We start from the raw sequence: 1153433 nt of genomic DNA on the forward strand, positions 1-1153433 counted from the left end.
AACCCCCTCTTCTTTCCCAGCCCCCCCTTCCCCCGGGGGATACACACTTAGCCTCCCTCCAGTTCTCCCCACCCCGACCGGCTCACCCCTCCGCCTCCTCTTCCCTTAACACGTGCTCTCCGGAACACTCACTCCGGAGATATCCCACCCCCAGGGGGCTGGGCTCGGGATCAGAACGGACCAATCCGCACGCGCCTTACAGCGTCGTGGCCCGACAACGTTGAGCCGCCCAATCGAAAGGGCCTTACCGCCCGTTTCCCGGAGCCCCGCCCCCTCGCAGCCGTGCCCCCGCCCGCCGGTCTCCTCCCTCCTCCTCCTCCTCCCGTTCGCCCCTCCCCCGCGGCTCGGGAGCGGAGCCTGCGAGACGGAGAAACTGGGGCAGAAGTGAAGATGGCGGCGGCGGTGCTGGCGGCGGCGGCGGCGGCTTCTTGCCAGTGACGCGCGGTGCGGGCTCATCTCCCTCCCCACCTCCTTATTCCGGACCCCGTCCGCCGCCGGGACCACACCAGCCCCGCAGCCCGCAGCCCGCCTCGCTCCTCCCTCCCCAGTCGGCCCTTCTCCCGACGCCCGGCTGCCGCTGGCGGCGGCGCGCCCCGGGTCCCGGCCTCGCACTCTTGCGCGCTGTCGCCGGGGGAGCCGGTGGCGTGTTGATCCGCCCTCCTGCCCGGACCGCCGCGCCGCGGACACACGCTCGGCAGGGAGGCGGCAGCGGCCCCTGCGCATTTGCTTCTCTCCTTTTGGGGACTGGGAGGTGGCGGCGGCGGCGGCTGTGGGTTTTGGGGAGGGGAAGGGATCCGGGGGGTGCATAGCGGGAGGGGGCAGTCCTCCGGAGGAGGACGAGAAGGAAGCACCATGACGTCCATCCATTTCGTGGTTCACCCGCTGCCGGGCACCGAGGACCAGCTCAATGACAGGTAATAGGGCCAGCGGGCGGGCGGGCGGGCGGGGGGAGGGGCGCCTCCCCGCCCTCCCCTCCCCCACGGGGCCGCGCCGGGGCGGGCGCCGGTGTTTACGCGCCGACCGGCCGGCGGGGGAACGGGGGTCCTCACTGCCCCCGGCTAGGCCCCTCCGGGGTAAACTTCTGGTCCTGGGGCCCCGGGGCCGCGGGGGCGGTGGGGAGCGTGGTGTGGACGGGAAAGCGCACTGCACCCTCCTTCCTACACCCCCGCCCCCCCCTCCACGGAGGAGCCGCGTTGAACTCGGTGGAGATGGGAGGGGGGGGTCCGGCTCCCGGTGTGTGTGTGTGTGGGGGGGGGGGGCATGTAATTACCGCCCGGCCCAGGCCCGAGGAATCCATATTAGTCAAAGTTGAATTGAGACAGACAATGCGGATGGGGGATGGTGGAGGTAAAAAGAGAGGGAAGAGGAGAAGCCGGGCGTGGGGCCCCGGGGTAGGCTGGGCTCGCCCGGGCCCCGGGGAGCCGTGTCCGGTGGGGTGTTCTGGACCATCCGGGCCTGGAGATCCCGGGGGAGGGGGGTGGGTGGGGAGAAGCTGATTCCCGGCAGATCGCGGTTGGGGGGAGGGAGGAAGCGCCATGATTATTGTTATTATTATTAAATTTGAGTCCCTGCAGTGAGGTTTGCCTGTCCCGGGAGGGGATAAATTTAGGCGGAGGTGGGGAAGTGGATTGGGTTCCCTTTGCTCTGCTTCTCCCGAAATGATGCTGGCAGCTCCTGCTCCCGGCCCCTATGTTGCGAGCTTTTTTGTTTCCTTTTTTATTCTAATGATAGTGTTTTCCTGAGTTGTAATTTGACAGCTGAAAACCGTGCGTAGAGTCAAAGGAAAACTCTTGCGTTTGCAGTTCGCACTGCTGCTTTTCTTAACATGCTGTAAATTTCTGGGATGGGTTTTGCTCTGGGCGGAGGAGGATTTATGATTTTTTTTTTTTTTTTTTTTTTGTCTTTCATAAGAAGGCTGTTTTGGCCCTGGATTCCTCCCCTTCCCTCCTCCACCGTTCAGTGCCAGTTTAGGATATTGAATTGCAGGGCCGCATGCTCTCAGGGAACTGAGATAAAGCAGGAAAAGTTCCTTCACTGTTGCAAAACAGCCTCCGAGGAGGTTGAGGGAAGACTCCATTAAAGCCAGTCTTAGAATCCAGGACTCAGATCTAATGATGGGCTAAGTATTTACAGGGTTAGAGAGTGGGACATTTTAAGCCTCCTTCTCTCCCAACACTTTCGCTGCTCTCTATTCCTTTTGAGTTTAGAAGGCCATCTCGGCTCAAGTTTAGAAGTTAGATATTTTTGTTAAGTGACCGGTGACATAAATTGCATGACGCCCTGTTTGTCATGCGCTTCCCGGAGGGAGGAAGAGGCCTAACTTGCTGCTAAGATATTGGCCTCGGTCTGGGAGTGGGGCGAACAGCTTTTCGATCCGAGAAGCTGGAGGCTTCTGGCATTGGGTTCGGATTTGTCTAATCTTTGCTGTAGCCATATTGTATTTAACATGTTTGTGAAACTTTTGGAATACTTTCTGAAAATATTAACCATTTGGAGTTGTCACGTAGTTCCTTTAAATACTGGGATGAGTTCTAAGTCATTTATTTTAAGATTTTGTAATTCAGTCCTTACTCCAGTTTTATTTCATTACGGATCTTTTGTTAAGACTTTCTCATAAGTTTTTTTTTTTTTTTTTTGTAAATTTTAGAACCAGGCTTGTAGTCAGGATAGCTGTACTGTCATTCATAGAACCAAGTTGATAGTGCTTGTGGTGCACCTTGTCTTGTACCTCAGAAAATTTGAACCAAGAGAGAAGTAGGGCATGTTTTCTATATTAGTTCTAACTTTATATACCAGGAATCCTGACTAGCTTACTCAATTGACTATGCATGCCTAAACGTATTTTGCAGTTGTGTTGGGCACTTTGAATAATTTTTGAGCACTCCTTTTGTTTCAGCTAGTCTCAGAAATTAACATGTATCTTTTTAAAGCTACCTTATCTTTTTTTTAAATTTCTGGTGTAAACAATCAGCTTTGTTTTTGATTTCCTGTAGGGTCAATATTCGATATTAAGCATATTTGGGTTGTCTTCAGTTTTCATTTAATGAAGTTAAGAAAAGACAGATGGATTTGATGAGATCATGGCATCAGAGGTGGCAGATATTTGAAAAAATAGGAAAGAAAATCTTAGGAACCTATAATTGTATCTAGAAGCAGTAAAAATGTCTGGTCTGTTGAGATTTATGAAGGCAGCATTTGAGATAGTCATGCTCCCTCAGTTTGAAAGTGGTTGACTTGATGGAGCTGTTCTGTGTCTCCCCTTCAAAAGAAAAATCGAGTTTGCATATCTAGTTGCAGAGTAATAAGATCAACCTATTGCTGCATTGCTTTGAGTGAAATCTCTTTCCAGAAGAGCTTGGTTTTCTGGAACCTTTTAACTTACTAGAATAAACCCAGAATATTTTTGTCTTCATATAAAAATCTACCAAGTGTTAGTAAGTTTTGATAATAGGAAAGAGTGCATATTTCTATGGCTTGATTTTTTTTTTTAATCTGCAAAATGTATCTATGATAGTCACAAATGAAATGATAAATGATTGTTTTGGATGAAAAAGGCTATAATTAGGTAGACTTTAGTCTTCACTGGAAAAGCAGTAAGATTGGACAGGCAACATGGTAATGCAATAAATTGCTCAGTTGAAGAAAACTTTAGGGGACTCAAAACAAATTTGTGTATTTTCTTTTACAAATACATTTTCTTTTTAAAACAGCCACATCCTGTTAAAAGTCATGTTTTGTTTAGTGTAATACTGCGATATCTTAAACTTCTAAAATGGACTCAGCATTAAAAAAAAACCCAGTTATATCTGATTTTTTTTTTCTGTTTTTATACTTGCTGTTTTTGTGATAGTCTTTGTGTATTAGGTTAAAATTTTAAATTATTGGCCCTGGGAGATGAAATAATTTGGTAGGTGAATATAGGTGTAAATGGCTAGGGCAGAGGAAGGGAATTCAGAGAGCATGGGATGTTGGTTGTGGCTTTCCAGAGTGATTACAGGGTCCCTGGTCCAGAGTGCGGGCCCTCTTGGCAAATTTTGTGGAGTTGAAACCTTTTAGTGCTCTGATATTCTTGAGACATTTTGATTTCTTTCTGGTGAATTTCTTGAGTTAGTATTGTGTTTTTGCTTAAAACACTGTCTCAGAGAAATAGCAAAAGCCATACCAAGCACATGGTTCTGCATGTTGAGATTGAGAGGAGAGCTGGGAGTGCCAGCTCACCGAGCCCTGGAAAGTGCCAAAGAAGTCACATAGACCAGTCTTTTCATTAACGTGCTGGAGAAGCAGGCCAAGTTTGGGAGTTTATGCAGGGTACTGACAGATGGGTCTTCTCATTTTTAAAGCTCGGGGCCCTTTCCACTCTTCCATATCCACATGACCTGCCTTCCAGGATATTTCTGCTTTCTGAGGCATCCTAACCTTAGAGCAGCCACTTGTCTGAGAGTTTTCAACTTCCCCTTCCTCTCAACTCCTTCCTCCTTCCTGGGCTCCTTCTTGATTTAGGGGGGTGGACCCTCTTAACCCTTTTGTTGGGAGTGAACCCTCTTACCCCTTCCTAGTGTCTAGGTTAGGAGAGGCTTTTTAAGGTGATGCGAGTATGTCCCTTTGACTTTTCCCTGTCCCGAATCAATCCTGGGGATGCAGGTTGGCTGCAGTTCTCATTGCTGGTCTAGATGTGGAATTTTCCTTTGAGCTTTGCTTTTTTGCATGTGTGATCGTAAACAGTCTTGGCTGGGATTATCACATCAAAAGGGTCTTTCTCTAAGGAGCTCCCCCTTTAGGTGCCCAGTAAGTAAGGCTACCTAGTAGGATAGTTTAGACAGGAGTTTGAAATTTGGAATTCCTAAACCTGAGTTTGTCTTAGCCATACTTTTTAACTCTGTTATGGCAGGCCAGTCATTTAACCACTTAGAACCTTATTCCCGTCTCTACTACTCCCTACCCCCTACACACCTCAGTATCTAAGTCAGGCATAGTAACCACCTTGTGGTTGGGGAAGAACTGTTAAGCTAGTGGGTGGGAGAACACAGTATTGTAATATAGGTTCTGTGATAGAAGAGAGTGTAAAGAGGTGGTTACTTTTTCTGCTCTATGTGTTGTCTGGTTTCCAAAGAGAAAAGTAGGAAGTCAAAGAAATTGCCCTAGAATATCCTTAGCATTGAGTGCAGAATCCACACACTCTTTCGATCAGTGGTTCTCAACCGTGTGCAATTTTTGCCCCCACAGGGGCTATTTGGCTGTGTTTGGAGACACTTTTTTTTTTTTCTTTTTTTTTTAATCGTCTCAGTTGGGGCATTGCTACTGGCCTCCAGTGAGTAGGTAGAGGCCAGAGATCCTACTAAACATTCTACAGTGCACAGGAGATCCTTCCACAATAAACTGAACCTGTCCGAAATGTCAGTTGTGCTGAGATTGAGAAACTCTATCCTTGATTATCTTGAATGTATATAGATGTAAAAGTGAATGAAAATTTATGAAGAAAAATTCAAGCAGTATAAGTTAGTCTTTTGTTTGCTTCTTGCTTTTTAGGGCCGAACCCTCGGCATATGGAGGTTCCCAGGATAGGGGTCTAAACGGAGCTATAGCTGCTGGCCTATGCCACAGCCACAGTAATGCAGGATCCTTACCCCACTGAGCGAGGCCAGGGATCGAACCCTCAACCTCATGGTTCCTAGTTGGATTCGTTAACCACTGCGCCACGCATGACGGGAACTCCTCAGACAGTATAAGTTAGTCTTAAAACATGACTTATTTAAATTGAAATTAATTAAAATGAAATAAAATTAACAAGTCAGTTCCATTTAACAGTAGCCCTGTTTCAAGTGCTCTCTGCCCACGTGTAGCTAGTGGACAGTGCAGACGCAGAAAAGACCATGGTCGCTGGGAATTCTCTTGGACTTTGCTGGCATGGAACCTGCTTTTTTGCACAAGGCATGGCATTTAGTAAGTGCTCCGTATTTTTATTAGGAACTGTTGGGTTTTAAAGACTCAGGCATAGCCTCACTTTTTCAGTAGGAGCCAGAAAAAATGCCAGGGATTAGAGCTGAACAAAGGTTGTGATGGGTAGAGGTTGTGATAGTTGAATGCTGCCTAAAATGTCATTGTGCTACACCCAAAACACAAGTGTTAGGGTGGGACAGAGCATCACATCACCAACCCAGTGAGACATCTATTTGATTATTGAGATTGTTACCTAGAAACAATAATGCTAGAGTGACTTTGCTGGGGAAATACAGGCAAGCTTCACGGAAATGATTAAGTGAAGTTGATTAAGGAAATAAGATTATAGGCAGGATATGAAGTAGCCAAACAAAAATTTGAAAATCAGAATGAACAAGGGCAGGTCAGTTTTAAAAATTAAGAAATCAGTGACTAAATTGTAGGTTGAGGAGTACACAGGAGTACAAACTAGGAATAATGGGATGACCTTTAGAAAGGTCAGGATTTTTTCCCTAACAATTAGGTTATTTAGGAAAGAGTCTCTAAAGGAAAGTTTAATCACTTAAGACCATCAGATTACCCTTAAATAGATCAGGTGTATCGAGGGGAGTAATTTTATGTTATGGGAGAATGTACTCCTGTCTTTTTGCCCCGTTTTTATTGTACATTCACTTGGTCTTTGGTAACCATGGGTCTCACCTCCACAGATACTGAGTGCCAACTATCATTGTGCTAATTATTTTACTAAGGGATTTAAGACCTTGGACTTAGGTCTCCTTGCGGGGGCGGGGCGACGACACACACTCCTGGAATCAATGTCCCACTGAGACAGATAGAGGGATGACTATACTTCTGGTTAAGAAAACAAACTCCATTTATAGTCTGTGTTTTTGTCATTTTGATACCTTGGAATTCTGAGCAAATGACAAAGGCCTGCCCCCTGGCTCACTGTAATTATGGACTCTTGATTTGTTTTTATAATTGATTTTTAAGTTTTACTTTGAAGATTATTTTAAAGCTTTGTATTATGGAGAATTTCAAGCGTATACAAAAGTAGAGAGGATAGTGTAATGAATATCTATATACAATAGTCATTTATTCATGGCCAGTCTGATTTCAAGCCTCTTCCTTATTTATTCCTTTTCCTCAGATTATTTAATTGATTATTATGTATCTCAGTGATGAAAATGTTTAAAAAGTCGCCTTAATCTCAAAAGTTTAATCTGTTCAGATGTTCCTGTCTTGGAAATGCTTATTTTTGATGATTGACAGTTTTGGAATTTTACATAATAAAACTGATTGAGTGTTAACATGTTACAAAATTTGACATTCTTAAGAATAAGAGAAATTTTCTTTGGATGATAGTCTTAGAAGGACAGGCAGTACCACACTGGAAATCTTCAGGTTCTTTCCAGGTCGACCAATACTGTCACTTCTTAACATCTAGTGTGATGGCTTTTTATTAGTAAGTTACTTGTACGAGTTATTAATGATAGTAGGATGGGATTCTTGAAATTAAGTGACTGTCTGTGGGGCACATTGAGAAATAAGTCATGTCAAAATTCCTTCTAAGTTAATATATAGAAGTAAGACTGCTAGTAAAATGAATTTGGCTATTAGAAATTATTCACATTTTATATTATTTTCTTATTTTTCTTAATAGATCTTTTAGATTTTTTTCTTAATATATCATTTTCTTAATATTTTTTTCTTAATACATCACTGTAGTGACAATACACCCCTTCAAAATGAGAAATATGGTAAATTCTTAGGTAACTGCTTTGTGACATTCTCAGTTTTATCAGGATATTGAGTAAAACATTAAAAATTAATGTTATTAAAAAATTAATGTTATTAAATTAATGTTATTTCACATGTAAATAAAGATAAAATTTGCTTTACCTAAATGGCAAAAGTAATGTTATTTGTTCAGTTTCCACTGGTACCATTCATTTTTAAAATGTTTTCAACTTTATTTTTTTTTATTTTTTTTTAATGTGGATTCAAGTTGCCACAGGTTTATTTATTTATTTATTTTTTGTCTTTTTAGCTATTTCTTGGGCCGCTCCCGCAGCATATGGAGGTTTCCAGGCTAGGGGTTGAATCGGAGCTGTAGCCACCAGCCTATGCCAGAGCCACAGCAACGCGGGATCCGAGCCACGTCTGCAACCTACACCACAGCTCACGGCAACGCCGGATCGTTAACCCCCTGTGCAAGGGCAGGGACCGAACCCGCAACCTCATGGTTCCTAGTCGGATTCGTTAACCACTGCGCCACGACGGGAACTCCTCAACTTTATTCTGTAACGTTGGAATACTACTCAGCCATAAAAAAGAATGAAATAATGCTATTTGCAGCAACATGGATGCAACTAGAGATTCTCATACTAAGTGAAGTAAGTCAGAAAGAGAAAGACAAATACCATATGATATCACTTATATGTGGAATCTAAAATAGGGCACAAATGAACCTATTGCAGAAAAGAAAAACTCAATGACATGGAGAACAGATTTGTGATTGCCAAGGGGAAGGATGTAGAATGGACTGGGAGTTTGGAGTTGGGTGGTGCAAACTGTTACACTTAGAATGAATAAACAACAAGGTCCTACCGTGTAGCATAGGAAACTATACCCAATCTCCTGGGATAGGTCATGATGGAAAATAATATAAGAAAGGGAACATATATGTATATATGACTGGGTCACTTTGCAGTACAGTGGAAATTGGCACAGCATTGTAAATCAATTATACTTTAATAAAAAATAAAATTATTAGTAACAGTATAATTTACATATAATAAAATATATGTAAATATAATAAAATGTACCCTTTTTTTTTTCTTTCTTTTTTTTGTCTTTTCTAGGGTCGCTCCCTCGGTACATGGAGGTTCCCAGGCTAGGAGTCTAATCAGAGCTGTAGCCACCCGCCTATGCCAGAGCCACAGCAACACGGGATCCGAGCCGCATCTGCAAACTACACCATAGCTCATGGCAACGCCGGATCCTCAACCCACTGAACAAGGCCAGGGACCGAACCTGCAACTTCATGGTTCCTAGTCGGATTTGTTAACCACTGTGCCAAGATAGGAACTCCACTGCCCATTTTTTAAAAGTGTATAGTTTGATGAATTTTCACAGATGTATACAGTTGTGCAGCTACCACTGCAATCAAGATAAGAACATTTTGGAGTTCCCGTCGTGGTCCCCCCCACCCCCCGTTTCCCTGGTCCCCTTTGCATTCTCAGTCCCTACCCCTACCACCCATTTCTGAAAACAACCATTCTTTCTCTCGCTGTAATTTTTCCTTGGAATTTCATGGAAGTGGAATGATCTATCAGGTATCTTTTCCTTAGCACAAGTAGCAGTTTTTCTTCTTTTGTATTTGTGGTGGTAGTATTTCATGGTTTGGTTATTCCAGTTTTTTAATCTGTTTTCTAGCTGATGGAAGTTTGGGTTGTTTTCAGCTTCTGGCCTTTCCTTGTCTTTATTTTTTAAAAAAATTCCTTGTTCTAAAAAACAATCTTAGAGAAGATTTGGAAAACAAAGAAGATCAATTTAAAAAGTTGAGGGCTTAGTAGATGCAAACTATGGCATTTGGAGTGCATAAGCCGTGAGATTCTGCTTTACAGCACAGGGAACTCTTTCTAACCACTTGTGATGGAGGATAATGTGGAAAAAAAAATATATATATATGTGTAACTGGGTTACTTTGTTGTATGCCAGAAGTTGACAAAACGTTGTAAATCAACTATAATAAAAATTTTTTAAAAAGTCTAGGTAGGAAGAGTACTGTCACTGGTAATATTTTGGTGACTTTCTGGTCCTTTTTTTTCCTGTCCGTGGATTAAAAGAAAATACAGTTGTGATCGTGCTGGGTATAATTTTATGTATTTGAAATTTTTCTTGATTCTAACATGTTGCATTATTTTTCATAGGGAATAAGCTACCCCAAATTTAAAAAATTTATGTTTTTCTTTTTCTTTTATTTATTTATTTAAATAATTTTTAAAATTTTCCCACTGTACAGCAAGGGGGTCAGGTTATCCTTACATGTATACATTACAATTACATTTTTTCCCCCCACCCTTTGTTCTGTTGCATCATGAGTATCTAGACAAAGTTCTCAATGCTATTCAGCAGGATCTCCTTGTAAATCTATTCTAAGTCGTGTCTGATAAGCCCAAGAAAGACAAAGACAAATACCATATGATATCACTCTTTTTTTTTTAATTTAAACTTTTCTTTCATTTTATTTTATTGGCCACACTTGCAGCAGGTGGAAGTCCCCCAGCTAGTGTCAAGCCTGAACCATAGCAGGGACTCAAGCTGCTGCAGTGACAATGCTGGATCCGTAATCCTCTGCGCCACGGGAAAGCCTTCATTTTTCTTGATGGCAAATTTTTGTATTGATTTAAATATTGATATATATATATGGTTTTATTTTGGAGTTTCTTTAACAATAGTGGTATTCTAGATTGTTGGTTATAAAGATTATCACAGTGTCCAGTCTAGGAAGCACTGTGAATTGAATGAATCAACAGATTTTTATTTTCTTTCTCATCAAGTGGGCCCCATTTTTGTAGCACAGAAGAGAAAGTGGTAAGAACCTACCATTTCAAGTAATTGGCTCTGCTCCAGCATAAATCTGCTGTTCCAGAATTCAGATGGCAAGGTGTTAGAGCTCTTTCTGTGAACTCAAATACCAGCTTTTCCTCACAGACAATCTGAAACCCCAGAGATGGCCTTTGCCTGAGTGGCTACAGGGACCCTCTTGCTTAGGGGCCTGGGGGAGGCTCACCTGAGTGTTTTCCTCTGACAGATGGCTGCTATGATGTGAAAAGTGGAGGAGCATGGGTTTTGTAAGCTTTAAGAAAAAGCCACATTTGAGATTGAGAAGTTAACTTTTTTTTCTTATTGCTCAATGAATTTATCACATCTGTAGTTGTATAATGATCATCACAATCCAGTTTCACAGGATTTCCATCCCACAATCCAAAGGATTGAGAAGTTAATTGGATGAAAGTCAAAAAACGGAGACAATATGTTAGGGTTATTTTGACGTCTAAATGATGGAAACAGTTTCATACGAAAAGCTTTGAGGGGAGGGCAGTTTGTGCTGTTCAACATCTGTTTCCTTATGTTGTGGGAGTGACTTGTGATTCTTGTCCAAAGGGAATTTGAACAGTTGCTCTCTCATTTGCATAGGGAGACTATCTTTAAAGGGAGCCCCCAGTCAGGCGATTTAACGTCTAGTTTACACATTCATTCTCTTAGTTTGCTGATATGTCTAGTGGTATCTAAGCTTGTCTTCATCTCCTAGAAGATCCTTGGAATTTTACTTAAGTGATTGCTTTTTTTCCAGCTTATCAGGTGTTCTGATTATTATCAGAGAGAGGGAGGAGTCCTTAGATGCTGTGGTTTCTTTCTGTGGTTGTTCTTTGGGGAAGTATAGGAACTACGTTTTTTTCTTTGCTTCCTGCATTTGCCAGCAGGGATGAATACAAATTACTGCCACATGTTCCTACTGACTGCCTCTTAGGTTTCTGTCTCTGCTGAGGGGTTGCAGAACCAGGAACGGGTGTCTTCTGTAGGGGACCTTGGCAGCCCACGGGCTGCAGGTCAGAGATGACGTGGAGGCTGATTTTGTTGGCAGTTGCTCATCTTTCTGCCCCTTCCCTTCTGAGAGCCGAGGGATACTGAAAAATAAATGCTACACTGGCATCCAGAGATAGGAATCAGTCTGTGGTTAGTAGCCACCCCATACCATCCAGAATGTTTTTGGTTTCACAAAACTGTCAAGTGGTGGGGACTCTAGGACAGTTGGTTTTTTGCTTTTATTTTCTGGGGCCTCGTGACTCCTCAGGAGAGTGTTTGGAAATTCTTCAGTTGACATTATAAGATTCAGTCTTTTTTTTTTTTTTTTTTTCTTTTTAGGGCTGCACCCATTGCATATGGAGGTTCCCAGGCTAGGGGTTGAATCGGAGCCACAGCTGCTGGCCCACGCCACAGCCACGGCAACACAGGATCCTTAACCCACTGAGTGAGGCCAGGGATTGAACCCACAACCTCATGATTCCTAGTCAAATTCATTTCCGCTGCGCTGAGATGGGAACTCTGAAGATGCAGTCTTTAATTTGATAAATTCTAGGACATTCTTGGAGGTAATAGCATTTTTTTTTTAACGTGATGTATTTAAAGTTTTGTTGTTGTTTTTTTTTCCCCATGGAAATTTTTTCTGGCAGTAGTGTTGAAGTTTTGTAACAGTGAAATAACCTAAAGGAATTGTAGTCAATTCGTGGTTTTTTTTCTGATTAAGAAGTTCTTTGATTTAAAGTAGTGCTTCTCATAGTGTCTAAAGGGACCACCACCATCAAGAACGAAAGGTGCGAGGACCCTTGTATAAAAGGCTCTCCCCGACATTTCTTTATTTTAGAAGAAGTTGATGACAGCGAATAGGCCCAAGCTCACCAGTTCCTCACTGCCTCCCGCTGTCCTTTCCCCCTTAGACTAAGTTCTGTGGTTGTCTGAGAATGGTGTATTTTCCTGCCCTTCGAGGCTACAATAATTTTTGTTTGCTTTTCACTTTTTACAAATGAAATTTAAAAAATTTGAGTCAAGGTGTGTAAGTATTACATCCATCCTCTCCAGAACTATAAGACACTTGAGAGAATGGCATTTTTTGTTTGTTTGTTTCTTTTTAGGGCCGTACCCCCGGCACATGGAAGTTCCCAGGCTAGGGGTCGAATTGGAGCTGCAGCTGCTGTGCACAGCCACAGCAACCCCACATCTGAGACATATCTGTGAACTATACCATAGTTTGTGGCAAACACCAGATGCTTGACCCTCAGAGCTAGGCCAGGGATTGAACTCACAGCCTCGTGGTTCCTTGTCGGGACCACGATGGGAACTCCAGGATAGCTTTTTAAAAGCAGATGTCAGTGCTCCTAGGATAACAGTTTAGTCCGGGGGAGTGATGGCAGACCTGTAGCACACTATGAAAGACCAGTGAAAGAGGTAGTTGAGTTTGACCTGTGTAAACATTTGCCCTGTGTTGCCCGCACAGACACAGTTTAACAGGGTTAAGATTAGTTTCCTTATTCAGTAAATGTCTGTGTGTTTCTCAAACATTGTGCTAGGCCTTGGGTGGCTGCACTGACCCTTCCTGGAACTTGGGTTGAGAAGTATTAGAACCTTTTCTGGTTCACTGGGAAAGTTGAAAAAGAGCGAAGTGATGGACTAGCAAGCCCAGGGAGCGGCATCAGGTGGGTGGGCCATTTTCTTTTTTTTTTAAAGCTTTTACTTTGAAGTAATTATAGACTCACAAGTAGTTGCAAAAATAATGTAGAGAGGTCCCTTGTATTCATAACCCAGCTTCCCCCAATGGTAACATCTTGATTGTGCCAAATATCTTCCACCTCCTTGTCAAAGTACTAGAGATGGTGTCTACTGAAAAAAATGCACAATCTTAAAAGTAGAGAGTTATGTTTTATTTGGAGGACACTCTTAGGTCTTCAAGCCCATGAGGCAGCATCTCAAATAACCCTGCGAAAACTGCTACCAGGAAGCCAAGGGGGAAGGCGGGCTACATCAGAGTTTTGCAAAAAGGGGCAGGTAGTAGGAACAAAAGATTACTGATAAAGAGTTCTCTGACGGCCTAGTGGTTAAAGGATCCGGCGTTGTCACTGCTGTGGTTCAGGTTCAGTCCCTGGCCTGGGAACTTGCCATGATGTGGGCACAGCCACAAAAAGAAATTAAAGAGATTACTGTTAATAAAACTAGGTATTTCAAAGTTAAGGAATTTAGTGCTTTTCTGTGTATGGGAAGATGGCAAGCGTCTGGGCTCACTGAAAGCATTACTTTGGTACATACTTCAGCCGTGTGGCGTCGGGTTTTTTACGTTCTGAGTTTCCTCAAGCTCTGCACCTTTGCTGGTGGCTGTGCTAGATGGCAGGTATTCTGTGTTTGCTTCCTGACTTCCCTCAGGGCCCGTCACTGGGGGAGTGGCTGCAGTCACTGATGGCTGCAACATCCTTTGTTTACGGATATGGCAGGCAAGCATTTTATTTTTCAATGGAAAGGAGCTTTTTCCCCAAACGCATTTTTAAAAATTTCTCTGCTAAGGTAACATAGATTAGAGGACACAGATTTTAAGAAAACTTGGTATTCTTAGATGGTTTTGAATTGATGGGATATATAGTTGGCAGTGACAAGTTTTCAGTCTTTGATATGATGGTACTGGAACATAAATTGAAGGGAAACAGTCGTTGGGGAGTTGTTTTTTGTGCATCTGAAACCAACTGGCCATGTGACCATGAATAAAGGATGTAACTCATTTGTAAAATAAGAGAATTGGACCAGGTTGTTTAGGTTTTTTCCCTGCTCCAATTTCTGTGCTCTTAGAATTGGTAGTAGGGAAAAGGTTTCTGTGTTGTAGAATGGCTCAGAGGAAGAAAGAACTGTGAGTCTGTCCTTGTCCATGGTTTCTTTTACTTAAATTTTGTCGATGCGGAGTTTCTGGTTGTGGCTTAGCAGGTTGAACCATGATGATGTGGGTTCGATCCCTGGCCTCCAGTCGGTGGGTTAAGGATCCAGCATTGCTGCAAGCCGTCACGGATGTGGCTCGGATCTGGCGTTGTTGTGGCTGTGCTGTTGGCTGCAGCTGCACCTTTGATTCCACCCCTGGCTGGGAACTTCCGTAATGCCATAGGTGTGGCCGTAAAAAGGAAAAAAATTTTTTTTTGTTGATGAATGGAAAAAATGAACAAAGTGGGAAAATAAATTTCAGTCTTTTGTTTTATTTGGGGAATAGTTTTCCAACTCAGTTAATACACATTGGGATGCAAAGATGATGGCCTCTGCCTTTATGGAGCTTTCAGTTTAATGGGGAGACAGACATGTAAATAAAGAAATAAGTGCTAATAGAAAATGTAAATGAGAGGGAAGAAGGATGTGATGATTAAAACTGGTGCTTACCAAGGGCTTTGAAGAAGGTTTCAGGGTGTGGGGACTGGTTCTTCCTCTTCACTTCCATTCTCTTGAGTCTAATGAATTTTCATTTATAGCCATTGAAGGTTGTGTCAGCAACCAGGGGTTCATCATAGATGTCTGTATTTGATATTGATAATTAGAGTTTTAATAATAGCCCAGAACTCTTGCATTGTTTAAGGACAGTTTATATAGAGACAGTGGGGTTTTCTTGTTCCTTGGTTTTGTGTTTGCGAAAGATCTGCCTACGGATAAGAACCCAAGAAGATAATGGCCTGTCAGTGTAGGAAAACAAGTTGCTTTATCCTAATGCTTTGACTTAGTGCTAGAAGAGAGGGTATTGGGAGTTGGCAAGGAGGGTCGAGGGGGTACTTGAAGAGAGTATTTGGGGAATCTGCTCCTTTCTATTCCCTTCTGCACAGACTGGGATTGACTGCATAGTTCCTTGAATGCTGCCAGGAGAGCGGTCTTGTAGCACAGAGACACTTAAAAATGAGACCGCATGTTCTCTCTTTCATTGTTATTGTCTTTGTTTAAAATGAAGATTTCATGTAGTGCACTGCCAATAAATATTTGAAGATTATTTATAGTTCTAAATATTCATGTGATCTGTTTTAATGAATGCAGATTTAAGACACCAAGGAGAGAGGAAATACTCAAGAATAAGTTTCTGAACTTAGATGTATCTACTTAGTCCCTTTTTTTTTTTTTTTTTATGTCTTTTAGGGCCACACCCGCAGCATACGGAGAGACCCAGGCTACAGGTCTAATCGGAGCTGCAGCTGCTGGCCTACACCACAGCCACAGCAATGCAGGATCCGAGCTGTGTCTGCAACCTATACCACAGATCGTGGCAATGCCGGATCCTTAACCCACTGAGCGAGGCCAGGGATGAAACCCACAGCCTCATGGTTACTAGTTTGGATTCGTTTATGCTGCGCCACGGTGGGAACTCCTGCTTAGTCTGTTTAGTTAGTCCCTTTTTAAGTTAATACATTTTTATCTGTCTTTTAGACGGTTTGTTTTGTAATTTTCTGTGTTACCTGAAAGAATTTGTACCTTATGGGGAGAGAGCTCTGAGAATTGGAAAGATACTGGATTTGGAGTCAGGAGACTTGGTTCTTCTACCCATCAGGTCATGTAATCTTGGGCAAGTCATTTCCTTGCACTGAATCTTAGTTTACTCATTTCTTTCTTTTTCTTTCTTTCTTTCCTTTTTTTTTTTTTTTTTTTTTTTTTTTTTTGGTCTTTTGGTCTTTTCTAGGGCCACACCTGTGGCACATGGAGGTTCCCAGGCTAGGGGTCTAATCAGAGCTGTAGCTGCTGCTCTACACCAGAGCCACAGCAACACGGAATCTGAGCCGTGTCTGCGACCTACACCACAGCTCATGGCAGTGCCGGATCCTTAACCCACTGAGCAAGGCCAGGGATCTAACCCGCAACCTCATGGTTCCTAGTTGGATTTGTTAACCACTGAGCCACGACGGGAACTCCAGTTTACTCATTTGTAAGATAAGGGGGTGTTAGGTGATATCTGCAAGTTCATTTCAGCCTTGAATCTTGTGACTCTAGGCCTATAGATACTATTTTATGGGTTGTATTTAACATAAGGTGGTCACCTTTGCCATTCTAAGATTTGACTTTTATTTCCTGCTCTTCTACCCTTTTGTAGTTATTCTGATGGGTATTTAGGAGCAGTGGACATTCTAAACTCTGAACACTTTAGCTGGAGGAGAGCTCTTTAAAGCCAGCCCAACTCTTCTGTATTTTTTAAAATTTTTGACTGCTAGAACTCATGTATTTAACTTGACATGAAAGAATTTAGTACAATTATCTTTGCATTGTACTTCCCATATAAGTTGAATTGGAGAAGGTTCTGGGTAGCCAAAGCTTATTTGAAATAATGTGTGGTGAAGCAAAGTCATATAGACAGCTTATCATTATCTCCTGGGCTTGGGAGTATTTGCTCACCTTTGATTTGTGTGGGTTAAGACTGTTGCCTTTTGGAAGGCTGTTTAGGCAGTCCTGCTACTGTCAGGTGCCCCATGGGAGTTTATCTTCTGTTTCCCAGGATACCTGTTATTGTTCTGTGTGATAGGCTGTAATGATTGTATTACCCTCAACTATAGTAAACGGAAGGTCTGCTTGACTGTGCTGAGTAGAAAGTCAATTTTTGAGATGTTTAAAATTTTACATTGAGGAGGATTTTAGGGTTTTCAGATTTTACAGCTGAGGAAATTGAGGGCTAGGATGATTAGTGAATTGGCAAAGATAGACTCTGCATTAACTCAGCTTTTTTGCTTTTTCTTTTCTTTTTGGAATGGGGAATAACTTTTTTTTTCTGATACATACTTGGTGTGTGTGTGTGTATAATTAAATGTTAATATGTGCACACACAATGTGTGTGCGTGCACCATTGAAGAGTATTTCATCCTTTAATTGAGCAAATTTTGTGGATTTTCTGCTGCTGCATGTTGGTTCTAGTCTTGGGTGTATGGTCACAGAGCTCAGTCTGTGGGAAAAAGGCCATCACAGGGCGGTGTGATGAATACAGAAAAGAGGAAGTAAAGGACTCTTCACCAGAGGCACATAGCCCAGCCTTTTGAAGACGGAACCCTTCCTGGAAGGAGAAGTGTTTAAAAGGAGGACCAGTATTCTAAAGAGAGAGGTAGGCTGAGGAGCTGGTGGGAGAGATGTGTGATATAAGGCCCGGAGGACTGGAAGAGATTTCTGGGTAGAAGGAACAGCATGTGTGAAGGAGAGAATGCTCAGAGTAATAACTACATGGAGTTTCAAATCAGTGGAATAGTTTTCTTGTAGGAAGGAATGCTTGTTTATCTTCAATATGAGCTTGGTATTATCATGATAAAATAAAGCTGTTGTGCTATGTCATATATGGGCTATAACTTTAATTTAGCAGCTTAGACTTAGAGTAACAAGCAGGGCAGTAAAGGGTGTGAATTCCATCCTAGTTTAGTCCAGTCACTTGATTCCATGGCTGCAAATCGCTTTCTTAAATCTCTGTGCAGCCACATTGTTGGTGTTAATGTTAATAAGGACAGACAAACTTGGATGGATGGTTCAGTTCACATGCCTTTTTGATGCTGGGAAAAGACTTCAAGTCTTGTAAAGGGACCAGTAATATCACTGCAATAAAGACTGCATTTCTCAGGGTTCCCACGCTGGTGCAGTGGGTTGAGAATCCAACTGCAGTGGCTCAGGCCATTGTGGAGGTGTGGGTTTGATCTCTGGCCTGGTGCAGTGGCTTAAGGATCAGTGGTGTGCTGTGGTCTGTGGCATTAGATTTCAATCCCTGACTCAGGAACTTCCTCATGCTGCACCCCCCCCCCCCCAAAAAAAAGGACTGCATTTTTCTTTCCTTTTCCTTTTCCTTTCCTTTCCTTTCCTTTTCTTTCTGTCTTTTTTTTGGCTATGCCTGTGGCATTTGGAAGTTCCTGGGGCCAGGGATTGAACATATGCCACAGCAACAACCCAAGGCAATGCAGTAACAATGCCGGATCCTTAATCTGCTGCACCACAAGACAACTTCCTGCATTTTTCTGTCTAAAACAATTCATGGTCTTAACCATATTAAAGGTAAAAGTTTAGTAAGAAGTAATGAAAGAAAATAACAGTGTACTTGTCTCTGGGTTTTGGATAGTTTGCTTTTGGTGTCTCCATAAATTTTAGTATTTTACATATTTCTATGTGAGTATTTACCATCATCATCATCATCATCATTATTATTATTATTATTCTTAGGGCTGCACCTGCAGCATATGGGAGTTGCCAGGTCCAGTTGGAGCTGCGGCTGCTGGCTTAGGCCACAGCCACAGCAACGCAGAATCCAAGCCACATCTGTAACCTGTGCTACAGCTTGCAACAAACGCTGGGTCCTTAACCCCCTGAGTGAGGTATAATTTCTGACTTGAGCTTACAGAATATTTTTTCACAACCATGTCTAAAGGAATGGTGTGTGATGAAAGCTTTTTTACATTTTGGACAGAAATGTATCATTTCCACTTCGTATTTAGAGTTCACTAAGGGAGATAGGCTTGTAAAAACCATTGTGATAAGGTTTAAGCACTTGTTTTCTTCCTCATAAACAGACGGGAATTTTTACCATAACTTAAATATCAATGAACATTAAAAAAATTCAACTTCAGGCTTCTTTCTTTCTTTCATTCTTTCTCTCTCACTTTCTCTTTCATTAATATAATTATTAGTCAAATATTTATTGAGGGCTTGTTTGGGGCCAGATACTTGGGCTGTATCAGTGAACGTAGAGGCAAAAATTCATGCCCTGAGCTTACATTCCAGTGACATGCTTTTTGTGTGTTAGTAGTTATGAAACACTTCTTTTGTAACAGGTGGTGTCTAATTTCCACATGTTATAAATCTTTTCGGAATGTATTCTTATAAAAATACGAGTTAGGAGTTCTCCTGTGGCGCAACAGGTTAAGGATCCAGCATTGTCCCTGCAGTGGCTTGGGTTGCTGCTGTGGCACGGGTTTGATTCCTGGCCTGAAGCCTTTCGTATGCTGGGGCCATAGCCAGAAAAATGTAATCAGTTAGAAATGATGGACAGGAAAGCCTACTGAATGAACTGTTCTTTATAATATCCTTGAATGGTTTCTTAAACATTCTCATTGTCCTGCAGGGCTACCCTTTAAACTGTCCTTCCTTCAGTTTGAGTCTGTAGGGGACATCCGGGGAGCTGATAGGTGAGCCTCTTTGAAGGCAGACTCATTGTGGTCTTTGCATTTCTTGTACTTGATATATATTAGTACCTTTTTTTTGTTGTTGTTTTTTTTTAGGGCTGCACTCATGGCCTCTGGAAGTTCCCAGGCTAGTGGTCAAATCAGAGCTGTAGCTGCTGGCCTATGCCACAGCCACAGCAACACCAGATATGAGCCGTGTCTGTGACCTACACCACAGCTTATAGCAACTGAGGAAGGCTAGGGATCGAACCCACATCCTCATGGATACTAGTCACATTCATTACCTGAGCTACTATGGGCCTGTAAATACATATTTTTATTCAATTAATTTGAACTTCAAAAGTAAGCAAAACAAAGGATTTTAATAAAAATTAGTTTTTAGGACTATATTCCTACAATAATGAATGAATTAAGTTGTATGGATTTTTTTTTCAAATGTACTATTCCAGTAACATTATTGAAAGATGTCACCGTTTAATAACTTCACTTGATCTTTTTTCCTTCTCCCTCTGTGTTTCATGTAGGAGATGTTCCTTAATTGGTGATGTTTGACTGTGTGTTTGTGTGTGTGTGTATTTTTGATGAGGTTGATTCCCTACCCCGATCCCCCAATCCAACATTCTATTGTGAAGGTTTTCAGAAAAATTGAGAGAATAAACAATGAGTTATTTGGTTTCCACTTTCTTCTTGATTCAGTAATTACTATTTTTGTTTTTTGTTTTGGCTGCACCCATTGCATGCAGAAATTTCCGGGTCCAGGGATGAACCTGCACAGTGACCCAAGCTTCTGCAGAGACAATGCCAGGTCCTTAACCTAGTGTACAACAAGGGAACTGTAGTAATTGTCAATTTGGCTAATTGTTTTCCCAGTTTGCAAAATATTCATGTATATGTGAGTGATTTTTAAGCTATTTAGAAGTTGTAGTTATCATGATCCTTTTTTATCTTTAAATACATGGGCTTGCATCTCCTAAGAATATGGACCTTCTTTTGTACAACCACTGTCACCTTAGAAAATTAAGAGTTCCTTAATATTATCAGTTTTCTCAAAAAGCTGTTTTTTTTTCAAACCGGAATTCAGTCAAGGCCTACAGATTTTTATCTGGCCTCCTTTTATTTTTGTCCTGTAGTCATTTTTACAGAAATGTTTGTAGTTGTTCTGAGGACCACACTACACATTTATTGAAATGTTAAAATCATTGTTTCAGAGCACAGTTGTAGCATTGTTTTCATTTTTTATGAACTTTTAATTGATCTTTGTATATAATTTTCATTTGTCAGTGGTGTGTGTATGTTTTGATTAATTTCTTAGTGTTACTTTTCCTAGACCTCATGGAATCTTGCATTTTTGCAAGATTTGCAGTTTTACTTTGCACATATTTTGCATTGAATTACATTTTGTTGTTGGCCAGGTTTTGCACTTATTTAACTTGCAGGGATTTTTGGAGACCATTTTAATAAGAGATCAGTGAAGGTTTTGGCTTTGTCAGCTATTGTTTTCTTATGTGGTCTCTTGACTACAGGGATGAGGAAATATTCTATCAATATATGTTACCTGGGTGATTGACAGGAGAGCTGGCCTATCAGTGTTGTATTAGTTACTAAGAACGCATGCATTTTCTGTCGATGTTGCATAAAAGACTTTTATTTTGAACAAAGATTTACTATTCAGATGAGTCTAAGGTTAAATAGACTTGTAAATAAGGTATGTGAAACATTTAAGGAAGTTCACAAGTGTAGGTAATAGAAAGTTTAGATTTTTAAGCTTGGCACAGTTAAAAGAAACTGGTAAGGAAGGTATCAGAGATGAATCATAAATGACGCTTTATTCATATACTAGTGGAATTAGGACCAAAGAAAATGCTGAGGTTTCCTTTGATCATCATTCTGGGTTTTTGATTTGTTTTGTTGTGTTTTTTCCTTTTTTGGTCACCCTAAGGCATATGGAGTTTCCTGGCCAGGGATCAGATCTGAGTTGCAGTTGTGACCTATCCTGCAGCTGTGGCAACGCCAGATCCTTTAACCCACTGTGCGTTGCTGGAGGTCAAACCTGCGTCCTGGGTACTGCAAAGATGCTGCTGATCCCTTTTTGACTCGTATTCTGGTCGTATTGCTGTGTAATAAATCCCTCCACACTTAACGGTGTAAAACAACAATTGTTTATTATTATTTCTGGGGATTGAAAGTACTCAGTCTTACCTAGATTTCTTATGCAGTTGTGGTCAGATGGTCGCTGGAGTCCTCTGGAAAACTCAAACAGCTGGGATCTGGAACAGGTTTCTCAGGCGGCTCTACTACCTCTGTGTGGTCTCTGTAGATGGAGGCTTCCAGGTAGCTCAGAGCTTAAAAGGCATTTGTACCAAGAAACAGAGAGCTAGACTGGAATGCCTTTTCCTGACACAGCCTTAGAAATCATACATAGGGAGTTCTCGTCGTGGTGCAGCAGAAAAAAATCCAACTAGGAACTCTGAGGATGTGGGTTCGATCCCTGGCCTCTCTCAGTGGGTTAGCTTGGATCCTGCATTGCTGTGGCTGTGGCTGTGGCTGTGGCGTAGGCCGGCAGCTGTAGCTCTGATGAGACACTTAGCCTGGGAACCTCCATATGCCAAAGGTGTGGCCCTAAAAAGACACACATACACACAAAAAAGAAATTATACATAGTTTCTTCAGCCTCTTTCTTTTCTCAAGACGTGAACCATAAGGCTCATATTCAAGGGAGGGGAATTAATTAGACTCTACCTTTTTTGGGGGTGGCACATCTGTGGCATGTGGAAGTTCCTGGACCAGGGATCAAATTTGCGCCACAGCTGCGGCAACTCAGAGGCATCACAAGGGAACTTCTGACCCTCTGTTAATTTTGTACATACAGTGCCTTTTGTCTATTTTGTCTGTTTCTGATCAAAAGAGACCTTATTGTTACTGTCTTTCATAAAACGAAGGTGTGGGACTGGACAGTTTCTAAAAGCCTTCCCAGGACTAAGAGTCAAAGCAAGGGGGAGAGTGGGTAGAAGTTCTGGATGGTAAAGATGGTAGGAAGTTTCAGTGAAATGTCAGTTTAAGTTGAATCATATTTTTGGGCTTTACGGAAGCCAAGACTAAAAGCAGTGGCTGAAAAATTAACCGCTGATCATGCTATATCAGAGAAACTTTTTCTTACTCATACTCTGAGATAAATTTTTAGTACATCTTTTACATTTAGGGCTATTAAAAAGCCTAATGGACAGTGAGTTTTATAATTAACGCAGAAGTTTTCTTTATGTGACTGTATTGGACACTGGTAAAAGCTGAAGTTATAGTAATTAAGGCCTTGTTTTCTGGAGGCCCATCTTTGGAAGTTGAGGATTGTAACTTACTGGGTTAGAATTATGTAATGTTTAGAGGCTAATCTGGAAAACCATGAGATTTGCTCATTTTAAACATTTTTAGCAGTTACTCCTTACTATGTATGAAGCACTCTATTTTCAAACGTAGTCTCATTTAGCACCCTGGCAGCAGCAGAGGCAATATGAGTTGAAGGCGATAGAGTGTGGTGCCCAGGCTGCACAGCTGGGGAGTGGTAGGTCTCTAAGCACAGGCCCTTATTTATTTATTTATTTTTAGGCAAGAAGTAGATTTACTAAGATAGGACACTTTTGAGAGGTACAAGTAGGCAGGCATGGAAGCTCTGCAGGCCCTTAGTTATTAAGGTCCATTAATTAAGTAGCAGAGTCTTATGCTGAGGCTCATGGTTTACTTTTATGTGAACTGAAGTTTTAAACATTTGTTGATAAAAACAAGATGTCATAGTAAAGAACTGTGCTCCAGCCTTTGAAAAGCAGTGCATTAACTCTTTATCTTGTGCCTACATGAATATGTCTTTTTTTAGTTGCTTTAAAATTTTGATCTGTTTGTAGAGGACAGGATCATCATCACGTGTCTTTTTCTTCCCTCTTGCCTGGGGTGGTGGAGGAATGAGGGCTCTAAAGTGACAGTCTCCAAGCTCAGTGGAGTGTTGAAACTAGGACCTGAAGCCAGTGTGCCGGTACCTGTTGATGAAACTCTTGCTAGGGGCTGGGGACACATGGGAATCATTACCGTAGTGACACAACATTGTTTATATTCTTTGTGTGTTGAGTTGAGAAGGTTGTGAATAGTCTCTGTTTTTGTTGAACATTAAAGTATCTTTAATTTATGAAGTACCTGCAGTGTTCTAAATACCCAGATGTACAAAACATTGAGTCACAGATTATGTCCTTAAGGAGCTTACTATGTAGTTAAGAGAATAAAATAGAAATGTAGGTGTTCCCATTGTGGTGCAGTGGAAACGAATCCAACTAGAAACTGTGAGGTTGAAGGTTTGATCCCTGGCCTCCATCAGTGGGTTGGGGATCCAGTGCTGCCGTGAGCTGTGGTGTAGGTTGCAGACGAGGCCTGGATCCCAAGTTGCTGGGGCTGTGGCCTAGGCTGGCGGCTACAGTTCTGATTAGACCCCTAGTCTGGGAGCCTCCATATGCTGCGAGGGTAGCCCTAAAAAGACAAAAAGACAAAAAAAAAAAAAAAAAAAAAGTAGTAAGATAGCAGTATTAGAAATGCAGCAGTGAATGATTAATTGCAAAATCGATGAGAAGTTCTGGAGGAAATCAAAAGAGAAGGTGCCCAATGGACCATAGTATCTTTTTTTTTTAATTTTGCTTTTTATGGCCGAACTCTGTGGCATGTGGAGGTTCCCAGGCTGGGAGTCTAATTGGAGCTACAGCTGCCGGCCTACACCACAGCTCACGGCAACACCAGATCCTTAACCCATTGAGCAAGGCTAGGGATTGAACCCGAGTCCTCATGGCTACTAGTTGGATTCTTACCTCTGAGCCATAATGGGAACTCCACTTTTTGCTTCTTTATCCAGAGTGGTACTGCCTGTCAGTAAGTAATAGCAGTTCTGGTTTCCCGTATTCGTTTTTCTCCAGTTCCCACTTAGCAGCTCCTTTTCCTTCATTCATTCAGAAGTAATAGGAACTGCAGCTGTTTTGTACCAGGCTCCTTTTTTTTTTTTTTGTCTTTTTGCCATTTTCTTGGGCGGCTCCTGCGGCATATGGAGGTTCCCAGGCAAGGATCTAATCGGAGCTGTAGCCACTGGCCTACTCCAAAGCCACGGCAACGTGGGATCCAAGCTTCGTCTGCGACCTACACCACAGCTCACGGGCAACGCCGGATCCTTAACCCAGTGAGTGAGGCCAGGGATCGAACCCGCAACCTCATGGTTCCTAGTTGGATTCGTTAACCACTGAGCCACGACGGGAACTCCTTGTACCAGGCTCTTTTATAGTATCATGTGCTATAGTACCCTTTTGGTTCAATGTGTAAGTAAACTTTGCCGTCATAGAAGTGAATTTATGGTTTAATTGGATGCGTTGAGGGACTCAATCCTTTCTTGGTATTTCAGATCAAAAACCTTGGTTTAGTTTAAAGGTCAGGCTTTTAAGTTCTGATTGTTGTGGTTGGGGTTTTTCTGGCTTGTCTACTTTATAGACTGTGGGCAAGCCGATATTAAGAGTTTGAAGGAGTAGGTAGGGTCAAGTCCCTTTATTTATTTATTTATTTATTGTCCCTTTTTTGGGGGGGGTGGCTGCACCCTTGGCATATGGAAGTTCCCAGGCTGGGGTGGAATCGAAGCTGTAGCTGCTGGCCTGTGCCACACCCACAGTAATGCTAGATCCTCAACCCACTGATCAAGGCCAGGGATAAAACTTGCCTCCTCATAGATACGAGTCGGATTTTTAACCCACTGAGCCACAATGGGAAGTCTCCTTTTTTTCTGTTTTTAGTGTGCCATTTTGTTACTTTATTTAGTTGAAAGCAAATTTAATTTTTGTCCCTTATATTATTATTTCCTAGGTATAAAATTTCTAGTTGGGAATACTTTTCTCTCAAAATTCTGAAGATATCGCATCATTGTCATATAGCTTCCAGTATTTCTTTTGAGGAGTCAGTGCCATTTGGACTCCTGATCCTTTTTACTTGACTGACTTACTCCCCCCACCTCCATCAAAAAAAACCCCCAAAAGCTTTTGAGGTCTTCCCTCTGGTGTTGAGAAATTTCATGTTGATGTGCCTTTATGTAGTTGGTCCTTTTCTCATTCATTGTATTATGGGCCCCCAAACACTCGGTGTAGGTACCCCTTATTCTGAAAGCTCAGATCATTCAGTTCCAGGCAGTTTTGTTACACTTTTTTCTCTTATCCCTTTTCTCATTTTTCTTTTTCTGGAATTCCCCTAATAGTTGGATTTTGTTACCAGTCTGATTTACTTTTCTCCCATTGTCTCTTGCTTGGACTTTTTTTATATTATGCTGAAGATTGTTTTTCTCCTGTGGGGCTAGTTTTTTGGGAAGGAAATCCTGGAAGTTAAGGAATGTGGCAGCAAGCATTCTGGGCTAGGGGCTGGCTGGCTCCTCATTTCTGCAGAGAGTTTTCATGGCTATTAGTGTCCCATACCTGCCAAGCCAGGTATCCCCAAGCTGCTATTCTGGTTGAATTTCTGTCTTTTAGGGAACAGTTCTGTCAGAGTCTGGGAGGGGCAGCCTCCTGCCTATAGGGTGGGGACCTTAACTGCTCCTTAGGCAAACTTCCTGTTTGGGGTTACCCCCAGACTTCTGAGATACTTGGTGCCTATAGTTCCTAAGAATTGGTCTCTTCCTTTTTGGCTTCCCTCCTCTAGATTTTAGGTTTCAGTTTTTTTCTTGTCTGCTCTCATTTGCCACGTTTCTATTTGCTCTCCAGCTTCCAGAAATTTTGTTGGCATCTCTTGCTTGAGTGCTCTAGCTCTCTCTCTCTGTTAGTCTTTGTAACTTTCAAATTCATTTTCTGTTTTAGTGGGGTTGTAGGGGGCATGGGGGGCAAACACATGTTTAACTACAAGTCCTATACAAAAAAAAAATATTTGTTTATTCTGAATACACTAGATTTCCATACCCACTGTCTTAGTCTGTCCGGGGTGTTCTAACAGAATACCATAAACTGATACATTATTTTTCACAATTTTGGAGGCTGGAAGTCCAAGATAGGGTACCGTAGTGGTGGGGTTCTGGTGAAGGCCTGCTTCTTAGCTTTAGATGATCATTTTCTTGTATTCTCACATGGCGGTGAGCAGAGAGAGGAAGCAAGCTCTTGTCCTGTCTCGCCTTTTTAAAATTTTTATTGATGTATAATTGATTTACAATGTTATGTTTCTGGTGTACAGCAAAGTGATTCAGTTATACATATTTTTAAAGTTCTTTTTCGTTATGAACTATTACAGGATATCGAATATTGTTCCCTGTGCTATATAGTAGATCCTTGTTTTTCTATTTTATATATAGTAGTTTGCAACTGCTAATCCAAACTCCTAATTAACCGCCCCCTCCGTTTCCCCTTTGGTATCCGTAAGTTTGTTTGCTATGTGAGTCTGTTTCTCTTCTATAAATAAGTTCATTTTTATCATATTTTATTTATTTTACAAACTGTACTGTTTTATTTTTATTTATTTATTGTTTATTTTCTTTTTTGGCTGCCCCATTGAGGCTTATGGAGTTCCCAGGGCAGGGATCAGATCTGAGCCGCAGTTACGACCTATACTGCAGCTGTGGCAATGCCAGATCCTTTAACCCACGGTGCTGGGCTGGGGATCCTACTTGGTGCTGCAGAGACTCTGCCAATCCCATTACGCCACAACGGGATCATAACATATTTTAGGTTCTACATGTAATTAACATCATATGATATTTGTCTTTCTCGTTCTGTGTCCTCTCTCTCCCTTTATGGGCACCAGTCCCTTCATGAGGGCGCCACTCTCAGGCTGGGGATTGGGGTTTTAGCCTATGAACTGGGGGGGAGGGTGACACAAGCCTTCAGTCCATAGTATCAAGTGATTTTTATGTGACTCTCTTTAGCTTGCACACTGTTCCTGTAATCTTTGCTCATGTATCTGTGGTTTTTGGCTGTGAACCTCTTAGCTCTGGGGGGAGGCTTGAAGCTTGCTGTTGGCTTTGCGGTAGTCCTACATTTTCCTCCTGAAAATGCGTATCCCAGGATGTGCAGGTTTAATAACTTCTCAGAATGTACTCAAGCCTGGCTCAGAATTTAATTTCGGGAGCCTCCATTGGTCTTCAGGCATGAAGAGAGTTCTTTAAGACTTGTTGTAATTAGGGCTTGTGTTTTCCTTTATTACTGCTTTTGAAATGTTTTCTCCCTCATGTTCTTCTCTGCCTGGTGAGGGGCAGGAAGAGAGGTACTCTTTTACTAGGTTTTGCCATTTGAGAGTCTCTTTAGGGCACTCAGGTTCTTCTGTGCAGCCTTCATTTTGTATGATTTCCTGTCCACAGCGTGAAAGCGAAGTGGACAGAGTGTGTGATCTGGTATTCTCTGTCCATCCAGGTCGTGAGATCTGCGTTTGTGAAGTATGTCACCTCCTGAAATGGTCTTGTTTGTATATTTATTCACGCTTACTTGGAAGGGAGATTTCAGTTCTAAAAAGAACAATTATTTTTATCTCAGGAAGGTGGTATATAATTTTTTTTTTTTTTCTTTTTAGGGCCGCACTCTTGGCATATGGAGGGTCCCAGGCTAGGGGTCGAAACACAGCTGTAGCTGCTGGCCTGCCCCACAGCCCCTTGGGATTAAAGCTGTATCTGCGACCTACCCCACAGCTCACAGCAGCGCCAGATCCTTAACCCACTGAGCGAGGCCAGGGATCGAACCCACATCCTCGTGGATCCTAGTCAGGTTCATTAACTGCTGAGCCACGAACTATATGGTGGTATATCGTTTGTTACTTTTGCAGTATTTTGACTAGCAGAGTGCTCAAGCTCTATCAACTATTTAGATAAATAAGAAAAAAATTCAAATCTTCTTGGCTTCTTGATGTATTCTGGAGAACTTTTTTTAGTTGTATAAGAGCCATTTATTTTGGTTAATAGATAAAATACATTAAAAAAATTTTTTTTTAATTTATTTCTGTGCCTTCATCCACAGCATACAGAAACCCTGGCCCTCACACTCTCTAGCCCGAAAGAATTCTGCCTTCTCTTGGTAATTTTTGGTTCTAGTACAAATCTTGGGACTTAGTTTAGTATTTTAGTTTTTATTTGTTTCCATATGTGTTTCTTTTGTTCTTACAAGTAGATTGTGCACTGCTTGAGAGGTGTGGATTGGATCAGTGGTTCTCAACTTCCCTTTTTTTCTCAGGCTTCCTGAGGGGTAGATGACACTGTTTTCAGCAGCTGTGGCTCAGGCTTAGGGGCCATGCTCCCAAGTATGTAGGAACCCCCTCAGAGGGTGCCACTGTCTTCCCACCCTCCCTGGTGTATTTTATAGTGCAGCTGATTTCCTGTAATACTCACTAACAGCAGGCCTGTACTCTGGGCATTCAGGAAGTATTTGTCGATTGAATTGGACCCGTGGCAGGTGTGATGTGATGGCAAGAATAGAGGCTTGAAGAGGTTTTATACCCCCTACCCCCAACCTCTTCATTGAGTAATTCAGGTAAATCAGACTCATAAAGTCTTTTCTTTTTTTCCTGTTTATTTTTAATTACTCAATGAATTTTATTACATTTATAGTTGTACAATGATCATCACAACCCAATTTTATAGCATTTCCATTCCAAACCCACAGCACATCCCTCCACCCCCCAACATGTCTCATTTGGAAATCATAAGTTTTTCAGCGTCTGTGAGTCAATATCTGTTCTGCAAAGAAGTTCATTGTTTCCTTTTTTAGATTCCACCTGTAAGTGATAGCATTTGATGTTGGTGTCTCACTGTCTGACTGACTTCACTTAGCATGATAATTTCTAGGTCCATTCATGTTGCTGCAAATGCCATTATTTCTTTCCTTTTATTTTTATTTTTTTGCTCTTTTTTTTTTTGTATTTTCTTGAGTCGTACCTGCGGCATGTGGAGGTTCCCAGCCTAGGGGTCCAGTCGGTGCTGTAGCCACCGGACTATGCCAGAGCCACAGCAACTCAGGATCTGAGCCATGTCTGCCTACACCACAGCTCATGGCAATGCCGGATCCTTAACCCACTGATTGAGGCCAGGAATCCAACCCAAAACCTCATGGTTCTTTGTCGGATTCATTAACCACTGAGCCACGACAGGATCTCCTCTTTCTTTCTTTTTAATGGCTGAGTAATATTCCATTGTATATATGTACCACATCTATAATATGGATGTTGGTGCATTTAACGTCCCAGCGTTCTCTTAGACTGTCTTTAGATCTTTTCAATCTTTTTTCTCTTTTCTGTTCCACATCAATGATTTCCACTAATCTGTCCTCCACCTCACTTATTTGTTCTTCTGCCCCCTGTATTCTGTTGGTTGCTTTTTCTTTTCTTTTTTTTTTTGTCTTTTGTCTTTTTTTTAGGGTTGCACCTGCAGCACATGCCAGTTTCCAGGCTAGGGGTCGAATCAGAGCTGCAGCTGCAGGAGTACATCACAGCTGCAGCAACACGGGATCCAAGCTGCATCTGGGACCTACAGCTCATGGCAATACCAGATCCTTAACCCACTGAACGAGGCCAGGGATCGAATCCGTGTCCTTATGGATACTAGTCTGGATTTGTTAACCACTGAGCCAGGACAGAAACTCTCCTGCTGTTGGTTGGTTCTAATGAATTTTTTATTTCAGTTATTGCATCTTTCATCTCTCCTTGCTTAAGTTTTAAATCTTATATTTCTTTGCTCAGTGTTTGCTGTAAATTATCACTCTTTGCCTCCAATTTATTTCCAGTGTCTTGCATCATCTTCAGCATCATCAGTCTAGAGTCTTTTTCTTGGAGGCTGATGATCTCCAGATCACTTAGTTTTTTTTCTGGGGTTTTTTCTTTCTCCCTTATCTGAGTTTTAGTTCTCTGCCTTTTCATTTTTGTAGGTTTTTGGAGTGGTCTCCTTTTTGCAGACAGTAAAGTTGTAGCCTCTCTGACTTCTGCTGTCTGCCGCCCTTGTGGTGGAAGTTGGTAGGGAGGCTTGCTGTAGGCTTCCTGATGGGAGGGACTGGTGCCTGCCCACTGGTAGGTGAGGCTGATTCCTTCCTCTGGTGTGTGGGGCTTTGTCTCTGGGTGAGATTAGAGGCCTGTGTGCCTTGGGGGGGGGGGTCTTTAGACAGCCTGTTTACTGATGGGTGGGGCTGTGATCCCACCTGGATTATTGTTTGCCCTGGGGCTTCTCAGCACTGGTGGGTGGGGCCAGATTTTCCCAAAATGGCCACCTCTAGAGGAACATATGCTGATGATTATTCCAGAGAAGTTTGCCTCCATGGTCCCCCCACAGAATGAGGCACAGTTTCCCCCTATTTTCCCAGGAGATCCTCCAAGAACTGCAGTCAGGTCTGACCCAGATTCCTAAGGAGTCTCTACTTTGCCCTGGGACCCAGTGCCCATGAAAGCCTGTGTGTGCCTTTCAAGAATGGGGTCTCTCTTTCTCTGAGTCCCAAGGTGCTCCTGCACACAAGCCCCACTGGCCTTCAATGCCAGATGTTGCTTGGGCTCTTTCTCCCAATACCAGATCCCCAGATGTGGGGGCCTGATGTGGGGCTCAGAATTCTCACTCCCATAGGTGAGTCTTTGTGATACAGTTAACTTTCCAGTCTGTGGGCTGCCCACCCAGCAGGTATGGGTTTGCTTATGTCGTGTAATCACCCCTCCTACCATCTTGATATGGCCTCTTCTTTGTCTTCTGGAGTAGAGTATCTTTTTTGAAAGTTTCCAGTCCATTTGGTTGAAGGTTGTTCAGCATTTGGTTGTACTTCTGCTGTTTTTGGGAGAGAGGGTGAACTCCATTCCTTCTGTTCCACCGTCTTAATCCCGTCTCCTCCTGAGTCTTTTGTTTTCTCATGGAAAACTTATCAAATACTCACTATTAAATGAAAAAAATCTGTGTATTTGTTTCCCTGAGATCTGGTAAAAGTTAAGAAATATCAAATTAAGTGTACAGTAGTGTACAATTTTGTGCTGATTCTGTTTCTAAGAAAGTTTTTACAACCCAAGGGTTAAGGAGAAATTTTTTTTTTATTTAGATTTGTCTTTCCTACTTTAAAAACGTTGTCTTAGAGTTCCCATCACGGCCCAGCGGAAGCGAACTGACTAGTAACCCATGAGGTTGCAGGTTCGATCCCTGACCTCACTCACTGGGTTAAGGATCCTGTGTCTCCATGAGCTGTGGTGTAGGTCGCAGACATGGCTCATATCCCACATTGCTGTGGCTGTGGTGTAGGCTGGCAGCTGCAGCTCTGATTCAACCCCTATCCTGGGAAGCTCCATATGCCAAGGGTGTGGCCCTAATAAGCAAGAAATAAAAATAAAAAATAAAAAAATTTTAGAAAAGAAAAATTATGTCTTTTTTTAGGGCCACACCTGCAGCATATGGGAGTTCCCAGGCTAGGGGGTCTAATTGGAGCTGCAGGTCTCAGTCTATGCCACAGCTACAGTGGCGCAGGCAATGCCAGATCCTGAACCCGCTGAGTGAGGCCAGGGGTTGAACCTTCATCCTCATGGATACGAGTCAGATTCATCTCTGCTGAGCCACGATGGGAACTCCTCAGTCAATATTTGCTGGATGACACATGTACATCTTATTCCTTCAGCTTGTTTTAGTTTTACTCACGTTTTTTTCAGCTTTAGATGGAAAGTGAAGGAAACAGGCCCACCCAAACCTGTGTAAGACCTTTTCACTGACTCGCCACATCAAACTCAGTGTTAGGAGAAGAAAGGAGGGGTGGGGATGTTAGTCTGGGACAGAGCAACTTCAGAGTCTCGCTGTGAATTTATAATGTTTATTAGTAGTAATCTTACTGTAGGCAGGTTCCATGTTGTTGGGCTTGTTGATTGTTTTGCTCAGTAAATAGCTACCGATGCCAGTCATTTTTGTGAGGACCAGGACTATGTCGTAGCTGTGATGAGTTTTCGAGCGTTCCTGTTCTGGGCTGGTGTTTGCTAGGACAGTCTGAGGTGGTGGCGATTCTAAGAGGGCTGGGCTGGAGATCAGGTTAGTGCTGGGACCCATCTCACTCACCACTTCACCATCTTCCTCTTTTAGGAGATTGAAGTGCCTGATGCTGCAATCTTGAGAATAGAGTGTCTGTGCCTGGGAAGTGATTTTTCAGGCTTGGAAAAAAAAAAACAAACAAACAAACCATGGTGGGGAAAACCCAGCAGTCTGGGCATGAATATTAGGCATTGACAGTAGGCTGATTGCCTTCATAATCATTTCCAGAGTTAGCTTTCTGACCAACATTATCCACATACTGTTTAAAAGCACCACGGTTTTTTGGATTTGTTTTGTTTGTATTTTTGTTTTTTTCTTTATGTTTTTTTGGTAGTTTGTTTTTTAAGTGGTTGGCACGTAAAGAGGTGGGGGCTGACATAAGAGCTCTCTCTATCTGTAATGTCAGTCTGCCAATTAGAGACTGTCTGTTGAGTCAGCGTATACTGGATTGAGTATTTTTTGTAAGGTGAAGAATTGGGAACACTTATTAGGGGAACCCTGAAGGTCACAACCAGGAGCCAGCTCTTTGCTATGGTTGCTCTGTTGCCAGAGAGGAGAAATTTGTGTCCATTTGTGTTCCATAGTGACCAAACAAAAAGGATCTAGTAGAGCCCTTATATTTTGACATTTGTTTGTTACCTTTGGATTAGACCTCTGAATTATACCTGAAGGAGGGCTTTCTGGATTAGAGACCCAATGTTAAGAACCATAGTAGGTGCAGATTTCAGAGAAGTGTACCCGCTCTGGGTACACTGATTTCAGTGTACCCGCTCTGGGTACACTGCTACTGCTCATGCTCCAGGTAATAAGGGGGTTGGCAGTTTGATTGTAAAGTTCACTTGGTCAGTCTGGCTTTATGGGACTAAAGATGCCTAACAAGGTCTGCTTGTACTGTAGATGGGAAGTACTAAAATCTATTGCTGTCTTCTAAAAGAAGATGATTTTGAATCATAGTTAAAGATCTTTCATTTTTCCACTTAAAGGAATACAAATGTTGTTGCCATGTTGTTTAGATTTAACAAATGACTTGCTGGAGTTCCCTTTGTGGCACAATGAGTTAGGAATCTGGCATGGTCAGTGCAGCAGCCTCTGGTTGCTGCTGTGTGGCCGGTTCAGTCCCTGGCCCAGGAACTTCCACATACTGTGAGTGTGGCCAAAAAAAAATCTGCTGTAGATATAGATAGAGATATAGATATATTTCCCCCCCCCCTTTTTTTTTTTTTTTTTGGCTTTTTGCCATTTCTTGGGCTGTTTCCTTGGCATATGGAGGTTCCCAGGCTAGGGGTTGAATTGGAGCTGCAGCCGCTGGCCTAGGCCACAGCCACAGCAGCGCAGGATCCGAGCCGCATCTGCAACCTGCACCACAGCTCATGGCAACACCGGATCCTTAACCCACTGAGCAAGGCCAGGGATCAAACCCACAGTGTCATGGTTCCTAGTCAGATCCATTTCCACTGCACCACAATGGAAACTCCTGCTGTAGATATATATTAACAATATAATTTTAGAGTAGGATTGTTTGTTTATGTTGTTTATCTTTTCAGTCCTTGAAGTTGATTAAACAGTAAGGAAATTGGGAAATCATTTTTGTTTATATAGAGAAAAAACAGGAAAGGCAGTTTGTCGCTGTTGACCTCTGCCTTTTGGAGGGAGAGGTTTTTCTCTGTGCTAGGTACTCTCCAGGGTTGGGTGTAGAGATGAATAAGGCAGGGTTTCTACCTCTGGGAGCTTTATTGGGAAGAATGGCCTGTTTGTGTCCCATGCTTGGTGTTTTCCAGTGTTCACTTTAGTTTGGAAAACATGGGATTAAGCATAGTTTTTTCTTTTTCTTTTTCTTCTAGGTGTATGCCTGTGGCATATAGAAGGTCCCTGGCTAGGGGTCAAATCAGAGCTGCAGCTGCTGCCCTACGCCACAGCCACAGCAACACAAGATCCAAGCTTTGTCGGCTCACAGCAACGCTGGATCCTTAACCCACTGAGTGAGGCCAGCGTTTGAACCCGCATCCTCATGGATACTAGTCAGGTTCTTAACCTGCTGAGCCACAGTGGGAACTCCCAGATTAAGCATAGTTTAACGGGTTTCTTTTTTTGAGGATCTGTCAAGTCTAATAGAGGTATGTGATTGTGAATTTCTAAGAGGGAGCTATCCTAAGCAACATTTTTAAAACTTGAAATAGCAGGGTGATTCCTGTCTCCCTAAATGGACTACTAATCTTGTGACTACTTAAACAATCCTTACATATATTTGTGGTATTTCCAAATAGTGATTTCCAGACTTGGTAGATCATCAGAATCACTTTGGGTTGCTTAGAAATTTAAAACAATTTTTTTGAGTTGGTAATATGTTTATGTGGTTTAAAATTCAGAACGTGTACATTGGTACTCAGTGAAAAGCTTCCTCCCTGCTCTGTTTCCTGGGTTCCTACTTCCTTTCCTCAGAGGTGACATGTTATTCCTTCCAGTGGTATTTTATGAATGTACCTTACTTATTTAGCCAGAGCATAAATTCCTGGGTAGGCGTTCCCATCATGACTCAGTGGTTAACAAATCCGACTAGGAACCATGAGGTTGCGGGCGGGTTCAATCCCTGGCCTTGCTCAGTGGGTTAAGGATCCGGCGTTACCGTGAGTTGTGGTGTAGGTCGCAGATGTGGCTCGGATCCCATGTTGCTGTGGCTGTGGTATAGACTGGCAGCTACAGCTCCGATTACACCCCTAGCCTGGGAACCTCCATATGCTGCAGGAGCGGCCCTAGAAAAGACAAAAAAAAAAAAAAATAATAAATAAATAAATAAATTCTTGGGTATTTGGAGATTTCTGATTTAGTAGATTTCGGTGGGGGTCTGGTACTACGTCTTTTAGATTGGATGATTAGCCAGGTCTAGACACTGTTATTTTAGGTGCTACACATTACTCTTACATGTGACACATCCAGTTCTTAAAACACCTCCATGGAGCAGATATGCTAAACACCATTTTGGGCAGAGGTGGAAACATGAGCACAGGAGATGTTAAATGACCTACTCAAGGTCATGCTCTTCTTTTTATGGTGGGGCTGAGACTCAAAACCCAAGTTTTTTTTTTTTTTTTTTTTCCAGTTTCCAAGTTATTTTATTCAGAATTTTGTGTTTGTTTTCCTGAATCAATAAATACTGTACTAAAGCAATGTAAAGGTGGCTACCATTTTCTCTCCCCTGCTCCCCCCCCCACCTGGGGACCGTGCCCTGGGCCCCTTAACTCGGGCTCTCCCTCCAGATTTGGTCCAGCAAATGAGGTGGGGTGGCATTATAGCCTCCACTGAATTATTTGAAAACCCAGTGCTATTTTGGGTATCAAGGTAGGATTTGGCCGGCACTGGTTTTGTGTTCCTTGGCTATAATGCTGATGATTGGCTCAGCAACCAAAAAAAAAACCCCTCAAACAAATCCAAAAGTAATATGGGTATTTATATCATTCTTTCTATTTTGGTACAGCGTTAAATGCTAGACTCTTTTATTGCATTTCTTGCCAGTAGGTATCAGTCATTAGACTTTTCTAGTTTGCATTTTAAGGTGCTTAGCCAGTTAGACTCATGTTGACCAGTTTCAGGCACTTTAAGCGGGTGGCTGTGCACGGGCTTTTAGCTGTAATTTTGCTTCCTGACGAGCTCTTCTTTTCTCTTCCCTTGGCTTCCAGCTTCCTTTTGGCCCTTTCAGCACATTTCCTTAACACCAACCCAGATTAAGCCTCAGAGGAGGGAGACATGGAGGGAGAAGAAGATTGTCCTTTGAGTGGAGGGATGGGAGAATATCCCCGGCTGCAAAGCACTGAGTGATTTTCCTGTCTAGTAAATTCTTTCTGGGGATGATTCTCAAAGAGTTAAAAAATTTCCTCACAGTGTGGCAAGACCATTCAAATTAGAGTAGAGCCTCCACGGGATTATTTATTTTGTAGGACAGTATTCCTTTGGTGTGTTTTAAAAAAACCTAGTGTCATAATATTGGTCTTAGGACTTAGAGTAGGGACATGAATGTCCCTTCATCTGTTGAGCCACCCATCCACTGGCACCCAGGTAGAAAGGATTCATTGGGCGTCAGGTGCTGGGGGTTTAGAAATTCATAAAACATGGGTCTTCCCTTCATAAAGTTTGTCAGGCTGTGAAAGGGACAAATATTTCATCCAACAAGTAGCTACAGAGTAAGAGCTGTGAGGAAGTACGCCTCAGGGGACTCCGAGAAATGCCTAGATGAGCCTGGAGTGGAAGCGAGTGAAGGTTTCCCACCGGTTCTTCAGCCTGCCCTTGAGGAAGGCAGTGGGCTGCAGTTTATTCTAGGCTAAAGGAATAGGTGTCTACAAAACAATAAAAAAATAAGAGTAGTTTGTAAATATAATCTAATTAAGGACTTGTGAGAGTATAGGGATGTTTGTAGTATGGAGCGTTCTGGAAGAGTGAGAGATTGGAGGTGGTAGAGGCAAGGAGAGAAGGACTCTCTTCCCTAAAACCCATGCGCAAGATACAAAGAGTTAGCTGTCGTATGTCTGCAGATTTCTGGTTCCAAGAATTCCCCAGACTTAGCTGTCCTCCCCTGGTTCCTCAGGTTCCTACCAGAGCTCAGGATTCAGATTGGGCCCTATTTAGTTTGGCAGCTGGTTCAAGCCAGAACTTGGCAGATTTGAAGTAGCAATACACAGAGCAAGCTATCCAAGGGTGAAGGATATAGCTCGGTAATAATGACAATGGCTGCCATTTATTGAGCATTTAAGTGCTTGGCTCTTACCAAGGTACATTGCAAAATTGCCTTTAATCCTTAGAGCAGCACTGCCGGACAAGTGGTTTTATCTCCATGTAACAGACCAAGAAACCGTCCAAGCTCTGGGAGGTTAGAGTAAGCTTGCCCAAGGTTTCAGAGCCAGTTCATGGTAAGGATGGAGTTGAATTTGGGTTTGTTTGTGTGACCGCGCAGCCCGTTCTTTGCCCACCCCACCCACCATACTGCCCCTCACCAGACTGTGGAGTATCTCCTGGGACAGAGGGCATGGCAGGCAGCTCAGGAATGTAGAATGACCTTTTCAGAGGCAGTAAAAGTGCTGTTTCATCTTTGATGTTAAAAGGGGAACAAGAAGCCATCCCAGAAGTTAGAGTTTAAAGAAGCTTTCCTGAATCTAATGGCATCAAGGTCCTTGGTCAGGAACATAACCTTCTAATTGTCTTGTTTTATGGAAAAATAAGATTTCATTACAGGTATTCATTTCAGTTTACAGTTCAAGCTCAAGGACTGAATGACTTGCCAAATGGTAGTGTTTATATTACAAAGAGCATCAGGTATCTCATGAGACATTTGATTTGTGTGGAGAGTTAAAGTTGGGTTTATAACGATTTGGATACATTATTCACATTTGGCAGATTCTTCAATGAATGATGTTGCAGAAATTTAGAATATGGATATGGCCTAAGGGCAAAGGAAAAAAACCAAGACTTTTCTCTTGATGTTTTGGCTGGATGCTATGCTTTTTGGACAGGAGCACTAAAGAAACCTTTCCACCCTGTTAGAACACATTAACACAAATTTGACTCTTGTATGTATGTATAGTCTTACTGTCAAGACATTGAAATTAAATGAGACAGAAAGAAAATTATCAAGAAGAATTAATGGGAGTTCCCGTCCTGGCGCAGTGGTTAACGAATCTGACTGGGAACCATGAGGTTGCGGGTTTGGTCCCTGCCCTTGCTCAGTGGGTTAAGGATCTAGCGTTGCCGTGAGCTGTGGTGTAGGTTGCAGACGCGGCTCGGATCCCGAGTTGCTGTGGCTCTGGCGTAGGCCGGTGGCTACGGCTTCAATTGGACCCCTAGCCTGGGAACCTCCATATGCCGTGGGAGCGGCCCAAAGAAATAGCAAAAAGACAAAAAAAAAAAAAAATAAAGAATTAATGTATAAAGACCGTGTCTTTTATCTTTTCCTAACAAATTTCTTGTCCATTTGGTATGTGTATTTCCCTTTTCCTGTTTTGAATGCAGCTGAAAATAACATGGTTGGTTCTGCTTTAAAGGAAAATGACTCATTTTCTTGTGTTCAGCATTTAGTTTCTGAGATGTGTTTATCTTTCAAATGGCACAATAGTTTGGGATTTTGGTCTTCTTTTCATTTTGTTATGAAAAATGTTTGTTTATGGCACTATGTAGGAATTTCTAATCAGAACATTTTCTATGTTAAGGGAAGAAATTACAAATTTGTAAGTATAATGTCATTTTTTTCTGTGATGGTTTGCAGAGTGTTTCTGTAACATAAATTTTTTCATCTTCGTTTTATGGAAATCTTTGAGCAGTTTCAACTGTAAACCATTTTAGGAGGAAGAATTAAAAGGATTTCCCATTTAAATTGGTATCATGAATTTCCAATATTTGTTTAGAAACTTTTCATTTTGGTCTGACTGTGAAACTGAATGACCTATATCATTTATTTAGGGTAAAATGAACACATCATATAAACTGCCATCGGTCAGCTCCATCAGCACAAAGTATGTTTAAGTCCTGCCTGCCAGGAAGCTGATAGATGGATTTTCTCTCTAAAAAAGCAACCATTTGTGTAATTTGAGGTCTTTTAAAAGTAAAATCAGATGTATGCTGCTTAGCCCAGTTTTCTCTGGGTAGGCAAAAAGTGATTGCTTTTTTTTTAGAAATTGTCAAGTCAAGTTTAAAGAAATAAAATGTAGTTAAGACTTATATCTTGTAAAGGCATATTAGGGATCAATGTACAAGCTGAGATTTGTATAATAAAATAGAACAGGCATTCCCATTGTGGCTCAGTGGTTAACGAACCTGACTAGTATCCATGAGGATGCAGTTCCATCCCTGCCCTTGCTTGCTCAGTGGGTTAAGGATCTGGTGTTGCCATGAGCTATGGTGTATGTTGCAGACATGGCTCCGATCTGGCATTGCTCTGTCTGTGATCTAGGCTGGCAGCTATAGCTCCGATTCTACCTCTAGCCTGGGAACTTCCATATACTGCAGGTGTGGCCCTAAAAAGAAAAAGACCAAAAAAAAAAAGAACAGATTATACTTCTTCTTTTCCTTTTTTTTTTTTTTTTTTTTTTGCTTTTTTAGGGCTGCACGGGCAGCATATGGAGGTTCCCAGGAATCGGAGATACAGCTGCCAGTCTACACCACAGCCACAGCAATGCCAGATCCAAGCCACATCTGCGACCTATATGCCACAGCTCACAGCAGCACCAGATCCCGATCCACTGAGCCAGGCCAGAGATCAGGCCCACATCCTCACAGATACTAGTCAGACTCATTTCTGCTGCGCCACTACGGGATCTCCGATTATTCTTCACTAAGGAAATATCCTTTATCAGAGAGTGGGAAGAATAATCCTTCTGTAGCAGTGATCTCAAACCCATATGTCTCCAGGCGCTAGGCAGGTAAGGGCACCTCTAGTCACACTGGGCTGTCTAAGCTTGGTTGCTAGATCTCGTTTTTTAAGAGAAGCTAGAAGTCTGGAAATCTGTGTGAGGTTTTCAAATCTCCATGTTGGCAAATAGTCTTTTAAAAGTGATTCAGTATCATGTATACATCTGCAAGGTGGCAGTTTGTGACTTTTCCTTAGGACTCCCTTCTAGTAACTGACTGTAGCTTTTGCATATCAGTCTTAGAGGTTCTTTAGTATCCTTGCCTGTACTGCCTCCCCTTCCCTATTCAGATGATAAATAGTTAGTGCCTCATGGGAAGTTTAATATTATCAGGGAGGCAGGATTAAAAATTTTTAATATGCTTTATGTCACATATGCCACATTGCTGTACAGTTGTATATCTAAAGAGAATCATGTATGGGTAAATGATAGAGTACAAGATAGGCTGGTGGATTTTATTTTATTTTTTTGTCTTTTTGCCTTTTCTAGGGCCACTCCCACGGCATTTGGAGGTTCCCTGGCTAGGGGTCTAATAATCAGAGCTGTAGACGCCGGCCTACGCCACAGCAACGCCAGATCCTTAACCCACTGAACAAGGTCAGAGATCGAACCTACAACCTCATGGTTCCTAGTCGGATTCATTAACCACTGCGCCAGGACGGGAACTCCCAGACTGGTGGATTTTAGTATTGGCTTCGAGTGTTAAGAGTTCATTGATAGGGTTTCTGATTCTACGTTGTAACCAACCTTTTAGAAACCATCACTTGTTGAGTTTTGGTGTAGTGATTTTTTTCATTCTTCACTGTGTGTTTTGTATAAATGGTTCTATTGCTTCTCTTACTATCCACCCTCTCCCATTCCCCATTCCTGAGACATCCTGAAGTTGAGAACCCATGATCAGGCTTAAATGCATATAGAAGCAGTACAAAGTGGATTTTACAAAATGTACCTGAAAATCAAATGTCCTGAAGTCAAATTGCAGACCTACAATGAGAGCCCTCCAGGCTCTTCCCAGCCATTCTCAGACCCATGGATCAAGGTGGCTCCTTCTATTTTAAGTCACAGCGCAGAGTGGGTAGGTGGGCGGAAAGACTCTATTTCCTTCACACATAAGCAAATCCAGAGTCCAACACGAGAAGACTCAGTTGACACCTTATGTTTTACGTCCGAGACCCCCTTAAGGGGCTCCTCTCAGCACACCTTAACAAGGCTTGTTTGAGGATTATGTGAAAAGGGATTTGGGGTTGGGATGCCCTCTCTACTGGATTGAATAAGCTAGCTCCAGGCTTTCAGTTGGCTAATGGGGATGGGAATGTGGCTATTTGATGCTATGCCCTCTACAGCTTTGCCCAAGTACATCCTTTTATGTCAGGTACAGTGGCTGCCAAGCAGGAGCACCATGTGATAGCTTGAATTTATTGTTATTGTTGATACTGTGGACAGTTGGCATGCAAAGAAGCACTTCACAGGTGGCAGGCGGTGTATACAGTATGGTGCAATAGTTGTATAAAAGAACAGTGTTGGGGACTGACAACCTATATTTAGGAAAGTGCATGATGATACAGTGGAAGGGCCATGTCTCTTTCTCTACTGTCTGTCTAGCAACGTAGTCGTTGCTCTGTGCTCTGTGTACTTTCATTGCTTCTGAGTTTTAAAGCTTTAAGGTTTGGAGAGTTGCTTTTAGAGAAATGCCAGAGGTATTCCTATAGTATTTCTTCTTTTATAAGAAGATAATCTGGGTGCATTTGTGTTTTGGCAATACCTGCCTTCTCTGACATGGATGGCAAGAGGAGATCTTTAAGACATTTTCTGCAAGAGTCTTGATTTGGATGTTGTAGGGACCTTTACTGACTGTTGGCTGTTGTTTCTGTGTGTGGATTATTAAGTCCTTTACTCAAGTAAAATTACATGGATATGCAAAAGTTTTATTCTGTGCATGGATACTTAGAGATTGGAGTGAGGTCACTTGAAGGCAGTTTGCTCATAGTTTTGGATAAGTGCTAAGTGATTAAATGTTTTTGCTATGTTGACTATTCTGCTGTAAGAGTTTTATGGGAACTATCCTAAAAGAAATCTGTATATTTACACTCTTCTTGCTTGTTCTAAGACACAGGGAATAGTTTTGTTGAATTTAAAGGATCAGGCATCTTTTCTGCCTCTGAAAATGGATTGTATATAACAAGTATTACTGTACACTGGTCATTGCTGGAAATGTATCTAAAGAAGTGAAGGAGGGAGGAAATAACTTGGGGAGTTTTATCTCTTTGCTTCAAGTCTCAAGTCACTTCAACTAGAAACACAAATGACTAGAAAAAAAAGTAGGCAGTAAAGGTCCTGTTTGAGGGTGAAGCTGTAGATTTGTGTGGGGAGAAAATTAAGAGCTACCAGAGGAGTTCATGGAGGAGGGAGCATGTGAGCTGGGCCTGAAGTAAATGAGACTGGCAGAAATGTACGGATGGCGGCTTATGCCCCTTTCCACCGATAAGGTGATGACCGACACACATGAACTGCAGGTGGGTACGTACACCTGGTCTACCTACACCTGGTCCACCTACCGATTCCAGGTGTATGAAAAGCACCATCTTGTAGGAGGGGGAATTTCAGGAATACCTTTATGGAGAATTGAAGGCTTTTAGGGATCCAGACATACCTACCTTTTGGACAGTAGAAGTTTAGCTAGAAATCTAGCAATTTCATTCATTTTAGGGTGTGTGTGTGTGTGTGTGTGTGTGTGTGTGTGTGTGTGTTTATCTGAACGGGTGGCATGGGAATTAGGGGTAGGGCAGAGAATTATAAAACTGAAGAACCTGCTTTAAGTGCTCCTGCCAATTGAGGACCAGTGAGAAGGTGACTAAAATTATTATGTTAAATTTGGGGGAACTGAGATGGAAATTATAGGGAATTTGAAGGGCAGCTATAAATACGTTAGTTTTTAGCAAGTACTGTTTTACTGATTTCTCCGTTAACATCAGTTTGCTGTTACCTTGGTGCTTAAGAAATTTTAGCCTCTGGATCTGTAAAATGTCTATAAATTTGAAGGAATAAAATAGGTTATTGAATTGGAATGTAGAATAAATCTTTGGTGTAGAAGTACTAAGGATTGTCAGAAGCACATTGCTAACCTATCCATTGTGTGTTCTGGCCACCTTACAAAGGCTTTCCTGCCTGCCTCTGAATGAGATTATATGCTGAGTTATGAGGTTATTTTGTGATGTTATGCCGTGCTCTTAAAATTGTTTTCCGTCACAATCGCATGTAAAGATTTATTCTGAAATGGAAGTTGGTGAGCTCTAGGGGTGGTTTTCCTTTTATTTTAAAAACAGGGAAAACTTTCATTAATATTGCTATGAGAGGAAATACAGTTAATAACTTTAAGCACTGTAAGCTTTGGAGGAAGATCCTTTACAGTAGTAGATGAGTGCCACATAATTATGTAGAGATGTTCAGTAATTGAGTAAATTGAAACGAATGTGATTATTGGTCTGCAGTAATTCTGGGATTTGCGTGTCTGCTGAGGACTCTATAATGTAAAGGGGAGCTAAGGACTCCTTATTTTGCAGTTAGTCCCCCCCGCCACACCACCCCCCCCCCGAAGTTTTCTTTGTTACTGTTTCTGGGATCCATGTAAGCTAATGTGTGTATGGAGCAAATAATTTAGTCATGATAACTGCTATCATGAGATTTGGAAAAATACATTTTCTGTAAATTTTCAGGATTGAATTTAAGAAATTAAGCAAATTTGATATTTGGGGAAACCTAAGTGTCCGTGTAAAATTAATTTGTGTATGAAAGTTTCAGATGGGTAAGATGAAATTGCATATGATGGTGAGTGGTTAGGAAGTGCTCTTTCCATATAAACATTACAGAAATACCTTCCACTGATAAATATTGGCTTTTCATACATACATGACAATTTTAGGACTGGAAAGAGCCCAGAGAGGACTGTTAGTCTTTCTTCACTTAGAGGAGACCAGAGACTTAATGGGCTTAAATGAAGCCAGAAGTGGTAGATGAGCTGAGAGTAACCCTGGATTTCTTGCTACCCAGGGGATATGGTTTCCAGGACAAGTGCATGTACATTTCAGATATGGAGTCCACCATGATTTTTTTTTTTTTTTTTTTTTTTGTCTTTTTGCCATTTTCTTGGGCCGCTGTCACGGCATATGGAGGTTCCCAGGCTAGGGGTTGAATCGGAGCTTCAGAGCCACAGCAACGCTGGATCCGAGCCGCGTCTGCAACCTACACCACAGCTCAGGGCAATGCCGGATCGTTAACCCACCGAGCAAGGGCAGGAATCGAACCCGCAACCTCATGGTTCCTAGTCGGGTTCGTTAACCACTGCGCCACGACAGGAACTCCCACCATGATTTTTAAGATGAGAAAATTCGATGGCAGTAACTGTTTTCTCTATCCCTTTCCTAACCTGAAATTTGCTTTTGAATTCTTTTTGCTTTTTTAGAGCCGCACTCATGGCATATGGAGGTTCCCAGGCTAGGGGTTGAATCAGAGCTGTAGCTGCCGGCCTGCACCACAACCACAGCAATGTCAGATCCAAGCCGTGTCTGCGACCCACACCACAGCTCTCGGCAACGCTGGATCCTTAACCCACTGAGCAAGGCCAGGGATGGAACCTGCGTCTTCATGGATGCTAGTCAGATTCGTTTCTGCTGAGCCACGGCAGATCTCCGTGCTTTTGAATTCTTGAGTCGTTATTCTCTGGCATTTTGATATCCTCAAACCTTACTCGAGGTTTTAATATCTATAAAGCTTCCATTTTATAGATAGTATCTACCTGGAATACCATTTGGAGCCATGAAAGCAACATTTAATTCTTAATCTCAATTATTGTCCATCTTTGAAAACACTTTGACAGATTTTATCTCTACCCTCCCACCCATGTGTTCTTGGGAAAAAAGCTCTAGAGAAAAAAGAAAAAATGAATGGGTATGCTGCTGAACAAGTATCTTTAAAAAAATTGTTGCTACGATGGCTTTTGGGAAATAAAGCCTTTCTTAACCTTTCCTCACAGTCTGGCTGCAGTCTGTAGTCTGGTGAAGAGTTTTATAAATTACTCATAGTAAATGTGGGCTGAAGAGAGGAAGAGCTCCTGCTTCTGCTCTGGGTCTTCTCCAGGCTGTTGTTATTGCCCAGAATGGAGTCTCCCGGTTTATTTTCTGACCATTTTCTAGTCAGCCTTCTCTCAAAGCTCACAAGTTCCATAGTGCATCACTCTAATGATGGTGTTTGAGCTTGTGTCACAGTACAGACGTGTGCCTTATAAATAAGCAAGCTGGGATTAAGTCAAAACACTTGGCTTTTTACGGGATTGATAAAAACACATTTTGGTTGATGAAAGTGAATGAATTCTGATAATGTATTTTATTGGGGGCCAAGTCACACATGATCATGCTGTTCTTTGGGAGTGAGATAGTCACTAGTGAGTATCTACTTCTTAGTAGACATATTAAATGTGACATAATTTGAAAGTTATTACTGCTTAGGAATACAATTTGGTATTAGATGTTTGCTTTTGTATATTTTAGTGTTTGGAAGATACTTCTTATTGGATAGAGGATAGAACTTTATTGGATAAAGTTGAAGGACAACTGGATCCTCCTAGACTCTTATTGAAATAATTATGGTTATTTGTTCAAGTGTTATATGATTTGTAGCAGCTTTTAAATCCTAAACTGGCTTTAAGGTGTGATTAATTTTGAGTGTGTATATCACTTTTATCTCCTTAGTATGAATGATTAAAATCAGATTTCATGTATTTTTGCCACTCTTTAGAAAACAAAACTCATGGAATTTCCTATTAATTTAGAAAACAAAACTCATGGAATTTCCTATTAATTTACTGTTTTAATTTTCCCCCATTGTTTTAGAAAAATTTCAGTTTATTTTGAGGAGAATTACTTCTTTTTTCTTTTTTTTTTTTTTGTCTTTCTGTCTTTTTGGGGCCGCACCTGCAGCATATGGAGGTTCCCAGGCTAGGGGTCTAATTGGAGCTGTAGCCACTGGCCTACACCACAGCCACAGCAACACAGGATCCGAGCCTCGTTTGCGACCTACACCACAGCTCGCAGCAACGCAGGATTCTTAACCCACTGAGCAAGGCCAGGGATTGAACCCACAACCTCATGGTTCCTAGTCACATTCGTTAACCACTGCGCCACGACGGGAACTCCTCAACACTCTTTTAAAAATGAGAGGTGCTATCCTTGTTTTATAGATATGGGCACTGAGGCTTTAAGTTGTACAATTGTGTGTCATAAGGCTCTTCAGGAACTTGAGATTACCTTCACCTTAGGTCACGTTAGCTTTTGGATTGTTTCTGCCCCATTACATTAAATTCTTAATAGATATGTGCTTCCCAGATATTTTCATTTCATGATGTAGGTGTATTTTCAAGCCTCTTTGGACACGTATAGTGCAGTGTTTAAAAATTGTCTTTCCCTTGGGCTGTGGGTTCGAGTACCAGCTCTACTGCTGCTTTACGTTATATAAACTCTAGAAGTCTCCGTGTCTCATTTGCGAAGTAAGATGATAATGATTGAATTTGCGAATGAGGTGGTGAGGAAAGGGAATTGGTACGGTTGACTTGTGATCTTTTTTACGATAAAAATCAAAGATAATATGAAAAACATTAGTAAACTTTTTGGTATGCTACTGTTAGAAATCACCACATCAGAACTATTTTGGTTACAAAGGAACTGTACTTGTGATTTATTGATGTTTTGTTTTTTCTTTTTTAAAGGTTACGGGAAGTTTCAGAGAAATTGAACAAATATAATTTAAACAGGTGAGAGTTTTAAGAGATTTTAAATTTCCTGAAAAGAATTATTGTTTTTTTAAACTAGGAAAAAGCACTCATAATTAGGCAGTAGCTATAGAGAATATTATAATCTAAGTATCAACTTTTTATGAGTTGGGTTCATTTGAATTATAGTTTGTATTCACACTGATTGTAAAAAACTGGTATATCAAGGAGCTATGATGACTCTAGATGACCTAATTATTTTTCAGTTGTTGGTTTAAAATATATTAGTTTTTAAAAATAGGTTTTGCCCGAAATTTTTAAAATTGGATTGCAGAAGCTCCGAAGATGTATTTGCTATTTAAAAAGTAATTTTATTTGCTTGCTTTTCTTTATTCCTCAGCCATCCCCCTTTGAATGTATTGGAACAGGCGACTATAAAACAATGTGTGGTGGGACCAAATCATGCTGCCTTTCTTCTTGAGGTAAGTTGTTTAAAGTAGAGAAATGAAAATGAATGTTAAAATATAACTGTGTCTCATTGTGTGTCTTCCTTTTTAACCATGGAAGACAGCAGTTTCTTACAAGAGTTATTTCAGACATCAGCCAGTTCCATTTCCTCATTGTATAAATTTTATGGCCCAGAGAAAGCTTAAATTGAAACTAGTTAGTAAGAGAATAGAGAGGTTCCTGATATCCAGTCATTTCATTACTCTGAATTCTGTTAGATTGAGATATTTTAAGTTGTTTTTATTGGTTTCTTGATAATGTATATGAGACATATTTCCCCAGCTCAGGAGTGACTGCCTTCTGGAAGGGAGCTTGTTTGTTGTCTTCTGAATTGACAGTAATAAGTACATAATTTGCGTGTTGAATAAATTCAAGTTTTAATACCCGTTTTTACTTTGGAAATTTCTTCTGTTTTCTTTGCATCTAGGATGGTAGAGTTTGTAGGATCGGTTTTTCAGTACAGCCAGACCGATTGGAATTGGGGAAACCTGACAATAATGATGGGTAAGACATTCTTTCCTTTTTTATTTAGTAAATATTTAGCTTTTGAATGTGTAACATTGACTTTGTGTTTTGTTTTGAGAACCCTGAAGTTACTTATTTTTTAAAAAATAACTTGATGGCAGTTCCTATCATGGTACAGCGAAAACGAATCCGACTGGGAACCATGAGCTTGCAGGTTCGATCCCTGGCCTTGCTCAGTGGGTTAAGGATCTGGCATTGCTGTGAGCTGTGGTGTAGGTCGGCAGCTGTAGCTCTGATGGCAGCTGTAGCTCTGATTGGACTCCTAGCCTGGGAGCTTCCATATGCCGCGGGTATGGCCCTAAAAAACAAAAATAAATAAATAAATAAAATAACTTGATGGTTACTTTGTAGTTTGATTTGAATTTTTATGCAAGAAATGATTTCCAACTGAAATATTCACATTACAAGTAGCAGAGGCATCAGTTATCACTTAACAGAAGTCGGTTGCCAGAAGACTGATAGGTATTTGGTAGGTCCCACAGCAGATCTGCTTTTTGAGTCAACTGACTTTTCAGATCATGTTTTTTCCCTTTTAATATTCCCAAATCAAGGAACTCAATTTGAAAACGACAGAGTCTTTAACATTTTGGTTTTTGTAAATGATGACGTGTAAAAAAGGTTGCCAGGTAACACATGATGACTTTGAATTGACTGCAGCTAAGGAAAGTGTGCTTACTTTTACAAATCTCAGAAGTAATTTATTTACAGTTAAATTGTGATAAAAGTTTCAAATAAGAACTGGATTGTTGTGAAGCTCCAAGTCGTTAGGTTTGCTCTTTGATTTGAAGTAAAAATTTCGGTAGGAGTAATTGGAGAATTGTTAGAGTGATGTTTTACCACATCTTTGAGTAGTGGGGCCTGGAATTTGAGGCTTGTTTCTAGGCATTTGGGGACTCCTCTGTGATATTCCTACCTCTTGTTTTTCCAAGGTCTAAGTTGAATAGCAACTCCGGGGCAGGGAGGACATCGAGACCTGGTAGGACGAGTGACTCCCCGTGGTTTCTCTCAGGTTCTGAGACTCTGGGCCGGCTGGCAGGCAACACCCTGGGGTAAGTTGTGGCTAGAAGGTGGCATCCACTGGTCTGGCTTGTGGCGCTGTGAACGCTCTCTGCTGTGAGTAATCGCCTTAGTATTATCTAGCGATGGAATGCGGAAACTCTTGAGCTCTGGGCTGGAGTTCCTGTTGCCCATGGTGAGCCACCATGATAACTCTTGTAGGCCAGTTACAGGTACCTAGATTTTTTACATTTTAAAAATGTATAATGGTTACATGCATTGGTCATGTCATTTATGTTATTTAAAAATTTTCAGTGGTACTATCTCTGGTCTTATTTGTGACTAATTAATTCTTGGGTGAAAAACCCTAACATTTATTCCTTTCTAGTATCCAAATCTGGTAGTTTTTCAGTGCGGCTTGAAACTATTATGTAACTAAATTTTACAGTCTTTACAGTGAAGTTATTTTTAGTTAAAAAAATTATCGCGGTATGCTTGACAATTATATATTAGTTTCAAGTGTACAACAACAATTTGATGTTTGTAGGTACATTTGACTCTTGAACAACTTGGGGTTTGGGGTATTGACCCCCTGCAGTCCATTTATAACTTTTAATTCCCTCAAAACTTAACTACTAATAACCTCCTGTTGACTGGAAGCTTGACTGTTACTGTAAACAATTGATTATTACATATTTTGTGTTATATGTGTATATACATGTATATATTGTATTCGTATAATAAGCTAGAGAAAACAAAATGTTATTAAGAAAATCATGGAGAGAAAGCACTTACACAGCACTGTGGTGTTTATTGATGCCAGTATATAAGTTTACATTGACTCTTTACAAGATGAATTGTCTGCCATTACTTACATCAGTATCGTCCTATATGATACAAAACTGTAGGTATTATATGTGTTGCTAACTCTCAACATGAAAAATGAAAAGATGACATTAAAAAGAAATTCACATTTATTTACAGGTATAGCGGTGCATGCATTGATAGTGAAGAAACAGCAGTGTGATTACTTCATGGCAGCCTAACCTATACACTAATGAATGAACTGTGATTTTATGGCATATAGTATTATAGTCTTATTCATGATACAGTGTTAGAAACATTGTTACATTAAAAAAATAAAGATGATAGGCTGATACCCAGTTTCTCCAATTAGGAGGGAAGCACACTGTATGGTAGTTAATTCTATGAAAGCACAATTGTAAAACAGTAAGAAAACTAACACCTTATTCGTTTTATATTAAATATCACTCACTTTATGCCTATGTAAGCATAAGCTAATAACTATAAATTTTTTTTTTTTTTTTTTTTTTTTTTTTTTTTGCTATTTCTTGGGCCGCTCCTGCGGCATATGGGAGGTTCCCAGGCTAGGGGTTGAATCCGAGCTGCAGCCACCGGCCTACGTCAGAGCCACAGCAATGCGGGGATCCGAGCCGCGTCTGCAACTTACACCACAGCTCACGGCAATGCTGGATCGTTAACCCACTGAGCAAGGCCAGGGACCGAACCCGCAACCTCATGGTTCCTAGTCGGATTCGTTAACCACTGCGCCACGACGGGAACTCCATAAATATTTTATGCATTCATAATATACTTTTTTTTTGATATTTGTAGGCTTACGTAGTTCGTTTGTAAGTTTTTGTTTTTCTGTTTTTTCTTTTTTTTTTTTTAGGGCTGCACCAGAGGCATATGGAGGTTCCCAGGCTAGGGGTTTAATTGGAGCTACAGCTGCCGGCCTGCACCACAGCCACAGCAATTTGGAATCCAAGCCACATCTGCGACCCACACCACAGCTCATAGCAATGCCAGGTCCTTAACCCCCTGAGCAGAGCTAGGGATCAAACCTGCAACCTAGTCAGATTCATTTCGCTGCACCATGACGGGAACTCCCATTTGTAAATTTTTAAAAATGACTGCAGATCTCCAAAATTTTCCAATGTATTTATTGAAAAATATCCTCACATAAAGTGGATCTACATAGTTCGAGTCTGCTGTGTTGTGAAATGATCACCACAGTACACATAGTTAACATCCATAACCAGCACACTGTACAGTTTTTTTTCTTGTGATGAGGACTTTGAGGATCTCTTTTTTTTTCTTTCTTTTTTTTTTTTTTTTTTTTTTTTTTTTTTTGTCTTTTTGCCATTTCTTGGGCCGCTCTCGCAGCATATGGAGGGTTCCAGGCTAGGGGTCCAATCAGAGCTGTAGCCACCAGCCTACGCCAGAGCCACAGCAACGCGGGATCCAAGCCGCGTCTGCAGCCTACACCACAGCTCACGGCAGCGCTGGATCCTTTACGCACTGAGCAAGGCCAGGGATCAAACCCACAACCGCATGGTTCCTAGTTGTATTCGTTAACCCCTGAGCCACAACAGGAACTCCTAGGATCTCTCTTATCAACTTTCAAATATGCATCACACTTCTATTAACTTGTCACCATGACGTCACCATTATATCTTCATGACTTATTTTATAACTGGAAGTTTGTACCTTATTTTTACTTTTAAATTATTTGTAAAATTTTTGCTCAGCACTTTCATTTTATCGCAAATGAATCATATTCAAATTCCAAAGAAATCATATACTAAAGGAATTATATTCAAATTCCAAAGGAATTCAAATTCTAAAGGAATCATATAAAAATTCCAAGCCAGATGATTTTATTCATTTTATTGTTTTTTTCTGTGGCCACTCTTAACGGCATTATGAAAGTTTGTTCCCGGGGCCAGTGATCGAATCTGAGCTAAAGCTGCCACTTGTGCCACAGCTGCAGCAGTGCTAGATCCTTAACCTACTGTACCACAGCAGGAATTCGTTTTTTTCATTTTATACCTTGATTTTTGAATAGGCAGATTTTCTGACATTATTTAATAAATATGGTTAGGTAGTAACAAATCAGTCAGGTCAGCATATGTGTTCAAAGGCCGATCAGAGAATTACTATTGGAAGTGATTTAAATGGTTTCAGAATATAATTAAGGAGAATAGGATGATTTTAAACATTTTATTCCGACTCTGAATTGCTGGGTACAGTTACATCAAGAAATTGAGACCCCAAGGTGCTTACTTTGTCTGCTCTTTGGTTTTTATGCTGCACTGTTTATTTTTTTAAATCTATTTTTCTTTTTTTATTTTCACACTAAGTATAATTTGAGATCAAAGGGAGATCATTTAGTTGAGTGTATCCTTTAGCTCATTCTATGCTGGAACTGTTAAGAGAAAACATAGCTCTGATCTTTATTAAAATGTTACGTGTCTCCTTTTAATGGTTCTGTGTACACAACTAGCATAACAACAGCAGTGTATGATAAAGAATTCATGGTATGTACTAACAAATGAAATTTTCATTTTGTTTGATTAACTTGCAAAAAGTAGGATTATATTAAGAAAGAATAATTATTATGCCATACTATGTTAAATTTCACCTTTTTAGGGATTGAAAATTCTTTTAGTTGAGGGGTTGGCAAATTTCCGCCTGAAGGCTGAATCTGGTGCCTCCGGTTTTTATTGAGACACAGCCATGCTTGATATTTTACTTACTGTCTATGGTTGCTTTTGTGCTAAGGTGAAAGAGATCATTTGTCATGACCAGTTAGCCTTTAAAGCCTAAATAAGTAATTTACTGTTCTACTTTTTATAGAAAAAGGCTTCTGATCCCTATATTAGTGTATCCATTTACTTAGTGGCCTTTGTTCCTAATCCCGTACTCTTTATTAATTTTAAAATTTAAAAAATTGTTTTGGCCTCACCCACAGCATGTGAAAGTTCTTTTTTTTTTTTTTTTTTTTTTTGCCATTTCTTGGGCTGCTCCCACAGCATATGGAGGTTCCCAGGCTAGGGGTTGAATCGGAGCTGTAGCCACAGGCCTACGTCACAGCCACAGCAACGCGGGATCCGAGCCGCGTCTGCGACCTACACCACAGCTCACAGCAATGCTGGATCCTTAACCCACTGAGCAAGGCCAGGGATCGAACCTGAAACCTCATGTTTCCTAGTTGGATTCGTTAACCACTGAGCCACGACGGGAACTCCAGCATGTGAAAGTTCTTGGGCAGGGATCGAAACCTGTGCCACAGCAGCAGCCTGAGCTGCTGCAGTGACAGTGCCAGATCTTTAACCTGCCATGCCTCTTTACTTTTAAATGTAACTTTTCAGTTTGTAATTTGACTTTTAAAAAGTTGTGAAGTTTCACCTGGCTTCCTCCAGATGTGAATATTTTACGTAGCCATACTACAGTTATCCAAACTAGGAAAAAACACCGAATCAGTGCTTAATCTGCAGAGTGTATTCTGACTCCACTTCCTGTCCCACGAATACCGTTTCTCTGGTCCAGGCTTCAATCCAGGATCCCATGTTGCATTTGCTGTTATGCTTCTGTAGTTTCCTTTAATCTGGGGCCATTTTTCAGTCTGTCTTTATCTTTCTAGACGGGATGAGTTTGAAAACTGACTGGTTACTTTGTAGAATGTTTGAATTTGTCTTTTATTTCCTCATGGTTAAATCCAGATGTTGCATTTTTTTTTTTGAAGGTTTTTTTTTTTTTTTTTTTTTTTTTTTTTTAAGAGCTGTTTTCAGGTTCATAGCAAAAATGAGAAGAAGGTATAGGGATTTGCCGTATACTCACTGTTCCCACACACATGTATTGCCTCCCTTGTTATCAGTAACCCCCCCCAACCCCAGAGTGGTCCATTTGTTACAGTTGATGAAAATACATTAATACTTTATCACCTACAGTCCATGGTTGACGTTATAGTTCACTCTAGATGTTGTACCTTCTGTGGGTTTGGGTACGATTATAATGACATGCATCTTCCATTGTAGTACCATGTAAAGTAGTTTCACTCTCCTAAAACTCCTCCGTGCTCTGCCTATACATCACTCCCTTCCCCCTAACCCCTGGCAACCACTGATCGTTTACCATCTCCATAGTTTTGTCTTTTCCAGAATATCCTATAGTTGAAGTCATACAATATGTGGCCTTTCCAGTCTGGCTTCTTCTTTTTTTTTTTAAAGGGGCACGTGCTTGCCATACAGAAGTTCCCAGGTACGCCACAGCCACAGCAACACCACATCGAAGCCATGTCTGTGACCTACACCACAGCTCATGACAATGCTGGTATTTAACCCACTGAGCAAGTCAGGGATTGAACCCTCGTCCTTCCTCATGGATACTAGTCAGGTTCGCTACCTCTGAGCCTTGACGGGAACTCTGAGATTGGCTTCTTCAACTTAGGAGTATGCATTTAAGGCCCCTCCATGTCTTTTCATGGCTTGCCAACTCAGTGTCTTTTTAGTACTGAATAGTATTCTGTTATGTAGATATACCACAATTTATTTACCCATGCACTTACTCAAGGACATCTTGGTGGCTTCCAAGTTTTGGCAATTGTGAATAAAGCTACTATAAACATCTTTGTGCTTTTTTTTTTTTTTTTTTTGTGGATGTGACATTTTCAACTCCTTTGGATTAAATACCAAGGAGCTGGATCATATGGTAAGAATATGTTTGCCGAACTTTTTCCCAAGGTGGCTGTACCATTTTGCATTCCTACGGCAGTGAGTGAGAGTTTTTGTTGCCCCCTATCCTCACCAGCATTTGGTGTTGTGGTTGTTCTGGATTTTGGCCATTCTGACAGGTATGTAGTGGTTTCCCATTTTAATTTGCATTTGCCTGATGACGTATGATGTGAAACATCTTTTCATGTGCTTATTTGTCATCTGAGGATCTTTTTTGGTGAGTTTGTTTTTTTTTTTCTTTTTTAAGGTCTTTGACCCATTTTTCCATCAGGTTGTTTATTTTGGGTAGCTCTCCTTTTTGAGATATTTCTTCTGCTCATATTTTCTCTGTCTGTGGCTTATCTTTTTATTATCTTGACATTGCCTTTTATAGAGCTGAAGTTTTTTAATTTTAATGAAGTCCAACTTATCAGTTTTATTTCTTCCATTGTGCCTTTGGTTTAATATCTCAAAAGTCATTGCCAAACCCAGAGTCACCTATATTTTCTCTGTGTTATCTTCTAGGAGTTTTATGGTTTTGCGTTTTACATTAGGTCTGTGATACATTTTCAGTTAATTTTTTGTTTGTTTGTTTGTTTTGTCTTTTTGCCATTTCTTGGGCCATTCCTGCAGCATATGGAACTTCCCAGGCCAGGGGTCAAATCGGAGCTGTAGCTGCCGGCCTATGCCACAGCCGCAGCAATGCCAGATCTGAGCTGCGTCTGTGACCTACACCACAGGTCACGGCAACGCCAGATCCTTAACCCACTGAGCAAGGGCAGGGACCGAACCCGCAACCGCATGGTTCCTAGTCAGATTCGTTAACCACTGAGCCACGACAGGAACTCCCATTTTCAGTTAATTTTTGTGAAGAGTATAATGTCTGTGCCTATTTGGATGTACAGTTGTTTCAGCACCATCTGTTGAGTCGGCCACCTTTGCTTTTTTGTCAGAGATCAATTGACTATTTGGCGGCTATTTATGGGCTCTTTCTGTTGCATTGATCTATTTATCTATTTGTTCTCCTGATCGTGCAATGTCTTGATTACTGTTACTTTATAGTCACTTTATCGTAAGTTTTGAAGTTGGGGAGTGTCAGTCAGAAGAACTTTGTTCTTCTTCTTCAATGTTGTGTTGGCTGTTCTAGGTCTTTTGCCTCTCCCTATAAATTTTAGAATCACTTTGTTGATATCCACAAAATCTTGCTGGGATTTTAATTGGCATGGCAGGTGATGCATTTTTTGGCAAGAATACCACAGAAGTGATGATGTGCCCTTCTCAGCGCATCATATGGGGAGGCTCATGATATTGACATGTCTTGTTATTGGTGATCTTTACCTCTGATCACTTAGTTAAGGTAGTGCTTGCCAGGCTTCTCAACCATGAAGTTGCTATTTTCCCCTTTGTAATAAATAATATAATAATATTTTGTGGGCAGATACATCATGACTATGTGTATCTCCTATTTTTTTTTTTAATGGGAGAAATGTGTTTTATTTTATTTTTTATTTTAATTAAAAAAATTTTTTTGTGAGCATAGTTGTTTTACAGTGTGGTACCAATTTCTGTCCTACAGCAAAGTGATTCAGTTATCCATAGATTTACATTCTTTTTATATTTTTTTCCATCATGGTCTATTCCAGGAGATTGGCTCTAGTTCCTAGTATTGTACAGTAGGACGTTGTTTATCCTTTCTAAATGTAATAGTTTGCATCTACTAGTCCTCCCCACTCCCCCGCCTTTCCCCCTTGGCAGCCACAAGTCTGTTCTCTATGTCCATGAGGCTGTTTCTGTTTTGTAGATAGGTTCATTTGTGCCATATTTTAGATGCCACATATAAGTGGTATCATATGGTATTTGTCTTTCTCTTTCTGGTTTCACTTAGTGTGAGAATCTCTAGTTGCATCTGTGTTGCAGTGAATGTTATTCTTTATTTTATGGTTTAAAATCCATTACTGTCTGTGTTGCTCAAATTGTCCTAGATTTAAGTCCTCTTCTCTTCATAAGTAAAACTTGGATATAAATAATTGTTATAGACTGTGTGAAAAAAGGACTGAAAGAAAGGAATGGAATTGTAATGACTCTGCTAATAAAATGTGCAGCAAATATAATAATAAAGCATGTTTGAGCTTAAGTCAAACCTCTGTAGAAGATTAGGGCTAATTTAAGACTTTCAAATGCAGAGAGAATCATTAGTTTGGGGGTTCCCCTTACTCATCCTTGCTTGTACTCCTTATCGAATCATGTTTTTCTGTCCCCCCCCCCCCACCTTCCCACCTCAGAACAGACTCTGTAAGCTGTTTTAGCATTGGGTTCCTGAATTGCAGTTTTGAAAAATGTCACGGTGCCCTCTGGCTAAGCCATATGTTTACCTTTATTTGGTCTTGCAGGTGTCCACAAAGTATATACTTACCCATTGTTTCTCTTGGTCTCTATGAAAAATTTTGTTTGTGATGGTGAAATTGTGATTGGTTATTCTGTGAATTAAGAAATTCGAGTCAAAAATGTATCCTTTCTAATAAATTTTTTTCCCTTGAGTTGTATGGTTCCCCCCCTTTCTGTGTTATTAAGGTAAGCTTTAAAGAAAATTTCAATTTATTACATGTAATAGAAAATCTAGGACAGACAGATCTTGAGTCTCTTATTATCTGCAGATTTACCAAATGCAGTCATACATGGAGACGATCCCCACAGACCTTCGACCCAGCCCCTTCCTTCAGAGTCCTGACTTGCTCCCTTTAGGTTCAGAGAGCTGTTAGGAATCAGGGAGTGAGGCGTCTCTGTATTTGAGAGCTGAATTTGGAAAATTGTGGGGTAGTTGGTACTGTTTTTCTTTTCCATCAGCATGGATATTTGGGAATTGGTTATTTTGACTGATCATTCCTAGAAATGCATAGCAGCCCAAATTTCTGGGACTTGTAGTATTTTTCCCATTAGTGTTTTCACTAATTGGCAAGTTTATGTTCTAAAGATTTCTAGCTGCCACTGTTTTTTTTTTTTTTTTTTCTTTTCTTTTCTTTTCTTCCGTTTCATAATTCCTCACATTTATCCTAGGAGAAACTTCAATAATCTGGATGTTTTTGTTAAAACTCCTTTCCGACCAGGTTAAGGGAAGAACACCAACCTTAGAAGAGAGAAAGTTTGTGTTTAATAGGATGTTTAACATGGAAATGTTAGTATCTAAAGTCTCTTTATTCTGTTGTTTTCTTATCACTGGCTTTCATAGATGATAGGTTTAGGTGGCTTTTCGTTATTTTGAGCTCCTGTGTTTCCTTTGGAGTTTAATTTGAGCTAATAGTACAGGATTTGAAATGGAAAAGCCAAGCAGGTCATTGTAATTGTAAACAGCTGAAGCTGGCCCCAGTCAGAAAAGGTGGGTAAGGCGGTAGGTAGGTCACAGGGCTCTGACCAACTAAGTGGATGCCCTGTTTTTAGAGGAGGCAGCTAATCAGTTGATGTTACTTACCGTAGAAAAATACAGGGCCATTGTTGCCCCCTTTTATCTTAGAAGCTCCAAATCTGGTTTTCCTGTGAAATCTCCTGGTTTTGATGTTAGAACTAATTAATGTTTCCATGGAAAGAAATACACACATATACATAGGCACACACATACCAGCCTAATGTGTAAGTATGTTTGTATGCATGTGTCCATGTATATATTCCTTTAAATAAACTTTGTATTTATTTATTTTTTTTTCGTATTTTTAGGGCTGCACCCACGGCATATGGAGGTTCCCAGGCTAGGGGTCTAATCAGAGCTGTAGCTGCCAGCCTATACCACAGCCACAGCAATGCCAGATCCGAGCCTCGTCTGCGACCTACACCACAGCTCATGGCAATGCTGGATCCTTAATCCCCTGAGCGAGGCCAGGGATCGAACCCGCAACCTCAAGGTTCCTAGTTGGATTCATTTCCGCTGCGCTGTAATGGGAACTCCAAAACTTTGTATTTTAGAGCAATTTTTTTTTCTTTTTTTTTTTTTTTTTTGGTCACACCTGTGGCACATGGAAGTTCCCAGGCCAGGGATAAATCTGAGCTGCAGCTGCAACCTGTGCAGCTGTGGCAACACCAGGGCCTCAACCTACTGTGCTGGAGCCGGGGCTTGAACCCACATCTCTACAGAGACCTGAGATGCTGCAGTCAGGTCCTAAACACATGGTACCACAGTGGGAACTCCCTAGAACAGTTTTAGATAACAAAAGAATTACAAAGATAGTACTGAGAACTCCTATATACTTCATACCTAGTTTTTCACTATTTGCATGTAACATTAGCATGGTGCATTTTTAAAATTAATGCATATTGATAAATTATTATCAGCTGAAGGTCAAGGCTGTTCATATTCCCTTATTTTTTTAAGATCCTTATACTGCAGTACATATAGTCATCATTCCTTCTTATGCATCTCTTGACTGACAGTTTCTCAGATTTTTCTTGTTTTTGATGCTGTTTTTTTTTTTTTTTTTTTTAACAAACCAACCAACAAACAAGGTGTATGGACAAGACTTGACCCATGGGCTTTAAGGTTGCAAGGTCTGGATTAATTCCATACTGGGTGTGATTTTTCTCAGTTGATCTGGGTAACTTTTGTGTACCTTGAGTATTTATAATGTGGTCAAATTTTAGGAGTAATTTGATGAGCAAGGTATAGATAATAGAAACTGGTTTTGACATTATTTTTGAGCTTAATATTGAAAATTATATACCTCACCATAATTATAAATAAAAAGGGGATTCCAGTACTGCCTTTTGTGTTTATGACCACTGACGAGCCTCTGTTGGTGTGTACTTAGTCTAGGTAGCAAGGTAGCAAGCTGGTTAGAGGACTGTTAGAGCAGTTGAGGTAGGGACGCTGGTAGGTTGTTTAGATTCTGACACCTGCCCTGCAGGTGTGAGAGAGAAAAACAGGGTAGTCTCCATGGTAGCAGTCAGGTTAATGGGCAAGCCTGAGATATTTTGATCTCTGTCTTTCAGTTAACCTCAGTGGAGGGTTTGTGTAGCAGAGATGGCAAATTGGCACCAGTTGGTGTTTTGATGGATTAATCTAGCAGCTCTTAAAAGAAATGAATGTTTTAGATATTCTTCACTCTTCCTTGTTATCTTGATTTATAAATAAGTAACCTGTCTACTCCTCATGGAGTTTTGAGTTTGTGATACCTGTAAGGTCTGTCAAGAATTGATGTGCATTAGAATAGTATATCTGATCAGGTTCCTAGCATTATTTGCATGGGGGAGGGAGAAATGGTATGCATTTCCTGGTGGAAATATCAAGTATTACTTATATTTATGTTGGTCATATAATTTATTATCCAAACTGGGACATTGTGGAGTGAAATTAATGATTAGTCTCAGACGGTAGGCTGCTTATACTGGAATTATCTTGGGCAAGCTGGGATGTCTAGTCACCCTAATTATATCTTTTTAAAACTCTTTAGTGTACTTCCTCCTGTTTTCAAGTTGAAATAATATATTTAGCTTTTGACCATTCGAAACTTCCACAAAGATAAAGTTCCACTTGACTTAAGTCATTTTGACAATTTATAAGAAATCATGAGCTACAAGTAAGTGTTGATTTAATTTTTGATTTGAATACATATTTATTTTTCACTGATCCTGTATTATTTTCCATTACATAATTGTCACAGTGCAATAACTTGAAAAGAAAAGTCTATTTTCTGGACTATTGCTTTTTGATAACCCATGACTTTTTTTAGTCATGATAAAAAACAAAACACAAAATTTACCTGCTTAACCATTTAAACTGCACATTTCAGTAATACTAAGTATGTTCATGTTGTTGTGAAAGAGATCTCTTTAACTTTTTCACCTTGTAAACCTGAAACGTTAATAAACAGCTCCCTTTACCCTTCTCCCTAGCCCCTGGCAAACCACTGTTTTACTTTCTGTTTCTGGGGGTTTGACTGCTTTAGGTCATTGTGTGTTGGTACATTGTGTATTTGTGCATTGTATATTTGGAGTCCTGCAGTATTTGTCTTTTTGTCATGGCTCATTTCACTTAGCATATTCAGGGTTCATCTGTGTTTGAAGCATGTGTCAGGATTTCCATCCTTTTTAAGGTTGAATAATATTACAATATATGTATATACCCATTTTGTGTGTTCATTCATTCATTCTTTGATGGATATTCAGGTTGCTTCCTCCTCTTGGCTATTGTGAATAATGCTGCTGTGAACATGAGTATGCAAATATCTCTTTGGGACTCTGCTTTCAGTTCCTTTGGATAGATACCCAGAAGTATGATTGCTGAGTCATATATGGTGGTTCTGTTTTTAATTTTTGAGGAAACTTCATACTGTTTTTCATAGCACTGCACTATTTTACAATGTAAAGAACAGTTCATATGAATTCCAATTTCTGTTCATCCTTGTCAACACTTGTAATTTTTCTTTTTTTTTTTTTCGTTGATGGTAGCCATTCTGTTGGGTGTGAGGTGATATATTATTGCAGTTTTGATTTGCATTTCTCTCAAGATAAGTGATCTTTATTTGGTCACTTGTGTATTAACTTTGGAGAAATGTCTGTTCATATTTTTTGCCTCCTTTTAAATCAGGTTATTTGATGTTATTGAGTGTAGGAGCTCTTTATATATTTTGAATAGTAACCTCTTATTAGATATATAATCTGCAAATGTTTTCTTCTGTTCTGTAGATTGCCTCCTCTTTGATTGTGTCCTTTGAGGAACAAAATCCATTAGGATTTTGATAGGGATTGTGATGAATCTGTGGATTGCTTTGAGCAGTGTGGACATCTTAACAATATTAAGTCTTCTGATCCGTGAACATGGGTGTCTTTCCATTTATTTGTTGTGTCTTTACATGTCTGAATTTTACTTTTTTTGTTACAGAAAAGTAGTTATGTGGTAGTTATGTGGGATAGGTTTTTCATGCAAAGGTGAGATGAGTTCTGTAACTCATTTTAGGCTTGTGAGTAGAAATGCTTGGTATGTGGTTCTTTTAAAAATTATTTTAGGATTTCCTGTTGTGGCTCAGTGTTAACCAACCTGACTAGTATCTATGAGGATGCGGGTTCGATCCCTGGCATCACTCAGTGGCTTACAGACTTGGCATTGCTGTGACTGTGGTGTAGGGCCTGCAGCTGCAGCTATAGCTCTGGTTCGACCCGGAGCCTGGGAACCTCTGTATGTCGTGGATATGGCCCTAAAAAGACAAAAAAGAGAAAAGTAAATAAGTAAAATAAAAATTATTTTAAAAGGTGAAAATGTGTGACATTTATCTTTCTACAAAGTGAGTTTATACTGAAGCACTTAAAAAAAAATTGGAAGTGTTACCATAAAGCTCAGTTCCATTTTCTTATTCTATCAAGATGCTACTATAACATATTATGTCAATTAGAAACAATAGCTTTATCATATCTTCGCTTAAGAGGATGAAAATGAGACCCAAAGTGATCTTTCAGAATGACTGTCTAAAATGCTCATTCTGTAAACTCTGTCTTTAGAAGCCGCTGGAGTTCTGGAGTGGGGGGAAGTGGAGGAGGATCCTCTGGTCGATCGTCAGCTGGAGCTCGAGATTCCCGCCGGCAGACTCGAGTAATTCGAACTGGACGGGATCGAGGGTCTGGACTTTTGGGCAGCCAACCCCAGCCAGTTATTCCAGCATCTGTGATTCCAGAGGAGCTGATTTCACAGGTATGGATCTTGTAGAACACTTGACATGCAGCAGCAGGACAGGCTGAGGTTTGGCTGAATATAGTGGGCTGAAGTCATGACTTCTGTCGTGAATTGTGAAATATTGCTCTTCCGTTTGGACCCTAGAAAGCTGATTTTGATAGAGAAGTTATGGAAAAGAAAATTAGCATAGCATTCCTCTTTATTTTTGATTTCAGGCCCAAGTCGTTTTACAAGGCAAATCCAGAAGTGTCATTATTCGAGAACTTCAGCGAACAAATCTCGATGTAAACCTTGCTGTAAATAATTTACTTAGCCGGGACGATGAAGATGGAGATGATGGGGATGATACAGCCAGTGAATCTTACTTGCCTGGAGGTTGGTGGATCGCTGTCATGGTTTTCTCATCTCTGAAGGGAGAGAGTTTTTTGACTGCGAAATGGAGTTAAATTTAAAGTGCTTTGGATTTTCTGATTGTTCTTTCCATGGTGGTAGATTTTCTCATTGTAGCGTTTGATTCGATTGCAAAATTCCTTTAAAGGGAAAATGGGGAAATGTTTTTGCTCAGTGGACCTGTGGTGTGTTGGGTCCCAGTAAAGACGTGGATGTATGTGCATGGCTTTGTCATTGGCTGACAGATGTCTCTGGAATGGATTGTTGTATTTTTTGACGCCCTTATTACTAAATATGTAATAACTGAACTGCATTTGTATTTTGACTGTATTATTTTTCTGATGCCACAAGAATCTTAGTGATCCTTTTTTCTTATGATTATTTCTTAGGTTGCCCAAGCAACAGTCATGCAATAGATGTTTCTTAAAATCTTTAGCTTTATTTCCTAGGTGGTTACTGCTTTTCTTCTCAGGTTACGTCAGCCCCTGATTTTAACGTTTTAATTTTCAGGGGTTTTTCAGTGGTCTATAGATTCTTTCTCTACTTCTGCATCATTTATATTTGTTTCTGTTTATAGAGGACCTTATGTCTCTTCTTGATGCTGACATTCATTCTGCCCACCCAAGTGTCATTATTGATGCAGATGCCATGTTTTCTGAAGACATTAGCTATTTTGGTTACCCTTCTTTTCGTCGTTCGTCACTTTCCAGGCTAGGCTCATCTCGAGGTAATTTTGCATTTATTTTTTTGTGATTATTGGCTGACTATATGAAGAGGCAGTGGTAGAATTCATTGTATTTGAACTTTTAATATTACAGTAGACAAACTGTAAGTAATATATGAGTGTTTTTGGATGCTTTGGCATGAAAATAGTTATTTCTGATTTTGAGGTGCCATAGTAGAACTTTAGAGATGATCTTATATATATTGTGGAATATATATATGAAGGATTATGACTTATCTAAGTCTAATTTTTTTTTTTTTTTGCTTTTTAGGGCTGCACCCGTGGCATATGGAAGTTCCCAGGCTAAGGGGCAAATCGAAGCTACAGCTGCTGGCCTACATCACAGCCACAACAATGTGGGATCCAAGCCATGCCTGCAAGCTACACCACAGCTCACGGCAACGCAGGATCCTTAACCCATTGAGCAAGGCCAAGGGTCGAACCTGTATCCTCATGGATATGAGTTGGATTCATTTCCACTGCACCACAGTGGGAACTCCCTAAGTGTATTTTTAAAATAGTAATATGGATTCTGAACTAAAAGCAGAATTTCTACTTTACAGTGACATGCAGCATTCAGAAAACAAGTCTTTTTAGTTTGATTAAAATGATTATTTTGTTTATTTTAAATCTTGGTTAGATGGGAGAGTAAAATATGAAGAAACATAGAAAGAGCTTGATCAGTGATATACAGAAATGCTTATTAACTTATTAAAATGATATTATCAAAAGTTTGACGTCTTTAAAAGGTATGTAGTGTGTAGTAGGGAAAGAAGATTTTGAAATCATACAAGTATAAGCCTTTCACTGTAGATGTTGATGTAGATTTAGCTTGCATTTTAACTTTTTAAGTCAGCATTTTTACTTTGCAGAATGTAAAACTGCTGTATTCAAATAATGAGCAAGAATCACCTGTATTATTTACTTGCCATTAGTAAATGCGAAAAGATGCCATGTTATATATAGACCTTACTACAAATACCTAGTACTTGAAAGTAATTTTAAAATAACAGACCTATGCTGACCTTTTAATATACTGAACCTTTTATGTAATAGCTTAAAAAATTAAGCGCATATTTTACTGCTTTAAATGCATCAAGTATTACATTTCAAATATTTAATATTTAACACAAATAACTCCTTTTAAATTTCATCACTTTTAGTTTGACCCATATGAAGTTGCTGGTACTTGACCATGTTTGACTTGCATGGATGGCATTCTTTATGTGGCTCAATTGTGGTTTTTAATCTGTACTATTTGAGTCTTGGAAAGTTTATTGTGATTACCTATATTAAAAAGTAATGTGTGAGTAAACTGAAGAAAAAAAAGAAACCTGGGTTTAGAAGTTTGTAGGCCAGTTCTAGGGGGAGATTTTTTTTTTTTTTTTTTTCTTTTTTTAGGGCCACACTTGTAGCATATGGAGGTTCCCAGGCTAGGGGTCCAGTCAGAGCTTCAGCTGCTGGCCCACACCACAGCCATAGCCACCCAGGGTCTGAGCCACGTCTGCGACCTACACCACAGCTTATGGCAACGCCAGATCCATAACCCACTGAGTGACACCGGGGATTGAACCCAAAACCTCATGGTTCATAGTCGGATTCGTTTCTGTTGTGCCATGATGGGAACTCCGGGGAAACATTTTTAAAAATAATCTTTCTATAAGGAGTCTTAAAAGAAAAAAAAATTCTAGTTCCTCAAAAAATCTTAAATGAGACGTAACTGTAAAAATCCAGCCTATAAAATTACTCTAAGCAAAGGCTTGTTTTATCAACAGTTTTGTAGTTAATGTTAGTGGATTTATATTTTATCCTTTTCAGGCTTTTTTTCTTATATGTGTACACTTTCCAACAAATAATCATTTTTTTGGTATCTATATATATCTAATGTTTTGAAATTTTAATTTATGCATATTTTCTAATAGGTAAAAAATGTTATGGTGAGTGTTTTTAATGAGAGCCAAAAATTTAAAACTCCAAATCCCAAATCCAGTTTAAAATAAAGCGGTTCTGCTCTAAAAGCATGTTGTTGGAGTTCAGAAGAGTCTGCCTCTACTTGGTGCTTAAAAATACCAGTTTATAATTTTCATACATTCACTTGGAAGAGTTAATGTTTTGGATGTTGCATGTCAGGCTTACTAGATACACATTTACATTAAATTCTTGTGAGTGGATAAACTGCTGTTAGTTGCATCCTGAAGGGTCTTTACTAGAGAGTGGCTTACTTTTATCCCACTGGTGTGACCCAATTGCATACCAGTTCTCCTTCTTCCCTTAGAGAGAGACTCTGAGCTGTTGCGTGAACGTGAATCCGTTTTACGTTTACGTGAACGAAGGTGGCTTGATGGAGCCTCATTTGATAATGAGAGGGGCTCTACCAGCAAGGAAGGAGAGCCAAACTTGGATAAGAAGAATACACCTGTTCAAAGTCCAGTATCTCTAGGAGAAGATTTACAGTGGTGGCCTGATAAGGTATTTGAAAAAAAAAACAAAAAAAAAAAACCCAGCATTTTCGTTTTAAATGGATTCCTGGTGCAGCCCCTCCTGCAAAAAAAAAAAAAAAAAAAAAAAAGGTTTCTGTACTATCATTTAAAATGCAGAGATAAACTGATATTTTTATTTTGTTTTAAAATAAAAGTAGATCATCTTTATATGACAGTAAAGGAGTCATTTTAAAGTGTTCAGTGGTGCTGTTTCTTTTTCTGTTCGATGAAGTATATCAGAGAAATCCACATAGTAGTTCCAGGTAACACATCGCCATTCCATTTCAGGATTTCTTTTCTGTTGATAATTGCTCTGGTAACTGATGGTATATTATTGATAGAAAATTTGTTTTATAATGTCAAGCGGACCCCAGTTTCTGCAGGGCAAATTTCTGATCATTGCTATAAGCATGCATGTCAGGGCAAGATTAGGAATCTGTGTTTCTTTGATTGGTTAGCTTTCCCGTTTGATGGCATTGAATTCTGACAGGGCCTTTGCTCTAAAAGCCATGGGAGACAAAGCAGGCTCAAGAGGAATGGACTAGGGAGTTACGCTTTGCATCCTGAGGAGTAGCACAATGACTGGCTTCTAGAAAGCATCCAGGATTTAAGTTGATTTGAATCTTTAAAAATCCATCGCTGCTGCAAGTGAAACAGAGTTGATCATCCTTTTGATGGTGGTAGGTTTCATTGTCTTAAGTGACTGGTAATTCATGTTCAAAGACTCCTATAGGAAGCCATGTTTTTCACCTGTTTCTGAAATACTTGTTTCTTATTTCCAGAGCTAGCTAGATAGGAAATTTTCTTAAGTAGAAGTGAAAGAAGATAAGCACTTGAAGGTTATCTTTAGCAGATAAGGAGATTTTGATGTGGATTTCTTGTCTGTCTTTGATGTTGAATTTGGGGTATTAAAGGAAAAGTATTATTTAACTTTCTGAATTTGTTTATTTTTCATAGTTATTGTGAATCTTGATGTAGTTCATTTATTTTCCTTTGCATTCAGCTCATGTGGAAAGCTTGAATGCAAGAAGGAACATGAATTTTAATCAGTCTCTTTGTAAGCAAAAGGTTATTCTGTTTTCTTTGGCAGCTGACAAACTTTCCCTGAATTGCATTCTCTTACTTATTTCCATAAAACTAGAAGTGTTCCAGTTTCTGCTTTTACTTCATATGGTAGAAGGTAATTTAAACCATTGGGCTTTTTTCTCCCCCCCCCCCCCCCCATACATTGTTCTTTGTTTCCTGTTTCTCGTGCCTGGATCATTTTAGGTCTGTGTCTACTTCATATTGGCAGGAAGTAATAGAGGACTCATGAATCTTGTTTCATCGTATCAGCACATATGTATTAGACTAGGCTTCTTTATCATGTGTTGGAAAGTGTTTTGAACAGGATGAGTTTAGCAAGTTTTTCCCTGGCTAGGGTACCCCTGTTAGAGTTAGCCAGTCTTTCTTGGTTTTTACTGATAGGCATGTTTTTAGGTACAGCTTGTTTTGTTTTCAGAGACAGTTACTAAGTGCTTCATAAAATCTTGACACTGTACAGGCCTTATTTCACGTGTTATTTTCTTGGGTTGTTTAGACATTGAACGAAGGAGAAATAGCATTGTGTTCAACCAAGTATGTCCTATCTATACCTTTTATCCTGTTAAGATGTTGTCATTGAAAAATAAACACTTTGTATTAGCTTATGATTGAAAGGTAGACATCAAAGTTTTCAATTCTGGAAGAGAAAGTAGCATAAGCCTAATTAAGCTGTTAAGCATTCTCTTAGTTATCTGCAAACCATTGGGTGATTGCAAGGCTGAATGCTATAATCAGAAGATGCAGAGAGTTATTAAAGGACTTGAATGATGGAACGAATGTTCTCTTTAAGCCTTTACAATGTAATCTTAAACCAAAAATATTTGAGGTAACCTTAAACTTTTGTTATTCCACAAATTATTCTTTGAGTTAAATGTCAAAACTGGTGTAAGAGCATAATTGTGAACTCTTGTGCGCTGTTGGTGGGAATTTAAATTGGTGTAGCCACTATGGAAAGCACTATAGGGTTTCTTCAAAAAATTAGAAGTATATGGTCTAGCAGTCCCACTTCTGGGTGTTTTCTGAACCAAGGGAAGACACTATACCCCCATGTCCACTGTGGCATTGTTTACAATAGCCAAGATATGGAAGCAACCTAAGTATTCATCAAATGGACGGACGGACAGATGGACACACACGCGCGCGTGCGCGCACACACACACACACACACACACACACACACACACGACGAATATTCTTAGGCATAAAAAAAAGAATGAAATCTTGACGTTTTTGACAACGTGGATGGACCCTAAGGGCATTATACTAGGTGAAATAAGTCAGAGAAATACAAATAGTGTATGTACTCACTGAAATGTGGGATCTTTATTTAAAAAAAAAAAACCAACAAAAACCCACAAAGCCAACAACCTCCAAAACCAAAATCTAGCTCATAGATACTGAAAATAGATTGGCGGATTGGTAGTTGCCAGAGGTGGGGAGGGAGTGAAGGGGGTCAAGATGTTAAAAGAAAGGAAAACAAGACAAAGTTTTTCTCCTCATTAACTTTTCAGCTTTTTTTTTTTTTTTTTTAAAGCATAATTGATAATTTATAGAGATGTTGAAAGCTCCTCAGAGACAGAGGTGAGGGTCTTCTAATCAGGAATTGAGTAGCTTTGATTAAAGGCATAGCGTGTGTTAGGCCTTTTGTTCAGGTGTTAGGGTGAGAGGTTTTTTTTGTAGGAAGGAAGAACAATGATGTTTCTACTTGGGTGTAATTAGATACAGGCGGCTTTAGGGGGAATCATAGGAGGCCAGAGTGATTGCTAAGAGGACAGACTCTGGAGCCAGACTTCTGGAGCTCATATCAGGCCCGAGGGATAACTTCTCTAGGTCTTAGTTTTCTAATCCATAAAATGGGGCTAATAATGCCTTTTTCCTTATCGCCTTGTCAGGAGAATGAAATGAGCTGGTGCATATGAGATGTAGAGAGCAAGGGGAAGCAGGGTCCTGTTCTGCAAAGACAGCAGGCAGTTTTCTGCAGGTCGTGGGAGGGTGAGAGAGCCCGGTGGGTTTGGGTTCTCTGTAGATCTGTGTGGCAGTAGTGTTTTGGGTGCCAGGTTCTCTGTTAGTAGAGAATTTGGCATAGGGTGAAAGAGATACAGACCATGCACCTTGTCTGACTGGACTAGAATGCAAATAATGAAAACATTTCATTACAGTAGCAATGGAGCATAACAGGCAGTTAACAGGTAATCTGTACCAAAGTGAGAGTGCCTAAGTCCAGGTCCCCAGTGTTCACACTTGAACTAGCCAAGTTTATTCTGCTTTCGGAGTAATTTTACCCTGCAATTCTAACTTTGTTACCTTGCTCCACCCCCTCCCCCATTTAGCTCCCCCCCCAGAGAAACACCTCTTCTCGCTCCACCATTCTTGTCCCTCCCCCCTTTGCTTATTGTGCTTTGTATTTCTGGAAATAGCTTTGACAATTCAGGTGCTTTGATGAGAAGGTGCCATCTTTGCGGTAGGCGATTACCTAACATGGCTCCATGTTCACGTCTCCGTCCTTTTTGGAATTCGCTTTTCTCAGATTCGAAACTTGGTTCTATGTTGCTGAATATCTACGTTTAACTTGTAACTGTCTATCTAGAAAATACATAAATAAATATACATATTGTATTTATACCAACCTTCTTCTAACAAGAATCTTTAGTGACTTACAAAGGGGAAAAAAAGTGCACCTGCAGTAGTAACAAAGACTGTTAAAAGTAAGACTGCACGGGTAAGAGGGACTTGGTCCTAAGTGTTGAAGGGAAAGGAGGGAGAAAACTTGTCTGGAAATCTGTGCCAAGTCAGTCTGCCGAAGCCGAACGTAAAATCTGCCGCTTTGTGCCCTGTAACAAAACAAATGAGTTCAATTTAAGACGCACATCCTTATTTTCAGGTAGCTCTCAGAGGAGAACTTGATGAAAGTTGTATGGTGGGTGATGAAGAAACAAAACTGATTCAACAAGTCAGCACTGTTAATTTATAGTCATAACTTTTACTGTTCTGGATCTCTTTTCATATATTTTAGGAGAAATACGAAAACTTATCCCCCACCAGCCTTTTGAATTGTAGAATTTCATGTTGCTTTCAAGTTTCTTTGAGTGGTGTTGAGAGGAAATAGTCCCGTGACATTTGGCTCCTGAAATTCTTTGGAGCAGCTTTATAGCTGGGACCAGCTGATCAAACTTTTTGGTCATACTGCTTCTCACCGGCAAGGTTCTAGAAGTGGAAGTTGAGGGGGGGGGGTCTTTTTTTTTTTTTTTTAATTGACATGTAGTAGCTTCCAGGAAGTTTCTGTTAGAAGTTAGTTAGATGTATCACAAATGTAATTTAATGATGAAGTAAGAGCAAAAAGAGAAATGGTCCTAAGAAGGAAAAGGAGCCGGGTGTCAGGAGAACATGGAAAGCTGGCGAAGGGGAGTGGGAATGAGGGCAGCTGACAGCTTGTCCCAGGCAGCCCGTGATTGTAGAACGTCCATTCCAACCATGACACCTTCCTGTCGGAGCTGGTACTTCATGGGAAAACTAGGGTTTGCTGGTGGGAAAAATTTTAAAAAAGAAATAAAACCAAGTTTTGTGGGGATAATTTAGGAATGATATGACCAACTTTTTCAACATATAGGTCACTAACTATAGGACGGTTACTAGGATTTGATGTGGCTCTGGCCAGGTAACTTAACATTTTCCATCTCCCTTTAAGGAGGGATTTCCTATTTGGTTGATGGCGTGTTGTTTTCAGGCAGTTGCAGGTTTATCTAAATGATTCAAATTTGTTAAAAAATAGAACTATAAACCACTGATCTTTAAGGAAACATGCATATCTACTTTTTCCACTTGGGTTGAAGCAGGCCCCATCTTGCTCAGAAGCAGCCTTTAGTATTTCATGAAAACAATAAAAGCATTGTTTTCTGTGACATGAAATGTGTGAGCTAAAATACAATCCCTTTGTATGTATGCAATTGTTTTGTATTTCTCTCAGTACTAGTCTAGATCAATCAAGAAGCAGTAGGTGATTTCTGCATCATCTTCCTTTGGTTGATGGTTGTACCATCCATCCACATTTGTCCATAGTGGATTTTGGGGGCCTTTAGGGTTCACTTTGCTCATGCAGCCCATCTTTGAAGAATATAGGCAAGTCGGTTGTGACGGGGCCGCACACACCATGCTCTTGCTAGAGGGATGCTTTGTTCAGGATTATGTGCTCTGGCAGGACTTTTACTCAGTTTGGGTTAAGATGTATTTGTTTATCCTGTTATCAGTGTGCTCCTGCTATGTGCCAAGCACCAAGCTGGCCTGTGGGGATGTAGAGGTGAATACATTACGGACCTTCACATGGGGAACTTACTGGGGAAGATGAACACTGACATAAAAACGAAATGTGTTTGCAGTGTGACCAGTGCTAGACTGAAGGTGCGAGTATGGTGCTTAGGGGCTCAGCATGGGGAATGACTGATACCACCTGAGATTTGGCAAAGACTTCACAGAGGAGATGACATTTAAGTATTTTTAAGGTTAAGTAGGTGTTAACCAAGATGCAAAGGCATTCTAAACGTAGCAGGTACACACCTAGAGTCCTGAAGGGTCAGGGTGTGTTCAGAACTGCTGCTGTGTGAGAACACACCCTGAGAACAATGAGAAATTCGGAACTGCTGCTGTGTGGTAGGAAGTAGCAGAAGTGCAAGATGGAGCAAGATAAAGGGCCCTAGACTACTTGCTGAGGAGTCAGGATGCTGTTCTCCCAACAGAGTTCTTAGAGGACTGACACGGTAAGATTGGTGGGGTTTTGTTTTGTGTGTTTTTAAGGAGACAAGCACTGTTGGCATTGTGCGAAAATGATAAGAATAGGAAACATCTAGTCATTTAAGAGACGGGTAGAATTGTTACAGAAAGGAATTGTGAGGATCTCAGCCAAAGCAATGACAGCGAGGACTGAGGAATGGAAGAGTCTGAGAAGAATTTGAAAGTACAGCATTAGTTTGCTGGTCACCGTGTGGTTGAGAGAAAAGGAGGAGGAGTTGAGGAGAGCGCCCAGGTTCCCGGGTCCCTGCCCTGTTACAGGCTGGGTGGTGGGTGTCAGTCATGGAGATGGGGACTGTGCGTTTGGAGGAGATGATGCATTCATTTTGTAGATGTTATGGTGCTTTGAGGACATATAGGTAGTTAGTCCGCAGGTTAGAATGGAGATAGGAGATTTACATGTTTAAAAGCAGGTACCCTAGTGGGCACTTAGGCTGAAGGTGGAGCACACATGCCTTGCGTAAAAGGACACAGACAGAATCTGGGTCGGGGAGTACATGGTGGGACAAGGGAGATGGTGGTCATGAGGGTAGGAGGAAGACCCATATAGAGAGCAGCAACCTATGAACAAGGGAGGAGAGGTTCTAGAACTGGTAATGAACAGAACTGGTAGTGGTTCAAAGAGTTTAGAGAGACGATGGATTGATTAAATGCATGGGGCTTTGTTGTGGCTGTTGGAAGAACCGTTACAGCTGTTAGTGAAAGCTGATGAGGTGAGATATAGGCCAAGTCAGAATTCACTTCACTGTGAGTACAATTGAAGGAAAAGATGAGTTTGACTGTTGTTGGGGTAATGAGAGGAGGTTGCATCCATTGTGTGTTTGTGAGTTACTCTTAAGTAGTGGAGAGGGACACTTTTTGAGATGGGGAGAAGGAGGAGAGAGTGATGTTTTCTCATTCCGGAAATCTTCAGGGATGTTGAAGAAGCTTGGTGCTTTTTGGGGGAGTAGGAGTTGAAGTCAGGGACGCAGAGTAATCACAATTGAATTTGATCACTTATTTGTGCCAGGTACTTTCATATATGTACTTTTTTTGTTTCTGTTTCCTCTCTCCCCAGCGTCTTATCATTCTGCCCGTTTTGGAGGTGAGGAAATGGGTCCAGAGAAATAATCATCTGAAGTTACCTAGTTGCTAAGTGTTGGGTCCAGGTTTTGGACTCACTTGGTCTTACTCCCTCATCTCTTTACCCAGGGGTTGAGAAGGAGGTGTGAGGTAGAGATGTTAAGATTCGATGCAGCAGCCCTGGAGAGAAAGTCATGTTTTTCAGATGCCGTTGGAAGAGAAGAATTGCTAAATCAGAAAATTTCAAATTAGGTCTCTTTCTCATCGCTCCATAGATGTGCCTTGAAAATAAGATTGACTGGCACTGGTAAAATAGAAGATTAAAATTAGTGTTCTTTATGTAACAGCTCTGTTGTTATAAGTCTTGGTAGACTTCACAGAGTTTAGTTGAGCACCATAACTCGTCTGACCAAATGAGATTGGGATTTGACAGAAAGAAGATGCCATTGGTTTAGCGTACTTTGGAGCCAGAATTTCAAAGAGAGCAGAGAAGTTTTGCTGTAGCAAAGATACAGCCTAAAGTCTGTTATTGGCAAGTTTTGCTGTGAGATTTCTGGATAGCTTTATAACTCTGATCATATTGGTCTTATGTTTAAAAAATTATCATTTTATCCCTGAAACTTTTTGTTTATATTTGTTATCTAAGCATCTTATAATTAATTGCATTCTAGTTCATCGCATGTGCATTGCTTTAAAACTAAGTGAACGTTTCCTTTAAAAAACAACATAGACACTTGTTTCAGCAGCTTGGAATAGCCTACAAGGAAGGAATCTTCTGTTTTGGTATTCACCTTTTCCTGCTTCAATTCCTTAGTCTGTCTTGTCTTCATTTATTCAACACATTTATTAAGCATCTACTGTGTGCACTGTTTTAAGAGCGGGGGATAACAGCGGTGAACAAGACAGAACTTCTCTTTGAGTGAAATAAACTTTAAATGAGTAACTATAAGACATCAAGCTGTGGACTCTTTGAACTAACAAGAAAGCAGAGTGAGAGATGGGCTGTTGGGGTGCTGAGTTAGTAGAGTGTGTGCTCAGGGAAGGTCTCACTGGCGCAGTCTTGATTGAAGGGAGGGAGGGAGTCACCTGAGAAATAAGGCAGGAGCAGGAAGAAGGCCAATGTGACTTGAGGAGAGTGAGTTCTGGGGAGGGGACAGGCCCAGGCCACATTAAGGGGGCCCTGCATGCTTTGCTGGAGACTTTGCCAAAGTGGTTTATGTGTTCACCCAGTTAATCCAGATTTGATGTAACTGATGTGATACGTCCGAATCCTTAGGTTTGGCAATTGTTATATTTATACCATTGTGTTATTTTTACTTTATAGGATGGAACAAAGTTCATCTGTATTGGGGCTCTGTATTCGGAGCTTTTGGCTGTCAGTAGTAAAGGAGAACTCTACCAGTGGAAGTGGAGTGAGTCTGAGCCTTACAGAAATGCACAGGTATTTCATTACATTAGTCTCGCATTAAATAGCTCTCCAAATCAGCAGACAAAATGGTAATCACTTTTTTTATGCTTTCAAAGAATCCTTCCTTACATCATCCACGAGCAACGTTTTTGGGGCTAACCAATGAAAAGATAGTTCTCCTGTCTGCAAATAGCATAAGAGCAACGGTAGCTACAGAAAATAACAAGGTATGATAGATACACTGTGTTTGACTGATAAACGTTTCTTAAATTCTTGATTTTCTTCTTCTCCCTGCCCCCTTTCCATCTTTCATTTCTGTCTTTCTAACTAGATCCACAGAGTGTCTCAAGCCTTGGGAGAGTAATCCAATGTATGGTCTTTCTGTTGCTGTCTTTATTTTATAATCCAGTTTCAGAGATAACTTTCTACTTGAAGGGAAGAAAAAAAATATTCAAGCAAAATGCTGACAGAAGAGATAGTGAAAAGCTATTATAGATGAGATTGAAGAAGTATGGGTATTGTACCCCAGATTATCAGTTTGACTTTAGAGTCACTAAATTCTTTTAAAAATTGTTCGAGCAGATGTTCGCTGTGATCAGTGCCTTAGAGATGGCATTAGACGTTTATTTCAGTAACTGTTATTTTGATTGACTTGTGTGAAGAAAATATTTCCGTTTCTAGTCTCATTAAGAATCTTTTCTGAATTACTTGTTTCTCTAGCCTTTAGGTTAAAACTTTTTAGAGTTCCCTTCTACGTTGTAGGTATTCCTTGCCCTTGTTTTGACCACAGTCCTTTTGAAAAGATTGCTTGTCTTATTTGAACCTTCAATGTTTTGTTCTTTAGGTTGCTACATGGGTGGATGAAACTTTAAGTTCTGTGGCTTCTAAATTAGAGCATACTGCACAGACCTACTCAGAACTTCAAGGTGAACGGATTGTTTCTTTACATTGCTGTGCCCTCTACACCTGTGCACAGCTAGAGAACAATTTATATTGGTGGTGAGTATCACAGAAGGGGTATTTCTTATCAGTGAATGCTTTTATGTACATAGATAGGTGCTTTGAGTAGTAGAATACCAGTTGAGAAGATCAGTCAAAAGGCAATGCTTTAGACTCACAGACACAGAAAACAAACATGGTTACCAGAGGGGAAAGTGGGGGGGGGGGGGCTTGGGAGTAGGGAATAAATTAGGGGTTTGGAATTAGCACATACAAAATGCTGTATTAAGAAATAGATAAAATCAAAGTCCTTCTCTATAGGGCAGAGAACTGGAATATGATATCTAAATCACTTTGCTATACCCCGGAAACTAACACAGTATTGTAAATCAACTTTACCTCAATTTTTTAAGAAAAGTGCTTTATAAAGAGGGAAATTTCACTTTGGAGCATAGTGACATTGGGGGAAAAAAAAACCTTAAAGAATAAGAAAAGCTTATAATAATACATACTTAGTGACTATAATTATGACATTTTTAACAAGTATAAAGTAGAAACAAAAATCACCTATAATCCTGCAACCCAAATATAACTACTGTTAATATTTGGGGGTATTTTATTAGCCTTTTTCCCAACACATAAACATGTACTTTGCTTTTACTTATTGGAAGTTTAGAGTATTTTCGTGCTTTTTTCATTTAATGGTTACTTAAAGTATAATTTTAAAAGTTATTAAAGTATTTCATTGTGTGAATATTCTGTGCCTCATTTAATTAGTCCATTAATATTGGAAAGGGACTTTAGGAATTATCCATAACTGCATTGGCAGAAATAATATCAAGGGGAATTGACTTATAAAACAGAATTATTTGGAAGAAAATATCAAATGATGAATTTCTTGTGAATTTCCATCCTTAATTTTTGATAAAATTGGAGCTACTTATGTACTAAATCTGTGATCAAGTTATGATCATTAAGAAGTTAAACATGTGGAGTTGCCGTCATAGCTCAGTGGAAAGGAATCTGACTAGGATCCATGAGGACACAAGTTTGATCCCTGGCCTCAGTGGGTTAAGGATTGTTCAGTGGGTTAAGCTCAGTGGGTTGCTGTGAGCTGTGGTGTAGGTCACAGATGCAGCTTGGATGCCACGTTGCTGTGGCTGTGGCGTAGGCCTGCAGCTACAGCTCTCATTCAACCTCTAGCTTGGGAACCTCCATATGCCATGAATGCGGCCCTAAAACCAAAACAAAACAAAAACAAAAAAACCCTGCAAAAAGCAAGTCATACATGTTAATGTTATACTGAGACAAAAATATTGGAGAAGGAACACAACAGAAATCCTTAAATATATGCAATGTCATATGTAATTAATGGGCTTCTTTGCTACTTATTTGTCCAATTTTTGCTTTTCCTTTTCAGGGGTGTAGTCCCTTTCAGTCAAAGGAAAAAAATGTTAGAGAAAGCTAGAGCAAAAAACAAAAAGCCCAAATCTAGTGCTGGTATTTCTTCAATGCCAAACATCACTGTTGGTACCCAGGTAAGTGATTAGAATCAAATCTGTCCTAAGGGACATCATTATTCTTCAAAATCACTTTCTTCCCCTGTGATTCCCCATGGGCAGTTTTATAAATGAATGTCATTCGAAGGACTAGGTTCCAGTAGTACATATGCAGCACACCACTCTTACTCGGTTGTTGAATAATATACAGATTCTGCCTTGATGTCAGTTGGTCTTCCAGTGGGGCAGGCATCCTAGATCTGCCTGGTTTTAAGAATTACTTGGGGCACAAACCATCTCTTTTACTTTTTTAGTTTTTTTTTTTTTTGTCTTTTTGCCTCTTCTAAGGCCGCTCCCGCGGCATATGGAAGTTCCCAGGCGAGGGGTTGAATGGGAGCTATAGCCACTGGCCTACGCCAGAGCCACAGCAACACGGGATCCGAGCCGTGTCTTCAACCTACACCACAGCTCGCAGCAATGCCGGATCCGTAACCCACTGAGCAAGGCCAGGGATCGAACCTGCAACCTCATGGTTCCTAGTCAGATTCGTTAACCCCTGCGCCATGACGGGAACTCCACAAACCATCTCTTTTAATAAAAAGCTTTGCTTGCTGCCTGCTACCCCCCACCCCACCCCATGCCAAAGAATCATTTGGTACATAGAGTTTTAGGAGCCCCCTGTGTGAAACATTCCTGTAGTTGGTTGGTGGTAGGGCCCAGGCTTCACTGTATTTAACGAACATCTCAGTTGATTCTTAACAACCAAGCAGTTTGAAAGCTCCTGCTCTCTGGGGGTATTTTCTTCATGGGGCAGGAGGCTTTGTCACATCTCCGTGTTTTTTACTAGTTTTTGACTCTGAGATAGTTTTAGGCTCCTGTATAAATGTCTTAACGTAAGGTGATTTTTCTGATAACCCCACTGGTTCTCAGAGTGTGGTCTAAGGACTCCTATTGGTTTCTCAATCCTTTTCAGGGGAAAGTTGCATATCTGTAGGGCTTCTTATCCTTTTGGTTAAAGTAACATATCATAGCAGATTGAATGGAGAAGCATACATGGGAGTCCAGTTGTCTTCCATTAAATTAGTAAGAGATTTGCAAAATGGTGAACAGTGCTACTTAAGATTTTTAAAAACATGTCACTTTACTAACTAGTTTATATAAACTTGGGGTTTATTATTGTTAAATAAATGTTTAAAATTTTCAGTTTTAATTGCTAATACATCAAATACCAACCAGATGTGACCCACATAAACAAAAGATTTTGGGGCCCTTAGTAATACTTAATAGGGAAAGAGGATCCTGAGGCTAGAAGAATTTGAGAACTACTGTTATACTTCTCATTCATTAGATTCTTGTGGAAATTTATCTTCAGGATTAAAAATGGATGTGTTTATTTATTACAGTAAGTGCTGCAATGAGTGTTGAAGGACTTTATTATAATCCCTAACACTTAGACAAATGGTGGTTTTTGTTATATAACATGGTACTGATACCTTTATTAGCACTTTTTTTGATTTCACTTTTTTCTCATCATTACAAGGTGGTATCACTTATATTACCTCTGTCTTTAAAAGTAGTCACTACTTTAGCTGTTACTTTTCTCCAAAGCCCAGCTTAAATGTACTTGTTATTTTTGTGCCTTTTGTCCTATTCATGGTGGTCTTGTTCTGACCCCTTTCTTGACCTTCCAACTAGGACGTTTTCAGCGACCTCCCACTATTTTGAATATTGTGGTTTAGCCCTCATTGTTGATGTCAGCTGCTTTGTACAGGTCTCTCTCTTGTAGGAGCTCCCCTTTTCTTCCTCAGTTCACCTGCTGATTTCTGGTGTTCTCACAGTTCCTTATTCACTAATAATAATTAATAATAAATAATCCTACACATAATAGCAGGATATCCTAGCAGATGACTTATTAGCATGTAGGATGACATTACCATAGATGGGGAGGGCAGAAAAAGTACTTTACTTTAGTGCCTCACCATTTTGCTTAAGTATAGACAATACTTTGGTGTAGAACTAAGGTTTTGTTTTAAGGTGTAGAAAACTGGAGGTTTAAGATAAGTCACAGCCACAGAAGAGGGAAAGTGTTCATGTGTTCACATCAGAAAGAATTGTTGATCAGCTTTCAACAACTCTTGCACTCACAGATCGTGGTTGTTGAGAGTAACAGATTTAACAAATATTCATTGCATGTGTGGTTATATGCTGTATGCTGGGCATATACCTCCTGGTCTTTAAGGTGTATTTATTTTTATAAGAAGGATAAATACCTTTGTAAATAAAATAACTTCTAATGTCTTGTGCATTTCTCTTTCAGTTATAACCTTTCTTATTGATCCTCTTCCATGATTAAGCTTTCACTAGTCGTTTCTGAAAATTAATGGATGAAACCTCTCTTTAAGTCAAGCTAAGCAGGACATAGCTCTTTCAAGAAGTTGCCTCTTAAAAACTATTACGTCTAGGTCACAGAATTATGTTTAGTGACACACAGCTAGACTTGATAGAACTACTATTCTATATCAGCCAGTATTTCCAGTTCCTGTACTTCTCAAGTGTACCACCTCTTCCTGTGTCTTATATTTAATTATAAACCACTAAAAAATGTGGTCTTCATATATGCCACTGTCAAGTGTATCATATTTATCAGTTATTAGATGACTGAACAGAATGTCAATAAGATTGGACTATTGGAGAAATCAAAGGAGATTTCTAGAAATAGTGTTTTTATTTCATTGGGAGCTCTTGTTGGCATGTTAGACAGTGCCACCTTACAGGTTCTTGGTTTTAGAGTATGACCTGGGGGTGCCGCCTGGCAGTGAGTTTTATAGGTTATTCACTTCTGAACACAGTTAACTTCTAACACTAATGTCTACATGTTCTGTGTGTTTTTTTTCTTTTTTAGCCGTGCCCGGGGCATATGGAAGTTCCGGGGCCAGGGATCGAGTCTGAGCCAGAGCTGTGGCCACACCGGCTCCTTTAACCCACTGTGCTGGGCCGGGGGTCGAACTGGAGCCTCCAACAGAGACAAGTCAGATCATAAACCCACTGTGCTACAGCAGGAACTCATTCTCTGTTTAAGAGAAAACATATATTTGGTGAAAATTCTGGCCTATAGAAAACAACAGTCTTCTGAGGGAAACAAATATCTGTAAAGTTATGGAGCCTCTGTATAGCATCATGAATTAAGAAAGAAAATAATTTCAAATGATAAGAAACAGACAAAAATTATAATTGTTCACATTTCACTTTTTTTTTTTTTGTCTTTTTGCCATTTCTGGGGCCGTTCCCACGGCATATGGAGGTTCCCAAGCGAGGGGTCTAATTGGAGCTGTAGCCACCGGCCTACGCCAGAGCCACAGCAACGCAGGATCCGAGCCGCGTCTGCAACCTACACCACAGCTCACGGCAACGCCGGATCCTTAACCGACTGATCAAGGCCAGAGATCAAACCCACAACCTCATGGTTCCTAGTTGGATTTGTTAACCACTGCACCACGACGGGAACTCCCACATTTCACTTTTTAAATGACAACCTTTTTAGTTTCTCCTCTGCTGTTTCTCTCCTGTGTCCTTGTAGCCGAATAATCAGGGTATTTATTGCATGAAATTTTGAAATTAATTTTTAGCAGCTATGATAAAATTATTCCTGTTCCTTAATTTTGGGAATACATTTCTTGCTGGAGACTTTTGAGTGCTTTGTTAATTTTATTGATTATATAAGCTTGCATTTGGAAAATCTAGGAAGCAAACCTTTTATATGTTGTATTTTCATACATTTGAATTAATTCTGGTTTGTTTTCAAGTTATGTCATCTTGATGGTGGTTTTTCTTTTATTTGCTAGGTATGCTTAAGAAATAATCCTCTCTATCATGCTGGAGCGGTTGCATTTTCAATTAGTGCTGGGATTCCTAAAGTTGGTGTCTTAATGGAATCAGTTTGGAATATGAATGATAGCTGTAGATTTCAACTGCGATCTCCTGAGAGCTTGAAAAGCATGGACAAAGCTAGCAAAACCACCGAAGCTAAGTAAGTACTGTGCCCTGACTAATCTTGAGTTGACACTAGTTTCTAGTTTGCTCTGTGTATGAAGGGGGTAATTGGGAGACTGAGAGGTATACAGTAACATAGATAAACATTAGCAAGAGGGAGTCTTGATAAGATCCCCACACATTTTGAAAGGTATTGGTAAAATTTCCTGTTTGCAACATGGGTAATATTTGTATATTATACTTATTCTTATATGGCAGCGTAGAGTTCTCCTTTGATGTCATTTATCATTAGAATGTGTCCTATGGAGGTGTTGTGTAGCAGTGATAATGTGCTCAGCCTTACCGTACTAGGCAGACTTTTCTCTCTTCTTTCCATGTGTAATCATCTTAATTTCGACTTAACATATTTCCTTTATCGTGATCATTGGAAGCGTTTTAAAGGCTAATGTGCTAGGGAGGGAAATTCTATAAAAGGTTTGTAAACTTTTAGATTGAAGGGGTATGTGAACAGAAATTCCACTAAATTGTGTACACCCCACATTCTCAGGCTGCCTTACTGTTTGGGAACCAGATACACAGATCTTAATGGCTACACTTTTAGAAGCATCTACTCATCTTTAAAAATATTTGTCTTGTAATTTTGTTGTTTGCTACATGAACTTCAAAACTTGAATATAGTTTCAAAATAACTTTTTCTTAATCTTATAAAATTACGTGACCATTATAGAAACATGGAAGAGTAATATAACAGCACATTCCAGAAATCATGTTTTAAGTATTCTGATGTACTACTTTCTTTTTTCCAGAATGTATACAAGCATTGAAAAAAATGACTGGGACTACACTATACATATAGATTTTTAAAGTTCTGAAATTTTTTAGTTTGCTCAAATGAATGGAGTGATCGTACAAGGGTTACTTTTAAACCCTTGTATTTTTAAATAAGTTAAAAAATGCTTTAATAGACCATAATATTGTAATTATGCCTAATTAAGGTTTTTGTGCTTTGTTTTGTGCTTTGTTCTCTGTCTTGTTTTTAAAAATAAATTTATATATTTTCTCTCTACTTACATTGATTTTTATCTTAAAAATAAAAGTAGTGAAATCATTGTTTGTGAAACTCTGAAAAGCATTTGGAATCTTTTTCGTGTGCACAAATAGAAGAGATTAAAATAGAATATGGTATTTATATCCTGTGATTTATTAAATTTTTCATAGTCTTCCTTGAAATTTGCCGTCTATACTAATGAGCTTAGTACAATATCAAAATGAAATTAAATGTTAAGAAGATAATCATTTTCATGTCATTAGACTCTTCTAGTCATGGAAATGTGTTGACTTTATAAGAGCGTGCTGGTGATGAGTCAGTACTGGCCTGCCTCCATGGTCACAAGGTTTGCAGAGCAGCCATGAGAATTCATGTGTGCTCGTACTGAGCTCTTTGCTGAGATGCTGATGAAAATACCACTGTTTTCTATGGACTATTTCTAAACCCATGTGAGATCCCTGGTGGGAATAATAGCAGATGAGGGGTTAAGACAATGGCCTTGATTACATTATATAACCAGAGTGATCTATATATAATAAATTTCTGAGTAATACATGACTTGTCTGTCTAAAAATTGATTTCTGCCCTTTAGTGAATAAAATATATTTTATTTTTACTATCTGCGGAATATAGATGTAGTTATCTTTTCAAGTATGACAATAACAGAGTATCTCAAGAAAGAGGGATAGTTTATTAATATACTATAATTTTCATTTCATTTATAGCAAGTGATTATTCTTGAACCTCTGGTGGTAAACAAAGTTTTGTAAACCATTGTGAGTAGAGTTCCTCCTTTGAACCCTAGGAAATTAATGATCTGGTGGGCTTTTTTAAAATTGCTTTTGCTATCTTTTCAGTTAAATTGCTATGTCCAAGTCATTGTTCACTAAAACATTAAACTTGTTTGCTCAAGAGGCTTTGGATAAAGCTGTTGATAAAACTGAGTGTAGCTTTTGTTATTATTCCTAGATAAGGCTTATCTGAACCATTGTTCCAAGTTGTTGATCTCTTCACATGATAATTTCCCTTTCCTATTTTAAAACATTATTAGAAATTTGAAGTATGTACTGTGTATCTTTTTCAGTACCTTGTATCCTAAAGAATAATACCATTTTGTACAAGCTTCTACTGTTTCATTCTCTTACGAAAATAAACTTGAGTCTTAAAAATAAGCCATTTGACAGGTTCCTGATATTTCTTTTTCCTAATGATAAAGAGTGTCTCATTTATAATTGCAGGCCTGAAAGTAAGCAGGAACCAGTGAAAACGGAAATGGGTCCTCCGCCCTCTCCAGCCTCCACGTGCAGTGATGCGTCCTCAATTGCCAGCAGTGCATCGATGCCATACAGTAAGTTTTATGTGTAGTACCCGTTGGTCACAGCAAGGTCCTGGGCAGACCCCTGGGTTCAGTTGGTTTCTGATTTGAGGCAACTCAGACCATTTTTAAATGTCTTTTAATATAAATTGTGTTCCTACTAGTTTGATTTTTTTTTTTTTAACGAGCAACTTTAAGTGGAAAAACAGTATTTGCAGAGTTGTTTCTGAGAGCTGTAACTTTCGCCAGAAGTAAAATGCATCGTAGTAATAGAAGGAAGTAACTGCCACTCTCTAGAATATCTGCCCGCCTTTGTTGAAATTGTTATTATTATAAATTGGTTATGGTCAGAACTTTTGCTCAGAATTGTAGAATTTATAAACCTAGATTTATTGCTGCACCTTGAATTTGAAGAGTTTTGTTTTTTTTTTAAGCATTCCAATTTTTTTTTCCTTTTTTTTTGCATTCCAAAATTTTATAGCTGCAGTTGCTTTGTACCCACGGAAATTGAAAGTTCGTTTTTAATAGTCATGTGATAGTTTGAAGAACAGGCCACCAGATCTTCCTTTTTAAACCTTGGTCAGACAGCCGTAATTTTGAGGGTCAAAAAGAAGTATTTAATTTCTTCTTTGCCATTGTTTATAGTAGTGTAATTATTCGTGTATTTATTAATATTGTCAGGCATTAACAGATGAGGATATTTTTCACTGTGAATTCATTTGAAGTGGAAGTTAATCGTGAAGCCTAAGTCTGTAAAGCAGTAGTAGTTCAGGAAATTTTTGTTTATGTATCTTAAGTATGTATCCCTTTACAAATGATCTTTTTTCATATATTTAGATGAAATCTATAAAGTCTCTTTCACATTTTCTTTTTGGTACTTACCATTTTGTTGTTGTCTAAGAACGACGACGGTCTACCCCTGCCCCCAAAGAGGAGGAAAAGGTGAACGAAGAGCAGTGGTCTCTTCGGGAAGTCGTTTTTGTGGAAGATGTTAAGAATGTTCCTGTTGGCAAGGTTTGTTCAGAATATCTAAGAATCAGTCACTAACTGAGCGGTAGTGGTATTGGGTATGGAAGAGTTTTTGGTTGGTGAGTGCTCATCAGCCCTTCCTCGAGGCGGCTTTGCTTCTCACCTCTAATGACCTCTTGAGTCCCATGCTTTAACCTGATGCACGTATCTCCTTTGTCCCTAACCGATGAAGTGATGATTATTATGCCTCTCCTTGAGCATTTTATGGTGATAATGCTGCTTTTTTAAAAAACAGAAAAGTTGCAAAGAGATAACATTACTTTTTGATACAGTCCATTCTTGGGGACTATTAGACAGTTTTAATGGAGATGATATTCTGTAACATTTAAAAATCTTATTACTATCTTTAAGCTTCCACTTTCTCTTCCCTTCTTCCTGGAGAGGGGCTTGCCTTCTAAGAAACCAAGTGAGTAGAGTCCATCAGCTGGAATGCCATTAATTTCACCTTTCTCTTCACACATCGTAAAAACAAAATGGGTCTATAGCTATAGCATATCTGCCAAGTAAAGGTTTTCCTGATTGCTCTTTAGTTTCTGAAATGTGATGGTCTTTCATGTGTGCTTAAAAGACAGAGTAGATCCATCATGTCCTGCAGTTTAGAAAAGCCTTTCTATGTATTATCGCATTGGATTTTCAAACAAAGTAGTTTATGGGCAGCTGTTTTTTTTTTTTTTCCAAAGAAGATCTCACTGGCTTAAAATCAAAAGCAGTAAGTAGCAGAGTTGGAACTCAAGCATTCTGGTTTCAAGTCCTGTGCTCGGCTTTCTGTGCATTGCTGACTGTATCTGTGTTGTCCAGTATGGTAGCCACTGGCCATATATGTAGCCAGTTAAATTTATTAATATTAATAACTTTGGCAAGTCAGTTGCTTGGTCATAGTAGCTTCGTTTCAAGTGCCCGGTAGCCAGTTATGGCTAACAGCTGGCATATTGGACCATGCAGATACAAAGTGTTTCCATCATTGCAAAAGTTCTTTGGCAGAGTGGGGCTCTAAACTACTGAAGAGGAAGGGTAGGAGGATTTCATGGATTATACTTAATTTTTTTAGTTGATTGCTAAACATCCACACACTAATCACTGTCCGTGTGGGTCAGTTGTTCCATAGAAAATAAGTCTCGGATGTAGACATCAACCACATGGCTTTGCTGAATATTTTCAGGTTAATTTTTTAACTCGATAATCATTGAAGAAGCATACTCATAAGGAATTAAATGCCTTCATTGTTAATTTGTTCAATGAATATAATTTGCATGTTGATTTCATCTGCGTTGGTGTTAACATTTAGCATATCTACCTGTATTCTAGGTGCTGAAAGTGGATGGTGCCTATGTTGCTGTAAAATTTCCGGGAACATCCAGTAATACAAACTGTCAGAGCAACTCCGGTTCAGACGCTGACCCTTCCTCTCTCCTGCAGGATTGTCGGTTACTTAGAATAGATGAACTGCAGGTAAGTGGAGTGGGACTCTTCAGCAGGTGGATGTTGGGACCTCGAGTATGTTACAGATTTGAGAGCAGAATTCCTTCTGTGTCATACAGGTTGTCAAAACTGGTGGAACACCAAAAGTTCCTGACTGTTTCCAGAGGACTCCTAAAAAGCTTTGTATACCTGAAAAAACAGAAATACTAGCAGTGAATGTGGATTCCAAAGGTAAAGATTTTGTAATTTTTCGGTGGGACGTGCTCTATATCCTGTGAATACCTGTGCAGCAAATGGGGATACAACAAAGAAGTTCCCATTGTGGCTCAGTGGCAACAAACCCGACTGGTATCTTTGAGGACACAGGTTCGATCCCTGGCCTCCTTCAGTGGGTTAAGGATCTGGTGTTGCCATGAGCTGTGGTGTAGGCCGGCGGCTACAGCACCAATTTGACCCCTAGCCTGGGAACTTCCGTATTGCTGGGGGTGCAGCCCCAAATTAAAAAGACCCAAAGAAAAAAAAAACAAAACTGATGAAAAATAATAATAATAAAAAAGTATTTTCAGGTGCTTGATAGTTTTTTTTCCCCCATATGTAATATTATGGAATGAAATGTGTCTACATTTCAAATGTGGCTAGAGATATAAAATTTGGTACGTGCTTCCTAGAGTTTACTGAAGAGGTATAACTTTTTTTTTTTTTTTAAACATGTCTTTCTGAAGGCGTGCATGCTGTTTTGAAGACTGGAAATTGGGTACGGTACTGTATCTTTGATCTCGCTACAGGAAAAGCAGAACAGGAAAATAATTTCCCTACGAGTAGCATCGCTTTCCTTGGTCAGAACGAGAGGAATGTAGCCATTTTCACTGCTGGACAGGTATAGAGGCTTATTTTTGTTTTTGAAAAGTTTTAAGACAACATCGGCATTTTTGTGAAGCTTAGGGTTTTGGCTCCAGCTTGCTCGTAATTGAACTGTTGAAGCGTTGAGAACATTCAGCACATTTTAACACTAAGTTTCTTACTTGGTTACTGTTACAAACGTGGATGTATATAAAATCTAATTTGAAAAAAACACACATATATATATATATATATATATATATATATATACCTGTTGAAAAAATCAGGCATGTGTTTTTGATTGGAAAGCAGCCTTTACTATTTTCCCCTCTGTTATAGGAATCTCCTATTATTCTTCGAGATGGAAATGGTACTATCTACCCAATGGCCAAAGACTGCATGGGAGGAATAAGGGATCCCGACTGGCTTGATCTTCCACCTATTAGTAGTCTTGGAATGGGTGTACATTCTTTAATAAATCTTCCTGCCAATTCAACAATCAAAAAGAAAGCTGCTATTATCATCATGGCTGTAGAGGTAATCTGACTTTTGAAACTGCTTGGCATTTCAGTTCCCAAGACGCTATTAGAGTCTAGGGAAACAGTCTCGACTAGATCATTCATTACCGCTTCCCTGCAGGACCTAATAGTCTATTAGGACAAGAGAGATGAGTGTACCATTGATGACAGTGTGGCTCAAGTGTTTTAGTAAGGCATGCACAGTGTTGTAGAACACAGGAGGGAGGGTTATAAATTCAGCTGTGACCGTAGAGGCTTCTCTGAGGAGGTGATACCTGGACATCATTTTAAATAAACAGATAGGGGTCTCCTAGACCGAAGATGCAGGTGGGAGGTGTTATCTTAGGCACGCACGCAGAGCAGCCTTTGTGAATCTCAGTAATATGGTGGGAGAACATGTACATGCTTTCAAAAGAACTGAAAGTTAGGGTTCATGTGGAGCAATGAAAGGCAATGGATAAGGTGGGAGAAAGGCTTTGGGGTCGGGTGCCTTGTGTGTTAACCTCTAGGGGGCTTAAGAATTCCCCTGAGAGCTAGGAGAGAAGGATTTTAAGTTATTTGGGGGGTTCTTGTTTGGTTTTTTAAGTTATTTGGGGGGTTGGTTGTTTAAGGACCGCACTCAAAGCCACAGCCACAGCAGCAAGGGATCCGAGCCTTGCCTGCGACCTCCGCCTTGGCTCACAGCAATGCTAAATCCTTACCCCACTGAGGGCAACCAGGGATGGAACCTACAACCTTGCGGATACCAGTCGGGTTCTTAACTTGCTGAATCACAACAGGAACTCCCTGTGTTTGCTTGTTTTTTAATGAAGATGAGCAGTTGATTAGAGAACAGAAATTTAGAGACCAGGTAAAAAAGCTAATGTAATTTTCCATGTTAGAAACAGAGGAAGCCTTAACTCTTGGCAATAAGAAGAAGGGATGGATTTAAATGATCTTAAGGAAGTAGTAGCTCTAAAGCTTGGTGACAGGGTGTCAGCAGTAAGTGAAAGGAAGGCGTGGTTGATGGGAAAATGAAAAATAGGAGGAGAGACAAGTGAGATAGGGAAGAGGATGAGTTTAGTTTTCGAACGTATTGTGGTTGAGGTATTTATTTGTATTTGTCAAATGTGGAGGCAACACCACTGAACGTTATTGGAGTAATTTGAGCAGATCTGATTTGACTTCGATTTTTAAAAAGTCGCTACTGATACACTGAGAATACGAGGGCATAGGTTGGAAGTCAGGAGACCAGTTAGGGGGCTAATAAAAGGATTTAGGTGGAAGGCGATATTGGCTTGGCCCAGGAGTGATTAATGAGTGCTTAAATTCTAGATAATACTGCAGTATGTTTTAAAGGAGAGCAAACAGGATCTGCACATGGCTAAATACAGGGTGTCAAACAGTCGAAGCAAGAGGGCAAAACGTTTTGAAGAATGAAATGGCCATTTATCAAGATGAAGACTGCAGGCATGAAGCGGGTTCAGGAGGATGACAGCACGAGTTGTTACGTTTAGGTTCTTATCAGATCCAAGAGGAGATGGTGAATAGAGAGAGTTGGATGTGGACGTTGGAAGGATGAGGAGAGAGAGGAGCAAACTGGAGAAACATACTTAGAGGAGTTGTCCGTCTCTCTGTGATATTTAGAGGCATTATTCTCACTGGGATTACTGAAGTCTTGGAGGAAAAAGAAACAAGCCCTAAGGACTTAGCCATGAGAATGGTCTCAGTGTTTAAATGCCAGGAGACGAAGAGGAACTTGCACAAGAGACTGAGAAGGAGTTGGAGGAAAACTAGAATGACTGTTGTCTCAGAAGCTAAGTGAAGAGTGCGCGTCAAGCAGAGTGTGTTGTTCAGCTGTAGCACGTGATGCTGTTGGCCAGTAAGGCCTGCCCTGAATACTCACTTTTGTGTGTGGCTCCTTCTAGGTCATCAAGGGTGGGGAGGAAAGCCTGATTGGAGTGAGCTCAGGAGAAAATGTGAGCTCAGGAGAAAATGGGAGTTGAGGAACTGGAGGTAAATATAGACAACTCTCGAGGAGTTTTTCTGTAAAAGGTGGAAATGGAGCTTAGAATGGGAACTTAGGGAGTTCCTGTCGTGGCTCAGTGGAAATGAATCTGACCAGCATCCCTGAGGACGCATGTTCAATCCCTGGCCTGGCTCAGTGGGTTAAGGATCTGGTGTTGCCCTGAGCTGTGGTGTAGGTCGAAGACATGGCTCGGATCTGGCGTTGCTGTGGCTGTGGCGTAGGCCGGCGGTACAGCTCCTGATTTGACCCCTAGCTTGGGAGCCTCTATATGCCATGTGTGTGGCCCTAAAAAGAAAAAAAAAAAAAAGAAGAATGAGAGCTTACTTATCCTCCAGTAGGTTGGAGGTGATAAGCAAGCTTATTAGAATTGTATCTAAAATAATCTGAACCTATGTGCCCCTGAGAACTACCTATTAGTTTTTGTTTAGAGGCACATATTCTTGGTTTAGCTTTAATTGTCACCTACCAGACTCATGGTTCCAAACTGGTACAGGTGTGGGGTTAAAGAAGGGGGCTGTGGCCAGAACTTGGCCCCTAAAAATAGCCTTCACATCATTTAAAAATTCTTGATTGGTCGTCGACATTCAGAAATCACAGGATTTATATTTATAACCCAGCTTTTCAGTTGCTCTTAAAAAATTAGAAGATCCGGTAACGTGGGCCTTCATTAAAACATTAATCTGCTCCTTTTAGAGGCTATACGTAGTCTCTCCAATTCATTGCAATTTCATTACTTAAAATTAGCTGCTCTGAGTCTACATGCTAGTTGCCATATATTAGACGGTTCGTGCTGTCTTCTTCATACGTACGTAGCCTCCTTCACTCATTCATGCTATTCGAGATGCTTCTGTAGGCATTTGCTGCTCTTTGTCAGCATCGCAAGGGTAGGGCTAAAGTGTGTCATTGTCTTTGTACCTCATTTGTTAAAGCTTGGAGCACAGTCGATGTGCAGAAATTTTTCCTGAACTCTGCCTTTTGTTATGTGAATCAGGGACAGCATGGCATGATGTGGAATAAGCTTTTAAGCCATGACATAGTGAGTGTAGTATTGATGCGTTGCCGTGAGACCCCCTATGCTGACCAGCAAGTTGGGGATGAGAGCTGCTTCCAACCAGATGATGGGCTGATTTCTTGAAAACATTCTGTGTCACAGCAGCGTGCAGCAAAATAGATTGATTTTTAAAAGTACTATGCTTCTTATTCTCTGGAGAGACCTTGACATATTCTCTCAATGTATTGATTAATGCATGTATGTTGCTAGACTTTGGCAAATTTAGTCTTGTGTGGCCCCCCTTCTTACTCTTGAACTAGAGCGTGCAGTTTATGGGGCCACTTCAGAACCCTAGTTAGTTCCACACTCCGGTGTCAGGTACTGAAAACAGTTTTGCAGTTGTATTTTCTTGTGTTCTCCTTCCCCGGTTGTTACTTCCTCTTCTCTCCATAAGGTTGGGGGAAAGGATAGGTTACTTAGTTTGTGGAGAGGTGGCATGTTCAAAAGCATCTTTTTCCTTTCCTTTGTATTCCCACACATTCACTCCCATCTGCTTTCTTCTAGTCCCTAATTCTAGTTAAAGTGAACAGATTTACTTGTTTTCTATAACTAATGCTTTACGTGCAGTCCATTAAATAATCTCACAACTATGTTTGTTACCATTCCGAAAAAAGTACATTTGAACTCTTAGGTATGTTCATGCTGTGTCTTAGTCTGTTTAAGCCAGTACAGACAGAGTGGCTTATAGACAGCCGAAATTTACTTCTCACAGTTAAGGAAGGTGGGAAACTTAAGATCAGGGTGGGCAGATTCAGTGTCTGGCGAGGGCCCTTTCACTGGTTCAGAGATGGCCATGTGTCCTCACGCAGCAGCAGGAAAGAACTCTGGTCTCTCCAGCTCCTTTTAAGGGCACTGATCACATTCCTGAAGGATCCACCCTCATGACCTCGTCACTGGCCAAAGGCTCTGCCTCCAAATACCATCACATTGGGGATGAGGCTTCATCATGAATTTGGGGGGAGAGGGAAGCAGATATTCAGTCCTTAGCATGCTGTTTCTCAGGTAGGTATTTTATCAGTACTACTGTGTCCTTGACTGTGATGGACACTAGTTGTCACCTTTGGTGTATTGCATCTGTCGTGATTTCTGAGGGGAGTTGAAGATTTTGGGTTTTACGTACATACCATAGTGTGATGTAACCTTAAAGAGTGCAAGAGGATGAGAATAAGCTTGGAGTAAAATGTATACCCTCTACTTCCCTGGTGAGCAGTACCAATAGGATTCTAGTTAGTTACATATGATGTAAATAAAGGTTCCGTAGCTACAATCTGTAGGTTCATTCCAGCCACTTGCATTCCTTCATGGGTTGTATATGGCTGCTTTCCTGCTCTGGTCACAGCGTTGAGGTAGGTGCAAAAGCTGAAACTACTGGTCCTTTACAGAAAGTTGACCGACTCTCTTGTTCCTCTCAGTCGTGTTCTCTGCTTCCGAGTTCCATTAAGTTCAGCTGCTTTTGCCAGGCCACCTTAAATTGTCTTTGCATATCTGCCAAAGCTGATTATATTATTGTGTTGGCCATGAGAAATGTTTGACCTGTGTAATGTGCTATCCAAACTCATTAAAATTTTTTTGCTGTTTTATCCGAGCACAGAAACAAACCTTAATGCAGCACATCCTACGCTGTGACTATGAGGCCTGTCGACAATACCTTATGAATCTTGAGCAAGCAGTTGTTTTAGAACAAAATCTACAGATGCTGCAGACATTCATCAGCCACAGATGTGATGGAAATAGAAATATTTTGCATGCTTGTGTATCAGTTTGCTTTCCGACCAGCAATAAGGAAACTAAAGAAGAAGAGGGTAAGATTAAGGAGTATAACATGATCTTTAAAAGGAATTTTAGGGAGTTCCTGTCATGGCGCAGTGGACACGAATCTGACTAGGAACCATGAGGTTTCAAGTTCGAACCTTGGACGCTCAGTGGGTCAAGGATCCGATGTTGCTGTGAGCTGTAGTGTGGGTGGCAGACGTGGCTCGGATCCCGCGTTGCTGTGGCTGTGGTGTAGGCCGGCAGCTGTAGCTCTGATTCGACCCCTGGCCTGGGAACCTCCGTATGCCACAGTTCGGCCCTAAAAAGCTTTTTGGTCAGTTTCGAAAGTTTTAAAAGGAATTTTGGTCAGTTTTGAAAATATAAAAATTATTAAAAGAAAGAAAAGAAAATCACTATAAAGAATTCATATGTACTTTTACTTTGTTTTGTAAAGTCTAGGAGCTTTGACATTCTCAGAAGGTAAAAAATGCCTGTTCTTTTATGAGGATGAATATGTAACATGAATAAGAAATTTTCTTATCAATGTGTTTCTGTTGTCTTAAATTCTGTTTTGTTATATACGAACTGTATGTTGTTATAAACAAACTGTATATATAGTACTTAAGAGTTTACTGATTTTGTAATTATAGGTGACTTTTATAACCATGAGAATTATTTTGCTATCCCAATTTTCAGAATATATAGAGAAAAATAACCTAGTGTTCGATGTTTTGGAAAAGTAAATAAGTTTTTTTTGTTTGTTTGTTTTTATCATTTTTTTTGCCCTAAAGTTTTTAATTGGCTAAGTGAACAGGGAAACTGAAAAAGTGCAACTGTGTGATTCATAATGATTTTCCTTTTTTTGAATTCTGTCGATGACATTCTGGCAGTTTTTGAATAAGTGTTTTTCAAGTTTCTGACCTTTATCGTGTTAACCACTGACTCACTAAAGGCATATAAGATGAGACTAAGGTACTGCTATATGAGTCTTTTCTTCCTTGTTAGTGAAAACTAAATTTCAGCCTGCTTGTGAATAACCCTGTTTTTTATTTTGGGGGGTTGAAAAGTAAGACAGAATAAGGAAATAATTCTAAGTAAAAATAAAGCTTTTATCACTAGTATGTGAATTAGAGCACAGAATACCTAGCGATACTTGTTACTTTTGAAATTTAAACTGATCCTAATTTTTTCTCTCATGTTTCAGAAGCAGAGCGCTCTGAAAGAAATACATTTGCGGAAAGGCTTTCTGCTGTGGAGGCCATTGCAAATGCAATATCCGTCGTTTCAAGTAATGGCCCAGGTAATCGGGCTGGATCATCAAGTAGTCGAAGGTAATGTGATTTTTACCAGGAAAGTTTAATTGGCGGAAACGTAATCCAAGTACAGAAAGAAATGTATCTCTTCCCTATCATATGCATGAATTGGTAGGTCCTTTTGTTTTGTTTTTGTTCCTCCCAATATCACCCTGGGAACAATATCTGACAATATCTAATTGGAGGTTAAGAGTAGAACAATAATAGGATCCTTCAAAAATTTGAGGTAACTTAGATGCGTAGTTTGAACTTGATTCTTTGAATGTGTTTTAAATTTATCATTCTTACTTCCTAGGAAGTTCTTTTCTTTAGTTGGAGAACAAGTAACATAATAATTGAAAGAACTTAGATCTTTTATTTTCAGATTGCTTATTTAGCTCAATTTCTCAGATGTCCCAATGATCTGGGAAGAAGTGAAAGGCTGGTATCTATTATGAATGTTTGATATTTAGAATTTTCAGGTTTTCTGAGTTGTGGGATGGACAAAACTTTGTAATACATTAAAAATTACTAGATGTTCGAATAGATGAAGAATATAAAGAATTCAGGATATAGGTGTTTTGGGTTTTGTTTTTTGTTTTTTTCCTGAAGAAAAAAAAGCACGTTTATATTAGACATGAGAGCCAGAATTCTTGGATGCTTGACAGATCACTAACGGAAGCACTGCTCACTGTGCTAATATGTGATAGGTTGTAAAGTCTACTTAAAACGAAGACTCTCTTTACCTGTTTCTTGTTTTATATTCATCTGTCCCTTTAAAAATGATTCTTCTACAATTCATTCCAACCTGATAGTTTCCCACGTTCAAAAACATTCTGAAGGGAGGTTCATCAAAAGTGATTTATGGGTGACCAAATTTTAATTTAAAACCAGTGCAAAAACATTATGTAGACTATGCAAAATGGAAATTATCATCAGCTTATTTTGTGTAGGACTACACTAGGCAGACAAAGCGTTTGGTCTAAAGTGGAAAGCAACTTAAATTCTTCGTGAAGAAATTAGTGTCTGAATTATTTCAGGTATTTCATTTCCTCAGGGAAAATACAGATGCAAATCAAGTTGGACTCTTGATATGGTTGGTCCAATGCCAGTGCTGCCATCTTTTTTCATGTAAGGATTATTTTGAAGGCAAAGACTAAAAGGAGCTTCAAGAGTGGGTGATGTGTTGCTCACAGAAATAATTTGCAGAGTAAGCTCCTTTGAGGCATTTGCCGAAGATTTCACTGCAGTGCTCTTAACCAGTTCAAACTCAGGGCTGCCGGTTGAACAGATGAAAGCACAGGAGTCTTATTATCCACGCCGGGCAGTAGGAAGTCCACAGACTCTGCTTCATTGAAGTGAAACCCTCCTCTAGACTACAATGGATTTTCTAGGCGATGCCCCTTGATGAGTATGCAGGCTGGGATTCATGAGCTGTAAAGCCCAAAACTGATGAAATTTCAATATTGAATGGAGTACTGTTAAATGCCTTCAGATGATGATTTGACTCAGAAGTTTTGTTATGTGACTCAATAGTGCCTGAGTACAAAGGGCAGATTTAGTGGAAAGCTTGATTGATGCATCTGATTGCAGGTGTATGTACTCTAGAGATTGTTAATCTGGAAGACACATGACCTTCGCTTTTTTGTCACAGTGGTATGTTTGAACATGACTGGATTCTAAGGCTTCTGTAGCATGGATATAACGTGCTTACAAAGAGGAAATTACATCATCCTTGAATTCTTCCATATTGTCAGAAAATACGATGACTCCAGGCAAGCCTATACGAAGAAATGTCAAAACTCTGAATCTTAGCAGCCAAGGTGGTATCTCCTCAGTATTGTCCTCAGCCACTGAGGATACAGGTGAATCTTCATGAATTGTGTACAACATCTTGAAGAATAATTTTCTTTTTTTTGTTTTTTGTTTTTTATTTTTAAAGAATCTGTATGAGGAGCTGGGCATTGTACTTAAAAATGTTCCCAAGACCTAATGAAGAAAAGAGGTTAAGGACAATTTTTTTAAATGACAAGGAATGACCCCCTCATTTAATATTGAATTGACTACATCACAACAACAGAGTTGGGAGTTTGCAAGTTCAAGATGAGACTACGGTCTCAGTTTATCTTCATTTATTCTTAATCTGCTCTAAGCTAGAGGTCGGAGAATAAATAGCCCACCTATGTTTCGTTTGGCCTATGCAATGTTAAAATTTTTCTTCTTTAAAATTCGAATGCCTTTAGATGAGCATGTATGCCTCTGGTTTGCATTACTCCCTACTTCTTACACCTGACTGCCCTTTCCTCAATTTATTTTACCTTCCAGGCCCAGTAGGCATTGTGCTTGTGACCCTGGTGTCAGCATTCTTCTTAATAAGCCCAAAACATGTGTTTATTTTCAGGTTATTTGCAGTGCCTCCCAATTATTGCTGATTTTTTTTTTTTTCCTCTGTGTGTTTCGAGTAAGACACATTAGGATACCAAGTGTCTGTGTTGGGCTTAATTAAAATTGTGTAGGAGCATCACAGTGTGAAGAGTCACCCTGGTGTGTGCTGTTACTGGTAAGGAGCCTGCCGTGCTCTGTGGTGATAGCTTTGAACAGGAAGTGACCTTGACCGAAATAATCACTGTGCCCTGCTCCCCTCTCTGTTATAAAAACTCTTGAACTCAGATTTCCAAATTGGGAGAAGAAGACCCTGATATAGTGTATACTATAATAACTAGTATATTTTTGAGACATTAAAATTTACTTTGCAGAATCTTCCAAAAAAAGGTTTCTCTTCCCAAAGGTGCCTCATCATACACAAGCCTCATAAAATAGATGTGTTCCTGAAAGCAAAAATTTTTGTAAATGCCTTTAAAAAAAAAAAAAGTTTCCTTATAAAAGTGAAAATGTATTGGTATGGAAAAACACATTTACCCTCGGATTAAATAATTATTAGAATTAGGATTCAAACATTAATACAGATCTTTCTGAATTACTTATTTGCAGACATATAACGCCTACCTGGTAAATCTGAATGAAGGGATTTGCCTTATGTGCTCTTTCTTAGTTGCTGTTAGTTCTTAATGTGTTCATTTTGTAGCCATTGTAAGTTTTTATTCAGAGGTATAGCTCTTTATACAGGTAGTATACTAGTTCCCCTAACGAGGTCTGTGTTTGTGATTATTCCTTTATCTTTTTAGTGATGTGCACACCTGTGCAGATTTTTTTTTTTTTTTTTTTTTTGTATAGCAGCACAAAAAAATTCATGCCCAGACATTAATCTAACAACACCTTTTATAAGCTCCAGTTCCATTCATTAATTTCCTTGGGATGAAGTTGTACTGTTAAAAAAAAACCTTTTTGTATAAAAATAAATCTAAATTGGTCTTTGTTTTAAAATTACTTACTGTGTGGATATTATTTCAATTGCTTTTAAGATCATAAAAAAGGGATTTAGTGGGCTAACAATAATGGTTTTGTGCTAATCAGTATGTTTTGCTAATGTCTACTATTAAACTTAATTCTTACTGATGATAAACAGGGGACAGATTTTTTTTTTTTGTTTTAATGTTCAGCTGTTCATTTATCTTAACTGTATGAAAGATTATTTTCTAATCTTACTTCACTGCAACTTTTGTTCCCTGTGCTTAAGTTTGTGTGGGAGCTTAATATAGTGGTTCTAGTGCTGAACTGGGTACTACGAGCCCCCAGTGGCATTTCTATCCCTTGCTGACTTATTCTGTGATTCCAGAATTGGCATTTGTACTTCACTTTCCTGCCTGGAGTATTTGCTTGTAGAACAAGCTTTGATCTCAGATGAGACGTTCTGTGCACCTTATCATTACAGTCAGACGTGGTAGTGAGCTCTGATTTTGTCCATGTTCTTCTAGTTTGAGATTACGGGAAATGATGCGGCGTTCCTTGAGAGCGGCTGGTTTGGGTAGACATGAAGCTGGAGCTTCATCCAGTGACCACCAAGATCCAGTCTCACCCCCCATTGCTCCTCCTAGTTGGGTTCCTGACCCTCCTGCAATGGATCCTGGTAAGATCTGTTACTTTATTTAGCGTTTAACAAAAAGATAAGGTCATGAAAGAAAAGAAACATTTCAGTGGGCTATTTAGAAATCTGAAATAATTAACTTTGGCATGAGTATGATAACTAGTTTATGGAGATTTAAGGGATTTGTCCCTTTAAAATTCTCCAAAGTCTTGTGAGATGTCCCTCTTCTACCAAAATACGTATTTCTGAATTGGTAAGGAGCTAGCTAGTAATACATCAAGATTTATAGTCAGTAATTTGTCTAGTGGGTTCCTTCCCTTATGTGTAGTTTGGAAAAGAAGTTTCAACTCAACACCTCTGTCCGCTGTGACCTTGGCTTGCAGAGAAAAGCCTTAAGGCCAGTTAAAAGCACATGTTAGGGGTATGTTGCCTATAATGATGTACATCCTGCTGTTCTGTTTACTGAAAGATGGTGACATTGATTTTATCCTGGCCCCTGCTGTGGGATCTCTTACCACAGCAGCGACTGGCACCGGTCAAGGACCAAGCACCTCCACCATTCCAGGTGAGAATCTCTCCTGTTTTATTCTGCTAGGCTTTTGGAAGATAGACGTGTACACTTTGCATATAGTTTTGTACAGATCTGCAGTTTGTCTCAAGGAGACTTTTCTTGGCTTAGAAACATCTGTTGAATTCTCGTCTTTATACCAGTGAGGTTGTGGTCTGTACATACATTTAATCAGTTGAGATTTGTAAAATGGGTTACTCTTTAAAGTCTCTGTAATTAAGTTACTAATGTGTTGCTAATACTAGAATATTTTTCTGGTGGTCTGTCTGATAGATGATTGGTATAATAGTTCAGATTAGTCTTTCACTCTGTTTTGTATACTCTTGTTTTGTTACCAAATGGATCCGCTTAAATTACAGGTCCTTCCACAGAGCCATCTGTAGTAGAATCTAAGGATCGAAAGGCTAACGCTCATTTTATATTAAAATTGCTATGTGACAGTGTTGTTCTGCAGCCCTATCTACGAGAACTCCTCTCTGCCAAGTAAGAAATTTTATATACTTTTGATATGAAGGTTTAGCTTAGCTCCTTGTACTAAGTTGATCTTGCAATGTATGAACAACAGTTACCTTAATTAAATTTAAAATAATTTATCAGAGTCTAGCATTGTATTTTCTGTGTCCATGAGTTCTCTTTAGTGAAAGAGCCCTCCTTTTTTTTTTTTTTTTTTTTTTTGGCTTTTTAGGGCCACACCCACAGCATACGAAAGTTCCCAGGCTAAGGGTGGAATCAAAGCTACAGCTGCCAGCCTACTCCAGAGCCACAACAGCGAGGGATCTAAGCCACATCTGCCACCTACACCACAGCTCATGGCAACGCTGGATCCTCAACCCACTGAGCAAGGCCAGGGATCAAACCTGCGTCCTCATGGATACTAGTCAGATTTGTTTCCGCCGAGTCATGATGGGAACTCCAAAAGAGCCCTTCTTAATGTAATACAATGTACACTAAATAAATGCAGTCTGATTTTATGTTAGCTTGATCAGAGTAGGTATGTTAAAAAGATCACATATAGCTATTCTCAAATGTTGAAGGCATGAATTAGTTGTATCACTGTCACTTGGAGAACTTTAAAAATTACACAGACAGATTCTTATCCAAGTTCTACACTAGACGTATGACTCATCAGGTCTGGAATGGGGCCTGGAAGCTGTATTTTGAAACCCCAAGGATGATTCTGAGGGATTCTTTGGAAATCTTACCTTGCAGAGCCATCATGCAATCCTACAGATTTTCATAAGAATTCTGTTGTAAATGCTCGTTAACCATTAATCGATTACATCTCGACTTTCAGCATGATTGTCTATCTTCCTTTACAAACTCTCAATCATGAGCATTTTTATCATAGTTATTAATCTGTGCCAAACTATACTTGTATTAAACACTCTTATTTAGATATAACTGTCTGAATTAAGTGATATTATCCCCACTGGGCTTAGAGGTTAATTAATTTGCCCAGGATCACAACACTAGTGAGTGATAGAGCTGGAATTTCAGCCCTGATCTGTCTCTTGATTACAGAACTGTAACTTCCAGGCATGACCCTTATGTCATCTTCCCATATTTAAGTATAAGAAGGTGGTTTGAGTTTTTAATTTTTGAAAGCAAGGCAGTTTCATGTTTAAGCCTTAACTGCCCTTTGAATGAAAATGACCAAATTTATGAAATTATGATTACTATAATGAAGGCTGCTCCAATAGTAAAATAAGTCATTGGATTGTAAATAGAGTTATTACTATAGAAGCATCTTACTAATTTATTAGTGGTTTGAGGCATAGGTAAAAAGGTGTATATACAGATAGATACAGTATATCTTTTTGTTTTCTCAGTTGTCCCTTTTTTGTATTTGTGGTACTTTAAAACATTTATCTTTGTATGATTTCCTCAAAATCATGTGGTATTGTCTGAAAAGTTATTTTATGTTCTTAGTTTGCTTTCTCTTTGTTGTTAGTCCACTCTGTATTTCTACAGTTAATGTCTTTTTCACTAGTACTTTATTTTAGTATCCTCACAATGATTGACTTTTGTCTTCATCTAGGGAAATATATTAAATACCTGGAAAATACTCAATATGCCACAGTATTAATAAGCTGGTGTTATCAGGAGAGATAGTCCCTTTGCCTGACTTTAGGTGATAAACGTAGGAATTACCAAACTGGCCGTTTTTCCTTTTTTATGTTAGAATATAGGAGAATTTCCTAGAGTTGCTAATAAAATTTCCTAAGTGGTGTATCTGGAAATTATTTACCATGGAGAATGACTTAGTTAGAAAAGTGTCTTTTCTTTTTAAATTGAAGTAAAATCAACTTGCAGTATTATATACTAGTTTCAGGTGTACAACATACTGGTTTTATTTATTTATTTTTTACATTACAGAAAGATCATCACGATAAGTGTAGTTACCGTCCGTCACCATACCAAGTTGTTACAGTATTGTCGATTATGTTCCCTTCGTTGTATATTACATCCCCATGACTAATTTTTTTTTTTTTTTTTTTTTTTTTTTTCTAGCTGGAAGTTTATACCTCTTCATCTCCCTCACCTATTTCACTCATTCCCCGAGCCCTCTCCCCTCTGGCAGCCTCCAGTTTGTTCTCTGCATCTCTGATTCTGTCTCTGTATGAGACTTCTCTTTTCTGCACATCCTCAGCAGCTTTGTTATTTGTTATCTTTTTGGTGATAGCCATTCTGAGGGGAGTCAGGTGGTATCTTATTATGGTTTTGATTTGCATTTCCCTGATGACTAGTAATGTTGAACATCTTTTCCTGCATCTGTTGACCATCTGTATGTCTTCTTTAGAAAAATGTCTATTCAGGTCTCTTGCCCAATTTTAATCAGATTGGGGTTTTTCCATGTTGAGTTGCATGAGTTCTTTGTGTATTTTTAGGTATTAACCCCTTGTCAGATGCATCATGTCAGATATATCAGATATCTTCTCCCTTTGGTTGGCCGCCCTTTCATTTTGTTGATGGTTTCCTTCAGTATTCACAAGGGTGCTGTAGGCCCATTTTTTTGATTTTTGCTTTTGTTTCCCTTGCCTGAAGATCCAAAACAGCAAAACTAAGAGCATTTTCAGAGAACATACTGCCTTTGTTTGCTTTTAAGAGTTTTATGGTTTCGGGTCATAATTTAAATCTTTATTAATCCATTTTGAGTTTTTTATATGGTGTGAGAAAGCAGTCCAGTTTGATTCTTTGGCATATAACTATCCAGTTTTTCCGACACTATTTATCCTTTTCCCCATTGTACATTCTTGCCTCTTTTGCCGTGGATTAACTGACCATGTAAGTGTGGGTTCCCTTCTGGGCTCTCTCTTTTGTTCCATTGATTGATATATCTGTTTCTGAACCATTATCATACCATTTGATTACTGTAGCTTTGTAGAGCAGTTTGAAATCAGGGAACAGGATGCCTCCAGCTTTGCTTCCCCCCCCCCCCCAAGATTACGCTTGGCTGTTTGGGGTCTTTTGTGGTTTCATGTAAATTTTAGGATTATTCTAATACTGTGAAAAATGAATGTCATGTATTTTAATAGGGATTGCATTAAATTTGTAGATTGCTTTGGGTGGTAAGGTCATTTTAGTAGTAGTAATTCTGCTAGTTCATGAGTAAGGGATATTTTTCCATTTGTGTTGTCTTCAATTTCTTTCATCAGTGTATTAAAGTATTCTGATTATAGGTCTTTTACCTCCTTGATTAGATATATTCCTAGGTAGTTTATTATTATTGTTTTTATTATTTTGTCTTTTTGCCTTTTTTTTTTTAATTAATTAATTTATTTTTTTTTGTCTTTTTGCTATTTCTTTGGGCCGCTTCTGCGGCATATGGAGGTTCCCAGGCTAGGGGTCTACGCCAGAGCCACAGCAACACAGGATCCGAGCCACTTCTGCGACCTACACCACAGCTCATGGCAACGCTGGATCTTTAACCCACTGAGCAAGGGCAGGGATCGAACCCACAACCTCATGGTTCCTAGTCGGATTCGTTAACCACTGCACCACAACAGGAACTCCAGTTTATTAGTTTTGATGCAGTTGTAAATGGAATTATTTTCCTACTTTCTCTTTGTGTTAGTTTGTTGTCAGTGTAAACAAATGCAACAGATTTCTGTATGTTAATTTTGTTTCCTGCAATTTTACTTAATTCATTTATTAGTTCTAAAAGCTTTTTGGTGGCATCTTTAGGATTCCTTTTTATTATTATTATTATTATTATTTTTTGTCTTTTTAGGGCCGCACTTGTGGCATGTTGAAGTTCTCAGGCTAGGGGTTGAATCAGAGCTGCAGCTGCCAGCTTGCATCGTAGCCACAGCAATGCCAGATCTGAGCTGTATCTGCGACCTACACCAAAGTTCAAGGCAATGCTGGGTCCTTAATCCACTGAGTGAGACCAGGAATCAAACCCACAACCTTATCGATACTAGTAGGGTTCCTTACCACTGAGCCACAGTGAGAACTCCCTTTAAAGTTTTTTATATATGGTATCATGTCATCTACAAACAGTGATAATTTTATTTCCAATTTTTTTTTTTTCTGTCTAATTACTATGGTTAGGACTTAATACTTTACTGAATAAAAGTGGTGAGAGTGGGCATCTTTGTCTTGTTCTTGATTTTAGAGGAAATGCTTTCATTTTTCACCTTTTATTTATTTTGATGTTAGCTGTGAGCCTGTCATAAATGGTCTTTATTGTGTCGAGGTATGTTCCCTCTATACCCACTTTCTGGAGAGGTTTTTTTTTGTTTATTTTGGGTGTTTTTTTTTTAATCATAAATGGATGTTGAGTTTTGTCAGACTCCTTCTCTGCTTATACTGAGATGCTCATATGATTTTAGTTTTCAGTTTGTTAATGTGGTATGTCATGTTGATTGATTTGTGAATATTGAACTATACTTGCATCCTGGAATAAATCCCCCACTTGATTTTGGTATATGATCCTTTTAATGTATTGCAGAGTTTGGTTTGCTGATATTTTGTTTAGGATTTTTGCATTTATGTTCATCAGTGATATTGGCCTGTAATTAATCAATTAATTAGTTAAATTTTTTGTAATATCTTTTGGGTTTTTTTTTTTTTTTTTTTTTTTTTTTTGTCTTTTTACCTTTTCTAGGGCTACACCCGTGGCATATGGAGGTTCCTAGCGTAGGGGTCTAATCAGAGCTGTAGCCACCACAGCCACAGCAATGGGGGATCCAAGCCACATCTGCGACCTACACCACAGCTCACAGCAACGCCGGATCCTTAACCCACTGAGCAAGGCCAGGGATTAAACCCTAGTTGGATTCGTTAACCACTGAGCCACGACAGGAACTCCATCTTTGGTTTTTTTTTATTAAGGTGGTGCTGTAGAATGATTTTGGAAGCATTTCTTCTTCCTTTATGGAATAGCTTGAGAAGGTTAGGTGTAACTCTTAAATGTTTGCTAGAATTTCTCCATGAGGCCATCTGGTCCTGAGTCTTTGTTGGGAGTTTTAAAATTACTGATTTAATGTCATTACTAGTCATTGGTCTATTCATTTTTTCTATTTCTTTCTGATTCAGTCTTGGGAGAGTGTACATCTCTAGGAGTTTATCTGTTCCTTATAAGTTGTCTTTTTTCTTAGTATATAATTGTTTGTAGAAACCTCTAATGATCCTTTGTATTTGGTGTTAGCTGTATCTTCTCTTTCACTTCTGGTTTTGAGTTGTTTTTTCTTGGATGAGTCTGGCTAATGGTTTATCAATTTTGTTTGTCTTTTCTGAGAACCAGCTCTTTGTTTCTTTCTTTCTTTCTTTTTTCTTTTGCTTTTTAGGGCTGCACCTGTGTCATATGGACATTCCCAGCCTTCCTGGACCAGAGCAATGCTGGATCTGAGCTATGTCTGCGACCTACCCCACAGTTCATGGCAACGCCAGATCCTTAACTTACTGTGCAAGGCCAGGGATCAAACCTACATCCTCTTGGATACTATTTGGATTTGTTACTGCTAAGCCACGACAGGAACTCCTGTTGTTTTTAAAAGTCTCTGTAATTATTTATCTGTATCTGCTCTGATCTATATTTCTTTCCTTTACTAACTTTGGGTTTTAATTCTTTGTCTTCTAGTTTCTTTAAATGTAAGATTAGATTATTTGAGGTTTTTTTCTTGTTTTTTTGAGGAGACTTATATTACTATGAACTTTCCTCTTAGAAATACTTTTGCTGGAGTTTCTGCTGTGGTGTAATGGGATTGGCAGTGACTCTGGAGCACTGTGATGCAGGTTTGATCCCTGGCCTGGCACAGTAGGTTAAAGATCCGGTGTTGCTGCAGCTGTGGCATAGTTTCCAACTGTGGCTTGGATCTGACCCCTTGTCTGGGAATTCCACATTCTGCAGGGTTCCCAACAAAAGGAAAAAAAGAAGTGCTTTTGCTTCGTCTCATAGATTTGGGATTGTTGTGTTTCTGTTTTCATCTGTCTCCAGATTTTTTTTTTTTTTTGGTCTTTTTAGGGCCGCACCTGCAGCATATGGAGGTTCCCAGGCTAGGGATTCAGTCGGAGCTGTAGCTGCCGGCCTACACCAGATCTGGGCCTTGTCTTCAACCTACACCACAGCTCATGGCAATTACTGATCCTTGACCCACTGAGCAAGGCCAGGGATTAAACCTGCATCCTCATGGTTCCCAGTTGGATTCCTTTCTGCTGCACCACGATGGGAACTCCTGTCTCCGATATTTTTTAATTTCCTCTTTGATTTCTTCAGTGACCCATTCATTGTTTAGTAGCCTTCATGTGTTTGTGGTTTTGGTAGTTTTTTCCTTATAGTTGATTTCTGCTTCTCATACTGCTACGGTTAGAAAAGACAATTAATATGTTTTCAATCTTCTTAAATTTATTGAGGCCTAGAATGGAATTCTGGGGAATGTTTTACGTGCACTTGAAAGGAATGTGTATTCTGCTGCTTTTGGATAGAATGTTCTCCACATATCTATTAATGTATTTTTTAAGGCCAGTGTTTCCTTATTGATTTTCTGTCTGGGTGATCTGTCTACTGATGAATGTGGGTGTTAATGTCCCCCACTACTATTGTGCTACTGTCATTTTCTCTCTTTATGTTTGTTAATATTTGTTTTATATATTTAGGTGATCCTATGTTGCGTGCAGAAATATTTACAATTGTTATATCTTCCTTTAGAATCAATTTGTTTATCAGTATGTGTTGTTCTTTTTTTTTTTTAGTCTTTTTTTTTTAAGTCTATTTTGTCTGATAGAAGAATTGCTACCCTAACCCTTTTTATTTCTGTGTGCAGGGAATACCTATTCCCATCCTCTCATACTTTTTTAGTCTATGTGAGTATCTTTAGATCTGAAGTGAGTCTCTTGTAGGCAGCATATTATGTGAGTCTTATTTTTTTAATTTGTTCAACCACTCTTTTTGCGGGGGTCGCGGGAGGGGGGCGCTGTAATTGCAGCATATGGAGGTTCCCAGGCTGGGAGTCAGATTGGAGCTATAGCCACTGGCCTACACCATAGTCACAGCAACGCCAGAGCTGAGCTGCATTTGTGAGCTACACCACAGCTCACAGCAACGCCAGATCCTTAACCCACTGAGTGAGGCCGGGGATTTAACCAGTAGTCAGATTCATTTCTGCTGCACCATGATGGGAACTCCCCAACCTCTGTGTCTTTTGGTTGGTCCATTTAGTCCATTTACATTTAAAGTGATTATTGATAGATATGTTGTACTCATTGACATTTTGTTAATTGTTTCTAGTTGTACTTTAGACTGTTTTTTCTTTCCTTTTTTTTTTTGCTCTTTTGTGATTTAATTGTTGTTTTTAGTATTATGTTTGGAATTGGTCTCTCTTTTTTTTTTATGTTCATATCTATTGTAGGTTTTTGGTTTGTGGTTACCTTTAAGTTCATATATAACAATCTGTATATGTGTGCTTATTTCAAGTTGCTGATCTCTTAAGTTAGAGCACACTCTACATTTTTAAATCCCCCCAACACATATTAATGTGTTTGACATGATATATCTCTGTGTGTGTGTGTGTCCCTAAACTGCTTATTTTGGATATAGGTGATTAACAGCTTGGGTATTTTAGCTTTCCTTCTTGCTTTATAAGTGGTTGACTTAATACCTTTACAGTGTCTTTGACTTTACTAATGAGTTTTGAGGGATTTTTTTCCCTGTAATTTTTATGTTTTTAGTGGTCTTTTCTTTTCCTCTTAGAGAAATTCCTTTAGTATTTCTTGTAAAGGCAACTGAGGTGCTGAACTCTTCTAGATGTTGCTTTTTTTGGTTTTTTTTTTTAATTGACAAACATTGCATTGTAGAATAATCTTTACCTCTGCATCTAGTAGCCCATAATCAAATTGAGATATTAGACATTTGTAACATGTATGTTAGTTTGGGATAGGAAGGACACATAAGTATATTTTGGAATAAACAGAAGGGAGAAATGTGATTATTCTACGTAGGCAGCTTCATGAAGGTGAAATTTGAATATAACCATGAGAAGTAGGGAGAAGAGGGAACAGTAACTAGAAATGGAGAAGTATGAATATTTTAAGAAAGAGTAACTCTTCTTATTCAAAGTGGAGGATTAGAAGAGAACAACAGTGGGTCTGAAAAAAATAGGTTAGAACCACCACTTTGGTCTCTATTCTTTGGGCTTGAATCATCTGGCTTTGTTAGATTGCAGTAGTATCAAAGTGGGATTATAGGAATAGTAATGAGATGGTGGTATAGAAAGGGATTACAATGGGCAAGAGTAGAGATGAGAGTATGCTTTATATGTCTCTGCTAGCCTTTACTATGCGTGTTGTTATAAACTGAATGAGTTGTTAAATGGAAAAGAAAGTTTAGATGCAAAAGTACAAAAGTTAGTTTAGAAGAAAGACTTCATGAAGAATCCATATTTTTTTGTCTTAAGTTAACTGGGACAGTGATACAGTTGGGTAACATAGAGAAGTCAGGTAGAGGGTGGGTTTGCGCAGAAAGATGATTTGAGTTTTAGACATGCTGAATGTAAGGTATCACTTGGAAATCCCAAGTAGACTTACCTAGTAAACAGGTGTAAATGTTGGAACTGTGTTATTGTTAGAGAAGCCGTAGTTGCTGTGATGGAAGAGAAAGGGAGTCACAAGGGAGTTGCCGTTGTGGTGCAGTGGTTAACGAATCTGGCTAGGAACCATGAGGTTGTGGGTTCGATCCCTGGCCTTGCTCAGTGGGCTAAGGATCCCACGTTGCCATGAGCTGTGGTGTAGGTCGCAGAGTCAGCTCGGATCCCATGTTGCTGTGGCTCTGGTGTGGGCCGGTGGCTATAGCTCCGATTGAACCCCTAGCCTGGCAACCTCCATATGCCGTGGGAGTGGCCCAAGAAAAGGCAAAAAGACAAAAAAAAAAAAAAGGAGTCACAAATATTTTGGGAAATGCAGGGGATCGAGGAGGGAATAGAAATTCCGTGAAGACTATTTAAGGCACATTTTAAAAAGGAAATTCTTCATAATAATAAGAGCTAACATTTACTAAATACATGTTTTTTTTGCTAGACATTGTACTGACAGCTTTGTAAGTCATAATTGATTTAATCTTCCTCACACTTTTATGAGATAGGGCCTGTTACTGTGCCCACATTTAGAAAGTATTAGTTTACTTCAGTACCCTTGCTGGTCTGTTCTTTAGTGTCCCTAAAGCCAAGAAAGGAGAGCATGGTGTAGAGAGACAGAGATTCCACAAAAGTGGCTTTCTTAAATGAGATAAGAGACCAGAAAATACCACCAGTGATCTTATTTGAATGGCAAGACAGTATTTAATGGAACTATTTTTCGTTTCACCATGAGTATATGTATATTTCTTTAATAATCAGGAGGGAAAATAATTGATCAGATTTTTTTATGTACAATTTTTCTCATTTTAGGGATGCAAGAGGTATGACTCCATTTATGTCAGCTGTAAGTGGCCGAGCTTATCCTGCTGCAATTACCATCTTAGAAACAGCCCAGAAAATTGCAAAAGGTAATTTAAGTCCTAAATGAGTTGCTTATTTTTTAATTTGAATAGATTCTCTTCTGTAATTATTCAAATTGAATTTCTATATATAGAGAGTATATAGTTGATTAGGCACTATCAAGATAATTCTTTTGTTCATGTGTATAAAATTCATATGTTCATGCCTTTTTTCAAGTACACTGAAAAAAGCATCTACCATCAAAAAGCAGCTGCTATGAATTTCCTTAAATTAAAAGAAAAAATTCTGTAGTGGATTGTTTAATGATTAATCTTTTGAAAGTAAAGATAGATTACTGAAAGAACGTGTCCGTGGTTAATTGGTGTTAGTGATAAAATTTTATGAACAGACTGGGCTAGGTGTCTTACTGTTTTTTTCTGACTTGGATTTACTGCTTAACAGAAAGCATTAAGGCGTATCAGTTTCCGCCATCCAGCCTTTAAAAGATGTAGTAGTTATCTTTTAAAAAGTACTGGCTATGAATAATTTATGTGATTATCTATAATTTGTTAAATAGAGCTGGAACTTGAATCTTAACTGCGTAACGTAGAGCTAAGGACCTAGGTGGCTGATATGTGGTGTATTTGCATTGTTCTCATATGTGGCTGTGATGTAATTACACTTTGCTTTATTTTGTACCAGAATTGACTGGATGTCCTTGCCGTGGTCACTTTTTCTATCAGTTTGTTTTATTAATATATAATAATTTCTGATTTATTCTGTGTAAATGGTAGAGGTTTTCCATTTGAGGAAAGTAGTAGCAGATGGCTGTGATTAAGTCCTTTCTTGATATGTGAACCTCTATGCTTTTAATCTTTTTAGCTGAAGTATCCTCAAGTGAAAAAGAGGAAGATGTATTTATGGGAATGGTTTGCCCATCAGGTACCAACCCTGATGACTCTCCTTTGTATGTCTTATGTTGTAATGATACCTGCAGTTTTACTTGGACTGGAGCAGAGCACATTAACCAGGTCAGTTATTTTATATTTCCCTATAGTTTTGCTGTCTTCAGGGGTTTTTCCCCGCCTTTGACTATCACTAGAGTTATATAGTTCTAGCTTTGAAATTGCAAGTCGGATGTTTTCCTTTTATTCTGTGTTCCTTTGGGTTAAATTACCCAAAGAAAATTAATTTGTATTTAATCCCTAAATAAATGAGGCAGAGGAGTTGATTGTTAAATTAGTTATGGTCCATCATAAAAATTAGAAATCTTCACTCAGTAGTATAATGTGATTCACAGCTCTTGATGTAGATTTTATAACTGTAACACCTTTTTGGAGATGATAATAAATTATTTTTGCCTTTCCGGTAGTATTTGATTCCCATTTGTGTACCCATCTGTGACTATTTCCAGAGGACATTAATTTTTCTCTGCTGTCGTTGTGATTAAATTGTTTTAGAAAATACCAGAAATAATTATTTTGGTGAGATAATACATATCATTCTTCTAAATTTCAGGATATTTTTGAGTGTCGAACTTGTGGCTTGCTGGAGTCGCTCTGTTGTTGTACAGAATGTGCCAGGGTTTGTCATAAAGGTCATGATTGCAAGTAAGTGCCATTCTCCTTTTCTTTAATATTGTAAACTATTTAGAGTCAGATTCTCATGTTAAAATAGCCTGTACCAAGTCGGGCTTTGTTTCGTAACTCAGAAAGCATAAGCTTTTCTCAAGTTTTACTTTAAGGCAATTTATGTATTAAAATGTGGTTCTTGCTTGAAAGTGTACTTTGAAATATTTGCCAGTCCTGAGTAGTGCTCTTTGAATGAAAGTAGCCTAATAATGCAAGAAATATGTTATCATATATTGTGACCAGGATCAGACTAGTCTTTTAAGAAACATGTCTGCAGAATGTTTTTGTCTGTATTCTTCAGCCATATTCTCAGGTCCCCTGTAATAGGGTCCATTAGCAGGAAATTGATGAAGGCATTAAGAGGCATTGGCTTCTTGTTTACTTAAGCTAAATGTAATAACTTTGGTCAGACAAGAGTTGCTATGGCTAGTTTGTTAGTTTGCACAGCCGTAGGAAGCAGTAAAGTACCCCAGCACTAACATTTGCAGTGCCTTAGAGTGTCAGTAGGGACGATAGCCGTAGCTGTGCTGCAGATGTGTAGATGTTGTCTATTGTACTTTAAAATAAATTATTTGTAGGACAAGTGGAACATTTTTATAGATACTGTGCTCATAATTTTTATTAAAACAACTTTGGCTAATATGTCTATCTTTAAACATCTAAAAATGATGATCTACTTATTGATTGATTGCTTACTAAGTACCTTCACTGTGCTAGATGCTAGGGTGGTGATGCTGCTTCTCTGTGTTGCTTTAGAATGACTTCCTACCGCTAACGTTATCCTTCTTGTTATAGTTAACGTTCCTGTTGAGTTCCAATGAGTTATGCCTCTGTGATTTCAATATAGACCTTTGCATTTTTTTTTTTAATTCAGTTTTTGTACTTGTATTCTTTTTAGACTCAAACGGACATCACCAACAGCCTATTGTGATTGTTGGGAGAAATGTAAATGTAAAACTCTAATTGCTGGACAGAAATCTGCTCGTCTTGATCTACTTTATCGCCTGCTTACCGCTACTAATTTGGTCACGCTGCCAAACAGCAGGCAAGTTGTGGGACTTTGAGGATATAAATTGCAAAAGCACCTTCCCTCTTCTCCTAACAGTGCTGTCCTTTGCAGGGGGGAGCACCTCTTACTCTTTTTAGTGCAGACGGTTGCGAGGCAGACCGTCGAGCATTGCCAGTACAGACCTCCTCGGATCCGGGAGGATCGTAACCGAAAGACAGCCAATCCTGAAGGTGAGTTGATTTGACAGTTTTGGCACCTAGGAAAAGCGGTGTGCTACTTTCTGTTTTTACACGCTGTTTCTTTTTGTTTTCAGATTCAGATATGCCTGATCATGACTTAGAGCCCCCAAGATTTGCCCAGCTTGCCTTGGAGCGTGTTCTCCAGGACTGGAATGCTTTGAAATCTATGATTATGTTTGGGTCACAGGAGAATAAAGACCCGTATGTATTCATTATAATTTTTTTAGATTTATTTATTTCCCATGTTAGTGTAGGCAATTACAGTGCATTCTGTCTTTCTTTCCCTCTCAAGACTCAGTGCCAGCAGCAGGATAGGCCATCTTTTACCAGAAGAGCAAGTATACCTCAATCAGCAAAGTGGCACCATTCGGTTGGACTGTTTCACTCATTGCCTTATAGTCAAATGTACAGCAGATATTTTGGTAAGTCCTTCGAATGGTTACTTACAAGCACTTGAGGGGGATTTTTTTTTACATAGCTTCCTGTAATTTTACTAATCCAAGCTTCCAAGTACTGGTAAGCTCTAATTGAAGGGTGCATTAAGGGGAATGGACTTGGGGAGGTGGCGATTTATATTTCTCTTTCTTTTTTTTTCTCTTTTTAGGGCCACATCCATGGCATATAGAAGTTCCCAGGCTGGGGGCCAAATCAGAGTTGTACGCCACAGCCACAGCAGTGCAGGATCCAAGCCACATCTGCAGTCTACACCACAGCTATGGCGACACTGGATCCTTAAGCTGCTGAGTGAGACCAGAGATCAAACCCAAGTCCTCATGGATACTAGTTGGGTTCATTACCACTGAGCCACAGCTGGAACTCCCTATGTTTCTCATTTTAGATTAATCAGTGATAGCTCCTTTCATTCTATATAAAAATCCGAGGGTGTAGTAAAAATATAATAGTATAAAAATATAAGAAGCAGAGTTCCTGTCGTGGCTCAGTGATTAACAAATCCGATTAGGAACCAGGAGGTTGTGGGTTCAGTCCCTAGCCTTGCTCAGTGGGTTAATGATCTGGTGTTGCTGTGAGCTGTGGTGTGAGTCGAAGACGCAGCTCGGATCCCATGTTACTGGGGCTCTGGCGTAGGCTGGTGGCTACAGCTTGGATTAGACCCCTAGCCTGGGAAATGCCATATGCCGTAGGAGTGGCTCAAGAAATGGCAAAAAGACCAAAAAAAAAAAAAAAAAAAAAAAAAAAAACCCAAACAGAAGAAGCACTATTCAAAATTAATAGTAACTTAGTGAAAAAATTTTTTTAAATATCATTTTTCACTGTGAAATTAGAAAAGAGTATAAAACATAAAACACAGTGTTGAAGAGGTTATGGCCAGGCACACCTGGACATTGATGAGGTGGCATGCATTTGATACTACTCTTTTGGAAAACAACTTAGCAATGTCAAGAGCCATAAAACTATCATTGCCCTTCAAAATTGTCATAAATAAGTAATTTACAATATGAGGAAGAAAAATACTGTGTCACTGAATAATGTAAAAAAACTGAAATTCTTAGAGTTCCCCTCATGGTTGATTGGTTAACAAACCAAGACTAGTATTCATGAGGATGCGGGTTCAATCCCTGGCACCACTCAGTAGGTTAAGGATCCAGCGTTGCCGTGAGCTGTGGTGTAGGTTGCAGATGCAGCTGGGATCTGGCATTGCTATTGCTGTGGTGTAGGCTGGCAGCTACAGCTCTGATTCTACCCCTGGCCTGGGAACCTCCATATGCTGTGGCTGTGGCCCTAAAAAGACAGAAGACCAAAATAAATAAATAAATAAAAATAAATTCTTTATGGATCCATTAATAGAGGACTATTGAATCAAATTTCAGCCCGAACACTGAAGTGTAATGCAATAATTTAAAAACAAAGGTTATTTTAAGTAACATATAAAAGACAACAGGGAGAATAGCTCATGAAATTGAGTATTCTCTGCAGTTAATAACTTTTATGATATAGACCGTGCATAGAAATGAGACTAGAAAGTAGTAATAATGGTTAAGTGAGAGGGATGGACTTATGAATTGATTAATATAAATATTTGAGTCTATTTTGCAGTTTTGTTAAGTACCCTTTAGTGAGAGACATATTCTTCCTCTCTTGTGATATATTAAGCATTGTTCTTAATCGATATACACAGGATGGTGAAACTAAAAATAAGAAGTCATGGAGTTCCCCATGGCTAAGCAGTAATGAACCTGAATTAACCATGAGGATGCAGGTTCGATCCCTGGCCTCGCTCAGTAGGTTAAAGATCCAGCGTTGCTACAAGCTGTGGGTTAGGCCAGCAGCTACAGACAGCTCTGATTTGATGCCTAGCCTGAGAACCTCCATAGGCTGCGGGTGTGGCCCTAAAAGACCAAAAAAAAAAAGTCAGACATTTGAGACCTAGTGTAGGTCAAGCATAAGGGTGGCATGTGGCATAAATTAATCACCAACATTGTAAATGTTTTGCTATTTTTATTATGAAATTTTAATATTGAAAAAGTGTTAAAACTTTTTGCTTTATGAATGTCTAAACATCTTGGGGATTGTCTCAACATTAATAGAGTTACTGTTCTTAAAGCTTTTAGATACTCTACTAGGAACACTAGTGAAAGAACTCCAAAACAAATACACCCCGGGACGTAGAGAAGAAGCTATTGCTGTGACAATGAGGTTTTTGCGATCAGTTGCACGAGTTTTTGTCATTCTCAGTGTGGAAATGGCTTCATCTAAAAAGAAAAAGTAAGGCATTTTTTTGATTTTGGCTTTCATATCAGTTTGTACACATTTTTTGTGATAATGATAAAATTCTGTATTTGAAAGGTTTCAAAAGATTCTCATATTTCCTTTTTTACTCCAGCAACTTTATTCCACAGCCAATTGGAAAATGCAAGCGTGTATTCCAAGCACTGCTACCTTATGCAGTAGAAGAATTGTGCAATGTAGCCGAATCACTGATTGTTCCTGTCAGAATGGGGATCGCGCGCCCAACCGCACCCTTTACTCTGGCAAGTACCAGCATAGATGCCATGCAAGGCAGCGAGGAATTATTTTCGGTGGAACCACTGCCACCGCGACCATCATCTGATCAGTCTAGCAGGTAACTTTCTACCAAATAACAGATTCTGATTAATTCTTTGCATGGAGCTGTCATGATTGGCTCACTAAAACCTTTTGCACAAGCACTCCAGTGGTGTAAATACATGATCGTTTGGAACATGTGAGAGCGCTTGAAAAATTATGTGTGTCTGTATATTTAAAGTAATAGACATATAGTTGTGGGCATATTCATTGTAATATAGTACAATCCTTCCTTCTCCCAGTGAGGTATTTTGACCAGTGTTCCAAGAATGTATTAAATATAAAGTACAAACTTGACCAGGTTGGGTTTTCCCATATCTTAGATGGTAGATGGCGTGTAACACTCTACCGAGTGTGAAGTCTTGAAATTAGTAGCTTTTTTTTTTTTTTTTGTCTTTTTTTGTCTTTTTTTGCTATTTCTTTGGGCCGCTCTCACGGCATATGGAGGTTCCCAGGCTAGGGGTCAAATCGGAGCTGTAGCCACCGGCCTATGCCAGAGCCACAGCAACGTGGGATCCAAGCCGTGTCTGCAACCTACACCACAGCTCACGGCAACGCCGGATCGTTAACCCACTGAGCAAGGGCAGGGACCGAACCCGCAACCTCATGGTTCCTAGTCAGATTCGTTAACCACTGCGCCACGACGGGAACTCCAAAGTTTGTAGCTTTGCTCTTTATGTTACTTCCTTCCACCTCTTTGAAACGTTCTTCCCTTTTTTTTTTCCTTTTTTTTTTTTGGTCTTTTTAGGGCCGCACCCAGGGCACATGGAGGTTCCCAGGCTAGGGGTCGAACTGGAGAGGCAGCCGCCGGCCTACACCACAGCCACAGCAACACAGGATCTGAGCCACATCTGCAACCTACACCACAACTCACGGCAACGTTGGATCCTTAACCCACTGAGTGAGGCCAGGAATCAAACCTTCATCCTCATGGTTCCTAGTTGGATTCGTTTCTGCTGCTTCACGATGGGAATTCCTTCTTCCCTTATTAATTAATTAATTAATCAATCTGTTTTTATTTGGTATAAACACTTCATAAGAGAATGAGAACCATATCATATAAGACTAACTTAGTGAAATTTTAGTATGAATTCTAGGAACTTTCTTAAGCATCACAGATACGTCTAATATAAAGCCTATTGTAATATTTCCAGTAACTCATACATACCCACTATCAGTCTAACTTTAAACATGAGAAAAATGAGGTTCAGAGTAGGTAGGTAACTTGTTCAGGGTCACACAGCTATTAGAGTTTAGAGATATTTAGAGAAAATTCTAGATGGGTATTTTCCTTTTTCCTGTGTTTCTATATATTTAATGGTAGGGAAGAGAGAGATTTTGCCTGGTGCTTACTGATAGTGTTACAGTGTTGACGCATTGAATTAACCAGCACTGAAGCCCGCTCTACCTCACAGTGCAAATTGCAGCTCTCAACTCTGTGGGTGTAGGCTTGTAATTAGAAGTTCTCTGAAGAGACTTTTTTCCTGTCCCCGTCTAGCCGTGGCTAGTATAGATGGGTAAGGCTCTTGAGACATGTTACTGTTTCATGATTTATGTTTGGCTTTATGTATATGACAGGGGACAGAAGAGGGGATTTCTATGGTGTAACTTCTGTTTCGCTCAGACCCTAAACTTTCTCCTATGGCTTCTTGACACTCTAGTCTAAGAGACATCAGCAGATACCTCTGGTGTATATGGGGGCGCTGTTGTTCTCAAGTTTATTCAGTATGATTATTTTCCTTTATCACTAGGATAGTTTTGCTTTGTTTTTGTTTGAATATTTTATTTAGTATTTTTAGGTGTTGCATATCAAGAGGGATTTCTCTGCATAATCTGGCAAACTGCTGAAAATAGAAGTCCCCCAAACTTAGAAGTATTTTAACTTCTATGAGACCGGATTTTAGGATTGGTGCTTCATTATGCCAGGAAGTCTTGTGGGGAAAAATTGAATCATTGTGTGAAGAAAACTGAAGCTCATTGCTAAATGGGGAGTAATAATATGTTTTGTGTATTGGCAGTATCATAAATAACCAAGTATGTAACTTCTTAAAGTAACTTCTTAAAGAGTGTACTAGTGCTCCTGTGGATGTTTTTCCAGGATTTTTTGTTTTTTAAGAAATACTCATTAATGGGAGTTCCCATCGTGGCTCAGGAGAAACGCATCTGACTAGTATCCAGTGAGGATGTGGGTTTGATCCCTGGCCTCGCTCAGTGGGTCAGAGATCCAGCGTTGCAGGGAGCTGTGGTGTAGGCCAGCAGCTGTGTTCCAGTTTGACCCCTAGCCTGGGAACTTGGATATGCTGAGGGTGCAGCCCTAAGAAAAAAAAGGAAAAAAAAGACATACTCATTAATTTTGGCTTAACATAATGTTGACCTACTATATTTTAATATTGAAATCTTAGTTTTGGAAATAACCTGAACTCTTTCATGTTTTCCTTTTTAAAAAGTTGAGTCGTAGTTAACATATTAGTTTCAGCTGTACAACACAGTACTTTGATATATCTATCCATTATAAAATTGTCCCCGAAATAAGACCAGTTACCACGTATTATCTCTTCATATTTTTTAGCCTCTTAACATGCTTTGTAATTCACTGTCTCTGTAAAATTACCAGTTACTTACATTTCTAATATTAAACAGCAGTTGAGACTAATACTCTATTAATTTGAAAACAGAGTGGCTAAGTTGACTTTTTACGTGTAACTAGTTTAATTCTGATTTTTCAGAGCAGCCGAGGTGAGGCAAGAACACTGTCAGTGTCAACTCTTAAAGATCCTTTAACGTCTTTTGGTCTGTTTCTTAATTTGTAAACAAAGAATAAGAGGTCACAGGGTTGTTTTACAACCATCTTCTGATCTCTGACCTTCATTTTAAACTGCGTTCTCTGGTTCTTCCTTTTGTTTTATATTGGAGGAATCTGTCCTTTCTTGGCTGTTCCCGAGTCCAATTTTTAGGGGAGTACAACAATTTAGGCACCCCATCTTTTGTTACGATTCTATTTTAAAATCATACTTTTGAACTTCTTTTCTTCCCCACACCCATCAGCAAGTCAGTGGTTAATAAGCCGGTGCAAAGTAGGTCATGGTAGTCAGGTCTGTTAAAGGTAGGAAGCACACTTTCTCATTAGTGGATAAATGCTGCTCTTGGAGCCTTCAAAAGTTGAAGACTACTGGTGTTAAATGCAATAGAAAAGAAAAAAATCTTCCCTGAAGAAATATTGTAGTGGAAAGGACTCAGAAAAGTATGTGCACTAACGCAAATCGGAAGTGACTTCCTAAAGAGTAAAAATAATTCTGAGTTTTATCAGTTAAAAAATCTCTGTGGTCAAATAATTTCTCTGGGATTCATATTTTCGGATAGACCGTAGATTAATTATTGCCGGTTTGCAAGAAGTTTCAAAATAGCATCCTAGCCAGTGAATCACACTGAGTAACACTGGGAAGCGTCAAGGTCTAGCTGTGTGTGGCAGCAGGATGCTCATGACCTGATTCCTTACAGCTCCAGCCCGTCTCAGTCGTCCTACATCATCCGGAATCCACAGCAGAGGCGCATCAGCCAGTCACAGCCTGTTCGGGGCAGAGATGAAGAACAGGATGATATTGTTTCAGCAGATGTGGAAGAGGTGGTTTCATTGTTTTGATTGTGGTAGATGAGGCTTTTATTTGGGAAGGAAGGGGAGAGTAGTCACTAGAAGTGTTATTACGAGGAGCTTACGGCTGCTACGTGTTTATGCTTCCACCTTTTAGACTTTTATTATATGTTCTTATATGTGATTATGCATCTTTAAATTTTTTAATAATCCTTGATTTATTGGATAATAAGTTAGAAAGGTAAACTTGTTCTACTTGAGGGTTCACAGAAAAGCTATTCTCAGTGGTAAAAGATTTTAGTACTTTTGTGCAAAGTATTTGATGGTGGAGAGGAATCTGCATGTTTATTATGTAAATTTTGTAATTGCAAAAGTTTAAAAACGCATACCCTCCCCCACACAGTTGTACTTTTAATTTTAAGGTTCTGTGTATGGACCGTAATCATAAACTGGGACATGCTACCATAATATTTGAGAGCAGATTGTCGCCAGCAAATGAAAATTTTCAGAACTGCTTACAAATTGCCTGTAGTTAGGCATCTTTGAATTTTAGTTTACTAAATGCTCTGGAGGACTACTGGTAGAGATGTGGGTTTATTATGTACTTTGATTGTCTACAAATAAGATCTGGATTTAGGTTGAGGTGGTGGAGGGTGTGGCTGGCGAAGAGGATCATCATGACGAACAGGAAGAACACGGGGAAGAAAATGCGGAGGCAGAGGGACAGCACGATGAGCATGATGAAGACGGTATGCAGGTTATTTGAGAAATTCCTCAGTATGAGAGGTCAGGTACCCTTAAGAAGTCTTAGTACAGAGAAGAGCTGTAGTTGATGTATAATGAAATGTTCAATGTATTTTCTGCCAGGGGATTCTGTAGTATCTGTCGGAATTTTAGAAGGTAGCTGTATACATACGTGCATGTAAATCTATTTGCTTTTATATATTTACATGTACAAAATAATTTATCCCATTTTCCCTTTGCCTTTTGGTTTACACTTTCTATTTTCTTAAAAGGCTTTCAGAAACTAAAATAATCATAACCACATAGTATTTGAAGATTAGAGAAAAGGAAAACTTATGACCCACAATCCCACCCACATGCTAACACATTGTGTCATTACTTTCAGTCCTCCCTGTATTGCCCCCATTCCCACTCACATCTCCTAGATACAGGGTGTATAAATTCTGTTACGATTATCATTTTGGCCTTTTTGCTATGCAGTCATCATAACCATTCTTACTAGTAGCCGTAGGACAGACTTTTCGGGATCAGTTTTATGGAGGTGGAATTGACATACCAACATGTATGGAATAAACTACACATGTTGGGAAAATTTATAATTTTATCTGTTTTGACGTGTGTATACTGTGAAATACAAAGGATACATATTTTAAACCCCCTTCTGCTCTTGGAATCCCAGTATGTAAAACAAATGAAAATGGAGGGGCGGGCCTAACCCAGAGCTCCGCCCACTGGCTGAAGTCCCCTTGCCTAACATTGCATAAGGCTGTACAAGCCAGACTTTGAATCTGTGTCCACTGAGTACCATAGTTTACGTAATCATTATTCTTCTGCTACTCAGGTACTTATCACTTCTCTTGGATACCCCCCGCCATCCCCTCACCGAGCCACTAGTTCCCAACCTTATAATATTCTGGCTTATCAAACCCTGTCTTGATCCGCAATGAGTTGTACCATTTTTTTCCTTATTATTTAACTATATTTGCTAGGGAGTGACATGGAGCTGGACTTGTTAGCAGCAGCTGAAACAGAAAGTGACAGTGAAAGTAACCATAGCAATCAAGATAATGCTAGTGGGCGTAGAAGTGTTGTCACTGCAGCAACTGCCGGCTCAGAAGCAGGTAGGTCCTTATCCTAGCAACTTTCGTGCTTACACTGAGGCTATGGTGTAGAATTGGTTAGACTGTGCTCAGTATGATATGCACGAGGGTGGCTAACCCTTTTAATAACTTCATCCCTTTGTTGATATTAGTGAAGGTTAATATTATTTCAATGATTCTTTCTCTTTTGCTTTTCTGGTTTTTAAATAATAATATTTTTAAGTTTCATTCAAAACAGTTCTAGTTCAACTATTTTAATGACGGGTTTTGTGGACTCTTGGATGCAGTCTTGCCATTCTATTTAATACGTGTATTTTCCTGAATGAGGGGGTACACTGTAATTTTAAATGTCAAATTCACAACAGTTTTGGTTTTAAAAATAAAAAAAATTTAGGTGCGAGCAGTGTTCCTGCCTTCTTTTCCGAAGACGATTCGCAATCAAATGACTCAAGTGATTCCGATAGCAGCAGTAGTCAGAGTGACGACATAGAACAAGAGACTTTTATGCTTGATGAGCCACTAGAGCGAACCACCAATAGCTCCCATGCCAACGGTGCCGCCCAGGCCCCCCGTTCCATGCAGTGGGCTGTCCGAAACACCCAGCATCAGCGGGCAGCTAGCACAGCCCCTTCCAGCACATCCACGCCTGCAGGCAAGTCTGAAAACTTGGTATTTCTAAGAGTGCTTAAATAGGTTTTAAAATAATGCATGTTCCTGTAGAGAACAAAGTAGTTTCGTGATAGTTGTTTTGCTGAGTTCAAATACAAAAATTATTTACATATGCTTACAGCAGGGTTTCTCATTCTCTGCACCATTGCTACCTTGGGCTGAGTAAATTACTTGCGATGATGCATTGTAGGTTGTTCAGCAGCATCCTTGACTTTGACCTGCTGGATATCAATAGCACCTCCCACGTTTTTGTAACAACCAAAAAGCGTCTGCAGACATTGTCAGTGTTCCCCCGTGGGAGAGCAGTGGCAAAATTGCCCCTGGTTGAGAACGTTACAGCAATTCTTATCCCCTTCATCATTCCCCTCCCTAAATTAGCATGGTTTAAGAAAATGCTCATTTGCCATATTTGCTAATGTAATTGATGTTTCTGTTCATTTAAATACATACTGTGTTAGAGAAACACAATTAGCACGTAACATTAGCTCATTATGGCTGTCCTTCTTTCCTTTATATAGCAAGTTCAGCAGGTTTGATTTATATCGATCCTTCAAACTTACGTCGGAGTGGTACCATCAGCACGAGTGCCGCAGCTGCAGCAGCTGCTTTGGAAGCTAGCAATGCCAGCAGCTACTTAACGTCTGCAAGCAGTTTAGCCAGGGCTTATAGCATCGTCATCAGACAGATCTCGGACTTGATGGGCCTTATTCCTAAGTATAATCACCTAGTATACTCTCAGATCCCAGCAGCTGTGAAATTGACCTACCAGGATGCCGTGAACTTACAGGTATGAAGCCATTGGAAAGTTACTCATTCAGACGTATTTTTTGCTGTCTGTTACAAGAATTCCAGTATACTGAGAATTAATGTTATGAGTACTTAAATGTTTATATCGTACTACTCTATCGAATTTAACTTTATCTGGATAGTTTTAACTGTTTTAGTTTGGTCTTTGTAGAACTATGTAGAAGAAAAGCTTATTCCCACCTGGAACTGGATGGTCAGTATTATGGATTCTACTGAAGCTCAGTTGCGTTACGGTTCAGCATTAGCATCTGCTGGTGATCCGGGACACCCAAACCATCCTCTCCATGCTTCTCAGAATTCAGCTCGAAGGGAAAGGATGACTGCCCGAGAAGAGGCTAGTTTACGAACCCTCGAAGGCAGACGGTATTAAGTTCTTTGCACATGCTTGTATGTTTAAACGGAACCCTTATGGCCTAGAAATTTACAGCTTTTTGATTGCTGTTACATAAGACCTCACTATTGTAAAGGAGGACATATGTGCCTTGCATTGCTTTCTTTTAAATTGTTATGTAGTTGAAGCAAAATAAGTTAGAGTCCAAGTTATCTTTTAAAATGTTTTGGGAATCCGATACTAAACACTTCATTTTTGAAGTAGGTGGTCTATAGACTTGTGTCACCCCCCAGAGTCGCCCTGCTTGAAAGGCATATATTCAAGGAAATATATTGACTATGAATATCCTTGACAGTTTGTTAGGGGAAAGCCTGTGTAATTACTGAAGCTACTCCTTGGTTTATCAAATCAAATTTCTTTTTCTACCTACCCCAGCCTGTTGAATCATAATGAAAGTATGTTTCTCTATGTATTTGTTGTGTTCTTTCTGTTCACTTATAAATGACCATTTTTAGGTCTAGAAATTAGCTGAAACATTGAACACTGGTGGCAGTGCTATATAGTGAAAGTGTCCTATACCTGAAGTCTCAGTCCTGGATTTGGTTCTAGCTGCGGCTCAAGCTAAGCAACCTTGCTGCTTTGGGTGGACGGTAAATGGAGTAAAGACAGGGATCTAGGAGACTGCTTAGGAAATTTATCAAGACTGTGGTTGAGTCTACAAGAGAAGTAACAGTTACTAATGTTGAAGTCATGTAAACAGTATTTAGGGCCTTGTTGGGAGAAGGAGCAGGAGGACTCAGAATTTACATTTAGACTTCGATTCTGAATAACTAATAAGAAAATTAAGAGAAAAATCTAACAGAATGGAAATGGACATATTTGCTATTGAACATGTTGAGAACTGGGAGAGAATTTGGTGGGAATTGTAGTATGCAAAATTGAGTGTTTGCCAGAGAGACCAGGATTAGAGATAAAGATTGAGAGGCAGCAGCTTTCTGTCCTAGGAAGCTGCTCCACCAGTAGGCACAGCCCTGTCCTCATCAGGCTGGTTACTAACCCAGACAACACAGATTTCTGATAAAAGATTTTTATTGGTGATGTGGTTCCCTTTTCTCTCTTGCTCTCACTCTAATATAATAGCTTAATGAGATGTAGTTCATATGTCATACATTCACCCATTTAAACTGTACAGTTTCAGGAGTTGCCTGGTGGCCTAGTGGTTAAGGATTCGGCGTTGTCATTGTAGCAGCTTGTTGTCACTGCTGTGGCGTGGCTTTGATCCCTGCTCTGAGAATTTCTGTATACCACAGGTGTAGCCAGAAAAAAAGTAAAGTGTACAGTTTCATAGTTTTTAGTATATTCACAGCTGTGAAACCATCATCATAGTTAATATTGGAATATTTTATTCTTTTCCATAAGAAACTTCATACCTATTAGCAGTTACCTCCCATTTCCCTCCCACTTTCTAATTCTTTTTTTTTTTTTTTTTTTGTCTTTTTGCCATTTCTTGGGCCGCTCCTGCGGCATATGGAGGTTCCCGGGCTAGAGGTTGAATCGGAGCTGTAGCTGCCAGCCTACGCCAGAGCCACAGCAACGCAGGATCCGAGCCGCGTCTGTGACCTACACCACAGCTCACGGCAACGCCGGAACCTTGACCCACTGAGCAAGGGCAGGGATCGAACCCGCAACCTCATGGTTCCTAGTCGGATTCGTTAACCACTGCGCCACGACGGGAACTCCCCACTTTCTAATTCTTAAGCAACCACTGATTTACTCTCTCTCTCTCTATAGATTTGCCTATTCTGGATGTTTCATATCGATGGAATCATACAGTATATGGTGTTTTTTGCCTGGTTTCTTTACTTAGCAAAGTAGTTTTAAGGTTCATCCGTGTTTAGCATACATCAGGACTAGCAATATTCCATGCCTCGTTTTGTTTTTCCATCCATAAGTTGATGGGTATTTGTTTTGGCTACAGTAATAACCTTTTGGTTATTATGAATAATGCTGCTATGAACATTTTTTGTATAGACATGTATTTTTGATTATCTTGGGTATGTAGCTAGTTGTGGAATTGCTAGATCATATGGTAACTCTCTTTAACCTTTGGAGGGACTGCCAGACTCTTTTCCAGAGCGGGTGCACCAGTTTACATTCCCAGTAGTGGTGTATAAGGGTTCCACCTTGTCCACCTCCTTGCTGAATGAAGCTTTCGCTTATCTGTCTTTTGGGTTATGGCCATCCTCTTGGGTATGAAGTGGTTTTGATTTACGTTTCTCTAGTGGCTGATGATGTTGAGCATCTTTGCATGTGCTTATTGGCCATTTGCATATCTTCTTTGGAGAAACATCTGTTTAGATGCTTTGTCCATTTTTAATTGGCTTTTGTTTTTATTATGGAATTGTAGGAATTCGTTATATATTCTGGATACAAGTTCCTTATCGGATTCATGATTTGCGGAGATTATGTCCCATTCTGTGGGTTGTCTTTTCACTTTCTTGAAAGTGTTCTTTGAGGAACATACGTGTTTTGAGTAAAGCCCAGTGCCCTCTTTGTTTTCTTTTGTTGCTTGTGCTTTTGGTGTCATTTTAGGAAGTGGAAAGCGTGATTCTCAGAAAGCAGCATCACGATGACCTAAGAGCCCGTTAGAAATATAAATTTTGGGCCCTACCCTATTTTTACTGAAACTATAGGGGTGGGGCCAACTAACCTGTTTTAACAAGCCCTCCAGGTGACTTCGATGGACACTGAAGTTTGAGAACCATTGTTTTAGGGAAGGAGTACCTTCTGCCATTCCAAGGGACACTGGGATTCCTTTCCTTTATAAATGTACAGTACTGTAATAAAACACAATGGTTATATTTCTTTTTTTTTTTTTTTTTTTTTTTTTTTGGTCTTTTCTAGGGCCACACTTGAGGCATATGGAGGTTCCCAGGCTAGGGGTTGAATCGGAGCTGTAGCCGCCGGCCTATACCATAGCCATAGCAACACCAGATCCAAGCTGCATCTGTGACCTACGACACAGCTGACAGCAACGCCAGATCCTTAACCCACTGAGCAAGGCCAGGGATCGAACCTGCAACCTCATGGTTCCTAGTCGGATTCATTAACCACTGTACCACGACGGGAACTCCCAGCGGTTATATTTCTAAAGCAGAGCCTAGGCTTGATGGTTTTTTATTTATGGGTATTCTCGGTTCCTAATTTTGCCTATTTATAATAGTGGTAAATTTCACACTTACATTCTTTTTATAGATATTTTTCTTTTTATTCCTATAGACGTGCCACGTTGCTTAGTGCCCGTCAAGGAATGATGTCAGCTCGAGGGGACTTCCTAAATTATGCTCTGTCATTGATGCGGTCCCATAACGATGAGCATTCTGATGTTCTTCCAGTTTTGGATGTTTGCTCATTGAAGCATGTGGCATATGTTTTTCAAGCCCTTATATATTGGATTAAAGCAATGAATCAGCAGACAACATTGGATACACCTCAGCTGGAACGCAAAAGGTATCCATACTTGCCGTGAGTTTGATATGAGAAATAGCTGTTTGGTGTGGTCTCCATTAGTACATCATCGGATTTTTGGAATAAGGAGAACATTGCAAAAGAGAAATAAATAGCACAGGAATATTTCATGTGGAAAGATGGGCTCGAGCCTGTTCCGCCTTTCTCCATAGCTACTCCTCACCTAAAATATGAAACCTAAGAATCCAGTTAAGCTTTCTGCTTTTGAAATAGGAGTTTGTCCTGCTTGTTTATCATGTTTTTGATTAGAGTTTGTGTAAGCACGCACTGTTTGATGGTATGATGAGCCTTTTACCTTTATTGAGCCTGTTTAGTCAGTGTAGTACATTTGGCCAAACATCTGCCATTCCCAGAATCTGAAGTTTATCACAGCACAGTGCTTGAAATTGGTTAGATACTAAACTCACCTTTTCAGTATTTTTTGCTTATATAGTTCTTATCGCCTTTGCTCCTGTTCATACAGCACGAATACTTCATGTAAAATGACTCACTTGTCTTTTTAAAGGACACGAGAACTCTTGGAACTGGGTATTGATAATGAAGATTCAGAACATGAAAATGATGATGACACCAATCAAAGTTAGTGTACAGAAAATCTGCTAATCTACTTCAAGAAATGGCTGCCTCAGTATTTCCCCTTCAAGCTTTTTAACTTCATTATTTTCTGTCTGGGTGGGAATTTCTCTTTTCTTCTCTATGTCCCGTTTCTTGCATTTTCTGTCCATTTTTCCTTATATATCCTTGCATTAATTACTTCATAAATAAGGATGAAGTTAAAAATATTAGGAACTTTTCAACAATTGATATTTTTTCTATTTTGATTTCATATCTCTCCTTTGCATTTCTCTTAGTTTTATATTGACCTTTAGTCTTGGAGTGTGTAGGTAATGCATACATTTAAATAAAGTCTTAGCAGAACCTTTGATAATACTGATGCAAAATAGATTGAGTCCAGGAAATGGAAAATACCATTGATAGCTCCCAAATTTTATCAAAATGCAACAATTAATGCAATAAGGAAAGAGAAAAATATTCTTTTTTTTTAATTTTTTTATTACTCGAATTTATCACATCTGTAGTTGTATAATGATCATGACAATCTGATTTCACAGGAAGAGAAAATATTCTAAACTCAAGAAATTCTGGGGTCTTTTACACTCTTTTATAGTTTTCAAGTGTTATTTCAGGTAGAATGAAAATGTTTTTATATTGGGATCAAATAGTCCACTTACTTATTTCTTATTATCGGCTAGTATTTTTATTCAGCCCTGGGAAGGACAGCTTACCTAACAGCTATCTTTTTGAGAATCCAGCCATAGCTTATCACTATTTTCATGGCATACTATAAGCAAGCACTGCTAAAGGTTTTGTTCCACTCACGGGAGTTGGTGTTGGTGTGCTGATTTCCTTTTGGGATGCATGAGCTGTCCAGATATTTCTCTGTTTATCTTCTTCTTTTTTTTTTTTTGTCTTTTTGCCTTTTCTAGGGCTGCTCACGGCACATGGAGGTTCCCAGGCTAGGAGTCTAATGGAAGCTATAGCCGCCAGAGCCGTAGCAACGTGGGGTCTGAGCCACTTCTGCGACCTACACCACAGCTCACGGCAACACCGGGTCCTTAACCCACTGAGCAAGGCCAGGGATCGAACCTGCAACCTCATGGTTCCTAGTCAGATTCGTTAACCACTGCACCACAACGGAAACTCCTCTGCTGTCTTCTTATAATGTTAGCAGAACTTAGAAGTAAGCAAAGGCTCAAATTTTAGCTCCTTACCATCTCTTCCTTTTGGAGTCATCAGTGAGCCAGGCCCCACCTACGCTCAGAAAACTAGCTGTAGTCAGGTCTGAATCTCTACAGAGATAGAGGCGGATATGGATAGTGTCTTTCCAATGCAAAATGGAACAGTATTTGTTACTGCGTGATATTTTTTTGCAAATATCTTATGTTAAACTACACATAAATAAAAATTTGTCACTATAACAATTCTAAGCTAATATTTTGAATTATCACTTTAAAATATTTGGACTATTAACATGTGTTTGATTGGCACTTAAATTTTATAAAGAGATGACAGGAATTCTGGACTGAGCAGATGAAGATTCTTTTACCCTTCCCCAATAATTAATTTTTCTAAAAAAACATTTTATCTCTCTGTGTTTAGGTGCTACTTTGAATGATAAGGATGATGACTCTCTTCCTGCAGAAACTGGCCAAAACCATCCATTTTTCCGACGCTCAGACTCCATGACGTTCCTTGGGTGTATACCCCCAAATCCATTTGAGGTGCCTCTGGCTGAGGCCATCCCCTTGGCTGATCAGCCACATCTGTTGCAGGTGATTTAAATAAACTAGCCTTAAGGTTTCTTTTTATTGACTTAATTTTTTTTAAGTATTCAATGTAACTATAATATTTTTGGTTACAATTCCAGCCAAATGCTAGAAAGGAGGATCTTTTTGGCCGCCCAAGTCAGGGACTTTATTCTTCATCTGCCAGTAGTGGGAAATGCTTAATGGAGGTCACAGTGGATAGAAACTGCCTTGAGGTAAGGTAGTCAAAATCTTTGCAATATGATGTTTTTGAGTTGAACACTTAGCATCCAAATTTTTGGAAATTCATTAATTCAGAATATTGTATTTACTCAGACAAAAGAAGTATCTGAAATTCTTGCCTTGGGACATAATTAAAGGAATTCCAGTAGTGTTGTTAGGCCTGCTTTGGAACTAACATGCTGTATGTCAGGTTATTTCACCTGTATGGTGGCAGTTTTATTATGTGCTTTGCCTGTTTCAGAGTTGATTGTTGTAATGCTGCTGAAAATTTTAATTTTTGTATGTATGAACATATATTGGTGTGTAACTTTTCTATTTAAATCTAGCATATGAATAAGTAAAGTAATATTAATAATGATACCTAACATTTGTTGAATAATTCTATCTCCTGGGCACTGTCTCAATAAATTTTTATAACCACGTTGGGTGAAGACATTATTATCCTGATTTTATGAGTAAGGCTTGGAGAAATTACGTAAATTTCATGTGGGACTGTCTGTTGTTATACAGCTAGTTAAGTGACAGATCTAGTTTTAGATAAAAGTCTGATTTGATAGTCTAAAATTATACATGCTGATTTTCCAATGAAGACATAGTAACACGTTTAAGAACAGGCATATAGAAGACATGTAGTTGAATAGAATTTTTTTATTATCTAAGTGATAAAGGGGAAGACACTTAAATATATTATAAAAATACACTACAGATATTATAAAGATACCTTTAAATGTTCTCTGAGGCTGCTGTGGTAAATGCACTGAAATTTGTGCTCAGCCAAGGGATAGAAAAGAAATAGGTTTCACCTTTGTATTTGAAGCACCAGAAAGGAATTATTTAACACCCATGTGATTTCTGTGGAGTTCTAGTGAGTTGAAAAGGAAATCTAGTCAGTTTTTAATATCTAACATTTAAATGTAAAAATTCACAGGTCCTTCCAACTAAAATGTCTTACGCTGCCAATTTGAAAAATGTAATGAACATGCAAAATCGGCAAAAAAAGGAAGGGGAAGAACAGAATGTGGTGCCAGAAGAAGCTGAGAGTTCAAAACCAGGGCCATCTGCTCATGATCTTGCTGCACAATTGAAAAGCAGTTTACTAGCAGAAATAGGACTGACTGAAAGTGAAGGGCCACCTCTTACGTCTTTCAGGTATTTGCTAAATGAAGATAGTGTTTCAATTCCATTATTTATGCTGTTAAGATTTTTGTAAGAATTTTTATTTAGAAAATTTATAATTTTCTTTGTATTGCATTTGTAGATAAATAATAGGGTGAAAAGGTACTTTTCCCCCCTAGTTTATAATTGGATATTTTAATATTAAATTAGAGTCTTCTCTGGATTTTTGGCTTTTTGGTATTTTGGCATTGATTGGCATTCTGATTTTTCTTCTCGTTTCATTTTTCTGACTCTTTTTTAGTGTTCAGTACTGAGTTAAGGTATATATCCATGTCACATTGCCGGTTGTATACTTGTTGGCAAGAGCTTAGCTATGGGAAACGAGCATGTGAAAAAAAGAACTTTCTAGATTTGTGACTTTCACACTTGCTAGGTCTCACTCCTTTGCCAGTTTCACATTTAGTAAGTCTCTTACAAGAAGTAGGTTCTTGGCTTTCCCCTCAAAATTTACCAGTACATACTGTGGTTCAGTATGGCTAATCACCTAATGATTTGATGAGTATCTGCCTTATGCTCTATCCATTTTGGTTGTGTAATGTCAGATAATTTTTTTTTTTTTTTGCAATTAAGTTAGTTTAGGAAACTATATGCACCTTATGTACACAGTGTGACACCCATAAAAGATAAGGAAAAATTGTGGACTAGGATGGTCCAAGCTTCCTAGAGACAATATGGTGCCGAGACGGTTAGAATGTGTAGAAGCAGATGGATTGAAGGAAAGAAGAATTAGAGGTAGAGAGACAAGCTGTTATTCGTTCTGGCTGGTGCTTTAAAAAAGTTTTAAAAAGGAGGCTGAAGTAGAATGTTGCCTTCGAGGATGAAAGAAAACCATAAAGGACTTGATCACTTTAGAGGAGCCAAAGGAAGAATAAATTAAAAACTTTCAAGTCCATGCAATAGGAAAATAGGTGGTACTACTGAAAGACATCAGCAGGCAGCGTCGTTATAGTGAAGAGGCCATACTCAGTTTCACCGTATTGCGTTTGAGTAGAGTATGATTGAAATTGGGTGCATTTCACACAGTGAAATTCTTGTCCATTATGAAAGTTTGAACTAAAGAGAGATCTGGGAATCACCTGGTGGAGACGAACCCTGGACTTTAAGGAGGTGAAATTAAAGATGAAGATAGGAGGCAACCTGGAGATGTATCCTTATTACATAAAGGACAGAAGGAACAAGAGAGTAAAAATGAGTTCTTCAAAGAATGACTAGCTATAGAAAAGTTCTCTAGTAAAGAGTGTGGTTTTGAATTACTTAAGATCTCAGAATATTAAAGGACCAAGTAAATGACTGTTTTTGACAAAACCCAGGAAATTTCTAGAGTTAGCTAAATTGTTCCCCTTCTCCCTTTAAACTTCTTACAGGCCACAGTGTAGCTTCATGGGAATGGTCATTTCCCACGATATGCTGCTAGGACGTTGGCGCCTTTCTTTAGAACTATTCGGCAGGGTATTCATGGAAGATGTTGGAGCAGAACCTGGATCAGTATGTATTTCGAGCACTTCACATTCTGTTCTGCCTGATAAGAACATATTTCAGAGAATGATTTTGTCATGCATTTGGGTTTTTGTTTGTTTGTTTTTTAAGATCCTAACTGAATTGGGTGGTTTCGAAGTAAAAGAATCAAAATTCCGTAGAGAAATGGAAAAACTAAGAAATCAACAGTCAAGAGATTTATCACTTGAGGTAAAGGTATTTAGATTTTGTCATACTCTACATATAATATGCCATTTATATAAAGTTTAAAAATAAAAAAATAATCTTGCTTAGGGATATAGTCTATGTAATTAAAAATTTAAAGAAAACAAATGATAATCACCACATTTAGAATAGTTGACTGTCTGGTAGTTGGTTTGATGTCTGGTAGTTGGTTTGCTATGTCATCAACACATGGATTTAAACTTTTTTGATGTGCTTCATCCATTGATGCTCAGATTATCTTTTCTTTGCCTAATGGAAGTCCTGGGTCTTTTTTGGTTCGTGAGTCCTTTTGACACGACTCCAGTAATCTTTGTTAAATAACTTCCTTACTTTTTGGTATGTTCCATTTTGTCTTATTTTCTATCAGAGAGCTAAATATGCTTCAGGAGATGGTTCCTTTTAGCAGGAAATTTTATTTTGAGATCATAATCTGGGTTCTAGGTTGCTCACTGCCTATCAAGTTAGCATTGTTTCTAGGAGTTTTAGTGGGTAGAACTAGGAAATGCTCCTTCAAAAAATGAAAAAAATTGTATCGAGTTCATACTGATATTCCCAGTTCAAAGTCAAGATTTAGGACCACAGCATTGTTTTATTTTCACCTTTTATTCTTTACTTCCTTTCTTCTGAATAGACTAATATCTAGCTTCCCAGCAACACTAAGGTACTCATTTGCCTTTATCCTACAGCACTTATACAACAGTCTTAGAATCACAACATCAACTACCACCATCAAAACAGTTACTAAAAATAGATTAAAATTTATTTGCTGTTTTTGTTTTTAGAGCATATCCCTTTGGGGATGTAAAGGCAAATTATATTGTTTTCTTGTTTATTCTTCTTAATGTTTCTTTTGGCTATACCCTCAGCATCTGGAAATTCTCTGGCCAGGGATCAAACCTGTGCCACAATAGTGACAATGCCAGATCCTTAACCTCAAGGCTAGACGGGAACTCCAAATTACAGTATTTTAAAGTTACTGGAAAAATTCCTTAGTGTGATTTTGCTGCCTCCCCTCTCATCTCCACACAATTAGGGCCTTTTGTTTCATTTTGCTTCCATTTTTTAGGGATTGTTCTCTCCTCCCCCCCCTTTTTTTTTCATTTGTACCTGAAGCTTATGGAAGTTCCCAGGCCTAGGGGTCAAATCGGAGCTGCAGCTGCAGGCCTGTGCCACAGCCACAGCCACAGCCACACTAGATCCAAGCCATATCTGCAGCATATGGCACAGCTTGTGGCTATGCCAAATCCTTAGCCCACTGAGAGAGGCCAAGAATTGAGCCCATGTCCTCACCAAGACAACATTGGGTTCTTAACCCGCTGAGCCGCAATGGGAACTTCTCTCCTCTTTTTGATTTTGTTAGTTCATAATCAATGTAACATATCTACAGTTGTACTCTCTCTCTATAGAAGAAGGGTGTATTCAGAAATCTAGTTTCCATTCTGTCTCTTTTACTGTGTGCTCCTATTATCCCTTTCAAGATGTTTTGTTTTAGCTTATTTCCCACCCCCCTTTCAAAAAAAAAAAAACACATGTGTATTCGTTACTCATCCCTCTCTCCAACTCCCCACCCCAAGCATGCTCTGACCTGTTCTCCCCCTTGCTTTTTACAGTTAATAGTATACCCCAGAGAGAAGGTGTTCCGCCTTCTCTTTCTGACCACCTAGTGCTAGTACTGATTTTATGGTTGTATCACTTTTTTTCAACCAGTTTCCTAATGATAGACATTTGGACTTGTTTCCAGTCTTTCACTGTTACAAATAGTGGTGTGATGATTAGCATCTTGTGTGTTTCTCTCTTTGGTTAGTATGTCCTCAAGATAGAGTCCTAGACAAGGGTTTAAGGGCATGTGTATATTAATTTTGCCAAATAATGGCAAATTCTTCTACGTAATGTTTGTATGTTTTCGCACTTTCAACATCAACCCGAGAAGGCCTAATTCTCCAAAGTCTTGCCAGCAGTTTATTGTTACATTTTTTTAGATTTTTGCCAATCTGATAGGAAAAAAAATGGCATCTCTGTGTAATTTTAATTTGGATTTCTTTTACTATGAGCAAAGTTAAAAAGCACTGTTTCATATATTACGGCTTTTTTTTTTTTTTTTTCCTGGAAACTGTTTGTTGGTATTTCTTGCCCATTGTCCCTATTGAATTGTTTTTTTTCCTCAGTTTTTTTAGAATAGTCAAGATGATATTCATGAATTTATACTATTCAGTACAATTTTTGTCAGTGATAGAAGGTGAAAGCATTTTCCCCAATCTGTCATTTTTCTTTTACTTTGTTATAGTATTGTCACCAAAGGAATATCCTATGATTTCTTCTAGGATTTACTTTTTTTTTTTTAACATTTACATTTTGATCTACTTGCAATTTATCCTGCTATATTCCCCAACCAGATAAACTGCTGTTTTCTAGTAGACCTTTTAAGAAAATGTTAGAATTGAGCTAAATTTCATTATCCTGATTTAATGTAAGATATTCTTGTATGATTTAGAGTATTATTTGAACTACGTAAGCTTTTGAGAAGCCAAATACTTCACAGCTACTTCAACTCTCAAGGAAAGGCTAAAATTAGATTTTCAGATTTTACGTAGAAAAATTTCAAAGTGGTTTCCAACACTGAATTTACTGCTTTTTGGTGTGTTTTAATAGGTTGATCGAGATCGAGATCTTCTTATTCAGCAGACCATGAGGCAACTTAACAATCACTTTGGTCGAAGATGTGCAACTACACCTATGGCTGTACACAGAGTAAAAGTTACATTTAAGGATGAACCAGGAGAGGGCAGTGGTGTGGCACGAAGTTTTTATACAGCCATTGCACAGGCTTTTTTGTCAAATGAAAAACTGCCAAATCTAGATTGTATCCAAAATGCGAACAAAGGCACTCATACAAGTAAGTGCTATAGAGCCAACGAGCACATAAAAATCTTTCCTGTTCGATCAAAATAATGTGTTTAGAGTGGGAGAGCTTTAATGTATATTTACATTTTTATACTGTTTTATTCTAGATTAATAATTTCATGTTGTTTAAACTACTCTAGGAGTTCCCTGCTCAGTGGGTTAACGATCCAGCATCGTCACTGCTATGGCACGGGTTTGATCCCTGGCCTGGGAACTTCTGCATGCCTCAGGCATGGCCAAAAGAAAAAACAACCAAAAAAACCTGTTCTATTCGACAATTTAGCAGTTTCCTCTTTGCTGCCACATTAATTTTGTGATTATACTGTTGAATTTTGTATCTCAATTATAATGTTTGGGAAATGGGAGGTTTACGACCTATGGTATTATAAAAATTCAAAGAGTAGGCTGCAGGATTTCTCCAATCTATGTATTTAATTAGTACAGATACTGAGAAGAAAATATTATTCAGAGCAGTGCTTTTCAAAGTATGATTTGCAGAGTTGTCCTTAGTCCCCAGTGAGATGGAGCTTGTAACCAAATTAAATTGGCTGTGTCACTAACCTCACTGTTTAATTTAGCAAGACTTTGTTTTTTCGTAATAAGGTTTCCTATATTAACATCATGGTGCAAGCTCTCCCTCCTTGAGGATCAGCACTTTTGGGATTAGAATTCTTACCTAATTTTCAAGATTATAATTAACATGTTAAAAACCTGTGAAAACTACAAAAGCCTTAAGGAGGTGACACTGGGGATTCACGTAAGGTAGGGGCAGAAGATTGTCAGTCTTGTAGATGAACGGGTATGGTATTTGGGGGGGGGGTTTACGAGCAGAATCTTGTGTTTTACCTAGGCTGCAGGTGTATCTTATTGGGGTTCTATAAACTGCTACCATAAAAGCTGAATGAGCTCTGGAAAGAATTGAAGATGAAAAGATGGGGAGTACCCCAGCCTTTGATCGTTAGTTTTACCATTTGACTTTATAGTCCTGTAATAAAAAGAAAGTGTTAGTTGTGATGAATGAGGAAATCTGGGAAGTCATGACATTTCAGAAATAGCTTTTCTGCACACCTTTTAGGAAATCGTACCCTGTTTTTTTTTTTTTTTTTTTTTTTTTTTTTTCTTTTGTCTTTTTGCTATTTCGTGGGCCGCTCCCACGGCATATGGAGGTTCCCAGGCTAGGGGTCGAATAAGAGCTGCAGCCACCGGCCTACAGCAGAGCCACAGCAACGCGGGATCCGAAGCCGCGTCTGCAACCTACACCACAGCTCACGGCAACGCCGGATCGTTAACCCACTGAGCAAGGGCAGGGACCGAACCCGCAACCTCATGGTTCCTAGTCGGATTCATTAACCACTGCGCCACAACAGGAACTCCGCATACCCTGGTTTAAAAAAGAATAATAGCTGGGTGGCTATAATGCTTAATCCCCAAAACTAAGAATAGAGAAGATATTCAAATATGACCCTAATCATGTAAGAAATCTCAGCATTATATATGGTAAAACTAACATATCCCCAGTTGCTACATAGTACTTCACAGCTTTGACGTGACAAGGTGATAAATTCATTAATACTGAATGAACGTCTTTTACCTACCAGGTGATTCTGCAGAATCACCCCCCAACCCTCCAGGAAACCATATGGAGAATGACAGAAAGGCACTAACACAGATGCTTATTAGGAAGATGATCTTCTGTTGTCATGTTCTCATTATGTTTGTCTCATGTCCTCACATTAAGTTTAGCATTTAGAGAAGTTGCATTTACATTCATCTAAACAAAGTGTATTTCATATTTTTTTTTTTTTTCCAGGTTTAATGCAGAGATTAAGGAACAGAGGCGAGAGGGATCGGGAAAGGGAGAGAGAAAGGGAAATGAGGAGGAGTAGTGGCTTGCGGGCAGGTTCTCGGAGAGATCGGGATAGGTGAGATGATTTTGTATCTTTTATTGAATACCATCTTTTTGGGTGAATTGGAAGTAGGCCTGTAAATAAGAGTCTCAATCACTGACTTTTAGAACATGAAAGTTTTAATAATTGGATATAGGTATTTTAACTGAAATAGTCTATTATTAAAATATTCTGCTTTAAAAACCCAGGGGCAGTTGAAATTATATTGGCTTTTTATTTATCCCACTCAAGTTCCTAATTTTTTGAAATTTTTATTAACTTCCTATCATGCTTTCCCAAATTTGTTAGAGAATTTTAATTGTGGCAATTGTGTTATTTAAACCTGTTAGGATAGGTGGCATTTTACTTTTGACTAAAATGTCCACGAGTTCCAGTATTTTAAGGTCCTTTTCCCTTAGAATCAAATTAATCTAAGCATTGCAGATTTATAGATTTTCAAGTGACAAAATCTAGATAATCTTTCATTCCCATCCATTATTCTTTTGGCTTCTTTCACCCTGGTACCACAGTTGGAGCTAACTATATGCTTTGGTTTTCCAACTTCGTTACTTGTCGTGCCAGTATTTTCATTTTGCAGACAAGGGAGATGAAGTCATAAGGGCTTTTATTCATCTTTCAGGGACTTTCGAAGACAGCTTTCCATCGACACTAGGCCCTTCAGACCAGCCTCGGAAGGAAATCCTAGTGATGATCCTGATCCTCTGCCAGCACATCGTCAGGCACTCGGAGAGAGGCTTTATCCCCGTGTACAAGCGATGCAACCAGTATGTACGGTGTACTCAGCCACCTCTTAACTGGCCATGCCATTTTTGTGTTTGAATGAAGGCGGCTATTTTAAAAAGTTGTCAGCTGCTGGAAAGCCATGTGGTTGAGGACTGCAGTAAAAAGGAAGCTTAAGAGGGAAAGAAGCAACATGCGGTTTAATTTTGTGTTTATTTTCTACCTATGCCAGGTTTGCATTCTGCTTAGTAAGTTCAGTTGTGTGCTAAGGAATTATCTGTATATTATATTTATTTGCACAAATTATTGTTACTTTTTAAGTCTAACTTTATTATCAAGTTGTAGCTAGAACACATTGCAGAGTAAACTTTACTGTTGATAAGTATTGCAGGAAGATGTTATTTTGAATTTTCTGTTAGAGGTTTCTTTCATATAATACGAAACATAACCTAGTTGTGGTTTTTGTTTGTCTTTATACATAACTATATGTACGTGTTAATAAGCAAAAGAATAAGAAAACAGAGAAAACCAATTATTAGCCTTAAATATAGGCGTCTTTTTCTTTCTCCTCCCTGCTTCACTTCTTCCCTCCTTTTTTTTCCTACCCTAAATGAAACAATGTTTCTAGCTCTCAGATGAGGAAGGGAAAAAAAGGGAAATTGAATTTTTTTTTGTTTACTCATGGATATCATACGTTTACCCATGGATGTCAAAAACCATTTAAAAAGGCTTGTCAACAAATATTAAGCTAGCTTTAACAAAACCCCTAGTGCATAAAATATTAATGCCCTACCAGAGTTCTCCATAATTATGCTTCCAATTTAATAAAATACTTTCAGAAGTTTTTGTTTGTCATCCAGGTTTCTTACATTTTCTTCTGATAAAAGATTGCTGATTAGACAAGAGGTTTCAGAGTAGAGGCAAGTAACATTTGTTTGTCACTTATAGGCGTTTGCAAGTAAAATCACTGGCATGCTGTTGGAATTATCCCCAGCTCAGCTGCTGCTGCTTCTAGCAAGTGAAGATTCTCTGAGAGCAAGAGTGGATGAAGCCATGGAACTCATTATTGCACATGGACGGTAATGTATACAATTGGGGAGACATTTTAAACATAAAAACCATGCTTAGAATGTGGGTGTCATCATATCATAAACTTTATACTAAATAGTACAAGACTAAGTGATTTTTTAAGCAGTGGCTTAAAATCCATGAGTGAGACAGCCAAGTTTCCCATGTGTTCGAAGGGTAGAATTTTAGCAATGTCATTTTAGGTTCTGAAGTTTCTTTAAAAATGAACCTTCTAACTTATAAGAAATACATTTCCGTTCTCCACCCGAATACCCCTAATGATAAAGGCCAAATACGTCAGGGAATTGGGTATAATTCATGAGTTCTTAAAATGAACATGAAATTTCTTTTAGGCCACCCAATTTTAAAAATAATGCAAGTTCTTGCTTTCTATTTTGTAATGTATTTGTTTTAATATAACACTTATCTAATAGTTAAATTACTTATCCTTCTTTTCCCCAGGTGAAAGTTAAAGGAAGATATGCCATACTTATCCTATGCCCTTGTATCCTGGGGCTACTCTTAACATCCAGTATGAGACTTTGGAACATTATTTTAGATGAAAATGTCTGGATTTTTTTTTTCTCCTACTCATGATGTTGAATGAGGAACTTAGATTAGATAATAGTCCTAGAGATGGTTCAGGCTAAGCCCTGAAACTAAATAGCCACTCATCTGTGTCAACTGTTTACCTGTCTCAGAGCCTTTGAATGGTCCGAACCAAAGATGATTGCTTGAAGTTTATTTTCTTTGCTGTTACTAATTTTCATCTCAGGACTATTATGTGCTTACTGTGTCTTTATTCCTTTTCCCTGTTTCTGGAAGTATCAGCACACTGATATAGCTTAACTCATTATAGAAGAAGTTGTGAATAATGTGCATTTTTGATTAAAAAAAAGATTTTTATAAATATATGTAAGGGTTGCTAATTTAGTAGTATTTTCCGTTGACTGGCCTTATGGAATGAATTCTATATTACTTAAATATACTAGAAGAGAATTTGATTCCTATTGCGGTTGCTTTCTGAACATTTTTTGTGTTCTTTTACAATGCTCCCCCTGAGCTTAAGTTTCAGTACCCCTGTGAAGACTACACTTCTTTTGTCTTAGATTGGGTAGCCTTTAGTTCATTGGCTTGGATTAGACATACAGCATCTAGGGTTCTTGTGTATATTATGACATTTCTGCTCCTAGAACTGCATTAAGTTTTCTGAGTGTCCTAGATAATGATTTTACTTCAAAAATTTAATGTATTTATGAGTTCTTATACATGCATATGCTTTTCTTTACACTAAATTCTAGAAATTTCAGTTATCTGGAATGTGAAAGGTTTTTTTGTTTGTTTTTAGGGAAAATGGAGCTGATAGTATCCTGGATCTTGGATTATTAGACTCCTCAGAAAAGGTACAGGTAAGGGATGTTTTGTTCATGTGCTAATAATAATCACTTGGAATTTAAATTACAGAAGGGGGAATGAAAGCCATATTTATGAAGAAACTATGTGTTTATAAAAGAAGAATGCTTGATTACAGCAGAGGAAAAAATAAAGATAGGTATAAAGGTGTCATATACAGAATCAAGTAATAAGATTGCTTTAGTTAGGGCTTAGTGTAACCCCACTCACTGGCTGCCTCCAGTTGAGCACAGCCTTTAATTTAGAGATGTCTTGAATTAACAGCAGACAAGGAGAGAGGCACTGTGGATTCCTGGGGCTTGTTCCTCTGGGAAGCAGTGAGTACCAAAGATCCGGAGAAAATGTGACATATGATATAGCAGTAAGGAAGTCTTTATTTAAGTGCATGATGTATTTAATTTGTCAACTACCTGAGAATGTCAGTGCCAGCCAAGATACAATTTTACCTTTCACTGATTAAAACTAAAAACTCTGGACAAAATACAAAAAGAAACTGCTTGAGGATTCTGGAAAGTAAACAATAGCACACAGATTGGAGGGAAGTCAAAATTTAAAAAAACAACTGGTATGGCAGGAGAATAAGGCTGACCCCCTGTTACTCCATCTTAGCTAGAAGATAGCAAGTGCTTTAAGAAATAAACTAAGGGGAGTTCCCATCGTGGCGCAGCGGAAACAATCTGACTAGGAACCATGGGGTTTCGGGTTCGATCCCTGGCCTTCCTCAGTGGGTTAAGGGTCCAGCGTTGCCATGAGCTGTGGTGTAGGTCACAGATGCAGCTTAGATCCTGTATTGCTGTGGCTGTGGCATAAGCCGGCAACTGTAGCTGTGATTGGACCCCTAGCCTGGGAACCTCCATATGCCTCAGGTGAGGCCTAAAAAGCAAAAAAAAAAAAAAAAAAAAAAAAAAGATGATAATAACAATAAATAAAAATAAAAAAGAAATAAACTGGGAGTTCCCGTCGTAGTGCAGTGGTTGACGAATCCGACTAGGAACCATGAGGTTGCCGGTTCGGTCCCTGCCCTTGCTCAGTGGGTTAACGATCCGGCGTTGCCATGAGCTGTGGTGTAGGTTGCAGACGCGGCTCGGATTTCGCGTTACTGGGCTCTGGCGTAGGCCGGGGGCTACAGCTCCAATTGGACCCTTAGCCTGGGAACCTCCATATGACGTGAGAGCGGCCCAAGAAATGGCAAAAAGACAAAAAAAAAAAAAAAAAAAAAAAAAAATAAACTAAGGTATACATCACTGTCCAAGTCCCAGACTGTCCCAGTAGTGTATATGCAGGGCAGACCCAATAGTATAATTTAAAGGCTTTGGAAACAGTGGAACCACTACACACAGAAGATGACACTTCCAATCTGAACCTAGCCAGGTTGATTGCCTACCAAAGCCAGAAAACTTTCTCCATGTCGTTTTAGCAAGACTGAATTTTACAACTTAGTATTTATTCAAAATGTCCAGGATACACTCCAGAATTATTCATCATACAAAGAACCAGCAGAGACTCTCCAGTTCTCTTGGGGAAAGAATCAATAGATGCTAACCTTGAGATGACCTACTTGTTATAATTATCAAATACTTTATCTCATGTTCTATGATTTAAAGGTAAACACATTAATGAATGGGAAAGAAAGATAGAGGTTCACAACAGAGAAGCAGAAACTTTAAAAGTGAGCCTAGAAGGGAGTTCCCTTTGTGGCTCAGCAGAAACCAATCTGACTAGTATCCATGAGGATGTGGGTTCGATCCTCGGCCTCACTCAGTGCAATGTCTGAACAAAAAAAATTCACTGGATAGGTCAGTAGCAGAATGAAGGTGACAAAAGTATCAGTCAATTTGAATGTAGGTAGAAATCACCCCTTCTGAAGAGCAGAAAGCAAAGATGATAAACAACAGTTTCAGAGACCTGTTGGACCCTATCAAAAGAGCAAACATTTCATGTCATTGCTACAGGAAAATATTTGAAGAATAGCTGAAAACTTACCTACTATGGTATAAGACACAGATTTATAGATTCAAGGAGGTCAGTGAACCCTAAACAGGATAAACTGAAAGGAAACTATGTCTAGATACATAAATAAATAAGGAAGCAAAGAATAGTGCCTTACATATGGGAAAACAATGATTTGAAAGGCAGTGGATTTCTCAGGCCAGAACATTTAAAGTGCTTTTAGAATCATCAATCCAGAATTGTTTATCCAAGGAAAATGTATTTAAGGAATTAAGGTGAAAGAGTCTACCAGAGTTTCATTAAGGATTTTTTTTATTTAAAGGGACAGAGAAGTTAACAGGCACAAGCTTTGCATATCACAGTTCTGAAATGGTGAATTAAAGTTTACTTATATTTAAATGTGAATGTTGCTTTACCTATCAAATCACGTTTTTAATGATTTTAGAGAACCTGTTCACATGTTTTGTGGTTAAAAATCAATCTTGGGGAGTTCTCTTGTTGCTCAGCGAGTTTAGGATCCAGTGTTTTCACTGCAATGGCTTGCTTGGGTTGCTGCTGTGGCATAGGCTCAGTCTCTGACCTGGGAACTCCTGCATGCCATGGGTGTGGGGAAAAAAGAGTATCAGTCTTGGAACTTAATCTCTGATATCCTTTTATTAGGAAAACCGGAAACGTCATGGTTCTAGTCGAAGCGTAGTAGATATGGATTTAGATGATACAGATGATGGTGATGACAATGCCCCCTTGTTTTACCAACCGGGAAAAAGAGGATTTTACACTCCAAGGCCTGGCAAAAACACAGAAGCAAGGTTGAATTGCTTCAGAAATATTGGCAGGTAAAATAACTCTAATCTTGTATTTGAATTTTTAAAAAATTTCACTTTATGAGACTTTCTAAACCATACTAGTTTATAAAATATGCATATGCTCAACTTCATACTGATTAGAAATGAGGCTATAAAAAAATTTCTCAACATTATTGTATGTATATTATGTATGTGTGGGGCTATATGTTCTAGAATTATTTTTGAATTTAAATACTATTTCCTTGATTTTATTTTTAGGATTCTTGGACTATGTCTGTTACAGAATGAGCTATGTCCTATCACATTGAATAGACATGTGATTAAAGTGTTGCTTGGTAGGAAAGTAAGTGATTTTAATGAACCTAAGTGCTTTTATAATTGCAAAATTTTTTTAAATAAAATAACTATATATACTAGCATACTGTTTATGGCATTAACTTAATATTATAAAACATTATAATAGCCATTATAAATCATTTTTAAACATTTATCTAATGATATGGGGGAAATCTGGATACATGGAGGAGAGAGCACAGCAGAATGGGTGACACAGGTGGGTTTGGAGGGTTTGACAGACCTGGATCCTGTTGCAGACAAATCCCCTTGACATTTATGGCTTATTTCCCCATTTTATAAAATGGTAAAGAAATCACTGTAGTGCCTGGCACATAGTAAGTGCCCAGTAGACTTTAATCATTATTATTAGTTGTGGCAGGTAGCAGTGGCAAGGAAGTAGTAGTGTATTGAAAAGAACATTCCTGGTTTCAAAAATATATGTAGGATGTACATGGGGGTGTTCATGGGTAGAAGGGCCAAAGAATGGAAGAAAATACGGCACAGCATGCTTGATAATTATCTCTGGGTGACAGGATTAGCTTATTTTCTTTATGTGATTTGATAGTTGGACAGCTTGGACATTCCTTTATGATTGGGGGGAAGGAAAGCCAATTAATGCATGCACCTGCAGCATGTGGAAGTTTCCAGGCCAGGCACTGACCCATGCCCCAGCAGCAACCTGAACTGCTGCAGTGAGAACACTGGGTCCTTAACCAGTGGACCCAGTGGTCACAAGGGAACTCCAACTGCTACATTATTTCTAGTGATGCACTTCACTTCTCATACATTAAAGCTGTGGTCTGTTAATAATTTTCTTCACTCAAACCTAGTGGTGAATATTGTTTTCTGTTATTATAGCATATCATGATATATATTTTTTCCTCCTCTTTTTTTTAAAATTCTGACTTGATTGACTTCTTAAAGTGTTCCAACTCCACTCTTCTTGCGCAGAAAAAGAAGAACTGGCCTTAAAGCCCAGCAAAATAGAAATGTTGAGCTTTTAACAAGGTTTATGGGAAAGAACATGGAATCATATAGACCCAAAGTTAAATGTATTATCAGAGCCAAAGATTTATTAAAATTTTACCTCTTTAAATCAGTTATATTTAGTGGAAGATTATTATAAATATATCTTCAAATTAGATAAAATTATTTTATCTAAGGTTTTAAGATTTTAAGGTAAGATGTTTCTTTGATAATTGATTTTCATATGATAACTTTCTTAGGTCAATTGGCATGATTTTGCTTTTTTTGACCCTGTGATGTATGAGAGTTTGCGGCAACTTATACTTGCTTCTCAGAGTTCAGATGCCGATGCTGTTTTCTCAGCGATGGATTTGGCATTTGCAATTGACCTGTGTAAAGAAGAGGGTGGAGGACAGGTAAAGCAAATGTGTGATTTTGTGATTCTGGCAAGAGAATTTGGTTAGTCTGCTGTGCTTGTCACATAGAAAAACGATTTGGACAGGAACCAGGAAAGAGAAGTGCGTGCATGTGTGTGTGCGCGCACACACACACACACACACACAGAAAAGGAGATGGAGAGAAAGAGATGAAAGGAGTTAGTGAGACAGACTGAGAGCTGGAAGAGTTTATAGTTACTTAGGCCTAGAATTGTTTCTCTTAGATGCTTGTCAGATAGAGATTTGTCTTTAGATTTTAAAATTTAGGAAATTGTTTTGTGAACTGTTAACTTATAACTGCTTTGACAAAACTGCTTGTAAATGGCACTCCTAAATTTTTCATAGGTTGAACTTATCCCTAATGGTGTAAATATACCAGTCACTCCTCAGAATGTGTATGAATATGTGCGGAAATATGCTGAACACAGAATGTTGGTGGTTGCAGAACAGCCATTACATGTAAGTATTTTTCTAGAAGTTGTTACTTAATCTGAAGAGGCTGTTTGTGTCTTCTCTGGTTTAAACTAGCTCACAGCGTATTCAAATTGCTTATAAAAAGTCAAAAATTTTAAACCAAAATGAATTTATAAATTACACCTGGATCCAGACCAACTCCTTTATTTTGGGTAAAACTACTTTGAAACACCATGTAATTGTCAGAAAGTAGATTTGGTGAGTGAAAGTGGAAAGGATGCTTGTTAGACTGAAATGACTACTGTTCTGGGATCCTGCAACCATTTATATCTCTTATGACCCATTAGAAGGACTCTTAGGACTCAGAGGCAGTTGTACTCATAAGTATGGTTTATTATATAGCAAAAGGACTCTCCGAGGTGAAAAAATACATCAGATGAGAGTCTGGGGGAATTCCCGTCGTGGCACATTGGTTAACGAATCCGACTAGGAACCATGAGGTTGCCGGTTCGGTCCCTGCCCTTGCTCAGTGGGTTAACGATCCGGCGTTGCCATGAGCTGTGGTGTAGGTTGCAGACGTGGCTCGGATCCCGCGTTGCTGTGGCTCTGGCGTAGGCCAGTGGCTACAGCTCCGATTCGACCCCTAGCCTGGGAACCTCCATATGCTGCGCGAGCGGCCCAAAGAAATAGCAAAAAGACAAAAAAAAAAAAAAAAAAAAAAAAAAAGAGTCTGGAGGAATCCAGGTGCAGTCCTCTCTCTCTGGGGGCACGGTTTGTCACAAAGAACATACTTCCTCCAGCAGTGAATTACAGCAGCGTGTGTGCCGTGTTTGTGCTTTGAGAAGTGTGCTTAAGTGTCAGAGCCCAGGTTTTTTATTGGAGATCAGTCCTATAAGCAGTTCACACTCCTAGAGGAAAATCAAACGTGTTCATCATAAATCACCTTCTCTGCACAAGCAGTGTAGGCAGGAGGGTACAGCCGGATTTATCACCCTAAGCACTTAAAATCAGTTAGTAAGGTGGGAAACATTCCAAAAACCAAGTTTCCAGATGCCAGCCAAGGACCATTCCTCCTGTCAGGCTCTTCTAGAGAACAACATCAAGCCTGCTACGTTAAACCCTTTCTCCTCCTGTTGAAAAATGTTTATCGAGTGTTTCTGAGCCCTGAGCTTGGAATAATTGTGCAGCCTCTGATCATACTGTCAGGGTTCAAATCACGGCTGCAGTCCCTTTTAGGTATATGACAGTAGCAAACTCCTTTAAGTACTTTGACCTTGGTTCCCTCCTCTGCAAAATGAGGATAAGATTAAATGGATTAATATATTTAAGATGTTTAGAATAGTTCTTGGCACATGATAATACAAGATTTGGGGTTTATTTTAGGACTATTTTTTTTGTCATTATCATACCCTTCCTGGTATGTTACCAGGAAAGCAGATTTGACAGACTGAAGCTATTCTTACTTAATGACCAGCCTGTCTGTTATTAACATAATTTAAAAAAATGATAAAATCCTGATATATAACAATACAACTTCACTTTTGAACCTCTATAGCCTTTTTTCCCCTCTGCCTCTTTTTTAAATCTGTTAAAAAGAAACTCAAAACACAGAACTGTAATTTTTAGTAGTGTTTAGAATTTTTTAGTATTCTTAGGCTGCCAAAATTAGACACTGAGTTTTAGCAGTAATGCTATGTGGAAAATAAAGTACCGATAGTAATAAATAAGTAATTTTTGAAATCTTCCAGGCAATGAGAAAAGGTCTATTGGATGTGCTTCCAAAAAATTCATTAGAAGATTTAACAGCAGAAGATTTTAGGCTTTTGGTAAATGGCTGTGGTGAAGTTAATGTGCAGATGCTGATCAGTTTCACCTCTTTCAATGATGAATCAGGTATGAAATTTTGTAAATGTTTCCTTAAGGAATAAACTATACAGACAGTTTGGTCCGTTTTCTGAGTTTTGGGTTCTTAGACGTATTTACAGGGGCTTAGAAAATGCTGTATGACTCAAGTATTTTCATATATCTGTTTTAAGAGATGGTTGAACGATGACAGCTTAGCATTTGGTTCTTAATTCTTTCATTGCTAATTTTTCTAGGTTTTAAAGAATGTACAGTTTAATATGAATACAATTAAAAATTCTTTGTGGTGAGACACTGTAAAAAGGATTTTTATATATGAATTAAGAAAAAAATAAATCCCCGTGACAATTCTATTGACCTTTCCCAATTCATGGTTCTTAAACTCTAATTAATGAATTTGGCTGCCTGATGTTTACTCTGTAGAGCTGGAACCCAATCACACTTAGACATAAGGGCACACAAACACAAGAAGATGCTAGAAAGAATAATCCTAGAATAGCATTTACCATTGGTGCTTTATTTGTTGCAACTCTTTCGTTCCAAAGTCCCATGTTCTAGGAATAGACTTTTTAAGCTGTGACCATACAATAAAATATTGGAAGCTCCAGGAAATTCATCAGAGGACTATATACCTCTAGTCCAAGATTATTGTATACATGAAGGTTCTAGTTTTTTCCCCTTTATTTTTCTTGTTTTGCAAACAGCTTCAGCCAAATTATAGTAAATTAAATTTGGATAAATTCACTTGCTTTACCTTCATGCTTGGCAACATATAGAACATTGTGTAATAGTTATTGTTCTACTTTTAAACATAGTTTTCAGTTAAAACTTGTGAGGTAAGAATTTGGCTTATTTACAATCCTAAAACCTAGAAGGGGAAACACATATATCTAATGTAGATATTCCAAGTAGGATCCTCAGATCAGCATCAGCATCATCTGGAAGCTTCTCAGAAATGCAGAATCTCTGGCTTCTTTCCCCTTTCTTCCCCCAGACCTAGTGACTGAGAATCTGCATTTTAAAAAGATTCCCCCAAGTGGCTTGTAAACTCATTAAACTTTGAGAAGCACTAGTTTAAGGGCAGGAGAAGAATCTTGATTTACAGATGAGATTAAAGTCAGTGATTGTTGAGGCTGGTGGTTCATTTTCCTTGTCTTAATCATTAGGATAGACTAATGAACTATAGAGATTTCACATTATACACGTTCCTAATTTCCCATATTAAGGTTAGCTCCCCATCACGTTTTAATTTTATATCTGCTTTTATAAGAAGCAATATTAATAAAAATATAACTGATATATAGTGTGTATTTATTGAATTTGTATTCATTTGTAGGAGAAAATGCTGAGAAGCTCTTGCAGTTCAAACGCTGGTTCTGGTCAATTGTGGAAAAGATGAGCATGACAGAACGACAAGATCTTGTAAGTTTAAAGTTGAACAAAATTTGTAAAAACAAAAAAAAGTGAAAACCTTAAATACTGTGTATGGCCGCCTTTTAAGTTTGTTACTGTTGGTCATTTTAACTTTGGCTAAGGAAATTACTGAAGGTCAGAAATAAAAGGCAGTTTTGGTTTTCTGTTCTAGAACAGAACATCTGAAGTATTAGTAAAACTACAAACAGAGTGAAATACATCTTAGCTATTAATAGTACCCTTGGTCCCAAAAGATAATACCAGCTTATTATTCAGACACGTTTTCCCCCCATAGTGCTTACCTATGCTAACTGCTTCTTATCTACATCCTTAATCTTTTGGCTAGCAGCAAGCCTTTGCAGAATTCTTGAATAGTATCATAATTGCCATCTGTATACTGGGAATAGCATAGCTTAATTATGGGTACTAAGTCTATGATTTTAATCTTCTTACTTTTATTGTTAACTTAGATTCCATGACTTTTTAGTATGATAAAAGTTTATATTATCTAATTTATGATTCTATGTCCAGCCTTGAATTTGTCCAAATCAACCTGTCCATTAATCTTGAAAGGCAATCTCCTCTAGACTTTCTTGCAGAAATTTGAGGGACATTCCTTAGCTAGAAAATCAGAGATTCTCTGTATTCATATTCTTCGTAGCTCCCTGTGACATTTCCCTGTTGAATATCCTTAATTCTAGACGATTTATGGACTGTATGAAAATGATCCAATTTTTAGATATATCCCCCACAATTTCATTTGAGAAAAGGGAAATGGTTACTTGTGTGAGAAAGCACGAAACTTGAGTTTCCTATTTACCTTTAATGTTAGGGTTCCTGTCGTCAGTCTTTGGATTCAGTCTTTCCCTTAAGAAAGGGCCCCTATCAATTCTGGAAGACCTACCAAAAACAAAAATAGAAATGATTGAGTATCTAGTATGATTTCTAAGGTTACCTACGTTTATCTATTCCCGTAGTTTTCCTTTAGTGCCATTTCTAAACCAGTGCATCCTCCTCAGTCCAGTAAGTCAAGTTAAATCTCAGCATTTCTGCCTTCTACTGGAAGGGAAATTTGCTGATTATTCAGTCTTGAGAGAGAGAAAGAGGGGTGGGTGGGGGGAGTGAGGGAGACTATTTCTCTGTAACTCCTTCGTGCTTAGCAGTATATCAAAGTGTCTTTTACCCTATCTTTTTCCCTTTCCTCTTTTGGAAGGTTATGCTTCACATACTATTAAGTTTTTTCCTGATGTAGGTAAAAATATAACAGGGTTTCCTAAATAGTTCTCCCTTGAATTATTATTCCTAGGGTTATGGGGTGAGACTCCATAGTTCATTTCCCTCTTAGAGAGTCACAGTTCACAAGTAAAAGTTCTGAGAAGTCCTGTAGTATTTCTTCTCTTCTTCCAGCTTCTTGAAGGTCCAGTGATGTCATCGTCTACTCTGGTTAACCACTTTCATCTTTGGAGAAACACTTTCCAGTTGTTTTTCACGTGTAAAATGAGTAGAACGAGCCAACTTTACCTCTAGAGTAGCTTCCACCAGCCCGTTTACAGTTCTTTGAAGATTTTGTAGACCCTGACACTTAGCAGTTTTTTTCCTGCCCCCTTCTGTAGAATTCTAGATGAGATTTCTCACAAAACTATGCTTCAGGTAATAGGTCTCCTAGTCACTTGGGATATTGGATATATTTGTTTAGTTGTGCACTCAAAAATGCAAGATTGTTTTACTGTCAATGAGGAATGGTATGTAGTAATAAAAATATTTCAGAGAAGTAGGGAGTTCTGTTGTGGCGCAGCGGAAACGAATCTGACTAGGAACCACGAGGTTGCGGGTTCGGTCCCTGGCCTTGCTCAGTGGGTTAAGGATCCGGCATTGCCGTGAGCTGTGGTGTAGGTCGCAGATGTGGCTCAGATCCCGAGTTGCTGTGGCTCTGGCGTAGGCTGGTGGCTGCAGCTCTGATTAGACCCCTAGCACAGGAACCTCCATATGCCATGGGAGCGGCCCTAGAAAAGGCAAAAAGACCAAAAAACCAGAAACAAAAAAAAAAAAAGCCACCAAAAAGCCCCACACACAAAAAAAAAACTGGGTTGTTTTGCTAGTAGATAAAATGCAAAATAACTCTTTGATAACCTCTGAATTTTGAACCTGTTTTGGAGACCTTCTGCTTTATTCCCACTAAGAGATACTCTGGAATTTAGTAACTGGAAAGGCCCTTAGATAGCATTTGGCCCAACAGCCTGATGTTGCAAGATGAGAAACTGAGGCATTAAAACAGTCACTTTTCTGCATAGGTGACACCTTTTTTTCTCTTTTGACCCAGAACCTTTTCCTTTTAGTACAAGAAATAAATTTAAAACCCAGTTCAAAATAACACCCCTTCTTAGGTTTTTCTAACACAGGAATAGTGCTCTATTTAGATACTGCCAGAATTAAGGATTGAATATAAATCTGTTAAAAGCCAAACTTGTAATGATTATACTCCTATTTAGGTTTACTTTTGGACATCAAGCCCATCATTACCAGCCAGTGAAGAAGGATTTCAGCCTATGCCCTCAATCACAATAAGACCACCAGATGACCAACATCTTCCTACCGCAAACACTTGCATTTCTCGACTTTACGTCCCACTCTATTCCTCTAAACAGATTCTCAAACAGAAATTGCTACTCGCCATTAAGACCAAGAATTTTGGTTTTGTGTAGAGTATAAAAAGTGTGTATTGCTGTGTAATATTACTAGCTAATTTTGTAGATTTTTTTCCATTTGTCTATAAAAGTTTATGAAAGTTAATGCTGTCACACCCCCTGGTGGTACCTTAAAGAAATTAAATGCAAACATTCCTTGCTGAGTTTGTAGCTTAAAGGCCTAAGGAGCACTAGCGACACTTGACTATAATAGTTTGCTAGTCAACAACTTCTGGGTCTAACCCCAGCCAAAGATGACAGCAGAACAACATAATTTACACTGTGATTTATCTTTTTGCTGAGGGGAAAAACTGTAAAATGTTTGAAAATTCACTGCTGCCTTTGTGGAAAGTGTTTCAGCAAAGGTTCTTGTATAGAAGGAATAGGGAATTTCAAAATAAAAAATTAAGTATGTTCTGTGTTTTCATTTTAACTTTTTTTATGGTGTTTAATTTGTGGTTGGCTGCAATTGTGTATCATGTATATGGAACTTGTAAAAAAAAAAAGTTCTGGACATTCAGATCTTAGAGATGAAATCACTTTTACCTATAAAAACCACTTTTATTGCGGTTTGACTGCATTGAGCTCTAGGATATTAAATGATATCACTAATATTTTGCATGTAATTTGTTCATTTGAGTGAGGGCACTTTTTTGTACATATGATGGGGCCAATGCACAATACTTTATTATCACAATCAACTTTTTTTTCTTTGTAAATCCCTATTTCAGTGAGCAGTCAGTCAGGAGTACTGCACTTCAGTTCTAACCAGACATTTGTACTAAGGCATTTCAGTTATGTAAACTCAGCCTGGGCACTTTCTGATAACTGTAAAATGTTTTATAAGATCATGATTATTGAAGATACATTTTGGAAAATTTTAAATGTTCGTGAGCAGCTTAACTACTTTTGTATCTAGCCTTTTTTAAGTATCTTGTTACATTTACTTTTTTAAATAAAGAAATTACAGAAGAAATGTCAAGTAATATTGAAGAAACAATAGTTTTTATTTATGTAGTTGTACATTTTTAAACTAAGGGCAATACACTGACACGGTTATGTGCATTAAAATTTTTGATTTAAAGAACTGAACATACACATGGACTATAAGAAACAGAAGAAAGCAGTCCGCATTTTACAGTTAGCAGAGAATCCTGAATGGCACTGGCCAGGCCACCCTTTCTTTTTACATATGGGGAAGTAAAGTGTGACCCTTACTTTGGCATAGGAAGTTAACTCAATATTTAAAAACGAAGTGACAGGTTCTTTTTTGATGATCCATTAATTATGTAGCTTCGGATCAACATTTCTAAATTCTTGTGGTTTTAGTAGCTTTATTCAATGGCATAATAAGGAACACTATTTTCTTCTTCACTGTGTCTTCAGGAAAGTGACTTAAACCAGTCACTTTACATATTGAAAATGAGAAATTCTCTGGAATCTTTCCTACCTTTCAGTTCCTTTATAGGACTCCTGGCCTTTGGGATGTTTTTCATGTTCAAAGGCACTATGCTTTATTTTATATATATACACACATATAAAGTCCTTCAGAAGACTGAACCATGTGATACTCTCAGCCCTGCTGACAGTAAATACTAAAAACAAAAATGACAGTAGTGAAATTCATTGTATTACTTAAAACTTTCACAACATATGATGTATTAGATGTGTAAATTAACCAAAGATTATTTTACAAAGTGAGACATTGGTTTTTATGCCTAAATGCTATTTCTGAATAAATGAAGTAGTAATTAGATTCAGAGTTGATTTTCATCAATGTGTCTGAAAGATAAAAACTTCTATATGCACATGATGGAATTGATAAAATATTAAATGAGAACAAACTAGATATGATTAGGACATTTGAAACCCTAATTGTGAACTTATTTTTAATAGTTATTGAAAGATGAAAATATTTAAAATAATGCACAATGTCTTAAGTCTTCCTAAATCAAGATTTTGGTTAAAGTGCTTTTAGGAATATTAAAAGCAGATGAGTTTTTTTTGTTTTGCTTTGTTTTTTTAAAGTAAAGCATAAAATGGTTCTAAATGTAAAATAAAGTCATGTAAAATAAAGTTCTCTTTTGGTCTTGTTTAGTGATTAAATCTATGAAATTGAAAACAAATTTAGGAAGAGAAGACCAAGAATGAACTTTAACTAAAGGTTTTCAGACCAAGAATGAACTTTAACTAAAGGTTTTCAAAGTTTTGCTACTTTTTATTTTTTTCCTGTTAATTATCTGAGTATCAAGACTATCCATGATAAATGGCTTCCTCGGGTAAACGTGAGGATTTTAATTTTTATCTTTTGGCTGTGCCTGCAGCATGCAGAAGTTCCTGGGCCAGGGATCAAACCTGCACCATGGCAGCAACCCGAGCTGCTATAATGACAATTCCAGATCCTTAACTGGCTGTGCCACAAGGGACTCCTTGAGGATTTTTAAATAGCATAATTTCACTACTTAGTACTTGACCCTTAAGATTTCTCTCCTAAAGATAGTATTTTTGTGTATTTAGAGGTAGCCAGCAATACCTAGGTCTAAGATCTTCCCTTAAGGCAGTATTTCTTTTTTTTTTTTTTGGTCTTTTTGCTATTTCTTGGGCCGCTCCCACGGCATATGGAAGTTCCCAGGCTAGGGGTCGAATCGGAGCTGTAGCTGCCAGTCTACACCAGAGCCACAGCAACGCGGGATCCAAGCCACGTCTGCAACCTACACCACAGCTCACGGCAACGCCGGATCCTTAACCCACTGAGCAAGGGCAGGGACCGAACCGGCAACCTCATGGTTCCTAGTCGGATCCGTTAACCACTGCGCCACAACGGGAACTCCATATTTCTTAATTCTTCTATATGCATGACTTGGGGAGCTTGTTAATACAGATACCTAAGCTTTGCTCAGCCTTTCAGTCACATTCTGATTCAGTAACTCCCAAGTGGCGGACAGAAATTATTTTTAACAGCATCTCAGATGATTCTGAAATACTGCCCAAAGAGCATTCCTTTTTATTTGTGAATATAAATCCTCCTGTTGGTAAACTCCCCAGAGCTAAGTCGCTCCTACTTATAACCTATGGAAAGTACTTCTTTTAATTACCTATTCCTGGGTTAGTTCTTCCTTTTGTGCCTGGGTAGTGATTAAAAATATTTTCAGTGTTTACATTAACCCAAGTGAGTAGGCAGGGAGATTAATTCCTCTCTAAACATCATTTCATTAATGTAGAAATGTATTTAAAATGTTAATTGTTTATTCATGTCAAAACCCTTGGATTAAATACAAGCAAAGAATCTTCTGTTATATCATAAAAGTTCAAAAAAGTCACTGGATTGTTATCACTGCAAACATGAAGTTTCTCTTAATGACTAACTTTTACTGAGTACTCACCATGTGCTTTACCTGCATTATCTCACTGTATCCTTTGAGACAGGCACTGTTACCATCCTCACAGAGAGGAAATTAGACACAGATTAAACAAATTGCTTAAAGTTAGACAGCTGGTAAGTGCTGAAGCAGGCTGTCTCCAGGCACTCGAGCTTCCATTCCTGACCAGTGGGCTCACTATTTTGTGGAAGGTATGATTATAAGCAATGAGTTGGTCACCAGAGGTCCTGATCATCCAGTTCCAATGTGTGGGTGTGGTGGGAGGGGTTCCCCCATTCCACCAAGCCACGCACTGACACTATCTGGCTGTCCTACAATTCAGCTCAATTCTGACACTCAACTGAGGTAGCAGCAGATTCCATGGGTAAAGGGCTCAGCTCTGAAACACCCACCGTCCACTTGAGAAGCCAACTGCAAACCTGGGTTGTTGCCTGTAATACTTTTTTTTTTTTTTTTGGTCACACCCAGAGCATCTGGAAGGCCTAGGATCAAACCCACACCCACACCACAGCAGCCACCAAAGCCACTGCAGTGGCAATGCTGGATCATTAACCTGCTGTGCCACAAGGGAACTCCTGTTGTCTGAACTTCCGATTGGCTATAAAGGAGAGGTCTCTATGACTCCTCCTTGGGTTTGAGTAATTTGCTGAAGCAGCTCAGAGAACTCAAACATTTTACTAGATCACTGGTTTATTACAAGAAGATACAACTCAGGAACAGCCAGATGGAAGATAAACACTGGACAAAGCATGGGGAAAGGATGCAGAGCTTCCATGCCCTCTCCCCACATCTCCGTCCTGAAACTGTCTGTAAGCAAGAGAACCATTAGTGGTCCTGTTCAGCCATGGGTCAGCACTGCAGTGGACACTTCCCCCAAGCAAGCATCTGTGAGTGAGTCACTTGGCCCTGCCTCCTCCCCTTCCTCTGTATAAAAGGCGGCTGAATTTGAACTGAGAGAAGGTAGGTGTTTTTGAGACACTAGTCTACCATCTTCTGGGTCTGCCAGCTTTCTTATTAAAGTTGTTATTCCTTGCCCCAACAACTCACCTCTAGATTCACTGGCCTGTCATGCAATGAGCAGAGAGAACTTGGGTTCGACATCAATTCCTGGCAAGCCAGCCAGGAGCTCGCTGCTTTTGGCCAGCGCGCCCCGGCCCCAGTTGGGGAGTTTTGGGGTAAGGTCCTAGCAGATGCCAGGACCACCTGTGCTGAGGATCTTCCCATTGAAATTCCCTGAAGTATCACCAGCTGGCCCAGTGCTTGGCAGCTGGAGCAAGGAATCAACATTTGGGAGCCAAGAGGCTCCATACAATCAGTGAGTTGCTCTGGTGTATACAACCAGGAAAATTCTTCCACCTCACTTAAGGCTTTAACGTTAAGGGAAAAGCCAATGGGTTTTGCATTTGATTGGGGGTATCCTGTTGGATAGGGGAATTGTTGGACTCTGTTTGATTTTGAACTGGTTCATTTGCTTTTGTTTTGCATTCATCCATGATGGAATCTGCTTTTTCTATTGGTATTGGAATTTTTTTGTGCTGTGTTGTTCTTGAACTTATAACTATGGGAAATACTCCATCTGTCCCTAAGGAAAGCCCCTTGGGACATAATAAATGGGCAAAATACAGCTGTGGGTGTATGACTAAGAAAGAGATGATACTCTATTGCAGTAGTGTGTGGTTTCAATACATATGTGTTAGGATCAGGAGAGAAATGGCCCTTGAATGGCTCACTTAATAATATCAGCCAATCTTAAAATTATAATTGTTTTGTGAAAGAGAAGGTGAAAATGATGAGATTCTATATATACAAGCATTTTTTTTTTCCTATTGCCTCAGGAGGAAAATAAGTCAGACAGCTGCCACCTTATGGTACAGCAATCTGAAAGGAAGACCAAGGGAAAACCTGTTTACAAGAAGGAGAGGGAGGGCATGAGAGTGGTGTTCCTACCGCCACATACCACCAGCATATATACTATCTCTGATTCCCCCCCTTATGGGGATCAGTTAGAAGTTTCTATGTTAAGCCCTAGGGCACAGGGGCCTAGTTTCATGTCACCCTCAGACCCCACAGGGCACCCAATTTGGACAGGGTGCAACTTTTTTTTTTTCGCATTTTTGGGCTGCACTTGCAGCATATGGAGATTCGCAGGCTAGGGGTTAAATCGGAAGTATGGCTGCCAGCCTACACCACAACCACAGCAATGAGGGATCCGAGCCTCGTCTGCAACCTACACCACAGCTCACAGCAATGCTGGATCCTTAACCCACTGAGCGAAGCCAGGGATTGGGATTGAACCCACCACCTCGTGGTTACTAATCCGTTTCATTTCCCACTGCACCACAACGGGAACACCGGGTGCTACTTCTGAAGCAGGGAAGTTTCCCTTATGCTAATACCCTGTAGGAGGCCTTAAGGCAGATGGCCAACCAGCTGGGTTTCCATGGATGCAAAAGCCATTCTCACCTTCAGATTTGTTTAACTGGAAAAAGCTTAACTGTTTACTGAGAGGACCCCCTCCGTATGACTGAACTTTTCACTTTTATCTTTGCCACTCAGCAGACAGTCACACTCTTATGAACATGATGCTTACTGGGGATGAAAGGAGGATGGTCACTGACAAGGCTAGAGAGGGAGCAAACCAGCTTCATCTAGCAGATCCAGACGGAACCCCAGAAGCAAATCTGGCAGTTCCCACTGCTGAGCCTGACTAGGATCCTGATAATGGAGATATGCTGCACCTAGAGCACTACAGGAAGTGTATCTTAGTGGGTCGTTGCAAGGGGGTACCCAGGCAAAAGAGCTTAAACAAAATTCAGGAGATATACCAAAAACCCAATGAGGATCCATCAGAGTTTCTAAAAGAATTTATCCAGCCTATAAGTGCTACACTGAGGCCCACGGAAATATGAGAATGGTAACTATGACTTTCATTGGGCAAAGTGCCCCAGATATAAGAAGGAAATGGCAAAAAGTTAGATGGTGCATGTGGAATGAACCCTTCTCAGTTGGCAGAGTTTTTAAAGTGTTCAACAGCAGAGAATAATGACAAGCAAGAGGATGCAAAACAGAACGCTACTTTTCTGGCAGCGCCATTGCATTCCCAGAAGGCAAGTAACATGGAGAGAGGTAAGTCGTCGCTGGGGAGGGAACAATGCACTTAAGGTAAGAAGGAAGGGCATTGGAAAAAAGAGGCTAAAGAATAAGACAACAGAAGTTCAGGAGCCTTTTTTATGGTAGAAAGAGGATGAAAAGGCCCAAGAGCTCCCTTGGTAACCCTTAAAAATGTTGAAGCAAAAGCCCTGGGGGAGCCTACGCCAGAGCCACAGCAATGCCAGATCCGAGCCACATCTGTGACCTACACCACAGTTCACCGCAACATCGGATCCTTAACCCACTGAGCAAGGCCAGGGATCGAACCTGCCACCTCATGATTCCTAGTCGGATTCATTTCTGCTGCGCCAAGATGGGAACTCTGGCTATTAAATACTTATCCAACAATTCCAGAACCATGGTGCAGATGGACTTCAGTTCGGACTCTACTTTCTCCCCATAGTCCTTAATCAGCTGCAACTTCTTGGAGGTGTCAGTCTTCTGCTCAATTCTTGAGATGACCCTCCAGGCGGACCTGCAGCCCCCTACCACGTTTTTACAGGCCACCAAGAGCAGGTTGCCTCCTCAATGGACAGCTCGGCGCCTTGCTCTGTCACAGCCTTCATGCAAGTGGTCATGTCATCGTAGCGCTCGGCCTCCTTGGCCAGCTTCGCCTTCTGGATCGGTTCCATCTTCTCCATGGGGCCGGGGACAGGGCAGCGAGGGCGAGCACAGACCCGGACAGCAAGCAGGCATGCAGAGGGCCTTCCCGCTGGAGCAGTCCCTGAGGAGAGTGGCGTTGAGGTCAGCAGGCCCGGCCAGACCCGAGGAGGGCTGGGGGCAACCCTGGCGCTCACCTTCACATCTCCCTGTTTATACTTTCGAAATGTAGTATTTTGCATCTACTAAAGCCAAACTCCCAGTCCATCCTTCTCCCTCCCCCTTCCTCCTTGGCAATCACAAGTCTGTTCTCTGACTGACTCACAATTTTGATTTGTAGATAGGTTTATTTGTAACATATTTTAGGCTCCACATATAAGTTAACTCTAGGTCCATACAAGTTGCTGCAAATAGCATTATTTCATTCATTTTAATGGCTGAGTAACAGTCCATTCTCTCTCTATATATATATATGTATACACACACACACACACACACACACACACCACATTATTTTCTTTTTGGCCACACCTGTGGCACATGGACGTTCCTGGGCCAGGGACTGAACTTGTGCTGCAGCTGCAACCTGGGACACAGCTGTGGCAATGCCAGATCCTTAACCTGCAATGCCACAAAGAAATTTCCTATACCATATCTTCTTTATCCATTCACCTGTCAATGGTCCTTCAGGTTGTTTCCATGTCTTGCCTATTGTGAATAATGCTGCTAAGAACATAGCGGTGCATGTATCTTTTTGAATTATAGTTTTGTCCAGATATATTCCCAGGAGTGGCATTGCTGGATCATACAGTAATTCTATATTTACTTTTCCAAGGAACCTCCATATTGTTTTCATTAGTGGTTGCACCAACCTACATTTCCATTAACAGTGTAGGAGGGTTCCCTTTTCACCACAGCCTCTCCAGCATTTATTTGCAGACTTTTTTTTTGGCCTCACCCATGGCATGTGGAAGTTCACAGGCCAGGGATCAAACCCACACCACAGCAGAAACCCAAGCTACTGCACGGACAACACTGGATCCTTACCCCACTGCACTACAAGAGATAATGATGGCCATTCTGACCAGCGTAAAATAGCAGTACCTCACTGTAGTTTTGATTTGCATTTATCTAGTAATTAGTGATGTGAACATATCTTTATGTGCCACCTCACCATCTTATGTCTTCTTTGAGAAAATGTCTATTTAGGTCTTCTGCCCTTTTTTTTTTTTAAGTTTTATTGAAGTATAGTTGATTTACAAGTTTGTGATTCTTCTGCCCATTTTTCAATTGGTTTGTTTTGTTGTTGTTGAGTTGTATGTGTATTTTGGTGATTAATCCCTTGTCAATTGCATCATTTGCAAATATTCTCTTCTGTAGGTTGTCCTTTTTTTATGGTTCCTTTTTCTAGGCATAAGCTTAAAATTTTGATTAGGCCTAATTTGTTTATTTTTGTTTTTATCTCTATTGCCTTGGGAGACTGACTGACCTAAGAAAACAATGTACAATTTACATCAGAAAATGTTCTGCCTATGTTCTCTCCTAGGAGTTTTATGGTGTCATGCCCTATGTTTAAGTCTTTAAGCCATTTTTAGGGTTTTTTTTTTCTTTTTTCTTTTTTGGCTGCCCCACAGCATAAGGACTGTAGCAGATTGGATTAAAAAATAAGAACCTATAATATGCTGCCTGCAAGAGACATACCTTAGAGCAAAGGACATGCATAAATTGAAAGTGAGTGGATGGAAAAAGATATTTCATACAAACTGAAATGACAAGAAAGCAGGGGGTCACAATACTCTTATCAGACAAAACAGACTTTAAAATAAAGTCCATAAAGAAAAAGGACACTAAATAATAATAAAAGGATCAATATAAGAAGAGGATTTTACATTCATCAACATATATGTGCCCAATATAGGAGCACCCCAGTACATAAAACAAATACTAACAGACATAAAGGGAGAAATTGATGGGAATACAATAATAGTAGGAGATTTTTAACTTCCCACTCACATCAATGGACAGATCTTCTAGACAGAAAAACAGTAAGGCAAAAGAGATCCTAAATTATTCAGTAAATTAGACTGAATTGATATTTTCAACACATTACATACCCCCAAAAGCAAAATGCACATTCTCTTCAAGTGTACATGGACCATTCTCTAGGACTGACCACATACTAGGGCACAAAACAAGCCTCAAAAAATTTAAGGGTATAGAAATTATTTTAAGCATCTTTTCTGACCACAACAGCATGAAATTAGAAATCAACCACAGAAAAAGCAATAAGAAAAAAACAATCACAAGGAGACTAAGCAACATACTACTAAAAAAAACCAGTGGGTCAACGATGAAATTGAAGAAGAAATTAAAAAATATCTTGAGGCAAATGACAATGAAAACAGCCATACATACAAAATCAACTGGATGCAGCAAAAGCCGTTTTTAAGAGGGAAGTTCATAGTGATACAGGCCTTCTTTAAAAACAAGAAAATTTTCAAACAACCTAATCTACCATCTAAAAGAATCAGAAAAAGAAGAATGAACAAGACCTAGAGTTAGCAGAAGGAGAGAAATCAAAGATCAGAAAGGAAAGCAATAAAATAGAGATTTAAAAAAAAAACAGTAGAAAAAAAATCAATAAAACCAAGAGCTGTTTTTTCGAAAGGGTAAACAAAATTAACAAACCTCTGGCCAGGCTCACCAAGAAGACAAGAGAGGAAATCAAAATAAAGAAAATAAGAAATGAAATAGGAGAAATCTCAACTGATATTGCAGAAATACAAAAAAACCTTAAGAGAATATAATGAACAATCATATGCCAACAAATCTGACCAGTGCAAAGAAATGGACAACTTTCTAGAAACATACAGCCCACCAAAAGTGAATTAGGAATAAATACATAATTTGAACAGACCAATCACTAGAAGTGAAATGGAATCTATAATAAACTTCCTACAAACAAAAATCCAGAGCCAGATGGCTTCACAGGTGAATTCTAGCAAATATATTAAGAATTTCTACAAATCCTTCTCAAACTCTTCCAAAAGACTGAAGAGGAGGGAACACTCCCAAAGACATTTATGAAGCCACCATCATCCTAATAACAAAACTAGACAAGACACTACCAAAAAAAAAAGAAAAAAGAAAATTATATACCAATATCTATGATGAATACAGATACCAAAATTCTCAATGAAATATTAGCAAATCAAATCCAACAAAACATGAAAACTACCATACAGTACAACCAAGCTGGATTCATCCCAGGGTTACAAGGATGGTTAAACATATGCTAAAAACCTGAAAGCCTTCCTGCTAAAATCTGGATCAAGACACAGATGCCCAATCTCACCACTTTTCTTCAACACAGTCTTGGAAATCCTAGCCACACCAATCAGATAAGAAAAAAAAAAAAAAAAGAAAGACATCCAAGTTGGTAGAGAGAAGGAAAACTGTCATATGCAGATGAGATGATACTATATATAGAAAATCTTAAAACACCACCCAAAAACTACTAGAAATGATAAATAAATTCAGCAAGATATCAGGATATAAGATTAACACACAGCAATTGGTTGCATTTCTTTACAATAACAGTGAAGTATCAGAAAGGAGTGTAAACAATCCCTGTAATAACCACATAAAAAAAACTAGTAATAAGCCACACCAAGGAGGTCCAAAACTTACATGCTGAGAACTGGAAAATATTAATAAAGGAAACTGAAGATGATTCAAAGAAATGAAAATATACCCCATGCTCTTGGATTAGAAGAATTAATTGTTAAAATGACCATACTATCCAAAGCAATCTACAGATTTAATGCAATCCTTATCAAATTACCCATCATATTTTTTCAGAGAACTAGAATAAACAATCCAAAAAGTTATATGAAACCATAAAAGACCTAGAATTGCCAAAAAGAATCCTGAGGAAACAGAACAAAGCAGTATGCATAATCCTACCAGCTTTCAGACAATACTAAAAAGCTACAGTTGGAGTTCCCATCGTGGCACAGTGGTTAACGAATCCGACTAGGAACCATGAGGTTGCGGGTTCGGTCCCTGCCCTTGCTCAGTGGGTTAACGATCCGGCGTTGCCGTGAGCTGTGGTGTAGGTTGCAGACGCGGCTCGGATCCCGCGTTGCTGTGGCTCTGGTGTAGGCCGGTGGCTACAGCTCCGATTGGACCCCTAGCCTGGGAACCTCCATATGCCGTGGGAGCAGCCCAAGAAATAGCAACAACAACAACAACAATAAAAAGCTACAGTAATATAGCATGATATTGAGAGTCCATTGTGGCACAGTGGGCTAAGGATATGGTGTTGTCACTGAAGCAGCTCAGGTTGCTGCTATGGTGTAGGTTTGATCCTTGGCTCAGGAATTTCCACATGTCACAGCATACCCAAAAGACCTCAGAATAGTATCGATATAAAAGCAGACATATGGATCAATGAAATAGAATAGAGAGCCCAGAAATAAACACACACACCTATGGACAATTAATCTTTAATAAAAGAGTCAAGACCCCAGAAAGGTATTGATGTAAAAGCAGACATACAGATCAATGAAATAGAATAGAGAGCCCAGAAATAAACTCGCACACCTATGGACAATTAGTCTTTAATAAAAGAGTCAAGAATGAGGAAAAGAGAGTTTCTTCAGCAAGTGATGCTAGAAAAGTTAGACAGCCACATATAAATCAATGAAGTTATAACACACCCTCATACCATACACAAAAATAAACTCAAAATGGCTTAAAGACATAAATACAAGATATGACAACATTAAACTGCAAGAAGTGAACATAGGCAAAACATTCTTTGACATAAATTGTACAATTGTTTTCTTAGGCTCCCAGAGCAGTAGAGATAAAAGCAAAAATAAACAAAATGGGACCTAATCAGACTTATAAGCTTTTGCACAGCAAAGAAAACCATAAACAAAATGAAAAGGCAATCTACAGACTAGGAGGAAATATTTGCAATAATGCAACTGATAAGGACTTAATTTCCAAAATATACAAGTCAATAAGAAAAAAAACAATGGAAAAATGGGCAGAAGACCTAAATGAACATTTCTCGAAAGAAGACATACAGATGGCTGATAGGCACATGAAAGGATGCTCATCAGTGCTAATTATTAGAGATACAAATCAAAACTACAATGAGGTACCACTTCACACTGGTCAAAGGGCCATCATTAAAAAGACTAGAAGTAATAAATGCTGGAGAGAGTGTGGAGAAAAGGGAACCTTTTTACACTGATGGTAGGGATGTAAACTGATACAGCCACTTGGAAAACATCATGGAGGTACCTCAAAAAACTAAAAATTAAGTTGCCATATGATTCAGCAATCCTACTCCTCAGCATTTATCCAGGCAACACTATAATTCAAAAAGACAGATGCACCTCAATGTTCATTACAGCACTACTCACCGTATCCAAGACATGGAAACAACCTAAATGTCCATCAACAGATGAATGGTTACAGAAGATGTGGCACATATATACAATGGAATATTACTCAGCCATTAAAAAGAACAAAATAATGCCATCTGCAGCAAAATGGATGGACCTAGTGTTTATCACACTAACAAAGTAAATCAGACAGAGAAAGACAAATACCATATGATATCACTTATAGGTGGGATCTAAAATACAACACAGGAGTTCCCATTGTGGCACAGCTGAAACAAAACCAACCAGGAACCATGAGGTTGCAGGTTTGATCCCTGGCCTCGCTCAGTGGGTTAAGGATCCAGTGTTGCTGTGAGCTGTGGTGTAGGCTGTAGATGCGACTTGGATCCTGTGTTGCTGTGGTTGTGGCATAGGCTGGCAACTGTAGCTCCAATTCGACCCCTAGCCTGGGAACCTCCACATGCCGTGAGTTCAGTCCTAAAAAGCAAAAAAATAAAATACCACACAAAAAAAATCTATCTACAAAACAGAAACAGACTCACAGACAGAGAGAAAAGACTTGTGGTTGTGGGGAGGGGGGGAAGAGATGGGAAGGAAGGGAGTTTGGGATTAGCAGATGCAAACTAAAATATAAAGGATGGATAAACCATAAGGTTCTACTGTATAGCACAGGGAACAATATTCAATATCCTATGATAAATCATAATGGAAAAGAATATACAGAACTGAGTCACTTTGATGTACATCAGAAATTAACACAACATTGTAAATCAACTACACTTCAATAGTTTTTTTTTTTTTTTTAAAGCCCACAGTGAGCTATCAACTCATACCTGTTAAAATGGCTATCATTGAAAAGACAGATAACAAAGGCTGGCAAGGATTTAGAGAAAAGAGAACTCTTGTACACTGTTAACACAACTGTAAATTGATCAAGCCACTATGGAAAACAGTATGGGGGTTCCTCAAAAAAAATTTTAAAAAGATCTACCATATAATTGAGCAACTCTGAAATCAAGCAGGACCCTGGAAGGCCTTCACAGAGATAGAGCCCCCCATGTCCTCTTAGCTCTTGTTTGTAGAAAAGTTTTAGCCTCCTGGGCCTTCCCTGAGTCCAAAGAGCAAATTTAATCAGAGAAGTGAAAAAAATGCATAAACAGAGAAAAGCAGACAAGCAGGACAAAATAATAATAATTTGGCTCTAGGAGTTCCTGTCATGGTGCAGTGGTTAACCAATCCAACTAGGAACCATGAGGTTACCAGTTCGATCCTTAGCCTTGCTCAGTGGGTTAAGGATCCAGCGTTGCCATGAGCTCTGGTGTAGGTTGCAGATGTGGCTTGGATCCCGTGTTGCTGTGGCTCTGGTGTAGGCCGGTGGCTACAGCTCTGATTAGACGCCTAGCCTGGGAACCTTCATATGCTGCGGCAGCAGCCCTAGAAAAGGCAAAAAGACAAAAAAAAAAAAAAAAAAAAAAAGTAAAAATAAAAAAATAATAATTTGGCTCTAAAACAAAGTCAAGATCCTTTAATTTATTCTCAAGGGCTATAGAGTCATATCCTTTAATTGTTCTGCAGATAGAAAAATTCTCACTAGGTTGAGGAAGTTAACTACATGCTGACCACCAACACTAGACCCCAGACTGGCTGGAGCCAGAAAACTGATAATTGAGATCCTCAAAATGCCAACTTGTTACCTCACCACCAACCAACTGTGCATGTGCTGATCGTGAACCACTTGACCCTCTCCCTCACACTGCCTTTAAAATCCTTTCCTTAAATCTATCGAGGAATTTGGGTCTTTGAGCATGAGATGCCCATTGTCTTTGTTTGGTGCCTTGAAATAAATTTTGTACTTTCCTTTACTACAACCTCGTGTCAGGAGATTGGCTTTGCTGAGCAACAGGTGAGTGGACCCAAGTTTAGCTAAGTAACAATTTCACTTCTGGGAATATATGCGAAGGAAAGTGTTATGTTGAAGAAGTATCTGCACCCCATTTTCATAGCAGCATTATTTACAATAGCCAAAACGTGCGAACAACCTAAGTGACCATTACCAAATGAATGGATAAAGAAGTTGTGGCACATAACTATTCGGCTATAAAAAAAAAAAAAAAAAAGGATATCCTACTTTTTGCAATAACAAGGATGGAACTAGAAGGCATTATGCTAAGTGAAATAAGTTACACTGAGTAAGACAAACACTGTATGATCTCACTTATATGTAGAATTTTAAAAAAAGACAAAGAAAACAACAACCCCCCCTCCCCCGCAAGCCCAACACCACCAAACTCACAGAACAAGAGATCAGATATGTTGTTACCCAAGGCAGGGGAGTGTGGGAAGCGGGAACTGAATGAGGATGGTCAAAATCTATCTTCTGGTTAGAAGAAAGATAAATACTGGGAATGTAAAGTACAACATGATGACTACAGTTAACAGTACTGTGTGATATATATGAAAACTGAGAGTAAATCTTATGAGTTGTCATGACAAAGAAAAATTTTTTTCTTTTTCATTTTTTGCTGTCTATGCGAGATCACAATGTTAATTAAACTTGAGGCAATCATTTCACTATATAAGTCAAATTACTTCATTGTACACCTTAAACTTATATTGTATGTTTATTATATCTCAATAAAACTGGAGGACAGCTCACATTTAAGGGAGGTATTTTAGTCTATCACAGTAGCTACAGCAAATTATCACATACTGGGTAGCTTATAAAGAATAAACATTTATTTCTCACAGTTCTAAAGGCTGGAAATCTGAGCATGATCAAGTGAAGGCCCCCTTCTGGGTCACAGACTTATTACTGCATCCTTATGTGGCAGAAAGGGTGAGAAAATTCTTTGGAGCCTTTTATGAGGGAACTAATCAGAAGAGAGTGGCTAAATGGATAAAAAAAATTAGACCCATATACAAGCAGCCAACAAAAGTCTCACTTCAGATGTAAGGACACACACAGATGAAAATGAAGGGATGGAAAAAGATATTCCAAGTGCATGGAAACCAAAAGAAAGCTGGGGTAGCTAAAATTATACTAGACAAAAAAGATTTTAAAACAAAGATTGTAATAAAACACAAAGGACATTACATAATGATAAAAGGGCAAATCCAATAAGAAGATATAAGATTTGGGAGCAGGATCAAGATGGTGGAGGAGTAAGACCATCCTCCCTCAACTTCTCCAACAAACACATTAAAAAAAGTTTACATGTAGAACAAGTGTCACAAAACATCTATTGAACACTGGAAGAAGAACTTAAATCTCCAAAAAGGGCATATGGAGGGTTCCCTGGCTAGGGGTTGAATCAGAGCTGTAGCTGCCAGCCTACACCAGAGCCACAGCAACGTGGGATCTGAGCCACGCCTGCAACCTACACCACAGCTCACAACAACACAGAATCTTTAACCCACTGAGCAAGGCCAGGGATCAAACCCGCAACCTCATGGTTCCTAGTCGGATTCATTAACCACTGCGTCACAACAGGAACTCCCAAGACAAAACAGACTTTAAAACAAAGGCTATATAAGAAAGGCAAAGGACATTATTTAATGATAAAAGGGTCAATTCAAGAAAAGGATATTACACTTGTCAATATATATGCCCCTAATATAAGAGCACCCAAGTACATGTAATACTAACAGACATAAAAGGAGAAACTGATAGGAATACAGTAATAGTAGGAGATTTTAACACTCACATAAATGGACAGGTCCTCTGTACAGAAAATCAATAAGGCAACAGAGAGCTTAAATGACACAATTATACTTAATTGGTATTTTCAGGACATTACATCAAAAAAAACCCAGAATATAGGTTTGGGACAGTCTCTAGGATTGACCAGATAATGGGCACAAAACTAACCTCAACAAATATAAGAGTACAGAAAGTATTTCAAGCATCTTCTCTGACCACAATGACAAGAACTAGAAATCAACTACAGGAAAAGAAATGAGAAAAAAAACTGACTACATGGAGACTAAAGAACATGCTACTAAAACAACAACAACCAAAAAACCCCAATGGGTCAAAGAGGAAATCAAAAAGGAAATTAAAAAATACCTCAAGACAAATGACAATGAAAACCCAAACACACAAAATCTATGGGATGTTACAAAAGCAGTTCTTAGAGGGAAGTCCATAGTGATACAGGCCTTCCTCAAAAAAGAAAAATCTAAAATCAACTACCTAACCTACTACCTAAAATAATCAGAAAAAAAGAACAAACAAAACCTAAAGTCAGTAGAAAGTAGGAAGTCATAAAGATCAGAGAGGACTTCTGTAAAATAGAGATTCAAAAAACAATAGAAAAAAATCAATAAAGCCAAGAGATGGTTCTTCAAAAGGATAAAAAAAATTGATGAACCTCTGGCCAGACTCACCAAGAAGAGAGAGAGAACCCAAATAAAATAAGAAATGAAAAAGGAGACATCTCAATGGATACTGCAGAAATACTAGAAAACCATAAGAGAATACTATGAACAACTATATGCCAACAATTTGACAACTTAGAAGAAATGCAAAACTTTCTGGAGACATACAGCTCTCCAAAACTGAATCAAACAGAAATAGATCATTTGAACAGACCCATCACTAGAAATGAAATAGAATATGTACTAAAAACACTCCCTACAAACAAAAGTCCAGGACCAAATGGCTTTACAGGCGAATTTTACCAGACATATAAAGAAAAACTTATACCCATCCTTCTTAAACTTTAGCCACCATCACACTAATAACAAAAAAAGAAAATTATAGGCCAATATCTTTGATGAATAGAAATGCAAGGTTTCTCAACAAAACTTTAGCCAACCAAATCCAGCAAGATATGAAGAAGATCATATACCACAACCAAGCAGGATTTACACCATTTCACAAAGATGGTTCAACATACACAGATCAGTCAATGTCATACACCACATTAACAAAAGAAAAATAAAAAACCACATGATGATCTCAATAGATGCAGAAAAAGCACGTGACAAAATCCAACATCCATTCATGATCAAAACACTTACCAAAGTAGGTATAGAGGGAACATATCTTAACATAATAAAAGCCATTTATGACAAACCCACAGCCAATATAATACTCAATGGAGAAAAGCTGAAAGCCTTCCCACTAAAATCTGGAATAAGACAAGTATGCCTACTACTACCACTTTTATTCAACATAGTATTAGAAATCCTAGCCACAGAAATCAGACAAACAAAATAAATAAAAGGTATCCAAATTGGAGCAGAGGTAAAATTCTCACTCTATGCAGCAGACATGATACGATATTGAAAACCCTAAGGACTCTACAAAAACTACTCAAACTGATTAATGAATTCAGCAAAATAGCAGAATACAAGATTAACAATCAGAAACTGGTTCCATTTCTGTACACTAACAATTAAATATTTAAAAAGGAATATAAAAATATGATAACTTTTAAAATTGCACTCCAAAAATGAAATACCAAGGAATACATCTGACCAAGGAGGTGAAAGGCTAATATGCTGAGAGCTATAAAACATTAATCAAGGAAATTAAAGAGGATTCAAAGAAATGGAAAGATATTCTATGCTTCTGGATTGGAAGAATTAATATTGTTAAAATAGCCATACTACCCAAAGCAATCTACAGATACAATGCAATCCCTACCAGATTACCCAAGGCATTTTTCACAGAACTAGAACAAACAATCCAAAAATTTATATGGAACCATAAAAGACCAAGAATTGCTAAAGCCATCCTGAGGAGCAAAAACCAAGCAGGAGGCATAACTCTCCCAGACTTCAGACAATATTACAAAGCTATAGTAATCAAGACAGTGTGGTCCCAGTACAAAAACAGACATACAGACCAAAGTATCAGACTAGAGATCCCAGAAATAAACCCAGACACCTATGGTCAATTAATCTTTGACAAAGGATCCAAGAATATAAAACATTAAACAAGGAAATTAAAGAGAATTCAAAGTAGACAGTTATCACATGCTCTTGGATTGGAGGAATTAATATCATTAAAATAGCCATACTACCCAAAGCCATCTACAGATCTGATGCAATCCCTATCAAATTATCCATGATATTTTTCACAGAACTAGAACAAACAATCCATAAATTCATATGGAACCACAAAAGACCCAGAATTGCCAAAGCAATCCTGAGGAGAGGGAGTGGGGAAACAAGCAGGAGACATAACTCTTCCAGACTTCAGAAATGTTATAAAGTTGCAGTAATCAAACAGTGTGGTACTGGTGCAGAAACAGACATATAGACCAACAGAACAGAACAGAAACCCCAGAAATAAATCCAGAGAACTATGGTCAACTAATCTTTGACAGAAGAGGCAAGAATATAAAATGGGAAAAATAAAGTCTCTAAAGCAAGTGGTGCTGGGAAAACTGGTCAGCTGCATGTAAATCAGTGAAACTAGAGCACACCCTCACACCATGCACAAAAATAAAACTCAAAATGGCTTAAGGACTTAAACATAAGGCAAGACACCATAAAACTCCTAGAAGGGAACATAAGCAACACATTTTATGACATCAACTATACAAATATTTTCTTAGGTCAGTCTCCCAAGTCAATAGAAATAAAAACAAAAATAAACCAATGAGAACTAATCAAACTTACGAGCTTTTGCACAGCAAAGGAAACCATTAAAAAAAAAAAAAAGATAACCTATGGAATGGGAGAAAATAGTTTCAAATGAAGCAACTGCTAAGGGCTTAATTTCCAAAATATACAAACAACTCATACAATTCAACAGCAAAAAAATGACCAACCCAACTGAAAAATGAGCAGAAGACCTAAATAGATATTTCTCCAAAGAAGACATACAGATGGCCAACAGGCACATGAAAAAATGCTCAACATCACTAATTATTAGAAAAATTCAAATCAAAACTACAATGAGATACCACCTCACACCAGTCAGAATGGCTATCATTAGTAAGTCTACAAATAACAAATACTGGAGGGGGTGTGGGGAAAAGTGAACCCTCCTCTTCTGTTGATGGGAATGTAAACTGGTACAACCACTGTGGAAAACAGAATGGAGCTTCCTCAGAAAACTAAATATAGAACTATCATAGGAACCAGCACTCCCACTCATGTGCATATATCCTGACAAAACTTTCATTCAAAAAGAGACATGCACTCCTATTTGCAATAGCCAAGACATAGAAACAACCTAAACGTATGAATGGACTAAGATGTGGTACGTATACACAATGCAGTACTAGTGATGTATGAATGGACTAAGATGTGGTACGTATACACAATGCAGTATGAATGGACTAAGATGTGGTACGTATACACAATGCAGTACTATTCATCCATAAAAGAGAACAAAATAATGCCATTTGCAGCAACATGGATGGAACTAGAGATTCTCATACTAAGTGAAGTAAGTCAGAAAAGACAAATACCATATGATATCACTTATATTTGGAATCTAAAATATGGCACAGATGAACCTATCTACAGAACAGAACCAGACTCACAGATATGGAGAGTAGACTTGGAGCAGGAGTGAGAGGAAGTGGGATGTACTGGAAGTTTGGAGTTAGTATATACATACTATCACATTTAGAATGGATAAGCAATGAGGTCCTGCTAAATAGCACAGGAAGCTATATCCAATCACTTGTGACAGAACATGATAGACGATAATATGAGAAAAAGAATGTGTATATGTATGTATAACTGGATCACTTTGCTGTACAGCAGAAATTGACAGAACATTGTAAATCAACTATAATAAAAAATTTAAAGGATATAACATTTGTAAAGTTTTATGTACACAACATAGGAGCACCTAAATACCTAAGAGAAATATTAACAGACTTAAAGGGAGAAATAGAAATAAATAATAGTAGGGGATTTTAATATCCTACTTACATCAATACATAGATCATCCAGTCAGAAAAATCATTAAGGGAAACACCAGCTTTAAGTGACATGATAGATCATACGGATGGATGGATACACATACATACACACACACACACAATGTAAAAGATTCCAACCAAAAGTAGCAGAAAACACATTCTCAAGTGCCCATGGAACATTCTCCAGGATCAATCATATGTTAGGCCACAAAACTAGTCTTAACACATTTAAGAAGACTGAAATCAATTATAAGCAGAAAACTGCAAAATTCACAAATATGCATAGATTAAACAATATTTATTGAACAACCAATGGGTCAAAAAAGAAATCAAGAGAGAAATTGAAAAAAAAATATGCCTTTAGACAAATTCAAATGGAAATAACAAAACTTATGGGACGCAGCAAAATTAGTTCTAAGAGAAAAGAAGTCCACAGCAATAAATGCCTACATCAAGGCACAAGAAAAAAATCTCAACTTCATACCTCAAGGAACTAGAAAAAGTGGAACAAAATAAAGCCCAAAATTAGTTGAAGGAAATAACAAAGATCAGAGTGCAATAAGTGAAACAAAGAGTAAAAAGACATGAGAAAAATCAATGGACCTAACAGCTGGTGTTTTGAAAAGATAAACAAAATTGGCGAACCTTTAGCTAGGCTCACCGAAAAAAAAAAAGAGAGAGAGAGAGAGAGAGAGAGAAGAGGATTCAAACTCAGAAATGAAAGAGAAGACATTACAACTGATACCAGAGAAATACAAAGGATCATAAGAGACTGCTATGAACAGCTATATGCCAACAAACTTGACACTCTAGAAGAAATGTATAAATTCTTAGAAACACACAACTTACCAAGATTGAATCATGAAGAAATAGAAAACCTACCTCCAATTATTGGTAAGGAGATAGATTGATCAGTAATCAGAAAGCTCTCAACAAACACAGGTCCAGTACCAGAAAGCTCTCAACAAACACAGGTCCGGTACCAGAAAGCTTTCCTAACAGTCAAAGAAGAATTAATAGCAACCCCTCTGAAACTTTTCCAAAAAATAGAAGAGGAGGGAACATTTCCAAAATCATGTTATAAGGCCAGCATTACCGCAAAACCAGGCAAGTATGCCATAAGAAAATTACAGGCCAATAGCACTAATGAACATAAATGCAAAAATCCTCAACAAAATGTAAGCAAACCATGTCGTAAGCAAACAATATTCAACAATATATTAAAAGGATCATACACCATGATAAAGTGGGATCAATTCACAGAATACAAGAATGGCTCAATATCTGCAAATCAATGTGATTACACCACATTAACAAAATGAAGTGTAAAAATCACATGATTATCTCAATAGATGCAGGAAGAGCATTCAACAAAATTCAACACCATTCATGATAAAAACTCAAAAAAATGGATATAGAAGGAATTTACCTCAACATAATAAAGGCCATTATATGATAAGCCTGGCTAATATCATACTCAACAGTGAAAAGCCAAAAGCTTTTTATCTAAGATTAGGAACAAGGCAAGGATGCCCACTCTCACCACTTTTATTAAACACAGTATTGAGGGAGTTCCCATCGTGGCATAGCGGAAACAAATCTGACTAGGAACTATGATGTTGCAGGTTCAATCCCTGGCCTCGCTCAGTGGGTTAAGGGTGTGGCATTGCCATGAGCTGTGGTGTAGGTCGCAGATGCAGCTCGGATCTGGCCTTGCTGTGTCTGTGGCAAAGGCCAGCAGCTATAGCTGATTCGACTCCTAGCCTGGGAATCTCCATATGCCACAGGAGTGGCCCTAAAAAGACAAAAAACAAAAAATGACAACAACAAAAACAACACAGTATTGAAATTCCTAGCAAGAGGAATTAGACGATAAAAAAAAATAAAAGACATTCAAATTGGAAAGGAAGAAGTAACCAAAACTCATTATCTGCAGACAACATAATATAGAAATCTCAAAAGACTCCACCAAAAAATTGTTAGAATACACAAGTTTGGTAAAGCTGCAGAATACAAAGTCAGTATACAAATATCTATTGTGTTTATATAGACTAACAATAAACTACCAGAAAGAGAAATTAAGAAAACAACCACATTTAAATTCAAAAAGAAAAAACACCTAGGAATAAATTTAACTAAGGAGGTAAAATACCTGTACACTAAAAGCTATAAGGCACTAGTGAAAGAAATTGAAGAGGACACAAATAAATGGAAAGCTATTCCATGCTCAAGGACTGGAAAAATTAACATTGTTAAAATGTCCATACTACCCAAAGCAACCTACAGATTCAGTGCAATTCCTATTAAAATTCCAATGGCATTTTTCACAGAATAAACAATCCTAAATTTGTATGAAACCACAAAATATCCCAAATAGCAAAGAACACTTGAGAAAGAACAACAAAGCTGGAGGCATCATGCTTCCTGATTTCAAACTATATTACAAAACTTTAATAATCAAAGCATTGTAATATGGTACAAAAACAGACACAAAGATCAATAAAACAGAATAAAAAGCCCAGAAATACACCCAAACATATTTTGTCAATTAATGTGTGAAAAGAGAGTGAAGAATATTTAATGGAGAAAGAACAGCTCCTTCAATAAATGATGCTGGGAAAACTAGACAACCACGTGCAAAAGAATGAAATGACCATTATCTTAAGTCATACACAAAAATTAACTCAAAATGTATTGGAGACTTCAAACCATAAAAAACAGAGGCAGTAAGCTCTTTAATATTGGTCTTGACAATGATTTTTTAGATTTCACTCCAAAAGCAAAACAACAACAGCAAAAATAAACAAGTGGAACTACAACAAACTAAAAAGTTTCTGCGCGGCAAAAACATTAATCAACAAAATGAAAAGGCAACTTAATGACTAGAAAAATCATCTGCAAATCATATATCTGATAAAGAGTTAATATCCAAAATATATAAAGAACCCACACATACTCAATCCTAAAAAAAGAAACAACCCAATATAAGGGCACTAATCTTGTTCATGAAGGCTACCCTGTCAGGACCTAATCACCTTTCAAAGGCCTTACCTTCTAAATATCACCACAGTCACTAGCTTTGCAACATAAGAATGTGAGGGGACACAAACCACAGCAGAAGGGGAATAAGACTCCACCTTTTGATGGGAGGAGCATCAAGGATCTGGAACAGCATGGGAGACTAGAAATATTATTTCCAAATATAGTAGGAAAATAGATTAACACAGTATGTTCATAAAAGGGGAAATGAGACAGGATTAAGATGGTGGAGTAGGACTGGAGCTCACCTTCTCTCATAAAAACAGTAAAATTACAACCAACTGCTGAACAAATTTCAACAAAATGGACTGGAAACTATCAAAAAAGTTATCCTACTCCAGAAGACAAAGAAGAGGCCACATTGAGATGATATAAGGGGTGATTACTGATATAAGCAACTCCATATCCATCATGTGGGCAACCCACAGACTGTAAAGTAACTATACCCCAGAGGTTCACCCATGGGAGTGAGAGTTCTGAGGCTCACATCAGGTTCCCACGCCTGGGGATCTGGCATTGAGTGGAGGAGGAGCCCTCGGAGCATGTGGCAAGAAGGGCCAGTAGGGCTTGTGCACAGGAACTCCACAGGGCTGGGGGAAATGGAAACTCCACTCTTGAAAGGCACACACAGGCTTTCATGTGCACTGGGCCCCAGGGTAAAGCAGAGACTCCACAGGAATCTGGGTCAGACCTGCCTGCAGTTCTTGGAGAATCTCCTAGGAAAACAGGGGGTGACTGTGGGTTGTTGTGGGGGAAGGGAATTGGAGGCAAAGGTCTAGGGAATAATCATCAGTGTGAACTCCTCTAGGGGGTGGCCATTTTAGAAAAATCTGACACCATCCATGAGGGCTGAGAAGCCCCAGGCCAAACAACAAACTGGGTGGGAACACAGCCCCACCCATCAGCAAACAGCCTGCCTAAAGACCTCTCAGGCACACAGCCGACTCTAATCTTACTCAGAGACAAAGCCCCATCTGACCGAAAAGTAAGAATCAGCTGCTCCTACCAGTGGGCAGCCACCAGTCCCTCCCATCAGGAAGACTGCAGCAAGCCCCCATACCAATTGCAGCCACAAGGAGGCAGACATCAGAAGCAAGAGAGGCTACAACTCTAATGTCTGCAAAAAGGAGACCACGCCAAAAATCTAAACAAAATGAAAAGGCAGAGAATTACGACTCAGCTAAAGTAACAAGAAGAAAACCCAGAAAAACAGCTAAGTGATCTGGAGATTACCAACCTCCATGAAAAAGACTTTAGACTAATGACAGTAAAGACATTCAAGATCTTGGAAATAAACTGGAGGCAAAGACTGATGAATTATAAGAAACACTGAACAAAGAAAAAAAAGATTTAAAGATCAAGCAAGCAGAGATGCAAAATACAATAACTGAAATAAAAAACTCACTAGATGGAACAAAGAGCAGATTACAGGAGGCAGAAGAACAAATAAATGAGGTGGAGGACAGACTGGTGGAAATCACTGATTCTGAACAGAAGAGAAAAAAAGATTGAAAAGAAATGTCAGTCTAAGAGAACTCTGGGACAATGTTAAATGCACCAACATCTGTATTACAGGGGTTCCAGAAGAAGAAGAGAGAGAGAAAGGACCAGAGAAAATACTTGCCAAGATAATAGCCAAAAACTTGCCTAACATGGGAAAGGAATAACTCAAATCTGGGAAGCACAGGAAGTACCCAAGGATGGGTAAATCCAAGGATGAACACCCTGAGACACATATTAATTAAACTGACCAAAATTAAAGACAAAGAGAAAATACTGAAAGCAACTAGGGAAAAGAAACAATAACACACAAGGGAACCCCAGTAAGGTTATCAGTTGATTTTTAGCAGAAACTCTGCAGGCCATAAGGGAGTGGCACAATATACTTAAAGCAATGAAAGGAAAAAAACCTTCAACCAAGATTACGCTATCCAGCAAGGCTCTCATTCAGATTTGAAGGAGCAATTAAAAGCTTCACAGACAAGCAAAAGCTAAGAGAATTCAGCACCACTTAACCAGCTTTACAACAAATACTAAAGCAACTTCTCTGGGTGGAAAAGAAAAGGCCACAACTAGAAACAAAACTATTACAAATGACAAGGCTCACTGGTAAAGGCACACACATCGTTAGGGTAGGAAATCATCCACACACAAATATGCTACCAAAATCAGAAATCGTGAGAAGAGGAGGGTACAAAAATGCAGGATACTAGAGATGTACTTGCAATTAAAAGACCAACAATTTAAAATAATCTTATATATATATATAGGCTCCTATATTAAAACTTCATGGTAACTGTAAGCCAAAAATCTATAATAGATACAGACAAATAAGAAAAAGCCATCCAAACACAACATTAAGGATAGTCATCAAACCACAAGAGACGATAACAAGAAGGGAAGAAAAAAGACCAACTAAAACAAGTCCAAAACAATAAAATGGCAATAATAACATACATATCAATATTTTACCCTAAATGTAAATGGGCTAAATGCCCCAACCAAAAGACCCAGACTTGCTGAATGAATACAAATATAAGACCCATATATATGCTGTCTTCAAGAAACCCACTTCAGTTCCAGGGACGCATACAGATTCAAAGAGAGAGGATGGACAAAAATATTCCATGCACATGGAAATCAAAAGAAAGGCAATAGAAAAGAAATGGAAATCAAATAAAAAAAAACTCATCACACAAAATAGATCTTTAAGAATATTATAAGAGGCAAAAAGGGACATTACATAATGACCAAAGTTTCAACCCAAGAAGAAGATATAACAATTATAAATATATATGCACCCAACAGAGGATCACCTCAATATATGAAGCAACTGCTAACAACCTCAAAAGGAGGAATTTACAATAACACAACGATAGCAGGGGACTTTTAACATCCCACTTACAGCAATGAACAGATCATCCAAACAGAAAATCAACAAGGAAACACAGGCCTTAAATGATGCATTAGATCAGATGGACTTAATAGATATTTATAGAGCACTCTACTTAAAAGCAGCAGAATACACATTCTTCTCAAGTGCACATGGAACATCCTCTAGGATAGATCACATTCTGGGGCACAAATCAAGCCTTGGTATATTTAAGAAAACTGAAATCATATCAAACATCTTTTCTGACCAAAACACTATATGACTAGAAATCAACAATAAGAAAAACTGAAAATATAGTAAGCTGCAGAGTTTATGAATATATAGAATCCTCCTACCCCCAAAGGTCTTTCAGTTAAACATTTAATTTTTTTTCTTTTTAGGGCCACACCTGAGGCACATGGAAGTTCCCAGGCTAGGGGTTGAATTGAGTTGCTGCTGCCAGCCTACACCATAGCCATGCCAGATCTGAGTCATATCTGTGAACTACACTGCAGCTTGTGGCAATGCCAGATCCTTAACCCACTGATCAAGGTCAGGGACTGAACATGCATCCTCATGGACACTAGTTGGGGTCGTAACCCGCTGAGCCACAACAGGAACTCCTACATGTTTAATTTTTCACCTTTGCTGTTCCTGTTAACTTTAAACCTCTTGAGGTAAACTAATACATACTGCCTACTCTGCACCAGGCACTATAATAGGTGCTGAAATGTTTGTTTCTGATCTTTTATTTATTTATTTTTGTCTTTTTAGCTATTTCTTGGGCCACTCCTGCGGCATATGGAGGTTCCCAGGCTAGGGGTCGAATTGGAGCTGTAGCCGCTGGCCTACACCAGAGCCACAGCAACGTGGGATCCGAGCCGCCTCTGCGACCTACACCACAGCTCACAGCAACACCAGATCGTTAACCCACCGAGCAAGGGCAGGGACCGAACCCGCAACCTCATGGTTCGTAGTCGGATTCGTTAACCACTGCGCCACGACGGGAACTCCTGATCTATTATTTTTTTGATTATTTAAGATTATTCAATTCTGATACAAAACTAAATATGGAAGCAAATAGCTTGTGACACAAGGAGGTTCAAAAGACCTGCTAAGTGTAAACAGTAAATGTTATTAATCTGTGAGGCATGTTGAAGATAGAATAAATGGAACACAAATGTGTTGAACATGGATAAAAATAATGGAATAAATGAGTGTGTTGCAGATAGAAAGGGCTGGAAGGACCAAGTAATTCTTAAGTATTCATAAGGTAGGGATCATGTTACTTCCAGATTGACAACTATGTTATCTCTAAATCAGCCACCAATTGCTGACATCCATTCTGGCCCCACATGTGCTCTTCTTCCCAAGAAACATAGATAAAACTCATAGCTGCTCAGAAAGCTAATTTGTGGCAAGTTACAGCTGCTCCTGCACCCCTCTAAAAGAGCAAGTGCATGTTGGCTCCGCTGCTGAGACCCCTGTGCCCATCCTCAACACTGGTGTTTCTAACTATACCACCAGCCAGGAAGGCTGATGCAGCAAAGTCAGGATACAGGAATACTATCATTAACATTTGAATAGTATGGTTTTTCCACTCCCTTCCCTCCCGCATCCTATCTTAAATAGGTTAGACACCCCAACTCTTTCCCCTTGCTCTGTGTTTTCAATGAATCTAAGAAACGTGATTTAAGCAACTCAGTTGAGCCCTTCCATTCCACGACCTCTAGGATGGCCTGTTTAGGAGCGCCATGGGGGAAACCAGGTGAAGGTTTGATGGGACCCCTCTGTATAATTTCTCATTTTTTGGTCTTTTTAGGGCTGTATCCATGGCATATGGAGGTTCCCAGGCCAGGGGTCGAATCAGAGCTGTAGCTGCCAGCCCACGCCACAGTCACACCAATGCGGGATCCAAGCCGCATCTGCAACCTACACCACAGCTCACGGCAACACTGGATCCTTATCCCACTGAGCAAGGCCAGGGATCGAACCTGTGTCCTCATAGACACTAGTCAGATTCGTTTCCGCTGAGCCACGATGGGAACTCCCTACAGTTGTAATTTTCCACCTCATTTAGTGCTTTACGACTAATAAATTCACAAGTAGTAAATCCACTACTTGTTGTGTGGAACTTGTAGGAACTTTACAAGTAGTAAATCCACACAACAATCCTTCAAGGAAGGAATTTTTCTTATCCTACAGATGAAGAAACTGAGTCTCAAAAAGGCTAAGTAACTTGTCCAAGGTAGCACATGCCCACAATGATATGATTCTAGGATTCATGTTCTTTTTCACTAGGCTCATTCACTTTTGTATCTTTAATTCTGAATATCACACCTTGACAAACAGTAGATATATTATTTGATAACTTTAATTAAATAGTAGAATCCTTGCCCTTTATTTGTCACGTGGCCTGTGATAAATTATCCAACTTCTTTAAGACTCATTTTCCTCACAAAACTTATCTTTTTTTTTTTTTTTTTTTTCCAGCTGCAACCCTCACCCCTCCCCACACATGGGCGTTCCTAGGCCAAAGACTGAATCCCAGCTGCAGGTGTGACCTAGGCCACAGGTGCTCCAATGCCAGATCCTTAACTCACTGTGCCACAGCAGGAACTCCCTTAACAATTATTCAAAATTAACATATGTAAACTTTTTTACTCAGCACTTGGCCCCTAGTAGTTGCCTCTGATGTAGGGCAGGTTTGAGAACGAGCTTTCATCATTTTCGAACCTTAATTTTCTACCCTGTTTTTACCATTCTTCACCCAGCGATCCACAAAGCAGGTGCCTGTTGTTCAAGGCCTGACAAGCTTCCCTCGGTATGTCAGCCTCAAACTACTAAAGCAAATCCTTCTCTCACCTCCTTTCTTGTTTAAGACCCAATTATTTTTTTCTTTCCGTGGCAGTCATCTTGAGACAGTTCCCCCCAGAGAGGGGACGAGCAGCAGCCAGTACGCTCGGCCAGCCCACGGGGGTCTGTCCTCCCTCCACCACTGCCTTTTGGCCTTGAGAAGAGCGTTTCGCAGGGAGCGGGGCAACCTCCTACTTTCTGGCGCTGGAAAACCTCGGTCGTTAATCCCAAGCCCGAGTTTCTGGTCTGTAAACGGAGGGACATCCTGAGCCTCCGCGGCCCGGCTGACAGCGCGGCACAGCGCCTGGCTCTTGCTAAGAGCTCGGCAGGTGTCACCACAAGCTTAGGGTGTGGAAGCCGCCTTCAAACTCTGTCCCTGCCTTCCGTCACTCTCAAGCCCCACCGAGCCGTCCCCACACTTTCCCTCAGCCTCTCCTTTTCGGCTAAGGACAAAGCCCGGCAGCCTTTCCTCCTCACTGAGGGTGTAGCGGGGCGGCTCTGTTTTCACCAAGAGCGTGGCTTCCCGCACCGCCACCACTCCACACGCCCAGAGCGCTCTCTCCTCCGTAGCCCCTTCGGTGTGTGGTCCGACAGGCACCTGGGAGTCTCTCAGGACCGGCCGAGTTAGCGCGACATACCGTGTTCCGGAGGCACGGCGAGAGCTAGCTGGGGAGTCTCGAGCTGGAGAGGTGACCTGGCATGTCCCGGCAACCTCTCGCACTGGGCGCCTAGAGCCGGGCGACGCAGGCTGGGCCGAAAGCCCAAGGCGGAGAGCCCCATGCTGCTAGGCTGGGAGGCGAGGCTGGGCAGCGGGGCAGGGCAGGCTCTGCTGAGGAGGCGGGGCCCGGAGCTGCGGCGAGCTCCTTCGGAGAGCGGGCGGGAGGCGGGGCCAGCGGGGAGGGGTCTGAAGAGGAGGCGGGGCCTGAGGGGCGGGGTCTGAGGAGGAGGAGGGGCCCGGAGGCACGGGAGGCGGGGCTGGCAGGCTCAGAGGGGCTTCTCTGGGCTGGTGGGAGGCGGGGCCGGGGCAGTGGAGCTGTGAGAAGTTGGCGGAAACCTAGAGAGTTACTCCGGCCTTGGCAGGAGGTGGGGCCTGCACAGAGGATTGAGGCGATGCCGGCCGAAGTAGGCGGATCCCTGAGGCAGGGGAGGCGGGGCCAGGTTACAGCTAGGATAGTCACGCAATGGGCCGGCGAGAAAACCGGGTAGCACAGTGGAGCGGGGCGGGCAGACAGAAGTAGGAGGGTCTCTGCGTCTGGGGGCGGGGCCTACCCAGAGGACCCGCTGGCCACTTGGTTCTGTCCTAGTTCGAGGTGGCTTGAGGCTCTGGGTTCCCTCTGCTCCGGTAGCTCTGGCGGAGTCTGCGCGATGGGAGACGCGGAAAGGCCGGAAGCGGCAGGGTCTGAACAGGAGGAGGTAAACCTTGCTGTCGCTTCCTCTCCCGCCCCGCAGTCACGCCTGGCCTCTAGAGTGCGGGTTGCTGCTGGGTCCTGCACCTTGCGCAATTTCACTATGGGAAATTCTACTCACTGTCGTCAGAAACCTGGTGTAGGCCCGGCCTCCAGCCTTCGCCGCAGCCTGGTTTCATCTTTTCTAGCGCTAGGGAGGCCGTCCCCAGGGAGGGGTCAGGAGGTAGCTGGGTTTCTGCTCCACTGATCTGCCCCGAGGCTACCCAAGGGCAACGCTCTGAGACTTCAGACCCGAGCGAGGCTCACCCCTTTTTTCCCTTTCCATCCTTCCCTGTTCTGGAGCCCTGGCTGGGGAAATTGAGGCAAATGCCGAGGACTCATGGCATTTACTGGAGAAATGCATGCCATCTCTGGGCTGGTTAAAAGGACTTGGGCTGAGGCTGTGGAAATTGACACAGGTGGATGGGGTGACGATAATAGGCAGAAAGGCGTCGAGAAATCCTCCTAACAATGGAAATGATCAGTTGGGCGGCCAGTTTTGCGCAGACCTGGCTAAAGTAGCTATGAATCTTTGGGGTATCACTTTTTTTCATGTATTCAATGGAAGTGATGCTTTCCCTCACAGAGGGTTAAGCAAAAAAAAGCTTTATGCAAAGTGCCACGGAAGTTGGGGGTACATAATAAAACCATGAGCCATGTTAATCTGCTCTACTTCTATATTAGTAGAGGTACATAACAGTAAGCTGGGATTCGGTAGACTGTAGGGTTGTAGGGTAGTTCAAATTGTGCTGTAATTTTCATACCGTGATATTTTGTAAATACTTTTAAACCTGTTGCTGTGTGTAGTATCTTTGATTGAACAGAGTTTCAGTTCTCAGTGACTCTTGCTTAGCTCTAAACTTCTTCAGAAAATTGTAGATTCAAGATTTGGGATTTGATTTTGTAGACATTTAGTAACTATATATATTGTAAATATCCCTCAAACTCTTTATTTCCCTTTTGAAATAAATAATTTAGTACCACTCCCCTTAGACTAATGGGGCAACTCAACTATTTTGTTTGTGCTAGTAACACCAAAAGAAGCTAGTCTTAGGTTATTCAGACCTAAGACCTGGAAGTTAAATTTTACTTATTATGTCTGTCTGGATACAGACCCACAAAGACAAAGGCATAACTTTAGATCTAGAATGAATTTGAATGAGCGCCTGTTTTAAACTTGAGATTCAAGGATGCCTTAAGTATTTTTGTTTCTCTAGATATATTGGTGCAGCATGGGCCACCTGCATCAGAATCACCTGGAACTCGTTGTTAAAAAATGTAAATTACTGGGCCTATACCCCAAATTAGTAAATCAAAAATCTCTTGGGGTGGGTCTGGGACTGGAGTTTTAACGAGCACATCAGGTGATCCTGGTACACATTTTAAGAACACTGTCTTAAAGAGTTTATAGATGGGCTTGAAAGGAATTTATAAATCTCCTGAAATTTGTAGACTTTATATGTGTAGATGTGTATCTCCTAAGAAAGGGAGGTGTCCATAGCTTTCATCTGCTTCTCAAAATTAACTCAATCTAATTGATAGTCCCTATTTTTAAGACAGTTTAGGCAAGATTAAGTGATAGGCCCAGAACCACACAACTCAGTAGTAGAGCTGCTGTGTAAATCCAATTTCTCACTCCTGGGCCAATATTCTATCTGTTTTGCCAGATTTGATGGGGATAGGAGAATGAAAATGAAAACACCCACAAATAGTGTATGATTCCGACAAGCATCCAAATAGTCTCCTTTACCCGAGGAGTAGGAGAGAGGTGAAGGCAAGCAAATGAAAGTGGTGAAACTGGAGGTGAACGGAAGGGATGGGTCATGTAGAATGCCAGCCTAGATCAGTGCATGGTGAGTGCTATCTGGGGAATATTGACCTAGATGAGTGCCCCAGCATGTCCGGGCATCTCTCAGGACCAGATGACCAGAACCAGGAAGCACTATTCTGGAAAAGACATGGAATGTTGCCAAGGAAGGCTTATAAGAAATTATTTCATGTTCTCCTCACTGCACATTCACACAGCTACAACAAATAAGTTGTCTTTCTGCCGTCTTCCATGCTCTCCAATCCTGTTTACCACTGCCAAATTAATCCACCATTAACTCGTGCCTCCATGTCACTCACAAATAAATATTCACCATGGTGTCTCAATCCCCACCAACAATCTCCAGCTTCTCAAATCTGGCAAAATCCCATTTAAGTAGCTTTTTCATACTAACTGCCACATCTTAATTCAGGCTGGCATTTCCACCTCTGCAATGGACAGTATAGTTGCTACCAAAATCTAGTTTTTTTTTTTGTTTTTGTCTTTTTAGGGCTGCACCTGCAGCATATGGAAGTTCCCAGGCTAGGGGTCCATTTGGAGCTGCAACTGCTGGCCTATGCCACAGCAGCAGCCACACCAGATCCTTGACCTACACCATAGCTCACGGCAACACTGGATCCTTAACCCACTGAGCGAGGCTAGGGATTGAACCCGTGTCCTCATGGATAGGAATCAGGTTCCTTACCGTTGAACCACAACTGGAACTCCTAGGGCTTTATTTTCTAATTCAACTTGCACGTAATATCCAATTTATCTTTCTCATGGCACCCCTATTCATGTTAATTCCTACTCAGAAACTCTCCATGACTATCCATAGGAATTATTTTAAACTGTGCCCCATGGTGAATGCCAGCACCTGGGGATGGGGGCCAAGTGGGGACAGTTGATGTCTGAATCTCCTAGCCCCAGGGGTGTTTGAAAATCTTTTGCCCAGGAAATTCCTAACTTCTTAGCGCAATGGGTCTCCATGGTGTGGATCCTTTATGGAATTCCACTCTGTCTCCTCTGTTGATCGTATGCTTTAGGCAAATCAGATCACTTTTGCCTTTGCTTTAGATCCACTTCAGTCAGTTGTAATCCCAGCTGACTCCTCTTTCTGGGAAGAGAAATGACGGCATTCTCTAGTCTGCATCTTGGGCAGCTGTGTCGCTGCTCTTTGTGTTCTCCCGGGATAATCACATCCATGGAGGGAAGATAGTGCCTCTGCCTACCTGAGTGTTACATTTCCAGCTGTCTATTGGCTATCTTGACACGAACCCATTATCTTTTTTTTTTTTTTTTTTTTGTCCAAATTGATTTTCAAAAGGCTTGTGTTTGTAGCTTTCAATGATTGGTATGGCTCGGGTAGGTGGGCGGGGTTAATGCAAATTAAGCTTTTGTTAAACATCTAATGTGGGAAACAGGAGTTTTTGTCTGATTTATTCTGCTATTCTCCAGATGCTGAGCACTTTCTGAGTCTCTTATTTCTTGAGTTGATTATCCAGTTACTGAAGCTGGAAACCTCAAGGGCATCTTCAACTCTTCCTTATCCCCAGATGCAAATTTTAACAAGAATTACCAAATCTTTTGAATGTCTCTTACATCAGTCTTTTGTGTTTCGATTGATATCCTAGTTCAGGCAAGAGATGAATAGTGCAATAATCTTTTAATTGTGATCTCCACCCCCAATTTCTCTTCTAATCTAGTCACATTTCTACAAAAGTAGCCTTAAAAGACAAATCTGATGATGTTTCCCACCTTATTAAACACCTTCATTTAGCAAAACAAAACAACAAAACCAACAAAAAAAGGAATTCCTGTCGTGGTGCAGCATAAATTAATCTGACTAGGAACCACGAAGTTGCAGGTTCGATCCCTGGCCTCGCTCAGTGGGTTAAGGATCTGGTGTTGCTGTGAGCTTCGGTGTAGGTTGAAGATGCAGCTTGGATCCCACATTGGCTCCCAATACCCTGCATAAGGCCAGATGCCCAAATGTTATAGATCCACTTTGACCTGCTCCAACATTTTCAAAAAAATTGACATCTTTATATCCTTTTAATACTCAAAAAATAGATACATCACACTTAACCTCAGATGAGGCTTGGGGATGGAGTACATATTTTGAAAAGTGAAAAGTTTTTTTGTTTATTTTCATCAAAATGATGAGTTGGAGCTTAGAGCCCTTGTTGCTGTGGCTGTAGTGTAGGCTGGCAGCGGCAGCTCCAATTCAACCCCTAACCTCCCGGGAACTTCTATATGCTGAGGGTGAGGCCCTAAAAAGCGGGGGGAAAAAAAAATTGAGGAGGAATTCCCTAGTGGCTCAGTGGGTTAAAGACCCAGCAGTTCATTGCTGTGTCTTGGGTTGCTCCTGTGAGGAAAGGTTCAGTCCCTGGCCTGGGAACTTCCACAGTGCCCCTCCCCCCCAAAAAAAAAGGATTGAGGAGAATTATGAAAGAGATAAGGATTCTGCACTCAGATTGTCCTACCTTAAGCATGCTGAAGCTAGAAAGTGTAGGTGATGCATTATGGTGTGTTTATGTCACAAAGATTTGGGACTTCAATCAGTGAGCCAACAACATTTTGGCTTTATAGCCAAAGATTAGCAAGTAAATGTAAATGTTTATGTTTTAAGTTAAATAGTTTAAGGCATATATCATTTTCTTGTGATTCCTTAATTTAACCAACATTCAATTAACAGTTTAGATCAGTTCACATGAGAGCTTCTATTATACTATTGTTACTATTAGCATTATTGTTTTTTTCCTTTTTGTTTGGTTTTGAAAAAAATAATCTCAGGTCACTCCTGAAAAGTAGAGACAAATGGTTACAGGGTTTTTTTGGTTTTGTCTATCTTGTTGCTTTTTAATTTCCTGTCTTTTCATCTCATGATCTCTTCAGTTAAGCAGAGATAGCTAGAGAAACTTTCATTTGAGTTCATCCAAAAAAAAAGGAAGAAAAAAAAATGACAAACTGGAAACACAAGTTCATGCATTAGTAGCCACCTTTCTGTATAGTATAAACACCAACATTTTCTTCTATTGCTTTTATTACTATTTTAAAAGATTAAAAACTTTTTTTTTTTTTCTTAACCTGCAGCATCGGGAAGTTCCTGGGCCATGGGTGGAATCTGAGCCGCAGCTGCAACCTATGCCACAGCTGTGGCAATGCCAGATCCTTAGCCCCCTGTACTGGGCAGGGGACTAAATCCATACCTCAGCAGCTGCAGAAACAACACCAGATCCTTAATCTGATGTGCTACAGCAGGAACTCCTAAAAACACATTTATTTTATTTTTTTAATTGAAGTACAGTTAATTTACAATGTTGTTACTTTCAGGTGTATAACAAAGTATTTCAGTTACACATATGTGTGTGTGTGTGTATATATATGTATATAGTTTTTCAGATTTTTTTCCATTAAGTTATTACAAGATATCCAGTATAGTTCCCTATGCTATACAGGTCTTTGTTGTAAAAACACATTTAAAATTGAAATTTTAAATCCAGTGTTTGTGACCTTAGACCACATGGTTCTTCATAGCACATTTGGAAAAAGTCATTGTGAAGTGTTTTCTGCTTTCTTTCTGATTTTATCTTCTTCTGCTGTCCCCCACATATCATAAAGTCCAGATTTAGAAACTTAGGCCAGTTCTAAAAAGTGTCACATGCCATCATGCCTTTTTCCATATTGTCTTTTCTTCTAAAATATGGATTCTTAGTTCACATCCACAGAGGATACCCTGGAAACCCTAGAACTTTGGGTTGTATGACCCTCCTGACTTTGTTTTAAAATGTGTGTGGATTTTTCTAAGCACCAGGAAAATAAGCAACACATCAACCCTAGCCCAGTTCAAAGGTCTATGTTAGTTAAAGTTCCTCTCTTCAGATGGTAGAATCTTTCATAATTTGTTTCATAATACCTGATTCAGCTCTTGTCTTAACAATCCACACATTATCAGGATGGAACAGGAAGAATGTGTCTCCAAATGTGACTTTTATTCTAATTTAAAGGTAGTCATCTTCAGCAGTTTTCATAGATTTTGGTGTTGATCAAAAAAAGTTTTGTTTTTTTTTTTTGGTCTTTTGGGGCCATACCCGTAGTTTATGAGATCCCCAGATTCCCAGGGTCGAATCAGAGCTGTAGCTGCTGGCCTGCACCACAGCCACAGCTGTGCTGATCTGAGCTGCATCTTTGACCTACACCACAGCTCATGGCAATGCTGGATCCTTAACCCACTGAGCGAGGCCAGGGGTCAAACCCATGTCCTCATGGATACTCGTCAGGTTCATTAACTGCTGAGCCTTGACGGGAACTCCCAATCAATTATTTATCAGCATTTAAAAACTCCATTCAGGGAGCTCCCGTCGTGGCTCAGCAGAAATGAATCTGACTAGTATCCATGAGGACACAGGTTCGATCCCTGGCCTCACTCAGTGGGTTAAGGATCTGGCATTGCTGTGACTGTGGTGTAGGCCAGTGGCTACAGCTCAGATTTGACTCCTAGCCTGGGAATTTCCATATGCCAAGGGTACAGCCCTAAAAAAAAAGACAAAACAATAAAATTAAAATAAAAACTCCATTCAGAGCAAGAGTGCTTAGTGCCACAGAGTTACTGCTTGTGATATCTTTCCCAACTCAGTATGGCCCACATAGCAAATAGAATGAAAGCAAAGAATTCCAACTCTGAATACATACCTGTGCCCCAGGGACAAAATATATAGTTCAAAGAAAATGCAGAATCAGACCAGAATCCCATCTAGTGACAATAAAAGCAAACACAATGTGGAAGAACTAAAAGAAGATCGATGTGGGCCAAGACAAGTTTGAAATATTTGTTGACTGCAGTTCTCAGCCTTTTAAATAGAGATTTTAAATTTGAATATCTCATTTTTAAGCCTTTCCCACAGTTTTCTAATTATTTCATGAATAAAAGTTCCCTGACGGCAGTCATGGAAGGTATTGATTGACCAAATAATTAACCACTGTAATCATTCTTTTATCAGTTCTTTGATTTATAGGGACAACCTTTCTAAGGCCAACTAGAAACATCCTAACAGTCAATAATAGAACAATAATAATTTAAAAAGTTCTAGCCCTTGAGAATGTGCAAAGTACTTTTATTTGTGTTAGCTCCTGTGATCTTTATAACATTCCTTTTACCTATTTTTAAAATTTTTAATTTTTTTTTTTTTTTTTTTGGGCTGCCCCTGTGGCATATGAAAGTTCCCAGGCTATGGGTCTAGTTGGAGCTTCAGCTGCTGGCCTGTGCTACAGCTCATGGCAACGCAGGATCCTTAACCCACTGAGTGAGGCCAGGGATTGAACCTGCATCTTCACGGATACTGGTTAGTTCGTAACCCACTGAGCCACAATGGGAACTCCCTATAACGTTCCTTTTAAATATGGTAACTGTTAGTCTTTAATTTACAGGTGATGATAATCAGATTAAATGACATCCCTGAAAACATGAACACTATGTGCTTATTGTATCTGAACACCTTTTTATACTACAGTGAACAGTCGGAGTAAAACATAATAATTTGGTTCACATCACGTTGTGCTGTGGGGGTGGCAATTTCCGAAATGTTGATTTTCAGTTTTATTTTTACTGTCTGATCATTCACCTGTGAAACACATCCTCCTCAACTACACGCTTCATGATCTCATTATAGACACTGGTTTTAATCTGGTAAAGGGGAAGGTTAATGCATTTTCAGAAAGTTTTACTCTGAGATTTTGAAACTTGCACGAGTTAAAAATCACTGCTGTAAGACTTATCAGTTTGGCAGGTGTCTACCAGCTTCAAATCACTTTGGTTCTTTCAACTTCATTTATAAGGAGATCATTTTTAACTTTCTTACTTTTTCCTAGAATCAAATTGGGTGATTTCCTCCCCCATCATTTCACTCGTTATATCAGTACCATTTGTTAAATTAATTTTGCTTAGCAGGAGATAGTACAGTTGACCCTTGCACAACCTGGGGGTTAGAGGCACTGACCCTTAGTGCAGTTGAAAACCTCATATAACTTTTCAGTTGGCACTCAGTGTTCATGGTTCTGCATCCACTGATTCAACCAACAGTGAGTGGTGTAGTACTATAGTTTTTTTTGGAAAAAATTTGCATATCAATGGACCTGTACAGTTCAAGCCTGTGTTGTTCAAAGGTCGCTTGTAGTGGATGCTCTTTTTAGCTTTAGTTCATCTCACTGTTGTGAATTTTGGTTTTTAGATGTAGGCTGGCCCTCCTCTGGCTGCCATCTACACATACAGAGATGTAGTTTTTTTGTTTTGTTTTGTTTTGTTTTTGTCTTTTTGCCTTTTCTAGGGCCGCTCTCCGCGGCATACGGAGGTTCCCAGGCTAGGGGTCCAATCGGAGCTGTAGCCGCCGACCTACACCAGAGCCACAGCAACTCCAGATCCAAGCCGCATCTGTGACCTACAACCACAGCTCACAGCAACGCCGGATCCTTAACCATCTGAGCAAGACCAGGGATTGAACCTGCAACCTCATGTTTCCTAGTCAGATTCGTTAACCACTGCACCACCACAGGAACTCCCAGAAATGTAGTTTTAAGGTAAAGCTTTGAGTTCAGACATATCTCAGTTCTAACTTTATTTCTGCCACTTAGTAGGTGTGGAATCATGGGAATGTTATTTACATCCTTCCCATCTGTAAAATGAGAATACTGTTACTATTTGAGCAAGTTGCTGTACAGATTAAGCAGAATGATGTATATAAAGCATCTGATGGTAACAATTTCAAAGCAGCCTCAATGCCAGACCCAGAGGACAGGCTCTTATATGTATCTCCTGTCCTAGAGCCTGGAACTGCACCTTCTCAGGATCCTATGGCTCTTTTGCGATTGCAAAGCCCTCCATAGCAACACAAACAAAAAAACGTGACAACTTCTGTTTTAAAACTTTGCTTGAATATTTGCAGAATGCATATTGACTAAGTGCCAGGCACTGTGCTAGGCCCCAGGGATCCCACAAGTGTAAAGTTGTTTTTCACTGTTAACAAGCGTAGTCTGCAGAAGATTGTACACAAATAAGAGGAAATTAAATTGCAATGAGCTGTGTGCTCTGCTAGGGACCTAATCTGGCCTTTGGTGTGGTGGGGGAAGCAGGAGCTATGAGGCCACACAGAGAAGGCTTGGTTTGAGTGGTTATTAGGTTATTTCACTGATGAATAATTGTCTTAGGTTAAATTATTTTTAAAAATATAATGGTATCCAGTAATCTGAGCACAAGATAAAGCAAAATTAACATCCATTCATTTACTTAGCTAATGTTGATTGATGTTACACTTGCCACAGTACTCTGGGAACACCACAGGATATAAAACTAGGCTCTGCTCTCTGGATCTCAAGTACTCTATTTGGAGAGGCTCAGGCCTTCAAATAATCAGTTATAAAATAATAGTCTGGGAGTTTCCATCGTGGCACAGTAAAAACGAATCTGACTAGGAACCATGAGGTTTCGGGTTCGATCCCTGGCCTCTCTCAGTGGGTTTAGGACCCAGCGTTGCTGTGAGCTGTGGTATATGTTGCAGGCATGGCTTGGATTTGGCGTTTCTATGGCTCTGGCATAGGCTGGCAGCTATAGCTCTGACCAGACCCCCTAGCATGGGAAGCGCCATATGCTTCAGGTGCGATTCTAAAATACAGAAGACCGAAAAATAAAATAAAAGTCTGTTCTTTAATGGCAGTATGTGTGAAGGTGCCAGCCCTACCCGGATTTGCATAGCCTCATGCTCGGATTTGGGGCTTTTTCTCTTCTCTTGCCTTTCCTTCGCCTCATCTGAGTTAGCACATTTGATTCAGAGAGGGATGAAGACTAGTACAGACGATGGTAATGATGAAAGAATAGGATGGATGGGCCTGGCACAGGAGAGACAATTTTTTTTTTATTACTCAATGAATTTATTACACCTATAGTTGTGCAATGATCATTACAATCCAGCGTTATAGGATTTCCATCCCACAACCCCAGTGCATCTCCCCACCCCCCGAACAGGACAAAGACCATTTGATTTAGAAATCCAGAATTTAATTGTATCCCAATAATTTTATTTTATTTATTTATTTATTTTTTTTGTCTTTTTGTCTTTAGTTGTTGTTGTTCTTGTTGCTATTTCTTGGGCCGCTCCCGCGGCATATGGAGGTTCCCAGGCTAGGGGTCGAATCGGAGCTGTAGCCACCGGCCTACGCCAGAGGCACAGCAACGCAGGATCCGAGCCGCGTCTGCAACCTACACCACAGCTCACGGCAACGCCGGATCGTTAACCCACTGAGCAAGGGCAGGGACCGAACCCGCAACCTCATGGTTCCTAGTCGGATTCGTTAACCACTGCGCCACGACGGGAACTCCCCAATAATTTTAATTTATACCATTTTTGCCTATCTGTATAAACTTTGTATATACTTCTTCTCATGCACACACAACTGTTCTGATACTCTTGCTGACAATTTTAAAAAGTATATGGGTGGCACTGTCCCTTTTAGAGTGCCACCCTGTTGTCAGCAGTATGTATTGAGGTGTGTGTTTCTCACCTTAGCTCCCAGAGCTTGGAGACAGCCCACAGTGAGACCATACGCAGTAAAGGAATGTTAACATGAAATAGCAAAAACCAAGTGGTATATGGGAAAGTTCAGACAAACAAAGGCTGCTAAGTTGTGGTAAGGAGTTTTCAGATAGGTATTATAATATTTCAGTTAAGATTAGGAGAGAAAATATTAAAATTAAAAAGCTTATAACAGGAGTTCCCGTTGTGGCTCAGTGGTTAGGAACCTGGGTAGTATCCATGAGGATGTGGGTTTGATCCCAGGCCTCACTCAGTGGGTTAAGGATCTGGTGTTGCCATGAGCTGTGGTCTAGGTCTCAGATGTGGCTCGGATCTGGTGTTGCTATGGCTGTGGTATAGACCGGTGGCTAAAGCTCTGATTCTACAGCTGGCCTGGGAACTTCCATAAGCTGCAGGTGTGGCCTTAAAAAGCAAAAAAATCAAGAAAAATAAAAAGTAGCTTATAACAGTAGCCTGTTCATGCCAGCATCCTGTCTCTGAGAGAGGCACTGAGGGGATATTTTGTCCACAGCTTTAGAAATTTGCCCACCATGGGGAGTTCCTGTTGTGGCTCAGTGGTAACAAACCTGACTAGTATCCGTGAGGATGTGGATGTGATCCCTGGCCTCACTCGTTGGGTTAAGGATCCCAGATCCCGGCATTGCTATGAGCTGTATGGTATAGGTCCCAGATTCAGCGCAGATCCCTCGCATTGCCGTGGCTGTGGCTATGGCTGGCAGCTATAGCTCTGATTCGACCACCAGCCTGGGAACTTCCATATGCTGTGAGTGCGGCCCTAAAAAGCCAAAAAAAAAAAAAAAACCAAAACAAACAAACAAACAAAAAAACCCTAATTTAAAAGGAATAAAAAAAATTTTTTTTCTTTTTTGGCCATTTTCACAGCATGTAGAAATTCCTGGGCCAAGGATCGAACCTGCACCATAGCAGAGACCCAAGGTACGGCAGTGACAATGCCCGATCCTTAACCCCCTGAGCCACAAGAGAACTCCAATAATAATTATTTTGAGAGCTTATTATGCACCAGGCCCTGTGTAAAGCACTTTTACTCATCAAAATTAACCTCTAAGTTAGGTATTATTTTACTGATGAGGAATCAAGACTCAGAGAAGTTAGGAGCTCCCTACAGCCACGCGTCTAAGCAAACACCACTAACAAACTGTCAGATAATGGTAAGGATGCAAGCTGGGGAGCCTGGCTCCCAAAACTCTGCTATCTTCCTAACCTTCCCAGATGTGTATTTAGATGTGAATAAAGAGGAAATATTTACATAAAATGAATGTTTTACTTTATTTGTCCAAAGAGATTATCTTCAGATACCAGTGAAAACGAAGCAAAGTCAAGTGAAGAGCCACTCTTAAGAAAGAGTTCTCGCCGATTTGTCATCTTTCCGATACAGTACCCCGACATTTGGAAAATGTATAAACAGGCACAGGCATCCTTCTGGACAGCGGAAGAGGTAAGTGACATCACCTTCATTAGCAAACAAGGTCCCTCCTACAGTGTTCACATCTTCTCTTACAGGACATTTAAAAACTTAGCTTACATTGAGTAAGATCCCTTGTACATGATAACGTCTGAATTTTCTGAGACTAAATACGGGGTTCACCAGTGTTTTTTGTTTAGACTACTGGCTATAGACATGTTTCCCGCTGCAAAAATGACATTTCCGTCTGTTGGGTTTTTACCTCCAATATCTTTTAGAACATTTTCCCTTTTCTTTTGTTTTGTTTCGACTTTTTTTTTTTTTTTTTCTTTTTGCCTTTTCTAGGGCCACTCCTGAAGCATATGGAGGTTCCCAGGCTAGGGGTCGAATCGGAGCTGTAGCCGCCGGCCTATACCATAGCCATAGCAACACCAGATCCAAGCTGCATCTGTGACCTACGACACAGCTGACAGCAACGCCAGATCCTTAACCCACTGAGCAAGGCCAGGGATTGAACCCGCAACCTCATGGTTCCTAGTTGGATTCGTTAACCACTGAGCCACGACAGGAACTCCTGTTTTGACTTTTTAGGACTAAACCTGTGGCATATGGAAGTTCCCAGGCTAGGGGTCGAATCAGACCTGCAGCTGCTGGCCTGCAGCACAGCCACACAGGATCCAAGCCATGTCTGTGACCTATACCACAGCTCAGGGCAAAGCCAAATCTTTAAACCTCTGAGAGAGGCCAGGGATCGAATCTGCATCCTCTTGAATACTAGGCAGGTTCATTACCACTGAGTCTTGACGGGAAATCCGAACATTTTTCATTTTTAAACTGACTTTTGATTTGCTATGACCAAATAAGACTAATCTTAACTTATGGTCAGCGAAATAAATCAAATTGCAGCTATAGCTAAAACAGGAGAGAGCGAAAGCCTTAGGTGCCCCGCTTTCAGTGGCGAGGCTTATCTATGCAGAAGGAGCTATCACACAAGGAGTTTGCTGGAACAGGGCATTCACTTCTGAGGTGCTGGCCTGATTTCACAGTGTGCCTTGCAGTCTGGCCCTGCCCTCAGCCACATCAGACCTGGCCCGGCTGCCCCGACAGATAGGACAGCTGTGGAATGCGTCCTCTTAGTGTGGCACTTTCCAGCTAGGAAATGAGTTGAACACAGCTTACTAACTTGGTTTGATAAGGACAGTAGGCATGCAAGCGGTTGTTCTCCAGTCTAAATTGAACCCACAAATAGCCATTGTCTTCATCTTTGAGTACGATGGATGGTACTTGTATAGCACTCTCACCCTCTCTGGGTGCATATTTATCTATATAGTGAGATATATCTATTTGTATAGACCTATTTAGATCTATCAATCTATTTATTTAACTATTTTTTTTGAAAAATCGATTATTTACATATGCTGTTGAGAATGCAGACCCTAGAGTTCCCTTTGTGGCTCAGTGGGTTAAGGACCTGATGTTGTTTCTGTGAGGATACAGGTTTGATCACTGGCCTCACTGAGTGGATTAAGGATCCAGTGTTGCCATATGTTGTGGTATAGATCATGGCTTAGATCAGGTGTTGCCTTGGCTGTGGCGTAGGCTGGCAGCTGCAGCTCTGATTTGACCCTAGCCCAGGAACTTCCATACGCTGGAGGTGTGGTCACAAAAAGAAAAAAAGACTGCAGACTCTGGAGTCTGGATGCCTAGGTACAAATCATGACTCCATCTTACTAGCTGGGCACCTAGGAAAGTTGCTCTGAAACCTCTCTGTGTATTTTTACCAGTGAACTGGGCTAATAGTACCTGGTTCATTGGGTGATTGTGAGAATCAGTTAGATGCGGAGAGTGTACCTTGGCGCTTAGCACAAAATAAAGGTAAGCTCTTATTTTACACAGAATGAGGAGAGTTATACTAGAAATCAGAAGTCATTAATTTTTGAAGCTTCTATTCACACAGATTTTACCCACCTACCCATCTTTGTTATTTTGTATTGTTACATTATTAACATCTTTGTTATATTGCAGTTAACATTTAGAGCAAAAAACCAAACCAAACCCCCAAATTTTCAAATTAGGCCATAGTGCCAGGCACACCTGAATTTCCCTAATTGTGATTTTTAGAAAGTTTTTGTTAGGTATGATTATGAGAACAAATGGAAGATATAGGTGGCTTTTTCATTTATCATTTTAAAAAAGGTACTTGTTACACTTGGGTTTTTGAAATTCATTGAAAAGTTTCTTGCATCCTTTAGGAAATGCAGTATGTGTTGTACTATGACTTAAAAAACTAATTTTTAAAAATAAAAATAGACAGGTTGGTACATATTTTGTAGGCAGCTTATAGGAAGACTCAAATACATAATTTGAGGGAAGCAAAGACATTTTAGTTCCACATAGTTTTCATTTAAACATATCATGTAACTTACAATTTGATCAACTTTAGATTTCTTTGTTGTAGGAGTGCTTTAGCTTTATTTCTAAATATGGCTGATCATCAAAACCTTGATCTGGAAGACAAGGTTTGGGTGTTTAGGTTTTTTCCAAAGCTATCCAGGCAGTTTTGTTGTTTTTATGGACAGACCTGTGGCATATGGAACTTCCCAAGCCAGGGACGATTCTGAGCCGCAGATGCAGCCTATGCTGCAGTTGCAGCAATGCTGGATCCTTAGATCCACTGCACTAGGCCAGGGACTGAATGTGCACCTCCGCAGCGAACTGAGCCGCTGCAGACAGATTCTTAACCCACTGCACCGCAGTGGGAACTCCCAGGCAGTTCTGTTAACTAGTAATTTGTAACCAATATTTAGATCACGAAATTGAGAATTTATTCAAATGAGATGAAGCTGGGCAAAAGGGTTTACCTTTTAAGAATGGAAAAATGACTAATATAGTATAAATAAAATTTCCAAGGGCTTTTGAATCTTAGTGTTCAAAGAGATCAATTTAATATTTAAGAGTGAGCAAATATTAAAATTTAATATGAGGAGTATAACATACAGGAAAAACCAGGAAGATGTTGGTTCACCCTGAGTGAAATCTTAATAGAATAGGACCTGATTTTTAGCTTTCATATTTTAAAACATGGATACAAATATTTCCTCCTCTGCTCCATTGTATCCCCAACATGTAGCACAGTGTCTGGTGTGTAGTAGGTGTTGAGTAAACATTTAAAAAATAATGATAAAAAGGATTTTAGAAAATAACACCAAGTGATCAACAGAATGCAACTTTAGTCTGTTTTGGAATGGTCAAAGAGATTAGGGCTTTGTTAGAATAAATAAAAGAAGGACAAAGGACAGTTACATATTTCAAATGTTTATGAGGTAATTATAAAACATGCTTAAGAGATTTTCCTCATTCAAAATGATATCTACAAGGTAATTTAAAGATTATTTTTACATTTTTTATTTTTTATTTTATTTTTTCATTTTAGGGCAGCAACCACGGCACATGGAAGTTCCCAGGCTAGGGGTTGAATTGGAGCTACAGCCACCAGCCTATGTTGCAGCCACAGCAACCAGCTGGATCTGGGACCTATGCTGTGGCTTGTGGCAATGCTGGATCCTTAACCCACTGAGTGAGGCCAGGGATCAAACCCATATTCTCATGGATGCTAGTCAGATTCTTAACCTGCTGGGCCACAATCAAACTCCTTAAGACTATTATTATTATTATTTTGCTTTTTAGGGCCCCACCTGTGGTATGTGGAAGCTCCCAGGCTAGGGGCTGAATTTAGAGTCGCAGGTGGCGGCCCACACCACAGCCACAGCAACACCAGATTTGAACCATGTCTGAAACCTATACCACAGCTCTCGGCAACACCGGATCCTTAACCCACAGATTGAGGCCAGGGACCAAACACATCCTAATAGATGCTAGTCAAGTTCATAACCCACTGAACCACAACAGGAACTCCCTAAAGACTATTTTTTTTTTTTTTTTTTTTTGTCTTTTTGCTATTTCTTGGGCCGCTCATGCAGCATATGGAGGTTCCCGGGCTAGGGGTCCAGTCGGAGCTGTAGCCACTGGCCTACGCCTGAGCAACAGCAACACGGGATCGGAGCCGCCTCTGCAACCTACACCAACAGCTCATGGCAACTCCGGATCCTTAACCCACTGAGCAAGGTCAGGGACTGAACCCGCAACCTCATGGTTCCTAGTCGGATTCATTAACCACTGCACCACGACGGGAACTCCTAAAGACTATTTTGTAAAAAATTACTCAATGAATTTATTACATTTATAGTTGTACAGTGATCATCACAATCCAATTTTATAGGATTTCCATCCCACAACCACAGCACATCCCCCCATCCCCTGAACTGTCTCCTTTGGAAACCATAAGTTTTTCAAAGTCTGTGAGTCAGTATCTGTTCTGCAAAGAAGTTCAATCTGTCCTGTATATAGATTCCACATGTCAGTGAAAGCATTTAATGTTGGTGTCTCATTGTATGGCTGACTTCACTTAGCATGATAATTTCTAGGTCCATCCATGTTGCTAAAAATGCTGGTATTTCGTTCCTTTTAAAGGCTGAGTAATATTCCATTGTGTGTATGTACCACATCTTCTTGATTCACTCCTCTGTCGAAGGACATTTAGGTTGTAGAGTCCACCAAACTCTAGAGTGCAGTTCTATTAATTCCAAGGACTAGTTTTTTTTTTTTTTTTTTTGTCTTTTTGTTGTTGTTGTTGTTGTTGCTGTTTCTTGGGCCGCTCCCGCGGCATATGGAGATTCCCAGGCTAGGGGTCAAATCGGAGCTGTAGCCACCGGCCTACGCCAGAGCCACAGCAACGCGGGATCCGAGCCGCGTCTGCAACCTACACCACAGCTCACGGCAACGCCGGATCGTTAACCCACTGAGCAAGGGCAGGGACCGAACCCGCAACCTCATGGTTCCTAGTCGGATTCGTTAACCACTGCGCCACGACGGGAACTCCCCAAGGACTAGTTTTAATAAATATTTTCGAAAAGATTTATATTCCCAGAAGCCATGCATATAAATTGTTTTAAAACCCAGGCTGTTACCTGCCTGACATTACTTCTGAGTATGACAGTAGATTAGCCAGCAGTAAAGTAGCAGTTACAGTTGCTTAACAGGTGCCCAGTTATCGAACACAAGGTAAGTACTGGATAAAATATCAAAGCAATGGCTGCTGAAAGTCGTTAGTTTATTCACTTCAGTTCCTTCTTGATCAGTTTCTACTCTCTTTCCCCATTTTGCACCTTATTTCATTTCTTCTAGATTTTGGCTTTCCTCCCAGATTTATTGATATAATTAACATATAACATTGTGTAAGTATAAAGTGTACACTTAGGTATCACAAAATCCTTACCACCGTAGCATTAGCTAACATTATACCTGTATCCCATCACATAATTACCATTTCTATTTCATGGAGAGAGTAGATTAGGATAATTTTAATATTTCGAAAGGACATCCTGGCCAGATTCTCAATTAGTTCGAAGATAGATTTCTTCATAATGTTTTAATTTTCTTGTGTTCCTTTATAATTGCCTTAGTTTGAGCTGCTATAATAATATCATAGCATGGATGGCTTATGAACAAAAGAAATTTATTTCTCACAGTTCTGGAGCCTGGGCATTCTAAAATCAAGGTGCCCACAGACTTGATATTTGGTGAGGGCTTACTTCCTGCTTCTTAGAAGGCTGTCCTCTTGCATCTCACATGGCAGAAGGGGCAAAGGAGCTCACTGAGGTCTCTCTCTCTTTTTTATCTCTAGTTTAATTTTTTGTTTGCACCCACAGCATATGTAAGTTCTCGGGCCGGGGATCAAATCTGAGCTGCAGCTGTGGGTAGGTCACAGCTGCAGCAATGCTGGGTCCTTAAGCCACTGTGCCACAGAGGGAACTCCCTGAGGTCTCTTATAACAGCACTAATCCCATTCATGAGGGTGACCTAATCACTTTCTAAAGGCTCCGCCTCTAAATATCATAACATTAAGGATTAGGTTTCAACTGGATTTGAGGGGAGCACAGTCTATAGCAATGATGATGACATTTTTTCCTTTTTCACATTTTACTTAATGAGCTTTTGCTCCTTAACTTTGAGATGAAAGTCTCTTTTCCGTACTTTGAGAAGAATATGTTAACATTTTTGAAAATCTTTTTATTTCAGGTTGACTTATCAAAGGATCTCCCTCACTGGAACAGGCTTAAATCAGATGAGAAGTATTTTATCTCTCACATCTTAGCCTTTTTTGCAGCCAGTGATGGAATTGTGAATGAAAACTTGGTAAGATATTTTGTTTGTATTTTTGTTCTCCTTCAGCAGTTAAATAATGACAATGGCAATGAGATAATTAGACTGAGCCTGAAAAATGATGCCTAAGAAATGAACTAGAAGAAGCTTAACTCTTGAAAATGTTTTTCTGATGAAGTGTCAGAGGAAAGGATACATTTCTGTACCAACCCAAACTACTTATGTTTATGAGGCATAAACATGAGTTTGATTTTTACCCTTAGTTATTTATCCTGATAGTGAACCTGTACCTTAATAACCCTTCCAGAGCTCTGTTACAGAGCGCTGAGTCTGGATTCCCTATTTTAAACTTGTATTATGGTTGATTAGAGGACATGCTTGTTTGCTTGCTTGCTTGCTTGCTTTTTTCTTTTTCTTTTTAGGGCTTTGCCCATGGCACATGGAAGTCCCCAGGCTAGGGGTCAAATCGGAACTGCAGCTGCCAGTCTATACCACAGACCCGAGCTATGTCTGCAACCTACACCACATCTCACGGCAATGCCGGATCCTTAACCCACTGAGAAAGGCCAGGGATCGAACCCGCAACCTCGTGGTTCCTAGTCAGATTCGGTAACCACTGTGCCACGACGGGAACTCCTGACTGGTGATTTTTAAGTGACAATTCTGAGGTCCAGATTCTGATTTGCAATGTTTAATGAATCCCCATAGAACTGGATATGTTTTTCCCCTTCTTTTCCTAGGTGGAGCGCTTTAGTCAGGAGGTGCAGGTTCCAGAGGCACGCTGTTTCTACGGCTTTCAAATTCTCATCGAGAATGTTCACTCAGAGATGTACAGTTTGCTAATAGACACTTACATCAGAGATCCCAAGCAAAGGTATTGACACTGGGATTTTATTTACAGAGGTTTATCCTATTGCTTGATTATGTTAATACTACGGAACTAAATATTAGGGAAAGATGATTGAAATATGGAAACTCAGGACTACAGTTTTTTTTTTTTTTTATTGCAGTGTGTTGGGTTAAAAAAAAAAAAAAGCTTGTATAGGAGGACCAGTAAATCTTCGGATATTATATCTTTAAAAATTGGTTGTGAGCACATTCTGTTTAGAAATGAGATTATAGTTTAGTCATTTTTATATTAGACCAGATGCAAACCACTAATTTGAGTTTTCTTTCAGTTCTATATTTTATTCTATTTATTTTATTATTATTGTTATTTTTGTCTTTTTGCGTTTTCTAGGGCTGCTCCTGTGGCATATGGAGGTTCCCAGGCTAGGGGTTGAATGAGAGCTGTAGCCACCAGCCTATGACAGAGCCACAGCCACGCAGGATCCGAGCCACGTCTGCAACCTACCCCACAGCTCACAGCAACGCCGGATCCTTAACCCATGGAGAAAGGCCAGGGACCGAACCGGCAACCTCATGGTTCCTAGTCGGATTCGTTAACCACTGTACCACAACGGGAACTCCAGTTCTGTGTTTTATGGACATGCAAAAAAAGCAGAAAAATTACAGGTCTGTTGCATACCATAGAACTGCGTAGAATCAAGCATATAGTCAAATTAAAAATAAGTGAATAATTTTGCCATTAATTCTTTTGTTTTTACAGGGAATTTTTATTTAATGCAATTGAGACAATGCCATATGTTAAGAAAAAAGCAGATTGGGCCTTGAGATGGATAGCAGATAGAAAAGCTACTTTTGGTACGTTGCTTTAATTTATGTATGATCAAATTTCCTCAGTACTATTTTATATGGTGTAAAATCACTATTTTTTTTTTTTTCTTTTGTAAGGGCTGCACCCATGGCATATGGAAGTTCCCAGGTTAGGGGTCCAATCAGAGCTGTAGCTGCCAGCCTATACCACAGCCATAGCAACGCAGGATCTGGGCTGCATCTGTGACCTACACCTCAGCTCACAGCAACACTGGATCCTTAACCCACTGAGCAAGGCCAGGGATTGAACTTGAGTCTTCATGGATACTTGTTGGGTTCATTACCACTGAGCCACAATGGGAACTCGAAAAATTACTATTCTTAATAATTAATTAGAAATGGTGAAAAAAAATCTAAAGCTGTTACCTATTCTGTTGATTAAATTGAAAGTTGAAAGGTTAAAAATGTCAGTGCTCAATTACAGGTAAATAAGAGTCAGTCACATAGACTCGGACAAGAATATCGGAGCAAGCGTATATGCTTTCAGGAATGTTTCTTTTCTCTAAAATAAAGCATGTCAAAGTTTTGACATTTTTCAGGGAAGAAATAATGTAGATTATTAGTGCACCCAGCTAAGGCAAGAAACAGTTTGTGATAACAGGTTTATTTTTCACAGAGAAGTTAAATGCAAACACCCTTTTGGATGCGTTGAAATCCAGTAAATTTTTTTTTTTTTCTTTTCAGTGCTGCACTTGAACATATAGAAGTTCCCAGGCCAGGGGTGGAATCAGAGCTGCAGCTGCCAGCCTACACCATAGCCACAGCAACACAGCATCTGAGCTGTGTCTGCAACCTACACCTCAGCTCATAGCAACACTGGATCCAAACCCACTGAGCAAGGCCAGGGATCAGACCTTCATCCTCATGAATACTAGTCAGGTTTGTAACCTGCTGAACCGCAGCAGGAACTTCTTTTTTTTTTTTTGGCTGCACGTACAGCATAAGGAAGTTCCTGGTCCAGGAATCAAATCCAAGCCACACTTGCAACGTATGCCACAGCTTTGGCAATGCCAGATCCTTAACCCACTGTGCCAGGCTGGAGATCGAACCCATGCTGCTGCAGAGATAACACCAGATTCTTAACCCATGGTGACATAGCAGGAACTCCTCAATAACATTTTTTTAAGGAAGTGATTAATGTCTCATATGTAGTAGTTGCTCAATAAATATTTATCACATTTAATTAAAATATTCAGATATTAAATTTGAATGACTCAATATTTTACCTATTATTTATTTTACAATTGGTTGTCTTTATTTTCTGATTTTTATTCTTTTTTTTTTTTTTTTTTTTGTCTTTTTGCTATTTCTTGGGCCACTCCTGCGGCATATGGAGGTTCCCAGGCTAGGGGTTGAATCGGAGCTGTAGCCACCGGCCTACGCCAGGGCCACAGCAACGCGGGATCCGAGCCGCGTCTGCAACCTACACCACAGCTCACGGCAACGCCAGATCGTTAACCCACTGAGCAAGGGCAGGGACCGAACCCACAACCTCATGGTTCCTAGTCGGATTCGTTAACCACTGCGCCACGACGGGAACTCCTATTTTACCTATTATTTATTTTACAATTGGTTGTCTTTATTTTCTGATTTTTATTCATTATAAGCAGGAATAGGTCTCAAAGTATTTGGTCTCAGTACTCCTTTGCAGTCTTAAAAATTATTGAGGACACCAAAAGTCCTTTTATTTATGTGGTTATATCCACTGATATTTCCATGTTAGAAATTAAAACTAAGAAACTTTAAAGACATTTACTTATTGATGCATTTTAAATTAATAGTGATAACCCATTACATTTTTAAATAAATAACATATTTATGAAATGAAACACTGTCTTTTCAAAAAAAAAATTAGTGAGAACGGCATAGTTTTTTATTTTTGCTAATCTCTTTAATATCTACCTTAATAGAAAATAGCTGGCTTATATCTGCCTCTGTGCTGAATTTGTTGCAGAACGTTGTTTTTGTTGAAGTTTATAAAAAAATCCAGCCTCTTTTAGATACATGGTTAGAAAAGGGAAGAGTATTTACAAGGTTTTTCAGATTGTTGTGAACATGTCATGTATCCTCTGGTAAACATCACTGTATATTCATGAGAGAACGATAGTAAAAAAAGATAAAACAGTGCCTTAGGTTTACTATGAAAATAGGTTTTTTTTGTTTTTTTTTTTTTTGTCCTTTTAGGGCCGTACCTGCGGCATAGGGAGGTTCCCAGGCTAGGGGTTGAATTGGAGCTGCAGCTGCAGGCCTACACCACAGCCACAGCAATGCCAGATCTGAGCCGTGTCTGTGACCTACACCATGGCTCATGGCAACGCAAGATCCCCAACCGACTGAGGAAGGCCAGGGATCGAACACGCATCCTTGGATCCCAGTTGGGTTTGTTAACCACTGAGCCACGAAGGGAACTCCAATTCGCATACATATTCTTGAAAATTTATAAAATTTATTCCTATAGTCCTTCAATCCTCTCCAGAAGAATAGCCTTCTATAACTATTTCTGTTATGATTTTCACTCTTTAGCATTCACGTGAATGCTCAGATTAGTTAAAATAACCATGTTCCTCTCACTCACAGTTTGTATAAGATTATAATCTTTCAGATAAATGTTCACATCACCTTTATATAGTTGCAAATGTATCCATTATAACTATCCATTATCTTACAGTAAGATGAAACTATAACTTGTGTTAAATTAATGATAAATCTCCAGCCTAAAAAAAAACCTCACTAGTCTAAAGAGCCATTTTTCTTTTCAAAAGAGTCAACAGAGCATATTGCAGTAACGTATGTACACCCTGCATTCACATACATGTACCTGCAGTCACAGGCATGTGTGATGCACAGATAAATTACCTCTTTTTTTGAGTGTGGAAGGCTCTCCTTTGCCAATTCCAAGACAGGAGTCCAATGTCAGACACAGGTCCTAAAGTAGACATAGCTTTCTGCTCTAGTAGGTAGAGCTGGCAAATTTCCTCCTCTGAAGACTCTCAGCCATAACACTAACTTAGTGATTTTTTTCATTGGCTGCACCTGTGGTATGTGGAGGTTCCTGGGCCAGGGATCAAACCTGCATTACAGTTGCGACTTGCGCCAGAGCTGTGGCAACCCCAGATCCTTAACCCACTGCACCACAAGGGAACTTCCTAGCTTGTTGATTTTGTTTTTTAGCCAAACAGTTGTGGTATTGTTATTTTTTAAAAATATATATGTAAAAATATATAGTATACATATATAAGCTTGAAAATGTCTGCAGTATATGTTATTTCAGAAAGTGAACCTATTTTGGAGTTCCCGTGATGGCTCAGTGGTTAACGAATCTGACTAGGAACCATGAGGTTTCGGGTTTGATCCCTGGCCTTGCTCAGTGGGTTAAGGACCTGGCGATGACGTGAGCTGTGGTATAGTTTGCAAATGCGGCTCGGATCCCGCGTTGCTGTGGCTCTGGCGTAGGCCGGTGGCTACAGCTCTGATTCGACCCCTAGCCCGGGAACCTCCATATGCCGCAGGAGTGGCCCTAGTACATTTTGAAAAATAAAACTTTATTAAATAATAAAAAAAAAAGAAAGTGAACCTATTTTATATCTCCCAGGGGAAAGGGTGGTGGCCTTTGCTGCTGTAGAAGGAATTTTCTTCTCGGGATCTTTTGCTGCTATATTCTGGTTAAAGAAAAGAGGTCTTATGCCTGGACTCACGTTTTCCAATGAACTCATCAGCAGAGATGAGGTAAGGAATGACATTTCTTGCAGCTGTATTTGTATTCAGGTTTGGTGTCCCAGAGTTCAAATTTGGATGACTGGATAGAAGGTAGTGCCACTCAAAGAGGTAGCGAAAACCGAAGGAAGAACATGTTTCGGGAGAAAGATGATGAGTTTGGTTTTTGAAACATGAGGTTTGAGATATCTGTGGGGCCTTCCAGGAGAAAACCTCTAACATGCACTTGAGTTTGATGGGTCTGGAGCTCAGGAAAAAATTAAGTTTTAGTTGTTATGAGCAGGTAGGTGGTAGCTGGTTCCATGGAAATAATAAGATCAGCCAAGAAGTCATGTATAGGGGAGGAGAGAGGCCAAGGTGGGAACCTACAAGTACATTGATATACAAGGATGGGCAGAGATTGAGGAGCAACAGAAGGAGAAGCAGCAGAGTCTTAAAATCTGAGGAAGAAATGACTTCCTATTTTATTTTAATTTTTTTTTTGATTACCAGGATATTTGCATCACTATAAGGATTTTCAGGGAAAAGAAAAATAAATGAACACCACATAGCAAGTGTTGTGTTTTTGAAATCTCTGCGTTTCACTTCTTCTTTAAATACTTGACCGTTTTTCAATCATTTCTTAATTTTTTAGAGACATGAAAAATGAATGAATTTCATTTTGGTTCTTTGTTTTCCTTTCTCAAATGCTTTTGGTTGTAGATTTGTTGTCATTCATTAATTCTTTTCTCTTGTTCATGCACTGCTGGCATTGAAAATCTTTCATTATAGGTTGTTATAATTGGCATTTTAATAAGATTTGAAGAAAAGAAGTTCCTGGCCCTCTTCATCCTTCTTCTATCTTCCAGAAGTTCAGTGGTGCATTCCCGAACTTACTTTCTGTAATGCCTGGCACATCACTGTGTGAAGATAGCTGAATAAATGTCCTTTGACTGTGTTATTTTTCTTCTATTTTAGGGGCTTCACTGTGACTTTGCTTGCCTCATGTTTCAGTACCTGGTAAATAAGCCTTCAGAAGCAAGAGTTAGGGAGATCATTGTTAATGCTGTTGAAATTGAGCAGGTAAGCAGGGAAGCTTATATCATTAGTACGCCTCTCTTTCTTTGATGTTTGTACCATTACTGCATGAGGTTAATGCTGAAATTTCCATTTTGTAGGTCAAAAGAGCTATTAGCAATATTATATGATCAATTTGACAGTACCAGTAGATGATGTATTGTGGTTATTATGTGAACCTATAATTTGGTTTATAAGCCAGTTTTTATTAGGTATATGTATACTAAAATTCGTTTTAGGACTATTATCTCATCAATCTGTCTGTCAAATTTCATGCCGTAACTAATAATTTTAATTATCTTTAGATAATTAAAGATCTTTGAGAATTTTATGATGGTGTCTTTGTTTTGTGTCCTCAAAAAACTTGCAGAATATCTAGCTTGAAACGTGCATCAAATGTTCATAGAATGAATCAATAAATGAATTAGTGAATAGCAAAATATTTGTATGGCATATAAAGATCTCTGACTAGAAAGACCTGGATGCTTTGCTTAGAATGTGAAGAACTCGTTTTATTTGAAACTAGTTCTCATTTAAAAGAACTAATTTAAAAGTAAAGGAAATTTCAAAAGAAATTTAAATAGTGCATACTTTAGCAGCCATAGTTTTCGTATTAGGAAGGGGAAAAGCATGAAATGCACTTTGGTATCTTGAATTATGCTAAGAACTAAATCCAAATGGTCAGGATGTTTTTATTTTTTTGTCTGTTAACACTTTACCACTGTCTTTCAGTGTAACTGGAGTTCAGAGTATCTTCCAACCCCCAGATCTCTTTCTGTTTCTTTCGTATCTTCTCTGTTAATTTCATTTTCTCTCTCTTTCCCAACTCCCTTTCATAGTGGTGTTTGCCACAAATCATCCTTAGGTGAATCTTTTTCTGGATGTTTCAGGGCGAAGTATATTTTGCCTGTTGAGAAGGTTTATAAATTCAGGTCCTAGAAATGCTGCTTTAAAAAATACCGGTAATTTTGGAGTTTCCATTGTGGCTCAGAGGAAATGAATCTGACTCGCATCATTGAGGGTTCAGGTTCCATCCCTGGCCTCGCTCAGTGGGTTAAGGACCCCACGTTGCCATGAGCTGTGGCGTAGGTCGCAGATGTGGGTCGGATCTGGTGTGACTGTAGCGTAGGCCAGCAGCTACAGCTCAGATTCAACTCCTAGCCTGGGAACCTCCATATGCTGCGGGTGCAGCCCTAAAATAAATAAATAAATAAAATAAAAGAATACCAATAATTTAATAGTTTCAATTTATTTAGGCTATTCGAGAATGTGAAATAATGTACATAGTCATACCCCAAACGTTTTTAAACAAATGGGCATTGTTTGCCATGTTGAAAGAATTTACTCTAGTGTACTTTCCTTGAATCTTATCAGTGACTTGGAAGATTAATAAAACTCTTTTTATTTGGAAAATACATACTTATTTATTGTTCTTTCTACTTTATTCTGTTTTTGTTTATATATCTCAGGAGTTTTTAACAGAAGCCTTGCCAGTTGGCCTCATTGGAATGAATTGTGTTTTGATGAAACAGTATATTGAGTTTGTAGCTGACAGATTGCTTACAGAACTTGGATTCTCAAAGGTAAGGTGTTTAAAAACAGATTACTACTGACTTAAATGTTAGAGTCAGGTAAAGCCTTTAAAACACGTGCTGCATTTCACTAAAAACTTTTGTAACACAGTAGTCTATTTTTACCTTTTTTATTTTTTCTTTTTATGGCTACACCGGCAACATGTGGAAGTTTCTGGGCTAGGGGCTGAATCAGAGCTGCAGCTGGAGCCTATGCCACAGCCACAGTAACGCTGGTCCAAGCCACATCTATGACCTACACCGCAGCTTGCAGCAATGCTAGATCCCTAACCTACCGAGTGAGGTCAGGTATCAAACCCGCATCCTCATGGACACTATGTCAGATTCTTAACCCAATGAGCCGCAGTGGGAACTCCCAGATCAATCTGTTTTTAGATTGTCCATGACAGAGGCTTGTTTTGCGTAACAAATTGGCTTTGCAAAATCCTTAAATGAAACTTAAAATGAACTTCATAACGGAAGTAGGAAGCTGATAAATCTTGGAACTAATAAGATCAATAAATTACTTTGTAATAATTGTAGGTCTCTATTTAATAGGACTCTCTTTAAGTAATGGGATTTAATATGCAAATATATGTTTACCCTCAGATAAATCTCCCTGTGCATATGTTGTAATTTTAGGGTTCATAGTTTTTTCTTTTTTTCTTTTTTTGGTTTTTAGAGCCACACCTGCGGCATTTGGAAGTTCCGAGGCTAGGGATCAAATCAGAGCTGCACCTGCTGGGCTACACCACAGCCGCTGACCTACACCACAGCCACAGCAATGCCACATCCGAGCCACGTCTGTGACCTACACCACAGGTCACAGCTATGCCAGATCCTTAACTCACTGAGCGAGACCAGAGATTGAACCCATGTCCCCAAGGATATTAGTCTGGTTCGTTACTGCTGAGCCGTGGTAGGAATCCCTGGGTCCATAGTTTTAAATAGAAAATCATTATTAGGAAGATCTTAACTGTCATAATATGACTCTTTGAACTCAGTTGCCTTTAAGTTATTTCTTTTATTTTGTTTATCAGAGACAATGTACCTGAATTTCATAAAAAGGTGTGCTTTTCACATAACTTAAGAAATGGAGGCTGCAGCAAGGCTCTCTGGGTTTGAATCCTGGTTCCACCACTTCCTAGCAAAGTGACCTTAAGCAAGTTGCTTAAACCTCTGTCTCAGTTTCCTTATCTATAAAATGAAGATAATAATACTAATACTTATCACAAATTATTGTTGATGAGTTGGTATACTTAAAACACTTAAATTCTGTCAGACATATAAATGAACACTAAATGGTCACACTGTATTCATCATAAGTGAAACATTCACAGACATATACTATGTACTATACTATGTTAATTAGAAATTAGAGATTTTGACTTAGCATGGAAATGGAAGTTTCAATTAATGGAAAGCGTTATGAAATTCATGATGCTGGGGAGTTCCCGTCATGGCTCAGTGGTTAACGAATCCGACTAGGAACCATGAGGTTATGGGTTCGAGCCCTGGCCTTGCTCAGTGGGTTAAGGATCCGGCATTGCTATGAGTATGGTGTAGGTCACAGATGAGGCTCAGATCCCGAATTGCTGTGGCTCTGGTGTAGGCTGGCGGCTACAGCTCCAATTAGACCCCTAGCCTGGGAACCTCCATATGCTACGGGAGCGGCCCAAGAAACGGCAAAAAGACACACACACACACACACACACAAAATTCATGATGCTGGGATAATTATTACCTGCCTTGGTAATGCATTTATTTCCTGGTACTAACAGAAATACTGTGATGAAAGAATCAGATGGGGAAAAGGTTTTTATGTAACTATATATTATAAAATCTAAATTTTGGGGAGTTCCCATCAGTTCAGTGGAAATGAATCTGACTGGTAACCATGAGGACATGTAGGTTCAATCCCTGGCCTCACTCAGTGGGTTAAGGATCCAGCATTGCCGTGAGCTGTGGTATAGGTCACAGACACGGCTGGGATCTGGCATTGCTATGTCTGTGGCGTAGGCCAGCGGCTACAGCTCTAATTGGACCTCTAGTCTGGAACCCTCCATATGCCGCATGTGCCGCCCTAAAAAGAAACAAAAAATTATTTTTTTATTGTCTTAGTTGCAAGATCCTCTCTTTTTACTGATTATTCATGACAGAAATAAAGATCATATTATGATCTCTAAAATTTATAAACTATATATTAAAATAAATTGTCTTTGTTCCTAAGTTGTACAGTATGTTTGTTATAGGATAATTAATTTGCTTACTTATGGATTAAAGTGAACTCACTATCCTTTAACCTACTGTACATGATAACTCACATCTTAACTCCCTCTTAACACTATTTTCAACAATTTCACAGAATTCCACCACTCAACCACACCCGGCAAATGAACTTTTTTTTTTTTTTTTTCAGAAAAAGTAGATTTATTAAGATATAAATCACAGAGCACGCAGTTTACCTATTAATAAATGTACCATTCAGTGGTTTTTAGTATAGTTTCAGAGTTGTGCAACTCTGACAACAAATCTACATGAGAACATTTTTATCACCCCACAAAGAAACTCTGCATCCACTAGCAGTCAGTACTTCCCTTTCTTTCCTCCATCCCCTAGGCATTACCAATCCAATTTTTTTTTTTTTTGGTCTTATTTTGTCTTTTCTAGGGCCACACCCACGGCATATGGAGGTTCCCAGGCTAGGGGTCCAATCAGAGCTGTAGCTGCCAGCCTACACCAGAGCCACAGCAATGCAGGATTCGAGCCGTGTCTGTGACCTACACCACAGCTCGCAGCAATGCCAGATCCTTAACCCACTGAGCAAGGCCAGGGATCAAACCCGCAACCTCATGGTTCCTAGTTGGATTCGTTAACCACTGAGCTACAATGGGAACTCCACTAATCTAATTTTTATCTCTTTAGATCAGCCTGTTCAATATGTCTCATTTCCTATAAATGGAACCATCCAATATATGGTATATACTATATATGGGTCTATGGTATACACAAAGCCAGTATAATGTTTTCAAGTTTCATTCATATTCACATATATTAGTACTTTATTCCATATTATGGCTACATAATACCTCATTATATGGTTATACCAAACTTCATTCATTTATTGGCTTCATTCATTTATGGACATTTGGGAGGTTTGCGTATTTTGGCTCATCAATAATGCTGCAGTGTACATTCATGTAGAAGTTTTGGGGTAGACGTGTTTTCTCTCGGGTCTATAACTACAAGTGAAATTGCTGGGTCATATAGCAAGTCTATTTCTTTCTTTTTTTTTGGCTGTGCCCATGGCATGTGAAAGTTCCTGGGTCAGTGATAGACCTGCGCCATAGCAGTGACCTGAGCCACTGCAGTGACAAATGCCAGCTCCTGCTGCGCAATGAGGGAACTCCAGGAACTCTATTTCTAATCATTAGAGGAATGATCAAGACTGTTTTCCAGAGCCTCTGCACCATTTTATTATATTTTATTGTTCTGTCTTTTTGTCATTTTCTAGGGCCGCTCCCGTGGCATATGGAGGTTCCCAGGCTAGGGGTCAAATCAGAGCTGTACCCACCGGCCTGCCAGAGCCACAGCCACTTGGGATCTAAACCGTGTCTGCGACCTACACCACAGCTCAGGGCAACGCCGGATCCTTAACCCACTGAGCAAGGGCAGGGATCAAACCCGCAACCTCCTGGTTCCTAGTCGGATTCGTTAACCACTGTGCCACAATGGGAACTCCTCTGCACCATTTTACATTCACACCATCGATATATGAGCGTTCCGTTTTCTCCACAAACTCACTAACACTAGTTCTCTCTCTCTCTCTCTTTTTTTATTACAGCCATCCCAGTAGGTGTGAAAGCGTATCTCTGTGGTCTTGATTTGCATTTCCCTAATGCATAATGATGTGAAGCATCTTTTCATGTGCTTTTTGGTCTTTTGTGTATCTTTCCTAAAAAATGCTTATGTATCCATTCGGATCCTTTGCCCATTTTTAATTGGGTTCTTTGAATATATTTTCATCTGTGGTATTCACAATTCTTGCTGGAATAGCCCTAATTTTAAAAAACCTCTTTTATGGTTCCTCATGAGTCATTGAAATGTCTCAGTTTCCATCAAGCTCTATCTCCGAGTCTACTTCTTGAATTCAGAGCAGTAAAAAGGCGTTGTCAACGTACATCCCACTTTTTGTTTGGGATTCTTCTGGATAGCATGATCATGGTCCCTTAACTTCCATTTGATGCTCATAGGGCCTCTTAGGAACTAAGAGACATATTTAGGCCAACAGTACATTGTTGGTAATTTAATATTTTGGAGTATCATGTAGATGTGACTACTTAATGGTAATATCTATGAAAACTGCTTATCTATGATATTTTATTTTATTTATTTATTTATTTATTTATTTAATTTTATTTTCCCACTGTATAGCAAGGGGGTCAGGTTATCCTTACATGTATACATTACAATTACAGTTTTTCCCCCACCATTTCTTCTGTTGCAACATGAGTATCTAGACATAGTTCTCAATGCTATTCAGCGGGATCTCCTTGTAAATCTATTCTAGGTTGTGTCTGATAAGCCCAAGCTCCCGATCCCTCTCACTCCCTCCCCCTCCCATCAGGCAACCACAAGTCTCTTCTCCAAGTCCATGATTTTCTTTTCTGAGGAGATGTTCATTTGTGCTGGATATTAGATTCCAGTTATAAGTGATATCATATGGTATTTGTCTTTGTCTTTCTGGCTCATTTCACTCAGTATGAGATTCTCTAATTCCATCCATGTTGCTGCAAATGGCATGATGTCATCCTTTTTTATGGCTGAGTAGTATTCCATCGTGTATATATACCACATCTTCCGAATCCAATCCTCTGTCGATGGACATTTGGATTGTTTCCATGTCCTGGCTATTGTGAATAGTGCTGCAATGAACATGCGGGTGCATGTGTCTCTTTTAAGTAGAGCTTTGTCCGGATAGATGCCCAAGAGTGGGATTGCAGGGTCATATTATCTATGATATTTTAGATTTCTCAAGCTGTGAAAACATTTAAGTCTGGTATTAAATCTTTTATTTCCTGGAATAATCTTTTTTTTTTTTCTTCTTTCATTCTACTTCTTAGAATTCCAGAAATGCTAGTATCATTTCTTTAGGAGGTTAGTAGGTGACCTTAGTCATCTTTTTTTTTTTTTTTAAACAGGATTAAAAGTATTTTTCATTGTCTGTATCTCTTTCCAGGTCTACATACATTCGTAATTACTATAAGATCATAATCATAGGATAGATAAAATTTTTGCTCCCTGGTTTTTATTGCAAATATTTGTATTTTGCTCCATCATCTTTATAGCAGTCATTCTAATAGTTGTAAAATGTTCCCATAAGTTGGTGTTCCATAATTTACTGAGATTGTCTTCTCTCGATCTCAGGTTTTTTTCATTTATAATGATTTTTATTTTTTCCATTGTAGCCGGTTTTACAGTGTTCTGTCAATTTTCTACTGTACAGCAAGGTGATCCAGTTACACATACATGTATAGATTCTTTTTTCTCACATTATCGGTCTCCATCACAAGTGACCAGACATAGTTCCCAGTGCTATACAGCAGGATCTCATTGCTTATCCATTCCAAAGGCAAGGACTTCCCATGTGGCTCGTAGCATAACTACTTGGTATTTCCTCTTAGTCATCCTAAAATGTATCCGTCTTGAGTGCATCCAGGACCCTAGGGATAGTGTGATCTTGCAGGTGACTAGACAGGTTGGGAAACCTGAGCTTTCTTTAGCTACCTGTTGCTCTTGTGGGGTATGATTTGGCTTCTTCCGAATGTCTAACAATATTTCTTTTCTTTTCAGGTTTTTCAGGCAGAAAATCCCTTTGATTTTATGGAAAACATTTCTTTAGAGGGGAAAACAAATTTCTTTGAGAAACGAGTTTCAGAGTATCAGCGTTTTGCAGTGATGGCAGAAACTACAGATAATGTCTTCACCTTAGATGCAGATTTTTAAAATCCTCCTCATATCTAAAGTTATCATTGGTAAAGAGCAATCTATTTTTCTCTGCTTAAAAAACAAAACCAAAACCAAAAAAAAAAAAACCACCTTAAAAGATCTCCTTAAGGGCATAGGAGTTGGCTCAAAAGGAAATCCAAAACCAAGTGACCGTCAAGTTGGATTTATATGAATATGCTTTAATTTTTCTGTTTAACAGCCAGAGTATGACCTACAATGCTTTTGTTTCATGACTAAGATATAAGATGGCATTATGTAGTTGTTAAGAGCATGGGGTGAGGGGTCAGACATGACTTTGAGATTCTGTCCTACTTTGTGTGACCCTAGGTATGTCCGTTAATCTTCCTAAATCTCAGTGTATTTTAAAGATTTTAAAATGACTGTAATAGTAGGTCCTAAATTCATAGAGTGTGTATGAGGACTAAGACATAAAATATGCTCTTAGCCAAAACAGCTGTTGCAGCCTCCTCCCCCTCCTCTACTCTCCCTGCTATTATTATCATTAGTAATAGTATTAACTGGAGTGGTGTGATAAAGTCCTCCTCCTCCTTGTGATTCTAGGTCCTTAAGTTCTGGAATTAGATCTTTATATTTTTAATATTGGAGGAAAACATAAAGATTTGTTTTAAAAGGATTATAATTTTCACTAACATGAGAATAACATCTTTGAATTTCTCCATGTGTAGTTAAGGAAATTTAGTTCTTAGTTGCTTTGGGCAGGATACTTATGGAGGGGGATCCAGGAGGTTATTCTGGAAGCTGATCTTAGAAGCAAAACAATTCTGCTCCTTCAGAAACTAAAAGGGTAATTTTCACCAGACGTAGCCCTGGAACGTTCGAAACCAGGGTGAACTAGCTAGAATAGCATTTCCCAAAGAGTATTATAAGAGTGGTTAGTCCCTCTAGATATTTTGTGGGAGGTGGAGATTCTATGGCCAGATGAATTTGGGAACTGCTGTATACTCCATTGCTCTTTAGGATTTAGAGTCAGTACATCAAAGACTGAGAAATTCTGTAGTACATAAACTTATTTCCCCCGGCATATTGCAAACTTACTTAACAAAGATCTATTTTTGACCTGGTAACATCTCACCTAACTAATATTCCTCAGAACATCATTTGGAGAAAGCTGGCCTAGGACCATTTTATACGTAGAGGAAGCAAGGGGAAACGTGGTAGGGATTATTGAACCCGTTTCAACTTTGTGAAATACACCAAGCTGAGCGTTGTACTTGTGATTAACCTCAGCTATGTTTCTTATGCTCCTAAAACTCTTCTGTGCTGTTAGGAGATTTAATTCTTTCGTGGAACTATGCATGCTGCCTGATAGCAGATGGTGAGGGAGACAGAGGAAAGGCCAGCAGCCAGGGTCCCTGGGAAGTCTACCCCCTCCATTGTAGGAAATGTCAAGAGGTAGTCTGAGGCTCCCACAAGCAGTGGGGGGTCCTCACTCACAGCAAACTACTTTATATAATTCTGGACTAAGTTTTAGAGATTTCCTCTTTGCATACACGTTTGCTCCATTCATTCCACAACGATCTAATTGATTAAAACTGGGAACTTTCAAGTGGATGCAAAATGAATTGCTTATAACCTTATCTATTAGAAGATCAGAAAATTGAGCTATTTTGGCCAATGATAATACCATTTAGTTGTTCAAGGCATCAGTAGTTTGCCAAGTGTTTTTATATCACCTCATTTGATCTCACAACAGCCTTATGAGCTTGACAGAGCAGGTAGTATTGGAATTTACAGATGGAGAAAGGGAGGCTCAGAGAAGTTTAGTGACTTGGCCAAGATCTGCTCATAGTCATTGTCCCTACAAGATTTATTTTTTCTTAGAAGTTGTCATATTTCTGGTATTGAGTCCTTTGCCATCCATCTTCACTTGATTTTGCCTAATTTGCCATGAAGATGCCCTGTACATTAAAGTACCATGGTATCATAATCATTTAAACTATATTCAGGTCATATGTTCAAAGGTACTTATCTATTGCCATACAAAAACCTTACATTTAAAATTACTACTGATAAAATATTAGTAGTGACATCACAGTTAAAGAAAAAAAGTGGTTTATATTGCATATTCCCTTTGTTTTGAATCCAAATCTTTCTCATAGGTAATGACAGGTGCCTTTCTATGAAGCTTATTTATAGCAGCAATAAACCTGTGTTGAGATGAAGTTTTAATACTGAAATACTGGATTTTTAATACACTGGTTTATTATAGTCAGTATTCTAGACCCTTTCCTGGCTTCCAGGTTTCATATTTATTTATTATGTTTAATATTTTGGTTCTTAGTTCTTAGGGAAATCAAGAAGTTGTGGAACCTCTTTTTAATATCTCACAGAGAAAAAAATTCAGAGTATGTTTATAACTTTTTTGTTTTAACAGCCTGTGTATTTAAATCATTGCTAGAGTTAGTTGATTATTTAAGAATGTAAAAACTAGTTGCTCTATGGCAGATTGCATTTATTAAAAACGTTTCATTGTAGCATGCAGAGTCATGGCTTGGACTCAGGAAGACTGATCCAGTACTTTCAGATTGGGGTGTTTTGCTGTCCAATTGCATACAATAATAAACAATTATTCTTATAATATAAGCTTACCTCAGTCATGTCTTTATGTATGAAATTGTTCCAGTTCTCTCATTTTGGAGCATCCAAATTTTTCAGCTTTTTTTGCCCTTTTGTTTTTTATTTGTTCACAGAAACGGTGATTAGTGAGAAGACATAGCAGCTTATATACTTAAAAAATATGATTTAATATTCAGAATTTTGCATTTTACAATTAAATATGCTAACATCATCATGTCCTAAATTGCATTCGTGCAGATTAAGCTAAGGCCTGAATGTCACTGATTGATTTTTGGTGGTAAAGAAATCTGACGAACTGCATGAATGCCAGTTTAGGTCTATAACTAGCTATGATGTTTTTGAGCTAAGTTGAATGAACTGGCAGCCAACTCAGGAATTCTTTCACAGCAGAATCTGCATGAAGGGCACAGAGATAGATCTGTATAGTTTTGTTTTTCCCACTCTTTGAATGGCCTACTTCTTTTTAGATAGGTACAGGTTTGAAGGAAAATCTGCTATTCCTGAGGCATTTGGACAAAAGAATTTAAGCCTTCAAATTTGAGGCTTAATTCTGTGAAAGAAAATATAGGTGAAATGAAAGGCTGAAGGATAATTTTTTTTGGATACAGGTTAAAATATAACGATTCAATCTTTTTCTAAGTTTACAACAATCTTAACTTAGGCATTTGACTTTTACAACTGTTTTGATTTTTCTAAATGTCTGGTCATATAGCAAATTCAGTATTTATACATGGAAAGCTTTTTTAAGGGTGGTGTGTACTTAAATGTTTTTTGCTAAAATATGTAATGGTCAATCAAGCCAACCCTGAATATATAGAATTTTTTTTCCAAAAAAAAAATGAGTCGTTTTGTTATTTTTTGGTTTAGTATGTTGAAATAAACTGTATCATAGCTATATCATTTTGTGTATGTCCCTTTTTGAGTAAGAATATTCCTTCCTTTCTTTACTTTTCTTTCTTTCTTGTCTTTTTTTTTTTTTTTTAAGGGCTACACCTGCAGTATATGGAGGTTCCCAGGCTAGGGGGTCTAATCAGAGCTGTAGCTGCCGGCCTACGCCACAGCAACACCAGATCCTAGCCACGTCTGCAGCCTACACCACAGGGCTTACGGCAACGATGGATCCTTAACCCACTGAGCAAGGCCAGGGATTGAACCTGCAACCTCATGGTTCGTAGTCGGATTCATTTTCCGCTGGACCACGATGGGAACTCCTTGAGTAAGAATATTTCTTTACAAATTCGGGGGCTGCCCTAATAGTGTATATATTTTCTATTTGTGTATACAGATAAATGCATGTTTTATTTCTTTGTTCAACTACTGCCCCCACCACTCTTCTTTGACCTAAGTGGGACTCCCTCTCCCCCAGTTCTCTCTCATCTGCTTACTCCTTATCTTTCTTCATGTCTCTGTATCCAGCCGAGTCTACAACCTATCATATAACTAGTCACATTCCTTATCAATGCCCTGAACTCAGCTCTTCATCTGCATGTCTACCTTACATAGAAAATTCCAAAAATTCCTCCAACGTGTATGAAACAACCATCCAGTTTTTCCACGTTTGAACCCGTGCAGCAAAATACTCCTAAAGAAAGAAATCATGCAAGACAAATGGGATCTACTGTACATTCTTGATTACCTACTGTCTCAGTCCATTTGTGCTGTGATAAAAACTACCGTCGACTGGGTGGCTTAAACAAGACTTTGATTTCACACGGTTCTCAGGGCCGGAAAGTCCAAGATCAAGGTGCTGACAGTTGTCTGGTGAGCCTTGCTTCCTAGTTGATACCCACCTGTGTCCTGGCTTTGTCCTCACATGGAGGGAGGAATAAGGAATAATAAGGAATAAGCCCTCTCCGAGGGCTTTTGTTCAAGGGCACTAATCCCATTCATGAGGGCTCTGCCCTTATGACCCAATCACCCCCCAAAGGCCCCCACCCCCAAATACTATCATATTGGGGATTAGGTTTCAACATGGCTTTTGGTGGGACACAAGCCTTCACTTTAGCGCCTACCTCAGCACTGTCTGACGATCATACTACAATTTCCTGGCAAACTTGTTCTCCACTCTCCATAACTGCTTTTCATGCTTTTCCCACTCTCTGCTCCTACCCTTACTCCCTAAAGAGGTACCTTTATCATCTTTTTCTTTTTGGACCGTGGGCACACAAGAGATAGTGTCAGAAAGATTTGACAATATAGGGGTTCTAAATCTAGAACTGAAGAAGCTTGCAGTTGCGTCCAAGATACGCATTTCTTTCTCTCTCTCTCTCTTTTTTTTTTTTTTTGTCTCTTTAGGGCCGCACCTGCACCATGTGGAGGTTCCCAGGCTAGGGGTCAAATCAGAGCTCTAGCTGTCAGCCTACACCACAGCCACAGCAATGCCAGATCCGAGCCACCTCTGCGACCTACACCATAGCTCACAACAACACCAGATCCTTAACCCACTGAGTAAGGCCAGGGATCGAACCTGCATCCTTATGGATGCTAGTCAGATTCATTTCTGCTGAGCCACGATGGGAACTCCCAAGATATATGTTTCTATGTGTTCTTTCTGTTTGGTGTAATTACTACAGTCAGAGAGTGATTAAGGAGAATTACCTGTTTTTCCTTCCCTTCTGAGAATAACAGCCACTTTATTCTGGGAGCTCTTGCTCCCTCTCCCACCGTGTGGTTTTCGCAGGGCTGCCAGCACTCCCTCCTCTGCACAATGCCTACTGCATCAGGGTTAGGCATGCGATCCAGGTGGGGCAAGGTCCACACCTAAGGCTTTCCTAATTGAAGCAAAACGGAAAGGATCACTTTTATTCTAATGACAAAGCTAGAGAAAGCATCCTAGTTCTAACTCCCCTGAGGCCCAACATTTTCCCAATTCTTAGCAACCTTTCACTGCCAAGGTAATAAATGCCTATCTTTTGCCTAAGATAGTTCCAATTTCTTTTTTTTTTTTTTCATTCTTTTTAGGGCCACACCTGCGGCATATGGAAGTTCTCAGGCTAGGGATTGGACAGGAGCTGCAGCTGCCGGCCTATACCACAGCCACAGCAATGCAAAGTCTGAGCTGTATCTGTGACCTACGCTGCAGCTTGCACCAACACTGGATCCTTAACCCGCTGAGCGAGGCCAGGGATCAAACCCGCATCCTCATGGAAACTGTGTTGGGTTCTTATCCCACTGAGCAATTACAGGAACTCCTAAGTTTAGTTTCTTGATTTGCAACCCAAAGGACCCCAGTTAAAACAGAAGTTGGTTCCTGGAAACAAAAAGTGATTAGAAAGTACCAAGTGTCCATGTGTGTATCTGTCCAGGAGCTGAGAGACTGGAGTTTGTACATTGGCTGGACTCTGAGAGCTGAGTGTCTGAGTCTTCAGTGAAAGTAAAGTACTGTCTGGAGGACAAGGTGAAGAATAAGGGAGGGAGGCACAGCTGAGAGACGAGTCTGGAAGAGCAGGGTTGTTTCAAAAGGATGTGACGTCCGCAGTTCCCATGGTCATCCCGTGATGAAAAAGCAGCTGTCCTTTTTTTAAATTTTTTGTATTACTCTATGAATCTATTACATTTATGGTTGTAAAATGATCATCACAATCCAGTTTTATAGGATTTCCATCCCACAACCCCAGCGCATTCCCCCCACTCCCCGAACTCTCTCCTTTGGAAACCATAAGTTTTTCAAAGTCTGTGAGTCAGCATCTGTTCTGCAAAGAAGTTCATTGTGTCCTTTTTTCAGATTCCACATGTCATGGTGTCTCATTGTATGGCTGACTTCACTTAGCATGATAATTTCTAGGTCCCTCCATGTCGCTAAAAATGCTGGTATTTCGCTCCTTTTAATGGCTGAGTAGTATTCCAATTGTGTGTATGTACCACCTCTTCTTGATCCACTCCTCTGTCCATGGACATTTAGGTTGTTTCCATGTCTTGGCTACTGCAAATAGGAAAAAGCAACTGTCCTTGTTTCACATGATATTTCTAGGTGTCCCTGGGTTGCCACTTCTCACAACCACATCTGCTTTCTGTTCATTTCTCCAGGTTGGTGTGTTTACACATCACAGGAAACAAGAGTATCTCCAGTTTGTCTGAGCAATGTTCCAGGAGAATACTCTTGATGTTGCCCCATCAGTAACAATAGTGTCCAAGTTCTAAGAGGAAAATTGTGTGCTTTGTTGTATCTTGTATGTTTAATTCTCAATAAAATTATATTTGTACATTTGCTAATATTTATAAGGTGATTTTTGCAATCTATTATTCCAATCATTTTATTGGTTCCCTAATTTTATATATATATATATTTTAGGGCCACACCTGTGGCATATGGAGGTTCCCAGGCTAGGGTTGAATTGGAGCTGAAGCTGTCAGCCCACACCACAGCCACAGCAACGTGGATCCTTAACCCACTGAGTGAGGCCAGGGATCGAACCTACATCCTCATGGATCCTAGTTGGGCTCTCAACCCCTTGATCCATGGCAGGAACTCAGTTCCCTCGTTTTATGAGGAAATTCTATGACCCAGTGGCAGTTGGTAAGGGACCTGAGGCTCAAATGAATTATGTTACTTATTTGCCCAAGGCCTCACAACTAGTAAAAGTTAGAGGCAGGACTCCAACTCAGCTGTCATGGCTTTAAACGCCATCATTTTTTCACCGAGTGCACGCAAATTTCTGTTCCTATGACTGCTGGAAGCCTTGGCTTCCAGAAGATGGGTGGTACCTGCTCAGGAAGATCCTGGAAATGTTTTGCCAAGGTCTTACTTCCTGGCTTCCTCACGGTGGAGCCCTTGAGCCACGGGTGTCTCAGCTCAGCGGCTGCTCCATCCTCGTGGAGATGAGGAGTTTAAGGGGACTTTAAAGAAGGATGATTCTGTTTCCAGTCCTGCTTGTGGGTTGCTCGGCCCGAGGGAGGCCTCCGAAAACAGAGAAGAGATTCACACTCAGCGCTGGCCCTCCAGAAAGGCAAACTCCCAACCCTTGGGAATGTGGCGGCCGGCTGGAAAGAGATGAAAGTAGAAGGGACTGTGCTAAGAGGGAAAGCCTTGCATCTTGGTACCAACTGAAAGAGGAAAAACCTCTTTCCATAAAAGGATGTCAGGCATGAAACAGCTGACAAACCACACACCCTCGTGAGGCATCAGGAGCCCCATACTAGTCGTCACCTGTGAGTTTGGGGGTCGCTTATCCATCAGTTGTAGAGAGCAGATCAGAAGTGGCACTTCCCTTCTGGCCCATTCGGGGAGCATCTGGGGATGGAGGGAACGTACTAGTCTGTTGTACCTGATTGGGTCAAGTGAGTTCCTTGGCTCTAGATACGTGAAGGGCTCCTCCACCTCCGTCTGAGGAAGGTAATACTTAGGGATGGAGCAGGATAGGGGATACTTTCACAATTGAAGGATGAGAGCAGGTTTCCTGGGAGCTAGGAATGGAACCCATGCTGCAGCCGTGACCAGAGCCGCAGCGGTGACAACGCCAGATTTTAACAGGCCACTAAGGAGCTCCAACAATTCCTTTATTTTTTGAGGCTTAAGGCCTATTGCTTAGGAGTGAATCTGTGTCCAATCCTGTATTATTATTCCCTGTGAAGAGCAGTGTCTCATCTGCAATGCTTTACACCTGCTGCAAGGTTATCGGCTTGTCAAAACACAGTGCTGGGTCTCAGAGTGTTTGATTTGCTGGTATGGATGAGCTCAAAAATTTAAACTTGGAAATCCCACTTCCAGGCATATATCTGCTGGCCTTGGAGAGTCTCCCAGAGAGGCGGAAGGTGCCTGCAGCTCACCCTGGGGACACAGATACTGGTGGCAGCCAAGCCTGGGAGTCTCCCACCCCTATGTGGACACCGGCACTGGCAGGTACCATTGTGGAATCCTCCCTCTAGCCTAAATCTATCTTGACCCAGCTAACTCACTTGCAGCCCACAGAAAGCACCTCAGAATGTGGGGCATTACCGTTGTGAGGTGTGAACGAGTACAGGCTCTCGAGCCAAACTACTGTTTCAAATCCTGGCTCTACCATTTCCTGGCTGGACTTTGGCAAGTGATTACCTGTAAAACCAGGAAGAAAAACAGTGTGGACTTCTTGAGTTGTTGTAAAATATGCAAAACGCTTAAACTAGCACCCAGCTCAGAGTCAGCCCTCAGTAACTGACGCTATTATCACAAAGCTTTTGTCTAGCACTACAGTTCTAACTCTATGCCTACAACATTCCCATAAGCTTAGAGAGATCTTAAAATCAATAGTTCCTGTAAGGCTGATCTATGGGCCTCTGGCTATGTTACCTTTAACAATTTCATCTTTGTATAAGTTTCATTTTTGTCTTTCCGAGTGTTCAATTTTTTAGCATAAATTTCTGTATGGTCTTAGTATCTAGCCTCTTAATGGTCTTTGAAATATATGCGTGTGTTTCCTTAACAAATAAATGGTTTTACTCCACCTGCAACCTTAGGAGCAGGTGAAGTTCAGTTCACCTTAGTTAACGATATAGGCTTAACACCCCTTGTTGCTGTTTTCATGAACATTCCCTTTTAGGGCTAAAGAACCCATCACAAGCCTTCATAATGAATGATTTCAATTTCGTTCTACAAGTAACAAAGTCAAGTAGCTTTAGTGCCACCGTATATCACTGCTCTCAGGATAATCCTTAGCCCAAATGGATCTCATCCTGCCATTTCCTCAATTGGATTGAGAGCTTGAGGGTCCAGATTTGCCACTCTTCTGCCCCTCTTTGCACCAGGTGAGATTCAGACTGGTTTTTCACTTGCAGTAGGGACCTTAGTTTGAACCTGGGTCCCAGCACTGGGGTTCCGGCATGGCTGGGCGCGTTGAGAGAACTGGGGTGGTGGCTCAACTGTGGTTTCTTTGCATGGGGTCTCCTGGGAAAGAATCAACCCTGGGGCAAGGAGGAGGCAGCTCTGATGGGTTTGATCCAAGTGATGGGATGCAGCAGAGATTCTGAATGCAGCAAGGAGGCCATTATGCAAACACTCCCCCAGGTAGGAGCTTGAAAGAGTGGCTTCCCAGCGCCTTGCTCATGCTGGGATACAAACCACACCGAGGAGAGGGGACAGGGCCAGTCCTCTTTCCAGGTCAACTTGTAATTGACTTTGGGGCTTGACAGAGCAGAGGGTGCTTGGTTGTTTCAACTTCTCGCTGCTGCGTTTATCTATATTTATACATGTCCATTTACAAGTTTATGCCTATCCATGATTCCCCCTGGAATATATTGGGTCAGAAGAATGTGGAATTCTGAAGCTGTCCTACTTAAAAAAATTGTATGGAAATAAAATGTACTTACATAGACAGGTTGGTCTTTTTTTTTTTTTCTTTCTTTAAAATAATAGAGATATTTATATACAAAACTTTCTTTTTGCTAAAACTGTAGATGTATTCTAAAATCTTTTCCTTGGCCTTGGAAGAGGAATTTTGGTTTTTCTTTTTCTTTTGACCACATTTCTATTTATTCCCATGGCAGATACTCTTAGCTGTCTACTCCAAAGCCATTTCCAACCCTTGCCCATTTCCAACCCTTGCCCATTTCCGATGACTGAAGTTGGGAAAGCCATGTATTTGCTTTTCTAGGCTCCTCTGTAGCTAGAAGTGGCTAAGTGGCTCAGTTTGGGTAAGAAAACATGAAGGAAAACCTCTCGGGGTCTTATGGAGAAATAGTTTTTCCTTTCTGCTGAGAGTGAGGCTCATGAAAAGAAAATCTCGGAGTTCCTGTTGTGGCTCAGTTGTTAACGAATCTGACTAAGAACCATGAGGTTGTGGGTTCGATCTCTGGCCTTGCTCAGTGGCTTAAGGATCCGGCGTTGCCCTGAGCTGTGGTGTAGGTCACAGATGTGGCTCAGATCCTGCGTTGCTGTGGCTGTGGTGTAGGCTGGTGGCTACAGCTCCAATTAGACCCCTAGCCTGGGAACCTCCATATGCTGCGGGAAGTGGTGCTAGAAAAAGGCAAAAAAAAAAAAAAAAAAAAAAAAAAAAGAAAGAAAAGAAAAAAGAAAATCTCTGCCAAAAGTACTCCTTTGTTCTCTGCTTTCAAAGAATTGTGTGAGGATATACTCCTTGGAATTGTGGCAGCTGTCTTGTGACCACGAGGCAACAAGCATGAGGAAGAACAAAAAAGGCAAGAAACTGATGATGGGAGAGCGAGTGACAAAAGATGCCTGGATTTTGATGATACTGTTACATGGCTGGACCAGCCTTGGGTACTGCTACCTTCTATTCTCTGTTCTATGAGACAAAAAGTATAAAGATGAACTGGGCTATTCTTACTCATGACTTCTATTACTTATAATGCATCTTAATTGAAACAAGCACCCCTTTGTAAATCAATTCAAATGAGATCGCTATCTCTCTCTTCTCATCCTGCATCCCTCATGCATAAGGTGGTTTCGATTCTCCCACTCTACATTCTTAACAAAACATTTAAATGTCTTAAGACACCCAGATCCCATTTCTCAGCAATTCTGGCATCCTTCACAATGTTCATTCTCACCTAGCCCTGGTTCATCCTGGCTTTTCCACATTCAGGCAGAGGACACAAGGTGGCTCTGGGCAATCAGCTGCCTATCTTGTGGCTTCACCTTGCTGTCCACCCGAATCCCCCACTCTCCCCAGCAGCAAGGTCAGAGAAGGTGTCTAGGGCACTGCTGGGTTCTGCTATGGGGCTTCCCTGCCTGCTTCTCATTTCAGGACTGAACCCCCAGCACCTTTCCTTCCTGAGAACAGGTCAGAGTGGATGGGAACTCTGTGCTCTTGCCTTTTAACTGAGACCACAATTAGACATGCTTGATGTTTAAGCCAGAACTTTTGTTCTGAAAATAGTACACGAGGTGCTCGTGCCTGGAATACAAAGAACGCAGGCATTCATTCAGATTCAAAGACAGCTAGAGTCGGTTTCCCTTCCGCAGGTATGTTTGGACTGAGTGAAATGTTTGATTGTATTACCCCTGAATGGCTGGTTTCCTATTGTGATTTAGCTAACGTTCAAGTTTCCTGTGACAGGAATAAATTACAGGGCTTATTCGATCCCCTAGCCCACACTTTCACAAACAGCCTGGTGGGAGACTATGGAAGGGCGTGCACATGCCCAGTGGCTGGAGTGGGAAGAGGAGGATGGGTAAGGCATGCTCCCTCCCCAGCTGAGGGATCCAAACCTTACAAGAGAGTGGGAGGAGGGGCAGAGGCTCAGGTGGAGGTGTTGCAGGTGCGCTTAACAGAGACCAAGCTTCCCAGTGCTCGGTGCAGTGAAAACAGTACTGGTTTGGGAGTCACAGAAAGCAGTAAAGTGGAAAGATAAAATACTTTGGTCAGACAGATGAGAAATCTTGGCTCTACCATTTATTAGTCACGTGACCTTGGGTGAGTGGCTTAAATCCCTCTGAACTTCCTTTTTCCTATCTGTAAAATGGAGATGCCTTTTGATTTGAGGTTTAAAGGACTTGCACAGAGTTCCCGTCGTGGCGCAGTGGTTAACGAATCCGACTAGGAACCATGAGGTTGCAGGTTTTGTCCCTGCCCTTGCTCAGTGGGTTAAGGATCCGGCGTTGCCGTGAGCTGTGGTGTAGATTGCAGACGCGGCTCGGATCCCGTGTTGCTGTGGCTCTGGCATAGGCTGGTGGCTGCAGCTCCGATTTGACCCCTAGCCTGGGAACTCCATATGCCGTGGGAGTGGCCCAAGAAATAGCAAAAAGACCAAAAAAAAAAAAAAAAAAAAAAAAGAAAAAGAAAAAAAAAAAAAGAAAAAGAAAAAGAAATAAAGGACTTGCAGTATGGGGTGAGCAGTTCCCTGTCAAAAATAAGGAACCAGGACCTGACCTAGGTGTAGAAACAGAAGAGCACTGGGTGAGGGGGAGGAAGGGGTTGGGCCTCAGTTTGTGCCTGAGATGGTCCTGGTGGGTTGTAATTGTTAAATCGTTTAAACTTGTAGTTGACTCTGCTGTGGTCAGGCCAGACCCTCCTTAAAGCTATGTAACTCTCAGGATAACCTAGGGCCACTTGCAGCTTTATTTTATAGAGAAGGAGACTAAGCTTCAGAAGAACTGTGCCTAAGATTCCACAGCTGTTACAAGTTAGAGCAATAGTAACTAGCACGGGACTTAGGCAATCAGTTTTAACTTTAAAGCTTGCTTGATGACTTCAGCCTCAGGCCATCCCCACGTTTGGTGCTCTTTCACCTCCCTTCCCTTCTCGGCAATGAATTTTCCCACAGGCAACCTCACACCCAATAGAAATCCTCCCCCCAATCTTAGGAACACAATCATAGATGTCCACTCTCACCACTGCTGTTCATGTGGTACTGGAAGTTCTGGCCTGAGTGATTCGACAGGAAAAAGAAATAAAATGCATCCAAGTTAGAAAGGAAGACGGAAACTATCTTTTGCAACGGACACCCTTACATGTCGTTATGAATTTTTAAACTTGTTGAGGATAAAGTGTAAAAGACTGAGACCCTTTAAATATCTTCTCTCAGAAGCGTTTACTTTCAAATCAGTGCAGTAAATTCATTTCATCAATCAGCTGGTACACATTTTGTTTTATTAACATTTCCATGGCCATGAAAATCACAGTATTCATGGAGTAAACTGCCCTACACACACTGTCACATATTGCCTCTTCCCAGGCGCCTTCTTCCTTCCTTTTTCCTTCCTCTCTCCCTTCCTTCCTGCCCCCCCCCTTCCTTCCTCCTCCTCCCTCCCTTCCTTCCTTTCTTCATTTGCCTCCAATCCTCCTTTGTCACCTGTCTCAGGGCAGGATGGGCTCTATCAGTGCTTCTTAACGAGTGGTTGCTGGATGAGCAGCCTCAGCATCCCCTGGCAACTTGTGAGAACACAAATGACTGAGTCAGAAAACCTGGGTGGGGGTCCACAGATCTGTGGCTTGACAAGCCCTCCAGGTGCTCTGAGGCACACACACCCACGTCTGAGAACCACTAGATAATGGAATGGAGTGAGACAGACAATATTGGAATATTAGCTAAAGAACGGCAGGAAGTAAGTCTGTGGCAGTAAGTCAGACACACTGCACACAGAATGCCAATGCCGGCTTAGCCTAGCCTTTTGGCAGGGCTGCCCGCTGGGCTTTTGCCTGGTCCCTGTCCTGCCTCCAGTGTTCCCAGGCTTCTGCCTGGCTCGTTCTTCATCCCTGCTTCCTTTTCCTGACCCTTCATGCACTGTGGCTCTTCCCGAAGCTCTGGCAGATACCAGTCCTCACAGTTTGGGGGCACTCTTTTCTCGATAGCCTTCTATTTTGGTTCTGGATCTCTGAAATCTTGGTGGCTCAGCATCTTGAACATTTAGTTCTCTCTTACAAGCTCCTGGAAAACGACTGCATGAAAGTTCCCATCCCTGGAGATTGTCTCTGTCATTGGGCAACTTGCAGTTTCTTCATCCAACCCTCAGAGCCAAGAAAGGGCGCCCTGCTTATCCATCTACTTCATTTGTTCAAGGATCCTTTCACTACTGATCTCATTCTAATCAAAATGCAACTTGATGGGGAGTTGCTGAGGGCCTCAGGTGAGAAGCTGCTGCTGCTTAAAAAGGCCAGCTCTTGCCCTGGGGGTTAGATGGAATTTAAGCTCCCAGCAGCAAGATTGTTTTCCAAGCTTATTCCTGCTACCAAAGGTAAATTGTGTGAGGGGAGGGACCTGATAGGGAACCTTGGCAGTCAAGCTATGCAGATTATTTTCGGGTGGAAGTTAAACTATCCCAGTTTTTGGATATCTGTGCTATACTGGTTGGCGTTTTACTGTAAGCTGGTGTCTGGCAAAGCTTGGGCCTTTGTTCACTGGCTTGGGAACTACCTGAGGGACTTGCTAAAAGATTCTTGGCCCCACCATCAATCTCTTCAATTAGACATTGGGGGAGGGGATCCAGAATTCACCCCCATAGAGAGAATCTGGAAATGATTCATAAGCACCCCAACGTGGTAGATTTATTTGCAGTCAGGATTTGCCCAGGAATAAGCCTTCGTTTATGTAATATGAGTCATGTTGTAACCAGACTCAACTGTTATTGTAAAGTCCCCCATTTTGTAAGCACTTTTTCTTGGATCTCAGGAAATCAAGGCTGAACCATTTTGTGGGCACAAATGAAGCCCTACGAAAACTGGTCTTGCAAATTTCCTGTTTCTGCCCTTATATTTGCTCTGAAATCCCCCAGCCCCTGGTATTTGGAGAGACTGGCAAAGGTTGCCACTCCCGGCTCATGATCCACGCACAGCTACTACAGGGGTCTGCTGCCATATCCTCTCTGTCCCTGGCTCCGCCTGACACTGCCCCTATTCACCGAGAGAGGCCAGTGGCTCCCAGAGTGAGAACACCAGTGTCTGTGTCAAGGTGTCATCTCCTGGCTTGGCACTTATTCATCTCCAGGCTCCCAAAGCAGTATTCTGTGTGCGCAGTGTCTTATAAATTCCCTCATGAAAACAGCTGTTCCAGCATCTGCCTCAAATTCTTCAGAGGGGGAGTTCCTGTCGTGGCGCAGGGGTTAACGAGTCTGACTAGGAACCATGAGGTTGCAGGTTCGATCCCTGGCCTTGCTCAGTGGGTTAAGGATCCGGAGTTGCTATGAGCTGTGGTGTAGGTGACAGACACAGCTTGGATCCCATGTTGCTGTGGCTGTGGCGTAGGCTGGCAGCTACAACTCCAATTAGACCCCTAGCCTGGGAACCTCCATATGCTGCAGGAGCGGCCCTAGAAAAGACAAAAGACAAAAAAAAAAAAAATTATTCACAGGGGTTGAGAAATAGTCCAGGGGATTGGGTGGCCACACACACACACACACACATGCCCCATAGATCTCCCAATCTGTGCAGATCAACCTCAAAGAGTGTCTAGCCTGTGAGTTCTTTGAGGATCCAGACTTCAGATTCCAGTCTGGACTGAAATAGGATGTCCGGATATTTAAGTACATGCTGGACATTAAGTTTATTAGAACCTTCAGGGCAGAAACACAAAGACCTTGACTTGGAGATTTCCCAGTCCACGGCCCAGTGGTATAGCCAGAACTCCCATAGCACAGAGATGTCCCTCTTTCTTAGCCATCTTCCTTGCAAGTGAGAACAGCTGGTAATTTGGTTCTGCAAACTCAGTTCCACCAGAGAAGGTTGATCATGGGGCTTTGAGCATAGATGGCACGTCTGGGGCCCTTTGATGCTGAAGTTTGGACCCCCAGAGAAGAAATACTTCTGAGAGATAGTTCTCTGGCTAGCAGGGAGAGACAGTGGAATTTTTTTTAAAGTGTGAAATAAGAATGTAATTATTAGAATTCACTTTCGTCTCATAGCTAAATGCCTTGAAGTATGTGTCTTTCACTTAGAGGGTATTTCGTTCTTCCTTCCTCCCTCCCTTTTTTCCTTCCTTCTTTCCTTCCACTTGGTGCATTTACACTTTGTTCTTTGGCCCTGGAACAATTATACCAACTTGACAGAATCCCATTATCACAGACTGGACCAGAAGACAGCCTATCTTTCATGGACCTGGTGTCTGAGAGAATCCTAAGCTGACCTTCAGCTTGGCTGTCCCAGTGGTCCTGTAGGGACCTGGACAAAGTCCATTACCCAGTGAATTCTGCTGTTTTCTTTCCTATTGAATCATGATTTTCCCTGAAAGTTTAGTCTCAATGCTTAACACTAGGAAGGGAAGAGAGGAGTGACTCTAAAATGGATGTAACTGGAGTTCCCGTCGTGGTGCAGTGGTTAAAGAATCCGACTAGGAACCATGGGGTTTCTGGTTCGATCCCTGGCCTTGCCCAGTCGGTTGGGGATCCGGCATTGCCCTGAGCTGTGGTGTGGGTCACAGATGAGGCTTGGATCCCTCGTTGCTGTGGCTCTGGCGTTGGCCGGTGGCTACGCCTCCGCTTGGACCCCTACCCTGGGAAACTCCATATGCCAAGGGAGGGGCCCTAGAAAAGGCAAATAAATAAAATAAAATAAAATGGATGTAACTGGAGCTTAATTTCAAAAGGTCTCAATACAGTAGCCATCAGGTGCCAAAATGAATGTTAGACCAATCCCCCATGTGCTGCACTGACACAGGAAATTGTGCAGAACTGATGCATGATATTTGGACCCTTTAGTCAGATTAAGGCCATAAATAGGGTCAGAGTGGAATGAGGAGGCAGCATGGGTGAATTCCTTTGGAGTGAGGCGCTATTCTGTGGTAAGCCCCAGAGAGGTGAAGGTATTTCCACTTCAAGTCTGGAGAGGGCACTTCCACAGGACTCCCTGGTGAGCTTGACCTGGTCTCATTGCACCCAGGAAACACAGGGGAGAGGATCTGTGTTTAATAAGCTAGAGGACTCAAGTGCTGCAGCCCAGAACTGAGGGGGTTTTGCTGGGGTGAACTTGCAGGAATTCCCATGGACCAGAAAAGAGCTGGCTTGGACCCGTCTGGGTCCTACCCAAGATGGCTTTTGCCCAAGGAAGGGCATTCAGATAGGGAAGGAATGTGATGGGGGTGGGTCCCCAGGAAAGCATATGCGGAGGGGGACGGAAAGCCTGATAGAGGAAAGCCGCAGTGCCGACCTTGTGGGATTGCAACTGGAGGGGTTCACTGGGGACTTCTCCCCAAGTCTTCAGAAGACCAATCCCCCCCTCCAAGGAAAGAGACAAAGAGTGAGAGTTAAATAGCTGCTAATCTAGCAGAGGGAGGACCCGTGTCAGGAAGCAATTTACTGTTCAGTACACCTCCTTCTTCCAGTTCTGACCATGGTGGAGGCAGGGGGCGGGGGGAAGAGCTAGTGCCTCCTCCCCCAACAGCTTCTTTCTGAAAATTAGGGGAAAGTCTATGAATATGAGTGGTGGTCCTCCCCCTGGCCTCGTTTAACGCCCAGTTTGCACAATTCGTAAGTGCTGATCCTGAGATAAAACCAACCACATCGCTTTTTGCCACCTTAAGAAAATAGATTTGAACTGGAGCAGGTGGGAGGAAGTGTATTTGGTGTATTTAAGGCTAAATCAAGTTGAAGCGTTAATTCATATCTTGGACTGGATATTCAAATCACTCAGTTGATGTGTATTTGTACTTTATGGACTCGAGGAGAGTCTCTAAGCCAAGAAGGAACAGAAACGTTTTCATTCAGGGGCAGGGAAAGAGTTTGCTCATGGAATTAATTTTAAAAGCTCATTAGGTGACAAAAGAAAGTTGCGTTTTGATTGCAACTCAGTTTGTGCCTATTTAACATATGGAGGAGGAAGAAAGGCGAGCCCAAAATGTCAAGTGGATTAAATGGAATGAATTTACCTTACAGGTTTGAACAGTTGTCTGTATGGGAAACAACAGCCAACAGGTTTAATTCATGAGCTGGGACTTCTTTAAGTTGAAGAGTTACAAGTAATCAAGAAGGATTCCAGGTAAGGCAATGACAGAAGATAAACTTGAACCCGTGGAAAGAACCCAGGGGATGTTGCTGGGAGCGTGAAGATGAGGTTCTCTGACAAAGATAGATCATGACTCAAGGCCACCACCTTCCATGTGGAAGCTGGAGGGTCCCACACTGAAAGCTCCTGTTGGGTAGAGGACTTTGGGGAAAGGTCTGAAAGGAGACTGTAACTGCTGGAACTTAGTTTCTTTGTCAGACACCAAGATCCCTGTAGGAGTTCCTGTCATGGCTCAGCAGTTAAAGAACCCGACTAGCAGCCATGAGGATGTGGGTTCGATCCCTGGCCTTGCTCAGTGGGTTAACGATCTGGCATTGCCATGAGCTGTGGTGTACGTGGCAGATGAGGCTTGGATCCCGAGTTGCTGTGGCTCTGGCCTAGGCTGGCAGCTACAGCTCCAACTGACCCCTAACCTGGGAACCTCCATATGTCGAGACTGCCCCCCGCCTCCCCAAAAAGATACCTTGTAAATACTGTGTTTGGGGCTAACCTAGTTAGGGGGAATCCTTACATAAGACACCAAGATTAAGACCAGATGCTTGGCTGCATCTCCCCAGAGTTCACTACCCAGGACTGGATTACAATATCTGAAGGCCTTTTTTAACGTTTCCATCTTTGGAAGCAACAAAAGGAATTAGCTGACAATAAAAACATAGCTGTGGATCAGTGATACACAGTCTGTTGAAAATAGAGCACTCATATGCATGTCATTAATAAATATGATATATACTATATATATTTTTGCTTAAATTTAATTCTTCTCAAGATTTTGGCACACTCTTTTAGCCATGAGTGGCTAATCTCAAAACTGATTCTAGCCTACTTTTTCCAGACTTTATCCTTCTCATCCCTGCCTATGTTCACTGCTAGAATTTCACATTGACCTTTACCTCTTAAAGCACCGGGCTACGTCACATTCTTTTTTTTTTTTTTTTTCCAAAATTCCAATTTTTTAAAAAAATTACTTCCCCAATACAAATTTTTTTTTCCCTACTGTACAGCATGGTGACCCAGTTACACATACATATATACATTCTATTTTCTCACATTATCATGCTCCGTCATAAGTGACTAGACAACATTCTTTTTTTTGTTTGCTTTTGTTTTTGTTTTTTTCTTAGGGCCGCACCACAGCATATGGAGGTGCCCAGGCTAGGGGTCTAATCAGAGCCGTTGCTGCCAGCCTACGTCAGAGCCACAGCAACACCAGATCTGAGCTGAGTCTATGACCTACACTGCAGCTCACAGCAACACCAGATCCTTAACCCACTGAGCGAGGCCAGGGATCGAACCCGCAACCTCATGATTCCTAGTCAGATTTGTTTCCACTGTGCCACAATGGGGACTCCTACATCACATTCTCATGCAGCTTCTGTGGCCTTGTCTTTCATTGGCCTCAGGCTTTCCCATGCTGGGCTTGCTTTTGTTCACATTTTCTTCCACATTTTGCCCTCTGCATGGCCTTTGAAGGCTTTTTCTTAGACACCTGCTCATGAAAGCCCAATCTTCAGCCTTCAGACCTTTAAAGAAGTGTTTCCCAACCTTTTGCCAATCATGGAACACCAGGAAAATGATATTCTTGTTTCCCATATGACAAACTGGCATGATGATATGGAGCCCCAGGGGAGGCTGCAGGGGGTGGGGGTGACTTGTAGCCACTGGAAGATGGAGAGGTCATTGTCTCGGGATAAACTTGCAGGGATCATCTGTTCTAGTAGAGTCTGCCTTGGTTATGGGACTATGAGCTTAGTCATCTGTACTGGTTTCCTAGCTCTTTCTGGTCCTGCATTCTGGATTGCCCTGGGTTCTGCTATCCCACCCAGTTCAGCCCAGCCTCTCAGCCAGCTCTGGCCTCACACCACCTATACCCTTGCTACTCTGAGTGTGGTCCTTGGACCACCATTGTAGATGTGGCCTGGTAGCTTGTTAGCCATGCAGAATCTCAGGTCACTCTCAGACCTACTGACTGGGAATCTATATTCGTATTCCTACCCTTCTGGTCGTATACCTACAGTTTATCCTAATTGCCTTTCCCCACCTGTCGACTGGTATGGTTATTTTCTCTGGAAACAGAGTAATACCAGTTCTGTCTTTGAGAAAGAAAAACAGAAAACAGGAATGTGAGTCTTCCTTTAAGATGGGAATCAGTTTTAGTAGGAAAATTCTGAGGAAAACAAACTATTTATTGCAGCACCACTTGTAAATTGCTTTCTTTTCTATTTGCTGATGCAAAGGGCCAAAGAATACAGTATGTTTTTGACCTTCAGGAGCTAAATATTTACTCATTAATCAGATGGGGACAAAGTCTTGAATAAACTTGGTTTTCCTATTCTAGATGCCATTTGGTGTAAAGGAGAATCAGGATTCTCTTGATGGCAAATATTTACCCATCTGATGTGTAAACTTACCATGTATTTGTGCCTCCCAAGAACCATGAAGTATGTTTTAGGTAATTATGAGAAGTCACAAAACATGACTGGGGTAGGAGGTAATAATGGGTAACTATATTTGTGAGTCAATTCGGGTGTAACTGAACTTAAAATAAACCTTTCTCCGAGTTTTCACTTCTGTTCCTGCCAAAAGCTAAGTTCCCTGTTCTAATGCTCTGAAAACCATGCTCTAATTTATGGTATGTGAAATACCAGTTCTCTGTCTCCCCTTGTGCGGTGGTTAAAATAAAATCGAAACACAAGACAAAGCTCTGTTTATTCTTTAGTCCCACACTCCCAGCACACCGATCCTATCATCTTTGGCAGGAAAAGATCTCTCTGAAACAGAGCATTATTAAGAAGACTGTCCCTCTTGCCACCAAACAAACCCTCCATTTATTATATGTTACTGTTTCCCTCGATAAACTTTCTCCTCTGTTTGGAGCAGGAGTTTTAGTCAAATACTGTTAGTTCTGATAGAAATTATGTTTGTGGCTAAAGAAACAATATATCTGTTTTTAAAAAGCCTATGAATAATCTCATCCTCCTAGGTTACTTGTACTTCTCTGAAAGGGGAATTCTGTAGCTTTGTACCAGAATGCGGTTGAATGAGGAAACATGGCCTTAGGGCTAGTATGGCCATTTAGAAGGAAACCAAATGTGAAGCTAGATCTCAGCGGGACCCCCTCAGTGCACATGAGTGACTTATATTTCATGGAAAGTCAGTGCTGCAAACCCTTCATCTGGAACCTTGGTCAGTCACCATACAAAAAAATTGGGACCTCTATTGCTCTATTGCTAAGGTTTTAGACTTCCACTGTGATTGAGGGTTGAGTGGTTATGCATGCAGCATTCTTTTTTCATCCCTACTTTGTAAGTAATACAGTATAGTGGGAAGGAGAAGTTCAGGCCAAACATCTGGCTTGAGATCTTAGCTCTACCACTTATACAATGTGACACTGGGGCTATTATTTAATCTTTGTGCCTCATTTGTTAAATGGGATAAAATAAAGACTGCTGTGAGGATTAAATAAGATAATACATTTAAAGTACTGAGAATAACACCTGGCATTGCTGAGATCTCAGTTAGTGTTGGTTTTTCCTCTCTCTTTCATTTGTCTCTCCTCCTGTTTCTTGTCACATGGATATATATATAAAATTGAACTACAATTGATTTATAATGTATTAGTTTCAAGAATAGAGCATAATGATTCAGTGTTTTTATAGATTATATTTCATTTATAGTTATAAAATATTGGCTGTATTCCCTGTGCTGTATAATATATCCTCATAGCTTATCTATTTTATATGTAGTAAATTGTACTTAATCCTCTACCCCTATCATATTCCTCCTTTCTTGCCCCTCCCCATTGGTAACCACTAGTTTGGTCTCTATATTTGTGAGTCTGTTTCTGTTTTGTTATATTCATTCATTTGTTTTATGTTTTAGATTCCACATATACATGGTATCAGACAGTATTTGTCTTTCTCTGTCAAATTTCTCTGATTTATTTTACTAAGCATGATACCTTCCAGGTCCATCCACAGATATGGATATTTTAAGAAAATGGATGAAAACAGAGACCAGCACAACTCTCCCTCTTTGTATTTTCTTTTTTCTTTTTGTCTTTTGTCTTTTTAGGGCCATGCCCATGTCATATGGAGGTTTCCAGGCTAGGAGTCGAATTGGAGCTACAGCTGTTGGCCTACACCATAGCCACAACAACAAAGGATCCAAACCATGTGTGCAACCTACACCACAGCTCAGGGCAGCGCTGGAACCTTAACCCACTGAGCGAGGCCAGAGATGGAACCTCAAACCTCATGGTTACTAGTTGGGTTCTTTAACCACTGAGCCAAGATGGGAAATCCTGCCTCTTTATGTTTTCTAATATCAGTGTTCTCCAGTGCCATCTTTGGACCACCTTCTTTTTCTTCCCATCCCTTTTATTACTCATATTCTTGCAGAGTGATTTCATTTATTTCCATGGCATGGACTACTAGTCGTATGTTGGTGACTCTCAGATCCTCTTCCTCTCTCCAGATATACATTTCCACTACTCATTAGACACCTTTCACACCCAGATGTCATTCAAATGGAACTCATTATCTTTCCTGTCACTTACAACATTGTATTGAAATTCTTTTTATCAGTATATTTTTCTGATTAGGCTCCATGATATTTTGAGGGCAAGGATGTTTTTGTTAATCAATTTTGAGTCCTTGACAATGGGAGGAAAAATTATGTATACATGTATGTGTAACTTGGTCCCCATGCTGTACAGTGGAAAAAATAGATAAGTAAAATTAAAAAAAATGTGAATCCTTTATGTTCAGAATGGATTTTATCTAAAAAAAGTCTTTACTTCTATTATTGAAAGATAGTTTTGCTGGGTGTAAAATTCTGGGTTGAGAGGCTTTTCTTCAGTGCTTTAAAGATACCTCTCCATTGTCTTTTGGCTTGCCTAGTTTCTTTAATTATTACCTTTGTTTCTCTGCATGAAGCATATTCATTTTCTCTGGCTACCTTTAAGATTTTCTCTTTCTGTTTTGTTTATGATATGGTTCAATATAATGCAAGTATGTACTTTGGGGAAGCATCTATCTTACCTGGTGTTTCTCTGAGATTTTTGGATCTCTGATTTCATTATTTTTGGAAAATTCTTAGCCATTCTTTTTTCAAATAGTTCTTCTACCCCATTCATTTCCTTGTCTCTTTCTGGATTTTTAATTATGCATTTATTAGATCGTTGATACTGTCCCATGCCTCTTAGATACTCTGTTTTGTTTGTTTAATTCTTTTCCTTATGCATGTTTATTATCAGGCTCTGTGTGGTGGACAGACCCTAAGATGACATCCATAATCCTAGTATTTATGGTTTTGTGTGTGAGCAGGATCCATGACTTACTTCTAACCAATAGAATATGACAAAGGTTGTGGGATATGGTTATGTCATAGTATATAAAACTCAGTCTTGTTAGCAGACTCATTCTGGAGACTTTATTCCTGGCATATTCAAGAACCAACAAGAGACTCTTCCCCAGTTGAGACTCTGGATGAGAATCCTACATGGACTGACACCTCGATTAAAATATTATGAAGGACCCAGATAAACCATGCCTAGACTCTCAACCCACAGAAACTGAAATTAAAAAAATATATATTGTTTTAAGCTGCACAGATTGTGGCAATTTGTTAATCAACAATAGAAAATACTTTGATTCTCACAAAAGCCTTAAGAAATTTATGATATTATTACATTGTTTATAAATGAGGATTATCAGGTTCAGAGAAGTTGAGAAACTTGCCCAGAGTTACAGAGCAAGTATAGGAGTAGGAATTTGAAGACAGGCTTCCAACTCTAGATCCCTTGGTTTTAACCTGCCTTTGATAAGATTTCCAGATTCTTGGTTTTGGAGATACTGTACTGACCTATTAAAAATTTTATATCAGTTTACAGTTTTATGAATAGTGGATAAGGGTACTTATTTGTTAACATCCTTGACAGTATTGGTTATTTCTCTTAAAAATGACAAATTTACAAGCAAGTAAAATCATAATTTCTAAAATTTGCTTTTCTTTGAATACGTCCTCAGATTTAAAAATAATTTCTAGCTGTATTTTCTTTCATGAGCAGTCCATTTATAGATAATATTCTCTAGGAGTATTAAGAGAGAAAAGCTAATGAGAAAAGCATCTCCAGTTCTTTTCAAGTAAGAAAATAAATTTTATTTATTTATTCATGTTTGGCCACATCTGTGGCATTTGGAAGTTCCTTGGCCAGGGATCAAACTTGTACCACAGCTGCAACTCATACCACAGCTAGAGCAGCACTGGATTCTTAACCTGCTGAGCCACAAGGGAACTTGCTTTTTTATTTTATTTTTTTTTAAAGAAAATAAGTTTTAAATTAAACTCTTAGTGAAATGGCCACACGGAGAACCGACATAGATTGGCATTTGAAACGTAAACACCCTGTCCATTTATGGATGATATCCCAATTATGTAGCCCCTGGCTATCAAAGCACCTAAGAAAAACCCATTCCTATCTCAAAAAGGAAAATGTGCATACTCCTATGGATTCTAGTTAGTCACTTATTAATGTATATTTTCTGTGCACTTGGGTGAATGAACTCTGGAGCTCTGGATTAATTTTTCTCCACTGTGCCTTTCTGAAACACACCATCCCATGAATTGCGCTTCACCCAGTAACTGTTTGAGTATGCAAATAAAATAGTGTAATAGCAATTAAATTTAGAATGCAATACTTTTTGATAAACTTGTCTCTTCCCTTGAGGGGACCCTACAAAGTTATGAAGTTTTGCAAATTTATCCAAGGAGGAAATGCAAATGCCTGGTTTCTGTGGCAGTTTTTTCCCATGGCATTATTATTAGTGAGCAGATGCTTTCTCTTTCTGAATGAGGACAAAGAAACCATTTCAGTTCATGAAATCACAGATTTCAGACACTTTTTAATGAGAAAGGAAATAGTAGGATGACAAAGGCACTCATTTTGTGGTGTGGTGGTTGATGCTAAATTGAATGGGAAAAGCAATTAAGATAAAAAAAACATAGGTTTTTCTAAACTCTTTTAAACCACTTAATTAATGAGGTTTATCACAATTTTAAAAATTGAAGTGTAGTTGATTTACAGTGTTGTGCTAGCTTCTGGAGTACAGCAAAGTGATTCAGTTATACATGCATATGTGTATTCTTTTTCAGATTCTTTCCCGTTAAACTTTATTGCAAGATATTGAATATAGTTCTTTGTACTGAACAGTAGGACCTTGTTGTTTATCTGTTTTATGTTACTTATATATAGTACTTTGTATTTGCTAATCCCAGATTCCTGGTTCATCCCTTCCCCTTCTTTCCCTATGTTAACCATAAATTTGTTTTCTACATCTGTGAGTCTATTTCTATTTTGTAAATAAGCTCATTCGTATCACTTCAAAAAAGATTCTACATGTAAGTGTTATCATACAGTGTCTTCCTCTGTCTGACTTTGCTTAGTATGATAATCTCTAGGTTCATCCATGTTGTTGCAAATATCATTATTTCATTCTTTTTTATGGCTGAGCAGTATTCCATTATATATATTTAATGGATATATATATATATATTTTCTTTATCCACATCTTCTTTATTCCATTTATCTGTCAATGGACACTTGGTATCATAATGTTTTTGAAATCAGAAATCTAGTTTTTTTAAAGGAAATCTAGTATTTGTAATTATAGTATGAATGTATTTGTGAAAGCAAACACTACCTCCCCAATCTGTGGAATATTTTATGATTGAGCTACCTTTGTACCTCTCTAATTCTTTCTATGAATTGGCTCATCATCATGATGAAGATGAAGAAGAAGCTGATGATGATGATTCATGTTGATAACTGTATCTTATTAAGGTTTTACTATTTACCAGGAATACTAGCTCATTTAATCTTCACCCAACCCTCTGAATAAAAGTTATTATGATCCTCATTTTACAGAAGAGGATTCCAAGACTCAGAGATGTCAGCTTGTTCAAGGTCACATGGCTAATGAATGGTAGAGACAGGATTCAGACCCAAGGATGCTTGACCCCAAAGACTTTGCTAGACCAAGTCACACCTGTATTTGTTTTTGAAACATCTATAGGGCTGAACATCACATCGTGATTCTAGCGACATAGTCAAGGCAGGATCACTGACAAAGACCTTTTTTCCCCTTTGCCTTGTCAAGATCACCTTTTAAACCATTTTTCTGACACCTGAAGATACAGAGGTATCTGTAACAATGCCAAAATCCTTATGCCTGGAGATACCCTGTTTTTATCCCAAGTATATTTGCATTATTAGATACTGCAGGTGACTTTTCATAACTTGAATGGTCCTCTTACTTGGAAAGATGATAAACTTAGTTGTGAGGTGAATGAGATAACCATTGTAGAAACCTACAAAGCTAGTTGTAAATCTAGTAAACCTGCTTGGAAAGGTGATATACTTAGCTTACCCTAGAACTCCACATCTCCCAACATATATATATATATATATATATATATATATATATATATTTTGCTTTTATAGGGCTGTACCTGCAGCATATGGAAGTTCTCAGTCTAGGGGTTGAATCGGAGCTGCAGCTGCTAGCCTACGCCACTGCCACAGCAATGCTGGATCCTTAACTCACCAAGCGAGGCCAGGGATCAAACTCGCATCCTCATGGTTCCTAGTTGTGTTTGTTACTGCTGAGCCATAATAGGAACTCCTCAACTGTTTGAAGTATGGTTGCTTTCTCTGCAGCAGAAGCCTGCCCTGGGAACTGTCCATGGTGGTTCTTTTCAAGCTCCCAAGCCATACTGGAACTTGCCAGTGTTAGACATGGTGCTGACTTTCTAGCCAGGCCTCTCTCTCTTTCTCTCTCTTTTTTCCTCCTTCCCTCCTTTTCTCTCTTTTCCTCCCTACCCTTGTGTATTTATGAATTAGATAGATGTTACAGGAAAAAATATGTATCTGGTTAACTTGTCCCTTACATTTTGAATTTTGAGGTTCTAATTTTCTGAGGACTAGAAGTAGAAATATGGGAGTTCCCACTGAGGCTCAGTGGTTAATGAATCTGGCTATCATCCATGAGGATGCAGGTTCGATTCCTGGCCTTGTTCAGTGGGTTAAGGATCCGGCATTGCCATGAGCTATGATGTAGGTTGAATCGGATGTGATGTTGCTGTGGCTGTGGCGTAGGCCTGCAGCTACCACTCTGATTCGACGCCTAGTCTGGGAACCTATGTATGCCATGGGTATGACCCTAAAAAAGCCCCCCCCCCCAAAAAAAAAATACAAATACGTTTCTCACGTGCTAAGACAATAAAAGAGAATGCTGTTTTAGGAGAAAGATTATAGGATATCTACCACAGATCTAAAACCTTTGGTGTCTTTAGCTTAAATGTCTGTATCCTTAATCTTTAAATCCCAGGAATACAGAGCATTATAGTTGCAGGCTAACTTTGGTTGGATTTGTGCATGTATGGACCACTTTAGGGAGCAAAAGAAGCCACCTTACTGTGGTAGACTATGTTACTGTTTACTCATAATTTTGCTGCTTCTCTGTGGGGTGTCTTTGCCTATGAGAAGATAACATATCTCTGCCCTGTTAAGATCAGAAGTGGTCATGTCACTTGCTTTGGCTAATCTAATGTGGGCCACTTCTTTTTTTAAAATTTAATTTAATTTAATTTTTCCCGCTGTACAGCATGGGGATCAAGTTACTCTTACATGTATACATTTTTTTCCCCACCCTTTGTTCTGTTGCAACATGAGTATCTAGACATAGTCCTCAATGCTACTCAGCAGGATCTCCTTGTAAATCTATTCTAAGTTGTGTCTGATACCCCCAAGCTCCCGATCCCTCCCACTCCCTCCCTCTCCCCCCGGGCTGCCACAAGTCTATTCTCCAAGTCCATGATTTTCTTTTCTGAGGAGATGTTCATTTGTGCTGGATATTAGATTCCAGTTATAAGTGATATCATATGATATTTGTCTTTGTCTTTCTGGCTCATTTCACTCAGTATGAGAGTCTCTAGTTCCATCCATGTTGCTGCAAATGGCATTATGTCATTCTTTTTTATGGATGAGTAGTATTCCATTGTGTATATTTACCACATCTTCTGAATCCAATCATCTGTTGATGGACATTTGGGTTGTTTCCATGTCCTGGCTATTGTGAATAGTGCTGCAATGAACATGCGGGTGCATGTCTCTCTCTCTCTCTCTCTCTCTCTCTTTTTTTTTTTGTCTTTTCTAGGGCTGCTTCCCATGGCATATGGAGGTTCCCAGGCTATGGGTCTCATTGGAGCTGTAGCCACCGGCCTGTGCCAGAGCCACAGCAATGCAGGATCCGAGCCGTGTCTGTGACCTACATCACAGCTCACTGCAACGCCGGATCCTTAACCCACTTAGTAAGGCCAGGGATTGAACCCGCCACCTCGTGGTTCCTAGTCAGATTCGTTAACCTCTGTGCCACGATGGGAACTCCTGCATGTGTCTCTTTTAAGTAGAGTTTTGTCTGGATATATGCCCAAGAGTGGGATTGCAGGGTCATTTGGAAGTTCTATGTATAGTTTTCTAAGGTATCTCCAAACTGTTCTCCATAGTGGCTGTACCAGTTTACATTCCCACCAACAGTGCAGGAGGGTTCCCTTTTCTCCACAACCCCTCCAACATTTGTTATTTATGGACTTATTAATGATGGCCATTCTGACTGGTGTGAGGTGGTATCTCATGGTAGTTTTGATTTGCATTTCTCTTATAATCAGCAAGGTTGGGCATTTTTTCATGTGTTTGCTGGCCATCTGTATATCTTCCTTGGAGAATAGTCTATTCAGGTCTTTTGCCCATTTTCCATTGATTGATTGGCTTTTTTGCTGTTGAGTTGTATAAGTTGCTTATATATTCTAGAGATTAAGCCCTTGTCCGTTGCATCATTTGAAACTATTTTCTCCCATTCTGTAAGTTGTCTTTTTGTTTTCTTTTGGGTTTCCTTTGCTGTGCAAAAGCTTTTCAGTTTGATGAGGTCCCATGGGTTTATTTTTGCTCTTATTTCTATTGCTTTGGGAGACTGACCTGAGAAAATATTCATGATGTTGATGTCAGAGAGTGTTTTGCCTATGTTCTCTTCTAGGAGTTTGATGGTGTCCTGTCATATATTTAAGTCTTTCAGCCATTTGGAGTTTATTTTTGTGCATGGTGTGAGGGTGTGTTCTAGTTTCATTGCTTTGCATGCAGCTGTCCAGGTTTCCCAGCGGGCCACTTCTAAGCAGAGGCTGTGAGAGTTAGCTTGTGTGGTTCCCAGGGCCACAATGAGACTTCTCCATTGGAGTGAGTGCCAAAATAAAATTAATTGAGTCAAAACAGTAGTGGACCCTCAGTGGACAAGTAGAATAAGGGAGAAACAAACCTTGGTTGTTGCAAAGATTTACTGCCACAGTATAATCTCACCTGTCATGACTGATTCTCATTTACTCCCATTTGGCACCACAACACTCTCTAGGGAAGAGGCAGCCACAAAGTAAATTTCTAGTAGTGATAAGCAGTAAACTTTACATTTTTTATAATAAGCCTGTATGGATTATAAACTCTCAACCTTCTTTTCTCTTCTGCTGGCTAGAACCATGCCCTCTCTTCCATGCTGGAATATTTCTGATAGTCTTGCAGACGAGTTTCTGGGCTACTTATATTTCTTTGCGTAGGCTGCCATAACAAAATACCATCATTCGGGTGGCTTGAACAATGTTTATGGGTACCTAACATGCCAAGGAAGAGTTGGTGGAGGTGGCCTTGAAAATTCTAGTCCCTGTGCACAATGTTTCCCTTTACAAAACAGCAAAAGTTGCCTAAATTCAAAATGCAAGTTTAGTTGCTCCTAGTACTAACCTAAAATTAAAATAATTCCTTGTTTTCTTTTCCATTGTGTTTACTTTGTTAGAATGAATGGAAGTTTCAGCTCTTATACTGGGTTCCCTTGGGAACAGATTTGGAGATAGAGGGCTATATGTTGAAGGATTTGAGGTGGGGCGTGGTCTGTTGGGACATATGCTTGTAAGCCTGCGAGGAAGGCAGAATTGTATAGAGTGAGAAGGTAACCAGCAAGGTGGTTGCCGCTGAGGCTTCAGATCATCCTTTGAGGAGCCCTGGAGGTGGGAAAGTGCTTCGTAATTGTCTTGCATGGAGGCAAAGAGTCCGGCCTTCATAACCCTCCATCAACAAGTCATGGCTGTGGGCTGCTTTCTGGGCAGGGGCATGGTCTTGAGCGAGGCATAGCCCTGTGCCTGAGGACAGTATTCAGCGAGGGACACAACTGTGAGTTGCCAGAGGCTGATATTAGCAGATAGGGAATAAGTGCATTAGGTGCTTGGGGGAATGACCCCCCAGAGGAGACCTGGGTGGAGGAGTGTAGAATCCATTGTGGCCCTTGCGCAATTCATACTGACTTGCTTCTTACAGTAAGTTTATCCCACTTGAGAAAAGCTTTTATAGGATTCTGGTTGGTCTTGTGTTCTGGGGAGTGAGGATGAGGAGGGCTACTCCTGCTTCCATCTCTTGTATTCTACCCATGTATTCCACCATGTCTTCTCCCAATAGGGACATATCTTCTTATAAGGGCGTGAATCCCATCATGGGACCCCTACCTTCGTGGTGATCTCATCTAAATCTGATTAATTCTTAGAGGCCTTCTCTCTCAATGCCATCCCTTGGGGGATGGGGCTTCTGTATATGAATTTGGAGGGTGCACAATTCAATCCATAGCACAAGCCAGCCCTTCCATGAACCAAGATCAACCTGTTTCCCTTCTTTTTCAGCTGGTAATAAGCTTCCGCTCTTCCTCCATGTAGCCATCGACATGAACTGAAGTAGAGGAATTCTGGGCCTTCTGGTTCTACCACTTACTTGTACCCCCTGCTCTGCTTTGCCTGGTCCACATCCCTTAGGGTGGATGGCTCGCCTTTGACAGAACATATTTCATGATGAGCCGCTCTGGCTGCATGGTCACTTGCTGTTCCATGTTTTACCTCTATGGAAATGAGCGACTCTGTTCCTGCTAAGGCCTAGTAGCATGCAAGCAGCTGCTTTTGAATTGTGCATAGTGTATTACCTGTAAGGATGGCAAATGTCTTTTTAAAAATGCAATGTAATGATTCAGAAAATAGCTTCCCACTACCTTACAATACAATCTCCATTCACTCTGTACAGAGAATCCAAGGCCCTCAGAGACCCAGTTCCTGCCAACTTTCTGTCCTCCTCACTCTCCCCACGTGCAGATGTAAATGCTGTGTTCTGGCCCTGCAGTTTCCATATAATCCACACACTGATCAGTCAGGGTGCTGGCAGGAAACGGATGATACGCACAAAGGGGGCAATTGAAGAGTTTCCTAGACTACTTACAGAGGTGTGGACAGGGTAAAGGGAAATAAGAATGGAAGGTCATTAGCCTTCCAGGCCTGAAGGGCCAAGGCAAAGAGCAGTTTCCAGGACCTCGAAAGAGATGGACATCCCAGGGAGCTGGAGCTGTGGCCTCCCCGCTGCAGTGCAGGGAGAGAGCTGGGGGGCTCTATGTGGGAACTCTATCCCCCACCTCCCTCCATTCTGCACCTGGGGCACCCTATTTGGCTGAACTCAATTAGACACCAGAAGACAAGGGAGCTCTAAAGATGCCTTCTGCAGAGGCCAGTCCCAGGGCACAGAGCAGGGCAGTCAGGGGTGGAGAGTGGCTCTGGAGAGGCAAACAATATGAGCATCTTTACTGAGCTTCATCAGCCTCTGCACTTGCTTTTCCTTCTGTCTGAAAGGCTCACCTAGGCCCACCCCCTTTCCTGTCCCTTATTCACGTAATAAACTCATCCTCAGCCATCAAGACTCATGTTGTCTTTCAATTCCAGCAGCAACCTGTGCAGATTTCAATTATCACATGGAACACATTGCATTGTAATTGTTTATTTACCCATCTGTTTCCCTGACCAACATGGGTGTTCAGCCAGAACTGCAGCTGGGCCTTTTGTATCTTTCTTTTCTTAGAGACCAGCACTGTGACTGTACCCAGTCCATGCTAAATAGTTATATCTTTTTTTTAAATTACTCAGTGAATTTTATTACATTTATAGTTGTACAGGGATCATCACAACCCAGTTTTATAGCATTTCCATCCCAAACACCCAGTGCATCCCCTCACCCCTCAACCTGTGTCATTTGGAAACCATAGGTTTTTTAAAGTCTGTGAGTATCTGTTCTGCAAAGAAGTTCATTGTGTCCTTCTTTTAGATTCCACATGTAAGTGATAGCATCTGATGTTGGTGTCTTACTGTCTGACTGACTTCACTTAGCATGATAATTCTAGGTCCCTCCGTGTTGCTGCAAATGCCACTATTTCTTTCTTTTTAGTGGCTGAGTAATATTCCATTGTGTATATGTATCACATCTTCTTTATCCACTCCTTTGTAGATGGACATTTAGGTTGTTTCCATGTCCTGGCTATTGCAAATAGTGCTGCAGTGAACATTGGAGTACATGTATCTTTTTGAGTCATGGTTTTCTCTGGATAGATGCCCAGGAGTAGGATTGCTGGCTCAAAAGGTAATTCTATTTTTAGTTTTCTGAGGAATCTCCATATTGCTTTATGCAGTGCTTGCACCAATTTACATTCCCACCAACAGTGCAAGAGGGTTCCCTTTTCTCCATATCCTCTCCAGCACTTATTGTTTGTAGACTTTTTGATGATGGCCATTCCGGTTGGTGTACGGTGGTACCTCATAGTGGTTTTGATTTGCATTTCCCTAATAAATAGTGATGTTGAACATCTTTTCATGTGTTTTTTGGCTATCTGCATGTCTTCTTTGGAGAATTGTCTGATTAGCTCTTTTGCCCATTTTTTGATGGGGTTGTTTGTTTTTTTGGTATTGAGCTGCAGAAGGTGTTTATAAATTTTGGAGATTAATCCCTTGTCAGTCAATTCATTTGCAAAGATTTTCTCCCATTCTGTGGGTTGTCTTTTCATTTTGTTTAGGGTTTCCTTTGCTGTGCAGAAACTTTTAAGTTTGATTAAGTCCCATTTGTTTATTTTTGTTTCAATAGTTATATCTTAATGAGTATCTTTATATTTCTGCAAGTGGAAAGTCCTTGTGTTTTGTGGTTATTTTAAATGGAAACTTGAAAACCTTAGTTACTTAAGAGGAATGATATTCCTTTGATTTCCTGTGGGCATATGGAGGTTCCCAGGCTAGGGTTTAAAACAGAGCTGCAGCTGCAGCCTATGCCACAGCTTACATCAACACCAGATCCAAGCCAAATCTGCAAACTATGCTGCAGTTTGTGGCAATGCTAGATCCTTAACCTGCTGAGCGAGGCTAGGGATTGAACCCACATCTCACAGAGACTACGCTGAGTCCCTAACCTACTGAGCCTCAAGAAATTCCAAAGTTTTAAAAGCCCTTTCCTAGTTAGGAAACAAAGCCACTTTCCCCGTATCACATCACTAGTGATGGCTGAGAAGTGGGTAGAACATAGGTCTTCTGCCTCCCCATTCATTGCTCTTCACTTTCGCCACTAGCTGTCCTCAAATGAAAGTGCATGCATCTCGTGGCCCTGTGAGACAGCTCACCCAATTGTGTCAGGTGGCAATCTCAGAGGGAAGATTTGAAATGAAGTTAAATGCCGGTTAAAGAAAATAACCCTTTAAAATATGTTTACTTTTAGAACTTTGATGGACCATTAAGAATTGAACTAAAAAAACAAAAACAAAAACATAAAAGGGAATATTCAGTTAGATGGGCCACTTTTTTCTCTCTTCTTTTCTTTCGAAGTTGAAACATGTTTGTTGACTAGATTGTAACCTGCTTGAGGTCAGGGGCCAGGTCTCCTTGTCATTTGTCTTGCAGAGGAACGGCATGTCATGTAAAAGAGCCACACAAGGTCAGTCTAGCAAGGCTTTGTGAGATTGCTGAGATGCTTGCTTTGGTACTGGCTGGTAGGAGTGGAGTAGAGTTGAATGGGATGCAGGGGCCACTGGTGGTTTGATGCCAGTATCCATCTCTCCTTCTGACAAAAGCATCCTGAGTTTCCTTGGGGAAATTACCTCTCCTGTTCCCACTTTGTGGTTTGGATGGAATTGACCTCAAAGCCTGGGTCTAGAGGTAGGCCCTGATTGGCTCTTTAGCGTATCGCATTCTCTTGATCACAGCAATAAATTCAGAAACCAGTCAATGACGTGAAATGATACAGTCACTAAGAATCCTGGGAACGAGATTCTTGCTCCCTACTTGCTGGAGGTGAGAGAAAAAGGATAGGATTTCTGGAACTGCTGCAGCCATCGGTCACCACCTGGGCTCACAGGTTGGAACTAGGACTAAGGAAGTAGAGACAGAAATCAAGGGAGTGGGACCCACGTCTTGGTGACATCATTTGAATCCTAGATCAAGTGGCTTCTGAGCCACACACCAAAGTGAGCTACTGCATTCCCTAGTCTTTCTTTAAGCCAGTGTGGGTTATGCTCATTGTGATAAATGGCATATTATAGGCGGCATTTGAGGGTGAGAAGGAAAGGAGAGCTTTCTGTGGCTTTGGGTGTTAACCCAGGGAACTGGCTGGGTCATAGATGAGGTCATAAAGCAGAATAACTCAGGTGGCTTTGCAAACCATTCTGGCTCTCATTCTGTACCAGGACCCACTCTAGAATCACTTGGGGAGAGACAGGGAGAAAGAGCGTGTGTGTGTGTGTGTGTGTGTGTGTGTGCACGCGCGTGCGCACGCGCATGTGTGTCTGTGTCTGTGTGATAGAACCCTTTGGCCTAAGAGTAGCGCTGACTCTGATGCCTGTATCCCTACCCTGAACATAAGGCCTTGTTACTTCTCAGGGATCAGCGTGTGACTGAGGCCCCAACAAAAGCCCTCCTTGCTAACTTTAGTCGGATATTGAATACTCAGCCCTCTCCTAGGCCTTTCCTGGTGTCAAGTGGGTCCAGCTTTCCTTTCCTTGGAGAGAACCACCCTCTTGCCTCGCTTCCTTTTCATCCTCATCTCTCCTCTTAGGACCTTATTCAGGATGATCTTTCAGGTTCTATGAACTCATCCAGCCACAGTCCTAGGAATGAAAGGTGTGAATTCACAATACAGTTCCTCCTGACAAGAACTGATTACAAGGATGCGAAACACAAAAGAGTTGATATTTAAAGCAATGAGTGGGAAGCAAATACTAGGAAGTAGGGCTCTGAAGCCTGGAGGTTTGGCCCCTTTCCGCCTCCTCCCCCAGTGTTGCCGCATCGCTTCATCTTTTCTTTCTCTCTCTCCACATAATTCTTGGTTAGGATTTTGTAATGTAGTTTCTCATGATGCAAAGCCCTTTAATTCTTCCTGCCCTTAGCTGATCCATCAGAACCGAAACACTGTTTCAACGGATGGAGAAGGGATCGTTCTTGTACCCCATTTTCGTACCACAAAAGTGAAAGTGGGATGAATCAGAAATCATGAGCAAAGCATCCTCTGCTGAACATGCACAGTTAAGTAATTCATCAGGTTCTCCATGGAGAATGGTTTCCAGGCTGCCTCTTGCATGGCTGATGTGATGGTGGCTGCTGGGAGCCTTCTTGCTGGCTCGCTGGCTGCAGACAGTGAGGGGAGGGCACTGGGAGAGAGGAAAGTGATTGCAGGTGATCACTTCTCAGCTCTTCTGGAGAGAGTCTCTGAAGCTCCAGATCATCCCATTTTGATCTTAGAGAAAGATTTCACAGTCGTCTCGAAGGTGACCCCGCAAAATGTTGGACTTGACCTCACCCATGAAAGGTGTCATTAGATTTCTTAGACAGTGGTAGCTACTCCACAGACTTTGCTAATGTGTCTTCAAGCTGAAGAGCTCCTGATGCTCCACAAATACCTAGGAAGGTGGAGAAGGTCCTGTCAAGCTTCACCCTTTGTTTTTTGAGCTTCCCCCAGAGCATGGGTAGTAGCAGCAAACACAAGCCATGGCAACTGCTGAACATTGTGTATTGAGGGACAAAAATGACAAAAGGCAAAAATGCCTTCGAAAAGTCCTCCAACTAGAGTTAGATTCACCAGTATTTCTTGGCCCAGTCTTTTCTGCCAGAGCACCTACAGCTGAGCAACCACTCCAAGAGCCAACCTAAGGCATAGCCATTGCCAGAGGGTGGAGTGGCTTTTCTTCCTGAAACAGGCATCTTCCCATTAATTATAATGGATGGTTGGGGGAACGAGGAAGCTAGCAGACAGTGTATCCTATCTGCACACATCTGGGGAAAGAATATCCGGAAATACTTAGTCCCTGAAGTATACAGGTCATAGCTTTAATAGTACTTTTATATCAGATTGCATTTAGCTTGTATATTAAGCTAGAGAGGACCAAAATATAAGTCCTTTGAAAATTGAAATTATATCTTTTTCTCCCATTCCTTTGTTGTGATTTTTGAGTGATTTCATTTTCTTCTTTGTGTTGTTTGTACTTTCTAATTTTCTAAAATAAACCTGTATTGAATACATCTTTCTTTGGAAAGAAGTAAAGACGTTGTAAATTATTTCTTTGTTTTACTGAATATCCTAAACTCCATATGATAAAATTCACCCTTTTGAAGTGCACAATTTAGGGATTTTTACAGGTAGTTTTGCAACCATCTCCACTATCTAATTCTAGAAATATTTTTGCCATCCCTCAAAAGAAACCCTGTACCCATTGGCAGGCCTTCCACAGCTCCTCCTTTTACCCAGCCTATGGCAACTACTAATCTGCTACATGGGACCCTAAGATCAGCTAATCAAAGCTATATGTCTCTTGAGTCAGACTGTTCTGATTACTGATTGGACTCTGTTGTAACTATGGTAACTATCCACCTTCCCTTTGGCGGCTAAGTACTACCATTTTGCTGCCAACATCCACCATCCTGAGGCAGAATGGCTTTCCAATTGCAGTACCAGGTACGTGGCCACACCTTGCAGGGCTAGGAAATGACCTCTAGGTTTCTGTCTGCGTTCTAAATCAGTGTGCATTCTACGAAGCTATGTTTCTCACAGGCGAGGCTCATGAGTCTATCAAAGGGTAGAAATGTGAGTGGTTGGTAATCTACTAGCAATTTTCTTCTTCTCCTCCCTGTGGCTATAGGCTTTTCTGGTCTAGAGATGTAAATTCCAAAGGGAGGAATAGCTTTGCAAGAGACACAATGATGTTTCCATTGAACTGGAAGTTGACACTATCACCTGGTCCCTTTGGGGTCCTCATGTTGCTAAATCAGTAGATAGAGAAGAATGTTTGATCCTAATTATCAAGGAGAAATTGGGCATCCATAACACAATGCAGGTAAGGAAGAGGATGCCTGGAATACAGGCGATCCCTTAAGGCTATCTCTGTACTGCTATGCTCTATGATTAGAGTCAGTGGAAAATTACAACCCAGTTCAGGCTGAACTGCTAAGGCCCCAGGCCCTTGAGGAAAGAAGACCTGGGTTACCCTACTGGGTCAGAACCAGGGCTGGTTGAGGTGATTGCTGAAGGCAAAGAGAACATGGAATGGGAAGTAGACAAATGTAATTATAAATATTATGACCAGGTGACCAGTTGCAGGAATGAGGACTAATTGTTGTAAGTATTTTTATGAATATGTTTGTATATATGTTAAGCAAATATTTTTTTCTTTCCTCTTATCCCCTATCATCAAACATAAGATATGTCAGTAAAAGGTAAATTTCTATCACAGTGTTTAAGTTAGAGAACAGCCAAGAAGAATGAAAACCCTCTAAGGACTTTGCATCCTCTTCTAGAGAATGGGTTAGTGTGATTTGGTGGCACACATGCTAGCTGTATCTTGCTAAGCAGAAGTATGACTTGTTATTATCTTTACTTAGAGATTTACTGTGGTTCAGGGAGGCGTGTGTGCCAAGTTGGACAAGAGGTGGATTGTGATGGTCTTTTTGGCGTCAACTATGTTAACGAGGCTACATTTTTTAGTTATTCAATAAAATAATTCAGCTGATCTAGGTGTTGCTGTGAAGATATTTTTTAGATATGATTGGAGTCCATGATCAGTTGGCTTTAAGTTAGGGATTATTTTACTTTTCCCCTAGGTAATCTGGGTGGGCCGGGTTCAGCTGAAAGAACTTGAAGAGCAAAACTGAGGTTTCCCTGAGGAAGGAGAAATTCTGCCTGTGTACAGTTGTTCAGCCTGTGTCCTAGAGTTCTATCCTGTCCTTCCTGATGGCCTGTGCTATGGATTTCAGGCTTGTCTATTTAGGCCCCACAATTATGTAAACAACTTCCTTGCAATAAATCTGTGAATATATATATACCTCCTACTTTTTTTAATTTTTAATTTTTATTTATTTATTTATTTATTTGGCTGCCTGATGGCATATAGAGCTTCCAGGCCAGGGATCAGCTGAGCGGAGCTGGGAACTAAGCCGCAGCTGTAGCAAAGCCGGATCCTTAACCCACTGTGCCAGGCTGGGGATCAAACCCCCATCCAAGTGCTCCCAAGTTGCTGCTGGGAGCTCTGTTGTGCCACAGTGGGAGCTGCAAAAGAACATTTTAAAATAAAGATAATGGTTAAAAATCAACCTTTTCCAATAAAAATAGTAGTTAAAAATAGACAATTTCATAAAATTACCCAAAGCCTAATTCCATTTACAAAATACAGAACAAAACCTACGAAGGTTTTTTATAAAACTTAGTGTTTCTAAAAACACAATTTTAAAAATATGGGAGTTCCCATCGTGGCGCAGTGGTTAACGAATCCGACTAGGAACCATGAGGTTGCGGGTTCGGTCCCTGCCCTTGCTCAGTGGGTTAGGGATCCGGCGTTGCCGTGAGCTGTGGTGTAGGTTGCAGACGCGGCTCGGATCCGGCGTTGCTGTGGCTCTGGCGAAGGCCGGTGGCTGCAGCTCCGATTCAACCCCTAGCCTGGGAACCTCCATATGCCGCGGGAGCGGCCCAAGAAATAGCAACAACAACAAAAAAAGACAAAAGACAAAAAAAAAAAAAAAAAACAAAAACAAATAAAAATATGCTTTGCCTTTGGTCTTTTCCACAGAACTAAACAGCAACAAAAATATTCATCTATACTATCATCTCTCCTATTTTTTTTTCCCCCTTGAATGCTTTGAACCCAGAGATTAAATCTCACTTTTCCTTTGTTCTATTGCTGTGTGTCATGAAGGGCTGAGCATAATGTAGGTCCCTGACAGCGTTTCTTAATCAACAAAACATACCCCATACACATAAATATATATGACTTAAATTCCCTTTTTTTCTAGTAATAAGCAAAAAATCCTCTTCATTTCAAACTAGGACATCAAGTATTTTGAATTTTACAAACATACTAAACATTAAACTGTTACATGCACATTTTCTTTATTTTAGGAAAAATGTATAGGCAGTACTGATTTTTAGGGAGTTAAAATAGCTTTGCACTTAAACCATTTTGAACTTTGCTCTTGATTAATAATATTTCAGGCCCACATAACCTTGAGTTAACACAATCCATAAACTTGTCTTTTTAATGATTATAGAGCCGTCCGTCATGTAAATATGCCGCAGTTTGCTCATCCATATTTCTATTTTTGGACATTTGGGCTGTTTCCAGTTTCTTTCTATTATAAATAATGTGACTGTGAAGGTTTGTTTAGACCCATGGCTTTTAAAATTATCTTTTTGGGGTCATTTCCTTAGGTCAATATTCCAAAAGATGAATTATTTAGAAAAGAGACAAGAAAATTATTGCCTATTGCCAGACTGCTTTTTAAAAAGATTGCAGCAGTTTTACAGCATTATCAGCAGGATGTTTCCTTGAAGCCACACCCACACTGGATTGTTAACATTATTATTTATTTTTGCTAGTTTACTAGATATGTAATGGCATCAAAGATGCTATGGAATAGCAGCCTTAATATGCTTAGCAGCTCTTTTGTTGGGGGTCTACAGGTCATGCCCTTAAGATTTTCAGAAGTGTTTTTGTCTGGCCTAAAGGTCTCTCAGCGCAACTTAAATATTTCCAAGGTCTTTGCAGAAGATCTTGGAGCTTCACCTTTGGTCTGAATTTTGCACTGAGGCTATGTTTTATTGGCAGCACCCTAGATGTGGTCTTTGCCTTATAGCCATTTTTTTTTGCTTTGAGGACTTTTTGCTTCCTAGAGGATTTCCTGGACCATCTATATTTCCTTTAAATTCTGCTCCAGTGGTTCTTTATTTAGAGCATTCCTTTCTTCTTGTATTTATCATAGCCTAGGAAGCTGAAAGAAGCCAGTTGACACGTTCAGCCTTTTGCCTGGAAATCTCCTTAGCCTGAGCCATAAGTTCATGGGGCACCCTTTCTATTTGTGGTGTTACCACAGGCAACAGGTTCAATAAAATTCCTTTTGGTACATAAATTGCATCCACCTTGCTTTAGCAATCTAGAGCAATTTCCTCACTGCTCTGCTGCCTTCACTAACAGTCTTTTTGAAAGTCTTCAGGTCTCTATTGATTTTTTGCTCCTGAAACTAATCCTACACGTTTTAGGTTTTTCTTACAGTAGGATTGCATTACCAGGTGCTAGTTTCTGTTTCATTTCTCTCTCACTGTGTAACAAATGAACAAATCCCCCCCTACACACACACATATACACACCCAACTTAGTGGTTTAAGACAACCACCATTGTATTATTTTTTTGCGAATTTGGGGGTTGATTGGTATTAGCTGGGTTGTGGCTTCCTTCCATGGGGTGTTTAGGGGCTGCGGAGCCTAGATTGGCCCGGGGTGTCAATGTGGTTCCTTCGTGACAGGGAGTTGGTGCTGTCAGCTGAGAGCTCAGCGGTAGCTGTCAAACAGAGGACCCGGTTCTCCTCTCTACCGCCTTTCCAGGTGGCTTATTAGTACATTATGGCAACTGAGTTCCAAGAGGAAGGAGCTAGAAAATTCTAGCTTCTCGTCTGAGCTGAGCGGTCCCAGAATGTGTGTCTGCTGCATTCTGTTGATCAGAGCCGTCCTAGAGTGTTCTTAGATTTGAAAGAAGGAAAAATAAACTCCACTTTTTGATGGAAGAAAGGCACAGAGAGGTGAGATGGTAACGGTTATCATTTTTGGAGTCTTTCTACCATGCCAGGGTGATGGGGTCATTTATCAGCTTTTTCCGGAGTGCAATGGAAGTTTAAGACATCCATGACTCACTCATTTATTCATTTACTCATTCATTATCAGCTTTTTATTGAGCATCCACACTTTGCTGGGCTCTGTTCCAGCCTTTGTGGATATAATGGTGAATAAGACAAAGTCCCTGCTCTTGCAGAGCTCACACTCTAGTTGGAGGAGAAATGTTTAAATATATGTATTTAAATAAATAAGAAAATAGTAGATAATTAGTTATTGTGGGTTGAACTGCCTCCCTCCAAAAACGTGTTTGTATGTATCTTTCCCAATAAATAGAGAGTGCTTCCCAAGATATTCAGCTTCAGTCTTATAGAGGTCTCTGATTCATGGCCTCACCAGTGTCAAATATCCCATTATGACTTCACTTCTTTTCTTATCCAGGTCAGATACCAAAGTCCATCATTTCTTTTCTTTTTTCTTTTTGTCTTTTCTAGGGCCACACCTATGGCATATGGAAGTTCCCAGGCTAGGTCTCTAATTGGAGCTGTAGCTGCCAGCCTACACCACAGCCACAGCAATGCCACGTCTGTGACCTACACCACAGCTCACAGCAACGCCAGATCCTAGACCCACTGAGCAAGGCCAGGGATTGAACCCACAACCTCATGGTTCCTAGTCGGATTCGTTAACCACTGAGCCACGACGGAAGCTCCCAAAGTCCGTCATTTCAAACCCTCCTCCCTTAGAGTCTTCCTCCATCACAATCTCCTGGCATATTCCAAACCTAATGACTTTCAGCATGTGCCTGGATCCAGGCATGTAGCTTGCTTTTGTCAATGAAAGTGATTGGAATTATTTCTGAATAAAACCTTTAAAAATCAATGCAAATTTATCACTCTTTCTTTTATATCCCCTACCCTAGTTCCTGAAAACACTTCACCTGAGGGTTGCGCTATAAGCCTGCATATTGGAGTAAGGAGAAATCAGACTAGTTCTTCTCAGCATGTGATGTCACTTTAGTTTTATGTTACTGAGAGTTTATTGCTTGTTTTTATAGCATAACCTAAGCCATACCAATTGGTTCATGTGAGTACCAGTCTGCCAGTTGGAGGAGACAGGTGAGTGTCTCAGGCAGAAAGAGCATTAGTAAAAAGGCACAGAGAAGTCCGGTGACACCACAGTGGGGATGCAGCATAGGTTGAACAGAGTGAAGTTGCAAGAATGAGCCCGAAAACGCAGGTTAGGACTCATTCAGGTCGGACATTCACATGATGAGAGGATACTGAGCTTAGCTTTCATCATGGAAGTGATTTGTAATCAGTGGTAATTTTCAAAGTAGAGGATTTTCCCTGTCCAATTGTCTTTTGGGGATTTTACTTGAATTTTAGTATGGAGACAGAATTGGGGAGGGGGAGGTCATCAAGACTTCAGATATGGAGAAAGTTTGGAAAGAGGTTTTTCTTAAAATATAGTAAAGAGAAGATGAGGATATGATCTTTGGTGACATCGCTGTTTCAACACTAAGGTTTTTTTTTTTTGTTTTTTTTTTGTTTTTTTTTTGTCTTTTTTGCCATTTCTTGGGCCATTCCCACAGCATATGGAGGTTCCCAGGCTAGGGGTTGAATCGGAGCTGTAGCCACCTGCCTACACCAGAGCCACAGCAATGAGGGATCCGAGCCACATCTGCGACCCACACCACAGCTTACGGCAAAGGCGGATCCTTAATCCACTGAGCAAGGCCAGGGATCAAACCCACAACCTCATGGTTCCTAGCTGGATTCGTTAACCACTGAGCCACAACGGGAACTCCAACACTAAGTTTTTAGTAGAGAAAATATGAGATTGTGGTTAAGAACTTGGCTCTGGAATTATATACAAAGTCCAGTTTTTTCTCTACCTTCTTTTGTTAGCTGTGCAAATGTTCCTCAACCTCTTGGCCTCAAATTCCTTTTTGAAAATTAAAGTAATAATGGTGTCTCCTTTTTAGGTCTTTGTGGGGCTTCCATAGGATAATGCACGTAAAGCCCTTAGCTCCAGCCCAGCACAAACCAAGAGCTCCACAGACAGCAGGTACAGTGATGATGATGGCACTAATATAATAAATGATGTGAGCATAGATTCAAGTTAACTCTCCTCTATGTTATTATTGTTGTTATTATTATTTTTCTTTTCAGGGCCTCACCCATGGCATATGGAGGTTCCCAGGCTAGGGGTCGAATAGGAGCTACAGCTGCCGGCCTACACCACAGCCACAGCGACCTGGGATCCAAGCCGTGTCTGTGACCTGCACCACAACTCATGGCAATGCCAGATCCGTAACCCACAGAGTGAGGCCAGGGATCGAACTTGTGTCCTCATGGATATTAGTTTCTGCTGAGCCACGACAGGAACTCCCTCCTCTATCATATTAAATGGTGTAGTGGAAATAGCTTGGGATTTGGAAACAGAAGGGTCTGAGTTTCAATAGCTTCCTTGCTGGAAGTGTCATTACAGAAAACACAGCTGTTTTTTTTTTTGTTTTTTTGTTTTTTTTTAAACTCAATTAAAAAAAAAAAGACTTAAACTGGAAGAGGATAAATGGCCCTGGTGAGTCAAAAAGGGAAACACTGGGAATCCAGAGACTGGGTCCCACAGCTGATTTTGAATTTGTTTAAAACTGTGTGGTCTTGCTCCTGTATAGCACAGGGTAATCTACTCAGTACTGTGTAATAACCTATATAGTAAAAGAATCTGAACAAGAACAAATATATTTACATGTATAACTGATTTACTTGGCTGTACGTACACCTGAAACAAACACAACTTTCTGAGTCAACTATGCGCCAATCAGATTTATTAAAAAAAAAAAAAAAACAACAGACAGTTTTTTTAGAGTAGCTCTAGGTTCACAGCAAATCTAAGTGGAAAGTATCGATACACTCCCCCCCACCCCACTCCATCCCCTATCTCACCCCTTTATCGACACCCCCCCACCAGAATGGTACAGTTATTACCATTGATGAACCTATATTGACACATTATAATCATCCAAAGTTTAGAGTTTACATTAGGATTCTCTTTGGGGTTTGTACATTCTATGGGCTTGGAGAAATGTATAATATAATATATCCGTCATTATAGTATTATACGGAGTATTTTCACTGCCCTAAAAATCCTCTGGGTTCTGCTTATTCCTCCACCCACCGGATCCCCTGGCAACACTGATGTTATTTTGTTCCTATTTTCATAGTTTTGCCTTTTTCAGAATGTCATATAATTGAAATCACACAGCATGTAGCCCTTTCAGGTTGGCTTCTTTCAGTTAGTAGCATGCACTTAAGATTCCTTCAAGTCTTTCCATGGGTTTAGTGGCTTTTTTTTTTTTTTTTCTTTTTAAGTGCTGAGTAACAGTTCATTGTTTGTCTGAATGTACCACCACTTACAGAAACCATTCAATCGCTGAAGGACAGCTCATTGCTTCCAAATTTTGGCCATTGTGAATAAAACTATTCTAAATGTCTGGGTGCAGGTTTTGGTGTACCCACAAGTTTTTCCCTCCCTTGGGACCGTACCGAGGAGACCATTGCTATAGCAAGTGATTAGAGTGTGTTTAATTTTGTAAGAAACCGCCAAACTGTTTTCCAAAGCATTGAAAATGAATGAGAGTTCCTGTTGCTCCACACTCTTACCAGCATTTGATATCAGTGTTGTGAATTTTGGCCAAGTGTAACTGGTGTGTAGTGGTATCTTGTTTTAATTTATATTTCTCTGATAACATATGATGTGGGGTTCTTTTCCTGTGCTTATGTCCCTTGTATCCTCTTTGGTGAAGTGTCTGTTAAGGTCTTTGGCTTATTTTTTAATCAGGAGGGCAACCAACATTTATGAGCCCCTGTTTCTTTGACTACAAAATGGGGGCTTGGAGGTTGGCACTTTCTCCATCACAGGGTTCTTGGGAGGTTCAAGGTGGGATAAGATCTGTGAAAACTTTATGTCATTGATGAGGCTCTCGTTACACAGGCAGTATCATTAATCTGCTTGTTCCTTTCACTGTTACTCAATGTGATTTGCTTCCTTGTTGTGTTACTCCTAGTATGTCATTTAAGTTCTAAGGCTATCCGATTGGAAATTAAAAACCAAAAGAGACAAATTTTACAGCCAAAGAAAGTGACACTCAACAAGTTCTGAGTTCTTCACACTGTCTGTGGCTCCTGTGATGTCCTGGCACATCTCCAGGCCTATAGGGATACAGTCCTGTTCTCACCCCGATGAGAACAGGGGGATGTGGTTGCCTTGGAGAACCAGGCAGAGAACAGAATGAGTAGAGATTCTGCTCCCTCATGTGCCCGGAGCTGGTGTCTAACTCCATACTAAGGGGAGGGAGGGAGAGTTTTAAAAGAATGGGCTTGTGTGGTGTCTGTTCCCTAAATGTCAATGAAAGCAGTGCTGGTTGAGAGAAATGCTGTATCACATTCACACGGTGATACTTGGGAATCTACCTCATATTAGCTGCCAGGCTGTACACCAGGCTGGGTGCATAAGATTCACTTGAGGGAAGCTAATAAATAATTTTATTCATTTGAATGTATTTACTATGTCTCTAACGTGTACTCTAGACATGGGGGTGCAGCAGTGAACAAGACAAAGTTTAGCTCATGTGGAGGTTACATTGAGTGTGATAAACACTTAAGATAATATGTCAGAGAGTCATAAGTGCTATGAAGAAAACCAGAACCTAGGGAGGGTCATAGAGGGGATGGGATGTTATTGTAGACAAGTGGTCTGAGAAGACCTCTCTGATAAGGCGATACATGAGCAAAAGCCTGAAGGAAATGAGAGAAGGAGGCATGTGGACATCTGGGGGGATATCTGGACTGAGAGCCATTATGCAGAAGGACTGGCACATGCAAAGGTCCTGAGGTAGGAGAATATTTATTTTGTTTTACTTCTTCAAAAACCAACAATCTGAGGCCAGTGAGTGAAGATGAGCAAGTTAGGGTAGAGAGAGACTTAGGAAATGAAGCAGGGAGCTGGAGACTGGGTGAAGATTAGGAGAGACCTTTAGGCCATTGAAAGGATTTAGGGTTTTTACTGAGTACGATAGGAAGGCACTGGAAGTTTAGAGCAGATGAGAGATAAGATCTGACTTTGGCTTTTGAAAGGTCACTCTGGTTGTCCTTTGGAAGAGCATAGAGCATGAGAGAGGGCAAGGGGAGGCCAGAGACTAACAGGGGCCGTCCATATTTCTGGCAGGAGATGACGGCTAGTGGTAGAGATCGTATAAATATCTATATTTTTACTGCCTCTCTCACCCTTCCACTTCCAATTCAGAAGATTAAGAATGGGAACTAGGAATCTGTATTTTTATTTATTTATTTAATTTTTGGGCCACACCCATGAAATTCCTGGGCCAGGGAACCACAGCAGCGACCAATGCCAGATCCAATGCCACAGCGGTAACAATGCCACATCCTTAACCCATGGAGCCACTAGGGAACTCCAGAATTTGTATTTTTGAACAAGTTCTATGTGGAGTTCCCTGGTGGTGCAGTGGGTTAAGGATCCAGCATTGTCACTCCAGCGACTTGGGTCACTGCTGTGGCTGTGGCCCAGTTTCCATCCTGGCCTGAGAACTTCTACATGCCACTAGCACGGCCCAAAAAAAGTTCTTTCTAGGTGAACCGGAGGCATGGCCAAGTTTCAAAACCAGTCACTTGGGATGAGAAAGCACAACCTCGTTTCCTCTGAGGTCCTCCCCTCGGATGCTTCTGCCTGCCTCTGTTCTTCCCTCCTCCTCTAGCTCAGGGTCTCTGTCTCAGACTGCTTCTGCCAACTTCTGCTGCCCTCGTGGTTTCCCTTATCTGTCCTCTCTGGTTATTTTCTGCCCTTCTCAACCTGCCCCACCCAGGCACTTGCCCCTCCACACCCTGGAAGTTACACCCATGCTGCGGCTAGATTTATCTTCTCCCAATGCCTCTTCGCTCCTCTTGTCATTTCACTGCCAGAATCTTTCTCATGATTCTTCTCTGCCTCCCAGATAAAGTTTAATCCAGCAGACCTCTTACAGTCTGATCCCGACCAATCATTCCACCTGAAGGATCATCCCACTGTGCCCGCCCAAAATCATCCTCAGGGGTACTACGTGGTTTATTGCCTTGCCTCAGAAACAACATGTACAATCTGGTTTTCCCAGTGACCACCAGGGGGCTGGATGACACAACCGGTGCCTGCAGGAGAATTAGCTCTTCAAGGGGTAGACCTTAACGAAAAGGAGATGGGAAATGGGAGTGAGCTGGGCAGATAAACCCCACTTCCTTTCTTCTCTTTATAGAATTTTCTGAGATGCAATTCCTCTTTGCAGCCCTTCTGGAAAAGTCCCAAAGCACTAGCAAATGAACCTGTTGAATGATCTGCTACATCTTTTTGTGATGTGCTGCTGTAAAGGACTAGTCAGCCTAGGAATGAATCACAGAGCATTGCTTTATATCTTTCTTTGTCTCAGTTCCACTTTTCATCAGTCTCACCTCTTCCTGGGCTTGCACCTCTCAAAGAAAGCATCCATACCTCAATTCTTGCTTCAGGCTCAGCTTCCTAGAGAGCCTGGGCTGAGAGATGGCACTCATAATTTATCTTTGCATTTAGTGTCCATCTCAAGGAACAGTTTCTGAGGACTATAGCATAACAAAGAGAACCATGACTCACCTTTGATAATTCACGTAGCCATTGCTCCAGACTGTCTCAGGTTGTGTTCTGACAGGTTTTGCACATCCTCTCTCAGTTTCTCAAACTGTTTTCAAGGTAAGGGATGTTAAATTTGAGTGACTAAGGAAAGAATCAATTTGAAGGAAATGACTAAATACGGAGTTGGCAGTTTGCTCTGTTTGTTATTCACATTAACTAGCTGGAGGGAGCCAAAATACTTTTTAAAAATGGACAATTTTCACACTTACTAAGTGAAATTCTGCTGTGGTCCAGGAAAAGCTTTTGCCTGCATCCCATCTCACCATCCTGCCAAGGGGATTTGCAATTTGCGCCATCTCTCTTCAGTCCACTGAAAAGATCAAGGAATTTGCTGAAAGGGCAACACACAGACAAAGAAAGGCACAGACCCCTTCTTTCTCTGATCAGATCTGATTTTCAGCAGCACACCAGGTAGAAGTAAAAACTCAAAAATGGGGCAGGGTTTCTCTGGTTGTTGGGTTTTTTTTTTTTCTTTTTTCTTTTTTTTCCCCTTAATGGGAGCCTAGAAGAAAATAATTGCTTGTACATGCCTGTTTGCTTCCACAATACTGTGTGCCGTCAGATGAAAGCGGTTCTTCCTAAGCTTCTAACTTCATGTAAATTAGGTGCAATTTATTTTCCCTTTAGCCTCAAAGCTGGATAAGTGTAGCCAGCCCCCAAAAAGCTGTTAATAAAAGCAGACGCTAGACATTAAGACAAAGTAAGTCTCTTCTAATGCTTTTCCTGAGTTCAGAGCAGCAAATTGCAGACTCTTTCATTAGCATACACAGAATTGAAGAGAGGGTGTCTGAGAGAGTAGTGGTTACCTAGTTTCTTCTCAACTCTCATGTGCCTGCATTTACTGTGCTTCCCTATGGTTTTAATGGAGCTCACCCCAGTCAGTAGGTGCCCTCGTGGTTCTGGCGATCAAGTGGCCACATGGTGGTTAAAAGGGCTCTGATCCCCGTATGCAGGAAGCATAGGGGACATCAAAGAGGGCCCTCATTTAGCTTAGGCGCGGTATAGGGTTGAGAAAAAATTAAGGGGACATCCTTCCAGAGTTTAACACCCTTCCAGGGTTTAACACCCTTGAACTAGTTTTGAAGGTTAAGTGGGAGCTAGCCATATAAATAAATGAGCAATGATAGAGTTGTAGGAATTAAAAAAGTGTTCTCAAAAGAGTTTTGCCTTTCCTAAGTAGACCATGGCACATAATTATTCTTTGGATGTTGAGCTCTTACTTTGCCTCAGAGACACTAGATGGTGATAGGGATGTACATATAACAGAAAGAAAATTTAAGACAATATTGTATTACCCTGGCTAAATAAATAAAGGTGTGTTTTTCTTTTATGTTATTATCTCTGAAGTAATTTTCTTCTCTGTCAGCCTTCTTTTAACCTATAGGCATGTTCAAGTCATTCCTTTCCAGAGAGAGGAAACTTTATTTATTTATTTATTTTTTGCCATTTCTTGGGCTGCTCCCGAGGCATATGGAGGGGTCTAACCAGAGCTGTAGCCACCGGCCTACACCACAGCCACAACAATGCAGGATCTGAGTCCTGTCTGCAACCTACACCACAGCTCACAGCAATGCCGGATTCTTAACGCACTGAGCAAGGCCAGGGATCGAACCTGCAACCTCATGGTTCCTAGTCGGATTCATTAACCACTAAGCCACGATGGGAACTCTGAGAGGAACCTTCTTAGGTCAGTTGGGACTCTTTCGGGTTGAAATTGAGGTTGAATAGGGAACTCAGTCACCTCTAATTGACTTACCTACAAAGAGGATTTATGGAGATTGTTGAAGATCTAGGGTTAGTCCAGCCACAGGGACAGCCAGATTCAGTGGCTCAGATAATGTCACCAGGGCCTGGTTTCTCTCCCTCTCTAGCTCTGATTTGTGTTCTGTTGGTTTTAGTCTCTGTGAGGCTTTCCCTGAATGGGCATCAGATGGTTGAATAACTCCTGCTTCTAGGTTCTAAACCCAAACATATCTGTAATCACATTCAAGGTACTGGCTTAAGCACTCTAATCAAAAGGCAGCAATTATCAGATTGGATAAAAGGCAAAACCCAATTATATCTTGCTTACAAGAAACCAACTTTAAATATAAAGATATAGGTCATTAAAAGAATGAAAAAATTATGCCCTGCTATTACTAATCAAAGAAAATGGGCGTGATGACATTAATATCAAAGTAGATTTCAGAGCAAAGAGTATTACGAGAGATCCTGAGAATCATTTCATCATGGTAAACCAGTCAATTAGGAGGACATAAACATCCTATGTTGATGCACCTAATGACTGAGCTTCAAAATACACGCAGCAAAAAACACTGAAAGAACGCTAAGAACAAACAAACAAATCCACAATTATAGTTAGAGCTAGTACCACTCCCCTCTCAAAATATTTCTAACTTCCCTTGAAACTTCCTCTTTAACCAATATCTAATATAGAAATATTATTTAATTTCCAAATAGGTGGGGATTTAATTCCTAAATACCCAGGGATCTTTTAGGTGTCTTTCTGCTATTGATTTCTAGTTTATTTTCTGTTATGACCAGAGAACACCATTTGTAAGATTTCAATTCCTTTAAAATTGCTGATGTTTGTTTTATGATAAAAAGTATGGTCTATCATGGTTAATGTTCCATATATACTTGAAAATTGTGTATTCTGCTGTTGTGGGGGTGTTGTGTTCTTTGTCAGAAGGTCAAGTTAATAGTATTATTTTTAGGACATCCATATTCTTGATAAATTTCTGCCTGCTATTTTGTTCTACTGATTACTGAGAGAGGAGTGTTGTAGTCCCAAGCAGTAGAGAGAGTGGGTTGAATTGAGAGATAATAGCTTAATAACTGTCACAGTTCATCTCTTTGGCTATTCAACATTTATAACCTCTTATCTATACATGTTCAAACTTCTGTACAGTAACAAGACACTTCTTTCTGCGTTCACGTAACTAAATGCAACTATGTTTTGTACAACCCAAAATGTTCCTCACTCTTTCCCCGAATGAAGTAATAAAAACTTCCAAAAGTCATTGCATTAATGTTTTAGAATAATTTTTTTCCCAAAAATTCCCTTGTGGCACAGTGGGTTAAGGATCTGACATTGCTGCAGCTGTGATGTGGGTTCAATCCCAGGCCTGGGAACTTCCACATGCCTCAGGTGCAACCAGAAAAAATACATTTTTTTAAATTGAGGTGTGGTTGAAGTACAATATTATATAAGTTGCAGGTGCACAACATAGTGATTTGCAATTTTTTTTTTTTTGTCTTTTGTTGTTGTTGCTATTTCTTGGGCCGCTCCCGCGGCATATGGAGGTTTCCAGGCTAGGGGTTGAATCGGAGCTGTAGCCACCGGCCTACGCCAGAGCCACAGCAACGCGGGATCCGAGCCACTTCTGCAACCTACACCACAGCTCACGGCAACGCCGGATCCTTAACCCACTGAGCAAGGGCAGGGACCGAACCCGCAACCTCATGGTTCCTAGTCGGATTCGTTAACCACTGCGCCACAACGGGAACTCCTGATTTGCAATTTTTAAAGGTTATACTCTTTTCATTTATAGTTATTGTAAAATATTGGTCATATCCCCATGCTGTACAATACATCTTTGTAGCTTATTTATTTTTTACAGTAGCTTTTACCTCCTAATCCAGTATCCCTGTCTGGCCCCCCCTTTCCTCATCCACTAGTAACCACTAGATTGTTTTCTTTATCTGTGAGTCTGCTGCTTTTTTGTTAAATTCACTAGTTTATTCAATTTTTTAGATTCCACATATGTGATATCGCACAGTATTTGTCTTTCTCTGTCTGACATTTCATTGAGCATAATACCCTCCAAGTCCATTTATACTGTGGCAAATGGCAAGATTTCATTCTATGCTGTCGGGGCCTATTTTGCTTATAAAGGAAACATCACTTTATTTTGGTTGGTAAAGCATAACTGCATCTTGTCTTACTCTTCAGTTTTTTTTTTTTTTTTTTTTTTTTTTTTTTGTCTTTTTGCCACTTCTTGGGCCGCTCCCACGGCATAGGGAGGTTCCCAGGCTAGGGGTCTAATTGGAGCTGCAGCTGCTGGCCTACACCAGAGCCACAGCAACTTGGGATCCGAGCTGCGTCTGCAACCTACACCACAGCTCATGGCAATGGTGGATCCTTAACCCACTGAGCAAGGCCAGGGATCGAACCTGCAACCTCGTGGTTCCTAGTCGGATTCATTAACCACTGAGCCACGATGGGAACACCTTACTCTTCAGAGTTTTATCTTCCAACTGAAGCTACAGTTGAGTCTACAGCAGGCCGTCCCATCATTCTATTAAGCCAGCTGCCCTTGGGTGGTGGTATGTATGGATTTCATTGGCATGAATCCACTGGTACACTTCTTAATGCTCTAGAACTAGGAACGAAAGCATTCTAATATGAATATCGGCACCACAGGAGAGAGCATGATGAGACAAGAGAACAAGGAAATCTCCTGATCTTTCATCCAAATTTTGTATCTCTGTGCAGACTATCATTTTTATTTGCATACTTTTCACCAAGATATTAAAAATATTAGAGTTCCTGCTGTGGTACACCAGGATCAATGGTGTTTCTGGAGCACTGAGACACAGGTTCCATCCCCAGCCTGGCACAGTGCTTAAGGATCTCCTGTGGCATATGTTCAGCTCAGATGTGATCCCTGGCCTGTGAGGCGGCAAAAAAAAAAAAAAAAAAAAAAAAATTTCACATATATACGTAATATGTATGTTACATATATATACATACACACACACACCACAAATCTCATTGTAACTGAATTTCAAATTATTTTATTAGAATTTCTTGAAATAAATGGGCTTCTAGATGGATGAGACTTATCATCATACAATTTTAATTACCCTGGAACTTACTGTAGCAGGGATTCAACCTGTAAGACTGTGTAAGGAGTAATCTGTAGGAGTATTTCTGAATCTTTTGGGTGTAAAAGTTCTTAATACCAGTCAAGATAAAATGACATGTTTTTTGATCAGGCCATGGCAGACAAAGGTTTGAGTAGAGGTGCTTTTTAAATGGAAATAAATGTGATCTGTGAAGAAATTGGTATTTGTAAGATGGGGAGGCATCGATTCTCCTTTTGACTTGAAATAAATTACTAGAAGACCCAAACGTGTCAGAGGCAGAATGTAACATAAAAGTGTCAGAGCTGATAAGTGTACTTTGAATTTTAATAATTATCTCTTTGAATGCAGTTCAAAATACTTCAAAGCTACTCCATTTAGCACACTGTCCCAGTACCCGGAAGGCATTTTTTTCTGCCTAGATATTTAAATATATTTTCTTCATTTCCATTTCTTTAAACATGTCCATATACAGTCCTGTCTTTCAACATAGACATAGACATAATTTATAAATATATCTATGGGTGGCTCATAGGATCTATAGAAAAGAAAAAAGACTCTGTTTTTCAAAAGTGCTATCTTCTTAAAAGACTAAATCTTTACTCTGCAAAATTTATATATGGTAAAAGATCTAAGTGTCTGAAAAAAAAATGTTATTTAAGAAGGAAGAAAAGAGTAGTTCCCTGGCTGCCTAGTGGCTAAGCATCCAGCATTGTCACTGCTGGGGTGCAGGTTCAGTCCCAGGCCCAAGAACTTCTCCATGCCAAGGGTGTGGAGGGGGGAAAAAGGAAAAAAAGAGAAATGTATGTTTTCCCATGAAAACAAAAACGGAAGATACACAAAGAAATATTTTCCGAGTTCCCATAGTGGCTTAGCGGAAACAAATCTGACTGGTATCCATGAGGACGCAGGTTCTATCCCTGGCCTTACTCAGTGGGTTAAGGATCTGGTGTTGCCATGAGCTGTGGTGTAGGTTGCAGACAAGGCTTGGATCTGCATAGGCTGGCAGCTGCAGCTCTCATTTGACCCCTGGCCTGGGAACTTTCATATGCTGCAGGTGTGGCCCTGAAAAAAAAGAAAGAAATATTTTCACTGTATAGGAAAGATAAAGAAAGGTGGGATCTTTTCCGCAAATCAAACCATCTAAAACGTAGACAGATACAGTAGGTTAAAGCAGAGTTGCCTGGTTGACAGAAGGTGGGGGTGGGGGTGGGGTGAGGAAGGTAAGTCACCCCCAGCCAAGTTGTGTGGGAAAAGGATTCTGTAGAGCTCAGTGTTGAAATCACTGTCTTAAGAAAAATAAAGAAAAATTAGGAGTTCCCGTCATGGCTCAGTGGTTAACGAATCCGATTAGGAACCATGAGATTGCGGGTTCGGTCCCTGGCCTTGCTCAGTGGGTTAAGGATCCGGTGTTGCTGTGAGCTGTGGTGTGGGTTGCAGACGTGGCTCGGATCGAGCATTGCTGTGACTCTGGCTCAGGCCGGTGGCTACAGCTCTGATTCGACCCCTAGCCTGGGAATCTCCATATGCCGTGGGAGCGGCCCTAGAAATGGCAAAGAGACAAAAAAAAAAAAAAAAAAAAAAAAAAAAAACAAAAAACCAAACAAAAAAATATAAAATGTTTCTTTTTCCAGGATCATGGGTTTTGAATTCATGGTTGAACGGATGACTAGGGCTTGAACGGATGACTAGGGCTAGCTGTCCAATCTTTTTTGGAGCAATCTTCTCTCTCCCTCTGCTGGTTTCCTGCTCTGTTTACTTCTGCACATTGTTACTCAGTGTGTACCCTCTGTCTCCCAGGTCCTGCCCATCCTTCAAGGAGCAGCTCAAAACCTTCATATTCTATCAAGTCTTTACAGTTGGGTGTAACCACATCCTCCTGTGAGGTTCAACCATTGCACTTCATTTATATTTGTATTAACTAATTAAATGTTTATTGTTGAGTGCATGGGTGTGGCCATAGGTAGTACATGGTGGTAAGGAATGGGACAGGTAAGATCCCCGATGTTTAGAGAACTTACCTAGGGGCAGGTGGTGGTAGAACAGACAATAAAAAAATAAACATGTCAATGACCTAAGTACCGATTATGATAACTGGTGCCAGAGACAGAAATTGAGGATGTGATAAAGATTGCCTGTGCCTCTGGGCGCCTCTCTGTATGGGGTGAATGTGTTAGGGTGTGGCGAGGGGCTGGCACATGAGCTGAGAGCCATGGAAGGCTTTGGACAATGAGATAGGAAGTCCAAAAATCTGAGAAGCAGAAAACAGAAGCCAAGGAACAGGTCAAATTAGGGTGCTAAGGAGCAGAAAAACAGAAGATGAGGGAGCAGCAGGGATGAAGGAATAGTCTTGGCATAGATCCTGAATGACAGCCCTGATGTCCCCAGAGCCCTTCTTGGAGGTCCCTCAAAGTCACACGCTTTCCTGGGAGAAGAGTCACATGCAGATTCACTTTTGTGCCCTACAGAAGCCACGAGAAGTGCAATGTAATTAATGGCAAAACAAGGAATAAAGCTCCAACTAATGCCTTCTCCGATTTTAATCAAATATCCTCAATTTCCCCTGAATCCCAGTGATAGGTTCTGCCCTACCAGTGTGACATTCTAGGTTTTTATCTTAATTCTGTTATACGTATTTGGTACTTGAACTTTTACTCTCTTAGAGATTTAAAGAATTACTAAAGAGCAGTGCTTGCTGTGTGGAAGCTGTATTTTTTCTTGGTGACTGACTGACCTTGTTTTCTGTCTACAAGCTGAATGGCAGTCTCATCTGCCCAAATTGATTTCAAAAGCAAGTAAATAGACACAATGTTTCAAAATGCATACAGCCCGTTATGGCTCAGTGGTGTCCTCATAAACCAGCTTTGCGGGCAGGAGTCTGGAGGGAGAGAAATCCTGATTTGTAGTCTTTTGTCAATTCTGTTGTGTAAATACCTCCACTGGCTTGCAAAATTCCTGTTTAACCATCAGTTTCTCATAACTCCAGTGCTTAGCTATCATCTCAAGGTTGGTGCCATCACCTTTGGCTGCCTGGAAGAAGGATCTCCTTGGTGAGCTGCACATCATCCTGGTTGCCACTTGACCAGAGACCCAGGGAACGTGTTGAAGGCTGTAGATGAACCGCAAAAATGATGAAATGATCTGAGGCTGGTGCCAGAGGAAGCAGGTGGGCGAGGGCCTCCATTCAGCTTGCTCTCTTGGTCTTGGCAGCTCTGCAGCCAGCAGGGGACCAGAAAACATGGCCTCCTGTCCCCTGAGCTGCAGTCTCCTCTGCACTCATTCTTGATGAATTGCAGGCAAAGCAACAGGCTGGACTTGCAGGAAGGGAAATTATTTTCTTTCTCTTGCTCCTTCTCTCCTTCCTTCCCTCCCTCCCTTCCTTCTTTTCTCTCTCTCTCTTCCTCTCTCTCTTTTTTTCTCTCTTTCTTTTTCTTTTTTTGCTTTTTAGGGCCACGCCCATGGCATATGGAAGTTCCCAGGCTGGGAGTGAAACCTGAGCTGCAGCTGTCAGCCTCCGCCACAGCCACAGCAACGCCAGATCCAAGCCACGTTGGAAACTTACAGTGTAGCTCATGGCAACGCTGGATCCTTAACCTACTGAGCAGGGCCAGGATTGAACCCGCCTCCTCATGGATACTAGTAGGATTTGTTACCACTGAGCCAATGGAGACTCTCAGGAAGCTATTTTTTTTCTTTGGAATACTTGCCTTGAACACAAACAAGTATGTTTTGAGGCCTAAATGAATGCAGCAAACCTCTGCCTGTGGTCAAGGTGACTTGGTATTACTCAGGCTTTCCTCCACCTTATACAAAACTTGCAGAACATGATGTGGTGGGCGCAGCAGGGATGGTCTGGCTGATAGGAGTTGTCAAGGTGTTTGATGGAAACATTACCCCCTCTGATCATGGCTCAGTTTGTATGGTTTTTCTTTGGCGTTTTGGGTGATGTTCTAGGAGAAAATCTGTACGCGATGAATCCTTCTATCTTGCAGATGAATCGAAGCTATTCGGAGAAGTGCCAAGAGGATAGAAAGAAAGTATTTTATGTTACTTATTTTTTGTCTTTTTAGGGCTGCACCTGGAGCATATGGAAGTTCCTAGGCTAGGGGTTGAGTCGGAGCTGTACGTGCCAGCCTATGCTACAGCCACAACAACGCCAGATCCGAGCCACATCTGTGACCTATGCCACAGCTCACAGCGACGCCAGATCCTTAACCCACTGAGCAAGGCCAGGGATCGAACCTGCATTCTCATGGATGCTAGTCAGACTCATTGCGCTGAGCCATGACGGGAACTCTGGGGGTAGAGAGGAAGCATAAGGAGGCTCTCAGGTGAATGAATGAGGGTTGGAAGGCTGGTGCTGCCTTGCACAGTGGGTAAGAATGAGGCAAGGAATTTAGGGCCAAATACTCAAGCCACACAGGCAAAAATATTGTCTTACATTCTAAGTTAAAACTCAGGAAGATGGTTCTGGAGTCAAAGCCCTGAGCTCTCAAATGAGAAAGACCTGGGCCTGTGTATTAGTTCCCTATTGCTGCTGTAACAAATTACCACAAACTTGGTAGCTTACAACAACACAAATATATTATCTTAAAGTTCTGGAGTTCAGAAGTCTGGACTGGGACTCACTGGGCCAACATCAGGGTGTTGGTGTGGTTGTCTGCCTTTCTGAAGACCCAAGGGAAAAATCTGTTTCCTTGTCTTTTCCTGTTTTTAGAGGCCACCCACATTCCTCTGCTCTGGGACCCCTTCCTCTATCTTCACAGCCAGCAGCGCTGCATCTCTGTCTGACTGGTTTCTGTTGCTCATCTCTCTCTCTACCTCTTCTTCTGCTCCCTTTCTTCTACTTTTAAGGTCTCTTGTGGATATACTGGCCCACCTAGTCATCTAGGATGATCTCCCTATTTAAGGCCAATGGATTAGTAATCCTAATTCTGTCTGAATCTTTAATTCCCCTTTGCCCTGTGTTATTTATAGGTCCTGAGGATTCAGAGATGGACATCGTTGAAGGGCTGTTATTGTGCTTAATGACCTATTTCTTGATTCCAATCCAGTATCTTTAGAGTGATATAGCCTTGGGCAAGTCACTAAACTTTTTAAGTCTCATTAGATAGTGGGGTGATAGCAGTACCTTCCTCATGGGCTTTTGGTGAAGATTAGATGTGCTTAAAAGGATGCCTGGACCATACCAAACACTCAGTGAATGTTAGCTGGTTTTGTTTTAGACCTCAATTATGTTTGCTCACCTTGGCTCTGGGTTAGAGACCCCTCTTTTTTTTTTTTTTGGCTTTTCTAGGGCCACTTCCTGCAGCATATGGAGGTTCCCAGGCTAGGGGTCTAATTGGAGCTGTAGCCACCGGCCTATGCCAGAGCCACAGCAATGCGGGATCTGAGCTGCATCTGTGACCTACATCACAGCTCATGGCAATGCTGGATCCTTAACCCACTGAGCAAGGCCAGGGATCGAACCCACAACCTCATGGTTCCTAGTCAGATTCGTTAACCACTGCGCTATAACAGGAACTCCAGGAGACCCCTCTTTTGAATTTCCACGGAGGCCTGTCCTTCAGCAACCATAGCTCATGCTACATTTCATTGTCACCATCTGTTCATGTGTCTCTTTTCTCTGTTAAACAGAGTTCCCTGACAGTGGGGGGACTAGCTTATATATCTTTGTGACTCCTTCATGCCTGGCACAGAAGAGGCTTCCCCGGTAAAAGATTGGGTTGAAGTGTGTCACCATTAAGAGTGAAGAATGAGGAGTTTCTGTTGTGGCTTAGTGGATTAAGAACCATAGTGTCCATGAGGATGTGGGTTCAATCTCTGGCCTTGCTCAGTGGGGTAGGGGTCTGGCGTCGCCACAAGCTTTCATATGCCACAGGTGTGGCCGTAAAAAAGGGAAAACAAACAAACAACAACAACAAACAAGAGTGGAGAATGTGTCTTTTTCTGATCGCAAAAAGCCCCGCAAAATTCATGGATAAAGTTTTCTCAGCTGCTTAATTTTCTCCCATAACATTTTCCTCAAACTTTTGGAACATCTTGCTTTTGTCTTCTATGGAGCACTTGCAGATTAAACAAAAACGTTATTACAAAGTATATTAATTGATGAGAATATTTATTTTAGAAGGTCATTATTAATTTAGACAACGTTTAGAAAATAAACAGGGAGTTCCTGCTGTGGCACAGTGGGTTAACGAGCCAGACTGCCTCTGTGGATGTGCCGGTTGGATCCCCAGCAAAACACAGTGGGTTAAAGGATCTGGCGTTGCTATAGCTATGGCATAGGTTGCAGCTCTGGCTGAGATTCGATTCCTGGCCCAGGAACTTCCATATGCTGTGAGTATGGCCAAAAAGAAAGAGAAAGAAAGAAAGGAAGAAAGAAAAAATAATTGATGATTCAGCTACCTCTGTCAAAACGGTATTGGTCTACTTTTTCACCTGTGTGTTTTGGAGACTCGGAGTGGGATTGAAGTAATACTGGTTAGCACCAGTGAATAATCCATTTTAATAAAAACCTTTCTATTCTCCCTCCCTGCCCCCCAGTGATATTGTGATTTTGGTGGGATATGTCCGCACATTCTTAGCCAGTGGGCATGAGCTATAATTAAATGAAACTATGTTATTAAATACACATGTAGGAGGTTAAAAACATCACAATCTAGATGAAGGGGTATGAAGATAGGATCACCCCTGATGGGAGATGAAGGAAGAGACACTTACATGAGATCCTTTTATAGAACTGGTTGAAGAGGAAATAGGAGATAGGAGAAATTCAAAACTCCTATGGAAGATGACAGGCTCAAAGTATCTCAAAGGGAGCCCACAAGTTCTGAGGCTTCATAACCAAGAGGAAGACTCCTCTGTGGGCAAAATCTGGAAAAGACTGGCTTTGGGGTGGCTATGAGGAATATAGCTTTTTTCTTTTTTGGGGGGCTGCCCCATGGCATATGGAGTTCCCAAGCCAGGGATCCGATCCAAGCTGCAGTTGGATCCTTTAACCCACTGTGCAGGGCCAGGGATGGCACCTGCCTCCTAGTGCTGCAGAGATGTGCCGATGCCATTGTGCCACAGCGGGAACTCCGAGGAATATGGCTTTGATGTAATGCTCAGTGTCTTCAGTTAGATCTCAGTAGGCAGGTGTTCTCTCCTTCGAGGATCTAGGGAAGTGAGTGGGTAGAGCAAGTGCGTTCCTGCATCAGAACATCAACATTGCCTTGCACCACGGGCTGCTGTGTGAGCCCTCCCTGCTAGACCCTAGGTGGTGAGGGTGCATGCTGAGCCTTCATTTCTGTATATAGAGAGAAGATTCTACCCAGCACATCGAAAACACTGAATAAATATTTGTTGTTGAATAAAAGAGCTTGTCTTGTAGAATTTAAGAACCAGAAGGGAGCAAAGAGCCTAGTCGTTTCCACATCTATCTAGACATCAGAATTGCCTGTGGGGGTTCCCGTCGTGGCTCAGTGGTTAACGAATCCGACTAGGAACTATGAGGTTGCGGGTTCGGTCCCTGCCCTTGCTCAGTGGGTTAACGATCCGGCGTTGCCGTGAGCTGTGGTGTAGGTCGCAGACGCGGCTCAGATCCCGCGTTGCTGTGGCTCTGGCGTTGGCTGGTGGCTACAGCTCCGATTCGACCCCTAGCCTGGGAACCTCCATATGCCACGGGAGCAGCCCAAGAAATAGCAAAAAGACAAAAAAAAAAAAAAAAGAATTGCCTGTGGAGTGTGTGGGGGTTCTTTTTAGAAATCCTGGTTCTAGAATACACAGAGGATACACCACTTGTTCCCTCCACGGGACACAACCCAAAGTACCCCCCTCATCAGACTGAATTCTTTTCTCTGACAATCAGTAGCAAGGCAAGGATGTCTGCTCTCACTACTGTCATTCAACATAAAACTAGAAGTTCTAGCAAGTACTATAAGGTAAGAAAAAGAGAGAGAAGCCATAGAGATTAGAAAAGAGGAAAGAAAACTCTCCCTATTCCCCAATGCCATGATTGTCCTCATAGGAAATCCCAAGGATTCTACAAAGAAGTTCCTAGAACTATAAAGTGGGTTTATCAAGGTCACAGGATACAAAGCCGGTCTACAAAAACCAATCATATTTTCTATACATAAGCCATAAACCACTGAAGATGGAAATTTACATGTTCAATAGTACACAGCAAAAGAAATACAGTGATAAGACTAAAGATATGCAGGATCTTTATGTTCAAAACTAAAAAACAAGAAGTCAAAGATGTAAATGGATATTTATCATGTTCATGGATTATAAAACTGAACATTTTTAAGATGTTAATTCTCCCCAAATTGATCTATAGATTTAATGCAATCACAATAAAAATGTCAGGGGTCTTATAGATACTGACATGGTGATTCTTAAGTGTATGTGAAAAGGCAAAAGAGATAAGAACGCTAAGACAGTTTTGAAAAAGAACAAAGTTGGAGGATTTGTACCACTTGATGTCAAGACTCATTAAAAACCACGGTAGGAGTTCCCGTTGCGGCTCAGTGGTTAACGAATCCGACTAGGAACCATGAGGTTGCGGGTTCGGTCCCTGGCCTTGCTCAGTGGGTGAAGGATCCGGCGTTGCCGTGAGCTGTGGTGTAGGTCACAGATGCGGCTCGGATCTGGCGTGGCCGTGGCTGTGGTGTAGGCTGGCAGCTACAGCTTTGATTAGACCCCTAGCCTGGGAACCTCCATATGCCGAGGGAGTGGCCCTAGAAACGTCAAAAAGACAAAAAAACAAAAACAAACAAACAAACAAACAAAAAAACCCCACAGTAAGGAAGACAGTGTGGTACTGACAAAAGCACGGACACATAGATCCATGTGTGAGTCAGAAATAAATCCACACAAATAGGGTTAAATGGTTTTTGACAAAGGTGCAAGGTGATTAAATGGAGGAAAAAAATAGTCTTTTCAATAAATAGTGTTGAAACTATTGGATATCCATAAGCAAAAAAAAAAAAAAATAGTTCCTGTTGTGGTTCATCAGAAACGAATCTGACTAGTAACCATGAGGATCCAGATTTGATCCCTGGTCTCACTAGGTTAGGGATCTGGCATTGCTGTGAGTTGTAATGTAGGTCACAGATGTGGATTGAATCTGGCGTTGCTGTGGCTCTGGCGTGGGCCAGCCCCTAGCCTGGGACCTTCCATATGCTGCAGGAATGGCCCTAAAAAAGACAGGGAAAAAAACAAACAAACCCCAAACCTTGACCTCATGCTTTGTACAAAAATGAACTGAAAAATGGATCATAGAGCTGAATATAAAATCTAAAACTGTAAAACTTTTAGGAGAAAATCTTTGTGACCTGGGATTAGGCAAAGAGTTACTAGATACGATACCATAAATCTGATGCATAAAGGAAAAAGTTGATCAATTAGACAGGAAAAAATTGATCAATTAGACTTCATCAAAATGAAATCTTTTGCTCTGTAAAGGATCATGGTAAGAGAATGCCCACTGGGAGAAAAATATTTTCAAATCACCTAACTAACAAAGAATTTGTATCCAGTATCTAACTCTTCAATAAGCAAGCAAATCAATTAAGACACAGAACATTTTTGGAAAAGGTATTTTAGTGGAATGCAATAGGTGTCAAATAAGCAAAAACTACTACACACCATTTAAAATGGTTTAAAATAAAACAAAACAAAAACCTTTGCATATCAAATCCTGGAATGAATGCAGAACAACCAAACACTCATATATTGCTCTTGGGAATGTAATTTCAAAAGTGGTTTGGCTGTTTCTTATATAAGTAAACATATACTCACTGTGGGAGCCAGAAAACCCAGTCCTGTGTATTTACCCAAGTGAATTGATAATTTCTATTCACACAAAAGCCTGTAGGCCAATATTTACAGTTGTTTTATTCATAGTTTCCCTAAACTGGAAATAACCTAAACTTCCTTCAACTGTGAGTGGATAAATAACTTGTACTCAACAACACAGATGAATCTCACATGCATTGTACTCAGTGAAAGAAGCTGGTTTTGAAAGACTACATCTTTCTTTTTTTTTCTTTTTAGGGTGGAACCTGCAGCACATGGAAGTTGCCGGGCTAGGGGTTGAGTTGGAGCTACAGCTGCTGGCCTACACCACAGCCACAGCAATGCCAGATCCGAGCCACATCTGTGACCTATGCCACAGCTTGAAGTGACACTGGATCCTTAACTCACTGAGAGAGGCCATGGATTGAAACTGCATCCTCATGAGTTCTTAACCTGCTGAGCCACAAAGGGAATTCTGAAAAGCTACATCTTGCATGATTTCACTGATAGGACATTTTTTTTTTTCTCTTTGTCTGAGCCCCTGGCATGTAGAAGTTTCTGGGCCAGGGATTGAACCTGTACCACAGCAGTGACTCAAGCCAGAGCAGTCAAAACCCTGGATCCTTAATCCACTAAGCCATCAGGGAACTCCATGATATGACATTCTTGAATGGACAACATGTAGAAGAAAAAAAAAAAAATCAGTGTTTTCCAGGGTTAGAGCAGGGGGAGTGCCTGACTACAAGAGGCAGCAACATTTTCAGAGTGATGGTGCCATTTTGAATCTTGATGGTGGTGAAGGATTTATCAAAATTTGCCAAACTGTTCCTTTAAAAAGTGAATTTTACTGTATATAAATTAAAAAAAAATTTTTAAAGGGCCTTCATTGGTTTTGTATTATTCTTAGAATAAATTCCAAGCTAAGTTCTGTATTCTTTATCCTGACTTGCAAAGCAGTGCATGACCTGGCCCTGCCCCTCTGACCACATTGTCTTTCACACTCCCCCTTTGAGCCCATTGTACTGTCCTCATTTGATGCCCCAGGTCCACTGATGATAAGGCACCAACCTGCTCGAGTAAATCGAGCCATGGTAATAGAGCCAGGTTGCTGCTACTTCTGTCACTACCTCGGATGGAATCTCTCCATTTGGTCTTGAGTACAGCCCAACAATGCCTCACCTCTCACCATATGCCTTTGGCCTTCTGCCTTGGGACTTCCCTCCTCCTGGCCGGACCCCTGCGTGGTGACCACTGACATGCAGTTGGAGTGCGGATCCCCAGTTAAGACTGACCCATGGGAGAAAGGAGCCTGCAAACACATCTTCTCTCTTCCTAACACACCGGTACTCTTTCCCTGACCCCGGATAGATGTTTGAAGCTTCAGAAGCACTATGTTGCTTCTCCGTAGACCAGAAATCAACATGGTCCTCTTGAATTCTTCTTCAGCCTGTCCACTGATGCCTCCATGCTCCCTCCTACGTGGTTCCTACGTGCTTCCTGCAGGCTTGAGCACAACCATCAGCTGTGTAACATACTTCCTCGCAGCTGCACTCCCTCTCTTCCGGACTCACTCCTCTTCTCTTTCAGTCCTTTCCTGCGATTTCACTTTCCTATGGTCCTATCACCTAACCTTTTGCTTGGACTCGACTTTCTAGGGAGTCCAGCCAAAGACACCCACTAAGCTTCAGTCACATGATTTGTGTTCTCCGAAAAAGCTATGTGTTTTCCCCTCAAATTGGAGCTTTTCCCATGTTTTCTCTGCCTAGCTCTTTCCCTGGTTCTTCCAGTGTATAACTCTATGTGAATTCTTGACATAGGACTTATTCGATGTGAATCTTATGTGTTCTATCTATCATCTATCACCTATCTATTTACTGTCTCTGGAACATGAATCTTGCCTGCTTTGTTTAGTGCTATGTCCTGAGGACCTAGAATATTTCAAAGCACATAGGAGGCCCTTAGGAAATATTTGCGGGAGTAGATGCATGAATGCATGGCACTGTTGACTTAGCTAGCCCCAAATTCACACACTTGGTTACTTCCTTGAGAAAAGCTTGCAATTCAGTGCCCAGAGTTGACCAAATGCCAGAGGTCTGTCTCAGCACATTAGACCACTGGAAGTGGGACACTCTTAGCATGGACTCAAGGCTAGTTGTTTCAAGTGCCTGTATCACACAGCTAAAGAGCATTTTAGAAAGTAGGGCCAACATTTAGGTATAAATTTTTGTGCCTTTGAGTTAGACAAAGTCATTTAGATACAGCACCAAAAGTACAAGCAACAAAGGAAAACAGATAATTTATACTTCATCAAAATTTAAAAAAAACCCAACTTTTTTTGCTTCAAAGGATACCACCAAAATAATGAAAAGACAGAATGAGGGGAAATATTTTCAAATTACCTATTTGACAAAGGACTTATAACTAGAATAGACAAAGAACACATTACCTGAATAATACATAAAAAAGACAAATAGCTAAGTTAAAAAGCGTAATGGATCTGAATATTTCTCCAAAGAAGATAACCATATGGAAGGATGATCAACATCATTAGCTGTGAAAAATGCAAATCAGAACCATGAGATACCACTTCACATGCACTAAGATGATGTATACTTAAAAACTGGCAAATAACAAGTGCTGGCAAGCGTGTCGAGAAACTGGACCATTCAAACACTGCTGATGAAAATGTAAAATGGTGCAGCTGCTTTGGAAACCAGTGTGGAAGTTCCTTAAAATGTTAAACATAGAGTTACCATGTGACTCAGCAATTCTACTCCTAGATATAAACCCAAGAAAAACAAAAAACAGGAGTTCCCATCGAGGCGCGGTGGAAACGAATCCAACTAGGAATCATGAAGTTTCGGGTTTGATCCCTGGCCTTGGTCCGTGGGTTAAGGATCCAGCATTGCCTTGAGCTGTGGTGTAGGTCGAAGATGAGGCTCGGATCCCGCGTTGCCGTGGCCCTGGCATAGGCCTTCGGCTACAGCTCTGATTAGACCCTTAGCCTGGAAACCTCCATATGCTGTGGGTGCAGCCCTAAAAAGACAAAAGACAAAAAAAAAGAAAAGAAAAACAAAAACATACATCCACACAAAAACCTATACATGAATATTCATAGCAGCCTTATTTATAATAGCCCCAAAGTAGAAACAAACCAAATATTCAACTGAAGAATAAACAAAATATATATCTATACTATGGAATATCACTTGTTCATAAAAAGGAATGAAGTATTGATGACATGGATGGACCTTGAAAATATCATGCTAAATGAAAGAAAGCAGTCACAAAAGATTTCATATGGTAGGAAGACCTTAATTTATATGAGCTTTCTATAATAGGCAAATCTATAGAGCAAAAAAAGTAGATTAATGGTTGCAAGGGGCTAGCAGTTGGGAAAAAAAAGGATATGAATGCTAATAAACACGGCATTTCTTTGTGAGGTGATCAAAATCTGTTCTAAAATTGATTGCAGTGGTAATTGTACCCCTCTGAATATACTAAAAACATCAAATTGTAAATTTTTTATTTTTTAAATTAAATTTTTTTGGCTATGCCTGAGGGTATGTGGAAGTTCCTGGGCCAGGGATTGAAGACAAACCGCAGTAGGGACCTGAGCCACCCACTGCAATAAAAATGCTGGATCCTTAACCCATTACACCACAAGGGAACTCCCAAATTGTATACTTTAAATGGGTGAATTGTATGCTACATGTGTTATATTTTAACAAAGGTTTTTTTTGTTTGTTTGTTTTTTTAAAGCAGAGGTCATTAAAGCAAAATTAAAAAATAGAGAAAGTGGGTTTTAAAATCGTTCTCCCTCAGACACACCCTGACCCCAAGCACGGCCACTTTCTCACCACTGCCTTCTACTCACTGAAGTTCTGCCTGCAGTCTGTAGGCAATGACCAGGCCTAAACTGCCCAGACCACAGGTTACGAAATGATAATCTAGGGACCCCTTGTGGCCTACAGATTTTTTTTTTTTTTAAAGCCTATGGAGCATTTAAAGTATTTTTAAAATTAGTTACCAACACTTTAAAATTAGAAGAGTTCACATTACATGTGGGTTCTTGGCTTCTCTGGAGGCAGAGAGACAAAACAAAATCCAAATGAAAATAAGCCCAACTTAACAGCCGGCCTGGACCTGCATTTCCCACGCGGAAAAATGAGACTGTCCTTTTTAGGGCTTGATGTCCTTCCCAGTTTGCCCCTGTACAACCAGCCAAAGTCACTTCTTTGTTACTTGTTTTTAATCCCTTAGGGACATTTGAGTTTGCAATACCTGCTCAGACCTTTCCCTGCATCAAAACTTCCTTGTTTGTCATCCCATTGCCTTTGGCTGTGTTTGGTGATTGGCTCATCCCTGGGTTTCCAACCCTGGCTGCACATCAGAATCTCCTGGGGCCCTTGTAAAAACCCCAGGCAAGGCTGCACCCCCAGCAGTTAAATCAGAATCTGTGCGGGTGGAGCCCAGGCCTGCCAGTAAAAACACACACACACAAAATCCAATTCCCTAAGTGATTCCAAAGTGCATCCAGGAAGGCAATCCCCCCAGACTAATCCGCTAGAATTCAAGAACAAATTTTAGCATCCAATAATGCTTCAATGTCCTCTCAGATCACTTTTGTTTCTTTAAGCTTTGCCTGAAGGAGTAAATGATGTGGAAATGGAAAGCAGAACCAAGAGGATGGTTTTGGTCAGCTGAACCTTGTGCTTGATTTTCAAATCAAAGTTGGCGGATGTTTGGACCTAAATGTAACTGTCATTTCTATAACTGTTAGTCACATTAAAAGATTTTTGTCATCATTTTAACAAGCATGGACAAGTCAGGGGCCTTTACGGCTTTACACAGTGCCTTTTGGTTATTTGTAACCAGCAAGTGTTTGAATCCATGGATTTGACTTGCTACTGAGATCTTCGGTGGGTTCTGGAAATATTGCTGGGGTTGACAAGCACTGGAAATGATGGTGGTTTTTTGAGAGGTCATGAGCGGCCAGCACAGCAGTACAGGAACATGTACTGGCAGTAACTTGATAAATATTGCTTGAATAAATTGACAAGACATTTGCTTCTCATCATCTCCAGGGGAGATGGAAAATTTGGTGACATTCTGCCATTGGGCGACAGGAGGCGGGGTGGGGGGGGACGTAGGGGGTGGTGGTAAGAGAGCCCTTAGGTGGCCTTCTTTCCAGCTTTTTGTTAAGCTCTGGGCGGAGAACACACTGATGGGGCAAAGCAGCTCACCCCACCTGGTGGGTCTGTCCTTCCAAGTTTCCCTTGAACTTCACAGCTGCGTAGCGGGGACCCTAGGGTCTCCCAACGGAAGGAAGCCTAGAAGGTGATGCTCTATGTTGAATCTGGCCTTCCCACGCCCGTAACACGCAAACGGATGGGGACCCCTTGGAAAGTGCCAGTGTAGCCTAGCTGAAAGCCTGGGAGTGGGCTGGGACTAGGGGTACAATGGCGATGATAAGCTCGTGGCGGCCCCGGGGCCACATGGGGTGTTCACTGCACCTGCAAACGCCGCGCCCCAGCTTGGCCCCCTGCACCCCAGCGGCCCGCCCACCTTGGGGAGGCTGCCTTCGGAGTCGCACTGGGGAGGGGGGGTTGGCGGCCGCCACGCGGGAGGCTGCGAGCGAGGCTGGGGAGGGGGGCGCGGCAGGCGGCGGTGCTGTCCAGGGGGAGGCGGGCGGAGGGAAGGCGCTGCCGCCGCCACTGCCGCCGCCTCACCCGCGGCGACACAGACACCGGGAGCGGCAGAGGCGGTGAGTCGCAGCGCCTTCCCTCGGCTTCTCCGAAGCCAGAGTGGACTCGGAGTCGCAGCCGGGGCGGGTGTGCGGGGGCGGTGGCGCCGTGAGCGGCTGCTGAGGGGACCCGCGCGCTCCGGGCGCGGCGGGCGCCGGGGTGGGCGCGAGGAGCGCGAAGTCCTGGGGACCCGGTCCCCGCAGCCCCGCCCGGGCGCAGCTCATCTTGTCAGTTCCCCTGTCCTTCCCTCAATGCCTTTGAGGGAACATAAAACAAAACCACAGACCTTGAGGATGGTGGCGAAAAAGAAGAGAGCAACTTTGCAGAGGGACGCGCAGAGGCGTGCAGGGCAGGCAGGATTAGGGGCGCGCTGCATCGGAAGGGGGCGTTCGTGCGCCTGGTGGCCCGGACCCCAGAAGCATCCCTCCCGGGGTTGGGGGGAAGGGAGGGAGGAGGCTGGGGTCGTGGGCACCCGCCGGCTCCAGGCCTTCGAGTTGGCCCGGAGCCGCGGCAGTAGGCATTTGCGAGTTGTGGGCGCCTGGGGAGGGGGCTTTGGGAACCACCAAAAGGCGCCAGTTGAACCTAGAGGAGGAAGTGGTTTGCATTTTGGACTCAGGACCTGAAAGATTTGTGTCTCTTGCCCTCGAGGAGTCGGGAAGGGGTGTGCTGGGGAGATGTGTTTGAGTGTTTTTCAGTGCATACCGATTTATTTTTAGCTCCCAGAGAAGCAGGATGTGCAAAGTGGGTTGTATCAGCCCGGGAGGGGCAGGAGGTCTCCCTGTCCGCAGGAAATACACAAGTTTTTTGCTGCAGATGCTTGCTTTAACTTTCATACTTGGAGAAAAAGCCAGTTGGCTCTCTGAAGGTCTCCCCGCCAGGGCCACTTTCTTTCTGCGGGTCTGTGTGGGGCTGCAGACCAGGCCAGCATGCTTCTGTTGTTAAGCCCTGGCCCCCAGTCGCGGTACATGTTCCACTCCTTAGGGCAACTGGTGTGAAACACCGAAGAAGGACTGCCGAGGTCTCACTCGCTGAGAAGGAAACCACATGGGCTTGCTTAAGTTTTCCCACTTCTGACTGATCTGAAAATAACAGACCTGAGCCTCTGTATTACCAACAGGAGGCTTTGCTCTCAGGGTTTCTTAGACGTCATTGGCAATGCTTGTGAGTTTTTCACTCCAACGGGGAGATGCCTGTGTTTTAGGGTCAAATGCAGAATGACAGGACTGCAGAGGAGAAAGGGGTGGTGGGTGATGGAAAGAGTGTGAGGACCTGAGAGGTGCTGGTTGAGGGCTAAATACAGATTTGGGGTTGGGGCTTCCTTCAGAAGGGGAGGCGTAAGCAGCTTGAAATCCAAATGTTCAGGTACCTAAGCCAGACCCTTGGCATTTGCCCCAGAGTCTCCTTCCTTTCAGCATATCCGAGTCCATACTAAATACCCACTGTCTGTACGTGTGCTTAGCAGAGTGGGCTGTGAGGAGCAGCCAGACTGCTGGATTTGAATTCTAGTTGGGACATGAATGGTTCTTAGACTTTCGGCTCCTTGCCTCCCCCCCCCTTTGGCCACATCTGCAGCCTGTGGAAGTTCCCCGGCCAGGGATCAAACATGCGCCATAGCAGTGACCAGAGCTACAGCAGTGACAATGCTGGATCCTTAATGTGCTTAGCCACAAGGGAACCCCTTGGGCTCCTTAACCTCTGTGTTTCCTAATCTTCGGCTTGCAGCTGATAATAGGTACCAAACCTAGTTCAGGAGATAAAGTGAATGAATGCAAAGAAAGCACTTCACAGTGTCTTGTCATCTGCAAGTGCTGCATAAATGGAGCTCTTATTATTTTTTTGTTGTTGTTGATGTCTGCCTCCTTCTCTCAGTTCCTCTTGTCACTGATTTAGTTTATAACCTCATCTCTTCTTCCCTGAGTGTTCCAATAGTCTTCACAAGCTGGCTCCTTGCTTCAAATCAGGACATTCTTGCTTCAGTCAATTCTGCAAACCGAAACTAGAATGCTGGTTTCGAGACAAAAATCTAAGCCAGTTATTCGGCTTAATTTCCTTCAGAGGTTTTCTGTGGCTTTCGGGATAGAGTTTGAACTCCAAGACTTTCACGAGCCTGCCAACCTTATCTCCTAAGCCTCCCCATGTGTAGCCTTGGCTCAAGCCACTGAGTCTCAGGACCTGTCGTCTTCCCACCCTTCCTTGTCTGGTCAACTCCTAGGCATTCTTCCTTCCTCAGCTGCAGGGATGCTGCCTCCCGGCAGACCTCTTGGGACTTTGTCCCTGCTAGCTGACTGAGCTGCCATTGCTTCTTGCTGGAATATTCCCAAGCACACACCTCTCTCATCACTCTGCATCAGCATCTACATAGGTCTTCCTTAGCAGTAAATGCCTTGAGAGGTGCCCTGTGATTGTCCATAGTTGTTTGTTAGATGAACAAGTGAACATCAGTCATACTACTCTGCAATAAAAAACTTTCAGGAATACTGAAGAATCAAGTGTTGGTTAAAAGAAATATGACAAAACTATCTTGGAATAATTTCAGAGATTTTTTTTTCTTAATTTAAGGGATCAGACTAACGATGGAGAAATGTAGTGATCTGAGCTATTTCCTTACTTTCCTCATAACAATGTTGGACATCTCCGACTGGCCGTGGGGAGTGGTGGGTCGGCTCTCCGAGGGATTGTGCAGTGAGTTTGGTTCTGGAGGCAGAGGTGAAGGTTACCACATGCATGGGCTTTGTAGCTCTTCCTTGGATTTTTGCTCCCTCAGAGTGTGGGTTTCAGTGTGTCCTAGGATTGATGAGAACAGGAAGTCTCCTGTCATCTAAGTTCCTTAGTACATTTCAGGCAATTCAGTGCATTCTGTGGATGCACTTCCGACTGAGGTGGCATTTCCAAGGGCTCGGTGACTGAGCGCCCAAGAGCCCTGCAGAGGAATATAAGATAGCGCCTGGATCTCTGGGACAGCTCCAGAATCTGATTTCAAGACTCCAGACCAGGGGGCTTTTATGAAATGAAACATTTAAAAACAAAAAGCCTTTTGCATTTCAAAGGGTGGTAAACAAAACAAGTCAAAACACAAAAAAGACGATGTAGTAGAGACCATACCTAAAATACTACCCAGTTCTTTATAGAAAACCTGCCAACTGCTGTTCTGGAGCAGAGACAACTGGTTTCATTTTGCCTGTCATCTTTGATTGATTGGTAGTGGCTTCCTGAAGTGCCGAGTCCAAAGAGGAAGCCAAGGCTGGGTCCAGGCTCTCAGTAGGAAAGAGTGCTGCAGTCAATTAGTGATGTCTGTCAGGGTGTGGGATTAGGCAGTAGGGACAGCCAGGCTTGGTCCTCACTAGACCTCTGTCTCTATCCTTATGATAGAATATCACTGGAGAACAATGAAGGCAGAAATTAAGAACAGAGCGCATGAGTTAGAAGTGATCCCCGGAAGAAACCGGAACCTTCCACCACAGCAATGAACTATGGCTGCTGTTGACATTAATAGCTTCCGTTTATTGAGTGTGTGCTCTCCATATATGTATTTCATCTTTGTAATAATTTTTTCAGGAGATACTTAATTAGGATTCAATTCTGTTGCAAGGATCAGGAACCCCAAAGCTCAGACTATTTTGAGTGAAAAAAAAGAACATTATTTTGGTTCTGATAACTCCTCAGTCCAGAGGAAGAAACTTCAAGTCTGGCTCGATTTAGGGCTCAAGCATAATTATCAGCACCTGAATTCCATCTTCACATTTCTTGGTTTGCTTTCTTTGAGTTAGCACCATTTTTAGGCCCCTTTTCACTGCAGAATGGATGGAAGAGCTCTAGAGTTTATAGAGCTTATGTAGTCTGGGATTTAAGTCCATCTGGAAGGTGGGAGCCTCTATCCCAGCTTTGTTGGCAATGATAGGCTCTGGTCATTGGCTTTGATTGGGTCCCATGCCTGTTCCCGTGGCCCGAGTTCCACACTAGTCTAGGGCTTGGTCTTGGTTACAGGTTTTATCCCTGAACCATAGACTAAGAATTAGGAGCAAGGGTGTTTCTCCAGCAGAATATTGTTATACTGTCACCAGGAGATTGGCCAACAGATTTGGATAGAAAAGCAAAAGCTGTTCAGTACAGTAGTGTCAGCCTTGTCACTTAACAGATAAAGAAAACAGGCTTAGGGCTACTCAGTAACTTGCCCAAGGACACATGGCTAGCAGACAAAGGCGTTCTGATTTGAAACACCACAATTCATGCACTTAATAGAATTATTTGTGAACAGAATAATTTAAAGTGAGTTTAGCATGAAGCTCTGTTCTTTTCATTTTGAAAATGTTGGTAACTAACTTTAAGAAGTATTGGAGTTCCCATCATGGCGCAGTGGTTAACGAATCCGACTAGGAACCATGAGGTTGCGGGTTCGATCACTAGCCTCGCTCAGTGGGTTAAGTATCTGGTGTTGCCGTGAGTTGTGGTGTAGGTCGCAGATGTGGCTCGGATCCCACGTTGCTGTGGCTGTGGTGTAGACTGGCAGCTACAGCTCCGATTCGACCCCTAGGCTGGGAACCCCCATATGCTGTGGGAGCCGCCCAAGAAATGGCAAAAAGACCCAAAAAAAAAAAAAAAAAGAAGTATTAAGTACTGACTGATTAGAAGACATGAGAAAAGAAAACAGACTTCTTGGGCTAGATTTTTCTTCATGATTCAACTGTTTCAACTATATATGTATAGTCTGGGAACTTCCATGTGCTGCAGGTGTGGCCCTAAAAAGACTATATATATTTATAGGCCTATCTAGGCCTTTTTTAGGACTGTATTTACAGTCTTTATATATATATATAAAATATATAAATATAACGTATTTATATTTATATAGTCTTTTTAAGGCCACACCTGCAGCACATGGAAGTTCCCAGGCTAGGGGTCAAAGTTCTGGGTAGAAATTTCTCAGCCTGCGCCACAGCCACAGCAATGTGGGTCCCAGCTGCATCTGTCACCTACACCACAGCTCATGGCCATGCCAGATGCTTAACCCACTGAGCGAGGCCAGGGATCAAAGCCGTATCCGCATGGAAACTAGTCAGGTTCATTACCGTCGAGCTCTGACAGGAACTCCTCAACTGTTATTTTTGAGGCGTTTCTTTTTTTTTAAATTATTATTATTATTATTATTTTTGTCTTTTTTTGCTATTTCTTTGGGCCGCTCCCGTGGCATATGGAGGTTCCCAGGCTAGGGGTCTAATCGGAGCTGTAGCCACTGGCCTACGCCAGAGCCACAGCAACGCGGGATCCAAGCCGTGTCTGCAACCTACACCACAGCTCACGGCGACGCCGGATCGTTAACCAACTGAGCAAGGGCGGGGATCGAACCCACAACCTCATGGTTCCTAGTCGGATTCATTAACCACTGCGTCACGACGGGAACTCCATTTGAGGCGTTTCTATGTGCTTGACATTTTGTTAAGTTCTAGGGATTTGGATGAATATGATCTAGTCCCCTGTCTCGAAGGAATTTGTATTCCAGCATGAAAGTGCCAGACATAGTTAGGAAATGGTTCAGTGGAAACGCAGGGTATATGGGGGCGAGTGCAGGAGATGATCCCCCTTGATGGGCGTAGTATCCTTCCAGTTTGTTTTTCCCCAGTGCAATGTTTGGTGCAATAAGTGAGCAATAAATATTTCTTAAATACATTTAAAAATTGTGGCTAAATATACATAACATAAAATTTACATTTAACCTTTTTTTTTTTCTTTGGTTGTTCTTGTGGCATATAGAAGTTCCCGGGTCAGGGACTGAATCTGCACCATAGCAGTGATCAGAGGCACTGTAATGATAACACGGGATCCTTAACCCATTCCATCTGTGAAATTTGGAAGCAAGAAAAAGACATGCATGTTAGTTTTGAGGTCGTACCTCAAACTGAAAGTTATGGCCCAAGTACAGGATTAATGTTTAGTGAAGATGGAAAAGGCATTAAATATGTGCAGTGAAATATTTTGAGAGAGGGAGACCACATTCACATGACTTCTATTACAGTATATTGTTACAACTTTGATTTTCTTACAGGTATTGTTGTTAGTCTCTTACTGTGCTTAACTTACAAATTAAGCTTTACCACAGGTACGTATGTACAGGAACCATCATAGTATATATGGGGTTCAGTACTATCTGTTGTGTCAGACATCCATTGGGAGTCTTGGAACGTATCCTGCACAGGTAAGTGGGGGACCACTGTATTCAAAAAGATGTGGACAAGGTTAAGGGAAGTCACCCAGACTGGCTGGCAAAGTGTGAAACCTTTACCTCCCAGCCCTGGAAGGGTGACCTGAGAGAGTGGTTTCTGGAATTGCACTTCAGTAAAAGAATACAGCTCCTGTCAAGCTGTGGTCTGGCCAGGCAGCACCAGGTCCCCAACCACTCTTTTCCCTAGAATCTTCGACGGGTGCCTTCCGATTGGCCCAATCAGCCAGAGGCCAGAGGGCAAGAAATGCAGGGACTGCCTTGTACATAGAAATCAGCCTCCTGGGTCTGAGAGCTGAGTGGAGCAGGGAGAGGGCCGCATCTAGAGGGACAAAGCAGAGCTCAGTCAGCCCAAGGGAGCCTGCCCGTTCTCCTTTACAGGTGAGGGAACAAGAGGTTGAGTGACCTACTCTAGGTCAGTAGCTAGTAAGTTGTGGAGCTGGAATTTCAACCCAGGAACATTTCTTCAGCACATCCAGTTGGATCTGGAATGTGAGGTTTTCCTGAAACCTGTGTGTGTTGATTCTTTGATAATAATCTATACAAATCTAGCTCGGCTGTCAAAATGTAGAGGAAGGGACTGCTCGGAAGGCCTGCCCCCCTTTTTTTCTAAATCACAATGTGTATTTTGTAGATATGTTTCGTAGTTGATTGGTTATATGTATACTTTTTCATTTTTATTTTTGTCTTTTTTGCCATTTCTAGGGCTGATTCTGTGGCATATGGAGGTTGCCAGGCTAGAGGTGTAATTGGAGCTGTAGCCACCGGCCTACACCACAGCCACAGCAACACAGGATCCGAGCTGCGTCTGCACAGCTCACGGCAACGCCAGATCCTTAACCCACTGAGCAAGGCCAGGGATCAAACCCACAACCTCATGGTTCCTAGTCGGATTCCTTGACCACTGAGCCACAAGGGGAACTCCCTGATTGATTATATTTTGATACAAAGTGTCTTCTATGTAATCTATGGGGTGACAGTATGTCCTTGAAACACACATAAAAAGACATATTTGTTTTGTTTTGCTTTTAGTGGAAGGTTCCAAAAGAGTTGACAGTATAACCGGGCTGCTTAAACATTGGAAGGAGAAGAGTGTTGAGGCCAAGGGAGATGGTGGTTTCCTTGGTGCTGTCCTGCTGGATTGGACACAGAAGGCCTTGTCTAGTGTGGTGGGGAGGAGAGGATAGGGGTGGGGGATGGAGGAGTGGGGGGGAGGGGTGGGGGGTAGAACCCATCTCCCCAGGGGCATGACTTGAGGGGCTCTCTAGCCGGAAAAAGCCCTGTGGGAGCCTGGGAATTATGATCTTCAAGTACGTGAAGTACTGCACCGGAAAGAGACTTATTCTGGGGCTAGAACGAGGCCTACTGTAGAAACAGAACGGGCTGCTTCGGAAGGCCTCATATTTTCCATTCCCAGAGTCTGTAAAGCTGAAGCCACAGGTGAGAGATGTGGCTGAGGGCTTGTATGAGTTTCCTGTGGCCTCTGTAACAAATTACCGCAAACTGGATGGCTTAAAATAATAGAAATTTAGTTTCTCACCGTTTTGGAGGCCAGAAATCTGAAATCAAGTCATCAGAAGGGCCAAGCTTTTCCCAGAGGCCCTGGAGGACAATTCTGTGCTTGCTTCTCCTAGTTTCTGGGCTGGAGGCTGCATCACTCCCACCTCTGCCTCCGGGGTCATGTGGCTTCCTTCTCTCCTCTGTGTGTCCCTTCTAAGGACATGTGTCCCTGGATTTAGGGCTCACCTGGATAATGATTTGGGATGATTTTCTTTTTCTACCAGTTTTACTGAGAAACGCTGACATCCATCACTCTCAGTTTAAGGTGTACAGCCTGATGGTTGAATGTACATGTCGTGTGAAATGATTGCACTAAGGCTCAGTGAACATCCATCACCTCATGTTGATACAATACGAAGAACAGAAAGAAGAAAAGAAAGAAAAGGTTCTTTTATGATGTCAACTCTCAGGATGTATCCTTTTAACCTCTTTCCCATCCATCACACAGCCGTGTTCCCAGAGTCATCCCATTGTACATTCTGTTCCTACCACTTACTCCTCTGACAACTTCAAGTTTGTACCTTTTGACCGTCTTCTTTCAGTCCCTTCCTCCCCCATCCTCTACATCTGGTAACCACAAGTCTGGTCTCTTTTTCTGTGAGTTTGGTGGGTTTTAACATTCTTTTGTTTTTAGATGCCACTTATAAGTGATATCATGTAATATTTGTCTCTGTCTGACTTACTAGCACCAATGCCTTTATGGTCCATCCATGTTGTTGCATATGGTGGGATTTTCTCATTTTTAATGGCTGAATAATGTTCCCATGTGTATATATACCACAACTTCTTTATACATTCATAATCAGTGGACACTTGGTTTGTTTCTGTGTCTTGGCTATTGTAAATAATGCTGTTATGAATATGGGGTTGCAGATAGTTTTCTGAGTTAGTGTTTTGCATATCCTTTAGATATCCTCTCAGAAATGGAGTTGCTGGGTCATAGGGTAGTTCTAATTTTAATTTTTTGAGGTCTTCCATACTGTTTTTCATAGAGGACACACCAATTTACAATCCCACCAACAGGGCACAAGGGTCTCCTTTTCTTCACATCCACACCAGCATTTGTGATCTCTTGTATTTTTAATGATGACCATTCTAACAGGGGTGAGGTGCTCTCTCATGGTTTTAGTTTTCATTTTATAGGATAATCTTATGTCAATATCTTCAACTTAATTATATCTGCAAAGACCTTTTTAACAAATAAGATCACATTCATCTGTTCCTGGGGTTAGGATTGGGCATATCTTTTGGGGGGCCACCATTCAACCCACAACAGTCTTCATGAGTATGCATTGCCACCCTTGATCTTCTGATTCTGTCATTATGCCCATAGATTTTATTTACTGCCTAGACTATAGGTTCCTTGATACAGGAGAGGTCTTGTAAATGCTTTTGAACTGGTCTGTTGACATTTCATTTTAACTTTAAGTGACAGAACAAACAAAATTCTTAGAATCTGCCATTCCTTATTTCTGAAATGAAGAGACGAGTGAAAGAAGCTCACAAAAACCAGTTTGATCTCTACCTTGGCTAGAAGTTTTCTGTGCTTTGCTTTGTCCAGTGGCTTTGGAGAAAATGAATAGATGAAGGGCACCTGCTGGCCCTATTCTGGTGCTCACGTGGGGTTGCTAGATGCTTTTATTTCTTATTTCTTATTTTTTTGCTTTCTAGGGTCATACCCGCAGCATATGAGGTTCCCAGGCTAAGGGTCGAATCAGAGCTGTAGCTGCTAGCCTATGCCATAGCCACAGCAATGCCAGGTCTGAGCCATGTCTGTAACCTACACCATAGCTCACGGCAATGCCGGATCCTTAACCCACTGAGCAGGGCCAGGAGGTGAACCCGCATCCTCATTCATTTCTGCTGAACCACAATGGGAACTCTGCTAGATGCTTTTGAAACTGTAAATACTCAGAGGAATCTTAGGGATGTTGGAGTGTTTTAGGAAAATGAAGCAGAAGCAATAAAGGCTCAAGTTTCTTGTCTTTCAGAAAACCCTGGCTTAGAAATATGGTTTGTAAATGTCTTCAGCCCCTCAACTAGCCTTTTATGCATGTATTTTCAATACTGAATCCCAAAGTGGGGCCTGTGCACATAAGCGGGACCTAGGCACATATGACAAGGTCAAGGGTAGCTTTGGCAATTACCTGGCTAATTCGATGGCTATAACTCATCAGGTGGAATATATCAAGAGAGTCCATCCCAGGGTGTAAATTATGCTATTTGTTTGTCTGTATTGATCACATTAACTGGTAAGAGCCAAAATCCATTTCCTTTGTGCTTTGGAGAGGCAGTTGTCATTAAGGCCATTTCTCTCCAGGGGGCAGCTAATTTTGGTTTCTCCGTCACTTTGCAGTGTGACTTCATAACAGAAAGAGGAAAGAAAAAAAAAAAAAGGTAAAATATCCCTTCACTTTATTATGTTATATATTCTGCTGTAACATTGTTGCTCTGGTTGATATTAACTTTGGATCTGTTTGCTTTGAGGAGTATACTTGGAATACTGTGATGCTTAGAAAATTTAATCTCACCAACTGAAGAAAATGGTTTGCCTTCCACAAGACTGGCTACATAATTTATGAGGCCCAGGGCAAAATGAAAATGTGAGGCCCTTGTTAAAAAGTTATTGAGAATTTCACGATGGTGTCAGCAGAGTATTAGACCAAGTAGGGGGCCCTTTTGAGCACAGTACGTTGTGGGACTGCACCTGTCACTTGCCCATGAAGCTGGCCCTGGTGTCACAGAGATGCTGAGCATGGCATCTTCTGGCTTATAAGCACCTTCTTGACCCCCAAAGAGCGCCCAGGCCAGTTTACTCCACTTTAGTTGAAGCATACTCTTCTATAGGGACAAGGACAGTGAGCAGCCTGGCCATCTTTTGTCACCTCCTCTTGTGTCCTCTCTCCTCCCTTATCTGCCTGGCTCTGTGCCCTGAGAGGTTGATCTCTACCATCAGCATCAGTGTCCGTCTTTGTCTTCTGATTTCTTTGTTTCTTTTTCTGCTTTTTAGGGCCGCACCCGTGGCATGTGGAGGTTCCCAGGCTAGGGGTCAAATCAGAGCTGCAGCTGCCAGCCTATGCCAGAGCCACAGCATCGCCGAATCCAAACCACCTATACCACAGCTCCTGGCAACACCAGATCCTTAACCCACTGAGCGAGGCCAGGAAATGAACCTGCATCCTCATGGATGCTGGTTGGGTTTGTTACTGCTGAGCCACAGCGGGAACTCCCTATCTTCTGATTGCTAGTACAGTGCAGACAGTGGTGGGTCTCGCTCACTGTTGGGAGTTGGGGTGGGGGAGTGTGAGTGGGGGAGGGAGGAGAGTGAGGGTATTTTTCTCCTTTGTCCCTCTTGCTGGGTTGCAGGCTTTGGGTTGGCTTTTCTGTGGCCAAAACCCACAGCTCCTTCGAGGCGTCCTCCCCCTCCAGCCATTCTCTCTGTGTCCTTTAGCCGCTCCCCCCCAACCCCTTGGGCACTTGGGCCTGGGATGGTAATGCTTCTAGCTGTTGTGAGCCTTCCCTGCTTTCCTGAACCCTCAGGCTGTCTCCTCTCTAGCCTCCTCCGAAGGATCTCAGAGTCCTCTGGGGCTGGCCTGGGCCCTGATGGATGCAGCCACCCACTGCCAGCTCTTGTCCGCAGCTTGAGCCCAAAGAAGGGCTGATGGCTCTGATACCAGGTGACTGCTGCCTCACCTCCTGGAGAAACCAGGCTTCAGGAAGCAGTGTGTCCACACTGCAGGGGTGGGGAATGTATGCTCGGGGAGTCGGGCATTTGAATTCTCTGGTGTGACTTCGGGTGAGTCATCTCATTTGCAAAATGAGCATAATGCTAATGCTTCGCATCTAGGGTTGTTTAGGGCGTGAAGTGACGTCACAGGGCATGCTTGGCACAGTGCCAGGTATGCAGTATGTGCTCATGAAGCCTGATGGCTTTTACCATTGCGTTTCTGGAGGGTCCCAGTTGAGTGGATACACTCTCTACTTTGTCTCTGATGTGGACCAAGGCATGTACAGCCTAGATCACACCAATAATTGTCACGTTTTCACTATTTCACAATTGTTTCAGGTGTTATTTCTATCTCTTCTGCCAGATTGTAGTGTTCTGGAGGTCAGGGATTCTGTCTCCAAAATCATTTTGGTATTCGTCTAAGTTCCCAACCTAGGTGCTAGTACATCATTAAGTGGTCAAGAAATACATCTTGGCTAAATGTAAAGTGACTATATAATTTACTGTTCACACTAGGACACTTTTGAGTGGGAAGCAGGGGAGCCTTTTTTTTTTTTTTTCTTTTGGTAGCCACACCTGCGGCATGTGGACGTTCCCAGGCTAGGGGTCAAATTGGAGCTGCAGCCGCTGGCCTACACCACAGCCACAGCAATACAGGATCTGAGCTGCATCTGTGATCCCTGCCGCTGAGTCCTTAAACCACTGAGGGCTCCCAGGGATCGAACCTGCATCCTTGCAGACACTATGTTGGGTTCTTAACCCACTGAGGCACAACAGGAACTCCATGGGTTGTCATGTGTGTGGGAGGGTGCTTTTTAATTAATACAACAAAACAGCAGACACAAACAAGGATGTCCTAGGCAATTCAGGCAAATGGGGACATATGTTACCCTAGTTAAGTGGGACTTGAGAGTTTTCCAAATGTGTTTTAAAGTTTGCCAGGCTACCCTCTTTTCTGTTAATCTGCCTTTGGTTTATGAGATAAAAACATGAGATTTCAACAACATAGAAAAAATATGTTTAACACTCTTAATAGATACATCTGAGATATTAGGTCCAGGCTTCTTGTACAAATAGAGACTTATTTTTATACCTTATTATCCAACTTTATACTGGGCACCTGCTTACAAACTTTCTTCTGTGCCTACCTTTCCCCCCCTTTTTAGTCTCCTAATTTTTGTCCTTGCAATAATGTTCATTTACGTTCAAAAGATGGCAAAAATAGATTCACATACATACATTTTTCTGAACGTCTCTGTCTTTGTATTTCTGGTTGCCTAGGTGACATTTCCAAGAGAATGTGTGCTAATCTGCTATTATTGAAGCAGAGATAACATGACAACTATTTTTAGGCCCTCAATACCTTTCTTTTCCCCACCAGACCATGTAATTGGTTTATTTTTTCTGTTTCCAGTATTGGAAGGGCCATATATAGTTTCCTTCCTCTAGTTCTAATTTGAGCACTGATTAACTCTTTGAAAATGGACACAGTGGAGAGCCCGTGGTGGCTCAGCGGTAACCAACCTGACTAGGATCCATGAGTATGTGGGTTCGATCCCTGGCCTCGCTTAGTGGGTTAAAGATCTGGTGTTGCTGTGAGCTGTGGTGTAGGTCGCAGACATGGCTCTGATCCTGTGTTGCTGTGGCTGTGGCTTAGGCCAGCGATTACAGCTCTGATTCGACCCCTAGCCTGGGAACCTGCATATGCCACAGTTTGGCCCTAAAAAGACAAAAAAAAAAAGAAAGAGAAAAGAAAAAGAAAATCGACATAATCCTTCAGCACCTTCATCATTCAGCATTATCAAATCTATATTGATAGTGTCTTTGGTTTGTTGGTACCAGTTGTTTTTCCCACAGGTTGTCCAAGCTAAGCTTGGGCAAGGCTATTTTTGGTGGAAGCCAAAAGGGACGCAGAGGCAGTTTGTAGATCCATAGTGGAAAGAGCACCTCTTCTCTGGAGCTGGATCAACCTGGCTTCAGTCTTAGTGCGGCCACTTTTTGCTGGGCTACCTCCTGCAGCTTGCGTCTTCCGGTGACAACCAGGCAATACCTTGGACCCGTTTCGTTGCTGCTGTGAAGGTTGAGAAGGCTGGATGGGCAACACCTGTAGGCATGAGGTGCAGCGTCTCACACAGAGAACCCCTGCTGCCACCGGGGTGGCTCAGCCACGGCACAGGCGCGCCACTTTCCAGCCATCATGTTCTGCAAGATGCTGCATATACTTGAATTTACTAAAGAGAGAAATTAGAGGGATCCCTATTTTCTTTACCAAAATGTGTTTTGTGTTTTATTATTTCAGAGAATTTCTGTCAATGGTGAACTCACCATTGGGTGTACTTTTAATAGGGAAAACACTCTAATTTACCCCCATGCTTTTAGGTGCTTTTAGGAACATAGCTGTCATTTAATTAGTTAATTGATTAATTTGTTTGTTTGTCTTTTTAGGGCTGTACCCACAACATATGGAAGTTCCCAGGCTAGGGATCAGATCAGAACTACAGCTGCTGGCCTACACCACAGCCACAGCAACGCCAGATCTGAGCCACATCTGTGACCTACACCACTGCGCACAGCCATGAGGAATCCTTAACCCACTGAGGCCAGGGATTGAACCCACATCCTTGTTGATACTAGTTAGTTTTGTCACTGCTGAGCCAACAGAAACTCCCATAACCTTAGTATATTACCCGCAATTCATAGGCAGCTGGTGTTCATATTTGGGATATTTTCTTTCATTATTTTAAAGTAGTAGAATATGTGATATATATCTCTATAGTGCTATGTAAGGGATTTTGAGTATTTATCAGATTGTTGTATGAACTTGGAGGGGAAATAGGTAGCCTAACTCAATATTAGGGCCCGGAATACTGCTGATAGGGGTCTGAGATTATTAATTTGTATTTTTTTGGCATTTGAGAGGCAGGATGGACTTGAATCTCTTGTTATTTAAAATTGTTTCATATCGGATTATTATCCTGACTAGAGTTCCTTTGGTTCTCACTTTTTGGCATTGATCTTCTGTTTTGATTAATAGACCTATCATTTATCATTCAGATTTATCAGAGTTGACACAGGCAGATCGCTGCATTGTTGCCCTGGAGTTTGTCTTGCTGGCCTTGAAGATAGAGGGAAAGGGCAGGAAGCAGATGTACAGACAGAAAGACACACACACACACTCACTCCTCTTTAGACATGTGACCTAATATTTCTAATAGGATATTTAAAGTAAGAGCCCTTTGATGGGATTTTGCTCTGTGACTCGTGGAAGGGGAGGACCAGGATGTGGGAAGTCTGGGATGCTGAGTTCCCACCACCTCATCCTTTGGAGGACATGACGGGCTGTTTCCACGTGAGACCAGAAGGCAAGCAGTGAGAATCAGAAGTTAGCCCCGGCCTCTGAAGTGTCTTGGGAAAGCAACAGGAAGGCTGCGTTTTGTGTTTTTCTAATCCAGACACTTAAAGAATATGCTCCCCGGAGCTTGGGTGCTGTTTCCTTCATACCCTCCTCCCTATCATTATAAAAGTAGGGCATTATCATGAAGTAAAATCTGCACAATGTAGAAAAATATAAGAAAAATATAATAATACAGATATTCAAAGGCAAATAGGGTTAATATTTGGACCATTTCATTATTTTTATAGAGAGATTTTTCTTAGTTATATAGTCACATTCATATATAATTAAAAAAAATGTGGGGGAGAGTTCTCATCGTGGTGCAGCGGAAATGAGTCTGACTAGGAATCAGGAGGTTATGAGCTCGATCCCTGGCCTCACTCAGTGGGTTAAGGATCCCGCGTTGCCGTGAGCTGTGGTGTAGGTCGCAGATGCAGCTAGGATCTGGTGTTGCTGGGGCTGTGGTGTAGGCTGGCGGCTATAGCTCCGATTAGTCCCCTAGCCTGGGAACCTCCGTGTGACTTGGGTGAGGCCCTAGAAGAGATAAAAAGACAAAAAAGAATTTTTTTTTTTTTTTTTAGTTTAACTATATACCCTAAGCTGTGTCCTTGGTTGCTGGCACAGAGCTCCTGAAACCCTTGGAGTTTTTGAGTGTTATTCATAAAATGCCCCTTTCAACCACATCTGAATTTATGTTCATGAAATCTCTTGGTGGATAGAGGGTTGGGACTCTTAGCCTCTTCTTTCCTGCCACCCCCTACCCCCCAACCTCCAGGGAGGGAAGAGAAGCTGGAGACTGAATTCAGTCACCAATGACTAATGATTTAATCAACCATGCCATGGGATGGAACCTCCCTAAAAATCCTGAGTAATGAGGTCTGGAGACCTTCTAGGTTGCAAAACACAGCAAAGTGCTGGAAGGGTGGCCTACTGGGAGAGAGCATGGAAACCCCACGCCCCTTCCCCCATACCTTGTTGTGTGTATCTCTTCCATCTGGAAGTTCTTGAGTTGTATCCTTTTATAACAAATTGGTACTCTAGTAAGTAAACTCTTTTCTTGAGTTCTGCCAACTATTGTAGTGAATTATTACACCTGGGGGGTGGTGTCTTAGGAACCTCTGATCTATAGCTAATTGGTCAGAAGTACAGGTGACAACCTGGGATTGTAGCTGGTATCTGGAGTCGGGAACAGTCTTGGACTGAGCCCTTAAGCTGAGGGTTTTTTGCATTAACTCCAGGTAGTGAGTTGTAAGAACTGAGTTATAGGCCACCCACTTGGTACTCAGAATGACAGAACTGGTTAGTGTGGAAAACGCCTCACACATTAGTGTCAGAAGTGAAGTACTGAGAGTAAAAGAAATAGAAGTTTTTACTTTTCTTAAGGAATTTTACATTTTCTTTTATATTCCTTGTAGATAATATGTAATTGAGCATATAATATTCCATTGAATGGATATACCTCAGGTTACTTAGCCATTCCATTATTGATCACTTGATAACAAATAACTTTTTTTGCTGTTATCATTTTTGTACAGTAACTTTTACTTTATGTACGATTATATGCTAGGATACATTTCCAGTAGATTTAGCAGATTGAAGTTTTGAACATTTAAAAAGGTAAAAGATATCCTAGTATTCTTCACTGAATGGCGTTTTTTAATTTTTTTTACTTTCCATAAGGCAAGTGTCTTTTCTTATTTCTGCATTTTTTTCAACTTTAAATAGTGTTATTATAGTCAGAAGGGTCTGTTCTAAGGGACCCTGGTAGTTACATTGAGAATCACTTGGTCCCCGAGGTTCCAGATCTTTGTCTTGTATCTTGACCATCACAACACTGCTCTATGTGAAGCCTGAGCAGCTCTCCCTCTAAGGATTTCTCATCCATCTCTGCTGCATTGCCTTGAGGTGATAGGGCCACAGATAGCTCCTCTTATGGGTGAAGAAGCCAGAGAGATCTCAAAAACTCACTCCGGGTTATTTCTGCTTTCCAATCCCAGAGTTCATTCTTTTGTATTGTTCTCTTGTTCTGCTCTTCCTTCTAATTCTTTTTTTTTTTTCTCATCTTTTTAGGGCCACACTCATGGTATATAGAGGTTCCCAGGCTAGGGGTCCAATGGAGCTGGAGCTGCACCTGCTGGCCTACATCATAGCAATGTGGGATCTGAGCAGCATCTGTGACCTACACCACCACTTATGGCAATGCCATATCCTTAACCCAATGAGCAAGGCCAGGGATGGAACCCACATCCTGATGGATGCTAGTTGGGTTCGTTAACCATTGAGCCATGATGGGAACTCCCTGATTCCTTTTTAAAGTGATACATTTATCTTTGAAAGTTCAGGCCCATTTGGATTGTTTGATCACCATGTTAGGGAATCTCAGAGGTACCGTTATTATTATTATTATTGTTAATATTATTTTTTCCACAAACATTTATTGCCTGTCTGCTCTAAGGCACTATGCCAAGTGTCGTAAGAAATACAAGGTGAATAAAACACTTTTCATTTCCTCAATGGATTTACACTCATTTCTTTAGTATTGTTTTAGTTACCTTTATTTATTTATTTTGTTTTCAGGGCCCCACCTGAGGCATATGGAGGTTCCGAGGCTAGGAGTCCAATTGGAGCTGTAGCCGCCGGCCTGCACCACAGCCACAGCAACGCAGGATCTGAGCCGTGTCTGTGACCTACACCACAGCTCATGGCAACCCACTTGCGATGCTTAACCCACTGAGTGAGCCCAGGGATTGAACCCGCGTCCTCATGGATACTAGTCGGGTTCCTTAACTGCTGAGCCATGACGGGAACGCCTGGTTACCCTTATTAAATTACATTCTCTACGAAAGGATATCAATATTTTGTGTTGCGCCCCATTCCACGGTCTTGCACCTGCAGGGGGATGATGTTTTCTGTTGAGCGAGTCTTGTGGGCAGAGGGCATTGGATGTTGTGTCCTTGTCAGAGCACTACAATGAGGTACTTTAAACACCTGAAGGCTTGACTGATGCATATTTTATAAGCTAAGATGGACCCGGAGATCTGCAGTATCTGTGTTACACGTTTTGGCCCCAGCTTCTCTTCCTTTGGGCATTTAGGTTACTCATCTGGTCAACCAGAATCTAAAAATAAACCTAGAAACTTTGAGAGTTCTTTTTTTTTTTCTTGGCTGATTGATGTGTGTTTTCGTGTCTCCCAAACTGCTCTGAGTTGCTATTTACTTTTGCATTATGTATAGCACTTAGCAACCAACAGTGGAAATGAAAGTTAAGAGCACAGGCAGCCCTGGCTGAGCTGGAGGAACCGGCCAGCCAAAGCCTCAGAGGATTCTCCCTCCCTCCCCCAACCTGTGCTCTGTGGCCACAGGAACTGCCTGGCAGTCTTCAGGTTCTGCCTTGGCCAAGTGGGAACCAGGAGAGGCAGGAAGGACCCCCCCACACACAATACCCCCTGCCACCCCTCCCCTTAACCCTCCCGGTTCCCTTATCTGGTCAGCATTGGTGGGGTGGGTCCCTTCCCCCGGGGGGCAGGCCCTGGCCACCATGGGCATCTCGGCACTGGTGACAGCGCTGTAGGGTCAGAAGCACCGAAACACCATGTCTTGACTTGGAGCTCAGAGTGCATTTCTGTAAAGGAAGGTATGAGTTGTGTCTGGACCGTGCAGGGCCCACAGGATGAAACGGATTCTTCGGGACGTCTGAGGTTAGGACAGCTCTTTCAGGGTGACCCGAATCAATGCTTAGAACCTTGTTCTTGGGGGAAAAGTCTTTCTAGATTCTAGGAGCAGTTTAGATTAGGAGGAAACTTAGAACACGATCAGTCTGTAAGTTGAGGGTCTGGCTTTAAAGTCAAAAAGTGGTTTATTCCCGCATGGGAGTGGCCCCTTGTCTGAACCACTGGGTGTGCCAGACAGGTTAGCCCTTCTGCCCCCGCTGGCCTCCCTGTAGCTGTCAGAGTACAATAGGCCTCTGATTTTTAGAGCAGCAGTTGTACTAAAAAACCTCACGTCCTAATTCTACCAAAAGAAGACAGAGAGAAAGATCTTGGGAATATACATGGAAATCCTTGATTTTTTGCCTTTTAGCAAAGAATACAAAATCAAATACACGGGGGCCTTTAGGGGAGGCCCTTATTTATTTATTTATTTTGCTTTAGAAATAAAACTTCTCTTCCTTTCTCAGGACTCCTACATGTCTCTCATTCTTCCTGTATTTTGGGGAAGAGATTTGAAGAATATGCCTGTGATTTTTTTTTTCCCCTTAGGGAAATAGAGAATTTTTTTCCCCCTAAATAAAGAGGTTCTTCGAAAGGTGATTTATATTTTTAAAGGCTGGAAAGCCTAGATCAGAGGTTCAGAATGACTGAACAATACTTATTTGGAAAGGAACTAAGTCTGTACAGTTGCTTGTGTAATTTTCCCAGAAGGGACAAAACAGTTAAAGAGTAAACCTCCCCCCAGCCTCTAGGTGAATTTTTTTCCAACCTCAGAAGGGGTGGGCCCCCTCGGAACAGGAAGTAATCAGAGGCCAGCGGTTTGAGCAATGAGAGAAGGCTCTGGATTTGGCTTAGCTGTTTTCTTCACACTGAAAGCCGGGGCGGTCCAGCTGTGGACTGCAATGGAATTGAGGCTAAACTCTGAGCAGGTACAACAGGAGGAGAATCTTGGATGGTGGCATATCTGCCCTGGCACACAGAGGGAACTAGTCCCGATGGGTTGGGTGAGGGAGCCAAGAGGAACAGGGCACAATACAGGATGGGGATGGGGACGAGGCGTGGCCCCTTGCACGAGCTACCCGTGGCTCAAGTTCTTCCCCGTTAAAGAGGATTTTCTCTGTCATTCTATCCGTACGCTGACCGTTCTATATATATTGGATAAACGTATATTTCTATTTAAGTTAATCACTTAAGAAATTGTTGCTTTAGTTTGGGCCTTCTCAGTGGTCAAGGACTAGGATGTCATTCAAAAGAGTCAAAAGCGTCTCAGTACAAGGGGCTCATTGTAACGAGTAATGATGCTACTGCTGTCATTGCATTGTTCTGAGTATATTATCCCACGGACACGTCTCCCCTCCCCGGGGAGGCAGAGTGTTATTGTCCCCATTCTACTGAAGAGGACATGCTTAGAGAATGTTCCCTAAGCATGTAGGTGGTCAGCCCGAATCCAGACTCACATGCAAGTGGCCGCTGGGGTACCTTTGCCTCTAACTGCTGTATTGCTCTGCCCCCTTGAAAGGATCCTGAGCCTGTGAAGCAAAAGTATGGCTGGGTCTTATGGGGACCAATAGAAAGAACTGGAAAATTGGGAATGGAGTCATTCCCTTTCTCAGAGGTCATGTGGTCTCTGCTCAGGGAGCCCCTCCCTTTTTCTCTTTGCTGCTTCTTCAATATGGCCCCTGAATGGCCAACCCATAAGGCCACAGCCTAGGACCTTCGTGTCTTCTGGCTCAGATTCACAAGTGAGGGTTTCCTATTGATCCAGCTCATGGACCAGGGCCACACAGCCTTTGGCGCCTGGCCAGGAAAATGGGTTGGCTGTTCCTCTCAGGTCCATTGGTGGCTGCCTCGTGTACAAACTTCTGCAGCACCATTTCCCCAAGCAGGAGATTATGGCTAAGGCATGGCAAGTTGTTCAGAGCAGGACGTTAACATCTGAAATAAGTTCATTTTATATACTTTAATATTTTTAAATACTTTAACGCACTTGCCATCTTTATAAAGTCTCAAGTTCAAAGAATCTGTATCTGTTAAGACTCTTCAGGTTGCACATGATAGGAACTTAATTCCAAGAGGCTTAGAAGAACATCAGGTTTAATTGGTTCTTCTAACCATGTAGGCAAAGTCTTGGCTGGATCTAGGTCTCAAACAATAACATTAGAAGTCTCTCTCTTGCTGTCGTTTGGCTCTGCATTCATCTGAATTGGTTTCATCCTCAGGCCCTCTCTTCATGATATCAAGACACCACTGGAAGCTCCAGGTTCATCTGTTAGCTGAGCCACTCAGTGGAGAGCTTCTCTTTATAGTGCCGGCAAAATCCCCAGGTTTGATTCTTCATTGCTCTGAACTGGTTACATGCCAATCCCTCAACCAAACATGGCAGCCAGCCTGATTGGTCACGCTTGGGTCCCTGTCAACTCTTGGAGGGAGGTTAAACCACCCCTTTATTAAAAGACATGGACTGGATATGGGGTAGTATAGTCTTCAGAGACAAACGGGATGTTGGTGCCCCCCCAGAAATGGGAATGGATGCTGTCCAGACAAAAACAACCCATGACTACTTCAGAACATTTGCAGGTGTGTCATAAATAACTGGACATCCAGTATCAAGATTTTGGGGCTTCAAGGAAAGCCGTCTGCGTCACTGACTTTATCTTGTTTGTATGTGACAAATCCAGAGATCTAGGAAATTCAAAGTATTTGGCTAGGCCTTCATCTCCTTTGTTTTTTCAGTCATGAATCCTGAAAGATGATGCTTTTAAACCAAACAAAGTTGTTATTAAGTCTTGCATCTTTTTGAGAAAGTCAATCATAGGATGGTTTTATCTTCATTTTTGATTGAGTAGGAGGTTAAGGCATGAAGGGCTCTTGTTAGCTGCCCTCTATTTAAAGTCTAAGCTGTTCTGGCATTGAAATGACTTTGGTGAATTACATAAAGGCTTTGCATAAACCTTTAGCAATGCCTGAATTTAAGACCCAGTTTAACTAGATAATGATTAAACTGTCCTGTTTATATATCCATGATCTTAGTACCCACTGGGAAATAATTGCTTGGCTTTTAACTATCTCATAAACCATGAACTTTAAGGCCAGGGGAGGTTAAACTAGCAAGTCCCCATGCTTCCAGATATGGGTTGAATCTATGTAACCATGAGTCTTTAGTAGTAATTTGTGTGTGTGTGTGTGTGTGTGTAGATACAACTTTGTGTTGATAGAATTGCCATATCTCTTTGATTACTGTTTCTACTGCAATGGTCCCAGATGTCCATTGGAACAAACAATCAGCCTCTTCTTCTTCTTCTATTTTTTTTTTTTAGTCTTTTTAGGGCAGCACCATCAGCATATGGAAATTCCCAGGCTAGGGGTCAAATTGGAGCTGTAGCTGTTGGCCTGTGCTACAGCCACAGCAAGGCAGGATCCGAGCCATGTATGTGACCTACACCACAGCTCATGGCAACTCCGGATCATTAACACACTGAGAGAGGCCAGGGATCAAACCTGCATCCTTATGGGTAATAGTTGGGGTGCGTCACCACTGAGCCACGACAGGATCTTTGCGATCAGCTTCTTTTGACTATTGAAGTTTTGCCATCAGTTGCCTTCATTTCTTTTATTGATGTAAGATTTTATATTTTAATGGAATTGAAACAGTTCCCTCATTTGCCAAAATGTGTTCCTTTTCTCTTGACTTTCAGTTAGTGGTGCAACTATTGTTTGGTTTCGTATTGGTTTGAAGTTCTCAATTGCAGACAACAGGGCCCACTCTGGCTAGTTTACACAGAAAGAGATCTTTTAAAAGGAGAATGAGAGCTCCCAGAATTTCTGGGAGGACCGGAGTCAGACTGGGAGGCTATGCAGCTAGGAACACTGCACAAATTACACCCTTGGGGGTCCAGTGGAGACCCTGGTGTGGCTGTCACAGAGCAGAGGTGTCTCTCCTCGTACCACCAAGTGAGTCCTTCTGATGGGACCCTGTCGCTGTTGCCTCTGTGAGCTGGGCAGCTCTCTGCCGTGCCCCACCCATTTCCACCACAGTGAATCCCATCTGGTGCCTTCTTCTGTATCCGTATTCTCTGAGAAGAATTGTTGCATGCATGCTGCCGATCAGTGGCCCTCAGGTCACATGCAAAGTGGGCCAGGGATGCAAATTCCTGACTTTCATCTTGGGAGAGAGTAGACTCAGAAGGTAGGAAGTTTCTCAAATGTGGGAGGAGTATTAGAAAAAAAGGCTGTTTAGCCACAAAATATGACAAATTACTACACATACTTCTGTATACCTTATTGTTCTAAAATTGTGACTGCCATCTAAGAGTAGGGGCTGTCCCCTACTGAGAACAAATCGAATGAATCCAAGAAGGACCCCCCCGGCCCCATGCCATATGGGAGGTTCATTATTTTATTGAGCCTAAACCCAGTCACCTCCCACTACCCACCTTTTTACTGCTCTTGATTGCCTCATCAGTATCTGCTAAATCCATCTCCATCACTTCCCTGCAGGAAGACAGGAGACTGGTCTAAAAACCAAACATGAGTCATCTCAGGTGCTCAGAGAGGGTAACCCACCTGCTCAAAATCACACAGCCTGTCAGTGATTAAAACCCAAGTCTCTTCCAGAGCCCACTTTGCTAACAACTCTGCAGTCCTGCCTTGCACTCTGACTTGAGGGTTTTCCTCGTCAGTAGTGTGTGATAAAGAGACTGCTGGACCTCTGCTGAACCTGCAGTGCTGTCTCTCTTCCCCCTTCAAATATGACTTGTGCAGTGCTGGTGATGGAAGTGATGTTTACCTGTGTCTCTGTCACAGCTAAGCCCCAGATGTAACCAGGAAATGAATATTATTAGTTGCAAATGGAAGCTTTAAAGATATGCACTGGAACTTCTAATACCATGGCTTCTTTACAATATAATTCATTATTAGATGAATTGTGTCCTTCTCTCCAAATTTGTATATTGAAGTCCTTATCCCCAATGTGACTGTATTTGGATAGGTCCTTTAAGGAGGTAGTTAAGGTTAAATGAGGTTACAAATAAGGGTAGCGTTCGAAGCTGAGAGGACTGATGTCCTTATAAGAAAAAGAAGAGGAGTTCCTGCCGTGGTGCAGGAGGGGTAAGGATCTGACTGTGGTGGGTCTCTGTGGAGGTGCAGGTTCGATCCCCAGCCCAATGTTGTGGGTTAGAAGGATCTAGCATTACTGCAGCTGTGGCATAGGTTGCATGTGTGGCTCAGATTCAATCCCTGGCCTGGGAACTTCCATAGGCTGTGTGTGTGGCTATGAAACAAAGAAAAGAAAAAGAAGAGACACCAGATCTCTCCATCCCTCCATCTCTCTCTCTCTCATCTCCATCTCTCTGTGTGTGCACAGAGAAAAGGCCATGTGAGAACATAGTGAGAAGGTGACCATTTGTAATCCAGGAAGAATACCTCAGCAAAACCCAATCCTGCCGGCACCTTGATCTTGAACTTCCAGCCTCCAGAACTGTGAGACAACAAATACCCACTGTGGAAGTCACCAGCCTCTGGTATTCTGTTACAGCAGCCTGAGCAGAGGAATATGGATCCATTTGCCTTAAATTCCAAATAGGAAGGTGGGGATGGTAGTTACACGTGCAGCAAAAGCTGGGGGAGCAATGGGGCCTGGAGGAAGGAGAGAACACATCTCATGTCAGGTGATCCTTAGAGGCTTCAGCAGAGGCAGGACCATGTGAAGTGGGCATTGGGTGAGCTGGAATGTCTTTTACAGGCAGGGTAGCTGAATGGTTAGAAGTATGGGCTCTGGGCTCTGACTTCCTGCGCTTGATTCCTTGTGCTGGCTTGCTGGCTTGCTGGCTATGTGACTATGGGCATGTTACTTAACTCTTCTGAGTCTTCTTTTTTTTAAAAAGAGAATAATGGCACTACCTATCACGCAATGTTGGAGAGATTAAATGAGACAACACACATGAAACTATTAGAGCTGTGCTTAGACTGGAGTCAGCATTCAGTAAGTTATTACCATTGGTTATTAATATTACTTTTTTTTTTGGTCTTTTTGTCTTTTTAGGGCTGGACCTGTGCCATATGCAAGTTCCCAGGCTAGGGGTCGAATTGGAGCTGTAGCTACTGGTCTGCACCGCAGCCACAGCCACAGCCATGCTAGATCCGAGCCGCATCTGTGACCGACACCACAGCTCATGGCAACGCTGACTCCTTAACCCTCTGAGCGAAGCCAGGGATCGGACCTGCATCCTCATGGATGCTAGTCAGATGCACTTCCGCTGAGCCATGATGAGAACTCCTCATGTTACTTTAACCAGCAGAGGATGGGGTGGGGTGTGTTTGCGAAAGAGGTGGTGACCGCAGGCTGAAGCAGTGTGTGAACAGTGGGGGGAGGACAGGCACCCACTTCGTTAACAGCGATGTGGTCTGTCTGGAGCCCAGGTCACCCGGGGTCCCTTCTTCTAAGTCTGTATTTTCCAAGGAGCCTTTTCTTGAAAGAGGTTTCCCCCAAAGGGAAAAGGAACCTCTTTCAAGAAAAGGAACCTCTTTCAGGAAGCATATCCTGGCCTGCCTAACCATGTTTCCTGAGCAGATTGGCCTTCTGGTTTATCAATCAGGGTCTTGAGCATTTGGTTGGCATGAGTCAGTCCCCCAGAGTCTCATCACCCCTGAGGGAGCTGATAAAATCAAATTCCTGAATGTGCAGAGCTGAAGAACAGATCTTGGACCTGCAGTGACCCCTTGGAGGTGCAGGCACTGTGAGGCCCAGCTACAAACAGGGGACTGGCCCACCTCTGTCTCTCCTTACTCTAACTTTTAGACCATGTGGCAAGCTGAACCCCAAATATGCGGTGGGACTGGGCAGAGCACAGCATGCGGAAGGATGATGCCCATTAAATGCTTCCTGAACTTTGCTGATGGTGATGCAGCAGGCAGTGGACTAGGGCAGAGGTGTCATGCCCAGGAAGCAGGGCTCTGGGGTCTGGTCCCTTCTCCTACTTAACTGTGTGCCTTCAAACAAATCCTTTACCCAATCCTCACATGCCTTATCTGTGCAATGAAGATAAAATCTTTCCCTGCTGAAGGCAGACCATGGCTGAATGCCCTCTTGATTTCTCTTCTGGGTCCAACACTTATGCCCTAACAAGATGACTCCAGCAAGGACTGAGGATATTATGGCTCAGCATATTTCCACCGTGTGGAAACCAAGGTGACGTTCAGGGGGATTCTACCTTCTCCTGCCATCTGGTTGTTTCGCATTTGCTTTCCTTGTTGGTCCATATGACGCGAAGCGAGGTTGTGTGGGTGGGGTGTTCATGGTGGGGAAAGTGGATGGATCCAATTCTCATGTATGGTCAACTATGCCCATCACATCATGGAGCATATTAAAGGGGCTCGATAAACACTTGTTAAATTGAATTGAATATTACTGCCTAACAACCAATTAATTCAAATTGCATTCTTATGCTAAAGACATTACTTGCCTCATCTACAGAGGGGCATTATGAAGATGAAAACAAATGAAAAGTGAAACTCGTTATTCTGAAGAGCAGAGGATGCTTTATGAGGGCTATTAGCTCTGTTCCAGAGTTGTATTTACCTAATCATGACTCATGTTAGTTTATTCTGGGATGTTTTATCATTTTGAAATGATCACCCCCTGCCTCCCCAACTTCAGGAGATAGAAAATTAGAACATTAATTTTGTTTTAAAATCCAGCCTCCCACAGTCTTATGGGCAAGAATTAGGGGTGTTAATACTGCAGAGTTGTCCTTCATGTCATTTGGATAAATGCTGCTCACATCTTTATTCTGTCTTTTGTCAATAAAGGATCCATGTTTTTTTGTCTGAGACTAACATGGGAATCTATTAAACTGGCCAGCAAGTGGACAGTCCATTCTCACATATGCAAGAATTCTACAGGCTCTCACGTTAGACACACCAAAGCAAAACTAAAGACACATTAAAAACATCCCCTTTTCAGAGTTCCTGTCGTAGCTCAGTGGTTAACAAATCCGACTAGGAACCATGAGGTTTCGGGTTCGATCCCTGGCCTTGCTCAGTGGGTTGAGGACCCGGTGTTGCCATGAGCTGTGGTGTAGGTAGCAGGTGCAGCTCGGATCTGGCGGGGCTGTGGCTGTGGTGTAGGCCGGCAGCTGTAGCTCCAATTAGACCCCTAGCCTGGGAACCTCCATATACCACGGGTGTGGCCCTAAAAAAAGACAAGACCAAAAAAAAAAAAAAATCCCCTTTCCACTTGTTCGTAGCTTCCTAGAAAAGCGTATGATTGTGATACACTCATATGCTTTCCTTCCTGAATGCACAGGCTGGCAGCACAGGCTGGAAATAATTGCTCTGCTCAAGCTGATGTGGTTCAGAACTTGGCTTGCTCCCCTGAATCAAGTATGGCCTTTGGATATAAAGAGAAGGCTATCGACTCTCTAAATTAAAAGATGTATGCTAGAGGCCTGCAGACATGCTTTATTTGACCCGTCATGCTTTTAAAACTTAAAATTTGTTGCTGACTTAAAAAAGAAAACAGAACATGTCTCATTAAAAATGTGGATTTCATGCTTCTTTTGAAAACTCATAATATCTGCCACTAAATGACACACGGCTGCAATCAGCGAGCTGAGCAGAGCCTGCTCTCTTTAGAGACGACTCATGTGCGCTCACTGATCAGAATCTCCACTCTTCCCACCATCACAAACCTTGTCTGCTCTGCTCACTCACAGGCTGGCCTGCCCCAATAGCATTTTTTTTTTTTTTAAATTTTGTGGCTGCACCCATGGCATATGGAAGTTCCTGGGCCAGGGAATGAATCCGAGCCATAGCTGCGATCTTTTTAACTCACTGGATTGGGCTGGGGATTGAACCCGCACCTCTGCAGCGAGCTAACTGCTACACTCGGATTCTTAGCCCATTGAGCCACAGCGGGAACGCCAGCATTTGTATTTTTATGGTACAATATACATAATATAAAATTTACCGTTTAAGCTGTTGTTAAGTGCACAGTTCAATGGTATTAAGTACATGGACATTTGTGTGCAGCCATCACCACCATCCACCTCCTAAACATTTTCGTTTTTCCTGCTGAAACTCTGTTATTCATTCAACAGACTTTTCCTGTCCCCCTCCCCTCAGCTCCTGACACACATCATTCTGCTTTCTGCTCTATGAAATTGACTACTGTCAGTACTTCATATAAATAGAATCATACCATATTTCTCCTTCTGTGGCTGACTTATTCCACTTAGTGTCTTCAGGGTTCATCCATGTTGTAGCAGGTGTCAGAATTTCCTTCGTTTGTAAGGCTGAATAATATTCCATCATAAGTACACCATTGTTTATCCATTCATCTGTCGGTAGACCCTTGGGTTGCTTCCACGTTTTGGTGGAATAATGCTGATTTCAACATGGGTGACCAAATATCTGAGTGCCTTAAGCATTTGCATCTTGGGGACAATTTTCTTGACCATTTCCCCACTATGTTCTTTTAGCTCCAGCTTTCCTCAGTTTTCCTAGTCTCTCAGAGGCAAGGAACTGACTTTAGTTTAATGTATTAACTTCCTGAGAAGCATTGAGAAATCTTCAAGATGTCTCAGGAAAATAACTTAGATTCTTTAAAATGATAAAAAGTAATTTCGGTGGGATTTCCAAAATGTCATGTCACATTAAAAAGATCTAGAGCTAACATTTTGTGATCTATTCAATCTTGAGTTTAGCTATGGAATCTACGTGGGGAAGAAATCTGCAGTGTATTTGGTTTTCTTGATCTGAATGAGGCATTTTCATCTTGCTTTGATGAGCTATGTATGCTAATGAGACCTTTTTCTTGTAGGTGCTGATAAGGGAGAAACAAAAATAATTGAGCTTTTATTTCTGAATTTTCAGGTTGCGTTATGCTAGCTAGGCAAAATGTAATTTTTTTTCACTGAGTGCTAAATGGAAAGGTCAAGATAAGTTTTTCCTCTTTCTGAGAGAGCACTGTTTCTGATCTGTTCTTTGTTAATGACAACATCAGCCTACATGTCATTATCTGATATAGGCATATGGCAATTCCATTTTATTATTATGTGAACAAAATCTTGATATCAACTTGGAATTTTGGTTATTTAGGTAGGCACTGGGCCAGAATTTGCCTGGCTGATACTTATTTGGCGTCTGGGACTAATGCAGTTATGGACATGACTTTTTGAAGTCAAGAGTACAACTGATGTTGCACAGAGAACATTAAACCCTTTAAGAAAACAAATTGTTTTCAAGTTCTTGCAGAAAATGAAAAGAGTGGATTTCTTTTTTTTTTTATTTCCCCAATATATTATTTTTTTTTCTACTGTACATCATGGTGACCCAGTTACACATACATGTATACATTCTTTTTTCTCACATTATCATGCTCCATCATAAGTGACTAGACATAGTTCCCGGTGCTATACAGCAGGATCTCATTGCTAATCCCTTCCAAAGGTAAGAGACTGCATCTATTAACCCCAAGCTCCCAATCTATCCCACTCCCTCCCCCTTCCCCCTTGGCAACCACAAGTCTATTCTGCAAGTCCATTATTTTCTTTTCTGTGGAAGGCTTCATTTGTGCCATATATTATATTGCAGATATTCAATTATTAGAGAAATGCAAATCAAAACTACCATGAGATACCACCTCACACCAGTCAGAATGGCCATCATTAGTAAGTCCACAAACAACAAATGCTGGAGGAGGTGTGGAGAAAAGGGAACCCTCCTGCACTGTTGCTGGGAATGTAAGCTGGTATAACCACTATGGAGAACAGTATGGAGGTACCTTAGAAATCTATACATAGAACTACCATATGACCCAGCAATCCCACTCTTGGGCATATATCTGGACAAAACTTTCCTTGAAAAAGACACATGCACCCGCATGTTCATTGCAGCACCATTCACAATAGCCAAGACATGGAAACAACCCAAATGTCCATCACAGATGATTGGATTAGGAGAAGTGTGAATTTACAAACAATCTGACATGCAAATCCCAGATTCTTCTCTTCATTAAAGCTAGACCCCCTCATAGCTCCCTTGCTATTACATAAGATTTGTTTTAGAGCCTGGCTCCTCTTAGTGTTTTCTTGAAAGCTTTATGATTACATTTCCTTAAAAGTGTTTTATAACCTAGACTTTGAAACTAGTGTAGCAAATCTTCATCCAAATTACTGAATTTTTGCTGTAATTATTTTTTATTATTTTGAATGTGCTTGCAATTTTAAGAAAACATGCCAGTCTTAATGTGTGTGGGCACATTTTAAATTTCAAGTTGGCTTAATCATTAAATCACATTTCAAGGACCAATTTTGTATCTTACTATAGACCTGTTGTCTCTCTCTCTCTTTTTTAACCTATTGACCCAGTACATTTTAAATTAATTAATTAATTAATTAATTATTAGAGTATAGTTGATTTACAATGTTGCATCAATTTCTGGGTACAGCATAGTGACCCAGCATATATATATATGTTTGTGTGTGTGTATATATATATATATATATGTAGAGAGAGAAAGAGCATATATACAGCATATACATAGCATATATGTATGTGTGTGTATATATATGTATACACACACATAGATATATACACACACATAACTTTTCTCATACCATCTTCCATCACGCTCTACCCCAAGAGACTGGACATAGTTCTCTGTTTTGTGTAGTAGGACGCCATTCCTTATCCATTCCAAATGTAATAGTTTGTATCTACCAACCTCAAACTCCCCATCCGTCCCACTTCCTTCCCACTCCTCTGTGGCAACCATAAGTCTGCTTTCCCTGTCTGCCATCCGTTTCTGTTTTGTAGATAGGATCATTTGTGCCAGATTTTAGATTCCACATATAAGTGATAGTGTATGGTATTTGTGTGTCTCTTCCTGACTTCATTTAGTATGAGAATCTCTAGTTGCATTTATGTTGCTGCCACATGGCATTGTTTCATTCTTTTTTATGGCTGAATGGTATTCCATTCCACATATCTTCTTAATCCACTCATCTGTTGATGGACATTTAAGTTGTTTCCATGTCTTGGCTATTGTGAATAGTGCTGCAATGAATGTAGGAGTGCATGTATATTTTTGAATGAAAGTTTTGTCTGGATATACACCCAGGAGTGGGATTTCTGGATCATATGGTAGCTCTATTTTTGGTTTTCTGAGGAACCTCCATACTGTTTTCCATAGTGGTTGTGCCAATTTACATTCCCACCAACAGTGAAGGAAGTTTCCCTATTGCCTTTCGATGAGGACCTATCTCTTCCTGTTTACCTATTTTAAAACTAATACATTTAGGAGTTCCCATCGCAGCACAGCACATCGGAAGAGAATCTGACTAGGAACCATGAGGTTGCAGGTTCGATCCCTGGCCTTGCTCATAAGTATCTGGCATTGTTGTGAGCTGTGGTGTAGATCGCAGACATGGCTCAGATCCTGCGTTGCTGTGGCTCTGGTGTAGGCCAGCAGCTGTAGCTCTGATTAGACCCCTAGCCTAATATGCTGCGGGTGTGGCCCTAAAAAGCAAAAAAACCCCCAACCAAACAAAAAACTAATACATTTAAATTTTAAGTCATGTAGGAGAAATCCCTTAAAAGTTAAGGTCCAAGATTCTTGTCTCATCTAAGTGTTTTTTGGTTTGGCATGTTCTTTCCATCTGCCCCGACTTCATTACCCAAAGATATCCTTTGTAATGGTTCTAGGGAATTGACTTTCCTGTAATAAGGCTTGGGTACCTTGGATAGTTATAATTAGTGACATGCATGCATCAATGGAGGCCGTTTTCACTACTCCCACTGTTTTATTTGCATGTGACAGATACTTAACTCAAATTGAGGCAAAATAGCTCAAATAACTGAATATTCTGGGTATAGAATTGAGATCCACTTATGATGTTCAAAGAATGTGAGGAATTTTTCTTTCTTATACTTTCTACCTCTCATCTCTGCTTTCATCTGGGTTGATCTAATTCTCAACAGACTCTCTCCACATGGAAGCCCAGATGGCCACTAGCAGCTCCAGGTATACTTTGCCCTCACAGTTAGAAGTCCTAGGAAAAAGAGAAAACATCTACAGAAGCTCTGACAAAGTTATAAGAGAGGGATGAAGTCAGTCTGGGTCACATGCTCATCCCCTGAGGTGGGGGAGTAATGAGTGATTGGCCAGACCTAGGTCACATGGCCATCCCTGAGCCAATCACTGTGGTGGGGAGATGGATACCATGATTGGCCCGTCTGAGTCATGTGACCACCACTGTATCAGGGGCTGGGGAGTGATTGGTTAAGTTCCAAGTGTTTGAGATGGATTCCTCATTGGAAGAACAGGGTCTGGTGTTAGAAGAAGAAAGATGCCCAGGACACCATTTAGGTGTCCTGTAAACTCTCTGTGGCAAAGGACCAATTTTGTTTATGTTTGTTTCTTTTAGATGACACAAGCCTTAACACAGTTGCTCAATTAATGATTGGTGAAAGTTTAAGGAATTATTTATAAGATGTCAACAAGATTAGAAAGAAAACCATGGAAGAATGGCAAGGTACCTCAGGGCCAGAGACTCCTGGAAGCTGTTAGAATCCTCAGCCCTAGAGGAATAATGGGAGAAATAGCTTCTGGAATCAGAGCGCAGTAGCGGTGGGAGCCACGGCTTTGGATAGAGAACACACTGCTGTCAAACCATGTCCTGTTAGGGAAGAAATGGAGGAGGATAAATTCGCCAACTCTCTCTCTTGTCCTGACCTCCAGTCTTCTGCTGTGCTTCCCATTGCTCAAACCCCTCGAGGAGCCAGAGGGCAGGAGAGTCCAGTTAATTTAGTGCAGGAAGATCAGTCTCTAGCACCTGGAAGGGCAAGTAGAGTTCCTCCTGGTTTTTCTTTTTCTTTTCTCTCTCAGTCTTCTTCAGACCTTACCTTTTTTTTTTTTTTAAGGCCACACCCACAGCATGTGGAAGTTCCCAGGCTAGGGGTTGAATTTGAGCTACAGCTCCTGGCCTACGCCATGGCCACAGCAATGCAGGATTGGAGCCATGTCTGTGACCTGCACCATGGCTCAGGGCAGTGTTGAATCCTTAGCCCACCGAGGAAGGCCAGGGATTGAACCTGCATCCTCATGGATCCGAGTCAGGTTTGCTACTGCTGAGCTACAACTGGAGCTCCCTTCAGACCTTATCTTAATGGAGATTTTCTTAGATGTATTCATGCCCCTCTGACAATTCATACCCCAAGTGCAGACTATACTTATTTTCCTGTCTTACACCACATGCCTTTGCCAGGGGTAGAGCAGAGGTCTGTGTGGGAAGCACCACTTACACTGTGGGAGTGGCATCCTCTGAAATGGTGCAGGGCATGGCCTGATCTGTGGCCCTGCCTTCACACTGCATTTGGAATTGTGTTGTCTGGGGCTGGGGGTGTGGCCCAAGGAAAGAAGAGAGACAAGATAGCACCAAGCCTTATGATGCTACAATTTCAAATTTGAAAATAATGACCTATGTACCTGTCAGGGTGGCAGATTTTGTCTTTTTCAGGTTACCGGACTGATGCTGTTGGGGCAGGGAGCAGGAAGAGTAAGGTTTCAGTAGTAAAAATAGTAGGATAAGTGGATGAGAGTCTGGAATAAGGAGCTTCTTTGAAAAGAGGTTATTGACTATTGCCAGAGAATGGGTACCTACCCACAAGCTGTATCCAGCCTCATTCAAAACTTCTAGCCTTGGCTTTCATGACTGGGCCGACTTCTGTTGAAATGCCATGTCTGTGTGTCCGTCTTATCAGGAGTAAGGGATCTGGACTAAACAGCTGGTGATATTGTGCAAGACAGGGCACAAATATAACAACAAGAGATAATAAAATCACCTTGCACTTAGTCATCCTTGGGTTGGAACTGGTTTGGGGCCCCCTTGTTATGAGTAAGCGCCTTGGCTTACAGGCTTGTTATGCAGGTGAGCAGGTGAGTGAAATAATAGGTGGAAAATATGGACTGTCAAGTGTGGTATGAATATTAGATGCTGTGAATCGACCCATTTTTTTTTTTTTTTGGCCTTTCCCCATTTTTGTTCCTCTGCTACTTCTGTTTTGGTTAGTAATTCTTAGTCTTACCTTTTTGTAATGTCTTAGACTCTGGAACTTAGGTAAGCTGTGACTTAGGTAAACTAAGACTACGGAGCCCAGGTAAGCTAAGTGGGAACTGCCAGCCTTCTCAAATCCCTACACATCCGCGTTTTCTGGCTGTGCCTGTGTTTTCAGGTCTGTGATTATGTTTCTCAGAAGGCGCCAGAGAACCAGCCCATTGTGTCTGGTATGTCTTCTTCCTGAATCACACTGGCGAAAAGGTGGCACCCTGCCTTGCACATGTGATTAATTGCTTCGATATAAATAGCAGCTATTTACCAAGCACCTACTCTGTGCCATCCATTCTTCTAGGCACTAGGATTATGGGGGTGTCAGAGACTGGAAGGCATTTTACCCTCAAGAAAATAGAATTAAAGTAGAATTGAAGAGAATTAGGAGTAGAAATCTTCTTCCACCGGACTGAAGCTGTTGGGGCAGGGAGCAGGAAGAGTAAGGTTTCAGTAGTAAAAATAGTAGGATAAGTGGATGAGAGTCTGGAATAAGGAGGTTCAGCCATATGGAATATGGAATTTCCATATACCCACGGAAGATGGAAGTTCCTGGGCCAGGGATTGAATCTGAGCTGTAGCTGAGACCTATTACACTGCAGGTGTGGCAATGGTGGATCCTTTAGCACCAGGCTGGGCATTGAACCCGTGCCTCCCACAGCTGTCTCATCAACTGCAGTTGGATTCTTTACCTGCTGTGCCACAGTGAGAACTCTATAGAATTCTAATTAAAGTAGAATTATATCACCACTCATATAGAGAAGAATGATGGTGGCACCACATTTTGCTGGGTGGTCTGGGAAAACCTCTTTGAGGACACAGGACTTAAACTTAATTATAAATAAGAAGAAGGAGCACATCTTAAGACTAGCAGGGGAAAGAGCATTTCAGGGTGATGGAACAGCCAGTGCAAAAGCTTGGAGATGGAAATGAACTTGATGTGTGGAAGGAACAGAGAGGCCTAGAGGGCAAAGGAGACATGCTTAAGCTCATGTGGTGTAGGTCACAGATGCAGGTTGGCTGTGGTATGGGCCAGCAGGTACAGCTATGATTCGACCCCTAGCCTGGGAACCTCCATATGCTGCAGGTGTGGCTCTAAAAAGCCGGAAAAAAAAAGGAAAAAAGGAAAAAGAAATGCCCAAGCTCAGGTTGCCCAGGTGCACAGGGGCTTGGTGGCTAGGGCAGTGGGCTTGGATTTTCTTCTAAAGGCGATGGGAAGCTATTGATGAGCTGTATGTAGGGAAATGGCATATTCTCTTTGACATTTTAAAAAGGGTTGCTTTTGAGAAGATCCTAGAGAGTAGGAGCTGAAGCAGGGAGACTCATTAGGTTGTGTTGTAACCCAAGGCAGGATGGTGGTGTGGAAAGAGCAGTGGTAGTGATGGAGGTGGAGAAAAGGCAGAGATAATGGGATGTACTGAGGTACTGTGGGGATTGGGGAAGGGGGGGGGGGACTCAGGAATGATTCCTGTTTTTTGATGGATGGTGAGTCTTTTATTCTCAGCCGGAGAAACCCAGGTATGTCTTGAGGAGGTATCATGGGGGTGGGTTTGGTGGATCAGGGTTCTGCGTTCCGTGCTGAATTGTGTTCTCACAGAATTCATCTGTGGATGTCCTCCCCTCTAGGACTGCAGAAAATAACTATGTTTGGAGACAGGGTTTTTTAAAGTAATTAAGTTCAAATGAGGTCATTAGCATGGGCTCTAATCCAATATTGGTGTCCTCATAAAGAGGAGAGGACACAGACACATGCTGAGGGAAGAGCCATAAAGACTTAGGCTCTCTGCAAGCCAAGGAGAGAGGGCTGAAGAAAAGAACCCCACCTATGTCTTGATCGTGGATATCTAGCCTCCAGAATTGCGAGAAAATCAATATCTGTGGTTCAAGCCACATGGTCTGTGGTACTTTGTTCTGGTAGCCTTGGCAAACTCATATATATCAAGTTAAATGCCGGTTGGACCCCATGTGGGGATAGGTCACCAGCTGGATTATAGACCTGGGGAGATGGGAACGCTAGAGAGTGGTCTGGGAGTTGTCAGCATGCAGGTGTTTTTAAAGTTCTGGTCTGGATCAGCCCACCTGGGAGGGAGCATAGATGGCAAAAGAGGGCCTGCGGCTGAGCCCTGGAGGCTCGAGGGGTGAGCACAGGGAGTGGTCACTGAGAGACCGGTGGGTAGCGTGTGCATGTACTTGAAAAGTGACCTTTGATCTTCAGCCCGTTGGCCTGGGTTCAGACTCAGGCCTTGCACCTCTTTGCCTCGTGAGAGTCTTCTTTGACTCTACAGTTCAGATCTTTGCATCTGCCCCGAGGCGTTTGCTCACGTGGCCGTCACTCTTGTTCATTAGAGGTGGGTGACAAATTTGTGCCCGTTGGCCCAGGACTGAGGGTTACCCAGGGCTGTGAGACCCCCAGTGCTAAAACCAGGACAGGCCCAGGTAAAGTGGGATGGCTAGGTCACCCTAGCAAGAGGGACACTTTTGCCAGATGTATTTACTTCATCTCACTGGCTTCATGGAAAGGTGACTGGCCTAAGAGAATGTCCTAACTATTGTTAGTATTATCATCTTAGAAATGTTCATTTTTTTTCTAGAAACAATCTGGAAATGGACGCTTCCACTGTGAAACAAGCCTAATAATAAAGAGCAAGTTTGAAATACGTTCCTTCCAGTTCCATTATCTCCTATTAGTTCCATTTTAAACAAGATTTTCTTGGCATGGGGTTTGTAGTATTAAAAATTTTGTCCATTTCAAGGTGTATTTTTTTTTTTTTTGTCTTTTTAGGGCCACACCTGCGGCATATGGAGGTTCCCAGGCCAGGGGTCGAATCAGAGCTGTAGCTGCCGGCCTACACCACAGCCACAGCAACACGGGATCTGAGCCGTGTCAGCAACCTACACCACAGCTCACGGCAACGCTGGATCCTTAACCCACTGAGCAAGGCCAGGGATGGAACCTGTACCCTCATGGTTCCTAGTTGGATTCATTTCTGCTGCGCCATGACAGGAACTCCCAGGGTGTACATTTTGAGTCATTATCTCTCCAACGATCTTAAGCATTTGCTTCAGCTGATTGAACCCTTTAATGAATCCACCAGCAGTATTGTTGGCATTGCATAAAGTCCAGAGTTGGAGCCAGCTGTTGCTCAGTGGGTCTTAGCTGGTTCAAACTCAACAGATGGTTCAAATCTAAAGAGAGGACGAAATTGGTTTACCTATCCTGGCTCCATTCTGGATGTGTGGACAAAATGAGGCCTTCAGGTCTCTGGCTGCAGTAATGATGAGAGCTCCTATTACCATGCGGAACACGTGCTGTTTGTTCAGGTCTCACTGGCCCAGCTCCGTTCTTAAGCCCAAGCTGCCTACCACACCCGGTTCTGCCTCCCTCGCTCCATCTGCCACCGCCGTCTCTCCTGTCCTTCTCAGTGCCTTCCTGGACTGGGCAGGAGGAAGTATTGGACACATTCAGCTCCATCTGACCAGTGCCCAGCCCCTCAGTCATGGGCATAACTTCACACTCAACCAGGCTTGTTACAGCCAGGGGTCAGGGTTAATTTAGATTAGTTTCCCAAGGCTGCCCTAAACAGTCACCATGAACAAGGTGGCTTAAAACAACAGGATTTTGGAGTTCCTGTCGTGGCTCAGTGGTTAATGAACCTGAATAGTATCCATGAAGATGAGGGTTTGATCCCAGGCCTTGCTCAGTGGGTTAAGCATCTGGCATTGCCGTGAGCTGTGGTGTAGGTCGCAGACATGGCTCAGATCCTGTGTTGCTGCGGCTATAGCTCCGATTCGACCCATAGCCTGGGAACCTCCATGTGTCGCAGTGCAGCCCTAAAAAGACAAAACAAACAACCAACCAAAACCCCAGGATTTTATTTTCTTACAGTTCTGAAGGTTAGAAGCCTGAGGTCAAAGTGTTGGCAGGACCATGCTCCCTCTGAAGGCTCGGGCTGGGGGGGTGGGAGGGGGGAACCCTTCCTTGCCTCTTCCCAGCTTCTGCTTCTGTGGGGATCCTGGCATGCCTGGTTGGCCATCCTTTGCATTCTTGGCTTTTGGGCACATCACTCCAATCTGGGTCTCTGTCTTTATATGGTGTTCTCCTCTCTGTGTGTCTCTGTGCCCAGATTTCCATCTCCTGAGGACACCCGTCATTGAATCAGGGCCCTCGCTTCTTCAGTATGACCTGATTTTAACTTGATTACATCTGCAAAGACTCTATTTCCAAATAAGGTCACATTCACAGGTCCTGGGGTTAGGACTTTATATCTTCCTATCTTTTGATGTGTGTTTGTGTATGGGGAGGACACAGTTCAACCCACAAAACTTCTTGCTAATAAATCCTGTAAAGAAGAGCATCAGCCTATTAACAGGACACCGTGAAGTCAACCCCTCACTCGGAGTCATCGCACCTACTGGCTTTGAAGCTCCAATTCTGATGTTGACTCCAATGTGTGTTTTTTTTCCCCACGCTGCCAAGCGGTTAACTCAACTGTAATACTGTTTACCTGGAGATGTGACTCACCCCACAGGTTAAGGACTTAGTTCTACAAGAGTCCCCTCCCTCCAGGTGGCATGTTCAGGTTATCGCTTGTGTTTCTGACCAGCCAGCTCTAGAGCCGAGGTTTCCATGATCTCCTCCTCCTTGGGGTCAGTTAATTTGCTGGAGAGGCTCACAGAACACAGAGAAAGTTTTTACTTAACTTGATTCCTTTTTCCTCACTAGTTTATGTTGAAAGGGAATGACTCAGGCACAACTAGATGGAAGATCTGCGTAGGGCAAGGTACTCAGAGCTGCTATGCTTTCAGGATGCCACTCTCTGTGCATCTCCAAATGGTCACCAGCCCAGGGGCTCTCTGAACCCTATCCTTTTAGTTTAAAATTTTTTTTTTCTTTTTAGGGCCACACTCGTGGCATATGGGAGTTCCCAGGCTAGGGGTTGAATTGGAGCTGCAGCTGCCTACACCATAGCCACAGCAATTGAGCCTTGTCTGTGACCTATACCACAGCTCATGGCAACGCAGAATGTTTAACCCGCTGAGCAAGGCCAGGGATCGAACCCTCGTCCTCATGGATCCTAGTCGCATTCGTAATCCCTGAGCCACATATCCCTGAGCCACCAAATCTTTTTAGGTTTTTATGGAGGCTTCATCACATAGGAATGATTGAGTAAATCATTGGATATTGGTGATTAAACTCAATCTCCAGCCCATTTTCTCTCCCTGGAGATCTGGAGTGGAACTGAATGTTCCAACCCAGAAATCACAGGGTTGGTTCATCTAGTGAACAGCCCCATCCTTAGGTGGCCCAGGGGCTTTCCAACAGCCACCTCATTAACATAACAAAAGACGCCTCTTTGCCGGCATCACTTAGGAAATTCCAAGGGTTTTACCACCTCTGTGCAGGGGGGAACTAGGACGTAGCCCAAATATTTATCTCTTATTATAAATGACAATATCACAAGGTAGAATGGCTTCGTGAAAACAGTACAGGATATAGAGACAGATGTCGTCAAATCCAAGCCCCACCACTTGTTTGTGAGACGCCTTGGGTAAGTGACTCACATTTTCTGATGTAGACTTTCCTTATTTATAAAATGAGCATAATCTCTATCAGACTGAGCTGTTGCGAGGTTCACCTATGATGGCTCACACAAAGCACAGTGCATGGTGCCGCAGACTGAGTGTTCAGTTAATGGTCTCTCTCACTTCCTTTTTAAACCAAGTTGACTTGATGCAAGTGAATTTGCAGATGTATTTGAGCTCTTTGTGGAATCCAGAAGTATAGTTGACCCTTGAACAATGCTGAGGTTAGGGGTGTCAACCTTCCAAAAGTTATATAACTTAGAGTTGGCCCTCTCTAAAGGTGGTTCTTCCAGTTTTGAGGTGCTACAGCCACATGTGCAAGGAGTCACAGATCGTATAGTTCTGTAGTATTTGCTACTGAAAAAATTCACATATAAGTGGACCTGCGTAGTTCAAAGCCTACATATTGTTCAAGGGTCAACTGTAATAACTATATTGCTGATGTGGAGATGATTAGCCAATCTAAGCATCACTCTAGTTTTGTATTTTAAGTGACTCTTTCCGAGTGTGATTGATAATTTTGGAAATGCAGTAGGAAGTGCCTTTTCATCATGAAGATGTTGGCGGAATGTCCATCACTGGTAACTATACGGGTAATCAAATACATTGGCCTACCTAGAAACAGTTGCCTCAGAGACTGGGTTGCAGTTGATTAATATGATGAGGTTTGTGGCTCTGGGCCCATCTTTCATATCCCCAGGAATTTGTAAGGTGCTTAGGGGCAGAATTTATTTCTTTTTATTAACCATCACATTGGTTAAGAATTGTGTTTGGCTGCTGGGAACAAAGCTGACTTCAGTAACTCAGAAGCATAAGGATTTATTATTTTTTCTTATAAAAAATATCTGGAGGTAGTTGATCCAGAGAAAATGGTTACGTTAAATGTATTGGTAACCCAGAGCTGGCAGCATCTGGGTCCTTGGAACTCAGGACTCTTCTGGTTTTCTGTTCCATCTTTAGTGCACACTATTTTCTCAGCTTTTATGGCAGAAAGTATCTACAAGTTATATATTTGATAAGAGGTTGATATCCAAAATATACAAGGAACTCTCATAACTCAATAGCAAAAAACCAATTTAAAAATGGGCAATTGACCTGAATAGACAGTTTTTCAAAGATATATAATTGACCAATAAGTGCATGAAAAGATGCTCAACGTCACGAGGAAAAAAATCAAAAACACAATGAGAGAACACCTCCCACCTTTTAGAATGGCTCTCATCAAAAAGACAAAAGGTAGATAAGCATTGGTGAGGGTGTGGAGAAAAGGAAACTTTCATATACTGTTGATGGGAATATAAGTTGGTGCAGCCAGTATGGGAAACAGTATGGAGGTTCCTCAAAAAATTAAAATTAGAACTGTCCTATGGTACTGCAATCCTATTTCTGGGTATATATCCGAAGGGAATAAACATCACTATTTTGAGGATGTATCTGCACTCCCCTGTGTAGTGCAGCATTATTTACAGTAGCCAAGACATGAAAACAACCTAAAAGTCAGCAGATGAATAAAGAAAATGTCACACACACACACACACACACAAACACAAACACATACACAGGAATTATTGAGCCATAAAAAAGAAAATCCAAAATCCTACCATTTGTGACAACAGGGATATGCCTTGAGGGTATTATGCTAAGTGAAATAAATCAGAAAAAGGCAAATACTGTATGATCTCACATATTTAGAATCCAAGAAAACTAAACCCTTAGAAACCAAGAGTAGATTGTTTGTTGCTGGGAAGGGGGCAGGCACAGGATGGATAAATGTTGTCAAAGACTATAAACTTCCAGTTTTAAGATGAATATAAGTTCTGAGGATCTTATGTACAACATAGTGACTCTCGTTAACAATATTGTATACTTGAAAATTGCCAAGAGAGCAGATCGTAAAGGTTCTCATGATAACACCCTAAAAAGAGTAAACATATGAGGTGATGGATGGGTCACAGTATATATGAATATCAAATCATCACTTTGTATACCTTAAACTTACAGAGTGTTATATGTCTCAATAAAGCTGGAAGGAGAAAAAAAAAAGATAATCTTCTAGTCCAAGATGTCTCCTGGAGCTGGAGCCATCACATCCATCCTTAGGTAGAAAGGTGGAGGAAAGAAGGAAAAGGCAGATTCCTGTTGTGGCTCAGCAGGTTATGAACCCGACTACTGTCCATGAAGATGCCAGGGTTATCCCTGGCCTTGCTCAGTGGCTTAAGGATCTGGCATTGCCATGAGCTGCGGCATAGGCTGCAGATGTGGCTCCGTCCAGCATTGCTGTGGCTGTGGCTGACACCTGCAGCTCCGATCAACTCCTAGCTCAGGAACTTCCATATGCCACAAGAGGGCCATTAAAAAAAAAAAAAAAAAAAAAAAAAGCAAGTGGTCAAAGCTTTACCTTCTGTTTTGTTTTTTGAAATATTACTAACTACACTTATCTGTAAGGGAGGCTAGAGAAATGCAAATATTTTTAGTTGAGCACTTTCTTATCCAGTGATATGGATAAGAGAGAATTGATGTTGGCCTCTAGCAATCTCTGATTCTGATCCCTCAACTCGTTTGGTTACCCCTTCATGATGAAAATGCATTTCCTACTATCGAACCAAAATGATCCATCACAACAAAAAGAATCACTCAAAAAACTAAAGAGTAGTTCTTTCTAGAGCACCTAGGACAGTTCTTCAGCTCATTAAAGAATTAGTGAAGTTGTTCATTTATTCAACAGGTAGTAAGTTTGTGTGTTTCCTAAATGTCTGACAAGTTGTGAAGCCCGAGGATAGAGCAATGAGTCAATATAGGTGCCAACCCTTCTCTCTTAGTTAAAATTCAGTGCAGGAGTAGAGATAACATGAATCAGAGAGTCACATAAAGATGAGAAGAATTCCTACTGGGATGACAAAGAGTGCTGTGCCTTATGTATGAAAAGAAAAATCCTCTTGGTCATAGAGTTGGGGAAGGCTTCTGGCTACATAAATGAGCTGAAATTTGATGGATGAGTAGGAAATACCTACTTGCAGGGGATGTGTGGGTAAATAGCATTCCATGAATTCCAGACATTCTGGAAAAGGAGGAATAGTACAGGTGAAGGCCAGTGGTGAGAAGACTATGGGAAAAAGGTAGGTAGTGTGGCTGGAAGAAGCAAGAGGAAGCTTGTTAGAAGGGAGATGAGAGAGCTGGACAAGGAAGAGCCATGTGGGGATGTATTGGCCATGTTAAGGATTTCAGTCTTCCTCCCAAGAGCAATGGAAGCCATTGAGTTTTAAGGTAGGTGTAGGGGTTGGGGGCATGTGACATAATCATATTTGCTGTTTGAAAAGATTACTCTGACAGAGAATGGACTGGACTGGATTGAGTGGTGGCAGACAGCCCAGACAGGAGCCTGGGATAAGAGAAAATGGTGGCTTGATCCAGAAGGATGGCGGTACATCTCCCTCTGGATTGTAGAGAATACAATCCAGAATTGTAGGTTGGCAAGAAGTAGATGGATCCAGTAGTTCTTAGAGCCAGTTTGAGGGCTGATAATGATCCAGGGGTGTCTTTCTAAAATGCATGCTTCAGGTAGAAAGCATTAATATGCAAGAGAAAATGGTTACGTTAAATGTATTGGTAATAACAGAATTCTATTTTAGAGGTTTGTTTAAACTCAAAATAGGTTTCACTAGACATGAGTTGAGGTGAGATTTGGTCCTGGTTTGGTTTTGGTAAAATATTTGTGATTTCACATATTTTTCTAATCCTAAATTCTGGTATTTTGATAAAATGTTCATCAAAGACCTATAGGTTCATGTACACTGAGATGAGAGATGCTGAGGTGATGTTTCCTTGCCTTTATGACATTTGCGACTTTTTTCATATATCAGAATTTGAGACTTAATAAAGAATCGAGAGGTTTTGGGTTAAACATGGTGCCCAAATGCAATGTATATTGTTGACTCACCCTCATCCTTGGCATCACCAAATGTCAGAGAAAGGATTAAGCAGCATTAACCCATGGGGCCAAAGAGACTAGGGAAGAAGATGACTGGATGCAAAAGATGGTAACAGAATTTCAAGGTGTGGAAAGCAGATGGATAAATGATAACTGGTTTAGGTTTTAGTTTTTCTGCTCAAAGCCTATAGCCAACCATAAGCAAACTGATTTGTGCCACGAGACCCCAGACAGGCTCAGATATTAGTGACTAGATACTTCTGAGGGTGGACGATAGGAGGATTAGTTTAAAAAGGAGCCCCTCCCTCCGGTAGGGATCCTAGGCCAGGATCCTTCCTCTGCTCTGCACAGATCGGAGTTTACTGCCTAGAGAGCATGAACTGGGGAGCTCCCAGACTGTGGGACAAGCCAATAGCTCCTTGACAATTCTTGGAGACATTTTGTTGTTGTTGTCACAACTTGGCAGGAGCTAAGTACTGGCATCTTAGTGGGTAGATTCTGCTAAATGTTCCATCATACATAGGGCAGCGCCCACCACAAAGAACTATCTGGCCCCAAATGTCAGTTGTGTTGAACTTGACAAATTCTGAATTAAGTGCAGATCTAAGGTGAGACTCCCTGCCTCCCAGCCGACACAGACATGTGCATGCACAAGCGCTTCAGGAGATGGGCGAGTACTTCCATCAGGAAGATGACCAGCGAAGAAATACTGACATCTCTAAATCTTTCAACAGCATTCCCGTTCCCTGTCAGTCACCCACTGGAGTTCCACCCGCTCTCCAAGAACTTTCATTCATTTTTTGAGACTGTTTTAAAGATGAACAGGGAGGCGTAACTCACCAGATAGTTGAGGAGAGTCTCAGAAGGAAAAATGGAGAGAAAAATGAAGAGAAAAAAGGAATTTAGAAGGAAAAAAAAAAAAAAGAATGCAATAAGCAGAAGAAAACAAAAATAACTTGCATATAGTACTTCCAAAGAGATGAGATGCTATTGCACTAGGATAGTATGCTATTCACAAGAAAGGGATAATGAGAAAACCAAAGAAGTTATTGGAAAAATATGAAAGTGGAAATAAAAATGAAGTATTGGAAAGTATAGTTGATGAAAGCTTAGAAGGTAGAACAGAAAGACCAAGAGATATGCGGAAAACGTAGCCGTGGAGAAAAATCCAAAAGGTCAGCATCTAGCTGATAGGGATTCTAAAAGGAACATGGAAGGAAGGAAATCAGAAGAGAAAAAACACAAGAAAATTTCCCCAAGGGATTTGAGTTTTCAGAATCAAGGACCCGCTGGGTGCCCAGTACCAGAGAGGCATATCATTAGGAAATTTTATACCAGCAGTAATGGAAAATCTTACGAGCTATCAGAAGGAAAAAAAAATCAGTTATCAGAGTAGTGCTAGACTTTTTAACAGACACACTGGAAATTAGAAGATGATGGAGCCTTGCCCTCAGTTTTTTTTTTTTTTTTTTTGTCTTTTTAGGGCCGCACCCATGGCATAGGGAGGTTCCCAGCTAGGGGTCCAATCGAAGCTGTAGCCACTGGCCTACACCACAGCCTCAGCAATGTGGGATCCAAGCCGTGTCTGCAACCTATATCACAGATCACAGCAACGCCGGATCCTGAACCCACTGAGCAAGGCCAGGGATCGAACCTGCAGCCTCATGGATACTAGTCAGATTCATTTCCACTGAGCCACGATGGGGAACTCCGCCCTCAATATTTTGAGAGACAATTATCTCCACACGGAATTCCATATTTTGCAAAACTTCAGGCAAATTTAAGGGGAGAATAAAGACATTTTCAAAGTTACATGACTGAAGGAATTTACCTCCTATATACTTTATCTTAGGAATATGCTGGGGGATGGGCTCCATCCAAAAGGAATACACATTGAGAGAGAGAAGGGCCTGGACATGGCAGCATGGGACTCACACAGTAAGAGGAGATGGGAAGGATTGATTTTAGGTGTGCGTCAGGCCCACAGAGTTTGTGCAGATTGTAACAGGCGGATGGAACACTCCAAGAGAGATGGGATGACAAACTGCTCTCTTTTCCTCTTAGTCTGCTTTTATTTTTTTATTATTTTTTATTTTATTATTATTTATTTTGCTTTTTGGGGCTGCACCTGCCATATACGGAGGTTCCCAGGCTAGGGGTCGAATCAGAGCTGTTGCTGCTGGCCTTTGCCACAGCCACAGCCACGCCAGATCCGAGCCGTGTCTGCGACCTACACCACAGCTCACGGCCACCCGGGATCCTTAGCCCACTGAGCGAAGCCAGGGATTGAACCTGCATCCTCATGGATTATAGTCGGGGTCATTAACCGCTGAGCCATGAAGGGAACTCCTGATCTGCTTTTAAAATAATATGGAGTTTCCATTGACTAGTATCCATGAGGATGCGGGTTCAATCCCTGGTCTCACTCAGTGGGTTAAGGATCCCATGTTGCTGTGAGCTGTGGTGTAGGTTGCAGATGAGGCTTGGATCTGGGCATTGCTGTGCCTGTGGTGTAGGCTGGCAGCTACAGCTCCAATTTGACCCCTAGCCTGGGAACTTCCATATGCCACAAGTATGGCCCTAAAAAGCAAAAACAAACAAACAAACAAAAAAAGAAGTTAAATAAAGATAAAAAGAATGAAGGAATATTTTAGCCTTAAGTTGGGTCACCTGGTTGGACTCTAAGCTGCTGCACAGGAAAGGGTCACCGTCCTCACCCAGAGAGGCACTGCACCTTTCTTTTATGCTCATGACTGCAGCCATCACACTGTGACTGGTCATGGGAAGGCTTCTAAACGGTTCCAGAATGGTTTGTTTATTGCCAAAAATCAGCCCAAATCATGCTGAGTCAATTTGAAATACTGGTCTGCTACTCATGGGTTATTTCAATTAAAGCAAAGTGTCTTCCTGGCTTGGTGTGTAGATGTAATTAGACAACCCAGTGTTAAAGTCGTGGGGCTGGTTGAGTCATTTTAGGGTTGAGTCAGACTTCATGAACTCATCGGTGGGGGAGACACTCAGGTGGCGTTTCTCTTTTATGAGTGTTGCCTTCTGCAGGTATTCTTTTGGTTCCTTATTTGCCAAAAGAGTCATTGTTCATAAACACAAGCAGTGAAATGCAGTGGCTTTTCTTTAGCCCTTTTGGCAGGAGGGAAGGAGATATTCACATCTGAGTAGTAATTCTCAGGTTTTTTTTTTTTAACAAGCTCTCTGTTGCATTCTTCTCCCAGGGACTGGAGAATGATTTGAATCGGAGCCATAGTAGGAACGGCCTCCATCAGGAATTGAGAGGCAGGCCAAATGCTCTCAGGAATTTGCAGCTCCATTACAGATTCACCCTGCTGGGAGGCAGTGCTCACTTTCTTATTGCCAGGAAGTCTTCTTCAGGCTTCTGGTCAACCATATGTTGTCTCCAAGTCTCCTATCTCTCTCTTTTTTTTAAAAGCTGGCGATTTCTTTCCTGATGTCTCCAGCCTAAAGAAAAAAAATGATCCCTGCAGGGAGTGAGGAAATCATTACGTTCAAATACTACACAAAACATTGGGATGAGTGTTCTCTGTGGGGGCACTTCTGGAGGTTGTGTAGTCAGGTCCTTTGCAAAGGAGGAGGGGAGGGCTATGGATGCCCCTTATGTATCTTGGAGAGGGATTTGGGGAGAAGCTGCAATTTGAAGAGGGCTTTTAATTTGTAGCAATTGCTAGTAGGGACAGAGAGCTCATGTGTTGGTCATATCTCCAAAGAGAGCTTTACTTCTCAAATAATTGCTCACCTAAAGGGCTATTATTTGAAAACAATAACCACCAAGAGAAGGTGTCTTAGGACAAATGATTACAAGTAATCACAGATAATTTATCTTATACACACCATCATCATCCTTGTCATTCTCATCATCTTCATGCTTTCAAAGCATTTGATGATTCATTGGCAGTATTTTGTGATGACATCATGTTAGTGGTGATAAGAAAGTTTTTGGGAGTTCCCGTCGTGGCGCTGGAAACAAATCCAACTAGGAACCATGAGGTTGCAGGTTCAATCACTGGCCTTGCTCAATGGGTTAAGGATCCAGCGTTGCCTTGAGCTGTGGTGTAGATTGCAGACTGCAGCTCGGATCTGGCGTTGCTGTGACTTTGGCGTAGACCAGCAGCAACACTCCAATTAGACCCTTAGCCTGGGAACCTCCACATGCTGTGGGTGTGGCCCTAAAAAAAAAACACCAAAAAAAAAAAAAAGAATGTTCTTGGAGGCAACTAATGTTGGATTAATTAGAGCATTCTGAACTGCTGATGTTGCAGGAGTTGAAGCTTTTATAGCTGGGGATTGTGAAGTGGCCCTCTTATGCTGTGATGCCTTTTTATTCCCTTACCCTTAGAGGTAAAAAGCCAGCAGCCAGCTTGGCCAGGGCAGCATTAGTGATATTCTCAAAGAGCAGGAGGGGGTGTTGGGTTATGAAGTTGCAATTAGGAAGGCAATTTAAATACAACACTTACTCAGTGACCACTAGCCACTACTAGATCTCATTCCCACCCACAGACCAAATTGGTGCCTCCAGGATTGGTCCAGCAGCTGGTCGTTTCCATTAGACTTGGTGCTGGCGAAAGCCCCGGCCATGCCCCGCTGAGTGTTTCTCCAGTGCTTTGAAAATGACTTACAGGTGATCATTTAAATTTTCTAAGTTGTTCGGTTTACTAAACGATTTCTGTGTCTGTTAGCTGGGGCTGCTATTACAAAGTGCCATAGGCTGAGTGACTTAAGCAACAGATATTTACTTCTCATAATCTTGGAGGCTGAGAAGTCCAAGATCAAAGTGCTGGCAGATTCCGTATCTGGGGAAGGCCCCTTCTGGCTTGCAGTCGGCTGTCATCTTGCTGTGTGCCCATGTGGCCTTTTCTCTGTGGATGCCTAGTGCATGCACATGGAGAGAGAAGTCTCTCCCTTGCTCTTCTAATAGGGCCTTAAATTCCATCATAGGGGGTTCCACCCTCAAGACCTGGTCTAAATCTAGTTACCTCCCAAAGGCCCTGCCTCCGAAGTAGCATCACATGGAGGGTTAGGGCTTCAACATACGCATTTTGGGGAGTCATAGCAGTCAGCCCATAACAGTGTTCTAGCTGTTTTTCTTCTAATAATGAAAAGGGAAGCATCTTCAAATATCAGCATGATCTGGCTTAAAGTATGAGCACAGAACTTTCGTTGGCTGGCTGACTGAACCAGTGGGGGAAAGCAGAGAAAAGGAGTGTGGATTTGGAAGAGGAGAGAGTGTGCCTGTGCAGAAAACCAATGGGCTTTTACCTTCCCATTATCTGCAAGCTCCTCAACATTACATCAATAATAGGCATAAATGGCCTAAGCTACTATTCAGCCCAGGGGCTGTTTGTGCCACCAGATAGTCCTCTTTTCACCAGTGTGCTACCAACAATATTAAAGAGCAGTTTTCTGTTTGAAAGGGGCTTTGCTGGGACAGTGAAAACCAAATGACTCATTAGAGATTTAACCTTGAAAATAATGTGCTAATGCATTTGAATTCTAAGCAGACCTGGTTTAGGCCGACTCTATTGTATTTGTGTGATTCATTGACATGGTTGTAAACAATACGTTTTCTCACATTATTAAATCAATGTTTTGAATTCCCGGGTGACTCAGCAGGTGAAGGATCCTGTGTTGTCACTGCTGTAGCTTGGGTTGCTGCCATGGTGCAGGTTCAATCCCTGGCCTGGGAACTTTTGCATGCCATGGGCATGGTGAAAAACAAACAAACAACCCCCCAAGCCCCCACATTTTGTTCTACCTTTTTTTTTTTTTTGACAATAAGGGATGAACCACCAAGAGAAGGGTCATAAAAGAGCTTTTTTATTGCTTGTGTTCTTAAGAGAGCAGTTCTCAAACTTGGGGATTCTGCATAGGATGCAGATACCAGCCCCCCCCCGATTCCAATAGTTAGATTTAGAACACAAGGAGAGGGGCCCCCCCGAACCTGAATATTTAACATATACCACAGGCAATTGTGATGCAGGTAGTCTGAACATCCAAACATCTCTAACATTAAATCTTGTCCTGCATCTCAAACCTTTAAACATTTGCATGCTCTGAGAAGCTTTGCCTTACTGCCTAGTGAGTGGGCTGAAGATTAATCTCAGCCAGCGTCCCTCATGCCCCACCCCCACCCAGTACTTAATTTGAGAACCATCCATTAGTCTGATGATCACCAGTGCATCTCCTTGTGATTCTGTGGGAGCTTCATGCCCTTCATGCCCACCGTGATGAATGGTCACAGACTGTCTGTGTCCCCCCCAGGCTTGCTGGAGGCCATGATTTTATTTGAGAGCTCCCTTCCAAGTAAAATGAAACACCTAAGACATTCTCTATGATTAGTGGGAACACCTGCTAAATTCCCCGCCCTGTTGAACCCCTGACAAGAAAACTCAAATGCGTTTGGGTTGCGGTGACCTGAAGTTCCATGACCAGCTCCGACAGGAACAGAACAATGATATACTCTGAACCCAACCCTTAAAAATCCTCAGGGAAGTATTTGGCCCACCTCCCCCTGAGTTTGTGCTCTCTGAATGATTGCTGTTTGACATGGCAGATTGTTTTTGGAGAATTCTGTGGGCTGATCTGGAAATGAATGCTTATAGGAAGCTGTCAAGATGAACCTGGTATTAGGCTATAAAGGTCGGTTGGGGGTCGTTTAAATAAAGGTATTTGCCTGGGATTGTTCAGAATAATGGAACTCTTAAGTGAGAAGTCAAAATAGCAAACAATGCTGGCTGCCGAAGCACACCGTGCCATTAACCTTTCATGTGAAGTCACTGGAAAAGAGATGAATTATGTTTCCTGGGTGGATTTTTTTTTTTTTTTAAAGGAAGGTGGGTGGCAGCAGGGATCTATTTTTATGAAAAAGGTTTGAGAAGTGCAATGAAAGGGCTATGTATTTGCAATCAGGTCTTTCCTGTTATTTGACAAGGCATGAATTATTGGAGGCAGACGACATCGTGGTCCTGCCTCCTTGCTGTGGCACTTTGCTGGATGTGCTTTATAATATTTGGGCAAGTTTGCCATGATCCTTGTGTCTTAATTTCTCACTTCCTTAAGTTTGATTTAACGCTTCGTGGCATGATGGGATCTCCTTAATTGTTGGCAGATTGCTTTGTATGTTCAGATGTGCAAAGGGAGAGTAATCCAATTTATTAATTATGCATTGCAGTTAATATTCATTTAAAGCTGTCAAGGGATTAGCCCTAGGAGGTGCGTGAGAAAAGGACTGTTAAAACGGCAGCACTTGTTGCTTTAGATAGGGCTCTTTGCTGTGACGCCCATGATCTTTTAAAGAAATGCACAATTTTAACTTTAAAACCTTATTTAATGCGAATGGCATTCCAGTTAGCAGAATTATGGGTCCCCCTGTTTTTTTTTGGAAAGTAAAGGCTATCGTGCTGTGATTGTATTCAAAGAGTGGGTTCCATGTCCTGGGTATAGAGCTCATGTTTCATGAGAGGAAGTGTTAATCCTTCCTATCGTCAAATTCTAACTTTGCCAGGGACTAGCGGGCTGTCCCGAGAAAGACACGTGCATTTCTGGGTCTCAGTTTCTTTCCCTGTAAAATGGAGAAATACTGTGGTTGTGCAGAGTATCCTTCTTGTCCAGCTCATGTCATGAGGAGGATTTAGCTGTGTGAGGGTTACAAACAGGCAGCTGGCAGCTTTGTAGTCTCTGCTCTGATCGGGTATTTGGTGCTGTTTGTGTGCATGAAACAGATGCCCGCAGAGGCTAGTTGCAGGAAAGGATAGAACAGATGAATTCCTAGACAGAGATTCTGGAAGCAGCCAGGTACATGGCAGCTGCAGCAGGAAGATGACTAGACACTGAAGCTGGGATCTCTAGCCCTGAAGGCTTGTCTGGCTTCTTTCACCTTTGCCTCTGTCTTCTGTCAAACAGCTTCCTCTGCTAGGTTCAGTCTCACTCCCAACCTCGAGGGTTTTATGACTTCTGAGGTCAAACTCACTACTGACTGTCTATGGATTCTAAGATCTGTGCAGTCCTTTAACAAGTGTTGATGAGTAGCTACTGCGCTCCAGTCCCCCCTTTTTTTAAAGTCCTGCCCTCTAGAGGAAGGGTCTGACAAGAATCAGATAAACAAGCAAACAAATGTGTGAACAAAATACTTGCAGATATAGATGAGTGAACAAAAATATAAAGTAAGATGATGAGATAGAGATGGGGAATATTGTGCCACTTTAAAGGCAAGGGGAAAGTAGGATTTGAAGAGACATCAGTGATGAGCAGAGCCATCAATGTGGAAATCTAGGAAAGGCAGTTCCAGGCAAAGGGATCAGCATGTGTGAAGGCCCTGAGTCAGGAATGAAAGCGATCGATTGAAGGAAGAGCTAGAAGGCATAGTGACAGGAGTATAAATGAATGAGGGGGCAAATGCTGGGATGTGAGGTCTGCAACGTGACAACAGGGCAATTTACAGAGGGTCTTATAGTATAGTTAGGAGTTTGCACTTTTTCTTTTTTTTTTCTTTTTTCTCTTTCTTTCTTTTTCTTTCTCTCCCACTCTCTCTCTTTCTCTCTTTCCTTCCTTCCTTCCTCCCTTCCTCTCTCTCTCTCTCTTTCTTTCTTTTGCTTTTTAGGGCTGCTCCTTCAGCATATGGAGGTTCCCAGGCTAGAGGTTGAATTGGAGCTGTGGCTCTGACTGTGGCCTATACCACAGCTCACTACAGTGCCAGATCCTGAACCCACTGAGCAAGGCCAGGGATCAAACCCACATTCTCAAGGATACTGGTCAGTTTCCTTACTGATGACCCACAATAGGAACTCTGAGTTTGGACTTTTTCTAAGTGAAAAGGAAAGCCACTGGAAGGATCTTAAGTTGGAGAGTTACGTGATCTAATTCATCTTGCAAAAAGATCACTCTGGTGGCTCTGGGAAAATAGAATGTAAAGGGGCCAGAGCAAGACACAAGGAGAAGAGGTAGGAGAATATTGCAGTCTTCCTTGAGAGTGATGGTGGTGGGTAGGGGACCAGGTTGGGGGCGGAGGAGCTGGTGAGAAGGGGCCATTGAAGGGTACTGCAGAATGTGCAGGTGAGTTGGATGTACAGTGTTGAGAAAGAGATAAATCAAAGTTGACGACTAAGTTTTTTTTTTCCAGAGGAGGGAGCCTCAGTGGAGTGAGTGGACATTGGCGCACGTGGCAAGACTGGGAAAGGAATGGGACTTAGGGGAGAAATGAAATGTATGTTTTGGACGTGTTGGCTTGCTTGCCTACCAGACATCCAGATTGGAGATGTCGAGCAGCTACTTGGATTGTTAAATCTGAAGCTGGGGAGAGCTCAGGAATTGGGGAGCTAATTCTAACCAGGGCTCTAGCGAGGATCCCCGGGAGACACTGTGTTTTTAGGGCAGAGAAGGAGATCCAGGACTAATCCCAAAACGTCCAGAGGTGGGGAAGAGGAGGGCGCCAACAAAGAAGACTGAAAAGGAAGTCAGATTCCAGAAGCAGTGAATTCAATTGAAAACTCATCCACCAAGGCGCAGGTCCCCTTTGGAGATTGCCGGTACCCCTGGCCCAGTCAGCAGTGGCCGAGGTGAATGGGGTATGGGGCCTGCTGAGGTTCACTGAGTTCTGTGGGCAGGATCAGATTTCTTCCAAAGGAGGAAGGACAGGTTGGAGCTTCTAACATCTGCCTAAAATATAATTGAAATTTTGTTGACAAACTCTTAAGGATATTACTCCCCCCACCCTCCCATCACAGCTTGGGTGTAATTTATCTCACTTTTCCAGACGACTCACCAGTTCTCTCTTATCCTTTACTTTCCAAAGGATCCTAGAGGCTCTTGGTACCACCAGTCTCCAGATTTCTTCTTACCTTTTTGTCTTCTTTCCTTTCTTAGTCCAGCCTTAGCATTCCCTTCTGCGTCCACATCCATGGACACAACCCAGTGTCCACGGCCCCAGGCATCTGGTACCTGGGGAGGAGCCATAGGATGGGGCTGCCATCCTATGTCAGCACTTCTCCAGGCAGAGGTGAAATGAGCCTTCAGCCTCATACAGGTTCTGTCCGAATCAGTCTCTCCCCCCAATAGCACTAAGGCCTTCCAAGCTCCCCCCAGAAGAGAGATGGGGGAGGAAGAGAAAGCATGACTTAAGCTGGGGGATGCTGTGAGCCGATGTTGATTAAGAGGCTGGACTTGATTTTAGAGCGGTCCCCTAAGGGAAGGGGGTGTTTGGGGGAGCTGGCTTAGCATGACAGCCTTCCCTTCCCCGAATCCTCCGTCCTGGCCAGCAGGTTGCTGTGCAGACATTGAGTCGTGCATGGACCACAGGCACAGCGGGGTGGAAAGTGTGTGTGATTGTGCACATCCACTGTCACCATTAAGAAAACAGCTTACAGGAGTTCCCGTCGTGGCGCAGTGGTTAACGAATCCGACTAGGAACCATGAGGCTGCGGGTTCGGTCCCTGCCCTTGCTCAGTGGGTTGACATCCGGAGTTGCCGTGAGCTGTGGTGTAGGTTGCAGAAGCGGCTCGGATCCCGCGTTGCTGTGGCTCTGGTGTAGGCCGGTGGCTACAGCTCCGATTGGACCCCTAGCCTGGAAACCTCCATATGCAGCGGGAGCAGCCCAAGAAATAGCTAAAAAGACAAAAAAAAAAAAAAAAAAAGAGACAACAGCTTACAGCGTGTGTCCTTGAAAAAGGAAGGCAAACCATCCATTGTTTCGCGTTACAGTTACCTGTGCAGCAGCATGTGCGGGCTGTGCGTAGAGATACAGTCAGAGATACTCATTCCATCCAGAACCTCTTCGATGAATTCAGGTATTACCTGTGTTAATTCTGCAAATCTCTGTGCTGTGCGAGGAGGTGTTCTTCTTGGCAAGTCATTTTGAGCTTCTATGCCTACCTATCAACTGTAATAGTGGAGTTGACCTTTCTCATGGTTGAGTTTAATGCCATTGCTGTGTGGCAAAGGCTGCATGGCTGCGAAAATCTTATTCATTTTCTCTGCTTTTACCCGCTTTGGTCTCATTTTTAGTGAGGCGTTCTGTGAGAATCAGCAAAGCCATGATCTGGAAGGCAGGGGGTTCTGCACCTTCCTGGGTGACCCTGATTTCCCTCATCTGCAGACCGCTGGGATCAGCCCAGCGGGGTTCCTAACCATGACCCACCGGTGTTCTCTTAGCAGAATGTGGTAGAAAGATTATGACTTTTCAGAAGTTGAGAAGGAGGAGCTCCCATCATGGCTCAGTGGAAACGAATCCAACTCGTATCCATGAGGATGTGGGTTTGATCCCTGGCCTCGCTCAGTGGGTTAAGGATCTGGTGTTGCTGTGCCCTGTGGTGTAGGTTGCAGACGTGGCTCAGATCCTGCATTGCTGTGGCTGTGGTGTAGGCCAGTGGCTACAGCTCCGATTCGACCCCTAGCCTGGAAACCTCCATATGTGGCGGGTGTGGCCCTAAAAAGCCAAATAAAAAAAAAATTGAGAAGGAGAGGAAATCTCAGATCTTTCCTAATAAACACAACCTTTTTTTTTTCTTTCCTTCTTTCTTTTTGGTCTTTCTACTATTTACATGTATTTTTAGTGTTTTAATTAGAGTATACACAAAACTAGCATATATAATTTTAAGAATAAGTTAATGGTTTTATTTTCTTGTGTACTGTTCCACAGATTCGAATGACCAGAGTTTATTTACTGTTCTTGAGCACCTTTGCTTATGTTTTCTGTTTGTCACTATTCTGTCACTGCAGGGCTCTTTCCCTTCCTTTTGCGTTCTCATTCTTTCCTTAGGATCAATTCCCCAGGGGGCAGTACTATGGGTAGGGTTGTCACATCCAACACTGGATGCCCAGTTAAATTTGAATTTCAAATAGACTCTGAGTAGGAATTCCTGTTGTGGCTCAGTTGGTTAAGCGCTTGACATAGTGTCTCTGAGGATGTGGATTCAATCCCTGGCCTCTCTCTGTGGGTTAAGGATCTGGCATTGCTGTGAGCTGTGCTGTAGGTTGCAGATGCGGCTCAGATCCCATCTTGCTGTGGCTCTAGTGTAGGCCAGCACCTGCAGCTCCAATAGACCCCTAGCCTGGGAACTTCCATATGCTTCAGGGGCAGCCCTAAAAAGAAAGATAGACTATGAGTAGTTTTTTAGTATAAGTATGTTCCATGTAATAATCAATACATACTTATACTAAAAAAAAAATGTTCATTTTTACTTAAAATTCAAATTTAACTGGGTAGCCAGTGTTTTTGTTTGCTAAATCTGGTAACCCTAATTATGAATCAAATTACGGGAACATTTTCTTTTTCTTTTTTGGTCTTTTTGGGCTGCACCCACAGTATACGGAAATTCCCAGGCTAGGGGTCTAATTGGAGCTGCAGCTGCCGGCCTACACCAGAGCTGCCGCAACACTAGATCCGAGCCGCATCTGTGACCTACACCACAGTTCACGGCAACACCAGATCCTTAACCCACCGAGTGAGGCTAGGGATCAAACCTGCGTCTTCATGGAAACCAGTAGGGTTCATTACCCCTGAGCCACAATGGGAACTCCTGAACATTTTCTTGAGTCTCGATACATGTTGTCAAACTTCTCAAGTTTGTCATTAAGATTCTCTTATTGATTTAAGTTAAGGAGGAACAATTTTCAGAAGGTAGATATATAAAGGAGAAAAGGGGAACTCTTAAGCTGTTCCATAGATACTTATCTAGATTATTGACTTTTAATTTTTAGCAGATTTACATATAATATTATATAAATATTTGTTGACACATAAGGACAAGTTTCTTAGACCATATAGACTTTGGTAACACCTACATAGTTTGTACTTTCCCTGGTGTGGCACTTGCTGTTAGTTGCCTACTTGCTCTGTGTCCCCTTCCTTTCTTACTAATAGCAATTTTGTTAGTACTGACTAATAGGAGTACTTACCAACAGTACTAACAGTATTTAGTAATAGTAATTTTGTTCAGAGCAGCAATGGACCCTGTTAAAACCTCAATTCCTTACGTCTAAAGTTGGCTATAGCATGCAGTTCTGAGCAAAAAGAGGTCAAAGCAGAAGCCTGTGATGCTGTTTTCCTTTTCCTCTTTCTTTTTGCCTGGGATGCAGCTGTGATGTAGAGAGATATAGCAGCCATCTTATGACCTGTGGAAGAAAGTCCTACATAAGGAATGTGGAGCAGCAGTAAACTAAAATTCACAGCTGAATGTAACTCTAACTGAAATGCCTGTACTTGATTTAAAGATTTTGGTTCATGTATGTATTTCACAGCTTCTTCAAGACTTTCATAGAAAGAGACAGGTATACATCTCTATACACATAAATCATAAATATTTTATGGAAGTCTGTATGCCCACAGCAAGAGGTTGAGAATTTCCTGTGAGCTGACATGACAGTTGCTGATACAAGTTGAATCAGGGTTGAAAGACTGTGAAGCCTAATTCCTGAGACCCAGAAGCCAGTGAGGACGGATACCTGCAGGTCACCCGTCTGGCTTTGGGGCACAAAGATTAAGATCTCAAAGGAAGGAAATGAGACAAAGAGGAAGTTAGGTCAGACTCTTAGGGGTTCAGAGTGTGTTGTTATACCAAGGGCAGGAGCTTCTGAGGTAAAAGGCAGGGAGAAATTCCCAGATTAGAAAAGGAATTTGTCCAGATCTGTGGACTAACCTTAGAGAAGCAACCCATGGACACTAAGCTGTGCTTCTAGTACCACTTCCTCAATCTAAATCTGTCACCAGCTTACTTTCTGCCTCAGTACCTCCATAGTCCCATCCTGAAAAATGGCACTAGATGTCAATGAGAGCTGAAGCTTCCAATACACCTCTGGTGACTGGAAGGTTTTCTCCCCATCGACTAGCTTCTGGTTCTGTATGTTTCAAAACTTGTTTGTCCTCCAACCCACATACTTTCAGAGCTTGGCCCCCGCCGAGGTGCCTAAGATCCTAAGACATGTTCGTCTTCTAGCCTTGCACCTTCGTTAAATGAGCCTGGGTGGGTCAGCACAGGGGGTGGTAGGAATATTCCTGAAGGCCTAGCTACCCTGGGACAGCCAGCAAGAACTTAACTCTACTTGGAAATGATCAGGAACCTTCCTAATAGGTCCTGTGACACTCCAAACTAACTATACCCCCAACTCAACTTCCTTTTATCCAGACCCAAGAATGCCCAGGGCAATTCTGATGCCACCGAAAGTGAGGCAAAGTGTGATAGAGGAGAAATTGAGGTGGAGACAACAGTTTTAACCAATTGCTGTTGAAATAGCTTATTTATGTAAAATTAAGCAAACATATGACCATGTAGGAACACTCTTAGGACCCCTCCTACTGTATTAGGAAGGCCTGTGTGCCTTAGAAAGAGTCCTAAAGCCTAAGTTTCTTTTGCTTTATGGTTAACCTATCTGTGTGCATTTTTTAAAGAGATGTGCCTGTGGCATGTATGAACCCCCTTTGGACTATTTTGTATGCTGCCTGACGATTTGAGGGAAATAGTTTTTTTTTTTTTCTCCTAATAAATAATGTTTCATTTGTTTTAAAATTGGATAATCCATGCTCTTATTAAAAACAGAAAAAGGAAATGGAAAGTTAAATAAAATGTTACTGTAATCCTAGTGTGTGTGTGTATTTTGGTATATTTTCTTTCAGATGGTCTTTTAATTGTGTGTGTGTATTTTCTGATCTGCAAAAAGGGGTCAATTTCAAAATATTATTTTGAGGATTATATAAATATATAGTGAGTTTTCCCCTACGGTATTAAATATTCTTATAAAAGTAGGGCTTTAAAAAATAACAGAATGTCATTCTAAAGGCCCCTGTTATTTGTCATTTAGATTATTTTAATATGCTTTATATTATAAATAAGCTTGTAGTAAATATCTTCCTACATATATCTGTACATGCAGTTTCTACTGTGTACATAGTAAGTTACTAGAAGTGAAATTACTGAATCACAAGATGTGAAAAATTTATTTTATACATACAGATAAATTGCTCTCTAGAAAGCCTGTATGAATTTATATTTTTTGAAAGAAATGTGTAAGAATGTTTTCTTAAACTCTTGCCAGAAACATGTACTATTATTTAAAAAAAATCTTTGGAATGGTATCCCCTGGTTTTAATACTTATTTTTCTGATTATTTGATAGTGAATACTTCTTATATACATTTTGACTTTGTGTTATTTTCTGTACATTGTCCATCAGTGTCCTTAGGCAAGCGCTTTTAATTAAGGTAATGTATTTTCCCAAGTGAAGAGTGCTTATTATTATTATTGTTATTTTGCCTTTCCCCCAATCGGTTCTTTCTCTGGCTTTTTTTCCTCTTTCTAAATAAGGGAGTGCTCCTAAGACCTGCTTTTGACCCTTTTTTTTTCTTTATCCATTAGACTGAGTCATATGAAATGGCAATTTTATTCTTATTCATTCTGGTTGAAAAATGGTCAAATATCAACAATTTTATATGGTTAAACCTGATGTATTTCTTTTGATAATCAGACTCAGTCTGCTTCTGTCTATCCATTCTTCCATCTTTCCATCCATCCAGCCAACAAATATTTATTAACCAATTGTACCTCTCACCTGGCTAAGAATGACTCACTCCCTAACCATCTTCAGCTCTGATCTTTCTCCTGAGCTCCAGTTTCTGCATTTTATGAGTTGGCAAATCAGATACACTCTGGCTCTGTAATTTCTTCACATCTTTTACAACTACCATCATAGACTAGTTTTCATGTCCTTGAACTTCACATAAATGACATCATACAATATGTACTCTTTTGTGTCTGATTACTTCTGCTCAACAAAAGTAAAAAAAAAAAAAAGATTGAATTTTACCCATGCTATTGTGTCCATCAATTGTTTGTTCCTCTTTTAATTTTAATTAATTATTTTTTTATGGCCTCACCCACAGCATTTCATAGTTCCTGTGTCAGGGGTCGAATTAGAGGTCGGAGCCCGTGGCGAAGGTCACAGCTGTAGCAACACTGGATCCTCAACCCAGGGATCAAACCCACACCTCTGTAGCAACCCAAGCTGCTGCAGTTGGATTCTTAATCCACTGCCCCATAGTGGGAAGTCCTAGTTCTTTTTATTTTTTAAATTTTTTATTTTATTTTTGCTTTTTAGGGCCATACCTGTGGCATATGGAAGTTCCTGGGCTAGGGGTTGAATCGGAGCTACTGCTGCTGGCCTACACCACAGCCACAGCAACACAGGATCTGAGCCACATCTCTGTCTGCACCACAGCTCACAGTAATGCTCCCTTGAACGAGGCCAGGGATAGAATCCACATCCTCATGGATCCTAGCTGGATTCGTTTCCACTGCACTGCAGTGGGAACTCCCTCCTGTTCCTTTTTAAATTGCTATATAGAATTCCACTGTGTAAAGTTTGTTTACACATTCCCCTGTTGGTGAACTTGTGTTGTTTCCAGTTTTTCACAATAATGAATAAAGATACAATAAATAGTTTTGAACACATCCTTCTTTCTCATGCGCATTTACCTAGGAATGGATTGCTGCATCATAGGGTAGGTGTATGTTTAACATTACAAGAAACCACCAGTGTTCCAAAGCGGTGATTTGATTTTACATTTTTACAAAAAATCTGAGAGTTGATCTTCATCCTCACCATCATTGGATGGTGTACATCTTTTTCATTCTATTGTGTGTGTAGTGGCATCTCATGATTTTACTGACACATATGGTTTTAATTCCGTAATGAGTAATGATGGTTAGTACACTTTCATATGCTTATTTTCTACTGGGATATCAACTCCTGTAAAGTACGCCTGTTCAAGTTTTTGACTGTTGTCTTAATTACTGTATTTTTATAGTGTATCTTTTTTTTTTTTTTTAAATCTTTTTAGGGCTGTACTCTCAGCACATGGAAATTCCCAGGCTAGGGGTCCAATCAGAGCTGTAGCTGCCAGCCTACACCACAGCCACAGCAATGGCAGATCTGAGCTGCATCTGCACCTACACCACAGCTGATGGCAACGCTGGATCCTTAACCCACTGAGTGAGACCAGGGATCGAACATGCGTCTTCATGGATACTAGTCAGATTTATTTCTGCTGAGACAAGTAAAGAACTCCTTTATAAAACTCTTAAAATCTGGAAGTTGAAGCCCTCCAACTTCATTTTTGTTTTGTGAAATTGTCTTGGCTATTTTGAATCCTTTGAATTCCCATATAAATTTCAGAATCAGCTTGTCAATTTCTGAAAAAAATGCCTTCAGGGATTTTGATTGGGACTTTCTTGAACCTATAGGTCAATTTGGGAGAATCGATGTCTTAACAACCCATGTACTTGGTCTTCTTCCATTATCTCATCAGTGTTTTCACACATCTTTTGTTAAATTTATTCCTACATCTCTGATTCTTCACGCCATTGTGTATGTATTACTTTTTTTTTTTTTTCCGTCTTTTTGCCATTTCTTGGGCCGCTCTGGCGGTATGTGGAGGTTTCCAGGCTAGGGGTCCAATAGGAGCTGTAGCCGCTGGCCTATGCCAGAGCCACAGCAACGCCAGATCCGAGCCGCATCTTCGACCTATACCACAGCTCACAGCAACGCCAGATCCTTAACCCAATGAGCGAGGCCAGGGATCGAACCTGCAACCTCATGGTTCCTAGTTGGATCCGTTAACCACTGGGCCATGACAGGAATTCCTGGTATTACTTTTTAAATTGTATTTTCTGATGGGTGATTTCTGGTACATAGATATGCAACTGGCCTTTGTATACTAACTTGGTATCTTGTTTCCCTCCTTAATTCACACAGGAGTTGTTATAGTTGTTTGTAGGTACAGTCCCTTGGATTTTCTAAATGTATAATTATGTCATCTGCTAATAAATATGTTTTACTTCTTCCTTTCTAATATTTATGCCTTTTATTTAAAATTTTTCTTGCTGTATCGCACAGTATCTGTACATTTCTTTCTTCCCCCATCAGACCATAAGCTACTTGAGGGGAGATCCTTTGGGACAAATCCCATGGTACTTTAAACATGGGAGATATTAAAGAGAATTTTGGTTGACTCTTTAAATCATCATGGGGAAAAATGAAATTAAAGCTATAATTTACTATTCTATATGATCAGTGAACCACCATCAAGAAAAAGGATGCTGGCTAAAACCCACTTCGGTGAGTTGGTACATCTCGATTTGCAGGGGTTACTACAGGTGCTTCGAAGATTCTCCAGGTCATTTTGCCTGGGTTTTTGGTTCCCAATTTCAGAAGGCTTCTCTAATGTTATGTTCTATATGATTCTTGCTAAGCATTTTGAAACTTCCAAAATAGCAGTGACTGCTTCTCCCCAGGATATCATGGAGCAGCAGATGGATCCCTGGACCTCATAGCTTCAGTCCCAATTCCCCAAGCTTCTGTTGGTGTAGGGGGAAAAACGTGCATTTTCAATATTACTGGAGTGAAGCCTGGGAAATATTCTGTTTTGAGCCTTTAAATTCCAGGAGCAATGTTATTTTTAGATTTCTAGAGTGCACTTGGAGTTTGTGAGTGAGATCGTGTTAAGGACGGAAGACGAGGGCTCTTGGGAGGGGGTGGTGGTCTTTTCCCTGTATGCAGCTGCTCATGGCCATTCTGAAGCTTCATGGGACCATGAGGTGGCAGCCTGTGAGCTGAGATGACTCTGAGGGCAGGAGGAAAAGCACTGATAGGACTTTGATAGGCATTTTTGCATTTTGGTTGCAACAGTCATTTCTCTTTCGTAGATGCTATTGTCTGTGTGGCTGGAAAAGGATATTTCTTCCATTGCACGCTGTTTGTTTCTAAGGAGGTAATTCCATTGTGTTTTTGTTCCTTGGTAAGCATCAGGGATGCTTAGCAGTTTAAGCAGTAGGTTGGTAAAATATTTAAGGCAGTTTTCAGTTGAGGCCATAGGGACTGCTCTCTGGTCTTCTTCTCCATATTGGTTGACATTTTACTATCAGATTAGGCTCACACATAGATAAAGAGCTAGCATAGAAATGAGCTAATTATGTTTTTGCTGTTGAATAAATATGGATCACTTTGGAAAGAATGAGAGTGACAGAAATAAAAAGAAAAATAAAAGAATGCATACCCTTGTATATTTGGATTAAATAATATAAACGTAGGTGATTATTTTTTCAAATACTTTAATTTTTAAACATTTTAAATATTTGGTTCTCTTAAGCATTTACTTACTGACATTAAAACAGGGTTCTGTAAGTATTTTTGTGAATTTATTTATTTAACTGAAATATAGTTAGTTTCACTCTACTATATAGTGTTTTGACACTTGCATAAATTATGAAATGACCACCACAATAATTCTAGTAACCATCTGTCACCATACAAAATTATTATAATATTATCATACTCCTTATGCTGAATATTACATCCCCATGGCTTATTCATTTTACAACTGGAGGTTTGTACCTCTTAATCCCCTTCACCTATTTTGCACCCTTTCACACACTCTGCTCTGGCAAATACCCATTTATTCTCTGTATCTATGAGTCTGTTTTCATTTTGCTTTGTTTGTTTGCTTGTTCTATATTTTAGATTCTACATGTAAATAAGATCATACGGTATTTGTCTTGGCTGATTTATTTCGCCTGGCACAATACCCTCGAGGTGCATCCATGTTGTTACAGAGGCAAGATTTCATTCTTTTTTACGGCTGAGTAATGTTCCATGGTGTGTATATACACACATTTTTTTATCTATTCATCTATGGATAGACACCTAAGTTGCTTACATATCTTGGCTACTGTAAATAATGTTGCATTGAACATTGTGATGCATATAGTTTTTTGAATTAGTTTTTTTTTTAATTGGGTAAATACCCAGAAGAGAAATTGCTGAATCATATGACAGTACTATTTTTAATATTGGAGGAACCTTCATACTGTTCTCCATAGTGGCTACACCAATTTACAGTCCCACCAGAGTGTGTGAGGGTTCCCTTTTCTCCTCATCTTCACCAGTCTTTTTGTTTGTTTGTTTGCTTATGTATGCATGGAGTACCTTTTTCCATCCCCTCACTTTCAGTCTGTATATGTTTTTAGATCTAAAGTGTGTTTCTTGTAGGCAGTATATATGTGGGTCTTTTTTTTTTTTTTTTTTCCAGGGCTGCATCCAAGGCATATGGAAGTTCCAAGGCTAGGGGTCGAATTAGAGCTGTAGCTGCCAGCCTACCCCACAGCCACAGCAATGCGGGATCTGAGCCACATTGCGTCCTACACCATAGCTCACAGCAATGTAGGATCCCTGACCCATTGAGTGAGGCCAGGGATCAAATCCACATCCTCCTGGATACTAGTCAGATTTGTTTCCACTGAGCCACAACAGGAACTCCTATGTGTGGGTTTTTTTATTTTTACTTTTTAAATTCATTCAGCCACTCTGAGTGTTTTGGTCAGAGCATTTAATCTGTTACACTTAAAGAAATTATTGATATGTACATACCTACTGCCATTTTTAATATTGTTTTCTGGTTATTTTTGTCGTTCTTTTTTGTTCCTTTCCTCTCCTTTTGCCCTCTTCTCTTGTGACTTGATGACTACCTTTAGTATTATATTTGGATTCCTTTCTCTTTTGCATGTTTGTGAGTATCTATTTTAGGTTTTTGGTTTGTGGTTATCATGAGGTTGATATACAGTCATCTATACATAAGTAATTATTTTAAGCTAATGCTCTCTTAAGTTTGAATGCATTTTACCAACTCTACATTTTACTCTCCTAGGCCCACGTTTAATGCGTTGGCATCATGTTTTGCATCTTTTTGCTTGGTGTATCCCTTTACTACTTATTGCACATATAGATCATTTTACTGCTTTTGTCTTTTAACCTTCCTACTAGCTTCATTAGTGACTGATCTATTACTTATATTGTATATTTGCCTTTACCAGTGAGATTTTCCTTCCATATATATTGTGACCTTTTATTTTCCACTTCAAGAAGTCCCTTTAACATTTCTCGTAAAGCCAGTTCAGTGATACTGAACTCTTTTAGCATTGCTTGTCTCTAAAACTCTTTCTCTTCTGCAAATCTGAATCATAATCTTACTAGTAAAGTATTCTTGGTTATAGTTTTTTTCCTTTCATTATTTGAATATGTCATACACTCTCTTCTGGCCTGCAAATTTCCTGCCAAAAAGTCAGCTGATAGTCTTATGAGGTTCCCTTGTCTAAGTAATTGGTTTTCTCCTGCTGCTTTTAAGAGTCTTTCTCTTTAATTTTTGACATTTTAATTGTAATGTGTTTTGGTGTGGACCTCTTTGAACTCATCTTGTCTGGGATGGTCTGTCCTTCTTGGACCTGGATGCCTGTTTCATTCCTGGGTTAGAGAAGCACTCAGCTATTACTTCTTCAAGCAAGTTTTCTGCCCCTTTCTCTCTCTTCCTTCTGGGAGCCTCTATAATGTGAATTTTAATGTGTGTGGTATTATCCTAGAGGTCTCTTAAATTATCCTCATTTTTAAACATTCTTTTTGCTTTTCTCTGTTCAGCTTGAGGGATTTCAACTACTCTGTCTTCCAGATCACTGATCTGTTTCTCTCTATCATCTAACCTACTGTTGATTTCCTCTACTGTATTTTAAAATTTCAGTTATCGTATTCTTAAACTGTTTGATTCTTCTTTATATTTTCTAATTTTTTATTGAAATTCTTGCTGTGTTCATCCATTCTTTTCCCAAGTTCAGTGAATATCTTTAAAATCGTTACCTTGAACTCTTTCCTAGGTAAATTGCTTATTTCCACTTTGTTTAGTTCTTTTTCTGAGCTTTTATCTTGTTTCATTATTTGGAACATATTTCTCTGTTTCCTGATTTTGTCCAATTCTCTCTTTATGTCTATGAGTTAGGTAGGTCAATGACATTTCCCAATCTTGGAGAAGTGGCCTTTTGTTGGAGACGTATACTTGTATAAAAATCTTGTAGGAAGATGAGCAAACTGCCATTTTGTCCAATCACCTTCATTCTTACCACCCAGAAATAATTACTCTTCATACTTACTTGTTATGAAATAATGACAATTAATTTTCCAAACATTTTTAAACCTGCTATTTGGAAACATGCTTGTGTCATCTAATGTTCTATGATATGGGTGTGTTTCCGGGATTTCTTGTGTGTGTATTTGGGTATGAGTATGTAAAATAACAAATCAATTATTTGTTGAATATTTTTGTTAAACATTTTTCTTTACCATTAAAAGCAACATTGCAGTGGACATACTTGTATAAAAATCTTGAGCATTTATCTGATTAGTTCTTTCCAAGTTTATAATTCTAGCTGTGGAATTCTAGGACTCAAGCTGTGTATGTTTTATCTTTAGATTCATTTGCCAAACTTCCCTGCAGAAAATTTGAGTTATTTTTTATTCTCATCAGAATCAGATTGGGAGTGTTTACCTGTACCATGGCCAGCATTATTTATTGTGACTCTCAACCTGCTTATAGTTTTGAATTTTTGTATATTCGTCTCTTCATGGGGGTTGTAAGTGAAATCAGTCAGGATCCAGTCAGCAAACCCCAAACCACTCTTAAATATTTCAAATCAGCAGAGAGTTCATACAGGCAATTGGTTCCACACATGTTGGAAATCTGAAAGTGCAAAAAGGAACTGCTAAAGTCACCCAGAGGTAGTAACTGCAAGAAGCAGCAGGGAAGAGTGTATTTGTATACTTGTATAAAAATCTTGTAGGAAGATGAACTCTGGGGAGGGCTCTGGCGGGGGTGGACTGGACCTCAGGTGGCTGCAGCCTGGCTGGTAAGGTCACGCAGCAGCTGGCATTTTGACTTCCAGGAGAGTGTGGCCAGTTGCCAACACTTCCAGGGAGGCCTGGGGTGGCTGGTGTTGGGATTATAGAGAAAGTGGGGACTGAGGCCAGCCTTGTACTTTTGGTGTGATGCTGACAGAAATTGGAAACCGGAAGGAAGTCCCTTCTTTCTCCTTTTACCTTTCTCTCTCTCTCTAGTGCCTTATATTGGCAAAAACTTCCAGGAAGCCAGTTGACCAGGGAGCTAGTAAAATCTGTTTTGCGGGGTCTCATCCTCAATATCACAGAGCAGGAAAGAGAATGCCGGATTGGAGCTAAGAGGCAACAAGTAAGCAACCAGTTGTGTTAGTTTGCTGGGACTACCATACCTGTGACCAGGAACTGAGTGGCTTTGAACAACAGAAATTTTTTTTATTATTTTTATTTTTATTTTTTTTTAGGGCCGCACCCGTGGCGTATGGAAGTTCCCAGGCTGGGGGTCCAATTGGAGCTGTAGCTGCCAGCCTACACCATAGCCACAGCTACGCGGGATCCGAGCCGCGTCTACGACCTACACCACAGCTCACCGCAATGCCAGATCCTTAACCCACTGAACGAGGCCAGAGGTTGAACCTGGGTCCTCATGGATGCTAGTCAGGTTCGTTAACCGCTGAGCCACGACAGGAACTCCAAACAACAGAAATTTATTGTTTCATGCTTCTGAAGCCTAGAAATTAGAGATTTAAGGTATTTCTTACCAGTCTTGTTGGATTAGTACAGTGGGTGAGGTCCACTGAACTCCAGTTTGACCTCATCTTAATTTAACAAATTACATCTGCAATGACTTAGTTCCAAATAAGGTCACATTCTGAGGCACTGGGCATTTTGACTTCAACATATGAAATTTTGGAGCACACAATTCAATCCCAAACACCAGTATATAAACTTCTTTAGATTCGGACCCATTCAGCCTTAAAATGCTATATTAATTTCTTTGCATTCTTCTAGTCCCGGGTACAAAGAATGTGATTCGTAATTGCTAGTAAGTGAATAAATGCTAAATTAAAGGAAGCACACTAATCTTTAGGCTCTGAAATTTATAAAGTCATTATACATTTTAAATTGAAATTTTAAAAATCCTTCAGATTTTATTTATTTATTTATTTTTTTGGCTACTAAGGAGAGCTGCAGTTTATTTTTATTTATTTTTATTTTTTATTTATTTATTTATTTATTTATTTATTTTCCCACTGTACAGCAAGGGGGTCAGGTTATCCTTAGATGTATACATTGCAGTTACAGTTTTTTCCCCCACCCTTTCTTCTGTTGCGACATGAGTATCTAGACATAGTTTTAAAATGTTAGATGTCCTTAAATTTTATGAATAGTTAAATATCAAAGGCATGCAAAGTGTCCTGATGGTTATAAAACTGGTTCCTAAATTTAACACATAAGTGTAAGTCTGAGTTATTTCTTTTTCTTTTTTTTTGGGCCGAACTGGCAGCACATGGAGGTTCCCAGGCTAGGGGTTGAATTGGCACCGCCGCTGCTGACCTATACCACAGCCACAGCAACACAGGATCCGAGTTGTGACTGTGACCTACACCACAGCTCACAGCAACACCGGATCCTTAACCCACTGAACGAGGCCAGGGATCGAACCTGCGCCCTCATGGGTGCTAGTCAGATTCATTTCCACTGAGCCACGACAGGAACTCTGAGTTATTTCATTTCTATCTTTAATTCTAAACTTTCCTATTGTTGGAAAATCACTTATCCTATAAGCAAAAAAAGAAATTTTGCAGCTCAGATGAACTGAGCTTATCCTCTTAAGTGGGTGGAAGCTGCTTGATCAACAACTGAAGGCTATAACATAGTCGCTTATTCGTTAGGATTTGAGTCTGGGACAGAAGGGCCCATCTCTTTTTTAGGGTTCCCTCTCAGGATGCAGGCAAATGGGATGTAGTATGCTCTGACCAGCTGCTGGCTTCTGCTGCATTCAGAAAGCTTTGTTAGACACGCACAGAATGGATGTGGTGGATGATTTGCTAGGAGATTTTTCACGGCAGTGAATCTCAAGCTAGGCTTCCTTAGAATGTTGGTTTCATGAATTGGACTTTGTTTCCCACCCTGACTCAAAGAATGATGTATTCCAGATGTTAAAGAAAGAAAACTTAACTAATAGAATTAAGTGTAGTGACTGCTATGGCACATTTTGCCAGCAAGTACAAGCAGATGACAAAATGAATGGACAAGAAATTGCAGCATTTTTTAAACCTTAATATGCAGAAGCAGCTGATCTGGCTTAGTTGGACGGCTGATTTTTGTGGCCTTGAATGCTTCCTGATATAATTTCATATCACATGGACACATATTATGCTACTAACTTGTTCCTAATGTGTTGATTAGAATTTCATAGAACACTGTATAGCCTGAGTGAACGAGATAAACTGTGGTTCCAGCCATCAGATCAGAGATGACTCCTCTCCTCTGGAATCTTACCAAGGAGTGGAGAGTTAGGACAAACTCTAGTTTAAAATGCCTGGGCACAAAGTCAAACCTGTCATGAGAAAATGAGTGGTCAGTGTCCTGGACTCTGTGGTTTGATGTGAAACCATAGGACTTACTTTGTTATTCTTCCTCCTTCACTTCTTACCTTTTGTGATGCGCCATCTGAACTTGGAATGAGGCAGGACAGAGTTGAGTAAGTCACTACCCTGGAAACCTTGTCAGTTTAGTGATGAAAATAATTATTTATACTCAGTCTGTGCTGGAGCAGGAATTAGATAAGCACTGGGGGAAACCACAGGCTCTGGGTACCCTGGGATCTTACTGTCTTTGTTTCCTTGAGTATTAGCCCAGGGCCTGGTACCCAGTCAGTCTTGAAGGGGGCAACACAGTTAGTCCTGGAGGTGTTCAGAAGAGAAGTTACACTTGAACTTGGTGTTGAAGGACAAGGAGAAGACAGTGATATAGGGAAGGAATTCTCTTTACCCACATCTTCTATCCTAACTCCCCTTCTTTAGATACTTCTAAAGTTTGAGTTACAGTGATGGGTCTGACCGTCGCCTGCCTCTGTAGGGTGTTTCTAGGGTACACTTCCTTCCCCAGGGCCTCAGCATAAGGCTGACTCAACCAGTTGTTGGAGCCCTGGGTAGGGAGTCTAGGAAACTGGACTCCAGCCCCAGCTTCATCCCTAACTTTGAGATCTTCTTAAGCCATTTAACTGCTTTGCTAAGTGTCTTTGTAGATAATAAGCTACATGGTGTGGGTGATGCGTTCAAATGGATTTAATACTGTAGTTATCAGGCATCATCATGCATTCGGAGGTTCATCCTCCCTCAACACTGACTTTGTGAACGTGGATTACATGCATATTATCTTCCAGGAGATAGACGTCCACATGAAGGGGCAGACAAGTGATCTAGGATTATATAGATCTGGTGAGTGATTCCCGGTTAATTTAGTAAGGATTCGTGAAGGATTTGTTTAAGTTTATTACTAATGGACAACTGCGAATGGACTGCTACCATCATAGGGGTCAGGCTGAGCTGAGACCCGAAGGTAAGAGGAGAGAGGATTTTACAGAGTGTGAGCGATAATGAGGTTGTATGTCCATTCATTCTCCAGGTACCTGTCAAGGTCCTACCGTGTGTCAAACAAATCAAGACAGACACACTCTTTTCCTTTTTGAAATGTGCTGTCTTGCAAGGAAATGAGGCACTACACAAATCATCATCAACTGATTAATAATGTTTATTATAATAAATGCCAGGAAGGAAAGGCGCAGTGTGCAATGTAGTATCGGAACCTCATCTGATGTGTGTTGAGAACTCAGGGAGCTGAGAAGTGAGCGTGAGGAGGAGTTGAGGGGATGATCAAGGGAGAAATCAGTGCAGCAGGAGCCTCCTATGGCAAAGGAAACTGGGTACCTCCCAGGAACTAGAAGAAGGCCGGGACCAGAACATCATGAAGGCTAGAGAAAGGGCAGCAGAAGCTTAGAGAAATGATTTGGGGAGTTGTGCTGGGAACATGGGGGTCTTGGGGTGTGGTTAAGGATTTGCAGTTTTGACTTCTGTCAGATAAGTGTCGGCAGTGGAGACGAGGAAAAGCAGACAAATGTTAAAGGCGTTTCGGAGGAAAAATTGTTTCAGTGGAGGATTGATTTTATACAAGTGGGAATGGAAGGAGGGGTGTGTGAAGATTGACTCCAGGTTTCTGGGTGGACGATGCGTTGACAAGAAACGACCGAAGAACGTCCAGGCTTGGTGGGGGAATGTAGTGGCCTTAGTTTTGGTTACTATAAATAGGTATTCTTGTAAGACCTTCAAGTGGAGATGCAAAGTCAACCTCCCAAATAGGTCTCAGAATGGGAGTCTGGTTGGATTGTGGCATCAGGGGTCTTTCCTACACAATAGGTTGTCATCGTAACCACCTGAGTGAATGAGCCTGGGAATAAAAGAGAGAGTAGAGGAAAGGGATCTGTCTGATGGGGGTAGAAATAAAGTCAGGTGGGCAGGACAACAAAAGGTGTTTATTTCAAATCTCACACCTGGAGCAGATTAATTCTTCCTTAATCACATTCTTCCTTTGGGGGTTGCAGTGTTCTTCTATCAGACTTAAATTTCCCTTCTTTCCTGGGGAGTGGTCTCCTGTGGAGATGATCCATGACATCGGACTTACTGAAAAGGGTGGTTTACTTTTTATTTAATTGAAGTGTAATCAATTTACATTATTGTATTAATTTCTGCTGTATAGCAAGGTGGTTCATATACATATGAATATATGTGTATAAAACTCCAGATTCTTTCCCATTATAGGTTGTTACAAGATATTGAATATAGTTCCCTGTGCTGTGTAGTAGGTCCTTGTTCTTTATCTATTTTATATATGGTAGTGTGTATCTGTCAATCTCACTCTCCTAATTTATCCCTCTCCCTCCCTTTCCCCTTTGGTAACCATAGTTTGTATTTATGTCTATGAATCTATTTCTGTTTTATAAATAAGTTCATTTTTTCAGGAGTAGCTTTGTTAAGATGCCGCATAAAGGGATATCATATAGTATTTGTCTTTTTCTGCCTGACTTACTTAGTACGATCATCTCTAGGTACATCTATGTTGCTACAAATGACATGATTCCATTCTTTTTTATGACTAAGTAATATTCCATTATGTATATATACCACACGTTCTTTATATAGTTATCTGTTGATGGACATTTAGGTTGCTTGCATATCTTGGCTATTGTAAATAGAGCTGCTATGAACATTGGGGCAAGTGTATTGCTTCAAATTAAGAGTTTTCATCTTTTTTTTTTTTTTTAGATATATGCCCAGGAGTAAGATTGCTGCATCATATGGTAACTCTATTTTTAGATTTTAAAGGATGCTCCACACTGTTCTTCATAGTGGCTGCAACAATTTGCATTCCCACCTACACTGTAGGAGGGTTCTCTTTTCTCCACACGGGTTTGTTTTTTTCCCTTGAATTTTTGTGTAGTTGTAGAGTCTTTGTATTTAATGTTCTTAATGGAAGCTGAAATCTCAGAATTGGATTTCTTTCTTTTTTTTTTTTTTTTTTTGTCTTTCTGCTATTTCTTTGGGCCGCTTCCGCGGCATATGGAGGTTCCCAGGCTAGGGGTCTAATCGGAGCTGTAGCTGCCGGCCTATGCCACAGCCACAGCAACGCAGGATCCGAGCCGTGTCTGCAACCTTCACCACAGCTCACGGCAACGCCGGATCATTAACCCATTGAGCAAGGGCAGGGATCGAACCCTCAACCTCATGGTTCCTAGTCAGATTCGTTAACCACTGTGCCACGACGGGAACTCCTCAGAATTGGATTTCTTAACCGATTTTTTATAACAAAAATTTTCTTTTGGTTGCTTTTTTCCCCATCAAAATTGCTCTTAGAATGTGCTTTCCTTTATATATATATTTTTTGTCTTTACCTAACAACAGCAACAATGTATATTCTCTAGGTCCAGTTTTCTTAGTTTTTACTTCTTTCTAAGGGTCCTGTTTGGCTTGTATTTGTCCATTTAATCAAAAATAGTACATTTCATTTGGCAAATGGAACTTTTATTTAACAATTAGAAGATAATATCATTTCTTTTTTTTATTTTTTATTATTTTTTTATTTTATTTATTTATTTATTTTTTTTATTTTCCCACTGTACAGCAAGGGGGTCAGGTTATCCTTACATGTATACATTACAATTACATTTTTTCCCCCACCCTTTGTTCTGTTGCAACATGAGTATCTAGACATAGTTCTCAATGCTATTCAGCAGGATCTCCTTGTAAATCTATTCTAAGTTGTGTCTGATAAGCCCAAGCTCCCGATCCCTCCCACCCCCTCCCCCTCCCATCAGGCAGCCACAAGTCTCTTCTCCAAGTCCATGATTTTCTTTTCTGAGGAGATGTTCATTTGTGCTGGATATTAGATTCCAGTTATAAGTGATATCATATGGTATTTGTCTTTGTCTTTCTGGCTCATTTCACTCAGTATGAGAGTCTCTAGTTCCATCCATGTTGCTGCAAATGGCATTATGTCATTCTTTTTTTATGGCTGAGTAGTATTCCATTGTGTATATATACCACCTCTTCTGAATCCAATCATCTGTCGATGGACATTTGGATTGTTTCCATGTCCTGGCTATTGTGAATAGTGCTGCAATGAACATGCGGGTGCAAATGTCTCTTTTAAGTAGAGCTTTGTCCGGATAGATGCCCAAGAGTGGGATTGCAGGGTCATATGGAAGTTCTATGTATAGATTTCTAAGGTATCTCCAAACTGTTCTCCATAGTGGCTGTACCAGTTTACATTCCCACCAACAGTGCAGGAGGGTTCCCTTTTCTCCACACCCCCTCCAGCACTTGTTATTTGTGGATTTATTAATGATGGCCATTCTGACTGGTGTGAGGTGGTATCTCATGGTAGTTTTGATTTGCATTTCTCTTATAATCAGCGATGTTGAGCATTTTTTCAAGATAATATCATTTCTTAGGTAATGTTACAAAGTCACTACTGATATAACAAAGTCTTATCAGTTCTGTAGATCAACTCAGTTTATTATAAAACAATATGCAATATTGTACTCATACAGTAGTAAATGTATATATTTAATGTATACATACATTTACTATTGTATGAGTTTAAGCTCCATAGGGGAGGCATTTTTGTTAGCTTTGCACACTGAAGTATAGCAAGCCTGTAGAAAAGTGTCTGGTATATAGTAGGTGCTCAATAAATACTTGTTAATAATAATGCAACTGTATTAACCCTCTAAGCAGTCAAAATCCACATATAACTACACTTGGCTCTCTGAATCCATGTTTGCACATCCGCAGATTCAACCAACTTCAGATCATGTCTTCATGGTATATACAGTATAAATATATACTATGGTATATATTTAGTGAAAAAAAAAATCCACATGTAAGTAGACCCACACAGTTTAAACCTATGTTGTTCAAGGGAGCACTGTAATTGAATAGTGTGTGTCAGAAATACAGAGGCGTCTAAAAGACAGTATCATCCTTTCTCTATCCATTCTTCCAAGTTGATGAGCATCTTATCCCTACACCGAAGCTGATGATAATGCCGGATCCTTTAACCCACTGTGCCAGGTAGGGATCGAACCTGTGTCCTGGTGCTGCAGAGACACGGCTGCTCACATTTCGCCACAGCAGGAACTCCAAAGAGCATCTTTATGCCCATCACTTTGAACGCTCAGTCAGCACCTAGATCAGCACCTGATTGGCAGCCAGCTACTCAGGCAACAGCTTTCAAAGTGGAAAATATATACAGTCCTGTGGGACCAGCAGCGTAAGCCCTGTTGGCCACCGGGCCAGGCGATTTGGAGGTGTCCCTCCGGGGTGACAATCACAAGAATCAGTATCTAGAGGAGATGGTTACCTGCTTTCTGGGAGATTCCAGTGACCTATACTGAGTCAGACGGAGAGCGAAAAAGTGGTGTCCCCCCCAAACTACAGTCCCTGAGAGCCACTCCATAGCCTCCAGGTATGTACCGCCCTAAAACCCACCTTTCAGGCAGAAACTCTAGGACAAGTACTCAGGCCACTTTCACAGAGGGGCCGGGTGTGTTTCAGTCTGCTCTCTGTGCGGTGCCCTGGGCCGGTAGCTGTCAAGACCTGTCTGTCCTAGTGCTCTAGTCCTAGGGGACCCAGAAAGGAAAGCCCTCCTGGGCACTCGAGTCAGGTGTTTCAGGGATGTCCCCTGGGTGTCAGCTGCAAAAACCAGGACACTAGATGTAAAAACTGGGACACTTAAAACCCAGACATGAAAACTGGGCACCAGGTGTGTATAAAGCTCCCCTCTGGGAGACACTGGTGCTGAGGACTGTGGCAGAGGGAGCAGGCAAGGAAGACACCCTCTAAGGACCAAGAAAGAAAAATGGCAGCTGCTGGCTTTAGCGAGGCAGAGGGAGCGTGCTGGAAGGGTGCCCACCGGTGCCTCCATCCAGAATCTGTCAGACCCCAACCCCTCAGGCCCATGCCTTAAGCTTTGCAAATGAGTTCTTTGGCAGAAAATCTGGATGCTTTTCCAACAGCCGCTTCTGTGCTGGCCCCTGGCCACTGAGTCCGTGCCCTTGCAGGGGTGCTGCTCAGTTTGCTGCAGCCTTTGGGTCTTTCTCGTGGGTGTGGCCCTGCTGGTTTTCGAAGTCAGATGTTTTGGAGGCTCATCTCTCAGCGGTTGGTCTTAAATGCTGGAGTGCTGATGTGGGGTATGAACCTCTCTGTCCTCAGGGGGAGGCCCCAGGTTTGTGTGTTCCCTCTGATTGGGGGTCACGGCCTTGGGGAGGCATCGTGGCTTAGCGTGTCCTGCCTGCCTCCATGTGGCTCTTTCCTTGTTTGTAGAGAAGAAGGAGCTGCACAGCTAGTTTTCAGGTCTTTTTCGGAGGAAATTGTTCCGTACGTAGCTGTAGGTTCAGGCTGTCAGGGGAGGAGCTGAATTCAGGATCTTCCTCCGTCTCTACCTTGGATGACCTCCCCTGACACACTTGCTCCAATCAGGAAATTCTCGCTGCTGTGGTTGGGGGATTAGTGATGAGCTGAGTTTCATTAATTTTATACTTCTTTTTGTTGTTGTTGTTCAGAGTGCTTTGTTTGTTTTTTGCTTTCTGATCTTTGTGACTGTGGGATTGCTACTCTCTATTGATTTAATTACTCAATGAGTGTAGCAAATAGAAATTTCAGTTTGAGGGAGTTCCCGTTGTGGCTCAGCAGGTTGCGAACACGACTAGTATCCATGAGGACATGGGTTCGATCCCTAGCCTCGTTCAGTGCATTAAGGATCTGGCCTTGCCATGAGCTGTGGTGTAGGTCGCAGACGCACCTCAGAGCCCGAGTTGCTGTGGCTGTGGTATAGGCTGGCGGCTTTGGCTCCCATTTGACCCCTAGCCTGGGAACCTCCATATGCCACAGGATTGGCTGTAAAAAACAAAAAACAAAAAAAAGAAAAGAAATTACACTATGAAAATTTAGATGTGTAAGGAATATTAACATGTTTATTTTATTTATTTTATTTTTTTTATTTTTTTTATTTTTTTTATTTTCCCACTGTACAGCAAGGGGGTCAGGTTATCCTTACATGTATACATTGCAATTACAGTTTTTCCCCCACCCTTTCTTCTGTTGCAACATGAGTATCTAGACATAGTTCTCAATGCTATTCAGCAGGATCTCCTTGTAAATCTATTCTAGGTTGTGTCTGATAAACCCAAGCTCCCGATCCCTCCCACTCCCTCCCCCTCCCATCAGGTAGCCGCAAGTCTCTTCTCCAGGTCCATGATTTTCTTTTCTGAGGAGATGTTCATTTGTGCTGGATATTAGATTCCAGTTATAAGTGATATCTTATGGTATTTGCCTTTGTCTTTCTGGCTCATTTCACTCAGTATGAGATTCTCTAGTTCCATCCATGTTGCTACAAATGGCATTATGTCATCCTTTTTTATGGCTGGGTAGTATTCCATTGTGTATATATACCACATCTTCCGAATCCAATCATCTGTCGATGGACATTTGGGTTGTTTCCATGTCCTGGCTATTGTGAATAGTGCTGCAATGAACATGCGGGTGCAAGTGTCTCTTTTAAGTAGAGCTTTGTCCGGATAGATGCCCAAGAGTGGGATTGCGGGGTCATATGGAAGTTCTATGTATAGATTTCTAAGGTATCTCCAAACTGTTCTCCATAGTGGCTGTACCAGTTTACATTCCCACCAACAGTGCAGGAGGGTTCCCTTTTCTCCACACCCCCTCCAGCACTTGTTATTTGTGGATTTATTAATGATGGCCATTCTGACTGGTGTGAGGTGGTATCTCATGGTAGTTTTGATTTGCATTTCTCTTATAATCAGCGATGTTGAGCATTTTTTCATGTGTTTGTTGGCCATCTGTATATCTTCTTTGGAGAAATGTCTATTCAGGTCTTTTGCCCATTTTTCCATTGATTGATTGGTTTTTTTGCTGAGCAATGAAACTAGAACACACCCTCACACCATGCACAAAAATAAACTCCAAATGGCTGAAAGACTTAAATATACAACAGGACACCATCAAACTCCTAGAAGAAAACATAGGCAAAACACTCTCTGACATCAACATCATGAATATTTTCTCAGGTCAGTCTCCCAAAGCAATAGAAATAAGAGCAAAAATAAACCCATGGGACCTCATCAAACTGAAAAGCTTTTGCACAGCAAAGGAAACCAAAAAGAAAACAAAAAGACAACTTACAGAATGGGAGAAAATAGTTTCAAATGATGCAACTGACAAGGGCTTAATCTCTAGAATATATAAGCAGCTTATACAACTCAACATGTTTATTTTAATTTAAATTTGATTAGTGGGTTAAGAACCCAACATTGTCTCTGTGAGTATATTGGTTTGATCCCTGGCCTTACTCAGTGGGTTAAGGATCTAGCGTTGCTGCAAGCTGCAGCCAGGGTAAGTCACAGATGCTGCTCAGATCTGGCGTTGCTGTGACTGTGGCATAGGCTCCTGTTGACCCGTGGCCTAGGAACTTCCATATGCCAAGGGTGTGGCCATTGAAAAAAAATGAGTTGGAGATCTCATCTGCTAGACTGCTGAGAGTAGAATCTCAGCCACTCTTGAGGCCCCCCCCCCCCTTTTTTAATCAGGGTTGCATCAGGATTGAAGGGGCTTATGGTTAAAGGGCTTGGAATACAGACAAAAACCCTCTCATTACAATGGGACCTGGGCCTGGGTGCAGAGTCCAGATTTCCTGGCTGTACCACGCGTACACTCAGCATATCCTCAGGGCATTATCACCAGGGGATGGTCAGGTCCTCCTTTTTTTTGTGTCTCCCGACCTGCCTGGCTTGTGCTAACCATGGTGAATAACTCTTGAAGCAACCAACCAATGGACCTCAGTGCTAAACATAAGACATATTTATTTTTCCCTTGGCACTGAGTCAGGGACCCAAGCTATTTCCAGCTTAAGAAGTGACCATCTCCCTGGGCTGTGGAAAGAGAAAAAGAAGAATATGCAGGATGAAGCCTTTGGCCAGGTGGGGAAAATTAGTCGCATGGCCTCATATGGGTGCCAGGCGTGCTGGATAGGTGGTCCCTGGTGAAGCAGCTGCTCAACTGCAGAAGGGGACTGTGAATCCTTGGTGGTTGGTCAGCTGTCTACCCCACCCCATCTCTTTTTTGCCAACATCAGTTAAGTTTTCCCCCATGCCCCTCTGTTGTCTCTAAGGGAACTTAGCTAACACCACCAGTGAACTCATCATGCTTTAGGGGAAAATGTTAGGAAGGAAATATCTTGCTAACAAGTTCACTTGGCACTTGGAAAAGCAAGATTTTTTCCAAGAGATGTCGACTTGGCTACTTTCACGGAACAAGGGAGAGAGATACAAAGACAAGAAACTCAAGTTAATTTCTTAATTATTTTGTTATGCAGTGTTTATGAGCAAAAGCCCTGGGTAGGGTATGGTTTTGTTTATAAAGCGAGTAGCAGGGAGGCCAGAGAGACTTAACCATGGAGGGAGGAATGGTGCATGATGGGGAGTGAGGCTAGAAACGGAGGTAAAGGCAGGTTGCCCAAGGCCTTGTGGATCCTGCAAGGCATGGAATGTTCTGGATGCAGTGGGCAGCCTCAGGAGGGTTAAAGCTGGGGCAAGAGAGCTCTCTGATCACTCTTGGTCTGGCACCTGGGTGGATGCCTGGCCTCTTGGTGGTCTTGCCATGCCTCTGCACGGTGCATACCTGGCATGGGGTTGCGGGAAGAGTCATCTCTCCTTTAAACATTTAGGGCTTTGGATCATGGTAGACCACAAAATGAATTCTCACCTGGGTCTGTGGGGGACACACTGGAAGATAAAGTCAACTGTGTAGATCAAGAGTGATAAAACTGGAGGACTGGAACTGTACCTGTGATTCAACAGCACAGAGCAAGTGTGGGGCATGTGATGAAAAGAACGCTGGCACTGGGAAGCCAGGTGGAAAGTAACATTATTAGGCTGGGAAAGATGGGAGCCTGGGACAATCAGGCGCTGGTGTAATATGAAAGGGGAAGTCTGTTTGCTGGCTCTGATTCGGTTTAGTTCTCCATTCTGTTTTTTGTTTGTTTGTTTGTTTTTTAATATTTAGGGCCGCACCCATGGCATATGGAGGTCCCCAGGCGAGGGGTCGAATCAGAGTTGTAACTGCTGGCATACATTGGAGCCACAGCAACATGGGACCTGAGCCATGTCTTCGATCTACACCACAGCTCACGGCAACGCCCGATCCTTAACCCACTGAGCAAGGCCAGGGGTCGAACCCTCGGCCTCATGGGTGCCAGTTGGGTTTGTTAACCACTGAGCCATGATGGGAACTCCTAGTTCTCTATTCTATATGTCTTCTCTCTCTTTCATTGGTTTCTGCTTCTTCCTGCAGGGTTGTGAGTTGTGTTAATGCAACAATATCTGGAATGAGGCCTTGAGCTACCCATTCCTTTAGGAGAAAAAGGCACAAATGATACTGCTCAGGCAGCCTACATTGTTTAGCTTTTGGAGTCTGGTGTATATTATTTCACAATTCAAAAATACCAGGATTCTATGGTTGTGGTGGTTCGGAAAGATAACTCCTACTGGTACTTTACTAGATTCTCTTCCTGGAAAGTCCTTGTTAAAAGGAAATTATGTCAAGGTCATATGAGGACAATTGGTGTCTGTGTGTGCATGTGTTACGTGTGTGTGTTTGTGTTTGGAACAAGACTGATTCTGTATCACTTAAAAGCACACAGTTGAAGGATGAGAAAAAAGCAACAGCAGAGTTAAATATTTGCATTGCATTTTTCTTTTCTTCAGTGATATCTGATCTGAATTTGATAGCCTGACACAGGCTGCAGATTTAGGTTCAGTTTTTGTTTTAAATATGGCTCTAGGAGTTCCCATCATGGCTCAGTGGTTAACAAATCTGACTAGCATCCATGAGGTTGTGGGTTCAATCCCTGGCCTCGATCAGTGGGTTAAGGATCTGGCATTGCTGTGAGCTGTGGTGTAGGCCAGCGGCTACAGCTCTGATTCACCTCCTAGCCTGGGAACCTCCATATGCCACAGTTGTGACCCTAAAAAGCAAAAATAAAAAATAAAAAAAAAGATAAAAAAATAAAAATGACTTCATGTGTTTCCCTGTCATTTTAGCTGTTCCAGAAGCCAGGTTGTTGACAACAATCAAAAATAGAAATAAGGGAATGGTCCAGGGTTTGAACAATGGGGGAAAGAACTCATGGGTGGACCCATTTCTTGAGGTGGATCAGGATCGAGGAGGGGTTAGTTTGGGGGAGGTTTGATGGGTGAAGCAGACAATATCATTCTATCATTGTAATTTCTAGGAGCGGAAAGGCTTCTTTCAGTGTTCAGGAATCCTCCTTTAAAAGGCAGATAATTCAGAGCCAGACCACAATCCCCTGATACTGGGTTGTCAGTAACAACATGTTATGTTAATATTTCTGCTGGAATTAGTAGTCATGAGCTTGAGGGCAGGTGTCCGGGGGCAGATGGAGAGGGGTGAAGCCTGGAGCCGGTGAGAGCAGGACAGAACCAGGCACTGATGGGAGCTGGAGAAGGACATCAAAGACAAGCATCAGGCCAAATGCCTCCTTCATAGTTTGACTTTCTTTGTTAAATGTTGTGCTTTGGTTGAAGGCTTCCTCCAAACTTGTAATTGAACATGAATTTGTGCATGTCTCACTGATGACTTGGGGTGCAAAATTCATGCTGCTGTCTCAGGGTACAGGAAAGAATTAGGTGGAAGATTCCTTTTCAGACATGCCTCATGGTCAGACATGAACCTCTGGGCACATGCCTGCCTCACTGCTGAATTTCCCTCTCCCCCCATCCTCATGTCTTGAAAGGAATTTTGTTTTTTGATTTTTTTTTTTTAGGGATGCACTCATGGCATATGAACGAATGTTCCCAGGCTAGGGGTCGAATCTGAGCTGCAGCTGCCGGCCTACATAACAGCTCACGGCAACCCTGGATCCTTAACCCACTGAGCAAGACTGGAGATTAAACCTGCATCCTCATGGATACTAGGCGGGTTTGTTAACTGCTGAGCCACAGTGGGAACTCCTTGAAAGGAAATTATTTTCACTAGTGTTCTTTTAAAACTATTTCACGCTAGTAATTCAATGGCTGTTTATGTAATTCATGGCTGCCTCCCAGGCTATGCCCTAAGCCCCACAAGGGCAGAACTCTCTCTTGTTTGTGGTGCATCCTTCAGACCCAGCACCTCCTCCCCCACAGACTAGGGGCTCAATAAAGATTCTGGAACGGCTGAGCAAAGCTCTAATTAACTGCAAGGTGACACTAGAGATACAAACCTCTTATTTGGGGCAAAAAGCTTCAGTTGATCTTCATGGCAAATGAATAAGGTCCTGGAGAACCAGAACCTGATACATAAAATACATTTTAGGGAGAGTGAGTGGGAAGGGAGCCGTTCTTCTTGGGGCTAGAAGTATTTCCGGTTCAACATCCTCAAGATGATTCTAGAACAAATGACCTGCTACCTTTCTTTGCAGACATCTCTGGGCTGCCTGCATTTTCATCATTTCCATATTTATTGGCCTCATTGTCAGGGAAGATGGAGTGTGAAGAAAAATGACTGATTTTACTACTTGGTAGTAGCTGTATGTTGGGTCCAGGAAGGTGAAACGTATAGCTCAAAAATCCTGGTGGATTTTCTAAAGACTTGTCTTCCTTTGAGGAACTGAGAGCATAAAAATGTATCTAGTTATAAAATGATTCAAAACTGCCAAGAAAAACCCCACAACCCTCTCTATTTGGAAGTGTGGTGGGGTGGCATGTGCTAGATTTTTTTTTGGGGGGGGGCGAATGGGCGGTGGCAGTATTTATAACGTTATTGCTCTGATACCTAATTCCTATAGCTCAGAAGGAGTTTAAAATCGGAGATGAGGCCAGGAAGGGAGGATGCCGATGATGGGAGTAAAAAGCTGAATTCCAAAGGCTCACTGCTCCTGCTCTTGGTATCTCCCCTTCGATGACAGGAAATCCCTCCGCTTTACATGTATGCCTTTGAAAACAGAGGAAAAACCTCCCAAAGGTTTGATGTGACCCTTCCTTGGGGATCTGCCAGTAGCTTGGACAGGGCTTTGAGTGGTTCCTGGAACTGTTCACATCCCCACCCCACCCACTGTCACTGTGTCCCTGCACCCTCATGTCCTGGAGGAAACAGGCAGCCTGCAGATGGGTTTCCCTGGAAGGTGGTGCCTGTGTATGGGGCAGTGGACATACAGGGACGGATATGAAAAAAAAATGCCTCACTGATTCACATCGGGACAAAGTAATGTGACTTTCCAGATGAGCAGATTGAAATCTGTTGCCGCAGCTCAGCAATTCTATTTTGGGTCTGGAGAGCATCTCTCCAATTATTTCTTCTTTTTTCCACTCCCTCTTCAGGGTTCAAAGCCCCTTCTGCTTTTTAACTTTTTCATTTTTCCAGTGCTGTGGAGCCCCTTGCCTAGAGTTTGTTCATTCCTTCTTTTGTTCATTCATTCCTTCCTTCCTCCTTTTCTTTCTTTTCCTTTTTTAAAAATTTTATGGCCACCCCAGCAGCATATGTAAGTTCCCAAGCCAGGAATTGAATCTGAGCCACAGCTGTGACCTATGCCGCAGTTGCAGCAATGCCAGGTCCTTAATCCACTGTGCTGGGCTAGGGATCAAACTCTTGCCTCTGCAGAGACCTGAACCACTGCAGTTGGATTCTTAACCCACTGTGCCATAGCGGGAACTCCCTGGGGTTTCTTGATTACCTGGAGTGAGAAGGATTGTTGGCTCTGATATTTTATCATAGGCTGCAATTCACTAGAGGAATCTCAAATCGAAGCAGGCCCAGGTTCTCTGTGGATGCTGATTGAATGAGTGAGTGCATGAGCAGGTGAGGTACACACATACAGAAGTACAAAGCCCCAAAGAATAAAGCATGAAATTCTACGAAGAGACTTAGCTGACACCACTTAACTTTGTCCACTGGCTCAAATAGCCATGACAGAAAGTTTCCTGTGCAGTCTGTAATTTTTGTGCATTTCCTATCATCAGTACAACAGCAGCTCAGTTTAGTTGCTATAGACAGTGATTATCTAGATCAGATATATATTCCCTCCTGCCCCCTGTGCCTCTGCTGGCTGGAGCAGCTATGCCAGTGTTTACCCATTTACTAGGATGGAACAACTGAGAGAAATAAAACTCAAAAGTTGTTGAATTGCATTTTATGGCTCTTTCTAGTACTTCAAGCAAAGCATAAAGAAATGGGATGTTGGGAATTTGTTTTTAATTTTGATATTTTATTTCTAAGGAGCAATGAAATTTCGAAAACTCCTTTTCGTTTCCTTTTCTTTGTCTTTCCTTTTGCTCTTATGGGACACTTTTGTTAACTTTGCTGAGTTAAAATACCCTAGGGTTCATCTCTATTAACTTGTACTGAGTGCTTTTTGATTTAACTTTTCCTTTAATTGGTTAGAGTATTAATGACAGTAAGCGACGTTGAAGTTTCTGTTTCAGTTCCCACCTTCAAGCCACAATGAATGAAAAGCCTTTTTTTTCTTTAAAAGTATCCTCATCTCCTAGGAAGGTGTTTCTATATTCTCCCTTTTATCTATTTTTGGACATCGAATTGAAAGTGGTAAATATTCTCATGTCATCCACAAATAAGAGAGTAACTTCAGCTTTGGCTTAGTGTGTATTACATTTTATTGCCTCTCAATGACCGATTCTTAGAACAGTACCTGGCATAGAAGAATTGCTATATTAGTGTTTGCTATGATGATGAGGGTAGCGATGCTGTTCCAGGAAGTGCCTGGTGTGTCCTAGGATTGATGGAATAATTGGTTCAGTCATCTGGCTCCAGGAACAGGTTCTTTGGACAGGCATGACATGTAGGCACTGTGCTTGACCCTGAAGTTGCAGAGGTCATTAGGATTTAGTCTCTATTCCTAAGGGGCTCTCTGTCTGTGGAATGCTGTTTGTTTTTGACTTGCAACAATTGTAGAAATAGAAAGGGCCCTATAGATGTGCAGGAGGGGATGGAACCATGTTCCTACAAAGAGTAGAAGAATCTCAAGTGATTCAGCTGGTATTCCTTGTATCTGGAAGCCTTGAACCCAGTTGTGCCCTGGAGATGTGGGGAGCCATCCACATCTTGCAAGCCCTCCTTGCCCTGGTAGCACATGTTTGAGGGTCCTGGGGCTGGGTTAGAGGGACATACACCTGCCTCAAACGAGCCCTGAGCCCTGGCAGTGTCCGGGAGTGACCTTCATCAGTGTTCTCCCCTCTTGGGTGGGAGATTCTCAGAGAGCTGGGGCTGGAGGTTGGAAGAGGAAGTGTTAATCTTGGGGTTGCAGCAGCTGAATATGCGGCATAAACAGCATTTGGGGATGAGATCACTTCTGTTTTGGGAACCCAAAGGCAAACACAAGTTGCATTTGTCTGGGTAATCATGGCCTTGTTTGAGATTGTTTATGTTTAGAAATTCATGTTGGAATATTTATCAGCTGGGGTACGGAAACCAACTCTGGCTGCTGAAGCCAAAAAGGATTCCTCTGGAAGGCTCTTGGGCAGCTCCCAGAATTTGAAGGAAAAGAATGACTTGTACATGACCTGGGCTCAGAAAGGAAGTTGGACAGTTCTGAGGTTCTAAATATTGGGGAACTAAAAGATAATCTTTTCAGGACTCACATTGGGATGAATCAGCAAGGATCACTTTCTATCCTGACATTCATTCCTTAGAGATTCAAATTCCTGGAAGAGTGAGTTGCCTGGGTCTGCCCATCTCCTACCAGAAGGCCAAGGCTATAAGAGCTGAGGAGGGTCGTCCCAGTGGATGCTGGGAAGCCAGACATTGACAGAGGTCCACCCTGACCACGAAATGATGGTGTATTTCCCAGCCCCTTTCTTGCTAATCTTTCTGGCCTATTTAGTTCTAGGTTAGTCCATCAAGAGTACTTTTGAATTTTCAGTGCCTGGCTTGGGGTTGTAGTGGACATGTTGGTGACTCTGAATGAGCAACAGGGGCTGAGAAGGGGAGCTCTGGACCCCAGAATGAGAGGCTGCACCCAGAGTGGCTTCCTGGTTAGGAAGCTGTAGAGTGGAGAAGGTGGGCTGGCTCAGTGTTTCTCTGACTGAGGTTTCTCTGGGGTTTCTCAGTGTGAAGTTCATGAAGATTCATTTAAATCATGATCTTACGAAAGGGCCCATTTATCTCCTTATTCAGGATCATCTGGTGATACTTAACACCACAAGCACCGAGCCCTCTCTTCATTCGTTTTGGTGCATTGAGTTTTCTGAAGCATTGATTCTGAATAGAAATTCATTAACTGTCATGGTCTAATGAGAAAAAAATAGCAGCAGGCTTAATATAAAAATAATGTTTGCGTCAGTTGCAGACCAAATGATACCACAGAGTGCTGTTTTTAGCAGAGAGGGAAATGTTTGGGAAATGGAGTTTTCGTATGGCATATTGCAGCACAGGCATGATGAATGCAAGGGAAATTGGGCCGTAGCAGTTGGCACCATGTTCAAATTGAAAGCAGCAATTTAGTTTCAACAAAACAACATAATCTTTTACATGCACTAATGGTATTTTGAGTTTTATTGGTTTTGCAGTTCTGTCTGAGTTTAATTTGTACATTTATTTTTATAGTGGTATGAAACTACCAGCACACACACACACACACACACACACATAGTGTATATATATATAAAATTTTATGTTGATTTATGTTTAAGCAAATTATAATACAAACAAAAATAACTCTGGTCAACCCTGAAGGTCCTTGAGGAATTATTTTTTCCTTTGAGGGGAAAGTCTCTCTTGCTCTTTTTTTTTTTTTTTTTTTTTGCTTTTTGGGGCCCCACCCATGGCATATGGAGCTTCCCAGGCTAGGGGTCGAATTGGAGCTACAGCTGCTGGCCTTTGCCACAGCCATAGCAATGCAGGATCCAAGCTGCGTCTGCGACCTACACCACAGCTCATGGCAACCCAGGATCCTTAACCCACTGAGCAAGACCAGGGATCGAACCTGAAACCTCATGGTTCCTAGCTGGATTTGTTTCCACTGCACCACAATGGGAACTCCAAGAGGAAAGTCTCTTATTCAAGTGTGGGAAATCCTGGTCTGTGCAAAACACTTATCCTCCTGCCCATCCCACCTCCACGGGAGGAGTACATTTCCCCACCCAGGGATGATGGGTGTGGCCATGTAACTTGCTTTGGCCAGTGGGATATCAGTAGACACGAAAACAGAGGCTCGAAAGAAGATTATGCTTTGCTTGGCCTCTTATATTCCTCCCCTTCTCTGGGAGAAGATAATGGCTCAGGTGCTGTTGGTCCAAAGAGAATGGCAGAACCCAACTGAGCCCAACCTAGGTCAGCTAAACTCTAGCCAATCAGCAGATATGAGAGCAAAAGGAAACGCTTCTTGTTGTATGCTATTGAGGTTCTGTGGTGGTTTGCCGCACAGCATTATTGTAGCAATAACTGACTTTTAAGGTCTGGCACATTTATTTGTTAGCCACACATCAGAGTGTATAAGCTTGGATTTTAATGAATATTAACTATATATCAATTATTGCTGTAGGTTCCGAGATTACAACAGTCAACAAGACAGATCCAGTCTCAGCCCTGGAGTGTACATTTTAGTGGATGTTCAATAATTTTTGCTCAACTATTTATGTGTCTGATGAATGTTTTGTTTCTCCTTTTCCCAAGAAGGCAAACTAACTTTGCGCTGACGTCTTTGGAAAGTGACAGTTATCTGGGTAGATGTGATCTTGTCTATACATGTGATCTTATCTACATGTCATATGTTGACCAAAAAAGTCAAGGAATAACTTGACTACTCACGTTGCCACCATTATCATCAAACTGCCTCGCTTAGGGCCTTGACCCCTCTTGACTCATGTCCAGAAATGTCTAGAAAAGAATTTAAAAATAGATGAAAAAAAAAAAAAAAAAAAAAGAACCTAACCATTTTTTCTACCACTTTTGCTCTTGCTTGATTTTGCTTTATGCAAAGTTTTGACTGGGTTCCATAACTAAAAATAATCTCCCTGTGTACGTGAAATTTCACCAGAGTAAATGGCTGTGTGTGTGCTTATATTTATGCACGTCTGAAAATTCTGCCGACTGTGGAGGTCTGCGGTGGCTGGTCTGGAATGAAAACATCATCCTGGGAAGAGAATTTGAATGTAATGTTGAATACATTTAAAAATATTATTCAAATGACGGAGAAGTTCAGTTTTATGACTTTGGGGACTATTGGGAATCAGCAGCAAAAGAATTCATATTTCTTGTTTCATGGAGAGCAGGACAGAAATGCAGCTGTAGGGTATTCAGTTCTCAGAGGCCTTAAAGCTGCAGGGCCCAATTCAGGTTGAACTCTAAGGATGTAAGGCTTACTTATCCAGGTTGGTACTAGACGAGATAGATAATAACGAAGAGCAGGGAGTTTGAAAAAAATGATTTACTGCCCTTTGGAAATGCGGTGAAATTTGGTATTTTTTGCTTTGATGTCCAATTCCCTTTTGTCTAGTTCCCGTAGGTCTTTGAATGTCAATGGTTGAGGGTCGAGGCTGGGGGGTAACCCTGTGGACAGGCATGAAGTACTTTGGTGTCCATCAGCGCCATGAAGAGTCTTTCTCCATCCATCCTGGGGATCCATTGGTAGGTGGAAGCTGCCTCCCCCACCTCCCCATTCTATAGATGGTCCTGCTCTTGGCCAGAGGTGACTGACCATAATCTTTGGGATATTTTCCTTGTTCTTTCTTAGCACCTCTGCTTTGTCCAAGTATTATTTTGGGGGGAAGTGAGGAGGGAATGATTTGTAAGCATGTGGGGTGTGTTGTTTCGACCATTTAGAAACAATGTTTTATTTCCAGGTTAAGATGTTTGTGGTTTCTTTCTGATGGAGTTAAGGGCACAGTACTCAGGACAGATGCTGACAGTAATGTGATCTCCTAGGATCTGCTCTCAGGGTTGTTGACTCTCCTGTGCTCTCCTGCAGCCCACTGCTTCCCAGGACCTGGATGCTTTGGCTGGTCTGTTTTTGTGATCAAGCCCTGGGCTTCATCAGGGTGTTGCAATGACAGCCAGGAAGGATTAAGCGCTGGAGAAACTGAAGCTGAATTGAGGGTCTGGTTCCATGAGAAAGATCTCCATGTGCTTGGGGAAGGGGAGGGAGGAAATAATTATTTACCTCATCGCTCCTCCAGCAAGGGCCTGGGCCCAGTGATTCTGGCCAGTGCCTGAACTTGGACGTGGGGTCTCCTTAGACTGATTATCCGGAGAGGTGGTCAGAACCGGAGGCCTGGGGTGAGCTTTGCCTTAGAGCAGTGGTTCTCAAAGTGTGTTCTCTGAGCAGCATCTTCTGTATTGCTGGGAACTTATTTAGAAATACAATTCCTCGGCCCCACTCCAGACCCACTGAGTCAGACGCCCTGAGTATGGCGCTCCAGACAGGTTGTTCTAACAAGCTCTCCCGGCATCCTAAGTTGAAGAATCATAGCCTTAAAAAGAGTATCGGGGATCCCAGATCTGTCACCCAGGACTGGAAGGTGGTTCTCCAGGGCTCATCGTGAACAACTTTTTCCAGTTTAGCAGAAATGGTCACTTTTAAGAGATCACTAAATGCTCATTCATGTATTCCCCCTGAATGATGCACTAGTATGGCACATTGCAAACTTAAAAAAATGTGTTTTTAGGTCATATTTCAATGTTTTACTAAAAGTTGTACAATTTTTTATAATAGTTTTACATTTTTATAACCTGATTTCATTCATGTTTGCCCTGACTGCTTTTGGAACTCAAACCTGTGACCTCGGTGTTTAAAACACTTGTTCATTCATGCATCTGTTCATTCGGATACCAAGGAGCACCTGTTATACACTAGACCTTGTGCTTTACTGAAAAAACAAGGGCTCTGCTGTGAAAGACAGGTAGGTAGGGTGGGGAGATGATGGGGTTCTGTTTATGGCAATAATCACAAGGTGCCGGCTTGCAGTGAACACAGAGATGTGGGAGCAAAGAGGACAGAGTGACCACAGGACCTGAAAGGAGGATGGCTTTCAGGAGGTTTTCATGGAGAAGGCAGTATCAGAACAAAGAGCAAAAGGAACAAAACACTTACCAGTTACTCCATTTAGAGAAGAATGTTCTAGGTGGAGAGAATACATATGGGACTGTATTTTTTTTTTTTTTTTTTTTTTGTCTTTTTGCCATTTCTTGGGCTGCTCCCTCAGCATATGGCGGTTCCCAGGGTAGGGATTTAATCAGAGCTGTAGCCACTGGCCTATGTCACAGCCACAGCAACACAGGATCCGAGCTGCATCTGCGACCTACACCACAGCTCACGGCAACGCCGGATCCTTAACCCTCTGAGCAAGGGCAGGGATTGAACACGCAACCTCATGGTTCCTAGTCGAATTCGTTAACCACTGAGCCACGATGGGAACTCCTGTATTTGCTGTAAGAAATGACCACACAACTGGTGGCTTAAATGACACAAAATTATTTGTTATTTGATAGGTCAGAAGTCTGACATGGGAGTTCCCATTGTGGCTCAGTGGTAATGAACCTGACGAGTATCCATGAGGATGCGGGTTTGATCCCTGGCCTCGCTCAGTGGGTTAAGGATCCGGCGTTGGCATGAGCTGTGGTGTAGGTTGAAGATGTGGCTTGGAACCTGTATTGCTGTGGCTGCGGCATAGGTTGGTGGTGGCTATAGCTCCGATTTGAGCCCTAGTCTGGGAACTTCCCTGTGCCACAGGCGTGGCCCTAAAAAGAAAAGAAGAAGTCTGACATGGGTGAAAATCAAGGTGTTGGTGGAGTCTATCTCTCTCTGGTGGCTCTAGGGAACAAGGTGTTTCCATACTGTTTCCAGCTAAAAGAGGCTGCCTGCTTTCTTTGATGTGTGGCATCCTTACTCCGTCTTCAAAGCCGCTGGTGGGGGATGGTATCCTCACATTGCCTCCTATCTGGTTGTCATGACTCATATATGATTAGATTGGACTTTCCTGAAAAATCTAGCATAATCTACCCATCTCAAGGTCATTAACCTTATTACACCTGCAAAATCCCTTTGCCGTGTCAAGAGCACTGTTACCTGTTCTGAGGTTTAGAGCATCTTCAGGAGCCATTATCCTGCCTACCACAGGGACAGCATAAGGATGCTTGAGTGTGGAGACTGAGAAAGAATAAAAAAGCCCAGTGTGGTTGTGCTATGGCCAGGAGTGAGGGAGAAAATGCTGCTGAGAAACGGAATGTGTACACAGCAAGATGGAACAGAGATGTTTTTAGCAGAGGCCCAGGTTTAAAATATTTGAGTGATTAATTCAGTGGACTACTACTTTAGAAAAATAATTCCTGTCTTTGAAGGGGGGGGAAGGATATTGGCCAGAGGGATCAATAGAGATAGGTAGAGAAATTCCATTTATTCTTTTAATTTTTTTTTCTTTTTTGCTTTTTAGGGCCACACCTGCAGCATATGGAGGTTCCCAGGCTAGGGGTCAAATTGGAGCTACAGCTGACTGCCTACCCCACAGCCGTAGCAATAGCAGCTCAGGATCTGAGCTGTGTCTGTGACGTACATCACAGCTCACGGCAACACCGGATCCTTAACCCACTGATGGAGGCCAGGGATTGAATCCGCATCCTCATGGATACTAGTTGGATTGGCCTCCATTGTGCCACAATGGGAACTCCCCATTTCCTCTTTTTTGTAATTTTTCTTGTTTTACTTATGTGTCTCACCCACCAGAAATATATTGGCTAAGCCACTGGTAATCAAAGGAGTTTTGGTATAATAAACTTACTCTTCAATAAAAATGAACATTGCATTGCTAACTAGAGTAAAAAATAAAATAAACAAACAAACAAAAAGCAAACCCTTAATAGAGTTTTTCACCTGGTGGGAACATGCACCCAGAATGACGCACGAACAGGAGGTTCCTCTGCAGTGAAATACCTTCCTTTCTAACCACATTTGACGTGTGTCCTAATTCTTTGAGCTTCTTTCCCAGGTAAGGATGGCCTATCATAAAAGGAGACCCTGGGAGTTCCCGTCATGGCACAGTGGAAACGAATCTGACTAGGACCCATGAGGTTGCGTGTTCGATCCCTGGCCTTGCTCAGCGGGTTAAGGATCCAGCGTTGCCATGAGCTCTGGTGTATGTTGCAGACTCGGCTCGGATCCCATGTTGCTGTGGCTCTGGTGTAGGCTGGTGGCTACAGCTCTGATTCGACCCCTAGCCTGGGAACCTCCATATGCTGTGGGTGTGGCCCCCAAAAGACAAAAAAAAGACCCCCCCCAAAAAAAGGGAGACCCTGACTGTATTAAAGACCCTAACACTCAAGTCCCTTAGCTGGGGAATCATCTTCCTTACTGTGCTCTAGAGGGCATTTTCAAAGAGTCATCAATCAATATTTATTGAATACTTAGGTGCAATAATGGACTTTAGGTTGGCCATAACCTACACACCCTCTTCCAATCCGGTCTCCACCAAGCGTTTTCTTGTCTTAAAGCTTAAACTTTAAAAGCTTGGTCTTCAAGTGCTTTGTGATGCCAAACTATCCTGAATGAAAGTAACTTAGCATCATGAAAGACATATTCTTCCCTGAATATGTCACCACTGGGAAGAGATGCATTGAGAAGAAGATCAGACAGTGCATGTTAGATGGATCTGGGAAATAATCAAAGATGGTGTAGAGTCAGAAGTCATTTTCACCCAAACTGAGATGACTGGTAGGTCAGGGTAGGGAGAAGCTCATTAATAGGAGAGTGTTGGCTTGGAGGACACACTGACCTGCATTTAAATCCTGGGTCGTTGAGACAAGTGGACATGTAAAGTACAATAGATTTTTTCTTTTTTTTATCATTTTTTTTTATTATTCAATGAGCTTATCACATCTGTAGTTGTATAAGGATCATCACAGTCCAATGTCACAGGATTTCCATCCTACAACCCAAACACATCCCCCCACCCCCAAACAGTTGATTTTTTTTTTTTTTTTGCAACTGTTTGAAAATTGTAACCATACCTGTTTCTAACAGGAAAACTATAACAGGTAGTCAAACTTACACAGAGATAACTTCTATTAAATCTCTACTGGTACTTTCTTCTGAACCTTCCTCAGTACGCTCACAGATGCTGAGGTCCGAAATTTGAGGAATTCTATAAATTTCATTCTTCTTTCCTGCCTGAGTTTGGAGCTAATTAAGAAAGAGACACAGAAGGCAGAGAGACAGAAAAAAATTAGCCTCATATCTAAACCCACTTAGCCTCAAGTTTAAAGCCCAATTCTTCAATCCAGTTTTTATCAGGCTTTAAACATGAGGCAAGATGGGTTTGTGGATTCCTTGCCCTGAATCTGTCACAGCCGTGCGAGGATGAGAATGTGCCCACCTCAAAGGCAAAGAGAAGTGGACTGGGGAACGCATTCTGTGCCCGTAGGCACATCCTCAGAGAGGAGAGAGCAGAGGCTGCTGGCCACTGCTGCCCAGCTGTCAATCAGCAAGGAATAACCTCTCCTGCTCCTGTCCCAAGACAGTCCCTTGTCTTGCCTCAGGCCATCCATTAAGCTAGACTTGGCACTTCCTTGCATTCCCTCCATAGAACCCATTTAGATTTTTTTTTTTTTTTTTTGGTCTTTTGTCTTTTGAGGACCGCACCCACGACATACGGAGGTTCCCAGGCTAGAGGTCTAATCAGAGCAGTAGCCGCCAGCCTACGCCAGAGCCACAGCAACGCCAGATCCGAGCCAAGTCTGGACCTACACCAGAGCTCACGGCAACGCCGGATTCTGAACCCACTGAGTGAGGCCAGAGATCGAACCTGCAACCTCAGGATTCGTTTCTGCTGTGCCAGAACTCCTAGATTTTTTTTTTTGGTCTTTTTAGGAGCATATCTGCAGCATATGGAGGTTCCCAGGGCGGGGGTCAAGTATAGCTGCCATAAGCCACAGTAAGGGAGGATCTGATGAGTCTGTAACCTACACCACAGCTCACGGCAACACTGGATCCTCAACCCACTGAGCAAGGCCAGGTTTTGAACACTCGTCCTCATGGTTACTAGGCAGGTTTGTTACTGATGCACCACCACTTAGGTTTTTATTGAAGATTTCATGATGGAGTTGGAAAACGAGATGAGAAGTTACATCACATACTCTATAGGTTTTTTCCTACTCAAAAAAAAAAAAAAAAATTCCCCATTAGGCATTTCACCTCCATCTCTGATTTTAGCTCATCAGTAACTGAATCACTTTGCATCCCTTCCACCATTCTTTCCTCCCCTCTAGATCTTTCCATCTCTCAGTCTTTCCCTTTTCTCTGCAAAGTAGGTTTACTCAATCCAACCTTCTTTAAACTCACATCCTTCACACTACTCAGCAGATTAGGAACCCGTCGAGGGTCAAGACTCATTGAACGCCCTTTAAATCTATTAGGGATTTATAAACAACGAATAATTTTTTCATATATATGATTGTGGGATATTAAATTTTAATGGGAAAAAACATAAAATTAAGGCTTCTAAGCTTACTCTTCATCTTAACTGTGGTTGAGATAAAATTGGCAAAGTGGTCACCAAGTTCTATAAACTGTTGAGTTGCCCAGCATCATTTTATTTTATTTTATTTTATTTTTATTTTTGCCCAGCATCTTTTAAAAAATAGTCCTTGAAGTGGTCTTGACCGAATGGCAGACACTCATGGATCTTAGAATGGCTCAAAAACTGCCCAGGCTATGCCTCATGTCCTAGATAATCCTTACTGGCTTCTTATTTTAGGTGTAAACAGGTGGGATGACTTACGTATAATGAGTTTTGGAAAAAGAAATTAATATGCCAGGACTGTCATGTACCAGGCAAGCTTGATTTGCTTTTCTACCCTGTGTATTTTTTTTAGTTGAATTTTTGGTATTAGAGTCGATTTATAATATTATGCCAATTTCTTCTCTAAAGCAATATGACCCAGTTATGTGTATATATACATTCCCTTTCTTACAATAGCTTCTTATTTATTTATTTACTTATTTATTTGTCTTTTTGCCATTTTCTAGGGCTGCACCTGTGGCATATGGAGGTTCCCAGGCTAGGGGTCGAATCAGAGCTGTGGCTGCCAGCCTACACCAGAGCCACAGCAACACGGGATGCGAGCTGCCTCTGCAACCTACACCACAGCTCATGGCAACACTGGATCCATGACCCACTGAGCAAGGCCAGGGACCGAACCCGCAACCTTATGGTTCCTAGTCAGATTTGTTAACAACTGAGCCATGATGGGAACTCCAACAACATTGTCCATCATGGTCTATCCCAAGAGACTGGACTGGCTATAGTTCCCTTTGCTATATAGTAGGACCTCATTGCTTATCCATTCTAAATGTAAATAGTTTGCATCTACTAACCCCAACCTTCCCATCCATTCCACTCCTTCCTCCCTCCCCCTTGGCAACCATAAGTCTGTTCTCTATGTCTCCCCCCCCCCTTTTTTCTTTTCTTTCTTTCTCTTTCTTTCTTCTTTCTTCCTTCCTTCCTTCCTTCTTTCTTTCTTTCGCTTTTTTCTTTTTAGGGCCACACCCATGGCATATGGAAGTTCCCAGGCTAGGGGTTGAATCGCAGCTGCAGTTGCCAGCCTACATCACAGCCATAGCAATGCCAGATCTGAGCTGCATCTGCAACCTACACCACAGCTCACAGCAACTCTGGATCCTTAATCCACTGAGCGAGGCCAGGGATAGAACCTGCATCCTCACAGATACTCACTGGGTTCGTCACCACTGAGCTACAATAGGAACTCCTATCCTGTGTGTTTTAAACCATGTTCTTTCTCCCCTTTTGAATCTGAGGGGATTCCTATGAACTCCTGAGGTGTCAGAGCTCTTGCATGCTGTGTCTTTTTTCTTACTTGCAGCAGGTCACTGTGCACTCATTTAAAAAGTACTTCACTTCTGTTGCTACTTACGGGGCGCTGACCCTATTCAGGATGCTCTGCAAGGCATTGGGGGTCCAATGTGAACAAACTCCTCTCACTTCTCAGCTGCCTCTTGCAGCTTCCTCCTAACCATCCACCAGCTTTCAGGCTGCCCCCTGCATTGCCACCAGAGTGACTGCTGTTGTTGTTGGTTTTTTTTGTCTTTTGTCCTTTTAGGGCGGCACCCACGGCATATGGAGGTTCCCAGGCTAGGGGTCTAATCGTAGCTGTTGCTGTCGGCCTACACCACAGCCACAGCAATGCCAGATCCGAGCCAAGTCTGCAACCTACACCAGAGCTCATGGCAGCACGTGATCCTTCACCCACTGAGCGAGGCCAGGGATCGAACCCACAACCTCATGGTTCCTAGTCGGATTCGTTTCCACTGCGCCACTATGGGAACTCCCCAGAGTGACTGTTTTAAGCCACACGGATCATCTTGTTACCCCATAGTCCCACCCCTTGGCCATTGGTCCCAGGGCTTTTCGGGGCAAGTTAGCTTCCTGAACACGGTCTGCAGGGGACAATCTGTGTTCAGCCCATGCACTTCTTCCTGTCTCTTCTTCCTCCAGACTCCTCGCCCTGGGCTTTTGCGCTGCCTCCCACTGGCCTCATTTTGGTTTGCCCAACACAGCTCTCTCCCCTCCATCTCCAGAACTTGGGGTATGTGCTTTCCTCTGCTGGGGGTTCCTGCTTCTCCCTTTCCTCTGGGTAACAACTGCAGCTCCCGCTTCAGCCTCAGTTGAAATGACCACCTCTCAGGAGATCGCCGTGGCTCTTCCCGACCAGGTCAGATGCTCTGTGTAGCACTTGGCAGGTGTAGCTTTACATTATTTGAGAGATGTTTGTCTCCTCTCCCGGACTGTAAGCTGTCCAAGAGTGGCCTTTTGACTGTGTTTGTCATTGTATTTTTAGTGTAGGCTCTCAATAAACATTTGTCAACTGGCTGAATGAATATAGACAGGTTCTTGCCCCCCAGGAATTTACAGTCCAGGGGAAGAAAGAGTGACTCAAACAGAAAATTAAAATACGATGTGGTGAGTGCCCTCTGTGACAGAGGAAATAGGGAGTGCTCTGGGAACTTGTAGGCAGGGCTACAATCCCAGACTTAGCGATAGTGAGGAGGATGTGGAAGACGTGTACAGTATATTTGGAAAGCATTGGATCTGAGCTCAGTTGCAGTGGTGTTCAAATCCTGGTTTTATCCCTTCTTACTTGGGTAGCCTTTAGGAAGGTCATTTAACCTCATTGTCACTCAGTGTCATTATCTGTAAAACGAGTCCAATAATAATACCTACTGAAGCCTGAAGACGTGTTCTGCTTGGAATAGTGTGTTATTTATTGCTATATAACAAATTATCCCAAAAGTTAGAACAAAATTACTCCAAGTCACAGCAAATAATGCACACAATTTCTGAGGGTCAGGAGTCCAGAGGTGGCTTAGCTGGATGGTTCTGGCTCAGGGTCTCTCGTGAGGTGGCAGTTACACTGTTGGGTGGGGCTGAAGTTGTGAGTAGGATAGGAGGATCCACTTCCAAACTCACATGACTCTTGTCAAGAGGTTCCAGTCCCTTCCCTGATGAGCCTTTTCATAGGGCGGCTCATGAGCCGGCTTCCTCCAGAATGAGTGATCCAAGGAAAGACAGCCCCAGATAGAAGCTGCAGTCCTTCATAATCTAATCTCAGAAGGGATGTACCGTCATTTCTGCTACATTCTAGTGGTCACAGAGACAAATGGTGACCAGCCCTGGTTTCCTGTGGGAGCGAATTACACAGAGGTGTGACTATGAGGAGATGGGGTCCATCTTACTGACTGGTCACCTGGATGGCGAGGTCTCATGGGCACCCGGGATTGGTCTTTGATTGGACCTGACGAGGTTGCCCTCAAATATGATTGGTCAGGTTCAAGCTCACTGTGAATATTTTCAAGACAAGTTACACTTATACTCTGACCGGGTTGGTTTAGAGTTTGTGACAATTCTCACTATTCCCTGCTGATCTGTTCTTCTCATCACCAGCAACCAGCCCCACAGAGAGTCTCAAGGATGCTTTGTTCACATTTTTGCTCACTCATCCATTCCTTTTTTCAAAAGGACACTTCCTCCATCTAATGATAGTGAAATGTAGGTGTTGCAAGGGTTTTAAATGAACTTTCTCTCTCTGGAATTATTCAAAATCCTTTGTCAGGGATGTGTGTATTATCCCCACTTCACAGATCTCAGAGCTGGCACTCAAGAAGCCAGGTCCTTGCACAAGGCCATGCAACTATTAAGGGGGCAGCTTCTGAGTTCTGACTCAGGATTGTTTCATCACAAAACTCATGGTCTAAGAACAAACACAAAGAAGCATAAGCTCCATTGTTCTTCCAAGGGAAGCAACACAAATTCTTGGTAAACTTTTTAGAAAATAAATAATGCAGTTACATCTTTCCACATATTTTATGATGTTATCTTTCCCTTTGGATAATTTTTCCTTTTGGATACTTGCTTAGTTAAAAAGTGTACAGAATGTTAAGGCTTTAAAAATGTGTCTGGCATACTGACCTCCTGGAACAGTACAGAGTTACCTCCCCCAAATGTGTGTTCTTCATACAAACCTGTATCCAAAATGTAGCTGAGGATGTAATGGAACTTACTTTTGAGTGTTTGTTCTGTGCTCATTGTGCTCAATGGCTCGGTTTTATCTACGACAACAGGAGGTGGGAGAAACTAAGTTCTCATAATGGTTTGGTTTACCAGGATCCACTGGGAAATAAGAATAGATCGACAAGGAAGCTGAAAGAGAAATTAGATTTCAGTTCATTTTGTTCTATCAACTGTTCGTTGTGAGATATTGGACAGTAGCAATGTGTCGTGTATTTAAGAGTAAGATGGGGAGTTCCCATTGTGGCTCAGTAGGTTATGAACCTGACATAGTGTCCATGAGGATATGGGTTTTATTCCTGGCCTCGCTCAGTGGGTTAGGGATCCAGCGTTGCAGTGAGCTGTGGTGTAGTTCATAGATGCAGCTTGGATCCAGTGTTGCCATGGGTGTAGGCTTAGGATAGCAGCTGCAGCTCCCATTCGACCCCTAGCCCAGGAACTTCCATATGCCGCAGGTACAGCCTTAGAAAGGGGGGGAAAAAGAGTAAGATGGTAGTTCACATCAACTGAGTAACTGATGATTAATCATTTCCCACTCTTTGTTAATTTGGTGAAAAAAGAATCAATCCAGCCACATCTGAGTCAACTGTTTACCAGAAAGGAGTGATTTTGTCAAAAGTATTCATTTGGTACCACCTTATAGAGCAGAAGTGCCAGGGAAAAGGCAGGCATTTTATTTAGCAAGTCGCTTAAAAGGAGAAGAATGAAGTATGTATTTTTATATTCTTAATCATAGCTAATGTTAAGCACTTATTAAACACAGACACTGCTCTAGGGCCTTCTGTTTTGTCATTAATGTCATCTTCTCATTTTGGAGTGTGGGAGCAGCCAGCCATTTGTAGGTGGCTGGTAAGCACAAGAAGCTGCTGTGACTGTCTGGGGATGGAGGTGGCAGCAGGGTCCAAAAATGTTGGACATCGTTCCATTGGCTTTTTCTAGCTTATTGTGAATGAACATGACTCTCTCTTGAGTGATTTGAGACAGTTTTGAAACTATCGCATTCAGTACAGTTTTTCTTTAGAAACTTGGCGATTATTTTTGGCAATTCAGTAACGATTCCCAGGGGGTCTGGCCATGCAGTGCTATGTGGTGGCTCTTCTGGGGCTGGGTCATAGGATGAGGGTGCCTTTATCTTTGCTAAATATCAGTGGATTGCACCCCACCATGATTGTACAGTTTCTATTCCTACTAGCAGCATGGGAGGGCTCCTTTTGTCCATAGATCATTAACTCTTGGTGAACTTAAGGTTTTTTTCCCCTAATTTGATACACATGATATATAAATGTTTATGCTATAGATAGCTAGATACAGATACATATATATGTATATCTAGCTATCAGCCTGTCTATCTATCTATCTATCCATTGAAATTGATTTGAGGAACAGGCTCATGTATTTGTGGAGCTGGCAAGTCTGAAATTTGCATGGCAGGCTGGCAGGCTAGAGACCCCCAGAAGAGGTCATGTTGTAGCTGGAGTCCAAAGGCAGTCTGGAGGCAGAATTCCCTTTTTCTTGGAGGACCTTGATTTTTTTTTCTCTTAAGGACTTCAGCTGATTGGATGAGGCCCACCTACATTACAGAGGGTAATCTGCTTTACTTAAAGTCTACCATTGAAATGTTAATCTCATCTAAAAAATACCTTCACAGTGACATCTAGACTGAGGATATATATATATATTTTTTTTTTCTTAAATTTTTTGCTGTTTTAGGGCCATGCCTGAGGCACATGGAGGTTCCCAGGTTAGGGGTCTAATCGGAGTTGTAGCTGCTGGCCCATGCCACAGCCACAGCAACGTGGGATCTAAGCCATGTCTGTGACCTACACCACAGCTCATGGCAGTGCCAGATCCTTAACCCACTGAGCAAGGCCAGGGATTGAACCTGTGTCCTCATGGTTCCTATTTGGATTTGTTTCTGCTGTGCCATGGCTGGAACTTTTTTTTTTTTAAGTTCATTACAGGATATTTTTAAACATGCCTGCCCTGGGGCTGTGCCTTGCACGTAGTAAGCAAGCATGTTCAGTGCCAGTGTTTTGGAATGAATGTGGGAATGAATGATTGGAAGAAAGACATGACTCCGCCCGGGTGTTAGTTCCTTACCTGTAAGAGATGTCATGAAGATAGGTGAGAAAAAGGGCAGTTAACATGTTCTAAAGTCTTAGAAAACAAGATGTTAAAGACTCTCAATGTGTGTAAGAATTGCATACTGATAGAACTGGAAAGGATACAATTTGTGTGTGAATGAAGAGTGAAACTTTTGTGAATGGCTGGGTGAGGTCTTTATGTGTATTTATATATGTACACGTACTGTATATGTATTCATTTATTGATGAATTCAAAACTTTCAGATGGAAGGTCCTTTAAAAAAACAGGCATTCATGTATCAGTAAAAGTAAAATAAATAAGGGGATGAGAGGACACTTTAACCCTAAAAGGTTACTAAGTCAAAGAAAAATGACATCTAACCAACCTGACACATGTTGGTATCGCCAGGTAATTAACGATGCCAGCTTTGGGGCTGGACTGCCTGGGTTTGGATCCTGGCTCCACTATTTATTAATTTTGTGCCTCAGTTTTCTCCACTGTAATATGGGGATAACAGCGATCAGCCTCTAGAATTGCTGTGAGGATTAAATGAATTGCATGTGGAAGATACTTAATCCAGTATCTAGTGTAGAATAAGTGGTCAAGCAATGTTACCCATTAGCAGTCTCCTCATATTTAACTTTAAAAAAATTTTTTTTTTAAATTATTTTATTTTTTTATCTTTTTGTCTTTTTAGGGTGGCACCTGCGACATATGGAGGTTCGCAGGCTAGGGGTCCAATAGGAGCTACAGCTGCCAAGCCTACATCACAGCCACAGCAACACCAGATCTGAGCTGCCAGCAACCTACACGACAGCTCACAGCAACACCGGATCCTTAACCCATTGAACAAGGCCAGGGATGGAACTTACGTCCTCATGGATACAGTCAGATTCATTTCAGCTGAGCCATGACAGGAACTCTCCATATTTAAATTTTTTTTTTTTTTTTTTTTGGTCTCTTTAGGGCCGCACCTGAGGCATGTGGAGGTTCCTAGGCTAGGGGTCTAATCGGAGCTGTAGCCACTGGCCTACGCCACAGCCACAGCAACGCAGAATCCGAGCCGTGTCTGCGACCTACACCACAGCTCACAGCAATGCCAAATCCTTAACCCACTGAGCAAGGCCAAGGATCGAACCCTCAACCTCATGGTTCCTAGTTGGATTCGTTTCTGCTGCGCCACGATGGGAACTCCCCCCATATTTAACTTTTAATATGCTGCTTTTAATAGCTAGTTAAGAGTAGAAATAATGTGTTTAAATATCTCAATTTTAAGCACTTAGTATTTAAATCAATATTAAAATGTTAAATTCATATTTAATGTTAATATTTAGGGCAATGTTTTTAATGGGTTTTTGAGAGGATATATTAAATTAGATTTTAAAGAAATCACGATTTCTTCATTGGGTTTGAATTTCACAGCACATATGAAATGAGAATATACATCTATGGTGACTTTTTAAATATACATACCCAAAGTTGGGGGGGGCATACTGTTCTTTATATTTATAGATTGGAATCTTGTCCCCCTATAGGATTCCACAGATTGTTCTTATAGAAAGGTCTGGCTCCTACTGTATATTATGACCATCAAATGTTTTGAGATTTCTTCCAAGGCAGACTATGACTTGTGGGCTAAATCTGGCCTGATGCTTTTTTGTATGGCCCTTGATCTAAGAATGATTTTTACACTTTTAAATGGTTAAAAAAAATCAAAAGAAGGATAATATTTCATGACATATGGGAATTAGACGAAATTCAAATTTCAGTGTCCCTAAGTAGAATTTTGTTGGAACACACCCATACTGATTCCTTCAGGTCATGTCCGTGGCTGCTTTTGTGTTAGGGCTGCAGAGCTGAGTCATTGCCACAGGGACTGTGTGGCCCGCAAAGCCCAAAATATTAACTCCTTGACCCTTTATGGGAAAGGTTTGCCAGCACCTGCCCAGTTCCAAATGTGGTAAAAGAAAGTGGTCGGATTCCTCTTTGTCTGTTTTGAAAGCTGTTAGCTCGTGAGGTCAGAGACAGAAGCTTTTAGGTAAAATAAACTTCCTGGATTATGTGTGGATTTAACTAGTTTAAGTCGTTCTTACCTTCTGGGATAGTGCAAGTAAGAACATTTAGAGACAGTGGAGCCCCAGATGAGAGAAAGGTAAATGCCTTTAGAGTTGCTGTCAAAAGGTTGTCATGGCAGGTGGGCCTGCTGCCTTGGCATCAAGAGGGAGCCTGTGAACAGAGGTCTGTAATCTCTCAGTTTTTTTAGGCCCAAATGCATTAGATAAAAAGGGCACAGCCCAGTGGGAGTGTTTTTCCTTTTCTTTACAGATATTCTTAGGCTGTAATCTTCTCAACTGCTTCATCAGAGTTTATCTGCTGTAATTACTGAGATCTGTGGTACATGTTATCAACACATCAAAAGAACTAAGAAACCTTTTCCTTAAAAATAAAAAAAAAATCTTAAGCTGCCAACCCTGAAATGCTTCAAACTTATTTCTTTTATAACTTCATAAAAGTGCTTCTGAGAGATTCTTCCTGTTTATTTTGCTGCTGATTGAGATCCAAAGAACATGAAATTCAGTTTCTTTCTCAATGGTTCTGGTGGATATAATTCTCTATGGCAAGTTGCTGTTTAGAAAGTTCGTTCTTTTGCCCATTTGAAGACCTGCTTATTTAACTTTGTGTTGAAATCTGTCTTTTGATATAGCTCCTCATTATTCTTTGGAATGAACACTCTAGAGAAATGATACCTTCAGGAAGTCTTATGTTTTAAAAATACTGAAATGATGGGGCATTATGTTAACCAGACACACATGGATTCTGCATGGTGCACTGTGGTTTTTGGCTTCTGTGTTCTGATGTCTTGGTCATGGGCTGAGGCTGTTCCAGGCTTTGTTGCGATGGTTGCCTTATTTCTTCCATTTGTCTTATCCCTATAGCCCTTTGGAGCAAGGGGTGTGGAATAAGAGTGTTAATGCAGATGTCGATGTAGAGCTCAGTGACGTTGGAAAAGCAGCACTTGAGTTGCAGTATATAGTTGACAAAAGCAAGAAGAAAATTATGGAGCAGAAAGGAAGGCTTTATGTTTTAATGACAGTGAAAAAAATGTAAGTTCTTAAAATGCAACAGTAAGAAAACTAACAAAAAGTGGACAAAAGAGCTCATAGACACTAAACCAAAAAAAATATACAGATGGCAAATAAGCTTATGAAAGTATGTTCAGCAAAATATGCCATTATGGATTATAAGTTAAAACAACAATGAAATACCACTACACCCAAAAATCTAAGGCACTGACAGCATCAAATGTTGGCAAGGATGTGGAGCAACAGGAATTCTCATTCATTGCTCTTGGGAACGCAAAATGGTACAGCTACTTCGTAAGACAGTTTGGTGGGTTCTTACAAAACTCTAACTACTCTTGTCATGAGATCCAACAATAACTTTCTTTGGTATTTACCCAAATGAATTGAAAGTATATAACGCACCCAAACCTGCAGATGAATGTTTATAGTTGCTTTATTTGTAACTGACCAAACTCAAAAGCAACCAGATGTTCTTCAGCAGAAAAACTGTGATAAACTGTGGTCCATCCATACAATGGAATATTATTCAATGATAAAAAGAAGTGAGTTATCAGCCCACAGAGAAACACAGAGGAGCCTTAAATGTATATGCTAAATGAAAGAGGCCAATCTGAAAGAGCTATATACTATATGATTCCAACAATATTATATTCTGGAAAAAAACAAACTATGGGAAATGGTAAAAAGACCAGTGATTTCTAGAGTTAGGGGAGAGGGGGGATGAACAGGTGGAGCACACATAATTTTCAAGGCAGTGAAACCATTCTCTATGATACCATAGTAGTGGATATATGTCATTATACATTTGTCAAGACCCATAGAATGGATAACACAAAAAGTAAACTTTAATGTAAACAATGAGCTGTGGTTAAAAATAATATATCAATATTGACATCAGTTGTAAGTGTACCACACCAATGTTGGATGTTAGTGGTAGGAGAAACTTATTGTGTATGGATGGGGGGCAGGAGAGGAGGTGTATATGGGAATTAGTACTTACTGTTCAGTTTTTCAGGAAACCCAAAACTGCTCTAAAAAATGGAGTCTATTAGTTAAAAGCAAACAGTGTATAATAGTATCTAGGTCTGAATTTATTTTTCTTCTTGTTAACATTCAGTGATTTTTGAAACTCTGAACTGTGTTTATAAAAAAACAGTGGTTCAGCCACTCATATATAACCAAGAGATATAATTTTTAGAATGTGTATTTCCACTGTTGGCAAATATTTGTTGAGTTGAATGCCTAAGAATGAGATAGAAGAATGAATGGAATAGATTGACAGATCCCCTTTCCTTAGAATAAAGAAGACTCTTGAAGATTTGTAAAGTGTTCTGTGGGAAGAAATGATGTTTTAGCAATAATTGGAAATTTTTTTTGAATTTCTATTCCTTTCAGTTTCCAACGTAGAGCACAGTTGTGGTATAACCAAAAAGAAGCAGGGGGAAAGAGCAGTCACCTTGTCAGTCAGCCAATATTTGCTGAATGCTACTATGTTCTGGGCCCACAACACAGGTATTCAATATAGACAAGGTCCCTCTGTCAAGGACCAGTAGTTTAGTGACTTTGATCATGACATTTGGGAGGGACAGTCTTGGTTTTGATTGTAGCTCTGACACCTATGGGCTATGAAATCTTGGTTGATTTACCTTAGTGATTTTCATCTTTAAATTGTCCATAAGGATCATACCTACCATTGACAGACATGTAAGGATTGCATTTTGGCGTATCAAGCACTTCACGCATAATATGTATGCAAATTAAAGATACATTTTTCCTTTTATCTCCCTGTGGAATCGGAAGTACAGTAAGGCTGCTAAAGGCTTGGCATTCCTTTATCCTCTTTAACCTAAGCCTCCCTCCCAGCTCAAGGAGCATCGTTAGGAAAAAATGGGTTAGAAGCAGCTATGAATGGAAGGGTCGGAGGCAACCAAGTCCTTTAACTGTCTCATCTGATAAAGACAAAGCAGCACTCCTTAGAAAATCCCCACAGAAGCTATTGTTTCAATGTAGAAAGTGTATATGTGTATGTTTATTGTGATTATTTCACTTCTCCAAATAAGGAGAAGAAAGTACCTACGGAGACAAAACCCCAAACCAAATGCAAAACACTTAATGAAAGCTTTCACACACACACACACACACACACACACACACACACACACACACACACACACACTCAGCTCAACAAATAAATGACAATAGGCACTTCTTTGCTTGTAAAGATTTCCCACGTCCACATGAAAGAGCATACTTGGAGTTCCTGTTGTGGCTCAGTGGGTTAAGAACCGGTGATAATTTCCATGAGGATGCGGGTTTGATCCTTGGCATTGCTCAGTGGACTAAGGATCTGGTCTGGCCACAAGCTGTGGTGTAGGTCACAGATGCAGCTAGGATCTGGTGTTGCCGTGGCCGTGGCATAGGCCTGAAGCTGCAGCTCTGGTTCGACCCCTAGCCAGGGAATTTCCATATTGCCACAGGTGTGGCTGTGAAAAAAAAAAAAGAAAAAAGAAGAGCATACTTGTAGAGAGCCAAGTGGCCACTTATCTTAACTAGTCTCCTCCTTTCTGGTGGTAGAGGGGCCCACTCACCCCCAGTCCAATTTCTGAGTGGTCAGCAGCAACAACGGACAGAAGAGCCATTCAGAGAAGACCAGGCAGGGAAGTTGCTTCTGAATTAATGCTGAAGGGGCAGGAGGACACTTACATGCTCTTGAAAAACCAGCTCCTGGGCTGTGTGGCTTCTCCCCTCAGAGAACTACCTTTACTGAGTTATATTTTCTTGCAACATTGTCTGCTTCTGTGGAGGAAAAGAGATGAGAATTGCATGAGCAGCCCCTGTCTTTAGTGAAAACTGCACACTGATCCGATTGATTTCATTGTCCAGGAAAAAAACGGAGAACAACAGATTCTCTATTATTATTATCATTATTTTGCCTTAGCTGGTAAGCTTTAGTCAGTCCTCTGTCTTAGAAATTGGATGCTTAGAAATCTTTAGTCCATTAATATTTTTCGAGTGAACTATGCTCTTTGTGATCCTTAAATATCTGAATGTATAAGCCCCCTCAAATCCTCTCAGAAGCAGGCAAGAAAAAAATCTTTAGTAATTGTAAAAATAGTGTCATTTCCTCAAGTGGGCAGAGACTCTCCAAACCATAATTATGATTTGATTTCTCATTCACCTCTTGATCTCAAACCTTTTATTTAAATCACAGAGACTTTTTTTTTCTTCCAGAACAGGAAGAGTGCTCACTCATAGCATTTTCCTTTCTTTAGAGGCCAGTCTAGGGCACTAAGTAGAGGAAGGTTTAAAAGGACAGAGACAAAGTCATTCATTCCTAAGTCTTTCTTACAGCTTTCTCCAACTGAAATTAAAAACAGACATACACACACGGCCAGTAGATATTGTTGTGGGAAAAAAATATAGTTCTTCTCTGTGCTCTGGGGCCAGACCTAGGTTTATGACATACTGGCTGGGATCTCAGTGTCTTCAACTGAAAACTGGGAAGAATGATATCACTTATTCATTGGTGAAGAATTGGTGTGAGGAATAAATTACGTAGTGCATATAAAAAGGACTTAGGGTAATGTTTGGCCCTTGAGGAATGTGCAATAAATGGCACCTTTTAATATTTTCTTTATCATCATTACTATGTACTGTTCTAGATATGTGCGAATATAGTAGCTACTATCCATATGCAGCTCTTTAAATTAATCAAACTAAAATAAAAGTAAAAATTCAGTTCCTCAGTTGCAGTAGGCACATTTCTTTTTTTTTTTTTTCTTTCTTTCTTTCTTTTTTTTGTCCTTTTGCCATTTCTACAGTCTGCTCCCATAGCATATGGAGGTTCCCAGGTTAGGGGTCGAATGGGAGCTGTAGCCACCAGCCTACGCCAGAGCCACAGCAACGAGGGATTCGAGCCGCATCTGCAACCTACACCACAGCTCATGGCAATGCCAGATCCTTAACCCACTGAGCAAGGGCAGGGATCAAACCTGCAACCTCATGGTTCCTAGTCAGATTCGCTAACCACTAAGCCACCACGAGAACTCCGTATTAGGCCCATTTCAGGGCTCATTACTACACATGGCCAGTGGCTGCCATATTGGATAACACAGACATAGAGCATTTTCATCATCGAGGGTAGTTCTGTTGGACATTGCTGCTCTGGAGTATACCCAGTGGCAATATAAACTCATAAGCCACATATCATCTTTCAAATACCAGCTAATTAAAGATTTAACCCCATGTCAGATATGACCTCACTGTAAGATGGATTAGAATAAAGCTATAATAATAATAACAATAATAATGTGGCCAGGTAAAACATATTGGTCAGTAGAGTGCATTGCAGTCACTCTCTAGTTTGTAAATGTTGTGTAAGGACATGTAAGGGAAGTACTTGTGAGTATACCATTCTCACAGAGAAGCTTAAACAGAGATGGGGAGTTCAGATACTGTAAAGACCAATAGCATCTCGTAGCAGGCTGAGTTTGTGTCTTTTTGGGGGGTCCTTGAAGGTTCTGGGAGGATTTATCACTCACTGTTTTCAGTTGGTCAAGTGGAGTTTATAGATACTTGATACAACATGAGGGAACATCAACGCAACATTGAATTATTTTAATGTATTTGGCACACAGGTTCCAAAGTAAACAATCATCTGTAAAAGCAAAATTAATAGCAGCACTGCTTATTTATGAAATATCGGGCATATTTTTTCTTTTCTTTTTCTTTCTTTCTTTTCTTTTTTTTTTTTTTTTTTTTGCCATACCCATGGCATGTGGAGTTTCCCGGGCCAGGGATCGAACTCCCGTCATAGCACTGACACTGGATCCTTAACCACTAGGCCTCCCCGGAATTCTGAATCAAGAATAATTTTTATCACATAGGCTAAATTATTTTGGGAGTGGGTTATATAATTTGAAAGTAATTGAAACTTAGCACATGATAGGCTCAATGAATATGGGTGAACTTAACCAAATGTCTTTGAGCTCCTAGAAATGATGGACAGAGACGGTGCAATGCAGCATTATTTAAGCTGTGTGTGGTGACCAATTTGTGATCATAGAATCAGCTTAGTGGGTCATGAACAGAATTTAAGAAATGAAATGGGGGAGTTCCTGTTGTGGCTCATTGAAAACGAATCTGACTAGCATCCACGAGGACACAGGTTTGATCTTTGGCCTCGATAGTAGATTAGGGATCTGGCATTGCTGTGAGCTGTGGTGTAGGTGGCAGACTCCGCTTGGATCCTGATGCGGATTGCTGTAGCTGTGGTGTAGGCCAGCGGCTACAGCTCTGATTCGGATTCGACCCCTAGCCTGGGAATCTCCATATGCCGCAGGCATGGCCCTAAAAAGACAAAAGATGCCCACAAAAAAGAAATGGAATGAAATGGAATGGGAAATACCAGAGTATGTGGTATGTATTAAGGGCAAAGCATTGAGCTATAATATTTGCTTCCCATATGTATATAAGCATACGGAGTCACAATGAATTTTTTTTCTAATAAGGGCTGTGGTGAGGAATATTTAAAAGCCAGTTGTTTAGAGGAAATTCAACTATCAGTTGGATAGCTGAATCCTGTTGTTGTTGATGATGACAACAGCTAAAATTGGAATGGTTACCATGTACCAGTGCTTTTATTTTTTTTACACACATCACATTTTATTTGGAAAACACATATAATGTAGCTACATAACAAAGAATAAAATGTAAGGATTTCCTACCATTGTTCTCACAAATACCCACCAAGATGGGCACATAATACTAATGGTCTCTGTTTCAGAGAGGTTGATGTGCCTTCCCAGGGTCATGGAGCTGCCGCAGAAGTGGAGCTGCGATGTGAACAAAGATGATCTGTCTCCAGGGTCAGTGGACTAGAATCACCATGTTTTCATTTAAGACACCTTGAACTAAGCAGTTCTCAACCTTTTGATCATTGCAGAGTGGCTCTGCCCTCGGAGGACAGCCCACAGAAGCAAAAGATGAAGCTAGCCTTGATCCCATCTAGTTCTGGCCCTTTGGTTTCATGGCAGCCATGCATTATGGTAGGAAGCCCTGGCTTTAGAATAGAGGCTTGAATTGACTGTGATATCAAACAGTTGCTAACCTTTGTGAGTCTTGGCTTCCTCCTCTATTTTCTTCATCCTTTTCCATAGAGCTGTTGTCCCCTGAATATATGTGCTTATTTATTTATTTTGGCCACATCCATGGCGTGGAAGTTCCCGGCACAGGCGTTGAACCCAGGCCACAGCAGTGACAATGCCAGACCCTTTAATTGCTAGGCAACCAGGGCACTCTTGAACCCATGCTCTTCAAAGCACCTACTCCGTGCCAGTTGCTGTTCTAAGCATTTCTCCTGTTCGGGTGCAGTGAAGTCTCACAGAACCCTACGTGGTAGATCCTGTTAGCATCCCTCTTTTACTAGGGTCAAAACTGAAGGCTTAAAAGGACCAGGAACTTGCCCAGACTCACGTAGCTATTAAGGGACATTGCTGTGAGTTCAGCCCATGTAGACCTTCTCCAGAGCAGTGGTTTTAACCATGACGCTAAAGATCCTCCACAAATGCTAAAGAAATCCTTCTTAAGTTTTCCCCATTCAACTCTTTGGACATCTTTCTGAGTCCTTTTTGATTGGTCTGAAAGTTCCTTCTAGCTAATAGAAACATCCGTTCAGTAGTGTCAGCCATCAGCCTTCTCCCCTCTAACTCCATTTGTGGGATGAAGGATGGGCTTTCCCCTCCTAGGCCTGTAAAGGTTATGCCAGCTTTCTCCTGAGCTCAGAGGAGCAGTTTCTCCAAAGTTCCTCTCTTCCTGAACCCATTTCTTCAAGTCCTCAGGCTTCCTGGCAAGAATTAACTTTTTTGTTAGTTTATTCATTATTTGAAGTTGCAAATATTAACTCTACAGCCTCTCCAACCATCGGCTCCATTTCCTCTCTCTTGTCTCTTCCACTATTTTATGCAACTTAAATTCGACTTAAATTCTTTAAAAAGGACTGTTTTTAAATGACTCATGTAGTAATTTTCCATATGCTCTTTTAACACATCATGTTTAAAATGAAGACCGTAACAGGCTGCAAGTAACTGAAAGTGTATTGAAACATATTTCTGAGTGTTGACATTCAGAGAGTCTGGCAATTTTTTTTTTTAATAGTCACACCTGCAGCCTATGGAAGTTCCTAGGCTAGGGGTTGAATCGTTGCTACAGCTGCCAGCCTATGCCACAGCCACAGCAGTGCCAGATCCGAGCTGCATCTGTGACCTGCACCGTAGCTTGCAGCAACGTTGGAATCTTAACCCACTGACGAAGGCCAGGGATCAAACCTGCCTCCTCACAGAGACAATGTTGGGTTCTTTCCCCACTGAGTCACAGTGGGAATGCCATCGTCTGGTAATATTTTCCTATCAGTCATTTGAGGAAAACTGGGGGCTTTGAACCAATGTTGGAATTATTTTTCCTCCCAGTAGAGATGCAAGCTGAGTCCTAGAGCTTAGGAGTAGCCTCCAGATGTCTTCTTTCTGGCTTGGCCTTTCAGATAGAGACAAGGAAGCAAAGAAAATGAGCAGTTACAAAATGTTTCCCTTCTAACCCCTCCAGCCTGATTTAGTACAGAATAGGTAGCCTTATTTTTTATTATAACAAATTATCTGTAATAGCAATGGAGAACAGCTGCTTGCTAACCTCCTCCCATATTGCTTTTTATACTTTAATTCCAATTTTAGGTCACTTCTTCCTAAGGTCAAATCCTTTGAGTTTCCCTTGGCCAAGCTCTCAATTCTCAGCTTTTATTTGTCTTTACAGCATTTTGCCCACATCCAGATTTTCAACCTGTTACAGCCTATTAATGTTTAATCCACAGTACAGATACTGCTGCTGGATTAAGGATAAGATAGCTGTCACCTCTATGGGAATGATTATAGAAAGCAACAGGAAGAACATGAAAAAGAAAAAAAACTAAACAAAGCCAAAAAAAAAAAAAAAAAACTGAAAAAAGAAAACCCTCAACGCCTCAATGCTTTCTTGTTAAAGAATTTCCAAAGCTTAAACTTCAGCAAAATATTATCCTTAAATGGAAATGAATAAAGGACTCACATGGGGCACATCCTACTTGAAGAATCTAGTTAAACATCCATAGTTATGTAACAGCAAGTTAAAATAAGAATAAGCAGGTGTGGGATTCCCCTTGTGGCTCATTAGGTTAAGAACCAAACATAGTGTCTGTGAGGATGTGGGTTCGATTCCTGGCCTCACTCAGTGGGTTAAGGATCTGGTGTTGCCACAAGCTGTGATATAGGTTGCAGATGTGGCTCAGGCCCCGCGTTGCTGTGGCTGTGGCGTGGGCTGGCAGCTGCAGCTCCTATTTGACCCCAGTCTGGGAACGCCCATATGCCGCAGGTGCAGCTCTTTAAAAAAAAAGAAGAAGCAGGTGTGACCAAAATGACTTCCTTGTGTGAGAGGTGAGTTTATACTTTTCTTTTAATACCTTGATGACAGCAAATCTGAGATAAGTCTTAGGAGATTTTTTTTTGTTGGAGTGGCATTTGTTAGCAGAGGTGCGCTGCCAGCCCACACAGAGAAGGGTGTGTCTGGCTCCTTCACTTATGTTCCCTTTTGCCTCCCATCCCAGGGACCCATTGACTGTCCAGGTCTCATGTTGGGATGGAGAGATAAAGGGAGCTGGAAAGTCTGACTTGATGGCACTGCTATTAGATGGCTTTACACTCTCTGGGCCTGCCAGGTGTTTACAGCTAACTTTTTTTCTCCTGTGTGTTTTTATGGATTTTTTCAGAGGCTTCCCATTTCCTTACCCCAACTTGCTGCCCTCATTGTTGGGGCTCTTTCACCTGTAGCTCTCTCTCTCATTTTTTTTTTCTTTTTTAGGGCTGCACCCACGGTATATGAAAGTTCCTAGACTAGGGGCCAAATTGGAGCTGCAGCTGCTGGCCTACACCATAGCCACAGCCACGCAAGATCCAAGCCACATCTGCAACCTACACCACAGCTCCTGGCAATGCCAGATCTTTAACCCACTGAGTGAGGCCAGGGATGGATCTCGTGTCCTCATGGATCCTGGTCGGGTTCATTACTGCTGAGCCACAATGGGAACTCCCACCTGTAGCTCTCTTGATGTTAATCACACACATTCTTTCTTTTTCTTTTCATTTACTCCTTTTTCATCCAAAGGAATCTAGACCCACCTCCAGCTTCCCTCAAGTGTCTAGGAGACCCTACAGGACTGGGTCTCATGTGCCCTCACAGCAGCTCTCTTGTGAGTGGCCATCTCCCCATCATCACAGGAAACAGGAGGTCCCCAATGAGCTCTGGGCATGCAGGCCCATCCGGATTCCAACACAGTCACATCCTTGAGCTATGTTTGCCACCCGAGTCTTCCTCTGCCCTGCAGATTTCCAGTCCACGGTGACTTCCGTGATGCAGACGTCACACGTGAAGCTCCCTGAGAGGGCCACCAAATGGCCCTTCAACCAGGTTTGAAGTGAGAATAGACACCCCTTTCCTCTTCCTGGCAGTTAAAGGACAGCTCTCTGTAAATAAATCTTCCTCACAAATTGTTGTCTCGCTGGCTTTTCTCTCATCTCTGACTTTAGTATTCTTGTTGTACGCGAGGCGACTGCATCCTCCAACTACTTCTTGGATACTTTAAAATTCTGCCTGGGGTTTGTTCTCTCGCTACCGAGAGAAGAATGTTCCATTTTGACCTCCTGTTACACATGCAATAAACAGACCAAACTCACTGAGGACTGTACGTACTATGAGGCCTTGACTGAGCTCTGCTGGGGCCAAATGTGCTCTCAAGGGAATTTAGCAGGGGATTCCTCTTGAGAAAAAGACCTTCCTCTGTGGGTGATGCCCTGATGAGTGAGCTGCTGCTACATGGCTTGAAACCCACCCCACCATAGTAGGTGATGGGATTTTTTTTTTTTGATTAGAAAGAAGAAACATTTTCCTCTGATCAAAATCTCAAGGGTTACTGGGTGCCAGCCACTGAGGCATTTCCTCTTGATTGCAGCCTTCTGTGTTTGGACTGGTCTTACTGCGGCCTTCCTCGGACTTGTAGGCCAGGCAAAGCGGAGAATTCTGAGCTGACAGATCTGCTTGGGTAGCAATTTTCAGAGAGCAGTTCAATTTGCTTTGATTTTCCCTTTGAGCTCCTCATGCCTTGGCCTGGGGGTCTGCATATCAGATACCAAACTGGCTTTTGAAAGAACCTCCTACTTGCTAGGTCAGGGGTCATTACACATTGTGGCCCCAGGCCATAGATGGCCCACGGGTGAGATTTTTGTTTGGCTGTTTTGTGAGGTCTGCACAGTGTTTTAAAAGGCAGGTTGGGGTTCCTGTCATGGCTCAGCGGTTAATGAATCTGACTAGCATCCATGAGGATGCAGGTTCAATCCCTGGCCTCGCTCAGTGGGTTAAGAATCCGGCATTGCTGTGAGCTGTGGTGTAGGTTGCAGACATGGCTTGGATCCTGAGTTGCTGTGGCTATGGTGGTGGCCGGCAGCTATAGCTTCAATCCGATTTGATCCCTATCCTGGGAACTTCCATATGTTGTGAGTGTGGCCCTAAAAAGCAAAAAAAAAAAAAAAAAAAAGGCATGTTCTCTGGGTTTCTTCATTTCAACCTAGATTTCATAGTTCCTGTATGCTAACTGCGCATGCCTGCAGGCATTCAAGCTTTCCTATCTCTTTTTGGATCTTTTAGGGCATCTTCTAGTGCGAATTAAGGGGAAACTCTCTGAAACAAACGAGTATGCCTTTGAATAATTGGCAGATAAGGTAAAGCTCTGTCTGCTGTACTTTCCATTTCCTTTATCATAGATTGATTTGTCTTGGGGGAAGAGAAGTGATGGGAAACTTCCGAACAGATAGACAGGAGACATTAGACACCTACCTCTCTCTATGGGGCGTGAAGGATGCACAGGTAAGGGCTGGAGACAAAAGAGATGCATTTATTTCACCCTCCCCCCCCTAAAAAAAGATATGCTCACATCCCCGCCCCCACCAATGAGTTCTTTAAAACTTAAATTCGAAGCCCTATGGTGGCTCAGCAGGTTAAGAACCCAATGTCTCTTTGAGGATATGGGTTCGATCCATGGTCATGCTCAGTGGGTTAAGAATCTGGTGTTGCCACAAGCTGGGGCATGGATCACAGATGTGGCTTGGATCCTGTGTTGCTGTGGCCATGGTGTGGACCTCAGCTGCAGCTTCCATTCAGCCCCTAGCTGGGGAACTTCCATATGTCGCATGTGCAGCCGTAAAAAGAAAAAAACAAACCCCAAATTTAAATTGAGAATTTAGTAAAACAGACAAGGGATAATAAGTAGGCCTTTGGTCAATGATTATTTTTGTTAAAGGGACAAAAAGCACATGGAGAAAATACGCCTTTAACTCCTCCTTAAACTAAAACGGCGTTTAGGCGTTCCTGTTGTGGCATCCATGAGGACTCAGCTTTGATCCCCGGCCTTGCTCAATGAGGAGGTTAACGATCTGACATTGCCATGAGCTGTGGTGTAGGTCGCAGACGTGGCTTGGATCCCGAGTTGCAGTGGCTGTGGTGTAGGCTGGCAGCTGCAGCTCTGATTCGACCCCTAGCCTGGGAACTTCCGTATGCCTTGGGTGCGCCCTAAAAGAACAAAAAACAACACACAAAACCCAACTTTTACAATGTATAACTAGAGCAGTGGCCAAGAACCAAAACACCACCATGTCCACAGCCACCTTGACCTATGGGACAGCTTGGCAGGGTGCTCTTTAAACTGAAGACTGTCCTTTTATGAGCCTGTCTGTGTCACGAAGGTGGGTACTCCAGCAGTGCTCTTTGATTGGCAGTCTCAGTGACAAAACCACTATTGTCTTTGTCATGTATGGTCTGGAAGCACTTCAGGAGGCATTGCCAACCTTCCCTGCCCACCCCAACTGACTTTTAATGGTTTTATTACCAAGGTCACGGGGAAGGAATGTCTGCTGGAACTAGTCATCATGGCAGCCCGTCCATGTTCCAGAATGTGTGTGATGTGGGCTGTGCCAGTCTCATTAGAGCAGCAGGAACTCACTTGTGTCTGTGTTTTCACCTCAAATCCAGAATAGTGTTGAGCTCAGGGTTTGATTTACCTGGCTGCAGAAGGAAGCCGTCCACTCCTGCTTGCCTCTGGATGTGTGGTCCTTTCTAGCAGAAAGCTCATTTTCTTTCTTGCCTATGTTCCCCCCATTCTACTCAGGACAAAAGCTAAAGGGTGAGGACCCATTCTTTCCCTGCTATGGGTTACTTTCTCCAGAGTCACACACAAGCACCATTCTCGCCAGCTGGGAATTTTGTTTGTGAAATTAAAGACCTGCACACTGATAAGCTCAGGTGACTTAGGGGTGACGGTGGGACATAGAGAGACTTTATTTGGACATGTGTTGAGTGCTTTGAAGCTTCAGGTATTGAAATAATAATATTATTTCATTGATCTAAGATATTTTATATACCAAGCACTGTCAGTTCAGGTCAAGATCCTTTATTCTTTAGTTTTCATGAAGATTTAAAAACAACTGTATCTCTTAGTCAAGAAGGGAGCAAACTAATGTGAAGCAGTTTAGTTTGCCCAAATAATCATGCTAAGAGGTGGGTCTCTTCCAGTTCTAGGCTGAAGGCAGTGGCCTATCAGGAATATTTAAGTGATGGTACTGAGAGCATTGTTTTACTTTTAAAATTATGAATGTAATGCAGTCATTCCTTGGTATTGTGGGAGATCGGTTCCAGGTGCAGATGCTAAAATCTATGGATGTTCAAGTCCCTTATAGAAAATTGCCTAGTACAGTGGCCTCTCTGTATCTGCGAATCCCACATCTGTGGATCTGTGGCTGGTTGAATCCATGGATGAGGAACCCATGGATAGAGAAGGCCAACTATCTATGCTAATTGTAGCCCAGGGAGGCAGAGGTCTCCATAGCCAAGGGAAAGGCAGCAAAATTCAGGATCAAGTATTGAGTTTGAATACTAGCTTAGTGCTATTTATTTTGGTGGCCTTGGGTAAGTTACTTAACTTCTTTCCCTTGGCTTTCTCTGTAAAATGGGGCAATAATAATACTTACATTTTAGGATTATAGTAAAGATTAAATGAGTTAATGTATTTACAAATTGCTTAAGATATAGACTGCTGCATGAAAGGTGCTATGTAATGTTTGCTTTTGTTAATGGTTGCATAGAATTCCCATCTTCTGAGACGTAATGTAGTTTTCATCCACTGCTTGCTTTTTGAATGCTTTGGATTTTTGATTATTACAAATTATGAAACCCTCATATACACATTTTATAGTGTCCATTTTTTTCATTGTTTCTTTAGCCTGTATTTCAGGAAATAAAGTTTCTGGACCAAAATATATTAATACCTTTAAGGTTTCTATTATATATGGGCAAATTTTGAAGTTCCCGTTGTGGCTCAGCGGTAATGAACCTGACTAGTATCCATGAGGATGATCCCTGGCCTTGCTCAGTGGGTCAGGGGTCTGGCATTGCCATGAGCTGTGGTGAGAGCGCAGGTGTGGCTTGGATCCTGCAGAGTAGGCCGGCAGCTGCAGCTTCAATTGGACCCCTAGCCTGGGAACATCCATATGCCTCAGGTTTAATCTCTGTCCTCCTTCAGTGGGTTAAGGATCTGGCATTGCCGTGAGCTGTGGTGTAGGTTGCAGACATAGCTTGGATCCCACGTTGCTGTGGCTGTGGTGTAGGCTGGCAGCTGCAGCTCTGATTCAACCCCTAGCCTGGGAACTTCCATATGCCACAGGTGCGGACCTAAAAAGACAAATATATATGTGTGTGTGTGTGTGTATGTATGTAGGAATATATATATATTCCTCTCTAGTATAATTATTTGATAGTTAAGAGCTGGATTCTGGAATTGATCAGGAGGAAAGGAGAATTGATATTTAATGGATATAGAGATTTGCAAGATGAAGGGTTCTGGAGGTATCTTTCACACGAAGTAAACACACTTAACACAACCAAACTGTACATCTAAAAATGGCCAAGATGGTAAAATTTATGGTTTAAAAATTTTTTTTTTTTTTTACCGCAATAAAAACAAAACCACCCTGTGCCTACGAGTTTAGCTCTAGACCAGGCACTGTAGGGAGCCCATAAATATATGAGAGTCTCTGCTTTCAGTTGGCTGACAGTCCACCTCTCCTGTGAGAAGCCAGGTGCCTGAGCAGGAGCCCAGGGCCCTCACTAGCCAGCTGTGATGACGTCACTGCCGCTGCACCTGCAGGTGCTACCAGACATCCGAAGAAACAATGCGTCTTCCTTGTGCTCGCTTCTACTCTCCTGCTAGTGCTTCAGTTGATAGAATGCAGTAGGAAGCCCACTGGTGAATTAGTGTGAAAAACTTGATGTGCTTTCAGGGGTAGGTATGTAGAGGAGAGAGTGAGGGATTGAGCCAGGAAGGCACCATTAGACACCTTTGTCTCCTCCGTATCCACACACGGCTGTCTACCCACATAGAAACCTAATAGAACAACAACAGCAGCATTGCAATGTTTTTGCTGATGTGACTACCCCTTTCACAAATGAAGGCATGCTTGCCCTTTCCCAGATAAGGGAGACACAAAGTTTCATCATCTGTGCATCCATATTTGCATGATGTTACTTCCTCTCACTAAATGTTGATTCAGTCAAAATCCCATCTTATAGGAGTTCCCCTCATGGCGCAGTGGTTAACGAATCCGACTAGGAACCGTGAGGTTGCGGGTTTGATCCCTGGCCTTGCTCAGTGGGTTAAAGATCCAGCGTTGCCGTGAGCTGTGGTGTAGGTCGCAGACGCGGCTCAGATCCTGGGTTGCTGTGGCCCTGGCGTAGGCTGGCGGCTACGGCTCTAATTGGACCCCTAGCCTGGGAACCTCCATATGCCGTGGGAGTGGCCCAAGAAATAGCAAAAAAAGACAAAAAAAAAAAAAAAATCCCATCTTATAACCTGCAAGACTAAATTATAAAGTAAACTGTCAATCAACCCTCCTTATTGGACATGTCAGGGGAAAGGAAAAAGGAGAAAATGATTTCTGTATACAGACAGGTACATAAAAAACAGGGAAGAAAATTCACATAGTTGCTGCAGTTCTCACTTCTGTATCTGGTCACAGGGCCATAATTGATATCGAGCTAAAGATAGATAGGTATAGATACAGGATTGACATGAGGATCCATAATCAATAGCTATTTATTTTACTTCTTCCCTTAATTCACTTTCATGTTTTTTTTTTTTTTTCTGGCTGTTCCAACAGCATGTGGAATTTCCCAGAGCAGGGGTCGAACCCATGCCACAGCAGCAACCGGAGCTGCTGCAGTGACAGCTCCAGATCCTTAACCCACTGTGCCACAGGCAAACTCCCCGTTTCATTTCTTCTAATGAGCCCTTTGATTTAAGAGGCTTCTTTTTCTGGTGGGTTGACTTTTCATTCCTGTGTCCTCATTGGGCTGGTGAAATCTTCAGTCAGTTTTACTCTTGAACATGGAACTAATAAATGGAAGCCTACAGAATCCTCTGAACTATAGACACCCCTTGTTCAGCAGCAGTCCTGTTTCATCTTTACACTTGGGACCACCCACCTCAATATGTGCAGTAAAACCTTTCTTTCTCCACCAGTTCAATGACAGGAAGTGTCTAAAATGACCAAGGGGAAGTCTCAGATTTGAGACTTTTTGTGCCCACAGTGGGAATATTTTTCCTTGGGAACTAATCACTCTAAACCAGCAGAGCCCCAAATCTCAGGGACAGGAAACAAAATTTTGTAATGAATTATTAAGTGTAATAATAAAAAATAATAAAAGCAGACCCTCCAACTTGAATCCTTTATTTCCAGATTCATGTCTTCTAGTTATGGAAGAAATAACACCCTATATGGGTTGTTGATTCAAAGCGTGTACTGGGTCCTGTAAGGCAGCGCCATCAACTTTCTAAGTGTTACCTCCCAGTTGCTTACATAGCTGAGCCTTCTGGTGGTGATTCTGACATTCCGGCAGGCCAGCTGCTTCTGGATGATGGAGAATGTGGCAAGACCAGAGAGGCTCATGGTCATGAACCAGTTGCTGTATTTCTTTTGCTGGGAAATTAGTGCCTTGGTCAGAAGAAGCTTTGTGAAGGGTTCTGTGTTGGTACATAAGTATGTGGATGGTGGTGCTTGCAAAAGGCAAGTCTGTATATAGAATATGTTTATTCCAGTGAGGACAAATCTTTGCCCCCTTCTTGCTAGAAGGGGATCTGGGCTCTCCACCCTCATGAGGGGGCCAGCTGTTCCACTGGGGCTTACGGTTGGTCCTACTGTTGGGAGCTTGGACACTCAGGAATGTGGTAGCAAGATTTGCCCTGATGCTTCTGTTCCCCGCCTGCTTGATTGTTGCCATCGAAACGCTGAAGATGAGTCCTTGGAGAAAGCCCTGGAGTTGCCGGGGAAAAGAAGGCTGACTGTCTTCTGACATCCTCAGAATGTGTTATCTGGTCCACCTGTTCACTGAGAGCCTCTGCAGTGGCTGGTCTTTTGTGGGTATTCACATAGGATACAAAGATTTCATTCCCTTGACCATTCTGGAAGGTCATCCATTTGTCTCTTCCCCAGTCCTCCTTTTTAACCAATTTTCCAATTCTGTCCTTTCTAGTTCTCTGACCACCTGGCTAAATCATTAACTACTCCTTATGAGTTAGTATAGATTTGTACTTCTGGCCACCTTTTCTTCTAAACAAAGTGAATATCCAGATGTACTGTGAAATTCTACCAACCGGAAGGATTTTCTGCTCCATTATTTTTCAGGGCCACCCCTGAGTGAATATGAAAGTCTGTTTCCAGGTAGTGTGTTGGTATATAATGAAGAATTAGTTATAAAACATACCAGAGTCTTCTTTCCACTATCAGCTGGTTATAAGAAATCCTCAGGAGGTCATAGGTGTGAGTCGAGAGGGAGAAAGCAATGTAGCATGTGTGGGTGGCCATAGGAATCTGAGTCACCTGATCATGCAACTTACTTTATCTTCTGGACCTGCTCCAGACCCATCTTATGCATCACTTCCACTCGGTGGCAGAGTGGGACTGCACTTAACTGATTTTCTGGCTTGGTGGATCACATGACGTGGTTGGTTTATGGTGGGCAGCTCAGGTCATGGGGTCATCCAGTGGCCAAGGCCAGGAGGCCTGTTTCCACAAGAGCCTAGGAACAGGTTTTCAAGAGGAAAGGTCAACAGCTGTTTCTCAGAGGGAGAAAATTACTGGAAGAGGTGGGTTTCGTTCCAAAACATTAGTCTTCTAAGTTGTGAATTTTACACAGGACTTGCCCCAAGATTGTTAAACCATCCCCTCGAGTACATGGCAGCTGAGCTCTAACGCTTGGGAATGGAGGCCATGGGGTTGTACGTATCAAGCAACAGCTTTCCTTTCAAGGTTTCTTAGTTATATTATTTCTTCCTAGCTGATTTTTTTCTAGTACTGATTATAGATATGTATCGAATATATTTTAACTCAACTTCCCCAAATATGAATCATCATTGCCTTATTTACCTGTCATACTTCCCCCAAATTTGGAAGATGTCTGATGTTTCTTTAGATCCTTTTTCATGCTTCTAGGAATTTTGCTGGAAATATCTATTTTTTCCCTTCTTTTCATTATTTATTTATTTATTTTGCTTTTTAGGACCACATATGAGGCATATGGAAATTTCCAGGCTAGGGGTTGAATTGGAGCTGCCGCTGCCAGCCTACACCACAGCCACAGCAACATGGGATTCCAGCCGTGTCTGTGACCTACACCACAGCTCACAGCAATGCCAGATCCTTAACCCACTGAGCCTGAGGCCAGGGACTGAACCCGTGTCCTCCTGGATACGAGTCAGATTCGTTGCCACTGTGCCATAATGGGAACTCCTTTTTCCTCCTTTTAAAATCAAGCTACTTTCTTGTAAAACAAAACACAGGTAGAACCCTCCTCCTAAATCAAATATATAGCTTAGCAAATTCCCATAAGGGAAAAGCATTTGTAACTGCCACCCAGGTCAGGAAATAGAAATTTGCCACCCACTCTACAGGCCTGTTCCACATGCCCTGTCTCAAACATAATCCCCTACTTCCCTTCATAAGTAACCATTATCCATGCTTTAATAGTTATCACCCAAATGTGCATCCTTAGATCCTACAGCTTAGCAATTTTTAAAAATGACTTTGATCATTAAAACAGTTGATACACCATTCTGTAATCTATAGATTCCTGCTCCATTCCTTTCTTCTCTTTATTGGTTGTTTGTGGATGAACTCAACCTTCTGACCTGTAGAATTTCTCATCATCGTGGTGCATTTCACTGGGTTCCTCTGTCTTCTGTCCTCTTCCAGTGTGGACTAGAGGCTTGATCAGACTTAGATGCAATTCCTTCGGCAACACTGAAGAATGGTCTTCCATCAGGAAGCATGTGGTATTGATGGGTATTGTCCCTCTTTTTGTAATGTTACCTATGATTAATACGCGATGCTTAGGTTCATTTATTTATTGGGGCTGGTGAAACAGAGATATTCTAATTTAGACTTTTCATTTATCAGATGAAATACTTTTATAAAGAATTACTTTCCCCCATCGACTCTTTGATCACCCAGTGGTACAGTTCACATAGGAGGGACAAGATATTTGATTCTTTTCCTTTATTTACCAGGTTCAAAATCATGAATCTGGTTCCCTTTCATCCTCCAAAGGGGTGTGTGTGTGTGTGTGTGTGTGTGTGTGTGTGTGTGTGTGTGTACATGACCTTGTGGACTTAGGCGTATTGATGGGCTCTATTTAATTGCAATTATCTTTTTGAAAGCTCAAAGCCCAGAGGAAGCCTCTGAAAGTTGGCTCCTGTGTATTTTTCCTGGATTTCCTTTGTAGATATAAAACTCCCTGGACTGAAAACTCAAGAGACTGCTTTTCTAGTTCAGGCTTTTCTCCATTCACATATGGCCTTAACTGACCAGGGAATATGTTTGAAGTGCAGGACACACCCTCTATAGAAAGGGAATATTTGCTTTCTGTTTACAAATATTCCTGGCTTTGTCTTTAGAGACCAGAGCACGGCTTCCTGTTGGACTGCTCTCCTCTGAAAAAGGAGATTGCTTTGCCAGTGTTGTCCACCTTTTCCGGAAAGATTTGATATTAATAGTTTTCTCTAGAATGACTTAATTCTTCTCTGAGGCCTCGTCAAAGATCTGGAATAAAATTAAAAACAGCTGAACCACCGTCTCTTACTCCCTTCCTCCCTGCAATTCTCTAATCCAATACATATCTATAAATTAACCTTTGAGGAAAATAAATTAAATCTTATTAAACGTGAGATTGCCTCAGGCTTCTTCGTGTGGGCTAGGAGGACTTGCATTGAAAATGAGATGTGCCTTGAAAATGTAATTTCCTGTCCTCAAAGGAAATGTATCGCCTCCCTGCCCTCTTGGTAACTTGCTTTGCCTTTAGCTCAAATGCTGTCTTTTCTGTTTCCATCTTCTTGAGCTTGCACAATTCTGAACACATTAACTCTCTCAGTACTGTTTCTGTGATAGCAGCTTTCTGCAGTAGGGCTCCTGTGAGAAGATTATGATTAAAAATTGATGGGAGAAGGAATATTTGAGCCAGCATATAAAACAGAACCTTCCAGGAGCACCCATTGTGGCCAGTGGTAGTGAACTTGACTAGTATGCATGAGGACATGGGTTCGATCCCTGGCTTCTCTCAGTGGGTTAAGGATGTGGCATTGCATTGCCATGGGCTGTGGTGTCAGATGCAAATGTGGCTCAGATCTGGCATTGCTGTGGCTGTGGCGTAGGCCAGTGGCTGTGGTTCTGATTTGACCCCTAGCCTGGGAGCTTCCATATGCCACACATGCAGCCCTAAAGAGCAAAACCAACCAACCAACCAAACAACAACAAACCCCAAACAGGTGTTCTTGCTGTGGCACATCAGTAACAAACCTAACAAATATCCATGAGGATGCTGGTTCAATCCCTGGCCTTGCTCAATGGGTTAAGCATCCAGAGTTGCCGAGAGCTGTGGTGGGGGTTGCAGATGTGGCTCAGATCCTGCGTTGCTGTGGCTCTGATGTAGGCCAGCAGCTGTAGCTCTGATTCAACCCCAAGCCTGGGAACTTCCATATGAAAGGAAAAAAAAAAAAAAAAAAAAAAAAAAGAAAAAAGAACAGAACCTCCCACAATAGAAAATGAAGGTGGTTTTGAGAGGCTTATGGCCGCCTTGTCTGAGACAGTTTTCTTCTGGTTTATATCATTTGTGTTTTCAGGCTTGGGGAGTATGGATTTATACTTAGGGACGTTCTTACTGTAGGTGACTCTTCTGGAACAGGTCTGATTCCCTGGCCTTAAGTCCCTAGCCAGATAGTCAAGCCCCTCCACAGCCTTGTTAAATCCTTCCCCCCGAAACTCTCCGTGACTCCCTGTTGCCTGTTGGACTGAGAGTGCACTTTTCCTGTGGTTCCAGTTTACATTCTGGGCTCATCTCCTTGGCTGTCCTGTGGATGCCTCTTTAGATCAGCTATCCTAGATTGCTTCCGTTCCCTGGGTACATCCCGTGCTTGCCTACTTTGGCTTTGGCTGACATAATTCCTCCTGCTTGGAATGACCTTGCCTCCCATCTCCATCTGCAGACATCCTATGGTTATTTTATTAAAAATTTTTGTTATAGTTGATTTACAATGTTCATAATTTCTGCTATACAGCAAAGTGATCTGGTTTTATATATATACACATACGCATTCTTTTTTTCCCACATTATCTTCCGTCATGGTCCATCACAAGTGATTGGATATAGTCCCTGTAGTCCCCAGTGCTGTACAGCAGGACCTCATTGCTCATCCACTCCAAATGCAATAGTTTGCATCAACTAACCCCAACTCCCAGTCCATACCCCTGTTGTTATTTTAGCACCAATTTGAAATTCCTCCTCCCCCAAGAATTTCTTCCTGGTTTCTCCAAAGTAATCACTTCATTCCTCCTTTGAACTTCCTGGCCATTTGTTTACGCAGTTGCTTTGTCATATTTTGTTATATGGCTAACGATTGCTGTCGCTGTCATTTATGCATTTGTCTGATACACTTGCTCGTGGTGTAGGATGAATGGATATCCAGGCTTTCTTGAGACGGTTCCCACTTTCCTGGGACAGTCTCAGTATATGCGCTGTCCCAGCACGCGGTTGTTTAGCACCCCCTTGCATTCTCAAAAGTATCTTGATTTGAATAATAAATTATGTGATCACCCTTGGAATAAGTAACTGGGGGGTTGAGGCTGCCTCATACTTGTGCTTGAGTCACTGGCCATTTATCTGAAGGGGGGGTGGAACCCACATGTGCGGGCAAAGGAGTTCACAAAAAGGAGCCTGCCTTGTGCCGGGGCAGGGACCACATTGCAGAGGCCATCAAGAAAAGAAATGATGAAGCGATTAATCGTGACTCTTGGAGTTCCCAGTCGTGGCACAGTGGTTAACGAATTCGACTAGGAACCATGAGGTTGCGGTTTCAATCCGTGGCCTTGCTCAGTGGGTTAAGGATCCGGCGCTGCCGTGAGCTGTGGTGTAGGTTGCAGACTTGGGTCGGATTCCGAGTTGCTGTGGCTCTGGCATAGGCCGGCGGCTATAGCTCTGATTAGATCCCTAGCCTGGGAGTGGAGGGAGCGGTCCTAGAAATGGCAAAAAGACAGAAAAAAAAAAAAAAATCGTGACTCTTCCCAGAGCTGGTCTTCCTAATGGTACTGCCTGGAGCTATGACTTTCTCATCAGAAAGTTAGATTCCCTCAGGGTTTAACGAACAATCTCTCCCAACATGAAGGGCTGCGGGCATTGCTTCCTCCTTAGATAAGTGCAGTTAGAGCTTCAAAGGAGAACACTTGGGCATCGTGTGGAATATTTAGTACACATGTGAAAGGGATTTGATTTATTTACTAATTTTTTATTTTCCATTCCTTTTTCTTTTTAAAATTCACCTACAGAAAAGTGGACAGAATAGTACAAAGTCATAGTGCCTTCATTTTGCTTCATGTGCTTTTCCTCTCTCATTGGCCACACACACACACACACACACACACACACACACACACACACAGAGGAATAAGTTTGTGTTTAAGTGAGATTTATGGGTAAGGGTTCACATTCTCTTTCTGAACCACTTGCATTTTGCTTTGAGGCCATCATGATACTTCACCCCCTAAATACTTCCCCACGCTTCCAAGAATAGGGACACCCTTCTACGTAACCACAGTGTCATCATTACCCAAGACAATGAACAGTAGTCCCACAGAATCATCTCACATGCAGTCCGTATTCAAATATCCTTAAACAGTTTTGGATCCCAAATCCATTTGATCCATTATGTCTCTTTTATCTCTTTTAATCTTGCACAGTCTCTTTGTGTGTGTGTGTGTGTGTGTGTGTGTGTATGCAACCTATCATTGACATGCAGTGTTTGCAATTCTTCCCCCTCTCACGCCTTAAAGAGTTTTGCCTTTACCCACTTAGAGTCTTCCTCCTCCTCTGTCTTCTAAAGAAGGTCCCGTCATTGCTGGATCTGCTCTCTGTGTGTTAGAATTCAGTCATGAAGAATCTGGAGGTGGGTTAAAGGCTTGGAGTGAGGAAGAGGTGGGAGGAGAGGTAAGCGCCTTGGAAGTTGGTCCTGAGGCTTTAAAAAAGCCAAGCTTTGGAGTTCCCATCATGGCTCAGTGGAAATGAATCTGACTAGTGTCCATGAAGATGCAGCTTCAACCCCTGGCCTCACTCAGTGGGTTAAGGATCCGGCATTGCTGTGAGCTGTAGTGTAGGTTGCAGATGTGGTTTGGACCCGGTGTTGCTCTGGCTGTGGTGTAGGCCAGCGGCTATAGCTCCAATTCAGCCACTATTCTGGGAACTTCCATATGCCAAAGGTGCAGCTCTAAAAAAAGAAAAATACCAAAAAGCTAAGGTACCTCTCCTGTGCTCCCTCCCCGACCCTATAGGTCTAAGACGTGGGGGCTGGGAGAGGAGTGGAAGGAACTTATTAGAAGTACTGCTTTGAGTTATGTGTTGGATTCTCGTAACTCTTCCTCCAGCACTAGTAAAGAACTATGCCTACTTGCTAGTTACTTTTGGACTATTTCTCCCTGAATGGGACACTCCCCCAAGATGAGGCTTCATGGGAAACCAGTATTTATTCTGCTCATATATGGTCTTTCCTCCTCAAAGGAGATAGATTAATGCCCATAGAGAGAGAGCTTTCATAAGGCTATGATCTTAAGCCTTAGGATATCTTAAGAAGATTTTAGAAGATCACAGCGATTTATCATTCAAATTGGGATGCATTAGAGAGTGAACTATTTATAGTGCATATGAAATAATTATTGATAGTGAAATAATTATTTCAGGGCCATAGACTTAAGCTAGAATTATGTCAGGCCAACCAAAACATATGGATCCCCTGGTTATAGATGCCTGTTGTTTGCACCACAATTTACTTTGTCCAAATGGATAAAAGTAATAAGAAAACATGATGAGAAAAATGAATGCATGTACATTAGTGCATCTAAGTATTAGATTCAACCATATGAAACTGCTTTACACAAGTAGCAGTCTCATGAGGTGTCTATAATGATTTCAGAATTTTGGTTGATGGCTATTTATTTCTTTAAGTAGTAAAGCCTTTGAGAATAAAAATTGTTTTTCATTCTATTATTTATATTTTGTTCATTTATTCATCAAACATTTATTGCCCACCTACAATGTGCAGATGCTATGCCAGACACTGGGCATGGATTAGTTGCACAGAGTGGGTATCTGGTACTCAAGAGCAATATACTGTATTTGTGCCCTTTTCCCTCTTCCAGCTAGAACTCAGCAGAAATAAAGCATAGTAGGTTCATGTTTGTTATTTATGTTGGAAAAAACCTAAAATGCAAATTGAAATACGAAATTATCTTGTGCCATTCTTGTGGCACCATCGCAAATTGATATCTGAGAACATGTATCCACCTCTCTAATCTTTTTACTATTGGAGTTCCCATTGTGGCTCAGTGGAAATCAATCTGACTAGCATTCACAAGGACACAGGTTCTATCCCTGGCCTTGCTCAGTGGGTTAGGGATCTGATGTTGCCTTGAGCTGTGGTGTAGGTCGCAGACATGGCTCAGATCCCAGGTTGCTATGGCTTTCGCGTAGGCCAGTGGCTACAGCTCTGATTTGACCCCTAGCCTGGGAACCTCCATATGCCCCGGGTATGGCCCTAAAAAAATATATTTTTATTATGCTTTAAGGATGCAGAAGCCTCAGAGACACGGCATGACTTTTGCACACAAGGAGCTTATAGTTGAGTAAAAGAAGAGCAACAGGTCAGTGCATTATGCATCATGCATGCCCCTTTATAAGTCTGTTCAGGGCTCCATCTGAGCTGCAAGGGAGGAAGTAGTCTTTACCTGTGTCATGGGAGTGAGTGGAAAATTATTCACAGAAGCGGTGAGGCTGGAAATACAACACATTGGCTTAAATTTTTTTACTGAGTGGCAGGCCTCTGGGAATTAACTTTAGACCTAAACTATCCCCACTGCACAGAGGTACGTATCCATTGAGGATGGTGGGCTTTGAACTAATAACCACAACAATAAACATCCAGCTATCAGCTGTGATACATGCAATAAGGGGAAAGAATAGCAGACTGCAGAGTACGTAGAAGAGAGACCACATTTTCTTTTGGGGTTCTGGGAAGTTCTCTCTGAGAGAATCACCTTGAACTTGAGACCCAAAGGAGGAGGGCAGCAGACCCTGCAGAGGGCTGATGCAGTTGGAGCTGAGCAGTGGAAGAGGAGAGTAGTGACATATGAGGATAAGACATTTTCTTCTTGAATGAAGTTGAATGGTTAGATGGACTCTTTTGGAGGTGGGACAGGAAGGGGTTCATTGGTTAAGACACAGAGACCTGCATGTCATGGTGGAAATGAGTCAGTGGAAAAGTAAGCCGTTTGACAAGGCTGGAGTGTGGGATGTGAAAGAGGATGCCGCCTCGCATTTTGCGTTCCCGTGAGTAGCAGGGAGCCATTGAAGAGTAGATATGAACTAGGGAATGAGATATCACATGTGTATTTGAGAAGGAGAAATCTCAAGGATGAATGAATTGACTGAAGACATTGAGGGCCGGAAGACCGTGCAATTGTCCAACAAATAGGGGTTGAAGCTTTGATCTAAGGCTCTGGCAAGAGAGAGAGAAAAGGAGACACCGATGCCCAGTAAACACGGTCTGTAGAATTGGGTTATTGATGAGAGGAGGAGGTGGAGGGTGAAACGCTGTTCAGGTTCCTGATTTGGGTGATACGTGGAAAGGAATAGTAGGAGAGGGACCAGTGTGGGCCATAGATGATGAGTTAGTTTGGTCCCTGATATGTGCCAAGTGCTTGTGGGAGATCTAGTCTGATGTTACCTAAATATCTGATCAGTTAATGTTTTCTGAAGTTGATGAGATGCTCTCTGAATATTTTTGATAGGTTCACAGGGTGTTTGCTGAAAGAGTTGAAAGCATTCAAACTACTTATAAAAGAGTTCTTGGGTTTTACAACTGGCAGATTGCTTTATTCTGAATTACGCATTACAGACTTTTTGCGTGTGTGTGTGTTGGAGAGACATTAGACTTTGTCACAGTTCTGAAAATATGTTATTTCTGGTATGTTTAGATGGTGAGTTTTCAAAAACAGTGAAATATTACCACCAGGCTTGCTGCGCTGTGTATTTTTCCCCATTCAGTTTCCCATTAAATATACAAGCCTAACATCTGGCACTCTTCTTTTTAAGGACTCTGGAAAAAAAGAACAGCAAGGATTAGACTTAGCACTTGACAAATCATCCAGTTGTAATATTTTCGTCTAGAGCTGAGTTCGACGCCGACTGAAATGTCCGCACTGGGAGCAGCCCTGTGTAATGTTAGGGAGGAGCCACTTAGGAGAATTCCTAATATGGTCAGGGCATTCTCGAGATGCATGGAATAGCCTGTTGGTGCAGCATCCTCCGAGACGGGAATGCAGCCCTAACCTATCAAGGCCAGGGTGACAGACTCCGAAGAGCACTTCTTTTCTGTTATTTGTCAGGCTGCAGCCCTGTTGGCTGATGATGGCAATTCTTCTTCCTTTGCTTCATTTTTCAATGGCAACTCCTTGGACTCTGAGCTGGAAAGTCCCTGTCCCAGTTTGAAAGTCACACATGCTTAGCGTTGGAAGGGACCTCGATAAAGATCTCAAGCCAAACCCCGAGCGTTTTTGCAGATGAGAAAAACAAGACCCAGAGAGGTGAAGCGAGTTGGCCCCCGGCCATCCCACTAATCATGGAACCCCCAGCCCAGCTTGACTCCCCCTTCAGGAGTTGCAGGCTGGCAACCTCCCTCCTCCTTTTCGTTTGTTATTTGTCAGGACGTAAGAGGCTTCCCTTCCCTTTATAAAACCTCTTGGAAATGGTTTTAACTCCATTGAGAGAAAGGACATGCTTTACTCAGAAAACTTATTTTTGTTTTCTTTCCAAATGGGTTTTGGTTCTAAGGCAGCGTGAGTGAGTCCCCTCTGTTCAGAGAGCGCTTTCACTGCACAGCGCGACATCTCTCTAATGGACAGTCAGACAGCTGCTCACATTACAGCAAATCCCCTCTGCCTTTCGGAGTGTGGTGGTGCCTTTAAACTCAGGAAAGGACAGATGCTAAAATTTGGTCAGCACGGTCACCTGGGTCTTTAGGGCCGGCGATACTAAGACGTTCCTTAGACGGAACCATTTATCAGACTTTCAAACGGATCCTCGATTCTGTGAAATTAAAAATCTCATGGAGTTCCCATTGTGGCTCAGCGGTAATGAACCTGACTAGTATCCATGAGGACGTAGGTTCCATCCCTGGTCCCGCTCAGTGGGTTAAGGATCTGATGTTGCTGTGAGCTGTGGTATAGTTTGCAGATGCTGCTGGGATCTGGCGTTTCTGTCGCTGTGTGTAGGCCGGCAGCTGCAGCTCCAATTCAACCTCTAGCCTGGGAACTTCCATATGCCACAAGTGCGACCAGATCTGAAGATGGTTATGAGAGGGGAGAAGAAAAGAGCTTATGGGGTACCGACCATCTACTGTCTCAGCATAGACAGGGGAAAGGGATTCAGGGGTCCTTTTCTCAGGAACCTCAGTGTCTGCTGAGCCCCAGCTTTCTCTCTGTACTTTCTGGCCCGGGCACGGGGTGGCGGGTAGGAGCAGGTGGTAAGCATTGCCATGGCTCCTCACGTTGTCTGTGCTCTGAGCTGCCAGATGCTTGGGTTTGGAAAGCCAGGAGTCTCTACACAACAGACACTCGTGACTGCTCGTGGATGTGTATTTTAATAAAATAATTCTGTCAAAAAAAAAAAAAGCCAAGAGCTTTTATTCTGCTCCTGCTGGAATGTCTCTTCTGTGAGGCAGTGGACACTTTAGGATCCTCCTGCAGGAAAAAAGGGAAGGATCTCAGCAGATAAGACGAGGAGGGAGAAACATCAATTACTAGCTCCAAACAGAATCCCAGTACATTTGTAAGAGCTCAGCTAGAGAAAAACAGGGACTGTTGAGTGTGATGTTCTCAACCTGGGCTGTTTCTAAAAGCAGCAGATGAGTGCTGCTGTCTGAACTAAGCACAGAATGATGAGAAAATGCATCCTGGTGGATTTTCCTCAGATCTTTAGAGTAAATAGAATTTTTCGTGCTGTAGCAAACTGAATTCTGTACCAAAATGGTCATAGAGTATTGCAAAGCTCTGTGGGAACTTAGAGCTGATCTGAGATGGATATGCTTTGTCCTTCCAGACCCTTCTCCCACCTTCCCCACACTCTTCTGGGTCCTGGGAGTCTAGTGTCCACGGACCAGTCACTTATTTGCCCTCTGGCTTCTGTTTGGATCTGGCCAGTGGGAGGTCCCGTTTTATCATCCCTTGATGGCTTCTTTTTTTTGGGGGGGGGGGAGTCTTTTTTTTAGGGCCAGTGGGTGTGGCATATGGAGGTTCACAGGCTAAGAGTTGAATCGGAGCTGTAGCCCCTGGCCAACACCACAGCAACGCCAGATCCGAGCTGCGTCTGTGACATGCACCACAGCTCACAGCAACGCCGGATCCTTAACCCACTGAGCGAAGCCAGAGATCGATTGAACATGCGTCCTCATGGATGCTAGTCAGATTCATTTCTGCTGAGCCATGACGGGAACTCTGCTGACAGTTTCTTAAATCCTGTCTACACCTTGTAAATAATCCCCTTCATAAAAGCTCTTATTTGAGTGAGATCTGTTTTTTTTTTTTTCTGGGACCCTGAAATGATACATCATTTAATCTGTATGACCATTTTACAGATGAGGAAACTGAGACACAGAAACCCACTGGCTTTTCCAGCGGCATCCTTTCCTTCCTCCTTTTCCCAGCCATGGTTGAGTATTCACAGGTTGAGACCCTGAGGCCCTGGAATGCTAGGGATGAGAAAACCTCTGGCCCTGGAATCTGCTCTTCTCTAATGTGATGACACATTTCTAAGAAACTTGCATTTCCTTAAAAACTGTGTCCTTAAAAATGTTATTTCCTGTAGTGTATACAGACAATGGAATATTATTCAGCCTTAAAAAGAATACAACCCTGTTGTATTCGCCAACATGGGTGAACCTTAAGGATGTTTTGCTAAGTGAAATTGGCCAGTGTTGCATGATTCTGTCCACATGAAGCATCTAAATAGTCAAATCTGGAGTTCCGTCGTGGCGCATTGGAAACGAATCTGACTAGGAACCATGAGGTTGCGGGTTCAATCCCTGGCCTCGTTCAGTGGGTTAAGGATCTGGCATTGCCATGAGCTGTGGTGTAGGTTGCAGCCGCAGTTCAGATCTGGCATTGCTGTGGCTGTGGCGTAGCTCGGCAGCAACAGCTCCGATTAGACCCCTAGCCTGGGAACCTCCATATGCCTCGGGTGGGGCCCTAAAAAGACAATCAATCAATCAATAAATAAATAGTGAAATCCATAGAAGCAGAAAGCAGAGTGATGGTTGCCAGGGGCTGGGAGGAGCGGAAATGGGGGCGTTGTGCAGTGGGTATGAAGTTTCAGTTTTGCAAGATGAATAAACCCTAGAGATGCTCTGTAACATTGTGCCAGTGGTTAACAAGACTTTGTTATACAGTTAAAATTTTAAGAAGGTAGATCTCATGTTCTTCTTCTTTTTAACCACACACAAAAAAAGAAGCAAAAAAGAAGTATTTTAATAGATCAAAAAGTAGTTAGAGAAAGCAGTCTCCTCTGGGCCGGCGGCAGGGTGGTGGTGGGGTGGCACTGTTCACAGGGGCATGGCTGGGCCACTGGAAAGGCAGGAAATGCCTTCTTCCTTCGGGGTGGAAGCACCTCGTACAGGGCTTGGCTAGAGGGGTGCGGGCTGGATGTATCTCCACCCCTCTCTCAGCTATGCCTTGTGTTCCCATCTCCCCACCCCAGCATGTGGGGAGTCAGAATTGCTGACCATGCCTCTGACCACTCGTGAGTGATTGAGAGTGTGTGTGTGTGTGTGAGAGAGAGAGAGACTGAATTTGCATTCTTCCTTTTATTAACCTCCCCTCTTGAAGCATCTTTTTTGACTCCTCGTCTTTCACTGATTCTAAGACATGTTTTGTTTTCCTCCTACTTGAATACTCTGCTACCAGATGTGTCTTATAACTGAAAGCATCTTTTATTATTTTTTTATTTTTTATTTTCCCACTGTACAGCAAGGGAATCAAGTTATCCTTACATGTATACATTACAATTACATTTTTTTCCCCCACCCTTTGTTCTGTTGCAACATGAGTATCTAGACATAGTTCTCAATGCTACTCAGCAGGATCTCCTTGTAAATCTGTTCTAAGTTGTGTCTGATAAGCCCAAGCCCCTGATCCCTCCAACTCCCTCCCCCTCCCATCAGGCAGCCACAAGTCTTTTCTCCAAGTCCATGATTTTCTTTTCTGAGGAGATGTTCATTTGTGCTGGATATTAGATTCCAGTTATAAGTGATATCATATGGTATTTGTCTTTGTCTTTCTGGCTCATTTCACTCAGGATGAGATTCTCTAGTTCCATCCATGTTGCTGCAAATGGCATTATGTCATTCTTTTTTTATGGCTGAGTAGTATTCCATTGTGTATATATACCACCTCTTCTGAATCCAATCCTCTGTCGATGGACATTTGGGTTGTTTCCATGTCCTGGCTATTGTGAATAGTGCTGCAATGAACATGCGGGTGCACGTGTCTCTTTTAAGTAGAGTTTTGTCTGGATAGATGCCCAAGAGTGGTATTGCTGGGTCATATGGAAGTTCTATGTATAGATTTCTAAGGTATCTCCAAACTGTTCTCCATAGTTGGCTGTACCAGTTTACATTCCCACCAACAGTGCAGGAGAGTTCCCTTGAAAGCATCTTTTATTGCAGTTGGTCAGGTGGTGGCTGTGCTGCAGCTTCCTTGCCTGTGTGTGTGTGAACTTGATAGTTCTGGTTGCATGACAAGATGAGTGAAACCTCTTACTGTCTCAGTCAGCCATCCATTCCACGACCATCTGAGGAAGGAATGTGGCCCTAGGTGTCGACAGAAATCTGCTAACCTCTATTAGTAAGATTTTCTTGCCAGTATCAGTACTGTGGGAAGGCATCAGAAGCTTAGAAGAAAATCCGCAATGCGATACTTGAACACTCCTCTAAGAAATGCGGCATCGGAGCGCCCGTCGCACCTCAGTGGTTAACGAATCTGACTAGGAATCATGAGGTTGTGGGTTCAGTCTCTGGCCTTGCTCACTGGGTTAAGGATCCAGCATTTCTGTGAGCTGTGGTGTAGGCCGGTGGCAACAGCTCTGATTAGACCCCTAGCCTGGGACTCCATATGCTGCTGGTGCGGCCCTAGAAAAGACAAAAGAATGCTTCATCGCTGAAGCTCTTGGTGATACAGGGGACAGTATTGTGTGGAAAAACACAGTGGTTGGACCCTGTGGCAAAAAGTGATTCGAAAGAGTGGGTTTTGAATGGGATACCTGAGTCAAATTAAATTGGAAAAACTAAACAATTTATTTCATGAATATCTTCATATTTTCCCTTTTTATGAATATAGTAAAAACTGATGCCTAAGTAGGTCTGATAGAGCTCTTTTAATAAGTACAGGATAAAAATTCTTGATCCTAATATTTGTACCACCGTTTAATTTGCAACCATTTTTCTTTCCCACTGTTATGTAACATAGCATTTATCTCTTACAACCAGTGAATCTTCATCAGTGAAGTATGGTAATGAAGTTGGAAGCCTATCAAATTATCAGTATGAATCAAAAGATGAGTGGGAAAGCTAAGAGCTGAGGAATGAGTTTAATAATTCTTTTGCGCAATAAATACTCATGAAACGTCCACTGTGAGACCAGTGCTGGGATAGACATGAGGATATAGCTGTGAACAAAGCAGATAGGCCCCCAGGCTCACAGGGAAGACAAGATTTTATATATATATATATATATATATATATATATATATATATATTGGCTTTTTGCCATTTTCTTGGGCCACTCCTGAGGCATATGGAGATTCCCAGGCTAGGGGTCGAATCGGAGCTATAGCCACCAGCCTATGCCAGAGCCACAGCAATGCAGGATCCGAGCCGCGTCTGCAACCTACACCACAGCTCTCAGCAACACCAGATCCTTAACCCACTGAGCAAGGGCAGGGATTGAACCCACAACCTCGTGGTTCCTAGTCGGATTCGTTAACCACTGAGCCCAGACGGGAACTCCAAGACAAGGTATATTGAATAAGTAGTTGCATGGATGATATTACAAAAGAAGACTCGCAGGCTCCTTTGGAAGGGTAGAGGAGCTTAAGATGGTCAAGGGAAGCAGACGGCCCGAGTGGGGAAGGGAGCCTTACATGGAGAATAGAAGGACAAGTAGGAGGTGGTCAGGTGGAGATGAGTGGGGTGGTCCTAGCAGAGGGACGGGTGGGTGCAAGAGCTGGAGTGTGGTAAGGAGTGAGGGGCCGAAGGAAGTGCAGGGTAGCTGGGGCCCAGATAGTGATACGGTGATGAGAGACCAGGCTGGAGAAGTAGGTAGGCACTGGATGACCAAGGCACTTCTAAGTCATGCCAAGGAGCTTGGTCTTTATCCCCTAGATACGAGGAGGTTTGGAAAGGGTTTCAGGAGGGGTGTGGTGTGCCAGGCTCAAATGTTAGAATGGTCACTCTGGCCACTGTGCAGAAATGGAGGGCTGTTGGAGTTCCCATCGTGGCGCAGTGGTTAACGAATCCGACTAGGAACCATGAGGTTGCGGGTTTGATCCCTGGCCTTGCTCAGTGGGTTAAGGATCTGGCATTGCCGTGAGCTGTGGTGTAGGTTGCAGACGTGGCTTGGATCCCTCGTTGCTGTGGCTGTGGTGTAGACCGGCGGCTACAGCTCTGATTGGACCCCTAGCCTGGGAACCTCCATATGCCGCGGGAGTGGGCCTAGAAAAGGCAAAAACAAAAACAAAAACAAAAACAAAAACAAAAAAAACCCAAAAACCTAGAGGGTTGTCGATCAAGGTCAGAGGAAGGGAGCATGCGTTTGTCATCTTCATTTGATTAGAGACATGGTAGCTGCAATGGGCGGAAGCTATCAAGTAATGCGAAAGAGGAGTTCCCTTCGTGGTTCAGCAGAAATGAATCTGACTAGGATCCATGAGGACGCAGGTTCGATCCCTGGCCTTGCTCAGTGGGTTAAGGATCTGGTGTTGTCGTGAGCTGTGGTGTGGGCGAAGACACAGCTCAGATCCTGTGTTGCTGTGGCTGTGGCGTAGGAATTGACCCCTAGCCTGGGAACCTCCACATGCGGTGGGTATGGCCCTAAAAGAAGGCAAAACATAAAAATAATGCGAGGGAATCCTGCAGTGAGCAATAGTCCCCATCATTAATTGGCTTTCTTGGATATTTTATCCTTAGTTCTGATAACCTAAGACAATAACTTTCTTTATTTTTGACAGAGTGACTTCTGACTTGAACCTGCGGTGTGCTTTGAGAGATCCTCCACCAGGTAAACACAGGACAAATTTCCTCAGATTCATAGACCATGTTTTTCTGCCCAGACATCCTAAGACCCAAATCCAACATCTTATTTAATCCTTGCAACATCCTATAAGTTAGGTGTATTTTATTATTTTATTTCCATCCTTTTTTTTTTTCTTTTTTTTGGCCACCCTGTGGCATGGAGTTCCCAGACCAGGGATCAGATCCCAGCCATAGCTGCACCCTAAGCTGCAACTGTGGCAGCACCAGATCCTTAACCCACTGTGCTGGGCAGGGGATCAAACCTGCATCCCAGCACCCTCAAGACAACACGGCTCCTATTGTGTCACAGCAGGAACTCCTTATTTCCGTCTTACACATGAGGAAATTGAGAACAGAAAAGTTAGGCAACTTGATCAACATGTGCAAAGATGTTCATTGCAGAATAAATTATAATTGCCAAATAAAACAAAACAAAGAGGAGAGGATCTAAATATCTAATAGTAGGCACATTTTGTTAAATCAAGATTAAGAAGTTTCTCTTTGGGAGTTCCTGTTGTGGCATGGTGGAAACAAGTCTAGTATCCATGAGGACTCGGGTTTGATCCCTGGCCTTGCTCAGAGGGTCAGTGATCCGGTGTTGCAATGAGCTGTGGCGCAAGTTGCAGACTCATGAATCTGGCAGCATTGCTGTGGCTGGGGTGTAGGCTGGCAGCTGCAGCTCCGATTTGACCCCTAGCCTGGGAACTTACATACGCCACGTATGCAGCCCTAAAAAAAAAAGTTTCTCTTCTATTCCTAGTTTGCTAAAAGTAAGTTAGCCTGGATGGTGAATTTTACGGAATTTTCTAATCTACTGAGATGATGAAATAATTTTTATTCTTCATCTTTTCCTGGTAACTTATATTAATTGATTTTCTAATGTTAAATTATCTTGCATTGCTGTGATAAAAACCAACTTGACCATGAAGCATTAGCCTTTCTGTATATAGCTAAGATTTAGTTTTAGACCTGAGATTGGATAAAATATTCCTCTCTGCTATTTTCCTCGTCAAGAATGATGTTCAAAATATTGGAATTACTTGCTCCTTGAATGTATGGTGGAATAGGAAAAAAAAACAGTTGACATCTGTTGTTTTCTTCGAGGGAAGAACTCTTACCTGCTGATTTAATTTCTGATTTAGTTAGGTTTTCTAATTTCTTCTTGAGTCAGTTTTGGAAAGTTTTATTTTTGCTTTTATATATAAACATACATTTCTGTTGGATATGTATACAGCAAGGGAATTTTTGGGTCATGGGGTAGGTATATGTTCCGCTTTAAGAGATACTAGCAAATTTTTTTCTCCCTGTATTAATTTAAAAATGTACATGCCAACCAGGAGTGTATGAGAGTTCTGATCTCTCTGTATCCTTTCCAATACAAAGTATTTTCTGTTTTGTCTGTTCTTTTGATTTTTCATTGAGACTCTACTGGTGGGTGTGAAGTAGTATCACTGAAGTTTTAATTTCTATTTCCCAGCAGACTAAAGAAATTGGGTACTTTTTCATATGCTAATTGACCATTTGAATATCTTTGTGAAAAGCCCTTGCAAGTTTTTAACAACCACAAAAAACAAGTGAAATGCTTATTCAGGTCTTTTGGAAAAAAAATTGGGTTGTCTTATTGAATGGTCTTTCTTATTGAATTATAGACATTTTTAATAATATGTATTCTGGATTTGAGGCCTTGGTAGAACGTATATATTGTAAATATCTACTGTTTTTCCTATGGTTTACCTTTTCACTCTTTTTATGAAGAGAAATTCCTTTAAATGATCCATTCTTTTTCCTTTGTGCTTGGGCGCTATTTAAGAAATCTTGGCCTGGTTTCAAGATCACAAAAACGTTTGATGTTTGATATTTTCTTTTGAAAGCTGTATCATTTTTCGTTTCCATTTTGGGCTGTGATACATCTGGCATTGGTTTTAGTGTGCATGATGTGAGGGAGAGGGTCAAGGTTAATTTTTTTCATGTTCTTGATCAACAGCCATTCTTTTGTTATAGCACGACTTATCTATTTACTTATTTTGGTTAGGTTTACTGAAGTATAAGGGACACACAGTAAGATTCACTCTCTGGTGAATTCATGGTTTGATAAACTTCAGCAAAAAAATTAGGTACGGTTAGTCAGGTAACCACTACTACAATCGGGAGGCAGGACATACCCAACGCCTGAAAGAATGCTCCTTTGTAGTAAACAACCACTGATCTGATTTCTGTCCCTAGGTTTTTCAGAATAAATAAATGGAGTCATATAATATTTAGCCTTTTGTTACAAATTTCATTTTAAAAAAATCTCAAAAATTCATCTGTGTTGTTGCCAGTACTAGTCATTTGTTCTTTTTTATTGCTGTGTAGAATTCCATTGTATGGATATATCACCATTTGCTTATCCATTCACCAATTGATAAACATTTGGGTTATTTATAATTTTTGGCTCTTTGACTAAAGCTACTATGATTGCTTGTTAATTGATCTTCCTTTGGATACATGTTTTCATTTCTATTGGGTAAATTAGTAGGAGGAGAATTATTGTGTCATATGGTAAGTGTAGCAAGTATATGATTAATGTTTTATATATATAAAAATCCCTCCAGCTATTCCCATAGTGACTGTGCCATTTTGCATTCCATTCAGCAGTATGTGAAATTTTGCTTGTTCCACAATCTCTCCAGCATTTGGTATAATCAGTCTCTGTTAACTTGAGCAATTTGAATTCATGTATAGTGTTATCTTGTTGTAACTTTAATTCTCATTTCCTTCTTTGCTCTCTGTATATCTCCTTTGGTGAAGTGTCTGTTCAAATCAGTCATCCATTTTAAAAATTAAGTTATCTGACTTTAAATTATTGAGCTAGAATAGAATATATTCTGGATACAAACCTTTTCATCAAATGTGTGCTTCGCAAATAACTTTTCCCAATCCATGGCTTGTTTTTCATACTCTTAAAATCATCACTCAGAGTAGAAGTCTTTAATTTTCATGCAGTTTAATTTATCAATTTTTTTCCTTTGGTGGATCACAGTTTTCCGTCCTATGAAATCTTCACTAAAACCAAGAATACAAAGATGTTCTTAATTTTTTCTAGAAATTTTATAGTTTTTACTTTTGCATGTAGTCATATGAGTTATATGACACATTTCAAGGTGATTTTTGTATCTGGTGTGAGATAAGGGTAAAGGTTAAATGTTTTATGTGGATGTCTGCATTTTCCATCGCCATATGTAGAATTTCCCCCTTTTAAATACCTGGTGCCTTTCTCTCTCTCTCTCTCTCTCTCTCCTCCTGGTACTCTGATTACATGCATATTAAATTGTATGATATTATTCTACAGCTCTTGGATACTTTTAAAAGTTACCATTTCTCTTTGGATAATATTTACTGAAATGCTCAGGTTACTGACTCTTTAATGTCCTGTTTCATCAGCCAATCAAAGGAATTCTTCATTTCTGATACGGCATTTTTATTTCTAGAATTTCTTTAAAATTCTTTCCTATAGTTTCTATGTCTCTGCTGCAATTCTCCATCTTTTCATGGATTGTATCCTTCTCTTCCATGTGAGCCTTTTACATATTATCATAGCTATTTTATTTTATTTATATATTTTTTTGGTCTTTTTAGGGCCACATCCATGGCATATGGAAATTCCCAGGCTAGGGGTCAAATCAGGGCAATAGCCGCTGGCCTACACCACAGCCACAGCAATGTGGGATCTGAGCCGTGTCTGTGACCTACACCACAGCTCACGGCAATCTTCAACCCACTGAGCAAGGCCAGGGATGGAACTTGCCTCCTCGCGGATACTGGTTGGGTTCGTTAACCGCTGAGCCACAAGGGGAACTCCAATCATAGCTATTTTAAATTCTCTGTATGATTGTTCCAATATCTGGGCCATCTCTCTGTCTAGTTCTGTTTGTTGGTTGCTTTATCTTGTTAATGGGTTGTTTTTCCTTGGATTTTAAATGTCTCATAATTTTGATTGGATGTTGGACCTTGTTGGTGGAAGGGCAGTAGATAATAAAGCTAATAATATGGCCACCCAGAAATCGGCCCACTTCTTTTGTGAGGTTGTTGGTGTAAGAAAGATTTAGTCCATCTTGTTAGCAGTTAGTAAGATTAGTTGCTAGTGGAGTTCCCGTCGTGGCGCAGTGGTTAACGAATCCGACTAGGAACCATGAGGTTGCAGGTTCGGTCCCTGCCCTTGCTCAGTGGGTTAACGATCCGGCCTTGCCGTGAGCTGTGGTGTAGATTGCAGACGCGGCTCGGATCCCGCATTGCTGTGGCTCTGGCGTAGGCCGGTGGCTACAGCTCCGATTCAACCCCTAGCCTGGGAACCTCCACATGCCGCGGGAGCGGCCCAAGAAATAGCAACAATAACAACAACAACAACAACAACAAAAAGACAAAAAAGACAAAAAAAAAAAAAAGATTAGTTGCTAGTGAGGAGTTAGGGTGGTGTTGGGTTCCTAATTGCCGTAGTTACCCTCTACCTGCCAGACTCCCAAGTTTTCCTGTGGTGAACTATAGTTACCTCATGCCTAGTATGTGATCTGTTGTGCCAGAGGGTATTTCTCACTCTCTAAACGCCATCCTCAGCTTTCACAGACCCTCCACAGCAGTTCTGCTGAGGAGATCTCTCTCCATGATGTTCTCCACGTGTTCCTCTCCTAGCTGTACACTGCTCTCAGGGTTCAGTGCAAAGCTGGGGCTGGGATGGGGGTCTCAGTTCTTCTGGTCCAGCCTTAGTCTTGGGCAGGACTTGAGTGTCTTGGCCTTGGGACTGTCACTTTGTCCACATTCTTGCTCCTCCTCATGGCATCTGATTTCTGCCTTGTGTTTTTGTAGGTGGCTTGGGTGGAAGAGAGTTTCCTCTTCCTCCCTCTTCTTTGTGTCCTGGGCTGAAGAGTCCCTTGTACTTCCATCAGGGTAGGACCAGCGGCATCAGCATCACCTGAGAGCTTGTGCAGAATCACAGGTCCTACCTTTAGACCGGATGAATCAGAATCTGCATTTTTTAAAAATTTTTTTTAATTTTCCCACTGTACAGCAAGGGGGTCAGGTTATCCTTACATGTATACATTACAATTACAGTTTTTTCCCCCACCCTTTCTTCTGTTGCAACATGAGTATCTAGACATAGTTCTCAATGCTATTCAGCAGGATCTCCTTGTAAATCTATTCTAGGTTGTGTCTGATAAGCCCAAGCTCCCGATCCCTCCCACTCCCTCCCCCTCCCATCAGGCAACCACAAGTCTCTTCTCTAAGTCCATGATTTTCTTTTCTGAGGAGATGTTCATTTGTGCTGGATATTAGATTCCAGTTATAAGTGATATCATATGGTATTTGCCTTTGTCTTTCTGGCTCATTTCACTCAGTATGAGATTCTCTAGTTCCATCCATGTTGCTGCAAATGGCATTATGTCATTCTTTTTTATGGCTGAGTAGTATTCCATTGTGTATATATACCACCTCTTCCGAATCCAATCATCTGTCGATGGACATTTGGATTGTTTCCATGTCCTGGCTATTGTGAATAGTGCTGCAATGAACATGCGGGTGCATGTGTCTCTTTTAAGTAGAGCTTTGTCCGGATAGATGCCCAAGAGTGGGATTGCGGGGTCATATGGAAGTTCTATGTATAGATTTCTAAGGTATCTCCAAACTGTTCTCCATAGTGGCTGTACCAGTTTACATTCCCACCAGCAGTGCAGGAGGGTTCCCTTTTCTCCACACCCCCTCCAGCACTTGTTATTTGTCGATTTATTAATGATGGCCATTCTGACTGGTGTGAGGTGATATCTCATGGTAGTTTTGATTTGCATTTCTCTTATAATCAGCGATGTTGAGCATTTTTTCATGTGTTTGCTGGCCATCTGTATATCTTCTTTGGAGAAATGTCTATTCAGGTCTTTTGCCCATTTTTCCATTGATTGATTGGTTTTTTTGCTGTTGAGTTGTATAAGTTGCTTATATATTCTAGAGATTAAGCCCTTGTTCATTGCATCATTTGAAACTATTTTCTCCCATTCTGAAAGTTGTCTTTTTGTTTTCTTTTTGGTTTCCTTTGCTGTGCAAAAGCTTTTCAGTTTGATGAGGTCCCATGGGTTTATTTTTGCTCTAATTTCTATTGCTTTGGGAGACTGACCTGAGAAAATATTCATGATGTTGATGTCAGAGAGTGTTCTGCTTATGTTCTCTTTTAGGAGTTTGATGGTGTCCTGTCGTATATTTAAGTCTTTCAGCCATTTGGAGTTTATTTTTGTGCATGGTGTGAGGGTGTGTTCTAGTTTCATTGCTTTGCATGCAGCTGTCCAGGTTTCCCAGCAATGCTTGCTGAATAGACTTTGCTTTTCCCATTTTATGTTCTTGCCTCCCTTGTCAAAGATTAATTGACCATAGGTGTCAGGGTTTATTTCCGGGTTCTCTATTCTGTTCCATTGGTCTGTCTGTCTGTTTTGATACCAGTACCACACTGTTTTGATGACTGTGGCTTTGTAGTATTTCTTGAAGTCTGGGAGAGGTATGCCTCCTGCTTGGTTTTTGTTTCTCAGGATTGCTTTGGCGATTCTGGGTCTTTTGTGGTTCCATATAAATGTTTGGATTGTTTGTTCTAGTTCTGTGAAAAATGTCATGGGTAATTTGATAGGGATTGCGTTGAATCTGTAGATTGCTTTGGGTAGTATGGCCATTTTCACAATATTGATTTTTCCAATCCAGGAACATGGAATACCTTTCCATTTCTTTACATCTTCTTTGATTTCTTTGATTAAAGTTTTATAGTTCTCAGCATATAGGTCCTTTACCTCCTTGGTCAGGTGTATTCCGAGGTATTTGATTTTGTGAGGTACAATTTTAAAAGGTATCATTTTTTTGTATTCCTTTTCTAATGTTTCATTGCTGGTATACAGAAATGCGACTGACTTCTGAATGTTAATCTTATATCCTGCCACTTTGCTGAATTTATTAATCAGTTCAAGTAGTTTTGGGGTTGAGTCCTTAGGATTTTCTATGTATAGTATCATGTCATCTGCATATAGTGACAGTTTTATCTCTTCTCTTCCTATATGGATGCCTTTTATTTCTTTTGTTTGTCTAATTGCTGTGGCCAGGACTTCCAAAACTATGTTGAAGAGCAGTGGTGAGAGTGGGCATCCCTGTCTTGTTCCAGATTTGAGTGAGAAGGCTTTTAGTTTTTCCCCATGGAGTATTATATTTGCTGTGGGTTTATCATAAATGTCTTTGATTATATTCAGGAATGTTCCCTCTATACCCACTTTGGCGAGGGTCTTGATCATGAATGGATGTTGAACTTTGTCAAATGCTTTTTCTGCGTCTATTGAGATGATCATATGATTTCTGACTTTTTTTTTGTTAATGTGGTGTATGATGCTAATTGATTTGCGTATGTTGAACCATCCTTGTGAACCTGGGATGAACCCAACCTGGTCATGGTGTATAATTTTTTTGGTGTGTTGTTGGATTCAGTTGGCTAAGATTTTGTTGAGAATTTTTGCATCTATATTCATCAATGATATTGGGCGATAGTTTTCTTTTTTGGTGGTATCTCTGTCTGGTTTTGGAATGAGGGTGATGGTGGCATCATAGAATGTCTTTGGGAGTATTCCTTCTTCTTCAACCTTTTGAAAGAGTTTAAGGAGGATGGGCACCAATTCCTCTTTATATGTTTGATAAAATTCACCTATGAAGCCATCTGGTCCTGGACTTTTATTTGTAGGGAGTGATTTTATGACCTCTTCAATTTCATTTCTAGTGATCGGTCTGTTCAGTTGGTCTGTTTCTGCTTGATTCAGTTTTGGCAGGCTGTAAGATTCTAGAAAATTGTCCATTTCTTCCAGATTGTCAAACTTGTTGCCATACAGTTGTTCATAGTATTCTCTTATGGTTTTTTGTATTTCTGCTGTATCCGTTGTGATTTCTCCTTTTTCATTGATAATTTTGGTTATTTGGGTTCTTTCTCTCCTCTTTTTAGTGAGTCTGGCCAGGGGTTTGTCAATTTTGTTCACCTTTTCAAAGAACCAGCTCTTGGTTTTATTAATTTTCTCTATTGTTTTTTGAGTCTCTATTTTATTGATTTCTTCTTTGATCTTTATAATTTCCTTCCTTCTGCTGACTTTAGGACTTTTTTGTTCTTCTTTTTCTAATTCGTTTAGGTGGAGGGTTAAGTTGTCAATTTGGGATCTTTCTTCTTTTTTGAGAAAGGCCTGGATTGCTATAAATTTCCCTCTGAGCACTGCTTTCGCAGCATCCCATAGATTTTGAGAGGTTGTGTCTTCATTATCATTTGTTTCAAGGTAGTTTTTAATTTCCTTCTTGATTTCCTCATTGACCCATTGGTTTTTTAGTAGCATGTTGTTTAGTCTCCATGGAGTAGGTTTTTTCTCTTTGCTTTTCCCATGGTTGATTTCTAATTTCATGGCATTGTGGTCAGAGAAGATACTTGAGATAATTTCTACGCTCCTAAATTTATTGAGATTCACTTTGTGTCCCAATATGTGGTCGATTCTTGAGAATGTTCCATGAGCATTTGAGAAGAATGTGTATTCTGCTTTTTTTGGATGTAGTGTCCTGAAGATATCAATGAAGTCTAACTTTTCTATTGTTTCCTTTAGGATCTCTGTTGCTTTATTGGTTTTCTGTCTAGAGGATCTGTCCATTGATGTGAGGGGGGTATTTAGGTCTCCTACTATGATTGTATTCTCATCAATATCTCCCTTTATGCCTGTTAATATTTGTTGAATGTATCTGGGTGCTCATTTTGACAAGATCTTTGAGGGATTCTTGTGCACTTTGAGCTCTGATCTTTTATACAATCATTGTTTTTTCTTTTCTTCCCTTCCCTTCCTTCCCTTCACTTCCCTTCTCTTTTTCCTTCCTTGCTTCCTTCCTTCCTTCCTCTCACTCATTTCTTCTTATTTTTGGCCAAATGTGCTTTTAATAATGAAATTAAAATCTTTCAAGTCAAAATATTTTGAAGAATACTTTAAGAATAAACCAGATTGTAGTACACCAAAATAAGGTATTAAAATGCATTTTCTAGTTAAATTATTGAATTTAATTGAACAATTATCATTGATATGCATATTTAAAGCTTCTTAGTTTCAAAGTCTTTGAGCTTTGTGTTCTTAGCACTCTAAAACTTTGACTTTTTCTTGTAGCAGAGGTTTTTCTGTGGCTTCCTCTTATGAAAGGATTTCTTAGACCTTTGAAGCTTGCCTCCTAGGGGCGGTTCTGTCTTCTTCTTCACCTTGGGTTCAGCTCAAGCAACAGGTTCCTGCATGAAATTTCAATTGATGCTTCAAAATCTGGCCTAAAGGATTCTAGCAAGGACTCATCCCTTTGTTAAGGTTCTTGCCAACAGACCCTAAGCTTTTGAATCTTCCTAACTTTGAGTATCTTGTGATGCAATGATGGTTGGGACTGTGCTGCCCAAATTCTAGTTTTCTCTATTTTTTTTCCCTACCTTTCAACAAAGATTCGTTTTGCATTTATCTCAATTCCTCTTTCCTTTGATTTCATAAAAAATGCTGGTCCAGATTGCTGGATTATCGTGTCTGCTTTCCTTTTGTGTTTCCTTTTGCCTTTGTACCCAGATATTTTGAAGACTCCCTGCTCTACTCAACACCCGCCCCCCTCCGCCTCTGCACCTTATTGAGAGATGTAAAGTCAAAGAGTTCTGCCAATATCATTAAATTTCTTTCGCATGTCTTGTCCAACTTGGGGCCATCATGTATATGTTCCAAGCAGGTAGACAGAAAAGGGCATAAGGTCATGCCGCTTAGTTGACTCAGCCCAGGTCAAGAGTCGTCCTGATTTCCCAGGGCCAGAGACTTCTGCTTTAATCTCAGGGGTCAATATTAGCTCTAAGGGAGGCCAGGACATGTATATCTGAGTTGGGTGTATGATTGCTGCAAAAGAAATCAGAGCTGGGTTTGCTATGGATAGGGAATTAAACACAGACATCAGACAGACAGGGAGCTAAACATCAGCTTTATTCCCAACAATCCTGGATTGGAGCCTGAGCTTAAATTATGGACAGGACCAGCTAGAAGCAGGCATCCTATTACTTTTATTGCTGACGTCTTCTTTCATGGAAAAGAAAAATACATGCTGCTGAGGCCAGAAGTAGAGAGAAGGGGGGGCGGTGTCCAGACCTCCACGCACTGTCCCTCACTGAGTCTGAGCGAGCCAAGGAGTCACTCCCTTGAGGAGGAGTGAGGGCTTCTAGTGAAGGGTAGAAGTCATCTTCCATTCGTTTTAAGAAGACAAACAGTTTTAAGTGCCCAGGCAGGGATGCTGGGAGGGAGATAATGATGCTCCTCCTAGTAATTGTTTTATGGACATGTGTGTCACACATACAATGTCTTGTTATGAGTAATGACATTTTGTGACAGTTATGTTATATGTATTTATATATTTTCCCCAACTCCTACTCTTAGTGACCTTGTAATATAGATGGCAGTCTCTCATGGGAGTGTAGAAGAGGGAGAATTCACAGGTGTTGAAGTTGTAAAACCCTCACAAAGGAGATTGTGATGAACTGCTACTAGATTTATAGATTTGTAGAATTGTTTCAGGTTGAGAAGAAGGGTGCTTCAGGGCAAATAAACACCATGGGCTGCAGACAGTAGACTTTCAGCTGTTTCAGAAGCTCGCTGCAGGACTCTTTGTAACATTCCTCTACACTGCTGGACAGAAACCAACCCACCCACTAAACCACCCACCAACCCACCAACCCACCCACCCACAAACCAACCAACCAACCAACTGCTGCCTCTCCCTTCACTCGAGGGTTTTGTTGCAGACCCCCTCGGTGTGCAGTACCCTCCGGCCCTTCTTCTCGCTTGGACATCCTTGACTTCTGCTGTCATGCTGTTCGAAAACCCCTAACAACCAGCCCTGCTCCCTGCACAAGGCTCAGCTCTGAGTAGCCAGCTAATTGTTGCCGCTGATTGCTTTGCTGACAGTGCTTTGTGGCTATTTCAGTTTTTCTCCAGCATTCCGTAATTGGAGGAAATGACATCGTGTGCTGTCCAATCAGCCTCTTGTCAGATATTATTACATTTGTAGGATAATCAGGTGACATTCAGGTTTGTTCCTGCCACGTTGGTATGAGGATTGCGGCCTATGGCAGTTAACTTGGCAGATCAGCGGACCCCACCTGGCTCTGAAACAGGGTTGCCCCTGGTGTGGGGGAGGAGCATTCTGCATTCCCAGTGTGGGCTCAGAATACCCGAGCATCCACTTGGGTCCCCTGTCCAGGCAGCAACATCTCACTGAAATTCTGCACCTCACAGTGGCATGACCCTGAAAGGATGCTGGCTTTCTTCTCTTTGAAACGTGATGTTTCAGGATTCTTTTGATAGTTGCCTTTCTGATTAACACAGAAAGACCCTTTCATGTTTCCCTGGTGGAAATATGGATATGACCTGAGGCTGACTTCTGTTTGGTGAAGCTTTAGCAGTGGTTTGCCATGCAGCGTAGTGAGATCTCACTACATTGCTTTGATTACCAGGAAGAACCATCTTAAATTATAAAACTCCTGAATTGAACCTATCTACAAAACAGAAGCAGACTCACAGACATGGAGAACAGACTTGTGGTTGCCACAGCGGAGGGAGGAGGGAGTGGGGTGGACAGGGAATTTGGGGTTAGCAGATGCAAACTATTACATCTAGAAAGGAAAAGCAGTGAGGTCCTACTGTATAGCACAGGGCACTGTATCCAGTCTCTTGGGATAGACAATGATGGTAAAGAATATAAAAAAATAATTTATGTATATATACATATGACTGTGTCACTTTGCTGTATAGCAGAAATTGGCACAACATTGTAAATCAATGATATTTTAATAAAATTAAAAATGGTTTCTGTCTCTTTGATAAGAAAAATAAAAACCAAAACAAAAAAACCTTCTGAGTTATAAAATAGGTTTGAAGATATTTACAACTCTGAAATTCACAGAATAACTTTTACCAGCCTTTTTTTTTAAGACTCTTTTATTGAATGCATTATTTTGGAATAACTCTTTATTTGCATATAAACTATGTGTGAAAGTTTAAAAAATCAGCCTATTTGTCCAATGAGTATAGATCCTTCTTTTCTTATTTTTTGTTTTTGGTATTAACTCATTGCAAAGAGGAATCATCATAACTCCTGCTAGAGTGCCCTTGGGCTTAACAAGTCATTGAGACGCAGTCCCTGCCATCAAGGCACTTACATTCTAGTTAGGAAATTGACATTCTCCAGTGGTCCTTTCTTCGTGATTTTGTTGAAGACATCTTCAGTGTTCCATATTTTTTCTCCAAGAGTGTTCAGTGTTAGAGCAGAGAACACAGAATATGGGATTCTTCAGGGTTGGGAAGAAAAGCGAGCGAAGGTATTGATGGTTCCATACTCATCTCATTTTGAGCAGAGAAAGAAAGGAGGCCAAGGTGTGTGTCGGGGGTCAGATGGGGGGTATTGTGAAGATGCAGAAAGTGGGTGACAGACATGGTGGGTGGACAGAGGCCAAGGACAGAACTCCACTAGGTCAGCGAAGAAACAGAGTGCAAGTAAGAGAGGAGAAATGGAGCAAAATGCTACCTGACCTGTTTTGTCTTCTCCATCAAAGGGTAAAAAAAGGGCCAAGTATGAAGTTTCTTTTCTTTCCCCTTCAGCTCCTGGTGCAGCATGGTGGTTAGAGCATGAGCTTCCCAAATATCTCCTGAAGAAATTCGCCTCACTCCTGGGCTTTGTAAGGACCATTAGGAATCATAGATCATTTCATGTATATAGAAATTATTGAGGTGGTCCCTGGTTCATGTACACGGTGAGCTCCAAAGTGATTCCTCCTATAATCTGACAGTGGTGTAAATATGCACATATGTATTAACCACAATGAAGAGGGGAGTCTGTCACCTATTTGTTCAGTGTTTCCAGAGGAAGGAAAATTATGTTCTTTTTTTTCAAATTTAGAGAATACTTATTAGATTCTGTAATCAAACCCATGTAGATAAGACCTGACATATGTAATACAGTGTGTTACTGCTGTACCAATGAAAAAAATTGTTTAACTTTTCTAGACCACTATGGCTGTTAATTTCTGTGCAGTGCCAACCTAACACGACAACTGAGATGGGAAAGTATCTTCCTCAGGGAGACAGTCTGAGGAGACATCTGAGAGTTCCAGGTGCTGGGGGTGAGATTCTGCATTAAGCCAAGAAGGCACTTCCTTTCCATAGCCTGTAGTTCTCCCTTCACTCTTCAGGGGAAGTGCATCCAAGGACCCAATGAACAACTGAAACTTTTTTCTGATCCCAGCCTCATTCCCATGCTCAACATTCAGCCTTTTTTTACATCTGTATTTAGCTGAAGTAATCTTTGTGAGAGACTTCCACACTTGAAGTCACAGAACAAACTAGAGAGTAAAATTTAGATTTTGGAAGAAGAGCTAAAACTTGATGACATCACTGCTCTGTATTCTTGGGGCTCCCTGAATACCATACCCACTGTGAGTTCTCTGCCATGGTGTCTTACGTTCCCTTGGTTACCTTGGTGCTGGCTCCGTGCTGGGATGCAGTCAAGGCTCACAAGTGTACGTGCCCCTGAAGAGAACGTGTCCTGCGTCCAGGTCAAGCCCGCCAGCAGGACTCTCACGCATGTTTTCTCAGGTAGCATTGTCAAGTTCCATAAGCTGTACCCCAGTCACAGCAGACGTGACCAGAGTTACCATGGCATCCAGAGAGAGCCCTTAGAAGCGCATCGATTTCTCTGGACAGAGCAAGATGGTAAACTGCTCTGATAGGACATTTTCTCCCTTAGAAGCTGAGCGTAGACACTAGATTGATCTGAAGCAGCAAATCTGATTTCAAAACATCTCTCAAGCACACTCTTTTATAGGACATTGGTTGAAAACTGCTCTCAGGTTTATGTGCTCTAGCACTGCCTTGGAGAAGGTTTTTTCTTTCATCTTCTTGATCTGGAAGTGTCTTTCGGAAGAAGGTAGAAAGGCTGAATGGCTCTGGCTAAGAAATCCCTTTCAATTTCAGACAAGAGGTGAAGTAACTGAGCCCTGTTTATTCAAGGAGAGTGAAGCCAGAAAGGGTCGGCTGTGAATAAATGGCAGGCCTGCTCTCTTCACGGGCAGCATCTCCCCTCTGACCCAGTTCTTTGTTGTTAATCTAATTCTCATTAATTGCTGACTCCAAAGCAACAGAGCCTTGATCTTGGGAAGGGTTGCTTTTGATAAATTCTTATTATCTGAAATTTCTGCGTAAGGGGAGGCCCACCGAACCCTTACGTTTTTGCTTTAGAGTTAGTAGGCAAGGATGGTTTAAATCATTTCGATGGCTTGACATTTGTATAACACTTTGTAATGTTCAATGCACTTTCACATCCATTGTTATTTGAGCTTTGTAACAAAACCTTGAAGGCAGAAAGATTTTTTAATCGCTCCGTTTTTATTGGAATGAGAACATCGGGGGTCCCTTCAAACCAATTCTTTTTTTCTTTTTCTTTCTTTCTTTTTAGGGCTGCACTTGTGGCTTATGCAAGTTCCCAGGGTCAGGGGTCAAATGGGAGCTGCAGCTAAGGCCTACGCCACAGCCACAGCAACACTGGATCTGAGCCGCATCTATGACTTATACTGCACCTCTCAGCAATGCCAGATCCTTAACCCACTGAATGAGGCCAGGGATCAAACCCCATCCTCACAGAGACATCAGGTCCCTCAAACATGAGCCACAGTGGGAACTCCTAAAACAAATCCTTAGCAGAGGTGGACCAGGAACTAGAATCTACCCTCCCCATACCTAATTTTGTTTCAAGTTGCCCTGTCATGATGAGCAAGGTGTGAGGATGGATGGTAAGGGAGGACCTATAGCTTGTTTGGTAATTATCTTTGGAAACTTCTGTCTCTTTGATTTGACTTGAAGCTCCTAAAGTGAAGATTATTTTATTCACTATGAAGTCCCTAGTGCCTACAACAGTGCCTGGCATGTGGTAGGTTCTCAATTAACACTTTTGTTGATAGATGAGTAATAGCAATGCCAACATGTCCACCTCTACCCATCCTCTTCTTGTATCTCCCATTGGCATAATAAGAAGTATATCTAAAATGACTAGGCAAAGATATGAGCATGGCAGGGACGTGCAGGTTGTCAGTCCCTCGAAGGAGTGGGTGAGGAACACTCAACTGAGCTGCAGAAAAACGCAGAAGAAACTGAACATAGAGCTCCTGCCTCTACGGAGTTTAAGGCAACTTAGAGACCCAGGACAACTCACCGCAAGGAAGATCCAGCAGTCTGGTTGGTTGTCTCTGCTTTCTTGGAAGCTCAAAGTTGGGGGAAAGAAAAAGGACACACATGGCAAAAATAAATAAATAAATAAATAAATAAATAAATAAACACACCCAAAACACCTTTATTTCAGAGGGAGGAGGGAGTGGAAGAACTTGACTGTCACTTTCTTTGTTTTGTTCTGTAATTACCTGTACCTTTGCAAGTATTTTCACACAGGAAGCTAAAGATGGAGATGGGTTGGGAAGGATAAATCATTCTAATTAACTGGAAAAGAAGGTGAACTTTGATGATGCTTCGATTGGTTCTTTTCTTTAAATAGTCAAGTAATTACACTGCAATTTGGAATCTGTAAACAAGTGCTTCCCTCCTTATCTCAATGTAAGATATTAGTTCCTTGTCTTTCAGGGGTGGTGCTTTTCAGAGTTGAGTCCTCAAACCACCTACTTAGGTATCCAGTGCTGAAGTGCCTGGGGGACCTGTCCTTGCCTGAGGGGCACTTGTGCTTTTCATCCCAAGTTGTGCTCACATCTGTCAGTGATGGAGCCAGAAATGGAAGGCACACTCTGGAGGAGTCTAGAGAGAATCCAGCAAAAGCACTATTTACAGAGTTGTAGACAGGATGAAAGAAACCAATAAGGGATATTAAGGCAACCTGGAATTTTCTGCAGAAAAGGGATATGTAGCTAGAGAACCAGCCATCGCCAGAAGTGCAGGACTCCAACATGCGGAGGGCATGGATGCTTTTCTCCTTTGCCCTGAGCCTCCCACTGGCGAGACTTAACAAGAAGCCAGGGGGTGGGGAATGGACAATACAGTTGCTGGGCACAGAGGAAGAAGAGAAGGGTGGAAAACGGATCTGGAGAATGGATTTAGAGAGAGGTTGTGGTGAGAATAACTAGCTCTGTGTTAAAGCAAAATGCAGCAGAGATAGTCTGATTAGTTCATTGTGCCTGGGTTAAAACATGTCCTCTGTTTATTGGCTACTATGTTAGTAGGGGCCCACAGCTTAATAATAATAATAAAAAAAGACAAAAAAATTACATTGAGCTTGGAAGCTGTACAATTTATCAACTCATTGCAAATTCAACAAATACCCTTTTGGTGTGTTAATGATCCTAAAAGAACTGTAGGAGTTCCCGTCGTGGCACAGTGGTTACCGAATCCGACTAGGAAGCATGAGGTTGCAGGTTCCGTTCCTGGCCTCGCTCAGTGGGTTAAGGATCTGGTGTTGCTGTGAGCTGCGGTGTAGGTTGCAGATGCGGCTCGGATCCTGAGTTGCTGTGGCTGTGGCGCAGGCTGGTGGCTATGGTTCCGATTGGACCCCTAGCCTGGGAACCTCCATATGCAGTGGGAGCGGCCTAAGAAATGGCAAAAAGATAAAACAAAACAAAGCAAAATAAAACTGTAGCCTTCAGCTAATAAACATTCAGACTGAAGAAAAAGGACTTCCATTTGAAATGCAGTCTTAAAATTGATAACAGACTTTGAGCATCACATACCACCTTATGCAGTTTGGATACAAGAGTGCTTTTATATCTTTTTCCTCTATTTTATTACTTGGCTCTAGTTTTTGAAAGGCAGTATTGTCACCCATTCTGGGTATAATGAATGAAATTCTGGGCATCAAAGAAAAAAGACTCAGAAAATGTTCCTCTTCTTCCTGTAGTTGCAAAAGGATAAGAATTGAGGAAAAAAACCTCCTCTTTCTTAAGCATCCATGGGACTTAGAGAGAATCACCAGTTTTTAGAACTAGGCTTTCTGGAGGTTCATCCAATAGAATTTATTTGTTTGGTTGGTTGGTTTTGGATGGTGGAGTGAATGGGTGATATTTTTTCCCCTTCATTTCTAAAAAGAAGTAGAAGTTAGCAAGGAGGAATATTAATTATATTTTGCTGTTTTTGACATTAAGTGTGATAGTACATAGATCGAGTTTGCCAAAACAGAAAGCTTGGTGGAGGTTTGTGTTGCTCATGCGTGCTGTTCATAGATGCAGGCCTGTCTTCTTTGCCAACCATCCTCAGTGAGGAGACAAGCACTGCTCTATTTATTTTGCAAGGTGGTTGCCCTGGGATCTTGGCAGGATCGAGAATTTATGTTGGAGGGTTTGCATGAAGCGTGTGTAATGAAGGAACCATTGCAAACCTGTGGGTTGGGTTATGAGAACAAACAAAGGTGGCCCAATACCCAGGAACAGGCAGTAATGGGAGGCCCTTGTCCCCAGGCTAAGGGACAAGAGGGGCAAATTGTGTAGTTCACTGAGCATTGTAATCATGGAGGAAGGGGCCACTCGACAGGAGTCACAGCTGGAAAGGGGCATAACTGTTGTCAGCCACTGAAGTGACACAAGGAGAGAAGAGGGAAAACAATCCCCTGTCGCTATCCTCCCAGCCTTCCCAGCTTTGTCTGGTGTCCCCTTCGTCAAACCCAACAGGAAGCCAACAGTAGAGATGACATGGGCCAGAGAGGTGAGGTCGGGCCGTGGGGGTTCTAGAGGGCAGATGGGGAATAACTAACAAGATGGTTTGCTGCTCTTTGAACCTCCAATAGAATTACTTGTGACACTAGGTTTGGAGGAACTACAAAGTAATTCATTAAATGAATGAGTAAATCCATTTTCTATGGAGTCCATTTTCTTGTTTTAAAAAGCTATGACTCCCTTAGCCTATTCTGAAGATTTTTAGGGCATGGACTCCGATGTCTCCCATTTTCTTAGCCTCCCTGTGTGGTGAGGAAGATATTGACCTTTAACAGGATGTGAAGCCTGACTTTGACCTTCAGGGGACCCAAGGGAGGAAAGGGACCTGCATAGCTTTCATCGTTGGTTACCCCAAGGGGCATTTTTAGAGTTAAAAAAAAAAGGCCACCATAAAGTGTAATTCTTATGGTCTTAATGGGTTGTTTCTGTTGGAGCTCCATGTAATTACTAAATAATCATTTCCAGTTGTTCATTGATTATTTGTACATGATTACTTAATGAAAATGGACCCAGATGACCAAGAGGCAGAGAGGCCCACTACTGGGAAAGCAGTCACTCCAGCCCAGGACCCCCAGTTGCAGATGATTCGAAAAGGAAAGCAAAGCAACCACACAATCTTAAATGCTTCTGGCAACTTTAACCAAACCTGGCCCCAGGATCATTTATGAAATTCTGCTGTGAGCCTCAGAGAAAATAGAGCTGAAAATAGATCGGATGCAGCAATTTCAGCAGAGGGACATGAAAATGTTTTCTTTAGCTGAGGGTTTTTAGTGAGTGACAAATTGATGGTACCCAGAAGATTGCATTCTTGGGAAAAGAAATTTATATTTGATGTTCCTTTTCCTGGTGGATTGTCTCTCTGAAATATTTTACATCCAATCTTTAAATATGATGCAATGGAAGCTTATCAGTCGCCCATGTGCTGTGATATTTTTGTCCTATTTTAACCCTGCTTTTCCTATCGGTATATGTGATGGATTCTTGGGCAAAGCTACCTTCATCTGAAAGGCTCCAGAGAAAAATAAAATAAATTAATGCTCTTCAAAGGTATTATTTCTGTATTTATGTCCATGCATTTTCTCTGTCTTAGTCTCAACTGCATTTCCTTTTTCCCTAGCTTGAAAAAAATGTCTGGCCTGGCTTTGTCTTCAGTCATATTGAGGGGCTCTCTTTATATTAAGTAAAAAGATTAAAAAAAAAAAAGATCCTAAGCTATTCATTCTAGTGGTTGATTGGTTTAAATTCAAGAGTCTTTGACTCTCAGAGCTTAAATGAGTTTAACTGCAATTTTGAGCAAGGTTAAAAACCAAGAAAAAAAAAAAGCTGTCAATCATGCTGTATGAAGGAATGCCTGCTGTGACTCTGAGTAGCTGGGATCAATAAGCTGCTTAGAGCTAGTGGCTCTTAAGTGGTTACAAAAACCTTTTCACCCTTATGGATCTGACCTGTACACAGTGTTAGGGCAGGTAGGCAGTGGTTAATGGAACGCCATGCTGGCTTGCTTTAACCTAAATTAAGTCCCAATCCCACAATTATAGGCATTAGCACTGATGAAAAGATCATCTCTGTCCTTGGCAGCGCTCCCTGTCTGTGTCAGGATCATTCTGCACATGGCTGTGCTGGTAATCACAGACGCATCTTTAACTCTGGTGTCCTTCACATTCCCTCAAGTTCAGTTAGTCACCGTGGTCATCCATTCCAGCTCTGCAGCATAGGTTTGTTCCCTTTCCCATCGTTACCTCCATAGGCAAGGACCTTCCCAATGGTCTGGTTATTGAGCTAAGCCCCCACAAGTCTTCCTGCTCATAGAATTTCCTTGCTCTTGCTACTGAGCTTCCTGGACTATCATCTTTATCAGGATCTGCCTCTGCCCAGAAACTCTCATCCACTTCTTACCGACAGAGCAAAATCCCTTTTAGTAACTAACAAATACATGTCTGTGAGCAACTGCTATAGGAGCACAGATTATGTCCACTTGCTGGTTTATCTCATGTCCTTGATTAGTTTTATCTTTCTGGAATTATGCTTGATATGTTTATGTGCACAACAACAAGACTGTTTTTTTTTTTTTTTAATTTCTTTTTCTTTTTTTTTTAAGGCCACACCTGCGACATATGGAAGTTCCCAGGCTCCAGGTTAAATCTAAACTGCAGCTGCAGCCTACACCACAGCCATTGCCACGGCAACACTGGATCCAAGCCAGTGGATCTTCAACCTACACTGGATCCAAAGCAGTGGATCTTCAACCTACGCTGCAACTCGTGGCAATGCTGGATCTTTAACCCACTGAGGGAGGCCAGAAATCGAACTCACATCCTCCCAGACACTATGTTGGCTTCCTGACCTGCTGAACCACAACAGGAATCCCAAGACTGGTTTTTTATTTTATTTTTAAAATTTTTATTATTACTATTTTTTTTTTTTTTTGTCTTTTTGCCATTTCTAGGGCTGCTTCCATGGCACATGGAGGTTCCCAGGCTAGGGGTCGAATCGGAGCTGTAGCCACCGGCCTACTCCAGAGCCACAGCAATGCAGGATCCGAGCCACGTCTGCAACCTACACCACAGCTCACGGCAACGCCAGATCCTTAACCCACTGAGCAAGGGCAGGGATCAAACCTGCAACCTCATGGTTCCTAGTCGGATTCGTTAACCACTGAGCCACGACAGCAACTCCCAAGACTGGTTTTTTAATCAGTGTTCCTCATTACATACTTTCAGCTGAGAATAGCTCTTTAAGGTATACAGCTTGGAGAATTGCATGCATAGTCTCCTCAAGGCTGCTTGGTGTGGCTCTTAATATTTCTGAAACCCTCTCTTTAGAATGATCTTCAGAACTCATATGTTAGGAAGGCAAAAGCGTCTCATTACTCCGTTTAAGACACAACTTACTGAATGTCTGCTTAGTACCAGGTGCTGTGCCAAGTCTTTGGCACACTAGCCTGTGTTAAACCCACCAAACAAAGATGACCAGGGACATACTACCATCAAACAGGCTTAGGCTTCTTAGCTCGCTGCGGCAAGGGGGAGCACACATCATGGAGAGCTGGGGGTCATTTCAACTGGTGGACGTTAGGAAGGAACATCTATAAAGTTTGCAGGACTGGAGTCAGTCATAGGCTCATAGAGATGAGCCAGAATTTGTAATGTAGGAAGTCTTTGAAACAGCCTGTGGCCTTATCTTTGGGACTCATAACCTTGCGTGGACTTCTTGTCAGGTTAGTTTGCCTGTGGTCTTGTTTAGAATACCGTGCATCTGAATGAGTCTGTGTTGAGTCTGAGCTTAGTTTGTCTTGTCATAGTTTGGTACAGTTTTTCTACTTGTGAGTCATAGTACAGTTTTACAAGTTGTGGTTTCCATCCCAATTTTCAGTTTCCCTCTAACATCCTAGTTATCAGTTGAATGGGTTTTCCCTTTATCAGAAGAATAATGACATAGTTTCTGTCCTCAAGGACTTTCCAGTCTAGGTTATTATAGTTGGATCTGTGCTATAACAGGCATACAAATAAGGTGTTCTGGTGTCCAGAAGAAATAACTAACTTTATTTTTTATCCACATTCATCTTTATTATTTTCAAATGTGCATGTGTTTTGCTATAGTAACAAAATGGAAATTTATTATTGCTTTTTTGCCCAATATTTTTTTACATTGCATTTTTTTTTTTTTTTTTTTTTTTTTTTTTTTTTTTTGTTGTTGTCTTTTGAGGGCCGCACCAGCAGCACATGGAGGTTCCTGGGCTAGGGGTCTAATTGGAGCTATAGCCGCTGGCCTACACCACAGCCACAGCAACACCAGATCTGAGCCGCATCTGTGACCTACACCACAGCTCATGGCAATGCTGGATCCTTAACCCACTGAGTGAGGCCAGGGATTGAACCCACAACCTCTTGGTTCCTAGTTGGATTTGTTTTCACTTCGCCACGTCGGGAACTCCTACATTGCATTTAAAAAAAAATTTTATGGAGTATAATCAACTTACAATGTTGTATTAGATTCACATATACAGTGAAGTGAATCCGTCATACATATAAATATATCCATTCTTTTTTCCCATATAGGTTATTACAGACTATTGAGTAGATTTTCCTGTGTTATAGAGTAGGTTCTCACTAATCATCTAGTTTAGAAAGTAATGTGTATATATTATTCCCACCCTCTCAATTCTTTCCTCTCTTTAGTGGTTTCACCTATGGTAACCTTAAGATTGGTTTTAAAATCTGTGAGTTTGTTTCTGTTTTATGGGTAAATTCTTTTGTATCATTTTTATTAGATTTCACATAAAATGATATCATATGGTATTTGTCTTTCTCTGACTTACTTCACTCAGTGTGATAATCTGTAGATCCATCTATGTTGCTGCAAATGGTATTATTTCATTCTTTTTTATGGCAGAATAATATTCCACTGTATATCTGTACCACATCTTTTTTATCCATTCTTCTGTTGATGGACATTTATGTTGCTTCCATGTCTTGCCTATTGTAAATATTGCTGCAGTGCACATTGGGGTGCATGTATCTTTTAGAATTATGGTTTTCTCTGGAGTGGGATTGCTAGATCATATGGTAGTTCTATATTTAGTTTTCTGAGGAACCCTGTACTGTTCTCCATAGTAGTTGTACCAATTTACATTCCTACCAACAGTGTAGGAGGCTTCTCTTTTCACCAGATACAACTAACTTAAAAAAGAACAACTCTGGAGTTCCTGTCATAGCACAGTGGTTAACAAATCTGACTAGGAACCATGAGGTTGCAGGTTTGATCCCTCGCCTTGCTCAGTGGGTTAAGGATCCCACGTTGCTGTGGCTGTGGTGTAGGCCGGTGGCTACAGCTCCGATTAGACCCCTAGCCTGGGAACCTTCGTGTGCCACGGGAACGGCCCAAGAAATGGCAAAAAGACGAACAAACAAAAAACTCTGTTTCATTGAAATCTTACCATATACAAGGCTCTACATACATTGTGTACTAGGCAAATTACATGCATGTGTTATTTCATTTAATTCTCAACGATCATACAAAGTAGGAGCTATTTTTCTTATCCTTATTTTATTTTATTTTTATTTTTGTCTTTTTAGGACAGAATGCAGCATATGGAAGTTCCCAGGCTAGGGGTCGAATCTGAGCTGCAGCTGCTGGCCTATGCCACAGCCACAGCAACGCAGGATCTGAGCTATGTCTGTGACCTACACCATAGCTCATGGCAATGCTGGATCCTTAACCCACTGAAGGAGGCCAGGGATCAAATCTGCATCCTCATAGATACTAGTCAGGTTCATTACTGCTGAACCACAGCAGAAACTCCCATCTTATCCTTCTTTTAAAGTTAAGAAATTGGAGTTCCCTTCGTGGCTCAGCAGAAACAAATCTGACTAGGAACCATGATGTTGCGGGTTCAGTCCCTGGCCTCCCTCAGTGGGTTAAGGACCTGGCATTGACATGAACTGTGGTATAGGTTGCAGAAGTGACTTGGATCCCTTGTTGCTGTGGCTGTGGTGTAGGCCAGCAGTTGCAGCTCTAATTCGACCCCTAGCCTGGGAACCTCCATATGCCATGTGTGTGGCTCTAAAAAGCAAAATAAATAAAGAAATGAAGTTAAAAAATTGAGATGCAGACAGGTTAAATAACCCACCAAAAGTCACCTAGCTAGGAGATGATAGATTTAGGACCTTATTCAACCAATATTTCTGGGGTACTGTTCTTTGTGCTTTGTGTAGTCTCCAAAACAGACCTTTGAAATAATACTATTCTTTCTTTCTTTTTCTTTTTTTCTTTTGGGCTGCACCCACTGCATATGAAAGTTCCCCAGCTAGGAGTTGAATTGGAGCTGCAGCTGCCGGCCTACGCCACAGCCATAGCCACATCAACATGGCATCCTTAACCCACAGAGCGAGGCCGGGGATCGAACCTGTGTCCTCATGGATACTAGTCGGGCTCATTACTGCTGAGCCACCATGGGAACTCACTGAAGTAGTACTATTCTACTATTTCACTGTTGAGGCAATTGAGACACGAGGAAGTGAAATAACCCATCTAAGATCATAGAGCTCATGGCCATGCTGTAGAGGGAGGCGCTGACCCGGAGCTCCTGGTTCCCCGGTCCATGCATGTCACCACCTGGGCTGCTGCTTCTCCCGGGCCCTGCTGTTGGACTCTTGTATCTGTGTTCTTACCCTCTGTGCTTTAGCTTTACGGAAGGGTTGAACGTGGGCTGGGACATGGTGGGAAAGCAGGATATTTCTAGACAGATCAGGGAGAGAAGGCTCTGCCAACGCCACTCAGGGGGAATAGGCAGCGCTGAGTCCTGAGAGCAGGAGGGGCTCTGCTCGGTCAGCAGCTCGTGATCCCTGGACTGGAGAACTCTAATGTATCGAGTAGGAAGCAGTGGCGGCTGAAAGAATTAGACCCATGTATTGGGACCGGACTGGGACCTCACGATTGCCCCTCACATTTGATCGGAAGGATGCTCCTCTCCTGACACTGTGCTTAGTTAACTCTGAATGATCATTCTGGTCCTAATGTCTCCCCAAAGGAAAGGGATCCATCATCACCTAAGATACTCTTGCTGAAGGCATTTCCAAAGAAGTTCCAGAAATATGTCAAGCAAAGGAAGCTTTAGGGGAAAAACACTGCCTTGAGATATTCTTAAGGTGATTGCTTTTGTTTGCATGCCTATGTCCTTGTAAATTAAAGAAAATGTCACTACTTTCAATTAATCCAGAGTCTTTTTTTTTTTTTTTTAATTTTATGGCCGCACCCATGGCATATGGAAGTTTCTGGGCCAGGGATTGAATTTGAGCCACAGCTGTAGCAATGCCGGATACTTTAACCCCCTGTGCCAGGCTGGGGATCGAACCCTCATCTCTGCAGAGACCCAAGCTGCTGAAGTCAGATTCTTAACCCATTGCACCACAGTGGGAACTTCCCAATCCAGAGTTTTTTTTGTTTTGTTTTTTTTTTTTAAGGGCCGCACCTGCAGCATATGGAGGTTCCAGGCTAGGGGTCGAATCACAGCTACAGCCGCAGGCCTATGGTACAGCCACAACAATGTGGGATCCAAGCCACATCGGTGACCTACCACGTAGCTCATGGCAATGCTGGATCCTTCACCCTCTGAGTGAGCCCAGGGATCGAACCCACAAACTCATGGTTCCTAATCAGATTCATTTCCACTGCACCACAACAGGAACAACCCCTCAATCCAGAGTCTTGAATAGCAGCTTTTATTTATGGAGTTCTGGGAGCTGACATGCATTTAATCTTCACATCTATCCCATTAGATGCCTACTGTTTATGTCCCAAATGTACAGATAAGGAAACTGAGGCTCAGAGGACTCATGGGATTTTGGCAATTCACACAGTGGAAAGGGGTAGAGCCAGGATTTCAGTTCAGAGCCTGAAATCAGCCATTGGCCTGATGGCAGAGCCCATTCGTCCTATCATACATCCTCAAGAAGTCTTTCCTTTTAGCCGAATGCCCCCAATACAAGAGGCAGCCAAATGCCATGGAGAGCTTGTAGTCAGGAGATGGAAGGACCGTGGTGAGACCCAGAGGAGGGGACTTGCTGGGGTTCATCCACCCCTCCCCCATCGCATGCCAGCCCTGCCTCCCTTTGCATGCAATCATTGGAATTTATGGGTTGAAAATAACACCCTCACCCAGTGTCACTTCTTGGACAAAGAGAGGGTCCAGAAAGCTAAGGCCTGAAATTGCGCTTTTCCTTGGGCAGTGACTTCGCCTCAGGTTTGCTGGGACACAGACTTGTCAGATGATTAACAGATATATTTGTGTTGACCCTTCTGTTATCGACCTAGTGGTTTGCTTATTTAACGAACGGCAGGTGCCCTTGTTAGGAGCTGTGGGCACAAAAAGATCTTTGTTGACTCTTGACAAGTACCGATCTCTGTTAATTTGGTGTGACAATTCACAGCATCCGGGAAAGGTGGTGGCAGTAGCTCGTGATCCCTGGACTGCACGTTCTGGAGATGAAGGGAGTGATGCAGCATTTTTTCCCCCTCTGGCGTATGCTTGTGGATTAACTGCATAAACTCGCTGATTTAATCTAAGAATGAGCTGGTCCCTTCCCTGCCAAGCCAGAGAGCCTGAATCCTGATTCCCTGGATTATATCAAGCAAGTTCCTTAACCTTTCTCAGTTTTTTTTTATTTCTAAAATGGGACTATTCAGAGTACCTACCTCATGGGGTTATTTTGAAGATTAAACAAGAAAAATCCTTGAAAATTGCTTGGCATGTTACTCGGTACATAGCAAAGACCCAGTATGTGGAAGAGGAGCAAATACTGAAGGAACACTTGTTCTATGCCAGGCCTGGGCACAGGCTGTGCGTTTCACGGCTCCCGGGGGGCACCTTCCTTGTACACTTCCCTGGGAATGTCACCCGGAAGTCATGCAAGGCAGTGGCCACATGCCAGGAATTGCTCTGAGCGCTTTGTGTGTTTTGATTCTTTAATCCTCACAATGGTCCATTATTAGTCCTGCTTACAACCTAGACCCAGCTCCGAGTTGCTTCGCCCAAGTTTAGCCAGCTGGTGTGTGGCAAAGCTGGGATGTTGGCCAATTGTGTTGTTATGGAATTGAGTCTTTCCTGTCGATCACAAAATGGAAAGGCATCTCCTGATCTCCTAAATAGTTCAATGTTCCTTTTTTAGGGGGATGGGGGACGGGGTTAGGGCTGTGTTTGCGGCACATGGAAGTTCCCAGGCTAGGGGTTGGATCAGATCTGTAGCTGCTGGCAGCACAGCCACAGCAACGAGGGATCTATACCACTGCTCGTGGTGATGCCAGATCCTTAACCCATTGAGCAAGACCAGGGATCGAACCTGCATCCTCACGGATACTAGTTGGGTTTATTACCACTGAGCCACAGTGGGAACTCCCAAACAGTGGATTTTTTTTTTTTTTTGGTCTTTTTTTTAAGGCTGCACCCAAGGCATATGGAAGTTCCCGGGCTAAGGGTCAAATGGAAGCTACAGCTGCCAGCTTATAGCGCAGCCACAGCAACGTGGCATCCAAGCCATGTCTGTGACCTATACTGCAGCTCAGGGCAGAGCTGGATCCTTTAACCCATTGAGCGAGGTCAGGGATAAATCTGCATCCTCATGGATCCTAGTTGGATTCTTAACCTGTCCAACCATCATGGGAACTGCAGTTCGATGTTCTTTATCAACCCATTATACATTCATTGTTCTTATATATTTTACTATTTTTTTGCAGTGGTTTATATTCCCAGGCTTTACAGATTATATATATATATATATATATATATATATATATTAACTTAATAATGGAAATTCGTGAAGTCACTTGACCTTGGGGGAAGGTCAGGCACCTTTCTTTATCATAATTCACTTCTTTGTGATCAGAGTTGAGGGAGAGAAGGAGGAAGTGGGGGAGAGAGAACAAGCCCACTAAACATTTGAATGACTCCAGCACTTCTTTCTGCCTTTCCATGGAGGGCGGGTGGGGGCGTCAGCCCGTGTTCTTTGCTCAGGTGGCTTTACCTCTCACATGACTTACGTGGTGTGAACATCTTGCTGTGTGCAGCTTTAGCAATGTGCCCATCCAAGGTGGCCCATAAATGAAGCCAGCTTGTTCAGCAGGTGCTCAACCGAAGATGCCCTCCAGTATCAGAACCCAAACTAGCTGTGCTGGAATTTTTGACAAGGGGCATGGCAAGGGCCCCCGTGAGACCTTCTTGCAGGATTTTCAAGGGGAATGGCTCTTGAAGAGATCTTTTGTGCCCTGCTTGGCGGGCTATGAGCAGTCAGGAGGAGGAGCATAGCAAGGGTTTTAATTATGTTGCCTGTCCCTCTGAGATGGTTCTGGGTCCCCCTTTGCTCCTGTCTTGTCCACAGAGTCCCTATAAATAGCACCTCCAGGTTTTTCCATTCTCCTCTGTTTTCTCCTATTTTCCACCTGCACCCCCCGCACCCCCAGCCGAGTTCCTTTGCACTTGATGGTCGGCTGGACTCTTTCTTTCTCTGTCTCCTCGGCCCTACCCTCCTCTCTCTCGCTCTCTCTGTTGACACAATATCTCTGCCCTCCTTGGCCTTTCCCAAACTCTCTTGGCAAGAGAACTCCGGCATATGAAGTAGTACTATTTATGTCAAGCAGATAACTTTTGCAAACTTCTGCATGTTTCAAAATTATTTTTTTCTGCTGAAATATTAGTGGAGAACCCAAAATAAGATTTCCAGGTTGGGGTTTTTGTATCAGTGGGTTTACTGTGGAGATGGATCCGTGTTGATTCCCTTTCTTCTTGAATCTTCATCCTATGTGAAGCTGTAAGGGTCTCAAGCTCACGGGAGTAGCAGACCTGGTGGTTTTACCAGGAGAAGGAGAGGATCCTGATTATTGACAGTGGTTATGACAAGCCCATGTCAGTGTGTGGCTTCTCTGACCTGTCAAACTGAGGCTACTTCGGACACCATCAGAATTAGAGAAGATGAGTCTTTTCTTTCTTTCTTTCTTTTTTTTTTTTTTTTGCTTTTTAGGGCCGCACTTGCTGCATATGGAGGTTCCCAGGCTAGGGGTCCAATCGGAGCTATAGCTGCCAGCCTGCACCACAGCCACAGCCACACCAGATCTGAGCCGCTTCTGCAACCTATACCACAGCTCATGGCAATGCCGGATCCTTAACCCACTGAGCGAGGCCGGGGATCTGCAACCTCATGGTTCCTAGTTGGATTCATTTCCGAGGAGCCGCGACGGGAACTCCAAGAGAAGATGAGTCTTTTCTGTAAAAATAGCATGTTGTCTATACGATGCCAGGCAAAAGAAGATGATTCAGACTGCCCTTTGCCACCCTTAAGAAAATAACAAAATATGTCTTCCTTTCTACTTCAAACCAAAATAAACTACTTCCTACTTCTGTCATTCACAGAGCTAAATTAAAACCGTACCAGGATGGAGAGAGAGAATATTTTCATCTAGGACAGAGAAAATCAAAGTGGCAGGATTGGCAGTTGGTTTGAGGGCCTGGCATCCAGGGGGGCGGCTGGAGAATGTTGGCTCCTCTGCTGTTTGCTGAGGGTACTTTGTGTCTCTGATGACGTTGCTGGAGTCTGCTGCTGAAAAGATAGTTGGAGGCGGTGTTGAGGAGAAAGTTACTTGCTTTAAAGACCACAGTCTGAGAGAATATGGCTCCGAAACCAGAACGTAGAGTCGAAATTGGGACTATTTCTTCTTCTTCTTCTTCTTTTTTTTTTTTTTCTACATGACTGGCTTGAAATCTTTAGGGCTGATTAAAAGGAGAGTGTTAGTCCCTCTTCCCCCACTAACTGGAAGCTGGGTTAGTCATGCCTTCTTCGTCTCCACACCCTCCTCTGTCAGGCACTCATCACATTCTACCTTTTATTTACCAGTTCTGTGCATCTTTGGCACGTTGGGATTGTGACGTCATCTGGGCCTTAAAGAGTGTCTGCTACAGAGGGGGTGATCGGAATGAGTGAATGAATGAGTGGTGGTCGAGTTCATGTTGCTTTCCTTGTCTGCAAGTCCTTTAAATAAAAACCTGGATCTGATGCTACAGATGATGCATCCAGAGATGGCACAGGTTTTCAGCATGAGCCTTGTTCCCAGGACTCTGCTCCAGAGTTATGTGCAGAAATGTCTTCTGAAAGGCTTGATGAAGCTTCTGAATCCACTCATCAGAGAATGTGAAATTTAAAAAGATTTAATACCCAAAGAATAAATGCAAAAGCTTGTACTTCTTATTTTTGTTCTAGAACTAAGGAGAATAAGAGGGGGCAGGCCCAGATCTCTTTATACCAGTGTCGGCGTTGGGGGGGTTGGGTAGTTGTGGATACTAGGTTAGTTGGGTGAGGGCTAATCTCATAGTCATTTCATCTGAGGAAAATAAAGGAGTTTGAAAGCCTAGGTTAGCCAGAAAGCTGTAGCAAACAGGGCTGTAGCCCATAATCCTAAGGGCAGAGGTATTTTCTATGTCCTTTAAGCTGGATCTATGTCCTTTAAGCTCTGGGATCAGCATCAGTATTCTGGGTTTTTAAAAAATGTTCTCAAGTTTCAACCTTATCATTATAAGCAAAGACATATCATTCTGTTAAATCAACACATTCTGTTTTGGTTAGTTGATTGGTTATTTCTATTTTTTTTTTTCCTGTTATATAAGTAATGTTGCCATGAGCATCTTGGGTCCAGTTTCTTTTTTTTTTCTTCTTCCCTTTAGGATGAATTAGTACTGTACCAAGGGAGATAAATGTTTTTTATGGCTCTGGATGCCTATTGCCAAACTATTTTTTAAAGGGCTGTAGTGAATACATCTAGGGGATGTTTGGGCTTCTTTTGAAAGCTCTGTGCTCTGCTCAGTGGTGCTTGCCACTTGGTGGTAATCTGTTCTTGTGACTCAGACGCCATGTACTGCAAATTGCTCTTTCTCCCTAACATGTTCTGCACCCACAGAAAAATGAGGTTCCCCTGAGGCTGTCTTAGGGCAGCCTCACCTTCAAGGGAGCAATGTCCACCAATGCAGTTACAAAAAATTAATTCCTGGAGTTCCCGTCATGGGTCAGTGATAACGAATCTGACTAGCATCCATGAGGATGCGAGTTCGATCCCCGATCTCGTTCAGTGGGTTAAGGATCCCGTCGTTGCTGTGAGCTGTGGTGTAAGTCGCAGACATGGATTGGATGTGGCGTTGCTGTGGGTGTGGAGTAGGCCAGCAGCTACAGCTCTAATTCAGCCCCTAGCCTGGGAACCTCCATATGCTGCAGGTGTGGCCCTAAAATAATAATAATAAAAAAATTAATTGTTATCTTTATTACCCCTCTCAAGGAACATGAAATCGAAACTCTTAAATCTACCTTTTCTTTTCAGTTCTGTTTCATGCTGTAATTGCTGGAAGCTTTCCCTCTCTTCATGTCGCCTTCTCATTTCTAAATGGCTTCTCCGTTCCTTTTCTGCTGACACTTGCTGTCTAGGTGCATTTGGCCATCTTCCCCAAAGCCCACACACCCTACTCATGACCCTTTTTCCTACAAAGAACCTCCCCCGGGAAATAGAGTCTTCATGTTCTCTGGTGAACTTTCTCAGACTCAAACTTCGTGCAACAAGAGAAAACCCTGGAGCTGACCTGATGAGCAGGAGCGGGTGGGGGAAGCTGTGGATAGTCACATATGAATAATTTTGTCCCTGTTTTGGATAATAATAACAGCTAACATTTATAAGTGTTTATTAGGCACTGCTCTAAGTATCTTACATGTCTTGTCATGGATTCTTCATAATAACCTTATGCATTAACTAGTAATATTAATTCCCAGTTTTAGATGAAGACACTGAACTGGAAAATGTTTTAATGTAACTTTCACACACAGTGCAGGACACAGCTGGGATTTGGACTTGGTGGTTGGCTTTAGAGGATAGGTTCTTACCTGTGGACCTATTAAATTTCTCTTTTAACATAGCCATTGACAAATGTGTATATCTTGGATGTAGTTTTATAGCTATAGACATGTAACTTTTCCTTAATCGAAATAGAGAGTCAGAACTTGAAAACAAAGGGAAATACTCACTTCTCATGTTACGTTTTTAAATTAAAATTACTTGGGGACTTTGTGCTGTTGCCTGTGAAAGTCTGCCTGTCTAATCTTATTGATCTAGGCCATGGAGCTGCTTTTATTACTTGTTAGGAAAAAGGCCTCTTTTGACAAGGTCAGTGGAACGAATTAATCCATCTTAGACTTGGAAGATAAATCTAGTAAGAAAGGATTTGCCAGTGTACTAATGGGGAGTGATGGCTGAGCCTCTTAAAGAGTTTGTAATTTAAGTTGCTTTTTATCAATTTCTCAAGTATATGCACACATCCTCCCTATGTTCTGGGTTTATTTTTAATGCATCGGCTTTCACCTTTGATATTTTTCTTTTGGATATGCCAATTACTTGGTCTGGTTCACTGTTTGCAGCCCAGAGACAGTGTATGATGCCATAACTCAGATAAGAATCCCCTTTTCTTTTGGAAAAAAATGGCTTGCAAGTTAGATACATGAATGCTTTTCTCAGTCAGTGGGAAAAAAAAAGTTATTTTTTTTTTTTCTTGAGAAGAAAATGTCTAGCAATGTAGGTCACTCTTCACAGTCAGAATGGACTTTAAAAAGACCATTTGAATATTTGGTTGGAAACACTGCCTCTAATCTGCTCTTCCGAGAGGAGAGCTTATTGAGAAGGCAACCAATCCTGCAGTTTTCTATAGTGGAAGAGAGGCTGAACAGGAGTCAGGAGACCTGAGATCAAGGCCATTTCTGCTGATGACCAGCTGCTTTGGGACTTACGACTGATCCTCTCTGAGTCTTACTGCCTTCGTCTGTAAAATGAAGGTTTACACTGCCTAATGTCCATACCCTTCTTCATATGGAATAAACACGAGATGAATTTCCCTGGGCAGTTCTAACACAGGCAGCCACCTCCCCACTTGAGTGGCTTCCTTTTCTCCTCAGCTGCCTGGTTCAGGCTCAAATAGCACCATTAAAGATTCACGCCTTAAGATTAGGCACTGGTTAAAATACACATATTACCAGATGGAACTTTGGAAGCTATTTGCCGTACTATTTAGATCGTTTAATCCAAGAAGCAGTGATTTAGCCCATGTGATATTCAGGGCAGTGAGCGGGGCTTCAGGTGTGTTTGGGGTGATGGGGGGAAGGTGAGGAGGAATAACTTGTGGTCCTGCTCATGGAGGACCTCTGGGGGGGGGGAATGGGCAGGGAATGGTTTTAAAAAATTGAGATCAGTCTTTTTTTTTTTTTTTTTTTTTGCTTTTGAGGGCTGCACTTGTGGCATATGGAAATTCCCAGACTAGGGGTCTAAGCTGAGCTATAGCTGCTGGCCTGCGCCAGAGCCACAGCAACGCAGGATCCAAGCCGTGTCTGCGACCTACTCCACAGCTCATGGTAACGCCGGATCTTTAACTACTGAGCGAGACCAGGGATCGAACCTGCATCCGCATGGATCCTAGTTGGGTTCCTTAACTGCTGAGCCATGAAGGGAACTCCAAAACCTGAGATCCATCTTGAATATGGCTTTGAAAGACAATCGATCATTCAAATAGACACAGGTAAAGGGCTCTGGCTTGGTTAGAGGTGGGACTAACCCAGGCCGATTGGCAAGTACTGTTCAATATACAAGGTGAAGCTGTATAAGATGGACAAAGAGAATTACATTTAATACAATAAGTAAAAGACAGTGATCGTTTGTTCTTGCATGAGGGAATGACACACTGATGGGTGGATTTCAGGAACTTCATGTGACAGAGTGTGTAGAAGAGTCTTCAGGAAATAACAGCCCCTAAGACTTCAGAGCTTCAGCCCTCACCCCTTGAATGTTATTGAATGAATATTTTTGGAATGTGATCTGATGTCCTTCTAGGAAGAAGGGTTGACTATAAATAATCTTGCCAGCAAAAATAAGCAGCTTGGGAAGGAAAAGGAGGTCTCTAAGGGATCTTAAAGTGAAGGGACAGAGATCGGCACATACATTCAGATCTGGCTCTCCAGTCCCAGCATCATCGGCATTCATCCCCTTTCCTCTTCCGGTTTTTCTAGCCCTTAAAAGTGAGCACAATTTCAAACTGTGAAAGGCCACAGGTGCTTTTCTGGGGTTTTATTTAGGTTCTCATGATTTTAAAAAATAGAAAAACTATGGAATCTGCCTCCTTCCTCGTTTCTCTGTCCTCTCACTGGATGAAGATATGTTGAACAGGTTCCATATTGGAAACACCAGTAAAAGTTTCTGAGTCCAAGCATCTGTTCTGGGATTGCTGCATATAACAAATCACCCTCAAATCCAAGGGCATATCAATCATTTATATGCCATACAAATTTCTAATCTGAGCTGGGCTGGGTGGGAAGGCTCATCTCTGCTCCACATGGCATCAGCTGGGACAGGTCAACTGGAGGATCCACTGTCACGGTGGCTGGTTGGTTCTGTTTTTGACTGGGGGCTTGAGGTGAGGGGCTTGCCAGAGGGCTGGGATGGGGAATCTTAGTCCCTCTTCACATGGGCCTTTTCATGGCTGTTTGGCTTCTACGTGGCTTGGTGGCTGAGTTCCAAAAGTGAAAATCTTCAGTGAGGAAAAGAGAGAGGGAGAGAGCCAGCCAGAAGCTCCTATTGCCTTTTTGATCTAAATGTGCAAGGTACCAGCACAAGGTGAGTTTCCACCACATTTTATTTGGCAGATGCAAGTAGACCTTCCCAAATTCAAGAGGAGGGGAATTCGACTCTACCTCTAGAGAGGAGAAATATCACAGAATTGCCAACAAGTTTTAAAACCACTGCTGCATCCATGGGATTCTCTGCTCCTACCCCGCCACCCCCGCCAGTTTATATTTCCTTCTCTGTTTTTTTTTAAGGGCCACAGGGGTAGCATATGGAGGTTCCCAGGCTGGGGAGCAAATTGGAGCTACAGCTGCCATCCTATGCCGCAGCCACAGCCACACGGGATCCGAGCCATGTCTGCGACCTTCACCACAGCCCATGGCAACTCCAGATCCTTAACCCACTGAGCGGGGCCAGGGATTGAACCCGCAGCCTCATGGTTCCTAGTCGGATTTGTTTCTGCTGCACCATGACGGGAACTCCTTGACTCTCTTTTTAAGGCAGGACAGCAGATAATATAATCCATAAAGGTCAGAGGTGGAAACATGCTTTAATTAATTAATTAAGTTTATTTTAGGGCTGCTCCCATGGCATATGGAGGTTCCCAGGCTAGGGTCGAATCAGAGCTGTTGCCGCCAGCCTACACCACAGCCACAGCAACATCGGATCCTTAATGCACTGAGCGAGGCCAGGGATCGAATGCACATCCTCATGGATACTAGTTAGGTTCCTAACCTGCTGAGCCACAATGGGAACTCTGGAAACATACTTTTAGCGGGTCTCCTTCATCCTTGAAGCCGGGGTTTAAATAAGAATTCTCAGTGAGGGGCAGAACGCTAGATTCAAGGGAGCATAGAACTGACCTGTGTAGGTATTTTCTGCTCTTACAGAGTAGGTAATCTTTGCATAGGCCCTTCTGCTGCATAGTTCCATAAAATCCATGTCTGGTGTCTGCTGTCACAGGTTGCTTAGAAACCTGGTGTCTCTTTGAGGTTTTCCAGCCCCAAGGTGTGTGGGATGCCCGAGCTCTCAGCAGAGGTGAGAAGCTGAGCTGCAAAGACGTGATCTGCGTTGCGGGTGGAAACTCTCTGGGTAGAGCTGTCTCAGAGAGCCGCAGCGTCCGTGGTAGAGCGCCGTTCTCTGTGAGTTGAAAGTCAAGTGGTGGTTTTTCGGCACGCCTTTAACCTTGCTCTTAAAAAACACTGAGAACGTTACATATTCTCGTTTCTTCAGATGGGTTCTGCCTGGCTCAAGTGACACGTGATAGCGTCTGGCCTTCCTTTAATTTCAAATATGGGCAAGAGAGGATGTAATTTGCAGAGTTCTTTAAGCCTTTTCCACCGATGGAAAGGACACGCTTCAGTGCGTGTTGATCTCCTCTGTGTCCGAGAGTCGTGACTGAGTCATTTAGACATAGCGGAACACTTGTGGTGTTAAATTGCAAACTCCTTTCCCTTAAGAAGGCTAACAGTTTTTAGCCAGCTGTCCTATAGAGCAGGTCTTGACTCTTATTCTGTCAGGCTTAGCCCATTTCTTCTGTAAATAATACTATCTGACGTTATCATGATATATGTTGTTATACTGATATTTATTAAAACTATTTATGTCATGAAACCATATGCTGGAAGAAGGCTACGTCTGAAACACTGGTTTTAGAAGCTTGTTTTGTTGGATGCAGAGCCTGGAGTGGTGGAATATGATACTTTAATTAAGCAGAGATTTTTGTTTCTTTTCATTTTTATGGGGGGTGGGGTTGTTTTTAGGGCTGCAACCTCAGCATATGAAGGTTCCGAGGCTAGGGGTCGAATTGGAGATGTAGCTGCCAGCCGATGCCACAGCCACAGCAATGCCAGAGCCAAGCCGCTCTGTGACCTACACCACAGCTCAAGGATTCTTAACCCACTGAGTGAGGCCGGGGATTGAACCTGTTTCCTCATGGATGTTAGGCAGATTCGTTTTGGCTGAGCATGACAGGAACTCTTTCTTTTAAAGAGGTTTTTTTTCTTTTTTCTTTTTTGCATTAAAACCTTTAGAAAGGTAAAGACGTAGAAACAGGCGTTCCCATCATGGCGCAGTTGAAGCGAATACGACTAGGAACCATGAGGTTGCGGGTTCGATCCCTGGTCTCGCTCAGTGGGTTGAGGATCCGGTGTTGCCATGAGCTGCGGTGTAGGTTGCAGACGCGGCTTGGATCTGGTGTTGCTGTGGCTCAGTGTAGGCTACAGCTCCGATTAGACCCCTAGCCTGGGAACCTCCACATGCCGCAGGAGCGGCCCTAAGAAGACAAAAAAAAAAAAAAAAAAAAAAAAGACTTAGAAGCAGAAAACGGCCCAAGGAATAAGTTGTTCTTTATAAACAATATGTAACCCGTTGGTTTCTTTCCTCTCACTGGATTCTGTAGGAGCTCATGGTTTGTAGAAAACTCAGGACGAGGCATGTCTGGAGACTGAGTCCAGGCACGACACACTCAAGCAGGTGGTTCATGAGAGTGTAAGGAAAGACCTATTGATAAAAGCACAGGCGTGGCTGCGGTAAACTGGGAAAGGACAATGAAAGCACCCGGGGCGGTGGGGGGCATCACCATCCCTAGGCCAGGGTGGGGTGTGTGGGGGGAACTGAACTTAACGTGGGAAGAGGCCACTGGATGGGGCTGCGCTTGAGGCAGAGGAACAGCACCTGCCAGCGAGAAGTGAGAAGGTTGAAGAGTCAACCCTCGAGCCTCTCTTCCTCCTGCTTCTTCTGCTTACCTCCGAGGCTTTCTGTTGGCAAATCAAAACCCAAACCCAAGGAGACAGCAGGAAGCCCAGGGCTGCAGCCCATAACATGTAACCTTCCAGGGTTCCGAGCAGAGAGAAGTACAGAGAGCGGCTTTGAAGGGGCCAATGGAAAGTAGCCATCATAGCGAATAAACACAGCCCTATAATAGTTTGGGTTTGTCAGTTGCTGCTGTTTCTTTCTTTTTTTTTTTTTTTTTTTTTGCTTCACAAAAAACAAGCCCAGTGGGGGCAGGGGGCAGGGGGCAGGCCAGTTGCGTAATGAATTTAATACTCATTTCCCTCTAAGAGGATAAAGGTGAAAGTTCAAATTACATAAACCCTTCCCTCCCCCTGCCACATTTCATGAGTGTGAAGACCAAGGGAATTGGAGGCTTCCTGTGTCTGGTTTTCTTCAGGTCACCATGTGTAGGGTAGTGAGCAGAGGTGGGCTAAGGTATTTGAAACTAACGTTTCCTGTAGAAAAGGAGATCCTGGTTCTGTCCCAGGAAATAAACCCTTGGCAGAGCCCCCGAGAGGGCCAGGGATAGCCATGAAGGGAAAGCGTGCCCCTAAATTAGATTTGCAAGCCCTCTGCTGCCTGGTGGCAGAGGGACAGGGCTTCAGGGGTCAGTGGTAGGTGAACTTTTGTGGTAAATGTGCTCGAAAATGAGAGCAATTTCCAAGAAGTGTTGTGCTTCTGTCTCAGAAGTATATTTATATGGTAGCATCTGGCCACTTTGGGGTTTAGAACTGTTCGCACCGTGGTTTATTTCTCCTTTAAAAATAGAATTAATCTAACCCTGCATGCCCAGTGGGGTCTTGCCTTTTAGTGTGGAAGCAGCCTGAAATAGAAGTTTTCCAGTTTCTAACATATGCTAATTTATGGGATGGCAGGAAAACAGTATGAGCAATTTTTTTATGTCTAAGAAATCTTAGGGATTTTCAAGGCTATAACCTTTTATAAGAAGCCTTTTATATGAAGCCTGACTGTGCGCTGTGGCTCTCAGCATTTAAAGTGGGTCTGTGGCGTTTCTCATTCAATCTGCCCCAATCTTAAAGTCTAAGAAGGACTTGGCCTATGGCAGGCTCATGGTGCTTGCTCAAAAGTAGCATCTTAGGGCAATTCCAGCTTCTCAGCTTTGGAATGAAGCTGGATCCTCCTCCAAAAAAATATGGTTGTGAACTGCCCTCTGATACTAGAAATATATATACATTGAAAAAAGGAATGGTTGCATAAATAGGTTATGGAAGGAGCCATGTAAAGACCCAAAGAGGGGGAAGTTCCCTTCATGGCTCAGCGGTTATGGAATTGACTAGGATCCATAAGGATGCAGGTTTGATCCCTGGCCTCGCTCAGTGGGTTAAGGATCTGGTGTTGCCATGAGCTGTGGTGCAGGTTGCAGACGTGGCTTGGACCCAGTGTTGCTGTGGCTGTGGTGTAGGCCAGCGTCTGCAGCTCCATTTAGACCCCTAGCCTGGGAACCTCCATATGCTGCAGGTACGGCCCTAAAAAGACAAAAAAAAAAAAAAAAAAAAAAAAAAAAGCGCAAAAGACCCAAAGGGAATGAAAAGTTCCTTAGAGTCATTCACTTTGAAAGTCACCTTAATTTGTTGTGGGTATTGAATTCAAATATTCACAAAGGTAACCTCTGTGAGAATAAATCAGGAGTGTTCATTGCACTTGTTTAATTCAACCATGAGAAAAATGAATCCTTTCATAAGTGGCTGGTTTTCTGGACTACATTTCTGTGGCAGAACCCTTCCTTTCATCTTGTGATGGAAAGAAAGGTTTAAAATGGTTTCAATTAAAAGTTTTTGTCTTTTTTTCCCTTTCTCTAAAAATATGCTAGAAGACTACTGTTTTAATTGGAAGAAATACTTAGCTCAATAAAACTAAAATATAACTGAGTATCATCAGGAAATGAAATAATCAGGATCAGACATCTGAGAGAACCCACAAGGTTTCTTCTATGGATGCACACAAGAAATTTATCCTAAGACTTGCAGTTTCACAGGATTGGCACTGAGGCGTCTTGGACATAAAGCAGCAGGCTGGGCATTCGCTACGTGCAAGGCACAGGGCTTGTTCTAGAAATAGAAGATGAGCGCTTGTCTAATTACAGAAATAAAACCCACAGAAAGGAACATAACTGTTCAATCAAAACAATGCTGCAGAGCTGTACAAGCTTATCTCCCAGATAAATGGGGCAGGTAATGAGTGTCTTATTCAGAAAAGGGAGAGATGATGATGGAAAGGCCCGGAGTGACTTGAAGCTGGAACTTGAGTTGGGTTTTTCAGGGCAGGAACGAATTGATAGGCTTGGAAAGGCCTTGGGCATTAAAGGAAGAAATCATGACATAATAGAGCTTCAAAAGGATAGGGATTTCATGGTCACGCAATCTGGACTGTACTTGAACACCGCCCGTGAGTAACCTGCTCTATTTTTGCTTAACATTAGTCCATCAGATAGTTCTGTTTGGGGCGTTCCCGTTGTGGTGCAGTGGTTAACGAATCCGACTAGGAACCATGAGGTTACGGGTTTGGTCCCTGCCCTTGCTCAGTGGGTTAAGGATCTGGCGTTGCCGTGAGCTGTGGTGTAGGTTGCAGACGCGGCTAGGATCCCGCGTTGCTGTGGCTCTGGTGTAGGCCGGTGGCTACAGCTCCGATTCGACCCCTAGCCTGGGAACCTCCATATGCCGCGGGAGCGGCCCAAGAAATGGCAAAAAGACCAAAAAAAAAAAAAAAAGAAAAGAAAAAAAGAAAGTTCTGTTTGGCCTCCAGGTAAGATCTATATCCCCTCCCCATTCCGACTCTTTAACTTCCATTTGAGTTACTGCAGAGAACTCGGAATCCCTCTTGCATATGATATCCTCTAACTGTTAAAGGGGACTCTTTCATGTCACCTAAGTTCCTTTGGCTCTTTCTCATTTTTCATTGTTCCCAGATATTTTGCCATCCTGGTCACTTTTCTGTGGGTCTCTTGAGACCCTTTCTTTGCCAATACACTTTTCTCCTGTAGAGCACAGATCTGATCACTCCACTATTGAAAACCTGCAGTGGCTTTTTAGGTCCCACAGAATGAATACAGGCTTCGGGTTGACCCAGAAGTTGTGACCTTAGTTCCCCACCAGGAACCCAAAACATTTGCACCTATTCCCCCTTCTGTAAAATGCCACCTTAACCAGATGCATAACTATGATGCAGCGCCTGATGTGTCCCCACCTCCGCTTCTCCTGGGAGTGGATTTGGCTAAGTTTGGTCTAGGTTCCTGGTTGGGGAAGGGGAAGGAGGGAGTGGGTCTTGTCACTGTGGTATTTTCTCTTTGGTGAAGGAGCAAGGCCATTGCCTGTGAGTTGTTAAGTACTGCATTTTGTTGTCCTGGCCATTACATCATGGCTTCCAGGGGTGCCAAGGCTGAGGTGGAATCACCAGGGCTTCCTTCTGCTCTGGCCTCACGCCAATTCTGTGTCTTGCTCCTCAGAGCTGCCAATCCTTGGTCCAAGGCCATCACTGCCCCCGTCCTGAGCATTGAGCTCGTGGAGGTCCTCAGATGCTAATGTAATACAAAGGCTATGCTTGACCGAGTTTCTGACTTTCACTGCCCCATAAAGCAAAAAGGGTATTTTGTGGCATTTAAACTGGCGGGGAAAGTAGGTTTGTTCCCAGAAAGAAAGCTGACCGTGGCCTGTGAAATCCATTCCTCACACTCTGTAGGTTGAGTTTCATTTACTTCTTTCTGTTTGATGATATCACTCTGTCTTGTAATGATTTGAGCTGTTATAGTCCAACTCAGTATGCTTATTGCAGCATTCTGAAAGGAAAAGTCTACCTATAAATTCAGAGCAGAAGAGTAGAAGGTAGATTTTGGCTTTATTGCAAAAACTCAGAGTGACTTCTTATTTTTCTTCTGTGTCATTTTGAAGTTAATAACTTTGTTTCTCTGCAGAGCCTTTATCCCACACTGATACTTCTCATATTCAGTTGTCGGTTTGCTATAAGCTCCACAACAGCCTCCAGCACCTCATTTTATTGCCTGGTTTTCTACTGTACAGCAAAGTGACCCAGTCATACATATATATATATATACATATATATATGTATATATATATATATGTATATATATAGTCCCTTTCTTATATTATCTTCCAGCATGGTCTGTCCTAAGAGATTAGATATAGTTCCCTGTGCTAAGGAGTAGGACCTCATTGCTTATCCATTCTAAATGTAATAGTTTAGACGTTCCTGTCATGGCACAGCAGAAACGAATCCAACTAGGAACGATGAGGTTGCGGGTTCCATCCCTTGGCCTTGCTCAGTGGGCTAAGGATCTGGCATTGCTGTGGCCGTGGCGTAGGCCAGCAGCTGTAGCTCTGATTAGACCCCTAGCCTGGAAACCTCTGTCTGCAATAGGTACGGCCCTAAAAAGCAAAAAAAAAAAAAAAAAAAAGTAGTTAAATAGAATAGTTTGCATCTACTAACCCCCAAACTCCCAGTCCATCCCACTCTCTCCTCGCCTCCCCCTTGGCAAGCACAAGTCTGTTCTCTTTGTCTGTGAGTGAGCACCCCATTTTAATTGTTTGCATAGCGCTTATCACTTCCTAGTACTTCTCACATTAACTTGCTGGTTTGTTGTGAGCTGCACGAGAGTATAAACTCTGTCTTTGTTCATTACTCTGTCCATGTCCAGCACATGGATGTGCAATGAATATTTGTGGAATGAATATTCTATTGTTCATGGTATGAAATGCATTCTTCTCCATACTTTAGAGTTGGGGGTGGTCTTATGAGCCTCGTCAGGTTTTAGCAAAGAGAGAAACATTTCTAGAATGAGTGCTACCTGAAAGAGACCCTCCTGGTTACTTACTAGTCCCTATGGTTGCTCCCAATGTCCCATCGCCAGTGGTCACCTGCCTACCCCCAGTTGACTCTGCAGGAATGAAAAACAACCCACTGCATTATACTTTCCTAGGATTTTGCTCTCTGAGTATTTTTTTCCCATTTATGTGTGGTGTAAACAGATCGATCCGAGTACACTATTTACCATATGACAGATATTTTGCTGTCAGTCTTGTTCATTACTCCTTTATCACTCTGATCAAATGGAAAACCACCTCCTTATGTCTTAAGGGGCCACAACATTGAGACCCAGGAGCTGAGCAACAGACCATTGTCCATGTCAATCTACTTCACCAAGCAGACTGCTTCCTTTGAGCTTCAACCTTCCTCCCTCCCTTCTTTTCTTCCTTCCTTCCTCGCTCCCTCCCTCCCTCCCTTCCATCCATCCCTCCTCCCATCCCTTCTCCCCTTCTCTCTCTTTTTTTCAACAGGCTTTGGTTGAAGACCTACTATGTGTTGAACCCCTCCACTGTGCTGAGTCTTGTGCTAAGATCTGGGATACCATGGGAAAAATAGACAAGCAGGATTCCTGCCCTCTCAGAGCCTACAGTCATGAGGCTTATTAGACATTACCATAAAATAATACTCCCCTCACCCCCTCTGCCCCCCCACCCCAACACACACGTAATACATGCTTAAACTGAAGGTTAAGTTCCAGTTTAACAAGCCTCATTATGGTGTAGGGACTGGCTCTGGAATCAGATAGGCCTGGGCTCATACCCCAGGTCTTCCATTCATGACCTGGGTGATCTTACCCATGTAACTTGATCTCTTTTCAGCGTTTTCATTGGTAAAATGGGGAGAATACTACTATTCACTAGTATTCGCTTTATAGCATTCATGGGAAGTTAATGAAATACAATGGATTTAAAGCACTTAGGGCAGAACCTGCGTCTTAATAAACGATGGTAATGAAAATGAAGATGGTGATAGTACCTGGGAGCCTCGGTGGAGCATTTGGAAATAGTTCGACCTTGGTTATGATACTGTCGACTTAAAAAATATGCACAACTTAAAAGGTGAGAATTCAGTTTTGTTTGGGGCAAAATGAGGACTATAGCCTGGGAGGCAGCATTTCAGAGCGCTCCGAAATACTTCAAAGAGGTAGGGGAGAAGGTCAGTCTATGTGTGATTTTGGCAAAGGGGGAGGTACATGCAACCAAGCACATATCTTATAGAAAGTTGCTGCTGGTCTCGGGAGGTAGACGAGTAGGCGACCAGTCACAAGGAGGAGACAGCACCATGAAGAATTTTAGTGCTTTTCCAGATACGAGGAGATGTAAGAGGTGAGCTCATAAAATCTTCTCCTGAAAATGTCTCTCCGAAGATGCTCTGCCAGTTTTCCCAGAGCACAGAGGGCCTCACTCCTGATCTCCACCCTGAGCTCCTTTTGGGGGGTGTGGACGGTCAGCACCTGCAGTGGCTCATGATTCAATTCTTGTGGAAGCAGATGGCAGTGCCAGCCTCCAGTTCACAGTACACGTGCTCTTAACCTCTGCTCCTTTTCTTTCTCTCTTTCTTTCTTTCCTTCCTTTCTCTTTCTTTCCTTTTCTGCCTTTCTTTCTTTCCTTCCTTCTTCTTTTCTTTTCTTTCTTTCTCTCTCTCTTTCTTTTCTTTCTCTCTCTCTCTTTCTTTTCTTTCTTTCTTTCTCTCTCTCTCTCTTTCTTTTCTTTCTTTCTTTCTTTCTTTCTTTCTTTGTTTCTTTATCTCTCTCTCTTTTGTCTCTTTAGAGCCACGCCCGCAGCATAAGGAGGTTCCCAGGCTAGGGGTTGAATTGGAGCTGTAGCCACTGGCCTACACCACAGCCACAGCAACTCGGGATCTGAGCCGCGTCTGTGACCTACACCACAGCTCATGACAACACCGGATCCTTAACCACTGAGTGAGGCCAGGGATCGAACATGCATCCTCATGGATGCTAGTCATTCGTTTCCATTGAGCCACGATGGGAACTCCTCTAGTTTCATGACCAAGATAATAGGACCTGTTAACTTAAAGGAAATAAAAAGGAAAAAGAGGTAAACATAATTGGGAGAGTGAGAGCAATCACATTTTCTGAACTCAAAAAATCAGCCCATGTCGTCTGCCAAGCATGCATATGCACTTCTCTGGGGAGGGGGCAGAATATTTGTATCTGGGCCACTAGTCACTGTGTACATGGCTGCACGTGTCCTGTAATGAAAAAGCTACTGAGAAAAGCCAAGGGGCGTGTTGGGGAGCAGGTACAGAGTGGGGAAAGAAGAACAAGAGGACAGAGCCTGTGGGCTTTCTCATCTCCTGCTCCATTTACCATAACTCACCTGCAGCTTTTATAGCCTCGTCTTTAAATTGAAGACCATCTGAAGTACCAGAACCTTCCATAAGTTACACAAAATGAGTAATAGGCCCTCTTGCCCTGTGCTGAACTAGGGTGGAAACTCTTATGATTCACACTCTGAGGGGACTGCTGTGGGTGATAAAGAGGGAATTGATTGCTGAAAAGGGAGGGCAGGTACCTGTGCACAGGGGCCTGAGAGGAGACCCCAGAGTGACTGCTCCTGAAGGTGCAGGTGGGCAGTTTTCTATGAGGGGTCACCTCTGCGCCTTTTTTTTTTTTTTTTTTTTTTTTTTTGCTTTTTAGGGCCACACCTGCAGCACATGGAGTTTCCCAGACTAGGGGTCAAATCGGAGCTGTAGCCGCTGGCCTACACCACAGCCACACAGCCACACAGCCACGCCGGATCTGAGCCGCGTCTGCGACCTACACCACAGCTCACAGCAAGACTGGATCCTTAACCCACTGAGTGAGGCCAGGGATTGAATCCTCATCCTTATGGATCCCAGTCGGGATTGTTAACCACTGAGCCATGAAGGGAACTTCCACCTGGGTGGCTTTTAATAGGATTTCTGTTTGAAGTTCCTTACATGTCTAAGGGGCCACATTGAAGTCCCCTTATTACACCAAGTTTGTTGCTTGAAAAATTCAGCTTATGTGAAAATACATTCATTATTTTTCAGTGCCTTTTAGCATTTTGAGCACTTAGAATGACTCTGGGAAACTTAACAACAATCCCAACAAAAATGTTCTAAAGGAAAGAAAAAAAGCCTCTTGGTTGTCTTAGAATACTTGTTTTTTTGAATACTTGTTCAGAGGTATCTAAACATAGTAGAGTGTGAATACTGAATAAATATAGTTTAGGACAAAAATAGAAAATAGAGACTCGTTCTCCTGGTGTGCGAACATGTGTAACAATCACAATATTTTTCTTTTTTCCACCTTACCCATCATGCTGGGCAAACAGTGGTTTCTCCTTCTCTCCATCTTCTAATTCCCTCCCTCAGCTTTTCAAAGGACTTACATTTCTGAGTGTCTTTGTTCTTGAAATGTAAATTTCCACTAGGAGAAGCTTCAGAAAAGACAATAGTGAGATGAAGTGAGTCCCTGCAAACCTGCTCTTTCCTGGGCTTGGTCAGGCTCCCCTCCCCCAACACCCCACCCCTCCTCTCCCCCACGCCCCCCTCCCCCATCCTGCCCCTTTGCCTTGTGTATTCACAGCATTGGTGTTTCTTCTGCATAGCACCTATTATGGCAATAATCTAAAAATAAAACTTGTGATTCATTAAAAAAATATCTCCTTTTTTTGCTAGACTGGAATCTCCATGAGGGTAAAAGAGGAGGTGGTTCTGTTCACTTCGGAATAGACTCCGCCAGGCCCAGTGCCTGGCACGTTGTAGAAGCTCAGTTTATATTCCGAGTAATAGGTAACGTTTATTGAATAACAGGCATCCTGTTAATGAAAAAATCAGCTTTCAAAATACTTGCAAACCTTCAACTGCCAAGTCTGAAAAATCCACGAGACATATTTTGGTATATTGCTTTGAATTTTAAACCAGGCTATATATCCAATGAGACAACCACGTTGGAAATGAACAGTTGAGTTTCTGAAAAGTGTGCATTGATTTCAAATAAATTATTGTATTTTCTTGTCCCTGTGTGAGATGGAGATGAGGTAGGTAGTTATTCTAAATAAATGAGAATGAGCATCAGGAAAGTAAGTCACGGGTGAGGGTGAGGGTGGGTCCGCAGCCCCCCCAGCCTTTCATGAGAGCAGTTAAAGAAACATCCTTATACCCCGGTTCAGGGCCCCTCAGGAAGTGAAGCACCCTTGAACTGGCAATTCAAGCAGAATTTAATGAAATGAAAATGAGGCTGGTGTTTATAGAAACTATTAAGAGATAGTGCAGAACCCCCGGGCTAGCTACAGCTGGGAGCCTTTACTCCCATTAGTCCTGAAAGTTCAGGGGGTGGAGTGTGACTGGAACCTGCAGAGGGTGGCTGAAAGGAAAGGGCCACGGATGCAAGCAGTGCCCTTTAGTAGGAGCACTGCCAGTCCATGGCATCTTGGCAGGGAGGGAGCTGGGGCCATGCAAAGTGCACCCTCCCTCTTCTCCTCCCTCCTAACCTACTGCCAGTGCCTTTTCTGAATTCAGTTTCAGCAGAAGTCAGGGATTAAGGGAAGCCATGAGTTTAGTCCTTAAGTGCCAGCTGTGCAGAGCCCAGAGCAGGGTGGGACCAGTTGGGGCGTGAATGTGAGGTGCAAAGAGAAGATAAAAGGTAAAGGAGAGCGAAGACACAGCCACAGTCTCTTCCCTGAAACCCACTGGAGGACACAGAAAGCCCAGAAAGGATGAAAATCCCATTATGGAATGAGATGATTTATGTGAGGTCCTTGGAGAGTCAATCTAGGCACTGTTGAAATGACAAGTGTTGTATCCAATGTCACGTTGCTACTCAGTGAAACAGCTGACCTTATATCCTAGAGGTCTCACTAAATGGTCATTTGTTCAGCAAGCATTTGCAAGCACCTTGCTCCATGGGGCACAAGAGTTTGTAAGGCAGGTTTTTGGTGCTCTCGTTTTGCAGTTGTGCAAGGCTCTATCTGTAGGCTGTCCTTTAGTGCAAGGACTTAAAGTGAGGTTCCTGGACCATCAGGAACAGAAGTAGCAGCAGCACCTTGGAGCTGGTTAAAAATGCAAATCCATGACCACAGATTCTGACCTTCAGAATCAGCATCTCTGGATTGGGGTTCAGAAAACTGTGTTTTAACATCTCTGTGGGTGATTCCTATGCAGGCCTAAGCTTGGGAAGCTTTGGCAGATGTCATAAACTTTTGGAGCTTGGAAAAAAAAAGCTCAGGACTGTGAGTAATACACACCCACCTACACACACACACACACACACACGCACTATCGCAGCTCACACAGTTTTATCTTAATCTTGGCATATTTTCCAAAAGTCCTATAGAATAAGGAAATTGGATTAAAGAAGTTGTTTCCACACATTTATCTGATTCCCCTTCAGCGTCAAGGGAATCACTGGGCCAATCTACTCAACTAATATGATACAATTATTTTTTTAACATTTCATTTGAACACAAGGTTCTAAGGCTTAGGCATTGAAAAATCCCCACTTGAGATGATCTAAGATTCTCTCTTGTTCAAATGTTCTATAGCGCTGTATCTATGTGTCAAGTGCATTGATTCAATATGTATGAAATCTGTATATATAGCTTACATAGATGCATACTGTATTTTATTTCCGAGTATTAGCACTGACTTATGGCCAGAGGTGCTATTTTTCCATTTCCTGCCCTTTGTGGTGCAGCTGAACGGGTGTGCCCATGAGCCTTTCTACCCTGAGTGCATGTGTGACTTCCAGAATGGCAGTTACTTCTGGGCCACATGTCCTGAGTTGTTGTTTTGAACACAGAGTTTGCAGAAAGTGTCATTACATTTCTGCTTGCATCAACTGGTATGTCTGAACTGTCCATGTAAGCATTAGGCTATTAAATATTTAAAAATGGAAAACGGTATGGTTCAGCAGGTAGGCTTGGAGTTATTCTAATCCTGGTTCTGTATTTGGCTTACAAATCCAAAAGCTTGGACAGTCACCCATCATTTCTGTGCTTGCATCTTCTTATGTGTTAAATAGCCATAATAATTCACTAGATGCCTATATTACATGTGGTGGCTCCAGGATTTCCACATAGAACAATATGGAGGCAGAAACCTTATTGTTGGAGATGGAGTGGAATAGGGACTTACTTGTCTTGTGGGTAAATTTGTAAAGCAAGCATGCACTGTTTTTCTTAGTTTGTATATCAACACTTAAAAATAAAAAAATTCTCCCTAAATGCTTTTATTTACACTATATGGGAAATTAATAAATTGACAATCAATTGTGTCAATACTCTTTTAAAAACTTAGATTGGCTTTTTGGAAAGAAATTATTGGAGCAGAAGGAGTAAAGTTCTTGCTGCTAGCCATTTTTTAAAATTTTATGGAGTTCATGTCCAATATTAGTTTCAGGTGTACAATGTAGTGATTTGGCATTTAAATACATTATAAAATGATTGCCATGATGAGTCTAATAGCCACCTGTCTCTATACAAAGTTATTGCAGTATTATTGACCATAATTTCTTATGCTGTATATTACATCCCATGACTGAACAACTTAATTATTTTATAACCAGTAGTTTGTATCTCTTCATCCTCTTCACCTATTTCATCCGAGCCCTGCACCCTCTCCCCTCTGGCAACCACCTCACTTCTCTGTATCTATGAGCCTGTTTTTATTTTGTTTGTTCATTGGCTTTATTTTCTTAGATTCCATGTATAAGTGAGATCATACAAGTTTGGGTTTTCTCATCTGATATTTTTCATTTAGCATGATATTCTCTAGATCTCTCCATGCTGTCACAAATAGCAAAATTTCATTTTTTATGGTTGAGTAATGTTCTATTGCATATGTATATCACATCTTTATACATTCATCTATTGGTGGGCACTTGGGTTGCTTCCATATCTTGGCTGTTGTAAATAATGCTTCATTGGACAAAGGGGTGCATATATCTTTTCCAGTAAGTGTTGTTTTCTTTGGATAAATACCCAGAGGTGAAACTATTGGATCATAGCATAGTTCTATTTTTAACTTTTTGAGGAAATTTATACTGTGTCCCATAGTGGCTGTACCAATTAATAATACCACCAACAGTATACTAGGGTTCCCTTTGCCCACATCTTCACCAATGCTTGTTATTAGTTGTTTTTTTGATAATAGCCATTCTTACAGATGTGAGATAGTTTCTCATTGTGGTTTTGATATGCACTTCCCTGATGCTTAGTGATGTTGGGCAACTTTTCTTGTGTGTGTTGTCCATCTTTATGTCTTTGAAAAAATGTCTATTCAAGTCCTCTGTCCATTTTTTAATTGGATTGTTGTTTTTTTTGATATTGAGTTATATGAGTCTCATATATTTGAGGTATTAACCCTTTATTGGATATATTGTTTGCAAATTTCTTCTTCCATTCAGGATGCTATCTTTTTGTTTTGTTAATGATTTCCTTCATTGTGCGAAAGGTTTTTGGTTTGATGTGGTCCTATTCGTTTATTTCTGCTTTTGTTTGTTTTGCCTGAGGGGACCGATCTAAAAAAAAATACTGCTAAACTGATGTCAAAGAGCATACTGCCTAGGTCTTTTTTTGGAGGTTGTATAGTTTCAGGTTTTACACTTGCATTTTTTTTTAATCCATTTTGAGTTTATTTTTGTATATGGTGTGAGAAAGTGGTTCATTTTCATCCTTTTGCAGGTAGCTGTCCAGTTTTCACAACACCATTTATTGAAGAGGCTGTCTTTTCCCCATTGTGTGTTGTTGGCCACTTTGTCGTTTATTAATTGACCATATAAGCATGGGTTTATTTCTGGGCTCTATTCTGTTCCATTGATCTTTGTGTCTGTTATTTGTACTGGTGCGATTCTGTTTTGATTACCATAGCTTTGTAATATTGTTTGAAATCAGGGAGCCTGGTAACTCTTATATTCTGTCTTAAGATTGCTTTGGAAATTGGGGTCTTTTGTGGTCTCATACAAATTTTAGGTTTTTTTGCTCTAGTTCTGTAGAAAATGACATTGGTATTTTGATAGATATTGCACTGAACCTGTAGATTGCCCTGGGTAGTATAATCATTTCAACAATATTAATTCTTCCAACCCATGAGCATGGTATATCTTTCCATTTGTGTCATCCTCACTTTCTTTCCTCAGTAACTCATAGTTTTCAGAGTACAGGTTTTTTTACCTCCTGGGTTCCTAGGTATGTTATTCTTTTCGATGCAATTGTAAATGGGATTGTTTTCTTAATGTCTCTTCTTGATAATACACAATTTCAGTGTGTAGAAATGCCACAGATTTCTGTTTGTTTGTATGCTGCAACTTTACTGAATTAATTTATTGGTTATAATAGATTTTTGGTGGAGTCTTTAGGGTTTCTACATATAATATCATGTCATATGTAGACAGATGTAAAACAGAAGTTTTACTTCTGCCTTTCCAGTTTGGAATCCATTTATTTTTGTCTGTCTATTGGTCTGTCTGATTGTTGTGGCCATCACTATTGGCCAGGGCTTCCAATACTATGCTGAATTAAAGTCATGAGATTGGGCATTCTTGTCTTGTTCTGGATCATAGAAGAAATGTTTTCAGCTTTTCACCATAGAATGTGATGTTGGCTGTACATTTGCCATATATGGCTTTTATTATGTTGAAGTATGTTCCCTCTATACCCACTTTGTTGAGAGTGTTTTTAAATTATAAATGGATGTTGAATTTTGTCGAAAGTTTTTCTGCATCTATTGAGATGGTCATCTGATTTTTATTCTTCTATTTGTTAATGTTATGTATCACATTGATTGAGTTGTGGAAATTGAATCTTACTTGCATCCCTGGGATAAATCCCACCTGATCATTGTGTATGTATTGTTGAATTTGGTTTGTTGATATTTTGTTGGCAATTTTTACATCTATATTCATTAGTGATATTGGCTTATAATTTTATTTACTTCCTTCCTTCCTCCCTCTCTTCCTTCCTTCTTTCTTTCTTTCCCCTTATCTTTGTCTGTGAAACTGTTTACCTCTTTAAATCTTAATGATAATCTTGTGATGTAGAGAATTCTTGGTTGTAGTTTTTTCCCTTTCATTACCTTGAATATATTGTGCACTCTCTTCTGGCCTACAAAGTTTGTGCTGAAAAGTTGTCTGATGGCCCAATGGGAATTACCTTGTATGTCAGTAGTTTCTTTTCTCTTGCTGACTTTATATTCTCTTTTTATCTTTAATTTTTGACATTTTAATTGTAGTGTGTCTTGGCATGGACCTCTTTGGGTTCCTCTTGCTTAGGACTTGCTGTGCTTCCTGAACCTGGATGTTTGTTTCCTCTTCAGCTTAGGGAAGTTTTTAGTGACTTTTCTTCAAAGAAATTTTCTGCTCCTTTCTCTCTTTCTTCTTCTTCTGAGACCCTTACAAGACAAATAGTATGTTTGATGTTCTCTCAAAAATCTCTTAAACTATCCTCATTTTTAAAATTCTTTTTTTTCCTGTTCCATTTGTGTGATTTCCACCACTCTGTCTTCCAGATTAACAATCCATTCCTTTGTATCATCCAATCTACTGTTGATTTCTTCTAGTGTATTTTATGCTTCATCTGCTTCAAAATGATTTCTTTTTATTTTCTAACTTTTGGTTGAAATTCCCACTGCGTTTATCCATTCTTCTACTGAGTTCGATAAGCATCTTTATAATCACTCTCTTGAACTCTTCATTGAGTAGATTGCTTATTCCTGTTTTGTTTAGTTATTTTTCCAAGGTTTTATATTATTCTTTTGCTTGGCACATATTCTTCTGTTTCCTACTTCCCTAAATCTCTGTGTTTATTTCTGTGTATTAGGTATGTCTGTTACATCTCCCAGTCTTGGGGAAGTGGCGTTATTTAGGAGATGTTCTAAAGGGCCTGGCAGCATACACCCCCAGAGCTATATGTTCTAGGTATGTCCCTTGTAAGGATCTCATCATTCTTCTGTTGTAGCGCTGACTGCTGTGTGTGTGCTGGTAAGCATGGATGGCCTCCAGGCTTGGGTATCTGCCAGGCTCTGTCTTGTGTGGTTGCTGTGGGTGAATGGGAAAGGCCTCCAGTGTGGCTTCTTGTGATGCCTGGTGATGTGCTACTGCTGTTGGCCCACTGGTGGGTGGGGCAAGCACCCAGTGCTAATAGACTAGAGTAAGGATTCCAGAATGGTGCTTGCTAGCACCATTGTCAGCATGGTAGAACAAGATCTCCCAAATGGCTTCCACCAGTATCTCTGCCCCAGAGGGAGTCTTAACTGCCTCCTGCCTCTCTGAAGCATTCTCCAAAATTAGCCTGTAGGTCTGATCTGGGTGCTTTTTAGATTACTGCTTCTAAACTGGGACTCAGAGCATGTGCAGTTTTGCACATGACCTTTAGAGTGGGGTCTCTGTTTCCTATAACCCTTTGGCTCTCTTGAAACTGATTTTCAAAGCAGTTATTCTGTAGCCGTATCTTCCCAGTGGAGGACCCCTGGGCTGAGGAGCCCAATGTGGATCTGGGACCCTTCACTCCTCAGGGAGGGCTGCTGGAATTATGAAAATGCCCCTGTTTGTGAGTTGTGGGTGTAGGTCCTAAATAGACTATGTCTTTGCCCCTCCTGCTTGTCTCAGTGAGACTCTTTCTTTATAACTTTAGTTGTGGAAAATCTTTTCTGCTAGTCTTTAGGCTGTTCTCATAGATAAGTAGTTGTAATTTTAGTGTGCCCCTGGGAGTTGATGAGTTCAGGATCTTCCTATTCCACCATCTCAATCTCTCTCTCTCTCACCTACTTCATGACATAGCTGCTAGTTGACCCTGGGGTATTGTGAAGGTAATAGACCAGTGAAAGAACTGAGCAAGTATAAGAATGAAAGGATTATTAGGTTGGTAGCATCTAGATAGCCTTAAGTTTCTTAGAGAAGAAGCAGTGTTCAATTCATCTTTGTGCCTTTCCTTAGCTCCTCTGCCCCCAGTGCAGTGTCTGTCTTTTAGTAGCTATTAAATAAATATGTAAAGTGCAGATAGATGTGTAACTCAGAGGTTACCTAGGTCTTTGTTCTTTGAAATATACATAAAATGGACTTGAACTCCATCCAAGGCTCTCTGAAATCCTGGTGGCTTCTGGTCTCAGGTCCTTCCTTGGTCTGATTTCTGGTTCCTCTTGAGGTCTTGGTCACATGTGTGGCTCATCTGTGGCTATTTTCCCCTCTCTGCCCCTTATGGACCCATAGGCAGTTACCAGTTCCTTTCATTTGTTTCCCGTAAATAATTCTCAGGCCTGGCATTTGTGTGCACTAGACTACTCCCAATTATTCAGAGATACTGGCTGGAGGATAGCAGCCAGAGATGATTTAGTGTTGTTCTAAAATATTCTCCTGGGGAGCATAGCTTCTCATTTCTTAACTGCACGTTGTGACTTCTTCTCAAGAGGACAGTATAAAAAAAAAGGTGGGGAGTGAATAACTTTGCAGTGAAGAAACCTGACAAATACTCCTTCAGCCAGGTGGTCAAGGTCAACATCAATAGCCTTAAAATATTAATAGTATGAACTTTTCATATGATGCGATACATTTTTATCCCTCTGATCAGCCTCTACAAACCTCATAACCCCATGAGAAAAACATCATACAAATCCAGCAGAGGGCCTTTCTGTAATATACCTGATCAGTTCTTCTCAAAACTCTCGAGGTCATCAAAAACAAGGAAAGTCTGTAACATCTATCATAGCCAGGAAGAGCCTAAGGAAATGTCACAACTAAGTGTAATGTGGTACCTGGGACATAAAAAGGAAATTAGTAAAACTAAGGGAATCTGAATAAACTATGGACTGTGGTTAATAACAATGTATCAATAATGGTTTATGAATTTTAACAAAGATACCATATTAATATAAGATATTAATAACCTGAAACTACATGGTGAGGGGGATGTGATATATAGAACTCTCTTTACCATCTGCTCAATTTTTCCATACACCTAAAATTGTTCTAAAAAATAAAATCTGTTCATTAAAAGCAAGGTACCCTGGTTCTATACCTGGAACAGAAAATTTCTCTCTGCCAATTTTCGTCCTTGCATTCCCTGTCAAGGTGCTGCCCCCAGCATCCTGACCTTCTCTTCTCTTCCTCAGGCCTCTCTCACTTTGGGGCAACTCTAAATTCACCTCCCCCATGAATCCCCATTCATTTTTTTCACAGAGCACTTCAGGGGTTCTTTAGCTCACCTAGATGCTCTTGAAGTTATAATTATTGTTTCTTCCCACTGCAAATGGACAAACTGACTCCATTTGTTGAGACCTGTTTGCCAGCCCAGATCCCTTTCACACAGGTCTTGGGAATTCTGGCATCATGATCTGTCAGCGTGACCCAGCTCAGGGCAGCGAACTTGTACCAAAGAGAGCAGGGCTCATTGTGGAGAGAAGAGATTGCTCTTCTTTTAAGACTACCTCTGTAATAATTACATGATTTCCCCCCTTTCTCCCCCACAAAGTTCATATTGAAATATTTCTAAACTACATAAGAAGTACTTTTCAATGCAGTGTCAGACACTGAGGACATTTAAAAAGTGTGCCTGGTGACAAGCTCTCTGGAGATAAGTTGCGTTCACCCAATAGGAGGTTTCACACCAGTGTCCAAACCCCAAAATAGAGTTAGGAGGCCAGATTGGTCCTTCTGGGGTCTTTGTCTTTTATGAAGCCATTTCAGTAAACAACAGGGGCAAGAATGATTGAGGTCTCCTGTGGGTCCAGCACCACTTTGGACCATCAGCTAACCTCTGCACTCTGAGAGAAGGGGTGATGTTTCAAGGACAGTGGAAGTCATGTTGAAAGACCATGATGGACACGGAAGTCTTATCCTTTGTATCTTCAGAAATCTTCAGGAAAATGATCTCAGCAGGGGGAAGAAATGTAAACAATATCGTAACAGGCACAGTTGATTCAACTTAGTGCATTTATAGGTTTCTTCTGAGTCATTAAAAAAAAAATCAAGCCTGTAGTTCTCTGGTAGCCTAGCGGTTAGGGATCTGGTGTCGTCACTGCTGTGGCTTGGGGTCACTGTGATGGTGTAAGTTTGATCCCTGGCCTGGGAATTTCCACAGGCAATGGCCAAAAAACAAAAAAATCAAGCCTTATACAGCACTGGTAGAAGAAGAAATCTTTCATATGTTTTCTGAAGACCTGCCTAATTTTTGTTAAACTACCTGTCAAGTTTGAGCTCAGAAATGTAACAAGTATATAGAGGAACGTGCTGCTAGAATATGGTTATTTTACACAGTCTGTAAAACTGTTTTTCTTTTCTTTTCTTTCTTTTTTTTTTTTTTTTTTGGCGTCTTTTTGTTTTTATTTGGGCCTCACCCATGGCACATGGAGGTTCCCAGGCTAGGGGTCGAATTGGAGCTGTAGCTGCCAACCTACGCCACGGCCACAACAATGCCAGAATCGAGCCACATCTGCGACCTACACCACAGCTCATGGCAACGTTGGATCCTTGACCCACTGAGCGAGGCCAGGGATCAAACCCACAACCTCATGGTCCTAGTCGGATTTGTTTCTGCTGCGCCACAATGGAAATGTCTTTCTTTTTTGAGCAGATAGCGCTTCACTGGTTGCAGCCACAAAAATTTTTACAAAATGTCAAGACTCTTTGAGTGGTAGAAATCTGGTAGAAATCTGCCCTCCAGAATCTGGCAGTAACAGCTATGGGAAATTAGCATGGAATGATTTTGTTATTACAATACTATTACAATGCAATGCATGATGCCATTAAAGTATCCATGTGGGAGGTTGGAAGGAAAAGTAGAAATCAGAGAGTGCAGTTTAAATAATTAAATACACCTCCATACTTTCCTTGCTAAGAATAAAGAATAAAAGGCATACATGGGATTGTTATTACATGCTATCTGAGTATCTGGAGGTGGGCTTAGACATGGTTTGTGTGAGGTAAATGCCTACAGAGATAATCCATTGATTAGAAAAATGAGGTTCATAAGAGTCAAGTTTGAGGCAAGGTACTTAATTTTATAATTCTTATTTTTTTGTTTATTTATTTATTTATATTCTGAGAGCACTTTGGGAATTGTACCTAAATGGCTAAGCCAAATGACTTAGGCTTTATTGTCTATGAATACACACATGGAATTAGATTTATTCCTGCTGTTTACATTTCCTAGACCTGAAATAAACCCAAGAGCTCAGACCTATTTATTCTACAAAAGGTTGAAAGTTGTCAAGTATTACGTCAAACCATATGAAACTGTTTTTGTAAGTCAAAACCAGCCAACTTGGCAATTTCATGTGATTCAAGCTCACATGTGGAAGGGCTTGGTAAAGTCTACGTGTCACAAAGTGTAATGAAATACTACCCATTATCTGGTGGTGGTTACCAATGATGACGCTTCATATTAGAAGAGATTTAAAAGTCCTCCTGAGATTTATCTTGAAATATCTTTTTTTTTTTTTTTTTTTTTCCTGGCAGAAGCCAACCTAGGAGTTAAGCAAACCTGGGCTTTACTTATGTCTTTGTTAAAAGAGATGATAATGAATGTATAATACCTTCCCCAACCTCTGTCTTGTTCAGGATTTCTTTTATGGTCAAATGAAGGAAGTACGGAAGGGCTTTGAGAGGTTGAACGATGGATAGCGCGGTATCATTATCATCACGGCCAAGCATGAGGGAATCTGACTGAGGCTGTTCAGAGACAGGAGAACATAATCTTGAGTAAGACAAACTGCCCAGGCTTCTCTAATCCTTCTGGGTGGTACAGCCATCAGCTAAGGCAGCCCAGAGATTTCTCCTGTGAATGTGAGAACGGGTCAGAAGAGCTCAGTTTAGATAAAAATGGAGACATCATTTGGATGGCACTTTATTACTTTTTTAAATTAAAAATATCTTTGGCTATGTGTTGAGAACAGAAGGGAACAAATGGTTCTGTATGTCACCAGACCTAACTAGACAGGTGGTGTGTTCAGCTTCGCCCTGGGTGCTTTTCTCTCGTGCAGAGGAAGCCTCTGTTGCCAGATTCCAAGGTGGTTTAAATGACTGAGGGAATGAAAACTCCAACCTGCTTGCCCTCCTGGGAACACAGCAGAATCCAATCACATTTCACCTGGGACTGTATTCCAAAGCAACCTGGGGACCCAGAGATGCTTTGGTTACATTTTCTTCTTGAGCCTTTTTCATCATGGAGCGTCAAGCAAACTGCTTCAGGAACACACCCATTAGTACTCTCTGATTACATTGTGGGGTTTTGCTGAGATTTTATTTGGAGGGGAAAATCACTGATAAACTTGGAGGAGCACAGTGTAGAAAGCGCATGCCATCTGGACCAGCATTTTTGGGTGTTTTTGGCTGTTTTTTGTTTGTTTTACGTGAAGGAATGTGGAGGGTTTGGGGGTGAGTCTTCACAGCATCCTGTGACACAGGGAGCATTATGACTCATCTCACAGATGAAAAGACTGAGCTTCAGCAGCACAGCTCTCTAGGTGGTGCCTTGGTCTCAACCACTGACCTCAAAGAGATGACCTTCGTTTGCCATGACTTAGTCCTAGATGGTTAAAACTCCAACATGGAAAAATCTATGTGTCACAGAGATGGTGTATTGATTTCCTTGTTGCAGCCAGAAAAGTTGCTCTAAGCTACAGGGGGCCTGGTGAAGGGGGAACTTGATTCTTTTTCTTTTAAGCAAGATACACTCTCCTCTACAATTGTTGGCCATTTCTGTTTCCAGTTTTTGTGATTTCCTCACCTGGAAAGAAAACTAGATTCTGAGAAGACCCATTTGAATAGCCCCCTTTAATTATGTAGATGGAAAGAAAACACCAATCCACTGTTTTGAGACTTTAACAGGAGAGTTTGGGGCTTGGAGAAAACTGTTGATGAATAGCAGTGGCCAGAGATCCTCTAATTCTCATTATGCAGGTTCCTGGGTGGAGTGATGGGTAGATTTGCATAATGCCACTTAAAAGGCCACCCTCTACATTCTATTTCCCTTTAAGGATCTAACTTTTTTTCCTGACTAGCGACCTGGATTCCATACTACTCCAGAGCTGTCCGCTGTCAGAGGGGAGGTTCTGATGTTAGAACCTGAAAATGGTCCTCTGTGTGAGAGAGAGAGAGAGAGAGAGAGTGTGTGTGTGTGTGTCTGTGTGTCTGTGCGCATGTGTGTAAATTGCAAGAGCTGTATCAATAAGCTCCTCTAATGCTGGGAAATCAGGACCGCTTTGGAGCAGAGTGTCCAAGAAAGTGAGCTGGGAGAGAGTCTTCATCCTTGGCTATCTTACTGGGCCTCAGTTCCCTAGATTCTTACTAGCATGGATAAGCCTGCAGGCCCTTGAGGTCTGGGCTACCTGCCAGTTGACAGGCCCTAGCAAGAGTACTGGACTCTGTTTCAGCAGTGTCACTGGGGGTTGTCTACAGTGATGGAGATGGGTCATTTCAACCAAGGGATCCAACCTTCTACTCCCGCCTTTGCAAAAAGACAGCAACCACATCTGACGGCTTGGGTTGAATAGGGACCCTGGGATTCTTGTCCCGTCCAGACAGGGGTTCTCCAGGAAGAAAGACCTCCTCACCAAAATAGGCAGGTGGAGTAATTTTGTTTTCACAACAAAATGTGATGAAGAAACGTCCAGGTTTCCCTAATCAATATCTCTGAATTCTTTGATTCTGTTTGCTTCCCTCCTCCCGGAAAAGGGGAATTGAGCACATATCCTTAGCAGCTTCTGTTGTGGTTTATAACAGTGTTCCAGAACCAATGGTAAAATTTTAAGATTTTAAGGTCCTTGTAGGCACTATGTTATCACTAACAGGTGGGGAACAAGTGGAAATAATTAAAATTTAGTTTGTTTCAGAAAATGTCAGCAATTATTTTGAAAGCTCTAGTTCTTTCTCTTCATCAAGCATTCCAACTACTTGTTATAAAGATGTGCTGTCATATACTACTGAACATATATATATGCTCTAGGAAATTAGGGCCATGCAATATATATTACTTTGTTTCGTAATTTGTTTTATCCACATAATGTTTTTTAAATATTTTTCAAAAGTATAACTTTCACAGACTGCATAATATTCTCTTGTATAGATGCACCATCATTTATTTCAGTAACTTTTAGACACATAGGAATTTCCATTTTTCACTGTTAATGCTGTGGAAGTTCCCCTGTGGTGCAGCGGGCTAAGAATCTAGCATTGCTGCAGTTATGGCACAGGTTGCAACTGCAGCTTGGGTTTGATCCGTGGTCTGCGGGCAAAAAAAAAAAAAAAAAAAAAAAAAAAAAAAAAAAATGCTATGATAAACATCCTAACAGAGAAGGTTTTGTACTTTTCTCTGATTATCCCTGAATGTGGACTCCCAGATAGAAACTTTGTGGATCAGAAAACAATTTTAAGCCTTTTCATGCCTAAATGGAATAGTTCTAAGTGAGAATGCAACGTTTACCACATTCTTATTGATACAGATACTAATCTTTAAAATAAGTTTTACCAACTTGACCAGTTAAAAATGGGTAATTTTTTTCCTTTTTTTTTGTTTTGATTGATATTGTGTCAAATATCTTATTACATTGATAATTTATGTTTTGTAAATTGTCTAATCATGTTTTTATTTGTCGAAAATAAATACATTGAAGTATTCATCTTCCATTTTTCATTATTTGCAAGAGTTCTTTATATTTTAAGAATTTTATCTTTTTGTCATAATTGTTGCAAATATTTTCCTAATTTTTATGCTGTTTATTGATATACAAACGCTTTAATTTTTACATAGTCCAATATATCCATTTACTCTACAAGATCTTCTGCTTCAGGAGTTCCCATCGTGGCACAGTGGTTAAAGTATCCGACTAAGAACCATGAGGTTGCGGGTTCGATCCCTGGCCTTGTTCAGTGGGTTAAGGATCCAGTGTTGCCGTGAGCTGTGGTGTAGATCGCAGACTCAGCTGGCCTTGCTCAGTGGCTTGGATCCTGCATTGCTGTGGCTCTGGCGTAGGCCGGCAGCAACAGCTCCGATTAGACCCCCAGCCTGGGAACCTCCATATGCCTCGGGAATGGCCCTAGAAAAGGCAAAAAGACAAGAAAAAAAAAAAAAAGATCTTCTGCTTCATATTGTTAAATAATGAACAAACATGAATAATGTGAAAATAACATGACACAGCATTGCCGTTCCTTTTAAATAATTCAAACAACAGAAAATATTTTCTAAAAATAAGTATGTTGACTTTTGACTTACTATTACTTTTTTATTATGTTTTGAAGGAAAGGAGTTTTCCTAATACACTCTTTAGGAAACCTTTTGGAAGTTTTTTTTTTTTTTTTTTAGGTGTTTTCCATTCCATGCTAAAACATTGTCTATTTTTATGAAATACATAAAATGTGCTGTCAAAACTATTTTCCTGTGGGTCTCCAATTTTTGCCTTTCGAAATTAGGCAAGTCTTTGTCCTTAGGAATAACTTGGATTTCTGTAAATATTGAGACATTTAGCCAGATATTTTCTTATGGTCTTTGTGGCAGAAATTGACGGGCTATTCACCCAGCTTGTATTTTCTTCCTCCTGGTCACACAACTAATATGTTTCCCAGGCATGTGTTTTTAGTCACTTGTGGCATCTCACTGGGTCATGGCCAATGCGATGTGAGTGGACGTGATGTGTGCCATTCCAGGCTTGGCCCATAACCACACCTTTAAAAAATTTTTTTTAATTTTTATTTTTAAATTTTTATTATAGCATAGTTGGTTTACAGTGCTGTGCCAGTTTCTGCTGTGCAGGAAAGTGACCCAGTCATACACATATATACATTCCCTTCTTTATATTATCTTAATCATACCTTTTATTGGATCCTCTTAGCTCTTTTGTTTCTGGCAGCTTTGGAAGCCAGGGTTGAAGTTGATGAAGCCACAAAGTAGAAAGATCCTGAGATCATGAACCATCAGTCAGGACTCTATGCTTTTGAATCTTTGTGAAGGAGAAATAAACTTTTATTGGATTAAGCTACTGAAATCTGGTTACAGCAACTGTATTGCCTTGACTAATACTGTATTCTCACAGTCAAGTTAGAGAAAATTTAGATTTGTAGCAGACTGAAATATTGTGTGCAAAGAAAGTAGATTACTGTGGGCTGATTTCAGTGGTTAGGATCGGTCTAGAGGCATGCCATTGTACCCTGTCTTTTTATCCATGGATGAGAGGTGGTCGAGAGGTCTGGAGAGTGGGGAATAGGGAACTTAGAAGGGATAAGCCAAGATCAATGTTTTTCCTGTATCTCAAGGGTTTTTTTATATGTGATTCAAGAGAAGAGTATTATGACTAGTGACTAGAAATTACAGGAAGGTATATTTTAGTGTGTCACACAAAACTTAATAAGTAAAATAAATAATACGACAGAATGCCCTACCTGGGAAGAATATGAATTCCCATTCATTGTAAGAGGCTGATCATTACTTGTCATGGATGCCTTTGGTGGGAAGTAAAATTAAGACCATTAAGATCCTTTTCATATCTAAGATTTAGTGAGATTATGAACTACTGTAACACATGGTTGTCATGATCAACTCCTTACTGGTATTTTTTCAGATAGTTTCTCTTTTCCTTGGATTACAGGGCTGGGAGGGATCATTGCGGGCTGTGTTGGTGACAGCCTCATTTGGGTTCACAGTCACATGGCTTGTTATTCCACCCATGAACTTTCTCTCTCAGCCCACTGTTAGGTTTGCTTTCAGTTGCAGGTGTAAAAATCTAGAAATTTGTTGGCTCGATGTTAACAGAAAGCCCATGAGAAGGGTGAGGTCAGAGAAAATTGAGTCAGCCCCTCAAAGAAGTTATCAACTCTCAGATTCTTTCTGTTCCTCCACCCGCGGTTTGCTCGGCCAATCCTATTCTGAGCAGTCCTGTTCCTTGTTGGAAGTTAGCTGCACAGCAACTGGAGGAGAGTGCTTCCTCAGTCATACCTCAAGAACGGATGAGTTGCAGGAAGGAGAAGTGGGGAACATGGAGCATGTTAAGGGGAATCAGAAAATGAGGTGGAATGAAGGGGGTATGAGGAATGAGGGGGAGTTTTTGAAAAACAGGAAAAGGAGGTTAGATACGTGCACTCAATGATGAACAGGGAAGCTTCTTAAGTTCTGGAGCAGAGGATGAATGATGTAATGAAAAGGATGTTTAGGAAGTCTAGCCTGGTGTCACTCTTAGGTTTGGGCCAGGAATGGCCATGACTTGGAAGGCAATTTCCTTTTTTTTTTTTTTTTCGTCTTTTTGCCATTTCTTGGGCCGCTCCCGCGGCATATGGAGGTTCCCTGGCTAGGGGTCGAATCGGAGCTGCAGCCACCAGCCTACGCCAGAGCCACAGCAACGCTGGATCTGAGCCGCATCTGCAACCTACACCAGAGCTCACGGCAACGCCGGATTGTTAACCCACTGAGCAAGGGCAGGGACCGAACCCGCAACCTCATGGTTCCTAGTCGGATTCGTTAACCACTGCGCCACGACGGGAACTCCCGATTTCCTTTTTGAGAGTCTTTCAGTAGTGTCGGAGTTGTTCATAACAGTTTGTGAAAGCCAGTTATGACATTTTCTGGAATGTTGCATGCAGTTTTAAAATCATTGATAGCTTTAAATGAACATGAATAAGCATTTACACCATGGAAAATGATGAATGGTTCAAATCAGAGCGTTTCTCTTCAGAAAACCAATTTACTAGACACCATTGGATATTGCTTAATACATCTGGTTTTCTCACCCTGCTCCAGCATTATGAGAAATCCTATTATATAAAAAGAGAAAATAAAATTTAAGACCAAACTAACATTACAATAAGTCCCGTAGGGGTTAATTATCAGTTACTGCTCTAAGACAAACAAGCCTAATAATCTATTCTCTTTCTTCCCAAATGAATAGGAACTGAATGGGAATAAGTTTATTTCATTTGAAATAAATACCTCGAAGGCATTATTCTAACTTAATTCTTCTCAGACTTTAATGTGCATGTCAATTACCTGGGGATCCTGTAAGTGCAAATTCTAATCCAGTAAATTCTAATCAGTAGGTCTAGAGAAGTGTCTTAGATTTCAAGTTCCTAGCAAGCTCAAAGGCTTTGCTGTTGCTGCTTGTCTGGGGACATTGGGTAACAAGTCTTCAACCCTTAATTTTTGTCACATGTTGTGGGAGAAAAGGGTGACTGCTGTTATACAAGAGTGTTAAATCAGAGGGATTCTTTCTCCTGGTGACATTTTGCAGCAATGACAGGGAACCATGCTTTTCAAGTCTGGCCCTGCTGGGGAAACTGACTTTGTTAAGTCAATTAAATGGAAGGAGATTTTCCAGGTACTAACCAGGGATGCAGACTGCTGGAAGCACTAAAAGTGATTTGATTGAAACCAGTTACCAAACAGAACAGCAGCCAAATTGGCTTGATTGGCATAAGCAATCAAAAAATGAGAGCAAGCCGAATGGGAAGAGATGTTTATCCTTTTTCTTTTGTGTTTATTTTCTGCAGATAGATCATATGTTCTGCTGGACTATTAAGGTAAAAGATGAATGTAGGCTCCCCACTTGAGCTTGGCAGACTCTGCCACGATACAGCTTTGTCTGTGAGACATATTACTTTGTTTTTAACCTGTTGCCCAGGAATCATTTCTCAAGGGTGCCAGGAATCATTTCTCAATCATCATAAAGCAGGATGATTTAGTGAGATCAGAGTCACTGAGGAGATCGTCATGGGCTTTTGAGTGGGTAGTGTAGGCTAATACATTTTTCTTGGAAATAACAACATGAATGAGTCACAGTTTGGTTCTCTTCTTTAATAATGTTTCTAGGTGCTCTCTCTTTGGAGATCAACTGATGTCTCTAGAATTGTAAATTTCTATCCAGGGTCCAGACATTCCACTAGAAATATCTGAGTGAAGTACCAACCTTTATTGCTCTTTCTGAAATTTTCCCAAGGTCTGTTCTGATAAGTCTTTCATTATGGTCCAGGTCAGATGACTGTTAAACTGTTTTGCACCTGGAAATTAAGGGAAAGAGTTGCGGTGCAGTGGAAAATGTAGGAACTCTACAGAGTTGCTTAGAAACCCCTAGTAAACTTGCACTAAAAGTATAATTAGCAAATGGAAACTGTAATACTCAGGCAACACCACAATTGGCCTTCTGGAGTTGCCACTAAGGCAACAGTAGTTCAGTTACCGTTGAGCAAGACTGGACACTTTGACCACTAGATATGCAAAACTATGGAATTTTAATCCTGGAAGAGACTTTAGAGATGTTCTAACCCCTCCCACAGATTTAAGATGAGAAACTAAATCTCAGAGAATTTATAATTTGCCCCAAATCATCCTTCTGGTTGAAGAAAGAGCCAATACTAGGACTTGGGTCTCCTGATATTTTAATTATCCACAAATTGTTGATTTACTATGTATCAGATTCTATGATAAATATTTTATTTTATTATCTCATTTACTACTCATAAAGCCATATAAAAAGCTACTGTTCATTTGTTATGCCATTCATACTTATTATATGCCTACTATGTATCAACTACTGTCCCAGATGCTGGGAATACAACCAGAATAACTGCATTTATATTCTTATATTATACCAATAGACAATGACGAAATACACCAGCAAATATGATCATCAGACAGTGATGAGTGCTATGATGAAAATAAAATAGACTAGTATAATGGAGGCTGCCTGGGGTGGAAGAGGATGGTTTTAAAATGAGGAGGTGACATGTGGGCTGAGGGCTGAGTGATAAAAAGTATGTTTCAGGCAGAGGAAACAGCAGGTGCAAAGCCCCAAGGAGAGAAGGAGCTTGGTATATTCAAAGAATTGGAATCAAGTCAGGGTGGTCAGACCATTTTAGTGAGGGTGAAAGTGAAAGAAGATAAGAACCATGAAGTGTCCTCAAGGTCAAGGGAAGGAGTTTGGAAAAGTGAAAGCCTTTGGCAGCTGTGTGTGTGTGTGTGTGTGTGTTAAAAAGCAGGGAAGTAGAATGATCCAGTTTATGATTATTACTGTTCCTTTTCTATCGCTTCCTCATTTTACAAATGAGATACTAAGGTACACAGAGGTCCTGTGACTTGCCCAAGGTCATTTAGTTATTTAGTGGCATAGCTGGTATCAGTTCTGAATTGAAAAACTCCAGATCCCATGCTGTAATGTTCTCTTTTTTTCTGTATTCATGCCATTCCTACATTTAAAACAGTTCAGTGTTTTACTAGTACATTAAATGACTTTTTAAAATTTTAAATGCTTAATCTAATGTTTTTCCCCTGAAAAATGGGCCAGGGGCCATGTGCTTCACTGAATTTTGTTTGTAAAAGAATGAAAGAACTATGACTTTCATGATTAAAAGTCTTCCAGCAGCTACTTCAATAAATTTTGTTCTGTCTAGTGGTACCATTATTTTTGGACTCTGACTAAGGCAATAGAACAGTATGGTGGGGAGTTCCCATTGTAGCTCAGCGGTAATGAATCCAACTAGGATCCATGAGGCTTTGGGTTCAATCCCTGGCCTTGCTTCGTGGGTTAAGGATCCAGTGTTGCCGTGAGCTGTGGTGTAAGTCACAGACACGGCTCGGATCTGGCATTGCTGTGGCTGTGGTGTAGGCCAGCAGGTATAGCTCCGATTTGATTCCTAGCCTGGGAACCTCCATAATTTCCATGTGCCAAGTGTGTGGCCCTAAAAACCAAAAAAAAAAAAAAAAAAAAAAAAAAAGAACAATGTGATGGGCACTGGTGCATCTCAATGGAAGTGTACAGAAAATGGAAGTTAATAGTCTAGGAGCTCTTTTGGTATTTCTACCAGAAAGAATGAGCAAATCTGATGATGTAAAGGCAGGCTCATTCCTCCTTCCCTGTCCTTCTGAACAATCCAGTCCAAAGGCCATTAGATAGGAGAGGAAGGTGGGCATTGAGTAAACAGAGGAGGAGTGCTGAGGTGGCTCAGGCAGGATGTTGGAGCCCAAGTTGGGTGAAGAGATTATCTGCACAGTCATAGGTATTGAAGCCAGAGAGGGGTGAAGAGGATGTCTACACGGGGGGCAGGGAGGACAGTAAAAGCAATGAGCAGTTATTATGAGCCCACTGAGTGCCCTTGTGTTGTTTTCTAAATACCACGTTTCACCAGAAAAAACCAGGGCTCCTTGGAGAAGTGGCTGCTTCCAGAGCTAGTGCAGGGAAAGTACAAGATGAACCTGGAACATAATATTGTGCCCCAAAGTAAGAAGGTACTCAAAGAATGATGGAATATGTCAAAAGAGCATGGATGTTGGCTTAAAGGTTGCCCACTGGCCAAATCAAGGATATTTTGAGCTAAAAAAAGTAACAGGTTGTAACCTCATGAATAAAACAGGAATCTGTGAGTCTATATTCAAACAAATAACTGGAATTTTTCTTGAGCAATGTGATAGTTACATGGTCTCATAGTGCCTTCTTATGAAATAATTTACCCCAAAAGAGTAATTTACATGGGTGGGTCTGCCAGGTTTCTCCAGTGACCGGTAATGGAACACATCAAAATTATGTGCTATCTTGTAAGAGCAGTGAGAAGAACACAGCATCACTTCTGTGATATTCCTGCCAAAAAAGTGCAACCCAAATCTAATCAGGAGTCTGCATCTGAAAACCTGAAATCAAAGGGCCATTCTTTTTTTTTTTTTTTTTTTCTATCTTTTTGCCATTTCTTGGGCCGCTCCCGCGGCATATGGAGGTTCCCTGGCTAGGGGTCTAATCGGAGCTGTAGCCGCCAGCCTACGCCAGAGCCACAGCAAAGCAGGATCTGAGCCACATCTGCAACCTACACCAGAGCTCACGGCAACGCCGGATTGTTAACCCACTGAGCAAGGGCAGGGACCGAACCTGCAACCTCATGGTTCCTAGTTGGATTCGTTAACAACTGCGCTACAACGAGAACTCCAAAGGGCCATTCTTGAAAATAACTAACCTGTAGGAGCTCCCATTGTGGTGCAGTGGAAACGAATCCAACTGGGAACCATGGGGTTGCAGGTTCGATCCCTGGCCTTGCTCAGTGGGTTAAGGATCCTGCGTTGCCATGAGCTGTGGTGTAGGTTGCAGACATGGTTGGATCTGGTATTGCTGTGTCTGAGGCTGTGGCTGGCAGCTATAGCTCCAATTCGACCTTACCCTGGGAACCTCCATCTGTCACAGGTGTGGCCCTAAAAAAAAAAAAAAAAAAGGAAAAACAAAACAAAAACAAAAAAACCAAAAAAAACAACTAAGCTATAATCTTAAAAAAAATTGCCAAGGTTGTAAAAGTGAAGGATGATTTAGAAGTGGTTGCACATTGAAGGAGACTAAAGAGCCATGACAATTAATGCAACCTGTGGTTCTGAACTGGTTCCTTTTGCTAGAAAACACATGACTGGAACAAATGGGTAAACCTCCATGGGTCGGAGGCTGAGATGACAGCAGTGTTTCAATGCTAATTATCAGATTTTGATGGTTGTATGGTGGTTATAGAATAAATACACTGAAGCACTCATTGAGCTGATGAGGCAGAATGTCAGCAACTTAACTTCAAGTGGTTCAAATGTATTGTTTCCACAACTTTTCCATATGCTTGTGAATGTTTTAAAAATTACATAGGGAGTTCCTGCTGGGGTGCTGTGGGTTAAGTATCCAGCATTGCTGCAGTTGTGGCATAGGTTGCAGCTGTGACTCAGATTCAATCCCTGCTCATGAACTTGCATATGCCATGGGCACAGCAGAAAATGAAAAAAAAAATTAGATAAAAGCTGACTAGAAAGTCAAGAGACTAATATCCCTCATATGCTATACAGTTGTATTTAAAACAAAACCTTGTTTGAAGCATGATGGCTCTGAAACCAGAGTGCCTGGGCTCAAATTCTAGCTCTGGGCCTCCGTGGGTAAATTATTTATCCTCTTTGGACTCTTTTTTTTTTTTCTTTTTAGGGTTGCACCTGCCACACATGGAGGTTTCCAGGCTAGGGGCTGAATCGGAGCTGCAGCTGCCGGCTTACACCACAGCCACAGCAATGCTGGATCCCTGCCACGTCTTCAGTCTACACTGCAGCTCATGGCAACACTCGATCCTTAACCCACTGAGCGAGGCCAGTGATTGAACCCATGTCCTCATGGATACTAGTCAGGTCATTACTTCCGAGCTACAATGGGAACTCTGCTCTCTAGGCCTATCTTTGTCATCTCTTTGAGCTCCTGGGGGATGACCATCCATTTTACAGGGTTGAGAGGAGAAATTAGTGAGATAATCAGGCAACAACCCTAGAATAGGTCCTGGCATATGGTAAATGGTCAATACCTATTAACTACTCTTCTCATTCTTTAAGCTGGTAAAAACATCTATGTAATTTATCCTTCTCAGTCCTTTAATGACACAGCTCCTTTGAATGAGTTCCAAGAAAGTCCCTTCTTGCACTGAACTGCTCCCTATGTTCAGTGGTGTCGTTAACTAAGCTCCAGTTTATTTGACCAATTATGCTCTAAAAGTAAATATCCACAAGCATCCTGAGATTATGGTGACAGGGTTATAGACTTTCTTAGAGCTGTTGGGGAGGCCATGGGCCCATCTTTGGCCAACTAGACATAATCGTGAGATTTGGCCAGATGTACATGTGTTGATTGCTAGCACCAATGGCCGAGACTGTAGAAGGCCCAGAATTAGTTTCTCTGGGTTTGGAATCCAGAATTTCTCATTGTAATTTCCATTTTTAGAACTTCACAGGCCTTTGGAGATCACTAGGCCCAACCCTCTCATTTTATAGCTGAGGTGACTGCAGTCCAGGGAGGTAAAATTTGCCCCATGTAGGATCATGCTAGAATTTGAAGATAGTCTGACACAGAGGTAAAATAGTCTGGGCAAAGCTGGGTCCCATGACGGAAGGAGAAAAATGTTTCTGGTGGACAAATGCACATCTTTCAGGTGGTAGTGGAGGAATTTTCCAGTTTCTAAGTGGGGACTTCTGCTGGGGGATGCCTTGACCCACCAGATTTCAGCCTGGGGGATCCATTCTGACAGCCTCGTAAGGTCTCAGCTCTGGAATGTCCCACTTTTTCTCAGTGCATCTGTATAATGTGCCTTGCAGACTGCAAAGTGCTGTCTAATCTTTTGATTGCATCACTGTGTTCCAGCAGGTTCCTCTATGGCCAGACAAGGTGTCAGGCCGTTGGCCTTGAGCCCCTGACTGATCTTCCTGATTAAGTGGTTGAGTCAGATTCCTCAAGTGCTCTGATCACTTTATGTCCATTCCACGGTTTAAGAGATTCCAACTATTTCTGGTAGGAAAACAAATATCCTCCAGGCTGCTGGTGAGTTTGCCAAGACACATCCGGATTCATCATACAACCATCAAGATACAAAGCCCTAAAAATAGGGAGCTTGCTTTAATATTTCACTTGGCATCAGGATACTAGGTTCATTTTAACTGCATTCAGTATTTTACATTGATTTCACTTGATTTCCTGTAGGCTGCTCCTTGGCTGTGGAGGGCAACTTCTTATTTATTTTCATCTCTGCTTGGCTTCAGATTAAGGCCTTGTGTGTTAAAAAATACCAACTTTTCTTTTCACCACCCATCTGTTTAATAATTATTTTCTCTTCTCTTCTTTTAACTCCCTGGTTATGCTAACATTACTGTGTCTAAATAGAATGTCTACATTTGATTGCATTGTTCATTTTAAAAATTTCCCCCTTGTTTGTTTAATTAGAATTTAGAGTATACTAGCACTATATCCCTTTCAATAATTCAGGAATCAAAATGGATTTCATCAGTCTTGGTGGGTTAACAATAGTGTCTGTGTTTATTGCTGAGATTCATTAAGAAAGAAAACTTCCCTGTTTTCATTTCTTTCTTGGGGGAAAAAAACATGACATTTTTATTTAAATACAGCTTGTTCAGAATTTAGCTTTCCCCCAGTTAGTGTTTCTATAGTTTATTAAGCTGCACAATGAACTCTGGGTAAAATGTGAGAATAAAGAAGTGAGAATAAAGCGTAATGTCACATGTGACATGATCATATCTTTCCTGCTGGGGCTTGATGGTGTGGGTTAGGTGAAAGGGTTTTCTGCCTTCTAAGGAATATTCTTTCCATCATTTTTCTTGCTCAGTCCTATGCTAAGTAGGGGAATACACAGTTGAACTGTTGGTCCATATTCTTTCTTGTCTGACATTCAAGTAAACATGGTTTTATAATCCATAGTAGATGTTTTTCTCTCTCCCTCCTTCCCTTCCTTCCTTCCTTTCTTTTTTTTTTTTTTTTCTTTTTAGGGCTGTAACTGTGGCATATGGAAGTTCTCAGGCTAGGGGTGAAATCAGAGCTGCAACTGCTGGCCTACACCACAGCCACAGCAATGTGGTATCCGAGCCACACCTGCAATCTACACCACAGCTCATGGCAATACCGGGTCCCCGATTCACTGACGAGGCCAAGGATGGAGCCCACATCCTCATGGATACTAGTCAGATTCATTTCTGCTGCACCACAATGGGAACTCCTTCTCTCTCCTTCCTTTCTTTCCCTCCTGCCCACAACATATATATATACAAAGTATACCTATACATACTTATATTGCTGTAAGTTTCAAAGACATTGCCTTTGATATATGTTTGCTACAGCAGCTTAGCCTAAGGATGATTGGGGGTTAATGATTTTTATGACTTGGACCCTCCCACTCTGATTAAGGTGTCTCTCTCTACCAGCTGTGTTTAGATAAACTCTCCAAAAAACTGGTTTGTGTTGGCTCATTTAAACATGGTCATTTGACTCACATTCTAAAACATGTTACCTTCCCATGCTTGGCATGCAACCAGCCTGAGATTTTCCTGTGTTTTTGTTGCAGAAGATGAGAAAAATCATGACTTGGGGGCAGCAGCAGTCAGGAGGAGCCTCTTTGGGATTAGGTGATGCTCCATTAGTATCTGGGGTTTATCCATTATATCATTGTAGGGGTTTGGGGATGCTTTTAAATTGTAATATAATTTTAAACTTACTGAAAATTTTCAAGTGTAGTACAAATAGTTCTATTCCATTACTAAGATTCTATATACATTTACATTTTGGATTCCTTGGAGGCATCACACTCTGTTACCCTTAAATACTTGTGTGTGTATCTTCTAAGATCAAGCACATTCTCTTACATAACCAGATGATACATCTAGGAAATTTAACATTAATGTAGGAATACTATCTAATTCATATTCTAGATATAAATTTTGTCAAATGTCCCAATATTTTCTTGATTTTTAAAATCAGTTATATATTAAAGCACAAACTTATGATTTTGCTACCTCTGTGTAAAGCCATTTCCTCCATGATTGTCATATTTCATTAAACTGAAGCTATATTAAAAATGATTTGGTTTCTAAGGCATTAATTTTTGTTTTACTGGAAGTTTTGGTAAGTATGTGAGCCTGGATTTCTTAAGGACAGAGACTGCTGTGTTATTAAACTTTTTATCTCCTGGATCCCTTAACTTACTGCCTGTATTTGCTAAATGAATAAATGGAGTAAAGCCCAATTTTAGATCCCCGATATTTCAGCGTTCTAATTATTAATCACTAGGATTTTTTTCCATAAGGATAACCTTCTTGTGCTTCAGCTTACTTTTGTTCTGTGTGGCCTCTGACATAGCCCAGTCAGTCTAAATTTTTTGTGAGGTTGTGTGTATTCATATTGGCCTTCTCCATAAAAGGGTAAGGGTTGGGGATCCATAGAAAGCACTTCCCTTGTTTCCCGAGAATCCATGTCTTCCTTCCCATTAAAAACATAAAACTAGGTCTAGGGATTTGATTGTTCCGTCTCTAAATCCCCATTTAATTAACTATATGAGGCATATGGGGAAACCTTTTCTTTAAAATTTTTCTTCTCTCTCATAGCATTATGATGTCTCATCATAACAAGAGACAGCGGTGATTTGAAAGAGGACAGAGGGAGCTGTGAGGATGAAAGATCTCTGGGCTCAGAGTCACATGATCTGGGCCAGATCCTGGCTCCTTTATAGGCTGTTTGTGTTACCTTGGGACATGGTTCTAAGCTTCATTTTGCCAATAAAGAACTGAGGATCAGAGAGGATCAAGGCCTTGGATGAAGCTGTAGATAGACTATTTCAGAGACAGGACTCCTTGTCCTAGCTCTGTCACTTACTGGAGCAAGGGCTAACCTTCCTGGATTAATCATTTTTGAAAACATTAATTGTTACTCTGGAACCATGCCTGGCCCATGGTCAGTGCTCAGTATTCAGATTTATGGTGATGGTGGTGAGTCTAGTTTCTATATTATCTGTAGCAAAAGTTCTGGTCTTTCAGTTTACTTGTCTTGTCAGGAGTGGCAGGTAGGTTTCATTTCAGGTGCAGGGCCTACCCAGAGCACTATGGGGAAAGAATTATGGCCCCAATTCTCTCTCCTCTTCTCTGTCCTCTTTTTTTCTCCTTTCTCAATCAAGTCACTATTGATTGTGAGTGCAGAAAAACTTAGCCATCCTTTAGACCGAGGGAGGAAGATGATTGCTCCTCCTCTAAGTGCGATTGTTTTTCTCTGATGAGCAAGAAACAGAGGGAGAGAGAGAGATGGAAAGGGAAAGGGAGAGAGTAAGAGAGAAAGAGAGAGAGAGAGAGAATGAGGAAAAGGGGAAATGAGGAGGATAGGTCATGAAGGAAAGGAAAAGCAGAGGGTAGACAAGCCAGGAGAGGTCAGGGGAAATGAAGAGGCCCTCAGGGATGGGGATGTTTCTAGTTTCCATGTGGCATGACCCATATGGGCAAGTAAGAAGTGGGGTCATTCACCTAGGAATTTTCTAGGTAGAAACTGTTCTGTCCTGAACAAAGTGTTGCATTATTCCACAACACTCCATAATGACCTCACAGCCACCTCTATATACACCCTTTGACTCAGCCCTACCCACCAGAGGGACAAGACTTAGCTCCACCTGCCAGTGGGCAGGCACCAGCCCCTCCCACCAGGAAGCCTGCATAGGCCCCTGGACCAACTTACCTACCAGGGGGCAGACACCAGAAGTAAGAGGAACTAAAATCTTGCAGCCTAAGGAAATACCACAAACACAAAAAGTGAGACAAAATGAGACGACAGAGAAATATGTTTCAGATGAAGGAACAAGATAAAAACCCACAAAACAACTAAATTAAGGGGAGATAGACAATTTACCTGAAAAATAGTTCAGAGTAATGATAGTCAGGATGACCCAAGATCTCAAAAAAAGAATGGAGATAAAGATGAAGAAAAGAGGTGTTTAACAAAGAGCTAGAAGATTTAAAGAACAAATAAAGTGAACAATACAATAACTGAAATGAAAAATATATTAGAAGAAATCAATATCAAAATACATGAAGCAGAAGAATGGATAAGTGAGCTGGAAGATAGAGTGGTGGGAATCACTTCTGTGGAATAGAATGAAGAAAATAAAATGAAAAGAAATGAGGACAATCTAAGAGGCCTCTGGGACAACATTAAATGTGCCAATATTCACATCATGGGGTCCCAGAAGGAGAAGAGAGAGAGAAAGGGCCTGAAAAAATATTTGAAGAGATAATAACTGAAAATTTCCCTAACATAGTAGAGGAAACATTCACTCAAGTCCAGGAAGTACAGAGAGTCCCATACAGGATAAACCCAAGGAGGAACATGCCAAGATACATATTAATCAAACTGAGAAAAATTAAAGACAGAGAAAATATAAGCAAAAGGAAAAAAAACCCATAAATAACATACAAGGGAAACCTCATAAGGTTATCAGCTGATTTTTCAGCATAAACTGCAGGCTAGAAGGAAGTGGCACAACATATTTAAAGTGATGAAGGAATACTTTACTAAGCAAGGTTCTCATTCAGGTTTGATGGAAAAACCAAAAGCTTTACAGACAAGCAAAAGCAAAAAGAATTTAATGCCACCAAACCAGCTTTACAACAAATGCTAAACAAATGACTTCTCTAGGCAGAAAAGAAAAGGTCACCCATAGAAAAAAGAAAATTACAAAGAGAAAGCTCACCAGTAAAAGCAAACATAAAATAAAAACAGGAAATCATCCAAAGAAAAATATGATATCAAAACTAGCAATTTTGAGAAGGGGAGAGACAAATCACAACACTGCCTGGCTTACAGATTATGTGATCTAGTGTTACGTACCATTTCAAAGAGGAGACAAGGGAAAAGTTTAAATCCTTCGATTTGAAATTATTGGGCTCTTTTCTCAAGCCTTGGTTCTCCACCTTGCACCTGCTGGGTTCTCTCTCCATTTTTTCCCTTCCCACATTCAGCCTTCCCCCTCTCTGCCTTCCTTTCTCAGATTGTCTCTCCCTGGACCTCTCAGTCCTTTACACCAAGCTTGTAGACCCCCAGCCTCTGCCGCATCCTGTCCTGTTGAATGCCTAAGGCTTTATACAGAGAATGGATGTGTTGTTGGCATTTATTTGCGTTCTTTTTGTTATGTACCTTTTTATGGACTGGATGTCTGGCTGACCTGCCCCTTAATGTGACTCAGAGCATGCGGGAGAGAAGGACGTAGAAGGACACAGGCAGCCAAGAGCTAATGGAGTCAGATTATGGACATGGTTGAATGGACAGTACTTAAATCCATTGGCAGTAGGGAGCCATTGAAAGTTTTTGACCAGAAGCATAAGCACAGGGCAGGTATTTTACAAATAGTCTTCCAGGTTTGATTATGCCAAGACCCTCTACATCAAAACAAAAGGTAAGTCTGCCACAATGCTGCAAGGCAAAGATGGCTGTGCCCTCTAAAATCCACACAGTCATTTCATAAAAAGCACCAGAACCTGAGCTACCCTTCTTCCATCGCATCAAATGCAGTGAGTGTTTTTCTAGTGCCTGCCTTGAACAAGACTCTGGACCAAGCCTTGTTTCTCTACCTGAGTGGTTCTTTTAAATGGTTGTTATTGCAGGAACTCCTTGAGGTTTGAGATCTTTCATTTCAAAATGATAAGATTACTCCAGCTCTTGAAGAGGGCAGAGTGATAACTGTCCTGACATTTTATTTTACAGACTGCTTATTGCAAAGCAGATTTCTGTCTGACTCTCAGTGTCTCTCTAAATAGGAGACAAGAGAGATGCTGGCAGAGATGGTTGGATTAAAGCAGGGTTCCTAATAGCCACCAAATGACTGTTAGTTTATGTCGTGAAAACTGCTGGGGGTCTGGGGCAACCTTGTGCTTCCTCTGATGCTCTTCAAGTTGGGGAAAGAGCCAGCAGTCGGATGTTCCCAGATTGAGGACCACAGCACCATCAGCAGTGGCTGTGCTTCATTGGATGACAGATGGAACGGGTGACAGAGGGGCAGCCGTGGCCCCACATCTACCTCAGGTTGGAAGAGATGCCGTCATCCTTCCAAGTGTGGTGCATGATGGCCCTGACAGCGCCCCTCCCCTTCTTGAGAAATCAGTGCCCTGAGCCAGCAGCAGCAGAATTCCTGAAAGAAATCCAGGCTCATTAGAGAGCTCCAGCTTATGCTGTCACCCAACTTCCTCAAAAATTGTGGAGGTGAAAGAGAGAAGGAAGACAGAAGGGAAATTGGGAAAGAGAAGGTGTGATTTCTAGAAAGAAGAGTCTTTCTGCTGCCTCCTGACAGCCAGTTCTGTCAGAGACGTCCACCCAGCTGGCAGGTGGCAAGTCTGCCTGGAGAGCTGGTCTCTTATCTTGACAAGGTGGAGGTCTCTTTGCTCCCTTAGCACCCTGGGAAAACTCAGCCCCAGGAAACCTCTCAGTGCCATCCGCACTGCAGTCCCTGGCATCAGCACAACATGCATGCCGGACGTCTCCCCGGCTTCCTTCCTGCCTCTTCTCCAGGGCACGGGAGGTGTTCAGCTCTGCCTTCAGCCTCTTTGTGTTTCTGGAGCTGCTGAGGGGTCCCCCTCATGAGACTGATGATCACAGGTGTGCTCTGCAGCTGTGATCAGAGATGGGCTAGGGAGGTGGCCCAGGGGTGTGGACATCAGGAATGTTTCTCCCTACATGAGGGCTGAAGCGTGTCTAATCAGCATTGCTGGAGTGGCTTTGCCTGGAGCCTACAGCCATGGAAACCAGTGGGCAAGAGGAAGCATGGCTCTGCCTTCCCAGGCTCTGTGGAAGGTGCGATCGCAAGTTGAGAATGATGGCAGAGCTTGGCAAAAGACAGGCAGTGGCTAAGCCTGGTCGATTTTCAGCTGGTCTAGTGTGAGTCAAGCCTACGGAGCTTAAGAGATGAGCATATGAGGATGTGAGCTGTTAAGTGGTTTCATTTTATAGACTCAGAATTTACATTTGCATTCTTTTCATCACCGTCACCTGACATCCTCAGTTGCCTGAGGAATAGAGGATGATGACGGGCGGCTGTCTGGGGCTTCCTCCCAGATCCATGCAGCACCAGTTCCCACTTCCTCCTGCCCGCATCTTCCAGAGATGCTAAGGGGTGCTTGGATCTGACACTGCTCTAGGAAGACCTTGCTCCTTTTTGCTGAACTGACAAAAAATTTCTTGGTAGCTGGTAATTTCTAAGGCCTTTAAACAGTACAGAAACTATCTTATCCTTTTCTTCTCTCTGGTTTAGTCAAGCTTGGCTGAGGGGCCCTGACTTTGGGAGAAGCAGGGCTCAGCTTGGAGGGTTCTGACCACTTGGTTCCTAGCAGCGGATGCCTGCGGGACAGTCTAATGCTGACCATCAGCTCCCACACGTTCCCAGGCCTCCCCATAGCTCGAGGATTAGAACAAATATCCTTCGTGGGAGCTTATCATTGGAAGGAACCAAGGAAATTAAAATCACAGGGATGACTTGTTTAAGATCATTTATTTGTTCAAGAGACATTTACTGGGAGTTTCTGTCATGGCACAGTGGGAACAAATCTAACTAGTATCCACGAGGACGTGGGGTGATCCATGGCTTCGCTCAGTGGATTAAAGATTGGGCATGGCTGTGAGGTGTGGTGTGGGTTGCAGACGTGGCTTGGATCCCATGTTGCTGGGGCCGTGGTGTACACCAGCAGCTGCAACTCTGATTGGACCCATAGCCTGTGAACTTCCATATGCTGTGAGTGTGGCCTAAGGAAAAAAAAAAGAAAAAAAGAAAGAAACATTTGCTGAGTATTAGACACTGCCAAGAAGGTTAAAATATGATATGACAGAATGTTTTGGAGTGACCAGTTCCAGCATGTTCTGGCCATGCCCAGTGGCAGGCACAGACACCTTGTCAAACTCAGATGCCTCCATATCAAGCTAGAAACATCACTGAAGCCCCAGTCAAGGGAAGTGGGAGTGTGAGGTCTGTGCTCAGGTTTATGTCCTGAGTCCAGCCTCCCTCCTCCCACATGGGCCATCTCCCACACGTCCACATAGCATGGCCTCCCTCCAAATCCTTGCATATTTGCCCACTCCTTATGCGCTTTGGCCCAAGATTGCTAAGGAAGCTCCAGTCACCTCTGTCAACCTTCTGCCTAGAAATCTCCTTGCTTTTTTCTATCAATATAAGAATATATATTGCAACATATTTTTAGATACACAAAATATATTACAATATAAAAATATAGCAATGTATAAAATAATTATTGCAATATATAAAAATATATTTTATACATAATATATATATTATATGTATATTTTATATAACGCATAACATATTTTATAAATATATTTAAATATAAAATATATTTTATTTATTGCAATGATAAAATATAATGCAATGTATAAAATACATATTTATATTTCAGCTATCCCTACTGCGAATAGCATATACTTTAGTTTTATTATAATAACATCTGCTTATATGGATATATTACCATCTCAGCCAACTATGCTGAGGAACAGATGACCAAAAAATATTGGTGGCATATTATAGCAACTAGCCCTGTTTCCTGTTCTGTGACTGCAGGTCAGCTGGGCAGGGCTGGGCTGGGCCCCGGGCTGTGAACTTAGATCAGCTCCATTTGTTCCACATCCTTTGTTCTCCTTGGACCAGTGGCTTCTGGGAGCGTAGCCTCTCCCAGCCACAGCAGAACTGCAATGGGGGCAAATGGAAACACAGTGTCTTTTAAGGCCTCAGCTCAGAGCTCGTCCACTGTCACGCCTGCCCACACTCCACTGGCCAAACACAGCATCAGTGAGGCAGAAATGCATGTTCTCTCTCTGGTGGGACCAACTACAAAGTCATGGGGCAGAGGGAGGGGTGAAGACCTCAGAAGACAGTGAAATGGGCCCCAGCTCTCCTGCAGCAACATTGGAGGGATGTCTGGGCATCTAACAGTCACTAGAGAAGACTTGCAGTTAATCCTCTAGCTTTTAGTGCCAGCATCAACCCCTTCTTCCAGAAACCCCTGGTCCCACCAAATCTGGAACCATTTGGGGGGTCATGCAGTGTAAGTCTGGTTGCTTCTCTCCTTTCCCACCACCACTTTAGGATTCATCCTTCCAGGTTTGTTAAGTCAGTGACCACTTGGCCATCTGCTTCCCAGCTTCCCAAATTCCATTGCTTTTGTCTCTTTTTGCATTTCCTTGGTCCTTGTGGGTTTATGCCTGTAGTAAAATCCTTTTACTGTCATTTTCTTGGTGTTTGGGGAGAGAGTAAGGCTAAATGCATGTTTTCAATCCATCATCATTCCCACCTGGCTTCTTCTTGACACCTTAATGATCAGCCTTCTTTCCCTCTTCAGCTCCTCTGGCTTTAATTAGGCGCTTCCCAGAGCCCCTTGTTGCCCAGAGACACCAAGGAAAGAAACTTTGTATGAAATGCCTGACGGGGTGGTGACTCACTTCTCAGTCTGGCTGGCTGTTGCAACACAATGTCAGCTACAGAATAACCCTTTCTGACTCAATGTTGTGTCCATAAACACAGACACATTTTCAGAAATCATGTACCTCTTCAGAGTCTTTCAATATATATAGCATCACTATTTTGATCTAAATCTGAGCATAGGAATCATTTGGCTACACACACACACACACACATGAATGCATAATGCATACTAACAAGCTGGATTTTCTTACACTAAGTCAGAATGCAAAAGAATACAAAATACAATCTACCTGGTCCATTTTGACTGCCTTCATTCTTTTCCCATGAGTTCATTGGAAATAGGAGAAGTGAGGAAGATACGCTGTAACTCATGGTTGGATCAGCTCTTTCATGTTTTCCAAATGTTGGCTGACCACTGGAGCGTCCCATCTGATAGGAAGACTGAGGACAAGAATGTGTGAACAGTGATGACATGCCCATCCTCAATTTTCTGACCCATCGCCTCTCTAACACACTGGGCATATGCAGCTACAGTAGCAGAAAAAGGTTTTGCCAGTGAGAATCCTCTCAAAATTGAATGGAAATATTCTGGAGTACTATCAGGACAGGGATGTACAAATGTATTTCCAAGCTGGGGAAGAAGGGAGAAAGATGATCTGTAGGAGTTCCCATTGTAGCTCAGTGGGTTAAGAACCCAACTTGTATCCATGAGGTTGAGGGTTCGATCCCTGGCCTTGCTCAGTGGGTTAAGAATCCAGTGGTGCCTCAAGCTGTTGTGTAGGTCACTCAGATCGCATGTTGCTGTTGCTGTGGCTGTGGTGTAGGCCGGCAGCTGCAGCTCCGATTCAACCCCTGGCCTGAGAACTTCCACATGCCACAGGTGTGGCCCTAAAAAGAAAAAAAAAAAAAAAAAAGTGTATCCATTTATGAACCTTGAATCAGAAAACTGGGGTTCAAATCCTAATCCCATTCCTTACCTTCTCTATGACCTTGGGTAATTTTCTTGATTTCTTGGATGAGAAAGCAAATCTCCTGGCTCGTCGAGTTGTTGGAACAAGGACAGGAGACAATGAAAGCTCTTTGCTAAATGAAAGTTCTATTCACATATGAATTTTATTTGGGGAGAGTTATGAATATAAGTACTTTATACAAGGTGGGTCTGTAGTAAGAAATCTATTTCTATGTATCTCACCTTACTCTGAACACTTAGTCCTGGAAAGCAGGAGGAACTATGCATATTGTTCACTGGAAGGTTAGTTGATGATAATTAACACCTGATGCGCACGTGGTAATGGCCACGCCCAGTTCTAAGCACTTTACACCCAAGTCCATCTAATCCTCAGAACAACGCTGGGAAACGGGTTCTATAGATATTATCATCCCCCTTTGAAATAGGAGACCTGAGGCCCAGAGAAGTGAAGTCAGTTGCTTAAGGTCATGACTAGTGGGGCCAGGAACCCCCAAAGGCAGCCTGGCCCCAGAGCCTGCAGTGGAGGGGCTGTCAGCTCCCAGCCCCCCTTCAGCACCTGCCCACCGCCCCCGCCCCCGGACCATTATAAGGTTCACGAGGGCAAAGACGGATGCTTTTCTCTTTGTCAGTTGACCTCCGGGGCCTAGCATGATGCCTGGCACATAGTAGGCTCGCTAAATGCTTGTGTAAAACACCCTTGGCGGAGTGAACGTCCTAACAGGAAAGGCCTGTGGGTGACTCCCTGCCCTGAGAAGTAGATCGCGGAGGCTCAGCAGGGGCTGCTTAACTCAGCTCAGGTGAGGAGGATTCTGGGAAAAGACGCGTGAGGAGGAGCGTCAAAGCCGCTGAGTTCACGTCGTGCAGAGCGTGAACCTTGCTCCGTGAGTCCCACAGGCGCTTCCTTCGTTTTGTGGTCTCTCTCACCTCAGCCCCCAACTGAAAGAAGAGGCTCCCAGGCTGGGAGTTGCAAGGAAATTTAATGAGAGGATTGTTTAGAGAGATGTGGGGCGGGAGCAGGGAAACCAACAGTTCCTGGGACCAGCAACAGCGAGGAGCTGTTGCCACGCTTGGGCCTGAAGGTAAGAGCTGGAGTCGGGGAGCTGGGGGCTGTGGAAGGGCTGAGGACGGGATGGGGGGCGGGTGGCATGCCTGTAGAGGGATGGGGTCCCTACTAGGAGCACAGAGCAGGCAAGGAGGAAAGACGAAGAGACACCCCAACATTTGTCTCTTTCCCTTTGCTCTCCTGCTGGGACTCCCGTGGCGCAGCTCCTTGGGGAGCCGGAGAGCCGGGGAGCCCCGTGATGACTGGGAGAGGGCCGTCGCCTGGGGCCCGGGAAGCAGGGGATGGACCTGGCGGTGGGGAACAGGAGAAAAGCTAGCGTGCCGTTGCTTTTCGTTAAATAGTTCTTTAAATTGGGAGAGGTTCCTTGTGATCAACTTCAATCTGCCCATCCCCTACTCCAACCTATTGGCTCTTGATGTTACTTCATTTTACTGCATCTCTTTCTGCTTCTCTGATGTCTGTCTTTCTTTTCTTTTCTTTCTTTTTAGCATATGGAAGTTCCCAAGCTAGAGGTTGATTCGGAGCTGCAGCTGCCGCCCTACCCCATAGTCCCAGCAACGCCAGATCCCAGCTGTGTCTGCGACCTACACCACAGCTCAGGGCAATGCCGGATCCTTAACCCACTGAGCAAGGCCAGGGCATGAACCCACGTCCTCATGGATACTAGTCAGGTTCTTAACCCTCTGAGCCACAATGGGAACTCCTGCTGTCTCTATTCTCTATCTGTCTTGCATTTAAATTCTTCAACCAGAGAAGAATCCACTCTGGTGGTATTGGACAGGGCACTCACAGGGCAGCCTGTAAATACAGCCTTCGTGTCATGCACTGGTCTCTGGTTCAGTTAGCTACAAAGCAGGGGGGCCTGATTAAAAAAAACAAAACAAAACAAAACAAACCTCTCAAAAATGGTTACCAGTTTCAGATACTTCAGAGGAAACAGCCTGATGGGAAGCCACCTCTCATATCCAGTACATTGTAACAAAATGACCACCTTCCTGTTTGAAGGCTAATTAAGCTGCTGGGAGGGAGGAGCTAATGCTCACCCTTAGGGTCTAGGGACCCCGCATATTGCCTCTGTCAGCTGTATTCATCATGTGTGCCCCACTGGGGTCTCCTCTGGGGTGATGCAGCCCTAGCTCCCTGGGCCACTCCTGTATTAGCTGGGACAACTGTCCTGCCCCAGATACTGTGTTCAGAGTCTGGTTCATGAACTGATGCTGTTGGGCTTCTAATCAGAGTCACCGTATTCATTTGTCTTCGTAAAAAGTAAATGGCTTTGTCAATGAGGTTCCTGATAAAAAGGAGCAGAGCATGATGCTTTTTAGTCATAATCAGTTCTGTAAAACCTCCCAAATAGAAAATGAGTGTTTCCGGACATTTTGGATCATGATGAAAGTTGAATTTATGATGGCACTGTTCGGTCAGGTTCCAGGATGGCAGGCAGCCTTGATTGGTGGCTGGGACTAGTCTCTTTGCTCAGTTCTCCCTGGTGTGGGGTCTCTTCCAAGCCGCCCCATTGGAGAACAGCACCACAGGAACCCCGCCGCCCCGTTACCATTCCAGACCATCTCTCAAGGTCAGAACTCTCCACGTGCCTGGTTCTCTGCACGCCGTCTTTCCGACCACTGAGAACACCCTTGCCCTTTATCTCCGTCTTGTGACAGTCTCATCTTTCCAGCTTCCTCCCAAATGCCCCGTTCCATGTGATAATGCTCATGGGCATAGGCTCTGTAGTCAGACCATCTGCACTTTATACGTAGTCCAGCCTCTCATCAGAGGCCCTGATTTCTTCATTTGTAAATAGAGGATGGGTGAGGCTGCCTCTGACGGGGGTTAAGCAGATGAGCATCGGAGCAAGATTGGTTTCAAATGCTGGCTCAACCACCTAACTGGCTGTATGACCTTGAGGAAGTTAATGAACTCTCAGGGCCTCAGTTTCTTTATCTGTAAAATGGAGGTGATAAGATCTGTATAGATTTGTTGTGGGGATTAATTGAGTTCATTAAAGACAAAACTCTTCGAACAGTGCCCCAAATGTGGAAGCTTAAATGAATGTAGCAGTTGATTATTTTCTATCTCATTGTGTAAAGGATAAGGAACAGTGAGGTAAAATGAGCAAAGCATTGGAATTACGCGGGGCCCAAAGATGGTGCTCAATAAATGATCGCGGCACTTGTGTTGGTGCATTTTTCTTCTTTTTCTCCAACATGCCAGGGAGAGGTTGTCTAGCCCCTGTGTTCCCATAGCATGGTAATCCTATTTCTCCTAGCTTTTTTTTTTTTTTTTTTTTTTTACATTGTGTTGTCATTGTTTGGATTCTGCCTTAGCATATTGGGCTTTGAGGTTCTTGCAGGCCAGAGTAGGTGATTCATAAATGTTTGAGATTGGTTAAAATAAAAAGTTAGCATAGCTCAGCAAGATTTTCGCCCTCAAGATTGATGCTGCTAGCTTGTCAGTGGAGTTCTCTGTCTATCAAGAGGCCGGTAGCAGGTGGATTAAGACTTCCGGTTTGGGGTGCCTCTGCCTCCCTCCTCAGCTCCCACGCTTCCCCAGGTGCAGTGTCAGAACGCGACTTCGAGTGCCGCCGATGGGTCTGTCCCTTTTCTCTAGATAAGCTCTTTACAGTGCTTGAAATGAATGGTAAGAACTGACACTGGGGGCCTCTCCTTTTTGCTCCCCTTTACGTGAATCATTTGTGTGGTTGCAAATGGAGTTTTCATACCCTTGCCTCAAATTAGAATGTTATCACCGTAAAGCAGTGTTTGCTGTGAAAGCAGCCGCATCCCGATAATGGCGAATTCCATTCCCTCCCCAAGCTTCTGACTTGAGATGTTTAGAGGAATAAAAGAAAAAGAAATAACAATTGATTGCTTCCTGTTTGGGGTTTTTCTTAAGCGAAAAGGAATAAATCTTCTTCTCACTTGAAACTGTTTGGCCTCTGCGTGTGATATATTAATGAGTGCAAAAGAATTGACATCAAACAATGGTTTATTGCAGAAATTGCTGTAGTTAAGGCTGAGAATGTGCTTTCAGTCAACACCCCATGCCAACCTGTCATCCCGCTTCCTCGTAAACGTCTTTGCAGGTGATACATAAACATGCCAAGTGCACCACACAATGCCCCATGTGAGCGCTGGCTTGTCACAGTGCTTAGATGCACAGATGTTATTTTTGCACTCCGATTCAGAAGATTTTGTTACGCATCAGAATTATCATAAACATCAGCTCATATAGATAGGGAGTGAGCGAATGTTAGATTTCTGATAAAAGAGAAGCATCGTCCGACCTTGAGGTTCAAAATGTGTTACACTGCAGAGGGAAATTTTTTTTCTGTCTTTTTTTTTTTTTTTCTTTTTAGGGCCTCTGTGGCATGAGGAATATTTATCTAATAGAATGTCTCCATTATATTGGTTGTTTGAGATGAAGTTAAAATCTCAGGTGTTGGCCTTGTTGGTTGGCGAGAAGTTAGTTGGTATTTCCCCTCTTCTGAAAAAACATTTCATAAATAACATTTATAAGATTTTTTCTTGAACTGTTTGTAATATTTTTTCTTGAACTGTTGTATAGCTTTGGAAATGGGTTCTCTTCAGAAGCCTCAGGAGCCATCCAGATGTATTCTCTGTAGCAGTGTGGATTTGGCTGTTTTGTGTGATGTGCCTTTAACAGACCTGTCAGCTTTCTTCTGTTTTCTATCCCGCCGCAGCCGGCCGATTAGGTTCTGTGACGCTTATCCAATATATTATAATGCTTTATAGGATCTTTGGCCCAAACCTAGAGTTTGTCTCATTCTGGGTTTGGATTGTCTGTTGGCAGTTCATTACACTGTGTTTGGCCTCTGAGTTTCCCAAACCAGCTGTGCCTACTGCTGTTTGCACAGGCTCAGCGGGTGCCAAAGGCTGGCACAGGGAAGGGTAAACAGATGCTGGGGCTCTGTCCAGATTCAGACCTCTAGTGCTTTTTAGCATATTTGTATATGGTTTGAATTTTTTATTTTCTCTATATTGTGATGTTTCTACACCTTAAAAACCTTTCTGGCTGAGGAGAGAGTGTCCCTCCCTGTGCAAACCAGTTCTTAGAGGCAGCAAAGGATTAGCAGGGACCAGACCTTTGATATGAAACCTAACCAATCCAGCGTCTTAGCTCCTCCACCTGGCATATTTGCACCAAGCCAATATTTGCCCTGCCCTAAACCATCCCAGGGCCTGCTGCCCAACCGGAGGCCGGTCTGTAGGAATTCTTCAAACTAGCCCATCTTCAACTGTTAACTCTGCCTGCCTGGCTTTTTCTGTGGAAACCCCAGAGGGGGCTCTGGCCAAATGTCCCCCTCACTCCTGCCTCCTGCCTCCTGCGTGTGCCTTCTGCTCCTGGGACCCGTGAATATAATCAACTTTTGTTTCCCCGAGCCTCTCCTCTGTCTCCTCTTGTGGCCACACCTGACTGACCGTCACGTAAGAGAACAGAACAATTTGTATTTTAACTGTTAGTGTCAACATTTGATAAGGGCATGTCGGGGTCATATAAATTGGATCAGCCTTTTACTTCCGTAGACATGTCCTCTGACGGATGATGGATTACTGATTGTTCTATATTTTCATCCAGGCATCTCACTAAATTTCCTCGGTTTGTTTCCATGTTTACCTTGTCTTCCTGTCAGGAAGTTCCCCTTGATAGCTAACCCAGTCCCTTCCTATTGCTACCCAAGGCACCCAATTTTCCTGGGATCTCTGCCTTCATCATTCATTTTCTAAAAGTGTTTGAGAGGCATCTCAACATGCCACGTCCAGAATAGTCTACCAGGTACTCCTCTCAAAGTGGCAAATGAAAATCTGCTGCACTCAAGATGTGTGTAAGGGTTCAGAGAGGACACTTCAACCTTGAAAAGCATGGTAAGTGATGAAAAAAAAACAATAAATGCATGCTCACTGCCACTCCCTGAAAGCTCCTTTAATGCACCGAGTCAGCTCTCAGAGAATCCGATCTTATTTTACAGTGTGATAAGGAACATGCTGCTAGGTTTTCAAGTAGGACTGACCTAGGATCGTATTGGTCACTTTCTAGCTGTCTGATCACAAGGCCATTATTGCAAGTCTCTGAATCTCAGTTTCAGCATCAGTAAAATGGGGATAATTAGTGCTTCATGGAATTGTGGGGATCAAATGACATTATCAAATGGAAGCGACCTTGCCAATGGTGGGTTTTCCACAATGTTTGCTCATGCAGTGACACAGTCAGGTTTTATGCTGGTAAATATGCTACATTTAATTATTATAAAACATCATTAATTAAATCGGGGTGTGTAGCTGTTCCGACAGAGCTGAGCAGAGATTAGTTTTTTTACTAAGAAGAAGGGATTTGCTAAGCAAATTTTTCTGTCGAACCAGAATGGTGATGAGGAGAAAAACTACTGAAAGCTTTTAGAAACTCCTATTTGCAAATAATGAGAAAGAATTAATTAAAAACAATCATGATCGAAGTCATTAAAAGGGCTGGGGAGACAGACTGCTTAATAACGCTTGCCACTGGCTCGTGTGTAATGATCTTCTGGGTGACTTACAGTGGTGTGCCCCGTTAAAACTCATCTGCATTTCAGACATCTCATCAATTAAAATGTGCTTTCCTTTCAATTAATCTGAATCCATGAGTTTCTCTAACATGGAAAAAGTGGAACAGTGAGTTAAGGTAACGTGCTGGCCGTCATCAAGACGGTGGGAAAAACCTTCATGTGCTTATACTAATTAACGCTATGGTTGCACTCTTCTTTCCTATCCCTTATTAATTCGTGGAACCATTATTAATAGCTAATCAATGACCTGGCATGCAGTAACAGAAGAATTTTTCTTCTGACGTCAGGATACAGAGAAAGCTTGCTTTCTGTAATGGTGAGAATCCTGGTCAGATCCAAGCACTGGTAGATTCTAGATTTAACTAAGTGTGTCATGATGTCATCCCCTGTACATTATATTCTATCCTTTGAATGAAGAGGACAAGGCAAGAGTTAATTATTTGATGTCCAGTAGTGAATACAAGGATGATCCAGCCCTTTGGCAAAGCCAGACAGACATTGGTCAGCACAGGTTATTACCAGGGATCTGTGGGGTCATGTGCCTGTGCTCAGCACAGGTTGAAATTCTGACCACAGCTTCAGACTTACAGATACACTGTAGGTCGTCATCATTATTTAGACATTTTGAGAAAGCAGTTACTTGTTGCATCTTTCTATTGCCACTTTCAAATTTTACTGTTATTTCTTTGCTTATTGAGAAAAGAAAATACTATTAGGAAACGGTTAGAAGTGACTAGACTGAGTTGGATCATGTTGGTTTGCCCATCCTGAGGCTGCCATTTTGATGTTTTCTTTACAAAATTACCCAAATAGCTGTAAGCTGAGAGCTATCGAAACCCTTTGTCAGGGTCCCCAGTGAGCTCCATGTGGCCAACTGGAGTGATCAGTTCTCATTCTCTGGGGCGCGTCAGCAGCATTTAACACAATGAATGGTTCCTTTGCTCTTGTTCTTTATTTTCCTTAGCCATTTTAATAATTTGCTTTCAGGAGTTCTGTGGTAGCTTGGTGAAGGATCTGGTGTTCTGGCTATTGTGGTGCAGCTTTGATCCCTGGTCCAGGAACTTCTGCACGTCGTGGGTCGGGCCAAAAAAAAAAGCAAAAAAAAAAAAACAAAAAACAAAAAACAAAAAAACGAACACCAAAAAAACAAAAAACCTGATTTTTTTTTTTTAATCACTTGTTTTCTGTTTTGGATTTTTACTTTTATACTAGATCCATTAAGATCTTATCTGGCCCCTTGATTGCCTGAAAAGAACATTTTCACATCCTACTTCAACTCAATTTTCCGTTTTGTGTTTATTGCTATTAAGTTATGCTATTATGTAAGTGAAAGTCTGTCCTCCTAGGTCAGTCCTCTGGGACTGTTGGCTAAACACAAAAGCGACTGTGGAAACTGGGCTTGTGGAATATTCTTCTATCTTCTACTCTATGTCTTAATTCTTCAGAACTAAGAACTTATTTAGCAATGCTCACCACTGGTTTATGTGCAGTTCACTTCAGTGTGATTTACAGAGACGTGCCTCGTTAAAACTATTTTGTATTCCAGACATCTCATCCATTAAGATGTGCTTTCCTTTTTTATCTTTTTATTTTTTACCTGGTAGTGTCCATAGCTTTTTGTTTCGTTATTAATTCTCCCTTTGATGTGTAATCTACTTCGTCTTCACCTACTTTAATAATTGCCACTTACTTCTCTAGTTCATCTGCCTCCAGATCTCCTTCTTTTTTGGGATCTTTGAGACTTCTTTGACAAGTTTTTATAATCGTTTACTTTTAAAATGTTTTTCATTTCCCCAGCCGGCTTACCCCACTGTTCTTGTGGTGATATTTCCACTTATTTTGGCTTTGCCTACGTCTGATGATCCAAGTTGATTCTTATCTTCTCATTGTGTATTTACATCTTATCTCTTCTTTTTAGTGGCAGTTTATAAAACCTATTTTGGTCTCCGAAGTTTAGCATTTTGACAAGTAGCCATGGTTCTAATTCCTGTCTCAACTAAGATACCAGGAAGTGTGGTCTGAACATGCTGCTTCCATTGGTCACTTCCCTTTACCCATGAGCCCTTTGCAACTTGGTGTTTATTTTCATCAGCTAGTGAACCTGCTCTGGGAAAACTCCCTCATGGCTTCCTCTGGCCTCTTTAGCCCATTTCCTCAACTTCCACCTACCGGAAGCACTCCACCCTCATTGATTTTTTTCCCCCCAGACTTTCCTCCTGCTCCTCCTTTTCTTTTTGGACTAATTCCTGGTCTTCTTTTCCTTTGCCTTCTGTCTAATCCTTCCTCCTCTCCAGTGCCCTGTCCTTGCTCCTCTGTCTTTCCATTATACATAGTCTACCTAGGGGAACTCACCCACTCACGTTCTTTTAACTGCCTCCACGATACCGCCAATGATTGAGTGCTATTTCCTCTGTCTTGAATGTTCCCCTCTCACTTCCTGTCCTTTTTACCTTTCAGAACTCATCTTAGTTATTACTTCCTCCAGCAGGGTTTTCTTCTGTCCTTACATTGGACCAGCTGTCCCCTCCATCAGCCCCAGCCCCCCAAACACTTGGTGATGCCATTAGGATACAATGCCTTGTGTTATAATGAAATTATCTGTGATCCCCTCGAGGGTAGGAACTGTGACTCTTTTGGTATCCTCGGGCCTAATACAGAATTCAAGAGCTTTCTTTGAGGCTTAGTTTTCTCTGAATGGGATATAATCCTCTTCATCAGCTGCCTGAGATTGCATTTCAGCTCAAGAAAAAATTGTAAAAATTATACTCTAGGGCGTACTTTCTCTTGTTCACTTTCCATGGATCTCTGATAGGCTTATCATTTGCAAACTAAACCCCCGATCCACTTCCTAGTTCTACCAAGGCCACTATCATATATCATATATGTGGTCCAGCTGTGGTTTGACTTCACCCATCACCTTTAGGTCTGTGGCCTCTAAATCCTTTTCTGTCACCTCTACTGCTGTCCCTACCTGATTGTTTCTGTACATCCTGCCCCTATGTTCCCAAAGGGAAGGTTCTTGTCTTGTTGCAGAATGAATTGTGAAACGAGACGGAAATTGAGAAAGAAAAGTGAGGATTTATTCAAGTGAGAAAAATACCTCTTAAAGAGAGGTGGGCAGAGAGACGAGCAGCTGTCCTGCGTTTCTCTGGCACAGGTTATGAGGAGCATCCAATTGCATGGGGAGAATATTCACTGGGAGGAGGGGTTTAGGGGTCATAGTCCTTAATTTTCATTCCAGTTCCACTTCCCAAAGAGAGGAGGGATTTTTATCCTTATTTAGTTTTGATTGGAAATGTCATGGTGTTGGTGCATGATGGGTACTTCTTATCTGCATAGCTAATTTTATTATAATTTGATTGTAATGAGGGCATAATGAGCAATAGGTCATATTCTTCCAAACAGAGATTCAAATCCTTTTCCACCTTTCTTTGTCTGCCTCCAGGGCACTTATCACCCCAGAATGTGTGGTTTCCTGTCAGTCTGGATGTTCCTGCTTTTCTTTGCTTGCCCTTAGACCATTTGCATGAGGCGGGGTTTCCTGCCATCTGGCCCCATGCCCCCCTTCTCTGCTGATACCCAGCTATCTGCCTGTTCTAACACTTGTATGCAAGTATCTCATCCTCCATCCTCACGGCACAGGGTTTCTAGTGCTGTGAGTTTTCTGATACCCAGGACATGATATTCAGAGTCGATAGGGAGGGAGCTGCTCTCTAATTCCTCATCTGGTTGTGGTATGTAGGTTGAGGGAGGGGGCCAAGAAGTGCTGGTGAGGTCAGCTTAGAGAAGAAGTGGCAGAATGAAAAGGTGGTTGTATCAGTTTCCTGTTGCTGCTGTAACAAAACACCACATACTTAGAGACTTAACACAACACAAATGTATTCTCTTAGAGTTCTAAAGGGCAGAGGTCTGCAGTTGGGTTCAGGGGGCTAAAGTCCAAGTGTCAGCAAGGCCAGTTCCTTCAGGAGACTTTGAGGGGAGGATCCATTTCCTTGCATTTGCAGCTTTAGGAGGCTGCCAGCTTCCTGGGCTCCTGGCCACATCACTGCAGTCTCTGCTTTCACTTCCTTCTCCATTGATGCTGACCCTCTTGCCTCCCTCTCATAGGGACCCTTGTGACTATATGGGGCCTCTCTGGATGATGCAGGGTAATCTCCCCATCTCAAGATCTTAGTTTAATGGTATCTGCATTGTCTCTTTTGCTGTATAAAGTAAGATTTATGGGTGCCTGAGGATTAGGACATGTTTGACGGGCTATTATTCAGCCTATGATAATGGCCCAGGGTCAGGGTGAAGATACAAGCCAAAGTCTCTCCACTTGTAGTAAAAGGAGATCCAGAGTCATTGCTTTTTAGCAGGTGTGAGGGTTAAGGGGTGTGTATGTGTGAGTGTGTGTGTGTGTGTGTGTGTGTGTGTGTGTGTGTGTGGTGGAAGAAAAACTGTTGCTATTGATGCTATTTCTAAGTAATAGAAAATTAATAATGCCACAGGGAAAAATTCTAGATAGTTTTGTTGTGTATAAAAGTAATAAACCTTAGAGTCATGTATATGAACTGCCTCTGATTTATGCCTAAATATCTGACAGCACAGTAGTATTCTCTAACTAATCAACTTATCAGATTACCATCATTTAAGTTTTGTTTTATTACAGTATGTTCAGGTGTCTCCTTATCACCTGAACAAAGCAGGAGGGGTTGTCAGTTGCTCTAAAGAGCTCTCTTCCTAATGGGACTTTGAGCCTGGGCTTCAGGACTCTGAGCAAAGGAAGAGAGAAAGATTGATAGTGAGCTTTTTTTAAAAAGGAGCTCTGGTAATGGGAAATAAATAACTGATTAATGAACAAAGAAATTCCTTCATTTGAGAAGCTTGACAGCCATATAAAATGCATGTACATGGAAGCAGGTCCGCTAACAAGATAGATGGGATCCAGAGGATCATTGCAAGATGTCTTAGTTTGATTTCCCCCCAGAAGTATTTTTCTTTTTTCTTTTGTCTTTTTAGGGCTGCATCCACAGAATATGGAAGTTCCCAGGCTAAGGGTTGGATCAGAGCTGCAGCTGCCAGCCTTTTCCATGGCAATGCCAGATCTGAGCTGCATCTGTGAGCTATGCCTAGAGTGGGATCCTTAACCCACTGAGCAAGGCCAGGGATTGAACCCTCATCCTCATGGATACTAGTCAAATTCTTAACCCACTGAGCCACAATAGGAACTCCAAGAAGCAAATTTTGAGGCAGGGATTTGAGTAGGAGGTGGGGACAGGATTACTTTCAAACGTCTCCCAGAGTTGTGTAAGGAGGACAGCGGGGCGTTTACCCATCTCCCCTGCCTGAGAGCTGTCCCAGGGCTTTTCTCCCTGTGCTTCCTGGCTGCACATCCAGACTGTAGGTCCCTGGTCCTGGGGAAGAGCTGGAGGCAGAGAGTTGGGAGGTGGGTAGGACCTGGTGGGGAGAGCACTGCCAGCCCTAGAGGAGCCTTCCCCCTTCCACCTGCCCTCCAGCAGCAGCTGCGAGCAGAGGGGCGGGTGGGGTGTGACATGGTGCTCAAGGAAAAATCTCCACCCTACCCTATGGTGGCATCTGTCTATATAGAAAAAAGATACCAAGTTTTCCTAATAGACCAGGCTTGGGCTATGGTGAGTGAGACAGATTGGGGTGGGGGGGGGGCGTCACACCCTTTAATATAGCTGTCACCTCCCAAAGCCTCTGTTCCCTCCCATGTAAAATAAGGACAACAGTTCCTCCTGTTAATGGGAAGTCAAAGAATCTATGTGGAGTTCTCTGTATAGTCACTGGGACCTGCCTAGACCCACAAATGAGAGGAGCTGTGCCATCAGGAAAGAGACGGCCAAAATTAACCACCCCAACAAACAAGAGTAGAAGAAAGGAAAAGCAAAGAAAGGTTATTGTCACCCGAGGCATCCTTTATGAGAGATCGTCCCGTGAGTTCCTATTTCTTGCCAAATAATGTTTGCGACTGTTTCACAGCTCAGGACAGAGCTGTACACATTTCCCTCGAGTCCCTGACTCCGAGTTCTTTCTGCTTCCTGGGTCCACTTCCCTGGTACTTTTCTCATAGAGTTTCTGACTTCAGATGCACACTCCCCCGGTCAGGATGCCTTAGGGCCGCCAGCGGGACCAGCCAGCCACTGTGGACAAGGGCCTGGCCTGCATCTAAGGGAGGAGTCTTGGCTCCTTACCCAGTCCTCAGATAACAGAGCTGCTCCTGGTCATCAACCAGGTTCTCGGATAAAGTCCACATCACCACTGGGCAGCAAATAGCCTTTCCGCCTTGGGATGGACCTTTACTTGGTCCCTGATCCTTGGACGGCAGATGGTACTGAATCTGCCATGGACCAGCTGACCCCGAGGCCCATAAAGAAAGTCGGTAGAAAGGTCCAGGCTGGTGTCAGGCTCAGTGATGCCAGAAACAGTGGTGCTGGGGACACAGCCTGCTCCCGATGATATGACATTGATAAGGAACTTCTAGTTCGGAAGCCAGAGTCCCTGACGAAACCCCCAAAAAAGGAGTTCTACAAGCTTTGCATATGACTTTATAGTAGAAACTAATAAAGGCTGCCAGACCAGCCGTGTCACCACCTCCCTGGAATGGGAAAAGTTGAAGTCATGGCCGGAGCATTTGACATCCCGGCTGCAGAGCTACGTGCTTGCCAACCCTGCCCCGGGCCCCTAGGCACACACTGGGGCTGATGAAGAATGATCTGGATGCAGCTGTTTTGATGACTATCTTAGGGAGATGTTGGAGAGCCAAGAGCCATAAAACTCCAGGGGAATGCGTGTCGCTAATTGTCCTGCTGCACCCCTTCCCTGTGGGAGGTGGTGTGTTTGAATGAGTCTGGGTCAGGGGCCCTGAGCTCTCCTGACTCATCAAACCAGGAGCATGAACTCTTCTGCTTCCTGTTGGTGGTGATGTGGGAGGAAGAGGACCCTGTGTTCATGGGAATCAGGCAGAGTTAGAGTTGGGGAGAGCACAGGATCCCCCCAGCTCAGATGCTTAACGCACCCTAGCATTAGGCCCACCCAGCCACGTGTTTTTGTAAGCTTTTCAAACCAAAGAGATTTTGACTGCCGTTGTTTCAGAGCCTTGTCTCTTTCCATGGCGATCACCTTTGCCCTCCTGTGGAGAGAGAGGCATTGGCATAGCCAGAAGCATTTTGGGGATCAGTCCTAGGGGAAGCTGATTTGAAGATACAGTTCGTTTGGGTTTAATACGATGGAGTTATGTGATTTACAGTCACTACCATGTAGCTGGTAGTTAATTACTGAATATGTATTATGCTAAGCTAGTTTTCAGTTACTAAAATTTCTAATTTCTATAATTACTTTTCTCATTCTAAAAATATTCCCATTTATATTTAATTTTATATTTGTAATTTGTATTTCTTTTTTTTTTTTGAAAAAGAGCCCCTAATTGTTTAAGCTCAGACACCTGGATCTGCCCTCCTACCCGCCCCCTCTCCCCCCCATAAATCTCCCTCTCTCCCTCCTCTCCTCCCCTCCCTCCCATCCTTCCGTCCTTTTCTTTTCCTGCCCCTCCCCCTTCTTCTCCGTCTTCTCTTTCTTCTTATATAGGCTATGAATTTCCAGTATTTGCCTGACTTTCTCACTTCTTGCTCTTAGTTCACTTTCTCTTAGAATCGGGGCAGGGGAGACGTTTTTCACATATGCAATAGATTAAGATTTTGTAGAATGGTTTGATAACCCAGCCACCAGGTAAAACGCTAGTCCCGTAAAAGAGTGTGTCCTGAGTTCTAAACTGCCAGCATGCAAGGACCTTCTGGATAGCCTGTGTCCTCCATGGTCTGGCCTCTGGGCACCGTTCTAGCTTGTCCCTACCTTCTTCTGAGGGCACCCTGCGTGCCTGCGCTTGGAAGTCAGGCCCCTGGGACACATTATCTTCCACAGCGCTGTAATCGCATGTTTGTCCTTACTTGTCTTCTCTTTATCCTTATTTTATTAAGAATGCTTAAAAAAAAAAAAAAAAAGAATGCTAACAAACTTAAGTTGTCAGCTTTCTTAATCCCACCTATGGTAACAAATAGTGTATTCATGTTCAGGGGAGAGTGTCAAGAGGTAATCACACTGAAAATGGCAAGAAATAATGTCTTGGAAGTGGGTAAAGAGATGGTAAAAGAATAAAAACCTAAAAACTCTTCCTAAACGTGAAGAGAGAGACAGGAAAAGGAAAAAAAAAAAAAAACCCACAGAAAACTAAAATAGTAATACAGTGTTCTGAGTCTGTAATATAGGCCCATTTCCTTTAGGAGCAAACAGCTATTTATATTTTGAAGTGTCTGCAGGCAGCAACATGGAATCACTGATGTTCATGTGGCTAACATGGGCATTTGGTATATAAAGGGCAGAAAGTGAGAAAAATTCTCATCCAACAAGATATATATATATATATATTCTCATTCAACAAATATATATATGTTTAGGGCTACACCTGTGGCGTATATAAGTTCCTAGGCTAGGGGTTGAATCAGAGCTGTAGCCACCAGCCTCCACCACAGCCACAGCAATGCCAGCTCTGAGCCACGTCTGCACCTACACTGCAGCTCACAACAACATCAGATCCTTAACCCATTGAGCGAGGCCAGGGATCGAACCCACATCCTCATGGTTCCCGGTCAGGTTTGTTAATGCTGAACCACAATGGGAACTCCAAGATGCTAAAGTTTTATTTTTTACAGAATCTCTCATTCTGCAGTAATGTTGATCAAACAACATGGCATTTTCTGAAATTAATGGAATTTGGGGAACGTGTAGCCTGATGATGAAGACTGCATTTTGGAGTCGGACAAGCCTGGTCATAAATCCTGGTTCTTTTACCTGATTAGCTGTGGGATGCCTCTGCACTTCCTTTTCCTCATATAAAATGAGGGTCATCATCTCTCCCTCGTAAGGTCTTGGAGAGGTTGTCCACTCTTCATTTCTGTTAAGGATTCATAGAGCAGTTGCCGTGTGAGGCTTTTTGCAGGCTTGTTTTCCAGTCAGTTCCTGGCTTGTCATTCAGTTTGCAGCCCCGTATTGCAAGGGTACAGCACTTTGTCTGTTGCTTTGATGTTGAATAGACAAGGAAATATTTGTTAAAATACTTCCCTTGTTTTCTTAAGTTTATTTTCTTCGTGTTTTTTATGGGAGCATAAGAATAGAAGAATAAGACGTACTCGGAATAAAATCCGCAGTCCCATCAGGCCCTGCCCTCCTCAGTCGGCTCACCTATGCCCTCTGCCCCTACTCACTGCTCAGACCCTGGGACATGCCAAACCCCTTCCCAGCTCTGGGCCTGGGGTGAGCTCTTCCCTCTGCCCAGTGTGCCCTCCTGGAATCCTCTGCCTGGTTGCCTCCTCTGCACCCTTCACTTCTCAACTCTGAAGACACTTGCCTACAGTCTGTCACCTGACGCAGGCTCTTCTCTGTTAGGCCGGACTTGGAGGCAGCTTCTCTGCCCATCATGCTCATACAACATGCGCTTGCTACGCTGTTGCTTCTGTTAATTTGCATCCCGTCCATGTCCCCCTTCACTCTGGATGCTCCGTGGGGGCAGGGGCTTTGTCTTACCTGCTGTACACACTTTGTGTCCTGCATGGAGCCTGGTGCATTCAGGTCCCCCCTTATTTTCTGAATGACTGCTAATGAATGACTTGGTGAAAAGGTAAAACCAGGTGGTGAGGACCAATAGTTGAGGGTAAATAAACTGGCTGGGATCTGGCACGTGGTAGGCAATGGCCGCAAACCCACAATAGTTCAAAGGAAAAAGGAGGCCAGAGGGGAGAACAGGGCCAGTGTCAGTTACAGGAAGAGAGACTCTGGAACCACCTGTTCCAGAAGCCGTGGTGTAGCCGTTCTCAGTGGGAAACCAACTGTCCTAGTTTCCTTGCATGATGTAGGAAAAAACTCCCTAACACAATTTGGAATGTGGGAAGAGCATCCCAGGGTCATGCCTATGGAAACTAATCAAACTACCCTTAACCCTACCCACTCCCACGTGCTCCCTGGCCCTGATCCTACCTAAACCCCTGACCCCAGTGGCATTTCTAGTTCGTTATCACAAACTACAGTTTGTGTTTCTCAGGAGGATGGGGAGAGAGGGGGAGAAGCTGTTAAGACTTTGGTTTTTGAGGGCAAAGGATGGCTTTGTCTCTGTAGAGTGGGAGCTTGACTACTTAACATCTGTAAACCTCCATGTCCTCATTTTTTAAAGGAGAATAGGTGCTCCTAGAGATGGTTCTAGAGATTAAATTGGATAACTCCTATAAAGAGTTTAGCTTAATATCTGTACATGGTTAGGGTTCATTGCAAAGTCTTTACTGTGAGTTCCTGCAAACCACATTCATCTTTTATCAGACCCCATGGTCCTAGAGAGCTTTGGATGTCATCAACAGAAATAAATGGAGATTCCTGTAGCCAGGGGGGGAAAAAAGTTTATTGGAAGGATACAAATAATTTATAGAACAGAGGGAAGAGGCCTTAGGGAATCTGGGAACCAGGGCAACTGAAGGTCTTTGAAGCAAGAACATGTAAACCATCACTTTTACCTCTCCCCTGAGGTGCTACCATGGCCTCTTGTTGGCTCTCAATGCCCAGGAGAGAGAATCAGATGGCCAGCTTGGTCTGGGCCCTCTCTGGGGTAGGAAGAGTGGAAGTCTGGGGTTGGCCTACCCACCTAAGCTGTGAGAACAGCCCCTGGGTGGAGGAAGTACCTGTTCTCCACACACCCTTGCGTCCTTGTGTTCCTGGGGCCCTGCCAAACTAGAGCCCCTCAACTGCCTTCTCAGTGTCTTCTTCATCAAAATTTAGCTGCCTTTTGTAGTAACCCCTCCTCCTTTATTCCCATCTTTCTAGATAGTCATTCCTTCTTTTGAGGAACTTCTCTAATGGCTCTTCACTCATATGCTTATTCGGTCAACAAATATTTTGGGGGCAGCTACAAGGTGTCAGGTTCTGTTCTGGGGGCTGGTTTATCGCAGCGAACCAAAGAAATCTCTTGCCCTCAAGGTCTTATACTGTAGTGGGGGAGACAGACAAACAAACATAAACAAATAAATAGATGCCATCAAGTGACGATAGTGCTAATGACCAGTCACTGATGAGAACAACCATAAGACAGGGAAAGGAAGGAGGGAGGAGGGTGTTGCTCAGATGAGTTATCCTTTTTTTTTTTTTTTTTTTTTTTTTTTGTCTTTTTGCTATTTCTTTGGTCCATACCCACAGCATATGGAGGTTCCCAGGCTAGGGGTCCAATCGGAGCTGTAGCCACCGGCCTACGCCAGAGCAACAGCAACGCAGGATCCGAGCCACGTCTGCGACCTACACCACAGCTCACGGCAACTCCGGATCCTTAACCCGCTGAGCAAGGGCAGGGACCGAACCCGCCACCTCATGGTTCCTAGTCGGATTCGTTAACCACTGCGCCACGACAGGAACTCCGAGTTATCCATGTTTATACCAGTTTGTCATTCAACTACTCACATATTGATGACTTTATTTGTTTACCTGTCAGAAGTGGCTACCTGGCTTCTGCTGTGTAGGGGTGGGCACCTTGGGGTAAAGTCATGTCATTCACTTTGAGGGTGAGCCCCTGCCTCACGATAGATGATGAATGTTTGTTTGTTGACTGAATGGAGAAACATATGCCTTATGGTGTGGCTATCACATGACTGTGTTTTTCTGCCAGCCAGACATTCTCCCAAGCGGGGCATTGCAGATGGCCTGGAATTCCTACCCTCGCTGGTTCCCTGTTGTTCACTGTCCAATTGGCTGAATAAGACATTTGTTTAACTCTATTTAACTTTTTCTCTGGAATCATATTGCTTTCCTTTTGGCTCCTATTGTTTTTCTGTGGTCATTTCTGAATTTAAGACCAGCTCTGAGAAAGAAATGAGAAAAATATGTATTCCTCACAACTTGGGTCCCAGAATCATGACATCAGAATGAATCAGAGCATTCAAAGGAAGCTCAGGGCCGAGTGAGGTTGTGCCCCTAGAAGCAGGGGAGATAGTAATTGCCTTTCCAGGGAAACTGGATTCCTATGAAGTCCGTTCCCTCTATACTTAAAATCCATGTTTCCCAAAGTGGAGAGAGAGCTAGATCAATGCTCATTTAAGTACTCAGTCTAAATGTTGGAAACAAGATGATGGAGTGCTTTAAAATTTTTTTATTAAACATGTATATGAAGTAGAGTGGTATTGGTTGCCTTGTGTTCAGATGGGGCCTCCACCCTAGAAGGGTTCATGGCTTTTTACTTCAGACTAGTGAATGGACTACCATTGACATAGTGCTCTGGTTGTGATGGTAGCCGTGTTTATAAAATGGGCAGCTGCTCTGTGAGTATATTTAGCTTATGCTAAATGCCCCTGAGAGGATGAAGAGCATCTGTTTCCAGTTTAATTGTGTTTTGGAACATGGTACACTTTTTTCCAGATAAATAAATATTAAGCCTTTTCCATGTTCAGAGGAAAGTTCGGGTTGGATTCTGAAACTCAAATGACTTACTAAGTCAAATTAAAATGAAATGTAAAAAGCTATTTGATTCTGTTTACAAGTACTTACCAGAATACACTGCTTAGTGAAAATGCCATGTTTTGGGCAAACAATTAGATACCCACACTGAAACCAGAAACCATTTCACTCATCCTTAGCCTGAATGGATGGTATGGCTGACTGGTAGAATGGTTAGAAATGATGGTTCAGTGGTATTGGTAACTGTACAATTTCTTCATGTGACATTCAGAAATGTTCAATGTCGTTTTTATCCGTATGTTCTCAGACTTTTGTATCATAGTCCCTGAAATTTGTGTATGCAAACCAAAATATATACAGTGGCTGTTTTAAGCTCTGTCACTATTAAAAAAGGATTCACTTGAGCTTTCTGCAAAAGCTAATTTGGCTAGGTGTATTTATTTGTTCATGGACCATAACCTTCCTGAGAGAGATCTGAAAGGAAAAGAATGGGCCAACAAGAAATGGATGTTAAAAGGGACTTTTTGAGGGATTACACAAATTCTGAGTACAGAGATGTCGTGATGGTAAGTGACGGATCCAGTGTTAGCCCACTGTTAACTACCAGCCACACTGGGGGTTGAGCCCAGAATTCCTGACTTCCATGCCTATGTTCTTTCTACCTCATCCCTTTGTCTTCCTGAAATGATCATTTAAATTCGCAAGATATGCATGTAGTCTGCAAAATTTTTCGTCTGTGTCAATGTTGTTTCAATGAAAGCAGCTGTTACATGAACAACAGTCTATCAGTCTGGGAGTTATTTATAGCTACTTCCCCATTGTGTTCTTGCTCCTCCCCCTCCATCTTTTTTTTTTTTTTTTTTTTTTTTAACAATCTCTGAGGAAAAAATAGGTGAGGCAGGCTGTCTCAGTATGCTTCTGGGAGCAGATCAATGAGACCTGCCCAGTGGCATAGAGAATGGACGAAGCTTTGATATCTTGTGTGCGATGTCCTCACTGCCTGGTCTCACCCAGCTGACTGAGATGCAGCCACAGGCCTGGCCTTGAATGGCCTGTCCACTCTGACACTAGGGAAAGCCTTTGGGGTCCTATGTCTGGTCAGCTCTGGCAAAACTGCTTATTTATTCACCTTGCCATTTTAATCCAGCATCTTGTGTGTTTTTGTTTCCAATAAAATCTTAAAGTCTGCAACAGCGTGAACAGTAAACATTTTAAAATGTAAAACACTGTGAATTGATTGTGACTTGATTCCACATTTTAACAGTGAAAAAGTCTAAAATATCCCTTTTCAAATTGTAATGTGCTTGTATGTCAACAAAGTATGAGAGAAAGAAAAATATACAAAAACAATTTCACAGAGTTTTTAAAATTAAAATTTCTTGGAAAGATTAAATTTTATTAAGTCAAAATATCTTTTAAGTATCTATATTTTTAAAATGAATAGATTAGGAATTCCCACTGTGGCACAACAGGATTGGCAGCATCTCTGGAGCACAGGGACATGGGTTTGATCCCCAACTCTGCTCAGAGGGTTAAGGATCCAGTGTTACCACAGCTGCAGTGTAAGTCACAACTATGGTTCAGATCTGATTCCCTAGCCTGGAACTCCATATGCCATGGGGCAGGCAAAAAAGGAAAATAAATAAATAAATAAAATAACCTGATGTTATGAGTAAGAAATAAATTAAGAGCCTGTCTTAGATCAGAATTCTTATATTACCAGAACTAAAAATAGCATAATAACTATTATTTGTGGAACATTCAAAGGTTCAATATTGCCTGAGGTCCTTAGCACTGAAATATATTGCCTCTATGTTCAAAGGGACAGATTTATTAAATTTTTGGTAACGTTCCTAGTTCTCTGAACTATTTTCAGTTCTCTGTTAAATGCTTGGAGGAATGTGAGTCCTTGGTTTATTAACTGAGATGCATTTTGCAATGATTGGTACATCATCAAATATACAGAAATTGGTAGAATATTACATTTTTTCTAATGTGTCTGTTGAAACACCTTTTCTTCTCGAATTACTACAATTGATTTTTTTTTTAAAAAAAGTTTTCATAAGCTCCCTAAATTGTGAATTTCTTGGTATTTCATTCCTAATAAAAGGAGCACTCTGATATTTAAGAATTAAATGATAAGGGTTTTTTATTCCTATCACATTTAAAAAAAAGAAAAAGAACTTTGGAAGTCTTCCCAGTTGCCGTGCATGGTACATAGAAGCCTAATGGCATCTGAAATATCTGCTGTTTACAGTGAGACTGCTAATGGTGGAGGCTTTGCAGTCAGCATTGGAGAATGAAGTCTGTTTCTAGAGTCACCTTCCTCTTTTCCAAATGCTGGCAAGAAACTAATTCTACCAAAAGCGAATACTGCCTTTCATTCCACCCTACTGTGCATTGCTCTCAAGCCTTCTAGTGCCTACCTGACCTATTCTCTTTTCTTTTCAAGTTTTTAGAGTATAGTTGATTTACAAGGTTGCAATAGCTTCTGCTGTACAATAAAGTGATTCCGTTATACATATACACATACCCATTTTCCTTCAGATTCTTTTCCCACGTAGATTACCACAGAATATTGGGTAGAGTTCTCTGTGCTATACAGCAGGTCCCCATTGGCCAGTAATTCCACATACCTCAGTGTGCATATGCCAAACCCAAACTCCCAGTCCATCTCTCCCCCACCCCCACCGTCCTCTTTGGTAACCATAAGTTTTTCAAAGTCTAAGTCTGTTTCTGTCCTGCAAATAAGTTCATTTGTATCCTTTCTTTTTTTAAAAGATTCCACATATAAATGATATCATATGATGTTTGTCGTTCACTGTCTAACTTCACCTGGTATGATGGCTTCTAGTTCCATTCATGTTGCTACAAATGGCATCATTTCAGTCTTTTTTATGGCTGAGTAATATTCCGTTGTGTATATGTACCACATCTTCTTTATCCATTCTTCTGTCGAAGGACTCTTAGGTTTCTTCCATGTCTTAGCTATTGTAAATACTGCTGCAATGAACTTTGGGGTGCATGTATCTTTTTGAATTATTATTTTCTCCAGATAGATGCCCAGGAGTGGGATTGATGGATCAAATGTAGTTCTATTTTTAGTTTTTTGAGGACTCTCCATACTGTTTTCCATAAAGCTTGTACCAATTTACATTCCCACCAACAGTGTAAGAGAGTTCCCCTTTCTCCATACCCTCTCCAGCATTTATTGTTTGTAGACTTTTTGATGATGGCCATTCTTCTGGCTGGTATAAGGTGGTACCTCATAGTAATTTTGATTTGCATTTCTCTAATAATTAGTGATGTTGAGCATCTTTTCATGTGTTTTTTAGCCATCTGTATGTCTTCTTTGGAGAAATGTCTGCATAGATCTTCTGCACATTTTTTGATGGGGTTGTTTGTTTTTTTGATATTAAGCTGCATGACGTATTTGTATATTTTGGAGATTAATCCTTTGTCAGTCACTTCATTTGCAAATATTTCCTCCCATTCTGTAGGTCATCTTTTCATTTTGTTTATGGTTTTCTTTGTTGTGCAAAAATTTCTAAGTTTAATTAGGTCCCATTTGTTTTTTTCTGTTTTTATTTTCATTACTGTAGGAGGTGGATCTGAGAAGATATTATTGTGGTTTCTGTCAGAGAGTGTTTGGTCTATGTTTTCCTCTAATTTTTATAGTATCTGGTCTTACATTTAGGTCTTTAATCTATTTTTGAGTTCATTTTTGTGTATGGAGTTAGTGTTATAATCTTATTCTTTTGCACTATCTGTCCAGTTTTCCCAGAACAACTTATTGAACAGGCTGTCTTTTCGCCATTGTATATTCTTGCTTTTTTTGTCATGGATTAGTTGACCATAGGTGTGTGAATTTATTTTTGGGCTTTCTATCCTGTTTCATTGATTGATACCTCTGTTTTTGTGCCAGTACCATACTGGTTTGATGACTATGGCTTCATAGTACAGTCTGAAATCAGAGAGCCTGATTCCTCCATCTCTATTTTTCTTTCTCAGGATTGCTTTGGATATTGGGGGTCTTTTGTGTTTCCATACAAATTTAAATTTTTTTGTTCCAGTTTTGTGAAAAATGTCATTGGTAATTTGATCAGGATTGCATCGAATTTGTAGATTGCCTTGGGTAGTATAGTCATTTTGACAATATTGATTCTTCCAACCCACGAGTATGGTATATCTTTCCATCTTTTTGTGTCATCTTGGTATTTTTTTCCTAAAGAAGTAATCCTCCAATATTTAAGAATTAAATGATATGGGTGGGGTTTTTTCCTTTTCTTTTTTTTAATTAAAGTATAATTGATTTACAGTGTTGTGCTAATTTCTGCTATACAGCAAAGTGACTCAGTCATATATATATATATATATATATATATATATATATACACACACACACACACACATTTCCTTTCTTATAGTATCTTCCATTATGGTCTATCCCAAGAGACTGGATACAGTTCCCTGTGCTATACAGCAAGACCTCATTGCTTATCCATTCTAAATGTAATAGTTTGCATCTACCAATGCCAAACTCCTAGTCCATCCCAATCCCTTCCCCTTTCTTTTCTTCTTTTCTTTTCTTTTTTTTTTTTAAACAGACCTCTCAAGAGGGCTTTGACCCCATTGATGGTTTTGAAACCATATTAGATAGGCTAATTAGACTATCTAGATTGGTGTTCCCAGAGGTTCTAAAATACATTTTCTCCTCAAAAAGAGGTTTTAAATGCCAGAAACAAAAGCTAAGAGCCCATGCCCCTCCCTGTGTCCACTGGCCATGGAATTCAGTAGATCACAGCCCTTCATCCAAGCATTCTCAGTAAGATATACTGAGCCAGCCTCCTTGCAGGCCAGTTGCTTTGGTCATTCCTTTCTTCTAACCAATACACTATTCCCATTTATCAACCTATTTATTATGATGTCATATTGTACACTATGACATTGTATCTAATAACTCTTTTTGGAATGTACCTAACTTTTGGTACACCTAAAAGGCGGCTCATTTGGCACTTGCTCTGACCTGAAAAATGAAGACCTGTGTTCCTGCCTGTCCCTTCCCTTGGATCTGTATCCTCTTCCAAGGAGTTTATAATAGCAAGAGGTCAATGCCAGACTCCCTATTATGTCAGCTTCTGCCTGCTTTCCTAGGCAAGTCCTTTCTGGGGCCCCCCACCTCTTCCCCACTTGCACTCTTTCTCAAGTGGTATTATTAAAACTAAGGCCAAGGTCATGGGAAGCCTCCCAGTGCTTGCCACTAAATATGTGGGGATAAATGACCTTTAAAATATCCTTCAAAGAGTTTCTGCTGTGGCACAGTAGGTTAAGAATCCAAGTGAAGCTTCTTGGGTCACTGCTAAGGTGTAGGTTCCATTCTCTGGCCCGGTGTTAAAGGATCTGGGATTAAAGGCTCTGTGTTGCAACAGCTGCACCATAGTTCGCAGCTGTGGCTCGGATTCAATCTCTGGACCAGGAAGTTTCACAGGCACAGGTGTGGCCATAAAACAAGCAAAAAACCATCCTTTAAAATATTATATATTCAACATGGTTGTTTTGCCTGTTTTCTTTTAGATCATCTCAGCTTTGGTCCCTTGGAACCACCCACTAGCAGCAGTGATAAAGTAAGTGTATATTTTAAATTTTCTTTCAATCAGCTATAAATGGAAATCTCAGTTTTGCTCAGTGGTTTTCACCAGAGACAGTTTCATTCAGCTACATTATCAGTGAATGGTAGTATAATAAATGGGAGTTTTATATATAGGAAAGATAATAAACCTCTTTAAAATATGTGAAAAGGATAATGCATAGAAATGAAATACATAAACACTGCTTATCAATCTTGAATACTACATGTAGCATAACAGAGTATATTTGCAGCCACCGAATGGAGTGGTTTTTATCTTCATCCCGGACAGCTGCCAGAATCCTCTCATGGGGCACATTACAACAGCCTCTTCCTCTGTTTTTAAATAGGGCCATAACCCAAGAAGTGTCTCAAATGGCATTAAGCACCAGTTAACATCTAGCAGAGTTTAGTACTTAATGCACATATAATAGAAATGTGGTGGGGAATGAAGGGGTGGATTAATTAATTCATGAACTTCTTCTCTGTGAGGTCCTCACCAGTAAGAGGTAATGTGGTGCCACTGGGTGGTGCCCCAAATCTGGAGCTAGATGCTTGAGTTCAGCTCCTGGCTCTGCACTCACTAGCTGCATGACTTTGGTCCAAATCTTTCAGTACCTGGGGTTTTCCATCCTTAAAATGGGGCTAATAACACTACCTCTCTTGTTGTTGTTATGAAGTTACTGTAAGAATTAAACGAATGAATATTTACATAATGCTTAAAATAATGCCTAGCACATCATAATCTATAAAATGTTTGTTGAATACATGAAATATTGAGGTATTCTGAGGCCTTATATTTAAGAGACCAAAAAACTTGTTTGACCTAGATGCAATGATGCTCCAGTAGCAAGAAATGTACCTACTGCCCAAATCCTGGTTTCAGTATGATTTCCCAGTGAAAAGAACCAGAGAAATAGCTGATTGAGGACTGGCACAAAAAATATGCAAAATGAGCCTGGAGTCTCTTACAGAGCCAGAAGGTAAAAGAAGAAAGATAAAACAAAAGCAAAAAACATCTCATAATGGTGAATGTGACACAATGTGTGTCAAAAGAACACAGGAGCCAACTGAAGGAACACCCAGTGGTCAAAGCTTGAACAATCTGAGCCACAAAATAAATAAGCGGTATTGAGATATAAGCCAAGTCTGATAAAATAAATATCTATTTATATGTGTATGCATAAATATGTATATTTATATACACATAAAATACATAAAAATGTGTGTATATATATGCATACACACACACACACATATATATATACACACATACACATATATATGACTGGATAAATACATGAGGAAAATAGACAAATTCTTATGCAGAAGAATTCCACATAATGTAAGTGGATACTCAGGAAGTAAAAAACATAACTCTGGATGGGGTTTCACATAATTTCTTTCTTCCAAAGAGTATAGTGTGGAAAGAAGTCAATGAAATAACAACTCTCAGTAGAGAAACCTGACAAACACTACCTCAAGCCAGGTAATCCAGGTGAATATAAATGGTGATGTGTCGTATTGATATAGGTAGGCATCCTTCACATGATGTGATGAGAATGGCACTTGACCTCTGTCATCTTCCTCCCAAAACATACTACCCTAATCTGATCATGAGAAAAACATAAGACAATCTCAGTAAAGGTGCATCTTATGAAACACCTGACCAGCCCTCAAAACTGTCAAGGTTATCAAAAGCAAAGAAAGCCTGAGAAACTACCACAACCAAGAAAAGCCTAAGGAAACTGGACGATTAACTATAAGGTGGTTTCTTAGAAGGGATCCTGGGACAGAAAAAGGACTTTAGGTACAGACTAAGGAAATCTGAATAAAGTATGGAGTTTCGTTAATAACAATGTATCATTGTTTGTTCATCAATTGTGAAAAATGTACCATCCTAACATAGGAGATAACCACAGTGGAAACTGGGATTGGGGTTTACAACAATTCTCTGTAGCAGCGTCACAACAGTTCTGCAAGTCGGGAACTCTTCAAAAACCATTTTTAAAAATGAAGGCTGCAGGTAGAAAAAAACGGTTTGAAGGTATACTCTCCAATTTTCAAGTACCAAGATAACGGTATTTTGAAAAATGTTGAATTCAACGAATTTATGTTTTGAGACTTATAAATGGAGAGTTATATTTCACATTCAAGGTTTGAATTGGATAGAGGTGTACCTATCAATAGAGCATTCAGTTATATTTCAGCTCTCCTCAAATGGAGGGAAAAAATAGCACTGGCAGCACAAGCCTTTTTTTTTTGCAAGAATAATTATTACTGGAGTTCAAAGTGGATTCTCATATATGCATTAGCCATATATTGCAGCCTAACACATTACCATACCCTTAGTGGCTTCAAATAGCGTAGCATCATTATTCCACAGTTTCGGTGGATCAGGAATCTGAGTGTATCTTAGCTGGGTCCTCTACTTAGGGTCTCATGAGGATATAATCAAGATGTTGGCTGGGCTGTGTTCCTTTCTGGAGCTTGTTTTTTTTTCTCCTAGGTTCACAGGGTCGTTGGTGGAATTCACTTGAGGTTGTAGGACTGAGGTCCCTTGTTTTCTTGCAGGTGGTCACCTGGGGTGCTCTCACCTCCCAGGCCGTCTTCATGATGTCTTGCCCTGTGGCCATTGGCCTCTCACAGACCTTGTCACAACCTGGCTGCTGACTTCAAAGCCAACAGGAGGCTCTCTGACCTCTGTCTGCTAGGACAGAGGCTTATATAGTGTACTCTCATCCAGGGAGTGCCTGGCTCACATGGCTTTGCTGTACTCTATTGGCTGGGAGCAAGTCACAGTTTGTGCCCGCATTCAAGGGGAACAGATTGTGCCCTATCCCAGGGTGTGACTCACTGGGCAGTCGCTAGGGTATGGCCACTACCACAGGAGGGTTTTGAAACAGACCGAAGCAGCTGAGCATCCAGGAGCAAAGTAAGTAAGAGGAGAACAGGTCAGAAATGCTTGCCTCTTGCCTTCAAGCAAACTATAGCTTGAAGTAACTAAATATGATATCCCTCCACCACCCCTCTTTCTGCTCTCCCCGCAAATAAGCAGCATTGTTTAACTTGTAGGAATATTTTTAAACTTTGAGGAATATTTGAAGATGAAGGAGGCAGAGAAAAATACTTGGAGAGAGTTCATAAATACCTCACCATTTTCCTGACAAGGGTGATTTTCCTCCTTAGCAGTGAAGAAATTTGCACAAAATATGTTCTCAGCTCAGTGACAACATCATTTATGCACTTTGAGAATTCTCATGATAAAAGTTCAAATAATAGGATCTTATTTTCTTTTTCTTTTTTTTCTCCTTTTCTAGGGTCACTCCCGTGGCACATGGAGGTACCCTGGCTAGGGGTTGAATCGGAGCTGTTGCTGCTGGCCTACACTACAGCCACAGCAACACCAGATCTGAGCTGCGTCTGCGACCTACACCACAGCTAATGGCAGCACTGGATCCTTAACCCACTGTGTGAGGCCAGGGATTGAACCCACACCCTAATGGTTCCTAGTCAGACTTGTTAACCACCACGCCACTATGGGAACTCCACAGACCTCATTTTCAAAGTTTCATGACTTAGTTTCTTTTTTCATTTTTGAGACTCTTGCATTTTTAAATATTTAATGTTTTTAACTTGTCTAGTAATTAATAGAATGATAACTGTTTAGCTTAAATTTTTTACCTTTTCCATGAGGCTTATAAATTTGATATTTCTTAAGTATCCATTTTCACTGATTTCTTCTTACGGGTTCTGAATCCTTTTCTTATAAAATATTAACTATAGAAATTCTGCTCTTGTCATTTTGCTGCAGTATTATCATCATCCCCTAGATTCTCAGAAACTCTTTTTTTTTTTTTTCCTGATTGTTCCTTATAACACTAAAACATCCCAGAAATCCTAACGTTTAGTCATTGGAACTGCATTTGCCAAGTTGCTGCTTGCATCTGGAAATAAAACACAAGCATCCTTTGTGAGACCCTGCGTCTAAATTGTGGGTTTGGATAATGTGATCCCTGTCCGTGCATCTCCGTGGAGGTTAATACAAACCTATTAGCCGATTGAACCAGAGACCTTTGTTGTCTGTGTCTCAGATATGCAGCCACCCTGAAGAAAATGGGCAACTTGTGGAAATGAAGCTTACTAGCAGCCACGCTGACATGAAAAGAAAATACCTATTCTTAGAATTTTGTCAAGAAACTCAAAGGAGAAACGATTTCTTGTGGATCCTCCTCCCCCACCCTTCACTTCTTTTTCTGCCTCTATTTTTCTTTTTTCTTCTCACTCACAACTAAGCCTTGGACTGTGGCTGTTAGTTTCTCTTATGCCAAGGGGTACAAACGGTTGCTCTTCAGAATGGCGAGAACATAAACAATTGTAGCTCTTGGTAAAACAACTCATTTAGCAAATAAAGGTCAAAGCTTGCCTGCTTGCTTCCTTCCTTTCTTGGGGTTATTTTCTTTGTAGGAATTAAAGAAAGGGATCTCTTTGAAAATATAGAATAAGTTAGAGCAAATAGAAGTAACCTTTTCTGCTTGTGAAGGAAGTATTAAGTGAAAACCCAGAAGAAGAGCATTTGTCTTTGGCTGGAAGGTCACAGGATAAAACGATTCTTTATCGGAGCTGAATCCGAGGGAAGGTCTTGGAATTTGCTAATGTTGCTGGCCTGTGCTGACCATCAGATCTCTTTGCCCAGGTTTTAGAGGGATTTAGACTTGCCTGATAATTTCACCAGATTTATTTACTGGGTATCTTCCTATATGTCTTTGTATTTTTTTCATCTATTACCAAAATTCTGGATTTATGTAAAATATGATTGGAGCAACCAATAGATCTTTTTATCAAAAGACCTGGATTTAATTTGAAGTAGTTTATTTTCTAAATAGTATCTCTGTACATGATGTCTGTCTTGAGATTTTGTTTCTAAGCCATTCTAACATCATTTTGCATCATCGTGAGCAAATCTAAGTTGGATTTCCCTGTTTGGGAGTACCGAGGTAGTAATCGGTTGTGGTCCTTTGGGTCTTCTATTGGCATAAGATGGGTATTCACAGGAGTTCCTATCGTGGTGCATCGGAAATGAATCTGACTAGGAACCATGAGGTTGCAGGTTCGATCCCTGGCCTCGCTCAGTGGGTTAAGGCTCTGGCATTGCCTTGAGCTGTGGTGTAGGTTGCGGATGTGGCTCAGATCTGGCGTTGCTGTGCCTGTGGTGTAGGCTGGCAGCTGTAGCTCCAATTAGACCCCTAGCCTGGGAACCTCCATATGCCTTGGGCATGGCCCTAAAAAGTTAAAAAAAAAAAAAAAGACAAGTATTCATGAACTCAGTTCTTTTTATTTATTTATTTTTTTTGAGTGTCGAGGCAGTGCCAATGGTGTTTGGTTGCCAACCACCTTTATGCTAATCAAATCATGTCCACCCTTCCTTTGTTTTTTCGTTTTTTGTTTTTGTTTTTTTATTACTCAATGAATTTATTACATTTATAGTTGTACCATGATCATCACAATCCAATTTTGTAGGATTTCCAACCCACAACCCCAGTGCATCCCCCCACCCACCAAACTGTCTCCTCCAGAGACCATAAGTTTTTCAAAGTCTGTGAGTCAGCATCTGTTCTGCAAAGAAGTTCATTCTGTCCTTTTTTCAGATTCCACATGTCAATGGAAGCATTTTGTGTTGGTGTCTCATTGTATGGCTGACTTCATTTAGCATGATAATTTCTAGGTCCATCCATGTTGCTAAAAATGCTGGTATTTCGTTCCTTTTAATGGATGAGTAATATTCCATTGTGTATATGTACCACATCTTCTGGATCCACTCCTCTGTTGATGGACATTTAGGTTGTTCCCATGTCTTGGCTATTGTAAATAGTGCTGCAATGAACATCAGAGTACATGTGTCTTTTCGAGTCATGGTTTTCTCTGGATAGATGCCCAGGAGTGGGATTGCTGGATCAAATGTAGTTCTATTTTTAGTTTTCTGAGGCATCTCCATACTGTTTTTCACAGTGGTTGCACCAATTTACAATCCCACCAACAATGTAACAGGGTTCTTTTTTCTTCGCACCCTCTCCAGCACTTATTGTTTGTAGACTTTTGGATGATGGCCATTCTGGCTGGTGTAAGGTGGTACCTCAGAGTGGTTTTGATTTGCATTTCTCTAATAATGAGTGATGTATAATCATTCCTGGGGACTTCCATATGCCTCAGGCGTGGCTCTAAAAAGCCAAAAAAAAAAAAAAAATCATGAACTCATTCTTCCAGCTCTTTTTCTGGTACTGCCCTTGGGGCCCTGTGTCCACACAGATGCCCACACCACCTCCTCCCACACCGAGCTCTCCTTTTCCTGAGTTTCCTATCACATGTGTATTCTATGCTTGGTCATTCCTGTCTGGTCTTACTTGCCTGTTGTTTGCTATGGATACTTTTTCTCTCCAAAGAGACTGTTAGCTCTTTGAGGCAAGGATCCTGCCTTCTTGCCTTTTGTGCCTTTACAATGCAGGGTCTGCCTGCCACCATACCCCAGGCCTTCATCCCTTAGACCTGATCAAAACAGTGTTTTCCTCAAATCAAGAGACTTAGGTGCCTTCCACTGGCCTGGCTCTGTGTTGCAGGCCACCGAGGTGGGCTCAGCCCAACAAAACCATCACCCCTGACTTTGAGACCTCCCATCTTCTTCTCAGGACCCCTTGCCATTCCTGGATCCCAGGCTCCTTGCTAAGCATCTCTCTTGTGACTCATTCTCCGAGGTCCTGATGTCACTGGGGTCTCAGCTGAGTATCACCTCTCCCAGGGCAATCTTGTTCTAACTGAGAAATCCTGAAAACCAGAAAGATTTTAAGACCCAAAGTAATGCACTTCCAGTAGTGAAATTCCAGGCACTGTGATAAGCAACAGTGGAGATATTTTAACCCATCCTTGTCTGGCCTCCTTTAAATAACACCACGCAGGGCAATGCCTGCTCTGCTTGCTTACAGTTGTACCCTGCCAAGGCACTGTTACAAGAATGGAAATGTTGATCTCGGACCTTACAGTGTAAATAACCTAGAGAATAGTTGGAGCACACGTGCCTATAGAGCAGACCATGTACTGTGAGTCTTTCTAATCACACAGTTCTGGCTTCTAACCTCGGTTTTTCTGCTTCTTAGTTCTGTGGCCTTGCACAAGTTTCCAGAATTTTCCAGGGCTCATTTCCTTCGTTGGTAACATCAGGATAACAAAGCCCAAGAATATTATGAAAATTCAAGGAGTTAATGTTTGGGCCATTCTCGGCCCATAGTAAAAATGCATGCCATGGGTGACAGCGATCTTAATAACTAGAGCCAGGGAGGATTAGAAGTCCAAGCAAAGCAGTTGGGAGGTCTGAGGCTGAAAAGAGGTATGTAGAGTAAGGCAACGGTGGAAGTGGAGGAGACTCCCCCCAAAGGGCCTCCTCGCCTCATAGGAGAACATGAGCGCTGTCCACTATCTGTGCCTGCTTGGCCACTGGTACCTAATCCCTGGCATTTTTGGCCCAGAAGCAGTCTTCTAGGGAGTGGAAAACGTACAACTGGGACCCGTGCACATTGTTACTGTAGAGTGCAGGGTGGTCCCATCCCTTCTCGTAAGTGTTTGTTTTCCAGTCTCTCTTGGAAGACTGTGGACTGTGTGGTCCTTAAAGCCAGGATTTGCTGGTTCATCTCTGTCATCCCCAGGCCACTGTCTGAAAGCATATGCTCAGTGCTTAATCATTGGTAGAAAGATTGAAAGGAGAGAAGATGCTGGAGTTTAGCTGCACCACATCTTCCAGCAACACAAGACTCAGGACCAGTGTGTGAACATATTTCCCCTGCGTGCACAGACATGATTCAGTCAAATGAAAGATGGAAAGAGTGTGGGTTTTGGTTCTTTCTTCAAAGCAACATTGTTTGTGGGGTCAGAGGCAAAGAAAGATAGGACTTCAGAGAGTTGGAACAGCCTTAAGAAATGCTGATTGTGGTGCATGGAAGAAACAACAGAACCCAACCAAACAGAACCCTGACCATATAAAACTAGAAGAGGAGCCTGTAAAATCAAGCCTGATGCCAAAAAGGATGAGTTGGCAGATTGGAATGGATCATTGCGAATTCCTGCAGCCACCTGGCTTGTGATTTAACACTTCTCTGGGCTTTTGTTCCATAATATTATAGGCTGATTTTATTCCCATCTTGTTGTCCTTGTCAAAAGTAATGATTTTCTTTAGAGGCTATATTTTTCTTTCCATTTTTGTTTATACCTTGCCATCCTACTGTTGACAAGATTGGCCTCTCACACTCTGCCTGGGGTGTTTTCTATTCTTGTATAGTTAAAATTGCCAGAGGATTCTTTGAGCAGCTTTATTTTGAAGAATGAGCATCCGTAGAATCCCAGCATGTCCTGGTGGCTCCCCAATGAAAGAGGCACATAGCTGTTAGGAACTTGTGACCAACCAGGAAAGTTGGCACATTCAGGCACTTTAAATGCTTGAAAATACCTGTTGTGCATCTCATTACAGAGATAAGATCCCAGGTGTGACTTCTCCTGTGGGTGGATGCCTCCCTGGAAGTTGCCTGGAGTAACATAAAATGTGATTTCTTTCCACAGTGGACCACCTGTCCTTTTCTCCCCAGCATCAGATTGGAAATGATGTTGAAAGACCTCCTGTCCTTCTCCTCTGCTCCTGCATCCTGTCTTCCCTTTGATCCGATCCTTCTCCCCCATCTGCATGGTCTCCTCTGTGCCCTGTGTTCAGATGATGCTCCTTCTGATCACAAAACCATGATGGCCCCTTCAACAAATGGGAACTGGAAGCTGGAAATTGTTCTTTTGCTTTCTTGATGCATGGAATCCAGAAAGGTTAGGGGTGTGAGTAGAAGTTGCTTTGATGACAGTTGCTTTAATTACAATGCTAATGGCTCCTAGCACCAAGAGGATGGACTTTTGACAAAGTGGTGAAATGGTCCAAGGTTGGCCTTGTCTTTCTGAGCCTCTTCATGTCTCCATCCTTCCAGGGGCTCCTAACACCCCCTCCCTTAACCCCCCATTTGCCTCAGCCCTTCCTTTTCAGGGCAGAGAGCACTCAGTGCTTCAGGCTCCTTCCCTTATTGCTGGTTTTCTCCTATCAAAATTTCTAGTCCGAAATATTATTCCTTTGGGGTATGACCTGTGGTATGAACATGGGTGGTATTGGGTCAAAGATACTTAAGCCAAGGGTGCTCCTCTAGGATGGGAAGGAAGTAGTGAAAATCTCACCAGGTCTCACATGACCTGGGTTTATAATTCTAGTTTTTCTGGTTATTAGCTGGTGACCTTGGGTTATGTTTGCTTAGCTTTTCTGGATATGTCCTCCCCCATATGATGGAACTGATGAGTTCATGATAGCATGTCTTAAATATGAGACTTTTCCCTTCTAGAATTATCATGAAGCTCAAATGAGATGAAACACTGGAAAGTTCTTTATACACGTGGGAGGTTCTGTGCAAACATAGATAGGAAGGTAAGAAAGTGCCTTAACCATGTCTACAGTGTTAGCATCTTCACAGATAACATGTTGTAGCAGGAAGCTTCCACCTGGCTTTAATATTTTCTATAATCTTGGTTTATTGAGCCTCTATTTCCTTATTTATGCAAAATAATGTAATCAAACCTCATTGGTTTGTCATGAGCAATGACAGTCAGAAAGTCCCAGTTCCCATCGTGGCGCAGTGGTTAACGAATGCGACTAGGAACCATGAGGTTGCGGGTTCGATCCCTGGCCTTGCTCAGTGGGTTAACGATCCGGCGTTGCCGTGAGCTGTGGTGTAGGTTGCAGACGCGGCTTGGATCCCACGTTGCTGTGGCTCTGGCGTAGGCCAGTGGCTACAGCTCCGATTCAACCCCTAGCCTGGGAAACTCCATATGCCGCGGGAGCGGCCCAAGAAATAGCAAAAAGACAAAAAAAAAAAAAAAGAAAGTCCCTTAACTGGAGTTCTCATCGTGGCTCAGCAGATACGAATCTGACTACCATCCATGAAGATGCAGATTTGATCCCTGGCCTCGCTCAGTGCTCAGTGGGTTAAGGATCTGGTGTTGCCATGAGCTGTGGTGTAGGTCACAGATCCAGCTCAGATCTGGCATTGCTGTGGCTGCAGTGTAGGTGGGCTGCTGCAGTTATGATTCAGCTCCTAGCCTGGGAAGCTCCACATGCCCGTGGGTGTGGCACCAAAAAGGAAAAAAAAAGAAAAAGTTCTTTAGCCGAGTGTCACTTTGGACTTAATATGTTTTATAAAATATTAATTCCCCTCTTACCTTAACATGTTCCTCAAGAAGTGACTCTAGAAAGTCTGGCACAAGAGTTTCCACATGCTTCAAATCAATTTATGTATGAGGCAGATCCAGTAACCAAAATGGTATCAAAGCAGCCCAGAGGAATGATCTAGTCCAAAGATAACATTAAATAGACGCACATCATTCTCTGAAAGGAGGATGGGTGCCGATAATACAGAGAGCGACATGGGGCTGGTTCTAAGGAATGGGTAGGGAGGTGAGTAGGGCACTTGCTTTGGTACAGAATTAAAGAAAGCACCATCAAACTCCATAAATGAAAGAAAAATTTTTAATGCAATATTTTAAAAAAGTCAAAATTCATGCAAAAAAATCCTTCATTAACAAAATATCAACATTGTAAATAAAGATAGGATCAGTGCTGTGCAGAGCCATATGGGAGCCCAAGGCGAAAGAAAAAAAAATCAGTAATAGTGATCCTGTCTTTATTTAAAATGTTGGTGTTTTGTTCATTATGGACATTTATCATTAATTTTGAATTTGTTAAGTATTGCGTTAAAATATTTATTTTGAGAAGTTCCCATAGTAGCTCAGCAGGTTAAGAACCTAACCAGTATCCATGAGGACACAGGTTTGATCCCTGGCCTTACTCAGTGGGTTAAGGATCTCGTGTTACGGGCAGCTGTGGTGTAGGTCACAGATGCGGCTCGGATCTGGTGTTGCTGTGGTTGTGGTGTGAGCAGGCAGCTATAGCTCCTATTTGGCCTGGGAATGTCCATATGCCATGGGTGTGGCCCTAAAAAATAAATAAATACATACGTACATACATAAATACATATTTATTTATTTTGATTATTGTGTTTTTTGGTGCCCCCTTAAAATCTGTGCCCAAGGAGAATATGCTCTCACCCACTGGCCTCGCCCTGTGCCCACCGGGGGTGATGTCATGGGCTGGGAGGAAAGTCCCAGGGAGCCTTCCAGTGTCCCCTCCTTATTTCCCTGCACCCACTCAGGGTCCTGAGTTTGGTTTAATTGTAATCTTGTGAAAAAAGAAAAGGCCCTATCAAATGAAATTCTGGTGTTCTTTCTAATCAGATGACTGCAATGAAAGTTAGAGTTTGGAAAGAAAACATGAAGTCATTTGTTCACCAGAAGCTCAATTTAGACTGGGGGTTGGCAAACAATGACCTGCTGGGCAGCTGCCTGTTTTTGCAGGTAAAGTTTTGTTGGCACTCAGTCCCACTCACTTGTTTTTGTGTTACCCAGGCTATCTTTGTGACACAACAGCAGCATTGAGTAATTGCAGCAAAGACTGTATTTTCAGTCTGCAAAGCTGAAAATATTTATTATCTGGCCTATAGCACACTCCTGATTTAGATGATCAAAGCCCTTAGATGCTTTTGGATCATCATATGGGGTTGGCAGCAGTTTAGAATATACAGTTATTTGGAGATTTATATAACAGAGAATTCAAGGACATTTACAGGGAATATCCTACCTTGACACATGTAAGAAGTACGGGGAAAGGGGAAGAAATCAATTTGAAAAGTACATCAAGAAGAGGCAGCTGAGAGAGAGGGTGGAGGTCTGTGTCTGTCTCTGCCCCAGGTGTCCTGTCAGAGTCCAGCTATGACTTGACACATCAGGACATGAGATGGTTATGAGAGCTTGACATGGCCCATATTTAGCAATAAGGAAACAGTGGGTTTGTGGAAAAGTGTATTCACTTGCATTATCACGTAAGTGATTTGTAGATTTAACTACTTCATCCTGTTACTGTGAATAATTTAGAATTGACTTCACATATAAGCGTTAAGTGAGAATATGTTTATACAGAAACTGCAAGAGTTGCCCTCAAAGTTGTCTATTAAGTGTGAGAAAACAGGGATAGGAAGGCCCCAGTAGTGTATTCTGATGTGCTTTGAGTTTGGGGTACAGAGAGGAGACCACCGGGAGAAAGCACCCTCAGCTCATGGTTAGGGGGCTTGAACTTGAACCAGGAAACAATAGGAAGCTTCTTTGAACAAGAAAGTGGCATATCTATACTTGTGCTTTAATTAGGGTGTTAACTGAGTGAGGGCTTATGGAGCTTATGGAGGGGTGGAGGGTGGATAAGAAGATAAGTAGGGGGACTAATGAGAAGGTGATATCAATAGCCTGGTGTGGTTTAAGTCATACAGGGGTGGCAAGGGCTTCAAGTTAGCAGTATCCATGGAAATGGGAAGAAAGATCTAAGAATGCTGGTGAGGGTAAAATCAAGCAAGATTCAGCCACTTGATTAGGAAGGCTCCTGGATTTTGGGTTGAGGTGGTTGGGAAGCTGGAGATGATATTATTAGAGATAGAGAAGTCAGGTTGAGAAGTAATTTTGAGGGTCTAAAGCAAAAATTGAGCTTTAAGCCTAATGAATTTAAGATGCTACAAAATATTCAAGGTAGAGCAGAGAAATGTATCAGAAGGAGAGAGAATGGGAGACAGAGAACTGATGCTAGAGATGAAGATTTAGGAATTATCTGAGAAAAAAAATAGACATTGAAACCAATGGCATAAAAAACATCAGAGAGTTTAGAGGAGATGAGTGGGTTCAGGAGGGCTAAGCAGAAAGGTCAAGACAATTGCATTTGGCAACCTGGAAATCATTAGGGAATTTGGAGAAAGCAGATGATGGTCTGATTGTGTGGGTTAAAGGGTAAATAAAGGAAGGGAGATGGAAATAATCAATTTAGAGTCTTATTTAGGACATGTGATGGAGAAGAGAAGGAGAGAGATGGGTTGGAAAAGGGGGTAACAAAATAGAAGGCAGATTTGCAGGATTAGAGCATCTGAAGCTTTTTCCAGCTCCAGAGAAGGAGATAAGGGAAGCAGCATCCTGAAAATATAAGAGAAGTGATGGGGAAAAGGGGTGGAACAAGTTGCGGATGATTCCAGAGGGACAATCTGGACATAAACAGAGGGATTAACCTTTGCATGAAGGATGCTCCTTAATTCAAGTCATGAAGGAGGTAGGGTGAGATGGACAAAGATGTGGAGATTTTGAGAGGAGGTAAGAGGAAGGGGAACTTCTTATTTCATTTTGCTGCCAATCTGTGCTATTGAGACTGTGCATTACAGAGGAGGGGTTGGGGAGTAGGAGGAGAAGACTCAGGCTTGAGATGCCCCCTTTTTGCTGGTTGCGTAGGACTGATATGATGAAGAGCTCAAAAGTGCATATAAGTCACCCAAGTGGGAATTGTTTCCCTCATGTTGTATCTTCCTCCAGTTCTAGCCATCCATATAAATTCATAACATAATTGAATTGCTCACCAGGGAAGGGAAAATGACAGAAACAGAATTGAACAGACTTGCTCTCTGCCACTTTGTTAAATCAGAAGATCCTGGCTGTGAAAGGACGGGGCTGCCCGTCCTAGAAAGCATTTCTGGGGACATGTAAAATTCCTAGTCTGTGATTTCCTGTCTCTACCATGCAGATTGTGTCATATGGAGTTAGTGGCTTTGCCATGTCACACCAAGCAAACCAGGGACTCACTGATATGGTGGCAACACACATGATCCCAGCCACCCTCTGATCTCCAGGAACTGAGATGGCCATGGTATTCTGCAATTAGGAGAGGGTGAGATTGAGTAGCAAAGCAGCCTACTCTCTCTTAGCTGCTTTTTCTCTCTGCTGGCAAGAGCAGGGATGCTGTTTGCAGCCCAGGTTTGCAGAGCTGCAGAAGCCTGAGAAGCTGAGAAAGAGAAAGAGCTATTTCAGGGAGGGGGTGAGGTGGTTCTGTCTGCCTGGGGAAGCTCTAAGTGTCTCCACCTCCAGAGGACATTAACATTTCCAGCCCCTTCTCCACAGCCCTCTCTCTCTCTCCCTCCTCCTCGTCCCCAACAGAAAGGCACAAATGAAATTCCTAAAAGTAGACTACTTCTGCCTAGTTATTTTTAGTATTTGCTGTTAGTATTTATCAAGCTTTTCAGTGTTAATTTGTCCTCCCACCCATTTCTCTTCCTGCCTCTAGTTCGGGGGCTTGGCATAGAAGAAGCACATATCAAAAGCAGCTGGTGACCTCATAGAAATATCTCCTAGAGAGAGGGGACTATGGAACTTTAAATTCAATCTCCCCTATCCCTACATTGAAGAGAAGAAAGGAAAATCTCTATTCCATTAGCTTTGGAGAGCAACGCAAGTGTTGGTAAAGCAAATTCATTAAAATGGGTAGGTGGTGTTTAGCTTGGTCAAGGGCCTCCATCAAGGGAGCTGGGTCATAATGCAGGCAAAAATGGGTAAGAGAACAGGTAAATAAGCAGAATGCCAGAGGAGAGCTATCCCAGGGGAGAGAAAAGTGTAAAAATCCATGCCAAGTCTGGGATCTAAGAGAGCTGAAAGGTTTAAGTAATATGAAGTCTGGGTGGGGCTGAAAAGGCCAGAAGAAGAAAGCTTTATAGCATCAGGTTATGGCTTACTGATGGAACACTGCTTGTTCCTACTTCAGCTGCCGGTCTAGTCCTCTCTCCTGGAGGCAGTCATGCTCCACATTAGTCTGAAGAGAAATCCAAGAACATGTTCTAATAGAGGGCTGTTGAAGCAAGACCCCTTGCCTGGTGATCAAGGTATTCATTTCTTGGGAAGCATAAGAGATGCGTTTCCTTTTTCAACTTCAAAAAAAAGTTTTGGGAGTTCCCGTCGTGGCGCAGTGGTTAACGAATCCGACTAGGAACCATGAGGTTGCGGGTTCGGTCCCTGCCTTTGCTCAGTGGGTTAACGATCCGGCGTTGCCGTGAGCTGTGGTGTAGGTTGCAGACGTGGCTCGGATCCCGCGTTGCTGTGGCTCTGGCATAGGCCGGCGGCTACAGCTCCGATTCAACCCCTAGCCTGGGAACCTCCATATGCCGCGGGAGCGGCCCAAGAAATAGCAACAACAACAAAAGACAAAAAAGACAAAAAAAAAAAAAAAAAAAAAAAAAGTTTTGATTTTTGTATTCTTTTAGAAATTTTATTTTCATTTTCATTTTCCTAAAAATGGAAAATGTGGCAAAGACATAGACCTACAGTGTCAAGAAGTTAGAGTGAAATCCCAACAGGATTAACCCATAGGAATCAACACTAAGATATGTTACAGTCAAACTTCTAAAAAATAAAGTCAAGGAAAAGATCCTAAAAACAGCAAGAGAGGAATGAGACTTTAGCTATAGGGGGAAAACAATTAGAATGACAGTGGTTTATCATCAGAAACCATGGAGGCCAGAAGGAAGTGGCAGAATATTTTTCAAATGCTGAACGAAAAGAACTATTAACCCAAAATTCTATATCCAGTGAAAATATCCTTCAGGAATGAAGAGGAAATTAAAACATTCTCAGTTGAAGGAAAACCTGGAAATTTGTCACCAGCAGGCTTATCTTTAAAAAGTAGCTAAAGAAACTTCTCTAAACAAAAAGGAAATAATAAAAGAGAGAATCTTGAACACTAGGAAGGAAGAAAGAATAATACAAAGGACAAAAATAGGAGAAAAGTCTCAAATCAATAATTTAAGCTCCCATCTCCAGAAACTAGTTTTTCAAGAAATTAGAAAAAAAGAACAAAATTAACCCAAAGCAGGTGTAAAGGACATAATAAAAATATGATCAGAAATCAGTAAAAGTGAAAAGAGAAAAATAGTGGAGGAAATAGGTCAAACAAAAAATTGCTTCTTTGAAAAGATCAACAAAATTGATAAACCTCCAGCAATACTGACAAAGACACAAGTTACCAATATTTGGAATCAAAAGGAGACATCACTACAGACCTCCTGACATTAAAAGAATAACAATGTAATACTTACAAATAAATCTACACCCCTAAGTTTCACAATTTATGTGAAATGGACCAATTTCCTGAAAAGCATGAACTAACACAACTCACACAGTATATGACAGATAATTTGAATAGTCTTATAACTAAGGAAATTGACTTAGTAATTTAGAAACTCCCCAAACAGAAAATTCCAGACTGAGAAGCTTTCACTGGAAAATTCAACCAAATATTTAAAGAAGAATTGACATTAATCCTGTAAATTTCTTCCAGAAAACATAAGAGGAGGAAACACTCCCCAAATAATTATATGACGCACTCTGGTACCTAAACTGAAAAAAGACTGGACAACATAAGAAACTGGAGACTAATGACTCTCATGAAGATAAATGTAAAATTCCTTAACAAAATATTGACAAATAGCACTCAGAAATATATAATTATATACCACGATAAAGTGATGTTTGTTCTAAGAACATGATTATTCAATATGAAAAGCACTCAGTATAATCTACCATATAAACAGTCTGAAGAAAAAGTATCATGGAGTTCCCTTTTGGCACCTGGGTTAGGGACCTGGCATTGTCACTGCAGCAGCTTGGGTTGCTGCTGTGGCTTGGGTTTGATCCCTGGCCCAGGAATTTCCATATGCTGCAGGTGCAGCCAAAAAAGAAAAGGAAAGAAAAAGAAGAAAGGAAAGAAAGAAAAAAGAATCAAAATCATACTAATTGAAACAGGAAAATCATTTGACGAAATTCAATACCCATTTGATAAAAAAAAGAAAAAAGGAAAAACTCTTAGAAAAATATAGAGGGGAACTTCCTAAAATTGATTTTTAAAAAATCTACAAAATAACCATAGCTAATGTTATATGTAACAGTAAAAGACTATTACATGTAAGAGAAGAATGTCTTCTTTCACAGCTTCTATTCAACATAGTATTGGAATTCTGCACAATGCAGTAAAGTAAGAAGAGAAAATAAAAGGCAGACAAATCAGAAAGGAAGAAATAAAACTGCTCCTTTTTGCAGATGGTCTATTAGAAAAACCCAATGGAATCTATAAAAAAAAAAATCAATAACCTCCTAGAATAAGTGAGTTCAGCTAGGTTACATGATAGAAGATTAAGCATAGAAAACTCAATTGTATTTCTATATACTATCAATGTATACATAGATGCTGAAATTAAATATCCAATATCAGGAGTTCCTATCGCAGCTCAGCAGTTAACAAAGCCTACTAGTATCCATGAGGACATGGTTCATTCCCTGGCCTCGCTCAGGGGGTTAAGGATCCAGCGTTGCCATGAGCTGTGGTGTGGGTTGCAGATGTGGCTCAGATCTGGTGTTTCTGTGGCTGTGGCATAGGCTATGGCTACAACTCCAACTGGACTCCTAACCTGGGAACCTCCATATGCTGCGGGTGCAGCCCTAAAAAGACTAATTTATATGTGTGTGTGTATACACACATACATACATATATATATGTAAACACACAGTATCACTTACAAACATGTGAAATAGTTATTTGTAAATCTAACAAGACATGTATAAGATTCATATGCTGAAAACTACAAAATGCCAATGGAAAAAAAATTAAAGATCTAAATAAATGGAGAGACATGCTATATTCATGAATTGGAAGATTCAGCATAGTAAAGATATCACTTCTTCCCTAACTGATACTCAGGTTTAATGCAATTCCTATAAAAATTCTAGCATATATTTTTGTAGATATAGACAAGATTATTCTAAAACTTTATGAGAGACAGGAAATGAACTCGAATGTCTAAAACAATTTTGAAAAAGAAGAAAATAGGACTCGCTCTACCTGATTTCAAGACTTATCATATAGCTGTAATGATCAAGACTGATGGAATTAGCAGAGAGATAGACACATAGATCAAGGAACAGAATAGAGGACCTGAAAATAGCCCTATGTAAGTATAGCCAACTAACTTTCGACAACTATGTGAAAGCAATTCAATGGAGCAAAGATATTCTTTTCAACAAATGGTGCTGAAGCAATGGAATATCTGTAGTTAACCACCCCCCTCAAAAAACCTTCAACCTAAAAACCCCATACCTTATACAAATCAGAATGGATCATAGTTTTAAATATAAAAGAAAACTTTAAAACATTTAGAAGAAAACACAGGAGAGAATCTTTAGGACCTAAAGGTGCACAAAGCATTCTTAAAACATGCCAAAACTGTGATCTCTAAAGGAAAACAATAGATGAACTGGACTTCATCCAAATGAAAACTATCTGGATACAAACTAAACATGGACTGGAGAAGCAATGAGATCCTGCTGTGTGGCACTGGAACCTCTATCTAGTCACTTGTGATGGAGCATGATGGGGGATAATGTGAGAAAAAGAATGCATGTATGTATGTGTGACTGGGTCTCTTTGCTCTACAGTAGAAAACTGACAGAAAACTGTCAACCAACTATAATGGAAAAAGTAAAAATCATTTAAGAAAAACAAATTAAAAATATTTGCTCTCTGAAGGCCTCAAAAGATAAAAAGATAAGCTACCAACAGGTGGAAAATATGTGTAAAATATGTTCTAGATTTTCTTGTACAAGTTTTAACATTTTGCTTTTCAGGGCTAGGGTCTTAATGCCTCTGGAACTGATATATAGGTCTGGCCCCTCCTTGACTTTTGGCTCAGTAAATTATTCCAGCCTTTGTGAGAGCTCTGTGATCTTTCACTTCCAACTTCCCTGCCATGCTGGTTCTGATGCTCTGCCTCTAAAAATGGTGTGGATTTTTTTTTTTTTTCCCTTTTGGTATGCCTGGTAATTTTTTCTTGCCAGCGAATCAGGATGTACCAGGTAAAAGGAACTGCTCTAAATAGATCTTCAGTCATGTGATCTTCAGGAAGAGGCAGCATTTGGTGCCTCCTATGGTTATAGGTCTCAGTGTTTTAATGAGCCTCTGCTCCTGGACTGCAAACTTCACAAGTGTTTCCCAGGGTTTTTTTTCTCCTCCCTCAGGTGGGGCAGGATGGCTAGAGTGGGCTGTAGTCTGGTGACTCCTTTCGCCCACGTGGAAGGCTTGAGGAGGGCTGTGTATTTCCCTGCTCCAGGTCAGTTAGGCTCTGGTGAACTAGTTTCCCCTGAGGGCAGGCTTTGTTAAGAACACAGCGCTCTGGCATATTTCAAAATGTTCCTTCCCCGCTCCTGCTTCCAGAAGTCTGAGGGGATTTTTCTCTGCTGTTTACTCTGCTAGAGCTCCTGGAAGTAAATCTCACAGTATTATGTGGGCCTCCCTGACGGGGTCTCCCTGGAGTGTTTAACTCCCAGAGTTGTGCCCTCGGAGATTCCAGGAATTGGCCAATTACAATTCAGGCTTTCCTATCACTGCTGCCTGTGGCAGTTTCTGTCCCTGGGCAGGTCTTTTTAGGGCCACACCTGTGGCATATGGAGGTTCTCAGGCTAGGGGTCGAATTGGAGCTATAGCTGTGGGTCTACACCACAGCCACAGTGATGCCAGATCTGAGCTGAGACTTCGACCTACACCAAAGCTCACAGCAACTCTGGAGCTTTAACCCACTGAGTGAGGCCAGGGATCGAACCCGCGTCCTCATGGATACTAGTTGGGTTCGTTACCACTGAGGCGCGATGGGAACTCCAGTTTGTTGGTTTCTACTTGTGGTAACAGAGTGGCAACTTCCAAGCTCCTTACATGTGGAGCCAGATGCCAGAAGTTGTCTTTTAATAACTAAGTGAATGAGAAGGTGTAGGAAGAAAATTCATCCATGGCAGTGTTTGGGAAGATGGCCAGTTCTCCCCTAGGCAGGCTTGAAAGGAATTTTGGTCTAATGACCTAGGTTTCTTTAACAAAAGAAATTCTTGCCTTAGCAATCTTGCAAGTGCTTGAGCATCACAGGTTAAAAAGCTAAAAAAACCAAAAACAAGAATGGTGAGAGAATCCCCTCTCAGCATTTTAACTAAGGCTCAGATCATTTAAAGGAGATATTTGTAGAGAAAGAAGCACACACTTAAAATGTCTGTTTCAGAGTTCACGTCGTGTTGCAGAGGAAATGAATCTGACTAGGACCATGAAGTTGCGGATTCAATCCCTGGCCTCGCTCAGTGGGTCTTAAGGATCCTGGGTTGCCATGAGCTGTGGTGTAGGTTGCAGATGCAGCTTGGATCTGGCTTGGCTGTGGCTGTGGTGTAGGGCGGCAGCTGTAGCTCCCATTAGACCCCTAGCCTGGGAACCTCCATATGCCGTGGGTGCGGCTGCTCTAAAAATACAAAATAAATAAATAAATAAAATAAAATGCCTGTTTGTATAGTATTCAGAGTATGGATTCAGAGTACACAGTTTATTGGCAATATTGTTGAACAGGGAGTCAAGAAACCTGGAGTTAGGCCTTGATCTGTCATTCCCTGCTTGTGAAACCTCTTTGTATTGGGAGTACGTTCAACTGCAAGAAATGAGAATCCTTCTGCAGGGGCTTGCTCAGATACAGTTTTTTCCTCATCTAACAGCCCAGGAGGAGGCAAACGGGTCCCAGTGTCCGGCTCCTCCTGTCAGTTTAGTCTTCAGATCACGTGGCTTTTGTTTTCATGCTTGTTGCTCCACGACTGTCAGATAAGGCTGTACCCTGGCATTTTATCAGTGTTTTAAGGTAGGAAGAGGAAGGGCAAAGAGCAAAAAGCAAATGCTAGAGCCTTTTATTTATTTATTTATTTTTGTCTTTTTGTCCTTTTTAGGGCTGCACTCGCGGCATATGGAGGTTCCCAGGCTAAGGGTCCAATCGGAGCCGTAGCCACCGGCCTACACCAGAGCCACAGCAACACGGGATCCGAGCTGCATCTGCGACCTACACCATAGCTCATGGCAACACCAGATCCTTAACCCACTGAGCAAGGCCTGGGATCGAACCCGCAACCTCATGGTTCCTAGTTGGATTTGTTTCCTCTGTGCCACCACGGGAACTCCAATGCTAGAGCCTTTTAAAAGAGCTTTCCCAGGAACTTTACCTAGTACTTCCAGATTATATCACCAGGGTCCAAACTGTTCTACTTGGCCGTCATTAGCTGTAGTTTCTACATGGCAAATTGCTGCCTGGAGCAAAATCAAGCTTCCATTAGGACAAAGGGTGGACTGGGTGTTAGTTAACCAGCATTGTCTGCCTCACTCTCTAAGCTTCTGCTGGTAATGCCTGCCACCACCACCACCTCCTCCTCGCCCCGCCCCTGCAGGCTTGTTTGGATAACAAAGTGGAAGATCACATGCAAGGGCTCTTCATACATTATAAAATGTATTTCATCACCAGAGTGGATGGAAATCTGAACTCTTTTCTCAGAGAGCAAACCTAATGATACTACAAAGTCTTATTAAATGCAAAAGGCTTAGGTAATCAATATCCCTTGGACCTCAACTCATTCACTTTCAGACATCATCATCGCATAACCCAAGATCCAGTATTTTCATAGATACACACCCTCCAATACCCATCTGCAGATTCGGGTTACTGTTGAATAGAGTTGTGCTAGACATTTGTTGATTTCCTCCAATGTTCTGTCCCCCATTTTTCCTTGCTTTTAGTACACAGAATGCTTTTCCACGTGATTTGTCTTTGGCATGATCCTAACCCTCACCTCTAAGGATAAACCTTGATGAGTTTAAAGCTATTCGATAAAGTATAGCAACTGATTCACTGATGGGGAATCAGAGTGACTTCAGAGCTTGAGACTGGCCGCATGCCAATACTACCCTTTTGGAAGCTGGATTGTGGTCTTGAATTGCTGAAGCTATTTTTTTGTGCCACAAGAATAGGCAGACAGAGATTAATCTACAGAGTTATTCTCAATCTGCAGAGAATACCTATGCTAAGCGAATTGCAGAGAATCAAACGACATATATAGTGAACCTGTTTTTTCAAAAGCCGGCTCTACATTTAGGGTCTTTTTCTCCAAGCTCAGTGAACCAAAATATTTCCTTATTGTGTTATTATTTGTATAAGTGAGTTTATGTTGGCTTTTCTAGTTTTCATAGCCAAAAGACTCCTGAATGATAGTTTTTATTATTTTCCGGGAAAAAATGTATGTACATAATTTTAATGTTATTATTTTAGATAATGTATATATTTTAAATATATTACTTAATGTATTAATGTTTATGGAAACACATATATGTGTTTATATATTTAATATATATGTTTATACGTATAGATAGAGATTCTGAAGTTCATAGTCCTTCCAAGATTAAGGTCAGAAGGCCTGAATGCTGCTAAGAATGCTTGCTTTTCCCTGTAATTAATTACCTGCATAGCATCCATCTAAAGGATTTTAGACTGTGAAATACTTGCTCTTTTAGGGACTGTACTTTTCACCCTGAGCTACAAGACTCACCCCTGAGTATTTTGAGCCAAAGAGCAATGAGGCTGAGATCTGTCAGTGTTCTCGTAGGTGTATTTCCTGTTTCCTGTTTGCAAAGGCAACTACAGAAGAAATAAAAGTAACAGCCTTACATAAACCGCTTACTGAGCTGTCAAGTGTTTGAGTAAATTATTCATTAATTATGAATGATTTCAGTTGCAGGGCCAGAGGACTGCTGGTGATAAAAATCTGTCGCGACAACTGTGGACGGCTCTGAGATCCCAGGTGCTGCGTGACTGCTTATCGTGAGTGGGGTTTTTTTTTAACCTCTCACATGCGTGGGTTGGAAGTTGTGTAAATTATGATTCAGAATGCAAAGATGCTGTATCCTGGTTAAGCTGTTGTGTGTTTATATGTGTTTGGTATTTGGTAGATAGAAAATGCTAGCTTACATCTGCCTTTAAAGCATTATCATGAAGGATATACCCACACATACGTATATTTCCATTTTTAATCCTGGATGAATTTGTATGTTACGGAAAAGAAAACCGTGCAACCATTGTAATTTTTAAGAAATTGTGTTCTTTTCTGTGGTGACTCTAATTAAATAGAAACCTAAAGAAATTTACTTAAAAAAACCAAATAGGAGAAGTGATAATGAAATAACCAGACTTGCTTCCTAGAAAATAGGCAATAAGTATGAGCCCCCCCACCCCCTACTTTCTTAATCTGCTCATTTGGCATGGGAAATTGAAGAGGATATTGTGCAGCAAGTAGGTGGAAGTTTTTTTTTTTAATTCAGAAAAGATTATTTTGAAATTCTACTATGGTATAATGAGGGCAGCAGCACCTGCAATAGTGAGTTTCCTGTAAAGGTAGGAACTTTTCTACTTTGTTGATGTGGGTCTCAAAAGCATTTCACTGAATTTTTAGGAAATTGGCTTTTCGGGAAGGGAAATCTACTGATTTATGAATTTCTTTGGAATTTTTCAAAATATGCTAATAGCCCCAGGTGTGAGCCATCCAAAATTTGTAGGCAAGGTAGTATGGCTTGAGCCCTGGTAATACTTTTTGTCATGGTTTGTAAACAAGGCATGGATATTAATCTAATATTTACCCTGCCAAATAGTTTTATATGAGGAACAATGGCAAAATTATTAAAGTAAAGAGAATTCCTGTTGTGGTTCAGTGGGTTAAGAATCTGACCTAGTATCTATGAGGATGTGGGTTTGATCCCTGGCCTCGCTCAGTAGTTAAGGATCTGGCATGGCGTGGCTGTGGCTATGGCTGTGGCCGGCAGCTGCAGCTCTGATTTGACCCCTAGCCTGGGAACTTCCATAGGCTGAGGGTGTGGCCCTAAAAAGAAAAAAAAAATGTATTCAAGTAAATGTGAGCAAGAAAAACCTTAATTGGTATTTTGCTGACATTGCAGGGAGCGGGGATAAGTCGATATAAAATGAGGTCAACAAGAAAGTGAAAGTGAAAAGCCTTTATTCCAAATTGGATAGGCCCCTCCTCTTCATGAGATCTATAGGACAGGAATAAAATATCTGAAGTCAAGCTAACCAAAATCTATGGCTGTTGGTTTTTTTTTTCTCTTGAGAAACTAAACTGAGAACTAAGCCTCAACCCCAATGCATTTGTCCTGGAGGCCAAGAAAGAACTGTGCATTTAAGTGGAACAGTGATCCAGCAGCTTGAGATCCTTGAAGTCTTTATGGCTGTCACAACCTTAAGCATGATAATAGCCATTGCATTGGTTCCTCAGGTCTTTCTGGTATCGAAGTAAAGATTAATAGAACAGGTGCACTTTTACCACAAAGACAGTAAGGCCTGAGTATGATCCTAAGACCCCTTCCCCTCGGCACGAAGGTGTCAAGCATCAGTGTGTCTCCTGTTGGCTTCTGGTTGTTTCTGCCTCTCCTTGAGCATCCAGGCCTCCCTCCTGTGTCTGTGATCTCAGGGACAGGCAATTCCTCACAACAGGTTTCCTTCTTGAGCGAGCCCCAGATACACTCTCCTTCCCCTCTGGTTGTGGCAGGGGCTCCAGGAGTTTGTGCTGAAGATCTGAGGCATCTGCCAGACCCCAAGGAGGACAATTTGGATAAGAAATGGACAGAAAAGCTCCTGAGGCAGTGAGGGAGCCACTTCCTGCTCAAGCAGTGGGGGCTTGAGAGAGGAATGGGCAAGGCAGCGCTGAGGGTCACCCTTGTCACAGAAGCTTAACTTTCCAACCGGGGCTTTCCAAAACACTGCCCCAGTCTCCTGGGATTTCTGGAAGTTTGTTCAAGAATTTCAGACACTCTCGTAAAAATTACCTAGTGACAGAGTTCCTGAGAATAGATAGGAAAGTTACATGTAAAGAAACTTTTATTTTTTATTTTTGTCTTTTGTCCTTTTTAGGGCCTCACCCGCAGTATATGGGGGTTCCCAGGCTAGGGGTCTACTCGGAGCTGTTGCTGCAGGCCTATGCCACAGCCACGCCAGATCCTTAACCCACTGAGTGAAGCAGGGATCGAACCCACAACTTCATGGTTCCTAGTCAGACCCGTTTCCACTGCGCCACGACAGGAGCTCCTAAAGAAACTATTTTAAAGTGAGGTATGTGAATAGGCTCTCAGTCTACAATCATGTCTGATTTCCTGTTGTCCGGATGTTTCTCTTTTGGTCCCTTGGGCTAGAATTATTTTGTCTGGATCCCTAAGAAATTGACTCTCTTCCCCAAGGCTTTCTGTGTGACTAGCTTACAGGACATTACATGGAATTGTATTTTTTCTACAGGTTTCTGCATAAAGACCTCTTTCCTGCTACTCTTAAAAAAAAAAAAAAGTGCTACTTTAATCCTGTTAGTCTAGGAGTTCACTACTTTTCATTTTCAATGTCACAGAAATCCTCCTCTAGGAGCCTCTTGTGGCTCAGTGGGTTAAGGACCAGTGTTGTCTCTGTGAGGATATGGGTTCAATCCCTGGCCTCGCTCAGTGGGTTGAGGATCTGATGTTTCCTTAAGCTCAGCATAGGTCACAAATGTGGCCTAGGCTGGCAGCTGCAGCCTGAATTTGACCTGTAGTCCAGGAACTTCCACACGCTGAGTGTATGGCTGTGAAAAGAAAAAAAAAAAAGAAGTCCTTTTCTATCAAACCCCCCTACTTTTCAACAGCCTATCTTTTCTTCAGAAGCAGTAATGGGGAAAGATGATCTCAGAGGTGGAGAGCCCCAGACACCAACTATTTGGATGGCAATCAAAGTATCCTTCCAGGAGTTCCTGTTGTGGCTCAGCAGTAATGAACCCAACTAGTATACTTGAGGTTGCGGGTTCGATCCCTGGCCTTGCTCAGTGGGTTAGGGATCCAGTATTGCTGTGAGCTGTGGTGTAGGTTACAGATGTGGCTTGGATCCCACATTGCTATAGCTGTGTTAGTCGCAGGTCTGATTCACCCCCTTCACCTGGGAACTTCCACATACTTTATAAATTGTGCACATGTACCATCTCTCCAAGCGATTCCCATCTTATAATCAAGGTACCCATTTCATTGCCACATTCCTCAGAGCTATTGTTTAATTGATGGTGCCTACAATCATCAGCGATTCCCAACTCAGAAAATATTCCTTATCTGGACCCTTGTTTGAGTTTCTAATCATTCATGTCTTTTCTGCTGGAAGATCTGCTTGAAGATTTCCTGGTGGTGCTATTTGCATATCTGCGTATACATGATTACCACGGTTGGAATTAAACCAGAGCACCTGTGAGGGTCACCTTCGGGTCTTAGAAAAATCAGAGAGTAGTGCATTGCATCAAAGGGAAGCGTAACAATGATCTGGTATAATCTTCAGGAACTTCCTTGTTTCTGCTTTCCAGTTTGCACGATTCAGACTGTTGCTATGTAAGCCAAGAGGCATAATAGAAATGTTGTTAGTGTGATCCTTGAGTACAGGATCACTCAGCTGTTAACATTTTGAACCAGATAATTCTTTTTTTTTTTTTTGGCTTTTTAGGGCCGCACCCACAGCATATGGAGGTTCCCAGGCCAGGGGTCGAATCGGAGCTGTAGCCACCGGCCTACACCACAGCCACAGCAACACAGGATCCAAGCCATGTCTGCGACCTACACCACAGCTCACAGCAACACCGGATCCTTAACCGACTGAGCGAGGCCAGGGGTGGAACCTGCAACCTCATGGTTGCTAGTCGAATTCGTTTCTGCAGCGCCGCAATGGGAACTTCCTGAACCAGATAATTCTGTTGTGAAGGACTCTTCTCCACGGTGCAGGCTCTTTAGTGGTATCCTCGTGCCAGTAGTATTGCCTGAGGCACAACAGCCATCTCTAGGCATTTCTAGATGCCCTCTGGGAGGGGCAAAATCATTCTCCATTGAGAACCACTTCTTTAGTATGTCATAATCAGGGACTCGCGGTGCTGTTTTAGCTTTGTATTGGAGCTGGATTGCAAATGTGTCCAATTCTAAAGGCATAGCTTTCAGGATGAGATCTTTCTAATCCCATAGTTCTTACACCACAATTAAAAATAATATTATGGGAGTTCCTGCTGTGGCTCTGTGGGTTAAGGACCTGACATTTTCTCTGTGAGGACATGGGTTAGATCCCTGGCCTCGCTCAGTGGATTAAGGATCTGGCATTGCCACAAGCTGCTGGGTGGGTTGCAGATGTGGCTCAGATCTGGCATTGCTGTGGCTGTGGCATAGGCCAGCAGCTGCGGCTCCTGTCCCACCCCTAGTCTGGGAACCTCCATGTGCTGCAGGTGCAGCTATAAAAAGAAAAAGATATTATGGAACCAGAGTTAAAAGTCTAAATAATTATATTTTTACTCAGCCAAATATGTGCAATTCGGACATAATATGTTATTTGGGAGTGGAGTCGGGTGGGGGTAGTTTACACTTTGAGGGCCTTGTTTTATTTGTTTAAAGCTTACTTAGCAGCTCAGCTGGTTTTTAAATATACGCTTACGGGAATCTTAATGTCGCAGAAGACTCCCACTCAGTTGCTACAAGAATTAATAGCCTTTTGGCGACATGTGGAAACGTAAATGAAGCACAACCAATGAGTTCATTTCTCATTTTATAGGAACAGAGAAAAAAGTGCCATTCTTATGTTCTTTGCTGATAGTACTTGACATTTTAGTGTTACTTATTACAATAGTATATTGGTCTATCATTAGGATAGTATATTGGTTTATCATTATGATTGTTTATTGGTCTATCATTACGATCGATTATTGGTCTATCATTAGGATAGTATATTGATCTATCATTAGGATAGTATATTGGTTTATCATAACGATAGGATATTGGTTTATTATTATAATAGTATATTGGTTTAATGTTCCCTTAATCTCTGTGCTTTACTCAAAGTTTCTGAAAATGGGAAGAATATGTGTTCTGTCGCAGTTAAGCTAAGAAGGGGCATTTCAAAATCACTTTAATTGTACATGGTTGTATCTTCTAAAGTGGTATTTTACAATGCTGCTGCCTGGGAAGACTGAAGATTTCACAGATGTACTTAGATGGAGGACTAATATATGACACCATTAAGAGAACCATATTTAAAATTCCCTTTTGCTATTACTATTTTCTTCACCCAATGCCTCCTGACTCAAAGTGTTGCATATAGCTCAAATGAGATCCATATTATTTCATTAAGTAGAGCTTTCTTTCGTGTCACTGTGATGTCCAGGAATATTTAACAACTTCCAGTTGTCTCAAGTCCTTTCTTCTTCATGGCCCTTAAAGCCCTCTACTAACTGGGCCGCAGTCCATCTTTTCAGAGGTATCTTCTTTACCTGCCTTTGACCCGTCCGCATATCACATCCCAGCTGCAATGAACGAGGTGGCCTGGTGCGTCCTTGCATTTTTCAGCCTTTATAGCTCTTCACTCTGCTATGATCTCAACCCCTCAGATTCCAATCCATGCTGAAGGGTCATTTCTTTGATGAAATTTCCCCAAATTTTCTCTGTTGGAATTAACCTTTCTCTGTCTTCTATAATGTTTAGAAAGCACTGCAGTTGTGCTTTTCCAACTCTCTATGAGAAGGATTATATATTTTTAAAAAATTTCCTATTTATTACGGACTAATGTGTATCTTCCTGTCCGTTAGATCTCACCATATGAAATTCACATATCATATCTGACTGGTCCAGACCCCATTCAATGAGCCAAGGCCACCTGGTCACACATTTGAATAGTGTAGCTACGTCCAATGGTGTTCAAGTGTCTAAATGATTACTTGCAATCTCTGTACTTGTCCTATTATTGTCTGATAAAAAATAGTTCCTAAGGTAGTGCTGATACACAGACCACACCACTCTACCCTGGACTATAAGCTTCATGAGGACAGGGTCTAGGTCTGCTTTTTTCGTCATCATATTTCTTGCACCTAGCATTCTCTGTATACTTACTCCACATAGAAGTATCATACACAGATAACAGCAGCTAACAGCACCAAAGTCATTGATCACATTTTTTAGCACCTATAGGATTATCATGCCTAACCTGTATAAATGAGATATAGCAGATGAAAAAAATAGGAATGAATGAGAATATCAGACTAATTTATTTTAAAAACACATGCTCTTTAGTATCAACTCTACTGAAATGAAACATATGCCCAGCCTGCTGGGGCTGGTATAGCCTTTATAAGCGAAGCTCACTTGATCAATAATTTAATTTTCTTTCCCTAGATAGTTGTAAAAACTCACTGTATTCAGCCTCATTTAAGTAAAATAAAGGGCGCGTCAAAGAAATCTAAAGCATTTTGTCTGTTAAATAGCAATATTGAGAAATTGTCTGAGAGACAATATTCCTAGCAGAAAAATCCTCCACAAAACCAAAACTATATTTAAAACCAAAGTGGCTTTCTTTTATGCAGCTCAAGGGGATACACTGAAACTCTTATGTGGTCTAAAATTGTATTTTTGAAAATGAGAATTAACATCTACCACTGTAATTTTTACTGGGAAAAACACCTGGGATATGAGTAACATTTGTCAAAATTTAAAATGTAATAAATTCAGAATAAGTTACTTGACAATGCTCTTTGAACACAGATTTCCAGCTTTTAGTCGTTGAAGAGTGTCTTTCTGAAGTGGTAAGCTTTAGTGGTAGTTACGAATGTTCATGGTTTTCATTGACCATTTCATTATATTAAAGTTAACAGCCAAGAAAAACAAGAACATTTACTATATGCTTTTCCCACCATATTATTAGCCACTTAATTTTCCATGGAACATTTGTTATTTCTGGAAAACATATGGCATATGACCAGAACCATAATTAGTAACAGTTTGATGTTATAGGAATTCAAATTTTGGCAACTTCTAGCTTCTGCCTCTGAAATATAAAAGCATGGATACAGATGCTAATGGTGCATTCTAGCGTCAGATTTTCCGTCCTTTTCCCTCAAACTGTGGTATTACTTGTTTTGATAGGGAGGTGTTTCAAGAGTCACACTTACATAGCTTGGCGCCAAACACAGAAGGTTCTAGAAGGAGGCATTGTTCTAAGCACTTTACACACATCAACTTATTTAATCATTGCAATAACAGGTGAGAAGACAGAGGCATGAAGACATTAATTTGCCAAAGTCACTTAAATGAGAAATTGTATAGTTAAGATTCACCTCAGGGAATCTGGCTTTGGATTCTGTGCTCTTTCATACAGTAACATCTTATGCTGGATTGCTCTTCTAAGTAGAGATTTCATTGGTAGAATCTTGCTGAAGAGGTTATTTTCTTGCAGATTGTTTCCACCTAATACTTTGTAGCTGGGAAATGCTGAGTAACTGAGGCATATGAATGCTGAGTAGCTAGGGAATGCTGGGTAACTGGGGGGACCGGTGAGAAGCCATAAGTTGGCAGCTTACTCTGAGCAGTTTTCTAGCATCTGTCAATCAAAGGATTGTTGTCTGCAGTTTAAGATCTGAGACTGTCCTACAGAGTCAGTTGCTCTCAAACAGGACCCCTAAAAGCAGTGTTATCTTTGAATTGGAAGGATGAATATTTGTAGTAATCACTTACGCATTGTGTTGGAAGCCATGGTTGCTGAGGCTAACTATTCACAGAAGTAAGGGATCCTATGTTACTAATGGAGTTATTAAGGACTGAAAATGTGACATTGCTTAGCAACATGCATCATAGCATTTAATCTTTTGAGCAGAAGCAGCAAAAGTAACTAGTATGTTTTACAAGTGTCCTGGCAGGTATTTTTAGTTTCTTTTCCAACTGGCAATACTTGTATCCATTGTCATGGTATTAGCAAAATGTTTAGACTGTTGGTGGTGGGGGGAGGGGACATTGCCTTAAATTCAGAGTTCAGCCTTGAAAGCTGGCATTAACCCAGCGTAGAACCAAAAGAAATTTAGCTGTAGGTAAGAAAAAGTAGTAAATGACTCCTACAACCCTAAAGTTGTATGTAAGGCTCCTGATTGTCACCACTGGCAAGTATGTGGTGGTACTGAGGTCACCCCTGTGAGATGTGGGAACTTGCTATGATACTCTTCAGACTTCTTGTTTTGTTGGCTTTTGTTTTTCAGGCACTAGAAGAGTCCATAGTAACTAAAAGCAAACATAATCCCTCTTCCTAATGAAAATTTATACTTTTACTCAGAACGGTGCGGTGTTCTCCTGTCATTACACTTCACGATGTGTATTGGAGAATGAATTCCTATCGGGAGAATTTGATCCGGATGGACTTCTACCCAAGCCTTCCATTCTTCTGCAATGTACAGTTAAAATAGTAACTGTACATCTGAGAATCCTGGCATTCTTCTACTGTCTTCCTTTTGTCTGCCTCCAAAGTCATCCTAGCCTGGTGTCTTAAATTTTGGTGTTCTAACTTGACATCTGCTTTGAAGGAGAGCAAGAAATCCCAGGAGCTGGGGCTGTCTTAAAGGAAAGGCTGTCCCTAAAGAGGCTTGAGCAGTTGTGGAGGAAAGGGACCCTCATCTTCCTTCATGAAAACAATGGGGGAAAGAATCATTTTATCCCTAGAACAGAAGCAGCGGTTCATCCTGGAGGGGGAGATGTTCACTAGGGATTGTCATCCAATGACTAATGCCTCTTTAGTCCCAAGACTGATGGGGAAACTTTTGGGATCTGAATGAGCGGATTGTTCAGTTCTTGTCCCTCTTGGGGAAGGGTCCTGGAATATGTAAATCTTCCTCCTGTAGTTTCAGATTTCAGTGCTTTCCACACCCTTGACTTTGCTTTTGCTTTGTTGTGTCCTAGAATCACTAATGAATTATGGACCCACTTCCTTCTGTGCACTTGCTAATTGGATCTTTTGGAAAATTGCTCCATGCTGGTTTAAATAATGAGGAGAGAATTAAAACGCAGAGAGGTGCGGGGAAAGATAGACCATGACCATTGGAAATCCAGCAAATACCATCCCAGATGTTTATTACTCCAATAATCCATGGAGACAGAGGACTGGGGCAGTGGGTTAGAAAAAATACTCACAATGAAGTGACAAAAGGGACAGGGTCAGCAAGAAGGTCTGTTGTTGAGGAGAGCATTTTTATGGAAGGAAAGCCTGTTTGCAGGCTGTAGAGGCTGGGCAGCTCTGGCCAGCTAATGCCTCCTGTTGAAGAGGTGGATGGGGAAGGGGTGGCAGTGTTCCCCGAGAACAGGGGAAGAGCTAGGACTTGGAGTTCAACCTACTGACATCCGTGTCTGGACTCTGCCTGTACTAACTCTGGGATTTAAAGCAGATGACTTTAGCTCTCTGAGCATCCAGCTCTTCAGCTGGGAAATGAGAAATAATAGTACTTGTCTCGGAATTGTGGTGAGGAGTAAGTGGGATCAAATTGGTGCGTGTCTAGACCACTTCCTGGCACGTAGCAAACTCTCAGGACCGGGTAGCCTTTATTATTATGTAGTTATGTTGTCAGTGTAATGATTTAGTAACAATAAAGATATTAACAACAGGTAAGGTACTTAGCCTGATGCAACTCAGAAAGGATTGGCTTTGAAATATGCTGTATGAAGATCATTATTCCCATTCTGTTTGCTGGCAAGTTTGTTTTCTCTCCTTATTCCGCCCCCGCTTCTCTTTTCCTCTCAGGGAGGGAGAGGAATTTAGAAATTGGTTAAGAAAAGTGCAGCTGTTCAGCTGGGGCCTTTGGTTATTGGAAAGGAAGCCACCGGAGCACAGCTGGCCAAATAACCCATGGAAACCATTCCCAAAGTGCACTCTGTCTTCTTGTGCTGCCACTTATGTCATTTAGACATCGGTGATTTGCAATTTCAGAGTCTAGATTTTTCTCCCCCTTTAGAACGCACGTTTCCAAAATGGCAAGGATTTCTGTCTCGATCATTCACTGCTATTTCCATAGCATCTAGAACTATGCCATGCACATATAAGTGTCCCATGATTATTTTTTGGAGGAAGGAGGGAAGGAAAGGACCAATGAACTTCACCCAGCAAAGTCTGAGGCCAAAAAAAAAAAAAAAAAAAAAAAAAAAGTCTTAAAAAGGAGACCTCCTGGCTAATCTAACGGGTTGACAGAAAAGGCCTAGAAGTATTCAAATCAACAGACACTTAGTGAGCACCTACTCTGTACCTAGCACTGTACCAGGTGGTAGGGATGTTAACAAAAATAAGAGACCGTATTTTCCACCAAGGGCAGAGGTCCATGAGGGATCTGGTCAGTCTTATGTGCCATAACTGAGGGTGCTTTGGTATGAGTAAAGTAGACAGTTTGTTTATGAGCAGGTTATACAGGATAGAAAAAGTATCAGATTGCAGGGTGCTGCATTGATTTCCTACAGCTGCCATTACGAAGTATCACATGCTGAGTGACTTAAAACAATAGAAAGTTAGTCTCTCACAGTTCCTGAGGCTGGTACTTTGCCATCAGAATGTGGGTAGAACCATGTTCCCTCCAGAGGCTCCAGGGAAGAATCCTTCTTTGTCTCCTCCTGCTTCTGGTGGCCCCAGGTGCTTGGTTTGTGGCAGCATCAGTCCAGTCTCTACTTGGGGCTTCGCATGGCCGTCTTCCTTTTGTGTCTCTGTCTTCTTCTCATAAGGACTCCAGTAATACTGGATTAAGGATCATCCTACTCCACTATGACTTCATCTTAAGTCATTAAATCTGCAACTACCCTGTTTTCCCATCAGGTCATTCCGAGGTACCGAGGGTTAGGACTTCACCATATCTTTTTGAGGAGACACAATTCAACCCGTGACAGTTGCTGGCTAGGATTTTAGGTGCAAGATGGAGGCTTTAAGATGCCACTGGATGCCACTATTAGGCTAGTTAATGAAAAGAAGCTTTGAGGGTATCCATATAATCCTATAGTTATGCTGATAGATAGATAGACAGACATATGTATGTATATTTACACAAATGCATGCATATACATATATATATCACCCACATACATGCACACTCATACATACATATATACATGTTGTATATAGTATGCAGATAAATCGATGCAGAAATTAGTATTGATATGCATGTATTGATGGCTTCCTGAACATATGTATATTTTCCAGCTGTGTCTTTTGAGAGAGCCCAGAAGCAATGACACCCAGTAACAGTGAACACACCCAGCTCCCACATCTTTATTTCTAAATACCATTCTCTAGTTAAAGAAACCAAGGGATGGCTGGGATTGTGGCACTGAGGCAGGGAAAATACAAGATGACTTTGGAGCACCTTGTAGTGCTGGAAAGTTTGAAAGTGATTTTTGTAAAGATAGAGCATGTCAAAGGATGCAGGAGTCACCTTGAAAGCTCCCTCTAGCCACCGCTGGAGCAATTTAAGGGGGAAAAAAAAGTAAGGATAGTATAGATTATGACCACAAGAATGAAAGAAATATCCATGTATTCATACTGATATAAATAAGGGAGAGAATAAATAAATATATAAATAGGAGTGAAGGAACAAATCTTTCCAAATTATAAATGTAGAGGAAATGAAGGCAGTAAAAAAAAAAATCATCCTGAGAACATTACAGCAATAATTTTTTATTAATTATTTATTAATACATTTGTTAATGTATTAAACCTCGATATTTATTAATTACTGTGGTAGTTTAAATCTACATCACAGATTCTTTGATAGTTCTCCATCTGGGAGGTAGAGCTCAGTATTCTTTGAATGTAGACTGAACTTAGTGATATGGTTCTAATAAAGTAGGGAAAGAAAAAGACAGGGACTTCTCAGTGATAACCTTTACAGACACTACCTTAAGCTGGAGATCAAGGTTAATACCACCATTGATAAGCCGTGTTGATAGCGTCTATCCCCTAAAATGACTCAGTGAGAAGGACACTTTACCTTGGTGGTATTCTCTGATTCCCTAAACCTAATCATGAGAAAATAAACCTGACTGACAGAAAGTTTACACAACACCAGACCTATTTTAAAGTGTCAAAAATCATGAAAAACCAGGAAAAGTCCAGAAACTGTCACAGGTTAGAGGAGATACGGTGACAGACGCAGGGCAGTGTTCTAGGTTGCATCCTAGAATGTCAACAAAATAATGGAAAAACAGAAAATCCTAATAAAGCCTGGTACAGTCATATTGTACCACTGTTAATTTCTTCATTTTGATAAACCGACCATGGCTAGATAAGGTGTTAGCAATAGGAGAAGCTGGGAAACTCTCTGTAGCACCTTTGCAACTTTCCATGTATCTAAAATTACTCTAAAATAACAAGTTAAAAAAGAGAGCTCTGGGAAGAGGACTCTGGCAATGTGATCAGATTGTCCTGGTGACTGTTCTCCAAGTGCTTCCATCACTTACTCTGGCCCTCTTCCTAGATGAGATAGCGCTCTCCACTCCACCCTTGGGCTGGAACCCCCCCGACCCCCAAGTCCGCATACTGGACTGAAGTCCTGCCACCACCTCCCTCCCACACTTCACATAACCTCTCTCATTTTATCTCCTGCTACTTTCTTCAATATAGCTAGATATAATCAGGAATAGATAAGACTTGTTGGGCATCAGAAAGATTCATCTAGCAGCAATACTGTAGTAGAAAGATTGAGAATGAGCAAAATTAGGGGTTTGACTTCTAGTTCTGCTTCTATTCACTAGGGAAATACTGGCCAAGTCATGTAATATTTCTGGCTTTTTAGCCTCTAAACTGAAAGAGTTGGACCAGAATGCCTCTAGTTGTAAATTCACTGGCAGTGCTATTATCCTTGGTCACAGGAGGATGTGAACTTGATTTATCCTTTCAGAAACATTTCTACATCGTTTGGTCCCTAGTGTGAAATTGTGAATCCCTGCTTGGGTAACAGCTGCATTCCCACTCTCTGCCCCAAGCTCAGGATTTTGCAAGGAAGGAGGAACTATGGCCAGAAGCTGATCTCATGACCCACGCTTCCTAGTTCCATGTCATGTCCATCAAAGGGTGCTTCCCAAGCTTTAATCATTCATGTTCTCTCTTCATGATTTTACCATAGCCATATTCACTCTGTACAATTTTTAACTTAATATCTTTATTTAAACCACTCACTCTTTCTATTTTAACTTATATTTGCCCTAAGCAGTAATAGCTGTGAAACTGCACATTTGATATCCCAGCTGTATGTTTTCTAATATACATTACAACAAATACATAACCAAAATCCACTGTAACTTTGCACTACCTAACATGATCTCATGCAAGGCCAGTGGTATAACGCCACACTTTGGGGAAAGCCCTCCATGAAGGTGAGGGGTGGCGCCTTAGAGGTCTCAATGCCCTCTGTGCCTTTCTCCCCATGATCTGAGAGCTTGGAGGGACATAAAAAGTCATTCCTATCAGTGAAAATTTGGGGGATCCCATTCTAAGACATTGGGGACTGTTCACTTTATGTTGGTTTGGAATGAAGTACAGAGGTGACTGAGCCTTCCTTTTGAGGAAAAGGCCGCAAGGATTTTTTTCTGGTTTAAAAAATAGGACTCAGTGGCAGAAGAAAGGGCTGGAGGGAAGGAGCCACGAACTGGACTAAAACAAAGTAACAGGAAAACAAGATGCTGGGGAGGGAGAACCCTGGAGGGAAATGCAGTTGTTCAAAAGGCAGGTTATTCAATGAAAGATGAGAGACTTTGTAGAGGTCCTCATAGCCTCTTCCTTTTGAACTGTTGGACTCTCATTCATGGTGTGAGAAATGACTAGATACATCCCAGGGCCAGCTTGAGGGGCTAAAGGGATCGTGTTCACCAAGAAACTTCCTGCAAATGGAATCATGTCACTACTCCTTGACATGTGACCTTGATATAAAGGATGAATTTAATACTCTCAGACAGAAGGAATTAGAAGAGAGTCTAGATTTTCTCTAGCATCCTTCCATACTTAATAAAGAAAGGAAAGGCCCTTAGCCTTTATTGCAATACAGATCTGATTGAGTCAAACCCACACATCTGCAAGGGTCAGTCAGATTTACAGAGTAAACTTTTTCTTTTCCAAAAATCTAAATTCCAGAGGATTAAAATATCTCTGTTTGGGAACATCTTCCCTGGCACACAGCTGAAGTTAAGTGCCTGCAGATGGCCAGAGCCCTGTTGGGCAGAGGCATAGTGTTGGGGTACAGCTTGCGTTGAACTGGACTCCAGGAGAAGCTGATGAGTCCTACCATAGCATTTTAATTGGTGGTGGGGATGAGGGAGAGGGGTATGTTAGCAGCCAAGTCAGCTGCATAAGCGCCAATTAGGGAGATTTTCCACATTGTTTTGCATTTTTTTCCAGATTTTTCTATTTAAAAATACTGCTCTTTAAGAGGGAGTGCTGATATGGTTTCCATCCTGTGCCAAAGATGACAGTAACTGGGAGGCTCTGAGGAGACTGGGTCTGTCCATCCAGGAGGACAGGTTCAGCCGAAAGACAAGATGCTCTTTAGCAAGCGGTGCCAAGAAAGCTATTGATTACCCCTTCCTTAGATGCATTTAGGAAAAGCCCAAGAATTAAACTGTGCTCAAAGCACATGACATGTAGTCGCATATACTGTTCTTCCAAAACCTCAACTGGTTTTGGTTTCTTTCCAGACTTAAGAGAACACACATCTGAAGTTACATGTTGAGGTTAATTTCTGCCAGATGTACTTTAGATAACTTATATCAACCTTTTTCCTTCTTCATTTTTCTTTTTTGCTCAGAGCCTTGTCCTTTGAAAGTCTTCTTGCTTCTTTCCCTATTTATTTTCTCATCTCCATTTTATAGTTGGTTTTCTTTAGAGGGAGACCCATGAATAAAATCTTATTTCTCCAAGACTTTCCCCTCAAAAAAAAAAGGAAAAAAAAAAAAAGAGTTTTCAAGGTATACCTTGACATCAGAGTTTTCAAGTCTCTTCAAGGCTTTTACCTAGTCAGATCTTTGTCTAGAGTCCATGAATCTCAGTGCCAGCCATGGTGAGTTCCAGGAGAGCATTCATCACGTGGCATGGGCCACCAAGCCAGTGTGCATCTGACTGCTTAGCTCATTGCCCTTGGCTGGCTCTTGGAATGATTCAAGCCAAATAACAAAATAACAGCTTAGATTATCGGACCAGGAAAAAAAAAAAAAAAAAAGCAAATTCTTTCATGTGACTTTGATTCTTGTTTGTTTGTCTCATATGAACTTTATGTGAACAAAGTGACTTGTGAGTATGTATACAATCAAATGAAAATGTAAGAGAATCCCCTTAAGATAAAATAGAAACTGTGGGAAAATGTTTCTTTTATTAGGTATTTGTTTTGCTTATCCTCCAAACACTCATTTCTATCTAGTACTTCATTCTAGTTGGGAAAAGAATCATTGTTCTGTAAATCTAAGCCTCTGAAGCCATCAGAGTTCTGATGGGGTAAATATCTTTTACATAAAGGAACTGAAGGGAGCTACGAGAGTCTGAATTGAAAAGATCGAGATAGTAATCCAGTCCTTCTTTTTCCTCGTGAATTAGCACTGTACCCATGCTGATGGCCTGCTGTATTTTCTGGTTTTAATTTCCTCAATTTTTAAGCTGTAGAATAACATATTACGGTGTCTGTTTCCTGGGAACAGAAAACACAAGTAAATATTTGAGAAATTTGATACAGGGAAATTCGGTTTGGAGCTCATCAAAATGATGCATGAAATTGAGCCCTAGTAAAATGTCATTCTTCCTTGCATCTGGTATATCATGAGTCAATGAAATTCTTCTTTGTAACCTACTCCTGAATAATTTTATGACAAACACATAAGTGGGAGAATTACTTAAATACTGTGGTGCTAAGAATACATGGCAATTTGGCCATGGCACAGATGCGACACATAAAAGTTCAACTGCATGTATAGACTTTGGTTTAAGTCTTTCACGGAAACAGTATCTTTTGATCCTGTATTATTATAAATTAATTCCTGAGGCTTCCTGAGACAAAAGTACAGATGAACACCTTAGTCTGCAGTTATTCAGCTCTGGCCTCCCAAGAGAGGCCTTCCATGCAAATAGGCTGTATTAGTTTTGTGTAGCTGCTATAACAAATTAGCACAAACTTTCTGCCTCAAAACAAGGCTACCTTGTTATCTTAGCATTCTGAAAGTTGGAAGTCTGAAGTCAAGATCTGGAGGCCCTGACGGAAGGAATCCATTTCATTACCCTTTTCATTTTTTATTTATCTATTTATTTATTTTTGCTTATTAAGGCCATACTCGTGGCATATAAAAGTTCCCAGGTTAGGGGTCAGATCAGAGCTGCAGCTGCCAGCCTGTGCCACAGCTACAGCAATATCAGATCTGAGCCACGTCTGTGACCTACACCACAGCTCACAGCAACACCAGATCCTTAACCCACTGATCAGGGCCTGGGATTGAACCCCCCTCCTTGTGGGTACTACTTGAATTTGTTTCTGCTATGCCACAATGGGAACTCCCCCTTTTTTAGTTTTTAGAAGCTGCCTACATTCCTCAGCTCATGTCCCCTTTATCTCAATCTTCCAACCTTTTTTTCTGTCATTATTTCCTGTTACTAACTCTGACCCTCCTGCCCTTCTCTTATAAGAGTTCTTGTGATTACATGGGGCCCACCCAGATCGTCCTGGATAATCTTTCCATTCTAAATTCTTAACTTCATCATGTCTGTAAAATCCTTTTTACCTTGAAAGGTGACATGTTTACAGATTCTGGGGATTAAGAGGTAACCATCTTTGGGAGGCCTACCATGCATGTGAACTCTCTGGTCCTGCACTTTTAAGCTGCATCATCTACCTACCCCCTCCACACACATATACAAAGGATGCTCTGGTGGCCCTTGGAGGCCAACTTAGGCAGGAGTTCACATAGGTCCTCTGGGTGGCCTGGACACATTGGACAGGATGTTTTGGGATCCTGGGCACTTGGAATGCAGTCTAGGTTTAGGAGAAGGTCAGTGCAAGCTCATTGTGGGCACATGCTCTTGGCCCTCGGCTAAAAGAAGTCCAGAGGAGGGCCCTCTAGAGCTAGAGGCTCAGAACAGGGCTGGTTGCTCAAATTTACAAGCAACATTGCTTCCAGTAGCCAGACAGGTGACAGAATCAAACGCCTGGGGATGGACTGTGGGAAAACGGAGCCTGTCTGCCCTTCTAAAAGAGGCGACAACTAGACTGTCCCAGAGGAACAGGACCCAGTGTTGCTGCATCTTCTGAGTGTTTTTTGAACAAAATTAGAAAGCTGTTTTTGTTTTATTTTAAACACTCTGTGAGCTAAAAGAAAAAGAAAAAAAAGTCTCAAAGGCCTTCAACTCTCCAGTTTGTGACTGACCTCTCAATTAAAGGAAAAAGCACTGAATCTCTAGGAATAGACAACATTATATTGAATGAAGGAACAATGAATGTCAACGCTACTTTCAGAGATGATGTATTAATTAAATTGCTCAAAGCTGAAAAATTCATCCCTCATCATGCCACATTGTCCCATAGGCTCTTTTGAAATTCGGCAGGGAGATTAAATGACAATATTAAGATAAATATTAATGAAATACCACAATATGGCAATGCCTTCAGTTTGGTGTAAACTTCTTTTTGCATTATGAACTTTACGGAGAAAAAGTAAAGTCTATAAAGTAAAAGGCCAAAATTAAAGCCCCAAGGAATTTGCTCACAAGGCTTTTGTTCTTGTGAGTTAAAAACCCAGAAAGCTACCATCATTAAGGCAAAGTTTAAAATTACTTCAGAAATTTCTAAGCCATTATTTCACAGTCATTTAGTCATTCAACAAATAATCATTGAGCTTCTATTATGTGCCAGGCCCCGTATTAGGTACTTGGAATAGAGCAGTGAGCAAAACACAAGAACATCATGCTCTCAAGGAGTTCATATTTAAGATAACATTAATAAGTAAAAGATACTGCATTTTAGTGATGGTTGCCAAGGAGGGGAAAAAAGTGGGGAAACTGGGAATAGGAACAATTTGGGATTTGAGGTAGAATGGCCAAGGGTGGTCTTGTGGAGAAGGTGACTTTAAAAAAAATTTTTTTTTAATTAGAGTATAATTGATCACTATTGTGGCAATTTCTGCTGTACTGCATAGTGACCAGTCATACTTGTATACATTCTTTTTCACATACTATCTTCTATCATGTTTTTCCGCAAGAGATTGGATATAGTTCTGTGTGCTGTAGAGTAGGACCCCATTGCTTGTCCATTCTAAACGTAATAGTTTGCATCTACCAACCCCCAAATCCCCATCCATTCTGCTTTCTCCACCACCCCCAGCAACTACAAGTCTGCTCTTCCTGTCTGTGATCTGTTTCTGTTCTGTAGATAGGATCATTTGTGCCATATATTAGATTCCACATATTAGTGATATCATATGGTATTTTCTTTCTCTTTCTGACTTAGTTCATTCAGTATGAGAATCTCTAGTTGCCTCTGTGTTGCTACAAATGCATTATTTTGTCCTTTTTATGGCTGAGTAGTGTTCCATTGTATTATGTATGTACCATATCTTCTTTTTTTATATCTTTATTTTTTCCATTATAATTGGTTTATAGTGTTCTGTCAGTTTTATGCTGTACAGCAAAGTGAGCCAGTCACACATATATATACGTTCTTATTCTTACATTATCCTCCATCATGTTCCATCACAAATGAGAAGATATAGTTCCCTGTGCTATACAGCAGGATCTCATTGCTTATCCACTCCAAATGCAATAGTTTGTATCTATTAACCCCAAATTCCCAATCCATCCCACTCCCTCCCCCTTGGAAACCACAAGTCTCTTCTCTGTGTCCACGATTTTCTTTTCTGTGGAAAGGTTCATTTGTGCTGTATATTAGATTTCAGATATAAGTGATATCATATGGTATTTGTCTTTCTTTTTCTGATGACTTCACTTAGTATGAGAGTCTCTTGTTCCATCCATGTTGCTGCACATGGCATTATTTTGTTCTTTTTTATGGCTGAGTAGTAGTCCATTGTGTATATATACCACATTTTATTAATCCAGTCATCTGTTGGTGGACATTTACGTTGTTTCCATGTCTTGGCTATTGTGAATAGTGCTGCAATGGATATGCGGGTACATGTGTCTTTTTCAAGGAAAGTTTTGTCCAGATATATGCCCAGGAGTAGGATTGCTGGGTCATATGGTAGTTCTGTGTATAGTTTTCTAAGGTACCTCCATACTATTTTCCATAGTGGTTGTACCAATTTACATTCCCACCAACAGTGTAGGAGGGTTCCCTTTTCTCCACACCCCCTCCAGCATTTGTTATTTGTTGACTTGTTAATGATAGCCATTCTGACTGGTGTGAGATGGTACCTCATGGTAGTTTTGATTTGCATTTCTCTAGTAATCAGTGATGTTGAGCCTTTTTTCATGTGCTTGCTGGCCGTCTGTATATCTTCTTTGGAGAAATATCTATTCACGTCTTTTGCCCACTTTTCCATTGGGTTGTTGGCTTTTTTTGCTATTGAGTTGTATAAGTTGTTTGTATATTTTCAAGATGAAGCCCTTGTCAGTTGCATTGTTTGAAGCTATCTTCTCCCATTCAGTAGGTTGTCGTTTTGTTTTGTTTTTTATGGTTTCCTTTGCTGTGCAAAAGCTTGTCAGTTTAATTAGGTCCCATTGATTTATTTTTGCTTTTATTTCTGTTGCCTTGGGATATTGACATCTTCTTAATCCATTTATCTGTCAATTAAGTAAAACTTGAATATGAAGGAGGTAGCCTGGCAGTTCAAGGAAGGCTGTGCTGGGCACAAGGAGCACAAAGGCCAAGGCCCTGTAGCAGGTGTGGGCCTGACATGTTTGAGGAAGAGCAGATGTCCAGAGCAGCTAGAGCAGAGAGAGTAGAGGGAAAAGTAGGAGGCGGTGGTCAGAGAGGAAACGGGGGCCAGATCACGTAGGGCCCTGAAGAGGAAGACTTGGGCATTTATTCTGAGTGCGATGGGGGAACTGGAAAATTTGGAGACGTGACATTATTTGACCTAAAGTATAAATCAGACCCCTCTAGCCACTGTGTTATGCAGAGACTGAGGGAGATTAAGGACAGAAGCCGTGACACCAGTTAGGAGCCCATCACGATACTCTTGGCAATAGTTTGTAGAGTTTAAACTTGGTGAGAAAAAGGAGATAATGAGAAAGGTCAGATTCTGGGGATATTTTGATGGTCCAGATAACAGAATTTTCTAATTTGTCTGGGGTGTGAGATAAAAAGAAGTTGAGGATGAGATCACGGTTTTTGGTTTGAAGCACTGGAGTGGTGTTGCCATCAATAGACTGGAAAAAACTGGGAAGGAGACAGGTTTAGAAGAAGAGATCAAGGGGGCAGTTGTGTATATACTAAGTCTTAGATACCTATTAAACCTACGAAAGTAGATGGGAGGGCATTTGAACATAGGGTTCTAGAGTTTAGGGGAGAGATGCCCAGCTGGTTATATAAATTTGGTGATTATCAGTGTATAGATTTTATTTAACGCCATGAGGCTGCATAAGATCACCTGGAGATTCATGCATGTGGAGAGAAAGAAGAATTTCAGGACCTAAAGCTCAGGGGGACCCCAGCACGGGGATCAGGAAAATGAGGGGGAACCAGCAAAGGAAAATGCGTACACACATCTGGTGAGGTGGGAAGAAAACCAACCATATGAAAAAATTGTTTCAAGGAGGAGGAGTGGAACAACTGTGTCAAGTGCCGCTGGAAGGTTGGAGAGGGAGGACTGGAAATTGCCCACTGGATTGAACAACATGGAAGTTAATGGAGACTTTGATAAGAGGAGACTTAGCCAGATTGATGGATGCTCTGGTGCCTGGGTAGGGCTGAAGTTCCTGCAACAACCATGAGAAAAAACTCCATGGATGTTTTTTCTTCTGGTATTAATATACCAAGAAGTAGAGCTAGACACAAAATCATCCAAGTGGTTGCTTTTTAGACAATCTGAAGAGTTGTCAGGACACTGAAGAGTACTGGGGCACTGGCCCCATACACGTGAAATTAGAATGCAAGATAGTCTGTGGCTCCTAAAAAATTACTCAAGACATAAGGAGATTCCCCAAGCCAAGTAGTTAGTGTTGCCAAACACCACAACAGACAGCCAATGGCACTGAGTGAAGGAGGGCAGCTGGAGATAAATCTTGATTTGTTTCATCAGAAAGTCAACTAAACTGGAGACCAAGACTTGTGAACTCAGACCTCATAGGAAAAGACACACCCACATTCATCACCACTATTATCAGAAAGAAGGGAGAGAGAGACACCCTCACAGTGATAAGCCCTGCATCCCTAAGCATATGCTGAGAGCATGCAAGAGTTTATGCTTCTTGCAGGCAGTTGGTACCACAAAGACATAAAAAAAAGAGGGAGAAGGGGTGAGGCTGCACATGCCCAGTTCCTTTCCCCAAGGGTCTGATTGAGGAAAACACTGCTTCTCCCTAGGACAGTGAGGCAGAGAGGAGAGAGGCTGGGAATAGTCCTCTGAGAAGTCTCACATCAACATAAGATCCGAGGAAGAGGGATTTGACTTCTTTATCCCCAGATCTCAGCAAACACTACAGGGAAGGGAATTGAAATCACTGTATTTGGTTGATTCTTTGGTCTAAGTTCTATTGGCAACAGTTCAGTGGTTAAAATGATATTAGGAACAAGTCAGTTTTCATTATTCAAAATCTCCCTTATTCTAAGAAATCAAGAACCGGGTTTAGAGTATTTAAGCCAAAGTCTTGGATGTGCATGTGAACAGGTCTGCTACTGATCAGGGAGAAATTGCAACCTCCCAGCTTCATGTGTTTGAGTCCTTGAGTCCCATCTGCAGACAGGAGCAATTGAGTTACATCTCGCTAGCCAATCTTTATGATTAACTGACCAAAAATTCTATGTTGATGCCTCCATTCAAAGTAGATAAAGACTATGAATGCTTTTTGTCTTTCAGGGGAATCAGAACAATCCCATCAGGTCATGTATGGGCTTTGGGGGGGGGGGTCAAATCGTTACAGGAGGCTCTTCTCTTTTCTTTCTGTTTTAGGGCCACACCCATAGCAAATGAAAGTTCCCAGGCTAGGGGTCAAGTCAGAGCTACAGCTGCCAGCCTACACCACAGCCACAGCAGTAAAGGATCTGAGGCACATCTGCAACCTACGCCACAGCTCATGGTAATGCCAGATCCTTAACCCACTGAGCGAGGCCAGGAATTGAACCCACATCCTCATGGATCCTAGTCGGGTTCATTAACTTCTGAGCCACAAAGGGAACACCAGGAAGCTGTTTCTTGTTCACATGTCTAGCTCATTCCCTCTCCTAGTTGCTCCCCTTTTCTCCAGCAGCAGGTAAGTTCCTGTCTTCCATGCAGGTGCCCATCATGAATCCCTGTCCATCTGACCTGCAGGGTGGCTCTTGTGGTCACAGTCCTGTCTTCTGGTAGGTTGCTCATACCCATGTGTAGCAAGTAGATGCATTTTCACTGACTGTTAGCCTCTTGGAAAGAGGCTGGAGCTCAGAGTTGCCTTCAAGAGTAATTTGATGCAAAAAGCTTCCTGAAAATGTTTCCTGAACAACCGTATGGCAGTAAGTAATCTTGCTTCATGTGTCTTAGATTCTGTGAAGTATGTAAAAATGCTTTCAAACGTGTACCGTCCTCTCTGCTTGTCAGGCGGTGTTCTCATGGCTGGTTAATGCAGTTCAGTTCTCTGTGCTGTTGCAGGTTCAAGTCCTAGGTCCCCTTAAAGTGCCTTGTGTTTTTCAGTGCCCTTAATGGCTACCTGACATGATAAGGAATTGAATTTTCCTTCTGCGGAGGAACGGGGTCTTGCCCTCCCAGGCACCACTCCTAAATTTCCAATCCTCTGTTATTTTAAGAATAACCACTGCAGAAGGGAAGGCTAGCCTGAACCCTCCTGGCTCCTGGGGAAAAGCAGATGATAGAGAAAGCCTGAGTTTAAAAAAAAAAGAAAGTGAGAAACATGGCTTTAAGACATTCCAAAAAAGACAAGGGAAGAGATCCAATCTTTCTAAAACTTGCAAGCAAGTCTTTGGCAGGGGCCAAACTGACAAATGGTAAGAAACCTCATCACTCCAGCTACAGAACCATCATCCAGGTTGAGGGGATCAATCTGGCTGGTCAAAGAAACACATCAGAAAAAATGATCATGAATGACAGAGATGCTGCATCCATGCCTGCCCTGCCTCATGCCTGATGAGGGGCCCTGAGAAGCTCCGGGGTGAGAGGCTGGGGGGCTTGGTGGGCGGACCAAGGAGGCACGTGCAGGTGGGAGAGGGGGAGGGGCAGCCTGCGTGGACTTGGACCCAGGCCCCCTGCTGAGAGCTGCCAGGACTTACACACTTGACTTTCCTTCCTGAGCCTTAACCTTCCTCACCTATGACGGGGGCATAACAGGAGCCCTGTCTCATCAGGTTGCAGTGGAACATTGGCTGCAGAGCACTTGGGAAATAGCAAATGCTTACAAGCATCTATTATTATTAACACCTTTTTAAAAATATGAACTGCCCAAGAAAGCTGGACAACGTTTTCTTTTAGTCACGTGGCATTAATCCCAGAGAGACAGGGGCGAGCCATGTGACCAGACGTGGATGCTTCCCAAAATATTGGAAGGGTTTTCTGTTGTTGCTGTTAGGGAAAGCTAGCGTTGGATTTAAACACCAAGTGAAAGGAGTCACAGTTATGAGAAATGGGCCATGCTGTACTTGGGTATTTGTTTTTGGTTTTTTTTTTAATGTTTATCCAAATTATGTTCCTTTTTTATTATGCTATTAGAAATTAGTCACTAGTTAATATTTGTTTGTAATTCAAATAGTTTACTTTTAGAAAAAGCACATGTTAAACATTTTCTACCTTGGGTCCAAGACTTTAGAAAGATCAAGCTGTAAGAAAGTTTCATGACTCATAATTCAGACAACATGATTCATTTGAAACCAGCTCCCACATTATAGGCTTTGTATTTATGGCCTCAAAAGGAATCATTTGGTTAGGGGAAAGCCACCTTGTCCCATAATCTCTCATAGTCGCAGAGTAGTTCATTAACTACTATTCAGATATACTTTAATTTATATAGTAACTATGTTTCTACACGACTATGCCTGAAACAAATTTGTATAATTTGATTCATTTCTCCATTAACTTCTGCTCTAATAGGTGTGAAATGTTGTCATTTCTGATTGATTTTAATTCGTAGTAACTTCTAATGGTCAGTTGCAGTAGTTAGAAGGCTGTAAATGAATACTCAGTGGTATCGGGGAACGTAACAGCCTTCTTTACTATTTAAGGGCAGCCTGGTGATGAGTCCTTTTGCACATGTGAGGACTTTTTTGTAAGGACAATTATATAATTATGAGATAATAAGTGATAATAAGTTCTTTGAGGGTAAGGATTATATCTAGCTATGAGAGCATTCTACAGTGAAAAACAAAAGCACCTGTACATGAAGCCAAGACCTACATACACATGCCGCTTGTGACCTAACTTGCTGTGGGTAAAGTGTCTACGTTAGGTAAACGCTCAAGTTTCTCATCTCCCTTTCTATCTCATGAAACCAGAGACTCTCAAAAGAAGTCATATATGTGAGAAATGCCATCAAATATGTGTGAACACAGTAGACACCAAAGGTTCAATTACATGTGAACATAGTAGACACCAAAGGTTGTCTTTATGCAGGTACGCCCCTCATTGGCCAGTGATTGATTACCATTTAATGTATTTGTTCTTTCACATGGCAGTTTTCATGTTTACTTTTCTTGAAGTAGATAAGTTACATACTTTGGTTGGTTTTTTTTTCTTTTTTCATTTTTAAAATCACACGGATGGCCGTAAGCCCTTCGTTTTGTATTACTCAGACGATGTCTTCAGGTCTCTTTGAGTTCTTTGCTCCTGCTGCTCCTCCATCCAAATGTTCAATCCCTGCTTTTCGTATCAGTAGGTATTGTGCTCTGACAGCAAGAACCACCGTGGCACCACCCCAGTGGGGCTGAAAACCCCATTGACCCAGAGGGGAAAAGCAAGAGTTTAATGAACTCAGTGACCTTGCCCTGTGGGCAGGGCTAGCCCAGTCTCTTGGCTCCTCAGCCCTGCTAACTCCAGCCAAGAGAAACAAAGCCTCTTGTATTAGTTTCCTTTCGCTGCTATAACAAATGACTACAACCTTAATGACTTAAAATAACACTGTTTTTATTATCTTACAGTTCTGGAAGTCAGAAGTCCAAAATGTATTTCACTGGGCTGAATTCCAGGTGTAGGCAGGGCTGGTTCCCTCTGGAGGCTTCTAGGGGAGAATCTGTTTCCTCATTTCTCCACTTCTGGAAGCCACCCAATTTCTTGTCTCCTGGCTCTCTTCCACCATCTTTAAAACTAGTAACAGTGGGTTGAGTCCTTATATCATGTTGCTCTGACCTTGCTTCTGTCATCACAGCTCCTTTCCTGATTTTTATTCTGCCTCCTCCTTCCACATCTCAGGACCTTTGTGATGGCGTTACCTAGGTAATCAAAATGCTTTCCCAGTTTAAGGTCAGCTGATTGGTAACCTTAATTCCTCTTGGCCATGTGACCTGACATATTCACAAGTCCCGGGGATTGGGAAGGAGGCATTCTGTGGGATGGAGGGGGCATTTCTCTACCTACCAGCTCCCCTAAAGCAGTCAATCTCAGAGTGTAACCTTCAGGACAGCTGCATCGGAATCACTGGGTAGAGGCAGAGGGCATGTCAGTGCTGGTAAAAATATAGAACCCTGGGCCCTATGAAAGTCAAAAGTTTGAACCAGAATGTCTAGGAGCAGAGCCCAGGACCAGAGCTGTACAGATTTCCTTGGTGATGATTATACTCACTAGAGTTGAGAATAATTGTAGTCAGGCATTTAGCCTACCTTAAAGAAAACAGGCTTGTTTTATTCAATAAGTTCATTATAGATTTTGTGTCATTATAGAAAAATTACTATATATATTAATTTTATAATATTTACAAAATTATTTTATAAAATTTATAAAATTAATACATATGAGGGGGTTTCTGGATCTGGAATGGGCAATATTAAAACTCGCAAATCAAAATGAATTAGTTATCCTGCTAATGAATTTAGTTGGCTTACCATGATTTCCCCAACTTCGTTGAAGCAGAGATACTTACTGACACTGGGAGAAAAAGAACCATATCTTGTCTTCCCCCTTTTACCACTATTTCCTCCATCTGTTTCCGTCTTCTCAGCAGATACCAGGATTTGACTTGCTATCCTATTCTGCACAAAAATCTCTTCCCCCTTTTCCTTTGGAGATAGAAGAGCAAACCAGAGCTGCTGGAAGAAGTGTAATAGCAAAATCAATGGCATTGATAGAAAAAGATGAAGCCAGTGTTATATTATTTCCTTTGTCCTTGTTCTTTTTTTTTTTTTTTTTGCTGCACCTGCAGCATGTGGAAGTTCTTCGGCCAGGAATCAAACCTGCACTGCAGCAGTGACCCAAGCCACTGCAGTGACAACCCCAGATCCTTAACCCACTGCACCACAAGGGAATTCCTCTTTTGACCTTGTTCTTAAAGACTAGAACTCAGTAAAAAGCCAGAGTACTGTAGGAGAGAGAAAGAAGAGTATGTTTGAATGAGTAGAAATGAGCATCTGTATTGTCTTGGCTATGTCAGTGGTAGATTGTTTTCGGGATGGGAGCCGTGTTGGAAATTCACCATGTCAAAGAGAAAGTGAGTAGTCGTGCCTCCAAATAGATCTTTTTTTTTTTTTTTTTTTTTTTTTTTTTTAGGGCTGCACCTGTGGCATGTGGCGGTTCCCAGGCTAGGGGTCCAATCCGAGCTACAGCTGCCAGCCACAGCCACAGCAGGATCCAAGCTGCATCTGCAACCTCACGGCAACGCCAGATCCTTAACCTGCTGAGTGAGGCCAGGGATCGAACCCAAAACCTCATGATTCCTAGTCAGATTCATTTCCCCTGTGCCATGATGGGACCTCCCCAAATATGTCTTATTGAAACTTTATCAACCAAAAGCATTATGAATCAAAAAGGAGACAAAGCTGGAAGAGAAAGCTGGACATTGTACAGTAAGGGCACATTAAAAATTAAAACAAGAGAGTTGCCATTGTGGCACAGCAGAAACGAATCTGGCTAGTATCCACAGGGTGCAGATTCAATCCCTGGCCTAGCTCAGTGGGTTGGGCATCCGGCATTGCCATGAGCTGTGGCACAGATTGCACACACAGTATGGATCCCGTGTTGCTGTGTCTGTGGCATGGGCTGGTAGCTGTAGCTCTGATTCTACCCCTAGCCTGGGAACTTCCATATACCATGGATGCCGCCCTAACAAGCAAAAAGAAAAATAAAAAAATTAAAATTAAATCCTGGCATCCTATTATTTATTCAGTGTTTTGCTATGTTACAACTGTATAGTAGCACTGCTTGGTCCATGAGCAGTTTTGATATTGTCTTCATTTGTTAAACCGCTAGGCACTGGCACCCACAGTTGAAAGAGCCCACAGCATGGTGGGGAAAGGAGTCGGAAATATTTCAAACAGATTATGACAGAGATGTCAGTGAAGTGCTATAATTATAAGCAGACTGGCAGGAATAACTGATGTGAGGGGTGGGGAGGAAGTTAAGGGAGGCGTCCTTGAAGGAAGACATCTGAACCGGCTTCTTAAAGAGAAGCAGGAATTTGCCAGCAGATGAAGGAGTCAGGACATCCTTTATAAAAAATTTCTCATGACAGTATTTGAGAGGCTATGGTTTAGCTGGGAAGCGTGTCTAGCTTGGTGGAAAATGAAAAGCTTTGGGGCTGAGCAAATAGGATGACCCTGGATTCTAGGGGCCACTTACATCCTAGGGGATAATTTTTTTGACTCAGTAATTATCCCATAAAATTTCATATTTATATAAAACTTGCGATATTTTAATTCACCTGGGCCAATATCTTTCTTTCTCTTTTTTTCTTCATGGCAGAATTGTTTCTTCAAATCAAAACTTAAGCAGAAGCCCAATAGAGGCACAAGTAAGGTCAGAGCTGCTATAGGATATATTTCGGGGATGGGGCTTAGATCCCATCTTCACCTTTTCCTATCCTTAAGGTACCTTTAGGCAACCTTGAATATCCTGCTGAGGCTCTTTGAAATGCAGTGACTGGTAATCCATTCCAAAGGCAATAGTCTGCATCTATTAACCCCAAGCTCCCACTCCATCCCACTCCCTCCCCTTCCCCCTTGGCAACCACAAATCTATTCTCCTAAGTCCATGATTTTCATTAGCAATGAGATCCTGCTGTGTAGCACTGGGAACTATGTCTGATCACTTATGATGGAGCATGATAATGTGAGAAAAAAGAATGTATACATGTATGTGTAACTGGGTCACCATGCTGTACAGCAGGAAAAAAGGTGTGGGGGAAATAAAATAAATTAATAAATAATAAAATGAAATGCAGTGACTGGGACTGAGATGAAACCCTATACCTATATACCATGGGTGCGGCCCTAACAAGCAAAAAGAAAAATAAAAAAATTAAAATTAAAACAAATCTTGGCATCCTATTATTTATTCAGTGTTTTGCTATGTTACAACTGTGGAGTAGCAATGCTTGGCTCCTGAGCAGTTTTGATATTAATGTCTCAGACAGAAGTGTAAGTGTTCACGGAGATATTAATTCTTGGTCATCTCTGGGCTTCAAACAAAAGATGCCCAGTCATTGTTGCTCCTTTCCTCTAAATATCTTCTCCAGCCATCTCTTGATTCCATCCCCATAACCTCTGTCTTCATTTTGGCCCTTATTATGTTTCACCCACATCACGACAATAATTTTGTAACAAGTATATCTGCCTCCTATCTGATTCTCTTTCCATCCACCATCTACTTGCCTCCAGAGAGAGGTAGAGTGTTTGCATGTCTCCCATCTCCTTCATTATAACCTCTGTTCCCTGACTGTGACCTTTGATGAGCTGAGCTTACCTGCCCAGCTTTCTCATCACTTTCCCATATGCTCTGGCCAGACCCAGAAAACTTACATGATCTCGCAAGAAGCCATGAGCGTGCCCTCTCCTTGACTTTGCAACTGCTCTTCTCTCCGTTAGGGATGCCAGCCCGCCCTGACTTTGCCTGACACTTAACCCTTCCTGCTCAGCTTGACTATCACCTCCAGTTGTCTTCAACTACTCCGCTTTGTCTCAGCAACCTCTCTGGGAGGTTGTGACCCCTGCTCTCCAGGTGTTCCGTGCTTCCCTGTGACCCAGCCCACTCTCATGGTTCTTCTTTGTGGGACACACCAGTCTCCCAGTGGATCAGCTCAGTGGCTATACCTCTGATCTCACTGTCCCCTGTACTGAGGGTGCTGGGTAGCTATGAGCACTCATTAAGCTTTGCTGTATGAGGTCAGTAATAAGTTGTTGTAAATTCCTGAAAGGGTGATTTAGGTGCCTGGTCTTAATCTGTTATTTTATAATATTTTAAAAAAGGGAGTTTCCATTGTGGCTCAGTGCTAATGAGCCCAGCTATTACCCATGAGGATGTGGGTTCTATCTCTGGCCTCACTCAGTGGGTTAAGGATCAGGTGTTGCTGCAAGCTGTGGGGCAGGTGGCAGATGTGGCTCAGATCTGGTGTTGCTGTGGTGTAGACTGGCAGCTCCACTTCGACCTGTAGCCTAGGAACTTCCATAAGCCACAGGTGTGGCCATTAAAAGGAAAAAAACAAAACAAAACAAAAACATATGAGGAGTTCCCAATATGGCACAGTGGATTAATGATCCGGCTTCTTTCTGTGGCATGCCAATTCAATCCCTGCCCTGGCACTGTGGATTAAGGATCTGGGCTTTCCAAAACTGTGACGTAGGTCACAGACTTGGCTCGGATTGGATCCCTGGCCTGGGAACTTCCACATGCTGCGGGTGTGGCCAAAAAAGGGGGAAAAAAATAAGCCATATGATGTTGTATCAAAATACGTTTTTAAATGCCAGGATAATAGCTGTGCTAGCCATGCATTTAAGAATGAAGCCCATGTCTTTTGTGACAGACTGGAAAACCATATGTTTATTCAGCAGTAAAATATAGTTTTGAATTTAAATCAACTATTGATCAATGGCTGGTCTTGTGCTCTAAGGAATGAAGCAGCAAGAATAAGAAAAGGGGAGTTCCTGTTGCAGCTCATCAGGTTAAGAACGCGACATAGTCTCTGCAAGGATTTGGGTTCGATCCCTGGCCTCGCTCAGTGGGTTAAGGATCCAGCATTGCCGTGAGCCATGGTGTAGGTCACAGACACAGCCTGGATCTGGCGTTGCTGTGTCTGTTGTATAGGCCGGCAGCTGCAGCTCTCATTCAGCCCCTAGCCTGGGAACCTCCATATGCTGCAGGTGGGGCCCTAAAAAGAAAGGAGAGACCAGGAGAATTAGAAATTAGAGTAATAAAACCCAGGACGTGAAGGGTAGTGGAAAGGCAGCGGGTGGGGGAGAAAAAGTCACCCGGCAGTTGGAAACGGAGGGCAGGGCCTTCCTGCTTCGCACACTTCAGGCGGCAATTCTACCACCCAGGCCTCCCAGACGCCTCCCTGTGTCTTAGGTTGCAAGTAGCTGAATTGTTTGGAACCAGGATGGAAGTAGAGTGGCTCCAGCTTTGCCATGGGAAGAACTGTTTGATCTGTTTAAAGGAGGCAACTTGTGTTGAGGCACCAGCACTCGTCTTGGGGCCAGCAGCTGGTTTGTGCTCTGAGTCCAGCCCCTCAGAGGGACCCCAAGCAGCACCTGCTACCCTATTTCCAGCCACTCAGTCCTCTTAGGAACACGAGGGAGTGCTTTCATCTTTGTAAGTCAAAAGAATGAGAGGTTTCTTTTTCTTTTGAGGTTGCACTTTTTTAATGTATTTTATATCCCTTGTCTTCTCTGGCTCAAGCTGGCTCTTGGGCCAGAGCAGATGTTAAGTCTCAGACTCCTCAGAATAGCAGTTGTTCCTAAGCATCCCTTTTTGCTTCTTTGTGTCTCACATGGTGACCTGTAGGTCACCCATTCCTCTCCCGTGACTTTTGATGTAGAAGAGCTTGTGTTTCAAATGGGTTTGGTTTTCTTAACGTCACACTGGGTTGGTGGAAGGAGGTTAAATGGGATCTCAGGGGGTCCCCCCCACCCCCCGCCCCTGGGGGCGGGGGGGTAGGTTTCAACAGATGGAAGTTAATTGTCTCTTGAGAAGAGAGGAAGCTATTGAGCTTTCATCTGGCCCCGTCCGCTGCCCCTATTCTGCCTGTTAGCAGAGAGCAAGCGTCCACTCCCGGCCACTGTGCCCCCACCCAGGACCAAAGGCCAACTTAGTTCAGTGCAAAGTCATAAAGGAATATTCCGTTATTCCCTCCTTCCTGGTACTGGAGGAACCATTGGCCTTCTCTCTTTCAAAATTGCCCAAGGCTTGTGCAGAGGGTTGTTAGAATCCAGAAAGAAATACGTCCTAATCAACACAAATCTCATTACCACATAAAAACCATCAGATCCTAGTGCTGGGGTATTTAAAGTCCCGCTGTCGTTTAGGCGAGGCCACCAAAAAATGACATTCTGCAGTTTCTTCACTTTTCCCCATCTACTTATGTGGCATCTTTTATTCCAAAATGTTTCTCCATCCCAATGAGCTTAAGCCTGAGTGAGAAATTTTAATATATCCTCCATCCAGGAAGTTCCAAAGCTGGCCTGGGTCCTTGGGATATATTTTTTAGAACATTTGAAACAAACGCTTCTTTAGAACTTGATTAAATAAACACCCCATTGCACTGAAAGCCCTTTGTGGATGTTCATTTATTTAACACTTTTTCATCCTGACTAGTAAGTACTGATATCATCTTCTTTGGGTAGATGAGGAAACTGAAGCAAAGAGAGATTATAGGACAATCAGCGAGTGATGGAGCCAGGATTCAGACACAGGCCATCGGGCTCTAAAGTTGATGAGAACTACCATGCTTTGCAGGCTCTCAAACAACAAACATTCCTAATCAATATTCTAGATCAGAGGGTGTAGACTGGCTCGTGTGTGTGTGTGTGTGTGTGTGTGTATTACATGACTCATTCAGAATCTGAAATTTCACATAGAAGTCTGGATTTTCTGACTTTTAAAAAGAGGGCAGGGGAGTTCCTGTTACGAACCCAACTAGTATCCATGAGGGTGCAGGTTTGATCCCCGGCCTCGCTCAGTGGGTTAAGGATCTGGCATTGCTGTGAGCTGTGGTGTAGGCAGCAGACATGGCTCGGATTCCTCATTGCTGTTGCTGTGCAGACGGCAGGTGCAGCTCCGATTCAACCCCTAGCCTGGGAACTTCCATATGCCACAGGTGCGGCCCTGCAAAGCAAAAAAAAAAAAAAAGAGCAGGCATCTTTTTTGTGAGTCGGGTGTACATTCCTAACTCATGCAAAAGCTGGGGGCAATCAGCTGTTTGGATGAGGCACACAGCTCACCCCCTAACTCACCCCCGTCCCCATTGCAGCACACCACAGCCTCCAGTTAGATTTCCTGCCTGATCCTCCCTCCCCCAGCTTAGCGGCTTGTGACCTCTAGTCAGGCTGCTGTGTGCACAGACATTGCTCCAGTACAGCAAGGGCTGGGCCCAAAATGCATTCTCGGTCTTCCAGACACCTAATTTCCTCAGTTTTCCCAGTAACTGGGTTTCTGGTTAGTTATGTCTCATGGTTCATCTTGTCCCAGAGATAAAACATGAAAGGGAGTGAATCACTTCTTCTGGCTGGAGGTCCCAAACCCCTGCTGTTCTGGAAAAGGTTCTGGCAAGCGGTTGATGGGCGCAGGTTGGTTCCCCAAGGTGAGCAGGATCACAGGATATGTCAAACATGTGTCCAGGCAAGGTTCCACGGCCAATATGAGCCCTAGGTCTGGAGGACCAAGGGCATCACAGAGGCCAGAACTTCAGAGTTGGGAACAAAAGTTGTTCAGAGAGGAAGGAGGTAGAAAGAGCACAATATAGGGTAGCAACTCAAGTCAGGAGATAGGACTTCCCTGGAAAAGTTGTCTGTTGAATTCTTCTCCCTATAGCGAAACCAGTGCCCCAGCCCTACAGAGTTGCTGTTGGGATCCCATGAGACAGTGTACTCTGGGTCTTAGCATGATGCTTGGTATGGTCGGTTCTAACCCAGAGTCCCGGGAGCTCCTGAGTGACTGCTGAGAATACTAACAGGTGTTGGCAGTTTGCTTCTGTGCAGAGAAGGTGCTTGAGCTGTGGTTGGGTCCAGTCAGTTCTCAAGGGCAAATCCAAGACAGAGGTTGATTATTCAAAACCTTAACTTTGTGCTGCAATCATTTATTTTGTTTTTAATCTTAAATGTGTTTACTTATATTCAGTTTATTTATTTTATTTTTTGTCTTTTTTTTTCTTTTAAGGGCCACACCTGCAGCATATGGAGGTTCCCAGGCTAGGGGTTGAATCAGAGCTACAGCTGCCAGCCTATGCCAGAGCAACATAGGGTCCAAGCCACATCTGTGACCGAAACCACATCTCACGGCAACACCGGATCCTTGACCCACTGAGCGAGGCCAGGGATCGAACCTGCGTCCTCATGGATACTAGTCAGATTTGTTTCCACTGAGCCATGATGGGAACTCCTATATTCAGTTTATTTTATTTTCAAAAGTCAGTGGGACAGAAAGGAGATCAAGGGTAGACCTCTGGGTGATGATACTAAGTGTTTTTAAGCACATCTATGGTTGATTTAAAAAAAAAAAAAAAAAGGTTAGTTTGAATGACATGCACATTCCTCTCTCTTCACATCTTAAAACTATTGCGCAGAAAATGATTCCACAAGACACAGGCGACGTCAAATCACCTTAGACGTCATGTTTTGTCATTTCTTTCTTCCTTTTCTCTCCGCTCCCTTCTTTCTTTATAGCAGCTCACAAATTTGTTTTATTCTAACTTAGCGTCTCCAGTGTAAGCTAAGGAACACTATTCCCACTAGATTCTCTAGAAAAGAGTATTGTGGTCAAATGAATTGAGGAAATGCTTCCTATTTTATCTCCTGCTCTGAGATTTGCTATGCGTGTTAAAACATATACAAGGGTTTAAATTGCCTTGAAATGGGAAAAAAAAAAAATCTTTCAATCCCGTCTCTCTCAGAAGCAAGGTACTGTGGAACTTTTCCTCTCCCAGGTAAATCCTATTAAACCCTGTTGGATACACGTGGAGAACTGCTGATCTAGGTCTACTCATTAAATGACTTGCCAAGCTCGAAACTGGACTGATTATTGCTATTGCTGCTGCCACTGCTGCTGCTGCTTTCATTGAAGGTGTCATAGTCTATAAATTTCTCTAACTTGCAAAGACTTAACTTACACGGAAATCAGAAGAGCGTGTCTTCGACCCTCCGCCTCACGCCTATCTGAAGGGATAATGTTGCATAATGGGAAAGCTCACGTACAACATACAGAAAAGTTGTTCTGAGCCTGTCAACGTTTTATATTCCTTTTCTTCCCCAAGGAGGCTTGTATTAACCCCACACAAGTTTTTCTTTAAAAAAAAAAAAAAATTATGTAGGAGTTCCCGTCGTGGCTCAGTGGTTAACAAATCTGACTGGGAACCATGAGGTTGCAGGTTCCATCCTTGGCCTCGCTCAGTGGGTTAAGGATCCGGTGTTGCCGTGAGCTGTGGTGTAGGTCACAGGCGCGGCTCGGATCCCAAGTTGCTGTGGCTCTGGCATAGGCCAGCAGCTACAGCTCCAATTAGACCCCCAGCCTGGGAATCTCCATATGCTGTGGGAGTGGCCCTAGAAAAGGCAAAAAAAAAAAAAAAAAAAAAAAAAAAAGACATAAAAAATATATGTAGCATTGCTTTTCCTTCACAGACTCTGCACTTCTCTCTCATTATTCACTTCCAGAAGCAATGATCTATCAGAAACCAATGTGTTCTATGTTAGCTTCATTTACACAGCAGGTTGCTGGTGTGTCCTGGCTATGTGTGTGGGCAGCCATCTCCCTATATCTTTTTTTTTAAGATATTTATTTTTTATATTATAGTTTATTCACAGCATTCTGTGAATTTCTGCTATACAGTAAAGTGACCCAGGCACACGCATGTGTGTGCACACATATATGTACACATTCTTTTTCTCACATTATCCTCCATCATGTTCCATCACAAGTGACTAGATACTGTTCCCTGTGCTATACAGCAGGATCTCATTGCCTATCCACTCCAAATCCAATACTTTGCATCTACCCACCCCAAACTTCCCACTCCCTCCCCCTCCCCCTTGCCAACCACAAGCCTGCTCTCCAAGTCCATGAGTTTGTTTCTTTTCTGTAGATGGGTTCATTTGTGCCGTATATTAGATCCCAGATATAAGTGATATCATTTGGTGTTTGTCTTTCTCTTTCTTACTTACTTCACCAAGTATGAGAGTCTCTAGTTCCATCCATGTTGCTGCACATGGCATTATTTTGTTCTTTTTATGGCTGAATAGTATTCCATTATTTATATATACCACATCTTCTTAATCCATTCATCTGTCGATAGACATTTTTTTTTAAATGACCACACCTGGTGTAAGTTCCCAGGCTAGGGGTTGAATCAGAGCTGCAGCTGCAAGCCACAGCAACACTGGATCCTTAACCCACTAAGCAAGGCCAGGATTTGAACCCACATCCTCATGGACACTATGTTGGGTTCTTAACCCACTGAGCTACAATAGAAACTCCCCATCTCCCTGTATCTTGGAAGTGCCATGACTCGGAGTTCTTCTGGGTAATGCCCCATAGAAGAAGTGCTACAGGGTATTAGACGGCAGAGAGGAGACAAGACCCCAGCTATAGGGAGAAGCTTCCTCTGCAGGCCGGGGGGCTGATGCAGAGGCCTGGGACACTCCTTTGGCTCTCTTGAAGACCAGGGTCTCTTGAGTGACAGGCAGCCACAGGGCAGCACCAGGTCTCTCTGAGTGACACCCAAGCTGGATTGTATACATGGTCGGTCCAAAGGCCTCTTTGGCTGTGACAGGGTTACTTCCACAACCAGCCGTGGAAAGGACTTTGAATTAATATTGTCTGAAAAGAAACCTTAAATTTTGTATTAGCTTTATTGAATTTGGAAGAACTTCCTGAATGGTGGTAGCAGCTGGGGAGCCACAAGAAAGGGTGTCTGTCTTTAATGTGAATGTACCATGTTACTTGCCTTGCTCAGAGTCCTTTTAAATTCCATGTCGGTCACAGTGGCAAAGATGAAAGCTGGCACTAGCTTGTCTCTGCTCACTTATAATTCTGTCCAAGAGAGGTTTATGACATGAATGATTCTTTTCTTCATCATGGCCACACTGGTTAATTTTAGAGAGACTAGGATGCAGGAGACTCTGAATCTATGCTCTTGCAGCCAGACAGGTGGCTACCATCACCAAGCTAGACTAAGGGAATTCTACCTTGGTGTGTTTTCTAGTTTTCTCTCTGGGAAATGGGCGGAGAAATAAAGACCTTTTACAGAGTGACATGAGTAACTGACAAAAAATTTATTACAGGGCACTTTACAGATGAACAACTCAATGTTAATTTGTAAAGTATCAACATAAAATGTTGCTAAGTATCAACATATCATTTTTATCTTATTAAAAAAAAGCAAGGGAGTCACAAATTCTTGGCGTACTTTGAATCAGATACCAAATTCTATTCATTTATCTTAAAATTGTCGTAGGAGCAATACCATAGAATACTATTTCCCAGATTGGATTTATCTTTCTCTTTTATTTGTGACTATCTGATTCACAGAAAAATTCAGTTAGTATCAGAGATTTTATTCCTTTAAAACAGAAAGTAGAGAAGGGATTCAGTTAAAGAGACTTTACCTTTCAAGAGCAAAGAGCAACTGAACATTAAAAAAGCTTAGGACATTTCAATGAGACTCTGTGTAAAATCTACAGAATCTGGGAAACACATCCTCTTCTTTTTTAAATATAATTTTCTCAGACCTAAGATAAAATACTTTTAGGTCTGGAAAGCACCTTGAATATGGAACTTCTAAGAGATCCACCAGCTTGCCTGTATCAGTCTGAGAGTTAATAGTTCAGCAGACCTAAAACATGTTCAAGAGTCTTGAGTCCCCATACAGTACTTTTTTCAAGTTTTCTCTTGCTCCTTCACCTCTGACTTATTTCATAGTATCTAAACCACTCCATTTTCCACTTGTACCTTCAACTTCTTCCCCATTATCTGGTCCCTATAGTCTTTGGTGCTCTTTGGAGACCCCAAGATGCACTAGGCAAGGAAAAGTTATTAGCTAAAGTTCTCTTAGGATGTATTGAACCAGGAGAGCTCCTTTTGGGGCTGTTTTTCTTACAAAGCTTTCCTGAAATAAGGGCTCTGTAGCTTTAAAATGTTTGCAAAATCTCCCTCATCACCCCAGGCTCATCTTGCTCAGTATGAGTCTCACAGCTTCCAAAGTCTCTTGATGTCAACTTTGGATTGTTTCCCTTCTTTTTTTTAAAAATTTAATTTTATTGGAGTACAGTTGATTTACAGTGTTGTATTCATTTCACGTGTACAGCAAAGTGAATCGGTCATATATATATAAATATATTCATTCTTTTTTCCCATATAAGTTATTACAAGCTATCGAGTAGCTTTTCCTGTGCTATACAGTAGGTTCTCATTAATCATCTATTTTATATAGTGATGTGTGTGTGTTATTCCCACCCTCCCAATTCTTCCCTCTGCCTAGTGGTTTCACCTATGGTAACCGTAAGATCTTTTCCTTTCTGAATTATATTTCAGAATCCGGTAGTGTTCTCTTTCCTCCATTAGCTGGAATAAAAGGTGTGAAGAGAACAAGAACACAAGACTGGCTGAATTAAAACTCACCATTCCTGGGCATCCCTACCATTAGTGGAACTTGCTTCATTCTTCTCTCTCTGTGGCGGGTCTCATCTTACAGAACATTGTTCTTGAGCTTAAGAAGAGGAAAAAGAATTTAGAATTGCACTTTGGATGAGAAGCGTATGGTATGGCAATTCAGTTCCCGGCTGACCTACCTCCTGGATGTATGAATAGAAAGCCAGTTATACATCCTTGGAACTTGAGTGAAGGGTCCGTGATGCTCCAGGTGGTGAAAATTGCTATTAACCTGGCCTCTAGGGGCGCCAGTGAGAACATATGTCTCCATGCGCTCTTGGTCTCTTAGCCTGTGGATTTAGGAAGCAGCAGAAGGCCAGGATGCTTAGGAAGAGAGGATGGAAGGATGGGAGTGAACAGTTCTGGGCCTAGCACCTTTAAAACACCATGCAAGCAACTCTGGCAGTGTTAACGTTTGTTAAATCCATGGCTAGTTTACATTTTTCTACTTTTAAAAAACATTTTAATATTTTGAAACTTAACATTAAAAAAGTCAAACAGGAGTTCCCTGGTGGTCTAGCAGGTTACAGGTCCAATGTTGTTGCTGCTGTGGCTCAGGTCACTGCTGTGGTGTGGGTTTGATCCCTGGCCTGGGAACTTCCCCATGCTGTGGATGAGGTCAAAAAATGTTAAACAATATTCTTAGAGCAGAATAGTGTCCTCAGATGATCAGTGTTACACAGATGAGAAACTGTAGGAAATTAAATATTTATGACCCTGAAATTATGAAGGACACTAGATAGCTTAGGGGTCTGTGTGTATGTGTGTTTGCATTGTGTGTGTGTTCAGAAGCTTTAGTATGTATCAGCATCCTCATAGGCTGTTTTAATCACAGATTAAACTCCTCCTATTTCTGATTCAGTAGGTCTGTGGGGAAGCTTGAAATTTTGCATTTCTAACAAGTTCTCAAAACAAATCCTGATGATATCTTTATATACTCTTCCCACAATGATCTGGACTGGTTTGATTCATTTATTCAATAGATGTTTAGTAAGTACCTACTGTGTGCCAAGTATTACATTATATGCTGGAGATACGTAACTTACTCCTTATTGAGAAGCAACCATTAAGTACATTTTATATGTTTATGCCAAAAGATGAGCAGTCACTGAGACACTGAAGCAAGCTGTTGGATATTATAATAGCTAATCAGCAGAATAAGAGAGCACCCTGGGGAGGGCTGTTTATGAAAATTTTGCTTTTTCATAGATAGTAATTAATAATGATTACAGGTAATTTTCCTTTTCTCTTCTTGTCTTCTCATATTCTTTTTTTTTCCCTTTCTCTCTCCCTCCCTTGGATAAACATGGTTGATTGACTAATTTGATAGCTATCTCAACTCCCTTCTTCCTTCTGTGTTACCAGAGGTTCTAGAAAGCCAGATATTTGCTGTGCCAGAATCCCTGGCAGCCAGGGCTGGCGACATGACCCAGTTATGGCTAGTGAGACATGGTAGAAATATGCTGGGGACCTTCTGAGAAAGGTCTGGTTTCTGTATTAAGGGAACAGAAGTAAGAGGAAGATCACCAGTATAGCCTCTTTCTCTATCTTCCTGCCGTGATGGTGGACATGATGTCTGGGGTTGCAACAACCATCTTGTGACCATGAGGCAACCAAGATCAGGATGTAAAAGCCAAAGGTGGCAGAGTAGAAATAATGAAAGAGCTTGGTCTTTGATAACATTTTTGACCAGCAGAACCACTTGTAGCAAACCAGCCATATTCAGATGATGATAGTGATAAAAGCAAAACCCTGTTTTAATACACTGTTAATTTCTATAACCTTCAGAGGAAATTATTACCAATGGATACATCCCCTTCTCCCCCACCACCCTTTTTTGGTCTTCTCTTCTGTCTTCCTTTTTCTTCTTTCCTTGTTATGAGATGAATTATGGGCCCCTCCCCTCATCCACACACACCAATTCACAGGTTGAAATTCAAATGTCTAGTACCTTAGAATGTGTCTACATTTGGAGGTAAGGTCTTTAAGGATGTAATTAAATTAAGATGAAGTTGTTGAAGTTCCGGTTGTGGCTCAGTGGTCAGGGACCTGACTAGGATCCATGAGGATGCTGGTTCTATCCCTGGCCCCACTCACTGGGTTAAAGATCCGGCGTTGCCGTGAGCTGTGGTGTAGGTTGCAGTTGTGGCTCAGATCCAGCATTGCTGTGGCTGTGGTGCAGGTCGGTAGCTGCAGCTCCAAGGTGACCCCTAGCCTGGGAACTTCCATATGCTACAGGTGTGGCCCTCAAAAGAGAAAAAAATAAAAAAAAAATAAAAAATAAATAAAAAATAAAATGAAGTTGTTAAGGTGGGACCTTAGATGATGTGAATGATGTCCTTGAAAGAGGAAATGCCCAGAGAAAAGACCCTGTAAACACACAGGGAGAAGATGGGGGTTTATAGAGAAGAGCCAAGGAGAGAGACCTCAGAAGAAACTACCCTGATGGTACCCTGGTCTAGGACCTCTAGTTTCCAGAGCTGTGAGCAAAGACATTTCTGTTGTTTAACCCTCTTAGTCTGGGCAGTTTTGTTATGGCAGCACCAGCAGACTAATACATTCTTTCCTCTCCCTCTTGTACTTTCTGTTCTTTCTTTTCCTTTGGTGTGTGTGTGTGTGTGTGTGTGTGTGTGTGTGAATTATACTCCGGGGACACCCAAGAACAAGGAATCCCTTCCCTGGGGCTCCTCGGCAGACGTCCGATCTCCTTGGCCAGCATTGTGGCACATGCCCTGGTGTAAACCAATAGCTGAGAAGAGGACTGGGTCACCACAATCGATGGAGGCCGGTCGAGAGTCACCTCATTTGGCTTAGAAAGGAAACTGCCTTTCTTTTTTTATTTATTTATTTTATTTTTTTTTTTTTTTTTTTTTTTTTTTTTTTTTTTTACACAAAAGGGATCATTTAATCTTGGTCTTGAAAAATGGATAGATACAGAACGTTTCAATTGATACATTGATAATTTAAAAATGTAAGGAAACAAGTATTCTCTTGTAAAAAAAAAAAAGCTTTCTTTTCTTTTTTTTTTTCTTTTTCTTTTTTTTTTTTTTTTTTTTTTTTTTTTAATTTTATTTTCCCACTGTACAGCAAGGGGGTCAGGTTATCCTTACATGTATACATTACAATTACAGTTTTTCCCCCACCATTTCTTCTGTTGCAACATGAGTATCTAGACATAGTTCTCAATGCTATTCAGCGGGATCTCCTTGTAAATCTATTCTAAGTTGTGTCTGATAAGCCCAAGCTCCCGATCCCTCCCACTCCCTCCCCCTCCCATCAGGCAACCACAAGTCTCTTCTCCAAGTCCATGATTGATTTTCTTTTCTGAGGAGATGTTCATTTGTGCTGGATATTAGATTCCAGTTATAAGTGATGTCATATGGTATTTGTCTTTGTCTTTCTGGCTCATTTCACTCAGTATGAGATTCTCTAGTTCCATCCATGTTGCTGCAAATGGCATGATGTCATCCTTTTTTATGGCTGAGTAGTATTCCATCGTGTATATATACCACATCTTCCGAATCCAATCCTCTGTCGATGGACATTTGGATTGTTTCCATGTCCTGGCTATTGTGAATAGTGCTGCAATGAACATGCGGGTGCATGTGTCTCTTTTAAGTAGAGCTTTGTCCGGATAGATGCCCAAGAGTGGGATTGCAGGGTCATATGGAAGTTCTATGTATAGATTTCTAAGGTATCTCCAAACTGTTCTCCATAGTGGCTGTACCAGTTTACATTCCCACCAACAGTGCAGGAGGGTTCCCTTTTCTCCACAGCCCCTCCAGCACTTGTTATTTGTGGATTTATTAATGATGGCCATTCTGACTGGTGTGAGGTGGTATCTCATGGTAGTTTTGATTTGCATTTCTCTTATAATCAGCGATGTTGAGCATTTTTTCATGTGTTTGTTGGCCATCTGTATATCTTCCTTGGAGAAATGTCTATTCAGGTCTTTTGCCCATTTTTCCATTGATTGATTGGTTTTTTTGCTGTTGAGTTGTATAAGTTGCTTGTATATTCTAGAGATTAAGCCCTTGTCAGTTGCATCATTTGAAACTATTTTCTCCCATTCTGTAAGTTGTCTTTTTGTTTTCTTTTGGGTTTCCTTTGCTGTGCAAAAGCTTTTCAGTTTGATGAGGTCCCATGGGTTTATTTTTGCTCTAATTTCTATTGCTTTGGGAGACTGACCTGAGAAAATATTCATGATGTTGATGTCAGAGAGTGTTTTGCCTATGTTTTCTTCTAGGAGTTTGATGGTGTCCTGTCGTATATTTAAGTCTTTCATCCATTTGGAGTTTATTTTTGTGCATGGTGTGAGGGTGTGTTCTAGTTTCATTGCTTTGCATACAGCTGTCCAGGTTTCCCAGCAATACTTGCTGAATAGACTTTCCTTTTCCCATTTGATGTTCTTGCCTCCCTTGTCAAAGATTAATTGACCATAGGTGTCAGGGTTAATTTCCAGATTCTCTATTCTGTTCCATTGGTCTGTCTGTCTGTTTTGATACCAGTACCACACTGTTTTGATGACTGTGGCTTTGTAGTATTTCTTGAAGTCTGGGAGAGTGATGCCTCCTGCTTGGTTTTTGTTTCTCAGGATTGCTTTGGCGATTCTCGGTCTTTTGTGGTTCCATATAAATGTTTGGATTGTTTGTTCTAGTTCTGTGAAAAATGTCATGGGTAATTTGATAGGGATTGCATTGAATCTGTAGATTGCTTTGGGTAGGATGGCCATTTTCACAATATTGATTTTTCCAATCCAGGAACATGGAATATCTTTCCATTTTTTTACATCTTCTTTGATTTCTTTGATTAAGGTTTTATAGTTCTCGGCATATAGGTCCTTTACCTCTTTGGTTAGGTGTATTCCGAGGTATTTGATTTTGTGAGGTACAATTTTAAAAGGTATCGTATTTTTGTATTCCTTTTCTAATGCTTCATTGCTGGTATACAGAAATGCAACTGACTTCTGAATGTTAATCTTATATCCTGCCACTTTGCTGAATTTATTAATCAGTTCAAGGAGTTTTGGGGTTGAGTCCTTAGGGTTTTCTAGGTATAGAATCATGTCATCTGCATACAGTGACAGTTTGATCTCTTCTCTTCCTATATGGATGCCTTTGATTTCTTTTGTTTGTCTAATTGCTGTGGCTAAGACTTCCAAAACGATGTTGAAGAGCAGTGGTGAGAGTGGGCATCCCTGTCTTGTTCCAGATTTGAGTGAGAAGGCTTTCAGTTTTTCCCCATTGAGGATTATATTTGCTGTGGGTTTATCATAAATGGCTTTGATTATATTCAGGAATGTTCCCTCTATACCCACTTTGGCGAGGGTCTTGATCATGAATGGATGTTGAACTTTGTCAAATGCTTTTTCTGCATCTATTGAGATGATCATATGATTTTTGACCTTTTTTTTGTTAATGTGGTGTATGATGTTGATTGATTTGCGTATGTTGAACCATCCTTGTGAACCTGGGATGAACCCAACCTGGTCATGGTGTATAATTTTTTTGATATGTTGTTGGATTCGGTTGGCTAAGATTTTGTTGAGAATTTTTGCATCTATATTCATCAATGATATTGGGCGATAGTTTTCTTTTTTGGTGGTATCTCTGCCTGGTTTTGGAATGAGGGTGATGGTGGCCTCATAGAATGTCTTTGGGAGTATTCCTTCTTCTTCAACCTTTTGAAAGAGTTTAAGGAGGATGGGCACCAATTCCTCTTTATATGTTTGATAGAATTCACCTGTGAAGCCATCTGGTCCTGGGCTTTTATTTGTAGGGAGTGATTTTATGACCTCTTCAATTTCATTTCTGGTGATTGGTCTGTTCAGTTGGTCTGTTTCTGCTTGATTCAGTTTTGGCAGGCTGTAAGATTCTAGAAAATTGTCCATTTCTTCCAGATTGTCAAACTTATTGCCATATAGTTGTTCATAGTATTCTCTTATGGTTTTTTGTATTTCTGCTGTATCCGTTGTGATTTCTCCTTTTTCATTTATAATTTTGGTGATTTGGGTTCTTTCTCTCCTCTTTTTAGTGAGTCTGGCCAGGGGTTTATCAATTTTGTTCACCTTTTCAAAGAACCAGCTCTTGGTTTTATTAATTTTCTCTATTGTTTTTTGAGTCTCTATTTTATTGATTTCTTCTTTGATCTTTACAATTTCCTTCCTTCTGCTGACTTTAGGACTTCTTTGTTCTTCTTTTTCTAATTCATTTAGGTGGAGGGTTAAGTTGTCAATTTGGGATCTTTCTTCTTTTTTGAGAAAGGCCTGTATTGCTATAAATTTCCCTCTGAGCACTGCTTTCGCAGCATCCCATAGATTTTGAGAGGTTGTGTCTTCATTATCATTTGTTTCAAGATAGTTTTTAATTTCCTTCTTGATTTCCTCATTGACCCATTGGTTTTTTAGTAGCATGTTGTTTAGTCTCCATGGAGTAGGTTTTTTCTCTTTCCTTTTCCCATGGTTGATTTCTAATTTCATGGCATTGTGGTCAGAGAAGATACTTGAGATAATTTCTATGCTCCTAAATTTATTGAGATTCGCTTTATGTCCCAATATGTGGTCGATTCTTGAGAATGTTCCATGAGCATTTGAGAAGAATGTGTATTCTGATTTTTTTGGATGTAGTGTCCTGAAGATATCAATTAAGTCTAACTTTTCTATTGTTTCCTTTAGGATCTCTGTTGCTTTATTGGTTTTCTGTCTAGAGGATCTGTCCATTGATGTGAGGGGGGTATTTAGGTCTCCTACTATGATTGTATTCTCATCAATATCTCCCTTTATGTCTGTTAATATTTGTTGTATGTATCTGGGTGCTCCTATATTTGGGGCATATATGTTGATGATAGTAACATCCTCTCCTTGGATGGATCCCTTAATCATTAAATAGTGTCCTTCTTTGTCTTTCTTTATGTCTTTTGTTTTAAAGTCTATTTTGTCTGATATGAGCGTTGCAACTCCTGCTTTTCTGTCATGTCTATTGGCATGAAATACTTTTCCCCAGCCTTTCACTTTCAATCTATATGTATCTTTTGTCCTAAGGTGAGTTTCTTGTAGGCAGCATATTGAAGGTTTTTGCCGTTTTATCCACTCAGCCATTCTGTGTCTTTTGATTGGGGCATTCAGTCCATTGACATTTAAGGTGATAATTGATAGATGATTATTTATTGCCATTTGATCCTCGTGTTCCAGTTGATTCTATGGTTCTCCATTCTTCCTTTCTTTTTTTTTTTTTTTTTTTTTTTTTTTTGGTTGGATGGTCTCCTGTTATTATCTGCTTGAGTGTATTTTTTTTTCATTTTTTGCAAATGCAATATTTGGTTTTGGCTTGTGGTTGCCCTGTTTTTTAAGTATGCTAACCCCTTCCCATAATTGTGTGTTTTAGCCTGATGGTCCTGTAAGTTCAAACACTTCATTATTATATTAAAATTAAGAAGAGAGACATACATACAAACAAAAAGGATTATTTACCTCCTAACATCCCTTGCCCACATTTTATGGTTTTGATGACTCTTTTATTTTTTTCTTTTTAATTTTATTTTGTTTGAAGCATGTTCATGATTAAATCTGTATGCTGGCTTATTTGAATGACTGCTCTCTGATTGTATCTTCCTCTGTCCTAGTTCTTCCTCTTCTTCTTCTTCTTCTTTTTTTTTTTTTCTTTTCTTTTTTCTTCCCTTTCCTTCCTTTCTTTTGGTTTAGAGAAGCCCTTTCAATATTTCCTTTAACCTGGGTTTTGTGTTGCTGTATTCTTTAAGTTTTTGTTTGTTGGGAAAAATTTTTATTTCCCCTTCTATTTTAAATGATATTCTTGCTGGATAAAGTATTCTAGGTTGCATATTTTTTCCTTTGAGCACTTTAAATATCTCTTGCCATTCCCTCCTGGCCTGTAGTGTTTCTGTAGAGAAATCAGCTGATATTCTTATGGGGGTTCCCTTGTAGGTAACATTCTGTTTTTCTCTTGCTGCCTTTAGGATCCTCTCTTTATCACTAACTTTTGCCATTTTTATTATGATGTGTCTTGGTGTGGGTCTGTTTGGGTTCAGTTTGTTTGGGGCCCTCTGTGCTTCTTGTATCTTGAATCCAGTATCCTTTAGATTTGGGAAGTTTCCAGCGATAATTTCTTCAAATATATTTTCCATTCCCTTATCTTTTTCTACTCCTTCTGGAATTCCTATTATGCGTAGATTGGCTCGTTTTATATTATCCCATAGGTCTCTTATATTGCTTTCCAGTTTTTTGATTCGGTTTTCTGTCTGTTGACCAGATTGAGTGATTTCCATTATTCTATCTTCCATATCACTGATTCGTTCTTCTGCATTATTCATTCTGGTTTTTACTGCCCCTAGTTCAGTTTGCATCTCTGCAAATGAATGTTCTAGTTTTTCTTGGCTCCTCCTTATATTTTCTAGCTCCTTTCTGAGGGTATCTGCATTGCTGTTCATATCTTCTCTTAATTCCTTCAGTATTTTCACTATTTCTCTTTTGAACTCCAGGTCTGTCAGACTGCAGAGATCAGTTTCATTGTTGACTGTTTTAGGTGAGTTCTCCTGTTGGTTTGACTGGGGGTGGTTTCTCAGCTTCTTCATCTTGCTTGTTGTCTTCTTTCTCCTGAGGGAGTTGTACTCTCCGTTATCGGGTAGTGTTTGCCTTGTCACTGCCGTGGAATATTTCCTGAGGGCTGTCGTTGTTGGTCAATCTTTTTTTTGAGGCAGTGTGGCTTTTCTGGAGTGTTGATGGGACTAACAGTGTTTCTTTGAAGCAAAGGAGGACTTCCTGAGGGCAGACAGGACTGGGAGGTCCACCCCACGATGGTAGCAGATTTCACTTGGTTCTCAGCACCCCCTGGGGTCTTGGGCGGGTAGCAGGGCCCTTGGAGACTCAAGAGGTTCCTCCCCAGGGCAGCCCGATTCAGAAAGACCGTCTGAGATCTTTTCCCGATTCCGCCAGGCTTGTTGCAGCTTTTCTGGGCTGCAGGGGGTCCTGCCTGGAGCTGGCAGTCCTATGCAGCTGGTCCACTAGGTCTCAGCACCCCTTGGGGTCTTGGGCGAGTAGCAGGGCCTTTGGAGACTCAAGAGGCTCCTCCCCAGAACAGCCCGACTCAGAAAGACCGTCTGAGATCTTTTCCCAATTCGGCCAGGCTTGTTGCAGCTTTTCTGGGCTGCAGGGGGTCCTGCCTGGAGCTGGCAGTCCTATGCAGCTGGTCCACTAGGTCTCAGCACCCCTTGGGGTCTTGGGCGGGTAGCAGGGCCCTTGGAGACTCAAGAGGCTCCTCCCCAGGGCAGCCCGATTCAGAAAGACCGTTTGAGATCTTTTCCCGATTCGGCCAGGCTTGTTGCAGCTTTTCTGGGCTGCAGGGGGTCCTGCCTGGAGCTGGCAGTCCTATGCAGCTGGTCCACTAGGTCTCAGCACCCCCTGGGGTCTTGGGCGGGTAGCAGGGCCCTTGGAGGCTCAAGAGGCTCCTCCCCAGGACAGCCCGACTCAGAAAGACCGCCTGAGATCTTTTCCCGATTCCGCCAGGCTTGTTGCAGCTTTTCTGGGCTGCAGGGGGTCCTGCCTGGAGCTGGCAGTCCTATGCAGCTGGTCCACTAGGTCTCAGCACCCCTTGGGGTCTTGGGCGGGTAGCAGGGCCCTTGGAGACTCAAGAGGCTCCTCCCCAGGGCAGCCCGATTCAGAAAGACCGTTTGAGATCTTTTCCCGATTCGGCCAGGCTTGTTGCAGCTTTTCTGGGCTGCAGGGGGTCCTGCCTGGAGCTGGCAGTCCTATGCAGCTGGTCCACTAGGTCTCAGCACCCCCTGGGGTCTTGGGCGGGTAGCAGGGCCCTTGGAGGCTCAAGAGGCTCCTCCCCAGGACAGCCCGACTCAGAAAGACCGTCTGAGATCTTTTCCCGATTCCGCCAGGCTTGTTGCAGCTTTTCTGGGCTGCAGGGGGTCCTGCCTGGAGCTGGCAGTCCTATGCAGCTGGTCCACTAGGTCTCAGCACCCCTTGGGGTCTTGGGCGGGTAGCAGGGCCCTTGGAGACTCAAGAGGCTCCTCCCCAGGGCAGCCCGATTCAGAAAGACCGTTTGAGATCTTTTCCCGATTCGGCCAGGCTTGTTGCAGCTTTTCTGGGCTGCAGGGGGTCCTGCCTGGAGCTGGCAGTCCTATGCAGCTGGTCCACTAGGTCTCAGCACCCCTTGGGGTCTTGGGCGGGTAGCAGGGCCCTTGGAGGCTCAAGAGGCTCCTCCCCAGGACAGCCCGACTCAGAAAGACCGTCTGAGATCTTTTCCCGATTCCGCCAGGCTTGTTGCAGCTTTTCTGGGCTGCAGGGGGTCCTGCCTGGAGCTGGCAGTCCTATGCAGCTGGTCCACTAGGTCTCAGCACCCCTTGGGGTCTTGGGCGGGTAGCAGGGCCCTTGGAGACTCAAGAGGCTCCTCCCCAGGGCAGCCCGATTCAGAAAGACCGTTTGAGATCTTTTCCCGATTCGGCCAGGCTTGTTGCAGCTTTTCTGGGCTGCAGGGGGTCCTGCCTGGAGCTGGCAGTCCTATGCAGCTGGTCCACTAGGTCTCAGCACCCCCTGGGGTCTTGGGCGGGTAGCAGGGCCCTTGGAGGCTCAAGAGGCTCCTCCCCAGGACAGCCCGACTCAGAAAGACCGTCTGAGATCTTTTCCCGATTCCGCCAGGCTTGTTGCAGCTTTTCTGGGCTGCAGGGGGTCCTGCCTGGAGCTGGCAGTCCTATGCAGCTGGTCCACTAGGTCTCAGCACCCCTTGGGGTCTTGGGCGGGTAGCAGGGCCCTTGGAGACTCAAGAGGCTCCTCCCCAGGACAGCCCGACTCAGAAAGACCGTCTGAGATCTTTTCCCAATTCGGCCAGGCTTGTTGCAGCTTTTCTGGGCTGCAGGGGGTCCTGCCTGGAGCTGGCAGTCCTATGCAGCTGGTCCCCTAGGTCTTAGCACCCCCTGGGGTCTTGGGCGTGTAGCAAGGCCCTTGGAGACTCAAGAGGCTCCTCCCCGGGGGAGCCCGTCTCAGAAAAACCGTCGGAGAATTAGGTCGATCTATTCACGGCCTGGCTAGGCTTGTTCTAGCTTTTCTGGGCTGCAGGCCTTTTCTAGGGGGCTGGTGGTGTTTGGTGCTGCTCTGTGGAAGTGTAGCCCCTCCAAAGGGCAAGCAGGCCTGTGCAGGGAGAGCCCCTGCGGTGGTAGGCTTCAGGCAATTGTTGAGGCCAGCCCTCCTGGATGGCAGGCAGCCCCAGGTTCGGCGAGAGCGTAGGGGGTGGCGGGGGTGGGGGGAGGGAATGCACTGGGAAGCACAGCTTTCTGCTAGCTAGCGGGCCTGTAAGCTTGCTGTGGCGTGGGGGGTATTCTATGGGGACCCACCCCTTCTTCTCTCCCCTCCCCAGCACGGGCGCAGACCAGGCTCTTCTCCCAGGTTCCCTCTGAGGTGGCTTTCCACTTCCCCGCCCCTAGAGTATTGCTCCCTTCCTCTGCGACAGCTTTGTTTTCTAGTCTCTCAGGCAGTCTCTGCCCCGTCAAATGGTTTAGAGACCTCCCAAGCAGTTTCCGCTCTTCCCCGCCCCCCTAGCCCGGGGACTAATCTCTGGAGCCGAGGTCTCGGTGCCCAGCCCCCACCCAGGCGGCGCCCCCCGGCCCTTTCTTGGGGACTAACCTTCGGAGGCGAGGTCTCGGTGCCCAGCCCCAACCCAGGCGTCCCCCGGCCCCCTCTCGGGGACCAACCTTCAGAGCTGAGGTCTCGGTGCCCAGCCCCCACCCAGGCGTCCCCCGGCCCTTTCCCGGGGACTAACCTCTGGAGCCGAGGATTCGGTGCCCAGCCCCCACCCAGGCGTCTCAATTTTTGGTGACTGTGCCCGTAGTTCAGATGGTCCGTTGGGTTCTTGATCGTTTTTCCGTACTCCGACTTACTGCTACACTCTTCTCTGCATCTGGAGATTCCTCCGGTTCGTTTGATCTTTCCCCCGTAGGAGACTTTCCAGGGTGCGGGATCCCTTTCTCCTCCGCAGTTCCCTTTCGGGAGCGCCTGTCCCGCTCGGATTCACCTTCTCTCACTCTCCTCTTTTCTCCCGTTCTGCCCAATAATGTCACGAACTTCTTGCCGTTATTGGAGTTTAGGTTCCTCTGCCAGCGATTGGTTGTTGTTCTGTGCGAGTCATTTCTTCTGTAGATGTGCTTTTTTTGTTGTGTTTGTGGGAGAGGGCGAGCGTGTCCCCCTACTCCTCCGCCATCTTGTCCTCCTCCTATTTTATTTTATTTTATTCTTTTTTTATTTTATTTTCCCACTGTACAGCAAGGGGGTCAGGTTATCCTTACATGTATATATTGCAATTACAGTTTTTCCCCCACCCTTTCTTCTGTTGCAACATGAGTATCTAGACATAGTTCTCAATGCTATTCAGCGGGATCTCCTTGTAAATCTATTCTAGGTTGTGTCTGATAAGCCCAAGCTCCCGATCACTCCCACTCCCTCCCCCTCCCATCAGGCAGCCACAAGTCTCTTCTCCAAGTCCATGATTTTCTTTTCTGAGGAGATGTTCATTTGTGCTAGATATTAGATTCCAGTTATAAGTGATATCATATGGTATTTGTCTTTGTCTTTCTGGCTCATTTCACTCAGTATGAGATTCTCTAGTTCCATCCATGTTGCTACAAATGGCATTATGTCATCCTTTTTTATGGCTGAGTAGTATTCCATTGTGTATATATACCACATCTTCCGAATCCAGTCATCTGTCGATGGACATTTGGATTGTTTCCATGTCCTGGCTATTGTGAATAGTGCTGCAATGAACATGCGGGTGCAAGTGTCTCTTTTAAGTAGAGCTTTGTCCGGATAGATGCCCAAGAGTAGGATTGCAGGGTCATATGGAAGTTCTATGTATAGATTTCTAAGGTGTCTCCAAACTGTTCTCCATAGTGGCTGTACCAGGGAAACTGCCTTTCTTAGCGCTCACAGACACTCATAGAATGATGGGGACAAGATCATAAACAGGATTCTGTAAGAAGAGTAGTTTTCACCCAAGGGTGATTTTGCTCCCTGTCCCCAATTCAGGAGGCATTTGGTAATGACAGTGTTTTTTGTCGTCCCACCTAGAGAGAGAAAATTGCCATTGGCATTTATTTCATAGAAACCAGGGATGGCGTTAAATAGTCTGTCATGCATAGGACAGTCCCTACCACAAAGAAGTATCCAGCCCAAGTGTCAATAAGCAAGACTGAGGAACCCCGTGATGGCAGGGGGAAGGGTGGCTGTTGGGAGGACAACTGCCACGGATGGAACTATACCTGTAGCACCTCCCTGTTAGTCTTACCTGCTGCGGGCTATAGCACCCTTGGTGATGGAAGCTGATCTGATTACATTGGCCAGCCAGCCCTTAATCCACAACTGTGTGTCAGAGACCTGAGTGAGTCAGAAAGATGTGGGCAGACTAAAATTAGAAGAGAGAAAACAAATGATGATTTGGAAAGAAATTTGAAGAGGTCTATTTAGAGCCTCTAAGACTGCAGTCTGACACATAAATAGGACTAAAAATATAAAAATATGGCACCCTGTCACTCTAATCACTAAATTTTACTAGCTCTGAGTATACTCATGTCTTAGTCACCATGTAAAATGAATGCTTTTTAATATTTAAAATATATTAATAATCTTATTTTGATATTTTGTTGGTATATGTTTAAATTACTTTCATAATTTCTAGGGGTAGCTCTTTTTTTTCCTGCTTTTTAGGGCTGCACCCATAGCATATGGAGGTTCCCAGGCTAGGGGTCCAATCAGAGCCACAGCTGCTCTGTGTGCCAGAAGCTGCCGGCCACAGCCGCAGCAACGCCAGATCCGAGCCACATCTGCAAGCTACACCACAGTTCATGGCGACACCGGATCCTTCACCCACTGAGCGAGGCCAGGGATCGAACCCACAACCTCATGGTTCCTAGTCAGATTCATTTCTGCAGCACCATGATGGGAACTCCGACTGGGTTTTTTTTTTTTTTTTTTTAATATCCGTATGTCTTGACATTTTCCCATAAGTAAGAAATGATGTAATAAAATATATTTATGGTTTAAATAATACCTCAGCTATTTTTATTTTTTATTTTTATTATTATTTTTAGGGCCGCTCCCGCGGCATATGGAGATTCCCATGCTAGGAATCTAATCAGAGCTACAGCTGCCGGCCTATGCCACAGCCACAGCAACGCCAGATCCTTAACCCACTGAGCAAGGCCAGGGATCACACCTGTGTCCTCCTGGATACTAGTCAGATTCATTTCCACTAAGCCATGATGGGAACTCCATTAAATAATACCCCAGCTATTTCTAAACTTCTTTGCAAACTTCACTTAAATCTGATTTATATATGCAAGTGATAGGCACACTTGTTTCTACAAAGGTAGCTAGATTAAAAAAAAATCAATATCATGACCTGCAATTTCCTTTGCAAATAGAATTTATTCTTGCTTTATGGCTTCTGTTTGGAAGATCACATTTTCCCCTCAAATAAAAATGAAAGAAGTGACGTAGAAGACTTCGGCCAAACTTTGCAAACAGTTTCATGGTGTCCGGTTTTGTTGAAAGTGATCATGTACTTACTTTGATATATATCATAATGAATGAGCTTTGGGTATAGCAAAAAGCACAATTAGCTTAAAGTGCAAAGCATTTACTGTTTTTGTGGGCTATACTTCACAGGGTCTCCCAGGCTGCACTTTTGCCTAAGGATTCTTTAATCAGTTCACAAGGGGTTTGCCTTAGAGTTCCTTTTTTAAAGAATCACCGCTAATATATTTACTTATATGTGCTCTTGTGCATTTATATATATATATATATATTTTGGTATTCACTTCGTTGACCAGTGCCGAGAAGCCAGAACCATCATCTTTCACTCAGTCCTGTTTTAGATGTAGGGTCGTCATAGGACCATGCCTTCAGTGTGAAGATGCTCTTAAGCTGCATTTTTCTGTTTTGTTGCCTGTGGGTGACAGATAATGATGTTTTACACATTTCAGAGCACTCCAGTTCCTTATTACATGGACATATTTCTAACTGGCTCCAGGCTCCTTGCTATTCATAGCTGTGGAAGATACACTGTACATCTAATTTAGCACTGCCTAGGGTGACACAATTGGTTCGCAGTTATTTTACTGCCAATATGTACAGCTTGTGCCACAGGGAACCTGCAGCTAATTGATGAGATCCCTGCCCTCGGAGCCTGAATCCCAGACAAGCTTCTCAGAATTTCCCTTCAGCGACCTCAGGGTCGCTCATTACCCCAGCTCCCTTTGGTTTGGTGCCACAACTGAATAAAGAAGGCAAGCCACCTCATTCGTTCGACTTAGCTCATTGGGCTTTCTAAGATGGCACCTGATGGCAGCCCTCAGGGGCAGCTCCTGAATTTCTGCATATTTAGGGGTAGTAGTATAGAAGAAGCCTAGAGGACTTGTCCTGAATGAGTGTTTGCAGAGCAAATGTGTTCTATTTTTTTTTAGAAAAAAATGTGTGCTTTTTTTTTTTTCTTTTTGAGGCAGCTATGCAGGGGCTCATAGATATTTGGTAGGGAAGGGAGTACAAAGCCCCCCCACCGCTGAGTCACCTTTCGACAGAGCCACGGGTTAGTGCCCTCTTAGAAAGCCCCTTTGAGTGGCACCACTGAGGGCTGACCATCTTGTATGGCTTTTTGGAGTATACTCTCCCCCGTGTCTCTTAGGTTCCACCAACCTGCCACTGCAGCCTCCCCCTCAGCCAGGCTGCCCCTACACAGGGCTTGTGAGGAACTGGACACGGTTGCTTTTTTCTTCTGCTCCTTAGTTTCCCGTGTTCCCAAGGCCTAGACTCTCTCCCCTCCCCCACCACCCCCACCCTCTACTAAAACCCAGTTTAAACCCTACGTCTGCCCTTTTTTTTTAAATCATTTTTATTGAGATATAATTGAAATACATCTCTGTATAAGTTTAAGGTATATGGCATAAGGATTTGACTTACATGTATTGTGAAATGATTACTGCAGGAAGTTTAGGTAGCATCCATCCTCTCGTACAATAAAAAGAAAAAAAATTTTCTGTGGTGAGAACTCTGGATTTACTCTGAACAACTTTCACGTATATCATATAACAGTGTTACTATAGTCTTTATGTTCTGTGTTATCTCCCTAGGATTTCTGTCCTTATAACCTGAAGTTCGTACCTTTTGACCATCTCTCTCCCATTTCCCCCCCCCCCCACCCCGTCTTCGGTAAACACAGACCTGATCCCTTTTTCCATGAATTTGGATTTTTGGTTTTGTTTTGTTTTCATTTGTTTTTAGAGTCCACATGTAGGATCATACAGCATTTGTCTTTGACTTATTTCACTCAGTAGAATATCTTCGCGTTTCATCCATGTTATTGCAAATTGTGGGACTTTCTCATTTTTTATGGCTAAATAAAATGTCATTGTTTATATGTACCACAACTTCTTTATCCTTTCATCCAACGATGGACACTGAAGTTGTTTCCATGTCTTGGTTATTGTAAATAATGCTGCTCTAAACACGGGGGTACCGATATCTTTGGGGGTTAATATTTTAGTTTGCTTTGGCTATATTCCCAGAAGTGGAATTGCTGGATCATATGGTAGTTCTATTTTTAATTTTTGGAGGAACCTCCGTACTATTTTGCATAGTGACTGCACCAGCTTACATCCCCACCAGCAGTACCCAAGTGTTCCCTTTCTCCACACCCTAGCGAGCATTTGTTATTTCTTTTTTTTTTTTTTTTTTTTTTTTTGTCTTTTTTGCTATTTCTTGGTCCTCTCCCGTGGCATATGGAGGTTCCCAGGCTAGGGGTCTAATCGGAGCCGTAGCCACCAGCCTACGCCAGAGCCACAGCAATGCAGGATCTGAGCCGCGTCTGCAACCTACACCACAGCTCACGGCAACGCCGGATCGTTAACCCACTGAGCAAGGGCAGGGACCGAACCTGCAACCTCATGGTTCCTAGTCGGATTCGTTAACCACTGCGCCACGACGGGAACTCCTGTTATTTCTTTTTGATGACGACATTCTAACAGGTGTGAGGTGATATCTCACTGTGTAGACCCTGCTTCTCAGAAACTGTCTTGAACATTCCCCAGACAGAATTAATCATACCCTGTCTCATACATGCTGACAGTCACTCATCCCAGGTCCAGCATGGAATTCTATTTGTCCAGCACTTAGCTTTCCTCTGCTTTGGACTGTGAGCAATTTGAAGGAAGGGACTGTATCTGACTCACTTCTACATCACCAGTTCCTAGTTTCTGACATTGGGCTGGGGCTCAGTAAATGCATGTTGCCTTAATCTTTTGTTGTAGATACAGTGGTATCTGTCTTTTCCAGCATCAATGAGAAGGAGGTGTTCGCTAAAGAAATGGTGAACAGTTAGCTAAAACATGACCCCATAAATTCTGAACCATTTTGTGGATGGAAAAAAATCATTGATACCCTGGGTATAAATAGGAAAATGGCTTAAGATATGCTTTGTTTCATAAATTCAGGGATCTTCTTGCGTGTGTAGGTTATTTCACTGAGCGCTTGTATTAGCAGGGTCCCGCAACCTATGACAGTGCCATGAGGGAGTTTCTGTTGTGCCTCAGTGGTAACGAACCTGACTAACATCCATGATAAAGTGGGTGGGATCCCCGGCCTTGCTCAGTGGGTTAAGGATCCGGCATTGCCGTGAGCTGTGATGTATGTCACAGACATGGCTGGGATCTGACGTTGCTGTGGCTGTGGTGCAGGCCAGCGGCTACATCTCTGATTTGACCCCTAGTATGGGAACTTCCATATGCTGTGGGTGCAGCCCTAAAAAAAGAAAAGAAGAAGAAAGTGCCATGAAATAATGCAGTCAGTCAATGCTCTTTAAATAAAAAATACATATGAACAAGACAAAGCACTGGCCTACCCAGTGACCTTCCTAACAAGGTGCCAAATATTAGTAACTTTTGCTCCAACTTTCAGAAGCAGCAGTTACTTCCCACTTTCTTTACTTGAATATAATCACTACTACTGGGGACCACTCCCTCCCATTACTGATAGGCATTTCTATTCTCTTCCACAAACAAACCACTGAGGTTACAAATAAAAATCTCGTTCCCCTTAACTAGCCCCCCAACCCTACCACAAAAGCACCAACAATAACCAAGTCCAAAGAGATCACTGGGGACCCTCATTAAAACCCTGATCCCCACCACCAGGGTAATAAAACCAGTCCTTGTATGGGTTGCAGTGGTCTCCAAACCAGTGATGAAAAACTGGTAGTAATGTCCAGTGACTTGGCAGAGGTGGACAATATTTTATGGGCTGGTGAAGTTCTCAGAATTGAAATACATTCTCCACTGCAATTCTGTTTGTTGCTCTGTCTCTCTCTCTAAACATGAAGACCTGGAGGGTAGAATTGTGTCTACATTTTTCACTCTTAGATCTCTAGGTCTTCACACAATGCCTAGCACATTGTGCTTATTGAGTGACTGGATGGATACAAGGAAGACAAAGTCATCTGTTGATTCATTATTGGTACAGGGCGTGGCCATTTGGTTGCGAAAACACCTGATTCTTTAAAGAAAATATATAATTCAAGTTCATATAGCCTTTAGTAGTCATTGGGTATTTAAAAGTGTCCTTCCCCTAAATCAGTACTTTTCAGAAATAGGAATTTCTTGGAGAAGTTCACATGAAATGATCTAGGGAAAGATCAGTATATTCCGGATGTTTTGCAAGCCAAGCCAACTTATATTCATTCATTGAATATAATGAAAATCTGGCTACTTGGGGAATTTCTAGAACCACATTTTTGTTTATACAACAAAGTATAATTGAGTCCTATAGATAGCCAAATATTAGTTAAGTAATGGAATTAAATTGTTTGATTTACATCTGTTGGTCTTTGTCTCATGTGTCTTACACTAATGTTTAGTTATTTATTGGATTTCTATTATATGCAAAGAGCCAGGTTAGATACTGAGGGGGCTCTGTTTCGTCAGCAGTGGGTTTATAGCCCAGGAATGACATCAGGCAGGGATACAGGGCATGTAGGTTCAAGGTCAAAGGGAGAATGCCAGCTGTGAATGGAGGTAGATCTTGGTTTCTAATGGGAAAATAAGAGTGTTGTGTTGGGTGTTTTAAAAGCTCATCCATGTGGAGTGATTGGCAATGGAGTTTCCCCAGATCTCGATGTGGGAGGAAGGGTCCCTTAATCCTATCAAAGCAGTCTGGTTGATAAGAGCAGGTGCTGGGTGGAGACTATTATAGGTCACACTAAAATCAAATTTATTAGAGACTTTTGAGTTCAGAGTTACTTATATTTGATATGTAAAAATTCAATTTAAATAATAAATATTTAAAATTCAACTATAAATGTAATAAATTCATTAATAAAAAAATAGAATTTACCAAGATTCTCTTCAGAACAAGGGGATACATTGTGTATTTTTCTACCTGAGACTAATTTAATGTAGTCTAAAGCATTGGGCCAAACTAATTTTGCCTTTTCAATGGTAATTTAAAAATTAGAGGTAAAAAATTGACCTATTTTGTGGAACCAATGGAGGTTTTTACTGCAATTGTTCTTGTCATGTGAGCTAATCATGGACTGCTGGAAATGAGTGATGATTTCTATCGGGGCTTTTCAAATGCTGTAAACAGTACCTCACACTGATGTGTGGCATATCAGACAGACAAGTGTGCATGTGGATAAGGGGACTTGCTCTATTTGAGTCTCCAAGGGGTCCCCAGGACACCGTGTGCAAACTGCTGCTCTGGGCAGCTTTCCACATTTTGCCATGGAGGGTGCCAGGACCCAGGAAGGGCACCTATAGTATAGCCCCTCATGATACTGCTTGTCAGAAGCCAGAAGGGGTCTGGGGTCCGATATTTGGACTTATTTCATTGAGTTTTCTTCCAAAAACCTAACACAATTTGCGTGTCTTTTCATTTGTGTTTCCAAATGTCTGGGTCCTTTGCATCTGGGTCACTGTCTGATTGGCAGTAGTAACTGAGGAAAAGAATGACTGCTGTGTCCTGGGCTGAGCGGCAAAGAGGTGAAATCCACTGTGTCACTTTTAATCCCCTTATTGTATTTCACTGTATTCACCTTTGCTCTTCACATAGAAAAGAGAGGATGCCAGGATGCACAGCCCCGGCCGCCCCTGCAGTGGAAGGTGCAGGTCCACCGAAGAGGACAGATTTCCACGGGCATCGCCCGTGGGATCCTGGCAGCCACTCGGTTGGCTCTCACGTGCTTTTTAGGAGCCTTGGGTGGGGGAGGGGGTGTCCTTTGTAGACTCCTAGGTGCCGCCGCACTTGGGGTAGCAAGGCCCTGCATGATTCTGCCTCGACACTGCTTAGGAGTCTTGGTCTACCATGTGTAATCTTTGTTACTAGGTGTGTTCAGCTCAGGGGACTCTGGGTGGCAGGCAGGTCACTGTCCACCAGCTTGTCATGCTCCCCCTTGTGTAGCACAGATTGTTTCCAGGAAGTAGCTTCCCGGTCAGAAACCACATCTCTCCCACTGCCCCCAGCCTCAAAACACACACACACACACACACACACACACACACACACGCACACGCACACACACATGCACACACACACTCGGGTTTAGGGATGGCCACATCATCAGGTTTGGCTCCTGAAATGGAAGAAGCAGTGATATCTGGTCTATTGGACTCCATGCAGTGTTCCTCGTAGCTCTTTCTCCGTCTGTTGGTTGGAGATACAGAATTAAAGTTTCTTGGGAAATCCCACTGTAGCTTAGCGGTTAAGAAGCTGACTAGTATCTATGAGGATGTGGGTTCGATCCCTGGCCTTGCTCAGTGGGGCTGGTGTGGCCATGAGCTGTGGTGTAGGTTGCAGATGAAACTCGGATCCCACATTGCTGTGGCGCAGGCTGGCAGCTGCAGCTCTGATCTGACCCTTAGCCTGGGAACTCCCATATGCTGCTGGTATGGCCCTCAAAAAAAAAAAAAAAAAAAAAGGGAATTTAAGGTTTCTTAAGCTCAGCACTGTTAACATTCGGGGTTGTTTGAGGTTGAATAATTCTTGATCTTAAGAGCCTTTCCTGCACATTGAAGGATGTTTAGCAGCATCCCTGGCCTCTACTCACTTGATGCCAATAGTAACCTCTCCACAGTTGTGGCAGCTAAAACTGTCTCCAGGCATTACCAGATATCCCCTGGTTTGGGTGAAGCCACAGACAGAAGGAACCTGGGTCCCCGCATCACCATGAAGTAGAATTAATGCACTGGCCAAAACATGGGCTGCTATCAGCCTTGCCGTGCAGCCAGGATGGATGGATAAAGCTCCTTCAGTTCATCCCTCCATTGTTTCTTCTGCCTGCTCATTGTGTTATATTGTCTGGGTAACTATTTGAGAGTAAAGCATTGCCTCACTCTTCAGAGATGCTGGGCAGTGGGTGAGTCCTCAGGGCAGGGCCAACATGGAGTTCCAGCTGGGAGGAGAGGAGGACTGTGGGGCCAGGAAACCCGGGAGACTGAAGGCCTGCCAGGTGGCCTAGCCCCATCCTGGGTGTGCTCTGAGATGGGGATAAGTCCCCTTAGAAGGAGAAAAGATGTTTCTAGCAGAACTTGAAGCCTGGCTGTCCCTGGCTCAGGCCCTGGGCACACCAAGCTTGTAGGCCATTCCCGGGGAATCTGGGTGAGGCTAGTCCTAGCAGGAGGCATTGGCATTTCTTCCCACGTGAGAGGGGCGTCCTTTGGAGGAACGGCACCAGTTAATGCACCTACACAGGTCTACACATGCACCCCCTTTCTCTAGTCCATGTCCTTTTGTCCCCTGAGCCAGTTCCAACCATGTGAGCACAAGTACGACTTCTGGATTGACAAATTCTCCCGCTAGGAGACACTCGTAATATGGTGCTTTTCTAGTTCTTTCTTACCAATAATGGAGAGAAGAATGGACTTAGCCTCCCTGGGGTTATTACAAAATAATGATCATTTGTCCCAAGCAGTTAAGTCTCTATAAACTCTCACAAGCAGCAGAGGCCAGGCTCTCACCCACCAAGGAAGGCTGAGTGTCTGCCTTATTGCTGCCCAAACCGCTCAGATCTGTTGTTTTTCTCTTCTGCTAACTAGTCCTTCCAGATAAAACTTAAACTGGGAGAATAATTATCCTCACTCTATGAGGATTACAAATTTTATTTCAAATTTTATGTCAAGTTAAAATAAATTTATTATATTTAAATAAAATATTTATTTTAAATTTTTTATTTTAAATACCAATTTTAAACACTTCCCTCCCTCCTTCTCCTCTTCTTCTCTCTCTCCTTTCTCTACTTTTTTTTTTTTTTTTTTGTCTTTTTAGGGCCGCACCTGAGGCATATGGAGGTTCCCAGGCTAGGGGTCCACTTGGAGCTACAGCTGTCAGCCTATGCCACAGCCACAGCAACACAGGATCTGGAGCCTCATCTGTAACCTACACCACAGCTCATGGCAATGCCCAATCCTTAATCCACTGAGCTAGGCCATGGATCAAACCCGCCTCTTCATGGATGCTAGTCAGGTTCCTTTCCACTGGAACATGAGGGGAACTCCTCCTTTCTCTACTTTTGATAACAGTTCATTATCTCAGGATGTCGGAACTGGCGGTTAATTGTTGAATTGTCCTGAGTCAACAGCATTGTAAAAAATAATCATAATTTCATCTTAACTGCTCATGGGGAAAAAAGTAAAGAAACATATAGACATTTGGAGTCCTATGTGCTCTGTCAAACTAAACTATTCAAGGGCTGGCCAAAGTGAGACTTCAATCTTTTGATATTTAGCTTTATTATCATCTTGCAACATTTGGCTTAACCTTTTTGCGTCATTTTGAGTAGCATTAAAATGCAACATAGGAAGTTTCTGTAGAGATCATATAACTCCTTACTACTCAAAGTGTGTCCATGGACCAACCAGCAGAATTGGGACCCCCTGAGAGCTTGCTAAAAATGCGGAATTTTAGGCCCCTTCCCAAACCTCTTGCACTAGAATCTCCGGTTCAGCAAGGCCCCCACGTGATTTGAGTCCACATTAACGTTAGGGATGCGGTGTTCGCATTGTGGTGCAGCGGAAATGAATCCGACTGGTATCCTCGAGGAGGTGGGTTTGATCCCTGGCCTTGCTCAGTGGGTTAAGGATCTGGTGTTGCCATGAGTTGTGGTGTAGGTTGCAGACGCGGCTCAGATCTGATGTTGCTGTGGCTGTGGTGTAGGCCTGCAGCTATAGCCTGGGAACTTCCACAGGCTGTGGGTACAGCCCTAAGAAGAAAAAAAAAAAAAAATTAGAGATGCACTTGTCTAGTCCAACTCCTTCATCTGACTGACATATGAGGGCTCTGAGGCCCAGGCAGGTTGTGGTCATCTCAGAGTACAGCAGAAAGCTGTGGCTCAGGAACAGGGGCTGCCACGCACCTGGTGGTCTCTCTCCACACAGGCCCCCAGGGTGGCTGAAATCTCTGTGACATCTGCCCTCCATCCTACTTACCTACTTACCCATGACCACAAAGTAGAGAGAATGTTCTAGAGCTACCTCCATGGCCGGTACTTTTCTAAAAATAACTGCGAAAGACACCCTGGTGGGACAGATATGAGCTGACGTGGCCATTTCACACCTGTCAGGTACTGAGTCACCATCTATTCAGCCCCGGCTGCGAACAGTTTCTCCAGGCTGGCGGGAGCACAGTTGTCTGCTCTACAAGGAAGCAGGAGGCAAGAACCCACAATATTTATGTTGGAATATTCACTGTTTATATGAGGAAACATCTTCATTAATCACAAACATGTCTATTATGGAGTAGGTCCCTAAAGTCAGGTGTTCGTTTAAAACAATAAACATAACCTGTTTCTCACAGTTCAGGTTGGACGCAATTAAACCTAAGGCAGCCAAGTTCTTTGGGGCTGCCGTGTTCATTGTAAACAGGGCTAGAAATTCAATAACATTGATCACTCGTGTATAGATTATAACATTTTGCTGCCATTGTGACAAAGAAATCGTTTCTGATCGTCAGCCCTTGCTATGTGCTGGGAAGCAATGAAAATAATTAGTTTAGATACTAAGGCGGAGAGAAGAGAATACCGGGTATTTCTGATGGGACAGGAAGGGATTAAAATGCCCTGTCACAGGCGTGGGTCTGAACTCTGTGCTGAGGCGGAAGGATCCAGCTGTTAGAGGATTGACAAGCGGAGGTCCCGCGGGTTTACGGATCTGGAGAGAGGGCGAGGGAAAGAGAGAGAAGAGGTGTGTCTTTCCCCTGGAGAAAGCAAAGGAAGGCCGATTGCTTTGTTTCTGAGGGCGGGATGCATGTCCCTGGGCCACAACACCCCTGAAAACGCAGACCAGCTCAGGAGCCTGGCGTGCAGGAACCGGCCAACCTTTGTTCTTCTTCACCGGCTTCTGTTTCCTGGCGAGACCCAGAGGCAGAGTGGGTTTACTCAGGCAGGCTGTATCTGTGGCGGCAGAAACATAAAGGAGCGCGTGTCCCTTGTTCCTAATAAAAGAGCAGCTTATGAATCACGGCTGCTCCGGAAGAACAGCGGGCCCAGATGCAGAATCTCCATGCATCTAGGGTCAGGAGGAAGCTGGAGTTCCTGACAAGGACAGGGGTTCCTGTGGATTTAGCTTGACATGATGGGAGTGCCAGTCTAGATCTAGAATATTCTAGATGCAGTCAGAGGGAGCCCATGGCTATTCTGACCCAGTCGGCTATGCTGAGACTCACCGGGCGGAAGGGAGGAGGAGGGGGTGCAGGCAGAGCACCCCCCGAGAGCTGGTTCCCCGGGTTCACAGGAAAGGTGACCATGAGCCCACTACGTCTTGTGGGAAAACAAGTCTGGTTAATGCATCCCAGTTTTTCTCTCAAGGAAAATAAATAGACACAAAATTGGGGAGGGCCAAAGGGCCAAGGAGCTTCTTAGAGGTTCAAATACCCTTTGATCAGTTTCTTCTATCAGATTATGACTATTCTGATTTGCCAGGGAATTGGAGATGAATTGGAGAGCGGGTGCATGTGCGGTCATGGCCTTGGGTGAGGGTAATCCAGTGACACAGGCAGACTTGGCTGGGCAGCAGTAATCAGTTCCTACACTGGCATGGCTTTTCAGTCTGTAGACCATTGTCATGGCAGCATGGTGAGGAATTTCCCTCCAAGGATAGTGCTTTTCTCTGGACCAGTAAGCCTCTAAAATGGACAGCCCAGAGTTCCCTCTGTGGCACAAAGGAATCGGCGGTGTCTTTGGAGCACAGGTTGGATCCCCAGCCTGGGCACAGTGGATTGAGGATCTGGCATTGCCACAGCTGCAGCATAGATCGCTACTGCAGCTCAGGTCTGATCCCTGGGTTGGGAGCTCCATATGCTGCGGGGAGGGGGGCAAAAATAAATAAGTAAATAAACAAACAAACAAATAATAAAATGGACACACTGAAGGGTGCGAAAGATAATCCATTGCTTGCAAAAGGAAACTGTTTAGAGTTTTTCCCCCTAAAAATCAGAAAGACATTCAGCTTTATCAATATTGAAAATATGGCTTAAGCTTGGAACATTTTGTCAGTTTTTATGTCAGGCAGCCCCAGTTACCATGTGAAGGGAGGACCCCGGAGGACTGAGGGCTTTCCCTACACATCTTGAGTCAGGGGGACCCCGCCTCAGCTTGCTTGTTCTCTTTTAGCACATTGCCTCCTGTTATTCCTTATTCACCTGTTAGTGGAGTGAATTCATAGAGTGCATGGCATCACAGAGAGGACAGGCAACTTAAAGTGATTCTTGCAAAGAAACAGTGAACTGGGTCATGCTAATAATGTAAACACAGACCCAGCCCAGCAAACAGCAGAGCCAACGTTTCTGTTTCCCCTGATATGTGCTCCTTGTCAGCCATGATACAGTATTGAAAACATCGGTCTCATCCGAGCTAACAAGTTGCCAAAATATTTTCACGAGGATGATTTGAAATGTGAGTTAACCTTCGCTAACCTTGATGATGAATGTCCCCCAGACAGCCACTGTACCTTAATGTAAGTTCAAGGACATCAGGAAGTCATGACGATTAGCAGTTCATTTAAAAGCTATACATCCAGGACGAGGACAAAATGCTACAATCCCTTCCCCCAACAGAGAGGGTTAAACACATGGGATTCTCAACAGTACTTGGAAAAAAAAATTGCCACATTTGCTGATAAACGTTTAAAATCTTCTTTTGAGATTTCTTATTATTTTGAGATTGCCTACTTATGATTGAAAAAACTCCATATGACTGGGTAAATATTTGTTCTGCTTGATGGCATTGAAAATGGTTGAAATAATGCCTAAAATATACATAGGGACAAGCAAAATGCCTTTCTCGTTAGCTAATACTGTTGGAATAGAAATAGAAAATATTGTTGAATGCCTGAAGAAGCAAGCTTTAGAACAGGTGTTGCAGTGTGGGATGTTTGCTATGTAGTTGTATAAAAGCATGTATTTTGTCAATATCTTTCAGCTTAGAGTATTTGCTCACTTCTGTTTCCATAATTCAGAACCTAAAGAACTGCTTTAAATTTGTGTATTTTGTGTGTGCGTGTGTTTTGCCAGTGTGCGTGTCACATATGAGAAGATGTACTGGAAATGATATATCTTCAACACTTATTTCTTTAGTTAAAAAATGTTTCATGGAAAACCTAGGGAAATTTGACCGCTGAGACAGAGACAGGACCGGATGAAAGTCATTCCCCAAATCACAGGAAAAATACACAGGAAAGCTTTTATAACAAAGCAATTAATGCCAGAAGTGCAGAGAACGTTACAGGTTGTCATCCATATGTGCTAACTTTATAAAAACAAGACCTTTAAAATACAGTGGAGTCTTTATAACACCGCATAATGAGATGGATAGCAACCGTGAAAATGTTGTGTAAGATGTAGAGCGTGTCCTTATAAATGCCTTGTAAGTTGTCTTCTGTCAAAATACTAAAGGAATTGTTGAACTTCAGATGAGTTCATTTTTCTTTTAGAAGAAGATGAGACCCAAAGAGGCTGAACTTAGGACAATTATTATGCTATCTAGATAATAGTTTTTGAAAAAATTAAAATCAACATTGTGCAACTATCACAAAGAATGAAGGTGGCAAGGAGGCATAATTCATTATTTAACTGACCCATGAAAGGTGTGGCCAGGTGAACTGACTGTTTGGCATTCCCAAAGCCCATCACCTTGGGCCACATTAAGTAATCTCTTCTTGGCATCCCCATAATACCCTGTGTATAATCCACACCCATCCACCCACCTTTCCATTTACCTACCCTTCCCTGCATCCAGCCAGCCATCCACAAATAAGTATTGATCAGTCACTAGATGTCAGTGTTCAAGACAGTGCAATACAAAGCAGACGGTGAACAAAACTATCCATCCCAACGGTCATGAATTTTACATCCTCCGGAGAGAAAACAGATCATTTGAAAATGAAGAAGCTATATGATAGGTTAGGTGGTGATGAATGTTATGGGGAAAAACAAAGAGAAGGAAATTAAATCGTGCCAGGGAACACACTGTAATTTTTAACTCAGTAACCAAAGAGCTCATCACTGAGACTATCTTGTTTGAGCAAAGACCTGAAGGAGGTATGAGGCCGAGTCCTGCAGAACCTGGGGCATTTACTGAGCAGAGGGTACAGGACAAAACCCCAAGGAAGGATTACGCTTCAGGTTATAGTTGGAGCTGAACGAGTGGTGGGGAGAGGAAGCAGCTGAGGTTGGAGAAGGAGGCGCTGGGGGAGGGAGGGCGCAGGGGCAGACTGTGCAGAACCTTGGGGGCCTTGCAAATATTTTGGATTTTATTCCAAGTGCAATGGGAAGTCCCTGGAGGGTTCCACGCAGAGGACGTGACTTGGTCTGACTTGGCAGGATTGTTTTGGCTGTGTTATAGAGAATAGACTAAATGAGAGTGTCTTATCTTAGTCTGTTCACGTTGCTCTAAGAAAGTACCATAGATTTGGTGGCTTATGAACAGCAGACATTCATTTCTGGAGGCTGAAAGTCAGATCAGGGTGCCAGCTCGGTCAGGTCCTGGGGAGAACCTTTTCTGGTTCTTTTCTGGTTTGCAGATTGCCAGCGTCGTGCTGTATCCTGACACGCAGAGAGCAGAGGGAGGAAGCAAGGACCCTTGTGACTCTTCGAAGGGCACTAATTCCATTGTGATAGCTCCCCCCTCCTGACCTGATCTCATCCTAATTCCTGCCCAGAGCCCCCATCTCCTAATATCATCCCATTATGGGGTAGGGCTTCCGCAGAGCAATCGGTGGAGGGCATGGAGTCAGGAGACACAAACATTCAGTCTGTAACTTGGGGCAAGGGCAGAAGTAGAGGCCTGTTAGGAGGTATGGCAGTAATCAAGGTGAGAGGTGGTCCCAGGTGGCCCAGACCAGCACAGAGGCAGTGAGAGGGGGTTGGGTTCTCAATCATCATGTTATATTGAAATGATCTATCTACTTTTTCTGTCTCCTCCACCTGTCTAGTGCATTCCTAGCCCTGATCCCAGTGCCTGACTCATAAAAATCAGGCAATATCTCCTTTTTGGAAATGAACTGTGCTCATTTTGAGGGTTGTATGGAGCTCATGGTCTCAACTTGTGCCTAAGAGGGAAGTGAGATAGAAAACGTAATGTATTGGAGTTTCCGTTGTGGCTGATGGGGTTGAGAACCCGACAGAGTGTCCATGAGGATGCAGGTTCCATCCCTGGCCTCGTACAGTGGGTTGGGGATCCAGCACTGCCACAAACTGTGGCATAGGCCTCAGCTCCAGCTCCAGTTTGACCTTTGACCCAGGAACTGCCATCGGCTGCAGGTGTGGCCATTTAGGAAATAAAAAGAAAGAAAAACAAAAAGAAAAGGTAATTTCTTAATTTATTTAGGATTAAAAGAAAAACAAATGGTTGGCACTAGCTTCTCATGAGAAGGAGGTTGCTTGGAAGAGTGTATTCTTGGTCACAGAGGCTGATTTTAAATCCTTTCTTTCCAACACAGTTCTGGGAGTGTGGGTCAGACAGAACTATTTCGGTTTGATGTAATACTTGGAACCACTGCATTGCATGATTCCAGGACATGCTTTCCCCTCAGAATGCCCTGTGGATCCTTGAAGTGGTTTGATGTGGTGCTGATGTATGGATATGTGTTTATCTGTATTTTTGAGAAGTCACCACCCATTGTGTGTCAGGGGCAGGCGGTGGGTATGTCATAAAGTCACATAATCCCAGAAACAAAGTAGAAGCCATGATCCTAAATACTGCTTGTTTAGTTTTATCACCTGTAAGGTGGAGATGATACTTTGGACTCACAGTGTTCATGCTGAGATCAAGTAGAAGAGTTATATGAAGAATTCCACACTGCTGGACAGGTAGTAGTCACTCAAATCTTTGTCTTTTTCAGCTGGTCTTACTGTTGAGCTAATGAAAATCCACAAGGAGAGTGTCAAGCATACTTCAATTTATTGTGCTTTGCTTTATAGCACTTCTCAGATAATGTGGGTTTGGTTTTTTTTAATTATAATCTGTTTTATTTTTAATTTAATTTAATTTTATTTTATTGCTTTTTAGGACCAAACCTGTGGCCATATGGAGGTTCCCAGGCTAGGGGTTGAATCTGAGCTACAGCTGCCCGCCTATGCCACAGCAATGCAGGATCCAAACCGCATCTGCAACCTACACCACAGTTCATGGCAACACCGGATCCTCAACCCACTGAGCAAGGCCAGGGGTCAAACCTGTATCCTCATGGTTCCTAGTCAGATTCGTTTCCACTGCGCAATGATGGGAACTCTGATAATGCATTTTTTTTTTTTTTTTTTTTTTTTGCAAATTGAAGGTTGTGGTGACCGTGCTTCCAGCCAGTCTGTTGGTGCCATTTTCTCAGCAGCATTTGCTTATTTCATGTCTCTATCACATTTTGGCAATTCTCACACTATTTCAGGCTTTTTCATTGCTATTATATTTGTTATGGTGATCTGTGATCAGTGATCTTTGATATTACTATTGTAATTGTTTGGGGGCACCATGAGCTATGCCCACAGAAGCCCACAAACTTAATTGATAAATATACGTGTTCTGACTTCTCCACTGACCTGCTGTTCCCTTGTCTCTCTCCCTCCCCTCGGGATTCCTTGTTCCCTGGGAAACAATAATATTGAAACTAAGCTAATTAATAACCTTGATCACTTACCTTCTCTAAGTGATCAAGGGAAAGGTTGAGACATACAGCTCTCTCTTTAAATCAAAAGCTGGAAAAGATTAAGCTTAGCAAGGAAGGTATGTCAAAAGGCAAAACAGGCTGGACGCTAGGCCCCTTGCTCCAAACAGTTAGCCATGATGTGAATGCAAAGGAAAAGTTCTCGAAGGAAACTGAAAATGCTGTTCCAGTGAACACATGAATTGTAAGAAAATAAAACAGCCTTATTGCTGATATGGAGAATGTTTTACTTGTCTGGATAGATGATCAAACCAGACGCAATATTCCCTTAAGCCAAATCCAAATCCAGAACAAGGTCCTAATGCTCTTTGATTCTGTGAAGACTGAGAAAAGTGAGGAAGCTGCAGAACGTCTGCAATTGGCAATGGTTAGTTCGTGAGGTTTAAGGAAAGATGCCATCTTGATAACAGAAAAGTGCAAGGTTAAGCGGCAAGTTATTCAGAAGATCTAGCTAACATCATTCATGAAGGTGGCTGCACTCAACAGCAGATTTTCAGTGTAGGTAAAACAGCCTATAGTGGAAGAAGATGCCTTCTAGGACTTTCATAGCTAAAGAGGAGAAATCAATGACTGGCTTCAAGGGACAGGCTCTTGTCTTGTTAGCTAATGGAATGGCTGACTTTCAATGGAAGCCTGTGCTCATTTACCATTTTTTTTTTTTTTTGTCTTTTTGCTATTTCTTGGGCCTCTCCCATGGCATATGGAGGTTCCCAGGCTGGGGTCCAGTCGGAGCTGTAGCCACCAGCCTATGCCACAGCTACAGCAACGTGGATCCGAGCGGAGTCTGCGACCTACACCACAGCTCACAGTAACGCCATATCATCAACCCACTGAGCAAGGGCAGGGACCGAACCTGAAACCTTGTGGTTCCTAGTCGGATTCGTTAACCACTGAGCCACGACGGGAACTCCCCATTCTGAAACTCCTAGGGCCCTTGAGGGTTATGCCAAATCTATTCTGTGCTCTATAAAATGGAACAATAAAGCCTGGATGACAGCACACATGTTTACAATATGGTTTATGGAATAGTTTAAGCCCACTCTGGATAACTACTGTTCAGGAAAAAAAGATTCAAACTATTACTCTTCATTGACAATGCCTCTGGCCACCCACGAGTTCCGAAGAAGATGTACAGTGAGAGGAATGTTGTTTTCATGCCTGCTAACACAGCATCCATTCTGCAGCCCATGGATCAAGGAATACTTTCAACCCTCAAGCCTTAGGATTTAAGAAATATGTTTCATAAGGCTATAGCTGCCACTGATAGTGATTCCTCAGATGAATCTGCGCAAAGTAAATTGAAAACCTTCCAGAAAGGATTTAAAGCATTCTAGATGCCGAAAGGGCATGTGCAATTCATGGGAAGAGGTCAAAATATAAACATGAATAGGGGTTTGGAAGAAGTTGATTCATGGATGACTGAGGGCTTCAAGACTTCAGTGGAGGAAATACTTGCAGATGTGATGGAAATAAGCAAGAGAACTAGAATTAGAAGTGGAGCCCGAAGATGTGACTGAATTGCTATAATCTCATGATAAAACTTGAATGGATGAATTAAGAAAGTGATTTGGGGGGGGGGGCTTCTTTTTATCTTCTCTCTTTTTTTAGGGCCATACCTGTGGCATACGGAAGTTCCCAGGCTAGGGGTAGAATTGGAGCTGTAGCTGCTTGCCTACACCCCACACACAGCAACACTGGATCCAAGCCACATCTGCAGCCTACACCACAGTTCACGGCAACGCCAGATCCTTAACTCACTGAGTGAGGCCGGGGATTGAACCCGCATCCTCATGGATCCTGGTTGAGTTTGTTACTGCTGAGCCACGATGAGAACGCCTGGGGTTGCTTCTTATGGATGACCAAAGAAAGTGGTTTCTTGAGACGGAATCTGCTCCTGGTGAAAATGCTGTGAAGATTGTTGAAATGACACCAAAAATAAGCTTCGTTGATAAAATAGCAGCAGGATTGCCTCCAATTTTGAAATGACATCTCCTGTGGCTAAAATGTCACAAACTGTACTGCCTGCTCCAGAGCAGTTTGTGAAATGAAGAGTCAGTTGATGTGGCAAACTTCATTGCTATCTTAAGAAGTTGCTGCAGTCACCCTGACCTTCAGCAGCCACCACTCTGCTCACTCAGCAGCCGTCAGCATTGAGGCAAGACCCTCCATTGGCAAAGAGATTATGACTCACCAAAGGCCTGGATAGTGGTTAGCATTTTTCAGCCATAAAGTATTTTTTAATTAAGGAATGCACATTGTTTTTTAGACATAATATTCTTGCACACTTTAATAGACTATACAGGAAAGTGTAAACATAACTTTTATATGAATGGGGAAACTAAAAAAATTGTGTGTATTGATTTATTACAATATTCACTCTATTGTGGTGGTCTAGAACTGACCTGCAATATCTCTAAGTTACACTTGAAGTAAATTTAATGAGCTCATTGTCTGAAATGGGGGTAGGAGATGTGGGTCAGTCAAAAAAAAAAAAAAGGAAAAATGTATATAAAATAGGAAGATAAAGCTATAGTGAGTTATTAAGGGAAAGTAGAGTCTGTGCCTCTTCGTACCCCAGTAGGGTGGTTTTACTTGTAATTTGGAAGCTGTTGTCAGACTGTGAGAATAGTAATGATTCAGGAGCGCAGCTTTGGGCCTCATCAGGACCCTGGTACAAAAGGCCAGTAGAAACTAGGAGGGCTCAATAGACAGGAGGTCGATGCTGATGAGTACAAATACTGCCAGTAACAATAAGATACTCCAGCTTTTACAGAGAAGTTGGGAATGGGCCGAGATGACAGAATAGTGCATAGGTCCTGTGCTCTGCTTACAGAGATTTTTTTTTTTTTTCTTTTCTTGCTTAGACTTTGAGATCAGAACAAAGGAGCAACTGACTGAATGTAGAAGTTTCCTGACAATTAAATGACATTTTGTTCAGCATCATTGTAGGATTTACATTGTTGCCTTTTGATAGGTGAACCGAAGGCAGTGAAAATTTGCAAGGCAGACTGCCCCCCATGTAGATCAATAAATAAGCTGCTGCATTTAATTTTCTTCCTAGGACTTTGCAAGGCAAACCAAGGCATCTTTCCAGAATGTTCCCTCTCCCTTGCCTCAGTTGGTGCTGCTCTATATAATTGCCCCACAGATGCTGCCAGTGGATTGTTGTCAGCCTCCACCGTACTGAGAGCATTTTCTAGCTCTTCTCTAGGACTATCTTTCATTCTGATCTTAAATCCCATTCAAAAAACAATGTATTCTGAGTATGTCTTTAATTTTCTAGTATTTTGAGAACCCATTCAATCTATAAACATTCAGTGGCTCCTTCCTTTTTCTAGAAATGATTTTTTCCCCCATGCTGTTGACCTGAAGAAGCCTGGACACTAATGGTCTTTATATTTTTATTACCTGAAAGTCTTTCAAGGATTGACCAAAAATGTTGTTTTAATATCTTTGTCCTAAAGAGTGCTCTGAAATTCCAAGGCAGGCCAAGTGCAGGATGTTGGTGGGAGTGATTTTCACTAATGGGGAGGCCTTATGTAGAGAAACTTAAACTTGAAGAAAGAAAGTTATCCTTAACTTCCTCTCTTTCACGTGGGTGTCTCTTACATTTCCAGCCTTTCAAACAGATGTCCCAAGACCTAGTTCTTTAGCCAGTTCTAAGGTCTCTTTATTAAGTAGAACATTTCATGGTCTTGCTAACAGCAGGAAATTTTTTTTCACATTCTACATGCTCACTATATACATATATATACTCAATGAATTTTATTGTAGTTGTACAACCACCATCAAATCCCAATTTTACATTTCCATCCCAAACCCCTAGCCCATCCCCCATCCCCCCAACCTGGCTTCTTTGGTAAACCTAAGTTTTTCAAAGTCTGTGAGTCAGTATCTGTTCTGCAAAGAAGTTCATTGTATCCTTTTTTTTAGATTCCACACATAAGTAATAGCATATGACGTTTGTGTCCTACTGTCTGACTAACCTCACTTAGCATGATAATTTCTAGGTCCATCCATGTTACTGCAAATGCCATTATTTCATTCCTTTTTATTTCTGAGTAATATTCCATTGTGCATATGTGCTATATCTCCTTTATCCACTCCTCTGTCGATGGACATTTAGGTTGCTTCCATATCTTGGCTATTGCAGATAGTGCTGCAGTGAACACTGGGGTACATGTATCTTTTTGAGTCATGATTTTCTCTGGATTGATACCCAAGAGCGGGATTGCTAGATCAAATGGTAATTCTATTTTTAGATTTTTGAGGACTCTCCATACTGCTTACCATAGGGTTTGCACCAGTTTACATTCCCACCAGCAGTGCAAGAGGGTTCCTTTTCTTCGTACCCTCTCCAGCATTCACTGTTTATAGACTTTTTAATGATGGCCATTCTGGCTAGTGTAAGGTGGTACCTCATAGTGGTTTTAATTTGTATTTCTTTAATAATTAGTGATGTTGAACATCATTTAATGTGTTTTTTGGCCATCTGTAAGTCTTCTTTGGAAAATTGTCTGTTTAGACCTTCTACCCTTTTTTTTTTTTTTTTTTTTTTTTGATGGGGTTGTTTGTTTTTTTGATATTGAGCTTCAGGAGGTGTTTATATATCTTGGAGATAAATCCCATGCTCACTATATTTTAAACTTTCTAAAACTGTAACTGCTTGCCAAAACTATTCTGGCATTCTATGAACCGATGCCATTTGTCATCAGAAAACTTTTGAACTCTACATAAATGCAAAATATCAAAGGACATTTTTATATGCTGACAAGGCTTGTAAAAACAATTAGACTACATTTTATGGGCTTTGGGTTGAATATGATTCTGGTTATCAGAAAAATATTTCTCATTCCTTTTTTCTTGACTAACTATATCAGTAAAGGTTTAATCAGGAAAATAAAAACTGTATTAGGGTTATCAAACGAAGTTTAAGACAGGGGATAGTTTCCAAAAGTAAGGCCTGAAGGAACAAAAACCATAAGGCGAGATAACACAGAGATAGTGTCAAACCGCTACCACCACCAGAAGAGCAGAGCCGAGGTGGCGCCCAGGTGCAGAGACCTGTACTCCTTAGAGTTGTCCAAGTCTGCATCTGCTTTGGAACCTCCTGATGCTACTGCTGGGACCTCAGTGGCTCCTGGAGCCACTGCCACTCAAGGCTGCTGTTCCTGCTCCTGGAATAGCCAGCGCCATTGGAGCCCAGAGCCTTCTGCCACCACCACGGCTGGGCAGGCAGCTGAAAACAGAGGATAACAATGGCTTCTTTCCTCCCATCCTCCAGACACACATCAGCATCTCCTACTGCTTGGATCTAATTGGTAGTCTGTTGGTAGGATTCTGGAGAATGTGGCTGGCAGAGTCCAACTCCCTGCAAAAGAGAGCAGAGTCTAGAAGGGGAGAAACAGAATTGAGAGCAAACAGGCAAATGACAGCTCATGTCTGCCCTTCACACAGAGGGAAAAATGTGTTCTAGATAAACCTGACGTGGAACAACGCAGTATGTCACATCCCCCCTTCCCAGCTTCATGAATGAATAAATGTTCCCTTGGCTTTCTCTTCACTGCCCCAAATATTTTAAATTTTAAATAGCTTCCATTTCTTTTAATACGGAAAGATGGAATGTGAACGAAAAGAATCAAGCAATACATTCTGTTGTTTATCTTTTGTAATTTGTTTCTTTAGCAAGTTTTGGAGGAAAGCAACTTTGGCCTATGCTTTTACAACATGCTAGGTGATATACACATATTTCTCATTTAATATTTATGGCAGCCTTATGAGATAGGAATTACTTATATGTACCACTCTCCCTCCGCAAGAAAGCAGAGACCCAGAAAAACCTTCACAGCTCTTCATCTCCAGAGCTGGGACAAGAACTCTGCCTAACATTTTCCAGTCAGCACCTGGTGGCTTTGCAACCTGGGAAAAAATGGCAAGAGAGACCTTGATATGTGAAAAATAGGATTTAGTAATAGGTTGCCATTTTTTTTCCTACTGTAATGCTACTAGGAGCTCAAATTAACAGGGTACACTCCAGTGCATGCTGGTGCCCATCTTGAATTAACAGAGCTTGTTGCTTGAACTCCACTGTAACACAGGTTTCAGTGTGTATTTCAGAGTATTCATTTGCTTCTCTGTCATTTCCTTCCAATAGACTGTGAGCATCTTTAGGACCAGCATAGGGTCATGTGGACAGAATTCGGCCTCTGTCTGCCAGTGCTGAACTGAAATGCAGAGAAAGAGTTTTGGGTAAAGGAGAACAAAATAGCTTTATTGCTTTGCCAGGCAAAGGAGAGCCACAATAGCCTAATGCCTTAAAGACTGTGCCCCGTCCCCCCCCCCGCTGAAAGAATTGAGAGGAGTTTTATAATAAAAAGGAGAAAAACAGATTTTCAGATAGTCATCAGGATTGGGACAAACATGCGTTCTTTTTTCTTTGGGGGAATCTTAGTCATTGAAGCTAGAGTCGGGAGATTTCATGATGATGGCCTTCTAGGTTATTGTCTAGAATAACAGTACTTGCAAAAAGGCACATTGATCAGAGATTAGAACAAACTAGGAAAGTTCCTGAAAAACATCATATGCTGATAATCTTTAACCCACAGGCAATTAGGCTCAGGATGCCTAATCTTGAGCTTACGGGGGATTGTGTTTAGGGTGCAATTAAATCAGGGAGAAGAACAGGAAGGACCCTAAGCTGTTCAGTTTCAAAGTATTCATTTCAAAAAGAAGCGTAAGGACTATAACTTCTCTCTCGGGTATGAGGCACCTGAAACAGTCACATTCATCTCTGGACCTCTCACAGGACCTGGTGAAGGGCCACCACTTAGGAAGGGCTCAAGAGATGTGTGGCTATTGAATTGTGGGTTTCGGAGGGCCCTGCCTCTTGAGGGCTGTGTAGGACCAGACCACAGGAATCATAGTCTTCACAGACAACTTAAATCATAACCTCTTTTTGCCACTTACTAGCTATGTGACTTGGGAAGGCTATTAATTTTTCCCTACCCTCTGGCATAAAAATAATACCTACCCTCAAGCGCCATTCTAAAAAATATGTTGCTTCATGCATATAAAGTTTCTGGCAGTGTAGCTAGCATAGGCTAAGTGCTTAATAAATACCAGCTTACCATTGCATAATTTTTTATTGGTTAAAAAATGTAACAATCAACTTTATTGGGACTCAATAAAAAATACATTAGGTGATTAAAAGAGAGTTTTGTAGAAGTTCCCTTGTGGCACCTCGGGTTAAAGATCCGACGTCGTTACTGCTACAGCCCACGTTGCTGCTATGGCGTGGTTTCAGTCCCTGGCCCAGGACCTTCCAAATGCCATGGGTGCAGACAAAAAGGAAAAAAAAAAAAGAGAGACTGTACATGAGAAATCAGAAAGACTTAACTCCTTTATATGTTGAATATCTGGAAATTTTTTGGGAGGGGTAAAGCATCTGGTTGAATTGAGGTGATCTGAGTTTTCAAGTGCAAATGTAGGAGTCTTAATCCATTTGGGCTGTTCTAACAGAACTCCATACTGGATGGCTTCTAAACAACAGAAATATATTTCTTGCAGACTGGAGCCTGGAAAGTGTAAGATGAAAGTGCCGGCAGACTTGGTGTCTAACGCAGACCTGCTTCATGGCTTGTAGATGCACGTCCTCTTGCTGTGTCTTCACATAGTAGAAGGAATGAGGGAGCATTCTAGAGTTTCTTTTATTAGAGCTCTAATCCCATTCATGTCAGCTTTGTCTTCATAACCTCCCAAAGTCTTCACCTCCTGATACCATTCGTTGGAGGTTAGAGTTTCAGTATATGAATGTTAGGGGGGCACATTCAGTGTATAGTAATGGATAAATCACGCTGTGTGTGTGTGTGTGTGCACATGCATGTACATGTACTTGCCCACATAGTATTCACAGGATTTACTTCCTCTGCAAAACTATTCTTGGAATTTCACATGCTGATTTACTTACCATGATTTTTCTGTACACTTGATGATTAAAATATCCCTATTTGGTTTTGTTCCCCTGTTGATCTCCCAAGCTACTGGGTATTTGCCATTTCCTGCTGTGAAAGCAGTAGAAGGCTGGTGCCAATGTAGATAATTCAAACAGTGGCTGTGTGTTTTCAAGTGTATTGTTTTGGAGACATTGACGGTCAAGGGACAGCTTACCCTGACATTTGTAGCTTTGGTTTACCCTGGAAAAGTTACTTTGGAATCAGCTTTTTCATGTATCATGCCATAGTTAGAATGCCTTTAGAGTCTATCACATCCTTCACCAGGATGTCTTCGTTACCAGGGCACATATTACTTTAACAGAAACTGAAGAAAGTGGATATGAATTTTCAGAAAATTCAAAACTGATAGTAACTGGTTTTCTTGACTTCTTCACATCCCTAGACCCTAGTTAAAGTTGAAGAAACCACGCTTGAGTCAGTTTTCTAAATGCAGATTATACATTTACATCTTTCAGAGGAGGCTTTATCCTTAAAAAATGAATTTTCATTCATTCATTCATTCCTTTATCTATCTCCATTCCTTCATTGAATAAATACATTTTGAGCACTTTCCCTATGCCTGGTACTGCTCAATGCTATGAATACAGAGCGAACAAAATAACCTACGTCACTAGGTTAAAAATGTTAAAGCTAAGTAATCCCTAATTTCTTAATACTTCAAAAGCACCCTAATTTTTGGTGCTGTTTTTCATTAAAGCAGGATTGCAATTATCTGTGTACAAAATTCCTGGAGGTCAGCAGATGGAGTGTGAAAGGTGGAGGGGAAGGTGATCTTGCAGACCACTCATTTGTCCTCACACTTAAATCCTTCTTAAAACATATATATTATATATTTTACCCTTGGAGTTACAAACGGGACCATTCTATATCAGCCCAAAGCGTCTGATTGCTAGTAGCAGATAACCTAATGCAGAATGTTCTAGATAATGAAGGGAGTGTAACAAAGCAAAAAATTGAGAAGGAGGGAGACTTTCAGGAATGTTTCAGCCACAGGTTTGTGAGGTGATCGGGCCTCGGTTCCATTTTTCTGAAAGTCTCGTGGCACCTCAGCTGAGTCACCTAGCTTCTTCCGCCACCACTGTGTGTTTACAGCTGGGCCATCCCTTCCTTTTCACCCTGGAAAGGACGCTGTGCTCTTTATCTCACCGGGCTTGACTTACAGGAAGTGTTAGAACCGTGTGACTGCAAGTGAGGCCATTCCTTTTTCACCATCAAAAGCCTTTAAGGAATCTGTACAGATGTATATGAGTAACAAGTGTCAAAACGGCCTGGCCCTGCCACAGGATCTGCTGGCAAAGCCCAGCGGGTGGGAGGGAATTTAGATGGAGATTACCACAGGGCTGCAATCAGCAGCATCGTCTCACTGAGTAGACCGGGATGCGGAGAGAGAAAGATCACAACTTTGGCATCATACAAAGCTGTGTCTGGTGAGGACCAAAATCTAGGTCTCAGTAAATGCAGGGGTCCTAAATACAGTTTACAGACAAGGAAATACACATGGCAAACAAATGTATAAAACAATGTCAACCTCTTCAGTGGGTCAAGAAATAAAAATCCAATCCCAGGTTATTGTTTGACACTTATTAAACTAAGAACTATATATATAACATATGTATATATAATATATGTATGTATTTATATGCACACACATATGTACATACATGCACACATATATACATATACACAAAACCTATAAACATAATAAACATATAAACAATAAATATATATTTATTATATAAAATGCAGGGCTGATAAGCCTATGGATATACACAGTTACAGTTCATTTACAAGTCTGAAGGCAAATAATATCAATAGGTACAGCAGTTTTCAATACCTTTGACACAGTAATTAGTCTGTTTTCTCTCATTAGTTTCCCCCCTCCAAGGAAACAAAGGGGAAAAAAGTAAATGTATGAAGATATTTATATATACTATGTATATATATTATAAAATTATATATATTATATTATATATTATAAATATTATATATAAATATATACTATAGATAAATATTTATAGTATGAATATATTTACATATAAATAGCAACACATATTTAGATGTTGCTATTTATGATAGAGAAGATGTAGAAGTCACTGAACTCTGTAGCAATCCGAGAATTAAATATTCAATATTCCAGAGCATTCAGTTCATTGGAATTTATGTAGCACCTGAAAAGTATAAATATGTAGGCTTTGAAGATGTGTAGGAGGGATTCATAAGCCCAAACGAGAGGAAAAAGAGAAGCCCTTTGGCTTCTGCATTTGGACGCTGGCTTCTGTGTGGACTGTGTAATTCCACAAATCACGGAGGGCATCTCCGTCAAGCGGTGGTGGCTCTTCTAAAACTCAGTGTTCCCATCCATGATGGTACTTACCTCATGGGGCTGTTGTGAAGATCAAATGAGGTAACTCACCTGAAGCACTCAGCACAATGCCAAGTAAAACAAGCCCCCCCCCAAAAAAAATCATACCTAAAGATTATCATTGTAACTATGTTTCTTTTTTTCTCTGTCAAAATAAAAGACTAGAAGAGAGGATGAGGAAAACATGGAGGAAAGGTCTTGAGCAGGATGATGCAATGGATGCATATTTTACTTTTGAGTCTTTTCCTATGTAATGTTTTATATGCTGACCTTGAAAAATATGTTTTTCTAGGTCTAGACGCCTCCCAGGTGAATCCTCATATCAGGGCCCCTCCTCTTCCCAGCAGCTGGAAGGCCCCATCTCACAACCCCACCACAGCTCTCAGAAGGCAAACATTCAGCCAGGGAGTCCACTACCCAGATTTGCAAATGGGCTGATTGTATCTTTATCCTTCCTGCAGCTGTTTGAGGGGAAGCGGCTGTTCTTAGATGCCTGATTATCCCACACCTGTGAGGATATGGTATCGCTCCCTGAGAACCAAATCACGGCTGAAATCTCTGGTGTCAGAGGGTCTTTTTAAAAATGGATGGGTTAGCGTTTCCTCAGAATGCTGCATTCACCGGAGGGGTCTTCCACCTGACCTGCCAGGAACAATGTGTCTTTCAGGCTGTGGCCACAGTGAATGGGACACTCTGAACCTCCTCTCTTTAGGGTGATTATTCTGAAATCCTCATTGTCGGCAGTGCCCTCTTGGCAGTTGGACAGTAAAATGCGTCTCTCTATCAATTCAGTCTCTTTACTTTTTTTTTTTTTTTTTTTTTTGTAGCTGATTGGCTAGAGAAGCAAAAGGCAGCATAGCTACCTTTTATTTCTGTGCACCTGCATTATTTATGCTGTCAGAAACTCAAGGCAAGAGGCTGAAACTGATTATTATTAGGCTTGCGAATGGCAAAGACAGGCAAGAGAGACTTTCTTTTAATGTGTGTGTGGAAGGAAAATAAAATGACAATCCAGAAAGAACAAATTCTAAGGCATGAACTCTAAAGACGATCTGCCAATTAACTGTAAAGAGGATGGCATCTTAATGGAGCACTTTCTCTGCTGCCCAGGCTTCCTGGGGCTTGTCTGCTTGCCATTCCAACTAGGAGGGAAAGGTTGGTTCCCTTAGCCTTGCCAAGCATCTTCCCAGAAGGAAGAACAACAGGCTTCTATTCTGGTACATGAATCCTTATTAGATGTGCTCAGTAGGGAGTCTTCCAAGGAGTTGGAGCCGCTGGCAGTGCAGAGAGAGGCAGGGCCACCCTAAACGGCTTTTCTGGTTGACTGATGAAAACACCATATTCTGATTTTGAAATAGACAAGAGACTTTCCAGAGACCGGGCCATGATGAGACCAGGGAGTGTGCAAATATAATTTACTAGATATTTTTCTGAGTATAATCACTTGATTATCTTCAGGTTTACATTTTCAAGAAGTAAAAACAGGCAAGCAGCTGACATACTAGGGAGAGTGGGGGATCCTTTGTGTAATGGACAGAATTTCATCATGAACCCTAATCCTGAGACATTTCAGTGGCCCCATCTGGACAAATACTGTGATTAAAGGCATTCTGAAGATGGCCAGTGTCTGGAGATTATCCCCAGACATGGTGTGTATTGCACACCTGGGGGCCCTTTGCATAATACTCTTCATGCCAATATAAGATATGTTTTCTCTATAATCAGCAGGTGTTACTTTTAGAATCAGAAATTTTGAAAGAATGTCTCTTTAAAAATGTAATTGATCTTTGTATTAGAGCTCAGATGACCTGGGGTCCAATCTGCCACCTGTTAGCTGTGTGTCATTGAGCAAGTGGCATGGTTACCTGGTGACGTTGGTTTACAAAGCCCTCTATAAGCTGCCACAGAACCGGCTCACTTCACTTTTGGCGCTTACTCGTCTTGCACTTAACTCTTCTTAGCGTTCTGCCGTCTTGGTCTCTTTTTCAGTTCCTCTAATATGCTCTGCGGTCTCTCCAAGGTTTTAAACTCACTGTTTTCTTGGCTTTCATCTCCCAGTTGCTCAACTGGCTCACTCGTCTTTCTTCTTCACTCAAGGGGCATGTCTTCTGAGAGCTTTTCTGTGAAATCCCAGACTGATGTAGGTCCTTCTGGGCTGGCGCCATTAGCTTTCCTCCTGAATTACTTATTATTTACTAAATGTGATTTTTCAGTAACTATAAACTCCATGAAGCCAAAGTCTGTATCTTTCTTATTCATTGCTATGTCCCCTGACACAGAAAGAGAGCACCCATTAAAGAGTCTTAACTGAATGAGTAAATGCATGAGCAAATGAATGCTGTGATCAAAATAATCAAAGTCTTTTCCATTTTGAGGAATTGGTGACCTGATTCAGTGAAAGACAAAGATGTGCTGATTGTGTTTATATTAAAGCTCACTTCAAATGATGGAACATGCACTCCAGCTGGCTCGGTGGAAAGAGAAGTTATTGATGTTGAGGTGCTCATGATCTCTAAGGAGTCACCATAGGAACTGGAGAAACCCTGCTGAGCTCAGAGACTGACTGGGGACTTGTGCTGTAGGAACCCGACTGCAAGCCCCTCATTGGTTTGTAGAAGGTTCCACTGTGGCTCATTCCCAAGTGGACAGCCTTAATGAGTCAGAAATCTTCTTTCATCTTGACTTCATGATTCTCCTTTGGCGAGAGCTCCCCCCTCCCCACATTACTTCTCTACTCCCATTTCTATTTCAATTCTCTTTCCTGGTAATTGAGTATTTCATGGTAAAATTCCTTGTAAAAATTTTTTGAGAGACAAGGCCAGTGCCCAGTCTTGCTCTGGACATCTTTCTGAATGCTTCCAGCCCTGGCACAGGTATATTGAGGCACTGCGGGCTCTCACTCCTTTTTGGTGACATGGCTGATCTCATAACTGAGCTCTGAGGATGCTGACAGTTTTACCTTATGGGACACTCAATAACTGAATGTCTCATTTTACATGCTTAAAAAATCAAGGACCTAAAGGTTTCGGGGATGAGCTTAACTCAGACTGTTTCGGTAGTGGCAGAGAAGGTCTATACCCCTGAGTCTATACTTGGGGCCCTTTCAGGGATTGCACTGCCTCTTCAGAGAGAACCTATATTTTGGTTCTTTAGTTGATACCAATATTAAAAGTGTTGTTGTTTTCCACAGATAAGAGTACAGGAAATTAAAATGTCCTCACGGCAGGTTTAACAGGACAGATCTCCAGGATAGCTTAAGATATAAACTATTGCATTCCAGCCAGCCAGAGAACACAGCCTTTCCTGCGATGCCAGGACAGATCTTAATTGTAGATGATAGCAAGGGAGCAGTGTGGTGCCTTGGTTGCTTTTCTTGCCTACTGTTTAGCACATTATCTGACTTAAGCCACAGTCAGCCCAGTTCTTGAAAATATTATTGAAATTGAAGTCCTTTTACAGATAGAAATTCTAGAATCAGAGGACATGATGCCTCCTGGGATGTATGCTGGGAAGATACTGCAGTATGTTTTCCAGTAGTGGGTTTGCTCCCAGCTGGGCAAGACAGCTCCCTCCCCTGAACATCCATCATATTTTCCTGTGCTTCTCTTGGGATACTTGCTTTCTCCCCTCTCTGCCCTGCTGGCTGCTTGCGGCTGGATTCATCTTCGTTTCCTCTGCAAAGTTCTTAGAAGATGTGTACAGTACACGCTTGTTGCCTGTGTCAGTTTCCTATTGCTGCTGTAACAGATTATCCCAGTCTTAGTGGCCAAAACAATGTACATTTATGATCTAACAGTTCTGGAGGTCAGAAATCTGAAATGGTCTCACTGGGCTATACTCAAGATGTAGGCAAGGCTGTGTTCCCTTTTGTAGGTTCTAGGAGTGGATTCACTTCTTAGTTCATTCAGGCTGCTATATCAAAAATACCATTGACTAGGTGGCCAGTAAACAACAAAAATTTAATGCTCACAGTTCTGGAGCCCAGAAATCCAAGATCAGGTTGCCATCATGGCCAGGTGAGTGCCCTCTTCCAGGTCACAGACGTGTCATTGTGTCTGCACATGATGGAAGGGGCAAGCAAGCTCTCTGGGACCTCTTTTATAAGGACCTAATGCCCTTCAGGAGGGCTCCACCCTCATGGCCTAAGCAAACCCCAAAGGCCCTATCTCCTAATACCATCACAGTAGGGGTTAGGTTCTCAACATAGGAATTTTATATTCATACTGTAGCAGTTTCTTTTCCTTTTCCATCATAAAGGGTATTTTCATCTTTGACTTACAGCCTTTTCTCCATCAAAGCCAGAAACATTAGGCCGAGACCTTTTCATGCTGCCATCTTTGTGCCTTCCTCTTCTACTTTGAAGACCCTTCTTGATTACATTGGGTCATCAGATAATCCAGAATAATCTCCCTGTTTTAAGGGGAGCTGATTGGCAGCCTTAATTTAGCTTGACTCCTTTTTTTTGTTTGTTGTTTGTTTGTTTGTTTTTGCCATTTCTAGGGCCGCTCCCACGGCATGTGGAGGTTCCCAGGCTAGGGGTCAAATCGGAGCTGTAGCCACTGGCCTACCCCAGAGCCACAGCAATGTGGGATCTGAGCCACGTCTGTGACCTACACCACAGCTCACAGCAACACCGGATCCTTAACCCACTGAGTGAGGCCAGGGATCGAACCTGCAACCTCATGGAGCTTTGACTCCTAAGATGACAAATTGACAGGTTCCTGGGATTAGAACAGAGATCTCGGGGGTGAAGTGGTGGTCAGCAGTGGGATGGGAGGCAAACAGAGCATCCGTCTGCCTACCATGTTGCCCAAACACACCAGCTTAAATCAGTGATCTGTTAGAATAGTAGGAAGACAGCTATCTCCTTTAGTCAATTATCTTTCTGAAAAGTTGTAATAGAATCATTTTTTAATAATTAAGTTGCATTTCATATTCTTCAGGGAAGGTAGTTAGGCTTTAAATATCCTAATTAATTATTTTGCTACGTGAAGATTTATATGTATTTGATTTTATTAAAGTAAGATTCACATCTTTTAGTGTGAACACCTAACACAATAACCCAAAGTCTGTCTGTATAAGGGTTATTATGAAAAAGGGTTTGCATTCATAAAATAACTAGGCATTTGTTGTTCTTGGAGTGTGATGCGGGCTTTTTTCGGGGTATCTTTTTTAGAAGAGAAACTAATATCAGCAAGCTAATAAACTGATGTCCTATTTTCCCTCTTTTATGTAGAATAAATAATTTGATAGGCTAAATCTAATTCTGTGCTGTGGGTTTTTTTTTTTCATTTTGTTTTGTTTTTTGTTTTTAGGGCTACACCTGCAGCATATGGAAGTTCCCAGGCTAGGGGTCAAATTGGAGTTGCAGTTGTCAGCCTATGTGCCACAGCCACAGTCATGCTGGATCCTTAACCCACTGAGCAAGACCAGGGATTGAACCCATGTCCTCATGAATACTAATCAGGTTTGTTCCCACTGAGCCGCTGGAAACTCCCTGTGCTGTGGTTTTAACCGCCATAAAGGAAATCACACTTCAAGTAAGTTTATTCTTTAGAAAGCATAAAGTTGGGGTAAACTGGACCCTAATTAGCACATCTCTTAATTATTCCTCCTAATCGTGAAGTTTAGCTCTGTCTCTTGAGCTATATCAGATGTGCTATTAAACTTGAGCATCACCCTTGATCACTGCCCTGCAAAGCAACTAGTTTTGCTATTTTACAGATAATCAAATCAAAACTCAGCTTAAAAAACTTGTCCAAAGTCACAGAGGTGTAAAGTCATGTTTGGGGAGCCCTCACTTAAATCTGAGTGTACCTGATTTCAAAGTTCATACCCTTCTCATGATAAGGCAGCAAGAACCCTGGATGCCCCCATTTTGTACTAAAACTCAACAGAATATATGACTTTGGGCTGTGAATAATTTTAGCACTGATTCTCTATTCTTCTTTATAGACGTGGTATTTCAACACAGGCACCACAAGAACGCATCTAGATTCTTCATGCTTTTCACTCTATTTCTTTCTCTCTTGGAGGTGGGAAGGAATAGAATCTTTGATGATTTGTAAAAATCAGGTTTATAAAAGCGCAAGAGTGTTTGACAGCAAAGAGAGTGTTATTATTCTAAACCAATCTTCAAAAAGAAAAAAGCGGAAACAAAGATCAGTATTTGCTCTAATGGTAGTGGATGTTGCTGATGGAAAAGTGACATTTTGCAGCTTTTCTTTTGTATGAGAAATACAATATAAAGAGGTGATTTGTGGACCCTTTTCCTATGAAGTCTTAGGTTTTTTTGTAAGAAATTCTCTTTGACAAAAGAATTTCTTTCTCTCTTGCAATCTATGAAAAGGCATGCAGGGGGAAATGAGAAGTAATTGTTATTCCTTGAGTAGTTTTTTTATCTTCAAACCATGGGGCTCCTCAGTGTCCAGAAATATTTTCATGAGTCTTTGCATGATTTTTATCAAATATTAATTAAAGGTTACTAATTTAATTACTTGGAGAAATGAAAGACTGTTTTCCAGGAATTCTTCTGCCATGCTTTTGAATGCCCTATATTCTGCTTTCTTCTAGATGGATTCCTGGGAATTTCATGAAATTCCATAAGCGTATTTAACATGTGACATTTCACTTGCACAGGGTTCCCAGTTTTGTTTGGTTGATTGTTGTTGTTCTTGTTTTGATGGTAGAAACTCTAACACTTGGGAATAGGCTTGACCTATAATAATCATTCCTTAAATAAGAGAGAACTTTCTCCCTCTCTCCCTCCCTCCTTCCCTTCCTCCCCCCCCCCCCCCACAAAGGTCCAGAGGGAACAAATCTAGGCCTGGGTTGGCAGAGTTTCTCCATGAAGTCTTTCAGGATCCAGGCTTCTTCCAGCTCACAGCTCCATCATCCATCTCTCCATCTCTAGGATACACAGCTCACTTCCTCATGGCCCACAGTGGTGGCCATCACCTCCATGTTCCCAAGCAGTAGGGTGGTAAATAAAACGAAACAAAGAGCAGGGCAAAGGGCTCAGACAAATTGGTTTGCTTGTTTGTTTTTAAGGAGGCCTCTGGAAGCTACCCATGACATATCCATTCACATTCAGTTGGCCTGTTTTCATTGCAAAGCTACAGAGATACAAGAGAGGCTAGAAAATGTCTTTATTCTGGACAGGTGTTCCCCAGCTTAAGATTCTGTTCTATGGAAGAAAAAGAAAATGGTATTGGGAGGGCAACTAGCAGTGGTTGCTGCAGACATAAGAAGTGCTCCTTTAGATTTCTGAAGGGCCATCATGTGAACCAAAGAACAAAACATGAGCCTGATACTAAAGCTGTAGGGAGGGAACATCTGGTTCATTGTAAGGAGAACTTTCTAACAATTGGAACATTCCCATGTGGATGAGCTCACCATTACTGGGAAGTATTCAAGAGCAGGTATTTACTATCTCTCAGGTAGAGAGAGGATTCCTCCTCCGGAGGGAAGATGGGACTGGGTGGCCACTAAGATACCTTCTCTTTGAAGAGCCTGTGAAAACTTAATTCTTCACATCCGAAGGAGTAATGATGTCCTCTTTTAATTTCAGTTATTGGCAATTTGAGACCCACTCTCTCTCTCTTTTTTCTTCTACTCATGTTTCAAGGTGTTTGCTGATTTCATTGTTTAAAGAGCCAACCCTGGCTTTCTCATTTTCTCTGTTGTACATTGTTTTCAGTTTAATAATTTCTTCACTCTTTGTAATTTCCTTCCTTTTACCTTGGGTTTTACTTTGCCCTTCTTTACCCAGCTACTTGAAGGGGAAACTCAGCATGGATTTTAAGCCTTTTTTTTTTTTTTGTCTTTTTTAGGGCCGCACCTGCAGCATGTGAAGGTTCCCAGGCAAGGGGTCCTATCCAGAGCTCTAGCCGCCGGCCTACGCCACAGCCAGAGCAACTCGGGATCCGAGCCACATCTGCAACCTACACCACAGCTCACGGCAACACCAGATCCTTAACCCACTGAGTGAGGCCAGGGATGGAACCTGCATCCTCATGGATGCTAGTCAGGTTCATTAACCGCTGAGCCACAATGGGAACTCCCAGATTTTAAGCCTTTTAAGAAATTAAATGGTGTTATTAATTCAGGGTCAAGTGGAATAGAATCATGAAAGTGCTATGTAATCCATAAAGCACAATGCAAGGGTGCCACTCTTACCACTGTTTCAGTGACTGTGTGCAGTTAGCCTGTGATTAGTTTGAGCACAGCTCTTTTGGGCTGTCTTTCTCCCTGATCTCAGTTATGCTGTCTGCCGCATTTGGCATCAGACCTAGCTGTTAGGCTTGACTACCTTTTGACTGACTGCTCTAGTATTATTCACAGTGCTGTATTGTGAGGGCATAAGTCGTTCCATGGTCTGATCCAATTAAATTCACTAGGGACCATTTTGGGGGTCATTCTTGGAGGTAGTGTCTGACCCACAAAAGGGCTCTTTTTGGCTACCTCTTTCCCTTGTTTTCTCTGGTAAACTGGCTGGTCTACAGGCTAGCTTTTGCTCTTCTATCAGCTTCCTCTCAATTGTTTGCCGCCAAAATCTCCATTATTTTCAAAAGCAAGCTTACATTTGAACTTTCCTCATTCTGTTTGAAATAAATTCAGTTCCTTTGGGAAGCTCTTCAGAGTTCTCTGCTCTGATGGACTGCCTTTCCCTCTGGGAAAAATCTCTGAGTAACTCCTCTGGACACCACACAGTGGTAGCCTCTGGTCTCAGATTGCCTCTGTCATAAAACCTCTGCCCTACAAATGAGCTGAGTTGAGGATAATAAGTGCCCCGGGATCTCTGACCTGTCATGCCTGTAGTATAGCTTCTGCCCTACAAGTGGGGGCTAGGTGGAGCAAGGGAGCCCCCAACATCTTGGCTGCACTTATCAGGAATTTAACATCAGAGCTGGAGAAATACTGGTGCCCTGCTTTCCCAGTGAGATACTATGTCCCTTTATCAAGAGCTGAGGAGAGAAAGGGCTCAATCTTACTGGTTACACCTTCCCACGGTGGAGCTTGCATCAAACTGAGCTGAGGGGCTGGGGAGGAAATGGGTCATGACTCAAAAGTTCCACAGATTCTTGATATTCTTATCAAGTTTTAGTGTGTTTCTTCATTGGCTCTATGCCCCAAGGACGATTCTCAGAGACTTTATATGATATTTAAAAATATTTTCACAAGTTATACTTGTTTTACTGGGGAACAGGTCCACAGAGATCCTCAAAGTGCTATGCTAAAAGTGGAACCTCTGTATTTTTTTAAAATAGATATATGCATTTCCATTAAATAGTGCTTTTGATGCATGTAAATTTTGATATATTATGTTTTTGTTACTCAGTTCAAACTATTTATGCATTGCAATGTAAGTCTTTTTAATCCCTGGATTATTTAGAAATGTATTGCTCAGTTTCCATGTAGAAATTTTCCATTTACTTTTTTTAATATTGAGTCCGAACTTTGTTTCACTGTGTACAGAATGTACTCTGTGATTTTGATCATTTATAATGTGTTGAAAAGCTCCTGTGGCCCACCATGTTATCAATATTGTTAAATTCATTTGAGAGAAAGAGTTACGTATTTTGTCGTTGTTGAGATCTCATCCTCATGTGTTAATTAAGTCAGATTGGTTAATTTCATCATTAAAATATACTCTGTCTCTACCCTGTATTTTGCTCCTGTTCTATCAGTTATTGAGAGATATTAAATCAATACTAGAGTGTGAATTATTCTATTTATTGCAATGCTATTTTATTAGGTGTCTGCACAGGTAGAGTGGTGAATTATGAAGTGTTCTTCTATGTCTCTAGTATGATTTCTTTCTTATACTACTATTTACTATTTCTTGATAATAATATTGCTATTCCAGCTTTTTCTTGTTAGTTTATGTAGTAATTTTCATCTTATATGGAATAAAGAGTTCAACTTTTCTTATTAATACAGTCTGATATTCATTGCCTTTTTAATTGGAAGATTTGGTCAGTGTATGTATTACAATAACCATGGTAATTATTGACACATTTGAGATTAAATCTTCAGGGTTACTCTTTCTTCCTATTTATCCTATCCTTTTCTTTTCTTTTTTTCTTCCTCCTTTTTTCCTTCTTTTGGAAATCAAGTAACTTTAAAAATTATTTTCATGCTACATTAGCTTATTAGCTATACTTTCTTTCGTTAGTCTTTTAGTGGATGCCACAAGGATTCTGTTGTGCACTCACTTTATTAGGGACTATTATTTGTTAGTATTTTGACCAGAATACAAGAATATAAGAACACTTTAATTCTATTCATCCTCTCTTAGCTTTTGTGCTAATGTTGCCCTGTATTTTGAATCTACACATATTTTAAACCCCACAAGACATCATCATCTTATAAAACTGGTATTCATTTAAACTCATCTGTATGTTTGCTCTTTCTCTATCTCTATGTTTTCATCTGAGATCATTTTTCTCATGCTTAAGCAGCTTCAGAAATTTACATAATTCTGTTGGAATGAATTCCCTCAGTTTTTGACTGAAATGTTATGTCACATTCATTTAAATTTTTTATTTTTATTATTTTTTTGTAATTTTTTTCCCTCCGTACAGCAAGAGGATCAAGTTATCCTTACATGTATACATTTTTCCCTCCGCCTCTTGTTCTGTTGCAATATGAGTATCTAGACTTAGTTCTCAATGCTACTAAGTAGGATCTCCTTGTAAATCTATTCTAAGTTGTGTCTGATGAGCCCAAGCTCCCGATCCCTCCCACTCCCTCCCCCTCCCATCAGGCAGCCACAAGTCTATTTTCCAAGTCCATGATTTCCTTTTCTGTGGAGATGTTCATTTGTGCTAGATATTAGATTCCAGTTATAAGTGATATCATATGGTATTTGTCTTTGTCATTCTGGCTCATTTCACGCAGTATGAGATTCTCTAGTTCCATCCATGTTGCTGCAAATGGCATTATGTCATTCTTTTTTATGGCTGAGTAGTATTCCATTGTTTATATATACCACATCTTCCGAATCCAATCATCTGTTGATGGACATTTGGGTTGTTTCCATGTCCTGGCTATTGTGAACAGTGCTGCAATGAACATGCGGGTGCATGTGTCTCTTTTAAGGAGAGTTTTGTCCGGATAGATGCCCAAGAGTGGGATTGTGGGGTCATATGGAAGTTCTATGTATAGATTTCTAAGGTATCTCCAAACTGTTCTCCATAGTGGCTGTACCAGTTTACATTCCCACCAACATTAATTAAACTTTTGAGATAAGTGTAGATTCACATGCAGTTGTGAGAAACAAAACAGAAAGAACCCTTATGCACTCTACCCACTTTCCCCTAAAGGTAACATCTTGCAAAGCTGTAGTACAATATTACAACCAGAATATTGACATTAATACAGTCAAGACACATAACATATCCTAGATTCCATCACAGCACAAGGTTCCCTCCTGTTGCCCTTTTACAATCCTAGGCACTGCCCCCCATTCCCTCCTTAATCTCTGGCAACCACTGTTCTGTTCTTCATTTCTGTAATTTTGTCATATCAATAATGTTATATAAATGGAATTGTACAGCATGTGACCTTTTGAAATTTTTTTTTTCACTTAGCAAAATTCTCTGGACATTCGTGCAGGTTTTTGTGTGCATCATAGTTTGTTTTACTTTATACTGAGTATGGATCTACTAAATTTTGTCCATCCATTCACTCTTTGAAAGCACCTAAGTGGTTCCCTATTATTGGCCATCACTAAGAGAACTGTTAAAAGCATTTTTTAGAAAATATAAAGCATTTTTAAACACGCTTTTCTGCTAGCATAAGTCTTTATTTCTCTGGAATACACAGGAGTACAATTGCTCAGTTATATATTGGTTACATGTTGAATTTTTTTTTAAACTGCCAAACTGTTTTCAATAGTGGCTGTATTGTACCATTTTATATTCCCACTAGCAAAGTATGAGTGATTCATTTTCTCTGCCAGCATTTGGTATTGTTACTATTTTTTTTTTTATTTTGGTCATTTTGAACGGTATGTTCAAAATATCTCATTATGGTTTTAACTTGCATTTCCCTAAGAGCTAATGATGTGGGAAAATATTGTTTGTGTGCTTGTTTGTCATCTGTATACATTCTTGGGGAAAATGTATTTTGCCGATTGCCTAGTTGCATTGTTTGTTTTACTGTTGATTTTTACTATTAAAAAGTCTTTTTTGCTCCTTATAAATCAATATATATTTTCTTTGCCTTGCTGCTCTTAAGATTTTGTCTTTGTCTTTAGTTTTCAGCAGATTGATCGTGATGTGTCCTTGTATGGTTTTCTTTGTAATTTTCCCGTTTGAAGTATATAGGGCTTCTTAAATCTGTTGTTTTATATCTTTTGTAAAGTTTTGGCAACTTCTCAGCCAGTTCTTTTCAAATATTGTTTCTATCCTATCTCTCTCCCCAATGTACACCTAGAAGTTTTTCATTATGTCCCAAATGTCTCTTACATTCTTTTCAGTATTTTTCATTCTTTTTTTCTTCTTATACCTCAGTCTAAATATTTTCTGCTAATCATTCATTTCACTGATTTTCTCTTTTCTCTATCTTCTGTGCTCTTAATTGCAGTTATGTTTTTCAGTTAATTTTAATATACTCTCATTTTTATAGATTTTATTATTTGGCGTATGGAACTCTCCACCTTGCTACTTCCTTGAATGTATTAATTATACTGTGGACCCTTGAATAACACAGGTCTGAATTGCACAGGTCCACTTACATATGGGTTTTTTTTCATTAAATACATACTCAAGTACTACACAATCCATGGTTGTTTAAATCTCTGGCTGTGGAGCTGCAGCTCTGGAGGGCGACTATAAGCTCTTTGTGAATTTTCAACTATTCAGACAGTCACTTCCACATTGTTCAGGGGTCAACTATGGTTATGTTAAAGTCCCTGTTTGATAACTGTAAGAGATAAATCATCTCTGGATCTGTTTCTATTGCCTATTTCTCCTTCTTGGATTTTGATCAGTTATACCTATTTCCCAGCGTGATTAGTGATTTTGGAGTGAGTTGGAAATGGTATATGAAAAAATGGCAAAAGCTCTTTACAAAGCGTTGCTTTTCTCTGGAAAGTAGTAAGAAGAATTAGGAGCAAATTGCCTTAATCCAGCTAGGTATAGTATAATGATTCTAGGATGGATCCTGGCTTTTGTAGGATGCATTCATTTCCTATTTTCCATTACTTCCGAGGCAGTTATGAGGCCTGAAAACATAGAGTATTTACAAGTTCCAACTCCTTGGAGAATCCTGAACTCCTAAGACAGCAAGACTGTTAACTCACCCTTTATGTTTTTATCTTCTTGTGCTGCATTTTAATGTTTTACTTTTTGCTCTCTTGTCTAACACCATCAAGGGGAAAACAGTTCAGAATGTTGGGATCTCTTCTCTGATACTTAAAAAAAAAGCGCAAAACCTCAATCCCCAAGTCTGGGGTGATTTTGAGTATTTGAACCCCCAATTCTTGTCTTTCCAGTATTTGAGAATGCCAAAAGCCCCACCACCTAAGAATTATCAAATAATTTGAGGAGAAAAGTAACAGAGAACTTAGAGACTATTGAACTTACGTCAGTAGCTTGTTCTTTTTCTTTTTTCTTTTTTTGTCTTTTTAGGGCCATACCCGCAGCATATGGTGGTTCCCAGGCTAGGGGGTCAAACCAGAGCTGTAGCTGCTGGCCTATGCCACAGCCACAACAATGCCAGATCTGAATCACGTCTGTGACCTACACCACAGCTCATAGCAACACCAGATCCTTAACCCACTGAGCGAGGCCAGGGATCGAACCTGTGTCCTCATGGATGCTAGTAGGATTCATTTCTGCTGAGCCATGAAAGGAACTCCCAATATATTTTTCTTTTATATGCAGTCTTGACACTTAAAGGTTTTTCTGCCTTGGCTAACTTTGATGCCTTCAAACCACTTTTTAAAAATCCAGCTATTATTATTTCACTGAGAGCATTAGTCTGAACACAACCAAAAAAACTGCATCATGTTGGGAAACAGAAGTTACTCAAGCCTGTGTGATCCAAATATTTGCTTCAATTAAGACTATAATAATTAGGGTGGTTTTATTCAGGATATTTTCACTCTTTTCCTTTGCCCATTTTCCTTGACTCAGACTTTGTGGATAGATTTTTCTTACTCCTTAGGCCAAAACTAGATTAAGATCATGAGAGCTCCCAAACGCAGGAAAGATAAATTGGCCTTCTCCCCGATAAGAAATTAAAAATAAATAAAAAACCCTAAAGTATAAGATAGTCATAAGATGGAATTCCCGTCGTGGCGCAGTGGTTAACGAATCCGACTAGGAACCATGAGATTGAGGGTTCAGTCCCTGCCCTTGCTCAGTGGGTTAATGATCCGGCGTTGCCGTGAGCTGTGGTGTAGGTTGCAGACGCGGCTCGGATCCCTCGTTGCTGTGGCTCTGGTGTAGGCCGGTGGCTACAGCTCCGATTCAACCCATAGCCTGGGAACCTCCATATGCCGCGGGAGCGGCCCAAGAAATAGCAACAACAACAACAAAAGACAAAAAGACAAAAAAAAAAAAAAGATAGTCATAAGAAATAATTCAACACTTCCTAAAAATATATCAAATATAAATTATTTCCAAAAATTTATGGAGCAAGGCTTCCTGGGTGTAGATCCTGGCTCTGCCATGTACTAGGTAGGCAAGTTACTTCTCTCTCTATGCTTAAGTTTCCTTAGTTGTCAAATGTGGAAAAGAATAATACTTACCTCATAGGTTTTTGTTTTGTTTTGTCTTTTTAGGGCCGCACCTGTGGCATATGGAGGTTCCCAGGCTAGGGGTCGAATTGGAGCTGTAGCCACTGGCCTTCACCACAGCTATAGCAATGCCAGATCCAAGCCGCGTCTACAACCTACACCACAGCTCATGGCAACGCTGGATCCTTAACCCACTGAGTGAGGCCAGGGATCAAACCTGCGTCCTCATGGATACTAGTTAGATTGGTTTTGCACTGAACCATGATTAAAACTCCTCCTCATAGATATTAAATGATTTACCATGTCTCTTGCACTTAGAACAATGCTCTGGATATAGTAGGTGCTCAATTAATGTAAAAGATTATCCAACATCAATAGCAATAGCCATATAATACATCAGCATATAACTCACATAAACTCATAAATAATTATGATTTCGTAGAGATAAGTTTGATCAGCAAATTTACTTGAAGCCATCCATTGCTAGAAAATTTTATGATAACTCAACATTTTTGTTTTTCTTTTTCCTTCCTTTGCCTTTTTAGGGGATTGAGAAGAGCCTTTCTCCTCTCTGTTAGCAGGAAGAAAAAGGAACCATTTCTTTCTCAGCATTTATTTCCCAGTAGAGGAGTCATTCAACATGTATTGAGCACTTACTGTATTCTGGGCCCTGTGCTAACCATAGAGTTGTAGAGATGCCTAGGATTCCATCTTTTCCCTGAAGTCTTTGTAGACTTGTCAGAGTCAAATAAGAAATGACATACATGTTGAGCCACTGACCATGTCAGGGTATCAGCATTTTAGAAAACCTGAACTTTATAATCCTTATAACAATCTCAGAATATAGACACTGAGGCTCAGAGGACTTAAGTTGCTTGCTCAGATGAGACTTGAACCCAGTGCTTCCAAAAAAAGAAGTCCATGGCCTTCCCACCCAGGGTAGACAGGGACACAGCAGTAGTTCTACTGCGAAACATCAATCAAAAGGCTGATTATAGTTGTCTACTCATGGCCTCAACCACCTGTTAATTCAGGTATGTGAACCCAAATCCACCTGCTTGTTTAGTGGCATTTACCAGTTATTTCCAGCAAAGTGGTCAAACTAATAATAGGCAGTCTTGACATTCATTCAGAAAGTGAAAGCTATGGTGCAGAACTATTTTTGAATGGGTATTTTTAAATTCAGTGAATCATTTTCACCTTTAAAAAAAAGTGGATTCTCATTTAAAAAAGAAAATGATACATATTGTCTTCAGTGTGGTAGGCTGTGACTGGAAAAGGCCCCTAAGTGTATTTCCTGTGATATTTTCAATTGCATTTGGATTAACTAGCCAAATTGGTAGAAAATTGAGCTCCAAAGAGATTATCATCACAATTTCAACCCGGCAGACCAGTGGCTTCCTTAGCTGTAAGAGGAATCTCTAATTCTAGGTAGTTTGCAAAGGGCAACGAGTGATGGCAGGTTGGAAGCTCACTATAGAAAAAAAGGATTATGTGTATCCACTTTCCATTTTGAAGGTCAGTCCACTGATGATTTTAACTTATGGTGAGTTTAAGACCAAGTCAGTAAAGTATACCTAGTCTTAAAAATGATAGAAAAACGCAAGGTGAAAAGGTGTTAGTATTTGTTACATTTTAAAGTAATTAAAGGCCAAGAATTTAGGAATTTTTTGAACTGATAACTTCTTGTTTCAGAGGACATCACCTATTGGCAAGCCGTGGTACTGCACGTTTGCTGCTTAGAAAGGAAGACTTAGCCAGGCAGCCCTTGGATTTGGAGTCAAAGAGATGATAAAGCAGGCAGCTCAGAGAACGTGGAGCCTTAGAGATCTAGAAAAATATGCTTTCTCTCCTCTCTTCCCATCCCCCTCATTCCTAGGATGTGAATTTATTAGAGAAAACCAGAACTGCAGCTAGAACAAATTAATTGTGGCTTTGACTGAAATCTGCCACGGATGAGACATCCCGAGCCATCTAGATAGGCATGGAATTCATTGAGAAAATTGTCATCATGCAAACTGATCAATTCCTGGCTATCATTAATCTGCAATTACAGGAGGAGCATTCGTCACAGCATTAAACTATTTAACGTTTGAAGGCTATAACTAATAGCATCAGGAAAATAACTTTTCAAATAAATGTGTATCCTTTCTCCCACTTGGGGCTAGGACAGAAGTAAAGGACGAGGAAGATGGAACAGAAAAATTCTATGGCTAAAAAGTTTGAACATTAATCTTATTATAGTTCTAGAAGCAATTCCTGACTCTTAGCTGACCCTGTCTTTTGCGGTGACATAAATATAATCTTAGTTGGCTTTGCTTCCATTTATATTTTGTAGCATCCAGAGCTACTCTTACTTCTTTTTAAAGAAACCAGAATAGAAATCCTGATAACTCTAGCATGCAAAGATCCTTAGGGTTTTGAGAACAATCTCTTCTGCCCTCCTTTATCCTCTTTGCCCTTTGAATAGTATGTGTTTTCTGAATGTGTTTTTCAGAGGACCTTCCTCTGGTTTCGTTTCATTTTATTTCCTGGACTTCCTAGGAATTAAGAGGGAGAATGAGCTAGGAAATCAGCTCGTGTGTGGAGTTAGAAGAAAGCTAGGGCGATCCTAAAGGAAATGAAGCTGAAGTTAAAAACGTGCAGGACGATCCTTTTATTCTGCTGCCCTAGACTTTCCCTGATGTTTGTGTTTAAGGATAGTCACCTGTTTACTCCAGGCTGAATCGCAAAGGGATGTACATTTAGGAGGGGATAATTCGGCACCTGTATGGTGACCCCCAAAGTAAAATCCAAAAAAAGTGTAAAATGAAAAGTATTTTAAAGCAGCACTGTTTCGAAAGTCTTCTGGTTACCATCTTTGCATAGGCAGCTTAAACGCAGGGATCCTGAGTTCATCTCACCTGATTCCCCATCCCAGTTAATGTGGTCATCTTTACATGCTCACCTGATTCGCAACCACCACATCTCATCTTTCTTCTCTTTCTTTCCATCACTAGTACTGGTCTCAGTACCTTATGTGGAGTCTTAGATTGTTTTAAAAATATCTTGTCTTTCAGCTCCCCTTGCATTTCTGTTTTTATCTGTTTGCTTACAAATAGATTGCATTAGCTTGGAATACTACCCCCAGAATGTCTCCGTTTCTTTCCTTCTGTTCTAGAGAGAGAGAGGCACAAACTTCATGCTGGCGACAGCAGACCAGTGGGAACCACCGAGGGGCATGCGTTTCTCTGCCAATAACTGTAAGGAACAGACCCCAAAGCCTTGAGGAGGAAAGTTGTAGGTGCTCTTTGAATCACAACTTCAAGGGTTGAGCTTGTCGGGGAGCTGTCCGTGATGATTGTGGAGTGTGTGCATACACACACACTCCCCCCCCCCCACACACACTCACACACATATGCACCCCAGTGACAGATGACCTATTGAAATAATTTCAGAGCTGTTCTGTGGTTGCTACGACAACCAATGCTCTCTTGGCTTTCATCTGGCCATGTGACAGGGACTTTGACGTCAGCTGGAGGCAGAGTCTGTGGCTGAGTCCACACAGTCAAAGGCCTGTGAGAATCTGGTGGATGCTGGCTGCCGCCGCTGCTCTTAACGCTGCTGCTGCCACTGCTGCTTCTGCGTCCCGGCGGCTGCAGAGCATGGGCTGTTAAATCTTGCGCTTCTTCTGCGTGAGGTAACTACTTTGCTTTATATACATGAGTTCGCTGTGTTTATAGATCACCGTGGTTTTCCCTCTCTCTTACCCCTTACAAGTTTGTCTTCCTGAACAATTATTGTTGTACCAGAAGAAAAATGCGAGTCAGCTTCTAGTTTTCATTTGGGGTGGAATCTCTGGCATTTGGGTACACTTGGGTTTATGTTCTGTGAAGTCAGTTAAAATATAATCGTCTTTCTTGTTCAACACTTGCTAACATGACATTATTTAGAGATAGGGATTTTGCAGCCTGAGCCAAACATTCTCCGTTGAATTCCAGGAATCCTCCCTTCAGTATTGTTTTGGGTTTAAAGACTCCAGCATAGCCTTGCAATATGTTGCTAACTTTGCTTTTTTTTTCTTTCTCTCTCTAACATTTGCTACCCTATCCTGAATCAGCCTAGAATAGTTTGGAATTTGGTTTCTGTCTTGCTTGCAGCATATTCATAATTAGCAACAGTAGGCACAGCGGGAAAGAACGTTATACTTTGAAACAAAAGTTGGGGTTTTTCTAGTGAATAAAGTATTCTGAAAAGACCAAGGAAAACTGTCCACAGATTCCTATTTGGAAAAAAATCATCTGGAACATGCCAAGGTAGTTGGGGTGGAATCTCTTGCATGTGCGCACGCAGTTGCTTTTTGGTTGTTAGAGCAAAGTGCAGATTTTCAGTATCTTCCTCTGAAAATTCAGCTGTGAAGAGAAGAGCATCGGACGGTCTTCACTACGGAGTCGTGTAAGCTGTTTTTGTATTTAAAAAATGAAATAATTATCTACAGAAGAAAGCAATAGCCCTAAAACTAAATTATCATTGGTGGACCTACTTTATTTCAAACACAGATATCGTCACTAAAAATTTCCTCTAGATCTTGAAGGAATAACTTGATAATGGTGATTAATAAAGCCTTTTATCTCTATTCCTGTAACAATATATGCTGCAAATTGGGGGGGGGGGACATTGTTGTAGTTTATTGTCTTTACAACTTTAGCACTTTTGAATTTTTGATTATTGCCTGCAAATTGGATCATTTTTATAGCTTGTAATTCAAAGAAAACCTATGATATTGAAGTTAATCAAAGCCTAGATTTATAACCAGCTATCTAGATCTCACAAATTTAACCAGAAAAAAAGACAATTTAGAGCAGAACATGTACTGTACCTACTATTTGATGACTAGAAAATAATGGTTTAACTATGTATACATGAAGAACACATAATTTATGGCATGTGAATTATATATCAATTTGATGCAAGAATATGTTGTTCTTTATTAGTTTCTGAATTCTGATTGATTTTACTCTTGGAGTTGAAATTTTTGAACAGTATTTAGTTTCAGGGGTAAGTGAATAATTGTAAGTGCATCAGTAATTTCTCAATAGCTTTCATTGAGTGGATATTCATTTAACTTGCTGGCATTTGCTATATCTATTTTTGGCTAGAATCTCCATGGAGGATTTTCCCAAAAGTCTAATGTGCTTACACTCAAGGCATGTCTACTGAGGCATTATCTCATCGTTTAATTTATCTCATAACTGTAATAACTCAGAGGCTGTGTTCTTAAACTTCTAGAAATATGTTAATTGATTTGCCATATTTCAAGTGAGCATGAATAGAACCAGTATCCAGTAGCACTGTTGCTTGAGAGCCGTATCTTTGAAAGGGTACTTTGATGTTTGCTTCTTTAATTCAAAATGAGAAATTATCATTATAATCTTTCCAGGTGGCAAAGATTTTTCTTGATGCTCTCTCTATGTTTTAGAATCTATAGGTCTTTGCTTATGGCTAAATAAGAAGAAAAAAATGACTCTCATCAGAACCATTTATTTAAAGCAGTGAGACTGTTGATTTCAAGGTCAAGTTTGCTTCAACTTCAAAAGATACTCGTGAGGAATGATGTACTCTAGAAACCTGGATGTTGCATTAGTAAATACTTTAGGTACAGTTTCAAGGATTTTTAACCTTTTGGGGACCATGGATCTCTTTGGCAGCCTGGTAAAACCTATAGGTTCTTCTTAGAACTATTTTTTTTAATGCATGATAAAGAATGAAGGATTACAACAGAAGCCACTTTCATTGAAATACTTTAACCATATTTTTAAAGATTGTGATATATATTATTAATAGTTTGATATTAAATAAAATGAATTAGCAGTAATATTAACTACCATAATTTTGAAGTAGTGATAAGAGGAAAGGTATTTCAAGATGGCTACAATGACTGTAATGTGATGTGAGAATATCTATGATTTCTCTTGGCAGCAAAACCTCAGGTACTGCGGTTTTGTGGCCTACATTTTAATTGAAAGATACTAAATTTCAGTTTGAGGTTAGTGAAACTAAAGATTTAAAATTTTTCCCATCTAACTTCTTGGATCCTGCGAATTCTATCCACCTCTGAGTTAAATGATATGTAAGCAGGTGATGCTAAAAGGTCTTGGAACTGCTCCAGGTAAAATCCACACCACCATTTCTGCATTCATTTCTACCACTCCTGATTTTCTTCTTTGAATGTGTGAATTTCACAGGATTGTCTACTCTCTATGTGGAAAGGGTTGATATATCCACATGGCTACCAAACTTTTTATTTTCTTCCTTGAAATCCCTAAGTAGCCTTGTATACTAAGACTAGGAAACTCAGACCTGGTGAGTAGGGATTAAAAGGAAAATGTATAGTATTAATGCAAGTTAGGCAAGTTAACACCAAGACCATGGAAGTAAGACCATAGCTATTTACAAAGGGACCTTTATCAAGTCCAAGAAAATAAGCAAGAAGTACTTAGATGAAGAATGCAGAGTGTTATATGAGATCGCAGCTGAAGGAATTTCTAGAAGGCACTTTGTGTGTTCACAACAATTGAAATGAGTATTAAAGAACTTATGTAACATTTCAGTTTAAGGCAAAGCACCTACATGCATAAATTGATCAGTGGTAGCGTAAATTCCAGTTACTATGGATAGAGCCTGCTGGTTCAGAAATCTTAGACCAGTACACCTTCAGAATGAAATGGGGGAGTGGAGACACTTCACAAGTAACCTGAACACAAAATTTTATTTAACTCATTGGATACTCAAGGCCAATACAAGAAGGTATTAATATTATTGTTTAGTGACTTACAGAAGAATGGTCTCATTCCCTGTGTCACTCTTAATTTGCAGAAGATATTGCCTAATTTTCTTCTCCAACTAGCTACATGACTTGTAGGTTGTTGGCTGATGTCATGTATCATTGCCTTTCCAGCCCGGCATTTAGTCCTGGCCATCCTTTCTATTATATCAGCACCCACCCTCCCAGAATAAGAAAATGGGAGCTATGACATTATGCACAAACTGGTGTTTAAATTCAATCCAAGTCCTAATGTTTGGAATGGAAGCTTAGCAATTTTTCATCATGTGTTCTTGGGAGAATTACAAAAGAGAATTTTCTCAAACATTTCTTGTTCTCTGGACTAGAAAAGAACACCTGCTTCAGGGCTTTGAGTCTCTGTGGCAACTTGATAAAAAAACTTGGAAAAAGTTGAAAATTGCTGACTCCAGCCTGTACTGTTTGCTTCTTTGATGGCAGGTGTTTGATATCTTATGTTCAGAAAGGAATGTGCTATTATTTTTGATGAAATCAACTGTTACTTAAATGGTGCCCCGTGATGGAAATTCACCTAGAAATAGCCTTCCAAAATACAGTATTGTCTCTTGTTTCCAGAAGTCATATTATAAAAGTTGGTGCTCATAAAGACTTTGATGTAAAAATTATATGATAAATATTTAAATTCACTGGAGCCACACCCTTTAAACTAAAGACAGGCTATTCTTTTTAATCTCTTCAATGAACTTTAGGGGGTTTTGGACGTATTTCTATAAATGCCTTTAATTAGAGACATCACATCCTTTCAAAATTCATTTGACATGAATGTAAAATATATATAGTTACATCACATAAAAGTTCTATATTTGATTTTCAAGAAAGAAATCTCCAGTCTGAAAGATATTCCAGCTACTGACTGTCCTAATAGGAGGATTCTCCATATTTTCTTAATTCTGTCCCAGTGAGTGTAGGAAAACCAAAATTGCATATTGCTTTTATGCAAGGATGAATTTTCTTAAGGACCATTCTAGAATTTCTTCATGTGTATGAATTTAAACCCTACCCATTAGAGGTAAATGTCGAGAAGAGTATTGTATTCTTTGGCCGACTGCTCTGCTGACTCCCACAGACTTTCCTATGATTCATACAACTAAAACCACGACCAATTTTGTAATGACCGTATTTACAACATCCTTGCAGATAAATGAAAAAGTGGCATCCCACACAAGTGATCTGATCCTATGCTTTCCCAGGTTTTACCATGGATCAGGTGCAGTATGAGGTAGCATTACTCAATGAGAAAGTGTTTATTAAGCAGCTACTGCATCCACAGTCTGATAGTAGGCATTTTAATTTCCTCCCTCATGTGGTTCTTGAATGAAATATGATACTGGCATAAATAGCCCATGTTACCTTATAGGATTCTGACTTTTGTTTGCTTAAGCTTTTATTCCGACATTCAGTCCTTTATGCATTCAATAAGTTTGGAGCACCTACTGTGTGCCAGGCATTAGACTAGACACTAGGGAGGTGATGGTGAACAAGACAGATAAGGTTTCTGTCATCATGGAACTTAGAGTCTAACTATGCAGGAGACCTCCCCAAAGATCTCAGTGTCACAGCATCCAGGGTTTCTCCTTCACAGCCATGCTGGCCAGTGCACTCAGAAAGAGAATCTTTTCAATAAGGGGAAAAAAAATCAAAGCAAAAGAGAGAAGTAAACAATCTGGGAACCACTACATTTTATACCAGAGTCAAAGGTATAAGAGGCATTCTTCAGCTGGTGAACAACTAACCTAATCAGTGTCAAGGATTCCAGAACCGTACACCCAGCCCTTTTCCCAAAAGCTATCTGTCCTCTAGTTCAGAAATACGAAACTGGCAGGGACAGACCTGGACAATAATTTTTATGTATATACCTTACCTGGTGCAAATAATGAGAGCCATTTCATCATATGAAAGGAATCTTTAAATTAGTGGCCCCCAGTATATCAATCCTATCCTCCCTATACTAACCCAGTCAAGATGGGTTCACTGCTCTAGTAAATAGCCCCAAATCCCAATGGCCTAATTCAGTACTGTTCATTTTTCACTCACCCACAAATCAGATTTGAGGGAGGATCTCTTCTCCACACAGTAATCCAGGGATTCAGGCCCCTTCCACCTAGGTGAATTGCTCTGGGGACAAATCCTGTCTCTACCACTTATGGGTGTCACTTGGGGCAAATTACCAAAGTCACAGTTTGTAGATAGTATTAGTACCTACCTTATAGATTTTTAAGTCAACTTACTTGACATACTAACTTGCAGACATTAGGTACTCAGTGATGTGAACCTTTTTGTTTTTGTTTTTGTTTTTTTAGAGTGTAGATGATTTATAGCATTGTCAATTTCTACCATACAGCATAGTGACCCAATATACATATATATTCTCATACTCTCTTCCATCATGTTCTACCCCAAGAGATTGGATATATTTCTCTGTGCTGTACAGCAGGACCTCATTTCTTATCCATTATAAATGTAATAGTTTATATCTACCAGCCTCAAATTCCTTGTTCATCCTACTTCCTCCCCCCTCCTGGCAACCACAAGTCTGCTCTCCATATCTGTGATCTGTTTCTGGTTTGTAGATAGGGTCATCTATGCCATATTTTTAGAGTCCACATATAAGGGATATCATATGGTATTTGTCTTTCTGACTTGCTTCATTTAGTATGAGAATCTCTAGTTGCAACCATGTTGCTGCAAATGGCATTATTTTGTCTTTCTTTATGACTGGAGTAGTATTCCATTATATATATGTACCACAATGATGTGAACTGTTATCATTCATTTTCTACCTCTGGTAGTGCTGCCACCACCCTCATCCCCCCAGGAACCAGGGATTACCACTGCCACAGTTGGAGGAGCTATGACCCTGGTGTCATAATAGCTGACATTTAGGAAGCTAGTCTTCTAAGCTCTTTTCAAAATAACTATTTTTCTTCTTCCCAACATCCCAATTTTACAAATGAGGAAACTTAGGAACAGACAGCTTGAGCAAATTTCTCAGTATTACCCACCTGAGTTCTAGGTATTTGGCTCTAGAGTCCCTATGCTATACTACCTTCTAAGCTGGAAAATATTGTATTTCCCCTAGAAGTAATGTTATATGCTGTGGCAGATTGTTCTCTCCAAATATGGCCATGTAATTATATCTACCCCCACTTGCTCTTCTGAGATATTGCTACTCTCCCTCAAGAGATGGAGTCTATTGCCTTCACCATGATACCTGGTTTGTGATTGGTCCAACTGATAGAGTCCAGTCCTACTAGGGGATTCTCAAGCCTGTATTATAAAAAAAAGATACAATTTCTTTTCCTCACAGCTGTTCTTTGTTTATCTTACACCTGTTATTTGCCCTTGGAAACCAGCCACCATATTATGAAGAAGCCCAAACCATATAGAGAGACCTCATGTAAGTTTCACCCAACACCTCCAGCTAAGATCTCAGTCAAATAAAGAGCATCAACTTCCAGACATGCGAATGGGCAAGCCTGCAGAAGATTCCAGACCCCAGCCTTCAGGTCCCCTTTACCCCTCCTGATGCCAAGTAAACCAGAGATGAGCTCTCCCTGCTAAGCCCTACCCTAAATTATAGGTGCATATACAAAATAAAAATTGTTTTAAGTCCATGAGTTTTCAGTGAGTAACTGGTCTGTATGGGGTAATTAGACATGAATAAAATACCTGTGTAAAAGACTAAACTGTAGTTACATAAAGATTAAATAGGTCTTTGGGATTTGGCATAAATATCTAACCTCATTAAAATAATTTCTGGAGAAAAATATATTTTGGATGCCAATTAAATTACAAATGGGCTTTAGAGGAGGTTTTGTCATGGCACTGTGGAAACAAATCCAACCAGGAACCATGAGGTTGCGGGTTCGATACCTGGCCTCGCTCATTGGGTTAAGGATCTGACGTTGCCGTGAGCTGTGGTGTGGGTCGCAGGTGGAGCTTGGATCCTGTGTTGCTGTGGCTGTGGTGTAAGCTGGCAGCTCTAGCTCTAATTCAACCCCTAGCCTGGTAACCTCCATGTGCCTCGGGTGTGGCCCTAAAAAGCCAAAAAACAAATGGGCTTTAGGTATGAAACCTATTCATAAATTTGGAAGGGTAGCCCTACATTGTAATGCTATTGTCGAAGGTTCTAGGAGGAGATTTGGGCTTCACTGCTTTGGACTGTATGCATTTAGTGAAATCTCCCTTGTTGCTTCCTGCTGGCTGGGATCCTCTCCACAAGAGACTACCATGTGGACAGTAGCACTTGTGCCATTTTCCCTGGCTCACTCCTTAGTCTCCTTATCTGCTTTTGTCTCTCTTTCTCACACCTGCTCTGTGTAATGTGCTGCCTAGTTTTCTATTGTTAGACCCTGCTGTCTCCTTGACACTCTCTTTTGGCCCATTTCCAATGCTTCTAAACCTATTTTTCTGCTCTAATGCCTTGTAGTAAAGCTAGGGAATTTCCCTTGACCAGGTAAGATTTAGCTTATTCAGCAAAGTCTTTTTTTTTTTTTCTTTCTCTTGATAAAGCTGCCAAAATGGCAGCCATCCCACTGGCTGGCAGCTCCATGTGTTGGTCAAACGTCTAGTACTTGAAATACTCAGAAATGTAGTCCTATCCTTATGTCCTGACTCAGAGGCATCTCTGTCTCTTCTGCTGCAGAGAAATTAATACTCCTGACTTTCTTCTTGCTTCCTTAAATCCCATCGCATCCTGAGGGTCTTCCCACCCTTTTAGAAGACTAATTAGTTTGTTCAGTCTTGATGTATTCATTCAACATTTATTAATTCCATATATTGCATCTGCCACTCCATATACTATTGTTGAGCATCTATGAAGATTTCTTTTGTGTCTAAGGGCTGATAAAGTCCTTTCAGTTGTCTTTCATTTCTTACCACTGACACCAGGCAGATGTGGCCCAATCACCCAGCCCTTTCAATGACCAACACGCATCCCACATCACCCATGAACTCCCAGATAAGTAGGACAGTAGAAAGGTAACATAGAACCAACCAGTCTCTAAAAGGGTTGCAGTCCATTTGAGGAAGCCAGACAACCTACCCAACTGAGGTCCAGAGCTATGTCTTCCATGGTGGTTACAACTTCTTATAGTGCCTAATGCCATGCTGGACACATAGTAACCACTCATTAAATCTCTGTAGGTAATTAATGACTAGATTAACTATAGAAGGAGAGGGAGTTCCTGTGGTGGCTCAGTGGGTTACAAACCTGACCAGTATACATGAGGATGGGGGTTTGACCCCTTGCCTCCCTCAGTGGATTAAGGATCTGGGGTTGTCGTGAGTGGTGGTGTAAGTCACAGACACAGCTCAGATCCCATATTGCTGTGGCTGTGGTATAGGCCGGCAGTGGCAGCTCAGAATTGACCCCTGGCCTGGGAACTTCCATATGCCTCAGGGGTGGCCCTAAAAAGAAAAAAATAAAAACAAACTATAGAAGGATATATGGCATTGAGGTGACTTCAGAAGGAAGTGAGCTGGGCCTCAAAGGATGGAGACTATTTGGCATGACCCAGAAGTGAAAGGATTGCCCACGAGTAAGAAAGATCCTAAGTACATTCTGGTAACAGAAATAGATACTTACCCATCTAGGATCAAGAAAATAGCTGGGAAGAGAAAAAACTTAAAATCCATAAGGTAGGTCTGTGGAGGACCTAGAATGTATCAATTGAAGACAAGTTTCATTTGATCTGATACACAGCAGGAAGCTAGTGCAAGGTTAGGAGCAAGTAAGTGATTCATGTGTCAAATGGTGTTATAATATTTTAATAACCCTGTTTCTTTTTGCTTTAGACAACTGTTAATGTATATTATTTCTTCTTCCTCCATTTTTCTCATAGAAAATTTCTTTTTTTTTTTTTTTATCTTTTTTGCCTGTGGCATATGGAGGTTCCCAGGCTAGGGGTCTAATCGGAGCTGTAGCCACCGGCCTATGCCAGAGCCACAGCAACGCAGGATCCGAGCCGCGCCTGCAACCTACACCACAGCTCATGGCAACGCCGGATCGTTAACCCACTGAGCAGGGGCAGGGATCGAACCCACAACCTCATGGTTCCCAGTCGGATTCGTTAACCACTGCGCCACGACGGGAACTCCAGAAAATTTCTTTTTAAATTAAAAAAGATAATAATTCTTTTTGGCTCTTAATGCCATGTATCTCTTTTAACTTTAGCTGTGTGATATCTGTAGGAAGAACTATGGTTAGCACCATAGTTTATAATATACTATTTAACAAAGTCACATTCATATAAAATCCAAACCAACTGAAAATTCAAACCTTCCTATCATTTTCTATAGAACTATACCATAATGATAATTGATATTCATCATGCCACCCCTGAAACATTGCACCATGATTCTGATAAATCTTTTAAGTCATCAACAAAAAAATCATGTTTAGTGAGAAGTTTTAGTTTTAAACTGTAAGCACATTTCATCATCTCTCAAGTCTTTGGAAACTGGCCATCAATATATGTGTTTTGCAACTATCAGAATGTTCTTAATCAGAATATGCCATTCTCAAGAAAAATGTTTGCAAATTATACATGCACAAATGTGTATAATACTTACATACATTGTAAAATAAATCCCTGTGTACTTAACACAAACCGGCACTAGATGGTCACTCTGGTGGAGTGTAAGTTCACCCACAGATATTGCTGATGGCTTCAGGACAGGGTTAATACTGGATCTAAAGTCCAGGGCCTCATGGGCGTTGACTCTTTGATATCACAGAAAGATTTTAAGCCATTCAAAGAGACAACCTTTATCTCAGTCTCTGATGGAGAGTGAAAGGCTTGCTTTACCCTTATAGAGAGACAGTCACTCCTCATAGCTACTGGCAGCTGTGCATGTTTGGAAATTGATTTCTGTTTCCTGGGGCCATTGCCCATGTTGATGCTCCTGGCTACTTTCTGGCTATTTAGGAGTGGATGGCTGTGGAACCCTCAGTAAGCTGGAGCTCTCTGACAAGGCCAGCTGCTGGGGGTAGTTAAGACAAATCACTCCCTTAGGGGTTTTCCCTATAGAGAGTTTGAACAGAAATCTAAGTAGAAGCTATCGTGTTCATAAAGTTATTTTCTGACATATCCTAAAGATGTTTGCACAGAATAGAAACTACCTCAGAAAGTTGCACCTTCTGGTCCAAATTCCACTTTGCAAAAGTAGCTGTCATGAAAATCTGCTCTGCTTAAAGTTTCCATTGTGGCTCAGTGGTAACGAACCTGACTAGTATCCATGAGGACGTGGGTTCGATCCCTGGCCTCGCTAAGTGGGATAAGGTTCTGGCATTGCCATTAGCTGTGGTGTAGGTCACAGACATGGCTCAGAGCCTGCATTGCTGTGGCTGTGGTGTAGGCCGGCAGCTCAGCTCTGCTCCAACCCCTATCCTGGGTACTTCCATATGCCATGGGTATGGCCCTAAAAAGACCAAAAAAAAAAAAAAAAAAAAATTCTGCTATGCTCACCTCCAAAAATGTTGGCCACCTTCCACCTTTAAAAGCCCAGTCCATTGCTCTTGAGAAAAGAACTCTTTTCCTCCTGTGCCCTCCAAGTAGGCTATGGATGAACACCAAGACTGACCAAGAGGCCTAATTGCTCCATCAGCATCCTTGGAAGGAGGATTACTTTGCTAAAGGCACAAAGATTGTTTATGCTGTAGATTGACAAAAAGATACCGATTTGGGGATACTGGTTTTTTGTTTTTGAGGTCTTTTTGTTGTTGTTGTTGTTGTTGTTGTTTGCTTTTTAGGGCCACCCCTGTGGCATATGGAGGTTCCCAGGCTAGGGGTCTACTTGGAGCTGCAGCTGCTAGCTTACATTACAGCCACAGCAACGCAGGATCCAAGCAACCACAGCTCATGGCAACGCCGGATCCTTAACCCACTGAGCAAGGCCAGGAATCATACTGTGTCCTCATGGATGCTAGTCAGATTCATTAACCGCTGAGCCAAGAGGGGAACTCTGTGATTTGGGGATACTGTTTAAAAAAGAAATCTCACTGAAATTGTGTTAAATTATATCTAGATTTAAGGATCAGGAACCGGTTTCTCATGGTAAAATATACATAACATAAAATTAACCATTTTAAGTGTATGATTCTTTGGCATTAAGCATATTCACCTTGTCATGCAGCCAGCACCACTGTCCACCTCCAGAAGTTTTTCAGCCTCAAACTCTGTATCCATTAAGCACCAATGCCCCATTCTATCTACACGGCTCCTCCCAACCTCAACCCTAGTAACCATCATTCTACTTTCTTTTAACGGGAACAATTTAAGGAAGTTTAAAAGAAACCTACAATTCCTTTTTCTCATGCAGAAATTCTTCAGTTAATAAAGTCCCTGTTAAAAAAAATCCCTAAATAATTGGGAATTGCCTAAATTTACACAAGTGGGCAACGTTTACACAGAGTTCTATGGTATAGAAATTTCAGGCATAAAACAGAGATGATGGGTTGAAAACTGTGTTCCAAACCACCTACTCAAACCATATTCAGTACAATTTTATATAATCACTCAGCTTGGCGCCTTGCTTGTCAAATAGAAAGCCATGGAACCTGAGATTTCTCTGGTCCCAGTAATATATTCAGGTAATCCTATATTAGTCATCTGTTCTAAGAAACTTTAGTATGGAATCAATACATGTGTATGATAGAATATTTGGAACATACGGAAGAATATACAGAAGAAAATAAACCTACTTGTTAATATTCTACAGCCTAAAGTAATCACTATTAATATTCAAAAGTTAAAACCATTATATTCTATATCTTCTTTTACTTCTTTTACCTTTATTTCAGCAAAGGAAAAAGAACTCTAAAATGAACCTGAGCAAGCATTTGAACTTCAGATAACTGTTTCTTTAAGGCAGGAATTAATGATTTTTAACTAAATTGAATTGCCAATTAAAAATTGAAATTCGAGTAAACATTAAGAGATTGGGGAATCAATGTTTCTTAAAAGCTCATTGTTTCCTGACGGGTATAGGTTTATATTTTCAGTTAGTGAAGCTTAATTAACTTGCTCATGAATATCTGAAAAGACTAGGGATAATCAAATAAAAATACCTTTAGGGAAAAAAAAATGTTTTTAACCTTTAGTAAATGTTCTCCCAGGATGTGGGTGGGGGGGGCGTAGGTGTAAATAAAAAGGGTAATTTTAAGGATCATTGTCCATAAAGTCACAAACACTTTGAAAAGAAAAATAAATCATATAATAGGGAAGCAGTTATTTTACCTGTTTGCCTGGAACTCACAGAGAGTTAGAGGAATGCACTGTATTAATTGACCCTCTCCCTTGACCATAGAGATTTAATTTTGTTTGCTTCAGATACAAGTGGTTCTTATAATCCACTGATGGTTTAAATACAAGTTATATTTTAGTTTGCTGCTTCACATTTAGACCATGCTTGCCTTTTATGTATATTTATCTTCCTAGGGTTTCTAATTATCTCTTTCTTCTCTGGTTGACCTGGAGAAATTTGAATCTTCAGTGCATATGAGGCATGTCATAGTTGACCTCTTGACTCTTGAGTGTCCAGCTTGGTTGTGGTTCTTTTGCTCTGTTGAAAATGTTCTTCACCAAACGCTCTGTCCTCCTGTCCTAATTTGGACTAAACATAGGCTGTTCCACTAGAATTTCTTTCCTTCTGAACTGGATTCTTTCCATTGTTTCCAGGTCTACCTGTTTCTTGGTTTTGTTTTTCTAGAGTATATATATATATATATATATATATATTTTTTGTCTTTTTGCCATTTCTTGGGCTGCTCCCGCAGCATATGGAGGTTCCTAGGCTGGGGTCGAATCGGAGCCGTGGCCACTGGCCTACACCAGAGCCACAGCAACGCAAGATCCGAGCCGCGTCTGCAACCTACACCACAGCTCACGGCAACGCCGGATCGTTAACCCACTGAGCAAGGGCAGGGACTGAACCCGCAACCTCATGGTTCCTAGTCGGATTCGTTAACCACTGCGCCACAACGGGAACTCCTAGAGTATATTTTTTAAAGTATTTTTTCAAAGTGGCAGAAGAAGGCCTAAGTCCTTGTAGACCTTCATTTCGCCTTTGCAATGGAAAACTAGAGGTGGCGTAGGTACACCTGCAAGCGTAGCCTGCCCCCTTAAAGTGAGATGGTATTAACATTCAGGGTGGTTGTCCCACTGTGCTAGTCTGTGATTGGCATGAGGCCACGGCACACGTCTTTCTCAGCATAAGACCATTTTTCTTTCTTTCGTGGCCCTGGACCACACTCCCAACTCTGGTTGGCCACATGATCAATGTCCATCATTTATACAAAGAGAGCAAAGTGTAACTTGATGGAACACATGAGCCATCACCAGACCCACGATATCTCACTCCAGCATGTACTGCTTCATCCTTCAGGACTCCATTCAGGCCCCACCTCCTCTAGGAAGCCTTCCTAACTTCCCCAGTACGCCTGCAAACCATAAACTCCGAGTATACCACTAACCACACAGTTCTACAACTTGCTATTTGTCTCTTCCACTTCACTCTAAGCTCCTGAAGGTAAATGATGCGCCTCATTTCAGGTTTGCATCCTCGGGGCACTCCACGGGGGCTGGCATGGAGTCAGTATCCAGAACAGATGGAAAAACCAAGTAACTGAAGAAATGAACAAGCTTGAGGTTGACCTTGAAAAATCAGGTGTGTTGTCTTTCCTTGCTGAAAAGGAGGCCACTGCCCTGCTCATTAGTCAGGAGGAACTCTGGAAGGTTGTTTCAGGCAGAAAGAACAGTGTGAGGAAGACTTGAAGACAAGCTGGGGCCTGGCTTGGCAGAAGAATGATGGAGGTTATTCCCAGGGGGCCATCGATGATGGGCTCATCCAAATTTGATCTCTTGTCTCTGCTGTGTGCTAAGTGGCAGTCTGATTGCAGGGTTCTTCGATTTTTGCCAGCTTGGTGAGTGCAGGTCTAATTATAACGGTTGTGTGTTAGTAGAAACGCTGAAGCCTCGCTTCCATAGGTGTCGATAAAGGCTCCTTCATGGTACTTTATAATCATGACTGAAAACCTACACCAGTGTTTATATTAAAGGATCTGCTTACACTTGTATTAAATATCATTAATTGTATTGCGCCCTCATGTCCCAGTAACAATATAAACCCCAGATGGCTTAGCGTGGAGCTTTCTAATCGTTCGTGGGCTCCTGAAGCCTGCTGGAAATTGGTGAGGTACAGAGCTGAAGTTACAGAGCTCTGCTACTCACGTGATTTCCAGGCAGAACTTCCTCCCTCAAATGCCTGACTCCAGTTGCCTCCTGAAAGTCTTTCCAGAGGTCTGAGGGCCTCACCTCCAATCTCTGGTTACGTAGTGAATAAATACCAGTTGTCTGGAGCAAGGAGGCTCTCAATTCCTGGTTAGTTAAAATGAGTCTTTCAATTTTGAGATGTGGTAATCTACCCACATAGCAGGTGCTCCATAAACACCTGTCAAATGAATGAAAGAATGGATGCAGCATTCAAGGAGATACAGGGTTTGCCTTTTCCAAAATTAGAGTTAAGGAGTACATTTGCTGAAAATTGTCCTCGGGGACATGAAGGAATCTGCTTTTAATTTCAGGCTGTTCACCCTTTCTTTCCTTTTCTTTCTTTTTTTTAATCATTTATTTATATATATATATTTTTTCTACTGTACAGCATGGTAACCCAGTTACACTTACATGTATGCATTCTTTTTTCCTCACATTACATGTTCCATCATAAGTGACTAGACGGAGTTCCCAGTGCTACATAGCAGGATCCCATTGCTAATCCTTTTTTTTTTTTTTTCTGTCTTTTTAGGGCTGTACTCACAGTATATGGAGGTTCCTAGGCCAGGGGTCGAATTAGAGTTGTAGCCACTGGCCTATGCCACAGCAACCCCAGATCTGAGCCGTGTCTGTGACCTACACCACAGCTCATGGCAACGCCAGGTCCTTAACCCACTGAGCAAGGCCAGGGATTGAACCTGCATCCTCATGGATACTAGTCAGACACTAGCTCAGTATCTGCTGAGCTACAATAGGAACTCCAGTGTTCACCCTTTCTGTTTCGGCCATCTTCCATTCCATCATGTACTTCACACATGACCCATCTTAATCTTTGGGGATTATTCATTCCAGGATGTAGAATGTCACCAAAGCCATCTCAGTAGGGTCCTTTTATTTGTCCACAACACAGGACGGTCTGTGGGATGTGCTTTTCCCCATGGCAGAGACCCTGACTCAAAGGGCACATCCATCACACACCAACTTTTCAGCATCGATGTGGGTTTGTTTTTAAGAGTAAAGCTGTGCGGTGCCTCAGGGGCCTGGTGTTAGAGGCCAGGTGTGGACATTCCCAGCTGTCTGACTCAGGAGCTGTCTTGGCCACCATCAGTGAGACGGCAGGCCAGTTACTAAGAAAGGAGGTCTGGGAATGCTAACAGTGTAAAGTGACTGGCAAAAAGGGACACATTTTTGGCAGCCCTTGCAGGAGTCAGGCCTGGAGACACCAGGAGAGAAATAACTGCACAAAGATGACACAAGAAGAAAAGCTCAGGTCTTCTCATCATTCAAAGTCCCAGGTGGATCTGAGCTGCTGGGTCAGTGGAGAGGAACGCCAACGGCCAATCTTATTCTTCTCTCTGGCATGTACTTGGGACCCAAACGCTGCCCATTTGCAGGATGGGCGTTAAATGGTTCTTAGTAGGCAGTTCCTTTTGTGGCTTAGCAGTTAACGAATCCTACTAGGATCCATGAGGAAGCAGCGTCAATCCCTGGTCTCGCTCAGTGGGTTAAGGATCCGGCATTGCTGTGAGCTGTGGTGTAGGTCGCAGACGTGGCTCGGATCCTGTGTTGCTGTGGCTGTGGTGTAGGCTGGTAGCTGTAGCTCTAATTCGATCCCTAGTCTGGGAACTTACATATGCCACAGGTGTGACCCTAAAAAGCAAAAAAAAAAAACAGGGGGTTCTTAATCCAAGGAGGCTACCCTCGATGCTAGCCACTTGGGTATTGTAGGAGGGGAGTGACTGCCTAGCAGAACTGACCACCTTGGTAGACCTACCCCCATGTCCCGCGGTGCTCACCTCCACCCTGACTCACTGACCATGCTCTTCATCACTGGGACGTGAGCTGGTGATTGGCCAGGGCTGACCATTGTGTGTCTGAATATGTCAGTTCCTCTTAGAGCTCTTTATGGCTTCAGGAGTAAACCTCACTTCGAATATTGAGAGTCACTCAAGAGGTTTTGTAAATTAAAGTGCATTTCCACCTCATTAACATGACCATTTCAGAGTCACCTCTCCATTTTGAATCATTTTTTTTCTTCCAATGCTAATAATTAATGAATTATGCACAAGGGAAGTTCCTATTTCAAGGGAGCCTTGTGAAGTAGAAGACCTTGTTTGGTTATTTCTTGCATCGTCAATCCATTTTCTCTAAGCTGGGGCACACTTGTCTCCAGGAAACAGTTTTGTCACCAAGACATTGGCTTTGTGGGAGTGGGCCAAAGAAGCTTCAAGATATTATGGTCATTTCTTTTGATTAATTTTTTCCAAATTTCTATTGAGAGGGAAGATAGTAACAGGAAGAGAGAGTAGTAATAGACTCACTATAAGGAATTGGTCTATGCTGCCTGCTTCATTGATGTCCACTCTGGCTCCTTATTTATTATAATTATTGGGCTTCCTTAATAGCATTTAAGAGGAGAATAACTCCAAATCCCCCTGCTTGTCATAGAAGCATTTTAACTTTGCCCAAGTAGTACCTACCTCATGGCCATCTGAGTTAGTCATTTCTCATTACCCACATTTGAGATAAGTTAGTCTTAACCCCTCATGACTGAGTGAGAAAACCAACCCCCACCCCCAGAAGTTGATTCTGTCCCAAGAGCACTGATAGTAATCAGTGTCAGGTCCCTGATTCTTCAATCTCTTCCCTTCTCTGAGTAAACACACTTGTCATCTTTCACCAGCCTCAGTGGGATGCCCAAAGACCAAAATTCAGACAGCGTGTTCCAGGTACAAGACCAGTTCTATGTTAGGAAAGGAGTATTCAACTCTCGTCTTGTGTAGAAAACACCTAGAGAGCTTTAAAAGCATGCCGGGGTCAGGGTCCCCCTCCCAGGGATTCTGGGTCATTTGCTTTGGGCTGTGGCCTGGACCTGGGTTTTTTGTTTAATTGAATGAATGAATGCTTCCATGATGCCCATGTGCGGGGAGATTTGAGAAGGCCGGTCCAGACAAAGTGAACAGGGGTTCATAGATGTTGACCCATCAATCCCCTCCTCCCCCATAGGGCTCCACCATCTTACCATTCAAGTATACATTTAGTCTGGATTCAAGCATGTTGTTACCAAAAAGAAAACGTTAGCACAGAGTTAACTCTAGTGGAAATACATCGCCCTGACAGATGGACAGAGAGAACAAACCCAGGGCATGAGGTACTGACCAGACCGGTGAGGACCAGGTCGTGCTGGGCACCCTGGGCTGCCCCAGAGTCCTGCCCCCATGGGAGTGCCATGCTCCAGGGCTGGAAGGCAAGTAGGTAGGCCTTGATAAGCAGTTGGACTGGCTCAGAGCGCGTGTACTCTGAAGTCAGACTGCCCGGGTTCATGTCCCGGCTCTCTCACTTAAGCTCTGATCTTGGGCAAGTTACTACCTTTCCAATGATCAGTTTCCTACTTTGGAAAATAGAAGTAAAAATTGCGGAGTTCCCGTCGTGGCGCAGTGGTTAACGAATCCGACTAGGAACCATGAGGCTGCAGGTTCGGTCCCTGCCCTTGCTCAGTGGGTTAACGATCCGGCTTTGCCGTGAGCTGTGGTGTAGGTTGCAGACGCGGCTCGGATCCCGCATTGCTGTGGCTCTGGTGTAGGCTGGTGGCTACGGCTCCGATTAGACCCCTAGCCTGGGAATCTCCATATGCCACAGGAGAGGCCCAAGAAATAGCAAAAAGACCAAAAAAAAAAAAAAAAAAAAAAAAAAAAGAAAGTGAAGTAAAAATTGCAACTACCCCATCATTTGGGGGGGGGGGGCAATGAAATGAGATCATATGTGATCAGTGGCCCCTGGCCTTTCCAGAGTCACTGGATCACTGTTAGGCTCTCTTAATTAAAGTAGAGGTGGGCCATTACCCTCTCCTCCAAGGTCCTCACAAGGAAATACAAGGTCAGATTTAAGGGGGTGACTTAATATATGCTGACTCAGAAGAAAGAGGGCATAGAACCTTACCAGGGAGCCGCGTGGCCTCAGAGTTGTGGGGTAAAGCTGTAGGGCCCAGGGTCAGGCTATGTCCTTGGACGGAAGAATGAGCCCAGATACCGGGGAGCCAAATGGGATTGTGACAAAACCTGGTTCAAAGAGCGCAGAGCGCTACCATGTCAGAGGCTATGGGGCCAAGTCCCAAGAAAATCCATGCCTCAGAAGCCGGGGCAGGGGCCCAAGGCGGAAAGAAGTGGTCTTAGGAATAGGCCCTCTAGAGTCCACTGTTGGGCACCAGCAGGGCCTGATTCTCTGCCTCCTTTAAGAGCTGCTTCAGTTTGGGAAGTCCTAGAAGTGAGTATCTTAGGCCATTCTGACAATGGGTGCTGTTAGAAACATATGGTTTCAAAATTGGAGCCCCCTGACTCGGACTGTGCACTGATCAGCATGTCTCACAGAGAGACCCACAGAAGGCTGGTGCTATGCAATATTCCATGGTAAACGCATTTGCTGGGTAAATGAACGTTAGCATGTTTCTTAATTGGAGAACTTTTCAGTACTTTTAGTTTGCTCGTGAGTGTCTAAGACGAAAATGTGATGAGATGGATTTCCCAAGCTAATTTGACCATCAAGCCCTGTCTTCATGGGAAGAATCCCTAACTCCTATGGCTCTTTTGCCTTCTGAACTCCTGGAGTTTCTGCCTGAAAGCCCCTCCCTCGTTTCTCAGGGGTGTGGGGAATTCTCTGTGGACCGTGGCCTCATTCCAGGCCTCTCCCATGCAGGTCAGGGCATAAGGTGAGGCTGTAAAGTGTGTGAGGACAGGGCTCATGCCTGTCCAGTTTGTCTTCTCTCTGGCACATAGTTAGGATCCAAATACTGCCTATTTGTGGGATGATGACTCATAGAGCGAATGAATGAGATCGTCCATTCCAAACTCCATTTGCTCTCACAGGTAGCACCTTGAGTGTTCTGGATCATATATTCAGCTGACCCCCTCTCTTGCTGGGGGGATGTGCTTTCTGAGTAATTTTGTATAGGACTGAGAATCAGGAGATGAGAACCATCCGCCTAACTGGATGCCTCTTTTTTGCACCCATCCCAAATGATCTCATAATAATCCCGCCCACCTTACTTCCAAACAGTCCTGGAAAGCGTTTGCAAAAATTAAACTCTCCACAAATAGAAAATATCATCTTTATGATTCTCTTAGTACTCAGTCCCAGCTATTAATGTTCTGCTGGGCCCTTCCGTATCTAGTCTGATCCTGTCTGAAAATCTAGGCTCTTGACAGTAAAGGCTACCCCCTGAGTATGTTTCGTAACCACAGGCTTTGCAAGTTTAAAGGGAGATGGTATGAGAATAGGCTGTTTTCTTTGCCTCTTCTATAGTGGGTAGTGTTTATTTTAAGCCATTTCCCACATAAGTCAAGTGTTTTTATGCTGCTGCGCCCCAGGAATGATGCATTTTTGTGAGAGTTTTCACCTGCCCTGCCCCACCCCTGCCCTGAACTTGCTCATCTGGATGTGCCGTGATGCTCAAGTGGTACCTGCTAAAACTCTACAGGGACCATGTCAGATGCAGCTGAACCAAAACACCATTGGGAAAAGAGCTGGGGCTTGTTATTGCTTGGGGCTTTGTTGTTGTTGTTTGTTTGTTTCTTTGTTATAAGGGCTGTACCTGTGGCACATGGAAGTTCCCAGGCTTGGGGTCAAACTGGAGCTACAGCCACCGGCCTATGCCACAGCCACAGTAACACAGGATCTGAGCCGTGTCTGTGACCTACACTGCAGCTCATAGCAACACCAGATCCTTAACCCACTGAACGAGGCCAGGGATCGAACCCACAACCTCATGATTCCTAGTCGTATTTGTTTCTGCTGAGCCACGACAGGAGCTCCTGCTTGTAGGTTTCATCTATCTGCACCTACCCTGTTATAGCACTTCACATTTTATTTTTATTTTTTGGAGGAGGTGAGTAGAAGGGAAGCAAGCGACTTTGATGGTGAGCAATTGGGACTTAGATCCACAGTTGCAATGACCAAGAGAAATCTCATTTGTTCAAACTAAGTGCCCTGTAAGTTACGTTTGATGGGGGGTGGAGTTGCATTAAAACCTTATCACTACATATGATGCATGAAAACATAGTGACCTTATTTTCATCACCCCGAGTCATAAAACAGTCTAAAGGTTTTATCTATTTCTTTCTTTTTTTTTTTTTTGGTCTTTTTTTTTTTTTTTTTGTCTTTTTGCCTTTTTTAGGGCCACTCCTGTGGCATATGGAGGTTCCCAGGCTAGGGGTCTAATTGGAGCTGTAGCTGCCGGCCTACATCACAGCCGCAGCAATATAGGATCCAAGCCGCACCTGAGCCCTACACCACAGCTCACGGCAATGCTGGATCCTTAACCCACTGAGCAAGGCCAGGGATCGAACCCACAACCTCATGGTTCCTGGTCGGATTCGTTAACCACTGAGCCACGACGGGAACTCCCAAGATTTTTATCTATTTCTTAAGCATTTATATGAACAGTCCTCAGTTGGCTTAAACCACATTTTGATTTAAACAAATCACTATGTTGAAAATGAAATTATTTGAAATCAAGACCTTGGGAAGTCTGAACGATGTCCATCTCTGCCCTGTGCCCTGGGAGGGAAAGAGAGACCTGAAAGTTCGTGCCATTTTCCAAGTGGGTCAAGAGTCCCCACTGTCCCAGATGATAGCTGGCACACAGGGACATACCATTCACTGTAACTGTATTTTTTCCTGGTAAAGAAATAGCCACTGTGTTTGCCAGCCCACTTCTTTTCAGGAAGGCAACAAGGTGTTTGCATAGTGATTCTGGTATTTGAAATCATTTCTTCATTATAAATTGTTACTATCAGAGACTAAGAAGGAGCTTGTTGACAAGGAGACTGTAAGTGGTGGGGGAAATCCAGGAAAAAGTAATAATTATGATAATTCTGGCAAATGAGCATAAGGCTAGCTCTAGACGAGATTTAAGGGAGTGCGTCTAGAATGTGAGGTGCATTTATTGGAGCCCTAGATTAGAGAAATAATAACACAAGGGAAGCAACTAATGCTCCATTGGCTACTCCAAAGCAGCCTAGTATCTGCATAGAAACATGGATGATCGTGGTATCTGGTTGAAGAGCATAGGCTACACAGCAGGTTTCCCAAATCCAAAGCTTTCTCTCTGAAATGTGTGTCCACAAAGGATGCATTTTTGGGATCTGCTGTTGCCTGGCTTATTAAAATAACGATGGGCTTAGGAACCTTCCAGAGCTCCAGGACTCTTCTTGATGCTCAGTGACAAGGACCACAGAAGTCTCATCAATCAGCTAATGACCTTCCCTCCTGTTGTTTGACTTCTATTCTTGGGCTGCTGGCTCTTCATCGGGTGCCTGTTTTTCCTTTAGTCGGTGGGGGGCTGGCATTACCCAGAGTCCTGTGAGTGTGAATGGCTCAGCCTTGGGTAATTAGGTTATCTGATTTTTTTTTTTTCTCCCTGGTGGCTAATTTTGTTTGAGATTTCACAGCACTTCCAAATTTATATATGTAAACAAACAGGGACAGCTTTTCCTCAAGTCATTTATTAGAATCAAAATTAGAAAGAGTTAAGGTGTTCCCATCGTGGCTCAGCAGTAATGAGCACAACTAGTATCCATGAAGATGCAGGTTCGATCCCTGTCCTCACTAGGTGGGTTAGAGATCCAGTGTTGGCATGAGCTGTGATGTAGGTCACAGATGTGGCTCAGATCTGGCGTTGCTGTGGCTGTGATGTACGCTGGCAGCTACAGCTCCGATTCGACCCCTAGCCTGGGAGCCTCCGTATGCTGCAGGTGCAGCCCTAAAAAGACAAAAAAATAGGAAGAGTTTTTAACCTTTGTACAATGGAGCCGATGCACGTTGCTGTTGGAGGCGGGTGTTAAAGATGTGCACAGGAGTCTCAGCAGAAGAGGTCATTAACATTCCCTTCCCGTCATGCCCAGTTCACATTTGTCACGCTGTGGGTCAGCAAGCGAATGCGTGTCACGTAGAGGGCAGTGCGCCCAGGTCATTTTCCAAGGGAAAGGAAAATGGCTTTCCTCTCTCAGGTTTTGAAAATATTTGGTCTTCACTTTGCTGCACAGCAGCAATCGACAGAACATTGTAAATCAACCATCATAGAAAAAAAAAAAATCTTAAAGACCAAAAAAAGAAAATACTTGGTCTTCAGTGCAAGCCTCATGTCAAAGCTCTCAGGTGGTGTATCATACTTCATTTTCTCCATGAAGAGAGAGAACCAGATCAGTCAGAACATCACTCATGGGCTGTTGGAAATAGCAGGAAACGTCAACTTTAGGAACGTGAGTAATTGGCGCAGGACCGGAAGTTTAACACGGACATTTCTGTTGTAAGACACTGGGGATGCGGACGATGTATTCGTTTCCTCTTGCTGTTGTGACAGGTCACTGCCAATTCAGTGCCTGACACAATAAGTGTGTTTTCTTGCAGGTCTGGGGCCAGAAGCCTAAAATAGGTCAGCGAGGCAGAGTGCCCTTCTGGAGACTTTAGGGGAGAATCTGTTTCCTTCCCTTTGCCCACGTCACTCCAACATCTCCTTCTGTTGTCGCAATTTCTCTGACTCTGGCCCTCCTGCCCTTCCCTCTTGTAATGGCTGATCCAGGATAACCTTTCCATCTCAAGATGCTTACTCTAACCATATCTGTGATGGTCCATTTTCTGTATAATGTACTATACGCCCAAGTTTCTGGGATTACGATGTGGACATCTTTGGGAACCATTATTCTGCCCACCACAGCTAGTGTAGTCTCTCCTTTCTGATCACTTTTCTCATTGGTCTTCCCACCTCCCTGCAGACGTTAAGCTTAGCTTAGTTACTGCTGGGATCTGCAGACGTGGGCTATGAATTTAAATGTTCCATCCTTTAGCAGGACCTCCTCCCAAGAAGGCCTGCTGGTGCTTTGGAATCTGCTCTGTCCAAGGGAAGTTTCCAGTGGGCACCAAATTGATGGTTTTTCCTTTTCCACTCACGTCTTCCAAGTGTAGGATATAGCTCACTACACAGCATCAAAAGCTGTTGTGGTAGCATTCTTAAGCACCAGGCCTCTGGAATAAAGCTCTTCAAATACCAAATCTGTCCCTTCCTAAGTGTGCGATGTTGCACAATGTTCCTATTTTAGTTAAATCTCAATTCCTGTACTGAAAAACAGAGGTGATAACTTACAGAATTCTTGTGAGATTATGAAAATAAAATGTGCAGAATACTGAGCACAAGGCTGGTGTAGGGTTGTCGCCCAGAGGGTGGTGGTCATGGTAGGGCCTCCTACCAGGCCTGCCCTTGCTCTGGGCTGTCCAGGACCCCAGAGGTAAAGCGTGGACACACGCCAGGCAGAGAGCACTGGAGTGGAGATGGCTGCTGGTCGAGCCAGAGACCATAGCCATTCCTGGGTTAATAAGTAAGGCAGGCCACCGGCATCCTCCAAAGAAGTGGAATTCTGCGCTCACACGGATAGAACTTGCACCATTTTCAGATGCAAAATCTGAGAACTTAGCAATAAGACCCAGAATGGGAAAGCAAACCCCAAGAAAGAATGGTATGGATCCCAACCTTCTTCATGTCATAGAAGAGGCAGATTGGGATCCAGAGGATAAGAGGCCTGATCTGCTTGGTCTATAAGCAGTTGCCTTAGCCATGTTGGCTAGGACTGATCCCTGCTCATTTGTAACATTTACAGCTGTATAAATCATCGTTTGCTTGCTGACTTACTCTTAAGTAATGGATAATACTATCTTATCCCAGAGTGGGGCTTCAGCTTTATTCTCAATAATCCACTTTATTGTCATCCTAAATCCTGATGTTAAAAACCTTCTCCAGATGTTGTTATATATGTGATGTTTGGACCAAGTGCATTCTACTTAGAGAAAGTACTCATGTTTATTGAATATTTACTCTATGCCGGTCATTGCAAGTGCCAACTGCCTAGAATATATTTTATTATTTATTCTTTGCAATAACTCTATTATAATTCTAGTCAGTTTTACAGATGAAAAAAAAGACTCTGAAAGTCTGAGTAACTTGGCAAACTTACTTGCAAGTGGTGGAGCCAGGAGTCCAATCCAGATCTTTCTGTCTCCATACTCAGAGTCTGGCACTTACAGGGGAGAAAAACCAAATGATTAGAAAATAGTATCAGGAATGACAACTGATATTTAGAAGTTTCCAACTTCTAAATTGGAAAAGCATATGTAAATGGAAAAAAATGAGTTGCAGAATTATATGTTGATTTTGATCAGATTCTTGTAAATTAAATAGGAATGGATATATGTAAAAGGTGAAAGATTTATACGATCTGAAGAGAAACCAGAGTATAGGAATGGATATATGTAGAGAGATTATACTCTATTATATTTTAGTTATGTACATAGATTTAAACTTTTTTGGAAACTGATGAATTTTTAAAAAAATTTATGGGCGTATGATTGACTTACAATGTTGTGTTAGTTTCAGGTATATGGCAAAGTGATTCAGTTATACATATACATATATCCATTCTTTCTCAGATTCTTTTCCCATATAGGTTATTACGGAGTATTGAGTAGAGTTCCATTGCTATACAGCAGGTCCTTGTTGATTATCTATTTTATATTAATAGTGTGTAAAAGATAATACCAGACTCTTAAATTATCCCTCCCCCCCCAATATTTCCCCTTTGGTAACCATAAGTTTGTATTCTGTGTCTGTGAGTCTGTTTCTGTTTTGTGAATAAGTTCATTTGTATTATTTTTATTAGATTCTACATGCAAGTGATATGTTTGTCTTTCTCTGTCTGACTTATTTCACTTAATATAATGATCTCTAGGTCTATGTTGCTAGAAAATTATTTAATTCTCTTTTTTTGACTGAGTAATATTCCATTGTATATCTTCTTTATCCATTCTTCTGTCAATGGACATCTAGGTTTCTTCCATGTCTTGGCTATTGTAAATAGTGCTTCCAGGAACATTGGGGTGCATGTATCTTTTCAAATGATGGTTTTCTCTAGATATACTTCCAGGAGAAGGACTGCTGGATCATAAGGTAGTTCTATTTTTAGTTTTCTGAGGAACCGCCATACTGTTTTCCATAGTGGTTTTACCAGTTTGCATTAACCCCGACAGTGTAGGAGAGTTCCCTTTTCTTCACACCGTCTCCAGAATTTATTGTTTGCAGACTTTTTGATGATTGCCATTCTGACTGGTCAAAGCTACTCATTGTAGCTTTGATTTGCATTTCTCTAATAATAAGTGATGTTGAACATTTTTTCATGTACTTTTTGGCCATCTGTATGTCTTTGGAGAAATGTCTGTTTAGATCTTCTGCCTGTTTTTGGATTGGGTTGTTTGTTTTTTTTGGTATTGAGCTACATTAGCTATTTGTATATTTTGGAGATTAATGTCTTGTTGGTTGCTTCATTTACAAATATTTTCTCCTGGAAACTGATGAAATATACAGCCCCTTTTCCTTTAAATACACACACACACACACACGTGCCCAAGAAATTTCATACACAATTTCAAAAAGTTTAGGTTAGGGAAATTCCCACTGTGGCTCAGTGGGTTAAGAACCCAACACTGCCTCTGTGAGGGTGTGGATTTGATCCCTGGCCTCATTCAGTGAGTTAAGGATCCAGCGTTGCCACAAGCTGTGGCATAGGTCGAAGATGTGGCTCTGATCTGGTGTTGCTGTGGCTGTGGTGTAGGCCGGCAGCTGTGACTCCAGTTTGACCCCTAGGCTGGGAACTTCATGTGCGGCCATAAAAAGAAAAAAGTTTAGCTTAGGGATCTCTAATGTATATATGCATTACACATAAAGAAAAATCTGGAAGTATAAACACCAAATTATTAAAATGCTCTTTAACAGATGGGATTGTAAGATAATTTCATGTTATCCATTGTTTTTTTGTATTGGTTGAATTTGTTTTCAATGAGAAGGCATTATTTCTATTAAGAAAAAAAATAAGATAATAAATGAAGTTGAATTGTTTCCAATTTACAATGAAATTTACTGCTTGTTTCTCTTTTGACCACCGGGCTTCTAATGTTTTCCTTCGTCCTAACCCAGAGAAAACTGATAGACCTCTGAAAAAATCTCAAAGAATGCCTTTTAGGAAGCACTCAAAATGGGCTATGTTGTCCAAAAAGAAACTTTGAAAAAGTTAAGAATAACTGAAAATAAAAAGTTAGGTGGGGAGGAACCATAAAGAGCATTTCTGAAAATTATCCGTGTTCTCCACCACCAACGTTCATGAGACATCAGGTGAGGGTCTTTGCGTGCGAGCTAATGGGATCTTTAGCACTAGTGTTGTGTGCTCTTTAAGAAATGGACAGGAAATGAGGTTCACGCTGTATCACAGAGGAGAAGAGCGAAGGATACCATGTAGAGAGCTGTACACTGAGCAAATTATCCTTCAGCTATCGTTGGACATGACCTCTTAATCCTTATGTCAAGCCAGTCTGGCACTAATTGAAATGGCCGTTTCCAGGACAGCCTGTGCTTAGCGGAGGGAGTTTTCTTTAAGCTCTTCACCACCTCACTCTTGCTGTTCCTTCGAGCTGGGGTGTCAGGATCTGATCATCATCTTCCACAGTAATGCCGGGTTTGGAAGAGACACTTTCTCGCCTCGTTTTTGCCCCTCCCCTACATGCGCATTTACACCCCACCCCCACCCCCACTCTTTCTCCCCCCCCAAGCCCCCAGCGCCCGCTCTTCGCAGCAGGGAATTTCCATATGGCTTCATAATCAAATCACATCCCAAGTGTGAACAAAGCTTCCAGAAACCTCTTAGTTTTCACTAAGGAAAAAAAAAAAGTTTTTTTCATCATGCATTTTTTAAAAAGGAATCTGTAATATGCAGCCTGATGTAGCCTTGGCATGATAGGCTTTTGGGCTTATTGAGGTTTGACAATGGCTGGAGCCCCAGTAATCCTCCCTGCCAAGGACAGCAGTGGGCCTCTGCCCACAGCATCCCACCACAGGCACAGGGTGCCCTTCAGTTTAAGGCAGCAGCTCCAGGAAGAACTTGCATCCACACCAGGTGCTGGGTTAAGAAAGCGCAGGACCTCCCTACCCTGCCCCACACTGCTGTTTGCTCCACTGTTTGGATGTGATGCAGGTACTGCTGGCCTGGCGTGGTCCATGTAAGGGTGTCATACTGTGCACCCCCTTCCTAAAGGTGGGGACCAGAGAAGGATACAGACCTCTCTGCCCCTGCTCTGCACGATTGGGCACTTCCTCTGCACCCTGATGTGAATCCTGAGTGTGAACATCAGCCTGGCCCCTTCGCGGGTCTGCTCTCCCCGCAGAAAGCGGCCTCGGTGAGAAGCAGGCTCTGTTACGGGAGGCAGAAAATACACTGATGTTGTAAAGAGTTCCTGATCTCAAGTTAGAACCACCTGGGTTTAAATTCTGACAGCCGCTTACTCACTGTGGTTTTGTAACATTTCTCACTTTCTCTTAACATCCGTTTCTTTGCATGAAAGATAGAGGTAGCGACGTCTATGCTGCAAAACCATTGGGGGGGGATAGATGGGGTGTCACATGGAAAGCACCTAGCATCACGGTGCAGGGCTCCACGGATGGCAGCTAGTGATACCGTTAACATGCTGTTAGCTCACCCATTAAAAAAATCCTTCTTTTGGAGTTCCCCTTCTGGCTCGGCCGCTTAAGAACCGGACATAGCATCTGTGCATATGTAGGATTGATCCTTGTCCTTGCTCAGTGGGTTAAGGATCCAGCATTGCCGAAAGCTTTAGCTTAGGTCGCAGATGCAGCTCTGATCTGGTGTTGCCATGGCTGTGGTGTAGGCAGGTGGCTGCAGCTCCAATTTGACCCCTAGCCTGGGAACCTCCACATGCTATGGTTGCAGCTATACAAAGAAAAAGAAAAACAAACAAAAACCTTCTTGCGATCTTCTCTTCCCCTGCTGACAACTGTCCTATTTTCCTGTACCCCATTTGAGCAGCTCTTCCAAAGAGGGTCCGTAGTCAATGGCTCCGACCGCCCTCCTTATGTTTGCTCCTAAACGCACTCCAGCAGGTTTCGGCCCCCTCTCCAATGCTACTGTCCTTGTCAAGGCCACCAGTGGCCACAGTATTTACCAGTGGTAGGGACCCCTCAGCAGCATTCGATCCAGGAGCCCTCGCCTTCCTCCTTGATGTGATTGTCCTCGTGGCTTCAGGACAGCACATTGCCTTGGTTTCCTCCTGTCTCAGTGGCTGCTCCTGCTCATCTCTGTGGCTGAGGCGCCTGCTCTTTAGACATTGCGGGACCCAGGACTCAGTCACTGCTCCTCTTTTCTATCGTTGTTGATTCCCTTGATGAGTTCCTCCAACCTTCTAACCTTGAGGACTGGTCTTGCCAGCGAGTCCTAAATATATGTTACCAGCACTGAACTCAGCCCCAAATTCCTCATACCAAGCTGCCTACTGGACCCTCCCCTCGGGTGTCTCAAGCATCGCGTCATTCTCAGGGTTCTCCAGAGAAACAAGAGCAACAGGATGTATGGATGTATGTATGATAATGATTCTGGATACAGGCAGCCCCAGGAGGTGTGCAGAGTGAGTCAGCCAAAGGGGGAGACCCAGGAGAGCTGAGGGCTTGAGTCCAGTCTGAGGCCAAAGGCCAAAGAACCAGGAGAACCCGTGGTTTGAGTCTTGTCTGAAGGCCGATAGGCCTGGATCTTCCTAAGATCTAGGGAGAGCTGATGTTTCCATCTGAGTCTAAAGGCAGAAAAAGTCACACCCTGTCCCAGCTGGAAGGTAGTGACACAGGAAGGATTCTCTCTTACTCAAAGGAGGGTCCACTTTTTGTTCTATTCAGGCCTTCAGCTGATCGGTTGAGGGCCACCCACACTGGGGGGGCAGGGGGCAGTCTGTTTTACTCAGTCTACCAGTACCGCATCATTTTCTTATTTATTCTGTTGGGTTTTTTTTTTTTTTCCTATCTGCCACAGGTAGAATGCCTAGAACAGGGCCTGAGATGTAGTATACATGCGGTCAGTGATTTTGGATGCTTTGCCACCACAGAGATGAGGAAACGGAGGTTTTAAGGAATTGAGTCATTTGCCGGGGTGACACAGTTAGTGAGGCATAAAGCTCTTCTAAAACATTTCTTTACAGAGTCTCAGACTCTCAGGCAAGAAGTACTGAGGTTAGGTAAGTTTTGGTAAATGTAAGTGGTTTTTGGACATCTATTTTCTTTTTTTTTCTTTTTTTCTTTTTTCTTTTTAGGGCCACACCTGTGGCCTATGGAAGTTCCCAGGCTAGGGGTGGAATCAGAGCTGCAGCTACCAGCCACAGCCACAGCCACAGCAGATCCTAGCTACATCTGCAACCTACCCACAGCACAGCAAGGCCACTGAGCAAGGCCAGGGATCGAACCCGCGTCTTCATGGATACTCGTCGGGTTCATTACCCTGAGCCACGGGGAATTCCTATTTTCCATTTTTGTAATTAAAAGTAGGCCTTATCCAGGTAGTGATGTCTGCAGCCTGGTGCTAATTTTCATGACTATGCTTGACCAGAGGAACATGTTCAGTCTCTTAATTTTACCTCATTGCCTTTCAATCATCTGATAAAATCTCCTTGTTGTGAAATATTTTTACTTTTCAGATACTAATAGATCAACGTTATGTCCCCCATGCCTTTTTTTAACCCTTAAGAACCCAAACCAGATGGCACTTTAGTTTCAATAATTTCCTTATAAGGTGATCCTTTTTTCTTCTCATGATACTTGTAATGGTATTAAATTATTTCACAAGAGCAATATGGGGCTTTTATTAACTATATCTTTGCATCATCACCCACAAAAATGAGGTGAGCACCTACTCTGTGCGGCTCCATGATGGGGCTGGGAGATTAGAGAGGCTTCCAGAAAGTTCTGGTCTGTGAGGGGAAATGTCTGTCTATTAGTTGGGATATTGATTCAGCTGCTTTAGCAGAGACTAAATAACAGTGGCTTAAGTAAGATAGAAGGAGTCCCTTTTACTCTCCTAGTCCATCTCTCTGTCTCTGCTCCCTACCGGCTGATGAGCAAGCAAGGGAGAGGAAACTGTCTCCCGAGATCCTCTGGGGCCCTGGCTCCTTCCAAGTTGTTGCTCCACCATCCCTGATTGTGTTGTGCTCATGATGGCAGAATTTGGCTCACACCCTTACATACGCATTTCAGGCTCTGGGAAGTGGGGAGTAGGAAGAGTGAACAAATGGCTTCTTTTTAAGGATAGGACCCAGAGGTTGCACATCTCCCTTCTACTTATATCCCATTGGACAGAACTCAGTCACATGACCATATTTAGACCAAGCCAAGAAGCACAGCCTGTAGGGTAGCCATCTGCCCGGCTTGGGGGATTCTGGAACTAAAAGGAAGAAGAGCCTGACGGTTGGGAGGCAACTAAAAGTCCCTGCTCAGACAAATCTGTAAAGTTTCCTGTCGCCAGCTAAATAATAAGGTCTTGAAGGGCAGGGCTGAATCTTACCTTCTCAGCACCGTGCACTTTCTGAGTATTCACTATATATTTGCTGGTTGAGTGATTTGATTAATGCACTTTCATCTGAGAGATTTTGCAGAGAGTTTTTATTATAATGCCCCACACTAGCAGTATTCAATCCCAAGGTAAATACTGCAGGAAAATAAACATCAAAAGGCAACATGATCATAGGCAGCTTCTCAGTGCACTTACACACCCCTTCACACTAAACTCGAGAGGCCGCCTGTTGTAACAACAGATGCAAGAGACAGACTCGGACTGAAAAGGATTCGCGTTCCAGCTTAGAGGCTGCTTCATTAATGCACCCAGACATCAAGCTACTGCTCCAGCAATTTCATTGACCTAATTTTGGGAACAAAAAGCCAGAGGTAAGTATGGTTTTGTGGAGTACTGCATTCCTTTCTTAATTCATCATGCTTCACAGGACCCAGCATCCCAGACTTCCCCTCCCCCAGGTAGCAGTTAAGCTGGTAGAAAGGTTCTCTCTAGTCCATAAGGAAATTGAAAATGGATCCTGCTGGAGGAAGTAAATAGAGCAGCAGTAAAGCGTCCCTCCCTCTGAATCTGAACATCTGTTCAGACTTCTCACAGCTCCCATGAGGAAGGGCACAGAACACAGGGTTTTGAGCTATAAAGGAAAAAAAACCTCATCTACTTGTACTCTGCCAACAATTTATGCTCATTTGACGTGAACTAGGCTGGGGTTATCTCTATGATGCCTTTAAAGGAAGGCCGGACTGGGTAAATACATACGATAAACAAGTGTATTAAGGGATGATGTTTATCATATTCATGGGAACAAACCTTTGTAGGACTTAACCTCATGAACGACTGAATCTAGGCTGCTGCTTATGCCAAATGAGATACAGATTCAGCAGCAGAGTACAATCCCTCCTCAGTTTGAAACACGGTTAAGATAAAGTTGAGTTGCGCTATGGACTTGAAAAAAACAGCCTATGCTCTATGGTTTTGGAATTGCACTACTGCACACTGGCCTCTCTTCATTTATCTGAATTAGCAACGAGTTGACTGCATCTGTTAAGTCAGCCAGACTTGCTCCTGGAACCTTAGCTACCCATAATCCTGCTGTCAGTTTGCATTTGCTTTAGGATGAATAGAGGTCCCTTCCCCCTCCTGTCATCATCTATCCTTCCCAGAATATTTAGCGTGATGGCCTTTGGCCAGTTCTTTTCTTCTGCTAGTGTAGAAGCCTCCAAGTGACTGGCTGCTCAGCTGGGTCCCCAGCTGGCTCTTGTTTCCAGCTGCTTCGAAACCCACTGGCCAGGAGGTAAAGCTGCAGTGATAAGCTTTGTAAAAATAAAGCCCATTGTTAGCCAGGCCAGCCAGGCAGTATGGGAGGCATAGAAATCCAGGCCATGTGTTCTTGGCATGACACACTGTTAGCATCTGAGGTGCTGGACTGGGAGAAGGGGTTATGAGATATTCTCTAACCAGGCCTCATCTGTGTGTTATCAATCAGTAGCTCCTGGAGAATCATGTCAGGACCAGGTCAATGGGAATGGAGTCATAACCTTGGGTCAGTTGTTTACTGGCTGCCGTCTTGACTCACCTCTTGGGGCCTGCTATGGCCTTGGAAATTCAGTGTCAAGAGGCAGAAGCGGGGCGAGGGCTCCCTGCTGGCTTCAGCAGGTTAAGAATCTGTATCTCATTTGGCATAAGCAGCAGCCTAGATTCAGAAGTGCAGAAGTAGAAGTTCTGCCTGTGGCACAGTGGGTTAAGAATCTGACTGAAGCCTCTCAGGTCACTGGAGAGGCACAGGTTGGATCCTCGGCCTGGCGCAGTGGGTTAAAGGATCCGGCATTGCCACGCCTGCAGCTCAGATTCAATCTCTGGCCCCGGGAACTTCCATATGCCGCAGGTGCAGGCATAATAAAAAGAAAAAAAGAAAACACAAGTGGTTGCCCTTTATTGAATTACTAAGGGAGAGTAACTGTTTAATCAGGCACCAGGCCAGCCTCTTGTTTGAAGTATCCTACTGATGATGATATGTTTTTATCCAATACTCTGAGCATCAGGTGTTGCTATCCAAGTCGAGCTTTGAGGGTAAGCTGTGTATTTTCACATTTTTTTTTTCATGCAAGGGAAGGAAATAATAGTGACTGTAGCTCCTGGAAATTCAATTTGGTGACTTTTTCTGGTCTTTCGAGGGGATTATCTCTAGCATTATGGCTCTCTGCTCCTTGCTTTCTGGACACTTTGTTTTATGGTTGAATTGAAATCGGAGTTGAAGAGAAAACTCCTCTCTCCCCCCACTGAGAGTAGGCATGTTTCACATATATTCTCAAGGCCTAGGTGGAATTCAGATGAGACTTCTTTCCAGGGGGAAAAAAAAAAATAGCATGTTTGCTTCATTTTACTGCTTATAATTTCCCCTATGTACCAGGGGATTAAAGGCAAGTCTTTCTCTCTCTCCCCCCCCGCCGCCATCCCTCCCTTCCTCCTCCTCCCTTCCCCTCCTCCCTCAGCTTCCTTGTCTTTAAAGACACGGACAAACTTTCTGGCTTGTTGCCTAGGCTTACAAGACAGAATCTTTGTAAAAATTTCTTCTAGCCATTGGCACGGAAGCACTGTGTAAATCAGTAAGGCACTTTGTTGTAAAACTTTCTCATTATCAACAGTCACTGCTGTTTCATGTTATGAATGTGTCTTTGTCTTCCAAAAAGCGCTTCAGATTAGGCAGTGCTGTTATTGGAAATGTGGGTGGTTTCTGTTTGTATGCTTGGCTGGTTGAACTGCAGAGGGGGTGCCATGAGTGGTGACAATGCCAGGTGTCTATAGGTGAGTTAGAAATATTTATGACATAGGTTTTGGGTGGAAGTGGACATTCAGCATCCTTATTATCCAGTTGAGCCACTAGCTTTATTCTCTCTGCGTAAGAGGGCTCTGACATCTCCATGTGCCTCAACCCTCTGATTCAATTGGGGTAGAGCTTTTATTATTATTATTATTATTGGATGCAGAGATTCAAATTCAATTACAAAAAAACAAAACAAAACAGTGTTTCGCATACCCTGTGTGTCAGCACTCTACTGAGCACAGAGATATGCAGCTATATAAAGACCGGCCCTGTATTGAGGTGTTTAAAATCCCTCTAGGGAACTTTCATCTATTAGAGGCAACTCTTGTAATGTGGTCAACACTATTGCAAAGATAAGTGCTAGAGGCATATGGCGAGGGCGGGGGGCAGAGTGGGATGTCATATACCTCGTGGGTAAGCGCACTTGATCTTCGAGGCAGACTCATGGACTTAAACCCTAGATCTGCCATTGTTAACTGGGGAAACAAGTTGGTGAATGAATTCATCCCTAACTTTCATTGTTTATTATTAGGATTAAAAGAAGTACTGAAATGGTACCTAATGTACTCAAGATAGCATTTGACACCTAGCACGGGCTCCATGAATGATTGTTTGTAACTGAAGAGTAGGCAGTTGATTGGGGTTTGATTGGATACAAGCATGGACAGTCTGAGGAAGCGTGGTAGGGCTGAGATCTCAGTGGGAGACACCTTCGGAGAGGTGGGAGCTCAGGCCCATCTGGGAAGAGCCTGCTCCTCTTTGTGGTTGGGACAGGAGCGAGTGGAGAGAGTGGCAAGAGCTTTAGAAAAGACAGGTTGGGGCCAGATTGTGAAGCGATTTGTAATGTCAGACTGAGAGATTAGACTTGACATTAGGGACAGTGGATGTTACTGACACTGGCAAGCAAGAAAGCTTGATGTTTTAGAAAGTAGTCTCTCTGGGAGTTCCCAGCATGGCTCAGTGGTTAACGAACCCGACTGGCATCCATGAGGACACAGGTTCAATCCCTGGCCTCGCTCAGTGGGTTAAGGATCCAGCATTGCCATGAGCTGTGGTGTCAGTCTCAGACATGGCTCAGATCCCGCTTTGCTGTGGCTCTGTAGGCTGACAGCTACAGCTCCAATTGGACCCCTAGCCTGGGAACCTCCATATGCCATGGGTGTGGCCCTAAAAAGAGAGAAAGACAAAAAAAAAGAAAGAAAGAAAAAGAAAGTAGTCTCTCTGATAGGTGTGTGGAGAGTAGAGAGGAAACTAAGTAGGAACTGCATACACGAGTGCAAGCAAGAGATGACGTCCATGGTTACTGTTGGTCCTTGGTGAAGCCTGTGCATCTGGGCATCGTGCTGGGAACCAGTGAAGGCAGAGTGCAGGCAAGGGCTGGAGAAAGGGGAAACACTGCCATACATTTTTCTGAGATAGATAAAACCTCGCGACTGTTTGGAAGTGGAGGTGATGGAGAATGACAAGTGAGAAAAAATTTCATGGGAAAATGAGATCTTTCAGACTGATGGAATTCAAAATACTTCATCGGCAATCAGAAAGAAAGACAGCCACTTCTTCTCTTGCCTTTCTCCTCCCCTCCTCCTCATTCTTTGGGAAAAGAAATCACAGGGGCCAATAATGGCCAGCCTTGTCTGAGCAGGTGGTCCAGCAGCCTGCTGGGGTCAACTCAGGCTCGGTATTATCTTCCAGAGAGGTAATGAAAACTGAGTCAACAGTGAGAAAGTAATGGACAGCTTTGGACGGGATTCACATGGCACCTTGAATGTTCAATGAATTTTCTTTTTAAAAAGAGACCAGCGCTCGACTTGGGAAAGTTGTTTTCCCGTCCAAGTGGAAATGTTATGAGACGATATTAAATAATGGAAAACATGAGGTTATCTGACCAGAGGTCAGGACAGGATCCGAAAGCCATCTTAGGTAAACAGTAGGAGTGAGTGGTGATGTGTAAATATTTACAGGGAATCCAGGAGGAAACAAGGAGAGGAAAAAGAATTACAGCATGAGATGGTTTCTGCTTATTGGAAAGCTGTTCATAAAGTAGTAACAAAATCTTAAAAAGAAAGAGATGTATGAGTCTGTTATCTTTGATTTTGTTAATTCTTCCAGAAATTACAGCAACACTTGTTATGGCGATGTGGCCTAATTTACTGTCATGGGTGAATGAGAGTCAGTAACTTACATATTAAATAGTAGATATTCTAATAGGATACATTTAATAATCATGAAAGAAAACACATTTTGTATAGTGTGTGTTTAAGCCAGATTCTTTCCAGGATAATCTCATCTGGCCATCTTCTCTTATCAAATGCATTTGTAACTGGTAAGAATTATTCTACAAACTGAAGTAAAGAGAAGTTGCATTCCTCCTAATTTTTACTTAAATCTTTGGGTCACTCATATACCCCATTAGCAGGCAAGCAGATAAATCTCTCTTGATCTGATCCTTTCCCTTAACTGTTGCGTATTCTCCAGGGCTCATGCAGTTCATCGACAGCCCTTGCCTTCCACGTGCCTCGCCTAGATTGCTGCGATCTCACTGGTCTACCGTGTACTTGCTTCTCGCTGTCACACAGGGAGGACGTTGAGCACTGGCCCCATGCAGTCTGACAGTCATTGCTTGTCCATTGCTGCCAAGAATCTTAACTGGTCCTTTTGAAAACTCAAGCCAAGAGGGTCCCCCAACCAAGAGGGTCCACCTACACAGCTGCTTCAGGGAACACAGGCAGGCCCCAGTTGTGCTGAGTCAAGGCCTTGTGAAGCATCTGCCACCTCGTGGACTCTTTTTCCCAAGGCCCTTCACCCCAAGTGGGGCAGCTTTTCTGTTAACGCCTCAGAATAAAGCACTTCCTGAAACACTTCTCTCCATAGACAGTGGGGCCACTGGCTCTGCATTTATACTCATAAATTAGGGCACTTCTGATCTGATTTTTGCGATTTGTCTTAACACGAGAGAGAGAGAAACAAAAATTTAATCTCTGAGAGTCTCCTCTGATAAGACACCTCAATAGGCATGGTGTGTTTAGGAATTATTTTGCTTCTAACTCTCCCCACATCAGTCATAATTCCAGAACTCAGAGTAGTGCAACCTGAGCTCACAATGGCAGTAACACTTTGGGAGCCTTTTGTTGCTGCCACTAAATGTTTTTGTTGGTTAAGACAAAACAACAACAACAACAAAACTCTCTGATTTACCATATAGCCCCACATTCCCAAGACATACACATACTTGCATGTGATAGAGAGGCTAAAAGGTAAATGGTTAGCTGCAAAAGTTTTGGTACAGTTATTATAATTCCATTGTTGCCATTTACAAGGGGGTGTTGAGCCTTATGAAAGGGATTTCAGCCAAGAATAGCAGCTAGACAGTCATGTATGTCCCTAGCTTTTCAAAACCTATTACTTCATTTCTGCCAGCAAGACTTAGGATGTGAGATGCAGGCTGGAAAGAGGGTGCTGGGAGGGAAGCTAGTAAAACAAAGAAAAAGGTTTTGAGAGAAAGGAGAGTATGGAATGAATAGGAGACAAAAGAGTCAGTGAGGTGTGGTAGGCACTGAGCTTGAAAGTGCTCTGTGTTCCAGTGTTAATAAGAACCTCGATGACTGTTGGATGCACCTTTATCCAAAGGCAGCTGTGCTGGGCATGGTTGCCAGAACACAGCTGAACAGGCCGAGCTGAGCTCTTGTTTCCTATGATTAAGGTGACCATTCAATTTATTGTCCAAATAGGAATACTTTGGATGGTATTATGTTACTCTATTAAAAATAAAGCCAAGACAGCAGATGTGAAGCGGGACATTGTAGGCACACCAGGAGTTATGGTCATCCTAACCATGATAGATCTGTGTTTTTGAAGATATTGCGTTTAAAAATTGAGCTATTAATTGAAAAATATGTTGTTCTACTTGTCACGGGAGCTGCAAAAGAGCTGTGCCACCTCCAGGAATTGACAGCCTGGTCGTAGAGAAAAGACTCAGACACAAAGAAATTGACAGGAATCATTCAAAGTGGTGTCGAACCAAGTGCCAAATAAATGGTAGTCAGGAGTTACCCCTCTATAAAGCTGGAAAAAATGGTAGTCATAGAATGTGGTAGGAAGGACAGTGACCTTGTGGGTGGAAGACTAGTGTCAAGTCATGGACCTGTCTTTAGCTGGATGACCTTAGACAAGGTGCTTAATCTCTTCAGGCCTTCATTGATTTTGTTGAATTGAGTCATTTGTTCATTCAATAATCAGGGACTTGCTCTGCGCCATTACAAAGAACATAACCTTTACAGAGGGACGTACTGGGGTCAAGTTGCAGCTCTCTCACCAACTTTGAGATCTTGAACTTATCATTTAACCTCTATGAGCTTCAGTTTTCTCATCTGTTACATGGTGATAATAATACCCAACTCATAGAGCTGTTGCAAGCTCTTGTCAATAAGGAAATAAAGTTAGATTTTGTATATAAAGCATTAAACAGTTTCTGACACCTAGAAAAAGCTCAGTAAATGATAGCACTTATTATAATTCCAGGTACTGTACTAGTTTCTGGGAATGCAAAGGGCAATGCGGTTGCGGGGGATACTGTGCAGGTGAAAGCAGACAATGGTATCTGCCTAAACACTCTCATGGGCTGTTAGGAAGATCATGGGAAGACATTGGGTGATAGAGCTTCACACACAATGTAACATGCTGAACAAAGGAGAGACATGATGGCCCTTAGTACTGCTAACATTGGGGCATTGTCCAGATACTTACCTTTTCCTATTTATTAGGAAGCGGTCACCTGCAAATAAGAGAGTCTTAAATAATCCATACATACATTCTCTCACAGAGAAGCCCAGAGGTAGTGTTTCCAGGATGGGTTAGTTCTGTGGTTTAATGATATTATCAAGAGTCCATATTCTCACTCGGCCATTCTCAGGTGTTGGTGAACTCACCTCGGGATGACCTTGGCTGCTATAGTCCAGGCATCACACCCTTATCACACCACACACTAGAGGCAGAAAGAGACTATCTCTTCCTTGTAACTTTTCTTATTATCTAAGAAGCCCTTCTCAGGGCCCCAGCTTGCAGACTAACCAAAGTCTCATTGGCCAAAACTGGATTCCAAGTCCCTTTCTAAGTCAGGCAATGATAAGATAAAGTTATTATAATTGGCTTATGCTGATCAAGACCCAGCTTTCTGGGGCAGGGAATCCTATCATCTTCCCCCCAAAACAAGGCATTGCAGAGGATGCAGAGAACCTGCACGGAAGGAAAGAGAAATGGTTGCTGGGTACTGCCTACGGGGTCTCCTCCTCTATTTCCAGTCAGCCACTACAACTCCTGATTCTACTTCCAAAATATCTGAAATCCACCCTGGCCTTTTCGCAGGCTCCCTACTCCCTTGTCTGGACTCTTGATTCCTTCCAACCATTCCCCAACTATCCAATCAGTCACCATTCAGCTTTTTATATAATGCAAGTCTGAGTATAGCATTTCCTAACTTAAAGACTCTTAAGGAGTTCCCATTGTGGCCCAGCAGTAATGAACCCGACTAGTAACCATGAAGATGTGGGTTGGATCCCTGGCCTCACTCAGTAGGTCCGGGATCCAGCGTTGCTAAGAGCTGTGGCGTGAGTTGCAGACGTGGCTCAGATCCCGAGTTGCTGTGGCTGTGGCGCAGGCCGGCAGCTGTAGCTCTGATTTGACCCCTAGCCTGGATACTTCCATATGCCATGGGTGCGGCCCTAAAGAACAAAACCTACATACATACATATATACATACATACATAAAATAAAGACTCTCGTGTCTCAAGTCAGTTGTAGCCAGATGTTTTATTTATGGTTAAAAATGTGCCAGATGTTTTATTTATGGTTCTTTGATAGCCCTGCTGAGGGACAGTGTTGCTTTTGAGCTATTTGTGTATTTTCTATAGCTCTCTCTCTCTCTGTTCTAATACAGTAGTATTGGCCACAGATGACTATTGAACACCCAAAACACAGCTGCCCCAAACCGAGATATGCTGTTAATACAAAGGACACTTTGAATTTCAGAGATCTAGAACAGATGAAAGGAAGAATGTAAAATACTTCATTAATAATTTTTAAATTGATTACATGTTGAAATGATCATGTCAAATATGGTAGATACATTTTGGCTCAATGACATATTATGAAAATGTATTTCACCTGTATCTTTTTCAATATGACGACTGGAATGTTTAAAATTCCCTGCATGGTGCCCATTTGGAGCTCACCCTGCATGTCTATGCACTACTAGCTTGCTGGCTCTTACAGAACAGGGGTTGCATCTTCTTCATCTATTATTCATCATGGAACTCCCTTTCCCCACCTCAGGGACCGGCAGAGTTAGAATCTAGTCAATACACTTGACTTGGTTAAAATCAAGTGTAAGCTCGCTCTGGAGATGAAAGAGCGCAGGTCGATTTACTTGACTCTGGCCTCTGGATTTTTGATGCATAGATTTCTGTGTTCTAAGTCATCTGAAGCTTCTTCCTAAGTTTGCCAGGTTTGGAAGTCACTGTTTATCATGGTTACTTCCGGATATCGAGTTTCTTTGAAATCATCCAAATTAAAAGGAGAAGCTAGAATTGAAAGATTTTGATTAAGCTTGCTGGTCTTTGTTAGTTTTCATTCTGTCTTAGCAGACATTCCTCAACAAATTATATTTTACGCCTTAGAGGTAGCGGTGTCTCCATGACTACCACCTCTAGAATCTTTTAGTTATTTTTACAATCATGATTAGGAATAAAGTTGCAGATGTAAATGATGCTCTTTCTATTCACTCCAGTGAATTGCAGCTGGCAGTTCCTTTTTTTTCCATGGATAAAAGAATTACACAGACATATTTTAATCATCATTTTTATCATTCCTAGGATTATTTAGGAGGCCAAGAAATTAACAGAGTCTAGAAAATATTTAGGAAGAAATCTGTTTATAATGGCACAATGACATCAGAAACATTTTTTTAAAATATTTTATAAGCAGAACGAGGGAATTGAATTCTGTGTTCCAGTAGCCCCAACATGCCATTGTTGGGAGAAAGTTATCTTTTTAAAGGAACATCTAGAGAATTTATAGTTCTGATTTGGAAAGGAATACTATCTCTAGCCATTCATCCTGTGCTAAAAGATGACAGCAGGCTTCCTTGGGTACAAACTGGTCAGAGAGCTGAGGGGCCTTTGAAAGCCGAGTCCTGCTGGCCCTCCCCGCCTCTGGGCTGTGCTGATCCCCCTCAGTGAACAGAAACAATGGGGAAGTCCATTATTTGGTCAGCAGCACTGCTTTAATAAGTGCTCTTTGCCAGGTCTTGTGAAGACCATTGTCTCCTCTGGCTTTGATCTTTTCTCTCTTGCTCAGAAAAGCTCTTGCCAGTGACATGTGGATGCCGGCAAGCCCAGAGGACTTCTGGGACCCTCCCTTTCCAGGGAATTTTTATCCCAGGACTGCTTGGTGGTCCTTTCTTTCTTTCTTTTTTTCTTCTTCTTGTGGTAAAATATGCATAACATCAGATTTACCACTTAAACTATTTTCAGGTATGCAATTCAGTGGCATTAAGTACACTGGCAATTCGGCGTGTCCATGGCTGCTCTCCAGCCAGAACTTCTTCATTGCCCTAAAGAGAAAGCTCATTTTCCATAAGTACTAATTCTTCCTCACCTCCTTTCTCCTAGCCTGGTCATCTCTCTTCTGTCTCTGGAAATTTACCTCGTCTGGCTACCTCATAGAAGTAGAATCGTGCAATATTTGTCCTTGTAAATCTGGCCTCTTTCATTTAGCCTAATGTCTTTAAGGCTCATCCAGGGTGTGGTAGGAATTTTCTTCCTTTTTAAGGCTGAATAATATTCCATTGTGTGTATACAGCACATTTTCTTTATCCATTGATCTGATGAGGGACATTGCATTACTTTCTACCTTTGAGCTGTGTGTACCTTTTAAGAGAGCATAAAAACCTGTGACAACATTCTGGCCATTTCTGCATTTGGTCTATTTCTGATGAAAAAAAGGAAACCCAGATGTGATCAGCCTAAAAAAGTCTGACTTCCCAACTGAAAAAGAGAGCCCACTAATGGGGGAGGATGTCATTGTGCTGAAACCTCTTTACAGTTAGTTCCTCTTTATTTCTCAGAGTCAACTGCAAACACCTCCCAGGAAAGAACAGCCCTGCCTCATCACCTGGTAAAGATGAGATGCAGGGGCTGCCACTTCCCACCTGCCACTCTCTGCAGGAAGGGCTTCTCAGGGTCTGTCAGAAAGCTCCCACCAAATGCAGTCTGATTGATATGGCAAGAAAGGGAATTTTTTAAAAGGAGAGTGGAAACATCCCTGTCTTGGGAACTGAAGCAACTCACAGGAGCCTCGCATCCAGCCTTTGTTTAGGAGCGTGAGGCTTCCTTTTGGTGTGTACCCACTGCCATTTTATTCCGTGAGGTAGAGTTAGTTGATGTCGTGGCCAGAGACCTGGAAACAGCCAAATCCTGTTCAGCCAGTCGCTTCTTCTCCTGCTTGGGGTTTCCTTGGAAGCTATAAAGGCACAGACCTCAGAAGTCAAAGTGCTTCTTATCATCAGCAGGACAGGCAGGGCAGGTCTCTCTGGTGATCAGGTTGGAGTGAACGGTTTCAGCTCAAGGTCCAGGTGAGGCCTCTCCCACCCTCTCAACTCTTATCTCAGTGTCGCTGCCATTCAGCTGCTCAGCCGGGAGGGTTAGTCACCGTACTCTGAGTAAGCAGGAGGGACGAGGGGGACAGTGCCAGAGATTTCTGCTTGTCCTTAGGGCCAGGGGAAAGCAAGAAGCAGAGGCAGTGCGTTGGATCTCAGCAAACTGTAATCCTTACTTTTGGCAAATTAGCAGCCTGGAAACTTAGCACTGACATAGCGCTTCTTGAGGAGGGTCCCTAGAGAGGCAGAGGGAGGGCAAATTTTCCTCCTTCCTCTGTCCACAGAAAAGCCCTTTGTGTATGTCTCTTTCATAACGACCACGTACACCACACACTCATTATTCAGTATCATTGCTTTTTTGCTGGAGACAATACTGAGACCTCGAGGCTGGGCATAAACAGCCTGCCATATGCTTGAGTGGCACAGCGAGGTTTTGGACCCCGATCTGTGGGACACTGTGGTCTGTGATCTAACAGTTATTCTCTAATATTCCTGTTGTCAAACTTGGCCCCAGAAACAGTTCCACGAGCCCCCACCCACCCACCCACCCCCGTCAAGTCTCTTCCCAGTCCTGCTCAGTGGGTAGAATGGGACTCGTGGGATGGGTCAGTTCCAGTAATCGGGGACACTGTGGTCTGTGATCTAACAGTTATTCTCTAATATTCCTGTTGTCAAACTTGGCCCCAGAAACAGTTCCACGAACCCCCACCTACCCACCCACCCCTGTCAGGTCTCTTCCCAGTCCCGCTCAGTGGGTAGAATGGGACTCGTGGGACGGGTCAGTTCCAGTAATACAGTCTGGTCCTTTGGGGAAGCGTTTCTGACCGCGGAGACCATCCATTCTGCAGGGCCATTTATGAGTCCTAATTTAGAAACAATTGAAGTGATTATAACATGAAAATTGTTTTAAAAGGAAAAGACAAATGACCTTATTTCAGGATAATGTAATTATTTTAAGAGCTTCTTTCTACTCAACCGTCAAAGCCTGATTAGAAATAATTGTTAGAGAGCAAAGCAGCGGCTTTGAAAAGTTTGACCGAGGGGATTATAAGAGCACACAGTTAAACCCTCATAGCAGACACATGCTGCTACACAATATACATTGATGCCTGGTGTCCAGAAAACACACACCAGCACATAGATGTGTGCACACACTCCAGGGGGAAGGGAGCAGACGGGACCACACCCATGTTCCAGAATGGTTGTACTGTGACACCACGTGTCACACACTCCCTGCCTTTGAGAGAGCCTTACCCGGTTCTGTGGTCCAGATTCAATTCTCTTAACCCCCGTGATTTTATGGTTGTATCTGCACAGAGACAGCGTGATGGACCAGTTAAGAACATGAGTTCTGGAGCTACAGCCCTGAATCTTAATCCTGGCTTTACCACTTGTAAGCAGTAGAGTCACTTAACAGCTTTCTGGGCTTCAGTTTCTTCAACTATTAAATGAGGATGAGCAAGTTTCTGTTGTGGCACAGCAAACACGAATCTGGCTAATATCCATGAGGACGCAGGTTCAATCCCTGGCCTTGCTCAGTGGGTCAGGGATCCAGCGTTGCCATGAGCTCTGGTGTAGGTCGTAGACGCGGCTAGGATCCCGTGTGGCTGTGGCTATGACGTAGGCCGGCGGCTGCAGCTCCGATTAGACACCTAGCCTGGGAACTTCCATGTGCCTCGGGTGCAGCCCTAAAAAGCAAAATAATAATAATAAAATGAGGATGATGGTAAGACCTCCTTCAGAGGGTTGTTATAGGAATTCCTGTTGTGGCTCAGTGGTTAACAAATCCGACTAGGAACCATGAGGTTGCAGGTTCGATCCCTGGCCTCGCTCAGTGGGTTAAAGATCTGGCATGGCCGTGAGCTGTGGTGTAAGTCGCAGATGCAGCTCAGATCTGGCATTGCTGTGGCTCTGGCAAAGGCCAGACCGATTGGACCCCTAGCCTGGGAACCTCCATATGCCACGGGTGTGGCCCTAGAATATACAAAAAAAAAAATAATAATACAGAGGGTTGTTATAATGTGTATAAAGCAGTGGTCCATAGGAACCACTCTATAGAAGTAACAGAACATCACAGCAGTCAACCAGAGCTCACCGTGGGCAAGACAGATGAGACAAGAGACAGATGGGAAAGGTGTTTTGTTTTGTTTTTTATAATCTGGGCCTCATATTCACAAAGGACCACAGACGTTTGTCATTATTATCTCCACTCAAGTTTACTCAAGTCCACATTAACTCATAGAGATAGACTGATGAAATCAATGGATGGGAAGTTCATCATCACGCTCCTTTCATTGGGTCCCTGGACCACGGCACCTGTGGTCACCATGACTGAATATTCTTTAGGCATCCTGTAGTTCACTTCTAAATATTATATTTACAGTGCTTTGAAGTTTTAAATGTATTATAAAAGCAGACATTTGCAAAACACATACTTAGAGTATATCACAACTTTTGGAAGCCTGTTTCTGCATTTCTTCTCTTTTTTATAAGCCACTGGGATACAAAAAAAGGAAGGTGGCCAGATCTCCTTCACACTCTGGGATCCCACGCCTTTGGGACATTTCATGAAATGAATGTGTCTCATTCCATTGGCAGAGGAAGGTCCAAGGGGCTGGTGGCAAGTCATTCAAATTAGAGATTTTTTTTATACAACCATTAGTGTGTAATCTTTTTCCCCCAAGCTCAGCCTGAAACGGGCCCCTGGAAAATAAATTTAAGGAGGAAAGAGTCTGCAGGGATTAGAACTGTGGTGGTTTCCATGATGTTCCAGTTAGGACCCTTCCAGGCATGAGTCTCAAAAACTCCAACCCTGGCTTTGCCACAGGGAAAATGGACCATCTCCCACCACGGCAGGTTGTGGGCAGCAGTCCGGCGAGTGGCTCAATAATGTCGAGGATTTTCCTCTTCTCTCACATCCTCAGTATCACATCATCTTAATGTTTTGGGGTCATGAGATGACCACAGCAATTTCAGTCATCACATAGAACTGTACAAAAAGGCTGTTTCTTTTCTTTTTCTCCCATTTTATCAGTGAGGGAAGCCTCTCCCCAAGGCTCCTAGCAGCCTTCCACTCATGTTTCATTGGCCAGAACTGAGGCTCATGCCTTCCCCACCTCTTGCTTTGGGTGCTGCATTAGTCTTGGCTTAATTGAGATGGGGTCACACGTGTTCCTCAGCACAAGTTCCTTGTCTTCACGTGGATTGCGTTTCCCATTAACCCCCCACAGGTATGGCCAGAACTGTTCTACCACCAGGTTGGAATTCCATCAGGGCATCATAGCATCTCAAATTTGGCACGTGTCAGGTGGGATTTTAGGAAAGATCGAGTGAGAAATGAATCACAGCTAGCAACAAAGTGGTCATTATGATTGTTCAGAGATTACTCTAGTTAAATTAGTAATTTATCTAAAGAGATAAATGTAAAATGTAATGTGGAAATTATGTATTACAAGCACATGGTGATGACAGTTTGGGGTGCTGGTTTTGGTGGAGGCAAAGAGGATAAGGACATCCACCAGCAGAGGTTCGGCAAAAATACTCTGCTTTGCATTTCAAGACCTGAATTTCCAATCTCATCACAAGAGTCTGAATCAGCATAAGATATTTGAAGGTCTGCTTCCAGTCTGTTTCTGTGTTTGCATCCTGAAGAGGCTGAAATGAACACTGAATGACAAAACATACAGGCATCACAAGTTTTATCATTGTTGCTATTGCTATTATTAACTGTTCATATGGTGCTGGGTAATTTACACAATACTTTCATATGCAGTACCTCATTGGATCCATACTCTGTAAGGTATTACTGCAATGGGCATTTCACACATGCAAAATAGAGGCTCAACAGGTTAAATGCCTTGCCCAGAGTCACTTAACTGGAAAGGGATAGAATAGGAAATCAAGTTCACATCTTTGATTAATAATGTGCAGAGTTATTGTGGAGGATTAAATAAGATAATGCTTGTGAAATGCTCTGTAAAACTGCCCAGTATTACACAAGTGAGGGGTGTTCTTCATTGCTGGCTGCTGTTTTTAAATGTGACATGGTGCTGCATGATGATAAAAGCAGGTTCTGGGAGGCTGGAGATTCACATCAATCTCCCCATTTATGACGTGCCTGATCTGGCAGAAATTACTTAATCTTCTTCAGCCTCAGTGCCCTCATCTGTGAAATGGGTTAGCTGTACTTTCCTCATAAAGTCGTTACAGAGATTAAATGAAATCACGGGCACCAAACCTTTAGCATACTGTGGACATGTGACAAGTAAGGATGTGGGAGTGACCACTGGGCCTGGGGACACTAAAAGGCCCTCAGTGACTGAGAGACCAATCCCATCAGAGGTGACGGTGATAGTGCCAAAGAGCAAGGGGACGGGCCTCAGGAAACAGAACCTACTCTGTGATATCAATTTGTAATGAAGTCATTCCCTCAAAAAGAATTTTGTAACCGAGTCCTAGCTATAAAAGATTCTAATAACTCTAGCCCCTGCACAGTGCCTAGAAAGACAGCTGTGCTGTGTTCCCTGTTTCTGTAGATTTGATTTCGTACGTGGAAAGAAAACTCGACTCATCTGAGTCCGGCTGTGTGTGAGATGAAAAGAAAATTTCTCTTGACTGATTGCCTTCCCCTCAATTTCAGTGACCAAATTTCAAAGCTCATTTCAACTTAATTGGAACCACCATTTGCTCGCACATGACGACTGAGCATTAGAAGTCTGGATTTGTGTGCGTTTTATCCTCTGAGGGACAGCAGGCTGAGGTGGCAAAGTGGATCCAATCAAAAGGAAAGCAGCTGAGTTATTCTGAGTCAGTGGTGGGGCATTCATAATAGAGTCATGAGAGGTCTTCTTTTCCATAATTACTAAGTTTTATTTTGATCATTTAAGTCAAGGCTTCTCGGCCCAGGTGTGGGGCTCACAGGTGAGCTGCAGGTGGGGGGGGGGTATTGATCCCTCAGCCCACCAGCTGGCACAAGCCCCCAGACCTCCTAGAGCCTCCAGCACCCTCATCCGCCAGCCCCAAGGTGCTGTACCAATAGCACCATCTTCTACATGTGCTAAGAGACAGTGAAGGCCAGGAGACACTGCTCTGTCCTGCCACCACAGTGGGGACATGTGGCTGGTAGAACTTCCCACAGGTAATTTTCTTTACTAAGCTTGACCTTAACAATGAAGATAAGTGGTAGGTAAACAAGTAGTAAAACAGGATCCTGGCTCAACCTGAAACTTTGACCTAATATTTTTAAAGCTTGATAGGGAGAAGTTTTAAAAAAAAGCGGAGGCGGGGGGACTTAAAAATCAGCAAGCACAATCTGTCTTGCTAGAGATGGAGACTTCGCTGTACCTTTGGGGTTATTTCTTTGACTATGAAAAACACCTAGATGACATTTGAGTTGTGCAAATGTAAAGCGGTGATTCTCTTGGGAAATGGAGTTGTTTAAAATGCTCTAGTGTGTGTATGGTTTGGAAGGAGGGTGGGGTGAGGGATCTTGCGCTGGCAAAGCAGAGCTAGGATTCCAGTCTAGGTCCAGCCCAAAAGACCGCATTCCTAATTGCCATGCTACACTGCCTCCAGCAGCTGTATTCGGGCGGGAGAAGGTGAGGATGGAAAAGAGTAGGTTGGGTAGAGGAGTGGGGCTTGTGGAGTTCTCGTCGAGGCTCAGTGGTTAACAAATCTGACTAGGAACCATGAGGTTGCGTGTTTGATCCCTGGCCTTGCTCAGTGGGTTAAGGATCTGGCATTGCCATGAGCTCTGGTGTAGGTTGCCGATGTGGCTCGGATCTGGTGTTGCCGTGGCTCTGGCGTAGGCCTGCAGCTACAACTGATTAGACCCCTAGCTCGGGAACCTCCATATGCCGAGGGAGCGGCCCTAGAAATGGCAAAAAGACCAAAAAAAAAAGGGGGGGGAGTGGGTCTTGGACAGGAAGATAATCATGGGGACCCTGACTGCCAAGGATGGTGGAGTGGTGACCCAGGGGCTGAGCCTGGGTGGGTCTTTGATCCCTCCACCAACTAATTGTATTCTCCCGGGAAGTCATGTGGGTGCTTTCTCCAAGTCAATGCCATGTGCTCTTTGCATTTCAGGGTCTTTCTCCCTGTTCTCAGGAGTTAAGTGGGGGCACATTCTCCAAGCCACCTCTGTGATTTCCTGTCCAACACCTCCGCCCAAGGGACCCTTTCCCACTTACTGTTGTTATTCCAAGCATCGGAAGGAACCTTCCTTCACCCCGTTTGCCTTCCCACCCAAGGACAGAGATGCCACCCAGAGCATGGTCTTGAGATGCTATATCCAGAGCTTTACCTCAGGCTTCATCCTCGGGGTGTTTTTATCCACAGATCTGATATGATGTGCTCATAAATCCACAAAGAGGTCAGTTTATTGTCATCCTGTTTCTTCTGGTATCTATGACTAATGAAAACAGCCTTGGATTTTGTAGGACACTCAGAACCCAGTGGTTTTTGTGGGAATCTGAGGAATGAGGGGCAGGAGAGGTTCAAGAGAAAATCATCACCTTCTTTTTGTCTCACCTATAAACACTGCCCTCCTCCCATGTTAGCACAGAGCTACTTTTGCCTCTTTTAATACCTGGGGTTATAGGCAAAAATCCTATCATTCTAACTACTTCTTTTGTTTTGTTTTTTGTTTTTTTCAGTAAGCTACTTGATCTTTATTTTTATTTTATTTTATTTTATTTTCCCACTGTACAGCAAGGGAATCAAGTTATCCTTACATGTATACATTACATTTTTTCCCCACCCTTTGTTCTGTTGCAACATGAGTATCTAGACATAGTTCTCAGTGCTACTCAGCAGGATCTCCTTGTAAATCTATTCTAAGTTGTGTCTGATAAGCCCAAGCTCCCGATCCCTCCCACTCCCTCCCCCTCCCATCAGGCAACCACAAGTCTTTTCTCCAAGTCCATGATTTTCTTTTCTGAGGAGATGTTCATTTGTGCTGGATATTAGATTCCAGTTTTATGTACTATCATATGGTATTTGTCTTTGTCTTTCTGGCTCATTTCACTCAGGATGAGATTCTCTAGTTCCATCCATGTTGCTGCAAATGGCATTATGTCATTCTTTTTTATGGCTGAGTAGTATTCCATTGTGTATATATACCACCTCTTCCAAATCCAATCATCTGTCGATGGACATTTGGATTGTTTCCATGTCCTGGCTATTGTGAATAGTGCTGCAATGAACATGCGGGTGCATGTGTGTCTTTTAAGGAGAGTTTTGTCCGGATAGATGCCCGAGAGTGGGATTGCAGGGTCAAATGGAAGTTCTATGTATAGATTTCTAAGGTATCTCCAAACTGTTCTCCATAGTGGCTGTACCAGTTTACATTCCCACCAACAGTGCAGGAGGGTTCCCTTTTCTCCACAGCCCCTCCAGCACTTGTTATTTGTGGATTTATTAATGATGGCCATTCTAACTGGTGTGAGGTGGTATCTCATGGTAGTTTTGATTTGCATTTCTCTTATAATCAGTGATGTTGAGCATTTTTTCATGTATTTGTTGGCCATCTGTGTATCTTCTTTGGAGAAATGTCTATTCAGGTCTTTTGCCCATTTTTCTATTGATTGATTGGCTTTTTTGCTGTTGAGTGGTGTAAGTTGTTTATATATTCTAGAGATTAAGCCCTTTTCGGTTTCATCATTTGAAACTATTTTCTCCCATTCTGTAAGTTGTCTTTTTGTTTTCTTTTGGGTTTCCTTTGCTGTGCAAAAGCTTTTCAGTTTGATTAGGTCCCATTGGTTTATTTTTGCTCTTATTTCTATTGCTTTGGGAGACTGACCTGAGAAAATATTCATGATGTTGATGTCAGAGAGTGTTCTGCTTATGTTCTCTTTTAGGAGTTTGATGGTGTCCTGTCTTATATTTAAGTCTTTCATCCATTTTGAGTTTATTTTTGTGCATGGTGTGAGGGTGTGTTCTAATTTCATTGCTTTGAATGCAGCGTCCAGGTTTCCCAGTAATACTTGCTGAATAGACTTTCTTTTTCCCATTTTATGTTCTTGCCTCCCTTGTCAAAGATTAATTGACCATAGGTGTCAGGGTTTATTTCCGGATTCTCTATTCTGTTCCATTGGTCTGTCTGTCTGTTTTGATACCAGTACCACACTGTTTTGATGACTGTGGCTTTGTAATATTTCTTGAAGTCTGGGAGAGTTATGCCTCCTGCTTGGTTTTTGTTTCTCAGGATTGCTTTGGCGATTCTGGGTCTTTTGTGGTTCCATATAAATTTTTGGATTGTTTGTTCTAGTTCTGAGAAAAATGTCCTGGGTAATTTGATAGGGATTGCATTGAATCTGTAGATTGCTTTGGGTAGTACGGCCATTTTTACAATATTGATTTTTCCAATCCATGAATATGGAATATCTTTCCCTTTCTTTACATCTTCTTTGATTTTTTTGATTAAAGTTTTATAGTTCTCAGCATATAGGTCCTTTACCTCTTTGGTCAGATGTATTCCAAGGTATTTGATTTTGCGAGGTGCAATTTTAAAGGGTATCATATTTTTTGTATTCCTTTTCTAATATTTCATTGCTGGTATACAGAAATGCGACTGACTTCTGAATGTTAATCTTATATCCTGCTACTTTGCTGAATTTATTCATCAGTTCAAGTAGTTTTTGGGTTGAGTCCTTAGGGTTTTCTATGTATAGTATCATGTCATCTGCATACAGTGACAGTTTTATCTCTTCTCTTCCTATATGGATACCTTTTACTTCTTTTGTTTGTCTAAATGCTGTGTCTAGGACTTCCAAAACTATATTGAATAACAGTGGTGAGAGTGGGCATCCCTGTCTTGTTCCATATTTGAGTGAGAAGGCTTTCAGTTTTTCCCCATTGAGTATTATATTTGCTGTGGGTTTATCATAAATGGCTTTGATTATGTCCAGGAATGTTCCCTCTATACCCACTTTGGCAAGGGTCTTGATCATGAATGGATGTTGGACTTTGTCAAATGCTTTTTCTGCATCTATTGAGATGACATATGGTTTTTGACTTTTCTTTTGTTAATGTGGTGTATGACGACTGATTTGCGTATGTTGAACCATCCTTGTGAACCTGGGATGAACCCTACCTGGTCATGGTGTATAATTTTTTTGATATGTTGTTGGATTCGGTTGGCTAAGATTTTGTTGAGAATTTTTGCACCTATATTCATCAATGATATTGGCCGATAGTTTTCTTTTTTGGTGGTATCTCTGTCTGGTTTTGGAATGAGGGTGGTGGTGGCATCATAGAATGTCTTTGGGAGTATTCCTTCTTCTTCAACCTTTTGAAAGAGTTTAAGGAGGATGGGCACCAGTTCCTCTTTATATGTTTGATAGAATTCACCTGTGAAGCCATCTGGTCCTGGACTTTTATTTGTAGGGAGTGTTTTTATGACACCTTCAATTTCATCTCTAGTGATCGGTCTGTTCAGTTGGTCTGTTTCTTCTTGATTCAGTTTTGGCAGGCTGTAAGATTCTAGAAAATTTTCCATTTCTTCCAGATTGTCAAATTTGTTGGCATATAGTTGTTCATAGTATTCTCTTATGGTTTTTTGTATTTCTGCAATATCCGTTGCGATTTCTCCTTTTTCATTTATAATTTTGTTTATTTGGGTTCTTTCTCTCCTCTTTTTAGTGACTCTGGCCAGGGGTTTGTCAATTTAGTTTACCTTTTCAAAGAACCAGCTCTTGGTTTTATTAATTTTCTCTATTGTTTTTTGAATTTCTATTTTATTGATTTCTTCTTTGATGTTTTTAGAAAATTCATTTGCAGAGATACAAACAGAACTAAGGGCAGTAAAAACCAGAATGAATAATGCAGAAGAACGAATCAGTGATATGGAAAATGGAATAATGGAAATCACCCAATCAGGTCAGCAGACAGAAAACCAAATCAAAAAAACAGGAAAGCAATATGAGAGACCTATGGGATAATATAAAGTGGGCCAATCTACGCATAATAGGAATTCCAGAAGGAGTAGAAATAGATAAGGGAATGGAAAATATATTTGAAGAAATTATCACTGGAAGCTTCCCAAATCTAAAGGATACTGAGTTCAAGATACAGGAAGCACAGAGGGCCCCAAACAAGTTGAACCCAAAGAGACCCACACCAAGACACATTATAATAAAAATGGCAAAAGTTAGTGATAAAGAGAGGATCCTAAAGGCAGCAAGAGAAAAGCAGAATGTTACCTACAAGGGAACCTCCATAAGATTATCAGCTGATTTCTCTACAGAAACACTACAGGCCAGGAGGGAATGGCAAGAGATATTTAAAGTGCTAAAAGGAAAAAATATTCAACCTAGAATACTCTGTCCAGCAAGAATATCATTTAAAATAGAAGGAGAAATAAAGATTTTTTCCAACAAACAAAAGCTAAAAGAATACAGCAATACAAAACCCAGGCTAAAAGAAATACTGAAAGGGCTTCTCTAAACCAAAAAGAAAGGAAGGAAAGAAAGGGAAGAAAAAGAAAAAAAAAAAAAGAAGAGGAAGAACTAGGACTTAGGAAACCACAGTCAGAGAGCAGTCACTCAAATAAGCCAGCATACGGATTTAATCACGAACATGTTTCAAACAAAATAAAATTAAAAAGGAAAAAAAAAAGAGTCATCAAAATCATAAAATGTGGGCAAGGGATGTTAGGAAATAAATAGACCCTTTTTGTTTGTTTGTTTGTTTCTCTTCTTAATTTTAATATAGTAATGAAGTGTTTGAACCTACAGGACCATCAGGCTAAAACACACAACTATAGGAAGTGGTTAGCATACTTAAAAAACAGGGCAACCACAAGCCGAAACCAAATATTGCATTTGCAAAAAATGAAAAAAAAAAGCACTCAAGCAGATAATAACTGGAGACCATCCAACCAAAAAAAAAAAAAGAAAGGAAGAATGGAGAACCATAGAATCAACTGGAACACGAGGTTTAAAATGGCAATAAATAATCATCTATCAATTATCACCTTAAATGTCAGTGGACTGAATGCCCCAATCAAAAGACACAGAGTGGCTGAGTGGATAAAAAGGCAAAAACCTTCAATATGCTGCCTACAAGAAACTCACCTTAGGACAAAGGATACATATAGATTGAAAGTGAAAGGGTAGGGAAAAATATTTCACGCCAATAGACATGACAGGAAAGCAGGAGTTGCAACACTCATATCAGACAAAATAGACTTTAAAACAAAAGGCATAAAGAAAGACAAAGAAGGACACTATTTAATGATTAAGGGATCCATCCAAGGAGAGGATATTACTATCGTCAACATATATGCCCCAAATACAGGAGCACCCAGATAACATACAACAAATACTAACAGACATAAAGGGAGAAAATGATGGGAATACAATCATAGTAGGAGACTTTAATACCCCCCTCACACTAATGGACAGATCCTGTAGACAGAAAACCAATAAAGCAACAGAGATCCTAAAGGAAACAATAGAAAAGTTAGACTTAATTGATATCTTCAGGACACTACATCCAAAAAAATCAGAATACACATTCTTCTCAAGTGCACATGGAACATTCTCAAGAATCGACCGCATATTGGGACACAAAGCTAACCTCAACAAATTGAGGAGCATAGAAATTATCTCAAGTATCTTCTCTGACCACAACGCCATGAAATTAGAAATCAACCATGGGAAAAGAAATGAGAAAAAACCTACTACATGGAGACTAAACAACATGCTACTAAAAAACTAACTACTTCTTAACCCAATCACACAGTGAAAAGAACACCTACCTCCATTGTTTCACACCATGATGTGTTATTGCCTTGCCTAGATTAGGCTCCTTAAGTATAGAAACCGTGTCTTTTATGTGAAATAATAGTCTCTCTGGTTTACCAGTTGGCCAGTCTCCCTGCTATGTCATCTGCTATAATTCTTTGAATCCACTGTAATATCTTGCACAGTCCTAAGCAGACAGTGGACTCTCAGGAAATTCTTGTGAAGAAATTCAAAAGGAAATGGGATCTCCTTGAATGAAGACCTTACTCCAAGCTTCTCCTGTATACATAGCTCACAGTTTTAGTCTAGGAATAGCATTCATTCTAATTTTTCAATTGAATTATTTTATCTGTTGGAGATAAATTTAAACATATAAAAAAATTAAGCATATAAAAATTAAATGTATAAAAACTCCCTTTTGGGAGTTCCTGTTGTATCTCAGTGGAAATGAATCTGACTAGTATCCATGAGGATGAGTGTTTGATCCCTGGCCTCGCTCAGTGAGTGGGGGATTGGGCATTGCCGTGAGCTTTGGTGTAGGTGGCAGACAAGGCTCCGATCCCGTGTTGCTGTTGCTGTGGCTGTGGTGTAGGCTGGCAGCTATAGCTCCACTTCAGCCCCTAGGCTGGGAACTTCCGTATGCCTTGAGTGCAGCCCTAAAAAGAAAAAAAAAAAAAAAATACACCTTTTATCAGAGTTCCCTGGTGGCTCAGTGGGTTAAGAATCCAGTGTCGCCTTGGGCCAGGAACTTCTGCATGCTGCAAGTGTGGGCAAAAAACAAGAAAAAATATACCTCTTAATGCATATTTAAAATATTTGTTATCTAAATGAAAGAAATGACTTAAATCCTGTACATATCACTGTTAACATTTAGATTTTTTACATCTTTATTTTTGGTTTTTATTTAAAAATGGATCCACTTCGATTTGGATCACTGAAGCGTGTTAATTCTAGTGCTTTTACTTCACTTCTACGTGCTTGTGTTATCACTTCCTATATGAATACAATCAAATTCTAATTTTGCATAATTTTCTTATAATGGAAAACGCTGCTCTTAAAGAAACAAGCAATCAATTCAGAGGACCGGGAACAATGTTCTGTATCATTTTATATATCATTGCACATCCTAATTCATTAATGAAGGGAAAGAGGAATACTGGCAAATTTATCTTCATCATTTGTAAAGCCCACATTTTATGTAGGAGTAAGCGTATTTGAATTTTTGGATCTGTCATCAATGAGAAAGATTTAGGTTGTCAGTTCCAGCCATTTGTAAGATGATTGTACTGGTGCTTCTGAGTCCACGCCGTAAATTTTTGCCTGGGTCATAAATTTCATCTGTTTTGCCACTTACACATGATAAAAGCATAGCCTGAAAGTCTCCTCTCCTTCATTCATCTCCGCAGCTTCACACCGAGGCTGTGTTTGCTGTCACCATAACTACTACGCTATGTATCCTAATAAGCCCTTTGGTGCTGCAAGATTAAATAGAAAAGGCCAGAAGTCGTGTTATTCAGGAAAAAGCAGAATGTCATTTCCTTTCCAATTTCTTCTAATGATGTCAGGCATTCTATGGTGTGGCAGCCCACGTTCAGTGCAGTGGGTCCCTGTGTGTGTGAAGGGCTCAGGGTGCAGCAGGCGCCCTGCTAGCCTCCCTGGTCAGCTAGCATGGGACCTACCTGCTTCCACTGACCCACGCCTGGGTGATGACATGCTGCCAGAAAAATGCTGCCAGCAACCTTTTGAACCACTTGAGAATATTTTGAGAACATTTTTCTGCACTGATGCTACAGTGTTTTTGTAGTGTTTGCTAGAATGTAAAAGAATGTAGGGAAAAGAAGGTAGCTCAGTAGAAGTGAACCACTCCTATTGGAATTTAGGAACAGGGATAAGTTTGGTGGTCCCCGCTGGCAAGGGGCTGGCGATTGTGCAGGGTAAGTTGAAAACCCACTTGGGCACACGCAGCCTAAAGAAGGAGGGGCTCGCCTTGTTGGACACAGAACCTCTTTCAGAACCGATCGGGATCGTTTGTTTGGATTTGTGGCATTTTTATCACTTTGTGGCTATATTTTCACCTTCCTTTCAGATTAAGCTTCCATTTTCATCTTCTCTTAACAAGAAATGGAAATAGTAACTGGAGTGTAAATAGCTGGACACAGGAAGGCTTTTCTTTTTTTTTTTTTTTTGTCTTTTCTAGGGCTGCACTCGCAGCATATGGAGGTTCCCAGGCTAGGGGTCTCATCGGAGCTGTAGCCACCTGCCTATGCCAGAGCCACAGCAACACCAGATCCGAGCCACGTCAGGGACCTACGCCACAGCTCACGGCAACGCCGGATCCTTAACCAACTGAGTGAGGCCAGGAATCGAACCCGCAACCTCATGGTTCCTAGTCGGATTCGTTAACCACTGAGCCATGACGGGAACTCCCCAGGAAGGCTTTTCTTAAGCCCTGAATGTGCACACATCCTCAGACACTTGGCAGTGTCCTCCCTGAGGCTTGGCTCTGTCTTCTGCTGCAAATGCCAGTCTGAGTGGTGTATTGGGGGCTGGGGGTTATGAAGCTCTGTGTCCTGCCTCCACCTTTGAAACTTATCAGCCATGGGACCTTGGGAAAGCCCTCAAGTTGTCACCCTCTGTGTAGTTAATATAAGAGTAATTGATCTTGCCTTCCTTTCTCACAACATTTCGAGACTCTGCTGAGACAGTGTATGTGACATCTCTGTGAACAGGCAAGAAGGGACCGTGCTTTATTTTAATGTGTGGCATTGGGCCACTGGTATAGTTCCCTGCATACACTTGGAGTTCTGTAAATATTAGTGATGTGGGTGAGTGACCTAAAAGACCTAAAAAATAGGTCTTTTTAAACCTAAAATATATGCTGCATGGATTTCAAAAGCAGTGCCCTGTGTTTTATTTTAAATCTGTATGGTGAGATTAGAAGCGAGGGGAAATCAGTGAAGTTAGAATTAAGACCAAATTGAATTTAGTGATCCATTCATTTGGTCCACAGCCCTTTACTGAGCAACTTTTATGTGCCGGGCCTGGTTCTAGGCACTGAGGTTAGCACAGTAAACAAAACAGACTAAAATCTGTGATCTCAGGAAGCCTCCATTCTCGTGGGGGGGGTGGGTAGATAGACAATGAGGACGGTGAAGTGATGCGATGTTAGGTGTGAAGGCAATGGATACGGTCGAGAAAGAGAATCAGGGGTTAATGTTTTTCCTGGGGGGTGAGGGGAGGCGCCACTGAGAAGGTGGCATTGGAGTAGGTCTGAAGAAGGTGATGAGTGAGTCATGAGGGCGTGGGGAGGTGGGGTTGGGAGGATTTGAGCCATGAGGATATGAGGGGAAGCATTCCAGCTATAAGGATATAGGGGGGTGACCTTCAAGCCATTAAGATTATGGGTAGATGAAGGCAGTCGAACCAAGAGAATGTGGGCAGCATTTGAGCCATGAAGATGTGGAGGAACAGAGACATTTGAGGCAAAGGGAACAGCAGGTGCAAGGCCCTAAGAAGGGAACCTGCCTGGCATGTTTAAGGAAAGAGGATCATGAGCTGCAGAGGAGGGAAAGAACTTGAAGACAGAAGGACGTATGGCCAGAAAAACAGAAAAACAGAGGAGGAGGAGGATTATAATGCTGATGAGAACAATGCTGCTGCTGCTGAAGATACTGTGTTGGGCGCTTAATCTGCTGGGCTCTGTTGCATTATCTCACTTGCTCCTCATAAAAGCCCCACTGTTTTACAGTTGAGGAGGCTTGTGCCTGGGAAAGGGTAAGTTTCTAAGGGTCGTGCAGCTAGTATGTCTTAGGGTCAAGATTAGAACCCAGTGTTCCCTGATGCCAGCCTCCATATACTAGGCTTTTGTGGTTTATCACCCTCTTCTGTGTGAGCAGATCAGCCCCCAGTAGTGTCTGTTGATGTATTTTGGGGGACTTTTTCTTTCCCTTAGCTAGCTTATAGTGGCTATACTATCGAGAAAAAAAAAAATCCCCGAGACTACTTTCAGTTCCCCAGGAAAAACAATCTACAGGGAAAACCAATACTAATACCATTCGTGATAAACTTTGGCCCTCGACAAAATCTCAGTTCCCCAGATATTCTTAGTAGAAGAAAGATTCACCAAGGAGAACTCCATAGAAAGCAGTTTTCTTTTTCTTTTCTTCTTTTTTTTTTTTTTTTTTTTTTTTTTTTTTGCCTTTTCTAGGGCCGCTCCCACGGCATATGGAGGTTCCCAGGCTAGGGGTCTAATCGGAGCTGTAGCCGCCGGCCTACACCAGAGCCACAGCAACACGGGATCCGAGCTATGTCTGTGACCTACACCACAGCTCACGGCAACACTGGATCCTTAACCCACTGAGCGAGGCCAGGGATCAAACCCACAACCTCATGGTTCCTAGTCGGATTCGTTTCCACTGCACCACGACGGGAACTCCAGAGAGAAGCTTTCTTTGGTTAGAATGAAATCAACAAGTGCCAGAAATATTTGCCAGCTAACTTGCTAGTTAACCAACACCAATACATGTAAGTTTTCCAGCAGCCCTCCACTTCATGGGATTCTTAAAAGTAACACCCCTTTGTGGTCAATAGAAAATAGGCTCCACAGAATGGAGCCATTGTTCCTCAGGCATCTACCGCATGCCAGCGTTCTTCTCAGAGCTGAAAAGAGAAGCACCAACAGAACACCAGCGACATGCTTAATGCTCATTTAGAAGAGAAAGGACAGACGGAGGTAGGAAGTAATAAGCTCCACCTGGACACCAAGTAAGATTTCAACAAATAAGGAGAAGGAGAGGGTCCTTAGAGTATTGGCTACTGGGAAGCACATCACTGTTTACAAAGGGTTTTGAGTTAATTCTCTCATAAGCTTCATTCCCTGGACCAATGTGAGGATTGGAGTGGAAGTAAAGGTCTGTGTCAAGTTCAAGATGGAGTGATGAATTCAGTGGTTCTGCTGAGGTTGGGGTGCCACTTTGAAGGTCCGTGAGGACCAAGTCCCTATGGACTTTAGCCTTGAATCTGTCACCAGTAGGGCACGTGGGAGACTTTTGAGAAATAACATGGCATGATCAGATGTGGAGTCTTAAGGCTGGAGAGTAGTTAATATTTCTGAATTCAGGTGGGAGATAATGACATTCTGCATTAAGAAATGGCTGCAGTAACTGGAAATCAAGTTGAGAGACAAGGATTTTCCTAAGTCTGTTTTTTTGTTGTTGTTATTTTTTTTTGGGGGGGGGGGTTTGTTTGTTCGTTTTCTTCCCTAACAATAGATGGAGGTTTTTTGTTTTTGTTTGTCTCCTTAGGGCCACACCTGTGGCACATGGACGTTGCCAGGCAAGGGGTCCAATTGGAGCTGTAGCTGCTAGCCTACATCTCAGCCACAGCAACGTGGGATCTGAGCCGAATCTATGACCTACACCACAGTTCACGGCAATGCCAGACCCTTAACCCACTAAGTGGGGCCATGGATACTAATCAGGTTCTTTACTGCTGAGCCATAATGGGAACTCCGGAGTTTTTGTATTTGTTTTAAGTTTATTCCTCTTCATTACTTCTGGTCTTAGATAAGATGGTTAAAAAAAATCAATAAAATAGGAGTTCCCACTGTGGTGCAGTGGGTTAAGACTCTGACTACAGTGGCTCAGATCACTGCAGAGGTACAGGTTCAGTCCCTGGCCTGGGAACTTCCATATGCCTCAGATGCAGCCATGAAATAAAAAAATAAAAGTAAAAAAAATAAAAGCAATAAAACACCTGAGAATATTTCTTCTCCCAGGTAAGGAAGAATTGATTCAGCCAGTCGTTGATATCTTATGTCTGTTGAGTGACATGCAATTTGTATCCAGTTTGTTCTGAAAATACCGTTCTTGTCCAGCCAGACCCTGAGAACAGGTTACAAGTCCTCCATGCAGCAGTAGTAGTACCTTCCCACTGCTGGAGGGCCATTTCTCCGCGGGGCTCCTCTGAGTCTGCTTTGTTTCTGCCCCAACCCCACTTTGCCCTTCCCAGCCTCAGAGGACAACCAGGGAAACAAACAGTGCCTTGCTCTGCATCAGCTGCTTCTCTTAGTGGGGCCGCTTTGCTTAATTTCTGCTTAGATAATGACCTCTACACGGGGAAAACCTTCGCCAAGGGGACTGGCAGAGTCCTCCCCCGGTGCAAACCCACAAATGTCTTTCGTATCTGGCAAGTGATCGAAGCCGGGAGTCAGGCGGGAAGCTAACAGTGGTCGCTCTCTTTCTTCCTCTGCCATCACATTCTTGCACTCGTTCTAATTCTCCACGGAACTAAAGCAAGGGAGACAGTGTCCCCAACTCTGCAGGGCTCATTGTGGTAAACAACCCACCAAACGGAGTCTTTATCTCATTCAGATTCATGGTCACTGTTTACTGAGCCCCTGCTCAATATCAGGCAATTACTGAGCTTTCCCTCCCTTGTCGGGGTTCCGTTTTCTTACTTCCTGTTTTCTCACCAAAGTCCTCCGTGAGAGAGATGTTACTGTGCCTATATTGTGGTGGGAGAATGAGACCCTGAAAGAGATCACGTGACTTTGCCAAGGTCATATAACACTGCTGTAATAAGGACTTGAATTTAGTTCCTCTGCTACCAAACCCAGTTCTCTTTCAACATGCTTTGCTGGACGACACCTTGGACAAAGTGCGAGAGGGTAAAAGAAGGTACTTCATGGTCTCTCCTGGTTAGCCATTTATGGGACTTCTTACTTATACATAAGTTTGGTGGACAAATGTTAATATTTCAGTTAGGATAGGGATTGCTCAATCAGTACTTTCCAACAGAAGCATCCACATACCGAAAGTGATCCAGCCAGAGATGGGGAAGGGATGGGAGTGGGGAGGGTGGTTTTCCCCCTGCTCCCCAGGGACCACAAATTTATCATGATGGTTTGTGCCTCCAAGCCCCTCTGAGCCCCCTGGAATAAAACCAAGATATGAGGTCCCTCTCACCAACTCCACAGGAAAATTGTAGAAATAAAAATATTATTGAAAATGCTCTGAGCTACAACCAGAATCCTAGACTCCCTTCCTTTCCGTATCTTATGTAGGATGCTATTTTTGTAAGAATATTCATTTTAAGCCAGGAAACAGTAGATGTTAAACACATGTTTGCCGAATAAATAAAAAAGAATTAGGAACTATTCTTAGACCTCTATGGAGGGGCTTGCATCAATTAACTCAATGCATTTGTGGCCCCTGGAGGATGTCTAAAAATGGAGACTTGAGCTCCTCTTGTCCCTCTGGCTGCTCATCATGTGATGTGGCCTGGATCCCCCAGAGCCGATCTGTTTGCCCTCCTCAGTCCATGATGATTCTCTGCTCTGCTTTATGGATCTCTCAAAACCCAATGTAGTAATTCCTGTCTTTTAAGTAAGACAATACTTAGGACATTTGGCTAAGCAGACATTTATCACTACAGGCATTCCATGGAAGTCAGCCAAGAGAGGGCTTAGCCTGTGGCCCCCCTGGAGGATGGCCAAGGGCCCTCGGAGCTTCCCCCTCCTTCCCTCCCAGCAGTTGGCACTGACGTGGCACCTGCCCTGCAGTGGCCCAGACAGCAGCTCTGACACAGGGGCTTGATGGTCAGGTGCTCTGATGGCCAGAGGACATGTGTGCTTCATCTGAAACCTTTGACTTCAGGCATCCCAACAATTTCTTTCTTTGGGACAGCTTTGGAGTTTCCACATGCCTGAAAGGAAACCATTTAGTGTGGCCCCTGTCCACTTACTTAGGCCACTTTAGGCATGCGGTGTAAATTCACTGCCAATTGCTGGCAACCAAGGAAGGGGTAGAAGTCAACCATTAGCTGGACTTGAGGTTGAGGGGAAGGAGTGGGCACGAAAAGTCAGGAGCTGAGTTTAAGCAATGGAGGATTTAGGATGCTATTTGGGTAGAATCACTCTTTAGGCTGAAATGAGAGAGGGGGCACTTACCTGGTGACAGTAGTGCCCTCTAAAGAACAGGGTGGATGTGGATGTGGCCTCCTAGGTCCCAGAAATAGCTAATGCCAAACTTACAGGCGGGGCGGGGGCGGGGGTGAGGTGGAATTCCAAATCCAACTCCAGTTCGAATTCAGTTCTAATCCTGGCTGGTGTATAAACTCTTACAGAATGCATGGTTAGCGCGTCAAGGCTCTAGAGGCAAATGGCTTGTTGGAGAGTCTCTAAGAGTGGGTGTAGCAATCATGGCCCTTGTCAGAGACATCAAGAACTTCTTTGCAAAAGACAACCCTTGCTGTACAGTGGGAAAAAAAAAAAAAAAAAAAAAAAAAGACACTGCCCAAGGAGTCCAGGAATTAGGACTAAGATAAATGCCGAGGGAATGAAAGGAAAGTGGAATCAACCTAAATAGCCATCAAGGGGGATTAGTTAAATAAATTGTCTGCAATGGCCTATAAGCCTCGTATTACTAAAAATTCTATCAGCTCCCCAATTGAATGCTTGGCCCAAGGTCAGCGTGCAATACTGTCTGTTGAATCTGTCAATCAATCAAAATTCAGGAGTTCCTGTTGTGGCTCAGTAGTTAATGAACCCAACTAGTATCCATGAGGGCATAGGTTCGATCCCTGACCTCACTCGGTGGGTTAAGGATCCCATGTTGCTGTGGCTGTGGTGTAGGCTAGCAGCTGCAGCTCCAATTGGACCCTAGCCTGGAAACCTCCATATGCCATGGATGTGGCCCTAAAAAGACCAAAAAAATAAATAAAAATAAAAATTCAGCCATTTAAAAAGATGAGCCTACAGCTGTATGTATAACTTGGAACACTGTCCACCATATACTTTTAAATGAAAATTATCCCATTTTTCATTAGCATGTACAGATGTCATTATGTATGCATTTAAATGTCTAATATATATAGTATATTATATATCATACATAATATATAATGTATATGTAAATATATAAAACTGTTAATAGTGGTTATTTCTTAAGAAGCACTATTGGATCAGAGTGAGGGTATTCACGTTCTAGTTTTGATAATTCCTTTATCACTTGCATTTTTTACACTAATAGTGCAGTACTTTGGTAGTCAGCAAAACCAAAAATGATCATTTCCATTTTAGGGGACGAGGGAAAGGGTTGTTGTTAAGATAATGTTCTATTCAGAGTCTATCAGAAATATATGTTTCATGGGCAGTAACGTAGTTGTACTTTATTTTTAAGAAAAATAAAACTTGGAAAAGAGCTCAAGGCCAGGCCCTCCCTCTCCAGCCTGAAATCCAAGTTCTGTAGAACAAAGGCTGAGATATTTCAGAGACCATAAACCCTGCTTCACCCTGGGGAGAGCAGATGGATTTTCCCGGGCCTTATCTCAGAGCCTGCAGAAGAAAGAGTGGATGTGTTTCTAGTGAGCCTCCTGTTCATTCTGTATTTTGTACCAGTTCGGTTCTCATCTCAAACCCCGTCACCTCTCTCAAGGGGAGCAGGAGCAGGTGCAGGTGCGTGACCAGGAGTCCCAGGTAGGACCCCTGAGTCAAGAGTTGTGGGTCTGAGTATCATATCGGGCAGAAGGCTTCCCTGGCAGCAGTGTCATTTTGACATATTTCAGTCAGTTCCAGCAAAGCCACTTTGTGCTCCCAGTGAGGGTGTAGGAAGTATGTCTTGCTTCCTTATATGAACTCATAATACCAGAGGCTGGAGGAGAGAGCATTCTTTCGTCAAGGCAACCAAGTTAGCGAGATGGTTATAGAACTTCAATTCTCCCTCTGTAATACTTTTTTTTCCTTTTATGCACCACTGAGTTTAATTTCCTTCCTTTGCCCACTGCATATAAATATGCCAGTTAATATAGATGCTCCCCTCTAAAACTCCCACGGAGAGGCAAGTTCTGTTGAAGAGAAATTTCTGAAGCAATGTGTTCTTCAGGTTTTTATTTAGTCCTTTTTTTTTTTTTTTTTCCCATGAGAACTAAGGGCAACTGACCTTGAAATGAATTTGCTGGATTTGGGCCGCCTGTAAAATTCAGACGGCCAAAACATCTGATGTCCCGGTCGTGGTAAAGGGATGCTTCCTCCCATCAGCCTGTAACTTTTATCATTTCCTTCCTTACATTCGAGGAAGCTTTTTGAAGTTATGGTTTCATCATTTAGATATTCCATTGGTTGAAGATGCAAAGCAACTCTTAGAGGACAAGGTTACATGTCCCAAACAGGCAAACATTTCAACTAACCTGGCCTCTTTTGGAAACCACTGTGGTTCTGGGTTCCTGGTTGCAGCTGAACGTGACTTTGGCTGCAGCTTCTTGCAAATTCCATTTTAGGAGACCTCAGTGCCATTTGCATTGAAATTTCCTCTGAGGTTAACCAGGCTGTCCAAGCTAAGTTATGGACTTTGCCCTGGAAAAATCTACCTCTGGACTCTGAAGACTTAACTCACAGACTTCTAGAACCTTACAAGGAATTGCAGCAAGACAATGCTGCAGCCCTTTGCACTCCACAGATGCAAAACACAAAGAAGGGAGGACATGTGTTCCGAAAGGTGCTTCTCGACTCGCCAGTTCCTTTCCCTGCGGCATCATTTTTTAGGTGCTGTTCCTTTTTTTTAAAGTTCTTTTTAGATGGCAAGTTACCTTCGTATTTCAGATTCCTATTCATGGGTCTTTGCTGGTGGTTTGGTGTCTTTCTCTTGTATATTTTTCATTTCTCATCTGTGGTCAATATTAACCCAGGTTTATTTATTTATTTATTTTTTGGACCCTGGGCGATTGGATGAGACTCAAAATAAATGGGTAAATTTCACATTGCCCATCTCAGATTAAACTACAGAATGCTGATGTTTCGTAGAAAATATGTGCATTTCATTTAATGAAATGCAGTAGAGATTCAGCAAAAATTAATACATACTATGTATCTTATAGTAAATAGATGGATAGATGGATAGGTAGACAGAAAGGAAGAAAGGAAGGAAATAGAGAGAGAGAGAGAGAGAGAGAGAGAAAGAAAGAAAGAAAGAAAGAAAGTTATAAGGTATATAAACTGAAGGACTGAAGAGCCATTTGCTATTTGACAGCATTTTTATCAAGGTCCTGAAGCAAAAGCCCTGAAGAGGTAGAAGCTGGGAGGTGCAGGAGGCTGGGGTACCTGTGCTCGGGGGCCTGAGAGGAAGTCAGGGTGGCATGGGGCCTGGCTCACACAGAGCCTTTGGGCCAGAGGAGGGAGTCTGGATTTTCTTCTCCGTGTGTTAGCCCATGTACAGCTTTAAGCAGGGGAGTGACCCGGTCTGTTCTAGGTTTTCTAAAGGTCACGCTGGGGAGCCGAGTGGAGAGCAGACCCCGGTAGGAGATGGAAGACAAGAGTGAAGAGAGAGGTTCCAGCGAGGCATAGACGTGCGGGAAGGAGGCAGCAGTGGTTCAGATAGAGGCAGGGACAGTGGAGATGGTGAGAGTGAATGGAATCTGAGGCACATTGTAGAGACAGAATCCACAGTACCCGCTGATGGGACCAAACCAAAAGGACTCACGGATGAGTTGTAGGGGCTTGGAGTGAACAGGTGGGTGGAAGATGATGTCCTTTAGGGAGACGGGGCAGGCTGGGGTGTGGGAGAGCCCAAGATTCAGAGAGGAAACCCAGTCCTTACTGCGTGACTGCGTCGAGCACTTCCCATTTGTCCATGGGCTGGACGACAAAGAGGGCATAACTTCAGCCTCTGAGACTACCTACCTGCTGGCTTCTCCTCTCCCGGATTCCAAAGGTCAGGGTGACTGAGGGCTCCATCCTCACCCCCTTTTCTTTTCCATCTATGTTCACGTCCTTGGTGGTCTCATCCAGTCTTTGGCTCTATACACGAACGATACACCTGTGACACCCACATTTATTTCGCCTCCCTGGACCTTTTTCTCTACCTTTTGACCACCTGTTCAACATCCAACTACCTGTTCAACATCTCCAACAGGATATATAATACGCATCTCAGAATTAACACGTGCACAGCTAAGCACCGATACCTGTGTCCCCTGCCTCACCCCCAAGCCCTGCTTCTCCTACATTTTTCATATTTCGATAAATATCAACTCCATCCTTGCTGTTCTCTTTTTTCACACCCTACAGCTGAACCATCGGCCAATCCCGTTGACTCTACCTTTAATCTGTGTCCAGAATCCTACCAATTCTCACCTCCTCTGCTGCCACCCTGCTTCCACCCACCATCCTCCCTTGCCTGGGTCACTGCAATGACCTCTTAACTGGTCTTTCCACCTGTGCCCTGACCCTTCTTTAGCTTACTCTCAGCACAGCAGCCACGGTGATCCTGTTAGAGCATAAGTCACTTCTTCCTCTTCTCTGCCATGGCTGCATCTCACTCAGTGTGAGCCAGAACCCTCGCGGTTATCTCCAGGTCCCACACTGTCTCTTCTCGTTATTGTTCTGATCTCATCTCCTTCATTTCCTCCGGTCCTTGCTCCAGCCCTACCCTTGAGTGTGCTAAGTGTGCTAAGACCCTTCCCATCTGCTGTTTTCTCTGCCTGGAATAGTCTTTTCCCAGCCATCTCCATGGCTGCCTTCTTACCTCTCTGGTCTTTTTCAAAGGTCATTTTCTTAATGGGGCTTTCCCTGGCTTTTTATTTAAAATGTTAACACCCACCTACACCTGACATTTCTCAACCCCCTTACTTTTTTCCGTGGTACATCCCGTGCTAATGTTTCACTTTTTTTTTTTCTTTTTTTTTTTTAGGGCCACACCTGTGGCATATGGACATTTCCAGGCTAGGGGTCCAGTTGGAGCTACAGCTGCATCTGCAACCTACACCAAAGCTCATGGCAATGTCAGATCCTTAACCCACTGAGTAAAGCCAGGGATCGAACCCGCAACCTCATGGTTCCTAGTCGGATTCATTCCCACTGCACCACGATAGGAACTCCCTCACTTACCTATCTTATATATTGTCTGACTCATGCCACTGGGCTGTAAGCTCCATGAGAAGAGGTGTTTTGCCTGTTTGTTCCCTGCTGAATCCTCACTGCCCCAAGTCGTGCTTCCTTCCTGGTAGACACTTAGCCCATGTTTGTGGAATGGATGAGTTCTCATAGGAGGTTGTCTCCTTCCTCTTCACTACTCCTTTCTGAGTTTGTATGGAACTGTTGTCTTAATTTCTCTATGTGTTTATAGAGCTAGTAGAGTGTAGTAGTAAAACCAGTAGACAGCCACATGCAAATAGAGTTTCCCACTTGGCCCTCTCATTCACAGGCTGTGTGACTTTGGACATGTCACTTTGCCTCTCTGAGCTCTTCCTTCCTTCCTTCCTTCTTCCTTTCCTTTCCTTTCCTTTCCTTTCCGTTCCTTTCCTTTTCTTTTTTCTTTCCTTTTCCCTCCCTCCCTCCCTCCTTCCTTCCTTCCTTTCTCTCTCTCTCTCTTTCTTTCTTTCTTTCTTTCTTTCTTTCTTTCTTTCTTTCTTTCTTTCTCTCTTTCTTTCTCTCTCTCTCTCTCTCTCTCTTTCTCTCTCTTTCTCTCTTTCTTTCTCTTTGCTTATAAAATGGAAAAAGCTGGAGTTCCCGTCGTGGCGCAGTGGTTAATGAATCCGACTAGGAACCATGAGGTTGCGGGTTCGATCCCTGCCCTTGCTCAGTGGGTTAACGACCCGGCGTTGCCGTGAGCTGTGGTGTAGGTTGCAGACGCGGCTCAGATCCCGCGTTGCTGTGGCTCTGGCGTAGGCCAGTGGCTACAGCTCCGATTCAACCCCTAGCCTGGGAACCTCCATATGCTGCGGGAGCGGCCCAAGAAATAGCAACAATAACAACAACAACAAAAGACAAAAGACAAAAAAAAAAAAAAAAAAAAAATGGAAAAAGCTGCCCTGCTTATCACTCTGGGTTGCTGTGAAGGTTCAGTGGGATAATATATGTAGCACCATCAAGATGATAAGATGTAGTTTCCACCGACCATAGCATTTGGCCCTAACTCTGTGCCAGAGATTTATATATATGACTACCTCGTTTCATTGTCACAGCAAATCAGTGACATATGGACTCATACAACTGAAGTCATTTTACAGATGAGAAAACTGAGGGGCACCGAGAAGTCAAGTGAATTACCCAAGACCCAGTTGATGGTAGAGCTAGGCTTTGAACCCAAGCATTTTGATCGCATAGCCCAAGTTTTTCCCCATTATATTTTACTGGCACAAAATAAATATTTTAGTGACTGAATACAGTAATTAAAAGGCTTTGACCTGAGGTACAACTTTTATCTCGAGATGATTTGGTTTTTTGACTGCTCATTAATATAGAATTTCCCTAATGTTATTTTTTTGCCCTCTTCCACGAAAACAGAAATTCCTATCTTCTAAAAGAAAATGGTATTGTCAGGCTTTTTTTTTTTTTTTCTATCTTTCCCTTCCTCCTTCAAAGAATGAAACTCTTATCATCTGTCCCCTGAGATTTTTGTTGTACAGCCTAACCAAGTCCAGATGGTATTCTCAAGTTCAGATACCATACTTAGTAATGTATTTGTAGTTATCTATTAAAACCAGTTCTGGATTAAATTGCAAACACCCGCTTCCCAGTTAACTTATTCCATGCTCTTCTGCCTTGTTTGTGTTATGGCCTTTCTGTGCTAATGAATTTGTAAATGTGGTGTAATTACTGTTTACCAGAAAAAGAGCTGTACACAGATCTGTCTCAGTGGGAGACTTAGACAAAATGTTGAGGCAATTTGTTTCTAGTGCAAAAACAGCTAATAAATGAGAAGGACTTTTTAAACATTGGGAAAGGAACTTAAGTTTGGTTTTGAAGAAACAGTGCTTTATATATCCTGGGAAATAAATCATTCTTTAAGAGAGTAGATTTAAATATCAAAGTGGCATTTTTCCCCCAGGGCCTTGAACTTGGTGATTTGCACAGAACCAAAGTGTAACAATAGTGATTTGGTGGAATACCACACCAAAGGGTTAGGCTCTAAAAAACTCCCCAAAAGGAAAACTCAAAATGACTTGTAAATGCCGCGAAATGTTTCAGAGCTCTGTAAATCCATGTATTATGTATTACCTCATGTTTCTGAATTCCTGCCTCAGGCAAATTACCAACTTAGCAACTCAATGACAGTGTTCAAATTCTAATACAAACCAGCCTCTCCAACTTCGCTTTTTTTTTTTTTCTCTAGGAAAAAAAAAGGCGGGGTGGGGGAGCAAGAGGGAAGTGAAAGTTATTGAAAGGTTCAGTTTATAAATTCTGTTTTTGTTCTGCTCGGAGTTGTAGTTTTTTTGCTTTTGCGTAGAATGGTATTTGCCTGATTCTGCGTAAAGAGACACCCATGAAAGTCAGTTTTTTTCAGGCATGAGATCTTAAAAGTTCTCACTCGAAGAAAAAAGTCTATAACTGTGTGAGGAGATGGATATTTGCTAGACCTATTATGGTGATCATTTCCCTGATACATATCAGGTCACGACGTTGTACACACTTATGCAGTGTTCTACAACGATTATATCTCAATAACATGAGGGGGGGAAAAGAGATCCCCAACCAAATAGCTTTAGTGTCTCAAATAACGTTCTGAACACTAGAACCTCATCTTTGGGGCAGAAAGACTCCTTTTCCAAGAAGATGATTCCCTATTTCCCCGTTGCAGTTATTATCTGTTGATCAGTCATTCCTTCATTCATGCGGTGTTAATTGTGGTGGAGTGACACAGTAACCTCAACAGAGACTCTATCTGAAGGGGCTCACCCTGTTGTGGGAACACCACAAAGTAAAAATCTCAAAGGAATTGGAGACTCGTTATGAAAATTGGGATGTGTTCTCTTTCACATGTTCTATGATTTTCCAATACAGAAAAAAAAATGTAAAATATAAATGTAGAGCTCCTTTATGAGAAAGGATTTATCTTGGGCATGCTTAAAGCATAAGACTTTGGACATGGGAACTAAGCTTGGTTATCACCTCCTGCAAGAAGCCTTCCCTGATAGCACCCACATCCCCTTTCGGCTTAAGTGTCCTTTCTGTGTACTCTCACTGCACCATGTCCATTCCCCTGATGCGGTGTTTTGAATGTTTATTTCGTTGCCCTCTCAATGCCACCACCACCCCCATACATAACACTACTGGATGCCCCTTAAGGAGGAGGGGACATATTTTTGCATCCACAGCACCTGAACCTGGCTGGCATATGCTGCTCAATGAATGTTGAATAGGTCTGAAGCTGAGAAGTTGGTAATTATGGGGTTTTGCCCATCTGATCAAAATTGTCTTTATTCCACACCTTATATTGACTTTTAAAATATGTAACAAAAGGGTATATGTATTCTTGTTTTTTGAAATGTAAATGTATTAAAACATATATTAATAGCATAGTTAGATACAAAAAGCTAGAAGGACACACACCAAAATGCTAGGGTAAAGATTTGAAGCAAAGTTGACTTTTTTCTTTATGCATCACTGCATTGTTTCACTATTTTACTAGGGATGTGCTATTATAATGATAAAATATGAAGTTATTTGTATTTTCAAAAGGAAAGTGTGACCGGTTTCCGAAGCCACAATCGTAAGGCATAAACAGCTTTATGGAGCATCATCTTTTCCATCTAAACCCAATGTTAACAGTGAATTGACTTTGCGGGTTTAAATAACTGCCCTAGCTTGGTAGCATTTAATGGAATCAGATAGGTTTCTATTTTCCTTACTCATGTCTGTGTTTATAATAGTCAGAAGGTACCTAAGCCCTTTGTTTGCAAATACTCTAAAATATGCTAAATTATCCCTTTCACGCGCATGCGCTCTCTCTCTCCTGTTCCTCTCCTTTAATTTTCCCGGCTAATTCTTGGATTGGGTGTTAGAACGCCAGTCTTAAAGCCAGGCTCAACATCTTGCAAGTGGATACGGCAAAACTAAGTAACCAATTAATTCTCTCTCTCTCTCTCTTTCATTAAGAATCTTCTATTTCAGGAGTTCCCATTGTGGCTCAGTGGTAACGAACCCAAGTAGTATCCAAGAGGATGCGGGTTCGATCCCTGGCCTCTCTCAGTGGGTTAAGTATCTGGTGTTTCCATGAGCTGTGGTATAGGTTGCAGATGCAGCTCAGATCCTGCATTGCTGTGGTGTAGGCCAGCAGCTGTAGCTCCGATTCAACCCCTAGCCTGGGAACCTCCATATGCCACAAGTGCAGTCCTAAAAGAAATAAAAGGAATCTTCTATTGTTGGTTCTGTTTAAAAGAAATATCAGTTTTCTTCTCGGTAATATTTCTGCTCTGCATCTTCTGCCTGCCTGTCTTTGTACGTTTTGTGTGGCTGACCACCATGTTGGAAAATCCTAGACAATTCTATTGGACTAAATTACAGTTTATTTCCTGTTCCCAAAGGAACAATCACAAATTATAAAATGTCCCTGTGAAGAACAGGTTTAGCAGTTATATATACAGGAGTTCCTGTTGTGGTTCAGTGGGTTAAGAACCTGACATAGTGTCCATAAGGATATGGGTTTGATCCCTGGTCTCACTCAGTGGGTTGAGGATCCGGCATTGCCTCAGGCTGCAACATAGGTCACAGAAGAGGCTCGGATCCAGTGTTGCTGTGGCTGTGGTGCAGGTCGGCAGCTGCAGCTCTGATTCACCCCCTAGCCTGGAAACTTCCATAATGCCACAGGTGTGGCCCTAAAGAGGAAAAAAAAAAGAAAAAAATTATATATACTGTGTTCTTTTCTATCTGCAGCTGAATTCTTGCTGTCAAGATGGGAAAACAGAACAGCAAGCTGCGCCCAGAGGTCATGCAGGACTTGCTGGAAAGCACAGACTTTACAGAGCACGAGATCCAGGAATGGTATAAAGGCTTCTTGAGAGACTGCCCCAGTGGACATTTGTCAATGGAAGAGTTTAAGAAAATTTACGGGAACTTTTTCCCTTATGGGGATGCTTCCAAATTTGCAGAGCACGTCTTCCGCACCTTCGATGCCAATGGAGATGGAACAATAGACTTTAGAGAATTTATCATAGCCCTGAGTGTAACATCGAGGGGGAAGCTAGAGCAGAAGCTGAAATGGGCCTTCAGCATGTATGACCTGGATGGAAACGGCTACATCAGCAAGGCAGAGATGCTCGAGATTGTGCAGGTACGTAGCTCTTGTCCTTTATAAAGAGAAGCACATGGGTCACAAGAACTGGAAAGTTCACAGTGTAGCTTAGTGGAGGGACTGCAAACTGGTGGCCCTCCTCCTGGGCACTGATTTGGCCTAGCCAGTGTCTTTGAAAATGTTTAACCCATATACAAAAGAGGGAGATTATACCAAAAAAAAAAAAACAAAACACAGGTTGTTTGGGATCTCTTAGAAATTCATGAACTCTGACAACACTGGGCCCACATTCTTGCCCAGAATAGGTCATCTGGGGCTTTGTGGTGACTTCCTCCCCCGACCCCCGACAGAGGGACATGTGCTCTTTAGCTGGTCATACTCACGGGGGCCACTCCATCCATGCATTGCAGTGACCTGCCTGGACCTAGAGCCTGGAGTGATGTTTAATGATCAAACTCTGACCCGGGTTCAAATCTTGCCCCTTTCAGCCCCTACATGTGTGGGCTAACTGAGCCTCCTTGTCCTCATCTGTAAAATGGAACTACCAACAGTGCCCACTGCTGTGGGGCTACTTTAAGATGAGATTGATTCTCTGTGTTCCATGCCTAGCCCAGTGCTAGCTAAAGAGAGATGCTATGACCATCACCATCATTAACTGCCAACTTTATCAGACTCTGGATGAAAGGTGGAGACCTCTAGTCTAGCTTCTGTCTCCTCAGAGAACGCCATCATTTTAATAGGAAGCCCTCCGTTTTATTTCCCCAAATCACTCGCCCAGAGTAAATGTCCCAAACGGAACAGGAAAAGGGGCCCTAGCGTTGGCCACACTTTCCTGTGGGACCGCGGCAAACTTGGGGGAGGGGGTGGGGCATAAGATGCCCCAGTCATGGCAGTGACAGCTTTGTCAGCAATGAGGGGATGCCCAGAGACCAAGCTGAGAGACTGAGTCACAGCTTGGGGGAGGATCAGGAGAGCCTCTGCTGCATAAGAAGGACGAGGAGGCGGCAGGGCAGCCCCGGGAGGGCTGGCAGTCGCTCACCATGTTGACAGGCAAGTGGGATACAAGTGGGAAGCATCTGGCAGCAAAGAGCAGGTCCAAGAAGTGGGCATTTGGTGTCCTGGGGGGCTCATCTGAGAGGCCAGCACTCAGCCCAGGCCATGTGGGCTCAGAGGTAGCACAGCAGCCCCTTGCAGATCTAGCGGGTGGAAGTGGCGGAGGTGGGGAGCATGATACAGGAAGACAGAAAGGACTCAGCTGCTGGTGAGGTCGAGGATCTGCCGACAACCCTGTTCCAGAAACTAAGGACTGAGCCCTCAAGAGAGCAATGCCACTCATCTCTATGGAGCCTGTGACTGAGGCATGGACTCTGCTCCTGGGCAATTAGTGACAGCTACACACATTGTAGATGTGGGAGCAAGAACCCAGATGAGCTCTCCCAGAGCCCCGGCTCCTTCTCCTTTCTGCTTGTGCCACCAGGGGCTCTTCCTTCACCCAGAATAGTGATGAGCTGAATCAGTTGTGTTGAATGAATCCCTCAGACATGAGGATCTTGAACAAAAGGAAAGGATTTCTCACCTTCCCCAAGGATAAATATATGAAAATATAATAATGTCTACTACAAAAAATAAAAGAACTTTTTCTTAAAAACTGAAAATAGAAAAAATAAATCCCACCTCACTCACAAAGAGAGTCATCACTAATAATTTTCTACCATATCCTCCTGGTCCTATGTCCATGCATTTAAGGATATCTAATTGATTTCATAATGTATGTGAAATGTTGTCTTGCCATTTTCGTTTTTAAATGAATTTCTGCTTTACATTGGAGTGTAGTTGATTTATGATGTTGTTTTAGTTTCAGGTGTACAGAAAAGTGATCTATTTATGTATATGTACATATATCCATTCTTTTGTGGATTCTTTTCCTATATAGGTTATTGCAGAATATTGAGTAGCTTTCCCTACAGTAGGTTCCTGTTGATGATCTATTTTATATCTAGTAATGTATATATGTTAATCCTAAACTCCTGATTTATCCCTCCCCTCTACTTTTCCCCTTCGGTAACCATAAGTTTGTTATCCATGTCTGTGAGCCTGTTTCTGTTTGGTAAATTAGTTCATTTGTATCACTTTTGACATATAAGTGATATCGTGTGGTATTTGTCAATCTCTGCCTGGCTGACTTCACTTAGTATGATATGCTCTAGATCCATCCATGTTGCTGCAAATGGCATTACTTCATTCTTTTTTATGGCTGAGTAATATTCCATTGTATATATTGCCACATCTTGTTTATCCATTCCTCTGTCAGTAGACATTTAGGTTGCCTCCCTGTCTTGGATATTGTAAGTGACTACTGGGGTGCAGATATCTTTTCAAATTATGGTTTTCTCTGGATATATGCCCAGAATTGGGATGGCTTAATCATATGGTAGTTCTATTTTCAGTTTTTAAGGAAGCTCCATACTGTTCTCCATGGTTCTTGCACTAATTTACACTTCTACCAACTGTGTAGGAAGAAGGTTCCCTTTTCTCTACACCCTCTCCAGCATTTATTGTTTGTAGACTTTTTGATGATGTCCATTCTGACTGGTGTGAGGTGATAACTTCATGTAATTTCGATTTTGCATTTTTCTAATAATTAGTGATGTTGAGCATCTTTTCACATGCTTTTTACCAATCTGTATATCTTATTTGGAGAAGTACCTGTTTTATCTTTGGCTCATTGTTTTTGATTGGGCTGGGGTTTTTTGGGGTTTTTTTTTTTGGAAATTGAGCTAAATGAGCTCTTTGTATATTTTTGCTGTTAATCATTTGTTGGTCATTTTGTTTGCATATATTTTCTCCCATTCTGTGGGTTGTCTTTTCATTTTTTTTTTAATGGTTTCCTCTGCTGTGTAAAAGTTTCTAAGTTTAATTAGATGTCATTTGTTTATTTTTGTTTTTATTTTCATTACATTAGGAGGTGGATCTGAGAAGATACTGTTGTGAAGCCGTCAGGTCCTGGAATTTTGTTTTTTGGAAGTTTTTAAATCACGGTTTCAGTTTCAGTACTTGTGATTGGTCTGTTTATATTTTCACTTCCTTCCCAGTTCAGTCTTGGAAGATTGTACCTTTCTAAGAATTTGTCCATTTTTTCTTGTTTGTCCATTTTACTGGCATATAGTTGCTTGTAGTAGTCTCTTATGATTCCTGTATTTCTGTGCTGTCAATTGTAACTTCTTTTTCACTTCTAATTTTATTGCTTTGCACCCTCTCCATTTTTTTTTTTTATGGTGAAAGGTTTATTAGTTTCATTGATCTTTTCTATTGTTTTCTTTGTCTCTGTATCATTTATTTCTCCTCTGATCTTTATGATTTCTTTCCTTCTGCTAACTGGGTTTTTTGGTTTGTTTGTTCTTTCTCTAGTTGCTTTAGGTATAAGATTAGGTTGTTTGAGATTATTCTTGTTTCCTGAGGTAAGGTGGTATTGTTAAAAACTTCCCTTTTAGGACTACTTTTGCTGCATCTCATAGGTTTTGGCTGATCGTATTTTTATTTTCATTGTCTCTAGGTATTTTTTGATTTCCTCTTTAATTTCTTCAGTGATCCACTGGTTGTTTAACATACTTAGCCTCCACGTTTTTGGTTTTTATTTTTACATTTTTTCCTTTATGGTTGATTTCTAATCTCATAGTGTTGTGGTCAGAAAAGATGCTTGATATGATTTCAATTTTCTTAAATTTACAAGGCTTGCTTTATGGCCCAGCCTATGATCTATCCTGGAGAATGTTCCATGTGCACTTAAGAAGAACGTGTATTCTGCTGCTTTCTGATGGAATGTTCTACAAATATCAATTAAGTCCGTCTGGTCTGAAGTGCCACTAAAGGCCTGTGTTTCCTTATTGATTTTTCTGTCTGGATGATCTGTCCAATGATGTAAATGGGATGTTAAAGTCTCTCACTATTATTGTGTTTTCTATCAATTTCTCCTTTTATGGGGTGTTAAAGTCTCTCACTATTATTGTGTTTTCTATCAATTTCTCCTTTTATGGCCGTTAGCATTTGCCTTATACATTGAGGTGATCCTATGTTGAGTGCATGTATATTTACAATTCTTATATCTTCTTCTTGGATTGATCCCTTGATCATTCTGGCATGTCCCCTTTTGTCCCTTGTAACAGTTTTTATTTTCAAGTCTATTTTGTCCAATATGAGAATTGCTACTCCAGCTTTCCTTTGATTTCCATTTACATGGAAAATCTTCTTCCATCCTCTCACTTTCAGTATATGTATGTCCCTAGGTCTGAAGTGGGTCTCTTGTAGACAGAGTGTATACGAGTCTTGTTTTTGTATCCAGCCAGTCTGCGTCTTTAGGTTTGAGCACTTAATCCATTTACATTTAAGATAATTATTGATGTGTATATTCTTATAGCCATTTTGTTAATTGTTTTGGATTTATTTTTGTAGTTCTTCCCCCCATCCTCTTTTTTTTTCTCTTCTCTTTTGATTTGATGACAGTCTTTAGTGTTGTGTTTCAATTGCTTTTCTTTTTCTGTGTGTATCTATTGTAGATTTTTGGTTTGTGGTTACCATGAGGTTTTGATATAGCTATATATCAAAACACACAATTGTTTTAAGTTGTTGGGCTCTTAATTTCAAATGCATTTCCAACCTCCTGTATTTGTACTCTCCTTTTCTCATGATTGCTGGTTTTGATATCATATTTGAGTATGGATGATTTCCTACCTTTACTGTTTGTTTGACTTTACCAGTGAGCTTTCCCATTTGTAATTTTATTGTTTGTGGTTGTGGCCTTTTCTACCTAAAGAAGTTCCTTGAGCATTTGTTGTAAAACTGGTTTGGTGTGCTGAATTCTCTCAGCCTTTGCTTGTCTGCAAAGCTTTTGATTTCTCCGTCAAATATCAATGAGAACCTTGCTGGGTAAAGCATTCTTGGTTGTAAGTTTTTCCCTTTCATCGTTTTAAATATATCATGCCACTCCTTTCTGGTCTGCAGAGTTTCTATTGAAAAATCAGGAGATAAACTCGTATTTTATTTGTTGGTTTTCCTTTGTTGCTTTTAACATTTTCTCTTCGTCTTTAATTTTTATCAGTTTGATTCTTATGTATCAGCATGTCCATCCTTGAGTTTATCCTGTATGGAACTCTCTGCACTTACTTGACTTAAATGAGTGTTTCATTTCCTGTGTTAGGGAAGTTTTCAGCTATTATCTCTTCAGATATTTTTCTCAGGCCCTTTCCTTTCATTTCTCCTTCTAGGACCCCTATTATGTGAATGTTGGTGTATTTAATATTGTCCAAAGTTCTCTTTGATGTCATTTCTTTTCATTCTTTTTTCTTTATTCTGTTCCACAGCAGTGATTTCCACCATTCTGTCTTCCAGCTCACTTATTTGTTCTTCTGCCTCATGTATTCAGCTCTTGATTCCTTCTGATGTATTTTTCATTTTAGTTATTGTATTGTTCATCTCTGTTTGTTTTTCCTTTAAATCATCTAGCTCTCTGTTAAACATTTCTTGTATCTTCTTGGTGCCTCCATTCTTTTTCTGAGATCTTCAATCATCTTTACTATCATTACTCTGCATTCTTTTTCAGGTATATTTCCTATCTCCATTTCACTTAGTTTTTCTTCTGATGTTTTATATTGTTCCAATATCTGGACCATATTTTTCTGCCATCTCATTTTGTCTAACTTCTGTGTTTGTTGTCTCCTTTCTGCAGGCTTCAGGATTATAGCATCTTTTGCTTCTGATGTCTGCTCCCCTGGTGGGTAAAGTTAGTACAGGGGCTTATGCAGGCTTCTAGGTTGGAGGGACTGGTGCCTGCCCACTGGTTGGTGAAGCTAGGTCTTGTCAATTTAATGGGGAGGGCTGTGACAAGGAGTTTGGTTGGAAGCCACTGTGAGCTCAGGATGACTTTAGGCAGCCTCTCTGCTGATGGGTGGGGCTGTGTTCCCACCCTGTTGATTGTTTGGCCTGAGGCTTCCCAACACTGGAGCCTTTGGGCTGTTGGGTGGGCCCAGGATTTGGTGCCAAAATGGCAACCTCCAGAACAGCTCACATCAATGAATATTCCCTGGGGGCTCTGCCACCAGTGTTCTCACCACCATAGTGAGCCACAGCCAACCCTTGCCTCCCATGAAATCCTTCAAGACTCGTAGGTAGGTCTAGCTTAGGTTACTATGGAATCATTGCTTTTCCATGGGTTCCTGTGCACATGAAACCTTGTATGCCCCCTCCAAGAGTGGAGTGTCTATTTCTCCTAGTCCTATGGAGCTCCTGCACTTGAGCTATGCTGGCCTTCAAAGCCAAATGCTCTGGGGGCTCCTCCTCACCCAATGCCAGACTCCCAGGATGGAGCCTGATGTGGGGCTCAGAACTCCCACTCATGTGAGAGAACCTCTGTGATATAATTATTTTCCAGTTTTGGGGTCACCCACCCAGCGGGTATGGGATTTTATTATATCATGAAAGTGCCTCTTCCACTCTCTCATTGTGACTTCTTTGTCTTCAGATGTGAAATACCTTTTTTGGTAGGTTCCAGTCTTTTTTGTCCATGGTTGTTCAGCAGTTAGTTGTGATTTTTGTGTTTTTATAAGAGGAGGTGAGCTCAAGACCTTCTACTTCACCATCTTGTCTCCTCCTGCTGCCATTTTCACTTAACGTAACAACACAGGCATTTCTCATGCTCTGAAGCCTTCAATAAAGATTTTTAATGGCTCTATAATAGTCGTACAGCATATCATAATTTACCTAATATTCCCTTATTTTAGGGATTAGGTTGTTTAGGCCAGTCTTTGTTACTATATGTAAAACTGTAACTTTTAAAATGAAATAACAAATATGCAATTCTTGTGCATGAAGCTTTTTCTATATTTAGGATTACTTCCTTAGAATGGATTCCCAGAAGTGCAATTACTGGACCAAAGGGAATGAGCATTTATTTCTTTTTTTTTTTTTTTGTCTTTTTTTTGCTATTTCTTGGGCCGCTCCCGCGGCATATGGAGGTTCCCAGGCTAGGGGTCCAATTGGAGCTGTAGTCTCCGGCCTACGCCAGAGCCACAGCAACGCGAGATCCGAGCCGCATCTGCAACCTACACCACAGCTCACGGCAACGCTGGATCGTTAACCCACTGAGCAAGCGCAGGGACCGAACCCGCAACCTCATGGTTCCTAGTCGGATTCATTAACCACTGCACCACGACGGAAACTCCTGAGCATTTATTTCTAAAGCTCTTGAGGCAGTCTGCCAAATTGTTTTTCCAAATGTACCCTCAAAGTAAATGAAGGGTGCCCCCATCTTTGCACCACTCCAATTGTTCTGAATCTTTGCTAATCAAACAAAAATTTAAAAGGTGGCTTTCAATTTTAATTAGCTTTATTTTGTCTCTTCTCTTTATCTGGAGTGCTGTGCTCTGCCTCATGGAGCCCTTCCTGGCCTCATGGCAGTGAAAGGCATCAATATTGTCTTCTTTTTGGAGATAATTGCTTCCTGATTGGGCTGTAGGGGAAAAAAAATACCTGTCAACCACGGTGTTGTCACCTATTTAACATTTTTGCATAGTTCTTGTGGATACCCTTGGCCAACAGTGTGGTATCCAGTATTGATGATGTAGATCCAGGCAGGGAGGACCGTCCAGATGACATACTCCTTTTGCACCTGTAGTTAAGTACCTACTAAGTAGCTGGCACTGGGAATAGTAAGATAGGGAGGAAAATAGACAATCTCTGTGCAGTGGAATCCAGCTTGCAAAGGAGAATGGAACATTTCAGAGAAGGTACAGAAGGTGCCAGTAGGTACTTGCTGAGTCTTTGCTGACTTACTCCATGTTCATTACAGAATGTAAAAAGTGATCACAAGAATGAAAAAACAGTCCTTCTAACAAGGCAGTTTCTCTGTTGTAATGTAACTCTGTCCACTCACAGGCCCACAGTAAGTTTCCGGGTCATAACTGGAAGGACACAGATTCCTTATGTACTCAGGGTTCTTCCGAAGCCTGCAAAGGGAAGGCTAAAATTTCCTCAATTGTTTCCTATCACACCCTGATTATTAATATTCATGACCATTCAGTGAAAATCTTGCAGCACCCTGAGGCACCTTCCAAATTGTCAGCAAGATTAAATTAAATTTAGAACCATTTTCCTATTAAGGACTATTTTATTGTATTCTGCTACATTGCAAACTGACAATTCATGTATTCTATCTGATTCTTATGCTAATCCTGGGTCTGACTAAATTGGAATTTGCTGTGGAATATTACTGAACTTCCTACTCTATTTCTTTTCCTTTCACCACCCCCTCTTCATTGAAAGCCCACACTCCAGGCCTCGTCACTGTCTCAAGGAGCTCTGTGGTTTTGTGGAGATTATCATTTTTTTCGGTTCTCTCTGGTCCGCACCATTTAGAAGAACACATATTTGCAGATGCTGCAATTACTCCAGAGACATCACTGTCCTGTAGGTGTTTGTTTTGTGCCTGGGAAAATATCTGCTAGAACGTGATGAGATAGAGGCAGGTGGTGGGCCCGCAGAATCATGACCAAAGTAAGGTTCTATTTGTTAAAGGAAGTGAAAATGCAGCTTGATTACAAGTGTCAGCACATAAGTTCTTGGCTGAATTTCTGTCCCTCCAAGATTTAGAAATTCAAGCCACTTAATGTAAAATGCAAATTCATAATGTTTACCTACAAATATTAATTAACCGGCCAGGGTGAAGATTGGGTCCAAACAAATTTTATGATGAGGCTTGACTATGAATGGAGTTTAAAACTCCATAAATATTCTAGTTTTAATTCCCTAATGTTGCTTCCTGTGGTTTAATTTTGATATCCACAGAATATTGTTGGTGGTAAAAAAACTGGAAGCCTTTTGTTTTTCCTGCATTGGTAGGAAGACCTCTGTTGCGGACCCTGTAACACAAAATATACCATATTGGTTTCCTCTTGTTGCTGTAACAAGGTGCCGTAAACTTCATTGCTTAGAACAACACACATGTACTTGCTTACAGTTCTGGAAGCTGGAGGTCTTTAATCAGTTTCACTGTGCTAAAATCAAGACATCTGCAGCTTGCATTTCTTCTAAAGGCTTTAGAGGGAAATCCGTTTCCTTGCCTTTCCTACTTTCTGACACATTCCTTGGTTTGTAGCCCTTTTTGTCCTCTTTCAAAACCAGAAAGACTAGATGGAGTTCTTCTCACATTGCCATTCCTCTTGGTATCTCATTCTTCTCTCTTCTCCTCATAAAGACCCCTCTGAGTACACTAGTCCACCCAGATAATTCAGAATAATCTCTCCATCTCAAGAGCCTTAAATTGACCACATCTGAAAAGTCCTTTTTACTGTCTTAAGGCAACATATTCACAGGTTTCAGAGATGAGGACATACCCATCATTGAGGGACCACTATTCAGGCTACCACATATGTCAAAATGCAGTTACATTCCTTTCTAAAAAAAAAAATAACTTTGTGCTATATCAACATCTGGGTGAAAAAGCAAAACCATATGCAGATTTATTTTTAGAGTCCTGAACATTTTCACATTCACGTGTTTGTTTAAGTGACAAACTTAGGAACATGATTTAGGTTCAATATTTCATTATTGCATCAAAATCACCTTCCATGAGTCTTAGGCCAGATCAAAGCTCTGACCGTCCCCCTGTAACAGCAGATCCTCCTCTCCAGTGCTCCTCTTTGCCCACTGCTGCAAGAGGAAGGAGAATCCTTCCTGCCCCACACAATTCCCTGTCCCTGGACCCAGCCAGAGGCAGGTCTGATCATCCACATCCAGCCCAGCACAGACTGTGTCTAAGGAAGGGGCTGGCAAGTGCATGAGTGGCATTGCCCTTTGAGCCATGTGAATGCTCTGGTCCTCTCTGGGTTCTTGGGGGTGAGGGAACATGAAGGAATCTATCAACAGGACCACAGCACTCCCAGGGGGAGAATGCAGAAAGAACAGGAAATGAAACTGGCCCCTCTTTTCTCAGACAGTAAGTTCTCAGAGAGTAACCAGGAACCTTGGAGGAACACATTTTTAATTACAGGACTGTCCTTGGGTTGGAGGACATAAGTTTCATTGCTTTACACTTATGACTGAATGAAAATCACAGGCTCAGACAAAAATTGATCACCTGTATCCAAAATAAAGATGGAGAGAGAGCCAAGGGAAGAACTGGCGTCTTGGGCAAGGCAGGTGAATATCAACTTGCATCTCTCCTTTTTCAGTCTCCTTTTTCTTCTCTCCCTTGGGTTAGTTATTTAATCTTCCAGAGCATTGTTCTCATGATTGGTGAACTGGAACTAATCATAGCACCTGCCTCATGTGTAATCATAAGGGTTAAATAGTTATTGCAAGTAGAGCACCTAGGATAGTGCCTCTCATGGGGTATCACTTAGTAAATGCTGGCCACCGTTATTCCATAGGAGTTTCCAAGCTGGAGCGGAATGTTTCACCACAAAATAAAGGGAGGTTATTTCCCATTCAAAGGACAAGGTAACAGAACTTTCTATTAAGTTTACCTAGTAATAAAATGTCCATTCACAAAGAGAAGGGAGGTCACCCAACTAAACCTCCAATTGGTGGAACTCACAGAAGAGATATTCCTGTACAGATAACTTTAGGAGTTCACAGCCTTCTTAGTTGTTGTCTTTCCTACCAAACATTAGCCCAACTGGGAATAAGCTAAAATTTCTGGGCTGGCTCTGATGCTCACAGGATTCAAGGAACAGCCAGATGACCTTTCAAGACAGAGTGTGGTTGGCACCAGAGATTGTGGCTAAATCCACACTGTTGATTTAAGCCTATAGGTGCATTTCATCCACTGAGACTGTTGGGGACGCCCTGTTTGGGTTTGTTCTCAAGTTCCAGTTAGAGACTTTCTGAAAGGAATATATAGGCTAGCACTGTGTTACCTTTAGAGGTTGCTGGGGAACTCACTTTAATAACCAGGTTGGAATAATTTCTAATTAGCATATTCATTACTGGATGTTAATGATTGGTTTGAAAATACTTGGTGTTCAAATTAGTGTTGTCTTAGAATCAGACTTTCCCTCCTTTTTGTGATTCAAGGTTAATTGGCACTTTTGATGAAGGCAGAGTGAACTTTTTAACACCTTTGGTCTACATTTTCACACCTTTTAAATGAGTGAAAACTATGGAGTTCCCACTGTGGCGCAATGGGATAGGCAGTGTCTCTGCAGTGCTGGGACAGAGGTTAAATCCCCAGCCCGGCACCGTGGATTAAGAATCCAGCATGCCACAGTTACGGCATAGGTCACAACTGCGGCTCAGATCTGTTTCTTCTCCTGGGAACTCCATATGCCGCAGGGTAGCCAAAAAAGAGGAAAAAAGAAAAAGAAGGAAAGCTAAAGGAAGGAGGTTGGGCTTCTGCTGGCAGCCCATCACAGAAGACGGCCTTTTTTGTTTGTTTCTTTTAGCGGTATAGGGATAGTATTTCTCCTTCACTCAGAATAAGGCATATGTACCTATAGAGCAACCAGATGAAGAGGAAGGGAGGTGATGGTGTTGGCCATGAAAAGGGTTGCTGTCCACAAATACCAAGCAGACGCACACATTAATCTGACCTGGTCTCAAGGGCACCAGCTGTGTGCAATTCAGACAACTCGTTTGTCAGTATCTGTACTACAAAGGGTTAAAATTGGGGCCCAAAGAGATTTGGTTACTTTCTTTCTAGAACCACTTGGCATTTTTTTCTCCCAAAGATCTTTCTAAATTGGTATCATAGACACTATGTCACTTTTAATATGTGCCTTGGGGACCTAAAACAATGCGCTCTTCTGATTGTGGAAAGGGCGGCGGGGTGGTGAGGGGGAGTTGGCAAGAGCTTCTAGGCTATCTTGATGTGGCCTCTGGGAATCCAGCTCCTAAGTCTGGCCTGATTCTCAGTTATGAGTGTGGACCGCAGATGTTACCCTGGAATGAGGCTTCGAGTTCTTTCCTGGAGAAAATTCTCTCAAGCAACTGCTCAGGCTAGTGACTTCCTCTAAGGACTAATCTCAGCGTTGGTTTGTCAGTGGTGTTTGGTTTCTGCCTCTCTTACGGGGGGATTAGTCTTATGGGTGAAGCCGCATAAGAGCTTAAGAGTTTAGTTATGCATCAGCAACATGGGTGAGGGCCGACTAACCACAGGGCCCTCTCCTCTGTACCCTCCAGCTCCCCTCTGTGGACCCCTCTTCCCTCTCCTGTTTCTAAATAAACATGGATGTTCCCAAGCAGAGGTCCAGCCTCAGGCCTCTCTTCCTTTCATTGCTTCTGGGAAGTCTCATCTTCTCGGTGCTAGTTAAGGGCCAGGCATCGTGTTCACTGTTTTCCATGCTGTGTTGGTGTTCCCGGGGTAACTTACCAAATTACCATAAACTGGGTGGTTTCAAACTGCAGACGTTTATTCTGTCACAGTTCTAGAGGCCTGAAATCTAACACCAAGGTGTGGGCAAGGCTGGTTCCTTCCAGAGGCTCCCGTGGGGGACTCTGTTTCCATGCCTGTCTTCTGTCTTCCGCCGTTGCCGCTGGGTGGTGGCTGGGGCACCTTGGTGTGTTTTGGCTGCATCTTTCCATTCATCACATGATGTTCCTCCTGTGTGTCTGTGTCTACACTTCCTTCTTCTTCTAAGGACACGTCATTGGATTAAGGCCTGCCCTCGTCCAGCGTGGTCTCACTTTAGCTCACTTACATCTGCAAAGACCCCATTTCCCAATCAGGTCACGTTCCAACATTCTGGGTGGATGTGAATTTTTGCAGGACATGAGTCAGCCTGGAACATGTGCATCTTCTCACTTAATCCTCACAGCAACCTCATCTTCTCACTTAATCCTCACAGCAACCCCGTTTTATGGATGAAGAAGCAGAGTCCGTCCAGGTCTTCATGTCTCCTATGAGCAACTCTGAATGGACAACTCCACTCACACACTGCACTGGCACCTCACAGTCAGACATTGCACAAACAGGCTCCGTATTGCCTCCCCTTCCCCCATCAAATGTGAAGTCCCAAAACAGCAGCTCCAGAATGTCTGTTTAGGAGAGTAAATGGGATCTTCTGAAGGGGCCGTTTGAAGCAGCCTTTGCAGAGCACTTTCTATAACATTGAAAAAAACATGGTAATTGCCCCAAACTGAAAATGATGGGTACCACCACGGATTTGAAACAAGACACCGGCATGGCCATGGCTGTGGCATAGGCCAGCGGCTACAGTTCTGACTGGACCCCTAGCCTGGGAACCTCCATAGGCTGCAGGTGCGGCCCTAAAAAAAAAAAAAGAAAGAAAGAAAGAAATAAGACAGTGGCAGGAGGAATGGGCAAGAATGATAAACTTAGAAAAATATCAAGGAGGCAGAGTTGATAGGTTTAGTTGACCATCTGGATGTGGAGATAGATGATAGACATATCAGAGATGTCTTTGGGTAATAACAGGGTGGTGGATGGTAGGACTATTTACAAAAAAAAAAAAAATTAGAGGCAACTGGGACTGGACAGTAAGGAGTTTATTTTTTCAAGTAAACTCTTAGATGAAACCTAATGTAAGAAGGAGCTTCTTTGGCTGAAAAAAGGGGCAGGACCCTTATTCTCTCCTCGTTCTCTCCCCACCTGTGAAAGCACCTACATCGCTTTGGCAGAGCATCATGGGAGCTACTGACTTAATGTATTCTTCTAGCTCTAAGCAAGAAAGGGCTTATGTGATTCTAGACAGAGCGATATCGAGCCCACTTTAAAAGTATTTCCAAGATCCTCGAGACCTCTCTCTACCCTCCTTTCCTGATATGAGATGTCCTTCGAAGTGGGGGGCTGTTCTTTTTCCATAATGTAAAACCAACCCTGTACTGCTAAACTTCTTTTGCCCTTGGTGGGTTGTCATGAGGCCTTGGGTGTCCGGTTATAAGACCCTGCATCTTCGGATGCAAAGTCAGTCTGGTTTCCTTCAAAGAGAAGACTGAGCTTTAGCTCTTGGCATTGGGCCTGCCCTCAGTTAATCCCACAACCTTGATTGGTTCAGACACGAGTCCTTCCTTTCCAGCATTCTGAAGGGTGGTTCATTCAGAGGAAAAAAGAAAAAACATATATGTATGTATATGTGTGCGTGTGTGTCTGTGTGTGTGTGTGTGTGTATGCCACAAGGAAGCTTGTAAGACCCCTGACCATAGGTGGCGCTGTCCTGAGCCTGCATAGGGCAGAGCCAGAGTGGGACTCCTGAGTGTCCCATAGCTCTGTATTTACCCAGAGACAAGAATAGGGCTCTTCAACTTTAATTAAAAACAGGATGTCCCTGCTGGGCCTCTCATTGACATGGCTAAAAATAAAATAGGGAAGTAGCCTGGGCTCTTCATGGTTTAATCCCATTAAATGGGGGGGGGGGCGTGGAGCTGGAGCTAATAAAAGACATGATTTGTTTCAGATCGCTATCTGAGGGTCTGTCTTTTCTCTCCTGGGCCTTGGAGGCCGAGCTCTAATACAATGAGTGCGGGGTTGTTGACGCCATGGGAGAGGACAAAGGGACGGACGATCCCCCACTGAGGTTTTGCAAGGCTATCGCCCACTTACTCTGGGACGCCTGGTCACCTGATCTCTGTGCTCACTGCTCTAGTACCCCCCATGTTATAGACCTGGTTTTGTGAATAATCCACTAATCCCTTCCTGTGAGCTCATGAACATTTAAAAAAAAAAAAATCTGGTCTGAGTGCTATGAAAGGGCCATCTGGAAATGTGAGCCTCTTAAAGGTGCCCTCACTTCCTTCCTCCTCAACTCCACAGTATACTCAGACCTTGCATCTCTTGCCTGATTCCAGAAGCCTCATTCACAAATGTACTCCTGCAAGGGCATCTTGACTTTCTTCATTTTTGTTTTTTTGTTTATGGGTTTTGTGTGTGTGTGTGTGTGTGTGTGTGTTAACCTATCCTCATTTCTCTGCCCCAACCCCATTCCTTGAACCTTACAGCTGCAGAGTAAACTCTTGAAGGCTTTCTGCTGGGTGTGAAAGCCTTCTTTCTCAACACACATTCATCTCTTTGCTTGGTCTTTCACTCATTTGTTCAAGCAGAGTATTCAGAAAATAATCTCTCAATTATTATACAGTGGACTTCCGTTCAGAATCCCCAGAAGGAGAATTTCATGAGCCTCAACTCTTAGAGGCTGAGAGCTCCAAGGAGTGTTCCAGACCAGTGAGTTTTACTTGATACTATGGGACCTTACCAAGCCCCGAACAGACTCAGGGAAGGAACAGCATAGCCCCAAAGAAGGCTGATGACACAGCATCCTTAAGACTTTTAGCAAAAAAAAAAAAAAAAAAAAAAAAAAAAAAAGACGTTCCCTGCTTGCTGGTGGTTGGTGGTTAAGGATCTGGCACCGTCACTGCAACTGCCATGGCACAGGTTCAGTCCCTAGCCTGGGAACTTCCACATGCCACAGGTACAGCCGAAAAATAAAAAGACTTCTGGCAAAAAGCAAACGTATTATTTGCCCATAAATGCACATCACCTCTGCAACTCCTGAGATGTATCAGCTCTTGCACCTTTAAAGGGGTGCACTTGTGATCTAGTGGGACACCCGTTTCTAGATCCTGTTTTGTTGTTGTTGTTCTAAGATTCCTGGCTTATGAATGCACAAAATATTTAGATTGTGTTAAGCTTGAAATCTGTGCAAGGTGTGTGTGTGTGCACGAGTCCATCAGTTGGTGCCACTGATTCCTGTCTGGGTCAAGAGTTTCATGGGGGAGCAAAGAAGGCCGAGGAGAGGGTGCTGGACCTCAATCAAGGCATAGCTGGTCTGCAGAGACTTCCGCACTCCTTCCTGTTGCTAAATATTCACTTGGCCCTGAAACTCAGCACCTCTGGTTTCTCATTTGTAAAAAAAAAAAAAAAAAGGCTTTATCTCTATGGCCTTTTCTAGCTCCCCCAAGGAGTCAGGTGTCCCTACTAGCTTGGCACATGCCCCTAGAGCCCCAGCATGGATGGCAGGGCAGCCCTGGACTGGCAGGGACAGCAGGAGGGGTCCAGGAGGAAGACAGAGCGTGGCTTGCCCCTCGCCTCTGGAGTGCGCTTGAGCGCACGTTCCTTGGGAAAGCTGACTGTGGCCGAACTTACCCCAGTGACACGCATCACCCCAGGGCCATGACGCCCAGCGTGCCCCTCCTCCCAGACAGAGTCACGGTGGAGGCAGCTCTTCAGTTCAGCCTGGGCTTTGGGTGGGTTCAAGTCGGATTCAGAGAGCCTGGCCAACGGGGCCCCTCTGGGGTGGGATCGGCCCGAGCATCAGCACACTGGGTGAGTCCATTTTTCATTCCTGTGTTATTGACTGGGGTGATAACATTTACCCTCATTTCTCCAGAATCTTTTAGAAGCTTGAGGCAGGGTTGACCCTGAACAAGACTGTAAAGCAGAGGTTGAGCCTTCATCTTTTTTTTTTTTCCACCTTTTTTTGGGTCCACTTTTCCCCTTGGAGGCTCCTTTCCCTCCACTGCCTTCCTTTCTCCCCTCCTTCTAACTGTCCCACTGCATCCCAAATTCTAGCACTTTCCAGATGTTTCTGCCCACCCTCTGGCAAAATCTACTTTTTCTAAACCTCTTTGCTAGGGTTCAGGGTCCCAAAGTGAATCTGACTAGCCACAACCATGGTCTAGGGATAAAAACAATGACTTTACACTCTTCTTCCGAAATAAAACATTTTGATGGCTGGGGCCTTCCAGGCCCTTCCTGAGTGCCACAAGAGATCCACGGGTGGCAGGGAGGATACTTATGGTACTGCTCCCTAAACCTGTTCAGTAGAACCCTCTTTTGCCCATCTGATTTCAGTGCCCAGTTTATCTCAAGCTGAGATTTTATATTTAACTCAAAACTCAAATGGCACATTGTTCCCCTCCTGGGGATACCTGACCGCTTGCTGAGAAGGAATGGGAGACGATTGCTTCATACAAGGGGCAAGAGCCCTGGGATGGATTGGTATTGTCTGCCTGGGAGAAGAGGAGGGCACGTCCTTACAGACTGTCAGTGCTTCTATCCCCGAGGGACCCAGAGAGAGACCCCTGCAGACACCAACCTGTCTCTCTGGCCCTGAGGAATGTCACCTACAGGCTGACAGTGAGGACGTCAGAACAGGAGCAGCAGCAGCACACAGAAACCTCATTAGAAATGTAGAATCTCAAGCCCCACCCCCAACCTCTCCAACCTCCCCAACACAATCAGATGCTGCAGAGTCACAGGATTCCCAGGGAATTCACATACACATTAAAGTTAGAGAGTGCCCATGGTGGCACAGTGGAAACGAATCCGACTATGAACCATGAGGTTGTGGGTTCAATCCCCGGCCTCACGCAGTGTGTCAAGGATCCAGCATTGCCGTGAGCTGTGATCCAGGTTGCAGAGGCGGCTCAGATCCTGCGTTGCTGTGGCTGTGGTGTAGGCAGGCAGCTGTAGCTCCCATTGGACCCCTAGCCTGGGAACCTCCATATGCCGCAGGTGTGGCCCTAAAAATGCAATAAATACATAAGTTTAGAGACATGAGGGGTCTAGTGGATCATCTCACTAGTTGTCGCTTCTAAAGTTTCTTAGTGCTGGACAAGCTCTGCTGGCCTGGCTGCTCTCACCAGCAACTGCCCATGACTTTTTGGCAACAGATGGTCAGGAACAGAGTGTGAGCTGTTTCAGGCTCTCTGTGGGAGTGGTAGGCGTTCCCTTCACCCCCATATTTGGGAGGTTGAATAATAGGACCACTGTGTGCCAAACCCAGCCATGTTCCCGTCTTACTACCCTGTCGCTTCTGTCCCCAGGCAATCTATAAGATGGTTTCCTCTGTGATGAAAATGCCTGAAGATGAGTCAACCCCAGAGAAGAGAACGGAAAAAATCTTCCGCCAGATGGACACCAACAGAGATGGTAGGAGGCCCGGGCTGCTTGGCTTGGCTTTGCTCCGAGTGAGGGCTGCTGGAGGTGCTGGGGTGTCCAGGCAGGGAAATGCCACTCTAGGATAAGCTCTGGGCCGTAAGGACCTGGTTCAAGGCCCTTTGTGTAAGTGGCTCATCCTGTCGGTGGGGGGATGGGGGGAGCAGGGGACAGAGGTCTGGAGTGGGTCCACAGCAGGCTGGATCCTACAGTGGGAGGGCTTGGTATCTATTCAGACCCTGCTAGCTTTCCTCCCAGCCTGCTCAGAGGGTTTTGTTGGGGTCTCCTGTGCATGCTCCAAGGTGTAGGCTTTCCTGGAGCCAAGCAGGGCCCCTCAGCTGTCGGGGGCTTAGCTGGCCAGCAGGTTTTACCCTGAGGGAGCCACCCACAATTCAAACCCAACAAAGGATGCAAAGCAAAGCTCAATGAAAGGAGGGATGGATTTCAGACTCAAGAAGAGTGGATTTTAGATGTTGGTGTTTAGATTTTAGATGTTTTAGATTGCCAGATAGAATTGAAGAGGCCTAATTAACTTTGATTTTTGGATAAATAACACACAAGTTTTTAATGTAAGTGTGCCCTATGCAGTATTTGGGACATACTGAAAAACAGTTGTTTATTTGAAACTTAACTGGGTATTTTTATTTGCCAAATCTGACAACCCTAGTTGGATATAATACCCAGGTGTTCTTTTGTTTTGTTTTTGTTTTTTGTCTTTTTTATCTTTTCTAGGGCTGCAGCTGCCACATATGGAGGTTCCCACGCTAAGGGTCTGATCAGAGCTGTAGCCATCGGCCTCCGCCAGAGCCACAGCCACACGGGATCTGAGCTGCATCTGTGACCTACACCACAGCTCACGGCAACGCCAGATCCTTAACCCATTGAGCGAGGCCAGGGATCAAACCCTCAACCTCATGGTTCCTAGTTGGATTCGTCCACAACGGGAACTCCAAATGTAATACCCAGGTTTAAAGTGCAAACATAATAAGCTGGAAGTCATCTATAGCTTTTGCTCTTTCTGGCTTGCCTGATCTGCGGGACACCCCCAGCAATTCTTGGCAGCGATGAGCAAATGCACGCATATATCGCCACTGTAAGGCTTTGTTTGTGGCAGAGTGAGCCTCCGTCTCTTATCTCTGTGCCCTTGGGCACCAGCTGCCTGAGAATGTAGGTTTGAGGGGTACAGGCCAATCTGTCTACTTTGTTCTTCCACAAAGGTGCCATCACAGCCCATTTCTTTGTGGGCCTTGATTCACAGTGAATAGTTTGCTTTGCAAAGACTAAACAAACAGCATTCTTTTAAGAGAAGGATAACCTCGCTGACATTAAACTGCCCATTTTGCTGCTGCTCCCGGGGAGCACAGGTGGGTGTATATCCTGCCCCAGGCCCAGCCTCCTCTTTAGAACAGGGGTGGGGGATGGGAGAAGACCCAGGACCACAGGATGTAACCCTCCCTGCAAGAATTAGAGCCTCTCCACTGGGACTTGGCCACAATAGGGTCACAGAGCCCTGACTGGACCAGCATTCCCCAAATACATCTCACTGCTAAGAACCCTGTACTTTCCTAAGGGAAAGCCTTGGGGTAAAAAAAAAAAAAAAAAAAAAAAATAGGCTGGCAGGGAGTGGGAGGGTGGGGGCAGTGAGGTGGGGAGTGGGTGCTGTACAGGGAAGGGCTTCAAGTCTGCATGGGGTCAGACCACCCAACCTGGGGACTGGGTGCTTCAGCTCAGAGCTCCTGGACTCCACAGCGGGGCGCTGGAGCAGAGCCTTCATCTAGAGTCTCCTGTTATATTCCTCTTGGTAGAAGCTCTTTTCATCTAACCCCTGGCCACTGACTTGAAAAGCCTGGGCCCCCAGCAAGTTAGCCTGGGCACCAAAGCGTGCAGAGGGTTAACGCGAGAGCGGATGAACACGCTGAGTGCAGAATTGACGTTTGCACCAGGAATGGGGGAGAAGCGCATCTCCCTCCAACAGTATGAGGCGAGAAAGTGCTGGAAGAGAATGTAATACATACTCCAGCCTAGGCAGGAAAGAAAAGGACATTGGGTAGGAATGGAGGCGGCCAGTTTCCCTCCTCCAGCCTTTCGGGATTGACGGGAGGGACCCGGCAGGGCTCCCCTCAGCTTGGAGCACGAACCCCTTTTTCGTCTCACCTCGCATGGAAGGGCGGCCATCCTCACACCTTGTCCATAAGAAGGAGCCCTCGCCTAGGTGTTTGTTCTGGCCCCCCTCCCACATGCAGGGAGTGGGCGGGGGGCGGGAAGGGCAAGAACGTTTGCAGCAAACCTAGGTGTACCCCAGTGACCTGGCCCAAAGGAGTCCAGAGGACTGGGTTACACCAGGGGGACGGCCCTGGTGCTGCTGGAGCCCAGCTCATTCTCTGAAAGGTGTCAGCGCTATCCGTTCCACAGACACCGAGTCCCTCCAGGGCGCCTGCCGCTGGAAGAGCCACGAGGGCAGGGGCCACCTCGGGGCCACCCAGCACCCTCCCCCCAGAAGGGCGGCGCACGCAGGGCGCTCTCGGGGAAGCCGCCCACTGTGCTAGGGGCGGTGCGATGCCAAGCGAGCACTACCCCCCAGGGTCTCAGAAAGACGGAGGGTGGGTGGGCTAGTGGCCGGTGAGACCCCAGGAAAAGGTGAGCCGCCGCTGCCCCCAAGATGCAGCAAGAAGACCCTATGTGTCCGTGCCACTAGCTGCCGCTCACCATCCTCTTGCTTTCTAGGAAAACTCTCCCTGGAAGAGTTCATCCGAGGGGCCAAGAGCGACCCGTCCATAGTGCGCCTGCTGCAGTGCGACCCCAGCAGCGCCGGCCAGTTCTGAGCCCGGCAGCCCGCGAATGGTAGAGCTGCTTGTGTTCTCTTTGGATTTTTCTTTTTAACAAATTTTTTTTTTGTTTTGCCAAACGATATTGACGGTGATGCTGTTCCCCATGTGGTCGGACGCACCTCCCTCCGTGCCGCCTTCAGCTTCTTTTGTCGTGGACGCTTCGTGGGAATGTCTAGAGCCCCCCCCGCGCTTGTGGAGAGCATGGACAGTGCTGTCGTGCACAGACTTTGTGGTGTTCATTGTTCTGACGACTTTTCATCGTTATTATTATTTTTTTTCCTTTGATTGGAAGGTCTGTGTTCGAAAACTGAAAACTTGGGGAGGCAAGAGAAGGGAAACCAATCCAGTCCAGCGATTTTATTGCAAGCTTGAGCAGCTTGTTTGAAAAACGAAACTCCCCACCTGGGTCACACATGCCCTAAGGTTGATGGCACCAGAAGCTGGATTCCCCAAGGACCAGGAATCCTCTGGGGCCAGGCTGTTAAAGGGACCTGGGGGATCCCCCCAGAGGCCCACCCTACCCTCTTCCCCAGCAGGCTGTAGTTACTAAGCTGTGAACATTTCAAGGTAAATTAATAGAGGAGAGGATAAAGATGGCTAAAGGATGGCTCAGCTGTTTCTTCCCGGGTTTACATGAGTTGAGCTAAGATGAATTTCTTTGGAAACTTAATGCAAATGCTAACTTGTATTCCAAAACCAGACCCATCTTGTTGCCTATTGTGATTTAAAAAAAAAAAAAAAAGATCATTGTATATAAAATATTGGGTATTGCAGACCAAATTAAGTGTTTTGCCTTGTTTAAATGAAATGCATGTTTAGTGAGCACTAATACAATCTTATTACAGAAGACTGTTTTTAGTAGCTTATTGTGAAGCAAGCCAGCTATAAGGAATGTCTGTCTTGTTTTAAAGTCATATCTGTCTGCACAAATGCACCAATCAACAGATATATTTTATATATTCCAGAAAAGTACAAAGTAATCGTGACCAGGGCTCAACCTTCATTTTGAATGCATTTCCAGTGGTAGCACCTATTCCAGAAGTGGGGCAGGTAGAGTGGGATGGGTCAACTGCAGCACCAGAAGGTTCTTGTTTATTCGAAATGTGGGTTTGCCCACCCAGCCCAGCAGATCGTCGATAGTATTAGATTGGAAGTGTGGTGCTTTTCCGAGCAGATCAATAACTCTGTAGACGCTTTCCCCCACCCAACCCCCACCCCCCGACCCCAAAAGGCAAAAATCCTCAAGACTTCCTAATGTTTTAATCCACATGCATGGTTAGGCAGCTGTAGGCTGGAATATTGACTTTCCCATGCCCCCAGTGGCCTTTAAGAGAGTCAGAGATTGGGCAGTCATCTGGTTCATCTTGAAGTCAGCAAGTCAGGTGTGTCTGTGATTTCCAAGGCCCGCTATGGGGACTTGGAAGTCTTTTCCATTTCTACGTTTTCTGAATGCAGATTTCTATTTCCAGAAGTGATAACCCAATTTGAGTTTCTGTTTGGTCTGATGACCTCATACACCCTAATTTGAATTGGAAGGTAAGAGTGAAAGTTGCCGATCGCAGGTGAGTCACATTAGCACAAGCAATAGGCATGGGGAAGCCCAAACAGTTAAGGCTGGAGATGGGGAGAATGTGCCTCAAGAAGGCAGAGAGGTCCCCTTGGCTGTGGCCACACTCCTTGGGTAGACCATGAACCACAGAGAGACTCCTAACCATGAGGAAGATGATGCTGAGCCTGCTTAAACCTCCAGATTCCTGTGTGTTACTCGATTCCATTTTAACTGATAATGAACATCCGAATTAGCATCGGATTTTTCAGTGGACCGAAATGAAACAACTTTGCCGGGTGAGATTTTGAGAGTTGGACTCTGTAAAATCATCTTCCTCTGTCAGTTGTTCATAGTGGTTCTATACCGTGAACCTTGCCGAGTTCCTCCACTGGCCAAGTGGTAAAATCTGGTTTTGACAACTAGGGAATTATTAACCCAAAGCGTGGCATGCAGAGGGGCAGGGGACCACGCCCTCTATAGGCAATGTCCTGGAGCTGCATCCCACTTTCTCTCCCGCACTTAATTGAAGATCCAGTTCCTCCTTTTAGTTTTTCCTGAGATGGTGGAGTCAGTTAATGCTTGAGAAAGCCCGCCTGAGCTCTGCCCTCAGTCTTGACATCATACTGAGCCAGATTCAGTCCCTGGAACCTAGAGCTGCAGTGAGAAGCCCGAAGAGCTGTTAAGAAAGAATCCAGCGTTGCCACAGCTGTGATGATGTAGGTTGCAGCTCCGGCTCGGATTCAGTCCCTGGTTCAGCAACTCCATATGCCATGGGATGGCCAAAAAAGAAAAAAAGAAAGAAAGAAAAGGAAATAGATCAGACTCATGGCTGATGAATGCTGACAAGCTCGAGATGGATGAAGAATAATCCCTATCCTGGCCTGCCCGTGACCCTGTCTGTATTTTGAGGGTTGTTTTCCTCATGCTCCCCCTGCCTCACAAGGCCTTTGTACATCTGATGCAGTGCCCTTGAGTGTGGCCAAGGGACTCAGTAGCACCCAAAAGGCCGAATGGCTCAAGGCTTACGTCACTCCTGTGTGGGGCTGGTCAGTGTCGCTGCTGTGTGGCGGGACCTCTGGAAATGGAGTCTGTTCTGTCTGAGATCAAGCCGGCCTGTGATGTTCAAGGGACGGGAATAAAGTGGCTTGAAGGATGCTACAGAGTGGTCGACTGTTCATCCCCTGGTTTGGGGTGGGGAAGGGGCGCAGAGGGTGCAGTCCCCTCTCATCCGTATGCCCCCGGGGCACTCTCCACGTGGGCATTGAAGGGTACGTATATTTATGACTCCCTTCCTATGGCGTGGGTCCTGCATTGGTTGACTTTATGTGGCTCCAGCTTGGCATCCAAGTATGTCGGTTGTTTACTATGACTTGGAAATGAGGTGTCCATGCCTAAACTGCTCCAGCTGAGCCTGTGCCTGAGGGAGGGGCCAGCTGCTATCTGTGTTGGCCTCCTGCTGGGCATGGTTTCTGCCTCAGAGACATAAGGAAAGGAAGCAGGATTTGTGCAAGGGGAAGGGGGGACGGGGTCTGCTGGTCCGAAGCCCTGTCCTGAAGCATCCTGGGTCTGCAAGGGGGGGGGGCTTCCTTTCTTGGCTCCACTCCTAGCCTTTACTTTCTTCTCACCTCCTCTCCTTCCTTGCAGCTAGAGCTGTAAACGACTCTAGCCTCATCATTCAGTGCAACAGAAGGAGAAATGGAGGCAACTTCCTCTTTGGTGGGAAATTGACATCCCCCTGTCCCCACTCTGGGCCTCTCAACTGGAGAGGTGTCAGTAGAGAAGATGCCATGAGACGGAGCCCACAGCCTCAAAGCCAGTTCAGGTCACGGTGTGTTTCTTGTTGCTGCCATTGGCCCTGCCTTCAGCAAAGCGCGCGTCAAGGTAGGAAAAAGCGGCTGAATGTCAGCTAGAGGAGCGGTCTTTCTGTATCTCACACAGTGTCCCTCTCTGGACCAGAAATGGCCCTGATGCTCACAAACACTGAGTGTGACTAGCGCCACGTGTTCACAGCAGGGGTGGTGAAAAGGTGGCGGGGACCCTGCACCTGCATTTCCACACCCGTGGGAGGCTATCCTGTTAACTTCCAGCACATGTTCAAGCATGAGGCTCCTCTCTTCAGGGCACTGTCCCAATACCCAACCCCCCCGCCCCACGCAGACCCTCCTGACAACCAGGGGGCAAAGGCCAGGTGAGGAGTCGTCTCCGCATCCTTGCTCAGTCAAGGTAAGAGGCGATCACGAGAACTTTCTTTGGAAGGAGTGGAGATGCTTCACACATAGCTCTCTTATCTTTGTCAGGACTATGCTTTGCACGTGCCTGAAATGTCCTGTTTTTTAAGGTGGCCGAAGAGACAAGAGAAAGAGCATTGTTTTTCAAGGCCGTAGAGTATCAGTCAGAGCCACCTAAAATGATAATTGTTGCAGAGGGAAAAGATGTCCCCAGCAAGGGTATAACCAATGGGAATATTCATTTCAAGCAGGTGTCTCTGCACCCGGGTGATGATCACAGGTCCAGGACTTAGCTAGGTCCTGGGCACCTGGGCATCGGGGTGGGGATGGGGGGCAGGTAATGGGCCATGTGTGGTCCCAGACAGCCCTGGGATGCCCATGACAATCACTCTGAGAACACGGCACTCTGTGCCACCACCCCTTTCTCCCCCCGGTGCTAGGACTCTGGTTGGTGCAGAGGGCCACCAGGGCCATAGGGTCTCTGCTCTTAACCTTGGGGTGGAGCACAACAAAGCCACAGGAAAAGGAAATGTCTGTTGAGTTGGAGCCCAGGACCTAAAGTGCCCAAAGGGAGCCTAGGATCATCCCAGCTCACACAGAGGTGTCGTTCCAATCAGGCAAAAAAAGCCCCCAACGCCCACCTCCCAGAAAACATCAGACACTCGTGTTTACTCTTACGGTATGAATATTTATTTTTTTCTTCTTAAAAATGTACAAAAAATAAAATAACTGTATTTATAGTTTATAGATTCCCCCTCTCCCATTTACAAAACTATTAAGTTACATTTGCCTTTAAAAAAAAAAAAATGAACACGAGAGCAAAGTGTCCATCTAGCAACCTCCCTAGCTTGTCTTTAAAAAAGGGCTGCTCATAGAATTTGGCACAAACCCTCTGCTTCTGTTGTGTTTTCCTAATTTTAAATGAGTAGGAAATGTTTGATTCAGTTCATGCTTGCTAAGTTTCTGCACTGAGACATGCTTTTTAGTCTTTTAGGATTCAATTCCAAGATGATATCTGACTGCATTTTTCTTTTGGTCCCATAAGAAAATACCCATAAAGTCTCAGCAATTGGAGTAAGTATAAGAAAAACACTTGTTTGTTTTACATGTCCCTCAGCATGTCCCTCATCCAACACGTATTTTTTTTAAGCTTATTTATTTAAGGGACAAAAAAAAGAAAAAAAAAAAGAGTGTGCAGGTTTTCCTGTGTCTCTGGAGTGTTTTCGCTTGAATAGTTCTGCTCATCAAAGCTAAGCCATAGGCACACCAAGAAGGCGGAGGAGACGTGGTGAAATGGGGACAGATCAGATGGGAGGGGACACCATGCACCACACCCTTTGGTGGCACTGACCTTATGTGCTTTGTGCTGGCAGTGGTCACTACAGTGACTACCCAGGGACCTGGGATGAAGGCAGAAGCATCTCTGATTCATCCTCTGCCTAGGGCAGGACCTGCAAACATTTTTTTTCCATAGAGGCTGGAGAGGGAAGGCCAGTGAACCTGTGTCAGGTTGCCAGAGATGTTCTGTCTTCCCTGCGCTGGAGGCCTGTGCCCTGGCTCAGAACGATTCACCACGACGTCTGCCCATCATGTATGAAGCCACGCCTCAGGCGAGGAGCATGCCAAGTGCATGGTACACTGGGGGGTTCCAACACTGAATCTGTCCATCTTGGGACCGAGCCCCCATTAGTACCTAGAAAGGTCCCTAAGAAGCCGTTCCAGGGCGTGGCAGTCACAGAGTGGAGGAGGGCTGAATCCAGGATGCAAACCTTTGGCACCGCAGGGAGGGATAATTGTGTCCAGAAGATGCACAGAAAGGTGCCCCGTCACCACACCTAGAGATCGGCCCAGCCCCTGCCCTGCCCTCCATTCCATCCAGAGCCTCTGCAACAGCCTCAGGACAAACAGCTGGGCTGGAGGCAGCCCGTCCCTCAGGCTCTGGGCTTCAGGGCAGGGAGCCCTTGGAAAGAAAGCCCCCTCTACCCCCAAAAGACATCAAAGTGCTTTACAAACAAATCTGGACCCTTACCTAGAACCTGTCCTAGAGTGTAACCTTGGGTGGGGGGTGTGCCTGGCTATCAGAAAGCTAGTGCTTCAACCCACCAGGGTGAACACAACCCCCTCGACCACGTACCTGTCCCCTCAAAGAGAACAGTGGCCCAGAGGCTTCCTGAAGCTGTGACTGGGGGCTGCTTTCTTCTCCTCTCCGTCTGCCAGCGCACAATTCTCTCCCAGGCTTCATCCAGAGGCTGGTTGCAGAAGAGCCAGGGCTCTTGGGCCCTTCTGGTGCCCTCCCTCCTCATCCAGCAGCCAGGGGCAGCGGGGCAGCCAACCCCTGCCTCTCCAGGCCCAGCGGCTTGGAGCTGAGCTGCTGGCCCTGCTCTCAGGACTCTGCCGTCGGGCTTTTAAGGGGCCACTTGAGATGAAGGACGTGCTTGTAAACTGTGAGGCACGCCAGGGGCCAGGATCCTCAGGGCAGCCAAGGCGTCCTACTGCAGCCAGCCCGGCGACGGGGCTGATGGCAGTCCCCCTGGAGTCTCCCCAGGAAGCCTGGACAATGCTGACCCCAAAGCCGCAGGAGCTGAGACCTTAGGCATTCAGCCCAGAGGGAGAGGCGGGCAAAGCGCATGACCCTGAGAGCAGCTCAGTGGCCTCCAGGTGGGCAGTATCCATGGGGAGGGACCGAGGCCCTGGGGGGCATCCACTGGAGCAGCCGTCTTGGCACCCCCCTTGGCAGCCGTCTTGGCCACCTGATACTCCAAAGGCCACTTCCCTTCCCCAGCATGTCTCCTGAACAGCACAGAGGGGGAAACCTCTTGCAGGAAGCGGAGTGTCCGGGTGTGTGCCTCCCCTAGGCAGCAGCAGTAAACATGCCCACACACCCCCTGTAAAATATATTATTGCCATATTATAAACACTATGTACACGATGGCTGGGCACGCCTTCTGGCGTCCTTCCTACTTACACGCTGGCTGCATGTCGCCCTGGCCTCGGCCTGGTGGCCACTCGCTGGAAACCCCTGGAGGCGGCAGCAAGGTGAGCTTCTCCAGCGCAGTCTCCTGACCAGGTGGGGGGTGTCCACCTCCCCCTGCACCTCTGGTAACTGCCCGGGGAGGCATCACATTCTGTCCAGCCCCCCTGGAGTCTGGAGACCACGGCGACATAAGGCGGTGGGGTGGCAGAGGCAGATGTCGCAGGGCTCTTCAGGACTCATGGACGGGCGCCGGGGCCCTGGGACGCTGGACGGTGTCCCCTGGAGCCGGCATGGACCTGCACCGTCCCTGCGGGCCTGGGCCCCGGGCTCCAGACGAGGGGGACAATAAATAAGGACGTGACAGCCGCAACCCCCTTTCCCGGGGGCCTCGGCTTGGGCGCCACAGCACGAGCCTCCGGGTGGGACAAAACGGGGGCTTGGGGCCTCGGGCCGCCCCCGTTGCGGGCGTGTAACAGCCGTGGTGAGAAGGGTAAGGGGGGTCTGCAGGTGCGGGGGGCCCGGCTCCGACGCTCCCGGGAGGAAGGCCCTGAGGGCGGCTGCCCAGCAGGGCTCAGATTTCCATGAGCGTGACCTTGAAGCCTTCCACCATGCTCTCCATGTGGAGGATGAAGGTGTCCTCGTTGGAGTAGTGCTCGATGATGTTGTCGTCCATGTTCACCAGGATGCTGCCGGGGGAGGGGGACAAAGACACCGTCACCCGCGCGCCTTGTCACCCAGGGGCTCTGGGTGCCAGGGCGGGCTGCAGGCTGGGGGTTCCCTTGGCCATTCTTTTGCAAAGGATGATGCCAGAACTGGGGAAGGAAAGGGAAGGGAGGGGAGACAGGCAGGGGGAGAGCCCCCCACCCCCCACCCCCACCGGCCCCTAGTATTTCTTTCGCCAGAAGCCTCCTTGAGGAAAACAAAACCTCCATTCTCAGAACTAGCTCCTTAGGAAAGAGGATTTCAGAGGTCGTTCCACCCAAACCTTTTGCTTTCTCGACTGGCAAACTGCAGCCCAGGTAAATGAACAGAGCTTGAAGTCACAGTTAGCCACTGACAGGGCCGGGACCTAAAGAGTTAGGCCCCTGAGTGTTTTCATTAAACCGTCTTGCCTCTCAAAAATTCATTCTTTCTAAGTACTCTGTACTTCTGAGGAAGAGGAATATAAACCACAGCTTCAGCTGCCCTTCTTTGAGCATAGGGTAATCTTCCAGTGGCTCGTGTTCAATCCTCAGGGCAACCTTGACAGCAGGTGCCGTCACCGTCATGTTGCGAATGAGAAACCCGAGCTCAGCAAGGTCAGATAATGTCCCAAGTTCACTCAGCTTCACGGCTGAGCTTGGTTTTTGGATCTAGCTTTGCCTCGCTCTGAATTTTTATTTTACCACATGTGACCTACTCCTCGGTTAACCATCCCTGGTGGGTTTAATTAAAAAAAAAAAAAAACCCAACAACTTCCAGGGCCCATCCATGATAGAAGCCCTTGAGCCAGTCTCCTTCTTTGAAGTCAGACAGATCTTAGTTTGAGAACTTTTTTCTATCATTTTTACAGATATGTGTCATCAGGCAAGTTGTTTAGCCTTTCAGAGCCTTGGTTTATACTTCTGCAAAAATAAGAATAACAACCCTGCTTTAAAGAGTGGTTGTTAGGATTAAAGTATTTAGCCCAGGGCCTGATGCAGGGCTCAATGGAAGTGAAATGTTATCATCAGCACGTACATGGGCACTGAGGGTTTCTGCTCAGCGTAAGACCTTAAGACACCACTCAAATCTCACCATCAAAGGACTACACTCGGCCTCTTGCACTGACCTTGGAAAGAACTTGTAATGTGCATTTTGTTGAGCTTTTCAACCAGGGCTCAAGTGGAAAGGGTTTCCTGTTTGACTCTAAATCAACCCAGAGACCCTATCACTCAGCCTGAGTACCCCAGATAATCAGTTTCCTTTGGGAAGCTCAGAGAAGAGTTTTAAAGACCCATTTTTCTATTTTTTTTGTTGTTGTTGTTTGTGTGGTTTTGGGGGGTTTTGGGTAAGAAAAGAGCTCCAGAAGCTGACTCAATGGAGACCTTCCTCTGGCACCAAAGCCAGCTCCCGTGCCCACCACACCTAGAGCCTCCTCCACAGGAAGCCCTGGGAGGGCTGGAGGCAGCAGACAGCAAAAAGGTGGAAGCCAAGCATGGAGCTTTGGGGTTTGAACGACCTGCGTTCCAATCGGCATTTCCCCTACCGAACATGAGACTTGGAGCAAGATGCTCAGCCTCCATCTGTCTCAGTTTCCTCAGCAGTAAATCAGGGATAAGAATCTACCCCACTGAGTGGTGAGGGGTAATAGAGCAAAGCACATACAGCACTTAGCAGGGAGCCCAGAACCTACTGGACACCAAATAAATGAGCGCTATTATTCTTAACGCTGAGAACAACAGGTCCAGTAGACATTCCTATTATCTGGTTCATACAGACCTCAGAAGAATCCCCTTTGCCCTGAATCCTTCTTTTCCCTACTGTGCTGCTCTGAAACCAACCCCAAGAGCAGCATGTGGCTCCCTCTACACCCTGCTCTCTGCCAAAGGGTGACATGTTGACTCTGCCCAGGATGCTCCCACCGCTTCCAGACCCCTCTATTCTGTCATTGGAGGGGGCGTATCAGCTCACGTCATGACAACACACTTCCCCCGCCTCCCCCATTAGAGGTCTTCGAAAATGCATGGCAGGTGTTAGCTGCCTAGCACTCCTGTGGAAGGATGACACAATTTTTTATAAAAGGTGGACCACAGAACTAACAAAAGATGCGTACCATCTTTGTTTTTTTAAAGGCATCATGTAGACATATCTGATTTGCAAGTACGAATGTTTTCTTAGGTCAGTCTCCCAAGGCAACAGAAATAAAAACAAAAATAAACCAATGTGACCTAATCAAACCTCTAAGCTTCTGCACAGTAAAGGAAACCATAAAAAAAAACCAAAAAGACAACCTACAAAATGGGAGAAAATAGTTTCAAGTGATGCAACTGATAAAGGCTTCATCTCTAAAATATACAAACAGCTTATACAACTCAACAGCAAAAAAACTAACAACCCAAGTGAAAAATGAGCTGAAGACATGGAAGTTAATTTAAGTTCAGTTTCTTTCTTACCCCTTTTTGCTTTTCTTGTAAAGCTTTGTTATCTTCTCCACGGGAAGCCCATATTTCTCAGATATCTGTAACCAATAGCAAAAAGGCAGATGAGCGTGGAAGGGGAGCCAAGCAGAGGCAAGAGAGGCAATTCCAACTTTACTGTCCTGGGGATTTTCCTGGGTACCAGTGGCCTTCAATCTGAAGTCCAGCTCTCAAAATGGCTCATTTGCAAGGCTCTCCTTTTGGACAAACCATCAATCAGTCAACAGAAGTTCCAGCCATGTGGGAATTTAGTCTGTGATGAAGGTGAGTCATTTCAGCTGAGTCACAAAAAGATGGACTCTAATCATGATGTTAGATTAAATAGTTGAAAAAACTAACAGGTTAATAAGCTAGATCTCTTCTCCACTCCTCACATCAAAATAAATCACATCTAAGATTTATATGTGAAAGATAAAGCCATACAAGAAGAAAACATGACTCAATTCTTTGCATAGGTAACATCTTTACAAGTGAGGAAGATCTTGGAGTTTCCCGTCGTGGTGCAGTGGTTAACGAATCGGACTAGGAACCATGAGGTCTCGGGTTCAATCCCTGGCCTTGCTCAGTGGGTTAAGGATCTGGCGTTGTCGTGAGCTGTGGTGTAGGTTGCAGATGCGGCTCGGATCCTGCATTGCTGTGGCTCTGGCATAGGCCAGTGGCTATGGCTCCGATTCAGCCCCTAGCCTGGGAACATCCCTATGCTGTGGGAGCAGCCCAAGAAATGGCAAAAAGACAAAAAAAAAAAAAGTGAAAGTGAGGAAGATCTTTCCAAGCAAGATCTGAAACCCAAAGGAAAAAGGTCAAGAGGTTGATAAAACAGCATAGAACTAAACATGCCAATATAGCAAAAACCACCCCAAACAATACACAAGCATTTTTGCAACACAAATGACAGACATGGAAGTACCTCACGTTAGAAAAAACTCCTACAAATCAAGAAAAAGACAAATGCGCCCACTTTGGCAGCACGTGTGCTAAGATTGGAACAATACAGAGAAAGTTAGCATGGCCCCTGCACGCAGATGCCACATGCAGATTCAAGAAGTGGTCCAAATATTCTGTAATACCAATGAATTTATGTACAAAACAGAAACAGACTCACAGACATCGATATAACAAAGTTTTCATTACCAAAGGGGAGAGGGGTGGTAAACTAGGAGTAGGGATTATAGATAGACGCTACTATGCATGAATCAATAAACAAGGATTTAGTATATAGGACAGGGAAGCGAACTCTGTATATTGTAATAACCTATAGTGGAAAATATTCTGAAAAATATATAAAACTGAATCACTTTGCCATACTCCTGAAACTAATACAATATTATAAACTGACTGCAATTAAAAAAAGAGAGAGAGGAATTCCCATCGTGGCTCAGTGGTTAACAAATCCTACTAGGAACCATGAGGTTGCGGGTTCAATCCCTGGCCTTGCTCAGTGGGTTAAGGATCCGGTGTTGGGATCCGGTGTTGCCATGAGCTGTGGTATAGGTTGCAGACAGGGCTCAGATCCTGTGTTGCTGTGGCTGTGGTGTAGGCCGGTGGCTACAGCTCCGATTGGACCCCTAGCCTGGGAACCTCCACATGCTGTGGGTGCAGCCCTAGAAAGAGACAAAAAAATAAAGAGAGAGAGAAAGACTAACAATTCATCGGTAAAGGGGAGAAAACAACATGAAGTAATTCACAGAAAAAAACACACTGGGACAAGAAGCAAATGAAAAAATGGCGCCACCTCACTAACAATTGAAAAATTGAAATTAAAGCGACAGCAGGATATGACCTTTAATCTATCAGACTTATAAAAACTGAAAAATTGATAATACAGGGTCAGCCAGAGGATGAGAGACAGCAACTCTCATATTCCATCGACAGGAAAGCAACATGCTCAACCTTTCTGGGGGGAAAATTGGCAGAAGCTGTTGATATTTAAAAGGCATGTATCTTTCGACCTACACAGTCCATATCTAGTCATCTGCTCTGCAGAAAGACCCTTAGATGTATGCAGAGCTCTTCAAACCATCACTGTTCATATCACAGAAAACTATTGACATCCATTAAGCACATTTTGGTATTTGCACAGTTGAAAACCATGCAGTTATGCAATTATTAAAGGAAATGTAAATTGTGTATATAAAACAGAAGGTCTTAAAAAATTAAGTGAAAAGACCCAAGTTGCAAAACAGTATATATATATATATATATATATATATATATATATATACACACATATATATAGTGTAATCCCATTTTTTTAAAAAATATGTATGTAGGGAGTTCCCATTGTGGTGCAGCAGAAACGAATTCGACTAGGAACCATGAGGTTGCGGGTTCGATCCCTAGCCTCACTCGGTGGGTTAAGAATCCAGCGTTGCCGTGAGCTGTGATGTAGGCTGCAGATGCGGTTCGGATCTGACATTGCTGTGGCTATGGCACAGGCTTGCAGCTGTAGCTCTGATTGGACCCCTAGCCTGGGAACCTCCATATGCCACGGATGCAGCCCTAAAAAGCAAAAACAAACAAAAAATATATGTATATATGTAAGTAAATAAAACATACTTGAAAGACCCACCAATCTTATTAACCATGACAACCCTGGAAGAATAGACAGAAATAAGGAAATTCTTTTACTTTTCCCAATTCTATACTATTCGTTTTTATAACAGCTGTGATTTGGTTTCATAAATACAAAGTAATAATAGTTTGTTTAGAGGTGGATTCTGGAGAGACCTACGCAAAAGTCTTCTCCCTCCCAAATCCAATCCTTATGCCTCTTGTGAGCTCACTGGCTGGCGGGGCTCACCAACAGCTGGAGCAGGGAGGTTTGGGACTCGGGCTCCTGGGCTGTCTAGCAGGGGCTGGGAAAAAAGGCCAAAGAGCCCTGGAGTGAAGATGGAATAGCGTTGAATCCTGGGAAGAGTTTATTCTCCAGAGAATTAGAAAGTCCCATCCAGCCACCCTCACACTGCACAGGAAGACCTGCCCACCCCTCCAAAGCCCCAAGGGAACAGAACAGGTGTGCTGAGGGCTGAAACAGCAAAGGGAGGCTGGGAAACAAGCAACCTGCCTGCTGCACATCACTGCTCCATCACTGCTGGGGCTGCCGCATAGCCACCATTGGAGCCCAAATAAACCCAGCGCATAAAATAACACGGCCTGTGGGCAGCAAAGAAAATGGACAGAACGTGTGTGGAAGGCGTCCATGTGAACAGAACCCAAAGGTGCACTTATGAAGACGGCTGTGCAGCACACAGGGGCAATTTCTGATCTAAAAATGATTGTTGAGCTAAAAAAACCTGTAAATTTCTATCAAGGAATTGAAGGCAAGGTGGTCGATCCAGCAAACCAATAACATTAGGAAAAATCAATTAGAAAAACCATTTCAAGAGTTCCTGTCATGGCACAGCAGAAACAAATTTGACTAGCCACTGGCCTTGCTCAGTGGGCTAAAGATCCAGTGTTGCCATGAGCTGTGGTGTAGATCGCAGACGAGGCTTGGATCTGGCGTTGCTGTGGCTGTGGCACAGGTTGGCAGCTGCAGCTTCGATTAGACCCCTAGCCTGGGAACCTCCATGTGCCTTGGGTGTGGCCCTAAAAAGACAAGAAAAAAAAAGAAAACCATTTCAAGTGCAAAGCAAAGACACAGAGCATAGATGGAAATCACGAAGGGAAATGAAAAAGAGAGAGAGAGACTGGAAAAATAGAGGCAGCCGTACCAGATGTGAACATCCAAAGTCCCGGACAGAGAAAAAGGAGCAAATGGAGATAAGCAAACAATTAAACAAATAATAGAAGACAGACCCATGTTTTTGGATAGGAAGAATCAATGAGAAAAGACCCATGCATCTAGCCATTCTGAAAAGCACCAGATCTCCAAGGGGAACGAAAATAAAACAACCCAGAACCTCCTAGACAGAAAGAACAAAAAAAAAAAAAAAAAAAAAAAAAAAAAAAAAGAAAAGAAAAAGAATGAACCTGGCTTCAGTCTTCCCAGCTGCAGCACGAGAAACCAAAAACAGCGGAATAGCCCCTACAGGCTATTGAAAGGCACCCCAAGAATCCTGTACACCAGCAAGCTCCCTGTCACTTCTCAGGTCAAAGAACATCATCCAAGCAATGCAAGGGTTCAGAATGCACCTCATCCAAGTATCTCATTGGACAAAAATGCTGATAGAAGAAATCTAGCTACACAGAAAATGCACCCAAACAAAGATTTCAGCGAGGCAAAGAAGGAAGAAAACAAGCAACCAGCATTGTGCCATGCACACACACACACACACACACACACACACACACAGAGGGATTCTCTATACATTTTCTCTATAGCTAGATATATATTATATATGGATACATAACTACAGATAGATATCCATATATAACTATATATACACAGATATATATATATAGCCTCTCTCTATACACAGATATATATATAGCCTCTATAGTTAAGATATACATCCACATTCAACTCTATATTTACACAGATATATATATAGATATATATTGCCTCTCTATATAGTTATACTTACTTATATTGGTATAACATGGACTGGGAATGTGAAGTAAATGCTATAAATAAGAATTCTTGAAAGAACATAATAGAAGGAAAAATCGAATCATTTCCTAGAAAGAAAGTAATAAACTATTTGAGCAACATCAAGAAGCCTGGCGTGTGTGGGGATGGTGTGGGGTGAACATTCCAGAGGATTCATCCCAGGGAGGGGAGGAGGGGTGGAGAGCGGAGAATGAAGGCTCCAAAAGCCTCTTCTTATCCAGAGGGTGGGAGAACGAGAGAGCACTGGTGGGGAAGACAGTTGGAAATTTATTTTCAAGTCAGAGAGAAATAAGGAGAAGAGACGGAAGCAATTTAGGAAAAGTAAAAAATAACTTTCAAGAAACGGAGAAAAACAGTGACCTAATTCAATGGCAGAACTTAAAGAGGGAACCATCGAGTGAAATAAAAAGTTTATCGTTGTGAGTTGCTTGGCCTGCAAGTGCTGGGCGTTGAACTCTGGTTGGTATCACTTGGAATTTCTTTTTAAAATAAAGTGAAAAAATAAAATAGGTTTCTTCTTCTACTCAACATCAACAAGCTCTTATCTGCTAGTTCTCCTTTGCTGAAAAGAGAAGTAAATCTAATTCGTGGATCTTCTCTTGGTTTGACTCCCAGTTTCCCAAAGCATGAACACATATGCTTCGGCTCACAACTCAGGTGATAACAGTCAGAACTGGGAAATTGGCACAAACCTGCATAATTCCGGTTTGGGCTTGGATCTGTTGGGAAAACGGGAGCAGCCAGCATTTCCAGAGTGCCTACTAAGCGCTCAGCGTATGGAGCTCTGCATCCATTAACTCAGTCCTCAATCCACGCATCATTACAACGGAGGAGGAATAGGTGCTCTTATGTGACCTGTTTCTCAAGTGAGGAAACGCGGGCTCACAGTCATTAAGTAACTGGCCCCGGGTCCTCAGTGAGGAAGTGGCAGAGACAGGATCAGAAAGGTTAACAGCCTGGCAGTCTGGTTTCGGAGTCTGAACGCTTAGAGAAAACGGGCATGTGTTGGAACTGTTGGGAGCGGGGGGTGCGTGGACCTGATCCAATACCAAGAAGCGACTGGCAAAACTGACATGGGCACCAGGCTGCTGAGGGCAACAGCCTCCAGGAGGGCAAAGTCCTGCCCTCTGTGCATGTGTCAAAGGCAAAGGCAGCTGGATAAAATGCGACCCTGCCACGGCGTCCTCTGCCTCCAGGCCACGCAAGGAAGGGTGCTTTGCCAAATTCAGAAGCCTGGGAAAAGTGCGACTGTGGGAGAGGATGTGGAGGAAGCTGGCCATCTGTGGGGGTTACAGAGGGAAGCTTCTGCCCAGGGCCTGGATGACATCACTCCCTCTCTGTGCATATGGAAAGCACGTGATTCTGACAGTTCTCTCAACAAGGCATTAGCAGCTCTCAGTCTTTTCTTTGTGCTTTTGAGTCATCTGAACTGACCTGCCCATCATTCTTAAAAGCCCATCATTAATATTTTAAGGACCCCAAAGGCTTCCGTGACATGCAGGAGGACCCCAGGTGTTGAATGTATCTCATCAGCATGTTACTGGTTGTCTGATGACCTGGAACTTTCAGACTTGTACTTTGTGGAGAGTTCTTTCTGCCCAGACACCTCAGGCATGTGACAGGCAGAACTTGGATTCCCACTGATTTCTACCAATGCTGGACTCTGCTGGACTAGTGGCATCTGACAGAAGGGCCAGCTCTGTGAGTCAGTGACTTTTATGTGGAGTTATAAAGTGTTCGGTGTGGGCTCTAAGATGCACATTGTTTAAAAGGAGGGGACTTTGCTTTTTGTCTTTTGCAAATACTTTCTCTGTGGTTACAATATCGACGGACTTCCTATCAACAGAATCAGGGAGCAGGGGTTATCTTCTCCATGTGTGATGGACTCAGCTGCATTGAAGGGGGTGCTGCCGGGGTCATGAGCCACCCTTTCCTGTGTACCTCAGTTAGGTTCTCCAGGGGACAACACCCTTTCTCCAGCCCCTTTGGCTTAGAGGGATCTCAATCTGCCTCCCCGCCGTATAGCACTTCTACTATATATAGTATACATATAGTATAATAGGTGACATATATATTATATAAATATATTCATTTGTAGAGTATTTCGATGTGCTTCTTTAAGTACCTGGTATATGAACTCATTTAATCCTCACAGCAACTCTACAGTTCACTTGATCATTATCTTCATAATAATGCCCCATATTATTATTATTCTCCCTTCAGAAATGATGAACCTGGAGTAGAGAGAACTCCGCTGCTCTGAGGAGCTATCAGACCTTGACCTCGGGTACTAGAGTAACTTGCTCATGGTCACGCTGCGTCAGAGCCAGAATTTGAACCCAACCTGTGTGGGATCAACCACCATATACAGTACTTCTTCTCTGACCGCTTACCACTGCCTAAGCTTCTTGCCTTTGGCTGTTATCAGCTGTGACTGGGGATGTTTATTCTTTTTATGGTAACTTTTTGTATGTGGGCATCTCCCTAAGTGGGCTTCAGTTGCTCAAGGGCTTAAGTTGGCTCTGCTGCTCGGTGGGGCTATCAGACCCTGACCTTGGGAAACCTCCTCCCTGGGCCTCAGTCTCATATCTATAAACAATGATGGTGACTTCTGCCCTGCCAAGCTCACGGAGATATCATGAGGAGCAAATGAAGCACTGCATGTGAAATACATGCCACCCATAGCACTTGACATGGTGACACATCCACAATGGGTGCTCCATTCAGTCAATAAATATTTATGCTCAAGGACCTGGGAATACACAGAAAACAGCAAGAGACAAAGCCCCTGTTCTCATGAACCTTACATTCTACTGGGGAAGAGAGAAATAATACATGTCTAGCAAACGGTAACCATGTCAAATGGTGAGAAATGCTCTGAAGGAAAACAAGGCAGGATAAAGGCTGGGTAACAGATAGCCTTTTATGTAGGTAGTCTGGGCAGGGGCCAAAAGCAAGGGAGCGAGCCTCGTAGATATGGTGGAAGAACATTCCTAGCAGGTGGAACCACAAATGCAAAGGCCCGAGCAAGGAGTGGCTTTGGCATGCTCAAGGACTAGCAAGGAGGCAATAATAGCTAGGGCTTCTTTATTTGTAGGATTGCTAGGTAAATTCATCCATAAATGCCAAAAAAAAAATTGAAAATTCATGTCACCTCCACTGTCATCACCATGATTATCACCAAATCCTTGTCTATAATCACTTAAAATCTAATTATAAGAATAAAGAAGTCAAAGTGAATCATCAAAGCTACATGGATGACTTGATTGACATAATAGCAAACATGCAGATGAAAAGAGAAATATTCTACTTTTTCCAAAGGATGCCAAGTATGGGAATATCCAGTAACATCTGGCTGTCAGAATTTTTTTCCTTTGTCTGTGTAGGTATCTAAATGTGTGTGGATAATGATTTCCTGGCATGTGAAATAAAGGTCTGGGAGGTTTAAGACCAATGAGTAAGAAGAAGAATCAATCATCTGGTCTGTCCTATAGAAAAGTGACCTGGTTTGGCATAGGTTAAACAATAACTCTATTCTTTTTGGTAGTGGTCAAAGAGTTCTTTCTAAGACAGTGAGAGGTCAAGGGTAGTACAAATAAGACAACTCTCTAAGGTACGCATACTCCACATTTTTCAAGGAAGGAAACCAAAGATCCTGAGATTGACATGCTCAAGACTGCTCAGTATGTGACTGACAAGGGCTTAATTTCCAAAATATACAAAGTGCTCCTACAATTCAATAACAAAAAAACAACCTAATTGAAAAATAGGCAGATCTAAACAGATGTTTCTCCAAAGAAGACATACGGATGGCCAATAGGCACATGAAAAATGCTCAACATCACTAGTTATTAGAGAAGTGTAGGTACCTCTTCACACTAGTCAGAATGGCCAGCATCAAAAAATCTACAGATAATAAATGTTGAAGAGGGTGTGGAGAAAAGGGAACCCTACTACATTGTTGGTAAGGATGTAAATTACTACAACCCCTAGGGACAACAGTATGGAGCGTCCTTTAAAAAATAAAAATAGTCATATGATTCAGCAATCCCACTCCAGGGCATATGTTTGGAGAGAACTATAAATTGAAAGATTATACATGCAACCCAGTGTTCATTGCAGCACTATTTACAATAGCTAAGACATGGAAACAAACAAAACGTCCACTGACAGATGAATGGATACAGAAGATGTGGTACATACATAATGGAATATTACTCAGCCATTAAAAAGAATGAAAATAATGCCATTTGCAGAAACATGGATGGACTTATAGATGATCATAATAAGTCCGAAAGACAAATATCATATATCACTTATGTGGAATCTGATTGCTGTCCAACTATAAATGTAATAAAATTCACTGAGTAATATAAATAAATAAATAAAATATAATGCAGGAGTTCCCTTATGGTGCAGCAGGTTAAGGATCTGGCATTGTCACTGCAGTGGCTTGGAGTGCTGCTGTGGCACAGGTTTGATACCTGGTCAGGGGATTTTTATATGCTGTGCGCGCAGCCAAAAAAATAATAATTAAAAAACAAAAATACATAAACTATGACACAAATCAACATATCTATGAAATAAAAACAAATTCAAATATAGAGAACAGATTTGTGGTTGCCAAGTGGGGGTAGGGGTTGGGGAGGAAAGGACTGACAGTTTGGAATTAGTAGACCCAGACTATTACATACAGATTGGACAAACAAGGTCCTATTGCAGAGCACAGAGAATACCCCGTGATAAACCATAATGGAAAACAATGTGAAATAAATAAATATATATATATATATATATATATATATATATATATATATATCTGCATCACTTTGCTGTTCAGCAGAAATTAACAGATTGTAAATCAACTGTACTTAAAAAAACAACCATAGTCATGATTTGAACCCCTTGACCAAGTGTCCCAATCCTCTTTCCTCTGCATGCTGTTGTGGGTGTGCTTTCGGTGGGACCCGTGACTTTGGTCTTACAGGAGACTTGTTTAATTAGGGCCAACTAGTAGTATTATCTCAAGGGAGCGTATAATGTCTGCTGGGTATAAATGTCATCCAATTGCTACATGACAGAATGACTCCAGCCTATTCAGTGACCTGCCCCACCGGCTCAAAGCAATCTGCGTAGGCTGTGGGCACACTGGTCAACACATCTGCCTGACAGGGCACCTTCTGACTCAGCCCTCTGTTCCCGTCTGGGAGAGGGGAGGCAGTGCTGTTCTATTCCACCTTCATGACACATCAACCGTTCTCTGCAGATTGCTGATTTTTTTTAAAGGAGAAAAAAATGCAAACCTCTTTTTGGCGGGGGGTGGGGGAGCTCTTTATCTTCTAGTATGGATTTTCTCCTCCATGTAAATGACACCTGGCTGAGGGTGGGGAAATTGGAGTTCAACAGGAGACATAAGGGAAAGCTCCCCATTGGAAAGCAAGCCTAGTCTTCCCACTGAGGAAGCAGCTGCACCATCATCAAAGTCACTGCCATCCCGTGCTTGGCTAGCAGCTGCTGAGGGCTTCTGTTAACTCATTCACTGCTTCCTGATGCCTCCATCGTACAGATGAGGAAGTGCAGGCAAAACCACCCTTTCAATAGCTAGTTCTCCAAGGGAACACAACAATGAGGATACTTGTATGAAGCAGGTGTTTCTATCTCCAAAGCGACTGCAAAACACACACCTACTTGGCACAAGGCACACTCTTCCATTTGCAGTTGTGAGATCTGCCATCCTTGAAGACAAGGAGCCCCCTTCTCAACAGAGAAAGGCTTTGGTCCTCCCACACCATCGCCGAAGGATGAAGGAGAAGCCAAGACCCAAGCCGACTCCCCAAACCCAGAGAAGTAGGGCTCTATACACAAAATAGCCTGCAGGCTTCCAAACTACTGTACAAAACAACTTCTGCAGGAATTTTTGGTCCCAAAAGAGTATAATGAGGGGGCTTATTTCCATTCTGAGTGAACATGCACATGGGACCTTAGGGCAGAATCCAACCCTAAAACCAGTTCCCAGCCAAAGCGCACCAAGTAGTGGCACCCAAACTTTGCTTTGCTTTGCAAGGTCCCCTGGAGAGCTTAACACCAATGCTGATTCCTGGGCCCACCCCCAGAGAACCTGATTCTGAAGGTCATGTGTGGGTCTCTAGGAGATTCTGATGGAATCTCCCACTTAGAGATACAACACTCTAGGGCCACAGTACAGGCTGGGTCCCTGATCAGTGGGGGACTGTGTTTATTTTTATGAGAAGCCATTTTCAACCAGGGGCAGAATTCAAAGTGACGGCTTGGTGTCAAGTACAATATTTCTGTGTGTGTGTGTCTGTGTGTGTGCTTTTTAAGGCTGTGCTTGCAGCATGTGGAAGTTCCCAGGCTAAGGGTCAAATCAAAGCTGTAGCTGCCAGCCTACACCACAGCAACGCAGGATCCGAATCATGTCTATGACCCACACCATGGCTCATGGGAACACTGGATCCTTAACCCACTGAACGAGGCCAGGGATGGTACCTGAGTCCTCATGGATACTAGCCAGGTTCTTTACCCCTGAGCCACAATGGGAATTCCCAATATACCGTGATTAAACCGATTTCTTTAAAAGTTAGGGATTTTTTTGAATGTAGCTTTTAATTGTTAAAAAAATAAAAACCCACGTGCAGAAAAAAAAAAATGGGGTTCCCACTGTGACTCAGCAAAAATGAATCTGACTAGCATCCATGAGGATGCAGGTTCACGACCTTGCCTCACTCAGTGGGTTAAGGATCCAGCATTGCCATCAGCTGTGGTGTAGGTCGGAGATGTGGCCCGGATCCTATGTTGCTGTGGCTGTGCTGTAGGCCAGTGGCTACAGCTCCAATTCAACCCCTAGCCTGGGAACCTCCATATGCTGCAGGTGCGGCCCTAAAAAGATAAAAACAAAGAAAACCCATATGCAGTGATACTTGTCTTAAAATTAAGAGTGCAAACAAAGCATGCAAGCCAGGGTCACACTGCTTTCTTATTCTGAGACTTTGTTTCATGCAGGGCCTTGGACTGTGGAGCATAAAAGTCACTTCTTGGGAGCAGCCCTCTGCCTCTGGGTCAGGGGAGGGGGACTCCCCACACAGCTGCCAGTCACCTGCGCCGTCTCCGCAGCTGAGATGTCAAGATAGTGGAAAGTTATGTAACTGAATCACTTTCCAGCCAGAATCACTTTCCATCTTTTGGACAGTGGCTACAAGTAGCTGATTATTTGAGACATCCAAAGTCTGAGGAAAAGGAAGAAATCTTCATGCTGTATCTTTACTCTGATTCTTACTAAACAATAGTTTAGTAGCGAAAGCGAACCATTATCAGATGCTGAGTAAATGCCAGCAATCAGGCAGAGTTTGGTACCCAAAGTGTCTCCTTTCATCCCGTAACAACCCTATGCTGTAGGTGGTAAGATTACTTCCATTTCAAAGATGTAGAGGATAAGAAACTTTCCCAGCCATAGAAGGCACAGCCAGGATTGGAACACAGGTTTCTGAACCCAAAGCTAATATGCTGGCTCACTAAGCTATGTGCCTCTAGGGTGTGTGTCTGTGTGTGTGTGTGTGTGTGTGTGTGTGCGCGCGCGCGCATGCGTGCATGCACGCTTGCTAAGCTTCAGGGTGGTAAAATATCACACACTAGTGAGCTGCTGATTCTCAGAGGCTCCGCAGAAACTTAGAGCACGGAGCAGGATCCAGTGCTCTTCAAAACCCTGCCTTCTCACTTGCTGGTGTCCCCAGGTTTGCCCTCAAATAGAACCCAAGGTCCTTCCCAGCCACTCCCAAATTTCAGGAGCCACTAGGGCCATCCATGCCTTTGGAATTCACTGCCTGACTGCATCATCTGAGGGCCGTGAAGAAGCTTCTCTGGTGCTGCTGTCCCACCTGCACAACTTAGAAAGCAAGGAGAAAGTTTGTGCTTTCATACATATTTTTCTTCCCAGGTCCAGTGAAGGAGAGATGAAGTTAGAATTGTCCCAAGAAATCTGCCCAGAGCCAGCCTAGGGAACCAGCTCTTTCTGTGGCTCACAAGGTCAAAGGAGACAATATGTTACTCTCCCCGACGCCCCAAGCTACCTGGAGCAAGGCAGGTACAGTGAGCTCCCCTAAAAAGGGTCACAGCTTCACGGTGCTATGGGGGGAAGCATGTCAGCAGACGTACGCAATGACTGTTTGGGTGGGGGAGAAGGTGACATTGAATGCCACTGTCATCCAGCAAGACCACAGCTCTAGAACACTTGTAGAACTAGCCAGATGTCACAAACAGGAAAGGAAGACTCTAGGAAAAAAGCATCGTGGATCAGTTCAGAACTGGTCTAGGTCCGTGGTTCTCACCTGGCTGATCTCAGAATAGCTTGAGGAGCTTGTTAAAAATACAGATTCCTGATCCTCTACCCCGACCCCACGCCCAGTTCAGCAGAATCTGAATCTGGGGGGTGCGATTTTGGAACATGCATTTGAAACCGCTGCTAAGGTAATTTTCATCTTTACCACTGTCCAAGTAAGTCAGTTTCAGTAATATGACCTTAAAAGCCCTATTAGGGGTGTGAAATTTGTCCAAAGGACTCCAGAGAGGTCTGTATACTTTATGGGCTTCTAGCTCATGAATCAATGCTCTGGCGATTTTTGGGTCACTTTAAACTTTCTGATCCATTTGAAGAGGTGTAGATTATACTTTTTGTTGTGTTTGTTTCTGGTTTTCTTTTCCGTTTATGTGGGGCAGATGCAGTAAAAGCAAACTGCATTCCAAAGACAAACCCTGCAGAACAGAAGAGGTGACCAAGCCCTCTATCAATGTTTCTTAGAGGGTGGTCCTCCACGCCCTGCTCTGAACTGCCTGACAATGCCAACCACAGAGGGCAGTCTGTATTGGTAGCATTCTTATACTTAAAAAAAAAAAAATTCAGATGAACAAATAAATATTTTTTTTAACGTATAATACAATTCCCCACTTATACCATTTAAAGTGTAGCATTCAGTGGCATTTAATCCATTCACAATGTTCTGCAAACATCAGGACTATATGGTTCCAGAACATTTCATTGCCCAAAAAGGAAGCCCAGTAAGTAGTCATTCCTCATGCACTTTTCACCCAACTCCTGGCAATGACTAATCCACTTTGTCTCTATGGATTTGCCTATTCCATAAACAAAATCATACAATGTGACCTTTTCTGTCTGGCTAGCAATTTCACTCCTCAACACATACCTAAAAGAATTAAAAACAAGTATTTAAACAAAAGCCTGTACCTCGATGTTCATTGTAGCACTATTCATAATAGCCAAAAAGTGGGAGAAAAAAAATCCAAATGTCCATCAACTGATGAATGGAAAAACAAAATGCAGTATAGCCATACAATGGAATATTAATCAGCCATAAAAAAGGATGAAACTGTCATTTATAACATAGATGAACCCCAAAAACATTACACCAAGTGAAAGAAATCATTCACAAAAGACCACATAGTGTATGATTACACTCATAGGCACTGTCCTGTACATTTAAATCTGTTATTCCACAGCCCAGTAGGCTATTCCAATGTAGCAGTTTTCCAGATCAACAAAAATACTGTCCCTTGGCAGTCCTATTGTCTCCATCACTACAAAAAAACAAACAAACTCAGCTACGCTATTCTACAGCACAGTTGTAGAGGAAAGTCAGAAATCAAATTCAGGAGTTCCCATCATGGCACAGCAGAAATGAATCTGACTAGGAACCATGACATTGCGGGTTCAATCCCTGGCCTCGCTCAGTGGGTTAAGGATCTGGCATTGCCATGAGCTGTGGTGTAGGTCACAAACGCAGCTCAGATCTGGCGTTGCTATGGCTCTGGCGTAGGCTGGCTCCAACAGCTCTGATTAGACCCCTAGTCTGGGAACCTCCATATGCCGGGGGTGCGGCCCTCAAATGACAAAAAAAAAAATCATATTCGAAAGAGAGTCATATCATACCACCCAAGGCAATCTACAGATTCAGTGAAATCCCTATTAAATTGCCAATGGCATTTTTCACAGTAGTAGAACAAAAACTTTTAAAATTCTAATGGAAACACAAAAAAAAACACAAATAGCTAAATCAATCTTGAGAAAGAAAAATGGAGCTGGAGGAATCAGGCTCCCTGACTTCAGACTATATTACAAAGCTACAGTCATCAAAATGGTATGGTACTGACACAAAAACAGACATATAGATCAGTGGAACAGGATAGAAAGTCCAGAAATAAACCCGAGCACCTATGGTCATTGACTAATCTATGACAAAGGAGGCAAGAATATAAGTGGAAGAAAGTCTCCTCAGTAAGTAGTGCTGGGAAAACTGGCAAGCTACATGTAAAAGAATGAAATTAGAACACTCTCTAAAACCATACACAAAAATAAACTCAAAATGGATTAAAGACCTCGATGTTAGACCAGATACTATAAAACTCCTAGAAGAAAACATAGGCAGAGCATTCTCCGACATAAACCACAATATCTTCTCATATCCACCTACTAGTATAATGAAAAGAAAAACAAAAATAAACAAATGACATCTAATTAAACTTAAAACTTTTATACAGTAAAGGAAACCATAAACAAAATGAAAAGACAACCTTCAGAATGGGAGAAAATATTTGCAAACAAAGTGACCAACAAGGGATTAACTGCAAAAAATATACAAATATCTCATACAGCCATATTATATATATAGGCTACCCAATTAAAAGATGGTGAGGAGTTCCCATTGTGGCTCAGCATTAACAAAACCAACTAGTATCCATGAGGATACAGGTTTGATCCCTGGCCTCACTCAGTGGGTTAAAGATCCAGCGTTGCCTTGAGCTGTGGTGTAGGTCAGAGACACAGCATTGCTGTGGTTCTGGCATAGGCCAGTGGCTACAGCTCCAATTAGACCCCTAGCCTGGCAACCTCCATATGCCATGGGTGCAGCCCTAAAAAAAAGACAAAAGACGAAACAAACAAAACCAAAAGCCTAAATATAGAACTATCGTATGATCCAACAATCCCACTACTGGGCATATATCCAGAGAAAACAATAATTTGAAAAGATAATGCATCCCAGTGTCCACTGCAGCACAATTCATAATAGCTAAAACTTGGAAGCAATCTAAATATCCATCAATAGAGGACTGGATAAAGAAGATGTGGTACATATACACAAAGGAATATTACTCAGTCATAAAAAAGAATGAAATAATGCCATTTGCAGCAACATGGATGGACCCCCAGAAATTATACTAAGTACATCAGAGAAAGACAAATACCATATGAGATGACTAATGTGTGGAGTCTAATAGAAATGATACAAGAAAACTTAGAAAACAGAAATAGACGCAAAGACTTCGAAACCAAATTTATGTTTACCAAAGGGGAAATGCGGAGACGGGGAGGGATAAATCACGAGGTTGGGACTGATATACACACACTGTTATGTATAGAGTAGAAGGACATTTACTCAGTACTATGTGGTAATATACGGGAAAAGAATCTAAAAAGGAATGGAGATATATATATATATATGGATATATATTTATATACATATACATAAAACTAATAACGAATTTACTTTGCCGTATGCCTGAAATTAATACAACTTTCTAAGTCAACTATATTCCAATAAGATTTTTTACAAACATAAAGTAAGAGTCATATTTAAATCATATTTTATCCATGCAGGTGAACACACATGGATAAAACAGAAAATAACTTCTGAGCCCAGGTTGGGTAATGGAAGACTAAGTGGGGATGGAAGTGGAGGGAGGGACTTCAGAATCTTACTTAAATCATCCTAACTCTGCAATTTACCTTTTGTTCTTAACCGAAAGAGGTCATATTTTATTTGAATTACAGCATCACAGCCGAGAAGACGGTTCCTAATTGCTTTTGTTCTGTCCTTAATTTGAAGTTAAACATAGCTAATTTGGCTTTATGCAAAGAGACAAATGGGAACTCACAGTTTAATCTTCCTCGATGGCACCTCACTCTGACAGCCTTAAAAGGACAGGGAATTGGCAGTTTTTCAAAGTTTCTTTCTCCTTAAGACGCCAATAAGCCATCACAGGGTGGAAATCAGGGTCCCCACCAATCTCTGCTTTTTCTTTTTCTTTTCTTTTCTAAAGCTCATTCCAGAGCCATCGTGAAGGCTGCACTTTAATAAACGGGTTCCCACTCAGGAGACTACATGCCGACTTCTGGGAGGCTGTTGGGGTTCATTGCTTACCGCGTCCATGAGGCCCTTCACGGTGGGGGATTTCAACATCAAGGCATCAAACACGTCGTCCGTCTCCTTCCTCACATACAAAAGCACTGAAAGAAAAGACAAGGGAAGCTGTGACTGTGGAGTCCCCGCAGCTGCCCCAGGACACTGCTTCCCTCGCACGGGTGTCAGAGGCTGACATTATCTGCTACGTCTCGGACCCCTGACCCAGACGACATCCTACAAGGGTGACGAGGCACCTGCAGTGAGGGACTGTTACAGAGGAAAGAAACAGACAAGAGGGTAACACCGAATGGGCTGCAGGATGCTTGCACATATGGTTCCCATTTGAATTTCTCAAGGTGGGTACGTGACCTCTCTCTTTTATTTATTTATTTCTTTGATCATCCAACAAATATCACTGAACACCCTCGGGGCCCTGAGGTCCCAGGAACTGGGGTCACGGCACTGTGTGAAGACTGGGCCTGCTCTTAAGGAGTCTGGAGTCCACTTCGAGAGAGAGGCATTCTTCAGACAAACAGAATTGTGAGTATGCCGGAAAAAACCACCAGAGTTCTTAGGGCCTGGGGTTTTCGGGGGGTGGGGGGGGGTGTCAGGGGGAGTGTTCCTGGAAGGATCCTGCGAAGGACAGATCTGAGTTACCAAGGGTGTATACTATGGCCTCGACGCAGGCGAAGGAATGGGGGAAGGAGGGAGAGGGAGGACGGGAGAGCAAACTCTGGGCAGGGAGACCGTGTGTCAGCAGCCAACAGAGGGAGGAGCTGAGGGTCTGGTCTGCTGCTGTCCCCAGTTCAGCCTGCTGTGGGGCCCTGGTCACTTAACCCCTCCAAGCTGTGGTTTCTCTGTAAAACAGGGATGATAAGGTCTCCCTCACAGGATTGCTGAGAGGGTTAAATGAAACACCATCCCCTTGGGATGCTCGGCACCTGGCCCGCAGCCAGCCCCCATTCCTCCATCAGTGGGGCTATTATGAAGCAAGTGGAGTGGTGCCAGTGCCCTCTGGGAGGACGAATGCAGCTTTCTGTCCATTTCCCTATAAGCTAACATTCTGGATTTGATGACACAGAACATGAGACATGGCAGGAGTCCCAGGGTCACGAGAGAGGCAGAGACGCTCCGCTACAGCAGACCCATCCTCACAGCAAAGGCGCTGCGCTCAGCTCCCAGGAAGCACTGGGAACTGTCATTCAGATGCGACCCTCCAGCCCCAGAGCTGCCCTCTCTCCCGCCTCCCAGGCATGCGGCTTCCGGTTCTCCCATCAAAGGGAAAGGAGAGGGCAGAGGCCGAAGCCCCATGCACCTGGCCCCTCTAGGAAGAATGCACAGGTCAAAACCCTGCCGAGCCTGGATCCTGACCTTGGTCAGGTACCTCCTGAGCCACAGTCACCACCAACCTGAAGCAGGGTATGAAATCAGCTCTAACCCCAACTCCCTCCCCTCCGCCTCTCCGGCCCAATCCCCAGGGACGTCATGAAAGCTTCCTAACAGCAACATCCATACAAGAGCACAGGTTCTGCCTGCATTGTCTTTCTGCAGCCAGATGTTCAGTTTATGTAGGACTCCTCCCCCACCCCCCCAAAAGGGGAAGAAAAAAACATTAAGTTTTGCAGAGTTTCTTCTCTTTACCAAGTATAAACATGACATTCCAATTAAATACATAGATTGAATGTGTCTCCAAAAATTTCCCAGTTTCATCCACTGGCAGGAATATTGTACAGCCCCCATTTCAGCTAAAATAATCTAGTGACCTAATGGCAGTACAAGAGGACTCAATTTGAGCAGCACAACAAGAAATAATTAGACCACAGGACCTCAATTACTACTAGATGAGAGAAATTAAAGCAAATCAAAATGATACAAAAAGAAAAAACCCTACCAGTGGCTGTTACAGGTGAACATTCAATAACTTTTTTTCTCTAGTCCCCAACAGACAAATGCAATTTCCAATAGGCTGCCTCTAAGTCAGCCTAACTATGTTCCATTAAAATGAGTGCTGCTTCCATTGGGTTTGCAAATCTCTTCTTTGAAAATCATTGTCTTTGAAATAGTGTGGCTGCCATGCTTGCTGCAAGAGCCCCTGGAAAGGGTTAAAGGTGGCAGGGTGATGGACTATGGGCAGTGACACCATTTCCTGCTGGGCTTGTTGATAGCCACACTGGCATGCTGGGCTTAGAGCTCACCCCCAGGGCTGAGTTCTCATTAACTGTGCCTCTGTGAATAATAATCCCTCCACTAATGACGGTGATAATCACTGTCACACATCCCAGACACTGGGCGGACAGAGCCAGGCCCCAGTGCCTCCAACAGAGCCACCCTGAGAAGTGGCTACAAAGGCCAAACACCAAGTAATGGCATTGGTGATAATTATGAGCGTTCTCTCTCCTGGAGAACTTCCCACAAAAAATCAAGGGGCACCATCACTGACCCTGACTCCCTGTGCTGATCAAAGCCCTGCTCAGAGGAGGAGCTCCAGGTGAGGGGCTCGGTAAGTCCACTGTCCTTTTCCAAAGAAAAGCCACTGATGGCAGAAGGAGTCCTCTGTTGCTGGAAGGTTGTAGCGCCCTCATGTGTCCCTGTGATTTAGATTTCAGAGGCTCTAATGTGGCATGTCATCACAGCCCAATACAATGCCTGGTGGCAATTTCTGTGCAGACTTCACAATCTCAAAATAATCCGAAAAGCACAACCTTTGGACCAGCTGGCACACACTAAATATGGATGTGATCTACAGTTACTTTGGCTTGTGTGATGCTTGATTTCCACATACCGCTGCCCTCATTCTAAAGGAAGAGATATAAAAGGCATGCAGGAACGGAGCTCAAAATGCATTTGAATATTTGATGGTGAGCCTGTGAAGTGGGAAAATTCTTGAAAGGTTTAAATATCACCACCGTAATTAACACTACTCCAGTATTTATGCTCTTTGAATTCTGAAATGCTAATCACTTATTCACAATTATGCTAATATACCTTCACTCGATCATGCCCTAAAAATAAAAGGAATCATTCTATTAGTGAAGATGGGGTGCTCACTATGTCCTGAGTTCAGGGTATTACACACATTAACTCATCGATCCTCCCTCTGTGAGGCAGGTGCTCTGGCCATCCCAGGGTGACAAGAGAGGACCTTCCCAAGGTCGTACGAGTCTATGTGGCTGGGGGAGGCTACAGAGGAGATGCGCCTGACCATTAGGCAAATCCCATTTCAACAAACAGGGGGGAAGTTCTCAATAGCAAAAAAACACAAGCCTGTGCAGCTGGTGGCCGCATGGTCACCTGACATGTTTAAAGTCCAGTGCTGTGTACGCAGAAGGTCTCTGGAAGCTCCTGGTGTTGGCAGGATGTGGGAGAAGAGCCACCCCCCACCCCTTTCCTCTTACTCCCAGGAGGGCCAGTGAGTCAGCCAGCACAGCTTCAAAATGCTGAGCGAGATACTGACATGTTCGTGCTTCCTTCTGACTCTCTTGGTGAAGTGGAGTGAGATCCTTGACTGGGAGCTAATGAGAAAGTTGTGATGTCATGGAAAACAGTCTCATCTATTTGTATGCAATTAATCATTTCCATCTACTGACTGATTCTCAGAGGCTGATGCTTATGAGATGTCATCGTCCCTCCACGGTACGGGTTTCTCTTTAACCTTCTATCTCACTGCTGGACGAGTCAGTATATTCATCACATGTCCCTCAAGGCTAAGGAAAGAACCAGTGCCCAGAAAGAATAAACATTTGCTTAGGGTGTTTAAAAAGAAAAGGTTGGAGTTCCCGTCGTGGCTCAGTGGTTAACGAATCCGACTAGGAACCATGAGGTTGCGGGTTTGATCCCTGGCCTTGCTCAGTGGGTTAAGGATCCGGTGTTGCCGTGAGCTGTGGTGTAGGTCGAAGACCCGGCTCAGATCCTGCGTTGCTGTGGCTGTGGCATAGGCTGGTGGCTACAGCTCCGATTCGACCCCTTGCCTGGGAACCTCCATATGCCGCAGGAGCGGCCCAAGAAATGGCAAAAAAAAAAGAAAAAGAAAAAGAAAAGGTTTAAGGCAAAGGAGGAGACTGTGGACTTCCTGTGTCCATAAAAACATCTCCGGGGCAGCATGGAAACCCAGGGGCTGGGCTGGGCTGTGGGCTCTTCACACACCCCCATCATCAGTAAAGGGAGCGTGGGGCCCACAGCCACGCCCCAGCAGGAGGGGTACCTCGCTTCATCCCTTCTTCTTTCATCTGCTTGGAAGGTGCTGGACCAAACTCCTCTTCCATGGGCCTGAACATCCGTTTCACAAGGACACTGCTGCTAGAAAAGATAAGCAGAAAGTGTTAATTAAGGAAAGCACGCAGGGCGATAACACAAAGGAGCAGGGACGTGCCAGTCCCCACCTTTTTCCTTTGTTTATATCATCCCTAGTCACAACGTGATCTGCTCACCAACCTCCTGGCTTCCCCTCCTTGTGTCCCAAGCCACCCCTAAGGCAGAACACATACATCTTTAACAGAGGGCCCTAAGACACACTCTATTGCTGAGTATGGATCCACCAAGGTAAGGCCTCCGGGTTTTACCCATTCTACTCTGCCTCTAACCCCCTTCCTGCTCAGATCAGGGCTGGGGATGTGGACATGAGCCCGGTGCCTGCGTGGTTTCCAAGTGACACAGTCCTGCCCATCGAGCTAGGGCCTGGGTGGCCTGCATGCTCTCCCAGCCCAGCGGGCACAGTGTAACCTTCGGAAATGGCACGGGCCTGCCTCACTGGTTCTCAGTGGTAAGGCTGCCCTCAGTTCCTGCTGTTCCATGGCTCCATCAGGTTGGAGCAGATGAGACAACCATGGGCAGAAGTTACCTAGAGACCCATACCTTGGCTGCCCAGCCCTTCTTTCCCCCCAGGAGGTTTCAGTTCCCCTTCCCAAGGGCCCACATGTCCCCAACCGGCCAGTTCTGGTGGCTCTGAATTTCCTCCCGAAGAGCCTGTCCTTTCTAGGCACTCTAGGGAAGGAAAGAAGGTTCAAGGAAGGAAAATGGGAGAATAGACTGTCATTGAAGAGAAGTCACTGAGGCTCAGCGGAAATGAATCCGCCTAGTATTCATGAGGATGCAGGTTCCGTCCCTAGCCTTGCTCAGTGGGTTAAGGATCCAGCGTTGCCATGAGCTGCAGTGTAGGTTGAAGACATGGCTTGGATCCCGCCAAGCCACAGCTGTGGCTGTGGTGTAGGCCAGCAGCTGTAGCTCTGATTCAACCCCTAGCTTGGGAACTTCCAATACTGCAAGTACAGCCCTGAAGGACAAAAAAAAGAAAGAAAGAAAGAAAGAAAAAGAAAAAAGGGAGAAAAGTCACTGATGCTGAGTATTATGGACTGCATGTGTGTCCCCTCAAACTCATATGCTGAAACCCTAACCCACAGGAGGATGGAATTTGGAGGTGAGCATTTTGAGAGGTAATTGGGCCATGAGGGTGGAGCCCGCATGATGGAATGTCTTTATAAGAAGCGGATGCCCTCTCTCTTTCTGCCGGGCCAGAAGAGGATCCTCACCAGACACCAAGCACACTGGCACCCTGATCCAAACTTCCAGCTTCCAGAACTGTGAGAATTCATTTCTGATAGTTAAGCCACCTAGTGGATGCTATTTTGTTATAGCAACCCATATCAACTAAAACACTGAGAAATGTTCCTGTGTGGAGTCTTACTGTCCTTAGAGCCCTCGAAAGTAGGTGTAGGTTTTTAGAAATTTTTACTCTATTGGGATTCCTGAAAGCAGGCGCATGAAGCAATGGCACGTAGGCAGTTCAGCAGAATTGGTTAAAACATGATCTCTGGGTCCAGACTACCTTGGTTTAAACCCCTGCTTTTCAGTCCACTAGCTATGGGAACATGCACAATTTCTTTAGCTGCCCAGAGTCCCAACCTCCTTGTCTTTAAAAGGAGGTTGTTGAGAGAATTAAATGAATGCAACATATGTAAAGCAATGACAAAGTTGCTTGAAACACTGTAGATACTACCGAAGTGTTAGAGATGATTGTGATAATTAAAGTTGAGAGAGGCAGGATCAAGGTGGTGTAGGAGCAGGATGTGGCGCTCACCTTCTCCCACAAACACTTCAAAAAAAAAAAAAAAAAAAAAAAAAACTACATGTAGAACGATTCTCACAGAGCACCTACTGAATGTTGACAGAAAACCTCAGACTTCCAAAAAGGGCAAGAAACCCTCCACATAACTGGGTAGAACAAAAGGAAAAAGAGAGAGAGAGAGAAGAGAAAAAAAGGAATCAGGATGGGACCAGCATTCCTGAGAGGAAGCTGAGAAAGAGGAAAGAAATCTATACCCTGGGAGGTCATGGAACTAACAGGGAGATCAGCTGAGATGCAGGGGGAGCCTCAAAGCCTTGGAGAAAAGCACAGCAGCTGGTCTGAGGTGAGGAAGACAAAGCAGAGGGAGAGCTGCATGGACCATCAGTACCACCACCCCATGCACCGCTGAGACACTCGAGCAGGGCTGGGCACGGAGACTCGTGCTATGGAGCTCAGACCAGGGAGAGAACTAAGGTTGCCTGTGTGGAAACAGCCTGAAGAGGCTAGAGAGCAGACCGCCAAAGGGTGCAGGAGGAGGCCTGGGCCCACCAGAGAAGCAAGGCACCACTGCTGGGGAGGGTGAGAGGAGGAGGGGTGGGACTACCACGGAAACTTCTTTCACTGGGCATGTGTGGGCTCTCAGGCAACAGGACACCTCTTGTGCGGCCTACAGTGGTGGCTGCAAGCTGCCGCAACCATCTTGGACTCCAGAGGTGGGCATGGCCCACTACCATTGAGGGTCCTTTGATCAGGCACCAATTGCAGTCCCAATCAGCTCAGGGGTTGTCACTGTGGAGGGTGCTGCAACCAAGTGCTGCCTGCTGCCCCAACATCCCAGGGAATGTATATGCCCCACTATTGCTACTGCCAAGGGCTCTGGGCACTGTTCTCAACTCCCTGAAGGCCACTGTCACTGCCAAGGGCCCTGCAACCAGAAGCAGCCTGCTGCTCCCACTGCCCTGTGGGACCCTGACACTGCCAAGGGCCTAGCAACCAGGTGTCATATGCAGGCATCATCCCTTGCCCCCACCTCCCTGGAAACACAAGCAGGCCATGCACCTGCACACTACTATTAAGAGGTTAATACACAGTACACACTGGGAAAAGGACAACAAGCATCCAAATCAAAAGCAGCCCTCATGCCAAAAAACTATTAAGCCCTCACAAGCTACTCAGAGATGCTCCTCATATAATTTGCCCTCCTAGATTACGTAGACAACTGTTTTCCCTAAACTCATAGAGTAAGAGAAAGATAAGCAAAACAAGGAAGCACAGGAACCATTCCCAGTTTAAAAAATAAGAAAATTCCCCTGAAGAAGCAAACAATGAAGCAGTTCTCTGTGGTCTATAATGAAAATACTGAAGGAATTAAGAACAGCTATCAACATTAATGCAGATTACTTTAAAAATGAGCTAGAAACCATAAGGAGGAGCCAAGAAAAATTAGAAAATTAATTTGCAGAGACAAAAGCTGAGTTAAAGGCATTGAATGGCAGAATGAATAATGCAGAAGAATATTTGAATAAGTGACTTTAAAGATAAAATAATCACCCAGACATTTGGCTTTCTGTCTGCTGTCAGAATAGCAGGCAAAGGGAGTTCCCACCGTGGCTCAGTGGTTAACGAATCTGACTAGGAACCATGAGGTTGCAGGTTCAATCCCTGGCCTTGCTCAGTGGGTTAAGGATCCGGCGTTGCCGTGAGCTGTGGTGTAGGTCGCAGATGCGGCTCGGATCCCGCGTTGCTGTGGCTCTGGTGTAGGCTGGTGGCTATAGCTCCAATTCAACCCCTAGCCTGGGAACTTCCATATGCCACGGGAGTGGCCCAAGAAAAGGCAAAAAGACCAAAAAAAAAAAAAAAAAAAAAAAAAAGAATAGCAGGCAGAAAGCCAAATGGGGAAAAAAAATGAAAGCAATATAAAAGATCTATGGGATAATATAGAGTGTGCCAATCTATGCACAATAGGGATTCCAGATGGAAAAGAAAAGAGGATTGAAAACATATTTGAAGAAATTATGGCAAAACCTTTCCAAATCTAAAGGAAACAGATACCAAGATACAGGAAGCACAGATTCAAGCACAAGTTGAATCTAAACAAACCTACATGAAGACATATTACAATAAAAATGGCAAAAGTTAAACAAGGGGATTCTAAACACAACAAGAGAAAAACAAAAAGATAATTATAACAGAACCCCCCCCCATAAGACTATCAGCTGATTTCTCTATAGAAACACTACAGGCCAGAAGAGAGTGGCAAGATATATTCAAAGTTCTAAAAGGGAAAAACTTGCAACCTGGAATACTCTACCCAGTGAGATTATCATTTAAAATAGAAGGAGAAGTAAAGAATTTCTCAAACAAAAAACTAAAAGAATACAGAAATACTTAACCTATCCTCAAAGAAATATTGAAAGGTCTCCTCTAAATAGGAAAGAAGTAAGAAGATGTAGGATGGGGTAAATCACAATTGGAAAGTAATCACTTAAATAAGCCAGTATACAGATCAAAAAGGAAGGAAAAAAAAAAACCTATTTGTGAAAGCAATGATAAATGCAAGGAACAGTAAAAGGATAAACGTGAAGATGTAAAAGAAGACATCAAAATCATCATAAAAATGTAGAGAAGGAGAATAAGAAAATATAGACTTTTTTAAAGAATGTGTTTGAGCCTATACGACTATCAGCCTAAAACAAGCAGCTAGAGTAAAGGGTAAACATACTTGATAAACAGGACAACCACAAATCAAAACCAAACAATACATTCACAAAAACCAAAAAGAAGAGGACACAAACATAAAATAAATGGAAATCGTCCAACCAAAAAAAGAAAAAGGGACAAAGGAGAAACACAGAATCAATTGGAAAATGAGGTTAAAAAATGGAAATAAATACATATTTATCATAATTACCTTAAATGTCAATGGACTGAATGTTCCAATTAAAAGATATAAAGCAAAAGACTAAATTAAAAAAATAAGAGCCTACAATATACTGACTACAAGAGACCCACCTTAGGGTAAGGAACACATATAAATTGAAAATGAGGAGATGGAAAAGATATTTCATGTGAATGGAAATGACAAGAAAGTGGGAGTCATGATACTCATATCAGACAAAATAGACTTATGAGAAAAGATAAAGAAGGACACTATTTCATGATAAAAGGATCAATTCAAGAGGATATTATACTTATCAGTATATATGCCCCTAATATTGGAGCACCCAAATACATGAAACAAATACTAACAGATATAAAAGGAGAAACTGGTGGGAAGACAGTAACGGTAGGAGATTTTAACACCCCATTCCCATCAATAGACAGATCTTCTAGACAGAAAATCAATAAGACAACAGAGATCCTAAATGACACAATAGATCAGTCAAACTTAATTAATATTTTCAGGACATTATATCCAAAAACAAAACAAAACAAAACAGAATACGCATTCTTTTCAAGTGCACAGGAAACATTCTCTAAGATTCACCACATACTGGAGCACAAAACTAACATTAACTGCAACAAATTTAAGAGTATAGAAATTATTTCAAGCATCTTCTCTGACCAAAATAGCATGCAATTAGAAGTCAACCACAGGAAGAGAAATGAGAAAAAACTGACTACATGGAGACTAAACGACATGCTACTAAAACACCAATGGATCATTGAAGAAATAAAAAAAGAAATTAAAAATACCTTGAGACAAATGGCAATGAAAAGACAACCATATAAAACCTATGGGATGACCCCTCCCATAAAGCAGTTCTTAGAGGGAAATTCATAGTAATAGAGGCCTTCCTCAAAAAAAACAAGAAAAATCTCAAATCAACAATCTAACCTACCACCTAAAAAGAATCAGGAAAAGAAGAATAAACAAAACCTAAAGTCAGTGAAGGAAGAAAAGATTAGAGACGAAATCAATAAAATAGATTTAAAAACAATAGAAAACATCAATAAAATCAAGAGTGTTCTTTGAAAGAGTAACCAAAATGGACAAACCTCTAGCCAGACTCACCAAGAAGAGAGAATCACCTGACCCCAAAAAAAGAAATGCAAGGGAGAAATCTTGACTGATACTACAGAATAAAAAAGAGAGAGAGAGAAAGAGAATACTATAGTTACACGCCCACAAATTTGACAACCTAGAAGAAATGGAAAACTTTCTAAAAACATACAGCCCACCAAAACTGAATAAAGAAGAAACAGATCATTTGAACAGACCAATCACTAGAAATAAAACTGAATGTGTAATTTAAAAAAAAAACTCCCTATAAACTAAAGTCCAGGACCAGATGGCTTCACAAGACAATTCTATCAAACATACAAAGAACTTGTACTGATCCTTCTTAAACTCGTCCAAAAGATTGAAGAAGAAGGAACACTCCCAAAGACAATCTCTGAAGCCACCACTACCATAATACCAAAACCAAAGATACTACCAAAAAAGAAAACTGTAGGCCAATATCTTTGAGGAATATAGATGCCAAAATTCTCAACAAAAATTTAGCAAACCAAAACATAAAAAGATCATACACAACTAAGTAGGATTAATCCTAAGTTCACAAGGATGGTTCAACAGATTCAAATCAATCAATGTAACACACCACATTAACAAAAGTAAAAAAAAAAAATGATCATCTCAATAGATACATAAAAAGCATTTAACAAAATTTAACATCCATTTAGGACAAAAGCTCCTCCCAAAGTGTATATGGAAGGAATATATCTCAATGTAATAAGCCATTTATGCAAACCCATTGCCAATATAATACTCAACAGAGAAAAGCTGAGTCTTCCTGCTAAAATCTGGAACAAGATGCCCACTTTCCCCACTTTTACTCAACACAGTATCGGAAGTCCTACCCACAGCAATCAGACAAATAAACAAAGGAAAGATGGAAGGGAGGAAGGAAGGGAGGAACGGAGGAAGGGTATCCAAATTGGAAGAGAAGAGGTAAAATTGTCACTATAACAGATGACATGATACTATATATATAAAACCCTAAGGACTCCACACAAAAACTGCTAGAACTGATAAAAAAAATCAGCCAAGTAGCAGGATACAAGACTAACATTCAGAAATTGGTTGCATTTGTGTATACTAACAATGAAATGTTAGAAAAAATATTTAAAAATACCTTTTAAAATAACCCCCTCAAAAAAAAACCTAGGTATAAATCTGACCAAGGAAGTAAAGGACTAAGTTGAGAAATATAAAACATTAATAAAGAAACTTAAAGAAGTTTCAAAGAACTGAAAAGATACCCCATGTTCTTAGATTGGAAGAATTAATATTGTTAAAATGGCCATACTACCCAAAGCAACCTATAGATTCAATGCAGTCTGTATCAAACTACCCACAACATTTTTCACAGAACTAGAACAAATAATCCAAAAATTTATATGGAACCAAGCACTATTCACAATTGCCAAGACATGGAAACAACCTAAATGTCCATTGACAGATGATTGGATTAAGAACATGTGGTATATATACACAATGCAATACTACTCAGCCATAAAAAAGAACGAAATAATGCCATTTGCAGCAACATGGATGGAAATAGAGATTCTCACACCAAGTGAAGTAAGTCAGAAAGAGAAAGACAAATACCATATGATATCACTTATATCTGGAATCTAATATATGGCACAAATGAAACTCCACAGAAAAGAAAATCATGGACATGGAGAACACACTTGTGGTTGCCAAGGGGGAGGGGGAGGGAGTGGAATGGACTGGGAATTTGGGGTTAATAGATGCAAACTATTGATAAGCAATGAGATCCTGCTGTATAACACTGGGAACTGTATCTAGTCACTTATAACGAACACGATAATGTGAGAAAAAGAATGTATATATGTATGTGTGACTGGGTCACCTTGCTGTACAGTAGAAAATTGACAGAATACTGTAAACCAGCTATAATGGAAAAAATAAAAATCATTATTAAAAAAAATTTTAATGGAACCATTAAAGACCCAGCAATCCTGAAGGAAAAAAACCAAGGAGGAGGCATAATTCTCCCAGACTTCAGACAAAATTACAAAGTTACAATAATTAACAGTGTGGTATGGGTACAAAAACAGACATACAGATCAATGGAACAGAATAGAGAACCGAGAAATAAACCCAGACACCTGTGGTCAATTAAACTTCAACAAAGGAGGCAAGAATATAGAATGGGGAAAAGACAGTTTCTTCAGCAAGTGGTGTTGGGAAAACTGGACAGCTGCATGTAAATCAATGAAACTAGAACACACCCTCACGCCATGCACAAAAATAAACTCAAAGTGGCTTAAAGACTTAAACATAAGACAAGACACCATCAAACTCCTAGAAGAGAACAGGAAAAACATCCTCCAACATCAACCTTACAAATGTTTTCTTAGGTCAGTCCCCCAAGGCAATAGAAATAAAAACAAAAATAAACCAATGGGACCTAATCAAAATTCACAAGCTTTTGCACAGCAAAGGAAACCATAAACAAGGCAGACAATGGAATGGGGGAAATATTTGCGAATGACAAGCGCTTAATCTCCACAATACACAAACAAGTCATACAACTCAACAACAAGAAAACAAACAACCCATTCAAAAGATGGGCAGAAGACCTAAACAGGCATTTCTCCAAAGAACACATACAAATGGCCAGCAGGAAGATGTAAAAATGTTCAACATCCCTAATTATTAGAGAAACGCAAATCAAAACTACAATGAGGTACCACCTCATACCAGTCAGAATAACTATCATCAATAAGCCTACAAATAACAAAAGCTGTAGAGGGAGTAGAGAAAAGGGAACCCTCCTACACTGTTGGTGGGAATGTAAATTGGTACACCTACTATGGAAAGCAGTATAGAGGTTCCTCAGAAAGCTAAATATGATCCAGCAATCCCACACCTGGGCATATATCTGGACAAAACTTTAATTCAAAAAAAAATATATGCACCTGTATGTTCATAGCAGCACTATTCACAATTGCAAAGACACGTAAAAAACCTAAATGTCTATTGATGGATGAATGGATTAAGAAGATGTAGTCTATATACACAATGGAATACTACTTGGCCATAAAAAAGAACAAAATAATGCCATTTGCAACAACATGGATGGAACTAGAGACTCATACTAAGTGAAGTTAGAAGGAGAAAGACAAATACCACATGTTATCACTTATACGTGGGATCTAAAATGTGGCACAAATGAACCCATCTACAAAACAGAAACTGACTCACAGACATAGAGAACAGACTTGCAGTTGCTGGGAGGTGGGGAGTGGGATGGACTGGGAGCTTGGGGTTAGTAGGTGCAATCTATTACATGGATAGAATGGATAAGTGATGAGGTCCTACTCTATAGCACAGGAAACTATATCCAATTTCTTGGGATAGACCATGATAGATGAAAATATAAGAAAAGGAATGGGAGTTCCCATCATGGCTCAGTGGTAATGAACTCAGCTAATATCCATGAGGGCTCAGGTTTGATCCCTGACCTTGCTCACTGGGTTAAGGATCCAGAGCTGCCATGAGCTGTGGTGTAGGTCATAGATGCAGCTCAGATCCCACGTTGCCGTGGCTGTGATGCAGGCTGGTAACTGCAGCTCTGATTTGACCCTTAGCCTGGGAACTTTCATATGCTGTAGGCACAGCCCTAAAAAGACAGTAATAAATAATAATAATGGAATGTATATATGTGTGATTGGTCACTTTGTTGCACGGCAGGTATTATTACAACATTGTAAATCAACTACACTTCAATAAAAAAAATGTTGCAGAGATTTGAGGAAGACAAATAATTGCAGAAGAGCACATAAGGCAGACAGTTTAAAAGGTTTCCATCTACTACCAAATAGCAAATAGTTGAAACTGCCACTCTGGCCCAATTTAAGGGCTAAAGTTAGAAAGTTTCCTCCATGGAGACTTGCATATCAATCCCAAGCTTCCAAGATGCTACAAAACCCTGCTTTAAAGCCAAATCCCTATTGGCATCATTGGCATCAAGAAGCTTTTTACCAATTCTCAAGTCGAGCTAATGATGTGGTCCAGTGGTAGAAAAAGCACATGCTATGAAACTGTGGACAGTCCAAAAAGCATTTCTATTAATTCTAATAGTTTAAATTCTTAAACCAACCAGATTTTTTTTTTTAATTTTTTTGCCCTTTCTAGGGCTGCTCCCGTGACATATGGAGGTTCCTAGGCTAGGTGTCAAATCAGAGCCATAGCCGCCAGCCTACACCAGAGCCACAGCAATGCAGGATCTGAGCCGCATCTGCAACCTACACCACAGCTCACGGCAATGCCGGATCCTTAACCCACTGAGCAAGACCAGGGATCAAACCCTCAACCTCATGGTTCCTAGTCAGATTCGTTAACCACTGAGCCACGATGGGAACTCCCAACCAGACTTTTAATTTACAATCTTATACTCTAGCTGGTCCAAAATCATGTTTATCATTCTTTAATAAGACCATGTTTTACAAACACTTTTCATCTCCTCAGTCAATAATGGCTCTTCTGAACACTCTGAGAGCCAGCAGGGCAAGGATCAACCACATCCCTATTTCAGTGATGACTAAACTAAGGCTTAGGGTGTTATATGTCATATGCAGAGCAATGCAGCTAAAAAGTGAAACAGGCTGTTGAGCAAACCCAGCTCTGAGGGACAACATCATGATAAAGTATTCAATAAATCTGGAGTTCCCGCCATGGCGCAGTGGAAACAAATCTGACTAGGAACCGTGAGGTTGAAGGTTTGATCCCTGGCCTCACTCAGTGGGTTAAGGATCTGGCATTGTGGTGAGCTGATGTGGCTCGGATCTGGCACTGCTGTGGCTGTGGAATAGGCCAGCAGCTGTAGCTCCAATTTGACCCCTAGCCTGGGAACCTCCATATGCCACAGGAACAACCCTAAAAAGGATTAAAAAATAAGTATTCATTAAATCTGAGATGATGATGAACAAGGGAGGGTATGAAAAGTGATATTAAGAGTTGGCATTTTATTTTATTCCACAGTAAGTCAAACTAAGGAAATAACTAGAGGAAAAATTCAAGTTCCAGCTAAATATATAATAAGTTTTAAGAGTACTAAAACTTAGTTTTAGTACTATATTCCCCTCACTTTTTAAAAAAAATCATAAAAGCTGGTCATATTATTCTGGAATAATGTCTTGGAACTGGACTGACCATGACCCCAGGAGCAGAAGATTAAAAATCCATTCACACAGCTGTCAGTGACCAGTAGGTTAATAATGGGTAAATAGCCTGACATATCACGAGACACTTGCTCATGCTGTGTCAGGGTTGCTAAACTAGTGATTTTCTTTTTCTAGGCAAGGAAGGGTTTATTTATATTTTTCCAGTTCTGCTGACTTTTGACAGCACCCCATTCTGAGCCACGACAACCTTTGCCATTAAAATAACATCTTGGATAAACCACATTTCTCTTGGGAGATCAGAAATGCTTTTTCACACTTTCAAATCTATAAACCCAGGAGGAGTCAATAAGCTTGTGTGGTCTCAATTCGACTGTTTCATTTCTTTTCAAAGCCAAGTAAGAAAAGAAGGACAGAAATGACTGCCCCAATTGATAGATGGAAAGAACACAGATTTCAGGTCCCCTGATGCCCTGTCCAATTGCACTGGATTGTACCACAAAAGGACGAGAAGGAAGAAAATTGCTTTCTCTGACATCAGTCCCCATACTGTGGGCACAATGTGTGATTAACACGTGGAGGGCCTCCACGTCCAGCAGCCTTGCGGGGTCAACCTAGGGGAAAGCAAGTCCCTAAGGTATAAACAAAGGACAGCTAAGTTTCATCAGAAAAAGTCTAGGTAGGAGTTTGGGTCTGAAGCCTGTGGCTCTGGCCACACGTGGGAAAAGTCATGAGGAACCCTACTTGCTGGCTGAGCTGCTCTCAGCTTCGGTGCCTAGAAAGGGAGGCGCCAAAATAAAGCACAGAGTTGCAGGCAACGTGGACACACCATGGGTTTAGTTCACAACTCTGCTTGTGGCCTATGTAGCCTAATGACCACGTGTTTCCTAAATAAATTAACATCCCTCCCCCTCATCAGCCTCAGAAAAGAGGAGGTCCTCTTAAGTCCTCACATCATCTCTCACATTACAGAGGAGAATCCAAATGAGTTTATTCCCAACAATAAGTCCCTCTTTGGGATAGAACCTATCATCCCAAAATGACCTTCACCAACGCTAAGTTTGCGGGTAACAACAGCCTTCATCTGACACAAACTGGCAAAAAAAAAAAAAAAAAAAAAAAAATCAACAAACAAACCCCACATATATTTAGTAAGGATATCTGTGGTTAAGAGCTCACAACTGAAAGTAGCAAGTAACTAGGTCAGTAAGCCCCAGAAGGCTCCTCTGAAGAGGAAATACAGGAGGATGGTTTTAAGAGGAACTGAAGTTTCTCAGATGTCTGTCGTAGCTCGTGGCAAACCAAGCAATGTTCCAGCAAAGAACAACAACGTGACAGTACATACACCTATGTTGTCATCTTACTGAGGGTACTGGCGCCTACGGTTGAGTCAGCCAGAGTGGAGAGGCTGGGATCTCAGAGGAGTAAACTGCAGAGAGGTGAGCTGAGAGTCCGTGAGCACTTTGATCTGGAAGTGATGCCCCTTCTCAACGGGAAGTGGAGGGTGGTAGATCCAGCGGAGGCACGTACCAAGAGGTTTGCATATTTGGCGATCTCGCGATGACAAGAGACACAGAAATTAGTGTTTAGGGCCGCTGAGGGATTCAGGACTGATGGGAAAATGTCCATCAAGTCGATAAGCACAGAGAAGTGAGCCAGACCCTGCTGTGTTTCCTTCCCAGTATTTGCCAAGCTTTTCAGCAGCTCAGGACAAGAGACTAAGAAGTGAGCAGAAAGCCCTTGACGAGCATAACTGGTACTAATAGAAGAAGCTGATGAAAAGCTGCTACTCTGAGAGATGGGAAACAGGATTTATTTTCATTTCCTTATGTATATTTTTAAAATCTCTTGTATATTTGATGCAGATTTGAGTATTACGGGGTGGATTTTTTTAACTGCAATCTCTACAGTAAAAATAAAAACATAGCCATTGAAAAAGGGGGTGGGCTTCTTATAATGGCATATAAATCAACAATTATCTTGAAATAAAAGGATTAATTAAAAACAGTTTTGATATGAGAGGCAACATGGTGGCAGTCACTTATGTAACTATTTCTAATGTAAGAATCAATACTTGTGGCTTAGGATAGAATTTCTGAAGACAGTCCCACATACACAGATTTAAAAGTGTTGTATCTCAACTTTGAAGATGGTAGAGAAGAATTGCCTTGACTAAACAGCACGAGATAAAAAGTAATTTTAGTTTTGAAATACTGATGTCATGAATTGTGAAGAGTTTGAATAAAACTTTCATAAATGTCATATTTTAGACCATTATTTCTAAAATACATATGTTATGCTTTAAAGGTATGTTAAAGCAATTAACAAAGTAAATATCAAGAGATCATTGAACTTTTGGCTGTATTCATAAATGTCTACCTATTCAAATCTGCCCAAAAGCTTTAATTTATATCTTCATTCTTCTCCGTGGGAAACTGGGGAAATTGCCTTATATTTAAAATCACCTAATAGCCCACCATACCTTACATCTCATGGTTTCCATAGCATCCCTGAGAACCTCATCAAAGAAAAGTGCTTAGTTCTCCAGGAAATTGTTCCTTTCAGAAAATAGGGCAGGATTCTAGAAAAACTTCATTTTGTGCTAATGAACACGGGTGATGACTTCTTAGGTTTAATATCCTGTTGATTAAGTGTAAAGCCCTTCCTTTTTCCCTAAAACAGCCATTCATGAATCCCTGGTTAAGACCTCAACTCTACAGAGTGTTCTTGTTGTCTGACATGTTCTTGCTGTTCTTTTTCATCTTCCTTTCTTCCATTTCTTTTTTTGTCTTTTTGCCCCCACCCCGCCCCCGACCCCGAAACATATGGAGTTTCCCAGACTAGGGGTTGAATGGGAGCTGTAGCCACTGGCCTATACCACAAACACAGCAACACAGGATTCCAGCCACATCTGTGACCTACACCACAGCTTATAGCAATGCCGGACCCTTAACCCACTAAGCAAGGTCAGGGATCGAACCCATGTCCTCATAGATGCTAGTCAGGTTCATTAACAGCTGAGCCATGATGAGAACTCCTCTTTCCATTTATTCAGAGCGTGAAAAGGAACCTGAACAATAAAAATAGCTATGTTTTTAGAAAGCACCTTCTATTTTCATTATTTTTTACATCCTAATGCTTCTAATAACTCTATCAGGTAGGTATTAACATGTGCTATTTTTAGATGAGGAAACTGAGAAAATCCAAAAAGTTGTCTTAAGTTACAAAATTGTAAGGTCAAGGCAAGACTCAAACCACTAGCTCTAGAGCAGTGGTTCTCAAACACTGCGGTGCATTAGAATCACCCAGGGCCTTTTAGAAAGTCCCCATGCCTGAGCTGTACCCCACCACCAATGAAATCAAAATCCCTGGGGGCAGTGCCTCTACATGAGTATTTTTAACTTCCCAGGTTGATTCTGATACACAGCAAGAGACCTGCTGCGAAGAGCTGGTGTCCAAAAGTCTCTGTATCTAACTGTTGTAGTCCTGCCCAAGAAACACGCTTGCATGGGGTCCCCAAATTCAGCATCCTAAGTCACCCCAAGTACTTATCTTTAGACAGGGGGGCAGAAACAAACAGGTGTTCCTCTTTATGTTAGTTTAAGCACTTAGCCGATGATGGCTCCCCATCCTACCTCATCTGAATTTTCTCTAGTTTCTCTCTTTAAGTGCCCTCAGGTTTGCTGGCACTTCAGGCCAAAAAGCTCTCCTCCTTGTGACCAAGTCTGTGTCTGGCCACCACTCTGGCTTTGGAGTTGCTGGGAGAGGGCTCTGATATGCTGGGCAGACTGTCTCCTCCAGCTGGCGGCTGTGTGAACGAGCTCTCCAACACTCAGTGAGATGCTTTAAGATGCACTGATTATACCTGGCAGGAGAGCGAGCTAACCAGACAGTCCTGATCTGATGAAGGCTATGCAAATGCCAGGGAAGGTGGCACTCCTCTGGGCTGGGGGAACTGACCCCTTCTGCCAGGTACTCTCATCTGGGCTTGTCCCAAGCTGGGTCCTACACTCCAAAGTCCTACATTCCTACACTTTATCAAGGCCAGAGAGCCATCCCGCTGAGGGCCTATCACTCAGTATCACCTTGGCAGCTGCAGACCAAGAACTAAGAGGGGGGTTAGGGATAGGGCGTGATGGCTAAAGGTAGGTGATAGGAGCGCAGCTAGACCCAAGTTCAAATCCCATCTCTCTCACTTACTAGTTGTGTGGTTTGAAACAAGTCTCTTGGTCTCTTCAAGTTTCAGTTTCCTCATTGTAAAGTGGAGGAAATTACAGTGTCTTCCCTATGGGAATTTTGGAAGAATCCAATAAAATAATACATATAAAGCATTAGTATAGTGCCTAGCCAAGGCATCCAGGGATGTTAATTAATACTTTTACATATAATGATAGCCAAGTACTTACTGTGTATTGACACTGAAGCTCCAGGGCCGCCCATATTACTCAATCAAACTCTAATTAGAAGATGTGTTAAGAGTAAGAGACTTGGGCCTCAGGCTTCAGGCTTATGCAATAAAAGAAGATAATTGTTACAGACAGGCCAAGCTAAGAATTAGAAGTAGGTCAGCTGGCTCCCTAAATGTCTCCGGCTTGTAAGGAAGGACAGTTAGGCTGAGGTAGATCCTCGAGCATGGCCTGCACATGCAGGAGTGTTCAGGCCCCAGGCCTTTCTCCGTCATAATGCTCAATTTTCTCATGAGAGATCTTACAGATGGTCTTATGTAAAATCCTCATTTTATAATGGAGGAAAGTGAAGTCCAGAGGTCAGGGAGGCGGTCCCAGCCTTCACGCTGGTGAGCAGCAGCCCAGGAGCAGAATATGGACTCCCTCAGCCCAGTTAATGTTCTTTCCATGGCGCCACCCTGTCCCTTGTAAAGTATGTGAATAACAGATTAGAGCTGATAGTGCTAATCACTTCTGTTCCTTCCCGCCACTGGAATATACTACTTCTGTGCTGAGATTAAAAAGAACAACCTAATTAGATATTTAGAAAATCAAGATCTTAGAATTCAGAGGTCAGATCCTAGATGAGCTTCTGCCTGGAAGCAACTAGGGAATTATTAGGTTCTTTTGAGAGTCTCTGTCCTTTAGGACAGGGGGTGACACACTTTTTCTGGAAAGTAAACATTTAGGTTATAACTGAGTTTCTGTACTCAGTTCTGTTGTAGCACCAAGGAGGCCAGAGACAAGACACAAGGAATTAATGTGGCTGTGCCCCAATTAAACTTTATTTATGAGATCTGAATCTCATAATTTTCAAGTGTCATGGAACATTATTCTTTTGGATGTTTTCAACCATTTAAAAATGCTCATAGTACAAAAAGAAGTAATGGGTCTTTTTTTTTTTTTTTGGCCACGCCTACAGCATGTGGAAGTTCCTGGATCAGGAATCAAACCTGCACCACAGCAGTGACTCAAGCTGCTGCAGTGACAGCACCAGGTTCTTAGCCCACTGAGCCACAAAGACTCCTGTTGGGCCTTGATTTGGTCTTTAGGCTACAGTTTGCCAAGCTTTGCTCTAGGAAATGGGCTTGGGAATATCTGGCCCACTTATTTCACTTTGAACTATTTTACAAGTAAATATGTTAAGTGCATAATTAGGGAAGTCCTGGTTTGACTATAGTTTGAAAAAAATGATCTAGAGATTTTAGTTATACATATGTAATTAAGGCAAACCAAGATTTTGGCTGTACATACGCAACATAATATACATGAAAAGTGCAGAGGAAAAAATGTTGACAGAGAAGTAAGATGTGAGGTTCACATACTCCCATAAATACATTGAAAATCCATCTATATATGGAACTGTTCTCACAGAAAATTAGCTGAATGCTGACATAAGAACCCAGGATTCTGATAGAGCAAGAAAAACACGAAGCTGCATAGTTCAGGGACCAGTAACTGTCAAAGATGACACAAATAGACAGAAAGATACACCATGCTCCTGGACTGGAAGAATCGATATTGTCAAAATGACTATACTACCCAAGGCAATCTATAGATTCAATGCAATCACTATCAAATTACCAAGGACATTCTTCATAGAACCAGAATAGAACATTTTAAAATTTGTGTGGAAACATAAAAGATCCCCAAAGCCAAAGCAATACTGAAAAAGAAAAACAGAAATGGAGGAATCAGGCTCCCTGACTTCAGACAATATTAGAAAGCTATGGTTATCAAAACAATATGGTACTGGCACAAAAACAGAAATATAGGTCAATGGAACAGGATAGAAAGCCCAGAAATAAATCTGAGCACCTATGGTCAACTAATCTATGACAATGGAGGCAAGTGGAAGAAAGATAGTCTCCTCAACAAGCGGTGCTGGGAAAATTGGCAAGCTACATGTAAAAGAATGAAATTAGAACACTCTCTAAAACCATACACAAAAATTAACTCAAAACGGATTAAAGACCTAAACAAGGCCAGATACTATAAAACTCCTAGAGGAAAACATAGGCAGAATGCTCTTTGACCTAAATCACAACATCTTGTTTGATCCACCTCCTAGAATAGTGACAATAAGAACAAAAATAAAATTAAACTCAGAAGCTTTTGCATAGCAAAGGAAATCATTAAAAAAAAAAAAAAAAAGACAACACACAGAATGGGAGAAAATCTTTGCAAACAATGTAGGAGACAAAGGCCTAATCTCCAAAATCTATAAACAACTCATATGACTCAAAAACAAAAAAACAACCCCATTGAAAAATGGGCAGAAGACCTAAATAGACATTTCTCTGAAGAAGACATATGGATGGCAAACAGGCACATGAAAAAATGCCCAACATCACTAATTGTTAGAGAAATGCAAATCAAAACTACCATGAGGTATCACCTCACACAGATCAGAATGCCATCATTAACAAGTCACCAAATAACAAATGCTGGAGCGGGTGGGGAGAAGAGGGTACCCTCCTTCACTGTTGATGGGAATGTAAATTGGTACAATTTACACTATAGAAAACAATATGGAAGTACCTCAGAAAACTAAATATAAAACTACCACATGATCCAGCAATCCCACTTCTGTGTGTATATCCAGACAAAACTTTCATCAAAAAAGATGTATGTACCTGTATGTTCATCACAGCACTATTCACAATAGCTAAGACATAGAAACAACCTAAATGTTCATCAACAGATAAACAGATTAAGAGGATGTGGTACATATACACAATGGACTATTATTCAGCCATAAAAAAGACAAAACAGTGCCATTTGCAGCAACATGGATGGAACTAGAGACTCTCATACTAAGTGAATAAGTCAAAAAGAGAAAGACAAACACCGTATGATATTGCTTATATGTGGAATCTAAAATAGGGCACAAATGAACCTATCTACAAAACAGAAATGGATCATGGACCTGAAGGGCAGACTTGTGTCTGCCAGGGGGGAAGGGGGAAGAGAGGGGGCTAATGGGGAGTTTGTGGTTGGTAGATGCAGATTGTTACATTTGGAATGGATGGGTGATGGGGTCCTGCTGTACAACACAGGAAACTGTACCTGTCTCTAGTAAGAACCTGATGGAAAATGGGGGGAAAAATGGTTGTGTATGGGTGGCTGGGTCACTTTGCTGGACAGCAGAAACTGAAGGAACACCGTAAATCAACTATACTTTAATAAAAATTTTAAAAATTTACAGAAAAAAAGAAAAATGAATGGAGAGTTCTAGATTGCGGTAAGAGAAAAACAACATCCAGGTCATAAGAAGAAATTATTCTAATACAACGTCCCATTTATGTGGTTCAGAACATGTTTATTTCTGAGAGCCAATTTTAAGGAGACTATGAGAAAATTGGGTGGCATCCCTGGAGGGGGAATTGAGATGCTGGAAGGTAAATCTATGCTTGAATGAGGAGCAAAGGGGGAGATTTATCCAGAAAGCAAAACTGGAGCCCACGGGTAGAAGCTGAAAGAAGGCAGTCATCAGTTCAACAAACTTTCTAGAGCTGGAATTATCCAACAGTGTAATGAGCTATCTCACGTAGTGAGAATATGGAGAGTATTCCCATCGCTTGAGAACATTCAAGTAGAAGCTGGCTGACCACCTATCAAGGACGAGGTATACTATGTTGCATTACCTAAGGGACAGAGTCAGCTAAATGACCTTGAAAGTTCCTCTTTGGCTGTAAAATTCTAGGAGTCCACACAATGAGTTAATGGACAGAAAGGCAGTCTGCAGAGACTCAATGTGAAGACACTGGGAGCCTTCAGTGCCCCAGGTAAACCCTCTTTTACCTATAGTCCTAAGGACAGTGACAAGGTTCTCAGCCTTCCCAGCTCCCATTCAAACCAGCCTCACCACTAGCCTACCCAGCTCCCTTTGCAGAGGGAGGGCTTCGGGAGGTTTGCGCGGGTGGCCCAGACAGGCACTAAAAGTAGGACAGGGGGTCTCCTTGGCTCCTGCCTCAAGCCCAGCTCGATCTTGTTTGGGGGCCAAAGATTTCAGTAATGGGATTATCAGTGAAAGAGTGGAACCAAAGAGCTCTATCATTTGGAAAAATAGCTGTTCATTGTGGGATGGATATCCTATAAAATTGGATTGTGATGATCATTGCACAACTACAAATGTAATAAATGCATTGAGTAATAAAAAAAGAAAAAAAAAGAAAAATAGCTGTTCAAAGGCAGGTTGTGGGCAGCAAAGAGGGGCAAAGAGAGACACGGAAGGAGGATGGTACTCCCCAGCCTTCTCCCAGCCAATCCCAAGTCAAGTCTGCCTGAGCTCTGGGTCCAGAGCTGAGGGGACATCCCCCCATCCCCCAACCCCACCCACGCTGCCCCCTCAACTTGGGAACCCACTTCTTCCAACGTGAACTGACTCTGAGCATTTAAGCGGAGGGCCCAAGGGGCTTACCCTTCTCGTTCATCGTCCGTGTTGTAGTAGACCTGTGGAACAAAACAGAAGGCCCACTGCAGGTCAGACAGGAGAAAGGAAAATACATTACGCGAAGCACAGGCTTTCCTAAAGCGTTACGCTGCCTCTTACAAAAGACAGAAGACAGATCTGTTTAACGATGCTGTGTGTGTGTGTGTGTATCTAAGGAAATAGAAATTTAACCTCTTCACAGTCTCCCTAGGGTTAACTCTGAGATTATAAGGAAGTAAAATTGGAACTCTGATTATTTCTAGCTCAAGTCAGTCTGATCAGATTACCTATAGCCCTCAGCCAAAGCTTGCTTTTGACATTAAGGAAATACTTTGGCAAGATCTAAAAAGAACTGTTTAGAAAGGCTATAGAGCAGGGCCCGTGAGTAACCACCCCCACCGGTCCACAGGTGAGCTGACCAGTGTGCTTGGGTGCCGGAGAGGAGCAGGAGGGTTCCACAGCAGTAACCGCAGGCCTCTGTTTATTCCCCAAGGGGAGCTGGGTTACCCTGACAACTCACAACCCACAAAAATTTAGGTGTCAATGTCTTCAGGCTAGGAAAGTGCATTTAGCTCTAGGAGGTGTTCTGGGCAGAAGGAAAAGAGACTTTTTCAGGAGGTCAGCCCAGCAGGCGGCAGAAGCAGATTTGAAGACCAGAGATGAAGTATCCTTGTTTTATGCAGCTCTGGAAATCCAGAGATCTGCTACGTAGGGCAAGTCCTCCCGGCCTAATTATTTGTGCAAATTAATTGTGGGCCTTTCCTGGGCTTTAACCATGTGTTTCAGGACCATTTTTTTTTTTTTTTTTTTTTTTTTTTTTTGTCTGGGTGAAGCAAGAACAAGACTCAAGTTTGTATCCAACACACTGACATCAGGCGTTGCCTCTGGTTCTTTTTGTCACTGTTCCTGCCCCAGCCACCTGGGAGAGAAAGACGGCTGTACCTTGACTGACACCCTCTGTGCAAGCTTCTTCAAAGGCTCCTGGCAGGTCCTGGGCTGCTGCCAAGCCCCAAACTCGGTTATATAACAAAGCTGGCGACCTGGAACTCTTTGGGAATGAGTCACTGTAGTCATGAGCTCGGATTTCTACCAGGAACTTTTTCCTCTTAAACTCTTTAATGTCTATTGTTGTATTGTACAGTGAGTTTCTTCTTAAACAGAAAACAATGAAGGTAAGACGTTTCCTCCACAGCCTCCCAAGTTTCAGTGGAGCATCAGGGCATCTGTCATTGGGATGTACTAGCAATGGGACCAACTGTTTAAATGTGCATGGAGCGACCCACAGAGCGAGGGAGCCTGGGCCATAGCACCAGACACACAACTGGATGTGGGGGAAATTTCCTGATGTTGGCCTGTTTTGTGCTGGTTTCTTTCAAGGTGGCATGATGCATCTGCCCAGCCTGAGTGTACACAGGGCCATGGAGAGCTCTCTGCAAAGGTGACTGGTGACCCAAACCTGGAAGTAGCCTTCTCTTAAGCATCTTCCTGGCCTGCTGAGCGGCCTCAACACTGTCCCTCTCACTTGGCACTGTCTTTTCTCCTCCTGACACTAAAGGACCCACTGTTTCTTCCCAATCTGCTGTAGGGCTTATGGCACAAATTCACTTTTTTTTTTCTTTTTCTTCAAATTCACTTTTTAAACAGTGTTCCTCTCAAACTTTAGAGTGCCTAAAAACTATTTGGTGGCCTCGTCATCAGTGCAAATTCCCAGAACCCCCTTCACAGATTTTAGTTTGAAAGCCCTGGAATGGAACTGGGACACGTGAATTCTTTTTTTTTTTTTTGTCTTTTTAGGGCCACACCCATGGCATATGGAGGTTCCCAGGCTAGGGGTCTGATCAGAGCTGTAGAGCTCCGGCCTACACCAGAGCCACAGCAACACCAGATCCAAGCCACATCTGTAACCTACAGCACAGCTCACGGCAACGCCAGATCCTTAACCCACTGAGCGAGGCAGGGAATCGAACCCGCAATCTCATGGTTCCTAGTCGGATCCACTTCCACAGAGCCGCAACGGGAACTCTGGGAATGTGAATTCTCATCAAGAACACCTGCGCTTCAGGGGAGCAGGTTCACAAGCCACAGGTGAGGACACCATTCTTGAAGATGTGAGGGAGGAGTGTGTCCTCCTTGGGTTTGGGTGCCCTGAGGAAGACTGATGCCTGCAAAATACCCGGGATGCGGAAGGCTGCTGCCTCTGCATCCCTCAGTTTCTCCCCAGTTCCCCTCATCGCTTCTTCCCAAAGGCATTCCTGACAAAAGCCACAGTGAAGATCAGGGCTTTTGTGGGGGAGGGGGGCGAGGGAGGCTGAGGAACTCCCTAGTGTCAGCACGTTAGGTTAATGCCCTCATAGGAGTTTTTGACAACCATCTGACAACTATTTAAATCCATAGGCGAATCAATGAGATAATGCCAGAGCAGGGGACCCGTGGGCTGACAGGAAACGTACCGCTCCCCAGCCCATGTCTTTGGGAGACCACAGCTGAGGTGACTTCAGCATGGCTCAGGTGTTCACTGACCATGAAAGCAGGATAGCTACTGGGGCTGCAGTGGTGCAGGGCTGCCGCGTGGCTGACTTGGCCAGGCTCACACCTGTAGTGGTCACTGAGCTGTGCCCTGCCACCTGCCTTCTGCCCCCATGGCCCCTGCTCTCTTGCAGTGAAACTGGCCTGGCTTGTGACCTGCTGCTGCTGACTTTTGTTTTGCAGGTCAACGCCAGCCAAGCCCTGTCCTGTGCCCAATTGTAAACCACAGCACTGCCCCATTCTGTCCTGCCTCTGGACCCATCTCCCAAGGCTCCTAGCTCTTCCAAGAAAAGGCAGCCTTAAGTCCAAGCCAATCACCCAAGGCATTCCTTTCCTTGGGCCAAGCAACTGGATCAACTACAGGATGTTCACACATCATTCTGGAAACAGAAGAGTGTGTTCCTTTGTTTCCTAGAGCTCAGGCAGGCTCCCTCACTGACCCCCTTAACTCTGACTCCAAGGCCAGAGGGGAAGCCTGAGGCGCTGCAAGGATGGACCCCAGGCAGCAGAACTTAACTTCACTGATGCCCTGGGGGACGCTGATTGGACTGCTTTGCAAACTGCTGAAACCAACAAACTGTAAAGTTCCGTCTGATTCAGCCACAGGCTAGGAGCCCAGCTCAGGACATGAAGAGGCCAAGTGAGGCCAGAGGACTGACGGTCAGGAGTGGTCAGATTTGGTCACCTTTCCTTCTAAGATTCATTTACAGCTTTGTGTATTTCAGAGAAATCTTGCCAAGGAACAGGTCAGGCTGTCAGCTTGGACATGGGCTGAAGCCAGAATCACGACAGAAAACAATAGGAACAATTTAACTCCATTATCCCCTCTCTCGGAAGGCGTGGACAGTCAGCTTCAAAAAGTCCCCATGAGCAAAGACTGTGAATACACAAATCACCACTATGTTCTCGGGAATGTAAAAAAATACATCAATAAAACTAGGTGCTGGCACTCATATCCTAATAAATCATAACATACGTCCTTTTCCTCTTTGTGTCCTTTTCCTATCAAACAAGTAAGACAAGATGGGAATGTTACATTTTGGTGGAATGCACGTTAAAATAAAAAACCATGGGTATTTTGTTACCATATTGTGTCAAGAACAGCAACCAAAAAGCCCTGGTTTTACCGCTGCTTTGTTTCATACATATAATAAAATGACATGGAGGACAAAACAGTCCCAAGAAAAAGTTAAGACAGTAATGAGTTCTCCTCCTGGACTAAGGTCAATTTCAATGATTGTCTGAACACTTAGAATGGAATGTGTCAGTATGCACCTCTTTCCAGAAACAGACCTTTTCTCAGAGGACTCCAAGTTTGAAAGAAAACTAATCAACACACAAGTCACTAAACCCAAGTGGTTTGGTGAAAGACGATTCTAATTCTAAGGGAGTAATTTTTTCACACAATTTTAACTTATCACATAAAATCAATAATACTAAAAATATTACCCAAAAAATTATCCATCTCATAGCTCTACTCGTCAAGTATCACCATTTTTCTTGTTCAGATTCTGGGATGAATTTGGAATCATGATACAGACAGAAATAGATAGTCTACATTTTTCCTCACAGAACATTATCCTAACTAGTTCCTGTATTGCTACATAGTTTTCATAATTATATTTTATTGGCTGCATAGTATTTCATCAACTTGAGTTACCATAATGAGGTAATTATTGGACGTTTATGTCATTATAATATTACCTCTATAATTTCACTTGTAGATATACCTAGAACATGGGAATTATTTTTTTTAAATATTTCTTATTGTCTACAATCTTATTTTTCTTTTGGCATAAAATAATTTTCCTATCCAACGGTGACTGTTAATTTACTAAGGGAAAATTTGCTAATAGAGTTTCATTTATTCAAAGAATTTTTTGTCCTCTTGTGCAACCTTCTAAAGTTACAGGTGCAGTTCAATTTCCTACCATTAGATGGAGCTCCACTGCATCAGGCTGATCCCACATGACAAAACAAAAACACAAAATTTCTCTTGCAGATTATCAGCCTTCTTACTTTCTTTTTCTTTCATGGCTTTGTCAACACCACTGGTAGCAACTCACTCTCTGCTCCCCTTAGGAAGTCGGTTTCCTCTGCTGAGACATTCCTTTTTACAAAATTCCACTTTCTGCGGGGAATGACTGACTTTTTGTCAAATGCCTAATTTTTAAGATTAACAGTGGCTGAAGTGATGCTATCGTAAGGCTCTACCAGCCCTGAGGATGGACAGCAGGCAGTTGGATGTTAGCAGGTGGTCCATACCTGTCCTGTCCTCTGCAGGTTCGCGAAGTGAACATCGGGTATGAAGAGGACGGGCTGGGAGTGCAGGTCAGGCATCGTTTTGAAGTAAGTGATATCACTCTTCTTCTGTAACGGTATCGCGGCCAACTTCCCATCAGAGGCTGGACACAGTCACAAAACCCATCAATTTTAGAGGGTTATGAATAACTAAGAATTCTGACCTGCTTTTGTCTTAGCTAAAATTTGTGGTTATCTCCTATGAAGTTTCCCCAATGCCACACATGTGTATATGCTTCAAAAGCCTCCCCTCTCCCATCACCAAACCAACGTGGAACTGGAGTGAGCCTTCCTGAGGGGGAGCCCCAGTCCCCTGATGCCCTCCTGTCCCTCTCTGTGCCCTAGAATGCTGTGATCATGTGATTCTATCTGCTTTTCATAGGAACAGTTCACCCTGTCTCCACTGCTAGGGAAAAGCAAGCCACCCCTAACATAAGCATGCTTTACCTGCAACCCATGTCTTTCTACATGTTCCCCAGTGGATGTGGCCCAGCCAAAGCCCACCCCCTACCCCCTTCAGCCACACTCACAGTTGTTGCACTGAGTTTGTGAGGCTTGGCCTTTCCCCTTCTTCCTGTTCTGCTTCCTCTCTTCATCTCGGATTTTTCTTTCTGCTCCCTGAAAGGGAAAAACAAATGCAAACAACGACAAGCATGTTACCAGAGACTGTCTGCACACAAGCCACAGGGATAAGAGACAAAAACCAGGAGGAGAGTGGGTAGCCCCATTTCTAGCCCTCTGGTGAGACCAGGCGTCGGCTCTGAAGGCTCAGACCGCCCCTAGGTCTACGGTACATTGTTGACCTCCAAGGGATCCCATTTTTCCCACAATTCCCTCTTTTGACACTTGCCTACTTAACTTCAATTTTGAATTCCTACAGAAAAAAACGGACCCAGTTCCCCTATCCTAGAGAAGTGGGTTAAGTAAATTTAGTGGTTATAATAAAATGTCATAGGATAAAACACTGGCCAATTAACATTCCTGGGCATGGGGGGGGGTATTAAGAAGGGGCATCAACGTTGAGTGCCAATTCCCTACAAAACCTTTCCTTTGCTCAATGCCATGGGACTTTTAAAAATCATCAGAGTGGTGGAAATGAGGGAGGACTGAGTAAACTACACAGGACATGAGATCATTTGGTACATACAAATGGGATGTTGGGTTTTGTTTCAAGATGTTCATATGCTCTTGGAGATGGTGCTCATTCACCCAGCAGAAAAGAGTTCTGGGAGTTCCCGTTGTGGTGCAATGGAAACAAATCCAACTAGGAACCATGAGGTTGCAGGTTCGATCCCTGGGCTCACTCAGTGGGTTAAGAATCCAGTGTTGCCATGAGCTGTGGTGTAGGTCTACAGACATGGCTCGGATCTGGTGTTGCTATGACTGTGGTGTAGGCCGGCAGCTATAGCTCCTGATTAGACCCCTAGCCTGGGAGCTTCCATATGCCACCAGTACAGCCATAAAAGGATGAAAAAACAAAACAAAACAAAACAGAGTTCTGTCCATTCACCTCCTTTTCATTTTTTTATCCCTTGGAATCTGACCTTTTCATTGGCTTCTCTTGCCCAAACCATCCGACCTAACCAGTTGAGCATCACCTTACGTCTCTTGCCTTCTTGGCCTTCAGTGATTCTTTTTTATCCTCTTCTCTTTCTGGTCACTCTTCTCTGTCAGCTTTGCTACCTCATTTGCCTCTTTTCATTCCCCAAATACAGACATTCCAACACAGTTTCCTTTTCCTTTCCCTGTCTTCCTTCTTGCTGCAGAAGAATTCATCGATACTCATGTTTCCATGACACTCTCAAGAAGTGACATCCAGAAAGACACCCTCAACCTAAACGCCCCTAGATTTCAGATCTGCATTTACAGTTCCTGCCCTTTGTGGCCATATATTTAATGAATATTAAAATATGAGAAAAGAAAAAGGGAGTTCCCAATGTGGCTCAGTGGCAATGAACCTGATGAGCATCCATGAGGACACAGGTTTGACCCATGGCCTTGCTCAGTGGGTTAAAGATCCGGTGTTGCTCTGAGCTGTGATGTAGGTCACAGATGCAGCATGGATCCCACATTGCTGTGGCTGTGGTGCAGGCCACTGGCTACATCGATGATTCAACCCCAGGCCTGGGAACCTCCATATGCCACGGGTACAGCCCTAAAAAGCAAAAAAATTAAAAAACAAAGTACAGACTGATCAGCAACCTCTGCCACTAGAAACTGCCCCCAAGTTATCACACTCAAAAGAGAGAGATTTGCAAGTATACAATTTAATCCTTCTATTAAACACACACACAAACCAATTAAAAAGCAAATGACAAATTGATGAAAATACTAGCAATAAAATATCATAAGTATAAATCATTAAAATATAAATAATTCAAATTTTGAAAAACTAACATACGAAAAAAAAATGGACAAGAGTCACGAAATGAGCAATTCATAGAAAAGGATACTCAAATGGTTTGAAATAAAACACTGAAATATATTTTTTGCTTATCAAATTGGCTTTTTGAAAAAAGCAGCTTCCCAATTCTGGCCAAAGTAAGGCCACAACACGATGGGGATTTATGGTCAGTGAGGGCCTCATAAAGGACATGGCTTTAGAGCTATTTCCTAAAAAAATCAGTGGTTACAGCTAATACCTATGTGGTACTTATTCTGTGTGAGATGAGTTCTAACTAAGGGCTTTACATAGGTAAGATTTGGACAGTTATAATATTTTCATTAGGTATTTTAAATATACATTTTTAAGTTAAAAAAAATTCTTACTACCAAAGGGAGTAATTATTTTACCGTACATCACGTCTAAGTTTTGAATTGTCCCTGATATTTATAAACCTTGGAAATTCATAGTAAAAGAGGGTAAAATTTAGAAATACTTCCTTTAGAAGTCTCTTCAAGACATACTAGAGTTTTGTAAAGGGTTTTTTTGTTTTGTTTTGTTTTGGTCTAGATAACATAGTATTTTTAGAAAATAAAGTGTTAAATGCACAGATGTTACCTTGTTCAAATGGGTTTGAAATATAAGCAAACGCCTATTATTCCTTTTTTTGCTATATTGATGTAAGACATTTTTCTCCATATTTGAAGTCTGTACAATGCAGTATTTAATGTAAGCAGAAATGTGGAAATTTACCTACATAAATTACAGGTTACCCAAGTTGTGCCCCCAGGTATGCCAAGTAATTTACTTCTAAATTAGCCTTTTGTTTTGTACTATTTTTATGAGGAAAAGGTCTAGAATTAATCTATTTCAAGATTTATATATGTTCAATGTCAATTTAAGGAAATAAATTCACTTGCTTATTATTATTTTACAGGTATTCTTTGATATGCAGGACCTAAAGGGTTAAAATAAAACATAGAGTAACTCTCCATAGAGTTTATTTAGCCTTGGTGCCCCATCTGTGTAAGAAATTTCCTGCCCCAAATACCCAGATGTCAGCACAACAAAATAATTCTGATAGTATCCAAACTTAGGAGAACCACAGTTCTCATTTCCAAAGTAAATCTTTGACCCAAGGCAGCTTTGAGACATTCAGTTAAGATACAGAAAATGTCCTTGAACATGACCTTCTGAGAATTCCTTTCTTTCCTTTATTTGTGGCCCAAGCTTCTTGAAAATGTTCTTTCCACTCTTATTAAGGTGCAAAGAAGTTGAGTTCTTCCCAAAGAGAATAATTTGCTACAAATATCAAATTTATCATTTGCAGGTAATTTCCCCCACCTATATGCTCCCTATGGAGGGTTAAATTTGGAAGATATGCCTGAGGATTATTTCTGATTATCTTGTGATCACTCCTGCCACCTCTTGAGAGGTGATGGCTATTTTTGTTTTTTTATTTGACACAAATTGTGTCTCTTAAATTTATCTTAAGAATGTGGCCTCAACCTATTTAAAGTTGACCCAAGTACCAAGAAGTTACCAAAGAGCAGATTCTTTAGCATTTCGTTATCTCCAATAGTCACTGTCTCCAAGATCATTCTAAATAAGAATAAAGAAAAAAAGTTTTTAAAGAGCATATGGCTTTATTCTTGAGTTTTGAACAATATGTTGTGGCTGTTTGTGGTAATACAATTCTTATTTTTTGTGAAAGATAATGGAAGTAATTAATTATGGATGTAAAGATAGAATATAGGTATTGATATAGGTATAGCTATGTAGACAGATCCTGAATGTTTAATGCATAAACACATATCTTTCAATATAAGTATCATAAAATCAAAAAGAAAAGTTAGAGAAGGCAATCTCACAGGTGCATTAATTAAAATCAAGCTGGGGAACTATAAATTGTGCAGAATTCCACCTGTTTAAAATGCTAGACTATAATTGGAAAATTTACAGTTTTAAAATGGAATAGCTCTTAATTCTTTTGCTTTAGAGGATAATTCAAATTGATCATTTGCATTTATGCACCTATTTGAAAAGTGCAAAATAATTTTTTTTTCTTTTTATCTCCCAGGAATGAGTTTTGCCTGGGTTTTGAAATTAGAGCTGCAAATACCATGACTAATTATAGCAAAACATTTGATATTTTAGTTTATCAGGAAAATTAATAGCTGTTAAGGTTAATACATCCGGCTTATCCCATGAGATTTCTTCCTTACGAGTTTCCTGACCCTCAACATCAGGACGTGTAAACTAAACACTACTCACTAGAAACTCCACATCACTAGTTTTATCCCCGCTCATCCTAGGATATAGGTGAACAACAACACAACACTCTCTACACATTCTATATTTTTGTTTTTGATTTTTAGTATTTATTACATCCATAGTCTTGAAAAAAAATTCAATGAGCATCCCTTAAGTCCTCTCTTTCCCACTTTTTCTTTTTCGGGCCACACCTGCAGCATATGGAAGTTCCCAGGCTAGGGGTCGAATCAGAGCTACAGCTGCCGACCTGCAAGGCGGGATCCAAGCCACATCTGCAACCTATGCCACAGCCTATGGCAATACTGGATCCTTAACCCACTGAGCGAGGCCAGGGATTGAACCTGGATCTTCATGGAAACTAGTAGGGTTCTTAACCCCGTGAGTCACAACGGGAACTCCCCTTTCCTACTTTCAATTCCAACTATGACCTAAAAGTAAATGGATTGCCTGGGGCCTGAGTTCCATCCTTCCCTCCCTTTTTCCTTGTTCCTCATCTCACGCCTCACTTCCAAGAAGAGGGAGATGCTACCCTCCCCCTAGGTATTTCTAGAAAAACCTAAAGGAATTCAGATTGTTTAAATGCTCCTCTGCTTGTACCTTAAAAATTCCATGTTGTATGCATTTGAAAGTGCATTCTTAATGTTGAATATGCTGAAATAAAGGTGTAAGAAATCAAACCCGGATTTGCAGCCAGCTCCTCTACTTTTTCACCACGTGACTCTGGCAAGTTAACTTGTGCTCACTGGCAAGTTTCTCATCCACACAACTGTGTCTACGGACTTAACTGGCCTCTGTATCCTGCCTCATGGCCCCTCAGAGGGCTGTGCTGCTCTGATGATGAGCACTGACTGAAATCATCATGAACTGAAAGGCTGTCGAGGTTGCAGAGGTGTTTGCCACTATGCTGCATGTCCCTAAACCCAGGGCAGTTCCAGTTAATGTGTTTCCTTCTCTCTTCTCATGACCATCTCTGCCTTCTGCTCACCGATGCCCACTTCTTCCAACTCTCTATCACTGCTAAGCTACAACTCAGACATGGGAATGGCACGGCAGATCTTTGATACACCTGACTGCAGCACCTTTAAGAGTTCGGGGCAGTTCTGAATTAGCCACAAACCTCTTTTTCCCTGTCCTCTCCTCTCTGCAGTATCTAAGCTGAAGTCATACCCATTTACATCCAGTATACACCTATAAGCAGTTGCCAGCTTCTTCTATTCTTCATATTCTCTCCACCCTCCCCAATTTTTAAATAGTTGAGCCATGTCTACATTGTCTGAACATATCATTTTACCATCACTGTCTCACCCATCATTTAGAATTGGATCTATATGTAAATACATACTGAAAGCTCACCATCATCCTTTTAACAATGTCTTTACAGTCCTATTGTTTCCTAAAGCTTGTTCTTTAGGAACAATAGATTCCCCAAGAAGAAATATTCCGTGAATTTTTGTCTGTGCTGGTTGGTTGGCTGGTGTTTTTGTTTGTCTTTTTTTCTTTTGCTTCTGCCTGTTGTTTTTATACTTGAAAGTCAGCTCGGCTGGATATAAAATCCTTAACTCACATTTTCTTTACTTGATTACTTTAAATATTGTCTTCTGACAAGGGGCTGCTATTGAAAACTTTGATGATAAAATTTTCCTTATAAATGACTTCTTAACCTATTATTTTTCTTAAATTCCCAAAGAATTTTTTTTTTTTTTTTTTTTTTTTTTTTTTTTTTTTTTTTTTGCTTTTTAGGGCTGTACCTGTGGCATATGGAAGTTCCCAGGCTAGGGGTCAAATTGGAGCTGGCCACAGCCACAGCCACACCAGAGCTGCATCTGAGACCTACACTGCCGCTCATGGCAATGCCAGATCCTTAAGCCACTGAGGGAGGCCAAGGATCAAACTCATATCCTCATGGATACTAGTCGGGTTCTTTACTAGCCACAAGGGGAACTCCCCCAAAGAATATTTTTAAAGTCCAATAGCTTAACAATTTGATACTGACTATCCCAGGCCAACTTTCCCAAGTGCATGGAAGGCCATTTAAAAATGTATACTTCTTAAGTTTTCCTCATTTACCATTTTTAGCATTTCTTCTGTGCCATTGTTTTTCTTCCTCAGAGATCCATATTATATACCTATTGGATCTTCTTTACTTCTCTTCTTTATCTGTTATTTTCTCGGGTTTCTTTATTTCTTCTGAATTTAAAAATCTTGCTATTTTCCAACTTGTATTTCTCTTAAGAATTACATTATCTTATATTTATTTACTCTTGTGTTACTTGTTGTACAGTCTTTACTTTTGAGATATTTTAATATTTTACTTCGAAATTCTTTCATATCTCTTTTCAAATCATTCTGTTCTCCAAACATCTCATGTCTGCGCTTATCAAACTGTAAATTATGTTGCCCTTCATAATTTCTATGATTTACCTAATTTCACTTAGCTCATTTTGAAATATTAGGCTATAGAGTTCACCTGCCTTGTGGGCATGTCTTTCTGGGATGCATCCCTTTTCTACAGGAAGTCAGTCTGACCTTAATCTCTTTTTTCATGAGACGTTGAATGAAATTCAACTGTTTTTCTTTTCTGTTGATCACTTCTAAGTGAAAGGAGTGGACTAGGATAGTTCTTCCAGCTTCGTGACTCTCATGTCCCTGCTTCAGTTGTGTTCAAAAAGTGATAAAAGAAAAATGTCACGTATTTCCTGAGATCTGTCCATCTGTATCCTTTCTCCTCTTCCTTTTTATTTGGAACTTCTCCTTCCTTTGAACCTTTTTTTTGTTTTGGGTCCAACTCAACTTGGATTCTACTCCCAGCAGTCATTTCCCAGAGTAGGATTTTATCCTAGAAGGCAACTTCAGTTTATAATTCTCCAGAGCTTATGGAGCCCCAAACCCTTCAAAGTTCTGTCCCCTTGCATCCAACTGGTACCCTGGAGTCTGCACTGTCCATCCTGCTCACTCCAGTTTCACACCCCATCCTCAGAGGGCCCACGTTGCTCTCCAGTGCCATGGGTCAATTTGGTGGGTTCCCTGTTCTTTGGTCATCAAGTGGTCCCACTACTTTCCCTCCCAATGTTGACATCACACAGACCTCGAAATTGTTGATGCTTGTTCCCATTCCTATTTGGGATGTGGCAGGGTCTCTTATCACATAATCATGGGATTTTAATTTTGCTATTATAATTGCTCTGTCTCTTATGGATGCTTATGGAGGGATTCAGGAAGATTCAAAAACTAACCTCCTGTTTTTTTGTTTTTGTTTGTTGGGTTTTTTTTTTGGCCATGCCCATGGCATATGGAAGTTCTGCTCATCACAGTAGCGACCAATCCATAGTGGTGACAACACCAATCCTTAACCTGCCAAGTCACCAGGGAACTCCCGCATCTCTGCTTGAAGTATGTTTGCTAATGAACTTATTTTATAGGTGCCATTTCTATTCCAAAAGACTCTAGATGAGACCCCATTTAGCCCACAAAATAATAAAGGTTACATTGACATGTTCTTGGACAGGATCTATCTACCCACTAAGAAATATTAATTGATTATTTCAGTTATCTAAATGAATCAGATGCATAGCACAGTTCAATGTCACAGTTCAATGTCACTACCATTCAAGTAGTGGTAGAATGTTGACTAAAATAAAAAAATACAGTTGACTAGATATCTAATAGGAACTGAGAATGAAATATTACTACTCCCACTGTGATTGCTAAGTGATTATATTGACATCATTAGACAAGAGAAGGTGATAAGGAGGGAATGTCATGAAAAGTATTATCTAATAACAAAAATACCTTTATGACGGTTTGTCATCTTTACTCACTTTGTCACAGAAGACCTTGATCTGGCAATAAGCTCTATGAATGGGTTTATTGCTACGATTATTATAACTGTATGTATCAATCTGAATCATCAAAGGAAGTCCTTTCACCCCTTTTTGGGAGGAGAAATCTGTACTCAGGCAATTCACGGTGATGAAAATCTAAAGGAGGAAAAAAGAAAGGAAGAAGTTCACCATAAAAAAGATCTACTAAAAAAATGCATAAGCCTTAGACTTGAAATCAAAATACTAAACAAACCTATAAGGACAATTGAAGAATATTTGGATTTGCTCAAATAAAAAATTGCTGAACACATATATACAACATGATTAATTATATAATTTATAATTATAGAGTTGTAAAAATTTTTCTTTTACATTTAATCTTGAAACTGACAATTTCAGTTACTTCCCTTAAATTATATCAGCAAAGTCTTGCCTTTTGTCTGTGTGTGTGTGTGTGTGCGTGCGTGCGTGTGTGTGTCTTTTTAGGGCCACACTGCAGCATATGGAATTTCCCAGGCTAGAAGTTGAACCTAAGCTACAGCTGCCAGCCTATGCCACAGCCACAGCAACACCAGATCCTTAACCCACCGAGTGAGGCCAGGGATCAAGCCTTCATCCTCACGGATACTAGTCAGACTCATTTCTGCTGAGCCACGATGAGAACACCAGTCTTGCTTATTTTTAAAACATGTATAAGTTAGCTGGGTAAAACACTGTCTCCTACACAGATGAAACTTGTCACTTCTAATAATTATATCAATTTTTCTATTTCTGACCTGTGGGAGAGAAAAATAAGTAAGTATGAGATTTGAAACAGTCTTATTATTTTTTATTACTGGTAACGAATGTAGTAACTGGCAGAGAATAAGCATTCAGTAAACATCTGATGGATGAGGTCAATGAGTTTACCTAGACAGCCCACTAGATTGGGAGGCAAAAGCCCCAGGTTTTAGTCCCAGCTCTAATAATAACCAGATAAGAGACCTCAGGCAAGTCACCTGTTGTCTGTGGTTTTCAATTTTCCCTTTAAATCATTTTTAAATCCTTCCCTGCAGAACAGAGTGTAAATAGTAACATACTTTCATGCTCTTGAAAAAGTAAAGGAAGAGCTGGTTAAGGTCAGACATGAAACAGGGGAAGGAAAGGCAGTAAAGATTGCCCAACAGAAGAATGACTAATAATAATTTTTTAGGACTTCCTGTCATGGTGCAGCAGAAATGAATCCAACTAGGAACCATGAGGTTACGAGTTCGATCCCTGGCCTTGCTCAGTGAGTCAAGGATCCAGTGTTGCTGTGCGCTATGGTGTAGGTCACAGATGCGGCTCAGATCCCAACGCTGCTGTGGCTGTGGTGTAGGCCAGCAACTGTAGCTCCAATTAGACCCCTAGGCTGGAAACTTCCATATGCCACGAGTGCAGCCCTAAAAAGCAAAATAATAATAATTTTTTATAAAATATTGGGAGTAAAAATGGCTAAATTTATCCTTTTATATAGTGTGTAGATGTCAATATAGTCCATTTAAAGTTGATTTATCACAGACTACGGCCGTGAGGATAGCATCTAGAGTGATGTGGCAACTACATGAACAGTAAGAGGCAGTCTCTGGGGAGAACCAGGCATACCATATTATATTCTTGGAAATATTTTCTTTTAATACATCATGAATTATTTTTATTTAACAGAAACCTTTAAACTTGCTGCTGGTTTTTTGTTTTTTTTTCTTTTTTACGGCCACATCTACAGGCATATAGAAGGTCCCAGGCTAGGGGTCAAGTCAGAGCTGTAGCTGCCCGTCTATGCTACAGCCACAGCAATGCCAGATCTGAACTACATCTGTGACCCAGGCCACAGCCTGCAGCAACTCCAAATCCTTAACCCACTGAGTGAGGCCAGGGATTGAACTCACATCCTGATAGAGACAGCATCAGGTCCTTAACCTGCTGAACCACAACAGGAACTCCAAAACTTGCTGTTTTAAAATTGTACAGTGACGTATTCTGAAAACCATTTCAACAGATGTAGTATCTTACTCTAGTTTTATTTGGTCCCCTTGAAATGCATATTCACCTTCAAACCCTTCAGCTGAAGCCTTTTATATTGTAGAAACACCACTAAGGATAACCAGGCAGAAGGCAAAGAGCCACTGCCATGAGCTGCATTTTAAAGACCATGGGAATTTTATCATCTAATTCAAGTTCTGTGCCTATAGGTATTTAGGTATTCATATAGCCAGACCTCTTGCTGTTAGTGTTATATCTACATAAAGTCATTTTTTTGTTCTTGAGCTTCTTACTTGGCAATGAGAGACACATTAGCAAAGCCCCACATCAATTTCAGTCAAGGCCAGATGAAACATCACAGTGACATGCTAATTAAACCAGCCTTGTACGTCATGCCACAGACTCTGTCTTCACCAGCCACATCTGAAAACCAGTGCCTCAAGATGCGCTAACCACGAATATGGTCATTTCATTCATTCATTCATCCTATATTCATTCTACAAACATCAAGACAAGCCCACACTAGGTCAAACACAATATTAGCGACTAGGGATACAGAGGAAATCCAGACCCCAGCCTCCTGCAGCTGACAGTCCAAGGGAAAGACAGGTGAGTAACCAGCAATGACCAACAGAAAGGCTGTGAGAACACAGAACAGAGCCCTGAACTTGGGGGACACATGAAATACAAAAACCCACACAGCCACTGGGATGAGACCAGGAATTCCATAAATACCTGTGAATTATTTAGGAACAATAAAGACAGAGTAACTATAGATGCAAATGTCAAATGGTTTCGGGGAGCTGAGAGACAAAAGCCCCTCAGAAAGAACATGCCATGCCTGTTTCTCCTACTGGGCTTCCAGGGTAAGAGTAGACTGGAAAATTCTATCTACTGCTCCTGGAGACGCCCTAACTGCAGAGAACATTCACTCATGCCACAGATATTCTTAGTGCCAACCACATCGCTGAGACTCTGCCAGGTACTAGCACAGATGCACCAATTATGGTCCCTGCAATCACAGAAGTTGGAGGCTGGATGGGAAAAACAACATGATGGTATCCTAAAGATTACAACACCTTCATCAAATGCCGATCTTTAGGTCAAAAAAATTAAAGGGTACTTTCTGAGGAACACCTGACTTCTTCTTACTGCTATGGTCATTATGGACAATGGGGTTATCTTGGCCACAATGTATAAATAAACATGGCTTTATATCAGTGAATCAAAAGATCACTCTGGTGAGTGATGTGGCTGATCATATTTGGGGCTGTATATTTCATGCAGAAATGTTCCTTTCAGTGACTGTAATTCACAGGGGCCTCAACCCAGACTGTTTTTTCCTCTCCCTCGTAAAGCCTGCCTAGTCCTGCAGAAGCCAGAAGATGAAAGTGTTGGGTATTTCCTAAGCTATCAGGATTCATGGTTGGCTCATTAATTTATCCATATATCACTCACAGTGGACAAATAGTCAGGCAGGAAGCAATATTAATTCTGGCTTTGTCAGCTCCAAGTCTCGACTAAGAAAACTTCGCTGATAGATCATGTATATATATAAGGGCCACCTGACTAGGACACATCCAGTGAAATTACAAACGCTTACTGGCAATATCCTATAATACACAGATTAAATCCTCCTTGGAGAAGCTATAACAATCAGCCACCCAGAAGACAGCATCTTAAAGGTCAAATGAGCTACAACACACCGGACTCCACCAGAAGACACTTGGGTCCTCTGAATGGAGAAAGGTCCTTAGTAGAAGATCCAGTGGGCTCTCTTTGATTCATGGCATCCTGATTCTACAAAAAGTAAAGAACCCAAGAATCTGCCTTCTCTGCTGCACTGTGTTGCCAGCTCCCAGAGTTATCCTAACAAGCAGGGATTTTATAATAGGGTTGGGATGCTTTCTTCTTGCCTGGCTGTCTGACCCAATAGCAAAGTGCAGTCTAAGTGCCCGATGGTATCAATCACAGCCTCACTGTGCTGCACTTAAAACCCAAATGGTTGAACTTTAACTGCAACTTGGGTTGGGGGGGAAGGCATGGATGAACATTGTCTAAAACCTTGGCTTGTGACTGATAAGCATTCATTTGTTTCATCCTGCAAACCCAACCATGTCCCAGCTCTAGGCACAGCAGGCAAATGTGAGCGCAAATTTCTTGGAAGTTTATCTACGAAGCACTGTTTGTAAATGTCTATTACAGCAACTTAAGGAAAAGAGGTATGCTTTCCCTCACCAAGTGTTCATTCAAATGTCAAGCACAGAAAGTTCTTTTTAACTTCAGTAGAAGCTCTGATTATGTAAAGAAATGCTGTCGACAATTGATCTGTCAACCTGCAGTTAATGAATGTTGTTTTCCATAATTCTTACAGCACCTACTTTATTTTCTAGGAAAATTTTAATTGAATCAGGTATACCCAGGCAGATAATAGGTACAATTTTTAATTTTGTCATTGGTTCAAAGATTGATTAGGATAGAAAGATATTTGTAAAGGTACTAAGACCTTTCCAGAAATAGAAGCCATCTTATGACAACTGATAGTTTTTAATAAAATCATTTTTGACACATAAATTGCAACCCCCCTTTTGTAGTTCCTACTGAAGAAAAGTGACTACGCCCAGGTTATCATACCTTAGTTGTGCATTATGTGTATCGTAAGACTTGTTCAGATAAGGACAGAAAAATGGGCTTTAGAATTGCTACATTAACTTGATAGTAACGCCCAAGGTTTTTCTGAGACTTGCTATTAAAATAGAGAGACCAATCTTGATTTACAAAGCAATTTGGGATTTAAAAAATCATAAGGTCCATGATTTGGTGGAGAGTATCTATTTTCCTCTTTCAACAATTGTATTTGTATTTTATCTGACTAAAGACTAAGAAACCTACTTATTTCCTAAGATTGAGAATCTCAAGCGCTCTTTTAAGAGAAATTACATACACATAAGCCTCCAAATTACAGGGATATGGCACCATATATCAAGAAGTCAGCATTTTCACTGTAAAACACAATCTATAAATATATATTTGTAAGTACGCTCTTGCCAGTTTCTCTACTCTATTTTCTTCTTGGTTCCTGGAATTATTACAGACCTTAAAGATGGTTTTCATTTCAGCATTTTTTTTCCATTTATATAATTGCATTTGGTGCAAGTGCAAAGCCACATTGAGAGAGAAAGACAGACTAAAAGTAAATGCTTTTAGCAGGTGAAATCTCAGTGTCAAGCAATTTTTCATTTCCTCCATCAAGTGTCTTCTCATCATGCCACAAAGTTAAGACAGCAGAGCATCGAGACAGATTCCCTGCCCTCAGAGAGCCTGCAGTTTTGTTGAGGATCTAAGAAACTTCTAGATTCCCTGACACCCCCATTTCTATAGCACCTGTAATGAACAATTTGAGCTGATGATCTATTGCTTTATGTTCTCCTATAGAAATTGTGGGTGTGGGGAAGTTCCCGTCATGGCACAGTGGTTAACAAATCCAACTAGGAACCATGAGGTTGCGGGTTCTATCCCTGGCTTTGCTCAGTGGGTTAAGGATCCGGCGTTGCCGTGAGCTGTGGTGTAGGTTGCAGATGCGGCTCGGATCCTGGGTGGCTATGGCTGTGGCGCAGGCTGGTGGCCACAGTTCCGATTGGACCCCTTGCCTGGGAACCACCATATGCTGTGGAAGTGGCCCTAGAAAAGGCAAAAAGGCAAAGAAAAAGAAAAAGAAAAAGAAAAGGAAAGAAAGAGAGAGAGAGAGAAGGAAAGAAAGAAGGAAAGAAGGAAAGAAGGAAAAGAAAGAAAGAAAGAAGGAAAGAAAGAAAGAAGGAAAGAAAGAAAGGAAAGAAAGAAAGAAAGAAAGAAAGAAAGAAAGAAAGAAAGAAAGAAAGAAAGAAAGAAAGAAAGAAAGAAAGAAAAAGAAAGAAAGAAAGAAAAAGAAATTGTGGGTGTGAGCAGAGATATACAGTTGGTTTGCTCACACAATCTACCGCATATTCTTTTAATTCTTAATATTCCCCATTTCCAGAACATCCTGAGCTTGTTCCCAGTCGCCAGCTCTCCTGTGTGCTCTGCGCTCCACCTCAAGGCTGTCCCCACAGATCACCACATGCCCGCTCCTTCTTCTCATTCAGATTTCAGGCCAGGTCCATGCCTCAGAGATCCCAAACTTGACTGCCCCACTTGGGGCTGTCTTCCTCCTTCTCCTCCCGCCTCAGCCCATGACCAGCACACCCAGCCGCACTGCTCTTTTCTGGTTTCTCTGTAACACTTAACGTTATTTGGATTTATCTTGTTGTTTATCTCTTTAGTGCTTAGTTGTCTGTCTGCTCTGAGTGTCTCGAAGCCCATAAACAGAGGGCTCTTGTCTGCCTTAAGCTCACTCTTTTTCCAGTGCCAGGCCCATGGCAGACACTCAACAAATATTCATCCAATGAATTAAGAGAAAATTACTTTCTACATACACATCTTCCTCCTTATCTGTGCTCTTACTTTTCATAAGCGAAACCTCCTAAAAGCCAGGATTGCTCTGAGTAGCCAAAGCTGTCAAGATAATACAGCAGGAGTTCCTGCTGTGGCTCAGTGGTAATGAACCCGGCTAGTATCCGTGAGGAGGTGGGTTCAATCCCTGGCCTCACTCAGTAGGTTAAGAATCCAGTGTTACATGAGTTGTGGTATAGGTTGCAGATGCAGCTCAGATCTGGTGTGGCTATGGCTGTGGTATGGGCCTGGGACCCCTAGCCTGGGAACTTCCATATGTCATGCGTGCAGCCCTCAAAAGACAAAATAATAACAAGAATAGAGCAGAGTTAGCTGCTCTGACCAGACTTAGCCCCCCAAAAATGTTATCTATCTGTATACCAACAAACACAAGTTGAGCACCAACTACATAATCAGTATGAATGTATATGGATGTGTGTATTATGCATATGTACGTATGCTACTGGAGATGCTATATATAAATGTTATGAAAGATACACAAGTCTATATCTCTCTTTTTCCCTCAAGGAAAGCCATAGTATCATCTTTCATTGGGGTGAAATGTATATAAATAGGAACGAAGTGGAATATCTCAGGCTATACATACTGGAAGAACTTGAAAAAAAGGCCAGAACTCCACAAGGTGAGATTTCCTATTGGAGTCTTGAGCTAGAAAAAAAGAGAGATGGGGAGTTCCCATCATGGCACAGCAGAAACGAATCCAATTAGGAACCATGAGGTTGCAGGTTAGATCCCTGGCCTTGCTTAGTGGGTTAAGGATCCGGCATTGCCGTGAGCTGTGGTGTAGGTTACAGATGTGGCTTGGATCCTGTGTTGCTGTGGCGTAGGCCGGCAGCTGTAGCTCCGATTGGACCCCTAGCCTAGGAACCTCCATATGCTGCGAATGTGACCCTAAAAAAAAAATTTAAAAAATAAATTATATAGGAAAAAGAGAGATGGAGCAGAAGAAGAAAGGACATGCAAGCTCTCAAAAGCGAAGAGGGGAGTTCCTGTTGTGGCTCAGTGGTAACAAACCTGACTAATATCCGTGAGGATACAGGTTTGATCCCTGTCCTCACTCAGTGGGTTAAGTATCTGACATTGCCATGAGCTGTGATATAGGTCGCAGATGTGGCTCAGATCCCACATTGCTGTGGCTGGCATCTACAGGTTCAACTGGACCCCAGCCTGGGAAGCTCCATATACCACAGGTGTAGCCCCAAAATGACAAAAAAAAAAAACCTAGAAATATGCAATATCAATTTCTTTAACGCAAAGCTATTTCTAGCCTTTTTCATCTTGTAAACAAGGCTGCAGTGCATGCCCGTCAACATGTGCACATATACATTATTGGCTGTAAGTACAGGCCATGTCACCGACTCTTTTTAATATTGGACTATTTTTACTTTGGACTTCACTGAGATTGCCTTCCTCGAGGTCGGCCTGCTCAGTAGCATCCTTATAAACAGGGGTATGCATCCAGGAGGCCTTGCTAAAATGTGTGCAAAGTCTGCCCCCCTAGAGTTTCCAATTCAGTGGCTCTAGGGTGGGAGGTCTGCGCACCTGCATTTCTAAAAAGTTCCCAAGTTGCTGCCTCTGCTGTTCACAGAGGCTCAGGCTGGGAGAAACCACACCTATAGCACAGATTTCAATGGCCGCTTCCTCCTTCTGTCATCTTCTCCCTGCCCCTCTTCTGTCCCTTCTTTACTGACCACCACTTCCTCCTCAGGTTCCTCTCCCCCACATCCCCTAAATGGGTGGGTCTGAAGTTCCCACCCTGACCCCCTTCTGCTCACCCTCCAGTTCTCTCCTCAGCATCTCATCCCTCCCGTGGTGTCTGGCATCCTCTCTTTGCAGGCCACTCTAATTTCTCCCCGAGCTCCTCCAGCCCGACTCTTCCTGTGCTGCGCAGTCTCTGTTCCCTCGTGCCTCGTCCTTCCACCTGAATCCGTTTTCCAACCCCCAGGCTTCCAAATTCCACCGGACCCCTACAACGCTGACATGTGCCACACCCGCCCTCCAGGCTTCCCCAACCCCACAGAAGGGCGCCCTCTACCCTTCTGAAGTCTTTAGAAGTGACTTTTTTTGTGTGTTTAGGGGAGTTGCGTATGTGTGTGCATATGTGGGTGTGTGTGAGAGAGAGAGAGAAAGCAAATCTGGCAGAACACAAATAATGAGTCAATCTAGTGAAGGGAATGTTGTAATAACTGTATCATTCCTTTAAATTTTCAGTGGCAATTTTTTTTTTGGGGGGGGGGTCTTTTTAGGGCCACACCTGAGGCAAATGGAGGGTCCCAGGCTAGGGGTCCAATCGGAGCTACAGCTGCCAGCCCACACCACAGCCACAGCAACACCTTATCTGAGCCACATCTGCAACCTATGCCACAGTTCATGGCAACACTGGATCCTTAACCCATAGAGCGAGGCCAGGGATCAAACCTGTGTCCTCACTGATCCTAGTCAGATTTGGATTTGTTCCTGCTGAGCCACAATGGGAACTCCTAATTGGCAATTTTTTTAAATAAGAAATTTTTAGTTAAATTTTTTTTTAATAAAAAAATAGGGCTCCCTCCCTCTCCAGAACTCTCCCGCCACTTGAATTCTGTTCTCATTAGAGTCTTTGTCCCTTTCTCACATGACAGTCATTTACAGATGTGTCTGAGTTCTCAGCCCAGGCAAAATGTGCTCTGAGAGTGGACACTCTGCTTGGCTTGTTCGTCTGTGAATTCTCACTGTCTGGCCTGGCCTAGCATGTGACAAGCAGCATGGCAGGTGCTTCGAAGGGATGACGGCCCCTTTACCACAGAGAATGCAGAAGATGCTCAGACGAGGTCCTCACAGTAAAACAAGGCAGGGTGGAGAGAGCACATGTTTTAGACAGACATTCCCACCCAATGTGGGAATCCCAGCTCTGCAGTGCACGCTTAGGTAAGCTAGCTACCCTCTCTGGGCTTCATTCTTCATTGTTTAAATGAAAAATGATATCGACTTAACATAGGAATATTGGAGTTCCTTGTGGCCCAGCAGATTAAGTATCTGGCCTTGTCACTGCCATGGCTCCCTGCTGTAGCACAGGTTCGATTCCCGGCCCAGGAACTTGTGCATACCACAGGAGCGGCCAAAAAATAAAATAAATAAGATTATTGCATAAGGTATATAAAGCACTGGGCAGAGTGTCTCATATATGGCAAATACTGAATGAATATTAGCCATGGTGCACAAAAGGAGACACACACACCCACACTTGCATTTCAGACTGTGAAATCGAAGTCTGTAAACAAATTCTCTGCACACACACACGAGTTTATGCATGTAAGGTACAGAGCCCTCAGCAGAATTTGAGCCAGAAACCATGGGGTACCCCCATCCCCCTTTCTAACAAAAGATCAAGCCATTGATATCTTTGGTGAGATGCTTTCCAAAGATTATTTCTTCTATATATGAATTAACTCCAGCTTTATAGCTTTTCCTGCCATCCACTACCTTATAAAACTGGAACAAAGGCCTGGCTTTGTTTAAGTTCCGTGCCAGAGACTCCAGCAAACGTTTACCTTTCCGTTTGAAAGCTTCCTTCTCCCACGCCACACCCCAGCAGACACATAAAAATGCCATTTGCCCTGCTTTGCGGTGTGTATCTCGACCTTTCAAGACCCCTCCCAGGAGCCTCCCCCGCCCTCTCTCTGCTTTGGAGACCCTGGAAGATGCCCTATAACTTCTTCAACCTTCCATATGATGACTCGTGGAAACCTGGCCCCTATTTAGGCCAAACATGGAGATGGACTTTGTCTTAATCGGTAATCTCCGTCAACCCCATTTCACCCGGACGGCCTGGCAAACAGAAAGAAGCCTCCCTGGACGGCTGACGGGAGGCGGGGATCAGTCATGAACTCAGATGGGATGGGTCCTCTGTCCATCCTCAACATGAGTATTTACACATCTTCCCTTCTCCCTGGTGTCCAGCACCGGAGTTTGACAGAAAGAGAACACAGTCGACTAAGCAGCATCCCCTTGGACGGCGAGATTCATCAGGACAACGGGAACTGTAAAGTTCTAAAGCACTGGGCTTGACACACAGAGCGCCCCCCTCCCTGCCCCCCTAAAAACTGATGGAGACTTTTAGACCAAAAGGAAATATTGAGAGAGAGAGAAAAAAGGAAGGAGGGTGAGAAGTAATTGGGGAGAATGTGAACGGATCCGCTCTGATGTGATGCTAAACTCCAAGCCGGTCTCTCAATGAGCATATCCTTATTTTGCACAAAAAGAAACAGGCTAATTTGCAGGGTGCAAGAAGGTCAGAGCACTTCAATGTTCTCCTATGTACCAGCTGTGGTCACAGCGCTGCCATCTGCACCATCCTGTCTTCGAAGCTGCTAAAATTGAGATCCGAGGACCAAGATGCTGTTTTCCTATCTGTTGGCATCTGATGGAGCAGAGAACAAGGCTTGGCTTGCCGACCACCAGTTGCACCCTGGAACGACAGCACTGGGCAGAGAAAAGGTTGCCCCACACAGGAAGAAAGGGAAGAAACCTAGACTTCATAGGACCAGAGTAAACCACCCAACGTGAGAGCTCTAGTTACATCTCACAACATGAAGTGATTCATGACACATGCCGTGTCAAATGCCCTTCCACCCAGGGCAGAAGCAGGGCAGTGCTGGGGCAGTCGGTCAGCTTCAGTGTCTTCCTTAAGGATGGGATTGCAAAGCTAGAAGAGAACTTTTATTTATTTATTTATTTATTTATTTTGGTCTTTTTGCCATTTCTTGGGCCGCTCCCACAGCATATGGAGGTTCCCAGGCTAGGGGTCGAACCAGAGCTGTAGCCACCGGCCTACGCCAGAGCCACAGCAACGCGGGATCCGAGCAGATTCTGCAACCAACACCACAGCTCACGGCAACACCGGACCGGATCGTTAACCTGATGAGCAAGGGCAGGGATCGAACCCGCAACCTCATGGTTCCTAGTCGGATTCGTTAACCACTGCGCCATGATGGGAACTCCAGAATAGAACTTTTTACTCTCAGCTTTCACGTCTATTTTCATGCTCAGAGAGCTGATTCATCAAGCACTCTCATGTCTCCATCCCTCAGAAGGGTCTCAGTTCTCCTAAGACATCTGCTTGGTATTGGTGCAAAATCACACACAAAGGCAATAAATAAGGCAAAAGTACTAGGGGAGGAGTTCCCGCCGTGGCGCAGTAGAAACAAATCCGACTAGGAACCATGAGGTGGCGGGTTTGATCCCTGGCCTTATTCAGTGGGTTAAGGATCCGGCATTGCCGTGAGCTGTGGTGTAGGTTGCAGATGTGGCTCGGATCTGGCATTGCTATGGCTCTGGCATAGTCTGGCAGCTATAGCTCCGGTTAGACCCCTGGCATGGGAACCTCCGTGTGCCTTGGGTGCAGCCCTAAAAGGACAAAAGACAAAAGACAAAAAAACAAAAGAGGTTCTAAGGGAACTAGGGCCCAGAGGGAATAGCAGCCTGTATCCTCTCATCTTGCATTTTCTCTCAATTTCAAAAATTACATGGAAATCTCTTTTGTAAACGCAATTCTCCTAAAGCATCCAAAGTGAGAGGTAACTATCTATAAAATAAATGTTGCTTTTGTGCGAATATTTACTTCCAATTTACCAGCTTGGTAAATGCAGGTTTTCATTTATTGTGTTTCTCAAGTTGCAAACATAAAGCAGAGAGACACTGTGAGCCTTCTGCAACTGTCGTTCTCTCGAATAAAAATCATCCTTCTTGCTTGGGATTTTTTTCATGCTGTGCTTCCTGCATGGTATTGCAAGAGGGCCTCTACTGTTCATAACAGGAAAAAACTTAAATGACAAGTGTACAGAAATAATGTACAAGAGTGAAAATGAAGAACAGGATACTAGGGTAAGAGGCTGGAGCAAAGTGAGGGAAACAGAGAATAAATGTGTAAGGCGTGGAGAAGAAAACACTGCTGTGTCTCAGAGTTGCAATATTAGAAAGCATGTGTTGATCTTTGATTACTAGGGAGCGAGGTAGTAATTAGGCAAATGAGATCACTCATGTCTAGGCTAATATACACACTTACACACACACTCAGCTGAAGAGAGCAAGGGATCCCCCCCCAGTGCTCACTCCCATATCCATTCTGGTCAGTAACAGGTATGACATCAACAGGGAATGTACTAGAACAACGGGCAGGAAGAGACCTGCCTGCCGGAAGTAGGGGCTCCCCACTTTTGTTGGTGGGGATGGGGGTGACAGAGCCTGGCAAAGGCAGGGTGACTTGATTAAACTGCTTTGCTCAAGAAAGTGGGGCTGATCATTTGATGTCTTTTTTTTCTGGACCCACGTAGGTTGTACCCTATACTCTTCCTTTGAGTAGGAAAATCATAGTAGCATTCTTTGGTCTAAAAAAAATTTGCAGATATCCCTCTGTCGGGGATGGTTTAAGAATCCCGACTCCAGACTCAGAGGGACATGAATTCAAAGTTCACCTCTTCCCACTTGCCTAATCTTGCAGAGCCCGCTGTGAAGAAAGTTGATGTTTGGTGGGATCAGAATCCGAGATGCGTCAGGAAATGTGCTGCTCTGCCTCTCGGCTCCCCACCCCACCTGAACCAGTTCTCGGCCCTGCCCGCCCCCAGTCTCACCATACCTATCTGTTAACAGGGATGAAAACATCTGCCTTGCCTGTGTCCTTGACCCTCTCTAAAACTGCAACAACTTCCGCTCTGAAAGTTCTTTCCAAACACCAAAATGCCAGAAGAACGTCACCGTCTGATTTTGCGAAGCACAGGGTCCACTGGGCTCCTCGCTGGAAGCCCCTCCAGCAAGTCAAGAGAGAGGGTGGAAGGGGGCGGGGTAGACGTCGCACCAGGAGGCAGCACCTCTACCTCCGGAAGCAAAGGTAGAGATAGAATTCCCTAACATTGAATTATAATATGTTCTCTCTTTATAATTTTTTTTTTCTTTTGTCCTTTCAGGGCTGCACCTGCAGCGTATGGAGGTTCCCAGGCTAAGGGTCAAATGGGAGCTACAGCTGCCAGCCTACGCCAGAGCCACAGCAACTCTGGATCCAAGCCGCCTCTGCGACCTACACCACAGCAACGCAGGATCCTTAACCCACCGAGTGAGGCCAGGGATTGAACCTGCGTCCTCAAGGATGCTAGTCAGATTCATTTCTGCTGAGCCACAATGGGAACTCCACATTCTTTCTTTAAACCATAGTCAGGAGGATGGGTGAAAAGGAGACTTGCTGGTTTGCTTGACTATGAAGCAGTGCTGGTGGTGAAGGAAGAGGAACATCTCACTGACTCAAGATCATTCCAAAAGGCTTGGCTGTAGCGGGATTAAGAAAGGATTCACGGGCAGAAGCCGCCTTCATCTTAGGTAGTTTATAAACCACAAGCAGGGCAAGGCATAGAAACGGGGAAATTGCTACTGTGTTCCAGTGAAAAGGCACAAAAAGGAAACCCGTTTCTCAAAGCACTAAGTAGCATCTTAATGCTCAAGTCCTTCTCTGTGGTCGCAAGCGAGCGGCCTTTGTAGCACACGAAAGCTGGTTGCATCTTGACATCACTGTGAACAGAGACAACGGCTCTGGACAAAAAGAAGGGGCCTCATTTCAAGAATCTCCTTAGAAATCGGTGAGGAGGGGGAGCCTGTAATTAGGGTTTTGTGCTCCTGCTCTGGCGGTGATGTCATCGCCGGGGGGAAGGCGGCGGTCCCTGCCAGGAATCTGAGCTCACCGCTCTTCAATAACTCAATAGGGTCTTGCGTGGGAATTTCTCATCTTGGGGATTAGTGACCAACAAATCTACTTTGTAGGTACCCGTGCTTGGCTAAGCGGAGACAGGAAAATGGAAATGACCTTGTAAATGAGAGTCACGTGAAATAATGTAGCCCTGTGGTCCGCCCCTTAGAATCATACAGATGGGACCGTAATAATCCGGTCCAACCCTCCCTGTTCCCCTTCTCGCCACTTCTGAGCTGAGAAACTGCAGCTCAGACGGTGGTGAAGACACACAGCTGGCTATTCCCAGGGCCAGGACCAGATGTGGTTGCCTGAGCCTAGTTTCAGTGCTTTCTCTTCCCTATCACCCTCGGTCCCTCCCCAATCGACTTCCCAGCTGGGACAGCACGGATGCTCAGAACCTTACCCACCTGGACGCCACCTGAGTCATTCCCAGGCACCCAGGGACACCGGGTCACATGAGCTTCCAGACTGAGCTGACCCTGAGGGAAAAACCAACATCCTGCTGGAGGCTCTGCTGCCCGGTGTCCCTGTGCAGAGACGCTGTGGCACAACCAGCAAAACCGGTTCTGGGAGGAAGAACTCTGCAGAATCCTGCCAGAATCATGCTTCAATGGAGACTGGCAATCTGAAGTTTAACCTCCAGCCTCATTTTAACTAGTAGTGTTAACACCGTCCCTGGCCAAACTTATTCCTATAATTAAATTAAACTAAATGCTTCCAGTTTCCCGTTTTTGCCTTTCTTCTGTTCCCGCTCCACGGGAGGTGAGAAGAGAATGCAGGTCAGCAGCAAAAGAAAACAGTAGTGTTCTGGAAAAATCTATAAACCTTATCATCGGGTCTTAATGGTGCATATTGTGGGAAGACTACCAAACATGGGACCGTTGGATTTTTTAAAATAAATGCACCAAAATCAAATAACCAAATAAAAGCTATCTTGGAAAGACACACGGTTTTCTCAAATGATGCTGCTATGGCTCAGATATATTTGCAATGTCTCTTTGGATATTGTCTACTTGAAAGCGGGTCACGTGCAAAAAAAAAAAAAAAAAAATCTCATTTTTACCCTGGGAGTGGTATTATCCAACTTGTGGTGTATATTTACATTTGGACCCAAGTGATTTCTGATGTTTTTTTAAAACAGCTTCAAAGATCAAGGTTTACCAGCATTACAGATGTTCTGAAGGTAGGCACAGCAGCTCCCTGTAACAGCGGCAACACAAGTCAGCCTCTGTGTGGCCTGGAGCCAAAGGAGCCAGGGTTTTTTTTTTGAGGGGGGTGTCCTGACTGCCCCATTGCCCCCAGCCACACTGTGTCACCCTCCTTGTATTGCTACTTTCCCCAACATTGAAAGCCAGTAAAGGCGCAAACCACATATGTAGCTGACTGACGAGGCATGACTGGGTCATGAACATGTCCACAAGGGCCAGGGAAGATTCCAGAATGGAGAAGCCTAGAGAAAACACTAAAAAGAACAGCCAGTACCTCACAAGAGCCACCCATGGCCTTGTAAACCCTCGGGCTCATGGTTGCCTGACTCGCTAATTATCCAAAAGAATCTGGAAAACTTGACTTGAAAAAAAAAAAAAAAAAACCTCCTCTTAAATCTGGACAAACTTTTTTAAAATTTGGAATATAAGTACATACAAGCATGACACACATGCATATATACGTTCTGTGGACGACATGAAGGCTGCAGGTCACACACTTGTACGCTCTGGCGACATAAACCAAAACATCATGTGACAAATGAACAGCCCCAACCCTGAAGCCTGCAAGTGATTTCTGTGTGGGTGTTACCAATAGGAACTCAAAATGAACACAACTGCTCACGAGAAGATGTCCTCAGCAGGAGCATCACAGACGGTGCCACCACAAGAAGATGCATTTTGTGCCTTGCTTTGCCAAAAACCTTTATCTCAGCCACGCAATGTTAGTTTTTTGCAGTCTGCTTATTATGAAGTCAATGGTATTTTAAAGAAAAACCTGGAGTTCCCATTGTGGCTCAGCAGAAACCAATCCAACTAGCATCCATGAGGACTCAGGTTCACTCCCTGGCCTTGCTCAGTGGGTTAAGGATTCGGCAGTGCCAGGAGCTGTGGGGTAGGTTCCTGCATTGCTGTGGCTGTGGTGTAGACTGGCAGCTACAGCTCCAATTCACCCCTATCCTGGGAACCTCCATATGCCACGGGTATGGCCCCCAAAAAACAAAACAAAACAAAAAACAAACAAAAAAGTAAAGAAAAATCTTATGCTCTGCAGGTTGAAAAAAAAAAATCTTCTTAGCCTACCTCATAAAATGGATTTAACTTTTTAAGTTTTTTCTTTAAAAGCCCTTCTGGTATTTTGGTGAGAATACTTGGAACTATTTTTATTACTTATCGATTAACCCAGACTGCAAACAATGACAACTACCGAATAGTAGTTACTGAAAATATGTATGAAAGAAACAAGTTTTTTCACTACAACAAGCAAGCACTGCCATTTGGCAAAGCGTATGTGAGCTTAAATTGGTCAGCCTGGAACAATGCACCTGCCTAAACACACAGATTTCGACAAGAAAAGTGAAAAATTAAATTTAAAAATAAAATAAACAAGAAAAGTAAGCCCTACCTATGGGAAATGAAAGCAAAGTCAACTCAAGCCCAAATTAGCTACTTCCCTGGTTGACCACAGAGCCACCATCATTCAAGATGTCCCTTCCGGTTTTATTTTCTCTAAAAGGTCCTTATTTGACTGGTAACAGTCCATACATTCACACCCCCCCCCAGCACTTATCATCACATTGCATAATAAGGAAAATTAGAGCTGCAGTTACAGCTCACATTTCCAGCTTGCTCTGGCTTGACAGGGCCCTTCCAAGGATAGAATCCCACTGCCTTCCCAGTGGATGGCTCTGCGTGGCCTGCCTCTCACTCCTCACCCTGCTGTCCAGCTAATGGCTCCCCTTCTGCCCTCAGAGCGCGGGATTTTCACACGTCACCCTCCCAACACATGCTTGGTTCAGCAGAGATAACCTGAAACATTGGCGGGTTTGGGGGGTCTTGCGTGGTGTGAGGCAACAGAGGCCCAGAGAGGTCAGATGACTTGGGTCAGGATTCCAACCCTGGCCCCCTACTGCCTTCTCCTTATGTAACCCAGGAAGCTGGCCTCGGGAAGAAGGGGGCCCCAGGAGGAAGCCTGGGGCCAGGGGGCGAACTTCAGATGGAGGTAAGCGGAGCCTGGGGGCGTTTTCCTGCATTCCACGTGGGACCTGAGCTCCGTGGCCTCGCAAGGCCTCGCTCCTTCTCCGGGAGGCACAGAGCCACTGGAACGTTCTCCCAGCTGCCCCAGCGCTCCGTTTCGGCTTGCCCATTCAGGTCACCTCTCTTGGGCCTAAAGCCGATTGCATTTACTTTGTTTTATACATGAGTGAAAGGAGACACTGAGCAATTCATCTTCTCCAAGTCAGGCCCACAGACTCCCAACCCGTTTCCGCTCTCTCCCCCGCCCTCCCCTGCTCGGGGACAATGAAGCATTGACAGCAGTTGTTTACACTGACCTTTCCATTAATTCGAAGACAAAGTCATCTAATGCCCTCCTAGATGGTACATAACTGAAGCAGAAAACAAGCTTAGGGGTCATGTGGGACCTTCTCGTTAGTGCAAAAGGAGGATCGAGAATCAGAAGCTATGAAACACAGGAAGAAGAGTGAGCCCAGCAGCCGGTTTCGGTTTTCATAAACTCAGAGACTGGTGGCTGGAAAGCAAATCTGAGCCTTGGCCAACCTTGCTTGTGTTACTCCAGTCAGTGCAATGGTGGACATCTATCCTTACTCAGGACACACTTGGCCAGAGATTCTACTACTGCCCTTCTTAACCACGCTGGCACCAGACAGAAATTAAAAAAAAATTTTTTTTAAACTTTAAGCTTTAGGTCAATAGAAAAGAAAGGGCTCAAGGTCACGGTGGCGGCTCTACCTCAGGGAGTGAAGTGCAAAGACCCTGCTTCCTGCACCCTCCCTCGACAAGGTTATCCTGGAAGGGGACCGGGAGGCACACCCAGCCACTTACCTGTGCAAACAGCAGCTCTGAACACCTTGCTATCTCTGAAGGTGGTGGCAGTTACGTGTTTGGGGAAATTGCGGTGCAGTGAGAAAAGTCTGGCCCAGTCCTGCCAGCCCTGAGTGCTAAAACGGGGCTTGGGGGGCTGGTCCATTCTGCGGGAGGCCGCAGAGGAACAGTACACCCTCTTTCTCCTTTGCCCCCCAAAAGGCGATTTAACTGTGCATAACTGAGTATGTGTGACTTTCAGAGAAAGGTAATAGGTTCGATTCCCTTGTGTCCGGCTCAAGTTAACCAGTCTTTCCCTAGTTACAGAGGCTTTGATGAAAGAATCCTCTGCAGAGAAAGGACACGTTATTTAAAAGGTATGACCCCTGAATCGACGCCACTTTTGCACTCACCTTGGCCTCTTCGTTCACGTCCCAGGTGAAGGAAACGGCATTATACGCGATCTCTTCAATGTTGCCAATCGTATTAAAGCTCTCCTTGTAATCAGCTGTGAGGTGAAATAAGAAAAAGGTATGGAAAAGAGTCAGCATCACTGGGCAGCATGGAGAGACCTATCATTTTCCGATGGGGAACCTGCAACTTCACCTGTTCCTCCGGCTGTCTCCATGGCAACAGCTAAGGATGGGTGCCTGCTGACAGTCTTTTACTAATAGTCACTCTATAAAAATATATGTTCCTCCATCAAAAGCGGAAATCGAGGTGAAGCAAGGTTCCTAACTAATTTGTTCATCAGTTTCACGTTTTACTCGGTTTATAAATTAAATTCTTCTCCTCCGGTCTCTTGTCATCTACCCACTCCCTCTCCTACTCACTTTTCTGCCACTTAGTTTTGCTGGCGGGGCCAGAGTATTCCAGAGAGATCGTTTCACAGAACAGAATAGTCTGTTTATCAGCCAGGCAGTGTCTTCAGGGCTTTTGTGAAGAAATCCAGGAGAGAGCAGATAAACGTACTTTTTACTTCTTTAGGGGAGTTCATCATATTCAGCTATCACCACCTGTCCATTCAAGGCCCTCTCTTCTTTATGCAATATTTATTTACTCCTTTTTATCCTCACTCTCCCTCCTACAAACACAAAAGCTATCAATGTGTTTGCTGTGTAGTCTTATGAAATAAGTTGCCTTGATTCGCCTGTGTACAGAGCATTCATTGTCACACACACAAAAAAAATGGTCTATGACTAGGGTTGCCAGATTTAGCAAATATGTGGAGCAAACTTAGCCTTAAAAAGTTTGTTGTTTATCAGAAATTCAGGAGTTCTTGCTATGGCACAGTGGTTTAAGAATCTGACTGCAGAAGCGCAGGTTGCTTCTTCCCCAACTGGGGGCAGTGGGTTCAAGGATCTGGTGTTGCTGCAGCTTGGACTTGATCCCTGGCCCAGGAACTTCCATATACCACAGGGTGGCCTAAAAAGAAAAAGGAAAGGAAAAAGGAGGAGGAGGAAGAGAGGGAGGAGGAGAAGGAAAAAAAAAAAAAGCAGCAAAGAAAAGAAATTCAAATGTAACCAGGTACCATGTATTTTATCTAGCAACCCCAGCTATGAACCTTTTCAGATCAGACCACATGGCTGGCTGCATGCCTGATCCCAGCTGTGGCTGCAGAGAATTCCGTGGTGACCATCAGCCACACGTCCCTCATCCCCTTTCCCCAGAAAACGGACCTGTTAGTGGTGTCAAGCTCTCTAGTACCACAGACAACACTGGAATAAAACCCTTGTTCCTCTGTCTCCACCACCACTGCCTTCATTGGTCTTCTTCTGTCTGGACATCCTAGGCTCGCTCCTCACTGCTTTCTGAGGTTTTAGCTCCTGCTTACCATCAGCACTGTCCCCCTCCTCTTGGCCTCTGTAGCTCTGACTCCCTGCCTTCCCACCACCCCTTGCGTACGAAACAAAGCGGGGTTGTCCTGCTTGGCCAGCATCACAGTAATCTTCATTGGCCTTTCTTTTTTTTTTTTTTTTTGAGGTCCAGATCAAATTATGTGATCACCTCCTCACATCTGTTCTAAATGTCCATTATTTTTCTAAACTGGTAAGTCGGCTCATGTATTTTTCATCATTTTTATAAGGCTAAAACTCACACCTCGACCTATCATGTCCTACCCAATGAAGGAAGTCCTGCACACACCTGCCCCACAACAGGGTCAGAGGAAGGTTCCTTTCTAATGATGTCAGTGATCTTTTTGTTTATAGGATCATTTTGGAGATTTTTCTGAGTTAGGAATGAGGTATGATGGCTAACATCCAGGATGTATATAGTGTTTCATTGTCTCCAAAATCTGACATGTTTCTGGTCCAAGGGTCATTTCCTCATCCTGTGCTCTAAGGGGCCCTATCACTCCACGGCTGGAGGCTTCCTGAGGCTTCAACAAGTGTCTCTCTATTAATGCTGTAAAATTTTGAAGTCAGCTTTCCTGAAATTCACCTATCTGATTATTTTCAGCCATTTCTGACTGATTGATCACAAAATCTAAGTTTACGTGATCATTCACCGAGATGTTAATTACCTTCTTCTCTTAATCCAACTCATTCTGTTTGTGTGAATTAGGTTGAGAGAAGTAGGGCTCCCAGGGTTCCTGCCATAGCACAGTGGTTTCAGAATCTGACTGCAGCGGCTTGGGTCACTGCAGAGGCTCAGGTTCAGTCCCTGGCCCAGTGCAGTGGGTTAAAGGATCTGACATTGTTGCAGCTGTAAGATAAGTCACAGCTGTGACTCGGATTCACTAACTTGCCTGGGAACTTCCATAGGCTGTGGGTATGGCCATAAAATTAAAAAAGAAAAAAGAAAAAAAGAAACAGGTCTCCTACTCGCTTTTCCAATCCACAATACAAATAATAGTAAAACAAAGTCCATAATAATAATAAATTCATAAAAATTTATAATAAAACAAAGTCAGTTTGATTTTGTTCTTTTAAAAGAATTCCTTATAACTGGAGCCTGGATTCATGGTTAATTGCAGAAAAATCTACTTAGATGTGCTCTCCAGAATGGCCCCCAGACTCTCTCTAGAATGGGTCAGGTCAGTCTAGACTCTGCCAGCGTTCTATTTCCCTTCTTTCCCACCAAATTTCTACTTTTGGAGCCAAACCAATGGATACAAAGTGTTATCTCAATGACACTGTATTTACATTTCTTCTATCACCTCTGAGTTCAAGCATCTCTTCTCATGCAGGATACTAACCAGGTGTCTCCTTATGTAAACTGCCTATTTCTGCCCTTTGCCTCTGATTTTCTTGATTTCCCCAGGGAAACTCTGAAGCACAATTATAGATCTTTGTATTTTAAATAAGGCACAAACACTTCAATATAGAAGCTTATGTGTTCACCATAGGAACGTCAGAGACCATGAACAAATAAGAAAAATATTGAAAAGCAGCCACAATCTACTCACCCACAACCAACCACAAACAACACATTTGTATATGGAGTGCCAGTCAGGGGTAACAAACCTGACTGGTATCCATGAGGACACAGGTTCGATCTCTGGCCCCACTCAGTGGGTTAAGGATCTGGCATTGCCATGAGCTATGATGTAGGTCACAGATGTGGCTCAGGTCTGGTATTGTCGTGGCTGTGGTGGAAGCCCGCATCTGCAGCTCTGATTCCAACCCTAGCCTGGGAACTTCCACAGGCCTCATGTACGGCTATAAAAAGAAAAAAAAAAAAAAATCTGCATATACTTCATTTTTCCTATCTCACTCTGTCTCCCTTTCTCCAAAATATGTAAATTTTTTTACAAAATATTATAACCATTATTTTTTAATTTACTCTTTATCCCTTTAATACATTTTCAGTGTCCTTCCCTATCACTAAATACAATGGTGAGAAAGAATTTTAATGGCCAACTGCTATTATACTAGATTAAAATAAAATGCTCTTAATTTTGCTTGTGTCTCTTAATGCCGTCCAATACTTTGCTACCTTAAATAGCACTTCATCTAATTATTGTTATGGCAAAATAGTCATATATACGTCATTACTTCATTAACATATATTCTCAGAAGTGAAATTAATGGGTCAAAGGCAAATACAGTTTTATGGTTTTTAATTCATTTTGTCAAATCGCCCCTGGAAGCATTGAAACAGTTTGTATTCACAAGAACAGTGTATGACTTCCTGTTTCCTCAAACTGTCTCTTTCCAAATTGGTATGCAAAGTATGTTAGCATTATTTTAATTTGCAGTTTCTCAATAGCTAAAGAACAGTCTTCCATTTGCTTTCTGGTTCCTTGTGTTTCTTTATATTCTTTCCTATATTTTTAAAATTTATTCATTATTTATAACAGTTTACTGTTCTGTCTTTTGCTCATTTTTCTCCTAAGGAATTCAATTTTCTTACTGATTTTAAAGTAAACATTTAAAGAGAAAACAGAAAGCAAAGGAAAACTATTTTATATCCTACAAATTTAGAATCAGGCTTTCTGTCTATACTTGGGATGATTTTAAATGCAAACTTGTGTTTTGAGCAGGGCAGCCAATCTTAAAATTTTGAAGAGAAGCAGATTATTGAATTTAAAGAAATTGAGTTCCCTGAGTCTTTCATAGCGATTTGTTTTAAAAGCAAAGTCTTGCAATTTTGTTTTGAAGTTGTGAATCAGCACTTTTTCAAATCCTAAGTCAATCATAAGTTTAAAAAGCAAATGCCATATCTAGCCCAAAGCGCTTTGGTGAAACACTTATCCTAGATCTCATGAGTTTTTGCACTATTTTCTCTTTCATACCTTCTCTACCTGAAAAATGTCTCCCCTAAAAAAAAAAAAAAAAAAAAAAGAAGTAGTAGCTTAGAAAAAGAAAGGATTTTAAAAACAAATGCAACACAAATACAAGTAAAATGCTTTCTGGGTCCCCTAATGTGACACAGGATCTCAGTCAGCTTCTCTCCATCATCGTGTTCACTGACTTAACAAATGTATTGAACAAATATTTACTGCGTGATACCCCCACATGCCAGACAGCATCCTCACACTTGAGAAACAGCAGAAAACAAGACCAGGACCCTGATCTTTTGGGCTAACAATTGAGAAGCAACAGAATACATGTAAGTAGACAAATGAATAGTTTAATATGATTTTTTTTTATGCAAAAGAAAAAATGAGACTGGCCAGACCACTTTTTATTAGGTGGTTACACTGCCTTGTTTATCAATATCATTGATATTGATAAAATATCAATATTTTATTATTCACTTAATCATCAGTATTTCCCATTAGCTACACATGCTAGATGAAGGCAAGGAACTTAGCTTAAACTCTGCTACTTTCTCAGTGTTTAACAATACCCAGATAAGATGTACTCCCAAAATTTGATAAGATTTATCTTTAATTTGGTAAGAGGTATAAGAGGTACTCCATAAACATGTTGCATACACGAGAAAATGAATGAATAATGGGTCCACGGACATTCGAAATTAAAAATATTAGAGACGGATGTCACACACTCCTCTTTAACCTTATGTAAGAAATGTCTCGTCTGCTTTACCCCTCTGTTTTTTTGTCTCTAAGCCATTCATCTACAGATGGTAAAATAGCTCTGCTATCATGCAGTCACTGTCAAAACTTTCTACACAGCTTACACACATTGACATGGCTTAGTCCACATGCTTTTTAAATTAATAAATAAAATGCCAATAGAGGTGTCTCCCATTTCTGAAAAAGGTCTTGATAGCCTTTGCTAAGTGTTCTTTGCTTAAGGGCTCATGACTTGTGGTGTAGGAATAAAAACTCAGCAACCTGTTGTTAAGCCTTCCTAAACTTATGTCCTCAAGAAAGTTCCACAAACCCCAATTTTTTTTTTCTTATTAGGGCCATACCTGCAGCATATGAAAGTTCCCAGGCTAGGAGTCAAATCAGAGCTGCAGCTGCTGGCCTATGCCACAGCCCCACCAACTCAGGATCCTTAACCCAAAGAGTGAAGCTAGGGAGGGAGCCTGCCTTTCACGGACGCTAGTTGTGTTCTTAACCCGCTGAGACATGACTGGAACTCCTCAAATCCAGATTTTGTAAATGCTTATAGCTATGGCCAGTAAAATGTATTGCAAGAAGCTGGTGTAATGAGCTCAGTTTCCCAAGGCAACCATAACACACACCACAGACCTGGAAGTGTACAACCACAAGAATTTATTCTCTCACAGTTCTGGAGGCCAGACAATCCAAATCAAGGTGTGGGCAAGGTTGGCTCCTTTTGGAGGCTCTCAGGAAAAACAGGCCCCAGGTCTCTCCCAGCTTCTGGGAGTAGCTGGCAATGCTTGGCCTCCCTGGACTTGCAGACACACCACTCTAATCTCTGCATCTCTGTGTCTGTTCCCTTTTACTTCTTTTCTAAGGAATTGTCATTGGACTTAAGGGCCCACCCTGATCCAGGATGATCTCATTTTTTTTTTTCTTTTTTTTTACTTTTTTGGCCACCCCACAGCATATGGAACTTCTGGGCCAGGGATCAGATCTGAGCCACAGCTGCAACCTATGCCAAGCTGTGGCAACGCTGGATCCTTTAACCCACTGTGCTGGGCCAGGGATTGAACCTGCGTCCTGGCACTGCAGAGACACTGCTGATCCCACTGCGCCACAGTAGGAACTCCAGGATGATCTTGGGATGCTGAACTTATTTCATTTGCAAGACCTTTTTTCCCAAATATGGTCAACTTTCAGGTTTAGGGACACATGTTATTAACAATTTTTTTTTTTTTTTTTTTTGTCTTTTCTAGGACCGTGCCCATGGCATATGGAGGTTCCCAGGCTAGGTGTCGAATCGGAGCTGTAGCGGCCAGTCTACAGCACAGTCACAGCAATGCCAGATCTGAGCCACATCTGTGACCTACACCACAGCTCACTGCTATGTCGGATCCTCAACCCGAGGCCAGGGATTGAACCCACAAACTCATGGTTCCTAGGCGGATTCGTTAACCACTGAGCCATGACGGGAACTCCAATGAAAGAATCATTTTTGAGGGTTACCATTCAACACCTGAATCTGAGATTCCCTCCTGTGATGGAAGTCATGTGGTTTGAGTGTATGGCTTGTTCCTGCATAAGAGCCAGCGTAGCTAAAAAGTAATCACCCTACTTTAAAAGAACATTAAAGCATTTAATTGGGAACATAAAGTCATGCCTCAGAGATGGTAGGATTTGGTTTTGGACCACCCCAATAAAGAGAATACTGAAATAAGGTGTCAGCAGATACTGGAGAAATACAAAAAACCGTAAGAGAATACTATGAACAAGTATATGCCAAAAAATTTGACACCCTAGAAGAAATGGACAATTTTCTAGAGACATACAGCCCACCAAAACTGAATCAAGAAGAAAGAGATCAATTGAATAGACTGATCACTAGAAATGAAATTGAATATGTAATAAAAACACTGCCTACAGACATAGGTATAGGACCAGTGGGTTCACAGGCAAATTCTACCAAACACACAAAGAACTTATACCTATCCTTCTTAAACTTTTCCAAAGGGTTGAAGAAGGAACACTCCCAAAGACATGCTATGAAACCATCAAATCCAGACAAAGACACTACCAAAAAAAGAAAATTATACGCCAATATCTTTAATGAATATAGACACAAAACTTTTCAAAATTTTAGCAACCGAATCCAACATATCAAAAAGATCATACACCATGATCAAGAGGGATTCATTCCAATTCACAAGGATAGTTCAATATAGACAAATCAGTCAACATCATACACCACATTAACAAAATAAAAGTTAAAAACCACATGATCATCTCAATAGATGCATAAAAAGCATTTGACAAAGTCCAACATCCATTCATGATAAAAACTCTTAAAAGTGGGTATACACAGAACATCTCTTGACATAATAAAAGCCATTTATGACAAACCCACAGCAAGTAAAACACTCAATGGAGAAAAGCTGAAAGCCTTCCCACTAATATCTGGAACAAGACAAGGATGCCCACTCTCACCACTGCTATTCAACACAGTATCAGAAGTCCAAGCCACAGCAATCAGACAAAAACAAGAAATAAAACGTATCCAAATAAGAAGAGAAGAGGTAAAATTGTCACTATATGCAGATGACATGATACTATATATAGAAAACCCTAAGGACTCTACCCAAAAACTACCTGAACTGATCAACAAATTTAGCAAAGTGTCAGGATATAAGATTAACATTCAGAAAACAGTCGCATTTCTGTATACTAAGAATGAAATATTAGAAAAGGAATACAGAAATACACTACCTTTTAAAATCACACCCCAAAAAATCAAATACCTGGGAATACAACTGACCAAGGAGGTGAAAGACTTATGTGCTGAAAACTATAAAACATTAACTGAGGAAATTAAAGATGTAAAGAAATGGAAAGATATTCCATGCTCCTGTATTGGAAAAATCAATATAATAAAAATGGCCATACTATCCAAAGCAATCCACAGATTCAATGCAATTCCTATCAAATTACCTAAAACACTTTTCACAGAACTAGAACAAACAATCCAAAAATTTATACGGAACCACAAAAGACTCAGAATCGCCAAAGCAATCCTGAGGAACAAAAACCAAGCAGGAGGTATAGCTCTCCCACACTTCAGGCAATATTACAAAGCCACAGTCATCAAGACAGTGTGGTACTGGTACCAAAACAGATATACAGACCAATGGTACAGAATAGAGAACCCAGAAATAAACCCAGACACCTGCAGTTAATTAATCTTCAACAAAGGAGGCAAGTATGTAAAATGTGAAAAAGACAGTCTTTTCAGCAAGTATTTCTGGGAAACCTGGACAGCTGCATGCAAATCAATAAAACTAGAACACAACCTCATGCCATGTACAAAAATAAACTCAAAACGGCTTAAAGACTTAAATGTAAGACAAGACACCTTCAAACCCCTAGAAGAGAACATACGCAAAACATTCTCTGACATCAACCTTACAAATGTTTTCTCAGGTCAGTCTCCTAAAGCAATAGAAATAAAAGCAAAATAAACCAACAGGACCTAATTAAACTGACAAGCTTTTCCACAGCAAAGGAAACCCAAAAGAAAACAAAAAGACAACTTTCAGAATGGGAGAAAATAGTTTCAAATGATGCAACTGACAAGGGCTTAATCTAGAAAACATACAAACAACTTACACAACTCAACAACCCAATTGAAAAATGGGCAAAAGACCTGAATAGACATTTCTCCGAAGAAGATATACAGACGGCCATCAAGCACATGAAAAAATGCTCAACATCCCTGATTATTAGAGAAATGCAAATCAAAACTACTGTGAGGTACCACCTCACACCAGTCAGAATGGCCATCATTAATGAGTCCACAAAGAACAAATGCTGGAGAGGGTGTGGAGAAAAGAGAACACTCCTGCACTGTTGGTGGGAATGTAAGTTGGCACAACCACTATGGAAAACAGTATGAAGGTACCTTAGAAAACTGTACATAGAACTACCATATGACCCAGCAAGCCCATTCTTGGGCATATATCCAGAAAAGACACATGCACCCACATGTTCATTGCAACACTATTCGCAATAGCCAAGACATGGAAACAAGCTAAATGTCCATCACCAGATGAATGGATTAAGAAGATGTGGTACATATACACAATGGAATACTACTCAGCCATAAAAAAGAGAAAACTAATGCTATTTGCAGCAACATGGATGGAACTAGAGCCTCATACTAAGTGGAGTAAGTCAGAAAGAGAAAGGCAAATACCATATGATATCACTTATAGCTGGAATCTAATACACAGCAAAAAGAACCTACCTACAGAAAATAAACAAACTCATTGACATGGAAAACAGGCTTATGGTTGCCAAGGGAGTGACAGAGGGAGAAGAATGGACTGGGAGTTGGGGTTAATGGATGCAAACTATTGCATTTGGAGTGGATAAGCAATGGGATCCTGCTGCATAGCACAGGAAACTATATCTAATCAATTGTGACAGAACATGATGGAGGATAAGGTGAAAAAAAGAATGTGTGTATATATAAATATATCTATATACAACTTGGTGTTATATACATGTGTATATATAAATATATCTATATCATATATATATATACATATAAGTGGGTCACTTTGCTGTACAACAGAAATTGACAGAGCATTGTAAATCAATTACAATAATTTTTTTACGTAAAATAAAAAAGATGAAAAAAAAAAGACATAAGGGGAGTCCCAGAAATTTTTTGATTTCCTAGTGCATATAAAAGTTACGTTTGCACTATGTAAGTCTGTTAAGTATGTAATACCATTATGTCTAAAAAACAATGTACATTCCTTAATTTAAATTCTTTATTGTTGAAAATGCTAACCATCATTTGGTTCTGCCTCGATATTGACGCCTGCGAACTGATCAGGGTGGTGGTTGCGGTTGCTAAAGGTTGGGGCGTGGCAATTTCTTAAAATAAGACAACAATAAAATTTGCCTAATCAACTGACTCCTCTTTTCATGAATGATTTCTCTGCAGCATGCAATGGTGTTTGATAGCATTTTACTCATAGCAGAGCTTCTTCCAAAAGTGGAGTCAAATTCTCTCAAACCCTGCTGCTGCTTTATGAATTAACTTTTTGCAATATTCTAAATCCCTTGTTATTACCTCAGGAATCTTCATAGCATCTTCACCAGTAGTAAATTCCATCTCAGGAAATCACTTTCTTTGCTCATCCATAAGAACTCCACATTCATGAAAGTTTTATTTATCATGAGACTGCAGGAATTCAGTCACATCTTCAGGCTCCACTTCTAATTCTAGTTCTCTTGTTACTTCCAACACAACCGCAGTTACTTCCTCCACTGAATCTTGAACCCCTCCAAGTCACTGATGAAGGCTGGAGCCAACTTTATCCAAAGTCCTATTAATGTTGATATTTGGCCTCTTTCCGTGAACCACAAACATTCGTAATGACATTCAGAATGGTGCATCCTTTCCAGGGTTTCAATTTACCTTCCCCGGATCCATCAAAAGAATCACTGTCTATGGCAGATTGACAAAATGTACTTCTTAAATAATAAAACTTAGAGATTACTCCTTGATCTATGGGTTAGAGAATGGATGTTGTGCTATCAGGCATGAAAATCACAATAATCTCATTGTAAATCTCTATCAGAGCTCTTGGGTGACCAAGTGCTTTGCCAATGGGCAATAGTAATATTCCGAAAAGAACCATTTTTTTCTAAAGAGTAGATCTCAACAATGGGCTTGAAATATTTGGTAAACCATGTTGTAAACACATGTGCTGTCATCCAGGCTTTGTTGTTTCATTTATAGAGCACAGGCAGAAGAGATTTAGGATAATTTTTAGGATTTTCACAATGGTCAATGAGCAATGGCTTCAACTTCAAGTCTCCAGCTGCATTAGACCCTAATAGGAGAGTCAGCCTGTCCTTTGAAGATTTGAAGCCAAGCACTGACGTCACCTCTCTAGCTATGAGAGTCTTCTTCTGACACAAGGCTGTTTGGCCTACAGTGAAAATCTGTTGTGTAGTGTAGCCACCTTCATTAATGATTTTAGCTAGATTTTCTGAATAACGTGCAGCAGCTTATCAGCACTTACTGCTTCACCTTGCAATTTTATGTTATGGAGATGGCTTCTTTCCTTAAACTTCACTCTCCAACCGCTGCTGGCTTCAAACTCTTCTTCTGCAACTTCCTCACTTCTCTCAGCCTTCATAGAATTGAAGACAGTTAGGGCCTTGCTCTGGATTAGACATTGGCTTAAGGGAATGTTGTGGCTGGTTTGAACTTCTATCCAGTCCAGTAAAACTTTCTCCGTGTTGCCAAGAAAGCTGCTTTGCTTTCTTATCATTTGTGTCTTCATTGAAGTAGCATCTTTAATTTCCTTCAAGAACCTTTCCTTTTCATTTTGCTATTTGGAGCTAGAGCTCTAGCTTTTTGGCTTTTGACACACCTTCCTCACGAAGCTTAATCATTTCTAGGTTTTTATTTACAGGGAGCTTTTTATTTAAAGGGACTCATCCTGAACACTTAGAGGCCATTGTAGGCCATTATTAACTGGCCTGATTTCAATATTGTTGTGTCTCAGGGAAATAGGGTTGGGGGGGGAGGTTAAGGAGAGGGAGAAAGAGAACAGCCTGTCAGTGGAAAAGTTAAAACACCTACAACATATCAATTAAATTTGCCTTCTTACAGGGGTGTGGCTCACTGTGCCCCAAACAACTACAATAGTAGCATGAAAGATCACTCACCAAGGATTGCCATAACAAATACAATAAAAAAAAATAAAATTAAAAAAAATACGATAGTAATAATGATGAAAAATAGTAATAGTAATGAAAAAGTTTGAAATATTTGGAGAATCACCAAAATGTGACACAGAGACATGCAGTGAGCAGATGCTGCTGGAAAAAAAAAAAAAGGTTCCAAGAGGCTTGCTCCATGCAGGATTGCCACAAACATTCAATTTTTAAAACAATCAATATCTGTGAAGCATAATAAAGTGAAGCTCAATAAAACAATTCATACTACATTTTTGGATGGACTTTTTTCCTAAAAAATGATGAGGCAACACAAAAATTACATGTTCTGTACACTGGCTTGTAAATATCTGTAAATACCAACATCTACTTGATGAGCATGGGGATATAAATAGCAATACGGTTTACATGTTTCCAAAAACTGACATGATGGAACAAACCGGCTGAAAGAGATTTCATAAAAACATATGTCAATTGAATCTGAGTTAAGAAGGTAGTTGTTATTAATCTGAGTGATTTCCACACAAACGGATAACCCTGAAATACACAACCAGCTCAAAGCATCAAAAAGAATGAAACCATAGGAAGAAGAAAAGTTTGTCTAAGGAAATAAGAGTGAAGTGGGGGAGTTCCCTTCATGGATTAGCGGTTAACAAACCCGACTAGGATGCATGAAGATGGAGGTTCAATCCTTAGCATCGAACAGTGGGTTAAGGATCCCGCGTTGCTGTGCTGTAGCATAGGATGGCAGCTACAGCTCCCATTGGACCCCTAGCCTGGGAGCTTCCATGTGCCATGGGTGTGGCCCTAAAAAGACAAAACAAAACAAAACAAAACAAAAACGAAAGGAAGGGAGGGAGGGAAGGAGAGAAAAAAAGAGAGTAAAGTTGATCTCCCTATTTATGCCATGTTGCTGGCAATAGAGTCAAACTTTCCAGGGTTTGTTCTTGGGCTGGGTGTGCCCTTGGAATGTCAGAGTGAGGCCTGTGGGAAAGCACAAGCATGAAGATTCTCTAGGGCCTGTGAGGATGCCCCATAACGATGAAGATGGATGGTTTCTGGACTCTCATAGCTTACAGGCTTGTGCAGATGTGCTACAACGGTGATTCTCAAAAGGTGGGGTGCATCAGAATCACCTGGAGGACTCTGCTAAAACACAGGTGTCTGAGCCAAATCCTAGCAATTTTGATTCAGTGGGTTCAGGATGTGACAAAGAATCCCGCCTTCCTAACAAGTTCCCGGGCAGGGCTGATGCTGCTCATCTAGGGACCATACTGGGGAGCACAATTCTACCGGAAACTGACATGACTGAATCCTTTGGGTTCATTTGAATCATTCCACATATAGTCTTAGAAAGCACCACAGCTGCACTGACGTCCTGTATCAGCTATCCATGAAGTCATGTGACAGGCTCTTCTTCCTCAAAGGTCTTCCCTCTGGGGTGGACATTAACACCACATACAGAAGGACCAGGCAGTTACTTCCATGGCGACACGAGGTACCACCTGCTCTAGGCCGTCTGCTTGACCTCATGCGTGGAATCTCAGCCTAGAACTCTCAGTTCTCCCCACCTAAAAATCCAAACGCTCTCAAGACTGTGGCAATAGCACCTACAAATTGAGAACTTACTGAGCACCAAGGCTCCCACTGATGTCTCCTCATCGAACCCTCCCAGCCGCTCTATGAGGTGGGTATCAGCATCCTCTTTCCATAGGGAAGTTCAGCTGCTTGTGGAAAATGTGGCTGGTGACAGACCAACCTGGGATTTGAATCTGAGTCTGTCCACTACCAAAGGCCATACTTCTAACCATTGCCTATATTTATCTTGCAAATTGATCTTGCAAATTAAATGACTTACAGAGAAAAAAAAAATCACAGCATAACCTACATGGCAACTAGATGCTGAGGGAATGGAAGTTTGATGAGACAAATGCCTTTAAAATGGGGAGCAAGGTTAGGGGTGCTGCAGTGAAAAGAAAGCAAAGCAAAGCAATCTCCATATCCTACAGACACCAGGAAGACGGAAAGAAAGCTCTCAGATTAGCCCTTTAGAGAAAGCAAGATGTGTTGGGGGGAAAGATGATAAACTTCATAGTATTTGATCAAAGGGCTGCTAGGCACGTGTGGATGTGCAATACTTTCCTGATGTTCCTGGCAACTTATAGTCTGTGTAGAAATTATGGGATTCAAATTCTATTTTCATTGTTGTAGGAAGCAGATTTTGTTATCTTTTTTATTTTCTTTTTTTTTTTTTTTGCATATAACCAATGGACTGTTTTTTGGTTTTTGTTTATTTTTTGTCTTTTCTAGGGCTGCTCCCTCGGCATATGGAGACTCCCAGGCTAGGGGTCTAATCGGAGCCGCAGCCACTGGCCTATGCCAGAGCCACAGCAACATAGGATCCGAGCCTCAACTGCAACCCACACCACAGCTCACAGCAACGCCAGATCCTCAACCCACTGAGCAAGGGCAGGGATCAAACCCACAACCTCATGGTTCCTAGTCAGATTCATGAACCACTGCGCCATGACGGGAACTCCACCAATGGACAGTTAACAGGTCTTTAGATTCAGACTTTTGTAGATTTTCTTCAAACTGATTGTCTATGTAAGTGTGATTCTGGAATGCCGTCCAAGGAACCATTAATTCCTTCACCTTAATTTAGCTTCATGTTCTTGGTAAGTTATAACCACCCCTTTTAATTATTTTTGCACATATTGCTGGAGATTAAAAGAAGTGGTATAATTAATGCAAGAAAGTGCTTCTCTTTTGAAAGGTGTGGATTCTGTCTGGACTAGTGAAATAATGAAGCTGGAATGCTAAAAATGGCTCAGGGCACTACTACTGAAATTCAAGGTGCAATACACTACAGCCTAAAAAGATGGTTTGTTTGCAAAACCAAGCACTGGGGATAGTTCATATACTGGGGGTCAAGATGCCACAAGGAGTCCATTTGTAGGGCCAAGCACAGAGAGAAAGGACACTGGTAGTGGAGACACCCAAGCCTGAATTTAATTTCTGTCCTCCTCACCAAGCTCTGAGACCTCCGTGAGTTACTGAACCTCTCTGCACTTGAATTTCCTCAGCCACAAAAGAGAGACAATGTCTAAGAGAACAGATCTTGCCGGTCCTAACTTTTGCCACTCCTCCTGCATCCCTCTGTCTGCAATAGCCAGATACGATCAGCTCAAATTCAAGAAACAGTCAAGGGTCATTGGAGGAATATTTGTTACGACTGGAAGTAAGCAGAATAAATAAACCCTAGTCCAAGTTAAGGTCTGAGATTTTTTTTTTTCTGTTTTCAAAATCAAAAGAAGCAACTTCTTAAAACCTGAATGACTCACAAGAATTCTAAACAGTTCACCATTTCCTTTATAATAGTTTTACCAAGTCAGAGGTAACCTGAGTTTCCTTAAGCGTGTTGACACTTAAGTTGATATTTAGAGGTACTAAATATATTCTCGTCGTTTGGTCCTGGCCCTGAGCAAACAGTCAAAATAGCCACCCGTTTTTAAGAGCTGAGTGTGTGCTAAATACATATACTTCACAAATACAACCTCAGACATTTCTGATCAGTAGTGTTTTAAAATTACTCTTACTTGCTAGAACAGACAAACATGCCAAGTACCTCCCTCCACCAGCAGTGGCTTAGATTTGAAAGGACAACACTCAAGTTGAAACCTCCAGAAGTTCTGTCTACATTCAAAGCCAGAGCCTTTTGCTTTCTGTGACATATAACCTTTCCAATGAGCAACTTTTCATACATAATCCATAACAAAGGCGGCTGACATTATCAAAACATAATTTATGACTCATTGAATGTGACTGGCATAGAGTGATTCCTTGATACTATTAAAGCTCAAATTTTAATAATATTATTGATATTATTGATATTTATAATAATATTATTAATATTTAATAATATTATTGATTTATTATTATAATACCCTCACAAACATCATTTAAGATGGTCTCTTGCATGGAATTTTCCCATTAAGCTAAACCTAATATTTTGTGTTTGACTCACTGTTCTATTTCTAGAGAAGGAATTAGATAGACCAAAGACATAGATTTCAATTCCACTGACCATAAATTTAAAGTAAGAAAAGCATTTTACATGGTAACTTATTCCCGAGTTCCAAATATGATAGTATTTTTTTACCCTATTTGGTCTCATTGTTTAAGAATGCTGGTCCTACCTTTATTCAACAAACTTTCAGAAGTCCTAGCCACAGCAATCAGAGAAGAAAAAAAAACAAAAGGAATTCAAAATGGAAAGAAGTAAAACTGTCACTCTTTGTGCAGATAACATGATACTATACCTAGAAAATCCTAAAGATGCTACCAGAAAACTGCTAGAGCTCTTCAATGAATCTGGCAAAGTTACAGGATACAAAAAAAATTTTTTTGTCTTTTTAAGGGCCACACTGTGACATACGGAGGTTCCCAGGCTAGGTCGAATAGGAGCTGTAGTCACTGGCCTAAGCCACGGCCATAACAATGCCAGATCCGAGCCACATCTGCGACATACACTGCAGCTCACCTCAATGCCAGATCCTTACACCACTGAGCGAGGCCAGTGGATTGAACCTGTGTCCTCACGGTTATTAGTCAGATTCGTTTCCACTGAGCCACAATGGGAACTCCCTTTTTTTTTTTTTTTTTTGTCTTTTAGGATACAAAATTAATACAGAGAAATTGATTGCATTCCTGTACACTAAAACAAAAGAAAGAGAAATTAAGGGAAAAAAATCCTATTATTGCATTAAAGAGCATAAAATACCTAGGAATAAACCTACCTAAAGAGGCAGAAGAACTGTACTCTGAAAACTATAAGGCGCTGATGAATGAAATCAAAAACGACATAAACAGATGGAAAGGTACATCAAGTTTTTAGATTGGAAGGATTAATACTGTCAAAACGATTATACTACCCAAAGCAATCTACAGATTCAGGGCAATCTTTATCAAATTACCGATGGCATTTTTTACAGAACTAGAACAAAAAATTTTTAAATTTTTGTGGAAATACAAAAGATCCCAAATAGGCAAAGCAATCTTGAGAAAGAAAAATGGAGCTGGGGAAATAAGGCTCCCTGACTTCTGACTATACTACAAAGCTACAGTCATCAAAATGGTATGCTACTGTCTCAAAAACAGAAATACATACCAATAGAATAGGAGAGAAAGCCCATAAATAAACCGACATACCTATGATCAATTAATCTATGACAAAGGAGGCAATAATTTACAATGGAGAAAAGACAGTCCCTTCAATAAGTAGTGTTGAGAAAGCTGGACAGCTAAATGTAAAATAAAGAAATTAGAACACTCTCTAACACCATACACAAAAACAAACCCAAAATGGTTTGAAGAGCTAAAAGTAAGACCAGATACTATAAAAACTTTTAGAAGAAAACACAGGCAGAATACTCTTGGACATAAATAGCAGCAATATCTTTTTGGATCCACTTCCTAAAGTAATGAAAATAAAAGCAAACAAATGGGACCTACTTAAACTTAAAAGTTTTGCACAACAAAGGAAACCATAAACAAAACAAAAAAAACTCACAGAATGGGAGAAAAATCTTTGCAAGCAAAGCAATCAATGAGGGCTTCATCTTCAAAATATATAAACATCTCAAACAGCTTTATATAAAAAACAAAACAAACAACCTAATCAAAAAATGGTCAGAAGATCTAAATAGACATTTCTCCAAAACATACAGATGGCCAAAATGCAAATGAAAAAATGCTCAGCATCACTAATTGTTAGAGAAATGCAAACCAAAACTACAGTGAGGTTATCAACTCACACCAGTCAGAATGGCCATCATCAAAAAGTCTACAAACAATAAATGCTGAAGAGGGTGTGGAGAAAAGGGAACCCTCCTACACTGCTGATGGGAATGTAAATTGGTGCAACCACTATGGAGAACAGTGTGGAGGTTCCTTAGAAGACTAAATATAGAACTACCCTATGACCCAGCAATCCCACTCCTGGGCATATATCTAAAGAAAACCATAATTTAAAAAAGATACATGAGGTGTTCTCATTGTGGCTCAGCAGGTTAAGAACCCGACCTAGTCTCTGTGAGGATGTGGGTTCGATCCCTCATCTCGTTCAGTGGGTTAAGGATTTTGCATTGCCAAAAATGCAGCTTGGATCCAATGTTGCCATGGCTGTGGCATAGGCCTGCAGCTGCAGCTCCAATTCAACCCCTAGCCCTGGAATTTCCATATGCCTCGGGTGTGGCTATAAAAAGAAAATAAAAAAGATACATGATGCATGCACCCAATGTCAGTGCAGCACTATTTACTATAGCTAAGATTTGGAAGCAACTAAAACGTCCATCAACAGAGTCTGTTGATGGTACATATATACAATGGAATTACTCAGTCATTAAAAAAAAAAAAAAAAAAAAAAAAAAAAAGCTATTTTCAGCAACATGGAAGGATGTAGAGATTACCATACTAAATTAAGTCAGAGAAAGATAAATACCATATGAGGTCACTAATATGTGGACTCTAATAAAAAATGATACAAAAGAATTTATTCACAAAACAGAAACAGACTCAAAGATTTAAAAAAAAAAACTTGGAGTCACCAAAGAGGAAATGTGGGTGGAAGGATAAATTAAGAGGTTGGGATTAACATATACATTTTACTATATATTTTATATATATATAAAATAATAGGTTGGGATTAACACATACATTTTTTACTACATATTTTATATATATATAGTAAGAGGTTGGGGTTAATATATACACATTACCATATATTTTATATATATAATATTTATAAATATGATATTTGTTTTTAAAATCTTTGAGTCTGTTTCTGCTTGGTGAATAAGTTCTTTCACATCATATATATTATAAATATCATATACATATAAATATATAAAATAGGAGTTCCCATTGTGGCTCAGTGGTTAACGAACCCAACTAGCATCCATGAGGATAAAGGTTCGATCCCTGGCCTCGCTCAGTGGGTTAAGGATCTGGCATTGCCATGAGCTGTGGTGTAGGTTGCAGATGCAGCTCAGATCTGGTGTTGCTGTGTCTGTGGCATAGGCTGGCGGCTACAGCTCCAATTAGACCCCTAGCCTGGGAACCTCCATATGTCACAGGTGCAGCCCTAAAAGACAAAAAGACAAAAAATAATATATTTATATAAAATAGACGAGTAACAAAGACCTACTGTATAGCACGGGAAAATCTACTCAATATGCTACAATAGGGTTAATAGATGCAAACTCTAGCCTTTGGAATGAATAAGCAATGGGATCCTGCTGTGTAGCACTGGGAACTATGTCTGGTCACTTGTGATGAAGCATGACAATGTGAGAAAAAAAGAATGTAGACATGTATGTGTGACTGGGTCACCTTGCTCTGCAGCAGAAAATTGACAGAACTCTGTAAATCAGCTATAATGGAAAAATTTTTTAAAGATTATAAAAAAAATTTAAAAATAATACACAAAACCTTATGCCAATAAATATGAAATGGAAAAAAAAAATTCTGCAGTAGCCTATATGGAAAAAGAATCTGAAAAAGAATGGAAATATATGTATATATAAATGATTTACTTTGCTGTATACCTGAAACTGACACAATATTTTAAGTCAACTAGACTTCAGTGGGGCGGGGTGGGGGGGAGAATGCTGGTCCTGACCCATATACTTGATTTGAAACTAAAAGTAGGTCATATTCTATGTGTGGAGACAAATGTATATGCATATGTACACACTCTAGCTTCTAGCTCTGAATTTTTTTTTTTTTTTTTCTTTTTAGGGCCACACCCACAGCATATGGAGGTCCCCAGGCTAGGGGTCAAATTGGAGCTACAGCTGCCAGCCTACGCCACAGCCACAGCAATGCTGGATCCGAGCCACATCTGCGACCTACACCAAAGCTCAGGGCACCGCGGGATCCTTATCCCACTGACTGAGTCCAGGGATGGAACCCGCATCCTCATGGATTCTAGTCGGGTTTGTTAACCGCTGAGCCATGAAGGGAACTCTTTTTTTTTTTTTTTTTTTTCCAGCTATGAATTTAAATCAACCTGGATGGGCTTAAAGTTAAACTCTTCTCAATAGTCTGTTGGTCAGTGAGATTTAACTTCACTCTACTTTGTCCTTTCAAACTATTTGTCTCTCAAATTTGTGAACAATACAAAAATGCCTGACACACACTGACAGTTTCCTGGATGAATGAAGACACGGGTGGTGCTTCACTAAATAATTTATCCCTGTACACTGCACAAACTACTCATGCTTTTTTCCATTCTTCATTTTGTTACTTAAGATACTAACACGGTCAAGGGTAGGTAGGAGACAAAACAGTAGAGGCAGGAAGGAGGAGAAGTTACTGCCCAAAATGGTTAATCAGCTAAAATCATCTTCAACCTGTGGCACACATCTCCAACCTTTTCCCATCCCAACTGATATTTCCAAAAACCGTAGCACTTCCCACTAAACCAACTCTAATTTACAAAAGAAACTGAAATCTTTCTCAAATGATGGTACTTTATTACTAGCAAGAGTCTTTTTTTCTTTTTTCTATTTTTGGCCACGCTGTGGCATATGGAGTTCCCAGGCCAAGAATCAGACCTGAGCTGCAGTTGTGGCCTACAACATAGATGCAACAACTCAGGATCCTGAACCCAGCATGCCAGGCTGGGGATTGAACTTGCATCCTGATGCTCCAGAGATGCCACCGATCCTACTGGGCACTCCAGCAAGAGTCTTGAGAATTGTTCTGTAAGATATTCCACAGTCTCAAAGTCTAGCGTCTAGAGCCTCAAGGTCAGAAATAATGTTTCAACACCTCTAATTTTCAGACTGAACAGACTCAAATAAAAGAAATGACTTTGATAATTGGCGGTGCAGGACACAGGCACATTACGAAAACTACAAATCCTTGTGTGGATTACCTTTCTGATAAATTGGAATTACAAACCCAATTCCTTCAGCTGCTCAAGATCCATTAAGGTTAACCTCTATTTTCACACACATGCCCCAGTAGCCCCTAGCTGCCCAATCACTCTTACCAAATTGGTCAACAGCTATAGGAAGGTGACGGTGTTATGCAGAAGACGGGGGTGGCGGGTGTTTGATACATAAGTGATTGTTTTCATTAATTGTTATTTGAAGTATGTTGCTTTTCCTGATTATTTATTTTCCATTAGTTATTAGAGGGCTTAGATAGTACATCAGAATTGAACTTCCAATTCCTTTAAATATTTTTCCTTCAAGGAGGTGAATTTGTCCTTCCTAGAAGGGAAGCAGTTCCCGATGTGACCCTTCCCCTTAGCAGTGCCCGCTGCAGCATCTGGGAACTGCAGGGGCGAGCACAAGGGAATCAGTGGCCCCTTAGGAAAGCTGCCTTCCCGATCTGTGACATGGAGATGACAAAGCGCCAGCCTCCCAGCATCTCTGAACAACGACGAGATGTTCATTTTTCAGCTGTTGATGTTTTCAGTACTTGCCTTTTCAAAGGCAGAAAGACTAGTGGCAGCACCACATTCCTGGAGGCTATTTCGAGAGTTTTCTTCAGATTCACGCAACCTTATTTTGGCTTCTCCAACTTTAAAGAGCTTCATTTCATTTGGGGAAAAAAAAAAAACTTTCTCTTGGCAAATTTTAGGTTTTGTAAACAGGGAAGAACTGTGGATTTGCCTAATTCCACACTCGCGGGTACGAGGAGGACAGCAAAGATGTAAATTTTTTTCTGCAGGCAGAGAGAGGCTTCCAAGCGCTGCTGCAGGACAGCGGGAAAGACCAGTTCTGGAGCTTTGTTCAATAAATAGAGGAATCAAATCGAACTGTCAAGATTGCATCACCAGGTATTTTTCCTGATCATTTTAAAGCCAACCAAATAATACTAAAGAATGTAAGATTATCAGGTTATCTGAAGTTTCATTAAATGCATCTCTGAAAAAAGAAAATAATTAGGTCCCACGCAAAAAAACATGAAATCAAGTAAAAGCATAGATTACATGTTTGAGATGAAAGCATGGTCATATATAAAGATATAGAAAAGGTTCCCCCAAGTAAGGGAAAACAATGTAGTACCCAAAAAAGGTGAAAAAGAAAAAGATGGAAGACAGGAAATTAAAGCATTTTATGGTATTTAGTACAGGTTCTATCAAGTGATTTTAGTTATGTGTGTGTGTGTGTGTTTTGAAAGCTCGTGATCTAAGTCAGTATCTCTTTAGGACAGCCGAACCTTTCATGAAAATAGACCTCAGGACTTCCCATTGTGGTGCAGAAGCAGCTCTGATTTGACCCCACTCCTAGCTTCCATAGGCATAGGGAACTTCCATGTGCCACAAGCACAGCCCTAAAAAGGAAAGAAAAAAAAAAAAAAAAAAAAAAGATTCTCAGAGGCATCCCAGAAGCAATGAAGAAAAACTCCCAAATTAAATGCTAATTATAATTTTTAATTTCCATATCTAGCCTTTTTGCAGGGGAAAGTCTGTCTCAAAATCATTTTCTATCAGTTTACATCAGGGAAACAACAATAATTTCTAGAAAAGTTTAAAAGGAGAAATTTCCCCTTGGTTTCTTAGTGCAGGTATTATATTTTTGTGTTAGCAGTTGAGTCTTAAGAGTTGTTAACCAAGCTACATCAAAAAGTCTACGGTATAATACAATAATATTTAAAATATCAGAAATTAAAGAACCAAATGCGCATTTAGCTAGCAACCAGAAAAATACTACCAAAATTGATCCTTTCGTCATGAGAGAGAACAGAGCCAGACTTCTTCCCAACTGAGAATTAACTAGACACATGCCCTCTCACCCTAAGTGTTACCTATGTACACAGAACCATAAGAGCAGTTTGCTCACCAACTACTCAAGACTGGTTGAGCATCTATTCTGGGCCAGGCTCTGTGCCAGGTGTCAGTTATACAAAAGTTTAAAAAAAAAAAAATCTTCGCTCCCTTAAGAAGCTCAGCATCTAGTGGAATGAGCAGGATGTAAACTGATGAGCCAGGTGAAACACGGTAGAGTGTTCTTGTTTGGATATATGACTCTGCCTGAAGGACAAGGTGTCTAAGTGGGGACAGGGGGACAGGGTTAGAGGCAAGAGGTCTGCAAGGCAAGCCGAGCCCTAGAGAAGCAACAAAGGAGAGGTTCGAAGTGACTAGAAGACTAGTGAGGAGTGAAAATAAGACCTATACCTTCAGCATTAAGACATTTTAATAAAAGGCACATCATCCTGGATTCAGATTTGAGTAGTAGTTTGGGATTTGGGGTCGGAAATGACTCCTCCTTTGAGAAACATGGACTGGAAGGAAATGGGAAGATGCAGCAATAGTTTGGAAGGGAGTCTGCAAGGACCAGGGCCTAGATGGGTGGGCAGTATGCGAACTCTGGCCCTGTCCCAGCCCTTTTCCTGGGGGGAGGATGGGGGAACTCAGATCACCCGTAGGCACACACACTGAGGAGGAAGTGATTCTCCTCAGAGGTGATGTCCCCAATAGAACGTGTTTCAAGGACCCCTGCTGAGAACCCACAGTGGCTCAAGTGTCTCTGAAAATTAATATGATCTGTCCCGACTAAGATTAAATTTTAAAGAGTACTTGCAGTTTGTAATCTTTTAACAGCCTACCACTTTTATCACATAAAGGTTTTCTTACCAAAGTTGAAGATAAAAAAAGTTTTCAGTAACTGTGGCTAAAGCACTTTATAAAACAGTGGGTGCCTGACACAGGAGCAGCAGGTTGGGAGAGCTGGCCCGAACCCCAGCCCCTTCCCTCCCGTGGAGGAAGCAGAAATCAAGGCTGCTCCAAGCTTAGCCCTGACTCGCTGCCTAGACTCTCTCCAACCAGCCCTGGTTGGGTCTTTTCTGTTTGTTTGTTTCTTAAGCTGGGGGCTCGCAAGAGGTTCTGTTTTGTTCCGAATCAAATTTATTTTTCGTATCTATTCAGAAGTGTGAAAAGAGTCTAGGAAAACAAAAATCAAAATTCCATTTACCTAAGTTGTTGGTTGGTTTGTTTTGTCACACCTGTGGCATGCAGAAGTTCCCAGGCCAGGGGTTGAACCCAACCCACAGCAGTGACAATACCAGATCCTTAACCCACTGAGCCACCAGGGAACTCCAACTTGAGCTCTTTTTAAAGGAGGGAAGACCCATACTTTCCCAACTGCAGGGAGAGGAGGTTTGCACAATTCCAGGAGAGGAGAGCTCTGCACAGAACAAAACTCAAGGCAGAGTGGGAAACCCTGGGAAAGAGAGAGATGAGTTACAGGGCATGCTTGTCTCCCAGGTCTATTTAGGCTACAGATCCACACTGACCACCTGGCTACCTGACCTCCTGAAAGGCAGCTGCTGCCTCCCTGAACCCACCAATCTCCATCTGCCCATTTTTCTGCACAGCTCTGAATAGCCCAACCCAGGTGTGACTCTAGAAACTGCAAGAAAGCTCACGTGTATGGCACTTCTAAGGCCATCCTCCTCTAGAAAACTCCAAGCAAAAAAAAAAAAAAAGAGAGACAACTTTATTCTCAATTCCTATTTGAAAGTAGAGTATGACTCCAGACACAAGAGAGCTCCCAGCCCTGGACAGATGAGCTAAACTGACTAAGTCACAGTGGTCAGCAAAATTCTGGATTCGATCATCTTCCAAAAGGCTTCTCTTTGACCCACAAAGAAAACTATTTAGAACCAAACTTGAAGAAATGTTTTGATTTTTTTTTTGGAACTTAAGTTTTCATGAAAAGCTTTATCTTAATCTAAGACTGCTATCAACAACACCATTTAAAAATAAAGAAATGGATTTGTATTAGGGCACACATGAAAATCCTATAATCACATGCTACTAACCAAAGATGTACTATAATTGCCTGCTAATTACCAGGGAAAACTATGGGACTGATAGTAACTATATAACGAATACATCCTCATACAGGGAAAGATTACTCACGGTGAACCAAAATGAAAGACAGATCGAATAAAGAGCAAATGGTTTGTTTCACAATTAGCAACAAAAATTATATCAATAATGGTTACATCGGATGTGACTATCAAGCAATGAGGCTTATCTGGGTGTATGCATGGAATCGGTCTCATTCCATTATATCCATACCACCCATTCAGAAAGTGCAAAAACTATGATGTTCATTATTTTGAAACATTATCTGCATTGTAAAACAAGAAAGTCATTCTTAAGTCTGTTCAGTGGGGAGAAATTCTATTTGAGTGAGTTTCAATGTACCTGCTGTAGCTTCAGATTTTTCATTCTCTAAGTCAATATTAGTTGTTGAACCTCTTCTAAGTTTCCTTTCCTGTTTGAAAGAAAACAAAGAGAAAAATATCCCTTCCCAAGACGGTGGTTTTGGAATTAGCCACAATTTGAGTAAACTTGACATGCAGTCTGGTTCGTTTTCCGATTTGTGGTCCATTTCGAGTATTAAAACATGGCTTACACTGTGCAAAGCTGGATCCCTCTGCTGTGCAAATGAGTCCTGGCGATCTCCCAACCTGCTCAATGCACAGACTGTGCCGTGAGGTCATCGTGTCCCCAGCCGGACACAGCACCTGGCCAGCCTCCATTCCCTGGGCACCAGCCACACTGCCCTTCCTGACCCCCTTGCAGGAGGCACCTACCTTGCTAGCAAAGCTGAGCTTCTCTTCTGGGATCTTTCTCTTTTCCTTTTCCCCACAGCCAGTCAGTACTCAAGTCCTACAATTCCAGAACTTGTCTCTCATTCCTAGGTTAAGTTTGAATCTCTCCTTACAGCTCATGCCTGTGGGTCTTTCCCCAGCTATAACCAGCCCCTCTCTCACCTTATCCCACCCCCGTGCTGGCCCAGAACTACCTCTCTGAAATACAGATATTGCTGCATGACAGTCCTGCTAATAACCCTCAGTGGGTATCCAAAGAGCCGCCAGGTCATTACAGAGAAACGTGGCCTCCTCACAATGTTGCCTTTGCCTTTATTTCCGCCCAGTCTCTTCCTTGGTCAGGAGGGCTGATAGGTGAATGGAAACCACCCACTTGGATGAGTGACAGTGTGTAGATACAACTTTCATTAGCCTTCTTAGCTATTCCTGAATCTCTAAAGGGCACTCTGTTCAACAATAGAAAAACCTGGATTAGCTAAAAACAAAGTATGCATGTTATGTCTCGATATAAAATAAGTACAAACAGATACACTTCAGTGTCTCCCCCAGCAAAACTGCAAAACAAGACTCCGGAGCCAAGCTAGTGTCAGCGCAGCAGAGGACGAGAGACTCGGAGCTTAACTCCCCTCCACATCTGGTGAGGTAATGTTTCCAGGGTCTCTGCTGAGGACCTGAGCTCATTTCTCCAACATTCTACCTGCAGCTCCGAGATTTACCACCAGGATGCATGGGGTGACCGTCAACAGTCATCTAATATCTGGAACCTTCTGGGCCCTGGACCCCTTAACACCCTGCTGGGCTTGTTTGGCCTCCACACGGGAGACCCAGAGCTTCAGTCTGTATGTCACAGAAACAGCTTTACATAAGCTCTTAGAGCTTGAGACCAGCAAATTCTATTTATACCTTGTTTCCCTGACACCCTAAGGTTCTCCAAAAAACTCAATCGCCCACAAATACAAACCCTTCTCTCTTATTTTTCAATCTGGTTCACTCAGGAACTTCCCTCCTTCTCCCCCACTCAGTGTATCAGTTGAATCCATGACACTCCCACCAGCCTACACCACTGCATGAGAATTTCCACCCCTCCCATCTTTGCCAACGGTTTTATCAGATCTTATAAAATGGTGTGCCAATTTCATTTTGTTTTTTTTCTGCCTTGATTCTTGTATCTCTGGCAAGGGTCTTTGTCCTTGGCTCCATGCCCCGCCCCCCTCACTTTTTGGACCTTAGATGTTCCTGTTATCTTTTCAGAGTCTTGGAAACATCTTGGGACGTGCTTCTCCCATCTGCCCCTCATGACGAGGTATCTTAGGATGGGGCTCTAGCTTATTGTCTCTGAACTGCCAGTTCTCAACAAAGGGTCCATTTGCTGAGTGAATGTGGGGTCACTCTGCCTTTCCCCAAGCTGGTGGCAATTACGATGGGACCAGCACTGACTCTATGTCCCTTTATAAAGGGGCTTTCGCATTCAGAGAGAAGCTCATGACGGATATCATCAGTGCCGATGCCATACAGTAAGTACAACTGGCACAGAAAAGTGCCTTGAGCTGCATAATGTAAACTTACTTATGACCTGGAATAACTGCTGTTATCCAACAAGCTCACAAGGAAGAACTTGTGAAACTTGGAGAATTCCGCGTGTATGCTTTGCAAAACAGCAGAATGCACTTGGGCTGGGGTTGGTACTTATATCCAGTAAGAGCCAATGGCTAATGTTTCCTTCCTCACCAACACGGGTTATGGCCTAATGTGCAAGAACCACACAACTGACCTGGCTGTCAGAAATGTCAGGAATAGCAGCAGCCAAGGGCCCCACCACCCTCGGTGCAAAGCGTTCTCAATGGCTGCAGAGAACGATGGGGGCGGGGGGGAAGCAGGACCTCAATGCAAGGTCAATTCGTGAATGTTTGCAGTCACCGTGCATGCAGTCAGGGCCTAGTAGAGGCCAAGAACTATCTAGAGGCCAGGATGAAAAGACAAGAGACAGTGGAATGAGGACACACAATTGAAGAAGGGGAGGGGGTACAGAGTCCAGCACTTACCAGGGGGTTGACCTTGGGTAAAACCCCAAGCCCCTCACTATCTCAGTTATTAACCAATAAAATGAGCTGTTTTCAAGATGAAGGACAAAATGTTTATGTCTGATGCCTAGAAAGAGCCTTGTACCTAGAAGGTCACAGACACATGAGGGTTGTCATTAAAGCACCATTCGCTCCTCCGAGAGCCTGTCCCTATCACTGTAGTAAGAGTTTCATCCACACATTTATTCATTTATTCATTCATTCACTCATTCCTTCAAAAAATATTTAATGAATGGTCTCAATGATTCGGTCCCTATGATAAGCATTGGGGCTGGAGCAGAGAACGAATGTGTCTGTCTTTATGGGGCTTATTCTAGTAGGAGGGGGGACAAAGTTAGAAATAGAAACATATATACATAATAACATGTTGGGTGGTGACAAGCACTCTGCAGTGAACTTGAAAGAGAGCTCGAGAGTGACAAAGGTGTGATATCTGGGTTAGGTGATAGGGAAGATCTCTCTGATTTGTTGACAGCAAGCAAAGACCTTCAAGAAGTCAAAGAACAAGCCACCTGGTGTGACACAGGAATGGCCTCACCACTCAGCACACAAGGAAGCTGGAAGCCAAGGCTCCCTGGGCTCTGAGGAAGGGCCTCTTTCCCTGGCTCCCAGGGTACAACTCTCCTTTCCATGGACCCACTGGCAGGGCTCCTTGGAGACACTGAGGGTCCCCTTCCATCAGGCAGCTGGCCCAGAGGGTACTCAGAGGATTAGGAGTTTGGGAGCACTGAAGAGCAGCCTCCAAGAACAACCAACAGTCTACTCCAAGGGAGACAAATTTATGTAAGGAAAGATGTCGAATGTTTTCCTGGCATGATTATTACAAGGTACAAGAGATGAGAGAACAACCCTTAAGCATGAGTGCTGGGAAGAAGCTCAGCAGCAAAGACACAAAGAAAGATGAGAGCTCCACTGCACTTTGCTTGGAGTGGAGGCAGGGAGGCAGCATGCCAGAGGGAGGCTGGTTATCCCAGGCACCCCTAGAAAAGGAGACAAAAAGATGTGCGTCTCCATACACACAAGGTTGTGTTGTGCCTCATTTGAGGAGTTTGAGGTTCCCCTAAAGCCCATCCATAGACCCCAAGGTCCAAGGTTAGAAATCTTGTTTTGGCAAAAAGGGGCTCATCTCAGTCTCTTACACCAGCTCAGTTGAACTTGCTGACCACAGGGCTGGTGGAGACTTAGGAACTGCAACTCTGGAGCCCTGACTTTAACCTTCAGTTCATGGAGCTTAAGAAACATAAGGAGTTCCTATTGTGGCTCCACAGTAACAAACCCAACAAGTATCCGTGAGGATGCAGATTCGATCCCTGGCCTCACTCCGTGGGTTAAGGATCCAGCACTACCGTGAGCTCTGGTGTAGGTCGCCAACGTGGGTCAGATCCTGCATTGCTATAACTGTGGTGTAGGCTGGCAGCTGTAGCTCTGATCCTACCCCTAGCCTGGGAACTTCATATGCCTCAGGTGCAGCCCTGAAAAAGAGTAGAGTAGAGTAGAGAAGAATAGAGTAGAGTAGAATAGAATAGAATAGAATAGAATAGAATAGAATAGAATAGAATAGAATAGAATAGAATAGAATAGAATAGAATAGAATAGAATAGAAAAGAAAAAAGAAAAGAAGGAAAGAGAAATAATACATTATGGAATACTCCCTCTTCTTTTTCAGGCTACTACAAGGTTCTCAGCCCACAGTGGCAAAGGCATAATAGCATGTATGCTCTTGGCCCCCCTTCCCCTCCATTGGCACTAGTAACCCTCCTGGCTCAGCCAAGGTGCAGCCTCACCAACATTCTCAACACGGCACAGGAGCCCTGCTGCCGGTGATGGCACACGGCGTGCAGGTACACATGCCTCAGCAGCATCGGCCCCCCTTTCTATAGGAAATGGTGTTAACCTCCCACTGGCAGAGGAACACGTGGTCTGGTTGTTTTCTTCATCTAGTAGAGAAAAATGAATTAGATGAGATTTTTGCATATTTCTTCATCCTGTGTGAGCAACTGCCAGATTGAGGTTAGGGGTAGAAATTGTGGTCAGAAAATCCATATTCCATCTGAAGCTAAGGGGCTAATCCAGTGCCTCGGTCTCCAGTTCAGAGCAAGCAGCCCAAGTCGCTCCAAAGCTACTCAGTAAACGTCACAAACCTCGACAATCATGCATGTGCATGTGTGCACGCACACACACACACACACGTGTATAAAGGCTTACATGAGGGAGAAAAGTCTGAAGGCAGGCAGGAGGTGATAGAGGAGAGAGATAAAATCTGAAATCCCAGGAGATCTGAAAGACCATTCTGGTCTAAGAAAAGCAAACCTTGTAACAACTTCAAAGTCGAGCCAGCAGGTATGCCAGTAAAATGCTATTATTGGCCTTATTTGGACCTGGTCCATATTTCTACTTAATTGCACCTCTCATTTTCTTGAGCAATAATTATAAGGCTAACTTCTCAAATAAAATAAAATTGTTCCCCTGCTCTGTGCAGTTTGGAAGCAGGTTATGGCAAGCATCCCCCAAGCCCATCATCCTAGTCAGTTGATCTTGGGAGTTTGGGGTTTGGAGGAAGATTGTTTTTATCCAGCTCTTGCACTAATTATCTGCAGACGAGACATTTGGAAAGGTGGGTCAGTGAGCCTCTCTAAGCCTTGGTTTCCTTGTTTATTAGATAAATATGTTTGACTAGTTAACAGGAGACATGTGCATGTGTATGTGTGCATGAGTGAGCATGTGTGTACGCACGTGAGCGCGCACATGGTGGGGTAAGTGTATATGTGGTGGGGTTGAGGAGTGGTTTGCAGGACAAACCGACAATTAGTTTCAATATGTTCCATGGTGAATCTCTAATCCTAACCTAGTTATAAACTTCTCTGCCACTGGTCAAGGGGTCCTAGCAAGTGTGAGACGGAAGGTCTGAAGAAGTCATCACTATAATGCACAAGAACCCTAAATAAACATCCTTTAATGGCTCATTAATACCACTGGTACCCAGCACCGTGGGAAACTCCACTGTGCCTATCCTCACTGGGACTGTACACTCTTGGTTCGTAAAATGTGATAATAAAGCCTATAAATGAGAAAGGACTATTTCTTATAGAAGCAGCATGTAGATAAAGTACTAAACCCATTTAGAGACACATATATTGCTGTGTTCTTAAGTAATTTCTAGACACTTTAAGGCCCAATCCAGGCTTCCCCTGCTTTGCTCTATGTCTCAGAGGTTGATTTCCTGCCAATTGCATGTGCCAGGCTCACATGCCCTCTGCTTCGTGGTAACCTGGCCAATGGGGAACCCTGGGGGAGGATGGGGAGGCAGGGAGAAGCCGAGGCATCCCCTCTCCTCCTCCCTCCCGCACCATCTCTGGCAGTGATTCTGCTGTGGTTCCACTTGCTCTTAGAAAGCTGCTCCCTTTATGCTCCCAGCTCCAGCTAAGGCAGCCCCCACACCTCGGCTCCCGTTCATCCTGGGCGGTGGCTCCCACAGCACCCACCTCCTCTCGCTCTGACCCTCCAGCCCTCCAGCTAACAGCAGCAGGTTCCTGCTGCTGCTCCTCTCTGCAGCCCCTCATGGGGCCTTCAGCCCTCCAACCTCATCAGTGAAGTCCCTCCATGGAACCCCTTGGTATAGGCACAGCTCCCCTGTCTGGACTCTGAGTCCTGTGCGGGGCGCTCTGGGTGCCTGAAGAGCAGGCATCGTGCTTAGGAGTATGCAGACTCCAGAGGATGCACCTGGCAGACCCCTCCCTTCTCCGCTGCCAGGAAAGCTCTCGCAGACACTGCATTTGCCTGACCACCTGGTACCACTTGCACTCGACATGTGATCCAGCGGAAGGAACGCTGGACGGAGAATGAGAGAACCAGAACGCTCCGTCGAGTCATGTGACCTTCGCAAGCGCCTTAGAACCAAAGGAGCCGAGGAGATTCATGTCATGGGGGAGAAGAGTTCCCCTGGCCCGTCTGCCTATGAAACTCAAACATGGAAAGGCACGGAACAATGTCCTAAAAACTGGCACAGCCGCTGCAAATCTAAATCTATTAGTACAGGAGGCACAGCTGACTTTCACGGAACAGAAAGTGTTCTGCTCTCAGCCTGACTTGTACTAAATGTACTAACACACCGGAAAAGTGCACCGAGGGGTGGTCGGCGCATCTCAGGAGCGATGGGGATCCCAGCTGTGGTTTCTGGGCTGGGCTCTCCTTTGCATCGTGACAGCAGAGCACTTTACCAAAGACCACGCAGAGAGGTCACGGTCAGCTTACCAATGTCGAGGACCCGCTGCTTGGCGGTGTGCTGCCGCGAGTGCCAGTACTTCCAGTATTTCAGCTGCTCGTCCCGGTTTTTGTCTTCACTGAAGACCACCATCACCACGCTCTGCAGAGGGAAGAACAGTGGGGCTTATTTTGGTCCAGCCCTCCTTGCTTCTCATAGCCTCCAGTTCTGGGGGTCCTACCAGAGGTGTGTGGCTGTAATTTCTGCAAACGTGCTTTTCTTGCTTTAGAAAACCCCAGAGCAGCTCAGGTGTGTGGTTTGTTTTGCTTGAAAACGGGCCTACTTGAAAAAATGTCTGGGGAGTTTCCTTGTAGCTCAGCAGGTTAAAGATCCAGCATTGTCATTGTTGTGGCTTGGGTCACTGCAGTGACACAGGTTCAATGCCACGGGCACAGCCAAAAAGAGAAAAAAAAAAAAAAAAAGACTGCGAAGTGAAAACAGCATTTGGAAAAAAGAATGCTACGTCATTTTAACCATGAATCGTAAACAACTAGATTAACCAACTTACCAGCAAGTTTATTATATTGTGAGGTGAGTGGGAATACCAAAGATTTTTTTTTTTCTTATATTGGGAACAAGCACATTTTTGAAATTTCATACCCTTAAACATAGACTTTGGTACATTTGTAAAGGAGCAAACATCTGTTTCTGGTCTAATTAAAAGCTTCTGGCTGGATTAGTACAGGTAATGAGAGAAACACTAAAAAGATGAGTTCATATTAATGAACAAAGATCTAAGCTACATATATTTCATAGGCCAAAAGCTACAGGTCAACTTTGTTATTTAAATATGTGGATATATATATATTTTTAAATGAGCTTGAAATATTAATTATATCTTGCAGAAATAAGAATTCCAAACCACTTTTGGGAATTCCCACTGTGGCACAGTGGGTTAAGAATCTGACTGAAGCAGCTCAGGTTGCTGCAGAGGTGTGGATTCAATCCCCAGCCTGATGCAGTGGGTGAGAGGATCTGGCATTGCCACAGCTGCAGCATAGGTGGCTCAGATTCAATCCCTGGCCTGGAAACTTCCATATGCCTTGGGTGCAGCCATGTAAAAAAATTTTTGTAAATAAACTTAAAAGAGAGTCCCAAATTGCTTTAATTCTGAGTTACAGTCTCATTAAACTAAATATATGTTAATTCATTGTCATTTATGAGATGGAGAAGGTATCAAAACCAAACAAACGAAAACTCTCTTTATTACAGCATCAAGACTGCTGTATCTGGTCTGGCATTGCTGCAAACAGTGGTTGGGTTGCATATGTGACCCTAATCCGGTGTGCTGTAGCTGTGGTACAGGCCTGCAGCTATAGCTCCCTAGCCTAGGAACTTCCGTGTGCCCTGGGTGTGGCCGTAAAAAGAAATAAAATAAAAATAAAGATAAATTTAAAAAAAAAAGACTACTGTATCTGGGAGTTCCCATCATAGCTTAGTGGGTTAGGAACCCAACTAGTAGCCATGAGGATGCGGGTTCAATCCCTGGCCTCATTCAGCAGGTTAAGGACCCAGCATTGCCATGAGCTGTGGTGTAGGTCGAAGAAGCGGCTCGGATCTGGCCTTGCTGTGGCTGTGGTGTAGGCCAGCAGCTGCAGCTCTGATTGGATCCCTAGCCTGGGAACATCCATAAGCCATGGCTGTAGTCCTAAAAAAAAAAGATAAGAAAAAAGACTACTGTATCGAGGAATATACTCCGCCTCTCATTCCACACCCAAAATACTTCTTAGACATTTTTTCCACTGCTCCATAACAATATCTCATTGACTCTCATTCCTCAGTAATCTCTCCTTTGTAGCAATTCACATACTTGCAGTCATCTACTTAATTATTTACAGTTATTGAGTCGATGGTGCTGCCTTCCCATCGACATCTGACTCGACAAGGGCAAGGACAGTGTCACTCACCACGGTGGCCTTAGTGCCCAACAAGTAAGAGACACCAAATACATGTTTGTGGCCATACTGTCAAGTCAAAATCTGGCTTATTCCCAGAGTACACATGAACATTTTTTACACAAGCAAGATGTTAAAAAAAAAAAAAAAAAAAAAAAGCTAGTTTAGAAATGTGTATCCATATTATTCAAATTCACAATCAGCAAGCATGTGAAGGAAAGAAGAAAGTGACCTACTGGCTGTGCTGGTGGAACCAGGAGCTCAGCCTGTTCTCCATCCTTCTCCCCACCCCTTCCTCCCCCCACCCAGGCTCTTCCTTTTATTTGTGAGAGGTTACTGCATGGCCCCCTGGCGCTTATTCCTGACTGTTCCAAAATCAAAATAACATTTCAGGTAATTTTTTCTAGCAAATGACTCAACTAGCATAAATAATGACATATGCTTGGTATGGAAATGTATTTTGTCAGTGGTAAAGAAAAAGGCAGTTTGAAACCGCTATTACCAAGGCTTCATCAACTCAGAGATGCAACACTGTCCTCAGAAATCAGTGCCAGGAGGTCTCAAGAGCACCCTCGTTCCTCCAGACCGCTTGCTCTCAGAGCTGCAGCGGAGGAACGACCAACTCTGGGAAGGACCATCCTGCTGATGGTCCTTAGACTGAAGTCCTAGGCTCTTAGACTGAAGTCCTTGATGGAAGGAAGGCCCTTTGTTTTAGGCAAAATGGAACAGAAGGAAACACATTTCCAGTATTACATTATATCCATGCAATGAAGAAGAATTCTTGGGAAATGTACCATCATGGTCTTAGATTCTTAACCAGGCATCATCTTTTCTGAGTGAGGACAATGGCATTGTCACCAGGGTATATATAAGCTGTACGCTTGCTTGTAAGTTATAAGATTTTTTTAAAAAAGAAAATTTATTTAGTGCCGTCTCACCAAGCAGCTACATATGAGGGTGTAGGATGCAAAATCTAGGATATATTTCCAGAGGTAGGTCCTGGGCTAAAATCCACCTGCGGTTTAGGCCTCCAGGCTACTCAACACCATACATTTAGTGGTTAAGAGAACAGATGGAGGAATGTGACTGCTTAAGATATAACCCAGTTCCCTCATTTGAGCTACGTACCCTTGGCCAGGGGCTAGCTTCTATTTATTTATTTTTATTTAAGGAAGCTGATTTACAATGTTGTATTCATTTCGGTTATACAGGAAAATGATTCAGTTTCCATTATGGTTTTGTTTTTTTGTTTTTGTTTTTGTTTTTTTTTTTTTGCCTTTTAGGGCTGCACCTGCCTCATGTGGAGGTTCCCAGGCTAGGGGGTCAAATTAGAGCTATAGCTGCCGGCTGACCCCTTGGCCACAGCAACACCAGATCAGAGCCTCATCTGTGGCCTACACCACAGCTCACGGCAAGGCCAGATTCCCAACCCACTGTACGAGGGCAGGGATTGAACCCGCATCCTCATGTATACTAGTTGGATTTGTTTCCACTGTGCCCCTGTGGGAGCTCCTCCTTCTTATACTCTTTTCCATTATGGTTTGTCTCAAGATATTGAAAATAGCTTCCCGTGCTAGACAGTGGGACCTTGTTGTTTACCCATTTTTTGTGTTTTTATTGAAGTATCGATGGTTTACCATGTTTTAAGTTGCTAGCTTCTAAAAGGCCATGGTTCCTCGTCTGTACCATTATGCCGATAATGCCTATTTCACAGGGTTGTTGTGTTTCCAATGAGTTAAGGCCAGGTGCCCAACACACAGAAGATACACTCAATAAATACTAGCTGTTATTTTGTGGCTCTGGTTGTGGTGAAGATGATGATGGTGGTGGCAAGCTTCCACCTTAGCCTTGACCACAGGGTTGGAACATATTCACTCCCCAGAGGACACACAGTACACTGAGCACCTTTCCACGTGCCATGGGCTCAGCCTTGGGTGGGACATTGGCCCCAAAGCCTCCCCCCTCTCCCCTCACTCTCAACTGCCCTGCCTCCTACAGCTCTGACCTGGGACTGGGGCGGCCTTGAGGGAGGAAGGCTGTTGAACCGATGAGTAGCCATTCTTCCTTGTCTTTCTCATGGAAGCATCGCCCTAAAACCTGGTTGACTCAAGAGAGCACCACTGTAATGACGTGAGCTAAAGGCAGTAACAGGCAAGCCGGCGAATGGGTGCCCGGGTATGCTTTTCTCTTCTACCTCATCTGGTCCCTGTGCACGGGAATCCGGGATGGAGTGAGCACTCTGCACTCACCTTAGCACGGCATTCCTCCCTCGGTGTGCTCAGGAAAGAGCTCGGGAGGAGGGAGCGCTGGATAAAATCAGGTGGGGTGGACACCACGCAAGGGGCAACATAAATCATTTTACAACGAGGCAGCAAGCCCTTCAGCCTCTTTTCAGAGCTCTGCTATGATTTTCCTTTTCAGTAGAGCAGGAGTACCAGTTCCCTCCCTTCTTGGCAGTGGCGAGAATGCCAGAAGCTGGCAGGCTTCCAAGGCAGTTTCATTTCCCACAGACAGACCTAACACCCATGAATGTGGAAATTCTTCTGAATCACTCCCGGGAGGGATCATCCCAGGCCCACCCCTGGACTCTGGAGTAACCACCAGGCTGCAGAAGGCTTTTGAAACAAAGCTGCAAAGGGCCCAGGGCCACAGTGAATTCCACCTGCCCTTACAGAAAGCAAGCAAGCCCAGGTCTTTCCTGCCCACAGATATGGTCTGACAGCGACTCACCTGAAAAATGACATCATTTGATTGAAAATGACGATGATAACAACTAGGTAGCACATAGGCAATGAATGAAGCCAAGAAAATGCCTTGGATACAGTCAGAAAGTATGTTCCAACCCCGTCCTTGCCCAAGGTTTATTGGTTACCGATTAAAATGATAAACTGTAAGCCACTAAGTTCTCTTGCCCCAACTCTCTGACATTGGTTCTAGAACTACTCATTTTGGAATGTTTTTCCATGCCCTTCCACAGCCTGGCAGCTGGCAATTGCTTTCATCGGGTCCTCCTATGCTTTGAGAAATGAAGCCCCTACCCTGACTTTGCTGATGGGGTGTCGGAAGCACTTGTTGTCCCCCGTCTCGCTGAGCGTTATGGCATAGAACTGTCCCTTGTTGAGGTAGGTCATGGGGCCCTCCCCCTGCTTCTGACGGAGCGATTTGGTGGCTTCCAGGGTGTACTGAAACGTGCCACTGTGAACAGAAAACAAATAGTGATCAGATACACTCGCTTGGACATTTCTGCCTTCCTGATCAATTTCATATCAATAGCATTTTGTATGAATATTAACCAATGTTGACTCCATTTCAGAGACAAAACACAGCATATGGCAAAAGAGATGAGACCAGGCCAGAGGGCACTGCTGGTTACAATGCACCCATGTCTCGCAGTGGCCCCTCAACCAGATGGTTTTGGAGGGGACAAAGTCCATGATGTGCCTGTCCAATTGTGCAGGGCCGGGCCAGGGGAGCCTCTTTTCAGGGGGCACTCGGTCATGCCTAAATTTAAGAATCAAGAAAGTTCGTCACTTTCATCCTAGCAACAAGCCAAGTGTGTGAATACTTTTGTTCAGTTCATACATACACCACAACTTCTTTCTGTTTGGGTTGCAAAGAGCTACTACATTCCGCTTTGAGACATTTCAAAATGTAAAATCTAAAATGCAGACTTGGAATTCCCGTTGTGGCTCAGTGGTTAACGAATCCGACTAGGAACCATGAGGTTGTGAGTTCGATCCCTGGCTTTCATCAGCAGGTTAAGGATCTGGCATTGCCGTGAGCTGTGGTGCAGGTCGCAGACGTGGCTCAGATCCTGAGTTGTTGTGGCTATGCTGTAGACAGACAGCTACAGGTTCAATTAGACCCCTAGCCTGGGAACGTCCATATGCCACGGGTGGGGCCCTAAAATGACAAAAAAGACAAAATAAATAAATAAATTAAATAAAATGCAGACTTTCATGATTGAGAATCTAGCTCCATAACACAGAGTGTTTTTTGACTTTGGGCTTTTGTTTTTTAAGCCTGCAAAAGAACTCACAACAGGGTTACCGCACTCAATCAGGAGCTTGCCAACAATGACTGTGACCCATGGGCCAAATCCAGCTGTCTGTTTTTCTAAATAAAGTTTTATTGGAACACAGCTACACTCATTTGCTTATATCTTGTCTATGGCCTTTGTGCTACAACACACAGTTGAGTAGCTGTGACAGTGCACCAAATGTAAAGTATTTATTACTTAGCCCATTGCAAAAAAAAAAAAAAAAAAAAAAAAAAAAAAAAAAAAAAGTTTGCAGATCCCTGCTTTTAATAATTTCTCTAAAATTTTAAAAGTATAATTTCAAAATAAAAACACTATTTTTCTCAACTTTGAAGAATATATCAATTGTTTAAAAATGAGCAATGAGTATGACCCACAATCTTTTTTATTTAAAAAGTTACTTCGGAATATTTAATTTTTTTTGGAGTTTCCATCATGGCTCAGCGGTAACAAATCTGACTAGCATCCACTGAGGATGCCGGTTTGATCTCTGGTCTCACTCAGTGGGCTAAGGATCCAATGTTGCCATGGGCTGTGGTGTAGGTCACAGATGCTGCTCAGATCCTGTGTTGCTGTGGCTGTGCTGTAGGCTGGCAGCTGCAGCTCCGATTTGATCCCTAGACTGGGAATATCCATATGCTGCAGGTGTGGTCCTAAAAAGCAAAAAAAAAAAAAAAAAGAATATTTATTTTTGCTACATTGCAGGATGGCACCCAGTGATGATCCAATTTCAAATGCTTTATATATCTTCCAAATCATCAGAAGCTCTTCACTGGGTCGTTTTTTTTTTAGCTCTTTAATTTCATAGTCTATGAAAGGCTGGGTGCAAAAATAACTCAAAGTTTACCCCTTAAGATGATCTACTTACAAGATCACGGGGGACTCTTGCTTTCTATGTCAAGTATTTCTGCAATGTTTGATTTTTTTAACATTTATAGGGAGAAAAAATTTGATGGGCAAAATCATATTCCTCTCACATGATAAACATCTTAGGCTTAAGCTGATAAACAAAGCAAATTCCAGAATATGTGGCTTAGAGTAAGGTGAGAAATAAATCATTCAAGACAGAACCAATTCCACTGTCATTTTGCCTGGAAAAAGCAATTTCAAGATACCCATTGAATCATAAAATTTGAGACCTGGACAGGATATTAGGAATTGCCTCGACTAGGAGCTTGCAACTTGTCTAAGGCACAGACTGCTTAAAAAACATGAAGAAAGCGATGAATCCACTTCCCAGATAAAAGCACATGATAATTTTAACACAAATGATTTTTACTATAATTTCAAGGGAGGCACAGGTGAGGTCCATAAGCTTATCCTTCACAGAAGATAAGAACCACCTTCCTCATTTCACTGCCGAGGAGAGGCTGAGAAACTTGCTCATACCAGGGGACAATGACAGCCGCAGAAAGAGAAACCAGGGCAAGTAATTGCGAAGTCGATTCTCTTTTCACAGGCCTGATTGTACGCTGATCTGGATTTACATAGCATGCAAATTATACATTTATTTCCACATTTTAGCAGGCAATTTGGAACCCTATCTTCCCTGCCTCTCTCCTACCCTTCACCCACCACCACACCCCCCAAATTCTGGCTGGAAGAATTAGCAAAGGATACCGGGGGAGTCTGAGGTTAGAGCAAGACCCTGAACAAACAGCAGGACATCAAAAGGAAACAAAGAAAAGCAGGCCACACATGTAAAAGAACAGGGGCAAGAAATACAGTGGGGGGCAAAGTTTAAAGTGAAAAGGGTCCAGCACATAGAGGGCCCCCACTATCTTCCCAAAGGATATTTGCTTCCTTCTGGCTGAAATGGTGAAATCACTGCCAAGTTTTATAAATGGGAGGGATCACAACATGCTGGCCATTCTCTCCTGTCTAGGCGTGATCGCCGCCAAGGCCTTTGAACATCTGGCCCCTCTTCCTAGAATATTCTTAATCGTCCTTCTTTCCCTGGAAAATTCCCACTGAGAATCCTCCAAGATCCAGCTCAAATGCCACTTCTTGTGAGGCTCTGCCCTGGCCCCACCCCCCACACACATCCAGGCCCGTAGCTCCTCTCGGCTATGTATTTCTGTAGCTCGACAGCAAGACTCATCACTTTGCAAATGTCCTGCAATTGGTCCATCGCCACACTTGTCTCCTCCAAAAGTCTATGGGCCTCTTGCAAGGAGAGGTTATACCTTATTCTCAACCCCTATCTCACTGCTTCCATGGAAGGCACCAGAGTCTGTGATGGCCAGTAGGTAGATATAGCCTATGTGGAAGGGAAAAAAGTATTGGCTGGGAGATTGGTTCTACTGCAAAAGCTTAGGAGAATGTGAACAAGAGTAAGTTGGAAGGGACAGGACAGGTAGAGTCAAACATTCAGCACTTGGCAAGGGCCAGGAACTTAGCAGAAAGGCAGACAGACCCTTACCCCTCTAGAGCAGGTGACTGGGAGGATGGCTACATCATTAGACACAAGAAAAAAAAAGTGGAAGGACAGATGTGAAGGAAGGAAAGAAGAGGGGGAAAAAAAAAAAAAGAGTTCTATTCTGTGCATGTTGTGTTGGAGGCCCATGGGTTCAAAGTCCAGAGGAACACCTAGGAAGGGATGCCTAGTCTACAAAGGGACAAAATCAACCACACGGAAAAAAATCAATCAAGAAGGGAAATGGTAATTTAAAAGTCCCTGTGCAGAGAAAAGAATTTTCTGTTCAAGGTGTGAAAGTGTAACTTGGGGATACATTTAAACAGTTTTCAGGAGTTCCCTTCGTGGCGCAGTGGTTAACGAATCCAACTAGGAACCATGAGGTTGCGGGTTCGGTCCCTGCCCTTGCTCAGTGGGTTAACGATCCGGCGTTGCCGTGAGCTGTGGTGTAGGTTGCAGATATGGCTCGGATCCCGCGTTGCTGTGGCTCTGGTGTAGGCTGGCGACTACAGCTCCGATTAGACCCCTAGCCTGGGAACCTCCATATGCCGCGGGAGTGGCCCAAGAAATAGCAAAAAAGACAAATAAATAAATAAATAAATAAGCAGTTTTCAGTTCATCAGTTTTTAGGGCGATCTTGTGGTAACCTACCTGGATGTCTGGTCATACATGTACTCCTCAGCCCCAACTGAAGCACTCCGAAATTTCTGCAAAATTTCAAAGTCATCGAAATTAAAACAGATAGATGAGTCATTATGCAAAGAATAAAAAAGTGACAAAATGTTTCCAACCTATTTTATCCTCATTTTAGTAAAAGGAAAACCACACATTTTTTGGTATTACGTTTTCAACCACAGTGAAAATAGTTGCCATTTGTGCACAGAACGCACTGTCACCTGCACACAGAATTACACTCAACGGAAAACGCATTTGTGCTTTGTGTTTTATTCACATCTGCATTCACAGTGTTTTCAGGTATTAGAGATTGTTTCCTCAAACATTTAAACATCCCTTTCATTTTCTTATCTCCAACACTTATTCTAAAAGTCACAAATTCTGGGAGTTCCCGTCATGGCTCAGTGGTTAACGAATCCGCCTAGGAAGCATGAGGTTTCGGGTTCGATCCCTTGCATCTTTCAGCGGGTTAAAGATCCGGCGTTGCTGTGAGCTGTGTTGCAGGTCGCAGACTCAGCTCGGATCTGGCGTTGTTGGGGCTCTGGCGTAGGCCAGTGGCTACAGATCCCATTAAATCCCGAGCCTGGGAAGTTCCATATGCCGCAGATGTGGCCTTAGAGAAAGGAAAAAAAAAAAAAAACCTAAAAGTCACAAATTCTGAGTTAATGGAATGCTACTTACATTAGCATTATGATAGGCCACACAGCCTATCATAAAGCAGTATTTAGAACGTTAAGAACAGATTTTCTACAGCAAGACTGTCTGGGGTCAAGTTTTAGCGCTTTTACCTGCTACCTGTGTAGACTGAAGCACGTGCCATGTTTTCTCCATTTGTAAAATGCCTACTTAGACTGATGAGAAGAATTAAGTACATTAGTCGAGGTAAAGTGTTAAGAATAGTTCCTGGTGCATGGTGAACTCTATTTATGGGTACTAAATTCTGTTCTATAGTAATCACTTGATCATATTCAGTGCCCTTCCCCAAGATCTTCATTATCACAATATTTAAAGAGTTAAGTTTGGGGGGAAATGCTAAGTCATAATATTAGATGTGAAGAAGCTCTGGTCCATAGAGGTTTAGTTGTATATTTAGTGCAAGTAGGATGGTCTCTGCTACACATTTTTAGAATTGTTCAAAAAGCAGATGCGCTGAAGCCCTAACTCTTGATCCTAAAGTGAATAGAATACTCATGAAAAAAGCAGTTGGTGGACCACACACACCTAGACCTTTCACTATGGCCTTTTTTCTCATGTCTCTTTCCAAGAAACAACTTTCCTGCCTCTCTTTTCTTTGCACAAACTTCGTTCTTTGACAAGTAATTCAAAGATTTCCTTCTCAGGAAAGGATTACTCAGAGCTATTTTCCAAACTTTCTTCACACTCTCTAACCACCACCTCTAGAATGCAGAGTAGCTTTCCATCACAGTTTATATGTACATACATATGATCTTCCTTTTTATCCAGTCATAAATTTCTTGGATCCAAGAAGACAGTTTGCCCTTCAGTTTACCCAAATGCAAGAACATTTAACAAATGTTTGTTAACCGGTTCATTCATCATGACAGAGAATCAAAGATACAGATTTATGTTTCTTTTCCAATCAGTCAACCAATCAACAAGGCATTCAATGGGAATATTCTGGGCTTTCAGCCTCTGAATAATGCCAAGAGACATACAGAAAAATATATGAGACCATTTCTTGGCCTCCAAGATTTAAAAATTGGTTGAGGAGGTGAGTAAATTCATATGAAAAATGACAACAGCAAAAGCAAATGACTAGATATGAAAGTCTATGTTAAATCATTCATCATTTACTCAGGTATCCTGACTGGGAAAGTACAGAATGAACATTACCAGGAAAGAAAAGATCAGCAAAATTATAGAAAGATTTTATAGCTATAATGAACTATGCTCTGACTCTTAGAAGCTAAAGAGAACCTGAATTGATTGCAGAAATTGAGAGAAAGTAATTCAGGTAAGAGAGAAATACCATGAGTCAAGACAAAATGATGGGTACAAGAGTAGTGCATACATGAGGCCAAGGACGCGGCCTGACCTGATTATGAAGGAAGAATCTAAAAATCTAGATCTTCACTGCCTGATACAGTAGCCACTAGCTACATGTGCTAAAATAAGTTAGAATTAAATAAAATTAAATGTTCAGTTCCTCAGTCAACCAGCCACATTTCACGTATTAAATTGACACATGTGGCTAGTGGCTACCATATTGAATAGCATAAAAGAAAACTTCCATTGCCGAAAAAAATTACTATTGGATAGGGCTGATCTATGAAAAGGTATTTATATTTAGTATATTTAAGAACTAGGAAATTTTGGAGTAAGAGTGTAGCATGATGAAAAGAGCATTTAAGGAAATGACTTCAAGATAGAGAAGATGCATTTCCAAGGTCCTCTTCGAAAGAATATGCAGTAACCCCTAAAAACACATGGAGAAGCAGTATTAATAAGCATGGCCCTGAATGAATTCATTGTCAATGCCATAGAGCTCTGTAGCCTGAGGACAACTAGCCTACCAAAACATATGAATCTGATAAATTCTAGGGTTCTAATCTTCTAGAAGACATGACATATCACTACTATTCAGACTCAAAGAGACTGTCAACTATAAGCTAACGAATGAAAAACCTTACTCCAATAATATGAGCATGTAAATAAGAACTGTGAAAGAAAAAATAGTTGATATATCACCAACATGGATATTACTTTTTCCCAAGTTTAAAATTTTATCCATAATTCTGTTGCATTATCTTTATAATTTTAAAAAATTGCATGTTTAGTCAACTAGGAAAATGTCACAATCCTTGAGACCTGATCACATTGACAGGTCACATGGCCCTAAATGATTTCCTAGTAAGAATTAGAATCACATCGCTCAGGTCCTTCTGACTAGTTACCAAGTTTCCACAATTGTTTGGAAACCTACTAATATAATTTGGAGGATGCCAAGAGGCAGGCAGACAGCCAACTTCAGCATACCTTGCTGTGATCTGACATAGTACATCTATACATTTCTTAATCATTTGGCCTTAGAAAAGTGATAGTAAAGATTAATAACATACATTTTCATGGTTGTTCTTAAAGGACTTTAGACATCAGGCAATATTAGAATGTTACATTTAAATGTTCAGTGTTAGAATTCTAGTTATTTCTTGGGTAGGAGGAAAAAGACATCTGCTAAGAATCGACTACAAAAAGACAATGATCCTTTAACAGTGGGAAAATCACATACAGCTAAGCAATTCCATGTCTTTGATCAGCCACAAATTTTTTAGGTCTTATCATTTATTCATTCATCTACTCTTTCAATAAGGATTTGCCAAGCATCTGCTTTGTATTAGATACCATGTTAGGTTCAATGGATACCATAGTGAACAAAAAGAGAAGAGGTCCCTGCCCTCATGAAGTGGCTGGTCTAGTAGAGGAAAAACATTAGTCAAATATTCATTTAAAAATGTACAACCTGGGGTGGGGGGGATGCACTGCAGGTTTGGGAAGGAAATGCTATAAAATTTGATTGTGATGATCATTGTACAACTATAAATTTAGTAAAATTCACTGAGTAATTAAAAAAGGGAAAAAGGAAAAATCAAGATGGGAACTAAAGCACATGACAATCTAAAAAAAAAAAAAGGAAAAAAACGTATGAACTGTGTTCAAGCACTCTGAGGAAGAGCAACGGAGTTCTAGGAGAGCACGTCACAACTGAGAAAGTAAAAACCAGTCCCACTGACCATCAGCCTTGATGGTTCCAACGGAATGTGTTGCTTCCAGCCACACACAGGCAAAGCCAAGAGAAGAATAAGCAGTGCTCCCAACAGAACCCCGGAAGACAACAACACAGCTACAAGAGGAGCTACAACTTCCCCTCCTTCTGAGAGGTTGATGCTTTCTCAGCAAAGACACCCTCATCTGCTTTGTTCATCCCATCTCCTGAACAATGCCGTCTGAGATACCCAGTTTCTAGACTGCCCCAACATCTTGACACACACAATGCAGAGCTGGCTGTCACTTCTATAATCCCATCTTAGACGCATCCAGCATAAGCCCAAACGCTATGAAGAGCTCCTCCCAACTCTCTTACTCAGTTGTCCCTAGGGAGTCCCCTGCAGAAGCAGGCTAAATAGATGCAACTTCAGATGGGTTCATGGTAGGCTTTGGCTGGTGGACTTAGGTACAAAGAAAACTGACTTTACTAGGAACTGAAGGGGGAGGACCAGGAGAGAATCCCTGAGGAAGTCATACAAGAGGAAGGGTATGGAAGGTAGTAAAGAGTATTCTCATTAGCATTGTCCAAGAGAACTGTGTGCAAAGACGGACGTGCTCTGTATTCTGCACTGGCCAATATGGCAGCCACTGGCCACAAGTACCCACGGAGCACTTCAAATGGAGTCAGCCTGACTAAGAAATTGAGTTTTTTAATTTTTTTTTTTTTTTTTTTGTCTTTTTGCTGTTTCTTGGGCTGCTCCCACGGCATATGGAGGTTCCCAGGCTAGGGGTCGAATCGGAGCTGTAGCCACAGGCCTATGCCAGAGCCACAGCAACTTGGGATCTGAGCCGCATCTGCAACCTACACCACAGCTCACGGCAACGCCGGATCGTTAACCCACTGAGCAAGGGCAGGGACCGAACCCACAACCTCATGGTTCCTAGTCGGATTCATTAACCACTGCGCCACGACGGGAACTCCTCTTTTATTTAATTTTAATAGCCACATGTGGCCAGTAGCCACAGTATTGCTCAGCACAGTTCTAAAACATGGAGTAGAATGCCTAAGAGTCCTGAGGCAGGAGGGAGCATATCAGGCTCACAGAACTGAATGGAGCCCAGAGCAAATGGGGAAAAGGAGGGGGAAAGTCGTGCAAGAGAAGGTGGGAAAGGCAGAGGAGAAACAGAATGGGCAAGACCTCGTAAACCTGTTAACAATTTAGCTCTTAATCCTAGAAACAATGATATTTAAGTGAGAGGGTGTCACAAACAGATTAGCATTTTGAAAAGAGCATCCCAGATACAGCACAAAAACAGATGGTATTATAGGCCAGAGACCATGATAGCTGGGGCCAGTATGGTGGAAGGAGAATGGAGACAAATGGATGGGTTTCAGAGTGATTTAAGAAGGTGAAATGGATGGAACTGATAATGACTTAGATGGGGATGAGTGGAGAGCAAAGTATCAAGGAAAAATCGTGGTCGTTTGAGAAACCAGAAGTTTAGTAATGCCACTCCACTGTGGTGGAGAACACGGGGGAAGCTCGTAAATTAGATTTCTGAATAGGTGGAGAGTCAAATACACAATTCGACATAAAGGTCTGGAGCTCAGAGAAGAGGGACTGGGCTGGAGAAAACAATCTGAAAAGCACTCAAGACATAGATGATCGCTGAAGCTGCGGACGTAAAGCTAAGCGCATTTTCAGTGACCAAAGTATCAAATGGTGCAGCAAAGTAACCGCCTTAACAAGACAGAAATTTCCAGAGCCATTCTATTCAAGAGAAGGGTAGGTGTCCACTAGGAACCCGAAAAATGGGCAATCCCATCTCATCAACTTTGACGACAGATAGAGAAACCTAAAACCTCACAAAGCATAAAACATGTATGCTTAGGATTTTGCAAAATTGTGTTTGATGCAAAAACTAATAATAGAAATTTGATAGTCTCATAGGCACTATATCATGCGTTTAAAATAAAAGTACTAGGAGTTCCCTTCATGGCTCAGTGGTTAACGAACCTGACTAGGATCCATGAGGTTGTGGGTTCGATCCCTAGCCTCACTCAGTAGGCCAGGATCCGACATTGCTGTGAGCTGTGGTGTACGTCGCCGTTCAGATCCTGAGTTGCTGTGGCTGTGGTGGAGGCCAGCAGCTGTAGCTCTGATTCAATCCCTAGCCTGGGAACTTCGATATGCTGCAGGCTTGGCCCTAAAAAAAAAAAAAAAAAAAAAAAGAAAGAAAGAAAGAAAAGAAAGAATGAAATAAAAATACTAAAATTAGTTACACTAATCAAAAGTGAAGCCACATTCCATTTTAGTACTTGAATCAACATTTTGAAGATTTTATTCTCTAAATTTGTGTGTGCTGGGGGGTGGCAGGATGGACTACCAGTTAAAAATTTACCATGTTGCACAGGGTGTAGATCCAGGATAACTTCCGGTGTCCCTCGACAGAGGAATAAAATCAATGGACGTAACCATCATATGTCTATTGAGTATGATAAATGATAATTCTGATTTGATTTCAGGATTCTCCACAAACTATGTTACTTTGACAAATAATATACCGGGGGCTAAATAATGAAATATGTGGTAGAGATACCTGGTCCTCATCCATAAATAGTTCTCGTTCCTGAGCACACAGGAGGACAAAGTGGAAAAAAACTAAACTTCTCAGCCATCTTGCAGTTAGTTAGAACCATGTGACTCCTTTTAGCTAATGAAATGGAAACAGGGGGTAGTTCCCAGTGTGGCTCAGCAGAAACAAATCCAACTAGTATCCATGAGGATGCAGATTCGATCCCTGGCCTTGCTCACGGGCTAAGGATCTCGTGAGCTGTGGTGTAGGTCCCAGATGAGTCTCGGATCTGGCGTTGCTGTGGCTCTGGTGTAGGCCAGGAGCTGTAGCTCTAATTTGACCTCTAGCCTGGAAACCTCCGTATGCCACAGGTGCAGCTCGAAAAAAAAGAAAAAAAAAGAAAAGAAATGGGAATGGGGTAATACTGTCACTTCCAGGTCAAAGTATTTACAAATCAGTGTGCCACCACCATGGTCCCTCTTCCTGGCTGGGGTGACCCTGGAAGCCACATAACGATGGTGATGTCCCAGGATGGAAGGGACCTGGATTCCTGAGTCCCTGATGGGACCCGTATCTGCAGACATGTATCAAGACTGTTATCAGCAAGAAACAAACTTTTAGTATATCGAATCACTGAGATCTTAGTGTTCCTTTATTCCTAGAGCTCAACGGATTTATGTTAACAGACTTATACAAAATTATGGAGTTCTTCTGTGGCTTAGCAAGTTAAGGACCCGGTGTTGTCACTGCAGCAGCTCAGGACACTGCTGTGGTGTGGGTTGATCCCTGGCCCAGGAACATCCACATGCTGCAGGCATGGCCAAAATGAAAATGAAAAGAAAGAAAAAAAAAAGTGGTATAGAATAAGCAAATTCTGGGAGTCTCCATCGTGGCGCAGGGGTAATGAACCCAACTAGCATCCATGGGGAAGTGGGCCTGATCCCTGGCCTCGCTCAGTGGGTTGAGGATCTGGTGTTGCCGTGAGCTGTGGTGTAGGTCGCAGACACAGCTCAGATCCCAAGTTGCTGTGGCTCTGGCGTAGGCTGGCAGCTACAGCTCCGATTCGACCCTAATAGCAAATGAAACTTATTTTTCAACAAGTAGGAGACATTTTAATGGTTTGCCTAAAGAAGTACTAGGTTTTAGACAAGTTTTCCTTAGTGAAACGTACTTGGTAAAACTACTCTGAGTTCAGCTCATCGTATAACCAGTTGACAATGCCATAGGAAAGGGATCATCATCATTCCATTTAATTTACATCAGATTGAAATGTAATGTGCAAATGTAATGTGTAAACATTGATTTCTAAGACTAGGAGAGCAGCTAAACCAAATTCAGTGGAAATAATTTTCACATCTAGTTTCTGGTAAGTTGCTTTCTCCTCCACTTCAAAATGAAACCCCAAATACAATAGCTGCCTTTCATAAGCCTCTTTATCTACAACACAAACACAACTGATAACACATCCCCCAAATAGCCTGATGGTTCCGTTGACATTGGACCATATCCATGGACTCTTCTGTGACTAATGGAGTATTTCTGCACTGTGTGAGAAAAACATCAGCAGCAACCCTTCAGTGGAAAAGTATGCAGCTTGCATTCCTACATGGAATGCTTTGCTTTACCTACAGCAGCACCCTAATGGCTGGAGGGTAAATCAACTGTTCAACGATAGCAAAAATCCTACAAGATCCCTTGCTCAGTTGGGTGGCAGCGGCGGGGGGGGGGAAGGAGAGTGTGCACGGGGAGGCTCTTTGACCATTTTAAGCTTCATGGCACAGGAAGCTGAAAAAGCAAGGCTTAAAGCAATTTCTTTTTTCTTTTTAGGGCCGCACCTGCAGCATAAGGAAGTTCCCAGGCTAGGGGTCGAATCAGAGCTGCAGCTACCGGCCTACACCACAGCCACAGCAACGCCAGATCTGAGCCACTTCTGTGACCTACACCACAGCTCACGGCAACGCTGGATCCTTAACCCACTAAGTGAGGTCAGGGATTGAACCTGCATCCTCATGGAACCTAGTCAAGTTCTTAAGCTGCTGAGCCATAAGAACTTCCTAAAACAATATGTTTATTATAAGGCCATTGAAAGTTTGCTTTAAAGCTACCAGAACCCAAGAAACATGGAAGCCTGTTAAAGGCAGGGAATTTACCATGTCTGGCTCTGCTCATCCCCTGATTTCATAGAAGACACAGGCACTCAGGAATGACTGGGGCAGGGAGAGGAAGGGCTGCTGGTGTGACTGGTCTACCCTGATGTCCTACCAACGCTGCAGAGAACTGGTCCTTTCGTCTCTCTTATTCTCATATGAAAGATTACAAATACCTAATAACAGAAATAACACTAAGATTTTTTTAAAAAACAAACACACTTGGGCAAGTCACAATGTTAAGCAATGGAACTCCTGAGAACGAGAAGCCCCACACAGTGTCTCTGAGTGGAGGTCATGGTGTGAGGGACAGAGGACCTGGAGCCTGACAGCTTGAGGCAAGTCCCACCTCTGCCATTTACTGCGGTGTGACCATCAGTGCTTTTATGCTCTAGGATGACAATAACAGGACCTATACCAGAGAGCTTTTGTGAGGACTGAGTATATATAATTTAGAATAATACCTAGCACACAGTCAGTCCTTTTTTTTTCTTCTTCTTCTTTCTATGCTGTACCCACAACATGTGGAAGTTCCCAGGCTAGGAGTGAAATCAGAGCTGCAGCTGCAGGCCTCTGCCACAGTCACTGCAACACCAGATCAGAGCCACGTCCATCTGCAGCCTAGGCTGCAGCTGGCAGCAATGCCAGATCCTTAACCCACTGAATGAGGCCAGGGATTGAACCCACATTCTCACGGAGACCACATAGGGTCCTTAAACAGCTGATCTACAATGGGAACTCCCAAATGCTTATTATTTTTAAATAATTATTTGGGGCTGCAGTTTCAACCACAGGGGCATGATTTTTGTCCCAACAGCAACTAAATGGGTGGCAGGCTGCAATTTAGGGTATACTGCCACCACACTCACTTCTCTTTAAGAAATAAGAAATCAGGGAGTTCCCGTCGTGGCGCAGTGGTTAACGAATCCGAGTAGGAACCTTGAGGTTGCGGGTTTGATCCCTGCCCTTGCTCAGTGGGTTAACGATCCGGCGTTGCCGTGAGCTGTGGTGTAGGTCGCAGACGCGGCTCGGATCCCGCGTTGCTGTGGCTCTGGCGTAGGCTGGTGGCTACAGCTCCGATTCAACCCCTAGCCTGGGAACCTCCATATGCCGCGAGAGCGGCCCAACAAATGGCAAAAAGACAAAAAAAAAAAAAAAAAAAAAAGAAGAAATCACAAGTTGTCCCCTTTTGCCATTTTGTCTTTTACTGGCCTACGTGGACTGCAAAAAGAGACATCAATGACCTACTGGCTCAAATGCAAAGGCACTGCTCCTAACTGTTGCAGAAGCGGACAAGAGCTAATTAAAACAATAATAATAATGCACTATATATTCTGGGTCAAAAATTGGAGACATGATCCACAATTATATCAGCAATCGATGTTCTACAAAGATCCCAGGGCAATTCAATGGAGATAGGGTTGTCTTTTCAACAAATGATGCTAGAACACTGGATATCAATATGGGGGAAAAAAAACAAAACGGACTCATCCCTTCTCCTATGTCAGACATAAAAATTATCTCAAAATGGATCATAAACCTACATGTGAGAGGTAAAACTACTAAATGTCTAGGAAAAACAAAACAAAACAAGAAAATGATTGTGACGTTAGGCTAGGCCAACACTAAACAGTACATCAAAAGCATAAGCTCTAAAAGAAAAATGTTGATCAATGGGACTTCAGTGAGATTTAATGTGTTGCTGTTTGAGAAACATAGTCAAGAAAATGAAGAAGCTACTCAACTGCACAACAGATAACTGGCCCAGGGCTTCACTATTTAAGGAACTCTTCTTCCAACTTGATAAAAGGAAGACAAGTAACCCAATTAAAAAAATAGGCAAATTATTTGACTAGACAGTTCACAAAAGAAGTTATAGGAATAGTCAAATAAGCACGTGGACTATTTCAACATCACCAGACATCAGAGGAATGCAAATTTAAACCACAAGACACTAACGCATATCCAGTGAAGCAATTAAAGTTAAAAAGTCTGACAATACCACATTTGGGCAAGGATGTGGAAAATGGGAATCCTCAGTATTGCTGGTGGAAATGAAAATGCTACAGCCACCTCGAAACACAGCACAGCCCAGTTTCACACACGTTCACCACATGACCCGGCAAGTCCAGTCCTAGATATTTACCCAAGAGATGAAAGCATATGTCCACGTTAAAACAATACATCTGAATGTGCATAGCAGCGTTATTCGTAATAGCCCCAAACTAGCAGCAACCAAATGTCCACCAACTGCTGAATAAATTGGGACACAGGCTTACCGTGGGATATGACTCAGCAATTTAAGAACCAAATTATGAATACAAGCAATAACATGGGTGACTCTCAAAAATATGAGGCTAAATGAAAGAAGACAACATGCAAGCCTCTATCATTTATAAGAAATTTTAGAAAAAGGAAAACTGCAGTGACAGAAGGCAGAATAGTATTTGCTAGGAGCAAGGAGAGAGGGGAGGGCTTCAAGTCCAAACTTTTAGGATGAGGAAACCTTGTCGATTCTGCTGTTGGTTACAGAATTTTATACAACTACGAAAATTTCCAAACTGTACCCTTAAAACATGTGAATTTAAAACAAGCAAGAGATCACTACTTCTATAAATTCTAAGGGCACATGAGAAGAACACATCGCCTCCATATCTAAGAATACACACATATATATACTTGACTACTGATGGTATTAATTATTTATTGAGTATTCAGACAAGGTTTTTAAAGAATTATATTGTTTTTTCAAAAGATGGACAGGCAACATCTTTAGCTGCCATTTGGAAGGTTCAAAACTGGAAGAGGTCAAGGTGAAAACTTTACAAGGTAGGAAGTTTCCACACAATGGGCTCTTCATTCTTCCTAAGTATTTAATTTTAAGACTACACCTCAAACCCATAAAGCCATCTATCATCTAAGAGGAAAAGTGGAAATATTCCTCCACACACACAGACCCATGGTTTAATGATACTTGTTTATAATGAAAGATGCAAACAGGTGTAAAACAGACAAACAAAAAACCCAAAACCTAAACGCACAGTTTAATTCACTTATCCCCCCTTAAAAAGCAAACGGAGAGGAACAGGGAGGTGGGGGTTCTGGATTTGGGTGCCGGCCATTGACATAGGCGCCGGGGACTCACCTCTGGGGCTCCGTCCTTGAAGCTCTCGCTGTAAGTGCTGTCCGGGGTGCTGCGCTGGTCGTCCTTGAGGAAGGAGCCGTGGCTGGCCATGGACGGCAGGCCGTACTGAGTCTGCTCGAAGATGACCACGCGCTGCTCCTCGCCATCTCCCCGGGGATAGTGCACAGGGGGGGCCATGAAAACCGGTGTGAAGTCTTCAGCCTTCACCACCGTGATTCCTGACACAGGGACAATGGCTGGGCTCTCGGGGACGTTCGTGCTGTACTGCTCCCGTTTGGAATTCTCCAGGTGGTCTTGATTGAGGGACAGGTTCACTGGAACAGTCTTTAGGACCTGCACGCGGTTTTCTCCTCCACTCAGGTTACTCTGGGCGTCGCTGGTGCCAAGACAGTTTCTGTGTGTTTAAACCCGCCCCCCCGGGCAACAGGATAGAATTAGAAAAATCACCATTTTGCAACTCCTAATAACGGAGGCCGGCAATCATCAGTGGATCCCTACACATTATGGGGAAAATGGACAAAGAATGTTACAATGGAAAACTGGATCTTTGCATCACTGAACACAGGACTACGACTCATGTGTGCCTCCTGGTAACCTGGAATCGGCCCTACCTATAAAGTGCAACAACAAAAAAAAGTTGAGGGAGTTCCCGTCGTGGCGCAGTGGTTAACGAATCCAACTAGGAACCATGAGGTTGCAGGTTCAATCCCTGCCCTTGCTCAGTGGGTTAATGATCTGGTCCGGTGTTGCTGTGAGCTGTGGTGTTGGTCGCAGACGCGGCTCGTATCCCGCGTTGCTATGGCTCTGGCGTAGGCCAGTGGCTGCAGCTCCAATTAGACCCCTAGCCTGGGAACCTCCCATATGCCACGGGAGCGACCCAAGAAATGGCAAAAAAAAAAAAAAAAAAAGGTTGAGGAGCTCCTGTCGTGGCTCGGCAGTTCATGAACCTGACCAGCATCCATGAGGACATGGGTTTGATCCCTGGCCTCGCTCAGTGGGTTAAGGATCTGGCATTGCCGTGAGCTGTGGTGTAGGTTGCAGACATGGCTCGAACCTGGCGTTGCTGTGGCTGTGGCATAGGCCGGAGGCTACAGCTCCAAATCAACCCCTAGCCTGGGAACCTCCATATGCCACAGGGGCGGCCCTAAAAAGACCCCCCTAAAAAAAAGGTTGACCCGAAATCAAAACACGCCTTTATATCTAACTACCAGTTCTTAGGAAATACGGGAACTGGAAGAATGTCTTAAACAACATGGGAAAGGAACAACCATACATATCAGGATGTCACCCTTCTTACTGGACTGGTTGCTTCATTAAGTCAGAGGTGTGAAGAAAAAGACAGACAGGAGCCTTGTTCTATGTTAAGAGATTTAAAAAACAGATCAGGAGTTCCCGTCGTGGCGCAGTGGTTAACGAATCCGACTAGGAACCATAAGGTTGCAGGTTCGGTCCCTGCCCTTGCTCAGTGGGTTAACGATCCAGCGTTGCCGTGAGCTGTGGTGTAGGTTGCAGACGTGGCTCGGATCCTGCGTTGCTGCGGCTCTGGTGTAGGCTGGCGGCTACAGCTCTGATTCGACCCCTAGCCTGGGAACTTCCATATGCCACAGGAGTGGCCCAAGAAATAGCAAAAAGACAAAAAATAAAAAAATAAAAAACGGATCACATAAGATGAGCAGATCTTGTTTGAATCCTGATCTGAAAAACCAAGGAGGCATTTGTGAGGCAGTAGGACTTTGGAGGCAATCGAACATGAACTGGGTTCATCAGTTAGCCAATGTTGAGGAACCACTGTGAATGACATGTGATAAGATTTTGAGATTGTGTAATAAGATGTCCTTGTCCTGGTGTAAGTAGAGATTCAACTCAGAAGTTGTCAGAGAGGTGAGACGACATGAAGCAAGCCAGGGACTTATTTTAAATACTACTGGAACAAAAATAAAGAAAAGAAGGGAAAGAGAAAAAGTCGAGATTAAGCAGATGTCACAAGAAGTTATCATTGCTGAACCTCAAGGATGGGATGGGTCTTTGGGGGTTAATCATACCATCATCTTTATTTACGGATATGTTTGAAGGCTTTATAAAGGAAAACATTTTAAAATAGCTTTTTTTAAAAAGGCGGGGGCAGGAAAACAACTTGAAGAAGGAGAGTGGGAAAAATATTCTTCCCTGTTCTGTGGGCTACATTCCTTGCAGGAAAAATAAGATAATGAGAATTTATCATTAAAATATTTTCACTAAATTGAGAAATAACATGAGCTCATTGCTATCCTTTGCACTGAATTGCTTTCAGAGCTTAAGGAAGTGGCATAACTGGGCTTATGTAAGACAAGATCTCTCAGATCTCAGACCTCCTGGCTGGTACAAAGAGAAAGGAAAGGATTTAGAAAATTAATTCTTGCCAGGATAGGATGACATACTTTTCATCTATTACCACAGAATTCTGGGGGAGAGCAGAAGCAAAGAGAAATGTCTTCATCAAAGAGTGTGGTTTCTTTTTTTTTTTTTTTTTTTGGTTTTTTTTTTGTTTTTTTGGCTTTTCTAGGGCTGCTCCTGCGGCATATGGAGGTTCCCAGGCTAGGGGTCAAACCAGAGCCACAGCAACGCGGGATCCGAGCCACGTCTGTGACCTACACCACAGCTCACGGCAATGCCGGATCCTTAACCCATTGAGCAAGGCCAGGGATCGAACCTGCAACCTCATAGTTCCTAGTCAGATTCGTTAACCACTGCACCATGACGGGAACTCTATTTTTTTTTTTAATGTCTTTTTGTTTTGTTTTGTTTTGTTTTTAGCGTTGTTGATAGCAGGATGATTTTACCAGCAACATCCTTGTGGTCAATAAGATTTGAGGCTGGATTATTCCGAATGACATAGAGAGAAAATTCATGTTTGGCATGGAACCCCATCCCCAATGTCTGTTTTTTTTTTTTTTTTTTTTTTTGCCTTTTTGCCTTTTTTAATTGAAGTATAGTTAATTTACGATGTGGTGTTAGTTCCAAGTGTACAGCAAAGTGATTCAGTTATACATTGTATGTCTTCATACATACACTTTTTTACATTCTTTTCTATTATACATTATTCCAAGATATTGAGTAGCATTCCCTGTGCTAAATGTCTACTTTTTTAAACTAGCACATCCTTTCTGGGACTTGCAAGCATCTCTCATCAAGAGAAATATTTGAGTAAAATTGGTTCTTGCAAGAACTGAGCTCTCCTGATTCCTCTCCTTAGAGAAATCCACTCGCCTCTGAGCTTGCCTAACTCTCCAGCAGGACGTGGTATTTTTAGCTTTGATTTTTTCCAGATAAAACTTCAAAGTGAAGCTGGAGGAAAGAATGGCTCCCCATGAACCAAGCCAACAGAAAAATATCCGAGCTCCTCCGAGTCGGACACAGACCTGTAGAAATCATCCCGGAAAAGACTCCTTTAAGGAATAGACTAAAATCACAAGTCTACAAACATTCTGGCTTTAAGTAAGAGCCTGCTTTCGTGGCCAAATCAATACAACAAATCCATACCTAAAACAGTAAAAATTTAGAAATTTTATTTCATCTGAACCCACTGAGCTGATGAGGCCCAAATCCAGACCACCCATTGATATCAGCATTTCCTAAACCTTGCTGCTTAGAATATTGTATGGAATGTTAATAGATGTTCCTCAAAGAAAGGAGCCCTAGATAAAATCACAATTAAAAAAAAAACAAAAACAAAACTAAATCCACTGCCAAAATGAGACCACCCTGGTGGGTCACAATTATGACTACAGTCAAGGCCCCGGGGCTTCCTTCACTTGTTTCACTGTAGCCCAGAATTTCCCAAATTCATTTTACCCAGGTCCCTTCTGTGGAGGAGATATTAATACTTGGGCATGATATTTTGCAAGTCGAACGTAGAGAAGTTGGGCTGTGTTGATGAGCTACCAAAGCAATCATCCAACGTTCCTTTCTTCTGGGTTTTACACAAGCATGATCTTACTTACTGGCTTAACCCTTGCAAAAATTCAAAATTAACCACCTCCACTAGAGTTAGAGTCCCTTTCAGTCCAAATTTCTTAAATCTCGAATTCATGCAAAACACCTGAATTCTAAACCAGAAACACAGGTCGAAATATTTTTGGTGTTCTTATAAACAAATAAAAAAGCCAGCTAAGAGAATGGTACAAACCTTGTCAAACTGTTATAGAGACAAGGAAATAATAGACTCAGCACCACTCTATAACGTGTAACTACGCCTCTATAGAATTGCATTGGCTTTAAAAGCTGATGGCAGAGAACTTTGAAAGCCTACCAAAAAATGGATGATTGTTGCAAAGGAAGAATTACTGTGAGATACTGACTCACCCGCAGTAGAATTTAAAATTCGGAGTTCCCGTCAGGGCTCGGGGGTTAGCGAATCCAACTAGGAACTATGAGGTTTGTCTATACCTCACTGCCAGTTATCTTTTAAGATGCTCCATGAAGATCCCCAAAATGGCCATTAAAATACAAGAAGAGGTTGTCACTCTTTAATGTTGTTCTAAAAGATACTTGACCCAAACGTGGCCTCCTTTGTCTCTTATGATGCATACAGAGCCCACACCTTAGACTGGTTCTCCGCCTCCCCACCTGGACTTTTCTGTGATGACTGGTTTAGGACACGGCAGACAGCACAAGCTCAGGCTAATAAATATTGGCTGAACAGAGGAAAAGTTACAGGTCCTGAAGAGTTGGCAGCCTCTTTCTCCCAGTCATCACTGTTACCAACTAGTTAGTGCCCAGGGCCCCAAAGCAGTGTGGAGCACCGGAAGATCCCTGCGGGAGTGCAAGTCAGATGCAGAAAGCCCTGATCTTCGGCTGGGAGTGTGCCTTACAGGTGATGTACAGCCCAGGGCTGCGGGTCATACGATAACATCACAATGTCACAAGCAGTTCTCCATCACAGCCAGGTAAGATTGTGACACACGTTTTAGCAGGAGGCTTCGTTTGTTCTGGCTCCATGTTTCCAAGTGGAAAAACCCCCTGTAGAAAAGCATTGCGGGAGTTCCCATCATGGCTCAGCAGAAATGCATCTGACTAGTATCCATGAGGATGCAGGTTCGATCCCCGGCCTCACTCAGTGGGTCAAGGATCCGGCGTTGCTGTGAGCTGTGGTGTAGGTCACAGACGAGGCTCGGATCTGGTGTGGCTGTGGCCATGGCGTAGACTGGGAGCTGCAGCTCCATTCAACCCCTAGCCTGGGAACCTCCATATGCCGTGGGTGCAACCCCCTAAAAAGCAAAGAAAGAAAGAAAGAAGGAAAGAAGGAAGGAAAGAAGGAAAGAAGGAAAGAAGGAAAGAAGGAAAGAAGGAAAGAAGGAAAGAAGGAAAGAAGGAAAGAAGGAAAGAAGGAAAGAAGGAAAGAAGGAAAGAAGGAAAGAAGGAAAGAAAGAAAGAAAGAAAGAAAGAAAAGCACTGTGGCTTTTCCATCCCTCTGTAGGGCAAGAGACCCATCTGCTTGGTTCATTTGGGAGAAGTAACTGCACAAGGTGGTTCAGACCCTTCTTTTTCCATCTATACGTCGTCTGGATCATCTTGGCCAAAAAGAAGGGACTACTCCAGCCACAAGTGGCCTGTCCCTTCAGGAAGGCCTGAAGTCCTGCCTGAGACTGGATGAGTAGCCACATGTAGGTCAGAACTGAAATTTTACAAACTGCTGATTCAAAATCACATTCTCTAATTAGTGTCATCAGAAGTTAAAAAAAAAAAAAAAAAAGGCCTTTTAATTTCAATCTGTGTCTGGTTTTTCACCTGGTTCTTAATTCAGGCTTGCAGGAAAGGAGTATTACATATGACCTGCAAACATCTTTCCTGCCCCTGCGCCTGACAGTGTCCGCTGCCACCCATCAGCTCCTCCCTGGCCTGAGATCAGCCTGGCCCCCTTCCTCTCCCCCTCATCCAAGGCCATCTTTACTGGGTTCACTCCCAAAGGCCTCCTCCCAGTTACACGGCCATTGGATTGACAGAAAAGTTCACACCAGCAGTGGGCTATCTTGCCACTACATCATCTCTTACTCTCAGGATTTGCAGCCTCCTTGGAAGACCCTGATGATTCTTTGGATCCAAAAACCAAAAAATGCAATTTTCTCTCCACACTGAGAGATCCAGTTTTGGTCCAGACACCAAAAGACAGATAGAAGACATTCAACTTCTTAACTTCCATCTCCTCCCAAGAACAAGAGTTATAGTTTAGTACCGTGGCTTTCAGAAAAACATAGGAAAAGCGTTATTGAGGGAACCAGGCATATTCCTTTATAGATTATCATACCTTTTATCCTGGTCTTCTTGGCTATCACTTGCTTTGCTTAGGGACAGAAGCCTCTTGTCTCGAGGAACCTAGAAACATCACCAACCATCAGTCAGGCTTACATAGATAACCTTGTGCAGAGCAAGATACCAGCATAAGCAAAGGAAATGAAATGGGCTCAGCAGTAACGAACCCAACTAGTATCCATGAGGATGCGGCTTTGATCCCTGTCCTTGCTTAGAAAGTTAAGGATCCAGCATTGCTGTGAGCTGTGGTGTAGGTCACAGACGAAGCTCAGATTTGGCATTGCTGTGACTGTGGCGTAGGCCAGCAACTGCAGCTCCAATTGGACCTCTACTCTGGGAACTTCCATATGCTGCAGGTGTGGCCCTTAAAAAAAAAAAAAAAAAAAGAACATTCTCCAGGAAAATGGCATTGCCTGAGTGGCAATGACAGTGGAGCAGACTCAAAAGGGTGATGCTAAATGTAGGGCCACAGCAATCCTGAGTCTGCTGTGTACCCACGGCTGACACAGGCAGCTCTCACTGGATCTGAGCAACTCCCAAGGCATTCCCCTTCCCAAGGGGGAAGGGGCACCATGAGTGGGGGGCTGAGTCTGGATATCTGTGCCCTGCAGCAGACAGAAAGCATCTTGGAACTACACCAAGCATCCCGCTAAGGACCAGGGACTGACCCTCCACTCTGATGAGGGACTCCAGGTGCTGACATGAGGGGAGCAAATTGGGTAGGGGGCTGCACAGTCCAATGGGGAAGCAGCATCTAATACTTGGACCAGACTTTACGTACCTTCCCTACATAGCTCACAAACTGGCTTCCACCATTCTTCTAATGCACTTTTATAATTGTCTTCACAACCACAATGCCAACACATGACCTGAGAGATTACTGAAAAGGTGCTACTTGAGAGAAGGGACACCCCCACTGGCTGTTTCTGACCATCATCTGCTCACCCTGTTGCAGTAGGGATCACGTACCTATCCCTGCCATAGTTCCCAAACACATGAAAAGTGGGTTCAGATTTGTTTGGCTGGTTGGATGCTTTGGCTTTCTGTGGTTTTGATTTTTTTTGGGGGGGGGTACTCAAAATGCAGCCTTCACTCTTTTGACATAAAAGAATGCTTACAAGAAGCATCTTTCATCTGAATTCTTCCAGCAAGCCTCATGGTTTTCATTCACCTGAACATGGGTGCAAGCCCAGCCAGATGGATGAGGGAGGCACAGGGAAGATTAGCTAATAGTCTAGACCTAGACCTGATTGTCGGGGTTCAAATCCCAACTCTGCCACTAACTAACTCTGCTCACTTTCCTCAGCTGCAAAACAGGCATAGTGGTAGTCCTGGACCTCACAGGGTATTTGGTAAAACTAAATGAGGTATTTATTTTAAGTGTACTTCGAGTGTCCAGGACTTTATAAGTATAATTAAATAAACATAAGGTAAATCAAGTGTAAGTCCTTTGTTCACAGGTTAATGTTGAAGGTCTATAATGCAGCAGGCATTACTAAGTGCTAGACTGAAATCAGATGAAAAAAATACAGCTCCTACCATCTACTGACGATGACAGATAAACTTAAAATCTCAAGACCTAGCACACTCATGTTCACAGCAGCACTATTCATAACAGCCAAAAGGTGGAAATAACCCAAATGCCCATCCAGGGATGAATGGATGTTATATGGAATATTATTCAACCTTAAATATGTAATCAGATACACGCTATAATATGGGTGAGCCTTGAAGACATTACACTAAAACCCATTGGACACAAGTCCATCCACTTCCCTGGAAATGCCTCCCTCCTGGTTCAGCCTTGTTCAGCTTCCCACACCTCTTTGCCTGGGCTGCTGCATTGGTCTAACTGGTCTTCCCTCTCCTTCACTTAGTCCCTGGATCCATAAAGAAGATCCAGACTGATCTTTAAGTCCGACCTTACTATGCTCTTACTTAAAACTCTACAATGCTTCCTATTATTCTCAGGAATGTGGCCTCCAAAAAGTCTCCTCCCTCACTGTGGACAGCCTCCCTCACCACGAGGCCCACGGCCACACTGCATCTCTAACCTTGCAACACTCCTCGCAGCAGAGCCATCCCACCAAGTCCTAGCTGCCTAGAAGGTACTCCTATCCCCCGCCTTGCCCTACCCATGCCTGCTCTAGGCTAACATGTGAGCATACCTCAAGAACCATCTCAATGTCCATATCTAAGATTAACTTTCAATCTCCATGAGTGTCCACCTTGGGCGCGGCTACATCCCAAAGTGCCTGGGATGTCGCAGGCCTTACTAACTTCTCGTTGAAGGAATGACCGCATCATTCAAAATGGCCTACAAAAGGAAGAACCAAAGAAGTAGAAGAAATAAGGACTCCAGACACTAAAATGTGTTGGCAACTCCAAAAGACGATGGAAGTGAATGTTAGTGTTGCCAAGATGCACGGATGCCAGTTCTGAGCAGACTGTGCGGTCCAGAGTGCAGCGCACAATGTGGCAAAGGCTGACTTTGGGTGTGCTCCCATATGAGACATTCTGAACCATGTTTACCTTTGGCTTCCCAAAGACTGTCCTTCTTAGAAAAAACTGACACCTCTGAACTCAAGCCCCTTTCTCGAGTCTAGACCCCCATCACTAGCAGACATCCCTACCTGGGCATCCTACAAGCATAGCCAACTCAGCATGCAATCATCCTTCTCTCTGAGGCCCTTCTTCTGCACAGCCCACTTTGGTTAATCTGACAATCACTTTAGACACTGTGATCCTAGTTATAGGCTTCTCACACCAAATCTCTCTCTCTCTCTCTCTCTCTCTCTCTCTCTCTCACACATACACACACACACACACACACACACACACACTAAATTGCCAGCTTTTATTCAAACAAATATTCAATGATTTCCTGAACACACCACTTCGTCTCTATTTAGAGAGAGTGGCTGACTTAAAGAGAACCTCATAAATGTTGACCCAGGGAACTCCTACCATGATGTCCTACTTTAGAGCTTCATCATTTTTTATCTGGACTATTACAACAAGCTGTTCACTGCATTCTCTGCCTATAACCCACCTGCCTGCTGCTGCTGTGGCTGTAATATGTGTAAATTATTTCTCTAATCCACCAGGTCTATGCTCGAAATCCTTCAGGAAGAGAGAAAATGAATCCAAATCATAGAAAAGAAGAATTACATTTCTTTTTCTTAAGCTTCCTTGCATTTTCTATAATGTATATGTGTAAGCTTAAAATAAAAGGCTGATTTCTTTTTAAAAAATTTCAACAGGTTATGAATATTAAATCATTCATTCGCTCATTCATCCAACAAAAAGCCAGGCCATGCACCCAGCCGTGCACTGACTATAAAGACCAGCGCACTAGCCAGGTCCCTTCAGAGGAAGTCACCGCTTTCATGACCAGCCTTGACTCCCCATCCCCATCACTAACCCTTCATAGATCAGCAAGTCTGATTCTTTGGATTCCACCGAGTGCAACCTGGGGTTTGACACCATATGTTTTCTCATCTCTTGTTCTCTTTGCATGAAATGTTCCCTTTTCATGTGTCCACCTGAAAAATCCTCCTCTGCTTCCCAGTAGATGAGGCATTGCTTCCTCTGAAAAGCCTGAGTTCTCTGGGAGACGGTCATACTCTCCTCACTGCTCCTGGAGCACATTGCTTTTACAGTATTTACTGCCATTCCCTGTGGTTATATAGGTTTATAGGACTGTGACCTCTCTGAGGCCTTAAACTTGGGTCCAATTGCCTTTGGATAGTCAACCCACTCCCATAATGCCTATCACCATTACTGGAAGGTCAGAGCAAAGTAGTACTTGTTGGATGATGGATGGATGGATAGATGAATGGAGGGATGGAAAGATGGATGAATAAATAGATGGGCAAATGGATGGACAAACAAACCAAACAGTTGGTTTCTAGCAGTACCAGGCCAATAGAACAGATAGGAAACAACTTGCCAGGGAAGTATATTTTTCACTAGGGCTAGAATCAGATGATTATGAACCACCAGCTCCCTTGGGGAAAAAATTAAGTAAGCTATAGAAATCAAACCACTTTTAAAAAGAACTGATGGAATCTGTCACATTTTTCTAAGTGCCTGAAATTAATCAAAAGGTTACATGACTTTGGAGTGCTACTGCTAAGTAGCTAGAACTGAATGGAAAACTGGTCTAGAATTTGAGTTCTTAAATTATGACAGATTCTTGGTTATTTTTATAATGGATACTATCTAAGTAGCCTTAAATGCATATTTTAAAAATTCGAACCCATTTTCAAATGGATTCAAAAAAAGGCATTTTTCATTGATGAACACTTAGTGGACTGGATTGTATGCCCCCAAAATTTGTATGTTAAAACCCCAGTCCCCAGTGTGACTGTATTTGGAGACAGGGCCTTTAAGGAGGTGATTAAGGTTAAATCGGTTCATAAGAGGGATTATTGGCCCTAATCCAATAGGACCAATGCCCTTCTAAGAAGAGGAAGAGATACCAGGAGTGTGTGTGCACAGAGAAAATGCCACGTGAGGACACAGCAAGAAGGTGACCAGGAACGGAGGCCTCACCAGAAACCAACCCTGTCAGCACCTTGATGTTGGACTTCTGGCCTCCAGAACTGTGATATTGTGTCATGGCAGCCCAAGAAGACGAACAGACAGTGTAATGAAATAGACATTGGGAATACACAGGACTGCCCTGTGACCTTGAGTAAATCCCACTTAGATGGCAAAAATGTAACATATAAAACCTGATGGGATTCACTACACTGACCCTGAGGTGACAGTTTTTAAAATATAGGTGGAAAGACTTTGAAATGGATCAAGTATTATAATAAGAGATGGCTTTGCAGTTTCCAAGGACAGGAACCACCACTTCTTGAGTCCTGCCTTGAGTCGCACACACCCCTCTCTATACTGTCCCCTCAGGGGTGATGGATGCCAACCTTAGGAATGAGGAAAAGAGATATGTTTTACAAAAAGAATCAATTATTGCTTCCAAAGAGGTATGCAAAGTCTGTAGAATTTAAGTGGTAGTGTGGCAGCAAATGTTAACAATAATTTGACCTCCCAAAGTTTATACTCAAAAAAAAAGAGACTCTCTATTTTTTTCCATTAACTTTTTTTTTTTTTTTTTTTTGGTCTTTTTAGAGCCACACCCTGTGGCATAGGGAGGTTCCCAGGCTAGGGGTCAGGTCAAATCAGAGCTGTAGCAGCTGGCTATACCATAAGCCACAGCAACACTGGATCCAAGCTGCATCTGCGGCTTACACCACAGCTCACTCCAACACCGGAACCTTAATTCACTGAGCAAGGCCAGGGATCGAACCCGCATCCTCATGGATACTAGTCGGGTTCACTAACCACTGAGCCACGATAGGAACTCCCCAATTAACATTTTTCTTTACAGAAAAGAACATCTAGCCTCAAGGTAGATTTATCTTTGCTTTAACTTCAATACCAGCATATATAAATTGTGAGCGAGAGGGCTAACGCCTGAAAATGACCATTTGGACACAGACTTTTTGGAAACAAGACTGATCCTTTAAAGTTCCAAGCAAAAAATATAGTAAAGCTAGTGGGAAATAAATGAACCGTGTAACTTGGCTAGTCTGCATAGTCTTAGAAAACATAAATGTAAATATAATGACAAACACATTATAAATGTTTTATATCCTAAATTATACCCTGTGGTTTCTCATCATGTAAATATTTTGCCTTTAAATATTTTATATCCTAAATTAGTAAAATAAACCTGGAAAACATTCATTCGACAAAGAAATTACAGACTAGGCTACAAATGGAGATTTTGGAAGGTTTTTTTTGGGGGGGAGTTATAACTTTTTATTTACTTTTAATTTTTTTTTATTTTTAGGACCACACCTGCAACCTATGGAAGTTCCCAGGCTAGGGGCTGAATCAGAGCTGCAGCTGCCAGCCTACGCCACAACCACAGCAACACCAGATCCCCACCACATCTGCAAACTACACCATGGTTTGTGGCAATGCTGAATCCTTAACCCACTGAGAGTGAGGCCAGGGATTGAACCCACATCCTCACAGACACTGCAGCAGCCACCAATAGGAACTCCAATTTACTTATGCATGTATGTATGTATGCATTGTCTTTTCTAGGGCCCCACCCGCAGCATATGGAGGTTCCCAGGCCAGGGGTCTAATCGGAGCAGTAGCCTCCAGCCTCCACCAGAGCCACAGCAATGCCAGATCCAAGCCGTGTCTTTGACTCACACCACAGCTCACGGCAACGCCGGATCCTTAACCCACTGAGCAAGGCCAGGAATCGAACCTGCAGCCTCATGGTTCCTACTCAGGTTCGTTAACCACTGTGCCACGATGAGAACTCCACATTTATTTTTTAAATTGAGCTATAGTTGATGTACAATGTTATGGAAGCTTCAGGCATCCAACATGGTGATTCTCAGGTTTTGAAAGTTATACTTGCATAGTTGGTATAAAATATTAGCTCTATTTCCTACATTGTACAATAGATCCTTAGAGGTTATTTATTTTATACATAGTAGTATGGACCTCTCAGAGCCCTACACTTAATCTTACCTCTTCTCACTTCCCTCCCCCACTGGTAATCACTAGTTTGCCCTCTATATCTGTAAGTCTGTTTCTGTTTTGTTATATTTATTTGTTTTTATTATGTAGATTTCATGGCTATTCTCATCTTCATGCCAATTCCAGCATAAACAATCATATTAGGCAATCAATATCCTCATTCAGTAAATACTTCTTGATTTTTTACATTTCACTGGTTCTAACAGAGCTGGTCAGACCAGATAAAGCCCTTTTTAGTTGAGACACACCATTGTTTGCTGTTGGATTTCCTGAAACACTCCGATTTTGAAGGTACTGTGTGGCGGTATTTTTGCAATCCAAGTGAATGACATTCATTTTGTTCTAAGAGTTTTTCCAAACAAATATTTTGTACCCACTGAAACAAATGGAGACAGGATTGTAACAAAATTAGATTTTAGAATTGCTGCAAATGTCTACCACAAAAGCAATACTGGAATATTCCTTATAAAATGAAAAAATTTAGAAACCCTGATGTTTCTTATAAAATGGAAAATCTGAAAGCAGCCTAAAGTCCCCCAAATGGAGTAATGACTAAATTAGGGTACAGCTACACAATGTAATATTCTTTATTCACCAAAAATCAAAAAGTAAAAATGGCACTTCCTGTTGTGGCTCAGCAGTTAAGGAACCCAGCTAGGCTCCATGAGCATGTGGGTTCAATTCCTGGCCTTGCTCAGTGGGTTAAGGATCTGGTGTTGCATGAGCTGTAGTGTAAGTGGCAGATGCGGCTCCCATCTGGCACTGCTGTGGCTGTGGTGTAGGCTGGCAGCTGTAGCTCCTATTGGAACCCTATCCTGGGAACCACCATATGCCGAGAGTAAGGCCCTAAAAAGCAAAACACGTAAAAAAGTAAAAACAGCAGCCAAGAATTTACAACATGCTATGGGGTAGGAATTATGTGTAGATAAAATGTATGCTTGTGGATAGAGGTTGTGGAAATAATCATCTCAGAATGAACACGTCCTCTGGGTGGATGATGCAGGTGAGCTTCAGAGACAGGAGAGCAGAGAGGCAATGAGGACAGGAAGAGGCTGGTCGCACAGCACGTGTGGAAATCGCATTCATTCTCTGGCTGGGGACCAAGAACCCACCAGAGACGGGAGGGCCTGGGGGCAGAAACTGGAGGGAGGCAGGGCTGGGGAGCTACCTTGTAGTAGTCATACAGCAGGCCCAGGGCGGCAGCGCTGTCCTCATCACCATTAATGCTCATCATTGCCTTGGTGGCCGCCGTCAGCGGGTTCTCCAAATACGACTTCCAGGCTTCATCCTCACTGGTGTAGGCTCTTCGGGTATTGAATGGAGGGTCACTGGGCATGGGCACTAAGGCCACCAGACGTTTATTACTGGGAAAGCAAGAGAGATGTATGCTTCATTATCAGAGAAGTATTCCTTTTCCTACTAAGATTACACACATTATTTGGTGAATTTGTACCCCCCCAGAAGAGAAGATTAAAACCACAGCGACTGGGAGTTCCCGTTGTGGTTCAGTGGTAACAAATCCGACTAGTATTCACGAGGATTCGGGTTTGATCCCTGGCCTCGCTCAGTGGGTTAAAGAATCTGGCATTGCGTCACTGTGGTGTAGGTCGCAGACGTGGCTCAGATCTGGCCTTGCTGGGGCTGTGCCGCAGGCCAGCAGCGGCAGCTCCAATTAGATCCCTAGCCTGGGAACTTCCACATGCCGCCGATATGGGCCGAAAGAGCAAAAAAACAAAACGAAAACAAAAAAACAAAAAAACAAAAAACAAAACCAAAACCAACGTGACTGCCACATTGCGTTGATAAAGCCACTAATTTATTTCTTTACTTTCCATCGGAAGTAGTAACGGTCTTTAAAAGGTGGTGTATACGGAGCAAAATTTGGTTCCCTTTACCCTTGGCTTTTTGTATCCAATCACTCCTGGAACCTAATCATTTCATTGGATCATTCTTCATTAACAAATATTAGAATGAACCCCTGGAAAGAGGTTTCATTTAACTCTCTGAGTGCTAATGTATAAGAATGTGTGATACATTAATCAATGTTAATGACTATTAAAAACTATTCTTTCTAGTTTAATTTACACCATAATTGCTACCCAAGTATAGACCAAGTCCCCTCATTTAATTTTTTTTATTTTTTTCCGTTTAGGGCAACACGCATGGCATACAGAAGTTCCTGGGCTAGGGGTCAAATCGGAGCTGCAGCTGCAGACCTACACCACAGCAACACCAGACCCAAGCCGAGTCTGTGACCTGCACTGCAGCTTGTAGCAACATCAGATCCTTAACCTGCTGAGCAAGGCCAGGGATCAAACCCACATCCTCATGGATACTAATTGGTTTTGTAATCTGTTAGGCACCAAAGGAACTCCATTTTAGTTTTCTTTTTTTTTTTAAGTTTTATTGAAGTATAGTTAATTTATAAGGTTGTGATAATTTCTGCTGTACAACAAAGCCGTACACATACACATATCCATTCTCTTGCAGATTATTTTTCCACATAGGCTATCACAGAATACTGGGTAGAGTTCTCTGTGCTATACAGCAGGTCCCCCTTAGCAAATCCTTCCATATACCTCAGGGTGCATATGCCAATCCCAAACCCCCAGTCCATCCCTCTCACCACCCCCCACCTGGCCCCTTTGTTAACTGTAAGTTTTTCAAAGTCTGTGAGTCTGTTTCTGTTCTGCCAATAAGTTCATTTGTATCCTTTTTTTTAGATTCCACATATAGGTGCTGTCATATGATGTTTGTCTTTCACTGCCTGGCGCCCTTCATTTAGTATGATAGTTTCTAGTTCCATCCATGTTGCTACAACTGGCATTATTTCATTATTTTTATGGCTGAGTAATATTCCATTGTATATATGTACCACTTCTTTATCCATTCCTCTGTCAATGGATATTTGTTTCCCCGTCTTGGCTATTGTAAATAGTGCTGCAATGAACATTGAAGTGCATTTATCTTTTCGAATTATGGTTTTCTCTGGATAGATGCCTAGGAGTGGGATTGCTAGACCTTACATCAGCCACAATGGCCATCATCAAAAAGTCCACCAATGATACATGCTAGAGAGGGTACAGAGAAAAGGGAACTGTCTTACGCTGTTGGTGGGAATGGACATTGGTGCAACCACTATGGAAGAGAGTATGGGGGTTCCTCAAAAAACTAAAAATAGAATGACCAAGTCCTTTCGTTTAAAAAGGTAAAAGAAACCTCGTTTTTGCAAACAAGACACACTGCAGATGCGCCAGGTAAGAGGGATACGAAGCAACAAGAATGACACAGACTGTGTATGAGTCCTGGGTTGCCACAGAATCTTACTATAAGTATATAGACGCTACAGGTTATAAAAAAAAAAAAGTGTCGCAGAGAGTGGAGAATGGTAAGTAGAGACAAAAGGGGGTGGAGTCAATCCTGACCAAGCTAAAGTCCGATACAGCAGCAAATGACTATCAAAGCAATTTCTTTTTTTTTTTTTTTGGTCTTTTTGCCATTTCTTGGGCCGCTCCTATGGCATATGGAGGTTCCCAGGCTAGGCGTCTAATCGGAGCCGTAGCCACCAGCCTACGCCAGAGCCACAGCAATGCGAGATCCCAGCCACATCTGCGACCTACACCACAGCCCACGGCAACGCCAGATCCTTAACCCACTGCGCAAGGGCAGGGACCGAACCCGCAACTTCATGGTTCCTAGTCGGATTCATTAACCACTGTGCCAAGACGGGAACTCCCTCAAAGCAATTTCTTAAGGAGGATGTTGGATGTGCTTAAATACCCACAAACCACGACAGTCCTCAGCAGCTCCCCAGGTTTGTTCATTGAAATGAAACCAAATAATGACAGTGAGACACTGTATTTCAGAAACCCCTATATCTACTTACAATAACATGACACAGGCAATGACAGGATCGCAGATGTAACACCTATACTGATCAGTGGAAATTCAACCACTAAGAGTCTTTGATGGTCATCCAAAGACATTCCTTTGGAGTTCCCGCTGTGGTACAGTGGGTTAAGAATCTAACTGCAAGTGGCTTAAGAATCTGATTCCAGTGTCTTGGGTCACCATGGAGGTTCGGGTTGGATCCCTAGCCCAACACAGTGGGTTAAAGGATCCAGTATTGCCGGATCTGAACCAAGAAGGCGGAGGTAGTGGACCCATGTGTGGCAGTGCCATCACCACCCCTCCAGGTCATTTACGAGGCTCCCCTGGCTGCCTGGCTGCCTGGTCTGCAGCCTTCATTTAGAGGGTGAAATAGAGGATTTTTAACCGTAATCTTTGCCTGTGTGGGCCAGATGTCATGCTTACGTCCCACAAGGCTCGGTCCTACAGGAAGGAAGAGCTTTGTGTTATTTGCAGTGGCCTCACCATTGAAAAAGATGAGGATTGCGAGAAGCTGGGGGGTGGGGAGGAAGGGTAATTCATTACAACACTGGCTAATTTCCAAAAGTTTAGTAACGCCAAGCTGAAGGATAAGAGCCAGTGCTTGATTTACACTAAGTAGTGTCCTGATTCACTAGAGAGATTTTCCCTGGAATCTTCCTCCAAGTCCCTACTCCCTCCCTGAGTCCATCTGTTCCCGGTACAAACATTCACTCATAAATCTCAAGGCATCAACCTTTCCTCTAGGATGAGATGGTTGATGAATCCTCACCTAAGCAATGGACAAAAAAAAAAAAAAAAAAAAATTCAGGCAAAACCCAATCTCTCAAGCTGTTTCTGTCCGTATTTTTGATGCCAAAGGAATTTTATGCGTTTCCATTTAACTTCATAACGACTGTGGATTTTTCTTCATAGATTATAATCTCTCCGGTACAGAGCACTGTTGAATAAAGCTTGGTTTGATAAAAACAGAATAACCTCTCTGGTAGACGGAGCAAAAATGTAGACTTGCCAAGAAAGCAACGTTTCACAGAACAGTTTTGACCGAAGTTTGGAACGCTTTCCGAAGGTGGGTTTCATCACTGTCCTTTAGGAATGGCTCTTCTAATCCTGCTCGGGGCAGCTTCTTACATACCCTTTCTGCAGCTTTAGGCAGGCAATGTTTTGGGTTGCCTTGAACACAGGACTGTAAACCTCAGGTCTAAACCTGATCCCTGCTCTTCTTTGGAGGAGTTGAGCACCTGAGTATTCACAGCAAAGCTAAGGCCCTGTTAGGTCACACATAATTTTTTATCCCCTTCCATTTGTTCCTTGAATCCACTACCTCATTTTGTTGATGTTGGAAGAGAAAAAAAAGAGGTGAGTCATCAGCTGACATAGTGAAAGAGGTGGAGCAGTCATGTGATTGGGATCATAAGGAACAAGTCAAGCAAACTCCAAAGCACCCGACACAGACAACCTACCACGCTCCTGGGCATTAGTAAGAGCCTCGCAGCAGAGGGAATGCTTTGCTGGGAGAAGTGTGGGAAACTTAGCACCTAACACCTTCACCTCCTAAAAATATGTGTAGCAACAGTCAGCAAATCCAGATAGAAATCCACTTCCCTTGGAACCACAAAGCAAAACCCAAGACAGTGAAGTTACCACTTCACATTATCCATTTTAATCTATTTCTCATCATTCATGCTTTGAATACTTCCTCGAGGGGCACGGGTTTTTGTTTGGGAGAGGGTTGTTTTGGGATTTAGGGCAGAGATTTTTGTCTTCATCGAGGGGGAGGATGGTTTTGAAGTTGAATAAACCTTTTTTGAATCTCAGCTCTGTCAATTGTTGAAATTAGATGAGTTACTTTATGTCTTTAAGCTTCCATTTCTTCATCTCTGTGGCCCAGAGAACCATCCTTGTACAGTATCTTGGACACCAAGAAAGGCAAGATTTTACAGACGTAAGAGACGGCCAAGAAAATCCAAGGAAAATAAGAACTGAGAACAGACTATTGGATTTTGAGCAGAGGCAATTAATAGACTTGTTCTAAAGAGAAGAAACACTTCTGTTATTTCTTGAAGATCTGTAAATGAACCAGCATGTGTGAATATCTGAGTTATTCCTTTAGAACAGTGCTGTAAGGTTCCCAGGTTAGGGGTCGAGTCTGAGCTGCAGCTGCTGGCCTACGCCACAGTCACGCCTTTATCTTCAGATTGTATGAATTCTATTTTCCAAATAGAATATCTCATCTGATGCTGAATCTTGAGCATTTGGAGTTTAGTCTTCATCCACTTCAATTTCTCGGGGCTGATTAACTGTAGCTAGTTACTAACATGTAATCACTTTAGCTTCCCAAACCAAAAAAAAAAAGACTACAGAAATCCTGCCATTTTCTCCGGCAAGAGACTATGACTTTCAGGGAGCTGCCATTGGCTCAGAAGGTTAAGAACCTGGCAGAGTGTCCTTGAGAATATGAGTTCGATCCCTGACCTTGCTCAGTGGGTTAAGGATCCAGCATTTCCACAAGCTGTAATGTAGGTCACAGAAGAGGCTTAGATCTGGCGTTGCTGTGGCATAGGCCTGCAGCTGCAGCTCCAAATCAACCCCTAGCCCAGGAATTGCCATATGCTGCAGGTTCAGCTGTTTAAAAAACAAACAAAAAATATGACTTTCAAAATGGAAACTAATGAACCCACCATCCTAACCAGGGTTAATGTCACAATTTAAATGCCAATGATGTTAGTCATTTCACTAGTAGCTACTTTCAAGAATATCCCTCCTTTCAGTGCTTGCCAGAGGCAAATCACAAGAGATAGCAGATATTTTCCATGTTAGAACACGGGTTGAAACTGATTAGGAATTTTCTACACTGAGCACTTATCCTTTAACCTTTTGTCCTTGACCTAATCCATATATAAGTCAAAGGAAAAGAAATGAATCCAAAGCCTGGGATAATCATGATAATCTTATGCTGAAGATGGTTCTATTTAAGACAGGATTTGATTAGTTCCAATATTGTGATGCTCTCAACCATAGAGAATGCAGTTTTTAAAAATAATGATTTTATTTATTTATTTATTTAGTCTTTTCAGGGCCACACTTGCAGCATAAGGAAGTTCCCAAGCTAGGGATCAAATCAGAGCTGCAGCCACCTGCCTACGCCACAACCAGAGCAACACAGGATCCAAGCCACGTCTGCAACTTACACCACAGCTCACAGCAACGCCAGATCCTTAACCCACTGAGTGAGGCCAGGGCTCAAACCCACATCCTCATGGATACTAGCCGGGTTCATACGGCTGAGCCACGATGGGAACTCCCTAAAAATAATGAATGTTAAAACAGAAGTTATGTCTATTGAAATTAAGATAGTTCTATTTTAGATGAATTAACTGCAAATCCATCTACAAACTACTGATCCATCGATTTAAGTGTAATCTCTCTCTCACCAGTGCCCTAGCTTTGCTAGAGCCCTAAGCATGCTTAGTCCACCTACCAAGTACTCAAGGACCGACTGAGAGGACTAGGGGTACATAAGACACTGGAAAGCCACATCATCAAGCACTAGAAACAACTATGCAGAGAAAGATATTATAATGGCAAGTAGAAGAAAGAGGCCAAGAAAATAATTTTTTAAATGGAGACCATTTGTAGAGCTCACAATCTACAAAATAACTAAAATTGGTTAATGTGTGTGTGCACATCAAAATCTGAAATGTTAATCGTTACAAATAGGTGAATTTTTATTTTCTTCTTTCTACTTTTTCACTTTTCAAATAGTGTTCGAAGATAAATTCACACATAATTATTGCGGCCCTACCACATCCCAGAGAGTGTTCTAAGCCCCTGACCTGGGTTAACGCATTTATTTTTTGCTATAGCCTTAAAGTTGGGCAAAGTAATCATGTCCTTTACAAACAGAGGGACACTGAGCAGACAGTGCTAAGTTTCTCGACCAGGGTCACGTAGCAGTCATCTTAGACCAGCATTGCATCCCAGAGCCTGAGCTCTTAAGCATCCTTCTCTGTGGCCAATTTTTGACTAGGCTCTATTTTCAGAATCAGGGAAAAAAAAAAAAAAAAGTTACTTGAAAAGAGGCAACCAGAAAACAGGCCACATACAAGAGATCACTATGACAGGGGATATTATTACATGGAAGTAAATGAGATCATGTCCAGCTTCAAAGTTCTAGAGAAATTGTGAAAAGGGGAAGTCAATGAGCTCCTTGAAGAAAAAGATGGTGTTTAAGTTATTTGTAGAATTCCAAGGTGCTTGAAATATTCGGTAGGGTCCATAGTAGGCAAGGGACACAAGTGAATTGTATACAGGGAGGAGTAGCTACTGCTCCTTATCCATTTTTTGTTTGACACAGAGGCCATCTGTTTTTCAATATCCTGTGGAAAAATATTAAATCATTGATGTGATAGAAATATACATTAAATAATTAGGAAATATTAAATGACCAAAAGTACAATTTTTAAAGAAGAACGTCAATTCGAAAACCAATTTTTAAAATTAAAAGAAGAGAATCAGTCTTTGGAGGAAATTATGCTCTAATCTCCAGCACAAAACATAAAGCCTCTGAAAAAGCTGCGTCCATCTCAAAACCATTTCATGTGTTTATTTTTCCCCTCAAAGATTTCCCTGAGGTGAGAGACATAGAAACGTGTGGCCGATGTGGAAACAGAAGTTTCGTGCAATTCCAGAAGGCAGAAGACTGGAATAGAGGAGAGACCAAAGATAGAAGACTGCACCTGTGCTGGAGCAGGAGGGGTTAGGGCAGGAGTGAGAACTAGTTTTCCCACTCAGCCTAGAAAACTCTAACCCACAGTCTCCAGCATCTATAACCAAGCCATTCATAGGAACCAACTACAGCATTCACTTCTTAAATACAGGAGTCTGCTTTTGGGGGGCCTTGGACCAGAGATAAATAATGCACTAAAATGCCTAGAGTAACTTCCAACTATCACATGGAAACTAAGGGTAAAAAACAACTCAGCTTAAAACAACAGGAAAACCTTCCAATGTGTCCTGCCTCCACTCCCCGCCTTGGACCTCATTTGTCCTTATGCAAAGGAATCTTCCAGGTACCCTCGGCACATGTGACCACTCCTCCCGCTGAATGGAATAGCCTGACCTAGGAAGAGTGAGTGCGACTCTGCTCACAAACCCTGCCAGCTCAGAAAGGGGAGCAGTCTAACTCTTATTTTTCATAGGAGAACTAAGAATCACCAGATATTTAAGGGAACCCAGCATGAAAGAAAAGGCTCAAGATGAACAAAATATCTTACTGATGAGGAAAATACCTAATATTGGATTCGGAAAATAATATTGAAAAGAAGATATTGTGCATACAAAGTAGGCTACTATGAAAAAAAATCGTTACAAAACAAGATACACAATTTTTTGTCTTTTTTTTTTTTTTTGTCTTTTCTTTTTTTTTTTTTTTTTTTTTTTGCCATTTCTTGGGCCGCTCCCACAGCATATGGAGGTTCCCAGGCTAGGGGTCTAATCGGAGCTGTTGACGCCAGCCTACACCAGAGCCACAGCAATGCCAGAACCTTAACCCACTGAGCAAGGGCAGGGATCGAACCCTCAACCTCATGGTTCCTAGTCGGATTCGTTAACCAATGAGCCACGACGGAAACTCCATAATTTCTGTAATAAAAATTAAATTCTGTGTAAGAGTTGAATAGAGAAGTGCTGAGAGAGAAAAAAAAAAAAAAAGTCATAATCTGGAAGATCCAAGCAAGGATTTTTTCCAGTTTTTGAAGAAAAAAAAAAAAAAAGAATGTATGGGAAATTAAAACAAAATAAACCAATGGGACCTAATCAAATTTAAAAGCAAAGGAAACTGTAAACAACATGCAAAGACAACCTACAGATTGGGAGAAAATATTTGCACATGATATGACCAACAAGGGCTTAATTTCCAAAGTATACAAACAGCTCATACAACTCAACAACAAAAAAAACAGACAATCCAACTGAAAAAATGAGCAGAAGACCTAAACTGATTTTTCTCCAAAGAAGTAATACAAATGGCCAATAGGAACACAAAAAATGTTCAACATCACTAAGAGAGAAATGCAAATCAAAACTACATTGAGGGAGTTCCCATCCTGGCTCAGTGGTTAACGAATCCAACTAGGAACCATGAGGTTTCGGGTTGATACCCGGCCTTGCTCAGTGGGTTAAGGATCCAGCATTGCCGTGAGCTGTGGTGTAGGTCGCAGACGTGGCTCGGATCCCTCATTGCTGTGGCTCTGGCGTAGGCCGGTGGCTACAGCTCCAATTCAACTCCTAACCTGGGAACCTCCATACGCCACGGGTGTGGCCCTAGAAAAGGCAAAAAGACAAAAAAAAAAACTAAAAACTGCAATGAGGTACCACGTCACGCTGATGAGAATGGCCATCATTTATAAGTCTACAAATAACAAATGCTAGAGAGGGTGTGGAGAAAACAGAACCCTCCTACATTCTTGGTAGGAATGTAAACTGGTACAACCACTATGGAAAACAATATGGAGATTCCTCAGAAAAGAAAGGATAGAACTACAATCCAGCAATCCCACTCCTGGACATATATCCAGACAAATCTGTAATTCAAAAAGATATATGCACTCCTATGTTCTTGCAGCACTATTCACAATAGACAAGGCATGCAAACAACCTAAATGTCCATTGACAGATAAACGGATACAGAAGATGTGGTACATGTGTTCCCTTCATGGCTCAGTGGTCAACGAACCCGACTAGGATCCATGAGGATGAGGGTTCAATCCCTGGCCGAGATCAGTGGGTTAAGGATCTGGCGTTGCTGTGAGCTATGGTGTAGATAGCAGACGCAGCTTGGATCTGGCGTTGCTGTGTCCGTGCTGTAGGTTGGCAACTGCAGCTCTGATTTGACCTCTACCCTGGGAACCTCCATATGCCGTGGGCACAGCTCTAAAAAGGCAAAAGAAAAAAAAAAAAAAAAGATGTGGTACATATATACAATGGAGTACGACACAGCCATAAAAATGAATGAAACAATGCTATTCATGGCAACATGAATGCAACTAGAAATTATCATACTAAAGGCAGTCAGAAAAAGACAAATATCATATGATATCATTTATACGTGGAATGCAAAAAATGACACAAAAGAACCTAGCTAACTAAATGGAAACAGACAAACATAGACAACAAATTTGTGGTTGCTGAAGGGGTTGAGGGAGGGATAGAGTGGGAGGCTGGGGTTGGCAGATGTAAGCTATTATATATAGGATGGATAAAAAACAAGGTCCTACGTATAGCCCTATACCATGAGAACTATACAGTAGAGAACTCTATTCAATGTTCTATGATAAACCAAAATGAAAAGAATATTTTTAAAAAGATTCTTTTTTTAAATGTAATATTTTTAAAAAATATTACATTTAAAAATATACTTTCAAAAATTTTTATATTTTTAAAATTTTATATAATATATAAAACAAATGTTTATGCATAAATGTTTATATAAATGTATGTTAATAAATTAAATGTAATCTATATAATTATATATTAATTAAATGTAATATATAAAATAACTATATCAATAAATTAAATATACAAATAACTGAATCACTTGCTATACTATAGAAATTAACACAACACTGTAAATCAACTGTACTTCAACCTAAATTTCTTTTAAAAGTCTTTATTTTAGTAAAGTTTTTATAGGTAGAAGAATATGATGTTTGGGATTTGGTTTTTAAAAGCTGAGAGAGGCAGTAGTAGGAAAACACAGCAAAATGTTGATATTTGATGAAGCTGAATGATTCATATATTTGGGCTCATTAGACTATTCTACATCTATGTATTTTCACATTTTCCATAATAAAATGTTGAATTAAAAGAATTTTTTTTTTTTTTTGGTCTTTTTCCAGGGCTTTACCTGAGGCAAATGGAGGTTCCCAGGCTAGGAGTCTAATAGGAGCTATAGCCACCGGCCTACTCCAGAGCCAAAGCAATGTGGGATCTGAGCCAAGTCTGTGACCTACACCACAGCTCATGGCAACGCCAGATCCTTAACCCACTCAGCAAGGCCAGGGATCAAACTCGCAACCTCATGGTTCCTAGGTCACAGATGTGGCTCAGATCTGGTGTGACTGTGGCTGTGGCATAGGCTGACAGCTGCAGTTCCAATTCTACCCCTAGCCTGGGAAATTCCATATGCTCCAGGTGCAGCCCTAAAAAGACAAAAAAATTAATGTCCTTAATGAGGCAGTTGTTTAAAATACTAATTTTATTCATCTCAAACGTTGAGTACACACCTTTTTAATATTCCGTGTGACAAAGTGGGCAGTACACAGAAAGCAGCTCTGCTGAACAGCAATGATTGCCTCGGAGAAAAGCACTCATGCGATTGCTTAAGTTGAAACCAAACTGGCTCTCTTTTCTCATAGAATGACAAACCAACAAGCTATGTTTTCAGAGCTGGGTGTTTGGCCAACATTTTCTCAAATACAAACCAAGTGTGAATCTATCACTTGAAGGAAAACAATTAACAGTCTTTGTTGCCAATGATAAAATTTGAGCTCTTAAGAACTTTTGAAAACTTGCTTGTGCCACTGTTGACAACTGCCTAATACCGTCGGATTTTCTGATGAGACCGATGGGTATATTAGTGCATGGGATTTTTCGCTAATGCATCATGAAACATATTAACATTTGGAAAATCTGAATAATTCTGTAAATCAACATTTCCAAATGTCAATGCCTGACATTACAAAAATCACACGAAGGTAAAAGATCCACTCAAAGTGCAAGACACACGTAGGGATTTTAATGTAAGAGAGTAGAGAAAGTTCATGGTATGATTTCAGTTTCCACATTGCAGCTAACCTTTAAGAAACCATCACCTGCCGAATGTCGACACAGCATCGAAAAGTATCTACCATTATCTGAAAAGGCTATGAAAATAGGTTTTCCTTTTCCAACTGGCTATCCATGTAAAGCAGGATTTTCTTCATAATATACTCCAACAAAAATAATATCTTGCAACAGATTAAATTATGCAGACATGAGAACCCAGCTGTCATCTATGAAGCCGGACATTAAAGAGAATTATAAAGATATAAATCAATAGCACTCTTCTCACTAAATTCTTTGATTTGGAAAATTTAATTAGTGTTCATTCTTAAAATGTTATGTTAATATGCAATGGGTTTCTAATTATTATTTTAGCTGAATCTCACAAATTTTAAAATTTCTAATCTTAGGAGTTCCCATGGTGGCTCAGTGGTAATGAATCCAACTAGTATCCATAAGGATGTGGGTTCGATCCCTGGCTTTGCTCAGTAGGTTAAGGATCCAGCATTGCCCTGAGCTGTGGTGTAGATTGCAGACGTGACTTGGATCTGGTGTTGCTGTGGCTGTGGCGTAGGCCAGCTGCTACATAGCTCTAAATTAATCCCTAGCCTGGGAACTTCCATATGTCATGGGTGAGGCCCTAAAAAAAAAATATATATATATATATATATATATATATATATATATAATTTCTAGTATGATAAATTATAATAGATGTATATAAATAACCCAAAACACAAACTTTTTAGGAACTTCAATAATTTAAGAGTATAAGGGATTGTGAGGACAATTTGAGAACAGTTCTAGAAAATCGCTAAAGAAAAGCAATAGAAAAGACAAATACTGATAAATGAAACCAAAGTAGGCAAAAATTAAAATGATAACATAAGAAAAGACCTTACAATTTCAGCATTGCAATGAGTGAAAATGAGTTACCTTACCTTTAAAGAAAGATGTTTTTCCAAACTGATTTTTTTCTTTTTTTTTTTTTTGGCCAAGTCCATGGAAAGCCTGATTTCCTGGGCCAAGGATACAACCTGTGCCATGCAGCGACTCAAGCCACAACAGTGGCAATGCCGGATCCTTAACCCTCTTGCATCTCTAGGGAATTCCTCAAACTGAATTTTAAAAAGAAAGTAGCATTCTTTTTAAGCACCCATGATAAATAAAAAAAATAAACCCTGTATCAAACCATTAAGCAAGACCATCCATTTCAAAGAATTCTTATGATGTAGACTAAATTCTCCGATCATAATATAATTAAATTTTAAGCCAATAACAAAAAAGATGCATTTTAAACACTCTATGTTTATAAATTATGAAATACTCTTTCAAATATTCATAGGTCAAAAATAATAAGGGAATTTTTAAAAATTAAAACTGGAAATTCTCTTGTGGCCTAACAGTTAAGGACTTGGCATTGTCCCTGCTGTGGTGTGGGTTCTTGGGTTCCTGGCCCAGGAACTTCTGCATGCCGTAGGCACAGCCAAAAAATAAAAATAATAACATACATCCTATATATGGGATATAGATAAATTTACCTTGAGGTAAATTTCATAATTTTAAATGCTTATACTAGAAGCAGATAAAAGCTAAAAGTTAAAGAGCTAAGCATGCAATATACTAGAAAAAAATAATAGAACTAACCCGAAGAAAGAAGAATATACTAAAAATATAAAAACATAAATTAACAAAGTAAAGACATGAGAGAAAGACAAAAGTTGGGAGTTCCCATCATGGCTCAGTGGAAATGAATCTGACTAGTATCCATGAGGACGCAGGTTCGATCCCTGGACTTGCTCGGTGGGTTAAGGATCCAGTGTTGCTATGAGCCATATTGTAGGTTGCAGCCTCGGCTCAGCTCAGAATCCTGGGTTGCTGTGGCATAGATCAGTGGCTACAGCTCTGATTTGATCCCTAGCCTGGGAACTTCCACATGCCACAGGTATAGCCCTAAAAAGACCAAAAAAAAAGGAGAAACCTGGCAGCCAATATCTTAATAAAGTGATGGAGGTTAATATCACCAGTGACGTCAAGCACACCCTGAGATAATGTGATGAGGGCATTTCACCCATGTGGTCTTCTTTCCAAAAATCCACAACCCCAGGCTAAACATGAAAAAATTTTCAGATAACCCAAATGGAGGGACATTCTACTAAACAGCTGAGTATGGATGACTATCCTATCAACCATATTAACACAAACGAGTTAACAAGTGAGTAAATACAGTTATAAAACAGAAAAGAAATATAAAAAGTCCACTTTTGGAGGTTAAACTGTGAGTGACTTGCCTTCAATTCTCCTATGAGTTTACTTATAAAATGTGAAGGACTTCAAGCAAAGACCATCAAGCTGATGGAGAAGGGCTGGACGGAGGAGTAAGCGGGGGTCCTCTCCTCTCTACGGCATCCAGAACTCTTTTGTCTTTTTGCTATTTCTTGGGCCGCTCCCGCAGCATATGGAGGTTCCCAGGCTAGGGGTCCAATCAGAGCTGCAGCTGCCGGCCTATGCCAGAGCCACAGCAACACAGGATCCAAGCCACGTCTGCGACCTACACCACAGCTCACGGCAACGCCGGATCGTTAACCCACTGAGCAAGGGCAGGGACCGAACCCGCAACCTCATGGTTCCTAGTCGCATTCGTTAACCACTGTGCCACGACGAGAACTCCAGCATCTAGAACTCTTATTTCCCTTTCTCTGTTCCACACGGAAAAGCAGATCACAGCAACGTTTATACAACTGCCTGCTCCAAAGCCCAAAGCTTCTACTGAGTGCCTTTCTCTCTCCCCCCTTTGATTTCTTCTAAAAATAGATTTCTACACTGTGGACCCTTCCCCTTTATGACCAAAGAGGCCTGCTTAGAAAAGCAATGAGACTCAAAAAAGCACCTTATATTTTATGCAATTTAAATTCCAAATCGAGTTAGTTATAATCTCTATGTGATGAGTACTTACAAGGATTGCCAATGGTCTGAGACACAAATTGCTTTTGTATTTAGGAATAGAATCGTCGCACATTAAGTGCTCAAAGAAATCATCGCAATGACTCTCCAATCTTCTTGTCTTACAAATGGGGAAATTGAGGTCCAGGTAATCATGCCATTTCCTTAGTATCTTTATTAACATCAAATTGATTAGAGGACAAGTTGCTGGAAGACACGTACACTATTGGCTAATTTGAAATGCTTATCGGACACACAAACACTCTTCTGTTTGAGAATGAAGTGGAAATTCTACACATCTTCGAGCAAAAGGTTCCCTCCCCTTCAACTGAGCAAACCTCTCTTGAGCTCCTAATGTGCAGTAGGAATTGACCTAGGTGCAGTGTTGATTGAGCTATTGGCATTTGCTCATTCATTCATTCACTCAAGTCATCTTATCACCAGAGCCTCCTCTAGAAGATAACAGAAATCTCATCCTAGCCTCACACTTTGAGGTCCTCCTATCATAATGGGCTCTGATTCTTAGATATGTGAATCCAGGTATCAAAACATAATAGAATATTATATCATGGAGTGTATGGATTTTTATATAATGGAGGTACTTTGATTTATCAATCTTGGAAATTTAAAAAATAATTGATTCAGAGTTCCCATTGTGGCGCAGCAGAAACTAATCTAACATCCATGAGGATGCACGTTTGATCCCTGGCCTTGCTCAGTGGGTTAATGATCCGGCATTGCCGTGAGTGTGGTGTAGGTCGCATCTGGCGTTGCTGTGGCTGTGGTGTAGGCCAGCGGCTACAGGTCTGATTCAACCCCTAGCCTGGGAACCTCCATGTGCCACTGGTGTGGCCCTAAAAAAATAATAATTGATTCAACAGGCTTTGAATGTCCATTGTGGGCTGGTACTGCTCTGAATACTGGGATACAATGATAAAAAGACAGACCCCCAGTACCCTAGTGAAGCTGTTACAGGTGGGCACACAATTGCAGGTGCAGTAAGTGTTAATGAACTTCTTTGCAGAACAGACTTTGTACTTTGTACTCACAGACTTTGAAAAACCTAAGGTTTTCAAAGGAGACAGGTTGGGGGGTGGGGGGATGCACTGAGGGTTTGGGATGGAAATGCTATAAAAGTGGGTTGTGATGATTGTTGTACATCTATAAATGTAATGAAATTCATTGAGTAATTTTTTAAAAGACTGATAAAAAGATAAGTGCTGATGAAGAAAAAGCCTGGGACGCTACAAGAAAATACATCCTGGGGATCCTGTGATGGCCATGAACACCTCATTGTCCTTGAATGATCAAGGACCCCACTGCAGGCTTGCAATCAAACACATGGGGGTGGAGGCCACACTTCCTCAGGGCTCCTAGGCAGTGACTGCACCTGGCAGGACTATGACGGGAGGCCCCATCTGGGAAGGCAGGGGACTCCGCTGATGGCTCACCCTAGCTCCAAGACCCCCAAGGCCCTTGCTGAACCTTCCACAGACTTGGACAGTCTCGGAGGCTTCTGCTCAGTACGCCTTCTCTCTCCATCCCTCGGGGATCAGCCTTGGAGAGTGAGCGCACAGCCTTTTCTATCTCTAACAGGTCCCTCCCTGTTTTCACTGAAATGGTTCCCCGGTTAAAATCCTTGCATGTTGGGAGTTCCCGTTGTGATGCAGTGGCAACGAATCCCACTAGTATCCATGAGGATGCGGCTTCAACGCCTGGCCATGCTCAGTGAGTCGGGGATCCGGCTTTACAGTGAGCTGTGCTATAGGTCACAGACAAGTCTCAGATCCTACGTTGCTGTGGCTGTGCTGTAGGCCGGCAGCTGTAGCTCCAATTCGACCCCTAGCCTGGGAACTTCCATGTGCCACAGGTGCGGCACTCAAGAGCAAAAAAAATTAATAAAATCTTTTTAATGTTTAATCCCATCCTGGAGTCTCCAGCTCAGAGAGCCCAGACTAACACTGATCTAATTGAGACTGAACTGGGCTGCTTACCAGTGGATTAGTGGGAAAGTGATACTTACACTGAGACTGCAAGGAGGAAGAATTAGAGAAAAAGACAAGGAGAGGTAAAGGAGTGCATGACAGGAACAGCATGTGCCAGGTCCCCGAGGCAGTGTGGACCTTCGTCCACAATGAAGGGCAGTGTAGCCGGACCATAAATGTTCCAAGAAGGAAGAAAGCAATGCCTGATGAAGCTTAAGAGAGAGACAGAGGCCAGATGATGCAAGGATTTGTAATTCACTGTAAGGATTTTAAATTTGATTCTACATGCATGGGAAAGGCAGGCAGGGTCTTTAGCAACCGCTCAACTTGATCAAATGTGTGTTTCAAAAAGAGCAGGTTGGCTGCACTGAATGGATTGGAGGGGGGCTGGCGGGGCCGGGTGGTGGGGGGAGTGGTACTAGGAGATCAAGAAAGAGGCTACTGGAGTTCCCGTGGTGGCGCAGTGGTTAACGAATGCGACTAGGAACCATGAGGTTGCGGGTTCGGTCCCTGCCCTTGCTCAGTGGGTTAACGATCCGGCGTTGCCGTGAGCTGTGGTGTAGGTCGCAGACGTGGCTTGGATCCTGCATTGCTGTGGCTCTGGCGTAGGCCTGTGGCTACAGCTCCGATTGGACCCCTAGCCTGGGAACCTTCATATGCCGCGGGAGCGGCCCAAGAAATAGCAACAACAACAACAATAAAAGACAAAAAGACAAAAAAAAAAAAAAAGAAAGAGGCTACTGAAATGGTCCAGGAGAGAAATAAATTACGGATTATTTTCTACCTAATGAAAAAAATACCATTTTCATAGGGTCTCCCTTAAGAGCACATAGCCCTTTTCTTTATCTGAAGACATTCAATATTTTACACTTTATTCTTTATTTAGATAAAAATCTTCATTTCTGTCTTTATGCAAGTGGATATTATGTCCTATGTCTCAATGTGTAAGCTCCCATAGCATGTGAGCCTATTTTCTCCAAAATTAGCAGAAATAGTCAATGGTAAAAACCATAGGATCCAACTCCATCTGTGACAGACAGCCAATACATCAGAGACCCATGAAGATTATACAAGGAAGTAACAGGAGAGCCAATACAATGTCCACACTAAACACGCTGATTATACAAGACATCCCTCCCATAAAACAAAATGGGGCAAATGAATGGGTTTTGCTATATAACAAATCTGACATAAAACAAAAATGCTAGAGGGGTTAATGAATGCGCAATGGTTAACGAATCCAACTAGGAACCATGAGGTTGCGGGTTTGGTCCCTGGCCTTGCTCAGTGGGTTAAGGATCCAGTGTTGCCGTGAGTTGTGGTGTAGGTCGCAGATGCAGTTCGGATCCCGAGTTGCTATGGCTCTGGCATAGGCTGGCAGCTACAGCTCTAATTAGACCCCTAGCCTGGGAACCTCCATATGCCTCGGGAGTGGCCCTAGAAAAGGCAAAAAGACAAAACAAAAACAAACGAACAAACAAAAAAAATGCTAGAAACAACAAACACCATTTAAACTTTAGTTTGCCTTATAGAATTTAGATGGACTTCTGAAAACACTGTCTGGAAAATAAGAATCATCTGCATACTTGTTTTCCCTCTTCTAGAAACAACAGTCAAAAGTATTCAGTCATTCCTCTGGCTTTAGATATCCCTTTTTTTTTTTTTTTTTTTTTTTTTTTTTTTTTTTGTCTTTTGTCCTTTTAGGGCCACACTGGCAGCATATGGAGGTTCCCAGGCTAGGGGTCTAGTTGGAGCTGTTGCTCACGGCAACACTGGATCCTTAACCCACTGAGCAAGGCCAGGGATCGAACCCACAACCTCGTGGTTCCTAGTCGGATTCGTTTCTTCTGCGCCATGACAGGAACTCATAGATCTACTCTTAAAGTTAAAAAATTAATTTTAAAATTGTATATGTTATGAATATATACATATATACATACACTTAGGGTTCAGTGGGGGGGGATCTGAGGTGAATGAAGGGGAGTAGGGTGCAGAGAAGGGGCAAGAAAAGGAAAGAAAGGGGAGTTCCCTGGTGGTCTAGTGATTAGGAATCTATGCTTTCACTGCTGCCACCCAGGTTCAATCCCTGGTCTGGGACCTGAGATCCCAGATCAAGCTGCTGCATGCTGCAGTCAAAAAATGAAAAAGAAAAAAAAAAAAAAGAAAGAAAGAAGGAAGGAAGAAAGGAAGGGGGAAGGAAAGGAAGGAGTAAAAACACATTGTGTAGAATATGATTGCATTTATGCATTTATATAAATTATATGCATGTGTAAATGATGTACATGTAAAGAAATTTTAAAGGAAGAACGAAGAAAGAAAAGAAGGAAAGGAGAGAGGGATGGAGGGAGGGAAGAAGGAGAGATGGGAACAGAAAAAATTTCTCTTCCAATAAATGATATTGAGGCAAGTATTTGAGGTATTTCATTTCATTTTTGGGTTTACTTATTTATAAAACTGAAGCTCTGCCTACTGGCTTATTTAATAAGACCCTTAACTGAAACCATTACGATAATTTCCAAGCATCATTTGTTTCTTTTTTGGCCGCCCCGCAGCATCTGGAATTCCCAGGTCAAGGATCAGACCCAAGCCACAGGGTGACCTAGGTCTCAACCACGGCAGTGTCAGATCCTTTAATCCACTGTGCCGGGCGGGGGATGGAACCTGTGTCCTGGCACTGCAGAGATGCCACCCATCCCACTGTGCCACAGCAGGAACTCCTAAGCAATTTTTTTTTTCCATTCTTTTTTTTTTTTTTTTTTTTTTTGTCTTTTTGTCTTTTGTTGTTGTTGTTGTTATTGTTGCTATTTCTTGGGCGGCTCCCACGGCATATGGAGGTTCCCAGGCTAGGGGTTGAATTGGAGCTGTAGCCACCGGCCTACGCCAGAGCCACAGCAACGCGGGATCCGAGCCGCGTCTGCAACCTACACCACAGCTCACGGCAACGCCGGATCTTTAACCCACTGAGCAAGGGCAGGGACCGAACCCGCAACCTCATGGTTCCTAGTCGGATTCGTTAACCACTGCGCCACGACGGGAACTCCTCCTAAGCAATTTTTAAGTGAAGTTTGGTTTCACCCACATTTACAAAAGTAGCTTGAATACCAGCTTAGGAACACCCTTTGAGATAAATCATTACCTCCCCCATCAGACTTTAGGAGAAATGACAAGAACTTAAGAGTCTTTCTGGTCTGGCAGAAAAGAGAAGAAACACAAAATAATCTCAAAAATGTAGAGGTAGCTGTCATCGGCTAAGAGTGAATCATTCTATATTGAAGGGACGCTGATAGAAAGATAGTCTGTTGTTTGGGTGAATAGCAGGGAGGCAGATGCTGGCAGAAATGTCCTAGAAAGGAACAGGAGCCTGCAGAATGGTTACATTCTTAGGACCAAACACAAGAGGAGAGACAGTACCAAGAGATGAGGAGACACATGTGGGCACCACTCACAAAACCGTATTTCTAAAGATGTTCAACATCACTCATTATTAGAGAAGTACAAATCACAACCACTCTGAGGTACCACCTTACACCAGCCAGAATGGCCATCATCCAAAAGTCTACAAAAAATAAGTGTTGGAGAGGGCACGGAGAAAAGGGAAGCCTCTTACACTGTTGGTGGGAATGTAAATTGGTGCAACCACTGTGGAAAACAGTAGAGAGGTTCCTCTGAAAACTAAAAATAGAATTGCCATTTGATCCAGCAATCCCACTCCTGGGCATCTAACCAGAGAAAACATGACTAGAAAAGATACATGTACTCCAATGTGCACTGCAGCACTATGTACAATAGCCAAGACATGCAAACAACCTAAATGTCCATCGACAGAGGAGTGGATCAAGAAGAAGTGGTACATATACACAATGGAATATTACTCAGTCATTAAAAGGGAAGAAATAACTGCATTTGCAGCAACATGGATGGACCTAGAAATTGTCATGCTAAGTGAAGTCAGTCAGACAGTGAGACACCAACATCATATGCTATCACTTACATGTGGAATCTAAAAATAGGATAAAATGAACCTCTTTGCAGAGCAGATAGTGAGTTACAGACTTTGAAAAACCTATGGTTTTCCAATGAAACAGGTTGTGGGGTGGGGGATGTGCTGGGGGTTTGAGATGGAAATGCTATAAAATTGGGTTGTGATGATTGTTGTACAACTATAAATGTAATATAATTCATTGAGTAATTTTTTTAAAAATCCTATTTCTGGTTTTATAATGGGAAAAGTCATATGAATACAGTAAGTCTTCTTTTGGAGCAGGGCAAAAGTTAATGCGGGTGTCTCCACTTTGGGGGAGGATGTGCAGGACAGCTCAGAGAGGACCATGCTATACTGTAGACAAAGCACAGAATCGTAGGGGATGACCGGTACTGTGAATACAGACAACCAACTTAAGCCTGGAAGTTCTAGAACATCTAGGACTCTACAGACACATCTACTCTACTGCTGGCCATGTGACAGGGTCACAGGATGCTGGGGAACCCAAGATGCCTTGTCTCTCCTACCTGGTAGCATCACTGCATGAAATCTACAGTTCTATTTCCCAACCTCGGTCACACCCCGCAGATGCTGGCCAAACTTGTGCCAAGCCTGTTAGAAAGGGAGGTGGGGTTACAAGAGGCAGAAAACCTTTTAAGAGGTCATTGCCACTCAGCTACAGCGCTTGTGAACCTGCTGTCAGTCTACTGCAAATATATTTGGAAGTCCAAAGACAAGACAAGTATCAGTGGTGTGCTTTTTCTATCATTTGCTTTTTTCAATCCTTGTCTGCTTTGTTGGCCTTGTCTCTGAGGAAAGTGAGCATTTTTTTCATAATTATACAGATTCCCTCAATATGTTAGACTCATACCCAATACAGAGCTCAATCAAACACACTGAGCAGCCTGATTTCTCTGCCAGAAAGACTCCACTGGAACAATAGTATAGTCCTTTTGTCCTGGTGGCTTTTGCAATTTTGGGGGGTTATTGTGGCAGCTGTCTGGACACTGCCTGCCATCCTTGTCCTGGGTACTCTGATCCAGCCAGAGGGTAGGGTGAGTGGAAGAAGGAGCTAGAACTAAATATTCCTAGCAGTGAAGAAAAACAGAACTGAAAACAAAATGGTAGATAAATTCAGCAAGACCCTCTGAAAGGAGACAACTGGGAAAGGAGCAGGGAGAAGCTTGTTGAAACCTCCAGATGAAGCTGTGTGACAACTTTCCACCTTGAAACTATTGCCAATGGCGCCAACACTCTCAGGTACCATTTTCTTTCCCTACTGACCCATGGGAATGAGACGGGACAGAAGATATATGAACAACCAAGGCGACTGTGTCCAGCAGAAACAGAAGCCCCAGGACCCCTTGGTTAAGTAGGAGACAGGAAGTTCCCCGTCATGGCTAAGCAGTAGTGAACCCGACGGACAACTCCATGAGGATGCAGTTCAATCCCTGGCCTCACTCCGTGGGTTAAGGATCCACCGTTGCTGTGAGCTGTGGTGTAGGTCACAGACACAGCTCAGATCTGGCGTTGCTGTGGCTGTGGCATAGGCTGGCAGCTGCAGCTCCAATTTGACACCTAGCCTGGGAACTTCCATAGCCAGCACGCACAGCCCTAAAAAGCAAAAAAAAAAAAAAAAAAAAATTAAAATTAAGTAGGAGGCAGATCTAAAACCCAAAGGCAAGAAAAAGAATACCTTCCTGCAGAAATGGAGTGAGCTCCATACAGAACACTTAACCCAGGCACTCAGAAGCTACACAAGGCCACGCTGAGGTTTTCTGCCCTGACACATCTTCAGCGGCCCAGGATCCAACCCGGCCTTGAAAGATATGCAACCTGTCTCAGACAGCAGAAAGACAGTAAAGGAGTCATTCATTTTGACTATATCACAACAAAAGAAGGCTGGACTAGAACACGTCAAGCGTGAATAAGTCAAAAAGAAATGGCATAGCAGTAGGGCAAAAAAAATACCCCAGGAAACCAGACAACTAAGAAAAGAACATAACATGCATAAGAAAGCTAAATTAACTATCCCCCTAAAAAAAAAAAAAAAAATCCCAGAAAATGCTTTATACTCTAAAAACATATTAAGGCCATGAATTAAAGAAAACAAGTAGTGCAAAGTTGACTGCACAATAGAATTAGGTAAAAAAAGGAAATTTCAGAGCTAAGCGACCAAAACAGCAGCATTATAGAATAATGCCAAGCAAACTGAAAATGGAATTACTAATGAGGAAAAGGCTTGAGATAATCACGGGGAATGCAGAAGAGAAAGAGAAATTAGAGGCATGAGCTAATAGATAATCAGGGCCAAAGAGGAACAAAGAGGACAAATATGGAGCTAATAAGCATCCCTGAAGTAGAATACCAACCAAGAAAAGACAAACACTATTCACAGTTATAATACTGAGAGTGCTGGGTCAATGCGGCCATTGAACACATTTTCTGAAACCTACATTAAAATGATAATGAAAGAAGCCAAAGGATTTAGGAGAGGAGATGGAAGTCTACCAGCTTGATCAGTTAAACGGGGTAGATGTCCATCAGAAGAGTGGCAGCGGCCCCTACAGAGAGGAGAGAGAGGAAGCTTAAAGGCACGCAGAGGGCTCCCCAAGCAGGAAGACAGACAGGACCACAGTGTGTGAAAGGCTGAGCAATCGGAAGCATTAGGATCCTGGCAGTGTGAGAGTGTTAAGGAGTGGCTGGAAACAGGATTATTAAAAGCGCATGAGGAGTTCCCGTTGTGGCTCAGTGGTTAACGAATCCGACCAGGAACCATGAGGTTGCAGGTTCGATCCCTGACCTCGCTCAGTGGGTTAAGGATCCGGCGTTGCCATGAGCTGTGGTGTAGGCTGCAGACACGGCTTGGATCCCACATTGCTGTGGCTCTGGTGTAGGCCGGCAGCTATAGCTCTGATTAGACCCCTAGCCTGGAAACCTCCATATGCCGCAGGAGCAGCCCCAGAAAAGGCAAAAAGACAAAAAATAAAAAATAAATGAATAAATAAAAGTGCATGAAAGAAACACACACACCCCTTTCCCCTGGATCTCTTTTCCCAGCCCCAATAGGCTAATTCTCTGGTAACACTGAGCTCCAAAGGCCCAGGGTTTGGGATCATCAAATGCAGAAGGAGAAGGCAGAGCCCTGGACTGACAAGAGATACTGAGTCAAAGGACAAGATAATAAACCATGAGACTCCTCTCCCCATCGGTTGGTTTCCAAAAATCCCATTCCACACTTACAATCAGAGGGGCCTCTCCGGAGACAGACACTAACCCCAGAGAAAAGTTCTAGAGATACTGCTGCTTGGGAGTAACCCAAAAAAAAGGGGCACTGCCAGTCCATCATCCAGAGAAAGGAGGCTGCCATCCAAAAGCCGGCCCTCTGGCCACCCCACCTTGTCACCTCCTGAGGAGCTAGGACATTCCGCTACTGAAGAGCCCAATGGAGAGGAAAGGATCACAGAGGTTATAACAAAAGCAAACCACAAAACACGGACAAGAAACTCCAGGTAATAGAGAATGCAGAGAACAGAGGGAAATACATAATACCCTCAGAGAGATAAAAAGAAGCTACTCCATCTAAGTAGTAAAAAGAGAAGCCTGTTTAAGAGTGAAAGCATGCTAGGAGTTCCCATCGTGGCTCAGTGGTTAATGAATCCAACTAGGAACCATGAAGTTGTGGGTTCGATTCCTGGCCTTGCTCAGTGGGTTAGGGATCTGGCATTGCGGTGAGTTGTGGTGTAGGTCACAGACGGGCTCGGATCCCGCGTTGCTGTGGCTCTGGCGTAGGCCAGCAGCAAAAGCTCCGATTGGACCCCTAGCCTGGGAACCTCCATATGCCACGGGTGCAGCCCAAGAAATGGCAAAAAGACCAAAAAAAAGAAAAAAAAAAAAAAAAGAGTGAAAGCGTGCTAGAATCTTATAAATTAAATTTTAAAAATATGACTGAAATGACAAAAATTCTACAGGTTGGATGAGAGAGGCAGGGTTGGCTCCAGAAAGTTGAATATGAAAAAGACAAAGAGCAGGACAACAGGAGAGGATTACGGGAAAACCAGAGAATCAATCCAACAGCTCCAATGTGAGAATAGTATGAATTCTGTAATGAGAGAAGACAGAACTTATGGGAAGTAATTATTTCAGAAATAATACTGGAAAATCCCCCACAACAGAAGGGCCTGAATGTCCAGACCAGTAAGTCCTTGGAGTACCAAGCACAGAAGGTGGAAGCAGAGTTCCCTTGTAGCCCAGAGGGTTAAGGATTCTGCCTTGTTACTGCAGTGGCACCGGTTGGATCCCTGGCCTAGGAACTTCCTCAGGCCTTCAGGGCAGCCAAAACAAACCAGAAGTGAAAAAGAAAATAATAACTAAGATGTAAAACTTATGAGATTTCAAAAAACCAAGGAAACACAGATGATTTTAAAAGTTCCCAGGTAGAAAAAACGTCACACATAAAAGAAACAATTGTAGTGCCTTTGAAATCTTAAGGAAAAGTTCATTTTCAGCTTAGAACTCCGAGTCTAACCCATCTGTTAACCCAGGATGATGGTAGGGAAAAAATCCATTTTAAGATCTGCAAGGACTCACATACATCGCCTCCCACTCACTGACCCTTCCTCAGGGAGAGCCTGAGGTGGCGCTGAGGGATGGAGCTGCTCCACCAGCTTCCAGGGCCACCCACAGGCAGGGCGCAGCCACCCTTAGTGCTGGTGGGAGCGGGGCCAGAACCTGGACCATTCGCACAGCGGTGGAGGCAGCGGCTCGACATTGTTCGGCAATAATCCCTCTGTTGCCCACTGCACCCCAAGAAACAGCAGGCAGTGGTAACCAAACACGACTACCAGGCCTTGCTTCGGGCCTCATGGCCCTCTCTGGGCCGCTGCGGAAAGGGGCGCTCCTGGGGCTCCTTGGATCTCCAGCTCCTCTGCTTTGTCTGCCTCCACGGAAGTTCCCCACCCCCCGAGTCCTCCTGGCCTGCCCTCCTCAGTTCTGAGGGTCCCAGTAGGAAGTGGATGCTGGGGAGTTCGAAGGGGCTAGAGGGGTCAAAGGACATCCACCCTCTGGGAGCCCCAAGGAGGTACCCCCAAATCTCAGACGCCCCTGCGCAGCCTCACCCCTCAGAACAGCCTAGGAAAGCAGTGCTCCTGAGAGTGGCGGGCCCACTGGGGCCCCTGGGTGACTGGCCCGCCCCTGCTGAGGAGCCCGAAGGGCCAGCTGCCCTGACCCTGCTGGAGCATCAGTACCAAGCATCCTGGAGCCCTCTGGATCCTGGCCAAGGACGCAGGACCTCAGACTCTGGGCCCTCTGGTGGACACCAGAACTGAGTGGCTTTGGTTCCCATGTCTGAACCCTGATCTATAGCTGCCTTAGCCAGAGCACCAGAACTGAGTGGCCTAGACCTCTGACCTTGACCTCCCATTTCATCCCTAGTCCAGAGCCTGGGCTCCCCAACCTGAGGCAGGCAACCTCTGGGCCAGGCCTCAAGGCCAAAGTCGTGAGGCTAGTTAGAAGCTCTGCCCAGCAGTGGCTTGGCCCCTGGGCCTGCACTGCCTGCAAGCTCAGTCTCTTGACCTGGACCTGGGGCCGAAATGTGAACAGGCCGATCTCCTTCTTTTCTTTTTTTTTTTTTTTCTTCACATGCTTCAGAGACACCAGAGTAAGTAACACTATTTTTTATTTTGGTTAGCAAAAGGAAAACAAAACAAAACACTTTATCTTCATGGTTGAAAGTCAACAGATAATACCTTAAATGGATAGATGGAGAAATGGTAGTAATTTATTACTGAGACAGACTGGGGTGGGGGTGTAGCTACAAAGGGGAAGAGAGGAACACAGCTGCCTCTGGAGACCAGAAACCAGGGAGCACGACAGGTCTCAGAAAACCACTATTTTTTTTTTTTTTTTTTTGCCATTTCTAGGGCCGCACCTGCTGCATATGGAGGTTCCCAGGCTAGGGGTCTACTCGGAACTGTAGCCGCTGGCCTACACCATAGCCACAGCAATGCCGGGTCCTTAACTCGCTGAGCAAAGCCAGGGATCGAATCCGAAACCTCATGGTTCCCAGTTGGATTCGTTAACCACTGCGCCACGACGGGAACTCCAAAATCACTATTTTTCACAAACCCTGTTAGTGACTTTTTTTTTTTTACTTTTTTTTATTTGACTTTTTTTTTTTTTTTTCCTTTCTAGGGCCACTCCTGAAGCATACGGAAGTTCCCAGGCTAGGGGTCGAATTGGAGCTGCAGCTGCTGGCCTACACCACAGCCACAGAAATGTGGGATCTGAGTCACATCTGCAACCTACACCACAGCTCATAGCAATGCCAGATCCTTAACCCACTGAGTGAGGCCAGGGATCAAAACCACACCCTCATGATACCAGTCAGGTTGGTAACCTGCCGAGCCACAGCGGGAACTCCCTTGACATTTTAAACTAAATGCATTGCTTTAATAAAAATACAAAATAGGACTTTCTCCGGTGGCACAATGAGTTAAGAACCCAACTGCAGTGGCTCAGGTCACTGCAGAGGCACAGGTTCCATCCCCAGCACAGTGGATTAAAGAATCTGGCATTGCCGCAGCTGCACTGTGGGCCACAGCCACAGTTCGGATTCAAGCCTTGGCCTGGAAATTTCCATATGTCATGGGTACGGCCATTAAATCAATCAGTCAATAAACCTTAAGAAAATACCAGGAGTTCCCATTGTGGCCCAGTGGAAACGAATCTGACTAGGAACCATGGGGTTGTGTTTGAGTGTGTGTGTGTGTGTGTGTGTGCGCGCACGCGCATGCATGCAAGGGTGGGGTTAGAGTGAAGGTGACTAGGTGATGGTGGAGAGGGAAAAATCAGACAAAGAGCGAGAAGACAGAGCAGTGATAAAAAAGGGATTTGAAACAGACTTCCTGGAAAATATAAATGCTCAAACTTGGCCTGGAGTTGAAAGCCTTAATAGACAAAGAAAGCATAGTAGAAATTGAAAGGTTAGTCAAGGACCTTCACCAGGCCCAGGCAACCTTCAAGGAACAAATCGTTTGACAGTGTTGGAATTCTTACCGAGCACAAGAAGACATGGAAAGGGGCCCAACTTATTTTAACCAGCTAGCGTAACGTGGACATGAAAACACTACAAAAATAGATCGCATCCCCCTACACACCCCTGCCCCAGAAAAAGAGAGACCAGGGGCAGTTATAATGCTAATAATCATGATACTATTCATTCTTTTTTTTTTTTTTTTTTTTTTTGTCTTTTTGTCTTTTTAGGGCACCACATGCGGCATATGGAGTTTCCCAGGCTAGGGGTCTAATCGGAGCTACAGCTGCCGGCCTACACCACAGCCACAGCAACTACAGATCCGAGCTGTGTCTGCCACCTACACCACAGCTCATGGCAACGCTGGATCCCCAACCCACTGAGCAAGGCCAGGGATCGAACCCCCAACCTCATGGTTCCTAGTCAGATTCGTTTCCCCTGCAGACACAACAGGAACTCCCTATTTATGCTTTTATTGAATGTTTGCTTTTATTGAATGTTTACTATGTACCACAGACTGTTCTAAAAGTTACATACCTCACCTCAATGCTGGGCAGGGGGGAATCTGTTACTATTATTTCTGATTTACAGAGCGGAAACCATGACGCTGAGGGATTAAGTAACATACTCAAGGTCAGCTCACCGGTAAGCACTGTGACTGGAATGAATATAGATATAAAGTCTTCAAAATAATACTGAGGATGGAGTTCCTGTTGTGGCGCGGTGGTTAACGAATCTGACTAGGAACGATGAGGTTGCGGGTTCGATTCCTGGCCTTGCTCAGTGAGTTAAGGATCCGGCGTTGCCGTGAGCTGTGGTGTAGGTTACACATGTGACTCGGTTCTGGTGTTGCTGTGGCTCTGGCATAGGCCGGCGGCTACAGCTCCGATTCAACCCCTAGCCTGGGAACCTCCAGAGGCTGCGGGAGCTGCCCAAGAAAATGGCAAAAAGACAAAAAATAATAATACTACTGAGGAACTGAATCTATTACGTTTTTACATCACAACTACACAAAGCTTATCCCAGGAATACAAAACTGTTACAGAAAAAATTAGGAAATTTGTTTATGGATAGCATTACATTAAGAAGAAAAAATCCAATATGAAAATCATTCCTTATAGTCAAGAAAACCACAGTATCATCATGCTTAAAAGTGAGCCATCAGGGAGTTCTCTTGTGGCACAGTGGGTGAAGGATCCAGCATTGTCACTGCAGTGGCTTGAGTCACCGCTGTGGCACAGGTTCGATCCCTGGCCTGGGAACTTCCATATGCCATGGGTGCAGCCAAAAAAAACAGGTGAGACATTAAAACCATTTCCTTTTACAGAATATCCTCTGCCATCCTACTTTTCAATATCATAGTTGATCTCCTAAACAATGTAGTAAAAGAGAACAATCTAAGAAATCTAAGCATGGGAAAAGAGAAAAATATAGACAATATAGAAAAATATAATAAAATATAGACAATATTTGTAGACAATATAATTGCTGGAAAATTTGAGATTCAGGAAGAGCGGGACAGGAGATGAATGCATAGATATTAGGCCAGAGGAGTTCAGTTGGGTGGTCAGATATAAAATCATTTAAAACTAAGTGCTCTTCAAAGACTAGATCATATTTGGAGTTCCCGTGATGGCTCAGTGGTTAACGAATCCTACTAGGAACCATGAGGTTGTGGGTTCGATCCCTGGCCTGCTCAGTGGGTTAAGGATCCAGCGTTGCCGTGAGCTGTGGCGTAGGTCACAGACGCGGGCTCGGATCCCACGTTACTGTGGTGTAGGCCGATGGCTACAGCTTCAATTGGACCCCTAGCCTGGGAACCTCCATATGCCAAAGGAGCGGCCCAAGAAATGGCAAAAAGACCAAAAAAAAAAAAAAAAAAAAAAAAAAAAAAGACTAGATCATATTTAATGCTGAAATCCTAAGGGCATTAGACCAGGATGTCTACTCTCACACCTATTAGAATTAGCTAACATTGCTCTATAGTGATAGGTTGATATACTGAGAGATGAGAATGCAACCAAAGGTATAAAAACTGGGAGAGGTGAATAAACGACATTAGCACACAGTATGGCTGCATGACTGATATCCAAGAGAATCAGTGAAACAATCATTACCAAGGAAGGAAGGAAAGCTGAACACAACATTTTAAAAGCGATACCTTTCCTACCTAAAAACAGTAAGCTAAGACATATAAAAGACCCCCACTTAAAATAATACCAAAGAGAGAACACACTTTTTTGAGTATACAAACTTTTTAATAAACTTAAGCATAAGATCTGTATGAAGAAAATGTTTTTAATGAGGAATTAAGGAATGTAAAAGAAGATTTAAATAAAGCAAAACACGCTCTGTTCTTAAGTAGGAAAATGCAGTATTCATACCAACTCTATACCAAAGTTACCCATAAAATTTAATATATTCCTTCCTTTCCTCCCCACCCTCAAATTATGAGTTCTTGAGAACTATAGAAGCTGATTCTAAAGATTTTATTTTTAAAAGATGCAAAAATAACCAGAATTTTTTTAAAAGGGTAATGAAATGGCATAGCATTTTCACATATTACTAAAACATTTTACAAAGATAAATAGGTAGAAAAATATCTTCTTCTGAAGTATAAATAGGCAGACCAATGGAACAGAATAAACAGCTCAGATAATTCAAAATACACATAGATATCTAATACTGCATAAAGGGATTTTAATTAACTGGGGAAATACTATTATAGTGTGAATAATATTATTCAATAAACAGTATTAGCACAACAGAGTGGCCACCTAGAAAATTAAGACTACTACCTTATTTCTACATCAAATAAATTGCCAGTATATCAAAGCTTTGGAAGAAAATGTGAAATCATAAGTCATAGAATGACAGAATAAAACTTGGGAAAAGTTAGTATCGGGTGTTTGTGACTTCCTAAGCAAGGAATCAAAGAAACCATTTAAGAAAACAGATGAATTTGCCTACCGAAATTTTTAAAAACCTCTGCAGAGCAAAACCACAACACAGTCAAATGACAACAACAACAGCTCTTAAAATTCACCAAGAGGGGAGAGGGAGAGAGTGGGATAGACTGGGAATTTGGGGTTAATAGACGCAAACTATTGCCTTTGGAATGGATAAGCAATGAGATCCTGCTGTACAGCACTGGGAACTATATTTAGTCAGTTACGATGGAGCATGATAATGTGAGAAAAAAGAATGTACACATGTACGTGTGACTGGGTCACCTTGCCGTACAGTAGAAAATTGAGTACACACTGTAAACCAGCTATAATGGAAAAAAATAAAAATCATTATAAAAAAAAATTTCACCAAGAAATGACCGAGAATACTACATGACCCAGCAACTCTCCTTCTTGGTATATATCCAAAAAGAATTAAAATCAAGATCTTGATGAGATTTCTGCACTCCCATGCTCACTCCAGCACCACTCACAAGAGCCAAGGTATAGAAGCAACCCAAGGGGCCATTGACAGATGAATGGATAAAGAAGGTGTGGTATATAAATAAAGTGGAATATTATTCAGCCTGAAAAAAGGAAATCCTGCCATTTTCGACACCATGGCTGAAGCTGGAGGACATGAGGCTAAGTGAAATAAGCAGGATGCAGAAAGACAAATAATGCCCAGCTCCACTTCTGAGGCACATAAAGTAGTCAGGTTCACACACACAGAAGAGAATTCAGTAGTGCTTGCCAGCAGCTGCGGGGACAGCAAAACCAGGAGTTGTTATATAATGGGTTTAAACTTTCAGTTGTGCTAGATGAGTAAGTTCTGGAGATCCGCTGTACAACAGGGTGCCTATATGGTTACCACTACAGTATTGTGCACGTCTAAGATTTATTAAGAAGGTAAATCTCATGTTCAGTGTTCATCACACACACACGGACACAAAGAAACTGGGAGGTGCTGGATGTGAAAAAAATTAAAAAAGGAGCATTTATTTTTTCCTCCTAAATTTATAATCATTGTGCAATGAACATACTTTTTAATACTTGTGAATTTTAATCTGGTTTGCATATGAACAAACTCTTTGATTGTACATATTAAATATATGCAATTCTTTATGTGTTAATCATACCTCCATAAAACTGTCTTAAAAAAATAAGGCCAATAACAAAGTAGGAAAATAGGCAAAGAACATAGACAGTCCACAGGGTGGTGGAAGACTATAAACGGCTTTGAAATATACCAAAAAATTCAAGAAATGTAAATTTTAAGACTAATTTCATTGATAAGGAATGACAACTGATGAGATCCATTGATAAGGAATAGGCAGAAATGGGCATACTCTAATGTTATTGATTGGGAGTAGAAAGTAGCATTTTTTAGAGAACAATCAAAGATTTCATGGGAGTTCCCCTCAACCCAGCAACTCTCCTTCTTGGTATATATCCCAACTAGTATCCATGAGGTTGCAGGTTTGATCCCTGGCCTGGCTCAGTGGGTTAAGGATCTGGGGTTGCCGTGAGCTGCGGTGCAAGTCCCAGATGCGGCAGGGATCCGGCGTGGCTGTGACTGTGGCAGCTACGGCTCCAATTTGATTCCTAGCCAGGGAACTTCCATAGCAGGTATGGCCCTTGAAAAAGGAAAAATAGTTTTTGTCCATGATTTTATAATTTTTTTCTAAATATTTTAATAGCTGCAGAACATTATGTGCTGTGAATTTACTGTCATTGACTGACATTTAAGTTATGTGAATTTTGTTGCCGTAGTTCTCACTATTATAAAATCATACTTTTATATAGGTCCTCAGACCTAAAACCTTTCAAGATTTTAGTTTATTGTCTACAATAAATTTCTATAGGGGTAATTTACTAGGTTAAAATTCACAAGTATTAAAAAATATGTTTCATTACACAATGATTATAAATTTAGGAAGAAAAAATAAATGCTCCTTTTATAATTTTTTCACATACCATTTTCAATGGAATTTTGACAGTTTGTTGGCTAGCCTTCTAGATGTGTTCCTAGGCATTATATCCCATATGAAATTATACGTATTTGAGAACCTAAAATTTTTTCACAAATAAATTTTATACATATTCTTTTATACAATTGATTTTGATTGTTTCATGTCAGGAGTATTGAATCATCTTTTTAACTGCACAGTATTCCACAGTATGAATATACAGAGTGATTGAAGGACAAATTCATAGAAGTGGAACTTCTTGGTCAAAGGTTTTATATACTGAAATTTTTTTTTTTTTTTTTTTTTGTCTTTTTAGGACTGCACCCATTGTTTCCTCTGTGCCACAACACGAACTCCAAGGACAAATACTTACAGGTAAAGTTAGGTTGGAAAAAATATATATATATGCAATATGACCAGTTACTTAAAAATTTCCCTTCATTGGCATAGTGCTTTATAGATTACACAAGAGAAGGTCATTCTTTATAGCTTACAAATGATGGAATTCCTAATCAAACAATCCTTAAGTTTACAGCGGCAGGAACATTTGAAAAAATAGAAAGTCTAACATGTATCACATGACATCCTAGATAATCAAAGAATGTATTTAAAATAATGAGATCAACCTTCTACTGGAATTAGCTATTTTTGTTTCCTCTTAATCAGTAGCCAAACTAATTAAGCTGAATTTTCCTTTTCACACCCTCTCTGTTAGATCTGTAAGGACAAAAAAAAAAAAAAAAAAAAAATTACATATCCAAAAGGTTTAGCATAAGAGGAAGATGAAAAAAGCAGCTGGATAAATCACAGACCAGACAATGTATTCCTGATTAATCCAAGTGGCTCTAATCCACCAACACTTTTAAAATAAATTTCTAATTTTCCTAGATGTTTTAATGTTGTCTCAATTCAGAAAAATACCAAATCACTTCCATAAATTGCCAGTTTCCACAGATGTCACCTTTAATGCCACAAGCAACATACATATGACAGAGGACATAGCTGTTTTAACTGGTAGCTCTAGAGAAGTTTTTTAATATAAATTTTAATTACAAAGCCCTAGATGTATCTTTAACTCCATTTTAAATAGCCCTACTATTTAAACAACTAAAGTGCTTCTTAACCACTAATAGACCAAAAAAAAAAAAAAAAAGTGAATGGATGCAAGCCTGACCAAACCTGAGAAATTAAAAGTATCATCAGATTTTTTCCAAATCCAAACAAAGCAGAAAATTGAAAGATTCACAGGATTCTGTTTTATTTTGGACCTGCCTGCCTCCATTCTTCCCACAACTAATTACCTCAAGAATGAAAGCTAAGTGTGGATTTTTTTTTTCTAAATTATGTTTTTTCTAATTATATTGTTGAAGGTTCTCAGATCTTAAACTAGTAGTCTGTCTAATCTTTGTGGTCTCAGTGCTTGGCACGGTGCCCAGCTCTGTGCCTGGCCTGCAGGCACCGATAAATCCTTAAGTGGAAGAGATTTGTGTGGTGACCACTCATTTGTTGTTTGGACATATTCAGCCTGAGCTTAGTCATCACCAGTCGGCTTGCAGAGAAGGGCTCCCTATCCCTTGACGAAGCTCCCTGGCCTTGGATTAGGGAGCTTGAGTGAAGCCCTGGGTCGTTGCTTTCATGGGCCAAGGATGGGAGCTGTCAATGAGGGACCGTTCTCAGACCCAATGACTTGCACTGAGGGAAGAGACCACAGCTGAGCCTTCCGCAGATAAACTCTTTTTACTGACAGTGACCTCTCTGGAAAACCCCAGCAAGAGATTTGTGGATATCAAAATACTACATACACACACACACACACACACACACACGTATGTATATGTATGTGTGTGTGTATATATAACAAGAGGTTATGTATATGTATATATACATGTGTGTATATGTATATAATGAGATTTTTGAGATATCAAAATACTACATACATACACACACGTGTATGTATATATACACATATGCGTATATATACATACATATATGTAACAAAAATGTACGGTTCTCCTAAGAAAGTACAATTTGAGTAAACGGAAAGGAATGCAATTCAAAACAAGTTCTGATTCCACACTATCGAACTGGCAAAGACTAAAAAGAAGACAACGTGCATTGTTGGGAAGGAAGGTGAAATCCTTCTCCCTCAGATACGCTGCTGGTGGGAGTGTTAATAAGGGGCTTTCTGGATAGCAGTTTGCAACGATGAACCAAATGTCTTTAAAAAGAGGATGCCTTTTGATAGGAATGTCTATTCACTAGAATGTATTTCAAGGAAATAACTAAGGTGGGTGTGAAGATTTAGCTATTCAAATATTGACTTTAACAATTTAAAAAAAAAACACAGGAAAAATTTAAATGTACAACAGGGAACTGGTTAGCTTAATCTGGACGTTTCCATTCGGTATAAAACTATGGGCCATTAAAAATATTGGCCATCATGGAAAGCGCTCTGTGATCAATTTAAAAATAAAGTTCCTATCTCACCCCATATATACAGTCTATTTGCATGTATGGGCGTAGAATAAAGTAAAAATAATAGATGTCAAAGTGTTGGCCCTGTTACTACTAAGCTCCTTGAGGGGTAGTTTTGAGAATAACTGTATTCTCTGATGCTTTTACAATTATGTCTGAATTAATTAGCCTTTAAAGGGCTTTTTAAATTATCTTTAAAATAAGACTAAAATAAAGGGGAAAAAATGTAATGAATTGAGTCCATAAAGGTTGATCCCACACGTCCACCTTTGAAAGCAATGAATATTCTCACACGCAAGAACGATATATCTGTCATCAACACTTTTTAAGTTTGGAACATTTTTTAAATCATGAAATTAAATGAAAACCAAGAACTGGAGAAAATTACAGCCGGCATTTTGACTTTTGTTCATAACTGCAGGTATGTTAAAAGCACTCACGAATCAATAAAAATATCACCATACCAATTCCAAAAGACAAACGAGTGAAAAATAAGAACAGATCCCTGCTATCTCATACGGTGCCTTTGTACAGATGTTGGAAGGTGCCCTTTTCCCTGGGCAGAGGCCAGAAGGAAGATTAGCTGGATCTCAGCCCCAGGGTCCCCTCATCCAGGACACAACACAGCTGTATGTAGCAGCCAAGGCAAGAGCTTCAGTAAAAAAAGAAATATAAATGACCAATAAACATCTCTGAAAATGTTTAACTTCATTATGTATCAGATTGCCAATTAAAAGAAAAAAATTTTTTTTTTTTTTTTTGCCTTTCAAATTGACAAAAAAAGTATACTTCTTCTATACGGGTGACAGGTGTGAGAAAAACACTTTCAAACACGGTTAGGAGAAAACAAATGTTTGCAATCTTTCTGGAAGTCATTTTCAAAGTATGAATCAAGAACCTACAAATATTTATATTTTCTTCTGTACTTCCAGAAACTTATTCTAAAGTAATAACGAGACAAAGATTTGTGTATAAGCATGATTTGTAACAACGACAAAGAAGAACCACCTAAATATAAAAAAATAAGAAATGTAGATTTCACCTTTGAATGCTATACAGAAGAATACTGAAGAGGCCAGTAAAATGCCAGTAACATTGCATTAAGTAGAATATGCAAATGGCATGATGATGGAAAAAGGGGAGATCATCATTTGTTTTGTATTCTGTTGTGTAACAACAGTCATGTGCATGCATATGTTAGATACTGTACTCAATATGTGAAGGGTTAGGGTCCTGGAATTATGAGTATTTTCTCTTCTATAAACCTTTCTCTAGTTCCCAATTTTCCTTCAGGAGCCTGTATCATCTTCATAATCAGAAAAAACGCCTCCCCAAGAAAAACTGCTTAAAAAAACAAACACACACAAATGCAAAACTATGCCATAAAATAATTACAGTACAAGTCAGCCTGTGCCATAGCATTAAAAGCAGTGAGGTAGGTCATTCAGAAGTGCTTCAAAACAGTGATTTATAAAATAACCCATCAATGAGGCTCAGCAGCAACAAACCCGACTAGTATCCATGAGGAGGCAGGTTCGATCCCTGGCCCCACTCAGTGGGTTAAGGATCTGGCATTGCTGTGGCGTAGGGCAGCAGCTGCAGCTCCGATTCAGCCCCTAACTTGGCAACTTCCCTATGCCACAGGTGTGGCCCTAAAAAGCAAAAAATTAAAATAAAAATAAAATACCCCATCAAATATTAAGTATAATAAAAATACCAGAATCATAAACATGTTTTCAATTCCTTCCATATTCCAAGGATATTGGGTACAACAACAACAAAATCTGGTTAGTCCTGAAAGCTCAGAATAGCGTGTTCAATTCGTTCACCTGGCCAAGCGTGGGTTAGGCTGCAATAGAAAAACTCCCAACGTGTAATTAAACCTGTCCTGGGTATTGACCATATAGGTATTCCATTGTTTAAAAAGGATCAGGAAGCCGGAAAAAAAAAGCATGTGGGTCTTTTCAATGAGGAAAAGAGAAGAGAGAGAGCTAGCTACAGCTGCAAGTCAGTGCAACTTCAGGAGACCAGACCTGATCAACCAACTGTGCCCCAAGATACATAGGCAAATTCAAAAAGCAAATTTGTGGTTTTGTGTGGCTGAACATAACAAACCACATCTTTTGGCCTATTTCCTAAAATTGAAGATAAACACAGGATCAAGAGACAAACCATAACGCTCCCTTACCTCCCTCCCATAAAATCCTGTAAGGATTTATTTAGACTCAGAACAACTAAAAAGATAACCATTTTTGAAAGTGTAAGGTACAGTTCTTGAGATCTGGTGAATTTCTGCACAATGAGAAGAGGAGGGGGAACCAGGTAGGCATGGAAAAGAAGGGGACAGCTGCAAATTTCCCTTTGAATCCACCACCAAAAAGTACACCCGCGGAGTTCCTGTTTCACCAACTCTGTTGATTCCCATGGCCTAAGGTTGCTTTGGTTTTGTTCACATTAGGCAAAGTTCATTTCTATTTTTTTTAAAAACCACCCTCCCCGACTTTTTTTTTTTCCTAACATATTTTTGGCAACTTGAGTGATTCTGTGAGGCCACTTTCTCCCTGAAGTTCACATCGTGTACTTTTTGTTCCCTGCTGTTGATGCTCCTAGGATATGTTGAAAAGCAAGTAACTTCACATTTGCGACAAAGCCTCCATTAAAGACGCCTGCAGGAAATCCAGTGATGCAATCTCATACAGGTTAACTAACAGAGTGCAGCTCGCGGCTGGCATGATCTATGCACCAGCTTGTGGAAGCAGGTAGATGAGTCACCAGCGCAACCCTCCAGGGAAAAGCAAGTCCACGTTGCAGAAAAAAATAAATTGTTGTTAAAAATCAATCAGTAAAAACTCAACCTGGCTTAGAACTACTTTTTGGTTTTGATGGAAGTCATCTTCCGGGCGCTTCCTGTTGCTCCAAACGATCAAATACAACTGGACCTACCACCCAGGCTCTCCCAGGAACACTCGGGTGGGTTGAGGTGGCAGGAAAGGCAGCCCCGCCTACAGAGAATTTTCTCCAGGGAAACTGCGCAGGCGCAAGCGGCTCACTTAGTGGCAGCAAAGGTTTCTTGTCCTCTTCGTTACCGCCCTCCTGCCCCCACCCCCATGGCTGCGAGTTATACAAAGGGTGGAAACTCCCACACCTACTTGAGCTCTTTTGAAAAGCAGCTGGACTTGATGATTGGGCAAATCCAAAAAGACAGGGTGGTTGAGACACTAACCCAAAAGGGTATAGGTGAGCGAGGCATAGTGCAGAGGGCACACGTGGCACGCCAGTCGCCAGCCCTGAGGAACAGGGTGGGCTGGCCTGGATCGGGAGGAGGGAGGGAGCAGATCCATTCTACCTAGAAAAACAAGCAGGAGGGCTTCTCCATTTAGGGAAGGTATGTTTTATTTTTAAATGTCTTCCTGGCCAAATGACTTAGCGAAGCTCAAATAAGAGACAAGCGTCTATAATTTCTCCAGGCAGCGAGCCAATCACAGTTAACCTATTGTGCTTGTATTATTATAGTTTATTCTTTATTTTCTATGCCTGTAAACATTCTAATACACCATGAACATTTTTTCCTATTAAATACTTTTCCATAATACAATTTATAAGGCTTGCCTAGTATTTCATCATCCCACTGAACTGATTTACTAAATCAGTCCTCTGTAGTTGGGCACTTAAATCTGCCCTGATATTTTACATTAAAAGATATTCCTACGGTTAGTATCCCTGACTACTTCCTTAAGTTAAAGCCGTAAAACTGGAAGGCAGGTGTCAAAAGTAGGCCCATTTCCACCGGGCCAAACTGTCCTCCAGAAAGTTTATGATAATTTATAAGCCTCCTAAAAATGCATTTTACCCAAACCTAGTCTTGTTAATCTTGGCCAGTTTGACAGGAAACTTGGAGCTTTCCTGTTCTATAATCTGTATTTCTTGGATTATTAATAAACTAAATATTATTTCACATGTCTGTTAACCACTTGTGTAGCTTTTATGAACTGTCTGTTCTTGTTTGTGGACCATATTTCTATTGAGACCTCTGTCCTTTTTAAAAACATTTTCAAAACTGTGTAAGATACTGGGGGAGTGGGTTGGTTTTCAATGGGGTATTTTTTTGTTTGTTTTATTTTGTTTTGGGGAAGATACAGTTTTAAGAGTAGCCACCAAGATGTCAAAGCAGCTAAAAATCGTCGTCTGCACAGGACGCATAAATATACTTAAAGGGTCTTGTAACCTATCAAAAGTCTTCCCCTTGGAGAAGCTTCCAGGGGCTACAGTCCATCTTGCCCTGCTACCACTATTGGCTTCAGAGAAAAATGGACTTCAGAGACTTTTAAATCTTTAAACACAATAGAATACCGGAGAAGATTTTATTCCTGACCTAAAAGAATAGTCGTTTGTGTGCCCTGAAGTGAAATAATATATTGCCTTATAATCGAGGTGAAACTGCAGGTGCCATTCTTATCCGTATATTTCTGAACACTTATTAAGCCACTGGCTAGGCAATACTGGTTTACAATGGGTGTCCCTGAATTATGTTTTCTTAAGAGGAGAAGAATGGGAAAGCAGGGGAGAAGGGGGAGACGCAAAAGGAAGAAGGAAGGAGGAAGAGGGGGAGGGCGAGGAGGGGGGGAGAAGAGGAAAGAGAAGTCCCACTTTCTGACGTTTTCAGCTCATGAAATTTTATTTGTTGTTCATCCATTGCCTCACTCTCACTCCACAAGCCTGGGCTCTCTCTGGGAAGAGTTCTCAGAGTACCTGCCAGCCCTTTTTATCTGATTTTCCTGTACCTTTATCACCCAGCTCAGTGAAGCTGTGCGGGGCTCCACTAGGTAAAATCACTGATATCACTTCCTAGCTGCCCTTCTGAATTCCAGGAGGCCCGCTGAATTCCTCCCACCTGTGAGAAATCTGTTTCTTTGTCATCTTCAACTACCTTTTATTTTGCTAAAATAAAATGATTTAAGAAAAGGCAAAAAGACAAAAATAAATAAATAAATAAATAAAATGATTTGAGGGGGCAGGGGAGCAGAAGCAGGTCTCACTGTGCCTGGACCCTCCTATCTCGTAACCTTCACGGTGAGCAGCCACCAGCCCAGGCCCCTCTGGAGGGAGAAAATGAGACTCAAGCAGAATGTTGGAGCAGGTGATTATCCTCAGAGATCATGTAGTTCGACCTCATTGTACAGGTGAAAAGTAATGAAAAAAGAACCCTCTGATCTTATGCTAATTATCTTATTGGCAGTACAGGAAAGAGGCAAAAGCTACTTGTGTTCCTTGCTGCTTTGAAAAGTTAGATCCAAGAAGTACAGAAGGCAGTTATTTTCTGAGGCTCACTGAACTGAGAACTTCAACCCGTGATTTGGGGTGAGTGTGGGAAGTCCATTCTAACTCAAAATAATGCTGTTGGAATCTTAACATCTCATATACTCATGTTCATATTCTAAGAAGCAAATAGGCAATGCCTCTCCTGTTCCCAATCTCCCTATCAAAAAAAAAAAAAAGTATTTTTAAATAATCAAACTTCAGATTTTCAAATCCTACCTCAGGCAGAGGCCGATATGCAACACACAAGAAAGAATACAAGGCACTTTTTTCATCAAACCAAACTTTTAGCTCCAAATCCTACACTCAGTTCCTCACAGACCCTATATGATTTCTAAGGCTGATCCTAGATCTAGGAGTCAAGGCTTCAAGTTAAATTCAGAATCAATTCCCCAGGAAGACCAATAGCACATGTCCTTCTCCCCTGGCCCCTAGCTCTGCAGGCTGAGTAGGGCAGCTCACCTGCTGCTGAGAGAATGCTGGCAACTCAACAGTAGCTAAAGCGTGGTTTCTTCCTGCTCCGTTCTTCCTACCTTCATTCTCCTCCCCCTTCACTTAAACCTATTCCCCCTTTCTAAGGTTCTGATCTCAATTCAGGAGCCTTAAATAAATAAATAAATAAAGACTTTGGCCCCAGGCGGTTAGTTATAGGCGTACACTCAGCATTCCGGACGAAAGGCACCAAGTTAAAAAGAAGTAACAAGCAAATCTCGCTTTCCTTTTCTGCTCCGGAGGGTGTCTGCATTCACACTTGTTTAGGAGGCATTTCCTTGGGAGTAAATGTAAAGTCCGATCACAAACTTTGCTCCCCACAAAGTTCACTGCACTGTTCATTGCAAGTAAAATAAGGCTCTTCATCACCACGGCAGCAATGGCTTTCCACTGAATGCCCATTCAAATGCGTGGTCAATCTCCAAAACCTCGACAGATTGTCAAAAGATTCACTGAAGTCCCCTGGAAGGTACCAACTGTTTTAGCACTTTCCATAGCCCTCTAAAAATGAGTACTTGGTGGGTATTTTGTATACCAAATTAAAATGTGCTGTTGTTAAAGATAATAATACTTGCATCTTGCTGCTTACCCAAATACATCAAGCTAAAACACTTCTCTTCCCGATATAAATGGGGATGGAAGTTAAGGGTAGATTTCTCAAGAGGTGCTTTCTGGCTTCTGACCCATTTACCCCATTATAGTCCAGTCCTTTTTACCATAAACCATTAAAAGACCTACAGCATAAAATGTCACTTTCTAGTGATGGATGGATGAATGAATAGATAAATAAAACAGAACCAAGGAGCCATGAATTCTCTAATGGATGGAAATACCTAGAGCAGGTGGAGGGTAGAGAGATTCTGATTGTTGGATGCCTAACTTTGAAGACTTGAGAAGCTGCCTGAGGGACTCCCAGGTGTATGCTGTCGTTACTAAGCAACCCACTCATCCTCCTGCACCAAAGCAGAAATTCCTATTCAGCCTGTTGCTGCTCGCTAAGGAATTTTTCCTGGACAAGTGTGCCAAACCAATCACTACCCTATTTCGGCTTAGACCTTGTTTTTTGTTTTGTTTTGTTTTGTTTCAATTGAGCAGGAATCCTTGAATACGTTTTGAAAAGGAAGAGAGTCCGCACCCCAAAATGAACGTGAGGCATCGTGAGTGAGGACTCTAATTTAGGACAAGACTTGCCTTATACTAAGAACTGAAAAGTAAACATGTTCCACGGTTAAACTCAGTTGACTTGAATTAGGTGAGGTGGCATCATCTGCTGCCATCATCTTAACTCTTGGCTCAGGTTAACAAGAATGGGCAGCTGTGATGCAAATGCTAAGAGAGCACAGCAAAGTTCATGGACTCAATTATACCTAAATCTCTCTGCACAGAAGATGTGCCCCGGTGTGCATTCCTACCAAGCAATATGGGAGGGGGGAAAAAAAGTGGCATCAAGAGACAGACCCAGGAGGGAAGAAAGGGGGAAAAATACATTGTTTCAAACTAAGGATGAAGTAAGAGAGAAGAAAAACAGTATTTAACTAAATTGTTTCTTTTTTGACCTGAAATGCATGCCTAGTTGTGTCAAAGTCTCAGAGGGGAACAAAAGCTTTTGCCTAAGTTACCTAAGACTTAAAAAAAAAACTAGACTTAATAACCTAACATCAGGAGTTCCCGTTGTGGCTCTGAGAGTTAAGAACCTGAGGATGAGGGTTTGATCCCTAGCTTTGCTTGGTGGGTTAAAAGATCCAATCTTGCCGCAAACGGTGGTGTAGTTCACAGACACGGCTTGGATCTGGCGTGGCTGTGGCATAGGCCAGCAGCTACAGCTTCCATTCAACCCCTAGCCTGGGAACGTCCATATGCCACAGGTGCGGCCCTAAAAAAAAACAAAACAAAAAACCTAATATCAAAATAATAATCTTGTTTCAATTATCTATAGATTTCACACAAATAGTTCCTGGAGTTCTTGGGTGGTGGTGCTCATGTTTCTATGTATGTTTGACTTACTTGGCTCTATGTCTAAATTCTCCTTTTGACTTGGCAGGGTGCTGCAGATATAGATACTGTTAGATACAGCTTTTTATCACTGCTCCAGCACTTAGTTTTAATCCTCCTTAAATCAAATGGCACTGGGTCCAACTGGGTGGCAATGGTCTCAGTAGTTAGTTTAAAACAGGAATTAATTCTAGACCAACAGAAAGCCTGGGACCATCTCATCAGGGTAATACTAAAGCTACCAATAGTCCTAGAAATGAAACTGCAACCACCGCCCCCTTAGATATATACACCAAGGACCAAGATCTGATCATATACATCAGAATTCATTATCTTTGACTCTCTGCTGCAAAATTGATTCTAAATTCAATGAAATAACTGTGCTCAGGAGTTCCCGTCGTGGCTCAGTGGTTAACGAATCCAACTAGGAACCATGAGATTGCAGGTTCGATCCCTGGCCTTGCTCAGTGGCTTAAGGATCCAGCATTGTGATGAGCTGTGGTGTAGGTTGCAGACAAGGCTCAGATCCCAAGTTGCTGTGGCTGTGGTGTAGGCCGGCAGCTATGGCTCCAATTCGAACCCTAGCCTGGGAACTTCCATATGCCGTGAGAACAGCCCAGGAAACGGCAAAAAGACAAAAAAAAAAAAAAAAAAAAAAAAAAAAAAACTGTGCTCAGAAAAATGAACCCCACTTTTATGTTCCAATGTGAAGCTATGGAAGGACAAGATTGGCCTTCGAGCTTTAACCTAGCTCCCTAGTGAGTGGGGATCCAGCCTAAAATATGAACTTGAACTTTTAGCTCTTGGGACTGGCAGAGGCCCACATGGGTGCCATCCTTCCAAATCAGGTGTTTAGTAACTCCAGAAATACATGACCTGTCAAAAGGATCCTGCTCTTCCAGAAGGGACAATTCAGCAAAACAGTGAAATTAACTGACGTTGAGAGAAGACCTGGGAATTCTTAAAACTAAGTTAAACTGGTTATCAGATCCTGCTCATCCAGAAGTAGCATAATGATTGTAAAAGAAAGCCCACAGGCTTCATTTCACTTACATGCTGGATAAACACCCGAGACATTGCATATAAATTGAATTTATTATGTAAGGTAAGATTAAGGACTTACTTAAAGCATTATTTTGCTTAGGAATCCAATGTAGACGATGCCCTGGCCTCTCCCAAGAGAAACTAATTCCACAGCTCTGGGGTGGGGCCCAGGGATCAGTAGTTGCACCAAGTGCCTCTGGCGGTATTTTTGTAATCAGATGGGTTTGGGTAGCACTGATTTAAAGAATTCCTATGGAGATTCCTATTACTAAACACATACCTATTATCTTCAACTTTTTTAAAAAAAAATAAATCCAGATTTTCATTCTAGCATGTTCAGGTAGGTTAGCTTTGCGTGTATATTAGTTTATTTCATTGAAAATGCAAAACCAACCCAAGCACACTGCAGTGTCTGTTTTCTGGTGGCTATCCATTTGGTGAAATTGAATGAGGGCAAGAGAAAAGAAGGGCAAGCCTTATTTTGCTGGAGGCTAATCTAAAAGGTTGAGATAGAACCAAAGAAGAGGGACCAAGTACACAAGGTATTTGCTCTGAAACGCCCACCTCTCTAAACTTAATTTAATCTAATTCCCAGGGATCATCTAATATGTGTACATTTTTTCATCTCTAAGAAGTGTGCAAGATTTAATCCATTGTTTAGAAGAGAACACTAGACCCTAGCCGTTAAACTGGTGATATTTGGGGAAAGAGACAAGATTGACGCTATCGGCCAATTCTTTATTTACTCCACTCTTGACAGCCAGGACCATTTACAAGTATAATGTCTTGTTTTCAATGTACAAATGTCTGGACTGTTGGTAAAGAATTGATTATATTAGTTTACTTAATGGGACCACTGTGTCTCTGCCTCTCTGATCCATCCACCCACAGTGGGCACCTTTGCACTTGCTCTTCCATGTACCTGTAACACTCTTACCCCATGTATCTCCAGTGCATGATCCCTCACTTCAGGTTTCTGCAAAAAGGTCATCTCAGACCATCTTATATAAAATAATTCCTCATTTTTCTCAATCCCTTTAGCCTGCTTTGTTTTCCTTCATTTATCATCATCTAACTTGTTATGTATTTACTTCTTTGTTAATTTACTCTGTTTCCTCGCACTACAGTGGTAGCATTATGATGGCAGGGAGTTTGTTCTATGTGCTAATGAATCTCAATACCAGGATCAATGCCCAGTAAATAATGGCACTCACGATATGGTCATTGAATAAGAGAGTATTTTTGGTGCTTTGAAGATGATATGATTAACTCAATATTGGTGATTTAAAAGATATTCTAAAGAGCAGAAAATTTATTTAAAATGCTTCATCTTATTACTTGAAAGCCTTTCCACCTGAGGTATCTAACTCTGGACATTTTCCTTTTTAAGATAGTGGCTGGACTCCTTAAGATATATCACACAGAATGACTAAAGGCAATTGTCCTAAGGCAAACATGTGGTGGGTCAAGAGAAGAGGGATTAATGTAATGTCTGTTCATGTCTCATCTTCCACTAGAGTGTAAGCCCCTTGGGGACATGGCCATCTTAGACATCTTTTTATTCTATTATACCTATCTGAACATGGTGCAAATGGCAGGTCGTCCAAAAACATGTGTAGGTATGAAAAACACCTGTGGGCTTCCAATAAATCATCTACATTCTGAATATTTTGGCAGTTAAAATAAGAGTTTCTAAATCCATCATTGTGCTGCTAGAATACACATGCTTGTTGACAAAGATCATAAATCTTCATAAAATGTTAGAAAGGGGGAGTAGAAAAATTTTAAGTATGTACGAACTGTCCTAAAAATACTGTTTTAAATAGTGATAGCATCAACATGGCAGGACATAAAAAGCAGATAGTTTCAATCCGAAAAGTTCACAACCATAAAAAACGATGATGCTACTTCGGCCCAGACTTGCTAACTGGAATTATCTTCGTATGCAATCCAAAAGCTACCTACACCTTGATGGGTTTACAGAAAAAAAAAAAAAAAAAAAAAAAAAAAAATCCCATGTGTATTCTTTTACGTTCGTTCCAGAAAATACAGAGAAAATACAGAGAGGCCTCCTACGTGGATTTACCATCGAGCTTCAGGAACCCCGTTTGCTCTGGCAGGAAGCCCCAGAAACAGGCTCACGTGTTCTTTTCCTTAGAGCCCTCAACCCTACTTCCACCTAACATACACAATTGCAAAAGCTTCAAGTTCATGAAACACGGACTCACCCCTGCCAGGCCTCCATTGGAATGCTGACATTAAGAAAACTAGGCCAGGATTTGCAAAAATGATCCAGAAAACACTCATTTCAAGCATTTCTCAATAGTCTAAGCAAAGAGAGGGGTCTTTGGGGTATTTGGTCTCTTTGGGATATTGATGGTATTTCTGTTCCCTGGATACAAAATGAATTGTTGGAAACCATAACTAAACAAAAGCTACTTTCATTCAGTGTAACTATACGTAACCCCAGATAGTTATTGCTCACCTTCAGTATCATATTAGTTTCAAGTGTACAACATAGTGATTCGATGTCTATTTACAGTCCGAAACGATCCGCACAATAAATCTAGTTACCATCCATCACCAAAGTGAACACAATAGTGTTGCCTAGGAGAACTTATTTTCAATAGTCTTTATCGGTTCTAGGTGTAACTGATTAAAATAAAAACCTAACCATTTGCATTCCGAACTCCTTTGAGTTCTGCTGTATCACAAAACGAAGTGTGCAACCAAATGGTAATTGTGTGATTTAACCTAGGAATTAGAGTAAGTCTTAGTCAATATTCACCAGATTTGCAACCATTTTTGACACGAAGCTCGAAACAAACCACAAAACCCTGTTGCCATCTCGGCCTTTGGCTACTGAAGTTTTTAAGCTTGAGTAGGGAGTTCTCGAAGGCTACAAGGAGAACTTGGGTTGGGAATGGGGGTAGGCTCAAAGATTCACACACTTCCCCAGCCCTACCCCTACTCCGGCCCTCTTGGCGTCTTTGTAACACTAGTTCGTCCCCTCCGCTGTGTAGCTAGCAGTTAGCTTTTCGTTAGTGGGTAAAGTACTATCTCGTAGGTTTTCATTTTCAAGTATGACAGCCCGTGTTGTTAGCTCTGCCCACCCGCGGCTTAACTTTGAGGATCGTCTCCTCCATCCCTGGACAGGTCCGCAGGGCATGCCCGCTGTCCCCTCAGGGCCCCTCAATCTGCGACGTGTCCCAGGCCACTTCTCCAGGAGAGGCACCCGTCTCTTGCCCCGCGGAGACGCCCAGAGGAAGGTGTCCCTGGAGTGGCCACACTGCCGGGGCAAAACTACCCGGGAAAGCGGAAAGGTGGCCCCGGCGCACTTCCAGTAGGACGCAGCCGGTTCCCAGCCCGGGACGCGCCCGACAGGAGGGGGAAGGAAGTGTCGCCACCGAATCCCAGGAAAGGCCAAGGGACCCACCTCCCGCTCCCCTTCGCTCCCGCCCTCGGCCCCACCTCCCCCTGCCTGCACAAAGCCGGCCCGGAGGCGGGGGACAGGCCTGCTGGGAGGCCTCCTGGACGAGACTGGACCCGGGCCCGGCGCCCCGCGGCTCAGGCCGCCGAGCCCCGAGGCGTCTAGGGATCCTGTCCGAGCTGCGACGGGCGCGCCCCCCAGCTAGCCCTTCGAGGGGCGGGAATCAGGGCTGGGCCCCTCGCCTTTCCAGGCGAAAGAACCCCGGGGAGGCCCAGCGCACCCGCGCCGTCCCGCTAGCCACGCCCGAGGTGGCGGCCTCCAGCGCGGGGCGCCTGGGCCTGGAGGGCCGCAGAGGGCGCGGGGCTCCCGGGGCCGCGTCAAGGCCGTCCGGGCAGAGGTGACTCAATAAGTCACCGGCGCGCCTTACCAAGGCGCCAACCCTAACCTCGGCTCAATCACCCCTCTTTTCCGAAAGGGCCTGTCCTCCCGCACCTGCTTAAGGTGGCCAAACAATGCGGGGACAGGCGGGAAGGGGCGAGGGGGCGGGGAAGCTGGGGGCGGGGTGGGGACAGCGCTGGGGGCCCTGAGACCCCGGCGGCCCGGCGCCTCGCTTCCCGTCGGGGGCGCACCACCCGGCGCGCATACGCACACCCTCCGGCCCAGTGCGGGAAGATGGCCGTTTCTGCTTCAGGATAAAGGCTCTTTGTTGTGCTCACACAAAAGCCGCCAAGACCCGCTTTTCCAGCAGGGCCATTAGGTAAATCGAAGGAACTCGGCTAAACTTCCAAAGGGCCCTAGGAGCCTGAAGCGGTGGGAGCAACTAAAGGAGAGGGGGGAATAACAGGCCTCCCACCCTCTCCTACCAAAACCTCTGCCAACCTCTGCCAATATCCAAGTATATATCCTGGGAGACCGGGGCGAGATCATTCGTAAGGGAGGAAGCAAAGAGGAAAACCTACTTTTACTATCAAGGCCAAAGGGGGTATTAAACATTCCATTCTTGCAAGGTTTCTCCCCTTAACCAGGGTAGAAACATAATCTGGAAAAGTCTGGATACACCAAAAAGAAAAAGAAAAAAGAAAGGAAAAAAACCAAAAAAACAACTTAAAAAAAAAAAAAAAAAAAACACAACAAACCAGTTGCCATCAGCCCAAAGTGGTAGTAGCAGCAGCCGGCGCGTGTGATCCACTTACTTGTCCGACTCTTGTGACATGTTTGATCCAATGAACTCGCTCCCCTTTTCCTGGAGCCTCAGCCTCTGGTGAAACTGGACTTTCAAGTCTGTGCAGGTGAAGGTGTGTGAGAGCGCCCGAGATGGCAGAACAAGAGCTACAGGTAATTCTGCTTTTCCGTCCCCCCTCACCACTCTCGCTCGCTCGCCCGCTCGCGCCCTCACCTAGCCGGAAAGGTGGGATAAGGGGGGGCCCCTCACATGGGGCCCGAGCTCGGAGGCGGCCAGGCGGCGCGGAGTCCTCCCGGATCGTGGCACTGGGCAGCCACAGAGCAGAAAGTGGCGGACTTGGGCGGCCACAGGTAACTTTCTCGCAAGGAGCTGAATTCTTTCACTAAAGGGTACAAGCCCGAGGGACGAGCTGCGCCGTGATTGGCTGCGGGGCTCTCTCAGGTGAGCTGCCATTGGCAGAGGCGCGCTCAGGTAAGGCCCTTCTCCAGGTGCAGGTAACTCACTCCGAAGTTTACCTGAGTGGAGCGGCGGCACGCTGCAGCCCGTGGGAGCTGAGGGTCAGCGCTTCGAGTAGACTTCATGCTACGTTTCCCTTCTCGGAGGCCGGCCTGGGGTGGGGGATGGGGGGTTGGGAGACCTTGAGGGAGAGAAGTTAACCAGGAAAAAAAAGCAACACCTGCCACCACTAGGGATTGTGGGTGGAACGGAAGGACTAAGGAGAGCTGAATTCGGGGATCTCAAGCCAACCGGAATCACATGCGTAATACAACCACAAGGCTTTTAATAATCACGCTAGGACAGTGTTTGACAATATCAAAAGAGTACCGGCCTGAAGTTTACTTTGTGCTCAGGGCGAGGGGGGCAGGGTGGGGATGGGACCCAAAGATCGCCGAGTTTGTTAAATTTGTAATTGCATTTTTAACATTCTTATCCACAACAAACACTTTCCTTCGGGTTTCAATGTGTAAAAGGGTAGATTACTAGATTGACACACAGGTGAGCATCCTTTCATGAGCTGGACATATAGGGAGTGGCATGGTTTTGATGGGGTGAGGAAATTTGATTGAACAGACACGAAAATGGCTCAGGTGCATCTCTTCCATCTCAACTCTGTAGCCTGGGATTCCAGAGCTGCAAACCACCACTGATGCCCTCCCATAAACCTGTTGTCATTTGACGTTACCAGGCAGGCATCAACATTTACATTGTAATTCAATAGAAGCAGCCACTACAAAGGTGCTTTATCCTTCCAGCTTAATATGGTTGCTATGGAAACAATTCAGGATGAAACTGACTTTGTTGTAGTTTTCCTTTCTCCTGATTGGGAACAACAGGCATTTGCAACCGTAATTTACAACCACTGCTTCCAATGAGCGGTTGTGGAAGTTCTGACAGGAGTCTAGCACATGTATATGAATTGCAGAAATAGAGAGCATGGAAAGCTTATAATTTATTTCAAGTTAATACTGTATTGAGAGAGATGATACAACTTCTAGATTAATCTAAATGGATCATGTATTTCCTGAAAATTAATTACCTTATGAAACAAAGTTTGACTCTTCCATGTTTCATTCTCAACAAGTGAATTTCAAAATGTTTTCTTACTTTTTAAAGACAGTATAAGCACACACGCTTACTTTTTAAAGATGGTACAATACTTTAAAATAATGCAGTACCCACCTCTCCTCCACCTTCTTAACCACATTCCACTTTTAGCTGTCCATTCTGTTCTTGACCTTGTTATTTCTAAATAATTTACACTGCTAGCCCTTGATTTATCCATTTAGATGTTGTGCTTTGACCACCTGCTGACTTAGGTAAGGACTTAGCTCTTTCAAATCCCATGCAGTTTCATTTTCACCATTCTTCCAACATCTCTTTCACAGATTGAGGGTAGCAAGTAGTTAGTGACCGCAAATACCAGTCACAACAGAGCCAACTAGTGTTCTATGGCTGTTTTCTTTCTTATAAAAAGCTTTTATCTATGTACTTAGTTTATGATGTTTCCAACCTGATTTTTTTTCTGTAACATATCATTTTATTTATTTATTTTTCTTTTTTTGCTGCACCTATGACATATGGAAGTTCCCAGGCCAGGAGTCTAATCAGAGCTGCAGACTGTAGCTGAGACCTATACCACAGCCATGGTAACACCCAGTCAGAGCTACTTCTGCAACCTAGGCCACAGCTTGCTGCGATACTGAATCCTTAACCCACTGATCGAGGCCAGGGATCGAACCCACATCCTCACAGAGACAATGTTGGGTCCTTAACCTGATGAGCCATAATGGGAACTCCTATAGCATATCTATCAAATGACTATCACATTTATTTTCCAAATAATCAAACAATCAATCCCATTTTTCCCCACTGGAACCATCCCTCCAAAAGTTCACCACCCTGTAGCAGTGGAGATAAGTCTTCTCTGGAGCTGCTACTCAGTTGTCATCCTGGGACAGTCCTTCATCTCCAGAATAAGAACCCCATTTATCTGTCCTGTTCCTTCATTCCTGGTTTGCTACTTCACTTTCCATGGCATGTGTTCCAGTAATAACCTAGGACTGGGTACAGAAAGTAAAGCTTAAAATATCTTCATTCAACTCTTGCTTTTTTTTTCAAATCTTACTTTTGAAGGAGCTTGACCAAGTATAGAATTCTACTTTGAAATTTTTCATTAAGTTCATAACAATTACTCTTATTTTTCCTTTTTTTTTTTTTTTTTTTGCTTTTCAGGGCATCACAGCCACAGCAACGCAGGATCCGAGCCTCGCCTTCAACCTATACCACAGCTCATGGACAACGCGGGATCCTCAACCCACTGAGCAAGGCCGGGGAATCAAACCAGCAACCTCATGGTTCCTAGGCGGATTCGTTTCCACTGCACCACAGTGGGAACTCTGTACTCTTATTTTCTAGTATTCAGTATTGTCATTGAGAATTCTAATGCCATCCTGATTCCCATTCCTTTGTGAACTGGAATTTACCCTTCTAGAAACTTATAATCTCTTTTATCTCTAATATTCTGAAATTTCATAATTTTGTGCCTTAATTTGGAGGCTTTCATGAAATGTTTGCAAACATTTGACTCTCCCTTCATATTCAAGAATGAGGTCATAAAACCCCACTGAAAACTACACATGGGGGGCGGGGGAGTGTGCTTGCTCATTGGTGAGTTTGCTATGTGGTGATCAGGGAAAAAGTTCATCTTTCCCTAAGGAGATCCCCCAAATGTCAGAAACTAGAAGTCTTGGAGTTCCCTTTGTGGCTCAGGGGAAACAAACCCAATTAGTATCCATGAGGATACATGTTCAATCCCTGGCCTTGCTCAGTGGGTTACGGATCTCATGTTGCCATGGCTGCGGCGTAGACAGGCAGCTGTAGCTCTGATTCAACCCCTAGCCTGGGAACTTCCATATCCCATGAGTGCAGCCCTAAAAAACAAACAAACAAAAACTAGAAGTCTTTTCTTCTGGGCTCTTCAGCTTCTCAAGAGAAATATCTGCAGCCTCTTGCCTGAGGGGACCTTCACCTGGCAGCCAGTACTCTGGAAACAGTTCAGGGGAAGGGGTCCAGACTGCTTAGTATGCAGAGTGTCTCATTCTTTTCTTTCCTGTAGGTGCCTCATTCCCGTCCTTTTTGCTGCCTAATGCACAAGCCTCTCTGCTGTTTCTCCTGCTGCCGTTGTAGTCACTTGACTGTGAGAAGTGGGACAGGGGACCTGGGGAACTAACAACTCCAAACACATTCGCTCAGCTCCCAACCTCTCCCTCACTGCTGGGATCCTGAGGCCTCTCATCATAATCTGTCTCTCTCTCTCATGACCTCTGGCATCTCCAGGATCCAAGCCAATCTGGGGTTTTATAGAATAATCGCTTGTCCTGCCCTCTAGAATGACAGGAGAGGATAGCTTCTGCTGTTCTGTTTTACCATTCTCTGTTCTTCCACCCATCCCATCTTCCAGAATTGTGTTGAAATACATCTTTTGCAGATGATCCCTCCTCTCTTCTCTTTGCCCCTATGGATTCATCCTTTTATGTTCCTGTACTGTCCTTTTCAGGAGACAAGGAAGATACACAACTGTGGGTCGATTTGCCATCTTTATTTTTTCCCCTTTTTTTAGGTCTTTATTTCTTTCAAATTATAGTTGATTTACATTGTTCTATCAATGTATGCTATACAGTCAAGTGACCCAATCATATATATATACACACATTTTTTTTTCACATTATCCTCCATCATGTTCCATCACCAGTGACTAGACATAGTTCCCTGTGCTATACAGCAGGATAATTTGCTGTTTTTAATCTGAAGCTATTTCTAAAATTATCCAAAAGGCTTTACCACGCTGTCCCAGATTTGTTTATGCAAACAAAACCAGAATTTATGGGCAAACTTTTAATTTCTTTGGTCCGTGGTGGCCAAGAATCCTTTGTTCCTCCCTGACACCTAACGACTCAGCTTTGATTATTTCGCTTAGTATCCCCCGATTGGCTGCCTACTTCTGTGTTGATTGGTTAGATTAGACCACCCAAAGTGTGGTCCCTGGTTGGACCATCAACATCAGATCACCTGGGAGCTTGTGAGAAAGGTAAATTCACCAACTTAGCCCAGGCCTCAAGAAACTCCAGCCTGTGGGTCTAACAAGCCCTTCAGGTGGTTCTGATCCTGTTAGAGTTTGAAACACAGTGACCTGGGGAGTTCCTGGTGTGGCTCTGCAAGTTAAGAACCTGAGTAGTATCCAGAAGGATGTCGGTTCAATCCCTGGCCTTGCTCAGTGGGTCAAAGATCTGGTGATCTGACCCCTAGCCTGGGAACTTTCGTGTGGCCCTGAAAAGAAAGAAACACCTGAACTATTTCATTCCCAACCTACTGATTATTTATATAATTGTTGACCATTGTCTTCAATTGGAGCAGTTAGTGCATCCAAAAAAAAAAAAAAAAAAATTAGGCTGGCATCTGCTACAGTATTCATCATAGATTTAGGAGTTTCAGTAGAGGTTATAGTTTGGTGGTCACTTTACATGACAGCAAAAGTGTAACTTTTCATATAAAAAGCTAATAATAAAAGAGTGCTGTTTTTAGACCAAATTATCTCATTTATGAAATTAAAATTTTAGTTAAAGTCTCAGGAAAGAAAAATAGTATCGTTTATTCCTATTGTCATCTTAGTGGTGATCTTTAGCATCTATTTTGATGGCCAATCCCATTTTCCTAAATTAAAACTTCAGGATTTGATACTAAATTGTCATTTTATTATGCTGAGTCTTTTATAATGAAACATGGGGAGAAGAATCCCATTTCTGTGGCATCTGGGCAGAAATATCAAGTTTTAAAGGGATTCAGATTAACTGAATGAGTCTGCCTGCTGCCTCTTCACCCACTACTTGTTATACATGGGGCCACCAAAGCAGGTCTGTCGTTGAATCTACTGTGAAGTGACTAAGAGGTGGTATCTCCTAGGCTGGTTTGCACTATAAAAGCACTAAGTTGTTCCATCAGCTGTTATCCCCAAGAAGAAGGCTTGGGAAGAATGAAATGTACCTGAATGCCTTCATCTGAAATTCAACATAGAGATGTGTAATGTAACCAACCAAGCATTAAACGGCAATTCTTGCACAGTTTGGGGCCACTTCCATTTTTCATGGTTGCATGGCTCTGTGTCTTTGCATTGACACTTACTGTTTCCATGAAGGTTCTGGAACTGGCAGTGTTGCATTCAGTTAGTAGACTGAGGTTTGCATATCTCCTTCAGGGATGTGAAGTTTTCTGTTTCTTAGGCTGGCCATTGGTAACTCTTCAATAGAAAACATTTAAAAAAAAAAAAAAAGAGTCCCCTCTTAGCCTCGTGGGTTAAGGATCTGGTGTTGTCACTGCTATGGCTGTGGTTATGGGCTGTGGCATCTGTTCATTCCCTGGCCCTAGAACTTCTGCATGCCAAGGGCATGGCCAAAAAAAGCTAGAAAGCATGGTCCTCTTAAAACACAGTGCATTGAATATATACCTTTATCTCTACTTCTTCCTAAAGTCCCACTGATGGATGAATAAAAGAGGAGATTAGGTGGTTTTAAATGACAACAAAATTTGGAAAGTACAAAGTGGAAAAAAGTGAAAAGTGACTAATGAAGTAGGAACTGCTTTAGCTGAGCTGAGAAAGATGAACCTGAGCCTCTGTAGACTCTGAAGGTCAAGCCTCTTTAGCCTGTAGAACCTCAGAAAGGCATAGAAGATCAAATTTCCAATTATCATGGAAGGTGGGAGTTGTGGGGCTCAAAGCAGAGGCGTCGATTCAAAATCTCAATTCAAAGCTGTTAGACCCCACCTAGGTCCCCAGGTCCACCTGGCATAATCGAGTTTCCAGCTGTATTAATTTGTTAGGGCTGCCATGACAAAGTACCACAGATTGTGTGGATGAAACAACAGAAATTTATGTTCTCACACTTCTAGAGGCTAGAAGTCCAAGCTCAAGGTTTTGGCAGGGGTGAATTCATTCTGAAGCCTCTCTGCATGGCTTCCAGGTGGCCATCACTGGCTGTCTCCTTACCTAGGCTTTTCATGATGACCATACACATCTGGGTCCCAGTCTTCTCCTGTTTTAAGGACACCAGTGATATTAATTAGGGCCACCCATGTGACCTCACTTTTTTTTCTTTTTTAGGGCCACACCTATGGCATATGGAAGCTCTTAGGCTAGGGGTGGAATTGGAGCTACAGCTACTGGCCTATGCCACAGCCACAGCAACTCGGGATCCAAGCCACACCTGCGACCTATACCACAGCTCATGGCAATGCCAGATCCCTAACCCACTAAGCAAGGCCAGGGATCGAACCCGCATCTTCATGAATCCTAGTCAGATTTGTTGCCGCTGAGCCACAACAGGAACTCTGGGGTAGCACTTTTAATTTCCTGTGGGTAGTTTTTCTTTTCATATACACCTTGGCTAACTGTTTGGCACAAGAGGCCTAGTTTTTGACCTGACTCTGCTTTTACATGCCTTCCTCACTGAGTTTAGTCATTTTTAGCTTTTTTTTTTTTTTTTATTTTATTTTTCAGGCTACACCTGCGGCATATGGAAGTTCTCAGACTAGTGGTCGAATCAGAGCTGCAGCTGCTGGTCTACACCACAGCCACAGCAATGCCAGATCCGAGCCGCATCTGCAACTTACCCCACAGCTCATGGCAACGCCAGATCCTTTAACCCACTGAGCAAGGCCAGGGATCGAACCCATATCCTCATTGGCACTAGTCGGGTTCATTAATGCTGAGCCACAACGGGAACTCCCTAGCTTTTTATTAAAATGAGACTCAGGTGACTCTTCTTTTCACTTGAATACTTAAAGGCAATTGTAGAGTTATGACTTGGCCTAATCACAATTTTGTTGTGTTTCAGGGAAAAGGGGGGCCTGAGTAGAGGGAGAGAGATGGGGACACAACTTGGTGGAATAGTCAGAACACAAACAATGTTTATCGCTTAAGTTTACTGTCTTATATGAGTGCAGTCCATGGTGCCCTGAAACAATTACAATAGTAACATCACAGATCGCTGCAACAAATCTAATAATAATGAAAAAGATTTAAATACTGCAAAAATTGTCAAAAGGTGACACAGAGATGTGAAGTGAGCAAATGATGTTGGAAAAGCAGTGCCAACAGACTTGTTTGATGCAGGGTTGCCACGAAACTTCAACTTGTTGAAAAAAAAATGTGCAAAGCACAGTAACATGAAATGTGACTCTACTGAGAACCTCAACATATAAATTTAGGGGAATCACAATTCAGTGCATAATACCATCCCGCCTCCATGCTGGCAGGAGACAGAAGTGTCTGCTAGACAAGACACTTGCATCTTTCTTTGGATGAAATGATAAACCAGGAAGACATCAAGGGAACCATCAGGAGTGAGGCATTGGACCTATAACAAGGAGAGTATGTGAAGGCCATCTGCTAATCGGTGAGATACCATCTCCTAGCTTCGTCTACCCAGCCCAGTGAGCCAAGAACCAAGCTTATACCACTACTAGCCATGCCTCTCCTCAAGGTAGGAGATCAGAGAATCCTTCTTTGGATGAAATGATGATGTCCTAGAGAAAAGATTGATAGATAATGATGTGGATGTATCCCCAATCAGGAAGAAAGAGTGAGAGAGAAAGAAGGAAGAAAGGAAAGAAGGAAAGAAAGAAAGGCAAGTCAAAACCACTCCAAACTACCACCTTACACCAGCCAGAATAGCCATTAACGAAACGTCTACAAACAATAAGTGCTGGAGAGGGCACGGAGAAAAGGGAAGCCTCTTACACTGTTGGTGGGAATGTAAATTGGTGCAACCACTGTGGAAAACAGTATGGCGATTCCTCTGAAAACTGAAAATAGAATTACCGTTTGACCCAGCAATCCCACTCCTGGGCATCTATCCAGAGAAAACCATGACTTAAAAAGATACATGTACTCTAATGTGCATTGCAATAATAATTGCAATAATGTGCATTACAATAGCCAAGACACAGAAACAACCAAAATGTCCATCGACAGAGGAGTGGATAAAGAAGATGTGGTACATACACACAATGGAATATTACTCAGCCATTAAAAGGAACGAAATACCAGCATTTTTAGCAACATGGATGGACCTAGAAGTTATCATGCTAAGTGAAGTTAGACAGTGAGACACCAACATCAAATGCTATCACTTACATGTGGAATCCAAAAAAAAAGGACGCAATGAACTTCTTTGCAGAACAGATAATGACTCACAGACTTCGAAAAACTTATGGTTTCCAAATAAGACATGTTGGGGGTGGGGGGATGCACTGGGGACAGAAATGGTATAAAATTGGGTTGTGATGATTGTTGTATAACTATAAATGTAATAAAAGTCATTGAATAGTTAAAAATAAATAAATAAATACAATTTTTAAAAATAACAAAAGTAAGAAAAGGGAAGGAAAGGAATGGAGAGAGGAAGGAAGCCTATTCTCTACCAGATCTCCTTTCAACAAGATCCATCAGTCAGCAAGCCCCACCCTCACAACAGAGGTTCTAAAAAGCTCTTTATTCCACACTCGTAAATATAGATATAGGTTAGAGGTCATTGGACATTTGAGAAAAGCCTAAAAAGACAAACCAAAACAAAACAAAGTCATCTCTCCAGCTTTCTCCTCTGTTGCCTCCCTTCTTCTCTGAGTCTTAAGACTATTTCTTTCTTGGTTCTTTCTGTTCTCATATGTCTTAATGGAGCACATTGTCTAATACCATTTTGAGAAAGGGTGCAAGAGAGGCAATTTTTAGAACTTGAATTTCTGGAGTTGAATTTCATTCTATTTTTGCATTTCATCAATAACTTGTCTAGCCTATAACTCAGGATTTAAAGGCACTTCCCCACCCCCACACCCAATATCCACAACCCTGTAACATTGTTGAATGAGCTAATACATTCTGATTCTTGATCCTTTGTGTCTCAGCAGTTTTCTCTTGGCTTGTTTCATTTTATCTTCATTTCATTTATCTGCGCTAGAAAGGTCAGCCCAGATGTTTTATGATAACTGCTTCAGTTTACATCATTTAGAACTCACTGTGCTGAGCACTAGGTGGCTCATATCAATCAGAAGTCTTTTTTTTTTTTTTTTTTTTTTTTTTGCTTTTTAGGGCCACACTTGCAGCATATGGAAATTCCCAAGCTAGGGGTCGAATTGGAGCTACAGCTGCCATCCTACACCACAGCCACAGCAACGCAGGATCCGAGCTGCTTCTGCAACCTACACCACAGCTCATGGCAACAAGGCCAGGGATCCTTAACCCACTGAGCAAGGCCAGGGGTCAAACCTCCATCTTCATGGTTCCTAGTCGATTTTGTTCACTGCTGAACTACGAAGGGAACTCCTAATCAGAAGTCTTTTAATATTTGAGATCTTAAAAAATCATATTTATCTTTTCTCTGATAATTTTCCTCCCAACATTTTTCCATTTCTCTTTTTTTGAAACACCACTTAGTCATGTATCAGACCTTCTTAACTGATCCTGAAATTTTCTTATTTTTTCTCTTTTACTCTCTATTTTGTTGTTTTTGTTCTATTAGATTTTAAAAATTAAAATATGATTGCACACATATTTTCCTTCTTACCCATAACCCGCATAAAGAAGTTTCTGAAACACGAATTGATTAGCCTCTTATTGAACTTAAGCCTGCATTTGCTCTTCTGTCTCCCTAAAACTCTTGTTCTCTTTTGTCCCTCATGCATCTAGCTCCTAAGCTTCCTTCAGATCAGTGCTCCATCACCTCTCTCTCTCTCTTTTTTTTTTTTTTTTTTTTCCCCTTTTTGGCCACCACATGGCATAAGGAGTTCCTGGACCAGGGATCAGATCCAAGCCACAGTTGCAAGCTGCGGCAATGCTGGCTACTTAACCCACTGTGTGGGGCTGGGGATTGAACCTGCATCCCAGAGCTCCAAAGATGCCGATGATCCCATTGTGCCATAGTGGGAACTCCCCCAATCATCTCATCCACAGAGAAGCATCTTTGGCTTTCCCAGTTTCGGTATAGGGATATTGGGAAGATACATTTCTCCATGATTGATTGATTGATTTTTTTGTCTTTTTGCCTTTTCTTGAGCCACTACTGCAGCACATGGAGGTTCCCAGGCTAGGGGTCCAATCAGAGCTGTAGCCACTGGCCTACGCCAGAGCTACAGCAACGCGGGATCAGAGCTCATGGCAATGCTGGATCCTTAACCCACTGAGCAAGGCCAGGGATCAAACCCGCAACCTCATAGTTCTTAGTCAGATTCATTAACCACTGAGCCACAACGGGAACTCCACTGCATGATTTATTAATGCAGCAATGTGTTCCTCTTCTTGGAAACACTTATCACAGTTGTAGTTTCATGTTTACTAGTGTGGTATTGAATCATTGACCATAGCCTTCCACTAGACTCTGAGCTCCGGGCAGGCAGAGATGATGCCTCTTACTGGTTCATCACTATGTTTCCAGTGCTTTACAGCATTACTGACATTTGATTAGCAGCTTCCTAACTCAGGGCTCTGGATCAGTGTCTTTGTATTCATCTGCCTCCCACAGTAAAAATTGTCATGTTCTTATACAATGAAGTCTGAAAACAGGAAGAAGGTAGACAGAGCACCCACCTCGGGGATGAACATCTTTCCTGGGCCCCCATCCGACCTCCTCTTAGATCTCATTGGCCAGAGCTGGGTCACATGACCAGCATAGATCAGGAGCTGGATCCACCTCCCATGAGATCAAAAAATCTCCACTCAATATTTGAAGAGATCTGGGTTGTCTTAACAAGAAAGTAGTGGGAGATTGGCCTTGGGCTTAAAAAAAAAAAAAGGGAAGAGTGATACCACAGTACTAATAATTTTATAATACAGATGATAAATTTGACTTCCATTTTGGATAATGTATCTAGCAGATCTGGGATTCAAATCTTTATTTGCAAAGTCTAATTCAAAGTTCTTTTTTTTTTTTTCCTTTTTAGGGCCTCACCTGCGGCATATGGAGGTTCCCAGGCTAGGGGTCGAATCAGAGCCGCAGCTGCCAGCCACAGCCACAGCCACAGCAACGCAGGATCCGAGCCACATCTGCAATCTTCACCACAGCTCACAGCAACGCCAGATCCTTAACCCACTGAGCGAGGCCAGGGATCAAACCCACAACCTCATGGTTCCTAGTCAGATTCATTTTCCACTGCACCATGACAGGAACTCCCAAAGTCTTATTTCAAAGTCTTTATCATGCCACCTGCTAGCTTTAAATGTGATGATCTTCCTGTAGCAAGATGTGGTAGATTTAGTCAGGAATAGCTTCACAGAAGAAAGATACTTTTGGCATGGTCTTGAAGGAAATAGCACAAACTGGGTTGATGGAGTGAATAAGAGGATGGTGGGGGGTATTATATTAATGCCACCCTCTTCACTGTTACCTTTATATTAAAATGATTTTCATGTATCCCATTGATCATCAGAGCATCTCTGTCTATTTTGGGGATTATTATTGCTTTGATGGTCTAAATGAAATATAAATAAACTGAGAAGAGATGACATTCACCCAAGGGAAAATGCTAAAATGAGAACCCAGAGACCACGGCGGGGCTACAGCAGCACAGAATGTTCTCTCTGAGATTTTTAATGAGGCGTGCTCATTGTTGATGCCTCAAAATACTTAAAAATGTCTTCAACCTGGAAAATCATGTTTAAATTGCCTCATATCACAAGACTGCTCCTTTCCTGTTTGATAACCTTCAGCAAGAAATTCTCCACAGTACGTGAAATCCATTTTTTTTTTTTTCCCTGGCCCCTGTATTTTATCCCAGACATTCTGCCTTCCTGGTTTAGTTAATACTGTTCCTTGTTTCAGCCATTTAGCCATGTCCTTCAGCTGGGAGAATTTACCAAGTTCTACCAATCTACAGAACCTGAACTGAAGCCGAACCTCTCTAGTTTGAAAAATGGAAGCAATGGAGTTCCTGTCATGGCTCAGCAGTTAACAAACCCGACTGGCGTACATGAGGATGTGGGTTCGATCCCTGGCCTCGCTCAGTGGGTTAAGGATCCAGCATTGCTGTGGGCTGTGGTGTAGGTCGCAGACATGGCTCGGATCCCATGTTGCTGTGGCTGTGGTGTAGGCCAGTGGGTACAGCTCCAACTGGACCCCTAGCCTGGGAACCTCCATATGCTGCAGGTGTGACCCAAAAAAACCATAAATAAATAAAATAAAAAATAAAAAATGGAAGCAGTAAGAATGGGCAGATTGGGAGGGAAAGAATTGAGGGAAAGGAAGTCTGAGAGTAGACTTGGTCAGCTCGGAATCTTGGAGAAAGCACTGGGGAGTCACCCACTCCTGGGTGGTGGGTGACTTTTTTTTTTTACACTTTTCTTTTTTTCTTTTTTGGTCTTTTTAGGGCCCCACCTGCAACATTTGGAAGTCCCCAGGCTAGGGGTTGAATCAGAGCTACAGCTGCCCACCTACACCACAGTCACAGCAACGCAGGATCCAAGCCACATCTTCGACCTACACCGCAGCTCATGGCAATGCTGGATCCTTAACACACTGAGTGAGGCCAGGGATCAAACCCAAATCCTCATGGATACTAATCAGATTCATTTCTGTTGAGCCACAACAGGAACTCCTTTTTTTTGCTTTTCTGCCAGGACAAAAGCAAAATAGGTCCTTAGTCAGGATCAGACCAGCTCTGTTCCCTGACCAGGCGTCTCAACCCCTAGAAAGAAAGACAGCCTGTCCCTAAGATGGTCCAGTGCTCCCCCAACAGATTCCATGACACCAGTAGCCATCGGCATCCAACACCCCCAGAAGCTCCCTGTTGTTTCTGATAATAGACAAACTGGTGGCCCTTGAGGGGGTTGGGGAGGATTCTGCCAAAAATGTGTTTTGTTGATATACTCAGTGATTTTCTTTCTTTCTTTTTATTTGCTTTTTATGTCCGCACTCTTGGCATATGGACGTGCCCAGCCTAGGGGTCAAATCGGAGCTACAGCTGCCTGCCTGCACCACAGCCACAGCAGCACTGGATCTGAGCCGAATCTGCAACCTACACCACAGCTCACGGCAATGACAGATCCTTAACCCACTGAGTGAGGCCAGGGATCGAATTTACATCCTCATGGTTCCCAGTTGGGTACGTTAACCACTGAGCCACAAAGGTAACTCACAACTTCTTTTTAATCGAAGCAGTATTTTTTAAGTGAAATTTCACATAGGAATCTGATTTCAGGAGTTCCCGTTGTGGCTCAGTGGTTAACGAATCCGACTAGGAACCATGAGGTTGCGGGTTCGATCCCTGGCCTTGCTCCGTGGATTAAGGATCCGGCATTGCCATGAGCTGTGGTGTAGGTCGCAGATGCGGCTTGGATCCTGTGTTGCTGTAGCCCTGGCGTAGGCCAGTGGCTACAGCCCCAATTCGACCCCTAGCCTGGGAACCTCCATATGCTGTGGCAGCGGCCCAAGAAATTGCAAAAAGAAAAAAAAAAATCTGATTTCAGCCTCTTTTTAGTAATCAGACCATCTGGCAACACTGGGCCCATGTGGCCAGAACAGCCCTAAGTGACATTTGTTTGCTCAGCCTCCTCCATGCTCTGTGTCCCCACAGTCCTCAGGTGGGTGTCGGCTGCCATCGCTAACCACTCTTCCATTACTCTTGTAACATTTTTGCTGCTTCTTTGCCTTTATCACATGGAGAACATTTTTTTAGACTGAGAAGACCACCTATTTTAACAAAATTGTGGGAGTTCCCATTGTGGCTAAGCCAGTTAAGAACCTGATACAGTGTCCCTAAGGATTTGGGTTCAATCCTTGGCCTGTCTCAGCGGGTTAAGGATCCAGCCTTGCTGCAGGCTTCTAAATTGGTCAGAGATGTGGCTCGGATCCTGCATTGCTGTGGCTGTGGTATAGGCCAGCAGCTGCAGCTGCGATTCGACCCCTAGCCTGGGAACTTCCATATGCTTCAGGTTTGGCCCTAAAAAGAAAAAAAAAAGGAAAGAAAGAAAAAATTGTGAAAGTCTATTTCCCTATGGAAATAAAAACTATTGCTATGTTTCTAATGTAAAGAATGACTGTATCTATGAAAACAAACAGGTGGTCACCAGAAGGGAGGGGTGTGGACAGGTGGGGCAGAAATTTGGTGAGGGAGCGTCAGAGGTACAAACTTCCAGCAGCAAAATAAATGAACCACAAGTATGAAATGTACAGTGCGTGGAATATAGTCAGCAACTATGTAACATCTTTGTATGGTGACATATCTTAACTAGACTTACCCTAGCACAGTCTTCAGAGCTAAGTCAGCTTACTAATTAGACTCCTCCATGTGGGTCACTAAGGGCCACAAGGAAAGACTAAGGTCATTTATGCAAATAATTTCTATTTGTGTTTTTTTGTTTTGTTTTCTTTTCTTTTCAGGGACGCACCGCAGCATATGGAGGTTCCCAGGCTAGAGGTTGAATCAGAGCTATACCTGCCAGTCTACACCACAGCCACAGCAACAAGGGATCTGAGCTATGTCTGTGACCCACACCACAGCTCACGGCAATACCGGATCCTTAACCCACTGAGCAAGGCCTGGGATCGAACCCACATCCTCATGGATCCAGTTGGGTTTGCTAATGCTGAGCTATGATGGGAGCTCCGGTTTCTTTGTGTTTTTTGCTTCTTTGTGTTCCTGCTTCTTTTTCAGTCCCTGATTTTTGTTTCATCTTATCTTTCAGAATGTTTAGATTGATTCTTTTAAGTTCTTGTATCAATATTTGATGGAGGCCTGTGAAATATTTAATCTACCTTTTGGAATCTTTTTTTTAATGACCTAAATACCCACTTGGCTAAAATTAACGTGAATTCACTCCATGTGAATTTTTAAATGTTTACCCTTCTATGGAAACGCAAAGCACTTGGAAATGAGCCCAACAATGTCTCCGACACCCCCCTCCCCACTGCCAACCTCTTTAATTATAAAACCTCTGGATTTTTTGTTCTATAACATTTTCTGAAACTATTACCACACGGCAGGGCAATTCCCTTCCTTGGGATAACTTTCCTATACTTTTGTGTGTTTTAGTGCAGAGAAACTGAAGAGTTGAATCCAAACAGAATCTTGTTTACTTTTTCCACACTTCAGGAACCAGAGTAAATTCAGTCCAAAAACCCTCGGGGGCTGGCGGGGAGAGGGGAAGAGATAGGGAAAAAAAAAAGGAATGGGGCAGAAAAAAAGGCTCTTCCTTGTACACAGTTGAAATTAGCAAAGATTTCACTTACACTGGATACTGTCATCCTAATTCACAGGGGTAAGGCATTGATAATTGTCCTTGAGAACAGCTAGTGTTGAGATGGGATAGTCAGATAGGTGTTCAGAGGCATTTAGATGTTAATAGCATTGAATTCCTTGCCTGCCCGATTTTGGCAAAGGGAGCATGACCTTTGGGCAGCGTACACTTCTTCTGGGCATCCCCCTTGTCTGTTCGTTGCCTGGGCTCCAACTGGGAGTATTTTCACCTTGAGTCTTATCTCTTGTTGGATTGGCTACAGGGAAAGAGGGAGGCCGGCAGCGGGGCCCTGCTCCAGGTTGAGGCTGGTGGATGCCACAGGTCTGTCCAGTGGGCAGGGGCCCGCCAGCCTCCTCTGCTGCTCTCTTGGGCCCTTGTTCCCAGGCTTTGGCTCCCAGGGAGGGACGCTACTGCTGGGCTCTGGTTTTCTACCTTGGTGAGCATTCAACAGTGTTTTTAGAGCCTTGCTTTTGGAGCTGAATTTAACAAAGCAAGAGATGGAAGGGCCTTCCTGGGAAGTCAAGAAAAACAGAAGCTCATTCAAGCTGGCACTGGGAAGTTGCTGCTCCTGTTTTAACCAGGCAGGCCCTCTCCCTTTTATGTTATGTTGGAATGTAGGCAATTGCCACTTTTTAACCATTTTTTATTATAAAAATATCAATTTTTTTTTGCTTTTTAGTGTCATACCTGCAGCATATGGGAGTTCCTAGCCTAGTGGTCCAGTCAGAGCTGCAGCTTCTGGCCTACACCACAGCCACGGCAATGTGTGATTTTTAAACCCACTGAGCGAGGGCCATGGATCAACCTTGCATGCTCTTGGCTACTAGTCAGGTTCATAACCCGCTGAGCCACAACAGGAACTTCCAAAATGTCAGTTGTATGTGATTCAACTGGGTAGTTGAACTTTGTGGAGCCCAGTAGGATGAATTGGGGCCAAGGAGGAGGGAACTGACATTCTGAAGACACACTATGTGCTGGGCATGCTAACCCGCTGATGCCTGAATTGCCCCCAGAATAAAAGCCACAGTGCCTGCTTCACTGTCGTAGCCCTGTTCTCAGCACAGTGTATGGCTTTGCAGATATTTGCTAAACAGGTAGATGCGGATCAGTGGCATAAAACAGATTGGAATGTTAATAACACCTTGCAGAGACCATGTGAATGGAAGCACTCTCTTATAGTATATGAAATATATCCCTATCTATCTACCTATCTCAACAAGGTACTTTGCATATGGTAACAGCTCAATAAACATGAGGATGGTGAAACTGAGACTCAGAGAGGTGAAATAATGCGCCCAAAGACAAATAGCTCAGAAGCAATGAAGCAATATTTGGTTAAATATGCTCCAGCATATTTGGTTAAATCCAAAGCCCCCATTATTTCCTTTGGGCTCATACAGGTGTATTTGATATAAGCTCCAATCATAGGAGCGCCCCCCTCTGCTCTGCCCACCCCCAGGCCCCAATCTCCACCCCCAGTTCTTACTCATATGACCAGTGAGGTCTCTGAAACCAGAGAAAAGGCAAAGACAAGAGGGCTGACCCCACCACTGTCCCCTGCTCAGCTTCCCTGAGAACCTGCTGATGGCTGAGACCAGGCAGCCCACGGACTGTGGCAGCTTGGCAGGCCAGACATACAATTCTGTACCCCTGCATGGCCTCCTATTATTTCCAGGAAAAATAATAGCAATAATCAAGAGGAGAAGCATGAGGAGGACAATAAGGGTAAGAAGGAGAAACTTTACAGAGGCTCCTTCTATGTGCCGGCCATCACTCGAAGCTCCTTGCTTGCATTATTTCACATACTGCTCACAAAAATCCATGATTATCCTCATTGTACAAACGGAAGTCACATATACAAAGCCGCACAAGGCATTTTAACTTGGGTCTCTCTTATTCCAGACCCAAGCTTTTAAGCCTTAAGACCTAAGATGGAAAAGAAATGGTATCACATCATCAAGAAGGAGCATAAGCATAGCTAGAGGAGTTCCTGTTGTGGCTCAATGGGTTAAGAACACCACATAGCATCCCTGAGGATGTGTGTTCAATCCCTGGCCTCGCTCATTGGGTTGAGGATCCGGCATTGCTGTGAGCTACAGTGTAAGTCAAAAACACTGCTTGGATCTGGCGTTGCTGTGGCATAGGCCAGCAGCTGTAATGCCCGATTGGACCCCTAGCCTGGGAACTTCCATATGCTGCAGATGAAACCCTAAAAAGAAAAGAAAAAAGAAAAAAAAAAAAAAAAGGCTAGAGAAATGCAGATTGAAATACCAGAAGATAGTCTATTGTTTATCCTTTCTTCTGGTCACAAAATGTCATCAAGTTTGCAATTGTTTAGAAATTCCCACACTCTCTAAGTAAGGCCCTCTGGGGAGCTCAGTCAGGAGCAACTGCCCGGTATTAGAAATAAGAAGAGTATGGGTGAAGATGCTATACTTGGTTTAAAGAAACAAAACAAACAAAACAAAACAAAAAACACCCTTCAGGACAGGAAGCAAGAGAATTGGAGGAAGATACTGATGGTCCAAGAGAAAATAGCAGAAAGGAGGCTGCTAGTGTTGAGAACAGGAAGGAGGCTCCTAGAGCCCAGGATACTTAGGCTTGAAACCTGGCTCCATGGTGGATTTACTGTGTGACCTTGGAAAAGTTACCTCCCCTCTCTGAAACTTACTTTCAGGTAAGTATAAAAGGAAACTAATAATGCTGACCTCATTGGGTAGTTACAGGATATAAGATGAGTAAAGGACCTGGCACTTGTGAATTTAATAAATATTGATTCTCCTCCCTCCTAGGGATTAGATAAAGCAAATTCACTTTGCTTAAACCCATGTAAAGGGTTCAGACTCCTTTTTAACAATGAGGATCTTTGTTGGTGTATATGCAAACCAAAAATAAAGAGAGGTTAAGAAAACTTGGCCAGTGCCCTTGCTGTCTCTCCTTAAAATCAGCCGTATCTCCAGGGCTTTCCACCGTAGGAAAAGGCAGGGTTTTCTGTTTGAGACGCTCTGTCTCCGGTGGGAGAGAACCCCCCTCCTTTCCTGACTCCAGCCCATGCTGGGCACCAAAAGAACTTGGCTTGGAAAGTCCCCCCTCTCGGAGCTCCCTTTGTCATCAGCACAGGAGCCAAAACTTAAAAGGAAGGACAAGGGTTGGGGATTGGGGAATGGCAGTGTTGCACCTTGGCCTTCCTGCACGCCATGAAATGTGCAGACAAACAGAGGGAAACTCAAAATTTCACACTAATTTCAGAATCCAGAGGCCCTTCCAATTGTGGCTCAGCAGGTTAAGAACCAGACATGGTGTCTGTAAGGACGCGGGTATGATCCTTGGCCTTGCTCAGTGGGTTAAGGATTCCCCCACTGCTGCAAGCTCTGGCATGGCATTGGTCGCAGATATGGCTCAGATCCCTTATTGCTGTGGCTGTGGTGTAGGCTGGCAGCTGTAGCTCCTCAACCCCTAGCCTGGGAACTTCCATATACCGCAGGTGTGGCCCTAAAAAGGGAAAAAAAAAAAAAAAAAAAAAAAAAAAGAATCCGAGCAAGATCAGTAATGTATCACTCTGATCATTTTATTGATACCCACTTTATCAAAACAAACTAATCACAGGTACAAATCACTGAGACATTTACATTCTTAGCACACATTTTTCTTTTCTTTTTCTTTCTTTTTTTTTTTTTTTTGGTCTTTTGTCTTTTTAGGGCTGCACCTGAAGCATATAGAGGTTCCCAGGCTAGGGGTCGAATTGGAGCTACAGCTGCTGGCCTGCACCACAGCCACAGCAACACAAGATCCGAGCCACGTCTGCGACCTACACCATGGCTCATGGCAATGACAGATCCTTAACCCAATGAGCGAGGCCAGGGATCAAACCCGTAACCTCATGGTTGCTCGTCAGGTTTGTTAACCACTGAGCCACGATGGGGTACTCCGTACATTTTGCTTTTTCATTTGTAAGTATACAAAACGATTACAGCTATTTTTTCCAATTGTGATTATTTCTTTGGACCCAGACGCTTTAGTCAATGTTCATCTCTGCTCATCAAAGAGCTTTCAGTAACACGTCTTCTGGGAACTTCTCTGAGACGGAATTCTGACAGGCTTCCTTGAGTCCTTCAGGGTAAGGTGCTGGGGAAGCTGCGGGAACCCTGCACTGCCCGGTGGTGTGGTTCTGCTTTCCCTCCGTTCCCTCTCACGTTACCCAAGGCAAACATCTCCAGCAGACCATTTAACCTCCGACCCCGATTTCCTTCACCTCTGTTTGATCTCAGGCTTAAAAAAGAAAAATTTGAGTCCTTCAAATTGACTTATTCGAACTGACAAAATGCAGTTGTATACAACTCTAGTGCCCCAAACACCATCGGGATGGCCTTTATCATTGCGCAGAATAGAAAGAAGTAAAGAGATTCAAATGGCTGTTGTTTATTTATTTAGAGCAGGAGGCTGGGGTCCTGGGGCAGCCTTAGGCCTTGGCCTTCTGTCTCCTCCCCTCTTCATTCCTCTGCTCCTAGACCTTAGTACCTGCCCTCCAGGCAAGCGGGCTGCTTATTTCTTTGGGAAGACAGCCTGCTGTTCATTTGGCCCACACTTTACCTTTTTCCTTTCTTTCTTTTCTTTTTTTTTTTTAATTTTTATAATTACATATCTTTAGATTTGGGCTGATTTTAGCTTGGAGCTAGCTGGTTGATCTGAGACCCGCAGGCCTGTGCAGGGAAAGGAGGGAAAGGCCAAGAATATAGGGCCCCAAAGGCACCTGCTGAGACCTTCCTGGATTAGACAAACACAAGCTCATTTGCCTCCAAATGCTCGTGTTTTCTCCAGCACACTCATCTCCTGAAACTTAATGCCAGGCTTATGGAAGACTGGGAAGGGGGTACATGGTATGAAACTGATTCTTTTTTTTTTTTAATTTTTATTTTTTCCATCATAGCTGTTTTATAGCGTTCTGTCAATTTGCTACTGTTCAGCAAAGTGACCTAGGCACACATGCATATATGCATTCTTTTTCTCACATTATCATGCTCCATCGTAAGTGACTAGATATAGCTCTCAGTGCTATACAGCAGGATCACGATTCTTAACTCAGACAGAATTCAAGATACCAACAGCTGCGTGGACTTGGCTTTGAGAAGATGCCCAGACTCTTGTGGGAAGAACTACCTACCGAATGAAAAACGATTTCACCATCCCCAAGAACACATCAAATATTGACTAAATAAATGATTTCCAACCTTCGTTATGCGTGGGGTTGACCTGGAGGTAATTACAAAAACATGCAGTTGAAGCAGAACACCTGCCCCAGGGGTTCTGATTCAAGGAGCCCAGGCCTAAGGATGGTTTAAAAAGTTCTTCAGGTGATTTTAATGAGTAGCCAGAGTCTAAAACCCTTGGGCAGCCCCTCACTTTTCCCAGAAAGAGCCAGAATTATTTTAGAAGGGTCTATAAGATAGATTTGTTCTGTAGTGGTCTCTAATGACTGAAACTACAACTATTGTGCTTGCTTTTTTTTTTTTTTTTTTTTTTTTTTTTGTCTTTTTGCCTCTTCTAGGGCCACTCCCGAAGTATACGGAGGTTCCCAGGCTAGGGGTCGAATCAGAGCTGTAGCCGCTGGCCTACCCCACAGCCACAGCAATGAGGGATCCGAGCCACGTCTGCGACCTACACCACAGCTCACGGCAACAGAGTCTTTAACCCACTGAGCAAGGCCAGGGATCGAACCGCAACCTCATGGTTCCTAGTTGGATTCGTTAACCACTGCACCACAACAGGAACTCCTGATTGTGCTTTAATTAAAGAATTTTTCTATCATCAACATCATGCGAAAGCTCTAGCCCTCAGTCTCCTCAACTATTAAATAGAGGCTTAGACTCTATGACTCCAAAGGTCCCTCCCCGTTCTGATTTTCTAGCATATTATGACTCTGAATTTGCTCATTGCTCAAATTCCTGAAGAGGATTACAGCCGGAGGAACAATGTAGGAATTTGAAAAAGGCTGAATAAGTAGATGGATAGATAGCTAACTATTCTGTAGAATCAAATAAATGAATAGATAAATAAATAACAGCCAAACCTTAGAGCTGACTCCCTTAGGGGGCTGGTTATGTGGCATAGTTAGGAATACAGACTTCGTATTTTTTTTAGACTGCAACCACAGCATATGGAAGTTCCCCAGCCTATGCCACAGCGACAGCCACACCAGATCGGAGCTACGTATACAACCTACACCACAGCTCATGGCAACATCAGATCCCTTAACCCTCTGAGGGAGGCCAGGAATCAAACCTGCCTCCTTAAGGATACTATGTTGGGTTCTTAACGTGCTAAGCCACAGTGGGAATTCCCACGTCATCAGCTCTTAGAGCCTCAGCCTCTTTGGCCATTGTGCAAGATAAGCAGTGATCTGAGGGCCCTATCTATAGGGAAGTCTATTTAGAGATGATTGTAGGTCAAGCTAGTTAAACATTTGTTTATTTTTTGATTTTTCAGTATCAGCTTTTAGTTTGATTTTCTCTATGATCTTTCTTGTCTCTAATAATTTTCAACTTTTTTTGTTTGTTTGTTTTTGCTGTACCCACAGCATGTAGAATTTCCCAGGCCGGGGATTGAACCTGTGCCACGGCAGTGACAACTCCAGGTCCTTAACCCACTGTACTACCAGGGAACTCCTCCACTCTATTCTTTATTATTTTCTTCCTTCTGCTTGCTTAGGTTTAGTTTGTTCTTCTTTTTCCAGTATGTAATGGTGGAAGTTCACACTAAGGACTAGAGTTCCGTCTTTCTTTTTAATTTATTTTTAAAATTTTTTTTGAATTTTTTTATATTATTTTCCCACTGTACAGCAAGGGGATCAAGTTATCCTTACATGTATACATTACAATTACATTTTTTCCCCACCCTTTGTTCTGTTGCAACATGAGTATCTCAAAGCTACTCAGCAGGATCTCCTTGTAAATATATTCTAAGTTGTGTCTGATAAGCCCAAGCCCCCTATCCCTCCCACTCCCTCCCCCTCCCATCAGGCAGCCACATGTCTTTTCTCCAAGTCCACGATTTTCTTTTCTGAGGAGATGTTCATTTGTGCTGGATATTAGATTCCAGCTATAAGTGATATCATATGGTATTGGAGGGGCTGTGGAGAAAAGGGAACCCTCCTACACTGTTGGTGGGAATGTAAACTGGTACAGCCACTATGGAGAACAGTTTGGAGTTACCTTAGAAATCTATACATAGAACTTCCATATGACCCCGCAATCCCACTCTTGGGCATCTATCCAGACAAAACTCTCCTTAAAAGAGACACGTGCACCCGCATGTTCATTGCAGCACTATTCCCAATAGCCAGGACATGGAAACAACCCAAATGTCCATCGACAGAGGATTGAATTCGGAAGAGGTGGTATATATACACAATGGAATACTACTCAGCCATAAAAAAGAATGACATAATGCCATTTGCAGCAACATGGATGGAACTAGAGAATCTCATACTGAGTGAAATGAGCCAGAAAGACAAAGACAAATACCATATGATATCACTTATAACTGTCTTTCTTTTTCTAAATTTAATTTTATTTATTTATGCATGCATTTGTCTTTTTAGAGCCGCACCTTCGGCATATGGAGGTTCCCAGGCTAGGGGTCCAATCAGAGCTGTAGCTCTGGCCTACACCACAGCTACAGCAACATGGCATCCGAGCCACGTCTGCAACTACACCACAGCTCACAGCAACACCACATCCTTAACCCACTGAGCAAAGCCAGGGATCGAACCCACAGCCTCTTCATTCCTAGTCAGATTCATTTCTGCTGTGCCATGAGAGGAACTCCAAATTTATTTATTTATTTATATATTTTTTTGTCTATCTTCTTTCTTAACATAGCATTCACAGCTATACATTTTCCTGTAAGCACTGCTTTAGCTGAAATCCAAATATTTCCATATGTTGTGTGTTCATTCTTATTCATCTCAAAGTAGTTGCTGATTTGATTTCTTCTTTGACCCATTGTTTATTTGGAAGTATATTATTTAATTTCTATGTATTTCTGAGGGTTTTTTTCCCTATTGATTTCTAATTTCATTCCAGAGACCATACTTTGTATTATCTCTCTCTGTTTAAGTTTATTGAGGTTTGTTTTGTGGCTATTATAAGTAAGTCTCATAGACTGGGTGGTTTATACAACGGGTATTTATTTTCTCAGTTCTGGAGGCTGGGAAATCCAAGATCAAGATGCTGGCTATTCTGTTCCTTATGAGAGCCTTCTTCCTGACTTATGGATGGCTTCCTTCTCCCTCATCCTCGTGTGATAGAGAACATGAGCCTTCTGGTATTTTTCTTTTTTTTTTTCTTCCAGTTTTATTGAGATGTAACTCATACAACAGCACTGTATGTTTAAGGGGTACAGCATAAAGATTTGACATCATGAAATGATTATCATGGTAAGTCTAGTGAACATCCATCGTCTCATATAGATACGAAATTAAAAAAATAGAAAAAAAATTCTTATGATGGGAACACTTCAGATTTACTCTTTTTTTCTTTTTTTGGCACTCTTTTTTTTTTTTTTTTTTTTTTTTTTTTTGTCTTTTCAGGGCCACACCTGTGGCATATGGAGGTTCCCAGGCTAGGGGTCCAGTCAGAGCTGTAACCACCAATCTACAACACAGCCATAGCAACGCAGGATCTGAACAGCATCTGTGACCTACACCATAGCTCACGACAATGCAGGATCCTTAACCCACTGTGTGGTGCCAGGGATCAAACCCACGTCCTCATGGATGCTAGTCAGGTTCGTTAACTGCTGAGCCACGGTGGGAACTCCCAGATTTACTCTTTTAACATATATTTTATATAGCATACAACAGTGTTAATTATATTTATCATGTTCATTACACACTAGTACTTATTTATAACTGAAAATTTGTGCTTAACTGCCTCAATCCAATTCCCATCCCCCCACCCCATCCCCCACCCAAGTCCTGCCTCTGGAAGCCACAAACCTGATCTCTTTTTCTATGAGTTTGTTGGTTTTGAAGTATAACTGACCCACAACTATGACTACATTAGTTCCTGGCACATGACATATTGATTTCTACACATTTCAAAAAGGTGGCCATGATAATTATAGTTACAATCTGTCCCTGTGCAAAGATATTACATAGTTACTGACTGTATTCCCCACACTGTTTATGTCATCCTTGTGACTCATTTATTTTGCAGCTGGAAGTTTGCCCCTCTTAATTTCACTCACCAGTTTCTTTTCTCTCCCCAGCCCCCTCCCCTCCGGCAACCAGGCCTTTGTTCTCTGTATCTATAGCTTTGTTTCTGTTTTCTTATGTGTGTTCATGTGTTTTGCTTTTTATTTTTTCGTGTTTTTCGTTTTTTAAAGTTTTATTGAAGTATAGTTGATTTACAATGTTGTAAGTTCTGCTGTACAGCAAAGTGATTCAGTTATACATAGACACTTTTCAGATTGTCACAGGATATGGTGTAGAGTTCCCTGTGCTATACAGAAAGTCCCTGTTGACCAATCATTCCATATACACAGTGAACATGGGCCCCTCCCAAATCCCCAGTCCATCCCGCCCCCTTTGTTTTGCTTTTTAGAGTCTACATATAAGTGAAATCATACAATATTTGTCTGACTTATTTAACTTAACATAATACCCACTAGGTCCACCCAGGTTGTTCCAAGATTTTATCTTTTTTTATGGCTAATATTCCATTGTATATATACACCACATCTTTATCCATTCATCTATCAATGGGTCCTTAGGTTGCTTCCATATCTTGGCTATTGTAAATAATGCTGCAGTGAACATAGGGTGCATATATCTTTTCAAAAGAGTATTTTCATTTTCTTTGGATAAATACCCAGGAGTAGAGTTGCTGGATCATATAATAGTTCTATTTTAATTTTTTGAGGAGACTCCATACTGTTTTCCATAGTGGCTACACCAATTTACGTTCCCATCAACAGTGCACAAGTGTTCCATTTTCACCATGTCTTCACCAACGCTTGTTATCTGTTGTTTTTTTGATACTATTCTGATAGGTGTGAGATGATATCTCATCATGGTCTTGATTTGCTTCTCCCTGATGATTAGTGATGTTGAGCATCTTTTCATGTCCTTGTTGGTAAAAACTCTCAATAAAGTGGGTATAGAGGGAATATATGGCAACATAGTAAAGGCCATGTATGACAAGCCCACAGGTGACATCGTACTCAACAATGAAAAGCTGAAAGCATTTCCCCTAAAATCAAGAACAAGACAAGGATGCCCACTTTCACCACTTTTACTCAACACATTATTGAAAGTCCTAGCCATGGCAATCAGATGAGGAAAAAGAAATAAAAATAATCTAAATTGGAAAGAAGTGAAACTCTCACTGTTTGCAGATGAATGATAATATACAGAGAATATCCTAAAGACATCAGAAAAAACCTACTAGAATGCATCAGTGAATCTGATAAAACTGCAGGATACAAAATTAATACACAGAAACCTGTTGCATTTCTATATACTAACAACGAACTATCAGAAAGAGAAATTAAGGGAGTTCCTGCTGTGGCACAACAGAAATGAATCCAACTAGGAACCATGAGGTTGTGGGTTTGATCCCTGGCCTCACTCAGTGGGTTAAGGATCCAGCGTTGCTGTGAGCTGTGGTGTAGGTCACAGACGCAGCTTGGATCCCTCATTGTTCTGGCATAGGCTGGCAGCTACAGCTCCGATTAGACCCCTAGCCTGGGATCCTCCATATGCCACGGGTGCGGCCTTAGAAAATGCAAAAGATAATAATAAATAAATAAATAAGGTTGTGAAAAACCTGTACACTGAAAACTATAAGACACAGATGAAAGAAATTGAAGACAATACAAATGGAAATATATACCATGTTCCTGGATTGGAAGAATTAATATTATTAAGAGGACCAAGGTGCTCTACAGATTCAATACAATTCCTATCAAAATGTCAATGCCATTTTTCAAGAACTAGAAGACATAACTCTAAAATTTGTATGAAAACATGAAAGACCCCCAAATAGCAAAAACAAACCTGAGAAAGGACAAAGCTGGAGGGTACTTGCTTCAAATTATACTATAAAGCTACAATAATCAAAACAGTATGGTGCCAACACAGAAACATACACATAAATCAATGGAACTGAATAGAGAGCTTAGAAATGAACCCACACTTATATGGGCAATTAATATGTGACAAAGGAGGTGAGAATATACAATGGAGAAAAGACAGCCTTTTTAACAAATGGTGCTGGGAAAAGTGGACAGCAGCATGTACATGAATCAAACTGAGCTAATTTCCCATGCCATATACAAAAATAAATTCAAAATGGATTAAAGACAAATATAAGACCTGAAACTATAAAACTTCTAGAAAAAAGCATAGGCAGCATTCTCTTTGACATTGGTACTTCTTCTTGTAAAGACACTAATCCTATAGAATCAGGGCCCCACCCTTATGATCTCATTTAATCTTAATTACTTCCTGACTTCAAAATGGTCTTGTTGAGGGTTAGAGCTTTCGCACATGAATTTGAGGGTGGGGGGGGGACATAATTCAGTCCATAGCAGTGGCCTAGCATATAGTTCATCCTGGAGAATATTCTATGTGCCCTGGAGATGATGTATATTCTCTTAGTGAGTAGAGTGTTCTATAGATGTCCATTAGGTCTAGCAGGTTTATGCAGGTCTTCTATCTCTTTGTGATCGCCTATGGGGTATTGAATCCTTTAGTCAACTTTGAAAAATATTTTCCTATGGGAAGCATACAGTAGTTCAACTTCTAAGGAAATTTTATATCTTTTTATATATGTTTATTTATCTCTATGAAGTTATATAATCACAGTATCACTGTAAAGCAGATAAATAATATCAGTAGTATACTTTTTTTATAAATGGACAAGTAAAGGCCTGGAGTGATTAACTCATGAACCCAAGATCACAGTGAATGAATGGCTGATTGGGGACAACGTCAAGTCTTTTGACTGCTCTCAGCCTTACCTTTCCACCAGACTAAATTGCCTTCCTTATGGACTAGTTACAAGGTAGCAGATGTGCAGTGTGCCCATGTGTGTGTGTTTGTGTATGTGTGTGTGTGCCTGCACACATGAGACAGAGTGAAAGTGCACTAGGCAATTGCGACATTAAAGTTCTGTTTATCCTGGAGCCACAGTCAAGTTTAATCATTCTTGGAATTCTTGTACATGAACAGGGTGTAGTGTGGATTCATTATTTACATAACATTCTCCTCTCCCTTTTGCCTGAGGGAGAAAGGGGCTTTCTCTGAAGCCAGTAGAGACCCTCCCCCATCCCCTTATCTTTCCTAGCTGAAAGCCCACAAGCATGCCTGCTGCCTTCTTAGACTGTGTTATGGATGTGACCCGGATGTCAGACCAACCATTAATACAGCAGATAAGCTGCACACAGCTTTTCTCTTTGTGCTTCCTACCTTGCCTCATTCTCACCTGGCCTATTGACAGAGTAGACGCTTAATCAATATTTATTGATTTGGTTTGTAATGAGTGTAAGTCTAAGTTGTACCTAGTTAATGAACCAGTGATTCAGTAAGAGGTGGAGCTGACAATTACCCAGGGAGACTCTGTGGTGTCTCCCCAAGAAGAGTAATAGAGGAAGATGGAGAGAGGAAATAGGATGGAAAAAGGAATTAAGAGGCAGCATAGAGTCACCGCAAGCATGGGACCCTTGGGCTCCAGTGAGATTTATCCCCTCAGGGAAACACAGCCTCTGTCCCTTGACTCTTGCTATATGTGGGTGCCCAATAAAATGGCCTCCAGAGTTTCTGTCTGCCTTGACATTTTTTTTCTCCATATTTTCCCTCCATATTTTTTTTGTGTGTGTAATGATTTTTATTTTTTCCCATTCCTCCATATTTTTTAATGTACTTTTTTCCCCTCTTTTTTTCTAGGGCCACACCCACAGTATATGAAGTTCCCAGGCTAGGGGTTGAATCAGAGCCTCAACTGCCAGCCTATGTTACAACCACAGCAATGCAGATCTGCGAACAGCAATGCCAAGATGCTTAACCCATTGATCGGGGCCAGGGATTGAACCTGAAACTTCATGGATATTAGTTGGGTTTGTTACCACTGAGCCACAATGGGAACTCTAATATTCTATTATATTTTTTAACGGGCTTTTGGGGGCAGTTCTAGGTTCACAGGAAAATTGAACAGAAGGATCAAAGATTTCCTATAAACACTCCCCTTATATGCACAGCCTCCCCAACTATCAAAATCCAAAGACAACTCATTTTAATCTATCTTGGGTCCAAAACTCAGGGTTGACCAGAAATATTTCTCTCTCATTTGTACACCTTTCTACCTTGGGGGAAACTAATGCTTATTGAACACCTCCCGTATGTCAGATTTTTTTTCCCCTTTACTTTTTTTTTTTTTTTTTTTAGTTAATGTATAGTTGGTTTGCCATGTTGTGCCAATTTCTGCCTTATAGCATAGTGACCCAGGCATGCCTATATAAACACTCTTTTTCTCCTACTATCTTCCATCATGTTCTATCACTAGAGACTGGGTATAGCTCCCTGTGCTTCGACATTTTTCTCATTCTGTGAAATGCAATACTCCTTTGCTCACTTGCTTTGTACTCACACTCTGATTCAACAAATATTCATAGAGCACCTATTAAGTAGCAGACACCAAGCAGAGACCTGGGCTGAGACATGGGGAGGGAGATGCAGAAATAAGGAATTGCTGCAGCCTTTGAACCCACCTTGCTGGGTGGAGGGAGAGAATGAGAGACGGACCTCCACTGGATGACAAATATCCGGCAGGATTAGCTGGATGGCTCTTGGGGTAGGACCCATACACATCCCTGTCCAGATGGTGCCTGTCTCAGGAACCTGGGAAACTAAAGCAGCACAAAGGGGAAGCCAGGAGGTAGGGGCTGGTTCTTGAATGGGTGGGAGGACTCTGTGGGATGCTGTTGAGCATTTAATAACACTTGAGGAGATCATAGAGCCCCTCTCACCTGCCGACTGGATACCGGAGAAATGGATGCATCCTGTGTCTAGATATGCTGGGTTGAGTGGAAAGCCCGCTTGGAAGTATTTCTGCTATAGACTGTGTCCATCACACAGACCACCAGCATTCTCTGAGGTCAGCCACACTGAGGAGGCCTGTGGTCTCAAGGTAGCTTGACCTGAAGATGAGCAGCTGGCATCTCCTCAGCTCGGCTCAGCTCCACACCTAGTGATCACAGAGCCCACAAGGCAAACAGACCATGCGAAAGTCCAACAGAGCTTGCAAACGAAATCAAAACTATAAAAGAAAATTAAAGAAGTCCCAAGTCAAGGAGTTCCCATTGTGGCCCAGTGGGTTAAGAACCTGATACAATGTCCATGAAGATGCAAGTTTGATCCTTGGTCTCAGTGGGTTAAGTATACAGCATGGCTGTGGCTATGGTGCAGGCCAACAGCTGCAGCTCTGATTTGACCCCTAGCCCAGGAACTTCTATATGCCCCGTGTGGCCCTAGAAAGAAGGAAAGAAAAGGAAAGGCAGAGAAAGAAATCTGAGTCATGCAGTCTCCTGTGCAGCCCAAAGAATCTCCATGCCACGCACAAGAGTAGGCCATCCATAGCATCCACTCTTGTGCTATTGTTTGATGAGATGGGGGTGGTATATTCACCTCACTGCTCTTTACTTCAGGCCAGAGAAGGGGACAGTCCACCTAGGTCTGTGCTCACAGCTCAAAGAGATGCAGTGAGGGGATGAGCGAAACCCCACAATGGCAGTGAGAATGGCAACACAACGAAATGCACTGCTTGTTGTGTGCCAGGCTCTGCATTAAGCACTTTATGTATGTACATTATCCCCCTTTGTTCTCAGTCCTAGGAGGGAGGCATCACTGTGGTCTCCATTTTTAGGGATGGGGAAAGGAAGGCTTAGGAAAACAGCACAATAATTAAAATCCAGACAGGCAATTCCTAAAAACAAATTCCTAACCATTACCCAGTAAGGCATTTCTCATGGTTCTGCTTTACCATATGTGAGAACTGAGTCATGGAACACACACACACACACACACACACACACACACACACTCTAAAACATCTTTCCCTTCCTATGGCTTGAGGTTTGATTGAGTTTTGTGTGTTTCTGAAGCACTTCTGTTAGAGGCATGTTTTTGACATTGTAAGCTTCCACACATTCTGGATGGAAGTGGACGCATCATAAAGCACAATTAAACAAAAAGGCAACAGAACACACACAGAGATCATGGAAATCGGCTCCAATCTTAGTGTGGTTATGGCTGCTTTGGGGTGCGGGCGGGGGGCATTGGCTTCGCGGCTGCCAGACAGAAGGTTGTTTGAACTTGGCTGGTTGTGAGAGCCAACAGAGTGAACTTGAAGAGAAAGGTAAACATACAACGACTGTTCAAAGCTTCAGGTGTTATGATCGCTGATTGAGAAAGGCCCTAAATGAGTCCCGCCGGTGCGCAGGCATTTCACGCCCAGGGGTCAGTGGCTCAGGTGACAATGGGACTCTGTTCCTTTGGATTTTCCCTCCCCGAAAATTAAAAATGAGTTGTGGTGTCCTGATCCATCAGGAGCAGGTGTGCCTCAGAGGATAACCCAGGGTAGCGAGAGCACCTTTATCTCAACATCTTCAGATGAACCCTTCATACAAGCAGTCTCTCCCTCTCACACACATACACACACACTCACTCTCAGACTTTGCACCCTCAACCCACGTTGCACGCTCTCGGGCCCCTACACCCATGAAGACACTGTGTCATATACACACTGGCTGTCCATGTGCAAACACACACACCAGCTCACGTGACACTCATACATCCAATGTGTTCACAGGCACACATGCTTTCTCTCTCACACACTCACATTCCTACACCCCCCCCACACACACACACACAGGCTCTCAGTCTCTCTCACCTGCACAAGATACTTCTGGCAAAACTGCTGCAGCTGTACTAACCTGCCCGAGTTTCTTTCCCGGCCCAGCCCAGCAGCATTTTCCCAGGCCCACGCAGCCTTCGCTACCCTGCTCCCTCCTCCTTACCCTCAGCGCCAGGTCCCCCTGTCCCTGACGCCAAGCACTGGCTTGTGGGACGGGGCGGGGCGGCTGCCGAGGGGGCAGTGGTTGGAGTGAAAGGCTGACCCCTCCCAGGTATCGCCCAGCATCTAGGCCCTTTCTGGCTTCTTCCTCTTGTGGGGACAGCTTGCGGGTTTTGACTGGGCTTGGGGGAGGGGGCAGCCTGGGTCCGGTCACACTTCAGGGCCTGGGGTGAGAGTCTTGAGATCCTGGGCTGTGAGAGAGGCGCCTGTCAAGAGTCAGATCCCAAGCCTGGCGGGAATGTGCTATCCCAGTAGGGTTGGTACCAGTGATTCTGCTGACCAGTCGGTTGTAGAACGCCTCTCCTGCTCACCCTCAGCTCCTACTGGCAAACTTGGCCTCCAAATGAGTCAGCTTTGTGTCATTGCTGCTCCAATTTAAAAAAAAAAAAAAAAAAAAAAAAAAAAAAAAAAAAAAAAAAAAAAAAAAGCAGAAGAGGCGCCAAGATACTACACGAATTACCATCACAAGAAAGCACCTTTGTGCTGCTTCTGATAAATGACTGCCCGAGGAGAAAATGCTTTAAAAATCCTTTGTTTTTATGTGTAAGAAATTCAAGAATGAGCTGACACTGTGAGTGACATTACATGCTACCAGTATTCTCTGAGATTGTTGTCCCAAAGAGCAGTTTTCTGGTTGGCGGTTTTGTTTTTTTGTTTTTTGGGTTTTTTTCTGTCTTTTTATTAGGACTGCACCTGCGGCACATGGAAGTTCCCAGGCATGGGGTCAAACAGGAGTCAAAGTCCCCAGCCTATGCCACAGCAAAGCCACATCTGGGACTTAGACCACAGCTCACGGCAACGCCAGGTCTTTAACCCACTGAGCAAGGCCAGGGATCGAACCTGCGTCCTCATGGATGCTAGTCAGGTTTGTTACCGCTGAGCCACGACGGGAACTTCAGAGAGAGGTTTTGAAAGCCCAGAAACAATGCCCTCTCTCCTTCCCAGTGAGCGTACTTCTTGAAAGTATTTAATGGTGTCAATTAAGTACTGATTTTGATATGAAGCATGTGAGATACCACAGCTCAAGATAGGAAAACAGCAGAGAGAGGAAATAGCAGTTACTGAAGGTAAAATATCTTTTTTTCACTATTTTGCTGAACGTGGTCCCCTTCAATCTCTTCTTAGTGGGGAAGGTGATTGTAAGTACATTTTCTTCAACTCCTACTGTGTACCAGGCATTACATATTGAGCATCAAACACACTTTGTCTCTTCTCCTTTTTAGCAATTGTAAAGATGTCATTATTGTTAGAATCTACTTTTGGGGGGAGGTCTCGTGTCTTTTTAGGGCCACACCCACAACATTTGGAGGTTCCCAGGCTAGGAGTCGAATCAGAGCTGTAGCCACTGGCCTATGGCCAGAGCCACAGCAACACCAGATCCGAGCTGCATCTGTGACCTACACCACAGCTCATGGCAATGCCGGATCCTTCACCCACTGAGCAGGGCCAGGGATCGAACTTGTGTCCTCATGGATGCTTGTCAGATTCGTTTCCACTGAGCCACAACTGGAACTCCAGGGAGCCAGACTTTATTGACTCAGAGCTCATCAAAGAGCTCAATATAACTCAAACGCATATCCCAGGAGAAAAAGCCAGGAAGAAGTCATTTACCTTTTCTGACCTCGTCTCAGAAGTCATCCAGCATCACCCAGGTTCAAGAATATGGACTGTAGGAGTTCCCACTGTGGCTCATCAGGTTAAGAACCTGAATACTATCCAGGAGGATGCAGATTCAGTCCCTGGCCTTGATCATTGGGTTAAAGATCTGGCATTGCCATAAGCTGTGGTGTAGGTTGCACACGTATCTGGCATTGCTGTGACTGTGGTGAAGGGCGGCAGCTGCAGCTCTGATTTGACCCCAAGCCTGGGAATTTCCATGTGCCACATGTATGGTCCTCAAAAGAAAAAAAGACTGTGGTGTGTAGACCTCACTTTGCCAGGGAGGGGCATCAATGTCACACTGTAAGAAGAACACGTAGAATGGGACACAGATAGTGTGGCCATCTTTAGAAAGTATAGGACAGGATGAAGATGGCAGAATAGAAAGCCTGGAGCTCACCTTCTATCATAAAAACAACAAAATTACAACCAAAAGCTGAACAACCTTCAACCAAATGGACTGGAAACTTTCAAAAACCTACTCCAGAAGTCAAAGACGAGGCCACATCACGAGGTAGGAGGGGCGATTACACGACATAAGCAAACCCATACCCGCCGGTGGGCAGCCCACAGACTGGAAAGTAACTGTATCACAGAGACTCACCTACGGGAGTGAGAGTTCCGAGCCCCACGTAGGTCGGGTCCCCACACCTGGGGATCTGGCACTGGGACAAAGAGCCCCGGGAACATCTGGCACTGAAGGCCAGTGGGGCTTGTGCACAGGAGCTCCATGGGACTGGGGGAAACGGAGACCCCATTCTCGAAAGGTGCACACGGGGCTTTCATGTGCACTGGGTCCCAGGGCAGGGCGGAGGCTCTGTGGGAGTCTGGGTCAGACCTGACTGCAGTCCTTGGAGGATCTCCTGGGAAAACAGGGGGTGACTATGGCTCGTTGTGGGAGGACATTGGAGGCAAAGCTCTTGGGAGTATTCACGGCCTGTGTTCCTCTAGACGCGGCCATTTTGGGAGAATCTAGCCCCACCCACCAGCGCCAAGAAGCCCCAGGGCAAACAACAATCCAGGTGGGATCACAGACCCACCCATCAGTAAACAGGCTGCCTAAAGACCCCCCAGGCACACAGGCCTCTAATCTCACCCAGAGACAAAGCCCCACCCACCAGTCCCTCCCATCAGGAAGCCTACAGCAAGCCTCCCTACCAACTTCAACCACAAGGGGGGCAGACAGCAGAAGTCAGAGAGGCTACAACTCTATTGTCTGCAAAAAGGAGACCACTCCAAAAAAACCCATAAAAATGAAAAAGCAGAGAACCGTAACTCAGATGAGGGAGAAAGAAAACCCCCCAGAAAAACACCTAAGTGATCAGGAGATTCTCAGCCTCCAAGAAAAAGACTTTAGACTGATGATGCTGAAGATGATGTAAGACATTGAAAATAAATTGGAGGCAAAGACTGATAATTTGCAGCAAACACTGAGCAAAGAAATACAAGATTTAAAACGTAAACAGAGATGCAAAATATAATAACCGAAATAAAAATTCATTAGAAAGTCTAATCTTTCATATCTAAGGCCATCATTAGGCCGGCCCTGTACCTCGATCTCCCTCTGCCAATTCCTGCCACCTTCCCCTCCTTCCTGCTGGTGTAGCCCTCAGAAGTACACCCCAAGAAATATCCCGCTCACGCAACTGTGTCTCAGAGCCTACCTCCCAGGAACTTCACTTGCGAGACTAGCCCCCAAAGCCAACATGTTCAAAACAGAGTCATCGCCTTCCCCACCTCCCTGCCCTACCTTCTCTTCTCTTCTCTGGGCCTTATCTCAGAGAATGGCATCTCTGCTGTCCAGCACCCCCCTTCCTCCGGCACTCTCCGGGCCATCTCTCCTGGACATCTTTCATTCGTGTCCGTTCCCCTTCTTTCCCAGACGACTCCCCTCAACCGCCTTGTTTCACCCCCATTTATGCCAGAGTCCGAGCTCCTTGTAGGCTCAGCTCCACGTATTGCTAGAATGTTCTAAGTCTCGTATTTGATTATCCCTTTCCCCATTGCCCACATCATAAAGTCTAAACGTCTTTTTTTCTTTTTCTTTTTTTTTTTTTTTTTTTGTCTTTTTAGGGTCACACCCATGGCCTATGGAGATTCCCAGGCAAGGGGTAAAATTGGAGCCTCAACCATGACCTACACCAGATCCTTAAGCCACTATGGGAGGCCAGGGATGGAACCCACATCCTCATGGATACTCACTGGGTTTCTAACTCACTGAGCTACAACGGGATCTCCAAGTCTAAACCCCTTAACTTGGCCCACAACACCCTTTGTAACCAGACCTTGCCTTCCTTGGAAGCTCCTGTTTCTCACCCTTGTCCATCACACTGAGCATCCTTCAGCGCCTTCGTTATGTAGTGAGCACAGTGAAATCTCCCCGCCCTTGCAGGAATGTTCCTCGTGGGGGGACAGCACTGTTCTTCTCCCACACCCCCAGACCTCCCTTCATCCTTAGCCTCAGGTTTTAGCTCAAATTTCATTTCCTTCAACAAGATCCCCCCTGCTACTGACCCCTAGACTGAATGAGGGCCCGCACCTGAGCTCCTCAAGTGCCCCTCCCACCACAGCGCAGCCACGTTTCATGGAAACCACATGAATGACCACCTTCCTGGGAGGATGGAAGTTCTGCCAGGGCAGTGACCATGTCATCTGGCTCACCCATGTCGCACAGACACTTAGCCCAGCGCATGGCACACAAGTAGACACGTGAACAGGCTGATGTGTAGGCATAGCTTCTGATTGGTTCCAAGGGCCCCACCTGCATTAACAACTCTGTGGCCCCATCCCCTAGAATTAGGCAGGACCCGCCCCAAGCCCACACAGTGGCCTCACCTGAAAGTTTTCATTGTGTGATCAAAGGAATAAATGAAGGATACTCTTCTTGGTGGTCTATGTTAATTAGTGAATTCTTGTTTGGCAAAAGGAAAATAGTCTGATTTCATGGTCTCTTCTCACATGCCAAAGAATGCTACGTTAGTAACTAGGAAAAAAAAAATTCAAGTGTTCCGGTTTGCGGCTCAGATAAGAACCCAACTAATATCTATGAGGATGCAGATTTGATCCCTGGCCTCAATCAGTGGGTTAAGGATCCAATGCTGCCATGAGCTGCAATGTAGGTCACAGGGGCAACGGGGATCTGGCGTTGCTGTGGCGGTGGTGTAGGCAGGCAGCTATAGCTCCGATTCCACCCCTGGGCTGGGAACTTCCATAGGCCGAAGGGTTTCTCAATGTTTCTCAGTCCCGGATGCAGAGCAGAATCACCTGAGGAGCTCTGAGAAAATACTGATGCCTGGGCCCCACCAATGGTCACTTAAACAGAATCTCCTGGGCTGGGCCCCATGTGTCTCAGGTGCAGCCAAGGTTCAGAGCCTCTGGCCTAAAGAGCATCCAAGCACATCCAAGGAGCCTAAGAAACCCACCTGGCAATCATTAACCTCACCCTAAACACCTCACTGAGGAACCACCAGACTGAGCACCCAAGGTGAAACTGTGTTGGGTTAAATGTCTTTCTCTCCTGGCTTTTGGATTTGTCATATTCATCAGTTCAAGCACATTGTCGGCACGGGTCCCTGCAAGGCCATCTGGTCCAAGTGTCTCCCCTCCCCCCACAGACAACCATTCTAATCTACTTGATGTACATACTGTATTCACTTGTGCTTATATACATTCTTATAAAAATGGGTTTTGCCACTTCTTACGCCTTTTATTTTATGTAAATATATTGTTCTCTAGACTCTTTTTTTTTTTTTTTTTGTCTCTTTGCCATTTCTAGGGCCACTCCTGTGGCATATGGAGGTTCCCAGGCTAGGAGTCTAATCGGAGCTGTAGCTGCCAGCCTACGCCAGAGCCACAGCAATGCAGGATCTGAGCTGTGTCTGCGGCCCACACCACAGCTCACAGCAATGCCGGATCCTTAACCCACTGAGCAAGGGCAGGGATCGAACCCGAAACCTCATGGTTCCTAGTCGGATTCGTTAACCACTGCGCCACGACGGGAACTCCTAGACTCATTCTTTTTTTTCTGCTTCTTTCTTTTTTTTTATTTTTATTTTTATTTTTTTTATTTTTTTTTGGTCCTTTTGCCTTTTCTTGAGCTGTGGCATATGGAGGTTCCCAGGCTAGGGGTCTAATCAGAGCTGTAGCCACTGGCCTACACCAGAGCCACAGCAACGTGGGATTCAAGCCGCACCTGCTACCTACACCACAGCTCACGGCAACACCGGATCCTTAACCTCCTGAGCAAGGCCAGGGATCAAACCTGTAACCTCATGTTCCTAGTCCAATTCATTAACCACTGTGCCACAACAGGAACTCCTATTTTTTCTTTCTTTTTATGGCCATGCCTGTGGCATGTAGAATTTCCCAGGCTATGGTCAAATCAGACCTGCATCTGCCAACTTCACCGCAGCTTGTGCCAACGCCAATCCTTAACCCACTGGGTGAGACCAGGGGTCAAAGCCGCAACCTCATGGTTCCTAGTCAGATTTGATTCCGCTGTGCCACGACAGGAATTCCCTAGACTCATTCTGATGGTTAATTTTTTCTTCCATCCCTGTTGCGGTGGGTACACCCTGTCTGTTGTTACCATCACACTCCTTTCAGATGTCTTCTTATGCACCTGCATGAGAACTTACTGGTCTGGCATAAGTATCTCTCTGATCTATTAACTATACACTCAAGATCTCATTACATATGTTTTTGCATAATGGAAATTTTTACACTAATACACATACCAAAAAGAAAAATCCAAGTGATTTGTAATACACTGACTTTCATAAATAAGGATGCCCAAACCCTTGTGTGAGTAGCCATAAGAAAACCATCAAACACACCCCTAATGCCATGGAAAGAGCTGGGAATCTTGGCATCTCAGTGTCTTGCAATCCCTATACTTGATCAGGCTGGATTTTAGTAGAGGAGGTGGTATCTAGCAGAGACCCCTGAATCACTTTGAATGAAATCTCTGTGAAATTTAACCATTTCTTGGCTTGTTCCAAAATGTTAATGGGTAAGATTCTTCAATCCTGTGAATTTTGAACCTCTTACATATTCAAACGAGGCAAAGACGGAATCCAGTTGAAGAAATCAGGCTATATGCATTAAACTAATCTCTGCTGATGAAACTAGGCAGAATCACACATTCCAGTTTGGGAAAGAATGAATTGCCAAAACTCTGCTTGTTATAATCAGCCTTATAAGCTGAATGGTATATTTAGAGAAGACTTGAACATTTAATTAGCAAATACTCTGAGCAGTAGTCGTTCCCTGCAAATCCTTTATACAATAATAGCTGTGTTATGTGATGCATAATGTGGAAATACCCATGAGATTTCCAAACCAAATTTCCATATTTTAAAGCAAGTGTTACTTTAGCAGAAATATTAAGATTAAGCTTAAAACATGATAGTTTTTCTGCTTGACCGGAAGCCTCAATAGCTCTGGAGCATTTACTGTCTAGATAGTGGAGCGATGTGGTTAAAATTGCAGGTCACGTGCTAGTGCTGTCACTCAGGGCCACGTGATTATCCTCTCTGTGCCTCAGTTTCCTCGCCAGAAAAACAAGGATCATGTTAGGACCTGCCTTTTGGTGGTGGTATGAGAGTAAAGTGGATGACACACATAGAACACTTTGTCTATAATAAGCCCAACAGTGTCCTAAGCCCTGGGGCTCCTCCTCAAGAATCCTTGGGATGATTTACTTGGACTTGAACCTGTCAAGTCCAAGTCATTTCTTTAGATTCACTTACTTCATGGGACTCTCCTGGCTAGTCCTACAGCACGTGTTCTTCTCCTCTCTGACTTTCTGTGGCCCCAAGGAATCAACACCCACCCCCCAAACTTCCTTCACTTACCCATCGCTTTGAGCGGCCTGTGCTTTAACTGGCATTTGTCTTGCCTACCCAGTTATAGGAATAACAGAGGATAATGACCGTGTCTTCTATTTCCTCTATCTCGGAAAGCCCTTGGCAACTTCAAGGACACACCGTAGACTGGTAGAATGTGTCTTTCTGCACGAATTCACAAAATCCCTTTGAAATGTCTTCCAGCATAAGAATTGTCCTTTCTTTCCCTTTTTTTTTTTTTTTTTTTTTCCTTTTGTCTTTTTAGGGCCATACCTTTGGCATATGGAGGTTCCCAAGCTAAGGGTCTAATCAGAGCTGTAGCTGCCGGCCTACACCACAGCCACAGTAATACCAGATCCAAGCCATGTCTGCCACCTACACCACAGCTCACAGCAGTGCCAGATTCTTAATCCACTGACTGAGGCCAGGGATTGAACCTGCAACCTTGTGGTTCCTAGTTGGAGTCCTTTCTGCTGCGCCACGACGGGACCTCCTGTACTTTCTTCATATGTTTTCTCAACGTGTTAGTGAATCCCAGACAGCATTAACATTTCCTTCCGTCTTCCCGAGAAGTTAGCCTAGTGTTTCTCTCTAGCCAGTTTTAGTCAGTCCCTCTGCAACAGGGTTCCTTTTTCTCCAAAGCTCCCATCAGGGTCAGCGCTGATTTGCTTTGGACACAGACAGGTCTTTGTTCTATTTTTCCATGGAGGGACTGTTAAGTAATGGAACAGCCCAAACCCTTTTATGTGTGTGTGACTGTATGTGCCTGTATGTGTCTGTTTAAAACAAAACAAAACATACCACCACTTCCCTTATCCACTGGTCTTTCAGCCTCCCAGCGTTCACATACCATCACAGGTTATTATCATTCATTATTATGAAACACGATTACCTTTTCCAGGTAGGAAGTTGGGTACATTTCAATTGCTTCATTCAGCCACTAATTGATTCACGTAGTTTTCTGACATTCAAGTTTAAACGTTTTGCTTCCAAAAACAGGAGCAACACTTTCCACTTGGGGGTAAGGCCTGCATACTTTTATATGATGCTCACTCTTAAAGCACAAGCTGATTTTTTTTTTTTTTTTGGTCTTTTTGCCTTTTCTAGGGCCACACCCATGGTATATGGAAGTTCCCAGGCTAGGGGTCTAATTGGAGCTGTAGCTTGGCCTATACTACAGCCACAGCAACAAGGGATCCGAGCCATGTCTTCAACCTACACCATAGCTCACAGCAAAGCCAGATCCTTAACCCACTGAGCAAAGCCAGGGATCAAACCCACAACCTCATGGTTTCTGGTCGGATTCATCAACCCCTGAGCCATGACAGGAACTCCAAGCACAAGCTAATTTTTGTAGATCCTCATTGTCCTTTCTGTAATGCATGCTTCCCTTCTGATGTGATTTTAATTTTATTTATTTTATTTTTTTTTGCTGCACCTGCTGCATATAAAGTTTCCCTGGGGTGGGGCCAAGGATGGAATCAAAGCTGTAGATCTACACCACAGCTATAGCAGTACTGTATCCTTAACCCACTGGGCTGGGCCGGTGATTTTGCTCTTTATTTTCTTATTTTTTTATTTTTTGCTTTTTAAGGCCACACCTGTGGTATATGGAGGTTCTCAGGCTGGGGGTCGAATTGGAGCTATAGCTGCAGGCCTACACCATAGCAACACAGGATCTGAGCCACGTCTTCAACACACCATAGCTCACGGCAACGCCGGACCCTTAACCTGTTGAGCGAGACCAGGGATAGAATCCTCATCCGCCTGGAGCCTAGTCAGGTTCATTAACCGCTGAGCCATGATGGGAACTCCTGATTTTTCCTTTTAGCTAACCAAATGGATGCTACCAATGACTTGGTGGATTTTAGTTCTATTTTCCTGTATTCAAGGGATTTTTTATAAGCATCATCACCACTCTCTCTTTTTACTTTCAATATTTTATGTATTTTATTTCAATATTTTATTTATTTCATTATCTGGTACCCTGCCTTGTCTCAAAAAGGATTTACGATGGCTAGTTTAACAAAAAGGTTCCTTTCTTACACTATTAGTTTTGTAAACCTGGCTACGTTCTCTAAGTTTCTAATCAGTAACCTTATTCATCCCTGCTCTCCTCTCTTGAGCAGAAACCAGAGGTCCAGCAGGGGATGGCTGTTGGATGAAGAGGAGGCAGGAGGAAAATGAGCCAGAGCAACTGGGTGTGGCTCCCTTGATGCTCAGAGTCTTAATTGCCCTTTTCTGCTCCTCCTTATTTCTAACCAAAGGCCTTGGCTAAATACTATTGACCATCATTCTCTTCAAGGCCAGAAGGCCAGATCAGTTGATGTCCTTATCTCCTTCGAGGCTCTAACTCAGACATTTAATCCTGAAGCTGTCTCAGGGGTACCTGGATGAGTCATTAGGGAGCCTTTGGTTCATACTCCTTTTGATGTTGATTAAAACACCCCCAATTCAAGCACCCTCTGCTGTGTTTCTTTTCTCTTTTTCTCTTTTTTTTCTTTCCCTCTTATTTTTCCTGTTTTTTTAGCGCCGTATCTGCGGCATATGGAGGCTGCCAAGCTAGGAGTCGAATTGGAGCTACAGCTGCCAGCCTATGCCACAGCCACAGCCACATGGTATCTGAGCCAAGTCTGCTACCTACACCACAGCTCACAGCAACACCGGATCCCTGACCCACTGAGAAAGGCCAGGGATCGAACCTGTATGCTCAAGGATACTAGTTGGATTCATTTCCACTGCACCACAACAGGAACTCCCTCTGCTGTATTTCTAACTATCGCCATTTCCAGGACTGTCTAGTTTCTTATGCACCACATTTAATGTCCCTCCTCTGAGGTCTGGCGCTCTGGAGGGTTGGGCATTAGCGTTCCTGCATCCCCTACACACCACCCGGAGCTTTTTCACTGTTACCCTCCTGCCTCTTCTCTAAGGCCACTTGGGCCACCCCCTGCATTCCTGCAACTGGAGGGCTGCCCTCCTGACTTTGTCCTTTCATAAAATTTGCTAAGAGCTAGTGGCCAAATTATAAGCAAAAATATGCATCTGCAGTCAAACTTCTTTTTTAATCATTGTAAAAAGGTTTTTCAGGGAGTTCCCATTGTGGCTCAGTGGTAACGAACCCAACTCATATCCATGAGGATTCGGGTTCAATCTCTGGCCTCGCTCAAGTGGGTTAGGGATCCGGTGTTGCTGTGAGCTGTGGTGAAGGTCTCAGATGCAGTTCAGATCTGGCATGGCTGTGGCTGTGGTGCATGCCAGCAGTTGCAGCTCCAATTCTACCCCTAGCCTGGGACCCTCCATATGTCGCAGGTGCAGCCCTAAAAAAACAACAAAAAAGGTTTTTCAGAATACGACCTTAAAAGAGTCTTTTAAATACTTATGGGAGTAAAAATGGCTAATCTAGTGTGCCCCAAATAGCAGCTGCTCCCAAGGGGCTACACACCTTCCTCTGAGAAGTCATGGGTTTGAGTTTGAATTTGAGGGGAGCCAGAATCTTTTGATCCCCTTCATTACTGACTCAGAACCTCAGTAACTATGTGACCCCTGACTTGTTCAATTAGGACATGAACTGAGTATCCCTGGGGCAGCTTTTTGTAGAAGTTAAAAGCATAGACTTCAGTGCCATAGACCTGGATCAAACACAGACTCCGGGAGTTCTCGTCGTGGCACAGTGGTTAACAAATCTGACTAGGAACCATGAGGTTGCAGGTTTGATCCCTGCTCTTGCTCAGTGGGTTAAGGATCCAGCATTGCCGTGAGCTGTGGTGTAGGTTGCAAAAGCGGTTCAGATGCCGTGTTGCTGTGGCTCTGGCGTAGGCTGGTGGCTACGGCTTCAGTTGGACCCCTAGCCTGGGAACCTCCATATGCCACAGGAGCAGCCCTAGAAAAGGCAAAAAGACAAAAAAACTTAAAAAAATATATAGATAGATAGATAGATAGACAGACTCTGCCTCTGTCCTAGCTAGGTGACGGCAGGTGAGTTATTTCATGTCTCAAAACCTTAGTTTCTTTATCTGCTGAATGGGCATGATCATACATTTGTTCTAGGGTGGTTATGCAGATTAAATGAGAAAACATGCATTGAACAGCATTCTGAATCAACTGGCCATAGTGACCAGGATGGAAGGCGAGCCTGTCATCAGGCTGCGTAGAGCCTGGGAGGCAGTTACAGACCGGTTGTGGTGGCCTGTGGACATTGCTGTAGACACGGATGTTTAAGTAGATACCTGAAGGACAACGAGGGTTGGGCAAGGAGGGTGTTGCAGGCAGAGGGAATGTGTGCAGTGTGGCCCAGAGCAAAGAGGGGGTGAGGCCTGGAGGAGGCTGGAGAGAGAAATCTAAGGCCACATAAACCATTCTTAGCAGACCAGTTAGGAGGCTGCTTCATTCATTCAAATGCAAAACTTTGGTGGACAAAAGCAGTGAGGATATGAAGAAGCCAATGGATTTAAGAGAGATTTAGGGGGTAGAATTGACAGAATTTGGTGATTCATTGCATGTCCTGGGTTTAGTCAGGAAAGAATTCAGCAAGTGTTTGTTGAGGAGGCCATCTGTTCCTTGCAGGCCCTTGACTGATTGACTTCCTTATCAACTCCTGGGCCAAATGTCCAGCAAGCCTCACTCAACCTGTTCATCCTCCTCTGTGCCAGAGGCCAGGTTGCTTTTGCCCGGGGCAGGCCCTGTGCAATATGCTTGGGGTAGCCCTGGGCCATTCCTGTCTTAGGAAAGCCAGGACTTTAGAAAGAGAGCTGTCAGCACTTGAGGATTTGGGAGTTAATTAGCCAGTTAGTGGATTCTGTCTCTTGACTCTACGTTCTTTGAAAGCCTGCTTTGTAATCAGTAGGGTGGCCTAAAGAAAGGGTGAGAAATGGACAGTCACCCAACATAGCTGCTGCCAGGGGTTCATCTGAAAGAGCTGAGCCAACAGAGGAGGACCACAGTGGAAAAGACCCCAGACCATAATCCCAAAGTAGCCTCTCCTTCAGAGTGCCTGTTCCAACCATGCTGTGGATCCTTTGATGGGAAAATCTGTTGAAAACCCCTGATTCCTTACCAACGAATGGCAAATCGAGGCAGTGAGGAGTGTGGGGGTGGCCGAGGAAGGAGCCTAGAATTGAAAGCAAGTATGTGGACCCTGAACAGCGATGGTGGATGAGGAACCAGAACCCCCTCCCCTAAGTGTTGGAGAAAATGAGTAAAGAACTCTGAGTTATTCTGACAGTATTTTTTTGGTGGGGGGGTCTTTTTGGGGCCACACCTGTAGCAAAGGTAGGTTCCAAGGCTAGGAGTCCAATCGGAACTGTAGCTGCCTGCCTATACCACAGCCACAGCAATACCAGATCTAAGCCTCAACTGCAACCTACACCACAGCTCACGACGATACTGGATCCTTCACCCACTGAGCGAGGCCTGGGATCGAACCCGCATCCTCATACTAGCTGGATTCGTTACCACTGAGCCATGACCGGAACTAATGATACTTCTTGATCAGCATGATGCCATCTAAACCTGGGTCACGATTTTAACAAGCTTTGTATCAACAACAAAAGAGCATATATTAAATATATATTCTATGCGAGGGCCCATCCAGGGCAAGGAACTTTATCTCATTTATGCGACACTCTGGTGCCGTGATGACAAGGGTTTCCATTTTGCAGATAAGGAGGCTGAGGTGCAGAAAGCCGATGTAACTTGCTCAGGGCTCAGTGTCCCGTGGCCAATATGCGGTGAAGTGACCGAAGGGAAGAGCGTGAACATGAGGACTGCTGGGTTTAATGGAAGGGGATTGCTAAACTATTCTTTGTGAAAGATTTTGTGTTTGGTAATGATAATTATAAAAAAATAATGCTACCCAAGTATGTCATGTAAATACCGTCTCATATTTATTTTAAAACAACCAGGTCGTTGCCCCATGTTCCCAGAGGGCTTCACAGAAGGAAGTGCCTGTTCAGATCAAGCTGCATTGACGTGAAGGCTCCTTCGGGACATCCAGCCCCTTGGGAGTGGGTTCCCCGCGTCCACAGCCCTCATGAGTTGATGGCACCCCAGAGAACAAGCCAGGCACGCTTCTGGTCGAATGTCCCCTCCATGAGCCCATGCATTCTGCTCTTTGCTCCCCTTAAAGTGAGCAGCCAGTGAGCAGGGTGCCAAGCAGGCCTGCAGACTGCCTGACTCCACCGTCCCAGAGCCCCAGGAAGTGTCTCTCCCGGGAGCCAGCCAGCCCCGCCGGTTTGGCTCTGGCTGACAAGTCTGAGCTGGATGAACGAGCAGGAAGTGCGAGTTCCTGCTCTGCACGCAGTGATCCTGAGCTCTTTGTAGAATAACCTGTCCAGCCCAGGAGGAGAACCCCCCCTCCCACCCCCCCCCCACCGCCCCCCCACCGCCCAGCAAACTGGCCTGTCAGCCCCGCCCATCTCGGAACTTGCTCCGGAGCTCAGGTTCTTCGCCTGGAGTTTTGCAATTCCTTCGCCAGACCAGTCTAGGGAGCATCTTCTCCGGCAAGGATTTTGCCCATGGTGTTCGCCTCCTCCCACGGTCCCCCTTAAGTGAGGAGGAGCCTAATGCCTCATTGAGAGACGTGTGGCAGCTCAAGCCTAGGGCTCTGTCTCTTTATCAGTAAAGCGAAGTGTTCGGATTCAATGAGCCTATTTTGATTCTGAATTCATTGTCAGTAGAATAAGAAGGATAGTCTGTGGTACGAAAACAACCAAAATGACCACATCTCCCAACCTTTTTTTTTTTTTTTTTTTTTTTTTTTTTTTGTCTTTTTAGGGCTGCACCCACAGCATATGGAGGTTCCCAGGCTATGGGTCTAATCAGAGCTGTAGCCAGTGGCCTACGCCAGAACCACAGCCACGCCAGATCCGAGCCACATCTGGGACCTACACCACAGCCCATGACAAGGCCAGATCTTTAACCCACTGAGCAAGGCCAGGGATGGAACCTGTGTGTTCATGGATGCTAATCAGATTTGTTTCCGCTGAGCCATGACGGCAACCCCCCAATTTAAATCCTGAACTCACTGGGCGAGATGCTGAGGGGAATGTGGGTTAAGATGGATATTCAGTATTCTAGCCCAGTGTCCCAGGTGGGGAAGCCCAGGGTTTTTCCATACTTGAGGGAAGTCCCAAGACCTGGTAAATGGGCCCTCTAGCAGTGCCCAACCCCAGCCCCCAGCCCCAGATATCAAAGTGAAGAGGCACCAGCATTTCCTGTGATGTGGTCCCCCTACTTTGAGTGGCATCAATGAAAGGAAAGAAAATGGAATCATGCTAAAGAGACCTTACAGCCTGGGAGTCTCAGTGCTTCTCTTTTCTGGAGAGGGGAAGCTGAGGCCCGCACAGGTCCCATGACTTGCTCAAGCTCTTACCTGTAGATTTGGGGCTGAGCCCATAGGCCACAGTTTCCATTACCAAACCAGTGCCAGAAAGGAAAGGAAGGGAATTTTCACCTGTGACTCACCTCCGTTTTTATCCGCCCACTCACTCTCCATTAGGTCAGGGTGGACAGCCTATGATTCCCATGAGTGATTTAGGTAGGGCTAGTGGATTTTGTGTCTGGAGCCTTTGCAAGCCTGACCTGGGCCTTCCGTCATCTGGAATGACGACTGCGTGCTAGCCCAGAAAGCCCAAACAGTGCGTGATCAGCTTTACCATCCATAATGAGGGAGGAAAAAGAACCTGCGTGCCCGCTAAAAAGTCATCATTTGGATTTAAATCAGCCCCGGTTAAAATCATCAAGGGAACTTGGGAGCAATGGAAAGGTCGAAGGTTTGCAGGTTTAGGGTTTCGTGGGAACATGCGCGTGTTTGGACCAGACCCAAGTGCCTGGTTGACCTGTTTGACAGGTAACAATTAGAGAGTAGGAGCTTGCCCGGCTGGAATGCGGCTGCAGAGGCCGGTTGGAGGATCTGGTTTACCTGCTCAGCAGGTGGGGCCTGCTGAGTCCGACAGGCATGTGCACGCACTGCATTCCAGAGACTCACTTTTCTTTTAAAGACGCAGCGATGACTGCAGGGCACAAAAGGGTTGGGTTGAGCCCTGGCTGGAAGCCGTTAGCTATTTGCAAGGTAAAGAAGCAAAATAAATAGTCCCCTCTAGACAGCTCACGGAAGAAACTGCAAAGGCATTCAGAACTTTTTTTTTTTTTTTGGTCAAAAATGGATATGGGCTTCGTGTCTCCAGACTTGAGAAATCCCAGACTGGTACAAAATGCCAAAGATAATAGAACTGAAAAGTCAGTTCTGTTATCTCCTCCCCTGACTTTTTTTTTTTTTTTTTCCTTTTTCTTTTTCAAGAGGTCAGAATATTACTGAGAGCAAAAGATGGGCTCCTTGAAAGGTAGTGTCTGGTTTAAGGCAGTCTAGAAATGTTGGCTAGTTTTCTTTCTTTTTTTTTTTTGGGGGGGGTCTTTTTGCCTTTTTTAGGGCCACTCCCATGGCATATGGAGGTTCCCAGGCTAGGGGTCCAATCGGAGCTGCAGCTGCCGGCCCACACCAGAGCCACAGCAACACCAGATCCGAGCCGCATCTGCGACCCACACCACAGCTTACGGCAACCCATTGAGCAAGGCCAGGGATCGAACCTGCAACCTCATGGTTCCTAGTCAGATTCGTTAACCACTGAGCCACAACGGGAACTCCCTTGTTTTCTTGATATACCTGCAGAAGACACCTAGAAAAGTGCTGGGGCTTTTCCCTCAATATGTTGCACGTAACCTGTATATATTTGAAAAGTTAAAATGCTGTTCCAATAAAACATAATTAAAGTGATTTGGTGTTTCAAATAATAGGGTGGCTTCCCATCGTGGCTTGGTGGTTAACGAATCCAACTAGGAGCCATGAGGTTGAGGGCTCGGATCCCAAGTCGCTATGGCTGTGGTGTAGGCCTGCAGCTGTAGCTCTGATTCGACCCCTAGCCTGAGAACCTCCATGTGCAGCCTTAAAAAAAGACAAAAAAAGATAAATAAATAAATAAATAAAATATAGGGGGATAGAGTTTCCATTGTGGCTCAGTGGAAATGAATCTGAATAGGATCCATGAGGACACAGGTTTGATCCCTGGCCTCTCTCAGTGGGTCAAGGATCCGGTGTTGCTGTGAGCTGTGGTGTAGGTCACAGACAAGGCTCAGATCTGGTGTGGCTGTGGCTGTGGTGGAGGCTGGCAGCTGTAGCTCCGCTTCAACCCCTGACCTGGGAACCTACCTACGCCACAGGTGCGGCTCTAAAAATAAATAAATAAATAAAATAAAATAATGGGAGGAGATTAGGAAAATATCATGTACATAATACACAGTATGATGGAGAGTCTACCCACACACATAAGCTGACTTTCTTTGGATTCTAAGGGCTGGGGATAGTATCACTGCAACTTCCTGTATCGTATTTGTCATTGATGACAAGGGAGAAAACCAAGCCAAGGGAGATTGGGACCTGAGAGTTATGATGTTACAAGGAACGTTGCTCAAACTCAAGACTCTAATAATTTCCAAGTAATTTTTAAAATGTTATTTGATTTTATTTTTCTTTTTAGGGCTGCACCTGTGGCATATGGAAGTTTCCCGACTAGGGTTCAAATGGGAGCTGCAGCTGCCAGCCTACGCCACAGCCACAGCAATGCCAGATCCGTAACCCACTGAGCAGGGCCAGGGATTGAACCCACGTCCTGATGAATACTAATCAGGCTATTAACCCACTGAGCCACAATAGGAACTCTAATTTAATTTTTATTTTATTTATTTTTGGCTGCGCCTGCAGCATGTTAAAGTTCCCAGGCCAGGAATCAAACTTGTATGACAGCAGGGACCCAAAGCCATTGCAGTGACAATGCCGGATCCTTAACTCACTGCACCACAGGAGAACTCCGTTTTTGTTTTTAATTTACCAAGTTCATTTTCTAAAAAATAAAGTCTCCCCCTCTTTCACATTGTCTTTCTTCAGTGCAGAAATTAAGTCCCTCCAGATGAATGATGAGTGCTTCCCTTTGCTGTGTGTGTTCTCGGACCTCGGAGGTCCCAGGGCAGAGTCTCAGGATGCCCACCACGGAGGCCCTGGGAGTTGGCTGGGAGAGGCCAGGAAGAGCAGGCAACTGGTGATTACCCGGAGCTTTCAAAGCCCTGCCAGTTCAAAGAGTTAATTAGAGAGAGGCAGAGGATCTTCAATCCAATTGGCAGAAACAAACAAGCAAACAAAAACTTAACCATCTCCTTGTTGCCTATTGCTGGTGGTGAAATGGCCGCTCTTATGGCAATTGAACTCTTTAGGTATTTGTGTAAATGTGAAGGTTATTGTGTACAGTCCTTTGCCAGAATTGATCAAAGGTCAGTAATAATAATGATGAAACCTCCAAACAATAACAACTGAGAGTTACTGAGCTCTTACTCTGTGCTGTACTCAACAGACTACATTTCCTCATTTTCTCTCCACGGCCATCTGAAGCAAGTATCATCATGATCTCCACTGTATTTTATTTATTTATTATTATTATTATTTTGCTTTTTAAGGCCACACACACAGCGCATGGAAGTTCCCAAGCTAGGGGTCGAATCGGAGCTGCAGCTGCCAGCCTACGTCACAGCCACAGCAACGCGGGATCCTTAAGCCACTGAGCAAGACCAGGGATCGAACCTGCAACCCATGGATACTAGTCAGATTTGTTTCTGCTGGACTCCATGGGAACTCCACGATCTCCACTTTATAGATAAGGGGATGGGGTGCAGAGAAGTTCCAGGGCTGGCCGAGGCGCATCCAGCTGGTAAGTAGCAGAGGCAGCATCTCAACCCAGGTCGTTCATTCATTTATTCACTCACAGTTGTGAACTCTTGTTCTGAGATAGGCGCGGGGCTGGGGGGGTGGGTGTTCACAAGACCATGAAGAACTCAGAGTCAGTTCTCTGGGGACAAGCTGCACTAAACAGAGTCTGTTTACAGACACCTCCTGACTTAGGACAGTTCGGTGTTTGAGTTTTTGACTTGATGATGATGCAAAGGTGATACTCATTCAGTAGAAACCATACTTGGGATTTTGAGTTTTGATCTTTCCCCAGGCTCTCTGTGTGTGGTGTGATTCTCCCTGGTGATGCTCGGCGGTGGCCTTGAGCCATAGCTCCCAGCCCGCCACGCCACCGACAATGAGGATCCACAGCCCAAATAATAACAAGCGTTCTGTACCCAGATAACCATTGTTTTCACTTTCAGTATAGATTCAATAAATTATATAAGATATGCAATACTTTATTATGAAATAGACTTTATGTTTGATGATTTTGCCCAACTGTAGTTCATGGAAGTGTTGTGACAACATTTAAGGTAGGCTAAGGCTAAGTTACGATGTTCAGTAGGTTAGACGTGGTAATGCATTTGGGGGGGGGGTTGTCTTTTTTTTTTCTTTTTAGAGCCACACCCGCGACATATGGAGAGTCCCAGGCTAGAGGTTGACTGGAGCTACAGCTGCCGGCCTGCACCACATCTGCGGCCTCCACCACAGTTTGTGGGAATGCTGGGTCCTTAAGCCACTGAGCAAGGCCAGGGATCAAAGCCACATCCTCATGGATACTAGTCAGGTTCTTAGCCCAGGAACTCCAGGAGATGCATTTTTGACTTAATGTTGTTGTTGTTGTTGTTTTCCTCTTTGGGGGGCATGCCTGTAACAGGTTGAAATTCCTAGGCCAGGGATCAAACCCTTACCCCAGCAGCCACCAGAACCACAGCAGTGACAGCACCAGATCCTTAACCCACTGAGTCACCGGGGAAATCTGACTTAACGTCAGTTTCAACTTAGAATGGGTTTGTCTGGATGTAACCCCACTGAAAGTGAGGGAAGATCTATATTGTTTCTGACTCCCATACCGGTGCCCCCAACTCTCTCTAGACAAGCCCTCAGTGGTGCACACACTTTAAAGTCTGCCATTGCGTCTGAGGCCACTGCAGGCCGTACCAGAGACGGTGACCTTCACCTGTACCACGCCCCAGCCCTGCTGAGACACCTGCAGTAAGAGGCTGAGTGCAGCAAAGGACAATGACCATTTTCTAGGCCATCTACTAGAGCTACATGCTCCAGGCCTGCTTTGCTTTATTTGCCTACTTAGTGTAGGGACAGTAAATGCAGGCTTGAAAGTCCTGTGAGCAGACCTTACTATGGGTGTGAGAAGCCACTCCAATTACTAAGTAGCTTATCAATAACAAATATTTCCTTGTTGGTTTTCACCCCTTGATAATTGAACTTGATCGTCACAGATTCAGACGTGGTGACTGCTTCCTGTGAAGTCTTTAAAAAAATAAAAAGGGAAATTAGCTTGCCTTTTCCCTTTCGGAGGGGAAGTACCTCAGAGCAGTCTCCTTACCCTTTAGCGCTATGCATTTTCCTGCAAGGTCATTCTTATTTCTCAACTGATACTGTTTCCTTCTGATAGTGTGTAGAAATCCTGAACTTTGTGCTCTTTGACCAAGCCGTCCCTCGTGCGACTTTGAGCAAACTCTGAGGGATAGATATGGTTTCTCTGGCTGTGACCCCCTTTCAGTGGCCACGGAAAGGCTGGATGGCCACTTCCTTGGGGTGGAGGAATAAATAGTGACAAACAGCCATAATGATCAGGATACCAAGGGTCTGCTATGGGCCACGCACCATGCCACGCATTCTGCATGCATTCTCTCGTTTAATCATTACAGTGGCCGTGAGTTTGTGTTATGATTACAGGTAGCAGTGAAGGAGGCCTGCTCACAAAGCATAAATACAGTTAACAATTAGCAACGCTAAGATGCAGAATGTGACCCATCGGAGTCACACCGGAGCCTGCATCAGGCAGGACATGGAAGCATATTTCCCTTTGGTCTTCCCGATGGTGTGGTTTGGAGACGTTCTGCTCTACTCTGCTTTGAGCACAGCATATCCAAAATGTTACCCTGGGTTCCTCTGGTCACCGTGCTTTAAGTGGGAAAATAAACAGGAAGCATATTTTTAAAAAGACCAACCAGGGAGGAAAAGATACTTAAACCACGTCATTTGGAGAAAAATTTAAGGAATCGGAAATATTTATAGCCAGAAGTTGAGGAGACTAGGGCCAGAGGTTGGGGAGGAAGAGGGTGCGAATTGCCTTCAAGTAATTGAGGGACTGGCAGAATATGTTGGTGCTGTGTAGCTCCAAGCTGGAAAACCAAGAGCAGGAAGAATAAGTTGGAAGGAAAGAGGTTTTTTTGTTCATTTGTTTTTGTCCTTTGAGGGCCAAACCTGCAGCATATGGAAGTTTCCAGGCTAGGGGTCCAATTGGGACTACAGCTGCCAGCCTACGCCACAGCCCCAGCAACGTTGGATCCTTAACCCACTGAGCAAAGCCAGGGATCAAACCTGCATCCTCATGGATACCAGTCAGGTTCGTTACCACTAAGCCACAACAGAACTCCAGGAAAGAGAATGTGATCCCATGTAAAGATGAGTTAGTGATCCTTCCGACTGGAAAGCCGTGAAAAGACGGTTGGAATGCCAGTCCCGACACTGCGGGAAGCATTTGCTGCTTTTGCTTTCCAGAGTCTGCTCCTCTTTATTCTGAAAGCGATGGCCCGATTTCCTTTGAAATATTTCCTCATTGAGAAGAGTCTTGGTGGGACCGTCCATCAGCTTGTACTATTCACCCCTCACCAAGAATTGAATGTGTGACCCAAGTCAGCTCAGATTCTTTTTTTGTAGGTCACTCTCTCTTGAACTCCATAACAGAGGGTGGAAAGGTGGCTGGAGCTGATTCTTCCTGAGCAGGGCCATGACCAACAAGGATACCAAAATAGAAGAGAAATTCTTATATATGACACAGCTCCTTCAAGGAGTTTCCTGATAGCCTAACAGTTTAGAATCTGACGTTGTCACTTCTATGGCTCAGGTCACTGCTGTGGTGTGGGTTCAGTCCCTGGCCTGGGAACTTCCACATGCCGTGAATGCAACCAAAAAAAAAAAAAAAAAAAAAAAAAACTCATTCAATTTTCCCACCACGTTCTTCCAGTGTTAAAGAGAATCTCCAAAGATTTTATATCACCAAACTGAATTCCTTATCATATCGTTGGCCCTTGAAGAAAAAAATTATCGTCCCTGGTCCTATTCTTCAGCCTTCTATCAAATTCATGAGCTATGTATGTCTTCCAATAAATTCTTTTTTTTTTTTTTTTTTGTCTTTTTACGCCGTACCCTTGGCATATGGAGGTTCCCAGGCTAGGGGTCTACTCAGAGCTGTAGCCATTGGCCTACGCCACAGCCACAGCAACATGGGATCCGAGCCACGTCTGTGACCTACACCACAGCTCACAGCAAAGCTGGATCCTTAACTCACTGAGTGAGGCCAGGGATTGAACCCGTATCCCCAGTCAGATTCATTTCCACTGAGCCACAATGGGAACTCCCCCAATAAATTCTATGTTTTGCGTAAGTTAAGAGGAATGCTTTTATAATGTGAGCAAAGAGTTCTGACACAGCCATTGACTAGCTGCATGGCTGTGGTTGAGGGAAATAATTTGATTTCTCTGAGCCCTAGGTCTTTCGTTTGAAAATAATCCCAGTAGGTTTTATTTATTTATGTATGTATGAATTTATTTACTTATTTATTTGCTTTTTAGGGCCATACCTTTGGCATATGGAGGTTCCCAGGCTAGGGGTCTAATCAGAGCTACACCTGCCAGCCTACACCACAGCCACAGCAATGAAGGATCCGAGCTGTGTCTGCCACCTACACCACAGCTCATGGCAATGCTGGATCCTTAACCCACCCACTGAGTGAAGCCAGGGATTGAACCAGCAACCTCATGGTTCCTAGTCAGATTCGTTTCTGCTGCGCCACAGTGTGAACTCCTAAAAATAATCCCAGTAGGTTTTAGAGTCTAACAGGAGATAGCATCTGTGAAGAGAAAGATACATAATAGGTGCTCAATAAATACTGGTTCTCTTCTATTTCTCTTTTAAAACTTAACATTTCTGTTTTTAGGAAAAATGAAAAGAGACAACGTGGGTAAAGAAGCACACAGTTAGTAGGTACTAGCATGGAAATTCTTTGATTCTAATTTTCTGTCCCTGGAAATATTCGAGTCTAGGCTGGAAAACCATTGACCAAGGATTTACAGGGATGAGTCAACCATGGGAAGGGTGGTAGGACATGACGGTCTCATTTCTTTCCCACACTGAGATCCTATGATGCTAGACTCGTAGAGGTTTAAGGATGTGCAGATCCTTTAAATCAAAATGGCAGAGACAAGTCTTGGTATGAGGACTGAATATGGGTTGATGTCTAAGGCAACACTGAATGGGGATCACTGACCAACCTGCCCTTGAAGAGAGCTTTTCTGGTCACCCAAGTTAGTGTCCATTAAGACTAACTCACTCAGTGCTTCTACCATGGTTTTGTCTGAATCAGGAAGAGACTCATTCAAGTTGTTCCAGAAATAATGAGGTTTATTGAAAGACATGTATGCACGGAAATCCTGGAAGAGCCAAAAACCCAGCCTCAGGAAAGGCTGGAACCAAGGCATCTCTTGTGACATGCACTTTAAGCATTTCTAACACTTCCCCTCACAGCGAAGTCTCTCTCTGTACGTGGCCTCCTTCATCTTCCTCCTTGCCAACCAGCTACTTCTGCTGATTTGTCTATACATGGCCCAAACGCATGAGCTCCCGGGGCGCATTCACTCCCCAAATATGCATCATCTTCCAGGTTCAGCAATCACAACTAACTTCCTTCTGGGCATCTTCACCTAAATCCCAAAAGAAGGATTTGACGGCCTAGCTATTGAGCTAGGCTGTGTCACAGGTGGCCATTCCTGAGACCTGTGCCTTCACCAAGTGCCATCAGCTGAGACTGGGGACACAGGCTCACCTGGTTGGTTGCCCACTCAGCAGGAGACATGGACTGGGCAGCAAACATTAGCAAAACCTGGTAAGAGACATTTTACCTGGATGACATCAAAATACAAGATACATACTTATAGACTATACATCTCCTTCAGAGTATATTTTCTCACCATTTTCTTCCAGTCCTTATAGACATCTCCAAGGGTTGTAATTCCAATGCAAATTCTTTAGAACGTGGTTTTTCCCTTGAAGAAGATCTTCTGTGAGAACATGGAAATAAGTTAGTGAGACAAGTTAGAGAAGACAAATACTATCTTACCACTTATATGTGAAATCTAAAATAAATAATACAAATGAATCTATACATAAAACAGAAGTAGCTTCACAGACCTAGAAAACGAATTTATGGTTACCAAAGTGGAAGGAGAGGGAGGGACAAATTAGGAGTATGGGATTAACATACACAGGACCATATATAAAACAGATAAGCAACAAGGATTTACTGTATAGCAGGAGGAATTGTATATACCCAATATCTTTTTTGGGAAGGGCCTCATTCTCAGCATGTGGAAGTTCCTTAGGCCAGGGATTGAACCCGAGCCACAGCAGTAACCCAAGATGTTGTAATGACAACATTGGATCCTAAATCTGCTGCACCACAAGGGAACCCCTATACCCAGTATCTTGTGTAACCCATCATGGAATATAATCTTCAAAAAGAAAAAAAAAAAGAGTTCCCGTTGTGGCGCAGTGGTTAACCAATCCAACTAGGAACCATGAGGTTGTGGGTTCGATCCCTGGCCTTGCTCAGTGGGTTAAGGATCCGGTGTTGCCGTGAGCTGTGGTGTGGGTTGCAGGTGCGGCTCGGATCCTGTGTTGCTGTGGCTCTGGCATAGGCCGGAGGCTACAACTCTGATTAGACCCCGAGCCTGGGAACCTCCATATGCCTCGGGAGCAGCCCAAGAAATAGCAAAAAAAAAAAAAAAGGGAAGAAAGAAAAAGAAAAAAAAGAAGCAACATTATACTGTACACCTGAAACTAACATAATATTGTAAATAAATGATACTTCAACTCAAAAAAAGGGGGGGGGGAGAAGAAAATGAAAGAAATGAAAAGAGTCCAGAGAGTCAGACAGAATGAGAGAACTGAGCTGGTTGAAGGCTTGACCCCAGTGATTGTGTTGAGTGTCAGCTGCATACCAGGCTCATAAAATCTCTCCCAGGCTTGGAGCTGTATTTGTCTTGTGAGACTCTAATTGTCAACTTGTAGTCAGTTTGAAAACTTAGAAGTTCTTAGCTATTTTAGTCTCATGACCTCAGACTAAAAGGAAGTCCAGGAGTAAGAAAGAAAATGTGTTTCTTTTTTTTTCTTTCTTTTTCTTTTTCATCTGCTCCTGCAGCATATCAAGGTTCCCGAGCTAGGGACTGAATCCAAGCTGGGGCTACAACCTATGCCACAGCTGCAGCAAGCCCAGATCCTAAATCCCTGCAATGGTCCAGGGATGGAACCCGAGCCTCCACAGAGACAAGCCAGATCATTAACCCACCACGCCGCAGCGGGAACTCCAGGAGGATACGTTTCTAAGATCAGGAAAATGTCTTAAGGCATATTTACCACAAGGGAAAGGGGAACATTCTAGGAAGGCCTTGGAAATCATGTTCCCTGGGAAGTTTTGAAAGCCAGTCCAGGACTGCGCTGTGGTTTATTGAGTCTTGCATGCCACTCGCATGCCTGCGAGATCCGCCCCCGGGGCTGGACTTGCATCTTTCCACTTTGTTTTGGGATAGTCCTTTGAGTGGCGTCTCCAAGAAAACAGGAGCATAGGTCTGTCTGTGGGAGGAGGAGGTTTAAGGGATTACCCAAGGGGCCTCCGGGGACTGGGCTTAGAAGAGGATTCCAGGCCCAGAGTTTGGGGCCCACACACTTCAAATCTCAGGATTAATGTGATCTTCTTCTGGAGGTGGGGGGCCAGGCATTAAGCCTCTGCTGGTTGATTACAGTTGTTCCAGATACAAATCTTTGAGGTGGGAACTTTTTGAACAAAAAGAACAATCACAGACAAACTCTACACACAGCCTTACCTTAACTCATCACTCAACTTTGTGAATTTTGAGGATTTAATGAGGCATTTTAAATAAAGCAAGGCATGACTTCAAGGTTAAGGATATCTGGGACCAGCTTCAACGGGGCAATGAGAAACCTAAGCTGCCCTTTCAGGATATTATTCACCCTATAAAAACAAAATGTATTTGTTTGCCGTAAACATGTCAGAACAGCAGCTAGAGAGGACAAGTGTGGACCAGTTGTGGTCTAATCTGCCAATTTTCAGATAAAAGCCCAGGATCTGATAAGTGACAGATTACTATGAGAACATTTGCATCGAGAGCTTTCCTGGTTCATCGTTTTATCACGAAACGTATAAATGAATCAATACACGTTTATGACAATTGCTGTTCTCACAATGTATTTACACTAAAGGGGGATTTGTCTAAAGGAGGATAAAGGCGCTATTTGATGGCAACCCTCGTGACCTGTCAAACATAAGCGAGCAGTCTTAGTACTTGCTTGTAAGGGCAGGGCACAGCCAGATCCCTCCACTCTAAGCAAAAATATTTTTGTCCTATTCATGAGCAGATCGCATCTCCTCTCCACACACCAGTTAATGTATCGATGAAAAGGAGAGATTTCTCTTAGTTCAGTGTGTCCCACATTTTAACGATTTATGCATTACCTCGGTTTTGGCTGTATCATCATGCCATCTATAATATTAGTGATTTTTTTCTTTAAATCAAATCACTTTTTTTTAATCTAAACAGAATTTTTTTTTTTTCTTTAATGGCACTTGGAACTTAGCAGACTAGGGATCGAATCTGAGCCATAGCTGCAAACTATGCCATAGCTGTGGCAATGCTGGCTCCTTCAACCCACTGCACCAGCCCAGGGATCGAGCCCAACCGTCTGCAGGGAGCTGAGCTGCTGCAGTCGGATGCTTAACCCACTGTGCATGGTGGGAACTCCCAGAATATTTTATTTTATTTTATTATTTATTTATTTTTTGGCCACGCCTGAAGCATGTGGAAGTTCACAGGCCAGAGATCAGACCCATACCACAGCAGCGACTCCAGCTGCTGCAGTGACAAGATCCTTCACCTGCTATGCCACAAGGGAATTCCTAAACAGAGTATTTTGGGAATAAAATTGCCATTGTCTTCAAAATTAGTTTTCCCTCTGAATTCATAGCTTTTATGGGCTATTTTTTTCCTAATATCTATTCAAACAAATACATATCTATTAAGAGGAAAAAAAAAAGTTGGCTCATTAAAAATGATAATAACGAGGAGTTCCCATCATGGCGCAGAGGTGAACGAATCCAACTAGGAACCATGAGGTTGCGGGTTCGATCCCTGACTTTGCTCAGTGGGTTAAGGATCCGGCGTTGCTGTGAGCTGTGGTGTAGGTTGCAGACGAGGCTTGGATCCCGCATTGCTGTGGCTCTGGTGTAGGCTGGCGGCTACAGCTCTGATTAGACCCCTAGCCTGGGAACCTCCATATGCCGCGGGAGTGGCCCTAGAAAGGGCAAAAAGATAAAAAAAAAAAAATGATAATAACGAAAAACATCTTGTGTAACCATGACTGACATGCAAACCACATTTTAGAACATCTGGCTTGGTTACAAGGAGGATGCTAAGAGTGAGTGAAACTCTATGCTCTGCCCGGTTCACCCTGGAAGAGGCTGATTGGTTCCAACATGCTCCTTAATGGGCTGATCCATCCTGAGTTAGTCACTCACCTACTACAACTGCATTTCCTTAACTGAGGAAGTTGAACTGATTAGGTGCTGAGTTCCTCTCTAAGGACCTGTGGTTTTTTAAAGATTCTGTTGCCAGGCCCAGACACTGTCGAGAACGGTGCAGCCCTGAACGCAAGACAATTGGTTCCCTGGCCCCAGTCCATACATGTGCCTCATCTTCCTGGAAACTTTGCAGGACTTTGCTTTTCATCAGCAAGGGTTTGGGGATACTCCTCCCACACAGGGTGTGAAAGCAAAAGCCCCCTTTCTCTAGGTTGGATGAGCCGCAGGGGAAAGAAGGCGAGGGGGAAAGAGGGATTTGGATATTCGTGGCTTTGAAAGACTGACGATTTGACCCCTTCTGCTGCCTTCCCCCAGGTCTAACCTCCCAACTAGTCTGGAATGCTCCTGGGAGAAAAGGAAAACCTAATTTGATTACTCCACGCCTAAGAGGTCGGTGATGATGAATGATGTGAATGATAGAGCAGAATTAGCAATATGTTCCCAGTCTAACAAAGTCCTGGCAAGTCAGTTAATGTCACTAAGCCTTTATTTCCTCATTTGGAAAAGACAGAACTTGAACTGGATAATTTGTGACATTTCTACCGACTTTGAAATTCGATTGGGTGGCTTCACCATTTTTGCTAGTTTGTTTTTTTTAGGGCTGCACCCTCGGCCTATGGAGGTTCCCAGGCTAGGGATTGAATTGGAGCTGTAGCTGCTGGCATACGCTACAACCAAAGCAACATCAGATTCAAGCCATATCTGTAACCTACACCACAGCTCCCAGCAACGCCAGATCCTTAACCCACCGAGCGAGGCCAGGGATCGAATCTGCGTCCTTATGAATATGGTGATATTCGTTTCTGCTGAGCCACAATGGGAACTCCTTCACCTTTTAATTTTTTTTTTTAAAGTTCTAGATTTTATTTTCTTTTTTAAATTTTTTTTTGGCCACACCCATGTCATAACAGAAGTTCTCAGGCCCAGAATGGAACCTGTGCCACAGCAGTGACTCAAGCCATGGACAATGCCAGATCCTTCATTCACTGAGCCCCAAGAGAATTCCAAAAAGTGCTAGATTTTAAATTTGATAGAATCCCTTTAAAAATCTGGCATTAGAAGATAGGAATAAATTACTTTTGGGATAATCATCTAAGTGTAATTTTTCTCAGTTTTCTGCAAACTATGATATGGTCTGTGGTACAACTGAATTGAAACATCACACATCCTTATTCATTTTTTTCATTCATTTCCTCGGTCATGCCCTCTTCAAAACTGCACCACACACCTACTATGTACCAGGTAGCAGAGCATGATGATTAAGGGTGTAATTCTGGAGGCAATACAATAATTTGTACTTGAATCCCATTTCCACTGCACATTAGCTCCATGACCTTGGGTAAGTGATTTACTCTCCTTAAGCCTTTGTCCTTTTATCTATAAACTAGGAATGACAATGTATCATAATTACAAGATTCTTGACCATTCAAAGAGAGAGCAGGTGAAAAGGCAAGTTCTCAGAATACAATAAGCACTCAATAAATGGCACCTGTTATCATCCTCTTCATTACTATTGTCATGGGCTAAATCCCCTCTCAACGGTATGTGTTGAAGTCTCAACTCTCAGTGTGTCAGAATATGACTCTAGTTTGAGATAGGACCTTAAAAGAGGTGATTCAGGTAACAGTGAAGTCATATGGGTGGGTCCTGATCCAGTATGGCTCGTGTCCTCACAAGAAGAGATGGTGAAGACACACACGGGGGAAAACCGTGTGAAGACACGGGAAGAAGAGGGCCAAGGAGAAAGGCCTCAGGATGACATTAAACATGCTGACATCTTAATCTTGGATTTCTAGCCCCTGAACTGCATTTCTGTCATTTAAGCCACCCAGCCTGTGGTACTTGTTGCGGCGGTCCCACCATCTCCATCGCTATTATTGCCATCACCCTGTGCTGGGATTCAAAGATGATTATGCCATGAACTCTTTGTCAATGACTTCTCAATCTTCTAGAGGGAGACAAGCACAGAGACAAATATACAGCCCATGCTAAGGACAAAAATAAAGATCAGTACGTACCCATGAGAGCCTGAGAGAGAGGATGCTTTACCATGTGGAGGGCGGGGGCTGGGGGAGGTACTTAGAAGTAAAGGAGAAAAGGGGGAATGATTATAAGGGATACTAGTCCTGAAAAGACCAAGGAGAGAGCTCCCGTCGTGGCTCAGAGGAAATGCATCCGACTAGTATCCATGAGGATCTGGGTTCCATCCCTGGCCTCGATCAGTGGGTTAAGGATCGGGCATTGCCATGAGCTATGGTGTAGGTCACAGATGAGGCTCGGATCTGGCGTTGCTGTGGCTGTGGCTTAGGCTGGCAGCTGTAGCTCCGATTATACCCCTAGCCTGGGAACCTCCATATGCTGCAGGTGCAGCCCTTAAAAAAAAAAAAAAAAAAAAAAAAAAAAGACTGAGGAAGATCATTTGGTAAATAAGGTGGGACAGTGTATCTTAGGGAAGGGACAGCATGTACCGTGGAATTTGTGGATGACAAGGACATTCTTCAGGATCGATCTTTAGGAGTTACTGGTTCTGTAACAGGGGACCTGACCTGTTTGTGATGGTGAGAAAGTCAGTCCCAACCAAAACAAAGGGATACGCCAGTCATCAGCTTGATACGCTGATGCCTGAACATTCATTTCTACTGTCCGGATAGCGTAAAGATAGCACAAAAAGAACAATTCCCATTTTGGCCCACCAGACGCATTTGGCAGGCCTTGTGGTTTTTTTGTTTGGAAGCTAAGGTAACACGACACCCCAGCTTCAGCTCAGAATGGATAAGAGGACAATGAGCGTGTTGGAGAAATAACCCAGTTCCAAAGAGCTGGTTAAAATGTAATCCATTTGTTCTGGTGTGTACATCTGCGGGGATTTATAACACGTAAAAATGTGAGTATAACTCACCTCACAGAAAGCCCTCATCATAAATTCATTTAAATGAACCGGAATAGGTAAAGTGGGAGAGTTAATAGTATTCCCTGCCTGCTTCGTGGATGGTTGAGGATTCGTGAGCTAATGTCTCTAAAGCGCTCCAGCAAAGCAGAAGAAAAGAACTAGAACTTGAGCAGGTGTTATTGTCTCCTCCCCCACCCCCTGCAAAGCTAAACGACCAAACACAGAACAGCCTGTCTCAGCTCTTTATCTTTCCTAATATAACTAAAAAATGATTAAAGAACATTTTGTTAAAAAACAAAAAACAATCCCCCAGGTTGCTAACATGGCACCTTTAATTGTTCTGTGGTTCCTTCATCTTCATCCAGCCGTGGCTGTTATCATTCATCTACTTTTGTTTGGGGGGGGGTCTATTTTCAGGGCTGCACTCGCGGCATATGGAGGTTCCCAGGCTAGGGGTCTAATCAGAGCTGTAGCTGCTGGCCTACGCCAGAGCCACAGCAACGCGGGATCCGAGCCACGCCTGCAACCTACACCACAGCTCTCGGCAACGCTGGATCCTTAACCCACTGAGCAGGGCCGGGGATTGAACTTGCATCCTCATGGAGGCTAGTTGGATTTGTTAGAGCTGAGCCACAACGGGAACTCCTAGATAGATATTCTTTTTCAGATTCCTTTTGGTTATAAAGTTTCTTTTTTTGTTATTTTTCTTTTTTTGGTTTTTTGTTGTTGTTGTTGTTGTTATAAAGTTTCTTTTTTTTTTTTTTGTCTTTTGTCTTTTTTTTTGTTGTTGTTGTTGTTATTATTGTTGCTATTTTTTGGGCCGCTCCCGCGGCATATGGAGGTTCCCAGGCTAGGGGTTGAATCGGAGCTGTAGCCACCCGCCTACGCCAGAGCCACAGCAACGCAGGATCCGAGCCGCGTCTGCAACCTACACCACAGCTCACGGCAACGCCGGATCGTTAACCCACTGAGCAAGGCCAGGGATCGAACCCGCAACCTCATGGTTCCTAGTCGGATTCATTAACCACTGCGCCACGACGGGAACTCCTATAAAGTTTCTTAAGGTGAATTCCTGGGAGCAGGATTACTGGATCACAGGCTGTGAATGTGTGTCCCCACCTGTTTGCCTTGACAAGGAGGGCAGTGATTTTCACACTGCGGGGCTAGCGCTTACTCAGCACGTACCAGCTGCAGGCCTTGTGCTAAATGCTTCACACCCATGATTGCACTGACTCTTCACAGCTACTCTTAAAAGAAATGAGATTATTTCCATTTCACACATGAGGATCCTGACATAAGTACTTGAACCTAGTTTGACCAGCAGGTAGATGGCAGAGCCCAGAAAGTCTCCCTGACTTACTGCTGAAATATCTTGGTGTGCTCTCATAAGCACTTCTGTATCATCCATTCGCTGGGACGATGAGCTGAGTTGGAGGAATTCACTTATCTGTCTCCCAGCCTGCACCAGGCATCTGCGTCCTCACAGAGTGGCTTTAACGACACTTTCATTACTTGTCACAATAGCTGCACGGGGACTTGTGGACTGAAATGACCCATTTTCTAGGCAGGAAAAACTGCTAGGAGCATAATAGAACTACCAAGAAATTAAAGATCAACCACTGGAGGAGTTCCCGTTGTGGCGCAGCGGTAATGAACTCAACTAGTATCCATGAGGATGTGGGTTTGATCCCTGGCCTCGCTCAGTGGGTTAAGGACCCAGTGTTGCCGTGAGCTGTGGTGTAGGTCGCAGAGAGGGTTCCGATCTGGCATGGCTGTGGCTGGGGTGTAGGTCTGCAGCTGCAGCTCTGATTTGGCCCCTAGCCTGGGAACTTCCATATGCCCCGGGTGTGGCCCTGAAAAGAAAAAGGGGGAAAAAAAAAAAAGGAGGCCAGAAAATGATTCTGACTCTTTCTTTCATCCCTCATAAGTGACTTGAACAAAGGGACAGCTTTCGATTTTTGTTTTATGTTATATTTTGAACATGAGGATTCATATGAAGCCTTTCCAGAAGGCTTCAGGCTGGGCTTTTTTTACCATCTATAAACATTTTCACTTTGTATTTTCCCCCACTCCCCGCACTATCTTCCTACCCAAGAGCTCACAAGCCTTTTTTTTTTTTTTTTTTTTTTTTTTTTTTTGTCTTTTCTAGGGCTGCACCCACGGCATATGCAGGTTCCCAGGGTAGGGGTCCAATCGGAGCTGTTGCTGCCAGCCTACGCCACAGCTCATGGCAACGCCCGATCCTTAACCCACTGAGCGAGGCCAGGGATCAAACCCACAACCTCATGTTTCCTAGTCAGATTCGTTGACCACTGAGCCACGACAGGAACTCCTCGAAAGCTTTTAACCTGAGGACATGATGTCTCCTGCTCCACTGGCCTAAAGAGCGTACAGAGAGGAAGACTATGGCATGTGACAGAGCACACAGTGGTGGTGCCATGGCACAGAACAAAGTAGGTGTCTGGGCCTGGGAGGAGATACTAGCATCTCTGTCCTTCTGGCTCAAAGGAGCAGCCGTGAACAAAGCAGCTGGGGCCCCGCCTGGGAGCCTGCAGGGCGGAGTAATGGAGATGCTGAGCTCGGCTGAGCAGGCCCCGCACGGGTGGCACAGGCCAGGAGCGTCTGGGTGTCTGCTTTGTCCAGGCGGGAACTTGGGCTGCCTGGCCCAGGTCGCCGCCGCTCTCGGTCAAAAGCTGGCATTGATGATGGCAGTGGGTCTGGTTTCATTCTAGGGCTGTGCCCTGAAACAGCACGAGGCTGAAAGGAGCTCTCCCTCCCTGGGGAGATGCTGAGAGCACAGAGCTAATGCTTCTCATGGCCCCTTGCTAACCACCTGCAGCAGAACTAACCCCACAACCAGGCTATTTAGGGTCCAAATGTTGTCCTCTGTCCCCAGTGACCCCTCCTCTCTATCAGTGTTCTTCCAAGTGCAGCTCAAATCCTACCTGGATCAGCACTTCTGCACAAATGACTTCTGCCTGCTAGGACCCCTCCCAGCTCTGGGTTTGGTCCTGGGGTCCCTGGTGTGAATCACTGCTCCTTCCCCAGTGCTCGCTCAGGGCTCTGTCTATTTCATAGTTTTTACGTGGCTGGGCTGTCATTCTGCTCCACCTTCGGAGGCCCAGCTCTGGCACGTCTTCTCTTACTCTTGATTCTCTGTCTTTTTTTAGGGCAGCAACTGTGGTATATGGAAGTTTCTGGCTAGAGGTCCCATTTGAGCAGTAGCCACCCGCCTCCACCACAGGCGCAGCAATGCCAGATCCTTAATCCATCCACTGATCGATGCCAGGATTGAACCTGCATCCTCATGCATGATGGTTGGGTTCTTAACTTGCAGAGCCACAACAGGAACTCCTCTTACTTTTGACTCTGAGCGCTTTTTTTTTTTGCCATTTCATGGGCCGCTCCCGCGGCATATGGAGGTTCCCAGGCTAGGGGTCGAATTGGAGCTGTAGCTGCCAACCTACACCAGAGCCACAGCAACTCGGGATTCGAGCCGCATCTGCGACCTACACCACAGCTCACGGCAACGCTGGATCCTTACCCACTGAGCAAGGCCAGGGATCGAACCCGAAACCTCCTGGTTCCTAGTCGGATTCATTAACCACTGAACCACGACGGGAACTCTTGAGTCTGAGCTTCTATCTCCCAGTCTCTAGCTCAGCAAGCTGATTCTCACTATTTAACCACAAGATTCTTTCACTGTTGTTGCTTTTCTCCTCATCTCCCCATAACCAGCGTTTCTTGGCATTCACTTTGGGAAACACTGCAGTGTTTGTAATCCCAGCCTGGAGAACTGACCCGGGTTCTCATTGCTCCCTTGACTGATCAGGGTTTGATTTTGACCTTGTTACCCCAGGATGGACCTAAGCTATGACCACCCAGCCATAAATCCTCTATAGCAAGAACTGCCTTCAGGAGCTCCCTTCGTGGCTCATAGGTTAATGAACCCAAGTGGGATCCATGAGGACACAGGTTCAATCCCTGGCCTCACTCAGTGGGTGGGTTAAGGATTCAGCGTAGCCATGAGCTGTGGTGTAGGTCGCAGACATGGCTTGGATCCTGCATTGCTGTGGCTGTTGTGTAGGTCAGCAGCTGCAGCTCCAATTTGACCCCTAGCCTGAGAAATTTCATGTGCCAATGGTGCAGACCTAAAAGGCAAAAAAAACAAAAACAAAAACAAAAACAAAAACCCTGCCTTCCTTCCTTAAATATATATATTTAGTTGCAAGTGGCTTTTGCTATAGATACAATTACCTTATAGTGAAGGAGCTGTAGTTGTTTTGAGCCACACGGGAAGTCCGAAGGAGCTGTAGTTGTGATGGTTGGATGGGGCTGGGTATGAGGAATAGATTCCTCTGATTTTCTGGAAAATGTGCTTCTTTCAGAGGGGACTGAGAGTGAGGATTGGGGTTCAGGTCAGTGGGTCCCCTGTGATTCTGGAGACTGGTCAAGGCAGAGGCCACTCTTGACCTCATTGCGTCATTGCGTTTTTTTTTTGTTTGTTTCTTTTTTTTTTTTTTTTGGTCTTTTTTGCCATTTCTTGGGCCGCTCCTGCGGCATATGGAGGTTCCCAGGCTAGGGGTCGAATCGGAGCTGTAGCCGCTGGCCTACGCCAGAGCCACAGCAACACAGGATCCGAGCCGTGTCTGCAACCTCCACCACAGCTCATGGCAACGCCGGATCCTTAACCCACTGAGCAAGGCCAGGGATCGAACCCGCAACCTCATGGTTCCTAGTCACATTCATTAACCACTGCGCCATGACGGGAACTCCCTCATTGTGTCTTTTGACGGCTCACCATGTTTTCTTTTTGCAGCTCTTTTCTGCCTCAGTTGCATTCCTTCTGGTTCCCTTTGCTGGGTCCTCCTGTTTTCTCTTTAACCTACTTTTTTAAATGTAGGTGTCCCCCTTTTTTTCTCCATCCACCCACTCTATGATCTCAATCTATCCCATCAGTTGAACTTCCACATGTATGTGGAAGATTCTCAAACTCGCCTCCCGCCCAGTGCTCTTCTCGAGCTCCAGACCTGTAAATAATCAGCTGCGTCCTGTTGGTCCTCTCCCTTTCCTTTGGGGAGATGACCATGATCCACAATCTAATCCTCCTTCGTTAGAGACGGGCTGTGCGAGCTGAGGACAGAATGATGCGTTGGCTCATCCACCCTTCAGCCCCTCCACAAGCACAGTCTCCTGCTGGATGCCCAGCACTAGATTAGGCATCAGGAACCCAAAGAGGAGGAAGCCACGGCGCCCACTGTCAAGAGCCCAGATCTGCCTAACACATGGGAAGATGTAGTACAAGGAGGTAAACACAATACTTGACATACATACACAGTAGTATGGGCACCGGAGGTGGGAATTACTAACTCTGCCTGCAGAAGGCTTCACAGACAGAGAGCCTGGAGAAACTCCTGGAGGTCTCCGGGTTTTGTGGCACGTGGGTATTCACGCACGTGTGCACAGATGCTCGGTAAATGTCTAACACCTTTGAGGATGGGCACCCATCGCCAGAGTTAAGAAGAGTGGAGCAGGAAGAATGAAGGCAAGGTCATTACTGATACTGTGGAGACACCACCTGCCCCTGATCGCCAGGCTGCTCTCACATGACAGAAAAGGAGACCACGCCCTCTCTTCTTAAAGCTCCTGCCACCTAACAAAATTCTTTTTTTTTTTTTTTTTTGTCTTTTTGCCTTTTCTAGGGCCACTTCCCATGGCATATGGAGGTTCTCAGGCTAGGGGTTGAATCGGAGCTGTAGCCACCGGCCTACGCCACAGCCACAGCAACACGGGATCCAAGCTGCATCTGTGATCTACACCACAGCTCACGCCAATGCCGGATCCTTAGCCCACTGAGCAAGGCCAGGGATCAAACCCGCACCCTCATGGTTCCTAGTCAGATTCGTTAACCACTGTGCCACAACAGGAACTCCTTTTTTTTTTTTTTAACGAAACTCTTAACTGATGGAAACGAATCTTAGCACCCATTCGCAGAAAGCTGGCTCCTGCAGAAATGCTTAGTCAACATGATCCATACCCTGGCCCAGGTGACTGGAGCACAAGATTGAACAGAGGGGCTCACTTGACCCACATAGAACCAACCAGAGCCTATTCACGGCAAGTGGGAGTGGGGGTGGGGGAGAAGGAAAAGAGAGAAAGAAAAGATGAAGAAGGGGGGAGGGGGGAGCAGGAGAGGGAGGGGAGGAAAAGGAGACGCAAGATAGGGGGGAAATGAGGAGGAAAAGCAGGAGGAGAAAGGAGGGGGCAGAAAGAAAAGAAGCCAGGGAGCTGGCCTGATGACAGAGGCACCAAGATGAAGGCACAGAGATTTAGGTGACAGTCTTCACCACCTGCACGTAACGCATGCCAGAGACAGCAGATAGGCTGGGCCAGAGGATGTCACGAACACAGAAGCGAAGAAGCATTCATCCCTCATGCTCCTGAGGGCAGATTCCCAGTCTTACTCTGGGGCCGTGCTTGAGAGATGGAAGTCAGCAGCACTCACTGTGGCAAGAGGTGACAGTCCCCGCTAGACTGGCCTTTCCTCTCCCTCCACGCCAGGTGCCATGCTGGGCTGCTGTGTGCCTTAGCCATGTGTTCCACCCTGCTCTGCTCATGGGGCTGTTGCCGGATTTCAGGTGAGATCAGGCAAGGACTTGATTGGCCTTGGCTCCTCCCCACAGGGATTCGAACACATCAAGTCACAGTGGCAATGAAAGCTTCTGCCTTTAACCTGAAGGTCAGAGCCTCTGTGAGGCCAAGGACTGGCATAAAGAAAGAGTCTGCTGTGCCCCTGCCCACATGACAATACCCACTTGTGTTTTTTTTGTTTTATTTTTTTGTCTTTTCTCGCTCACACCCGCAGTATATGGAGGTTCCTAGGCTAGCAGTCTAATCAGAGCTAGAGCCACCAGCCTACACCAGAGCCACAGCAATGTGAGATCCAAGCCGTGTCTGTGACCTATAACACAGCTCACAGCCACGCCAGATCCTTAACCCACTGAACGAGGCCAGGGATCGAACCTATGTCCTCATGGATGCTTGTCAGATTCATTTCCGCTGAGCCACGATAGGAACTCCTCAGGGACCTTTTTGATGCTTCGTTTGTATAGTATACCCATTGTTTTCACTTAGATTGTTTGTTTTGGGGTGGCTTAGGCAAGAGGGGGCTGATTCTCTCAACCACCTCTTGGCACCCTTACTGGTTATATCAATGAGCTATTGCCACATAATATTGTGTAACAAACCACCCCCAACCTCAGGGCTTTCAACAGAAAGCACCTGTTCTCACGCTCACACGCCTGTGTGGCTCCTGTGGATCACGTGCCAGCAACTGAGCTCCAGGAGGGCTGGGCTCCCTGCCGCAGGCTGGGTTTCAGTCTGCGTTTACCTGTCTGTGGCTGGAACAGAGGAGCAGGAGGGCAACTCCACCATCTGGGCCTGCATGACATCTGTCCACAACCCACAGACGGCAAGTCACACAGCTGAGCCCAAAGTCAAGGGACAGGGAATGTATGCCTACCATGGCGGCGGAAGAGAAAGCGTGAATATTCTCAAACAAGCAGCCACTTAATCTACTGTCCTAGTTCAGGGACAGTCCTCCTTCCCCCACAGCTGCCCAAAAGCAGCCTGAGAGAGCACAGATGTTACCTTTCCAAATCCACCCACCCTACCGACGCTCCTCCGCTCCCGAGGGTCCAAATACTGTTTTCTCAGATCACCTTCAGTTTCCTCCAAGGCAGCATCTCTCAACACAGACTGTCACATACTGTTGCTCAGGCAGTAGAGCTGGTTCTGATGGAGCTGGCTTTTCTTTCCTTTTCTTTCTTTCTTTCTTTCTTTTTTTTTTTTTTTTTTTTTCGTCTTTTTAGGGCTGCACCTCTGGCATGGAAGTTCCCAGGCTAGGGGTCAAATCAGAGCTGTAGTGTAGCTACCACAGCCATGCCAGATCCAAGCTGCGTCTGCGACCTACACCCCAGCTCATAGCTACACCGGATCCTTAACCCACTGAGCGAGGCCAGGGATCACACCTGCATCCTCACGGATCCTAGTGAGGTTCATTACCACTGAGCCACAACGGGAACTCCATGATGGAGCTGTCTTTTCAAGAAAGCCTCATGGAGTAACTCCCGCTCTCCACCTTAGGGCCTCCCAAAGGTTGTGATCTGAATGGATGACTCCTGAGGTCCGATGTCTCTGTCTCCAGAGGGCAATGATTATAACCCATAGAATTTGGGGGGGGGGGGTTCCAGCCGCCCCTGGGGCATATGGAAATTCCCAGACAAGGGACTGAATCTGAGCCATAGCTGCAACCTACACTGCAGCTGCGGCAACGTTGGATCCTTTAACCCACTGCACCGGGCGGGGATCAAGCTCTCCCCTCCGCAGAGATCCGAACCGCTGCAGTCAGATTCTTCACCCACTACACCACAGCGGGAACCTCCAACTCACAGTTTTATAATTTGATTTGTTTATTATCTAGCACCCCTCCCCCAGCTTTCCAGACTACAAATTTTACAAAGGCAAACGTTTGTGTCTGTTTTATTCACCGCTAGTGGTCCCAGTGCCAGACACAAACAGGCACTCAAAGAATATGTTAGAAAAATGAGTGAATAGGCCCCATACTAACAGGGTCTATTGTCTCGGAGCCCAGATTTTCAACATTTCCCCGAATGCTGGCCCTGAGCCTCCGAAAACCCCTCCCCTCCCCCACTCCATCACCCAGTGAGTGCAGATGGCAGGATCTGGATGGTAAGACTGGGTGGTGGCAGAGGCTCCCACAGCAGTGCCTGGAGCCCCTCCTGGTTCCTGGAGCAGCCTCTGCTAGCAGGCGAGCTGCCTGAACAGGTTACTTCTGCCCTGATCTGGATGCCCTCCGTGGGCCTCCCGGGCTGCTGACAGTCAAGGTGTCCGGAGCACTGACCTCATTCCTAAGAGCTCGGAGGGAGTAAACACGTCTGGTTTCACCGACTTCTCCCTCTCCTCTTTCCTCAAGTGCAGTGGAATAACCTGATGGTCGAGGGGCTGGGCTGTGGATCCCCCAGCCCCCACCAGTGACCTCCAATCAACGCCTCATAAGCCCAAAGCACAGTTCTCTTTATTTCTTATTTATTTATTATTATTTTATTTTTAGGGCTGCACTTGCAGCATATGGAGGTTCCCAGGCTAGGGGTCCAATTGGAGCCACAGCTGCCGGCCTACGCCACCGCCACAGCAACACCAGATCCAAGCTGTGTCTGCGACCTACACCATAGCTTATGGCAACGCAGGATCCTTAACCCACTGAGCGAGGCCAAGGATCAAACTCGCATCCTCATGGATCTTAGTCAGGTCCGTTAACCACTGAGCCACAACAGGAACTCCCCACAATTCGCTTTAGATCTGAGACTTGCCTCACCGGTTCTGTACTTTGGAACAGAGTATGACAGGTGTGTCTTATACTGCTGTGTTCTGGAGTAGTCAGTAGGCTAGCACTGTTAGAGTCCTGTCAGAGAATTCTTTCAGCATCCCGTGGTTGCACTACCTCCCTCTCCTCCAGATGGCTACCTCCTTGGGGTGTCAGGGAGTGTCCTCAAGTTCAGCTCCAGATCTTCAGGCCTAGGATAGGCTTCCTGCTGTGCCCCACTGCCCAGCCGTTCCCCAGCCCTAACACCCATCCCCTCCAAAGCAGGTGTCATCCCCCAGTCCTGCCTCTCTCCTCATTTTCCCCCATCTCAGCCTTGGGCATCACCATCCACCCAGCCGCACAAGCAGGAATAACCAGCCTGCCCCTTCTCTCCCTCACTTCCCATGGCCGAGCACCCTTCAAGGTCATTCATTCATCCCCAAGCATGTCCTGGTCAGCAGCTGGGCCAGGCACTGTCTCAGACACCGGGAATCCAGAAGGTGAACAGGACAGGCTCTTTAGATCCTTTGCTGCCTACATAGGTCCTTCCTTTGCCCTCTGCCCACTGCTCTGCCCATCGCTGCCCTGGCTGAGCCTCCTCCACACCTGGGCTGCGGCTCCAGCCTCATCTGCCGCCTCTGCCTCGCCGGCCACCAGCCCACCCTCCTGTCATCCTCACACCCGGACCAGTTTTCCTTTCAAGATGCAAATCTGTGTTACTCCCTCACTAGAGGTCTCCCCATTTCCCTCCACCCAGGATTCCACAGGATGACTTACCAGAAGGTAAAGTAAAGCAAGGAAATGAAATGAAACAAAATGTAAAATATAATCAAATAATCTTGGACAGCCATATAGAGCTGCCAACATTTTCTTTGGCCAAATAAGACATTCAAAACAACCCTTTAATCACTTTCTTTTCATAAAAGAAAGGTTACTGTAACCAAACAGAAAAATATATATGTAATTTAAGAGGAAGAAAAAGTCTTTTAAATGAGACAATGTCAGGAGTTCCCGTGGTGGCTCAGTGGGTTACAAGCCCAGCTAGTATCCATGAGGATATGGGTTAAATCCCTGGCCTTGCTCAGTGGGTTAGGGATCTCACGTTGCTGTGGCTATGGCATAGGCTGGCAGCTGCAGCTCTGATTCGACCCCTAGCCTGGTACCATATGCCACAGGTGCGGCCCTAAAAAGCAAAAATAAATAAAAGTAAATAAATATGACAATGTTCATATTTTTCTCATTGCGGCAGGGCCTGTGAAAACTCCATCATGAAAGACTGTCTGGGATCCATGGGCCTGTGGATGGACCACCAGCCTCCCCAGGATGCAGCCCACCTTCCAGCCCTGGCCTCCCCCCACCTCCCACCTGGCCCTGCCCAGATCGGGCAATGCGGAGCCTCTGGGCATCTCCCGCAGACCCTGCTCAGCTTGCCCACGGCCTTGTTCTCTCGCTTCCATTTTGCCCAGAAGGCTCACGCTGCCTTACTCTGCTGGGCTACCTTCCCTCAGCCCTCGAGACACAACCTCATCCAGGAAGCCCTTGGCGATGGAAGCCCCCAACTCCTCCTCGCCCTCCCAGCCCCCACCCAACCCCTGTGCTCCATAGCACCTGGCAGATCTCCTCTTACTTTCTACTCTACTGTACTGACCAAAGTCCTGAATTTACAGCCAAATTGCCTCCCCCTGTCCCCAGTGTAGGGTCTGCAGGGTCACCCAGTCAACCAGACTTTAGAAGTACTTCCGCTTCAGAGGCTGAGTCCACCCTCCCAGCCCTCCCATGCCCCTTTGACTATTGCAGCCCAGCACGTGGCACTTCCTGCTCAGGGTTTCTGAGCCTATGGGGTGGGGGGGCATGACACTGCTGGTGTTTCCATTCCCCCCCCCGCCCCCGGCCTCAGTCTGCATCCAGCTTCGCTGCTGCCTCCTGAGTCCTCAAAGCAGCTTGTCCCACTCCTTACAAGTAGCAGCAGAATACCAGACTTTCACTGAAGATTTCAAGGAGAGAAGGCTTAGACTGGAATCATACATCACATGGGCAGCAACTAAAAAGCTTGAGTGAGGAGTTCCCATCGTGGCGCAGTGGCTAACAAATCCAACTAGGAACCATGAGGTTGTGGGTTTGATCTCTGGCCTTGCTCAGTGGGTTAAGGATCCGGCATTGGCGTGAGCTGTGGTGTAGGTCGCAGACATGGCTCGGATCCTGTGTTGCTGTGGCCCTGGTGTAGGCTGGTGGCTACGGCTCCAATTCGACCCCAGCCTGGGAACCTCCATATGCTGCAAGAGCGGCCCAAGAAATGGCAAAAGACAAAAAAAAAAAAAAAAAAAAGAAAAAAAAGAAACCAAAGGGTACCCCAGCGTTGCCATAAGCTGTGGTGTAGGTTGCAGACACAGCTTGGATCTGGTGTTGCTGTGGCTGTGGCGTAGACCGGCAGCTACAGCTCCGATTCGACCCCCTAGCCTGGGAACCTCCACGTGCCGCACTCGAGGCTCAAGAAAAGGCAAAAAGACAAAAAAGACAAGTAAATAAATAAATAAATAAATAAATAAATAAAAAGAGTGTGTGAAATAGCAGTGTCCTATCATTCTCCCAACAGTTCTGTTCCCTGGTTTCTGCCATAGCCCAGAAAGCACCCCCCGCCCCCACCCGCCTTAGACATCTGCCTGGGGGAGGAGGCTTGTCTCACCCTGAAACCCATCAACACACGTGCATCTTCTGTCCACTCCCCGTGCCTGTTCCTTCCCTGGGTTTCAGTCTGCATTCCCTCCCCTAAGATCTGGATTTGTCTTTGGTCACCCAAAACCCACGAACGAATGAGAAAGTGCTATCGCCACAGATCTGCCCCCTTGGCAGCCTGCACCTACAGCAGGAACTCTGAAACCAGTTTCCTGCATCCTCAGGTGGCTGTGAACGCCCTCCGCCACCTGGCTCTGTGAGTGGGAGGGGAGCAGTCCAGAAAGCAAGCCCCCAGCGTCAGTGGAGTTTGGTTTATTTGTTGGGGTTAGTGATTTTTTTTTTTCCCCTTAGCAATTTGTCACCACAACTTCTCTGCCAAGCAGAAGCTTCTGGGGACAGGGACTTACTTATCTTTATCTCTCCAGGATGAAGCATTCAGTAAATGTTTGCTGAACGAATTAAAGAGCTCATGAGTAGAACTAGCTGAGCTTAACAAATAGTGAGCATGCAAGAAATATTTGCTAAAGGACAGAATGAAGCAGTGGCTTAATTGTACACGTTCTAAACTGCTGTACCCTCACCACTTTCTTCTTCTTCTTTTTTTTTTTTTTTTTTTTTTTTTTTTGGTCTTTTTAGGGCCATACCCGCAGCATGTGGAAGTTCGCAGGCTAGGGGGTGAATTGGAGCTGTAGCCACTGGCCTACACCACAGTCACAGCAATGCCAAATCCGAACTGTGTCTGTGACCTACACCACAGCTCTTGGCAACACCGGATCCTTAACCCACTGAGTGAGGCCAGGGATCGAACCTGTGTCCTCATGGATGCTAGTCAGTTTCGTTTCCACTGAGCCACGACGGGAACGCATCCACTTTCTTCTTAGCAGGCTCATATCTTTGTGTTTCTGACTCAGGCATCTGTTAACCTGACCCAGCTCTTCAGTTTGGTTTGACCTTGGGCAGCTTGGAGTCTAGTGGCTAAGGACTCAGGCTCTGCAATCAGACAGATGAAGGTTCAACTGTCACTTAGGAATTCTGCACGACCTTGGGCAGGGCGTACAGCTTAAGTCTGAGTTTCCTCCTTTTAAAATTCCGAATGATAACAATACTGACTCGGAAGGTTTGGGGAAGGATCCATGGGGATGATCCTTCCAGCAAACTCAGCCTAATGCCTTAAGGTCACGCACAGAGCAAGCACTCAATAAATGATAGGTGTTGTTATTAATTATTGCCACTGTCTCCTCCTTCTCATTATCATCACAGATGTCTGGCCTCAGTAAGAAGGCTCTAAGCCACTTCCCAGGACAAAGGTTTCACCTCTCTGTGGAGATCACAGTGACCCCTCCTTGCCACACTCAGATGCACTAGGTAGAGATGTTCTTTTTTTTTTTTTTTTTTTTGCCCTTTTTTGCCATTTCTGGAGCCGCTTTTGCGGCATATGGAGGTTCCCAGGCTAGGGGTCAAATCAGAGCCGTAGCCGCCGGCCTACACCAGAGCCACAGCAACACGGGATCTGAGCTGCATCCATGACCTACACCACAGCTCATGGCAACACCAGATCCTTAACCCACTGAGCAAGGCCAGGGATCGAACCTGCAACCTCTTGGTTCCTAGTCAGATTCGTTAACCACTGAGCCACGACGGGAACTCCTAGTTAGAGATGTTCTGATTACTCTAAGTGGGTGGTCTTTAAGCCTGGATTGGAGGGTGGGTGCTTTAACCACCTAACCCATTTTTTTCTCTTGAAACAAAACTGTACAGGGAGTTCCCATTGTGGCTCAGTGGTAGTGAATCTGACTAGTAACCATGAGGATGCGGGTTCGATCTCTGGCCTCCATCTTTGGGTTAAGGATCTGGTGTTGCTGTGGCTGTGGTGTCGGTCGGCAGCTGCAGCTCCAATTCAACTCCTAGCCTGGGGACTTCCATATGCCACAAGTGTGGCCCTTAAAAGCAAAAGAAAACAAAACAAAACAAAACACAAAACACACACAAACCAAAAAACTTTACAAGAAATGCCAACATACAATGGGATCAAAGAGGAGTGCTTCTGAATACAGCTTCTAGAACCACTTGGCTCAGTTGGAACCCTGACTGCTTTAGTTACCAGAATGTGAGATTGCCCAAATTATCCCCTAAGCCTCAGTTTCTGCATCTTCAAAATGAACATAATTATGGTACACGCCCAATAGGGTAGTTGCATGAGCTAGTGACTATAACACTTCCTATGCACAAAGGTTAGCGGTTATGATGTGAGTATCTGATGATAGAAGAGAGAATAAACCAACCTCCTGCTCTGGCCACACCTCTCCACTGGAGATCTTACAAGTTTTACTGTTCTGATTTTATATCTGCCTAGACTGGTGCCACCACACCCAGGAACATTCCAGAGTGTCTCTATTCTACACTTAGAGTGTCTCTAAGCTCTTGATTGATTTTCTCCATGAACCCTAATATGACATATATTTGCTCTGAAAAATCTCAGGTCGGCACTGTGCTCAGGGTCTTGTCCTTTCTCCTTGAGTTTAAAAGCTGTATTTAGGAGTTCCCGTCATGGCGCAGCAGAAACAAATCCGGCTAGGAACCATGAGGTTGTGGGTTCAATCCCTGGCCTTGCTCAGTGAGTTAAGGATCCGGCGTTGCCATGAGCTGTGGTGTAGGTTGCAGACGCGGCTGGATCTGGCGTTGCTGTGGCTGTGATGTAGGCTGGCGGCTACAGCTCCGATTAGACCCCTAGCCTGGAAACTTCCATATGCTGTGGATGCGGCCCTAAAGAGACAAAAAAAAAAAAAAAAAAAAAAAAAAAATCTTTATTTATAGATGGGAAGGGAACTGCAGCTAAATTGTGCAAGCCCTGCCCACGTCACACTCAGTTTAACTGGACTCACTCTGAGAAGGACCTCCCTGCCTTTTATTAGTTAATCAAAAAAAAACAGAAGTAATTTGAATGGTCCAGAATGCACTCCGAACCCTTTTCCAGGACAGTAACAGCATGCTGTAAATCAATTTGAATTAAATTGAATCACTTTAACTTTAGAAATATTGTAACTTTTACAAATATGTTATTTCTGCAGACATTTTTTTCCAGTTATACAAAGACCACAGATGATTAGCATGTCATTTGTAAATCCACAAGGAACTAGATTATGGGATGAGGTATACATGAAATCAAAACATTATTTATAAAAACCAAGCCAGGATTTTCTCTAGTAAAAAGAGGTGATTTTGAAAACCAGGAAAAATGAATAAATACAAGAACTATTCCGTAGATTTTCAGTCTAAGTAGCCAGAGTAATAATTGTGGCAACAGAGCCTTGATTAGCTAGAATTCTTTGGGGATAGCACGTTTTGGTTAATTGGATTTTCTCTATCCTGTAAGGAATTTCTCTAGAATCTAGTTTTATCCTTCCTTCCCACCTTTCTCCCTCCTGTTTCCTCTCCTTCCTTTCTTAAACATGAATATAGAGGATATGATTTAATCTTTCAGATCTTCTGGACAATCATTCTGAACGTAAGATTTCACTTTTCAGTCTTGGGATAAGGAAATTGACTTAATTCTCTGGACAATTGAATAGCAAGTAAGTCTAGGGTTAATTGACAAACCCATAGCCCTTCTCTATGACAGAGTCTTCATTTATTTTCCTTATAGCAATGCTATCTGAAAATGAACAATTCTTTTCTTTTTCTACTTCTTTCTTTCTTTTTTTTTTCTTTTTTTCCTGTCTTTCTGTCTTATTAGGGCCGCACCTGCGGCATATGGAGGTTCTCAGGATAGGGTTCCAATCAGAGTTGCAGCTGCCAGCCTATGCCCCAGCCACAGCAACGCAGGATCCATGCCTCGTCTGAGACCTACACCACTGCTCACGGCAATGCCAGATCCTTAACCTACTGAGCAAGGCCAGGGATCGAACCCAAAACTTCATGGTTACTTGTCGGATTCGTTTCCACTGAGCCACCATGGGAACTCCTGAAAATTAACAGTTCTTATATTTGTGTATGTGTTTCCTATCTGCCTGGCCTTCTCCCAGGCAAGCACCATGGGCAGGGTACCCACTGAATCTTCAGCATCTGGAGGTGACAGCCGCTTTGTAAATGTTTGTTGCATAATGAATACCTTGGTGTCTTATTCTTCACCTATCACCAAAACGTTGAGCATAAACATTTCTCCTTGGTTCTGGTTCAAGGAGGACTTGCCAAAATATCATCACATGAAGTCCCCTGCTTTTCACCATATAATGTTTCAGAAAACTGCATTGTAAAGTTGATGGCCACAAAGCAACTTCTATTTTCTCAGAAGAAGGGTGACTTTCTTTTGAGGTAAAGTTATTTGACTAAAGAAAATCCTAAAAGAACTTATATGTGTATTCAAAATCATAGCTAAAGGATATAAAAAACCCCTCTAAACCATTATAAACAGCTACAGTATTAAAATTATCAGAGTTCCCGTTGAGGCTCAGTGAGTTAAGCCCAATATGGTGTATGTGATTGTTTGGGTTCAATCCCTGGCCTTGCTCAGTGGGTTAAGCATCCGTCATTGTTATAATCTGTGGCCATAGGTCACAGATGCAGCTCAGATCCCACATTGCTGTGGCTGTGGTGTATGCTGGCAGCTGCAGCTCCAATTCAACTCCTAGCCTAGGAACTTGCATATGCCAAAGGTGCATAAAAAGGAAAAAATAAAGGGGTTAAAAAATAAAGGGGTTATCTGTAGGGTTTTTTTTGTTTTGTTTTTTTTTTCTTTTTCTTTTTAGAGTCACACCTATGGCATATGGAAGCTTCCAGGCTAGGGGTCAAATTGGAGCTGTAGCCACAGCCACAGCGCTGAGGGATCCGAGTCAGGGATCAAACCCACATCCTCACGGATGCTAGATGGGTTCGTTAGTGCTGCCACAATGGGAACTCCTACATCACCAGTCTTCTTAAAAATTTATATTTATTTATTTTATGGCCACACCCCCAGCATATGGAAATTCCTGGGCCAGGGATTGAATCCGAGCCACATCTGCGACCTAAACCACACTGTGCCAGGTATTAAACCTGCACCTCTGCAGTCACCTAAGTCACTGCAGTTGGACTCTTAACCCACTGTACAGCAGCAGGAACTCCTAGTTCACCCGTCTTTAAATTGTGCTCCTCAGACGCCTGCAGGCTCAGCAAGGTAGCTCCCTCTTGAAGAGCAGGAGGAGGGTCCCTTAAATGAGCCTCCAGTCCCCTACCCCTCCCCACTCCTTCGACCCTTCGCTTTCACTTAAAGAAAGAATTCTGGGGAGTTCCCATTGTGGTGCGGCAGAAATGAATCTAACTAGGAGCCATGAGGTTGCGGGTTCGATCCCTGGCCTCGCTCAGTGGGTTAAGGATCTGGCGTTGCCATGAGCTGTGGTGTAGGTCGCAGATGAGGCTCAGATCTGGCGTTGCTATGGCTGTGGCTGTGGCTGGCAGCAACAGCTCTGATTGGACCCCTAGCCTGGGAACCTGCATGTGCCGCGGGTGCAGTCCTCAAAAGACAAAAAGACCAAAAAAAAAAAAAAGAATTCCGGGATTAAGGGAGGCCTGAAAACCAGAGTCCTAGATCCGGATTACCACCATCCCTCCTCCTACTCCTCCATGCCCCCTGATTTCTAGTCCCTTAGCCTTTCAAAAATATTTCCTGACCATTCCTGGGCTTCTACCCAGAGAAAACCATGACTTGAAAAGACGCAATGTTCACTGCAGCCCTATATACAATGGCCTAGACATGGAAACAACCTTTATGCCCATTGATAAAGAAGATGTGGTACATATACACAATGGAATATTACTCAGCCATTAAAAGGAAAGAAGTAACGGCATGTGCAGCAACATGGATGGACCTAGAAATTATCATGCTAAGTGAAGTCAGTCAGACAGTGAGACACCAATATCATATGCTATCACTTACATGTGGAATCTAAAAAAAGTTGGCAGGGGACACAATGAACTTCTTTGCAGAATGGATACTGATGCACAGACTTTGAAAAACTTATGGTTTCCAAAGGAGACATGTTGGGGGGGCGGTGGATGGGCTGGCGGTTTGCAATGGAAATGCTATAAAACTGTGTTGTTTGTGATCATTGTTGTACAGCCATAAATATAATAAAACTCATTAAGTTAAAACAAATATTTCCTGAGTCCTCCAGTCCATGGGCCTGGAACTGCATCAGCCAACCAAGGAGACAACATCTGCGACTTCATCAAGCTAGCATTCCATTGGGTGAGACCACCCAAACCAAACCAATCCATTCTTGTGCCAAATAACAAATGGTACAGAGAACAAGAAAGAGGGTAGGGGGGTGATGAGGGCGGGGGAGGGCCTTATGAGGCATGAAGGAAGTAAGGAAGGAGCCCACCCATTTCAGAGGGGAGAGGTCTTACCCCAAGGGAAGAGCAAGGGCAGAGGGTTTGAGGATCTGGAACCGAGTCTTATTTTAGATATGGAGCACTGCCTGATTGATGTTCGATTAGCCTCAGTCTGGATACCCCAGGAGGCATCCTTGCTTTACACCAGCCCTCAGCAGAGACAGATTTGCCATGTGGCTCAGGCTCTTCTCCAGGACCATACCACGGGTCTGGCACAAAATTGTTGCTTCCAGGGCCATTGCGCTAGTGGAAAATCTGTATGCAAGAAAATATAAAGCCATAAGGAAGAATTAAGATACATAGGAGCTATTCTTTCAAGAAGTAGTATCTAGCCAAGCAAATTCATTATGATGAAGACTGGATAGAAACAAAAAGCAAAATAGGGAGTTCCCATCATGGCTCAGTGGTTAAGGAATCTGACCAGGAACCATGAGGTTGTGGGTTCGATCCCTGGCCTCGCTCAGTGGGTTAAGGATCCCGCGTTGCCGTGAGCTGTGGTGTAGGTTGCAGACGAAGCTCGGATCCTGCGTTGCTGTGGCTCTGATGTAGGCCGGCAGCTGCAGCTCCAATTAGACCCCTAGCCTGGGAACCTCCATATGCCATCGGAGTGGCTCAAGAAAAAGGCAAAAAAACAAAAAAAGACAAAAAAAAAAAAAAAAAAGCAAAATAGGACACCGATTTTTTTTTTTTTTTTTTTTTTTTTTTTTTTTTTTGCTTTTTCGGGTCGTGCCTGTGGCATATGGAGGTTCCCAGGCTAGGGGTCAAATTGGAGCTGTAGCTGCCAGCCTACGCTAGAGCCACAGCAACACTGGATCCGAGCCGCATCTGTGACCCACACCACAGCTCACGGCAACGCCGGATCCTTAACCCACTGAGCAAGGCCAGGGATTGAACCTGCAACCTCATGGTTGCTAGTTGGATTCGTTAACCACTGCGCCACGATGGGAACTCCTCTAGCACACTGATTTTAATACACATTATTATAGCATTTTTTTTTTAAATGATGTAGAAAAATACACCGGAATGGAAACAGTAGTAAAAGTCAGGTTGACGAGACCATTATTTCTCCTAAAGCTTACTGCTGAGGTAGTTTCTGAGAACACCTTGAGTCATCACAGATCACACACTTAAAAGGAAGGAAAGGGTCAACGAGAATTGGGAAGTGGTTGTTGGCTTCAAAGAGGACACCCACCTGCTGGCTTGGGACATGAACGACTGTCTCTCAGTCAAGCCCTAGAGGCAAACTGGGTGACCACCTGAACACGATCAGACCTTGCAGCCTGTTCCCATGGCAGAAATATTGCCACAAAATAGCTGTGAAACAGACAAAAAGGCTAGGCCATGTCTTCCTAGGGATTGCATGTGGCCAGCTCTGAGCCAGGCCCTGCCCTCTCTCAGCCCCTCCCAGGCCTATCTCTGGAGAACCTTGCCTTCCTCGGCAGCTCTCCTCCTAAAAACTCCACGGGTTTTACTAGGAGCCATGCAGGCACTGACCCTGAACTTCAACTCAGCTAAGTGCCTCCAAATTAACTTAATGAGGGTTCCCACCCTTCCCTGTCCCCTGGTGGGGGGTGGGGAATCAGCCCAGGGGTGGCCTGTGATTTTTCTTGTAGGCAAGGTGCCACCATCACCAAATGGCTTGCTCAGACAACCCCCCACCCCTGGGAGGAGACCCACCACCAGAACTTTGTGTTCCTGGGCCTCAAAATGCTTCTTCGTTCACTGAGCCCAGCCCATGCTTCAGGTGAACAAGGTCTAAAAAGAGTAAATAGTAAAAGAGGATGAGAACTTGGGACCCAAGCTCTGCCTGATGGTGTAGCCATGCTTCTGAGCTCCCTGTTGTCCAAATCCCTCCACACATACGCATCCCTCCAGTTTAATCTTCCAGCTGCGCCAACAGAGGCTGGCAAGGATGGACTACTATGGATTTCAGTTCATCAAAGTAGCGAGACACCCACCCCAGAGGCTAAAATAGAAATTAGCAATTGGCCTGGTATGTTGGGGGGTAGTAATCAGCTACAGTAACTAGAAGCAAGTTAGCAACAAGGTCTCCCCAGAGGGCAAAGGAGCATGAGAATAATGTGAGGGGAGACCCCCAACTGCAGAAGAGCGGAGCACATTATCAAAGAAATGGACATGACCTACTTTCTATCAAACATCAATTCTCCGTGATGAGTGGCTCCTACGTGCAGGCCCTGTGCTAGGCAGTGAGAAAAGCTGAAGCTGGGGTTCCCATTGTGGCACAGTGGTTAATGAATCCGACTAGGAACCATGAGGTTGCGCGTTCCATCCCTGGCCTTGCTCAGTGGGTTAAGGATCCGGCGTTGCCATGAGCTGTGGTGTAGGTTGCAGAGGCAGCTCGGATCCCGCGTTGCTGTGGCTGTGGTGTAGACCGGCGGCTACGGCTCCGATTAGACCCCTAGCCTGGGAACCTCCATACGCCGTGGGAAGCGGCCCTAGAAAAGGCAAAAAGACAAAAAAAAAAAAAAGCTGAAGCAGTCGATGCTCCGTGGATCAGATACCCACTCCCAGGGACCTTAGGGTAGTCCCAGGGGAGGTTTGGATTAGTCTGGGTGGCTCCCCAGCAAGACCAGATTCAGGCAAAAGGCAGGTCCTAAAGAGTTTCCTGGAGCCACACACACTCTTGGGTATCTGGCAGAGAAGCCAAAATAGTTAGCTGGGCTTCAGGTCTCTGACCCTGCTAGGGATGGAGTAGGATAGTTACACAGGTAGTTGTAGGAGTTCCAGTAGGGGACCCGAGATAGCAAGGGAAACTTAGGGAACTTTGGGAGATCGCTAAGTAATAATCCCTCGAGAAATCCATCAGAATGAAGCAGACTTTCTTAACTATAAAACCATAGATAAAAAACATGACATGTGCCTCAGGTCATCAAGGGAAAGATAAAATGAGGCCTGCATTCAAGTTCAACAAGGTAATGATCCTTAGGACCAAGGACCGGAGTTTAAGAGAAAGATGACCTTCCACATCGGAGACCCTCATTATATGGAAACCAGAGACGACTCAACACGGTTTAGCATCTGTTCCCACCATTCTGCTGACTTGAATGAGCCCCATGACAGTCCTGGCTTGACCTCAAAAGGTCAAATACTCTCTTACCCAATGTGAAGGAGGAGCTAGTGACGTAAGCCTGAGGTCTACAAGGAAGAAGGCAGTGTTTTCCCTCCCAACTTTCCGTGGATTATAAAAATGGAGCCCACCTAATCCTCAGGGCAGTGCTGCTTTGCCTGCCTGCTTGTATCTCTCATAAGCATCCAACCTTTTTTGGGGGGGGGGGGCGGTCTTTCTGCCTTTTCTAGGGATGTTTCTTGTGGCACATGGAGGTTCCCAGGCCAGGGGTCAAATCGGGGCTGTAGCTGCCAGCCTAAGCCAGAGCCACAGCAATGAGGGATCTGAGCCGAGTCTGCGACCTACACCACAGCTCACGGCAATGACGGATTGTTAACCCACTGAGAAAGGCCAGGGATCGAACGCGCAACCTCATGGTTCCTAGTCGGATTCGTTAAGCACTGAGCCACGACGGGAACTCCTCCAAGCATCCTATCTTAATAAATCTATTTCTTGCCTATCACTTTGTCTCTCACTGAATTCCTTCTGCGCTGAGACACAAAGAATCTGAATTTCTAAGTCCAGACCTGGGGAGTGATTCTAATTAAAAAACCATGGGTTCACGTCCCAGTCTGGCTTCTGGCTGGGTTCAAGTCCAAAGGGTTGCCAGTTTCAACGCCATTGTCTCCCCAGAAGCCCACCTGACCCCTAGGATCCTAGGTTCCCTGCTACATCCTCAGGTTGTAACTGTAGTGTTGGCAGGTGTGATTGTGTGATGAATGGTCTGTTTGTAGGAAAACAGGCAAGGCAGTGACTCTTGATGATCACCGCTGTGCCCTCAGCCTAGGTTCTCTACAAATATTTAGTGAGCAAATATCCTTCACAGCACTCACCCCACATTAAGGGTGTAAATACTCAGGTAATTATTTCTTGGCTACCTGGTTCATTACTAAACCTCAAGTCCCCAGAGCACAAGACCTCTTTATCTGGTCTCCATCAACACTGGCACAGGTCCTGCCCATGGCAGCACCCAATGTTGGTGGCAGAAATAAAGAGATGCATCAACAAACATGACTAAAAGGCCACAGATCTAGGTATGGGTAGGAAAAGGGGAATAAAACTGAGAGGGCAGGAGTCAGATAGGCCCACGAACGGACCAGGTGAGCGGAAAATGAGAACATCTGGGACTGGAGTGGATGCGGATGCCCAGAACCTCCTTTCCAAGTGCTGACTGGGTGGTGTGTGTGGTTAAGGGAACAGGGGAGGCGGCCCACGATACCCGGGATGATAAACCAAAAGACAAAAGACAAAGGACCAGAGGAAAAGCTACACAACTCATTTCCTCCTTTGCAAAAGAAAAAGCCTGGATTCTTTCATCCCCCCCCCCCGCCGCCCGCCTTCTTCTTTTTTAAAATTTTATGTTCACATCCGCAGCATATGGAAGTTCTTGGGCCAGGGATTGACTCCAAGACACAGTGGCCTCCTAAGCCAGATCCGCTTTCGCCCTGGGCCAGGGATCAAACCCACGCCTCTGCAGATACCCCAACTGTTGCAGTTAGGTTCCTAACCCACTGCACCACAGAGGGAACTCCCCTTTTCTTTTGTAAGATGGAAACTTGAACTTCTGAAGTGTCTAGGGAGCAGGGGGGATGTTTTGGCATCTGCAAGATCAGGGTCACACACAGAGATGAATCCCAGCGTGATATCTGGGAGCATGAGTGCATCTCAATGACTGGTCACACGGTTGGTTTTGCATCTGGGATGTAAAGATGTGAGCTTAATCACTGGGGCTGCCTCTGCTAGAATGTCCATTTCCTCTTCCTCCCGATGTGAGTGCAGACAGGCTTGGGGAAGGTTCAGGAAGGCGGATGAGCCAGCAAATCCACAACAGGGTGACGAGGGAACGGTGTGGGCCACCTGGAAAGCTATCTCGCCTCTCTCTTTGCTGTAACGTCTCTCCCTGGACCACTTGCCAGAGCTGGATGCCAAGACAGGGACTCTCCTAGGAGGTGAGAAACTGCAGAAATAAGTGTAAAGATTCAGAGAGCACAAACTGAGTTCCAGATGGGAATTGCTGAAACCATCTTCTCTTTCTGGACCACCTTCTCCTCCCCCCCCCACCATGCGGAAACTTGCTTTCATTGACTATTTTTAATGACATTCCTTTTTTTTTTTTTTTTTTTTTTTTTTTTTTTGTCTTTTTGCCTTTTCTAGGGCCGCTCCCTAGGCATATGGAGGTTCCCAGGCTGGGGGTCAAGTTGGAGCTGCAGCTGCTGGCCTACACTACAGACACAGCAATGCAGGATCCGAGCCGCGTCTGCGACCTACACCACAGCTCACGGCAACGCCGGATCCTTAACCCTCGGAGCAAGGCCAGGGATCGAACCCGCAACTTCATGGTTCCTAGTCAGATTCATTAACCACTGCGCCACAATGGGAACTCCATGACATTCCTTCTTACCCCAACTTCCACTTCTTATTTTCCTGGGCACCAAAAAGGGAAGGGGGAGCACTGAATTCTTAAAGCAGCTGCCCAGTCCCCACAGCAACACATACACACACCCTCTAAAACACTTTATCCATTTTTAGCAGATAAAAAGGAAAAGGAAAACACAGGCTTTTGCGATAACCTATCTTATTGCCAATCCATTTGGATCAGGATATATATATATATATATACATATATATATATATGTATATATATATACACACACACATATATATTTTGTCTTTTCAGAGCCTCACCAGAGGCATATGGAGGTTCCCAGGCTAGGGGTCTAATAGGAGCTGTAGCTGCCGGCCTACACCACAGCCACAGCAGCACAGGATCCAAGCCGCATCTGCGACCTACACCACAGCTCATGACAATGCCGGATCCTTAACCCACTGAGCAAGGCCAGGGATCGAACCCACAACCTCATGGTTCCTAGTCGGATTCATTTCTGCTGCACCACAACAGGAACTCCAGGACTGATATATTTTAATTAAGGTTTTATACTGTAAGCTGGCTGCTCTGTGATTGACTCAATCTTGCTGCAAAATCAGGTTCTTGTCATGAATATTTTGTAGGGCTTTCTAGAGGGTAGAGAAAGCAAACCATATACACAGATTATCTAGGGGTTGTTTTTAACCTATCTGTGCTCATTTTATCAGTCTTTGAGGGGTACACCAAAACGTGTCCTTTGTATGCTTATGTATATGTGTATATTTGTGTATCTGCATATTGTATGTGTATATGTGTATATTTGTGTATATGTTTATATGTGTGTATCTGTGTATTGTATGTGTATATGTGTATCTGTGTGTTGTGTATATATGAACATCTTCTACTTCCGTCCGGTTCACCTAAGAACGTTTTCTAGATATAGTGACTTTATTTACTTTTTTTTTTTTTTTTTGGTCTTTTAGGGCCACACCCACAGCATATGAAAGGTTCCAGGCTAGGGGTGAAATCAGAGCTGCAGCTGAAGGCCACAGCCACAACAAGGCCAGGTACAAGCTGCATCTGTGACCTGTGCCACAGCTTGTAGCAACACCAGATCCTTAACCCACTGAGCGAGGCTGGGGACTGAACGTGCATCCTCACAGACACGATGTCAGGTTCTTAACCCACTGAGCCACGATGAAACTCCCCACTGCTTGATTTTTTAGATTGTATACATCCTGTGAGCTAGGAATGGCTTTCACCTTTTTACATGGTTGGTAAAATAGTGTTTCATCAAAAGTGAAAATTATATGAAATTTAAATTTCAGTGGCCATAAATGAGGTTTTATTGGCATACAGCCATGCTTACTTATTTAGATATCGTCTGGGGCTGCTTCCCCATTGCAATGGTGGAGTTGAGTAGCTGCCATGGAAACCCTAGGACCCATAAGCCTAAACATATTACCTGATCCATTGCCGCAAAAGTTGTTGGTCCTGAACTAGTCCAACTCCTTGACATAGTGGGAAATAAAATCTTGGCCAAGTCCTGCTTCAAAAAGACACAACAGAGTTATAGAAAAAAGGTGCAGGAGTTCCTGTCGTGGCACAGTGGTTAACGAATCCGACTAGGAACCATGAGGTTGCGGGTTCGATCCCTGGCCTTGCTCAGTGGGTTAAGGATCCGGCATTGCCATGAGCTGTGGTGTAGGTCGCAGATGCGGCTCAGATCCCGAGTTGCTGTGGCTCTGGCGTAGGCCAGTGGCTACAGCTCCGATTGGACCCCTAGCCTGGGAACCTCCATATGCCACGGTGTGGCCCTAGAAAAGGCAAAAAGACAAAAAAAAAAAAATGTGCAGCATCCCAAGGTCCAAAAGCAATGAACAATAAACAAATGATTAAGGATACAAAAGGAATTTCTTCCTCAAATGGTAAAGGATAAGGTGTTATACAAGAAATAAGGACAAAGAAATTGTGAACCCCCTGGGGCGCATTGCCTTCGTTTGAGGGGAAGAACTGCTATTTTCTTAATCCGGAATCAAATTACGAGGGATCACGATGGGGAGGATTTGGGAGGTGGGCTGAGTGCAGCAGAAACGGCTCCAGATTCTTCCTGCTGATAAGACTCCAGGGAACTTACATCCAGACTCCGCTGCAGGAAATGGAGGGGACATTAGAAACGCTTTAGTGGGCCTTTTCAAACGTGTAGGAGGACGGGAAGGGGTGAGGCAATGCTGGAACTGGGGAAAGCAGACCGATTGGCACTTGCTGTCAGGGGGCGGTCCAGGGCTGGAAAATCCCAAAGCCCTTTAGGACACAGGCTGGACTTAGACCAGCCAGCAGGGTTGAGAGAGCCACTTACAAGGCTCGCACCCCGACAGGGTGGTAAACGGGGGCAAAGAAAGTGTGGAGTTGGCCACATAATGATCTGAGGAAGGAAGAGACAAAGTTTGATGGGGTGAGGGTGGGGGAAGTTTAAGCTCATCATCCTTCAATTCACATGAGAGCTTTGCCTGGGAAATAGAGGGTTTGGGCCATACATAGTTCAACTCCGAGAGAGAAGAAACTGTCCCAACATAATACCGGAGATCAACCAAGTGCCAAACGTTATTGCTGCGGAAAAGGCCTTAAATCATTAAAATACAAAGTGGAACTTGCCAAACAGATAGGATTTACTCCGGAAATTCAAACTATTGGCAACACAGCGCGTGTGTGTCCGTGTGTCCGGAAGGCAGTCTATAAACGGAACTTGATGGTTAATGGCGTGAGCTGGCGAGTTGGCCTGCCTGGCTTGCATCCAAAATCTACTACTTGAGGAGTTCCTGTGGTGGCTCATCGGAAACAAATCTGACCGGTATCTAAGAGGACACAGGTTCGATCCCTGGCCTTACTCAGTGAGTTAAGGATCCGGCGTTGCTGTGAGTTGTGGTGTGGGCACAAACACGGCTCGGATCTGGTGTTGCTTTGGCTGTGACAGGCCCGCGGCTATAGCACCAATTCGACCCCTAGCCTGGGAACCTCCATCTGCATCGAGCTCGGCCCTAAAAAGACAAAAACAAAAAAACAAAACCAAAACCAAAAAACACTACCGCTTGAATACCTTGGGCAAGTGCCTGAATCTCTCAAGTCTTATTGTCCTCTGTAATAATAACCATAATTTTAAAAAAGAATATAAAGAAAGGAAGGAAGGAAGAGTTCCTATTGTGGCTCGGTGGGTTAAGAAGTCAACATAGCCTCCGTGAGGACATGGGTTCAATCCCTGGCCTTGCTCAGCACGTTAAGGACCTGGCATTGAGACAAGCTGCAGCATAGGCCACAGATGCAGCTCAGATTCAACCCCTAGTCCAGGAATGTCCATAGGCCACAGTGGCCCTAAAAAAAAAATGAAAATAAAAAAAGAATGATGATAAGAGTACAGCAATGGGCTACTCTGAATATTTAAATGAGATTATTGGTAGACAGTGCTTGGGAGAGTTGAGCATTGATGAATACTCATGAAATGTCCCCTGCCTGATGTTGGCTGCATATTAACCTCAAATATGGATTGAGTGCAAATATTTCTGGGTTGGACTTCCAGCCTCACCCCTGAGTAGCCTTGAAACCATGAGCAAATTATTTCAACTCTTTGAGCTTCTGTTTTCTTATTTGTAAAAGAGTAATAATTCGGCCCTCAGCTATTATTGTGATGACGGTCGTCTTTGCCAACGTCATTATAACTTTTGTTTTGTTTTGTTTGCTTTTTAGAGCCATACCCGAGGCATACGGAGGTTCCCAGGCTAGGGGTTGAATGGGAGCTACAGCTGCTGGCCTACACCACAGTCAGACCAACACCAGATCTGAGCACCATCTGCAACCTACACCACAGCTCAGAGCAACGAGGGATCCTTAACCCAATGAGCAAAGCCAGGGATTGAACCTGAAACCTCATCGTTCCTAGTCAGATACGTTTCCACTGTGCTAGGACCAGAACTCCAACTTCTTTATTATTATTCACTGATTCCCTGAAAATTCTGAAGACAGCCTGAAACGCAGTAATCTGGGATGAAGATGCATCCTCAGGCATACACAGAAAGGATTTTCACATACATGATTTGATCAAATGGTGATAAAATGGGTTTGGTTTGTCATGAAATTCCTCCACTGAGCTAGAGAGACAAGTGCAGGCTCCTTGGAGGCTGTAGAGATGCTGCAGGAGGCACTCCACACGGGTGAAGGCTGGGTAGAAACAAAAGGGAAGCCAGGACTTCCCGTGTGGCTCACAACATAACTACTCGGCGTTGCTTCTACAGTGGCTGTGGCTCGACCCCTAGCCTGGGAACCTCCATATGCCGCAGGTGCGGCCAAAAAAAAAAAAAAAAGGAAGCCAGAACATTGATTGGAATACGCATTATTATAACATTGTTAAAAAAAAAAAATGCACTGGAAAATGATGAGGGAAAATACACCAAAATGCAATAGTAGGAAAACGTCCTCCTGCCCGGGGACCCTCCCAGCCGAGCCCTGAAGCTGCGTTTGTTCTGCCTTCTTTGAGTCGCTCCTTGAATCTCTTTGAGCTTCTGGGATTCTTGCCTCTTGTCTTAGCACCTCCTTTCTGCCAAATTCCGTGATTCTTATTTCCTGTCAGGCTTCTCAGCATTTGGAACATGTGGCTACAATACCACCTCGTGTTCCAGGGAATATTAAACGCCTGACTCAACCTCTTTATCAGCAAGAAGAGCGAAGTGATGGCCTCTGGAGAGAAAAGGGCCCTTTAATAGCTGGCCTGATCTCGCCTCGTTTGCGGAGCCCTGACTTCCTCTCCTGCCATTAAGCGATTTGTTTGCTTATCTGATATTCGGCAGATTAAGTGACGGGGCATCCACTGCGCTGGAGCTTGACAAACCTGCTTTTCCTAGTGCTTGCTCCTCACACCCTGTCAGTTCTGCTAATTTCTACTCTGTGAGCAGGAGGGAGCCCATCTTTTGAGATGAGGATTTACAAAAACATGTGTTCAAGATGTACCAGCAGCGGACCGGTTAGCACGAATTATGATCAGGCTGAGGTGTTGCTTCCACTCAGTTTCTTAAGAACTGAGGGTCTCTGCTCCTAAATAAGCCAGATTGGAAGGCTTATCTTTTCTCCTGCTTTCCCATTGCCCATATGGGGAGCTACCGGGGAGTGAGTAACACGTGGAACTCAAGCTCATGTACTCATAGTTTCTTTCCTATGAACCTATGGAGTCCATGGGATCCCTCCATCAGCCTCCCCCCTCTTTTTTTTTTCCTTTTATTTATTTATTTTTGCTTTTTTTTTTTTTTTTTTTTTTTTTTTTTTTTTTTTTTTTGTCTTTTTAGGGCCACACCAGTGGCCTATGGATGTTCCCAGTCTAGGGGTGGAATCAGAGCTGCAGCTACTGGCCACAGCAATGCCAGATCCAAGCCACATCTGTGACCTACACCACAGCTCATAGCAACTTAACCCATTTTTTTTTCTTTTTTCTTTTTTTTTTTTTTTTTTGTCTTTTTGCCATTTCTTGGGCCACTCCCACGGCATATGGAGGTTCCCAGGCTAGGGGTCTAATCGGAGCTGTAGCCGCTGGCCTACGGCAGAGCCACAGCCACACAGGATCTGAGCCATGTCTGCGACCTACACCACAGCTCGAGGCAACACCGGATCCTTAACCCACTGAGCAAGGCCAGGGATCGAACCCGCAACCTCATGGTTCCTAGTCGGATTCGTTAACAACTGAGCCACAACGGGAACTCCAAAACTTAACCCATTGAGTGAGGCCAGGGATTGAACCTGCATCCTCATGGATACTAGTCACGATGGGAACATTGAAAATATTTCAGTTATAACCATTGTACATCTGGGAACCTCCATATGCCGCGGGTATGGCCCTAAAAAGCAAAAACGGGGGAGGGCAACAGCCAACACCCCCTACCCCAGCTGCTCAGCTGTCCAAGGAATAGAAAAACTACTGTGCATGCCCAAGATTCCAGAACAGTGGTGAGAGGAAAAGATCTGGCTTTTGCAGAGGTCCCAGTAGATAATGTTGTGGCACAAAGAGGACAGTCTCTCTGTTGTCACCCTGGAAAGACTGAAGAAGGGCATCCCCAAATCCCAGCTAGTGATCTGTTGGGCAGGAACTTAGCTAATTTTTTTTTTTTTTTTTTTTTTTTTTGGCCATACCTGGAGCATGCAGAAGTTCCCAGGCCAGGGATGGAACCTGTGCCATGGTAGTGACCAGAGCCACAGCAGTGCCAAGACTGGATCCTTAATCCCCTGAGCCACAAGGGAACTCCTAGCTAAACTTTTCAAGAGTGATGGTATTTATGTTTTGGGTTGTCGTCACCTCTTGACAGAACAAGTTCCGTAAGTCCTTTCCCTGTCCTATATCTACCTCCTGTACCTTCCAGGGGGTAACCCCTAGGTGTTATGTGCCAGAAAACAAGCTCAACCTGATATGGCTGAAGCACTGGTCAAACAAATAATTCTTGAACTGACAGTCCGGACCGATGGCGTCATTGCACATGCACTTTGGTTCAGGTTTCAGTCCCTCCAAACTCTTCCTCTCACCACTGTACTGGAATCCTGGGCATGCACAGTAGTTTTTCTATTCCTTAGACAGCTGAGCAGCTGGGGCAGGGGGTGTTGGCTGTTGCCTCCCCACCTTTTTGTGCTTTTTGGGGCCGCACCTTAGGGCATATGAAGTTTCCCAGGCTAGGGGTCTAATCGGAGCTACGCTGCTGGCCTACACCACAGTCACAGCAACACAGGATTCAAGCCGCATCTGTGACCTACACCACAGCTCCTGGCAACACCAGATCCTTAACCCACTGAGCGAGGCCAGGGATCGAACCCGCACCCCCATGGATCCTAGTCGGATTCATTTCTGCCGCACCACTGCAGGAATTCCCTGTTGCCCCCTTGTTTCCCTGGAGTCCTTCGCATATCTTCCCTCTATCAGTCTAGCCAACCCCATGCACATGTAGGGAAATGCCAACAATCTGTCATCTTTTGATATTCTGAACCCAGAAAAAATCTCATTTTGCCCATTTCTGCCCAAGTTGTTGGCGATTTTAGAAACTCTTTGATGCCCTTCAATATTATCTACTGTGGAGGCGCCTCAGTTGACAGGTGTCATGAAGGAATAAGGGTGTAGTTTTGGATAAAGGAACTCAGATAAACAAGAGTATAATTCTTAAGCCCCAAAGAGTTTTAAAATTTGTAACCACAGAGTTCTCCATGTAGATAAACACAGGCCTGGAATTTAAAATTATGGTATCAAGAGTTCCCGTCATAGTGCAGTGGAAATGAATTCGACTAGGAACCATGAAGTTGCGGGTTCGATCCCTGGCCTTGCTCAGTGGGTTAAGGATCCGGTGTTGCCGTGAGCTGTGGTGTAGGTCGAAGAGGCAGTTCGGATCTGGCGTTGCTGTGGCCGTGGTATAGGCTGGCGGCTATAGTTCTGATTGGACCCCTAGCCTGGGAACCTCCATATGCCGTGGGTGCAGCCCTAAAAAGACAAAAAAAAAAAAAATAGAGGAATAGAATAGAATAGAATAGAATAGAATAGAATTATGGTATCATAGACAATAACAAACGATATTTGTCTGTGCTGGCCTCTTCTGCTCATATGGAACTACGACAGCCATGCAGGTGAACGGCTTAGACCTCTTCATGGGAGCGTGATTGTCTGAAGGCTATTTCTCTCTGAGAAAGGATGGCATCCTTGTAGGCTTCAATTATTCCATAATTTTGCATATACAATGTCTGAAACTCAACAAAAAATAACCAAGCCTATCATGATACCAGGTAATAGCACTACAGTCCATGAAAAAGTGAGACAACAGAAATAGATCCAGACGAGAGAGAGAAAATGGAGTTCTTGCAGATTTTACTTACTAAGTATAGTGCTTACTAACCTCAAAGAGATTGAATCCATGACTGAGAGTTTTGGGGAGAGGCGGAAGTAGGGCGGCAGGCCTAACGCTTGCTCTGGAGTAGAGGTGACTAAGGGAGCCCCTACCTACCTTCATCAATGCTTCCCCAATACCCCACGTAGTCCACACACTCCTTCCTCCCTCTGGCTCCTAGATGGGAATGGGTTTTGTTTGGCTTGGTTTTGGGTTTGGGGTTTTTTTTTTTTTGGTCTTTTTTTGTCTTTTCTAGGGCAGTACCCACGGCATATGGAGGCTAGGAGTCTAATCTGAGCTGTAGCTGCTGGCGTACGCCACAGCCACGGCAATGCGGGATCCGAGCTGCATCTGTGACCTACACTACAGCTCATGGCAATGCCAGATCCTTAACCCACTGAGCAAGGCCAGGGATCGAACCCTAAATGGCATGGTTCCTGGTGGGATTCATTTCCGCTGCGCCACGACCGGAACTCTGGGTTTTGTTTTGTTAGCTGCCCCTAGCCCACTTACTCATCAGCTCCCCCAATTTCCTTTTGAATATAGGAAATTGGATATAGGAATTGAATGTAGGAAATCCTGATGGGATTGTTATCAGCTGTCCTTCTCTTCCAGCCAAGGGAACAGCGTGTGTCTCAGGCGAGACCAAGCCAAGCCTCCTCACTCTCCTTGGTGGAAACTGACTCTTGAACTGAATGGCAGAGATTGGAAAGGGTTGCTTTGTCCAGCAGCTCCTGCCTCATGACCTTCCTCCAGACTGGCTGGGTATTACCTGTTTTCACCTCTGTTCTCTATGATCCAGGGCTCCCTGTGTTCTTTCCAGAACTCTTTTCTGCTTAATTGTGCCAGGGTCAATTTCTGTTGCTTGCAAACAAAGAACACTGATGAAGACACTATTTTAGTTTTAATCATTTAAAAAGTGTTTATGGAGCACCTACTGTGTGTCAGGAACCCACCACTAGACACAGGGGATATCATAGTTTAAAAAAAAAAAGGAAGAATTTGGGAGTTCCCGTCATGGCGCAGTGGAAACAAATCCGACTAAGAACCATGAGGTTGCGGGTTCAGTCCCTGGCCTTGCTCAGGGGGTTAAGGATTGGCATTGCTGTGAACTGTGGTGCAGGTCACAGACTCGGCTCTGATCTGGTGTTGCTGTGGCTGTGGCGTAGGCCAGCGGCTACGGCTCTGATTAGACCCCTAGCCTGGGAACCTCCATGTGCTGCAGGTGTGGCCCTAAAAAAAAAAAAGAATTGGAGTTCCCGTTGTGGCTCAGTGGGTTAAGGACCCAAATGGTATCCATGAGGATTTGGGTTCTCCCCTGGCCCTGCTCAGTGGGTTAAGTATCCAGTGCTGCCTTGAGCTGCAGCGTAGGTCACAGATGGAGCTCAGATCCAGTGTTGCTGTGGCTGAGGCTGTGCCTGTGGCTGGCAGTTGCAGCTCCGATTTGACCCCTAGCCTAGGAAATTTCATATGCCGTGGGTGTGCCCCGAAGAAGAAGCAGCAGCGGGGGCGGGGGGGGGGGTGGAGAGAAAAAGAAGAGGAAGAGGAATAATAATAGAAGAAGAATGTCTGTTTTCACGAGACTCTCAGTAAAAGAGGAAGAAAACACAGAATAAATAGTCCCCCAATAGGACCTAAAATGACAAGTGTGACAAAGGTCAAGTTCAGGATATTAAGCAAGTGTGTCTCCAGGCTCTTAATTTAGGCTGGACCCAAGGAGACAGCATGGAGGATGTTACCTGTAAGCAGAGAGCTGAAGACTGGGTGAAGAACATTCCAGGCAGAAGGGACAGCCTCTGCAAAAGAAGACCTGAGGCGGGGAGTAGGGTTGCCTGCCTTGGCCTGACCTTGGCCTTTACTTCATTCATCTGGTGGGACTTGATCAGGCCCATTCCACCTTTTCCTGCTTTGCCACCACCTAGGGCAGTGCTTCTGGCTGATGAGACTCAGCTATCTTTCTCCAGGAACTCCCTGCCCTTTCTACTAAACCTCAAGGCAACAAGTCAGGTCACCTGCAGCGACTGTCAGCAATGTGAGAGGTGTGCTGCATGCTGAGATGCACCACCCTGACCCCCATTCCTGACCGAAGGACTCACTCCCCCCGACTCCCCAATCTCCACCGCTGCCATGAGTGCTGCTAACAGCCAACCTTCAGCTCTCAGTCTTATTATTATCAGCCTACAGCTCTGGAGCACCATCCCACATTCAGAACTCTGTTTTTGTTTTTGTTTTGTTTTGTTTTTTGTTTAGGGCTGCACCTGCAGGATATAGAAGTTCCCAGGCTAGAGGTCAAATCAGAGCTGCAGCTGCCAGCCACAGCCACAGCCACAGCCACGCAGGATCCAAGACATGTCTGGGACCTACACCACAGCTCACGGTAACACTGGATGCTTAACCCACTAAGCGCGGCCAGGGATTGAACTCACATTCTCATGGTAACTACGTGGGTTCATTACCACTGAGCCACAAAGGGATCTCCCCAAGTTCAGAACCCTTAGGACTTCTCATTAGACTGCATTGTCCCTTGATTTCTTCTGCCTAATCCTGCTTCTTCCCCTCCCCTTCCATAGGCTTGGGTCCCAAAGTGTTCCTTATAAACACTTATCGTCATCTCAAGATCTGCTTCTTAGGAAACGACCTTGCAACAGATGGAAGGAGCCAGAATCAAAGATGAGAAGATTATGTATTTGAGCTTGTCCCATCCCGACTGTGTTACCTTGGACCAGCCTCAGTATTTACCACTGGACTTGGACCTGGCGCCACGCCTGGCACACAGAAGGCATTCAATGAGTGCTTGTTGATTCAAACCATGGATGGAACTTTCTCTGTTCATGTTTTTAATACTCACATGATTGTCAGTTATTATTATGTAGAGCTGGAAAGGGGGAAAAAACATAAGATAACTGCAGTGAAAAAGTGAAAGATGGGACTAGATTAAAAAGCTGGAGACCTTGGAGCGGGGAGAGCAGGGAAGACAAGACCACAGGTGTCCAGAGGAGACAGAGCACTCAGAAAAGTGAGGACTGGGAAAGAGCAGAGGCACAGAAACCCAAGGCTGAACAAGAGCACAAAATGGACCATCAGCAGGATACGGTGCTTCAGAAATGAGAGCAAGTTAAGCAATGACATAAAGTGTCCAATTCCAAGAGTTCCCATCATGGCACAGCAGAAATGAATCTGACTAGGAAGCATGAGGTTGCAGGTTCGATCCCTGGCCTCGCTCAGTGGTTAAGGATCCGGCATTGCCGTGAGCCGGGGTGTAGGTCGCAGACGAGGCTCGGATCTGGTGTGGCTGTGGCTGTGGCGTAGGCTGGGAGCTGCAGCTCCAATTCAACCCCTAGCCTGGGAACCTTCATATGTCTCAGGTGCGGCTCTAAAAAATAAAAAATAAAAACAAAGCTGCTTTTCCTATGCACAAGCCCGGAAGGGAACCCTTGAGCCCCTCCCAACTCTTACTTAAGGCTTGTCCCTCTTTTGAAAAATGATACATCTTTCAAGAGTATGTAAATGAACCACTAATAAGATGGCATGCTTCTCGATTTAGTCAGAAAAGGGTAAACACCGATTATAGAATACAATTGAGATCTGAAGACACATTTTGAAGGGTGTACTAACAGGATATTGGAGGCAGTAGGATTGTTTCAAAATAAAACAGGCTCCCTTTGAAGTGAGAGTACATCAAAGCAAGTTCTTACCTTGTAGGCTTTGGACCTTCTGTCTGAGGGGAGACTGAGAAGCCACATGTCCCATTGGATGGGTGATCAAGGCGTAATCTCCCCTTCCGCTTCACCCAGTTGGGGTGGTCTGTCATTTTACCAGAAATGACCGTGACATTTGGTGCGTCCCTGTCTAATCTCCCCACTGGAAGGTGAACGATTTGAGAGGAAGGCCTTTTTTCTTTCATCTCTGATTCCCTAGCCTATTGCAGATTCCCTGCTGCGTGGGAGACATTAAAAGCCTTCTGTTGGAGGAAGGGAGAGGAGGACGAGGCGTGAAGGAGAGGGGAAGGGGTCCAGGAAGGCTCATTCAGAGTTGTTGAAACACTTAACTCCTGCTGGCCCTCAGGTAGCTTTCTGACTACGGGGGCAGAGCGGGAAATACACAACTGGAATCAGGTGTGTGAACTAGCTCCAACATTAATGCACATCCACCGATAGAGGAGGCATCTAACCTCCAAGGCTCAGTCCCCCTTTCGTAAATTGGGGATTATTATTTCTACCTTAAAGAAACCTTGAGTGTGGAGTTCCCACTGTGGCCCAGTCAGTTAAGAACCATGAGGATGCAGGTTCAATCCCTGGCCTCACTCAGTGGGTTAAGGACCCAGCATTGCTGTGAGCTGTGGTATAGGTTGCAGACATGGGTCGGATCTGGTGTGGCTGTGGCTGTGGCTGTGGCTGGCAGCTACAGCTCCAATTTGACCCCTAGCCTGGGACCCTGCTTATGCCGTGGGTGTGGCCCTAAAACAACAAAAAAAAAAAGAAAGAAAGAAAAGAACCCTAAGTGAAATAATACACCTGACACCATTCAGCAAAGTATTAAGTGCCATATAATTGTTAACTTGTAAGTATTATCCCTGGGAAATCAGAGCCATCTTCAGCTGAATCCTCTTGTCTGTTTTATTTAGCCAAACAGAGCATTTTGAGAGAGTATTTTGAAGGAGGGGAAAGATCTGATCTTTTACTCATTTTTCCTTCTTATTTTCAGGATTTTGCTATCATGTTTGCTTTAGATGGCTATCCTTAAAAAACAAAAAACCAATCTGGAAACAACAGTACTTCCAAAGATGGACTAGTGATTTCCAGTTGAATTAGAATCACTTAGGAACTTTGTAATAAACAGATTCCCAAGTCCCAACCCCAAGCAAGTCAATTCAATTGTTCTAGAGTGGGGATGGGAATTCTGTATTTTGAAAAGTCACACAGGCAAGTCTAAGAAGCAGCCAGGCCAGGAAACCTGGACAGGCTCCTTTTTCCATTTAAAACTGTCAGAAGACCTTCAAGGTCAGGCTTAAGAACTCATGAGTATGCCCCTTTTTGCTGGCTGATTGCCTGGAAAATTCTATGAGGGTTCTTGACATGAGCGCTTTGTTATTTGAAACTAATACTGTTATAGTGGAAGTGCTAGCATGAGCATGATGTTTCTGTAACAAATTCAAAAATCGGCGTTTGGACCTAAAATTAAAACTCTGAGGACGTACGAAGCTTAGTAGGGCTTAGAAAGAGCATTCCAGTTGCTTCTGTAGTATTTCCTCAGCTTCAGGAGGAAACGGCATAAAACTTACCACCATTGATTTCACAGGGATGTTTTCATCTGAAAATTAATGTGAAAAATGAATGGTACCCTCGGCTTCTTAAAAAGACTTGGGTGCATTATCATCTGTTTGTTCAGGTGAGTATTTTTCTCCAGGTTGCCAGCCATCACAAATCTTGTTTTCAAAAAAAAAAAAAAAAAAAAAAAAAAATCTGTTGAAATGTTCATGCTAGGTTGGTGGGAATGCAAACTGGTACAACCACTTTGGAAAACTGTTTAGTAATACCTAGTAGAGCAGAACGTGTATATACACTCCTATACACATTCCAAATTGAAGGGCAAACATATGTTTATCAAAAGACATGTACTGGAATGGTCATAGTCTCACTGATCATAATAGCTTTTTTTTTTTTTTTTTTTTTGGTCTTTTGCCATTTCTTGGGCCACTCTTGCACCATATGGAGGTTCCCAGGCTGGGGTTGAATTGGAGCTGTAGCCACTGGCCTATGCCACAGCCACAGCAACACGGGATCCAAGCCGCGTCTGTGACCTACACCACAGCTCACAGCAACGCCGGATCCTTAACCCACTGAGCAAGGCGGGATCGAACCAGCAAACTCGTGGTTCCTAGTCGGATTCGTTAACCCCTGAGCCACAACGGGAACTCCCATAATAACTTGAAACAGTGAACTACCCAAATAATCATCCATGCTGGAATGGGTAAATAAATCACAGTATGTTCACACCACAGAATCTTATACAGCAAAGAAAATGAATTTTTTTCTTTACATGCAAAATTAGACGTTCAGATTCCTGAGTGTGAATGAAAGAAGACAGACTTCAATGAAAAGTTAAAATCAACCCCAAGGATGTATATCCAAAGTATAGCTGATGAGGAGTTCCCATCGTGGCTCAGTGGTTAATGAACCTGACTAATATCCATGAGGATACAGGTTCGATCCTTGGCCTCACTCAGTGGGTTAAGGATCCAGCATTGCCGTGAGCTATGATGTAGGTCACAGACACGGCTTGGATCCAGTGTTTCTGTGGCTGTGGTATAGGCCAGCAGCTACAGCTCCGATTCAACTGCTAGCCTAGGAACCTCCATATGCTGCAGATGGGGCACTAAAAAGACAAAAAAGACAAAAAAAAAAAAAAAAAAAAAAGTATAGCTGATGATGTTCACCAAGGAAACTGACATTCATTTATAAAAGTACTCCCTCTTTTTTTAAAGATGCCCACACACTGGGAAAAGCCCAATACACTGTAACCCCTGAATGCTCTTTCTCAACTGACCATTTTGGTTGTCTTTAGAGACATCTGACCTAAAAAAAAAAAAAAAAAAAAAAAAAAGCCTGGGAAAAAAAGCCCATGAGGCATATTTTACAAAAGCTTTACAAGTTACTAATTCAACAGTGCCTTCCAAAAGGAGGGGACTTGTTGGCTCTATATTCAGAGTAACTTTTCTTTTCACCTCAACACCTGCCTTGAACAGAGCTCAGAAAGAGGTGCTGTTTAACTGGCCAGCTGAGGAGGGTGTTCAGATATTACCATGGGGCAAAAATGGCATATTGAAAAGCATTTGAGAAAAGTACTGCCACATTGTTGTATATATGTTTTTTAAAATTCCTTCTCAAATGGCTTTTCTTTCTACAAACAAATGATGCCTGGTGATACAGAACAATACAAAGCAAAAGGCATCCTATTAAATAAAATCACCCAGGTCGCCTCCCTAGGTAACTCTCATTAGCATTAAATGACTGTCATTCCAACAAGTCTCTCAAGGGATTGGTAGGAATTATTTTGTAAACATGGGTGCAAACGTAAAAAACAAATGATAAAGGAGCATTGCTGGGAAATCTCCATTCATCTCTGTGGCAAAGGGAAAAAGAGGAACTTGTGCTTTCAGAGACTGGAAAAGAGCCTCATTCTGGTCCATCCTCCGATGAGATGAGCACCGTGATAACGAAATAGTTGGAATTCTAAGGCAAACCGTGCCTTTCTGATCAAAGCTTGGCCTCATTCAGAGGTGGGAGGCGGGATGGAGAGGGAGGGAAACAGCCTCTAGTTCCCCTTGGGGACTTTGTGAAGGAAAGGAAGGGTCGAAATGGAGCGGTCACAGAGCAGAGAAGGGAAGAGGGGGCATGATTCTAAGTCACCACCAAAGCCATAAACGGCCAGGGAGCCTGAGAGAGAAGTAAGATGCCTGGGAGACAGAAGACTTGGAGGGGAGTTCCCATCATGGCTCAGCGGTTACCGAACCTGACTAGCATCCACGAGGACATGGGTTCCATCCCTGGCCTCACTCAGTGGGTTAAGGATCCGGCGTTGCCGTGAGTGGTGGTGTAGGTTGCAGACACCGCTTGGATCTGGCGTTGATGTGGCTGTGGTGTAGGATGGCAGCTATAGCTCCAATTCGACCCCAGCCTCCATATGCCGCCAGTGCAGCCTTTAAAAAAAAAAAAAAAAAAAAGACTTGCAAGATTTTAAAAATGATCCTGGGATGAAAGGAAAGAAATAGAATAAAATAGAGTGGCGTTGTTCTAACTGCTCTCACGTAAAATGACTTCTGTTTCTTCTATTATTTTTATTTTTTAGGGCCACACTTGCGGTACATGAAAGTTCCCAGACCAGGCATTGAATTAGAGGGGCAGCTGCCAGCCAGCCTGCACCACAAGCCATAGCAACGCAGGATCCAAGCCATATGTGCAACCCACACCACAGCTCAGGCCAAGGCCAGATTGTTAACCCACTGAGCAAGGCCAGGGATCAACCCTGCATCCTCATGGATACTAGTCAGGTTCGTAACCCACTGAGTCACAACAGGAACTCCTCTTCTATCATTTTTAAGAGGGGGTGTCTTGGAACCGCAGAGTAAATATGCTAATTCTTGGGCTCTACCTGTTTACAGGTAAACTGAGCACAAAAATTAAATCCTGATTGGTTGCATGGCTCCTTCTCCAATTGCATTGAGCAAAACGTTTACAAGCTGAGGATCAGTTTACCTGAGGGGACAGGAGGGACAGGAAGCTGCAAGTCCAGGCTTTCCAGGAATCTGAGATGCTCCCTGACCAACTCAGGGGCCTGAATTTATCACCCAGTCTTCTAAGGAGTCGAGGACACTCTGAGACTGAGAAGGGAAAGGATGGTTCTCCCTGTCTGGAGTCTCTTTCAAGTGTAAGGGCTTATAAACTGCAGCCATTAAGGCAAAAAACCTTAAAACTTGGTAAGTCTCTCCATAAATTTCATTTTCATATCAAAATCTCAAATCGACATCCACTTTGGTACAGTTCTCCCTAGTTAATGATAGAGCAAACCCAGGCTATTGTGAGCCCATGGCCCCTGAACACGTGTGGGTGCCCTGCCCGGCCCATGAGCTTCACATGTCTTAGCCCATTTAGTGCCATCCCTCTCTAAGGCAGGCGCTATTATTATCTCCATTTTATTTTATTTTTATTTATTTATTTATTTATTTATTTATTTATTTTTGGTCTTTTTAGGGCCGCACCTGCGGCATATGGAGGTTCCCAGGCTAGGGGTCTAGTCAGAGCTGTAGCTGATGCCCTACACCAGAGCCACAGCAATGCGGGATCCAAGCCATGTCTGCGACCAACACCACAGCTCACGGCAACGCCAGATCCTTAACCCACTGAGCGAGGCCAGGGATCAAACCCACAACCTCATGGTTCCTAGTCGGATTCCTTTCCACTGCGCCATAACGGGAGCTCCCATTATCCCCATTTTACAGATGAGGAAATGGACACAGAGAGAAGTTAAACTACTTGCCCAAGTCACAGCTAGTGGGTGAGGCTCCAAAGCAAACATTCTGAGCAAAGGGCCCGGTGCCAAAAACCTGCCTCCTGAACACGGAGGGCAATTAAAGCTAGGAATGACCATAGTTCCTTAGAGCAAATCCTGGGTCTTGGCTGTCAGTTCTCCCGTCATTTCGAGTGGCTTTGGAGCCACCACATCCCACAGCACATGCCTCTCCCGCAGTTTATTGTACTGGGTGTTGGCCTCCTGACCTTGTGCCGCAGCGTGTCCTCAGCTTCTCTGCAGGAAACGAGAAGGGTATGCATTTCTGTACGTGGAGGGGTTGTGGCCACGTGAGTGCATTTGTGAGTGTGGGGGGCAGCACTGGATATGAAGGTGAGTATTTACAGTGTGTGTGAGCCTGGGAGTGAGTGTGTGAGTGAAAGTATTGAGAGTAAATGTGTCTGAATATATGTGTGTCTGAATGATTGTTTGGGGGGGATATGTGTGTGCATAAAGGTGAGTGCGAATGCACCTACGTGTGTCTCAATGAATACATGGGCCTGTATGCCTGTTTGAATGACACAGGTGAGCGTGCTTGTGCGGTGTGTGTGAGCACGTGCGAGTCTGTGTGCTGCTCCCAGCTTCCTTTACTGGCAGCCAGATCAAGAGACACATAAGCTCTGCCCTCTGACGAGAAGGCTTGACAAAGTTGTCCAAGGACAGCACTGGCCATGGGGGTGGGGGAGGAGGTCACCTCGGTGCCAAGGGCACCCTGGCGGGGCGGGAGCATGGCACCCCCCGGGGCCACTGCCGCCTTGCTTCCTGGACCCCTCCCATGAGCGCTGCCCCTCCCTGGGATCTTGTGGGGTTTCCTTCTCTCCTAGTCGAGCAGGGTGAAGAAGGAAGGGGTCAGGTTGCGAGAAAGGGAGCAGTTCAGGCTTTGGAGTCAAACAGACTTGGGCTCAAATTCCTGCTCTGCCTCCAGACACTAACGGACTGTCCTTCCCTGCCCCATCTGATAAAGGAGAGCAGGGACACTCAGCTCAAAGGTCTTGGGTGACGATCCAAGGGGTCAGTGCTACTGAAAAAACAAAAACAGACATAGCCCTCTGCACAAAGTATATGCTCAATAAATGATATTATTGTTCCAGTGAACAATGAGCCAGATCACCAGGTCTTTCTTCCAAGGTGCTACTTTGGGTCACATCCATAGCGTTCACAGTGGAGCCAGGCCCTGCTGGAAGTTTGTAGAAGCTTTTTGGTTCATCTTCCTTATACATTAGGGCACTTGGGAAGCCATTTACAAATTAAGTTTGGAAAGAGTTAATATACCAGAGCAGTGACCGCACTCCTTACCGCCATCAGGACATCAGCTCTTTGCTTTCCAAGAGAAAAGTAGAAAAGTCCCTCTTAGAGTTCCCGTTGTGGCTTAGCGGTTAACGAACCCACCTGGCATCCATGAGGACGTGGGTTCGATCCCTGGCCTCTCTCAGTGGGTTAAGGATCCGATGTTGCCGTGAGCTGCAGTGTAGGTCACAGATGCAACTTGGATCCCACATGGCTGTGGCTGTGGTGTAGGCCGGCGGCTAGAGCTCCGATTAGACCCCTAGCCTGGGAGCATCCATATGCCGCGGGTGCAGCCCTAGAAAAGGCAAAAAGAAAAAAAAGAGAAAGAAACGTCCCTCAACCCAACAAACCCAATTCGACAGCTGAAAATTCTGACTGGAGTGAAATACGCCTCTAAAAATGAAACACTACACCTGTAAGTGTGAGTCGATTGCCCAGCTTTTCAAGGACCAGCAAGTGAAAGAAAGAAACTCTCAACAGGGAGGCGAGGCCACGGTGTCACTGAGGAGAACTGAGTCAGAACAATGACTGAGTGGCTGGCGAGGCCACCTGCCTTCAGGGCAGGAATTGAGTCAACACAGGCACTGAGCAAACAGTTGGGCTTTAGTGTTCTAAATCAGTTTGAACAGTGGTTAAAACTTGTGGGCCGAGGAGCCCTGAAAGCCTGCACATCCTTTATTAAGTCTGAGTCAATCTCCTGGGGCCGGAGCTTTGTTTACTCAGCGCCTTTCATTGCAAAGTGGCCACCCAATTAGGGCCATAAGCTGCGCTGGGTGGAGCAGGGCACAGAGGAGGCTGAGGGGAGCGGGCAGCGTCTGCATCCACAGGGATGCTGGCTGCCCTGCCTGCAGGAGAAAGCCTGGGCTGCGTTTTCCTCCCCAAGAGGGGCTGGGGGCGCCCCAACCCCAATAAAGTGGAAGCCTGGGGGAAGCGAACGCAATGAAAGGACAAAGGCATAAAACACGCCCTGTCAGTGAGAGGCCTTGGAAATAGCTTTTAAGCGTCTTGCTCCACGGTGGGGAAAGGACCTTCGAGGAGAAAGGGTGGCTTTCCCACGTTCTGGGTGGCTCTGGAAAGCATGACCTCGCCCTCAGCCAGCCCTGCTCCCTCCACCTCCCATCCGTGTGCTTTAAAACGCCTCCACCTCCGCAACACAGAGGCCTTTGAATTGGGGCAGATTAGAACTAGAGAACTCAGGGAAATGTATTATGGCCTCATATGTGAAAACACAACGCTGTGTCACTGAATGAACCCCGAGTGGGCCATTCACAGGAGGCAGGTTTGTCATCGTGAAAAGCTGGAAATATTTTTTAGGGGGAGGGGTGGGGCAGGGTGGATCCCCTGACAAACCCTACTTTTCACAGCATTTCATGTTTGGAGGCAGAAAAGAAGCGGAAAGGAGAGCAATCGGGCACCAGAGGGCGCAGAGCGCCCACGCAGGTGCAGGGACACGGAGGGGCTTTGTCTTTTGTGCCTTCCTGTCTCATGGTGACTGGTCTCCCATCCCAGAGCAACAAGGAGGGTTTCCTGGGACTGAGACAGAAGTGGTTCATAAGAAGTAAAAGAGCAGGAGTTCCCGTAGTGGTGCAGCGGAGATGAATCTGACTGGGAACCCGAGGTTGCAGGTTCGATCCCTGGCCTCGCTCAGCAGGTCAGGGATCCAGCATTGCCGTGAGCTGTGATGTGGGTCGCAGACACGGCTTGGATCTGGCATTGCTGTGGCTGTGGTGTAGGCTGGCAGCTGCAGCTCCAATTGGACCTGGCCTGGGAACATCCATATGCTGTGGGGACGGCCCCCAAAAGACAAAAAGACAAAAAAAAAAAGTAAGAGTATCAACAGCTGCCCCTAAACTTAGCCAGGCCTGGTCTCCTCTAAGTCTTCCTTCGTTGTAAAATTTCTTCTTCCTCCCTTCTTCCATCAAAATCCCATTCCTTGGAGTTCCCATCATGCGCAGTGGAAACGAATCCTACTAGGAACCATGAAGTTGCAGGTTCCATCCTTGGCCTTGCTCAGTGGGTTGAGGATCCGGCGTTGCTGTGAGCTGTGGTGTAGGTCGCAGACACGGCTCAAATCCTGCGTTGCTGTGGCTGTGGCGTAGGCTGGAAGCTGTAGCTTCGATTAGACCCCTAGCCTGGCAACCTCCATGTGCTGCAAGCGTGGCCCTAAAAACCAAAAAAAAAAAAAAGAAAGAAAGAAAATCCCATTGCTTCAATACAGTGGTTCTCAACTGGAAGGGATTTTGCAACTGGGGACTAGAGCGCCCCAGGGACATCCTGTGGGTAGAGGCCAGAGATGATGCTAAACATCCCACAAGGCCCAGGACAGCTCCCCACATCCTAGAACTATGCAGCCCCAAATGTCACTAGTCCTGAGACTGACAAGCCTGCTTTCATGTACGGCTATCACATTTATATTATTGAAAAATATCTGTTTGAACTAAATTGTAATATAGTTTGAGTGGCTAATAGTCCACATATAACCTTCCAGGGTCAATTGACTTTTAAAAGAGATTCTCCCCTGTTGGCAACCCTTTATTTTTATTTATTTGGGTTTTTTTAGGGCCACACCTGAGGCATATGGAGGGTCCCAGGCCAGGGGTTCCATTGGAGCTGTAGCTGCTGGCCTACACCACAGCCACAGCAACGCCAGATCTGAGCTGGGTCTGTGACCTACACCACAGCTCACGGCAACACAAGATCCTTAACCCACTGAGCGAGGCCAGGGATTGAACCCACAATCTCATGGTTCCTAGTCGGATTCGTTAACCACTGAGCCACAATGGGAACTCCGTCCCCTACCTGTCATTGATGGGAGACAAGCATTGACCGACATACTGTCCTGGTCCAGGTCACCATGTGATGGGAATGAATCTGACTAAAAAGACTGAAGGTTGGCATGAAGAAAGCATACACTAGCCCCTAATAATTACTCTGCATGGTTCTCAGCAAGCTGTTTGCAAGAAGGCACTAAATGCATCTCTCTTAGGTTAAGCTTTCTCACCCTTAGCTGCACGTGAGAATTCCCTGAAAAGGCCTTCTGATGCCTAGACTGACCTCAGGTCATTTACTGAAAATGTCTAGAAGTGAAGTCCAGGCATTAGTATTTTTTAAGTTAAATTACTATTGAAGCATAACAGACATATAAAAAGTACATAAGTGTTCCCACTGTGGCTCAGGGGGTTAAGAACTAGTCTCCTTGAGGATGTGGGTTTGATCCCTGGCCTTGTTCAGTGGGTTAAGGATCTGATGTTGCTGTGAACTGTGGTGTAGGTCACAGATTCAGCTCAGATCTTGCATTGCTGTGGCTGTGGTGTAGGCCGGCAACTGCAGCTCCAAATCCAGCCTTAGCAGGGAATTGCCATATGCCATGGGTGCAGCCCTAAAAAGGAAAACAAAAGTATATATATCTTTAGCTATTCCATTTCTGGAAATAACTACCCGCCCCCCAAATGAAAGCAAAGACTCAACGAGGTAGTGGTTAACCCATGTTCATAGCATCACTGTCCCATTTTGTGAAAAGGCGGAAGTAATAAGTGCTCATCAATGGATGAATGAATAAACAAAATGTGTATAAACACACCATGGAATATTACTGAGCCTTAAAAAGAAAGGAAGTCCTGACACATGCTACAATATGGATGAAATTTCAGGACATTATAGTAAGTGAAATAAGCCAGTCACAAAAAATACAAAGACAAGCATTAATCATTCCACTCATATGAAGCCCGTAGGGTAGTCAAATTCGTAGATATAGAAAGTAGAGGAGTTCCTGCTGTGGCTCAGTGGTTAACGAATCCAACTAGGAACCATGAGGTTGCAGGTTCGATCCCTGCCCTTGCTCAGTGGGTTAGGGATCTGGCGTTGCCGTGAGCTGTGGTGTAGGTTGCAGACGAGGCTCGGATCCTGTGTTGCTGTGGCTCTGGCGTAGGCCGGTGGCTACAGCTCCGATTCAACCCCTAGCCTGGGAACCTCCATATGCCATGGGAGCGGCTCAAGAAATGGCAAAAAGACAAAAAATAAAACATAAAAAATAAGAAAGTAGAGTGGTCGTCGCCCAAGTCTGAGGGGAGGGACAAATGCAAAGTTCCTGTTTAAAGGATATAGAATTTAAGTTTTGTAAGATGAAAAGAGTTCTGGAGATTGGATGGGCATCAACGTGAATGTACTTAATACTGCTGAACTCTGTACTTAAAAAGTTGAGAGTACATTTTGTTGTGTGTATTTTTATTTATTTATTTATTTTATCTTTTTAGGGCTGCACCTGATGCATCTGGAAGTTCCCAGGGTAGGGGTGGAATCAGAGCTGTAGCTGCTGCAGAATCCGAGACACATCTGTGACCAACACCACAGCTTGTGGCAGCGCCAGATCCTTAACCTACCAAGTGAAGCCAGGGATGGAACCCGCGTCCTCATGGATACCAGGCAGATGCTTAACCCACTGAGCCACAATGGGAACGCTGGTTATGTGTATTTTCTCACAATTTTAAAAGAGGGTATATATCAACAAATACAGCTCAATCAATTTTTACAACGCGAGCACCATGTTGTAACCAGCACCTGTGTGAAGAAATGAAATCTTACCAGCACCCCAGAAACCCTCTTTATTCCCCCGCTCTGTCCCTCCCAGTCACTATCCCTACCCCAGAGGGAGTGATGTTCTAACTTCCAACCCGTAGCGTAAGTGTAATTTTGAATGGGTCCGCAATAGTTTATGGAGATATCATATTCTATTTAACCGTTCCTCTTTCCTTTCATTGAACTTGGAAGACGCTTTTTAAAAAAATTCAGGAGAGGCTTTGGGCATATATCTTTGTCCACATCTTTGTCTACTCTCTTAAATAGACTGATTCTTAGAGAGGGAATTTCTCAGTCAAATATACGAAATTTTTTAAGACTCCTGCTTCTCACAGGCATCGGCATTTTTAGGTGTCTCCAGGGGATCACAAGGCAGCCATGGTAGAAAATTACCACCTTGGAGTTCCCGTCGTGGTGCAGTGGTTAACGAATCCGACTAGGAACCATGAGGTTGCAGGTTCGGTCCCTGCCCATGCTCAGTGGGTTAACGATCTGGCGTTGCCGTGACCTGTGGTGTAGGTTGCAGACGCGGCTTGGATCCCGCGTTGCTGTGGCTCTGGCGTAGGCCGGTGGCTAAAGCTCCGATTCAACCCCTAGCCTGGGAACCTCCATATGCTGCGGGAGCGGCCCAAAGAAATAGCAAAAAGACAAAAAAAAAAAAAAATTACCACCTTTATTTATGGACTGTCCCTGATTCGTTCCCTAAGGAATATAGCTCGAACCACCACTGCCAGTTGCTTAGACCTGATCCCAGCGGAGATTCAAAGATGCAGAAGCAGCAGTTGGGCTGTCTTTCGATGTAAGGAATACTAGCCAGTTAAACATCACTTTTTTTTTTCTTTTTAGGGCCACACCTGCAACGCATGGACGTTCCCAGGCTAGGGGTGGAATCAGAGCTGCAGCCACCGGCCTACACCACAAGCCACAGCAGCACCAGATCCAAGCTGCATCTGCTCAACCCTGGATCCTTAACCCACTGAGAGAGGCAGGGATTGAACTTGCATCCTCATGGATACTAGTCAGGTTCCTAACCTACTGAGCCACAGTGGAACTCCCGAACTTCACCTTAACAACAATTTTTAGTTTCTCCAAACAAGAACTCCTAGGTCGGTAGACAAACAAAGAATTTGGAGTTCGGAAAAGAAAGAAGCAAACAAAATGTATAAAATGTTCCCTTTTTTTTTAATTACTCAATGAATTTTATTACATTTATAGTTATACAATGATCATCACAACCCAATTTTATAGACTTTCTATCCCAAAAATGTTCCTTTTTCAATCCTTTTAGAATGACATGTGTTTCTAGCCAGGGAGAAGGGGGCATGGATTGGGAACGAGAGGAATCTAAGTAAATAAATCATAATATCTTAGGCTAGATACCTGATTAATCACTTAGAATTTTTTATTTCATCTAATTGCACACACACACACACAAACAGAATAGGCATTACTGTCTCTATTTCACATGAGATCCAAGTCAGAGATTTCATTCTTTATTTTTTTTTATTTTTTTATTTTTTTTGTCTTTTTGCTATTTCTTTTGGGCCACTCCCGCGGCATGTGGAGATTCCCAGGCCAGGGGTCGAATCGGAGCTGTAGCTGCCAGCCTATGCCAGAGCCACAGCAATGCAGGATCCGAGCCGCGTCTGCAACCTACACCACAGCTCGCGGCAACGCCGGATCGTTAACCCACTGAGCAAGGGCAGGGACCAAACCCGCAACCTCATGGTTCCTAGTCGGATTCATTAACCACTGCGCCATGACGGGAACTCCAAGTCAGAGATTTCAATGATGTGTCCAGGATCACACAGTTACCCCGCAAGGGCCGGGGAACCAACACAGTCTCAGTCCTCACAACCTGGGCATTTACCCCTCCTTCCCAGGTCGCTTTTGTGAAACTTGCATCAAATAATCTTGACAGCTTATCTTATCATTTTATTTTAGTTTATTTCATTTTATTTCATTTTACTTTATTTTAGCTGCACTCATGGCATATGGAGTTCCCGGGGTTGCATCTGTGACCCACACCACAGCTGTGACCTCTGCCAAAGTTGCAGCAACACTGGATCCTTAACCCACCATGCCAGAGTGGGAATTCCTCGAAGGTTTATTTTAAATTTAGCCTTTGACTTGAGGGCCATTTTCAGCAGTTTTATATTAATGGTCTACAGGACAAAAGAATGGATCTGAAATCCAAGGCATTAGCTATAGCTTCAAGAGTGAGTCAGGGATTAAGGACCGTTTACCAAAAGCTTTGCAATTTAGTCCACTAAGGCAGACTGAGGGCCCTGAGATTCCAAGCCCCACCACTTCATAATCTGCCCTGGATTCCAAGCATCAGCCCCCCAATCCCTCCCCCACCCCCACCCCAGTGCCAAGGACAGCTTCTTCCCAGTGGGTGGCGTGACCATAAAATTCAATTGCATTGACTTGCTTCAATGATAAGACAGTCCTGCCAGCCATGCCCTTGTGAGCTCAGATCCTTTCCTTTTCTTGATGCTTCCCAGCCATGGGTTTGCGCCCATTTCAATTTCTTTTTTTTTTTTTTTTTTTTTCCTGTCTTTTTGTCTTTTGAGGGCCATACTCACGGCATATGGAGGTTCCCAGGCTAGGGGTCCAATCCGAGCTACAGCTGCCATCCTACACCACAGCCATAGCAACGGGGGATCCGAGCTGCATCTGTAACCTACCCTAGAGCTCACGGCAACGCTGGATCCTTAACCCACTGAGCAAGGCCAGGGATTGAACCCGCAACCTCATGGTTCCTAGTCGGATTCGTTTCCGCTGTGCCATGATGGGAACTCCACCCATTTCAATTTCTTGTTCTATCACACCTACGAAGTCTTTTCTTTGTCCAGCCAGGAAATGGAGGAATCTGGTAGATTAATGAAGATGAGCTAACCGGAGTTCCTGTTGTGGCACAGAGGAAACGAATCCAACCAGTATCCATGAGGATGTAGATTTGATCTCTGGTCTCATTCAGTGGGTTAAGGATCTGGCATTGCCGTTAGCTGTGGTGTAGGTCACAGACACGGCTTGGATCCCATATTGCTGCGGCTGTAGTGCAGGCTATCGACTGTAGCTCCAATTCAACCCCTAGCCTGAGAACCTCCATATGCTGCAGCTGCAACTCTAAAAAGCACACACACACACTCAAACACACTCACACAAAGATGGGCTTACCCAACACAACTCAGAGGGAGCTTCTTTTTCCCGGCCTGCTAATAGCATTTCCACTACAGTTAAAATATTGAATGAGAAGTTCCCATTGTGACTCAGCATATTAAGGACACGATGTTATCTCTGTGAGGATGAAGGTTCGATCCCTGACCTCCCTCAGTGGGTTAAGGCTGCATTGTAGGCCTCAGGTGTGCCTTGGATCTGGTGTTGCTGTGGCTGTGGTATAGGCCTCAGCTGCAGCTCCCATTTGACCTCTAGCCCAGGAACTTCCATGTGCCCCAGAGTCAGCTGCAAAAAGAAAAAAAAAAAAAAAAAGACTTAATAAGAAGAGCAAATTAACATTGCCATGAGAACGCCAGAATTTTCTGACATTTTAGAGTTGACATTCTCAGCCTCCACCTTTCCTGAGCAAGGTATTCAGCATTTAATAAATTCTGAGATAAGGAGCTTTCTTCCCCGGAGAACAATGGCTGTAGTCTGCAAAAAGGGCCAATACCTCGAAGTTCCCTTCGTGGGCACAGAGGAAACAAATCTGACTAGGAACCATGGGGTTGCAGGTTCGATCCCTGGCCTTGCTCAGTGGGTTAAGGATCCAGAGTTGCGGTGGCTGTGGTGTAGGCTGGAGCTGTAGCTCCAATTGGACCCCTAGCCTGGGAACCTCCATATGCCATGGGTGTGGCCCTAAAAATACAAAAGACCAAAAAAAAAAAAAAAAAAAAAAAAAGGCCAATGCCAAATTGTTGAATAAACCTTAAATGTTTTCCTCAAACATCCAGAATACACTCAATTAAACACTACGTAGTTCTCACACTTCCTTTAACTGTTAGCCCAGACTCTTCTCCGTATATATATTCATACATAAATTTTTAAAAACTCTCCAGACATTTCTGAAGTGGGAATTTTATGTGACTTTTTTCCTTCCGGTATTTACAATTTTAAATATGAATAAAACTGCTGTAACCAGCAATGTCAATTTTGGATTTAAAAATTGACAGTTTGATTAGTCTGGAACCTGGATATTAGTTTTGAAAGGGAAAAAGGAAATTCATTTCTGCAGCGACAAAAATATTTAAAACTACACATTTCTGGGTGTTACTTTATCTCTGTCGCTTGGCTAAGTGGATTCAATCCATCATCGGCTCTGTTCAGTTCAGATAACGTCAGCTGGAATGGAGGCGGCAGACAAATCAGCAGAGGTAATAAATGCAAGGACAGGCTAGCCAATAAATATTTAACTCTGGATTTTTCCACATTTATTTAACCAGCAGATAGTCATCCATCCAAACTCACCAAGGGTGACAGGGCTTGTCTCGTAATGGTTTCATAATGGTTTCCATTTATACGTTCCCCACTAGGAAACATAAACACATGCATGGCCAAGGGGAAAATGAAGAACACCACTTCACAACATGATAAAGACACACATGCTATGTGCAATCTTTTTCTTCTGTATCAGTTCTAATTCAGGTTTTTGGTTTTGGTTTTTTCTGCCCTTTTCAGGTAAAATGTAGCTCTTTACCTAATTTTTAATTTTTTCATTGAGGCTTAAAGAAGAACTGACAATACCTAATATCAAAAGGGATCGTATGATTTTCGTTAATACAGGGACCTCTTTTTCACTACGGGATGCCTGCGGACATCTTTCTAGTTCTCACGATGGCCAGGCTTGCTCCCTGATGCTCTAGTGTTTTCCTTCTCCCCGAACAGCTGGGTGGGAAATGAAAGGAAGATTTACCAAGTCCAGTTCACACTTAGCCTATAAGGACCAGCCGAGCCGCTGCTCTGGGCTCTTCAGAACAGTCCTGCCAGCTTGGTCCTCGTGTTGCATGTTGTCCTGCAGTGTAGCCAGCAAAATCACCCCTGAAGGGGTGTCAGCCGAGCCTTCCCCATATCCACCATCCCTCCTCTTCTAACAGGCTCTGGTCTCAGGACCTAAGCTGCTGGTGTGCCGGTAAATATTTAACATAAGGCTCTCCCAAAAGAAAATTCCTTCGGTGTAAATGAATCCACCATGGCTGATTTCAAGCTATCAACGTGAGGTCATTGAACACAGAATTGGGAAGAGATGTCCAAAACTGGGTCTAGCAAGGGGGCACACCCTGGCTTCAGCACACGGCTTTAGCCCCCAAGATCAGCTCCCTGGAGATTGTGGCAGAGTTTCACACCTTCTTTTCCTAGGGAGCTGGGAGGTGGAGGGACCAGGGCCCCTGCTGACTTAACCTCGCAGGAAAGTACTTAAGACAGAAGGCGAATCTCAATCCCTGTGGCGCCTTGTTTTATAACCTTCAGGACTCTTCAGTCTCCATCCCCCCCTACCCCGCCCCCAGAGAAAATAAGAAACCAGCATCACGGAAGGTAATATGAGTAGTATTAGCATGTAATTACGTCCACTGTGTTACCATTGCTCCAAGTCATGACCCCAAGCATGGTTTGCAGGTTCAATGTGGTAGAAACTGCATTCGAATTCAGACATGGTGGGAACTGGCTTGTCCATTTTGCTCTAAATTAATAAGCAAGAATAATTACATTGTGACGGGAAAGAAAGAAAAAGATCTAGCATCCTAGCAAGTGTCGAGTAGAGCAGAGGAAAATGTTTTGACGAGTGAGAAGAAAATTTTATCTTTAAATTTTCTTTCAAATCTATAGATGAATTGTCATGTACATGTAGGACACACTAGATAGTATCTATTCGTGTTTTCCACATGAATCAGAGCCAAACAGTAAATACGCTTTTTTTTCCCCACCAGTAAAAAATACATACATGCTGCCTAGCACGACGAATTTTCTCTAAGTTGTTCGGAAGAACAAACTGAAACAAATCTGGTTTGTGCTTTTACCCTGTGGAGAAACGACCTAAAAGTAGTTTGCCTACCTTGTTTCTTTTTTTTTTATTTTTCTTTTTTGATTTTAAAAATTTTAGGGAGTTCCCATTGTGGCACAGTGGTTAACGAATCCGACTAGGAACCATGAGGTTGTGGGTTCGATCCCAGGCCTTGTTCAGTGGGTTAAGGATCTGGCATTGCTGTGAGCTGTGGTGTAGATCACAGATGCGGCTCGGATCCCAAGTTGCTGTGGCCCTGGTGTAGGCCGGCAGCTACAGCTCTGATTCAACCCCTAGCCTGGGAAATTCCATATGCTGTGGGAGTGGCCCTAGAAAAGGCAAAAAGACAAAAAATAAAATAAATAAAAATAAAATAAAATTTTTTACAGCTGCACCTGGGCTAGGGGTTAAACTGGAAGTGCAGCTGCCAGCCTACACCACAGCCATGGCGACACCAGATCCAAACTGCATCTGTGACCTGTGCTGCAGCTTGTGGCAACGCCAGATCCTTAGCCCAGTGAGTGAGGCCAAGGGTCTAACTTGCATCCTCACAGACACTATGTTGAGTTCTTAACCTGCTGAACCACAATAGGAACGCTTCGTTTTTTTTAAGGTGAAGTATTATATTAATTTCAGGTTTACAATGTAGTGATTCAGTATTTTTGTAGACTGTAAGTAACTACAAGAGAATGGCTATAATTCCCTACACACACTATATAACATATTATCTACACTTGTTGCTTGACTGTATTATACATAGTAATGTGTATCTCTTAATCCCATACCCCACTTTGCCCCTCCCCTCTTCCCTCTCTGCTTTGGGAACCACAAGTTTGATTTCTGTATCCATGAGTCTGTTTCTGTTTTGCATGTACATTCATTTGTATTACTTTTAAAATTGCACATATAAGTGATATTATACAGTATTTGTCAGATTTATTTCACTAAGCATAATAATCTCTAGGTCCATCCATTTTCCTTCTCGTTTTTGGATATAATCTCTTTTCTTCCTTCCCTTCTTTCCTTATTTAGTTTTTGGCTGCCTCCCTGGCTTGCAGAAGTTCCAGGGCCAGGGATCAAACCGAGCCACAGCTACAGCTTGAGCCACAACAGTAACAACATCAGGTCCTTAGCCCACTGATCCACCAGGGAACTCCATTCTTTATTTTTTTTTTAAGTATATTTGATTTACAATATTGTGTTAGATTCAGGTATACAGAACAATTCAGTTATACATATATATGTATACATGTATGCATTTTTTTTCAGATTCTTCTCCCTTATACGTTATTACAAAATATTGAGTATAAATCCCTGTGCTATACGGTAGGACCTTGCTGGTTATCTGTTTTACCCGGAGTGTGTGTATATGTTAATCCCTACCTCCTAAATTATCCCTCCCCCACCCTTTCCCCTTTGATAACCATAAATTTGTTTTCTATTTATTTATTTTATTATTATTTTTTAATGGCCACAGCCAAGGCATATGGAAATTCCCAGGCCAGGGATTGACTCCAAGCCACAGCTTCGGCAACACTGGATCCTTTTACCCACTGCACTGGGCTGGCGATCAAACATGAACCTCCCACAGAGACCTGAATTGCTGTAGTTGGATTCTTAACCCACTTTGCCACGGTTTCTTTTTTACGTCTTTCTAAGTTCATTTTCTATGTCTTTGAGTTTCTCTCTGTTTTGTAAATAAGTTCATTTGTATCTTTTTTTTTTTTTTAGATTCCACATATAAGTGATATCATATGATACTGTCTTTATCTGGCTTACTTCATTTAGTAGAATAATCTCTAGGCCCATCCTTGTTGCTCTAAGTGGCATTGTTTCATCCTTTTTGTGGCTGAGTAATATTTCACTGTAGATCTATACCATGTCTTCTTGATCCACTCCTCTGTTGATGAACATTTAGGTTGCTTTCATGCCTTGGCTATTGCAAATAGTGCTGCAATGAATATTGGGGTGCACGTATCTTTTTGAATTGTGGTTTTTCTCTGGTTATATGTCCAGGAGTGAGATTGCTGGTAGTTCTATTTTTAGTTTTTTAAGGAACCTCCATGCTGTTCTCCATAGTGGCTTCACCAATTTACATTCCCCACCATGTAGGAGGGTTCCCTTTTCTCCACACCCTCTCCAGCATTTATTATTTGTAGACTTTTTGATGATGGCCATTCTGACCAGAGTGAGGTGATACCTCATTGTGGTTTTGATTTGCATTTCTCTAAGAATTAGTGATGTTGAGTAATTTTTCATGTGCTTATTGGTCATCTATATATCTTCTTTAGAGAAACGTCTGTTTAGATCGCCAGCCCATTTCGTTTTAGTTTCATTTTTTTTCTTCTGCCCATTTTTTGATTGGGTAGTTTTTTTGTTGTTTATTTATTTATTTATGTTGGTATTGATCTGTATGAGCTGTTTGTAAATTTTGGAGATTAATTCCTTGTCAGTCGCATCATTTGCAAATATTTACTCCCTTTCTGTAGGTTGTCTTCTCATTTTGTTTATGGTTTCCTTTGCTATGCAAAAGCTTTTAAGTTTAATTAGGTCCCATTAGTTTATTTTTGCTGTTATTCCCATGACTAGAAGACAGATCCAAAAAATATTGTTGTGATGTATGTCAAAGAGTGTTATATGTACATTTTTCTTGAGGAGTTTTACAGTATCTGGCCTTACATTTAGGTCCTTCATCCATTTTGAGTTTATTTTTGTATATGGTGTTAAAGAGTATTCTAATCTCATTCTTTTACATGTAGTTGTCTAGTTTTCCTGTCACCACTTATTAAAGAGACTGTCTTTTCTCTATTGTATATTCTTGCCTCCTTTGTCATAGATTAACTGAGCATAAGTGTGCAGGTTTATTTCTGGGCTTTCTATCCTGTTCCACTGATCTATATGTCTGTTTGGGGGGGGGGGGGGCCAGTAACATACTGTTTTGATGACTGTAGCTTTGTAGTATAATCTGAAGTTAAGGAGCCTGATTCCTCCAGCTCTGTTTTTCTTTCTCAAGATTACTTTGGCTATTCAGAGTCTTTTGTGTTTCCATGCAAATTTTAAAATATGACTGACAATTTCAAGTGGTGGTGAAGAGGTGAACAAATGAGAATGCTCACACACTTCCAGTGAGCATGTAAATTGATAGAAACACTTGGAAAATATTTTTGCATTCACTACTAATGTTAAATATATGCATACCATGTGACAGCAAGTCGATCCCCATAGATGTTCCAGAGGGGAAATACACATCCATATGCACCAAAATCCATGGGCAATAATGTTCATAGACGGTATTAATCACAACAGCCCCAACACAAGGAAGAACCCAGATATCTATCCGAAGAAAAATAAAGATGATAAAATCACACAATGAACAATAAAACAACAAAAAAAATGGACAAACCACAACTAATAAATCACAACATACTTGATTCTTCCAAACATGATATTAATCAAAAGAAGCTGGACACAAAGGAATCATACTGTATTATTCCATTTATGTAAAGATTAAAAACTGGCAAAATAAAGTTCTGATTAGTATTAAAAAACTGGCAAAATAAAGTTCTGATTAGTATTAAAAAACTAGCAAAATAAAGTTCTGATTAAGCTAGGAAAGTGGTTACCTTTGGACAAGTAATTACTGGGAGAAAGCAAAAGAGAAATTTTGAGTACTGGCCTAATTTTATTTCTTGACATGAGTGGTAGTTAAATAAGTGTTCACTTTGTGAAAATTTTGTGTTGTATATTTATAACCTGTGCATTTTTCTGTGTGCATGTGTCCTTAATATTAAAGAGTTTAGGAGTTCTCCTTGTGGCTCAGTGGAAATGAACTCGACCAGTATCCATGAAGATGAAGGTTTAATCCCTGGCCTCATTCAGTGGGTTAAGGATCCAGCGTTGCCATGAGCTATGGTGTAGGCCAGCAGCTTCAGCTCTGATTCGACCCCTAGCCTGGGAACTTCCATATGCCCAGGTGCAGTCCTAAAAAGAAAAAAAGAAAAAATAATAAAGAGTTTAAATAATATGTATTCATTCATCCATTGGTCTATTCATTGATTCAGTAAACCTTCATTAAGTGGTTGCTGCAGGTGGTTGCTGTGTACTTTTCTTTCTCTTTCTTTTCTTTTCTGTCTTTCTTTCTTTTTTTTCTTTCTTTCTTTCTTTCCTTTTTTTTTTTTTTTTTTTTAGGGCCACACTTACAGCATATGGAAGTTCCCAGGCAAGTCAAATCGGAGCTGCAGTGGCCAGCCTACTTGATAGCCACAGCCACACCAGATCTGAGCCGTGTCTGCGACCTACAACACAGCTCATAGCACTGCCGGATCCTTAACCTACTGAGCAAGGCCAGGGATCGAACTTGCATCCTCATGGATACTAGTTGGGTTCATGACCACTGAGCCATGATGGGAACTCCATCATAGAGTTTTTTTAATGGCTATTTTTCAGCTTACTGGGGAAACCTAATGATCTGTGTAATAGGAGCAGGAGTCTGAAGTGCGGCAGGCCAGGGCAGGAGAGGCCTTGATGGCCATGATACGAACCACACACAAGTCAATATTTACCCAGAGGGAAAAAGCCTGTCTTCTCCCCTGTTACAGCTTCTGGGCGTCTGGCTGGCTGAGCAAGGCTGGTGAAAGCAGACTCCTGAGGCGGATCTGGGATCACCTGGTGGCCTGATAATCTTCCTCCAAAAAGGAAAAATTCTGAGGGCTCTTCCAAACCCCAAGGGAATACAGCCCACTGGGAATGTGGGTCATTAGCAATGCAGATGTGAAGTGAGCTGCCTTTTGGAAATCACAGTAAACAAAGCCAGGAATCCTGCTGGAAGGTCCCCACTAGACATCTTGATTTTCAGAGTTAGAAAGAGAGCTCTCTTTTGGACAGCAGTTACCCCTTGGGCAAAGATCTGTAGATTTTGCTTATCCCAGACGCTACTCAATCCTTTGAAAGACCTGAGGGGTTGCTTTGCATTCAGGCTCAGCACACGTGGCCATCTGCACCCAGGTAAATTTCTGTATGTAGACAGAAAGATCTGGCAGGTCTTCAAATTACGAAAGGTTAGTAAGATAGAAACCTAAAGTCTATTTGGCACCCATCAGCGTAAGCAACAAACAGGCACCAAGATTTACATTAGGAGTTCCCATTGTGGTGCATGGGAAATGAACCCGACTGGTAACCATGAGGTTGCAGGTTCGATCCCTGGCCTCACTCAGTGGGTTCAGGATCCAGCATTGCCTTGAGCTGTGGTATAGGTTGCAGACGCAGCTCGGATCCTGTGTTGCTGTGGCTGTGGTGTAGACTGACAGCTATAGCTCTGATTCAACCCCTAGCCTGGAAACTTTCACAGGTCGAGGGTGAGGCCCTAACAAGATAAAAAAAAAAAAAAAAAAAAAAAGATTTATATCAGAGGACCAAGATCTGTAGTTATTTTAAGGGTAGGGAGTCCTCTTGGAAATGGATCTTAGAAAAACATTCAGAGACACCATATAAGCGCCAGTGCTCTGAGAACTCTGCCCTGACAGCTTCACACAGGAGGGCTCCCCCTGCCCCCCTCTGAAGAGAGCAGCGCTCCTTCCCAGGCCCACTGCCGGTTCCCTTCTGCTCACGGGTGGGGAGGTCCTACTGGTTTGTAAGTGGAGCAAGGCTGAGACATTTTACAATGGGTGCCAGTCCTGCTGGGTAAGAACCACCCTTCCTCCTGCATAACTTCTGGCTGTTCACGCTAATATGTACCAATCACAACTTAGAGTAGCACAGAAGCGTTTACATTATGAGAAAAGTAACGCGGGAGTTCCCTGGTGGTCTAGTGGTTAGGACTCAGCACCTTCACTGCTGCAACCTAGGTTCAATCTCTGGGAACTGAGATCCCACATTAAACCGCTGCACCCTACGGCAAAAACAAACAAAGAATGAAAAAAGTAATGAGAAAGGAAATGCATGTTATCCCTAAAATGTTGAAAATCCATAGGAAAATGGAAGCCAAATTCTAATAGTCTGATTTGGATATAATTTTTCAGAAAATTTGAGGGGATTAAGGGTGCTACATTCCACAACACTAGGTGTGTGTGTGCGCGCGCGCACACGCATGTGTGTGTGTGTGAGTGTGTGTGTGTGTGTGATGGGTACATTTTAGGTGCTAAGGGACTTTCAATAAGACTGAAACTGGTGAAACTGGTGTTTTGATAGGACTGAAACCTGAAACTCAGTGTATCAGGTTTGATACCCTGAGGCTGCAGCTGGATGCTCACGATGTGAAGTCAACATCCAATTAAACACACGGGGGCCTCAGCGGGCTCCCAGCTTCAAGGTAAGAGCATTGAGAGGGCTGGGGGCTCTCCTAGTGGCACTCACAGGACCCTGGTTTGGGGAAATGGTATGGCACGAGGGTGGCCGCAGGGTGCCTCCTGGGGGCAGAGCTTGAGAAGCTGCCGATCTTTTCAAGCCATTGTCAGCACCCAGGAAGATGGCCTGGGGGCGAGGAGAAGGAGGGAGGGGGAGTCGGGCAAGGGTGAGTAGATACTGCTGATGGACTCAGAGTGAAAGCCTGGGAAACTCAATCAAAACCAGAAACTTATGGAGTTCCCGTCGTGGTACAGCGGAAACGAATCCGACTAGGAACCATGAGGCTTGGGGTTCGATCCCTGACCTCGCTCAGCGGGTTAAGGATCCAGCATTGCCATGAGCTGTGGTGTAGGTTGCAGATGCGGCTCGGATCCCGTGTTGCTGTGGCTCTGGTGTAGCCCGGCGGCTACAACTCCGACTCAGGCCCCTAGCCTGGGAACCTCCATATGCCGCGGGTGCGGCCCTCAAAAGAAAGACAAAAGACAAAAAAACTTCTGAGCCATCCTCCATCACTCTCCCCTCCTCCCTTCAGTGGGCATGAGACATGGAGTATGTAGTGGGTTGCATGGTGGCCCCCAAAGCTATGTCCGTGTCCTGGAACCCGTGGATGTGACCTTATTTGAAAAATGGGTTTTGCGGATATAATTAAGTTCAGGATCTGGAGATGACGTCCATCCTGGATTATCCTGTGGGGCCGAGGTGGGGGCAGAATGACCAGGGATGTGGGGGGCAGAGTGGCATGTGGCCAGGAGCCCCCACTTCAGAGGTGGGGCGGGACCCATGGCCAAGTTGCACAGTGAGCACAGAGAGCAGTGTGCTGCGGGCTACCGCCAGGACCCTGCACCCAGACGTGGGTCCCAGCCCAACACCTATCACAGGGACAAAGCCCAGGTGTGTCTGTGGTCCTGGGATCCTGCCAGCAGTGCAGGACGGGACCACACATTTACACTTTGGTTTACCTGGAGTAAAAGCTGTTACCAGAGACGGGCGTATACCTGGCCTGGGCTAAGCACCATGCAGGCTCACCCACTTTCTTTAATCCCCATTTTACAGATGAGGAAACTGAGCCTTAGGGAGCTTGAATAACTGCTGATGCTCCTGTAACACAGCTCAGCTGGGTTCCCACCCAGGGCTGCCTGCCTCAGAGCTCAGGAGCTTGCACTGCTTCTCCCTGGCTGAGTTCATTTTCCCGGTCACTGAAACTGCTCCCTGCAGCAAACCACTTTTTTTTTCTATTTCCCCCACTGATGGAAATCTCTTCATCTCCTTCTTGTTGCTCACTCACTTGCCTTATGAACCAAGCCTTGCAAACATAACTCACACTCAGATCAATGGCTTGAGGGTCTTCTTTATAAGCAGGCCAAGCTCTGTGACAGTGACGCCCCCAGGGGCTCTCTGTCCCTGCTCTGCAGTCCCAGGCCTTCAAGTTCTTATTTTCTGTTCTTTTCATGTTTCTATGCCCAGTTTTACTACCCTGATTTTTTTTTTCCGGTCTTTTCAGGGCCGCCCTTGCAACATATGGAGGTTCCGAGACTAGGGGTCGAATTGGAGCTGTAGCTGCCAACCTACACCACAGCCACAACAACGCTGGATTCGATCTGCATCTGTGACCCACACCACAGCTCACGGCAACGCCAGATCCTTGACCCTCCCTGCACTGATTTCTGAACTTGAGTCCATCTTTGTACCTGTCTCTAATGATTTCCCCACCCTCTTCCAAACAGTTGTGTTTCATTTTTTGTTTTGGGTTTTTTTTTGCTTGTTTGTTTTGCTTTTTAGGGCCACACTTGAGGCGCATGGAGGTTCCCAGGCTAGGGGTCGAATCAGAGCTGCAGCTGCTGGCCTACACCACAGCCACAGCAATGCAGGATCCAAGTTGTGTCTGCAACTTACACCACAGCTCATGGCAACGCTGGATCCTTAACCCACTGAGTGAGGCCAGGGATTGAACCTGCATCCTCAAGGATCCTGGTCGGTTTGCTACCACTGAGCCACAATGGGAACTTCCCCAAGCAGCTGTTTTTTAATCCATATATATCAGAAAAGTAAATAGCCCAATTAGAATTAAGTCAAAATAATAAGAGCCCCTAAGTAAAAAGTCTTGTTCAGGCATAAGTTACATGAATTTGTCTGTGCATCAACTCTGCTGCCATTTTCTGTTGTAAGTGCCCCCCCCACCTTATTTCACCTTCTGAATGGGGTCTTACTAGCTGAAGATTATTGAAGCGGGGATCCATAAATTGAGAAGTTGCTATAATATCCACCATCACTTGAAGAACCTACCCTTCCATTAGCTGACTCTGAACCGCACCTGGGAACCGCACCTGCTTTCAGGAGCCCAGAAACCGCTGTCAGAGTGCAGGCTGGTCCCATCCCTCACTGCGCTTGGCTCCTGAAGTCTGCGCACCGCTCCAAAGGAACTGCCTGAAATATATGTGTTGTTTGGTCCCTGTGAAGATACAGGATTCAAAGTATCAAATCATACCCCATTATTTTATTTTAAAATACAGTTATCGATAGAGAAAGAAAATCACCATTTTCCTGGCCTGTTAAATGTCCCTTGTGACACAATATCGCCACCTGCTGACCAAAATGTCACAGTGCAATTGTGTGCATAAAATTGTGCAGACTGTGTAGTAGCTACCACCTTCAAGTACACATTAGGGCAATTTGTGTTCCAAACCAAAATAACCATGAGAGTTTGCATTTTCACCCAGGCAAGCATAAATTTCATATGACGTTTCTTTTTTTTGTCTTTTTGCTATTTCTTGGGCCGCTCCCACGGCATATGGAGGTTCCCAGGCTAGGGGTCGAATTGGGGCTGTAGCCACCGGCCTACACCAGAGCCACAGCAACGCGGTATCCGAGCCGCGCCTGCAACCTACACCACAGCCCACCGCAACGCCAGATCATCAACCCACTGAGCAAGCGCAGGGACCGAACCCACAACCTCATGGTTCCTAGTCAGATTCGTTAACCACTGCACCACGACGGGAACGCCTCATATGACGTTTCTTTATTTAGCTCTTCAGAAAGATACATACTTCCATTTAAAATAAGAAACCACAGCGAGTTCCCTGGTGGCTCAGTGGGTTAAGGACCTGGTGTCATCACTGCTATGGCTCTGGTTACTGCTGTGGCACGGGTTCCACCCTTGGCCCAAGAACTTCTCCATGCTGCAAGCATGGCCAAAGAATAAAAAGAAACCACAAAGTTGTCTTTAATTTTTAAATTTGCTTTAGCCTCTACACTTAATAAATGAGACTTGTAGAAAGAAAATAATAATGGATTTGTGATCTGGTGACAAACATGCTGGAGAAAGCACAGGAGAGACCTGGTGTCACAAACCCCCCCCCCGTTAGGTGTGAAATCTGAGCCTCAGTTTCCTCATCTGTAAAATAGAAATAAGAAAACCATAGTAAAGTCCTACAAAATAAATATAATAAAGATGCTACATAGCATGATCTATAGTTTAGCTCATGTTCATTTAGTCTCCTCTCATTAAAAGAACAATCATTCTGTGAACTAAATACATACCCACCCATCAAATTTCCTCTAGAGCTATCATCATCTCTTCATCAACAATCATTAGAATTCTTCACCTTTTTTCTCTCTAGTCTATATTTATGGATTTTTTTTCTTTTGGGTTCTTTTTTTTTTTTTTTTTTTTTTTTTTGTCTTTTTAGGCCACACCTGTGGCATATGGAAGTTCCCAGACTAGGGGTCAAATTGGAGCTGCAGCTGCCAGCCTATGCCACAACTTCAGCAACACAGGATGGGAGCCTCATCTTCGACCTACACCACAGCTCACGGCAATAACAGATCCTTGAACACACTGAGTGAGGTCAGGGATTGAACCCATGTCCTCATGGATGCTAGTCAAGTTTGTTGCTGCTGAGGCACAAAGGGAATTCTCTTTGGGTTCTTTAGGTTTCTGAGGTTCCAATGGCAAAACAGAAACAGGAGAGGAAGATGAGTCTTTCAATTCTGAAGAGCCTTGAAATACAGTTAAAAGAAAACCAAAGCCTCCAATGGTGAAGATGTAATGTGTTTAAATGAAAATTAAAATGAAGAATGAAAGAAAGAACTAAATAATCCTTCTCTGGTTGAGGCAAGAGATTTGCTTCCTGCAACTTTTTTTTTCCCACATGCCCATGGCATGTGGAAGTTCCCGGGCCTGGATCCTTAACCCACTGAGTGAGGCCAGGGATCCTAGTTGGGTTCGTTAGCGCTGAGCCATGACGGGAATGCCTATATATTTCTTTTAAAAGGAGATACACTGCTCAGAACGGTTCTCTAAATAAATAATTCCCTGCAGGCACCATCCTCATCTGAACCACATGGTCTGAGACTGGGAGGGGGTCCAAGTAAAGTCAGGGAGCTACTGCCTCAAGGAGGGGTATTGGGTGAGTTCCCACTGTGGCTCAGTGGGTGAAGAACCTGACTAGTATCCCTGAGGATGATGGGAGTTGGATCCCTGGCCTCTCTCAGTGAGTTAGGATCCAGCATTGCCAGAAGCCATGGTGTAGATCGCACGTGTGGCTTGGATCCCTCTTTGCTGTGGCTGTGGTGTGGGTTTGGCACCTGCACCTCTGATTCAGTCCCTAGCTTGGGAACTTCCATATGGTGCAGCTGTGGCCCTAAAAATAAGAAAGAGAGAAAGAAAGAGTATTGGGGGCTGGACCAGCAGATACCAGCGGATTTGTGAACACTGGCTCCTTATAACCAAGGAGGCCCCTCCCTCCCCTTAGAGACAAATTAAAAGTGAGTCCAGAGGAATAGCTCAAAGACAGTTCTAACAGTGGTCGAGGTCATGAAAGTTTAGCTTCCTAGCTCTTGTACCTAATGAGAAATTGAAAACACTGAAATATCGCTGGCAGTTACTATTTAAGGATTTACTCGTTAAGTTGCTTAGGAACTTACAGAAACAGATGGACCATTACTACTTAGGAGATGAAATCTCAAGAGTTCCCAGGGGTTTTGGGGACCCACTTCCATCCCTCCCTCACTCCATCTGGGCTTTGATGTGGGCTATGGCAAAAATACCATCCCTTTCCTGCAGAACTGCAGCATTTAAAATATAATTTCACGTAGCCACAATGATGACATAACCTCAGCACCTTAGATGTCAGATGTGTCTGAGAGCCTTGTCTTTCAATTCCTTTCATGGTGCCAGTCAAGGAATCTTTTATTAAGCGAACAGGCGTTCCCGCCATGGCTCAGTGGTTAACGAATCTGACTAGGAATCATGAGGTTGCGGGTTCCATCCCTGGTCTCGCTCAGTGGGTTGAGGATCCAGCGTTGCCGTGAGCTGTGGTGTAGGTTGCAGATGCGGCTTGGATCTGGTGTTACTGTGGCTCTGGCGTAGGCTGGCGGCTACAGCTCCGATTGGACCCCTAGCCTGAGAACCTCCAAATGCCGTGGAAGGGGCCCTAGAAAAAGCAAAAAGACAAAAAAAAAAAAAAGGCGAACAGAAGAACGCATGGATATGTTAACAAGCAACTGGCATCTATCACGCATCTATATACACCAGACTCTGGGCTGGATATCTTCACATGTAATTTAATCTTCATAACATTCCTGAACTGACTATCAGAGCAGTTTCTTCAAAGATCTTGGGTTCTAGTTTGGAATATAAAACAGAATGGAGAAAAGTGAAATGTAAAAATAATAGATAGTGGTCTTGGTATAAAGATAGGTATATAGACCAAAAGAACAGACTAGAGAGTTCAAAATTTGTCCCATACATAGAAAACCAATTGGTTTTTGACAAAGAAGGCAGGGAAATTTAACGGGAAAAGAATAATTGTTTCAACAAATGGTGCTGGAACCACTGGTCATCACATGTAATAAAACAAAACTTGGAGTTCCCGTCGTGGCGCAGTGGTTAACGAATCCGACTAGGAACCATGAGGTTGCGGGTTCAATCCCTGCCCTTGCTCAGTGGGTTAAGGATCCGGCGTTGCCGTGAGCTGTGGTGTAGGTCGCAGACGCGGCTCGGATCCTGCGTTGCTGTGGCTCTGGTGTAGGTTGGCGGCCGCAGCTCCAATTGGACCCCTAGCCTGGGAACCTCCATATGCCATGGAAGCAGCCCAAGAAATGGCAAAAAGACAAAAAAACAAAAAAAATACAACAACAAAAAAAAAGAAAACAAATCTTAACCCTTATTGCATACTGTATACAAAGATAAATCCTGAGTGACTCACAGACCGGAGGGTAAGACCTAAAGCTATAAAACTTTTAGAAGCGAATGCAGGAAACTATCTTAGTGACTTGGGCCGGGGGGAAATTTCTTAAATAGGACACAAGAAACATGAGCTACAAAAGAAAAAATTAATAAATTAAAGACATCAAAATTAATTTCAGTTTTTTGGGGAGTTTTTTTTGTTTTTTTGTTTTTGTCTATTTAGGGCCATACCCAAGGCATATGGAAGTTCCCAGGCTAGGGGTCTAATCAGAGCCATAGCCATCAGCCTACACCACAGCTCACGGCAATGCCGGATCCTTAGCCCACTGAGTGAGGCCAGGGATCAAACCCACGTCCTCATGGATACCAGTCAGATTCATTACTGCTGAGCCATTACTGCTGAACTCCACAATTTCAGTTCTTTAAAAGACACTGTTTAAAAAAATGAAAAATTAAGCCACAGAATGGGAGAAAATATTTACAAATCATATATCTGGTAAAAGACTGTATCCAGAATCTTGAGAAAACTCTTAGCATTCAATATTCATAAAAAAAAAAACCACTCAGGTTTTTTTATAGACAGAATATTTGAAAAGATACTAAGAAGATATTTGAATGGCCACTAGCATATAAAAAGTGTTCTTGGAAAAAAATGAAAAATTAAAACTATAATAAATTACCACTACGAACACATGAGAATGGCTAAAAATTTTAAAAGACATATAATACCAAATGCTGGTGAAGATGTGGGGCAACCGGCACTCTCCTGTATTGCTGGTGAGAATGTACAATGGTGCCACCATTTTGGAAAACAGATTGGTAGTTTTTAATAAAGCTAAACGTATACTTGCCATATGCCCAGCACTTTTATTCCCAAGTATTTATGCAAGAGAAATGAAAACATGTATCTGCCCAAAGACTTAGATACAAATGTTCATAATAGCTTTATTCATAATAGCCAAATGCAGGAGCCAACCTAAATCCATCAACTGATAAATACTTAAATATACTGAAGAATACTTATAAAAATAGAAAAATTCTTAGCCATAAAAAGGAATTCACTCTTGGTAACAGCAACATCATGGATGAATTTCAAAAGCATTATGTAAAGTGAAAAAAATTAGACATAATACTCTACGGTCCCATGTGTATGAAACTCTAGAAATAGCAAGATTATGATAATAGAAAACAGATGACTGGTTTCCAGGAGCCAGGAGTTGGGGGGTGGGGGGTGACTGACTGAGACCCACGAGCTGTGCTCATTAAATGTCTGTTGAACGACTGCCGAGTTTACTTGATTTTTTTGTCCCTCTGAGTTTATAGAACCTTAGATCCCAGAAATCTCAAATGAGAATCTGTTGTATCTTGAGATGATTCATAGAATGTCATATTTCACAGCTTCTCTCCGTGGCTTGGTCTAGAATCTAATAACACACTGTTGGAAAATTCTTCCTGAGGTTTAATGTAATCCCTCCAACCGTATCATAAGCTGATGTTGTTGGCATCGCTGTGCTTTGGAGAAGAGCTGGTGCCTGATGTGGCCTAAGGGTAGCACATAGAACTTGGTCACAACATGATTTGCTATCATACAGGGTACCATGGTGACCCTGCACAGAACCCACAAACTGGAAGCCCCCACCATATAACTAGCCCCTCGCATTTCAGGTGTTTATACCTAATCAAGGTCTGCTCTATATTTGAAGATTCTAATAAATCAGTTTTCTCCCCTTTGGGTTGAATAATCTCGGTTCTTCCAGGGATTATTTCTGGCCTCATCCAATATTCACAAACTGAAATATAAAACAATATTCTGGAGTTGCCGTCATGGCGCAGCGGAAATGAATCCGACTAGGAACCATGAGGTTGCAGGTTCGATCCCTGGCCTCGCTCAGTGGGTTGGGGATCCGGCGTTGCAGTGAGCTGTGGTGTAGGCCAGCGGCTACAGCACCGATTAGGCCCCTAGCCTGGGAACCTCCATATACCATGGGTGTAGCTCTAAAAATACACACACACACACAAAAGACAAAAAAAAGAAAAAAGAAAACAATATTCTTGTAAGGGTCTTCTAAGGGTCTATAAAATATATTTAATATCTAAATAAATATATTAAAACATGTGTGCCTGTCTGTCTGTCTGTCTGTCTGAGAAAGAGAGAGAGAGAATTATGGAGGTTTCATTCAAAGATCAGTTTACAGTATAAAAAACCTAAACCAGTCTACAGTTTAATGAACATAAGGTAAGCATTTGGAAACCCACTTAAGCACTTGGAATACCTCTTCTAACAGCTGGGCCCTCTGTCATTTTAGCTCCAGGAAACTGATCAAAGACCACAAATTAGCCCTGTATGTGGTCACCTCAGCCTGGCCTCAGAGCAACAGATGCTGAAGGAGAAAGAGTAGTCTCTCCCGCAGAGTTCAAGGTTGACATTTTTTACTTTTTAGAGTTATTTGAAGCTCTTTACTTTTGACTTTTCTGGCACAGACCCAGAGTTTTTTTTCCTTTTTTGCCTCCCCCCCCCCGCCCCCCACTGCCCATGCATATGAAGTTTCCCCGCCAAGGATCAGATCCAAGGCTCCAGTCATGACCTAAGCCACATCTGCAGCAACGCCGGATCCTTCACCCACTGTTCGGGGCCAGGTATTGAACCTGTGACCCAGCACTCCCAAGACACCCCCTATCCCCTTGTGCCAAAGCGGGAACTCCAGACCCAGAGATTCTTTATTGCCTGGATCAATCCTAAGAGTGGTGGGATTTGGTTTCGCATATGCATGTTAGGTAAAATTTCAATCACTGTCTTCATTCACACACACACATTCACATCCACACATCCATGAAGGTGTCGACCCAAACTAGTCAACGTATCCAGGATGAGTTTCCCCTGATGCTCTTTTCCTAGGAGAGTTGCTTTGGAGCAACCCTCCAGGTCTCAGAAGAAACCCAGTTTTATGTTTTATCCAGCAGAGGGCGCTGTGCACCACGCTCTGGAGAGATGGGCCCCCTTTCCATTACTTTACGAGAGCCTGGAGTTAGGACCCGTCTCCACTGATTCCCTCTCCTCTACAACCTTACAGACATTATTCATCATAAACATGTAAATACATAAAACTGCTCCTTCTATCGAATGTGTTCATTTAGCAATGTTCAGCAGTGCCTCCCAAGTACCAGGTACAATTCTTGGAGGTGTGGATAGAATGCTGAGCAAAAGAGATGATTAAATGAAGTCCAATAAAAACACACAAACTATCACTTACTGTCTCATCAACAGGTGCTCAAAAGAAAAAAATAAGCATGCTCTTTTAGTGGGCAGGCCTCAGAGGCTTTCGGGAGAGGCGACAGGTGAGCAGAGGCCTGAATGATTCTAGGTCAGTGGCTCCAGCCTCAGGGGACCCTTGGGATCACCCAGGGTGCTTTAACCACACTGGTGCCCAGACCCACCCCCCAGCCCCCAGCATGCTGGTTTCATTGGTCAGGGGTGGGGTCCAGGCCCTAGAGGTTTTTGAGTATCTCAGGTGATCCTAGAGCACAGCCAGGGTTGAAAACCATTAACTCTAAATATCTAAGCAGAAAATCATGCCCCTTGGTGGGGAATTATCCCAAAGCTAAATGAAAAGGGACTTCTTTTGCTACTGCGTGATGTAGGGCTGGCAGGAGGCCCAGTCCCAGGCTGCTGCCTGAAATCCAGACAAATGGGCAGCAGGGCTCACTCTGCGAGCCAGAAAACGCCTCGTGCTCTGCCAGTCGTCTGGGCTGGTGAACCCAGACAACTCACTTCCCTGAAGACCAGGGGAAACGTGGCTACAGCCCTTTCCTGCCCCACGTGCGTTCACTCGAGGGGCGTGGCGGGGGGGGCGCGCAGGGGGTTGTCCTACCATCTCTGTTAGTGATGGAGCATCCTTTTCCTGCCCAGGTACCCCCATGAGCAGCTTCTTGCACAACCCTCTCTTCCAACTTTGAACCTGAACACCCTGCCTCCCCGCTTCCGCCCTGGAACTCAGTGAGGATCTTTAGGGAGGGGGGTCTTAGATGCGGGAGCTGCCGAGTGGGCACAACTGTGCTCCGGGAGCCTGAGGGAGTCCTGCCCTCACCACTGACCCTGATTCTGCCTTCCTTGGGCACTTGGGTCCCCTCTCCACGGGTGCCCAACAGAGCTGGTGACAAATGCTGCTTGGCTGCCCCATAAGCACAGCACTTCCTTGCTTCTCTTTCAGACAAGCTGCAGAGTATCTTTCCCTCCTTTGAGATGTGACTGGGAGTGGCTCGCAGCATCCACCTTCCTGAGGCTCATGCTCCAGGTCAGTTTTTTAGGGTTTTTGTTTTTGTTTTTTTGCTTTTTAGGGTTGCACTCGCGGCATATGAAGATTCCCAGTCCAGGGGTCTAATCGGAGCCACTGCTGCTGGCCTACATCACAGCCAAAGCAATAAAGGATCTGAGCCACTTCTGCCACCTACACCACAGCTCACTGGCAATGCCGGATCCTTAACCCACTGAGCAAGGCCAGGGATCGAATCCGCAACCTCATGGTTCCTAGTCGGAATCATTTCCGCTGCGCCATGACGGAAACTCCTAGGTCAGATCTCTGCTCTCAGGCACTGAGATGTCCAAGGAGGCCAGGCTGAGGATCCAGGCTGGGGATGGATGGACTAGAGAAGAGAAGCTCTGTCATGCGACCTCCCCTGTATTTGTCCTGGGACCTAAGGCCACAGTTCTCTTTACTTTTAATCACGGAAAATTCAAAACACAGGGAAGTAGAAAGAATAGTAATGCCAAGCCCCATGGGCTTCGTCACCCAGTTGCGACAGGTGGGCTCCTCTTACGTCACCTCTTGTCATTAATTCTGGGAGGCAGAAGATTTTAATCACTTTTCAGACAACAGATCATTTTACTCATAAACGTGCCAAAGGGACTTTTTTTTTTTTTTTTTTTTTGCTTTTTAGGGCTGCACCCGTGGCTTATGGAGGTTCCCAGCTTAGGGATCTATTCAGAGCTACAGCTGCTGGACTATGCCACAGCCACAGCAACGCAGGATCCACCCCACTGAGCAAGGTCTGGGATCAAACCTACAACCTCATTGTTCCTAGTCGGATTCATTTTCTCTGAGCCATGATGGGAACTCCAAAGAGACTTTTTTTTTTTTTTTTTTTTGTCTTTTTTGTCTTTTTGCCATTTCTTGGGCTGCTTCCATGGCATATGGAGGTTCCCAGGCTAGGGGTCCAGTCAGAGCTGTAGCTGCCAGCCTACACCACAGCTCACGGCAACGCCGGATCATTTACCCACTGAGCAAGGCCAGGGACCGAACCCACAACCTCATGGTTCCTAGTCAGATTCGTTAACCACTGCGCCACGACGGGAACTCCCAAAGGGGTATTTTTAACTGATTGGACTGTTAAACATAACCACCAGGCCTTTATCATCGAATACCACATTTGCTCATGTTCGTATTTCTGTGTTGTCTCAAAAGCCAGTTCCCTTAAACCGAGATCAGATTGTTACTTGACACACATCTTACTGATTTTCCATCTCACCCGCTTCGATTTCCCAACCCTTCTTGTTGGACAAGGAGCAGGGAGTTAGGAGGGAACCTTTCCCTTTGACGTTGACCTGAGACGTTCGGGGGGAAGGCATGTGGGACTTGGGCTCAGACTCAATCCCAGACCTGCTTTTTCATGACTTGAGGTGGGATCTGGATAAGCCTTTCCTTCCCAGCCCTTTTTGAGGAAGACAAGCTCATGTCTTAGGAGTCACAAAATTCATGGGGAGAGGTCTGTGAAAACACTCAGCAAAAGTAACTTAAACGTTATTACACAAATCTCCAGTATTTCCCTGTATGAAAAGGTCATTGGCTGAGCTTGGTTCTCTGGTGTGAAGTCAACTGAACCATCCAGATCATTCTTAAGAAATGCATTCAACGTATAATGTTCTTGTCCCTAAAAGAAACCCCACCCCACTCACCCCCGTTCCCACCACCAACCCCCATCATTAAACAACTTTTTTTAATTTTGATTTTCAGGGCCTCACCCATGGCATATGGAGGTTCCCAGGCTAGGGGTCCAATCAGAGCTACAGCCACCGGTCTACACCACAGCCACAGTCACATGGGATCCAAGCTGCGTCTGGGACCTACACCAGGGCTCATGAAAACGTTGGAATGCCAGATCTTTAACCCACTGAGCCAGACCAGGGATCGAACCTACATCCTCATGGATACTAGCTGGGTTCTTAACCTGCTACACCACAACGGGAGCTTCTCCCATCTCCAAACTTTAATAACCTAAACATACCTGCCAGTCTCTTTCACCTAGTGTGCTGACATTCACAGGTCCAGGGGATTTGGATTCTGACTGTTTTTAGAGGCCCTTATTCCCCCTCCCACAGGGAAGGAAGGAGCTATTGGAAAGCGAGGCCTCACAAACCACCTCAGAATGGTGTCCTCTTGGAAAGCCCTCCTGGAGATGGTTAGTGGCCATTTACATACGTTCTGCTCTGGGGAAACCCAGAGCTGGTATTTGTGGAAGGGTAGGAACAGGAATGTGGGGCCCCAAAGCAGAGCAAGTATATTCTTTTCTCCCCTGTGCGTGGAAATTTCCCCAAAACTGTAAGAGGCATTGAACAGATGTGCTATGCTGTGTGTGCAGATGTGGAACACATTTGCCATCCCCCTGGAGTCTGGCAGGCTCTCTGCTTTGACCAGGCTCGGGCGTGAAGAGTCTGGCACAGGACTTCCCACTGTGGCTCAGCAGTAACCAACCCAATGAGTATCTGTCAGGATGCAGGTTCGATCCCTGGCCTCGCTCTTTGGGTTGGGGATCCAGCATGGATCCTGCGTTTCTGAGGCTGTAGGCCAACAGCCGTAGCTCTGATTTGACCCCTAGCCTGGGAAATTCCATATGCTGTGGGTGCGGCCCTTAAAAAAAAAAAAAAAGCCTGGTACAGATCAACTTCCTTCCTCTTAGAACCCTGGCCTTGGGGGCCCTCATCTTCCAAACAAGCAGTCCAGCTACCTGGCTGGAGAGACCCCACGGAGAGGCCAGGGATTGCTGGGAGAAGAGAGGCTTAACTGAGCAAAGCTGTCCCTCCCAAGGCAGGTGTGTGAGCAGGCTGCCTCGCCTGGACCCTCCAGACCAGACCAGAGGCCACCTGAACACCACTGAATACTGCCTGCGTCCACCCCACAGACCACAGAGGAATCACCTGGCCACATCCTCCCTGAATTCCTGCCCCATGAAACTTAGATGTAAGAAAGTGATTGTAGTGTTAAACCTCTAGGTTTCAGAGTTCCTGTCGTGGTGCAGTGGTTAAGGAATCTGACTAGGAACCATGAGGTTGTGGGTTCGATCCCTGGCCTTACTCAGTGGGTCAAGGATCCCGTGTTGCTGTGGCTCTGGCATAGGCTGGTGGCTACAGCTCTGATTAGACTCCCTAGCCTGGGAACTTCCATATGCTGCGGGAGCGGCCCTAGAAAAGACAAAAACAAAACAAAACAAAAAAAGCAAAAACCTCTAGGTTCCTTTCTTTCTTCTTCTTTTTTTTTAAGGGCTGCACTCAAGGCATATGGAAGTTCCCAGGCTGGGAACAGAATCGGAGCTGTAGCTGTCGGCCTACACCATAGCTACAGCAATGCCCAATCCTTGCCCGATCCTCCAGCAAGGCCAGAGATCGAACCTGCATCCTCATGGATATTAATCGGGTTCATTACCACTAAGCCACAACAGGAACGCCATCCTCTAGGTTTCACGGCACTCTGTGGTACAGCAGTAAATCGCTGGTGGAGAATCTGGTCACCACCACATCCATGGGGCTCTAGTCACTTTCCATTGGGTCTGAGGGTAGAAACTTAGGGGTCATGTGCCCACAAATCATCAGATGCTGTGGCCTTGGACCTCCCCTGTCCCCATAGTGATGAATCCATCTCAGAGTCATCTCTGAAGTGGGGACCGTGGAAATGATGAGTCACAGAGTAGTTCGTAGTGACAAATGGAATAAGAAGAGCTTTAATCCAATGTTATAGTCCACAGCGGTGGCTACAAGGGACAGTATTACCGGATAAATTAAATGAGAATGGCCACTCCTACTTGTTTTAATATTGTCTCCAAGTGTGGGTGTTGATTAATGGTCCAAAGTGATTTGATTTTGCATCATTAACACATTTTTAGCACTTAAGAGGGGAAAAAAGGACAAGGGAAAAGGAAAACAAATACTTTTTTTTTTTCCTCCCTGAGAGTTTGGGATCTGATGTGGTAATGCTGATGGATTATGTAATTGTGGATTATGTAATTTGTGGATAAATGTCTTCTCTTCCTGTCCTGAGCTGACCCTCATCTCTCCTGCTTTCTCTGATCCACGTGCAGTGTCCACCACAGTGGAATAAAAATATATTCTGTAGTCTTTGCTTGAGCCTGTGACTACTTATTTAAAACCAGTTGCCCTTCAGAAAGCGTGAGCCCGCCCCACACAAACGATTCAAGAGCCGGAGTGGAGTAAGTCTGCGTCTCGAGGGAAGACAGCGCACGCAATCAAGGAGTGAACTTGAGCCCAGAAAAACAGACAGCCCAGGCGATGCTGCAACACTGCCTTTGAAGCCTTGTCGAGTTTAGTCTGTTCACAGCGAGGCCTGTAAGAGATCAGAAGCTGGAATCTGACGGCTGTCAGGAACCAGACCAGTGCAGCCTCTGGGACCTCGAGGCCTTTGGTTACATGATCTGGGAGTCTGTTTCTCCAGCACTGAGACAAAATCCACAAATGCACACACTTCTCTCTTGTAGAGGAAGATTCCTGGGCTCAGTGTCCAATTTTGAATTTTAAAAACTGGTTTGGAATTTCTATACATTTTTAGCCACATGAAAGGCTTTGCTCATGGTCGACCAGCCTACTCTGACTGAAAACAGATGAAACTGGGGCATTTGAAAGCAATTCCAGTCAGGCCTGTCGCTGCTCCACCTCCAAGGGACCAGGACTGCCCCTGCCCTGTGTGAGGAAGTGGATGAGGTCAGGGCCTCTGAGGGCGTTAGCTTTTCTGTGTCTGAGGTCTTTGCCTTTCCACTGGTAGGAGTGGCTCCAAGTGTGGGTAACAGGACCCGCCCGGTGTCAGGGTGCCATCTGCCCAAGAAGAGGCCCTTGTTGGAGTTTCCATCATGGCACGGTGGTTAATGAATCCAACTAGGAACCATGAGGTTGCGGGTTCGATCCCTGGCCTTGCTCAGTGGGTTAAGGATCCAGAGTTGCTGTGAGCTGTGGTGCAGGCTGAAGATGCGACTCGGATCCCGTGTTGCTGTGTCTGTGACGTAGGCCGGTGGCTACAGCTCCGACTGGACCCCTAGCCTGGGAACCTCCATATGCCACGGGTGTGGCCCTGGAAAAGGCAAAAAGGCAAAAATAAAAAATAAAAAGAAAGGGCCCTTATTGTGAGAGGACTCTGCTGTGCCCTGGGCCCTGTATTGGAGCTGGGGGGCCAAGAACTGAAGCCAGAGCCTGAGCTCCAGGCCAGTCCCGGGGCCTGCAGAGAAGGGAAATTGCAAATAGAGTGAACCACAGCGTGATCTTGCTTGTGTAGGCTGCGGAGTGGAAGGCTTCCTTTCTCTCAACAAAGGTGAAGTTTCTTGAGGTTGGATTTACTGACACCCAGTTGAGCACAGCCGAGAAAGAGCCAAGCCACGGAACCCAGGAGGCAACGGTGAAGTGGCCCAGAGGATGGCATGGGCGTGAACCTCCAAACCAGCCCTGAGGCTGGGAACTGGGGGAGTTCCCGTTGTGGCTTATCGGGTTAAGAACCCAACTAGGGAGTTCCCGTCGTGGCGCAGCGGAAATGAATCTGACTAGGACCCACAACATTTCGGGTTCGATCCCTGGCCTCAATCAGTGGGTGAAGGATCCAGCTTTGCCATGAGCTGTGGTGTAGGTCACAGACGTGGCTGGGACCTGGCGCTGCTGTGGCTCTGGCGTAGGCCAGCAGCAACAGCTCTAATTCAACCCCTAGCCTGGGACCTTCCTTATGCCGCGGGTGTGTCACTAAAAAAGACCAAAAAAAAAAAAAAAGAACCCAACTAGTATCCATGAGGATCTGGGTTTGATCCCTGGCCTCATTCATGGGTTAAGGATCCGGCGTTTCTGTGAGCTGTGGTGTAGGTGGCAGACGTGGTTCAGATCCTGCGTTGCTGTGGCTGTGGTGTAGGCCAGCAGCTGTAGCTCCGATTGGACCCCTAGCCTGGGAACCTCCATATGCCAAACATGCGGCCCTAAAAAGAAAGAAAAATAAAGGAGGTGGGGAGGAACTGCAGACAGGCGCGCTTGGCTCAGCCACTTGCGTGTGCAGGCTCTCTGTCTGACCTCTCTAAGTTAGAGTTCCTCATTGAGAGAATGCTGACATCAGCATTTCCCTTTGGGGCGGTTTGATGCCTCCATGGGCAGAAGGCCTGTTGAAGGTCATAGTGGGGGAGGTGGAGCTGTGGCGGCAGAAGAAACAATGGAGCTGAAGCCATTCAGTACCAGCGCCCCTGGCAATGGGGTGAGTAGGGGCTCTGCACAAAGCTCCAGGCCCGCCCGACGACTGAGGGGCCCTGGTCTCTGCAGCGTCTCTCATGTCCTCAGCTGCGCAACAGGCAGGCAGCACTTGGGACACCAGGTCAGGGTTGGGCCGACACCCCTCTGGGCTCTGCCCCCAGATCTTACCCAATGCGGGCAGACATCCAGCAATTCAGGTTCCCAGGTTCTGTTGCTTTCCCACGTCTTCTTCATGTCCCCATCTGGCAAGATCTCATCCATTGAGACCAGTCAAATTTTGCCAAAGTTGAACTTTTAAATGAATATTTAGAAAGAAGATTAAGTAGCAGGACTTTATGTCCCTTTTTCTTTCCTTCTTTTTTTTTTTTTGTCTTTTGTGTACCAGAGCCACAGGAACACCAGATCCAAGTCGCGTCTGTGACCTACACCACAGCTCACGGCAACACCGGATCCTTAACCCACTGAGTGAGGCCAGGGATCAAACCCGTAACCTCATGGTTCCTAGTTGGATTCGTTTCCACTGCACCACAAAGGGAACTCTGTTTCTTTTTTCTTTTTAGAGCAGCACCTGTGGCATATGGAGGTTCCCAGGCTAGGGGTCAAATCGGAGCTTCAGCTGCTGGCCTACACCACAGCCACAGCCACAACAACACCAGATTCGAGCTACGTCTGCAACCTACACTGCAGCTCAGGGCACTGAGTGAGGTCAGGAATGGAACCTACATCCTCATGAATACTAGTCGTGTTCTTAACCCTCTGAGCCACAACAGGAACTCCTATGTCCAGTTTCTTCTTGCAGCTATTATTCAAAGTCACCAGTCCCCAAAATAAACTTGCTTTTTTGCTCTGAACCAAAAATTTCTCCTGCCAGACAAACAATGCACACATGGTGACCTTTCTGATTTGCAGGGTTCTTTGGATACATTATTTATTAGCTCACAGGTACTGCATAAAGTTATAAGATAAAGTCAGGAAGGCCAAAGAAGAAAACGCTAAAGGAAATTTATTTCTTTTTTTTTTTTTTTTTTTTTTTGTCTTTTGTCTTTTGTTGTTGTTGTTGTTGTTGCTATTTCTTGGGCCGCTCCCGCGGCATATGGAGATTCCCAGGCTAGGGGTTGAATCGGAGCTGTAGCCACCAGCCTACGCCAGAGCCACAGCAACGTGGGATCCGAGCCGCATCTGCAACCTACACCACAGCTCACGGCAACGCCGGATCGTTAACCCACTGAGCAAGGGCAGGGACCGAACCCACAACCTCATGGTTCCTAGTCGGATTCGTTAACCACTGCGCCACGACGGGAACTCCCGGAAATTTATTTCTGTTCATGAATGTGGTGTCTCTGAATCCCTTCTCTCCATTAACCACATATCACATTGTGTGTGTGTGTGTGTGAGTGTGTGAGAGAGAGACATCAGGCGCTTCATAGGATTTTTTTTTTTTTGTCTTTTTGTTGTTGTTGTTGTTGTTGCTATTTCTTTGGGCCGCTCCCGCGGCATATGGAGGTTCCCAGGCTAGGGATCTAATCAGTGCTATAGCCACCGGCCTACACCAGAGCCACAGCAACGTGGGATCCGAGCCGCGTCTGCAACTTATACCACAGCTCATGGCAACGCCGGATCGTTAACCCACTGAGCAAGGGCAGGGACCGAACCCGCAACCTCATGGTTCCTAGTCGGATTCGTTAACCACTGCGCCACAACGGGAACTCCTCATAAGATTTCAAAACATGTTGTCAACCCTGGAGTTCCCGTCATGGCTCAATGGTTAATGAATCCGACTAGGAACCATGAGGTTGCAGGTTCAATCCCTGGCCTTGCTCAGTGGGTTAAGGATCCAGCGTTGCTGTGAGCTATGGTGTGGGTCACAAATGCAGCTCGGATCCCAAGTTGCTGTGTCTGTGGCATAGGCGGGCGGCTACTGCTCCGACTGTGACTCCTAGCCTGAGAACCTCCAAATGCAGTGGGAGCAGCCCAAGAAAAGGCAAAAAGACAAAACAAAAACAAACAAACAAACAAACAAAAAAAACATGTTGTCAACCCTATAGTTCAGCCTCAGACTTTGCAGTGGCCCTGCACATTAGGGTAAACAGGTAAGCAATTTGGCCTCACTTTTTTTGTTTTGATGAAGTCTAGTTTGTTCAGGAAGACAAAGGACAAATAATAATAAATCTTACCTTATCAATAATGCCTCTTTCCAAATTCTTCACGGCCACTCATTCATGATAACCACAGCAACCTTGGAAAGTAGCAAGAATTAGGAATGATGCCAACATTGACACTTGTGGAAAGAAAGTCACAGAGCTATCCAGGATCCTGGCAGATATCACTAGAGGAGGGTTGGAGCTCAGGTCTCCTGTTTTCCCAACTCTTACTGATGAAATGCTTTAAACGACAATTTTTTTAAACTTTAACTATAAAAGTAATGCATATGCAGGAAGAAATTAGAAAACAGAGAAAATAAGGGAAGAAAAAATCATCCTTAGTTCTACCACTCAAACACAATTATTTGTAGCATCATGATATGGTTTTCCAGGTCAAAGGGAATTTTTCCTTTTCTCTTTTTTTAGAGCTGCACCCACGGCATATGAAGATCCCCAGGCTAGGGGTTGAATTGGTGCTGTAGCCGCGGGCCTACGCCACAGCCACAGCAAGGTCAGATCTGAGCCACGTCTGCGACCTATACCACAGCTCATGGCAACGCTGGATCTTTAACCCACTGAGTGAGGCCAGGGTTTGAACCTGAGTCCTCATGGATACGAGTCAGATTCATTTCCGCTGAGCCAGGATGGGAATTCCAAAAGGGAAATTTTTGACCCTGAAAATAAATGAGTCCTCTAAGCTCTTGTTGTAGGGCCACTTGCACTTAGCAATGTTGCATTAATTGAGCTGTCACACAGATCCTTGGTTGCATTTGAGAAGACAGGTGGCTGCCCATACCCTATGAACTGAATGGCACCAAAAGGGAGCATTTGTGCCCACTCTCTTCTTCTAGAGCCATTATCCAGTCACTTTCTAGGCTAAGTAATCATGTCCCCAGGAGGTGGATCCCTATTAACTGCAATTAGGTCTCTTGGCACGGGTAACCCATTCGCACCTATCAACAATCATGAGTGTTTCTCAGATTAACTGGCTCAGAGCAAGACTCGGATGGAAAGAGACATAGGGAGGGTAACTGTTAAAACTAGCTTTGTAGGTCTTTCCAAACCTGTAACAGGATTGAGCAGTCCCTCTGGTGGCTGTGGGAAGGATGGTCAGGGCTCATTCTGCTGCCGTCGCCATTGCTCCCGCCTTGGCCACCGACACGCGATGGGGCCCGACCGCATTTCCCCAAGCTGGAGACGTCCATCTCACCCTGCCTGCTCTTCTCCCTATGTGACTGGTGCCCTGCCTGCTGAGAGGTGGCGTCTGCTTTTTCCTCCCCTTGAGTCTGGGCACCAGCCTGAGCCTGCTCCAACACTGGTGAATGGTGGGAGTGATGCCGTGGGCCTTCAGAGGCTAGAGTCTAAGAATATTCCAGCTTCTGCCCAACACTACATTCTCTCTTCCTCGCTTCCCCATCAACTTCTCAGTGCTGGCTTCTGGAACCCAGCCACCAGGCGGTAAGGAAGCCCAAAGCAGTTCAGGTAGAGAGGACACAGGAAGAGGAACTGAGGCCCTCAGCCAACAGCCAGCATCCTCCACCAGGCGTGTGAAAGAACAAGCCTCCTGGAGTTCCTGCTGTGGCTCAGTGAGTTAAGAATCCGACTAGTATGTATGAGGATGCGGGTTCCATCCGTAGCCCTGCTCAGTGGGTGAAGGATTCGGCATTGCTGCAAGGTGTAGAGTAGGTCGCAGATACAGCTTAGATCTGGCTTCGCTGCAGCTGCATTGGCCAGATGCTGCAGCTCCAAATCTATCCCTAGCCTGGGAACTTCCATATGCTGCAGGTGTGGGGAAAGAAAGAAGGAAAGAAGGAAAGAAAGGGAAGGAAGGACAGAAGGAAGGGAGGAAGGAAGGAAAGAAGAAAAACAAAGAAAGAAAGAAAGAAAGAAAGAAAGAAAGAAAGAAAGAAAGAAAGAAAGAAAGAAAAGAAAGAAAAGAAAAGAAAAGAAAAGAAAAGAAAAGAAAAGAAAAGAAAAGAAGCTTTCTGCCGTCTGATTCAGCCTTTCATGCCAGCCCTGTGTCTTCCAGTCCAGAAATGTCCACAGACTCTAACAAGGGATTTAGAAATTCAGACAAGAATTTTTCAGTCACGTTACTTTAAATGCAAAGCTTTCCCCAGAATCAGGTAAATCACTCCCCAAGCAGATGTGCACACAGATGGGGCTTATCTGACTTCCTGTCCATCTACGCCCACACACAGCAGGCTCCCCGGAAAGGTTAGATAATGACAGTGACTCAGGAAGCCAAGAATGTGAATTATGTGACATGCAGCCCGGATCTAGTCCACACACGGTTATTGTTCAACCCACCACAGCAAGCCTGGACATAAGGGACCATGCTGCTCTTTAAAAAGGGATATTGCAACTTGTGTGTTCGTGAAGTAACATTTGTTCTGTTTGCTGGAGAGACAGAGACAGAGAGAGTCAGAGAGAGATTAGACCCAACCAGCAATTTTGCATTTGACTCCCTGCATCACACACACCGCACACCCCACATTCCCACTTCCTCACCAGTCTTCACCTGGTCTCCATGGCAACAGCATCATCCTGCAGGGGAACCAGACCTGGAAACTAGTTCACCAAGATGTGACCAGAGCACCTGGAAATCCATTATCACATTAGGTGCCTCACTGAACTCTTTACCTACAGAGAAGCTAGCACAGCTGTCCCCATGGGGTGGAAAGTGGGGACAGCCATTGTCCACTTAGACCTTGAGGCTAGAGAAGGCCAGGGGCTGAACTACGGCAGGGACCCAGAAGTTCAAGGAGAGGAAAGAGCAGAGGAACTCAAGAAGGGCTGAGGCTGGCATGGCCAAGGTCAGGCCTCACTTGGGCCCCAGGTTGACCACTAGGGAGCGCTGCCTCTCTCCACTCACCCTCCTTGGTCTGCACAGAGCCCTTCGCTGTCTGTCTTGGAGACTCATTTTGAGAAGATTTTGCCAGAGCAAAGATCCTTCTGGAAGAAAAGCCCACAGAGTGAGGAGATAGTAGAGTGATAAAAAGCCAGGGCTCTGGAGGGAGACAGCCTGGCTCTGCAACTTGGCTTTGCCCTGAGTGACCTTGAACCACCTATTTAACGGCTCTTTGTCTGTTTCTCTCTCTGTGAAATGGGTATGATTATAGCCTCTTGGAGAAATAACAAAAGGTGGCTCTGAAGACAAAATGAGATTGTCCAGATAAATCTGGACCCAGTGCTGAACACAAAGTGTTCAGACAATGTTTATTCCTAGCCCAGACGCCACCTCTCTGAAATGAACTTGAATAGGCACAAAATATGGCTGAAATTAACATGTAAAAGATGCAATTTATCCCCAGTTATAGTCAGCAAAAACAATTAAGTCAAATGAGAGACTATCCTTGACATATCTTAATAGAACACTACACAAATTTCAGAGTCCACTAGAGTGATTTCGAAGGGGCCTGGTATTCTTTCAGCAGAGAGGGAAAATAATCAAGTCAGAAAGAATGTGTTATATTCCTACCCTGTGCCTTCTCACTACAGAGAAAAAAATGTAATAATAATTACATAATTAGTACCTTTTGCATACCAAGTGCTGCCTCCAAATTATTTAACCTACAAGCTAGATATAATCTTCATTGTAAAAGTGAGGAAAGTCTGACGCTGGTTAGGCAACCTAGCCAACGCCACACAATCAATAAAAGGCTGAGCTGGGATTGGAACTTGGATCTGATGACAGTGGTGAAGATGGCAGTGTTTGCCAAGAGCTTTCCAGGCGCCAGGAATGTGCCCGCCGGTCCCTCCATTGCTTCACCTACTCTTCCCACCACTGCTTGGGCAGGTACTAGTCATTACCATTACGCCGATTTTGCAGATGTAGGGAAAGATTAAGTAATGAGCCCAAAGTCTCACAGTCACGTAGAAGACAATGCTGGCGTTCACCCCGGGTCAGGGTGACAGAGCAGCCTTCTCCACAAGCACCAGTCCCTCCGATCCCTGCCTCCAGCTAACGCCCAGTCTCCCCTGCCTCCTCAGCCTCTTTTCAAGAACATCCTGGGCTCCTCCTTCATCCCATATTTAAAACTAAAGAGTGACTCTCATACAAAGTGAAGTAAATCAGAAAGAGAAAGACAAATACTGTTATGATATCATTTATACCTGGAATCTAATCTTTGCACAAATGAACCTTTCCACAGCAAAGAAACTCACGGACTGGGAGAACAGACTTGTGGTTGCCAAGGGGGAGGGGGAGGGAGTGGGATGGACTGGGAGTCTGGGGTTAATAGATGCAAACTATTGCCTTTGGAGTGGATAAGCAATGAGATCCTGCTGTATAGCATTGGGAACTCTATCTAGTCACTTATGATGGAGCCTGATGGAGGACAATATGAGAAAAAGAATGTATATATGTGTGCGACCGGGTCACTTTGCTGTACAGTAGAAATTGACAGAACACTGTAAACCAACTATAATGGAAAAAATAAAAATCATTAAAAAATAAAAAAGTAAAACTAATGAGTGACCACATCATTATCCTTCACCTCTCCTTAGAAAGCAGGGTCTATTTAATCAATGAAATTTATTTATTTATTGGCCACGCTCTCAGCATGCAGAAAGTCCTGGGCCAGGGATCAAACCCATGCCACAGCAGTAACAATGCCAGGTCCTTAATCCGATGAGCCACCAGGGACCTCTCAGCAGAGTTCTTTTTAGAGAGCCATGTGTTGTGCTATGTCCTAACCTGGGTTGGGAGTTAGAAGACCTGGGCTTGACACACAGCATTATCTTTTACTGTGTATTTCTGGCTGCCTCCCTTCTTTGAGCCTCCCAGGCTTCCCACATCTCAAATATGAGATGTTCACTCCATTAGTGATTTTCACCATAGACAAAGGGGTATCAGAACCTGGCGTGTAGGGGTTCAGGACTTCTTCCAACTGTGTGGTCCAGACTTTTCTTTTCTTTTCTTTTTTTTTTTTTTTTTTTCTTATTAGGGCAGAACCTGCAGCATGTGGAAGTTCCTGGGCCAGGGATCGAACCGGAGTTGCAGCTGCTGGCCTACACCACAGCCACAGCACATCAGGATCTGAGTTAACCAATTGATTGAGGCCAGACCCTTAACCCATTGATTGAGGCCAGGGATCAAACCCATATCCCCACGGATACTAGTGGGATTCTAAACCCACGGAGCCACAAAAAAACTTTTTCTTTTCTTTTTTTCTTTTTCTTTTTTTTTTTGTTTTAGGGCCACACCCACAGCATATGGAGGTTCCCAGGGTTGGGGTCAAATCATAGCTGCAGCTTTCAGCCTACGACACAGCCACAGCCACAGCAACATCAGATCCGAGCCACATCTGTGACCTACACCATAGTTCACGGCAACGCCGGATCCTTAACCCACTGAGCGAGGCCAGGGATTGAACCTGCATCCTCATGGATGCTAGTCAGATTCGTTTCCACTGAGCCACAATGGGAACTCTGGTCCAGACTATTCTTGACCACCTTTATTAACATGCATCTGTCCTATGGTGCCTCTGCCTTCTAGATGACAAAGCAAACTGACAGGTACCAGCCCTACCCCCTGAGATTCCAAGTGTGACCTCTGATCCCATCCCTGGTCGAATCACTGCTGAAAAAGTCCTCCTGCTGATGGAAGAGCCTCATCCCCTTAGAGTGTTGGGTGAAAAAGAGACTGGGAATCACCCACTGTTCAGACGATCTTTAAGATCCCCGGTGGTGCTTATGTTCCCCGGGACTATGATTTCCATAAAATGCTGGTGTGAACAGCTAAGTCACTCCCTGTGATTTACACCGCAAAGCAAAGGAAAAGATAATTAGCCTTAAAAACAGGGGAAGGGTGGAGGCCTGGGGCTGGAGGAGGTCTGCCGATGGGTCCTGTCATGAGTCACAGAAGTATTTTGCATAATAGAGTTTATGGGTTTTTTGGCTACACCCAGGGTGTGCAGAAGTTCCCCTGCCAGGATGTGAACACACACCACAGCAGTGAAAATGCTGGATCTTTAACGACTTGAGCCTCCAGGGGACTCCATAATGGAGTTAACAGAGTCACCTGGAACTGGCCTGGGTTGCCAGGGGAGGAGAGGGTAGACACTTTCCCAGCCCCTGTAGACAGATGCGTTCAGACTCATGCAATAACCCAAAGCACCTCGTGGCCCAGGAACGGTGCTCAGAAGGGTCTCTGCAGAGGAGACTGTCCATTTACCTCACTCCTTCCACAGCCCTGCCCAAATCATCTCTCCTGGTCTCCTGCGATGGGGGACATGGGGTGGGGGGGCAGTCAACATAAGCAGTTATCAACTGTCCACTGAGCCTAGAAGGGGGGCCAGATGGGGGCAGGGGAAGAGGGAGCAAAAACCAAATAAGCTCCAAGGCTTCTCGGAAGTTTGCTCCCCACCCACCAACTCTTGAGTGGAGAAAGAGAAAGCATGGGGAGGGAGCAGAAATGGGGGCCCTGGGGGTTCCTGTGGTGGTTCGGCAATAATGAACCCGACTAGGATCCATGAGGATGCAGGTTTGATCCCTGGCCTCGATCAGTGGCTTAAGGATACAGCGTTGCCATGAGTTGGGGTGTAGGTTGGCATCCTGGGAACTTCATGCATCGGGGGTAGCCCTAAGAAGAGAGAAAGAAAGAAGGAAAGAAAGAAGGAAAGAAAAAGAAAGAAAGAAAGAAAGAAAGAAAGAAAGAAAGAAAGAAAGAAAGAAAGAAAGGAAGAAAGAAAGAAAGAAAGAAAGAAAGAAAGAAAGAAAGAAAGAAAGAAAGAAAGAAAGAAAGAAAGAAAGGAAGGAAGGAAGGAAGGAAGGAAGGAAGGAAGGAAGGAAGGAAGGAAGAAAGAAAGAAAGAACGGAGGGAGGGAGAGAAGGCGGGAGGGAGGCCCTGTGCTCAGCTTCTTACTCATAGAGCTTCTTCAAGTGCAGACTCTGACGAGCGCACCCAGCGGCTGACAGTTCACTGAAAGGGCCAGGGCTGGGGTCCCCTGTCCCGCTGTCAGCCATTTCTGGTTCTCGCAGGCCTGACAGTCCGTTCTGGGCCAGGGGCCCCGATGATGATCCACTTCCAGGGGTTTAGACAGCTGTGCTCAGACCAGCGTTCTCTTCCACTCCCCTGGAAACTCGGCATCCAGGTTCCTATCCCATAAAAAGATCAACATACCAGTTTCATGCTCCTTCCTAAATTACCTTCCTACAAAATTTCTGACACAACAGGGATTTTCTACTACCATAGTAACCCCTGTGTGTGAATAGCCGACTCCAGAGAGAAGGGGATGAAGAGGCAGAGAAACCCAAACTTCAGAATGGAGCACGGAGAGGGGGCAGGTGGGCTGGGCTGGCTGGTCGCAGGCCTGGCCCTGCCAGGGGGCCTGCTCAGGCCCTGAGCGTGCATTAGTTTGAGATTTCTTTTTTTCTTTCTTTTTTTTTTTTTTTTTTTTTGGTCTTTTTGCTTTTTCTAGAGCTACTCCTGTGGCATATGGAGGTTCCCAGGCTAGGGGTCTAATTGGAGCTGTAGCCACCAGCCTACGCCAGAGCCACAGCAATGCGGGATCCGAGCTGTGTCTGCTACCTACACCACAGCTCACGGCAATGCCGGATCCTTAACCCACTGAGCAAGGGCAGGGATCGAACCCGCAACCTCATGGTTCCTAGTCAGATTCGTTAACCACTGCGCCACGACGGGAACTCCAGTCTGTGATTTCTTTTGCAGCTATAGTTGCCCGTAAGTCACAGTACCTGGAAGCCCAAGAACAGTGACACTACCCTGGTTTCCATTTGGCTGCCAGGAGAAATTTCTACCTCTTTCTTTCCTTCTTTCTGTTTCAGGAGATCTGGGGGAAGATACCTTTGCGATGATGTCATTCTGTGGCATAGTTTGAAAGAGACAGGATGCAAACAAAGCTGAATAAGATACAGGATGAAATCAAAGAGCCGGAAAGGAATAGCTGCAATGTCCCAAGGCTGAGAGCATCCTGTCCCCTCACCAGTGTGAGCAGTCCTTTGGTCACAGTCCCTTGCAAGTCACAAGGCCACGGGTACAAAAAGCCTCCGTTCAGGGTTCCAAAACAACAGCAAGAGCAACAAACAAACAGGCAGAAGCCCTGGGTGCCAAGTCAGGCACGTTTTTCCCTGTGATACGTTCTATATCCACGGGAAAGAGCCTGCAGACTGAGTTAAGGGAAAATGGATAAACAACATAGCTGACATCACACAGGTAAAGTGCTGGCCCCAGGGCCTGGATCTTGGGTTTGCTGTTTGAAAAATGCAGCGGAAATTTTGTTCCCAAGGTACCTGCGTCAAAGAGCCAGTGGGCTTGCTTCCTCCAGGTCAGAGGTTGCCAAATAGGTTCTGATTCCTGAGATTGGAATCATCACCGAAATTGTGGAGAATGCTGCCTTCAAGTAATTGTGTTTAACTCTGTGTGTCTGTGTGGGTCTCACTCACAAACACAGAAACTTTTCCAAACACTTGAAGCAAACTCTCTCTCTCTCTTTTTTTTCTGTCTGCACCTGCCGCATATGAAAATTCCCGGGCCAGAGATCAAACCTGCACCATAGCAGTGTCCCCAGCAGTGACAACACCAGATCTTTAACCTGATATTAAGAGAACTCCTTCAAACACGTAAATCTCTGAGTGATATAGATGATGACAGCGGCATAGGTGTTAAACTTCTCTGTGCATTCTTCTAGAGGTCAAGGCAGGTAAAACACGAAAGACATTAGTTTCAGCAATAACAAACCACAGAGCATGAGGGATGCACCATATCTCACCTCCAGGCCTTTGCACATGTTGTTCCTTCTTCCTGGAGCCCCTTTCCCCACTCACTCTCTCTCTCTCTCTCTTTTTTTTTTTTCTTTTTTTTTTTTTTTTTTTTTTTTTTTTTTTTGGCTTTTTAGGGCTGCACCCACGGCCTTTGGAAGTTCCCAGGCTAGGGGTCGAATTGGAGCTGCAGTAGCTGCTCTACGCCATAGCCACACTAATGCCACAGTCACAGCAATGCCAGATCAGAGCCACATCTTCAACCTTACACCACAGCTTGCAACAAAGCCAGATCCTTAACCCAATGGGCAAGGCTAGGGATTGAACCTGCAGCATCATGGATACTAGTCAGGTTCTTAACCTGCAGAGCCACAATGGGAACTCCTCCCCACACTCTTCTTTTGCTGACTCCTGTGCCTCCAGCAGTGTAGCTCAGAGGCTACCCTCACACTAAAAGCTTCCCAGGCTTGGTTAAAAGCTCCACCTAAATGGTTTCTTTTTTTTTTTTTTTTTTTAATTTTTAAATTATGCTTGACTTACAATGTTCTGTCAATTTCTGCTGTGCAGCATAGGGGCCCAGTTATACACATAGATACATTCTTTTTTTCACATTATCCTCCATCTTGTTGCATCACAGGTGATCAGATATAGTTCCTTAGGTTATACAGCAGAATCTCATTGCTTATCCACTCCAAATGCAATAGTTTGCATCTCCTAACCCCAAACTCTCAGTCCCTCCGGATGTGACATTTCATGCTTGCAGTTTGACTAAGCTGCCACAAGGCCAGGGAGGTACCTCTGCTAGAATTTGGCAGATAGAGCGCAGCAGGAAAGCAAAGCTGCAAAAGCAATATATTAAGAGTTGTCCCTTATCAAACAATTCCTGTGGGCAGGGGGCTTTACCCAAGGATAGGTGATTCGATACCTCATTGAAATTCCCTCAGAGATAGGTATTCATGTGCCCAGCTGACAGATAAGAAAACTGAGGCTCAACGAGGGTTAAAAAACAACTTTCCTAAATGAGGATATAATGTATAGCACAGTGACTGTAATTAATAATACTACATTGCATATTTAACCAATAAAGAAAGGAGATCTTAAAGGTTCTTGTCGTAATAAAAAAAATTTTGTTACTCTGTGTGTGATGGATGTCAGCAAGACTTATCTCACGGTGATCATTCTGCAACATATACAAACATCAAATCACTATGTTGAAACGAACACGTTACATGTCAATTATACCTCGGTTAAAAAAAAAAAGATCAGTATTCATATTTAAATTGTATCAATGTAATAGTAATTGAAATAAAGTGGTATTATTAAAAAAATACTTAAGTCAAACAACTATCAAATAGGAAGCAGGTGTTGAGACCAATAGCAGGGGTCTTTAGGGCTGTGCTGTGTTGCTTCCCTTACACGTTGCCAGGCTTCCCGTGGTGCTTTCTTGGTCCACGTGTGCAGACAAAGATTCTCAAACAAAGCGATGTGGCCATTTTGTGCCCATAGCTGCCCGCCTCCTTTGTAAGCCTTGGTCAAAACCCAGGCTGCCACGGATCAAGAGCTAAATCCTGAAGAAGGGATGCCAGGCGTTGCTGGCCTGTGCAGAGGAAAAGCCTGGGTCATCAGCCCAGAGAAGGGGGTGAGCTCTGTTTTGGTGTCTCTCAGCATTTCTGTTTGATGCTCCATCAATTTCTAGCCAGAATGCATGCAAGTCTCTAAAGCTTGAAATCATTACTTTGGGGATAACCCACAGACGGTCTCTTCTTTCTCCTTCTTTTCTTTCTTTTTTCCTTTTATGGCTTCACCCACAGCACATGGAAGTTCCCAGGCTAGGGGCTGAACTGGAGTCACAGCTGTGGGCCTATGCCACAGCCACGGCAACGTCAGACCCAAGTCATGTCTGTGAGCTACACCACAGCTTGTGGCAACGTCGGATCTTTAACCCACTGAGTGAGGCCAGAGATAGAGCCCACATCCTCACAGACCCTATGTCAGGTTCTTAACCCACTGAGCCACAATGGAAACTCCCTTTCTTCTGATTCTTGAGGTTTAAAATTATTTTTCTCTTATTCAAAGTTGTGCTTCTAAGGAAGATGCCTGGAGACTAATTGGAAAATGCTGGACCCATCAGTCATGAAGAGCAAAGCCAAAGGGGGCTGTCCTGTGTACCAGACGTGCATCTTCCAAAGCCCATGGGGTCTCCTGTTTCATGCAAGGAGGAATGTCATCCTGAGAGGTGACTTTGTTATTCCTCACCCCACACCCTCCACACGCCCCCTGGTGAGGTGACGGCCAGAGGCCCTATGAACAGACTTGCCTCCTCTGCTGGCCGCCTGTGAGAGCCCGAGTGTGTCCCTTTTTAGTTTCAGGTTCCCCATCTGTAAAACAGGGACACTAATACTCAAACGGATGTTGAGGGACTGAATAAAATCACACATGTATATAAACCTTTAACAGCAATGCCTAGAACTTATTGAATACTGTGGTTTGGTAAATAAATCTGGCAGACTTCAGACTAGCCAGTGAGGGAGGGTCAGTTTTATTTGAATTCTTTTGCTTCACTTCAAATTCCTTTTTTTTTTTTTTTTTTTTTTCATCTTTTTAGAGCCACATCCGCAGCATATGGAGGTTCCCAGGCTAGGGGTCGAATCGGAGCTGTAGCTGCCAGCCTACACCACAGCCACAGCAACGCAGGATCCCAGCCATGCCTGCGACCTACACCACAGCTCACAGCAACACCGGATCCTTAACCCACTGAGTGAGGCCAGGGATTGAACCTGCAGCCTCATGGATGTTAGTCAGAGTCATTTCCACTGAGCCACCAGGAAACTCCCAAAATCCCTTTTGATAATAAAATGCCTAATCTAGAATGTTATTCATATTATTCAGCCTGCTCTAGACATTTGAGGTAGGATGTACATAGAGACTAAGTCCCGAAAGAGTATGGAGAACTGGGGAGGGTGGAGCCAGGAGTGGGTAGAGGAGTCAGAACTCTAAGTGGCCCCCAAGCTTCCAGCCCTGTCAACATCATGCCCTGTCTAATCCCCTTCCCCTCAGTGAGCAAGGCCTGGGAATATGATGGAAGAATCATTCCTGGGGTTACTTTGGTTACATACTCTCCATCTTAGTTGACCAGCGAAACAGATTCGTCCTACTGGCCTCAAAGAGGAAAGTAAGATGCCATACTGAGAGTTGGGGACATGGCTCGGATTGTCAGTGTCAAAAAATGAGACACATGAACACGAGGAGATCTCGACAAGGCTCTTTACTTCTGCACAAGGGCCCAGGTACTCCAAAAAACAAGTACACCGAACAAAGGACCCTCCCGTATTGATCCCTAAGGCAGGTGATGGACCTGCCCCCTTCCCATTGGTCAGGTCAGGGCGCACATTCTTCCCAGTCGGCTAATTTGAAACAAATTGTTACTGGGAGAAGAGGGAAAGAGGAAGAGGATCGCAGGGTTGATTCAGACAAAACCGGAGCAAAATGGAGTAACCAAGATCTCCTTTGGTAGAAAAGACACTATGTTACTTTCCACATGGGGATGGCCTAGCGGGGCCACGTGCCTTGGACCTCGGTGGGGGCCGTTGGGAGCTGAGAGCCCCCCTGCCTGACAACCACAGAAAGCCAATGCATTTTTCCAAGTTCCTTAAACATCTGCTAGTTCTACATCCTCATCTTGCAGTAAAGGAACTCAGCCTGCAGAAGTTTGTCTGTCCGAGGCTCCTCAGCATAAGAAAGGCAGAGCCTGGGCTAGAATCCAGCCCTTTGACCCCTTAGCAGGGCCCCCTGATCCACACAGTTACCGGAGAGGGTCGATGGGACCAGAAGGCAGGAAGGGTTACGAGGCTGAGAGGGGCAAGGAAACCCGGCAGCCACAGCCTCTTGCTAGGCTGGCTGCAGCGGGGAACCCAAGTGAAAACCTGATGCCCAGGGACAGCGAAGAAAGCAGAGGGGCAGAAGGGACAGGCGACCAGGACTGCAAGAAGCACCTGTCACTGTCCCCACCTTGAGCTCTGCTGAACAGGTGAGGCAACCTCCTCCTGGGCCTCCCTGCCTCTAACATCCAATCCAGCTCCATGTTGCTGCCGGAAGGATTTTTCTAAAATAAAAATGAGATCATATCATTCCCCTATAAACCCTTCAGTGGTTCCTTACCGCCCACAAGTCAGAGCGACCTGGCAAGATCTTCGAGGCTCTAACCCCGTGACTCAGGAAAGCTTGGGGGCACTTCTAGAACATGTGACTTACAGAGGCTTAAGCAAGCAAAGACATCAGATGATCTTATATTCAAGTGGTCTAGACATAGGCAATCAGAGCTGGCGCAGCAGCTCACCTTCACCAAGATTGTCTAGGGAGTTCCCGTTCTGGCTCAGCAGGTTAAGAACCCCACTGATATCCATGAGGATGCAGGCTTGATCCCTGGCCTTACTCAGTGGATTAAGGATCCGGCGTTGCCATGAGCTGTGGTGTAGGTCACAGACACAGCTCGGATCCTGCCGTTGCTGTGGCTGTGGTATAGACCGGCAGCTGTAGCTCCAATTAGACCCCAAGCCTGGGAACTTCCATATGCCGTGCGTGCAACCCTATCAAGGACAAAAAAAAAAAAGAAAGAAAGAAAGACTGTCTCTTCTCAGCTTCCCCCTTCACCTTCCTGGCCAGTAGTTTTACTGCCTCAAGGCTGCAAGTTCTTTGCTGCAACTCCACATTTGTGTTCAAGGAATACAGGACAAGAAAACAGGAACAGGAGCTCCTGATCAAGAGCCACAGCTGCCTCCTTCATTAGGAGACCCAAGCTCATTTCTGCTGCAAACCCTTGGCAGATATAAGTTTACATGTCATTGGGCAGAACTGCGTCACTGTGCCTCCCACCTGCAAAGGACCTGGCAAAGATGGGGATCAAGCTTTTCCAGCCATGCTAAGCTGTCAGGGGACTAGGAAGTGGGAAGGTCTCCTGGGTCATTCTGGCTACACTGAAGCTACATTGGCTTTTCAAAGCCGCAGGAGGCCATTGCTCACTTGCCCAGTGTGCTGGGGTTGACCCAGGGCTCCCGGAAGTTCCTGCCCTTCTGTGGGGCTTCAGCTTGGACTCCCCTTGACAGCCTGGCAAATCCCTGCTCCTCCCTCTGGGCTCAGCTCAGTGCCCCCTTGGCACCCCCAGATCCCTCCCCGAGTTCTGCACAAGCTCTCCCACCACAGGAGGGAAGCTCCCCTTAGAGTGAGCTCTTTAAGGGGCAGGTTTTTTTTTTTTTTTTGCCTTTTTCTGGAGCCACTCCCGTGGCATATGGAGTTTCCCAGGCTAGGTTTCCAATCAGAGGTGTAGCCACTGGCCTACATCAGAGCCACAGCAATGCGGAATCCAAGCCGCGTCTTCGACCTACACCAGAGCTCACGGCAACGCCAGATCCTTAACCCACTGAGTAAGGCCAGGGATTGAACCTGTAACCTCATGGTTCCTAGTCAGACTCATTAACCGCTGAGCCATGACAGGAACTCCTATGGGGCAGGTATTGTGTCTCAGTCTTATTTCTCAGCTTCTAGGCCTAAATCTTAGTCATACCTCCTCTCTTTTTCCCCACATCTCATATTCACTCCATAGCAAATCTGGCCCGTCCTGTCTTCAAAATATACCCAGACTTCGGGTGCTGATTACCACCCCCACCCAGCTCCTCCATCACCTCTCCCTTGAATCACTGCAGTAGCCCTGCTTCTACCTGTCCCCTACCCCCAACCAACCCATTGTCACCGCAGCAAATCCTATCTTTCCTCTTCCCTGCACCCCCAAATGGCTCCTATTCTACTTAGAGTTGAAGTCAATGTTCTTTCATATCATTTTTTTTTTTAATCTTTTTTGGGCTGCACCCGAGGCATATGGAGGTTCCCAGGCTAGGGGTCCAATCGGAGCTGTAGCTGCCGGTCTACACCACAGTCACAGCAACACGGGATCCCAGCTGTGTCTGCTACAGCTCACGGCAACACCGGATCCTTAACCCACCGAGCGAGACCAGGGATTGAACCCACAACGTTTCATATCTTATAAGACATAATACCTGCCTCCACCCCTTATTTCTCTGATCTCATCTCCTACAACTGCCCCCTCTTGTGAATGCAGTCCCTGCCATGTTACTGACTCCTGATGATCTCACCAAGCGCTCATCTGCCTCAGGGCCTTTGCACAGCTTTTCTCTGTCTAAACAGTGCTGCCCTAGACGTCTACATGGCTTGTTCCCTCACCTCCCAAATGTCTTTATTCCAGTCATCATTACAGTGCAGCCATCCCCTAACACTCCCTGGCCTGCTTCCTGCTGTCTTTTTTCCTTCAGGTACTTTTCCAACTTTGTCTGTCTGTCTGTCTTTCTTGCCACTCCACAGCATATGGAGTTCCCAGGCTAGGCATCAGTTCTGTGGCACAATTGATCTTTAACTGTAGCAACACCAGATCTTTAACCCACTGTGCCAGGCCGGGGATCGAACCTGCATCCCACAGCCCCAGAGACACCGCTGATCCTGTTGCACCACAGCAGGAATGCCAACATGGTATATATTTACATGTGTAATTCATTCCTCTGTTTCCACCACCCTCCCTGTAGTTTATAAACTCCACGAAAGACATTCTATTCTCTACCGTATGATCATTGCTAAGAACACAAAAGAGTCATTTAATAAATATTGATAATTGACTGACTGAATGAACAGATCCTTTCATGCCCAGTGCAATGCCTGGCCCATAGGAAATACCAGTACCTGTGTTGAACTGACAAACAAATAACTAAACTGGGACAGAGCTCGAGGCAGGAGAGAACGGATGTGCTGTGCAGAGAACCTGGTGAGAAGCTGGCATCAAGACTGAGTGTCCAGAGCCAGGAGTCCCAGCCTGGGGGACAGAGCGTGGGGCAGGAGAGGGCTGGGGTGGGGGCGAGGAGGAGAGTGGTGAATTCAACCTGTTCTTTTCATCGAGGATTCATTTCAATTAACCTCCCCAAAGGCAACTCAATTCTGTTTTCTCTTTCATCTTTCCAGGTCTATTAGCAAAAGCCGCTGCCCATGGCATGAATCTTGATTTAGAGCCTAGAAGGAGGGCTGTTTCTGTGCAAATGGAGGAGAAACACAAGAACGGGAAGCTCCACTGACTGCTGGGTGGGCAGCCTAACAGAGGTCCAGTTGTACTGTGTGTTGCAGTGTGGCCAAGAGATAAATCGAGGCGGAGAAAAGGGAAATGAAAGATGCTGGTGCAGTGCCCAACCCTGGCCACTTCGGTAACACAAGCGGTGTCTCTGACCCATTTTAATTCTGGTTGGCCGTGTGTGTCACAGTGTTGAAACTGGGCAAATCTGGTGGCTGTTTTTAGAATCTGATTCCACTTGGATACACTGGGTACCAAGTTTCTGGTGTGTGGTTTCCCCAGTTTTATTACCCCAGACCTGGAAGAGACTGTGTGTCTCGCCTGTTCAGAGTCAGAATATGCAACAACTAGTCAGATGCAGGGAAAACACGGCTATCCCTGTAAAAGAGGGCATGGGCGCCTTGTGAGTTCTGTATATGTATGTAAATGAGCTTCACACGGGGCATCTCCAAAGTGGAGGAAAATTAAGCCCCCTAGACACGTGGTCATGAATGACATTGGACATGGCGGTAGGTAATTTACAATTTAAAAGGTTAAACAAGAACAAATGTGTGTGTAAAGGTGTGAAAGCACTGCAGTAGCGTCCATAATATTTGTTATGGTTCTGAGTTTTCATTCTTTTTTTTTTTAAAGTCCCTGCAGAGAGAATGCAAATCCTGTTTTAAAAAATTATCAGGTAAGTCTGTTTACTTCCATTCCCTTTCAGTCTGTAAAACACTCATGCACTCTTAAGAACATCTTCTTGCAAAATATTCTTTTTGTTGTTGTTGTAGTTGTCTTTTTAGGGCCGCAATCGCGGCATATGGAGGTTCCCAGACTAGGGATCTAATCAGAGCTGTAGTCCCCAGCCTACACCAGAGCCATAGCAACGCAGGATCCGAGCTGTGTCTGCAATTTACACCACAGCTCATGGCAATGCTGGATCCTTAACCCACTGAGCAAGGCCAGGAATCGAACCCGCAACCTCACGGTTCCTAGTCGGATTCATTTCCACTGCGCCACAATGGGAACTCCTTGCAACATATTCTTGATTAAGACAAACAGGGGGCTTAATTTTGTTGATGTTGTAAAATAGGCAGCTTTCGAGAGCTTGGTGTTATGCTGGAGGACAAATTGTTCCAAGGTGGCATAAAATGGAGATGCCAAATAATAGAAACCTATTTTCACATTTGTATAATTATAATTTTATTAGCAATATAGATATGCCATAAAATTATATGGCAGTTGGGGTTTTATTAATCTAAAAACTTATAAGAAATATATGACGGGAGTTCCCGTCGTGGTGCAGTGGTTAACGAATCCAACTAGGAACCATGAGGTTGCGGGTTTGATCCCTGCCCTTGCTCAGTGGGTTAACGATCCGGCGTTGCCGTGAGCTGTGGTGTGGGTTGCAGACGCGGCTCAGATCCTGCGTTGCTGTGGCTCTGGCGTAGGCCGGTGGCTATAGCTCCAATTTGACCCCTAGCCTGGGAACCTCCATATGCCGTGGCAGCGGCCCAAGAAATAGCAAAAAAGACAAAAAAAAAAATCTAAAAAAAAAAAAAAAGAAAGAAATATATGACTGCTGTGCGGCTGGCATTTCTGGAGCAGAGTTTAATCAAGCTAATACTGAATTCACACTATTCCTAATTGTCATAAAATAAAGTTGTTGGCATGTTACTGTCGCCAGCTTTCCTTGTTAGGAGAGCTCTGATGGCAAACAATTTATAATGTCTTTCTTAGAAATTCCAGACTTTTGCCTGACCTAGATGTTCGTTAAATCCTTCTGAAACTTCCTTGAAAGGAAACCAGAAAAAAAAAAAAAAAAAAAAAAAACTTTGAAAACTAGAATAAAATTTCCTTTAAAGCCTTGAAAATAGATCAGATATAAATCAAAGATCACATCTTAGAGTTCCCTGGCGGCTCAGCAGGTTTAGGACTCAGCATTGTCACTGCTATGGTTTGGGTTGCTCCTGTGGCCCAGGAAATTCTGCATGCCATGCATGCGGCCAAAAAAAAAAAAAAATCACATTTTTTTCAAGTTTGAATAGTTAAATTTCCTAATTTAATATGAATTTTTAAAAAGGTATAATTAGCAATCAGAATTCTCTTAAATATTAATTCTTCCAGGTTTCTTGGAAGAAGCCTAGTAAGTAATCAATTTCTATTGCACTCAATTTCAATATTCACAAAAGAATTAATAGAAGTTGTTTATAAATTACTTTAATTTCCTGGAGAGAATTTTTAAAAATGAGTAAGTATGGCTATAAACCACATAGCACCGTAAGTATAGCCATAGTTGTCCCAAACTTTCCGAGATAATCCTCATTCAAATCATTTTATTTTTTTTATTTTTTATTTTTTTATTTTTCTGTCTTTTTGCCTTTTCTAGGGCCGCTCCCATGGCATATGGAGGTTCCCAGGCTAGGGGTCAAATTGGAGCTAGGGTCGCCAGCCTACGCCAGGGCCACAGCAACACAGGGTCCGAGTCTCATCAGTGACCTACACCACAGCTCACGGCAACGCCGGATCCTTAACCCACTGAGCAAGTCCAGGGATCGAACCCGAAACCTCATGGTTCCTAGTCGGATTCATTAACCACTGCGCCACGACGGGAGCTCCTTAAGTCATTTTATTTTTTTCCACTCAGGACAATTGGTTAAATGTACAGCTCCGTGAGATTTAAATATTTTATTTTATTTCATTTTATTTTATAGCCATATGCATAGCATACGGAAGTTCCTGGTCCAGGGGCTGAATCTGAGCCTCAGCTACAACTTATGCTGCGGCTTCGGCAATGCCAGATCCTTTAACCCACTGTGCCGAGCTGGGAATCAAACCTGGACCTCTGCAGTGACCTGAGCTGCTGCAGTTGGATTCTTAACCCACCATGCCACAGCAGGAACTCTGAAATTTAAATTTTATCAGCTCTCTCTTTCACAAAACCAAATTCAAAGAAATTAGCAAGTATCTTTGGTGAGCCCATATGTCTTCTTTGTCAGTCTGGAAATATTGTCACTGTGGCTATGAACTTGAGAACTATACTATATGAACTTGAGAACTATACTACTAAAAATGATGGGATGATTTAAATTTCTTCCGATTTCTCTGAAAGAACGTCGAGTAGAAGGGGTCCTCCAAGTCTCCTCTGTAATAGGATGCCAAATACGGCTTGGGCAGGATGACATTCCCAGGTCACGGGCTAAAGCCCTGGCCTTGGGAACCAAGATGACGGGTCCAGCCGAGGCTCCAGCTAATGAGTGGGCTGCCCTGTTTGCTCACTTGCCAAATCAGCCTGATAAGAACTCCCTTGCCCTTGAATTTTGCAGAGTTATAATGAGGTGTCCATAAAACTGTTCTTGGAAACTCCAGGGCCTGATGGGAACTGAGCCAGCTACCCTGGGCCTGAGGGCCTAAGAACCTGTGCAGGAGCCCCACTGAGAAGCCTGAGCAGCTGAGCTGGACTGAGAGGCCACAGCCAGACAGGAGCCCAGGCCCAAGGTGCCTCCTCGGTTGCAGGAGACAGCTGGGAGGGAGGCGTGGGGCCGAGCACCAAAGGACCATGGGCTGAGGGCCTGCTGCTCAGAGCCCAGCATCTGGAGTGAGCTATGCATGTCCCTTGAACTACGAGCTTGGCCTTGGCTATCTTGGGGGAGATGGCCTAGGGGACCTCCAGAAATAGCACCCAAGGCTATGGCCTGTAAAGTACCAAGATGCCCCCTCCTCTTTTTCATAAGTTCGCATTACTATATAAAAAGTAAATGATAACATCTATCTTCTCTTTCCATCCCCTGTCTCCCCAGTTCTCATCCCTGCCTTTAAGAACCCACTTCCCTTCCTCCTGTGGAGACAGAGGGGAGCTCTGTGAGGAAGATCACAGAAAACACTGCAAAATATATCTGGTTATAACCTGAGCTCTAGTTTTACAAATGGAAGGCAAGCTCATGATCAGACCCAGATTCAAGGTGTGACCTGTATACGCCTGTGTACAATGAAAACGTTCTCTTTGAACCAACCACAGATCCATATGTACATAGACTACATAGCAGCTGTCTGACAGTGTAACCTTGGATACCAGGAAACCCAACTTTCTCAGTCTCGTTGCTAAGGAAACAGGACAGTGTGGGTGGGGGAGCCCAGCAAATCTATCTACATGCTGCACTGCCAGCAGGAGGAGATGGGATGGAGGGTAGGGAGGCTGACCTCTCCAAGGCCTCCTCTGAAAAGGCCACGTGGACAGTGCAATGTCCTATGTTACCAGTGGCCTGGGAACCTCTAAAGGGGACCCTATTACAGAGTCCTAGAGGGTGCAGGGCAGACAGGAGAGGCTGGGAGAGGCACAGATTATGAGTGGAGGTGAGTCAAAGGAGAGGGATGCTCGTAAGTTGGGGAGTGTGGGGTCGGCGGAAACAGGAGTATCTCTCCAGATGAACGCTGGATCCAGAATATCCCTGGCCCAGAATGAGAGCATCCAGAACACAGTTCCCGCCACAAAGTTCACACCAGTCGTTATGTGTGTTAGCCTGGGAAATCCTGTAATGAACCCAGTGTGTGGGCTTTATACTCTAAAGATCAGAGAGAAGGAGACAAACGTCTTTTAAAAAGGAAGTACTGGAGTTCCTGTCGTGGCGCAGTGGTTAATGAACCCGACTAGGAACCATGAGGTTGCAGGTTCAATCCCTGGCCTCGCTCAGTGGGTTAAGGATCCGGCGTTTCCGTGAGCTGTGGTGTAGGTCACAGATGAGGCTCGGACCCCGTGTTGCTGTGGCTATGGCGTAGGCCGGTGGCTACAGCTCCAAGTCGACCCTTAGCCTGGGAATCTCCATATGCCGCGGGAGCGGCCCTAAAAAGGTAAAAAAGATTTAAAAAAAAAAAAAAAAAAAAAAAGGAAGTACTAGTGAGTTCCTGTTGTGGCTCAGCAGTTAATGAACCTGACTAGTATCCATGAGGACATGGATTCAATTCCTGGCGGGTCAGATCCCGCCTTGCTGTGGCTGTGGTATAGGCACCTGCAGCTCTGATTCGACCCCTAGCCTGGGAACTTCCATATGCTGCAAGTGCAGCTTTAAAAAGAAAAAATAGAAGGTATTTACCTCTAACCCACTACTAGTTTGATCAGAGATCCTATGTTTAATGTTTCTACCAGATCTGACCTGCAAAGCCCAGCGTCCTCTTCAGGCATGGGAGGGAAGAGTGCCTTGCTCTCCTTCAAGGCCCAGAATCATTCTGTTATGCCCTCGATCCAGGCAAGGGCCTCCAGGGCAGGCCTTCATGGCCCTGAACCATCTGTCTCCATTCTCATTTATAAATATTATTATTTTGTTAAGATCTATAAATGTTTTAAAATAGAGGGAAGTTCACAAAGACACAGAGGCCATGAGCCATTAAAATAATCATTAATGAAAAATTCATAAAATTTTGGATGAAGGGGAAGGTCAGCCAAGGAGCAGTTAGGAATGCTTATATTGGAAAAATCCAAGGTGAAGATAGTTGCTAAAATTAAGCCCCAAACTTAGATCTGAACTTTATAGCCACCAAGTCTATGCCAGCAACTCAATGATGTTCTAATGATCTTACAGCCACTAGAGATGTCAATCACCGTGCCTTATGCCTCCTGGTCTGGCAAAGGATACCGCCTGGGTCCGGGGCCATTGTTGCCCCCCCTGAGCCCACCATCAGTTATGCCCACAGCTGGCAAAGTGAAGGCAAGCTTTCCATAAACCAGCTATCCATTCATGCAGCAGCTATCTTGAGGACCAACAATGTGCCAAGCTCTGTGCCAAGGACTGGGAATAACAGTAAGCAAGAACATCACGTCTCTTTCCACTGGACATTTATCACACCCGAGGCATGTGGAGGTTCCCAGGCTAGGGGTTGAATCAGAGCTACAGCTGCAGGACTTCACCACAGCCACAGCAATGCCAGATCTGAGCCACATCTAAGGCCTGCCCCGCAGCTCACGGTAACGCTGGATCCTTAACCCACTGAGTGAGGCCAGGGATTGAACCCAAATCCTCATTTATTCCAGTCAGGTTCTTAACCCACTGAGCCACAACAGGAACTCCAACATCTAATTCTTTTTTTTTTTTGCTTTTTAGGACAGCACCCGTGGCATAGGGAAGTTCCCAGGATAGGGGTTGAATCGGAGCTACAGCTGCAAGCCTTCACCACAGCCACAGCAATGCGGGATCTGAGCTAAGCCATGTCTTCGACCTACACCACAGCTCACGGTAACGCTGGATCCTTAACCCACTGAGCAAAGCCAGGGATTGAACCCGAAACCTCATTGTTCTTAGTCAGATTCTTTTCTGCTGCGCCACAACGGAGGACTCCTCTAATTCTTTATTTAAGCTGCTAACACCCTCCTTCCCTCTGTTCTTCTATTCAGAATGATAAGAACATCTAAGTGCCCCCCCCCCCAAACCAAGTGCTCAGGGCTATGAATGAAGGCTGGAGGCAGTGCACTGAGCTGAAACCCCCAACCTCCCACTGTCGCCTACAGCCTTTCCCCGGAACCAAGAACTACCCGCAACTCATCCCACTGCCTCTCCCCATGTACAGAGCAAACGGAAGAAGCAGAGATGCGTTTGAGGCGTCTTAAGCCATCACTGCATCCATTTCATCTTGGGATTCTCCTTCATCTCCTGCTGGATCCTCTGAGGACCCAGCCCGTGCAGAAATAAAACTGCACAGAAGCATTTGGCGGAAGTATTTCCCCAAGATGCTAATAACGGCAGCTCAGCTCTCTGAAGCTTGTTGGCAGAAGCATTTAAGATTCCTGCTCGGATCATTCCAACGTTTAAAATTCATGTATAGAAATTTTTTAAAAAGATAAAGAAAGTGCACATTCTCCACCACTCCAGCATCAGAGCATGTCTTAGTGACTGAAAGACAACTGAAGCAAGAGTGAGAAAAGATCTTGGTTTCATTCCCCTTTTCGTCCCCTCTTCCCACAGGTTTCACCTTCGCCAAACCACCTGCTATTTTTTCCCGAATTTTCCTTCTGTTTAATTTTTCCCTCTGCCACTTCCTTTCTCGTAAGATTTCAGTTCACAGTCAAAATGGGGAGATGGCCATGTTGTAAAAGCAGCCAGAAGGCTGCTGATGCCACCCTCCGCAGGAGTCTCTCTGTGCCATCACGAAGCATTCAAGTGTTCCTGTGGCCATCGCCTGAGTCAGGCAGGGGATGCCTGTATCTATGTATTTCCTTCTGCATTGCACCAAAGTACTGTCAGCAGAAGGTAGATGGAGCTGTAATTAGAGCTCATCATTTGCTACTTGAAGGATATCTTTTTGGCAGCTTCTGTCCTTTAGAAGAAAATGAAGCGAGATGCCAGCAGGGTTAGATTTGTGTTCAAGGAAGATCATCCTGGAAACGGTGAGGAAAGCAGATTTGAAGCGTGCACAACCTCAGGCAGCTAGAGGCTGCTGCAGCAAACTGGGAGAGGGATGCTGTGATCGATCGTGACTCTAAAGGCATGGGATGAACCATGTCTTCCTGTGTTCACCCCCTTCTGTGATGTGACACTGCCACTCCTCCTATCAAGAGAGTGAGTCTGTTTCTTCACACTTTGAATGTGCCCTAGCCTTGTGACATGATTTTATCAATAGAAGGCAGCAGAAGTGACCTTATGTGACTTCCAAGGCTGGCCCTTAAGAGGCTATGAAGTTAAGCCAACTATAATGGAAAAAATAAAAATCATTAAAAAAAAAAAATAGGAGTTCCTGTTGTGGTTCAGTGGTTAATGACTCCGACTAGAAACCATGAGGTTGCAGGTTCGATCCCTGGCCTTGCTCAGTGGGTTAAGGATCCGGTGTTGCCATGAGCTGTGATGTAGGTCACAGACGTGGCTCGGATCTGGCGTTGCTGTGGCTCTGGCATAGGCTGGCGACCGACCCCAGCTCCAATTTGACCTCTAGCCTGGGAACCTCCATATGCCGTGGGAACAGCCCTAGGAAAGGGAAAAAGACCAAAAAAAAAAAAAAAAAAAAAAATAGAGGCCGAAAAGCTTCCATGTTCTTCTTTTTGGAATTCTGAGACCACCACTCTGCAAAGGAGTCAGTCTAGCCTACAGGAGGCAATGTGGAGAATGGACGCCCCTCAGTCAGACGGCCACCCCAGCAACTCTCGCACCAGAGCTATAGAAGTGAGCCCAAGCAAGACCAGTCTAAGAACCACTCGTCAGAAATAATAAATTAGCATTGTTTTAAGACACCGGGTTTTGAAGGGGTTTGTTAAGCAGAATAGATAACTGATGCTGTGTGCTCTGAACTAAGGTGTCAATAGCTTTTATTCATTCAACAGATATTTTTGAGCCCTTAGTATGTGGCAGACTCAATTCTAGGCACTGGGGATATTGTAGTGAGCAAAACAGATAAAGATTCCTGGCCACACGGAGCTTACACTCCAGGGGGCATGGATTTGAGAGACATGGAGGAGATGCATGTGGAAGGGCCTCATGATTGTTTGGAGATGGGAAGGGCGTGTGAGGGAGAGAGGAGTTGAGAATGGAGACTTGAGCATCCAGTGTGGGAGGTTAGGGCAGTGGTTGAGTCATCCAGAGACAAGCAAACCAGACTGAGAGTTGCTCAGTTTGGGATTCACAGGCGTCTAGAGAAAAATAAGATGGCAGATGTAAGTAGGCGTCTGAGGCTCAGGAAGGGTGTCAAAATAAATATTCTGGAATCATTCTGTCTTGCACAGTTCAGCAAATATTTATTGAGTGACAATCCCATGCCAATCATTCTGAGGGACTAGGAAATATAATGACAAACAAGACAGAGTTTGATGAAAGAGACAGAAACTGTTGCTGTGGCAATGTGGTTTAGCAGAGAAAATGCAGAGATCTGTCTGACACAGACTTGGAGGACAGAGAAACTGGAGCAACTGGTTGAAACCACAGTTAACTGAATATGGTTATCTTTATGGGGTAGACAGGGGAGAAAAGTGGATGGGCCAAGGATGACATCCTGGGAAATAATAACACTTGGTGAGGCATTTAACAGTACGGGGATAAGCATACAAGAAAGTGTAGGAGATACTGGGATGAGGGAGCGGGAGGAGGAGAGAGGGGGCCTGGGAAAGGGAGAGAAAAACGAGTTGCCTTTTGTCATTGACCAAGGACTACAGGGCAAGAAGTTGGTTAGGAAGTAACTAGCTACCTGTGTTCAAGTTCTTTTGGAGGGAGAAAGTCTAAGCTGTTTCAGGTAGCGTCTGGCTCGCCGGGAGATGTGGGCAGACTCCCAAAAGACCTTTTGCTGACACTGAAGACTGGTCTGGGCAACGGCTGCCTCCAGGAGTGGCCAGAAGGGACATGGATGCTGCAAGTCCCCAAGGGACTCTGTCTTGCTGCTCCTGTAACATCAAGGGCTTTGTTTGGGTGCTTTGTTTTCTTAGGCTCAGTCCTAATTGCCTTTGAGCTGGTGGATTTATACTAACTTTGCCCTTATTCTTTATTTCTTGAAGAATATCATGAAGTCATCCCACTTGAGGCTCCCCCCAGATAGAGTCTATCATTCCACGTAGGAAAGTGCTTATATATCTCCATGGAAGCATGACACAGCTAGCTCTCGTTATCTATCCTGAAGAGGAAAGAGTGGCCCCAAGAATTCTGTTATGGGCTGAATTGTTTCCCCTCCATTAAAATATATGTTGAAATTCTAACCCTCAATACCTTAGATTTTATTTTTGGCCGCACCTTTGACATGTGGGAGTTCCCGGGCCAGGGATTGAACCCGTGCCACAGCAGCGACAGTGCTAAATCTTTAACCACTAGGCCATCAGGGAACGCCCAATACCTCAGAATTTGACCTTATTTGGAAATAGGGTGTTTACAGAGGTGATCAAGCTAAAATGAGGTCATCAGGGAGGGCCCTAACGCAGTAGGACTGGTGTCCTTAGAAAAATGGAAAATGTGGGCACGGAGACACATCCAGCACTTAGGGAGAACTCTGTGTGAAGACTGAACGTAGGTTGCTCAAGCCAAGAACGACCAGAAGCTGGGAGAGAGGGCTGATCCAGACGCCTTCCTGGTGCCTTCAGCGGGAGCAGGGCCCTTGTAGACACCTTGAGCTCAGGCTTCTATACAGCCACGAGACAAGGAATTTCTGTTTAGTCACTTGGTTTGGGATACTTTGTTATAGTAGCCCTAACAAGCTAATACACATTTCACATTTGAATACTCTAGAATCACTTGGTGGATTTTTTTTTTTTTTTTTTTTTTTTTTTTTTTTGCTTTTTAGGGCCACACCCAAGGCATTTGGGGGTTCCCAGGCTAGGGGTCTAACTGGAGCTGCAGCTGCCAGCCTACGCCACGGCCACAGCAACACCAGATCTGAGCCTCATCTGTGACCTACACCACAGCTCATGGCCACATCGGATCCTTAACCCACTGAGCAAGGCTAGGGATCAAACGGACAAGCTCAGGGTTCCTAGTCAGATTTGTTTCCACTGTGCCATGACAGGAACACCTGCTGGGAACTTTGGAAAGGTATCAGAATTTTTATTCACTGTGTTCGACTGGATCAGGAATCACAACGAATTCAGAAAATCACTGGGTAAATTCTGCCCCTGTGTTATCTGTGTGTTTGCTGAGTAAACTATATAAAAGAGAAAGCATACATCACTAAAGAGAACAAAGGGTTTTCAAATTCTCATTTGCAGAGTTCCCGTTGTGGCTCAGTGTGTTAAGAAGCCAACTAGGATCCATGAGGATATGGGTTTGATCCCTGGCCTCCCTCAGTGGGTTAAGGATCCAGCCTTACCGTGAGCTGTGGTGTAGGTCACAGATGCAGCTTGGGTTTGGCATTACTGTGGCTGCAGCTACAGCTTCAATTTGACCCCTAGCTCGGGAAATTCCATATGCAAAAAAACTGAAATTTTCATTTGCTTTAAAAGTATCATTTACATGTAACAGAGGTTCTGGTTAATAGTGATTTCTTATTTACCTACTGAGGTGACTGCCAGGGGATTCTCCTGTTCCCCATGCTGGGTCTCTGTTGGGTAGTCAGTGGTTTAGCTGGCTCTCTAACCTAGACTGACTGGGTGTCTCCTTGGCTCACCGGAACAGATGAGATTTTAATACTAACTCTACTGGATACTTTCTGCGGGTCTCTCCAACCTACTCTGAGCTGTACGAATGGGTTCTCTTCTAGTTGGGTTCAGCCAAAAGGAGGCACTAGCAGGAGTTGAGGGGGAGACAGGAGGAGAGTGACAGAGGAACATTAATTCCCCAGGTATGATGCCCCCTCCCTTCAGATCTCATGGGCCGGTTGTGTGCTCCTAAAAGGGCCTCAGCTCCTGTGGGGGTGGGCTTGTCCAAGCAGCACCCCCCTTTCTGGGTTCTGTGACCCACTCTCTCCCCTGGCCCCTCCAGCGGTTATACTGTCAGTCGCCCCGTTGTTCTGCAATATCCCTTGTACTTAACCCTCAAACCCTCCCAATACCTTTATAAACACCTATAGCCCCGTTATTAAACCGCCTCAGCTGACCCAGGTTGAACGGCTGCCTGGCTCCTGCCAGGGCCCTGATGGATCCCCTGGTGAGGTTCATCAAGATGCCCGAGGCTGTGCTAAGAACTTCATATGCATTATTTAGCTCTTTTAATTCTAGCAACAACCTTGTGACATTAAATAGCACTGCTTTAGCGTCTCCACTTTAGAGAAGGCAAAAACAGGCTGCAAGTTTAAGGAACAACTGGCTCGGCCTCACCCAGCCAGCAGGGGCCCAAGCTGGCCTACACACCCAGTCTCTCTAGACGCCTGGGTGTCCCTCGCTCTAGACACCTCGATCTCACAACTCTGGTGTCCCCCCTGTTGACAAGGCATCTCTGCACAGAACAGACCCACCTCCACAGTGGGATTTACTCAGGCTAAAATTAAAAGGTTCTTGCACCCACTAAGCAGTGGTGACAGATACCAGGGGAAGACTCCAAGATCCCCTGGGGCACCAGAGACACCACATTTGGATTAGGTATTTGCCACGAAGATGTACGGAAGACATGTTTAACCACGGCTAACTAAAACATACCTTATATAAGAATAAAAAGTTGACTCTACAAATCATGAGGCTGTGGTAGGGATGGGATGGTAGAGAGAGAGAGAGAGAGTGTGTGTGTGTGTGTGTGTGTATCTGGAAAGATGGTGTTCAGTGAGGTACAAGGCTTTCTTTGCAGCCAGGTGGCAGCTGTGATAGAGGGTCCCCTCTGTTTTGTGTTTTTTGTTTTGTTTTGTTTTGTTTTTTGCTTTTTAGGGCCGCACCTGCACACACAGCATATGTAAATTCCCAGGCTAGGGGTCGAATCAGAGCTACAGCTGCAGGCCTACACCACAGCCACAGCAATGCCAGATCCCAGCTGCACCTGCGACCTACACCACAGCTCATGGCAATGCTGGATTTTTAACCCACTGAGTGTGGCCAGGGATCGAACCCACATCCTCATGGATCCTAGTCACGTTTGTTAACCGATGAGCCACAAAGGAAACTCCCCGCCCTCTGTATTTAACACATTAATGGTTCCTCATAAATACTGATGCCCTAGATAGTCTCCTGAATATTCCCCCACCCCCACCCCATCATCATTCTTCACCCAGGTGTTAAGGAGGGAGCCATCAGTTTGGGGCTCTCAGGGATTTTACATCCAAGATTCCTTAGGAAGATGCAATTAGATGGGCTCCCCTCTAACCAGTATCTGGAAATTCTTAAAGCATCACTATTTGCTCAGGGGTTTCTTTTTCTTTCTTTTTTTTTTTTTTTTAGGGCCACCTTCCCAGACTAGGGATTGAATCAGAGCTGTAGCTGCAGGCTACAACTCGGGATCAGAGCCACATCTGCGACCTACACCACAGCTCACTGCAATGCCAGATCCTTAACCCACTGAGCAGGACCAGGGATGGAACCCAAGTCCTCATGGATGGTAGCAGGGTTCGTTATTGCCGATCCACAACAAGGCATCCCTGTTCAGGGGATTTTAATAATATTATTATATTTGTCATTTTATTTGATTCTTCTTTACATCTTCAGGTGAAAAAATCTCCCTAACCTGCCCTTAGCGGTTTCTAATATGACTGAGTTTCAAAGACTGACTCCTCAGAGGTTCCCCAGCAACTAAAGCAGAACCATTCAGTGCAAATTCAGGCATTATTTTCAGTCCCTGAGTCTGTGGTTGGGCAGAATGACAAAGCCACCCATGCCCCCCCCCCCCCTGTCCTGGTCCCCATGCCAGCGCTAACACACAGAAATTGAAGACAAGTGTTCTTTCTGAAACAGTTGCCACAACAGGCTTTCACACTCCTTGACCACTCATTGTGGCTTGTGCCCCAAATCCTGTTTGTCTAAATACAAAGACGCCTTCTTCAATGAGCAACTGCTCTTTGCTCCCTCAGGTTCTTGCTGTTGAAATGAGTGATAGTAACACATGATGTTAGTCTTACAGGACCGTGCTGTCTCAGGATCGCTGGTTTGCTCTAACAAATTTAGACTTTCAGAAATTACAGAGGGAGAAAAAGAAATGACAGAGAAATACAAATAACAACTATATGTGAGTAATATAGGTCAGCTGAGCAGAGCTGAAATTCCTGTTTTTATAGGAGAGAAGAGGTGATGTGATTTGCCCAAATTCACATAGCTGTGTTTCCCAGCAAAGTGGACACTGGAACGCTTGATTTCAAATCCAAGGCTCTTTTTAGAACATTCACCAAACAAATAGTGAGATACATGTGGAGTCCATTGAACACATGACCAGAAGTCCCAGGGCCAGCTCTTTTATTCTTGCAGTTCATTCACAACTCTAATCATCTGATTAATCTATATGTCTCTATATCAAAGAGTTTGGCCGGAAAAGACTATAATTTTAGGAGTGTGTTTGATGATAAAATACATAAATTTCAATAGTGCAAAATATGCAAATAATGTAATTTGAACCACACTTTTGTGGTCCCAGATATTTTGTCCCCAGTGCTGTTCATGTTTAAGTGGAACATATGATTCACGAGGGCGGGGATTATGTCGTCCATCTCCTCCTGGTATCAGACAGAGCGCCTATGACATAATTAGCACTCAATAAGTCATTTGTTGTGTAGGATATTGACATAAAAATTTGAAATGAGGTTATATTATACGAGAGATACCAGGGTTTTCTTGGGATTACATCACAATTTTTTTTTCACCTTCAAATGCCTGTATATCTCATTGCTGACCTCAGGAAATTACCTACTTCTGACTTTAACTGTTATTGTTTTTACTCTCTATTATAAGTTCCATCAGGTTAAGGACGTTTTCTGTATTATTCAACTCCATATTCCCATGAGTGAGCCCAAGGCTTGGCACAGAGTAAGCACTCCATAAATATTAGCTCTTGTGTTTCTTTTTTACAACCCAATGAGAGCATTTGCCGACTTGCCATTTTGTGATTGTCAACAAGATTTGCAGCTCTTCCCTCAGGACACTGGCTGGTTTCAAGCCTCTGTAGGTAGTTTAACTCTTAGATGGCAGTGAAATCCAAATTGCCTAACTGCAGGTTAAATACGCTCTAAGCTTTTACAATCAATGTTAAAGTGCCAGCGAGAGTACCAGAGTGCCCGGCTATGGGACCCAGGAAACAAAAGTTCCATAAGCACTCAAAAATCAATAAATTTCCCTCTCAATAATAGAAGAAAAAAAAATAACTTTGGCAGCTCTGTTACCAACTCTACTTTCTGATCTAAGGGGGAAGTGTTTTCTAAAGTATTTGTTCTTTTGAGAGTTTGCAGATGGCTATGACTTAAAAGCCTTTTTAATGCTAGTAACACACGGCATGATTCTAACCAAATTCCAAGTGGTATCAGTTGACTAGACTTGGAAACTAGGATGCTCATGAAAGTACATGCCAAATGTCTGTCAATTACATTCCGAAATCGGAGGCACGCTGAAGATGGAAAAAAGCACTCCAGATACAGCAATGACAGAGAGAAAATATCATGATAGGAAGGAACAAGGATTGTTTGGGTGACATGGAATAGACCAATAGAAGTAAAACTGTTATGGGAATTTCCTTTGTGACTCCGTGGTAACGAACCTGATGAGTATCCACGAGGCAGCGGGTTCAATCCCTGGCCTTGCTCGGTGGGTTACGGATCGGGCGTCACCATGAGCTGTGGCGTAGGTCAAAGATGAGGTTCAGATCCTACGTTCCTGTGGCTATGGCATAGGCCAACAGCTGCAGCTCTGGTTTGACCCATAACCTGGGAACTTCCATATGCCACAGGTGTGGCCCTAAAAAGAAAAAAAAAATGTATTTACATAAGAGATAAGACAGAGTCTATGGACTGGGCTCATGAATTCCTACTCAAAGAACTTAAAATTCCATGCAATCTAGTTAGCTATTGCTGTATAACAAACCACCATAAGACTTAGGGGTTTAAAATAATAAGCACTTGTTGCCCACAATAATAATCATGCTGAGAAGTGCTTTCATGTTGGCTGTGTTCACTGATGGTGGTTTGGGTAGGCAGCTCTGCTGGTCTTGGCTGATCTCTCTCACATGTTTGTGAATTCACTGGCTACAGGCTTGTACAAAAAAGAGTTAACATGGTAGGCCTGATGTTGCTCTTTGGTTGGCAACTTGGCTTTTGGAAAGTTCCCTGTGCTATTAACTATATTAGTTCTCTATTGCAGATATAACAAATTGCCAAAAATCAAGTGGCTTAAAACAACACAAATTTATTATGTTTCAGTTCTGGAGATCTGAAATCTAATATGAGTCAGGAGGACTGTGTTCTTTCTGGAGGTTCAAGAGAATAACCCATTTCCTTGCCACTTCCAGCTTCAAAAGCCATCTGCATTCCTTGGTTCATGACTGCTTCTCCTCCATCTTCAAAACTAGCAGCATAGCAACCTCAAATGTCTTTCTCCCTCTCACCTTTGCTTCTGTCATCACCTTCCTCTGAATCTGATCCTAGATAATCCAGGAAAACCTTTCCATCTCAAAATCTTTAACAACTCTCCCACATCGGCAATATTCTTTTTGCCATGTCTTGGTACCACAATAACAGGATCTGCGCATTAAGACATAAACATACTTAGGTGCTTCATGTTCATTAATCGATGATGGAGAAGATGACGGATGAAGAAGCAGGAAATCCTAGAGATACAGTTAGAAAGAAACCTAGGGGCAATTGTTCAGGAATGCAATGATCAGTGATTAGAGTACCAGCCAAAAAAAAACCAAGTTGTCTACTTATAACTGATGAAAAACTATGTTAACCAAGATAAGTTTGGGTAGAGCTTGTGCTATTTATACTTCTTCACTCAAATATTTATTGAATGTGTACCATAAGGTGAGAGTACAACAGTGAATATAATAGATATATTTCATTATCTGTGGAGCTCACCATGAATAATGAAACATGGGTATTTCTCAGAAGGAAACATTTCAGCTGAGCCCCAAAGAGTTAGAAAAATGCAGTCCTATAGAAAAGAGAAGCTTCCAAGGAAAAGGCATGCACAAATCCCTGGGGTTGGAGAGAATGTGGTCCCCTATAAGTGTCATCAAAGTCCGATGTGACTGAAGGGTAAAGAATGAGGGGAAAAGTGTACCTGGTGTGGCAAGAAAGGTAAATAGATGCCAGTCCATGCAGCAGGGTTTTTCTGGCCACAGTAAGGAGTCTCTATTTCATTCTAAGCATAACTAGACATCACTGAAAGGTTTTATGTTTGAAAAATGATCACTCCAGAGTTGAAAGGCAAAGATGAAAGTAAGAAAATTAGAGCCTTGCTATTCAATGTGGTCCACAGACCAGCAGCATCAAATTGACTTGGGGGTTTGTTGGAAATGCAGATTATTGGCCCCACCCCAAACCTGGAATCAGATTCTGCATTCTAACATGATCCCCAAGTGATTCATTGGCACATTAAAATTTGGGAAGTGCTAAATTGGAAGACCACTACATTTGGCCTAATGTGGTGGCTGGAGAGATGGGAAAATAGAGTGGATATCTTAAAGATAGGCATAGGCATGCAAAATTTGCTTTAGAATTAAAAACTGGAATAAGGAGGATTATGTTCAAAACACAGAAATAATAGTTGGACGCAGGCATAGAACACTAGTCTTCAGTGTCAAGAGATATGTTCAAGGCAGAAGTCCAGTACCCTGGAGAGCTCCCAAAACCAGGGGTTTTCTAAAGATGGCCGTCTAAGGTGCTACGCGGAGAGCGTTTTAGACTTAAAACCTTGAGGTCATCCTTGACTGTATTTTCTTGGCGAAGCTCTGACCTGGGAATCAGCTTCAATACCCAGAGAACTTCCTGTTCCACATAGTAGAATGGCCATGGTGTCCGCTCTGCCTTGCATATTTCAGTGAAATTGTAATGCTGATGGAGGACAAAGACCTAAGATGAGATGGAGGTGGGTGGGAGGCACCTCTTATGATATAATTTCCTCTCAACAAAACTAATCTATGGCAAGAAAAGACAAGAATACTGCTGCCTACTAGGGGGTGGGGGCAGGGATTGAAAGGGAAAGGAGAGAAGACAACTTTCTGGGGTGACAGAAATGTTCTACATCTTATTTGGGGAGTTGGGTAGGTATATACATTTGTTCATTTGCTTGTTTGTTCCTTTTAGGGCCGCACCTGCGGCTTATGGAAGTTCCTGGGCTGGGGTCAAATCAGAGCTGCAGCTGCCGGCCTACACCACAGCCACAGCAATGCTAGATCCAGGCCACACCTTTGACCTATGCTGCAGCTTGTGGCCATGCCAAATCCTTAACCCACTGAGCGAGGCCAGGGACCAAACCCCACATCCCCATGGGTGCTAGTCAGGTTCTTAACCTGCTGAGCCACAACAGGAACTCCCAGGTGTATACATTAGAAAGAACTCACCCAACTGTACATTTAAAATCTCTAAGTATTATTGTATATAAATTTTACCTCAACAAAAATGAAGTTATTTGGGGATTTTTTGGCTACATTCACAGCATGTAGAAGTTCCCCGGGCCAGGGATTCAACCCGCATCACAGCGGCGACCCGAGCTGCTGCAGCAAAAACACCGGATCCTTAACCCGTTGTGCCACAGGAGAACTCCAAATAAAGTTTTAATTAACAACAAAAATCCCATTGGCCTTTGCCTCAGCCAAGGGTACATATATCTATATCTACCGAATTGTTTCACCCAAGAAATATTTGTGAAGGATACCCAACAATCTTTCCGGTCTGAAAAGAATGTGGCAGAGGGTCTGGCAGTCTGCCTAAGCAGTTGATGCAAAGCTCGAGGCAGTTGGGCTTAGCAAAATCTTTCACGCAGGCTTAAAACAATGTGCCCATAATGTGTGACCGTGACATTGTAACATCCTCACTGGAGCCTGTGTCATTAGAAATCTCATCTAGAGTGAGCTTGCAGGTCCTTCTAAGCCACACGAGCCTGATGAATTGTTCAGCTGTTCTTTCAGGCAGTTCCGGTTTCAATGACAACTGGGGGAGGAAAAAAACCAGGTTTTCGGTGTTGCAAAAACTCAGTCCAGTATAAAGGTCCCTGAAAGAGGAGTCAGAAAACAAGATGACAGAATAATGAAGGCACATGTTCCCAGATCTGCTCTTTTTTTCCCCTCATTTGTTTAGTCCCAATCTTAGTTGAGCTTTGGAACAACTTCCACCAAAAGTGGATTAATTCAACCAACATATTGGAATCTTCTCACATTGCTGGTGGGAATGTAAAATGGTGGAAAACATTCTGGCAGTTCCTCAAAAAGTTAAACACAGAATTACACTATGACCCAGAAATCCCATCCCCAGCTATATATTCAAAAGAACTAAAAACAGGTGTTCAAACAAAAACTTGTAGACAAATGTTCATAACAGCACTAGTCACAATTGCCAAAACATGAAAGCAACTCAAATATTTGTCACCGAATGCATGAATAGACAAAATGTGGTATATCCATAGAAGGGAATATTATTCAGCCATAAAAAGGAATGAAGCACTACTATGATGTAGACGGACCCTGAAAAGATGTTAAGTGAAAGAAGCCAGAAACAAAAGGACACATACTGTATGATTCCATTTATGTAAAATGTTCAGAATAGGTGAATCCATAGAAACAGAAAACAGATGCATGGTTGCCAGGGACTAGGGGAGGGAGACTACTTAACAAGGATGAGATTTCCTTCCCATTGTGGCCCAGTGGTATCGAACCCAACTAGTATCCATGAGGACACAGGTTCAATCCCTGACCCCATTCAGTGGGTTAAGGATTTAGTCTTGTCGTGAGCTGCGTTTTAAGTCACAGATGTGGCATTACTGTGGCTGTGGCATAGGCTGCCAGCTGCAGCTCTGATTTGACCCTGGCCTGGGAACTTCCATATGCTGTGGGTGTGGCCCTAAAAAAAAAAGTGTGAGATTTCCTTTGGGGATGATGAAAACACTCTGGAACTACAAAATGGTGATGGTTGCACAACACTGTGAATGTATTAAAAGCCATGAATTATATATGTTAAAGTGGTTAAAACAATGAATTTTACATTAGATAAATTTTACCACAACCTAAAGAAAAAAAAAAAAACTTTTCTAGGGTTGCACAATAACAAATGAGTCCCAGGAGTTCCTGTCATGGCACAGCGGAAACGAATCCAACTAGGAACCATGAGGTTACAGGTTCGATCCCTAGCCTCGCTCAGTGGGTTAAGGATCTGGCATTGCTATGAGCTGCAGTGTAGGTCGTAGATGCAGCTCGGATCTGGCATTGCTGTGGCTGTGGTGTAGGCTGGCAGCTATAGCTCCAATTAGACCCTTAGCCTGGGAACCTCCATATGCCACAAGTACAGCCCTAAAAAGACAAAAAAACAAAAAACAAAAAAAAACCCAAAACACCCAAAAAACCAACGAGTCCCAGAGATGGTTTAGCAAGTGAATCAGCCCAGTGCTGCAAGTCCAAGTCCTGTTACTGACTTAGAAAGTAACCAGATTCTGGAGTTCCTGTCATGGCGCAGTGGAAACAAATCCGACTAGGAACCATGAGGTTGCAGGTTCGATCCCTGGCCTTGCTCAGTGGGTTAAGGATCCGGCGTTGCCATGAGCTGTGGTGTAGGTTGCAGATGCGGCTCGGATCTGGCGTTGCTATGGCTGTGGTGTAGGCCGGTGGCTATAGCACTGATTAGATCCCTAGCCTGGGAACCTCCATATACTGCAGGAGCGGCTCTAGAAAAAGGCAAAAAGACAAAAAAAAAAAAAAAAAAAAAAAAAAAAAAGAAAGAAAGAAAGTAACCCAATTCTAACCAATTCTAAAGACCTCACCAGAAAACTATTAGAGCTCATCAATAAATTAGGTGATATTGCAGGATACAAGACTAACACACAGAAGTCTGTTGCATTTCTATACACTAACAACAAAGTATTTGAAAGAGAAATTGAAGAAATAGATTGGGATTGGCCTATGCCCACTTTTGTGTGGATGGTCAATGGGACCTGCTGTGTAGCACAGAAACTCTACTTGATATTCTGTGATAACTTACATGGGAAAAGCATCTGGAAAAGTTTGGATATGTGTATATGTATAACTGAATCACTTTGCTGTACAGCAGAAATTAACACAATATTGTAAATCAACCATATACTCCAATGAAATTTTTAAAAATTAAAAAAAAGGAAATAAAAAGCAACCACCACACAAGGCACTAGGTTTCATCCCCACAGGCAAGTGATGCACTGACAGAGCCATAAGGATTCTCATAAACTCGGCTGAAAAATCCATGATACTGGCTGGCATGGCTGTCTTTGTACGTTACGCAAACACGTGGACTGAAAAAAACAACCAAGTATGCCATCTTGGAAGAAGGGGCAGAGCAAATCCAATCACATCTGGCTATAGAGGCCACAGTTAAAACACACCTTGAAAATATTCTCATTTTAGACTCACACACACACACAGATGGAAGCTCCAGAAAAGTTACAATGTGCTTAAGGGACCATAGTTGCTTAGTGGGAGAACCTGGCCCAAGAGAACCAAGGTCCTGGGTCTTTCCACCACCTGAACTTCACAGTCAGGGCAACTCCATAAATAGCTTGCAGTGTTTGTTCAGCCAAGGATGACTGTGTTTCCCCTGCATGTCCCCTCAAATCCAAGTATAAAGAGAAACCTGCATTCTCTACTTTTAACAACATAGCTCCCATCTCTGCACTCTAAATCTTGGTTCGTGTCACAGTCAAGTTAGATAGCTGACTTTTATCTAGGACTACCTACCCCACCCCGCTTTCCCAGAGACCAGTCACCAGACCTGCCAGTTTTCACTTCTGGAACATCTGGTGAACTTGGGTGCTCCCCTGGTCCCATCATGACCCCCTAACCTTCCACTGGGACAATTTCATACTCCTCCTAAGTACTCAGTGTTATCTAGGGCTGCGTCTAACACTGACTCCAGAAGCACGTGAGCCTTAGATAGGAACGGAGATCACTGCAAACACCACAACGCTTACCCTGGCTGCAAATGAGATAAAATCTGGGTACAGGAGTTCCCGTCGTGGCACAGTGGTTAATGAATTCGACTAGGAACCATGAGGTTGTGGGTTCGGTCCCTGCCCTTGCTCAGTGGGTTAAGGATCTGGCGTTGCCGTGGGCTGTGGTGTAGGTTGCAGACGTGGCTTGGATCCCGTGTTGCTGTGGCTCTGGCGTAGGCCAGTGGCTACAGCTCCGATTTGACCCCTAGCCTGGGAACCTCCATATGCCGCGGGAGTGGCCCAAAGAAATAACAAAAAGACAAAAAAAAAAAAAAAAAAAATCTGGGTACAGCAGCATTTTCCTTGGGCCTGGTTCCAGATTTACTATGATCATGAAAATAAGCTGTAAATTGGTTTAAAAGACTCTGATCTCAAGGAGGGCAATTATGACAAAGTCGTGTTACTTTATTTCTTCAGAGGCACAGAGAACAATTTTGACTTCATGTTACAAACAACAACCAGAGGATTCTCTGGTTTCCTTGGCAACCTGCTGTTCTGCCCTCAGTAACAATCAAAGACTAGAGGCTCCAATTTCCTTCTAGATCTAAAAATTCTCATTCTATGAATATCTGGAGTTTTAGAGAGTCTACTAAAGGGAGAATGGTGCCAAACTCTTAATCTTAACTATTAAACTACTAAAGTAGAAGCAGGGACAAAGATGGCTGCTTTTTTGAGTGGTGAGGGTGATCTGGCAGAATTCAGGGACAAGACAGGCCATGTCTCTCCACAGGCGGAATATGACGTCAACAGCAATCCTAAATTAATACAAGTTTGAATTATGCTCCATCCCACTCTGCTAACTAAGGCAGAGTAATGAGTACATATTGTTGAAAACTTTCTTTTTATTTTTTCTTGTTATAGCTGCACATGCAGCATATGGAAGTTCCTGGGCCAGGGGTCAAATCAGAGCTGCAGCTGTGACTTATGCCACGGCTTGCTGCAACGCTGGATCCTTAGCCTACTGAGTGAGGCCAGGGATTCAGTCTGCATCCTCACAGAGACAATGTCAGGTCTTTAACCTGCTGAGCCACAACGGGAACTCTGAAAGCTTTCTTTTTTGAAATGGCTACAAACTATGGATTTCAGGGATTAAGTTGTCATGTTTCAGGGAAAATGTCCTTATTGCGCACTATTCTCTATTCATGCATGATGAGCTATTACTTTGGTGTACCATTAGGGGTATCGGCTATAAGCACAGACATTGGGACTAGAGGGTAGAGGTTCGTGTTTGATCTGATCCAGCCACAGCTGAAGGGATAGGAGGAGAAGCAGGAAAACCATCAAATGGGGCCTAAAGCTCCCAGCATCTGCAAAGTCACAGGTCACTGTTTTCATAGGAACAAAGTGCACAGTAGACTGTGACCAACGCGCCTGAGCAAGATTAGCTAAAGTCGATGTTCCTTTGTCTGCAAGATAGGTGCAGTTTTGCACATCCACCAATCCATTGCTTAGGGTCCCTTCTGTGTCCTGTTCCTGTTCATTTCTCTTTTGATCCAAATGTTTCCTTACAGAATTTGGGAGAAACTTGTCCCTATACATCACAAATAACCCAAGAAGCCAGGGTCAGTGGATCTCACCACAGCCCCTGAGGGAGTAACAAAGTCCTCAAGGAAGTCAGGACAACTTCTTAGTCCATTAGAGGCCAAACCTCGCCAATACACAGCATTATCCAGGTGCTCTCAGGCCCAAGAGTAGCAAGTTCCCAAGTTCCGGACCAGAGAGGAGGCAGAGGGCTAACCAAAATCCACCTCAGCTGCTGATGAAAGCTAGGTCAGGGAGCATAGTTCGGGGCCTGCTAAGCCCAGTCCAAGCTCAGCCTCCACCCAGGGAAGATGAAATCTGCAAACACGCCTCGGGGTGGCAGCCTCTTGCTGGCCCAGAAGGAAAATGAAGACCAAGAACAAACCCCACCCGTCCACACTAAGGAGCTGCCAGAGATGGCTCCCTCCTCTAAACACACATGGACCAGTGGCTGTCACCCACCATCCAAGGACTCATTCACCTCAGACCACAGAGACCACAGTCGGCTAAGAGGCCGACTGCACTAGGGAAATCCCTCCCAGCCCTGTCTGGCTCAGAGAGGGGAGGCAGCCAGCCCCCTGTTTTCCAAACCCTAAAACAAATGAATATTCACGATGGTTAAGAAACCTTACTAAAACTTGCCAGCTTAGGAGTTTCCCTTGTGGCTCAGCGGAAACGAATCTGACTAGGATCCATGAAGACACAGGTTCGATCCCTGGCCTCACTCAGTGGGTTAAGGATCCGGCATTGCCATGAGCTGTGGTGTAGGTCGAAGACGAGGCTCAGATCCTGCGTTGCTATGGCTGTGGCGAAGGCCAGAAGCTACAGCTCTGATTCAACCCCTAGCCTGGGAACCTCCATATGCCTTGGGTGTGGTCCTAAAAAGCAAAAAAAAAAAAAAAAAGCCAATTTAGAAAATAAGAATCTCTCAAATGTTGGTCCCCTCCCTGCCAAGCTGTAGGTTCTAAAAGAGGTTCACTTGCAAGAACTGCTTTTCTGATGCCCGAAGGTCTGACAGGGTGTGCCTGGGGACAGGGCGGCTGCCTCCTCCCCTGCCACCAGTGTCTGTGGGATTCTTGAGCTGCTGACATCTATTAAACAGCACTTGGATGTGCCAGGGACATTGGTCATCTGCCCAGAGCTCTGTTCCCAGTCCAACGCCCTCGGGAGAGTTGAGAGGACCTGGCCCTGACCTCTGCCCACTTGGCTGGAGTCTCTCAGACTGTTTCCTGCCAGCTTTTTCCCTGCCTGGAGTCCACCTTCCCCACATTGTCCTGAGGCTCTTTGGATACCCAGGAGCCTCTGAGAATGTCTGTCCATCCTTCTCCTCTAGCCCCCTCCCTCCTCCTTGGATCAAATACTGAAACCAGATGTCTTACCTTGAGTGTTGAGGGCACTTCACCCACAGCAGCAAAGAGAGCCAGGCCGCCTCCAGGAGGCACTGGCCTGGCCTGGCACAATGGGGAGCAGGGTAAGACCCTCTTGGCCCCCTTGCCCTCTGCGCCTTCTCCCTTGGCACTTCTCAGCATCCTCCCCTTTTATGCTTTGCCTTCATCTTTCTCTGACTCCTTTTTTTTTTTATTTTTTATTTTTTTTTTATTTTTATTTTTTTGGTCTTTTTGCCTTTTCTAGGGCTGCTCCTGCAGCATATGGAGGTTCCCAGGCTAGGGGTCTAATTGGAGCTGTAGCTGCCGGCCTACACCACAGCAGCAGCAACACCAGATCCGAGCCGTGCCTGCGACCCACACCAAAGATCACAGCAACGCTGGATCCTTAACCCAATAAGCAAGGCCAGGGATCGAACCCAAAACTTCATGATTCCTAGTCAGATTCCTTAACCACTGCGCCACGACGGGAACTCCTCTGACTCACTTTTCCTTGTTCTGTCTCATAGTCTACTTTCCAACCTCTTACTCTCTTTATCAGGGTGTTTGGGGTTTTTGTCCTGCCTGGCTGTCCCTTCCCCTTCTTCCAGCTCCTTACCCGCTCCCACACTTAACTGCAATCTGGTTGCTGGGCTTTGTACAACAACCTCGTAAAAAATCCCTCTGTGGTGGCCCCTCTGAGTCTTCCTCCACTTTCAGCAGAGTGGCCACTTTATGTCACTCCCCGATTCAAGAGCCGGCACAGTCTTCCCAGGGCCTGCAGAGTGGAGTCCAAACTCTGTCAACTGGCTCTGCCTGCCTTTCTTTCACCCACTCAATTGTTTGTTGGTTAAGCGAACAAATCAACTTAGTTTCTGAGCACCTACCACGAGCAGATACTGTACCAGGAGCTGGGGAAGAGATAATACAGAATAATTACAAGAATATTTACAAAGGAAACAATGTCTAAGACTTGCTTCAAAATAACCCTACCTCAATATATGCTTGAAACTTTTCTGTTAAAAATATAATGGATGGGGAGTTCCCATTGTGGCTCAATGGTAATCAACCTGACTAATATCTATGAGGATGTGGGTTCGATCCCTGGCATCACTACGTGGGTTGGGGATCTGGCGTTGCTGTGGCTGTGGTGTAGGCTGGCAGCTGCAGCTGCCATTTGACCCCTAGCCTGGGAACTTTTCTGGCTGCAAGTGTGGCCAGAAAAAGCAAAAAAAAAAAAAAAAAAGGGATGAAAAAAACTGAAAATCCCTGACTTCCCTTTTCTCTCCACTTTCCACGCTCAGCCATATGAAACATTCAGCCCCATCCAGCATTGAACCTCCAGGTAGGTATTAACATGCTTCCTCCACTCAGAACCCTATTTTCTCCATCCTTCCCTCCTTGTCCTAGTTGACTCCCACTCAATCTCTAAACCCAGATTAAACTAACAGCACTTTCTCCAGGAAGCTTTTCCTGACGCCTCTAAAGCAGGGCCCTGTTGGGGGTCCCCACCACAGCTTATAACAGGGTTACCATTTGTTGTAATTGCTGATTGTTAATCGGCTGCCTTTCGAGATAGGCTACAAGCTCTGGGCACGGGAAACATTTCTGTTTCTGTCTTATCCCCAGAGCCAAGCACACATTAGATGCTCAGTAAACATTCACTGAATGAGGGAATAAAAAGGACTCTGTAGTAACAGGGCAGCTGGCACAAACCTGGCCTCATGTGGGGTCTGACGGGGGATGGGTGAGGAAGGGGAGGAGTTATTTTGGCACAGGCTGGGCACCAGCCACGGCCTACCCATCTTCCCTGCCAAAGTCAGGAGTTTGCACCTTGGGCCAGCAACACCACTTCAAGCAGTGTCCTAGAAATTTTCTGGGCAGAATTTTGAAGTTCTTTTTGTCAAGTCTCAATTAATGACTTGGTCATATCTTTTCTGGCTTTTCAGTGAAGTTCCAAGTGCTCTAATTGCAAATGCCCAAAGAGTCAAGAATGACATTTCTTGAAAATTTCGTCTCAATAACACAGCACCTGCAACATGCTGTATGCTAACCCAGAGCAAATAAGAATAGGAAATATGAAATGACATGGCTTATTATTTTATAGAAGTGTCAAGGGCTGGATATTTCCTCCTGGCACTGACATGTATGGCTTCTCAAAGAGGGGACTTTCCTGAACACTCTACTTAAGCAGCCTCTGCATCCACTCTTACTGCCCCCTGCTGAATTTGTTGATAGCATCTATCATTACCACAATCATGTATGTTTACTTACAGGGAGTGGTGGTCTGCCCCTCCCTCCCCCTTAGTATGTAAGCAGCCTATAACCAGGAGCTCTGTTTGGTGTTAACCAATGCTGGGCACCTCGTAGGTGTTCAATGAGTGAATGAATGAATGAAAGTGGTATTTATTACTGAGCATGGCCCCTCTGTAATAACGGAAGCAAACCTTTTTTTTTTTTTTTGGTCTTTTTAGGGCTGCACCCAAAGCATATGGAGGTTCCCAGGTTAGGAGTCAAATCAGAGCTATAGCAGCTGACCTATGCCACAGCCACAGCAATGCCAGATCTGAGCCACATCTGTGACCTACACCACAGCTCACAGCAACTCTGGATCCTTAGCCCACTGAGTGAGGCCAGGGATCGAGAATCTTCGTCCTCATGGTTATTAGTCAGATTCTTTTCCGATGAGCCACGAAGGGAACTCACAGAAGCAAACTTTTTAATCCAGTCTTTTGCCTCCACATTTATGCAAAAATTTTAAAAATTGTTCTTTTGTGAACTACACAAAGGTCATAAAATACTTTGACATTTTTAGATGAAATGAGTGAAAGAAAGACCCTTCTTATCCCATGAGCTTACTTTGCAGCAAAAAGAAGGTGAGTAACATAGATAGCTTCAGATATGAAATGCTGGCCATGTAATCTACTTTGATTTGTTCGGTGGAGTACTTAGAGATCTAACCAAGGAATAGTTATAGTACATATAAAAATGGAAGTGTCTTGGAGCTCCCTTGGTGGTGCAGTGGTTAACGAATCTGACTAGAAACCATGAGGTTGCGGGTTCGACCCCTGGCCTTGCTCAGTGGGTTAAGGACCCGGTGTTGCTGTGAGCTGTGGTCTAGTTCACAGACGCAGGCTCAGATCCCGCATTGCTGTGACTATGGTGTAGGCCGGCGGCTAAGGCTCCAATTCAACCCCTAGCCTGGGAACCTCCATATGCTAGAGGATTGGTCCTAGATTTACATGCCTTTGCAAATTCTTCCACAAAAGCATTTTTAATGAACAGGGTTATTTTGCTGGATGGGTATCCTTACTGCTGGGCATATAAGTTAATAATAAGTGTTTGCTTGTTTATTTGTTTTTTAGGGCCACACCCATGGCACATGGAAGTTCCCAGGCTAGGGGTCGAATCTGAGCTGCAGCTGCTGGCCTACACCACAGCCATAGCAATGCCAGATCCTTAACCCACTGAGCGAGGCCAGGGATCGAACCCAGTCCTCATGAATATTAGGTTCATTACCGCTGAGCCGCAACGGGAACTCAAAGCATAAGTTTTTATTATTTTAAGCACTGCTGGTTCTAAAAATATTTGTGTTAATAGTTACATCTTTATGCTAAATAATTACTTTGGTGGATTAAATTCCTTATCAATAAGTTTTATAATTGAAGGATATAATTATTGTCAAGGCTTTTGATAGTTTTCCCAGACACCCTATTTCCCTGTTCTTGATCTGTGAAACTGAGTACACCCTTAACTCCATCCTAGAATTGGGGTCCTGTCTTGTGCCTCTCCCAGGGGGTGGGAACTTGCCCCTCCTATGTAAGCCTCCCAGGGGTCCACTTCTTGTCTGCTTTTACCTGTCATGGCTAGAGGTGTGTAAGGTAGCCCTGTCTGCTTCTCTGTCTGTCATTACCTGCCCACTATGCTGACCCCTGGGGCAGGCCATTTTTCTGAACCATATTAGACATTGCCCAGGGTCACCCTGGGCCCTTGGCAAGTGTCCAGAGTCAGGCCACCCTTCTCTACTACCTTTTTGTGTGTGACGATTACTATAGTGTCCTGGCTCTTGGGGTATATTTCTGATCCTCTCTGCTGTTTACACAATACTGCTTCCTTGGTTAAGTTCTCTGAAATGTAATTCTCAAGTATAATGTTCCTTTCATAAAACACGATCTTCTTTATAATGATCAACTAGGGGCCTGAGTTCTAGGATGCCTTGTGGAAAAGCTGCATGGCAGCTACTAACAACCCATTTTAAAGACTGGCAACACAAATTATCCTAATCACAAAAAGAATGATATTTAATCTAGTTTGTAAATATTTGACTGTGGTAAAATAGGTATAACATGAAGTTTACCATTTTAATCACTTTTAAGTGTATAATTCAGTGGCCTTAAGTAGAGTCAAAATGTTGTGTAACCATGACTGCTATCTTTTTCCAAAACTCTTTCATCACTCCAAATAGAAACTCTGTAAACATTAAGCAATAACTTCCCATTCCCCTCTCCTAGCCATGGTAACTGCTACTTTCTGTTTCCATGAATTTGTCTGTTCTTGATATTGGATATAAGTGGAATCATATGCTACTTGTCTTTTTGTGTCTGGCTCCTTTCACTTAGCATAATGTTTTCAAGGTTCATCCATGTTGTAGCAGGTATCAGAATTTCATTTTTTATGGCTGAATACTATTTTATCATGTATGTGCCATGGGGTTTTTGTTTTTGTTTTATTTTTGGGTTTTTTTTTTTTTTTTTTTTTTTTGCCTTTTCTTGGGCCCCTCCTGTGGCATACGGAGGTTCCCAGGCTAGGCGTCTAGTCGGAGCTGTAGCCACTGGCCTACACCACAGCCACAGCAACACGGTATCTGAGCCACATCTGCGACCTACACCACAGCTCACGGCAATGCCAGATCCTCAACCCACCGAGCAAGGGCAGGGATCGAACCCGCGACCTCATGGTTCCTAGTCGGATTCGTTAACCACTGTGCCACGACGGGAACTCCTGCGCCACAGTTTTTATCCATTTACCTGTTGGTGTACACTTAGGTTGTTTCCACAGTTTGGCTAATGTGAATAATGCTGCTATTATTAAATGCCTAGCATCTCTAATAACCCTAATTATAAAGGAATGGTATTTAATCTGTTCTTATGATTCACCTTCGTTACTAACATTTCCAATTTCTCATAAATATATATAGATATGAAAGTCACTAGCCACATTCTCTTTGAATAATCAGTGCTTTAAACAGTATACCAAAGCAGCCTAATTTGTATTTTAACCTTAGTCCAGGATTTATTTGAGGAAGTTTACAAAATACAAAAGGAGCAAAATAGATTTTTTTTAAAAAAGGAAGATTTAGAGAAAAACAAGGATGGCATTGTAAAATGAAGCCTGGGCAATATACACCAAAAATGTAGAATATACCAAAAATTATTGCACAGTAGGTATGTCATAATTTCTAAGCTTCCTAGTGACCAAGAAAGAATCAGTCAGAAGAGTCATAGGGTTTAAGATAAGAAACAAACAAAAAACGACCAGTTGCTCAGGAGAAAAAGTCCAAATGTTTCCAGGATTGAATTACAAGATAAGTGAGGAGAACTATTTAATACAATAGATTGTATCTTCAGTAACTTGCTTATAGTAAACACAAACTGAGTTTCATAAGGCTGTTTCTTATAGTGCTGCTCAAAGGAAGCTAAAGGTATAACATAGAGTGGAACTCAAAAAAAAATTATAAGAAGGGAAAAATATGTCCAAACATTCAACTCTCTGCCTCAGGAATGCGATTTGGATTTTAACAAATACGTATGGAATGAATGCATTATATACTCAAGTAATTATTTCTTAATAATGATTTATTTTTTGCCTTTTTGGGGGTGGGACACACCCACAGCATATGGAAGTTTACAGGCTAGGTAGGGGTTGAATTGGAGCTACAGCTGCCGGCCTACACCACAATCACAGCAACACTGGATCTGAGCCGTGTTTATGACCTACACCGCAGCTCAGGGAAATGCTGGATCCTTAACTCACTGAACAAGGCCATGGATTGAGCCCAAGTCCTCATGGATACTAGCCGGGTTCATTACCACCGAACCACAATGGGAACTTCTTAATTATGATTTCTTAAAAATAAATTTCTGATGAGTTGAGTAGCAGGGAATTTTGGATATTTTTTCTGAGAAGAAATTAGAAACCCTTTGCCCAGGTTACTGATAAAAGGAAACTTAATTTGCTGAAAAATCTTCTAAACAGAAAGTAGACCTGGCATGCCTTTATCAAAATGAGAAGTTCTAAACAACATCAAATGTTGGTGAGAACATGGAGCAACTGGAATTCTCACACATTGTTGTTGGAAATGTAAAATGGTACAACTCTGGGGAAAAGTCTGGCAGTTTCTTACAGACTAAGCATATGCCTATCATATGACCTAGCAATTTCCCCCTTGTGTATTTACACAGGATAAATGAAAACATACTTTCACAAAAGGAACTATGTTAGCAAATTCATAGCAGCACCCAGGCTTTTTTCTAGTTTATCGTAATAATAAAAAACCAGGGAGTTCCGTCATGGCTCAGTGGAAATGAAGCTGACTAGTATCCATGAGGACACAGGTTCGATCCCCGGCCTTGCTCAGTGGGTGAAGAATCTGGCATTGCTGTGAGCTGTAGTGAGGTCACAGACACAGCTCAGATCTGGCATTGCTATGGCTATGGTATAGGCCAGTGGATACAGCTCCGATTCAACCCCTAGCCTGGGAACTTCCTTACGTGGTGGATGCCGCCCTAAAAAGACAAATAATAATAATAATAAAACTGGAAAAGCCTGGGTGCCCACAGTAGGAGAATGGACAGACTGTGGTATACCTACATAAAGGAATTATATTCAGCAGTAAAAAGGAAAGAACAACTTTTACAAGCAAAAGCATGGATGAATTTTAAAAACATGCTGATAAAAATTTGGTAAAAGAGGAAAATAATGCAAAAGCTTAAAAGTTTTTACTTTTGAGTTGAGTCAGGACGAGGATAATTCTTGTCTAGGTCCATGGCCCAGCGTAAATGCCTCAGTTTTGTCACGCGGGAAATAGTGACAGTAATCACTGATTATAGAATAAAATAAGCATCGATGTGATTTTATTTTCTATTTTAAATTTTAAGTAAAGCTTACCTGTATTTTTCTGTAATTTGTTTCCTTTCGTTTAACCATGATTAAAAGCACTCGGTAAAAATCCGTATAGTACAAATTGTCATTAGTCAAAACAAAAAAGATATTGGTTGGCAAGAGGGGAGAGAAAGAAAATATTACTTGAAAAGAACATCATGTAATTACTGTATTATGTTTTGTTGCCAAAAACATTATGCTGAGTGAAAGAAGCCTTACTGAGGAGTTCCCTTGTGGTGCAGCAGATTAAGGACCTGGTGTTGACACTGCAGCAGCTGGGATTGCATCAGCAGCCCCGATTTGGTCCCTGGCCCCGGAACTTCCATATGCTACTCGTGCGGCCGAAAAATAAAAATAATATAAAATAAATATTGACAAGTATATGCATGATATGTAACAAAACAAGTAAAGTAAAATGTTAATGGTAGAATCTCCTTTGTGGGGTGGGGTGAGGTAATAGAGGGAGGTACTGGAAACATCTTTGGGCTTCCCTGGATGCTTGAAAGTTTTTGTATTTTAAAAAATCCAAAAGAGGAGTTCCCATCTTGGCGCAGTGGAAACGAATCCGACTAGGAACCATAAGGTTGCGGGTTCTATCCCTGGCTTCGTTCAATGGGTTAAGGATCCAGCATTGCTGTGAACTGCGGTGTAGGTCACAGACATGGCTCGGATCCTGAGTTGCTGTGGCTGTGGCGTAGGCCAGCAGCTGCAGGTCTGATTCAACCCCTAGCCTGGGAACCTTCATATGCCGCCTGTGCAGCCCTAAACACACACACACACAAAACATAAACATCAGCTGACAGGTTCGTACCAATTTTACTATTGCAGTTCTAAATAAAATCCACCAGGTGGCAGAGAAATGGAATCACAGTAAACATGCTTGTTTCTAATTTAAATGAATAATGGGAAATATCTTATTACTTCTGCTAATAGAAAATATTTGCAGGCTTTTAACATGAAATTCACTATACAGGACACAGAACTAAATATGTCATCTATATCTGAACTCCAACCTATGCCTAAGGATATTTATTAAAAAAAAAAAAAAATGGTGAGTATTCTGATTTGCCATACTCGTTTTTACAATTTCACTCTCTTTCAGGGGTTATCTTCATTTATGGGTGAGAGAATGACTGTGCAGTTATCCTTTCTCACTGCTCCCATGATGAACCAAGCTCATCCGTCACCCTCATTGGTCTCAAAGTGATTTCAGCCTCCCCCTCCCATTAGAACTCAGAAGCAAAAAAAAAAAGGAGTTCCCGTCGTGGCGCAGTGGTTAATGAATCCGACTAGGAACCATGAGGTTGCGGGTTCGGTCCCTGCCCTTGCTCAGTGGGTTAACGATCCGGCGTTGCCGTGAGCTGTGGTGTAGGGTGCAGACGCGGCTCGGATCCCGAGTTGCTGTGGCTCTGTGGCCTACGCCGGTGGCTACAGCTCCGATTCGACCCCTAGCCTGGGAACCTCCATATGCCGCGGGAGTGGCCCAAAGAAATAGCAAAAAGACAAAAAAAAAAGAACTCAGAAGCCACAAGCTTCTAAAAAATTCTTTACCAGTGTTAACAGATCTTTAAGTTCTCCTTCTCTTAAATGCTTTACCTAGCGTGACAACAATTTCAAAGTAGCATAGAAGTACATGATGTAAAGAGAAAAAGGAAAAAATACTCCCTGCATGTGATTGCAAAGAAGCTATTAAGTAGACTAGACAATTTGAGTTATTCATAGATATCAATATATACTTTATACATAAGATCAACCTCATGATAATTCCATTTGAGCAGAGCTTGATTTGTCTCCTGTAATTCTCCAGAGGGAGTCCTAATTGGTCTGCACACCGAATTAGACAATCTCTCTGCATTTCCTTCCCTGACACAGGCTTTAAGATGGCAATGAAGCAGTGGTGAGCTAAGAGCATGTCAACAGTTGCCTAACTCATTTTTTGTTTGGGAGGAAGAAGAGGATGCATAAGAAAATAAAATTCGGAGTTCCCGTTGTGGCACAGTGGAGACGAATCTGACTGGTATCCATGAGGATGTGGGTTCAATCCCCAGCTTCCATCAGTGGGTTAAGGATCCAGCATTGCTGCGAGCTGTGGTATAGATCACAGATGAGGCTCGGATTCCACATTGCTATGGCTGTGGCATAGGCTGGTAGCTGCAGCTCTGATTCAACCCCTAGCCTGGGAACTTCCATATGTCCAAGGTATAGCCCTAAAAGGCAATTGAAAAAAAAAGAAAGAAAAGAAAATTTGTGGAGCCAGATATCTGTTTAGCAAATAGACTGATCATCCTTTCAGATGACAGAAAATGACTCTCCATTAGTAGTTTTGCAAATGCATCACACTACTGGGGCACTCAAGATCTGGGGGTAAAAGAGTCAGTGACATGGCATGTGGGGTATTCAGCTACTGGATGCAAAACATCAGCCAATTACTCTCAAAAACCAACTGCACTGATAATGCCAAAACCCTGCCTTAACATTAAAATCCTATGGCCTGTTTTATGTTTTGTTGAAAGTACCTTTCATGGCAATTTGTTTTTAACCTGACAAACGCCATCCTATGGGAACAGAACGTGAGAACATTCTCACAATTTCAGGGCTTCGAGTTAGTCTCTGTTCGACTCGTCTAGCAAGTTGACTCATCCTTTTCCTAACTTGGCAGCAACCAGATACATTAGTGTTATGTAGAATCACACCCTGTTTTAAATGCTTATTCAGCTGCAATTCCAATATTTTGGACGTGCTACGGTCATTCACATTTCAATATGTGTTTGTGATCTGCAGTATTAACTCTGCCACTTCTTGGTCACAATTCGGGCTCAGCATTTATGTCATGAAAAAAGAAATGCTGTGCCTGCTGAAAAATACACTCTAATTACAGTAATAATATAACAGCAAAAGACAGTTTGTCTGACAATTAAAGAACTTAGGATCATCATGTTATAGCAAGTGTTGCTGAATAGCAAGAAAAATTAGGGATCAGAATATGTATATTTTCTCAAAAACTTTTGACTCCAAAATATAAGAAATTATCTTCCTATTTCTCTCAATTTCTTTCTCTTTCTTTTTTTCCATACCTTTTTTTTTTCAAACTGAAAAATTTTTTTTAAAAAAAAGCCAATTTTCAACTTGGTTATAATTAGGTTTTAGTCAGTACAGCTGTTTTTAACATTGTATACTGTCTTTCCCTCCAGTTAATTGGGTTATAGTGTCCAGCCAACTACTTGCAGTGAACATATACTATCAGACAAAAATTTGGCTTCTTTAAGTATCACAGAGGTACTATTATCCCTGTGAAAAAAATGTAGTAACTAAAGCACAATGAAGCAGTGTGACTTGACCAGCTGATGCAAAAAATTCACATCTCCTGAATGTTGCGATAGGTAAAGATAGTGGACTAGATTCTAAGACTAATGGGACAAGGCTTTGCATCCAACCCCCCTGGGGGTCAGGTAATAACGCACTATTATGGGAGTTCCCGTTGTGGTGCAGTGGTTAACGGATCCGACTAGGAACCATGAGGTTGCAGGTTCGACCCCTGGCCTCGCTCAGTGGGTTAAGGATCCGGTGTTGCCTTGAGCTGCGGTGTAGGTTGCAGATGCGGCTCAGATCCCGCATTGCTATGGCTCTGGCGTAGGCCGGTGGCTACATCTCTGATTCGACCCCTAGCCTGGGAACCTCCATATGCCGAGGGAGCAGCCCCAGAAAAGCCAAAAAGCCAAACAAAATAATAATAATGCACTATTATGGTCACGACTTCTAGAGAGCCAAATATCTGACACAAATAAGCCATAAGTCAAAAGACTGATCTGGGAAGAGAGGGATCTGTGTATCTCCATCCACTTCCACGGACAGAAAGACAGCTGAAAGCACAAGCCCTCCTGAGGGAAACCAGCAGTGACATGACATCCTAAGTAAGGTTGACGCAAACATATGCATACCTTGGAAATTTTAATTATGCCAGGTATGACGAAGTATGACCCTGATGACTACGTTGGGGAAACCCACACATCATATTGCATGTGTCCCAAATGACACATCATTTGTTTATTAAAGACATCCTCCTCTTATTTGTACTTTAAATTCTGTCACTAAAGATAGCTCCCTTTAAGGTTAACCAATTCATGTTCCTTGCTGACGTTCTGAAATTATAAGAAAGAAAAAATGTTAAAATGTCATCTAAATAAAACGAACACATGGGTATATGGGTGCTTCAAATTTACGTTGGGAATAACAAGTGTATAAAATATAAATTTTCTCATATAGCATACTTAAAGTTATAATCATATTTTAAGAATCCAAGGTGTTATCATAAAAGATACCTACTCTAAGTCTCTCGTTTTTTTTTCAAATTAAAGAAATACGAGCCAGAGACCATAAGAGATTTCCCTGTATAACCCAGAAGAGCAGCAGGGTGTGGTCATGGTAGCAGGAAGAACCTTGGTGCCCATGTTAGCCATTCCAAGTCAGGTGCATGGCATCCATGGTACCCAGCCAAGTAAAAGAGAAATTCTCCACACTGGAATTCATTCCTGAGGCAGTGTGGTGTGGGGGGAAGGAAGGCCAGGTTTGGAATCAAGGTTTGGATTCTCAATTCCAGCTCTTTTACTTACTAGTTCCACCCCCCACCCCCACCTTTGGCCCTGCCCAGAGCATGCAGAAGTTCCCAGCCCAGGAACTGAAGCCACACCACAGCTGCTACCAGAGCTGCAACAGTGACAACATCAGATCCTTAACCCACTGCACCACCAGGGAACTCCAGCAGTTCTCCTTCTGTATGACGGTGAGAAAATTAATTTCTTGGAGTCTCAGTTTCTTCACCAATAAATAGGGACAGTCAGATGTGCTATAAAGATCTGATGCGAGGATTAAAGACACACAGCAGGTTCTCAAAATACAGCTGTTATTATTATCATTAGGAGACTTTGAGCAAAAATGATTTCAGGTTTACATGGGAAGATAATACTCGGGACCCAGTTTCAGTAGGGGAGGTCCTACGGCTAATTGTTCCAGAAGAAACAAGCCACAACTGCAGTGATTATCTGTCATTCTCCTCCCTATCCCCAAATGCCTTTGTCACCCTATACTTTAAGTCATTTATTTTGAGAATTTGGCCTAGTCTAGGAGTTTGATGTGTGATCACGAAACAAAGTTCTGCAGCCCACGTGAGTACTGAGTTAGATGTCTGGGTGATCCTTTATAACTTGACCCAAGCAAGTGAACCAACCAACCAGAGCTATACAGAAGATCAAGCCTCCCTGGTTCACACAGACAACAAAACTGAATGTATGTCACTGTCTCTCTTGTACCTATGGGATTTTATTTTAAAGAATTGACATGTGAGATTTATTTGAATCACATAATATTAAGCTCCTTTGGATTTGTTGTGTTTCTGATGTATTCATTTCAGCCTCTAACCTAGGCAAATTCTATATTTACAAATACATTTGACCAACTTAGAACTACTAGAGGAGTTCCTGCTATGGCACAACAGGATTGGCAGCATCTTGGGAGTGCTGGGACGCGAGTTCGATCCCTGGCTTGGCACAGGGGGTTAAGGATCCGGCTTTGCTGCAGCTGCAGCTTGGGTTGCAACTGCGGGTCGGATCAGAACTCCATATGCTGTGGGGCAGCCAAAAATGAAAAAAAAGAACTACTAGAGCTTAATTTTTTTAAGAAAGATACAAGAAAATCTCAGCCATTATGAGCCTATGGAGAATGTCACACTAGATACTTACTTTTATAAGTAATCAAGAGTTAGTGTTCTAAACACTAAGGTTTTTTCATTGTAATCTACCCATGGGATTTAATTTACAGAGGTGACTGAATGAGGATGCAGCGAGGTCAATGCCATTGAAAGGACTACTTGCATCTCCAGAGAGGAGAGGCCATGCCACAGCACACAGGGCCATTTGGGAGCCAACTGGTTTTGGTTAGAAGGCAGAGCTGGAAGAGGGGTGGGAAGGGGGAGTCTAGGTCAGAGCCTTTATTGCAGTTTGTGAAGCAAAGGTAAGACAGGGCAGAGGAAACATTTACAGATCAGTCAGTGTGCATGATTCTGGCGGACTGGGCAATAGGAATGGTCTCCAGTTGCTTGGTACTTGGCCCTGGGATGGCATAGGTCAGGAGAAGTATTGATTTGGTGTATAATATACACAAGGGAGTGGTTGGAGGTAGAGACACAAGGTTGGTTGGTTTGCTTGCAAAGGGCATATCCCTAAGCAAGTTGTTATTAACTTTAGGAATTAGCTATGCCTGGGAGGTACAGTCTCTCCCTGGAGCTGGAAGGCCCCTAAAATATTAAAGCGTCATAAGATACAGAAAATAAAAAACAGAATTAATACAGTTATGGAAGTTCCAAACAAGCATTTTCCCTTTCATGCTATTTTTGACTCATCCCCCAATCACTTAGTGCTCTCCTATGGTATAGAGAAAGTACATTTTCATTTTTATATGTAAATAGCAAACAGTCTTGCTTTCAAATATTCATCTGGATGGAATTTGAGGTGATTTTTATTCTGCCTTTCATGGATTTTTTTTTAAAAGACCCTAGAGTCATGTTGAGTCATTAATCCATAGACGTTCAAAAACGAGAAGGGGTCTTGGAAGTCCCTCAAACCAGCTCTTTTATTTTATATCTGGGGAATCAGTCATTCAAAATTCTTCTGAGTCTTCACGGCTTTATTACTATTAAAATCAAACCCAGAATATAATTAAGCATGTAATTAAAAGCATTAGTAACCATACTCCAAAAAGTGGTTAAATTTCAGAGCATAACTAAACTCTTTCTTCTCCTCTTGTCCTCTTTCCCCCAAAGTCATAGTTCAAAGTGACGGCATTAGAAAAAGTCTCTTCAGATCATCACAAGTTAGGGAAAAACTCCAAGAGTCACTTTCAGGGCAGATTTCTCTATTTGGGATCAACCCACCACGACCAGCCCATAGAGCAGACTTCAGCCAAAATCAAGACCATTGACCAGATGACAGCTTTACAGGGAAAAATCAAGGCAAAGGCTCTCCCTCAATAGACACCTGTATGATTCCTGTCTGTGAAAGAATGAATTGCTCCATTCATGATTTCCTTGTTTTGTTTTTCCCCTGCTTAACGGTAATCATGGAAAGAGAGCAGAACAGGCACATTAAATCTGATGCTCTCGCTCTCTCTCTCCTTTTTTTTTTTTTTTTTTTTTTTTTTTTTTTTTTTGTAGGCCACACCCATGCTATATGGAAGTTTCCAGTTTAGGGGCCGAATCAGAGCTGCAGCTGCCAGCCAACACCACAGCCACAGCAATGCCAGATCCGAGCCGAATCTGCGACCTACATCACAGCTCATGGCAATGCCAGATCTTTAACCTACTGAGAGAGGCCAGGGATCGTACCCACATCCTCCATAGACACTATGTTCATTTTTTAACCCATTGAGCCACAGAGGGAACTCCAAATTTGATACTCTCTTCTCCTTTGCTTATTCGGCTGCCTGAGAGTCTAATGATAAGGATGGTATGCAGAGAACTAGAAAAATGAGATGGTGTAACCTGAGGCATGTCCACACGGGGAAAGAAAAGTCAAGTCTCTAACTGCAGGGCAATGCCAAGGGTGCTTGAAATAGCTTGACTCATGTATTTATCTTTCTGAAGCCCTGTGACTACATACTGCCTGAAATCAAACATGGTTAGAAAATTATTTGAAAAAAAATCATTTCATTAATTGCATTTTTGTTTTACACTGTACTATATGCACATGGTTTAAAAATTCCACTAGTCCTACAAGTCTAGTTATGAAAAACAGCAGTTCCCACCTGCCAAATTTCTCTTCAGTCACAGCTACTTATAATTCTCTTCATCAGTTCTTTTGGTATTTATCTCTACATCTCTAAATAGCATTCTTTTTCAGGGCCGAACCCCAGGCATATGGAAGTTCCCAGACTAGGGGTGGAATCAGAGCTGCAGCTGCTGGCCTGCACCACAGCCACAGCCACAGCAATGCCAGATCTGAGCTGCATTTGTCACCTATACCACAGCCGGATCCTTAACCTGCTCAGCAAGGCTAGGGATCCAACCTTTGTCCTCATGGATACTTGTCAGATTTGTTTCCACTGAGCTACAGGAACGCCTGTTCTTTATTATTCTAAGTCACATGTTTTTTTCTGTATGTCACATCTTTGTTGAGATATAATTTGCATACAAATCAAAGTGTACAATTCAATGTTTTCTCAGTATATTCATAGTTACGCAATCATCACCACAATCAATTTTAAGACATTTCCATCATCCCCAAAAGAAAATCCATACCTATTACCAATCACTTCTGATTTTCCCTCAGTTCTCCCAGTCCTAGGCAATCACTTATCTGCTTTATAGACTTACCTATACTGATCACTTCACGTAAATCCAATCACACCATATCTAATCTAATCTTTTGTGAGTGGCTTAGCATAGTATTTCCAAGATTCATCCCTGTTGTAACAAGTATTAGAACTCCCTTCTTTTTAAGGGCTGAATAAGATTCCATTTTATGGATACACCACATTTTATTTCTCAACACATCAGTTGATGAACATTAGGGTATTTCTGTCTCAGGACTATGAATAGCCAAAATGCTGCTTTGAACATTCATGTACAAGTTTCAGTGTAGATGTATGTTTTCATTTCTCTTGGATCTAGACCTAGGATTGGAATTCTGTGTCATATGGTCACTCTAGGTTTGAGTTTTTGAGGAACTATCAGGATGTTTTCCAGAGAGGCTGCACTATTTCACACTACCAGCAGGTGTGAAGTTTCCAGTGTCTCCATATCCCATTCATCACTTATGATCTGTTGTTTTTGTTTTATTTTGTTTGTGTTTTGCTTTTTAGGGTCGCACCCTCGGCATATGGAGGTTCCCAGGCTAGAGGTCCAATCGGAGCTGATAGGGATGGAGTAGACACAGGTAGTTGCAGACATCCGGATAAGGGACCATATTTAAAGAGGGAAACTTAGGGGACATTGGGAGGTCTCTGTAAGTAAATAAATTGCTCAAAAAACCTTCAGAACAAGGCAGGTTTGCTTCATTAGCGGAGCCTTGAGAATTGCCTCAGGTCATTGGGTGGGGGATGGTATTAGGCCTGCATTCATATTCAGACCAAGGGCAAGAGGCTGAGGACCCACCTTCTGCAGATTTGAATACACCTTACTGGATACTAAGGAGGAGCTACTACTCCCGGAAAGGAAAAGGCTGGTTTTTCCAACCCCCACTCCTCTTGGATGATAAAAACTGTAGCCCACCTGATCCTAGGGCAGAGCTTCCATGCCTGCCGCTTGCATCTCTCACAGGTGTCTTATCTTAATAAATCTATTTCTTGCCCATCACTTTGTCTCTCGCTGAATTCCTTCTGCTCAGAGACATGAAGAACCTGAACCTCGGTGAGTCCAGATACAGGGTGAGTGATTCTAATTTAAAACCTTGGGTTCGGAGTTCCCGTCGTGGCGCAGTGGTTAATGAATCCGACTAGGAACCATGAGGTTGTGGGTTCGGTCCCTGCCCTTGCTCAGTGGGTTAACTATCCGGCGTTGCCGTGAGCTGTGGTGTAGGTCGCAGATGCGGCTTGGATCCCGAGTTGCTGTGGCTCTGGTATAGGCCAATGGCTACAGCTCTGATTCGACCCCTAGCCGGGGAGCCTCCATATGCCGCAGGAGCGGCCCAAAGAGATAGCAAAAAGACAAAAAAATAATAATAATAAAAATAAATAAAAAAATAAAATAAAACCTTGGGTTCAAGTCCCAGTCTGGGTTTAGGCTGGGTTCAAGTCCCAGCATGTGGGTTCAAGTCCCAATCTGGTTTCTGGCTAGGTTCAGGCCACTAATACTGTGAGTTTCAGAGCTACAGCTGCCTCAGATCTGAGCCACATTTGTAACCTATACCACAGCTCAGCTCACAGCAATGCCAGATTCTTAATCCACTCAGCGAGGCGGGATCAAAACAAAAACATCATGGTTCCTGATTGGATTCATTTCCGCTTGCCATGAGGGGAACTCCTGATCTGCTTTTTTATCATAGCCATTTTAGTAGGTGTGAAATACTAACACAATGTTTTGTTTGGCTGCATCCATGTCATGTGGAAATTCCTGGGCCAGAGATAGAACCAGTGCCACAGCTGCGTCAATGCCAGATTCTTAACTGCCAGAACCTTAACCCATTGTACCACAAGGGAACTTCCAAGCCAATGTTTCGATTTGCGTTTCCCTGATGGCTAATAACGATGATCATCCTTCTCTGATGAAATATCTAATCAGATCTGTTTTTGTTTTTTGTTTTTTTTCTTTTTATGGCTGCACCCAAGATATATGGAAGTTCCCAGGCTAGGAGTTGAAATGGAGCTGCAGTCGTTGGCCTATGCCAGAGCCACAGCAACACCAGATCTGAGCCACATCTGTAACCTACACCACAGCTCATGGCAATGCCGGATCCTTAACCCACTGAGCAAGGCCAGGGATCGAACCCACAACATCGTGGTTCCTAGTCGGATTCGTTAACCACTGAGCCACAATGGGAACTCCTTGTCATCAATGCTTTAAGTGTCACATCTAAGAAAGTTTTGATGCAGATTTATTCCTGTCTATTCTTCTAGGAATTTTATAGTTTTATCACATAAACTTAGGTTTGTGATCCATTGGTGATTAATTTTTGTATATAGTCCAAGGTAGGGATCCAATTTCATTATTTGGCCTATGGATATCCAGTTGTCCTAGTACCATCTGTTGAAAGAACTATCTCCTTTCCCATTGAATTTTCCTGGCCCCTATTTTGAAATTAATGTGAAGATGTCTGGATTTTCATTTCTATCCCTTTCATCTCTATGTCTGTCTTTATGCCAGGGCCACATTCTTGATGGCTGTAGCTTTGTAGTCTTGAAATTGGGAAGCGTACATCCTCTAGCTTTGTTCCTCACATTGTTTTGGGGCCATCCTGGTGTGAGGAAGGACACACACTTCTGTGTGTCTCCTCTACTCTCCACACTTACTTCACTACAACACTGCTTCACTTCTGACCTTACATATGTAGGTTTCCCAAATATCAAGAAAATTTGGGAGTTCCCATCATGGCTCAGTGGTTAACGAATCCAACTAGGAACCATGATCTTGCAGATTCAGTCCCTGGCCTTGCTCAGTGGGTTAAGGATCCAGCGTTGCCATGAACTGTGGTGTAGGTTGCAGACACAGCTCGGATCCCGCGTTGCTGTGGCTCTGGTGTAGGCCAGCGGCTACAGCTCCAAATGAATCTCTGGCCTGGGAATCTCCATATGCCACAGGAGCAGCCCTAGAAAAGGCAAAAGGACAAAAAAAAAAGAATCCAGCGTTGCCATGAGCTGTGGTGTAGGTTGCAGACTCGGTTCAGATCTGGCATTGCTGTGGCTCTGGCGTAGGCTGGCAGCAACAGCTCCGATGAGACCCCTAGCCTGGGAACTTCCATATGCCGCAGGTGCGCAGGTGCAGCCCTAAAAAGACAAAAAAAAAAAAAAAAGACAAAAAAAAGAAATTTTGCAACACCAGGTAAGTGTCCTACAATTTGACTTAACTCTGACACTATCCACCTGGAGATATTTCAGATCCCACAGCTTAAGGATCTAGTCTTAGAAGACTGCCCCCACTCCCATGTCAGATGCCAATTGCATATCCAGGTTGTTATCCATGCTTCTAACTGACCAGCTCTAAATGGAAGTTTCCCATGATCCCCCCACTTAAGTTTGATTAACTTCCTAGAGCAGCTCACAGAGAAACATTCACTTATGTTTAAACTGCTACTATAAAAGATACTATAAAGGTATATAGAGTGAAGTCCAGAAGGTAACTTCTGTCCCCATGGAACAGCGGTGTGCTACCCTCCCGGCACATGAATGCCCCATTCGCCAAAGGGGAAGCTAATCAAATCTTGTTCAAGGAGTTCTTATGGTGGCTCAGCAGGTACAAATCTGACTAGTATCCATGAGGATACAGGTTCAATCCCTGGCCTTGCTCAGTGGGTTAAGGATCTGGTATTGCTGTGAGCTGTGGTGTAGACCTGCAGCTACAGTTCTGATTCAGCCCTACCCTGGGAACTGCCATACACTGCACATGGGGCCCTAAAAAGCAAAAGAAAAAAAAGTTTTTATAAAGGTAATCTCCAGCTCCCACCCCTAGGCCTTCCCTGAGGTCAATGGGTGGGGCTGAAGGTTCTAATCATTTAATAACTCTGTTTTTCTGGTGTCCAGCCCCAGCCTTAGGTCATTAGGAGCCCCACCCTAAATTACCTTATTAGCATAAATTCAGGTGTACTCAAAAGGAGCTCCTTATAAATGACAAACACTCCTATCCCTCAAAAAATTCTGAGGCATGTGCCAGGAGTGGGACATAGACCAAGTACATTTCTTATGATATCACATCTAGGTTCCTCACAACTTCCAAATAAACTTCAGAATAAGTTCGTTGATTTATGCAAAGATGTCAGCTGAAATTTTGGTAGCAGAGTGTATTGAATCTGAAGATCAATTTGGGAACTACTATAATATTTTTTGATCCAGGAAATAGCCATAAATGGAATGCCTTTCCATTTATTTAGGCCTTCTTTAATTTCTTTCAACAATGGGTATTAGTGTTCAGAATGAAACGAAGTAGGACTTTGTGAAGTTCCTGAGCACAGAAGCCTTTTTGTATCCCCCCACCACCCCTTCTTGTTTATAGGGAATAGGCTTCAGCCTCCAGAACCTTCCCTGAGGGCAGGTTCATGCAGTTGCTAATCAGGGAAGGGAGGGGATGCAGAAGACAAGGGAGGGGTAGTCTAGAAACAATAGTGCCGCCTTGGGCAGGGTCCTGGTTCTGCCTCAAGGGATACGAATAACAGTATTTTTGAGATCTTCCCCAAACTAAAACACCAATAATGGATTAAGTTAACTACTTGATGAAGAATTCTTCCTTCCAGAAAGAAGGCTACAGTTTGATAACTTCCAGGACCACAGAAGTTCATCAGGAGACCACCTGAGAGGTCAGATTAAGGGAATCAGGCCCTGCACCCACCCTGCTGTTGATCCTTATCAGCCATCCTGCCCTTGCACCATTGCTATAAAGCTCACCAAATCCTTCTGGGCAGGACACAGCTGTTGGAGGCTTTAACCCCCTGTGTTTCCTTTTGCCTGGCTCTTTTTTCCTTTACCCAAAACTCTCTGAGGTTCAGTCTGACGTCACTGCACAGAGGCCGAGTTTTGGCAATAAGGATGTAAGTTTTGCACTGATTTTGGTAAGTTTATCCCTCACTATTTTATTCTTTTCGTTGCTATTCTAATACATCACATTATTTTTAAACCAATTTTAACATCTCTGAAATGAAGACCACGTGTCTTAACAATCAAAAGTATTTTAGCATCATGCCTTCAACTGGCAGCCATTTTTTAATCTTGACATAAATTTGACTTACAATCAATAGCTGCTTAGATTCAATACCATTTAGCACTAAATATGGAATGTCTATAAGACACTGAAGTGGAAATGTAAAATCGGCATTTGGGTATAGCCATTTGGAATCAGAAGAAAGGACTGGGAGTTCCTGTCATGGCTCAGCGGTTAATGAATCTGACTAGGAACTATGAGGTTGCGGGTTCGATCCCTGGCCTTGCTCAGTGGGTTAAGGATCCAGCATTGCCATGAGCTGTGGTGTGGGTCACAGATGCGGCTCGGATCCCTTGTTGCTGTAGCTGTGGTGTAGGCCAGCAGCTATAGCTCGGATTAGACCCCTAGCCTAGGAACCTCCACATGCCATGGGTGCAGCCCTAAAAAGGACAAAAAAAAAGAGAGGACTGCAGTGGAGATAGAAATGTGGGGTCATCTGAAGTTCCTTATTTAAAGCTACAACTTTTTCCCTTGGGCTAAGAGTGTAGAGAAGTCAAGAATATCTAGGTTGCAGCCCTGATGAGAAATCTCAACAAGTAGAAATTGAGTAGAGGAAGAAGAGCCAGCAAAGGAAACATTTTTAAGTCTACTATCATCATTATTGCTGTTATTATTTGTCACTCGATGGAAGGACCTCTAGAGTCTGGACCTCACCTCCTTTGTTTTCTAATGAACCCTCGAGCTGAGCACTTGCCTACATTTAGATATTAACCTACGTGTCACAGATACATTGTGGAAAATGATTCAGAATAATCTGTGTATCTGAGAAGTAATATATTGATTAACCACCAGCACTTTCACCTCTGAAAACGTGACATGAATACAAATAAATAAATAAGCCTCTCAGGTCTTCAGAGAAGTCCTTTAATCTGAATGTGATTGAGACAGAAAATAGGCACAGGCTTACTGCATATTAACCTAGAGTAATTGTCGAAAGGCCGAAGAAAAACATTAGAAATACGGTAGCATTCATGATTAAAACTAGAAACGTGTATGAACATTCTTCTAAGGAGTTCATATCCCATTTGCTGTCACATTTCTAAAACATAAGTGGGACACCAGCTGGTAGTAATGCCAATTCATCTGCCTTTCATATTCTGTTTGTCACGGCACAGATACTGAATCTTAGCCATTCCTTTTTGCATTTTTTCCCCTTTGTATTTCAAATGCCCTAACCATCACATAAAATGACCATATCCTCTAGGTAGTGATTTTCTACCAGGGGAGAGTCTGACCCCAGAGGACACTTGGTAATGTCTGAAGACATTTTCAATAGTCAAAACTGGAGATGGGGTGCTACTGACATCAAGAGGGTGATGTTGCCGAACATCCTACAGTCCTCAGGACAGCCCCCAAACAAAGAATGATCTAGCCCAAAGTGTCATTAGCAACCAACATCAAGAAATTCTACCAATAAGGATAAATCTATAAATACATGAACTTTCTGGGGGCAAAGTCTACGGCTTTTACCAAATTCTCAAAGGAGGTACAACTCAAAAATTTAAGAAACACTGGCTCTACCAGATATTTCATCTAGGCCTGGGTAACAAGTGACATGGTAATCCTATTTCACCACAGAAATCACCTATCTAGTTAAAAAGACAGCTTTGCCAATCAGATTTCCCTGTCCTTTTCATCGTCCAGTCTCTTTCATGACTAGAGAAACACAGCTCTTCCAATTTCCTGTCTTTAGGTTTCCCAAGTGCCTCATGTGCTTCCTTCCTATTAGCCAGGTTAATATAATTATACAGTTATGGTGACTTAATAGTTAAGCTATGGCTTCATACATCGATAAGTTCTGCTTTCTTTTCTTTTTTGTCTTCTTAGGGCTGCACCCGCGGCATATGGAGGTTCCCAGGCTAGGGGTCCAATCGGAGCTACAGCTGCGGGCCTACACCACAGCCACAGCAACGCTGGATCCTTAACCCACTGAGCAAGGCCAGGGATCGAACCCGAAACCTCATGGTTCCTAGTGGGATTTGTTTCCACTGCGCCACGATGGGGACTCCCAGTTCTGCTTTCTTGATACACATCAGTTAATCTGATCAATAGCCATTTACTCACCCCCTACTATATTTCATATACTGCTAAGCACTGGGTATGCAGCGGCGAAAATGAGCTTACAATTGAGCACTGGAGAGAGATTAAAATTTGAACCTGTCGTTTAAAACTGCAATATGGAAGGGAGGGTGTGAAAAGTGAGAGGACCTGAAGTGGGGAGGAAAAGGAACGACTGAACAAGTTGTATGCCACCCAAATTCATTAAGCAGTTAACTCCTCCCTGGCTATTTTCAACAATTCTGTGATATATATACCCCGGTCCACCCAAGTTATCCTAGTAACTTGCCATGTATTTACATTCAACTACCATTTCCTGGGCGCTGACAGATAAATTAGGAGAGCGGAGGCAAGGTGAGAATGTCAAATGCCAAGAGTTCCTTTGTTGTTGCATCTGTAGTTCTAATTTGAAACAAACGTGTGTTGGGTGGCGGCGGCGGAGGCGAGGGGAGGGGGGAGGAGGGAAGCAGCAGACTAAAGCCAAGGTCTAAAAGGCCTTTCCAGATAAACAGATTTAATAATTACTAAATCGCCATGCTCTTGATCACATATTGGAAATTAGCCGTCGTGGCCTCTAAGTCAAGTAACACACACACACACACACACACCATTCCCCCAAATAGTAACAATTGATTAAACTGCTAAGTAGTTAGACTAAAATGGTCAGGGAGGCCTGGCCGGCAATTTTCAGCGAGACACTCAGGCCTGAATCTTGAACTCTCTAAAATTCCCAGATTCGTAGAGTAACCAGGGTTTCCCCGGAAACGAGGTAAAGGGCAGCTGGTGAGCGAACAAAGGCTGCACGTCCCAGTTAAGGGCCGACCAGCCCGCCCGGGCCTCACAGGAGGCGGGGACGGCAGTGCGCCTGGGTGGCGGGCTCCCGGGTCGGCGACCCTTAGCGCCGCGGGGCTGGCGCGCCTCACCGGGACCCTCCCCAGGCTGGGACACAGGAGGGCGCCGCCGAGGTGGGAGGCTCGTGACCTGGGACGCAGGGGCTGAGGCCCGGCCACCGCCCGAATGAGTGAGCGAGCGACTTGTGAATCACACTGCGGGCCGTCACCAGCCAGGACCGAGATCACGCGGGTCCCAGGGCCGGCTAAAGCCGCCCGGAGAGAGCACGCGGCAGGGGAGGGGCACAGAGGACAGAGCGCGACGTCCCCTGCAGTTCCCTTCTCTGAGGGGCCGCCTTCAGCCTGCAGGCCCCGCCTCTCCACTTATGTAATAGGGGCGCGCTGCCATTGGCCCGCGCGGCCGGAAGAGGGGCAGGCGCGCTAGAGAGTGGGGGCGGGGAGGAGGCCTCAGCAGGAAGGCGAGTGGGCGGGAGCAGGGAGAAGCGGGCGGCGCTGGGGCGACTGGGAGAGCAGCGCGGCGTGCGCGAGCACGAGGCGTAGTGGCCTCCCCCAAGGCTGAGGCGGCGGCGGGCGCGCGCGGCGGCGGCGGCGGCGGCGGGTGTGAGGCGCGGGCTGTTGTGCTCTCGGCTCTCCCTTTTCCCCTCCTTGGCGGGTGGAGGAGGTCGAAGCGGTGCTGGACGCGCTCCCCTTCCTCTCCGGCCACCTCCCCGGCGCTCTCGCGCTGCGCGGTCTCTCAGACGCAAGACTGTCCCGGCCCGGGTAAGCGGCTGTGGGGGCGGCGCTGACGCCGCACAGGACGCCCGGGAGCCCGGGTGGGGGCCCGCCGGCGGGGTCGGCGGGAACCATGGGGGTTACCACAGGTCGCGAGGGGCCACCGGCCTGCCCCGCCTCCCGGGGGCGGCCGAGCCCGTCCTGTCCGGCGCGGGCCGCGGAAGGAGGGGAAGCTCGGGCGCCTGCCAGGCCCTGCAGGTGGCCGGGTCGCAGACCGGTAGCCGAGCGGTAACCTTACCCTCTGGCGACAGCAGCTGGCCGGTTTCTCGAGGCCGGGACTCCCCGTGGCCAAGGGGCCGGGTTTCGGACAGCTGAGGCCTCCGGGAGGCACGTCTCGGGCCGGGGTCCGTGGGGAGTGGCGGGTAGAGAGAGACTGGGTGGCAGAAAAGAGGAGGGGGCTCTCTGAGGCTGAAGAGACCGGATCGAGAAGGAAGATGCGCCCGGCTGCAGCTGGGTTCAGCGAAGTGCTGAGAGAAATAGACCTTACGGCTGGTGCTTTCATCCTCTGCCTCTCCAAAACGGATGGAGTTAAAAGCCAGGGTCAGGATGTTGAACACTGCCTGGGCCTCTTCGCTTCACATTCTTAGGGAGGATGATCCTACTTCCTGGATCCAAAATCTTTTTTTTTTTTCCTCTCTTATTTGTTTTGGTTCTAAGAGGGTCTTTGGGGCAGTGCTTAACTTGTTACCTCCGATAAGAGCTCCTCGTTTTGGAAGAACTCGTTATTCGCTCTGTTACTTCCCTCTTTGCAGCCCCCTCCGAGAATCGTCCAAAATAAGAGTTATATTAAAAACCAACTTTTAGGGTTGTACATGACTTCCTGCTCCACAGTTTGGCGCATTTAATCAGGGAGAAGTTATGCTTAGTTATTGCTTAAGGTTTTGTAGAAAATTCGATTGGCTTGAGAGCAAGTCCTAAGTTGAGCTGTCCAAAAGCAGGTGGTTTGTTCGTTTGCATTTCTGCTTTCAGGAAGGAAATCAATGCAGCGTGTTAGAACTTAGGGGCCGATCTTAACACATTTAGACTAATTGAGTTTCCTTTACCTGATGTTAGGCTTTCTATTTCAAAAATAAGAACAGCAACCACAGACGTATTTATTAAAGCTTTTATGGCTTGTTTGTTACTTTTGTTAGATGACAGTGAAAATGGGTTAAATCTATCGTGTAATGTTATGTATTAGAAGAAATTGGAACTGCAAAAGTTAAAAATAATGTGTATTTAATGGCATTCCTTTGTACAGATCCCTGCATGAAAATGTTAAAATAGCTAACAACTTCTAGATATCAAAGAAACTTCTAGAATTAGTAGCTTCCCTTCTCACAATTTTTTTTTCAGTGTATAACAATTAAGAGGTTATCCGTACAGTCACTATGTTAACATCTTTAGCATACATTATGTGGAAGAGTTCAGAGACCTGAGAGCACTGAAATATTCTAACACTGAGATGTTAGGAACATTATAAACATCGGGATAAAAAAAGATTGAATACATGACTGTCATCCAAATAATACAAACGTATCCAAATCTGTTTCCATGGGAATAGGTTTGTACAGCTGCCATAAATATACTTTTAAAAAAAAATCATTCCATTTGGCTTGGAATTAATAAAGATTTGGTTTTTAAAAAATAACCACAATGGAAGTTTATTCTCCAAAAGCTAACACATCTGGGTTTATTTACCATTATTGGGTGGGAATAGGGTTCTTATATTAGACTAGCATACTAAACATTTTTGTAATTTGTTAAAATATTTAGTTGGCTTTTAGAAAAGGGTTGATTGGCCTTTATATTTTGACTTGTAGTTCGGTGTTTAATGCTGGTGGGACTCTGTCCAGTCAGTAGATTTATTTTCGCAGTTTCCCTTTTTCTTTTTGGGAGAAGCTCAGGTATTTTAATGAAATGCTTTGACCTCATATCTGTTAACTATCTAGGGTTCTAGTCAGAAAACAAAACAAAACAAAAAAACAGCATTCTTTTTTGGTGAAGTTGTAGATTCGTTGTGAGTTCATGTCCTGCAGTGATTTAAAAGTTTAAAGTTAATTTCACTGCTAGTCAAAACTATACATAAGAATTCTATTTAGATCCAGTTTTAAAGTATTTAAAAAGAGACAGACTCCATTTTAGGCCTTTTATGAAGAGGTTTAACTTATATTACCTAAAAGAAGCCTTTGTAAAAGTAGCCTTTTTCCGTTAATTTTTTTAGCACATTTAGGTTCATTTCAGATCATCAGTAGTAAAAAGCAGTGTCTTTAATTTTTTTAAAGTTACCCTTAATCTTATTTAATAATTTGTCTAGCATCCTACAAAGATCACTTTTTTTTTTTTTTCCTTCTGTCTTTTTAGGGCTGCATCCATGGCTTATGGAAGTGTCCAGGCTTGGGGTCAAGTGAGAGCTACAGCTGCTGGCTTGGGCCACAGCTACAGCAACGCTAGATCTGAGCTGCGTCTGTGACCTAAACACAGCTCACAGCAACATTGGATCCTTAACCCACTGAGCGAAGTCAGGGATCGAACCTGTGTCCTCATGGATACTGTCAGGTTCCTTACCACTGAGCCACAATGGGAACCCCCAAAGGTCAATTTTTTAGAAAGGATAACACAACGGTTGTAGGAAACCTAAGTATTTAAGAGAGCAGTTCCCATTGTTCTATGAGCTGCTTTAGAGGCATAAGATGACAGCCTTTTTTTTTTTTTTCTTTTTTTTTAATTGTCATACACAGTAAACTGTGAAAGTTTCCTAGGCCAGGGATTGAATCTGGAGCCACAGCTGCACGATCCTTTAACCTGCTGCTCCCAGCCAGGGATCAAACCCACATCTATGCAGCGACCCAGTCACTGCAATTGGATTCTTAACTCACTGCACCACAGCAGGAACTCTTCAAATTGTAAGAATCTCAAGTCACAGCAGTGAATTCTGGAAGGGGAAAGTACCTTTGCAAAACCATCAAATGACGGAGGAAAGGGCTAAATTGTCTTTGGTAAACTTAAAAGATCACACACATATAGAAAAGTGTACAAATCTTAGATATATAGCTCAATGATTTCTTATAAGTGAATGTGCCTGTGTAACCATTACCCAGATCAAGATAAACCCCCACATTCCCCCAAATGCCCCTTTTCCCTAGCATTACTTCCTGGATTAGCTTTGCCTGTTTTCAACTTGATACAACATATGTTCTTTGTATCTGGCTTCTTTCCTTTAATGTTGAGATACAACCATGTTGTTACTTGTAACAATAGCTCCTCTTTGAGTGCTGCATAGTATTCCTTTGTATCAATTTACCACAAATTATGTATCCATTTTTCTATTAACAGGTATATAGATTGTTTCCAGTTTTGGAAACAGGTACTCTGAATTTTCTTGAGCTGTATCTTTTCTGTACATAGATTTTCATTTCTGTTGAATATATACCAAGTGTGGAATTGTGAGGTTATAGAAAGCTAGTTTTCTACAGTGGTTGTACCAATTTATCCTCTAGTGGTGTTGAGTATGAGAATTTAAAAATCCATACACTTTGATGACTGTTTTTATCTTTTTTTTTTTTCCCCTTTAGGGCCATACCCGCAATATATGGAAATTCCCGGGGGGGGGGGGGGGTCGAATCAGAGCTGCAGCTGCCGGCCTACACCACAGCAATATGGCATCTGAGCCACATCTGTGACCTACGCCTCAGCTCACGGCAAGGATGGATCCTTAACCCATCGAGTGAGGCCAGGGATCAAACCCGGGTCCTCATGGATACTAGTCGGGTTCATTACTGCTGAGCCCTGATGGGAACTCAACTGTGTTTATAAAAGTGAACTTCTCAACTCTAAGTGTTACCGTTCTTAGATTTCCCTCTAATACCTCAAATTCTGTTTTTAGATATGGCTCGTGGACAGCAGAAGATTCAGTCTCAGCAGAAAAATGCCAAAAAGCAAGCTGGACAAAAGAAGAAACAAGGACATGACCAAAAGGCTGCTGCCAAAGCTGCCTTAATATATACCTGCACTGTTTGTAGGGTAAGGGGCATTGACAGATAATAGCTTTCTCCTGGAGAGATTGGTTTGTGTAGGTTAAAATTTTTGCAAACCTGGCAAGATAAATGCTTTACTTGAAGTAGATTTGAGAGCTGGTTATTTTAATAACCCATCTTCATTCATCTGTTCAACAAATATATATATTTTTTAATGGGTCTTCTGGCCAGGTGCTCTGGTCATTAGTGAAAAGGAATGAAGGAAGAAAATCTCTTTTCTCATGGAGAATCAAGATGTCTTCTTAGGAGTAATTAATACACTTTGAACTTTATAAGGAAGTCAGCTCTATCTTCTTAATTTAAAGCTATGTATGATACCTCTGGTTATATAATTGGCTTTTTTTTCTTCACTAAATTCATAGCTGTGATGTCTACGAAACTGAATAGAGTACATTCACATTGAAGGCTTTAACTAGAGTTAGAAAAATTCTATTTTTTTCTAAATCTTTTGTGCTTTGAGTTGAATAATTATAACAGCTGCTATAGAATGCACCAGACACTGAACCAGGTGTTTTACATTTGTGAGCCCATTAATTCACACAGCAGTCCTATGACATAAACCGTTTATATTCTCATTTCACAGAAGAGTAAATTGAGGACTAAATAACTTGTGCAGGGTCACCCAGCTAGAATGGAGAAGAGCTGGGATCTGAACCCAGGCAGTGTAGCTCCAGAGTCTACCTCTGGGCTGTACCACGCACTGCCTCGAAGTTTTTTGGGTTTTGTCTTTTTGCCATTTCTTGGGCCGCACCTGCAACATATGGAGGTTCCCAGGCTAGGGGTCAAATCGGATCTGTAGCCACTGGCCTACACCAGAGCCACAGCAATGCCAGAACCTTAACCCAATGAGCAAGGGCAGGGATTGAACCCAAAACCTCATGGTTCCTCATGGCACCACAATGGGAACTCCAAAGAAAATTTTCTTAAATGCCAGGCCAGAGTCTCTTTCTTGCCTGTTTGTTTAAGCTTACCACCCTTGAAGTTAGTAAATAAAACTGCCAAAGGAAAAGTACATAGTGAGGTTAGTCCAATATACTTTTTTCTTGTCCCCTCCAACTCCCAGAGCCCTGTATCCCACTTGGTAGTATGAATGGGAAGGGATCTTGATAAGACTGAATTCCTGGACTAAATTTCATCATCTGTTGAAGTCATTGCTGATGAAATAGTTCCTAACTACATAAAATCTCATTAAGAGAGGACATCTATTACATTAAATAATTTGTTCATATGCATTCCAAATAATGAAATTGAGCAACTTCAAGTTCTTTTTTCAAAGAGGCGAAGTAAAAGTAAACTTTACTAAATTACTGATGAAGAAATACTTTTTCCTAAAACTCCTAGAGTAGTTTATATATTTAAAAACTCAACAAAAAATGTTTATTCCACATTTTATCTAATGTAATGTGCTAAAAAACAAGTAATTGAAGGTCTTTGCCTAGGTAAGTCAGTAAAGTGTAGTATTTGAGAACCGAAATACCTAGTACTAGGTTAAACTGTAGGTCTTGAGCAAATTAAGCTCTAGGTTTTAGTTTTCTTAGCATGTAAAATGAGGATAGTAGAAACCGATTTAAGATTACTCAAGGTTCTATGAGAAATTAGGTAATATGCTTAACATAAGGTGCTCAGTAAATGTTACCTGCTAATTACTTTTAATCAGATAAAAATACTTCATTCCATGTGACCCACCCCTTCGTCATATGTGAAATGTGGAAATATGCTAGGAATTTATTTGTTGCAAGATCCTTTTACCTAAGCCAACTGTTACTGGGAGTTTAAAAGTGTTTTATGATGATTGTCATGAGCAGGCTCAAGATTTTGAAAGTTAGCGTATTTTTATTTCATGAATTAGGTCTAACTTTTTTTACACAATTTTTAAAATTAGACACAAATGCCAGACCCTAAGACCTTCAAGCAGCACTTTGAGAGCAAGCATCCTAAGACTCCACTTCCTCCAGAATTAGCTGATGTTCAGGCATAAAATTGTTTACAGGTAATTGACCTTTTCATCTTTTCATTTGTTAATGTTAGGGTTATATACAAGAGCAGAATTAATAATGTCTGTAATTGTGAAATTGATTTCTATCTTCTAGATGAGAGTTCATTACTGCCCCCTTTTTAAGTTTAACTTTGCACTTGTTAAAAGTCCATTTCCCCAGACTATATCCTTTCAATGCCTTTGAAACATCCAAGTTTTTACCACTATAGCAAAAATGGGATGAGGTGATACTGGCCAAATCTGATCCAAGAAGGGAAGAAAGTTTTCAGTTTAAAGAAAATAACTATTGCAAAAGTATTTGAGGATCTTGCCTCCAGAAATGATGCAGACTAAAGTCTGTGAGTGCTTTTAGACATTAGAAATTCATGTTAAGTCACATTTGTGCAATGCATATGTTCACTGAAAATTTTGCTTATGTTTTGTAGGTGAATTCATGACACCTTTGACTCTTCTACTGTCTCAGACCTTAGGTAACAAACCTGCAGCTGCTTTTCTAACAAACTGTTGATCAGCAAAAATAAAGGGGCTACAGAAACACTCATTTTTATGCTGTTCCCTTTTGGGCTTCATGCAAAGACAATTCTGTGTAAATGTACAGTTGACTCTGATTTGGAAATCTGAAAATCAGTCCATCCTTGTTATAAAAATTTTTTTACAATTGTAATTATATTGATGTTCATATTGTGTAAAATAACTCATTTAATAAAGTAGTACTTTGATTTTACAACATCGCAGGACAAATCGTTCTAGAAATTCTGTACTAACTTTCCACATTATTTGCCTTATAAAAATCTAATGAATGCATCAGCTAGAATTGCAGGTGCAATTCTTATCACTTTTTCTCAGTTCAGTGGTAGGTTCTTTAGTTAAAATAGAGCAGACTCCTTCATTAAATTTGTGCACATGATTTTATTTGGCAGCTGCTAACCTAGGTGACGAATGTCTTACATGCTGCCTTCTATTGCAGTCTTGTGTCATTTTCCCCTCTGAGTGCTTCCTGTATTTGAGGTTAGAATCGTTCAACTTGTGTTCTGGCTATACCTGCCAGCTAGGTATAGCCTATAGGTAACTGATAAATTCCTTAAAGTGGTTGGATTGTCAGTGAGCCCTTCTGAAAAACTAGGTTCTGGAGTTTATGCTACAATGAAGTAATCAGTAAGCCTTTTGTTTAATACAAGATACAGTGGAACAGTATGTGAACTGGTAAAGAGCTACCTTTTATAAGTTATACTGAATTCTTTGAAAATTCTTCCAGTTCTTTAATTTGAAATTGAAACTCATAATTTTCTAAAGAGTTTTTGGAATTTATTAACAATTTGGGCAATTTATGAAGGGATTTTATGTTAATAGAAAGATTGGAATGACTTGTGGCTGAGGTAATTCCTAGAACTTTTCTCCTTCCTTTCCTTTTTAAGTGAGTAGTTGGTATTAGGAGTTTACTTTGTGTTGGTTCCTGAAATCAAAGACTGTGTACAATATGACTTCCATCTGAACTAGAAAAGTATTAAAAATAGGCCAGTATCAACATTCTTGGCTCAAAGGGTGGGGAAGTGGGTTGGTTCTGATGAATGAGGTAAATCTTACCCAGTTAAAAAAGACCAATTTTAGAGTTCTTCTAATTTGCTTTTGCCAATTATAAACTTTACAAGTGAAACTGCTGTAACTCAGTTTAAATTTTAAAGTTGATATAATAGGAAAAACATTCAAATATTTACTGGTAGTTGCCACAAATCTGATCCTGTGGATTATGAAATGCGTTCCCTCTTTCTGCTGTAACTCATCGCTGCATTTGTTCTCTAGCTGTCCATATTCTCCCCACCTTGTTTGTCTTCACTGTAAGTTTAAAATAAGATATTTCCAAGGAAAAGCTTCAATGGTGATAGTTTCTTAGCAACTCCTGTCCTTATACTCTTACTTAAAGATAGTTATTTTTTTGTGCATTTCAACTTTCTAAGTTTCAGATTCAATATCTGTTAATTCCCAAAATGTTGGTTACCGGAACATTAGAATTTGCCTAATTGCTTATAGTGGGTGTTAAAGAAGTTCTGGTAAAAATTACAATTTAAAAGTTTTTAAAAGTGCTTTGAGCATATGTATGTTTATGTTAGTAACAAAGCATTTAAAAACCTTTCACACGTTTTGGTTTAATTTTTTTTTCATTTGTTTTATTGACTGTAATTCAGAGTAAAAGTTTTTTCTTGTACTTGGCTCTTTTTTATAAGCAGCTGAAGACACCATATTTATCTCTAGATCTCAGTGTTAGGGAAATAGTTGCATCGATCTTGAATTAAATATTAATTCTCATATTTCATGTGAGGATTATTAGTGCAATCCCCTTTTTTGTTTGGCCTAAATCTGCTATAAGGGGAAGATTACAGTTTTTTAAATGTCCTTGTTACTTAATTTGAAGATTCTTAACAGATCGCAGCAAAGTTCATTATAAAACTGTTATGGTGTCTTCAAGGACATGATAAAATAATGCAGAGAGAATTGCTCCATTTGTATTCTGTATTTGCATTAGTTGCCAAAGGAATGGGGTTAAAATTAAACTTGTTTCCATTCTCCTTCATATGGATCTACATCCCCGTGTTTAACTGACACACTGGGGGTTCAGTTGTGTGCTGTAATGTCTTATTAAAGAAGATGTTAAAGAAAACTAAACCAGTCTAATTTCTTCTACATTTTAAGGGGTTTTTATATTGCCTCTTCCCATTATTATTTTATTTAAAAATTTATCATCTCAGAATTGTCTCTTGAGCATAGAACTTGATAGTTCTAAGGGTGGCAAGAGATTTCTTTCATTTCTCAGTGTTTTTTCCTTTCAGTCTGTCCATTTGGGGTCTGTAGAATACTTATTAAGAATAAAAAGAAAAACATTGTTCTGAAACTTTGCTGTATCGAATAAGTTTAAGTTGTTGGAAGGGGGAAGTAATTGGCTGTTAATGTAAAAAATAATATTAAAGCAAAAAATGCTTAGATTGAATTGAAGGGATAAGTCCTTAAAGACATTGACTCAGATTTGAGATAATGCTTTTGTTTTTATATTAAGATGCTATATAGCTGATCGATTGCATCATAATTAAAACCTGAGATGTATGTAGGATAAATAAGATACACTTTACAAACACTGCTCTTTTACCCCCAAAAACTTTTTCATTTTTTAAATATGTGGATTAGGACGTACCTGTAGAGGCCTTTTTCTAAAATACAGTGTTCATCCACAGTCCAAACTTTAACTGAAATGTCGTATTTGAACTTCTGAATCTGCATAAATTCATTTGTGCTAGGTTTTTCACTCTGGGGGTAATTTTTGGTCTGGTTTAGTTTTGGTCAAAGATGCGTACTTTTTAAGAGTGTATAGCAGTGAAAGTCAACACTAGGGGGTTGTGTTTACTGTGGCTTTACCTTCTGAAATCTTTTCAGGCTAGCTTAATTTTATCTGTTGGAAAGTTTCAGAAAAATCTTAAGTGCTTCCAATGTGTAGATTTAATAAAACATCTCTACTTGGCTGAAAAATGGATGTTTTATTAATGAAAGTTCAACCTATCCTTATTGGTTGTGGATTACCATAGTAAACTGAAAATTAAATGTCTTCTACTTTAAATGGTCTTTGGATGAGCTGTTGACTAAGTTACCATCTTTTTTGTTTTTGCTTTTGTCATTGACATTCTTTGTTTTATGGTCGTGCGCACCGTATGCAGAAGTTCCCAGGCCAGGGATTGAACCCGAGCCACAGGAGTGATAGTGCTAAATCCTTAACTGCTGGGCCATCAGGGAACACCTGTTTGTTTTTGTTTTTGAATAGCCATTCTTTAGTTTAATTTTTGGTACACAGTGTGGCTCTAAAATCTGCATATAGTGATAGACTTCAATCATGTATTTATGTCCATATGGACATATCTACACTGAGAAGCAATTATGTTAAAATCAGTACTTTCTAGTCATTTTTAAATTTATACAACATGATTATTTCTTTATATAATGTTAATTATAATGGCTTAGGTTTTGTAAACTTAAGTACCTCACTTTATCACTACCTTCATCTTATTCCCATTCAGAATGGGACTTGAATTTTGGTTTTTGGGGGTTTTTTTTGTTTGTTTTTTTTTTTTTTGTCTTTTTGCCTTTTCTAGGGCTGCTCCCATGGCATATGGAAGTTCCCAGGCTAGGGGTCGAATCGGAGCTGTAGCCACCAGCCTACACCACAGCTACAGCAACACGGGATCCAAGCCTCATCTGCGACCTACACCACAGCTCACAGCAATGCTGGATCCTTAACCCACTGAGCAAAGCCATGGATCAAACCCGCAACCTCATTAATGACTGTGTCATGACAGGAACTCCCTGAAGTGCTTTTTTTAAATGTAGGTTTACAACAAAACTTTTGATACCCAGAAAATGTTAACAACTCATTAATTGGGAACACGGGCTACTGGCAGGGTTTGTCTTTTAATGGCCTTGAATCTATTATTTTGGTTTTTTTTTTTTAATGACCTACTAAGCATTAAATATCTGTTAAAATTAACTAGATTTTAAAACTTTGAACTGCCTTTATTCATAGGCATTCGTATAAACTTTATACTGTTTGTACCATGTTGGGATTCAGACTGTTTTTGCTGATCATCTTTCATCCAAAGGATTTACAGGAAATGGCTAGTTGGGATTAGAGGTACCGCCCGTTAGTATAGAACACTTTCACTGAGGAAGGAAGGGAAACCTGCACCATTGGCTTCAAGTTAGACATCCTCTGGACTAACAGTATTGAAAACTTCAGGCAAATCTTTTGATTTTGAGACAGGATGCTTCTACATATTATTTGACCTATATCTCTGAAATTTTCTTTTATAAACTTATAATTTTGGAATACTTTAGACCTGCAGAGAAGTTATAATGGTAGTAGAAGAGAATTCTTGTATCCCTTTACTCAATTTTGGTTTACCCTAATGTTATAATCTTAACATTACTTTGTCAAAACTAAGAAACCATTATTGATATGTTACCATTAACTCCAGTTTGTAATATCTTTTTTTGTGTTCCATGATCCAATCCAGAATGCCACATTGCATTTCCTTATTTCTTCCTGGTCTTTTGTGTGTGATTCTCAGTCTTGACCTCATCTTTGTGTGACCTTCACAGTTTTGAGGTATATGGAGATATGTTGTCAGAATGTCTCTCAGTTTGGATTTGTCTGATCTTTTTCTCATGATTACATTGGGGTAACAGGTTTTTGGAAAGAAGACTGCATGGGTGAAGTGCTCTTCTTATATATCATCTTGGGGAGAGTGATACTCACACGACATCACTAGTGATGTTAGCTAGCCTCTGTCACTTGGTTAAGGTGCTGTCTGCCAGGTCTCTCCACTGGAAAGTTGAAATTTTTCTTTGCATATGCTGTCTTTTCAAAGTCCAGCCCTTACTCAAGGGGTGTGGGGATTTAGCTCCACCTCCTGGAGGGGAATTCTTTTATAAGAAAGATTTGTTTTGTCTCATTTATTTATTCAGTCACCTTATTATGTTCATATGGACTCATAATCCAGTACTTGTATTTGTCTTGTTATTCAAATTACACTGACTTTGGCCATTGGGACCTCTTTCAGATTGGCTCATGTGTCCCTTTGACATGTGTCTCCATCTCTTTTTGAGCATTTCCTCATTATGAGAAGCTCCAGGCTAATCTTGTATTTTCTCTGCCTCACCCCTAGAATGAATCATTCCTCCAGAGCCCTGATTCCTATTATTGGAGAATGGTATTAAGAAACTAAGATCTGGGCACTGGGTATTAGTAAGTTTCTTGTTTTTTTAAATATGAAATGTTGAACTTTTTTCCACCATTAGCTACTACTATTTGTGGGTTGTGGGGAAGAAAAGTATCCTCCCAGATCTTTAGGTTCTGGGCTCTCTGAATGAGCAGTTTTCTGCACATGCTTTAAAAATATTTTTTTGTGGAGTTCCTGTTATGGCTCAGTGGTTAACAAATCTGACTAGGAACCATGAGGTTGTGGGTTCGATCCCTGGCCTCGCTCAGTGGGTTAAGGATCCCGCGTTGCCATGAGCTGTGGTGTAGGTCGCAGATGCGGCTTGGATCCTGCGTTGCTGTGGCATAGGCTGGCGGCTACAGCTCCGATTCCCTAGCCTGGGAACCTCCATATGCCCTGGGAGCGGCCCTAGGAAAGACAAAAAAAAAAAAAAAAAAAAAAATTGTGATTAAAATTTTTCATTTTTTACCTGAAGCATTGTCTTTTAAGTTGTCAACATATTTATTGAGAATGTTAATATGAGAAGTTGCTTTAGAATGTCTACTAATCCTGTATTAAAGCATTATATAAAATCAAATATAACAAAGGCTCTAAATCTTTAGAAATTAAAATTCATTTTAGGAAATAGCATATATATTTGTTTATATAATTTTAGGATATATGGTTAAGTGCCCTGTGTGTTTTATAGACAGTAACTTCTACAGGAATATATAGGCAGGAGATGATATGTGGGTTGGAGATGTTCGTCTGTTCTTGGAAGGATGAGGATTCAGCTGGGGAAGGAGTAGGAGTGAATAAGAGAATCAAAGTGGGGGTGGCTGAGTGAGCAGAAACTCAGGCAAGTACATAAAGTTCTTTGAGAGAAGGTGAGTAGGCCAACCAGAGCAGAGCATAAGGCTTCTGAATGAGAGTCTTTGAGCCTGTGGATGAGAGTGGGGAGCGAACATGAGGATGGGATGGGATTGTGCAATGCTCGCACACTGCAGTGAATAGTTCAAATTACTCCCGACGCTACGGGGGGGAGGGGGGGACCCTTTCAGGGTTTGGGGGGCGGAGAGTGACATGATGTTAGGAGGATTAATACCTAATGGTGAAGTATTTTCCCCTGTTGGTACTGTTTTGATAGAGACATCTTTACAACCTTTTGCACTTTGCTTGTCCATAATTTAACTTTGGATTACTAAAGGTCATTAAGAAGGCAGATTTATAGGCAGAATTTTGCTCTGCTGTAGTGCAGTAGTACTACTAGGGCCTGGAGAGCTGTATTTAGGGATATTTGCCTCTGCTGTAAATATTTTCAGACTACAGCATCTCTTTCGTGATATTTGTTGTCTTCTACTTTATTAAAAGTAATTCATTTTTACTGTATATTGAATTCTGGAGAATAAAGTTGAATTTTTAAAATTCACCATGGTAGGAACTTAGGTAAACATTTTGTTTCTCTAACATACACACACGTGCATATGAATGCATACAAATATGTTTTAAGTTCATGCTTTGATATAGTCATTTTTGTATATTTTTGTGCTTTGCCATTTTACGAACATTACAACAAGGAGTTTTTTTCATGTTATAGATTTTGTGTAAATGAATTTTTGTGGCTCTATAATCTATGGGTTAGATTTGCTGTAGGTTTTGTTTTTTGTTTGTTTGTTTCTTTTTAGGGCCTCACCTGCAGCATATGGAGGCCCCTAGGCAAGGGGTCAAATCGGAGCTGTAGCCCCCAGCCTACACCAGATCCACAGCAATGCCAGATCCCTAACCCATTGAGCGAAGCCAGGAATCAAACCTGCAACCTTGTGGGTTCCTAGTCGGATTTGTTTCCGCTGAGCCACAACGGGAACTCCAGGCTTTTGTTGTTGAACAATTCCTCTGTTGTTGAACATTTGGGTCTTCTCAAGTTTGTGTAGAAGGCTTTATTTCCACATTTAGAATTAAGCTTCATAAACTTTTAAGGCTTATAAGGAGATAGATGATGAGACTCTGAAGAATGTGTAGTTTTGTTTTGTTTTTGGCCATACCTGCAGCATGTGGGATCAAACCCATGCCACAGCAGTGACCTGAGCCACTTAAACTGTTGCACCACAGGGGAACTCCCGAGTGTAGTGTTTCGTTAAGGTAGAAGATAAGAGAACCAGAGCTGAAGGCTGGGTAGATAGGGGAGAAGGTTACAGTGGCCCTACAGTGTTTGAAATGTTACCACATCACACTCATTTGAATACTCTCACTTTTCCATGAATTTGATAGCTTAAGCATGATGTGTTTCCTTGATTTCTAGAGGAGCTTGAAATTTTTAATTATATTTGTTAAACATTTATATTTCCTATTTTATGAATTGTCCACTGCCCATTTATTTGTTGGGATCTTCTAACTGTATTGAGTCTGCCGTCCACAGTAAACTAGAACTGGAACTTGCCAGAGGACATTAGATAACTAGGGTTGTGAAACTTATACAAAATTATAGGCTCTGTGTACACTACTTGCTGGTTGTCTTAACAGATAAAGTGTAAAACCAGTTTGTATTTAAGGCATATTTCTTACTCAAGGCTGATGAAAATTGCTTTTGATAAATTGGTACCTGTTTATTCCAAAGAAATAAGGCTAATTTTTATCATGTTACATCAGTTCAAATGACAGTAACAAAATAGCCTTTCATGTTTCTAGATCTTTCTAGATTTCTAATCTGCATTTTAAGTTCTGTTATTTCATAATTCTGGCTGTGGATTTTCATAGTGACAAAATCAACTGTATTTAAGCCTTGCTTTGAATAGCTAGGGGTATTTTCATTTGTTTTTTCTTTTTCTTTCTATAGCCACACTTGTGGCATATGAAAGTTCCTGGGCTAAGGACTGAATCAGAGCTGCAGCTGCCGGCCTATGCCATAGCCACAGCAATGCCAGATCCAAGCCACATCTGGGACCTACGCCTGGTGTGTGCACTGAAGCTTGTAGCAACACCAGAGCCTTAACCCACTGATCGAGATCAGGGATTGAACCCACATCCTTGTAGATACTCCGTCAAGTTCTTAACCTGCCGAGTCACACCGGGAGCTCTACCAGGGATGTTACTCTTAGGAAAAGAAGTTCCTCACTTAAGTTGGATAGAAGATTGTAAAGCATGAGAGTTTAAAGCTATAGTTGAATGGCCTAGTGAGAAAAAGGACAACAGATAGGTTCAGTTTCCCAAGCTGAGTGAACTTAGACAAGTTACTTCACCTTTCTGAACTATGGTATCTTCAAGCCCCTTATAAAATACAGAAACTAATACTTCCTCAAAGAGTTGTTCTGACTTAACAGGAGGAAATGACATCATGAGTATGAATGCCTGCTGTCATTGGTGCTCAGTAACTGCTTTCTTCCCACTTTCTTCCTTTCCCCTGTCCTACTGACATGTAGTACATGTGTCTCACACATACCATTTTTGCCAGTGTTCTGCTTGTGCTTCTTTTTATTGAAATCCTTTCTCTTCTCATCATCTAAACTTTTTAGATGTGTATCTAATACCATCCATTCTTTGGGTCCAACTTAAATGCTGAATTTTTTCTTGATAGACAGCTTCTTTTGTTGTTGTTGAACCCACACCTCAGTAGCAACCAAGTTTGCTGCAGTGACAGTGCCAGATCCTTAACCTGCTGCACCATAGCAGGAACTCCCAAACAGCATTTTTTTAATGTACTAACTGAGAAAGAAGAATACACAATAATAAACATGAGACATGACTGCAAACTATTAAAAATAGTCAAGAGACTAAATTTTAGAAGGGCGAAGTTCCTGAGAATAAGTAAAAATTATTTTTGAAAGTTCCTGTTGTGGCTCAGCAGTAACAAGCCCAACTATTATCCATGAGGATGCAGGTTCGATTCCTGTCCTCGCTTAGTGGGTTAAGGATTCGGCATTGCTGTGAGCTGTGGTGTAGGTTGCAGACACAGCTCAGATATGGTGTTGCTGTAGCTGTGGTATAGGCTGGCAGCTGTAGCTCTGATTTGACCCGTAGTCTGGGAACTTCATATGCTGCAGGTGTAGCCCTAAAAAGCAACAACAAAAATGTTTCCATTAGGCAGCTGTACCAAGGCATAGGTGTTGGGTAGCACTGCCTTAGCAACTCCTGTTTACATGCCATGTATTTTGTAAAAGTATCATTGTAAAAATGAAACAATCCTAGGAGTTCTGCCCTGGTGCAGCAGCAGTAGGCATTTAAGAATCTCCACCGTGGTGCAGCAGGAGCTGGCATTTAAGAATCTGGCGTCGTCGTCTCTTCCGGTGGTACAAATTGAATCCCCGCCCAGTGCAGCAGGTTAAGGATCTGGCCTTGCCACAACAATGCAGATTACAGCTGCACTTTGGATTCAGTTCCTGGCCTGGGAACTTCCATATGCCGTGAGCGTGGTTGAAAAAAGAAAGAAAGAAACCCAATGGATGAAATACCGAGGGGACAAATGGTTTCTTAGAGTTTTTACTTGACCTTGATTAATTGCAGCTCAGAAAGCTGGAGCAATTTGTAGAACTTGACTAAATTTTAGAAGGGCAAAGAAACAGCCAGCATTTTAGGAAAGAGATATAGATGAGATGCTACCCAGAAGGCTAGAGGTAGGTAATTTGTGTCTTTAATTTTCAAAAAGCGCAGAAGAATATTGAAGGAAGTACGGAATTGTCAATTTGCTCTTAGTTTCTAGGTAAATATAAATATTATTGTGAGCCTCCTCTTTCCTCACTTGGTCTAATTTCTTGGGTAGTTCCAGTCACATCCCCTTCCTTTGGAGCTGTTAGATGTCTCCACTGTTCACCTGATAAACACACACTCCTGGACTGTGACTGATGAGTCCTCCACATTTGGCCCCCAGCAGGTGCTTACAGCCAGCCCCTTGTGCTGCCCTGTTTGCTCCCATGTTCCTGCTAAGGTGAATTACTTGCTGTCCCTGAGTAACTCTACCCCTTTCTTGCCTCCTCGCAATTTTTCTGCCTCTTAATTTGGCTACCACCTTCTCTTCCAGTCCTTTTAGGCCTATCTCTAACTTTTGCTGATGCTCTCCAGTTGTAACTCTCACAGCCACTTGGGGTAGTCTTTTATCTTTTCAGCATTATGTAAGCCATTCTTTTTTTTAGGATCCTTAACATAAATTGACTGGATTTTGTGCATACTTGACTGTTCATGACGGAGCATGTGTCTGTTTATTAACCTTCACATGGAGTAGTCCCTAAATGGGAAGAAACCATTTTCATTGCTTTCTTAGTGGTCTATTTAAAAACAAAAAACTTTAGGATTTACTTTTTTAGATTACTTAAGTCAAAAAGAGTGCTTATTAAGGCAGCACTGTACATGTAGAATACTTGATAGTTTACAAAGTATATGTTCTTTTGAAATGCACATAAAAATATACTTGAGGAAAGTTTGATAATCTCCCTCTCTATATAACAAGAGTTCATACAGGTAGTAATACATTTGAGTGGACTTGAACTGATTTTGAACTTCTGTATTACTGTGTTTAATATTAATGTGTCAATGTATCAAGTTCCACAAAGCTGTCATATCCAGTTTAAGTTGTGTATGTGATCAGCTTACAGATGACAAAAAGAGTTATAATTCAGAAAGATTTTAGACTGAAACACAAGTAAAACCAACAAGAAGCAGTTTAAGCAGGAGAAAGTAAATCTTGTTAGGATTTCTAGAGATCTCATTGCGTAAGTCCAAAATACGGGCAGAAATCCACCTTGGCATTTTTTCATATGAGAGCAAATGTATTAATTATTATATGCTTATTATGAGTCAAGTATGATTTCTCGCTCTAAAAGGTGGGAATGCACCCTTGGTTTGGAACACATTAATCACACCAAGCTGTTTTCATTCATTGATAGCCAGTTCCCCTTTGAAACTGGTGTTTGATTTGGGGTATCTTTATTGTTTTTGAGTTGAAACATTGCTTCCACTCAGTAGAGGAAGTCTAGGGTGGTGAGTAGCAGTATGGTAAACTCTGTTAGCAACTTTCCAGGTGTCTCTCTTGCAATGTTTTGTTCTAGAAGGCAGATTTGGAGCCATGAGTGGAGATGACTTCACTGTAAGAAAAATCAATACAATGCTTGGACCTATCCAGTAGCAGAATGACTTAGCTTAAGGAAGGAGCATCTCTTCCTCAAAGTCCTCAGCAGAGAGATAGCTGATCATGTCTGGACAGTGCAGCAGGATTTTCTAGCACTTGGCAAGAGGTAAAGTAGGTAGACTCTGAGATCCTTCCTTACTCAGCAGTTCTATGATATCACGTAATTCACAGTGCTGGAGGTGGTTTGGTCAAGTTTTGTCAAAAGGAAAATAGAAAAAGTGAGAAGAACTGCTTTTATTATTTTAAGATGCAAACTGCTTAATCTTCATTTGTCCTTTTCAGGTGCTTAAAAATTTAAATGGGGAGAATACTGAGTCAGGATGTGAGTCAAGATGCCTTTATTGCTCACATTTGGATAGGTATTTGACAACAGGGTGTATTTTTTTATGGTCAGTATTCTAATAGGCTCATAGATGTCAAACTTAGTTTGGAAGTGCTTCTTTTTTATTACCTGGTCTATTGTATTGTAATAATATAAAAATAGTTTGTCAAGGTCAGTCTTCAGAGTTCCTGTTGTGGCTCAGCAGGCTAAGAACCTGATTAGCATCCATGAGGATACTAGTTTGATCCCTGTCCTCACTCAGTTGGTTAAAGGATCCAGTGTTGCCTCGAGCTGCAGTGTAGGTCGCAGACGTAGCTCAGATCTGGCATTGCTGTGGCGTAGGCTGGCAGCTGTAGCTCAGATTTGACCTCTAGCCCGAGAACTTTCATATGCCGCAGGGGCCGCCCTAAAAAAAAAGGACAAAAACAAAAAGATTGTGCTTTATGTCCATGAACTCCACATTTAAATTATAAGTTCTGTCAGTTAAAAAATGCTGTGTGCCACTAATATAAGCATTTACAAGTTATATACACGTACTCTCTTGTAATTATAAATTCCTCGCAAAAAGAGACATTAAAAATTGGATAAGAGAAAAAATTCTAATATTTTCTCTCCACACTCCATTAGATAATTTTGCACTTGGAACATACATAGCTTGACTTTGGAACCATTGCTCTGGGGTATAGAACTTGGAATTCTTGCTTCCCATTTGTTTTTCTGTTTTGGGGGACTCCTTTTGGCTGCATCTGGGGCATGTGGAAATTCCCAGGCCAGGGATCAAACCTGCAACAGCAGCGCCCCAAGCCACTGCAGTGACAACTGCCTGATCTTTGACCTGCTATACCACAAGGAAACATCCTCTTTTTTTTTTTTTTTTTTTTTTTTTTTGTCTTTTTGTCTTTTCTAGGGCCGCACCCGCAGTGTATGGAGGTTCCCAGACTAGGGATCTAATCAGAGCTGTAGCCGCCAGCCTATGCCACAGTCACAGCAATGAGGGATCTGAGCCACATCTGTGACCTACACCACAGTTCATGGCAGTGCCGGATTCTTAACCCACTGAGCACAGCCAGGGATCGAACCCAAAACCTCACGGTTCTTAGTTGGATTCGTTAACCACAGAGCCACGACGGGAACTCCTCATTTGTTTTTAATTAAAGAATTTCTAGCAACTCATAGGTTCATAGAGCTATGTAAATTACTAAAAGGATGTGAAATGTATAAAGGGTCCATGCTCTGTACAAAATAGGTTGCAAAGCATGTGAAAAGTGTAGTGGCCTTATAGACTGGTAAAGGGTGTGTGGCAGCATTTTTTGAGTATTTAGCACATGCGGTTTGGAACATTATGCTGGGACTTAAGAGAAGTTAGGATCGAAGGAGAGATTTGCATTAATATACATAAAGGTAATCTTCGAAACCTTAGAAATAAATGATACCTTTAAGGCAGTATATAGTCAAAAGAACAAGCAGCTGGGTATAAACTTTGGAAAGCCCTCACTTTTAGGATGGGTAGTGAAGAAGCTAGGAACAATAACTGAAGGGGTCAGAGGGGTATCAGGATGTATAGGCCTGCAGAGAAGAATGGTCAAAGGCTGGGTATCCAGGGCCATGAACTACTGTCCATTCAAGGGTGCCACTTTATGCCAGGCTGAATGAAACGTTCTTAACAGCAGGGGTCATCCTTTACATGCTTCCCTGAGGTCAAAGGAGTGTGGTTTCAGGGAACTAGAAGGGGTAGAAGCTGAGCAGCAAGGAAGGAGCAGGCAGACCACTGACTGGAAAAGCAAGGCATCGCATGGCAGATGTCCATCCATGCCATCAAGGCCTTTCTCCAAGAGGCGTGAAGCACTGATGGCTGGGAAAACCAGTCTGTAGTTGGCAGAAAAAGTACTGGCAGTTTGAAAGATACCATGAGGGCATTTGCTTTTTAGGCACAATAAACTTAATTTGTAAATTAAAATACTGTATATAAAATATTTAAAAAAGATTAAATATGCCATCTGAACCCATGCTCTTTGATGCTTCATTCGTCGGGCATGTGTAAAGCACACTAACCTTTATTGATACCATGAAAACAGAATGTACCTTGAATCACTCACTCACTGTTGGTTGAATAAGGAGATAACAGACCTTGTGATATACTTATGGCCACTGTTTAACCTCTGAGATCCATTTTATTCTTTAAAAAATGCGAAAGTGGTTATTTTTTGAAAAAAATTCCTGAAAGAGGAATTTCTGGGTTAAAGATGTACCCAAAAGCTCTCCCACTGGCTGTCCTTTGACATAGGTTACAAAGCCATGTGTCCAATATGTTTGCCTAGGAAATTGGTGGAGGGGCCATTAGGAAGCTCTTGGTAGCACTGTAAGGAGTCTTTTAAGTACATTGAAGTGCTTTTGTTAAAGTGTAAAGCACTTTGAGGGTTGGGTGGGTTGCAGTATACTTGTGTGTGGTTTCCAGATATGAAAAGCTGATTGTTAACTAGTGATAGTTTATGAATTAGAATGGACTCAAGACTGTTCCCCAGCAGTTCCGTCATGGCTCAGCAGTTAACGGAACCCGACTAGGACTAGTATCCATGAGGGCGCGAGTTTGATCCCAGGCCTCACCCAGTGGGTTAAGGATCCGTGTTACCATGAGCTGTGGTGTAGGTCGCAGACACAGCCTGGATCCTGAGTTGCTCTGGCTGTGGTGTAGGCTGGTGGCTACAACTCCATTCGACCCCTAGCCTGGGAACCTCCCAAAAAGGAAAAAAAGACTGTTACCCAGAAGAGCAACACTTAGTTACCTTTTAAAGTGCTCTCTCCAGAGGGAAAGAATTAAAGTCCACAGGTCAGGAACCATATGTGTGACCCTAGATATGCCTACCTGTGTGTCAGACATGTGAATGTCAAATAGTGTGTGTCTCATAGCAGGAAGAAAATACATTAGATGTAG

The 1153433-nt window shown here is 42.7% G+C and overlaps 7 protein-coding genes, 4 long non-coding RNA genes and 1 other non-coding gene across 65 annotated transcripts in view; 9 read left to right on the forward strand and 3 right to left on the reverse strand.

Moving 5' to 3' along the window:
• Nucleotides 1-361: 361 nt before the first annotated feature.
• UBR5 (ubiquitin protein ligase E3 component n-recognin 5) lies at nt 362-150166 on the forward strand. 13 transcript variants are annotated; one of them, XM_021089030.2, is made up of 59 exons: nt 362-914; nt 46783-46827; nt 47186-47267; nt 47720-47796; nt 48747-48866; nt 61809-61998; nt 62196-62355; nt 62948-63097; nt 65352-65563; nt 73826-73942; nt 74026-74136; nt 74754-74908; nt 76269-76386; nt 80190-80374; nt 82624-82733; nt 83602-83714; nt 85035-85178; nt 85268-85379; nt 85871-86025; nt 86328-86525; nt 91157-91367; nt 92522-92648; nt 96485-96636; nt 97064-97159; nt 97522-97645; nt 107047-107144; nt 107959-108107; nt 108595-108686; nt 109606-109752; nt 109828-109946; nt 110030-110156; nt 110248-110377; nt 112519-112679; nt 112798-113037; nt 116517-116640; nt 117245-117356; nt 118341-118472; nt 118846-119103; nt 119639-119907; nt 120079-120290; nt 123538-123768; nt 124292-124365; nt 125947-126119; nt 126215-126328; nt 127264-127484; nt 128876-128996; nt 129099-129203; nt 131862-132105; nt 133924-134035; nt 134640-134784; nt 135689-135819; nt 137157-137217; nt 139832-140007; nt 140236-140320; nt 141540-141695; nt 142062-142175; nt 143879-144023; nt 145330-145415; nt 147896-150166. In XM_021089030.2, exons 1-59 carry the CDS (start codon nt 853-855, stop codon nt 148106-148108), a joined length of 8403 nt encoding a protein of 2800 aa, XP_020944689.1. In that variant the 5' UTR covers nt 362-852; the 3' UTR covers nt 148109-150166. The 13 variants fall into 13 exon arrangements, 12 of the variants coding, with proteins under 12 accessions (XP_020944689.1, XP_020944690.1, XP_084878080.1 ...); XM_021089031.2 differs by having other exon boundaries at nt 129099-129197; XM_085021954.1 differs by having other exon boundaries at nt 129099-129197; nt 137157-137211.
• Nucleotides 150167-152142: 1976 nt separating this feature from the next.
• Nucleotides 152143-178141, reverse strand: LOC146403756 (uncharacterized). Its single transcript, XM_085021962.1, has 2 exons — nt 177935-178141; nt 152143-155344 (listed from the first exon to the last, which is right to left on the reverse strand). The coding sequence occupies exons 1-2, from the start codon at nt 178074-178076 to the stop codon at nt 155106-155108; spliced, it is 381 nt and encodes a 126-aa protein (XP_084878088.1). The 5' UTR covers nt 178077-178141; the 3' UTR covers nt 152143-155105.
• Nucleotides 178142-178598: 457 nt separating this feature from the next.
• On the forward strand, nt 178599-214339 carry RRM2B (ribonucleotide reductase regulatory TP53 inducible subunit M2B). Its single transcript, XM_001925001.7, has 9 exons — nt 178599-178709; nt 190434-190589; nt 196695-196811; nt 197519-197652; nt 198388-198482; nt 202087-202220; nt 203166-203270; nt 204734-204847; nt 210689-214339. The coding sequence occupies exons 1-9, from the start codon at nt 178662-178664 to the stop codon at nt 210839-210841; spliced, it is 1056 nt and encodes a 351-aa protein (XP_001925036.1). The 5' UTR covers nt 178599-178661; the 3' UTR covers nt 210842-214339.
• Nucleotides 214340-222617: 8278 nt separating this feature from the next.
• Nucleotides 222618-253909, forward strand: LOC146403757 (uncharacterized). Its single transcript, XR_002343690.2, has 3 exons — nt 222618-222789; nt 228678-228780; nt 253813-253909. It is a non-coding gene; the product is annotated as an uncharacterized LOC146403757 (long non-coding RNA).
• A 24491-nt stretch (nt 253910-278400) lies between these two features.
• NCALD (neurocalcin delta) lies at nt 278401-733241 on the forward strand. Of its 25 annotated transcripts, XM_085020453.1 has the most exons (9): nt 278928-278964; nt 289075-289115; nt 350216-350250; nt 414204-414253; nt 518109-518158; nt 540751-540839; nt 709468-709864; nt 727595-727700; nt 730431-733241. In XM_085020453.1, the coding sequence occupies exons 7-9, from the start codon at nt 709487-709489 to the stop codon at nt 730526-730528; spliced, it is 582 nt and encodes a 193-aa protein (XP_084876579.1). In that variant the 5' UTR covers nt 278928-278964; nt 289075-289115; nt 350216-350250; nt 414204-414253; nt 518109-518158; nt 540751-540839; nt 709468-709486; the 3' UTR covers nt 730529-733241.
• On the reverse strand, nt 326219-332822 carry LOC146403758 (uncharacterized). Its single transcript, XR_014843543.1, has 2 exons — nt 332761-332822; nt 326219-330798 (listed from the first exon to the last, which is right to left on the reverse strand). It is a non-coding gene; the product is annotated as an uncharacterized LOC146403758 (long non-coding RNA).
• A 1737-nt stretch (nt 733242-734978) lies between the features above and the next one.
• GRHL2 (grainyhead like transcription factor 2) lies at nt 734979-928386 on the reverse strand. 5 transcript variants are annotated; one of them, XM_085021960.1, is made up of 17 exons: nt 928239-928386; nt 928036-928123; nt 879690-879885; nt 871944-872011; nt 865661-866054; nt 854042-854097; nt 849974-850130; nt 845031-845142; nt 813254-813348; nt 794607-794765; nt 786662-786749; nt 786096-786235; nt 781293-781324; nt 761406-761497; nt 757223-757308; nt 740420-740484; nt 734979-737971 (listed from the first exon to the last, which is right to left on the reverse strand). In XM_085021960.1, the coding sequence occupies exons 2-17, from the start codon at nt 928053-928055 to the stop codon at nt 737857-737859; spliced, it is 1875 nt and encodes a 624-aa protein (XP_084878086.1). In that variant the 5' UTR covers nt 928056-928123; nt 928239-928386; the 3' UTR covers nt 734979-737856. The 5 variants fall into 5 exon arrangements, with proteins under 5 accessions (XP_084878086.1, XP_084878085.1, XP_084878087.1 ...); XM_085021959.1 differs by having other exon boundaries at nt 761406-761500; XM_085021961.1 differs by lacking the exon at nt 928036-928123.
• On the forward strand, nt 741394-741502 carry LOC146403759 (U6 spliceosomal RNA). Its single transcript, XR_014845079.1, has one exon. It is a non-coding gene; the product is annotated as a U6 spliceosomal RNA (small nuclear RNA).
• Nucleotides 928142-933643, forward strand: LOC110260426 (uncharacterized). Of its 2 annotated transcripts, none has more exons than XR_002343691.2 (2): nt 928142-928375; nt 930759-933643. It is a non-coding gene; the product is annotated as an uncharacterized LOC110260426 (long non-coding RNA). The 2 variants fall into 2 exon arrangements; XR_014843542.1 differs by having other exon boundaries at nt 928142-928177.
• Nucleotides 933644-1018157: 84514 nt separating this feature from the next.
• RNF19A (ring finger protein 19A, RBR E3 ubiquitin protein ligase) overlaps nt 1018158-1153433 on the forward strand; it is a 1069816-nt gene continuing 934540 nt past the window's right edge. The window contains exon 1 of the mRNA XM_085020949.1: nt 1018158-1018211. The gene's annotated coding sequence lies outside the window, so the exon portion shown is untranslated. The remainder of the gene's footprint in view (nt 1018212-1153433) is intronic.
• Nucleotides 1066125-1069889, forward strand: LOC146403760 (uncharacterized). Its single transcript, XR_014844986.1, has 2 exons — nt 1066125-1067029; nt 1067619-1069889. It is a non-coding gene; the product is annotated as an uncharacterized LOC146403760 (long non-coding RNA).
• The window catches only part of ZNF706 (zinc finger protein 706), a 183998-nt gene continuing 162689 nt past the window's right edge, over nt 1132125-1153433 (forward strand). For 9 of the 13 annotated variants that reach the window (XR_014843564.1, XR_014843561.1, XR_014843563.1 and 6 more), the window contains exons 1-4: nt 1132125-1132305; nt 1136183-1136319; nt 1138216-1138323; nt 1138755-1138799. Coding sequence is in view for 1 of the 13 variants with exons in the window: in XM_003481371.4 (XP_003481419.1) it covers nt 1136185-1136319; nt 1138216-1138311 (231 nt within the window). In the remaining 12 variants the exon portion in view is untranslated. Of the gene's footprint in view, nt 1132306-1136182; nt 1136320-1138215; nt 1138324-1138754; nt 1140991-1150099; nt 1150286-1153433 lie in introns of those variants that run through there. The other 4 variants (XR_014843562.1, XR_014843560.1, XR_014843555.1 and 1 more) reach the window with 2 other exon arrangements.

This window comes from Sus scrofa, chromosome 4 (genome assembly GCF_054392235.1).
Source record: "Sus scrofa isolate SSC_HxYL_T2T_F1_AM1 chromosome 4, Sscrofa_HxYL_maternal_Yorkshire_Landrace_v2.0, whole genome shotgun sequence".
Taxonomy (NCBI): Eukaryota; Metazoa; Chordata; class Mammalia; order Artiodactyla; family Suidae; genus Sus; species Sus scrofa.

Coding starts and splice junctions, on each gene's coding strand:
- UBR5 (XM_021089030.2), top strand. CDS start 853: ATGACGTCCATCCATTTCGTGGTTCACCCGCTGCCGGGCACCGAGGAC. Junction 107,145..107,958: donor AGCCCAGAAAATTGCAAAAG/GTAATTTAAGTC, acceptor TAATCTTTTTAG/CTGAAGTATCCTCAAGTGAA. Junction 132,106..133,923: donor GAACAAAGGCACTCATACAA/GTAAGTGCTATA, acceptor TTTTTTTTCCAG/GTTTAATGCAGAGATTAAGG.
- LOC146403756 (XM_085021962.1), bottom strand. CDS start 178,076: ATGGGGCTCTCCGCCTTGGGCTTTCGGCCCAGCCTGCGTCGCCCGGCT. Junction 155,345..177,934: donor CGCCGTGCCTCCGGAACACG/GTATGTCGCGCT, acceptor CACTCTCCTCAG/GGACTGCTCCAGCGGGAAGG.
- RRM2B (XM_001925001.7), top strand. CDS start 178,662: ATGGGAGACGCGGAAAGGCCGGAAGCGGCAGGGTCTGAACAGGAGGAG. Junction 178,710..190,433: donor CAGGGTCTGAACAGGAGGAG/GTAAACCTTGCT, acceptor ATTTGTCCAAAG/AGATTATCTTCAGATACCAG. Junction 202,221..203,165: donor AACTCATCAGCAGAGATGAG/GTAAGGAATGAC, acceptor CTTCTATTTTAG/GGGCTTCACTGTGACTTTGC.
- NCALD (XM_085020454.1), top strand. CDS start 709,487: ATGGGAAAACAGAACAGCAAGCTGCGCCCAGAGGTCATGCAGGACTTG. Junction 709,865..727,594: donor AGATGCTCGAGATTGTGCAG/GTACGTAGCTCT, acceptor TTCTGTCCCCAG/GCAATCTATAAGATGGTTTC. Junction 727,701..730,430: donor GATGGACACCAACAGAGATG/GTAGGAGGCCCG, acceptor CTTGCTTTCTAG/GAAAACTCTCCCTGGAAGAG.
- GRHL2 (XM_085021959.1), bottom strand. CDS start 928,055: ATGTCACAAGAGTCGGACAA. Junction 854,098..865,660: donor TCAAGGACGGAGCCCCAGAG/GTGAGTCCCCGG, acceptor GAAATTTTGCAG/AAATTTCGGAGTGCTTCAGT. Junction 781,325..786,095: donor ACCTGCAGAGGACAGGACAG/GTATGGACCACC, acceptor TTTGTTCCACAG/GTCTACTACAACACGGACGA.